This window comes from Pholcus phalangioides, unplaced genomic scaffold, assembly GCF_987345545.1.
Source record: "Pholcus phalangioides strain wild (caught in Gottingen) unplaced genomic scaffold, Ppha-v1.0 ptg000042l_1, whole genome shotgun sequence".
Classification (NCBI taxonomy): Eukaryota; Metazoa; Arthropoda; class Arachnida; order Araneae; family Pholcidae; genus Pholcus; species Pholcus phalangioides.
The window spans coordinates 3,955,461-4,811,242 of NW_028301628.1; the positions used below are offsets into that span (position 1 = coordinate 3,955,461).

Here is an 855,782-nt window from a genome sequence, read left to right on the forward strand (position 1 = left end):
ACTCTGCATCGAAACAATTCATATCGGTGAAGAGCTACTAAGTCAAATAACAGGGCGTCGCAGAAACTTCATCAGCTGCTCCCAGTTTAATTTTAGAAGATGTTTTCTCTTGGATTTCAAACATATGTTGGGAATTGAATTACCGAAGATGCTCAGTTCTCTCTCTATCTATCTGAGGTACAAGAGAGGTGGGTTTAGGCGTGAAATCACATTACATCTTAGTAATTAAGTTTCACGATCATCATTCAAATTTATGAATGAAATTATTTTTTTTCATTGGGTATGTTCAGTAATTCCTATGCACCAAGTGTTTCATCGAAATTTCTGGATCTATTTCAATTGAACGCGAAGTTACTGGTTAGAGCCCGATGTTAATATATTTCGTTTCTTCAGAAGAATACGCATGTTGAAGGCAGTAATCTGCAGTAATGACATTAGGAATTCAATCACACATGCCCCGATCAACTGAAGCGTGGGTCCTCCGAGGTGCTTTTCGTACATTGATTTCGGAAAATTAAGTGCAGTAAAAGAACGTAACAGCAAAGCATATCCTGATAAATTTAAAGTCGTATTCAAATGTATAATGAAGTACTTCTAGCTCAAGAACTGCTAGTATTACGGAAGAATGAATACGGATAGAACCTGTTTGATTGATGTTTACTTCAAAGCAACTGCCCTGTGCAATTATGCATTCTTGTCATTGTTCATACAAAGATGTAAATGCGGATTGCCAGTTTTTTTTTGCCACACCCTCTAGTGCTTTCGTGCTTCAGGTTTCAGAAATGCAGCGAGCATTTCTGAAACCAGAGAGTCGTTGGCTCATAAGAGAATTACTCATTCGAGTAAAAAATGAAACAAAAAATCACATTAGAGACAAGATCAGGGAAATAAACTCGTTATAGAAGTATCAGAACATGATGTTCTGACAGGTAATCAGACACCTGGAGGGACCTGTGAGCTGGAGCATCATCGTGAAGGAATAAGTACCCACGACTTAGCCTTACAATAAGCTAGTCGCTTGCATCTAATCGAATCATACAGACGTTTAAGGACTTACAGGTCCCTCCTGGTGCCAGGTTTCGATAGTTTCACAACCAGCTTTTTCCCAGGATCTTGATCCGGATAAAGAATTTCTATAAGGGCCAACGATTTTCAGGTTCCGAAGAATTGAAGCGAGCAGTGACGAAGTCAGTGGGGTATGTTACATACATAAAAAAAAAAGACTTGCAATCCGCATTTATATCTTCGTATGAAAAATGCCAAAAATGCATAATATGCACATGGTAGTTACTTCAAAGGAAACAACAAATAAATAGGTTCTATCTATATTCATTCTTAGTAAAAAATAAATTTTGTAACTCTTTGGACGTAGTAATAAGGCAAAATATTTTGCTTATATAAGTGAAATATATATTTTTTAATATTAGGGAAAAAAAACCCCAATTTGGAAGAAAAATTGGTTCTCTCCAACCCTCCGCCAGTTCTCTGCCAATCACACGTCCTTGCGCTAAACCAAATCCGGTATCACCTGCTGTTGCCAACAGATTCCGATATTTTTGAGAGCCGTAACAAATCGCGCCATCTATCATCTATAGATCGTAACAATATGTTACTTCCAAATCCCGAAATTGGCTAGTTCGCTATATAGGCAATTTCGTTGAATATTGACCTCACCAATGTTCGAATTTCTGGCTTTGGCCGGGCAGTTCGCAAGATGGCCGGAGATCTCTGACTAAATTCCGATAACGGGAGACATGATTCGGGATCATCGCCAAGTTGGTGTATTTTTTCGTGATAATTATGTCCACGTTATCTATGGCAATCCATCATACCGCAGTCACGATGCGGTAATCTTTTTTCTCTCAAAATTTGAAAACCATGTATATATGATTACATTATTATACATTTCTGTTTTTTTGTCTCTCTGGTCAAATGCAGCTACTATATACACCCAGTCGCCAAAAAATTAGGAACACCCTGATCCTCACCCACTAATATCGTTTGGGACGTCCTCTGACTGTGATGACAGCATATTTTCTTCTATGCATGGACTCTAGAAGTTGCCGAAACCGTTTAGGATGTATATTCATCCATGATAACGAAATGACAGCTCTAAATTCCCTCAGATTAGAAGGTGGTGTTAGGGAGCTCTTAACCCTTTATAGGTGCAAAAGACTAAGGCAGGGAATTTAATCCTTTTTTTTTTGCCTTGTTCTATGTCATAAGGTATATAAGATCATGCTACTGTCGAAATTTCATGAATATCATTGACGTTATGCAAATTATGGAGTGGGAATTATTATCCCACCGCCCGGTTTAGTGCTACATCGAGTGAGCGATGGGATAATAATTTCCCGCTTTGTATCTATAAGGAAAAATCAAGTGAACGGAACAAAATTTTACTTAAAATCAAAGTGATAACTGAAATTACCTTATTCTTTGGTATAAAACATGAAAGAAAAAACGAATCCACAAATCATAATTAATGAATATGAGATTTGAAAACTGCGAAAAGCAGCAAAACAAAGTTTACGTAAAGAGAAACGCATTTCTTACAAATCATGTTGCTCCTTTTTTCTTTGGCTTTTGTGCTGCATGGAGTATTGTTTTACGAGAAAAGCCAAAGAGGTTAGCGGCTTCGGAGATCTGGAACCACCCCTTCTGGGACAGGCAAATTGCAATGTTGACTAGTGTTTCTGACAAGAGAAAGCTTTTATCACCAAATTCCGTTTATTACGTCAGTGCACGTGCTGCACTGATGGTTTGAGTGTGAGAGGAGGTTTCTAATTTTTTTTGGCCACTGAGTATATTGCCATAGAACACAGCCCGGAAGATCATATAATACAGCGATTAAGGTAACTGTCAGAGCCCGGAAGTTCGGGTGAAAAGTCATAAATACCTTTTTATGCCTATTTTCAATTTGTTTTGTAAAAAATGCTTTATTTTTTAATCTTCCTGCCTCCATTTAACACACGCTGGCGATGAAAAAATAGCTTTGGCGCCTACTGTACCATCTTACATCAGCACATCGCTCACTCGATGTAGCATTAAACAGGGCGGTGGGATAATAATTCCCACTCCATAATTTGCATAATATCAATGATATTCATGAAATTTCGACAGTAGCATGATCTTATATACTTTATGACATAGAACAAGGCTAAAAAAAAAAGGATTAAATTTGCCCCTATAAAGGGTTAAGACTCCCTAACACCACCTTCGCATCAAAATTTGGCGGATTATCTCTTGCCACTTCGCGAGTTGGCTGGTTAAAGACAGAGATCATTGGCAAAAATTGGACTTTGGCCATTTCGCGAATTGGCTGCAGTTCGGGCTCTGACAGTAACGCATACGAACTGTACAATTATTAAAAAATTGAACTTTTTAAATAGAAATAATACTGTACTGTATGTGTCAAAGAAAATTAAATCTCGAAAGTCCCGTAATAAAAATGTTAGAGAAAAATTCTAATATATATGACTGTCCTCATAAGCTCTCAAATATAAATTCATTGCTTTTGAGCGCGTAATTTCCGCAACGCAATCACTGGGTCAATGCCCTGCAGCTCCCCTCGTGAAATGACAACTTCCCGATCAATGTGCCTCGGAGCTGATTGCTTTGAAATGGCGTTACTCTGCCTTCAACACCAGTCATTAGTGACGTGCCTCAAGCTTGATGCCAGAATTAAAGGGAGACGTTTCGCAGCCGAATACAGCGAGAGACGGCGGATTCTAATGTGACAGTTCTGAAACATTGGTAATTTCGTTTATGGTTCTTGTAAGGGAGTTGACATATAAACATGTCCTCTCGTCGTCGAATGCACTTTGTTAATCTTCCAAATTAATTCGATTATGTTTTATGCACCACTTTAGGAAACTGCACGGAGTTCCAGTGAATGGCGGTCATTAACTTCATTCATCGGAGTTGTTTCTTTCAAACCTTATGAGAATTGTTCGATCAATGAGTTTTGATACATCGAAAATAAATTCAATGGCTTTCGTATGTAGATGAGCATGCTATTCATTCTGCAGGGTGCATAGGTAACAGGGCGTATTGTATTTTACTGGCGAACCGTCGATCTTAAAGGCATACTTCCAATTAGAAAAAAAAAATATCCAAACAAAACGTGATATTCAGATATGCCATTAATGTGGCAAGTAATTATTAAAATAAAAGAATTTACATTTTATATGGACACCCTGTGCTCAAGAACCCAATTACAAAGTTGCTACCCCGTCTCGGACGTATGCCTCCATGCAACGGTTCGTCAGTAAAATAACATGCGCCCTGTTACCTATGCACAATGTATAAAATGTGATAAAATAAAATCATAAATCGTCATTTTTCACAAAGTTTTTGTTTCTATTCCCAATTGATAGTCTTAGTCTGCTAGGTATATAAGCGTGCGCCTAAGTCTTAGATAGGAATAAATGTATTTGCAAGATACACAGAAAAGTGGATATTGTGTGAAGATGGTGATTTTTTTCGAAGAAATTTCTTCCAGGGGCCCTCGTATACCGGACGGATTCTCTAGCCCAGGGGTTCTCAATCGGGGCTCCGTGACGACTCGATGAAAATAATATAAATCAGTGAATTTGATAAATAATAGAGCCCTACAAAGTTCTGCCATAAAAATTATGTACAATAAAAGGGCTCTTCGAATCAAACAGTGCTCCTTAATAGAAATTATACACTGGATAGGGCTCCGCGAGTGAAAAAAAAAAGGTTGAGAACCGCTGCTCTATCCCCCTTAGCTACAGAGGAGATGAATAATTACTTCTTTGGAACGTACATATGCTGAACGGGTCCGTGCAATGGACAGTCTGACACGACCAGCTAATTGCTCTCGTCCGGCATACGATGGGCTCGATTCCCGGTAGAAGCAGATATGAATTTTTCCAAAAAATCAGCATCTTCACACAATAATTTTAAAGTTTCTTCCTTTTTTCCCTATTCCCGCAATAATAATGTCCGTGTAAAAATCAATTAACATGGGATATAATGTATACAATATAAGTGCTCCAGAAGAATATATATCAAACAGTGTACACACACACACACACACACACACACACACACACACACTGTCCCCCTCCCCCTTGATCATCAGCTTATCAAAGTGGAGAGAAATTCATGCTCATAAGTCGAACATTTTCTAACAAAAGATGGAGCTTTTTTTTTTATTACTTTTCGCTCATAACTTGAATTACTCGCAGGTCAAGACGCCAGTAACTCGAGCTACCTCTGCATTTAAATAATTATTAAAATTCCATGTAGTAATGGGACTCCGATTCTCATTCAACATTCATGCACTGCGGCGGCAAAACTGAAACATTAACGTTAATTCTTATGCAAGCGACTCATGGAAGTTAAAATTATAATATGCAGATTCCCATTCCTGTTTGTTTATAACAATATACTAGAGGAATAATGCAGAATGTTCGAATAGAAATTTGGTAGTTTTTGCCAACGCAAAAAAAGTCAACATTTCAGTATTACTATACATTTCTTGTAATACTAAATTCTGCTTTTGTAGCAAAATATACAGTATACATACATATATATTTCTTCCAGACACGAACATTCACTTCTTGGAATATCCAAAATGTTTTTTCACATTTTGGATACTCGAAAAGTGCATTACAAACATAAATGCCAGCAAATCTTGGTTTTTGAAAGTTTCAATTTTTTTTTTTTTTTTGCACTTCTTTCAAATTTTTTCAGACAAGATAATGCAGGGCATAATCATCTTCACATAATTTTTTTTACAGAATTTTATTGCTGAATTCCATGTAATAAATCACACTCTACCCGGAGGAGCTCTCTCCTGGAAGCCAGCTTGAAAACTCCCCTGAAAGTTCAACTTTAAGTCATGCCCTCTGATACAAATACAAATACAACGCTACAACAGGTAAATTGCCCAAGGAGGTGGCTGACTTAAGAACATCATGGATCCCCGAGCCATTTTTTGGAGGCCCTACCTACTACTGCTACACCCCGGATCCTCGCATCGCGAGTCCATCACTATAACCACTCGACCACCACAGCGGCAATAAGATAAAGGATTCTGAAGTTCATATTCATCATATTTGTAACTTAAAACGCGCACAACCCTTCAGTCACGGCAACTCCCCGAGGTTAAAAAAAAAGATATGCTAAAGCCAGAAAAAGCAATCGCCACATTTGTACAATGCAGAGTCTGAAAGGGTTCTGTAAGTAAGTATTCATTCTCTGAGGATGATGTCACTCTCCGCTATCCATACAAAGACTTTTAACAGCTGGCTGTGGGATGCGAAGATATATTTTGGAAAAAGAGAAAATTCAACTTTCCCTGCGGGAAATCGAACCCACACCCTAGACGAGGGTTTTCCAACCGGTCTTCCGTGAGAGCTTTTTTGGGGTTCTGCGGAATAAAAAGGGAACCATGGTAACTTCAAAAATTTTCTTATTACTGTTTCACCCGAAGCAATATTTTTTTCATTTCTTTTGAGAACGGGTAGGCTACTGTAAAAAAATTCAGAAAAAATATTAGGGTAATCGACCAGTAGGAGACAAACCATATTCGTGCTGTCTCCTTTCTTCCTATTCTCGCTAATAACCGAATATTGTGAAAAAATAATTCTGCCCCGAAAAATATGGTCACACTATGTTAACTCATAAATGTAGGCCTATATATATTTTTTGACACTTTTATCTACTGCAAGTGAGGATTCTTGTTTCGCAGAGCGAATGCGGACATTTAGGACATCCTGTATGTTGAAGAAATATTCAAAATTTATTAAGGGTTCCGCGGAATAGCCTCGTTACCATCAAAGGTTCCGTGTGAGCTTTCACGTTGGAAAACACTGCCCTAGACCACTAGACTACAGAGGCAATAAATATGTCAATCTTTCCTTGGAGCTTGTGTGCACTGAACGAGACCGCACATGGACGGTCGGACCTAACTCAGGCCAAAGTTCAGAATTGCTGACAATGATATCAGATGGCGACTTATCCGAGGATGATGGCACTCTCCGTACTAAGGTTTTTAACAGCTGACTGATGCGAAGCTATATTTTGGAGGGAGAGAATTCAACTGCCCCTGTGAGAAATCGAACCCACGTCCTTTCACTTTCCGAGTGTACGCACTAGACTACAGAGGCTCAATATCTCAATCGCTGTGTGTGAGTGTGCGTAGCATTCATTCTTCCGCCTATTCCCAAAATATTAATATTCCCATGAAAAATCTATTCGTGAAAACAGTTGACATTCGTTATAACGACCCACATCGTTCCACGGAAAATGTGCGTTATTAGGGAGGTTGTTATATCGAAAGATTGATTAAAAATAACTCCTTAACAAGTCCGTAATAACTCCGTTTCGGATGGGGAATACAAAAATACGTCGATATGGCTATCTTAAGACAAACATAATTTTTTTATGGGCATTGTACTATACAGGGTGCATAGTAAACGCGCGCGCGCGCGCACGCACGCACACACACACAGGGTGTGATATATTTATACGCACCGAAAACAAGGATCAAGGGTCAAATACACTCAAGGAGCGATTGCATTCATTTCCTTGAAAAAAAAAAGTCTGAGCAGATCTGTGAATTCATTCATCATTCTATTGAATGATATATTTTGGGTGGCCGTTATATTGGATGAAAAATAACATAGGGTGAATATGAAAAAATTTGGAACCAAAACACAGCGTCTTTATAATGGGACGATCGCGATAACGCATGATCGTTATAACGAGCCAACTGCATTCTCTATAGAATGAAAGTGCTCGAAAAGAGAAAAAGTATCACAATGTCAGCTTCGACTTATCAAAATGGCAGAGCAATTCAAGCTCGTAAGTCGAATATTTGTTTAATACTTTTTGCTCATAACTTGAATTACTCGCAGGTCCTGACGCCAGTAACTCAAAGCACCACTGCATTTAAATAATTATTAAAATTCCATGCAGATTAATGGAACTCATTCAACATTCATACAACTGTGCGGCAAAAGTGAAACATTAACATTAATTCTTATGCAAACGACCGACTCAATGGAAGTTTGAATTACAATATCTGCAGATTTATAGAGCATTCCCTTTTCTCAACAATAGAAGATTACAAAGAATATATTTGAACAGAAATCACAGTCAGTTTTTTTGTCTTCGAAAACGCATTCTTCATTTCAATATCATTATTATTTTTGTTGTAATTCTAAATTCCGCTTTTGTAAAGAGAAAACAGAGACATCTCTTACGTGTGAGCATTCCTTTCAATCCGGGTACAAACTACCTGCCAGGGTGGAAGGTGGACAGCGAATCATAATAAAGCATCCAAGATAAAATAAAATAAAATAAAATCTGAGGAAAAATATATAAATAAGAAAGTATAAAACAGAATAAAAATCGGAAGGAATTATGCCGTTCCTTGGGGCCGGGAAAGAAAGATTTACGGAGACTTAATTAAAGGTTTGGGAATTTCGGAGCCACACCAAAGTCTGTGATTTTATCTCAAGGAACATATGTTTATTTATCTTCTTTGGAGGCTTTTTTTTTCGCCATTTTTATTTCTTTTGTGTTTGAAATATGGTCTCAGTAATTTAACTTCCGTGGCTCGAATATACTGTATATTCGTGCCTTGTAGTTCTTAGGTAGGGTGGATAGTTAGAGGTAAGAAGGGATTTAAGGAATGGCTTGAGAAAATGATACCGTAGATTGAGTTACAAAGATAGACGCATATGATAGATTGGCTTTATAACCAAACTGATATATATATATATATATATATATATATATATATATATATATATATATATATATATATATATATATATATATATATATATATATATATATATATTTACAGGGAATGTTTTTTCTTGTATGAAAGAAAAGGTGTTTGATGTGGGAAATATATCATTTATTAAAGTTCCCGGATTGTGGCGAATTTTTTCTTTATTGCGACAAGTTGAATTATATGTTAGGAATCAGTATCTCTTATGTCGATTCATAGTGATGTAATAATCTCTCATCGTTGAGTCGGTCAAGTGTTGTTTTCCGACATAGACGTGATGGAGTTTATTTAATTCTTCTAGAAACGAAATTCCCTTTTTGGGATTTTCAACATTTTTTTTTGCATTTTTCAGACTCGAAATAAATAAATGAAAAGCGTTAAAAGCATTTATAGTAGAAAATCGTTTTTTTGTTTTTGGTGAAGTTTTTTACTTCGTTAATTATTTTTCAGCCCAGATGATGCAGGGTGTATTCATATTCACATACAGATATTTTTCGAGAATTGTATTGCCAAATTTTATGCAATAAATCACACTTTTCTAGGAGGCACTTTCTCTCAGAAGCTGTCTTAAAAGGAAAAAAAAAACACCTGAGAGTTCAGCTCAAAGTGCCACCCTCAGATGAAAACCCTCAAAGTGGATATTCACCATGTTTGCATCTTATACAATCCTCTAAGTCAAGGTACTTTCTGCGGTCAAAAGAAGAAAAACCAACACATACATTTGTGACACCAGAGTCTGAAAAGGTGTTCGTGGATAGTTGGAAATGCAACGTTTTCACCCAATTTTGGGTTGTCATGAGCTCAGGGTGGGGGGGGGGTGTATCATCTTCTGATTATTAATAAGAATCCGCTTCTCAACAATCATCTTTAGTTAAGACGAGGCAGAGTTTTTCGATCACATTCTTAACTGGGAATCATTTTTCTAAGAATCCGTTGTTGAGAATCGTGTTCTAAGAAGTGTGGGCCACCCAGTTCTTAAATCGATTCTTAGTCGACGATATTTTCTTCCATGCGAGATGGCGTTGGTTCTTGCTTCGATAGAAGCTTTTTTATGGTTCTGACGATGCTTTAAATGGTGTCTTAAAAAATGGTGTCTTTCACAGTATTCTACTCCATAACCAATAAACATTTATACTAATTCCTTTTTCTTTCAGAATTTTATCTTTTCTCACTCTTTTCATATATATATATATATATATATATGAAAATGTTATGAATATTCAGAATAGTATCATCAAATCAACTAAAACTGTTTTTCCAATGCAAAAGAACTCGAGAATATTTTTGTCCTGGGCTCTGCGTTTGACAAGGGTGACCCTGAGTATGGTTATTGTACCGTTACAACGAACAAAATGCACTCCATCCTAACTTTCGATTGTGTCGATACCACTATCCACAGGATTCAAAGCAGAAAAAAATTGTGATTTTTTTTTTAGGTACAAGGTATATACAGAAAAAGTGGCTAATTTTGTAGAGATACTGAGTTTTGAAAAATTTTTATCTCTGCCCCTACCAGGACTCGAACCTTTGAATGCAGGTCGAGAGCTCTACCAACTAATCTGTAGTGACAGATCGGATAATTGATCAATGGAGCACATATATGTGCTGACTGGTACCGTGCATGGTCGATGACGGCAATCAGCTAGTAATGCCTCGTAAATGGCATCAGGCTGGTAGGTAGTTTGAAGCTTCATAATAAAACAGTGCCGTCAACTAAATATTGAAAAGTGATTCGATCATGAGATCACGCCGATTGAAACCGAGGGAAACAGGCGTCCCGGGAAGTGCTTTCAGGACAGCACATTTGCTAGCAAAAAAAATCGGGAATGTCCCATAAAACCGGAACATATGGTCACGCAATAGCAGGTTGTCGTCGATACATTTATTGTGAAAAAAGGGATCCTGCTTCAGAAAGTTTGGGAACCACGGGTGTAGAGTATTATGTATGTGATATAATACTCTATACATGAGAAACATTAATGAACTGGAATATCTGCTGCCACCTATAAAACTGTTAAAATTCTTGAATTGGATCTAGTAATTCGTTTTTGATTTATGCAGCAAAGGGGAAAAGAATGTAGTGAAAAATTAATATCAATAAAATAGTATAATAATAAATATTATTACTCATAATTAATTCATGAGTAATAATATTTATTAAGTTAATGTAAAATTTTTAATAGTCGACATTTGCGTACAGCAAAATAATATTTTATAAAAATAAATTAATTTTATGATCAGGAATTTTCGTAGAAAAATTCTTGTCTGCCCAGGCCCTTTCACGCGAATGCGGGCTCGGAAGAAGTTTTAACAATTGGAAAAAACTGAGCCGAAAGTTACCCACACCTAGGAAATGTTCATTCTGGTCCGCATGTGTTAGAACCTAAGTGCGGGTTCTGCATCCGCACATAGAAGTTTTGACAATTGGGTTATTCGGAGCTTTTCACACGATTTCGTCCGCATCATTGGCTACTTTTTAAAGATGATTTTGCACGGGCTTTTTTTAATTATTTGCCATAAGTACCCTTAAAAACACCATATGAGGGTCCCTGTTCATCAAATGTGATGTACCCACATACGTCTATCCCTCCGTTTCCTTCTGAGATGGAGATATAGCAACTTTGCCTTTTGTCCATAATTTACAATTTTATACAATAAAACATGTCAACAACGGCCACTGACGGGACCAAAATTATGAGCCGTTCTGTTCATTACGAATATTTAATTGACAACATACTTTAATAAATTTAAATTTAAAAAATTTAATGTTTTCTTTTTAAATATTTGAAATTATTTAAAAAAAATATAAACATTTGAAATATGTATATATATATTTTATTTAATATTTAAATTTTTTAAACTTAAAAAAATACCTTCATTAAACAACGTTATACACGTACGGCGTACACTCAGGGACGGATTAAGACGTTTGAAAGCCCTAAGTACTCGAATAGTGTTTTGGTGATACCTACATATATATTTTACACGATATTGAGTCTATAAACTCGAAAAAAAGTGAAATTTTATATTTAAGAAGTAACTCATCTAAGGATGGGATTTCACTCTAAAAGGCTTATGGAAGTTATTTTATAAAACTTGAACAAAGCAACCAATAAATTTATTGGTTGCATTCGAGCAAATGCAACCAATCAGCTTATTGGTGGCATTTCTAAAATAATTATTATACAATTTTTATAGTGTGATCCGGGCTTAAGGCCCGGATCACACAACTAAAGTTTTATAAAAGATCTTTTACAAAAGTTGAAAAATTCAACCAATAGGCACATCGACTACATTCAAGCGGGCCAATAAGCGGTGATCTTATTGGTTGAATTTTTCATGTTTTATCAAAGAGCTTTTACAAAACTTTTATAGTGTAATCCCGGCCTAAGACCGAATTTTGATGTTTTGAAAAGCTTACGAGAAAAGCTAAGATTAGCTTTCTAAGCTAAGATATTTTCTCCCATCCACTGACTACTTGTGAGGATCGGATTGAAAGCATCTTTATACCCATATTCTATAGGGTTCTAATTAAACCACCGAAGAATGGCTCTGGGCTGCCTATGGACTCTGAATCAAGGGTGAAGGAGAAAAATAATTTTTATGCACGAATTTCAAACTACTAGCACTAAAGATGCGGGCGTGAAGGGTATGCGGATCCACGTCCGATCCGTGTGAAAGGTGCCTAAGCCATTAAAATCGCCTTGAGGGCAGAGCCGTCCTTAAGGCCTCACAAGAATGAGAAGTGGTTGAAATTTCCGAGTTGTTTGGCTCGGGACCCATGATATTCTTAACACGGCCCTGCTTGAGGGCAAAGCTGAATAACTGAGAATGTTTCCTGAACACTAACATGAGGACGCATGCTCCCGCTATTTGGCTATGTTCCTAACACATGTTTACAACAGAAGTCGTCACTACACCATAAATACACACCAATGGTTGTCTAACCAAAACAGAACCTCTTTTAAACGTGTAGACATTTCATTGCGGTTCTTTTGAACAGAGGTATTTATTTATTATCAGACTGAATTGAAGGAGGCAGATATTGCCTGATTCTTTAATAAACTACCCCAGGTTCTTCTCCAGGTTCCCACCAAGTACGGCCAGGAGGACCTTGTCGGTTGCGGAGGGGGCACGCCATGACAATGGGATCAGACACTATAATAAATAGCAGGTGCTGCTTGGGCTAATGCCTCATTCTTCCACTCTGAAATTCTAGCACTTAACAAGAACATCAGAGTTTTAAAGCCCTGCGATGAGTTTTAAAGCCATTCTTGACTACTTATTCCTCCAAATTAGGCATCCTGGGTCAGCTTAGCATCTCCCCCCCCCCACCCCAACCATCGCAAATATGTCTCTGTGTCTAAGTCACTCTTTCGGTCGTTCACATGTTTTTAGTTCCCTCTAGACCACTGTTGTTTTCGTCTCTCGCTCAGTAAGTCATTATTTTGGTCACTCACATGCTTGCACAGTGCACACTTTTTAGATTAGTCATTGAAGTAGTCTGGTTTGTTTTTTACCCGATACATCTCGTTTAAATTCAAGACAAATCAATGCTTCGGGAGTATCAGAGACAATAAAGTTTTCCTTCTTTGAAACCCGTCCATATTCCATGATTTATAAGGGTACCATGGCGTTTGACTTCGCTGAACCCCGAAAAGCTGTCATGGAACACCAGTTGGAAATCCGTGGTCTAGAACCCTGAATTTGTTCCAATATCCAGGGAAGCTAAATTTGGTATCTCCTGAATTCATACCGATGACTCATGATGGTAATGTACCGTAAGGAAAATACTGGTTATATATAGTCCTTCATTTCATATTTAGACTTACAACGAGGAAAACGGAGAGTTATCTAAACAAGTTGAATAAAATGTTTGGAGGCTCTTGGGCGTAAGAAAGACCGTCAGCTTGCGACGTTTTCATAAAGCTTTGCAGGGAATTTCTATAGTGTTAACATTTATCCACCCAGTTGTTCAAGGGTATTTATCGCACAACTTAACGACGCGGAACCCGAATAATACTAAGATACTGTTATAATAGTTATAACAGAAAATCCACTACCGATTGCAGGCGCGCTTGAAAGGCGTCTAGACAGATACTGACTGTCTGTTTCATATTCCACATACTACTTAGAAAAGTTATTGCGAGTAAATCAACTGAGTAAATAAATTTACATCTAAGTTTCGAAAGACATAATCCGCCCATAGTCCAAAAGATAAGTAGAACTCTAAACATTATAGTTTTCCATATGAAATTCATGTTTAAAGATTTGAAAATACACATTTCTAAATTTCTTATTTCCATTCCTCTGTATATTGATGATATTAGATGGTATCTTTGAATATACGAGTGCAGATCTCACGCATAAGAAAAAAGAGATAATTCAACGAGAAATTTGTGACTTGTTTATTGTTCTTTTACAAAAATAATGTATGTATATTTCCATATATACGACAGTTTATTATGTACAATATGTATGTTATTTATATGCACCATATTTAACTTTCTTATTCTTTGTCTTTCAACGATAACGTCGGATACTTTCCAGAAAGCTCTTCTACTGATACCTGTAGTAGTGGGAAAAAAATGTAAGCAAAAAATTATCTCGGGAAGTAATAATAATAAAAATAATGTAAAAACAATAACATGATGAAGCTGAGTAATGTGTCATGTTGAACATATTGTTTACTAGAGATTTTGTATTTATCTGTAGTGATAATAAACAAAATTCTAACTCAACTACATGACTTATTTTCGTCAATTAGATTTTTTTTTCATCTATGATTTCATGAAGTTTTGAATTGCAGTGAAATTGACAAATACAAGGTGATTCCAGAATTATAAGTGAAACTTGGTACGTTATATTTTAAATTTTTACAACTTTTACACCTATACCTCACGTTAATAGGTGATATATAATAAAAGGTGATAAAAGGATGTGATAATAAAAGGTGATAAAAGGATGAGATAATAAAAGGTGATAAAAGGATGTGATAATAAAAGGTGATAAAAGGATGAGATAATAAAAGGTGATAAAAGGATGTGATAATAAAAGGTGATAAAAGGATGAGATAATAAAAGGTGATAAAAGGATGTGATAAAAGGATGTGATAATAAAAGGTGATAAAAGGATGTGATAATAAAAGGTGATAAAAGGTTGCGATAATAAAAGGTGATAAAAGGATGTGATAAAGAATGTGATACATAATAAAAGTTGATATATATGTATAATAGTAGGTGTTATAGGACACCTAAACAAATTTTTGATCACAGAACGTGCAATAGCAAAATTAAGTATGGGTGGTAAGAACTATGAGCACTTGCTGTGTTAAACTTAACGTATACACGTACTGTCCTCGAGTAAATAACATCGTTAAATAAATTTTCCACCTATTATTGGCTTGTATTTTCTGCATCTTCGTTTATCCTCCAATTGATCATGTTGGGGGTTTCCGGTCATGCATTCCTATGTGATTGTGTTTTCTACCTCCCGTAAAAGTTTGCACGTTGAGTTTTGAATCACCCTGTACAAAGCACATTTTATGTCTCATCTAAACTTTTTACTACTCCATGCGCATTTTACGTTATCCACTGAAAATCTCCAGGTGAAATTAACTGCCCCTTTCCCGCACCACCCCCACCACCACCCGGGTCGAGAGTTTCCTCAAGAATTTTCTCTGATAAGTATTAGATGGAAGAATAGCTTTTTCGTGAACGTGATGATATCCAAGATCCATCCGCCATGTTAAAAAGGACTTTATCACAGCTTTCCCTCGCCCCCTCTCGCTTTTTGAATAATATTACCCCTAGATGCAATTTGAATAAAAATACCTTTCAGTTATTGAGAAATACGGCGCGGCCGTAATCTTCAAAGTCGCTCGTATTGCACGGACAGTTGGCTCAGGAAAGAGCAAAGACTTTTCGGGGAGGTCTTTATGACCCATCTGCGAAAGTACGATAAGAGTCGGGCCTCCAGATTTGTTGCCAGCCGTGGGGATAGTTATGCCCGGAATCGAGCTGCGCAAATGAACGAATAAATTAAAAGCTGACTCTGCCCTTTTCATGGGACGGTATCGTAGAGCTCGTGGCGGGCAAAAATAAGCAGGAGTAACTACCATGGCGTAATAGAAGAAAAGTGGGAAACTCGATGAGTGTTGATGCTAGCAGTTAACGCATGACGTTCCATCTGGTGAGAAAGGTCTTTAATTGCACTGCTCAGAAAAAATCATGTTTTTAAGGGAATTTTTCCCCTTTTAGGGTATACTGGGGCAGCCGATTCCGAATTGGGCATTGGTTTTGTCAGATTGATTCCAGTTTTTCAGATAAAGGGAAAATTAAATTTCAATGGCAATATACAGGGTGAATCCGACCTATTCTACCAAATGGAAAGGGATGATAAACGAGCCCAAGTGGATCATGAAACAACCTACCAAGCCATTTTGAACCGTTTCAAGTTATGGTGGATAATCGATTATGGAAAAAAATGCGAGAAGTCTGGAAAAATCAGAGTTTACGAAGTTTCTGAGAGATCTATACTCAAACTATATAAGCACACATTTGAAAAGAAAAGAATCCTGTAAGGTCACACCAATTTCATTGAAATATCTGGTTTTAATGGCGAGCTACAGGCGAAATACAAAAATGAATTCCCACCAAAAATTTTAATAGAAAATTCCGCTAACAGCCTTTCAGCTGCATTCGATAAAATTTGTCCATTAACTTGTCCATTCCACCAGCTTTCGAAAGAGCCTAGAATAAGCAAAATTGACCATCCAGTTTTTAGGGAAAATCTAGTCGTTTATTTGCAATACATCACTGAAATCTGCGTTCGTCGAAGTAATTTTAGTAGATTTTGGCGACAATTCGATTTTTCACTTCACCGATCTCTCAGCACTTGTAGCTCGCCTTTGAATATGGAGATTCTGTAGATAGACGATAAGACTATAGCATTTTTGTGAAAAATCTGTAACCGCCAATTCTAAATTTTCAGCATTTTCGACAAATGCTGATTTCAATGATGCATTGCAAATAAGAGAATAAATTTCTCTTGAACCAGACAACCGATATATGACTTATTATAAGCCCTTTCGGAAGTTTGTGAAATGGACAAGTTTTTGGAAAATTTGACCGATTCTAACTAGAAGGGTGTTTGCAGGATTGGCGACTAAAAATTTTGGCGACAATTCAATTGTGAACTGTGCCAATCTGTCAGCACAATTCACATTGTTGGAAGCATGCTTTATCTCAAAAAGTAGTGCCAATTCGGCAAAACCAATGTCAGATTTGGAATCACTACACCCAAAATGACTTTAAAACCACTGTAATATTTTCGCCAGTAATTTGCTGTATTCATTTATAAAGCACAGTTTCAATGTGATTTTTATCTGTTTATGGTATTAGTACTGTTGAAATCTCATTTTCAGTTTATCTCAAATTTAACACTAGAAGGGCCGGACTATACGCTATACCTAAAAGGGCAGATGACAGTCATTTTGACTGCTGCTTCTTTTTAGTGCAATATATTGAATCACACTAAATTTTTGCAATAAAAAACAACAAGCATTATCCCGCATGGTTAATTTGTTAATTTTGAAGAAATTTTGCATTTTCTCAACCATACAGGCATTACCGTTTTAAAAGCATCATGGGCCCCCGGGCCAAGTGGTTTTTCTGAGGCCCTACCTGGTAAATTCTAGAAAATTTCAACCGAATCTCATTTTTGTGAGGCCCCTCTTCTCTTGAGGCCCCCGGGCCGTGTCCGGGTGGGCCCATGCGTTAAGACGGCACTGCATACAATGTGTCCATAAAATGACTTTCCAACTATAAATATGAAAATTTAGAGGGTAACAGTGGCCAAGACTCACCACGAAAAAAAGATATATAAGCATTGCATTAACATCCCATCGTACATTGCTCCATTTTATAGTGATGTACAGTACACCTTTGTATACGTACATAACGGTCTGATTTGTTCACTTTATTTAGTTGTTCGCTCACGCTGTGGATAACATATACTATAATGCCGCCGTAAATTTGAACTATCGAGGAAAACTAGGACACTGTTAAAATTTCGTACCGCAAATTAACTTATGAAGAATATACAATTGTCTTTCTTCTTCATCAGTGTTATCTGGTTCAGACCACTCATTAACAGAATCGCCACTTTCTCTTTCGGGTAGATACATCAGAAAATCATGATTTTCGTTATCAGTTTGCATCGTGTCTCCTCAGCCTCCGATTTATTGTTCGAAACATCATTCAGCACTGATAAAATTAGACTACTTTGTTCTAATACATCCTTTTTGCTGCAAGCCATTTCTACACACTGGAAATGAACTTGTGTTTCCTAGGAAGCTTTCAAAGCAAATGGTGGCATGAAATTGCCAAACTAAAACAAAAACTGAGTTTGAGGTGAACGATCAGAAAAAAAGATTCCTCGAATTTGATATGAGACGCTATCGCTAAATAATATATAGTGTTTCGATTGTGGATACTGTCCATAGACATATGTCAATAAACATTTTAGATTGCCCAGTAACATGATGCAAAACAAATAGCATCATTTCATTTATTTTTTCTTATTTGATGTTACTCAAGTATGTTGTGTTTTGTGTGACATCAGGGAACGATAGGGAAATAAATCAAAAACCAAAAAATTACATCGACGCCCACCACAAGGAGAAAACATGTACAATTCACATATGACTGCTCCCGGCCGTTTTAGGTATAAACGTCGATATTTCCAGAACAAAACCTTCAATGCTTTCAAATATTTGCACATAGTGAGAAATACAGAAATAATGAAAAAAAAAAGTCACCAAAATTGGATCGTGTACTTTATAATATAACGTATTATTATAATAAACATATTATGCTGTCGAGACTATAGCGTTTTCAAAATAAAAATCCGTCAAAATGACTGCTCTGGCCGTTCTAGTGTTAAAGGAAAACTGACAAAACCAACGCCAAATTTGAAATCAGCACCCCATAACCATTCGAAAATATATCTTTGAGATCAAAATTAGTGTTGAGCAGTGTTAATCACTTGTGTCACATGCCCTTATTTTTTCACTCGCTTAATGGACAGGGTGTGTCTCATAAATTCTTAAATATATTAAAAATACATTAAAAATTAAAAGAAATTGTTATATTTGAATGCGATTTGGGAAGAAGTTATTTTCTCACGGAGGGGAATTCTTTTGGTCGGGGAAAAAAATAGTTCAAATTTTTGTCTATAGAAGACGTTGCGTGAAAGTGGATCACCGAGTTTTGGACCTGAACCTCTCTTCAATCTCTTCTGTGTCCGAAGCGTTGTAAAGCTTCACTCGGTGATTCGTGGCTGATGTAAACCAACTTCACCATAAGTGGTCTATCCATTAATGTCAACATCAGAATGGAAACCTCACGGGAAAAAATTCAGGAATCAGCTATTAATATTACATAAATGCATTTTAAAGGACTGATCTGCATATTTCCTGTGATTTGCTTTTGCTTTAGCGTGCAGCATCCTCTATCGACGGAAATTTGAACTTAATTTTTTTTTTCTGCACATGTGAAAAATTACCCTTTATGAGATTAAGTTTTTTTTCTTTAAACAACTTTTTCAAATATACAAAATTCCTTCAATTTTTTAAATATATTTTAAGTTACAGTCGTCGGCACTCGTTACAACGACCATCTTAATTACGTTGAGAACGGATGTCATATCGGATGTTCGTTACATAAAAAGGATCACACATATATGATAGACGTTGTATAAAAACATTTGGGACATATTCACCTAGTCGTTGTAACGGAATGGCCCCAATAACGTTATAAAGCGCGTCGACTGCATTTACGAATTTGTGGGACACTCCGTATAGCGAAAAATCATTATTTCTTAATTTGATCAAAACAAATTACGGTATCAAAAAATAATTTATTATCAACAAACCTTTTTTTTCTTTTTAGGCAGGAATAAAATTTCATTTAAGGCATTCCGATGTCTGAAAGTTCTGGTTTTTTTTGTGTGTTTATAAATCTTTTTTTTGTGTTTGTATTTGTTATATATTTTTTTGTTTTAAAGACAGAAATAGGCACTAGATTCGTACTGAACATTTTGCCTTTTTGACCGTATCACAACTTCTAGTAAACAGTATATCTTGTATCATCTATTTCGTCACTAAGGATTGAACACTGTGGGATTTGCTGAGAAGACGACGGTTCCTGTCACCGTTCGATGACAGGCATGATGACTTCGAGACCCTGCATAAGGAAAAAAATATATATATCAATAGCTAACTAACGGCAGGCACAATTTTTAATATGCATAGACAATGACAACTATGCAATGTTTTTAGAAAGACGTCACTCTTCCCTCTGTTAATGAAACAGATTCGGAAAACTGGCTGAGTGAAGAGATATCGGTGTTTTTCTGGGAAGGGAAATTCATCTCTGTCGTCACCGGAACTCGAACCCTCGTTTCTTGTTTGCTGGATGAGTGCTCTACCAATTAAGGTATGAAGACAGATGAAGCCCCCGCCTTGAAGTGTATATATATATGCTGAATGGCTCTGTGCTACGGATGGCGGTAGCATTGTGCCAATAGCTCGAAAATTGACATCAGGGTTATCAGATAGCGAAAGACGTCACTCTCCCCTGTTAAGACAACATATTCGGAAAACTGGCTGAATGAAGAAATATTCGGGGAAGAAAAATTCATCTCTGCCCCCATAGGAGACTCGCATCCGTGCAATGTACGGCGGAAAGATTCTACTAATAACTCGCAAATAGACATCAGGGCCACCAGATAGCGACGTATGGTGGCCCCGATGTGAATTCGCGAGCTATTAGTAGAATGTTGCTGCCGTCCATTCCATGGGCCATGCACCTTCACCAAACACCCATTCCGGCCATATCGCTATATGGCAATTTACTGCTATTAATGAGGTGGGTTGGAAATGAATTCACTATCTATCGGTGGTCACCTCAATCTCGTTAGATCTTATCTATATTCTCCCTCAGATTTGAACGTTTGTTTACCATAACGGTAACCTTCACGGTGGTAGACGAGCACCTTACCACCACGCCACTTGGACGCAGCATATACATACTACTACTATTACACCAAACACCAACTCTGGCCATGCCAGTATATACATACTGGTTCTGGGTTCTATTCCTGGTGGAGATAATGACACTTTCTTCCCCTAGTTCACCTCAGCATATTATCACGAAAGCCGTATTTGTTTCATCATGGAAGTATATTGATTAATGATAATCAGAGCCCAACGTATATGCATATGCACGTATACATTTGCATATTTTGACCTTTTTTTTAGCATTAAATTCATAAAAACGCATAAAATCGAGTCGAGGAATTTTCAGAATAAATGCATATTTTTGAAGGTTTATTTTTAAACTAAATCACATTTTTATAGATATTTTTAAAATAAATACTGCTCATTAAATATATTTTCGTAACATCGGTTTTTTTCCGCAAGTGAGATTTAATTAACTAATAAAGTAAAAATGCTGTTTTATTTACTGTATAATTTTTTTACTGCTCAAAATATCAACAGTTTTATTGCAATCTTATTCATACCTTCATCGATTTTATTGATGAAAAGTGAAAACCAAAGTATGGGACCATGGGCACTTCCTTAAGAAACATCACTTGTGACATCTTCCCAATCAGAAAATTTCCCGTGGATCATAACCCTCAGTTACCTATTTCGCAATCAAGTTGCCCCCCCCCCCCCCTAGTTTTATTATCATGTTGTAAACGCTTCAAGAGATTACCATGCTGAACCCATCGAATGCCTTCTGGAAATCAAGATACACAGCTTTGTTTTTGCCTTTCCCCAAAGACTTAGTCGCACGGCCATAGAAAGAAAGAAGACGGGCTGCACATGGGGCTTTTTTCTTCCTGAACCCAAACTGGTTTTCTGCCAATTATATCTATTCGCCAGTTGTCTTTTATAATGATTTTAAAAATTTTCGAGAGGAAGATCGTCAAAAAAAAAACAAAGAAAAAAACTGACTGGACGATGATTGTACTCGGTGTGTCTAGTACTATACGTTTTGAATTTCGGAACCGAAAGTATTAGCAAGTATTAGCAAGCGTCCGATCCTGTTCGACGATGCCCTCAGCAACACTATATCAGTAAATGTGTGCTACTGGCACCAAAAATTCATTAGTAAATTCCGTAAGGACCCTTAGATAAATATAATCTGGTCCTGGTACTTTGCTTGCCCTTACATTTTTTAGAAGTTTTATTACTTCTACATCTTCCACTTGAATATCTCTAAGAACTTTATCACCCCCATGGCATACCGATACTTTCGTTGATATCGTCTTCTCTAATGGAGACCGGTACCAAAGAGTCGCAATGCAATATTAAATACACTGCACATGCTAACATTGCTCTCTGCTCTAGATCCTTCTATCTAGAAAAATCCATGTGCTGTCATTTCAAGAAAGATGAATATATACGTTTCTCTAAAATATATAATACTTCACTAAAACAATACCACGGATAATAAAGACACCATCATTGAGAAATCCGTCCACGAAATAAATGCATCCAACGCACATACATGAAACTTTCATGTACGATTAGAAGAAAAGTAAAAACATTTTTTTTTTTACAATCCAATGGCTTGTTACAGATGGAAAAGTCTCATCGCAATTATTTCTTCCAAGTAAGTTGCTAAGATTTCTACTAAGATCAATATTTCCAAGCCCATCCGCTCGACTACCTCTTTATCAAGAAAGTCATCGATTCGGAAACGAACACAGAAGCAAAAATAATAATAATGATGATAAAGAAATAACGAATGAGCGCAAATTGAATAAATACTCCGGTAGACTGGAATCCTGAAATGAAGTAGGACATCGTATAAGCCATGGTAATAATGATAATAATAATCGCAGGAAAAAAAAAAAATATATGTATGTATTTATAACATGAAATAAGTCATGAGAAAGAAAAAAATGGAGCATGAGAAAAAAAATAAGAAACTTTGTAGAAGAGGATAAAAAAGGAAGAAAAAACAGGAGTAGGAACTGTCGCAGAGAAGAAAGATCGATCCTAGGGCACAGAACGGCTGAGAAAGCTTGTCTAAGGTGGTGTATCCAACAGAAAAAGTCTTCTAAGTATACTCAGTTAGAGAACAAAAAAAGTAAAGTGGGAAAAAAAAAGGCATCTCAGAGGAGATGGGATGAGATAAAAACTTGAAAAAAATAAATTTTCTCTACGAAAAAGAACGCAGACAGAGAGACATACACTGGAACGTAAAACAGTTCTTGTTCAGTTTCAGCACAAGACAGTTTTCTCGAAAGAGGGTACAGAAACAAAGTACTGCAGTGGAAATTCGAATACTAAATTATTCAAATGAACTCGTGAAAGTTTAAATGAAATAGATGGAAATAAAGTTTTATCCGTGTTACGTGGCATGGGTTGGAAATGAGGGGGGAGAAAGAGTCTCGCATGTCAGGATGAATGTAAATTTTGTTTAGGATATAAATGCCACTTGGATACGCTGTTCCTTACATCTATTTATTTTTTCATTCGAGAGCATGCATATTTTTCCTTTCCTTTTTACTAACAAAGTTCTCAACGAAATCCAATTATGAAATGTTTAATTAAGTAACGAATGAACACATAAATTCAATAAACACTACGGTATACTGTAATCCTACAATGAAGTAGGACAACGTATAAGGGCCATGATAATAATCATAAATAATATGCATAGAGTAGACGCCACTTAATCTGATAACGGATACCCCGCTAGAACGGCTAAAGTCGTTTGGAACAAAAATGTCTCCCGTAGAACACTGTTAAAGTTGAATTTTATTATACAGAACTCACCGGGCTCAAAAGAGCTCTATTCCCCTTATCTTGGAGTTACACAATATTACATTGGCATAAAGTAATATTGCCTCCCTCAAAGTAATACCCCTCCCCCCTCAAATATTATCATAAAATGATAATATTTGAGGGGGGGAGAGAAAAGTGTATTGCATTTTGTTGAGTAAAACTCATCCACCAGTTCGTATATGATGTCTTCATACGTGAGACTCTTAAATATTGTCGTGAAAGATGAACTAATGAATGTTTGAGTATCCATAAATATATGCATGCGTACAGAAGCGTACACAAATTTTTCAAAATTCGGACACATATTCCGCATGCAGTATGTTTTTGGTCCTCAGATGTTTCCAAAACTCTCGGGTGTTACAGACACGACCTTTCTTGTTTTTCGAAGCATTTTCGAGTCAGTTTCTTGATGAGGGAATACATGGACGACACCTTCAAATCTTTGTGAAGATCGGTGAGGCGGAAAAATTTTGGTGCTCCAGAGAGAGTGAAGCACCTGATGACGTGATTCCGTAATCGTTGTAGTGGGCACCATGTGTTGACACTGGACGACCGATTTGTTAGTACATCAAAACTTTGTTCCTCACGCTGAATTTGGACTTCGGATAGCAGAATCTGAATAGATTTTCCAAGTGGATATGAGCTTGTTTGATTTTGTTTCTGGCATGGCTCCTGAAGTTGAGACTTCCATCCAGGATGACGCCCAGGTGTTTAGTTTGAGTCGATGCCAACATGTCTTTTTTTCCTTCGTGTTTGATGGGACATCTCAGTTTGCGAAACGTATCATCAAACATTTGTTCACATTCAACTTGGCATTGTTGTATGCATTCCATCTTTCGGCATTTTTTTTTTTTTTTTAATAACGTGATCCTCACGTATTCCCAAGGGATCATGCTGATCCCTTGGGAATACGTGAGGATACGATGACAAGCTCCTACAATTTGTAGGAGCAGGTACAGGTGCAGGTCCTAACTTAGCGCCTTCCATGGCTTACTATCGGTTGAAATTAATATGACATCCACAACGTATAAACCTAGGATGCCCTTTCGTACCGTAGGATAAACGTCCACGAAAGTATCAGGTATCATCGAACCCAAGTTGGAGGTTTGGTTAATTTCTGCGGTTATGCGTCTTTGTTCTGCTATTGAGTCGTTTGTCTTGACCTAAAAGGTCCGAAAAGATGAATATGAACTCATAAATTTGATTATGATTGAGGGGTAGCCCCTATTTATCATTTTAAAAAACAGCCCTTCATTCCATGTTTTATCGAAAACCCGACTGTGTAAACTGAAATGGTTGCAACAGAGTGATCATTATCATTTTTTGGTGCTTGAAGGCATTCAACTAATATAACGTCAACTCGATATAATTTACACAGATTTCGTTAAAACATTTGACTGTGTTAGCCACTCTATATCGATGCACAAACTAAAAAAAAAAAATATCGATGATACTTGTAATTTGTTTGCTTCGTACTTAGAAAAAAATAGATTGATTTCCGCATCTTATGGCTCGTCTCTTGGTGACGGATTTTGTGCAACATATGGAGTCCCTCGGGGATCTTTCCTTGGACCTCTATTGTTTCTCATATTGACTTCATTATAAATTTTGAATCTTGTTCTATTATTCAAGATGAAGTAACCTACATTTACCACTTGTGTATCGAGAATAACATACACTTCAATATAAACAAATTCTTTGATATGCATTTCACCCACATGAAAATATTGCGCTACTGACCTGGTTGTAATTTATTCGTACGTCTGATTTTATTTTTTGTGGTCATGTTAACGATATTTGTACTAATTCATACAGAAAATTTGGTTGGCTTCAAAGTATAACTAAACATTTCAGCAATTTAGATACAAAGATTGTTCTTTCCAACTCTATAGTACGATTAAAACTTGAATATGCATCTGTTGCTTGGGATCCTCATCACAATAATGTTGTTGATGATATTATTCAAAATTCATTTGTGATATATTTTTATTTCAAGCAATTCAGAACGTATCATATTACAATTTCAACAAATATTTCAACATCCTCGTACAAAGTATTTATATTTAGAAAGATAAAATAGAAAGTCTCCACAAAAAAATAATAAATTTCATTCTTTTGAAATTTTTCGGGTGGTTACTTAACGGTAATATCGATTGTTATTTTTTGTTATCTAAAATAGGGTTCTTGGTGTTCCGGTAAACCAAGTCAAATAACTTATTTCATATAGCTCACTTTTGAACCTCGATTGATCTTTCTTGTGCTATAAACAGATTTTGTTATTTATATGTAATAGTTTACTTGACCAAATTGATATATTTTCAACACCATTGGTAAATTTAAAAAGATTCTTCTCTCCGATTGATGAGTGATTTTTTTTTCCTCTTTAAATGGTTTGCTGTATGCGATTGTTAAAATATTTCCCTTTTTTGTTTATTTTCAATATTGTCGTGCCTTTTTATTTATATATTTTTATTTTTAATTGATCCGTGATTTTATATAGGCCTTCATTTTACTTATTTTGTATTGACTTTTGCCTTTTTTATTTTATATCTGTGTATTGCATTTTATCCGATTTCATTTTATTGTATTTGCATTTCTATGCATTACCTTGCTGTAATTGGATTTTTTTCTGTAGCTTGATGTACATAACGAGCTGGTGAAATATTCCATGCTCTACTTTGAAACCATATTATTCTATTCAGCCTAAGTTGAATTCGTTAGTAGTAAGTTCCCCCGCTTTGTCGAACATTAGGATTCACACAACAACTGTTAGTACGATTCAACCACTACGTATATAACTTTATAGACTAAATTAAGCATTTTGAATTCATGGCAAATTAATGAGATTTTGAATATGTTGTCAAGTGAAGACTTGAAAAATAACCTAGACCTGAGAGTGGCTATTGGTCTCGAAATATTTAAGTTCTCTTCAGCACTTACATCGAATTAATTTGTATCTATACTCTATTGACATCATAGAGGGCACTAGCTTTCTTAATAAAAGGTAAAATTCTCAGGTATTGAAGTAGTTGTAGTTCTCATTTCATTTCGATGTCTACTTTATTCCAGAAAGTAAATACTCAGTGTGTTGATCCTTCATCAGTTTTACATACACAGACTAAAAGTGAAACGACAATTGAACTGTCCCTCGCATAATCGAATACACCGCTTAATCGGATATTTTGTGCTTGAACCGTTGATATCCGATTAAGCGGGGCCGACTGTAAATTCATCATGAAATAAGCCATAAGACAGAAAAAAAGGGGAAAAAAAACACAAGTAGGAACTGTCGCAAAAGAAAGATCGATCCTATGGCACAGAATAGCTTAGAAAACTTGTCTGAGGCAGTGTATTACGCTACACAAAAATGTCTCCCACGTATACTCAGTAAGAAAAGAACAAGGAAGTAAGATTTAAAAAAAAAGTACCTCATAAGATATGGGATAAGATAAGGGGGAAAAAAATAAAATTTCCGAAAAAAAAAACATAGAGAGACATATCGGAACGTAAAACAGTTCTTGTTCAGTTTCATCAAGACAGTTTTAGAAAGAGAGAGAGATGAGGGTAACATAGAGACAAAGTAGTACACAGTAGAAATTCAAATACTAAATTATTCAAATGAACTCGTGAAAGTTTAAATGAAATAGATAGAAATAAAGTTCTATCCATGTTACGTGGCACGGGTTGGAAATGAGGGGGAGAAAGAGTCTCGCATGTCAGGATGTATGTAAATTTTGTTTAGGATATAAATGCCACTTGGATACGATGTTCCTTTCATTTATTTACTTTTGATTCAAACATGTATATTCCCCTCCTCTTTTTTTTTTTTACTAATACATGTTCTCAACGAAATCGAATTAGGAAATGAATAATAAGTAGTTTTTGTTTGAAATTCCCTTCATAGATATTTTTTCCCCTTTTTTTTTTACCTGCATGAATTCATGAATGGAATTATTGGAATCCAAGCTAATGATTAATGTGACGTGAACAATTAATTTTCCTTCTCATGTTATTCAATCGAATAAATTGAGGTAGGCTATACCGTTTGATTGAATTAGGACCAGGGACCTTTGAGAACGTTGTTTTTATATTATTTGCATTTATTTGTTTTTATTATTTTTACTTTGTTTGGGGGTTGGAGTTCAAGAGAAAAATGGAAATGGGGGAATTTTATTATTTGCATATAAAATAGTCGCTTGTTTTTCCTGGGATTGATTGAATTTCTTGGATTATTTCTGATATGCCGTGGAGAATTGACGTCAAAATGATGTTCCATTCGCTTATACTAAACGAAGGAGCTATATATATTCCAGTAATGTCTTACTTCAGCGTAGTTTTAGCTCTTCCTTGTTTAGATACGTATAATCCATTAATTTCTGGCTCTATGAGATATTAATTAACAAGAATATTGATCCCGGGATTAATATCTGTCAAAACACATCGTGACAATTCATCTATGCCAAGAATTCATCGTAACGTCTATCCGTCATGACTTCAAATTCATCGCGGTGTCGATTCGTCAATGTCTCAAATGCATCGTAACGTGAATCCACCATTATCTGAAATTTATGCTAATGTCATTTCTTCGAGCATGAAATTATTAGGATGTCGACTCGTGATTGGAATCTATATTTATTGTATTCCGTACTGAAACGAGACAGTGGCCAATTAATTTGTTGCCAATTAATTTAATCTGCGTTGAGACTAACAGAAATTAGAAATTGTTTGGAATTTTTGTCCCCCTCATGACTGTTATTGCAATCACATAATTTCTATTCTATTATTATTTCCAAGAATGATAAAATGAAGAATTTTGATGTCTGTTAAATATACTACCATATTCAATGGTGTGAGTCCCACATATTTCTGGGGAAAATTTTAACGATTTCTGTAGTTACTGTTTTCTTATATTCTGCGGAGAAAATTATTAAATATTTATTTATATACAATATTGTTGGTTGGTTATGATATAGAATGAATTAAATTATGTGCTAAAAACTCGTTTTTTTTTAAATCAACATTAAATAATAATGTTTAGGAGAATATTTAGAACAGAGTATTAGAATAGTTAGAACTGAATATTTAGGAGAATGTAAGCACTTTGTGATTTTAAAATTACTATTATATAAACAAAAGCGACCGGATAATCCAAAAAATATGGTAATTATCCAATTCAAAAAAATACTAATTCATAATTTTAAATTATTTGATGAAGAATTTATTCAGAGAACGGGATGTAATTCTTTCAAAAACGTCGATTTAATTCTCAATATATAACATGAGCTAATATAAACTGGTTTTTCTATCTTATTTGAGAACCAAAGCATTCATTATTCTCAACGAAAGGTGGTAATTTATAATTGAGTCAAATTGATGGTTGTATGTTATGTAAATAGTAGTTAAAAATATTTTAAAAAAAGTTGCGTATGAATTCAAAATCTTAAACACGAGCAAAGATAGAAGTTTCCTTACATCTTCCTTCAGGGCGTGAACCTTGCACAGGGCCTTCTCAAAGCCCGGATTCGTTTCTTTACCGTCCATCAAGCTTTCATATATCCTCTCAGAAGCTGATTTCGGCGTCAGGTGAACATACTCTAAAAATGAATGAGAGGTTAGGAGCATTAAAAAGTTTCATTTTATCAGAGAAGTTCTTCCGGTTAGATGGAAGGATTTCCTATTAATTCTATGATTTCAAATACGATTTTGGTTTTTATAAATTTATCATTTCCAATATTGAGGGGTGAAAATTGTAAAAAAAACAAAAAAAAAAACATGTATTATAAATTACTAAATGTAACTTCAAGAATGTGAAACTCTAAATAATAGTTCCCAAAATTATTCCATCGCCCCCTTCTTCAGATAGTTTTTCTCTCGCCGCCCCGAAACTCAAGTGAATCCACAGGATCCTATAATAAACCCGCAGCTTCTATCGCCCTGCAGGACCATTCCCTCGCCCACCGGGGGCGATATTTCCTACTTTGGGAAACACTCCTAAATGAACGTTCTTCACACTTTTCCTACTTGCGGACCAGTGGAATTAAGGGAACAATTTCGTACCTCTTCATAAATGAGAAAAAAATAATTTGCGAAACGAAAAAAAAACAATTTACGTATAGCAGGAAATCACTATCCTATGATTTCCCATAAGGGAAATCCCCTGACTTATTGTACAGGGTGTTTCAAAAAGAATCAGCCGATTTAAAAAAAATCGTAACTATTCAGCTTTTAATCCGTTTTGATCGAATAATGTATAGGTGAAAAGAGGGAAATCTCGAGTTTCACGCAGTTGCCGACAGGTAGCGCTAACGTTCTTTCTTCGCCCTCCACTTCAGTGTTTGTCAAGATTCGCTTTTCGCGGAAAATCGAATTTTTGAACAATCGCGTTCCTAAACGATGCATTGGCCGTACAGGACCTGGCGATTCAGTTAAACATCACTGGCCTCCAAGATCACCAGACCTTACATTGTGCGATTTTTTCCTGTGGGGGGGGGGGGGGTTATAAAAGACTACGCTTATGTGCCTCCCCCTTGCAGCTACATTAGCCGAACTGAAGATACGCATAACAGCAGCCGTGGAAGCAGTGGATGCAAGCATGCTCGCAAAAGTTTAGGACGAATTTGACTACTGTATATACATATGCCTTGCATTCCAAGGTGGGCATATTGAGCACCTTTAATTTAGTTTGTAAAAGAAACTTTGATTAGCCATGTAATATAAAATATCAATGTGTTCAGTATTTTTTGTAATATACGCATTTCATATCGGGTGATACTTTTTGGAACACCCTGTATTTCGTATTTATTAGTGTCCACGTGCACAGCATTGTTGAGCTGCGACCATTCTGTCACCAATCGAAAAGAAATAATACTCTCTGTATAAATCTTCGAGTAAAATTTATTATTGATTTCAAGAAAAAATATGTACCATTAAAATAAATATAATATACGGTATCATCTATGTATATAAAATTGATTTTCTGTATATCTGTGTGTTTGTCTCTCTCTGTGTGTGTGTGTGTGTGTGTATGTTATCTATACAAATCTACAATTTTAGATCGATCGTCGCCAAATTTTGCATATATACCAAATAGGACCCGACTTGAACGATAGGCTACCTTAAAATTTCGTCAGAGCAGGGCAAATGTCCCAAACGGGCAAAAAACTGTCGGCCAACAATGGTTTTTGGACCTCAACAATCACTTTCGCAACGTTCACTTTGGTTACCTTGGTTACCTAGCAATGCGTTACAGATGTGCATATGCCTTTACAATGGTTTGTCACTTCTTCAACGGTGCCAGAATATGAATAATAGTTTGTGCCTTTATTAGGTTTGCCACATTTTCAATACTCTCAGTAATGAGGCTTTTTGAATGACGTCATAATCATCAGCATCACTTTGAGGGTCAGAAAAAGGGTGATCCTCATAGAAATCAGTGTTAATATTGCCGATTTTAATGTAGAAATGCGGAAATTAGGTGGGGTTTTTTTGTCACATCAATAATTTTAAAAATTGTATAGAATTCTTGATTTTTGAAATATTGAGTTCGCTTAGAGATATACGAAGCCCAGGAGATAAAATAGGAAGTAATTAGCCCCGGACCTACTTTCGAGTTGGATATCCATGCAATAACATTGATTTCAAATTTTTATTTATATCTTCTCAAGCATGAACATTAATGTCTCCGTATTGTCTTTCAATATCAACTGCATAAATTCATATAGTTTAGGATGCTTTAAAATTAATTATGGACCCGTAAAAAGTACATCACATCGAAAAAATTCCACAGCTTGCATTTTTTGAAGTAGAAGTTCAAAGGGAGGGGGATCGAAATACCTAAAACTCTTTGAAAAGAAAAAAAAAAAAAAAAAAAAAAAAAATATATATATATATATATATATATATACTAGGGGGGCTCTGCCCCCCTCCGCCTTTGGCGGCCAACCCCCCCCCCCCCCACTTCTCTCCCGGACATATCTTGTTTATTTCGTCCCACTTCATCAGCGTGCTATGGAAAAGGGGAAAGGGACGTGTGAAAGCACCAGCCTACTGAAGAAGCGAATTTTAATGAAAATAATAATAAAGCAACAAAAAACAAATGAGATTCATCAAGTATCCCCAGAAAACTTCCCCATGGGAGTCCCCAGATTCAATTCGCTGAATTTCAGTGGGGCCCCACACTGGATATATATTGGGCTACCGATGTGTTGCAAATTTTACAATGTTAAACCACAAAAATCAATGAGATACATTCAGGGGCACCGAATTACAACCTGCCAACATTTCCATGAAGCCCTGACCTGCAAGCTTGTCGGACACCCCCCTGTGAGAATTTTTCATTTTTATCAATTTTACAACGAATAAAATCCAGGGCCCCACATCCAGTAGCGGGGACACAATACGCAGATTTTTAGTGGGGCCCCAGACTGGCTATATCTCGGGTTTCGGCTGTGGCAAATTCTACAACAGAAAAGAATGAGATTTATCCAGGGCCCCCAAAATCAAACCTGTAAACATGGGGCCCCCCGACTTGGAAGCTTGTCGGTCATCCCCCGGTGCGAGTGCCATGAAAAATTTTCATTTGTATTCGTTTTACCAACGAATAAAATCCAGGGCCCCAAAATGAAACCTGTAAACATGGGGCCCCCGACTTGGAAGCTTGTCGGTCATCCCCCGGAGCGAGTGCCATGAAAAATTTTCATTTGTATTCGTTTTACGAATGAATAAAATCCAGGGCCCCCAACCAATTACCCGGGACACCAATTCGCATACTTTTGGTGGGGCCCCAGACTGGCTTTATCTCGGGCTTCCGCTGTTGCGAATTCTACAACAGAAAAGAATGAGATTCGTCAAGGGCCCCAAAATGAAACCTGTAAACATGGGGGCCCCCGACTTGGAAGCTTGTCGGTCATCCCCCGGAGCGAGTGCCATGAAAAATTTTCATTTGTATTCGTTTTACCAACGAATAAAATCCAGGGCCCCCAAAATGAAACCTGTAAACATAGGGCCCCCGACTTGGAAGCTTGTCGGTCATCCCCCGGAGCGAGTGCCATGAAAAATTTTCATTTGTATTCGTTTTACCAACGAATAAAATCCAGGGCCCCCAACCAATTACCCGGGACACCAATTCGCATACTTTTGGCGGGGCCCCGGACTGGCTTTATCTCGGGCTTCCGCTGTTGCGAATTCTACAACAGAAAAGAATGAGATTCGTCCAGGGCCCCAAAATGAAACCTGTAAACATGGGGCCCCCGACTTGGAAGCTTGTCGGTCATCCCCCGGAGCGAGTGCCATGAAAAATTTTCATTTGTATTCGTTTTACCAACAAATAAAATCCAGGGGACCCAAAATGAAACCTGTAAACATGGGGCCCCCGACTTGGAAGCTTGTCGGTCATCCCCCAGAGCGAGTGCCATGAAAAATTTTCATTTGTATTCGTTTTACCAACGAATAAAATCCAGGACCCCCCAACCAATTACCCGGGACACCAATTCGCATACTTTTGGTGGGGCCCCAGACTGGATATATCTTTTGCTTCCGCTATCGAAATTTTTCAACGTTAAAGCAGCAAGAAAACAATGAGATCCATCAAGGGCCCCTGGAAATGAAAACTTTTTACTTATACGTGAAATCTTCCCCGGGTACCCCGACCCTGTGTTGGGAGCACTGCTGTTGTGTGTGTATATTATACATATATATACCTCTCGGCATGGACCCCCCCCCCCCCACAAAGGAAGGGCTGACAGGGGCCACAACGATTCTTATCACTTTTTGATTTTTCACACTATAAATTAATCACAGAGGGGCCCCTGAAAAGCTGGTTTGGGGGCTCGAAATCTAAATTCCAGCCTAAGGGCTCTGCTGTAGGATGTAGGAGCCTCTTGGTACATGCACATAACATGGTCCCGATGGGTCAAATGGGTCCCGATATGTGAATATCGACCCAATATCGATATATGATATCATATCGATATATGAATGTTAATATCGATATATGAATCGAACCCACTTCCGTAACAGAGTTTCCGTCACTCAAAAATTTCACCCACTTCCGTCACTCGGTTGCTTAGCAACAGGCCCTTTTCGAGTTTGTTTGTGATTTTATATTATAGAATAGATATATATATATTTTTACGTTTCTTTTTAAATCTAGATTTGTTTATTTCATGAGTCGTGCAGGAAGTCGCCATATTGGTTAACTTGGACACGGTTTGCATGTCCCTCAAAGAAAGAGGGAGATATCGCGTGATCTAAAAAAGCCTCATTGAAGAAAACCCGGCCAACGCCGGGTATTATAGCTAGTATATTATATTATTTATTTTTAAGGTGCATTGTGGTAAAAACTTTATGCGCCGGTTAATATGTTTTTTTGTATAATTTACACTACTATGCAATATGAAAAAATAAAATATAGTATCTCACATTATATTACCGCTTTTTCCATGCATCACACCGGTTACAAATCAAGCATCGGTTTTACTTCAATAATTTATTAAAAGAGTCTTAGTTTTATTCGATAGGCGGGATCAGTATTCCCAGCGATAAGCTTCTTTCTGAAAGTTATTTTATTTCAAGCAATATTTATGAGCATTTCCTCTTTTATACAAACATTTCGAGACAGGAAATGAATATAATTCGAACTTATTCATTCCAAATGTTCAGGACATCATTACTTATTCCTCTGACACACACAAAATTGGCGGACCAGCAGTGAAAGAAGTACATTGGTTTAAATATTCCCTGTTTACGTAGAAACCTCTCCATAAATGTGATATCGTTTCCAAAAACATAAAAGTGGGTCGTCACATACGGGTTTGATTGCTTTCAATGCCACCACACGGATCGATTATATCCTTAAAGAGAAGTTAGTCCAGAAGAACTCAAAAGAGAGATAGAGACCATCAGAGAAGCACGAATTTTCTTTAACGGGTTTTTTTCCCTTGCCCAAGTTCGTATTGCAGTTGTTGGAAACTCGTACCGTTCCATATGCAATATAAAACATTATACACTCACATAGGTGGAGATGGGTAGTGATTTTTTTTATATATCATGCTTGAAACAGGCTATAAATATCAAAGCCAACAGTCAGTGCTATTCTCTGAGCAAGTGAAATGACTACTACTGATCCACACATGTGCCTCGGCCATATTTCTCTGCGGACCTTCTAATCAATTGGCACACGTTATGATGTTCGTGTACGTGTAGCGTACTTTAACCCTATGGGTAACCAGCTTGTATCCCCTATGGGGGTCATGGTTGGTTTTGGGTCCTCTCGATGCGAGCCCGTCACTGTGGCCACTCGACCACCGTAGCGAGCGCTAGTGAGGTGACTGATCAATCTAAATACCCGGGTCTCTGTTTCTCAATTTGGAGACGAAAACAAATTCCGCCAAATTTCCAGAATTTTCCACATTACCTGGAAACGACTGTATGACTTTGGACGTAAAAGCTAGAATTTATTCTGAATTGTATCACCAATGAACAACTCGTAGCGTCTGTTGGAATATTTGAAATTCTGTTTCCCGAATTGCGCCAAGAATATTTGAAGAGTCTGCAGTCCTTATAGAATACCAAACCTTTTTTCACCTATGCCTTCATTTGGAGCATATATTTCTCGTGGTTTCCCTGTCTTGACTGGTGTCTCCCATGCTCATCCAGCAGAGAGAACTTTTCTACGTATTCAATTGATTTTTCAATTTCATAGATAGATAAGGACCGAATGTGAAAACTATAGTGAAGAAATACTTTATTGTGAACAAACATTTTGTAAATAAGATTTGTCTCCAGATAACTGGGCTAGAAAGAAATGTCCTAGTTCCATTTCGGGCCGTTTGACATTATGGACCCCTGGATGAAATGATGTTTTGGAAGTCCCATACTTAATTGAAAGTGAGCTTACATATTCGATGCTTAATCTTGTATCATCAGTATCAAATGAAATGAGACCTCCCAGGATATGCCCGGATAGACCCATGCACTAAAATGACCCTAGTTTTTGAGCAGTTCTGCTATATTATGAAATTAGTCAAGCGTTTTCCTATCATATTTCACTTTAAGGATTATTTCTTCACATATAATTTTGTTTCTGAGCTCTTTGTGACCCTCTTAACCACCTGTCATGGCTCCCCTTCCACTTCATTTTTTCTCTCTTAGCCCTCAAAATATCCCAGTAAAACCAAACCCTATAGCCAAAATATATTATTCCTCCACCACCTATTATGAGGGGACATTGTGTATATACATATAACATCTCATTGAGGGAGTAATATGGAAAAAAAATTGCTTCAGGTACCTTAAAGTCAAAGATATTGTTTATCTGTAAGAAAAATCCCATACCCACTATGAAATCAGAATGGAATTCGGAAAATAAAATAACAACAAAAAAAAAGGTGAGAGTCAGCCATATTAGGATTAGTGATTGACATGTCAAGAATATTTTGCAATGCCGCAGCCTCTACGACTCACTGCATAATACTTAGTATTTTCAATGCGAATCCGACCCACCATGAATAAATATGGGCAGAAAATATATTCTACAAATCACGTTCGAATCTTCCACAGACATCTATGGTTGTCCAAACTATCTCTTCGCAGCCAAAAGGATCACGTCAAAATGTCGTATATGTCGGTAAAATTTCGTATTAAATCAGTCAAACTATTCCTTTCCTAGATATCCCCTTTTTAATAAAAATATATCGTCTTTTCTCAATCGTGTACACAAGTTCTACCAGTTTTGAAATTATATCCTTTGAAAACCGAAACCGCAAATCCATGTTGTATTGGACAATCTGCACTCCAAATAACTGTGAACTGAAATATGCTAAATAGTTGACAGACTCAAATGCACAGACAGTGACTGTTTCTGCGTTTATGAAAGGATCCTGCAGATTGTGCGTTTCTCAACCTATGGTCCGCAGACCAGAGGTTCGTAATTGAGTCAAAATTATTTGATTGTGAAACTAATAGTGCAGTAGCAATACATTTTTATGTTAAAATGAAAAGTAACAGCCTGATAACATCGGGGAAGGTCATATCTCTCCAAGATAAATAAGATCAGTGTATATAGATCTAATTCTCAATAAAGTTTCCAATTATTTTTAAAATTACTGAAATTAAGGGCAAATCACAGGGAACGAAAATTTATTTTGCACAAACATCTCAAGTCCAAGAGACCACATTTCATTGAGGGAAATACGGAAAATTGGGCTCTTGAATTTAGAAAAATATGGAAAGTCTGTAATTGTGTCTCCAGAAAACGTGGTCATAAGTCTGCAAAGTCACGCGTTCTAGCTGAAATTGCTAGAAAGTGACCTATGAGAGGTAAACGAAGGAATATAGGAGATTGTAATGTAAATTGAAATGTAGTTCAGGAGAGAAACGTTTAACGTGAGAAATATTAATATAATATTTTTATAGTCTTAATTATCAACACATACTCTTTATAAGTGATGAAAATTATCTTCGTTCATTTTCTATCTTAAGAAAGATAACAATTTCAATAAGTTTTGTTGAAAAACGAGACAATCACATTTAAAAGTCAGTCTAACCAAAAATTTAAGAATGTCCCGTAGAACACCAGCTATACGGTCACACTACTCATTCTGCGAAGTAGTAGACCGTCGAAATACTTCAGACTTTTAACTGCTTCTTGGGATCAAAACAGTTATGAAACGCTGCCAGTATAAATAATAACCCGAACGATTCTTCTAGTAATACCGCTTGTGCATGTATGCACGTATGCACGCCGTTATTAATTAAACTAAATTAACAAAATTCTATTAATCTGTCTTATTATGTTGAAACTCTCATTTCCGATCAATTTAGTTATCTTCCTAATTATTTCCAATTTACAAAATTCGGGGAATTGCTTTCTGTTCACTTTTAATCATAATTACAATCTCTGAACTAGTTGAGTACGGCGTGTTTTTTTTTTTTTTTTTTTTTTTTTTTTGTACTTCAACGAATAAAAACAAATTTATCATAATTGAGGAGAGATAACAACGATTACACCGAACAAAGTTTCTTTCTTCTCATCACCTTGCAAATAATCCAGATTCTTAATCCAATTCCCGACTGTTCGAGATCCACCTTCGACCATTATCCCTTAAAACTTAATCACATGGAAATGCCGAGACTAAAAAGAACACAAATATATATATATATATATATATATATATAAAAGGAAAAAGCCCCCAAAACTGAATGAAATTAATCTAATTTCCTTCGGAAATCAGCACAGGAAAAAAAGAAGAATAGAAAGGAATTGCAGCTTTAATTTCCTTGAATAATGACTTTTTCCTAATTAAAATCCGGCTCGTTTTCCCCCCAGAAATCAGTGCGTAGGTAGAGAAGGAATAGGAAAACTAGGCCTTTTTGTTTTTAGATATTAAGTCAAAAAGTCTGAATAATTCTTTCATAAGATATTTTCTTTTATTATTATTATTACTTTTTTTTTTTAATGGAAGTCAAAAATGAGAATAAAATTACGTCGGATTCGTTCCCATATTCACCGACAAATTTTAACTAAGTCATCGTTTTTTATTCTTTTTCTTCCCTTTTCATCAAAAGAAAATTAAATGCAATTTGGAAGGAAATAAAGCGTTTAAAATTTTATTATTTCCGAAGATGGTATGCAGATAAGGTTGAATTTTCTGATAATTTTCCGCATCATGGGATAAATTACTTCAGAGAGGAAAAGACAGTAATATATTCGGAGGAAATTAAGTTTCACTTTTCTTTGAAATTCGATAGTATCTTTCGGTGAATTTCATTTTATGTCATTTACATGTATTTTCATTCTAAATCATTTAAGTTATTTTTTTTATTATTATTATATGGGATCTAAATTGCAAATAATTTTTGGAGGTTATTTTGTATATTGCAGCCACTTATTCATGTAAGAAAGAATAAATTTTCCCATAATAAAATCTCAGTTTCATATTCTCCGATTGATGCAATTTTTTGAAAAAATAGACAAAAAAGAGCTTTGTTACATACAATTCCCATATTTATCCATAAACCACATTCTTTTTGGCACTGATAAGATATTAGACTGAGGGACATAAGTTGATTGACACTTGAAATGTTTTAAAATAAATACCGAAAATATAATTCTGTGGTCAGAACATAACTCCAAAATCACATTTCTGAGATATAAGCACTTTCATTGTCATTTAAAAATCAAAAATAAAGCATACATATAAATACAAATGAAAATATCACACATCAGCATGTTGTTTAGCCGTACGCACGTATTTCTGCCTTTATCTCACTTCTAATTAGTTATAATTATCACAACTTATTTTTAGATCAAAAAGCCATTTTTTGGAGATATCCTGTTCTGACCAAACACAACAGAATTGTAATGGCACTTCGAGTTTTAATTAGAAACGGTTTTAAATAGTAACTGAAAATTACTTATATAATGAAAAATTCGTATGTCAAGAAGCGAACTTTCTTATAAAATAATTAATGTATTAAAATCAGTTGCATATCACATAGTGTGCACGGTACTGTACGGTACAGTGCAATTCAGTGCAGAACAAAAGTAATTTTGCTCGCAATACGAATATAGTGCATTCCGTAAATTGTTGTTATCTACGATATAGAGGCTGTACCAAATTGTTTGCTCAGTAGAGATCTCTGTAACCCTCTCACTTCTTTCAATTACAAAACGCTCTCAAATGATGTGTGGGTGCTCAAAATGTCTCAAAAGTTCTCAATGGATCGTGCACATAACAATATAGAAAAATTAACTTTTTATGTAGACCATGTGTGTCCTAAAACTTTCAGTCAGTGAAATTTAAATGCGACTCAGAGAAGTCATTAAAAAATTGCATGTTTTAATATGCAATATTCAGGAAGGTATTTGAATTTGAAGTTTTCAGCATTTATCGCCAATGATTGAGGGTATGGTTCTTAAATTGAGAAACGTGAATAAATTTCAAAGTTGTAGAAATTCGGTAATTGTCAATTGGTAATTCATATTCGGTAATTGTCAATTGGTAATTGATATTCGGTTATTGTCAATTGGTAATTGATATTCGGTAATTGTCAATTGGTAATTGATATTCGGTAATTGTCAATTGGTAATTGATATTCGGTAATTGTCAATTGGTAATTGATATTCGGTAATTGTCAATTGGTAATTGATATTCGGTAATTGTCAATTGGTAATTGATATTCGGTAATTGTCAATTGGTAATTGTCAATTGGTAATTGTCAATTGGTAATTGTCAATTGGTAATTGTCAATTGGTAATTGTCAATTGGTAATTGTCAATTGGTAATTGTCAATTGGTAATTGTCAATTGGTAATTGATATTCGGTAATTGATATTCGGTAATTGTCAATTGGTAATTGATATTCGATAATTGTCAATTGGTAATTGATATTTATAGTGAATAAAAAAATAAAATGGTTGAGTACATTGCATTTGTGAACAGTCCCTAAAAATGGCAACTTTTGAATCAATAACTTGCCAAGACAGTGATAAGTTGTCAAACATAGTGATTTTATATATTTGATATCTGAATAGATATTGATTGCATTTAAGGGGGGTGCAAGCAAATTTTCTTAAAAGCACATTTCCGAAAAATTTTCGGTTTCCTAATATTATCAAATTTTCTTCTATGTTCGAAATTCGTTTTTTTTGTGATAATGAGTCGTTTATCTTGACCTGAAAGGTCCGAAAAGATAAATATGAACTCAAAAATTTGATTATGATTGATGGGTAGCCTTTATTTACCTTTTTGAAAAACAGCCCTTCATTCCAAATTTTATGAAAAGCCCGACTGTAAACTAAAATAGTTTTATATTAAAATATTTTAATATTTAAATATTATTATATATATTTAAATATTTTAATATTATTATTAAAATATTTTAATATAAACTGCTGGTAGGCATTATATATCTTAATGTTTATACTAAAATTATCTTTTCTCAAAACTACGTTTTTCGTTAGATAAGGACCGTTTTTGACAACACCACTCATTAAAATGTCTTGAAACTTCATATGGCTTTTAACGTATATTATTTTACATGCTTTAACATGAGGATGTTTTATCAAAATCATTTAAAATGTTTTCATGACACAAAATATGGGTAAATTTTTAGTGACTTTTGAAAAAAAAATGTTGCATGTTGTTGAAGTTAAAATTCGATAAAAAAATAACCCACAATTAAAATCCTAGATGTTCGTATTAAACTATATAATATAAATATTCATAGTATTTCAGAGTTGTTCGAATTGAGTGGTTAAAGTGAATAGAAAAATTTCTAATGTTCCTTAAAGGAAGAATATTTTTCGCGTAGGAAAACATGGGATGCCAAGCTAGTGCACCAACTCCCTTAAAAATATGATTTTTTGTGAATGACTTTTCAGAGTGCGATCTAAAGTGTCAATAATTGTAAGGTTTGGTCTTTGGTGTACATAAAAAAGGAAATTTCTTTATTTTTTATACATATGACATATTTCGAACCCGAAATTTTATCCTCGAAAAATCATACCATATTCTCAAGAGATAGTAACTCGACGTCATTTGCAAACAATTCGGGAGGGTTTGTATTTGTTGCACACGATTTCCACTACATTCATACTGACAGAATCGTGCATGCATTCCGTGCACATTCTTCTGACGGAAATGTCCGGACGTGTGTTATGAGTGTGTGTGTTCGTGCGCGTGCCTGCATCTGCAGCCTCTAACGCGTATTTATGCTGTTAGATATGTGTTTGTTTCGTGTTCTTGCCGGTGCTTTTGTCATCTACCTTACATATTTTGAATTGTAGGTGGTACTTGCTAGAATTTTTCTGGTAAGTATGTGTGATGTTTGAAGTCTGCCTGCTCGCTACGAAGAGAGACTTATTTTGAAAATATTTCGATACTATTTGGTAGAAGAAAACTTTTAACTCATTAAGGATTTCGAACTTACTACACCTCATAATTATGTTTAATATGAATACTATGTACACTAATGTAGACATGTAGTCATTTAAATAAACATATAAGGCAGGTATGGAAGTTTCCATTAAGCTCGTGAAATATCTCGCTCTAACAATTTCAGATTTTAGATGGTAGGACTTTTTTCCACAGCTCAAAAGTGTTCCTCTCTCATGCTTCCAAACTAATAACTATGATTAAAGCTGCTTTATTTCTCAGAGAACCATCAACTGAAATTACTTGTTTTGACTAATATTTACACTCTTAATGCAATCTATATCTCGTCCTTGTCGAATTCACGAGGTTTTAGTCACTTAAAGCATTCACTGGCAGATACCGATGCAAACACGAATGGTATTTTGCAATTGCCATGGAGTTAATCTAAAGATTTCACCATCGGTACCGCCTTCTAATTGATCGATGAATATTTTCCCCAGTCGACTGTGTTTAAGTCTTTTATATACGGAGGGAATATACTGCGGCAAAGCGGAAATACCTTTATGATTAGAAAGTTTTAAAATGTATAATTTCACATTGGACGAATTGTCGTAAAATATTTTCTGATATGTATATATTTTTGAGGAAAAGAGGAAATAAAATGAGAGAAGAATTGACTTCACCTCAGCATACCTGTCGGCGCATTTCTTGGGTGGTAAACATAGGGGTTACCGTCTTCAAATCCTTTGCTTGTTGACTTCGGGAATCTATTATGCAAAATGCTATGTAAAAATCAATGAAGTAAAAAAACTGTTTCTGTAATATATGAAAAAACAACACAACAATAACTTTGAATTCGATTATTTTTCCACGATGCAGTGTGATTGAAGATTATTGGGGCAAACTTTGATGAAACAAGCCAAACATATTTTGTCGTTGAATGTCGAACCTGAAGTACAAGGGCGTTTGATGGTAAACTAAGAAATTGTGTCGAAATCACAAAAATGGGACATGGTATTAGGGGGCATCTAAATTATCCAAAATAAAGATTACGTAATATCGCGCAATTGGAACCTGATTCTTAATATCAATTCCAAATTCAAAATATTAAAAATCAAATAATTTCTGACGTTTCATCCGCATATGTGGTAGCTATCTTCAGAGCTAAGAGCAACTGCCGAATGCTGATAGGGGTGTCATACAGGTCAACACCATTCCTATGATATTATTCTGCAGGATTTACATCAAAAAATCGCTTGACGAAACATGGCCGAATGAAAAGTTAAAATATGTATATAGTATATACATACATAATATAAACTAAAATGAAAATTAATGAATGAGAGATGAGAGAGAGAGAGATTTCACTTATATTTTTTCACGAGGGCTCGCTGTTCATGCTGATCCGTCACCCAACGCAAGAGCATGATGACCCGACACACCACCGAGCTACCGGGGAGATATAATTCTGAGACTGAGACGAACCAGATTCTATCCCCTAGGGGGTACAGAGCAGGCAGGAGTCACGGTTGGTCTGGAGGTGATGCTGGGACGCTAAATATCGTCTTTGAGTACAAGTGAACATTTTTACGTGCCCGCATTAAGTGTAACACGTTTTAAATTTCATTTTTGGAAGTTTGGTGGGATCTGCACCACTTCGAAAATATTCGGCAACATAATATGTAAGTAACGACATTTCTGTTGCAAGATCTCTGAAAATATTCTAGGGATAAGTCGGAGTGTTGCTTATTCCACACGAATTTCGAAATTTATTTTGCGATTTTTTTTTTCTTTTAATGATTCAGCTCATCATATACAGAAAAAAATACTGTAAATTTTTGATTTTTTTTCTAGATTTCTGGCGACGATGTTTTTACTGCTATATTTTCATCGACGATTTTTTGACGCGGTGCCCTCCGCCAATCGTGAATGCTCATCCAAAATCCATTCAATTACAGCAAAACTATAGCTATCGGAGCCGAAGGAGGGCTGTTTATTGACACTCGGCAGTCACTTCCGGCTCTGAAGATGTCGGGCATATTTGTAGGTGGACTTTTAGATATTAATAAAAGAGCTCTTTTTAAGTTCTGGTTCCTAACCATACGCCACATCTATGAAAGCCTATTCAAAAAAAGGTTGTGCTAACAAAGAATAAATCACAGATTGCTACTAATTGCAGAGGAATAGACATTCGTAGTATATTTCATGAAAATAAATAAAAAATTAATAAAATTATATATCAGTATCCGAGACACACACAAAGTTTTCCCGCAGAAAATGTATTTACTATATCCTTTACGTACGTACCTCTCAAGTTTGCATCACGAAAAATAAGATATATAACAACAAGTCCTTTTGTAAATTTTGTTCGGACTATGCAATATTAGTGGAAACAAACGGATATCTAAGCATAAATAACTGGTAAAATTTGAATAACTTTTATCAAATACATCTTTTGTCCAGGACAGTTCATATTCATCGCCACAGACTCGCTGAAAGAGAAAACAATTCTGATACAAGAACGTATTGTGTGAAAAGCTTTTCGGTTCCCAAATATCCATATTATACGGAAATATCCAGCTATGCAAACAATAAGTGCCTGAATAAGAATGTAACATTTAATCTCGTGCGCCATTCAAACAATGAATACTTGTTGATGCATTATATGTAACTTGAAAAGGGTTTTACTTTTGAACTAGACTCATCATACAATAGAGTTAAGTAACGGAAAATACCTTTTTAGAACTCGTAATACGTGCGAAGCATTCATATCTATTTCTGTGAATTATTCATCGATTATTAGTAATGGAAGTCGAATGCGTTCATTTAAATATACACTGAGCGGCCACTTTATCATGGCCACCTGAAAGTTTTAAGCCAATGAGTTATGACGTCACACTGTGGCTGCTGGAGGGCTAGGATAGCATGAAAAGGAAAGTTGAAGTTCCTGAGACAGGCTTATTAGGTGAATTGCTTGTGAAGGTATGGGAAAAGCTTGATTCGACTGACTGTGTATGAAAGATGATTGCAAGAGCTCGGAGCCATGGAGCGAGTATCAGCGAAACTGTTGCATTTATGAAATATTCGAGAGAAGCTGCAGTTGAAGTGTTCAAAGACTGGATTATCAGGCAATGTGAAACTTGTGGTCGTCACGGACTGGTAAATGCTTGGATGGAACTGAGAGTCTCCCTAATTTGTTAGACAACAGCAGAAACAGAAAATAGTGCAGCATGCTGCATATTGCGGCAAATCTTAATCAAAGATCATCGTAAGTTATCTCTGAGCTCACTCTTCTCCGTGCAATGCATCGTGCTTGGGCTAACCATATTCGCTCGTGCAAAATACGGGAAATTTGATTGGGGCAAATACGGAAAAATACGTGACATCGTAAATTGTTACCAAACACCTACCAAATTGTTACAGAGTTGTCAACTATGACACAAAATCGAATAAAATTTTCAAATTCCCGAAGTAACCGTTTTCACGAATCACCAAAATAGTTTATTATTCACGAATATTTTTATTATTAATCGATTCAACTTTTTTTTTGTTCTATACCCCCGCTCCCCCCCCCCCATACTTTATCCCTCAAGTGAAGGGGAAATCTACTACCAAAACACATTTTTCTTGGTGCTCTGAATGTTTTTACCCCGTGAAATATATATGGGCAAAACAGGGTTTCCGGTGAAACTCACAGGTTATGCCCACGTTCTACTTGAAATTAATCTCATTCTCAAAGCAATTAGGTCAAAACGTCAAATCATAGTTTTTGAGTTATGAAAACTTCCTGTACCCGTGTTTTTGATTAAAATATCTAGTACACTCGGTTTACAAAATGGAGAAAACCGAAACAATTTCGCAAATATCGACCAGGAAAACATAAAATACCAGGATTATCCCGGAACGTATGGTCATATAGATCGTATTTGGATAGGGAGGCCGAAGGCCAGTTCGTACAACGATTCTGCCTGAAGCTGACAAGAAAGGGTGTCTTGAATTCGCAAGGATTGGAAAGTGGATAATTGAAAGCCAGTTTATGTGTGTGGTCCGATGAATCACGACTTCAACATGTGAACATGAACCTGAAATGCATTGCCACAACCCTTCGAGCTGGCAGCGCAATGTGATGGTTTGAGGGAATGTTTTCCCGGCATATTTTAGTTCATGTACTTGAACGTCTGAGTAAGACATCAACACCGTTGCTTCTCAACAATATTCTGTTGTGCTGATGGTTTATCCCAATAGCGATGGTTTTTTTCAACAAGATAATATGTCCTGCCGTACTGCTAGTATTGTTCAGGATTATTTTGAGCATCATGAAGAAGAGTGTTTACTTGCTCAGGTGGTATCCACAATCCCCAGATCTCAATCCCATTGAGCATTCGTGGGATGACGTTGAAAGAGCCATCAGAATTCTGGATACACAAGCGTAGAATCTCACACTATTGGGTACTGCTATTCATCAAGCATGATTTCAGATTTCACATTCGACCTATCAACATCTCCTGGTGTCCATGCCGAAAAAAAAAAATCAACGCCGTATTAAACCCTAGGCGTTTCAGCTTTTGGCAACACATTCTTATAATCTACATTTGACGAACTGGCGATAAATGTGGTAACCTTTTTCTTACCTAATCACAAGTAAGGGGGCATTCAAGTATTACGTAAGCAGATTTTCAGCCATTTTTGACCCTCTCCCCACTTGTCAGCAAAAATCAGCAACCCCCCCCCTCCCCACCCCGTCAGCAGCTTAGAATATTTCATATCTTCAAAAAGGGGTAGTTGATGACGTAAGCAATCTTCAACCCTCCCCCCTCTTGTCATCAAAAGTCAGCAAATTCGAAACCCCCTCCCCCCTCGATGCTGAGCTAATACTTGAATGACCCCTAAGGAGGGGAAAGAAAAATAGAAGAAAGGAAAGATATATAGTATAAAAAATAGATAGGTATAAGAAATAATAATACATAATAGATATAAGAGAGTATACAGAGAGAGAAATTTTTCTCTGCACCCATCACCTTACGTGTTCCCTTCCGCTATAGTTTAAATGTGGTGGGGAAAAAATCATTAACGGGGGGGGATAGAAAGAACGAAGGGGGAAAAACAACTTTTCGGTGCAATTTTACAATAAAGCTTCGCGATGGTGATGACGGGGGGAGGGAGAGGAAAGAAAACACACAGAACTGGATTGAAATTATTCCACTGGCGTTTGGACGGAATATTACGTCCGCGATGGTAAAGGGGTTAAAAGGCAAAAGACGGCCCAAAGAAATACATTTCACCGAGGTGGTCTTAATGAAGTGGCCACTCAGTGTAAATGCAGCACGTGACGGCCCTGATAAATTCGTACGTTCACCGTAATAGACAAAATACCTCCTGAGGGCTGGATACAGCGTCACGATGCGGATTTTTCACTTGGAATTTTATCTTCGGAAATTTCCGAACATCTGCCTCGGTCGTGAAGCGTAACGGTCAGTAGAAGGAAAAATTAATTAATGATTTATCACAATAATTATTCTTTGCATGCAAGCTTCATTAACTACCGTCGTTAATTACCTGCAAACGATTCGGAACCGGGGAATTCCGACGCCAGCAGTTTTGATAAAAATTAAAGAAAAATTTGTTTTTTTTTTTAAAAAGCAATAATAACAATAATTAGTTAAAAACGATGCGAAACTTTTCGCTTTTCTCTCCTTTTTACTCTTTCCTTGTATATAATGTTTCCTTAACAAACGTGCTCCGTTAAAAAGAAGACAAAATATTAATAAAACAAATATAATTTATCATTAATTTCTATTAACCGGAGCAACAGCGAAATATGTATTGAATGTATGCATGTGTTTAGTGTGATATATGTTTAGTTTTGCGTTTTAGTTTTCATCGTTGGAATGGAATTCGCTCTCGGTGCTTCACGATGATAATAATAAAGGGAGGGGGGAAAAAAAACTTAAATTTTGACAGAACAGTGTATAATTAAAATAGAAATAATTGAATCTTTCTAGACTAACGTGACAACAGTCAATACATTACTTTGAATCTTTTATCGAGAAATTGAAAACTTCCGATGAAAACAATGGACAGATCACGCGATATTACTTAAGATGAATGAATAATGAATATTCTTGTTCGTGATAAGACGATTTCGAAACTACACACTAAACATATCGGGAAAAATCACAAGAATTCAAAAAAAAAAATTTTTATATTGAGAAAAATCGTTTTATTTATGAAATAAATATATTACGTATAATATATTAAAGTAAATGCAGTATATACATATATGTATTCTAAATCTCTAAGTATGTTTCTCATATATTGGATAGTCTACTAAAAGTTGGAAAAATCTTTTATATTAATATTCCCAGCAATGATCAGATTTTAAAATGTTCTCTTCATTAATTTTTTGTTCCCTCGTTAACCTGAATATGACATATTACCTTAATATGATATTAGTGATTTTTTTTTCTCCCATATATATATAAAAAATATGCCATAGATTTACGTTTCATAATGCTTTATATCGATACATTATCGTGGAAAAAAGGTTAATTATAGGTTCTATTGAGTGGTGAAAATCGGAAAACGTTTGTGAACGTTCTTATTTTGGGCCTTTTATTAAATCAATTTGCAAAACCAGTCCGTGAGAGAGAAAGCCCATTTAATTCTACCGATGATTGAGCCAGCACGTGTTTTTTGCAGAAGGGTTATCAAATAATCATCACCGACTTATCACGATACAATACTATATATATTGCCAATTAATACCAATTACCAACTGTGTAAAAAATTATGATTACAAGTTGGTTATGCGTTTTGCTAATGATAGATCAAACTTGTTCATAATGTTTAATAATTATTGTTCATTACGATGCCTATGCAGGTCTTCATATCCGGCTTTTACCAGTAACTCCTGATAGGTTCCATCAGATTCAATAATCTAGCAACGACCCAATCATTTTTGGTGATTCTAGAGGCTTTTATATTTCTTTGATCAATCGCAATTTATTTTAGTGATATATATTCTTTGAAATATTATAGTTCATTTAACCTTTCGGCTACAAGGATAGTTGAAAATGTTTCTTTCACTGGGACAAAAAAGTTTTTCCTTCTTTACTGTTTTTTTTTCCTGAAAGATAGATGGCAGTGAAACTCACAGATTTTCTGAATTCAATTACATTCACAGAAAAGGCTAAGATACATACGCAAATGTGGGTTCGAATTCAAAATTACCTATAATCTAGTGATTGGAGGCAGACAGACAGACTACTACAGTGGTGCACAACCTCTGGCCCGCGGGCCGATTGTGGGCTGTCAAAGGGTTTCATCCGGCCCACAAAAGGTGTTCTGGTACAAAAGTATCAATACACACAATATCATACATTCCCTAGCATGACAATGATTACAGACAAAACGAATTGACAGAGGCAAGTAATGGGTCAATAACAGCCAACAAATCATCAAAGGCAAACACAGTTGCCAATTAGAACAACAAAAGTTGTCAACTTCAAGTAAAGTTGCTACTTTCAGCCAAAAAAAAAAAAAAAATTATCAAATGCAAGTAGAGTTGCGAATTAGAACCAAAAATATTGTCAAAGGCATGCAAAGTTACAATTGACAGCCGTAAAAAATGTCGGAAGAAATTAAAGTTCCCAATTATGTTAAAAATTGCTAAAAAATCGTCAATAGCACAAAATAGAGGGCTACTACAAGTTGGAATGAGCGAACATGTAATTCGAACGATCTTTTTAATGGAAAATTATTCAGCTGACAAATATGCGAGATGAATGTACTTAAATCATGATGAATATAACAGAAATTATTTTTGATAGAGTCATAATCACCATCACATAATTTTTAGTCAGGAAAATAACCTCAATTGAAAAGAAAAATGTCTCGTTGAAAATGAGGGAAAAAACGGGACATTTTAAGAAGTAAGGGATAAAATTACGGGAATATCCCGTAAAATCCCGGTCATATGGTAAAACACTATATAGCAGTTTCTGGTCAGCAGACTGAAAAGGTTGTGTACTCCCCTCCCCTATAAGTGCTCAATCACACCATCTCGTACAGTACAAACATACCAGTCGGAGAATAAAGAAGTACGGTCGAACCCATTGTAATGAACTCCAAGAGACCAGAGAAATCACTTCGTTATAACGAAATTTCGTTGCAAAGGAATTCCAAGTTTTTGGTACTGTTTTTATGGGAGATTAGAAAAAGTGTTCATTAAACGAGATTTTTTTCGCTATACCGTATTCGTTGAAACGGGATTCGACTGTAATAATAACAATAATAAAAACCAGAATATAATACGCCATCTATACGTCACAATTGAATAATTTTCATCCTAAGATAACAATTTCCAAATCATCACGGGATGATTGCCGCACATCGTGTTGTGCGCACCCTGGGAGGGTAAATAAAGTTTTCCTAGAAAAACTAAATACAACCGAATTCAAAATCCCTGAAAATGTTCCAAACCACGATGAAATCGCGCCATTCCCACGATGTGAACACGTTCTAAACACACTAGAATAAATTCCCAACAACAGTAATAAACTCATTCAAAATTAGAATTTCGGAAACGAATTTGATACTTATTCACTGAAAATCACCTCCTCGAAGATTTTTATGAAGATTCCTCGCTCTTGATTCGGAGAAGAGAACACATATATACAGAGAGCTTTAAAATCTTATCTTCTTACGGAAGCGAAGATACGCGGAAGGTGAAAATCCTGATTAATGGATTCTAAACAATCAGCTAAGTCCGCTATTATTGGAACGGGGTGGGATGGAGTGGGACTTAAAATCCGTAGCGCACGTAAACGTATGTATACGACGCATACACGTGCGTACACACTCACGTACGCAAATCCTCCCACTACCCCGTAGCTGCATTTTACAAAAGCTGTTGTCTTGCTCCCGTTAAAAGTTCTCCGGTTTCACGTTATTCAAAGCTTAATTTCGCTCTACGTGCTATGAATGTTGTCCGGGGGGGGGGGGGCGAGTGGGAAAAGATGATGAATTGCATTTCTTTGTGCATGCTGATGTGTGCGTGTTTTAATTTATCTCCGCGAACATTTCAAAGAGGCGGAGCAACTCTTAGAAATAGTTCCTTTTGTGAAAAGAGGCGTGAAAAGTGTAATTTTTAGTTTAAAGGGGGGGGGGGCGACGGAGGGGAAAAAATAGCATGTACGGTATATAAGTATGAGATGGAAACAAAGAGAACCTCCCACGCACTTCCATCATAATTTTCTGAACACCCGGTCGTTAAATTTTTTTCTCTTCATTTTTACACGGGGGAAAAAAAATCCGGAACAGGAAACTGCTGTGAAAGTTTTCTTTGTTCCCTTGGATTTCAAATACCGGCTATTATAAATTGCAACTAAAAATAAAAATTATGAAAAAAATAATAATTTCTTTCAAACAAAGACGTTATGCATTGCTAGCTTAATTCTTTTTTTCCTTAATCTTCAAGTAATTTCAAGAATTTAATAAGCCCTTTTTTCTCCCGTGGAAACGCTGATTACACGTTTTTTGTTAATATGGAATTCTATTATGGTGGGAAACGAAAATGATGTAATTGTTACGAGAATCATGTTTCAACACTTTAAAATTATGAAATCGATTTATTTTATTTAAGTAATTTGTAAAATTTGATATGCGTATGAAAAAAAAGTAAGCTAAATAAACTGTAATTAAATAAATTGAATTTAGCACAAATATATAGATATTTCATACAAATTTTGAAATTTTAAGCGAGCTAAAAGAATTTGATTTTCGTTTTTAAATTTATAGATATAATTTTTTTACATGCACCTTTATTTTAATATACAGGGTGTCATAAAATCTCAAACAGTTTAAATATTCATAAAAACTGATGGAATTGGTATATTTGAATGTGGTTTGCTGTTTCTTTTTTTCGTACAGGTAAAGAAACAGTTCAATTTTCTTTTCAACACAGGTCGATGCACTAAAACAAATCCCAGACTTTTGAACCTGATTCTTTTTAAATCTCTTCTGTGTCGTAAACGTTCTTTAAACTTTTGAGGGTGCTGAAGTAAAGCGACTTAGAAAATAATGCTTTATCCACTAATGTCTACATCGCAATGAAAATCACAGGAAAATTTAGTAATTATCCATTAATTTTTCTCTCTGCATTTTATCGGACCTGATTTGCTTTTTTCCAGCGTTTTGTTTAGGGCATTCTATCAACTATTTTTCTTCCTGTAACAAAAAACCATCCTTATGAAAACAACTTTCAACGAACCACATAAAATATGCTTTTTTATTCTTTTTAAAATTCCAGTCGATTAGGAAGTTCTTGAATACCTTGAACGTAGCTTTAGATATAATTAAATATAAATTTTTAGTTTTAATACATTAATTACTAATAATAATTAATAATTGTTACTAAACACTGTTCTCACAATTACTAAGTCGTCAAATATCACTTCGGGCTATTCGGCGACGAGAAACATTCAAAAATGTATATATTTGTATTATGTAATACTGTATAAGTAAATCGTTGCGTATATATGAAAAAATATTGATCTTACTTTTCAACCATTTCGTGTTCAATAGTCTGACCTGAAAATAAATTACAATTGTTAAAATAATAATAATTTCCCTTAAATAATTCATCGCTATGCCACAGATAAGAAAACCAGTAAAATATGTAAAACAATAAAAATTTAACATTTTCATAACAAGGTCTGTTCATTCTGCAATATTAAAGTACAACCTCACTTTAACGGACCCCACCATAACGGACTTCGTTTTTCACGGTAAAGTAATATAATGTAAAATTTTCATCAGGAGAGTTTACAACTCATTTTTTAAGTATTTGAAAATAATCTTAACTTATTAACATTTCCATTCAACCGATTAAACATCGATCGTTGTTTTGTTTAGCGTAAACTTTAAACCGCTCGACAGCCAGAAAAATCAAGATGCAATATATTCGTGCACATCTTTTCCGATTCGATCTCTGTTGAGAAGATTGTTTTTTATTTCATGTGCAATAAACATTTTTCTTAGTTAACTACTGTACCCTCTTGGTGTATATATACCCTGTAGCTTTGCATCCATATAAGAATTATTTCTTTTTTAAACCGGACATTCATAATAACGGACAACGTTCAGCCCTTATTAGTTCGTTAAAACGAGGTACTACTGCAGAATAGCTTTTGTAATAAAAATATTAACAAAACTGAAAAAAAAAACATGAATATGATTTAAAAAAAATAAAATACAACAAACTCTCACTAAATACAGATATTTATTTAAATCGGTACTTCTTAATTCACTTCTCAGCTAAATATTTTCAATAAAAATGAAATTTATGCATTAATTTGTATAAATTATGAACAAAAAATTTACCATATTTCTTGATTAAAATTTGTAATTCAGTTTCGCAAAATTGCTACATAAAGATTTATATAATATCAGGTCGGTAATATATCATGACAAAGAAAAATTATTTAATCAATTATTAGAATAAAATATAATATTACTTTCTTCCAACTAAAACATAAAATAATAACTCAATGACGAAATCGATTATTTCATGTATAAAATTTAACGGGGAAATGGGGGAAAAAATATAAAAAGAATACAAATACAAATACAACGCCACAACAGACAAAATGCCCAGAGAGGTGGCTGATAAAAAGATGCCCATAAAAATACGGTTGTCATATATTTCGAAATGCGGTGCTCCATAAGTTATTACATGAATTCCCTTTCTTATTTGAAATGTATCCATAATAGTGCAAACCTAAGAAAAACAAATCTTTTGATAAAGGATGAGAAATTATTCGATTCTATAATAGAATTATGGCGTGCTCCGTATTCGTATATTGTATATATGAATATGATAACGTAATCAACCACGGGAATAGAAGTGGAAATAGGAATTACACACCATAATATAAAAAATTGTGAATAAATGCAAGTATTTATTTGAATCGGTACTTTTTAATTGACTTCCCAGGTAATTATTTTAGTATTTCCTAACAAAAACGTAATTTGTTTTTGAGTAAAGTAAATTTGAAATTTATTCGTCATCCAACAACAGAAAATATCCAGTTATAGTTGGAGAGGGTAAAAAAAAAAGGATCAAAATTACATAAATATATGTGTTCATAATTTATGCATTAAATTGTATAAATTATTAATAAAAAAGTTGTAACATATCTATAGAATAAAATTTGTTGTTCAGTTTCGTAAAATTGCAACATCAACAAAACATAACAACGCCCGTTTCGATATTATTATGACAAAGGGAGAAAATAAATGCAGAATTTTTTCCCCTAGCATTATAAAGAAATGTTCCATAATAATGAATTATTATAATGAAATATTACTTTTTTTTTCAATGATAGAAAGAAGAAAATAATAACGAAACGTCGAAATTAATTCTTTCATGTACAAAATATAAGTGGAATGAAAAATAATGAAAATTCTTTTTGAAATTTGGTGTTTTTTATACAAGTTGTTACATCATTGTTCACAGATCAGTTTTCGTCAATTTTCTTGCATGTTTGAAATGTACTCGTAATAACGCAAGCCAAATATAAAAAAGTTATGATTATTACGGAATATCATATTTTGATGAAGGATCAGAAATCATCCGATTCTTATTATGGATGGAATTATGGCGTGTTTCGTATTTTGCATATATGAATATAAAAACGTAATCAGTCACTAGAATAGACGTGGGAATAGAAATATTATATTTTTTTTAATCAAAATATTAACGAAACTGAAAAATGTGAATAAGAAAAATATAATTTAAAATATACAATACATATATAATTGCATTAAATTTGCATAAGTTATTATCAACCCAAAAAAATTAACATATCTGTTAATTTGTTAAATTTGTAGTCTAGTTTCTTAAAGTTTCAACATCAACAAATTAGAGTAACGTCTGCCCGATATTATTATGACAAAAAAATAGATGTTAAAAATTTCCCTATCATTACAAAGACATATTTTATAATAATCATTTATTAGAATGAAATATTACTTCCTTTAGTAGAAAAAAAAGAAAATAATAAATCGATGACGAAATGAATTCTTTCATGTACAAAATATAAGGGGAATGAAAAAATTTCGAAATTAGGTGCTCATTATATACAAGTTCAAGTTATTACATCATTTGTTCATGGATTATTTTTCGGCATTTTGCTTACTTTTCTGAAATTTATTCGCAATAACCCAAACAAAGGGGAAAAAAATATCGTGATTAATACGTAACATCATATTTTGATGAAGGATGAGAAATCATTCGATTGTTATATCATGGCGTGTTTTCTATATTGCATGTATGAATATAATAACGTAATCAGCCACGAGAATGAACGTGGAAATAGGAATGAATGCGGCGTTATATCACGGAACTCGCTTTAATTAGGTGGAACAACAAACAATCTTTCAGGACCGGCACAAGCTTCTGGAGGCAACGCAATGCCTTTATTCAATTACTGCCAACTGAATCTAATAAACGTTGCGATTCTGAGACCTAGAAAGAAGAGATTTTATAAGCTTCCCGCAGCCCCCGCTGCGGTTATTTTTCCCCGCTTTCATTTACCCTGTGTATTCTCTTCTGTTTTTTTTCTCCCGCAGATGTATATATATATATATATATATATTTATTTATTTATTTTAGGCGCATTTCCTTTTAGTATGTAGAATGACAACGAGATTTTGGGTCGGTTTTCTGTGGAATTAAACGGATTATCTCAATGAATGAAGTGGAAAAACGGAAAAATTCTGTTGGATATTACTTCTGTGTTAAGAAAAGATTTTTTTTTTTTTTTTAAATTTGCTTTTATTTTCCTTGATTGCTTTCTTTCTCTTGTCTTTCCGCTCCAAGCGCATACCAAGTTTTCTGGAAATTTCTCAGGAAATTTTACCACAGGACTTGGAAGAAAAACCGCGAAACCCCGTAAAACGCCGATGGCTATAGAGACAAGGACCATGTTAATTTGTTGTTGTTTTTTTTCTGGTCAATTAAGTTCCGAAAGTTACTTATTTCCTTTGTTTTGTCCTTGAGGGTAAAACGTAGGGATATAGTTAATGGAATTTGTAGTTATAATTCCGTAAAAGAGGAAGTATAATAAACTTTCTTTAGCAAAATGAAAGTTTGAGTTGGTTTCGAATTTAAATTGTATAATTAAGTACAATGACAAATAAATGTAGGATATAATATGTGGTTTATCAATATTTATATTAATAATAATGATACACGAATTATTGTCATATAAATATTCAGGAAAATAATTGTTAAATTAATATATTCATGTTGAATGGGAATTTGTGAATATTTCAGTCTTTTGACTCGTTAAGTGTTTCTGAGAACAATGAAATAGTCTGGAATGCAGTTATTCCAGAAATACTAACATTGGACCGCCAAGAGTTTTATACACTTAATCCAATTATAACGATATTACACAGTATTTTATTATAAGAATCTCGCTATAACGAGTATTTTATTATAAGAATCTCGCTATAACGAGTGATTTGCAAATAATTTCCAAATTGATCGCGCTAAAGATACAGGAAATATTCTGCTGTAGCGAATTGTAAAAGCTATCGTCCGTTTTCTCATTACCTGTTCTTCAAAAGTATTCATCTACGATTGACACTTACTACCGCACATGCTACAAACCAACATTGTCCCTGACGTGCCTCTATCAAGGAATCGACACAGAAAGTAGCATTTTTCTTCATTCCATCCAGGGGGCGTCCGCAGCTTCAACCTTTGGAGGGAGCACAAAAAGCTTGGAGGGTACAACAATTTACTTCCCAAGAAATTTTGAGTTACCACTCTCCGAAAAGCATTTGAATCAACAGAAATTGGTTAATATACTAGCATACAAATGATAAATAATATGGTGTTTTCCTTTCAATACTTCAATTTTTTCACCAAAATATTAATTTTGTTTTCTAATTTCTGTTCGACTTGGGGGCGGGGCACTGGTCCCTTGAGCACGCCCCTGCATACGTCTCTGACTCCCTCCCTTCCTATTTTATGCTTCTCCAGAACGAGATACTGTATTTTTAATGGGCATTTCACGTGGATAAAGGAGTGATTTTCAATAAATTATAACCTGACAGAGCAGAAAATCTGAAATAAAAGAGGTCCGTAATAATGAGAATTTTCCTGATAATTGTGCACTACCGTTATAACGCAGACTGTGCAGTATTTATTTCAAGTTTGAAAGATACTTTAAATTTTCCGAAATACACCAATCTGATTTTGTTATTCATTTTCACTGATTTTTCACACTGCGACGGAAAAATCCCCGTACACGGAAGCATTCTTAGACTCTAAACGTCCATATTTTGTAAACTTATTCACCATAAAAAATGGTACCTTTCTTAGTAACTTTTGCCTATAACCAAAAGGGTAAAAATGAAATTTTATCAATAAAAATGCGCCTTCTAGAATATATTGGAAATAAGTATACAGAAAGAACGGTATTTAATTATTTTATTGTATTCTCTTTACATCACGTGAGCAAAATGCGCAGAACACAATCTACCTCAACTTTTCGTAGTTAAAGCTAATTGAATTAGACAAATGGTTTTTTTTTATAGGTGGCAGTAGATGTCCAAGTTCATATTGATGTTTTTCAATACTGTACTCAGTACACCTATTTTCAATGATGTTTTTCAAGAAGGCACATTTTTACTCATGAAATTTTATTTTTACCCGCTTATTGATTATAGACAAAATTTACTAAGAAAGGCACCATTTTGTCATGGTGAATAAGTTCAAAATTATGATCACTTAGAGTCTGAGAATGACCGGGTATGCTTCCTCAGTACAAAGAATTTTCTTGCTGAGCTCTGAGGAAAAATTCCCTAAAATTCTATACTCATTTTATTTTAATCATTTCGCATAGATATTGAAATTCTGTGCGCATAAAAACAACAGGTCTGTCCAAGTGAAATAAAAGATCGTGCTTCCACCTCCTCCTTATGTAGAAAAAAAATCCCTCTCGTATACCACCGTGATTGTTTTTTTTAAATATACGTATATACTAACGAAATAAATAAAACAATATTCAGCTCAATCGGGTTTCTTAAGCAGGCTGGTGTTTACTATATTTTAGCTTTTATAGGTGACAGGAGGGGTGCAACAACATTATTTCATATTTTCGAACTCAATATGCAAGTGAAAGTGTTGAAGTAGGGTTACGAGACATACACACACAATTCCTAAATTTGAACATGAGGACGCTTGCGCACTCTTCTTCAGCTATGTTTCTTGCACATGGTTACACCAGAAGGCGCTACTACACTAACAATCGACGGCAATTGCTTCTCGACCAAAATATAACCAATTTTTATTCGGGCAATTAGCAAGAGTCACATAATTTTAGGGCCCTCCGACTAGGGTTCTTCTTGAGGCCCCCTCAGACGTATATATGGTTTTCTTACCTGTATGCTATACAGACAGACAGACATGACCGCTGACCGCCCAGAGAGACCATCTTGGGATGGTTTGCGCTTTTTCTGTATGCTATACAAATTTTGTCACCCTACACCCACTCTAGTCTATTTTTCTTGACTACTCGTTCCTCCAAATTATCCGCCATGGACAATATACCAGTTAGCCTCCCTCTCACACCGTGTATATGCATCTATGGCTAAGCCACTCTAGGTCACATTCTTCGTCCCTCGCTTATCATATCCTTGCACCCTCTCCGAGTCACACACAGTTGTTCCCAGCGTGAAACTTCCCGCGGAAACCTTGAAGATAATGTTCCGCAGTACTCAAAAAAAAGAAAACCGGAGTATTTATCAGAAAAAATTCGTCCCTATTGCCGTCTTATAGCGCAAGGGCAAAACAAAAAAGGCTCAGCACCATCACTTGATTTAATATTTATTGCTTTAGATCATTGCGCCAGATTTTATCGTAAAAGCCCCAACGCAAATGCGATCGCGTTCCCGGGCAGGACTCGTGTGTTAAAATGGTACTGGATGTCCCTTATGTCTCCTCACTCGTCGTAAATTCCGCACTTCAAGAATCCTAACTCTCAAAAATACAACGAGTGGATGAAAAATCTCCCAAAAAAACATATTTTTTACAATTTATATTTTCATAATGAAACGGAATGACATTCATGAACTTCTGGAGCTTCGGGTTCGAGAATTCAAAGTGAAAACAAAAATAGCGTTACTGTTTTTTAAATTGTTGACTAATCGAGTGGTGTGATTTTTTTTTAAAAGACACTACCTCGTTAAAATTCAAAATAAGGAACAACTTTGCGTGGTATTGGTATCGAGAAAGTATTTTTTGAAAGCTCCCTAGTTTCCAAGATTTTTAAGGGTTCCGTGGCGTTTGATCACTCAGAACACCCCCAAAAAGCTGTCACGGAACACCAATTAGAAACCTTTAAGTCATTCTTTTGGTCAACCGCTGACATTTTCCCTCGCTCTCTAGTCAGAAACGGACCCATTCTTTTACCGCCTTCGCGCTACACAAATTTTGCTTCCGATTCTCCTATTCCACTAATTTTCTGGACCAATTATTTCTCAGATTGACCGCCTCACTGAACTTTCCGTCCTAGGCTATTGTCCGCTATGCCACCCTGTAAATACGTCTCTCTGCTACTAATGAAATTTCAAATTCAGTTCTTAATGAAAAAAGAAAAAAAAATTGCTATTTCTGATTGTGAATATCGATTTACGAAAAATTTTACGCTACTCAAATAAGTCAGAAAAAAAAGATATCCATCTGTATCTCGCACACTTTAAGCGCAGAACATCGTGTTAGTCCTCAAATAAATAAAGAAAAGCACTAGAAAATGTTCAACTCGCATCACATCGTCGATCTCCAGCAGAAAATACTAACTCAGACGTATCAAAGAAAACTAAGTATATTTTTATATTTACTGCCTTTTTCTTTTTTTTTCTGGTAGACCCTTCCTCTAGTTTTCTTTGCCATATTCCATGAGTAAAAAAGAAAACTGAAAATAAAATAACAACTTTATATATAAAAGGTTTTTTTTTAAAAAAAAGAAGTTGAAATCGGAAGAAAGACGCCGCAAACTCGTCTTTCTGCCATCATGGACCGGTGCCAATGAAAAGATATTTTTCGCTTCTTCGTCCGGTAACAAATTACAGTGATTTCATACAATCTGTGTCTTCTTCCATTTCTTATATATATATTTTTTTCCTTTCCCGTCTCCTTTCTTCTAAAAACTCTGTATCAAATTCTGCTTTTCTCAGTTTAAAGTTGCGATTTCTTTTCTCTTTTTTTACCGTTGATGTTTGCTTCGACCGACTTTGCCGTTTCTCTATTCAATCCGTTCTCTTGAATCCGTGAACTTTTCTCCTCCTTTTCAGTGTCCATTTCCTTTACAGACTCAACTTTGTATTATTATTATTATTTTTTTTTTTGGGATATACTTTTTTCCTGCAAAGTTCCCGGGTTACTCTTGAGTCTTTTTCTTTTCTTTCCTGTCCTTTATTATTTTCCTACCGATAGAACAGATGTCGCATTAGGGCGCAAACTGTGGATGTAAGTGAAGTGGTGTAAGACGTTTGTGGTTTATTCCACACTTTTTTCCTTCTTTTCATGGGTTATTCATCAATGAAACAAGTTGTTGAAAATCTCTCTTGTATAAGGTACTTTCATTTAAAAAAAAAATGTATGAGAGTAAAATTTTCGTGGAAAAAACAATTGTGATTAATAGCTTTCAACGATCTAGAAAAAGAAATCGTTTTCCATTTTCACTTTTGGATGTCGATAGTAAGTGGGAAAAAAAGAAGTAATGTTGATAATGAATGTGACATGAAAGATTAAGTCGGCAGTTCATCGGTTATGTATTTCCATGTTCGAAATTGAAAGTGTGCATGAGAGAACTGCTCATCATTTCCAGTGTGTGATTAATGGAGCTCTACGGGCAAGCATGTAAACGAAAAATGCGCACGAAGAATATACAAGGTGGATGTCATGGACCGCCCAATAATTGCACACGTGATTCCTTGTAGAAAACTAATATGGAGAAGTGTTTTTAATTTTTCGATTCGACCAATATATAATTATGGACTTATAAAACATAAAAAATTGATGACATCACTTCCGAATCCTGCCAAAGTCACCGAACGTGCACCAAACGTATAACTTGGCGTTTTTTTCAAAATGGCAACATAACTATAACCCTGAGAGTAATCAAGAAATCTAAGATTGTGTGCTAACCAGTTTTTTTCCCCTCGCCCCTTCCCTTAAAAAATTTATCTTGACAGTGAAGGACAAAAATTCCGCGTTAGAACTTCACGCGATAGAAGTGAAACTTCCAGGTTTGACATTACTAGATTCACGAATTTTCGAGAATTTCTGATTATTATAAATATGCCAATATAATATAAATTACGTCAAATAAAGTTTAAAAGTGTATCGAAAATAGCTTGCTCGTATGGTAATATAACCCGACATTCAATGTAATTAAATAAAATATTATTCAAAATAAAAGAAATTGCGTTATAACAGTGCAGCTAATTAGGAGCCTACACCGTGACGTCACAAAACTTGCGCTTTCGCGTTCGAAATATACTCTCGTGTGGCCAGGAGTACTGAAGGTAATAAACTAAACTGTCTCTATCCGACACAAAAACAGTCCAAACCACCCCTCTCCAACTCTTTTTTTCTTACACCGCCGAACCTCTACTCACATTCCCCCACCACCCCATCACAACCGATCTACTTTTCGGACGTACTTTCATTACACAATCAGTTACAGGGAAAAGAAAGTGTTTCAGTTTTTGTGATGAATTTATTTTTCCTCACAGAACTGGCAAAACAACTTTCCTAATATAGTCTAGTTTGATTAATACTTTACAAATCTGGTGATAAATTTGCCAATATAGTGTTGCGAAGGTAAAACGTGAAAATAAATTAAACATCACTCTGCACGCCGAAGAGGAAAAACGCCAATAGCAGGGGTGGGAAGTGACTAAGTCCATTTCGGAGCAGCTTTGGAGCAGCAAAATTCAGGATTCGGAGCAGTTTTGGAGCAGCAAATTCAGGATTTGGTGTAGTTTTGGAGCAGCAAATTCGAGATTTGGAGCAATTTTGGAGCAGCAAAATATGGGATTCGGAGCAGATATTTATAAATTGGAGCAGTGAAATTAACAAGAATATTTTCGTTGACCCTGAACTATTTTCAAAAAAAAACTGCAGCATGTCTTTTGTTATCAAACATCTTTTCGTCAGCTTAATTTTTGTTTTTGGTGTTTTAGGCTGTTGACACCTTGTTTGAAAGAGCGGCTATCATAGAATTTTTTGCACCTGTCTATTTAAGATGATTTTTGCTTACTGACGAACCTATTTGCTGCCTTGAACAGCAACACTTCAAATGAGCTAAAAAAATTTTTATAAGTTTTTAATTTTTTTATACTTGGAAAGAAATTGTTGCAAAATGGGAGAGAATTTCGGAAGAATCAACTCAATGTTTGGCGATTCAGCACTCATTATCTGGCGAGATTGGCGATTTAACGCTCGTTATTTGGCGATATTGACGATTTAACGCTCGTTATTCGGCAACATTGGCGATTTAACGCTCGTTATTCGGCAAAGTTTCTAAACTAACATTCGTAATTCGGCGGACATGCGCTTTTTACTCCCGGAATGAAAATTTTTTTCACGAAACATCGGGATTTAACACAATGACAATCGACTACAGTAATTTCTGCTGCTTCCAGTGACGACTTTTTTTTTTTAAACGGAAACACTCGAAATTGCACTTTAAAGCTGAAAGGCATTACAAACCATCTTCAGTTGCACGATCACGGACAATATCGGGATTTCGCGATGGAAAGCCTGATCAGGGGCCGATAGTTTAAGTATAGTGGAATAAAACACGCTCTTTTCGTAAAAAACGTTTCGTGGCTAGCAGGAACAAAAAATTTTTGGCGCCCTTTCCGAAATTTCGGGCATACTGAAGCAAAATTCGCTATTTGGCGCAGAAAAATGCGAAAATACGCTATTGGAGCAGGATGGCGCAAGATATTAGTTTTGGCGCAGTGCGGCGCAATTGGCGCAGAGTTCCCACCCCTGCAATAGTGAAAAAGAAAATAGCAATCCGCTGCTTAGAGATGTTTTGGGTGTTTGGCGCGTAAGACCGTTCCGAAACCGTCGCGGCAAAACATTTCAAAACGTCATAACCCTCTTAATATTCGGCTGATCCTAAAACGAAAAACACATTTTTCTATATTACTTTTTTAAAAGGAATCACGTGTGCAATTGTTGGGTGGTCGATAGTACCCACCCTGAATACTATGGTAAAAAAATTCGAAGCTGCATTTGATCTACCTCTCAATTTGTCGAGGGAATTTAAAACACTTGTGTTTAAATTTCTCTGCTTCTTTTCAGGTTATTGACGATTAGTGCGATCCATTCTTTGTTACGCCTGCCCAGTTCGGGCTCATCCGTATGCCCTTAGCTTTGTTACTACCCGAACAGTCTTCCTCCAGAAAACTTCTAAATCTCAGTAGATTCCGTCCGTGACAATCGCATTATGACTCGGTCGACGTTTCCCCTTCGAGTTTTCATCTTCAAATAATATTTAAAGTACTGGCTAAGACTATTGATGATGGACGACCAGAAGATTGCCTAAACTTTGCTTCCTCGCACTCTAACGACTACCGAATCCGAAATATTGGACAAATACCTTAAAATCCCTTTATGTGTGCACATCATTAAAAATCACTTACGAATAGTAATCCACGATGTATTAAAAGAAATCAATGGTCATTCTTACTTTGGATGTTGATAGTAAGTGAAAAAAAAAAAACATTTTTGATAAGGAACGTGACACGAAAGATTAGGTCTGAAGTTCTCATCGCATATGGCCATTTCCAGTATGTTCGAAATGAATCAGAGAACTGCTCAACATTTCCAGTCTGTGATTAATGGAGCTCTACAGACAGGCATGCAAACGAGAAATGCCGGCGAAGAATGTATACTTCGAAACGCACTCCACTTCGAAATTCAGACTAGCTGAGAGTGAAGACGGAATTTCACTATATCAGCATTGATGTCAAACTTTGAGGAAGACTAATGATTTTGATAAAATGTGAATTTTGAATGCACTAATATATCGGAACTTAGTAAATAGTTTGAATAATTTGAGCATTATTAAACTATTGTATTGACCCAGTCATGGCGAAAAAAAACAAGGTGTGTTATCAAAAACAGTACAATTTTTTTGAAAAGTTGAAAATAGATATTATTGTTAATATACTATAACCACTCTTCCACTCTTATCGTTATCCAATAGCTATTTCCTGAACCGTAAGTATTAGAGTCAACTTTCAATTAGAGAAAAATGTTGCAAATTACGTCACTCATCATTTTAAATTCCACTGAAATGAAAATAATAACAATAATAAGTTTTAAATTTTAAATTTCTATACGGTCCCCCCTGCCTTCTGAATTCCAATTGGAATGCTGTTGCACTGTCGCTCTCCTGATTTTGAATACAAATACCACAGAAGAAATGGGGAAAGAATGACATAAATGGGGAAAGAATGACATAAATGAGGGAAAGAAGCGTTGCCTGTTACTTTATGATTGTCATTTCCAACTTTTCTCAATTAAAATATCTCAGCGAATATTGCGCATAGAAACATTAAAAAAACAATTTTGGCCTCAGAAGAACAATTACGAAAACAATTAAAGTTAACGCTAGTAACTTACAGTTACTTAAATAAATTATGAATATTTCTGATGGTTTTGAAACTCACTTGTTTTCAGTGTATAAAATGTACCTCAATTCAAGCATTTTTTATGTTGCGAATAATCCAGGGGCTTTACCACCCCCCCCCCCATGCTTATGAAAGGTATCCGAGAGAAAGTGAAATATCTAGCGGTCGCGGTTATTATTGTAGGTGTCCATTATGAGAGCGCATGCGCATTAGACACAAATAGATGTTCGAGAATTGATATATTTAATTACGAACTACTAGCAGCTACTGTTGAGCAGTTCGTAAGACGACAATAGTCGCAGAATTGAAAGAACTGAAAGGTTCATGGATTGAATCCCGCCCGGAATTCTATTCTCCCCCTCTCTTACTTTACTTCTTCGGGTTTTCCTCCAAATACACGGAGGGGCAACGATGCTTGTTCAAGAAATTGAGGGAACCACAGACTGATATTCTCATTATGACATTTTACACTCGCGATTGCGTTGCGTTTTTGAAAATTTCATTCTTATTATTTATATTCGAGAGAAAGAATTACAATACAATCAGAAAAACCTCAAATACTTTCATTTTACTACGCGAAAAGTAATAAAACGTGTGTGGGCCGCTGGCTGATACGCCATCCCCCGCAGCAAGCGCATCGTGACCCCACACACCTTCGGTAATGTTGGGACGTTTAATAATAGCTTTGAGTGAAAATGAAAATGAAAAATAATGAAAATTAGTATAATAATTTAAAAACCGGAAAATGTAAAGTAAAACACGGGAAAAAAAACGTTGTGGGAGAGATTCGACACTTTAAAACCGAAAATTATTCGAAACTCTAACCTTCGGTAATGCGTCGATCGTACTGCTCAACAGCTGCTGCTAGCCGTCAGTAATTAAATATATCAATTCTAGAACATTTATCTATTTGTGTCTAATGTGCATGTGCTATCTCAGATTGGACACCTATAGTAATTGCGAGCACTAGGCACGCCAGTTTCTCTGGGATATCATTTTATTAACATGAGGAGAGATGGTAGGGCCCCAGGATACGAGAATAAACAATAAAAATATGCCAACTTTCGAAGACTCACAAATCTCAAACGCACCAGAGGACAGACACATCGTCATTCGTCATGCAATCATTTTTAAAGAAACTCGAAATTGGCAGCGATTGGACTGCGTTAATTTTGTAAGCTATACCACTTGCATTCTGTATATAGTGAGCAATATTGAGACCATGTTTATTAACTTTCATACGGACATAAACATTTTTGCAGCGTTGAATTGATTAATGGGATCCCTGATATTTTACATGGACAATCTCCTTCATTCCAAGAACTTTCGCAAATCATTCGACCGTTTTGTTGAGGTGAATGAGTTGACGTGTTCTAATAAATCTGGGAAAACTCCATTTACGGTGCGCGGCTTCCGTTGTTTGGTGATCATCGGAGTCAGATTGAAAAAGAAAAAAAACATCCAATATATTTTAATTACTTTTTCTCTTCTTTTTTGTCAAAGCAGTTGTTATTCGAAACATGTAAAGCGGTGTAGAAAGAATAGTGAGTGCTTGAAAAAATGTGTTGGCTAATAATAATAGGAATGCCAAATTTATTCGTCTTTTCTTGCCCTCTTTTCTCTGTCTAAACTAATAGTTTTGAATCCTCGAAGCTACGAGTACTCCATGAAAATGAGTCAAAATGCTTACCGAGATTTTGGCTGTAACTTAAGAGTTCAGGAAAAATATTATTCTTCCACTGCAAATTCACAAAAAAAATGCAGTTCTTTTAATAATAACTATTTCGTTACGTCAACAACAGCGGTAATGTTAAACGGAGAACTATCCAGAAAAGCAAACATTTTTCTTGGATGTTGAAGTCGGTATACGATAGATCGATAATGAAAGACAAAAGACGGATACCAAGAGAGATAGAGTTTCGACCATCCAGGTTTCTGTACTTCGACCGCAACTTCCATTAACCCAATAGGAGCAGCACATGCATCGAGCTTAATAAGCTTAGGACTTTCTAAGTCTCTCTCAACTCTTGTAATGTGATTGCTCGTGTCACATCATCTTTTTTTTTTTTCCTTATAAAAAGTCTAAGCTAACTTACTTTACTTTCTGCCGCAAATCATTTTTTTTTTTAAACTCATAAAAAATTTCAAAGAAAGAAGAAAAAAATTAAGACAATTTATTTCACTTTTACGAAATTTTTCTCTTTTGGAAATTTCTTAAAAGTTTTTTTTCTTTTTAAAACGATCGGTAAAGAACTTAGCTAATGTATAGTTGAGTAACTGACAAAATAGCCCTTGCGAGGTTTATTTAGACAATTTAAGTGCTAGTTTAATGTATAAAAGATTAAAAAAGATGATTTTTTCTATTTTCAAATTAAATTATCAAGGGAGAGAGAGAGACTTTATAACAACTTAAAAGCAGTCTTTTTCGAAAAATAATTGAAGGAAAATAATAAAAACAAAACACAGGGAAAATTCAACGCAATCTATACCTTTGTGTATTTTTAGGAATTTATTTTCCTTATTTAATCGATCCGTTCAATAATACCTGCTGCTATATCCTCTTTTTATATAATTTCTGAATGTTTTCATTTTCCGAAATTTTATATCATCTTAGTATAGAAATTAATGTAGAGCTTACCGTAAATTCTGAAATTTTATACCGGGAATTGTTTTAAAATATACATAGGAAACCTAGAATTATATATATTCCACGAAAGTAAATATTTTTTGGACAGGTTTGATTGAATGGGAAATGGTAAAAAATTATATTTATGAATATTTATATTTACATTCATTTATTATAGTCGATTTTTTGAATGCTCAGTATTCTCAAAAAAAAATTGTATGTAGTAATACATTTTCCAATGGAGTTTAATTTTTAAATATATTTTTCTAACATTTTGTGAATATTTACTAAAATTTTATTTGTGTTTTGTACATACGCAGTAAATTTTGACATGTATTTGGTACATATTTACTAAAGTTTTGTAGTTAGGTGTACCGTAAATATTTACTAAATACTTATTAATGTTTCTTTAAACATTTATTACATTTTTGCCAGTATTTCTCCTTGCATTTTGAAGGTATTGATGATACTGTTTAAATTTATAATTTATTTTCCAATGTCTGCTTCATTATTACAGATAGAAATGCATTGTTTCCCTCTCATTTTTTTCACTGGTAAAGCGATATCGGTCACTATTCTGGTAAGAGTTGATTTCCGAAGTTACAACAACTGTATGAAAAGCAACATCATACTTTTATGAATCTTTTACAAAATGATACTCTCAATATAATAATTATTTCTTTATACTATGCTTATATCTATTTATAATTATGCCTTTCAAGCTCATTCTATAAAAATATTTTCGAAAAAAACAGTATAACATAATTTAGTTTTCGCTGATTATTGAACTAAAATAAAGATATACAATTTCAAGTATACAATTAATCACAAATTTTTCAGTAGTTAAAATAAAAAACAAAAGAGAAAAATATATTTTGTATATGACCAATTAAGATTGCGAAATTTATGAAAATTAGAGCAATTGCATGGATATGGTTAAGTTTTCATGCAGTATAAAATTAAAACAACGTGAAAAATATGCAAAACAAAAGTAAAAACATGCATTGTATAGAAAATTTTCTCGTCGTTAATTTTTCTTTAGTCTACAAACAAAAAGTCTCATAAATATATTTAAATGACGACAATGCAAATTACTATGGAATAAGTTCAAGAACAAATTTACATTGTCATTATATATTGCGTAAATTATATACTTGCTTCTCGCGTATTACGAGGTCCATAATTGTTTTTCTCATATATATGTATCTCATTATATATATTTATATATACGCACATACACACATACATACACACATACATATATATATATATATAACGAGATACATATATATGAGAAAAACAGTATATATGTGTGTGTGTGCTTATTCTTTCTTCAAGGTATTTTAGTGCTGAGCGCTGCAAAACGTTATTTGGAGTAATGTACTTGAAATTCGAAGTAAGCATATATTTCCATCGTTCATTTTATTCAAGGAAACGTTAGAATTTGCATAGAGGTAAGGGCATGAAACGTTTTCAGCGAAGGAAAATTAAAATACGAAAATCAGAACTTTATTCCGTTTGTAAAACACTCACAAGCGTAATAAAGCGCATGCGATAGTCAGAAACGCGTTTTCAATATGCAGTTGGTGCAATCCGGTTCGTCGCTCAATATACACATTCGCTTATTCATGCATTTTTGCCTTCTTATTCAAATAAATATTCTCGGCTCTTTCAAGCATTACATACCATGATCATAGTGAAGTTTAATGAGGTTTAGTGTGTGAGATTGTCCAAGATGTAGAGTAAGCGAAGTTTGATTATGCGTTCGAAACGCATTGTGGTTCCTGAATGCAATAGTTTGTTGTCAACACGAATTATAATTTAAATTTAAAGTAATATCATAAATCTATCACGATACTACAAAAACGAACTACTTCACCCGCTCTGGTCGTATCGCTACTGCAATGTTGTGCTGTTAACGGGTTTGGTTGAAAATTAAGCTGTCATTTATCGGTGGTTGCCTCAAGCACGTTAGGGAAAATATTTTGTTGTCTACATTCTTCTCTAGGAATCAAACATAGAACCTGACAGGAAATTTCACAGGGGTGGACGAGCATCTTATGACCACGCCACTCGGGCGGTTCCAAGAACGAACTGGAAATACAAACTTATGTACAGTTTGTAAACCAAAGTCTGTAGACAGGTTTTAACTTTCAAACTGTTGATCACAAAAACACATTTTAAATAGAACGAAACATTTCTAGTTAAAAGTACACGTAATACGTTGGCTTTATTTTCGAAGGGAATTTATATGCATAAAAATACAAACTTCATATTTTATACCCACATTTATCCTTGCTTTGCGACCTACATACAACTATATTTAAAATGTTCCTATGTCTGATGTCTCTTCGATTAAGACAAGGGATCTCTTTATCAATTTATTCAAAAAAAATGCAGAATGGAAGTTTAGAATACGTTTTAGTGAGGATACCGTATATAAAAAAATCATATATTCATTCATACACAGCCCTTTGCAAAACCAATTATCATATCATACGCACACATGGTTATTTGAGTATACTTTCCAATTTCCATGACCAACACCTTGGAAGGTAGGAGCTGTATATGGTTTAATATTGGGTCTTCAGTTTGTAATCCGTATAGGGTATGCGTAGACAGATTCAGAGAAACAAAGGTGATCAAAAAGGGGAAGTTTCCAATTGATGCGAATGAATACTAAATATTATTTTAACACGGAGTGGATTTGTTCGGGGAAAAAATAAGATTTAAGATAAAATACACTGCTGGCCACCGTAAATGCAACACCCTGCAGGAACCATGCAAATAATATGAAATTTACAACATGCATTAGCGGAGGTGAGATATGCAAATGATTAGAATTTCAGCGCAGACGCACATCACGCGCGCCAGTGGCGCCACTTCAAAGTGCTATTTAAGGCTTGAAGATTTCGACGATTTGAAGTACGCCAATTGTATTTTTCTTGTGGTTTTTTCAAAAAAACGATCAATTATGCCTCGTAGAAAACAGCGATCATCTTTTGATCAAGTATCCGAGTTCGACAGAGGAAGGATAGTGGCCTACCGAGATTGTGGATTATCTTTCAGGAAAATCGGTAGTCGTGTTGGACGAAACCAAGAACTGTAATGCGGATATGTGATCGTTGGATGCAGGAGGGTACGACGGACCGACGTGTTCGATCGCATCCACCTCAGTGCACCACTTCACGTGATGGCAGGCGTATTGTGCGTATGGCAGTGACGGATCGCTCAGCCACATCACGAACCATAGCACAGCACATTCAGTCTGTACCGCATCATCCAGTGTCTGCGCGTACCATTCGACGCCGTTTACAGCAGAGTGGTCTGTCCGCAAGACGTCCATTGCTTCGTCTACCCTTGACGCAGAACCACAGACGTCTCCGCCGCCAATGGTGCGATGAAAGAAGGATGCGGACGGCGCAATGGAATGAAATTGTCTTTACTGACGAGTCACGCTTCTGTCTGCAACACCACAATGGTCGGATTCGAGTCTGGAGATACCGTGGAGAGAGGATGCTGAACAGCTGCGTTATGCACCGCCACACTGGTCCTGCACCGGATATTATGGTATGGGGCGGTATTGGATATCACTCTCGCACTCCTCTAGTACGCATTGCCGGTACTTTAAAAAGCCAGCGGTACATCTCCGAGGTGTTGGAGCCAGTTGTCCTTCCTTACCTTCAGGGCTTGCCCACAGCCATATTTCAACAGGATTATGCGCGACCACACGTGGCACGCATTGTCCAAAGGTTCTTCGTCAATCGCCAGATTGAATTGCTTCCCTGGCCAGCTCGCTCTCCGGATCTTTCGCCGATAGAAAACATGTGGTCCATGGTTGCTCAACGATTGACCCAGATTACATCCCCAGCTGCCACACCAGATCAACGTTGGCAACGCGTGGAAGCTGCTTGGTCTGCTGTACCCCAAGAACACATCCAAAGTCTCTTTGAATCAATGCCGAGGCGTGTGGCAGCGGTGATCTCCAACAATGGCGGCTACTCTGGCTACTGATTTTGGCAGGAACCACACTTCACAGAAGTCTATAAATTTAATCATTTGATGCTTGGTCAACATGTTATCTACAAAATAAATATTGTTGCGATATCTCTTGTTTTTCTTGGTGTTGCAATTTGGGTGGCCAGCAGTGTACATTTTTAAATAGCCATCGAAATGCATCACACCGAGTAAACACAGGATTATGATAATAATTATTTGCAATATAAAACTATTATACGTTCGTCATGTAAACGTTTTTTTCACTGGTATTATACACAATATACTCACCAGCATTAGCTGTAGCTCTCGTCCTGCTTTTTATAACCGCCACTACAGCAATTACTGTGAGCAAAGCTAGAGTCCCAAGAGCTGCTAACGATACTAATAGTACTGCGCTTATGATTCCTCTTGTGTCACCTACTGTTCATGAATAGAAAATTGAGAAAATAAATGAAATATTATCATATATTTAAAATAACAAAAAAAGTTTTAAACCATAAAATTTCAATACATCGATTCACAGACATATTTTTGCATACACAGTTTATGATTATGAAAATTCAAACTTCATTAAAATCGACTTGATAATTCGAAATATCTAAATACAATTATTATGATACAATTATTATTCAATTGTTATGATATCTATACTCTTTATTACGCTAATGCAATATTATGATACCTCATATCGCTTAGATACCTACCAAAAAATTTATTACTTCAATATTTTAGAACATCTCGTGTTCCTCAGGAGATACATAAATTACCACAAAAAAATCGAATACGAAATGAATTCTTATAATACATATTTTGAAGTGACTTATCCAGATAGAAAAATAATATCGGTATTTATACAGTAGGAACCGTTTAAACGGATAAAATCGTCGGGAGCCAAAATTTATCCTATAGAGAAAAGAAGTTCCCGCTTAATATGATTATTACGGTTCACAAGTTAACTGTTAATACACGTTAGCAGCTGTATACATGTTTTTATTCAAAGAAATATTTGGAATTTATGAACAACTAGCTGATACCCGGCGACGTTGCCCGCCCTGCAAAAAATTTACATATATATAGCTTATTAATTATTTCTTAATCAAATATTTCTGCATTAAGTAAAAAAAAATTACTTTAATTTTTAAATATTTTAATTAAAAACTTCAGGCAATCGCTTGTGGATACACAATATTTTTGTTTGTCCATCTGGTGTGTACATGTACAAATTTTTGGGATTACCAACACGCGAACAGGTGACGAAAAGCTGTCCGTGTGAAAAACAGGGCTCATGTAGGTTGATACCTGCCACTACTAACAACTGGCCTTGCGCTTTGTTGATTGTCATGGCAAAAGTTAAACGAATCGGGAACCACAGTCGCTTGAAAGTGAATGGCGTTTCTTCAGTGATAATTGGGGTACGTGGAATGAAGACGTCTTCTCCTTTGGCGCATCCAGTTAGAATCGTTGCTTCAATGATGTAATTGTGCAATTTCTTCACGCAGAGTCTGTTGCCATTGCAGAGTATCGGTATCTCCAAATTTCTTAAAATCATTTTAGGTGCTCCGACTTTGAGGGTCAAGTTGTGTGGTGGCACACCCGGAATATCCAAAGAGTTCAGAAATTCTGCAGGATACAGAACTGTCTGCGCTGTGTCTGTGACAGTGTCAACCGATTTGTAAGATGTGGAGTCTCTCGGAGTAATTTTTAGGATTTTTCCGTTGATCTTGTTCACACTGTCATTTTTCGGTGCCAGAATCGCACTCTCACAAAGCCACTCATGGTTTCGGTGATTTTGTTGAATGTTTGGGAAGACGTGGTCTGCAAGTTCTTGAACTGAGTTTATATATATAATAACTGGCAAAATCCATTTGGGAACGTTATCAGTCCAGTGCTTGGGTCTACGGGAATTCTTCCATTGCCAAGTTTGATCAACTGATGTGAAAATGATAGCAGTGCTGAGTCATTTTGCAGTTGAACTCGCATGTTGGTGGATAATGATAATTTTTTAGCTTCGTGCCAGAGTGTTGATGTCCTAACAAACTCGAGGCGACCACCGATAGACAGCACCTTCACTTCCAACCCATCTCACTAATGGCAGTAAATTGCAATGTAGCGATATGGCCAGAGTTGGTGTTTGGTGAAGTAGAGTGCTGATGATCTGAGGCAAGCATTGAGTTCATCAGCTGGCGTTGAACATTTTTATTTCCTGTTTTATCGTCGTAGTTGTTGTTCTCTGTTGTTAGTGACGTCATATGTCCAGCTTCTGCAGCGAATATTATTCAAACTCCTTTTAAGCACTTTTTAAATTGAAACTATACCTCAACGATGGGTGGTTGATGAGATAAAGGCCACATTAACACTTACAGGACACCCTGTATACATGCAAGCAAAAATATCTGGCGCTTCCAGGGTTTTCTTCAATTACTGGGAGTATTGGAAAAGAGCCAAACCATTATAAAGGAATAAACTGTAATGATGGCAGCGTTAAAGATGTGACAAACCATTGTAAAGACATATACACGTCTGAAACGCATTGTTGGGAACCACGGTAACCAAAGTAAACGTTCCGAAAGTGATTGTTGAGGCCCCCAAAACCATTGTTGCCCGACAGTTTTTTGCCCATTTCGGGCATTTGCCCAGCTCTGACGAACTTTTAAAGTAGCCTACGGCTCAATCCCGGACCTGTTTGGTATATATGCAAAATCTGGCGACGATCGGTCTAAAACTGTAGATTTGTATAAAGAGCATACATACATACATACATACATACATACATACATACTTTCACATTTATATATAAGATATGTTACTAAGTTAAGATTTAAAAGAAAATACACTTGAGAGCAGGTACTGGCCTCCAAGTATTCAAGTATTTGTCTTCAATACGTGCATTTAATTATTTTATTTTTGTTCTCTGTTAAGCCAATAGAAGGCGCCAACTTCCCTGATGAAAAATGAAGTCTTAGGTGTTGTGATAATTGATATTAAAGATGATATTCATTTCACGTTTGATATCTGATTTATTCGAGAAGCATTGTTGATATTGATCCTTCATCATTTTTCTAAAAAACACTATACTAATGTTGTAAATGTAATGTAATGACAAATGAATTGTTCCCAACATAATCGGATATTAAGTGCTAGAATCGTTGATATCCAATTTACCGGAGTCGACTGTACCTATGGTACTAGTATACAGTCGAATCCCGTTATAGAAAACTTCAAGAGACCGGAGAAATCAATTTGTAATAACGAAATTTCGTTATACGAATTCCAGATTTTTATATTGTTCCTATGTAAACTTATCTGGGGGATTAGAATAGTGTTCGTTGGAAAGAGATTTTCGCTATAACGTTATTCGTTAAAACGGGAATCGACTGTATCATTGTTAATCCTAACACTGACGAAGCGGTTATCCTCGATTTAACAAAAAAATGCCGATTATAGCTGATTCGTTTAATCGGGGTTTGACTGTATAGCCAAGAATTAAACATCAAAATATCTTCTAAAAAAATGATTATTAATCTCATTCAGTAATAACAAACAAGTTTGCACAGAAAGGAAATAATTCCATTTTGTTTGTAAATGATTCCTCCATATCACGGATACATATTATTTTCATTTACACTAATTAATTTTTCTTTACTTCTAGCCACAGGTCCAGAAAACTTCCTTCAGGGAGATAGACATCTTATTTTATCTCCAACGTTTCTTTTACTGGGTACTTACAATTAGGGCTTTTAGGAAACACTAGTTGAGGAAAGAAATGAAAAAAGAAAAACGGCAAGAAAAACCCTTTTTTTTTTGCTCTTTAGCAAGATTAGTAAATGAGGTAAAAAAGGCTTTTTTTGAATTTTTTTTGTTTTTTCTGCTTCCCAAATTAGCATTATTCAACTCTTTTTCCCTCTTCTCTTTTCCGTTAAAGTATTTTTCAATTCTTTTTCTTCTCTTTGATTTTCATTATTCTGACGACAGAGTTGGGAGAGGGAAAAAAAAAGTTTTATTTAATTGTATTGCCATTATTTCTCGAAGCTCATAATGAGATCGTGCCGGCTTAACTATTCGGCTTAAAACGGGTTTTAATGGCGAATGCAAACTAATCTGCCGAGTGTGCTGAAAATTAGAGGGAGAGAAACCCTGAATAACTGAATATTTACTAGAAACTTAGACAGGGACACTTCGGAAATGCTAATTAGGAAGCTTTATTTATCCGGTTGGGACAGGAGACTGGATCAAGCAATTTTTATTTATCATTACTTTTTCCCTTTATTTTTCTTTTTTGGTTTCAAGAACTTTTCATCATGTGGAGTAAAATCTTGCGATCATTAATTTAAAAGAGCTTCCGAAAAAGGAAAAAAAAAATGCAATTTTGAATGTCATTAGTAGATTTTTTTTCGCATGTGAATATAATCTTTGTGGCTTATTACAGTTTATACTCGAGATAATTCAATATCATCATTAAAATAATTGGTTGGTCATGGGTTTTTCTTTTCTCTTTTTTTTTTCTTATTCAAATCGATGAAAATGAGAAGAAAAAAAATCAATTGAAAAAAAAATCGTGAAATTCAATCTGAGGATAAGACGCGGTGATTGTGCAGTATTCATCTATTGATAAAGTTATTTCTTTCATTAGAGTAATTCTAGAATACGTTAATTTCTTGTTCCCCCCATCAAGAAATTAATACTTTATCTTTTTTTTTTGAGTCACAATTGTTTATCTTTATCTGCACATATCATATAAAATAAGTATTTAATACCGTAATGAATGCTTTTTCTCTTCTGCCTGGCCGTATGGTGGCGCTGCGGCGGGCGTACCAGCCAATTATATTTTTCCTCTCTATCTTTGAATACAATTTATTGCAGTGAGAATAGCGTTGTTTGTCTTGATTCAATTTTTTTTAATTATGAAAACTGATCTTTGCATAGATATAATTGCAGGTATTTATATAGATTTTACAAGGAAAATATTAAATATTCGGGATGCGGTAGCCCAGGTCAATAAGGTACTAGCTTAAAGTACCAAACAATGTTTAGAGGTGTTTACAGAGTTCGATACTCGGTTCGTCCTTGTCAGAAAACTTTCCTGACACAGGGGTACAACAGAAATGGCGATATGACGGCAGAAAAAATTGCTACCCGCAGGGAGGTCCCCATCGAGGGGTTAGTTCACCAACATCTCGATGAGTATAAAAACAAGCATGCATCGGAATCGGCAATAAATTGTAAGTCCCGGTCTAATTAGGCCTCGTGTTCAGAAAATGACCGCGGTGCAACAAAAACGATTAAATTAAATATCCTACGATAAATTAATGATTATGTGGATTCAGATTCAATCCGATATTGCTTGCATTCTGCAACTGCTTAATTGGAAATTGCCGGAGAAAAGATTTTATTTTGATGGATTTATTAGATTTATTTTAATATTAGCCTGAAATTTTTACGTTCCAGGTCACTCAAAATTCAAAGGAGGAATCCCTGATATCTATAAGATTATGACGGATTATGTCATGCACGCTCAAACTGTGACTCGATATGACTATCAGATTTATCTGATGTAGACTGCGAATCAGGATTACAGAAATCTCCGAAAATTCACAAGCTTGGTGGGACATGTAATATACAATAACAGATGCCCGAATCAGTATTTTACATGCCCGAAAAACATTCGGGGGGACACACACACACATTTTCGAAAAATATATATAATGTTTTTATGCTAACTAAGAATTCTTCTTCCGTGAATATAATCAGGATTGCTATTTCGCTGTAAGTGAGATTTTCAGTTTTCCTATAACAGTCCAGTCACAGCATACGATATACTTTTGAGTCCAGTTCTAGTATATGAGGGCCCATGACTTAGTGACTTCTGATGCCGACAACGCGGAAAATTATAATTAACGGTTTGACTATTTTTAGACTTTTTTGATTACTACATTCTTTTTTGAACTCTCGCCGGGCTGCTAAATATTAGGAGAGCGAAAATAGATCAAAATACGTTGACTACCCTTTTGCGTCATGGGTGTCAAAGAAAGAATTCCTAAGGAATTCCACATATGTGCTTTAGAACACTTACAGCATCATCAATGAAAAAATTAAGAAAGAAACGTAAATGTTAATTTTTTATGTACCCAAGACGGGCATGTGGTCGAACAAAACTATATGTCTGGTTAGATTATACCAGTCCTGCTGTGAATTGAAATCTTATTATGACTGAGAGAGAAATATGTGTTTTAAGAACGATTGTCATTTATCTTTATTTTGTGCTATGATATCCACTCTTATTTTGTGACATTCACTCTTGTTTTCTGACGTCCACTCTCATTTTGTGACATTCACTCTTGTTTTCTGACGTCCACTCTCATTTTGTGACAAAACATTTTCGCACGTATTTTGCGATAAAACCGTTTTCCCATTTATTTTGTAATAGGACATTACCTCTTAATTTGTGACATCCACTCTTATTTTGTGATTCCAATGAAACAACGTGTCCTTATTGAGCTGTTCAACTCTAGTTTCTATTGCGGATGACAACAATCAATATTTACACAACCCAATGAAAGTTTCAACCAATGAAGATAGTTTCAGGAAAAAAAAAATATCGTGATTTTTGTTTACAAATTTTAAAATTTCATTTAAAATTGCAAAAAAAAAAAGCAAACGGTCAATACACTCTGGAAATTTTTATCATCTTTTGATTAGATATACAGAGAGAAATTGGTATTTCCGATCCTATAACAAGATAATCACAGCTTTTGAACTGAACAACTATTTCCAAATTGTTCGGACGTAATAATTACCCACATTCACCACATCCTAATCACAAATTACCATCATTATCCGGGGTGGAAAAAAACTAATTTTATGACTCATTTAACAAAGTTGTATTCATTAGACGATAATCTAAACAAAAGCTTCCGTTTCAGCTTCAGTTACTAAACCCGCTACATTTCGAACTAAAAACCCGCTGCATAAACCATTGATACTGCGAAAAAGAATGAACATAATCTAATAAAAGGGTTTGGAATTTCACTTCTTATGTGTTATATATATTTACTCTATTTTTATTTTTTTTCGCGTATGCATTTTCTCTATGTGGGCTCCGAAATACTTTATTCCTTAATTTATACGAAAAACCAAAGTAAAACCAACAAAATAGAGAAAATGGCTCTCTCTCTCTCTCTCTACTCCACCTATACTACATCCATTCCACCTACATTTTCTTTTCGTTCTGCATTTCCTCTTTTCTTCGCAGGAAATAGTGGAACGAAAAAGAGAAATGAAAATGTCTGCGTCATTTGCATATACGAAGCCGAACACAGATAACGGGTGAAATTCCCTTGGAATCGATAATTCTAGAAAAGTTTCTTTTCCTTTTAGAAAGAAAAAAATTGGCTTCTTTCTTTTCTTTTTCATTTGTTTCTTTTCTCCACGCTTTGGAATTTTTCCATCGCATTTCTACGTTTTTTCCGCCAAGCTAGTAGTAATGGGTTTCTCCCGGCAGAGGAGTTTTAAAAGTAGCTTTGATGCTAGCTTTGCGCCAAAACCATAAACAGAAATCGTTATTATAAATCTAAGGGCATTTATTTGCCTCGTACTCTCTCCTTCTCCCCCATACATTTACCCCTTTCGTTCTTTTTTCTTTTGTTCCTTCATGGATGCCTTGGACTCCCCCACTTTTATTCTATTATTTTGGGGTGAAATTTTCCAGTCGCCTAAAGCTTGTAGTATATGTGTGTTCTTGTCTTAATACGGGGAAAACCTTTCATCTTCCTTAAAAGAAGGTCGCCCGAAGTCGTTTTGCTCCAAGACCTTCTGAACAGATAGTTGTTTCCGGAAATTGAAATTTCCGAGGATCTGCGAATTCAGCTTATATTCTTGATGGTTTAGTCTATTGCTTCTTTTCTCCTCCGCGGATAATGGCTCGTTTGATTTCTGCCCGGTTGTTTTTTTCGTCTAGTTCTAGAAGTTCATCCTTTTTCTACATTTCGTTTTACTTATACAGCAAATGGACTGAAGGAAATCCATATTATACATTGTTCGATGTGTAAACTGATTGTAATGATTTTTTCGTTAGTAGTTAAACGTAAATGCCGTAATAGACTTGATCTGATTTTGTTTTTTTAAATTATTGCTAATTTTAGTGACTTGAATAAATTTTTTTTAATAGTCACGTTTTTCACGTGTTTTTATCCAGTACGCATGGTTCATCATTGAATATGAGAAGAATACAGTATTCGGTTTTTGATTTCGTATGAAAACTGTTTCAACGACATTCAAGATATCCAATTGCGTTACAGGCAAAGAAATAGGATATCGATTTTTAAATAGCTCTGTTTCAATCAAATATTAATAATGTTTATGATATACTCGTGTTCATATAATTGATATAATTATATTCATACTATGTATATTGCTATATTCAGTATCCCAAACTTCCAAAGAAAATGGCAGGCATAATGTGAACAATCTCTGTATGATAAATTAACGGTTTTTTTAAGTAAAAATGTGCTGTTGTTGCTCTCTTCGTGATATTAATTGAATGTAATTATTCAATACGAGTATCTTCTCAACTGCTCGATCAGTAATTACTATATTGTTTGCCGTGGAGTCATTCAGTGGTGCCGAGGGATGTTGTTAAATTTTGATCTCATTCTCACACAGAGAAATCGTTCATTTACCACGAACTTGAAAAAATCAGAGAAATCCTTGTACTAATTGCTAATAGAAGATACTTGTGGAAAGCTATTACGTATAATTAATTTATGGAAAATAATGAATCCATATATCTTGAATCGTGTGTATATTAATTATACCAAATATGAAATTTTTTACAAATATTATTTATTGAACCTGAGCCTGACAAGGGCTACATTTAGTTTATAAAATTATGGAAAAAGTCTTACTAAAATATGAAGCCTATGAAAATCGGGTTTCTTTTTTTTTCATTTGGATAACCAGAGAACATCAACCTTTTTCTAGTCGCGAGCACTGCCTAAACCCATCAACAAAATAAAAGCACCCTCACGGCAAGTTTGACATACGAATGTATGGAACCACGATTATTTCAATCCTTGAATACAACTTGCACAAGGTGTTTAACTGAAAAGTTGATCAAGTGCTCGCGAGTACGAAATTGGACACAATCATCGAACAATCTGGGGGATTCAGGGAGCACTGTGGTGCTCACGAGCAACGGGTTGAAATTGCCTTGTCTAAACAGTGTGATTCTGCTATCTGCATTCCAGTTCGAAATACAACAGAAAGATAAAAGCGTCACTGTAACACGAGACTTCCATATCTATGAGAACATAAATTCTGGCCACACCTAAACTCAGAACACACACGTTCTAATTCATTAGAAATCCTGAGAAATATTTACGAGGTGCATGAACGTCCTGGTAGTACGTAGTACTCTTAAATCTCCGGGAGATAGTCATTAGGTCTAGGTCTGAATGCAGTATAAAAGCTCAAGTATATTATCCAAAGAGAAATCCTAAATTAATTAAATTATAACTGGAATTAAACGTTTTGACTAGGTACGAATGTGAGTATATGAGTACTAGAACAAAAGAAAAATGTTTTGAAATGAAGACGTAACTCAAATGATGCTCTTACCTGTTTGCCTTTCAGCCGAAAATAAGGTAGTCGCCGTGAGAGCAACTGTACCACTCCTACCCTTGTCATTGGAGGAATACACGACCAGTATTATGGATGTCCCGGTGGGAAGGTTGTCGACTATGAAAAACGGACCCTCTGTGGAAGACACGTTGGCGAGTAGCTGCTCTCTCTTCATATCGTAAACTTCTAGATGGAAATTCGTGCGCTGGTTGCCGTCTTCTGTCGATTCGCAGGCGAGTATAAGGCTCGAAGACGTTTGATTGGTGATGGTGCAGTTGTGCAATGGATCAGGTGGTCCTAAATGAAGTAAAACAAACAAATGCATTTCTCGCTTATGCGTCGGTGCAACGGAACAAGGGAGATAAGTGAGATGGAAGTGGACGTGAAAACGAGAAAAAATTCACTTAAAGACAATATGACATGAAAATTGATTTATGCAACTGTCAAAGTAAAATATAAGTATTTGCTTTATTCTTGAAACGAAAAAGACTGATATATCTTCATCGCAATCTATATGACCTGTGGTTTAAACATTGCCTTGGTACGTTTTAATTTTTTTGAGGAAATTTGAAATTGAAGATCGTTTTTTGTTGGTGTTTGTCCTTTTTTGAAAAATATATATTTTTTTCTTTCTTTTCAAATTCGTACTATTGGAATAAAGTCACATCACAGTTTTTGAAGTTATACGTAATCATGAAGAGTTTCTAATACATTTAAAGGATTCACCAATTTTTTGTTAAACAAAACTATCCTCCACATCGTTCATTGTTTTCATCACGCATTCCCTTCCAAATATTCTGTAGTTTTCGTAACTCAGTTATCATCAAACTTTCACGCTCTAATCCACCCATTCTGAAACGTGGCTAAGCTAAACAAGCTGGAATGATTGTAGGAGAATTGGCATGCAGTCTCTAGAAAAACCAAAATGCGCCATCTTTATAAAACACTTGCTTTTGGTCGCAAATTCTTATCTCTATAACCATCCTCTCATCACGTCAATTCGACTAGCTCCTTCAGTTAAAATTCCCAACACCCAAGGAGTGGAATTTTTCATTCATAAGCCTCACCGGACAGAGTGATGATGGATATACCAGAATCCCCACTTAAGTTGTACGGAGTGCAAAAGAATCTCCGAAAAAAAGATTTAAAAGAGAACCCTGTCTGATTGATCTCAGTCGTAAACAGGGATGTAGTCTGAGGAGGGAAGAGATCACCCTCTTTAGCGGTATAAGAAATAAAGTCAGCCATAATGGCTTTTCTACTGGAAATCTTTTTAGACTTATTCCAAAAGGGTTTCGAAAAAAAAAAAAAAACTTTTTGGAGAAAAAAACACAAAATAATCAAAATTTTCTGTGATTCATAACTGAGAGATTCTTTGCAAAATGAGCCATAAATGAAAAATTCGTGTACATGAAAGTCGAAAAATGAATGAGAAATATATTATTATTTTCCAATATCTTTGGGGATTAGAGGAAATTGTCTTATAACCGAGTGAACGTATAAGTGAGAGATTACTGTATATAAATCTCAAATTTTCGCAACAACATGTTTTCATAAAATCGTTAAAACGTTAGTATATCTTCCTTGAAATACTTGGTAAAGGCTAAAGATATTAGAAGAGAACAGTTTAGTTTACAAAAAAATCTCATAATAAAGAAGAAAAATGCACTTCTCATGGAATTTATATCAAGAAAATTTTCGTATCCACTCACAGGTCACTGATTACAGTCATTTTAAATCTTCTTTATTATGTGTTTGAACAGTTTAGAATAGACTTTGGCACTCACGTACCGAAAATTTTCATTTATTATTAAAAATGTGAAGGATTTTTGATAGACCATAAAACCAATTTGAAAAATTTATAACTTTTCTTTTTAATTTTTTTCGGAGGTGATGCTAAGCTAGTTTTCCTCAAACTGTGGATTTACCTCAAAATATTCATAAAATTAAGGCACGTGTAGTTTCTAATCATCGGCTTTCAAAGCTGAGTAGTTTCAGAAAAAAATGTGTTTACTAACTTTTTTAATATATAAAATTAATGTCATCAGAACCGGGATATTGGACACTATTCTGGTGTTAAGTTAGCACCGCACTCATGACCAGCCTGGTCCAATAGCCATTCGCAAAAGATTGCTTCCAATGTGCTTGCCTCCCCCGTCGCTGCAATGTAGCACTAGCGGCATAGTGTGGCTACATTACTGGCCAAGCTCTGCCCAGTGTTCCTTGGCGAATATTTGCTTCCATAACATTCGCTATGTTGTGACTGTTGGTTTCCGATATGCGGCCAGACTGATCGGAAGATCCGGGAGGAAGAGGACTCTTTCGACTTATCTTGGAAACTTCTACTAAACCCCACATGCACCTCACCCACCTTCCTCTGCGTAATTTCTAATTAACTGGTTATGTTGGAATGACGAGTGTACGTGTTGTGAACCTAGAGTGAAGTTCGTTACTGTGTGCTGCTTGTTATCTGTGGTGCTGCCATCTGCCATATTTTTTTTAAACTATGAGTAATGTGCAATTATTCAATAATTGCACCGTTGTAGGCCTATTGCTCTCTGTGGCGAGTATTTAGTGCTCTTTTTCTCCGACAAGCCTTCCAATACCTTTCAATCTCCAACATTTGAATTCTATTGCCGATGGTGGAGCCGCTCACTACTCACAGCCACGAGGAACGTATTCCAAACTTGGAACGTATAACGCCATTCTGGACACGAATGTGGCTCTAGCGTCACATCCACATATTTGCCAAGAACCTTCAGAAGTGTGTTTAATCGTTGCTATCTACAAATGATACAAAAATCTATATGCAAATACAGTTCATTGTAGCATCGTTTGCTTCCGAAACCCACACATAACCTACGAAGATGAATTCCCTGATGTAGATGATATGTCAGGAAAGGAATCCTTGAAATACCAGGTTGACTCATCCATTCTCTTTGAGCGAATATATGATGTCAATATTATCGCTACAGCGAATCGCTATTCCTTATATTGTTTTTTCCCCTCCAATGATTTCCTCCAGCTACAGCGGCAAATTTTTCCTTTGCTCCAAGACAACAATTCCGGTCCCGCGGTGTCTTTGTTGGTCTGATAGGCCGAAATATATTTATAGTCTTCGCCCACATCCGACATTGGGATAAATTTGCGTGTCGTGAGTAGTCGATACGAGTGGTGAAATTCTCGACACGTCAAAAGGGGTGGAATCCTTCGCTAAAATTATATTGTTATGCAGATTCAGTGCACCAAATGTGATTTAATTAACTACTTTCAGGGCCGTAGTATGCTTTCTCGGAGCCCAGGTGCGGCCTTCTTTTTTTTTGGGGGGGGGCTGTTGAAAGGGCTACTATTATGTAAAACAAGTGTAAACTTTTGTGGGGCCCCGATTGCCCGAGCCTAGTTACGGTCCTGTCTTCTTTGATGGTTATGTGTCACACAGCGTACTCTGAGATCTCTGGTTCGAATAAACCTCGCCCGCCACGCTTGTGTTGTCTAGCCAGTTAGTACGGGCAAAAAGCATCATGGGTACCACCCGGTCCAAGTGATTTTTCTGAGGCTCTATGTAGGAAATTCTCGAAAATTCCATCTGGTTCTCATTTTTGTGAGGACCCGCGGGTCGTGTCCGGGTGGGTCCATGCGTTAAGACTGCACTGAGTATTAGCACGATCGGCAGGTGCAATTTACTTTATTTCCCGTATACCCGTCGGGGTGGGTCCGGAATGCATCATGGATATTAGCAAATGGCTTCGAAAATACTCTGCCTTTCGTGATGTATTACTGCCTTCATCACTCCTGGCGCCATAGTGACCAATCCTGCAATGATAATTCCTCCCTAGCTCGAATGGAAGTAAATAGAATGTAAAAATGAGAGAGCACTGAAGTTGTCATAGCTCACCTAACATTGGCCATAAAATTCGTTTAAACAATATTTGTATTATCACATTTCCCATTATCCTTGATAAGTACACGATAAATCCATATGAATAAAAATGACTGTTTGTTTACCGATAGGTACAACAGCGAACAGGCAAGGGTTCTTCATTGTCCCAACGGAGTTCTTTGCGAAACAAAAGAGTATCCCGTAGTCCAGTTTCGTCCTCGGAGTATAACGGGCCAGACTCCTGAGGCTCCCTTCTTTGGTGTACGAGAGAATTTCGATGGTCTCCCCGAGGCTGTTGTTGAACGACCACCGGAAAGAGACGTCCTCAGGATCAGAGTCCACCTGGCAACTTATGGTAGCCTCGTCGTGTCGGGCAACCCCGTACATGGTACGCTGCCGACTTGAGCAAACTGGTGAATCTATAGAGAAATGCACATGCCATATATCGTGTGTTACTAATTTTTACATAAATAAAGTTCATAAAGTTTTGATAATGCTTATGGAAATTGGGGAAAGCGATGCGTACGTTGTATTCGAAGGTAAGCTTCTTCACTCTTGCCTTTCCCTTGAGCATTGACTGCTAGGCACTGGTATGTTCCCCTGTTTCTTCTACCGACGTTGTGCAAGAGAAGAGAATGGTTCCTCACTATGATTCCCCTCGCAGGCTCGTGTAAGATTTTCTTATTCTGGAACCTCCAAGTAACTTCGGTGACCGGTGGATTCGCTTGAATGTTGCATTCGAAATAGACATCGCCGCCTTCCTGGATGTGTTCCGTCTGTTGACTTGTACCTAACGCTAAGGAAAGCTGAGGAGGATCTGGAAACATAAGAAAAAGATCAAATATATGTTTCTGATATATCCTTTAACTACAAACTTAAGTTTATACATGAGGTAATATGCAGGGTTTTTGCCGATAGATAGTAGTAGTTGTAAATTCATAGCGATTAGCTATGTGAACACAACTCCATTATATTCATTATCTTGATGTGCATTTGTTTGTCATTATGATTTCCGACTGTCTTTGAAATTTTCGTAATTATAGCAGTTATTAGGGGCTGTTCAAGTATTACGTCATCATCAATGGGAAAGGGGGGGGAGGGGATTTCCGATTTGCTGACTTTTTATGACGAGGGGGAGGGGCGTTTGAATTTTGCTTACGTCATCAACCACCCTTTATGAAAATATGAAATATTTTTAACAACATCTTACTCGGTGCGCCAAAAACGAGAAAATCCTTTCGATAGTTTGTGGGCACTTGAAGTGTCATTCCCCTATTGATAAGTGCCCTACAGAGCCACTTTAGTGATCTCTAAATTTTTCGCTGATCCAAGTGATCTGGAAATGTGTCCGGGCCGCTTAAGTGATTTGGAACTGTGTCACGCATCACTCAAGTGATCCATAATTATATGCCACGGATCACTTAAATAATCTGAGAATGTGCCGCTGGTAACATGAGGGATGTAGAACCGCACTGGGGGCCACTTAAATGCTCTAAAACTACGTCAAATGTCACTCAAGGGATTTCTAAATGTGTCACGGATCGCTTAAGTGTTCTGAAACTGCGTCCCGGTCATTTAAGTGATCATTAAGTCATTTAAGTGATGATGTGATCATTGTTTACATATGAAAATGTGCCACGGGCCGCTTAAATGTTCTGGAATTGTAGCACGGGACACTTAAGCGGTCTGTAGATGTGCCGCTTAGTTCATTTTTTTTTACAAAATTAGGTTTGAGGAGGGCAGGCAGCATCAGATAACCCCCCTGGTCCATATTTGGTCCGCGGGCCAAGGGCCTTTATGCGATTTATCATTGTATGGCTTAGAGGGTGGGTCGCAATGAATTTGTTCAAAATAAATTTTGCGTTCACATAGCCTTCAAACGGCGAATGGAAAGTAAATTGCCTATGGCGATAGACCTGAGTTGTGCTCGGTTTGAAAAAAAGAAAAAAAAACGTCTTCAAATGGCATTGAAATTAACAGAAATTGATTATAATAACATATAAAGGTATTTTCTTTCGAAATTTCAATTTAAAAAGAAATATTTTTTTGCATTAAAAAATAAAGTTTTGGCTCCCTCCCCCCTGCTACGTCTCTGATCCCAGCAATATGCGTTAGGATTCAAAGGGGCAGAGCTGATGACGAAATTTTGCTGACAAGGGGGGGGGGGGGTCAAAAATGGCGAAAAATTTGCTTACGTACTACTTGAACGGCCCCTTATTATTATTTTTGCATTTTAGTCGTACAATAATTACGCAAGTTGAACATTTTCCTCCATATTTTACATGCCTTATTGGAACTTTAGGCCGATTGGAATCGTTTCAGAATTTCAACACTCAAAATGTATTTTGAGAGGAAAATGAAGTTCATGTTCTATTGGATGAAAATAGACGAAATAAATTGATGAAAAAATCCAATTCAATTGTCCAAAAAAATCCAGAGCAGAAAGGGTTAATACGTAAATGATTATCGACCTTGGAGCATTTTTTTTCAACACCAAATCGCTTCCTGTGACGATTATTACCATCGTATTATCACCTGATACCTGTTCAGACCCACTCTGTTATACTGAAATAAACATCACTTCAGAGCTTCACCTAGCTCTGACGCTAATGAAAATGATCTAGTTTATGTTCTTTGCCATGAATTCGATATCTAGTACCATTATTGATAGCAGTAACACCTCAATATATATATTTAATGACAAAAAATGACGTAGAAGCTTTTTCAATTTTCGTATTCGATAATATTTTCTTGCCGAGTACGTGAGCGTGTCACAGATTATCTTTCCTTAAATATATCAGGTACTATGCAAGGCAGTAAGCGTTAATGATCTGTTTAAGCTTCAAATCTCACGGTAAGTCCTCGGTAAAATGCAAGAAGAGAGAGAGAGAGAGATTCTCAACGAGAACACACTCGCCTATGGGGTGGGGGCGAAAAGAGTGGAATGTCATATACTACGTATGTATGCTCTGCGTATAATGTGTATGTTTGGGCAGTGACGCATATCTAAATGATGAGCCTAATATATTTGAGATGGTAGCGCCTCGGCTATAATTTAGTTTGGACATAATGCAATTATGAGATGGTTCCTGAGAATTCAGAAATAATTGTGCTCTCCGGAAAACTTGTAAAGAGGACGTGGGTGTAAGAGGGTTTTGAGAAAATTTAACGGTTGAGAGATCACTATCTCTCTTTTCTCCTGGAATAGGACGGGAAACGGGAGAAAAAAAATCTGGAAAAAAAAGGTCATGGAGAAGAAGAAGAAGGCCATCAGAAGAATTCGGGCGTGCGAAAAATATAAACAAAGATAACGGGTAGAGTTTTTGATGATGGGAACCATGGTGAGAGGGAGAAACAGCAAAACAACAATGGTTTCATCACTTCCCTTCAGATAAGCGAAACATTTTCCCCTTTCATACTATATATATATACGGAGATATAACACAAAACTTCATTCGTAGGTTTTCCACGAGAGAGTATAGGAATAATAATAAAAAAAAAAAAAGTGATGGAAATAGAGGAGAAAAAGGAAAACGAGAAATACCAACGAGAAAACATGGGTAAACGTCCAAATGATGCATAACTTGGCAGCTAACCAAATCTCAAGTAAAAGCGTACATGGAAAAATAATTTCAGAGAAAAATAACGTATACATATATATAAATTTAGGGACGTAGGAAAAATAAAACAGTAATAAAGGAAATGCGAGAAGGCTCCGTGGAATTTTTTTTAATGCATTTTTTTCGTTAGATATGTGAACAAAATTTAGGTTTTAGCGTTTTTTTCAAAAAAAAAGTGTTGAGTAATTTATATTTTTCAAAACGAGCGTCATTGTGGAATGCATTTAAAAAAACCGAAATGACAAATATCTTAACCATGGTCTTTCTTCGGTATTCACACTCACGCATCGTTGAAATATTTTCGTTTTCTTATTTCGTTTGAGGAATGAATATTTTGCTGATTCTTCTTCTGTGGTAGTGGGAATGTATTTGTGCAAAAATATCGCGAGTAATAATATCATTTTCTTCAGACTATTTTTAATGGATTTTTATAGATTCTTTAATCTTCTAGAATTCAACTATTAGTTTTGGTAATGGTATTGGAAAGCCCATGAAATCAATTTATAAAAATTTCGTAAATTTATATAGAGAATGTTTTTGCATTAGAGCAAGGGTTTTGATTAAGGGTGGCCGATTAATCGATTATTCGATCAATTGTTAATCGCGGTTGAAAATTTTAGTTCAGTTAATCGATCAATCCGATCAAAATTACATTAAAATTTTGATTTAATGTTAAATTGTAAACTCTTGATTCATTTGACTGAACCAAACTGGCGTAAATTTGATTGAACTAAACTGTTTTTATGCAAAACATTTTAGTTGTTACCATATTTAAATATATTTGAATGAATATTTTGGTCAAATTTTTTGATATGCGGAAACACGAGTGGATTCAACGAAAACTAGTGATGGTTTCTAAAATTACTGATCAAAACAAAAAATAACGACAAGACCCTAGTTAAGAAATTCCAGGATATGACAAGTTTGTTCAGCATATTTCGTCTCTTTTATACCAGAGACATGAATGCGCAAATTTTCACTTTTTGGTTTGTCAGCTGGTTGGATCACTTATATTTCTATCTAACCTTTTCCAGAAAGGCAAACGTGTATCCCCTATTGAAACACATTTTACAAAACATTTCAGAGCAACTTCCATAGAGTAAACATTCAAAAGTCGTGTTCTCAGTTCTAGAAATTTGCATATTCATGTTTCTGGCAAAGAGGGACGATATTAAATAGCTTCAAGCGGGCGCGGCCTTAATTTCTTAATCTATTTCTGTACTTGTTTAAATTTATTCAGTGGATAGAGATCCGTGGAAATGAATACAATATATATTTTTATAGCATTTGAAAACATTCGATTAAAATTCAATTAATCAATTAAAATTTTTAACCAGTTAAAAGCTTTAACAGATTTCCGTGACCATAGTTTTAACCAAGGGTCCTTGGAGTGGTGTTCAATGGGTTCCAAGAGCTTAAATGAGGAAACAATGGACTCATTATTTTCGCAATACGAGGAACAATATTATTTTGTATGGAGTTTGCGACCTTATATATATATACGTTTATTTCATAGGAATAGGGGGTTCACGGAAGGAAAACTTTTAGAACTCTTGCATAACAGGATTTCTTGAATAGGTCTTCTTCTTTATGAGTTTCTTTCAAATTGAAATAAGTTACCAAACGAAGAGAATATTTCTCAATCATCTATGCAATTTTGATAACGGTACAGTAAAATGACCAAGCTGGACCAGATGCAACAAACAATACCGCCTCTAATGGCTGATTTTGCATGTTGAAATGGTGGAACGCAGATTGGATTCAAACCATTCAAACAATTTGGGGGAAAGTTGCAAAAATGTAGCTCTTCCTGTTCGTAAAATTATCGCACGTCAAAGGAACTTTCCCAGTCATCTTGTACAGGTACATAGTAAAAAGAATAATTTTATCCCACGAAATAAAAAATTGAAACAATGAGAGCAGCCGTTTTTCAAGAGGAAAATTTTTCTTCGGTTTTTTTAAAATTTAATTTAATTAAAGATAGATGGAAATCAAACTCAAATGTTGCATAGATTTAATAGAATAGAAGAAAAAGAGGGAGGAAACAAACACACCAAAAGCAAACCTGTCAGAGAATAGGGTAATAATGACAGGGGAAAAACACAAGTGCATTATATTCTTACGTCTCTTTCAGAAATTCATTAAAAATCAAAAACAGCCATTGTTAAAATATTGTCACAGTTACAGTCCTAGAACATTTAAATTGCGCTCATAAGAATTATAATTCTTTTCTCGCACCGTCTTTAGATGATAGATGGCAACATCAGGACATATGCACGAAATTTGAATGCGCAGTTAGTTTCTTATTGATTCAGATGAAGTGATTTCTTCCAAGGGGTCATTCAAGTATTACGTCAACATCGGGGGGGGGGGGTTCGGATCTGCTGACTTTTGATGACGGGGTGGGGAGGGGGGGTTTGAAAGTTGCTTACGCCATCAACCACACTTTTTTGAAGATATGAAATATTCAAGCAGCTGACGAAATTTTGCTGACAGGGGGGAGGGGGTGGGAGTCAAAAATGGCTGAAAATCTGCTTACGTAATACTTGAATGGCCCCCAAGGCAAAACGTTTTATTATATTTCCTCTGTGGTTATAGACTAGGGTTATGCACGGTTAGTAAGTCATTGATATCCAGTCTGGTTGTGTCTGATTAGTACTACATAGAGCATTGATTATCCGGATACCGATCAACCGAAACGTCGGTTAACCGAAAAGCGTTCTGGTCGGCACATTCACTGCCTTGAGACGGCTATGAAGAGGTTAGAAGAACAAGAAGAATGCGATATGGTCCAATTGATGTCTTTAAAAACTTTTGCGGGATTTGGTATAAAAAAAAACGAGTCGCAGCTCTGAAGCAAAAGAAAATTTTATTCCCCTTTTCCTAAACTGTAGGCCTACTTTAATGGAGCCATTTTGAACTTGTCAAACTAGTCTTGTTTCACAGAGAGTTCTCTGTGTTATTTGAAATACATGTGATACAAAATATATACAGTTTTGTGTTTAATACAGGTTCTTTGTTTCATATTGCTCCTATCACACCGGTACAATTTTTTTCCCCGTGAATGATCGGGTTATCCGAAAAATCAATTATTCGAACACCCCCCTTCCCTAGTTGTCTCGGGTAATCGATGCTGTACTGTAGTATGGCTTAAACCAGGCTCAAGCCATCAGATGAATTACCCTGTATAAAACAAATAAAAACACACACAACCACGAAAAAACGTCATCTCCCCATTTACATGAAGCTTAACAGCAGGAAGAGCATTCCGTAAATACCTTTATGAAATTACCTCGTATGCAAAATTTGTTTTTTTCCGTGCGGATTTCGTTTTTTTTTTATAAAAATGTGAATTCCTCTGGAAAATTCAAATTCATGATTATTTTTTGCCGCATATATTTTATTCATATCCATATGTTTGTTTATTTCTAAGTTTAGATGCGGATCTCAAAATTGTATTTTTCTCTTGTCGGTATTTTGACTGCATTAGAAGGCATCTGACGATACACGAACGTTTCCGATGACGTTCTCAGGAGAGGAAACGATTATTCCACATTTCAATACGCCACTCATCCAGGATTACGAGTTATACGAACTGTAAGCGGATAATTTCTCGAATCTAGAACAATAAACAAACGAACACAACAACGAATTCTGTTCGTTTTTAAACCTACCGTGGAGATTAGACATTGCCTATCTAATCTGACAGACCGAGAATACAAAAGTTGGCATATACAGATACAAATGTTTGCCTGCAAAAATAAGAAATACGACGAAAATATGTGTATGTATGGTTTTTTTTCCTTCTTCTTTCCCACTCGTGTGTTATTCTCTGGCACAAAAGGTGCTTTTGACAAGATATATCTTATGCTGCCTGGTTTTAGATAAGAATTCCCTGCTTGTGACAAACCAATGTGTCTTCAGGTGGAAAAGTGGAATGTTATTTCCTGCGATCGGGTGTATAATACAACAACGCGTTTTCTGGAGGAAACAGCCGGTGTGTGTGTGTGCTGCTGTTTTTGTTTTCCTTCTAGCGGTTGCATATACCATTTGACATTGTTATTTTCTTTGCACTGCAATCACTCTCCGCCTTACGAACTTATGAAGCGGTCTTGGCGAATCTTGCGTGGAATGTGGATCAAATTCATTCGATTAAACTGGAATTACAGTCGACGCCGCTTATTAGAATCACGGATAATGTTATTCTTCTAGTAATGTTATCACTTTTGTCAGTAACGGAATGGATCAGTATATTACATGGGAAAAAAAATCGTTTTTTGCTACCGGAATTTCATCAAATAATGTTTTCAATATCAAGCTAGGGTTCAACCAAACTTAATTTTCTTCCTTTGAGTTATCGTTATTAGACTGTGTAGGAAGCTAGCAGGTGTTCTCTTTCGTTTAAAGGAACTTTTCCATTTCGAAACATGACACATAGAATAATAGGTGTCATGTCTCCTCCCATATTAATAGAAATTTTCGTACTTGATGTCTTAATTAGTCCATAGCATTCGCTGTGATCTATATACTTGAGAGAAGCTGCTTTTTTAATCGCTTTCTTATAGTGAAGGCAAATATATGAAGAAAAAAAAAGTACTTCCTTTCAGATTTTGATCAGTTTTTTTCAGTTGAACAGATTCAAATTACTTTTCTTGAGAGATTTTTTACAAGGGATCTATGAAACGTATAGTGCTGCACATTGAGAAAACATCGTCATTGTGGTTAACATTAGCAGTTCCACATTCGAACGGTTGGTGAAGAACCAAATGCAGAATTTTAGATTGAGGGGAGGAAAAGTTCTCGTATTAAAATAGAACAAAAAAAAAATAGAAATCATTGAACATTTTGCAATCAGTTATGTGGAAGAGAAAAGCAGTTAAAGTTCCATTTTCCCAATACCCGTTTACCATACAGCACGTTCGAACAAACGGGATTTATGGTCATGGAACATACAAACGGGACTTTTTTGGATATAGTTATCGTTCCGTTGTTGTTGTCAGAAACCCCAAGTCCCGATGTGATTACATTAAGCAGCGTGGACAGTATTTTTTAAATAAATTGCCTAATGTCCGTAGAATGTAGGGAAAAACCTTGAAAACGTCATAAATAAATTTCTTCTATATCTCAGCTCGTCTCAGTTATACAGTATACTGTAAGGATATGCAGACATCGAATCTTGCACAGTGTTTTGTCTACTCTACGGCACAAGGCCGTTTGAGCATAACTTATTTACCCATTTGCTAACTCTTTCCGAGTTCTTCACTTATCGTGTATCACAACGCAGAATTAAATTTTTACACCAATTGCAAACGAATTACCTCGATGTAAGTAAAAAGGGGCACATTCACAATTTTGTAGGCTATTCCGATTCCGGATGAAAATAAATTTTTTGCTCTGAAATATGTTGTTTCTAATCATGAAAAACTTGATTAGGAACTTAGAGAGAGAGTTCTTAAGTTGTCACAACTACTACCACTTAACCTAAATACATCTCGTACCGTCCATTGCCGGAAATTCTATCGAGTCTATACGTGCCACAACGCGTTTTGTGCGTGCATGTCCCCTAATGTATTTATGTTGTCAGAGTTGTGTTTGTTTTGTGTTCTTGTGGTGCTGCCATCTGCCTTCTATATTTTGACGCCAAACTGAATAATGTTTGCATTATCGTGTTATATATCTCTAATGTCGAATTTCTGTCTGCTTTCTGCGGAGAGACATTTTCAAATGATAGACAGGACCGGAATTCGTGAATCGACGTCGGAAAACCACGCAAAATTTATCAAGTTCCCACAGCACACATCTTAGTAATTATGTTTGTTTAGCTAGATATAATATATCTAATTTCTTAACCCATTGAAACATGGTGAGTCTACTCAAAAAATTCATACCCTTTCAACTTACAACCATTTTGGATCCGGCCACGGTATTCAGAAAGTCAGGGCTGTTCATTCAACGTGACCGCATGTCAAAGTGCAACCGATTTCATGAATAATATTTATTACTTGAATATTTTAGTTTTGTGGTACGTAATCAAAAAAAATTGGCATTTATATGTAAAATATAATATACATTTCACATCATTAAATGATTGCCGAATGAAGCAATGATAATATTTACATACTTGATTACTTAAATATTGCAAATATATCTCTTCCATTTGTATAAATCATTTTTTTAATTATAAATAGCTGCAAAATGCAAAAAATTGAGATTTCTTAAATGATGAAATATAATTTAATAAAAAACACATTCAGATAAACTATTTTCGAAAATGAAAAAATGCTTACAGTGTACGGAGAGTTTCCAGGTTTCTTCTAAGGCACTTTCCGGAAGCTCTGGGTTGGCAGCTCTGCAAGTCAAGACTTTGCCGTGGTCATCAGGATTGACCACGAACGTCAACGTGCTGGCGGTGATGTCCCCGAACACGTTCTCGATCGCCATCTGGTCCATTCGCTCGTTACCTTTGGTCCACTTTACTCGAGCAGGAGGTCTGGAACCTTCACTCTGGCAGCTAACTTCTAACACTTCCCCGGAGGACAGCACCCTTTGAGGAGTCGTTATTTGAACATTCTGCGGTTTCACTGTAAATTAGAAATGCATAAAATCGAAAATTTAATACCTTTATTTCCACTAACTGAATTACTGCAAATAAATTTAACTTTTAGTTTTTCAATCAAATGTTATTCATCGTATTGGAGGTAAAAATGGTTATTAGATCAGTGGAAAGTTTTGCAATATTTTTATTACCATTTATTTTACAATATATTTTAAGTCGTAAACTTGACGAACCATACTGGGGGGCAACGAGATACTGAGATTGCTTGAGAATCTCTGAAAATGTCATCGAATTCAACCCTAAGACTAGGCTTAAGGCATCGCAATCCATTATTTTAGCAAACCAAAGACAGATGATCGTCGAGTTTTTACAGCAACGGTAAATGTGACTATTGACTATTTTACTGTGAGCAACTGTACCTATATTTTTTATGAAAACCAATTCGGTCATATCTTCGTTCTCGGTATTTACCACATTTTCACGAGAATAACACACCTGCAGCATGCTCGAAACTTGCCTTATCATTTACGAGGAAAAAACTGGCTTTTAAAACGCCTTTTTTAGCCATGAAGAATGCATCTCTGCTCAACGCCTTTTGTCTTAGAATACAACATAAACTTAATGAGTTCGATACTCATCATGAGCTCCGGAACAAATTACTGATGAATACGGATCCTGTCGGGTAGTCCAACAGAAATGGTATTGAAAATAATCGAAAGACAATGAAAAAGTAAACGATGAAGAAAACGAAAATCAACGATCGTGTCACTGATTCGCAGTTGACAATGTGACAGAGCAACTAAAGGGGACAAAAAACGCACTTCAAATGAAGAAAACGCTTGATACGAGGTGCTTCATAAATTTAAAAAAAATGAATTACAACGTACTCTATTTAACAATGCGACTAAAATTAACATTAGGCTCAGACAGACGCCAAACGCCTCGTTGATTCCGTATTTTATAGGCATCGGCGTGCCGCCTGGTTGATAACATTTCAGCTACATTTGAGTCTTGTTTACCATCAAAGACATGAAGAAAGAGTAGGTAACTTTTATTTAAACTTTTTTTTATCAGCTTTCGTTCAATTTTTTAGTATGGCCCGAAACTGTTTTTAATGCGGCCCGAAACTGTTTTTCTTTGAATACTGCCCCAAATAGTTTCTTTTACACCGACAGATATTTCGATATTTCTTCGGAGCACAATAGTCACTTTTTAGACAATTTGTACATGTTCTTCAGAAAAATAAAATCAGTTGACTAACATCTTTGCTGTTACTATGAGCAATTGACTAATAGAAAAGCTGTATATTCAGTATTTTTTATTTCGTAATGATGCGTTTGAGTAGAGAGGAAAGATCCCCAGCCATTACAGCTCAGTATTTTATGGAAACGCTGTTATAAATAAAACTCTGGTTAAATTCCATCGAAGGAAGAAAAAGTTATCCTGATCAAGAGCAATTTTTAGCTTCCAAATACAGTATGGTATATGAAAAATCAAATGGTTTCACTGAAGTGAATTCCATTTTTCCTTTTTTTTTTTAACTGGGAAATTCAATTTCTTGTAGGAACAAAGCATAGGTTACCCTTGCTACTCTTATCTACCGATTTGAGGGTGACGACCGGTAGATTGCGCCTTCATTTCCCCCCCCCCCCAATTCCATCGGTAGGAAGTTGCTGTACGGTGATATGACCGGAGTTAGTGTACGGCAGAGTAATACGGTAATGTATAATAGGTCTATAAGTTACCCATAACCAATTGCTCGTCCCTACGAAAGGAAAATACAGCTATAAAACGCTATTCTGGATGCTAAAAATAATACTGAGAAAAGATTCACGGAAGCCAATGATAAAGTAAGCGATGGAGAATTTCTCAACGACCATGACACCGACTCGAAAATTGCAAAGTGACATAGCAGCTTAAGCAACCAAAAATGCAATTCCAATGAAGAAACCTTTTACAAGTAGAGGGGGTTTCGAATTAAAAAGGCTAATTATCTGTACTCTAATATTGTCACTAAACTGAGTAATAGGTCTGATAGACGGCACGTAAGTCCCGGAACCCATATCATAAGCAAGTGCTGCTGGACTAGCACTATTTCGGCTGGATTTGAGTCTTATTAACTGTCAAAATCACAACGATTTAATTTTAATCCTCACAAGACCAGACATTTTGTAAATTTGATTCCAACATGGAATCACTTTTTCCTATACTCCTTAGTTTTTCACCAGCTGAAAACCAAAAGAAAGCGTTCTCAATTGATACACACATGGCATTTCGAAAGTGGTTTAGTGATTTAGTCTGACGCTAGTCTAAGCTTAAAGTGTTAAATATTCTCATTAGCTTTTTCTTTTGCATTTTCACTAAATACCCAAAACAGTTTTTCTTCAAATGCTGCTCGAAACAGTTTTTTTTCCAATGCAGCCGGAAAAACCCCCGACGTAAGTAAAACTCCGGTAAAATTTCATCAAAGAAGAAAAATGTTTTGCGATAAACTTGATTGAAAGCTTTTTCTTTTTGAGCCTTTAAATATCTAAGTATGGTTTTGAAAAGTCAATGAGGTTCTTTCTCAACGAAAGTCCGTTTTTCTCATCTCTTTTATCGGGAGGGACTTTAATTTCTTGTATAACCCGTGAATGAATGTAGTAGTGATGGTGAAACCCCATTGGGATTGATGTTTATATATATATTTTTTTTCATCTCTTTTATTATTATTGTATATTTTTTTACTATTTACTCTTTACTATTTGCTTTCAACCGTCAGAATTGCGGCTCGTCTTCATGAATAACGTAACAGGAAATCCGGATCGTCAATTCAATGGGGTTGGAAGTTGAGTACCACTAGACTGACTCTTTTACTCTGGAAGAAAGTGGGTTCCTGAAGAAAAAATGCGTGTATACGTTACATGAATGCATAGCTAGATGCATCGGTTAACGTCTTCAGGTTCTTTTTTGCGTGGGATGTTCGATCAAACCGATGCCCCCTTTTTTTTGGTTGGAAAGAGGGAAAAGTACAAACAAAATAAAGTAAAAATTCTGAAAGGCCGAAAGTTTATTTACTTCGTTTTTCCCCCCCATGAGTATCGTCATCATACTGTAGGTCTCAATGATGGTCATTTTTGAGGGTTATTTCTATAAAGTGTTTCGGCGTCCGAACAAATTGGAAGGCATCTCATAAAATACTGAGCTGTAATGGCTGGAACATTTTTCTCTCTACTCAAAGGCATCATTTACGAAATAAAACATACTGAATATACAGCCTTTTCTATTAGTCAATTGCTCATAATAGCAGCAAAGATGTTAGTCAATTGATTTTTTTTTTCTGAAGAACATGTACAAGTTGTCTAAAAAGTGACTATTGTGCTCAGATTGAATATCGAAGTGACTGCCAGTTAATTTTTTAACAGTTCAAACATTCTTCTGAAAGACTGTGATGAAACACAAATCCACACTTTCTGTAATGTTTTTTTATGAAATTTAATTGTTCTTATTTTGGGCCAACCTAGACCATACGTTAAGGTATCTTTGACCCGTATTAAATATTCCTATTTTAAAACACTGTAAAATATGCTTGAAGCGATGGGACCCATGGCTCTTGAAGAAAAGTCTCTCGCATATCTGTTCAATTACGACCATTCAATTATTACGTCAGCCGATTTTTAGAACTTTTTTACTTCCCCCCCCCCCGTCTGCAAAAATCAGCAAAACTCAAACCCCCTTCTCCCTCCTGGAAGCAAAATTTCGTCAGTTTTGCCCCCACCCCCTACCTCCTAACGCATATGAGGATCAGAGAAGTACGCGTGGGGGAGGGGGCACGAGAGTTCCCTATACCACACCAGAGGATAAAAAATATATTATTGATGCAAACAATATTTAGAAAAAATCAAAAAAAAAAAAAATCGAATGGAAACACCTTAACGTATTATCATAACCAATATCAGTTAGTTTCAACGCTATTTGAAAGCTAAAACCTCAAAATTTCTCTTTAATAAATTTATTGCGACCAACTCCCTAAGAATTTTGTACCCCTTCCAAAGGTCGATCATGGATCCAAAGGTAGTACCGCTTCTCATTGAACTGCCTTTCGAGATTAGAACCCCAACATAGTGAGTCTGATCGCCATCTTCTGGCACAGCTGTAGTGAACTTAGCTATGTATGCACTGGGATCATTTTGCACATGAACGTACAAAACTCTTCAGCTCGTGTTTTAAGTTTTATAATTTATGTTTTAAGCATCAATTAATGGAATGATATAGATTACCGTTGCTTTGCTAGTTGGTGAGGAGTACCGAGCACATTGAGCTCTCGTCTTCTTCATCAATGTTTCCTCTAAATTACAGAGATGTTGATCAGTCAGTGTGAAGATATTTGCTTCAAAACAAACATTTGAGTAATTTGAAGCAATTCCTTTTTATTTAGCTATCGATGCGATTAATGGAATTATTGTGGATTTGTCTGGTCTTGGCTATAGCCAATGATAACCAATTTGTTTCCGAATGCAAGGTGGCTCCACGCCACACCTGATCAACTATTTTTCAGGGGGAATAATAAATAAATACACCAAAACGTTTGCTTCTTTTCTTATTTTATACTCCACCTACGCACAAATAGGTTGCGATAACAACTTTCCATCATACAAGAAAATTGTATCCACGAGTAGTTTTGTTGTCCACGTCATGCAGGAGCATAGACGATTTAGAGGTTCGGGGATGCAGCGGTGATCCAGCAGTGACGAAAAATTACATCATCACCCTACTGTCCATGCTAATGATGTAATTTTTTCGGCGAACCAAATCCCCTGTTCCTTCGTTTGAGGAGCATGTATTCGCTTATACACGGGAGTCCAACAAATTACTCAAGGACAACGCATTTGATGTGCTTTGTGAACACAAAACAGTTCAGCCGACCCGCCCACCCCCTTATTTTAAGTACCTTTCAAGCTACTTGTTTACATGTGTGTTTGACAAACTTATGATGTTATTCTACTTTATCTTCCCTCTATATCATTGATCAAAGTTTTGGGGAGGGGGGATCACGGGCCTCCTATGACCCCCCCCCCCCCCATCCTGCATGTGCCTCTGGTTCGTACCTATTTCATATCTCCTACTATTAAAAATACTGGAACCCAATTACAAATGGAAATCATAAAAACATGCAAGACAGGACACGCGAAAAGGGTAATCTATAGAGGACTTATCAATGCGGGGACGAATCTTAGTCCAGGTGCCCACAAGCAGCGGAAAGATTTTTCTTGTTTGTGGCATTACTAGTGAAAATGCCACTAAAGATATTTAATATTTTTATGAAGGGATATTGGCTTCATATTTTGGTACATAGTCAAACTAAAACATGTACCGGATTTCTTGCACGGACGATACTTCGACAACAATAAAACACGTGCATTCCACAGTTATATGAAAACAGCACTGCTGCAACCCAGCGGCGAATATTAGATTTTTTTTTCGTTTTGGGACAAAGTGACAATCCAGACCTAAAGTTACCCGCGTTTACGGTACCCACTCTCAAAGCTGTGTACTCATTTACCCAGCACCCTGTATCAACCAGTTTAAGCCTACATATTTTTCGGAAATCCTTTGATTTATGCCGTAGGATAAGGTTCATTCTGCGAGTGTGGAATCCCTTCGATGTGGAATTTCCGTTAGATACATACATGTAATATCGAAGTGCCATTCACTGAATAGCGCCGGTGAAGTTAATCCCGGAACTAATTAATATTATAACACACATCAGAGAATGTATAACCATTCATTTGGCACGCTCCATCTGATCCTTGGGAATCGATTTTCACTTCCCGTAGGTCAATCTCTTCCGCTCCCTTTCGTTCACGGGGAGGATTAATAGTTCGCAAGGATTCTTGACATGAATAGTGATGGTGGACAACTGGGCTTTTATGAATCGCTAATCTGGAAATCCTGGAATCGGAAACCTCGTTGCGAAATCCGGGAACATATAGAATCACATTTTTATAATTAGTAATGAAACATGGTTCGATTCAATACATTCAGTGTTAGCATATATGGGAACACTAGATCACGGTTGCACAACCTTTTCATACCGCGGGTCAGATGAGCGGTGTTTCTGCCTCCCTGGGACCAGGGCCGTCTTAAGAGCATCATGGGCCCCCGGGCCAAGTGATCGTTCTGAAGCCCTACCAGGCAAATTCTCGGAAATTTCAAACGGATCTCATTTTTGTGAGGTCCCTTTTCTCTTGAGGCCCCCGGGCCGTGCCCGGGTGGGCCCATGCCTTAAGACGGCACTGACTGGGACTAGGAACTTGTACGTATAGAGTGACCACATATTATACGTATTTTACGTGACATTCTAGTAATATTGACAGTCAATATTTTTATATAAAAAAAAGTCCCGTTTTTTCCCCATATTTTCAATGAGGCCGAGTTGGAAATCAAGAATTCAGAATATTTTCATCGTTCATAAATTATATGGTGATACATATGAACTTGTCTTGATTCATTATGGTAAAATGTATATTCCCCTCAAATATGTCAAGCACAGGCCATACCATATAAGCCTCTCTATTAACCCTTAACTGCAGTGGTGGGAGCCCACGCAATCTTTCTTCATCTTGCCACTCCCTTGAGAGAGAGAAATGCATCTGGCCATCTTATTTTAAGTACCTTTCAAGCTACTTGTTTACATGTGTTTGACAAACTTATGATGGTATTCTACTTTTTCTTCCCTGTATATCATTGATCAAAGTTTGGGGAGGGGGGATTACGGGCCTCCTATGTCCCTCCCCCATCCTGCGTATGCCTCTGGTTCATACCTATTTCATATCGCCTAATATTAAAAATACTGGAACCCAATTACAAATGAAATCATAAAAACTAAAAACTATTACGTCATCAGTAGCGTGTTTCTGATACACTTAGAGCGGTCGTCCGCTGGAAGCTACAAGGAGCAAAAACAAGCCACGTGTATGAGCAAGAGAGCTATAAAATGTATTGCGCATACACGCGATTTGTTCTCGTTCCTTTTACATCGCCCGATTCTTCCAGCATACTCATACCCCCTTAAGGTAAGCAGCTTATATCTCCCATGCGGACTGAGCGGGAGTATGTTTGGTGATGGTGGTGTTCTCGCGTTCCCGTAGCTTCCAGTGAACGACCGGCGTAAAACACGTAACGTAAACTGATCTGGTTTGTGAATACACTCGAACCGAGTTTTGAAACCACAATCCGTTTCGCGGAATTCTGGTACTGTACCGTGATTTTCTCTCTGTAAGGAATCATGGATGAATCCACCCTCTAATTCCTGTTAATTATATTATTTATATAATTTATCGGATCAAACGAAAATGGCTTCGTGCTTATTACATTGCTTATGATCTACGAAATGCCTTTATGGGTGACTTAATCATGAGTAAGATCGTGAACGTGATGGCAGGAACCAGTGCCGTCTTAACGCACTGGTTAATTCCGCCCACCCGGTCACGTCTTCGGTTCCACAAGACAAGGGAGAGAGGCTCACAAAATATAGAATAGGTTGAAATTTTTATGACTTTGTTAGGAAGGGCCTCAAAAAAAAAAAACTTTGCCCGGGGGCCCAAAACGCTCCTTGCGGTAACCATTAAAAATTGACGTTAAATAAAATATATGCTGTACCGAAGTTCGACTGTATTTACGAAATACAATCGAATAGTTTTCAAATCCGTTTAGTTAGAATAAAGTTTTAGTTCAACACGAGATTCATCGAAAGACTGGTTATTTGTGGAGATGAAGATTGCAAGGAAGAAAATTCATCACTGCCCCCACGGGGACTCGAACCCCGGTCTCTCGCTTGCCGGACGAGTGCTCTACCATCTAAGCTATGGAAGCAGATGGGATATTTCAACCTTGGAGCGTATATATATGTTGAAAGGCACCGTACATGGACGGCGTCAACAATCAACTAATAGCTCGTGAATGACAAAGGCCAACCAGATGGCCATATGCATATAGATTACGTTTCTATATGTAAAGTTTTAGTGTCTGTCTAAGACCTACTTAGAATGAGAAACGCTGGTATAGACGATATATTGTATGTTTAAATTCATGCATATTTGATAATTGGAGGGAATTTAGATTTGTCGCAATCACGTAGGATAATTGAGGTTCCAATGTTTCGATAAGGTAAAAGGATTGGAATTTTTTTTTTAATACTCCTATATATGTCTCAAGTAAGAGATAATTTCCACACGTGGCAAAATATTAAAATCCCGATGCCTAAAAATTCTCTCTCTCCTAAAAACAAGTATTCAATTTCTAACAATGATACGGGGAATGGCAATTCATTAATAGTATCAGCGTCAAACTGAGAACAACCACGCGGATGAGTTATTGCTATTCTTAAGCGCTACACTTGAGAAAGGAGGATTACAGTGATATCTGTGTGATGGATTTAATATAATATACAGCCGGAATATTCTCTCGGAGAACAACTGTTTTATCTTGCACTAGCCGGAGAGTGGAAGGATCGCGAGAGAGAGACGGCTGTATGTTCTTAGCAGAACAGGACGCTTTATCCTCTCAGTTTTAAGCCTTTACAGTGGCAAATTAGTTAGCTCATTAAGCGATCACGACCATCCATTATTCCGTAAACCTGAAGGAAGGAGATAACAGGCTCTCGAGGGGGTCGTTAGGCGCCACTTGCGAAAAGAGGAGTGGTAAAATGGTTAAATCATTCCGGGGGCTTATTGTAATAGTCAATCGGTTAGTTATCTGTATACGACATTTCGAATCCGCCCATTTCATAGCATCAAAGCTTCGAGAGAGAGAGAGAGAGGCTGATGGAACTGGAGGTTTGTCGTTGTCGCGTCTTCTACTTCTAGCAGATATCTGAAATTCAAAGTAAAAGGCAGGAAAATGGGGAATTCTCTGTCTCTCTCTCTGCCTTTTAACTCTCCTCCCGAGTCGTCCTCAAGAACACAGCAGGGAACACATACACGGACTATAGATTCTTGGAATAGTTTGGACAAAAGGAGGCGGCTTTAGTAACTGCTTTGGCTTTCCGCGAAAATGGTTCCCCCGCAAACGAGTATTTGTCAAGAACAAAGTGTCTAGTGCCAGCATGATCATGTCGGCAGTCGTAGCCGGGATCGGATGAGAACAAGCGATAGAACTATCTGTGATTAATTTGATTACCGCTGATTATTTTCCTTAGGACTAATTAGTCACTCTTCAGCCTTAATTATAATTACTTGAAGGATAGATTTCAGTGGAAACGGTTGAACTCTATAAATTGAAATTGCATTATACATATATATATTTTTTTCCATAGGACTAGCTAGAACATTTGGACTTTAGAAATTCAAATCTTAAGGTTATTACACTTGTTTTGGATGTCTGTTCATATTTTTTCGATGAGAGGCTGATTCTTGATTGTCCAGCCACGGAATAATGCCAATCGGTTTATACAGAATTTGCAAAATAAAAGCAGTGTGTATACAGTCGATCCCGCTTATAATTTCCCTATTTAGAAACGTTTTCCCGCGTTGTACGACTTAGTTTCGTGGTCCCAACACTAAGTAATTATCACTAAGATTTCCCGTTTAAAGCGTTTTCCCGCTCACAAGGTTGTTATGACGGAATTTTTTTTTTGAAAAACACTATAACAGCGAGATCCACTGTATGTCATTCTATAAATCGAAGTATATATAAGAGACGATGCGTTCAATAATAAACTGAACACTGGTTTGAAAGAACTTTCTTTAACATAAGGAGATACAGTGCCGTCTTAACGCATGGGCCCAACCGGGCGCGGCCCGGGAGCCTCAATTGGACCAAGGACTTTATCCAAAATCTATGTCCGAAACGTCCGTAAAGCTTCAGCCTGTGATTCGTGGCTAAGGCATGGGTGGAGATACGGGGGGGGGGAGCATTGACCCCCCCCCAGCGTCAAAGGCGGGGTCGACTGATCTAATGTATACATGTATATATGAGCTGACATCATCATCATCGTGCCCCCCCAGCAATAATGGCCTTGCCCCCCCAGACTTCCAAGTCAATCCCCGCCAATGGGCTAAGGTAAAACAACTTGATCAATACTGCTTTTTCCGTCATTGTCAACATCACAACGAAAACCTTATGTAACCGGCAGTAATAGAAAAGTTCAGAAATGAGCTGTTTAATCGTACACCCGACATTTTATACGAACCTGATTTACATATTTCAAGTGGGTTGCTTCCTTGCAGCACGCTCTATCGACAAAAATTTGAACTGGATTTTTTTTGGCGTACCAAAAAAAAAAAAATAATAATACCACCACCGTGTGTGACATTATTTTCTTCGCAAACTGCATTCAAAAATATAGCGGGAATATTTCCTTCAAGTTTAATGAATTCTTAAAATGTTCACGAATTTATGGGATACCCCTGTACTATGTAAGTGCTAAGATGCTGTATCTACTTTTCTCCATAGACTGATACTCCAGACTCATCAATGCATTATATTGTAGTTACAGGTAAACAATTGAGAAACTAATCAACTGACTATCTTTCTAGCCTATTCCAAATGACAAGTGATTACAAATGTGCATTTTTAAACACTAACTGTTAAAAAATAAACGCACCGGAGCGAACAAAAAATAAATTAAAACATTCATACTCTGAACGTAAACACTGGATCGATGCATGCATTGCATTTTCCCAGGATAAAATTCAACTTAAAATGTGGATGCTTTTCACTGTTCACGGGCCAAAAACTGTTTGCAGGACATTCAGAGCCAATTACGTGAAATAGTTCGAAAACACTAATACAAATACAACGCCACAACAGGCAAAATGCCCAACGAGGTGGCTGATAAAAAGATGCCCATAAAAATATGGATGTCATATATTTCAAAAGTACAGCAACCCAATTAAAAATGCAATTAACAAAAATTATAAACAATATATACACATGATAAAATATTATACAATGCCCATAAAGAATACTTATGGTTGTCTTGTTCTAAGTATGGAATAGCTTCTTGATTTACCCCAATTCAGTTCAACTTCGAATATTATACGATGACATTCATAGTCGATTTCTCATCGATTTTGTTTTTCGTAACAAAATTGACGTACGCGACTTGAAAATTATGTTTTTCAATCGTAGGAGCGTACAAACGTTTATAATTATAAAATTATAAATTAATTACATGTGCTACAAAATCTCGGCAATTTGTGTGTGATTGTAAAATTCAGAGGTACACAACCTTAAAATATCCGCAGGCCAGAGATATATGGTACTTATGGAACTCGCGGATGAGAAAACCAAATATATTCAATGACCATATGATCCGTATTTTATGGGAAATCTTCGTAATTCCCGAATTTTCTCTATAAAAACTCCAACGTTTTTTTTCCCCCGATTTTCAACGAATCTTGTTTGAATTTCCGTTTTGTTTTACTGAAAAATTGTAAAAATCAAGGATTGGGGTTATAAATTGTACGGTGATTGTTTTGACAATAATTTTCCATAGTTAATAGTATAATTTCAGTATTAGTTATAGTATAATTTCACATTATTCACTTCACATATTTGTTAAAAAACATGCGTTGCTTTTAGTTAGTTATAATTCTTTTCAATTGCGAGTTTCAGTGGTCATCTATTTCTCTCGACCGATATTCTCTCGGTGGTCAAAGAAGACCTCGGCCATGCTGTAAGCTGTATATGTATGTGTTGTGAACCTGATGTAAGTATGTTGCTGTGTAATGGCTTGCTATGTGCGGTGCTGCCGTCTGTCGTGAATTTTCCCGACTATGAGTGTAGTGTAATTGAATGAATGATTTATACGAAAAATTAACACGTTTTTAAGACAAATAAAATTTAATTGGTCGAATGGTCGACACGTTTCGGCTCTACAATGGAGAGCCGTCATCGGGAATCGGTCAGAAATCACACACCTCGGACCAGAGATTGTGCTATATATGAAAATACTGGTAATATAATAATTCAGAGAAAAAAATACAATCGGCAGAGTAATGATGAAGAGGTTGTAATGTGCCACAAGGGCACCGCGGTACCTCGGCCAGACGAATTATGGCTTTGGCTTTGATCCAGGGAATGAATGAGAAATCGCACAGCGTTCGATTCACGGTTGAATAAGTTGGTTTTATATTGATGTTTAAGTGCTGATTTTGAAATGTTTTACTGCATCGCAAGACATAAAGCGCCGCGATTGTAAATAAACTCGAACCCAATCTTCAGCGATAGAGGAATCCTCGATCTTTCCCCCGTTCACCTCATCGACAACGAATAAATTAACAATTAGAGCAGAGAATGAATTAGAGCTCTTGTATGTGTGTGTGTGTGTGCCCAGGATGTTTGGAATTCTGCAGCGATGGTCATTATCGTTAGATTTCCCCCTTGTTCTGTTCCTCGCGGAAACTTGTTCTAATGGTCTGGTGATTTGGGGATTAGAATGGAACCGCGAGGAGCTCATAGCCCCGAGTTTGCCGTTGGTGGTCTCACTTAAGTTAATTCTATGACCTAGAAGATCCTTAACCTTATTTGAAGTTACCAACCAAGTGAAGACATCGTCTACCCCTCCCTTCGGGAAATCATTTCCAGTACTTTTAAGAGGAAGAACGCAATCCTCCATCTCTTGTGAGTGTGTGTGCGAGAGAGGAGCATGTCTCTCCCACTCGCTATCTTCGCGAAACTAAGCCATTAAATCTCTGGGAAAAATGTGGAGGTGGATAGACTGAGTCTAGTTGAGATGGATGACATATTTTTAAGGTTTAAAGACCCTCTTTCAACTAAGTTCCCAGATGAGGAAACAAATAAGTAGGTAATGGTGGGAGTACCTGACAAAGTGATTTTAAGGAGTCCATTTTGTGGAAAAGTAACTGGAGGTTATTTATTGGACGTTTTAAGATATGTGGGCTCCTGAGAGCGTTTTTTCTTATATACATATTTATTGTAGTTTTTTTCCACGTGCCAGTTTTCAAAATATTTATTTCGCGTGACGAAAAAGAGCGTAATATATATGTGTGTGTGTTTTTGCATTTATATATAATACCGTCATGTATGACGGTATTTTATGCCGTTCCTCGGAAGAGTATTTGATCCATTCTAAAATGCATTCACATGCCTAGATACTTCACACATTGATTTTTTTTCTTTTATATTCTCTGTCCTGGAGAAATTCAATTCTTTTTTCTTCTATTTTTACATGGAATAAGAGATTGATGGTGTCTGTCAGACAACTACGTCCTCCTTTTTTTATTGAATCTAGTGACATGACATCGGAATTTATACCCCATAACTCATCCTTATTTCATTTTTTTTTGTCCCTATTTCCTCACTTTTTTGCGCCGTCTCCGAGACATGCATTGCTCATCTTTTGCACATTTTGCTTTTTTCTTATATATATATATATATATATATATAAAAGATAGTTATACAATTGACCCCGATTAATCGGATAACGGATACTCCACTTAAACGGATAAAATCCTCCGGGAACTAAATTCCTCGCTTAGGGATAATGTTGAAGTTCCCCGCTTAATATGATAATTTTAATGGCATTCCCCCCATGCTTGATGGAATATTATGCTTCACATGTTCACCTTTACTACTATGGGGGGGGGGGCGTTCAAGTATTAAGTCAGCAAATGTTTAGCCATTTTAAACTTGTCAGCAAAATTCTGTCTCTGCTCTGCCTTCTACCTCCTAATGCGTATTGGGGTGAAGTCTTTCGAAAGAAATACATTTATATGTTATTATAAATAATTTCTGTTAATTTCAATGCTATTTGAAGGGTAAGAACTCAAAATTTCTTTTTAAGAAATTCATTGCGACCCACACTCTAGGCCAGTGTTTCCCAAAGTGGACAATATTGCTCCCTGGTGGTCGATGGAATGGTCCAAGGGGGCGATAGAACCTACTGATTTAACATAGGATCCTATGGGTTTACGTGAGTTGGGGGGCGATGAGAGGAAAAAATTTCTGATGAAGGGGGCGATGGAACAAAAAAATTGGGAGAAGAAACTATGCTCTAGGCCATATAATTGTATTATCTGATGTGGTTGCCCCCATCCCCTCAAACGTAGTTTTGTAAAAATGAAGTAAGCAGGACATTTACGGATCGCTTAAGTGACCCGTGCGCAAATTCAGCGACCCCTAGGACATTTTCAGATCACTCAAGTAGGCCTGTGGCACATTCACAGATCACTTAAGTGACCCACGACACAGTTTCTTAGCACTTAAGTGGTCCGCGACACAGTTCCACAACACTTGAGTGATCAGTAGCACATTTAGAGATACCTTGAGTGGCATGTGGCGCAGTTTTAGCTGCCCCCAGTGCGGATATACATAACTCAAGTTGCCCGCGGCACATTCCCAGATTACCGAAGTGATCCGCGGCATAATTACGGATCATTTGAGTGATGTATGGCACAGTTCCAGACAATTAAGTGACCTGGACACATTCCCAGGTCACTTGGATCCGCGAATCATTTAGAGATCACTAAAGTGTCGCTGCAAGGGACTTGCCAATACGGGGAATGTCAGTTAACAAACTAGCGAAAGGCTTCTCCCGTTTTTGGAGCATCGAGTAAGATGCGATTAAGAATATTTCATATTTTTATAAAGGGTGGTCGATGGCGTAAGCATCATCCGAACCCCCCCCCCCCACTGCCATCAAAAGTCAACAAATCGGAAACCCCACCCGCATCGATGCTGACATATTAATTAAATGACCCCAATGCACATAATGAATGAAACGTTTAGTATTGATGGGAAATATGTTTCTAAGTTAGGGTAAAATAAATAAATAAATATACAGTTGAATCCCGTAATAACAAACTACAAGAGACCGTAGAAATATCCCCGTTATAACGAAATTTCGTTATAGAGGAATTCCAGGTTGTTTAAAAAAGTCCCTGCATAAACTTATCTGGGGGGATTAGAAAAGTGTTCGTTAAAACGAGATTTCCGCTATAACGGTATTCGACTATATATTTAGGGGCCATTCAAGTATTACGTAAACAGATTTTCAGTCATTTTTGACCCCCCCCCCCCCCTGTCAGCAAAAGTCAGCAAAACACTGACCTCCTTCCCCCTGTCAGCAAATAATCGCCAGCAGCTTAGAATATTTCATATCTTCAAAAAGGGATGGTTGATGACGTAAGCAACCTTCAAACCTCCCCCCCCCCCTGCCATCAAAAGTCAGCAAATCCGAAACCCCCCCTCCCCCCCGATGCTGACGTAATACTTGAATGACCCCTTAAGAGTACATTGGTCTACAAATATTCAAGTTCTCTTCAATACACAATCATATATATATACTTTTTTTTCTCTGTTAAGCTGATAGAGGGCGCTAACTTTCCTAATAAAAAGTAAAAATCATAGGTATATTGTGATCAATAATTTCCATTCCATTTTTTTCATGGAAAAATGGAATGGAAATTTCCGATTCATTCCAGAAGCTGTATCGATACTGATCCTTTATCAGTTTTCGATACACAAACCATACTAACGTTGAAAGATGACAATTGAATTGTTCCTCCAACCCCCGTGTTATCGGATATTGTGTGTTGGAATCGTTGGTATCCGATTTAGCGGGGGCCGAATGTTCGTAGGAAGTTGTCAGTTAATATCTATACACATTCGGGAAAAGGAACTCAGATATTTCAATACGGTGAAAAGTTTAGAAATATTTTAGACAAAAGTCAATTGTTTCAGATTTATTTGCTTGTTATTTCATGTGTTAGGGGTCGTTCAAGTATAATGTCAGCATCGATGGGGGTGGGGTTTCCGATTTGCTTACTTTTGATGGCAAGGGGAGAGGGGTGTTTGGATGATGCTTACGTCATCAACCAACCTTTATGAAGATATGAAATATTCTTAATGGCAACTTATTCGGTGCGCCAAAAACGGAAGAATCCATTCGATAGTTATTGGGCACCTGAACTAACACTCCACCTATTGATAAGTCCCCTACAGAGCCACTTTAATGATCTCTAAATGTTTCACGGATCCTTCAAGTGCTCTGGAAATGTTTCCGGGCCGCTTAAGTGCTGTGGAACTGTTCCACGCATCCCTCAAGTGATCCGTAATTATATCACGGATCACTTAAGTAATCTGTGAATGTTCCGCGGTTAACTTGAATGACGTAGAATCACACTGGGGGCCGCTTGAGTGCTCTAAAACTGTGCCACATGCCACTGAAGGGCTCTCTAAATGTGCCACGGATCGTTTAAGTGTTCTGGAACTGTGTCGCGGGTTACTTAGGTGATCTTTGAATGTGGAAGTGATCTTTGAGACTTACTTCAGTGATCTCAAAATGTGCCACGGGCCACTTAAATGCTCTGGAATTGTGCCACGGGTCGTTTAAGCGATTTGTAAATGTGCAGCTTAGTTCATTTTTACAAAATTAGGTTTGGGGGGGGGGGGCAAGCTATTTCAGATAACCTTCAGGGCCACATTTGTCATGTGGGTCAAGGTTTACAATATATGGCTTAAAGGGTGGGTCGCAATGAATTTTTTTAAAGAGAAATTTTGAGTTTAATTCGTAAATTTTCAAACTGTAATTTTAACCCACCCTTCAAATAGCATTGGAATTAACAGAAATCGATTATAATAACATATATAAAGGTATTTTCTTTCGAAATTTGAATTTTTTAAAAATATTTTTGATTTAAAAAAATATTTTTTTTTCGTCTGGGGGGAGGCGCACGAGTCCCCTTCGCCCCCCTGCCTCGTACGGTTCTGATCCCACCAATATGCATTAGGAGGTGGGGGGGGGAAGTGATGACGGAATTTTGCTGACAAGGGGGGGAGGGGGGTCGAAAATGGCTAAAAATTTGCTTGCGTAATACTTGAACTGCCCTTTATGGTAAATGTTATAAATTGATTATTATGCATAATCACGATAAGTTTGGTAAATTTATCACTTTTGCCGGCGATTATGCTTAATACAATATTGGCGTCGGTATTTGATAAATGCTGATAAATCATTCGTAATAATTAGATGAAATGAAAATCGCGAAATTGGGAAAAATTCGTAAGGTCATTATATCGTGGTACAATAGTAAAATTTGTTAAATTATAGTTTGTTATATTGAGGTTCTATTGTAGAATTCGTCAAATAGGGGTTAATTATATCCTGGGCCGATAGTAAAATCCGTAAAATAAAAGTTTGTCATGTTGGGGGTCTCACATTACGCCGACTAAAAATTTAGAAAATTCATTAAATCAAAGAATTAGTTAAATGAGAGGTTGTTATATCGGGGGTGTGATCGTAAAACTTGTTAAATAAAATGTCATTATGTTGGGGTGTGATTGTGAAATTTTTTAAATACGAGTTCGTTATATGGAGGTCCGATTTCGAAATTTACCAAATAATAGTTATTTGGGATCAGGGGTGTACGGAAAAATTCGTTAAAGCAGTGTTCAATATGTCCAGTTCAGACCCTATCTCACAAGTACATTCATCAAATAATGATGACAGCCTTATGGGAATGAGAAATGGGACTGATTTATAATATTTAGCAATACGAAAGGTGATTATGCATAGTAACCGGCAAATGTGATCGATTTAGCAGAAGTTTATCATATTTTCTAGCGACTCTTGCGCATAGTGCACCCTTAAAATTGATCATTTTCGTAGCATTTTTAAAATTTTCCAACGACGATTGGGTAGGGCACAATTCAAGAATCCTCGAAAGACTGGTTAATTTTTTTAGAGATGATGATTGTGCAAGGAAGAAAATTCATCTCTTCCTCCACGCGTACTCGAACCCTGGTACTCTCGTTTGCCGGACGAGTACTCTATCAACTAAGCTATATAGCTCCAAGCAAAAGGGAGGGATCCCGTAATAACAAGTGGAGAGGACATTTATACATACTATGCAATAGTAACCGAAAAAAGTGATAAATTTCAAGAAATTTATAGAATTTTTAAATTTCAAGAAATTAATCGAATTTTTAAATTTCAAGAAATTAATCGAATTTTTAAATTTCAAGAAATTAATCGAATTTTTAAATTTCAAGAAATTAATCGAATTTTTAAATTTCAAGAAATTAATCGAATTTTTAAATTTCAAGAAATTAATCGAATTTTTAAATTTCAAGAAATTAATCGAATTCTTAAATTTCAAGAAATTAATCGAATTTTTAAATTTCAAGAAATTAATCGAATTCTTAAATTTCAAAAAATTCATCAAATTTCTCCAAGAAATAGATTGAAAGAGCAGGTACATTATACTTAATATACAGGTTGGGCGAAAAGTCCTGGACACATTTTAAAAATTAATGAAAAAAAAAAACTATATATCGTGATAGAACACCATCTATGAATGAAACTTCAAACTATTTTTCTCATTTACCACAAAACAAAATGTCTAGGCAACGATGAGTATTTTTGAGCAAATTGTATCTTTTGTGATAATAAACGATTTTTTAATTATTTTTAAAATTTGATCAGGACTTTTTGCCTACCCTGTATAGTAATATAATGTACTAAAGTACATTATAATAATGTTAAAATAGAAAGTTGTGAGATTTGGCCTTTATTCAAGTATAAGCTTGCCAGAATCACATTGCCTTCCTCCACTGGCGGAAGCTTTGCACAAGTTGAGTCAGAATTACAGATCTTTACACATACAGCCATCGAATCCACCCGAGACGCTCCTACTAATAATCCACTGGGTATTCCCCGTTGGATTAAGGAACGCATAAAGCTAAAAAATGAATTCACGTGGAAATGGCAACGCACTCTAAATGCGTACTTCCATGATGTCTATCAAAAGGATAGTATCAGGAGTATATGAGCGAGCGTTATTCAAGTTCTCTGCGGGAGGCTAATTGTACCGATGGTACTTTGTACATGGTATACAAAACATGTAAGCCCTCCGAGAAAAAGGTTCCTCCAATTTTTGGACCGAATCGCTTATCATACCATGATATCGATAAAGCAGAAATTTTTGCCGACACATACTAGAGGCGATTTTTGCCATGCATTAATACCCCTTCTCAATATACAGCTAGTGTTGAGAGAGAGGTGAGTATTTATTTTAGAAACGCAAGTCCGGAACAACCCTCTTCATTGTTCCCTACCAATATTGAGGAGGTGCTTCGTAAAAAAGGGCATCTAATAAAAAGAAAGGCGCCTGGTCTGGATAATATTACTAACAATATACTTAAGAACCTACCTAATAATATGGTTCTAATAATAATGAACTTCTCCATTTGAACCATTTCCCCCTGAGAGCTGGAAATTAGCCAATATTAAGGTACTCCCTGGGCAAGACTTTCACCATCATCAGAATTGGCACTCATTCTTCTGGAGAAGTTTTTTGAAAGAGTTGTGGCTGCCCTGATCCACAAATACAACGAGGATCACAACATCATTGTTCCGGAACAACACGGCTTCTTCCGCAGCAAGCACTCGACCACAACCTAAATGCTTAGATTTGTTGAATTCGTTCAGGAAGCCAAAAATTTATAAAGACACTGCGGCAGTAGACTTTTTCGATCTACAAATACCACTTGATAAAATTTGGCATGAAGGGCATCTGCTCAATATGATTCACATGAATATGCCATATAACATCATTAGTCACGTGATCATAGAAGACACAGATATCATCATATATTACACAGAGCTTTTGTTGCGCTGAAAAAAAATCCCCATATTGTATAAGGCAGTATGTCATTTTTTCATTCCGCAGGGAGATCGAAATTCTGTGCGCAGAGAAACAGGTCTGTGCAGTTGAAATGAAAGGTAGTATATCCCCCGTCTAATTTGGAAAAACAAATGCTATAGAGCACATTTCATCTAAGAATATCGTTTTACCTTGGGGGCCGTTCAAGTATTACGTAAGCAAATTTTTATTAATTTTTGACCCCCTCTTCCTCGTTAGCAAAAGTCAGCAAAGCTCTAATCCCCTCCCTGTCAGCAAAATTTCGCCATCACTGCCCCCTACCTCCTAACGCATATTGGTGGGATCAGAAACGTACTAGGGAGGGGGGGGGGGCATAAGGGGCTCGTGCGCTCCCACCCCAGATGAAAAAAAAAATTAATTCCAAAAATATTTTAAAAAAACTTTCGAAAGAAAATAATACCTTTATATGTTATTATAATCGATTTCTGTTAATTTCAATGCTATTTGTAGGGTAACAACTAAGAATTTATCTTCAAGAAATTCATTGTGACCCACCCTTTAACCCATACATGGTAAACCCTTGACCTGCAGACCAAATGTGGCCCTGAAGGTTATCTGATGTGCCTTCATTTGGTCAAACCTAATTTTGTAAAAATGAACTAATCGGCACATTTACAAATCGCTTAAACGACCCGTGGCACAATTCTAGGGCATTTAAGTGGCCCGTGCCACATTTTCAGATCACTGAAGTAAGCTTGAACGATCACTTTCACATTCAAAGATCACCTAAGTAACCCGCGACACAGTTACAGAACACTTAAACGATCCGTGGCTCATTTAGACATCCCTTCAGTGGCATGTGACACAGTTTTAGAGCACTTAAGCGGCTCTCAGTGTGGTTCTACATCGCTCAAATTACCCGCGAAACATTCCCAGATTACTTAAGTGATCCGCGGTATAATTATGGACCACTTGAGCGATGCGTGGAAAAGTTCCAGAGCACTTAAGCGGCCCGAAAACATTTCCAGAGCACTTGAAGGATCCGTGAAACATTAAGAGGTCATTAAAGTGGCTCTTCAGGGGACTTATCAATAGGGAGAATGTTAGTTCAGGTGTGCGCAATAACTATCGAAAGGTTTTTTTTTCCCCGTTTTCGGCGCACCGAATAAGATGTCATTAAGAATATTTCATATCTTCATAAAGGGTGGTTGATGACGTAAGCATCATCCAATCCTCCCCCTTGTCATCAAAAGTCAGCAAATCGGAAACCCCTCCTCCCCCCTATCGATGCTGACGTAATACTTGAACGTACCTTGCGTACCTGCTGTATAATACGTCTAATCACACGGTATATTTCGTGCACAAAAAGTCTTTCTCAAAACAACAGCAACGAAATCACACCGTTACCAACCTCCTACATACACATTGAGGTAGAGTTTTTATCTCGTATAACATTAAAGATATAACCACTTCTTCATGTCCATGCATCTTCTTTCATGTTCTTCTTTTCAGCGATGATGAATGCTTTGACTTCCCACAAACATGTTCTTTTTTGTGTGTGTGTTATTCTAAAACACGCATATATATTAGCTTAGAGATTCAATTTTAGATTATGCTGTAAGAAGACTATCGACGTTGCTGAGAAGAGAGAGGAAAACTTGAGAGAAAATAAACTTAAAAATAAAGAAAAAAAACGTCGATGCTTTCATGATCGTATTCCACCTCGGTACATACCACGCATATTTTAAAAAGGGGCTACGGTGCATTTCTCACTGGATATTTAAATTTATAATAAGCTAGTAAAACTTGAGGTGAAGGGAACGGTGGTGTAGTAGGAACATCTCCCCACCGAAAAACATGTTTGGAAACTCAAGGGGAATCTTCAAATCATCGAAGAGTGAAAGTAAAGAAGGAGCGGCGATCTTCCAATTTTCTCTCGTTTTTCCCAAACACTGAGCAACCAACGTCTTACTTGAATATCAAGAACCCTCTCTCTTCTCTTTTGTTCAAGGAAAGCATTCTGGAAAATATATACACCATACTTATGAATAATGTCTTTAATGTGTTTTTTTTTTCTTCTTCTTTTCTATCTCGTTTTTAATCTCTTTCATCGTATTCAAAGCCAGTAAAACTCCCTTTTCCTCCCCCCGTTCCGATGTTCCCACGACGGGTCCATGAGCAATTAAGACGGAATGGTCTCGGGATAATTCATGCAGATGTTGTTCCATCATCAAACAAATGATGTTTCTTTTCATCTTTTTTTTTTTTTTTTACCGGAGGGATCGTATAATATGTATATTCATGCATCTAGACTCGATATCCAACACTTTCCGGGGGAAAGATGGAGAAGGGTTGAAAGAGTTCAATTGATGATGAATAAGTGGCTTCAAAACTTCGAACAATTTTGTCGACGTCCTCTCTTTTGAACTTCCCATCCTCTCTATCATTTTCAGTTGTTTGGTTTTCCTTCGGAATAGTTTTTTTTTTTTTATTATATTACTTCCTTATTCTTCTCCATCTCTTCGACAAGTTTCTCCTTCTCCGTACATCCTAGAACCTTTCAAAACTTACTCCACTGCTCTATCTCCATTTTCTCCATTTTTTTTTTCCTCCTATATCTAAAGGAGAACCTTATCTCGCAGTATTCAACGCCCTCTTACCACTCTTCGGGAACTCCGCTACCGCCCTATTCCTTTCAATTAGATATGCGTGTGCGTTTGAACGGTGGAATCATTGAAAATAACAGCGGCTGAGAGACAGAGAAAGAGAGAGGTAGGTAAGATGCCTTAGACAATTTATCATTCGATTTTCGACACCCACTTTCCTTTTTCCTTTTGCTCTTTTAGAGCCCGTCGGTAGGAAAATCGTCTTCGTTGAGGGATTTTAGTTGAAATGTCTTGTGCATGTGACAACAGAACTGATGTTGAGCCCTAAAACGTTTGAAGTTTTCCGAAAAGAAATATTCGAGATGTGTCGGTTTGGCCGCTATTTATGCTTTTTTTTTGTCCTCCGGTCCTCTGTGTCTTCCTCTGGAATGGAAGTAACGTTATGCCTCCTCATCTGTTTTGGCATTTTTGACATCAGACAAAGCATTTCGAACAAAAGATTGTATTCTTTTAAATTGACCGACCGACGCGCGCTCTCTTCCTCTCTGAAGTCGTGGAAATTCTGATATATGAGAGGGAAAACTGTGAAAAGGGTGGATTAGAAAGTTTTCTGGATGGACTTGTTTCTCCCTTCACTGAAAAGCTGTAGAGGAAATTTTCTGGCAGTAGTTTAAAAGGAAGTGCAATTTATTTCTGGGATAGTGACAATTGTGCTTGAAGTGAGATATCTCTTGATTTGGTGAAAAGAACGGCTTTGGTGAAGATTATGTTTAAATGCCTAACATTGAAGTTTGATAAGCATTCTTTTGTGGGAGTTGAACATTTTTCGAATACCCTTTCAAACTTTCCGTTGAAAGATTGGAATTCACTGTCAGAAATTTCAAATGGACGAGGTTCAAAAAAAATATTCAGTGGAATGAGTTTTCTGGGGTTTACCGAAAATATTTTAGGAAATTTGTAACGCTTCTCATGACATTAAAACTAATTGTTTTGTTCGTTGAAGTTTAAATGAGAAGGTATTGTCAAGATTTTGATGTGCGGTGTATGTGTGGTGAGAGAGACACATTTGAGTTTTGGAAATCTTATAAAAAAAAAGCACGTATTGCCTCTCAAGCTAAGATAATATCTATGCTAAAAGTCTGAATGGTCGTGTGAAGTTAGCGTTAAGTATATTAAGCGTTATTCGCGGATGAATTATCGCAAGTATTGATAAGATTCTATTTCTCCTATACAAATATTCTATCGTTAATGACTTTTATGTACGGAGTTTTCTGAAAGAATTATGAGTTTTAATTTCCGTGTTAAAATTAAGGCAAAATATAACGGAAGATCAGCAGAGAGATTAAGAAAAAGCTGGATTTTTCTGTTATACTAGTCTAGTCACTAGGGAATTTCCCAAAAATGTGAAAGATGGACTTCAGGCTGCATTGAACAAAAACATTTCCATCAGACTCATCTTCTATCTGGAATTAAAATGTTTGGATATAAATAATGATATTAATAATGTATAATAATTACTCACATTTACAATTTATACTAATGGTTATCAACTTGGGGATGTAACACATCCCTTGGAACCTGAGTGGCCCAAAGAGGATCATGGTCAGAGAAAAAATGAAAGGAAAACCACGGCAAGAAATACATTATTTTAGATTTCTAAACCTTAACTGGCGTTGCGAAAATTTTGTGCATAATTAGCGTCATTATGCGCGGTCTGATTTTGACCCCAGTAATTATTAATGCATTTTAAAATCAACAAAAAGAGTCTTCATAAAAGCAATGTGTGTTTTTACATCACTTCATTCATTTGTCAATTAATTCACTGAATAATTATTCAAATTTCTTTCATTATTTTAACAAAAATTTTCTTCTATTAAGACACAAATTCGAAAAAAATGGAGGAATACATGACTTTTGAAATTTGTTTAAATTATATATTAAAATTTTTGAACACAATTTTCATGATGAAAAACTAAACAGATATGATTCAGATATGCTCAGAAAATAAAATTTGCAAATTAAATAATATTTACTATATTTTCATAAGCACCAAAATTAGTCTTATTCTAAGTCGGCAACACAGCAGTTGTGAACTGCTAGCCGTCTGGCGGTTCAGTGGTTAGGGAACTAGTTTATCACTGTGCAGGTCTGGGTTCGAATCCCGGTTCGGGCATGGATGCCTACTAACCTAACACTAACAATTCCCTGAACGGATCATGCTGACCTTAGGGAATACGTGAAGATCACGTTTCTAAAAAAACAACACTATGGCATGTTGTGTGATCGCGTAGATCCTACGTACACTTCACTAATAACACTATACTCATGCTCGGATATCCGATGTCTCTTGACTCATTTGAAATTGTTGTCGAGAAAACTGTGGCTCTTCCGATTCATCATTTCGATATCAACACTCCTGCCGTCAAACAAAAAAAGACTTACGCAACTGGTGTGGTGGGGTCATTTTGACCCAACGGAAACTTTCATCAGTGATATAGAGGGAAGAAAAAGTAGAATAACATTATAAGTTTGTCAAATATACATGTAAACAACTAGCTTGAAAGACACTTAAAATAAGGTGTGGTCCAGATGCAATTCTTTCTCAAGGGCTGGCAAGATGGAGATTGCGTGGGCCCCCACCACAGCAGTTAAGTGTTAATAGAGAGGCTTATCATTTTTGAATGTTGGGATTCGAAATAACTCATGGTCAGAAGTAGGGTTTTCGTGCGGAAATTCTTTCCTACCCGTTCTTGGGAATTGTCGACGATTGCTCGTGTCCGAATTCCCGAGAATTTTGTCGGGCAATCGAAAAATGCTCTTTCAAACTACTTACCTCCCCAATTCGGAATTTAAAAAAAAGGGGGGGGCTTGCAGTGTTCTGCCTGAAAATTTTCGAATTTCCTTATAGTGTATCGGAGTTTATCAAAAGTGGGCAATATCGCCCCCTAGGGGGGCAATGGAATGGTTCAAGAGAGAATGGTAATAGAGACTACGATTGTAACATAGATCCCATGGGCTTGCTTGAGTGTTGGGGGCGATGGGACAAAAACATTTCTGAAGAAGAGGGCAATGGAACGAAGAGTTCTACCATGCTTTATCTCCTTAACGGCTTTGGTGGATAGTTTTATCCCCTTCAGACCCTTATCGCTTTGGGCTATCTCTTTGTTTTGTCATTGAATGACAATAATGATAATTTTCACAAACTTTTTTCTTCAATTGAATTGAAAATGAATTATTAAAAATATCTGTAAACAGCTTGAAGGCTTAGCAGAATACTGCACGTGAGGATATCAGTGATAAATCCATGAAATCGACTTCAATTTACAAACGCTTCCCCTTACGGACGATACTTGGAACGGAACCTGTTCGTAAGTCAGTGAGTGGGTGTATAGCCATACATATAACCACATGCACTGCATACAATGACGTCTGAGCCGGGGGTGCTGTGAGTGTTCGATCACCTACGGTAATTTACAATACAGGTCTGAGCACCCACTGAATTGATTCAGGAATCGAAATTTCCTATGTAAAGATCAAGACGCGCACCCACCAGTTCCAAACACTTCCGACGCCTCTGACTACATGTATATGAATGAACTGGGAAATCCGAAGTGTGTGCCAAAACTTGTAAACACGGGTATACTCTGGAGCTTTTGTGTTCTATGAATGAATACTATTACCTATTCCCGAAAGCAGCGGAAAGTATGTCTGGCTCGTGGCACGAAACAGCAAGAATTTCGCTTCCAGAATAAAACGCAAATTCAACACAGTTTCTTCGTGTTTTTCATACAGGAAACGAAACGAGTTTGCCAATATGCGATAAGTCTTTGGAAATATAAAAATATATATATACATTATTTGTTTTCTGGAGGAAAGAATTCGAACTAGAAACGTCTAAAGCGTCTCTTAGGAAGTTTCCTGGAAGAAAATTTCACTCTATACACATAAGAAAAAAGAAATATATACGCAAAATTACGTACATTTTCTTGAAAATAAGCCATACCCGGCAGCTGTGTTTCAACATTGTTAACATTAACTTACAACACTTTTTATTTACCAGAATGTATCGGAATACTATATTAAAGAAGACACATTTACATATTCGCCGTTTGTTTTGAGCGTCCCGGATATTACTAAAATGGAAATCCATACGTACCGATGTTTGAAAAAATATCCAATGTTATAAAATGTATAAATCACTTATTTGCTTGAGGATATTTGCCGTTTTTAGCTGAAATACGGATAGAATAATGTGGGGTGGAAACGCACTTTTTTGGGATTTTTTGCAAATCCTCTTTATTTTGATTCAGTTTTATTTATATGTAATTCATCTGATGGAAATCCATTCATGAAATCAACTTATGGATGATGTTCTATAAAATCCATGAAAATCCTATGAATCGAATTCGAAATCTTTCCCTGTGGAAACTAATCAAAGTCAGACTTTTTCTTGCTCGAAACATCAAAAAGAGAAACGTTTTATTTGAAGCGTCTGTATTTATGTGAAAACACATAAGTAATTGATTCTCGATCTAAGGATCATCTTGATAGAAAAATAAATCATTTTCGAAACTCTCTGCTTGTGAGTCTGATATTCAATGGAATGGATGTTTTCTGTAATGAATATTGCCTTTCATTCGTGGAAACTGATGTGTGAGGTGATCTTGGAATGAATTCAAATGAATAAGGAATGAATTTTGCTACGGAAATAGAATCAGGAATCGCGAATAATTTTAACTCTGAAGCGTTAAGGCAATTTTCGTATAGTTGTTGGAAATTTCACGTATAAAATAGCTTTAAAGTGATATCTCATATATAGTCAACTTTTGTTGTAACGCCCACCCCCCTCCGTTCTATGTAAAACGGACGTTATATTGGGAGTTCGTCATTTTGAGAGAATTCATATATGGACAAAATAAAATAAATTAAACTATTCATTTTGTAATAATGTAAAGAGGTGTAGTAAAAGAATGAACCCAGGTTGGACAATAATAAAATTGCAATAATTAACTAATTACATGCACGCACATATGGGCCGGATTCTCTAGTGTCAAGGTCAAACACAGTTTTTTGGCAAGTGGAAAACAAAGGTTTCGTACATTAATTTGCAAAAAGAGGAGGGGCTTAAGTTCGGATCTCGGATCTTATTGACTAAGTTTAGACTTGGAGTGAATGACCTTTAGGTAGATCGGTATTAGAGCACGGATAATATGCACTTAAAAACGTCAAATTATGCATTACAAAAATTCCCAAAAGACACCTCTTCATTTACATATTTATTGTCATAAATATGTAAATGAAGAGGGTGATGATGCCCTCTTTCATTTTCCCTGGGAATATGACACTATTGAGACGACAATAGGGACACACTTTTTTTTATAAATATTGAAAACTTCGTTTAAGTTCCGTAGTACAGCCTTATTACTGTATTGTTTCAGACTCTGAAGTCCAGTGGCAAAGTTCTGGCGTTCATTCATTCAGCCTTATTACTGTTTTATTGTACGAATTATTCAATAATTACATTTCACTCACAGTTAGGAAAAGTGATGGCAGATGCCAACACTACCAACACAGCAACACAAGTCTATAGCAGATCTGCTATAGGTGGTGCTGACAATACACATAGCAAGCATTACAAAGAAACCAACTTCTCCTTAGGTCCACAACATGTTCCCGCACATTTCGATATGTATCAATTCGTTAGAATTTCCGCAGTGGATTATTACCGAGGTTCATGTATGGTTTAGTAGTAGCCTCATAACTTTCGAGGGTTCTCCGAGAAGTAATACGTTGGAATTCCCTGACCTAGAGAGTGCGCAAGTATGTGAGTGACCTAAATAATGACCTGGTGAGCGAGGAACGAAAACATTGACTTAGATGACGTAAATTCATGTGAACGATCAAAAGAATGACTTTTGAGAAATTATTTATAGCGTGGGGGGAAAAAGGGTGGCTAAGGGGCCTATTGTCCAGGGCGGCTAATTTAGAGGAATGAGGAACAAAAAAAGCTAGACAAGAATGGGGAAAGGCGTCATAAGTTGTATAGCCGACAGGAGATAAAGCCACAAATCGGCCTCTAGAGGGGGACGGGAAGCCCTAATCATAAAACCATAAAATTATGTGACTCTTGTCAATTGTTCGAATCTTCGCTTGGGAAAACGAGGCATTTGTCCAAGCGGCACATGCCATTTATCATAGCACCTGATATTATTTTCGTGGACTGCAACTATGCACCCAAGGAGGTGTCTGGGCCGTACTTAGTGGGCCCATAAGTTAAGATGACCCTGAGGTAATTAAACAAAGAATCAGCCAAACTTTGAATGTAGAAAAAACACGAAATTAGAGAGTAAAAAATTACAAATTGTCTGGTAATTAACACCCTCCGTTGAAAATCACTGTAGTAAATATATACACGTATTAAAAACGATTCTGCTGCCATCGAGTGGTACATTTGGTGTGCTGGCAATATATGCTGAAAATATAAATAAGGAATATAGATGAAGGTTTATGTTGCACGTATAATTTTATAAATTCAAGATTTCCTCAGCATACGAAGACCGGCTCTATGTGGATTAAGTGAAGCCGAGCTAACCACTAACCACCTGGGACGAGGTTAAGACACTTATTAATAAACTCAAATCTAAGAAAGCCCCTGGGCATGTGAAATCTCCAATTATGCTATTAGAAACTTACCTCCTCCTATTATCTCTACTTTCACGCATCTCCAACAGAATGCTACGAATCAACTATTTTACTCGCATCTGGAAGCTTTCTATTATAAAACCGATTCATAAGATGGGTCTGGACTGATCTTCTCATTGCAAAAAAATTTAGGCCCATCAGCCTTGTCTCTAGCATCTCCAAATTATTTGAGCGTATATATATATAACACGACTTGATAACTAGCTCAGTCAACATAACATTATCCGACACGAGCAACATGGCTTCCGCCGAGGGCACTCCTGTGTGACCCAACTGCACAGAGTGACGCAATTCATAACTAACTCGTTTAACTACAAAGATTACGTCTGTGCAGCATGTGTTGACATAAGTTAAGGCGTTCGACAAGACTAAACCTGACACACTACTGGTGAAACTTATCGACATGGGCTTCCCGGAGAATTTTATATTATTTTTAACAGCTATCTTTCAGAAAGAACTTTCAGAGTCAAAAATGGGTTAACATTATAAAAAGTGCACCCAGTGAGAGCCTGTTAAGGCTCTCAGCTCTTCTTACTTTATATTAACGACATTCATGCACCTCTGGTAGGAATTATAGCACTTTTGCTGACGATGCCATCATACTCACCAATCATGGGAAATCTAAAAAATGCCGTGGAAATCTTCAAGAAATCATCGAGGCCATTCATAATTGGTGTGGCATCAACGCCATTGAGCTGAACCACAGCAAGTGCCAATTTATTTGGTTCACGAGAAAAACGGACCCAGGATACGCTCCCGTCTACATCGTTGGCACGGCCGTAGAACCAGTAGGAAAAGTGAAATAGTACTTAGGCTGTATTCTGGATGGGCCAATGACTTTTGGTGCGCAGGTTGACTATGTCAGGAACAAGACCACCCAAGCCCTAGGCATGCTCTCCAAAATGACATTTCCTCAAGCTCGTTTCTCCTTAAAGAATAAAGTCATAGATACTATATAAAGCTACACTTCGACCAATTATGACATATGCAGCCCCGGTCTGGGCCTACTCAAGTCTTAGCAACATGCAAAAGCTACAATCTCAGCAAAACAAGATTATTCTAAGGTCTCTTGTGAGGGCACCTAAATTTATACGTGAAGCTGACATCAGGAGAGACCTGGGTATACCTCTTATGAGGAACTTCATCAAAGAGCTATCTACAACCCGCTATGACAAACTACAGAACTCCGAATGTAGCCATCTCAATGTGAAGTGGATTACGACCAATTGCAGAGAAGCATATACCGTACACCAAAAAGGGTACCGCATACTGAGTGGACACTCTACTGATCTTATAAAGATAATTATGTATTTAATTAATATTTTGATTTGCTTGTTAGAAATATTTTCGAGAAAAATGAAAAGAAAAAGGAATATAAAAAAAAGAGAATTATAAAAAAAATAATAAATAGGAAAAAGATAAAAAATGAAAAAAAATGTATACGTATATTTTGTGCAGTTCTATTTCTATTGTTGTGTGTGTGTGTGTGTATAAGGCGACCTTTTATATCCTATTTTATCTACTGGTATATTGTACTCATTCTTATTTCTGTATGTGTTATCTCTATATCTTATATGTGATATCTCTATGTCTTATATGTGTTATCTCTATGTCTTATATGTGTTATCTCTATATCTTATATGTGTTATCTATTACGTTTTGTATGTAATTTTTCTCCTAATTGTGATCTTCGGAGCACATACTGCATTTGTACTTTGGACATGACGTCGGACTTGATTTTTGTTTACTCTACACAAACATGTACAAACTTGTCTTTCTTCTTCACAACGCCTGAGGATTGTAAGTCGTCAGACAGCCTCATTGGGCTGGGAAAAGACGAAATGAATTAAATTCTGTAATTTTATAACTTTCTTTCGTTTAAGAACACACACACACAAGTTTGTCAACCATACGTTTTCAATGTTTCTTCTGACAATGTTGAGTCGTAGAAGAGATAAAAAATATTTCTACTTAAGAATCTTTGCTGCCATCTATGAAATATGAAATACATAAAAAAATGAAATATGAGAAATACATAAAAAAACTGATATCCGCTTGGAATGTCCCGCATAATAAAATTAATAACAAAAATATTGATAAAATATAGTTGTAAGCAATAGTTGCAATTTAAATGTCAAGTTTGGTGAACATTTGAACAGTTCCCATTTGTGTAACGTAAAATTATATCAGTTAAACTTATAAATAAAATCAGTGGACACATACAGAAAATTTTCTAAAAATTAAACTGAGGCCGAATGGAACAGTTCGTTCGGGTACTCTAATGTCTTCAAGCAGCTATAAAATATGTAGATTACAGTCAGGCTTTTGATAAAATTTGGCATGCAGGGCTGCTTTTCAAAATGATAAAGAAGGGATACTCCTCAATCGCAACAAAATTTTTGAGTTTAAATTTATCTTTTCGGACCTCTCAGGTTAAAGATAAAAGAATCATCAGAAAAAAAAAAAAATCATATAAATGCAAAAATTAATCAAAGTTCCAAATTGAGTCCGATGGTCCCTAATATTTTCATTGATGATTATCCCATACTACAAAAGGGCATCCTAGGTTTATGGGCTACTACTACTACTAAACCACACCTGCACCTCGTCCATATTCCTCTGCGGAACCTCTAATGAATTGGTGCATGCGGGAATGTGCTGGTGCGTGTTGTGAAACCTGATGTGAAGTTTGTTTATGTGCAATGCTTGTTATGTGTAGTGATGCCATCTGCCATCATTTTTTCTAACTATGAGGGGTTTATGGGCTGACAATGTTATATTTAGTGCTGACAGCCACCCGACAGGATATGCTAACTGTGAAAGATGTTTCGATCATATATGTTGCGGTGAATGTGATAAATCCGTTATTATGCATACTTACCAATCACCATGGCAAGTTTGATAAATTTATTACTTTTACTGGTGATTATGCATAATAGCCTAGTGTAATTTGTGAATTGATGAATATGAAAGAAGTTCACCCCCAAATGAGTCTAGTATGTGGGATGAATAAGTAGGACCCCGATATAATGAATTACGCTCATAGCCCGATATAATGATACAATACATGCATGAATTATTCTGTATAGCGGGGTAGCCAACTTCTTTCTGTTCGAGGGTCAACATAATGGCCAGGTATAGCGTCGCAGGACGCATCAGTTGTGCAACTTCGGTGTATGAGCCGCTCGATTATTAATTGAATTAATTAGTTAGTTATTCAATTAATTTCATCACTAGAAATTAGAAGTTCATAAGCAGTTTGTTAATCAAGAAATCTGCTGTTGGAATAGATAGTTCAAATAATGATCACAAATTTAATTTTCTCGCTACTTTTACCTTGTCGCGGGACGCACGAAATCACTTCACGTCCTCGTGCGGGTCTGCTGTTGGCCACCCCTGATGTATAGTATGTAATATAGAGTACGATTTGTCATGTTTACCAACGATGTGACGCATTATGTACCATAACCCGGATTTGTAACATATATAGTGACATATAGACCACGGCGAAAAACTAGACGCGATGCCCATTTTTCAAGTCCAGATCTGGAATCAGAACCCAAAAATTAACCTTTTACCGGCCGAATTCAGATTCCAAGTGATTTTCATTATTTTTTTTGTTAATTTCTCCTTCTGATTTTTTAGTTAAGAGATATCAATCGAGAAATTGAATAAAAAAAATTTCCCTATGCGTTTTCTTGAATGTTCCCAATTGGGAACATTGGCCGGATCTGACTAAACATAATTTTCGCAGTGAAGCCATCTTACCGGATGATGCAAAATTCGTCATCATTTAATTAATTTATTTTAAAAATTAAAGAATATACATATATAATTTTAAAAATGATGGAAATAAATTTCTCTCGAATACACTCAAAAGGCATGTATATCTGGATTATAATAAAGAGCTTATGATCAGCTGAAATGCTGGTCTAAAATTCACAAAAGAATACATACATACGGATTTAGGTTTTTGTATGGATCCCTTGGTAAGTTAAAAGATATTATTTAAAAATATAAAGAGAGAGAAAATATTATTTACAACTCTGGTACCTAAAGGCACATGCTCCGATGACTGCTTACTAGCATATACTTCCATTTTATATGGGAAACCACATTATTTGAGCAAATCATCCAAATTTTAAATCCAAAGCGAATCGGTTTTCCCCATATAAACATCTTACTTGAATGATGAGCGTAATACGGTACTATTGATTCATCGATGCTTAGTTTATCATGGAACAACCCAAACCGAATGTGTGTGAATTTTTCGTTTAATTCATCATAGATAGCCAACTTATCACCGGGTTGTAAGAAAGAGTTATCCATCCAATGGAAGTTATTTTTTATGTCTCTAAAGTTATTTCTCGGCATAACAGTGGGGACAATCGGTACTGCTGTGTCTACTGAAAGTACTCCAGTAATAATTTTCACTTGGTATTCTGTGATACCCACTTAGCAAAACCAATCCAAAAAACTTTGCGATTTTTATCCACTCAATTTTTAAATTCGATCCATGTTGTGCGACATAAATATTTGTCATCTCAGCCAAGTAACTGAGGTACTCTTGCGGTAAAAATTTGAAAAAAATATCAATCGAGTCGGCTTGCACTTAGCTCAGGAAACTTATGACTGATTGCTTCAGTAGGTTCACTTATATTTTTGTCGAATGCAGTACTTTTTTTCCACTTCGGTTGCATGAATTTTAGTCTTTTGGCACTTGACACATGATGTTTTCTTATTTTTTGACTGGGTAATTATCTGATCTTTGAAAGGCAATTTTGATGTAGAAGGCATGTTGATAGGATCTACAAATTCACCCACAAATGAACTACGTTATGATCTTAAAACACAGATATCCACAAACATCTGCAGGAACGACCGGGCCAAGCATGTTGTCATCGATATCTTCCTCATCTGTAGCCCGCTCATTTTCATCAGGCAGTAGCTGGCACATTTTGAATTCATCATCAGAGAGATGTGATATATCAGAATCTCTCAAACTCAGTCTAATAAGCTACTAGTATAACAAAAAAGATGGGAAAATGAAGTGTAGAAAGTCACAAGACCAGATATCAACTGAGAACTGAAAGACCAACGTACCAACAAAATTACTCAAAACGTAGAGGGAAGGTTGAAGGGAGGGGGCGGAGGGGGGCAAAGTCAGTCAGAAAAAAGGGGGTGCTGCATGTAAACATCGGAATGTGAAATTTGATACTTTTCCTTCCTTTTGAGACACACCAGAGAGAAGGAAAAAGCAATAAATTGTTTTTTCGGAATGCCACTCCTCTGCATTGCACTTTAGAATAGTCAGTAGTGGCCAATGTTCCCAATTGGGAACAATCGTAGGAAAAGTTCCCTGGAATTCAAACAATTTTTTTTTCTCTCTCATTGAGCATTTCTTATCATTCTTGGCAATATTCTACAATTAAAAAAAAATTGAGGTGAATGTATGTTTACAAAAACTATTTTAATAATTAAAACATAAACTTACAGATAATTTCCCTTGAAAATGGGTGATTTTAGAATAATAAATTGATATGATAAGAGCTGAATCGAATAACTTTTGTCTTTTCTAAATTAAGTTCAGAACCTTATATGTTCAGGGAAAAAAAATCAGCTATTTTCGTTAAAGATAAATATTTTTCTTGAATTAATCAAAAGTATGTTCCCAATTGGGAACATTGGCCGTTAAAAGGTTAAGCTAGAACAGCTAAATTTATCCTTATAATAAAAAGTTTGTAGATCAATCTTGTTATTATCTGTATGTGTAAGAAATACAAGAAATCCCCATTATTTTTGAACGATAGACCTTTCTTCAAAATACAAAATATAAAGTTTTACGAGTAGACTAACCTCAGTATTTACGTAATAAGTAAAATTTTACCGAGCGAATTATATAAACATCTAACCATAATAAGTATCGATATGTTATATTAAAAAAGATGCAAATTCAATAATATACGTATAGTAACGGAATAATAGCGAAAACTCCGATTTCTTCATAAATTATTCATTTCTTCTCCTAATTCACTTATATAGAGTTCACGTCACAATTCGGTCCTAATCTTCAATACCTTCACGATCATCTTTCTAATAATGAAGTCATAATTCAAAGGCACGGGCAATAGCTGTAGTATAAAAAATGTATGAATCATTATAATTTAAAATTCCGAGTTTCTTAGGAGAGAATTCCTATAATTGAAAAATAAAAAAAAAATCCCATTTCCTAAATTTCGAATACGTCTTATGATCGTGATCAAAAATACTGTAAGAAATAAAAATGTGTAAGGGAAATAGGATCGAAGAATTATATGATCTGGGGTTGTCTGGTGTGCGTGTGATTTATACTACAGGCCGTTCATCAATACTAGATTCCAATTAGATTTCTTTTTTCCATTATTAACCTCATGCAGAAATCCAAATTGCAATAACCCGAACCATAAAAGCAATTTTCATTAAACTTCTCCTCATCAGAAAGAAAATGAAGTTCATCTCTTGCTGTCGATAAATCATTGAAAAAAGAAAAGAAGAACCAGGTCTGGGGAGTGCGGGCAGCTTCAGTGGTTTGGGAATTGTTCCGGGCGACTTTAAATAATCTCATAATGCGATTCAGAACGGGATGTAGATATAGAAGTATGCCGCGGGTCCGTCAAGTGATCTGGAAATATGACACGCTGGTCACTTAAATAATCGACTACTACTACTACTGATTTACCTTACACATCAGCTCTGGCTCTATATCAATATATACAGCAGTTTAGTACCAAACGAGTTGGGTTTGAAATGAATGCGCCATCTATCAATGGTTGCCTGAAGCTCGTTAAAGAAAGCACTTATTATAAAATCCTAGAAGTATGAATCACTATGATTGGAAATTTTGCGATTGTTGAAAAAGATTATAACTGAGAAAGCCTTTTTAGACTATAACTAAAAAAAAAACGCATTTTTTAGATTTGCAATACATCTTATGATCGTGATTAAAAATATTTCGAGAAATAGAATGATATATATTTATATATAAATAGTAAATTTTTGTTCAAATAACTTTTATGTCTGATAGGTTGTCCAGAGTATGGGACTGCATGAAATTCCGCATAAGTGATTTTTAACACGCTGTTTATCAATACAAGATATTCCAGTTCAAATTCTTTTTTTTTTTTTTTTTTGTTATTTATAACCGCATGCAAAAATACGAATTGCAATAAACCGAACCATAAAAGCAATTTTTCATTAAACATCTCTCCATCAGGAAGAAAAAGTTCATCCCTTGCTGTCGATAAATCATTTAAAGAAAAAAGAGAAGAATCTGGTCTGGGGGTTTCGGGCAGCTTCAGTGGTTGGGAATTGTGTCACGGGCGACTTAAATAATCTGAAAATATGACGCAAAACAGGATGTAGGTATGTGTCAAGTGGACCGCGGGTCCGTCAAGTGATCTAGAAATATGCCGCCGGTCACTAAAATAATCTACTACTACTGATTTACCAAACACCAACTCTGGCTATATCAATATATACAGCAGTTTACTACCAAACGAGTTGGATTCTAAATAAATGCGCCATCTATTGATCGTTGCCTGAAGCTCGTTGAAGAAAGCACTTGTTATTCTTATAAAATCCTAAGTGTATGAATCATTATAATTGAAAATTTCGAGTTTATTGAGAGAAACCATAACTGAAAAAGTATTTTTAGAGTATAACTGAAATCTAAGTTTATAAATAATAAGTAGTTCTGATAGCATGCGGACTGTGCATGCAATTTTTTCGCGTATGTAATTAATGACAGGCCGCTCATCAACACTAGAGATTCCAATTACTATTTTACTCTTAACTGCACGCAAAAATACGAATTGCAATAAACCGAACCATAAAAGAGCAATTTTCATTAAACTTCTTCCCATCAGAAAGAGCATGAAGTTCATCTTTTGCTGTCGATAAATCATTGCAAAAAAAAAAAAGAATTGAAGAACCGGCTCTTTTATATTGCGGGTGAAACACCATTTTCACGTAGTTCTTCCTACCTATACGTACGTACGCTTGGCACGTACTGGAGTGCTTCATCAAATTGAATAGAAAAGAGAGCGTAAAAAAAAGCAGCGTATTTTTCTTGCTCATAGCCTCATAGATATAGATTTCAATATTTCTAAAGATATGAGTGAGAATATGAGCGCGAGCGTGGTATAGGAAGAACTATTGATTTTGCGATAAAAGGTTGTACTAGAGAACCAAGGGATTGCCTCAGTATTTACGGTATATATAGGGTGGGAAATTCTTTTGAATCCTGGCCATAGGTGTTTCTCGATAGTAGCTCTATTGCTGGAGAACAGGAGTCCACAAACATGAGATTGGGATAGTCGATACGCTGTCTGGATATTTTTGTTCTCGATTTTCACCAATTTCTTCAATTTTTTTTAAAAAGAAATTTCTCATTTTATTGCATCGATATAAATTCCTATCTAAAGTAATTCGATAGCATTTCATATCAAGATAAAGATTGAGTGTGTACGTCAGAAATACCGTATTCCCCCGCATTAGCCGGCCTGCAGGAAAACAGCAAGGGGGAGACCAGCGCGATGGGAGTACCCATATTTTCCGGCGTTGCCAGGAAATTTTAGTCAAAGATTGTGGATAATTCTTAATTACCTTTGTTCCAAATATCCATTATATTGTCTAAACGCATATTGATATCCTTATCAAACCTAGCATATCCCGACATGCCGGGAATGGACCAGACCCCGACATTGAAAAAGCTGGTGTCTCTCGAGTTTCACGGAATGTCGGCTAATGCGTGGGGATGCGATGTCATGTTTTCTTCGGATAATAAAAGTATATATGGTTGTAATATGCTTAATGCAACGTTTTGGAGGGTGAGGGATATTTCATAAGTTGAGCCGTGGGCCACTTAAATAATCCCAAAATGTCATTAAGGGATCTGGGAAATATGCCGGGGGCAATCAAGTGATCTGGGAAATATGCCAGGGGCAATCAAGTGATTTGGGAAATGCGGGCAGCTTAGGAGATATGAAATGTGTCACGGGTAGTTTAAGTGATCTGAAAACGTGCCCCAAGCCACTTGAGTTATCTGGAAATATGCTGCGTGCAACTTCAGCAGTCTGTAAATTTTTATGAGTACACTGCATCTCCGGCCATGTCGTTATACAACAATTTACTATCAACAGATTCAGTTCGGAAATAAAACGCCAACTAGTAGTGGTCACCTCAGGTTCGCCAGGCGGAAAAGTACCCGTTATTCATGTTCTTACCCAGAATTAAACCTACGGACCTGACGAAAACCTTACCACGCCCGTGGTAAAGTTTCTAAGTTTTTCATCTGGAAATGTGTAGGACCGATGAATAGATAGATAGAACCGCTCACAACCCAGGACTGATGCAAAACAGTTTTCTTTCATTTCCTCAAAAGAGGCAGGGTTGTGTCGGAAAAGGATAGCAAAGATTTATAGTGGTGGCTCTCCTTGCCCCGTGCTCGCAAGTATCGAATCACTCGCGTCATTTTCCCCATGAAGACAGCTGTCAACTCGATGTAATGTACAAGCCATTTGACTAAATTTGATAGATGAACCCAACGACAGGGAGAAAAATTGAACCTGTGCCCAGTGGCACATAAGGGCTGAAGACTGCAACCTGGAATTTCACAGTCCTACAAACAGTACAAATATTCAGTTTTTACACTTCACTCACTTCACTTGAGATATAGATGGCAGCACTGAAAAATCATACACAACACTAAATACGCACTCAGACTATTAGGTACGCATACTTACACTTCCGGCACAACTAACTAGGTAGTAAATTGCCCCTGGCGATAGACCTGAGTTGTGCTCGACTTCAGAAAAAAAAAAAAAACCTGGAATTTCAAAAGAAGGGAGGAGAAGCCTTGTGGGGCAAGTAAGGAGAAGAAGGGAAGAAGAAGTTGCATATTGGAGTGGGAGAAATTCCAAAATGATCTAAATACATACAAAGTAATTTTGTGATCTTTTGTTGGCCAATCCAGTGGTTTCGAAATCGTTCGCGGTCGGTAATCCAATAAAAAAATGTCTGATGATTTTCAATTTCTTCTACACGACCTTCTCTGGATAAGTCGCCATCTGGTAGCAGTGTGCCCTACTGTTAGCTCCTACATGAATTAGATCCGACCGTCCATTGCACATGAGCTCCAAAGAAAGATTGAGTGGCCTAGGACACTCGCCCGGCAAGTGAGAGGACGCGGTTTCGATTCCCCGCAAGGACAGTTGAATTTTCTCACTTTCCTAAATATATCTGCGCATCATACAGCTGTTGGAAACCTTCGTATGGATAGCGGACATCATCCTCGAATTTCTTATATATTTTTATATGGTGATATCGAGCATATCGAAACGAAAAACAGGGACCATCTTTTTTTATGTAGATGTTATCTAGCAAAAATTTATTACCGTTTCATTCATGGGTCAGCTTGCTTCTGCGGTGAAAGTTCACAATTATGAATAAGCACAGTTTAACCAAACAATTACTTGTATGAACAATGATTTAGTTCATTAAAAGAGAAGAAATGTTTGAGGTCATCACATCAGAAGACTTCAAGGACCACGAATTGGCACGACTTCGAGGGCACGTATGATTTAGTGCGATATTTAAAAAAAAATTTTAGTTTTTTTGGTCCAGTGGCAAAAGAAAAAAAAGTATCTATATTTATAGATTGTTAAACAAATGTGATGCAAAATTCATTGGTCAATAAATTTCAAATCACAAGCTAATTGGTATTTTCCTTTCGATTCCATCTCGTAGAGTAAAACTAATCAGAGTAAGGTGTTAAATTATGAATTGGTATTTGAGCATTTGTGCTTGTCTATTTTGTTTCCACTACAGAAAACCCACTTTCGCAAATACGAGACGTAAAGTAATGGGTAGAGTGCGATTAATGACAGAGGGCGTTTGCTGTTACATAAAGTTGACGAACGTAGCTGCAACGTAATAATTAAAGTAAAGCTGCAATCAACGCCTGAATACAAACGGATGATATACTAGTGCATTCGTGACTAAACTAAGATATTCGAGAGAATTTTACTTTTCAGTTTTGCCTTCCCCTAAGTTTAGCAAATAACAGGATTTTGAGCAATCTCAGAAATGTTTTTTTCTTCTTTTTTTTAATACTATGCATAATTATACAAATATACAGGTTGCATAGGAAACAGGGCGTATGACATATTACTGGCAAACCGTTGATACTAATGGCATACTTCCAATTAGAAAAAGTATCCAAATCATGTGTAGTTGTCGGATCTGTCATTCATGTTGCGAGGAGTTGTATATATGGTTATTAAAGTGAAATAAAAAACTCAAATATACCGCTAAATAAAAGTAAATACTAATACTACAAACTAAATACCGCCTGCGCGAGCCCAGAAACGCTGTTAAAAGGCTGTGTTGTTGCCCTGTTTGTCGCTCTTGATGTCAACAAAAAAAAATCACGTTTCTAATCTACACGGTATCCCATAAATGCATAAATAGGTCGAAATTTCATAAAAATTAAAGGAATTTTTATATTCAAACTGTTTTGAAAATTTAATTTTTGCGGAAGGGGATTCTTTTAAGTAAAAAAAAAATTAGTTCACATTTCTTTTTCCGATAGATGACACTGCACGAAATCAAACCACAGAATTCTGGACCTGAATGTGTGTTCAATGTCTTCTGTGTTCGAACCATCCTGTAAAGCTTCAGCCTCCAGACCAACCGTGGCCCCACGGTCATAAAAGTGTCAGTAAAAGGAAAATTTAGAAATGAACTGTTAGTCGTACAACCTGCGTTTTCTTTACTCTGATTTGAATATTTCCAGTGACTGTGCATCGTCCTCTATCGACATTTTTTCTATACTCTTAAAAAAAACCCCATTTTTATGAGAATAATTTTTTCGCAGACCACATCCAAATATACAAATTTAGGAATTAACTGAGATCCCAACTTGTGCCGGATTTTTCACAATATTTTCATTATCCTATGGCACCAAAGGGTATCCTGGGTTTATACGCAGACGATGTTAATATTTTAATTTCAATTATACTATTAATTTAATTATACTCGTGGTCCACCGGTTGTCCAATCTTCTTGCAATCTGCTTATCCCATTTCCATTTTATACGGTTAATTCTTTCCATGATATGATATACGGTATAATAATCATAAATGAGCATATATAGGTATTTCAACAAGCATCCTAGTAAGAATATAATAATTTTTGTTTTCGGTGTTTACACAAAAGTGGCTTAAAATTATGCATTTTGTTCAGAAGAATGATTGTTAAAAACGAAGAATGATTGGATAATTATATATTTTTTTTAATGATGTGAGAAACGGTGATGTTTTTTTTTTTCTTTTAAAGTGGTAAAAACTATCAACGGTAAATACCGTGCCAACCTTGTGGGCGTCACCCTGGATGAAAGGCAACTTCAGGAGCCATACCGAAAAACAGGAGTCAAATCATAATGGCTCAGATCATATTGGAGAATGATTCTGCAATCCGAAGTCCAAACTCAGTTTGAGGAACAAAATTTTGAGGAAGGAACAAATTATTCTCCTTGTGTTAACTTGTGGTGCCCCAGCTTGGCCTTCCGCATCTATACTCAATATGTATAAATTACGATGATTACCAAACTGCGTCCTCAGGTCATTCACTATAGCAGCGGTTCTCAACCTTTTTTGAATTCATAAAAGTTACTGATTTATTTATGTTATTAAAAATATTTATATATTTTTTTTTAATTTACTGTTTTTTTTATATTTTTCTCGAGCTGTCTCGGAGCCCCTGGGAAGTGTCCAAGGAGCCCCTAGGACTCCACGGAGCACCGGTTGAGAACCGCTACTCTAGAGCATCCAAATTCTTCCGTCTCACCGATTTGCACAAAGATTTAAAGGTGTTGTCCCAAGGGCGGAGATACGGGACGTCAAAGGTGGTGCTCCCTTCCCCCCAGACTTCCAAGTCTATCACCGCCTATGTGTCATCCATGTATTCCCACATCAAGAAACTAGCTCGGAATTAATTCAAAAGAAAAACAAGAAAGGTCGTGTCACCAACACCTGAGAGAGATCTACAATTATGATGCTCGCGAGCATACATCTAAGGCAAAAAACATACTCCACACGAAATATGTGTATGAATTTCGAAAGCTTTGTGTGCGCATGTGTATATATACATATATTTGTAAACATCCACTAGTTCAGCTTTCAAGACAGTTTCATGACAGTTTCAGACATGAAATGTGTGACGAACTGTCACTATTCGTGAAACTGAACTATTCGTTGGATAAGGCAATTTTTTGCACACAAAAAAAACCAAAACCTTCTTTTTTTACTCCTTCAAATATTATCATTTCATGTCATATTTTACGCTGATGTAATATTGTGTTACTTCGGATGAAGGAGAATAGGACTCTTTTGAGCTCGGTGCTCTGTATTTCAACGGTCACGGATTATGTAATAATAACTACCGTATATACTCGTGTGTAAGCCGAGTTTTTTTGTGGGAAAATTCGTTCCTCAAGTGGGGGGGGGGGGGTCGGCTTATACTCGGGTCAGTTTTTGGAGAAAAAATATCGACCCCCCGCAATCAGTAGTCATTTTCGTTGCAGTGTTCGAGAAACCGGCATTATTGTTATGGGATATGTTCAAACCCCCGAAAATGTCAAAGACGAGGCAAAGAAATCGAAAAAATCATTGGCTTTGATACCAGATGGGCTAACGTCGATTGTACAGCTTTTAGATGTCAGCATCAACAAGCCTCTCAACGACTACCTGAGGAATTTGTGGATCGAATGGATGAGTTACGATCAGGGCCGCAACTAGATGTTTGGTCAGCCGGGGCAAGCACGCATTTTGACGCACCCTCATAATGTTGATGGCAAGATTAAAGAGTGAAATTTGCGCCCCCTCTAGTCCTGCGCCCGGGGCACCAGACCCGCCTGCATCCCCCCCTAATTCCGGCCCTGGTTCGATGTTAAAGAAACTACGAAAAGTGGTGCCTTGAAGAAACCTGACGTTGGCCTAGTATGTCAATGGGTACATGAGGCGTGGAATTCTTTTTCCACCGAAATTATCATTCGATCCTTCAAAAAGTGTTGCATTAGCAATGCTATGGACGGAACTGAAGATGATATCCTCTTTGAAAGTGACAATAGCGGTGACAGCCCAGATGAGGATAAAAACGAAGATTCCGTACCCCCTATGATGGATTACGATTGGAGACTCAGAAGAAATGGATTAAAAAGTTTGAATCATTTTCTATTGTAAATTTCCGCTAGCTATTCATTTTGCATGGAAATATACGATTTTCTTTCTCTAAAATGCGCGGATTTTTTTGGAGTCGGCTTATACACGGGTTTTCAATTTATTGCGGTTTTGGTGGTCCTGAAGTGGGGGGTCGGCTTATACACGGGTATATACGGTATATAGAAATATTCTTCATTAATTTTCCTTGATCGATGTATCGTGTAACAATATAGTAGCTGCGTGTAATATCATACTATAAAAACTGAATCTTCAATTCATGAGGATACGGGATTATAGATAACAAATTCATTGGAAAAAGGATAATTTCAACTTTCAATAACTTTTTTCTTTATAATCGATTTTTCAAAACAAAAATCATTTTAAACATTGTTTATATCGATTTTTTTTCCTAAATTTGATTTCTGATCACAATACGGCCATAAAACAAATGGGTTCCGAAAAAAATCAAGCTAAAGCAAACATGTTAGGCAAGAAATGTGTGCTTTATTTCCCACTCATACACCAATTAAGATATGTAGGGTGTAATAAAACTGAACTCGTACTCCCTAAAGCAGGGAGAAATTAAATTAGGTAAAATTATAGCCGACATTAAAAATGGCGTTAAATTTTTTTTGCTCTTGAGAGACTCGCTATGCTGCCGGTGTAGATTTTTTTTTTTTTTTTTGACTTATAAGCACCGTGATTCTTGATTTAATGACCATTGATACGATCCATAATAAAAGAGAAAAAAAATGTAATAATCATTAAGTGTTACATTATGCTTCAAGAATGAAATTCGTATTTCCCAGAAAAAATGCGTAAATAGAATAATTTCTATCAAACATTTGTGTTTTTCCTGACTGTGAATAATGATTCAATGATCATTTTACCGATTTATTGAATGCGTTTATCCGTTATCCGAAATAAAAATAATGTATTCGTAGATAATTTTCATTATTTATGTGTGTGTATGTATATATATATATTGCCTTGGGTGGATTATCATTTTTTTTATTTCACCAACTATCGATTTTTCTTTAATATTACACTAGTAATGTATATGGAAATGCAAATACATACTTCAGATTTATCACCGTAACTAGAAATTATTGGAAAACCTAAATTTACGATACGGTATTCACGGATGATTTCCCACAAGCCATTAAAGAAAATAGTTACCATTGTTTTCATTGTGGATATAATAAAAATATTATATTTATAGTGCAAAATAATACGTTTTCTGCGTGGGATTCTAAGTGGGAAGGTGAATGATATTCATGATTATATACGTGTGCATAAGGCAAATCTAGCTGTATACAGATTTACGTGAATATCGAGTACGGTTTCTTCAAATAATGTTATTTTAGTCTTGGTTGTTTTAAATATTTGGAGATTGCTATTGGCATGAAGGAAAATATTCGATTGTAAATGGAATCCAATATTGTGATCTTCGAATGGTATTAGGTTCTCGAAATTAAACTTACTCGAAAACTAAGAGGATTGTGGAGAGGCTGTTCTACTTGTCCAAATGTCTCGTAATTTGCACAAAGGTACACCTCAACTAACTGAACTGAACTGAACCTTTAATGATTTGCACAATCGTGCCTATCAGTACACCAGTGGATGGCAAGTACAAATATTAGTAATTAAATTATTGGAGATACACAAGACAGGAACAAATGCATAAGGTTTGAACACAAGAAATATAAATGCATAATATAGTTTCGAATCCAGATAGATTTAAAAAATAAATAAATAAATAAAATAAATAGAATAAATAAATAGAATGGCGCATGGGCAGAGATATGGAGCAAACAACAACAGAAAGGGCGTCGAAACTACTGCCCCAAGAAAAATAGAATTTTTGATATATCCTCGATAAATCGAAAAAAATGTAGACACATAGAAGGAGAGGGGTTGCTAAACATTAGATAAAAGTTTGATCGGGAGTAGGTATGGCGAAGGTATTTAGAGATATGAGTATGTCTTTGAAGGGCAAAGAATGTGCATTCCTTAAGAAGGTGAAAAAGATCATTGTAGCTATTTAGTTGATTGCAATACTGACAAGGTTCATCAGGGTTAAATTTGTGCAATATACCTTTGTTAGTATAAAGTATAAAAGGGTAAAGGCGAAGCCTGGCCATATTCTTACGGACCGCCAAGGGGAGATTGAAGAGAAGGTAAGACTGTAGGGATAGCGAAAATTCAAAATTATCGGCAAAATGAAATAATGTTGAAGCAGACAATCGAGATCTGTCTTCTTGGAGAGAGATATCAGTAAAATTATAAGTAAGGGATGTTAGAACTACTGGAGTGAGGTAAGGAGTGGGTGTACACCATATATCAGGTCGACCGCAGTTATTCAGAAGGGTCTTGACTGAATTTGCCCAGTTTTCCGAATCTGTGTGCCGGCAGAGTTCAAGTAAGCAAATTTTTGGTAGACGGTTTTCGTCCATTTTTTGAAGCCTAATCCAGTACGAGATAAGTTGGTTAAACATTTGAGTGGCAATGGGGCGGCGACCAAGCTCAAGTCTAACAAGATAACCAGGACAATATTTGCTCAGATTTAGTAACTTTTTCAGAAAACTCGTATGGACTCTTTCCAGCATATCAGCATAGAAGAAACCCCAAACTGGTGCAGCATAACATAGAGTAGATCGTACAAGGCTATCGAATAATTTGAATGCCACACACAGCGAGGGGTTTCTGGAGCTACGCAGTAAGTCAAGTAGTTGGTTCATGGCCGCGAAAGCCTTTTTTATCATGAAATTAGCTGCTAATGAAAATTTTCCTGAAGATGAAAAAGGGAGGCCAAGGTAGACATAGCTACTGGCTATTTCGAGTTTAACGTTACCCCAAAAAAAGTTAGTATTTTTTGCGAGACGGCCAGACTTTCTAAATACAACAATTTTTGTTTTGTTTAAATTAACAGTAAGGTGGTTAGATTTAAAGTATGAGTCAAGAAGATTGATTTTTTTTTGCAACTGTATTTTTGAATCACCCAGTATTACAATATCATCTGCGTACAGGAGGATGTTGAGTTCAGTGGAGTTATTAATTGAAATGCCATGGACATGAGGCTGACAAAAAGATTTTTCAATGTCAGCTAAAAATAGGGAAAAGAGGAGGGGGGAGGCAGGTTCGCCCTGCAAAATTCCTCTGGCTACAGGGAAAGAACTTGTTAACCCATTAGTGCTTCTTACTCTTGCACGGGCATCACTGAAAAGCAGATCGTAAATTTTAATAATTTTATGGCTTACTCCTAGGTCAGAGAGCTTCCACCACAAAATGCTTCGATTAACAGAATCGAAGGCTTGACTTAGGTCAACAAAACACGCAAAAACTTTGCGAGCGGGTTTTCGAAGATGGATTTGAACAATAGAGCTAAGTGTGAAAATGTGATCAGTGCAACCCCTGTTCTTACGGAATGCACCTTGAGATTCAGGGAGGATCCCGTTCTGTTCCGACCAATGATATAGCCTTTTGGTTAGTATAAGGGAGAAAAATTTTGAGGTGCAGTTCAAGAGAGATATAGCTCTGTAATTGCTCGGGTCCAACGGAGAGTTTTTTTTCATAATTGGCGAGATTATTATTTCGGACCAAGATCGAGGAATATCACCGCTTTCCAGAATGAAATTAAACAGATTAATGAGGAATGTATGTCCGTCAGGAGGCAAATTCGTCAAGAATTCATTGGAGATGCTATCGCTCCCTGGGGCTTTATTACGTTTCAGTAACGAAAGCACTGAAAAATATTCGGTAATTGAGATGGACGCTTCTAAAAAACTGCAAGAGTTATTAAAGTAAGGGTGGGCAAAGGAGTGGGTTAGGTTAGCTGTTGAGGGGGCAGCAAAGAGATTAGAGAAATAATCGAACCAACATTGTTTAGAAATTATTGAGGGGTTAAAATATGTATTTCGTCTAAAAATGTTCAAAGCTTTCCAAAATTCTGAGGAATTAGTTGCATTTTGTATTTTATAGTGGATTTCCTGGAAATATGTGTGTTTTTTGCGGGTACATAAATCACGGAAAGATTTTTTCAGTTGAATATATTTTGTGAAAAGTTCGGGGCAGTTTCTCTGTCGGGCTTTTCTTAGAGTATATCTCATATCTCGCTTTAAAATGCGGCATTCCAAGTCAAACCAGGGAGATTTAAGATATTTACGATGTTTTTTTTTAACCCGTTGATGCATATTTGCAAGAGTTGCTGCATGAAAAACACTATTTTTGAAAAATTCAAAATTAGCATTGGAGTCGGTGATTTGGTGAGTGGATGTGTCAGCTATGCAATCTGAAAAGGTATTTTGGAAAATTTCGGTAAATTGGGGCTGCCACCGTAGCTTAGATTCAATGTTGTTGTTAGGGTAAACATGTGCAGATGACGAGAGGAAGTAGGCAACAATTGGAAAGTGGTCAGAGTAAAAAAATTGCTCGACCTCAAAGTTTATTATGTTATTTATTGCGAACTGTAATGGGCAAAAAATATAATCAACAATTGATTTCCCAAATGATGAAACATAGGTATAATTTCCATCTTGATCCCCGGGGTATGAACCGTTTAAGATAGCGATAGCATTAGTTTCACAGAAATCAATTAGGGCATTGCCCCTTCTGTCGCGTTTACGGTCAAGAGAACCCCTACTGCTAAAATTTCCAGATGCAAGAACCTCAACTAACAAACTAAACCATTTAAGAAAAATTTGTGCAAAAATTCATCGATGAGTGGCACGAATTGCCATATCATACGGCTAGAGAGAAATGACGCAATCATGACTCCGCTGTTCATACGAAGTACGAAAGCCCGGATATAACCAAGCGGAGATGAAGACGAAGAAAGAAAATTCACATTCCTCTGTGAATTTCATATTTCCGAACTTCACCTCCGCTTGGTTATATACACTCATTGCCATAAAAATTTGCGCACCCAGAAGAAGTCGTCAAAATGAAACGAAATTTTACACATTTAAGTACTACGTTGATATAAGTAAGTGATTAGAAAATCCAAGAAAAAAAGATCATTTATTGCAGAAAAAAGTACAGATGAACAGAAGTTTTAGTACTCTGTTGGACCCCCTCTAGCGTGAATGCACGATGCGATATGAGCGGGCATTGAGGCATACAAGTTCCGTATGATGTCCTGAGACATCTCGTTCCACAGTTGCTGTAAATGCGCCTCTAGTTCGACCAACCTCGTAGGGTGTCCAACTTGCCGTCCCAAATGATCCCAGATATGCTCGATTGGTGACAAATCTGGGGATAGAGCAGGCCAGGGAAGGGTGGTAATGTGGCGGAGGCAGTCTTGTGACATCCTTGCTGTGTGTGGCCTAGCATTGTGTTGTTGAAAAATGGCTCCTGGGAGCCCTGCCATGAGTGGCAACACATGTGGCTGAAGGATGTTATGGACGTTCCGCTGGGCTGTCATTGTGCCATGGATCAATATTAGGGGTTACCGTGTATCGTAAGCAATAGCACCCCATACCATGACACCAGCTGTGGGAGCGGTGTGTCGCTGTAAAGCGAAGGCAGGATTGAAGCGTTCACCACGGGGCGTCCACACACGAACACGATTGTCATCACTGCTCAAGTTGAATCTCGATTCGTCGCTGAAGACGACCTGGTTCCATTCCGTTGCAGTCCAATCTCGTCGTGCTCGACACCACTCCAAACGGAGGCGTTGGTGGGTGGGTGGGTGGGTGTCATTGGCAGCACACGTAATGGGCGCCGCGATACCAGATGTCCTTCAGCCAGGCGCCTTGCGATGGTTCGGGAAGACACAGGGGCCCGTAGTGAAGCTGCTGCCTGTGTCTGGATAGCGGCCAATGAGGCAGTTGGCTCTACGCGTGCGTTTCGGATGATGTGACGGTCTTCTCGACGACTGGTCTGTCGAGGGCGTCCTGAACCTGGTCGCAGTGTATATATAAATGACGTCTCTTCTGCCCACTGGTCCCAACACCTCCTCACAATAAAATCAGAACGGCCTAGTTGACGAGCTACTCGCCGAGCTGACCACCCAGCTTCCATCATCCCGATGATTCTTCCCCTATCGAACTCTGACAACTGCTCATATGGTCTTCGACGGCGGCGTAACGGCATGTCGGCCTCAGCATTTCCTTTGCAAACGATTAAATACACTCCAGCAAGCTCTGCTTACCTGTTTTATACTACAAGGAGAACGAAGTTCAACGCCCTCTAGTGGCAATGTGCAATCACGCTGCATTTCTAATCACTTGCATATCTGCCCGACATGTACCTTCAGGCCAACTTTCGTTTCGATCCCACAATATTTTTCTTGTTGCGCAAATTTTTATGGCAATGAGTGTATATATCCAGGGTTTCGTACTTCGTTTGAACAGCGGAGATTGACATCGCACGCGCTCTTCTCGTCGCCATCTGGGGGCTAATGTCGGAAGAGCTATCAGTTGAGCTAGGAAGGGTCCATACATATGATCTAAGGAAAGAAATTACCTGTCTTCCGTAGCTTAATGGTAGAGCACTGGCGCGTACAGTGAAAGATTGACGGTTCGATTCCCCACACAGAAATATTAATGTTTTTTCGAGCTTCATTTTTTTCCCCAGGATGGGTATCCAGGATTTCGTACTTCATTTAATGGATGCCAATTATGCCGTTTTGGTTAAAAGTCATGCTTTTCATTCTTTGAACCGTATACATTGTAACAGTGCCTTTCAACCTGTGGTATGTGCACCTCTGGGGTATAAGTAACCAGCAATTCAGTGTACGTGAAAATAAGCAAACAAATATAGAAAAAAAATGAGTGAAATAAAAAAATGGTTCCAGGATTTTCATTATGGTGCAAAATACAAATGGATCCGTAAGCCTCCTGCATATTTATAGAAGTCCCCAAAGCATCCTATACAATTCCAGGGATTCGCGGCACCTACTTCCTACAGATACAAATAAATAATTCTTACGGGTACAAATTCTCGTACGCATACATGTCTGGTGTTATGCAAATCGCATACGCAAATCTGTTACGCAATCGTAGTGGAGGGAGGTGCGGGTTTGCAAGTTGCCTACTACATACTTGCAGGGGTACGGTAGTCTCCTATACATTTCTAGTGGGTACAGAATTTATAATGCCAAGAGGAAATTTGAAGCATTGTCATTTGGGAATAATTGTTCTAAAACATACTTTTGAATGTTTGCTTCGAAGACGACAGAGATAACAATAAAGGGACTTGAGGGAAATCCAATGAGACAAAATTTAACACACGGAGATCGATTTTTCTAATTGAAATATTACCTATCGGCGAATTTTTTGTACTATGTGAAAAATTGTGATTTTATCATTCACAAAATATCTGTTGATTAAATTTACCATGATTTGATGCAGTAGAGCATCCTACACAATTGTTTGAGTTGTAAAAAAATTGTTTTCTTTTCACGTTGTGAAAAGACCTGATCAGCCTTGAGAGCGATTTCAGAATAAAACTAAGAAAGTACACAGGTATGCCGTGGTTTGTACGGAACTTTTTGCAGCATTCGCGATGACGCAAAAATCCAAAACATTACAGTTCGTGCAAAAGAGACTGTCAAAGATTCAATGGACTATCTCTCACAATCTTAATTTCAACATCTTGATGTAACCTCTTCCTATAACAGTAGAGAAAAACTCCTGTTTCCCCAACCGAAAAACTTTCTGTATTGACACAGACAAACAGTACAAGGTCCGTAATTTGTGACTGTCTACATTTTTGCAATTGATAAGTATATTAACAAATAAAAATGTGGGGGGGGGGCTTTACTCTTTGGATGGGACTTGGTCTCGTATATGCTTAGCGCTTTTATAAAAATTATTTGGCATGAATATTGTGCATCATCATGATAAACTTTTGCACTTATGCTACTTGGTGGTTAGTTCACCTATTGGTCCTGATGAAGTCCTTTTTTCAAATCAGAAAAGAAAAATGTGTACCCTTTGGGTTTTCTTTTCGGTATTGTGGGCATATGAGTCAGGAAATTTTAGAGAACATATGTATATAGCTCTCACTTATTCATATTTAATCGTATAAGCATTCTTATAATTCATTATTGATTACTGGAGTGCACTTTTTATTTTATTTGGGTAATCCCGGTGGGAAGCTGGTTATGTTATTCTTCTTCTCTCTTGCAAGCCTTTTAGGCGTCAGGTGAACCTAAGGTGACACCATTAGTAATTAACTTATCTATCCACGACATTTTGCCCAACTGCTTTTTGAATCGGCAAAGAGATGATGGAGAAGTTCTTGACAAGTTATTGCTACTCGTTGGAACCTCCGTATTACCAATCAGGATTTTCAGGTTTCATATGTAAAATTTCCAAATAAAAAACATTTTTCCCAAATGACGTGTGGTACTCCGATATGTCATTCATATTGCAAGGGGTTGTGTAGTGATTTAAATATAAAAAGTTGACTTTTATTACAATCCCCGTGTGCCCCAAAACCCAATTAGAAAGTTGTTGTCCTGCCTCTCCTGTTGTATCTTAGTACTACACGTTGTTTGGAAACTTTTTCTAACTGGAAAGTATGCCTCTATGATCAATGGTTCGCTAGTAAAATGCCATACCCCCCCCCCCCCCCGTTCGCTATGCACCCTGTATATATTTGGAGAGGCCAGAAAACTAGCGAATTTTCAAAATTACTCGGAGATAACTTTTGTTTGAGGGTAAACTTAAAGAAAATAGGGAATGTGGTATGGCGCATGAGGCGTTTTTTGGAAGCCCAACACATACAGATAAAATCAAACTCGTTTGTAACGGCATCAACGATTTTGTGAAATTCTGTCGTTACAACACAGGTTGACGTTTACATGACCTTTTTGACTAAAAATATAATCAGATGTAAATACTGCGAAGGAAGTTGCTATTTCATTATGATTAGGGGAAATCAAATTCGATCGATAAACTTACGGGCAATTAAGATCATAAATTAAGTGCTGCAGAAAGTCTGCAGGGGATTTAAAATGTATTTTAGGAAAAAAAATTCAACATGAAAAATGCTTGAGATAATTGCAAATCACTTTCATCCTTGATTCCAGTAAAGATTATGAGCGCCCGTGTGGTGTGGTGATAAGATGCTCGTCTACTCCCGTGAAGGTTGACATCGGGTACCAGGTTCGAACCAAATGATATAGATATTTCCCAGATTGAAGCAACCAACGATAGATGAGGCTTTCATTCCCTTCCCACCTCGCAAATATCAGTGAATTATGTACAGCGTTTCGGCCGTAGTTGGTGTGTGGTGAAGTAGTAAAGATTATATGAATTAAACCAAGCTTTGCCAGAAAAGGCTTTTCCTTTATAAAAGAAAGAGTCATGAACGTGAAAATTACTGGTTAATACCGGAATGTCCCTCACACGGATCAACTCTAATAGAACAACAAACTTTGCCTCAATCAAGATGCATACTAATTCCAGGAATTTCTTGGGAAAACCCCATAAAAATCTAACCAAACATAACGAAAAATGTGTCATTATATACTATATATGGGAATCACAGCCCACACCGCCAGCTCTTGATGTTAGGTGTGGTTACGAGGTGTCGTTACAACTGAGTTTGACTGTACGCGTGTCTAGTTCAATACTACTGTAATAATAAAACGGAACTTACGGTTAAGGTCTATAGTGACTGATGTATAAACAGGAGAGGAGAAGTTGTTGTTGGAAGCTTGACACGTTAGGACATTCATCAGGTCCTGCTTCTGCAAACGCAGGAACACGATTTCGTTGCGGACGTAACCTCTAGAATCCTGTGATATGCTACCTTGAATAACATTGGATCCCTGCCTCCATCTAACTACAGGTGGGGGATGACCTGAAATATTACACAACAAACAATAAATTTTACCTTCACTCAAATATTAAAATATAACCTGCAGGTGGTAAAAAATGTACTAATGAATGAATTAAGCGCAATATTGGAAATTCTTCTACTACATTAGCTTCAAAAGAAAAAATATTCGATAGAAATATATACACATTTCATTTTACATCCTCGTGCAACAATAATACAGTAGAGTATCAATTATCCAGATACCGAACAACCGCAACGCGAAAGAGTCTTGTCGGCAAATTCACTGCTTAGAGACGGCTTTGTTATGGTTAGAACAACTAGAAGAATGTGATGTTATAGCCGGGTTTTCCTAAGAGTAGAATTTCTGTGCCGTGAGCAGCGTGAAAATGCTGATTGGTTAAAAACCGGAAATTCAGGTTTTTTTTCGACCAACCAGCGTTTGCGGGCTGCACGCTGGCATGATCAGCACGCGCTGTAGAAATCTGCTCCTAGGAAAACCTGGCTTATCCGATTGCTGTCTTTAAAACGTTTGCGAGATTTAGTTGCAAGAAAAACGAGTCTCAACTCTGAAGCAAGAGAAAATTTTGGACATCTATTCTTGTACTGTAGGCCTACTTTAATGGTCATTTTGAACTTGTCAAACTAGGCTAGAGGTTTTTCTGTGTTATTTATAGGACGTATGACACAAAATGTATAAAGTTCTGTGTATAATATCACTGTTTCTTTATTTCATATTGCTCCTATAAGATTGGGTACAATTTTTTGTCGTGAATGATCGGTTATCCAAAAAAATCAGTTAATCGAACACCCAAAATCTTCAATTGTTGCGGATAATCCATACTCTACTGTATTTACATATATTTAACTCATAAATTTTTCTTTTGTTGCAGAACTGACAATTGTTTATAAATTTCTTAGCACAAATTTCCACGAAAAAATTGCATTGAAATTTAAGTAGGAAGGAGCCATTCAAGTATTACGTTGGCAAAATTGTAGAAATTTTTGACCCCTTTCCCCCAACTTGTCAGTAAAACTCTGCCCCCCACCCTCGGTCGTCAGTAAAATTCCGTCAGCTCTGCATCCTAACGCATATTGGGATCGCAGATGTACGCGGTAGAGGGGGGGGGGGAAAGGCACGTGTCCACTATGATTAAAAATTGTTTTTTATGGAAAATATTTAAAACAAAATTTTAATTTCGAAAGAAAACAGCTTGACATGCTGCTATTCTAACAAATTTCTGTTAATACCAATGCTATTTGAGGTTAAGAACTCAAAAAATTTCTCTGTAACAAATTCATTGTGACCCATCCTCTAACCCATATATGCTACCCCATGGCCCACGGGGTTATCTGATGTGGCCCACCACCTCAAATCTAATTTTATGAAAACGACCTTCAAGCGGCACAATAACAGATCGGTTAAATGGCCCGTGGCACAGTTAAAGCGCATTTAAGCGATCCATGGCTCATTCACTTTAGTGACCAGCGGCTCATTTATATATCGCTGGAATGGCCCGCGGCACAGTCCCAGAACACTCAAGTGATCCGTGGCACATTGATAGATCCCCTTGAGTTACATGTGATACAATTTTAGAGCACTTGAGCGGCCCGCAATACAGTTCTACATCACATAAGTTACAGGTGGCACATTTCCAAGAAGGTTTCTCAAACTTTTTCCACCCCCTTATCTTATTCAATGCTTATCTGAGAGCTCCGACGGCTCCCCAGAGCCTGTTTAACAAAGAATTTTTTCGAAAAACCATTGTCAGGGTCACCGTCACGCAACCTAACAAAGGTTGGAGATGCACCAGCGCATAGCCGCACACAGTTTAAGAACGCATAACTTAAGTGATCCGCAGCATGTCTACGGATCACTTGAGTGACGCGCGGCATAGTTCCAGAGCACTTGGTCGTTCCGCATAACATTTCTAGGGCAAGTATTTGAGTTATCCGCACCACATTTCTAGGGCAGGCACTTGAGTTATCCGCACAACATTTCTAGAACACAAGCGGCACGGACACATTTCCAAATCACTTGAAGGATCCGCGGACATGTAAAGATAACCAAAAAGGCTCTATAGAGGACTTACCAAAGACTGGAGGTGCCCACAGGGTAAGGTTTTTCACGTTTTTGGCACACCTAGTAACGGCGTCACTATGAATATCTCATATTTTTATAAGGGATCGTTGATGACGCAAACATCATTCAACCACCCTCTGCCATTAAAAGAGAGCAAGCCAGACACTCCCCCTTCGATGCCTACGTAATACTTGAATGACCCCCAAAGTGTTGAAATAAATATCATTTGAACATTGAACATCTAATGTGTAGGAATGAATTTTTAACCCTCGAGTGCTTACGGGATGTGTCTGCGAGACTTATGCACATGTATTTCTCTCATTTATCGACAGATGGCCGGAAAATTTCCTGGAGGAATATAGTAATGTAAGTTTACTATTATTATTTATTATTACTAGAGTATTTCTTTCCACTAAGTTTCAAGCCGTAAAACTTTCTTTCACCATGTTTCGTGCTCTAACAGGTATTTCTCTTAAGAAAGAGTTTCACATAATAATATTCCTTTTTCATTATATTTCATGCTATAACTATTCGGTCTCTCAAGTTCCATGTCATAATAACAATTTTTTTTTTCATTATGTTTCGTGATATACACTAGGCCCCCCTCCCCCATGTTCAATGTTTCAATATTTTATTTACGTTTCTAGTGTTTCAGGACATATTTCTTTTCATGTCCTAAAATGCTACCTTTTATGTTTTTCAATGGTTTGTTTGATGTTGCATAAACAATTTTTCATGTTGTATAAATAATTTTTCATGTTGTACGATGAATTTTTCATGTTGTACGATGAATTTTTCATGTTGTTCGATGACTTTTTCATGTTGTTTGATGACTTTTTCATGTTGCTTTTCAGGTTGTATGATGACTTTTTCATGTTGCTTTTCAGGTTGTATGATGACTTTTTCATGTTGTATGATGACTTTTTCATGTTGTTTGATGACTTTTTCATGTTGTTTGATGACTTTTTCATGTTGTATGATGAATTTTTCATGCTGTGAGATGACTTTTTCATGTGGCTTTTCATGTTTCGCAATGCTTTTTGTCATGTTGTATGATGACTTTTTTCATGTTTCGTAATGCTTTTTTTCCATGTCATATAATCGTTTTTCCCGGTTGCATGAGAGATGTGTGTCTTTTCCCCAAATTAAAAAGGTCATCAGATAACACTTATAAAATTTTCCTAAGCAAACAGTTAACCCACAACAAATAATTTTCAATAATGTTTACTCTCTCTTGATATCATAATACAGTATTACATAGCAGTATAATATTAAATATTTGACCTTAAATAAGTCTTGAAATATCAAGAAATTTTCAAGTTATAAAGTACATTAGCAGAAGCTCATGTGTCTCTGTTCTAAAGTTCTTAGCATTAAAAAAAATTAAGATATATAGTTGAAAGTTTACTCTTTCACTTTCTTGATTATATTTTTTTATTCACTCGTAGTTTTATCATATTTTATAATTAATTACCTCCTAGAGGATTTGAGTCAATGATTTCTCCTTTAGGAGTCTCGAGTCGGACACGGAGAGTGATTAATCATCACAAAGAAAACAACTTTCCAAAGAAAAGAGAGAGAAAAAGTGCAAGTTAATTTAAGTCATAGGAAGAGATTATACCTGGTGTAAGATTTGTGAGGTAAAAGCTCGAGATAAAATATACTTTTCAGATTTCATTTAGAGTTAATTTGGAAATTCTTCAAAATAACCGGATAAAGCAGGGGTTTCCAACGTAGAGTTTATCGCGGAATCCTTGATGGTTATGAGGATTTTTAGCGGAACCGTTGATGATAATGAGGCTGTTCTACGGAACTCACACAAAATTTACAATATTTATCCAAAAAAAGTCCCTAATGCCGTCTTAACAGCATAATATCCCCAGAGTAAAGTGAAAGAGAGCTTAGACTACTCTTTTTCAATCAGGGGCGTACCCGACCGAACTTTCAAGAGGACCACTATAGACCTGGGAGTACAAAAATTGTCTTCCATAGAAATTTTGAGTTACCACCCTCCAAAAAACATTAAAATTAACATAAATTCGTTAAAATAGCATTAAAGGAATTTTCTTTCGATATTTTAATTCCCTTTAACCAAAATATTGAACATTTTTTTTATAATTTTTGTTGGGTTGGCGGGGGGGAGGGGGGGCACGGACTGCCTATTCCCTCCACTCCCAATGGGTAGGTCTCTGCTCTTCATATACGCATGACCCCTACGATTAGGGGTTAAAAGCGGACGAGACATATGCGGACATGTCGGAAATCGGGACATATGCGGACATTTTATGTTTACCAATAATCAAACGTTACTGGCGAGTAATTCTGGCGAATTTTAAGGTACGTTCTCTGGTCGCGATCGGGTCAAAATCGGACATTTTATGTTTACCAATAATTTAACATTTATTGGCGAATGATTCTGGCGATTTTCCGAGCTACATTTTCTAAATGTGTTTAATGGGGGGGGGGGGAATAAGTTCTTGGAAAGTTTGAAGAAGAATCAATATATGTCGGCTGCCGACCCCATGGGAGATTGTACTATGAAGAAGAATAAATTGACTGAGAGCTGGGAGGATTAGAGTCAATTGTCGCCTTGTTTTCTTCTGAGAAACGTCGTTTTCTAACATTGCCGTCCGTACCTCCAAATACGACTCTTATCCAGCCCATGGATAAAAAAGTAATTTTAAAACTTTGAGAGAAGGTTTAAATCAAAGGACTTTTAAGAAGGTGTTTTGCAATAATCTCTGCCTCAGAATTAACAATCGCTGACTTCTGCGAACATAATTTAATACACTAATACACTACATTCCTCATAATTTTTATTCATGAAGCTTGGCAAAAAGTGACTTACGCAGGGGCGCCGTTATCAGACACGGGGCCATCTCAAAAATTTCGAGGCATCAAAAATGTTTAGGACACCATTAGCCCCGATTTTATATATTTTGTGGGGGGGGGGGGGAGAGATCATCAGCTATTATTTCAGAATATGCAGGAATGCTGAGAAATATTCTAAAAAAAAAATTTTAAATGCGCAATAAAATGTAAATAAAACAAATTAATGATAATTCAGTAGTTAAAGGTAGTTTCAAAGTGATGAGAGGAAACAATATTCCAGAAACTGATGAAAATTTTAGAATTGAGGAATTAAAAATAACTGTAAAAAATGGATCCAACACCAATGAAAATTCAGAATTAATTAGAAAAATAATAACAGAATTGATTTTTTTAGAATGAACGGAAGAAAAAATTCTAGAATTGATGAAAATTCGGAATTAATGCAAGAAATAATTTAAGAATTGATGGAAGCCTCCAATAAGTTACCGTGAGTGCGGGGCCCGGTGCAACCGCACCTGCCGCACACCTCTAAGGGCAGCTCTAGACTTACAGAACCATGAATTCCGTTTGGGACGCATTATAACCAGATTGCTTTTCAGGCAGAAATTTCGAGTGCTTTGACACGTAGACTGCTCAACACTAATTTTATTGAAAAAAAGTTTTTCGTGATTTCAGGGTAATTTTGAGTGCTGATTCTATGTGTGAATCTGGCATTATTTTTTTTCAAACGCTGTAATTTTTAACATAAAGTGAAAACTAAATTTCAGTAGTACTGCATAAGCAGCACACAAATCGCATTTAAATCTGCGAGCGGAGTTTACATCACTAGAAAGCTTGAATCAATGGAATGAATAAATTTAATCATGAAAAGTAATCAATACATAAATTGCAAGATAAGTCAATACTGATGATACTTAGGGCCGGACTTGGGCAAGTGTGAAGGTTGGCCGCAACCGGGGCGTTAAATGTTAGGGGCCGCAAAAACGTGATGAAAGAAAATACTTTGATTGCATTTTAATTTAAAAACTTCGTTTTCAACAAAGCGAATGCATTTAAACCTCGCTACAACGATACTCAATATAACGATAAATTACTCTACAACGATATTTTTTCAAGCCTTGTTTGAAAATGCCTATACTCTAATGTTAAATTGTTACCTCTCGACATAACGATATATAATCCCTACATAATCTACAACGACATTTTTTCTTGGTCTGCAGAGTCGTTGTATCGAGGTTTCACTATAGCTTAAAATTTTGTCTAAAACCTTTAAAATTCAGACATCGAACCCTATTCCTCTTGCCTAGGGTTTTCACAGAACCCCTTCCTCCAAGTCAAGTAAAGGATGGAGGTGGATCTAGAGTGCTCGGACGATGGGTTGCTAAATTCTTCTTTTAAAATTTAAAAAATTACACAAGGCATACATAATGCATACTTGCCCGGCTGAAAGAGTATGAAGTTGAGGTCCTGGGTAGGTAATCGATTCAATGGCCCCGACAGCTCTCCAACCTTTAAATGTCTGGGAGCAGCGTGCAATATCGTTTAAATTTATTGTCGAATAATTTTTTTTCTATGACCATGAAATAGTAGTTTGATGTTCATTCTGCCTATGTAAACCTGGCGTGCTCCAGGGTGTTCATAGTTACTCAGGGATTAGGAAACTTCGTTTTCGAGGGCCACAAAATGCTTAAGCCCGTCCTTGATAATAAAATAATGCGTATTTGTAAATCAATAAATGCACATCTTTAAAAACACTCCACTCAATTATCAGATTTCAATATGCAAGCAATGCACGTCACACGAAATTTGTGGTACATTTATGTTCAGAATAAAAGTAAAACAATATATGTATAATATGCATTATACATATCGTGTATACATTTATATATCGTATAATATATGGAATGAAAATAAGGGAATATACTTAGGATACCAGAATAGATCAATGCAGTAATGATATGCTCTATAATGTTGCATTTTGGCCACTAAAATGAACACAAAATGATATTAAATTAATTTAAGGAGAAGCACTTGCATGATTTTCTGTTATGGGTTTTGAATGTCTTTCATAGGAGGCTTCGGTAGAGTAATCAGCCATCATACGCGAGGCTCGAGCTTGCCTTGATAATTCTGTTCCATTACTTTCATATCTTGATGAAACCGCCTCTCTTGTCATTAAAATGACTCAGATTGTCTGTGAAATTGGACCAAGCAACTAAGAAGAAAATGCGCCTTTGTGCTCATATTAACAGCCTATTTTTCAAACGTTTGAAAATTTTTAAATTCAAACTACAAATTAATCGTATTTTACTGCAATTCTTCATCGTTCTCTGCTTTGTAACCATTCAAAAAATTCTCAACAACCGATACGAAACATGATCAAATTGAAGATCGACCAGATTGGACGGATATTGATTAATATCCGTCAAAAATGCTAAAAATTTCGAATCTTTAAGAAATTTATGAATTTGAGAACCATCAAAAATCCCTGCTCACAGCTTTTCATTGTTCAGTTCAGGAAACGTTTTACAAATTAATTGGAAGCACTCGACACTTTATTTATTGAGCACCTTTATCGAATTGCTTCACTAAGCCGAGTTTTATATGAAGTGTTGGGAGATGTATTTTGTCTATGAACCGCTGGCTCTCTAAAAATATTTTCTTTGTTGTCCCAGTAAGAGGTTCATCAGCTCAAGATCATGACAAATAACGAATGTCTGATGATGTGATGTACGTAAATCTTGCGCATAAAATTTCGAAATTTCGCAAAAATAAAATTTTCTAAATCGGAGATTTTGCATTTATTCGCAAAAATGAACAAAACTAACGATATATTTTTCCTTCAGGTTTCATTTTGAAGCGAAGTAATAAAGTACTTAATTAAAAGCTAATATTTCAGTAGTCTCTCCATATCTCCTTCTTTAATAGTACTTCCCTCTGTGAGTAGTAACGGCGTTGTAGGTACATAATACAGTCGACTCTCGGTTTATGAAGTTAATTCGTTCCTGAGGTAGGTTGGCAAACCGAAACACATTTGCCCATAGGAATTAATGTAAAAATAGATTCATTCGTTTCTAAGACCCCGAAGATTCCTACAGTGTAAATTTTTGCACTTTTTAACGCTCAAGTGAATAACTCGAAACCTATTGAAATAATCATACTGACACTAAAAACACTTTTTTCCAGTGAAAATCCAGACTTTACGAGAAAACGGGCATATATGCTATACCAGGGCAGAGCCGTACCCATGTCTAGTCTGATTAATTTCATCTATTAATCTCAGTGTCAAAGCTCTCGAAATTTCTGCCTGCAAAGCAATCTGGCTACAATGCGTTCCAAACCGAATTCATGGTTTTATAAGTCACTTGTTGCCAAACTTCATCAATAAGTTCTATGAGCAATGTGGGACATTAAAATGATGTTTCTAGAAATCAGATAGTAGTAATTATATATGTGTCAGAGGTTATTGTAAAACGTGTTTCAAAAATTTCTTTGATGAAAACCGTCCCAAAATTTGAAATGACAAGCTGATCTATGAGCTAGATAAAAGGTGTCGAATTCGGAGGAATGCATTTGAAAAAATCGAAATGCGGCCGTAGACACTTCAATTTCTCCATTATCATTTCGAATTTAGTCAAATAATTTCCTGCTTGCGTGTTCGTAAACCGAATCAATTTTTGTTGTTGGTAAACCGAATTATACGCAATCCGAGACGTTCGTAAACCGAAGGTTGACTGTGTCAGCATTCTTGCTATTAGCGGGACTACGAAGACTTTGAATAACTGCCTTTGCAAAGTAGGTAGTAGAATTTCATTATATTTAACATGTGCATGGCCATCAACAGAAGTCTTTTAGATGACTACTGAAAGTAGTATGATTCTATTTATCAATGACTTCATACCATGCCATAACGTTGCAAAAAATATTATCTTGGAGAAGCTTTCCAAAGCACAAAATTTGGGTGCAAAGTTGATGTAAGTGTTGTCACGGCGTCAGGCCTATCTGACGCCGTGACAACACTAGACGCAATATTAATAGCAACTAAAGCAGCAACTATAGACGCAATAATAATATGTTGCGTCGAATATCGTGTAAAATAAATGTATTTAAACTCTTCTGCTGCTGTCAAACTTTTTTCTGTCTTTTCGAAAAAAATGGCTCTGACTTTTGCGTGCATGACAAAATTAACTTGATGCGCGAATGGATATATAGTTTGGTCCTTCTATAAATAGTCAATAACATCCATAATTTTCGGACAGAACTCAGAAACGGAAGGCAACTGAACTCTTAATTCACGAGTTAGAATTGAAAAGCATTTTACTCAGCAAAATCACAACCCATTTTCGCTTAAAATTATAAATCTTCGAAATTTTGAGGAAAAGTTATAAAAATCAAAATTTTCGTATTTACTCATCTACATCGGTTAATTTCACTTTTATCGCATTTATTCCGTAAATATGAAAATTACGCTTCCTTAATGATGATATGAACGCAATAATATTGAGAATAAGTTAGGAAAATAAATAAAAAAACACAAAAGTAAAAATCTGCCGCAAAAAATAGTGATTACAGACTGCATTGGAATGTTGAGAATATGTATTATCTCAAAACTAGAGTCACACACATTTCGTCAAAACCAACACCAGTTTTGTAATCAGCAGCCCACTAAAACCTAAAACCATTGAAGTTTCTTTGGTAAACCGATTTTTTTTTGTTTTGAGCAGTGTTATAGAGGATATTTTAACACTTCTAACGAAATTAGACATTCCCTGTCTCTGCCCCAGTCTGGCTGTCTATCTCTGAGGGAATTCGTTTTTATTTATTTTATTATTTTATTTTTTATTCATTATTCAAAGTTCTTTATGACTTTTTTTCAAAAACGTTATAAGCGGGATCCGAATTGGACAAAAACCGAGACTGCCATGTAAAACCAACAGATCTATCCACCCTATTTTGTAAGTTAACTATCATTCTCCTTCGACGAAAAAAAAGTTTACTCCCCTCCCCCGCACTTATGAGAAAATCTTCCGTACACTACTGAATGGAATTCGCTGCACACACAATGTACTTACAGTTCCCGTTTGAACTAGACTGGGACAGAAGGAGTCTTCTCCTGAACTGGGGTCTTCCGTGTACCAATAATAATTAGCTAAAGTTTTTCACAAGCATCTTTATAGTTAATTTACTGTGCTATCAAACAAAAAATATAGCATTCATATATCTGCAAACCATGTCAGTCTCCCTTATAAAGATTTCATGGGTCTTCGCAGTCCTAATCTGTAACGAATTAAGTTATTGAATTAATAACAAAGCAGGGGAGATTGTGTCTGAATAGGCAGGTCCAAAGAAGAGAAACTAGAAAAATAATTGTTTTAATGTAATTATTATACAGTATGTCATCAAATGGAAGTAAGTTCCTTATAGCCGTTAACTGCTCATGTTTCAAATGCCGCTACACAAGTAGAACGCGGATGGGGCTCCAGCTTTGTGACCCAGGATAAACGTAGTATAATTTTAACATTTTCTATTATATTTACCTTTAAATAAATATAGCCCCCCCCCCCCCTCGAGAGTCGTTTTCTATCGTTTTTCGGATAATCTGAGTCGGTGCTGTGGGTTCTGAGCACCCATGGTAATGGTAATTTTTGGCATGCATCCGACACCTGCAGAATCGATCAGAAAGCAAATTTATTTGTTTAAAACAAAGATGAGTACCTACTGGTTCAAAACACTTCCGAAACTCCTTATCTTAGTCCTTGGTAATTTGAGATAGTCTCGGTGCCATTCACCCCCAGACCAGTGACCCCAGTAATTTTTCTCGAACGATTGAATATAAGCAAAGGGTGTCCGGCCTCCTCCTCCGGTCCGTACTCCTCTGGAGCATTTGAAATAAATTTCTTAGTAAATGTAGTTATTCGTGCTCTTCACCCATTTTCGGACAAGTGTAACTAATGATGGTTCATCAATAAGAGCTGCAATGTGGATCAAGTTATCAAGCATAATCAAGAACAATAAAAAATCCTGGACCACAAAACGGATAAGTTTATTCAAACGTGGGACGTATGGTCACGCTTATTTTTTTCTTCAATAAGGTGGAAGCTAGCATGAATTACGCAAGTTCCACTAACTGAAGGTTGTACCTAGACCAGATACGTATTGAGCTCCTGAATGAGACAAAGAACATGGAAAGAGTGGAAAAATAAGAAAATAAGTCGTAAATTTTATGATACATTACTGTATAGTTGGGAGTAAATAATGGCCGAGACATTTTCTTGATTAAAGACGTGAAACTGGTAACGAGTGTTGAAAACAAAATTGATTCCATAAGTAATATTGAAATACAATACATCATCGTTAAATTTGATTGTCATTATCTTGGCAATAAAAATCTTTTAATATTTATTTAAATAATAAGTAGTATAACTAAAATTCAATGTCAAACATTTGAAATTACAAATAATTTTATTTTCAATTAAAAACACCAGTTTTATATATGATTGTGTTGAATTTTAAGAAAATACATACTCGGCCGCCGAGTATTCGGTTATTCGCTCAAATCACTATTCGTCCCATCCTTAATAAGACAGTAATAGAATTTAAATTCTGAATCAATTAAGCATGAAGATCGCATTATCTACTTGATATCTATCATTTCGATTCATTATGCTCAACTCAAAGATTTTTTAATAGACTACCTATTATATGCAAATGCATAAATATTAAATAATGCAGTGGATCCCGCTTATAACGTTTTCCAAAAAACTGTCATGGAAAACGTTGTAAGCGAGAACCGCTTTAAATGGGAAATCTTAATGAGAATTACAGTCGATCCTGCTTATATAGTTTTCCCGCTTAGTACGACTTATTCTTTTGTTTCCAACTCACTAATTCGCTCTAAGATTTTCCATTTAAAGCATTTCCCCGCCTACAATGTTTTTGTGACAGGTTTTTTGAAAAATGTTATAAGCGGGATCCACTGTACTTAGAGTTGGGACCACAGAAATAAGTCGTACTAAGCGGGAACGTTAAAAACGGGATTGACTGTAATCGGAATAAGTGTGTGTGTGTGTGTGCATAGTTTTAGATCACTTCATTAGAATAAAATCTTTTTTTAATGTTTCTGTCGAACTAGTTCACATGTTTTCTATATTATCATATTTCTATCCACGTGTGGCATCTGTAAGTTGCCGTGATTTTTATTGATTAAATTTAGTTCAGTTGATGTAGTTATTTTTATTTTCCCACGATATATCTTGCATGTACGATCAATCGATATCGTTTATGTATATGATCGTATAAGTGCTCATTAATTTATGTATGATTTTACTAATTTTCCCTCTTATGAAACAATCAACTTCCTTTGGTTTGACAATGCCGTAGTCCACGCACTGTGCTGATAATACTCAGGCGAGATTAGTTGTAGAGACCCTTCCTATGATAGAAATCCCTGGGGATAAGTACTTATGATCACCTCCGCGCCGATCCCAGTAATAATAATGACAATAGTTCTACTGAAGCTATATATTATTATAGTGTTGGTTATGTCGGCGTTTTTTTTTTTTTCGTGTAGCAATCCATCACTTGTCAGTGGTTCAAAGAGGACGGGGTTTTCTTAACTTGTTCTGGCGACTGGTAGACGACTCATGTCTTTCATTGTTCAAATTTCATCAAAAGTTTCTTTATATGTCTTTTTAATGTCCATCAAAGCGAAAATCGCCACATAGCAGCTTGGTGGAAAAATTAGGGATAAACCGCCAACATCGCCGGCTCGGCAAAATTTGTCCGATTTTGACCCGGTTTCTTGTTGTATCCATTTTGTCGCCATTTAACAGGTTGGAGAAACAAATGGGAGATACAGCGCCAACATCGAGGGCGCGGCAAAATTTGTCCGATTTTGACCCTATTTCCATGTTGTCCGCATATGTCCCGTCCGATTTTGACACCCCTACAAGGGGTTAAGGCCCGAAAATATTCTCATAATTTTTGTTTTTCACACTAGAAGTATGTAATAGAGGGAGTAGCGAAGAGCCTGCCTGGGATCATACCAAAGATCTCAGAGACCTGGGCACGATTGAACTGATGGTTGGGACTCAAGACGTTGAAGTACAGTCATCCTATTGGAAGGCATATTCACCAATAAGAGCTTTGATTATAACCATCAGCAGAACTTCCTTACAAGAACTCTGGCATGGACTTTAAATAATTATGAAAATGATTGAAATGATCATAATGATAATCATTCAATTACAAGATGTTTACCAGAGTTCTCATTTTTTGACACTATAAATTTACTGTAGAGAAGGTCCCACTAAAGATCTCAGTCTGGGGGGGGGGGCGGTGGCATGATCAGCACAGACATTCTCGCGGGGAGAGGAAAAATATTATTCCTACATGAAATGTGCCCTCTTTGTTTTCTTCCAGATGGGGCATATTGTCTGTTATTTTACCTAAACTGACCTGTTTCTCTGTGCATAAAATTTCGATATATGTGCATAATGGCAAAACAACATGCTACTTAATAAATAACTCAATATAGGATTTTTTTCTGCGCAACAAACAACTCTATGTACACGGAAACATTCTCATTCTAAGGCAGTGTTTATAGTGGAGCGAAGAGGTACGACTTCCAAGAATTGTGACGCCCGCCAAGAATGTCCCTACATAGTAAAAGAGGAGTACAGAGCAAATGGCCGGAGGGGTTCTGTAATGTAAGTGTGTTATGATGTGATAATGACCCCTTCGCAGAAGATGAGGAAGAAAAAAAAGGGAGAAACGAACTGATCAGCACATATCGAAAATCGGAAGATCGAGGTGAAAACAAACAGGTTTTTGTTCAAATCGTGCACCTCGTTAAGTGGCCTCTTTCTCTCTTGAGTGTGTGTGTGTGGTGCAGAACTAAACGTCTGTTTTCGCGTCACTAGTCTCCATTATGCACTCCCGTTTCTCTTGGTCGCCGCACTATGTGCATGGCGACTATGTGCATATAGTTATACTCAGAGTTCTAAACGCCCATATTTTGTAAACTTAATAGAAATGAAAAAAATTGCTTTTGTCTATAACCACCAGAAATGAAATAAATATAACATAAATTTTGATTTATCAATAAAATAAAATCGATTGAAAATAAAATTTTATCAGCCGAAATATGCCTTTCAGAAAACTGTATATTGCTGGATGTATTACATTAACCCATTAGCTGCCACGATCCCTATTTGGGGATATTGGAATTTTACGTGCTTTACGTTTACAACTTTTTGTGCGTATGTATAATTTATTTGCCCAAAAATTTCAAAAAAAATTTCGTAGTTAATGGGTTAAGGAACATCATTAAACTTCGAACTCCTCTATCACCCTATCAGCTAAAAAAGCACAACTGTTATGATTATTTGATTGGAATTGGGTAATCGATTCGTGATTAATATACCGCATGAAAAAAAATCAATTTAGTATTATATTAGTAAATATTTTAGAAGCAATAATGTTAGTTAAATTGTTAAGTGTGCTTCAAAATTTTAACTGTTGATATTTGCATGAAGTAAAAATTAGTGTTAGTGATACATACAATGAGTAGATAATAATGGGTTCACAAACCGAAATATCCCATCAAACACGAATATCATCATGGAGCGAAAAGATATCGTGCCATTGATTCAAACTAAGCACCTGGATGAAAGACTAAACTTCAGGAGCCATAGCAAGAAAAAAACAAAAGTTTCAGATCCTCCCTCTCCCCTCACTCTCTAAGAGAATGTATTGAGAGTCTGCTCTCCAAACTCAGTTTGAGTAAAAAAGTTTTGATATACGAACCAATCATTCGACCAGTTTTAACATGTCCTGCCCCAGCTTGGGCTTTCGCATATAAGAGAAACATGTACGAAACGATTGCAGAATCACGTCCTCAGTCGCTTCACTCTGGAGTACCAAAACTTTTCCGCCTCACTGACCTGTACAAAGATTTGAAGGTGTCGTCCATGTGTTCCAACATCAAGGAACTACTTCGAAAAACAATAAATGTCGTGTCACCAACATCTGAGAGAGATTTTCAATTATTATGCTCGCGATTTTCTGAAACATCTAAGGCCTAAAAACATCCTCCATACAAAATATGTACCCGAATTTTTAAAAATGTGTGCGCGATTGTGTATATACATTTGCTTATATTTTTGTAAATATTCAAACATGCGATAGTTCATTTTTTAAGGCAATGTTTAAGACAGTCATGAACGAAGACATCAAATGTGTGACTGAAGTGGTGGATAAGTTAATTTTACGCAAAACAAATGTTTCCTTTTCGCCCTTCAAATATTATCATTTTTATACCAATGTAATATTCTGTTACTCCATGATGAAGGAGAATGGGGCTCTGTATAACGTAACTGGCTTCTTGCGATTATAATCGAAAAATCATGCAAACCGCAAAAAAAAAACTGTTTGATTCCGGGTTTATTTGCTTTCCGATTACAATCACAAGAAGCGAATGAGGGCTACATTTTTCAAGTGGCACTAATGTTATTTTAATGTACACAAACATAACATGAACTGTTAAAGTTTTGAGGCAAACTTGATAATTCAATCAATATTATTACTCGAAAAATATTTATGAAATTATACTATATAGTTTTTTTTTTTTTATGCGGCGCAATAATCATAAACCTGTCACCGATTACAATTGAATAATCATTAACGATTGTGTTTTTTTATTTTTGATAGGTGGCAGAAGAGGTTCCAGGTTAATGATGTTACTCGATATAATGCGGTCCGTATTGTATAGTTGTTTTCTGAAAGGCATATTTTAGTTGATAAAATTTTATTTTTTACCCGTTTGTTAGTTATGAACCAAAGTAACTATGAAAGGCACCATCTCTTTCATGGTTAATAAGTTTACAAAGTATGAACTTTCAAGAGTCTGAGAATGACTGAGAACGGTAGTAATTCCCTGTATACAGAGTTTATATATATATATTATAAAGTACGGCAATGGCAGCAACGACGGATGTCACCTTTGCATTGAACAATGATATGTGTTTGTACTGTAAGAGAGAGAAGTCATGTTCTCTTCAAGTTAAATGTAAGGGCGTATGCTTGTGTTATCAGTAAATTTAAGAGGAGGAGTCGTCCTCTGATCGAGACGAAATGCTTCTACATTCTCTAGATTAGTCTTTGAATTAGAAAAACTAGTGGCAGATGGCAGCACCACACATAACAAGCATTACGCAGACACAAACTTCACTCCAGGTTTCACTACACATGCACATTCCAACATGTACTAATTCGTCAGAGGTTCCGCAGAGGAATATGGACGAGGTGCACGTCTGGTTTAGTAGTGGGTTAGTCTTTCAAGTAACTCGGATTTTCTTAAAACGACACTTATCTCCCATTTATTATCATTATTATATTTTTGCTGGTCCACAAACTATTTCTCTTATTCAGTTTTTTCCGGTCCTCCATTTTTACTTCTCCCAATTTTTACCAGTGCTTCATTTTTACCAGTGCGCAAACTATTTCTACTATTTACTTCTTTTATCAGTTCACAAATACGTTCTCCTATTCATACATATTTTGCCGGTCCGCGAATTATTTCTCCCATTTTTCCGTTTTTTCGGTCCTCAGATTTACACGAATAATTACCCGCTTTTGAAAGTTCGTGACATTTTTCAACCACTTTTCCTGGTCCAAAGTTGTAAAAGGGTTGAAGAACACTGGGTTAAAGCATATTAATAAAGAAAATTCCAGACTATATAGCCTGAATAAGACTGAATACATACCTCCTTGAGCTTCACATATCAGAACTAAAGGCATTCCTTCCGTGAATGGTCCTATCATCCCGGAGTATGTGATGTTATCTTTGCCTTTTATAACTACTCTCTTGACAGGCACTGCAACACAAGTGGAATATATATATATAACCATTGATATTTTTTCATTGGAATCGTTATACACACACGTACGAGTATGCATTGCTTCAAAAAAACACATAAAAAAATCCCATGAAATATTGATATCAGCACGTGCGGAACGAGATTCTCTGTGTCTGTTTATCTTCCCGTATAGTACGTGTGTATGTTCGAGGCGAATAGTAAAGAAAAAGTGGAAATCAATAAAACTTGAAAAATTCATGGTGTCGTATAAAAATGTTTGTTTTCATACACGGTATGTGTATATGAAAACATTCCGAAGTTATTTCGAAAGCAATGCAATATCGTGTAGTAATTCGATATGATAAATTTTCATATTGTTGAATATGTGAGGATCGAAATAAAGTTGTAATATATACAGCTGGAAGTGTGCATGATGTCAGAGAAATAACTTGAATATGCGTCTGAGTTGTTTAAAATCGGGATTATAATAAATAATAACGTGATCCGTCCAGGGAATTTGTTAGTGTTAGTAGGCATCCATGCCCGAGAGAGAGAACCGAGATATTCGAACCCAGACCTGAACAGTGAGAAGCTAGTTCCCTAACCACTTGACATATGATACTGTAATACAGTCGAATCCCGTTTTAACGAATACCGTTATACCGAAAATCTCGTTTCAACGAACACTTTTCTAATCTCCCAAATGAGTTTACATAGGAACAATGCTAGGTAACCTGGAATTCCTTTATAACGAAATTTCGTTTTAACGAAGTGATTCCCCCGGTCTCTTGGCGTTCGTTATAACGGGATTCGACGGTATCACATTACCCGTTATTAATTTTCTCAACGTGAACGTAAATTGCGAACTGGATTCTTGTGGGAATTTTTGGATAGTTCGTTTGTAACCAGATTTTCAAAGAATTAGCAAAGTATGACCACCTATAGCTGGCCATATCTCATTAAGAACGAATCGGGGCATTCATCTAATTATTGCCATCGATTTTCATAACGAAAGCAAAATTGAACCAAAGTGGCTAAGTCGGGGATTAAAAACGCGACATGAAGGCAGTTTATGTAACGCCTGTTATGGTTTCTTCATTTTTCACGTTTTTTAATACAGTCGAATCCCGTCATAACGAACTCCAAGATACCGGAGAAATCACTTCGTTATGAAGGAATAGCAGGTTTTGGCATTATTCCTATGTAAACTTATCTCGTGTATTAGAAACGTTTTAGTTAAAAAGAGATTTTCGCTATAACTGTATTCGTTAAAACGGGATTCGACTGTAATATTATTATTTTTTTTTTTCGTACGGGTTATTAACGGCCGTTCTATCGGTCTATTCATTCTATCTAACTATCGGTCGTTCACATGCTTTCACACCCTCTAGGACACTGTTTTAATCCCCCCCTCGCTCACCAGGTCATTGTTTTGGTCACTCACATACTTGCACACTTCTAGGTTAGTCATCCAAGTGATCTGGATATATTTTCGTACGTCACTATCACATTAAAATTTAAACAAATAACAGCTTTACGAGATTCAGTAACAAGATTTTCTTCTCTGAAAGCTCTCCGGGTTCTGATAATTTTAAGGATTCCGTAGCATTTCATCATGCGGAACTCCTAAAAGCTGTCACGGAACCCCAGGTTTCCGCGGAACATCAGTTGGAAATCCGTGGGGATATTAGCTGGTTCGTCTCAGGAGACGTAGGCCACGTTGGAAAATACCCACCTATACCTGATGAAGTACAAAAGGTCATAAATAATTTATTTATGTTTCCAGTAATGGCCAGATTAATTCTAATACTCTTAAATGTCTACCGGGGACATTATTGTGCTCCTGGCTGACTTGATTAGCAATTATATTGAAAATTTTGCTTCTCCAGATTCTCTGCAACCGTTTTCAGAAAATTTAAATTAGATGATTGAAAACGCTTTTAATAATTTCAGACTAATCTCTATTCTATCGTCTATCTCCAAGATCTCTGAAAATATATTAGAAACTAGACTCCGCCTTCCTTTTTAACTAATCATAAGTTATATTTTGAAAATTAGTGTGGGTTTTCTGCCAAATGAAAACACTGAGTCTGCCATCCTTAAATAAACTTTCCCTGTTGTACAGTCTTAATGAATCTAGAAAAAATCTTGCAGTTTTTCCAGATATATAAAAAGCATTTGATAGCGTAAATCATGAAATCCTTCTGTAAAAAATTGAAAAACTCGGTATTAGAGGTGATTAGCACTCGAGCTTTTTAAATCTTATTTGGGTTAAAGAACACAATCTGTTAAATGCAACATCACTTGGCCCGGGATAGAGCAAAAAAACCAGACCCCACAATGTTAAGACATTGGTTCGTCCCATCATATTGAGACATTGGGTTCTATATATGCCTACCAGAAATAAGCTCGCTGAACTCTAGTTCAGGGAAGCCGTGGACACAGAGTGATGTGTCAGGAGGTGAAATTTATTGTATAGGGGTTGTTCAAGTATCACGTCAGCATCGAGGGGGGAGGAGGTTTCGGATTTGCTGACTTTTGATGACAAGGGAGTGAGGGGGGGGGGGTTTGAAGGTTGCTAACGTCATCAACCACCCCTTTGAAAATATGAAGTATTCTAAGCTGCTGACGAAATTTTCCTGACAGCGGGGAGAGGGTCAGTGTTTTGCTGACTTTTGCTGACAAGGGGGGGGGGATCAAAAATGGCTGAAAATCTGCTTACATAATACTTGAATGGCCCCATAGGCTCGTCATGCATTTCATACAGACCTATTTGATCATCTAAGTTTAGCTTTTCAGACGAATGATCCCCTGCCCCCCACTTGGATACGTGCCTGGCCGAGAGTTCAAAATATGGAACATATTTAAAGAAATAAAATGCTCATTTTATTTTTAGATAAATTTAGATTTGGTTAAATTCAATTTAATAATATAGAAATAGTCTCGCTCCTGGACAGGGATAGAGGGGGCCTTGAATAAGACATTAGAGCCCACGAGAATAAAATATAGTCAAAAGGGCAGCTCAACACGAGCTAAAACAGGATTCAGAAACACCGTTCCTTATGTATTGTGCATTTGAGTAATTAACGACGCGATATGTGGTAGAAACAATGAATAAAGTGAGTTTTTGTCTCCCAGAAGAAAAATTATTATGAAATCGCTGATGATTAGGATGTCTCACGCGTACTTATAAAGTCTCTGACGGTCCATCATAAACTCTCACTCTCTTAAAACCTTACGCTAGAGACTATTGTTTGGAAGGCTCAAAATTTATTGTTATCTCCACAGCTTTTTCCTTTTTTCCCCCGGTGAAAAATTTTCCCTTTTCTTATTTATTTATTATTATTTTATTTTTTTCCTCTGGATCTTCTTCCTTGGTTAAAGCTTTTAACGATGATAAATGTCTGTCCTGATAGCGGTCACGTGACCCCTTCTGCTATTCTGCCGTTAGAATGAATAAAACGCTGCGTGGATAAAAATGAGTATAAGAGAGAGAGAGAAAAAAATAATAATAATAGATAGAGAAGAAAAAGGAGACGTATATATGGGAGAGTAAAGTGAAAGAAAATAAGGGGTTACCCCCTACGGGATGATTCAAGACATTGCCTTGAAGTGATAGAAAAATCGATACGAGGAAAAGCACACGCATCGAAATAAATCGATGCGACATTGTGGGGGATTTTTGAGGCCGCAGGTGAAGAAAGTGGCAATAGGTGACAATCTGTCTGGGAAATAGATATAAACTAAAAAAACAAGAACAACGCATATATGTATGGTGTATGGGTATATACAATGGATGGATCGGGATACGTTTACCCAACCTACATCACCTTATGCAAGACCGAGCTATTCTCTGAAATAGAAACGTCCGGATTCCTGAAAGAGCCATTTGTTTCAGAAGAGAAGAAGGATCTCTCTCTCTCTCTCTCTCTCTCTCTCTTCCTCTTTTCTTATATTCCTGGAATAGGGTACCTAAGCCTCGATGCTACGTTGTTCTCCATGTTGTGATATCTTTATAAGGGTTCTAACATCTCAGTTTTTAGGATCGTGCAGAAAAGATCTTGAATTGATTGAATATATATGCGCGTATTTATTTTTCGCAAACCATTTCGCTTATAAGTGCCTAGGGCCCAAATTTAATAAACAAGGCTATATAATCTATATCTATAAGGCATAGTTGATTGTAAGGTAAAACTTTCATAGGAAAATTTCCGCCCTTCTTTATGGATTCTGCGCGCGCTCTAGCTCACATTTTCCGTAAATTTCATTCGTTTTAGTGAACTTCGTGTCTCGTAAAGAGCGCGTGAAAGGAATAAGTGATCTTCGGTGCATTTTCTAAACATAACCCAGGAAGACACGCTTGGGGTAGTCTATTGTGGATGCACTTGAAGTACAAAAGCATCGATTCCGAGAATTCTGTAATCAGTAAAATTCTTGTCGTCTCAGTAGCTGAGTTTTTTGTGGTTTATATCACAACCACAACACGACACGGGCCCCGCTCTTTTCCCCCAAGGAGACCTAAGCAGTTGGGTAGACAATGCTGGAAGAACTTTTTAGCACCAGGGTGGTTCATGTCAGGATACTAGCGATTTGAGGAACCTAGTTTCCATTGTCGGCTTTTTCTAGTCAGCCTTTTTCTGTTTTTTGGGTACTGCAGTACAACCGCGAGCTTTAGTGTTCGATGTTTGAGCTATATAAATGTGCAACAAGTGGATCCTCACGAACAAGATATAGAAATATTACTTAATTTAAGTATTAGCTCTTACCATTTCTATCAAGTCAATGCTATTTGACAAAATAAATGATAGATGGAACACGAAAAAATCCAACTGAAAGAGTCCGAGATTTTTATTTTTTTGAAAAATTGAAAATCTAAGTGCAAAGATACATATACTGTAAGTAGGGGAAGACTTCAAAATCTGTGAAAAGCTAGAAGTTTTCCGTGGTTCTCGACGAAACATTCCAAACAAACCTGGCACATATTTGAATAAAACTTTTAGTTTGATTGAGGTTCGCACATTTGTAGATATATTGATATTAGGTTTTTTCATAAAAAAAAATCGTAGTATATGATTAGAGTATATCTATACAATTTCCAACTGAAATATTTCATGGGAAAAATATATTAAATCTTAAATGCGGCTGGGGTACGCCAGTACCTCAAGCGATCATTTGTGCCTTTACTCAGAACATGCGTCCTCCCAGGTTAAAGTTAAATAAGAAGGATTAAGATAGAACTGTGATCGAACGCAGTCCTAATCTCTTAAATGAAAATTAGGAAAACTATAAAAATTTGAATGACGTTCTATGAGAAAATGGTTGTCAATTCCCAGGTTGTGGAATGCGCGTCACCAGATAATTTCGCATATGCATGAGAGTAATATTTCTATTGATATGAGTCTTTCAAATTATTCAGCTCGAGATTTCATTTAAGAATAAATAAGTTTCTAGTAAGGGGGTAGGTATGTCAGGTACACACCCAATTGAGTTTCCTCAGCCGTTCAACAAGAGTTAAATCAAAACTAACGGTTCTTCAATAACGAGAAATCAATTATTAATTTATTATCAATTTATTAATCAATATATATACTAATGTAATTTATTGGCAGACTATAAGTTGATTATAATTACAGTTCGCCCTAATCCTCTCCATGTGGGAGAGATTTATTCTATAAGAAATAGTTCAATTTTTTACCACTAGGTGAAAATTTGAATCCTTTTTTATTGTATTTACTTTTTCCCATGGTCCCATATAGCGTATATTCCAAGTTTTAACGGAATACGTCTATCAGAACGGGCGCTGTATAGGTCTGAGTAGCTTCAATATTCTGACACGGATCAGACCTATGTTGTGCCCGTTATATCAAATCTATTCCATTGAAACTTGGTGTATACACTATATAGACTGTGGAAACTATATCCTCAAATTTTTAGTGTATTCGGAGGAGTAGTTGGTGAGAAAAACTACTGAGAATAAGAGAACTTTAATTATAAATCGCCCTGTATATATTCTGCAACCATTCTCATATCCAAACACCCTAATTTGTAGGTTAGAAAGCAAACGTGGGGAACCTTGAGGTATTTTGTAAAGCATAAAACGAATTCCTAGAATTGTTTGAGAGAGAGAGGGAGGGAGAGTATCCAAAAGGAAATCGATTAAGGTGGGGTTCGAAGCGTTGTTCGAAGCTCTTTTATAGCATTACACGTTTTAATTGCGAAAATAGCGGCTCGCGCTTTCTTGTTTAATTAGTTCCTCCAGCCATTAGAGCCAGCGGATAAATGAGCTGCTGGCTTTGGCTTCGGGTTGAAGGAGAAAAAAAAGGATCGCTTTGGAAATTTTAAAACTGTTCAAGTTCGTGAATAATTAATTGAAAATTGATTCATGAACAATGTTCTTAATTTTTTGTTTTTCGTATTTTGAAGTTTGTGAAAATGTCACGTGTTATGATGCGAAGTCATAAATTGAATTTGACTGAGAAATAAATTGATTCAAAATATGTTTTTGATAAAACCATGAAATAGGCCTATGCCAATGTTGCGATAACGTCATAGTTCATGCTCGTTTTACATCCGAACTTTCTTTCAAACCCAAGCACAACTCCGGTCTATCGACATGAGAATTTTACTTCCGAGCCCGTTCTGCCGAAAGTGTGCTTACCTAATAATCTAAGTGCTTATCTAGTGTTGCGTCTGACTGATTTTTCAGTGACACTATCAATATTAAAGAGTGAAGTGTAACGATTGATTATTTGTACCATTGTAGACCTGTTGGTCTCTGTGGCGAGATTTTTTAATGGAAAGATCGGCTCTTTCACATTCGCGCCTTGAATTTGGTATCCACATGAAACCAATTTCAGCCGAACCATCGCTGTGGCACCGGTGGAGTTCGAACTCGGGTTCTTGTGATGCGATTCCGCCGCTATGGTCCTCTTACTAATAGTTCAGTTTTTGACCACTAGGTGAAAATCTGGACCTTTTTTATTGCATTTATTTTTTTTTTCTATGCTCCATACAGCGTAGATTAAAATTTTTAATGGAATACGTCTACCAGAACGGGCGCTATATAGGTCTGAGCAGTTTCAATATTCTGACACAGATTAGACCTATGTTGTGCCCGTCGGAAAAAATTACTTCTTAATTCATGAAAATTCATAGTTAACGAAATATATTTCTCAAATTATTGAAAAAAATAAATATTTTTAGAATTAATGAAGAACTTTAAAAATTAGTGAAAAACTTTCAAAATTAATGAAAGAAAACTAAGAATATTGAAGAAAAATAATTTTAGAATGAATGAAAAATTATTTCGAAAATAATGAATAATAATTTTAGAATGAATGAAAAATTATTTCGAAAATAATGAATAATAATTTGAAAATAAATGAATAATTATTTGAAAATAAATGAATAATTATTTGAAAATAAATGAATAATTATTTGAAAATAAATGAATAATTATTTGAAAATAAATGAATAATTATTTGAAAATAAATGAATAATTATTTGAAAATAAATGAATAATTATTTGAAAATTAATCAATAATAATTTGAAAATTAATGAATATAAATATGAAAATTATTCAATTTAAATTTGAAAATTAATGAATAATAATTTGAAAATTAATGAATAATAATTTGAAAATTAATGAATAATAATTTGAAAATTAATGAATAATAATTTGAAAATCAATAACAATTTCAGAATTAACGAAAAATAATTTCAGAATTAACGAAAAATAATTTCAGAATTAACGAAAAATAATTTCAAAATTAACGAAAAATAATTTCACAATTAACGAAAAAAATATTTTCGGAATTTTTTTCATGAAAATTCAGACTGATGAGGAAACATTTCTCAGAATTAGCGGAAATCCGCATTTAATGAAAAAATAATTTCAGAATCATAGGAAATTCTCAAATCACTAGAAAGCATTCCTCACAACTGGTTAAAATGCATCTTTTCAACAGAAAAATAATTTCAGAATTAATGAAAATTCATTTTTTTTCTCGAAAAAAGTATAATCGCAGTAGATAAAATTCTTCTGTATATAGCCCCTTCATTCCTGTTTGACTCGTAGCACTTAGTTGCGTTTGTCCTACCCATTAAAACGCCACAGTATGAATTTAGACCCCACGATAATGTATGACTTGTTGTCCCTCGGGCTTCGTGGAAATTTTTGTTTGACCCGCAATGGCTGAAAGTTTGAAAACCCCCCCCTGGCTTATAGCGGTCACAATAACTTTGATAATACAGAAAGCCGCTACTTACCTACAACACTGAGCTTCGCCATCCTGGACAGCGTCCTCCCTCTCCGGAAATCGATCCTACACCTGTATTCACCCGCGTCGTCTTCTTCGACTGGGTTTATCACAAGAGCCGCCATACTCGGCCTATGCATACTAATGTTGAAGTAAGCCCTCGAGCCTAGCACCTTGCCGGAGAAATGTTTCGCCTTATCCGGCGTCGAAGTTCTGGCATCCAACGTATAAACTGGGTTGTTCAAGTCCATTCTGTACCAGAGCACCAACGATATCCCATCGTCATGTGATGGAGGACTCAAGTTGCACGGCAATGACACTCTCGATCCGATCACTGCACTCAACTCCGGGTAATCTGGAAAAGAAAAGAAAGTATACATTATTAAAGCCGATATGGAGGTCTCAAAATCAAATGGAAGTATCTCGAAGGAAATTTCTGAAAGTATAGAAACGTTTTCATTCGGAAGAAACAAAAAGGGAGTTTGCTGAGGATGGTAATGAGATCCATGGAAAAGTAATTATGATTAGAAGTGCAAGTATTATTATTATTATTGGAATGCTTACAGGGTATGTATGTCACTTTAAAGCCTCTGTAGACCATGAAATTTCACCACGTGAATCATGTACTCATTCACATTTTCAAGATTATCCTACAATACCATGGATATTTTTCTCGTGACTTCTGCATGAAATATGGATTTTTCCGGGGATTATGGAGACCATGGATATATATATCTCCAGGGACTCTTAGATCATGGATATATCTCCAGGGACTCTTAGACCATGGATATATATATCTCCAGGGACTCTTAGACCATGGATATATCTATAGGGACTATTAGACCATGGATTTCTCCAGGAATGATGGAGAACATGGATTTTTTCTGGGATTATGGAGACCATGGATATAGCTCCAGCGATTCTTAGATCATGGGCATCACCACGGATTCTCAGACCCTGGATATTGTCCTCGTCATCTCATCAAACACAGTGGATATTTAAACCTCTGTCACCCCCCCCCCCCCAAACATCAATATTTCTCCTGGTGCAAATTCCTTATCTTCTCCGTGATTTCAGACCATGAATATTTTCGTGATTCTGAGATGATGGATATGTTTGTTATTCCTAGCCATGGTAATCACATGGCTATCCACGGAAATATCCTAAATATTCACGGACTACACATGCTTAGTTCACTAGATTATTTGTATTTCTAAGGCATTTTCTTCCCAGAACATGCATATACAGGGTGTTCCGTTAATGGACCGACAAACTCAAAGGGCTGTTAGTAGGCATCAAGAGGAACCAAAAATTGCGATGGAACATGGTGTCGTAAACCACGTTGAGAGGGTGAATATCGCGAAGAACGCATGCAGGCTCTGAGTTCAGAGGAGACGAAAGGTGGATGTCAGTTGATCATTCGTGGGTTCGCTCACCATATCTGGCGTAAGAAGCATCGCGGAACGCATGCGCTGGGGTAGGATCACGCGCTGCGGACGACGAAACGGACATCAAAAGCATACCTGGTATCTTCGAGTGCGTCCGGGAATCGTTCTTACGTTGATATGGACTGTACAATGACGTCAGCGGCCGCCGCTTTCAACAACTTTTGTAATAATTAACAAAATCAATCTTTTTGTAGTTATTATTGTACTTTTTTTTCTTTCCAACGTGACGTCGAAACCTGCATTCGTTTTTCCAGATTTTCACTCTCTCAATGTAGTTTGTGACACCATGTACCATTGCAATTTTTGTTCCTCTTGATGTCTATTGGCAACCCTTTGAGTTTGTCGGTGCATTAACTGAGCACCCGGCAATTTTTTATAATGAAAATTTCGAATTAATCCCTAGACCATAAGTATTTTTTTTGCGTTATTCCCAGATCATAGATGTTTTTCAGTTACCTAGCCAATGAATATTTCCCACATAAATGATGGGCCATGGATATGTTAATGAGGATTTTTCCTTCAGAATATGGATTTTTCCCAGGGGATTTTTTTTTCCAAGACCATGGATATCTCTGGTGATTCTTAGACAGTGGTCGGCCGAAGTTGGTTGTCTGTGGTTCCCAACTTCGAGGCGCAAATGCGAGCCGATCTCCCCGTTAAAAAGTATCGCCACAGAGAGCAACAGTCCTACAAACAGTACAAATATTCAGTCACTACAAATCACTCACTTCGCTTCTGAGATATAGATGGCAGCACTGAAAAATCATACACAACACTAGATACGCACTCAGACACACTCTGAGGTACACACACTTACACCTCCGGCACAACTCACTAGGTAGTAAATTGCCTATGGCGATAGACCTGAGTTGTCCTCGGTTTAAAGAAGAAGAAGATTCTTATACCAGGGATTTCTCCAGTGATCATTAGACCATGGATATCTTTAATGATTCTTAGACCATGAATGTTTAACTCATGATTTCTAAGACGACGGACATTTAACTCATTTTTTTTCAGACCACGGATATTTTCTGAGATTATGGATATTTCCCCAGTAATTCAAGTCCCTCAAATCTCAGACCATTTTTCAGATGCTTCCTAAAGTGTTCATGCATCTTCAATCAATCCATGAAACGCACTTCTGTTGTTTTGAGCATGCCATAGATGCGGTTTCAAGGACTTGTCAGAACACTTAAATCGGTGCAAGGAATTTATAAACCATGGGTATTGTTTCAAGCGTTCTCTAGAATATGAATATTCACTGCTCGAGAGTTCCCTAAAATATTCGTATTGTTCCGCGGGTTATCTAAAATACCCGATTCTCTTCGAACGATCCCTTGGGATATGTATATTTTTCCGAGAGTTTCCAAAAATATAGATATTGCTTCAAGGAGTTCTTCTGAGAAATACAATGTGGATAGAATAAACTTATTTAAAAATTTATACCAATGAGCATCGGGAAATGGATAAAAAGTGTCATTACAGCTCGAACGTTTCAAAATTTAGATATTTATGCAAGCATTTAAAAACAATGTCAAGATATTTAACTAAAAAAAAATTCCACCAAATGCTCTCAACACGGTTCCAAGAAATTCGCATTCACATGGTATTTGCTTAATCTCTTTTCCGTGATAGTTTCCCAAGAGGGGGGAGAGCCTTTCCAATCATCATATTTCATGCTTAGCTCCCATCTCCATCCCCGTTGTTGTTTTAAGTACTCCTCATCACGCACTAGATTTCCCAACGAATCATTCGAGTAAAATATATGTATAAACATATATAAAAAAATAAATAAAGCAAAGACACAAAATTTTTTCCTGCGGTTAGTGGCGGTTTAGTTAGAATACGAGAGACTACAAGAGTCACGGAACCTGTCGCTGTTATGAGCAAAATGTTCAATATTTCAGTTTATTTATATATATATATATATATATATATATATATATATATATATATATATATAGTTTTTTTTTAAAAGAAACCCCCTCACCGTTAACATTTCGCCATTTCCACACGACCTCCCGAGAACGTTAATGAATACATTCAAGAGAGAATTTAGAGGAGCAAAAAATAATAATGATAGCCGTTATTTCTGTTCTAGAAAATCACCTCCCAGTACTATATATATATACATAGGGCTATTCAAAACTGGATCGTAAATAGTTCCCACTTGTATGTCGACGGCGACCGGAAAGATTAGCAAATGGTACTAACTAGCTGGCAATTTTTTTTTTTTAATGGAAATAATAGTTTCGTGCTTGGGAAAAGACACATTTCCTGCTGCTCTAATTTTCGATTCTGCTTGATTAACACTTCACCCTTTTAGCGTAAATGAGACTCCTCTAGAACTTTGTCCATAATGTGTAAGGTACCGGCGCATAGTTTATATACGCGTACTGGAAATGATGGAGGGAAAGGAGATAGAAGTAAATCACACACACACACGGTGGTTATTTCGTTGAAATTCATCTTGGAAAATTTCGTTAATTGAGTCTTTGTAACATTGCTGTGTTCCCTCTTCAGTCAAGTTATATCCTCTCGAATAAGTCTTTTCAAAGTACTCCCTGTATATCTATCTACTTAGTGGATTTGCAAATGATGATGATGCCAAAGTCTTCCTGGAACTTGGTTTTACTTTTGTTCTCGTTGTGTTTAAAAGCCGAAGTGCTTTGTTGTTGTATAATTTGATAAGACTTGATTTGGAATTCAAATGAACGAGTTCGTTATCTTCCTTTGCCTTCTGATTTTTCTAATTATAGAAGGTAGAATCGCGTGGAAAATCGAAATTTCTGAGAAAGAACAGCTGAAGCGATACATTTTTGAGTATTTTCTGTGTGTTTTATTGGAGACTTGATTGTGTTCGGTCATTTATAGTCTTGTTTGAACTTGGATAATCTGAACAATTAGCTTATACCCGTCTCTTGAGTTAAATTTTAGATTATGATAGTATGTGATAAACCTCATTATGCATTTCCATAATTATTTTACAATAAATTGAATTTTCGTAAATTGGTGTTGTGATTAGTTGTTGGTATATTCATTAGCGTATCCCAGACTTTGGTGTAAAACCATTAATGATTGATATATGGACTGCAGGTTTATTTTCAAAATGAAAATATATGTATTAGTTAATATTTGAAAGGTGGGATATATGAATACTGTTTTGCCAAATTAGTATTCGTACGCATTTAAATTACTGTTCACTTCTATTTCGACTGGAACATTGTTTCCCAAAGGGAACAATACCGCCCCCTAGTGGCGCTAATGATCCGCGGAGGGGGGGGGGCGGGGAAGATAGAAACTAAGAATGTAACACATATGATTATTATGGATTCAATTGAGTCAGGCGCGGGGGGGGGGGAGAGAAAAAATTCTGAGATGGAACAAAAAGTTTGGGAAACTATGTGCTGGACAGCCTTGAGTCCTTTGATAATTTAATATCAATTATGAATCCTACTGTGTGACAATCTTTCTGGAATGTACAGACTCCTGTTTTTTTCAGTTCATCTTCACTACATGCATTATCCCGGTCTTCTTTTAGCCAGTTTTATTTTTCAGGAACATCAGAGAAAAGTGTTCATCCGCTATCACAGAATCTTTATCGTTACTGCTCTATTATCGAACACTTATTTATTAGATGATCTCCAACGATTGCGATTATGAACCGATTGCATATCCGATTGCGATTATGAACATACTTGCAATAATAGCTCTTTATTACAGGCTTCGATCAAATAATATTGTCAAATTTGAGAAATTTAAAAAAAATGTTCATAAAAGATGTGAGGAAGAGACATTCAAACTCAGATATGTAATATTTTTTTTCAAATATATGCAGGGACTTCTTTTTGCCACCGTGCAAACACGGGGACATAATCGACTTTCAACGTGAGGATTCAGATTATACCCCGTCGGTGGTACAGTTTTGGTCGGGTGAAGTTGGCTTTCCGTGGTTTTTCAAACAATCTTCAGGAATGAAATCTATATAGCCAGTCTCTCATTAAAAAAACATTTCCGCAGAGAACAGGCAGACATTCTACATGATACTCACCGAGCTTGAAATTTCAGGCAATTATTATCTTCATTTCATAATATGAAACAAGCTGTTGCGAAGATAAATTCATCATACAAATACAAATACAACACCACAACAGGCAAATTGCCCAACGAGGTGGCTGACTTAAGAACATCATGGATCCCCGAGCCATTTTTTGGAGGCCCTACCTACTACTGCTACACCACACATGAACCCCGCCCACACAGCCCCCCCCCCGCGGAACCCCCCCAACGAATCGGTACATGCGGGAATGTGCGTGTACGTGTAGTGAAACCTGAAGTGAAGTTTTTTGTTTCTCTGTAATGCTTGTTATGTGTAGTGCTGCCATCTGCCACCAGTTTTTCTAACTATGAGTGAAGTGTTATGATTGAATGGTTCATCGTTGTAGGACTGTTGCTCTCTGTGGCGAGACTTTTTAACGGGGAGATCGGCTCGCATTTGCGCCTTGAAGTTGGGAACCACAGAAAACCAACTTCAGCCGACCACCACTGTGGGGTTCGAACCCGGATCCTCGCATCTCGAGTCCGTCACTATAACCACTCGACCACCACAGCGGCTGATGATTCATGATGATTCGTCTTTGCAACAGCCAGTTGTTGAAACCTTTGTATGGATGGATAGTGGAGAGTGACATCATCCTTTCATAAGTCGCCATCTGGTGGCAACGTCAGCAGTTGAGAGCATGGCCTGAATCAGGTCCGGCCGTCCATGTACGGTCCCTTTCAGTGTTCACGAACTCCAAGGAAACATTGAGACTTTCTTTGTCTTTGTAGTCTAGTGATCTAGGGCGTTCACCCGGAAAGTGAGAGGGCGTGGGATCGATTCCCAACAAAGCCAGTTGAGTTTTCTCTCTTTCCAAAAATTCTAGCCAGTTATTAAAAACCTTTGTAAATCGGTACTGGCCGGAACGCGTGTTTTGATTGTATGTGTGCCCCCCCTCCTTCCCCAACGCATTTATGTTGTAAGAGTTGTGCTTTTTCCTTGTTCTTGCTGGTGCGGCACTCCGACTTCCATATTTTGAAGTGAAGATGATCGGCTTGAATTTTCATATGTTATGTAAATACCATGTTGAAGATCTTTATGCTCTCTGCAGATTTCGAATGGGGGACCGACTCGCACTCACGTCTCGAAGCTGGAAAACCGCAGAAAAAAATCTAACAATAGTGGCAGATTCCAGCAGACGTATTCCTCTTCCTCCTGGACCCGCAACTTTGCCTCAATGGAGGGATATAATCAGATGGTCGAAGAAGACGTTTGCCAAGCTGGGACAGAGAGCAGGCGTATTCCAGAAATTGATCAAAATCATGTTCAAAAAGAACGAGGCAGTCATTCATACTCAGCTGCGTTACTTTCCTTCCTAAACAAATGCATAAATGCAGTGATCGCTTCCGTGAGGTAATGAACGAATACTTTTTGGCAATGCAATGATTTTAATGCCATTTGTTTCATGATATACCTGTAATTTTTTTTTTTTTTTGTTCCCATTGGCATTTCAGGTGGAGAAGGTGATTCGATCCGTGCATGGCATGATGTTCGTTATAATAGATGAATGAGAACATTTGTTATAAAAATATGTTTTGTTATAATGAAGTGGATATTCTGGAAACCGTGAATACATCGTTATGCATCTAAGCTGTATTTATCTAAGGAAATAAATTTTCACACGATTTTTCGGTTTTATCTCTTTTATGCTTTTAAATTAAGAGACGCACACTACAGTTAGATGGAGAGTAACGCACTTCGACTACAAATTAGATGGAGAGTAATTCCCATTCACTATACTTGTGCAATTAAATCCATTCCGTGTTTTTCCAACAAGCTAATTAAGCAATCAAGGAAACATTCAAACGTGCATTTGATTTAAATTATCACAAAAACGTGGAAAACTTTTTTTCCCCAATCTAGTCGACCAGATTACAGACCAGAACCAAAACATCTAGAAACAAGTTGAATTTCTTTAATCGAAATTACTTTAGTCCCTGAGAAAAGTATTCTCTTATAATATTAACTGAATTATTTCTTCACTACTCAAACTACATTTTTTTAAATTTTATTTAGAAAGAAGAAAAAAAATCAAAATTAAATTCCGTAAGACATTTTCTTCGGATACATCAAGATAAGACTGAATTCTTGAAAGTCATCACAATTTAAGAATTAATTAGATTATTTGTGCGTCAATTTCAGAACTCATAAGATTGATAATTTAATTTGTGAAGGAGCTTAAGTGATGTCTATATGATATGTAGCGCTATGTAAGGTAAATAAAAAGTGAAAGAAAATGTGGAATAAAAAAATCAATTAAAAAAATTCATATCCTTTATTTTATTAGGAAGTAAATTTATTTCAGAGAGTCTCAAAATGCCGCGGGGGAAAAATACATACCACAGAATACCTTCTTGCGTTTTACATGACAAAATTATATCCGTATTATTTTATTTATTTTCTATGTATCGCATTGAAAAATGTTCAGTCCACATGTGCAATGTAACTACGTACAGTCGAACTTCTGCAGATGAATACCGTTTGAGCCGAAAGCACTTTATCCACGTATCCAGTATGCAATGTGCAACAAAATAGATTTATGAATTTTAATTTTTATTTCTCTACTGCGCGCAGTAATTATCGTGACTTCCTTTAATAAAGCTTTTAGGAGAAAATTTTCAATAATCTGACTTCAATTGATTTTAATCTGAACATAGATTATGATAAAAGTCCACCGCTTTACAATTTTCCTTAATGTGGCTGATTTACCAGAAATTGTGGTAAATAATAATTGATTCAATTCCAACAATAATCAAGTCGATTTCTAATGATGACAAATTAATTTCCAATATACTTATTTCCATGTTTAACAATAACCAATTGAATTTCCAACGATACCAACTGAATTTTCGACAATAAGCAAATCGATTTTCAAAAATTGCCGTTCCGATTTCCAGTAATTAACTAACGTGATTTCCAAACAATAAACTACTACTATACCTCCATTAAATTTCTCAATGAAATTAGGGGAAATAAAGTTTTTATTGCGATTTTAAAACATTTTAATTGGTAATACATTGACAAAAAACATCGTTATATATTCACAAATATTTGTGTCATAAGAATCAATCATCAACTAAATTTTAATAAATTTAAATAAATAAATTTGATAAATAAATTTGACAAATAAATTTGACAAATAAATTTTTGATAAATAAATTTGACAAATAAATTTTTGATAAATAAATTTGATAAATTTTTGATAAATAAATTTGATAAATTTTTTATAAATAAATTTGATAAATTTTTTATAAATAAATTTGATAAATTTAAATAAATAAATTTAATAAATTTAAATAACTAATACATACCGTCTAATTGTTTTGAGCAGTGTGTATGTGAGCTCTCTTAAGTTTTTTTTTTCTTTTTTTTTCGAACGTTCGGTATAACTGTTTGCCAATACAACATACGTTTTCTGAAGATAAGGGATGTCGTTATAACGAACGTCAACTGTAGTTTCAGGAGCACCAATTGCAAACATAATTGATCATTAAATTTTTCTGATAATTTTTTAACAAAGTTTCACAAGATGTAACATGATGAGATAATGTTTTTAATGATGATTATTTCAAATTATTTAACTCAACACATCATTATTAAACAAATAAGTATCCTTTGCATCATTTATGAGTAAAATGTGAGCACACTTCGATCCGTAAAGAGTAGGCATGTCAGAATGAACTGGTTTTGCAAAGAGTTAAAACATTCTTCAAATATGTGAAATTAAATTAATTATGAAAAAACGATACGTATGGGAAGATAATCAGATGCTTATATAATTATTGATGTCTTTATAGAGAGTCTGTGATACTTCGAGAAGCTGTGTCCATACTCAGATAAAACAACTGTAACATTTTTTATGGGCAGTGTATTATACAGAATTAATTATTTCTTTCTTTCGTGAAGCAGTCAAAGCTCGATGTAACGACCTCCTTCATCCCGTCTAAAACGGACGTTATGTTGAGAGGGTCGTTGTATTGAAAAGAAAAATTATATGATAGTCGTTATATGAAAACGTTTGGGAATTTTCCTACCGGTCGTTGTAATGAAATGTTTACTATAACGGGGGGATCATTTTAATGAGCGACGACTGTATACGCTTTTATATTGAGTTGCTGTATTTTGGTTATACAACCTCTGACAATAAAGTTCGGTGAATAAAGTCAGAACGGCCGATCTGGCAACACTGGCGAAGCAAAACGCTGCACATGCGTAGCGGCATGTGTTGACCATCTACCGCCATCGTTGTTCAGTTGAGCGTCGTTTGTGTTCCGTGAAAGACTTGTTTTACAAAGTGCTTGTTTAGTGCGTTGGTTCTTAACTGACAACAGGAAAATCCACATGGAATTTCTACCTGACGGAACGACGATGAATGCTGCAAGGTACATTGAAATTTTGACCCGTTTCATACGTCTACGCAGGGTACGACCTCAGTACGCACAACAAGGTTCATGGTTTCTTGTTCACGATAATGCTCGCCCTCACACAGCCAATATCGTCAAACAGTTCCTGGCAAAAAAGGGGGTGGTGCAAATTGAACATCCACCATACTCGCCAGATCTCAATCCTCCAGACTTCTTCCTATTCCCACAACTCAAACTCGCTTTGAAAGGAAATATATTTGACGATATTCCTGACATCCAACGAAACGTGACGAGGCTTTTGAACTACATCCCAAAAGAATACGTCTTGCAAAGTTTCCAGCACATGTATAGGAGATTTCAGCGGTGCATAGTAATGGGAGGTGACTATTTCGAAGGACAGTTTAACATTTCATCTACGTTAATGTTACCGGACCATTCACCGAACTTTATTGTCAGAGGTTGTATTCGACATCCAAAGTTTTATGGACATCTTTTTTTCAGCCACCTCGTTGCACATATTGCTTGCTGTGACGTGACCTATGCGTATGTGCGTATTAGAGACTATACACTGGAGAAACCTCGAAACACCCAGGCTCTGTCGCAAGAAGAGACTACACACTGATATAATTACTTGACAAGCTATAATCTGCATCTATTCTTATACTTAAACGTCCTAATTCGTAGGATAGAAAGCAAACGTAGTGAACCTTGGGATATTTCGCAGACTATAAAGCTATGCCCACGTACTTATATCCATAACTAATCGATCATATAAACGATATCGATTCAAATCCCGATCTATTCTAACATAAACGAAAATTTTCTATAAAAAAACGTAATATATAATTCAGTAAAATGAGAATATAGATCCAATATTTTCCAAAAAAAAACCATGTATTTCCGGAATTTCGCTGCTTCCCGATTGATATACGACTATAGAAATGTAGAGGTTAAAAAGGGAACAAGAAGAAAGAAAGGTGGGTGGGGGGGGGAAGAGAAGCTTAAAGACACCTTCTCTTATAAAGGATCGAAATAAATTTTATTTGATGTTCTCAAGCAATACTAAAAATAGATACGTGATAGAAGCGGACAGGCAAAGAAATGACTACTTTATCATGTTTGCTCAGTAGGGAATGGGAATTCCTTTACTATACCCCCGCACACACACATGTCCATGTGTGTTCCCATTCCCGTTCACCCTTAAATCTTGATTTCCATTGAGATTTTCTTCATCTGCTACCCAGAGTTATCATTTTTATAGATCAAGGATTTCTCATTCACTTGCCTTTCTATCCATACATCCCCCCACCCCCAACCTCCGTCTTTTACACAAGAGCTATAGGATAAATATACGACTCCGAAGAATAGGAAAATCCCGATTCTTCCTCGTTCGCTCGTAGTTATTCTGGATCAAGAATATATATGTATGAAAAGAATAGCGGGGGGAAAAAATCAGCGTACATATAATATTCCCCCATATCAGATTTTTCAAGGGGTTAAAAGAAAAACTTTTGTCGTAAAAAAAACGGGATAGGAAGTATGCGTGCATATAAAAGAAAATGAAAAATTTCCTAGCATCCGTCCGATAGTAATAATATGCCTTTTATAGGAGTAGTATGAAATTTCATTTATGCTGTTCTTATCCTACTTTTTCCTTCTTCTCCGGATTTGAATGGATACTCGGATTAAAATTGCTTTTGTGTGTATATATATATATATATGTATGTATATAAGTAATGGATAGATAAAATTTGTTTTTTTTTTAGTGCGCGCGCATGGGGTATTATAAAAATTTTAGTTACCTCTGCTTGTTTCCGAAGAATGTCTACATGTTGAGTTTAGATCGTATGTTTCTGTTGTGATTCATTTCAATTCAAATTTTCGTTCATAAATCGTTCATTTTGTTGCATTTAATTTGAGGAAATTAATTTCCATAAATTTTTATGACATTTCATACAATAACCCATTTTATTTCTAAATAATACTTTCTGATATACTTAGAATATTACTTTATATTGACAAAATTGTTCAGTGGATTTCCAAAAATGATTTGCTTGATTTAAATAATGAAAATACATTTTGTTTCCAACGAAAGATGATCGGGTTTTGGATTTTCCAACAAAACACCCTTCAGTTTTGAACATAAATCACTCAATTTACAACGAAAACAATAGTAATTAGGTAATTAGAGTCTCGTTTATTCGGACTTCGCTCATCCGACGTCCGACCGTGTAAAAACAACAACAACAACAGCACGCATCAATCGGCAACACCAACAACTGTAAGTTGGGAGCATGCGCGCATTATATTTTTTGTTCCTCCTTTAGCAAATTATTCCCACTTTACAGTGGGATACCCGTCTACACCTTGACTCATGCATCTGCCCATTCTCCACACCGTCGCTCACTCACTGTCACAACTCACTACGTGCAATGGAGTTTATCGTTGTATGCGGATTGGTTAATCGTCTGTTACATGCACATGTAGGAGAAGAATCTGCTAGGCGATGATGAAAGTATGAAAACGAAAAGCAAAAACGAAACCGAAGAAACCATTCTACCTTTTGTGCAACGTATCCCTGGATGTGAGTATGCAACTTTACAAGAAATCAAAAGTTGGATGAAGGATGATGATCAGTATGAAATTATTGATAAAGAAATTGTCGCTCTTGTAAGTTGCGGTTACAACTAAACTGAAGATCAATATCAAGCCTCAACTGTTGACATTCACCAATACATTCAGCACCATGACCAGGTATTGAAATAATGTTGCTACTACTACATAACTGTTCATGCAGATCGTACACATTCCTCTGCGTAATTTATAATGAATTGGTATATGCCGGAATGTGCATGCACGTTTTGTGAACCTATACTTGAAGTTCGTTTCTGTGTAAATCTCTGTATGTGTAGTGCTGCCATCTGCCATCAATGTTTCTAACTATATGATTTGGAAAAATTAATGTCAAATGGCAGCGCTGACTCAAATGTGTTGCATAGATGGCGAAACTTGGCAACAAATAAAAGACACTCCTCAAGAAAGCAAACTACGCTCAAAAATTTCTTTAAAGCATCAGACAACTGAACTTTTCAAGTACTGTATTTAACTGCAGAATATTCTGTAATTCCAAGTTCATTTTTTCAGTTAATTTTTTTCGGTTGTTTTGTTGTAAAACATGAGTATTGTGTTCGCATTCTAATTTATAATTTTCATTAATAAAGTCAATTTAGATATATTTAATTTGAGGAAATATTTGGAGGAGTTTCAGAATTTATTTTCATTAATATTTCTTAGATTTTATCCAATAATAACCCATTAGATTTATAAAAAATGATGTAAAATTCCGAACAATAACTTTCACTGTAATGCATTGAGATGCTAGGATAATTAATTTGATTTGTAACAATAATTTAGGGTTAAAAAAGAATTCGTTTGATCGTTCGTTGAAGGGGATTCGAATAGGTCTGCATCAGGAAAAAAAGTACTTCATGGTACTTACAATGGTACAGTACTTACAATGGTCCCTCATGATAATCAAAAGGCCCCTGTGACTTTGGCTTCTTAGCAGAACTCGCAAGCTATACAAAAAATGCGAAGGGACAAAGAAGCAATACAAAAAATAAGTAATTATATTATCTATATAATGGTACTACAGGAGAACGTCGGAGGATCGAGTATCTATTTAGGCTTTGGAAGCCAAAAGATGATCTCAAGGCCCGTTCACGTGTGCAATATTGTGGTAGCATTGGGAGTTATAGAAACCGCTTGACGAATTTTTTCCTTCTTAATGAAAGAAATGGAGAGCAGCCATATTCGCGGAAATTCTTGAAGCAGGCTTTAAACCCGCTTTTTCTACTTCCCATTTAAACGGGGCCGTGTTAAGCCAATGTCAAGGTGTCCACCCCTGATGAGAGCCCAAGACATTGGCTTTTTCATTTTTTAATTCTTCGATTTTTTTTCATTCTAAAGTTTTGAAATTTTCAATTTCCAATTCACATAATTAATTTGTTTTCAGTTTTTCATACATAAACAATGAAACGTTAACAATGTTTTTTTTCACTGCACTGCATATTACAGCTGCTATGGGGCTGATATTGGTAAGTTTCGACAATAATTAATTTTTCATAAGGGGCCATCCAGTATTACGTAAGCAAATTTTCAGCAATTTTTGACCCTCTTCCCCCCCCCCCTTGTCATCAAAAGTCAGCAAATCCGAAACCCCTCCCCCCCCCCACTGATGCTGACGTAATACTTGAATGACCCTTAATGTACATTATATGTGTGTGTGTGTTATATAGTTGGAATTACAGCAGCAGCACTATGAGGTAATGAGTTGTGTAATTAAAATTAGTTTTTTAATTATTTTCAACATCAAAATTTTTCAGAATTAATGATTTTTGGACGGGAAGATATATGGGAACTTTCTCTTATCCATAGAAAAATCGACTGACTCGATTTATACCCTTTACAAATTTTAGTTACACAACAGTGTGTGAAAAAATAATCTTCAACAAAAACTTTATTTCTCAGTCAGCAATATTAAAATAACAATTGCAAATATTACCCCATTTTTGATTTCTTCAATCAAGTTTTAAACAGTCTTATTGCAATTCACATGAAAATTCGATTTTTTAATACAAATTTTATCAAATAAAATACGTTCACAAACTTTAAGTTCATAAAATGGTGATCTAATAGAATATTCTGAGCAATCACGCGTCATTTGAATGGCTTTTTAGGGGGAAAACATCATATTCGATACATAATTATGTAATATAAACGAGTATAATACAAATATTCGTATCGAATGCCTGGTCTTCCAGCCGATAACGATGCCATTCTCGTGGGTTCACGTCTATCCAGTACGTAGGAATATAAGCTGTGTGTCCAGTAGCAGGTCACGTCCCCGAATCCCTTTCGGGGAATTATCAGTCAGGGCACATTGATTACTATAGTTGTTCAAGTATAGCAGTAACAATGTCACAGTCCATGCTACGGTATACATATATACGGGAACAGTCGACACAGCGATGACGAATCACCACTTTTAGGACAAGACAGGAAGTGTCTGCTTGATTGCGTTGGACCGCCGGACATCAACTCTACACGTAGCATGAATCACTATGCTGACGAACGGGAAGCATGGTTTCGAAACTGCACGGTCTCCCATATAGTGGATGATATGCTCTTGTCAGAAATACGTACTACGAAACGTTGTATTCAGCAGCGTAGCGTTTGTAGTCAAATCAGGCGTTAAATGCGCCTAAGTATTTCTAGTATACATATTAATTTTCTGTCGTATCCGATGTAGTTCTACAGGAAATAATTCCCATCGACAATGCACACAAGATTACCAGCTGTAGTAAATCATCTACTGCAACAACTATATATTGCATGCTCAGAACCATTTTGCGGAATGTAATTCTGATCAAAGCAAAGCTTCATTGGAAGAAAGTCCCTCAAATTATCAGTTTATCTCTCAGCTCTTACGTCGTCCCACACACCCGTCAATTAACTGGTAGGACGTGAAAGTGCTTCCTTAAAAACAGTATTATCCACAAATAACAATAAATTATATTGTATGAAAATAAATAAAGGCGAAAATATCAATACATTTTCTAATTTCATACAGTAAATGTGGCGAGTGGTTTCAATGACAAAGACTCGCACCAGCTCATTGTCAAAAGTTTCGAATAAAACAAAGCTTGAATCAATGCGTTATATAATTTGATCAGTGATGATTTAAATTTTGCAAAATACAAACATTTCATTTGCAAAAAATGTTGTTACGGAAAGAGAAATGTTGAAATTGGATGGAAAAATGGAAAATGACAGTTGTAAATTTCCATGATGTACAAATTTCCAAACACAAGGGATGCCATAGAGTTTGTGGTAAGGAATAAATACGAACAAATATGCCGAATAACGCGCCGTAAATATGCGATCGGAAAAATATGTATTTGCTTTAATCGTGGTAAAAGAAAATATATAATGCTTGTTATGGCTTGAATTCCATTCGATTTTCCTGGACGAGGAACTCTAAACAGATCTCATCACATACAAAAGAATGATCATGTACCAGCTACTTTACGTAACGCATATGGATACACAGTGATTCTTGTATTCATTCTAACTAATGGTAAAAATATATGTAGAACATTAACCGATAGTGAAAAGGTAGTATATTTTCATCGTTGTTTGTATTCACGAAACTTTCGTTATTACAAACTATTGCAGAAGTTGTTTTGAATAAGGTAGGTTTAAGGAAGCTTCACAACGTTATATCTTTGAATAAAGATTTTAAATTGATATACATTGTTGAGAAAACAGAATCCCAACCATCATATTAAGAGAAAAATGTTTCGTTGGAAAGAAAATTGTTTAAACAAGAACGCAATTATTTGTGTGTAAAAATAAATGTATGAAAAAATATCAATAAATGTTCTGATTTCATACAGAAACCAATCAGCTGTCCAATTAATTTCTCTTTTTAAATTTTTTTTCCCTTTTTTAAATGTTTGAAGCTAATAAAATACATTTTCCTTATAAACTTTATATGGATGCATTTAAAATGCTTTTATCATGTTCTTAAATGGGTTTTTTTTTAGTCATAAAAAGAAATAAAGGATAATTGAAATAATTACTAATTGGTTTTAAAAAATTGAAATAATTAGGTTCAAAAGCGACGCTTTTGGGCATGTGCCGTCCGTCGTAACTAACTGACTGAATAAGATGCAGATGATCGCAAAACAACAAAGACTCGTGACGATACATTGTTGGAAATTTGAAATAAAACAATATTAAATCCAATGCATTGAGTACTTTGATCAATTTTATGATGTATTTCTGCAAAATACAAACATTTTCTATACGAAAAATTCTCTTCCTGAAAGAGAAATATTCAAAGTGGATGACAAATGTAGATTGTAAATTTCCCTGACGACTTATTTCCAGACATAAGGGATGCCATGGAGTTTATGGTTAGGAAAAAATACAAAGAGACATGCCGAATAATCGTAAATTGCGATTGAAAACATTTTTTCCTTATCGTGGTAAAAGAAAAGAAGAGCAATATATATAAACACTTTACTTGTTTTGGCTTGAATTCCTTTCAAGACTAAACCGAATGAGAATGGAATGCCAGTTACTTTATGCCATAAATATGAATACGCAGGTGTATTCCTGTATTCATACTAACTTATAGTAAAAATATATATAGTACATTCACGATCGCGAAAAGGATTTTTCTCGTCATCATTGTTTGTATACGCGAAACTTTCGTCATGATAAACAATCCTAGGAATTATTTTCAATGAGAACGGTTCTAAAAAGCTCACGATGTTTAAAAGTTGTGTAAATATAGCTTTAAATTCATGCATATAGAGAAAATTGTTGAGAAACTCCAACCTTCATACTTAGAGAAAAATTCTTCGTTAAAAATAACATTGTTTAAACAAGAATAGAATATTACTACATTGAAATAAAGGAGTAAAAAATGTCTATAAAAAATTATCCGTTTTCGTACAGTAAGATGCAAATTATTTAAACAACGGCAAAGACTCGTCACAGCCCATTGTTTAAGAATTCGAATAAAACAATGTTGGGTTCGATGTAATGTGTAATGTGATCTATTATGACCTATTTCTGCCAAGTACAAACATTTCCTCAACAAAAAATGCCGTTGCGAAAAGAGAAATATTCAAAGTGCATGAAAAATGTCAGTTGTAAATTTCCATGACGACTTATTTCCAGACATACGAGATGCCATGGAGTTGATAGTAAGGGAAAAACACAAACAGATATGCCGAATAACATCTCGTAAATATATGGAAATATATTATTATTTTTTCGATCGTGGTAAAAGAGGAAAAGAAAATATGTAAACACTTTGCTTGTTATGGCTTGAATTCCCTTCAATTTCCCAAGACGTGGGACTCTAAACAGATCTCATCACATACAAACGTATGAGCGTGGAATGCCAGCTACTTTACGCAATACATATGGATGCACAAAGATTCTTATATATTCATCCTAACTTATTGGGAAAAACATATAGAAAATTCACCCGAAATTTTGAAAAGGTATTTTCTTGTAGGCGTTGTTTGTATTCTCAAGAAGCGTTCGTAATTGTATAAACCATTGTAGAAATTCCTTTCATTCGGATCGGTTTAGAAAAGCTTCACAATGTTTATCCCTTGCAAAATAAGGCTTTAAATTGATCTTCATTCATTGCTGAGGCAACAGAACTCCAGCCTTCATAATGGCAGAAAAATGCTTCCTTAAAAAAGCAAAATTGTTTGAACAAGAAATGTAATATTGAAATAAATAAGTTAAAAAATCAATAAATGTTTTGCTTTCATGTAGTATAACATGGTTTTTTTTCTTCTAAGATTTCAACAGCAAAGACTCGTGACGGCTCATTGTTGAAAATTGCAAATAAAACAACGCTGGATTCAATGTATTGTGTAATTTGATCTATTATGATGTATTTCTGCAAAATACAAACATTTCCTCTACGAAAAAAATCGCTCACTGAAAGAAAAATATTCAAAGTGGATGAAAAATGTCAGTTGTAAATTTCCGTGACAACTTGTTTCCAAACATAAGTGATGCCATGGAGTTTATGGTAAGGAAAAAAAAAATGCAAACAAATATCCAGAATAACGTCTCGTAAATAAGGGATTGGAAATATATATATATAAGTGTACATATTTTTTTCCCTTCGATCGTGGTAAAAGAAGAGGAAAATATGTAAACACTTTGCTTGTTATGGCTTGAATTCCCTTCAATTTTCCAGGACGAGGGACCCTAAACAGATCTCATCAAATACAAGCGAATGAGCATGGAATGTCAGCTACTTTACGCAATACATATGGATACACAGGGATTCTTATATATTCATCCTAACTTATAGGAACAAAAAATAAAAATAAAACATTTTCGCGATCGTGAAAAGGAATTTTCTTGTCATCGTTGTTTGTATTCACGAAAATGACATTCCCGGATACAGATGGAGATGATATTTATTTGTATTTTTTCAACCGTTTATATCGTATTATTTGTTGTGCATTTCGAAATGGGCGTCATACAGAAACGAGGGCAAAATAAACGAACTCGAAATGCTTTAACCTATTTTTTTTTTTCTGTGAGGTATGGAATAGTTTTACTGGAAATTCGATTTACATTGTCATGGGAAAGGCTCTTATCCTTATCTCAGGCTTCTTTTTTGAACTTCTTCTCGTCATGGTTATTTCATTTCCAGGCTTCGGTATTCGCCTGTTTTTTTTTATTACTGTGCGCCCTTCTCTTATACCGCAAATAGCTCTCGTTGGTATTACGGTTTGGATCACGTGTGATACATCAGGTAGAGAAGAAAACGTTATGATGAATATATCTATTTTTGAGAGTAATTTTATCAATGTCCACACAAATACTATGGAAAAATTTATTTTCATTTTTTATTACATTTGTTTATTATGTATCGTAAACGCAATACGATCTCGTTTCCTAAAACATATACAGTATTTGGTTTGAATGCAGTATCATGAATGGAGTATTCGCTACTACAGTCATTCCCGCTGCATCGGGGATAACGGATAAACAGATACCCCGTTTAATACATTAACGCCGGTTGGTAAAAAAATAGCGATTCTAAATTTTAAGTTTTTTCTTTGCAAATAAATGGTGGAAGTGGTTTCACTCATTATTTTTTTGTTTAAAAAAAATCAAAGTCGACGTTAATGGGTTAAATGGATAAAATATTCTCGGACCGGAATTTCTCCCATGTAGACAATGTTCATCCTGAATGGCAGGTGCCCATCTGGTACACTCCGAGTCCACCAGAATGAATGAGAGGCGTAAATGAATATAGTTGATGTAGATGGGTAATGTGCCTAGTACTATGTACTTAGATGCATTCACACGAAGGTTTCAACACTAGACGCGGGTGAACATAATATTTATGTTTTCAACGGTATAATACCTATAATACCAGTAGTGTTTGATGTACACAGCAAATTTTGTTTGTGACTTTTCACTATTTTTGAGTTTTGTTTTGTGTTCAAAAATTTGGAGAACTTGAAGATTTTGTTCTGGAGTTATCGACGTTTGTACCTAAAGTGGCCAAGAGCAGTCATTTTGACTACTATATGTAAGTTGTACATATATACCCTTTGATGTTGCGACGGGCGTTTTATGCTTTTGATTTCAGGTTAATCCTCTGTTGTTATTCGCTTATCGCACACAAAACGCAACACGTAATTCACTAGTAACATACAGATAAGGAACAAATATAAATTCTTTGCATCATTTTACTGGCCATTTAAAAAGGCTATTCGTGGGGATAGCAGATTAAAAACAAAAACATTTCTTATTTAGCTGTAGTCTCTAATATCAAAATTGTGGAAACTTTTACAATCGTTCACTTGGCACGCCTCAGTTCTTGTTTTCGTTATACATTCCATACCTCTTCATGTAGCATGAAATCTGCTTTGAAGGAATCCTGGACAACAAAGGCTCATTGGCAGTGTGCAGAAATGGCTCTTATAGAAGACAACTCTTTCAAAAACTTTAAAAAAAAATGTTTTTGTGTAATTGCACGTCACAGTAGCTTTGCAGTCAAAATAATCGCTTCTATCGTTCTAGTGTTAGGAACGGACGTCTTATCCGTGTCTCTATGAATTGGAGCTTATTTGCCCCACTGAATTCAGGACGTTTCTATTTGAAGGACAAAAAGTCTGGTCCCCATGGGTGTCCCTTATTGCGAAGTTTCACTGTATTTACCTCAGCAATGCTTTAACGTATAAACACACAGTGAGTGACATTGCAAAATTCTCATACCGTCACGTACATCTTACTCAGCAGCAGTTAAATATATAATTGCGGCCATATAATGCATGCCAGTAGAAATAAGAATAAATTTCCCGTGAGAGGGAGAATTGAATTTGAGCGCAAAATTAGAGAGAAGTCATTAGAGAATCACTTATTATAAATAGATACACATGTCGGAATTGATAGTATCATTATTATTGCTAGTACTCTGGGGGAATCAACACTTGCTGTTGCTGCTACTGCTACCGTTATTAATATCAGCCCATTGTGGCACCAGAGAGAGAAGAGCGCGGAGCAACGCAAACCGATGATTTGTTTCTCGTTAACGGGACACAAATTCTAGAGTTTTATACCGCGTTAAAACGATCGCCCTTCACGTAACGAAACCAGCGAATTTTCAGAAAACGCATCAATTTTCGTTCAGAGAGTTTGTCTGTCATCTCTTCCTCATCTCCTGTGATCTCTGCACCACTCCCCCCCCCCATCTCTCTCTTTATTACCCAGGGTTTCCCATGGTCTGTCATAAGGCCAGTAAACCCCCCTTCCACTCCCCGTATACAAAGCGCTTTAAATGCGACACACTCTCAGAGGAAAATATTATAAATTATTAGCATTGATGGGGGGGCTTTGGTTTGGAAGCTGATAAACTGGCACCGAGGCAGACCGCCAAAGCAATTCCAAATGACGCTATTGAGCGAAAAGGAATTAATGTAACTGCTGCATCCATTTACAGCCAGTGGCGTACAGTTGCGGGCAAGGGGGAGAGCAGAAGGAACCGAATTTAGAAAATTAGCTTGCATTTCTCCTGCCTTCCTATGTCTCTCCGCCACTGAAGCTGCGGCTACGAGAAATGGGACGCACAATTACTTGGAAAACAATAAATTGGCAAATCATGCTTAATTGCAGTAAAGTAAAATCGAAAATTTCAACCCTATTTGAGAGATACTAATAATACATCAGTACGTACGCCATTTTATCGGCACTATCGGAATTAACTCACAAATCACGGACGGAGCTGATGATTTTAACTGAAGTCGGTCATTTAGGTGTGATCAGAACGGATAGCTGACGGGGACCTGTGAGAAGCATAAACAACATTAATTTTCAAAGTGAAATCTGTTGTTTTACTTCGTGGATTGTGTATGATGTTACGTGGAAAAGTCATCAGCATGGAATTATGCATTCTATGAGTCCTTGATGAAAAGTAGTACAGTTATCTCTCACTTATGCGCCAGTGCATGGGAACAAGGGAAAAAAGCATAAAAGGGAGAGACGTATAAGGGAAAATTAAGAAAAAATCACTCAAAAAATATCAATGACATGAAAATTCACAGACGCAAGTGCATTGCATTTTAAAGCCATTAAGTCAGGACATTTTGCAATGGTTTCTACAAGACGTGAGGCTTTAATCACAGTAATGTGGAAAACATGGTGATCCAGTGAAATTTCTGAAATTTTATTATACTTTTTTTAAGATGCTTTACATTATGTTATGAAAAATAGCTTATATATAATTTCAGCACTTCCGCCACACATTGTACAAACTAAAGCACGTAATCGAATAATTCTAGTACTATGTGTGGTGCTATGACTTCCTTTTGTTGTTATGACTATTATTTGTACAGTGAACTAAAAGTTTTAAGCGCACAAAATATTCTTTGAGATATGCCAATATTCGTGAACAAATACGTGAATTCTAGATAAAAAATTCAGTATATAAAAACTCAAATTCCGAACCTATAGCCAAGATCATAGTTCATTGCACAGGTAACATTATATTTGAAACACTGTTGAAAAATTTCATGAGAACTATATCGCATAGTTTTCGGGAAATTTGGTTTCACGTGCAATGAATTAACAAAACACCCAAATTAAAAGAAAGCTTTGATCATTGATCATTTTTGTCGCACCACGGTCATTTTCTGCACACGAGGGCTAATTAGACCGGGACCTACAATTTAAAAGAAAGCGCGTTTTAAAATTGTTTGTTGCCTTCGAAACCATTGTTCCATGTGTTTTAAATCAGTCATAACTCCCTAACTTTGTTTTTAGCTATTAGATTTACAAGAACAAAACACAAGTTTTAGATTCTGTGTAAATTCATTCAAAAAAAGGATTCTTTCTAATAATTTTATAAAATCATTTTCGAAACTTTTAAGAAAAATCGTCAATTAAACAACTAAAACCCTAATATAGATACTGGTTGCATTCTCAGAGAGAACAATAGTTAATATTTCTTCTTCAACATCATGCAAATCAACTTAAAATCGAACACTTTTTATTGGCTTGTATCCTGGAAAGTTGTCTTTTCAATTTGTACAATTGGATGTGGTGAAAATGATGAAGGAATTTTACGTCTTCTAAAATTTTAGCCTTTTGCAGGTAATTCCTTTTTTTTTGTCTTTCAGTTATCTTCCGCATCTCTCTTCATCGTAAGTGATGTTTGTAGTTCTTCAAACTCACTTAGCATCAAACATTCATTCGTTCAATTTAAGTGGAATCAGTAACTGCTTTCATTTACCCATTTTAAGTATAGGAAATACAGCAAAGCCATACAGGCCGAATGAGAAGTCAAACATGAAATGCAATCTCTTGCGGAAACAAAAATATGTCACCTTTCTAAAACATTTGATATCAGTTGCAAGTTCTTAGCCCTTATATCACCATTCTCTCATCACATCAATTCATTTAAATCATTTAAATCATTCAGTTAAAAACAATAGCCCCTGTGAAGGGGGCTGGCCAGTTGATATTGATGAGCCACATGAACCAGATCTTTCCTGATGTTCGATTACCAGTTAAAAAATCACATTGGCATACCTCTACGAACAGTTTTATCAACCTCATCTTGTCACTCGCGACTTTGTTTCATTTTTCCTCGGATAAAGAATTTGCATAAAACACTTACGGTCGTATTCACCGACACAGTTTAAACTACAATCGTTGGTTAAAGGATTAAAGGTCGACACGGATTGGTAAAAATCCTTAATTTTACCAATCCGTTTCGATCTCAATTACTTTCAATTGCGATTGTAGTTAAAACTGTGTCGGTGAATATGGCCGTAAAACTACCAGAGCGGTCTTTTTGATCACTATTGCCAAAATTCGTGATAGTGCTGTAAATGTTGACATATTTTAGATTAAACCAAGTGTTGTAAATAGTAGGGTTGCCTGTTTTGAAATATTGTACTGAGGGTTTTTAGGGAAACGGGGACCACTGGGGTCCCAACCCCGGGAAAAATATTGGGTTCATATTTCTTCCAATTTACATTGCGTATTATTAATTGATTTAAAAATTCCTTAATGTAAGTTGCTACACCGCAATCAAGTTGCACCCCGAGTTGTTGCACTCAGGGGTTCCGATAAGGAAAAACAATGAAGGGTTACTAGGGATGCGAGACTATTTACATACAAGAAATTCTATAAAACACGTGGTGTGGGGAAGGGCATGTGTATGTTCATGAATTATCGAGGGTACACTTCACAAAAAATTCTTGGGGGATCGAGTGGCCTCATTCCTTAGGATTCCGCCCGGCCGCCATCCCAGCTGAAGCAGTCAAGGGATTTTACGTTTGAAGCTAGTACTCGATTTACTAGCAGAAAGAACGTGAGGTGGTGCCATCGCAATTCCATTTCTTTTGGTTTCAAGTTGTTGCAACAGGCAAACAATTTCATCATTTCTCTTATATAATTGTATAACGATGTCAAAATAGTTGTGTACTTGTAAAGGCATAGATTATTTTAATGCATTCTAGCGCCTTTCAAAAATTAGCCCATCTTGTTTTGAAACACTCTGTACCTTTGCTTACTCCTGAAATGTAGCGAAGCATGGGCAGTTCTATACTCTACTTTTAGAAGAGAAAAACAAATAATAATTTTATTTCCTAAAAAAATGCATTCTTAGTGTATATAAAATTTGGATAAAAAAATGAAATTTCCAACTGCGTTCAAAATAGCTCGGTAGTTCTAGTGTTTAAAGGGCCAACGATTCTCAGAATTCGAAGAAGCGCAGCGGGCAGAAACGAAGGCACTAGAGCATAGTATCCCAAACTTTTTGTTTCATCGCCTCTTCTTCAGAATTTTTTTTTCTCTCATCGCCCTCGATTCAAGCAAACCCATTGGATTTTATGCTACACTCTTAGTTTTTATCCCCCCCCCCTCTTGAATGATGGAATGGTCCAGGGGGGCGATATTGCCCACTTTGGGAAACACTGCACTAGAGGATGAGAAGAAAAAAAAATTTGCAATCTGAATTTTAATCTTCGTATGAAAAATGGCAAAAATAAACAATTTCACAGGATAGTTACTTCAAAAGAAACATCAAATAAACAGCTTCTATCTGTACTCGCTCTCTCTTAATAAAACAAGTTTCGAAACTTTTGTGTTATTTAATATTCTAATTTTTGTAGTAAAATTAATATTCACGGCCTCCCATGAAACGTGTATCCTCCATCTACCACCGTTTCCAAATTGTGTCATGCCGAAATTGATCAGTCCTTTATGAAGCACACCGTATATGATGATGATGCCTCTCTCCTATTATGTCAAATATGAACAAAATGGTAAAAAATTAAAAGAAAGAAAGATATTACTCATGATGATGAAATAAATTGAAAAAAACTGCGATTAAAATTTTTATTGCCGACTGATTAGGTGCAATTGCTTATTTGAAATCGATCCCCACGTATTTCGATTGAGTGCAATGGCTAGGATGTGGTGGAGCCCCCGAATTAAGTATCAAACTAATTAGAGACCTGCCTCAATGTATCCCCACAACGATAACTTTTCACTCGGCGTGCGACACAACGCAGGAGTATGCATACGATAATCGTTATTGATTAGCTGTAGCTGATACTTTCATTAAGGAAGTTAACTAATGGATTCCGCGACACACGAACGATACTCCACGTCACTTCCTCCCTCCAACCCTGTCTACCAACATCACCACCGATATCCTAGTCCAAGGGGAGAGAGAGAGAATGAATAACATTACAAACATGTTCGGAAAATATTTCTGGAACATTCGGGTTAACGATTATATCCACTTCCATGCTTACTTTTGGGACCAAAAATCCATGAATGCTCAGAATCCTCCCATACTCTTTCTATCTCTCGCGAAACAAACTGGTTAAACGCAAGGCAAATATGTCCGATAACTTCTACCGGCAATGTCATCGTTCTAAAACTCCTGGGAAATTTTACCCTTCTCTGATTTTTGATGAAAATGGATCCCGCAGCAGTATTTTCGAAAATACTCAGAGTTTCTCCTGTCGAAAATCCTATTTCGCGTAGCAGGAGTTCTGATTGTCAGAAGTAGGTATGGGATGTTCCCACACGTAACCCTTCATCTCTATCCTTCATAGTACAAGTAAATCTAGTAACGGAAAGCGATAAGCATGGACGTGGGATGAATTCAAGAGGGTCTTCCCTATCTCTCACTGGTTAGCAGAACTTCCTTTTCGAGTTCAGAGGATAACTGAATGCCGTGAGATGTTATCGATCTATCTCTTCTTCTTCTTCTTGCAACCTCTTCAGTTTTCCTGCATTCTGGAAGGTGATTTGTTCCCGTATTCCTCTCCAAGAAAAGAACAGCTTGCCCGATCATAATGATCGGGGAATCGAGATTCAACGTTCGGTGGTGAACTCGTACGGTGGAGGAAAGAGAAGAAAAACTGCAGACACACACACACACACAAGGGCTGTGTAATGTTATAGCGAAATATTCATGAGTTTGGTTCGGGGATTTATGTATTTCTGGATGTTTTATGAGTTGTTTGCAAGTTTTGGTAACGTAAACAGTGTTTTTAAATCCGCCTGGGTTATGTGGAGGAAAAAAAAATGTTTCTGTGTATGTGAATCGTTTATAGATTTATTTATTGGATTTTGTTTTAAGAGATTGGATGGTCAATGGATATTTGCTGTTCAACTTGAAATGATTATCTTCCTGGTTTATCATATTTAAAAAAAATAATGAGAATAATGAGAGATATCACACACATGATGAAATTAATGTACACTTAAGGATCTTCATGCTATTCTTCCGAATTCATATAGACATTGCGAACATGTGTCACGGTAAAAATTTAAGCACTTTTTGATATTTATTTATGAAACCTACAATTTACTGGAGCGAACTGGTGAAAGCCCAAATGTGTTTGCAAACTAAATACAGTATTCGACTGTTAACGAGCTCTATTGAAGAAGTATGGTACAGTTTTGACATTGAAACCTACAGAATTTAATTAGATCTATTCAGGATAGCGAATTGGGAATTGAGGTTATTAGGCGGCCTTTCTTTGGCTTACCATAATCAGAAACATTTTTTCTGCTTGGGACAATGTGGGGGGGGGGCGGGTGGGATTTACCCCTTGAAAAATACCACCTAATTATTACATTTATTTTTGTATTTTTTTAAATTTTTCTAACTATATATATATATATATTGCACCCTCAAAAATTCGTTGCCATACATCCAGGGATGCGGACACTCCCGGTTAAGAACCCACTCATCTATAGCATTCATGATCGACTAAAAATTATTCACATTTTTCCGTTAAAAGCCCAAAACAGAATTTTGTAATTTAACGGTTATATTTGGAGTATCGTCAAATTATTCGGGGAAACATTATCAACGCAAAGAACAAAAACTTATGTAATAGTAATCATAAATAATAAGATTTTGACATAATATTTAATGACTTACTGCTTGTATAAATTATATGTCTGAAAACTAGAAAAAAAACATAATGTATTCTTATTTTAATCATATTTAGGAATGACATCTGGTATTTACTTTCATAATGTTGTAGAAACCATCGCTATTTTCTGTACCCCAACATTCAACACAGAAGCAATAAGTAGAGAAAAACAGAGAAGAGAGACACAGGTTTTCTGAGGCCAAAGTTTTCTAAGTCATGCATGTAATTTACATCAAAACAGCCATTCCCCCACTGTTGGATAAACACACCGACAGTTATAATAATAACAACAATAACAGTGACAACAAATTTTTACATGGAATTAGTTTTGTTACCCGGGAGGAAAGAACACGACTGCATTCATTTAAAAAAAAAAATGAAGCTTGTAACTTTTGTGTAATGAGAAACGAATAACTGTCACAATGTTCTTTCTACACTATGTCCAACAATAACATTAATTTGTTAGATTCTTAGATTGGATAAGGGGTCGTTCAAGTATTACGTCAGCAAATTTTTAGCCCTTTTTCACCCCCCCCCCTCCTCTACTGTCTTAAAAAAATTAACTAAGCGGCACATTTTTACAGATAGCTAAATTGACCCGTGGCACAATTCATATCACTCAAGTAGGCCCATGCTGCATTCACAGATCATTTAAGTGAGCCGTGACTCAGTTTTAGATCACTTAATTGGGATTGCTGGCACATTTGGAGATCCCTTGAGTGACGTGGCACAGTTGTGGGGCTCTTAAGCGGCCCCCAGTGACACTAACATTATTTCATATTTTTATAAAGGGCGTTCGATGACGTAAGCATCATCCAAATCCCCAATCCAACCCCCGTGTCATCAAAGTCCGCTAGTCGGGAACCCCTATCCCCATTGATGCTGACACAATACTTGCATGATCCCTAACAAAAAGTTTTCCACTAAGGTACTTTTTTTTTACCCTTGGCTATCCCTTCACTACCGCTATCCTAATACAGACTGAATATGTTGGGAGTTCATCTTAAATAATTAGTAAATCCAAACGAATAATTCTTTTGGGAAAAAGAGGAACAATATAACCCACAATTTTTCTTTGAATCGTAAAACAATACACTGATCACTGGTTACGGTAAGGAAAGGAATGTAAAGAAAATCATTGAGCAGGATCCCATACTGATAAAACTTTGGATTCTGCTTATCTGGTTAGCTCTTTACGATCATTATGATATATTCATGAACGGGAAAAATACAAATGCGCCTCAAACTGATATTTTCTCACTGAAAAAAATTGTGAATTCATCGACACGAGCATAAAGACAGCCGTTGCAATGTGAAAATAAGATACAAACTGCTTTTTTTTATTCACTGGCAACTAGATTCAATGAAATGACTTCTAATGAGTCATTGGTATGACTAGAAAAAAAAATATACCTCTATCTTATAAATTAATCTAAGATTTACAAAAATATTTAATGACTTACTGCATATATAAATTACATATTTCAAAACATAACACTCATTTTGATCATACAGGGATATAATGTCTCTAGTTTGCTTTCATGATATTATAGAAACTATCGCCATTTCTTCTATTCCACCTTCCAAACACAGAAAAAAGTAATTTAAAGAGAGTATTTAAATGAAAAAAAGTGGCAAGTTAAGATAAGACATGGGTTTCTCCGAGGCCAAAGTTTTCTAAGCCGTGCGTGTAATTTACGTCAAAACAGTCCTTCTATGCTATTGGATAAACACACTGGTAGCTATAATAATAACAATAATAACAGTAACAGCAAATTTTAGCACGGAATTAGTTTTGTTTCCCGGAAGGAAAAGAACACGAACGCATTCATGTAAAAAAATTAAGACTGTAACGCATTTACCCTTGTGTGATGAGAGAAGAATAACGATCACGACGTGTTCTTTCCCCCACTATTTCCAACAATAACATTAATTTGTTAGATTCTTAGATTGAATAACTAAAGGCTTCTTTTCTTTTATTTCTTTTTTTGTTGATCGTTATCCCCTCACGCACCTGATACCGACTGAATATGCTGGAATTTCATTTTGAATAACTAATGAATAGAAAACGAAATAATAGAGGAATTCTTTTGTGGGAAAGAGGAAATAAAAAACATTCAGAGTTTCTTAGAATCGTAAATCAGCAGAATAATCATTGGCTGCGTTAGGAAAAGGAAGTAAAGCAAATCATCGGAACAATTCTTATAATGACAAACCTTGGATTTTGCTTATCTTAACTCTTTACGGTCATTATATGTCATATAATATTCATTTCTTTTGCTTTGAAGATTATGAGATCAGTTCTAGTACGCGGTTACCAGATTATCATCTCAAAACGTTCGGAAACCTACGGCTGACAATATGCAGTTCGAACGACAGTGGGGTAATCTCTGTGGTATTGTATACCCACGCTGAGTTGGCCTCTGGCGACGTCATGAAACGTCACGATGGGCGATTCCATTTATCTTCTTTGGGTAAAATGACGCAGGGAAAATCAGAGGTTGGTATTTTCCATTGGCGTATTTTACGCTATATTAGTGAAGTTCCCTCCCCCCGTTTCCCCTCCTTGAAAAATGAACCCTCCCGCGTAAAGTCAGAGACCAATTCAGTATGGGCATACAATACTTGTGATATATACGCTCCTGATATTTCCACATCTACATACTAATTTTTCAATATCAAGAAAAGTACGGCACGTACACGAGCAAAAGTTTAGAAATGCTGTCAGAACGACCGTAAAAAATACCCTTTTTTTCTTTGTAGCTGTATAGTGATTTTGGATGTTTTATTTACTCACAGAATGAAACAACAAATCACGCTATTTGGCACAATAGCTATCAACTCTGGGTAATCAGAATAAACTCTGGGTAAAGAACACGGCCAAGGAATGATTCGCAAAGATGAGCCGCAGAGATAATAAAGCTTAAATAAACTTATTTATTTTTACAGAATTATGAAAAAAGAAATATCTTAAGTCTTTAAAGCTCTATAGAAATGATAAAGATTAATATTTGCAGAACAAAAAAAAAGCGTTCGCATAATTAAAAAAATTGAGAAAAACTTGAATTTCTGGAAGTACAAACATGCAATTTTTTTGAAAAATCCAGAATTTGCATAATCGAAAAGAAAAGAATAATTGACAGAATTTAAAAAAAAGGATCAATTTTCAGCATTCAAAATAAAAAATTAAACGAACTGAAAAAAAGAACTTACTTAATGAAAAATAATTTTTCAAATATTCAAAAAAAATATTTGAAAAATATTCAATATTTTTCAAATATTATATATACATATATATATATATATATATATATAGTGGAAAAAATAGCTTACAGAATTTAAGAATTAAAATTTAAAGACTTCAGAAATTAAAATTTGCAGAACATCCAGAAAATGCACTTACAGAATTGAGAAAAAATTTTGAAACTTACGGAATCAACAAAATATTTTTTTGAGAAAAATTATAAATATGCACAATCAATATATACAGAATTAAATATTTATGGAATATTGGGAAGTTTCAATACACAGAGTGTTGATTCAAAAATAGCAGCATGTACTTTCTTAGTGATCGATTTGATTTCCAGATCATGTTTGCGTTTTACGTTGATGATCCCTTTATGAATGTAGACCGAAACATTTCTTAGTGTATTTTGGATTATCATTCCCTTGGACACCTTTGATATACTAATCCCTGTCCATGCAAAAAGCATTTCTAATAATTACCGTCCCCACGCCATCATTTTCAGTCATTGGTCACTGGTGAAAGCAATCGATGTTGATTTCGTTCCTGGCATGCTCAAATGAAATATCCTTCCGTAATGACTGTATTGGACTCTGATCAAAGCAAGCATAAAGCAGATTCTGCAAGGCCCGGATACTTCCATGGAACACTGGACTTGTCTGTATAAATCTTCGACCGGATTATAAATATTACGGACAAGTTGAAGACAGATGGGATATTCGTGGCACTGAAATACCGGCTTTGCATACGATTGAGACAGAGATTTTATTCGATGAACATCCATGTATGAAATAAGGATTACCATACGTCACATTCATGACGTAGTGTCTCCAGATGAGAATAAATTGTTATGCCTGTATTTGTAAAATTGGACACTCGAGAATTTCCGGTGATTGAGTATTCAGAAGATGATCATAGCTTCTTATTCTCACAAATTACATGGCAACAATTCGCTGATATTGAATATCTCTTACACGACAGTCCGCATATACATTGCCGAACCAATAACATAAAATCACTTACCAAATAAATTTTCCGTCATTCTACGTAGACGTATATGCATTTCTGAATCCATCAGGGTTATAGAACAACCCAGAGGCCTTCAACCTTTCAGGCAAGGCGGGCCAAATTGAAGCACCCCATTAAGTCCGCGGGCCGCTAACTCATTATTTAGTGACAGCTTAATTGAAGGGGGCCAACAGGGGCAAAAATGATTGAATTTATTCTGAAATTATCGTTTATATTAATTACCAATTTTGATTATCTGTGATAAAAAGTTAAACAATAAATGTTCAATAAATAATCCATTAATTAAAATAATTGATGCAATAATTTTTTCATCAATTCTAAAAATGTTTTTGATTAATCACTGATAAAATTAATTGATTTTGAGATTAATTTCTATCATGAATCACTTTAAATGATTTTTAATTTTTTTTAAAGAAATTTTGTGAAAATATATACTTTTTTTTCAATATATTTTCTTTCTTTTCATTTCTTTCAATAATTGTGCAGTTTTTCTTTTGTGCAATAATCTCTAGCTGAAATTTCGAAGTTATTTCTCTCATTGATCTGTGACTTATTTTTTTCACTAATTCTGAAATGATTTGTTTTTTAAAAAAATGAAATTAAATTATTTCTTGATATTTTTAAAAAAAATTCTTTCTTATTTTTTTGATCAACTCTGGAATCATTTCTTTCATTAGTTCTGAGTTTTCAAAGAAAATTCCAGAATTATTTCTTTCATCACATCTGAAATTGTTTTTTTAAGTAATTTCAGAATTAATCGTTTTTAAATTTTTTTCAACCATTTTCTGAAACTGATCGATTGCGCACACCAAAAAATTCCGACAGCCAAATGTTGCCTGCGGGCCATGCTCTGAAATGCTCTGGAATATCCTGTGCTCACACTGACATTATCTGGTTCAGATTAATTGGATTAATATATGTTGTCCACGTCCTGCTTCCGCAGTTAAAAAGATGAACGCACATTGCGACACATATGTTCTTATTTCATTCATCTCATCAACCGTTCGTCGTAGAAGTATTGTTGTAATTTGAAAAAATTCTCAAAATTTTTGTTCAGAAATCCCTTTGTATCAGTTTTGAGAATGCAAATACAGTGTGTTACAAAATAAAAAAAAATACCTAAATTTACATTTGGACTTCCTGTCTTAAAAACCCAATTAGAAAGTTGGTGCTGTGTCACTTCTGGGGCCAACAAAAATTTCACGTTTCTAGATGCAATATTCATTGAGATATTTGAATTCAAAAATTGAATAAAAGTTGGGAAAGAGCTAACGGACAACGCTTCTTTATCTCGTGTATTGTTCTTTCCCAGGAAATAAAATATCTCAGTGAATATTGCACTTGGAAACGTCGAAGTATTTGGTTTTTGCGATTTTTTATTCAATTTTAATGATACACCTCCTCTTCGTCTTCTAACATCCAATTGAAATGTACTTTTCGTCGTAGGCCAACACAAAAACCTATGTTCCTAACTTCAACGTTCACTGAGATATTTGTATTCACAAATCGGAGGAAATCAGGGAAAGAACAGTACATTAACGAAAACTCTCTCTCGTTTATACAGTTTTTTTCCAAACTTTTCTCCAAACATTGATTTATTTTCGAATTAAAATAAATCACTGAATATTGCAGTTAGAAATACGGGATTTATTTTATTGTTCTCAGAAGAAGAAGGCAACCATTTTTGTTATTAGAAGTTAAAGCAGCAAAGGGACCTTGTAAAAATTTAAATTTTTTTGTGGACACACTGGACACACACTCTCAGAACTGGTACACGGGAATTTCTGAATACATTTTTTGAAATTTTTTAACATTCTTTTACGACGCACGGTTTATGAGATAAAGGCTACATTAGGACTTACAGAAAACTCCATATAACTAATCAAATCAAACTTCATTGATTGAGGTGCTTGTACCCATGGCGATATAAATATAGTGGCAATGACAATAAATAAAATGAATAATTATAGAACACAAAATATGTCCTAACCGGAACGCATAACTTGACCAATACAAAAAATACAATATAAATTACTAAACAAAAATAGAAAATACGTAAAAATCAGAAGGAAAACAAAGACATTCGCAATACTGAGTGGGTGGCAAATTCATCAAACCTGGAACAAACGATACATTACAATATCTCCAGTCGGGACCTGTCCCAGAAATTTGAGTCCATATGTATTATAAGTTGTTTGATTGTACGTACAATCGTATGTACTCTGTATGTAGACATGAAATGCCCGAAACAACATAAACAACGGACAAGCATATATATTTCAGTCATTTTTATATTGTTCCTTCCTATCGTTCGGTATTTGTATTAATCCGCTCATATTCCGGATGGGATTTTGTTCCCGCATCCAGATATTACAGACATAGAAGAGCTAAGGAGAGAGAGAAGAGAATGAAAGAGAAAAGCAAAGACGAAAAATATGAGAACAAAACAATAATCCGACTATCGCTGCAGACAATATACCGTGTACGTGTCCTTCAGCCGTACCTTTAAATAATCCTCGTTATGCCGGTGAAACTCGTCTCCTGTTTATGATACCAGATTCCCTAAACGGGTCGGATGATCGTCATGAAGACAAAAGAAATAGAGGCTACAGGAAAGGAATATAAGAAGCTCTCCAGAATCTCCTCTTTTTTTTTTTCCTGAAGCAATACATCGAAGGTAGATGTAGTAGATGCTGGTTTGGGCATCGCGGAAAGCGTGTGGTTTTTATGTCTCCCCAACCACCTCATATAACACCAGAATTACCAATGTCCGTTTCTCCTTTTACCATGGGCGTTATTTATTCCTCGCGATACGTGAAGGGCACCCGGAAGGCCAATAAAATTGGTTGCGGTACTTGCAACGACTTTGGTTAGGGAAATTGTCGTTTGTGATTGTCTCGAGACATATCCCTCTTGAATAAAGAGGGAACCGCATCCACTTCTTTTTTATATCCCCGTGCATATATCTCTCCGAAAAAAAAAATCGCTTAGTTGAGCCATTTGTTGTCAGTTGAAGGCGAATTACAGTCGTTTGGCTATTTAAAAATAATAAAGAGACGCTACACAGTCAAACATCCATTTAAGCCGGGTTTTCCTAGGAGCAGGTTTCTGCAGCGCGCGCAGCGTGAAAACGCTGATTCGTCAAAAAACCGGAATTTCAGGTTTTTAACCAATCGGCGTTTTCACTCTGCACACGGTGTAGATAAACTGCTCATAGGAAAACATGGCTTTAAGAAACACCTCTAGTATAGGTGACGGATGTCCATTTGGTTTTTCCAACGATTATACGCAACTTTAAACAGAAACTGTTTTTTACGTTTTAAGATGAAAGACGAATTGTCCTTTCAGTATATTAAATGCTGTGAGCCGATCTCTCCCCGTTAAAAAGTAACAGACCTACGACGATACAATGATTCAATCACTACACTTCATTCATAGCAGAAAAATTGTTGGCAGGTGGCAGCACTACACATAACAAGCATTGCACAGAAACAAACTTGAAAAACAAATTCGCATTGACGCACATTCCAACATGTATCAATTCGTTAGAAGTTCCACAGAGGAATGCGGGCGAGGTGAATGCATGGTTTAGTAGTTGTCTATAAAAGTCGCCTTGCTCCAGAAAAGATGTTGACCTCGATGACGTGAATTAAGGAATGGTACTCTCTCGTGAGCCTTCCGTTCTCGAAGCCCATACGAAGGAAAGAAAGTTGCACGGTCTGCCTAACACTCTCTACCTGATTCAATTTGCGTGTTGTAATGGGGAAAATTTCTAGAATTGTGTCCGACCACAATCACTCGAAGGTTTGCCTGACTAATATTCATAGTAGCACTAAAAGTCTAGAATTCATCCTGATCGATCTCTTACTCGACCTAATAGCCACGTGATGATCATTTAAACATCGCCGACTGCTACGGGTGTACTGAGGAAAATTTGATCCTGGGACTCATGCAAATATTTCTTCATGAATCAGTAGATTCATCGGTCAAAAGTTCATTTTTAATAAATGCTTGTTTCCCTCGAAGATTGTGACATCCCCATATACTCATTATACTTGTATGTTTGAAAGTAGTTCAGTGTTTACTCCTAATTATCTTACTAATGCATGCTGGGAAATCTTCGATGTTTGACTCATCAGTTCATATCTGAATGTAATGAGTCGGCATTAAACTCTTGAACGTACCGACACGTGATGTATTTTACATGTGACAAGCTGAAGACTTGACTCGCCTCCCACTTATTTGAGAAAAATCTTAGCCTAAGGAGATCTGCTTCAGAATTTTCGAGCCATGACTGGCAACTTTTGTTTGAGGAATTAGCCAAGCGTTTTATCAAACGAGCCAAGGGTGCTGAGAGTGCACCCACAGTATTTTTAGCACGGGGCTGTGTATACACAGAACTAATTGAATAGTCGAAATTTCGTACATAAAGCTCAAAGCAGAGAGCCTAGAGGTCTGAATACTTCTTACATGCTTTCTCAACCAACATACACATTCCGTGCCCTTGGAATAGGTCTTTACTGCACAATGTTCCACAAATATTTTGTCGACGGTCTTCTATATATACAGAATATTCAGGCCCATGTGTTTACGTCATTCAGGTGTCAAACTTATGTTTTATAGTGACTTTCATTGTCATCATTGAAGAGAGGGATATTAAATTGAAAAGAGATATATATATTATAATTATTAATTATAATACCACTCTCTTATTTAATCTTTGCCAGAAAAATAATTCATATATTTTCCTTTCTATTTCGTAAGTGCGGGCTCCGGTGTGGCCGCATCTACTCGGCTCTATATCAGTTTCGTATAAATACATAATATGGTTGTTTTACCGTGCTGATACATTAAAAAAAAATTCTGGCAATTAAAGTAATTTTTTCCGTACGCTCTCTCCATATTATTGTTTTCGAAATCGGGATCTAAAGATGGAAAAACAAATTGCTGCAGCTCTGGATTACATTTGATAAATACGGTAATTTCTTGCGTATAATACGCAGTGTAGAACAATTTGCAGATGGGAGTTTTGTTACTTTGAAAAAAAACAAACTAATTATATATAATCCGTACCGGTATACAATCTGCATGTGTGTGGAAATTTTTATTCATTAATAATATAATCTTGACTAAAAATACAGAGTTGTTTGTCACGTTTCCGTGGAAAAATACGGGTTTGGTAAATAATATATACTCGCTAAAATTCAGGTGAGACAATGGTAAAAACTTGCCAGTAAAAATGTCGCTGTTTCTTTTAAATGTGTAAACACCGAATTACAATTAATACGAGAGAGATGCGGTAATTACACGTTATCCGACACCAGAGTCTACGTACAGTTCCCTTTGTCGCATGTATTTCATGATATTACAAACACCCATAGAAGATAGTATTTCAAAAAAAAGTTATATATATACAAAATTACTTTCCAAAATTTTAAATTAAATTTTGAAACTAAAAATGTTTATTTCGTGGCATCACCAACATGCACAAATACAATTTTATTATGAAAAAAGTTAATTTTCGTCGAATAAAAAATAACAAAATATTTTTGATGCTGTAATGGTAATATTGAGAAACACTAGAAATTGAATCAGTAGATGGCAGTAAAATCTTTTATAAATTCATTTGATGAATCTAAAACCACAAAAGCATATTTTTTTCCTCTCGAAAGCCAATATGAACTTTTTGGAACCTTTTCCTACAAGTGTAAAGTTCAGTCGTTTTTATCAACTTCCTATGCTATTCAAATTTTCTCCAGAAGCACGTGAAATTGACTATCAATTACGTAAATGGATAAAATAATTAGTAATTAAAATCCAGTTCTGATACTTTGTGCCGCGCATTAGTACAAAATTTTCTACTTGAGCTTATTGATGAATTCAAGAAATGAGTATAGATATTCTTACAATTTGAATATGGAAATTATAGCTATATAAAATGAACATAATTATTCTAACCTTTATTTTCTTGAGTGACTTTATTTTATAAGGGCAGAAATAAATTATAGTATCATGGGTATATCATGTGTCACCGTAATTGACCGAAAGGAATATAAATTCTATGGTTACATTTTAAAATTCAGCAAAAATATGAAAAATAACCAACAAAGAGAACAAAATCCACCCTCTGTCAAAAATCATTATTGGGGGAAGATACAAAAATTAAAATTTCATACTGCGCCAAATCTAAAAAAATGTCAATCAATAAATTTTGCACCTTTCTCAACGAAACTAGAAGAAATTTACCACATGAAATTTAGATCCAAATTCACCGAGATATTACAGTTTTCTCATCTAACGGTATTTGGGAGACTAACTAGTACATGAAAAAAATAATCCGAATGAAAAGGACAAACTACGAACGATTATTATAATGATTATTCCTCTACTGAATGCAATTATAAGATGGAAGGTTTAATACGAAGAAGGGTTTCCTGCATACTGAGACCAAACAAAAATTAGCCCATTTGGCTTCTCGAACAGTTAAATCGAATTCCAAAAATCATGAGTTTTCACTATTAATGTCTCTTCAGTTTCATAGAGAAAGGCACAAAATTCCCAAATTGAGATTATTTTTGGACTGAGAGCCGTATACAAATTTTAATTTTTGTATTTTTCAATAATGATATTTGGCGGGGTTCGACTATCCGGTTCGGATTGGCATACAACGGTCAGCTAAATAATATATATTATCACGCCATAGGGAATAATTTTCCATTTTTTTAAATTAATTTTTTCATCGCATGATCCTCATTTATTCACACCAGATCCGTAAGATCTGTCCAGATAACATTTTAATGTTAGTAGATATCCATAACCGAACCGGAATCCGAACCCAGACTTTCACATTCAGAGGCTAGCTCCCTAACCACTGGACTGTCAAGTGGCCTTACCAACGACACTTGGGTATCACGCATAATCACCGGTAAAATGTGATAAATTTAGTAAGATTTTTATCATGTTTACAAATGACGCTTGGGTATTATGAATAATAACAGGTAAAAGTGATAATTTTTTTTTAGAACTTACTAATTTTACCAGCGACGCTTGGGCATTACACATAATCACCGGAAATGTTATAAATTTATGTAAATTTTTCAAACTCAGAAAACAGTCGGCGATTATGCGTAATTACCGATTATGATGAGAAATAACCGACTTATCGCATTTAATGAAACAGAATACATCCAAATATATCTTGATGCGTAAGTATAAATAGCATCATTAGAACCATTTTGTGTGCCCACTGCAGCGATTCAATTGTCTTTTTCCATTACACCAGGATGATGAAAAGTGTTGGGGGGAAAAAAAAAAGTCTTGGAACGCTTTCACACTCACAAGCGAAGATCCATGATGGAAGAGAGAAAACGGGACGCTGACGTAAGCTGAATTCCCACAGAAATCGTGTAAAAGCGTGGAAATGGTTCGGACACTGCTCTTACTTCTCTGACTGCTAATCAAGTTTCTGGGGAAAATTTTCGAAGTGGAAAAAGAAGGGAAAAAAATAGGATCATCTCCTATGTGTGTTTGCTTGACTGGATGTATGAGATAGAGATAGAGAGAGAAGTAGTAGTAAAAGCCTGGAAACGAACTACAGATGGATGGAGTGAGCTTATTTATGGGATTTACTGGGATAAACCCATTACATTGATGGAGCGGACTTGCCTATTCGACACTGATTGGTGGAGCGATGAATCAATGTGATAAATGGGATATCCCACCTTATGCGCACACACGCGCGTCTCTTATTCTTATACATCTCACTTTTCGGATATATTTAACAAGATGGAAATATCATGAGGAGTGCATTGCCACGAATAGTTCCCACATGAGTGACGGTTTCGTATACAGACGAGGGGGTAATTTTTCATACATGAATAATAGTCATGTATCTTTCAGTTCATATTTGATTGATTCCATTTTCATTGGTTCCGTCTTGGGATAGGATATACTGAAATATGTTGCTTTTATTGCACTGAAATCTCGCTATACAACAATGCTTGACATAACGATATTTTTTAAAATTTTGTTTCGAATCACCTGTAGTATAATGTTGAAATCCTCTCGATGCAATGGTATCATTTACTATGATCGTGCCCCTCTATATCGATATTTGTGAGATTTTGGAACCACTGCATGTATATCTATATATATATATATATATATATATTATATTTCGCAACAAATTTTGAGGATTTTTGAAAAATCGGTCATATTTTAGGAATTTTCAAAACTGGTCATATTTTAGGAATTTTCTAACTGGTCATAATTTTTGGTCATTTATCAGCAAAAGTTTGGTATGCTGGCGTATTTAGACGAAAATGTCCACAGATCAAACGAAAAGAACAAGCTAAAAAAGATTGTATGAAGAAAATAAACTTTAAATGTCTTTTAAAGACAAAACCTTTTCTTTTCCGATAGCCACTACTTAACTCCTGGGGGGGGGGGGGGTGACCCTTAGCTATGCTTCCGAACGGGAACCATGCATGGCACGCCAAGCACGTGCGAAAGATGTTATTCATTTGGACGCACGGGATCTTTAAGTTCAATGCGTTTTCATCGTGTCTAAAGTCAGACGGGCAACTACGTTTTTTTCCCAGGAGGAATTAACATGGGTTTTGAAGCCGCTCTGTTCCTGCGGTATGCGGTTGTGTGAGCATCACGAAGAGCCAAGTTCTAACCATACTGACGGAGTACTGGTGGTATGCGTATTACTTGAAGTTTGAAAACCAACTTCACGGCGTAAATGCCAGCTGATCTTCAATTTTAAAAGTCTCTCCACAAAGAGTAATCGGGTCAAAAACATTCAAAATTCACGTTCAATAAAACGGACGAAATGAATAACACATTAAAAAGCCCATGCTGAGTAGTTGCCTTCCGAAAACAGTAGGCAGCACTTCGTGAAACGCATAGCATCCATAAAGCTGAGACAAACTTCATTTTAGAAACACAATACATTCCACTATGTACCAATACATTATAATTTCATCAGAAGGATTCTTATGTATGGCATTAAGTCGTAGAGATCCGACTGTATCTAGGGTGATCGATTAACTTCCTAAATTGTTGATCGTAAAAGTGTACTCCCAATTAGAAAAATTATCGAGGAAACTTGTGTAGAACTCAGGTACATCATTCATTTTGAAAGGGGTTGAATAGTTATCAAAATTAAAAACAAAGATCGGTTTTTATACTGATACTCTGTTCTTTAAAACCAAATTAGAAAGTTGTTGCCCTATCTCTCTCGAGGTAAGCAAACAAAACAAGGGAAAGCTTTCACGTTTCTAAGTGGATTTTGTAAGCATTCACAGACATATTGGAATCACCAAAAAGGAGGAAAGTTGAAAAAAAAAAACCAGCGTAAATATAAGGGAAAGAAGCGTTGTCCACACACGAGTTTTTGTTGTTCTTTCCTGGTTTGGTTTTTAAATTCAAATACCTCAGCGAATATTGCACTTAGAAAGGTAGAAAAAAATTGTTGTGTGTGGTCTAAGAAGGGACTAGACAACAATTTTTTAAGGGATTTCGAGAACAGGGTGTTCATATAAGAATTTAATATTTTTATTTTAATACCTATACATACATAATTTAATACATACATATTTACATTTATACATACATAATTTAATACATACATATTTACATTTATACATACATATTTACATTTATACATACATAATTTAATACATACATATTTACATTTATACATACATATTGAATACCTCTACGACATGAATGACGTATCTGAGGTCTACACTTTATTTCGATAATTCGTATAATTGGAAGTATGACTGCAGGATGAACGGTTCGCAAGTAAAAGGCGGCAAGGGGTATTACGTACAAATACAAATAACAGGCAAAATGCCCAACGGAGTATCTGAAAAAAGATGCCCGAAACAAATATGGATGCCATATATTTCCGAAATACAGCAATCTAATTAAAAATGCAATCTATGTATTCAGATTAGCGTTTCTTTTGTTTTTTTTTCCATTATTGATTTGAACAAATGTTCACACACACACATACACCTTTATGAAATATATCCAATAAATTACACTGATTATTCCCTATAACAGAATCGAAAGCAACTTTTACTTAAATTGATTAAATTTGACATCCGTATAAACGCATCCATACCCGTCTCCTATAAATCGAGTGTAACTTTATTATTTACTTCCACTCTGGTAATTTCCATTTCGGTAGTCAAATACTCTGGCACAGGAAAATTAAATTTTATTTATTTTATAAAGGAAACTGACGTTATTAACAATGACAACGCGAAGGTAGAAAACCAATTACACAGCATTGGTTCCGTTTTATGAACCAGTGGTTTAACATTGCTTTATGTTTTGAGCTTCGTGGTTTATTATTGCTTTGATATTTCAATTTTTCACACGCCATTATAAATATAAATTTCTAAATATGTTCGACTGAACAATACGTTTTTTTTTTTTTTTTGAAAGATTTGAATAAGAAATTCAAAATGTTATTCAAGTAATTTTCTTCTTTTTCCTTATGAATTTATTATATCAAACAAAGATGCTAACTTAATTCAAAAGAAATCATTTTTCTCTATGTATATTCATTTTTAATGTATTTCACTTCTCTCCCTTTCTTTCAATTTCTATTAAATATTGCAAAAAAAGTAATAATAATACGATTTTTTGTTGTTGTTTCCTATTCTTTTTCTCTTTGCATGAAAATTTCAATTACTTTATATTTCTAAAAATACAATTCCAGAATGTTCATACATTGAAAAGAAAAATAGAAACTTCATTTTCAATATTGAAACTTCAATATTTCAATAGGCTCCTTGAATATTAAATCTGAAAATCTGAGCACTCAGGATTCCCAATTAAATTTATCTGAAAATGGTTTCATTTCTATTTTCTTTTTTGAAATTGAATCATTTCGAATAGAAAGATTTATCTCTTCAAAAATCAAACACGTAAAGTTTGTTCGATTAAATTCGATAAAAGATGAAAGCAATCAAAAATGTTGCCATATAAATAGATCATTCTTTGGATATCTTTGTTGGATGTACTAATAAATATTATGTATGTTGCATGCGTGTTGTTCAGTTTAAAATCAATAGAGATTAATGATGCAAAATCTTTTTTCTCTGAAGAGAAGAATGGAATTGTTCTATGAAAATATATTGTTAAAGTTAATACTGACATTTATTTCTAATTAACAAAATGTATCGGTTCAGTAATGATTCTGATGATTCGTAATGAGACACATTAGTTAAACAAATGTTATGTTCTCCTTTATACAATTCTTTTGGTACGAATTATGTTTGAATGCGTTATCCATATATAAAAACGTTTTCAAGATTTTTCTTGAAAAGTCATTTTTCCGGATTTTGCATCGAGCTAGAAAGTGATCGATCATCATCACTATTGGCATTTTTGAGCTGTTATCCTGACTCAATTGCATGTTTGTAACATTGTTTATCAAGTTGAAAACGTATGGAGTCATCTCTTGAAAATCCAACGAAATTTGTTTTTGAAAAAAAAAAAGGTAGAAATTTATGTATATTACTTCCGTTATGCAAAAATTTATTCAAAACTAAATGCCTGCTTGGAATAAACATATATCAATTTCAAAGAATATATGACAAAAAATGGTATTGCATGCACTATGTGAAAGCTATATCTATCAAAGAATTTTACGAAATATCTCCTACAGAATGTTCAGATGAGCCAAGATTTACCAGAACATGGAATATTCATCTTATGCAGCAATGCTAATTCTAGTAGGTTTATCTTGAAACAATATTTTGATTTCAACAAAAATTTTACGCTCTCTTATAATCTGTTTGAATTCATTGAAATATGTGGGAATAAAAGAAAACCTTTAAAATCCACCACAAGGAATCTCTAGTGGTAATATACAATATTAAGATAAGTAGAAAAACCAATAATCTTATCATCTATCAACTTCCACGTTGTCTTATACGCGTAAAACAATTTTACCCATATAATAGAATGCATATACAGCTTTCATTTTATGTTAAAAACTGGCACACACAATTTAAACTCTACAAAACCTTTGGAAAAACGGTGTTTATTCTCAGTTGTGCTATTGCAATTACTCGACTCTCGTTATGAGGGAGCTGCTCCATCGAAAATGGACATTATATCGGGTGGTATTTATATCTAAAGGGAAACGGAAAGGATATTTGTTATATGCAAATATTTTAGACTTGTCCTACCGACCGTTATAATGGAATGATTTCTATGGGGTAGTCATTATAAGGAGTGCCGACTGTAGTATGACATTTTTCCTTAATGCTTCATATATAGGAATATTTAAATAAAGGCTGATAATTAACGATCTTAAATGATTGATTAATCGGGTTAATTCAAATATGGAGACGTGATTATAAAATCTGAAGAGATGAAAAATTAATTACCAAAATCAACAAAATCAGTATAATGGCCATCGGGTGGGGGAAGTGATACATTATGAATTTATCACTACTAGAGTCTTCGCTCGTTATAACGACCCCAATCGTCCCGTCGAAAATGAACGTAATATCGAAAAGTCGTTATATCGAAAGAAAAACATAAGGTTATTCGTTATATGAAAACATTTAATTCGTTATATGAAAACATTTAATTCGTTATATGAAAACATTTAATTCGTTATATGAAAACATTTAATTCGTTATATGAAAACATTTAATTCGTTATATGAAAACATTTAATTCGTTATATGAAAACATTTAATTCGTTATATGAAAACATTTAATTCGTTATATGAAAACATTTAATTCGTTATATGAAAACATTTAATTCGTTATACAAACACAATTATCTTACCGGTCTCTGTAATAACGACGTGTTGTCGCTATAACAAGAGCGTTGACTGTATTAAGAAATAACCCCTTTTATTTCTCATTTTTCTTTTATTGCGATCAAAAAGATTTCGAATTAAACATTATTGTAATCACGGAAATCGTGTTCTTACCGTTAAAGGTGGTTTGATTGTCGAGCCTGGACACATCTGGATAATGGGAAAGTGATCTTTGCTTCTCTTCGCTCATGACACGATCGATTTCAAATTGGCCACTGGGATGACGATCATAGTTTTACTTCACCTGCAAATTTGATGACAAACTCATAGGAATTCTGATTGGGTTTGTCCCGATATTTCTAAAAAACTATATGAGACGTGAAACACTTGCTTGAGGAACTCCACTTCTGAAGTTCTGAAAATTCTTTATTAATTATTGTGCACCTATAAGCTTAAAAACTCCATCGATCCAATCAACAAGTTTCCTTCTATCCCAGTTGCATTTGATCTAATGTCTAATCATCATAGACCTAATCAAATTCTTTTTGAAAGTCTATATACACGAGATGCAAACACTCCAAACTGTAGCAGTCAACCGAACGGATTAATATAACTTTTTTTGCCCCATTAAATACCCTATTCACTAACACTGTCCGGCAGGCCAAAAATATTGGGGGACACCATGTTTTAATGGTGGAGTCTGTTCCATTCGCGACATGCCGGGAAAGCGAGGTTTTATGAGGATGCTGGAATACATTCAAAAGACCGATATCAATTTAGAACTGAATAATGAAGTGCATCGGACTAAATAATGGTTTTCCATTGAATTAAACGTGTTTTTCCAGGAATTTGATAACGATTATTAAAAAACTGGGCATTTACTTACTTATCTGGTTTAGGTATCGTCAACATCAATACGGATACACTGTATTTTGAATGCTCTTCTGCCATGTTAAGATATTTAAGATTTAATTTGCTGCATAATTTTCGTTTTTCTTGTTCGCCTTATTCCATTTTAGCACACCGGATCAACAAATGCAAAACTATTTCACGATCTACTCTTATATTAATTTCATCCAACTTTATAATCTGCACGAATTTTTTTTAAATAAATCAAGATTGGTGATAAAATCAAACATGAGGCTATCTGCGCGTAGTCGTACATCAGGATAAATTCTAAAACGTAGAGAAATCGAATAAATCCGTGTATTTATTCGATTTTTGTGAGTTTAGATATTTAAGAATTATTCGGAATCTGTGAAATCTCGAAATTTCCGGATGCCGGAGAATTCGAATAATTCCGGCATGCACGCTGTTTCCCGGCGTGCCGGTGAATGCGGCCAAGTCATGGTTTATGTATGCTATTAGTCCTATTTATATCTTATTCTAAAAATAAAGCTATCATTTATTTGTTTAACTTTCTTTTTCCTCCTAAACATCGATACTTTTCACGTGCTTACTAATACGGTATCGTATATATACGACCGTAATATTCTTCAGATTCCTCGTAAACGGAATACGTGTTCTTCATGTAGGAAATGAGATCAACACAGAGACGAAAAGAACGAATAAAATCCAGAAAAAAATGGGGAAATAAGGGGGAAAAGGGGGATGATGAGATCCACTTTTCCTTTAAATCCCCCTTAATAATCAGCTGAGCAGTGATAACAATCTTTTCGTTTTTTCTTATATTTATATATTTTTCCCCTCCTTAGGTATCGATATTAGAACATCCTATCCACGCTTATCTCTCAGATAAAGGGATATGAGATGCTTCTTGATTGTGGATAACATCGGAAACCAGAGAAAAAAAAATCCAAATAAAAATAAAATAAATATAGGGAGCAAAAAAAAACGGTACTCGAGATGATTTCATTGTATTCGTTTCCCGTGAATGGCGCATTCACCTTAAGTAGCTTATATATATATATTTCTTTTCATTCCTTTCTTGTTCAATTGGATGCTTTCCTCTAGGCCGTTAAAGAAATAGCAAGGCTATGGAGAAAGAGATCTCAGTTATATATTGGTGAGAACGTCTTACTTCCATGGAATGAGCCACATTAATTCGATAGGTAGGTGAATATTTTACGGAATGGAAATCCCATGCAACAGAGTGAATAGAAAAGTACGAAAATCGTAATTTTTGATTCGTCTTTATACATCTCATGTAATGCTCTACTCACTCATCTGTGAACGTTTCTTAAACCTCTGTGGCATTAATATTATCGATTTTGTTTATCAGATGTGTATTTCGTGAATGGTAAAAATATGATTAAATCATAAATTATCGTATTTCTCGAAATAAGAACTGCATAGGAATTATGCATCGAGATGAGCGAATAGTATTGGAATTTGTTTGTTGGTGTGTATATAGAGGGTGTATTAGAAACGGGTTGTACGGCTTTCTACTGGCGAACCGTTGATCCTAGAGGTAAACAACCACTTATAAAAAATTTCTAAATAATGTACAGTACTCAGTTGTCATTCGTGTTGTAAAGTTTTGTATAGTTATTAAGGTAAAAAATAACTTTTTCTAACTTTTTCCGTAGCCGAGTGCAATCAAAATGTTGTTGCCCTGTTTGTCCTGATGCCAAAAAAAAAATCCACGTTTTAAAGTGCAATATTTGCAGAGATATTTTAGGATTCGAAAAACGCGCGCGCGAAGGGAAGTTAGAAAAAAAAACAGCATTGAATTTGAAAATACCGTTTTACCGCGTTTATTACTGTTTTTCCCAATGTTCCTCCGTATTTCGAATATCTTAGTGAACATATCAGTAAATATTCACTTGTAGACGACGTGGAAATGTTTTTTATGGGGCAGGAGAGACAAGGCAACAACTTTAGTTAGGTTTTTGGGGCACACGGGAACTGTGTGAAAGGTTTATTTTTTTATATTTTAATCACTACACAACCCCTTGCAATATGAATGACATACCTGAGTACCACACGTCATTTGCAAAGTTTTTATTTTAAAAACTATACAGCCCCTTGAATGACAGTATCTGAGTGCTGTACATTATTCGGACACATTTTTCTAATCGGATGCATGCCTGCCTCTAGGACAACTGCCGATTAGAGGATTTAACTTTTTTTTATTTACGCCAACTGTCTTCAATAGGTGGACCACCTATTAAAATAACTCCCCGTTAGTGGCCAAATTTTTCGGTCACTTTATTGAGAGGCTGAAATATATAACTAACAAGTAACCCACCCGAACTTCAGAATATATAATATGTCTCTTCCTAATCGCCATCTGAAAAAGACTGCAAATAAAAGTAAATAAAATGAAATACGGGATAAAAATTTCTCTACCTGTTTTATATGATCAAAAACAAGAGATTGACACGATAAATTTTGGCTTGATATCACTGTAGAAATCACCTGTGGTTGATCAACTTAAAATAGATCTACTTTAATAGTCATTTCACTTGAAAACGTCACCATGTAAAATTGATGCTCTTTCATCATTTTAAACAAGATAACAAAATATTTAGAAGCCTTCAACAAAGGCTACTCGGACAACTTAGGGCTATTTAGTCAATTCTCTAGCAAGTCTTACTTTTTTTCGTGGTAATGCTCACGTACGTGGTGAGATCTATCTTCCCTGAGCAAAAGTATGTGTGTGCATAACATGTGGTGCACACCAAATCGATTGACCCTAGAGCGTGGCATTTTTACAGCGGTGTCGCTACAATTTTGAAATATAAAAAAAACCACTCCTCGAATATAGAAAATTTGAACGTGAATGACGTATTCAATAAAAAAAAAAAAAAAATCCACAAATACGGCACAGCTACGAAAACTAATAACATAAAAGGTCACAAGTACGTAGCTGTGTGTGTGTAACTTGCGAGCAACCCAATTCTTATACTAATGCATATTCTCTTACATTAATGATCTGTACCACTTCGCGGAGGAAAAGTTTCCTCGGTCGGCAATTCCAGAAAAGGAGGCAAGGTAGGGTGTTGGGTACCCGAGATAACTTTTACGACCTTCGTAAAGGTGAGCATTTCCTTAAAATTTATGAGACCTTACTTTTGCAGCAGTGGCAATCGCGCAAAGCTTTAATGCCGCGGCACGGAAAACTCCACCGCCCGCGCGTGTGTCTGTATATATGTAAGTATATGTGTGCCTTTCTTGCCCCTCCCCCTGCACCACCACCGCCGCATACTTGGGTCCACAAACAGAGCAGTAGCAGCTGCTGCTGCTTCCTCTCGCACGAAAGTCATTGTTAATGTACAATAAAGACACTGCATTAATTAACATCCATTAGGGCGAATGAGTTGTGCTCATTTACTAAGAATATGCAATGCGCACTTCATTAACCGTATCTCCATGATGAAGAAGTAGAAGAACGAAAAATTCTTCTCGTCCGTGGAATTTCCCAACGAAGTTTTCACTCCAGAAAAGAAGCATGAACTGCTCGTGTATAAAATTAATAATGCTAAATTAAAGTATGGAACACTCTTCGGTAATGATTCTGGCATCAAGAGTGAATGAATGGCTATTAGGGTGGAAAATTTCTCCTCTTTTGAAATTTTAAATTGAGATAAATAATAAAAGGAATAGACATATATCAATCATATAGAGGTGAAATTAGCAGTAATGCAGTATTGGTAAATATCAGAGAGTATTTCTTCTCAAATAACTTGCAAATGAAGAAGGAAACAGAGCTACGCAACTTTAGTTACGGTGCAGTATAGTCGTCATATGATATCAGATCCAATAAAAAAAAACAGTGCGTAGAATAATAACTGCGAGAAATATAAAAATCAGTATTGGTGTACTACAGAGTGTCCCATGAATTCGTAAATAGTTCAAAAATTCGTAAAAATTGAAGGAATTTGTATAGTTGAACGCGATTTGCAAAACAAAATTTTTCCTCAAAATGAGGGTGCATTAAAAAATTAGTTACATTTTTTTGCTGATAATGGGCGCTGCAAGAACGCAAATCGCTGGAAATATGCAAATCGGAGTCTCTAAAATGAAGGGTAAGGAATTTATAGCTCATTCCCGAATTTTCCTGTTACAGGCGAAATTTCCATTGTTATTTTGCCATTGGTGGATATAGTGCAATCGGTTTCAACTTAGCCACAAATCGCCGGCAACATAGTTCTACACTTTTTCAACTGTATATTACATATATATACAGTATAGAAATGTATATATTTAGAAATGAAATTCTTGATTTTCACATTTTCTATTATTAAATTCTTGATACTTCAACTGAATCTATATTATCAGTTATCGAAATTATTGATTTCTGCCATTTTTTTCAATTGTTTCTTTACTCCATCAGTAAAATTTAAATTCTTGATTTTCATAGGAATTAACCGTTTCCAGTACGTATTTTTATTACCTTTATCGAGAATAAAAATTATGGTTTTTTTTCCTACTCTTCCTGGTTGTTTCAACTGTTTCTATATCACTGATTAAAATTCTTGATTTTTTTACATTGATTTCATAAATGTCTTGTATTCCTTACATATATGATTAACTATTGCAGAACTTATACGTAGCGGAAAAAACCCTCAATTCCCCGATACATATACAATATCACAGGACAAACGAACTTAAATATAGACCATGATTTCATTATAAAGGAGAAAGAACATAAATTCTGTTTCCTTTTACTTTATTTTTATTTGTACGGTGGGGGGGGGGTCCTCATACTTTCGGAAAGAGTTTAAAAATTTATAAAATTTAAAAAAATTATATATTTTGATAAGTTTATGCCAAAAAAATTATTCTCATGTTAGAGAATTTTTTTTTTTTTGCATGGAAAAATGTAGTTTATATTTTTGTCGATAGAGGATGCTAACAAATATTCCGGCAAGAGTTATTGGACCTGAGTTATAATAATGAAAAAATTTAAAAAATCTTCAGAATAATAATAACATTTTTTATTTATCAATCATTCCAACAGCATCAAATACAGTTACAGTTATACCAGAACACAAAGTAAAACATCTGTAAATAAGGACATTAAAAATAAAATGAATAAAAACAGATGAATATAAAAGTATTGAGAATGCAAAGGGATATTAGGGTTCCCGTAGCACCCGTCAGTAGACTCACCCTGCCCCGACCTACGTTGCCCCCGTTCTGGACGACGCATTCCATTGAAACTTGGTATAAACGCTATATGGTTCCATGGGAAAAAGAAAAAATCCAAAAGAAAAGCGCCACATTTTCAGCTGCTGGTCGAAAATTGAACTGTATTTTTCCGTGAAGCTTTCCTTCATGGTCTCATTAAGATAACCTACGAATTCTGCTGCAGATTGGCGGGTAAACAGTATTTGAGAGAACACTACTCAGAGTACGGGAACATTAATTATAATCGCCCTGTACAAAATAGTAGGCTATTTAAATATCCCAAATCAAAACGCAAGATTTTCAGCTGAAAAAGGTGATTTCTGAAATCCCCAAAGGTGTGTAAAAATATCCAGATACTCTGTTCCACAATTTTTTGATTGCAGAATCGGTGAATTGGATCATGGTCGCAATTATTAGTTCTTTAGTTTTCAGATGCAACTCAGTTGTACGATCTCGCGCAATACATTAGTATATCAACGTTAACTTTACGTAAAATTTGCACACAATCAATCTTATTATGAAATAACTTATGAAAAAATGATACCAATAAGAAAACTCTATGATCACTTAAATTAACATTAAATAATGAACGTTAAGGACATCGAGTTGACACCGATGTTTTTTTAAAATATGGATATTTAAGAAATCAATATATATTACATCATGTATATCGTTATAGAGAAGTTATCGTTATATCGATGGGTAGCATCATCATCAGTGTATCATCGCTATCAAATGCATGCCGTGTTGTTGGTATTTCTTCTGAACTGGCGTTTTTAGTACCACTGTAGAATGCATTTTTGAGTGTCTTATTCTCAGAAATGAGATTGGAACTGGTTAGTTGATGGATACATTTCAGTTAGTTATCGCACCCTGCCATGTAGTTTAACGAACAACTCTATTCTGTACTGCATCTTCAAGGTTTTTATAATTTTCAAAGTGCAAAATGCGCAAAAAAAGAATGTTCTACCATTAAAAAGAATGATAACATTATCCAAAGTCGCGATAACTGAAAACTGAATTTTCCCCATGTTATGATATTGGTCTGATCCGTTCTTAAAAAAGTGAAGCAAATACCAGAATGATAACATAATGCGTGGTACTAATAACCGACGTCGACTATATTACCAAAAATTCCAACAGTGATATAATATTCCCTGTAAATGTAATCAGATTATTGCAAGCTGAACATTATCACGTCTACTCTATCCACTTATTCATTTCCAGACTGAATCTTTCATTAGAATATTACCCTTTTGTCAAACCCCTCGTTCAGGCTGAAATATGTAGTGCGACCAATTGGTCGAAAGTGGTGTGAGGAAATGAATGTATCGCTAAAATGATTTACTCGTAACCATAAAATCAATTCGAAAAAAATAATAATAATAATCAATCGGAAATGACGAAAGCTCCCGTTGTTATAACGCATTACTAACTTGAAACATCAAAGCTGTGGAACAAATATTAATAACAAAAAAAAAGAAAAACGGTAAAGTAAAATAGAACAATCTAGCTGAAGTCGAGACTTATGTACTTGTCCGTTGACCTAGCGCTTTTTTTTTTAGTCGTTGTTACTGTTCTTCTTACTTTTCGGGATTGATTCCTGTCTTCTACCCTTACTCCGTCAAGTACTCTCTTCCACCCGTAAACCCATAGCAACAATCTACTCATCCACAGGAAAAGAGCAAGTCATTAATCATATCGATCGGCCGGAAAAACCTTTTTGCTGCTTGCTCTAGCTGAATGGCTGGAGAAGGCAATAGCCGAGAGTGAGAGAGAGAGAGAGAGAGTAAGGCAAAGGCCATCACATACATACCCACGGCAAACAAGCTCCAACGAGCGCAAATCAATCCCAGCAATGTGTTTCGTCCATCCGCGTTGGCGAACGGAAAAATCTTGTAGATAATCCCCGAGAACTATCTCTCACGCCTATCGGTACAACTTCTACCGCACAATCACTTCCACCCCGTGTTGTTCTAGCTTCTACCTCTCTGATCTATCACATTTTTTTTTTTTTTTCATTTTCTTTTACCTTGTCCATATTATAGCTCACTTTTTGATGGAAAGTTCTGTGGGCGACGGAACACACCCTCCGAACACGCGTAGGCCATTTCAAGAAAAGTGTGTTCCGTCATTTTTTTTCTTCGAAAAAAAAAAAAAAATCCAAAATTTTTCCTCGTATATCCTTATTCTTTGAGAGAACTGCGATATAACAGCGATATATGTATTTTTTTTTCTCACTTTTTTAGATCTTTTTTTTTTTTATCCGAAGTTTTCTACAGAAATGGTCCAACGCTGGGAATCCTTATACCGATACCTGTAACAGGCAGGAAGACCATAAAACGTGAAGGAACGTTACAAGATACATGAAAGGAGAAGACGGTAGAAAAAATGTGTGTATTATAAAAAAAAAAAGAGAAGAGATTGTAGATGCTAGGGGAATTTTTCGACCATCTGTCGAAGAGTTTAGAATCTCTGGGCTCTCTTGTGGTGTTAAACCATTTTACTTCACGGTGTTTAGGTTGGACTGATCATAAATCATTTCTCTCTCTTTTTTTTGCCCCGTCCTTACTTATATAACTTTCCCCCCGTAAACTTTCAAAATGTGTATATATTTGAAGAAGAGAAGGGAAAAAAAATTATATATTCCATATCGTTCTAGAAATATGCAAAATTGCTTTCACTCAATAAATCTTCAGCTTACCTGGAAGAATTTAATAGTGAGTTTAAGAAAGTTTATGTACTGTATATATACACACAAACGCTGCACGTACGAAGAATGGAAAGAAATGGCATTCGGAAGCGGTAATGGGGCATGGAGTTTATTTTGATAAACATTAACTGTGAATAAGAATGATTTTTTTTTTTTAATATATACAGAAAAAATCTAGGTATCATTGTTAGTACGTGGTATAAAGGAAATACTACGAATATTTTGAAATCACCTGCAGATCTCGAAATCACGTTTTTTTTTGGCATTTGCAAATACATAATAATCATGAATATTTTTGACCATTACTATGCATACTGATTTTTAATGATTATAAGCAATTCTATATGTTATTTGTTCACTATAGAGCTTTTGAACGTTTTCGGAACTTCTAATGGAAAATTCCAAAGTCATTAATTTTTCAACATTCAAGAAATGTCTGATTTTGATCAGAAAATAATGTTGTTGTTTTTTATCTATTATAAGTCATTTTTCAAGTTGTTTTTTATTTATTACACTTCTCCCGTAAACTCTTGTAAACTTTCGAAATGGGTTTATAATGAAGGAAAAAAAAGTATATATATATATATACACTGCTCAAAACAATTAGGGGAGCACATGGTTTTAACAAAATTACGCAAAGATGTATACCGATAAGTAACATAAAATGAATCATCCATAATTTAAAGCCTAGCAGGAAACGGAAGAAGAAAGGTCACAATACAGACGAGCTGGTTGGATAGTATGGGGTGGAATCAGTTTTGGTGTCCGTAGCACTGTTATTTGCTATTTTTCCTTATAATCATCAATATTGAAATTTCTAATAGACATTTCCAAAATAAGCAAATAAATTAAAATAATTAAAAAAAAATTAGATTTCATCAATTTTTTCAAAAGTAAAGAAATGCCTGATTTTCATCGAAATGGAATGTTTCTTTGAATAATAATAATATTTTAAAATATTGAATTATTAAGTTATTTTTCTTTAATAATTTTCTTGCTCTATACCATGATTTCAAACATGTATGAACTTTGTTAAATTTTTCATCTACTGTCCCGATTTTTGTCTACGTGTTCAATTTTTGGCAATATTTTACTCCATTCTTCCCACACTCATTTCATCATTGACATCAGCAGATTCACTCCACGATTCCTTAAACATTATTTCGCACAAAAACGTCTATGGCGAGTTCTTGTGTCTTCGAAAATTTATTCTCGCTTGGCTTGATTGTGGTTTTTCAGCCATTCTTCTTGTCACTGTTTCCTCTGCTTAAAAATGGGCCATATCTGCTTTCTCCCGACGTTGATTTCATTGCAATAACACAAACTTCCATTTTATGTTTTTCACTGCATTCAATGACATCAATTTTCACTCCTCGGAGTCTCTTTTCTTAGTTTTATAATTTTTTGACATTTTTTTGCCGCACCACGGTCATTTTCTGCTCACAAGGGCTGATTAGACTGGGACCTACAATTTATTGCCAATTCAGAATGGCTGTTTTTTTTAACGAGATGTTGGTGTACTAAACCCTCGATGTCAGACTCTGTGCGGTAGCAATTTTTTTTTGCGGTCATGTCGCCGTTTCCGTTCTACCCCTATGCCAGGAACATTTCTGACAAGCACGTACCGGGTATCGAACTCGCGACACCTCTAAACATTCTTGGGTACGTTTGGCGGGCATCTTATCAACCTGGGCTACCACGCCCTCTTTCTCTTAGTGATGTATAGCAACGATTTATAGAGCTGTCAATTTTTAAACGGCGTGAAATTACGTAAAATATACTAATACAACCATAAAATTGACACCAGTGTTGCCAAATATTAACAAACTCCAAGCCAAAATTTCATTGAACAATAGCCACAAAGTGGATCGAACATTAAAACTTGTGTTGCAATGTAGTGAGCGTAATTTGAACCAAAACGATTGGTAACGGGCTAGAATCTAAGGTCTATGACACACATTTGTTTAATTACAGTTTTTTATAGACGATATGCAGGATGAAATTTCAAAAGAATTCACACACCATTAACAGATTTGAGTGTAACTTATGAGCATACCATGCGGTCCTTTAGATTTTACTTCATAACCTGCACCTTTACTATCTAAATATAATGTAAAAATAACAAACCATTCCGTTCACATAATTGTTTGCAATCACGTTCAGAATATTACTCGAATTCTGACTTAAACATGACTTTTTCACAGAAAGTGGCACAGAAAATGTCCAAAATTCATTATTTTTTTCAACGTTTTGAGACACGCACTATCAAAAAATGTCGTTGAAGTTCACTTAAGAACCGTTTTAAAGAAAAGTGACGAGAAATGTAGTCGGATACCTTAGACACCAGAATTTCGTCCCGAAAACATTCAGACACATTAGGCACTCCGGAGTACCTCATATTAAGTACTCCTCTAGAAGAATCTAGAACGAATGCAATGGGTATCAAAGTCCATCGATGTGAAATATTCATCGGATTCCCGTTGATGATAGTCGAATTTCTAAGATAAGTTGGAGACTGAGTAAGATCACCGTGAAATTATAAATCGATGAATATTTATGTGAGTTATGATGAGTGCATTATGCCATTTGAGATATTGCTTTGCTAATAGATACATCCAAAAGTTAGATACCGGTATCGAAACTCATATATATATATACGCACGAACTCCATGCGGTATATGCTTAATGCATTCCAGGTGATAGGAACAACCACTGCGGAAGGTTCCGTATTAGCAGACATGAGACGATATATAACGATGTAACGGCGCATATAATTCATTATAGATGATATGTAGATAGGTTATGTTGCTTCGCGCACTCATTATTCATTACTGATAATGCACGAGTTCTCATCGTTAAGATACAATTAATATATTAACTCACTCTCTCTCTCTCTCTCTCTCTCTGTTCCCTTGTATCCAGTGGATCGGGTTCACTGATAAAATGGCCGTAGCCAGGGGAGTTGCGCTCTCGTCATTATCTTTATGGAAACTCTATTCTGAGTCTCTCTCTAGTTCTGCGTAGGCGCTGGAATTTCCTGACTCTGTTTATTGTGATATATGGTGTTTTTGCTGCATAATGAGCTTGATTATTGAAAGGACACCCAGTTAATAAATAATTTGATGTTTCTGGAGTAAAAATAAATGAGATCGACGTGAGACTATTGTTTTAAATGTGTTTGCTCGTAAATTTTCAATAAGACCGGAATGGCATAAATCACGGGTCTTCAGCTGTTCAGACTTCGGAAGGGGGAGGGGGGGTTATGAAAACCCACGGGCCCACCAGATCGTATTGCATATTTTTTAATATGTCGTTCAGATTCGCAAGGCCTTGATGTCATGCGCAATTGCTTCCTAACGGCTGGTGTAAGAAAAGGCTTTTACTTTTATTTCTCTTATTTAAGCCTTATTTATTTTGAAATTTCATTCATTAAATATGATTTGCCATTGATGGAAGAAGAAATGTTGAAATTCTTGGAGAGTGACACCTAGCTTTTGTATACACCCAAAGAGTATTTGGCGTTATAACGAATAGGCGCTGAGACAAACGGGTTTTTTACATAATAATCCCTATATGAAAGATTTGTTCATTGAAAATTTGTGGCGCTATGCGGGTTGGTGCTATAACAAGTTTCGATATATATATATATATATATATATATATATATTAAGAAGGGTGTCCGTTTGTTTGTGTGTGTGTGTGTAATTCATACAAATCTACAGTTTCATTCCGATGTATTGATGAAATTTTGTACATTTGACTCTCCAAATAAGACAGTCACTGTCTGTATACGATTTCGAAAAACAACACCCACGTAGTTTTTGAAATATGTGACCTCCATATTTTTATGGGTATCTTTTTCTCAGCCACCTCGTTGGGCATTTTGCCTGTTGTGGCGTTGTATTTGTATTAGTGTTACCTGGTTCGAAAACTGAGAAAGGAGGACGTGTGCGCACTCGTTCTTAGTGACGTCACTTTCCCCAATTTCCACAAAAGATGGCGCTACTATTATGACCGCTAAAAAAGTCTGAAACAATAACTTTTCGCTACTAAAATAGTACCACAAAAAACAACAACCGCACCTGTTAATTTCGGCGGCTTTCGCTCAATGAAGAAAGAGGAGGTCCCAAAAAAAAAAATAATGTTAATGAAGATATATGTTTCAAAGTGTGGAGTTTTTTTATCCATAAGAAAAAAGAAAAAGGAAATAAGTCCTTAAACATTAAAAGGAGGACAAAAGGATGAATTTTCCGAAACCTAGGAGGACAATTGAAATGACATCGAAAAAGAGGGCGTCTGGTGAGCCTACCCCCTCCCCCCCATGAGTTCCACACTCAGGTCGTTCATATTAGAACGTTACGCTCACTACATCCATCTTTCGTACATATCATCCATCTTACGTTCACGCTACCAGTGGAAGTTGTAAATGCTAAGCAAGGAATGCAGTCAAACCTCGTTAATAAGTCACTCTTGGGAGAGCAAAAATGTGACTTAGTAAGCGGAGTGACTCGTTAAACGGAGTAAGCCATAGCTGTGCCAATTCCTGCCCGAGGACAGTTGGGACTTCCAAAAAGTGACTCGGTAAGCGGAGTGACGTGTTAAGCGGGTGACGCACTAACGAGGTTTGACTGTATATAACTGTTTAAAAAAAAAAATATTAATACTTCTACGCAGTTCTAATTTTGAAATCACGTCACCTATTTTAGATTCCGATCACCCGTAAAGCCCGTCCAACGTCGGGTAGTACTTCAGTTAGTTCTAAATAAAGTCCAATTTCACCCGCATAAAATATTAGCATATACTTCTGTATTTCGTTGAAAAAAATCTCAATAAAAAACGTTTGTTTTTGTAAATCTCCGGCCCATTTTGCCTCTCCCTCAAAGAAATTTTATGCATTGAAACATAATCGTTCCCACTTAAACGTTACTGAATTTCCAAAACAAGAGAACCAGAGAAAAGTGAAAAAAAAATCAGGCATATCAGAAACAACAAGAGGGCGTAACACGCCAGGTGGCTAAACTTACACGGTTAAGCCATAGATATATATATACACACACACAACATACTATTACAGGGGCATTGAATGATTTAACGCAGCTCGCCAGAACCAAGCCGAAGTTACGAACGACCATTAAAATAGATCGCTCCATTCCGAAAACTCCCAATTTCTCCTGGTACCGGAAGGGATTCGTAAAATGGAATTGGTGCCGCTTCAAGGTGGGCAAGAACAGTGATGGGTTTTGGTGGCGTCGGTGGTGGTGGTGAGCGAAATAACTAGAGTAGGAGGCAACAGAGAAGAAGGCTTTGTGGAAATCATGACTTTTCAAAGTAACAAATGGAGTTTGCTACAAAGTAATTTAACAAAATGTTCTCCAGATAAATAGAGGCTCTTGGTAGCGTTAAAACTTTAAGCAACATTCTAAACCACATGCACGGGAGGAAAATAGAGAGGGAGGAAGGGTTGGTACCAACCGTTTCATTTCCTAACTTTACCGACATGAAATTTAAGTGGATATCCGCGTTCACGTTTTAAGCGGGGTTTATGAATACAGTATGCTAATATCAAAGGCAAACAACAAAACAGTGATGGTCAATTCCGTTTTACGCTGCCGTCCGAGATCAATGTTTAATAGTTTATTGGTATTTTTTGGGTATTTTACTCCCGAATTCGTAAATGGAAGTTTTGGATGCTATCAAGTAACGATTAGGTTAAATGGCACCAACTACACTCTCATATTTAAAATCTGAAACCGAGAGGTTTCCGTGATTTCTGTGAGGTTTATTTCAGGAGCTTATTTTCAAAAAAAGGGGAAACATTTCCATTTTCTTTTGGAATGCACTTTTCAACGGTTTATGAATCTTTGGAATAAGTTCTTTCGATTATGCGACTGGGATTATTCGAACGGGAATATTTTTGGCAGAAATTACAATGTGAAGTTAGTCATTTTATCAGAAGGGTAAATATCCGCCTTTTTTTCATACTCTTCGGTATTTTTCATCTCCCGAAAGGGACACCGATGGGACCAAAAATCACAGATTGGTTAAAATTCTCAATTTAACCAATCCGTTTCGATCTTCAATCCTTTCACCTGTGATTGCAGTTTAAACTGTGCTGGTGAATACGGCCGTAAGTCTACCACATTTGTCTAATACACTAAGTTAAACTTATTCTAAAATTAATGAATGTCTTTGCGGGTTTGGCAGCATTTCAAATACGTTAAAATCGGATTGCTGATCGGTATTCGTGCTTTAATACTCACTTTACAGAGTGTTTCAAGTTGTTTGTCCACATAATTATCTCTGCAACCATTCACTTTGTTTGGAAGCATACTTTTAAGGTATCCGACTACCTTTCTTGTCACTTTTCTTTAAAATGGTTCTAGAGTGAACTTTAAATAAATTTTTTGATAGAAAGTGTCTCGAAATATCAAAAACAGTGACAAATTTTGTTCTATCTATTATATTTTCTATGAAAAAGTCGTTTTTATGTCAAATTTTAGGCAAAATTCATGTGATATTCGAAACACGATTGCAAAACATTTTATTAATGAGATGCTGTGTAATTTTCACAGTGCATTTAGCCAGTAATGTTGAAGGTTACGAACCAAAAATTTAAAGGATCGCATGATATGTTCATAAGTTACACCAAAATATGTTCAAGTACGTGTGCATTTTTTGAAATTTCATCCTACATTTCGTCTATAAAACACTGTAATTCAAAAAAAATATATGTGATAGACTTTAGATTTTGGTTCATAACCTCAACAATATATAGCAAAATATCACATTAAAATTTCGTAAGGATGCAATGCATCAAGTTTCACAAATCATGTCACAAAGTCAAGTAAAATGTCAAAAATTGCATTCTTCGTAAAACACGTTTAAAGTCTTTATTCGCATATTGCTTGTATGTAAAAACGCAACACTAAAGTGAACGTAACTTTGATTCTAAGCATCATATAAACAAAACAAGGCCAGTTTTGGAATCACAACAAATAGGGCTTTTATAAAAAATAAAAAAAGTGAAATAAATAAAGTCCATATTTTTTCTTCCAAAATGACGTTTTCAACGTAGTCGGATACCTTAATTACAAACAAAAAATAATGATATACGGTTTCTGAAAATGACGTATTTTTTTGAGGGATTGTATATACACGAAAAAATAACTTTTATACAATTCCCATGTGTCAAAGCACCGAATTAGTAGAATCGCCTTTCAGAAGTATTTTGCGAAAAATTCCATACTTTGAAATATAATAATATTCATCAAGGTATTGAAAATGAAAAATCACGTTGTTTTGGCAAATTGTCGCTGTGTTGGCTTGGGAATTCTCTCATTTTTAGGGACTGTAAGCAAATGAAATGTCCTCATCTATTGGGGTTTTTTTTCGGAACTCATAAAATGTCTCAAGCATGACGTGATAAAAATGGTAATTTAGTCGATTAAGTAAATTATTTTATTTTGTATTTTAAAAGATAAGTATTCTTTTATCACTGACTGCGTCGGAGATTTCCCATCCCCCCCACGGACAAAATTATAATAAAATAATTCTTCAAACGTTTGAGGACCGAAAGAATTTTGCAGATAGAATCGAATTGCATGAAACCATGAAAAAAAGAACTGGAGGTTCTGTTTCTTCTTTTAAACCGAGCGCAACTCGGGTTTATTGCCATAGGCAATTTACTAACTAGTGAGTTGTGCCGGAAGTGTAAATGCGTGTACCTAACAATCTGAGTGCGTATCTACTGTTGTGTCTGATTTTGCAGTGCTGCCATCTATAATTCAGAAGTAAGAAAAGGGTAATGATTGAATATTTGTACTGTTTGTAGGCCTGTTGCTCTCTGTGGCGGGACTTTTTAACGGGGATATCGGATTTGCGCCAGAGTCCACCACTATAACCACTCGACCACCATAGCGGCTTAGGGGGGGGGGGGGGTAGATAACCTTCCTAATAGCCGGATAATATGGAAAAAAAAATCTGAAATACCGGTTGATCCTACGCACCTACACAGTAAATAAGACAAAAGAACCGCAAATGAAAAAAAAAAAAATTCTTCGTTGTGAAGCAATTTTACATGAAATGAGGCTTTGTCATAAAAATTAATTGAAGAATGAAACTATTTAATTTTCTTTTTTAGGCAAAATTAATTTTTTTACGGAAGTTTTACACTTTGAACTCAAGTTTTTTCCAATCAGTGAAGTGCGCTTCAAAATCAAATGATTCGCATCATTGAAAAATATGATACTTTTTGCAAATGACTTTTCGGAGCACGAGGATCTACATAAGGGATGACCAACTTCTCTCTATTCTAGGGCCAACATAATGGTCAGACGTAGGACCGCGAGCAGCACCAGAGATAGGGACACGCACAAGGGGATGCAACTCCGCCATATAAGCCTCACTCAGTGTGATTGTTTGATAAGGCATCGCGGGCCAAAAACATTTAGACGGGATTTATTAACTAACGAACTAAGCTCTGTATTTAATTAAATAATCATTATAAGTAATTAATGAATTATTAACTAATTATTAATGAATTATTAACTAATTATTAATGAATTATTAACTAATTATTAATGAATTATTAATGAATTATTAATGAATTATTAACTAATTATTAATGAATTATTAATGGATTGTGAACTAATTATTAATGGATTATTAATGGATTATTAACTAATTATTAATGAATTATTAATGAATTATTAACTAATTATTAATGAATTATTAACTAATTATTAATGAATTATTAACTAATTATTAATGAATTATTAACTGAAATCTTCATTTTTTTGGAAAAGGGTATTTATATATTCTCTCACAGACAGAGTGAAATCAGCGCAGAAGGAAACTGCGCAAAAAGCTGCAGCGTGGACTACAATTTCTTACCAGACCAGACTCAAATGTTCGCCACCATGTCCAGCTCTCGGGGCATGGTGGGATTACGGACGGGATAATAAACACCCTAGGAAAATGTATGTAGTGTACATGAGTAAGTAAGACCGGGTCGCTTCCCCCACTGGATAGATTTTTTTCTAGAATTTACGTCTAAGTCGACAGATACACTCCTCCAGTCCACAAAATTGGAATTCGAGAAGTCTTTGGAGTTGGCACGTCTGATCTTTTTTTCCAAGTTTCTCTGCAACTCATTAGATTCAGCGAAGTGAGTGGATCCTTTATGTGCTGTCTTTCCGAAAAATTTCCACTGATGACTCGAATTTGGACAATGGTTTCTTCATGGGTGCGAAACTTTTTCCCAAGAACTTTGCGATAGGAATGTGGTGTGTTGGGGTATCTTTTCTCCGATTTTTTAAACGCGGTGAACTTGATCTTTCCCTGAGATTTTTCTGGTACGAGTATTTTAGCCCTCGAGTTGATGTCAGTTGCTCACAGCTCGGCCACATCTTTTTTTGTGCTTCGCGTATTTTTTTCTTCTTTCAGTTTTACTTGAAAGGAAAATTTTTGAGGGGAATTTTGCTCGTCGAGATCGCCATCACTGATCTCCGATGACTGCGCAAGAAAATCTTCTATACTGTTACTTCCATAACTACCAAAGTAGGTCTTTGAAATCAATCATGTGACCTGTGAGATTTTTTGGCCGTATGATGAAAACACAAATTTATTTAGAAACGGTAATTTTTTTTCCCCACATTAACCTCAATTTCGTCATCCAATAGAAAAAATATGTTATTTTTTCATCTTGTCACAGGCCGCACAAAATCCCCTCACGAACCAGCTGTTTGGAAACGACCCTTAAAAAGTTATCCCACTAAGGGCGGTATTGATCGACATGGTTTAAACCATAGTCACAATTTTTTGATAAGAGATCGTCACGGATTGGTTAAATTCAGGTTTTTAACCAATCTATTTTGATCTCTTTGATATCCAAAAAATGTGACTACAGTTTAAACCATGTCGGTGAATACGGCCCTAAAGAAACCTCATTTCGAAACGTTTTGTGGTGGAAGTATATTTCTAAAGTCAACTGTGTGTTGGAGAGATAGTCCTATGGACAAACAATTTGAAACTTCCCGTATACCCATTAATTTTGGTGACAAAATCATTCTTTACTATCCTTGGAAAGACTTGGACGAAATAACCTAAAGGAAAGGTTGCTCTACTGTGTTACAGTATATTATTTTGCTATCTCAGAAATTTAAACGTCAGAACATAGCATTAAATTACTATAATTTTCAGGACAGTGAAAGAGAGCTATAAAGCTGTATTTACAGAGAATATTCGGAAGAACTCAAATATTTATCTGCATGCTACAACGAATCGCAGCCGCAGCTAATGTTTCAATTTCAATGGTAAAATACTCTGTTTCTTTCCTAGAACCTCGACTATTCAACTAGTTTAATTTTTCTCCTTGGAAAGATGATTACTATTCATTTATTTTGACTTTGCTACCTTGATTCCTGCTAATTACACAAATCGCGTATTCACGAGCTTTCAATAATTAATTTCTTTACACAGCTTATCGCGGCAGCAGTTTCAAATGACTGGAACCACCACCTCCCCTAATGTTTAGGCACCTGTAATTGTCAAGTCTGTGAATGCCAATCTATTCGTGGACCCGGGTTCGATTCTGCAGGCGACACAGTGGTCGTAGGCTGAAGTTCGAATTCTGTGGTTCGCAACTTTGAGGCCGGAATGTGAGCTGTTGTCCTTTTTAAAAACTATCATCAAAGTTAGCAGCAGACCTACAAAGGTACGCATAAATAAATTAATTTGTCTCATCTGAGTACCAACTACTTGAAACATGGTTTTTATTCCTCTCTCAATTCTATAGCGCTATATATTCTGCCTAGAAAAACATTCAAAGACCCATCATGCCGAGTGGGAAAAATATGAAGATATGGTTTCCCATAACCATGTATACTCGAGATCGAATAACCAGCAACGACTAGATAAGTGGTCAGCAGTTTCCATGCCATTTCAAATGATTTGAATGATGGTCGAGATGGGAATCCGAATGTACGTATACATATCTTATATTCCTATCTTATCTGAATCCCATTTCCTAAAAAAAATAATAAAAAATAAAATAAGTATAATGCTATTCTGTCCCGTAAGTCCGATAAGCTCCTGCATATACCCTTGAGGAAAACCGCTTTACTAAATTGAAAGTTTTTTTTTAAGCTCGTATTTTCCTGATTCCTTTTTTTCCCCTCTACCTTCTCCTGCTTCCTCTACAGTGCCACGAGCTTTCCATTCCAGAGAGGAACATGGCTATTCCACTAAAACCCTCAGAGGTTTCCACAAGGACGTGCTCTGCCTTCGGAAAGTATGTACGTATGAGAGCTCTTGATCCCGGCTGTGTCCTGAGTGGACTGCGTTTCTGAAGGAGTTTTACATGAATGTCACTTATTTAGCATAACGGGCATAACGTAATCTCCTGGGGGAGCATGTTTACGGATTGTACTTTTCTAAAACGTTAAACATGCGAGAGGAAATTTTTTTATCTAACATAATGATGAAAACTTGATGAAAATTCACGGGTTAACATGGAATACAAATTTCAAATGTTTGTTTTTGAGAAATTTTGAAAACATCGTATTATCTGCGTTAGTTTCATGATTTCATGTTTATATACGTGATTTTCCATGACTTTATTTTTCCAAAATTTCTTATTTTTTGTAGTTTTCATATTTTATAGTTTATGTACGTTTTTCTTTTAATTTCATTTTATTCGTATACTTTCCTTGAATTTTTAATATTATTTTCAAAATCCATATGTTTCCATTTAATTTCAATGGAAGAAAATGTAGCATAACATAGAAAATATGTATCATGATTTTTTCTCAGAATTTCTCACTACTTTTATTGTATACATTTTTTTTATGCTAGCAATATCTAAAGAGTGTTTGGGTGTCAAATTAATGTTTCTATAGCAACGTTTCTCGTCATTTCCGAACACAAACATGTGAAATACCTAAAAAATTTTGATGAAATTTGTCCATAAGAAATTTCTCTTATATTCTTTGAAATTCTTCTTACCTCTTCTTCTTTAAAATTCTTCTTATATTCTATGAGAAATTTCACTGACATTATTTTCGGAAATTCTTACATTCTTTCTTTTTTTAAATTCTTCTTACATTCTATTTTTTTTATTTAAATTCTTCTTGTATTGTTTTTCTTTGATATTTTTCTGGCATTATTTTTGGAAATTCATTTCATTCTTTGAAATTTTTCTTACAACCTTCTTTCAATCTTATTATTTTCTTCTTTGAAATTTTTTTTTTACATTCTTTTTTGGAAATTCTTCTTATATTTTTCTTCTTTGAAATTCTTTTTGCATTCTCTTTCTTAAAAACTCTTCTTAAATAATTTTTGTTATAAATTGGAATTTTTCTTACTCTTTTTTTTGAAATACTTGTTACATTCGTGTTCTTTGTAAGTTCCTAAATTCTTCATCCTCGAATTGAGTTTTACATTCTATCTTTTTGCAATTGTTTTCACACTCTCCTTGTTTGAAATTCTTCTAACATTCTACGTCTATGTAATTCTTACAAACTTTTTCTACTTTTATTTATTTGTAACATTCCTCTTCTTTAAAAAATTTCGTTATGCTATTTTTTTTAAATTTTCTTTACATTCTTTTCGTTTATATTCTTCTGGATTCTTATTCTTTTAAATTCTTCTTATATTCTTCTTCTTCGAATTTTTTTTTCGAAGGAACTTTTGAGGATACTTCGAAATAAGTTCGTTTTAAGTTTACATTCATGTTGCTTGAAGTGTTTGTGACATTCTTATTCTTTAAAAAATTTATTTTCTTTTTTGAAATTTTTTCTGCACTCTTCAAAATTTTTATCAAACCGACCACTGACGTGTGTCTGATCTTCTAATTGAACCCCAGTGTGACTTATACTAATATTTATGACATGCATTTAATCATGTTCATAAATTAGATTCTTATTTCCAAGTCGGCCTGCGAACCACCTGTGCCATCTTCGTGGACCATCTATTCGGAAGTGTGTCTCTCATAGACGATATCGATCGACAAAAAAAAACCTCTGTGTTGAAATTAAAATCAAAACATATTTCTTCTTTGCTGTATTACCACTTAATTTATGTATATACATTAAGATAAGCTATTATATATACATAAATACTAATGTAATTCTATACTTAATAATATATACTAAAACTAGTACTAAATATAAATATAGATAAATAAATAACAGATCCGAACATGTCTGTCAATACATTTTTAATAGAGCTACATATACCCCAACACGAGTATTATAGAAAGCAAAGGAAAAAACCGGATCCAGAGAAAGACAAATATTTTCTTTGAACTTGCTTGTCATCTGCAATGAAAGTGAATATAACGAAATTCGATGCCTAATCCCAGAAGAACCCCCCTCTACCCCCGATGACACACTACACACAGCACGAAACCCTGTTATCCTACGCGACTCTTTGTACGTCGCTGCTGTTATATGCAATACGCATATCGAATATCGGAAGTTCTTTTGCATAATAAACACAGCGAAAAGGAAAAAAAAGGAGAGGAAAAAGGAATTTAACAAGTGAGAGGATATATACAAAGTATGTGCACACACACACACACACTCATGCAAAGACTAGAAGATAAGTTCACTTGTCCCTGAAGGATTCCAGCTCTGGGAAATCTGCGCACTAAGTCTTAGCTATTCCCTATCGTTTTTTCCTACGAGACCTCAACATCGGCATTTTACAAAAAGTCTTGGTTTTTTTTTTTTCCTCCTCTTCGTTTTTCTTTCTTATGCATTTATATATATATTCTGCATAAAGAAATTCCAGTCACGTCTATTACAATCCTGCGAAATGACTGCACGTTTTTGCCTCAGGTAAGCGTTTGGAAAATTGAAAATGTCAAACGGAAAGAGCAATCCTCTCTCTCTCTGTGTGTTTCTATGTATTCACGTTCAGTAGCTTCTCGAAATATCTGCATGCACATTTTTTTTTTTTTTTTTTTTAGTGTTTTTACGTTTTAAACTTGGTGATACGTTTTATCTGTATGAATCGAGACAAGAGTTCGATGTTGTTTATCGTTGAAATACATGAATACTGGATTAATGTACTTTTTTTTTTGGTATTTTTGTGATTAACGGATATATTGGGATGATAGATATGGATGCAGAAATCAAATATTTAGATTATTTACTTTTTAGATATGTTTAGATTATTTACTTTTTAGATATGTTTAGATTATTTACTTTTTAGATATGTTTAGATTATTTACTTTTTAGATATGTTTAGATTATTTACTTTTTAGATATGTTTAGATTATTTACTTTTTAGATATGTTTAGATTATTTACTTTTTAGATATGTTTAGATTATATACTTTTTAGATATGTTTAGATTATTACTTTATTTTCATTTATTTTGAATTTTTATTTTCATTTGTTTTGAATTTTTATTTTCATTTATTTTGAATTTTTATTTTCATTTATTTTGAATTTTTTTCATTTATTTTGAATTTTTTTCATTTATTTTGAATTTTTTTCATTTATTTTGAATTTTTTTCATTTATTTTGAATTTTTTTCATTTATTTTGAATTTTTTTCATTTATTTTGAATTTTTATTTTCATTTATTTTGAATTTTTATTTCCATTTATTTTGAATTTTTATTTCCATTTATTTTGAATTTTTATTTTCATTTATTTTGAATTTTTATTTTCATTTATTTTGAATTTTTATTTTCATTTATTTTGAAGTTTTATTTTCATTTATTTTGAAGTTTTATTTTCATTTATTTTGAAGTTTTATTTTTATTTGTTTGCTTTTAACTTATTACCTTATGGAAAACTATTCTTACTACTTTACTGAAATTTTAACCATTTCGCTTGTTTGAAATTTTTATATCTATTCTCTTACATTTTTCTTGCCTTCTCCTAGCAAGTTCTTTTAACATTCTTCTTGCCTTCTCCTAGCAAGTTCTTTTAACATTCTTCTTTTTCGAATTACTTCTCATATTCTTCTCTTCTGGAATACTTCTCTTACCCTTCTTTGAAATTATTACGATAGCTTTATTCTTCAAAAATGCTTCTCGCACTGATATTCTATGAAATTATTCTCTTTTCTTTTAGTAATTTTCTGATTATCGAATAATTATGATGGTTCATATGATAGATATGAATGATCATAGAGAAAGCAAATACGTTTGATGAATGCTGTAATTATTATTATCATTTTATTGTCTTGCTTCTTTACCTTTTCTTCAAATAATTTATGTATTTAATTTTTTTTCCTTTATTTCTTTTCTTTTGAAATTCTTATTTTTTAACTTTGAGGATTATTATTTCTTTTAAACTTTTTATATTTTTAAAATTCTTCTTTTTTTTTTTTTTAATTCTTATTTCTTTTTTTAAATTCTTCTTTCTTTTTCAAACTTATTTTCCCAATTTTTTGCCCTTCTCAGTTTGCTTGTTTGAAAATCTCGTTATATCTAAAGCATTCTTCTTTTCGAAGTTTTACTTTTTACGATTTCTCTACGAAATTCTTCTTAAATACTTTTTATATTCTTTTCACATTCTTCTGTTTTGATATTCTTTTCACATTCTTCTGTTTTGATATTCTTTTCACATTCTTCTGTTTTGATATTCTTCTTGCATTCTTCTTCTCTTTCGAAATAATAATTTTCTTCATGTGTATCACATTCTTCTTTAATGTTTGCATTCTTCATTGAAAATCTCACATTCTCCTTCAAATACTTTAACATTCTTATTTGAAAAATCAATTTTTTTTTCTTTGAACTAAACTCTCAGACTCTTGAAACTTAAACTCTTCTTCTTTGAAACTTCGTTTATTATATGTAACGTAATCCCTTCACGCACTTCAATACATTACCACTACTAATACTACCAGATATCTACTGTTGCAATATAATTCTTACGCTTAATTTCTCACGTTGTAACATAAGTTAAGCCAAGATAATGAAATAATCCATGTTATTAGTTTTTCTTTCTAAAATATTAAAGGGAAAATTTACAAAATACTGAATCAAAAAAAAAAAAGATTCTGTATTCTGACGCAATAAACGTATAATGTGACATTTTCATTTCATACACTGAAATTCACAGAAATTGAAACAACAATTTATAAGATCAATCTAATAAACAATAATATCCAAAGATAAGTAAATAAAAATTTTTCATTAATTAATCGCTCTCCAACTATATACTATTTAAGAATCCTTTTCCTTTAATACATTAACGACATTGAATTGTGTTTCATTTTAAAAGCAAACACTAACTTTTTTCGAATAAAGAAGTTTCTCGCCCCGAATATCTATCGTAATGTGAGATGCATTATATACTCATGATAAATATTATCTTTATTTCGTTTCCGAAAAAACTCTGTCTCTAACAAACCGCCTTACTTTTAATTAGTGTATTGTTCCGTAAAATGCTATAATTTACAGGAATTAATAGGAATCTCTCATTCGCACGTACGCATATACATATATATATATATATATATATATTTTATTCCACTAATTCATTCCCAGAGCTCCTTTTTATTCATTAGCGAGCATTCGTTATCGCCTAGAGGCGTAACTGGAGCATTCCGGAAATGTCCTGGATTGTTTCAAGCTTTAAAGAACATAAACGATTGAATTACAGGAGGAGGAGGAAAAACAAATTCCAGGACGCTTCATTTATTCGAAGGGCCAATGAAATATTTTGTAAATAATACCCTCGACTATTCAAAAATCTGTTCTACACGAACAGCATTTTTAAGGCTGAAGGCGTCTCGAGACGGAAAAGGAGATCGGTTTTTTTTCCTTCCTGATTCTCGAATACAAATCGATGGTCGCTCGTTAATTTAATTGAAAAGTTTGAATATTTTTAATTACCTAAAACTGTTCCTTTCTCTCTCTCTCTCTCTCCATCCCTCCCTCCTTGCAACCATTTTCTCGACGCAAACAGATCTCTATAAAACTCCCTTCGCGCGATTATGCCGAACAAGGGTCCTTGCAGAGTTCTTTTCAACGTTTTTGGAGAACAAGAAAATCGGAAACTCGACGAATAGAGAGAGAAAAGGATTGGGAAAAATAGGATGTCGGGGAGGTAGTTGCACAGAAAGAGTCCACAATACCCTTTTCTGTCAGGAATCTAAAGTGGTTTCGGAGATTAAGGGAACAAGGGAGAGGATGGTAAAAATACAAAAAAAATCACCTTGGCACAGATTAACCCCGTTACCGTAAACCATTAACGACGTTCCAGTTTAGATCCCCTCTTTGACTATTTTTTTTTCTACTTTTACACGGATTTTTTTCCCCTACTTTTATCCCCAAGTCTCATTTTCTATGTAATAGAAGTTCAATTACTAGAAACAGCAATTACGGTCCAGTAGTTTTCAACCGATGCAACTTCGCGGTGGAAGCCTCAGAAGGGCAATTACATTCACTTTCTTGTTCTAAAAGAAATTTTTTTCTTCTATGAATGGAGCATTTATTTATGTGTTCGTTTCCTTTTTTTATTTATGTCTTTTGAATACAGAAAGTTCTGGAACAAAATGAATCATTTCATTTTTTTTTCTGGTTATTTGTCTGGCTGTTATAATAGAAATTAAGTGATGCATGTATATATCACGTGATTAACATGATTATTAAATATTTTGGGATTGGTTTGTGATATCAAAATTATTTCTTGAGAGTATTTTTTTTACATTTATTTTCCATAGTATCGAGCTTTAAGAATTTTTATTATATACAAGGTTTGTTCAAAAAGTATTCGACAATAAATTTTTGTGTGTCAACCAATAAATCTAGAGAGGCGTGGTTTGGTGTACGCATGCAGGCAATCCTAGTGCGCATGCTTGACTTTTCTTGCTACATGCAGAAGCTGTCAATCGCCGGCAGACCACCGGTGAATGAGGAAGTGTTAGTGAGCGCCATCGCATTTTGGTTTTTGAGAAAAATGGAGGGAAAACAAGAAAAAGTACTCGTGATGGACTACGACACTGGAGTCAAAGATGACGATCAGAATGCCTTTGCATGTCTTGACGACCAAATCGTCGGCCAAAAATAGAATGATCGGGTACAATACTAATGCTCGCCTCGTCTGCAAGTTCTCTGACATTGATTTAGTGACGCTGCTTCATCAGAGTCCTCACTTAGACAACGATGATCTCATTCCTGAATGTTGGACGCCTACCAGAACGTGTTTGGCACTTTATTGATGTTCTGCCATCTTTGAAGCGATTGTAACACTCCTTTAACGGTGTGCTGCCCATATCTTCATCTCCGAAAGTCTGGTAAATCTTGAGGATTGGTTCCACTCGGAAATCATCAAGCTTCATACAAGATTTAATACGGTAGCGTTGTGCATTCAAGTCTTTCATCAGTTTTGTCAAAAGGGAAAATTCGACTGCTCTCACTTACACTTCCTCATTCGTGGGCAGTCTGCCGGCAAATGGCAGCTTTCGCAGGCAGGTCAATATTCAAGCATGCGCACTAGGATCGGCTACATAGGTGCACTAAACCACGCCTCTTTATCTTCATTGGCTTACGCACGAAAAAATATGGTCGGATACTTTTTGAACAAACCTCGTACTTTATTTTCTTACAATCCGTAGACTATACGTTAACAAAAAAAAACGTCAGCATTTCTTAGTGCCGATCTGCGTTTTATCTGCTAATTTTTCTGAGAGGCCAGAATGGAAATAAGTTGCCATTCATTTTGCTATATTTGAAAATGATTTATTATTTATTAGTGGTTAGAGAACTAACCTCCGTCTGTGCCGGTCTGGATTCGAATCTCGGTTCGGGCATCGATGTCTACGTAATAGCAAATTCCCTGGAGAGATCATACTTATCTCTTCTGAATCCATCACGATTAATTTTTTTTTCTTCAGAAATGTACAGATTATTCAAATATTTAATTTTATTTAGGGATTCGTTTATTTAAGATTTCTTACATTTACAAATTAGAAATTAATATATTTTTTTCAAGATTTAGCTTTTTTCTATTCTTTACGATTTATTTTTCCTTATTAATTGAATTTCTACAATCTGTTTATACGTCGCAGTGAATTATACGATAATTCCTTTATTTCTCAAAGTAGCAGAATTTACATATACGGATTATATTAATGAAAAACAGTATTCAGATGCGCAGTCCATGATAAGTCCATTGCTGGTTTTATTTCTTTCCATCATTGAAATAAAACAATGCAATTGCTATTCCAAATGAAATTGTTAGCATTAATAACTTTTTCTTCAATCTTCTACTCCATAAAATCATTTACATTTTAGTTCAGAAAATATTTTGTTATTATATTATTGTTCCTAATATTGACTATCAACAGATGTGTGAAATTTCTATATTATCTTAATTCTTTTTTTGTGTATCTGAAACAAATAATATAGACAAAAATGAAATTTGCATAAATTATTTTTATTTTTTAAATAAATGTGAAGGTCTCATAATTATGTAGAAATTTCAGGGGATACTAGAAATTATCGTATTTCTTAGAGTAAATTCAGTACAAAAAATTGCTAAATGGTAGAAGACATAACGTTTCTAATAATAATAATAGCATGAACCTCACGTATTCCCAAGAGAGGCGCATGATCCGTCCGGAGAATTTAAATTTTAGTAAAGATTTATACCCGAACCAGGATTCGAACCTAGACGTATACAGTCACAGGCTATCTCCCTAACCACGATTTCCAGGCACCCTATATTGCGCCATTCTTTTATTTTCTCGCACCACACATGCAAGTATTTGTAGAAGATGCTTTCGGATAATTGCAGTTTATTCTGAATGCAGTCGACGTTCTTTATAACGACCCCTCCCGCTCTTTCCGTCAAAAACAGACGTCATATTAGGGGGGGGGGTTGTCATATCGAAATTAAAACACGTAGGACAGGCGTTAAATTAAATAATTTTGGACTTAACGGTCGTTGTAATGTAATAATGGAGAGATGGCATTAAATCATAGTTTGGTATTTGTGATAATGACAAAGCAAATGGTAGTGGAGAGGAGAATATCCAATCTCTTTGTGTGTGTGCGTCACCGTGTGTGGCAATAAAATTTTATTATTTAACTTCCGACTTTCTTCAAGTAATATTTGGACCAGTAACTGAATATACGATTTGAAATATAAAGACATCAATGCAAATATAACATTCGAAAGTCTTTTTTTTTTTTAATACACGTGTTTTCTAGGTTTTTTTTCTTTTCTTTACTTTCCCTTCCGACTGTTTTTGAATAATTCCATGATTCGAAATCATCCATGAAATGATTTGCAAAAACGAATTTGATAGCTTCAAGAATTTCTAAGAATCTGATTTCGTATTCATAGCGTAGCTGAATATTTTAGCTATTTGTATAATGTTTTCTTTCATTTCTTCTTCCCCCCCAATTTCTACACACTATAGCCTGGACAGAAATTCCTAGAACGTTATTTCATTTTATTTTTCCTCACCTTATACTCTCTTGACTTCATTATCATTTTTACGTTCCCGGGTTCCCGAAAGAAAAAAAAAGGAATAATTCCCACATATTTATGAGGTATAGGTGTCTGTGAAAAATTAGGACTTCGTAATTCATTTGGCACCAGACATGAAATATCTTTCAAGAGAGAGAATAATAAAAAAAAAATAGTGAGAGAGAGAAAGTTTTCTTCCTCCTCTCCCATTACATAATTTTTGGTTCTTTCTTATGCCAATATTCCCAAGGCTATACTTTGTCTAAATTTATATTCAAATTAGAGTGAAATTCCGATTTTATGGTAAAAAGAGGGAGGAAAATATTCACGATTCAAGAAGCAAACTATAAGAGATACCGAGAAGAAATATCGCATTGTAGATGTAGGTGGGAATTCTTTTCCTTTTAGAAATTTCGGTACATTTTTAATACAGAAATAAAATATTTTCCTCTTATCTAGTTAACCATAATAATATGTAAATATAATGAACAAAAATTTATAGAAACCCAATTAATAAACATCAAAATTTATGCTCTTTTATATCAATTTGTTCAATTCTTCCAAAACGATGTATCACAAAAATATTATATAAGTAAGAAGAAATCATTGCAAGATGACGAATGGTGAGAAAGTAAATTAATTTATCCCCTTATTCGTCCACTTAATAAAGCGGCATTAGTTTCTTATATTTTTGAAATAAAGGCGTTCGATATTTTAAGCTCGTTCCGAAACATGTTGACGAAACGACAATTGCCCATATCTTTTAAGCTCATCTCGATGCTTCTGGGGAACTCCCAAACATTCAATTTTCACTTGAGGGCTGTTCATGAAGTCTCTATAATCATCCGGAGAATGGATCAAAGGTAGACATATCTCCTACTTCTTGACAATCCAAGCAAGAATGATTTTTGGCCCTCGCATTTTGGAGAGAAGTACATGTATGGATGAGTCATATTGCTATGAATTCTTCAACAATGTTTGAAAAGCAAGTTTGCAAACAATAAATCACATTTTTAATCACATTTTAATGGCATTTTTGCTACTTTTAATCACACAAGCATCAATCAGATGGTACCTGTGAAGATCCGTAGGCATAAGAGGTCTTTCTATAGCGGGAGTGCACAACCTTTTCAAATTTTCAGACGACTTATGTGATAAATCTAAAACTCGTGGGACAAAAACGCCCATTTTACTCGTATTTTCCGGCACATTCCCGTAATTTTGGCTGCCCTGACATTTTTTAAATAGAATATCCTATTTTCCTCCATATTTTCAACAGGTTTGGCTTGATGCCTTTAATCTGCATGTTCATTTACAGGATTATGATCATTAGAATAATTTTTGTTTTTCTTCTCAAACGAAAATGCTTTATTCTAGAAACTAACTAAAATACTAAATAAAACGAAAACCCCATGTTACACCTATATTACCGACTATGTTTCTGAAACCTAGTGTTAGTATTCTTAGGGTTAAAGAAAAGGATGATTGTAACTGATAAGGGTATTGTAAGTTATTTTGTTATCCTATTCCCACATTTTGAAGGTGCGTCGTCAAACTGATTAAAGCAATGGCGCTAGCCCTATAAGACAGTGCGGGCAACTTTATCGTTTTTAAAACGTGTAGCGGGGCCGATTCATCATTTTGGATGCTTTACAGAATGAAGGATACGGGTTTTGAACTTCAACAGCCTTAGTTTTCCCAACATATCCGCTGCCAACGGAAAGACGAGAGGCAATACATGGAACTGGAAACAAAATCATTGCTTCTTACATAGAGCCAAAAACAAAATTCAAGTTTTGTCGATTGTAACTTTATATATAAATGTTTCAATGTAGACTATATAATATATTCTCCGGAAAAGTTCAGTGAACCATGGAAGAAAATTTGGGTAAGATGTGTCATAGACATAGCCACAAGTTTTTACGTGGATACGTTCTTTGTTCTTTGAATACCTTGACATACTCACGCTCCCAAAATCATGATTGGTATCATCGAATTTGTCTTCAAAATAGCTAACATATGATGCCAATGTTGTCTATTTGCATTGCGAACATCTTGAGATATAGCGGAAAACATCTTCATTACGAAAGCAGGCCGCGAGCTTTGTGCCCAGACCGGAAAGGGTATTAGAATCACAACATCATCATTCAATTTGTCTTAATGAGGTCTACTCGTAAACATCATAAACACTGACATATTCTGAATACTTCCTGAGATATGAGTTTAAATTATTTCGTTACACAACATTTTACGAGTGCAGCCAGTGGCTTCAGATGATTACTAAGACATGTATTCTGTAAAAGAAGCATTTTACATATGACATATAAACTCCAAATTATTCAAATCATCAATGAAAAAAATTGAATTAAACAGGTAATTTCAACATTATATATATATATATATATATAAGTTGAATTGAATACTCAAAAGCAATTATTTAAATTCGAATTATCTAAAAATTGAAATCAATCAAGTTCGAATTTTCCGATTTCCTCATTTACATTTGGCTTACGAAACACGTAATTCAAAATGCAAAACTAGTATCCAGTGACGTTTCTCGAAACTAACGTTTTATACATTTGTTTCATCATCTCATGTGTCTGCACAAACTGTAACAATATCCAAATACAGAAAAAAAAGCATAACAGTTCCATGCTTATTGAAAGGCAAACAACTGCGATACCGATAAAATACCAAGAAATATCGTGAAAGTAAAAGAGAAACAACAAAACCATAATATATGTGGATGTATGTAGGACGAACATTCGAGCAATGTAGCTGTACGGTTGAGGAGGGGAACTGGTAAAAAATGTGGGTGTACGGGAAAATATATATGAGGAGCCCCCCAAAAAAAAATATGAAAAGAAGACCGGGAAAACTGGAAATAAGAGAAACCTGTTTCCGAAAATGGACGGTGTTTTATGACTTTACTCGGGTTGCATGTCCCAATATTTATTTCTCTTTTCCTCCTCGTAACCACTTCTTTTCTCTCTCCCTGAGACATGTATTGCCTTCCAGCGAAGAATCTTTCTTGTTTCATGTACACCGTACATATGTTTTCTGTACATTTATTGGAGCTGAACGACCGGTTGCATTTAGAAATTACTTAGTGCAGAATAGAAATGAGGCTATAGTCTTTCGCGTGTCAATAATAGATATACGCGAGTGTATGCGGTCCTTAGTATTCTGATGAAAAGGAACAAGAAGGAAATAGAAAATACATGAATATCTTCACTGACGTGGGTGTTAGTAATGTAAAAAAACAAAACAAAAAAACACTTAATGTTTCACACGATACAGACACATTGATTTTTCCTGCATTTGAAATTGCACTTACTCACGTAAGTTTTCCGATCTTCCGTGATCAAGTTATAGACATCCTTCCCCGTTTGCGAAAATTTAATGATGTTCAAGGTGGTTTGAAGGTATTGGTTTCTTGGAAGCCACAGCCTATGTGATCTGTATCAAGAAAATTTATCGGATCTTTTTTTTTGGGAGGAGGGTGGCGAATATTGAAAATAGGATTTGTAATTACGAAATGCTGCACATGATTCAAAATTTCAGTTGGAAAAATTGAAAACTATTCCGCGTTGTAGACATTGTAAAATATGTCGACGGTGCAGTGAAACTACATATTCGAAGTCATGTGCATGTTTGAAGGAATGGTCGTTTTTTCTTCCTTACCACATCATGGCCGGCGTCTCTGCCTCAATGAAGAGATGAAGATGTCCATATTCTAGTCCTTTATGATAGATTAAAAAAGTTTCTTATCCGAAATGGGTTTAGACTCACTTTATGTTTGAAAAGTCAGAAAAAATTAGCACAGAAACAATGTTTTGCTAATTATGGGGGGGGGGACTTTTTGTTTAACAGGAGTGGCGAACAAAGTTGGTTTTCCATGCTTTCCATAGGAAAAATCGCTTTAGAGAAAGAACATATCAAAGATATTCATCTATTTTAGGAATTCAATTTTTCCCCTTGTATATTTTGAATTATTTGAAAATATTTGTTCCCCTCTTCAAAACCACGAAACTATCTATATTTTATTCCATTACATTTAATAGACAGCAAAAACAACAAGTTTTAAGACAAATAAATAATAATGGATATGTAATTGATCAATATCTGACAAAAGACATAGATTTGAGATAATATAATTTTCATTAATAATATGCCTGTAATCAATGCATAACAGTGAGAAAAAACACATTCAAAATCGTTGCAGCGCAGATATAACGAAACTTTTGAAACAGTTATTCTTAGTTTATAGTATCTTTAATTATAATAATTGATTATTTCCATCGGCCGGGATTTGTGCATGTCAAATATCCCCATGAAAAAGAGTTGGTGACTGTATCAACGGACTCAGACTAATTGAGTTTAATTTGGTTACCAATTTAGTATGTAGATTGCTGACTACTCGAAATAAATTCATTCGCCAATTTCATACAGTTTAGAGCCTACCTTATAAACAGAAAATTACCTTATAAGCAGACAAAGCGGAATATTTTTCCAACTGTTTCCTAACAAAACTTTGACAGTGCATTGGTGGCAAAAACTCCAAGCAACCCTGAACTGCTTTATTTTTCCTGCAGCATGAACGGAACCGAATATACGATGCCTGGAAAACGTGAAATCAATGTCTTGTAATTACAAATCAAGTCGAAGGGCAAGGGTGACTATAAGAATTTTTAGTGAGTGGCTTGTTCAGTTTGATGGGAAAATGGAGCGACAAATTGGAAAAAAGGACCTGCTCCTTATCGACAATTGCCTGGCATACAATGAACCTCAAAAGTTAGAATACATGCCTATTACCTGCACGTCTGTTTCGCGACCATTTGACCAATACACAATTAAGGCGGTGAAAGGAAAGTACCGTACGCAACTACTAAGACATATTCTTCATCGGCTTGATGATATAGAAATCATTAAAAATGAGGCCTGAGAGACGTCAAGCAAGCTGTGGATATGATAGCTCTGAGCCTGCAAATATATCGCTCAAAAGTTATTTGTAATGGGTAGAAGAAAGCAAATTTTATCGCAGCAGAATTCTGTGAAACTCTGAAATAAAGCTGACAAAATTGCACCCACCTATTTTCAGAATTTGTGGGAACACAATGGCGAAAGAAATGTCCGTTCCGAATGGACTCTGGACTATTTTTCTTTTCTCCCACGCTCACGCCTTAACTCGGAACCGTTAACGGACAACGATATTGTTGCTATGATACAAGAAAACAATGAATAATCGCTTGCTGACAGCGGTAACGAAGAGCTTTCACAAGAGAATACTTTGGTACCTACAGCATCTGAATCCTCAGCTGAGTCTGAACTCTAAAACGATATTTATCAGCTCAAGAGAACCTTGCGGACCATTTATTTGAGCACGCGTGTACTTTAGAGCGGCGTTTCCCAAAGTGGGCAATATCGCCCGCAGGGGGCGATGGGAGGATCCAGATTTGAGTAAAAGTTTTGGTTTTATTCTAGGACCCTATGGGTTGGTTTGAGTTGGGGGCGATAAGAAGGAAAAATTCTGAAGAGAGGGCGATGGAACAAAAAGTTAGGGGGAAATACTGTGCTGTAGAGGAATTTGTTGTTCTATCGCAATATTTGTGCGGCAAGAAAAAAGCTACCGATTATTTGCCTCTAAAATATGAACTGAGTAAAACTTAATAAAAAACTTCAATGCTTAATTGATTTGAGTTGTTTTGTGTTATTTTTAAAATTTAAATTAACTCTTTTTTATTATCTAGAACGCGAATGAGTAGTTTTTCTCCTTAGAATATAATTCCACTACAACGAATTTGTTTACGCGTGTTTAAAATCATAAATTACTTTATAACGAAATTTCTTTATAACGAGGCGATTTCTTCGGTCTCTGTCAGTTCGTTATATCGCGATTCGACTGTATTAAACATAACTGGACGAAGCAGTAGAGAGGTTTCCAATCCAAAATATTGAATAACTCTGATTCCACTTTAACGTTAGGGATTGGAATTCTCCAAATTCATATATACGATTAAAAAAACCCACACATAAAAAAAAAAGAAACCCTGAGCATTATGCGTCTGAAGTAACTGAAAATATCGAAACCACACGCAGAAAATATTGGAAAAGTGAACTATTTCTGTAAAGAAAAAGATATCTGATCCTTATATCCACCACAATATCGATACGAAAAAAAATTTTTTTTTGCGCGTATATAAGAAAACTCAGAAATATAACAGGAAAGTAAAGTATTATGTTTTTCTACTTTCTTGTTGAGAAGACGCACTTTGTTATTTTCTATGTTCCGTGACGTTCTCTTAATACTGTGGTTAGAAAACCAACATAATCTTCTCCTGAACATTCCAAAAGCTTCTTCACTCTTTTTTTTTTTTCTATTCTATATTCTAGTATTACTCTTCTCAAAACTATTGATATGCTGAATAAAAATGCCTCTGGCATCCTAAGATAGGGAAGCATTCCTATACAGAAAAAAAGTACGTTCTGGAGAAATATATCTGAGAAAATTTGTAAAATATTTTACTCGTATTTGTTTCCTTTTATATTCGCATACGTATATATATCTATGCATTGAAGAACGAATATTCCCCCGAAGATAAATTGGTAGACACATACTCTTGTACGCAGGCAAACAGAAAAATGCTAAAAAAAAATCCTCCAAAATACGGAAGCGTATACTCCATTTCATTAATGTGAAACTGAGTGCCTGCATGGTAAATAACCGAAACTAAATTCGTAACCACGTAGAAAGTTTGCGTTTCTCTCCGATGTTTTCTTTTTCCGAAACATTTGATTTTGATGGAATATCTGACTGAAGATTGAACAGAGATATATATAGAAGGAGAGAGAGAGAACACACACAAACTTTAAACTTCTCAATGCCGTTTACTTTAAACTCGCTCACTTCAACATTCAATAACTACAAGAAAATATATACGATATATATATATATATATATATATATATATATATATATAATATATAATATATATATATATATATATATATATATATATATATATATATATATATATTTCTGACTGAAAGGTTACGTAAAGTTGGCTCGTCGATTTTAAATTTCGGTTTAGAGGAAATTTGAATTCTGTCTCTGGTTAAGAATTTCGATTTGATTTTTGAAAATGTACTCTCGTCAGCACTGGATAGATTACTTTCTGGATTTCTCGACGTTCTCGTCAATTAGTATTATGTGTGTCAGTGGTTAAAAATTTCGCGTCCGTGTGACTAACAGAAACGAGGCGCATGTCAAACTCTTGTCAAATGTACCCGTTAGTGTAATTTGATTTATATGTTTGTGGTAGAATGTAATTCCGCTGTTGAAATTAGTTTGTGAAATGAACTTTAATTTGATAGGTGGTAATTTCTACTTTTGCCGAAAATCTATTGGATGTAAATGAATTCAAATCATTAAACTGGATAACTCATGAGAGTAAATGTCAAATGTAAGAAAATATAATGGTTTAAAATCTGTTTCATGTCTTCAATGTCATAAGTTCAATGTCAGTAAATTGTAAAATAAGATGCATAGTTAATTTTTTTTTTTTACTTTCTGCTCTGAATATGAATTTGTAGACACATAATCCCATACGCAGACAGACAGAAAAATTCTAAAATAATTCTCCGAAAAAACGCACACAAGCGCATACTACATTTCATTCATGTGAAACCGACTCCTGTATGGCAAATACGAGATACCAAATTCGTAACAACGTAGACCATTTGCATTTCTCTTCGATGTTTTTTTTTCTCCCAAAACATATGATTCTGATGGAATACATTTGTGAAGATTGAACAGGTATAAAAAAAAGAAAGGTCAAAAAATGGAGAGGAGAACACGCATACTTTAAATTTCTCAATATCGTTTACATTAACTTCCTCACTTCAACGTAGAATAACTACAATAAAATATTATATGATTATTTGCGTGAGCATATAAATATAGGCCTATAGTTCTAACTGAAAAGTTATGTAACGTAAATTCGTTGATTTTAAATTTTGGTTTAGAGAAAATGTGAATACTGTCTCTGGTTTAGATTTTCGACTGGATTTTTGAAAATATCTGTTGTTAGTATGCAATAGATTACTCTCTTTCTGGATTTCTCGACATTCTTGTTAATTAGTATTATGTGTTGGTGGTTAAAAATTTCGCATCCGTGTGGCTAACAGAATGAGTCGTACGTAATACTGTTGCCGAATATACCAGTTATTGTTATTGAGTTTGTATTCTTGTGGTAATATGCAATTTCACTGCTGAAATAAGTGTGTAAGCTGAATTTTTCTCCGATAAGTGATAATTTCTACTTTCGATGAAAATGTATTAGAAAATATATGAATTTTCAAAGCTTTGAACTGACTAACTGATGAAAGTAAATTCCAAATGTAAGCAAACAAAATGGTTTTAAATCACTTGCATATTTTCAATTGTCACCATTTTCTAATAACTTGTAAATTAAGATGCATAGTTACAAAATTTCTGGCTTTATCTCTGAAGGTAGAAATTTATTCTCACACGCAGACAATAGAAAAATACGAAACAGGAAAACCCTTTAAAATACGGAAGCGTATACTCCGTTTCATTAATGAGAAGCTAACAGTGCATGTATGACAATATTTCATCAAATATGTTTGCATGTTTCCCGAAGTATTTGATTGTGATGAGAGGAGAGAGCACATAAACTTCTCAATACCGCATACTTCAAATTCGCTCAATTCACAATTCAGTAAGTACAAGAAAATAAATGCGAATTAGCGTGATATATGAAGATGAATTTAAATTTCGGTTTATAGAGAAAATTTGAATACCGTATCTGTTGTTTAGATTTTCGATTCGACTTTTGAAAACATCTCTTTTGTCACTATGCAATAGATTACTTTCTGGATATCTCGACATTTTCGTCAATTAGTATTATGTGAGAGTGGTTGAAAATTTCGCATACGTGTGACTAACAGAAACGAGACGCACGGCAAACTCTTGTCAAACACACCATCTAGTGTTATTGAGTTGATATGTTTGTGGTAATGTGCCTTTCTATGTTGAAATTAGTGTGTAAGATAAATTTTCCTTTGACAGGTGAATAATTTCTATTTGTCATGAAAACTTATCAGAAATAAATCCATTTTCAAAGCATTAAGCTGAGTAACTAATCAGAGTGAATGCCATAATGGTTTACGGCAACTACAAAATGGTTTTAAATCTGTGTGTTTCTGATTCTCATAATTTTCTAATAACTTGTAAGATAAGACGTATAATTTCTATATCTGTCGTAGTAAAGGCATATAAAGCATGGCAATATGCAATAAGCAGCATGAAGCGCAGTGCAGAAGAAAAAAAAAGGCGCAATGGAATCAAAGCGTCTTAATAAAAATTCAGCGCTACTTCGGCTTACCAATTATGATTTATTACGTTAAAATATATTTTTAGAGCAGAAATCGATGGCAGATGCCAGTACAACACATAACAAACATTACACAGAAACAAACGTCACGGAAAGTTCTCTACACGTACATGCACATTCCAAAAATGTACCAATTCGTCAGAAATTCCACAGTGGAATGTGGGCGAGGGGCATGTATGGTTTAGTAATAGTAGTAGCTTGAATATAGAAACGCATTTTTTAGAAAATGCGTTCTATTTAGAGTTTATTTTGATCAGTAGAAAAGAAATTTAATAAGTTTTATATAGTTAAAAGTTATGTATATAATGGTAATTTTTATATTTTCGGCTTTATTAAGATTATATTTTCTTATCGGACATTAATGTAATGTACTATAATGAATGTATTACCTCCAATATCATGTTTTCAGAAATGAATTCCCCACTGCGGATGTTCTTAATTAATACGGCAGTTGAATAAATATCGTGAATTACGCAAATTTTCAGATCGCGTAACAAAAATACGTAAATTCATATAACGTATATGACTTAATTAAGTGTATCTAATATTATAATTATGACTGCGGTAACATGCGTTTTCTTTGTTCACTAATTCATGTTATCATATTTTCCCTGCATACAGTACACGGATATTATGCATTGAATAAACATCAGAATTTCTTAGAGTAGTTCATACATATCGCTGAGTTTCATCTGCACATTTTGTTTCTGAAAGGTTGAAATAAAAATTTATGTTTATAAAATGAGTTTGCGAAAAATAATTTTTATACAACGATTAAAACAAACACGACCCAACGCAACTGCAGACTATGCTAATTTTTTATACCGTAAATCCACATCGGTATCGTATGATAAATAGCTGAAATATATGATATATTTAATCCGAAATATTACATGTACCACATGAGGTATTAACATAAACATGCGACTTATATGAAACTAAAATTGTCATTTTAATTATTTACTTCTCCTCCGTTTGCATACTTCCTCGAAAACAATTGTTAACGTCCGTGTTTATTTAAGTACAAGAACGAAAACATGCATGGTGATCCTAAATTCATGGGACAAACTTTAAGAGGTGATAAAAGACTCCTAAACGTGTATTTTTGGTCATGGAATGTGCGGTCGAATCGCAATAGCAAAGGCGGTAGAGAGGGATTTTGAAGAGTACAAAACTGCACTTTACTAAAAAGAAAATGTATTTCCGACAGTTTTGCTGCGCTATGTGCTATAAACAATTCCGGTGTGAAGGATACCATAATGTGGTATGCCTTCTTATTTATTTACAATAACGCCAGAAGGCATGAAATACACTTATACTGGACGAAAAAAATAATAATAGTCAGTACGGGATGCACTTCGCATACGGAGTCAGGTCGAAATCCTCAATAGCGGAAGCAAATCATGCGTAGGAGACACATACAAGTTCTGATGGAAGACTGTTCCATATTCTCGCCACACGGCATCTATATCCGTGGAAAAAGCAATCCCTTCTAGCCATTGGTATTCTAATTTGGAAGCGATGCCTACGTAGGTTAACTCGCCTGTCTATGATCTAAAGAAAGGTTCTCTCGATGGTAGATAGACAATTTGCTGGACTAGTTTGTAGCACATCTTCAGATCTGCAGCGATTCTACGCCATTCCAGCGAGTGTAAACCCAGAAATTGAAGTCTCTGGCAATAAGATAGACAGTTCATGCCAGGTATTCGTTTATTAAACGACCTCTGTGGCTTTTCGAGGAGCTTTATGTCCTTGATTTTGTAAGGGCTCCATACTTGCGAACAGAACTCCAGAGTCGGGCTAACGTACACACAGAAAGCATATGGCAACGAATGCGCATCACACTTACGGGGAGGGGTTGGTATGCCGTACATAACATGTATAAAATTCTATCAGCTTTGCAGACTATGCCATGATAATGATCAGTGAAATCCAGAATGCGGCTCATTGCAATACCTAAATCCACGCATGTATCCAATTGCTGTAACCTTTCCTTTAGCTAGTTGGTAATATTCAGGATCGGTGCGTCTACCTAAATGCATTGATCCACTTTTTGATAATGAAATAGGTACCTTATAGTGACAACTCCACTGACAAAGTTGTTGGCATGCAATTCTTAGTCCCGTAGTGTTTTCCACTGGAGAGAATAACTTCACGTTATCAGCGAATTGCAATAGAGAGATCGGTGACACAGCCTGAGGAATACCGTAAGTGTACAAAGTAAATAAGATCGGGCCTAACACCGATCTCTGGACAACTCCGCTTGGCACCAGACATTCTCTAGACATCACGCTGGCTGCGCGAACCTGATGAACTCTGTCTGAACTCTTATGGTGCAACCTGAGTAACGAAAATTCTACCTCAAGTTATATAATACCGCTTGATCACTGGCGCAGCATGACCTTGGTGGTTCTTGCAGCAATAAAAAATAAATTCCAATCCAATAACAAGGTGCATATACACCATGGAATAATTGATAGCACACATCGCAGCAAATCCGTCGGAAAAATATGATATTTGTTCTTGGTGAAGTGCGGTTTTATATGCACTCTCTAAAAACATCCTTTACCGAATTCCCTATTTCGATTCGACTGCACAGTCTACGATCAAAAGTGCATTTTTAGGTGTCTTACATGAACTCTTATAGTGTGCATATTTTATAGTTTTTACCATGAATTTAGAATCACCCGCATTAAAAATTTCAGATTTCTACACTCATTCCAAAAAAATAATGAAGAGAAATCCGTAAATCCGTTGTGTTTCTGATATGAAAGAAAAAAGTTATTACATATGTTATATACGTAGAAAGTGTGGTCGAAAGAGCACAACACAAGAGTAACTCATACAAGAGTTCGATGTGTTTTCCCCCCTTTCAACCAGTTTCATTTCTCTATGGAAACTAACGTCAAGAGAGAAAGCAATAAAGTTTCATAGGATAGTAAAAATATGTTCTGTCATGACAAAGCAATGGTTAACACTTAAAAGAAATCAGGCCCTCTCTCAAAGTTTCCATCTGTTTGAGATGGAATGTGCTTCGATACGTTTTCACATTGGTGTGAATCCAATAAAATACTATTAATAAGCTTCAAAATCACATAGTATTTTTCGATCGGCACAAAACGTGTTGATATAATTGGCTGAAACATCTGATTTTTTTTTAAATCGAAAATATTACATACATCGCATTTAGGTATCAAAGTCAACATACGACCTATATTAGCTTAAAAATTGTCATTATAATTGTTTACTTCTCCGCTTATATACTTCCTCGGAGGCAATTCGTAAAGTCCGTGTTAATTCAGGTACAAGAACATTAAAACATATTAAATTTTACATTTCTACGATCATTCCTTAAAACAAAAACAAAAAAAATAATATTTTATTTTTTAATAGAAATCCGTAAATCATTTTTTTTCTTCTCAACATTAAAGAAAAAGTCATTACATATGTTATATATATATATATATATACGAGGAAAGTGAGAGTGAGACAGCATCACAAGTACTCATATAAGTTCGAAAATCTTTTTTTCTTCAAATCTTTTCTACCAGTTTTATTTCTCTGTGGAAACTAACGTCAAGAGAAACCAATAAAAGTTCCAAGTAACTCGAGAAATCGGAGCTGACTTCTCATATATATATATACAATAGTAATAAAAAACTGGAAAAAAAAGTAAAATTGGGATTTTTCTAACGTTATTCAGTCAGTTTCGATCCAAAAAATCCGTATAAAAAACAAAAAAAACTATATATATATATATATAAAGATATTTAATTCTTGTTTCGAGTTCAGCTACTTTAATTTCCTCCTCGAAATTACAGATGGCCAACAGGCAACATTCGGCCGGAAATTGTGATACGTGAAGGGAATATTTTAATGAGAAACTCGAATGGTGGATTCTCTCTCATCCCCCTTTCCTTTTTTTTTTCATTTCCACTCCTCTTTTTTTCCCGATCTTTTAAATCTTTATAGAGCAGATTCTCCGCAATATGATCATCGTCATCTTGTTCGTTTCCATGAATTTGGAAACGAACAAGTACATGGACGGAGTTAAATAGTTCGTTTTGGTATTTCTCGGATTTTCAAGCATTTTGATGGGAAATCTTTCATGAAGAATAAAGTTTATTTGTCGAAATTTCTCGCTGCCGGGCTGTTTGAATTTCTGAAGATTGAGTGCTTAGCAATAAAAAGATGAGTGTAGAAATGTTTTTATTCGGTAGAAATGAGAGAGCACTGATTCGAAATTACTTTGGTTGTATAGGTTTATATTTTCGAATGCATTTGCGGTTAGATTAATTTCCGAAATGATTCTGCATAATCATGTGCCATCAGCCGACTGAATACTTCAACGCATAGCTTTGCATGGGTGCAAAAGATTTTTTGGACATTCATTACTGCGGCCAGATTCAAGATAAAAATTCTGAATTCACTTCATACAGAAGGTGAGGCCATTTTCTTTCGAATTTGTAGTTTGAATTTGCTGGTAGATGAATCAATTTACAACTATTTGTTACAGAGCATGTGAGGCTGTGGTTTTGCTGATTTGCCATGTTCACATGCTTTGTTTGCAATTCTTTCTTTTCATCTTCAAATTTTCCACTGGATTTTTTTCTTACTATTGTTTGAGTAACAAAAAAAACTTAGTTATAGAAAGTCATATATTACTTCAATATATTTTTTCTTTACGTATGAGTGTCGATGTTCTGTGCGTTCTATTTGAAGCCCTGTATAAACAGTGTAATTTGAAGTAGATTTTTGTGGTATTTGGTCAGAACATGATTACTCTAAAATCACATTTTTGAGACATAGGCATTTTGATTGTCATTTAAAAATCCAAAATAGAGCATATCCACAAATAAAAATGAAAATGTCATACAACAGAATGCTGTTTAGCCGTATGCACGCATTTGTTCATTTATCTCACTTCTAATTAATTATAATTAGCAAAACGCTTACTTTTAGATCAGAAAGCAATTTTTAGATATCATGTTTTGACCAAACACCACAGATTTTAAAGATAATTTCTCTGGCTTTTTCAACAGGTGTCAGTGACTATTTCTTTCTTCCCCTTCTTTTTCCGATCCCCTACAAATTGTATCTTGTATATTCTGCGCAATAAGATCATCATCTTGTTCGTTTCCAGTGAATTTGGGAGCTAAAAAGTTCATGGTCGGAGTTAAATGGTTGTTTATTTTGCGTAATTTTTTATTGCATGCTCGTTTTACTAAGTATCAAACATGTTCTTTGTTTTCTAATATCTTATGACGAAACGATTCTAGCTAATATAAAAGAAAAACTTTAAATTTACATAATCAAGTAAATAATAATTTACAAAATTTCGACTCCTGTGTCATTAATTTGCGATGTTATAATAGTTTCAATACCATTACATTTTATCAGGATTCGATTTCGAAAGTAAATTTCACGCGTCGTATTATTTGCCTTTCGTTTGCAGAACATATTTATATCAAAAACACTGTAACCTGTTTAATGTTTTCAAATTGCTATAGAATTTTATCAGCGAATTTCACACGTCACATTACTTTTACGTAAAGTATTAATAAAAAAAATCAATTGTATTTGCTTCAATGTTTTCATGTTTTTGTTTGGTTATGCCGAGAATTTTTATGATGTTTTCCTCACTATTTCAATATACAGTCGACACTCGTTATAAGGACAGTCCGCTACAACGACCCTTCCATTATAACGGCCGCTACGGCAGGTCCCGCAATTTTTCATATTTTGCCATGTTATTTATTTCTCCGATACAGCGACCGCCAATTATCATTCATTACATTACAGCGGCCGAAGCCAACTCAGCCTCCCGGTTTTTTTTTTTAAACAAAATGGACAAAATCGATCGTTGAGCGTGTTTAATCTTGACCTGTGATGCTTGGAGTAGGAGAGATAAATCATCGTCACTTCTCCATGAAATGCCCTGTAGTTTAGTAATGCCCTCACTGGTAACGGGACAAGAGTCATAACAAAGCGCGAGTCAATTGGTTGATGCTCCCTTCCCTGGCTTATCCCATTCTGTTTTATTTTCTCATATTCTGGCTCACTCCCACTTCCCACTCGATTGATTTATCGCAATTTTACTTACTTTCTGAATTGAAGAATATATAGACAGACCGCCCAGAGAGACCATCTTGGGATGGTTTGCGCTCTTTCCCAAAGGGATGGACGGTCTCGGAGAGCTAAGGTATATACAGGTAACTGAACTTGTTTTTCCATTCTGAAAATCATTGATTCAATGGAGCGCTATAACTCTATCGTATTCCTTCGCATCAGTCAGTATTCCGTGAAACATCGAGGGATATCAGAATGTGCCGGGAAATCCAAATCACCCAAATATATTTATTATAAAAACCCATTGAAACCACTGAATATGAATGCTAAACGTGATCCTCATCAGACATCGAATTTTCCGGCGCATCGGGAACGGACCGGAACCCAACAATCAAAAATCTGTAGTCCTTCGCGCTCGGCGGCATGCTAGCCAATTCAGGGGAAAACGACAGATTTAAGATTGAAATTTCTGACCGAAAATGACTAGAAATTGATGTCGAAAGCCGCCGAAATAGCTTAGTATTCCAAAGAGTAGACTATACTTTGTTCACAATAATTAAAATCCGTGATTCAATTATGAAAGCATCGCAAATTCGATCAACGAGAAGGGAAAATGCAGCAGTTGACAAAAAGCGAAGCTAAATTTTACGATTTCTTCAAAACGTTCGATATAACGTTCTCCATGGTACAAAGGGGTTCGGTATAACGAGCGTCGACTGTAGTAAGTAAATAAGTAAGTATTTTATTGATACGCACCGTGGAGGCAATATGTCGATACTAAGCGATTAAGCTATTTCAATATAATTATGAATAAAATATATCCATGAATGTTTTCTCATCTCTATCACCGCACAATTAATTTATTTCATCCTGACTATTTTTCCCCCAAGGCAATTCCCTTTACATCAATTGTATTTCTTCATGTATTTTTCTATAACTTCTTCATTGTTAGAGCTATAGATAAATATATTTTGCCATAAATACCGAAATACCATTCATCACAGGAACATGATGGCTATGCCATAATATTCTTTTTTTTTTTTACTCTTTGGTATATTTTCTTCTTTTCCCGAATAATTCTTTTATTATTATTATTTTTCCATTTTTCTTTGCCTTTTCTCTCAGTAATGTCCTGGAAGAAGCTGGTTTTTTTCTTTCTCCTGCCTTTTCATGGAGCGAATCGGGAAAAATTTTTTGGCTGTCTATTTCCCGATTCTTTCTTCCATGTCGTTTTCCTTTCATTTATTTTATATGACTTTTTTTTTTCTACTGGACCTTTGAAAAGTGATGGTCATTTCTGGAAGATGATTTTCTTCGGCCCTTTATTTCTCCGAAGCGTCTGGTATTGCAGGTCTCGCGGCAGCTTAATCTGATAAGAGTAAATGCATTGAACATGTTTGGTATGGAAAAAAAATATATATATATGCCTACAATTTGCTGATTAAAGCAATCAAAGGCCCGTTCTTTATTTGTTTGATCCCGTTCTCGGTCATAATTAATGTAAATAAGGCATTTTTATTACCTTGTTTTGCTATTTGATTTGCAGTAGTTGCTTAATGGTATTGATGATCCACGAATACTAATTATTTTTGCTTCTACTAAGAATTTTTTTGAAGCATGAAGTCGCATAATTAATGAAAACTAAATAAATAACGCCTTTAATAAATGAGGATATTAATGTTCTCGAATTTTCTGAGATATTTACAGTCGAATCCCGTTATAACGAACTCCAAGAGACCAGAGAAATCACTTCAGTGTAGCGAAAAATTTCGTTAGAAAGGAATTCCAGGTTTTTGCATTATTCCTACGTAAACTTATCTGGGAGATTAGAAAAGTGTTGGTTAAATCGATATTTTCACTATAACGGTATTGGTTAAAACGGGATTCGACTGTATATGGTAATCATGAAAGATAGATAAAACAGGTCTACAAAAGAAATACATACCAATTTTTTTTTTTAGTTTTGATACAATAGTTAATAAAAAAGTATCATCAGAGCGCCACATTTTTGTAAAAACAGAACACGAGAGCGCACATTCCTATACTTTCTTTCAAACCGAGTACAACTCAGGTCTATCATCATTTATGGACGACTTACTACCTAGTGAGTTGTGCCGAAGTGTAGCTGTGTGTGTACCTGACAGTCTGACCGCATTGATTTTTTTAGTGTCACCATGTATATTTCAGTAAGAAGTGAAGTGAGTGATGTGTAATGATTGAATTACATTTGTAATTGTTTGTAGCTCTGTTGCTCTCTGTGGCGAAACTTTTTAAAAGGAAGATCCGCTTGCATTCGCGCGTTGAAGTTGGGAATCACAGAAAACCAACTTCAGCCGACGACCACTACGGCGACGGTCGGTGGGGTCCGAACCCAGGACCTCGAGTCCGTCACTATGACCACTCGAGCACTACAGCGGCACATTTTTATACTTTCGTCGGTTTTTATATTGTTTTCAGTGCCGATGACAAAAATGCAAAGAATTGCTTTTTCTATCACGTAAGGTTTTTTAGAGTAAACGAGAAAAATATTTCGTATTTCGTGGGAGATAACGCAAATCCAAATATTTTGGAATTTGTATTTTATCACGTATTAAACATACTTACTTCACATTCATGTCCTAGCTCTGTCATAATGATAGACATTAAAATGAATGTAAATTCAATGCAATATCTTCAGCAACGATTTATTACATTCATCCATACCGCACATTTTCAATGTGATTTGTTTCCAGCTCATGAATTGGGATTTGATTTTTACTTTATCTAAAAAAGCACAGCCCATATGGCAAAAAAAATGACAGATTCGGAATCAACACCCCAATATCACCCTAAAATCACTGAATTATCTTCGGCAATGACTTAGTATATTTGTTTATAGTGCACAATTTAGTGTGATTCGCATGCTCCTTATATGCTGTTACTATTCAAACATAATTTAATGAAGCTATCGAAGGTTGGTTGTTTTGAGAAATTGAATTTTCTGGATGTTATGCCGAATCTAATATTTAGAGAGAAAAGTGATTTTTCTCCTCCGGGAATCGAACCCTATTTCCCTTGCATACCGGGAAAGTGCGCTAATCAATACACCAGAGACACATGCATTCGTTATAACACGCATTAGTAGTTTTGTTGTTCTTGTTTGTTTGCTTTATTTTCGTTCTCGGTCATGATAAATAAATAATACATTTTTATTCCGTTTTCCCGTTTGATTCACAGTAGTGTTTTTACGTGATGAAATATATAATAATCATCTCCGAACATTATTTATGTAAGTCTCAATTTTGAATTTTGTGATGCGTAAGATTACGTAACTGCTTCGGGACTTTAGTAAAAATTAAATTAATAATCCCTTTTCAATAAATGGAAGATATTGATGTTTCCTGGGTTTCTGAAGTATTTATCTGCGGTTTGTGCCGATGAAATTAGAGAACGAATGAAGTTATTAAATATTGAAAATAATTGGAACCAGAATTTTGAATAAAAAGGATGATTGTTCGATTTATTAAAAATGCAATATATCAGGTTTATTTTTAAATTTAGTATTATTATTATACCACAGATAAAATCAGCGATAAAAAATGAGTATGAATTTATATATTTAGAGAAAACGACATTACACTTCCCTTCAAATGCAGAACTGCATTTTAATCTAATGCTTAATCTAATGTAATGGATAAAATATATATATATATCCTTATTAACCGTAGCCAGTTTGTCTCGTACAAGAGCCAGAACTCCCCTTTTCTTCATGTCTAATCTGGCACACCCCAGGGCTCGGTCCTCTCGCCTTTATTATTTTTAATTTACATAAATGATCTACCCGACTCCATAAACTGCCGCATTAGACTCTTCGCTGATGACTGTGCCATCTATAAAACAGTGTTCAATCTTTCTGACCAAGAATCTTTCCAACACAACCTTAATATTATTTCCAAATGGTGCTCAACCTGGGAATTACCCCTCAATTTCTCAAAAACTGTATTTATGAAAGTGACCCGTAAAAGAATCCCTCACGAATTCCCCTATTCTATAAACGACTCGTTGATCTCTGAGGTTTCGCAATATAAATAGCTGGGCATTATAATTTCTTCCGATCTCCGCTGGGACCTTCACATTGATTATATCTTTAATAAATGTCTCCAAAAACTGTTTTTCCTTCGCCGTAACCTAAAATACTCCACTCGTCATGTTCGTCACTTGTGCTACCAAACATATATTCTCCCTGCCCTCTCCTATGCCTGTGAAGCCTGGGACCCCCAAACCAACATGGACAAATTAGAATCTATCCAAAATAAGTCCACTCGTTTCATTTTCAACTGTTGGTCTTCACATGTCTCTATAACGGAACTCAAGCGACAACTCAATATCCAACCGCTCTCCTCTCTTCGACTTATCTCTCGCTTAACTTTTCTTTACAAACTCCTCCATGGGGTTTTTAATATTGACACATCCAATATTCTAATCCAACCTTCACATTTCTCTGTTAGACTCAATCATTCCAAAAACTTACAGCCCATCTTTGCCTCTTCAGATTGTCACAAATTTAGCTTTTTCCCAAGAACTATTATCGACTGGAACAACCTACCATCAAATATTGTAGATTGCACTACGATTTCTGAATTTTCTCGTACCATCAATCGACACTTTTGCCATATATAATTCCGCATCCTCTTGTGTAGGCCTCGGCCAAACAATATTGTATAAATAAATAAATAAAAATAAATAAATTTTTATGAGATCAAATGCCAAATGTTGGTTGAATTTTGAAAGATTGATATCTCTCTATATAAAATTGATTTTCTGTCTGTCTGTGTATATGTATGTTCTCTATAGAAATCTACAATTTTAGATTGATCGTCGCCAAATTTTGCATATATACCAAATGGGACCCGCCTTGAACGATAGGCTACTTTAAAATTTCGTCAGAGCAGGGCAAATGCCCCAAATGGGGAAAAAACCGTAGGGCAACAATGGTTTTTGGGCCTCAACAATCACTTTCGGAATGTTTACTTTGGTTACCGTGGTTTCCTAGCAATGCGTTTCAGACGAGTATATGCCTTTGTAATGGTTTGTCACTTTTTCAGTCCTCTCAGTAATGAGGCTTTTTGAATAGACGTCATAATCATCACCAGCATCTGTTTGAGGGTCAAGAAAAGGGTGATCCTCATAGATATCAGTGTTAAAATTACCGATTTTACTGTAGAAATGCTGAAATTTGGTGGGGTTTTCTGACACATAAATAATTTAGAAAAATTGTATTGAATTCTCGATTTCTGAAATATATTAGAGATATACGAAGAGAATCGCTTAGAGATATGCGAAACCCAGAAGATTAAATATGAAGTAATTATCCGGACCTACTTTTGAGTTGAATATTCATTCAATTACATTGATTTAAACTTATTTATATCCTCTCAAGCATGAAAATTAAGTTCTCTGTATTGTCTTGTAATATTTAACTGCATAAATGGATATAGTTTAGGTTGTTTTAAAATTAATTATGGGCTCGTAAAGCACATTGAAGATATTCCACAGCTTTAACTAAGCATTTTTGGAAGCAGAAACAGGCAGATGGATACCTTGAAATTCAGGCGGGGGGGGGGGAAGCGAAATACTTAGCGCCCCTAAAAAAAGGAAAAAAGTATTGATTTTTCTGTTTCTTTAAATCTAGATTTCTTTATTTCACGAGTCGCGCAAGAAGTCGTTAACTTGGACACGGTTTGCATGTCCCTCAAAGGAAGAGGGAGATATCACGTGATCCACACAAGAAAACCCGGGAAGCGCCGGGTATTATAGGTAGTTACTTATATTTTGCATTTTAAATGTCAAAAGTTTTACTGAAAATTAATCAATGGGTACGTTTGTGGAATGTCTAATAATTATGGTGAATTAATGAGAAATGTAGAAGAAATTTAAAATTCGGTTTTTAAACGTATTTGTGTACTTGTGAGAAAACAGCTCGATATAACTGTATTCTTTGAATGATTTCGTGAACATAATGTGGTATTTATCTTCCATACTTTCAAAGCTTCTTGGCTTTATTTTTTCCCCTTTTCTTTTAATTTGTAAATTGAATTTTTTGTGATTCAATTTCACAATAAAATTCTGTTGTTGCAAACTAGTACCTATTCATACCATATTCTATAACGAGGGTTTTTTCCCACTTTTGAAATAAATTACTATAATGCCGGGCATTCCGTAAATAACAGAGGATTAATTGACTGAACAACCGTATCATGGTCCATAAAACGCGAAAGAAAATTTAAAAAAAAATAATTAACGGAATTTTAAATAATCTTTAAATTACATTTTTCCTACTCATGGTTTTCAATTCTTGCAGACGAATTGCTGTTGGCAGTGTGTCGAAGCAGCCCCAGTGGCATGGTTCTAAGATGTTCGTCTACCATCGTTAAGGTTGTTATCGGAGTCCCGGGTGCGAATCCAAGGGAGGATATAGATAAGATATTTTCCCTAACGAACTCGAGGCGACCACCGATAAACAGCGCCTTCACTTCCAACCCATCTCACTAATGACAGTAAATTGCAATACAGCGATATGGCCAGAGTTAGTGTTTGGTTAAGTAGTGTGCCGAATGCACGGTGAGTGTTTCAAGCTTCTTGAACCCAACGAAGTTACACAATATTTTCCGTAAAGCTTTGTTATACTAGTAACAGGTATGAAGTCATGCATAACACTCCCCACCCACAAACTTCTCAAAATAGTATGCTTCTATGGTATCATCAGACTTTTTTTGATTTCCATCCCGCCCCATATAGCCTCGTATGTGTATTCGTGAATAAAAACACGAAGTGGAAACAAACCAATTTTTGAACGAGGTGATTGAAAATAATGAGTTTAAATAACGTTCAGCATAAATTTATGCTCAATCAGATAAATTTCACTCAAAATTATAAATATTGTTCTTCGTTTTTCTTGTATAAGTAACAAGAATTCAAGAGAAACAAACAAAAAAGTTAGAAATTATAAGAACGACAAAGCAAATTACCAGTAGGATCATCGACGTTTCCAGTCGTCTTTATCTTTATACCCGGAACACCTGCAAGAAAAATATATTACTGTGAGATAAACACGAAAAACAATTGTTTCAAAAATTTCAGGAATAGCTACCAATCTATTAAAACCATTTATTTCTAGAGCTACTATTTTTCCATTCGGGATTGATTGCAAATTTCAGCTATAATTGTTAACATTCGCTGCAACGTATTAAGTATAAATTACTTGAATAAGCGTTTTTAATAAAAGATATACGAATTAATTTATAATATAATTCAATTATGAAAATAGGAACTGGAATCAATTACAGATAACGTCTGTTTTCCATCTCGTAATTGACTTGCACTGCATGGAATATCTTGTACGAAATTGTGTTATTTTTTTCCCGGAGTGCAAAGTGGAAAATAGAAAATTGTATTCCACATATTTCTTTACTTCACTGTATTCTATTTCAGGAAACTCAAACAGAAATTGTTTTGCCGACGCGGCGGAATGTAGGGGAAAAAATGAGATAGGGATCAAGAGTTGAGAACTGCGGTGGGGTTGCCGTTTTTTTTTATTTACTCGACGCAGTCCATTGGGGATCGCTGTATATCGCGAAATCGAATAAAAAAAATAAGAATTCACTTCTGGGAACTTTGAAGAAATTCCATGTTACATGACATGGGATTTAAGACGAATGTCAAATATAACGTTCTATTTTTTTTTATATATAAAAATTTAGTAGAAATAGTGTAGTTTTTTGCTATATAATGCTCTTTTCAGAAATACATTGTTTTTAATGTTTCTTCAAATTCATGAATAATGACGGTATATTAAAGTGATATGAGCTCATTGTTTGGCGAGGTTTCCTGGATGAATGTGATTTTGCTCTTTTTTGTTGAATTGGTGAAGCACCAAAAAATGTGTGTAATCTAGGGGTTTATTAATATTTTGACTCGTAAATAGTGTCCATATGGCGTCACAGACGTATGCAATCACCGTTCCTCAATGACAGTCTTGAGGACATCTTTCAGTCGCTGGATACCAGTCAACACCTATTTGGAGTACTCAAATACATTACCAGAATATTCAAGCCAGTGCCAATCTCTACATAAGAACCCACTTCTACCTCCTTACTCCATAAGTAAGGAGTAACAATCTTTACTTAAAAAGGAGTTACTTAAAAAGGAGTAACAATCCTATTGAAACACATGACCTGCTTTGTTTCCATTTGCAAGAAGGGCGTGGTAACCCAGGGCGATAAAATACTTTAAATAAAAAATGATGTTTAGAGATGTCACGAGTTCGATACCCGATTCGTTCTTGTCAGAAACTTTCCCGACACAGGGGTACAACAGAAATGACGGCATAACCACAGAAAAAAATCACAACCGCAGGGAGTCCCATATCGAGGGGTTAGCGGTGTCCGCTATATGAGTCCGCCTGTGAGTATAAAAATGAAGGCTGCCGTTCGGAATAGGCCATAAAATCCCGGTCTAATTACCCCTCGAAAATGGCCGTGGTGAGACAAAAACGATCAATTTTCAAGAAAACACGTTACCTTCCAGATTGGTTTTATTTGCTAAATTTTAAACTTATTTGAAATCCATACTTTTTATGGGTTTTTTTTTCATCCAACTCGTAGGACAGTTTGTCTGTCGTGGGTTTTATTTTCGTATTTTTACTGTATTTAGTCACGCAAAAAATGAATGAAAATCGCATAACAATAATAAGAAAATCTATTGCTTAATCAATAAATTCTATATCATTATATATGCGTCGGGATACTTATCACAATACGTTATATTTTTTGTTCAATATGATACCACAATTGATGCATATTTTGGAAACAAATAACATATAAACATACTATATATTTTTATTTATTGGTTTCATCAAATTCATCCATATAAGAAATTCTAATCCTAAATCCTAAATATGACATAGTGGCCTGTGGGTTCCGACTGAAATTGGCAATCAGTGCATACCCCTGAGTCATTTCTTAGCCATCCTGGACTAGTAGTGCTATTTTCGCCATGGTTGTATATGTTTTATTTTTAAACTACCTAGAGTTTAATATTACCCATATTGGGTTATTAATCTAGGGGGAAAAGAAAGCTTAAGTAGGCTGGAGGAGAAATAGAAAGCAGAAAGTGTCACTCAACAGGGCAGTGACAGAATGTCACTTCATCAGCCTGTTAGGATGTCATTAAGTTATAATTAATGCTATTCTTTTAACATTAATCATTCATCATAATGCATATATTACCTACTCTCATTTTTATGTTCAGCGTCAACTATAGATCATATTAATAAATGCGATTATATGTTATTAAATGCAGTTAATTATGATTATTTGATTAAATATATATTATCTACAAATTTGATATTTTGCAGTTGGTCTAATTATTTACACTATATATAGTTGCTTATATACACTTTTCACAATCCCGGTACCTCCGGTCTTTTCATAATCAGAAAGTTTTTGGGTCTGGAAAAAGCTGATATCTGATCTTTTGGGTAAGTGGATATTTCCCTAAGATGTTGGTATTCTGACTCTTCAAGAGTTTGGAAGAGATTATTAGCCAGCTTTTGAGCAAAGGCGTGTATGGTTGGCATTCCTATATCGTTTCTTATACTTCTATTCCTGATGAACCAATTGGCTCCCAGCATAGCTCTTATTGTTTTGTTTTGATATTGTTCTAATTTAACCATGTGTTGATTGCTCGAGTAGAGCCACACTGGTGCAGCATATAAAAGTATGGATCTGATAGCCATTTTGTATACATTTAATTTGTTCTTGATTGTCAATGTTGATCTGCTTGCAAGTATGCGTTTTAAAGTGTGTTTTGCTACGTCTGCTCTTCGTATTACATAATTGCGTTGTTGCACAAATGTCAATCGTTTGTCAATTATTATTCCCAGGTATTTAGTACTTATAACAGGTTCAATGAATTTCCCCCCAACCACTATTCCGGCATCTGGGGGTAGATCTAGTTTTCCTGTGATCCACATAAATACTGTCTTGTCTGCATTAAGTTTAACTCTGCTGTTTTCGCACCATGTTTCGACTTGATCAATTAATTCTTGTAAATTACTTAATGCCTTCTGTGGTTTTCTATCTGTACAAATTATCATTGAATCGTCTGCGTACAGCGCAGTAATACCCTTAATTGCCACTGGAAAATCATTCATGTGATAATTGTGGAGGCAAGGTCCTATAACACTGCCTTGCACTATAGATGATCTAATTCGTCTAGTTGTAGATATTGTGTCATTGATTTTTACATAAAACGTTCTTGCTGCAAGATAATGACGTACAATTTTAATTATGCTAAAGGGTAGGGCCATTCTAATCATTTTATAGAGCAACCCCTCATGCCACACTTTGTCAAATGACTTACTTAAATCCAACAGTGCAACTGCAGCTGTATCATGATAAATTCTAGCTTCTTGGAGTGTTTCTATTACTCTTAATAATTGTGTGGTTGTAGAATGACCGTCTCTAAATCCATGTTGTTCGGGCCCAATTGTTGGATGAGACTTTTCGTAAGTGTTGATACGTGTTACCACAACTCTCTCGAATAACTTTCCAAAATTACTAAGCAATGAGATGGGTCTCCAATTGCTTGGAAAGTGCAAATCTTGGCCAGCTTTTGGTATAATTTTAACAATTGCTGTTTTCCAGTTAGATGGGAAATATTTGAGCTCCAGCAATCTATTAAAAATTTTGACGATATATTCTAAAATATTATTGGGCAAATTCTTCAGTGCCATATTTGAAATTAGATCATGCCCAGATGCTTTCCGAATTTTCAAATGTTTTATTATTGTTTTTAATTCATTGATATCTGTTGGAGTGAGAGCTGTTTGTGTTTCAGGTGGAGGATTATCAAAATATTCATTAATAGTTCTAAGCACTCTCTCGACCTGAACATTTGAAGTATTAGTGTTTGGTGAGAATTGCAGTTCAAAGGTATCTGCAAATACTTCTACCTTATCTTCATCTGTATATACCAGTCCATGCGGGCCATGTATAGATGTAAGTCTTTGGCTACGGGGTTTTTGTGCTCTATAAATTTTATAGAACGACCCATCCTCACAATTAGCATCTTCTAGGAACCTTAGAAATCGTTCACTTGTAAATTCCCTGATTTCTCGACGTGTATTGTTTCGTAATGTTGTATATCTGAGCCTATGTGTAGCATCTCTGGTTCTTTGCCACCTTCTTCTAGCTCTATTCTTTTCTCTTATCATTTCCCTCAGATATCTGGGGAGTGCTAATGGGTTGTTTTCGTTTGACCTTTCCCGAGTGGAATTATTAACAGTGTCCTGCAATTTTTGTGTTAATGAGTTTATTTCATTTTCTATATCTATGGTACACTCACTAGCATTATCTGGTGTTTCAATTCCTGTAAGCACTTGCCTATATAGTGGCCAGTTTGTAATTTTTTTGATTTTTTGTTGTATGGGAATTTCGAAATCAACATCAATAATTGTTGGAATGTGATCTGATGTAAGTGCAGATATTACCTCTACTGCTAAAGGAACACTGAGGTTTTTGACCAGTGTAATATCTAGGACGTCTGGTGTTCGGTTGCTGTCATCCGGATAGTGTGTCGCAGCACTTGGCCCGTATGTAATAATATTTTTATTTCTGCAATACTGCTCTAATATACGTCCTGCTGCATTGTAATTATTTGAATTCCAAATTGGTGATTTAGAATTTAAATCACCGCTAAGAATTGTTGCATAATTGCAGTCAAATATATGATTTAACAGAGAGATATCAAATTGATTATTTGGTGGTTTGTATAAAACACAAATTCGGATTTTTCTAGTGCTAGTGAGGTGCAAATCCACTGCCAACGCTTCGCAATCTCGGGAATGTGGGAGGTCAACAATGTCATAATTTAAATGCCTTTTGATATATAAGGCTACTCCCCCTCCTCTTTCGTGCGTTCTATCTTTCCTTATACAATCATAATTTGCTATCTTAGCTGTATAACATGGTTTTAAAAATGTTTCGCAAATTAACATCAGATCAAAATCTTCATCTGCAACAATTTCTCTTAATTCTTGGAGATCACGAATAATACCTCTGGCGTTCCACGCCATGATCTTGAGATATTTTATTTGTTGTGAACTATTATTGAACATTGGTGAAGTTTACCGATAATAGTTTCATAGATATTTCAGTAAAGCTATCAATAAATACTGAGTATTTTTCTTGATATGTCTTAGCTTGTAATATGTTATTAAAACATTTTCTCATTAGACCCGTTAACTCCTGTAAGGGGAATGATATCTCATTATTACCGGTATTCACAATCTGGGACACCTCCCCATCTATCCTGTTGGGAGGGATCTTTGCGGTTACCTCATTATTTACACTTTCCCTACGTTCAACTGCAATAGTTGATGTGGGTATAATTTCTGGTACAGAGTATACATTATTGTTTGTTTCAGTCATGTTAACATCTTTTGATGTCATTGTGTTTTTGTTAGTTTCTATTTTGTTATTTTCCACCTCTTCGTGGACATTTGCAGCTTTTGCATATGTCTTATGCCTTCTTGTAGGTCTATTATTTACTTCTGTTGGTTTTTGCTGTTGAGGTAATTCCTCAGCTTCAATGTCTATTTTCTCAATTTCATCGTCACTTGAACTTGTGACGGAAAAAAGCCTGGGCTTTGGTGGTCTAAGTTTTTGTGACCCAGTAATTGCTTTAGGACCAGATTTTTTAAGGTTCCCCGGGTACCTTTTACATCCTCGGAAACTCGCCGGATGATTTAAGGAACAGTTTATACACACTGGTAAGTCCTTACCCTTTACCTTATCACACTGTGATGTGTGATGTTTTTCTGGACATTTGACACAGCGGGCTTCGTTATAACAATTTCGGGCTGTGTGCCCATTCCAGGCTTGACAGTTGTAGCACTGCGTGTACCCCTTCCTTCTTTTGTATGTTTCAACCCTTATCTTTAAGTAATTTAATGAAGATATTTGATATATTTCCTTGCTTTTATCTGTTCTTGGCAAATCAATGAGCCATAATGGTATTGGGACCATAATCTTTTCACCATCTTTATGACGGGGGCTCTTTAGCTGTACCACACTAATAATTGTGTAACCCAACTCCTCGAGAGATTCTTTGATCTCATCGCAAGATGTTGTTGTATCCAAATCCCTAATAACCACTCTTATGTTTTTGTCTGACTTTAGTGTGAATGTGCTAAAATTTACTCCCTCTTTTTCAAGCATTTTAGTCACAGCTCTATGATCATTTTCTGTTGTTACGTGTAATTGCAATGTTGTGCCAGTTTTTTTGGCATCAAAATTTGATTCGCAAACACCCCTAATTTTAACTGAGAGTTCTTTCCAGTTCTTGTATTTTGTCAGATTTAATGGGGGTATTCTGACTTTTTTCTTCTTTTTTTCAACCAACTGCCACTCATTTGTGTTAGTGGGATCTGGATCATTTGTATTTTCTTTTTCAACATTTTTACTTATTGACTTTCCATTAGCCCTATTGGGCAAACAATTATCAGGTTGCTTAGATGGGCCAGCCACCTGATCATCTGCTATGATTTTTGTTTTTTCTTGTTGATTGTTTTGGGAAGCCTGGGATTCATCCGCAGTCCGAGTTTCCTTTTCAACAATTACCTTATCGTTGACAATAATGCCATGAGTTACTTTAGTTTTCTTTTTACTTCGCGTCCCTATCGGATATTTTTTGTCATCCCTATCCTTACTTAAATACAATCCACATTTCTGGAAATCACAATTGTATAATTTTTTCATACTACAGAGAATTTCGGTACTAATTATTTTATCAGACGCAGCATCTTTTGAATTTTCGTAGTCTCCAACTAATTTTATAATGGTACGTAAGATACCATTAGTTTCACATTCACTATCAATTTCACATAGCCATTCACTGAACTTATTATGATTTATGAACTCTTGAATAATTGGATCCAGTTCATAAAAAATAAACTCTAAAGTGTCCTGAAGAGGTAGCTTTTCATCATCTACAGTTTCTTTGATCTTATCAATTATGTTACTAACATTTAACTTATCATTATCTAGCAATACACTATGCGCAAAGCATACCATCATCTTATTTTTACCAACCATGGTCCGCGACATTTGCACTACTATTCACAGATGAAACTCGGCCAAAAAGAAAATGACAACAGAAGCAGCACTTACCATTTTGTCGCCGCTAATACAGTTATCCATTCATCTAGCCGATATATATCCAATAGGCACTAAATGTCTCGGACGTGGAATCCAAAGTATCAAAATTTGCAGAAATACGTTGGTCTCGTTAAGACCTTCCCGCGCAAACACTTTTCACCGTTACAATCTCTTAGTCACCCCGCCACACACACCTTAAGAAATTCTCTACAAACGTGAATAACTACTACTGTAAATTCTTTTCACATAAAATGAATGGTAATTTAGGTATTGCACTTTAGGCGGTATATATAATTCGCCGATAACAGGATTTATCTTGAGTGTTATACAGGTCTACAAAAAATACTTTTTTTTCTTTAAATTTATACTTTTTGGTGCTGATTTTCAAAAAGGCAATCCATTTTTTTCCATCATGTCAGTCTTTTTTTCACAAAATTACTTCATATTTTGGAGAAAATAACCCGAAATATTTTTCACTTTTTATTTTATTTTATTACGCCTCATAGATCCATATTTCACATTTATATTCTAGCTCTGCCATTATAATGATAGGGACTAAAATCAATGAAATATCTTTGGCAATGGTTTACTGCATTTGTAACGCACAGTTTCAATGTGATTACTACTATGATGCTTATGTATTGACCATAGAAAATTATATTTTCACTTTATCTCAAACTACAGCTAATCTGGCAAAATCAGTAATAGATTCCGAATCACCGCCCCAAAATAAACCGAAAGTCACTGAAATGCGATCGGTAATGATTTATTATATTTATTTATAAAGCGCCGTTTCAATGTAGTTTGTATGCTGCTCATGCATTACTATTACAATTTCATTTTCAATTTATCTAAACATATGTGATATAATTTTCTAATTATTTTCCCAGTATTACTAAATATTTTTAAGAAAGCTTTCGTAGACCTGTGTTATTGAAATAAATTCATATGAAAGCATTATATATAACTGTGAGATATACATATTGTGTAATTATTATTATTTTTTCACTGTTAGCTAGCATTGCTTAGCGTATTAGATATTTTTGTAATAAATCCAGTTTAGTCACATGCAATCTAATCTTGAGGGACAGATATATGCACGTACTAAAGAACAGATTCTCCAATATGAAGAGTCAATGCCAAACAAAAGAAACGGATTTTGTACGTTTTTTGGAAAATACAAATAAGCGGGGACAGAGTTGGATACTACCGTTGTATTGGATTAAATGTTCTTTGTAAGTAGTTAAATTTGATGTGAAAAATTGCTTGGGATGAACAGAAAAAGGTTTATTATTTATCTTACAGGTCGTTGCAATGGGACGGTCGCAAGAACTCATAGTCGCTTTAAGGAGCGTGGATTGTATAGCTCTGTGTGGTGCATCTGCAGTTCCTTCTTCTGAGAGGCTGGTGTGGAAATATATATTTTGAAAATAAATGCGTATATTTTTTAAATATATTTCGATGACGTATTTATCGGTGGGAGTATTGGAACGGACATTTTTTCTACCCTTTCATTCCGTAAAATTATATTATTGAAGTATGAAATCTGAATTTATATGGATTGTGTTCCACTTCAAGCTATAAGATGATACATATTTATTTCAAAGCGACAAATTTGCTAATCATACGGAGGAAATCACGGTGAATGAAATCATCTATGCGTATATATTCGTAGTTTCCACATTGAAGAAGGTTCTGTCAAGTATCTTAAACATCTGCGAAAAATCGATAAATATGCTTTTTATTGGATATAATTCGCATCTGTATTTGTTAGTTGACGCTCAACGAGAGGGTTACGATTTAATGATTATGACATTAGTCCGGGAACGGAGAGGGCCGCGCGAAAAGATTATAAAAGGCTTAGAGAGTCCTTACTTAAACAAACAAGATCCCGTTCGGTTTACATGCCCCAATTCACAGTGAGAGAACGGAAAGCCACTTTCTCCTCTTTTTCCTCACCCAGCATCGATTCCAGGAGTAGGAACATGACCGTTCGCAGCTGTTGTTTTGTTTTCTGAAGGAGGAAATTAGTTTTATCCTAGGAAAAGACAGGCAGGAGCCGCGTTCTTTGGTTGCATGGTATGTCGAAGCCCCGCAATTTTCTCCTACACAGTACATGAATAGAATTTTCTACGCCTTATATAAATTCGGGATTTCAATAAACTAAGAATTTACATAAAACGATATTGGAATAGTTTGTGTTCGATCTGTTTCTGTTTTTTTCCCCCATCTTTCAATATCTGCTTTTACGAGACGAGAATTGTTCTTCTCTTCAGGTGTACGGTGTATCCGAACTCACTGTAAATAATACACCTTCCTCCAAATCTCATATGTAGAGAAGATACTTTGCATGTTTCACACGAAAAGAATCGAAATTCTTTCGATTGGAATCCAATCTACTTTTTTTCGGATGAAAAAAACACACGAATACAAAAGACAACATTTCCACAGAAACAGTGTTATTTTCCCATGCATATCAAAACACTGATTTTGCGCGAAGAAATACCTCCTGAAACGAGATTCATTATAAAACCACTACACAACAAGAATTGATTCAAATTTTTTTTCGAATTTTAGTTATTATAGAAAACAATGGTATAGGGTGGAAAATTTTCTGTCTTGAAATTAGGATGAGTACTGAGTAAAAAATCCATACAAAAAGGATGTATGTTCCTTGGTTTCATAATTGGAAATGTGTTAGTTTAAAGCTCAAACTCTCATGACCTAAAGCAGGGGTTTCAACGCATCGCCCTCGTTTCGAATGTAACCAAACGTGTGTGATTAAGAGATCAATGACTACAATAAATATTTGTTATGCAAATCATTTGGTTGGTAAGTTTGGTTAGAATTAGAGAAAATATGAAAAAAAAAATCAATAGTCTAGATAATATGCAGAGGTGTAATTGAAAAAAGTGTAGATCATTTACCGTCTCGGCTCGTTAAAACCGTTTTTTGCTGCGTCATGGAAGAATATTTGTCGCTTTTTATTTAAGTGAATACTCTACAAACTTGACAATTTTGATATTTTATAATAGAAATGTGTCATTCAACACTCGTACACGTCATATATTGAGAGTTTTATAGAATTCTCAAATAGCTTTTAGAAAAAAATGTGCATATCATGCCAAGAAATCTTCAGATGCTTAATAAACTTCAGAGATGTCATGCTAGGAAACTATCCAGTAAAATTGTGAACATTATTCAGATATATACATAAGCGAAAATACATTTGAACACATATCCAATAGATATAATAATGCTGTTGCAAGATAAAGAAAAAATATTCTATAGCTTATTCTTTTAGGCCTGCTGGAAGGACTTTTCAGTCCCTTGATGCTACAAAGTGTTTGTTTGTAATATGTGAGCATATGTATTTGTGTAACACGTCTGAATTTGTGTATTGCATGTTTGTATTTGTGTATTGCATGTTTGTATTTGTGAAGTAAAAAACACACACACACACACACACACACACACACACACACACACACACACACACACACACACACACACACACACACACACACACATATTGATTATAAAGGAACCTGGTAACTTTGTCCGTACTATAGTTTCGTTTCCGTAATGGTTCTTACTTTCAGTCAACTATGAATATTTCTCTTCACTTTGCTCTTTAAAGTTATTTTTTTTTGCATCTTTACATTTACGAAATTCTGTACATTCCTAGAAATATGTCTGCCTTCCGGAACATTCCATTTTGCTGGCGTAGTCTCTTCTGAATAAATTATCCCATAACTGAAGTATAATTCAAAGAATTTTACACATCTCGGCCCGTTGAAGCAGTTATATATATATATATATATATATATATATATATATATATATATATATATATATATATATATATATAAATAACTGCTTTTGCACGACTACATAGTATGTCGAAATTGTTTTGCGCTACAAACCTTTAGACTTTTAATGAATTTTGGATACTTGATGCTAATAAAGTATCAAGTGAAACATTGATTATGATAAAGCATATTAATTGGTTCGTATTTTAGTTTCGTTTCATGTTTACAAATTGTTCAAGTTTACAAATTGAACATTTTCGAAAGTCTTTTCTGGAAACTTCATTATGCAGATTTTTTTTTCCCCTTGTTCCTTTCCCGTCTTCAATTCTGTATCCACCTTCATTCATAAGAGATGCAGGGAAATGTACCTTCATATGTATACATTAGAGAGGATGTAAGAAATACACGATAATAAATGTAAGTTATTATTATTTTTTCTCTCCGTTCATAAATGCATATTTTTGTTTGTTGTATTCGTAGATAACTTGAGCCAGGTATAATGAGTGTACCATGTGGTTCTCTTAACGTGTAATTTTCTCCGGCGAAATTATAACTCGTCTACTATGTATTAGGTAATATATTCTGATTTTCCTCTCTCTCGGACTAGAACAAGAAAAACGGAAATTAGCATTCGCTGGTTTTAACGAGTTTCGCCACTTGGTAGGAGGAGAAGAAGAAGAAGAAGAAGAGAATTAATAAAGGAAATAATGGGCTTCCCATCGACCATCGCCACCATCAAGAGAGTCAGAACCAGAGAACAGAGAGAGCGAGAGAGAGAGCTTTTGCTTTTATATATGCTTCGCTGTGCATATTCCGATGCTTCGCTCGATGATTTTTACAAGGTTCTGTGATTACTTCGCTAATCCAAACAATAATTCTATCAGGAAAAATTAACGCTGTTCTTCGACGGAGATGTTGGTCACAAATCATCTCCACGGGGTAAAACACGCCTAAGCACCAATTTTCGTACTCGCATCGGGTGCATGAAAAATAACTCTCCTCCGCACACACACACACTACTGCAAACATCGCCTCTCTTTCCGTACTCTCTGTGTAACTTATGTTCTTATGCACGGGGACGTCGTCTTCATTTCCCTGATGAACACAAATAACTAAGCCATTTTTAATCACAAGAGATGAGAAATAGCTCTGAATATCAATTCTAATTAGCAGGACTTTGTTGAGCGTGGATTACGGTACCGGATGGTGATGCCCGACGTACTCGCCGAAAACTGTAGCGGCTGTTCCCTTTGCTGCCGAATACACGTTGATTAAATCAGCGGGAGATTGTCATGAAATGATCAGTTATGTAATGAAACGGTATCTGATCACAAAGATGTGTCTAATTATTGTACGAAATAGTGATATATAAGCATGTCTTACGGATATATATTTTTTTCCCATGGTTTAAATGAACGATAAAGAAGACAAATGGTGGACTCGCATTTCGAAAAACTACAATACAGGGGAACAACCTACTAATAATGCCCGACAAGTTGGTCCATCCGGCCCGCGAAAGGTTCCCCAGCTAAGAAAGTATCAATACACAAAATGAAACATTTATCCCGAAGATGGCCATAAGAATATGGGAAATCGGAATCCATAGTCAACATTGTCAATTATCACCAAAATATTGTCGCTAAAGTTGCCAAATATCACTAAAATGGCTGAAAAAAAAATTGAATGACAAGAAATTTGCAATGGGTTAGAATGCAATACTTGATGTTTATGAACAATAAAAATTCACGTTAGCTTTGTCAATATATCGTTTATGTTCGTAAACCACTTAGTTTCAACTGAATATTTAAATTACTTTCTGATTTCGTTTTTGAACTAAGCTATTTGCTTTCAAATTTCATATTCGTTGCTTTTTTTAGCACACTGGCTTAATCAGGCTACCTCAGGCGCTAATATTTATACAATTGTATGCTATTATGTATTTTTCGTATGTTTTTGTTTTAGAAATTCTTTAATCCGATTTATAATATATCGTAATGAATCGAATCGGCCAAAAGTTTTGGCAAAAGTACGAATTGCAGAAATGATTCAAACTTTGGCCGGCTATTTTGCGAAGTGACCGGAGATCCCTGGCAATTTTTTAAATCGCCAACGTGTGATATATGTCTGTATATAGCAGGTGTATTAGATTAGTTCGATGGGTTGCCATAACTAACGTGGACATACTTTTATCACGAAAAAATACGCCAGCTTGGCGGTGATCCCCAACCTTTTCTTTCGTTATCGGATTTTGGGCAGCGATCACTGACCACTCCGCGAACCGGCCGGCCAATGTCAGAATTTCGGACATTGACTGGATCAATATCTAACGAAATTGGCCAATTTCGGGTATTGGAAGTAAAGAATATATGTATTTACTCGGACTTCCTTTTTAACTTCTTTGATATATTTGTCCTTGCCTCCCAAAAGCTTAGCCAGGGAACCAGATATACCTGAGTTTACTTAGCCCGGAAGGAAAAATGTACAGTTTAGGATTTTATTTTGTTTTTAATCTATTTTTATGTCTTATTCGATGGGGGATCCAATTCTTTATTGCGCGACTCATTCTAGACATATATTGGGCCAATAGTATTAGATCTCTCAAAACTCCCTTTATCGATCGTATAACAGTTTTTTTTTTGGTATAAAGGTGTAAGAAAACGCAAGCTCGGGCTCGTAATGATTTGGGTTAACAAGTTACAAAACTAGAAACGAGTGGGGGGACTATCGACGATCCAACTGTTGTCCATCTCGGGAGAGAGCAGACAGACCTCCAACACAATGTGAAGTACTGATGACCGGATACCGGGTGAAGATAATTAGGAAGGAAAGTCACATTGCTCTGTGTGGGGAATCGAACCACAAACCTCGCACTATGCCGTTCGTTCTATGTCGCCATCCGGTGGCGAATTACGTAGCCCGAATATATATATATATATATATATATATATATATATATATATATATATATATATATATATATATATATATATATATATATATATATATAAATATATATATATATATATATAAAGAAGAAAAATACAAAAATTTATTTTTTATATACAGTCGAATACCGTTATCGGAAAAATCTAATTTTAACAGACACTTTTTTAATCCTCCAGATACGTTTACATAGGAACAATGCAAAAACCTAGAATTCCTTCATAACGAAGTAATTTCTCCGGTCTCTTGGAGTTCGCTGTAACGGGATTCGACTGTATTTTTTATACTTATTTTATTTATGTTTATAATATATTATATTTATTAACTTAATATCAATACCTTACATTTATTTCATTTTTGAATTGTTTCAAATACATTTGGTTTTTAAGTCAGTTTCTCTTTTAGAATGGATTTTATTAAAAAAAAATTATATATATAACTACAAACAGATAATAAACAGAGAGGAAAAATTTCACCTATTTTTCATGAAGACTATTCTATTCTAGAGCGTATTCACGTTAACTAAGAATCGTAACCAACTGGCAAGTAATAATCTTATACTCTTGTATGAACTAAATTAGTAGCTAAACCTTCCAATTCAGTCATACAAGTAGATAAGATCATTATTTGCCAGTTGGTTACGATTCTTAGTTAACGTGCGTAAGCTCTAGAATAGAATAGTCTCCATGAAAAATGAACGAAGACGATGAATAATTGCATAAGAGTACTCCGAGATAAATTTAAGTACCTCCCATAAAAGAAGAAATTATCCTTTTAATTATATCCATTTGAATTTTCGCAACTTCGAAAAGGAATTCCATACAAAGTAATGGAACTAAGATATAAAGATATTTGTATTCCTAAACCTCCTTATGAAGCGAGATTCACATTTTCTAATTGATATCTTAGGAAATTTAGGAAAATATGATGAAACAGAATATCCTCATTCCTCCTTTTAATTACTCATCCAACCAATGATTGAAACAGGACCTATTAAATGAAATATACAGATATATATATATATATATATAGAATTCGGAATAAAAAGGAGGGGAGCCCTTTATCTACTCACCCCATCGGAACATCCATCTTAATAATACCTAAACGAAGCCCTTTTACATTCACGGCTGCAGTTCTTAAATGGACTACGTGAGGATTTTATAGCTAATTAATATCGTAACCCCAGAGTTTTCCCCTCTCCAAAAAGTTTCTTCACGCGAAATTGTTTCAATTAGCAAATCTGGGAAAATAGGGCGCTCTTTTAATCCAACCCTGGCTCTTTAAAACACGCCCCAAGTACACACTCACCATCAACCTCATCTTCTTTTTCGACAGACCTTAGAAGAACTCCAGTGGATAGGCGAGCAGCATACTCTTACTCACGACACAGAGGATATTCTTCGGAGAACATTCTTTGGGATGAACTTTAAACATAGCCTAGATATAAAATAGAACGATCCATGGTGTGGGACGGGAAGAGGAGGGAGGGGGTTCAGGACTGTCTCTCCCTCTCCCAGATAATTAACTGGCTATTAGAATAAATCTAGAAAGATTCAACTTGTACCCCCTACCCCAACCCCTTCCAAAACGGGCTAATGACTCCCTGGAGTAGGAATTACAGTTTCAACAGCTACCTGAGGGGTAATGGATTTGTCGATAAAGGAACGTTCGATCAATTTTTCTGGAAAAGTCGAATTCCCCGGACATGGAGGACCCTCCCCCCTTTTCTCCTCTTAACCCCGTAGTCATACTGCGGTCTTTTTCGGAAGTTTACGTTGTAGAACACGTTCTTCTATGGAACTAAGTTATGTGACGAGACACGAGGAAAAATTAAAGAACTTTTCTTCAAAGGGGAGCAAAAAAAAAAAAATCAAAAAAGTGAAAGTAGAGAGAAAAGTTTCGTCTCTTTAATTAATGGAATAAATACTGGGCTGTGGGGGAGTTATAGGATGTGTAAGAAATAAATTAGCTTCGGCATCAATTCATTCCGCCATCGCTTGTATATATATTTTTTTTTGTTTCTTACGGCCATTGAAAATGTTTGTTAAGTGTAAAAATAACAAGACGATGAATCGCTTTAGTTGATTAATTTATCAACTGTACTTTTCAGACACTGTATTTTATCTTCCTTGTGAAATTTGTATGTCGTTGTGAGTAATGAGCTCAAGGGACATTATTCTTTTTTGGCGAGGTTTTTGGAAGGTTTTTAAACCAAAAAAAAAAAAAAAAACATACTGATGTAAATATGTTTAAAATATGTATCTATATATTCTATATCTCTCTAACCTTATTCTTTAATAGAGATATCTTCGTAATTGCTGTTTTTTGTAGTTTGTGTTTCGCTCGGGTTTGTTCCATATGTGTCATATACATGACGACAGAAAAATATTGTTACCACAGGGATTCCCACATGCAGAGGTTAATGCATCATCCTCTCGGTGAGTATAAAAGCAAGGCTGCCGTTCGGGATCGGCAATAAATTGTTTACCGGTCTAATTAGGTCTCGTGTGCAGAAAATGTCCGTGGTGCGACAAAAGTGATCAAAAACCACAGAGGGTTAGGTACGAGGTGCATGTACGGTTAAGTAGTAGTAGCTGTATGTTTCAGGGGATGATTCATAATTACTGCGTCCAGCTATGGAAAATACAGCTTTCAACTGAGAGGGGTTATCTTGGACATCCGACATATTGAATACTTATCAGCGAATACCCGTGATTATCTGTAGAATCGCGAGGGTGTATGTGGGAATAGTTTTAATGGGAGCATGATTCGATTTGCATCCAGTCTCAAACTACAAGGGGAAACAACATGGTTATCGAAATTTAAAAAAAATTCCAACTCAGGATTGTGGCGATGTTCTGTTGGTCCAAATGACGTCGAATTCAGCCAGAAGAGACATTAGATGATGCGCTCGTCATTTGATGAATAAAAATAATGCAATAATTGGCGGCTAGTGGCAATGAAAGCTCTCGGCAAATCATCCTACAGAAATTTCTTCCTTGGTTTCCCACTTTTTTTCTTTTTACATACACGAAAATTTGTATCATCTGAAAAACAGAATTCCTTTGCTGTGCGATGCTTGTCTTCCACTAAAAAGGTTACAGTCAAGATCCACGAGTTCAAACCCAGGCAAAAACATCAGAAAAACAGAATTCTTTACCTACCGAGCCTGGAGCGACCACCGATAGATGGCACCTTCGTTTCTTACACAACTCCACGGGTTGGAAAATGTCGTATGACGATATACATATAATCGGAGTTGGTGTGCGGTAAAGTAGTGATTGATGCAGAAGCACTGCGTTCGGTTATGGAAAATATAAACTTTTAACTCAGAGGAGTACATTGCATATTCCAACGGCAGCTGATACAGTGAAGGGTATTTTGAAAATTTCATATTTCAGGATATTTCCTTGATACTATACTATACTCTTAAACTAAAGTTATCTTTTCTCCACCGGGACTGGATCCTGGGCAAGAGGGCCTGCATTACGTGACTGTCTTTCCGAGTTCACCTCAACGTAATATCCAGAAAATATCTGTTTCCTTGACATTTTGGGCTAAGTAAAAGAACCGTCTATCCCTATTTTTATATTTTAGTACTTCCATCACTGTATTGCCATATGTTGCAAAAATTTGTTACTAACTCTGAACTGGCGTCGTGGGATCATTTTGACCCCAGCAAGTATTAATGTATTTTAAATATCAACAAAACTTTTTCTCATAAAAGCAATGGGTTTTTGACTTCATTTTGACCTCATTTATCTGTCAATTGATCCACTAAATGATTTTTTGAAATTTCTTTTATTATTTTCCCGACATTTGCCGTTTCCTCAAGCAGTAATTTTCTGCATTTTTCCCAATGGAGTAATCAGTGCATCTTTATCGCTTCCCGTCCCATTTTTATTCATTTTCAAATAAGCCGGTAGATGTTCGAACAACCAGTGTATAACTAAAATATACTCAAAGGGAATCTCTTATTTGTAGTATTATAAATTGTTTGCTAGAAAGTGATATGCTGGAATGAATCCGACGTAATTCTGCATCCTTTATTTCATTTTTATCACTGTTGACACCATTTTCACTACAATAGCCATTTCAATATCAGCCTAGAGATCTTTCATCTTCAATCGAATCAGGAAGCTGGAAAGTAGAATTGATAGTTCAAAAGAAAAGGTTCTCAAGACTGAATGAAAAGTGCTAAAAATGCTCATTACTTCTCAGAAGCCAAAATAATTTGTCAAATTGTCTCGATCTCTCACTGTATTCTTTCTGTTGTTTCACTGAAGGTTCAGTCATCCGCTTAGCTGATTTCACGAAAATTCGACTTTTCTAGAAATGTATATTGAACTGAGCAGATTGTCTCTCTAACGACGATGCTCGGAAAGATGCGAACGGAACACGATCATTTGAGAAGAAAGCGAAAATTTAATCAGTGTTTGAAGAACAGAAGGGTAAAAATGTTCAAACAGCCCCCGGGGGTAACGTTCATATTCTCTGGATCCCGGACATACGGAAGGATAGAGAGAGAAGCGAGTTTCGGTTTCCCGGTCGTTGGGCTTCACGCCGATTAACGTTCCTCTGTCGAACGAAATTAAAACTGAGAAACAACAAACTTCGGATAGCTTCAGTCAGGAAGGGAATTGAAAATTCCAGGAATAGACTATTGGGAAATTTCGCCGGATGACATGAGGATATTTCACTTACGATTTGTTTACGTGGCATACAACTTGCACGTCAGTGAGCGGCAAGGCATAGAAAATGACAGAAAAGTCACAAGTACATGTATACAAAACAATCGAATACAGGAAATGTCCATTGGTTATACCGGGTAACGTTTTGCCATTTTGTACGTAGGTATATGCCATAGGGTTTCGCGAAGATCATAATTGCGCGAACAAAATTATAGGACAAAGTTACAAGAATTTTAAAATGTGTTTATGTACATTGATTTTTCTTTTTGCAATCAGATGCATTTTGTGAAAAGCTTGAAAACTTTTGACGTGACATTCTTGAAGAGAATTGTTCCACATATATAGAGAGAGAAAGAGCCACACAAGAAGAGAGATATAGATAAGAAAGAATAAAAAAAATTTTAACGTCTATACCAGGGTTGGTCAACTTCTTTCTGATCGCGAGCAAATATAATGGGCAGCTATAGCGTCGCAACTTCGGTGTATAAGCCGCTCCATTATTAATTGAATTAATTAGTTAGTTATTAAATAAATTTCGTCACTAGAAATAAGAAGTGTGTAAGCAGTTTGTTAATCAAGAAATCTGCTGATGAAACCGATAGTTCAAATAATGATCACAAATTTAATTTTTAACTTGTCCAGCCATGGTTCTATACCATCGGAAAGTTTACCCGAACTCATATCTTTTTTGAACAGTCTTGGAAGGAATTTCTGATGCAAGTTGATGTATCACTACATATAAATATATTTTAAAACACGTCGCTTTAGTTCCTCTTTTTACTGACGTAGTTTCAATCTTAGCCAATAAGCGTTACCGCATGTTAAAATCGTATGTATAGGATGACAAAACACTACCGGGTGAATAAATAAAAAGACAAATCAAATAGAGAAAAGGGTAAATCAAATGATTTCTGAATACACGGGTCAGAAACCATCTGGAGATGAAGTTTAACCAACGCTTGACTGGATGCCAAATAAATACGGAGTAACAAGATTTTTTTCTTGTCGACGATATATATCCTTCATTTGTTTCTGGTATATTCCCTAAAAATGGCAACTTTGCTGCCAATGAAAACTTGCCGACGTAGGGAAATCTTATTTACCAATAACAAAATATTTGGGAATAGAAGGTGTTCTTGGTCACTGCAATGTATTGAAAAGCAATACGACATTCATATATCTTAATGAAATGTAAAAATTATTTAAAAATAGATATTTATATCCAAACTTCTGTGTATGAAAGATTGCAGATAACACGCAGTGGCCTATAATCCTCCACCAAGAAATCCCGATCTATAATCCTCACAATTCGTGGATACATATAGAAATGTCCTCTCCACTTGTCAATACAAGATTCGTTGAAAGACTGGTTATTTGTGGAGATGAAGATTACAAGGAGCGAAATTCATCACTGCCCCCACGGGGACTCGAACCGCGGTATCTCGCTTGCCGGAGTGATGAATTTCCCTCCTTGTAATCTTCATCTCAACAAATAACCAATCTTTCAACGAATCTTGTATTGACAAGTGGAGAGGAAATCTCTATATGCATGTGGTCATCTGGTTGGCCTATGTTGTTCACGAGCTATTAGTTGATTGTTGACGCCGTCCATGGACGGTGCCTTTCAACATATATACGCTTAAGGTTGAAATATTGTATCTGCTTTCATAGCTCAGATGGTAGAGCACTCGTCCCGCAAGCGAGAGACCGGGGCCCGAGTCCCCGTGGGGGGAGTGATGAATTTCCCTCCTTGTAATCTTCATCTCCACAAATAACCAGTCTTTCAACGAATCTTGTATTCGTGGATTATATGTAGAAAAATACCCTTTCTTCCATTTAAGTAATCAACTCTTTTAGAGATATTGAAATCTTATGAGAAATTGAAACAATATAAGTCATGATAAATTAAAGGGTAAAAACCATTCAAAAAATTTATTTCATATCAGCAAAATTTCAATAAATCTGAAAATTCAATAATAAATAATAAGATAGTGTCAACCTTGCACAATGATTGCATCATCACTAAGTGCATGTCTAATCATTTATCACTTAACATGAGCTCGTGATTGTATAATTTACCTTCCACGCTTCATTCATCCTACATTTATTATTTCCAGGCATTGAGCATAACGGCGTGCAAGACCTCATTTACCAGACGAAATAATGCGCCATTTTATGCTAATGGACTTACATCTACAAAAATCGATGCGTCTTTCGAGTTTCCTTCGAAGAAAATCTTTAGAAAAAAAATTCTATATTCTTCATTCTAGTCTTGTTTGCTTTCTTTTTCTAGGCTGAAGAAGTAGACAATTCGTAATTTCTTCGGTAAATATTTTTTGCTACTGAAAATCACGTACCATTTGGACTTCGGAATCCATGTTTTTCAAATTCATATGTTTTTTATTCTCACAGAAAAAAAAAAAAAAATCCTAACAAAAAATATACACCAAAAGACGTCTTATAAATAAAGAACTTGGCTCAACAACGATTTTTGTAACTTCTTGGAGGAATTTTACACATATATAGCCTTGGAATATACATATATAAGATAGAAAAACCCACTTTTTGTGTGTATTTGTTCAATATATTTCTTCCGATACGTCGGATATTCGTTTTGTTCTGAAATCTTCGTTGATTTAGAGAGAGGACTTGGAGAAGAACAAAACAAAACCACACGATAGAGATGCAAATTTCTCCGTAGAAAAGACGTCATTGTTTATTTTTATGAGTTTGGAAAGTAAAATTTTCTTCCCGTCTCCATATAGACAAACTTTTTTTTTTCCGTTTTATTTATTTATTCTCTTCCTTCCGTCCTCATGTCCATAAAAGATTTTCTTCACCCAAGAATTCTTCACAAGTAAGTGCTTGTTATTTTTCCCTTGAGCGTTTCAACGCTCTCTGTTTAAATTTCCAATGTTATGTTTCACAGCATTTTCCCAAAACCAACACAAGAATAGAAACATTTTTTTTTTTTTTTTTGGTCCTATGGTGAAGATTTTATCGTATAGTTTTTTTTTACGGCTTGAAATGAAGTTAACTTCCACTATTTCACTTCACACTATTTTTAACTGCTTTCGAAAATTGTCTGGAAAATGTGTGTAACATCATATTTTGCTCAACATATGTGAATAACTTCTCCCTATTGTGACTGTGTATGCTAGAAAATGATTATTCTAGTCGTTTTTAGTTTCGGAATTGACTGAAGTTACGGACAGAGTGAGCTTTTATAGCTGTAGTTTTGGTGTCTTTATTGGTAGTATTTTTTCGGAGTAAAATATAGAGGGGGGGACACGTTATCTACGAAACAGAGCAGTATAGATACACAATATGTGATGACTGTTTTCTATCCCAGATTTTGGCGTTGTATTTTACACTACATAATATATGCACACTTTTTTTTAAATCAAACATATGGTATATATTTCATTATACAGGGTGGGAAAAAAGTCCGCAGAAACGTTAAAAGTTCATAAAAACCGTAAAATAACCGGAATAAAAAACTTCACAGGGTTAGCATCGCTAGATCACGGGAATTTTTGACAAGAAAAATATCTCAAAAATAGCCGATAGGTGACGCTGACGTACACAAGTCAGAGAAAAGATACGCAAATAACGAACAGAATGCCTCTAAATCGTTTATTACAGCAGTGTGTGTTCCATATAACCACCACAGGGGAAACCACATTGTACGCGAGTCACAAATCCAGCAACTGCAGAGTGCAGGAGGTCCGAATGCATACATAACACCTCTCGGCGGAACTCATCTTTCAGTGCCGACAGATTGGATGGACCGGTTCGATACACCCGAGACCGTACACCTCGTACCAGCACCACGTATCGGTTGTTTTTTGAGTTTTTTTCCCTGTCAAAAAAGCCCCCGTGACCTAGCGATGATAACCCCGCAAACCATATTTTATTTTGGCTATTTTCCGATTTTTATGAATTTTTTAAGTTTCTACGGAATTTTTGCCCACCCTGTACATGAACAAAAAAAATTTGGATATTCAAACTTTCTTTCAAACCGACCACAACTCAGGTCTATCGTCATGGCCAATATACTAGTGAGTTGTGCCAAAAGTGTAAGTGTGGTGCCTAACAGTATGAGTGAGTATCTAGTGTTGCTTCTGATTTCTCAATGTTGATATCTATATTTCAGAAGCGAGTGAAGTATAAAGATTGAATATTTGTACTGTTTAAAGTCCTGTTACTCTCTGTGGCGAGAACCACAGAAATGGATATTCAGACAAATTGAAATTGGAATTTTCTAAATAGGTTCTGAGGTGGCTTGACCTCCATTACAGCGTCGGAAAGTTTACCGACAACAATTCACCGAATGGAAAATTCATCGCTGGGGAAATTCGCCAAACAATTCACCGGAGACAGTTTGACATGAGTGAATGTACGAGTGCATAAATGATCGGAAGAACAAGCGAATTTGTTTGAATAAATGACCGATTTTTCTAAAAAAATAAATTTTATATTTTTAGCTCGTTTAGGCATCTATGAACTAATTAGGTATCTATTGATGCTATCTATAAACACTAGATTTTTACTTTTTTTTTAAGTTTCTATAATTACCAGCAGAATATTTCAAAGGTGGCTCCTGCTTTTTGACGAGATAAACGAGAACGATTTTTGACCCTAGCATTTTTGGAAAAAAATACCCATGTGGGAGGAGGCATATTGCTATGCATCCTTCTCCAATGATAGAAGAGTAAGTTGGCGAACAATAATTGACATTTTTATGGTATTCAAATCTATATAAATCATAAAAATAGAGTGCTTGTGTTAAAGTGCAATATCCCATATTTTTTTTAAATATGAACAATATTTTTTTGTCACGTAATATCATTTACGTTATCTCATTTGCTTAACATACAAGCTTCTCAAAATTTTCTAATCTGGATATTTAAATACTTCCCAATTAAAGAGTTAATCTATAGTCAGACAACGGATCATATAGTACATCATTTTGTTATATTTTCAGGTATTTCTAAAGAAATCAAAAATAAAAATACTGTGTCCAGAAATGTTTTCTTAGCGTAGAGAGAAAATAACATCTGTGTTATTTGAGTACTTCGCAAGACTGATAAAAGTAAGAATCTGTCAATATTTATCATTATTAAATTAAAATATTACATTATTGAATTTTCTAATGACTATAAAGATGTCTTTGATGTATAATTCTATGTAATTGATAAATTTTTTTGAATAAATTTTCAGTCAATTTCAAATTTCTCCAACTCATGCGGCGAAAAAACAATCTTAATAATCCGTTATATGCTGTAAATGATCGCGGAAAAGCACAGCTATTTATAGAAAATCGATTCAATATACATAAATAAAGAAACTGAAAGAACGTTTCAATGTTTTGATATCTCTCAACTCTCATGATATCGTAATCAACTTCTGATGGTTATAAGATGCTTTATTATATTGACATACTATGTACGCATTTGTACGACGATATTGAATGACCCGTGAAAATATTTACATTAAAGCTCAGTTTATTTGATATCATGCATCTTGCCTTTCACTAAACAAGATGGAGGGCTTTAGGCACACCTGTGTGCCATACAGAGTGTAATAAAGTATAAATCGCAAACAAAATGTCAAGTCGTACTTTATACCGACAAAGGAGACGTTCCATAATTATTCCAATATAAAACAACGTAAACAAAAAAACACTGCACTATGAAAATTCAAAACCTTTACAATCAAAATTCAAGTAAACAGTCTAAATATTCAATTTCAGGACGACAAATATGAAATGCATTGAATGTTCATGTATTTCTTCATTTCAAAAATCATCATAAGCCATGTTCTAGGGGGGGAAAATGTTTATCAAAAGATATGACCGTACATGAATTCAAATAAGTTGGTAATAAATTGGATTTTTGTCATTTGTTTCCCTTCAAATCCATTTTTAAAGGGAAAATTCACCTTTTTTCTTCCCATTTTCTCATTATATTTGCTTCATGTACAATATATTTTCTGCTGCTTTTCAAAAATAAAATTTGTTCTTATAATAAAAAAAAAAGTCTTTCATTTCTCTTAAAATATGTTCATTTATTACGCGTATAAGTGAACATATTTCAAGTTTCCCCATCAATATTGAATTTAAATACATGTTTCCGAAAAGATTTCAAATTTTTTATTATTAAATCATAAATTTTCGTATATTCGATATCCATGATTTCCCTGGGAATGAAATCACGAAAACATGATTCTTAGTTTTATGGGAGATAAAAAAAAATATACTAGAATTGCATAAATTTTTTATTCGTTTGCTGTTCATAAATAGATTTAACAACATTTCTCATTTCAACGATAAAAATTCGTAATTTTCCAAAAAGATGTCATGGGACCTGAATAAAGTCATTTTCTATCGAATGGAGTTATTTATGTTTAGTAGGAAGAAAAAAATGTATTTTCCCTTTTGTTTTATTTAGCATTATTTTTCGATGAATACAGGAAGGAAATCACAGAATGAAAACTTGAATCAGTTATAGCCGCATTCCCTTATGAGTGATTATCATTTTAACGAGAATTTTCTATTTTCTAATCTTTCAGATGACTATAAGGGAATTATGTTTTCTTATAATAAACGGAGATACGTATTTACGGTTTTAAAATTTATTTCTCCATAAAAATACGATCTTGAGAAATGCAGCAATTACCATATCCATGCACGCGTTCAAAATATTAAAAACTTGCATAAAATGTTGAGAAATGATTTCAACTAATTTCATCACCGCATCGTATTTTGAAACTTAGAAAGATATAGGCTTATACACAATGTGGAATTAATGTCCATTCCTATTTATTATTTTGTACAGCCGACATTGATGTCGTTTAATCCTCCAAAAATAGAAGCGTTTGATAGAAATAATATGTTGTAGATGAGAGAAAAATCGAAAAGTTATCCGTACTTTATGAAGAGAATCATATTTTTATATATATGTGGGGAAGGAACTTTATTTTTCTCAAAGCTTTGGTGTGTTTGGTAATATTTTGTTATTAATTAATTAATTAATTATTTTTGCTGTGTTTAGGCTATTATGGGCAACAATATTTGCTATATGAACATTCTTCCGTATTTTTATTTCCTTGTTACCATTTTTATTTTTTTCGTATGAGCTACTTCGTAGGTCAATTTACCTGATGTGATTTTGGGTTTTCATTCATATAATGCTACTGCCAAGCCAGAACTGCTCCCAATTCGCAAAGTGACCATGTCCATGGCCAAATATCGATGTGCTGATGTAAGACGGTGGTCCGATAACTGTCAAATCCATTGTTTTCATCACTAACATGCGATACATGACTATATGGTGCCTAGGTAACAGGGGGTGGCATTTTACTGGCGAACCGTTGGCCCTAAAGGCACATTTGTAATTGGAAAACGTATGCAAATAATGTGTAGTACTCAGATATTTCATTCATGTTCGAAGGGGCTGTAAGTTATTAAAATAAAATAAAAATAACTTTTCATACGGACACCTTGTGTTCAAGAATCTTATTAGAAAGTTGTTGCCCATCTCTCCTAATGCCAAAAAAAATCAAGTTCAATATTCACTGAGACATTCGGATTCGAGAAACGAAGGAGAGTTGCGAAGAAACAGCGTTGTATGCGGGGAAAACGGTTTACCCGTATTTAACTCGATTTTCATCCACTTTCCTCCGAAACAAAGTATCTCAGAGAATATTACTTAGAAACGTGGAAATCTTTTTACTGGCATCATTAGAGACAAGGGCAACGACTTTGTGATTGGGTTCTTGAACACAGGGTGTGCGTATAAGAATTTAACATTTTTAATACATATATCCTCTTGCAAATGACATATCCGGGTACTACACGTTATTTGTATGATTTTTTTTCCTAATTGGAAGTGTACCTCTAGGACCAAAGATTTGCAGTAAAATGGCATACGCCCTGTTACCTGTGCAATATGTATATTAACTGAATCTGATTAACTCTATATGACGAGATAAAAAAACTATTTAAAAAATTATATCGGTACATTGTTTTTTCATCAAATTTTGAAAACAAAAATGACTACCGCATCGGTTGCTATAGCTAACGTGGACATAATTATCATGTACACGGTTAACTACGTAAAACAGACGCTGCAGTCCTGCACAGTATAATACTCGGCAAGGCGGAACGGCAATGATTCCCAATTCGAGTGCCAATGAGGTCTGATTCGAAGGGTGGTGTCAACCCTCTTAATATCCGTCGTGAGGTTTATGCTAAAGATACCAATCGATAGCCTTCTGCCACTAGGGCTTAGCACTGCATAACGGAAATGCCCAGCTGAAGTCCTTTCCTACCCGACAGTAGGGTAAAGCTAACTTGTCTCACGACGGTCATCTCGGACTTCAGCCAGAGATTTCCGGCCACTTCGCCAACTGGCTGGCCAATGCCAGTACTTCGGCCATTGACCAGGACTGTTTCAACATTGATTCAACTAAATCACCCAATGCACAAACTGGCTAATTTCGAACTTCGGCAGAAACATACAAATTGGGAGATAGATAGAACCGCTCACAACCCCGGATTGATGCAAAGCACCTTACTTCCGTTATACAAATTGGAATATAGACTACTTCACCAAACGCCCAACTCTGGTTGGAAATGAAGGCGCGGTCCATCGGTGGTAGACTGGCTTCTAAAAGTTTCTGTTAAGTTAAGAGGACTTGGACGCACAGTCCTTTCGGTGGAATTTTCGGCGCACATACTGGCAGATATTGTCTCACCAAGTGACGCTGCAACCATGGATGTAACAGTTGTGGAGGTCACTCTGCTTTGCTTCTATAGAAATATACCGATCATTAGAAGTGGTGGTAACGCTCGGCCAACTGTTTGTTTTGCTTGGAATTTTTTCCATAATAGGTAGTTTTTGAAAAGAATTGTTTTGAAATTTTCTTCAAAAGATGTAGAGGTTTTTGGTTTAAATCTTCGTCATTAGAGGGTTCTGCACGCACGGAAGCAAATCAGTGAAAATATGCAAATCATAGTCCTATAAAATGCAGGATGTAATATGAACAGCTGATTTCTGAATTTCCCTGTTACTGGCACAGAAATATGTATTGTCATTGTGATTTTGATATTGGTTGATGAATCACTATTGGTGAAATTGTTCTACCTTGGCTATGAATCGCCGACTAGGGTTATACGAACGTTTCGGACACAGCATAGAAGAAATAACTGTTCAGGTTCATTAACTTCTTATTCGCTTCTGCGCAACACCTTCTATCGGCAAACATTTTAAAATTTCTGTATGAAAAACAAAACCCTTCTTAACAATAACTTTTCGCAAACCACATTCAAGTGTTCTAATGTCTTACATTTTTTTTGAACTTTGGAAGTACATTTGAATCCCGCTATAACGAACTTCAAGGAACCCTAAAAATCACTTTGCTATAAAGAAATGTTTTTATAAAAAAATTCCAAATTTTAATCAATTTCATTAAACACTCATCTGAAAAAAAAAGTGTTCGCTATTCGTTATTACGAGATTTTCGCGACGATTTTATGAAACGATTATTGATATAATCGTTTCTATACTATTATGATATTTCTATACTACTTGAGGGATGGATTACGCACATGGTTAGTGGATGACTGAAAAATTAGAGCCTGTCATAATATGCTATACCACAGACATGTTTCGACTCGTCTTTGAAGCCCTTATTGGCTTGAGAATTGACACAAGTATTTTAGAAGTTATCTGGTATGTGTATCATCTCGCAAGTTTGTATTTTTTGCTCCTAAATGCGTCTTTTTTTTCCCCATGTAGCTCTGCTATCCATGGGAATTTCTATTTTCCTTACTAATGATTTTTATGGGGAAAATCAATTTTTTTATCCATGAAATTTATTTCTGTACCTATTCATATAATATACCTATTCATATAATGAATAGGTACAAAATATGAATATTGGAAGTTTTTCGATTGTTATGTTATGCAGTATATTAGGAGAAAATAGATTAGAATAAATATGTATGCATATTATGCGTCTAGATGAATAAATTTGAATATGAAAGCAAAAGTGAATAATGATATATTTTATATTTTTTTTAATTTCTAAAATTTTTATGTTTTTCTAAACGCACGTAAATTTAAAATTTTGTTTTTATCAAAAAAAAAGAAAAAAAGAATCATATAGAAAATGAAACTCAAACTTTGATTAATTTAATGATCAAACATCTGAAAATAACGAAAGGAATTTCTTTTCCCATTTCTAAAGAAAATGAGTAAATATTTGCTTAAGATATTCTTTGATGAGTAGTACTTCAATATGTTATAGGAATCGTTTATAGAATATGTTGGATTTGTACGCTAAAGCATTCAAAATATTTACTTTTTGGACAAATTCCATGAGTTTCATTACCTGAATATAGGTTTTAATCATTTTATTCAACAATAAAAAAAGAAGAATCAGCAAGGATTATACTTGTGACGAAAAAACAAATTATAATACAGATTAAATAATTCCAAAGATTCCAATCTACATTTCAGTTCTTATAAAAAAATCCATGTTCGAATTATTAAAACTATCATTATATTGATGTACATTGCAAATAAACAAATCTGTATAAATGCATTTATATTTTTATATAATCTATAAGTTGCTTTTATCTCGTTCTCATGAATATTTGGGACCTCTTTCAATTATTAATTCATACCGGAAAATAATAATAACAATAACCAACATCCTCCTACGGAATTGAATTAAGGTTTTAATGGTAAATTGCACAAGTGATTCATTTCCTTGAAAGATGGATAAACATAGACAGTAACTCATCAATTATATATTCTTTTCAGACTCGTTCGTAAAAGAGCGCGGGGAGAAAAATTCAACAGCAGTGACTATTAATTAAGGAAATTGACAATGGTTCGCGGGAATTAATGAGAAAAGTTCTTAGGGATTTAAATCATATCTCATTTTTGTTTTCCATGGTTAATTTTATATGATTAGGATTATATGTATTTCACAAGACGTTATCAGACACGCATGGTCTGCCTATGCATTATTATTATCGGGGTTTTTTTAGTTTATGGAAGTTTTGCAAGTCAAATTTGTTATATGATATATGCGTAGGAATTTCGTAATTGATTGAGAATATATTTCTTAAAGTATTTATTTCTATTTTTTAGGACCCTCTTTTACAAGAAACAGCTTGGATAGCAGGAATTATTAATTCGATTTTATTGTATTTATCATGACAATTAGTTGGATACTCAAAGTATTATTTATAGTTTCAAAATCAATTCGAACAAACAGGAAGACTATCAATTCATTGAAATGATGAATTATATTCCAGTTATAGAAAAAACTCAAAATGTATTTGTCAACTCAACTCTTGTGCCAAACCGATGTATTCACCAGAATTTATGGAATGAAATTTAATTTTATTCTCCTGTCTGAGGAGGGATTTTTGTTAAGGAGAGACCAGATGGGACTTAAGCCTCAAAATAAATTTTAAAAAAAATAAGAACTTTTTCAAAAAATGCGAATCAAGTCGCCTTACCCTCTCATATCGTACTCGATGTTTAATTAAAAAAATAACTTATATATATATATATATATATATATATATATTAGTCACATCTGACGTAAAAAAAAACCTAATTTTTGGACCGTAATTTTTTTCTGCAATAACCCTTATTGGATTTTGTCCCACTATACCCTTGTATAACTAAGATGAATCGAACGACACCACTCATAAGGTGATAGCAAGCCGAGATCCCAAGCTGTACTAGTTTCCGATGCGTAACACGAACTTGCGATACTATTGCGTTATCCGATGTGAACAAACTCTTTTTTATTAGAAATGTTGAATTTTCGTTGTTCCAACGTGATATACTGAGCATTATCCTCGCGTGAACTTGTTTTGATTCAAGGTCTGGCCTATTTTCATGACGCTCTATATCGTGCCTATTTATAAGACCTATTCCCTTGGAAAAACAGTAAAAACAGTTTTATTGGTGGAAGGATTAAGAAGTTAATGCTGTATCATGCATGAAAGTCATTTTTTTTATCCATTCGTAATATAACTCGCAACATAATTAGAGTAGACTGTCTGAGACATGACTGCAAGTTATACTCTCTTTGGGCCTACCATTGCGTGGTAGGTACCGAGACAATGAAATTTGTATCGTTAGATTTGTCTTTGGCATATCTAGATGATACCAACGTTGTATTTACGTTGCGAATTTTTCGAGATATAATGTAAAGTACTGTAATTTCCTTCGAAACGGTCAGCGAGGCTGATGCGCACACTGGAAGGAGCATCAGCCTTAAAGTGGCATCAATGAATTTGTCTCAGAAATGACTATCAGATAACACCATTGGTTTCTACTTACACTGTGAACCTCTTGAGATATAGTGTAAAACAACTTTGTTATGGAAGAGGGCCGCAAGCCTGGTAGCCAGGCCGGAATATGTCTTCAAACCAGAATGACATCTTTGGATTTGCTTCAACGCGATGTACCCGCAGCCATCAAATGCAGTGATATATCCTGAATATTTCCTGAGATATGAGCGTTTAAATTATTCCATTATGCGACTTTTTGCGAATGCATTAGTATCACCAGATGATTTAAAAGACGTATTGATGTCAAAAAATTAAACTCGTCGTTATTAACAAGGATCTCATATAGTATGCAATCGAAATTCCCATCTACAAAGTCTTGCAAATCATTTTCATGCAATAAAATCATTCAACAATTTCATACAATCTCGTCTGTACCCAGAAGAGAGAAGTAGAAAAATAACGCATCTCGAAATTCAGTTTACAGTTCCACTTTAACCCAAGCGTTATTAATTTTTGATGAAGTGATTGAGTGCAAAATTTATCATTTCAGTTATTCCGCCCTCACAGATGTTAATTTACATGCATTACTGTTATCACAACGTGATCATTTCATGTTCGTCTACGCAAAGTGTATCGCTATTTGCACAACCGTACACACTAATATGTATCTATAGGTCCCTTTGGTAGCCCACGATATATTTGCTAGGACAACAAGAATATCACGCGTCATAAATAGCTTCCATTCAGCCATCTGAAGCACTAAAGCCATTCATTGAAACCCATATGCGTGTATGTTACTTAATTACTACGATGGATTTTAGCATTTGTTAGATGTTTATGAACATCAGCGGTTGACAGGTCTGGGCAATAAGGCGACATATTTCGAATAGTGAATAGAAATGTATTCCGTATTTTGTCAATTTGAACATAACTGCTTGTTGGAAAAGCAACGAAATGTTCACAAATAATATGGAAATCAATGCACAATGTAGGAAAATAATAATAATTTTGTATGCTTGAAGTCAAAAAGGTGGTAAGATTTGGAATATTGAATCTCGGTCTTTGAGACAGCGAGGCAAATTACTTTCGGTGAAATCCGTGGGTCACCAAGTCATATTGTGGTATTGATTATAAGATGACATTCAAATGATTATATGTTATGTACAATGGTGCATGATGGATAGTCCAACGGAGCCCCAAATTATTTGAAGACTTCCATTTATTCTGAAATTATTCCCCCCATTATATTTGGAATTTTAAAATCTGAAATTTTTCCTCTAACTATATTTCAGTTTTTAAATTCTCAAATTATCTCTTTCATTATATTGGAAATATAATGAACTAATATATAATGAACTAACATTTTAAACTCTAAAATTATTATGAAGAGATGGTATTTTTTCGGCCTGAAATATACTGAGAAATTGTATGTTAATCAATTTCGGCATTAACATCCAGAAAATACAATTTCTCAGGCTAAAATTATTCTCTCATTATATTTGTGTTTTTAAATTCTCAAATTATTCCTTTCATTTTATTTGAATTTTTATCAATTCTGATGTTTCCTAAATTGTGATTTATTTTATTGTTTCGATTGAAAAATTATTTCTTTGTTGAATTCTATTTTTCTTTCTTCCTTTACTATTTATTCTGATGATTTTTATTATTAACTTGATTATCAAGTCTTACACCGATTACGAACTATATTGTTCCCTCTTTTATTTTATGTATTCTTTCTTCTGAATTTTTCAATCTTTCATTTCTTCTGAATTTTTCAATCTTTCATTTCTTCTGAATTTTTCAATCTTTCATTTCTTCTGAAATTTTCAATCTTTCATTTCTTCTGAAATTTTCAATCTTTCATTTCTTCTGAAATTTTCAATCTTTCATTTCTTCTGAAATTTTCAATCTTTCATTTCTTCTGAAATTTTCAATCTTTCATTTCTTCTGAAATTTTCAATCTTTCATTTCTTCTGAAATTTTCAATCTTTCATTTCTTCTGAAATTTTCAATCTTTCATTTCTTCTGAAATTTTCAATCTTTCATTTCTTCTGAAATTTTCAATCTTTCATTTCTTCTGAAATTTTCAATCTTTCATTTCTTCTGAAATTTTCAATCTTTCATTTCTTCTGAAATTTTCAATCTTTCATTTCTTCTGAAATTTTCAATCTTTCATTTCTTCTGAAATTTTCAATCTTTCATTTCTTCTGAAATTTTCAATCTTTCATTTCTTCTGAAATTTTCAATCTTTTTTTATATATTCTGAATTTTTTAATCTTTCTTTCATTTCTTTCCAATTTAGTTCTTTCACCAATTCTGATTTTTTCCTCTTTACTTGTTCCGATTTTTTAAATTTGGAACTTGTTTATTTCTTCAATTTCAATTCTGAATTTTTTTCTTCTTTCTGTTATTTATTCTAATGTTTTTGTTTATTTATTCTGAATTTCTCTGATTCTGAAATTATTTTTGTTACCAATTCAAAATTGATTCTTTTACCCGAATTCAAAATTATTTCTTTTAACAATTCGAAATTATTTTTTTCACGAAATTACAATTATTTTCATTTTTTTTTTAAATTTATTTCATTCTGATTTTTTATTTACTGTCTTCATTTATTATTTATATTGATACTTTTCTACCGGAATGCCTTCACGGACCGGACGGTGCCACATCTGGCAGGAGGATGTGCCTTCTTGAATTATATTAGAACCACCTATATTTGAACCTACTATATTATAATTCCCCTTTTCACAATTTCAACAACAAAAAACATATAAAAAAACTATCATCTATCTCCATAAATGTTTCTCAGACTTGACATTAACGGTGTGGACATTATTCAGACGTGATGAAAAGAGGTACATGTTGGCCGATATATACATATTATCTTCAGAAGATTAATAGGGAATGTGTGATTCAAACATTATTAAAATTTATATCCAGCTTAGAAAATATTTGAAAAAATAATATTAATAATAACATTCTAAGCACAAAACGGATATTTAAAATAGAAAAAAAAAACATGTTGAAACAAATTTTACGCATTTTAATAATTCATGAAAAATTTTTGTTCAAAAATTCGATTTCATTGAAAGAAAATAAAAGAAACTAATTTATTTAGGAAAGGGTTCTATAATAAATCCATCATGTATGAGTCATCGGAGTTTGTTTGAAATTCAATTTCACGAGATTTCTTTTTCTTCTTTTTTTTTGAATCAAAATAACGTCACTCGTTGATTTTGAAGTTACGCATCATATTCAAGGAAATTTCTCTTCAGGTACATTACTCCGCAAGAGAAATCCCGAAGCAATCTAAAACCAAATCAAGCTTCGCAAACATCAATGACGTGCGTACGTCTTTTTATTTATGTTTCACTTTCTGTATATATACACACACACGCATATATTTATATATTCTTCGTATGCATTGAGTTTCTCGTATATGCGCTAGAATTGCAGATTCATTTTCATCTGCCTGGAGAAATATCATTCAATATTGCTGTTTACGATTTTTTTTTCTGGCCTTTGAGTTTTGTATTTGTATTTGATGGAGCAGAATTTATGAATTATAATTTCATATTTACTATAATTTTACCAAGGTAATTTACAAGGTTTTTTTTTAATGTCAATTCTCGATGTTTTGTATTCAACCTTTCTTTTGATTATACCACATTCTAAATATTAAATTATTATCACGTACATTTTGGTAGATCATTTAAGTTCTTATTATAGCCTAAAACGAAAATATTAATAATAATAAAAACAATACTTGTTCACAACGAACTGATCAACCTGGTACGTGAAAGATTCGTCAGCACAATACGCACACAATAAAAATGAAAAATATCAATTTGAATATATTGAATAATTCATAATAATGAATATATATTTATTTATTTTACCACAAATAAAGCCATAAATTATTTTATGCATTTGTTAGGGGAAATTTTGTATAAAAGCAATCTTTTACTGTAATATGCACAAGTGTAATACAGTAAACAGTTTTACAGGGGTGATATATCTAACTGATATTTATTAATTAAAATATAAAAGAAGAAGAACTAGTTGTCCCACACGTGTGCTGTCATCTTATAATTGCAAAGTAGTTATACTTTAAAATACCCAACAACGTATGTAAGGGATGTTACAGGGGTTAAAAAATTAGTATTAAGAAGACACCAACGAATAAGGAAAGAATAGGGTAAGTTGCCTTGACTTATTCATTGACGTCGTCTTAATATTCTTGGGCAAAATTGATCAACTCTTCTATAAAAAATTAGTAGTTAAAATTCTTTATTCAGCTGTGGGAAGTATACTTCCCACCAAACTGATGAATATTTGACTTTTCATGGTAAGCTATCTTACCACCTTTCATTAGTGCCTACCATCTACCAATAAATTCTGAAGCTACGAAAAAAATATTAGGTTTAAAAATTACTCTATGGTTTAAAAATTTATTAGTCAATTGATTATTTTTTTGAAATTAATTTTATTTAGTGAGGTAAATATAATTTAAATACATTTATTTTCTTAAATCAATCTTAATTCCAAAAATATTTCAATATACCATAGTCTCCCAAACATTTTGTTCCATTGCCCCTTTCATCAGAAATTGTTTCCTCTCATCGCCCCCAACTGAAGTAAACCCATAGGATCCTATGTTGAATCAGTAGGTTCTATCGCCCACCTTGGACCATTCCATCCCAGGGGGCGATATTGCCCACTTTGGGAAACACTGTAATATACCATTAGTAGAAAAAATAACCCATTAGCGTTGGAGTATCATCTGTAGTGAAAGCATTAAAATGTGTGTGCTATTTGTTTATTTTAACTTGAACACAATGATATATACGTTCTTTCCGGTATCAATTATTTGATTATCGATTGATTGTGAGACTCATCAGTCACAATAGCTAATGTGAGGTTGGTATATCTACGAGAGAGTGGGTTTATGGCTCGTAAATGACTCCAGTCAATCGCCATGTTAAAGTCAAGTACTTTTTAATCATGAAAGTGTTGGACCATACTTAGAAAATTTACAAACATCAACGCACGCAGGCGGTTAGTTACACATGTCCAACATTCAGTAATAAACTGTCTTTGACCGTAGACCGGAGTTACACTCGGTTTGAAAGAAGGGAAACATATTCAGAGAGAAGGGTATCAATAGACGAGTTGTGAGGGAGTGAGTATGTTCAAAGATCTAATGTTGTCTTCAGTTTCAAAATAAGAAATAATATGATGTTGTAGTGATTGATTGCATTTATGTAAAATTAGGGTCTACTGTAAGCCATGGTGAGTAATTTTTAATTTGGAAGCGAACTCCTGTTCACACCATCGTATAAGAGCTCAAAGAGACAGTCGCTGTTGATTTGATGGAATTAAACGTTACCAGATCCCTGGTCATGCAAGCATTTCCTAATATATTAATATAACTAAATATATATTCATACAACAAAAAATCACTTAACGTTATGTGTGAATTAGACCTTTTTATATAGGCCTAAATCCTACAAAGTATGATGAACACTAAATGACATTCGACATTATCCTGTACGTCTGTCATCAATACGAGACATGCAGGTTTCATTAATAACCGACAAGATATCACGCTTCTGAATTTAGCACAGGTGGTTTCAATATTTAACCTCGACTCTGTATAAGTTATGTATGAAGAAAAATAAACTCTTCTCTGGGGTGGGATCGATATTTTTTGTGAGAAAAGTAATGTCTGGGATTAACGGAGGAAAAAGGATCCGAATCAAAATTTCGATTGAGAATCTGACATACACTGATTTTTCTTATACAGAGATTTCTTAGTATAAAATTCATTTTTGTCAAATTTATTCCGATATTTTCCTTATGTTTTTTTTCTCTAATTTTTTGAAAGGAAAGGTCAACTTTTTGTATCGCCAAAACTGTCGTTAAAAAATCTTGTTTATGTGCACTTTAGCATATACGTTTTTTTTTACCAACTACACCTCAGATTTTACTGCCACAACTGTTTCATTAAATATTACACACAATATAATTACGAATATTGCTTTCTTTTGTGCTCATGTTATCTGAGTTAATTATAAACACGTTGAACCCAGAAATGGTTAATTACATATACATATATAGATTCGCAAAAAATTAGTCTATTTTTTTTTTTTTTTTGCCGTATAAGAAGAAAACGGGAGCGAAACACGAGGAGAAAGAACGCAAAAACAATGTGCAAGAAACCGAGAAAACGAGAAATAAGATAAGAAACTTCTCTTAAACGAAAATTAAAACGACTGATATAAAAACGTTGTATATCCTCGTAGTTAGCCGAGGAATTTTCTTTCAGAGTTTAATGAAACTTTATTCATTTTTGTTTCTTCTTTGCTTTTTCGGTTTAACTCGTAGTTTTATATTGCTGTTGTTGGTCTGCTCTGGCATTTATCTGCAGCAGCAGCAGCTCTCAAACTGATTCGCCATCAAGAGAGAAGTAAACGGAAAAGAATATTCAAACAACCAAGACGGGGGAAAAAAATATATTCTTGAGGAAAAGGGGAAAAAATATCCCGCAAAAAAAAGGAATAAGGACTCCTTTCTCAAGGAATGTTTGCTGACTAACGGAATCAGATTAAAGTAGAACATGACGGTATGCACAAACACTCATTCTAGTAACTCACGTTTTTTTTTGCTTCTTCTTGGAAAAACACACAAGAAAAAGGAAATAAGTTAGACTAGAAAAGATCAAATAAATCCTGCTATATTTTGAGAAGAATGAGTGGAAAGAAGAGTCATTTCTTTTTACTGTTTTTTTGCCAATTCATTGTACATTCTGTTAAAAAAAATATGGGAAGTTTGGAAAATGTGGTGAAAAGGTAGATAGGTCTGTAAATAGATTGGGAATTTATTCTTTGCTCATTTATTACTGTCTTGTATTTAAAAAAAAAATGAAGTTTTTGTTTCTTCGAATACTATACCCGGAATTGTATAAAATAAATTAAATAATTTATTTGTGGTGACCGAGAAATTTTTTTGTCGAATATTGATCGTTTTTCTTCATATATCATTTACGTTAGCTGATATCTATGAGATTTTTAACTCTATGGAAATGATTTAGATTCCTTTCTTTCCTTTCTTTTCCAAAGATTTCTTTTGGTTTCGTAGAAATGTTTATTTTCTTATGGTAACGGTATTTTATTAGTCTAGGTATTCAGTTGCAGTGTTTTTTGAAGATTTTTTTATAAAATTTATGAGGGGGAAATGAAAGAACCAATCACTTTGTTTAAATTTAGTATCAAAATTTTTTTATACTCGTAAGAAAAATATTCATAATGATATAGTATTTTCCATACAGAATATAAGAAGTTTCGGCTATACAATACAAATAAGAAACTGTAGTTGATATATGGGGAGTTTTATGATTTTACGTATATATATATATGGGTATGACTTACTATATTTTTATTTCTTTTAAGGTTTATTTTTTTTCGTAGATATTTAAATTTTGTATTTTCAAGATGATTATGTTTTATTAGTATCGTTTCTTATTTCTAGATACTCAGGTTTTTGTGTTTGTTAAAGATTTGAAAATACCAACAGAGTTAAATAAAAAATAAAGAAGATCCAATCGCTTTATTTCGGGCTTTCAAAATTTTTGTACCATCATGAGAAACAATTACAATGCACAGTGGTATGCTATTTTTCATGCTCATTGGAAGTAGAATTCATTATACAGTACAAATAAACTGAACTGTATAATAAAGTCTAGCTGTTGAATTAAAAGCACCTCGGTAATGAGGACTAAGTCTAGTAAATGAGGACTTGATTTGCGTTTTATGGTCACAAGTCGAGTTTTCAGTCGCAAGTCGAAGCATTCTATAGAATTTTTAAAGCTTGTAACTTGAGCCGAGGCGCATTTACTTAATCGTTCATTCGAATTTAAAAAATATAATGAATGAACAATGAAATTATTTTTTTTATAAATCATCATTGATTATTATATAATCAAATTCATCTTCACAAAACATTGCACAAGAACATCATAGTCTCACTAATAAAATTTTGATTAAATGATGAAGTAAAAGAAAAAATGCCTCAGAGACGAAACAATAGCCACGAAAAAAATATGATTTGATTCTTTTACATTTTTGTAAATTCATATCTTGTTTTTCCACTGCGTGTTTAGTGAAATCGGGGTATTGAATAAAATTAATTGCTGTTAAAATGTATGATAAATTGCATTGGAGTAAATCAGTTGTTTAATGCAAATGGGCAACAACATATCATGTAGAATTTAGTGAAACGTAAATAAACATCCTAAAACAAAGGTGCTCAATCTTTAAAAGATTGTGGCCCAAATTTTCGATTTCAAAACATGTTGTGGGCCACAACACGTTTGGGAAACTTGAGGCGGCCCCTTTGGGGGCTCCAGAACTGTGTCACGGTTCACTCAAGCAATGTCTAAATATGACCGCGGGCCAATTCAGTGATCTAGAAACGTGCCATGACCTGCTTGAGTGATCTGGAACTCTGCCGGAAATCACCGCATGTGATCTGTAAATGTGACGTGGGTCGCTTAAGTGCTTTGAAACTGTGTCTTGGGTCACTCAAGTAATCTGTAAATATGCCATTCACTTGAGCGATTTGGGAATGTGCCGTGGGCCACTCATTTCATGTAAAACTGCAACGTGGCCCGTTCGGATGATCTGAAAGTGTTGGTAATATGAGTGATGTGGAACTTCACCACCGTCTACTTAAATGCTCCAGAACCGCTCCAAACGTCATTTAAATCACCCGTAAATGTACCACGGTCGCTGGAACTTTTCGGGAATCACTCGAGTGTTCTTTAAATATGCCACGACTCCCTAAAGTGGTCTGGAAATGTGCACCTGGTTGTTAAAGTGATCTATATAGATGTAGCGCTCAGTTTATTTTCACAAAATTTGGTTTGTGGTCACGGGCCACACATCAGATAAGGACCTCATTTTGCCCGCGGACCATGGACTGAGTAAATATATCCCGGAACATACTTTTTTGTATCTAAGACCTCAGTATTTTAAAATCCCGAAAAAAGACTTTTTTCGGAATATTTAAATCTTTGAAAGATGCATTGGTTCCGACACGACGTCTGATATTTTTTTTGTTTCTTCCCACGAATAAGATTTAAAACGTTTCCGAATGAATAACGACCGGCAGAGACGACGGTTGACATTGAAAGACGACGAACCGAAAGAACGTTCGACACGGAATTTGTTTTCCTCCCAAACTCATTCAGCATATTTATTAAGCTGCGCTCATGAATAAAATAATAGCTAATTCCTTTGATGGTAAGAGATGCAGAGGGTAGGTCGGTCCACTTTTGCTCAAGAGAATGTCCCATACGCGAACTTATAGGTTCGCATATATACGCATACACACCCTCTCTTTGCACACACACACAAAACTCGCATTAACTAATACAATTTATCACGGCCCTCGAGGATTCCCAACAGGTTAAAGCATGGAAAGAATTAATCAACTCTAGTAGTTTACGTGTTTGTAAAGCCATAGCAATCTATTTTGCTCGTAGAAAATCCAAACTGACGCACACACTGCCGCCTTAATATTCGGTACAGAAGCAGAAGCTCCCATTGCGAGCTGCAGATAACACAACGGCAGAGAGAGAGAGAGAGAGAGAATAAGGTACCGAGGAATTTAATTTGATAGACAATGATACATTCAAAGTTCTTGGACGTTTGGATATGTGTGTGTTCACTTGAAATGGGCGAGGGAAGGGGATGTTGAAGAATATCGTGATCTTGTCGGATAGGAAGTGTTCGATGTTTTCTACCGTAGTATTTGTAACACGCTCACGAGGACTGAATTGAATTAAGGGTAAAACCATATGTTCATGCCAAGGCGGAAGAGGAGTAGGATTGTCCCGTCTTTGTCTTTTCTTGAGCAATTAATGAAGTTGGTTATACAGTCAATGACGATTGAACGTAGATGGGGATAGAGTACACTGGAGTAAGTTTTAATTGAGACGTGTCAAAATGAATTATCTATAGTCCAGACTTATACTGATATCAAATTGATATTCTATGCAGATGTTACCATTGTCTAGATCGATAATACTTACGATGGTATTAGAAAACCATCACACAGTTATATTAGAATGTTTAGTAGAGCTGATGTTAAATTCTACGGTTATTCTTGAGATATTTTTTAATCTGTTATGGGTGTTATTATATGTATATTAAATATTCTCTTATCAGTGGAATGAATCAGAAAACCATGAAATAAGAGAAGTAAACGCTAAAACAAAATACTTAAAGGCTGATTTTATCAATTTTCTATGATTCAAAAAATCTTATTTCATGAAGGTTAATAAGAATTAGGAAATTTTATTTTTTCCATGATGAGCCGAGTATATCCCAAGCAAGGATTGGTTATGCTCAGGGCCGTAACTAGTATTTTTGCCGTCCGGGGAAACATTTTTCCACCCCCAACAACTCCCCAAAATTCAATAATTTTATAACGGTTTTCTTTGTCCCCACCCACAATTACCGCACCCCGAAGTTTGCCGCCCTCTAGTTCCGGCCATGGTTATGCTTACGCCTTTGATTCGCTAATATGGAATGCATTGCAAATTTCAAAACCTCCAAAAAGTGTACAGCACATTTCATTTTTGTGTGGATTTGTGAATCAATTAGTTATAGAAATTCGATAAAAAGAATGTGTACAGTAGGACCCGATTACTCATATAGTACGAATACCTATATGATAGGACCCTGATTATCTGAGCTAATGTGGGCCGAACCAACCTCGAATTATTTGGACCTTGCTTGGCATTGCATGAGTTGAATGAAACCATAAATGCTGGAAACTACGTCTACTTAAAATTTATTTGTAACGTTTTGTGTAAAGTTACATAAACAACTGTTTACAACATTTCGAGGACTATACGCGAGGCTTTGATAAATAATCTTCCGATTTCTTCTGTCATCGAGCCCTGCTGAATGATTCAGCGATCACCAGGCTCTAAATGTTTGTCAACTCAACATATTTCTTGACTAAGCCAACCCATCAGACCTCATGTTCTACAATGTGTTCTGCCGTCAAATAGCGATATCACCCTTTTTTAGAAACATTCGTGAGACCTCCACAACCCGAGAAACTCTTTTATACGCTACGGTATTTTGTGACGCCGCCAGGTGTTTATCACATCATTTTACTGAACCTAAGCAATAATTTTAAGTTTTCGTTTTATGAATTGCGATTTACGATTACTATTTATGGTTTACTTATATAAGAACCCACCGCTGTATTTCATTTGGCCATTTATGTCACACCACTTTGATTTTCTGCACACCAGCCCTATTTAGACTGGTGCCTGAAATTTATTGTTGACTCTGAACGGCTGCGTATTTTATACTCATCGAGAAGTTCGTGTGCTAATCCCCGTGTGCAGGACTCCTGCGGTAGGAATCTTTCGCTATGGTCCTGTTCTGTTGCGTCAGGAAAGTTTCCAGGCATGAATGAATAGCGTATCGAACTCGCGATACCTCTAAACATCTTTTGGTACTTCAGGTGAGTATCTTATCGATCCGCGCCCGGGCTGCTGCATATTGTGAAGACGTGTTTTTTTTAAATCATATATTTCATAAATTTCCTGATGCACCCAGCCTTCGGGAACGCTTTGATATTTCTCAGAGATGTGAAGTGGGGTGTGAGTCCGGTCATCTAACGTTCACGGAGCCTCTCCAACTTTTAGAATTAATTTATGAAAAGTACCTCGGATAACCCGAGACTCGGGGGTCCTGCTGTACCTATAAATCCTAAAGGAAAATATTCTTGATACGATATAATATATACATTTATATATATATATATATATTATGGACTGCCATGTATATTAAGTAGACTGCCATATAACAGTAAGTCAAAAAACTCATTACATTCTATGGAGAAACAGAATATTAACATAGAAAGAATTCCTTATCAACAAAATATTCAACCAAATCTGAAATTTTCAAATCTGGAGAAACAAAGATATTTTTTATGTTTTAGAATGTTGTTTTTACGTTTTGTGTATTCATTTACTTCAAAATCCATTAAAAATATTTAGGAAAAAGCCATATAATATACATGATGAAACTATATAAAAATATAAATATAATATAAAAATATATTGTTTTTCTTTTCTATTGTTAAATTTTCGATATTTTAGATTTTCAATAATTCCTATGGTATATTATTTATAAAATAAATACAAATATGCTTTTCGCATAAAAATTATCTTGAGCTTTACTGATTTGTAAAACCCGAAAGAAAAAGTTTATAAAAATTTTACTCCGTCCCAACTCTCGAATTCCACGTTATCTAATATACGACAGATACCTCAAATATTTGTCAGAACTCCGTAAATAATTTACGAAATCCTCTTCCCTTTGGATTTCAACGAAATTCTCCCTCTTCATAAATCTTTCAACCAACCCTGAACCGAAAGGTCGCAAGAAATTAAGCAAAATTTTCTATATCCATGGAATACGACTCCGAATCTCTTCCCGGGATTCCAATTTTTCTATGTTTACCTTACATAAACATGTACGTGAAAGAGATTCAAAAATATTGATCAGGGTATGTGTGGTGTGGCACGCGAATTTATTGAACGGGGGGAAAAAAATGGGGAAGAATAACTAAAAATCTCTGTGGGAAAAAATCCGGAAATGAATGAACTGTCGCCAAGAGACTCGAAACTTTTCAACTCTATATTTTCCAGCAGAATCATCAGCATTACCTCTAAGCCACGACCCGTAGAATATTTTCCTCTCAATTTTTATATATATATTTTTTTTTTCCTCCTTTTCAGATATATATTTTTCCTGATACCTTTTTCCCGTTGGTTATTTCTTCTGCCACCGTTTTCCTGGGAATGTTGGGGAGGGCTGGGGAAACCCTTCACGTGAAAAATTGTCTTTCCTCACGAATCGGCGCTTCTATTGCGGAATGACGATATCCAAGGCACAGACGTCATTTTCTCCAGGATGCAGAATAGCGCGTGCGAAGTATTGTACAGCCCTCACCCCCCCCCCTTCCTTATATATCTTGGGAGGGAAGTTAAAAGACAGCAAAAAAAAAATATATATATATATATGTAAGAAAAAAATTGCGAATTTCTCTGAGCAAAACTCTCTCGTTTTCCATGCCAAATATAAGAAGTATATAGCTATGCGATTTTCTTTAGATTTCTGTCGGATTTATATTCCGGCATAACCTGAAAATATTTATTTTCTGTAGAAAAAATATTTACGCAATTTGCAATAGTTGCGCCAATTTATTATCAAATGTGAATCCAATTTTATTTATTTATAGAATAAATTATGAGAATTATTTTGTTATTATTTAGTGAAATTTATATATAATTTATTAGAATTATATTTTTGCAGAATTATATACGTAAAAACGTAAAAAAAAAAAAAATTTACATATAAATACCGTATTTATGCTATTTGCAATAGTTATTTGATATTGTATTAATAAAGATGGCCTTATTATTATTATTTTAAAATTTTTCGTAGAATTTTGAAATATTCACCGTTTTTGAACTACATTAAATACAGGGTGGGTAAAAAGTCTGTAGAAACTTTAAAAATGACTAAAAACCCGAAAAAACCGAAATGAAAAATGGTTTGCAGGGTTAGCATCGCTAGGCCACGGGTATTTTTTTCAAACAGGAAAACTTCAAAAAACAGAGGATAGGTGGCCCTAGTACGAGCGACTCCGGTGGAAATATGCAAATGAGACAGTTATAACAACTTGCCTAATCCACAACCACTTCACCGTTGTAAACCATGTAGGCCCTATGTGGATCTGCTGCACTCTGCCGTTGCTAGATTTGTGACACTCACTTGAAATGTGTTATCTCCTGTGGTGGTAGTCATGTGGAACACATACTGCTGTAATAAACGATTTCGAGGCATTCTGTTCGTTATTTGCGTGTGTTTTGTTTGACATGTGTACGTCAGCGCCACCTATCGGCTGTTTTTGAGGTTTTTTTTCCTATCTTAAAAACTTCCAGTGACCTAGAGATGCTAACCCTGCAAATAATTATTTATTTCGGTTATTTCTCCAATTTTTATGAATTTTTAAAGTTTCTACGGATTTTTTGCCCACCCTGTATTTATTGTTTCATGCACATACCTAAATGAAACGCATAAATGCATTTCAAGATGAAATTTAAGGGTAATGATGAGTAATATCTTTGTATATGGTTTCTCTTATTCTAATTGGAATGTACACATATACCATTACATAAAATAACCTCACAAATCTGCGCTTCTGTTGGGGAGTTACGATATCCAAGGCACAGACATGATTTTATGGGATGCGGAATAGGGTATGCGAAGTATCGTACGGTTCTCGCTGCCCTTTCCCTGTATATTTTGGAAGGAAATTTAAGGGCTGTCACGACCCCTTGCAAAAAAAAAAAATCTAGAGAAACGTACACATATTTTGAAATTTTGTTTGAGATACTAAATCTGGGGCAATAAATTTGCAATTTCGATATTGTATTTTTAACATTCTGATTATTTATAATTGTTACTTTTTTCTTCTTCATGTCTCGTTGTTTTAAACATTTTTAAAAATTAGAAAAATTTTGAAATTTTGCGCACTGGCTTTCTACTATCCGTAAGATTGCTTATGAATGGATGCAGAAACTTTAATTTCATAGCATTAAATAAATGTATATAAATGTCCAAGTAAAATGAACTTCCAGTATAGCATTTGCTCAATGGGAAGTATTTTTTTTTAAACTTGAATTCAAAATTTTAATTTTTAGTAATTTTCATCAACTTTGAAAATTTATAAAATTTCAGTCATCGCGATGTTTGACACACAATTTAAACCGGTTTAAATATTACAGTTGAAGTTCCTTTTTCTCACATATGGTGTTGTTTCTAGTCACATATGTTGTTTTCATTATACCATCATACCTGTCATTATATACTATCTCAAAAATGTCATTTCATATAGATTAAACCTTCTTGTTGAGTAATGAGAGAGTTCATTAAAAACCTTTTCTCACGTTCGTTTTGCCCTTCTGGCCTCTAACGTTGCCATGTCAGTACGCATTTCGGTAACACGTACTCGTCGCTGATCCACTTTCTTGGTCATATTGTAGAAAAAGAAACCAAACTCCATTCCAAATGCATGCAAAACTTTTACTCTGCCAACATTGCACCTCTATTAAACTTAATAAACCCCTTCATCTACTGCTATATATCTCTGCGATATTCCTTCCACAACCAGACACTTTTGGACAAAACTTTCATATCGAATTGTTCAATGATTCGTTGTTATTTTGGGTTTTTGCTCCCAAGCATTTCTTTAACAATTCAGGTGCTGATGAATCAACAAACACATTAAGAAAGTGTTGGTTGCTTGAAATTTTTGTGATGGTACTGATGTTGGTGTCTATTCGGTAAAGACAGAAAAATATAAGGAAAATTGTAAATTTTTCTCCGAAAAAAACTCTCCCGTTTTCCCTTCCAAATATAAATATGTTGCTATAGGATTGATATTATTTAGATTTTTGTCGAATAAAAATTCCGGCATAACTTGAAAATATTTCTTTTCTGTAGAAAAATATTTACGTAGTTTGTAATCAATACGATAATTTATTTTCAAATTCGGATCCAATTTTTGTTTATTTATTCGAAAGTAATAATATTAAAATATACACATAACTTCATATTTTCCTGGAAAATTTTCATTTTATACATTTATTTTATATTTTTGTGTGAAATATAACCTGAAAATCTTTCTTTCCATAGGAAAATATTCAAGGAAATTTGCAACAGGGACTATAGAAATTTAGACGTGTATCAAATGAAAAGTGTATCGATTTTTTTGGTTTATATTTATTTAATATTTAATTACTAAGAAATGTTTTGATATTATTTGAATGAATTTTATATCAGAATATTTTGAAATATTAACTAATAAATACATACCACATGCGCATATATTTTGAACCATTAAATACATATTTTATTGGTTTATCTCAATCAGACTCGTAAATGCATCCTCAGATGAAATTCGATAATAATAATAATAATGAGTAATATATTAAAATTTAATTACTTCCATACTAACTGGAAAGAAAAAGCACATACCAATACAGTAAAACCTCTCGTTTGCGGGCACGCAGGGGGGAAACGTTCCAAAAAGAGGGGGTGGCCGTTAAGGAGGGTTTTACTGTACACCTACATGATATATAAGAAATATTTTTGTTTTTGGATTTCTAAAATAATGCAGTATATAATTGAATTTCACAGTATTTTTATTTACATTATTTTTTCTGGTTTTATGTACCAGAAAAACTCGTTAATCTCATTAATTATTATGAAGGATGCTCGAAACGAACAAGATAGCTTTGATATTAAGATTTAAGTGAAATGTATAGACTACTTCAAGGATTCCGTCACGGTCCCAGGTTCGAGACCGTGGGAAGGGAAAAATATCGATAAGAAATTTTTTCCTGACGAGCTTGAGGTGACCACCACTAGCAGGTACCTCCGTTTCCAACCCAACTCATTAATGGCAGTAAATTGCAATATAGCGATGTAGTGAAGTAGACTAATTGATCTGCGATAGTTTCATTCGCTTGAAGTAATAATTAAGCGGAAATATAGAAAAAAAATTATTATCCCTTCCCAGTATAAAACAAAAACCCATTTTGTAGAAATAACTACTGTCTCTATAATATTGTGATAAATTTAACCCGTAGCATTTAAATAGAAATTCCCCGAGGTATCAGTGATTAGAGTTTTAGACAGATTTTATCATATTTTACTAGCTAATGAGAGTCCCAATGGAATAAGGATATTGTCATAAATGGGGAACATCTTATATTTCAATGATCAATATCTGGACGAATTTTCATTTAAATTATAAAAAAAATAAGACCAGATGCAAATTTGACTGTTTGAAATTTTTCTGATTGGGGTTGCATTACAGTTCAAATTTTCATATTTCCTTCATATAAAAATCTGACGGTTTGAAAATTTCGCAGGTTATTTTCCATCTTTTGCACATTATTTTTTCTTCAAATTTTGCTCCTATTTTGCACTTAACACTATAGAATTTTTATTCCCTTCGTTTCTCTTCGTAAGGTATTTTTCATGTGAACATATTCATTTATATACAATATATCATGCACTTGAAATCTTGTATATGTTTGATAAATATGTACATTTGAAATTATATTTGCTATAAACATTATTATTATTATTTCAACAATTCTACCAAGTTTTTGCGAGTTTTTTCGGCTAAATTTCATTTGAAAGAAGAACATGAAATTATTAAAAATTCTTCAACAAACTCAAAATTTATTCCTTTTTTTTGGATGCAGTATCTCATTATGAAATATACTTTTTTTTGTTCCGGTAAAATTTTCTCGAAGTAACTCCTGTGATGAATTTCTATTTTTTCTTTATATTATTTAGTTCCACTGTAAATACAGGACATTTATATTTCAACAAATACGTATAATGAGAAAATATAACGTCACGATGTTTGTTAAGCTGAACAAATGCGAGATGATGTTTGTTCATGTTTAAGTCATAATGCAATAATACATAAACTTTTTTTTCCATTTTTTATTTTGCCTTTTTCATTTCTAATTTCTTATTTTTCATGGTCTTTTATATAACTTTTTTCTGCTCATACTTACGTGTTTCCATTTCTTCAATAACTCAATGCGACATCATTTTTTAAAAATAAATACAATTTTCTAGTAATTTCTGTTATTTCTGATTAATTTTAGTTCACTAGATTATGCCAGGCATACTTTTATTCCATCTGTTTGTGTTCAAATTCCACTTGATTTTAGATATTATGGCTGTATGAAAATCTATAAAATATAGGCAATACCAAACATAAACGTTTGTAACTCGAATACAGTCGTTCCCGCTTATAACGTTCCCCCTTGGAACGAATATATTCTGCTTTCTCAACTTTAATTCTCTCATTAAGATTCCCCGTTTAAAGAGTTTTCCCATTTACAAAGTTCTCCATGACGGTTTCTTCAAAAACGTTGCAACCGGTATCCACTGTATATATATATATATAATATGATCGCTGCTTATAATTTATAGTTCGAAATAAATATTACTCTTTTGTCAACAATTATGTTCGATATATATATATATATATATATATATCGAACATAATTGTTGACAAAAGAGTAATATTAGATATATATATATAATTTTTTTCGGTTGGTTAGTTACAATTTCTTATACTTTAACAGTAATAATTCTTATTGATGACTATATTGCCTCAATGATGAAACACAGTGTTGCAATTACTTGCTTATTTTTCTACAACTAAATCTTTTTTTTGACAGTCATTTAGTTGGAAAAACATCTTTTCGTCTTTTGTGGGAAATCTATCAAAAACTTTCCTACACAATCGCAATCCAATTTCACTTTTATTTCTTGCATTTCGTTTTGTAGTGAGGGGACATCAGTATGGATTGGTAAGGGACATTTCTAGGTTGTAGTGTCACGGAGAATTCTTCTCTAATGAGTTTGTTAATAAATGGAATAGCTTACCCCCTAGGGTATCAAATTCTAACACAATTGGTACGTTAAAAGAAAAATACGATGTTGTTGGGGTAAATCGATAAGCCCAACATGATCTTAGATTAAGACAACCATAAGTATTCTTTATCGGCATTGTATAATATTTTATCATGTATGTACGTTGTTTGTAATTGCATTTTTAATTGGGTTGCTGTATTTTAGAAATGTATGACCTTCATATTTGTTATGAGCATCTTTTTCTCAGATACCTCGTTTGGCAATTTGCCTGTTGTGGCCTTCTATTTGTATTTGTTTCATAAAAATCATTTAAAATATCTTTTATTTGAAAAGGTGGTGGATTTTATAAATTTCCATAAAATTATGGATACAATTTTAAATAAATAAATTAGGAACTTCAAGTTTTTTTTTTGTCACTTAACTGTAGAGTTTGTAATTCCAAGGTTCTGATTTCTTTCTCAGAAAGTAAGAGTTTTCAATCAGATAGTTTTTTTTTTCTTTATTCTGCGTTTGTTTTGTTTTTACAAAAAAAAAAAAGACTTATTTTTAAAATATCTTTCCTTCAAAAAGACAGCATTTTTCCATCGAATTATGAAGAAATAGATTAAAAAAACTAATATCTTATGAGTATTAGAGTATTTTTGAATTTAATTGTACAGTTTATACTGTCAAAAAACTTGTTGTCAAAATTCCTAAGCAGAAAGTCACACTTTTCAAACAGTTAAATCCTTATAAAACTAAATCTACAACAGTGTAAACAAGAAGAATGTTGTTTGAGGATTTCGTGATGATTAGGCAGAAAAAATTAAAGTTGTCATAATTTTTTGATTTTTACATTTGTTTTGATGTGATTTGATCACTTTTTTTTAATTACTAACATACATTTTCACGACTATTAACTGGAATTAATTCCCGATTTCACTTGTTTTCTTCTACAAATCTAATTGAAAACAATATTAACGGTGCGTGACGCTGGTGGATACAGCTAAAAGGTGGGAAATACATAGAAGAAAAATCTGATATTTTTTAAAGAACTCTATATTATATTTCTCGCTGGAAATTTCCTTTAAAAAATCGGTAGCTGAAATTTCTTTTTTTAACAATTATGGATGAAAAATATGTATAAAAAATTAAATGTGTCGTAGTTTAATTAATAAACAGTAGCTGAAGAATCGATACATCCGTGAGCTAATCTGAGAAGCTTTTTCTTTCAATTTGACGGGATTGGCCTTTCAAGATAAAACTGGAATGGTAAAAAAAAAAAAGAATGCATGTATGTATTAAGCTTATTAGACTTCCGTGACGTGATTGATGGCTTTTGGGTATGAACAGCTTTCGTGGGATTGAGTTAATACTCAACGTATCTCTTGAAATTAGCATCATCAGCTGTTTCTTAGACACACTATAGAGTCTTTCCTCTGATAAAAAGCGATATTTATTGATAGGTGAGCTCCGTAACAAGCTTCCTTCTCGCTTGTAGTTTTTCATAATTGGTTACTTTAGTAAATGGAACTTGTTTCGGCTAATGATATCCTAACATGCCATATTATCTATTGGGAACTAATTTTCTGGATTTCAAGACTTTGTGTAAATGTTTAGTTTTTATCAAAAATATATATACAGTATATCATTCAGCAACAGCTTTAACCTTTTACTGGCCGTTTATTTTCACTTTTGATCTATAAATTTAGAGATACCAATAAAAAAAAAAATCATGAAAAAGGACTTCCTTGTATGAAAAGGACTTCCTTGGAATTGCTCATGTCCACAGAAAATGTAAATTTAAGAACAAAAAAAAATTAAATTTTATTCATCCTTAAAAATACGATTTAAAAAAAATTGCATTCACATAGCATGTGTTGAAATGATTGACTTTTTTTTTTGTAAATTAACTTTGAAATTTCATACCTTCAGGAAACGAAATCAAGTGCTTTCATGAACAAAGAATTTTCTTTTCTGATTAATAAATCCAATGTTCCCATCGCTTGATTAATCAGAAACTGAGCATGTTTTTCGGTTGGGAATATCGGCCTTTGAAATGTTAATTTTCTATCTTTGGCTGGGTTGGCCAAAGGGTCATTTCGCAAATTGACCGCACTTCGGGATTTGACAGTAAAATATATACTGTATATATATATATATATATATATGTTTTATTGCCAAAGCCCGAATTTGGCCACTTCATAAACTGGCCAGCATATTTGGCAAGTCCAAAAATTCGGGCTTTCGCCGCACTTTAGCTGCTGGCAATAGGTCGATCTTCACATAAAATAAATAATTTATAAAATATCGATATTCAGATTACAATGGTCGTTTGATTTGCATAGGTATACATAAAACGTATGGTAGGCTGTGACTGAGTTTGAATGGCTATAATTATCACAAAAAAAATACCCCAACGCGGTGACGACCCCGAAACATTTGGATCGGTATAGGGATGCATAGGGATCTCTACATTTCGTATGGGTGCCGGCTAAAGCTCGACGAAAGCCCGAATTTCGGAGGGGTTTCGGAAGCTTCGGGCTTTTGAAATCATATATATATGTAATATATTACACTATATTTTTATAACACATATCATAGAACTCAAGTGATGAGAGTTCGATAATCAGATTTGTTTTTGTAAACATTAAACAGAAAATATTCTGAGAAAAAAAAAACATTAACAGACTTCCATGATTCACCTCACATAGTTATGGCTTTACAGAAATTTTCAAGGATGATTCCGAAACTACCGAGTATACTTTATGAATAACACGTTGACCTTTCGATGAAAGTGAAATTTTATGGCTGTCCCTGTTATGGGTTTTGTCTTCTAAGACCCATGTTGACGAGAGATGAGATGGGGAAGAGAAACGACACATGCATGATCACGGTCGATGAGATGGGAGCATTTAGTGTCAGAGAACATCGAAGACGCGCGAAAGAGCCATAGCAGGAATCGATCTGCCCATTGCTGACCCGTTCGTTCTTGGTAAGAGAATAAAAACAGGGGGAATAACGATATCGTGCCAAAGACATTACTCTCTATACAGCCTTTTCTTTCTCTTCGCTTTATTGCTTTAGTTTTCCAAGGGTGAAAAGGGAGCGTTACAGGAAAAAAAAAAAAATTGGGAGAAGAACGTATTTTACGACTTTTAGACTTCCTATTCTGCTTGGTCCCTCTTCTTCTTCTCAAGACTATTTCATAAGAGCCAGAGGATGGAGGAATCGTATTGGGTGTAGAAGGGCAAAAGAAAAGAGAGCGAGAGAGAGAGAGAGAGGAATAGGGTAATTGCCTCAAAAGCTCTTATTTTTCATGGACCTTGAGATGAAAAAAAAAAAGAAAAAATGTGGCGTCACAGAGGAAAGGAGGAGGGCTCACTTTGCATGGCAAAGCATTTCATTTCGAGAAAAAGCTGGCTTAATGGAAATCGTGCAAACGGGCTCTGATCGCGACGAGCTTTAAAGATCTGTGCCGTAAGAATATAATTTGCTTCCTTTCACTAACATGGAGTAAGCAGAATGAAAAATGAATAAAAGAGAGGAGAGAGAGAGAAATAGAATCGTTTTAGATTAACCTTTGGAACCGATTCCATTTGGAATCAAAAGGAGCTCGGTAGGATTCTTGCTCATCAATTTTGAATAATATTGATAAATATCTTCTATATAAGATATAAAAAAAAATATCTTTTTTAGGTTACAGAGGGAAAATGTTCTCGAAAAAAGAAATTCAGATGAGGAAACACATTCAAATAGGCTGTAAAAGTTTAAAAATATATATATTGATATATACTATTTAACTAATATAAATATTCCTCATATTTTTCTTATGATCATCGAATTAAAGCAGCAAGGGAAGAAAATGATTTTTATGATTGCATACATGGGACATTTTAATAATAATAATAATAAGCATAATTGATCTTTATTTTAATATTTATTGCAAATTGTTTTGAACCTTAATGTAAATTCGAATAAACTATTAAAAAAAATTAAAACGTAGAATGATTTGACAAACAAAAAGCCCACTAAGTTATAGGCAATAGTTAACTGGCAGTTAACTGGCAATGCCTACTATTTCAGTGTTTTCAACCACTGGTCCGTGGACCAATGCCAGTCTCAGAAACATTACAATTCATACAGCCGCATGTGCACAATTTTCGATTTATTTTACATACCATATCGTCTCTATATTAGTTTTATTTCTACCTCAGTCATCAGTAGATCCGGGAATTATTTCTCCCACTCATTCCTTTTTTTGCAATGTGTGTTCGTTAATTATTTTTCCTGTTCATTCATTTTTAGCCTGTCTGCAAATTATTTCTCTTATTTTCGATTATCCGTCAAATTTCTCAGCTACTTACACCGATCCGTATTGGTTAAAATTTTGAAGAACACTATCTTATATAATATAAGGAACAGTGTAGAACTGTACTAGTTGATAGCAATTTTCAATGCATTTTTACAGAAAACAACATAGCTAAAATATAATAAAATAAAATAATAACTTTAGATAGACTACAAAAAAAAGAGATTTTTGAATACAGGAGTTTTGGTTTCGTTAGTACCAGTTTTGAGAATATTGCTTATAAGCGCTTGGATTGATGCAGTGTCTAAATTAATTTTTCTTTCAGAAAGTACGCACATTAAGAAATCAACTACGATAATTACATTTTAATTATTCAGAATTGCTTCACAAAAAAAAAAAAAAAAAATTAGTAGGGACTTTGTAATTAAAATTTGTTTTCAGATCACATTATAATATGCTATTATTTTATTCGACTATCAAACTTTATTTTTTCCACTTTAGTTCATTCACTTTACTTTGTATTTATTGCTTTAATTTCTTACATGAATTAAAGATGAGACAAAAAAAACAGCCAAGGGGTCAAGAGACCCGTACTGGTTGATACATCGCAAGTTTATAATGAATAATAATGAGCACAGTTTCTCTTATTAGTGAACATATAACAAACTAAAATGGGAAAAAAAATTATCAAAGATAAAAAAAATTAAAATAAAATTTTGTTTTTTTTCTGTAGTGGTTGATATGAGAAAAAAATCAAATGTCAAAACAAAACCTTTGCATGATTAGTAGTATCTTTTGACACCAGCAAGGATTGTGCAACTACCGTAATTTCACACATCTATGGTTCAAATAACGTCATTTTCTAGATTAATCATCATAACTTCTGTATTGAAGCTATTCATAAAAATGTTTTGCTGATATTACCTGTAGAAAGATAAGCATTAATGTTGGACACTTTTTTTATTCCTTATGTAGCAAAAATTTTGTTTTGACGTTTGATTTTTTTCTCACATCAACCACTACAAAAAAAAAAAAAAAATTTTAATTATTTTATCTTTCATAAAAACTTAATTGCAAAGCTCATATATGGTTTTTTATTTTAAATTCAATTTCGGACCATAGTTGTGTCCCAACTATAGTCCATCGAATATTCTGTGTTATAAATTGCTAACGAACCATAGTTGAGAGAATGTACTACAACTATATCATATATACACCTTTATCCCCTTTGCTGGAAGAAGACGAAAAAAGGGTTCTTCTAAATTCGACCCCTAAGGGGGTCAAAAAAGGGGAATTCAGAAATCACACTGAGCCAAAACCGCTGAAGAAATTTGGTCAGACGTTTCGTTTCATGACGTAAAGACCAACTATGAAGGGGTTTCTCGAAATTCAACCGCTAGGGGGGGGGCGGGGTTTCAATAGTGAGGTGGTGCTTGAAATCAGCCGATCCGAAACCGTTTAAGCCAAACTTCAACCCAATCGGGGGAGTTCAAAGGTTATATGGATCAATCATCACTGAGCCTAAATCGCTGAAGCCATAAATATGAATTTTAGTCAATAATATATTTTATAAACTGGATACCCACTAAAAAGGGATTTCTGAAAATTCATCCCCCGAGGGGTTCATGAGAGATTAAAATGTTACATGGGGGAGTCATCGACAAGTAATTTTCAGATTACACAATCCACACGAGTGAAGCTGTGGGTCCAACAACAGCTTGTGGTCCATAAAAATGTGTGGACCATAGTTGAGAGCAAAGTACAATTTTCTATTATTTTGCCTATAATTATTTTTATACGCACGCAACGGTAAAAATGTTTATTAAAAATATGGAAGTACTAAATTACCTGTAATGTAGAACATCAATAGTGCAGAACAGCTTGTTGTAGTAACTTGTAGCTGAGAAAGTTTGCAGCTGACAAGATAACAAGAAAACATAACCCCCAACTAACAGCTTATTCGCGGGAAAGTATCGGAGAGAGGGCGTCCTAACCTCATCTCCATATTGCACTATATATTCTCTTTGCTTTATTAATTAAATAGTCCATTAAATGTTGTTAGCATTTGGATTATCGATGCATTAGTGAGCACTAGCGTTTGGACCATAGTTGTCCTAGAATCATAAATGTGTGAAATTACGGTATATGAAATATATATGATGTGATTTTCAGGTGAGTACAAATATTAGAAATCAATATAATGTTGCAATGCATGAGATCAAATACATTCATAATTTATCTGATTAAGGAGTATAGAACGTATACAAGAAGAAATTTATTTTATTGGACATGTGTGTTTATTTACAAGTCATAGACGGATTTATATACGCAATGTGCAGCCAATTAACATGAAATTCAAAGCATTCATAACCTGCAATTCAAAATATGGAAGACGAATGGGAGCATGGGCAAAAAAACTTCAGAATCACGCATATCCTAACGCACAACCCATTCCTGTATATACCGATTAGTTAGAAATTCTGCAGAGGAATGAGTAAGACGTGCATGTTAGAATAACGTAGAAGTAGTAGTAGTAGTCAATTATACATTCACGAATATTCTCATGGTTTGACTAAATTTGACGTAACAACAATAATTCTGTAACTTGGAACAGAAAATACAACGATAACATCGGAATATGAAGACTCATTTTTATTTTACGCGTTATTTTTCCTTCAAGTTGAAACTCCAATTCTTTAATCAAACCTTTTTATGATATTTTCTCAAATCACATTCAAACTTAATATAATCAAAGGAATGAAAACGAAACCGGGAAGATAAAGAAAAACGATACAGATGAAATATTCATGACATTCCTCATGATTTTTCACGGCCAATGAAAATTGAAATATCAGTCACGTAATAACCTCTTTCTCTCTCTCTACTACTACTACTACTTTCACATAATTTTTTTTTTTTTCCTATAAGTAAATTATACAAAGCCAATGCATTTGAATACGTGATGTTGAGGCATAAAATATATCGTTTTTTTCCCTCTACTCTTTTCTTATTCGACTTCAAGTTGTTCTTTTTTTTTTTTTCTCCGATATCTTCGGTACATTTTGGAAAACTGGCTATTGATCAGTCGATTCGCTGCCGTTGCTGTCTTTTCCGATAATTTGTGCACTCGGAACGGTGTAGACAAGTATTGGTGCCGGTAGGAGATATTGGAGATGACGCGGTGACTAACTGAAGAGCCATGGTAAAAAAAAAATAGTAATAATATATATAAAAAAAAGAAGCGTAAGAAATTTATCGAGATATGGAAAGAGAATATTAAGAAGATGCTTGATTCTTTCTACGCTTGGGCTTCTTCATCATCACTATCATCTCGGTGTTCTTTTAGTTCTTTATTTTGGATCCGGCCGCCCGCTCGGAATAAATTAGCATTTAACCGGAACGTGACAGTTTCGGAATTCCAAGATGTTTTATAGCCATTCGAATTAACGATAAAAAATTCAAATATACGCGGACTCGACTTTGAAAAGGCTTGTTGAATGAAATTGGCATTATAACATTTCGCACGCGTACTTTGAAGCGACACAAGTAAAAAAACAAACCTGTATATTTTATGACATGAATGTCGCTCTCCACTTGTTAATACACGATATACAGAAGACTGGATGTTGTGAAGATATTTATTATTTGAGATGTTAATTTTTTAAGGAAGGAAAAAACTCATCTCTGCCTCTACCGGGAGTCGAACCCGGGTCCCTCGATTGCCAATTGCGGTTTTTTTTTCCTTCCTTAAAAAATTAACATCTCAAATAATAAATATCTTCACAACATCCAGTCTTCTGTATATCTTGTATTAACAAGTGGAGAGCGACATTCATGTCATATATATAGCCCTCTGGTGGCTCGTCGTCCATGAGCTATTAGCTGATCGGTTTCACTGTCCATTGCACGGTTCCGTTCGGCATATATACGCTCTAGCGAAGGGAAATCTCTATCTCCTCTGTAGCTTAGTGGTCAGAGCACTCGTCCGGCAATCGAGGGACCCGGGTTCGACTCCCGGTAGAGGCAGAGATGAGTTTTTTCCTTCCTTAAAAAATTAACATCTCAAATAATAAATATCTTCACAACATCCAGTCTTCTGTATATCTTGCTTTATATTTTAGTCCTCGCCATGGAAGAATTGGGTAAATTGCCTGCTTCCAATCAACCAAATTTCACTTCAAATCCCGTCCTCCAGAGCTGTAAATTATGAGTTATGCAATAGTTTGTTAAGGCCACTTCTCATAGTTATAGTTTTTCGTAATTTCCCGGAAACGTAATTATTAAACGTATTTTATTTGGCACTTTTGAAACACGTGTACGGTGTCCTTATTATCATCTCATAGGCTATCCCAAATTGATTGCACATCGAATGTCTCTACAATTGTTGACTTCAGAGATGTACTTTCGATTACAGAAAGTAGTCAAATGACATAAAAAATAGAGAAATAAGTTGTTTTTATAATTTTTTAAAGTTTTTTAGACCCTGTGTGTGTGTGTGTGTGTGTGTGTGTGTGTGTGCTAAAGCTTCACATTTAAACATGTAAGTGGGGCTTTGAGAAGTAATTTACAAAAAGTTGCACATTTTTAAATGCAATGGCGAAATCTAACTTTTCAGCGATTTCTGAGTTTTCAGCATTTATTGCCAGTGATTGAGGGTGTGGTTCACAAAATGCGAAAAGTAAATTGAATTCAAAGCTGTGAAAATTCTGTAATCGTCTAAATAATTGCCAAAAATGTAATTAGCATCTATTGAGGAAAACAAAATAAAATTCTGGAGTTTATTCTATATGTGTAAGTCCTTAAAATGGCAACAGTTTGGGTCAATGCTAGAGGCCTCATCTTCGTAAATATTACTCTTAAAAACATGGATTTTTTTTTTTCAAATAGTTATTCAGAGTAGAGTCTACATTTCAATGAATTTGTAGAGCATTTTTGTGGGCATTATATATATAATGTACAGTATAATATTATATACAGTAAAACATCGATAAGTCTTCGCCTCATATTATCGAAAAATTATGACGGTTTAAGCGGTGTGACGACTTAAGGCCCGTTTATACGAGACAAGTGATTTAGTTGGTAACTAAATTTTAACTTACCAATTCTTCTTGAAGGTGTCCACACGATTAAGTGGTAAGTAGATGCTCATTGGATAACTTTCACGGAGGCGAGCGCAATTAGCGCATTCGCGCTTCAGTCTACTCAAATTCACGGAGAGAGACAGAGGCAACGCGCGGGAGTATAATAGTAATAATTTTTTATTTATCTGGCATTCAGAGAGGTGCTTTTTTTAAAGCTCATAGCTTTTGTAAGGATGGATGAAGATGATCAGGTAGAACTTACGAATACTGTGATCAGAGCCACATTATATGATATTTTTTTTAAAGAAGAATATAAATTTATTCACTTTCACTTATACAAGAGGGGAAAAAAGAATACACAACATATTACAAACTTATGTAAGTCATCGAGAAGAAATATAAGATTTCTCAATTTCTCCTCTAAGTTGTAAATATCGATTATATGGTATTTTAATCGAAGTTAAAGAGAAGATAAATTATGAATTATGTAAGCCGAAAAAATACAGGAGAAGATTCTTGGCATTCGTAGGAAATTGTAAGGGTTAAAAATTAAATAATAAAAATGCATTAAACATAAAATTTATTTCCAACTTTTAGCAATTATTATTATATTTTAATTTAATCTAGAGAGATGCTATCTTTATGTTAAATATTTGATAATGTATTTTTACAACAGATGGCAGCAAATTTGTTCTGGGAGAGAGAAACCCCCCTCCAGTTTTCAATACATAAATTCTCCACACCCGATATATATTTTTGAATCTTCAAGTCTTTTCAACTCCTGACATCACGTCGACAGAATATTCCATAGCTTTTTCCAACATCGAATAATTTTTAGCTTGTTTGTGAAGGTGATTTTCATTTCTATAGTTCAACAAACATTCATTCCTAAAATATTTTTCAACAAACTTGAAGGTTGTGTCCTCCTGCCACCTCACAATCCAACATTTTTCGCGGAATTCTAGCGGATCTTCAGGAGACGACAGAGCATGAACAGGTTCAAGCTTGAGATCAAAATAACCCCTCCGTGAGAGAGCAAAAAGATCCCTCCAGAGCGGCAGGTCACGCCCAGTGGCGCATGCGCATAGTTCTACTTAACCGGAAAAACTAGAACCGTTTGTATCTCACTTACCAACTAAATCACTTGCGCACTTGCCAATTAAAGCCATGTAAACGACCCTTATCCTCTGCATACATTGTATCGTACTTGGAAACTTAAAATTCAGTTACCAACTAAAACACTTGCCTGGTGTAAACGAGCCTTTAAGCGAAGTGCCGTCAGTTTCAATGTGCAATATTGTAAAAATCGTATAATAACAAAATATTATGACATTAAAAATAATCTGTTCCTTTCTCTCAAACTTTTTCATAGTGACGAGTTGACGTCACTATGAAAGCTGGAAGGGCCCTAAGAAAAACGACGAGTTAACCGGAGTGACGACTTAACGAGGTTTTACTGTATAATGTTTGCACGGGTTATATTTTTTATTTATAAAGTAGAAAATACAAAATACGTAGTTGCATACCAACACGTTGTTAATTCGCATGCTACGCGTATGGGTTTAAATTTAACACTCATTTTACTTGGGGTATAACAGATAGTTTTGTTTTTATTTCATACGTGGTAGCAGGAAACCTCTGCTCTAACGATTTCCCATCTAAAGCAATATTTACTAGCATTTTTCTTTAGTAGAAAAATGTCGGAACACGAAATTGAATATAGTTCAAATTCATTCTCTCTCTATTTAAAAAACGGCAACATTGTTTATACTTCTGAAACATTCAAATATCTAGGAGTGATCCGAAACGAAGAAACAAAAATTCTACTATCATAAAGGGATGACATTTATATGAATGAGCTTCTTCCAACATTTAGAGCTACGCTAATGGTTTCGAGTTGCTACATTTAGACAATTTGAAATTGAAATCAAAATACATTCGTGAAAGTTGAAAAATGCATTTATATTTTGATACACATAATTCCTGTGTGTATGGAACCGTAACATATATTTTTTAGTTTCTTTTACCCTTTAGCAACCCTGAGACATAATTCCGTGCATATCAATTATTTTATTAATATCTTTTGAAAAATCCGTTTGAATAAAAAGAACTCAGTTCACATTGCATTTTAATCATTACAACCATACCACTTGGACATGTCCGTGTATGTCCCCAACTAAAAAACGTCAATGGGACAAATATGTTTCCTCTGATCTCTCTTTCCCTGGTCCTTTTTTTATTTAAATTTTTTCAGCACATTATCGATAGTATTGTAGTTTATTTATTCAATAACTTATTTAATTTTTTCTCGGAAAGAAACTTGTATTGAAAAGGGTTATCATTTCCCATTTCGTTTTTCTGTATTTATATTTTATTTGGAATTATTTTACTTATTCATAATGCTCTGCACTCGGAATGTGTTTTGCTCAAATCCACAAGTTGTTCAATTAAAAAAAACAAAGATATTTATGGAAACTACATTTTGGAAATTATCCCAGAATCATTTTGAAAGAAATATACTCGGCAATATTTATCAAAGAGTCCATGTTTTATAAACAAATCCCTGTGTTCCCCGGATCTCCCCTTCAGTAGTTACACTTGCAAACGTATATATCCACACGGTTTATTTTTTGTCAGTAACACATACTTTGGAATCCTCTCGTCATTCAACGCTGCTCTGAACACTCTCACTTCTGCTACGTGGACATTTGATTGAAGGCTATACGTTGCCACGACTTAGAATTTCTATAGTAACCGCTTCCTAGAGACAACATTTTTCAATAAGCAAAGTATTTCTAACGGTCAAGCACGGCAAAAAAATTTGCATATCGCAGTTCCATTCAAAAATATTCATCCGTCAAACAGTAAAATTGTATGAGATAATCCACAAAGTGAATAAGACACTGACGTGTATTACATCAACAATAACAAAATGCAATTTATTTTCTAATAATTTCGACAGCATGCAGTATCCAAAAAAAGGTTCATGCTGTCAAATATTCCAATATAGTTTAATCCCTTGGAAATCCACGGATATTTTGACTCTGACAGCCTGATACTTCAACTCAAATATCGAGAGAAAAATTCCTATTTTCCTCATACAATAGTCGAAAGGATATAGAGACATGTATCTTTCCAAGCCACGGATGTCGCTCTCTATCTCCTCTTTTCTTTTTCGGTTTCATCCACTAACACATGAGATGGTGGAACGAATAAAATGGGAGAAAATACCGTTCGAAAAACTGAAAAAAATGATAAAAAAATAAACCTAATTTCATATTCTGAGGTAGCGAAGAGAGAAACGTGCAGGTAAAAAAATCGAGAATTTCCTTAGAGAAAATGTACAGTAAGCTTCAGGTATGTAATGTTGAAGGGGGAGTCACATACACACACGCACAAAATGGGAAAAATATCCTTTCTTTTTACTGTTTTTTGAGGAGAAAAAAAAAACTATTGTTCCCTTTTTTTTAGCTGTTTAACTCGGATAGCTATTGAACATGTTCCCTATTCTACGAGGAAATTTTATGCTTGGGATAGAATGTTATTCCATTCAAATTTATAGCTCTTTCTTATCTTGTTTTGTTGGTTGAATAAATCATACATATGCTGCCGCATAATGCATATCAAAAGAATGTAATTCATATTTTTGGTTATTTCTTTGGAAACCTTTTTCTTCACCCAATAGTTTAAATTTTTTTTTTCACTTGAAATGGGGGTATTGTTTCGGATTTTATGATGATTTTGTTTTTTGTTCTTAGGTTTTATATATGAATATTGAAGGCTTGAAAACTCTTCAGTAACAGAACCGTGAGATAGGAGATTTTATCCACTGACGGAAAATGTCTGTTTATGGGTAGTGAAGTACTGGCTGTTCGGATAAATTCATACAAACGTAATGGTTTATAATGAAAGGAGCACACATTATTTATGTATTTTAGTTGCATTAAAAGTGTTATGTTTATTTATTTTTTATTTTCATCATGTTTATTTGTGGGTTAATAAGATTCAATGTGACGGCTCTTAGTAGATCTTTTGATGTACAAGTGGTGCTCTCGATCTCTTGTCAAATTTTTAACACTAGAAGAGCCGGACTATTCTCTACATCTATAAGGGCCAACGACAGTCATTTTGACCTGTGGTTCTCCAGCTTCGAGGCGCGAATGTGAGCCGGTCTCCCATTTGGAAAAGTCTCGCCGCTGAGAGCAGGCAGACCACGATACTGACAAAACATGAAAATTCAAGCATTTCCATCTTAACATCCGAAAATGGAGGACAGATGGCATCGTGAACTTGAAATAAGCGCAAATTCACGGCATAAATATGTTAGGGGTCACAAATACATTCAGAACACACATTCCGGCATGTGCCGATTCGTAAGAAATTCCGTAGAGGAATGTGTACGAGGTGCATGTTAGGTTAAGTAGTATTAGGAGTCTTTTTGACCGCTGCTTCTTTTTTCAGCAAAATATATTTCTATAATCACACTAAATTTTTAAAATGGCAAGCATTGTTTTACATGGCTAATCTATTAATTTCGAAGCGATTTATTTTTTCTTAAACAGACCACAAAATGACTTTCCAACTGAAAAATAATAATCCGTTATCTGACAAAAATTCATAGTTTTTGGAAAAAAAAATATTTTAATGGGAAAAAATAACATACGTTTTGTCCATATACGGGGTGATTATAAAAAAGCTGTCCCGACATATGGGCCCCTAACTATCATACCATTCACAGAAACTGAATGCAATTTTGGCATAAGGTATTTTGAGGTATGCGCTCAAGAATGATATGGAAAACAACAGTGTCACTAACAGTTACAGTGAGAAAATTTCGAAAATATCAAATGGCAACACCAAGTTTTTTGTATTGGAATGCGATCTCCATACTGAAAAACACTAAACAGCGTTGGAATGGCACCTGTAGCACGAAAATCGCCGGAGCTAGGCAAGGAAAAAGTAAAAAGGACTTTGCCGTGCACCAGAGCATTAATGTTCGTTTCATTCGTCACACCGTTTCTTCGAGCCTGATTAGTCCTCCACAAGGTCATGTGGAAAATTTGTGAAACACAATAAAATGCTTTATTTTATGCTGCTTCTCTGGCCTTATTGGTTGTCCTCACTTTTAGCCTATCTACCGCCGGTGATTTTCATGCTACAGTTGCCGTTCGAACGCTATTTAGGGTTTTTCACAATGGAGATCACATTCCAATACAAAAAACTTGGTGTTGCCCTTTGATATTTTGGAAACTTTCTCACTGTAACCGTAACTGTTAGAGTGACACTGTTGTTTTCCATATTATTCTTGAGCGCATACATCAAAATACCTTATGCCAAAATTTCATTCAGTTTCTGTGAATGGTATGATAGTTAGGGGCCCATATGTCGGGATAGTTTTTTTATAATCACCCTGTATATAGTTCATTATGAAATATAAATAATTCTACTGCCGGTGAACGAAGACTCGAACGCAGTTGGACGCAGAAAATTTTATACAAATTTTAAATGACTGGATAGCAAGAAGAGAAGGTGATGGAATTTGGAAGGGGGGAAAAAAACTTGCCTCAGTGAGGAATCGAACTCCCAACCACTCGCGCAGTCCGGGAGAATGATCTACCAATGAGCTACAGAAAACTACTTCTACAACTACTACTACTAAACCAGACATGCACCTCGTCTATATTCCTCTGCGAACTTCTAACGATTTGGTACATGTTGTAACGTGTGTGCGTAGATCTTTCCGTGAAGTGCGTTTTCTTGTAATGTTTTTTATGTATAGTACTGTCATCTGCAATGAATTTTTTAAACTATGGGGTTTTTCTCAACTCAAAGTCAGTGGAGTGTTATAAAAAAATAATTGAGCTGTTCCTCTCTGCGGAGAAATTTTTTAACGGGGAGATAGGCTCGCATTCGGGCATCGGTCATGTATTTGAAAAAAAAGTCTCTCCGAAGAGAGCAGTCAGACCTCAACATCGAAATTCAAACATTTACCATCTTTATTTCAAAATATGGGATACAGGTAGCAGTATCGGAAAGAACACGAAAAAAAAACGCAACTGACAACAGTAATACGTTAGGGCCCATGCATAAACACACACACACACACACACGACACGTTCCAACATGCACCGATTAGTTTGAAATTTCGAGAGGAATGTGTACGAGATGCATATACGGTTGAGTAGTGTAGCTCAGCTAAGAGCTCTTAACAATTATCCGCAGATGGCGAGGCATACAGAGAAAGGATGTCTCTCTCTATTGTTCTTGTAAAGTACGAAAGACTGGTTACCAAGCGGAGGTGAAGATGGTTTCCGTAAAGAAGATTCACGTGCCTTTGCGGGAAATCGAACCACGGACTCATCTGGGGCAAGTGTCTCTGAGAGCTATCAGGTGAGTTAGTAGGTTTCCTAAGCGTGTTCTAATTCAGCGTATAGAGAGGCTCCAAGGGAAGCAAATATCAGTCCTCGATAGTTCAGTAAGAGATGCACTCGCCAGGTCTGCGTAGGGTACGTGGTTCGATTTCCCCACAGTGGCATGCGAATTGTTTTTCCGGAACTCATCTTCATCTTCGATTGGTATCCGACCATTGACAATTTGTATGAATAGTGGGAAGTAACAGCGTTTCTCTCTTTGAAAATCCCACAGTGCAGTAAAACCTCTCTTTTGAGGAGAGTAGAGGGGAAAATCGTCCGTAAAAGAGGGGGGGGGGTGACCATTAATTAACGAGGTGTTCGAAATGCATACTTTCATTATATGGGGAAAATTAATATTTTGTGTCCTAAAATGGGGTTACAGCATCTGAGGGGTGACCGTTAAGAGGAGCTTTACTGTATTTAAATATTGAAAAATATGTTTTTTTTTGGTGAATTTCCGTGCACTTACCCGCTTAATACATGTTTATATGATGCACTAGTATCCAAAATCTACACGGGCTCTCAGACACACACAACATTGAGTTCAACCAGTTGTAATATGATAAATTTGCAAAGAAACAGGACCCAAGGATAATATCCGTCGCGAAGGTATAATGCATGCCCGTGTCCGCCTCAATCTCTGTCAATGTCACTTAGATGTAGGCCTTCTTGAGTTATCCCCGAACTCTTCCGTACATTCTCCTTTTTTCCCTACCACGGATATCCATACTCCTTTTTTTATTATTATTATTATTATTTCGGCTTCTCCATTCTTCTCGACTCGCTCTGGGGAACACTTCAGTGCACTTGTCATATCATACTCCCTCCACATCGTGTCGCTGCTCAAGCTCCGTACGTCTGGCTGAGTTGCTCCGGCTGCTGGAGGACAAAGGAGCAACTTTCCGGAAAAGTCATGTGCTCGACGGGTACCGCGATCGACATTTTTCCCTCCTCCGTTCTAAGTGTTTCCTCTTTTGGACCTCGATGATCGTTTGCTGCAGCCGAGGATGAAAGATAGAAAAATAAATAAAAATAATATAATAGAAAAAAATGTATATATATATCGCGGCAGAGGCAGAAAATCGCAAGAAAGCTAGTCAGACGTGATTTTTCGCTTTGTTAGTAGGCTCAAAAATATGTGGGGGAAGAAAATAAAAAGAAACAAGAATGGGGAGAACGAAAAAATATTGAATGGTTTTTCCGTATTCTTATTGTTTGCTTTGTGTTCGAAGAAACCGAAGCCACGTATAAAGAAAAGACATAAACTTTGTCGGTGATTTATACTGATATATGCAGACTAAGATCATCTACGAACACCTTTAATGGGATGAAGAAGAGAAGAGATATTTTCCCTTTTTCTTACATGGAGAAATGAATCCCTGATTATTCTTATTTTTATAATTGAAATTGATCATATCGTATGTTTTTATTTTAGAAATGTACATATTTCATCGCCTATCAATTTTTGTGCTTCAGTGTGTTTGTGCTGACCCTGGAGTGGTGCCTACTGATTTTGAAATGTCCATGGGTATTTCCAGACTTGAAAATTCTGTAGTTTATTAATCGAAAAGAATAGCCGTTTGCCCGAAACTATAGAAGGATATTGACAACGTGATGAGGACAAATAGCAATTTATGAAACACCGACATGTATTTCGGCACTCATGGGTGCCGTTATCAAGGTGGGAAAACAAACACGAGCGCGAGCGTTTTGTCCCAATGGGAAACGTAGTCAGAATGAGAGAATGTCTAAGGTGGTCAGAGTTAATTTCTTCGCTTCAGTATTTCTATTCGAAGTTTTGACGTCATAGTTGTTAGTGACTTAATATGTCCAGTTTGACCCCCTTCGAATAGTATTCAAATGCTTTTTTTCAAAATGAAATTGTGATAGGGCAATGTAATTGAGGGAGTTGATTTTGTACCCTTTACTAATTGTTCATGGCATTTATTTAAGTATACTCGAAGAAGTCTAAAAGAAATGACGATCAAACTTTTTGGATCACCTTAGCGTCTGGAAAATTACATTTTGGTCTTCATTCCAGCAGTGTAAAGCTATTGTTGAGTTATGGGCCTCCTGATTTTTAACACACCCCTTATGTCCACTTCATCAACATTTCATAGAGCGTTTGGTTTGACCGATGTAGCCCTGGGGACAATCCGTGTACGGAATATAATAAATGTCCCATTACTTAATTGGCGAGATGGGATCTTTCGGGGAAGGGGGTGCGAAGTTGAAAATCCAAAGTCAGTGACATGCATTTGAAAACGACTGAAAATATGTTTGAGTTTCGTACAGAAGGTGCGACAGCTATATTAAGAGTTGTTCATTGTTATTAAGGGTGGGTCTCGGTTTTAGGTCTCATTGTTTTCCGGATGAAGTTATTAACCAATTCCGTTTAAAAAACCCTATGTATGACAAATAGCAAGAATGAAGCTCAGTTCCTGATCTAAAGAGTCACTGTTGGAAACAAAGAAAATATGTCATAGAAATCGAAGGAAAACTTTTATTATTGCATGGGGTGACCATATGACCCGTTTTCCAAAGACGCGCGCGTTCCGTACTTCAGATTTTTTGCTATATTTAAACGCCTTGTTTTCTCCTTGTATTCAAGAAAACCTTTTGTAATTTTTTTAAATATTTCCAGGAAATCAATGTATAAAATTATGTTGCCAAATTTATGAATATAAAACATAAATATTGCATCCCACATAGCTTTGTTACCCCATTAAAACTTTTTGTTTGTAGAATTCATTTCAATCCATTGTGATTTGCAGTAGCACTTAATTTTCCGCCATTGTCAATTTTTTGACGATTTCAGAAATAATTGTCATCTTTTGTTACTTTTGACATCATATTTGACGACAATTGCAGATTTCCTAATTCCCCGTACTTTTCCTGGGAAAACGTAGTGAGCATGGAATTTCAAGGACTGAAAGTGTCATTCCTCAGGGATTTTCAATTCAAGCGAATCAAAACTTGAGGATTTTTAGGGAATTTCTCTTTAATTTTTATGGATTTTAGAATCTGCTTTCTGACCGGAAGATTTTAACGAGGCTGAAAATTCGGGTTTGAATCTGGAAAGGAGGGGGGTAAGAACATCGAAAATAATTTCTTTACCTAAATAACCTCCACCGACCACCGATTCATAGCGCTATCATTTCTCACACAACTCCATTGGTTAAAAATTGCCACAGACCGGGGTCGGTGTGCAGTAAAGTAGGTGAATCAAAGAACTGAATCATGCATTTCGAATGTAATTTCATTTTTTTAATTCAAATTAATTGCCACTGAACAAAATTCTTGCGCACGTTTTTTCTAGCAAATATTTATATATGGAGCACAAACTATTCTCTATTGAGTTACATTTATTTTTGTCTAATTGACCAATAGAAAACAGTACCAATAGAAAAAAAAAGATAGCTCATCTGGTTGCCCAAAACTTAAATTTTAAACCATTGATTTGCAATTTTAAATAGCAAATTCAATGAAGTCATGACGCTGAAGTTTAACGCTGTCTTTGGACCATCACCACAAAATTGAACAATAAAAATGTCATAATAGGTATATTGATTTCTAGATGGCATTGTCAAATACAATGATATATTTTCGGGAAACAAATTCCTTGGCTTACGAATTTTTCTGCTTTAGAATATTTTTATACGGTCGTTTTACTGCCTCGAACTAACAAATATTTCGTTGATACATATCAAGTCGATATTATAAAAGCAGCTGCATCGTGAGCTGAATTTTAGCGTGTATCATAACTGTCCAACTCATGTCCACCTCGGAATCTTTTTTCCCAGAGATTTACCTTCACTTCTCTTTCTGGAAGTTTTTGAATGATTTCATGTAAAATGAAAAATTTAAAAAGAAAATGAATTAAAGAAAATAGTGCAATGTGCAATGTTCTTAGCGTCAAACTGAACAGTCTGGACATTCTAGGTGCTTTTTTTTATTTTCCATCTGCGTGTATCAGACACAGAATAGAATTGTCCACAAATGGATGGGGGACACCTACGAACTCGCTTGGGTTGTGTCTAGGACAACTTTATTGTACTAAGGCTGGTGTTGGTTGTGCACATTTAATATAAAATAGAAATATATTCAGTATATCACACCCCTGTAAATTTTCATTTATTCAACTTTTCAACTGTTCATCTTAAACTTCGGTCAGTTTTTGTCTTCTTTAAAGTGCTCGTTGGTACTTGAAAAACTCATCTTTAAATATTGAACAGCACATGGAACGAATTAAACGATTTTATATAGAGACCTATGAGAAATATCGCGTTTCAGCTAACGGACGATATTCCGGAAAGAATTATCTTCGTTAGCCGAGGTATCATTGCAATGATAAAATTGCCAATTATTCTTCAAATAGCGTGACTATCCTCAATAGGCAGGAAAATTATTTTTTTAGCTACTTATTTACTCACTAACCGATACGATGACATTAATAGAGAGCAATCAAATCGCAGCGAGTTAAAATGCACTTTGTAAAAACTTTGAAAACAGGACAAATATTTATTAAAATTTATGTTTTTAATGTATTAATTATATCACTTTAAATTTATCTCATTAACTGCTATTTTTTTTTTGAAATTTTTGGCCGGATAAATTATATACATGCACAAAAAGTTGTAAAAGTAAAGCACGTAAAAATCCAAAATCCTCAAATGGGGATCGTGGCAGCTAATTTATTAATATGAAAATTTAATTTATATGTTATAAAAATTATCTTCATTCATGATGCCAGTATATATTGCAAATTCAAATGAATTTCATTAAAGAAAACATATTTTTTAAATATATATATATATATATTGTATTTTATGATACATTCCGTATTCTCAAGTGTTTTGGATGTTCGAACGTTTAATTATTAATCTCCAAAAATACGCGGAAATATGCAATGTTTCATAAATGCAGGTCCTATATCGCTATACAAATCCAACGTAGATGGAGACAATCTCTCTTGGCCTCTCTTTATTCTAATTCAGAACATACACTTCTTGATTTAGATTATAAGAGACGATATTTAATTAAAGTACGGTACAGCCGCGTCCAAAAATGTTTTCTTAACCTTTTTATAACAGCGAACTGGTGAAAATATAGTTGAAAAAAATTCAAGAACAGGCGGAAATCGAAGAAATAATTTGTGGAGCCCCCTAGGAAATGAGCAGGAGAAGGAATGAATGTTGTAGTATAATTTGTGGACTAGTTAAAAGATAAAAATAAAAATGGAACACAACCACACATAAAAACAGCGTAAGAGTAATAATAAGAAAAATGGAAAGAAATTAATAAATAGTACAAATTATTTGTGGACTGGAAAATAATAAATTAACATGAGAAAAATTTTTGGACCGGCTAAAAATAAATCAATAGGAGCAGTTTGTGAACAGACATAATGAGAAACCAAAAATTACGGAAGCAATTTATGGTCCGGCAGTAAATGAATATGGAAAAACAAAAACAGAGAAGTAATTTGCGGAACAGAAAAAAAAATAAATATGGGAAAAATAGAGAAATAAATTTGCGGCCCGGAAGAAAATAAATAGAAAAAATAATTCACTGTCCAGTCAACGGTTTAAAACAGAAATAAAAAAAACAATATAGTGATACGGTACTTCTTGAAACCCCTTGTACAAGAAACCTCTTGATTTTATGGAGTTAAAATGTGTAAAAAAGTTGAAAATATGTTGTTTGTAATACTCTCCATGTGAAATAAATCCCTTCTATACTGGGACCCAATTTTTGGCAAAAACTGGTTACTTATATACGTTCAAATACGGTAAATAAATCCTAAAATTATGAAGGGACTTGAAAGATGTTTCGCGTGGGCCGGTTCAAGAACACTGTTCTAGTGAACGTATCTTAAATAAAATACGTTCCCACTCTAAGCTATACTGAAACTCCATTGTTTCTTTTAACAAAAATCACTTCAACCATTGTTTGTGTAATAGAACGGAATATCTAGTTGTTTTCTCGGTATCATTGAATAGACTCATATTCCCGGACATTCTCAAAGTATGCGGGATCAGGTCAAGATCTTCCAAATCTCAAACAAAAGACAATTTCCGTTTCCGTATTTCGTTGCAGCCGAGAGGGCTAACATACCGGAAAATCTGGTCAGGAATCAGCCCTCCTTCGTGCCACTGCCTCGTGGCAGGACAAAAAGTATGCGCGTATGTTCCGAGAAAATAGTTCTATCAGGAGAAAGACAAGAAATAAAAGACGAAAGAACAAAAAAATATATAAACGTAAAGTATGTTCGGAGAATAGAAAATGAAAGAAGTTCGCGGGAAAAAAAGTAGAACCAAAAATATTGGGAAAAGTCGAAATCTATTTTGAAAGGGATTTTCTATGGGCAGCGGAACGGAAATACGAAATCCAGCATCGCAAGGTTGGGAATAAAATATTGAAGAAAAAATCGCTGACATACTGCTTTAAAATTCTTCTAGAAAACATTCTCACGTAAATGTAGGTCAGTTTAGCATCATATCATGTTCACTTCATGTTTACTTCTTCAATTTTAGTTTTTGTTTACCGAATACCTTGTGTTTTACTTTTTACTTTACGGGATGAAGATAGATAACTTATTCGAAATATTTTCTACTATATTCATGCTGTGTGTTCTCGGAAAAAAAAATTGTAACGTAAACATCAATGTTTCTGATCAGTATAGAAAATTCAAGGAGAAATTCTGTACGTAGCTTTTAGCGAAATACGTATGTAAATATTGGCTGTTTGTAAGCCCTTCGAATATGGGATATAAGTTATGATTCTATTCAGTCTGTACCAGTGTTCTTCAACGTTTTTTCAGCTGCGGATCGAGGAACGTGATTCAACAACTTGATGGACCGGTGAAAATGTGAAAAATCACTTGCAGATCACCAAAAAAAATGATAATAATAAGACAAGCAGTGTATAAGATAATAAGATATCCTGGAAGCAGTGGATGCAAACATGCTCGCAAAAGGTTTGGGAGGAATTTGTCTACCGTATAGACATATGCTGTGCATCCCAATGTGGACATATTGAGCATCTTTTATTTGGCTTGTAAAAACTATGATTAGCCATGTAATATAACATTAATCTTAAGTGTCTATGTGTTCAATATTTTTCGTAATACACGCATTTTAAATCAGGTGATTCTTTTTTGAAACACCTTGCATATTCGGAAAATTTTTTGAAGAATTTATTGTTGTTTTTTTTGAGAGAGAAAGAGAAAAAAAAAAAGAAGAAAGAAAAGAAATGGAAAATACATAGAAAAGTCATAATGTACGATGTAACAAAATACGTAGGTAAATACTGCCTATTTGTAAGCTCTTCGAATTTGATTTGCGAAGTAGGTTATGATTCCGTTCAGTCTGCACTAGTGTTCTTCAACGTTTTTGCAGCTACAGACCGTTGAGAGTGTTCAAACAGTTTCTTAGACTAGCGAAAATATGAGTAATACTTTGCAAACCATCAAAAAAAGTAAGATAAATTATTTGAGAAAAAGTTAATAGATATGAGAAAAAGAACAAGAAATATATAGTTGTCAGAAATAATTTCTGTACTGGTAAAAAACACATAAGGGCGGGGGAAAATTTCGCCCGACAAAACGTTAATATGCATGAGAAAGAATTAGCGGCCGGCAATAAACAAATAATTGATATAAATAATCTGTGCGGGAAAAATAAGTAGATATAAAATACGTAAAAATAACAATTTGTAAACCGACAACAAGTATAAATAAGTGTAAATGAAAGAAAAAAATCTAAGAACTGGCAAAAAGCAAACAAATTGATGAAATATTTAGCGGTCCCACAAAAAGTAGTATTTTTGGAGGAACAATTTGTGGGCAGGCAGAAAGAATAAATAAAAAGAAACAAAATTATTTCAAGACTGACAAAAAAAAAGAAAGAAAATAAATGAAAGGAAGAAATAATTTGAGAGGAATGACAAAAACAAACGAATTAGAGAAATAATTTAATGAATAAATTCCGTTAGATTAATGGAATAGAAATACGAATTCCACCATCACGTGATTGAGAAGAATTGTTAAAATAACACTGATAAACAACTTTAAAATTCTTATATAGAAAACATTCTCACGCAAATGTAGGTCAGGTTAGCATCATATCATATTCACTTCATGTTTTCTTAGATTTTTATTTGTCTACCGAATATCTTGGTGGGGTTTTCTTTGTACTTTACGAGATGCTCAGTATGAGGATAAATATCTTATGTATATATGTTACTGTCAATGCCTGAAATTAGACAATTCGCTGGCCAATTTCGTTAAGTATTGATAAGGTCATTCTATAGAGAAATAATTGAACATCATTACGTCCACGGAAAATGAAGCTGAACTCAATACCGGTATTATAAGGCCATGATGATAGATGGCAGTGCTATAAGCAACCATGTTTGAAATTTGGGAAGATTATGCAATCGAACTGAAAGTGAAAAAATGGAAGGAGTTTATGAACAACCTGTATGTTTGAAACCTTGCATGGTGGTACAAGGGTCCTCGCTAAGTGTAGGCTCAACTGATAGCAACATCATGATGCCGATTCGGAAACATTAATGAGCTAATCAAATAACTTTTATAGGAGCTCTCTTTCATCCTTTTTTTAGATGGAGAAATCAAATGGACACACGCACGTAACCATTTACCGGGTTTCCTATTCTATTCTATAAATCACCGTTGCCATTTCATTGGAATTTCTTATGCGTATTTGCATATTTCTAACCAGGTATGAATGATATAATAATTTGTCTGCTTGGTCTAGATCGTAGGTGTTGAACCTTTTGGAGATTGCGGGCCCCTCACTCTTCGTTGGTTTGAAAACGTGTGGCGGGACACATAAGTAATCTGGAAATGTTCCGTGCACCACTTACGTGATCTTAAACATCACTTCAGGTCACTTAAATGACCTGGATATGTGACTGGACCAACTTGAGTGAGGTCAGAATGAGCCGCGCCGCGGGTCACTTGAGTAGTCTGAGAACAAGTCGAAGGTCACTTAAGAACTCGGGAAATAGGGGTCGCAGGTCACTTCAATGGTCTGGAAATAGGTCGCAGGTAACTCAAATGATATGAAAGTAAAGTGGACCACTTGATTGATCTAGAACAATGCCCCACAACACTTACATGTGGTGTAAATCTACCGCGGGTCACTTAAGTGACCTTTAAATTTGCCACGAGTCAATTAAGTCATCTGTAAATGTGACGCGAGCCAATTAAGTCATCTGTAAATGTGGCGCGAACCAATTAAGTCATCTGTAAATGTGCCGCGAGCCAATTAAACGATCTAGAACAACAGTACCTCACGTAACTTTAGTGAACTGTAATGTATCGCGGGTCACTCAAATGATCTGTAAATGTGCTGCGGGCCACGTAAGTAATCTTATGTGTTTCTTAGTTCCTTTTTTTACAAAATTGAGTTTGAGGTCACTGGCCACATCAAATGGCACCACGGGGCCACATTTGACCCACGGGCAATTGATTAATCATATACGATCTAGATGACACTGGAAGAAACATTTAAATGACAAAAAAAAATCATATTTCATTCATTTTTGAACTTATTTATTTTATTGGAATAGTGTAACATCAACAGAGCAGTCATTCATTCTTTGCCGTTAAAAATTTCTTGCTTAAAACAACACATAACACATTTCACCACATAATCTTACATATTTTTCATATTACTCCGGGAAAAATTAATCCATCAAATAAAATCTTTAGGGGAAAATAAGGTGTCTCAAGTATTCATTTTTGAGACCTCTCTAGAATTACCTCAACGATGTAAGGATATTAGCTTTAAACATACACCAAAGAACTTCGCTTCTTTTTTCCTGAAATTCCCGTTATTTCTTATAAAAATGTCTAAAGTTCCTGATACTCAAATTAAATCCCTCTTGTGTGTATATAAATCGATTTTTCTTTAAGGAAAAAACAACAACAACAAATATTAATCTTCACGATGAATTTTCAGAATACAGAGCCCATCAAATTAATTGTCCTTTTCCTTGGTAATCCGAAATATGATTAATAAATTCCTTTTTATATGAAATTATATATATTTTTCTTTTACATCGCGACTGCACGGGGATTTTCAATTAGTTTTCCCCACGTCATTTTTAAATAAGCATATATCAAGAATGATTCCGGCAACTTCCTTCTGTTTCTTTTGTAATTTTGGGAAAATATTAATTTTAAAGCTCAAAATAGATTCCCAAGCGCGTTATATTAAGATATTACAAAGAGAAAACATTTGATAATTGTTAAATTCAGCACATTTAATTAAATGGAGTTAGAATGAATTGAAATTATAATGATTCTTTATCAAAATCATTTCTAGAATGTCTTGTAATGTCACCACGATTCGTGTTTTCATAATTTTTCTCTTATCTTTACGTTTGTTCTGATGTAATTACAGGACGTTGTTATCCAGAAATTTAATAATAATAATATAACATGTTTTTTTGTTTTTTTTTGGTGTACTTGTCACCTTTGGAATATTTATTCCATGTTCTCAGACGAATACAGGGTGTTTCTAAACAAGTCTCGCCACAGAGAGCAACAGGCCTACAACGATAAATCATTCAATCATTACACTTCACTCATAGTTAGAAAGCCTGGTGGCAGATGGCAGCACTGCACGTAACAAGCATTACACAGAAACAAGCTTTACGCCAGGTTTCACTACACGTACACGCACATTCCAACATGTACCAATTCGTTAGAGGTTCCGCAGAGGAATATGGACGAGGTATATGTCTGGTTTAGTAGTAGTAGTAGTCTCTACATAAATTTATATTTAATAAATAAAATACAGTCTACGTACTATTATGTATTCGTTTTCCGTTTTCCGAAAAACTACTTTCCTCGTAAATATTATTTTTCCGCTCCGTAAACTATTTCTTCTAATTGTTAATTTTTTTTCTAGCCAGTAGTCTAGTTTTTCCTATTATACAATTTTGCCGGTAGTAAATTATTTATCATGTACATGTAATGTTTTTTGCCAGTCTGCAAATTAGTTCCGTTGTTTAAGCATTTTTACTTCTCCACTTTAAATTACTACATTATTTTGCGGCCATAAAATTACTTCTCTGTTTTTATGTATTTTTCGCTGGTTCACTAATTGTCTGCCTTTTTTTATATTTTTTGTTCATATTTATGTATTAACCCGTAATAGTTTCTGGTATTTATGTTTTTTTAGCCGTTCAAGTATTTTTTCCTCTTGTTTAAGTATTTTTGCCAGTCGTGGAATTGATTCTTCTGTTTATGTATTTGCCAGCTAAGAAATAAGTTATTTTCCTTGGTCATAATTATTATAATATTTATTTTCCTTGGTCATAATTATTATAATAATTATTTTCTATGGTCATGTATTTTTTCCTCGTCCACAATGTATTTGTGATATGTACAGGGTAATTACATAATTCCTTATGTCGCATTTTTCGGGAGCACCGTTGATCCTAGAGTCATATTTCCGATTAGAAAATCCCCGCGTAGACTTCAGATAAATAATTCGTATTGAAACGGCATTAAATAGGAATGTGCATAGGTATCGAAATAAAAAGAAATAACTTTTTATTTTGTCACTTTTTCCTTGAAATTCCAATTGGGAAGTTGTTTCCCGTCTCTTTTGAGGCCAACAAAAGGAAAATTTCACGTGTCTAAGTGAAACATTATTTGGGATATTTGGATTCAAAAAACGGAGAAGAGTTTGGAAAGAACACCAAAATTAACAGGCATCGTTTCTTTCACTCGTTTATGCTGTTCTTACCCAACTTTTCTCCGGTTTTGGAATCCAAATAACTCAGCGTTCATTCAATATGACTTAGAAACGTGGAGGTTTTTTTTTATTGTTCTGGATTTGGGAGAAATAGGGTAACGATTTTCTAACTGGGTTTTCCAAGAGTGGGTGTTCATACAAATATTTATTTTTTTAAATTTTAATAACTATACAATCCCTATAACTATAACAACCCATGCAAGATAATACTTTTTCTAATTGGAAGTATGCCTCGAGGATCAACGGTTCGCCAGTAAAATGGGGCAAAAGGAATTATGGAAGCACCTTGTGTATATTTCCCTTACTTTATTGTATGTATTTATTTTTTTCTTAATTTCTCCTATTTGGGCATCAATCCGCGAATTATTTCAATTATTGATGCATTTTTCGGCAGAACTTCTTTTGTTTCTCTTGTTTATGAGTTTTTGCTGGTTTTTCCTGTTTTTGTATATTTTCCTTGCTGCCGGCAAATTATTTCTCCAACAAACACGGGAAAACTGCTTGTGTGACTAAGTAATACAGAATTCGCATTAGGTTATTAGATCATCAAATTAATAATTCACACAGGGAAGAAAAGTTTTTAAAAATGGCATGTAGAAACATCAGTTAATACGTGTAAACGAGAAAATTGAATAGTTTCTGTAAATTTTTTTCTCCTTTGTACGTACTGGCTGACGTTTTGATCATTTTAAAACATTTTTGTGTTCCGTGCCTTTCATCTTTTCCAAATCATGTCGGATCCCGTGTCTGTTCTAAAATGAGAAACGTCCTGTAACGGCGAACCTCAGCATATGTGACCATGTTTTCCAGTGCAAAAAAATGCTTATTTCATTGTTCTATCAGCCATTTGAAAGATTTTGTGTTAATTAAGAAACACTGTGCATGGTGATGTTTTAAAATATATATATATATGTTGATTTGATTTTTTGAATTTAATAGCTACTATATAAATGTTTGAGATTTAAAATTAAAATAAAATATTTAAAATATATATTTTGTTAACTGCTGTAATTTCTCGTAACGCATGGCATATAATAACGTAGGTTCCGTTGAATGCGGTAGGTTATAAGGAACTGGTGTGAACATTTTAAGTCCTGTAAAATTTCTAATGCTTAATCCTATTAAGTATTCAGTAGTTAAATGTCCTGTTATGTTATACACTCTTTGATACTGAACACTCGAAAATATATAAACCATATTGTTCGCATTCAAAACTATTCATATATCAAAAATGTTTCAGTTCAGTCTTTTGTATTATCATTAACATGTGATATCTCCATTATAGCTAAGGATTCAAGAAACGAGTGATTTATTTTAAGTTTCTAAACTTCAGAGTATGACAACAAACCACGATTGCTAATTAATGAATTGGAATATGGTGGATTTTACTACTTTGCAATACAATTGCTATACAATTACAGCTAAAAATTTTATGATTCAAGAAGAGACTCAATGGATTGCCTTAATTTCGCCTTGAAAAATCCGTCCTTGTATAAAATTGTATCAATTTTACTCAAACAAATAATTCAACAACAATAATAACTCAATTCTTAAGCGATATTAGTCGTATTCCTGATCAAAATAATTAATTAAAATTGAAGTAATTATGAAGCTATACGAAATACTTTATCATAATTAATTGTAATATAAAAAAATGAGTCTTAGAGATTGGAGTATAGATTATATCATATTTAGCTACTTATCGCTCACCAATTACTGACATATAGTATTTGCATCGATCGTTTTGGTCACACCATGGTCAATTTCTGCACACGAAGGATAATTAGACCTAGATTAGATTAGTTACCTACTGTTTATTGCGAACGGCAGCGTTCGACATTATTATTAATATTATTATAATTTTTTTTTTTGCATATACCTCACCGAGTGGTCGGAGCACTAACACCTCGTTGGGAGCCTTCCTACGGCAGCAATTGTTTTTGTGGCCATGTTGTCACCATCTCCGTCGTACGTCCGGGTCTGTCAACACATACTGGGTATCGAACTCTAAATACCATTTTGTCTTTCAGGTTATTTGCATCTAACATCGAATGCGTTTCCCTTTGAATTATCATCTTAATGCCTTGACTCAATGCAATGCAATGACTTAATGCAATTGACTTACTTTCGGCAAGCACAGTTAATATATATCCAATTTTTCTTGCAAAGTTTTCCCTTTTTTTTGCATTTTCGAAGCATTATAAGTAGCACTAGAAAAATGAACCATCCTAAACACGCACAACTCAAATTTTGTAAGCAAAACACGTGAATGAAGATTGCTGAGTGTTGCCAAATTTTTTTTTTTTTTCAATGAAGGAAAAAAACCGCGAATATCCATATATACGGGGTGGCCAACTGTATAACTGCACTGTGGGTCACACTATGGGCCGCTTAAGTGCTCCAAAACTGTACCACGTGTCATATAACGGATATCTAAATGTGTCACGAACCGCTTAAATGCTCTGGAATTATGCCACGGGTCAACTAAGCGATCTGTAAATGAGCCGCTTTAAAAAAAAAAGTTCGTGAAATAGGAAGTTCGTACAAGACAGCGGATATAAACATTAGATCTATAACATGCTATTTGGGACAGAGAACCAGTTCGTAAAATCGAACGTCGACTGTAATAACCGTGTCTAATGTCTTTCTAAAATTCAATTACTTATTTTAAATCTTTGATCGTTTTATGACTTTCGAAAATTGCCGACGTATTAGGGAGAAATGTATATCTGGAATTAGATTGACAGAAATTCAAGCGAACGCGTTACCTATTTCACCGGAGTAGCTCTGATTAATCGTTAGGTCAATTCCTAGCAAGCGGTTTCTATGGCGGGAAGGTAATTGCAAGGCAGGAACAGGAAATTGCTTCAGCAAAACCATTAATGTCTTGTTAATGTATTTCCAATGCTGAGATTGAACATCAAGAAACCCACCAGAGAAAAAAAAAAAGGATAAAGAGAAAAAAACAAAAACAATACTCTGAGAAGAATCACTAATTATCATAGCTAAGTGTTTTTCCACTCTTCCTATTACTTTTGTATACCGTAATATTATTTTCTTATTTCTTTTATCTCTCTCTCTCCAATCATTGCTCTCTAAGTGCCAGAATGCTGGAGAAGAGATCAGACTAATCGGCATAATTACAGCAAGATAATTAAGTTAAACTTCATGCTGGGAGATACGGAGAAAGAGAACCCACGTAATGGCGGCCTTTTGTGGTAATGGTGAAAAATAAACCGAGAGGGCTTTTCTTTACTCTTACACCGGTATACCTTATTTTATATAGGCGCCTGACGTGTGATTAGGCCATCATTCTGAAACGGGATCTTTCTCTCATTTTCCTGAGAATGGGAATAGCTCTTGTCAGCGCTAATCGCGTAAAGGATCCTTCACATTTAGAAAAGAAGAGGGTTGGCTGTTTAAAATAATTACGTGTTGTTATTAATCGGAAGCGATTAGAATTCGAAAATGTTGTGTTTATCTCCTGTTTTGTATATGATGCGGAAGAGAAATTAGAATCGTTACGTAAATGTTCGGAAAAGCAGGAAATTCATTTTCTCATTTCATATTTGCAGCCTAGTTTTTGCGATTTCTCAAAACGATCCGAATAATCACAAATCTGATTTGAAATCACCTATTTGATTGATATACAATTCAATCGTACAGAATCTAATACATGTATTTGATTGAATTGAGTTAATGCATCATTTACTGATGCACTTAACACGTTGCATAATGTTAAAAAGTTTATTTTTTAATTTTTTGAGTCAAATGTAACAGTCATTTTTAAAGGATTTTATATGGAGTATATCTCAATTGAAATAAAAATTTTGAAGAAAACGATAAAACATTGAAACAAACGATTTTTCTTTGAATAATAAAGTCGCACATGCAAACATTGATCTCTAAAGGAAGCTTCCAATGAGCACAAACACACGGTCCGGCAAAAGTTTGAAAGAACAAAGAATAGGGACACACGAAACATGGTCACTACGTACAAACATAGAGAACTGCGTGGGTTTCATAATCTGAAATTTTCTCGGCGATGATTGTCCCTTATAACATTTGAACCATCATGCATAATAATAACAGTTTTCCGTGATTCCAAGCTGCACAAAAACCGGTTTTGGGGTGTGGGTACTCACAAAGGACCATTAAAATCTCCCGCACTGAACTAGCCACTCCTCAAAATCGGACTGGCTTTTGAGAGTGTTAGAGCGTTAAGAAGAGAGCGTTTTGATGATGATTAAAAGGAAGCCCTCAGCCAAATATATCGCGGACTTTAAGAAAACTAAACACTGTGAGTTTTACTCTTTAATCTTATGCTCACATTTTGCAATTTGCATTATCATTTATCAATAAAATAAATTTAAATACTTTTTGTAAGAATTAAACTTACGTCTCACGTTAATGCTTTGTTCATTTACGGAGCGGTTATTTGTTTATTATAACGGAATTTGTTTCTTCATTAAATATGAATTTTCGTGAATTCTGAAAATATTGCTGTCAATAAGGCAAGATGTATTTACCATTAATTCGGATTATATATATATATATATATTTATTTATTTAGTGATAATCAAACTATTTATTTCTAGAATTATTAAATTATTCCTTTCTATAATTAATAAATAATTTCTTTCCATAATTCGCATTTCTAATCCCCTCAAAATTGTTTACATAGCAACGATGCAAAAACCTGGAATCCCTTTATAAAGAAATAATTTCTCCGGTGTCTTGCGGTTATTTATAACGGGATTCGACTGTATTTTCACAGCAAGGTATTGATTTACACAGTCAGGCTTCACTGTGACCCCAGGGCATAAATCACACGAATTTTCCTTGATACACGGCTTTATTGCCTTAATGCCTTAATACCTGAACATGACTAATATGTTTGTATTTTCCGTTTTGTCAAAACTTTAGCCGTTACTTGTACTATGGCGAGAAAATGATTAAATTTCAACTATTTCCACCAAAAAATGTATTTTTGCCTCTATCGCCGTAATGAATGTTATGCAAACACATAAACATGTTCAGAACGTAACAGTTCGAAGTAACAAGAAAATTGGCGCCTAACTATCAGTGATCGGAAGATGAGAGGAACATGTTCTTTTATACTAAACACATTGTGCTTAATAAGCAGCTTCGCTTATAGCAACCACGCGGTGCTTCCTCAATTTTTGCTCGATACCCAGAGAACTTACGTTACGAACAGCGAAATTAATGGGGCGTGAAAATGAAGAGGAGTGGCCCGAGTTCAGAAAAGCGTTGATAAAGGAGCGATAAGCATCTTATAAAACGAAGCTCGTTTAGATATCGACGCCCTAATGGCAAAGATGGCATGCGGTGCTAAAAACGGGGAGCAAAGTTAAGAAGAACGTCGAGTATCTTCTATATAAAAATGATGTGGAATTGGAAACTTCTATACTCGTTTACTCGAGAAATAACCATCTTATTTCTTAACTGGGAGCCGTTTCAAACGTTGATGTAAAAGTATAGGACACCTGAAACTCAATTTTTCATAATTGATGATATTTTAAGAGGTTATACAACATATTTCTAGTATTAAAATTATTTTTTCCTCCTCCTTCAGCTTATCAGTACAAGTAAGCAAAGCACTGATCCCCGCCGTTAGCAAAATTAAGTAAACTGGGACAAAGCGTCCCAGACAGGCACTGATCCCTCCTATCTGGGGGTGGGGGGGGGCGTCGCTGATCCCAAGGAGAAGAGTACGCAGGGGAATGGAGGACCCTTGAACCCTCCCCTTAAACTTCAAAAGAAAATGATTTTGTGACCATGGCCGTAGAACGTTCTACGGAGCTCCGAGCTAAAAAGAACCGTATTCCCCTTCATCTTGGAGTAGCACAATGATATATTGACATAAAATTTTAATACTTGAATTGCCTTACGGATGTTTAAAAAACTCGCGATCATCATAAATGGAGATCTTTCTCAAGTGTGGGTGTGGCATGAACTTTTCATATTTTATGAAGTAGTTCCGAGCTAGTTCCTTGATGTGCGAAGACATGGACGACCCTTTCAAATCTTTGTGCAGAACGGTGAGGCGGAAAAATGTTGGTACTCCAGTGAAGGGCCTGAGGACGTGATTCGGGAATCGTTGTGATTTGTACATGTTGCTTTTAGATGCGAAAGCCCATGCCGGGGCACCATGTGTTAACACTGGGCAAATAATTTTCATCAAAACTTTGTTCCTGAAACTGACTTTGGACTTCGGATAGCAGAATCTCAATTTAGATTCTCCAAGAGCATCTGATCTTTTTTGATTTTGTTCTGGGTATAGCTCCTGAAGTTGAGTCTTTCATCCAGGTTAATAGCCAGCTACTTAGTTTGAGTCGACGCCACGATATCTTGTCGCTCTATGATGATCGTGTTTCATGGGATATCTCGGTTTGTGAGCCCCACCATCACACCTTTGTTCGCATTCAACTTGGCATTGTTGTATGCGTTCCATCTTTCGACATCTGTAATCAGCTCTTGGAGTTTACTTAGCGCCTTCAAGGGCTTCCTGATGGTTGAAAGTAATCTAACATTATCAGCGTATAAACCCAGGATGCTCTTTGGTATACATAAATGGTACGAAAGAGAGAGGATAATCATCCATGAAAATATCAGGGACCATCGGGCCCAAGTTGGAACCTTGGTTAATTTCTCGGGTTAGGCGCCTTTTTTCTGATAATTAATATTTTATAATGACCTGAAAGGTCCAAAAACGTAAATATGAACTCTAAATATCGATTATCTAAAAATCATGTGGGATAAAATATATATATTATTTTATGCTATAAATCTAGTGATTGCTTTTCTCGCAATACAGATATATATATATATATATATTTTTAAATCAGTAAAATTTAGTCCTGACTCGAAAGATTGTGTAGGTTTTGAATCAAAAATATGGTGAAAATAAGAACGTCGGAGCTTCCATTAGACGGCAGCACTTGAATTTAAACTTTCTCGCCGGTTTTTAAGATGGCTTACCGAAGAAAATGTGTGCTGAAAAGTGTGATTTATCACATAAAATTTAGGAATTAAATTCTGAAAAAAAATTGAACATGTAGTGTCCTGCATCATCCTTGGCTGAACAAAAATGAACAACATGAATTTTTTCTGCACAAAATAAGTGAAAATTAAAAAAAAAACAAATAATAAAGGTTTGCTGACATTTGTTTTAAATTATGTTTTGAGCCAAAAATGAATGAAGGGTCTGAGAGGGGTGCATATTTTTTTCAAATTTCAGTTAATTTTTAGTAACTCTAAAGTAAGTTTAGTAAGTTAGTAACTCTTAAGTTTTCTCTGGAAGATTTAATCCGTACTTCCCCTTCTTTTGAAGAAAACTCCCCAAAATTTGTCGCTTCTAAATATTACCATCCCGGTGGTGGTAACCTCTATTGCACATGCCTATCCCCGTCTGCAAAACTTAACAATATCATGGGGGTGCCCAGGCCACGTGCTTTTCCGAAGCTCCTCTGATTTCTAGTACCAGAAGAATCAGGCCTACGAATTTACAGTTTTACTACGAATTACAGTCTACGAATATAGTTTTAGAATTTTTGTCGCGGTAGGCCAGGTCGATAAGATACTCGCCTGAAGTACCGAATGATGTTCAGAAGCGTCGTGAGTTCGATGCCTGACTCATCCTTCTCAGAGACTTTCCTGATACGCGTTTAAAACAGAAACGGCGACAGATTCACAGTTTCGTAAATAGTTCGAAAATGCATAATAATTGAAGGAATTGGTACAATTTCGAGTGCTAATTGTAAAAAGCTTGTGAAAAACCAACGACAAAGGGGAATGTTTTCCGATACAGAAAAAAATATTTCACATTTTTGTCGATAGATGACGCTGTCCAAAATCATATTGAAAGTTATTGGACCGGTGACCTTTACTTCAATCACTCCTGTATCCAAAATGTTCGTAAAGATTCAGCCGACGATTTTTGGCTGAGGTAAACAACATCATTAATAGTGTATTGCCCACCGATGTTAACATCACAAAAAAAAAAAAAAAAAACGATAGGTAAGCGCAGGTAACAGGGAAAACCAGAAATGAGCTTGTAATCAATCTTACACCTTGAAATTTATAGAGCTTTGATCGTCATATTTTCAGTGATTTGCTTTCGTGCAACGCCCCATATCGACAGAAACTTGAAATATTTTTTTCTGTGTTAAAACATCCTTTTTCGTGTCGTGTGGCTTTCTCGCAATACGCATCGAAATAACCAATTCCTTCAATTTTTATTAATTTTTGAACTATTTACGAATTTATGGGTTGTCCTGTATTATAAATACTTTGATAGCATCCTAAACAGTAGATATTCCGAATTTCCTGGATTTGTGATATTCTATTCCTGCATAAGTTTCCTTACATGACACTATTGTGCCCCCAATAATTAAATCAAGTGTTAATTAAAATGCGTTCGTTCAAGTCAGTGGTAATGTCATTTCCCAACGCTGACTCTTGAGAATCAGCACGTACCTCATCAAAGAGGAAGAACTATATGATGTCCATCGGTTTTATTAAGTACAATATACAATCTCAGATATTGGATATCACTTACAAAATACATGCTACATGTAGGGAAACACTATGTCCGAAGCGGCACGACCAGAAATCAAGTTTCAATATCGAGTATCACTTATTGCCTCGATCATTGAAACAGCTGCGGGCATTAGAGGATAAAGGAGGATACGAAGCCGTGACCTCCTCCTCCTTGTCCTCTTCCTGGCAGAGGATAACTGTAAAGCCTCCCCCAGTGCTTAATGATCTCATGTAAAACGACCAACGATGCATAATTTGATCTGGACACAACGTTGTGAACACACACTGAGGCAAGAGTAGTGTGGTTGGGATGAGGACGCGAGGGCGTGACGTATGTCTAACGAGGTTTGGATTTGTCGTGAAACTTGACATCGCTTTTACAAGTAGACAAAGTGTCCAGTCTCTGTGTATTTTATGAAAATTACTTTTCTGTGCTGATTTAATGATTGACTCCGCGTTCCTGGATAGTTAATTCTACGTCCGATGGTTTTCAACACTTTGCAGATTTTAATCGAGAGGAAGTTCGCTTAAGTTCGTTTATGATTACTCTGATATCAATTTACTTTGTAGGCAATTTGCTTGTGGATGATGATTATGGTCATAACTACGTGAGTTTCACAAAGACGGGATGGATATTTAGAAATACACTGCAGTACAATTACTTTTGTGATTTTGAACATTATTGTAAAAGAGTGTTCTTCAACTCTCTTACAACTGTGGACTGGAGAAAGTAGTATTACTTTACATTATGTAAAAAATAAGAGGGGGAATAAATAAATAGAGTAGCTTTAATAATTTCGTGTTATGCAGGTGTTGGGCTGTCTGATTTCTGCGGGGAGACGTTTTCAAACGGACCGCCCTCGCATTCTTTTATTGAAATCGGAAAACTGTGGAAAACCAATTTCAACTTTTTGTGGTCCAATGAATTTTAAAATGGTTGAGAGGCACAGATCTCTGCATTTTTCGTTTCATAATATTGTTGACCCTTGTCACTTTGTTTATATTTCTAATTAAATTCCAATGATATGAATGACCAAAAGTTTCGTTTTAGAAACTCGAAGTTAATATTGCAATTATTTTAATGGAGGGGTAATCCTGTTCAAACCATTGCAAAATTTTAAGAAACAAAATTGAAAAAGAGGCAATGGAACAAAATTTTGGGAAACTGGTCTAAAACGAAACATAAAAGTGTTTTCTTTTCTACAGTCAATCAAAAAAATATTCCATAAAATTACAGGTATTAAAACATCATGTATTTCACTTTTATCTATTCCAGTCTCCTGAACATTGTGTAAGAAAACTACGACTTAATGTTGGCATAGACAAAAAACATATAGATGAATTTCTCGCCTTCTAACCAGCCAAATTTTAGGACGGAAAAATTCCTCAGAATTGGGAAAAAATATAACATACTCCATAGAATAGAAATATAGTTTTAACCTTCTTTTCCTCGCTGAAAACATACCTAAACCAACACTCAGAACAAACGATACGATAACCTAGTATTACATTCATTACAGTATTTCATCCTACCGCTATGATCGACAATACCATAGGAAATACTTTTCAGCACAGTTGGGTTCTATCTCAAACGGATGTATCTATTTATTTTACATCCACCATGGGACAAATTCTAGGCTTACATATTTCAAAGTACCAGAAAATGCTCAGATAATAGTTATTTCATGATAGAGGAATCAAGCGAAGTTTATAAAATGTCACCGGTGAATATAATACTCCGGTTTTCTTATGCATTGCGACGTCTCCTGTGGATGGCTCAAGTCAAACATCTTGGATCAAAATAGAAAAATGTCCGAAGACCCATGTGTTTTTTGGTCTGGTTTCCCGGTCCCTGATATTCCTCCAAACATTAAGACTCTACGTTTAGTCCTAGGGAGTTTATATTTGTTCGTTAAACGTTTAACTCCTCTCAGAATTAACGTAAAAAAACTCTCTTACTTAGTGCTGTCAAAAACCACAGAGATGATGCTTTGCCTTTAAACCAGCTAAATTCTGTATTATATAGATGGAAAAATATCTCAATGTTGGGACAATAAAATTTTGTGAATAAAGCCGGCATTACACTATAAATGTTTGATAAAATTTCATTTATAAAACTTGAAAAATGCAACCAATAAGCGGATTAGTTAAGTTCTCTGGAATGTAACAGATGTGCTTATTGATTACATTTTACAAGTTTTATAAAATAACTTTTATCAAACCTTTATAGTGTAATACCGGACTAACACAAGTACAGTCCCAACTTTCTCTTGTTTGATGAAAAAACGTACCTCAAACAACATTCAGAAAAAAAAAAATGGGACGAGGACCTAATACTACGTTCACAACAATATTTCACTCCATTGATATGATCGATATAAAACTATAAAAAATACTTTTCAACATAAACGTGAGTTGTATCTGAAAAACAGATGTATCTATTTATTTTACATCCAACATGGGACAGAATTCTAGGCTTCAATATTTCAAAGTACCAGAAAATACTCAGATAAAATCGAAGTTATTTCATGATAGAGGTCTTACATCCTAACCCCAGTGTACGTTTATCAAACTCCACCGATGAATATAATACTTCTATTTTCTTATACATTACGATGTCTCCTGTGAATACTGCTCAAGTCAAACATGTTGGAAATAAATAGAAAATAAAAGTCCGAAGAGACCCATGTGTTTTTTGGTCCGTTTCGCCAGTCCCTGGTAGTTCTCCAAACAGAAAGACATCTGTGTTTCGTCCTAAGGAATTTATTGGTGTTCGTTTAACGGAGGCTATCGGATCAGGGACACATATGTATACTCTCAAACACACACATACACACTAACGTCTAAAACTATTCCTTCAAAGACGTGGGTGAAGGAGATGAGAAGAAAATCTTCTCTTGGCTATAACGGGAGATAAGAAAGCCAATGGGGAGGAGGTGGGAAGGTTAGGGGATAAGTTGGTTGGTGGACATTGAAAGTCCCGGAAGAAGAGTCCACAAAAGATCGATCAACGGTATCCTGGAAGATACACGGTGTGTATATGCGTGCATGCGTGTGTGTGTGTGTGTAAGGGTATCTCTCTAGAGAGGTTTCGGTAATTTGAATGCCGATAGATTCACGGTACCATGGCGGAGATGCGAGGACGAGGAAATTAGCCGCTAGTGGACATTCACTCTGAAGTCTCCGACTTCGGAGGTAATTCCCATAAGAGTGAAGAGGACAATAACTGCTAATCGATTTCCAGGTCCTCCCCGTGGTGAGGACAGTTGTGGAGAAAGTGATACTGGCCAATGAACGCTTTCGCACGACGTTCTTAACTGAGTTGAAGGAGCGAATGTATAGTTTAGAAACATTATGCTTATAATTAGCTACCCATACTTGGATGAAGAAAATCACTGTAGGAACTTTACAATATTTTGTTCAGTGGTTAGATTTGAATTTTTTTTTAATTTTGTTTTTTTAGGTTGAGGTTGTTATGTTTAAATATAATTGTTTGACACCCATATTCTTTTTTTCACAGCAGCATCGCTGGGAATTATGCCGGTTATGACCCTTAGAATTTTTATAATTATAATGACATTTTAATATTGCCGAAATTTTAAAATTCAAATCGAACTGAGATTTCCAGGTATTTGCCTTTTATAGTCTTTCTTTTGATTTAAAATCAAAATTATATTTTAGGTAAACTTTTTATCAGCATTTGAAGGTTTGATTTTACATGGAAACGGAAATATTTTTGAGTAATTCAACTTATAAGCATAAAATATATATTAGATAATCACATAATCATACAGAAGATATTCACATAATCATACAGAAGATATTCACATAATCATACAGAAGTTAATCGCATAATCATACAGAAGATAATCGCATAATCATACAGAAGATAATCACATAATCATACAGAAGATAATGAAATAATTATATACAAGATAATGAAATGGTAAATTATTCAGAAATAGTAATCAAATTATAAATTATATTAATTAAAGATTGACTTTGCCCATCATCTGGTGTGTGTATATAAAAAGAATGTGAAGGGATTTAGGACAATGCCAAGAACACGGGGTGTCAAAAGAACCGCATTGACAACAAAACTAACGCGAAACAATATCGTGCAATTTTATTTTTAAAACATATGACTTAATTATGACTCATACTTAAAGCGGGTTACAATAAATTAGAAGATTACACGAAAGTTTTGAATTACGTACATTATATACATTAAAAACTCATTTGTCATTATAAGGATTTTTAGCTTGAAAAAGTGAATTTGAAATTAGAATTTCGAAGAAAAAAAGAAAAGTTCAACCCAAAAACGATGGTTTTCACTGCAATATAAAATAACATACACAGAAAACAACATAAGATAGTTCAAAGTTCCAAGCACGTTATATGTTTATAAGTTAAATCTAATATTGAGAGAGTTGGAAGAAGAAATCCGGAATCGAAAAGGAAAGCATACGAGTTAAGGCAGTGAAAGTTACTGATTGAATGGTTCCCACAGAAATTTCATGCGCCCACCCTGGAACAAAATGATGCTTAAAGTCAAGCTCTATTCTGTGTATTGTTCTGTGTGTATCGATTATTATGAGATTGAATCTCGTCTGTACAATAAAATTATGTTTTTTCCAAGCTGTTGAATAGTTTTGACTCATATTTACGTTATAAGATTTCATCCATTTATACCTTTCAAGTTGGTACTCTGAGACAAAAGGACAGTTATATAGAAAGTGGACAAAATGACTCCAAATATCTTATGGTACCTGTGGTGATATTACCCGCCAAGATATAAATCTTTGTGCAAAATCAAAACTACAATTCCTTTATAATTTTCATTACATGTAACAGTAATAATAATAACTGATAGAACTCAACTGACTATCAAAAAGGCTGCACAAATGAAAGTTTAGGTCTTCAATTTTTGTCTTGATATTGAATCTCGTCGAAAAACCGTCTTACTGGCGATATCATTCTTCAGAAAACGCCCCCAAACCAAAGGTAGTCTCATTTACTTGTAAAGCGAATGCCTTGACGACTGCAGCGCCACAAACGAGTAAACAAGTATGTTTCACACCGCCAGAAAACATTTTTTAAATTCAAAACTGGACAAATCCACACCAGTTGACGGTAATGACACAAATAAAAACACCGTAAAATCAAATAACTAATCATTATATATTGATATAATTGATATGATATATATTGATATATATAGATATGGAAATATGTAATAATTGGACAATCAAATAAATAATCATCAGATAATCAAATATATGCTCAGATACAATTAAAGGGTCGGGTGAGAACTTATTCATTATAATAAAAAAAATCGAAATTATATATAATGTTTTGTATAGCTCAGTACCGTGTCTTTCGATGACGTAAAACACCAAACTCATAAATGTTTTCAGTCTGCTGTAATAAAGGAAGAATGATACAGCACACATCAGGGGGAAAAACTGTGATCTTACGCAGTCATAGCACACAGATGGAAAAACGCTCAAAGCGCAGTAGAAATTAATTTGTGACATAAGCAGAAAGTGATACCAGATTTCTAAAGAAAACCTTTATTTTTCGCAGGAAACTTGTTTTTATGGACTGGAAGCGTGTTGCCCTCGACTCCTCGATTAATATGGACGTATATTTTCGCTTATCTGGACTTCCATGAATGCGTATGTGTAAATAATGTGAAGTATTGGGAAATTAATTGATAATAACAATAAGTCTTATAATAAGAATATTATATTCTATATACAGTATTATGTATAAATATAAAATAATTTTCTTCATGATGTATTTAAATAAATAATTGAGTATAAAATAATAATTGAAATAATAAGATAAATTAAAGCATACCATTTTTTTTTTAATATCAGCATCACCGATACCAGTAAATCCTCCGTGAAAGGCCACCTGCTTTCATGACCGAACTTAAATGGTGTAAAATTTCATATTATTAGTTTATCTCTGTTCAATTTTCCCGTATCCAAGGGCTTCTCCATTTCGAGAAATAGAGAAGTCCTTGGAAGTATTCCAATTTAATACATTCAAAATGAAAAGTTACAATTTTGGTGAGAATTTTCCTTCTCAATACGAATATTTTCATTTTCATTCGGGTCCATGCACAGAGACTACGCAAAATATTAATAAGGGGGAAAACTTCAATAAAATAAATAGAAAGATTCTCATTATATTGTATGCATTCTTCCTTAGTGTAAGACATGTAAGATCCACCAGTGGCCCGCGAGCTAGATGTGACCCTCAAAATGATCTGATATACTACGACCCTAAATCTAATTATGTAAAAATGAATTAAACGGCACGTAAACAGATCTGTTACGTGAAAAGCCGCACATTTACAGATAACTTGAGTGAACCGCGCCACATGTCCAGATCCCTTAAGCGACTTGCGGCGCAGTTCCAAATCGCTCAAACGGACCGGAGCATATTTCCAGATCACCTAAGTGACTCACGGCACAGTTTCAAATCACTCGAGCGGACCACGGCTCATTGACAAAACACTTAACTTGACCTTGGCACCGCTCCAGGTCACTTAATTAACTAGCTCACGATATGTTTTCAAACAAATGAAGAAATCCGCACTCTCCCCAGAGGCTGAGCATCCATGGTGTAAGAGAACATATCGGTAATATCAAGTGGCTAATGATTAATTGCCTTAGAAATTCATTGAGACACAAGAGGAGAACTGGATACACATTCTCTGCACATATTACTCTCATGTGCGACAAGCAATAAAATATAATACATATGTAACATGAATAAAAAAAAAGGAGAGGATAAAGAAAAGACATTATCTATGACATATTCATTTTTGACGTTATCAAATGTAATGACCAGTGATGTACGTTCCATCCCGGCCCCCAGCCCGTTCATCTTCAACAGCAGGAAAATGTACTTCTCTTAATGGTGTGGAAACCGATCAGTGTTTGAATGTAAAGTACGTGGCACGGGCATCAGGCGTCGGCAAATGTAAGTGAAAAATTGAAAAGTATGAAGAAAATACATTTTTTTCCTGTGCTCTCTCTCTCTCTCTCCCTCTCTTTCATTTCTACTTACCATGGCTAGGGATAAGTAGCCATGGATTTCGTGATCAGAGCCCCTTAATTTGACAAGTCATTAGCATCTAGCAAGTTTCTGATGACACGCGAAAGTGAAATAATGGTAGTTCGCGCGACGTTAGTTTTTTTTTTTTTTAATACTCGTGGACGTGTTGAGCTCCATTAACTCGTACGATCACTGATTCAGCTGGTGCTGAGAAAAGGTGACTTACTCGAGGAAAGTCACTAATATATGCATTTTTTTTCCTACCTTTGCCTTTCCACATTTCTTCGCACAAAAATATCATTTTTTATATTAATATTTTCTTATGAAGAATAATATTCGAAACTTTTGTCTTCAGATCATTAGTGATTCATTTCTGTATACATTTTTTTTTTTGACTATCGTATTCGATGTTTTATGATTTGTATTTATCTAAGGTATGATGTCAATCATAATTACCAATTTGTGAAAAAATATATACTTTCTCCTAAGATAATTGCGATGCATTAAATAAATGGATAAATAATGTACACATTTTTTTCTCATGGTGCGTTGCTTGATAGCGTCAGTGCAGAAATATTATTCCTGCTTGTAATCGATAGCACCCGAAGATGTACATTCCGTGTTATAATGATGCTATTAAGAACAGAACAGTATCGATATTTATGATTCTTAATTTCCTGCTTATAATCTAAAATGAGAATAACAAATATTTTAGTGAAAATTTGAGCTGTGCAATATCTGTTCCATGTTTTTGAGAGGTTGGAATACAAATAAATGTTTAAAAAATTATTTGAATTTTTTATTAATGAAATACGGCGCATAGATGAGAGTAGAAAAACAGACGTTTCTGTTGGAAAAATATATTCTAACAACTCTAACAAGAACGCACACATTTAGATTTTTTTTTCGAATTCGGATGTTATTGGTGATAAATATAATATATATAGGAGTTATCGCAATGGAATTAATACACCGTTGCGAATTATATACTACCTTTTCCTTAGACAAATCGAGCAACGGCAGAGTGCAGCAAACACCAAACATGGCCCTCGTTCTGTCTCTTGTGGGGTATAAGCAGGCTACCTTTCGGCTGGGCCATGCTGGAAAAAAGAAAAAGCCCCGCTAGCCACCACGACCTAGGACCCACGCAAAGGACTACAAACACTAACATCAAACATGGCCGAGCTCTGAAGCAGATTACCTAGCGGCTGAGCCATGCTGGAAAAACTCTCTTGATGTCCGGGCCCGGCAGGCATCTCCGGCCCGTAAGCCACAGGATCCAACCCCATCGCCTCCGACTCACGGCAATCACACCCCCAAAGTCCTCGGAAACCCCCGCCAAGGAGCCCGGGCGGATCGCCCGCAAGAGGCCAACGAAAACATCCCGAGCCATCCGCCTTCATCGCTATACTCTGTCCCCAACCATCAGCCAATCTGCAACACCAACTTCTCTCATCTTGTCTTCTCTTGGACGGGTTTTTGCAGAGTTGCAGGTCCACATACACGGTTTACAACGGTGAACTGGTTGTGGATTAGAAGCGTAATTTCTTATAACCGTCTCATTCGCATATTTCCACCGAAGTCACTCGTACCACTGCCACCTATCGGCTTTTTTAGTTTTTTATATCCTGTCTTAAAAAACATTCCCATGACCTAGCAATGCTAACCCTGCAAACCGTTTTTTTTATTTCGGTTATTTTTCCGATATTTATCCATTTTTAAAGTTTCTACGGACTTTTTGCTCACCCTGTACAAGGAAGCTTTGTATTCAGTTCTACGAGTACGAATACATCTCGTAGAACATATTGCAGAAATTAAGTCTCGTACAATGGGTAAAAGAAGAAATTTATGCATTTCTGCAGGTGACGTTGTATTTGGTTCATTCAATGTTATTTCCCTTCCAATACAATGTCCTAAAAAGCACATTCAATCCAATCTGACGTCCAAGCTCAGCTCTTTCTTAAAAAAAAATGCACAAAATGCGTGTTCGCATTTTTCGTCTGCCATAATTTTGTTTGATTTTGACCCTTTATATCAGAGAATTTGGTGCATTGGGTGCTTGCCTGTAATTAATTATTACAATTTTATTATTTTTTTTCTAACCTGATGCAGATTCACTGCAACTCTTTTTCTTCCAAACCGAGCACAACTCCGGTCTATCTCAGGTCTATTTGTCGCCTCGTTGAGACAGAGCGGTGGGTCATGTTCTGGTTAGGTGGGAGAGGAGGTCTATGTTACCATGGGTTTACTACCGATTGAGTTGTGCCGGAAGTGAAAACAATAATCACGGAGGTGTCATTGCGAGGAGAATGCGAAATGCGGATCCGGGGGTTGCGGCCGTGGCTATAGTACCGTAAGAGGAACGCTCTCCAGGCTCTTACATCGCCCGGTTGTTCCAGCATACTCACACCCCTTGGGATAACCAGCTTATATCTACCACGGAGACAGAGTGAGAGAATGTTTAATGATTATGGAAGTGAGAGTTTACGTGTACCTAACAGACAGAGTGCGTATGTAGTATCGTGTGTGAATTTTTAATACTGCCACCTATATTTCCAATTGTAAATGAAGTGTAACGATTGAATATTTGTGCCGTTGTGTACGCCTGTTGCTCTCTGAGGCGAGGCTTTTTAATGGGGAGATCGGTTCGCATTCTCGCCTCGAAGATGGGAACCGCACTGTTTCACTGCAACTGCATGTGTGAAACTGTCTTACATTATAACAAAATCAATAATATAATTTTTAACTGCTTCACAATATAAATTCTCTTACGAAACTCATTTTTTTCAAACGTTCGATATAACGATCAACACTGTGCGTTCGTTATCACGACCCTGCTTTGCTGCGACCGCTCAATTATAAAGATCAGGACGATAAGTCCCAAATATTTCCCCAATTTAATCCCCTATTATTTATCATCCAATTCAAGGACCCACGCAGATTATTCGATCCCATAAAACGGCAAAACTCAGCTATATGATCCGAATCTTATTTGCAAGGAACTGTAGAGAGAAACGTGTATTTTTCATCTATCAAAATAGTGTTTGACCTTGGCACTTTATTTTGGAGATTCACGTGTGCATATAATTAACCATGAAAATAACCATATATATATGGCTATATATATATATATATATATATATATATATATTACTACGTATAATTTCATGCTAATACATTAAAAAAAAAAACTATTTTTATCGAAACGTTTGATATAACGACATCCCAATACAACGTTTGTATTTCGTGGAACGAGGAAGACGTCGTTCTAACAAACAGCGTCTGTGAAATCAAACGTTCCCATAAACATAGCATTTTCGAAACCCGTACACCCTCAATTAAATAGACGATCAATGTACGCGTGTTTTCGATGAGCACCTGCACAAGGATCATGGAAGAGATGGGAATCAATAGCGAAATTCCATTCCAGAAATACTGGTTATTCCCCAAAATCATTCTGTGTTTTCCTTAACCAGAGTGGACAGATCGCGTGTAAACTCTTCATCAGCTCAGTCGGCAGCGGATGCACATTAATATTTCCTCTTTCCTTCCCCTCCTCCACTTCCGTATCCGCGTGTACATGCTCACCAAACAATGTTTAGGAATGGTTCAGGGAAGAGCCTTTCGAGAAGAGAGAGAGAGAGAGAGAGAGAGGAAACGAAATATTACAAACATCTCCAGAAATCTCGCTACAGTCATCGTTTCCATTAGTTTCGACGTTCCTTCTGGGAGGTTGGTTTGCATTTTCCTCACCATTGGTTTTGACGTGACTATATATGAAAAGCGGACGGAATTTCATTCGCGAAATGTCTTTCGGAATTCGCGAGTGCGTTCCTACGAAACTTCCAAATGAACATACGGCGGTGCTCCAAACCGATAACCTTTCGCGACCTTCCATCCCGTTAGAAGTCACGAGTGTTATGGTATGTACGGTCGTAGATTTTTCGAGTGATATCTGTTTCCGAAATCAGGGGGAATAAATAGAGCCGAGTGTTGTGAGGTGAGGAGTATATACTGTCTGGGGAATAGACATGATTGAGAACATATCTCTTTGCTGCTATCAATTCGGAAGTACAACAAGTGCAATGAGCTCACGTGTTTCGACGGTGTCTTCCCGTAGAATGTTCAAACAGGTGATGAAACATCAGAAATTCATTTCTATTCAAGTTTAGCCTGAAAAAAATCGTGTTTTAAAATTCCACTGATGATGCCAAGACTGCCAACTGGAATAGGTGGAAATATTTAAACCAACTGTAAATTGTCACTTTTTTTTCATTAATAATATTTTTTCCCGATTTTGTGTAGGTGATAGGTTTTCCCTCAACTGCGCTATCAATTTAAAAAAAGGAAGAAATAAATTTAAAATTTAGAAAACAATTAAAAAAAAGAAACAACTAGGAAGAGGAATACTTGGTTTTTTCTATTATTTATACTACTATAACAGTTCTGGCCCTATCGCAATTTACTGACATTAACAAAATGGAAATGAATTCACTGTGTAGCGGCGGTCACCTAGTTAGGGAAGATATCTTATCCTTCCTCGGGTTTGAACCTGGGACTGCAACCATCACGGTGACAGACGAGCATCTTACCATCGCGCCACTCGGGCTTATTACTTGTAATCTAATGTATGATAAGAGTGAACGCCCTGTATATAGGCAGGTAATGTAAGAATTGTCAAGTTCCGTCAGAATGGTCTTAGCTATCAAATTTTAGCCCAAGAAGGAAAAAAAAAACTCTCATAAAATGTCACCAGACCATCAGGAAATTCATTACATCTTTAGGAGTAAGGTACCAATTCGAAGAGTCAAGAGTTCATCGATATGACATCACACAAGGTTTAATGCGATTGGCTTCAGGTGCCCTAATCGAACATAAGCAAATTCTCTATTTCGAGCCAGAAGTATGCCAGTGTTTTCGTCAATATTCAAAAAGCCTTCTATAGGAGAGTATTCATTCAGAATCAGTTAAAAATAACCACCTTCAGAAAATTTTAGAGAAAAAATACATCAGTCAAAAAATAGAGCATCGCCTATCCCTTTAGGAAAGATCGCTAACCATCCCAAGAGGGTCTCGCCATGTCTGTGTGTCGTGAGGGCTTTTTCCTACGTCTACTTATTTCGTTTAATCAATCGGAGAACACATCTTTGCTCTCTTTTGGATGAAGCCTGTTTTTACTTTTTATTTTCGGCGAAAGCCTTTCGAAGTTAATATAATACCAATGTGTTATATTCTTGAGTTGGCAACTGCCGTCAAATTATAAACATTGCCTCTTCTGTCTCGTTCCCACGTTTGGGTGAACTTCCAGAAAACATATGATCCCTATTGACCAATTAAGAGGTAGCATCTCTGTCAGAGTACTCTAAAATTAAGTGTGTCATACACCTGGGGGAAGTTTTAGGATAGGGAGATCCTGCATTTTTGTTTCGTTCTTTTTTCAGCACTTACATTTATATAATCACAATAAATTTTTTAAATAAAAAATAGCAAACATTGTCCACATGATTAATCTATTAATTTCGAATTCACTTCTTTTTTAAGCACACGGCGTGTACATAAAATGACTGAAATTTTAAATTTGAAAATATGGATGACAACTGTTCACAAGATTTTCTATGAAAAAGTGTATATAACATTGTACCAACATCATAACGTGCATTTACTTCATTTTGATGATACGTGCCTTTTTTTATTTGCGTATCAAAGTATTTTATATTCAGACTATTTAGCTGTTCACGCACATTATTCACAATCTGCGTGGATAATATATATATATATATATATATATATATATATTAAATTAGATATTATGAGAAGACGAAAAAATTAGAAGAAATTGAAAAATTGGAAAAAATTAGGAAAAATTGGAAAATATATGGATGAGTGAGGAGGTCGTTCTCACCCCCATATTGCCCCAGACTGCAAAAATGTTTCTAATGATGGTAAGCCTAATAAGCATAAAATTACCATCAGTTCCCCCGACATTTTTTTGATAAATATGTTGTATATATAATAAATAAATATAATATTTAAATAAATCAGACCAATCGCTTCCAGAATCACTACTTTCTCTTTCATAATCGTTATTTAGATATAACGAAACCTCGTGATCTGTATTGTCAAGAGTTTGCATCGCAAGTTCAGTGTGTCGGAAATATCATTTAGTACGTACTAGCGTTTAGCTACTTCTCTCTTCCCTGACTCAGCTTTCTTCATCGCATTATTATTTAACTTTCTATCATTTCAATTCAAATATAATTTTCTCTTTCTCTCTTTGTATTTTTTATCAATCATTGTAAAATATGTAATTTTATTGTAAACTCTAATTTGCATACTTTTATCATAACTGACTGGGGACAAATAAATTATGTTATGTTATGTAGCTGATAATATATCATTATTGTTCAAACAAGTCCTCTTGTAAGAGTCATTTCTACACCTCGTGAATGAACCTCTGTTTCCTAGGAAGCTTTCAAAGCAGATGGTGTCGTGAAAAGTTGTGAAAAGTCCAACTAAAACAAAAACTGAATTTGGTAGGTTCTAGGTACATCAGAAAAAATAAGTTCCCTCAATTTTATGTTACATAGCTAAATACGAAATGCTTTTTCTGTTATTAATACACGAATTTGCGTTGCTCACACGAATAGCCTTTTCAGGTATCCCAGTAACGCGAGATGCAACAAATATCATTATTTCATTTATTTTTTTCTCATCCGTATGTAACTGGTGAGTGTGTTTTGTGTTGTGTATGCCGTCGTCGAATGATAGGGAATAAAAACCTGAAGCAAAAGCACACCCGAACGAGAAAACATATACAATTTACATATATCAGTCTATATGACTGCTCTTGGCTGTTCTAGCCATAAACGACGATATCTCTCGAACAAGGCAATCAATATCTTAATATTTTTTGCACACAAAGACAAATGCAGAGATAATGAAATGCCACAAAAAATGAGTGTTTACGAAAATTTAAATGAGTACTGGATAAATACTGTCCGGATTATAGTGTTTTCAAAATCTAAAATCGTCAAAATGACCGTTCCGGCCATTCTAGTGTGAATAAGTATTTATCTGCTGTGATATAGTTGGTAAAATATATAATTCGAATTTTCACGACGAAGGCACGACAATCGTTGAGAGCTGTTGCTGAGTTAAGAAGTCGCTTATTTCACTGGCATGCATCCCGGCTATTTACATCCCATGTTCAGCCCAAAAAACATATCGCTCTATCGTTAGAAATTTCGCTTATTGGCTGATATTTTTTTCTCAAAGTAGAAAAATATTCATCTGCGAATTATACGCGGGAATCGCAATTTTTGATAAGTGGAACTCGAAGTACATTTCCAAATATTCCTTCAGAATAATTCTTCAGGAAACCCCTCTCCAGGATCAATCTTAAATCTTTTGAAAGAGAGATTGTATGCGGCATAACGATGAACAGCCGGTTGTAAGTACGAGAAATCATTTGCAATAAAATGTTTTCATTTACGTGGATATGTATCTGCAGCGCTTCATTCTCTGCACAGCTTCAGAAAAGTCAACCTCTAGTTTCAAAAGTCTAGCTACTCCCATTTCAATTTTCGATTTACCATACTCTCTCAGAAATCAAAATAATGTATACGGGGCGAAAAAAAGAAAACACATTTATTATTTGAAGGATTGTTTCATTTTTAGACAGAGAATGAATGTCTTATAATGGTCCGGAAATATAATAGAAAATGGGAAAAACGATACTGTATATACACTTTTTTTTGTACAATGCATGGTGTGCGTTTAGCACCGATTTGGTTTCATGGTACATAAAACGCGAATAAGACAATAGATGCAGGACCATTGACTTGATATAAGTGACGTTTCACATGACAAAAAGCCATTAAGAGTGATATAAAAATCGGTGTCTTTTCTATGTGGGGAAGGCCTCTTGTCTCGAAATAACGCATTACACTTCATCACAACGATGAATGCCCGGCCATTCAGTCAGGCAACATCAACGCTATACGTACAGATACATTTCGCTCACCCCCCCCCCTTTTGTGAGAAAACGCTGAAAAATTCAAAATTATTCTCGCCAAGGAAAGTAATGAGGAGAAAAACCACGCATACGAGGTCGGCGTATAAGAGCTATCGCTGAAAATGTGAATGTCATCAGTGAAGGATGACAGCGATCCTACGCATGAGATTCTGATCTTTTACGACTCGTCTTTCTATGTGAAGCCTTTCAAGTTCTACTAAGCGTCGTCGCTAGGAATTTCGTACTATCACGAGAATTTTTCGCTGTTAAATTTGTCATCTTCAGAATGAGGTCGTTTTGCATCAAAGAGATAACATTAAAAATTGAAATAAAACTCGTATATAACGACATTGAAATTTCCGAGAAATTCTATCGTTACAACCAAAGTTGACATTTCCAAGACCTTCTATCATAAAAAAATATAATCGTATTCAATCAAGTATTTATGAAGGAATTAGACCTGGATAGTTAGGATAATAAGGGATTATCTGGATGTAATTCCGAGGTGAATTCGGAAAGGAATGTTATCTGGTCTCCGCCAGGAATCAAAGCCAGCTTGTCTTGCAAACTGGGCAAGTGCCCATATGATGTGCTTAACGCCGTTCTGGTGAATATGATTTCGGAGACGCTTTCTGGAAACGCTGGCAATAATAAATATCTTCCTGTTTCAGGAATATATTTTCCATATACGTTTTAACGTGCAGTATTATACAACGTTTTAATATATTTGTGGCGTTATTTACTTTCCAGCTTTAATTTTTTTAACTATATTTAGCTTACAGATATACAGCTATACTTTCCTTGCGTTCAGTGGTTGAAAAATACTACTACTGCTAAAACACAGATATACCTCGTCCACATCCCTTTGCGGAACTTCTAACGCATTGATACATGTTGGAATGTGCGTGTCCATGTTGTGAACCCAATTAAAATTTTCTTTTTTTTTGTGGTTTGTAATGTGCTCTGTCATCTGTCATACATTTTTCTAACTATGAGGGAAGTGTACTGATTGAAGATTTTACCGTTGTAGTCCTGTTGCTCTCTGTGGCGGGACTTTTTATTCAGAGAGATCTAAGCTATGGAAGCAGATAGAACATACCTACCTTGGAGCGTATATGTATATATATGTATATGTCGAAAGGCTCCGTACAATGAATCTCCGGCACCGATTTGGATCGGACGTCAGCCATAAATCACATCGTTGCTATCGTAAAGCCGATAAGAGCTAAAAGTAGTTTGGCATTTCGAGACACATTCAATCTACTTAATGCAATTGTTTTGCTGCCGATATGCTCAAGAACCTCTTAAGATATGAAAATGCAAATTACCATCGTACCCTTAATTTAGGCTTTACAATATTTGTGAATTTTATAAACTGCTTTCGTAAATTTCGGGGATGTCCTAATTTTTTTTTTGAAAAAGACGTGTATATTTAAATATGTTTATTTTTTATTAATATAATATCAATTATATTAACAACCTCGATGAGACGGCACAGTTGTGGTCGTTACATTACAGTTAAAGATTTATTTTATTTCAATTCAATCATGAAGCTCTTCGCAATATTAAAAATGCGAGAAAATAATTCCAGCATCTTTGAAATACCTCTCACAATCTGTATCTCTTCCTTGAGAGATTCACGGTATACTTGAATGTAATTGTAAAATTTATGAGACACAGAGGTATGTATAAATTCTAATGAACGACTTCAGCATCCCGAATTGTGCACCCTTACGACGATTAAATCTGGAATATTTAAATAAGGTTTATATACGAACGTACATATCTTTATAGACGTTTTAGCTGAAGATTTTGAATAATGATTACGTAAATAAGTAGAATATTTGAATATTATATCCTCTTATGCTACACAAGAGACGAGTCCAAAATAAATGCGTAAGAACAACTTTATTTGCTTGGAGAATAATAAGCCCAAGTTCAAATGTCAAAGCCCGAAGTGTGTCTAGTTCTCGACGAGGAAGGCCAATTCACGATTTGGCCAAAGTCTGTATTGCAGATTCATACTCGACCAGCCAGTTCGTGAAGTGGCCGGTGGTCCATGCCAAAGTCCGATAACAGAATATATGATTCGGGATCTTCGTCAAGTTGGCGTATTTTTTCGCAATATACAAGTCCACACAAGTTATGGTAACCCATTTAAACGGTAATCACGATGCAGTAATCATTTTTTCTCTCAAATTTGTTTAAAAAAACTATTTGTTTGTATATATAATTACTTTTACAGTATTTTTTTGACCAAATTTAACTTTTTTTTCCCTCATCACATGGAGCTAATCCAATACAGCTGCTATATATAGACATTTATCATACGTTGGCGATTAAAAAAAAAAGGCTCCTACCGGGCTGTCTTACATCAGCACATCGATCTTTGGCCAGGGATCTCTGGCCATTTATTTCGACCGAATCATTTCTGTAATTCTGACTTTAACAAAAACACTTGGTCAATTCGCGAAGTGGCCAGCCCCGTCACGAATTGGCCACACTTCGGCCCTTTGGCAGTAACATATACATAGTTCTTGTCAAATTGTTAAGTTAATTTCTTCTTATTCAATGATGATGTATCTTTTCTGATACGTCTTTATGAACCAACATTCGCGTTCACGAACAGCCAATTATTTCGGATAAAGCGGAATATAGTTTGCTCAAAAAAGTAAACTTATTTTTCGGTGCTATCCGATGGCTCTCTCCCAAAATACTTCCTATTAAACAAACCATAATGTGACGTTAGGTAATTATCTTCCAGAACCTCATTTTGCTTTTTTTTTTCATTGTTTTGTTTGGTCTTTTTTTGCCCCCGGTAAAAACTAATTACTAATTAAATGATGACCTACCATTCCTCACGTGTCTCGGAATACTTCGTCATCTATTTTTTCATTTAGTATTATTTTCTTTCTTTCTATTCCTCGTGTAGAATTTATGGTTAGAAAACATGTAAAGGAATTTCGAGTATATACTGAGTATGTTTTAATGACATTTTTATGTGTCATGTTTCTCAAAATAAATATAAATATTCACCAAGTAAAACTATATAAATTATGAATGAAATTTTTTAGTGAGAAAGCGCCTGGTGAAATATACAGGTTGTAATACAAAGAAAAATGAAAATTCTTCGTTTGGTTATAAAATTGAGTTCAAATGCGAAAAATAAACAACTGAAAATTTGCAAAAACTAACTGTTTCAACCCTGTAGAAAGGGGATATGAATTTCATGAGAGAAAAAATATGAATATTATGTGAAAATAGATATGGATAACGGTGTGTAAAAATATTGCGAATACTATTATTATGCAGAGAAATGAATGTGAAAAAAGACGGATATTTTGTTAAAAGAAAGATATTGATATTACGTGAAAAAACATATGGATGTTATGTAAAAAAGAAATGAATAATGTGTGAAAAAATGTGAATATTATGTAAAAATAAAAATAAAATGTTAAAAGTATGATTTTCATATTATGGATTGTTATAGTTATGGGTAATGTCAAAACAAGATATGGATATTATGTCAAAACAAGATATGGATATTATGTCAAAACAAGATATGGATATTATGTCAAAACAAGATATGGATATTATGTCAAAACAAGATATGGATATTATGTCAAAACAAGATATGGATATTATGTCAAAACAAGATATGGATATTATGTCAAAACAAGATATGGATATTATGTCAAAACAAGATATGGATATTATGTCAAAACAAGATATGGATATTATGTCAATTCAGTATGGGGTATTATGTAAAAACATTGTATTTTTTAACATGTAAAATCGATTCCAATTGCTGATAAGTTATATTATTTAGATGACGGTACTTTTGTAAGCCAGGCTCTGAACCGGATATAATGAGCTCTGATTTAACGAATTGCTATAAACATCCTCCAAAATAACTCCTATATAACGAGCTATATATAAGAATTTCTACAATCATGCGAGCTCCCATGTAACGAATTCACATTTAACAAATTTTACGTTCACACCTCAATATAGTTATATCGTAGTTGACAAATTATATTAATTAAAATTGTCATTAACTAATTCCAAATGGTTTTCGGATATGATGATCTGTCATTTAACAAATTTTACGATTTTATTCAGATCTAACGAACTCTTATTTAACAAATTTCATAATCGTTCCTTAATAATACGAACTCCTTCACAAATTCTTGTGCATACACCCCAATGAATATCACCCCCTGTGCCCCTTGGGTATTATGTATAGAAACGGGTAAAAATGACAATTTTTTTTAAACATTTATCAAACTTACCGACGGTGCTTGGGTATCATGCATAATCACCGGTGAAAGTAATACAATTATCAAACTTACTCCAAACTGGTCGGCGACTATACATAATAACCGATTTATCACATTTACTTAACAAAAACGGTAACAAATTTCAATTACTTTATTGAATACTAGCTATAATATTTTGCCCTGCCCGGGTTTTCTCCAATGAGGCTTATTGGATCACGTGATTTTCCCTTCTTTCTTTGAGGAACATACAAACCGTGTTTAAGTTAACTAATATGGCGACTTCCTGCGCGACTCATGAAAGAAACAAATCGAGATTTAAACAAACGTAAAAATGAATATTTTTTTCATCATTTTCTAAGAGGGGGTATTTCGATTCCCCCTTCTCCCTTGAATTTCAAGTTATCCATCTTCCTGTTTCTGCTTCCAAAAATGCTTAATTAAAGCTGTGGAATTTTGTCGATGTACTTTTTACGGGCTCATAATGAATTTTAAAACATTCTGACCCACATGAATTTATGCAGTTGAATATTAAAAGACAATAAGGAGATTATGTTAATGTTTTAGAAGATATAAATAAAAAGTTGAAATCGATGTTATTGCATGGATATCCAACTGGAAAGTAGGCCCAGCAAATTACTTCATATTTAATTTTCTGGGCTTCGTATATCTCTAAGCGAAATCAATATTTCAAAAATCGAGAATTCAACAATTTTTTTTTAAATTATTGATGTGACAAAAAATCCTCACTAAATTTCCCCATTTATACAGTAAAAATCGGCGATTTTAACACTGATCTTTATAGGATCATCCTTCGCCTGACCGTCAAAGTGATGCGGATGATGATTATGGAGTCTATTCCAAAAGCCTCATTACTGGGAGGATTGAAAAGTGGCAAACCATTATAAAGGCATGAACTATTGTAAATACATACTGGCAACCTCAAAGAAGAGGCAAACCAATGTAAAGACATATACACGTCTAAAACACATTGCTAGGGAACCACAGTAACCAAAGTAAACGTTCCGAAAGTGATTGTTGAAGCCCACAAAACATTTTTGCCCGTCAGTTGTTTGCCCATCTGGGGCATTTACCCTGCTCTGACGAAATTTTAAAGCAGCCTGTCGTTTAAAAGCAGCAGCTACAGAGGAGATATCTCCTCTGTAGCTTAGTGGTCAGAGCACTCGTCCGGCAATCGAGAGACCCGGGTTCGACTCCCGGTAGAGGCAGAGATGAGTTTTTTCCTTCCTTAAAAAAATTAACATCTCAAATAATGAATATCTTCACAACATCCAGTCTTCTGTATATCTTGTATATATATACTAGCTATAATACCCGGCGTTGCCCGGGTTTTCTTCAATGAGGCTTTTTTGGATCACGTGATGTCTCCCTTTCTTTGAGGGACATGCAAACCGTGTCTAAGTTAACCAATATGACAACTTCCTGCGCGACTCATGAAAGAAACAAATCTAGATTTAAAGAAACGTAAAAATAAATATATATATTTTTCTTTTTTTAAAGGGCGTTAGGTATTTCGATTCCCCCCTTTGAACTTTAAGTTATCTATCTCTACCTGTTTCTGTTTCAAAAAATGCTTAATTAAAGCTGTGGAATTTTGTCGATGTACTTTTTACGGGCTCATAATGAATTTTAAAACATTCTGACCCACATGAATTTATGCAGTTGAATATTAAAAGACAATAAGGAGATTATGTTAATGTTTTAGAAGATATAAATAAAAAGTTGAAATCGATGTTATTGCATGGATATCCAACTCGAAAGTAGGTCCAGCTAATTACTTCATATCTAATTTTCTGGGCTTCGTATATCTCTAAGTGAACTCAATATTTCAAAAATCACGTATTGAATACATTTTCTAAAATCATTGATGTGACAGAAAAACCCGCCAAATTTCCGCATTTCTACATTAAAATCGGCAATTTTAGCACTGATTTCTATGAGGATCACCCTTTTCCTGACCCCCAAAGCGATGCTGATGATGATTATGACGTCATTCAAAAAACCTCATTACTGGGAGTATTGTAAATTTGACAAACAATTATAAAAAGGCATAAATATTATGCATATTGACAGCCTTGAAGAAATAACAAACCAATGTAAGGGCATATACACGTCTTAAACGCATTGGAACCACGGTAACCGTAGTAAACGTTCGGAAAGTGATTGTTGAGGACCAATATATATATATATATATATATATATATATAGAATTTTCAAAAAGAATCCTAACGATAATTATCAAGATGTCAAAAAAAAAAAAAAAAAATCATCAGGTGTCCAACCCTAAACATTAAATAATATTTGATAATTTTTTTTTCTTCTTCAACAGCTTATATCCGAAAAGAAGCCCGTAAGATACAGATTTAGTCCGGATGCCCATTCCCAGCTTAAAAGCCAAGATCTCTTGTAGAAACAAACAAACAAAATGTTCGAAAAACGAGATTTACAGATTTTCCAGTGTCTGTTAAAGACAACCGGAAATTACTTCCACCTCCTTTATTTCCTTTTCTTATCCGTTTTCGTTCGTTTTCCTCAGAAATATTTTTATTTTTCCTCCCTTTTTTTTCCCCCTCCCCACACGTTATTATTTTTTCTTCGAAATTCGTATTATCTTCAGACAAAGTCGTCTTACGAATGGTAGCGATGCTTTCCTCTAGTATATATTGTTCTTATTTTTATTGTCTTTTATACATCTCTTCGACATCTACGGCTGAATGCCGTAGTAATTAATTAAACGGTCTCCGCATTTGATTATTTCCCCCCCTAGCTGGAGAACCTCCAGTTATTTTATTTGTTCAGATTTCTCTCTTATTCGCAAATTGTGTGTTTTTTTTTTACTTTTTTTGCTTTTATTTTAAATAATCTTTAGGTAGCCATTTATTTCGGGCATAAATCGTGTCGCTTGAATAGGTGAACTCGCACGGGACAATGGCTGCGGAAAATTTAGTGTACAGGCGCATGACAATAATGCCAGTATATTTTCTGAAGAACAAAAGAATTCAAAATGAGAATGAGGGAAAATTGTTCGTTCCTTGTGATTTTTGTTTTTTGTTTTTGTTTGTTGCCTGGAATTAACTTTGAAGGACGTTTTTGATGTTTTGTTTTAGAAAAGGCAACGCTAATGAGTGCGATGTGTATTGTCGACAGCAGAAAATGACTGTTATAATTAGACGTATGAATATTTTCAGATTCTTCTTTTCAACTATATTTTGTTCTAATGAATTTTACGTAGGATGATGAATCTAATGAATATATTCAGGGTATCTCATAGATTCTTGAATAGTTTGAAAATACATAATTGAAGGAACTGGTATCTTTGAATATGGCTACATAGCTTAAATTTATTCGCACGAGAATGTATTATTTTTTGATTCAACAAATAGATTTTCTTTAAAGAGAGCGCTTCACGTACGCAAACCACAACACTTGAAATATGAAATATGAAAATGAGTTTTGTATAATTACGGATATTTAGAAACGTTTCGGACCTTGTGATACGATCGTGTCGCTTAAATAGGTGAATTCCCACAGGGCAATACCTGTATAATATGTAGTGCACAGGAGCATAACAATAATGTCAGTACATATTTTCTGAAGAACAAAATAATTAAAAATGAGAGGAAAAACTGTTCGTTCCTTGTGATTTTTTGTTTGTTGTCTGGAATTAAATTCGAAGGACGTTTTTGGATGTTTTGTTTTAGAAAAGACAACGCTAATGTGTGCGATGTACATTGGCGAAATTAGACAATGATTGTTATAATTATACGTATGATTGTTTTCAGATATTTTTCTTTTAATTCTTTCAATTACATTTTATATATATTATAATGAATTTTATGCAGGATGATGAATCTAATGAATATATACACGGTGTTTCATAGATTCTTGAATAGCTTAAAAATACATAAAAATTTAAGGCATTAGTATATATGTGAATATGGTTATATATACCGCAAAAACGTTATTGCTTTGAGGAATTATTGTTTTTTACTCAAAAAAATTTGATATTTTGGTTAATTGAGGGAGCTTCCCGTATGCACAGCGAATCCCTTGAAATTTGCAAATTGCAGAGTCCTATATAATTACGCGCGTGCGACAAAATCTGAATGTTTCTGTTTCTCGTGCAATTGCATATGATTTTCATTGAGATATTGACATTGGCGGATAATAATCAGTATTGGTGGAGTTGTTACACCTCTGCACAGAAATCACTGGCCGAAGTTTTTTAAAAAACGTTTTGGACATTGGGGCACAACTGTGCCACCTGGATAAATGGACAATAGCTGTAGAAAATGTAGTGTACTTGACCAGCATAACAATAATTTCAGTAAAATTTTTCTGAAAAACAAAAAACAATTCAAAATATGAGAGAAAATTGTCCGTTCCCTGTGGTTTTCTGTTCATTGTCTGAAATCAACTTCGAAAGAAGTTTTCGATGAATCATATGCTGATAAGTGCGGTGTATATTCTCGACATTAGGAAATGGTTGTTACAATTACACGTATAAATATTTTCGGATTTTTTCTTTTAATTTTTTTTTCTAACGGATTTTATGCGGGATGATGAATGCTATAAATATAAATGGAGGGTGTCCCATTTATATTCTTAAATAGTTTAAAAATTCATAGAAATCTGAAGGAACTGGTATATTTTTGAATGTGGTTATAGCGAAAAAGTTATTTTCATTAAAGGGGAATGTTCTTGGCACAGAAAAAATAAGTTCTATTTTTGTCGATAGAAGGCACTGTGTAAATACGAGGCAGGAGTGAGTGCACTTGAATCTTCTTCACCATTTCTGTGTCCGATACCCTCATAAAGTGCGAGCTGTTCATTCGTTGCAAGGTGTAAGAACTTCATCATCACTTGTTTATCTACCAATGGGAACATTACAATGGAAATTTCATTTAAGTACAAGTAACACGAAAATTCAGAAATGTGCTGTTACATGAAATTACGTCCGTAATTTTGGGGACTCTCACTTACATATTTCACGTGTTTTGCTAACGTGAAGCACCACGCTCTATCGATAAAAAATGTGACAAATGATTTTTCTGTACTAAACACCCCCCCCCCCAACCCCCTTCGGCGGAATAACCTTTTACGCTAACTGCATTCAAATGTACCATTTTCTTCGATTTTTATGAACTATTTACAAATTTATGGGATACCCTATGTATTCTTCATACTTAATTTCATGGAATATGGACAGCAATAAATAAGTGTGTGGTGTGTGATTTTCATTGGAAAATATATTCCAACCGATACACGATACCTCAAAAAAATGACTTAACAGATTAACTATGATATAAACTGCCTATCTAATTTAAAGATTCCGCCGTTTCCTAGCCCTGAGAAGCTGCCGCACGACTTCCGAACAGCCACGAGGGGCATATGAAGAAATAGACAACGTTGTACGTGTGAGTCAGTAGTGTAATGCATGTGCCTGTAATGAAATTGAATGTAATGAAACTGCGGTGTCTCTATTGGTTCATCCGCAGGAAAGAGAGCTTAGATTGGCGGTTTCATGTTCGGGACTTTTGCGTTAATCTTTTTAGATTTAGGCTTGTTTCGCAGGAGTCGTGATGAGTGACCTTCTTTAGAATATAAATATTCTCGAATATTTCGTTAACAGCTTTCTGGATGCCGCCGCGCTTACTCGTGAGATCCCGGTACTCCATACGGAGACGGGGAGGTTTTCCGGTAGAGCTCGTCATCTTTTCAATACCTGAGCTTCCCAGGATAATCTCGGCTCCATGTTCGAATCCAGCAAGGAATGTACGGATTTCCCAATATAGCAGATCTACCTCAGCAGCTTCCTCAAGATCGACTTCGTCGTTGTTGACGTACTTCATTTTTTGAGACTGAGTCTCCCAATCGTCGTGCCCCGAAGAGATGAGAGTGGGATGAAAAACACAGTTTCCTCAACATTTTTGTGGTCAATTTGACCCGGAACGTTAACTTGGAAAAATTCCCCGGACTACTACGGAGCATAACATATTCAACTGCTCTGTTTTAATTTCGAAGATGGATATCAATCTACAATAGATAATTGAAGTAAATAATTTATGAATGTAAACGAAATTATAAAATTTCAATTAGTATTACCTTATTTACAAGCTCAAAAAATTGGATGAATTCGCGAGTTTATTGAACTGCAAGAAAGTAGAAAGTATGTTTTTACACTAGAGAAAACGGTTTGCAGGGTTAATATCGCTAGGTCACGGGGATGTTTTCAAGATAAGAAAAAAAAATTGCTTAAAAACAGCCAATAGGTGGCGCTGACGTACACAAGTCAAAGAAAAGATATGCAAATAACGAACAGAATGTCTCCAAATCGTTTATTACAACAATACGTGTTACATATGACCACCACCACAGGGAATAACACATTGCAGGCGAGTCACAAAGGCAGCAACGGTAGAGTGCAGCAGGTCCACATACACGGTATACAACGGTGAACTGGTCGTGGGATTAGAAGCGCAAGTTCTTATAACCGTCTCATTTGCAAATTTCCGCCGAAGTCGCTCGTTCCAGCGCCACCTATAGGATTATTTCAGTCATTTGTTTTCTTTTCTTAAAAAGATTCCCGCGACCTACCGATGGTAACCCTGGGAATCATTTTCTATTTCAGTTATTTTTACGGTCATTTTTAAAGTTTCTTAAGACTTTTTTTCAGCTCACCCTGTATATAAGAGTAATCGATTTTTGAACTTTTTTCCCCCAAAAGTTAAATTTAAAAATGCATCATAATAATTTAATATACAGCTTCAAAAAAAAAATTAAAAATACTGGTGAAAACTCGAATTATGCTTGATTATTTTGTAAAACTATTCATGTCCAATACACATTAAAAATGTGAATTGTTACAAACGTGATACATTTCATTTCATCTCGCTTCATGTGAGCAGGACTACGTAGTATATACTGTACATTGCAGAATATATCGCATACATTTTTCAGTAGGCAAACGGCGAAATTCCGTAAACTATTTCCATTCTCGCAAAGATCGTACATATAAACAAATCCAAGAAACTTATGGGAAATAAGAATAGAAGAAAGAAAAAACAAAATAACGCTGGGAAAGAAATTGAATTTATTTCTCGGGCTCGTTTTGTTTTTTTTTTTCTATTATTATTTTTCCCTTTAAAAACAGTTATAAAATATGCGGCGAGTTTTGAGAAAATTTCATTTTTTTTTTCCTTTTCAGTTTTAAAAAAAAAAACCCCCATGGTTTATTTATACGAAAAGGGAGGAGGAAACACATATTCTTCCCGGATATAAAAATGCTTTTCTTTCTGTAAAACTGTAAACTGTTGCAAGTCTTCATAATCCCGATCCCTATTCTCTGATAAAAATGGGGAAAAGCTGTAAAAAACAAACTTATCTCGATAGGAGGAAGATTTGCAGAAACGCTTTTTCCTGTACGTATGCTTCTGCGCATTTTCTTACCCTCCCGTACTATGCGAAATATGTGTACTTCTATGTACAGAGACGTGAGTTTGTCAGAACAAATAGTGTGTGTGTGTTTTTTTTTATTTCATTGAAATTTCTAAATCTCATCAGATGTGTTTGCGGAACTTCTATTTGATCTAATCATTCATGCGATACAGTAGAGTGATTTACATAGATCTTAGATCATGCGTTTCATTTTTACTACAAAAATTAGATTTTAGATGAATGTCGATGCATTTTTTTTAGTCTTTTGTCAAATATGATTTTGTTGTATAAACAGAACATCTTCACTGGACACAAACAGCCACTTACTCATATTACCTACTTCAAATATGTTGATATCTTTCCTTTTATAAAGACGCCTTTGAAATTCCCGACAAAAAAAACTGAAATTAAATCTTTTATGTATGAATATGTTTTTGGGATCTCTTTGCTCAAAGAAAATGGCAACAAACCTCGCAAAAGCCGCGATAAAATATGCGGAACAATAATCCTCTCTATATGTAGATAGAATTTCTCCTATAACTAATGTAAGTGAATCAATCAATCAATTTCGCTTATGGGGCCAAACCCGTGCGAATGGTTGGCACGAATACAAAACATAGGTCAACATCGTATCAGCAATACCGAGCAGTTCAATTTGAAAGGTTTAGTAATTTGATCGTGTCCTTGCAAAAAAAGAGTACAGATTTCGGATTTGAAGCTCGGAGAACTTTGTGGTAGAGGATAGAAGATTTTGCTGTTAGTGTTGGGTTTAAAACAGGAATTTAAATATGCAGCACGTTGTAAACTGAATAACGGGCATTCCATAAGCATATGGAATAAATCGAAAATTTGATTTGACGCATTACTGCAATTAGGGCAGTTTTTGTCCGGATCAAGTATCACATATCTGTTAGAGGTGCGCAGGAATTTTCCCTCAGACCGCATTTGGAAGATCAATCGTTTCAATGAAAATAGAGCATTACAGCAAAGATAGTTTTCCATCGTGAGGTTCCGGAAGAGTTGATTGTAATACGCGTAATTTGTTGAACGATAAACTTAAAATAGATCGTCTTCGATAGTAATGTCTGCATACCTCGATACAGCCAGTGAGAAATGTTTCTTAAGTGAGTCTGGTGCTATTTGGAGGTTCCAAATATGTAAATTAATGTAAGTAAAACATAATGAATTATAATAATTTAATTGCGGAAAAATTTACATACATTTTTAACTCACATAATTAAGGACAAATTAGTACTATATGAGAAATTATAATATTTATTGGAAAATAAATTATCTCTCTCTAACTCATGGTGTATATAATTTTTAAGAAGTTTCATAAATTGTTATATTAGAAATTAGTTTTTATGAGATCGCTCATAGCGGATTCAGCAGTTGAGGGATGGATTAAAGAATCATAGAGTAAAATGTGTTAACCAATCAGTAAAATGTGAAATAAATACAAATACAAGGCCGCAACAGGAAAAATGCCCCTCTATATAGCTGAAAAAAAGATGTCCATAACAAATATGGATGTCATATATTTCTCAAATACAGCAAACCCCATTTAAAATTGAAATTATGAAAACGATATATACATGATAAAATTGATCACGTCCCATACAAATACAAATACAAATACAAATACAACGCCACAACAGGCAAAATGCCCAACGAGGTGGCTGATAAAAAGATGCCCATAAAAATATGGTTGTCATATGTTTCAAAAATACAGCAACCCAATTAAAAATGCAATTAACACAAATTACAAACAATATATACACATGATAAAATATTATACAATGCCCATAAAGAATACTTATGGTTGTCTTATTCTAAGAATGGATAGCTTCTCGATTTACCCCAACATGTTTATCGTATTTCTTTCTAAACGTGTCAATTGTGTTACAATTTACTACCTCCGGGGGTAAGCTATTCCATTTATTGACAACCCTATTACAGAAAAATTCCCTGCGACACCATAACCTTGCATTGTCCCTCACCAATCGATACTGGTGTCCCCTTGTAAAAGCAGTCGATTGGCGGTGTAGTAAAAGTTCATGGTCCATCCTATCCATCCCATTGAAAATTTTGAACACTTCGATCATATCTCCTCGACACCTGCGTTCATCCAATGTAAACATATTCAAAAAATGAAGTCTTTCTTCATAACTCAAGCCCTGTGTGCCAATAAGGACACGCGTAGCTCTTCTCTGCACCCCTTCAACCAAGTCTATGTCCCTCTGTAGGTATGGTCTCCAAAACCTTACAGCATACTCCAGTCCAGGACGAACTAAGCCTCGAAAAAGCGGAAGAATGACTTTAGGAGAACGCGAAGAGACCTTTTTGAAAATGAGACCAAGCATTCTATTCGATTTTTTGACAACCGCTGAACAATGTTCAGAAAACTTAAGTCGCTCGTCAATGAGAATTCCCAAATCGGTGACTCTAGTTGCATCCGGGATAGTGACACCATTCAACTCGTAAGAGAACCGTGGGTTGTTCGAACCAAAATGAGCGACCATGCACTTATCTACGCTAAACGTCATGCTCCATTCATTTGCCCATGCTGCAATCTTGTTTAAGTTGGTCTGGAGCAACTCCCTATCGCTTTCATTTCCTATTACCCCCATTAGCTTCACATCATCTGCGAATTTGCTAGTAATTCCATCGATACCCTGATCGAGTTTGTCGATAAAAAGTGAAAAAAGTATGGGGCCAAGGACACTTCCCTGAGGAACTCCACTTGTGACGTCTGTCCAACCAGAGAATTCCCCGTTCACCATAACTCGTTGCGACCTATCTCTTAACCACGATTCTATCCAATTCAGCAAGTTGCCCCCTATTCCAATCTCGTGTAAACGCTTCAAGAGTTTGCCATGTTGGACCCGATCGAATGCCTTCTGGAAATCAAGGTAAACAACGTCGACATTTTTGCTCTTACCCAAAGCCTTAGTCACGTAATCATAGAAGCAAAGGAGGTTAGTTACACATGACTTCCCCTTCCTGAACCCATGCTGATTATCCGACAATACATTATTCTCGTCTATCCACTTCACAAACTGCCTTTTGATGATAATTTCCAAAATTTTCGAGAGGGAGCTCGTCAAACTCACTGGACGATAATTAGACACCACTTCTCTACTACCCTTCTTAAATATCGGAACAACGTTAGCCAGTTTCCAATCTCTCGGGACGATACCCTCAGCAACACTACTCCTGTATATCTGTGCGACTGGCCCCAACAATTCATTAGCACCTTCCCTGAGAACCCTGGGATAGATATCATCTGGTCCTGGTGCTTTGCTTGCACATACATTTCTTAGAAGATTTAGGACCTCCACGTCTTCCACTTGAATATCGTTGAGCGTTTTATTACCCCATGCAACACCCGTATATCGAATATCATTATCTCCATTAAAAACCGACGCGAAAAAGTCATTGAAAGCACTACACATGCCTACATTGCTCTCTACTTTTGAGCCTCCTATCGAGAGGGGGCCAACTGTCCCCTTACATCCATTATTGACGTATCGAAAAAATGATTTTGGGTCAGAGCCAATGTTATCTGCCAACCTAGATTCAACTTGCTTTTTACTATCCCTTATCGCTTTCTTCAACAGTCTTCTTTTATCAGTAAACAATGATAGGTCACCTCGTCCACTTTTATACTCTCTGAATGCTCTTTTCTTTTCAAGATAAAGGTTCCGCACGCTATCCGTGAACCATAGAGGGTGTGATGTACAAACACGCTTTTTTCGAACAAAGGGTATGACGTCGTGCAAAACAGAGGACAGCTTCGTACTAAATTCTTCCCATTGACTTACCACCCCTACTGATTCCAACCGGTCTTTGAAAACTTCCGCTAACCTTCTTCGCAAAACATCAAAGTTAGTTCTCCGAAAACAAGGAACCAGTCTTTTGTTATCAACCTTACCCGAGGAAAAATTACAGTGAAATCTGACGATACGATGATCACTGGAAGAAAACTCTTCCCCCACCGAAACATGTTCAACTAGATCCTCAGAACTAGTAAGAACTAAATCCAAAATAGCAGTACCCCTAGTGGCTTCTGATACATGCTGATACAAAAAAGTTTCGAGCACCAACTTAAGAAAGTCTCTTTCATACTGATTTCCAGATGAAAGGTTCTCCCAATCAATACCCGGGTAATTGAAATCCCCTAGTATGAGAACCCTCTTTCGCTTACACATGTAGGAAATTTCATCATGCATTTTGGCGATATAATTTTGATCCCTATTCGGTGGATTGTAACAAACCCCAACAATAAGCTTATGACGTCTTTTGTTCTCAAGTTCAACCCATATGGTTTCAATATCACTTCTCTGCACGTTACACTCTCTAGCCTTCAAACATGATTTCACGTATATCAACACTCCACCACCTTTCCTATCAGATCTATTTCTCAAAAAAGTATCGTATCCGGAGATGTGTAAGAAAGATTCATCCCCATCGTTTGCCCAAGATTCTGTAATGGCTATAAGATCCAAGTCCTCCACAACTATCATAGTTTCTAAAAAATCTTTCTTGTTACCCAAGCTCCTGGCATTTATTAACACACATTTTAATTTGCCCGGTGGTTTGTTGTCAAGAAGAGAAGCCATCCAAGTCAGAGGTGGGTAATTCCCCGTCAGTACTGTTGTGATTATCATTAACTAACCCGCATTCCCGACTACGTGGTCTGGGAGTAAAAAACCTGACCTAAGACTATCGTAAACCTCCCAGACCCCTCTCTTATTTAGATGGATCCCATCCGAACGAAGCCACCTATCGGTAAATGCGGGAAGCTCCAAGAACGTGACCCCAAGTGAGGAGCAAATGTCCTTCAGGCCTATATTGAATTGGTGGATCCTACTCCTATATCCCCTACTACCCCTTGGCAGCACTGGAATCACTGCCACATCTGAACCTACCTCGCACGATGGTAGACTGAAGCATGAAAAACCACATGCATTTAACATTGTTTATATGAGGAAATACTTAAAATGACCTCCCCCCTCCCACCTCATCGATGCATGCTTCCGACTTCTGTAGGATGACTGACTAAACATGATCTAACATCTTGATGTGCCCACAAAAGCGTGAAGACAACGAATGACCAGATCTATTTCTGCAGTGAGTTAGGTCCGACATCTTAGCATAGTCACATAAAAAGAAATCTACGGATATTGGATCTAATAATCGAGTCGTCCAGCCGCTCGACCGAACCTCGATGTCCATTGCATTATGAATTGTTTTCGTGTAATATTCATGATATACTTTCCATCGTTTACAAGTGATGATTCATTTTCTGCGGTGGTTATATAGATCTTCACTGTGCATATACCAAATAATACTGGAAAATGGTACTAAATTTTCATTTTTTCCCCTCTGATTCCTGTAAATAGGTTCTTCTTGAAAGAAGTGGTAGAACGTATCAACAGTATTAAATTAAAGCAATTGAATGTTTTCACGTTTTTCCTCTCGAAGTTGACGACTTACCCTAAGGACTCCGCCTGACGCTTTGATTTGCCTTCCGTTTTGTGGTATTCACATTTGTTTTACGTTCCATATAGATGTTGCATATATACACAGTCGAATCCCGTTATAACGAACTCCAAGAGATCGGAGAAATCACTTCGTTACAACGAAATTTCGATATGAAGGAATTCCAAGTTTTTGCATTGTTCCTATGTAAAATTACCTGAGGGATTAGAAAAGTGTTCGTTAAAACAAGATTTTCGTTATAACGGTATTCGTTTAAACGGGATTCGAATGTATTTGTCTCAGACCTATTGTGACACAGAAACTGAAACCATTCAATTGTGAAATAATTGAGATATTATTTAAGTTATCCATTATTATGCTTATTTACAGTATTATTTAAGTTATTTATCAGAGATTTATGAATTTCATCTAAGATCAACGGTTTGCCAGTAATTTCTTTCAAAGGGACTTAAGCTTGCAGCCTGTATATTTTGGATTATGTTTGGATTTGCTGATACTTGGAGTGTGGGGCGCCTACCGTATATCGGGCGAGCCATTGAAACTTAGATGTCATCGAAATCAAAACTATTTTCGTGCAAGTGGATGGATGACATGTTCAGACCACTCTTGGCATTTCACGGTTTTCGCATTTTACACGCCTCACAGAAAGGGAGAAGAGGGGTGGGGAGATGACAATTTCGGATACGCTTCTAACCAAGATAATTAAGTAATTTTATGAATGAGAAGAGCTGGAGTGTGGCGGCGTCTGAATTAATTTATTTACAGCAATACATAAATCATTCAAAGGGAGGAACAGCTGTCATTTCATCTCGGGTGGATTTGAATCATTCTCATTAGCAGGAGCCGTTGTGCGCGGGCCTGTCTTTCGTCAAACGCTCCAGTTGCACATTTCGCAGCCACGACGAGAAACGCGTGTGTGTGCACGAAAACCGTCTGTTGCAAATAACTCGGCAGACAGCGTGCATTCGGACAAAGAGGGTACGCATAAATTACGGTTTGTGAGAGGAGGTATGACGGTGAGAAATGGTGTTCGTGACAAAATCCGATTCCTGAGAGGAGAACAGTAATTCAAAACATTTCTTTCCCCGCATCGATTTCCATAGACTTCTACAACTAATATGCATCGTGCGCGGTTTGCGGAAATTTCGCCTCTGACATTCCGCCTGCCGTGGACGTGTGAGTGACAAACTGAGGGTGGGTGAATGATCAAGTAAGTGACTGCTTGAGTGTGGTCACTCATACCGTCGCTAACTTGACCACGCATGCGGTCACTAACTTCACGAAAACGGTCACTAACTTGATTATTCATGGTGTCACTAACTTCACGAAAACGGTCACTAACTTGATTATTCATGCGGCCACTAACTTGATTATTCATGCTGTCACTAACTTGATCACGAAAACGGTCACTCACTTGGTCACTCATACAGCCAATTACTCTCCCATTTGATCACTCGTACGATCAATTACACATCTATTTGCGCACTCATACGGTCAATTACACATCTATTTGATCACTCATACGGTCAATTACACATCTACTTGATCACTCATACGGTCAATTACACATCTACTTGATCACTCATACGGTCAATTACACATCTACTTGATCACTCATACGGTCAATAACATACTCACTTGGTAACTCTCATGCAGTCACTCACTTCGTAGTCACTCACTCAAAATTTAGGCAGCAATACCGATTTTTCTAGTCGCGATTGTGACCTGGCGCCTGGCATTTGTCCCGCCCTGATATAGTTGACTGAAGAAAAGCCTGGTGAAGCTTGAGAACTTAGTCTTATGTTTTCCTCGGGACCCCCCCCCCCTCCCCCAATCTAATGAGTCACGAACTGATTAACAAAATCATATCCAGTATGTAATAATGAGTTCATGATTTTCCCCATGCATAGACTGTCTAAAATCTTCACAGAGACCTTCACATTACATGTCCGTACCACCTCTAACAAGGGTGCACCATCGTTTTATTGGGCACCTGATTCGAGACCACTCATGGCCAGAAACTTCCGAAAACCATGCGCAAAGATATTTTCAACAATAAAAGAACCCATTAAAAATTTCCAGACGTGAAGATTTAAAATTCATTTTTGTGAAAAATATTCACCATCCAGAGGCAATGATGTCTGTACGGATGATCAAAAACTCACATGGGAATTAAGTAATGGAATAAAACATACGACATGGATAGAAACATTTAAAAAAAAGACACAACATAAAAAATACGAAATTATGAATGTCAAATGAAGAACATAATGGTAAAAATATACAAAAAAAGACATACATAGACAACACAAACAAGAAATTTTTTTTTTAATTATAGAAATGCGCAATATACATAATTAAATTGGCAAAGCTATATTGAATAAAATATTATTGCTCCTCCTAAATGCCAAAATACGAGTCTACAGCGTCTATTGAAATTAATAATTTAAATAATGCTTTTTTAAATGCGCCCGTTGTGTGGGTAATTTCTGTATTTCCAGTGGTAATGAATTATAAAGTTTCGGTGCTAAATAATAAAAACGTTTACAAAAAAATTTCTTTCTTGAAAATAGGAATATGTAAATCATATGGATCTTCTCTCGGATACATTATCTTTTAAATTGCGTAAGCCTTGATACGGTTAACCGTAACCTTATTACGGTTTAAGAAAATAATAATACGGAAAAGGGCATTATGACGCAGATTGAGAACATTAAGATTTTTTTTTAAAAATGAATGAGACTTATCCAGATTCAAAATTTTGAAAACTCTTTTGTTTTGGTTGAAAATAAAGGCAATAAATTAGTTTTATATGATCACCATCCCATATAATTTCACCGTAATTTATAAGTGACTGCAAGCATGCATAGTACAGGTATTTTAAAAAATAGAGGAAACTTCCTTACTTGTGCTATAAAATATATGTATAAAAGAAAACGAACCTTTTTTTAGGTATTCATAAACATGGAATTTCCATTAAAAAAAATAATTGATGTATATATTTGAACCCAAGTATTTAATGCTATTTATTTCTTGAATTGAATCGCAATTACAATGAGATTACAAGGGTATGGAATTTTAGATTAATATGCAAATCAGTCTGCATAAGATTGAAATTAACGCCTTTTGTTTTCTGTAAATTTAGTTTTAGATCATTAGCATAGAACCATTTTTACATTAATATCAAATCATGGTTAATATGTTTCTTAAGACTGTCAAGATCATCGCATGAATATATCAATATAAAATCATCGGCATCATGGGATCAGGGGACCATAAATTCCAAATAACATAGACCATTGATGAAAATCAGAAAAACAAAAGGCCCAATGCAGATAATTATTACTTTACCCCTCCTTATGTTTCAGAATTTTCACCGACCCAAACGCATCCTCTGGGGCAATCAGCTGCAATCGCTTAAGCGACAGGTCCTGGTCGTGATTGGTCTGTTCTGTTCTGCCTCGTCAATCTTTGCCTTTTCATGTCACGCTATACACTGTGGACATGCATGTTTGCTTGTCCATGCTTGTCCATTCCCCATGAGTCGCAAGTAGCATACAATTCTTCCTGAGGTTAAGCAAAAAATCTTGAACGGAATTGACGAAGGTAGTTTAAAAAAAATGACAGATTTCTGCTGGTATGCAAATTTGCGGCCTTAAAAAATGTGAAAAAAGAAGTGTTTAAAAAAGGAAACTCGATGTTCAGTTATTATGTGCATTATGATTGTATAAATTTACTCTGTAATAAATTTCGGGCTAATGCAAATAGAATGTAAAAACATTCAAACATTATTTTTGGTCATTCTTATCGGCTAACATGAAAATCGGTTAACGTGAAAAGATTCGGTGGAATCTTGAGTTTCACGTTGACGAGATTCGACTGTAATACTCTGATTTCCATATCTCTAGGGATTTGATTTCGTGCACCGCCCTCTATCGACAATAAATTAAGCTTTCCCATTCGTTAAAGGTGGGAGCGACAGACTCTTTTCAACACATTCAAATACAATTCCTCCCGTTTTCAAGAATTTTTAAACTACTCACGAATTTATAGCATACCCTGTACTTATTGGTGAAACATTAGATATTAATTTCTTAATATTATTTTAAGTCATATTTCCTTTTAGTAATAATCAATGAAATACCTAATTGGTAATACAATAAATTAAAGTTATATCATATTGCTACTTTTCTATTATGCAATCTTTATTTCAAATTTTACTGAAAAGTAGAAACAAATGAAATTAAATCCTATTTCCAAGAACATAGATAAGAAAAAAAATATATATAAGCGTGATAAATTTAACGTCTTAAAAAACGTCTAATGTTTAGTGATATCATTATATTGGGTCAGAAAAGGAATAAAGAAAAGCATATTTAATATCATTATTCATAAGCGTTATCGTTTTTATGATAAGCAGAGGGAGAGAAAATCACATTTTAAAATTCTTACACGTATATTACATGCTTAAATATTCCGAAAAAGGAATTATTAAATAATTCTCGAACATTCTACATTCTGTTTTTAAATGGTTGAAAAATTATTTTTATAACAAAGAAATTTTTTCGTCGGGGAAAAATAATCAGAATAGAGCAAAAAAAAAATCGGAATTTCTTAATTTTGAGGCTTTTAAAAAAAAATGAAGAAATTTCTTTGTAATTGAATCACTTCGGTATGCGTTTACTTCGTGTTTTGTTGGTCGGAAGAATTTCTTTGTTGTGAGAGGTTAAGAGGGGAAAATAACTTCACATTAAAAAAGAAGAAGGCATTAAAGTTAACCATTTAACATCAAAGTAAGTATTTCACCCTAATTTAAGAGGAAAACTTTAGTTTGGTATTTTGATCTCTCTTCCACTTTACGCGAACATCGTAATAAACATTTTTTTTTCATTGCTCCTTATTCTCAGATTAACATCAAACAGATGGAGTAAAATCAAAATTTCAAACAAATTGAGATTATGCAATTCGAAATACCTCTGAATCTTTGCGAGAATATCGTACGATTTTTTTCTTAAAATTCCAATTTATGCATGCATGCGATTTTCGACTAATTCGACCAAGTTACTTATGCATAAAAATTCTTCTACAAGTCATCCATGATAATTATTGTGAATTAGCTACGTAGTAGCTGCATTACTTATCCAATTTTAATTATGTGAGTGCGGACAATGAGCAATCGTGGTTCATCGCTAGAAGCCTCTCCCCTTTCTTTCGGTTCGCCTAAATCTTTTTAAATTCTATTTAGTATGGAGGAATCTACTAGAAAATACAAAAATCAGAGGTTATATTTATATAAGGTTAATAACCAGATAATACTTTGATAAAGTGCTAGGTTTGGATCGAGAGTAAAGTGCTTACGAAGAAGGTGGTTAGATGTGAAATGATACGTGGATAATATCCCGTATTTAACTGGGCAGTATCTTTTTCTCCTATTCATATTGTTGAGCTGTTCCTTCGTTGCATTTTTTTTTTTTTTTTTTCAGAAAAAGCTAATATCAGATTACTGATTTCACAGGCTGCTTAATATCAGTATTAAATCCTGTGTTGAAAAGTGGTTGGCAGCACAAGTTTATGAAACGAAATAAACATGATATCTGAGGGCCATGCAGGTACATTTTTACGTACAACACGTTCTTGCACGTACCAATTCCTGATAAATTCCCCAGAGTAATGTTGTCGGCGAGAAAGTACTAGGAGTGAAGTAATACAGTAGAGTCTCGATAATGGACTCCACTATAACGGATTTCGCTTATAGCGGACAGGTAAGAAATTGCAAAATATCTAAGATTTTTATCTGATAAGTTTTAAAATCGTTTTAAATACAGTGGAACTTCGGTTAACGAGCAATTCGCACAACGAGCAAATATTTTGCGCTTTGTTCATTTATTGTCACGTTTTCACAACTGAGATGATAGTTCTCGCTTTCGTCGACACACGTACTATGGAATTGTGGGTGATGTTTTCCCCCTACTGTCTCCATCAGCGTGCCTTACTCTAATTGAAAATGAACACCTTTGTACGGGCTTGACTGCTTACGATATTAAACTAGGTGACTGTACACAAACTGATGGATCTCCATTGCCTCCAATAAAAAGATCTTATGGAGGGTTTCTCTTCTGAGGAAGAGGGAAGTGCTTCACTTCAAATAAGGTTAGAGAGATGTGTGCAAAACAGTGTTTCTCAACCGCCGGGCCGCGACCCGGTACCAGGCCCTGATATCATTCATACCGGGCCGCTAGTGATTAGCCATTTCAATTTTCCTCATTTATTTTCCTTTGGTCGTGTAATTGACCGGTCCTTCGACTCACAAAAATGAATGAAACCGGGCCGCGGGCTTGAAAAGGCTGAGAACCACTGGGGTAATATGTGTATAACGAGCACGTTGGCATAATGAATTAAGCTCGTTAACCGAAGTTCCACTGTATTTAAAAAGTATTAAAGTGTTTAAAAAGCGTTTCTCCAATCGATTATGCATCGATCGCTGTTCTATTTTCCTTGAACATGAATGCGCTGCATGACAGCCAGAAATTAAGATTAATACAGTGTATACGTACACATATTTTTAAATTCAACCTATGTCGAAGGCTGTTTCACATTTGATTTATAATAAACACTTTTCATAGCTAACCACTGTACTTCTACATTAATGTACACCCTGTAGCGTTTCTTCCTGATGAAAAATATTCCCTATATATACGTAATAAGCCCAAGTTATATATGAGCCTTAGGCCTGAGTTCAGACGTGGTATTTGATTGGATGTTCTTTGGAGGTCGTTATGCAGTCGACGTTCATTATAGTGATCATTCCTATACAACGAAATGTAGTGCGAGTCCCAAATGTTTACATTTTAAGGCTATCCCATACGTTTGTACCTTTCTATATAACGGCTATCCGATATATAGCGTCGGCTTTTTGACGAAACGATAGGCAGCCGTTATATCGATCGGTAATTGTATTTGATGAAAAATAGCATGGGATTAATTGGAGGGAAAAAAAATTGGAACTTATTGTTCCGTTCTTTATAACGGAACAGTCACAACAACGCATGGTCGTTGTAACGCGCGTCGGCTGTAGCTGGCAAAAATATCAGACATGTAATGCTAGAAAAGTTTTTCCTTGACGATCTGCGATTGCAGGTATCGTTTTTTTTTTCATGTTTTTTCTGGGGATCAGAGATCGGTCGCTATTCGGGGTCTGAGATAAATGGCAGCTAATCCTTAAGCATTTTGTCCAGCAGAACATGTTCCATCATGAGATAGAAATTGACCAGTAAATATTGGGTTTTCCGATTTTCTTCTTGAATAACAAAAAATAAAAAGAAGAAGACAGAAGCAGAGAATGCTTGAAGGGAAATAAACTTTTCCAGACAACAAAAAACGGATTTTATCTCCACGAGAGACTCGCTTTCATAAACTTTCATCACATTTTTCCGAGTGAGAAAATCTCATTTCACACCAAAAATAAATAAAATAGAAGAATTCGATGTATATATATATTTCTCTTCGTCTTAACCTTTCAAACACCTAACAACGGAACATGAAATCTTCAGCTTTTAAATAGATGAGGTCTCAGCCGATTGATCCGGAAAAGTGCTGAAAACAGCAGAAATCGCCTGTAGTATATATACTTGTTTTTAGTGTTTTTTTTTTTTTTTTCTTACCCAATAAATTCTTTCTTCTAAAATCATTGCTTCCTACTGTAAATTCCAAAGAATAATGAAAATAAAATAAAATTCTCACAAGATTCCAAGAAAAGGTCTGACACGATGGTAAAATATATCTTACACTCATGCTACATGAACAACTTTGGAGTTGAGAAACGTAAAGTTCGTTCAGGTAAAATATTTTATTCATTTTTTGTTTCTCAAGAAGAAAACATTTGCTTCCCCTTAGAGAATGGAAAGAGATTGATCCGAAATATTTAGATTGGACGAAAATAAATAAATTTAATTTGTAAGCGAAAGAAATATAATTCAACAAATAGGACGGTTGGTCTTTTGGTAGTGGCAACGCAGCTACGGAGACGAAATGCAATGCAGCGAGGCTGTACTATAAATACATATCCCGCATGCAGTGATTTTCCGTTGTATTAATACTGGAACCTCGGCGCTGGCTACTTAAGTCATTTTTCAACAAACTCTGTATATGAAGACTAGTACTTTACCTCACAAGAGCGAGTCCTGCCATATATCGCTATACAACAATTAGCTATCGATCGAGTTGGATCGGAAATCTTTCTCCCTAGAGGAAGTCGTGTTAACTTCTGGCCTTCTCGTGTGACCTGATGGTAGCATTCTTGATCGTGGAAGGGTATCTTATCACTGCTCCACTCATACCCCTGCAGAGAGACTGAGCACGGCTCTAAATTATTCGTGGATATGGAATGCAACGCACGTGCTAATTCTGTGCGTGCGCCTTTCAACTCCAATGAAACGCCTGGAAACCCTAGGACAGTGTCTTTCAATGTGTACTTCGGGATGCTGAAGACTTAGCAAACTTTCGTCAAGGGCGTCGCTGAGTGATTAGGATGCTTGTTCCCCGGTTCCGTGCTTTGAAGTGGTGCTTTGTTAGGCTAGTCACACGGAAATCTCGTGAATAAGGGCACGAGAGAGCCACAGGAAACAAAAGTATAGGAGCCATTGAACTAGACAAACAAATTATCTTCGTATATGAGCCACTGGTTGTCCAGACAAGCAGCTGAATGAATCTTAGTCGTTGCATTAGCTTGCGCATTCAAGCACACACACACGTATATCTCCATTTGCCGTCCTATAGCTGTTCCTAATTTAGGCACATTTCATTGATTACAGAATTCTATGCATTCTAAATTGAAGTCTCATATTTCTGGTAATTCGCTTCTGTTTAACCATTCCTTCAGCTTTATGAAGGATCTAAAATGCATGCTCGTACTAGCTAGCCAAGGTCTCTCGCATTGGCAACTAGGGCATATGCACAGAACCCCACAAATTTTCGAGGCCCTAAAATTGAATTATTTCACATTTTCACCCCCCCCCACTCCCCGTCATTCCTGAAAAATATTGATTCTTGCTGATTTCGTTGAATTTTTGAATTTATGAATGAGCAAAAAATGTGTAAGTGCATATCCCGTACTTCAGAATTCATTTTGATAGTAACATACATAATTTTAATACATGATAATTATCAGTAACTATCCTTCAAAGAATGTTACACAGTAAAATTCCTATTTTGCGGACACTGACGGGGCAAGAAATAAAATATTTCGTATAAGTGGGGGGGGGGGGTGACTGTTAATCAGGGATTTGAAATGCATATCACGTTATACAAGGGAAATTATATACTATTTGGCAGTAAAAGAGGAGTGATCGAGGAGGTCAGTGCCTGTTTCTCGCATAGGTAAGCGGGGCACGTGCCCAGGGCCGACACAGATTTTAAGGATACCATAATTGTTTCTTTTTTGTACTTCAGGCACAGCCCACATTACCCCCTTCACTGTACACGTCTCTGCATCAAAGAACTCAGACTTGCCCATAAAATGTGATTTTGCCCAGGGCGGGAGTTTATTGTTAACAGGCCCTGCTGAGGTGATTTTTACTGAGCATTGTAAGGGATCCGTCAAATCCTGTCTGCCCAGGGACCACAGGTCTTGACTGAAACAAGATACAAAAGAAGCACGCACCAGTAGGCAAATGAATGATAATAATTATCATGCAGTTTACGAAAATGTCAGGCAAGAAAGTTCCCGATGCAATCAAAATCGGTCACTGGTCTTGACTATAAACTTGCGATTCTCAAAAATAATTTTCTTGGTCAAGGAATTCAAATCCATAAACTTTCTTCTGAAACATACCGGCAAAATCGCGTTTCATGTTGAAAAATTCATACAGAAACCCATGAAAAGAAACATATAGCGTATATGAGACGTATATAACTACCCCAGAACGCAGTAATGTCAGCCAGACGATGAATAACATAACATTTAGTGTGGACCGGCATTACGCGTAAGGGCCCCGCGTGCGTTTTAGTATCCTTTCCACGAATCATGCTCCTGATGTTATTATTATTATTGTTATTATAAGTGCGTCTCTCTCTCTCTCTCTCTCCATGTTGCTCGGGATAGCCAAAGCTTTCATATTTATGTAAACATATATTTATGTATATGAGATCTGCGGTTACGTTTAGGAAGAACGGAAGTGTTATTAACGATTTTATGTTCTAGAAAAGCACCCCTCCCCCCCTACAGGGCAGAATTTCCAGGGGCACACACGCTGAGAGTGTGTCTACATACGGCGGTATTTGTGGACTCGTTCAGAAAAAGAAAATGGCCGCTGAAGTAAAAGCTATGGCTGAATGTCCTTTTATTGCGGTTGGAATCTCTGGCCAATGGAATTAGGGAATTCGGGAAATGGTAGTAAAACCTGATGCGAGTCCGGATTCCCGAGAAATCGTGCAAACATGAATTTTCATGTAAACGGTGGAGAGGGATTTTTTGCGAGATAAACGAATCTTGAGGTAATCACATATATTTGGATGCAATATGTGTGTTCAATATTTTATTTTGAACAAAATTCAATTATTTTTATGTTATATAATTTATATATAACCAATCTCTTGGCATTCGGAGAAAAACAATTGTTTTGAGGCTCCCGGAAAGTACAATAATTCTCTTAATGACCAGAGACGAGATATCTCGGTCCGGCGCAAATGCAAGAAGTGAATTTGAGCTCTCTTTCTTCATTCGGGACTCATGCGTCCAGAGTAAATCCAGCGATATAACGAGTAAATCCATAATTTTGAATTTGTCATAAGTTGGGATGATCAATATTTATTATGGATTGGTAGAAGATTTATATCTTGTTTCTTTTTTGTGTTTGCATGCCACTTCAGATGGTTCAAGAGTGAAGTTGGCCTTTGGATATATATGGTATATGAGGTATTATTTATTAGATACAGTGCATATATAATTATATATTTAAATATTTTCTTTTTTTTTTGAAAAGTTGCATTTGGCAAAAGATTCTCACAATACAGACCTTTAGAAATGCCAAAAATGGCTGTGGAAAATACAAATATCGGTCATGGAAGATTAGCTGAATTATAAGATACAGCGTTGCCCCGAAATCAACAACCGGCGATTTTTCAGGATGGTCCTTATATGAGCCCTACCCCGAAAATAAGCCCAAGTAAAGCCAGATGAGAGTACATTTTCGCATTGCTACATTTGGCGAGTGCATTGAATTTTGATTAAAATGTGTCACTTGTGTGCGTGTTTACCTTAAGGTTTATTAAATTTATACTTCAAATTAATGACGAAATTAATCAAATGGCTGTAAATGCTCAAATGAGTGTCTTGAATATAGGCAATAAGCAAACGATTCCAAAGTAAACATTCACACAGCAATGGTTGCCTATCTCAAGATACGTGATATTTTAGAAGTATTAAACAAGCTATAGTAACTTGGGCCGTAGAAAAACATGGTGCCTACCCAAGGGGCAAATGAGTGACAGCCGTATTGAAATTAGAACAAGCTCCATTGAAAAGAAATGCTCAATTTAGGTGAGCTCTCTTGCTGGACATGAGAGATTAAGACGAATCAGTGGTTCTCTGTAAATGGAATCGTAAGAAATTGAAGCCAAAAGTAGTAAATATTTGCGGATAATTAATATAGATTTTAATACATCGGAAAAATAGGACATAAACCGGGAAATAAGTCTTGATGAATCTTTTGATTAGGGGCCGTTCAAGTACTACGTCATCATCGATGGAGGGAAGGGGGTTTCCGATTTGCTGACTTTTGATTACGGGGGGGGGGTGGAGGGAGGTTTGGATAATGCTTACATCATCAACCACCCTTTATGAAAATATGAAATATTCTTAATGACATCTTACTCGGTGCGGCAAAAACGAGAAAAACCTTTCGGTATTTTGTGGGCACTTGAAGTAACATCCCCTCTCTATTGATAAGTGCCCTACAGAGCCACTTTAGTAATCTCGAAATGTTTCGCGGATCCAAATAATCTGGAAATGTGCCCGGGCCGCTTAAGTGCTCTGGAACTGTGTCCCGGGGCATTTAAGTGATCTGCAAATGTGCCACGGTCTGTTTAAATGCTCTGGAATTGTACCACGGGACACTTACGCGATCTGCAAATGTGCCGCTTAATTGATTTTGACAAAATTAGGTTTGAGGAGGGTAAGCCACATCAGATAACCCCCAGAGCCATATTTGGTCCGAGGACCTTTATGTGATTTATCATTATATGGTTTATGTAGAGGGTGTGTCGCTATGAATTTATTAAAGATGAATTTTGAGTTCATAGCCTTGAAATAACATTGAAATTAACAGAAATTGATTATAATAATATATAAAAGTATTTTCTTCCGAAATTTCAATTAATTAATTTTATTGCATTAAAAAAAATCTAATCTTCGGGGGGCACCTGTGTACGTCTCTGATCCCGCCAATACGCGTTAGGATGCAGAGCTGACGGGGGAGGTCAGCGTTTTGCTGACTTTTGCTGACAAGTGGGGGGAGGGGGTCAAAAATGGCTAAAAATTTGCTTACGTAATACTTGAACGGGCCCTTAAGACCGGATCTTATCACCGTACTTTCTAGAAATATGGGTGTGATGGCGGTGTGTCAAGCCACAAATATCATTCATTCCCGTCGCGTGAGGGTAAGATGAATTCGTCACACCAACATAGGACAAGCGAAAATCCCCTTAAGGCAAATCCTGTGAATTACGACGTCCTCTTCCAACAGTTTCTCTCGAGCTCATGCTTCCAGAAACTTCCCAGTTAATATGCATGAACAAAAAAAATATATATTATGTTTTTACCTGATCTGAGCGTACACATCTTTGGAAATATGTATGAATCGTTATATCCGATAAATTCTTAAAGATAATTGCCAACTCGTAAGTACACGCTATCCAAAGAATAAGCATATAGAATAAACTATTTTCCAATCAAATTAGTCGTAAAAATTAATAATGACCAGTCTCGTCCTCTCGATTCAGACGCCAAAGAAAACACGATCACATTTTCATGTATTTTGTCTTTACGACTCTTTCCGTTGAATCGTAAGATAATTTTCATAAGCGTTTGGTGGAGTTATGGTAATTGAAAAGACTAGCTTCAGGGGTATTTTCTTCTTTCATAAGATCAGCGCATATATATCGTTGGAAACGTACATATTAACGGCATCGCTTAGATATTAAAAATGATTAATTAATATGCATATCATGAATTAGCATTCTGCATTCGCCAGATTAATTCTATTTACTCATCCTCATCATTCAATATGTACAGCTTTCTGTTCCACATTAAACATATCTATTCAATATTTCGAGCTTTATAAGTGTTTAAATGGTAATTTTATTAATATTCTTGTATGTAGTACTCATATCAGGAACATAAACTGAATTAAATAGTTATTACTTCACCTGAAATTGAATTATAAATTAGGGAATTAACAATTGCCGAATTTGATATAAATTGAATATTTGATTTTGATTTCGTTAAGATATTTATCCAAATTATTGTAAGAAAACATCCATGTGACATGTGTAACAATGTCCAATTACGATTAGGAAAAAAATTATCTCAATACTGAACTGTCCATTGTTGTTTTATATTTTATCTATTATGAATTATTTCAAAGAATATTGAATTCCCTCAACCTTTTGTCAGCTATTCCCGCTATTCCATAACAAAAGACTCGGTTCTGAAAGAAAAGTTGCCATGGGAAGGCTTGACTAGGGAAAAAAAAAAGAACAATAAAGAACATTCCAGAACGACATATTGTTATAACGAACTAAAATAATTACTCTACGAAGTAATCAACGTAGAAAATGGCCGAAAAGAGAAGAAAGAAAATGTAATTGGCAGATGTGAAGGCAGACGGGAAAAAAAAAAGTGTATTATGATCTATTGAATTGCTGGAGAAAATCATATTTCATAGAAGAATAGAATATTTACCGCGTATTTTCAGGGAGAAAAAACAATATTTGTAATTATTTTGGTTGAGTATCGTACTCGTATATGTAAGAATTATGAATTCGGTTTTTTTGTGTAACGTCTTTGTTCTGTTATAATTATTACTTCAAGCGATAAAGTCTATTAGAAAACTCGAGTGGAAAAAGGATTAAAAATTTCGGTTTCCCATGTGAAATTATAATATTCATTGTTTCATTTTTCTGAAGGATAGCGAAATGATAATATAGGATAACAGTTAACCGTTATATATTATTATATATATCATTCTATTAATCCGATATACAGTCAATTATCACCCTATACAGTCAATTCGTTATGAGTCAGACACGTATCACTAGAATATCTGTTCAAGTTGAAGTTTTCATTCAGCGCCAGAACGTTTTCCGCATTTTAATGTTAAAATTTTTCAACTTAATGTTTTCCACTCTCGAAGTTGAAAACATTAAGTTGAGTTGAGTTAAGTTGATTAAGTTTTCTTTCTTTAAGTTGAAGTTTTCAAGAATTATAGAAGTTTAAGAAATAGCGTTTAACCATAGAATTCAGCATTTAACAATGAAATTCAGCAATGGAATTTAGCTGACTGAGCTATTAGCAACAGAATTTAGCATTCAGCAATTAGTAATATAATTTAGCATTTAGGAATTAGCAATAGAATTTAGCATTTGGCAATTAGCAATAGAATTTAGAATTTAGTAATTAGCGAAAGTATTTAGAATTTAACAAATAGCAATAATATAGCATTTAAATCTATAATAATATTAGCAATAATTAGCAATAATATAGCATAAATAGCATAGAATATATTATTTAACATTAAATTCATCAATGGAATTTAGCAATTAGCAATAATATACCATAAATAGCATAGAATATATTATTTAACATTAAATTCATCAATGGAATTTAGCAATTAGCAATAGAATATAGCAATTATAGCAATTAACAATAGAATATAGCAATTATAGCAATTAACAATGGAATTTAGCAATTAGCAATAGAATATAGTAATTATCAATAAAATATAGTAATTATCAATAAAATATAGCATTTAACAATTAAATTCAGCAATAGAATTCAGCAACTAGCAATATAATCTAGCATTTACCAGAAGAATTCAGCATTAAGTTGAGTTTAACAGAAGAATTTAGCATTTATCAATAGTATTCAGCATTTATCAAAATAATTTAGAATTTAGACAGCGGAGCTTAACATTTACCAAAACAAATTTAACATTCAGCATTCAGCAATAAAATCAGAGAAAGAACTGAAATGTAGACCACGGGGGAAAAAAATGTAAAAAAAAACCCCATTTATTTCCCATAAATAGAAGAGATATTTAATTATCTCGAGGCACAGGGGAATATCGAATAAAACCGAACGCTTACAGCCTAGCGGGATATAGGCCTAATCATTGTAATACAATAGGTCACGTAATTAAATTTATAATATTTTCGTCCCCTGCTTATACTGATGCTTTCCGCCTAGAGAGTCTCGTCTAACTAAATCAACTGTGTCAGATTGTTTCGGTGTGAGACGGAGAACATCATCGTTCGCCAAAATACACACCATACGGACACACTCTCTTCTAGGATTCTCTACCTCCCCCACCACTTCGCGTTCTGTCAAAACGCCCTGTCAGATGTCACTTCGATCTGACAAGACACAGGCTCAAAGTGCCCCTTCCACAAATAATCTTCAATGACGTGTGAGTATACGTGAGCCTTCATAATTCATTTCTCTAGGCTTCGTTTTTGTTCTCGCTGTTGTTAGACAACACCGATACATACAGCCTGTCCCAATTTGTTTGCACATATCTCTGCAACTGTTGACTTTGGAAGCACACTTTGAATTGCATATATGCAATTGTGTGTGTGTGTGTGTTAAGATAAATGTCATAAATGTGATTACTATACATAATAACCTGTCTTTATGCATATTTGCCAAGCGTTTTCGTTAGTCTGATAAATTTATCTAAATTTATCGCTTCCATCGGTGATTATACATATTACCCAAGCGTCGTTGGTAAACTTGAAAAATCCCCCTATATTAGTCACTTTTAACGGTGATTATGCGTCGTCAGTAAATTTGATAAATTTATCTAAATTAGTCACCTTTACCGGTGATTGTGCATCGTACCCAAGCGTCGTCAGTAAATTTGATAGAAATGCTCCCTAAATTAATCACTTCCACTAGCGATTATGCACAGTGCCAGAACGTCGTTGGTAAATTTGATTAATTTACTTAAATTATCCATTTTTACCACTGATTACGCATAGTAATTGACGCCGCCGTTGAAGATGGTAAACTTTCTTAAATGGATCACTTTTACTGAGGATCATGCACAGTACCCAAGCAACTCGTTGGTAAATTTGATATAGTTTTTTTAACTGATTACTCCTACCGGTGATTATGCGTAGTACCCTAGTGTTGTTAGTAAATTTAATTATAAGTACTGAAGAAATAATAGCTCTTACCGGCTATCATGTACAATACTCAAGCATAGCGTCGTTACTGAACATGATAAATCGTACCGTTATGATATACTATGCGTGGTTATTCATACATGTGTTGTATCGTTATGTCGGGATGCGTCCGTAAAATTAGTTGTCATTATATCCGGGTCCAACTATATATTCATTAGAAATTATTTTTTATTTATTTATCGAATTCCTATTTATATCAGATAACTATGCATAATCACAATGCGATAAATTCCAAGTGTCTAACAAATTTACGAACGACACTTGGTTATTATGCATAATCTCCGGTAAAATAATAATTTCATTTTAGTATGTATCAAATTTACCAACGACGTTGTGTATTATGCATGTCCGCTGGAAAAATTGATAAATTCACCAAACTTCCCAAAACGATTGATAAGTATGCATTGTAACTGGATATTATTTATGTATAAGAACCGATTTAAAACTTCTACCGTAACGTATCTATCTGAAATAAAGAAATTAACTTCTTACACCATCGCAATGTGCTAAAACTTTCAAGTAGGGTTACAGATATGAACATTCCGTGTTCTGAAAATCCATTTGCAAATAATTTCGTATTTTCAAATGCATTATTAATTTAGTGTGTTTATCGACAGAGAGAGAGAGATATTGAATATACAAAATTATATTATGTTCTGCCACCAATCTGTTGGCTATATTTCATTACCTGAAAAAATTTCATTTCCGGGTACTGTACAAGAATAGAATGATAGTACAGTCTACTGTATGTGAAACTTGTATATTGATACCTATAAGTAGTATTGTGCTGTAAGTGGTAGTTCGCAATGAGTACACAGGGTGCATTGCGAACAGGACGCATGACATTTTTTTGGTGAACCGTTGATTCTATAGGTATACTTAAAATTTGAAAAGTTTCCGAGTAACGTGTAGTCTAGTCAGATATGGTATCCATGTTTCAAGGGGTTGTATGGTTATCAAAATATAAAAATGAACATTTTATAAGTCTCCGCGTGCTCAAAACCGAATTATAAAGTTGCTGCCCTGATTCTACTGAGGCCAACAAAAAAAAATCATGTTTTCAAGTGTAATATTTAGTGAGATATTTGAATTCGAAAAACGGGAGGAAGGTCGAGAAAAATGACCCTATATACGGGAAAACCTGGGTTTTACCCGCTTTTAACGCTATTTTTTTTTTCTAAATTGTCTCCGTTTTTCCATTTCGAAAATGTCAGATTATTTGTATTTGTTGGCATCAAGAGAAACGGGGCAACGACTCTCTAATTGAGTTTCGGGCACACGACAACTGTATAAGTTATTTTGCTATAACTATACAATCCCCTTGAAATAACGAATGACATATAAAAGTACTACACATTTTTTTTTTCTAATTGGAAGTATATCTCTATGATCAACGATTTGCCGGTAAAAGATGCCATACCCCCTGTATAAACACATACACGGGCAGTCCCAAATTGTTTGCACAGCAGATACCTCTGCAACCGTAGACTTTAGAAACATGCATTGAATATAAAGAGTTTTAAAATGGCGTGCAGTTTTCTGAAATTTCAAAATATCTCCGAAGGGGCATATATATAAAGAAATTAAATTGAAAAATGTAGATCCCGTTCTTGAAAAATCATTGCAACAATTCATTCATATTTTTAAATGCAATATTTATCGATGCATGTGATATGTGAAATCACTATGTTTTGGTTACTTATTGAATTCGCGTAGTTTTCATTGTACTGTCTTTTTTCAAGTACTGTACAAAAAAGAAAGAACTACATAAACCATTTTATGATTTTACTACACATTAAATAACAATTATATTTCATGGCAATAACAAAATTTCTAGTAACTTTGTCTCACTAGATGGAAGTATGTCTAGTTAGACAAGTCTACATAAAAATTCAATATTTTCATTCTTTCATGTTTACGATACTTTTCAAAATTAAAAACATTTTGAGTTGCAGCACGTCTTTCTTTTATTCTACTTTTTTAAACACGTCACGCTCTGTAATTGGAAATATGTTTCTCAAATCAAAGGTCGCAGAGATATGCGCTAAACAAAGAACTCTCTCGGGACCCTTCGTACAGAATATTATAAAAATCAACAAGTACTTTCATATTATCAATATCGTCATATTATGAATAAAATAAAAACCTCGTTAATTTTCCAAATATTAATATTTTAAACAAAAGCAAATATGAAGCTTTAAAATTTTTTCTAATATTTAAAACATGTCCATGTTACAAAATGCATTATATGATTCGACAATGTCGAATTATCGTAATATCTAGAAGTTTCCTATTAATAGCGCCGGTAAAATCATCCTACTTGTGCATTTAACCATCTATCAACATTAAAACCTGTTTAATATTCCTGATAAATTTAATATTTCTATCGTTGGTGATATCGATCACAAAAAATATGAAAAATATTACCATTAATTCTTCCGAGATTCGAAAATTTCAATCAATCGTAATTATAGTGTAAATAAATAATCAAAATAGATAATACTATAATCATCATATTTTTTGATGAATACTTATAATACCGCTAAATTATAGAAAACGATGCACGATGAAAAACAAATTATTTCATCTTATTATGTAGCTATTTCAAATTTAGGACATTTCTATAAATTATTTATTTTTGATTTTTATTAATTTTTATTTATATTTAATGAATTAATTTAAAGTTTTTATGTTCGTACACACATGTTTTTAATAAAATATAATATTTTAACTGGTGGGAATTATTATATTTTTTGATTACTAAACGCATTACAATGATTATATTTATACCGAAAAATAATCTAATCTATATATAAAATGTATAATTGAATTTTATTTCGAGATACATTCATGAAAATCTGAATAATTTATGTAAATACTTCTACTATAAGCTCCGAGCTAATCAGATCAGCATAATTATAGACCGAGAGTATTGATCACGTGACGTGCGGGATTATAAACCTTAACGATTTATTTCGCCGATCAAACACTAGAAGCAGAACGAAAATAACCTGTTAAAAGAAGATAAGCGGAAGAAAAATTATGCTTATTAATGGAAGAAAAACAATTTAAGTATTAGATTTAATTAAGTACAATACTTATCGTTACTCTTTTTTTGAATATTCGAAACTTGAAATATGAATATCTTAACTAATATCTCGAGTGAAATTCTTCAAGCATTTTTTTTTGTCTCTTTTTATAGCAAAATAAATTAATTCTTGTAATATAGTCGATTCAATTACTTAATTAAAGACAAAATGCATTTTTTTTAATATAAGAAAAAAAGAGAAATAATTACATACCTTTTTTTGTTCCAAAGGAAGCAAAAAATAAGAAAATAAGAATAATGAGGATTAATTAATTTTTTTGAAACATATTTTATTCACATTTGAAATACATTTCTATGAGATGGTATATATCTATAGCAATATTATTCTAAGGTACTCTATATACAGCTTCTTTTTTTCCCCTTTTTTTTCAGTTGACTCCGGATCAGGATTGAAAGTTCTTATCGTGATTTCGTATATGCAATAAGATTACTCGATTTCTTGATTCTGTTTTCCTTTTTTGGATCAATTTGGTAGACAGTTGCGTTTGCCTATACTTATCAAAGAAAAGAAGAACTTTTTTTTTGGTTTCACATATACAGGGTGGGCATAAAGTCCGTAGAAACTTAAAAAATTCATAAAAACCCGAAAAATAACTGAAATAAAAAACGATTTGCAAGGTTAGGATCGCTAGGTCTCAGGAATGATTTTTGAGAAAGGAAAAATAACTCAAAAACAGCTGATAGGTTGCGCTGACGTGACGTACACAAATCAAAGAAAACATACGCAAATAACGAAAAGAATGCCTCCGAATCGTTTATTACAGTAGTATGTGTAAGGAAGAAAAGATAAATAAAAATGGTGGTTGACCACCACCACAGGATATAACACATTGGACGCGAGTCAAAAATCCAGCAACGGCAGAGAGCAGCAGGTCCACATACACGGTTTGCAACGGTGAACTGATTGTTGATTGGGAGCGCAAGTCCTTACAACCGTCTCATTTGCATTTTAAAACTGAAGTCGCTCGTATCAGCACCACTTATCGGCTGAGAGCACGACGAAGTATCGACGAAGAGCACGCGGGGCCCTTCCTTCAACCCTACCTCGACCAAATCAATGCCACTTCCCAGTGATTGTTATTTCAAATGTTCTTGGGGGTGTGGCGTCGTACTTGATCGTCATTGCGTCGAATCTGGACTAAATACTGTTTTATTCGGTGTATGAATACAAAATACAATCCGTTAAACAATCGTATTAGGCTTCAGAACACCTCTATCTAAGATGAACTTCGTTCCTTTTGCAAATTGTATTGGGGAAAGAAACTAACGAGAACTCATATTTGTACGCCAGTACGCTTTTGAGTCGCCAGTGGATTAGCGGGCACTATTTACTGTTGTATTACATTTTTGAAAAGCAAAATATATTGCGACTGAAGTAGGAAATCGTTCATTTCTCTGAGTTGTTTGGGATCCGGAATCTCGTGTTTTCATGATATGCGTTAGTGCGTAGTCTCACCAGCTCAGAATCAGCCAACTTAGAATTTATACTAAACTATGCTTTACAATCAAACTCAAGAATCCTGCTTATTTCACTGATCATATTAATGAATTTGATTATACAGGGTGTCTCATGAATACGTAAATAGTTTAAAAAAATCATAAAAATTGGAGGAATTTGCATATTTGAATATGGTTTGCGAAAAAAGTTATTATCTCAAAGGGTGATTTTTTTTGTTTTTACAAAAAAGGAATTGGTTTTGTGTGAAGTTTTGCTAATAGAGGGTTCTTCACGTAAGCAAATCATTGTTGATTGGTTCCGAACCTTTCTTCAACCTCTTCTGTGTCCGAAACTTTCGGGAAAATTCAGCCAGCGATGCGTGACTGAGGTAAAAGAACAATTTCAAGGAAAGCGTCTCATGCGCATTGACGAGGCATCACTTGATAGACAAGCACAACATTTATTAACACGGTAAAATAGTAGCACGAACTCAACCACGTGCGTATCATATACCACCGCCATGACAGTCAACAACCAACACCATCTATATAATAAGGCCTCCGCACGAAGATCGTGACGTCACTGAAAAAGGCAATTTCACCTCTTGCCATTGTGGATATAGCAGGCCTACGCATGCAATATCTTTAACTTTGGAGAAATGAAGTCAAACCTTCTTCATTGAAGTCACAAGCTTCGTGCGGAGGCCTTGTTCTATAGGTGGTGTTGCCACAACACGCATACACACACCAACACTTCAAATTTTTTCATCTCCTGGACGTCCACGCTCGAAGCTCCATCTATGTCCTTTAATCGTTACACAATGAAAACTTTATGTAAGTGCCAGTAATAGTAAAATTCAGAAATTTTAACAGCCAAGTGTTCTACGCTCCATTCCATAGGACTCTGATTTGCATACTTCCAGTGATTCGAATTTGCACATTGCTCTCTATCGGCGAAAATCTGAACTGTTTTTTTTTTTCAGTTTTCAAATGAAAATCACCCTTCGTTCTTTATGATTAAATTACGGTAATGCTATCTACAGCAGTATTATGACATCCTAAAATCCCCCCCCCCCCTGGGCCATTCCATTGCCCACTTTGGAAAATATTGAACCAGATTGTCACATTCCTTTCAGAAAATTAATACCATACCTATTCCTATATGTGAGCACCATTTCTTTTGGACGGAACCATCCCTTGGAATAGGGAGTGCCGAATAAACAAAGGATTTCTAGTCAGAAAAATCACCAACGAAAAAGGGGTCATTCAAGTATTACATCAGCATCGGGGGGGGGGGAGGAGGTTTCGGATTTGCTGACTTTTGATGGCAACGGGGGGGGGGTTGTTTGATGGTTGCTTACGTCATCAACCACCTCTTCTTGAAGATATGAAATATTCTAAGCTGCTGACGAAAGTTTGCTGGCAGGAGGGGGGGGGGTGAAAAATGGCTGAAAATCTGCTTATGTAATATTTGAATGGCCCCAAAGGCAAATATGAGGTAAACACAGGATAAATAAATAAATAAATAGTCCAACGTTGTGACCGCCCAGAATGAATGCTCCATCTCGCAAGCAGTCAATCATGACGTTATACAAGATTCACGCTCAGGCGCTTGGCTTCATTCTGGTCACGGCGTTTGACGTGGACAAACGTATTTTTTCCTATCCACTGAGCAACCGAAAGGTTTGGTATCCAATCCAAGTAGGATCCTCGGCCAGCTTGATATTTTTTAATCCTCCGTAGACGACACCCATATCGTATCGAAATACACTAGGAGTTTTGTATTTTCCTCATATTTGCCTTTTCCGTTGGCGATTTTACTGAGTATTATAACGCAAAACTTTACCTATTCTTCCAAATGTTTTTTTTGTAATTCGATAATTTGCATATCCCGCCAGTGATTAGAGCACAGACAACAGGTCTCTTTAAGTGGTTTTTCCGTCATCACTGCCTTCAATATATCCATCTAGCATTTGTATCTAGAAAAATAGAGCATACATAATCTTGCCCCCCCCCCCATAAAGTTCGGGGAGCGAGAAAATCCCCTTAAAAATCAGCTTGGAAATTATTTTTCATCATCGCTATATGCGTATTTCTTTCCCGGGCTCCATGTCAAAAGTGGACGTTGTTCGGAGATTTCTATAAGACGCGTTCGATTCAAACAAAATGTGGCCGTTGTACGGAGAGAGAGGTGGCCGTTAGAGCAGATTTCACTTTGTCTCAAATAAAAAGCAAACCTTCCAACGTTTACGTACGAATGAACTTAAGATAGAGATAATCAACTGAATGGCTTTGCAATTAGGATTATGCAGAAACGATGAAAACTAGACGATTGGCTCTGAACTTGACCTTTCAGTGATCCCAGCAGAGCATTAAAGGCCTCGATCCTAAAGAGTTCACCTACTGCTAACACCGACTAACTATTCTTCCATAAACGCCATCTCTTTCTCACTCTAATGTAACCAAGGGAAATTACAGTTGCTCCGTTGCATATCCTTTGACGAATTAACGATGAGGAGCCGAACGACTTCAACCCCAAACACATGAACTTCGATCTGTGTTCTCCGGGTATTCTGAGGGTGTTATCATTTGTATGCAAGCATCGTGATCGAGGAGTTCAAAATCACCATCCTTGCCCTTCCGTAGCCCTTCTGTGAATAACTAGAATGAGGTTGTTTGAAGAGGTCAAACGGGAGAGTAAGAGAGAGAGAGGGCTAGGTAGGTACCCGGTAACGGTTTAGCTCGTAATCTCGCGAAACTAGCCGCTCATTAGTGGTGCGTTTGACGTTTCACTGAAAAGCGCCGCAGCGTGGTCAGGGAGGAAATAAACCCCTAATGCATGGAACACACGTGATAATCTCATTCACAATCCGCCAGAATAGATACCGAACCTGTGTGTTCGGTGTAAACAGCCCAAGAATTTAGGGCCTCCGGGTCGTTCACTGATAATCGCGGGTATGTGTTAATTAATCAGGTTGACTCCAGTGTTCAGTTGTTTGCCGAGCTGCATGCTCGGCGTAAATCAAAGCCATAGACAGACAGCATTAACCGGTGAATTGCGGAGGGGGGACACACACACTGAGTGGACAGTAACTGGAAGAGACACAGAGAGAGAGAGAGAGAGAGAGAGAGAGACGTTGGGGGAGAGAGCTCAAAACGCATAAACGTTTCGAATTTGGTTGAAATTATAGGATATAGCACTAATATCAGAATAGAGATTGCCAAAAAGCGAACCAAGAGCAGTTATAATCCTTGTTGCAGGATGCAAAATTGCGATGTCATCACGGTCAGTCATTATAGTTTATATTATGAGAGATCCGAATGACCAGTAATCATAAAAGTTTCACTGAAACATTTACATGCATAAACATTAATTAAACACACCTTTTCTGACTCACAGATCGCTTTCTAGCATATAATTTCTATGGCGGAGCCTAGTACGCCTATTTTTTATGTAGGACAGTTTAACTCGTTTATAACGACTTCGGTTGTAACGACAACTCTGTTATAATGGCATTAATTGCCGGGGTTATGACTAATTTCCATAGAGACTAATATTGACGGAACTCACTTATAACGTCAATTAAAATGCTACGACCTGGGATATAATGACACATTTCTCGTCGTTATTCCGTTTTATCATAATTAGGGTGATAATATGACGCGTAAAACGTAACAATATGACACTTATACGGAATATTTCTTAATGCTACCCTTCATGACCTTCTTTCTTATTAAAAAGGCCTTTTCTTTTAATCAAAGCTTGCTTCAATTCATAGCGCTTACTAAAATTGGAGATGGATGTGTGTGTGGTAATTATGGCTATAAATATCAATCTTACGTATTTGCCATGTTTAGTACTGTCTCAACACATGAGCTCACCCGAGCATGGTCCGGGTGCCTCAAGTGCAGAAAGCGCCTCGTGGAAATGGCTTTTGGTCAAAATTCAACAGTGAGTATGAAATTGGGCAGCAGGTAGATTTCTCTCTTGCCACGTAGGAAGCCTCGGAAATATCACTTCACCCGTAGGCCTGTCATGCCGTTAAGACGGCCCTGGCGGTATCAACCTTCTCCCCCCCCCCCTACACGTGCAATTATATTTTAAATGACTGAAGAGAGTTGCTGTAGCACTGCATTTATTGCTAATGGTTAGTTATAAGGAAATGCCAATATGTCTGACAATTGGCAACAATTTTTCGTATATTTCCTGATCAGATATGGTTACCCTATACATTATAAAACAACTACATGCACACTACTTGATTCGGCCTGGTGATATTTAGCATACTTAAAACACATTGGAAACATCAGCCTTGGCTGTGACGACACCTCGATTATAACGAAAAAATTTCATGGAATCTTCGATGTCGTTATAATCGAGTTTGACTGTATTTATGAAATTTACTAATTCGTTTTATTTTTCTTCGAGCTGCAGTGGAGCCCCCGGGAAGTGCACACGGAGCACCGACTGAGAACAGCTGCATTAAAATATACGGAAACCTCAAAGTGTTATTTGGAACGAAAAACCAAAAATCTGCTTGATAATCTCGCGCGACAGATGTTTGGCATGTTTAGATTCACCTCGATTAAATTTAACTTTACTTAAAATTGAATTTTAAATTTTTAAATTTAATTTTAAATAAGAGTGTTCTCGTATTATTATTATCCTTATTTTCCTTAAACTCCCTCCCACTACCTTAAACTTGACTGACTTCATCTAATTGACCCTTTAAACCTCAATACACCCTCCGCCCCATAGAAGTCTAACGAGTTTGACGTCATATGGATTCATAAATAAATCCGCTGAATCCCATATGTGGCAGATTTGTTCACTAAAACTTTTTCGCCGTAAAGGCATCGGCTCCAAATCAGAGTAGGGAGGGGGGGGTATCAGGACTGAAGTTCTGTGCAGGTGTCCAGACCAGGAGTGAGGAGTAAGAAAAAAAGAAAAGAACAGACCGAAGCGCTCTCGATGTACAACGTTATGACAGCGCAGCCAATCAGGAGCTATCACAGTGGCGTCACAAAACTTACATTGCGTGCGAAATATACTAATATAAGGTCACGATGCTCCATGCATGCGCACTTTAGGATATTCATTGCTCGGTGGCACGATGCATAGCCACTCCTATATATAGTAGCTATAGACTAGTATATTTCGCACGCAAATGTAAGTTTTGTGACGCTTCCCAACTTTATTTTCTAACACGGCTGTATGTATATTGACATCCTCCCCCACTACCTCAACCTATCTGCTTCATCACACAATCAGTTATTCTACGGAACAGGTTTTGAGGAAGAAGGAAGCGTTTCACATTTTAAGATGAATTTTCTCTGCCTCACAGAAATTCACTCTTATATCGCGTTCACTGTTATGTCCCTGTAGAAGTTTCACTTCAAAAAGAGCCGCCTGGCAGTCGAGTGGTTAGGGAACTAGCTCCTCACTGTGCAGTTCTGGGTTCGGGCATGGATGTCTACTAACACTAACAAATTCCCTGGACGGATCATGCTGATCATTTGGGAATGCGTGAAGATCACGTTATTAAAAAAAAAAAAAAGGGGAATGAAATGAATATCTCCAACATGAAGTTGCCAACCGGCAACAGTAGAATTTTTCTCGCAAAAGGAAAAATGTAATTCGTTTAACTGAAAAATGTCATTGAAATGAATATAATTCGCGTTCTTCTGTGCAATAAATGTGTGTTAGTGCCCTCTACAAGTGAAATATAGCAATTCCGTAGTTTTTCTTTATACTGCCTCGGGTTGTTTTAGTTTGAAGACGTAATTTTTGGATCCCTCAGTTATTTCCATGCCCCGGCACATCTAATAACTTTTTTGCTGTTGTTGTTCATGCTGCTTGTTAATGAAAATTTACTAAAGCCATAGCAGCAGGAAAATATTATTTATCAGTGATTATAGTTCCTTTAGACACTAGTAACTGATTACTTATTTGTGATCACGTATTGAGATACGTGAATTTCGCAGAAAATTAAAACTAAAAATCTGAAATATCACATTTATTTGCAGCAACGGATTCCTAATGACAAATTTCACATTCGTTCACAAAAAAAAAAAAAAAAATTGAATACATAAAACACAGCTGAAAGAAAAATCTCTCATTTAAAAAAGACCGGCCTTACCGTTGGAAAGTGTTAAAGTACTCAGTGTTGAGAGGAATCTAACATTCTAGTAATATATTTCTACTTTCTCCTAATTTAACCTCATTTTTACAATGCTTTTATAGCATCCTGTCCCGAAATTCCAAAAAGTTGCATATACAGTGGAGTACGTTTATAACATAACCCTTGGATATAACATGCGGGTGTGAAATCCTTAAAATTTGGCCCATTCACGGCGATATACTTTTACCTCTGTTTTAACATACCCTGCTTGAAGCATACACTGAGGATATAACAAACCAAAAGAATGATCTTAACCAAGAAAATAATCCGATATTACATGCTGCGAAAAAAAAAAAAAAACCTGGAAAAATCACCTGGAGGCTATGTTATAACCTTATAAGCGAAATCGGCTGCATTCACATCTAACACAATGCCAGAGGGAAAAGAAGTGACGCTTGTGGTTTCACATTCAAGTACTGACATTCACAAGTACTAACCAAAATTACGGCTTTCCCACTTGAAAAAAGTGAAAATTACCTAGATTTCGCTAAAAAATAGTAAAAATTTCAGCATTTATTCATCAAAATTGGCAACTTTCGCATTTATCGCGGTTATTTCGTAAATACGAAATTTACGTATCCGTATTTATTTGGTGTCTAGGTCAAAAAATTACCCAATCTTTTGTCTACATTTGATTATGATATGAAAGGATTTCATATGAAATTTTATCTTCCTATATTGGCTCTAATTTGGGTGGTGTTCAGTGAAAGGAACCTCATTCTATGTTATGCTGTATTGACACACACACATTTTCCACACATTATTAAATTTTTAAAATCCACTTATGTTACCGCACGGCTGTCGAGACATTTTCAAGAGTGATTTTTGAACAGAGAGGCAAAATTTTTGTCGACGATAAATTATTCCACCAACTAAATTTCCCGCTCAATTTCACGACATTCGTGACATTTCTTTGAATACTTCTTCCCCATTTATGGATGCACTGGTTGTTCAAATCCGTCAAAGTTTATTCAAACGAGCATCGATATTTTCGCGTTCTATATTCCAGTGTTTTTCTCTATAATGGAAGAGGGTGAAGTTGGTCTTCTTTTTTAATCTCGCTGACTTTCGGGTCGTTTTCGCATTTGCAATTAGAATATTTAGCATCGTGCGTTTTCCTTACAAAAGCCAAAGACTTTAAATTTTTCACCAGAGGTGTTTCACGAAGTATCTGTATATCTGTACAGAGTTCTGTATATGCCCCACAATCGGCTAAGGGTTTCCAGAATGGGCGAGCAAGAACACGGTGACAGATATTAAAGTTATTCTTGTGGAATATAAATGGGCAAAGTTTTCGGAATTAATACTTCATTCATGTTGCATGGGGATGTATAGTTATTAAAATAAAAAAAAGTTAGCTTTTTATAGGAACACCCCTTGACAGAATTCCAATTGGAAATTTGATGCCCAGTCTGTCCTGATGAAAACGAAAAAAAAAATTCACGCCTCTAAGTGCAATATTCGCAGAGATATTTTTGAAATGAAAAATCGGAGTAAAGTTGGGAAAGAATCGTTGTCCGTTACTTTTTGCTGTTTTTCCCCCAACTTTCCTCCGATTTTAAATTCAAATATCTCTGCGAATATTGCTTTTAGAAACGTGAATTTTTTTTTTTTTTTGCCATCAGGAGAGACTGAGCAACAACTTTCCGATTGGACTTTTGGGCATCGGTCATGCGTAAAAAATTCATTATGTAAAACATCTTTTTTCACACTTTTATTGTGTAATCCGAGCCTAACTTCGATGTTAGATCTTGTTCAGTAAACACGCAGATATGGGAAATAATTGGTCAAATATATAAATCTTTATAGAGTACAGTAATAATACTCTGACTTTCGCTCCCCCGAGTTTTTCGCATTTATGTCAGGATTACACCATGAAAGTTTTAGAAATTTATTTTATAAAACTTGAAAATGCAACCAATAAGCGTATCGGTTATATTCGAGTGAATTTAAGCAACAGACTAATTGACTGTATCATTTTTAGGTTTTTTGAAACATCTTATCAAAACATTCAAAGGGTTTAACACATGAATTCGCATAGATTTTAGAGAATACATTTTTTTCCGGAGTGGATTGCAGAAGCAATGTAAGTTAAGTTCCATACAATAATGCAGTCATGGTAAAGAGGGGAAAAGACGAGTACTTTTTTCGAAATTTAGAACCTTAATTAACAATTATTCATATACGTATCTTTATGAAAAAAATCACACCCCGACTCACGCGATTATCGTCGGCCCCATCTATCCCGTAACATAGTAGGTACCGTATATGTACTCTCACACATAAATGAAAATGCATCAATGCAAAGGCCATCAACCGAATTGATAACCGTACATTCTCAAAATTACTTATCTCTAAAATTTCGCAGCATTAATATGACTTTTTTATCCGGTTTTTTTATAGGTCATACCATTCTAATGGATTATTTATATAATATAATAAAATATTCTTTCTTTTTAAATAAAAATAATATGGAGTTTTTTTTTCCAAAGATATATTGTACATCAAATTTTAAAGCATATTTTGAATTCTAGACGCTGAAAGAAATTATTGATTTTAATATTCTACCCATGCTTATCAATTTCAATGGAGGACGCAGTTTCCAACACTTCTGATTATAGGTTTATTAAGCCTAACTACTACGATTAACTATAAATACTGGTCTATGAAATTCAGATTTTTCACGTTAGAATGTTGCAATTGCCGATTTTAACCATCACGGAAAAAAGATTTGGGAATTTCTAATTAGTCTCTATTCGAGAGAAATCACAGTATAGTTATAAGTTTCTACATTTTTTTTTTTCTAATTAAACTTGCCACTGGTTGTCATACATTTAACACTGGGAACTATTAGCAACACTCAGACATGAATACCACTGGCATTCCATGGCATTTACGTTACACCTTGAAGAAACGAAATTCCCCAAAGTTTCTTGGAATATACGCCAAGGCTTTGTTTTAAGAATTCCCGAGGAGTTTGTCGCTTATCACTGTCGTGCTCGATGAAATGGACTGCAATGATGAAGATGAAAGAAATCCGAAAATAATCCTCCGCTGATCCCTTGTTTAATCCTACGCTACATCCGAGATGATGAACGGAGTTGAAGTACCAACTCCTGCTTCGAGAACAAGGATTTACGGCATTTCACTTTAGTTTCGGGACGAAGGGTTATGTAAAGAGGATTTCCAAAACAATGCATATTAGTGAGAGGAAAGTTGTGTGGTGCTAGTTATCATTTCCTGGATGGTTGCAAGCGTATAAGAGGATAGTCTTCCTGATAACGGCCAGGGGAAAATCCAGGCAGCGCCTACTCAGTTTACGCACCAAATTCAGCAATGAGTAGCTCGATGTAAGTGTATTGTAAATACACAGTATTCACGTCGATGAGATGGGGAAGACATAAAACGTAAAAACGTGGAACCATAATCTGTTATGCATATTCATTAGTCACTTACACTCTTGAATTGGATTCTGCTCAGTGATAAATCAATCCGGGATCGAAGAAAATGTTAATTCCATTATAATTTCAATTATCCGTATCAAGAATCGGAATTAATATTTTTTCCCGAAAAAAAGGGGGAAACGGATGACTATTGTTTAAAAATTACTCATGGTTATACAAACTATTAAAAATCTCGAAACATCAAATCTTAATGTTACACATTTCTGTAAAATTAAAAAAATAATCTATATCAGGGAATATAAAGTAACGATCGTTACTCCTAGAAGGATTCGGTTTGCGAAATGATTCATCCCAAAATCGTACGAAAAACTGTCGCTTCTGAGTGGATGTTCTACTGAAATATTGTTGTTCCTCAAAGAATAAAAATACTCCATCGAAATGCATGCAATTTCAAGGAAAGTTCTATCAACATGCTTTTCCAAGGAGTTCCATCGATAAACATATATTATCAAGGAAAGTACCAAGCTTCATCCGACTATTAAAAAAAAATAGAGTTTCATTAAACTAAATTATTAAGGAAAGGTACATTTAAGTACAGCTTAATCTAGGAAAGTTTCAAGTTTTATTCAACTAATATCAAAGATGTGACATGATGTCGCTCCCCGCTTGCTAATGCAAGATGCAAGATATGCAGATAGATGTTGTGAAGATATATATATATAGCCATCTGGTAGCTTGTCGTCCATGAGCTATTAGCTGCTCGTGTCAGACTGTCCACTGCACGGTTCCGTTTGGCATATATACGCTCTAGCGAAGCAAAATCTCTATCTCTTCTGTAGCTTAGTGGTCAGAGCAATCGAGGGACCCGGGTTCCTAGAAGCAGAGATGAGTTTTTCCTTCCTTAAAAAAAAAATCAACATCTCAAATAATAAATATCTTCACAACATCCAGTTTTTTGTATATCTTGCATAATATCAAAGAATTTTGCACGTTCGTTCCAGCCGCTTCAAAGAAAGTTTCTATTTCCATTCAACTATTATCAAAGATAATTCGTGGTTTCATTCAACTAATATCAAGGAAAGTTGCAAGTTCCATCCAGCTATGAAAGTGAGTCCCATTCAAATAGTATCATCGAAAGTTCGTAATTTCATTCAACTATTACCAAGGGATTTTCCAAGTTCTATTTAAAAGCAGTATAATCAAGGAAAGTTTCAAGTTTTATTAAGCTGATAATATCAAGTTCAAAGTCTCATCCAACTTTTTTAAAGAAAGTTCCTATTTCCATTCAACTATTACAAAAAAAAGTTACATCAAAATCGTAGCAATCACCCCTTTTCATTTAAAAAGTTGTATTATATTGGCAGGGAGAACGATGGAAATCGATAATCACCACTGTCCCGTTTACTACACGCGCACTGGATGATCCACCCTCTCTCCCTTCAAAGAATCTGTATACGTTTGTGATCGAATTACGTGTACTATTGAGACATATTCTATCTAAATATTGTCATGGAAATTTTTATTGGGATGCTGTCGAACCACATAAATATTGTTGTGTTTCTTCAAGTAAATTCTGCTACCCGAAGTAAGTTAAATAGAAATATTGTCAAGTAAAGTTCTTCGAAATGATGTCAAATAAAGTTCTTCGAAATGATGTCAAATAAAGTTCTTCGAAATTATGTCAAATAAAGTTCTTCGAAACACTTTCAAAAAAGTTCTACCGAAATATTGTCGAGGGAAGTTGTTTTGAAATATTGTCGAATTATCTTGTATGGAAACGTTGTCGATTAAACTCGTTCAACATTCGACACCAAAAACTTCACATAAAACTCTATAATTTTTAAGCAAATCAAATCAGACACGAAAAACAAACTCGCATGAGATCTAGTTTGCATGATATGTTTTTTGAAATCCGAGAACCCAAAAAACAAAGAAAAAACATTATATAACATGAGTAGGAATTGAAACAACAAAAACAAAGAGAATGTCTCGTTATACGATCAACTCATTTCACATTTCTCTTCAACTCTTCCAACCATTTCATAGTACAAAAAAATTCAAGACGCATAAGAAAAAATTGATACCAGGAATTTTTCTTTTTCTGAGTGTTGAAGGAGTAAATTGAGACACACATTTGTGTTTAAAAATGAACTTATTCCGACCTATGTAGTACCGGTTGTGGTAGTTGTATTACATTGAAACTTGGTAGGCCTATATACGTTATTTGGGATATGGGAAAAATACAACTACGATAAAAAGCAAAACTTTTTCACCTGGTGGTCAAACATTGAACTATTTTTTAATAAATATTTCTGTCCCCCATGGTCCATATATTCTATATACAAAGTTTCATGAAAATGCCTCCATAAGAATGGACGCTACATAACCACCCTGTATAAATATGTACGTGTCTTTATAGAATCAGGACGAAGTCAAGTTCTCGGTTCGGTTAGGTTTTTTTTCCTTCTTACTTAATATTCCCGAGTAAAGACTGTATATGGAGATTTCCCCTGGAAGGTTGCTACATTGATTATTTTACAATTACAAATTAACTAAAAACACGAGTGGATTAATCCCTGAGTTTGAAAATTTGCCATATGCATAGTGAATTTTTTTATCTACCATCACAAAATTTTTGAAATTTTTAACTTATATCTATGATTTTGAAGCAAGCAAATTCTAATCGAATTTTGCCATTTAGAAAACTCAGGTGTTGCTCGCATGATTGCACGTATTATACAGTCGGATATGTTTTAATGAATACCATTATACCGAAAATCTCGGTTTAACGAAAGCTTTTCCAATCCTCCAAATAAGTTTACATAGAAACAATGTAAAATCGGGTATTCATTTACAACGCAATTTGTTGATTTTTCCGGTCTCTTGGAGTTCGTTATAACGGGATTTGACTATATTGTATTTACAATGAAAGGGTCAAAAGGTATCACCCTCAAAAAGTTATGAAAAAGTTATTTCAAAAAGTACATTCATCTCACTCAGCAACACATGAAAATCAAAAAAGATTCACGACAGAGTACGACTAATAAAGACACAAAACATTTTAAAAATTGCAACATTTGGGTGCTCATCGCCTCTTGTGCTTCTTGGCGAAATCTATAAAAATATTCTTCTCACACTTCTCACACTCTCGCTCTCCCTTTTCCCTCTATTTTTCTCTTCTAGACACTAGTTTTTCTCTTCTTGTCTTCATTTATCTGTGCTGTATGTGATCATATGTTCCTTAAATGATGTCACTCTAAGACAGTAGGGACCGGGGAAATTTTAAATGCATTCTTGCTCTCTATTGGCGTTCAAAATATTCATATTTAAAATATTTTTTTGAGTGATCCATAACAATTTTCATTTATTTTTTTCCAAATGTTGTGCATGTTTAAATGAGTAGAGTCAATTTTTTTCAAAACTTTTTGAAGACATCACCTTGGGACACTATCCTTGTTAGATCTCTAATTCATGTTTTGTTTTGCTTGACATGTATGTCTTATTAGAATGAACCTCAGGTGTTATCGAAATTATGAAGAAAATTATTTGTTTTTATTAAATAATAAACTCAAAATTTTGAATTTTTACAATGTTTTGAAAATATAAAAATTTAGTTCTACCTCCAAGGTTGAGGGTTCATTCTATAGTGCTAGGTTGGATAAATAAGTGTGCGAAATTTCATAAATATTTGTTCAACCAGAAATCATGCGCGCAAAGTCAAAAACCTACATTTTAAGGAAAAGCGCAGAAAAAAAGTATAAATTTAGGGAACGAAATCGGATATGAAAAATAACCTGACATCCAATCAAGTTTACATGCGATTTTTTTTAAAAATCAGAGAACTCCAAAAAATTCATTTTTATAACATCAGTGCGAGACTGGAAATAACAAAAACAAAGATTGCGTCTCGTTATACGATCAACCCATTTCACATTTTTGTTTTCAAGTTTTCCCAACATTTCACGGTAAAAAAATTTTCTCCAAGACACATAAGAAAAAATGGCACCAGAAAGTTTTTCTTTCTATAAGACTAAAAAGTCTTGAAGGAATGAATTGAGTCACTTGTGTAGCTTCTCTCCTGCCCAGCGCACACTGTTCTTATATGAGAATGTAGGTGTCTCTCAAGAATCAGGAGGAAGTCGAGTTTTCGGTTCGATATAATGTTGTTTTACCCTCCATACATCCCTTTCCCGAGTTATGACTATATATAAGAAAAAAAAAAAACCAACAACAAAGAGAAAAGAAAATATTCCTTGAAAGTCAAACGCTAATGGCAACGTCGAGAGGAAAAATCGTAATTCAATTTTTCCCTTCTGTATTTTTTTTTCTCCCATGGTCTACTTTTCCTTCATACACCACTGTCTCTTATTCTTCTTGTTCCAAGCAAGCCTTATTCACGTCTTTTCTTAAGATTTTTGCCGATGGAACATCGGACTTCACGCGGAACAAGCAAAATGTTCACGGCTCAGTAAAGCCAGCGCTAAGAGAAAACACATTAAGTTTTATATCTAAAACATTTTCTTTTACTTATATATATATATCTTTTTTTCTTTCTATTCTCTTTCTTTCTTCTTATATTTCTTCCGCTGATGTTTAGTAATGACAAGCGAAGAAAGAAAAGACAAAAATTTACTTCCCCCCCCCCCCCCTAACTTCTTTCTGTATAGATTTCTTTTCAGGCCGGAAAAATGAATATGTAAGCGAGACTGAATCGACTTACGGAGGGAAACAAAATTGAAGCATTCATGTTTTCTAACATGGTTATTCAAAAAATATATGCATCATGGTATATGTATGTATCATTATATCAAACCGCAGAAATAAAAAAAAAAAAATTCAGCGAGGGATACGAATCGAACATTTTAGCTAATGGAGGTATAATTAACGAACTCGTATAAAAACTTTCATATGGAACAAAATCATGTTTTTTTTTTTTCTTCTGAAATTTGTAGCACCATACTGTTCACATCAGCGAATAAGGAAGTTGAGACAATGTGTATGTTATTGTTACGTCAATTAGGCAGAGTCTCATACATGCTCAACAGAACAGTTTATTACTTTCATTTATTTTCATTTCTACAAGGAAATATACTTGTAATTGGTAGTTAAATGGATGAAGTGAATAAGAAATATCGAGAATTCAGAAAAAAATAAATTGGCACCAAACATGTAACAAGAATATTAACGATAGGTTACACACAACGATAACTTTTATAACTGAAATGGCATAATCTGGCCGGAAAATGATTTTTCCTCAGCCCTTTATACACTTTGAAATAATCGAATAGTGTAACGGTTTGTTCTAATTAAAATAACCTGTAAAGAGCCTTGTTGAGATTAATCCCCATGGAAAAAGTGAGCATGAAACTTCGGTGGCATGAATTTCAGACGATTGGGTACTATTTCCACATATATGTACAGGGTGTGAAGCCTTATCCTTAGTTTTACGCATTACTTTTTACATCTTTTTCTATTTCGAATCGTTGGTGATGGAAACATGAATTTAGAAAAAAATATCTGAATACCGTCAAAACTGAGGTGACCTTGCCTAGTTTTGAAAAAAAAAACAATTCTGGCGGTGTGAAATTTACTTTGCCGATCGCTTGTGGTGCTCCAGCGTCCAGAGCATTAGTCTTGAGTGATATCGCTAATCTGACGGTTTTTCAAAGATATTCAATATCAAAAGAAATTTGAACACCCCAAACTTTTATTTATACAGTCTTTTTGATAACCAGGCGAGTCCCATCAGTTATTATTATTATTATTATTACTAGCATGTCTATAAATCGAGCGTGCCGTTTATTATATATAGTATTTATTAACCTCTAGGACGGACCAAATGGGTCCCTAAGAGCTGCATAGTGTATGTTTTGTCTTTTGTTCTGTTGTCTTTATTTTATTTTGTATATTTGTATTTTGTATTCATGTATTTATGTGTGCTGTTTTGAATTGAATTAAAAAAAAAATAGGTATAATAAAGATTGTAAAGCAACAGGAATTTAGGTTTTTGGTTTAGGTTGGAAGATTTTTATTTTAGTAAGCAATGTCACCCCAGGTTTCATAGGTAATTTGGTGTCACTTTACTCACTTTCTAATAGTTATTTTTTTCTCAGATTACCAACGTAAAAGGAATAAATAGATGAAATCTTATAACGCAAATACGAATTAAATGGCATTAATCAATTTGAAAGAGAAAACAGAAGTTTATTTTGAATAAGAGATTCTATTTCATAAGAACCAACGTACACAGAGAATAGTTTGACTTTATTCATTATTTGTTTCAACGGAGACTCATGAAACTTCTGTAGAAACCATGCAACATGTAACTTTCAGTGACTTAAGTCTTTTGTTTCTCTTTCGATTCCAGATTATCTTTTAACTATTTTATTATAAATTTTAACGTATTTTCTAAAGATAATACGTGTTTGGTGCTTTAAAGTATATTAAGTTGTTTTCTGTGTGTGTGTGCTGCTTAATATTGCAGTGAAACCAGCGCTTCCTTCGATCTTTTCTTGTTTCTCATTCGTTCCCTTCGGAATTCGGATTTGAAATTGATTTTTTTCAAGAAAGTTTGCATCCTTATAAAGGCAAATACATTTTTAATATAAGCAATTCACCTAATTTTATTTTTACCCTGTAATTTCCTAATTTATTGTGATGTTTCGTGGACCTGTTTTAAGGAAGAGTATAGATATATAATTCATATGTGTTTTTAAAAGCCAAATTGCGTTTTTGTTGTTATTGTGGTTCTCTTGATACTCCACGTTGGTTACATTGTTCTGAATCTACTCACAGTCTTTTTATATGCATAAATCAGGTGGTGGGCAAAAGACTCCATAATGCCCGGTGGTTTTTTGCACACCCTGTTTTTATTTATTTTTTTCATAAAAAGGAGGGGTGGCCCATTTTAATAAAACTACATAAATCATATCTACGAACCATGAACCAAACAAAAAAAATATTTTGAGGAAAGTTGGAAAAGAATTCTGTTGTGTAGATCATTTTCGCCAAGTGGTCGTTGGCGCCTTACTGGCTGTCGCCAACACACCGCCAAGCTAACACCAGGAGAGGGGAAAAAAAACGATTTGGGGTAGTTTTCTTGAAACGATGTTTTGTTTTTTCACTTAGTTTTACAAGGTATGGTCTCCTTTTTTTCACATCATCTAAATTACCGGAGCTGAGGTGGAATAGACCTCGCTCGATCGCTGCTCAAACAAGAAGAAAGGGAAAAAAAGTCGCTCCCAGGAAACTACTCCAAACCGGTTTTTTCTCTCCCGGAGTGAGAGGGGGGGTTCTCTTGGCGAAGGCCAGTAAAGCGCCAACGGCCACTTGACGAAAATGCTCTTTAAGAATAGGGAATGGAGCGTTGGCTGTTAGTTCATGCTGTGCTTTCCCAACTTTCTCTTTTTTTAAATTCGAATATCTCAGCGAATATGAAACTTATAAATATGGAGATTGTTTTTTTGTTTTTGTTTGCCTCAGTAAAGACAGGGAAACGATTTTCCAATTGGAACGTAGAGGTCAAAGAGACCGTATAAAAATTATATATTTTATTTTATTTTATGGCACACACTGTACATTCACTCTCAAAGCTGGTACAAAGTGATTACTGAACATACTTGAGTATTTCTTCAAGTATAAAACATGCCTCTACGACGAACGGTTGATGAGATAAAGGCCCGCAGTAGGACTCATGACAGCCTGTATAATGCTTGCTGCCTTATTGATCTATAGTTACCGCGACCTATAGAGTTCCATTATTTAAAATGAATAATTGAAGTCAAGTGTGTATAAATTTAAGTGTGTATAAATTTACGTATAGTTGGATGTAGCAGTCACAAATCCTGATGTCCCATTAAAGAAATTATCACAACCGAAATATAATTTATTAAATTACCAGCAATTTACATCATAACAAACAACAACAAAACATTTTCCGAATTACATCGTCGTCTTCTTCTTATTATTATTATTGTATTACGCCTTTTCCAACTCACGATAACCAAAATATCATAATGAGAAGTCTTTGATAAGTAATAATATAAAAGGTATTGGGGGGAAAATTGAATAAAGAGAAACCCCAAGATATTTAATGAGATCCTTTTAGCGGTCTCTCTCTCTTTCAAGACGCTCTCTCCGATTATGAATGACAAAATATTCGAAATCCTAGTGGTGATTACGGGGATAGCATTCTCCAATGCTTGTGAATAATTAACCTAATAGCAAATTTTCCAAGAAAGAATATACAATTCACAGAAAAATCTTCAGAAATACCGGCATTAGATCTTGAAATCATATTACGAACGAAAAAAAAAAAAAAAGATAACTGATATAAATTACCTTCAATACCATCATCAAAGTTTCGAAACTGCAATCGATTTGGATATGGAAGATAAGAGGAGAAAATATATAAAAGAAACACACACGCGCCATCATTCCTCCCTTGGTACATCATCAGCGTGGTCTTCACTTTCAGGAATGAACCTGTTTCACTTAATTAAACGACATCGAGAGTTTAATTGGTTGTTACAAGACCAATAATTCAAACTGGCTCAGTTAGTAATTGCTGTCAATTGGTGGTTCGAAGCGGACGAAGCGATAAATGATTCAGTTCCATTTATTATTGACGAGGCTTTTCCTCTGAAATTACTCTTTTTTTTTAAGCTGTTACATTGATAGTTCGATATATATTTCAGGGGCGATGTCCTCCTTAATGACTATGAGTTTTACCCTCGTTCTGTTTGGAAATCGATTATTTCTGTTAAAGATTTATAAATAAACCATATTTGTTCGTTGAGAGACATTATTATTACTTTTTTAATTTTATTTAATATGAAAATGTTTTAACGTTTTTTATACATTTTTATTACTTCTATACAGGGTGTCCTATAAGCCCTAACTCTATCTTTATATTATGAACCGTTCGTCGTCGAGATATGTTCCCAACTTAAAAAAAAAATGCTCACAAAATGTGTTCACAAATTCACCAGCACCAGTTTTAAGAGTGAAAATACAGTGTGCCACAAAATAATAATAAAAAAAAAATTATATGAACATCCTAACAACCCAATAAGGAAGTCGTTTTTTTTTTCTGCGACCATCAAAACAAAAGAAAATGAGTTTCTCACAAGGAAAGAGTTGCAAAGTGAAATCTTCAAAAAAGCTTTGGAAAAATTACCACTGATTCTACTCATTTAAACAAGCAAAATAATAATAAAAAAACGGTTTGATATTATTACATGTCACTCAGAAGAGAAGTTGTAAATGTTAATATTTTGAACGCAAAGAATCAATTCAAAAATCCCTAGATTGTTAGAGTGACGTCATTCAAACAACACATGATCAGGTACACCACAGACAAAAAAAGAGAGATAACTTGTTTTTAGATCATAGAGGCTGGAGGGAAGCAGGGAAGAAAAGTGAAGAAATTTTTTTCATACATAGCACAAATGGCGATGAGTAGCCAACTGTTTTGATTTTGTTTAAAAATTTTTGCGTTTTTAATAATTGCATTCGTCGCTAATTTTTTTTTCTCTGTTTCTGGGTGAGATGAATGTACTTAATATTTTTCGTAATTTTTCAAAAGCGACACCTTGGGACCCTTGGACCCTTTCCTTGTAAGTGCAATATTCACTGAGATATTTGAATTAAAAATCTGAGAGACGTTGTGAAAGAACAACATAAACGGATAACATTTCTATCCCGTGTATATGGTGTTATTTCCAAATTTTTCGCGGTTTCTTTTTTTTAAAATTCGAATATCTCAGCGAATGTTTCACTACGAAACGTGAAATGTTTTTGTTGGCCTCAGGGGAGACAAATAATCATAACAATAACAATATCATAAATTCGTTGTTGAAATGCCTATTCATAATTCCGTTGTTGAAAAATCATTGAATTATGATCGCATTGTTGAGAAAAATAGTTGTTATATAATTGTTCTTGCCACCTTGACTCAGTAGGCGCGGTCTTGGAACAGGTTCGTGACGTCACTGTTCTAATACTTTTTTACCAAAGATCGAACTTGAGATACATGAATTGGCAATGAAGTCGACCGTATATGACATGTTGATGACGTCAGCCGCAACCGACTTCAGCGCGTAATCACACGGCCCTTATTTTATGGCCCTGGTTTTCCCAACAGCTGTGATGGGTGGGGAAATCAATAGCGATTATAATTCAAGTGCTGGAATGCTTCCTTATACTTTTGTGAACCGGCAAGGCAGCCCTCTTGTTTGAAAAGTCATGTTGAGGCAAGTTGACATCCCAGCTGAGGTACATATTGGCATGAAACACGTGTCATATGTCCACTTACAGTTTGGGTATAACAGCAACAACATTATGCTTTATAACAACCAGCACTTTAAGTGAGCGATCGATCTATTTCCTTGGTGAACATGAAGCTGTGACTGATGACTTCCTTTCTCTCTTTCCTTTTTCCTTTTTGCATCCGTTTTCTACTTCAAACTGATGAATAATTAATACACACATAATTTTTTATGTCTTTTGTATTCAAATAAAAGTTTTGTAGTTACTAAATTATGTATTCCCCATTATTATTATCCTATAAACCATCATGTTATGCCAACCATCCACAGAGGTTGAGCTAACTTTCCGCACATTCTAGGTAAGTTGACATATTTGGATCAACTTGTCACCTTAAGTTATAATTATACTTCATTATAATTTTTTAAATATTTCTTGACGAACTAGTTACGCAATTTTTAGTGATATTCCCATTATTAATTTGTATCCAAGAAGTACCGCTACCCTCAGAGTTGGCCATATTTGCTATAGTACAAGAGGGAAAAAAATGGAAACACCAATAACTATGGGGGTTTTCCCCTACCTGATCTTCATTTCGGTCATAAAAAATTTACACTGCATACCAAAACTATAGATATTAGATTAATTATTTATTCACCAAGTTTTCTTTTGATAACCATGCTTTTTCGACAGCGTATAATAGAACGTAAGTGCCGAAAACAATATATACACAACACCGGACAAAGATTTTAATTTAGGTTACATTGTGCACTGAGATTACATCCGACAAACACTCCTACACATTTGTGCAAGAAAAAATATTTCTTCTATTCATCATGAATTTTTTTATTTATTTTCGCATAACGAAATAGTTTAGCTTCAACGTGTCACTATTACAGGGAAAAATAATCACATTAACAGTATATATTTCCTCTTTTTTTTATTTTCGGAGGGTACATATTACTTTCCCACCAGGAAAAATACCATTCCATTGACTCGAACATTGCACAGCTTCCACAAACCCCTACTTATTTTAATTGGAATTTCCGAAAACTGACAGCCGAGCTGGAAAAAAAGGTGAGGAAAAATTACTTCACGAAATAAAAACTGGAACAAAAATACTGTCAGGAATGAGATAGAAAATAATGAAAAAAGAAGGGGTGAAATACTTTCTCATCGAAATATTAAATGTCTTTTTTTTTTAATCTCTTCGCTCGTAAGAATTTCTTATACTCAATATATTTTGCTCGTAAAAGCAAGAGAAAAAAACTGGTGAAGATGTATATATACATAAAGAACCTAGAAAAAATATATATTTTTTTGTTTTACGGGATAGCTGGCAGCGAATAAACAGAAGCCTGAAAAATAATAATGTAGCACTGTTCTATCCTGGAATACGTAACTGCCAAAAACGAAATTGCCAGAAAGCAATTATCAGAAAATACCTTTAGGCTAAAACTAAGGATAAGCGAAGAAAAGAAATATATAAAGAAAAAATTATACAGAACAAGAAAATTGAAGAGAAAAAAGGAAATAAACAGAAGTGGAAAGAAGAAAAAAAAATTGGTCGAGGAAAGAAAATCGAACTTTCCGTTCTCCTCTTTATTTTGCATAAATAATTGACAGGCTCCTTTCTCATTTTAGTTATTATGTCTTTTCTCTTTTCTTTGAGAAACTTTTCCATTTATATTTATCTCGATTTGAACCTTCGACTCAGTTTCGTTGTTTGAATAGGTTTTTTTTTTTTACTTCTGTCAATTGAAAGGTTGATAGTCTTTAGTTATAGGAGAATCCAAAATTACAATCTTTACAATTTCAGACGAAAGTGTGTGAAGCTTCTGCGGGGATTATGAGAATGGTAGACATATTTTGCTTATGCTTACCGCGATTAGCATAGGCGTATGGAAAATATTCGAATAAAAAGTTAAACTTTTACACGCTATATGTCAACGCCACATTTTCACATTGAACGATTTTTTTTTTCTAATATAAAATTTATATTTATGTAAAATACTATTTTACAACATTCTAAATGTAAATATGTTTATAGAGACATCTTGCGTAACGCTCGAAATCGATTCTGAAGAATGTCAATTCTATTCTAAGCTGAAACGAAATGTTTGAAAACAATTTACATTACATCTTTACATTTGTATTGAATAATGTTTAGGGAAGATATTCTCTGAAATTTAGTATTTCGAAATAACATTTGCGAAGTTATCTTATTGTAAGTGTTTAAGCCTCTAAAATTATATCAAGCTACATATCTGCTTTCGGTTATGACTTTTGTTCTATTTTCTTGAGAGAGACTTTATTATTTATGCTTATCTCGAATTTCAACCTTCGACTCAGTTTCGATTCAGTTCATTTCAATAGTTTTCTACTTGAGTCGATTCAAATGTTGATATTTTTTAGTTATAAGAGAATTCAAAATTAGACATGAAACTTTTGAGGGGAAGGTGGGAAACATATGTCGGCTATTTTTCTCACAATAAGCGGGGGTATATGAAAACTATTGAACAAAATGATATATTTTGGAGCTACATGTCAACGCCAAGTATTTGTATTGAACGCATTTTCCCTATATAAAATTCATATTTCTGTGAAATAGTGTTTATAGCCGTCTATATTTTTCATTCTTTTTAGAAAACGCTAGCGTAGTGCTCGAAATCGATTGTGAAGAATAACAATTCTATTCTATAAGTTGAAATGATACATTTGAATATGTGTTTTTACAATACGCGTTATGAATACGCCAAAACAACTTTGAATACTTTACTCAACAAGAAAAATGTATATCACATCCGGACGGCTTTGACTTCTCTAAATATTTACAGGATATAGTACCTACAGGTTTCTATACTTCTGTCTATTGAAAGAGTTGATAGTCTTTAGTTGTAGAAGAATCTCCGAAATTACAATCTTTACAATTTTAATCGAAAGTATGAGAAAATGTTGATGTGTTGGTGAGGATCTGACATATATTTTGCTTATATATCTTGCAATACGGACGTAGGCCAAGGAATATGGAACATATTTATAATCGTATAATTAAATTAATTTGCATAATTTGGTTAAAAATTAACTTGAAAACTTATTGAAAAACTTATTAACTTATTAAACTTAACTTATTAACTTATTAAACTTAACTTATTAAACTTAACTTATTAAACTTAACTTATTAAACTTAACTTATTAACTTATTAAACTTAACTTATTAACTTATTAAACTTAACTTATTAACTTATTAAACTTAACTTATTAAACTTAACTTATTAAACTTAACTTATTAACTTATTAAACTTAACTTATTAACTTATTAAACTTAACTTATTAACTTATTAAACTTAACTTATTAACTTATTAAACTTAACTTATTAACTTATTAAACTTAACTTATTAACTTATTAAACTTATTAACTTATTAAACTTATTAACTTATTAAACTTATTAACTTATTAAACTTATTAACTTATTAAACTTATTAACTTATTAAACTTATTAACTTATTAAACTTATTAACTTATTAAACTTATTAACTTATTTAAAACTTATTAACTTATTTAATGGTCTCTTCGTTGTTCAATCAGAAACAGGGCGTCTGCGTATATTGCTTTACTGTTTCCGCCAGTCACATTCGTCAAGCCATCATTTTTGCATCCGTCATTGAAGGGATTATTACGCGTAACACTTGCCGATGAAATTTTGTAACTCAAAAAAAAATATTTCTCTGTTTTGTTGATCAAGATGTAATCTGATTAAAATGACAGCGTAAAAAAACACTATCGAGCAGCAAGCAATATGCATTGTATGCAACTTTCCTCAAAAGATTTCACTTGATAGTAAGGGGGAACAAATCACCATATTTTGGCAAAAAAAGTAGTGATTTTGAGAAAACAATTTTTGTGTGTGCAATAGATCATGTTTGGTTAATACTTTGAAAATCCGATGGCAAAATTGTCAATATGGCGGGGCGAAGTAACGAGTAATAACAAGGTTAACATCACTTTACAACGAGATCCAGTCGTGAAAGAAAATAACTGATTTAACTTCTAACGGGATTGAATGTTGCAGTTAATTTTCAAAAAGCCTGCAATTATCTGAGGAGGAATTTTACTTTCGAGGGTTGTTTGGCGCGTAACTGGCCGTTACAAAAATGATACGTCACAAAAATTCAAAATATTATAACTCGTTAAATATCCGTCTGATCCCAAGACGGAAAATACTTTTCGGTATTAGTTTATCACAAGGAATCGCGTGTGTAATTACTGGGCGGTCGATAGTTGCCACCTCATATACAAAACTTTTGAAAATTTCTATTGAAGGAATAAAAATTTTAACCACAATCTTATAATTAATTTCCCCTGCTCTGAAGCGATCATATCGAATGGAAAATTCTTCTGTGACAATTGCGCTATTCCAAGCATGGAGATGGATCCCTGAGGAAAAATTTTTCAGTCTCAAAAGTGTCACACAGTCAAACTTGATTTTTATTCTAATTATATTGTTTTCAATGCTTACGTGATCTAGGGATGCATTTTGAAGATAAACTGTGATGGCATTTTCGCTAGACAGATTTTTGATGAATTAAAACATGTCCACGAAGTCCTAATTAGCTAAATGGAGTTGGTTCGGCACATCTAGTCTTTTATTATCATTTGAAGGATTATCTATTTGTCATCCGAGTGAATAATATATATAACTTAGAACCACGAATTTATGGATTAAAATCGTTTTTGATAATGCGCATAAATAAGCGTCCCATTCATGACGTAGTTCGTTAAGATAAGTACCTGTTGTTATTCATGAATTTACGAAATTAGCCGTTCGAGAATTTTCGGTATTTTAATTTTCAGAGGATGATCATAGCTTCTTATTTTCAAGAACTGTATGATAACAATTCACTGATCTTGAATATATTCCATATGCTAGCCCGTATATATGTTGTCGAGCCAAAAGAAGAAAAACACCTACCTAATACATAATCACTAACTATGTATTTCTGAATTCAACAGGGTATAGAATGAACGAATCGATGAACCTCTCCGCTAATTATACGAAGTACAGATGATTGGATACAAACCGAAGATAATTTCGGAAAGAAAAAGTCGCATTCCTTTGTTGGGAATCGAACCCCTCCCCCCTCAATCTCTTAGTCCAGGAGAGTGCTCTACCATTAAGCTACAAAGATTTAAAAATTATCTTCGCTTTGTAAGCAGTCATCTGCACTTCGTAAAATTAACAGAGAAGTTACGAAGGATAAAATTAAAGGTATGTCCCGTAAAATTTGGTCATACGGTCACTTTGTATATTCCAGTTTATCGCCCTCAATCTGCAGAAATACCATATACCTGGCCAGCGGACTGAAAAGGCTATGCACCCTGCGGATCAGGACATAGAAATCAAAACATAAATGTCAATATATTCGTTGGAAAAAAAATTGATCAAAAAATTCGAATGATGGATTCAAAAGAAAAATTTAAATATAGAAGTGAATATATAAATCAACACACACACAACATTAAAATCCATCGAGCTTCTAATGAAAATCAAACATTTTCTCGATTAAAGAGACGTAAATGTCAACATAAATCCATATTTCAAGGTGATTTAATCCCATTCTCATGCATTTTATGGTCTCTTCTCTGATAAAGAAAAATTCCTTTCATGAAAATACATTTGAAAATTTAATTTACACCGGGTGAATAATTCTCTTTGTTAGGAAATTTCCCGTATAATGAGCTTATGATATATAAAATAAATAAATAAACTCCCTCTCTCTCTCTCTCTCTGTCTTCACCCCTAGAATATCCGATAGAATAGTCAGGTAGAGAGCATTTCTGTATTTACCCAATGACAAACGAGCAGGTGAACTGGAGATAAGAGAGGCAAAACTAAATTCTATTCGTTTTCTACGCATTTTTCGGCAAAAGAGAGAGCGAACGTGGGCCGCATTCATCATGCGGTTAATTCGCTTCCTTTTATGGTAATTTCGACGCATATTAAAAATGATCTCTCACGCTCGCAATGAAAGCTTCTCTTTTGCGGATGTCGCTCAGGAAAATGAAGCATGCAAATTTCTGTTCAGGTCACAGCTGGGTTTTTACTTCACCTTCACCTTTGCTACTTTCCCCTGCTGAAAAAAAAAAAATATATATATAATTTTCATTTCTAATGTTTCCAAGTTGCATTTTTCCCTTTCTTCCCGGAACAAGTTTTAAAACCTAAAATTTGTTTGGTTTTAGTGTCAGTTTGAGGTGAAAAGTTCCTGAATCAAAGAGTAATTCACAGAATTTCTTTCCCATAATTACAGTAAAACATACGCTAATGTGAAAATAAATATGTAATGAATGAGAACTTTAGGGGAAAAAAAGAGGGAATTTAGCTAGGATGTTGGAAAGAAACAGGGAATTTTTAACCGGTTGTAAATTTTTGTACTTTGTTAGATGAGTAGTTCTCAACCTTATGATATAGAATATTTTAAGGTCCCTACGGTTTAAAATCACAGACAAGAAAAAAAAAAAGATTAGCCGTGACAGAATGGTAAAAGGGCGGATTAAGCTGTGAAAAAATCAGGAGAAAAAAAACTGTGGAGAAAAAGTGTGATAATTTTTTCCGGATTCCAGTCTAACCACACACACAGTGCCCGAGTGGCATGGTGGTAAGATGCTCGTCTACCATCGTGAAGGTTGTTGTCAGCGTCCCGGGTTCGAACCCAAGGAAGGATATAGATAAGATATTTGCCCTAACGAACTCGAGGCGACCACCGATAGACAGCGCCTTCACTTCCAACCCATCTCACTAATGATAGTAAATTGCAATATAGCGATATGGCCAGAGTTGGTGTTTAGTGAAGTAGTCTAACCACACATAGAACCAGGTCCTTATTAGCTCCTGGGGATCATGCACTGCCTCGGGTCTGAAGGTCCTACAAGATGAGCTCTAGTGTTATGATTCTCTAAACGAGCAAGTACACAAATACAGTCGATTCCCGTTATAACGAACTCTCCAAGAGACCAGAGAAATCACTTCGTGATTACAAAATTTCATTATAAAGAAATTAAAGATTTTTATATTGTTTCCATGTAAACTTATTTGGGGGATTAGAAAAGTTTTCATTAAAAAGAGATTTTTGCTATAACGGTATTTGTTAAAACGGGAATTGACCGCATGTAAGCTGTTAAGATGCTGTCTAGCTAATTGCGAGCCCTCAGAGTCCTTCACGTAATAACCATAACGTTAAGTTATCCTTCAATATAGCGTCCATGAAATACCATAGAATCTATGCATAGAACCTCCATGAAAGACAACCTCACTGAACTCTAGCCCAGTGCTACGAAGAACTATACCTTATTCATAAATGTTCAGCTACTATAAATTTATTTGAAGCTTAACTTCAAAGTGTAGAAAGTAAATAAAAATCTAAATTTCTCTTCGGGAAACAGCAAAAAGTGAAGGTGAAGTAAAAACCAACTACTTCCCTGCTGAAACGTTATTTCCGTTTGTAATGTGTGTTTTCAAAGTTGCATTTTCTCTTCTTTAAAGAACAAGTTTTAAAACCTCAAAATTCTTTGGTTTTAGTGTCAGTTTAAAAAAAAGGTCTTAAATCAAAGATAAATTCTCAGATTTTTTTTCCTCAATAATTACAGTGGTATACGCTAATCGGAATATAAATATGCAATAAATAACATCTACACAAAAAATACAAATACAAATTAAACCAGGATGGCAGAGAGAAACAGGAAATTTTTGAACGGAGGTTGTAAATTTATTTTGTTGGTTAGATCAGTGGTTTTCAAACATGGGGCATGGTCTAGTGTTGTTCTAAGAGACCAAGGGGAAAATTCAAATGAAAGAAAATGGACAAACTACTTTGGCACAGAGAACTAAAAAAAAAATTGATGTGCAAATATAAGACATCTAATTAAAATATTATGAGAAAAAGTATGACTCTCACAGAATCCAAGTGAACCTACCCATAGAGCCAAGACCCTTTTAACGTATGAACTGGTATGTCCAGGAGCCTAAATTAGATAAAAATGATGGTTATATGTTTCTCTCTCTAAAAATTCGTCCGTTGGGTGTATGCAGTGCAATGTACAACTAAATAGAAACAATGAAAACAAAATATTCTAAGATGAGGGATAGACAGTAAATGCATGTAACGGAGGGGGGGGGGGGGTTTGGATAACGATATTTCTAAACAACTTATATCTACATATATCAGGCGTAATCAATATTGGACGCCTATAAACGTCTCACAATTTATTTTAATTGTTTGAAAGGTCATTGGAGGTGCTTCATTTATCAAGTGACCCGGGGAAATGGCTGATGAATCCCATGTGCAATTAATGAATGAACGCCAGAACTTTGCCACTGGACTTATCCCGTTGCCGACATCTCTTCCTGCCCAGCTTCGTGGCAGAGTCTGCAACACTTTATTTTGTGTCAGAATCCCTTGTGTGGAGATGATTCTGAACATGAAGCCATGGGTAACCTGCTTCTAAAGGCGACTAGTTTCGAATCTTTATTATGAAAGACTTTCACATCAAAGACAAAATTTAGACCCATTTAGACCCAGTGCCCATCTCAATGAACAAAGCTGCAATATCTTCAAAAAATTAATTTCCATGATTTATTTCTGCATATATCATATGGTTTATGTCGTTTCTTCATAAACCAGCTTTGGCAACAAACTTTTTATCTCTCTAGTGAATTTAATCCAGGTCTGAAAAACAATATAATGTACATACATAGAAATTTTGAATCATCCTATATAACACGAACTTCTAAAATATATAGAGCTAAATCCTTTTTATTGCAAATATTCTTCATTTGAAAAAAATTTACACTTGAGCATTACTATCCTCTCCAAAACGTTGCGCAAAAATGTGAATAATGTGATTGCTCTTGCCGAGAAACACGTTCTACGTTCATTTTTGTAAACATTTCCCGGAATTTCCAGAAAAGATTGAAAATTAATGTTTCACTTTTTTTTTTCTCATCCCACATAAAAGCTGTTTTTCCCCATTCCATTCCTTTCAACTGATGAATTGGTTTTCTACAAAATTTTTGAATGAATTAAATATATATCCAGTATTAATAATTTCAATGGAACGATGAATAGTGAATTCTATAAGGAAAGAATTTAAAAAATGAAGACATTCATTGCCATTTATAATGTAAGATATTAATACCAGATAATTTGTAAAGATTTTATCTCAATATTTAAAATGTTTTATCCGCTGTTCCCCAGTCTCCACTCATTATTTTAAATATATTTTCTTTTCAGAACCACTTACACCGATCTGACTATGTAAGTGATTACTATTTTATAAAACTTATAGGATATTCAGTCTTTCCCAATGATGAATGATAAATTGCAAAAAAAATTATATTTTTATTTATTTAAAAAAATTATGTCTTGAAGAGAAGAAGAAGACGAAGAAGAAGAAGAAGAGATAGAGTTTTAATGCTTGTTTCCAAATACAAATTTCTTGAATATAATTCTCAGTAATAACGAACTCTCATGGTTGTTTAGACAAAAAAATCTCTAATCCAGCACGAACTCTTCACTCACTCATGAATATGTTATTTCATTATCATGGAAATACGCGTATTCGGTGATTTTAAAGACTTTAAAATTGATGTATATCAGAAATATGATATGCTAAAAATTTCTGGAGATTCTGGTGATTTTGCAATACGCAAAACTTCTGTTGATACTGATTTATTGATTTTGTTTTTGTCGATTGAATTGTAAAAGATAATTTAAAAACTTCGATCGGAAATTATCATTTTTCGTATTAATTGCGCGTTATAATTTATTACACATTTGAAGATTCTAAATTCAATCAGCTTTTTCACTACTTAGTTAAGGGATGTCACGACGGCCCTCTGGAGTCAAATTTCAAATATGTCTGTAAAAAATATTTCATTCAATTAGAATACAAATGCAAAAACTCTCGTGCTAATCGGTTGATTTGTTCTTTCATTGAGTTTTAGAAGTAATGAATTATAGTGTAAATTTGTGTAGGGGGAAAAAAACACTTTGAACATGCTTTTCTCAGATTGCAATTTTTGAACTCATCCGTAAGACCAAAAGTTCTGCACGTGTTAGTAAAATGAACCTCGAAATTGGATAGCCGACTACTCGTTAAAATATTATGAAATTTTAAAATCTAAAAATATATATATATAAATTTCAAAAATCCCAACCGTGGCCAGAAGAGAAATTTAGATTTCCATTACTTTCTACTCATTGAAGTTATTCTTCAAGTAAATTTATAGTGGCCGAACATTTATGAATAAAGTATAATTCTTCGGAGCACTGGGCTAGAGTTCAGTGAGCTTGTATTTCATGGAGATTCTATGCAGAGATATCTGAACGTCATGGTCACCTGGGTGAAGCGTTGCTTCGAGGCCCCCCTCCCCACAAATTAGCTGGGTAGTAGCTTAGCAGCTTTCATATTTGTGTGCTTGCTCTAGGGAATCATCACACTAGCGCTGATCATGTAGGACTTCCAGCCCAGAGGATTCCGGGTACAGGAATGGAAACTAATATACGGACGGTAAGCTCGCCTGCGAAATATATTTATTAATGTTTTGCCTGTCTGCAAAATATTCCTCTCGTTCCTGTTATTCTTTAGCACACAAAATACTTCTCCTACTTATTATTATTATTTTTTTTTTTGAGTCTGCAAATTATATGCCTTTGTTTATATTTTATTTCACTTATTTACTCTACTTATTTATCAGGCCTCAAATTATTTTCCCCATTTACTATATATTTTTTGTTGGGGTGCGCATATTATTTAATCTATCAATCATTTTCCCCTATTTATATAATTTTTGCCGGTTTCTAAATTATTCCTCACAATTTCCGCTGACACCTCAAGTTTTCCAGCTACTTCTACCGGTCCGTATCTGTGAATGGTTGAAGAACACTTCTGTAGAGTTTTAGTATTTGTGCTTTCAGAAAGCCATCATCATTATCGTCTGCTCTATACTACAGCATTGGACTTTTTTCTCCATTCTTACGTTCCATTTAGAATAAAATTTTAAATTTTGTTTTACACCGTGTTTAAAATTTTTATTTTAATGAGAGTAAGTATACATTTAGTTTTTGATTTTAATGTTTGTGATGTTTTTATTTCGCGTTGCGAGTATAATTCTGCTGCCACCTATCAAATAAAACCAAAACTAATTGTCATAATCCTTCAAATGAAACTGATTGTTGGTCTTGAACCAGTGTGTAGCATGAAAATTAACAGTAAATAGATATTTTTTTCACTTCTTTGGTATTTTAAATCTATTAATACCAGTTGATATGTTTTTAAGTTTGCACAGAAATCAGTTTTGTAAGCACCAAAAGTCATAGCATCCGGTATTATCGCACATAAAATCAACACCAGTAGCACTGTTTAATTTACTCGCTTCAAAGAAAACGATTTGATTCCCGTAATTTTTTGTAAATCAATCGATGAATAACATATATACATAAGAATTACGTAATTAATAACTTCATAAACGTACAATAATAATAGCAAAGAATAACTCAATTCTTTTTCCAAGTAAATTTTAAATTCATTTTAATTTTTTTCAAGATTTTTGTAATATAAAATTTAACGTCCTCTTCTCTAATTCTGGTAGGTAGTTGTTGTTGTGGTCGTGAGTTATTTTTAGAATAAATTGGATGAGATGTTTTTTTTTTAACATGGAACTATTTTTAATGAAGTGTCAACATTTTAATTGAGATGAATGGGAAAAAAAACCCGTTTCCAAGAATATAATAATTATTTTTCTGTAATTCAAAATTGAATTCCCTGGAAATCCTCTGATATTTTATCTTATACAGTTTTTAATTATGTTTTCGAGGGGTCCACAAATAATCGAATAATTCAGTATTATATGTATGATAAATATATATTCGATGTAAAATTAGATTAAATGGCATATATTTCAACGAAATTTTGAAAAAAACTGCTTAGATTGGGAAATTTAAAGTACTTCAATCAACAAAACAAAGTACTTCGTATATATCAGAGTGTGTATTATTTCTACCTTTATCTTCATCAACATCTCAAAGTAATTTCTAATGAATATCCAATTATGTTCTTGACTTTCACTTATTGAATATATATAGTTTCCTGATCATTTACGAATGAAGATTTTGTATTAACTAGTTGATTTCGGTTTTCTTAAATTAATCTTTATGGTTTTTATGTGAGTTATATATATATATATATTAATTTTACCTGTTTCATCTTATGACCAGAGGGGATGTTTGACGATCAACATTGCTCTAAATTCTACGAAACTATAGGGACGAATAAGATTTACAAGTAAAACGAATTAGAATAGGATTAAGATTTTTTTCCCCTTAAAATCCGAGTGAAGTGGAATAGTGGAAACCATTGTTTTTTTAATGAGTATATCGGATTATCCGTTTTTTGTGGTGTTTAACAGAGATAGCCCAAACGGAAACAAAGTAGCATAGTTCATCAAAAAGACATGAAACACGAATGGTATTACAATCAGGTGAAAAATCAGGAAATCCAGCTGTGGTAAAAGATGTATGTTTCAGAAATTTACTTAGTAACAATTAAATGGAAATTCCCTGATATATAAAAAATTATATTCTTGATTTTGTACGAAGATCTGTAAGATTATATTAGGGTGGCATATATTTCTTATATTTCAGGTGCCGAAAAATAAGCGAACTTTGGATTTTGACTATAGATATCTCGGGAATATTTCTCAGAATGCAACAAGGGTATGTTTTTGTTTCCATTAAAATAAAGGAAAACTACAAACTTCGCTCATTAGCATTTGTATGTTTCGTATTGTTCGTCCATGAGATTTCAAGGTCCCACATTTGGTATGAATGCAATTCTTATCATATGCTACCTACTTTAACTAGAATGTCACTGGTTCGGTGTGAAGAAGTCCCAGTCTCGTGTGACGAAGAACGCCATCAACCTGTCATGTCGAAATTCAGAGATGAATGCTTCTCTGTTTTCAGCGAAAATAATCATCGTTTCCAGATGTGGAACTTCCTTGGTCAACGGCAGAATATGAACCCTTCTGTCAAATAGAACACATTTTGGCAATTTGAATTACAGTTTAGGGTCTGCGTAGCCTTAAATTGGTTGACGTTTCGAGGTGCCATTATGTGGGCCTCAAAAAATTTCGTCTTTGAGCGAGAACACCAAATATGTATTCAGCTACACAAGGAGACTTGCCAAACGAGATGGTGGGAAAAAAATTAGCATAACCTCTTAAATAAATTTAAGATATCGGAAAGGGGGGGGGAGTATGGTGAGGATACAATTAATGGGTTTCGTCACTAGAAATAATTAATGTAAATAGTCTGTGAACTAGGGAGTCTGCTGTGGGAACCAATAACTGATATGACGATCAGGAATTCAATCTAATGTAAAGTATTTTTACCGAGTCAGGGCCGGGCAAAATCAACTCGTGGGCAGCATGCGGCCCGCGTGTCATCTGCAGGCGACATCTGTCTTAGCGCATTCGTAACACAGATGTCACTGATTCAATCCCTGGGTCGGTCACATGCGTTAAGATCGTCCTGCTTTCAATAGTTGGGAATATACAAACAATATCACAAATCTCGAGATAGGCAGTGAATCTTGCGTGAATCCTTATTCTAGAAAAAAAAATGCCTCTCCTCCAAGGCACATAAGAATATTTAGAGGTATTAGGTACCATTGAAGGGTATTTATATATTGTATATATTTTTACAGGTATTTGATTAATATTGTCATTCATTTTAAGTATAAATGCAATAAACCAGCTAATAAAATTATTACATTAATTGATATCATTATTTCAATTAAAATCCAACGCATTCGTCGAATGTAGCAACGAACGTAAACGTGTGTGTCTGTCTCATTGACGATTTTAATAAGTATAACAATTGAGGTTGCAGTACGATCATTTTCAAATCATCACAACTGTAAGTACTACTTTTGAAAACCTCTCACAAAAATTTTGAGCACAAAGAGCTTCGTGGTTTATTTTTGGTGTCGTTCATATTTCGGGGTAGAATAAGTTATTCTAAAGAGTACAATGGCAAGTAGGGATCGGCTTTTTATGACTTAATGATGAAACGACTCTTCTGATAATCTAAAAAAAAAACTGAATTTTTAGGTTTTTCACCCGAACAGCAATGACGTTTCATCTGTAGGCCATAAAAATACGAGCCCCCTAATGATAAGTGTCTGCACGTGCAGTGACAAAAAAAATTGATCTAAAATAGTTGCAAGCCGCCTGAATCAAAGCTGATTTTGAACAAGTTCTTGAGGAGGAATCTGCAACACCATTGAAGACCATTAATGTTTGGATCAAAAAATTTTAAATGGACCACGTCCACCGAGCGTCCTAGGCACCCGATTTAGACCATCACCCTGGATATCATTGATTATGTCCAGGGTAATCGTCATGGAAGATGACAGATTAAAGTTGCTTGAGTTGTGGAGAAATTGAAAATGGAAAATATTTGTCAAAAAAGGGTGCCGAAATTTGTCACGATTGATCAAAAGCTAATGCAAAAGACATTTCAAAAGAAAATTTGTCAATTTTGCCTCCTAACAATCGAGACTTTTGGCGTTTATTTTTCGTCGGTGGGTGAAAAAATGTATTCATCACAATACATCACAATACACCACAGACAAAACAACAATCAAAGCAGTTGATGGAGAGTTGTGAAACGTCACTAAATAGCAGCAAAAAACATTTCTTGGGATTCTCAAAGAATTGTCCATATTGAGCCTTAGGTAAGGCATTGTTCAAATGCCTTACATTTTGCCAAAGGAATTGAAGAACATCATGCGTCCGATGTTCCTGGGAGATTTGAAGGAATAGCTGCAGATGAAACGGCCGGGATTGAGGCACAAAAAAGCACATTCTACAAGCTACACCAATCCAAAGGTCAAAAATTTTAGGAATTAAGCTTTCCAAAAATCTCTCGTCCACTAAATTCTACGGATTTCACCCCACATTATTTTTTCCTGTATTCCCCTTCCCAATACTGAAAGTTTCGTATGGGGGAAAAAAGTTATTTATCGAATGAAGAGAGAGACCATATATTGTAACTGTAAATGACTCTTGTGAAGATTAAGCGAAAATTCAGTTTTCTGACGGGATAAAGAAATTTGAAAATCATTACATAAAGTGCGTATCAAGCTTGTAGGAAACTGTTGAATAAAATAGAATTTGTCCAAAAAAAAAAGTGATCAACATTTGTTACCTTACTTATGAAACGAGCCTCATATTTTTGGGCTAGGGATAATTTTGGGAGCATCCTGAAAAATCATGCTAGGCCCTAGACTGGGACTGCTTTCTGGTCTAATTTTCGGAGAAACACGGTGCTTCAAGCCCATATAGTAATGAAACTTTTTAACTGAAAATCTTGAACAATTGAAGAGTGTCTTATATTTATAAAAAAAACCTAAAAAGATCTCATCGCATAATACCGTAACTACTCGGGAATGATAGTAAAGAATGCCCGAAATATCCCACTAAACATCGTAAATTCGAAATAATATAATGTATAATGAAAAAATATATATAGTTTTTCTTCTTGAAAAAATCTCAATCGGTAAGCACGATCCCACACGAAATCTCCCGCATCCGTCATTTCAATATTTAATATAGAAGACAGATGGCAGCAGATCTCAAACACATAACATTGGTATCATATATACGTTAGTACATGAATATGCACATAACGCATTTCGGAATGTACCTATTGGTTTGGAATACGAGAAAAATGATTACGAGATGCATATGTTACGATACTTGTGATAAATCAGTTATTACCCATAACCACATAACCACCAATCGGTAAGTTTCATATATTTACCACTTTTGCCAGTGATTATGCGCAATACGTAAATACACGTTGGTAAATGTGATGAATACAATAAGTCACACAACTTTTACCGGTGATTATGCATAATTCAAGTGCTGTTATTAAATTTGATAAATGCTAAAAAATCATGTAATGACAATTTGATATAAGGATACATGATATTGGAATAGAATCATGAAATTTGTAAAATGGGAGTTTGTTATATCGAAGTCTGTTTGAAGAATTCATCAAATATGTGTAAATTATATAGGGGTTTAATTGTAGAATTTGTTAAGTAGGAGTTTCTTATCGTGGGAGTCTGATTTTATAAGAACTACTGTAAAATGTTCAGTAAAAATTCGTTAAACCAAATAATTCGATGAACCAGAGTCCGTTATATCGGAGTAACTTATCAAAATTTGTTCAATGACAGTTCATTATATCTGAGCAGATCGTAAAATACGTACAAGGAGGGTTCGTTATATCTCAGTGAGATTTGAGAATTCGTCAAATAGAAAACATTTTAGAGTTCGGAAAAATCTGTTTGAATTGAACCCATTATATCCGGTTCAAATATCCACAAATGCTGTCATCAAAATAATGAATCTTAAAACGGCAATAGGCGTGATTTTTCATATTCAATAGTGCGAAATGACGATTACGCATAATAACCGCCAGCACAAACGATGAATTTATAAAGATTTATCGTGCTTGTACCAACGACGCTTGAGGTTTTAGAAATAATCGCCGGTAAAAGTGATAAAATTACGGAAATTTATCAAACTTTCAAAATCGCTCGGCTATCATGTATAACAACCTGTTATCATGCATAACAGCCGGATTTATCACATTTAAAGTATCACATTTTGCGGTATATTCAAAGAATTACTTATATGCATAAGAATACATTAATTTTTATTATTGCGGTCCACGCGGCCTAATGTGATCATGTCAAGGCTCGTGGTTACTGATGAAAATAACCGAATGATAACTACATGTGAAAAAGAAAAAAAAAAGTCCTGTTCGCATATACGGTGACCATACATCCCGTTTGTCGAACGAGGCGTAGAGTAAATAACTATTGGTGAAACGAGACAATTCTGTTTTTCTTAACCACACAATTACTTGCGAAATGTCCAAGCGTTCCAAATCCTGCATTTTTGTATTCAGCGATTCAGAGGAGTTAGAATGTATATAACAAATACTAGTAAGTTAGAGTATTACGAGTAGTTAGTAATGTATATCGCAAATCACCAAATTTTTCTCGCCTGCGCTGTACGTTTCATATATCTCTTGAGGAAGTGTCTCGGAAACAGAAATTTGAATCTGGTCAACTGAAAGAAAGTGATCAACAAGTTGTGGAAAGAGCTTTTCTTTTCCTAATATATTTGCCTTCATTAAAGGAATGCCATTGCAAAAACAGCTCCTCACTTAGATAGATCGCAGCGAATACTACGGACTGGTTACCACATCAAGTACGGGAATGTTTGTCAACAAGGGAAGGAGGAGAAGAGAGAACAATTTCTAGCTTCCTACTTAATATCTTGCAATCTGTGATAACGATAAGTTTCATGAAAAAAAATAGTTTAGGGTTATAAACCTTAGATTCAGAATATGCAAATAAACTTTGACGGGGGAAAAATGATAAAATAAACTGAAGTGCTATAAATTTTTTTCCATGCTATGAAATTTGTTCGAACCGTTCTTTGCAGAAGTGATAACAATAACCACATTATAACATTATCTGTGATTCTAATAAGTAGCACTGGCTCTATAATTTATCTTCTCATACTACAAAATTTACTTTAAATCCACGTCTTCTACAAAATCGAGGCGCTTTATCATGATTATTAAGGTAACTCGTTTGTTTAATTCACTTACATTCGTTACTAACTAGTGAAAAACCCTGTTTCCACGTATTTTCTTTAATTATTTTATTATCAGGTTCAGTGCCAAGTGACATCTACACGTGTTCCAACAAACGTAATCGAAACCCGGAATTCCGTGAGTGAATATACATCTGTTTCATTTCTTTTTGTTTTTAGTGTTTTCTAGAATTTTTTTCTAGCATACACGCTGATATTGAGACCGTAGAATTCTTTCTAAATTCTTTTTTTGGCACGTCTCACCATAGGAAAAAAAAGAAGACATTTTTACAAGGCTGTACCATTTCCCAGCACGCAATCCAACGAAACAAGTATGTATTGAGGGCGACAAAATTCCCGTGTCTAGCAATTGCAAGACAGAGAGAGAGAGAGAGAGAGGAACTGTGAGTCGAGAGAGAGAATGCCCGCTCTCTCTGGGCTTTCTAGCCATAATCACAGCCCATTAAAGAACACCTCGTCTAGTGTTGGATCGAGTTAATATTACTCCCATAGGTTTCTGGAGGTTTCGTCCGAGCAATAGGGTAAATGGCTTTCTCGCCTTTCCAGTTGCTGATTTAAAACGAAGGCCACTCTCTCTAACGCTCTCTGTGTCTCTCTCTCACTCTATAAATTAAGAGCGGAAGTGGCTTTCGTTATTGCATTCTCTGTTTTCGAATTCAAGTCCAACCAGGCATATTGGCAAGATGTATCTAGCTCTCATCTGCTTGTGTGAGATAAAGCCAGAATACACACTAGTAGTTTCCATCAAATTGGCATAAAGTTTCAGGGGGAAATGGAATCTTTTCATATAACATCACTTACTTATTCCAGGAAATATAATTACATGTATGACACACTATACTGCTACTAAACCGTACACACACCTTGTTTACGTTCGTCTGTGAAATTCGAGTGGAACGAATCGGTTCATGCAAGAACGTGTTGTATGAGAGTACAGTAAAACCTCTCTTATGTGGACACCTGCTGGACATTCGTGGAAAAGACGGGGGGCCCGTTAATCAGAGGTTTGAAATGCAGAACTTTTATCAATACAAGGGGAAATTATTATTTGGCCGTGGAAGAGGGGGTGACCGCACCTGAGGGGTGTCCGGTAAGAGAGCTTTGCTGTAAATATGCCGAACATATTCATATTGACTCGATATTATATTATTTGACATATTATATTGAGTTCTGATTTTTTCTTGTTCTTGCTGGTGCAGCCAAGTGCTTACATATTTTGAATTGATTGAACTGGCCAGACCGAATTTAGACTCCTCTCCCATGCACGTCTAACCCAGTAGGTTAGTTCATGCTGTATACTGGGTGTACATAATAAAAATCCCTCTGTTCTGAGCGGTTCACAGCTTTGATCACTTCTCGTACAATATATTGGCGATAAATTTGAATAGTCTATATCAGACGTATAGGCGATAAATGTGGTAGCCTTGTTCTACCTTAAAAAAAGGAAGAAAAGGAACAAAGAAGAAAGGAAATAAGGGTGTGCAGGAACAATACATTGGATAAGAGAGTATTATCCCAGTGCCTTATTTTTCACCCTCACCTACAAACTTGTTTTGTAATTTGTTTTTTTTACTTGTTCACATTCTCACTTCTATATTCAGTATATGCTACAGCGGTTCCCAACCTTTTATTCTTCTCGCAGCCTTAGAGCAATGTGACTTATCTTCCCGCACCCCTTTGAATGATACGTTCCCTATCTGTTAGAAAATTCAGTTTTTTCATGGCTTTTTACAAAAAAGATTCATTGAATAGTTCTTCACTTATTGATTCCAGCCACAACAACTATAAATTAATGTTACTTTTACACTTGGCTGATTTTTTTTGACGGTTTTCCCGAGTCATGTGCGTTCATGACAGTATCTAATCTAAAAACAATATGCTAATAACAGGAGGTACCAATGTAAACAAACCATGAAACAGTTTGAGTAAACAGTGGTATTTTTCTCAACCGAAATGAAAAACAAGCACGGCCGATAATCGAAAAATAGACTTTTAAAACGCAAAAATTGGAAAATGAAGGAATTGAAAAATTTAAGTTTTTATCATCATTTTAATTTTGCTGAATCAGTCAACATGTTTCAATTTCGTGGACAAGCTCAAAAACTGCAAAAATTACTTTAAAGTTTTTTTTCTTGTTTTTGTAGCAAAGAGGTTTTCAAACTTTTTCTAATCGAGATCCCTGACCGTACCTATAATCAGAAAAAGATAAAGGTTTGACATGCCAATGCACCAAATCACGACGATTTCAATCATTGAATGAAATATGTACAATGTGTTTAATTGGAACGTTGATCAACTGCTCCCGAGCAAAATCGGACACGAGCAAAGAACACGCTGCTCCAGAGAGAAACTTTGTGCTCACGCGCAACCAGTTGGAGGTGCCTGGTTTACCCCATATGTGACAAAGTCATAGATCAACCTCAGCTTTCAGGACAAAAATATCAATGGCATCCACCAGTCATCAACTTAATTTACAAATACAGTGATGACTCGGCTCTGACTGCCTAGACTAACGAATATTCTTCTGCCTCGGCTAACGAATACGGATTCGAGTAACGTAGATTTCTGTTGATAAAAATGCATCGTGGTAACATAAAACAACCATCTCGTGAGCTGAATTTTAGCAGTATATAACGATCTCAAAAGATTACTGTCCCTCGAGCCTGATTAACTCATGTCCATCTCAGAATCTTTTTCCAGCTGTAGGTACCTCCACTTCTGTTTTGAACCTTTCATGCAAAATAAAAGATCTAGCTAATGGAAAACACGTTGAGAAAAAAAGAAGCCTTTGTATTCATAGCCTGCGTTCTTTCAGTGCAAGGCTCTTAGCATCTCACCCTGAACTATCTGGACATTTCAGCAGTTTATATTTTTCATTTGCATGCACGAGACCGAGAAATGACCTAATAAAAACATAAATGTATGGGGACACCTACGAATTAAACTGGGTTTTGGCAACACCAGCTTTAGTAGACTGAAGATGGTGTTGGTTGTGTGCAATAGTGTAAAGTAAAAAGATCTCTTGAGTACTTCATCCTCCTGTAAATCCTCATCTATCCAATTTTGAAGTGTTTGGTGTTCGAAAAAAAAACCGAATCATTAAGACAACTGACATGAGTGTTTTTTAAAACACTCTGATTTTCACAAAACAAGTGGGGTTTCAATAAAAATGCTGTATAAAATAAGGAAATCCACTGCCATTTCAGAAATATCTTTGAAACTTATAAAATTGGCTCATCTTCAGTACTTTTGCCAGTCATTTTACACGTAGAACAACACAATTTATTTGAATAATTTTGATACTGTTATATAATAGTTTTCTATGACTGTTATCTGTGCAATGAACTAAAGTTTCTAAGTAACGTCAGATGGGGTCCACCATATCTCATCCTCTGAGTTATGGAATTTTTCGTGAAACAATACGTGAATTTTCACAAAAGATTCAAATTTTGTCATTCAAACAGCTGTAAAATATTAAGTTCTGAACATATGGCCAAGACCCTAGTTCATTGCGCAGCTAACGTTATCTGGAACACTGTTGAATGATTTCATGAGAATAGCTTTCATAGTTGTTGAGAAATTTGGTTTCGCGTGGAATAAAGTAACGAAAAAATGAATCTTCAAAAAACGCGTTTGAAAATAGTTTGTTGATTTTGAAATCATCATTGCAGGTGATTTATATCAGATAAAGCTTTATTTTTACTTATTCATGTACAAGAATAAAACAATTTTGGATTCTGTGTAGAAAATTTCTTCCAAACGAATTTATATAAAACCATTTTCGAAAAAATCGTCCATTGAACGTAGTCAGTTGCCTAAAATTTCCGACAGCACCTGGAACGAATTAAACGATTTCCTATAGGGACCTATATAAAATCGCGTCTCGGCTAGCGAACGTTATTCCGGAACCTCGTTATCCAAGGTACCACTATACCTACTCTACCCGTGGAAATTTTTACTCTGGGAGCCACCAAATGTTTCATTCATAATAAATCTCATTATATTTACAACAAAGCAAATAAATAATGGATCACAACAAAGGCATAGGCATACATTTCCAGAAAACAAAAATTAATTTCATGTTTACAAAAATAGAATAAAAAAATCAATATTCTACGCCCTGAATAATATCGACCCGTGCTATAGGCAGAGAATATTGGAGCTAGAAAGAAAAATATGGAAATGTGGTTTTTCTGTCTCAGAGCCAGAGAAAAACAACATATTTCATGAATGAATAGGAAAATATTGAAATATGCAAATATTTAAAAGAAAAGAAGCGATGAATATTTTTTTTCATAATTCGAAAAATATTATTCTTATAGGAAAAAAAACAACACCCGATATTTTTTTTCCCGCCGATTTTCGTATGAAAAAATACTTTATCGAAATCGCTTTGAAATAAATATCAAAAATCGATAATAAAAATATTTAAGTTTCAAAATGTGTCATACGATAGTTACATTGAATACTATTTAAGCTGAAAGCATTATACGTGGTTGTGTCATAGTTGAAAATTCAAACAAAGGTGGAAACTTATTTCGAAATATGGATAAACATTAAATTTCATGACAATTTAAAAAAAAAAATACACCAGAGGAATGTATTATTATCAATATCATAACTGAAATCGATATCCTACTTCGCATATACGTTACGGTAAACGTGATAAATCCGGTTATTATGCTTAGCCAGTGACGTAAGTTTAATAAATTTCCTTAAATTTATCACTTTTACAGGCAATTACATATAACACACAAGCGTCGTTGGTAAAAAATGATACGAAATTCATCGCAGTCGGTTATTATGCATAATCGTTATTTTGTATTATTGAATATGATAAATAGGCCCCCATTGTCGTGATGAGATTTATTATTTGGATGCCCTTACTTGCGAGCCAGCGTCTGACCCGGATATAATGAACTATAATTTGACGCATTTTTTGAAATATTCTCCAAATAACTGCTATAAGTAACTCCTATTTGACGAATTCTGAAATTGGACCCCGATATAACGAACTCCTATTTAACACTTTTTCCACTATACCCCGACATAGTGAGATATTATTTAACAAATCTTACGACCACATCACAGTATAATGACCTCTTTTTTTTAATGAATTTCATGATCGTTCCATCTTATTCATAATCGCCGGTAAAAGTGGGAATTTTTTTTTCTCAGTATTTTTAAAATTTATAAAATATTGATGAGACGGCTGTCGATTGTGCATAATAACATGTTATTAGGCATAACAACAGATTCATCACATTTACTGCAATATACCTGCTACTTTTCCGCACACCAACCCCGGCCACATATCGACATATTACTACAATTTCCAAACCAGTGGAGTAGTGTGAGTAAGGAAGGCGCCATCTATCGGTTTCCGAACCGGTTTCTGTAGCTAAAGAACTTGGTTCAGATGTTCTTCGGCCGGATTCGAACCGGCGGACGTTGACGGTAACCTTCATAGTGAGAGACGAGCATCTTACCACTGTGCCACTCGGTCACAAGTCGCTTCTGATAATTAACTGGCCACAAATTATTATGATTAAGTATCAAGCATATGCCTGAAATCCGTATCGAACCATTGCTCATTTTAACGTGAAAATATCGAAGATATTTGAAAATTACGGAAGAGAGGAAAATATCTCCGAATCACTTTTTTTTCTCCCCCGACTAAAATATATTTTCGAAATCGGAAAGCAATCAGCAGTTTTCCAACTTCAATTAAAGAGTTCACGATTATTCAATTGCATGGAAGAAAAGGCATTAGCAACTTTCTTTGCTTAAAACTGTTTTTTCTTCATATTTTCCCCGAAAGTATTAGATTAAGTTAATGAGTATATAAACAGTATAAACCCACATGTACGTCCGTACGAATTTTGAGGTTTAAGAACCATCAAATGTTTTTGTAAAAATTCAGACTGTTTCGTTTTGTACCTTCAAATTCAGATCAATTAATCATCGGTTTCTCTCCTGTCCTCCCAACTTATTTCTATTGAATAAATACTATATAGATGAAGAAAATGATAGCTTCATAGAACGTTTATTCAGTTTTTCAGTTGTCAATGTTGTCACGCGTGTTCGGGGTTTTACTGATGTTGATATACTCCCTAAATTAGTGTTTCCAATATATTTCTTACTCACTTTATTACTTGAGAAATGTTTAACAATGAGTTAAGTTATTTTATGTTATATCTGATTTAGACAAAAAAAAAAACCAATTTGCAATTTTAAAATAAATAATGATAATGTAGTGACCCTTTTGAGCTGTATTTTGGTATTATTATGATTATTTTTATTAGTTAGTATACTGTGGCAACAAGTGCAATTTTTGGAATCAAAGCCGACCTTCCCTGTTGTTTTTTACATTCGTCTTATTGGCACGCTTGCCACATGCTCCTATAATTATGTTATTAATAATTGCAATATTTGTAAATAAATCAAGTGTAAATAAGAATCGATGTATTAAACTTGTGAGCTTACCTACCAAACGACGTTACGACTCCAACAACTAATAATAATATGGGAGAATAACTTTCTATGACTTCTGATTCCGTCAATAAACATATTTATATATATACAGGGTGTTCATAATAAAATAACTTTTCCAAAGCTGCTTACAGTCAAACCACTCATAAGAAAATTTGTGAAATATATTTATTTGGATAGGAATTTCTTTCGGTGAAGAAAATTGTTCCGAATATCGCCACCTGAGGGCGTGTATTACTTTGAAAGCCTGTAGTATGCATGTGAATTTTTGTCGATGTCACGCAGCAGCTGTTATAAAACCTAAATACATTCACGTAGATTTTGTTTTCAATGGTTTTACCAAAACACTGATTCCACAGTCGCTGTTGTGAGGAAATGTTGGACTTGAAAGGGATTCGAAAAGGTCTAGTCAATGTTAAAACCCGCCAAAAAATGATAACTAAATTTGAATAAACAGGATCGTTATGATCTCGTGCAGGAAGATGAAGAAAAACCGTTTCTGCAGACGCAGTACAGGACTACTGTGGAACCTGTGGATCTTGCGATTCCAGATGACATGGCGCCTGGAAATGATTTCCATCACGTGAAACATGTTTTGCTGAAACAAAAACTGTGCAAGAAAAAGAGTGTGACAGAATGTGCACTTTATTAATTGAACATCTTCTAGCTGCCGCATTTCGAGACTAATTTTTATTTTCGCTGAAAGAAATTCCTATTCTTTTATTAAATCCTCCACAATTTTTCACGAAATTGGAAATTTTTCTTGATTTTTTTAATATAACTTAAATTTCCACGATCGACATGCTATAGTTTGTTATGGTTATTTCATGGTTCATAAAGTAAAATAAATTGTAAAGTAAAATCTTTACTGGTCGTACGATGTGTTTGGAGAACGGGAACTAGCCTCATTTTGTTGTATTGTGCAACTCAGCCTATTCTATAATTTTGCGAGAACAAAACGAGTTAGAACTCGTTAAGAGGAGGTGCTTTCACTTCGAGTTCCACCTACACTAGGGCTGGGCTAATGGAATTTTTTTTTTTTTTTTATAGTTTTAAAGATGTTCAAATTTCATCACTTTTTTATGTCAATTGGTTTATTTGTTATCATTATTATTGTTATCTTTTCCAGGGCTTCTCGCTCCAACCCTGCAAAATAATATTATCTTTTTTTTTCTGTGTTATCTTATTGTAAGTATTTTTCACTCTTGCGAATAAAGAAATTAGAAGAAAGTTGTGTACTCTCTATCGTTCTCTCTCTTTGAGCTTATATAAGTGCATTCATTATAACTCGTTATACCAGCAAATAGCACCATATTTTACATACTTTTTTTTCAAACAAATTCAAATGAATTAATACACATAACAGCAGAAGAAATGTAAAATTCTGACCTACGCTCAAAAAGTTTCGATGGTTTTTTTGGCGAATCCCGGAACCGTAAAGACGTTGAAATGAAATTAGTATAATTCTGAGTTATTCAATCTGGGCAAAATACCAGATTTCACGCGGATGCAGCCTATTGTTTCCAGTCCATAGATATATATTGTGCCCGAGTGGCATGGTGGTAAGATGCTCGTCTACCATCGTGAAGTTTGTTATCAGGGTCCCGAGTTCGAACCCAAGGGAGGATATAGATAAGATATTTTCCCTAACGAACTCGAGGTGACCACCGATAGACAGCGCTTTCACTTCCAATCCATCTCACTAATGGCAGTAAATTGCAATGTAGCGATATGGCCAGAGTTGGTGTTTGGTGAAGTAGAAGTAGTCCATAGATATTCAAACAAAATCTCTGTGTGGGCTGAAGACTCCTGCATCAAGATATTTATGAATTAGCTTGACTTTATGAAATCAGCTTTTTTATATATTCAGGTAACATATCAGTATAGCTGCATAAATATTTTAAAGAAAAGTATGTGTAAATAATAAGAGATATCTCGTTTATATACAACGTAAGATTACGACATGAATGCCGATGATTAACACTACTGTACGTTGTTGTGAAAGTAAAACAGATATGTGTAAAGTTTGCAAGACATGCGTTTGGAATTTCTAAAACATATATTGCTCTCAAATTGTAAATAAATTATTCTAATTTTATTTACTAAAGTCCCTTCTTTGGAATTCTGGAATTGAATTTTATTCGAATTTATATATTTTGTATTGAACATTAAACTGTATGTACCCCTTTGTGAAATTTTTACGATGTGTCTATACATGTATGTATGTATGCATATGTATATCTAAATTATGTAGTCGCCATAATATAATTTGTGTGTATATGAAAATGTATAAAAATAAATTTTTTTTGTACCTTTTTCCTCTTAAAAATTACAATAAAATTATTATTGTTTATATTCATTTAAATGCGATAATGCGGTTTATAATTTAATACTTATTATTGTTGGGGGTAAAGGAAAATTTAAAAGAAAATTATGAAGTTTTTCTTCCGTCCTGACCCTTTGTGTGACGGGAGCATAACACCAAGGCTTCAGCTAGCAAACGTGCGCATTTTTCGAGGTGGGAAAAGAACAGGGTATAGAGAAGCCTATCTAGCAAGAATTATGTTCATTTGGCGTTCTCCAGGGTTCACCTTTCTGTAATAGAGATAACCTTCTTTATTTAGAAATAAGAGGGGAAGGTAGAAGAGAAAGAGAGGGGAAAGAGATCATTTTAATGAGATTTTCTTCAGGCCAACACACATCACGCAAAATTTTTCAGTGTTATGAAGAGTTATGGAAGCCACCCCTTTTACCAAGATCTAATTTTTATTTCCAACTATATATATTTTTTTTAAAGACTCTTTTCCCCAGAAAACGGAACAGAGACGTTTTGTGTAAGTTCTGATGATGAAGACGATTCCAGATATGAGTGCGCACGTGACTTGCTTCCATAATACCTCATGTACAAAAGATTTTCTTTCTTTATTGCTGTTTTTTGGCCAAAATTTCATGTGCGAGTGTTTATTATGCTAACAGAGATTCTAATTAAACGGGGAACAACTGGGGAATTCAGAGAGAGAGAGAGAGAGAGGCTGTTGGGACTAGTGTAAATACAGAATAATGGCTTCACCTCTGGAATGCAGTATAGCCTTAACATAAATATTATAAAAGGTAAAACCCGTGTAATTGTTTGTATTCCCTGATGAGATCCAGAGTTGCTAGAAAATTATTCATTGAATAATTTAATTATTTTTTGCGAGTTTACAAACATACCACTTAGGTAGGGATTACACTATAAAAGTTTTAGAAAAGTTCTCATATTCTAAATATTGGATATGGAGGCGAAACAATGTTCTAACAGGAATTTGGTCACTGTTGCACCGATTATCCAACAGCACAAATTTCAATACTTCTATGTAATATCAGAATGTGAGAGTTGGCCAAATGAAAAAAAAATGATCCTGACGATGTAGCCAATATAGGCAAGAACTAACTGACTGACTCGGTTTGCTCCAGATCTCATACAGATGAGTACACAAGAGGGGGGCATGGGTCCCGATCAAGACGATCGAAAATTTAAAATATTATTAAGTATTTTTTTTCTTCAAAATGAATAGAAAATTTGAAAGAAAATAACTTTAATCAATTTCTGTTAATTTAAAATGTTTTTTTGAAGGTCAGCGACTGAAAATTCTGATTATGAAATTCCTTGTGCCTCCACCAAAGCCGGTGCGTCCCCTGGGAAGTTCAATCCTGCGTACGTCCCTGCCTTTATGTGCATTCCTAAAAAGCAAGCATTTGATTTGTTGTGTGTGGTGACCAATTCTTCCCAATGCCATTCACCATGCCGTCCAATGCATTTCAATCTTATTTTTCCATTTTTCAATTTTATTTATTTATTTTGAGAAAAAAGCAGAGGAAATATGTATGCAAGTGATGGGCTTGTTCCAGATTATAGGGTTGATGATATTAGCGAAATCAGAAAATAGCTTGATTCTTTACGTCGACAACGTAGACCACCTTTATCGTTTAAATACGAAGCAACTAGACCGTTTGTAATACAATTCATAGAGCGAATTTCTTTACGAAAATATTCATCTTCATCTTTGAGAGACAATAACCACCAACGATGACCCTCATATTCAATAAGTTAGATGTAGATGTAAGATCGGACTTGAACGGTCATCTCCTTCGCGAAAGCGTAATTTCGTATAGATGTAGTTAATACGTGACATCAGCGGAAAATTCCATGATGCAAAACACTAATTTTCGCTTCTGCGGAATAGACATGCTATTGTTTTAACCCTTTGCTGTCCAAGAGGTGTTTTTTCCGGTACTTTATTGGTACATTTTAGTTCGTGCTTCCTGGCGGCTCCGAGTATTCATGTTTAAAGGGAAGCCCCTACACGTTAATTTCTGTGTTTTATAAGCTATAATTTACATCAATTATAAATTATGAAACAGTTTATAAGCTTCTTTTTGATGCAAAAAATGTCAAAGCTAACATCTAGAACCCCTTCCTGTAATTCTAAGGGCCTGTTAAAATAATGAATTAATTTTTTGTTCTTCCACAAATGTGGCCTATTCCACCTTGACATACGACTTTTAACCAAAGGGTTAAAAAAAAAATTACTGATTTTTTTAAATTGCATTAAGTATATTTATTTACACGTTCCCTTCTTTATTTTATTATTTTTCTCTTAAATTATTTTTTTTAATTTTATTTAATTTTTCTTTATTTAATCCCACTTGATTAGTGATATCCCACTCATTTTTTATTGATTTAATTTGAACTTATTTTTTATTGATATAATTTGAATTCCTTTTTATTGATTTCATTTGAATTCATTCATTTTTTTGATTTCATTTGAATTCATTCATTTATTTGATTTCATTTGAATTCATTCATTTATTTGATTTCATTTGAATTCATTCATTTATTTGATTTCATTTGAATTCATTCATTTATTTGATTTCATTTGAATTCATTCATTCATTTGATTTCATTGGAATTCATTCATTCATTTGATTTCATTGGAATTCATTCATTCATTTGATTTCATTGGAATTCATTCATTCATTTGATTTCATTGGAATTCATTCATTCATTTGATTTCATTGGAATTCATTAATTCATTTGAAATTCATTAATTTATTTGAATTCAATAATTCATTTGAAATCCATTCATTTATTTGAATTCAATAATTCATTTGAAATTCATTCATTTATTTGAATTCAATAATTCATTTGAAATCCATTCATTTATTTGAATTCAATAATTCACTTGAAATTCATTCATTTATTTGAATTCATTCATTTATTTGAATTCATTCATTTATTTGATTTCATTTGAATTCATTCATTCATTTGATTTCATTCATTCACTTGATTTCATTTGAATTCATTCATTCATTTGATTTCATTCATTCACTTGATTTCATTTGAATTCATTCATTCATTTGATTTCATTCATTCATTTGATTTCATTCATTCATTTGATTTCATTCATTCACTTGATTTCATTTGAATTCATTCATTCATTTGAATTCATTTGATTTCATTTGAATTCATTCATTCATTTGAATTCATTTGATTTCATTTGAATTCATTCATTCATTTGATTTCATTTGAATTCATTCATTCATTTGATTTCATTTGAATCCATTCATTCATTTGATTTCATCTGAATTCATTCATTCATTCATTCATTTGATTTCATCTGAATTCATTCATTCATTCATTCATTTGATTTCATCTGAATTCATTCATTCATTCATTCATTTGATTTCATCTGAATTCATTCATTCATTCATTCATTTGATTTCATCTGAATTCATTCATTCATTCATTCATTCATTTGATTTCATCTGAATTCATTCATTCATTTGATTTCATCTGAATTCATTCATTCATTTGATTTCATCTGAATTCATTCATTCATTCATTCATTCATTTGATTTCATTTGAATTCATTCATTCATTTGATTTAATTTGAATTCATTCATTCATTTGATTTAATTTGAATTCATTCATTTATTTGATTTCATTTGAATTCATTCATTCATTTGATCTCATTTGAATTCATTCATTTATTTGATTCAATTAAATTTCACTTATTCATTTACCCTCATAATTGCAACCCTCATCAGTATTTCATTCGACGGAGCCTCACACATTCATCACGACCAAATAAAGCTATTTTTCTAAGGAATTTCGTAGTTTTATGAAATTTATATCCCTAAGCTTATATTTTCTGCAATGTGGAAATGAAAGCTTAGAATTGCAACAATGTGATATAGGTTTTGATTGTTTTTCATCGACACTTTATGTGATGACCCAATTTCAACAAAATAAATCATAAAACATCATATACATTTTTGTATATAAAATTTACTTCTCTGCCACGATTGTGAAAATCATTCTGAATACATTTCACTTATTTATTTTCCTTAGTCGTAAAAAAGAAAATTATCCCTGTGCATATAAGAAGATAATCTCCAAAAGAAATTCCCTTTTTTAATCCCTTTTATTCTTTTTTTCACTTTTTTTTTCCCTCGAAGACAGAATTTTATGTGCGATGACATTCTCTTAAACTGGCAACGCGCTTAGTAATCAGGATTAATATCGAGAGAAGAGAACTACATGGAAACGTATTTTGTTTCGTTTTTATTTATTTATTTTTTTTTTCTTTTAGGCTCCAGCTCGATGCCACTTTTAAGACGAAAGCTCTATCTAGAGCTTGTCGTTGATACTACTAAGCTTCTTCAAAGGTAGAGTAGGTAGAAAAAAAAAAAAAGAATTGGATAGAGAATACGTGGCATTATGCTTCTCAACACAGAATATGTCATCTGGTTGTGAAAGAGAAATAGCACTCGCCGAAGAATTTCCGCTGCCACGGAGCTGTAACGTATAAAATATCGACCATTACACTGACTGTAACGAGAGAAGCAGCCAACACGATCATAAATTTTGATTTGAGGATAATAAGTAAGCGGCTGGGGATATAGAAGTATACATTTTTTTTTCTCTCCTGTGGGTGGGAGAAAAGGCCATCCCTGATACGTCCATTAGGGGCTCCAAAACAAATATTTTCCAGTGATTTTTATTCCGTTGATGTTCCAGAGTTTTCCCCTCTTGGAATCGCTTAACAAAAAAGAATCGGAAACTTATCCCCGTGGTATTGTCCCGGAATAAGCAGCGGGTGATCCCCAATTGCTAAAAAAAAAAATTCTGTGGTTGTTTCACATTAATCTGAATTGTACTTGATGTTGTTTCCTCCATCTTTCATATTTCGATTCCTTTTTATGGTACTTAATGTCTTTTTTTTTATTTTTAGTATAAAAAACAAATGAAATGTTTTGAAATATGGAATCAAATTTGATTTGAGGTCGATGCTGTCACAAAGTACTTAGGGATTGGAATGCCTTCTATCTTTTCTATTGGAGGTAGGTTTTGGAATCGGGATATTGTATGCTGAGCGACTTGTAGAAAAGTTTGAGAAGCATGACAAGTAATTCGAGTCGCTCCCCGAGTGATGCGGTGGTGAGATGCTCGTCTTCCACCATGACGGTTGCCTTCAAAATTCAACGGGTTTCAATCCGAGAAGAACATCAGAAACAAGATCTTTATCTATCGAGCAAGGGCAAGGCGTCTGCACGGAGCTCATGAGGTCACTGAAAAAAGTCATCTCACCTATAATCATTGGATATACTGCAAAATGATATCGCATACGTCGGCCTGCTATTTCCAATGGCTACAGGTGAAACGGACTTCTTCAATGACGTCAAAGCTTATCGCGAAGGCTTCTGCTATAGACTGTGTTGGCCTGAGGTGACCACCGGTAGATGACATCTTTATTTCCTGCTCAACTCCACTGTTTGGCATTTGCCGTATAGCGATATATGACCGGAGTTGGTGTGCGGTGAACCAGCAGTAAATTAGTGGCATCCTGAAAAAAATATGCAAGTTCTTATTTTTTTGCTTATGCTTTATTTTTTGGGAAACGTATTAGCTCATCCAACAATATCACTCTTCTTATCGTAGGTGACGATGAAGGCTAGTCATATGACATGCCATATTTTTTTTTATGAGCAGCCATATTTAAGGTTTCTTCGATATATTGGTCAAATTTCAAAAGGTCTTTGCCAAAATAATGATTTCTTCAAATTTTCTTCAACAGAATGATAGCAGGTTTTCAACACTTGAAAGGAAAAAATTATCCCATAATTCACTGCAGTTCTAAAACCTACTAGAGACTATCTTATGGGGCAGTATTTGAACAAGATTGGCGTGATTTTCATTTGAATTTTGGGATATAGTTTCAAGTGAAATCATTGAAAACTTCTTAATCAGGTAAATTTATGTATTTGTTTTTTTTTTTTTACTTTAATACGCTAAAACCAGCAACTGGAGGAGAGGTGAAACAATGAGAAAAATTATTTGGCCAAATTCTACTACAGTCGAATCCCGTTATAACGAACTCCAAGAGACCGGAGAAATCACTTCGCTGTAACGAAATTTCATTATAAAAACAATCCCAGGTTTTTGCATTATTCCTATGTAAATTTATGTCGGGGCATAGAAAAGTGTTCGTTAAAGCGACATATAACGGTATTCGTTAACACGGGATTCGACTGTATTCTAAGGTCATATTACCATGTGTATTTGACATTTGTTTATGACATTCCATGTCATAATTGCTTGCATATCATCCGAGCCCTAGTGATGTATGGTACGGTAGGAATTATTAAGTCTTATTAATGAAAAAAGCCATCCGTTAATCCGTATAAGCTGTGAATGATAAAGAAACTGATGCGAGTATCGAAATATATCCGAATACATTCGGTATATGCATTACCACTATGAATTTCCATCACTCAAGTTCCATTCAACCGTTATGGCCAATGCATTTCAAAATGCATTATAAGCAGAGAAAAACTCTTTACATTATATGGACGTTAGTTTTTATCATTGCGAGATACGAGACAGTTACTCAAAAGTATCGAGAGAACCTCCATCTCTTTTCTCATAAATAAATAGTCTATTCATATGTATGGTAAAGAGGGTCTCGATTACCTGGAATTGTAGCTGAGTAGGCCTGCGCCTCATATTGGAAAATATCTTTGAAAGATATCGGTTCTTTGCCTATTTATCCATAGCAAATGCCATATCTATCGAGAACCTGAATTCCCGAATAGCATTTTCGAGAGGATGAAAATTTATCGCTGAAGGTCATTTAAAATTCATGCGTTCTCATTGACGTTCGTACGTCCTGGAAGAAGGTTCGAGAGGACTGGCGAATATTTCCGGCCTCAAGAGGGATTTCCCAAGAAGCTTTATATATATCTCCTCATTTTCTCCCAAGATGCCGCAATCTTTCGATCTCGAAAAGTCTTAGCGCTTAGTTGTTTCACGAATCATAGTCACCTCTCGGCGAGGTGAACCTCACTCTCCCCACCCCCCTCCCAACGACGGGACGGGCAGGTGGATCCATTTTCGCAGATATAATCAGGTGAACAGTTAAATCCGCAGAGGATTTGTGTGTGAATACGTATACAGACTTATCGGATCCGGCATCCTGTGTATCTCAAATGAACTCGAGTGTTAAGAGCCTGGTTTTGATTGGAATGTGTTGTATATGGATTGATCCAAGATATCGTCGGGCTTATGGAACTATTTGATTTGGGAATTTGCGATTAAACTATTTCGTCTATTCATTGGCGACGACTACTTAGTGATATCCTTAGTCACCTGCTCTCAATATTTTATCGGTGCATAGGGAGCGTTAATACCGTTATGGTACAAGTTGGATTGTGGGATCCTGGCAATAGTTAGCTGGTGAACACTGCGTCTTTTAGTCTTTAGTGCAGACCAGGTGGGGTGGATGGAAAATATTTCCAGTGCATTGGAAGGAATATGCCATATTTCTGACATTTACAGGCCAGAAACATTGGTGTGATCTTTTTGGCCCGTATTTCACGGGATTCGTAATTTTTGCCGCTCCAATTTTTTTTATATGTATTAATCTCTGAACCAACGTGCTGAACCCATGTCCTGTACGCCAGATGTGACCATCGGAGTCATCTGAAGTAGCCCGCGACCTTGAACCTAATTTGGCAACAAATACAAAAAATAAGTGACACTACCAGATTTATTGCATTAAGAAACGGGAGATTTATTTTTTGGCATCAAGAAAGACAGGGCAGCAATTTCCTTATTAGGTTCTTGAGCACAGGGTTTCATTACAAAAAAGTTATATGTTAATTTTATAATTATACAACCATTGCAGCATCAATGGCACGTTATTTAGATACTTTCCCTAATTGGAAGTTTGCCTCCAGGATCATCGGTTCGCCAGTAAAATGGCATACACCCTGTTGCCTATTCACCCTGTATCTATATATACAAAATACAAAAATACAAAAAAGCTGATTGATTGATTCATCATCGCTGAGCCGAAAACGCTAAAGCTATAAATTCGAAAGTTTGCCAGTCATTTCACTTCATGGTGTGAGGACTCACAATGAAGGTTGTTTTTTTTTTAATTAAACCCCTCAGGGTGTGCAAATTTTAAATAGAGAAGCCACATGCCACTCCAGGGATTTCTAAATATGCCACTGATAATAAACTTACCACTAAATACGCCAGTGTTCTGGAACTGTGTTGCCGGTCACTTACGTGATCTTTGAATATGAAAGTGGTCGTAGAGGCTTACTTCAGCGATCTGAAAATGTGCCACGGACCACTTAAATGCTCTGGAATTGTGCCACGGGTTATTTAAGCGATTTGTAAGTGTGACGCTTAGTTCATTTAAAAAAAAAAAATTATTGAGTTCGAGGGAGGCAAGCCACATCAGATAACCTTCAGGGCTACATTTTGTCTTCGGGTCAAAGGTTTACCATATATGGCTTAAAGGGCGAGTCGCAATGAATTTATTAAAAGTAACTTTTTAAGTTCTTACTCTTCAAATAGCATTGGGATATTAACAGAAATTCATTATAATAACATGTAAAGCTAAATAATTTCTTTCGAAATTTTAATTTAAAAAAAAAAATTGTCTGGGGGGAGGCACATGACCCCTACGCCCCCCTACCGCCTACGTTTCTGATCCCAACAGTATGCGTTAGTAGGTGGGGGCAGTGCTGACAGGGTTCAGAGTTTTGCTGACTTTTGCTGCAATGGAGGAGTTCAAAAATGTGCTAAAATTTTTCTGACGTAATACTTGAACGGCCACTTGTGAAAATCATAAAACTTGCTTAAACTGTATATTCCCGCACCACTTCCTACATTTATGAAAATTGTGATGTAAATTTTGCAACATGAGTATATCTAACGGAATTTTGTAAATTAATCGGTTTTTAACAATTGCCTTTCAAGAGTAATCGCTAAAAAATATCGTTGTGGTTTTTAGACAACACAGTTATATTCACTGTGTTAAACAATTAATTCAAAATAAATCTTAATATGGAGTCAGTTTAACTCCCCATCGCATTCAATAAGTTGAGCTTAATTACTAAATCGCGTATTTACATACTTTGTTAGCAGAATTATATTCGTGAAATTACTCGTCAAAGAGAAACCTTTCGGGCATACAAAATCCCGTTTATATAGAAGCATGTCAATGTGATTCGGTCACATTTGTTTGCTGAGAAACATCTAACGAACGTTAACGAGAGAGAGAAATTATCATTCCTCTAATATATACAATACTGAGGGACAGCCATAAATTTATTAATATAAATTAATAAGCAAGTTTTATAGACACGAAGCACTCTGATTAATGTGATCGCATTAGGACTTTATAATACAAAGGTGTTTAACAGCTGGCTGATGCGAAAATATATTTAGAAAGAGAGAAATTAAACTTGTGCCCCTGCGTATAATCGAACCCACGTCCTTTTATTTTCCAAGTGAACACCCTGCCTAAACCGACCGTCCATGTGCGGTCCCGTTCAGTGCACACGAACTCCAAGGAAAGATTGAGATGTTCGTTGCGTCTGTAGTCTAGTGCGTTCACCCGGAAAGTGAAAGAACGTGGGTTCGATTCCCCGCAGGGGCAGTTGAATTTTCTCTCTTTCCAAAATATATCTTCGCATCAGCCAGCTGTTAAAAACCTTTGTAGCCATAGCGGAGAGTGATGTATGAATTTATGATGTGCCGGGAAAATCCCAAAGTGTTGATAAAATTACTGAAAATCGCCGACAGGCTAGGAATAAAAGACATTTAGGAATTGTATTGATTTGTCGCAGGCCATGATAAAATATACGTGATGAAATTCCAAATTTTTCCGTTCCAGTACTGGTGGTGCCTTAAAGTACCACTTCCTTTCCAACCTCCCCTCCTAACATTTCTCACATAAGTTGTTGGTGTTTCGAAATTTAACGACTGTATAACTATTTTTCGATTACCAGATGACAGCGCAAGTATGTGAGAACTAGTTCTAAAAATGAGTGAATATTATTACAATATATTAATAAAATTCATTCGGATATTTTGCCCCTGTAAAAATGCTTACTGTATTACTCTATTGCGCAATGCAGTAAAACACTGTTTCCACAAAATGTCCCTAATAAATGAATAAAACAAATTATTGCTTTCTTTGGTGGTGAAATAAACATTCGTTCTTATGTATCATTCAACGCATTTGAATTGTTATTTCATGTTTTCAAAATTCAACGCACGAGCTTTCAGGGAAAGGTGAAAAACACGAAAACAAAACAGAATCACATAGGAATGCATGACCGGAAACCCCAAACCGATCAGCTGGAGGATAAACTTACCATCCACAGTTATGCACAAAAAAAGGATGGAAAATACAGGACTCATCTTTGAAATCAGAAATGTAGAGAAACACTTATAGAGCTAAATTAATATGTTGAGTGATAGTCATGATTGCTTGTACAGCTATTTCACATCATTATTCATCTTCATCAAATATCGTATAGATAATATTTAATTACAAACTAAAGAAACGGTATATATCCCGACTTTTATACTTAAGAATGTTTTGATACATCGATTATCCTTCTAATGTTCTTTAATTCGCAAATTTACTCATTCATTTTAGCAAGAAAAACTTTATTATAATTTGATATTTGTAGCTTCTAAAATCTTACGAAAATTCTCTTTATATTGTGTATAAGCCTATTTTTCCTCTTCTTCCTCTCTGTAATAATGTTGCAAATTTGGGAAAAAACTCCTTCAAAAATCGAGACACTAATCTCATTTCCCAAACAATCACTGTAGGGTAATAAATGTTAAGCGCACAGTTTGAACATTTCATACATAAGACATGACGAACGTCTAAAGATTTTTTTTTTTTCACTTTGCGAAAAAAATCAGAGAAAAATGTATTATTATGGACTGTTAATAACAAGCAAACATTATTATAGACGCCTTAGAAACAGGTAGTATATAAAGAAAAGACAGAAATACTGCTGAAGGGGGGGGGGAGAGAAAAAATAACGTATATAATAGAATATTTATGAGGTATTATGAGGAAAATAATAATCCTCCGCTGTAAGGGAAAAATGAAGAAAAATTTAAATTAAACAGAAAAAAAAAATTCAACAGGAAATGATATTGAAAAATAATGAGAAAGACTCATTTTATTGTATACGTTAGGAAAATTTACTTTTCAAAAACGGTCGTGAATTTTCATTAGAATAAAATGCACGCGGTCGTTCCGGAGGATTCAATATTTCCCAGCGAAAATAAGTTCTGAATTTTAATTAAGGGATTAACAGCAGAGAGAAAAGACCCCTTCGGAAAAGTTTAGGTTTCTCCAGCAGCCCATTTTCGTTTATCTCGGCTGGAGATACGTCGCTTTTAAAGAGTAAATATAAGATATATAGTACTTTTAGGAGAAGACAGGAGAAAAAAAGTATAATAATAACAACATCCACAAGTATTTCACCTCCCGCAAAAATATATAGTTAAAGAAAAAACCGGAAGAAAATAGTAAAGGCTTAAGCGAAATCGCATTTTATACAGTTACAAGAGACATAAAAACTGTAACAAGAACGGAGAAAGACAAGAAAAAATACATGTGGAGACTTATATATAAAAGAATAAGAAATGAAAAAAGAAAGGTAAAAACATTAAGAAGAGAAATAACCGTTCTAATGTCCTTCACGCAACAGCTGTAACAGACAAACTTAACGACGCACTCTTTCTAATAGAAGTCGTCTCGAACCTGATATTTTCAATCATAAGGAACCAAAGTATATATCCAACAACGACAAGAAACGGGACAGAATGGGCGTTGTACCAACGGCATCATCCTCTAGTGAAATTCCTTTAGTTAGTTGTGTATGTTTTCTGTATACCATATGGTGAAAATATATACAATCCATGCCGTATATCTCTTCCATTAAAGTAATTCACCGATAAATTTCAATGTACGCGAACTGTCATGAGCAGTAATGTTGTGGATGTTAGATATTATATGTATCAACTGTTTTTATATTTTCTCGCCATATACTATATCATAAATTTCAAATATTCCCATGTTATATACTATTTACTCGTATGCTTTTAGTTGATAGTATATGTGTGTAGTTATTATCTTACTTTTTTACTATTTTTTGTCATATATTGAAATATACATGAAATAATTGTTAATACTGTCGAGATAATGTTTATTTTGTTTTTAATAAATAGTATATACTATACAGTAATTATCTTACTTTTTAAAGTCCCCTTTGCTTTGTACCCTTAAATGTCTGTGTGTGTAAAATATTTATAAGTTTAACTAACCATATATATTATTATAACGACGGCCATATATGTCACGGTACATAGCCATAAAGAAGCATTTATACGGCCCATTTATCCCTGAACAGAGGTGTTGTTGGTCATAATATAAAATTAAATTACTCGTACTACATATTGAAGAAGTTCCAGGTCGTTGCGTGTGTGTGTTTTAATATGAAACATGAAACTAGGAAAGAATTCTAGAGTGTATGGGAATTATTCGATGGCGTAAAGTAAAGCTATTTTATGATGCAATATTCTCCATTGTATCTACACAAGAGGGTGAATAATATATATATAAGAACTTCTCAAAATTGTCAACATGAATACTAAATCATAATTGATATAATTTACACGAAAAGCGAAATAGTTAGTATCCAGTTTTATCACGACTACTATTTCGATTTAACAGCACATGCATTTCCACGCTTCAGATGAAACTCTAACAAATTAGAACATGCGGGGACGTGTTAGGGGTGTATATGCATAGCCTGAACGTATTTATGTTGTCAGAGTTATGAATTTTTTTTGTGTTATACACTGGTGCTTCCATGGATTGAAATTGAATTGGAAAGACCTTCAGTAAAGTTTAGATTTTTCAGTTACCCGTTTTCGTTTATCTCGGCTAGATCTTTTTAAGAGATATAGCTCTTTAAAGATATAAAGCTCGGAAGTTTCCTGTCTTAGGAAGATATAAACTGAAGAGCCAAAAAAAACTGGTACAGGCATGTGTATGCAAATAAAGAGATATGGAACCAATCAGAGTACGGCGCTGCGGTCGGCAACGCCTATATAACACAACAAGCGTCTGGCATAGTTGTTAGATCGGTTACTGCGGCTACAATGGCAGATTATCGAGATTTAAGTGAGTTTGAACGTGGTGTTATAGTCGGCGCACGAGAGATGGGACATAGCATCTCCGAGGTAGCGATGAAATTTGGATTTTCACGTACGACCATTTCACGAGTGTACCGTCAATATCGGGAATCCGGTAAAAAATTAAATCTACGACATCGCTGCGGCCGGAAAAAGATCACGCTAGAACGGGACCAACGACGACTGACGAGAATCATTTAACGTGACAGACGTGCAACCCTTCCGCAAATTGCTGCAGATTTCAATGCTGGGCCATCAACAAGTGTCAGCGTGCGAACCATTTAACGAAACATAATCGATATGGGCTTTCGGAGCCGAAAACCCACTCGTGCATCCTTGATGACTGCACGACACAAAGCTTTACGCCTCGCCTGGGACCGACTACACCGACATTGGACTGTTGAGGACTGGAAACACGTTGCCTGGTCTGTCTCGGTTCCAATTGCTTTGAGCTGATGGACGTGTACGGGTATGGAGACAACCTCATGAATCCATGGACCCTACATGTCAGCAGGGGACTGTTCAAGTTGGTGGAGGCTCTGTGATGGTATGGGGCGTGTGCAGTTGGCGTGATATGGGACCCCTGATACGTCTAGATACGACTCTGACAGGTGGCAGGTACGTAAGCATCCTGTCTGATCACCTGCACCCATTCATGTCCATTGTGCATTCCGACGGACTTGGACAATTTCAGCAGGACAATGCGACACCCCACACGTCCAGAATTGCTACAAAGTGGCTCCAGGAACACTCTTCTGACTTTAGACACTTCCGCTGGCCACCTAAATCCCCAGACATGAACATTATTGAACATATCTGGGATGTATTGCAACGTGCTGTTCAGAAGAGATCTCCACCCCCTCTTACTCCTACGGATTTATGGACAGCCCTGCAGGATACATGGTGTCAATTACCTCCAGCACTACTTCAGACATTAGTCGAGTTCATGCCCCGTCGTGTTGCGACACTTCTGCGGGCTCGCGGGGGCCCTACACTATATTAGGCAGGTGAGCCCGTTTTGTTGGCTCTTCAGTGTATATTATGATAATAACGTCTACAAGTATTTCACTTTCCACAAAAAATGAATAGTCAAATAGAATAGGAGAACATAGTAAAGACTTGAGCGAAATCGCATTTTATACAATTACAGGAGGCATAAAAAGGGTAACAAGGAAGGAAAAATGTACAAAATACACTTGGAATCTTATACATATCAGAATAAGAAGTGAAAAGAAAAAAGGTAAAAACATTAAGAAGAGAAATAACCGTTCTAATGTCCTTCACGCAACAGCTGTAACGGACAAACTTAACGACGCACTATTTCTAATAGAAGTCGTCTCGAACCTGATATTTTCAATAATAACGAACCAACGTATACATCCAAGAAGAACAAGAAACGAGACAAAGTGGGCTTTGTGCCAATGACATAATCCTCCAGTGAAATTCTTGTAGTTATGTAAGTTTTCTGTATATACCATATATAAATGAAAATATACAATCCACATGCCGTATATCTTTTCCATTAAAGTAATAAATCGATAAATTTTAATGTACGTGAACCGTCACGAGCAGTAATGGGGATGTTTGATATTATATGTATTGACTGTCTTTTTTTATATATTTGTTCATGTTTTATATCATAAATTCCAAGTATTTCGATGGTATATACTATTTTTATCTTTACTTATATAACTTTGTCCCCCCCCCCCTCCTGTATGTAGAAGATTTATATGTTTAATTCCATATTGTTATAACGGCGGCCATATAAGTGTCGCTGCATAGACATCAATATGTATTCGTATGGCCCATTTAACCGTCAAAATATAGGTGCTTTTGACCATGCCATGAAATTATATGACTTGTCCGAGATATTGTAAAATTTCGAGGTTGCAGCGTTTTTTTTTTTTTTCGTCTGTGTTTTTGAAATGAAATATGAAATTCTGAAAGTATTATAATGCGTATGTGGAAACGTGTTGGCTTAAAAAAGAAGGTATTTCTTGATAAAATAATTCAATTTTTAGTCATAGAAAATTCCGAAAAATATTTATATGAGGTCTGAGATTCAACATTTTAATATAGAATCATAATTGTTGCCACTATTCGTAAGAGGTTTAGACAGCTGACTGATGTGAAGATGAATTCAGGCGTGAAGGAAAATTCACCTATCTGCGGAGAATCGATGCTCAAAGGACTTTATTTCTGTAGCGTAGTGGTCTAGCGCAGCTGTTCTCGACCGGTGCTCCGCGGAGCCCTTGGGGCTCCTCGTGCACTCTCCAGGGGCTACGCGGCCGCTCGAGGAAATTTAAAAAAAACAGTAAAATTTAAAAAATAGTTATAAATATTTTTAAATATTTTAAAAATTCATTAATCAGTAACTTTAATGAATAATTAAAAAAATGGGCCTATACGGGGCTCCGCCATAGAATTATTTCACTAGAAAGGGCGCTACGAGTCAAACAAGGTTGAGAACCGCTGGTCTAGCGCATTTTCCCGGATTGCTACGGGTCTGTGATTCGATTCCCTGAAGAGGCAGTTGAATTTCTTTCCCTGAATTCATCTTCGCATCTACTAGATGTCTAATACTCAGAGCTTGATGTCTCCTGCGTGGCAGAGCTACAGACACGATATTTCAATGTTTTTTCGTAGCACGTGTAGTGTTTAGAGCGATTTCCGTAGTCAGTACCACCTTTTAGGGTTCCATGTACAGGGTGTAACTAAACTAATACTCAGAACTGGGGCGATATAACTTTCTGTGTTTCACAACATTGAGGGGCGAATGCGAGCCGATTTCCCTTTTAGAAAATCTCGCCACAGAGAGCAATAGGCCAACAACAACGCGAGAGGGCGCCTGCGAGAAGGAAATGAGGAACGCAGTAAAGACTCGTCCTTAAACCGGACAGATGATGCAAGATGTGTCTGCAGTATGCCCTGCTTCAGGAACAAGCCTGCAAATAGCATACGTTGTATGAATCTGTTTCATTTAAGTCCTACACCGGTGGAAATAGTAGGGGAGTAAGACTTTTTATCACGCATTACACGCCATACAGCCCTATGATCACGACATTTGTTCAGGCTGGCCGTCCATGGCATCAAGGATTGCCTCTATCCAATCTCACGCTCCTTGTTCAACCTGTGCATGTCTTTGAATGACCAATGAACCCGTCTCCAGGAATTACCTGTGCAAGTGGTTAAATGTTCTCCTATCGAGTACCGTCCTGCTTGGGTGCCGTTCCGGGTAAATGCTACCACTTCTACAGCATTGCCGTTTCCAGACCCGTAAATAAGGTGAATATCGGCCTTCTCCGCCGACGAATAGCAGCTGGATGACAGGTTCAGCGGAAGGTGGCGTCTCATACATTCCAGAGCAAGAGCACCCTCCCGACTTTCCGACCCCACATTGTGTGGTGATTTTTTTTGTTTTGTCGAGTTTCATCACGCTTTATAGTTCTGACCATCAGCTTAGTTACACCCTGTACTTCTATAGATATCGATGATTCGTAGGATGGAAGTATTTCACTGCAAATTGAGAAACGTGTTTTCTTATATAGCTTTCTATTTTACCGAGAAACACTCGTAACCCGGGCCGGACTAACAATTAACCAAAATGAGCACGTCTTTAGGGCACCATAAAAAATTATCAATTTTTTTATTTTTTCTCAGCACGAAGCATCCGACAAAAAATCGTAGAATTTTCTATTGATTGTATAGTTGAAGATCACCCATTAAACGAACGACATATAAATGCACAAAAACTAATAATATTTCAAGATAGAGATCACTTTAATGCTTAATTGTTGTGAATTAAATTTCATGCAATATCCATATAGTAAACTTGAGCCTTCTTACCAGCATCAATAGGGCCCTTGGGCAAACTGATTTTTTTAGTGCCCCCTACCTAGCTAAAAATACCTGCCTAACAATATGCATGTTAGCTCTCGCAAGTTTCGAGCAGATCTAATTGTCATAAAGTCCTAGGGGATGTGTCCGGGTGATTCACATGCATCAAGAGTAAGCCACGTACTCCAGAATAAGGACGTGAAGTTGAAAATGTACAAACCTTTATGCGTCTTTATCAACTGCATTGCTTCAGGGAAAATCCGATGAATGGGCACGAATGGGCGATGATGAATTCACGGACATTATCTTATCGTTGATTATTATTACCCGCGTGGGGCATTTTTCGCCCCCCCCCCGGCGTACAAACTGCGCCAGTAAAATATTCCTCAAAACTCGCTGCTGTGTTCCCAGCCTGATGAAATGCATCAAAAATCACGGTTTTCTCAGCGAATCATTCAGCCCGAGTGGCATGGCGGTAAGATGCTCGTCTACCACCGTGAACGGTGTCGTCACGGTCTCAGATTCAAACCCAGGGGAGAATATAGATATGTTCCTACATATGAGGAGATTGAAGCGACCACCGATAGAAGGTGCTTTCTTTTCATTAGTAATTGAGTATCTATAAATTAGGGGATCTAACCACAAAAGTGTGGCTGCCCAGGTTATAGGTACTCAATGACTGTGGTTAACCAACAATAAGATTCCTGTGAGTACTGTAATATCGGACATGTTAAGATTCAGTGGTTGGTTGTGGTTTATGAAATCCTGACAAAAACCATTGAGCGCAAAATCATACAAGTGCTTAGAGCCTTCAATCGTATCAATCTGGCCCTGTTCATAACCTGTTATATCTGGAAAACGTTTTATTTCGCATGTTTTAGGTCAGTGTTTTTTCAACCACAGGTGGTCCGTGATGTTAATAAATCAAGTCCGCAGGCAGACACGGAAACTTAATTCTGATTAAACGGAAATTATTTAATGGCATGAAAATAATATCAATGATATTCACATAGGTTCGAATAATTAAATTGAGCCAAAATACTGTATATTAGTGGTCTATCAAATGAATTGTTCTTGGAAATTTTAGTGGTGTCTGGGATCAGAAAGGTTGAGAAATGCTGTTCTGGGGGAATTACAGACTTGAAGGCTATGCAACACACGATTTTGTTGATGATGAATACCTAAAGGAAACACATGAAGGGGGGGGGGATGATTTGTGGAGCAGCAGCACAACCTATTGAAAAATATTCGTACTACTTTTACTAGTAATGCTCATTGATATCGAGCGCATTATTTGAAGCACCTGTTGCTCGAATTACACGCAGTTGTGACGATCAGAACATCTAGCATAAAGAGACCACTGAGGTGAGAAATGTTTAGAATCGTTTTAGTACTCGTGTGTATTTTTCTTAGTTACAGACTTAGTTTAGAGAATTTGTAGTTGTAGAGCTTAATATTATTCCGATATTTAAATGGTTTTTTTTTTCGTTTTTTAGCTGCGTGTTGCACCAACGTTTCTCAAAACATTATTCTGAAAGTTTGTTGCGTTTAAAACTAATTGTTGCTTCAAGGAAACACAATCCTTCAGAAACTAACTGCGAAAAATTGCTGTAATATTCAAATATTTTCCAGTTTATTTATTGTACATTAGTTCAGAACAGTTTTGATTATTCATCACGATTTTTTTACAATTACAAATATCTTTTTTTTAAACATATAAATACTTTTTTTTCAAATCAATTCCTTTTAAAAATCGACTTTTTATGGGAGGAAAAAGGAAATTTTATTGCGCTTACGTTGAACAATTACTTTAAGGATGTTTTTCTACTGACTGCGGGGTTCACCACAGGGGGAAAGTTTTCGAATATCGTGCAATTTGCGATTATTAGGTGAAAGAATATCAAATTTAATCCGATTTATGTACAGAAACTCGATAAAATCTTGTTTTGATTCATCCCGTTTTTTTTAAATATAAATCCTGGATCAATACGTGCAATGTTCTCGCTACTTTGTCCGGATGCCTTCGTCCAGAAAGATTTAGAAGCATCTTTTCTTATTTAGGATTATATAATCGTATCACAACTTGCATAATTATTATAGGATTTTCTATTAAAGCTGAAAATAATCACCATGAATCAAATACGGTTAATATTTGTTTTTAGTTCCAGAATCAACTCATCTATAAAATGCTGATTTTGTGAAAATACTATTTTTTAGTTGCAGCTTCAGTCTCTACTAAGATCCGTACCCTTCCTTTTCAAGTATTATTTAATTTACGTTTTAAAGATGTGATCATTTTGTAGAGTCTCGTAAAATTTTTCGTGAGTATTGATCACCCTTGTAGACATCAAGATATTACTTGTACGTATCATTATTTTTGAGAGGAATTTGTTTGATTTCTCTCAGTAGACAACAAAATAGGTGTTTACTGGCACTTGTTCGGAGGTCCCCCCCAAAGAAAATCGGCAAAAGTTATCCTTCGAAAGACCTCTTAGCTGTCATTAATTGCTCTCGTAGCGCGATAAGAAAAGCCATGAATCTTCTCCGGAGATTGAAATTCGTTGGATTGGAACGAGCTGCGAGTAAATACGCTATCAAGAGACTCGGCAACGAGATGCCCGGAATGACTCCATCTAGCAATTAAGCAAGAATGACAACTCTCGCCGAGAACATGGCCCTGTAGTATCGCAGTGTGGGATTTCTAATATAAATGGGTCTGATGGGCATTTAAAATGGGAAGCGGATGTAAATGTCCTATCAAGTCAATACACATTAACTAGTACTAAACGCTCTTTAAATATATGAGTTTTACTCTGTGTGCAAACTACTTACTAAGAAGAACCTTTCTGGACTTTTTTTTTGGAACTTAAGATAGAATCGAAATGTCGAGTGTTTGATAATTGTGCACTTGGGAAAACTTTTAATCGATATTTCAGCGAGTTTACTGACGAAAAACAAAAAATAATACACGCTTTTCCCCTCCATATGCATTTTGTTCATGTCAAGATAAATCTAATGTAAATGCATGCGTATTTATTTTGTTTTATTAAATTGGAACGTTATAATAACGCTATGAAGATTTTTAAGGGTAAATGGAGAAAGAGTACTTCACTTTTTGGAGAGTGCGCGCCTATTCATTGGTTTGGAAACTTGTCACAAATCACTCAAGTGATCTGAAAAAGCACCGCTGGCCACTTAAATGATATCCATGTATGCCGCGGATCCAAAAATATATGCCAAAAGTGAAATATGTCGAGGACTATGCCTAGGCCTCCGCCAAGCAATATTGAATAAATAAATAAATAAATTGTCGCAGATCACTTAAGTCACCGATTCTCAACTGGTGCTTCGCGGAACCTTTGAGGCTCCATGTGCACTCCCCAGGGGGGCACCGCGGCCACTCGAGGAAAATATTAAAAAAAAGCCGCAGACTTGAAAAAGAAGCAGTTATAAATATTTGAAATAATACAAATAAATCAGTAACTTTGATGAATAAATGGGAAATATGCCTAAGGGGCTACGCCATAGAAATTATAGACCAGAAGGGGATCCGCGAGCCAGAAAAGGTTGACCTAAGTGATCCGTAAATATGTCACAAGCCACTGAAGCGATCTGGGAATGTACTGCGGGCCACATAAATGATGTGAAACTGCACCGCTCACTCAAGTTGGTCACTCAAGTAATCTGTGGATTTGCGGCGAGTCCCTTAAATTACCTATAATGTGACGCTTAGTTCATTATTGCATAATCAAGTTTGAGGTCATGCACCATTTTGTTAGAAATTCCCCAGAGAAATATTTACGAGCTGCATGTACGGTTAAATAGCACAACAGAATATTCCTTCAAACTTGGTAGGCACATTATTTTTTATCGTGCAGCATTTAAGGGCATTATATGAAGTTGCAGGCGTATTACGAGGGATAGACAATCCATGAACAAGTTTATACAGTTATTACAGTTTGGATAATGGTATTTACAGAGAGGTTTGTGTTTCACTTTTGTTTGTCAAAATCTGCAATAATTGCCGTGTTCCGAATGAATTCGGAACTCTAATGTCGTATCAAAATTGAAGTGAATATTTGAATCCGTTCTAGGTGTTGGAAACTCTTTATTGATCATTTTTGTCGAACCACGGTCATTTTCTGCACACGAGAGCTAATTAGACCGGGACCTACAATGTATTGCCGACTCCGAACGGCAGGCTTTTTTTTATACTCATCGAGAGGTTGGTGCGCTAACCCCTCGATGGGGGGACTCCATGCGGTAGCAACTTTTTCCTGCGGTCATGTCACCGTTTCTGTTGTACCCCTGTGTCAGGAAAGTTTTCTGACCAGGACGAACCGGGTATCCAATCCGCGACACCTCTAAACATCCTTTGGTATTTTAGGCGGGTATCTTATCGACCTGGGCTTCCGCGCCCGAAAACTTTCCATCAAATACTGCCGGGGTCAATCTAAGATTTTAAAAGGATAGAAAAAATATTTCTCACGCAACTAAAACTTCTGTAAATGAGAGTAGAGAACTTCACGTCATATGAAGCTATCAATGATTTTTATTTGAAGTACGTAATAGACAGGGCTAACTACTTAGATGACCAGTCACCCCACATTTCCAACCGGGATAATAACCCGCACCTGCCATAATATGATCGATTGCTTCTACGAGACTCCATCATCATTCTCGTAACTTCTTATAAGTTCAGAGATATTCGAATCCTTACATATGACGAGATAAAATCTGAGTGGCCGAGGTTAAATCACTGGTTTTGGGAGATAATGGATACTATCCTGAACATGAATTGAGTAACCACCTTGGTCTTCCAAGCTTATAATATATATTGTTTTACTCACCCCTTTATCATCCACTTCAAAGGATAGCTTGATGCCAGACTACTCAATGAATCCCATATTAAAATTTATGGAAAAATCCTTGGCACACACGCTACAGAATTTCAAATTATTTTCAGTAGGACATCCTGGCAATATGGATAATTATTCTCTGATATAAGTGATGGCCGAGCCCACGTATATGCTATGCTATACGTACGTCTAAATGATTTTTTAGCGTCAATTCATAACACATCATAGCCAATTCGTTTTTCGCTTATTTCGCAAACAATATGGAGGAAAAATACATTTTTTACTCCTTGCTGGCATAATGAAATATCATAAAATTAATGAAAATATAATTAAAGTTTAAATATATCAAAAATATTTGAAATTTAAATGAATTAAACTTATTTAAAATGTAAATGAATTAAACGCATTTAAAATGTAAATACATTAAAAAGTAAATACTAAATAATTTAAATAAGAACTAACACTTAAATGAAATATAAAGGTTAATTTAAATTTACTCGATAAAAAAAAAATTTAAATGAGCGAAAGATTTGTTCAATTCTGTTTACTCAATGTTATTTAATTTAAATGGAATTTATAGAATCAAAAATAATCAAATTGTTTGTAAATCAAGTATTTGTGAATTGTTCTCAAATATTTTGCCTCATTTGATGAGATATTCTTTTTTTGTTGACAACAGTTTTTTTATGAACGTATTTTTCATTTATTTTGAAACAATGTATAATGAATAACATTGAATATAAATTAATTATATTCAGCCACATTGATCCCATCCTACTTTATTTGATATTTTACACCGCTTGCACGGATGGTGTTTAACACTGCATGTTTAAAGATTTGGCACAATATGTATGGAAAATATTTTGTCGGCATTACATAGCATACAAAATTGAAAACATACATACATTCATACCAAATAAGAAATAAATCAACGGTTCAGTATCTTTGACAATATTTCCACTTTTTGAGGCTTTTGGGCCATGTAAAAAAGCACGATATGATATTTACAAATTTGTGTACAAAAATACGCAGTCATTTTCACATTCTATAGAATTTTGAAACAGAAACCTGCATCAGTGTAAAGAGCGTCAAGTTTATAAAAAACATGATTTTTGTAAACGTTAAGAGCACCGCGGCAGGCAAAATAATAAAACATTAAATGCTCGAACCTAAAAACCCACGAACGATCCAATACCAGAGAACTCAACTGAAAAATATGAGATTTCCAAAGCCAACCAAGCACTAAATAAGTATCCACAAGTCATTCGTTGCAAAATAGCATAAATTAACTCGATAATGAAGACAAAAAAAAAAATAATAATAAAAATTAACGCCTCTTTCGGATTTTTATTCAATTCCAACGAAGAGTAATTAAAATTCATTAGGGCTTGTTGAATTTCTCGAGTAACGAATTTATTTCGGGTGGAAAAAAAAAGAAAAGAAAAACGAACGTTCCCCGTGTTCAGTACAGGAGAGAGGAAAATAGAAAAATTAAGAGCAAGAGGCCAAGTTCTAAACTATGATTAATCACGTGAAGCTCATAACAGCGAGCATAAATCGCAATTTATCAAGAGTACCCAAAGTAGTGTATACTTATTTTACTTCGGCTAACCTGATTTCACGTATACACGACCGAACATATTTCCTACAATTTTATCTCCCGTGAAAGAGAGAAAAAAAAAAAAAAAAGGAAAAACAAATAACAAATTGTCCGTCCGATGTCACACATTTCCCACCATGTATTTTCATGTCGAAGACGGGACACGCTGTATTTATAGTACGTGCTTTTCCCTGTACATAAGGGGGAATAAAATAAAATAAAAATGTTTTCTCGCTCTCCCTCTAGTGAGAATTTATATTACCAACTACGCAACAAGAATATAAATCGCTGCAATTATTTAAAGCTGATCATTGAACGGAAGAGTGTAACATCCTCTCTTTCCTTCTGTGTGTAGCACAAAGTATTTTACTTTTACTGTAATTTTTTCTTTGAGTTTTGTCTTGTCCCTTGGAACAAATAAGGATGTATATTTCATTCGAAGAGATGAAAATTATTATTATTTCTTTTTCTTTTCTAGTTGCTCCCTATACCCAATACTGTCATATATCAAAATTTAATAAATTCACCCTCGCGTGTTGCAAGTATTGTTTCTAAAATGGTGATACGAGCGTGTATTAGAGCTCAATTCATCAGCTTGGTAAATGTGATTTTTTTATTGTTATTGGTAAGTTTTGTTTCGTAGGGGTATGGGTGGAATGTTTTATTCTTTTATTCATTATTTTCATCTTAGAATATATGGAAATGCATTGTTTTGAATAGACATGTTTTTTTTTTCTGATTATATTCTATGAAGACTATTAAAATATTGAAATGTATCTTATTAATTATTGCAATAGGATAATACAAACAAAACGTAATGGGGAAAAAATAATTCTACAATATGCGTAGAGCACGGGTGCACAGACTTAAGCCTGCGGGTCACATGAGGACTACAGTGTGGTTCAATGCGCAATTTTTTCCGATAGAAAATTGCATCGCTATTTATCGTGATGAGTATTTGGATGTATTCGGAATTCTCTAGCACAATATATGATCTGGTTTGTGGGCACTACGGAGTGCTCGTTGTTGCACTGGAGGTTTCTGTTTGGCGGGCAGGGTTCCAATCCTTTCGTTTCCTGTGTGGCAGATCTTGGAGCTCGTGGGGATACATGATCTCATAATCAGGCAGTGACTATTCAGTTGAAAACTCCTTCGAATATAGACTACTTCACCAAACACCAACTCTGGCCATATCGCTATATTGCAATTTAGTCGAATATAGACTGGGTCACCGTTCGGTTAGGATGTTAGGATGATGATGTATTAGGATGAGTAGTTTTTGAGAAAAATTACTGAGTACAGGATATTAGCTAAGGAGTAGTACAGGAGTAGTTAGCTAATTCTAATAAGTATAAATTGTACTTCGTAGCTTAATACTTTTTTTAGAGGGTGTTGTATTCTTTATATACATATTTATTTTATTCTTCGTGATTTAGTGCTGAGCATTCTACTTTACGTAATTTTTTCGTATAATCTCTTACGTATATTTTGCATAGTAATGTATTTTACATTATTTTAATTTCCAGTTAACGTTTCTCATTTTCGTATTGTTAAGTATTATTATTATTATCTAGCTTTAGCAATAGTGTTAGTATGCCTCGACCTCGACTAGTGTTGTGTAGAGCTTGCGACGGGAGGTTTCCCTGGTCTAGGGGTATAGTAGCTGATAGTTTCATTTGTAAAGGGTGCTTGGATAGAAAAAGGCTGGAACACGAGGTCGAAGCTTTACGGGAAAAAGTTAGGGTGCTAGAGGGTCCGGTTATAACGGACCCTCTGGTCGTCGAGCCACCTGTTGATGAAGAAGCAATCTCCACGAACAACGACATTTTAGAGGGCGAATGGGTGGTCGTGGATGAGGTAGAGGGGGATAGTGATAGGGGTTTAATCATCGGCGATTCTATGGTTAGGGAACTTGGGAACCGAGTGTGTAGGGATTTTCGGGGTTTCGAGCGCTGTTGTCTTCCTGGGGGGAAGATTGGCAACGTTCGAGACGTTTTTCATCGCCGAAAGTTGCCCTTGCGGGTGATTCTGTGGGTGGGAACAAATCAGGTAGGAGCGAATATTAGTGAGTCTCTGTCAGAATACCGGGATTTACTATTATCCGCTAGGGAGGGGGGTTCAGATGTGGCAGTGATTCCAGTGCTGCCAAGGGGTAGTAGGGGATATAGGAGTAGGATCCACCAATTCAATATAGGCCTGAAGAACATTTGCTCCTCACTTGGGGTCACGTTCTTGGAGCTTCCCGCATTTACCGATAGGTGGCTTCGTTCGGATGGGATCCATCTAAATAAGAGAGGGGTCTGGGAGGTTTACGATAGTCTTAGGTCAGGTTTTTTACTCCCAGACCACGTAGTCGGGAATGCGGGTTAGTTAATGATAATCACAACAGTACTGACGGGGAATTACCCACCTCTGACTTGGATGGCTTCTCGATTGACAACAAACCACCGGGCAAATTAAAATGTGTGTTAATAAATGCCAGGAGCTTGGGTAACAAGAAAGATTTTTTAGAAACTATGATAGTTGTGGAGGACTTGGATCTTATAGCCATTACAGAATCTTGGGCAAACGATGGGGATGAATCTTTCTTACACATCTCCGGATACGATACTTTTTTGAGAAATAGATCTGATAGGAAAGGGGGTGGAGTGTTGATATACGTGAAATCATGTTTGAAGGCTAGAGAGTGTAACGTGCAGAGAAGTGATATTGAAACCATATGGGTTGAACTTGAGAACAAAAGACGTCATAAGCTTATTGTTGGGGTTTGTTACAATCCACCGAATAGGGATCAAAACTATATCGCCAAAATGCATGATGAAATTTCCTACATGTGTAAGCGAAAGAGGGTTCTCATACTAGGGGATTTCAATTACCCGGGTATTGATTGGGAGAACCTTTCATCTGGAAATCAGTATGAAAGAGACTTTCTTAAGTTGGTGCTCGAACATTTTTTGTATCAGCATGTATCAGAAGCCACTAGGGGTACTGCTATTTTGGATTTAGTTCTTACTAGTTCTGAGGATCTAGTTGAACATGTTTCGGTGGGGGAAGAGTTTTCTTCCAGTGATCATCGTATCGTCAGATTTCTCTGTAACTTTTCCTCGGGTAAGGTTGATAACAAAAGACTGGTTCCTTGTTTTCGGAGAACTAACTTTGATGTTTTGCGAAGAAGGTTAGCGGAAGTTTTCAAAGACCGGTTGGAATCAGTAGGGGTGGTAAGTCAATGGGAAGAATTTAGTACGAAGCTGTCCTCTGTTTTGCACGACGTCATACCCTTTGTTCGAAAAAAGCGTGTTTGTACATCACACCCTCTATGGTTCACGGATAGCGTGCGGAACCTTTATCTTGAAAAGAAAAGAGCATTCAGAGAGTATAAAAGTGGACGAGGTGACCTATCATTGTTTACTGATAAAAGAAGACTGTTGAAGAAAGCGATAAGGGATAGTAAAAAGCAAGTTGAATCTAGGTTGGCAGATAACATTGGCTCTGACCCAAAATCATTTTTTCGATACGTCAATAATGGATGTAAGGGGACAGTTGGCCCCCTCTCGATTGGAGGCTCAAAAGTAGAGAGCAATGTAGGCATGTGTAGTGCTTTCAATGACTTTTTCGCGTCGGTTTTTAATGGAGATAATGATATTCGATATACGGGTGTTGCATGGGGTAATAAAACGCTCAACGATATTCAAGTGGAAGACGTGGAGGTCCTAAATCTTCTAAGAAATGTATGTGCAGGCAAAGCACCAGGACCAGATGATATCTATCCCAGGGTTCTCAGGGAAGGTGCTAATGAATTGTTGGGGCCAGTCGCACAGATATACAGGAGTAGTGTTGCTGAGGGTATCGTCCCGAGAGATTGGAAACTGGCTAACGTTGTTCCGATATTTAAGAAGGGTAGTAGAGAAATGGTGTCTAATTATCGTCCAGTGAGTTTGACGAGCTCCCTCTCGAAAATTTTGGAAATTATCATCAAAAGGCAGTTTGTGAAGTGGATAGAAGAGAATAATGTATTGTCGGATAATCAGCATGGGTTCAGGAAGGGGAAGTCATGTGTAACTAACCTCCTTTGCTTCTATGATTACGTGACTAAGGCTTTGGGTAAGAGCAAAAATGTCGACGTTGTTTACCTTGATTTCCAGAAGGCATTCGATCGGGTCCAACATGGCAAACTCTTGAAGCGTTTACACGAGATTGGAATAGGGGGCAACTTGCTGAATTGGATAGAATCGTGGTTAAGAGATAGGTCGCAACGAGTTATGGTGAACGGGGAATTCTCTGGTTGGACAGACGTCACAAGTGGAGTTCCTCAGGGAAGTGTCCTTGGCCCCATACTTTTTTCACTTTTTATCGATAAACTCGATCAGGGTATCGATGGAATTACTAGCAAATTCGCAGATGATGTGAAGCTAATGAGGGTAATCGGGAATGAAAGCGATAGGGAGTTGCTCCAGACCAACTTAAACAAGATTGCAGCATGGGCAAATGAATGGAGCATGACGTTTAGCGTAGATAAGTGCATGGTCGCTCATTTTGGTTCGAACAACCCACGGTTCTCTTATGAGTTGAATGGTGTCACTATCCCGGATGCAACTAGAGTCACCGATTTGGGAATTCTCATTGACGAGCGACTTAAGTTTTCTGAACATTGTTCAGCGGTTGTCAAAAAATCGAATAGAATGCTTGGTCTCATTTTCAAAAAGGTCTCTTCGCGTTCTCCTAAAGTCATTCTTCCGCTTTTTCGAGGCTTAGTTCGTCCTGGACTGGAGTATGCTGTAAGGTTTTGGAGACCATACCTACAGAGGGACATAGACTTGGTTGAAGGGGTGCAGAGAAGAGCTACGCGTGTCCTTATTGGCACACAGGGCTTGAGTTATGAAGAAAGACTTCATTTTTTGAATATGTTTACATTGGATGAACGCAGGTGTCGAGGAGATATGATCGAAGTGTTCAAAATTTTCAATGGGATGGATAGGATGGACCATGAACTTTTAGTACACCGCCAATCGACTGCTTTTACAAGGGGACACCAGTATCGATTGGTGAGGGACAATGCAAGGTTATGGTGTCGCAGGGAATTTTTCTCCAATAGGGTTGTTAATAAATGGAATAGCTTACCCCCGGAGGTAGTAAATTGTAACACAATTGACACGTTTAAAAAGAAATACGATAAACATGTTGGGGTAAATCGAGAAGCTATCCATTCTTAGAATAAGACAACCATAAGTATTCTTTATGGGCATTGTATAATATTTTATCATGTGTATATATTGTTTGTAATTTGTGTTAATTGCATTTTTAATTGGGTTGCTGTATTTTTGAAACATATGACAACCATATTTTTATGGGCATCTTTTTATCAGCCACCTCGTTGGGCATTTTGCCTGTTGTGGCGTTGTATTTGTATTTGTATTTGTATTTGTATATGAGTACGGCGTAGTTTATGAGTAAACTACTCAGAGTAAATGATTTATTATAAAATGCATGGAGTGTAGACCTATGTGTCACTTCAGAAATCTCTGCGCACAGTCCAACATTTTCTACATTATTCAATATTGTAACCTAATTGCATAACATAGAAATAAACTTTTCGAATATAAAACTACAACCAACTTGAACAGTTGATGATAATTTAGCGCGTATCAATTCTAATATAGAAGAACTTCTCGATAAATATATACGTTGTGTGTGTGCGTGCGTGCGTGTGTAAAAGTGAACATCGGTTATGCATAATCCAGTTATGCTTAATATATATATATATATATATATATATATATATATTATAAGCTGTGGCGGCTGTGGCCGCTGTGGTGGTCGACTGGTTATAGTGACGGACTCGCGATGCGAGGATCCGGGTTCGAACCCCACAGTGGTGGTCGGCTGAAGTTGGTTTTCTGTGGTTCCCAACTTCAAGGCGCAAATGCGAGCCGATCTCCCCGTTAAAAGTCTCGCCACAGAGAGCAACAGTCCTACAACGATAAATCCTTCAATCATAACACTTCACTCATAGTTAGAAAAACTGGTGGCAGATGGCAGCACTACACATAATAAGCATTACAGAGAAACAAAAAAACTTCACCTCAGGTTTCACTACACGTACACGCACATTCCCGCATGTTGGGGGCTCCGCGGGGGAGGGGGGATTGTGTAGGTGGCGTGCACGTAGGTAGGGCCTCCAAAAATGGCTCGGGGATCCATGATGTTCTTAAGTCAGCCACCTCGTTGGGCAATTTGCCTGTTGTGGCGTTGTATAAGAAAAGCTTGATTTCAAATTTCACTACATTTATCACTTTCACCTGCGATTACGCATAATTCCTAAATAAAAATGGAAAGTTTGATAAATATGAAAAAGAAGTTTATAATCTTTCTTCTCTTCATCAGACCAATTAATTATTTTCACCGATACATGCTCTGCACATATTTTGCAATAAAAATTGAATTAAATTAAAATAAGTGATAAGGTAAAAACGTTCATAACAACCTTATCAATTTTGTAATATTGGCTTTCTTCACATGCATCAATACGTGCAAACAATCTCAACATTACCATTTAGAATCGACATCCTGGACCATAATTATCTTCCGTTCATCAAGTAATTGATTGCCGAATTACCATATTTATCAATACAAGCTTGAATTATACGCAATCACCGTTGAATATGATAAATTCTGGATTAATGGACTAATAATAATTATTAATAATAATTAATGGACTACTAATAATTATTAATAATAATTAATGGACTACTAATAATTAATTAATTAATTAATTATTGTTTTGAAAAAAATATATATTTTTTCTGATTTTACTGTCCACTATCGAGAGTGCCCGCTAACAGGGAGTAGAGTGCATTAAAGCCCTATTCCACGGGACCGGGGGTTAGACAGGGCTGATAATGGGAGGTGTCCGTTAACGGGCATCGTCCGTTAGGGAAGGCTCCACTTTATACGCATATTGAATTAGAATAAATTAAGCTGAAAGTTTTATAAATAATAATTAATTTAGCATTTCAATGAATCATTTATGGATACTGCTGAAGTCCAATAATTACTTTACAAATAATTAAAAAACTACTGCACTCTTGACTTTGATCTTTATAACAGCACAAACTCGTTTATGCAAAGGTTTTCCCATAAAAACTGAGATATTCAAAAATTAGTTGATTTCTTTTATTTTTCAGATCAGCATTCCGATAATCACATCCAGTTATAACAGCATTAATGAAAACTAATAATGAAAAGCACTAAATTTTATAAGGAAATGAAAGCAAGGAAATTACATTACCGGCGTCGGGTCAATAGAATTTCTTTCGGACAGTAATTAATTTCATCGGAATTTAAACTCGCTCACGTTTAATTCTTATTAATTAACATTATGCAGAGATAATGGTGCCTTTGAACGACTCATAAAGAAATTAAGTCTTATCATTATAGGAAAAATGTTTTCGCAAATTTCTCAGAGGGTGTTAAGTAGATCCGAAGCAACATGCGTGAAACATCTGGAAATGCAATTTTCGGTTATGAACGGAAAATAATCATTGAATGAGAGGAAGAAAAAACTAGGTTATACTGTCATTACAGTAAACACGTCATGCATATATTGCGATTATTCAGTCAAACGAATTTGAAATTAATAATCAAAAACGTATTGCGATGATAGGAGAGAGAATGCAGTATTCTGGATTAATAGAGACAGTTAAATACACCGAAATTATATATGTACAACATTCCCTTTCTCTATAATTCGCGCGCGTTTTCGATTTCTCTATCGAAAGTTTGATTTTTTTTTGTCTTACTAATTCACTATTATTCAATATTGTAACTTCACTAACATGTCATAGAAATCAATCAATTTTCAAATACGAGAAATATACAACCAAATTAAATAGTTGATCATAACTCTATCAAGTCGAATATACGAATATTGAATTAGAATAAATCAAGCTGGAGTGATAAACAATAATTAAATTGGTTTTTCAATAAAGCAATTATTAATTTTACTGAATTAACAAAAATTATTTTGTAATTAACTACTGCACTTGACTTTGATTTTTATATATATGTTGCAAACTAGTTTTTCAAAGCTTTTTCCATAAAAATGAGACATTCAAAATTTTTTTTGATGTGTTTCAAACAACATTTTGATAATCACATTTAGTCATAACAGCATTAATGAAAACGAATAATAAAGTGCTAAATTTCGATTATAAGGAAATTAGATTACCGGGATGGGGGTCATTAGAATTTCTCTCGGACAGTAATTAATTTCATCGGAATTTAATCTCGTTCACGTTTAATTCTTATTAATTAACATTATATAGAGATAATGGCGTCCCTGAACTGAACAGCTCGTAAAGAAATTAAGCCTTATCATTATAGGAAAAACGATTTTGCAAATTTCGGAGAGGGGGTTAAGTAGATCTCAAGCAATGAGTCCGTGAAATATCTACAAACACAATTCTCAGTTATAGCCGAAAAATATCCATTGAGTGAGCGAAAAAGCTGGGATGTAACGTCATTAGAGCAAACATTTCATGCACATATTCGATTACTCATTCAAATGAATTGGAAATTAGTATTCAAGAAATTCCAACACATATACAGTGATGATATGAGTACACAGCGTTATGGATCCGTAGAGAAAGTTATATATATAATCGAAATTACAACATTTTTTTCCCTTTCTACATGATCCCGTTTTCGATTTCTCTTTCGAAAGTTCCTATCGATTTATTTTATTTTTTCACGAATTCCTTAATGGTATCCCCGCGAAAAAAATCAATTAATTGATGTAACTTTCCGAACCAGAAATGCACCCGAATGAAAACGATTTTGGAATTTTGTTTTTTCATCTAGTTTTATGTTCGATAATGGATTTGCGAACGAAAGACTGGTTCGGGCAGAGAGATATTTATTTTCTAACTTTTGCGTCTCTCTCTGTATATAACTGCGAACTCTAGCTTTCTCTCCCTCTCTCTCTCTCTTTAAATATTCACGGAATTGCGTACACTTACGGCATCGGAAAGCATAGGAAAAGCCAATATTTCTATTCATATGCTCATTTTTCGTGAGGAAAAATATGTATATAAAAAAAAAATAGAGCGATATAGAGAAATAATCTTGTTTGTTATTCCTTGCGTGTATCATTTATTCAATAGCGTAAGTGTTTTTGTTACATGTACCGGATGAGTTTTTAGTTTTGTAATTCTGGAGAAAATACGTATTTAAGTGTGCATTAATATTAATATAAATTTCTCTGATATGAGATGTTTATTATTCTGCCTCAGTTTCAAGAAATATTTCTTACGGAAATACCAGTAATTATAATGAATTACATTAGTGTTTTGCATAGTCTCTGAAATTTTAAGTAATATTCTCAATGGGAGCATCTCTTTTTTTGTTCTTGAATTTATAATTAGTTTTGTTTCTTGGAATTGGAAAATAAACCGTATTTTTTATTTTTTCTATATAATTTGTGAACATGTTGAATAATGTTTGGTTGAAATAATGTTTTTTATGATGATTTCTCTATTTGATGGTACTTCACTAATTCGCTATCGAAATGCTATACTTTTATAGAACGTGCAGTGCTTCATAAATTGGTAAATAGTTTGAAAATTGATAAAAATGTGAGGAATTGGTACGTTTGAATGCGGGTTTTGTTAAAAAGGTTTTCTGACGAAATATAATTTTTTTTTGAAACACCAAAATGTTTAGTTCAACGTTTTGTCGATAGATGGCCACTAGACCAAATAAATCACTAGAAATATGCAAATGAACCTATTTTTTTTTCTTCAATATAAAATAATTACTATATATTCCGGCCACCGAAAATGAAGAAGCCGCACGTAATTTTCATCAAAAAAAAATAAATAATTAAATAAAACTCAAAAAAGTTTTAACGAAAAGCCAAATTTTGTACGTTTCCCCGTGCCTTCTATTTTTTGAGAATTTTTAAATGCAGTCTAAGCACGTTATAACGACCATACCGGTGAAACAAAAACGATTTGGATAGTCGTTAAATAAAAAAAACTTGGACGTATTATACCGGTCGTTATAATAGAATGGTCGCTATAACGTAGAGTCGTGACAACGACAGTGAAATTTATAATTTAACAGGTGGTTTTTCAGGAATAAAAATTTTCATATCAACACAATGAGAACCCTCAAAGCGTCACCTGCGAGGAAATAATGCCAAAAAAAAAGGCTACGAGAATCATTTCTGGGCAGTAGTGTTATAATACACCTGTGCGACAAATTGAAACGCCAGCCAAGATGCATCCATCTTAACTAAATCGCTGAACTGGCGCTATATTTTTGTTAATAATAAACAATTCTGGTGAAAATTTAGTTGAAAATTGTGGATGCGTTTTTAGTGCCTGCCTAGCTCAGTCTGTAGAACACGAGACTTAATCTTGGAGTCACGGGTTCTCCTACGATGTTGGGAGAAATCACCTTTTTTAGCACGCAAAAATCCACGTTGTTAGCTAAAAATATGCGGAAATGAACACCATACAGCTGTTTCGGAACTACTGTAGGCCCTTCGTCACTGGAAAATTAATTAAAAGTGAAAAGAAAACCTGTTATAGCGCAGGTCACTCGCTAAAAATAAGAGCACGTGGTGTGAGAGAGAAAGATGGTGATGATGATGAAAAGATTACGCTTGTGAGACGGTGTGTATCGATGATAGAGTGGCTAGAAGGGTTAAGTTAAGGTATTGAGACCATATCTCGGAGAAAATTGGGTTGCTGGAAAAATCGTTTACCAAAGAAGAAGAGTTGATGTGAATATGGAGCGCTTCAAAACGTTTAGGTCGACGGGTGAAGGGCATTTCTGAATGATTTTGGTGGAGTTAATGTTAAAGTGATGGCTACTGGTCCAACAATACTGTGCAATAGAATAACGTTTTAGCTCTTGATTTTTAACGTAGCGTTTGAGTTCGGCAATTCGAAACTTCAAAAAAACGTTTGGTTTGGCCGGTGTATGACAGACCATATTCGCTCGAAATACTGCAAATATCAATTATTGAGGCCTTCAGCAGGTCTTTGAGTCGGGTGAAACGAATTTTGTGAACGGGTGAGAAGACAACTGAAAATTAGAATCTGCGGAGGATTTTAGCAACTTGAAAGCTTGGTTTGCGGTAGACCGGTAGAATAATCAGATTACGTGTGGTTGTGGAATGACAGTGCGGTCATAGTGACGGACTAGCACTAGGGAGGACACGGATTCAGTCACTGCAGTGGTGGTAAGCTGAAGTTGGTTTTCTGTGGTTCCAACTTCGAGGCGCGAATGCGAGCCAATCTCCCCCTTTAAACAGCCTCGCTACAGAGGTCAACAGGTATACTATGGTACAAATATTCAATCATTATTCTTCATTCCTGAAATGTAGATGACAGCGATGAAAAATCAGGCAAAACAGTAGAGCCGCACTCAGATTGTTACGGACACACACTTACACTTCCGGCACAACTCACTCGGTAGTAAATTTGCCGATGACAATAGACCGGAGTTTTGCTTGATTTGAAAGATAGAACGAGATATTTGATGCATTTTTTTTTCTGAATGGTCACTGTCATCTCAGGAAAACGGGACGATCATTTAATCCTGAGAGAGCAAAATTAAAACCCCAAAATGCTACAACCACTAAACCACCTCTTCCATATTCCTCTGTGGAACTTTCAACGAATTGGTACATGCGTGTTCATGTTGTGGATCTAACGTATTTTGTTTCTGTGTGATATTTGTTACAGTGCTGCCACCTGCCATCATTTTTTCGAACTGTGAGTGATTGCAAGGATTGAATAATTGCATCGTTGTAGGCCTGTTGATCTCCACGGCGAGACTTTTTAACGGAGAGATCGGCTCGCATTCGTGGATGAAAGTTGAGAACCACAGAAAACCAACTGCAGCCGACCACCACTGGATGTCGCTGCCCGCGTAATAGGGAAAAGAGCGCGCCTGCGCGATGGAAGAGCGGAACTTCCGTTTGCTGCTCAATCCAGACAGTCACGTGGTCCGCTCATATCAATGTAATACGTTCTTGTATATTCTGTTGCGTTAGCTATATAATAAATATTTAGTTATGTTTGCATTGTGAAGGAAGTGCTGCCTCATTCTTTCTACAACAGGTTCGTACCGGGTTCTTGCGATACTAATTCGTCGCTATGACCACTCTGTCAATACAGAGGCGAACCCCCAACATACTAGGCGTCTGAATTTTTCTTCCTATGCATGTCCTCATTTGAAAAGATGCAGGAAAATCTGAAGATAATTATTGAGTTCAATTTTGTGTTTTCAGAAATCAACGGAAATGAAAACAAATTAAGAGTAATTGTGTGCAAGAAAAAAAATATCAAAAACCAACATTCCTTGCTATCTTATTGAAATAATTAAAATAAGAACATAACTGGGGCTAATTTAAAGTCGTTCAGATGAGAGATGATTAATAATCACGGTTATTCATTCATTTTATTGCATCCAAAAGAAGACCAATGCCAAAAATATTACTATAATTCTTGGTTTGTACGTACAGTGGAACCTGAGATAACGATACTCTGGGAATCAAGAAAAAATATCGTTGTAGAGATATTATCGCTATATCTAGATGTAGCATTTTTTTTTAATCAACGGATGCCAGAAAATGTACGCTGTTGTTGGTATCTCTTCTGAATTGGCATTGCTTACCGTAAAATGTATATTTATAAGTATAACATATTATCCCGTAAAATATTCTAATTTATTCGTTGATGTGTAAAATTCAGTTAGTTGTTACGTTTTACACTCTGTTGTTTGCCGCCCTCATGTGTAATACAAAGAAGTGTATCACCTCACCGCAAGTAATTGTTACGTTTGGAGAGTAGATAGCGCAAAATACCAATGTTATTATATCACCAATATTATACCCTTGAAAGCACAAATTCTGGGGCTAATAATATATCAATATATATCACGGGTTATTTCGAGGGAAATATGAAGTATATGGGTGTAGTTTTTGAAATTCCTCCCCCCCAAAAAAAATATCGTTATTCAGATGTTTATCGTAGTAAAGGCTATCGTTGTATCGACAGGAATTTAACATTAGACTATAAGTGATTCCCAACAAGATTCGAAAAAAAAAATTTTAGTTTAGATTTAAAAATTTTGTTTCAGAAGAATTTACCATTATATTGATTATCGTTGTAGGAACGCCCCACAGTAATTTTATACTTGATGAATTCTTAGCAGTAAATCCAATTTATTTTAGCAATGACATCTTCAAAACAAATGCGTAAAAAGTGCTGATCATCTTTATGGTTTTCTTAATAGTACGGTGAATCATAAGAATCATGATCGATCATGAATTAATCCAATCAGAGTTATTATTACCGTGATTATTACAATTATTGACACAATTCATGTTCATCATAAAAATAATAATATACATAAAATATATGTGATTGATTTATAGCGATGCCATCATAGAACTTGATGTGGAGGTCACAAGAAACGGAAATTGATATTTTAAAAATAATTTTAGTTTTATTCAAACATATCGAACGGAAAAATCCTCAATAAGAATATCAATGATCTCTAATTTTCAGAGCTATTCATCGATTCGTTTTATACGCTTGTACGTATAAGAAAACAAAAACATCTTTATTCTAGCATCCGAGGGATATTCACTTTCATTAATTAGTATTAGAATTACATGATTTAGTAACACATCGAGAATTAGCAATAGTCAAATAAAATTATTTGTAGTATTGAAAAAGAATTATTTGTAGTATTGAAAAAGAATTATTTGTAGTATTGTGTAAAAATATCTGATCACCTAAGCAATCAAGATGTTATTCGCAGAAAAAGTTGATTCAATCAGGGAAAGATATATTTCAGGCACAGAAACAACGAGAAATTTTATTAACCATATAATATAATAATCATTTTCGGGAATTGAAATTTCTGAATATAATTTATAAATTCAATCAATGAAAAACGTTTTGATACTGAGATGTTCTTTTTCCAAGAAATCATTCAAATTGCTTTCTTTTTCTTATTCCGTATCAAATTTCAACTTTTCCCGAATATTTCGCAATTGATATTGCACAACCGAGTTGCTACATTGAATTGAGTATTGGGATTCTTTAGTTTGCTTTTTTCACTCAAAATGTATATTATACGGCGTGTATGTAAACTGCCAAGAAGAGAGTAATATTTGTGAGCAGGCGAAAGTAATGATTATTTATGCTCTCAAATAAATTTCTCTGAATCTGCCGATTTCAATATTAAATGCGACATACCTGTTTGTTTATATATATATATATATATATATTTTAAGTACATATCCAAAAAAAAAAAGATAAAAGACAAATAATTTTTCAATTTCTTATTTGCATATTTAATAATTAATTATCTAATTACATATATTTTTTATATTAAGTAGAATAAATAATTGTAAAGAAACTATAGTATATTTCAAAAAACGATCTTTGAGTTCAAAGCTTCTGAAAGAGTGATAAAAATCAGGTTGGAAGCTCCACTTAAAATTATATTCGACTACACTATCTCCAGTAAAAGTGGTCAAAATCAATGTTGAAGAACCACTTTTTTTTAATTAAGTACTTATAGAAAAAAAACATCAAAATCATGTTGAAAGCTTCACTAAAAATAATCGTATTGTATTCAAATCAGAAGTATTGAGTTCAAATTTAATACTTCTACAAAAGTGATCAAAATCGTGTTAAAAACGATCTTCGAATTCATTTCTTTTGAAACGTCATCGACATTACGTCGAAAGCTTCATTAAAGAAAAAAACATTTATCCACACAAGAAATAAATGTTCGTATAATTTTTATAATAAAAAAACCAGATATTCCATTATAGCAAATATTACTTGAAAAATTAATATTTAAATTCAATAAATGCACTGTGAATGTTATAGATAAAAAATTGAAATATAGCTTATGAATTCACAGTGAATTATATATTAAAATCTCTGAACCAGTTTAAAATAATTAATTTCACTATTCCCCTAATTTATAAATATTTCATAAACTAATTGAGTGTGTATTGAATTTCACACCAACATTTCTTTCGCCAATTGAATCACGTTCTGAGAATTACACGTACGTAATCTGAGTTATGTCAATATGCGGATACGGTATGCACAAACATACCGACGATGATGGACAGACATGCAAGTTTAACGCTTATTGGAAGCGATCCAACGTTGTGTTGCATTATATTGCAAACATTGGGAACGCATGTGCCTATATAACATGGAGCGTTCTAAATTTTCTTTAAATATCAGAATAGAATCATAAATCGCTCATCAGTGAAAAATTATTTTCATTCGGTCTATTTAATCATAAAACGGTATTTTTCATAGATACAATACGATACTTAAAACTTATTTTCCGTTTCTAAGATTACTGTGGGTAAGAGAAATCAATATGTGGATTCGTGAATTGATAATGGAAATATTCATTATGTATTTCGAAATACTATTTTAATTAAGGTTCTTACCCGTTTTCCCAATACTGTAAATTAAGTCCACGCATGTGAAGTAAACGAGCAACTTCAGGATCATTCCGCCGCACATTCCGCAAGCAGATACGGCTGAACTCTCGATGTTACTTTGTATTCATAATAACACACGCATTTCCAGATGTGAAAATTTAAAAAAAAAATTAAAATGATGCCGTGTTGTTTGTAAATACACTTCACAACGTCACAGGCACAATACTGTACATCTTCCACACGGAGAGTACATGAATATAGGACGAAATCCTAAGAGACGTTTTGAGAACTACAACTCACATCTACACTTTTGTTCTCAATTTATAGTATTTCTATTTTTGTATATCTGTACACGAATTTAATATTTTACTTTAATGATGTATAATAGATTTTATATTGATTCAAATGACGGATTTTGTGGATCGATACAAAAAAAAAATTATTTAGACATTTCCCACGTATTTATAAGGTACGGTTCTATCCTAAAATATTAAAAAAAAATGTATTTTTTTATAAGTTTTCATTCACAACACATATTTTTATATTCGTAGCACATTTCACTCGAGATACGATCCTCACAATCCAATCTAGCTGACACTCAGTCGAGCACTGAATGGGAGAAATGTTTGGTGATATCGGTTCCTGACTCGGTTGGGCCATCCCTCGCCAAATATCCCGAAGGGTTGACGCCAAGGAAAGAAAATCCCCGAAAACATTTCCTGAAAACGTCAGCAGCAGATATAACAGGATTCTGGAAGGTTTACGCAGTAATGGAAAGTGTCCCGGAGAAGTCTCGAATTCTCTCTCTCTCTCTCTTTCTCTGTCCTCTCTCGGTTTATCGGGTGTCATTTCTTTGCATTTTCTCTCTTGACTTCGTGACTATTGCGTCATTCCAATACAAAATTATCAGGAGAAGGAATTTCCTTTTCCTTTTTTCCTCTTCCCGTTTTTCTTTCAAAGTGGTATAAATACTTAAAGCTACATTAGATGGAGTTGGCCAGCGGTTTCCCGCCGGCCGCTGTGATGATTGAGTGGACATAGTGGACTCGCGTCGCGATGATCTGGGTTCGAACCCCACTGCTGCCGCAGGGTTGGTTGATTTAAGTTGGTGTTTTCTGTGGTTCCCAACTTCGAGAGGCGCGAATGCCAGTCGATCTTTCCGTTAATAATTTCTCGCCACAGACAGCAACAGGCTTACACCGATACCATAATTCAATCATCGCATTTCATTCATAGTTAGGAAAATTGGTGGCAGGTGGCAGGACTGCGCATAAAAAACATCACACAGTAATAAACTGTACGTTAGGTTCATAACACGTACAGGCACGTTCTTCTTATTGCAGGGGGGGTCTTCAAATTTTCACACCCGTCGGTAAGAAAACTTGTATATCAAGCAGGCAATATGGTCACTATATGTTCACTTGTAATGTTGTTTACATAGCAGTAAAACTCAATTTGCAAAGCAGCTAACAATACGGCATCGAGGATGCTTGCCCGGTCACATTAGATCGGGGGGGGGGGGGGTCTTCATACAGGATTCCGCGGCAGTCTGGTTATATTCGAAAATGATGGCTTCATGAAGAATATTCCCCTCTGCGTCCACGGGGACTCGAACCCCGGTCTCCCGATTGCCGTACGAGTGCTCTACCCCACTAAACTATGGGAACACGTGGACGGAGTGTTTCTCCTTTCGAGTGTATATATATGCTGAATGGCTCCGTATATTCTCGGCGACAACAATGAATTACTAGCGCATGAATAGGCGAGGACTAGAGACCGTGGTTTAAGTCCCAGTGGAGAAAGATTTGAGTTTCCTTCATAAACTCATCATCTCCGAACATGACCAGTCTTTTGCGGAGTATTGTATTTGACATGTAGTGGAGAGGACATATTTCTCAACAAGAGTCTTCAAACTTTCATTCACTGTGGGCCAAATTGAAAAATCCTACGAACCCCGTGGGCTACCAGCTAATGTAATTTAGAGGCAACTTGTGTGTGTGTGTGAAAGAAGGGGGCAACGGATCCCCGAGTTGAACAGGGACAAAAATAATTGAAGGCTTTCATTTATTCAAAAAACGTTTCTTTCATTAATTATTTTAATTCCAATTTGTTCTAAAATAATTGATTCCACCAATTCTGAAAACTTTTTTGATTAATTACTTAATCAATTATTTTTCAGTTCTACTTTATTCTGAAATCACTTCAAATGATTATTTAATTATTTATTTCGGTAATTCTGAAATTATTTTCTTTTTCGATAATTCTGAAATTATTTTCTTTTTCGATAAGTCTTGAAATAATTTCTTTGATAAATATGCAATTATCCATTACCCAATTATTTATTGATTCTGAAATAATTTCTGTCAGAAATCACCTAATGCGAGAATTTCTTGCTTGGTTAATATGATGATAATTATTCTAATAATTATCGACACATAAATATAATTGTGATACTTATTTTTTTCCGTTAATTCTGAATTATCGTAAATTCTCTGGAATTTTCTTTTTTTCATTAATTCTAGAAAATTATATTTATTTTATTTGAAAATTATTAATTTCATTTAATTTAGAAATATTTATTTTATTTAGAATTATTTCATTCATTTATTCTAGAATTAGTCGTTTTTCAATGTTTTCAACCATATCCTAAAAATAATCGGTGGGCCACAACAAAAAGAACCTTGTCCTATGGTGGAGACCCCTGCCCTAGAAGGATGGACCCACTCTGTATAAATTGTTGTTTTCAAAATTGTGTCCCAACAACATATTTCCTACTTTTTTGACAGCTTATACATATTACAATAAATGTGATAAATCCGGTTATTATGCATAATCGCTGGGCCTTTTGCTAAATATGATAAGTTTTCCTAAATTGATCACTTTTAGTGATGATTGAGAATAGCACGCACGCACGCACACACACAAACGTCGTTGGTAAAATAATAAAGTACTAATAATATCAAAGCGTCGCGTCGTTGGTAAACAAGATAAACCACATCGTATTATATGCTATAAAGAATAATTCATACATACATCATTATTTTGGGGTACAATCGTAAAATTTGCTATCATTATCTCGGAGTCCCACTATATTCATTATGCATACTGCTACTAAACCAGACATGCACCTCGTCCATATTCATCTGCGGAACTTCTAAAGAAATTGGTACATGTTGGAATGTGTGTGTACGTTTAGAGTGAAAGTTTGTTTCTGTATAATGCTTGTTTGTTTCTAATGTTAATGTGATGTATAGTGCTGCCATCTGCAATCATTTTTGTAAACTAAGAGTTTCTCTCAACTCATAGCGAGTGAAGTGTAACGAATGAATAATTGTAACGTTGTAGGACTGTTGCTCTCTGCGGCGAGACTTTCAACGGGAATATCGGCTCGCATTTACGCCTCTAACTTGGGAACCGAAGGAAACCAACTTAAGGGTTTGAACCCGTATACTCGCGATGCGAGTCCTTCACTATGACCACTCGACCACCACAGCGGCTCATTGCGCATACTATAGACTCATTTCGAATATTTTTCGTATTTATCAAATTCACCAATTACACCAGGTTATTATGGATAATCGCAGATAAAGGCGATAGAAAATTTCGAGTATTTATCAGATTTACCGACGACATTTGGACATTTTGCATAATATCCAAGTGTCGGTGGTAATATGCACGGTAAAAGCGATAACTTTTTACTATTTATCAAATTTAACAACGTCAGTCGGGTACTGTGTATATTTCCCTATAAAAGTGATACTTTTTTTCAAACTTTACAAGGCGATTGGTAAGCGCGCATAATAACCGATTAATCACATTTACCATAATATATATGATCAACAGCAATACTGTGGTCATGATGCACATGTCAGCATGTCAGGGCATCCCGAGTATTCTTCAGAGGAACCCACTCTTCGCAGCGGTTACCATGTGAATTATTGCAAATATAAAATACTTTTTTAATATAACTATTTTTGTGTTGTTTTATTTATTGCTTTTCATTGTTTTTCTTTGCTATTTTTATGGTTTCCTTTGGTGTTCCGGCCAACACTGAGCTGAAATCTGTAATGCAGCAAAGCATAGTCGTGTTCGGTTTGTTCAGTACAATTGAAATCAAAGCATCTGTTAAAAGCAAAGATACAGGGGCTCTCATGCCCCATGCAACCTCCCATCCCCCTTCTCCCAAGATGATCAGACAGTAACAAATATTTCCATTTATAATTGATACAATTTCCATTAATTCTGAGAAGTAATTTTTTTCAAACAAACATGAATTTTCATCAAAATTCTAAAATTATTTTTCATTATATATTAATCTCCAATAATTCTGTAATTTTTCAGTAATCCTGGAATGTTTCAGTATTCCATTCTGAAATTGTTCCTTTCAATGGTTATGGACTAGTTGAAATGCAATATGAAAGCATTTCTTTCAATAATTATGAGATATCATGAATTGGTAAATACTATTTCCCACTATTTCTGAAATTAGTTATTTCAATAATTATAGAATAGTTTCCTTCAATAATTACGGAAAAGGTTGTTTCAATAATTACGGAAAAGGTTGTTTCAATAATTACGGAAAAGGTTGTTTCAATAATTACGGAAAAGGTTGTTTCAATAATTACGGAAAAGGTTGTTTCAATAATTACGGAAAAGGTTGTTTCAATAATTACGGAAAAGGTTGTTTCAATAATTACGGAAAAGGTTGTTTCAATAATTACGGAAAAGGTTGTTTCAATAATTACGGAAAAGGTTGTTTCAATAATTACGGAAAAGGTTGTTTCAATAATTACGGAAAAGGTTGTTTCAATAATTACGGAAAAGGTTGTTTCAATAATTACGAAAAAGCTTGTTTCAATAAGTATGAAATCAGTTCCCATAATAATTATGAAACTTTCTCTCATTAATTCTTAAATTATTTCTCTGAAAACAATTCTAAAAAAAAAGCTGTCATTTATTCTAAAATTACATCATTAAATAGTTCTCAAATTATTTCTCTGATGAGTTTTTTTTCAACATTACCATAAATTTTGCAACTGTGTAAACTGTTATCAGGTCACTGCTAAAAATCGAGGGCCCGTCCATGCGTTGAAGGTAGGTTTCTGGTCTAAAGCTTCCGAAGAACACGGAATCGATGAAAGATTATAAGAACGAAAAGACACAACAGAAATAAAGCCAAAAAAAAATCACCATAACTTAACTATTCTATGCGATAACAAAGAAAAAAAACACAAATTAATTTCAAAACACATGAAATAAGATTAAAATACATTAAGAAGATTAGATTAATTAAGATTTAAAATTATTTAATAAAAATGGCGGTATAACATATTATGTCTGTAATCTCTTCTCAAATTGCTCCCATTAAAAATCAAATTTCCTCTCATATAAGAACGAATTTTCCCTTGAAAATTATATTGCCCCGCATGGGGCGTCGGCCTCACGTTGAGAACCATGGGTATAGCTGGTGGAAACTATATAAATAGCATGAACTAATTAAGTATAAATTATTTTATATACCCTTCTATATATTTCAGACAAAAAAGAAATTCGACTTAATCTTCCACCTTTTGAAAGAAAAAATTAAATTTTACGTGTATTGAATAATCCATTTAAAATCCATTAAGATTTTTTATGTGTTCTGAAATCTAGTCTTCCAATGCGTCGTAATACACGTAATAGTTATTCAATTCTGGTTTTTTCACGTAAATAAACTTAATTTTTTTTCAAAAAAAAACCAAAAAACCCAGTGAATGTGGAACAAAATTCACGCAATTTGTTTGGTTGAAGTAATTAGTTTTAGTAATTGAATTTTATTAGTGAAAATATTTTATTTTCGTCAGTTACTATAAAGTAGTTTTTATTGTTGTTTTATGAAATACTTTATAAATGTGTTACCTACTCCTCCACTGCTGTTCCGAAATTCGAAAATAAATAAGAGCATAGACCCTCTCTCATTACCCAATATGGGTGTCAAATTGTAAATGAAAATCCACTTTTTTCCAGTACTGCAATGAATATATGAGTACCCAAATACGCAAAATCTATTATGCTGTTTGATGAACATAATTTTTTTCCATCATCACTAAATCAAATATGATGCAAATAGATCAAAATTCAAAGATGCGGTTGCTAAGAAAATCCTGGGTAAAATATAAAGTTTACCTTTATTTCACTGTTACGTATAAACCGATAAATTCTTGATTATTAGAATTAAAGAGTGATGTCATTCAATTTTGTTTATAACTCGCTCAATTCGATGCGATTATATAGATCTGTGAAAACGTAAAATTTCAGCTGCCATCAAAAAATTGGCACCGACAAGGAATGAACTCCTCTAGACAGCAGGATATTGTATTTACATACCCGTATTTTCTACTGAAATGATAGATTCAATTTCTAAAATAAAAAACATATATATGTATATACACTGCTCAAAACAATTAGGGAGCAAGCAAAAAAGTGAAGAAAACCGTGCGAGACAGCCACGTATTGGCATACAATGGATAGTACACGCGTATCAATGCGCAATACAGAAGAAAGACGTAAAAAAATTTGGAATTGAGCTTTAATTATTTGAAAATATGGGCTCTATGCACGTAGGCCAATGGTCTGTATTCCGTTGACCCCACGAAACCGTGCGGCCCGAAGAAGATGGGCTGCTGAACATCGAGATTGGGAGCAACATGATTGGAGCCAAGTGTGGTTCAAAGACGAGTCCCGATTCAGTCTGGAGTGTGACACCCGACGTGTTCTGGTATGGAGGGACAGGGGCACTCGAAATAACCCCGCATTCGTTCGTGAAAGGTCACAATACAGATGAGCTGGTTGTATGGTATGGGATGGAATCAGCATAGGCGGACGTACGGACCTGCATATCATTCGGAATGGCACTTTGACGACCCGAAGGTATGCAGACGAGATACTGCGACCTCATGTCATCCCTTACGCTGGAGTCATTGGAGATTCCTTTGTTTTCCAGGATGATAATGCCCGACCGCATAGAGCTCGTCTGGTGGAGAACATGCTTGAAGCTGAAACAATACAGCGTATGGAATGGCCAGCGTGCTCTCCTGACCTGAATCCAATCGAGCATGTTTGGGACATGCTCGGACGACGCATTGCTCCGCGACCAAGGCCGCCTGTTACTGTCCGAGACTTGCAGATTGCACTTCTTGAGGAGTGGAACAGTATTCCCCAAAGTTTGATTTGTATATGAAGTTTTCTTCTTCCGTTTCCTGCGAGGCTTTAAATTATGGATGATTCATTTTATGTTACTTATCGGTATACATCTTTGCGTAATTTTGTTAAAACCATGTGCTCCCCTAATTGTTTTGAGCAGTGTATATTAGGAAAAGAAACTGATTGCTATGCATAATATTCAAATGTACAAAAGACCATACAGGAATGGGTGGCCAACCAGCGGCACGTGAACTCTTTTGAAAAATTGAAGAAACTATATTCAATTTTTTTAATCAATGGGATTCATCCCAGCTTTCAAATCAGAATTGCGATAATCGAATTTGATTCAAAAATATAAACAATTTAGAACTCAAAAGAGTGGCAAACTGAATATTTTTTTACGAAAATAAAAGGACAGTCGAACAATATTTTCAAAAAAACGGGAGAATGAATGTTTGTGCCTCATAAAAACGGGACGGGACGTCATGAGATTCGTGAAGTGACACGCGCATTTTAAAAAAAAAATTGATTATCGCACTGCTTGAAAAAAAAAAGTGGGCCACCCTGTCGCAGATGGCAAATTATAGTTTGAACATTTTTCACAAGCGTACAGAAACATTCACAATAAGAGTAAAAATGTTTTTTTTTTCTAACGTATATTTCTCTAGGCAGCGAAAAAAAAAATCCTCATTAAATAAATTCGAGACGGGACGAATATATTTGGTTGCTATTCAGCCCTTTTGCCGAATATTGCTTAGGTATTCGGAAAAGAACATTCGACAAATCCAGAATATTTGACATTTCAAAAATATAGTATTTTTGTGCATTGTTCTTAGTTATTTTTGTGCATTAATAAACTGGTGAAACTGAAATCAGCCAAAACATACCTTACAGAAAATTCTATACAGTACAGTATGTATTCTATTGAGAAGCATTATTGAAGTATAGTAAAACCCCTTCTGACACCTATCAAATAAAAAAGCACAACAGCTATGATTCTACGATTGGAATTAGTGACCGGTTTTTGAACAGTTGTAGCAAGAAGAAAAAAAATAATATGATGTTAGTAAATACTTTTTGAGTAATAATATAAATTGAATTATCGAGTTTGCTGCAAAATTTTAACAGTTAATGTTTGTGTGTAGTAAACTGATTGAGATCTGATGAACATGATCAGATGAAATAACATCAGTTACACTCGCATAATAAATATATTCTCAGTAACTTATCATCATAATCAATGAAATTGCTGTTATGCTTTCTTACAAAAATGACAAGAAGGCGGAAACTATACAAAAACCGGTCACCAATTCCAATCGTGGAATCATAGTTAGGTTCTTTTTTTATTTGATAGGTGGCAGAAGAGATTTAGGTCTAGTTTAATGATGTTTCTCAATATAACACATTCTATATACGGTATAGAATTTTCTGAAAGGAATGTTTTGGCTGATAAAATGTCATTTTCACCCGTTTGTTAATGATGACCAAAAATAACTAAGAAAGACACCATTTTTTCATGGTTTGTAAGTTTACAAATTACACGTTTATGGGTTGGGAATGACTACGAGTGCTTGCGTGTCAATAGAGTTTTTTGCGGAGCAGAAAAAAAAATATACTTACATTATACAAGGTAGTATGTGATTTGTTGTAATTCTTCACAGATATCGAAATTCTGGTCGCAGAAAAACATCAGGTCTGTGCAGGTGAAATTAAAGAGAATGTTTCCACTATATCTGGAAAATGCAAAAGGATCCTTTTGCTACCACCGAAGTAAGAAATCTTCATTCAGTCAGCAGTAATTTTTAAGCAGGGGTTCCAATGTGTAGTGATATTATTTACGTACTCAATATGTGCGAGAAAAAGTGTGAAAATAGTTTCCTAAACTTGCACATGAGTATACATGAGCGCGCATCGTTGGATACGTTCCTTACATATGTAGAAATGGCGCCACTACACCAACAATGAACAACAATTATTTTCCAACCAAATCAGAATCACACGTCCAGTGCTTTTCAACCGAAGGTATTTATTAATTATCAAGCACTGAGTGTTGTTTCACTCATTTTGTTTGTTTCTGAATTGGAGCAAGAATATATTGACCGATTCTTTAATAAAATACCCCAGGGCTGTCTTATCAACGGGCCCACCAAGCACGACTCGGAGGGTCTTCTTTGGTGAGTAGAGGGCACTATGATAAATAGCAGGTGCCGCTTGGGCTAATGCCTCATTTTTCCACGTGGAAATTCGAGCAATCCACGAGCAAGAACCACATAATTTTAGAGCACTCCGATGAAATATTTTTCGGGGCACCCTCCGTAGGCGGTGTAACCTTTTTGTAACCTGTGGAATACACAAATTTTGTCGGCATTCACCCAATCTAGAATAGTTTTCTTAACTATTCATTCATCCAAATTGGCCGCCCTGGGCCCATAGCCCGCTTAGTCCCCACCTCCGACACCACCCCTGTGTCTAAGACATGCTTTTGTGGTCGTTCACAAGCTCCCACAACCATTAGGTCCTCACCCTCGCTCTCCAGATCATTATTTTGGTCACTCAGATGCTTGCCCACACTCTCTAGGTTAGTCTTCTAAGTCGTCTGGGAGTTTTTAAACGACACTACCTCGTTAAAATTCGAAACAAAGCTTTGCAAATATCAGTAACAAGACAGTTTTCGTCATTGAAACCTCCCTCCGGAATCTGGGAATTTGGCGTATGTTCCATGGTGTTTGATCATGCGAAACCCCCAAAAAAAACTGTCACGGAACACCATGATTCCGTGGAACACGAGTTTGAAACCCGTGTCCTAGAGGGATGCTTCCAGTAAGAAGTATTTAAATAAAGTGTAGAACTCATATATTCGTCAATCAGCAAAGAGTTGTATAGTAAAAAAAATTACGAACTCCCCATACCCAAAAAACCTAATTTTGGGTGCCCATGCAAAACGTTTTTTTTGTATGCTTCTGGAATCAACGGTTAACCAGGAAAATGCCGCGAAGTTGTTCCTCATGCACCCTGTATATATATCGGACTCACATTTCATCTCTAATCTTTTCACTTTCAACTTATAAAATGTCTAGGGAAAAAATTCTAGATTTTTCGGGAAAAAATTCTAGATTTTTCAGAAATTGATTTGAATCTTTGAAACTGTCATTTTTTATAGTTGTTTATCCTACATGGAAAAAGTAAACAAACAAATGTTTCGATCACGTAAAGTATTATTCATAGCACAGCTTTTGAAAAGGCAGTATGTGTCGAATGATAAGATTCTCCAGTCCTTGTGGCTGGTGAGAACTCATGAATATTCATCAAGAATAAACAAATCTAGGAGGAAACAAAAATAATAGTAATAAAATAATTTATAGAAGCTTCAAGAAAGCCCCAGTAACCAAGAACCAACCTCTAATCCGCGGCATTAACACGAGAACTTACGTTGTGTTTATAACATCCATTAGCATGGAATAGCTGTAATAAGAAAATCCAATCAATTTATCAAATGGCTGAAGAATGGAATTTCTTTGAACAAAATTATTTAGGAACTTTATTTTGAAACAGTCAAATTCGTTTATAACGACATCTCGGCCTTTACGTCGATAATTCGCGATTGCGGCTGATTCCAATAGAAAATATTGTTAATGAATCTTACTTATAACGTCGATGCAAATTCTACAACCCGGGACATAACGATGCATTTCTTGCCGCTTCCGTTTTAAAGTATTTAATGGCGAAAAATTGCGAAAATTAGAGCAGATCAAATTCAGTGAAAGTTTGCAGTGCTGTTGAATATATTAGTTAAATGCTTGACGCTTTGACTTGCTTACAGATATGACCCGTGAAAGGGCGTTTTTATATTTTTCCTTAATTTTGCCCTTGCAGACTTTTTTCAATAAAAATTCCTCACGTTTTATTGTTTTTTTTCTTTTTTCAACGAACCTTATTTTGACGTATCATCTTTGCTAAAATCGGGGACAAAGATAATTTGCATGATTTTATAATTGTATTATACAAATATAAACACAAATACCACAACAGGAAAATTGCCCAAAGAGGTGTCTGGAAAAAACGTGTTCATAAAATATAGATGTCAAATACAATCAAAATAAAGCAACCCGATATAAAAGGATATACATATCACAAAATAAAAACTAATAATTAATACTATGTAATACACTCCCCATAAGGATTATGGTTTGTGCTAATCTAAATACGAATAACTTCTCGATGATTTCCAGTATGTTTATCGTATTTCTTTTTAAACGTGTCGATTGTGTTAGAATTAACGGCCCCCGAGAGTAAGTTATTCCATTTTTTAACGACGCTATTATTGTCGTCCCTTCGACGCCACAACCTGAAATTGTCCCCTACTAAAATAGACACTGATGTACACTTGTCGAAGTAGTTAATTCATTGTGTATTGCAAACTCATGATCCGTCTTATTCATCCGCTTGAAAATTTTGAACACTTCAACCATATCCTCCCTGCACCTGCGCTCTTCCAATGTAAACATATTCACGAAATCAAGTCTTTCCTCATAGCTCAAGCCTATTGTGCCAGAAATAGCTCGCTTAGCTGTTCTCTGCACGCCCTGAAACAAGTCTATGTACCTCTGTAGGTAAGGTCTCCAAACCTAGAGATTTACTCTTTATCTCAAAAAACAGAGACAATTAAATATAAATGGTAGTAGCAGCAGCAGCATACAAATTACATTGTTGATAGTATACATTATCCAAAAAACGAGAACCAATGCCCGATTCGGAATCTTGGGCGCCAAAATCATCCTAAAAGCACTGAAATACATTTAACCATGATTTACTGCATTTATTCATATATAACTCAGTTTCAATGTGATTTGTACGCTGCATATGCATTACCAATGAAATTTAATATTCACTATACCTCTAAAAATATATCCAATCTGATAAAACTAATGCCAGATATGGAATCAGTGCCCAAAAAAAACAGGCTAAAATCACTGAAATATCTTTGCCGGTAATTCACTATATTTATTTAAAAATGTACAGTTTTGAGCAAAAATCAGAGTGAAGGTGAGAACAAAACCCTCGTTGGGCAGAGTAAATTTATTATTTCTTCGTGGGACTTCATATTGATTGATTCCATTGAAAATCATTTACGCACTCACCTGAATTTCATCCAAAACTTAGGATTTAGATTTTTTTTTGTCGCAGAAAATGTTTCAACACGTTCCACCAATTCGTTATAACTATCTTCACAAAACAGTATAATGTGAAACTTTTATTTCTATGTCATTCAAGTTTTGTGCTCATTTTCAAACTTTAATGCAGAGATGGCGCACTCATCAATAATCAAAGATATAGGAAGAAACAAAAAGAAAAAGTTATTAAAAGAATCAGAAAAGTAGTGACGATAAAGAAAATAATTTCAAAAAAAAAAACCTGTCAGCCCCGGTATCAACATGTATGGCGAGGCGATAACTACAGATCAGAAGGACAACTCCATGCCAGGTTATTAAATTATTTAATCAAACTTAAATGAACAAAACAACAACTATTTGCATCGGACGTTAAGTGAATTGCAAACAAGTGAACATAGAAATACAGCTCTTTCATCAGCGACTCTCGCGATCAATTACTGCACTTGTAGCGCCATCTACATGTCATCTCATTAGCATGTGTATACGACACACATGCGCGATTACGGTGATTATATCATTCATGAACATGGAATAGCTATAATAAGAAAACCAATCTAATCAATTGATAAAATTGGAAAATATCACAATTTCTTTAAACAAAATAATTTAGGAAATTTATTTCAGTACATAGGAAAAAATCAGTAATTAAAGTATCTTCAAACAAATTAGACGCCGGCTACTATGCAGTGGTTAAATAATAAAAAAAATAATGTTAATTATAACATATTATGTATAACAACTTATTATCATGCATATAATTCCGCTAAATAATTTTTTTACAAAATTATGCGTGAGGTTGAGGACCACATTTTGCCCCCGCCCCATGGTTTGAGCATGTGGGGTGAGTCGCATGAATAAATAAAAAATTACTATTACGTGCCATGTAATAATAATTTTTTATGTATTACCTCATCCTCAAACATAATTTTGTAAAAATGAGATTTAGCATGATTAAATAATAATTTTTCAAATTTACCAAAATGATCTGCGACTATGCATAACAACCGGTTATTATGATGGCATTATGGTTATTATACATAATAACCGGAATCACCACATTTACCATAACATATACTAAATTTGGTGACAGTTGGTAAAAAAATGTTGATTGTTAGCTAGCACAGCGTCACTTTATTTACAGTTTGTTTTAGTGTGATCCAGTGTAAAACTTAAACATTACACTTTAGTGACCCCGCGATGCTTTCCCAGATCACTTACGTGATCCCCGGCATATTTACACGACACCGTTCTAGAGCATTTCAGCTGCCAACAGTACAGTTCCACGCCACTTTACTTGCGGCACATATCAGAAGTTTGAGCGGCGCATTTCTAGATCACTAAGGTTATCCGTTACATATTTACAGATCACTCAATTTACCCCTGACATGAAGTGTCACGCCCTCTCATAAAAGTTGCGAATCCCAACTTTACATTGATTAAGTCCATTAAAACCCATTGGCGCGATCATTAGAATTACAAGCGAAACTTGGCATTTAGCTTTTGCTTGCAGAAAATAAGTTTCAACACGTCCCAACACAATCCATTATCACCATCTTCTCACAAAACAGTATAACATGAAACCTTTTATTTCCTCTCTTTCCATGTCATTTAAGTTTTGTGTTTATTTTGACACTTTCATTCGGGGGGTGGCGCATTAGGTGGATGACGAATGAAAATGTCATGCCATCTCCTCCAGAAATGATGAATGCGTTTCTGTTCAGCTTTTACTTCAGGAGAACTGTCTCTTTCCTCTTTTTGCCTATTATTTCGCCATAACTGGAGAAGGCGGGGGCGAAGATTTTGACGGTATCGTTTCGACACCCCCCCCTCCCTCCCTCCCTCCCTCCCTTTCACAAAACCCTTGTCCAAAACAGGCCATTAACATAACATCGTTTTCCCGCTGTTTCCCAAAATACTACGTTGACAACCATAACAGACCTCGTGATTTATGTTCTCGTTAACATTCTTCAGGAGCTGTCCGTGAATTTGCTTACTTCATGCTGTTTGTGAAGATTTTTAGTAGAGGAAATTTGCATTGAGATTCTTTCTTTTCTCTAAAACTGTAAAGAATTTTTATTGCTGAAAGGGGAGGCGCAAAAAAAAAAAAAACTCTTGGAAAAACACTCGAAACAATGACAGTTTCCAAGTATATGCAAGAAAAAGTGGGATGAAAAAATGCTTTATTTTTCTCACTAAGGTGTCATGCACAGTAGAAACTTCAAATGAATTAAATAGTTTGCTCTTAATGTGTAGTTTTGATCTTGACAGAGAGATAAGGAAAAAAGTAATTTTTTTCTAAAGTTCAAAAAAATAGGCACTAACTATTAAATGCCTGAATAAATTTCCTTAATCCTTTTAAATATTTAAAAAAATATTAAAAAATAATTAAAATGTCGCAATACATAAAAAAATCGTTAAGGGAAATAACAGGCATATTCCAACTTGACATTTAGAGTAAGGTGGAATAGCAAAACTTGTATAATTGCAAGAAAAATAGATTATATTGTATTACAGGCCAGACATTATTATAGGCCATCGGCCTGTTGCAATAAGGTGACATAATAGCAAAAATATAGGATGATTATAAGTTATTGTATTTTGAGTAGTTGAGTAGTATTTTTTCGAATGCAGCCAAAATTTTTTTTTGGATATCTTAATGAGACCTTGGGAGAGAGATTTATGGAAAAAAAAGTTAAATTTTTGATCAACTAGGTGAAAAAGTGAAATCATGGTGCTTTTTTATTGCATTTCAAATTTTTCCATAATCCCTATAGCGCACATATCGAGTTTTAATGGAATACGTCAACCAGAACGGGCGCTACATAGGTGCGAGTAGTTTCAGTATACTTACATTGCTCAGAACAATGTAGCGCTCGTTCTGTAGAGATGACGTATTCCATTGACATATATACTATAAACCGAACTTGGCATATACACCATATGAACCATGGGAAAATGTGAAATGCACTATAGCCCAACTTTCTCACCTGGTGGTCGAAAATGTGACTTTTTTTTTTAAATTTCTTAAATTCCCCGGTGTCCCCATTGAGATTTCTTAAAAATTGGGCTACGTTCGGATAAACAGTTTTTGAGGAAAAACTTCTCAGAGTAGGGGACTCAGAGGAAAATCACCCTGAATATTCCTATTTATAAACACATATGGATCATCGGAGACAATTAAACACATATTGCAATTCACCAAATTACAGAAATTAATCAGAATTATATTCATTCATATATATTTCCAGTAACTTCAAAATGATTGGGCATTGTTCTATAGAAATTAATTGAATAATCCGTGTATGAAAAGTCGATCAGAACATGGGTACCCATTAAAATGAATGGAAGCGAAAGCTAAATTGGTTCTCGGGAATTAATAAATTTTGAAATACGCTTACGGCGGAGAGATATGTGAAATAGGCAACAAAAAGTTGAACATGGATAAGATCATTGGTCTTTTACATCTGTTACAAACATTGCACTCTGAGTTATTATAAAAACGTATCATGTTTGTTTGGAGGTTGATGAAAAGGTATTCTGCGTTCTTCTGGTAAAAATTGAAAATCGGAAATGTTTAAAATGTAGGAAAAGAGTGAAGCTGTGAATTTTTTGTTTACATCAGTTCTAAATTCAATATCAGCACGCATACAACTGCTTTAATCCTTTAACTGGCAAGCAAATACCCAGAGGAGAAACATTTTGAGAGGCAAATATGTGTGTGACGTAGCCTGAATGCTATCACATGATCAAAAAAGAAAAACATTGACGATATAAAAGAAATGAATTGTCACACTTAAGGGAACATTATGATTTACTTAGTATTGAATAGCAAAAAATTGTAATTTATTGTTTGCCAACTTAACATTGCTATCACGTCTGAAGAATGCATAGCAATATCTCTCCTTTACATATGGTATTTCCCCTCAAAGTGCAAGTGTCAAAAATCGTTCTTGCTTCACTTGACAAGAAATAGCGGAAATACGTAACTTCGTACTTTTCTGCTGGTAGTTATAGATACTTCATGACTAGCTAACAAGTAAACATTGAATGTTTATGTGTGGCATAAAAACATAAATACTGAAACGATCTAAAAATATGAAATGTCTTTATTTGAAGACAGAGGAACTCGTGTTTCTTGAGAGCAACACGGCCGAATATAGGGTTAATACTTTGCTACTGTCAGATTAACACTATTTTTACAATCAGTTATTATCAAACAGAAACAATTTGGATGTATTTTCCAAAATAATGCAATGGCCAAAACTCTCGTTTCAGTAAGAATTGTACAATTCATGGCTCAAGACAGAACGCACGCAAACGAACTTGAAGAACGTGTTTACTTCGTATACGTATGATTATTGGAATGAGCAAACATTTTGGTACACGAGTTTAAAACTCCAATGCTAATTGGTTCGGATCCGAAATAATCCCGTTCGAGTCGGACTTGGTAGGTATAGAGGTTATTCAAATAGTAGTTGTTGCAACAAGTACGACTCCGTGTCGATGTATATATACTATAACTACTTTACACAGTCTAGGTATACGTGCTCAAGAGGTCAAACCCCGAAACTCAGAAATTCATTTTCTCCCTTCGCGTTAAAGCCTATGGCTATTTGGCGTTGAGTGGCGACCTGTTACTTCCCTGTGCTAGAATAAATATGAGGTAGGTATCTGCATAATTATTGCGATTTCTAAACTCACTCGAATTGTATCCGCGTCTGTCTATTCAGAGGGTTGTCTAATTAATTTTATTAAATTCATGAATAAGAATTATCCGCACGCGAAATAAACGGAGTATATATTCTGATATTCCGGTACTCTGTTTTTCAGGTACAGCCTACTTTTTATACTACTACTTTTATTACTATTCTTTTGAAGGTTATATTCGTGCTTTGAATTAAATTTGTATGCAGTCATTAAGGTCATAAATAGTTATGAGACATTTGAATGACACATAAATATTTCATCAAGCGGGAGGGAAATAAATAGTTTATAGGATATCAAAGATAACTATCAATTATATGAAATACTGGGATTCATGGTTATTGTTTTTTTCCAGTTCAAATATTTTTCGATTCATTTATTTCAACAACTTTGAATGTAACATATAGATAGAGCACGCAAATTATGTGTTTTAACAGTACTAGAGATTTCACTTTAAGTAATTATGGATAGGGATTTCGATCTATTTATTCTATGTAAAATTGTTCTGACAAAACTAAAATGCCTGATTTGGAATCTGTCCGCCAAAATCATCCTAAAATCACTGAAATATATTTGCCAATGATTTACTGCATTTATTCATAACTCACAGTTTGAATGTGATTTAGAATTTTCATGGGAAGACTAGAGTTGAAGGTGAAGAAATATCGGTGAAAAAATAAAGTATTTCTGGATGTATTTATAGAATTAACTTAAAAAAATTGTCTAAAAAGAAATAAAAAAATATCTAAAAAGAAATGAAAAATTATCTAAAAAGAAATGAAAAATTATCTAAAAAGAAATGAAAAATTATCTAAAAAGAAATGAAAAATTATCTAAAAAGAAATGAAAAATTATCTAAAAAGAAATGAAAAATTATCTATAAAAAATAAAATTATCTAAAAAAAAATAACAAAATTATCTAAAGAGTTAACAGAATGTCTCAGAAAGTTATTTGATTACCTTATTTTATACAGAATAAGGATTAAAACCACACTAAATTGCAAAAACAACGCCATTATTTAAAAGAAAAAGCTGCTTCCAACAAAGTCAGTTGCGTAAATGCATTCCGCGAAGATATCAGAAAACCATATTTTAGACGTGGAATATGATACCAATTTTCTAATTAAAAAAACGCGTTCGTGGTTTTTTTTTTATCTGGTAATAAACACTATTTTAAGATCTCGATAACAAAAAGCATAGGAAAATGATATTAAAAATGAATGAACGTCTTTTTTTATACTGGAATTCAAATAAAATAATAAAACATTTTCCCCGGGTATACGGATTTTTATTCCCGGAAAATATATATATACCCACATGCCATTCAATTTTCCTTTTCTTCCCTAGCTGTAGACCTTGCCAATATCCTAATTGTATTTCATTTTCTTTCTTTTTTTTTCCTCTTTTTCCAATTTAAAGTCGGTATAGCTTCCATTTTGTTCTTTCTAAATCTTATGCTCGTCCATTTTGTTATTTTCATTCCCCCCCACATCATTCGACCAGGCTTGAATTTTCGTTTTACCCTGAAATTTCGAGACCGTTTCCCCGGAGCGCACTGATTGAATCTTACGTTTACTGTTGTAATTGAATTACCGGAAAGATAATGAATAATTTCATCTAGTTTCCGAAAACGGAATTCTTGACGAATTTACTGGCGAGGCGTTTAGAAGCGGAATGGATGGTCTTGATAAGAGATAGATAGAGAGCAGTCACCATCGATATTGATTTCGCTAATATTTCGTAGGCAGGGAGGGCTACAAATGCGAATTTATTAGTCTTTTCTCTTTTCGAGCGTTTCGTTTCTCGTATCTTACTCGTTTATTAATTTTTTTTTCTTCATCATTGAAAGAATTTGTTGAGCTTTCATTTAGGGTGGTTTTTGTTACGTAAAACTCGTATAATATTTCTTCATATCATGTCTTCACTAAAATAAATGTTATGTTAATAAGTTTTATGGAATAACATATTACTTTTTGTAATGTTTCTAGATTCAAAATTTCTGTCGATTTTTTTGGCATTCAGCTAATTCCTACCTACAATTATTACAAGTAGCCTACAATACGTCTAAGACTAGCTCTCCCGCATCTATACAGTACTATGCAGTACAAATAAAAACAAGTTCCTCAACAGAAATTTCCCAATATGATACTTGGGAAGAGTAAAAGCAGCATTGAGAGGGTATATCATTATATTATACTGATAAATACTTTTTTTTCCATAAGAAAATACTGTGTTCTTATTTTTGTTTAACTAAAGTAATGGAGTAGACCTCTAACATTATTTACTCTTTGGTTGAATATTTAGCCAATAGCATGGTCGAGTTTATCAAAGAAAAGATAATATAGGACATAAGGCAGTACCTTGAGGAAGTACCTCAAAGGTTCACAACTTGAAGGTGCGAATGCGAACCGACCTCCCCGACAAAAAAGTCTCGCCACAGAGAGGAACAGGTCAACAAAACGGTACAATTATTCAATCATTACGCTTCATCTCACAGTTAGAAAAATAACAAGCATTACACAGAATATGGCCGAAATGCATGTGCAGATTAGTAGCAATACATTGAGGAATACCACATCTGAGGTCCTTCCGGATCCGGCATTGTACGCTCACCAAAACTCACTTCGACTCGCACTGTGCTTATGAATCTGCGCCATTCATTTCATGAAAATTATTATTTTTTTAATTTAATGGCCTTGGGCAATGATCATCGGTAGGCTTACGCAAGGTTTTCTTTCCTAACCCTTACAGCGGCACTGACGAGATGTCTCACATAGCTTGATGCTTTTATTTCGGGAAAGACGAGATATCTCACCTCCTTTCAAAACTCTCTTATTTCGGCAATGACGAGTCCAGATAGTACATTGTGGTTTGCTTTTTTTTATTGTCGAACAGGTTTTCCCTCCGCAACCTGTCAGATCGACTGCCAGTGGGCGAAGTCAGCTTTTGTCAAAGTTTGATAACAGAAGGAGAGAGATTTTACCCCTTCTAGGGTAGTATGGGGATATGCGCATGGTACAAATAATAGAAACAGTCAGTTTCTCTTCTTCTCGGTATTTATTATTTTATTATTTTCAGAGTTTGGAGAAAGCATTATCAGCTGCACAAAAGCGGAGAAATATTCTTTTCGAAGAAGGTGTGGCATTTTGCAAGGAATATAGTGATTTCCAGTTGGATATTCCAGCAGTTATAATAGGATCAGTGAAATCTTGAAAACCACTTAAAGAGTTGAAAACATTTTGGCGTATTTCTGCAGTACCAACAAAGAAAACCTCCCTACTTATCGTCTTCAAAAAATTGTGAAAAAATTGAGTATATTCATCTCACCCAAAAAGGCATAAAAACCAAAAAGAGGCGGTGGAATGCAATTATTGAAGCCGCAATTTTTTTTTTACAAAAATTAAAATATTTGGCTACTTATTGCCTCTTGTGCGCTTCTTGGCCGATGCCTAGATACGTTTCCACATGCTCTACATCACTTTCTTGGTCATTCACATGCTTTCAGCTTCTCTAGGCTAGTGCTTCTCAACCACAGGGCCTTAACATTAATCACACCGAGCCGTGAATGATTCGCAGTTTCATTTTTCACATTAATTTCTCGTAAGTTGGGTGTATGACCGGACCTTGCACTTAAACAAAAGAAATTTACGGGGCAGCAGGCTTCCAAAGATTGAGAACCACTGCTCTAGGTCACGCTTTTGGTCGTTCACATGCTTGCACACGCTCTAGGCCATTAACTGACCTGCTCCTCCACTCTGTAGATCAGTCTTTTGATCATTCACATGCTGGCACAAATTCTAGGTCAGTAACTGACGTGGTCCTTCGCTCTGTAGGTCATTTTTGTCGGTCATTCACATGCTTGCTCAAGCTCTAAGTCACCCTTTTGCTCACTCCCGTTATTGCAATCTCGTTAGGTCACTTTTCGGTCGCTCACTGATCTATTCCCTAGCTGCCTGGGCAGATGCGGATTGAGGGTTATACAGATTTTGCGGCCTTCTCCAATTCTACTAAGTTTCTTGGACGCGCATTCCTCAAATTTGCCGATCCTCTGAATTTGCCACCCTGGGCTGTAGTCCGTTAAGCCCTCCCACCCCGTAAATACGCCACTGGCGTATTTTATCGTAGCTCAATTGAATTGGCAATATTCACTAAATCGTGGACAAAGATAATATGCGTAACTGATTATTATATTATGATAACTGTGACAAAAATTTGCGTGTGTCCATCTCATATTTTTGTATTGCATAATATTGTGCGCACATTTTAACATTTTACAGGCCGAATTCAGATTGTTTTTCATTATTTTTACCCTTCCGATCCTATTCATTAGAGATGATATCATCCGAGAAATTCATAAGAAAACATATTTCCTGTATGTTTTTTAGATTCATTTTTTTCCATGAAACAAAATTGGAATATAAAAAGTAGATCGGCTTTTTTTTTTATCGAAAACGGGTGATTTTCGGAAAATATATCAATGACAATAGTGCCATAATAAATGAAATTTTTGTTTTCGAAATTAATGTTGAATTTATACATTGTCACAACGCTAAACCAACACGTCTGTCGATGTATGTGAAAACCCTTCTTTTACCGTCGTTCAAACAATTTTAACTATAGTTGATAACTTGCAATCATTTGACATTGCTTTTTGGCGACAACTGGTAATATCCCGAATTTTCCCGTATTTCCGATCCTGATAGGAATTTTCGGGATTTTTCAATTTTCCTTACTTTGTATCCTAAACACTATCTTCGTACCAAATTTTATGTTTCTAGGCTGCTAGAGGTGCCTTGTATTTCTGATGATCGGTGAGTGAGTCGGTCAGTGTCAAAATAACGAAACTTTGAGTTCAAATTTGCCAAGAACTACAAATGATAAAAAAAATGAAATTCAGTAGTTTGACTGATTTGTAAAATACTCTAAAAATATGTCAAGGTTCAGTCCCTGAGCAGCTTTTGTACGAAGATATGAGGGTTTCAAAGGTACCTAAGTTGCTTCCAGAAAAGGATGTTACGGCTGTGCTTGTTTTGCTCGACTTGGCGGGGGCACTGCCGTGCCCCTTAGATTCACTTTGGGACCCTTTCCTTGTAATTCCAAAAAGTACATAATGTCTCAATTGACCTCATCAGTTGCCGTTAAATACGTCATATCTTAAGACAGACGGCCGTGCAATCATTGTGTTTAATTTTGAATGAGTGTGATTATTGCAAGTGAAGGAAAAGCAGAGGGCACCGTGAGCGGGGTTGCAGATAAAAGTAAACAAAAGAGGGTCACGCTTAAAAACGTTTGTGAATCACTTATTTGCAATGGCTACATTTTGAAACGTTATCTTACTGCTCACATATTCGAACACTTTATCTATTAGGGATTAATGTTGAGCAGTAATTGCTAAACACCGATTAATATATAAACATGATATCACTTGCTAATTATAAGCTTAATTAATGCGAATACCACATAGAAGGAAAAAGAAATATAGGAAAATAAAAATGCCAAGTATAGTATTCTAATGTTATCAAAAATTTAAGTAGAATACGATATTCATTCAGTTATTCAACCGCAATTAAAATATTTAATAAATGAAAAGCTTTTTAATGTTATTTTTGCATAAATAACATAAAAATATATATTTCCAATTCCCTCAGTCTGTATTGATGCATATTTTGTTCAGGAACAACATGCGTCAAGACTTTGGTTTATAATGTAAGGAAAAACAAAATAACAGCATATTTTCTGTTATGAAAGATTAATCTTCTTACGCTTTGATATCATTTCGTTTTCCAACCCTAAGAATTCTCTTCTTTTTTTACTTTTTTTTGTGGAGGGAATATGATTACTTTTGAAGCATCAGCTTCCATTGTGAGAATGCGTTTCGCATTTGCAGTGAGAAACGCATATGCTTATTTCTCAGAGAATTGGTTTTCCTCTCGCATTCTATCTCTCTGATCAACAACCACTATCATAAATAGACCGAGATTATATCCACGGAATTCAGATTTGTCGTTACGATATTCGGCTGGCACTGGTGCAACAAATGCATACACATGCACTCACATTTGCTCCACAACATGGAAAATAATTCCTTTACCAGCTGTTATTCTTGATCCTAGCATTTTATCAAGGAAATGGGTATTTTTTTCTCCGAGAAATTCAATATAAGAAAATAAAAAATAAGAAATGTTTTATTTTTATATTTTCGATATTTTCTAGATAGGTCTTAGATCTGTTATTTTTAGAGGAAATGCTTTTGTTACCAGCGATTTAAGGAGATTAGATGAAATATTTTTCTTGTTTTTCCTCTCTTTTAGAAATAAGTCTAATGTAATATTTTGAAGATTTTTATCCGTCATTTCCAGAATTCGCAGCATTAGGTATTTTTTTGTTTTATAATTTTTATAAAGATAATTCTCCAACATATGAGATAGATAAAATCTGTTTTGGTTTTTAAAGAGGACATCGAATGTGGCTTTTTAAAGAAACAGTGAGAATGATATTTGGTATGGGTTGTTTAATTTTCATATTTTTGTACTCGATAATATGTTCACGCCTTCTTATATGACGAGAGCTTGCATGCACGTCATGTGCTCATTGAGCATCGGCATACATGAGCAGTGCCTGTTCACTTCTTCAGCTGAGGACTCTGTAGTTTCCGTGCATGGAAATCGATTTATGGGAAGCTTGCACTGGATTCATGATACAGGGAAGGTTAAAATGTCCTGACACATTTTTTAAAACTTTATAAAAAAATCTACCATTTTAAATAATTTATGACAAAAAAGTACTTATAGTGGCTCAGAGTGTTTTCAGTTCATGAATAATAAAAAAGTTTCAAAATTACTCTTTCAGATGACACTATATCACATAAAGTGCATAGAATGCAATTGAGTTTCATTATGATTTACGTAGCATAACACACTACGTTTTAATTATTATATGAACACCCTTTCTGAGTCGGACTGTCTCTGAACGGGTGAAAGGCTACTGATATTTAATTTTCGTAGTTTTTTGTGACGCAAATTCTAATGAGCAGCAATGGCTTATATGTTGCATTGACTTGATGGCTGTCTTAATGGGGAGTAATTCGAAACTTGCGAGCACGGGGCAAGGGGAGCCATCACTATAAATCTTCGCTAACTTTTCCGACACAACTCTGCCTCTTTTGAGGTAACGGAAGTAAGGTGCTTTGCATCTGTCCGGGGCTGTGAGCGGTTCTATCTATCTATCTATCTCATGAACAGCAATCACACACTGTCTGGGTGCATTGTGCGCTATGGCGATGTTTTTGTTTTACACCGCCATCTGCGAGTGATATTTTGAATTTTTAATTCATTGTTTTAACTCTTCGCTACGTAACAAGTAGGTTATTTTCGTGTAAACTGCCCTTTTCATGTTATTTTGTTGATTTTTATTAATTTTTGAAATGTATCACGGACTCTTTGCCCACCCTGCATTCTTTCAACGGAGTCAACCACTTAAAAAGGGTGGTAGAAACCCTTTCCTCTTAATCTCTTTAATCTTCTTTCTCATCTGTTCAAGTTATTCGAGAGGGTATTTGCTGTAAGACTGACGGAATTTACAAACGAATTCATCTTAGGCCGAATAGGACAGATCGTTAGGGTGATCGAATGACTTCAAGCAGCTAAAAATGATAAATATTACTCTGTTGCAGCCCTCTCAGATTATAGCTTTTGGTAAAATTTGGCACGAAGGGCTGTTTTTCAAAATGATAAATAGAGGGCTACCCCTCAATCAAAATCAAATTTTTGAGTTCGTATTTATATTTTCGGACCTTTCAGGTCAAGATAAATGACTCATTATTAGAAAAAAGAACTATTACCGCAGGAGTTAGTTAAAGGTTCCAGCTTGGGACGGATGATACACAATATTTTCATCCTATGGTACCAAAGGGCATCCTGGGTTTATACGTTGTCGATGTTATATTAATTTCGACCGACAGGAAGCCCATGAAGGCGTTAAGTAACCTCCAGGAGCTGATCACAAATGTCGAAAGATGGAACGCATACAACAATGCCAAGTTGAATGCGAACAGATGTGTGAGGATGGATCTCACAAACCGAGATATCCCATGAAACACGAAGATCATCACAGAGCGACAAGATATCGTTCCATCGACTCAAACTAAGTACCTGGGTGTAACCATGGATGAAAGACTCCACTTCAGGAGCCATACCAAGAAGAAAATAAAAAAATTCTCAGATCCTATTAGAAAATTTATAGAGATTTCGCTATAGTCCCAACTCAGTTTGAGGAACAAAGTTTTGATGTACGAGCAAATCATTCGCCCAGTGTTAACATATGGTGCCCCAGCTTGGGCTTTTCGCATCTAAGAGCAACATGTACAAACGACAACGATTCCAGAATCGCGTCCTAAGGCGTTTCACTCTGGAGCACCAAAACTTTTCCGCCTCACAGACCTGCACAAAGATTTGAAGGAGTCGTCCATGTATTCCCACATCAAGGAACTATCTCGAAACTACTTCGAAAAACAAGAAAAGTCGTGCCACCAACATCTGAGAGAGATCTGGAATTATGATACTCGGGAGTATCTGAAACATCTAAGGCCTAAAAACATCCTCCATACAAAATATCTACCCGAATTTTTAAAAACGTGTGTGTGATTGTGTATATATGCGTATATATTTTTGTAAATATTCAAACATGTAATATTTCAACTTTTAAGTCAATGTTTAAGACAGTCTCAAGAACGAAGACATCGAATGTGTGACGAACTGGTGGCTAAGACAATTTTCCGCAACAAAATGTTATTTCCTTTTCTTTTGTTTTCCTTTCATAGGTATTACTCACAACAGTTCTCTATGCATTTGAAACATAATTATTTATTAGCCACGTGTTCCATTATGAATTGAAAACTGTCAAATGTCAACTCCTCAAACTAACTAATAAAAATATAAGAAATTATGTGAGCAATATGTTTAGAAAAAGAAAACGCGTGTTCATTTTGACTAATTTTTAATAAAATTTGATATTAATTTTTGGTGTCAAAAATTCATTTTAACATTTCAAATACCATAATAATAAGCGCAGTACTCTGAAATTACTAAATATTTACACACACTCTATATGTCTTGACGGGGAAAGTGGCTTAGATATCACATAAATGAATAATCCACAACAAGGTATTTTAAATATTGAAACATTTTTATCCACGTGAATTCAATTGTATAATCCATAACGGCGTACAATCCCCCTGATAAAAAATTCTTTCATCAATAATGAAATAGTAAGGAATGGAAGAAGTGATCGCTAAGTTTTGTAGGAGAAAAATATAAATTTTCTTTTTCGCATATAATAATAATTAAAAAGTAATTTTTTGATAAATTTTCTAAATATTTATCTCTAGTCCAAATTCTCCGAAAAAAAACTGCAAATAAGAAAAAGTGGTTCATAATCTGCACCAAGAAATTGAGATTTTTTTAACGTGTACAATCCAAGGATTTTACGCCGGTACATAATTCGATCGCATGCTCACGAGGTACATAATAAATGTTCATTATGCTTTCAACAATTATGTGCAAATAATATTCCAATTAGAATTGAAAACGTTCACATTTTTGCTGCATAAATTGACAAATAAATGTGTTAGAAATTTTGTAAGTAGGGAAGAGTAAGTTAGAAAAATATTTGATAAGCTTAGAAGAGAGAGAAGAAAACGTGTATTCAGTTTGATGCATTTTTAATGAAATTCGGGATTGAATTTCTCATGTATCAAAAATTATTTTTGATTTCAACATCTCAAAAACCATAAATATTGTCAGAGTACTCTGAAACTACAAAATATTTACACGCATATGTCTCTACAGGAAACTTCGATGGATGTTAAAGAATGAGAAAAGTAATCCACAATAGCAATATTTCAAATTTCGAAACATTTTATATCCACAAGAATTCAACCCGAAATTAATCCATTGTAAATGAATTGACAAAAAAAGGAGAAAAAACGGGAGCGGGATAAAATATAAAGAAGAGGAAAAGGAAAGAAATGAAGCAACATGCTCCTTTTCAAGAAAATTACCTACGTTGTTTAACCTTTAAAATTGAAGACATACAGAGTATCTAAATTGAAGAGAAATTTCTTTCATCCTACTTCTATATCTCTCTTCTATTTTCTTCTTCACTTTTTATTTTTAAGTCCTTAATTTGTGCATAGGAAACTTACCTCTCTGTGAAATCTCTGCACTATACGCACAGGATCATTAATCAGGCATCACGACCCAAGAAATTTTCTCATTTTAAAGTAAGAAAAGAGGGAAAGAAAATATAAAAAAAAAAAAGAAATGAAGAAAGGAAAAGAAATTTGTTCTGAAATTCTTTGGTCGGCCTCCGATGTCTTCCGAGCTAAAGACAGACTAAGTTTAGTGGTGGTGGATAGAAGTGCTAGGAGAGAGAGACAGAGAGAGATAAGAGATGGCGTGAGTGGATGGATGAAAGGAAAATTGAAAAAAATTAAGATGGATGAAGATTTATTTCCCAGCTATATAAAGACGATGAAGAGTCTATACCTTAGCCCCCTAGAAGGAACGGATGAACCTTTTCAGCATATCTGTGACTTTCTGTGAGGTTTGAATGTGCTTCGGTTGAATCGGATCCTATTTACGGGAAGAGGAAAATGTATTGTGGGGCATCTATCTTTGGTTTGCGTTCCGTCCGTGTGAAACTTCGCTTTGGCAAATAACTATATTTTGACGTTTATAATGCTTTTTTATCCTATCTCTGTGAGTACATTAGTTTCAGTGAAGTAAATTTAAATCAGTGGTTGTTGTTACGAACGTTTGGTCAACTCCCTTCGTACTTTTCTATGAAAATCATGGAGATGGCTAAATCACTTCTTGGTAACTTATTCTAATTCTTCTTGCATTATCCCGTTCTTTCAGCCCTGAACCAAAACTTTGTTGGTTTTTTTTTTTAATTAAGTTGCATTTATTGTATATATGTGTCAGAATGTCCCTAAATTTTTTTTTCATTAAAAAACAATGAATTTGGGTCAATATATCTACTCGGATCATTGGAGTTAGGTACCCATATATGAACCTCAGGTCTTTACTCATATTTCTCCATCGTACTATATATAAAACAGCAGCTTCAAATGATCGCAGCGTATAAATTATTATTTCGCTTTCTTTGACAGTTCAAAATCAAGATTAAAAATGTACTATTCAATCAACGTCACTTCAAGTAGCTTAAATTAAATTGAATTTTTTTATAAAAAACATGTTTTATTTTTATGAAATTTTCTCCTATTTTTTTTTAAATTCATTCAATAAAAGTTATGTGTGTTTCTGCTGTTCAAGTTGCCGTTTTTTCCTCATAGGATTATATTGATTATCAACAGAGGGGAGAAGGGTTTGGATATTTCAGATTTTTCTTTTCCAAACCAGTTTCCTATGTTATCCATGGGGAAAAAACAGTTGTCTTTGCACAAGACACACGATTTGTGTGTTTGTTTGAAAAAGAACGATCGAGATGTTTTTGTGTAGTACCAATTAAGAGACAAAAAACCAAACATGTCTTCAGATAATGACCATTCAAAGCCAAAAAATGGTAATTTTGCCTCCAGAGCCATTGCTGCAAAATCCTGATGTAGTTAGTGATAATGAAGAAATTGATGAAACGGCGAACAGACAGTATTTGATGATTTGCTTTTTTGAAATCGCAGGGACAATTGAAATCTTCAATCAAAATGATGAAGAAATAGATAAAATGGCGAATGAGAAAAATTTACACAAAAACGCAAGAGTATGCCGAAGTCTACGTGTCCTCAAACAATCCAAAATGTAATGAATCCTACCTCCGAGTCATATCCAATTGAACTTTTCGAAGTGCTTTGTTTGAAATGATAGAGTTTTTTATGAAAGAATCAAACAAATATGACCTCATCCTAAACAGATCACGACCCACAGCTCTGTCTCCATGAAATGACTTTGGCAGGTGGTCGAAGGTGACCTGGGCCATGCTGGAAGCTGTGTATGGTTGTGTTGTGAACCTAACCTGATGTCTGCTTTTATGTAATGCTTGTTTTCGGTAGTGGTGTCATCTGCCATCAATTTTTACAACTATGAGTGAAGAGTAATGATTGAATAATTGTATCGTTGTAGGCCTGTCGCTCTCTGTGGCGAGACTTTTGAACGGGGAGACCAAGTTCACGCCTCGAAGTTGAGAATACAGAGAACCAACTTAAGCCGACCGCAACAAGTAATAAACAAACAGAACATTAATCATTCCTTCAAAATAAATGGTGTTGACTCAAGCTATTGTGTAGGCCTATATCTGTTGCAAGACATATCACGAGTGGAAAACTATAAGTAATGAAACAAATGTCAATGAACATGTCTTCACGTTAAATCCTAATGTGCGTCAATGATGATGCCCATCGACATAAGCGTAAAATTATTGGAATTATTGGAAGGGCTCAAAAGCCCACTATTTTTATAGATATTATGGAGATTGCGGTAATTATTGGGGGATGGCTCTCACATCCTGCAGCAGTTGCAACAGTTAATAAGTTCGGGTGGTTCCTTTTCAATGGTGGATCTGTCGGAGATGGAGTATTGTCGTGGTGGAATAGGGCTTTATTTGTGCACCAATCTTGGTTGTTTCACCTGCAGCTGTTCTGTAAAGTTTCCCAAGAGTATGACATAATGCTCTCCCATTATTGGCTGACCCTTCTGGAAGTGATCTATGTAGGAATAGCCTTGAAAATCCTTAAACGTTTTGGCCAGCATCTTTCAGAGCAGAATAGTTTGTTTTTTTTTGGTGCCGTTTCACCCCATTCCATCCACTGCTTTGAGTCTTTGACTATTGCTTTCACTCTGGTGTATTTATGCTTCAACCACAGCCGAAAATCAATGCTAAAAGTCTAAACGGTTATGAGCTGATTACGACAAATTTTGTTTTTAAATTCCATTTGTGTTCGCTTTTGATCAATCGTGAGCGATCACGGCACACATTTTGCACAAAGCTTTTTCATTTCCAATTTGTCATGTGAACTCGTTCAATTGGCTTAACTTGATGTGACAGGTTTTGAAGAGCAAATTAATTACTACAGTTAATTTAAGGTAAATTAATAAATGGACAATTTTAAAAGTAGTAATCGTGTTGCTAATTTATATAGATATGTAAATTACTTATCAAACGACTTCTACGTAAACAGATTCATTGCAATCAAAAAGGTCTTAATTTGAAGTAAATGGGAGGAAAAGACTCTTCTTTTCAAAGGGAAAAGTGAAGTCTATGCATAAGTGGTTCCCCCCCAAAAAAAAACAATTTTACATCAATATCTAAAGTGACTTTTCAAAAAATTTCATTTCGTAAATACAAATAAAATTCCGATGTTCTAAAAAAATTTCAGCTTGAAGTATATGCGCATAATTATAATTTTTTTAGGATGCAAATCCTTCACTTATGAAAGTGAAATTCTCATTTATAAGCAGTTTTCATTTTCTCTACACGATTTTACGCTCAAAAAATTTTCCTCGAACATGATTAATTTTAAGAAAAGTTATCATTTATCCGCAGAAAGAAAATTTGCAACGTATATGGAATTAATTAACATTGGTCGCTTAAAAAAATCCACATACGTCCATGAATTTTATTTGTTTTTTCAATTTATCTCAATTAATATCAATAAATGTTGTACAACCTCATTTAGGTTAATTTAAACGTAAATATAACTCGAACGCATTTTCCCCCAAAATTTCTTAGAAATTAAACTCTATTTAAAAACCTACTTAGGTTCAGAAAATAATATATAAATTGTAATAAAAGTGAAGATATTCTTTAACTTTTTAAATATACTCTAATTTTTATCGTTATTATTATAACTTTAGAAATACATTATTGTCTGTATTTTGTTCACAAATATGTGGTGGCAAAAACTTTGGAAGCATATCTCTGGCAGTAAGCAAAATTGATCTTGCTTCTAATGTGCGTGGGGTCTTGTTGGCTTACCGAGTTTCTTGAGGGTGTTCATATTACCGGTTGGAAGAGATATGTATTTGAATGTGAAAAAAAGTGATATATAAGTGTCGAAATTCCATTTTTGACATTTCATATCTTTAAACGTATATTCAAGTGGGATTCAAGAAAGTCACACCAAGGAACAGATAAAAAACACAGTTTTTACAAATAAATGATACTATATTTACTTGTTCTAGACTTTTATTACACAATCTGTGATAAATAAAATAAAAGTGAACAAAAAAATTCAATGTTTTTAACACCTCTCAAAAGATGGCAGCACTTCTGTTGATGAATGAAATTGGCCGAACCATTTTTTTTAGTTATAAATTTCTAAATGCACGCTGCACAGAAGAAGCACAAACAACCCTTGCATATTCTAATACACAAAATGTTGAATGACAGAGGTCATAAAAGTATATTTGGTGTTTTTTCCTGGGCATTGCATTACGGTTGCTCACTGTGTGCGTTTCCGGCAATACCGAAACAATTCTTTATCGCTCCACTTAAACCGTACATGTAACACGTAAACATTCTTCTAAGGAATTTCTTTTGGCATGGTGCAGGCGGGGAAGTGTTACTTGTGTGTAAATGTAGGATATATTCGGTAGTTTAGTAGATATCCTGCATTGAAATAAAAGAACCCCTTTAAAACACAAAATGACACACACATCAATATTTTTTTCTCGTCGTTGACGCCCATCGGAGACATGATGAAACTTTGAGAAACACTGCTTTCGACAGAATTTGACATGGGCTGCCCTTTTTAGACACGAGCTATACACAATTATATAAGAGTTGTATATAGTACTTCAGATTCGCGCAAGTAGCTGCGCTTATACCCTCACTAGACATATGCAAATTTTGCAAATAAAAAACCGGAATTAATTTAACAAAAAACCAATTTTCAAATCTAAAATTTTGCATTTATTCGTAAGAAAAAAAAACTCGAAACAAAATATTTTGAATTTTTCACTATAAACGACACAATTTTTTTTTTTTCAAGGAAAATTGCGGCTGCCTTTTTTTCATTATGACATGCATTGAACTTTAATTAATAGTTGCCCTTAACTGGCAATAAAATCGGCAAATTTCGCATTTATGCGTCAAAAATTTCGCATTATGCGTGCCCCTAATCCTCAGTGATTCGCTTTTCCGGTGTAGTGTACAAACTCGGTCCATCATGACTTTTTATTTATTTATTTTTATTTTTTGTCACAAAAACATGTCTCTATGCACCACGCAGTATAACTAAGAACCATGTGTAATAATACAATATGCAAAAGAAAAATTATAATACTTTACACAAGAGGAAAAAATGATGGTTTTTAAACGGAAAAATATATAATACTATCAAAGAATGATAATAATAAATAATTTAAAATGAAATAGCATGAAATACTAATAAAAGATAATATAGTAAAATAATAATAGTAGTATAAAAAACAGATACACACAGTAATGTGAAAAATAGTAATAATGAAAAAAAAAACCAATAAATATTTGAAAAATACAAATGAAGGAGTAAAGAAGTAGGTAAAGTACTGAGAAAAAAGGAATAAAACGAAAAAAGTAGAGGAAGGAATAAAAAAAAGTTGTAAGCATATAAATACTTCAAAACCAAAAACGTAATATAAATAGGTAAAAAGAAGAAAACGAAATAATGTAAACGTATTGAAGAGATTGATGCCTTTTTCTCAGCCCAAGATATCAAGGAAGCATTTTATTTTCTAGATATTATGAACTCGGGAAAAAAAGTCATCATGTCCCCACCGGGACACGAACCCAGGCCCTCTTGCATACCGCGCTATCATGCTACCATCTACACCACTGAAGACACGACCCTGCTTTCTTTATTTCACGCACCGTGGCGTATGGCACCGAAGTAGAGACATTAGTAGCCTTTCTTAATTTCATGTCCCGGCGGAGATATGATGATTTTCTGTCCGTGTTCACCTAGACATAATATCCAGAAAATAAAATGCTTCCTTGATATCTTAGGCTGAGAAAAAGTCATTTATCTGTATAATCCGTCCCACTTGGGGGTCAATTCCTGAAGTTAAGAGAGGCTACTAATGTCTCTACTTCAGCGACTCCCTCCACAGTGCGTGAAATAAGGTAGGCAGGGTCGTGTCTCCAGTGGTGTAGATGGTAACATGCTTGTCCGGTATGCAAGAAGAGGGCCTAGGTTCGTGTCGGCGGAGACATAATGACATTTCTTTCCGAGTTCACCTCAGCATAATATCCAGAAAATAAAATGCTTCCTTTATGTAAACGTATGATAGAAACAGCGTGAAAGAAAGGAAACATTGAACATTGTAGGACCGGACACAGCCCGCTTCCCATCTCAGAGAGATATCGAAGCTTTCCCGGGGGATGGGTATATCCGGAAATTTATTAATTTATGTGAAAATAACAATGATATACATATATACAATAAATAATCTGGAATAAATAATCGAAAGAAAGGAAAGAAGAGTCCTTTATGATATGTGCACATTTTCGGAAGGCATATAGAGTCGAAACAAGCCGTATTTCATGCATATACGGCTACTTTTGAGTACACCAATTTTCATGGTATCGATGAGCATCGGATTGACAGCTTTCGCAGATCGCGTGCAATTGCCTCACATTCGAACGCTCAAAGAGCAGTGTTCGGGATCCTCTTTTCCCTTTCCACAACTGCATAAGTCACTATCTGCCAGGTTGAATATCTTCAGAAAGGATTTGAAGTTGCCGTGTCCAGCTGAAAATTGAGTGAATAGAAATCAGAAGGAAAGTGGAGCCGGTTCAATGGATATTGCACGGTTGGAAAGAAGCCTTTAGTCCATTTTGCAGTATTGGATTTTAAATATTCGGTGTTCCAACTTTTCTCGATTTCTGCGCAGTAAAGGTGTTTCCAGGACGAATATGATGATATATACACTTCAGTTATTCCGGGAAGTAGTGGAAAATTTGGCCAGTTCATCTGCTCTCTCGTTTCCGATGGTGCTGCAGTGACATCTCACAAATGAAAAAATCATTGCTATATTGCTATTGAAACAGTTTTTTAAAAGGCACTACATATCGACAATTAATTGTTCAGTGCTGGTTATGTCCTGAGGGGCAAAAAAAAAAGAAAAAAAGAAGTGAGAAAATTGCAGTTCATCATCACATTATGAGTTTATTTACTACATTTTATACTATTTCAGAGATAAACGAGCTTTGCCGAAAGTGTGTAGGTTTACCTAAGAATGAGCGTGCATATAAAAAAATATTGGTGAAACTGGTGCCCCTATTTATATTTTAGCCCATAAATGCATAGCTTTGCTTATATGCAAAGGGTCCTTCAAATATTCGTTATTATCGCAAATAAGGTGAGGTCATATTCTTTCCTTATACTTTAAATTTGCTGGTAGATGTCCGAATGAGCGACAACAACACCTTGTTGCAGATCATGTGCGGCTGTGATTTCGCTAATTTGCCAAGATGTTTGCATTTCTTTCTTTCTTTTATCTTGAAGTTCAAATTTTATGAATTTTTACTTATAGTTTGAATCGCACAAGAAAAGGTAATTATAAATTGAATGAAATATTACTTCAATACATTTATTATATTATCGATTTTTAAATATGGACGCTATTTTTTCAGTACAATTTAAGATTGAATTTTTAAAATAAATTTTCAATTAAAATTGTTTTACACATGCCCGTAACTATGAAAAAATAATATATGAGCTGTAAAAAATAATCATGCATAGAAGGGTTAACCTATGTGTGAAGTGTAATAATTGGATGTTTGTCTGGTTGATTTTTTCTCAATGAGTCGAGATTTCTTGACTTGAGATCGGCTCGTATTTGCATTTCGAAGTTGGGAAAAAATACAAATACAAACACGAAGGCTACAACAGGCAAATTTTTCAACGAGAGGCCCATAAAAAATATGGATGTCAAATACGTATAACCAAAATACAACAATCCCTATATAAAAGCATCCATCGTGAAGAAAAAACCCTGATAATTATAACGGTTGTGGCCGACAGTTGGCCCGCGGGCCGCATGCGGACGGAAGAGTGATGTTGTGCGGCTCGGACAAGGAAAAACCACTGTGTCAAATCAAATATGTGATCATTGAGCTATCGGTTCCACAACAGTAGATTTCCTGATTCAACGGACTGCTTACAAACGATTTATTTCGAAATGACGAAAATAATTTTAACAATTAATTAATTAATTTAAATAGAGTGTGGCCTTTACGCCGTTGTGGCACCACTGATGCCGCCTGCGCCACTGCAGCTGACCATCACATTGCCCCCCCCCCCCGAACAGAAAGTAGTGTACCACTCTTGATATATAATTACACTGACCATAGAAAACGATTATTTTGTCCTTTCTGAGTGGGATACCTTCTCGTTATTATAAGGTATTCTCTTCCCTGACTTAAATGTGTCAATTCTGTTAGAATTCACGATCCTTGCAGGTTATATATTCCATTCGTTCAGAACTAATTTAACGCATCAAAATTGAAGCAGGGATAAAACATCTCACACATGCGTGCATTGATCTCCCATGACATATGTTGTAGAAAACGAAGAATTCAATATATACAGTCAAATCCCGTTTTAATGAATACCGTTATAGCGAAAACCTCGTTTTAACGAACACTTTTCTAATCCCCTAGATATGTTTATATAAGAACAATGCAAATACCTGGAATTCCTTTATAAACGAAATTTCGTTATAACGAAGTGATTTCTCCGGTCTCTTGGAGTTCGTTGTAACGGGATTCGACTGTATATATACATAATTCATTCAAGTATATTAATGCATGTATAAATGAAACGGTTTTCATTAATATTGTTTAATTGCCTATTCATTTATTACATATACGAAAATATATAAAATAACAATTTTTCTTTCTAAAATAAACTAATAAATAAATAAGAAAATAAAAAAATTGTCGTAGAATGTTAAATAATAAGATGTGGCAAACAGGATTGTCAGGGCGAGGTAGCCCGGTCGATAAGATGCTCGCCTAAAGTACCAAAGGATGTTTAGAGGTGTCGCGAGTTCGATACCCGGTTCGTCCTTGTCAGAAAACTTTCCTGACACAGGGGTACAACAAACACCGCAACAAAAAAATTGCTACCGCAGGGAGTCCCCCATCGAGGGGTTAGCGTACCAACCTCTCGACGAGTATAAAAAACAAGCCTGCCATTCGGAATCGGCAATAAATTGTAGGTCCCGGTCTAATTAACCCGCGCGTGCGGAAAATGACCGTGGTGCGACAAAAATGATCAGGATTGTCAGTTTTAATAAAATATAATATCAGTCAATATGGTGTTATTTTAGAATTAGTGTGAAAAATAGATGACAAGCAAACAACAAGACGCCGGATACGATATTTTAAAAATACTGTTCAATATCAGTACGAAATTTTGAAACATGTTTAAATGAGTGCACATTTTTATTTACATTTTGGATTTCGATTTGCTGGTTTTAAGTTGAAGTTTTGTTGAAGTTTTTAAAATAAATATTTTATTCTGTTTTAGGAATAACTAAAATTTGGTTTCGTTTTATGGGATTAAATGGGATTAACCAACATTGGTTTTATAGCACTGAATTCGATTTTTGTGAACGGCAATGGAGGTTTTATAAAAATGCAAATGTCTGATGGATAAGATGTTAAGGTAAATGTAATTAGTCAAAGTTATACTTCCATTAAAATTAGATAAAATATATCGATAAATTTATTTAATGACATCTCTAAGATAGTGAAATTAGATTGTAGTAGTTTTAACAAAATTGATTTAATGTGGAGAAACGCAATTTTCCTTTACGTAATCTCGATTTCCTAACATACGAAATTGTCTTTAAAAATGTGTGTGCCATGTAATATGACTTTTTATTTTTCTATCATATTCGTCAAGAATTTACTTCGCCATAGAGAAAAACAAATATTTTAAACAGTGACTTCATGATTTCATTCAGAAAAGCATTCACCCATTCATTCATTATGCATAAGCCTGACGTGCGAGTGCATCTTCGATAGATCACTCCGGATTTTTCTGAAACATATATATATTCTACAATGTTCCAAGCATTCCCAATGATATCTCCAAAAAAAAAAAAAAAAATACGTGCAAGATGTAATTCTGTAAGTGCTACTCAAATAAATCCGATTTGTAATTTTTGCATTTAGTAACAAGTTTTTTTTCTGAAATTCCATCAGCTGCTCGGTACTGGATTGATAAACTCCCCACGCTCCAAGAAATCGGATAAAAATAGGAATATCTTATTCAAAATGTAGAATAAAAATTTCTTTTCTTGATTCCGAAGCAGTGATTTTATTCCACTTTGAAATTCGGACGTGACTCGTGTATTCATGTTCGTTTATGTTTGGAAGAAAGTATAATAACGATTTTTCGATTATTTCCAATCGTATATATAATTCTGATTTTGAAGCCGTTTTAGTTTATTTGTAAGAAATAATCCATATATACAGGGTGCATAGAGCAAAAAGGGGGGATTTGCCATTTTACTGGCGAATCGTTGATGCTAGATGCATACTTTCAAATATAAAAAAGTTTCCGAATAACTCTCATAGTACTCAGATATGTCATTCGTTTTAAGGGGTTTTAAAGTTATTAAAATAAAAAATTAATATTTTTACAGTCCCGGTATGCCCAAAACTGAGATAAAAGTTGGTGCCCTGTCTCTCTTGATGCCAACAAAAAAAATATATATATTCTTGTAAGTGAAATATTCCCAGTGACATTCTAATTCGGAAAACGGAGGAAAGTTGGGGAAAAAAAAAGCTTTATATAAATGCGGAAAACACGGCTTTACCTGCATATAAATCGGTTTTTCTCTGAATTTCCTCCTTTTTTCGAATTGGAATATCTCGGGGAATTGCACTTAGAAACATGGAAGTTTTTTTTTTTGTGGAATCAGGAGAGGCGGGACAACAACTTTCTGATTGGGTTTTGGGGCACACGACGACTGCATAAAAGTTTTTGTTTTTTTTTAATTTGATAACAATACAACCCCTTGAGACATGAATGACATCATGAGTTCTACATGTTCTTTGGAAACTTCTTTTTAACTGGAAGTATAACTCCAGCATCAACGGTTCGCCAGCAAAATGTCATACCTCCTGTTTGCTATGCTTCCTGTATAATAAAACAGATTAATTTTTAATTTTTGAGAAATTATTTGGTGTTGCATCACTTAATGCACCAAGTTCTTGTTTTTTGTTTTTGTTTTTGCGAATGAAAATCAACACGTTCAACTCAGTGACCCATACTTTACTATGAACCGTTGATCACAGAGGTATAATTCCAATTAGAAAAAAGTATTCTAATAACGTGCAGCACTCAGATACGTTATTCATATTGCAAGTGGTTAGGGGTTGCATATTTATTAAAATGAATGGATATTAACTTTTTATACGGATACCCTGTCCTTAAAAACCCAATTGGCATATTGTTGCCCTGACTCTCTTGGGGCCAACCATAGACTAAAGATATATTCTAACTCTGTGGGGCCAACAAACAAATGCCCAGTTTTCTGAGTGCAATATTCGCGTAGATATTATATATATATATATATATATATAACAAGGTAGGGAAACTGGGGAGAAAAACAGCCAAAACTAATACACGATACTTTTTTTCCTTTACTTATGCTGTTCTTCTCTAAATTTTCTCCGTCATATGAATTTCAATATCTCGGCTAATATTGCACTTAGCATCATGGAAAAGTTCTTTCTTGGCCTCAGGAGAGAGAGAGAGTACGGAAACTTTCTAACTGGGTTGTTGAAGACCGGGTGCCTGTATAAAAATTTAATTTATTTTTATTTTATTTTTTTTGAAAACTATAAAGCCCCTTGCAATATAAATGACCTATCTAAGGTATACACGTTATATCTGAGGATAATTTTTTTTTTTTAAATTCGAAATATGCTTCTAGGTTGGACGGTTTGTCTATAGAATGCGGCAAGGAGCTCCAAGGAAAGATTGAGATATTCGTTGCCTGTGTGGTTTAGTCCATTCACCCAAAAAGTAAAAGGACGTGGGTTCAATTCCCCGTAAAAGCAGTTGAATTTTCTCCATTTCCAAAAATATATCTTCACATCAGCGTCTGTTTAAAAAAAATTTACAAGGGGAATTAAGTAATCACCCTGTAGATTTTAACATTACTTTCTAGCTACTATATGGCTGATTCAAAGACACGGTGCATCCATTTCCTTTCTAGTAATCTAGCATCGAGAGAATGATGAGACTTAACAACTCTACAAACCCTCTTTGGGGTTAATCTTTAATCAAAATTCTGAAGAAAAAAAAGAAAAGAAATCCAACTTATACATAAAATGCAATTTTGGTTATTTTTTTCCCCTTTTCTTGTTCTAGAAAAAGAACTGAAATTTCCAGAAAAGTTGTTTTCTCCGGTTACTTTTCTGGAGCCGGCTCATATATCCTAGAAGCTTATTTACATTGAAATTAGGTAATTGATGTTATTCTGATTAGAAAAATTTCAGATAATTTTTGACAAACTAGCAACTCTAAAAACCGTTCGATGATTAACAAATGACATTTAATAAAATTCATTACCAAAATTGTGTAAAAAAATCAAAATTTGTTTGAAAAATTCCACTTATTTTTCTAGAACATTGGTTTCATTAATTAAGAAAGATGATTCTTTCATGAAAGTTGTGTAGAAATATTGTTCCCTCATGATATGAAATTCCAAACTTAATTAAGAAAACTAAAAGAAAATCATTTATTTAATTTATTATACAGGGTGGGCAGAAAGTCTGTAGAAACTTTGAAAATTGTATATTATTTTTATGAAAATTAACCGAAATAGAAAAACGGTTTGCAGGGTTAGCATCGCTAGGTCATGGGGACTTTTTGACAGGAAAAAATAACTCAAAAAACAGCCGATAGGTGGCGCTGACGTACAGTCAAAGAAAAGATACGCTAATAACGAACAGAATGCCTCCAAATCGTTTATTACAGTAGTATGTGTTGGACATGACCACCTCCACACCTCCACACTTTGCAGGCGAGTCACAGATACAGCAACAGCAGAGTGCGGCAGGTCCACATACACTGTTTACAACGGTGAACTGCTTGTGGATTAGGGGAGTGAGTTCTTATAACCGTCTCATTTGTATACTGAAGTCGTATCAGCGCCACCCATTGGCTGTTTTTGAGTTAATGTTTTTTCCTATCTTAAAAAAGATTCCCGTGACCTAGCAATGCTAACCCTGCAAATCATTTTTTATTTTGGTTATTTTTCCTGTTTTCATGAATTTGTAATGTTTATACGGACTTTCTGCCCACCCTGTACATGTAATTATTTTTTTTTTTATAAAATCAAACATTTTCAGGTATGAAAACTAAATTTTTTTTTGCTCTCATTTCAAATGTGGCTTTTATGAACATGGGGGAACAAAAAAAGAAACATGCAACAGAAAGAACTCTGTTCATGTCTATCAAGTCTTTTGTTTTTTATTTCCCAACGTGCGTGCTTGCATACCTAACAGTTTTAGTACGTATCTAGTGTTGTGCGTGAATTCTTTTGTGCTGCCATCTGCACCATCTATTTTTAAAAGCATGAGTGGAAAGGATATATACATACCACCTATTTTTCAAAATTATGAGTGGAAAGGATATACATACCATTTATTTTTCAAAGCATGAGTGGAAAAGATATACATACCATCTATTTTCCAAAAGCATGAGTGGAAAGGATATACATATCATCTATTTTTCAAACTATGATTGGAAATTTGTGCCGTTGTAGACCTGTTGTTTTCTTTGTCGAGATTTTTAATAAAGGTATCAGCAGATCGGCTCGCATGCGTTTCTTGAAGTTGGGAATTACAGAAAATCAACGTCATCCAACTATGATATGTGCACTATTCAATGTGTGGCAGGTAAAATAAATTTTACATTTGCAAAATAGAATCAATCATGGCTATTTCCCTTTCAGACCCGAGCGCATTTTTTTTTAATTTTTAAAATGTTTTTTTCCATTTTTGGTAATTAAAAATGTATTAAAAACACAAATGTCAGAAAATCTTTACTTTTTTGTGAAGAAATAATTCACTCTGTTCGATTTGATTAGCCAAGATGTTATGCAGGACGTATTCTTCATTACGTACAATTTTTCCCAGAGTTTTATTGTTAAATTTTATGTAATAAATCACACATTTTCCGGAAACACTTTCGACTGGACTCGATCTTGAAAAAACCGCTGAAAGTTCAACTTAAAGTGCTGTTCTTCTGATGAACATCCAATTTCTAACCCAAAACTTACGCAATCCTTCAAGTCAGAGCTTAACTCCCTGAGGTCAGAAGAAAAAAATTCTCAGCAGTGAGCAAAAATCAACCCAAACATTTGTATCACTAGAGTCTGAAAGAGACATACAGTTCAGAAAGAGACATTACAGTGATTTGCAGGTGATAGAGTAATGTTACAAAAATGTTCACATACAACGAGAAGTCCGGTATAACGAGTTTTTCTACTAAGTTGTCGTTATAACGGACTTCTCGTTGTATGTGAACATTTTTGTAATATTACTCTATCACCTGCAAATCACTCGTTATAACTTTCGAGAATCACTTGATTCTCGTTACAAGCCACATTCGTTATAATGGACATTTGCAGTACCATTTTTCATAAAATCTCCATATTCTAATCATCGGCAAAGCATTCACGCATAACTAAACACTCCAGGCTAACAAAATAGCATAAGGAGTAAACATTCCCCTGTTTAGTTGAGCTTTCTGTACGAAGGCGAACACTTTGCGTTGTTTAATCAAAAATATTTTACTTATTCCATATTGCGTAACGTGTATGCTTTCCACTCACCTCTCCCCGCCCCATGGTCTTGCACAAATGAACTCTATTAAAGGAGTTTCATATCACATGATGTTAATGATCAGGTCTTTGAAAATTCCATGTGTTAGTTATTATGCATTTTCAAGCTCTCTCGAAATCTTGCGAGAACTCGTAGATGCTTTCAGCGAGTGAAAATTTCTGATGCGCTTCCTCAAAAGCTCGCTTCACGGTCCTTTAGGCTCTAAGCTGAAAACATGGGAACATATATTTTAAAGCTTAATGGATTGCTCGAGTCAGTAATGCATATTCAACATTAGTTTAAAGGACTGGTACGGCCTCCATATTCAAAGTTTTCGTTCTCAGCAACGCATCGAAATTTTGGTTTGGAATTGAAATGAATCCAAATTATGTGTTTGTTACGATTTCATGAACTTGATTCTCACCAAATTGCTTATTTTTTCTCCAAATCGCACCGATCCAAGTGGAAGAGAGGATTCAAGTTCTGATCTCATTATCGCACCCAATTTGAACAATACGAATATCTCTCAGCTGATTTTTACAAAATTTGGGTTTCGTATAGGATGTAATCACCGTTTACGGACATTGTATGCATTTTTACGGACCGGATTTGTGTGTATTTTTATTTTCGATTTAAAGCAAATAATTAGATGTGGGTTTGAATTTTATTTTATAATCTCCAGGGAACGTTTGTTTTCAAGTTCGTACCATATGTGGGTACGAACTTGAAAATGTGGATAGGTGTATATAAGATACTTAAAAAGTTTAATATACCTCATAGTGTATAAAGGTACTGTGATTCGATATAAAAATAATATTTTACGGATTAGAATAGTAGGTCCCGGTCTAATTAACCCGCGCGTGCGGAAAATGACCGTGGTGCGACAAAAATGATCAGGATTGTCAGTTTTAATAAAATATAATATCAGTCAATATGGTGTTATTTTAGAATTAGTGTGAAAAATAGATGACAAGCAAACAACAAGACGCCGGATACGATATTTTAAAAATACTGTTCAATATCAGTACGAAATTTTGAAACATGTTTAAATGAGTGCACATTTTTATTTACATTTTGGATTTCGATTTGCTGGTTTTAAGTTGAAGTTTTGTTGAAGTTTTTAAAATAAATATTTTATTCTGTTTTAGGAATAACTAAAATTTGGTTTCGTTTTATGGGATTAAATGGGATTAACCAACATTGGTTTTATAGCACTGAATTCGATTTTTGTGAACGGCAATGGAGATTTTATAAAAATGCAAATGTCTGATGGATAAGATGTTAAGGTAAATGTAATTAGTCAAAGTTATACTTCCATTGAAATTAGATAAAATGTATCGATAAATTTATTTATCGGATTTGTGTGTATTTTTATTTTCGATTTAAAGCAAATAATTAGATGTGGGTTTGAATTTTATTTTATAATCTCCAGGGAACGTTTGTTTTCAAGTTCGTACCATATGTGGGTACGAACTTGAAAATGTGGATAGGTGTATATAAGATACTTAAAAAGTTTAATATACCTCATAGTGTATAAAGGTACTGTGATTCGATATAAAAATAATATTTTCCGGATTAGAATAGTATAGGAACATGGAATGTATAGTATATTTTATTGATCTTCACAAAAAATAATCCAATCTTGTAACGTATACTATATTGAAAAATATATTAAAAAAATACAGTGTGAAACATATCTAATTATATGAAAGCTGTCTTACCTAAACAAGTGTTCTTCAACCAGTGGTCCATGGACAATTCCTGCAGGTCCGCGAAACATTTCTCGGACTGTATGCAGCCCTTCACTGTGTAATATTACAGTTAATAAATGTAAAACGGGCTTTATGTATTTTTTGCCGGAGTGCGAATTATTTCTACTTTGTATGCATTTTTCACGGGTCCCCAAATAATTATGACATGAAATAATACACACGGTAATAGGACCTTAAAATACAGTCAAATCCTGTTTTAACGAATACCGTTATAACGAACATCTTGTTTTAATGAACACTTTTCTAATCCCCGACATAAATTTACATAGGAATAATGCAAAAACCTGGGATTCCTTTATAACGAAATTTCGTTATAGCGTATAGTTATGCTCTGACCAAGCACCACAGAAATTTGTTATCGTGTTTATGCTTCTTTTAAAGTTCTCGAATTCCTTCTCATTTTTATGTATTATTTTGCCTGTCACCAGATTATACCGCCTGTTTATGTATTTTTGTCTGGTTCGCAATTAATTTATTTTGTTTGACAACTTCTTGCTGGTCGGTAAATTATTTATCCTATTTACGTACTTTCTGCTGGTCCGCAGTTGTAAGAGGTTCTAAGAACATTTCTCTAGCCAGTCGTTTCCAAAACGTTTTGAGAGAGATCTCTGTCCCCACTTCTTCAAAACCTTTTTGTTGTTATCGCTCTCTCTATAGCTCAGGACGACCCATTGGGGCATATATTATACCCATGGCTACTGACACCCGTCCCTGGCTCATCCCATCGCTACACGGGGGTACATATTTTGTGAACACTGGCTAAATACCATATATTTAAAAACTAAAATTCATTTAGGATTGCTGAAGGAATTTTCAGTGAGTTCCTTGGGATCACAGTATGTATTATACGTTTGAACTTGCATATATTGTCTATTGCATGCATGTGTGAATGTATTTTGTAATTTTTTTTAATTGAAAAAAAAAACCCCTGGAATAATCAAATAAACACATCTCTTGTTTCTGGTCTAACTTGCGATTCACCTAAACTTCCTTCAAATATATCCTAAGCATCCTGATGACTTTGACAATGAAAATTAACATGTATAATCCCAGATAATAAAATGTCGTACATGTTATAGATAATATTCTAGTTGAAAAATGAGGCTTTCGACCATATAATGACTAAACATTAATTTATTGCATGCCTAACAATACCAGTCGATTACTTTGTTAAACTTGTAACATAGCTTACTTGTATTCTCCACCAGAGAAAGTTGCTGAAAGTTACACGAATTGAGTGAATATTTTCCCCAATTTAATTTATTGTTTTAAATGTTCATTTTGTTAGAAGCCCACATAGCCGGAAAAGAAAGAAATTGGCTCCAAATCTTGGTAATTCAAATAAATTCATGCTATCTTTTTTTTTAACAGTAAAAATGTAAGGGCAAACATAACAAATTTAATAAAACATCATTCGCAATGATAAGCGAATGTTTTTTCTTTGGAAATTATATTTGAAAATAAGCTCAAAAACAGGATATGGCAGTAGAAATTGATATTAAGACTTCAGTGGAGAACAAATTCCAATCATACAAATTTATCGCGAGGAAAAGTATCTCATCCATCCTAGTGTACTTATGCATATAAATGGTGTACGTGTGACTGAGTAATTGGCACATGAAAACATTTGCACTCCATTATTTCTGATGGCGCAATCCACTCAAAACAAATCATAAATGAGGGATACTCCAAACGGAAATGCTTTCAAGGAGGCTCGAATAATTTGTTTGCCGAGGCAAGATGGAGTGGCTCCATCAAGTGTACACACTCAGCAATTCTGCGAAAAACGCACGAGTAAAAAAAATGTATCTGCTCCCCTTCCCCTAAATGCCAGAAATTTAATTATTGAATACATGAAGTCCTACGCCTAGCATGGCATGAGAGGTTTCGGATTCCGCCATCGAATGATTGAATGGAAGCATCCATGTACTAATTTCGTAAAAAGAAATAAAATACTCGGAGTAATGGATGAATTTGCGACGACGTTTCTTCAAGAGCAAGAAAACTAAAGTATACGGTATATTAATTGGATTACGGAATCAATGTGAGGATTTTTTCCCGAGCCGTAGTCTTTCTTTTTAGTACAGAATAAAATATTTCTCGGAATAGTGAGCCACAGGTTTAACCAACTTTTGATTAAAATAAATATTACGCGAGTTAATCCCCATGTAAAAGAACGAAAATGCGTTGTATTCAATAGATTATACACACTTTTAAGATGGGATTTTGTTATTCAATATGGATGAATGAATTATTCAATAGTAGAAAATTTGGAGAAAAAAAATTTCACGTTACACAATGAATTGTTCCTGACTTTGTATTTGCGTATACTATGTACAGAACATAGCCGGAATGTAAAAGAAACTCTACGAAGGTTACAAGAATGTCTGAAGTATGAGGTTGATTTCAAAGTTAAAGCAAAACCTGAAAAAAAAGATCAGAAACAAAGAAAACTTAGTTGGTGGTAGAGTTATAAAAAAAAGACATTAATAAATAAAAATTAATAATAAAATTGTAAAATTTGAAGAAAAAAATTGTTGTACGTCGAGGTATGAAAAAATAAATAAATTAGTATGTTTATTGATTATCTTTATATGTTTTTTTTTTTTAAATAAATCTTAAATTCACGATATGCAGAAAAATTCCCCCAAGATTCAAATGCTTGAAATTTGGATTTTCTGGACGTTTATCATGTTAAAACGGCCAAGTGTTGCAAAAAAACCGTACGGAAATGGTCGTATAAAAAGGGGAAAAATAAAGAATGTATGTCCACACACACACAACCGCAGTGTACAATAATTATTGTTTTTGAACAGATTTCATGAAATACAATTGATACTACTTGTATTTATCAGCCAATCCAGATGAGATCAATGGCGAGATGATGTTGCGCCACTTTCATAACTCTTTTTCTCATAGCTTTAAATTAACTTCTAAAGAATTGTGTTAGAATCTAACACGACTTAAAATTGTCGTGTTCCAGATAACGTTCTATGTGAATTTTTCTTGTTCACACAGGCGCCTTCTTAACCCTCAACTTACGCTGTGAAAATCCATTTGGAGTGCAGCAAGTATTTACGTATTTCAAATGTCAACAAAAAAAATAGTCATCATAAAAGCAATGTTTTTTTTTACATAACTTCATTCATCTATCAATTAAGTCATTTAGTAATTTTTCAATTTTTCGAAAGAAATAGAGGAAATGACATTGTATATATTTTTTTAATTGAATATAAAACTTTTGAAGGAAGTTTCCACGATTGAAAAATGAACAGGTATGTTTTTAAGACAAACAAACAAACACGGAAAATGAAATTTTCAAATTCGAATAATAATCACCACACATTTTCACAAGCACTAAAGTAAGTCTTATTCCAAGTCCGACTCTTTGCAATTAACGCGACGTGTTCATTACACAAATATTACAAAACGCGATTTGCCAACATCATTATCTGCATGCTCAACCGCGGTTATCCAATATTGAACGATTAATTTGAAATTGTAATCGAGAAAAACGACGCATTTCCGAGAGGCCATTCTGATCTAAACACACTCCATAAAACGTCTTACGCAAGTGGTGGTGGCAATGAGAGATAGGGAGGAAAAATAGAACGTCATAAATTTGTGAAAAACATGCAAACAATTAGCTTGAAAGATACTGAAAATAACATGGTCGAGATGCGTTTCTTTCTCGAGGGGTAGCGAAATTAGCAATTTGTGGGGTCGAAAGGGCCCAACTAAAACCACGAATTGCAGGGGTTCTCTCGGCATAATTACTCTAGTTATTTTCTGATCTGGGCACTTTGCACTACTGTATATGCGTAAAAAATAAATTCACTGTCTTCGACGTAGAATCTTCTCCTGCTTATAAATATTTGGAGAACTCGTATAGACTTTACGGATATGTATTCATATTTTCTGCAACACTATTCAGCTGCTTTTTAACAGTGTTCAATATGCCTAGAACAGAGTCAGATCTAGTCAAATTTTATTTCTTAAAAGAAAAATCTGTTGTATGAGACGAGTGTTGTATAAACAGGGTACATTCAGCACAATCTTAGCAATTTCAAAAATTGCACAAAAATAAGAACAGTAGCAATGGAAATCGGGAAATGTTTCTATAGACGGTGCATATGCTAAAATAATCAAACAATACTTCAAAGCTGTCTATACAATCTCCCTACTCTTTCAACTTATTGGATATGCTTTGTATGCATACTCATTCTTTAGTTCAAGTTGACAAACATCAATACAGTAAAAGTCCGATACAACGAGAATCAAGAAATAATCTCTATAACAAGAAATTCTTATTATTAAGAAAAATTATTGTAAAATAAAACGTTAAAGACAAAAAATATATTCAGTTATAGGGAGTTGACAATTTAGAAGCATTGCTATAACGCCAAGTCGAATAAGTCAGGTTTTCATTTTCTCTCGTCACAAATTAAACCATGATAACCACGTTATAATGCACATGTGTTCGTCGTAAAAAAAGTACCCTAAGCAGTGTCATAACCGCGATTTTTGCCGCCCAGGGAAAACATGATTCAGCCACCCCCACAACTTTAAAATTCAATACTTTTATATAACGGTTTTCTTTGTTCCCACCTATAATTGCCGCCCATAAATTTTGCCACCTGGTGCAATCCCCCCCGCACCCTCTAGTTCTGGCCCCAACTCTGAGGAACTTTTCAACGCTCACCGAAAAGTGATACGTGATGATTTTATTCGAGTTCTATCATTCCTAGTCACTAAGAGACCTGAACTTAAATCCGTTTCAGAATCCTTAATAAATCGGAAAATAACTTCCATTATAGCATAAAAATGTTGAAGAGTCCATTCAGCCATGCAAGTGAGCAGCGACGTGGCAATTGCCCGAGTGACACAGTGGTAAGACGCTCGTCTTCCATTATGAAGTTACCTTCAAGATCCACGGGTTCGAATCCGGGGGGCGGTAACTTCAGACACTAGTTCTTTTCACCTACCGAGCCTGGGCAGCCACCGGTAAATGACACCTTCGTTTCCCACCACATTCACTGGTTTGAAATTTCCGTATGGCGATACATGACCGGAGTTGGTGTAAGGGAAAGTAGTAATAGAAATAATTTTGAGAGTTGTTCGCTTGGGTCGCCTAAAGAATGCTTTGATCATACGAAATTCCCCATGCAAAAATGTCTTCTTGGCTGCTGTGAGACCAACAATGGCGCGACCAAAGTTCTCTGTTAATTCGTTAACATTAGAACGAAGTGATTTAAAAGACGTTTCGAAGCAGAATTTTCTAGAACTTTATAAAAGCCAGAGCAAATAAATATAGTTGCTTATAACCAGAATACCGTTATAAGGACAATTTTCACAATAATTTGATTGTGATTATAACGGCGTTTTAGTATATTTATATATACGTCCGTATTTTCTTCCTCCAATTCAAACTCAACAGCTGCCATTTTAACTGATAAACTCAAATGAGGAAAAACAACACAAAATTTAAAGGAACAACTCATAATATCATCTAAGAGATGATAAAATTTAGTGAAGATAACGCAAATAAATGTCGAATAAATGACAAAATCTGTAGTTGATTACTTGTTGAAAATTAGTAAACATTATTTTCTCACCGTTCAAGTTCATACAGGGTGGGCAAAAAAAGTTCATAGAAACTTTAAAAATGAATAAAAACCGGAAAAATAACCGAAATAAAGAACGGTTTGCAGGGTTAGCATCGTTAGGTCACGGGAATTTTTTCAAAACAGGAAAAAAAAACCCCTCAAAAACAGTCGATACGTGGCGCTGACGTACACAAGTCAAAGAAAAGACAGGCAAATAACGAACAGAATGCCTCTAAATCGTTTATTACAGCAGTATGTGTTCCACTTGACCACCACCACAGGGGATAACACATTTCAGACGAGTCGCAAATCCAGCAACGTTTTGTTTGCGTGAAAGAGATTCGCTTTCTACTGTCACGTTTATATGCAAGATGGAGCAACTAGTCACACTGCTACTCCGGTCAAGGCATTCCTGATACAGACGTTGGGGAAGACAAAATCATTAGCAGGCTCCCATAACCTCCTCGGTCGCCAGATTTGACACCTTGACTTCTGCTAATGGTGATAATTTAATTCACGGTGTATTGATCAGGTCCATCCAATCTCTCGGAACTGAAAGATGCAATCCGCCGAGAGGTGTCATGTATGCATTCGGACCTGCCGCACTCTGCGGTTGCTGTATATGTGACTCGCCTGCAATGTGTTATCCCGTGTGGAGGTGGTCATGTGAAGCACATACTGCTGTAATAAGCGATTCTGAGGCGTTCTGTTCGTTATTTACGTATCTTTTCTTCGACTTGTGTACGTCAACGCCTCCCATCGGCTGTTTTCTTAGGGGTTTTTTTCTGTCTTCAAATAATCCCCGTGAACTAACGATGCTAACCCTCCAAACCGTTTTTTATTTCGGTTATTTTTCCGGTTTTTATGAATTTTTAAAGTTTCAACGGACTTTGTGCGCACCCTGTATCTTATACATTGACAAATTTAATCCACTTGAAAACTTTCTACATTGATCGACGCAACTGTTCATTTTCGCAATCAATACGTCACTGAAACGTGAATCCGAGTCGATAAGATCGATTGACAGATGGCAAATTAAATCGTTTACTCAAGTGTCACGTACAATTCGATTCTTTCAACTTGTCAGAAACTCTGCCCTTTATGAGGTTAGGATATCATTGAATGAATTCCCACTCTCTGAATTAAACCATATGGCGTGGATACCTATATATAATTCAGTCCACCCCCCAAGAGAAATAAACGGAATAAAAATGAAGTCTAGATAAAAATGTAAGGTAAAAAAAAAAAAAAAATGAAACACATACGTTTTTTCATGATTCATTTTCTCCGTATTTTTTGTTAATGAGTGAAATGCAAAAACAAAAACTCCTTTGTTTTAGCAATAGGATCCGTAAAGAAATTAATCAAGTTAATGATCCGAAGTATCTCTGTTTTTTTCTCTTCCAAGCAAACAGATATGAATTATTAATTTGCATTTTATTTTGAACTTTACGAAAAAAATAAATATGTTAATCGTGTTTTTCGTTTGAAAAAGAAAATGGCGGAGAAAATATTCCATTGAAGAGTAATCTAGAATTTTCTTCATCGGGGGGAAAAAAAAGCTGTTCCTTAATTACTAAGATTGGTAATATTTCAATACTCTTTTTTTTTTTTATTTTGGATTCTTTAATCAAAACTTGGGGATATTCCCAAAAGTATTTGAAGATTATAATTATTTATTGTCTGGTTATCAACACAAATTAGTTATACATTTAATGTAGGAATTTTGGGGGAAAAAACCATCTATATTTGCATTGGATTTTGTATTATAATTATTTTTCTCCTGTATTATGTTTTAAAATTGGAATGATATTTTTGGAAATGACATCATGAACATGAGCCACAGACCGAAAACTACATAAGTGAGCTAAACAGGTGCGAATCACGCTTTCTTCATTGAAAATTTACTTTAACATTTTAACATTTCTTGACATATATACAATGTATTTTTTTTTTTGTGAAATGTACAGATATAAAATCTAGATACTTGAATGAAAGTTTGAATACTGATATTTAAAAGATATACCAGTGTCAAGTCCCACAGACGGCAATTGTGTCCTTTCCTAAAGCGCATGCGCAAGCCCTAGTCAGCTTCCCTATATAGGGATGTCAGGATAGAGTGCGCCCGTGCGTCATGAGAGGGACTGAGCGCTTGTGTGTTCAAGGTAGCCATTATACTATAAAAACGTTTGATAAGATATATTTTACAAAACTCGAAGAAAACAACCAACAAACCTATTGGTTAAATTTGGTTGAATGTAACCGATACGCTTACTGATTCCATTTTTCAAGTTTTATAATTTCTGTATATTATTTTATTCGTAGTCCCCCCCCCCCCCTTAATCGGGCAACGGATACCCCGCTTATTCAAATAAAATTCTCCAGAATCATTCGATTCCGGAGAATTTTTTTTTTCTATGGACGATATTAAAACCTCTTTTACTTCAGCAAAAACTTTAAAATTTAATCTGAAAACCATAATTAGTGATACTGACGTTCCAAGGGGTAATTATATTAACATAATAACCCTTAATTTTTTTTCTTTTAATCATCACGCTACGCATTCAAGAGATCAATGTAATTAGAACTTATATAAATATTATGATCAAAGCATAATAACTATTATTTTACATTAACTATAATTTAGATGATAGTTTTATCAGATAAAACATTTGCGAATGAAAGCAAGTATGTTATCAAGTTGATACTTGTACTTATAAATTATATACTTGAAATTCGGTACTGGTTCCGAAGTAAAGTTTTCTTTAGTTCGCACATTTAATCTTTTCATTTTTGTTCTTTGTTACGTCTATAGAGGGCGCTAACTTTGAGAATGAAAAGTAAAGCTTAGGTATTGAGATAGTTGTAATACAATATAATTTTCGTTTCATTTTGATGTCTTATTTATTCCAGAAGCTTTAGTAATGTTATAATGCTTAATCAGTTTTCAATATGCAAACTATAATAATGGCGTTATACACCAACTGAACTGATACCGCGTAAACAAATAATCCGCTTAATCGAATATTACGTGCAGGAAGCGTTGATACCCGTTTAAGCTGGGCCGACTGTATATGGTGATATTTTTTCTAATGTTATCATACTCGGTTCAGTCAAAATTTCTAATATTGTCTTTTCTAAAATAGTATCAATGTACAGCCAGTGATTTTCAGGAGGTGTGCTACCAATCATGATGGACTCGCATTGGGAAGATCCAGGTTTTAACTTTCTCTCCGTCTCTGCATTGAAAGCATAGTAAAGGTAGATTGAAGTTTGTTTTTTGCGTCTTTCCAACTCCAAGGCATGAATGCAAGCCAATCTTCTATTCAAAAAAAATTTCGCAGCAGTCCTAGGCCTACAATATTTAAAACTCACGCTCAAAACTCTACAGTAGGCAAAATCAGCCAGCCGAGTTGTTTAAGGGAACTTGGAAGGAGAATATTCGCTTTTCTTGAAACATGTAACAGATATTCTTAAGAAACAAACTTCACTTTAGAATAAATTTACATATTCCGGCACATTCCGACATGCCCCTCCATTTGTTAGAAGTTCTTCAGAGGAATATTTAAAAATGGAAGATCTAAATTTTTCTCCGTTGCCCCTGCCCTCTAACTCCCAATCAGTTGTTTCCATAAGCTGTTACCCTGTGTCTTCTGGACCCAAAAATAATATCACGTTTCGAAGTGCAATATTCAAGAGATATTTGACTGGAAAAAAAAATCGGATATAAGTTGGGAAAGAACAGCATAAATGAGGGGAAAAGAAACGTTGTCTATTAGTTTATTATATTCTTTCCCGACTTTTGTCTGAAAAGTTCTGAATGCAAATATCTCTACGAATGTTGGAGTTAGAAACGTGGAATTTTTTGTTGGGCTCAGCGGCACAGTGTAACAGCTTTCTAATTGAAAGATAGACGACGTTAGGAAAGTATAAAAACTTTTAACTTTTATGATATGCAATCTTTTAACTTACAATAACATACTTTATTTTCACTCCCAAAACTTGCGAACATATTTTGAGTTTCTTCTTTCTTTTAATTACAGCCATACGTTCACGATGAACGATTGATGGGATACAGACGAAATTCGGATTTACAGGACACCCTGTATAGCAGCATAATCTTGTTTGGATCCAACCAAATCACCAGTGGAAATGTTGAAAAGTTTGCAGAGTAAGACGCACAATCGTCATTTTTGTTTTGTTTCTTCACGCTAAAAGCTCGACTAGTTTTGTAGATCTCCCTCGGGTACTTTGCTGAAGATTACTTTGAAGAAAGTAAGAGTCGTGCCATGTTTTTACAAACGATTTCGGTCACGCAGTTTTGAAAGAAGATTTCTGCTTACTATTCTTCGTCCATGTTGCAAAGTGAACATTGAACTAAAAAAAAAAAAAAAAAAAGAGAAAAGACAAAGATGCAAGAAAACAAAAAGCAAACAAAATAGAGAAACACGTGTAACACAGTATACGGACAACTGAGCTCTCTGATTAACTTCCATGGCTTCTAATGAGCCACTTCTGAACCCTACAACATCGATAAAGTCTGAGGGTAATGAGAATTCCTTAATTGACTTCATGTACTCTTTAAAACTAAAGAAAACTAAGTCAAAAAGGTATTTTTTTACTTATTTTTTCCCCATTTTATTTTCAAAGAGAGATTTCTTCCCGGAAAATCCCACTCTATTCATCGATCAGTACGTACAAATACAAATACAAATACAAATACAACGCCACAACAGGCAAAATGCCCAACGAGGTGGCTGATAAAAAGATGCCCATAAAAATATGGTTGTCATATGTTTCAAAAATACAGCAACCCAATTAAAAATGCAATTAACACAAATTACAAACAATATATACACATGATAAAATATTATACAATGCCCATAAAGAATACTTATGGTTGTCTTATTCTAAGAATGGATAGCTTCTCGATTTACCCCAACATGTTTATCGTATTTCTTTTTAAACGTGTCAATTGTGTTACAATTTACTACCTCCGGGGGTAAGCTATTCCATTTATTAACAACCCTATTAGAGAAAAATTCCCTGCGACACCATAACCTTGCATTGTCCCTCACCAATCGATACTGGTGTCCCCTTGTAAAAGCAGTCGATTGGCGGTGTACTAAAAGTTCATGGTCCATCCTATCCATCCCATTGAAAATTTTGAACACTTCGATCATATCTCCTCGACACCTGCGTTCATCCAATGTAAACATATTCAAAAAATGAAGTCTTTCTTCATAACTCAAGCCCTGTGTGCCAATAAGGACACGCGTAGCTCTTCTCTGCACCCCTTCAACCAAGTCTATGTCCCTCTGTAGGTATGGTCTCCAAAACCTTACAGCATACTCCAGTCCAGGACGAACTAAGCCTCGAAAAAGCGGAAGAATGACTTTAGGAGAACGCGAAGAGACCTTTTTGAAAATGAGACCAAGCATTCTATTCGATTTTTTGACAACCGCTGAACAATGTTCAGAAAACTTAAGTCGCTCGTCAATGAGAATTCCCAAATCGGTGACTCTAGTTGCATCCGGGATAGTGACACCATTCAACTCGTAAGAGAACCGTGGGTTGTTCGAACCAAAATGAGCGACCATGCACTTATCTACGCTAAACGTCATGCTCCATTCATTTGCCCATGCTGCAATCTTGTTTAAGTTGGTCTGGAGCAACTCCCTATCGCTTTCATTTCCGATTACCCCCATTAGCTTCACATCATCTGCGAATTTGCTAGTAATTCCATCGATACCCTGATCAAGTTTATCGATAAAAAGTGAAAAAAGTATGGGGCCAATGACACTTCCCTGAGGAACTCCACTTGTGACGTCTGTCCAACCAGAGAATTCCCCGTTCACCATAACTCGTTGCGACCTATCTCTTAACCACGATTCTATCCAATTCAGCAAGTTGCCCCCTATTCCAATCTCGTGTAAACACTTCAAGAGTTTGCCATGTTGGACCCGATCGAATGCCTTCTGGAAATCAAGGTAAACAACGTCGACATTTTTGCTCTTACCCAACGCCTTAGTCACGTAATCATAGAAGCAAAGGAGGTTAGTTACACATGACTTCCCCTTCCTGAACCCATGCTGATTATCCGACAATACATTATTCTCGTCTATCCACTTCACAAACTGCCTTTTGATGATAATTTCCAAAATTTTCGAGAGGGAGCTCGTCAAACTCACTGGACGATAATTAGACACCACTTTTCTACTACCCTTCTTAAATATCGGAACAACGTTAGCCAGTTTCCAATCTCTCGGGACGATACCCTCAGCAACACTACTCCTGTATATCTGTGCGACTGGCCCCAACAATTCATTAGCACCTTCCCTGAGAACCCTGGGATAGATATCATCTGGTCCTGGTGCTTTGCTTGCACATACATTTCTTAGAAGATTTAGGACCTCCACGTCTTCCACTTGAATATCGTTGAGCGTTTTATTACCCCATGCAACACCCGTATATCGAATATCATTATCTCCATTAAAAACCGACGCGAAAAAGTCATTGAAAGCACTACACATGCCTACATTGCTCTCTACTTTTGAGCCTCCTATCGAGAGGGGGCCAACTGTCCCCTTACATCCATTATTGACGTATCGAAAAAATGATTTTGGGTCAGAGCCAATGTTATCTGCCAACCTAGATTCAACTTGCTTTTTACTATCCCTTATCGCTTTCTTCAACAGTCTTCTTTTATCAGTAAACAATGATAGGTCACCTCGTCCACTTTTATACTCTCTGAATGCTCTTTTCTTTTCAAGATAAAGGTTCCGCACGCTATCCGTGAACCATAGAGGGTGTGATGTACAAACACGCTTTTTTCGAACAAAGGGTATGACGTCGTGCAAAACAGAGGACAGCTTCGTACTAAATTCTTCCCATTGACTTACCACCCCTACTGATTCCAACCGGTCTTTGAAAACTTCCGCTAACCTTCTTCGCAAAACATCAAAGTTAGTTCTCCGAAAACAAGGAACCAGTCTTTTGTTATCAACCTTACCCGAGGAAAAGTTACAGAGAAATCTGACGATACGATGATCACTTGAAGAAAACTGTTCCCCCACCGAAACATGTTCAACTAGATCCTCAGAACTAGTAAGAACTAAATCCAAAATAGCAGTACCCCTAGTGGCTTCTGATACATGCTGATACAAAAAATTTTCGAGCACCAACTTAAGAAAGTCTCTTTCATACTGATTTCCAGATGAAAGGTTCTCCCAATCAATACCCGGGTAATTGAAATCCCCTAGTATGAGAACCCTCTTTCGCTTACACATGTAGGAAATTTCATCATGCATTTTGGCAATGTAGTTTTGATCCCTATTCGGTGGATTGTAACAAACCCCAACAATAAGCTTATGACGTCTTTTGTTCTCAAGTTCAACCCATATGGTTTCAATATCACTTCTCTGCACGTTACACTCTCTAGCCTTCAAACAGGATTTCACGTATATCAACACTCCACCCCCTTTCCTATCATATCTATTTCTCAAAAAAGTATCGTATCCGGAGATGTGTAAGAAAGATTCATCCCCATCGTTTGCCCAAGATTCTGTAATGGCTATAAGATCCAAGTCCCCCACAACTATCATAGTTTCTAAAAAATCTTTCTTGTTACCCAAGCTCCTGGCATTTATTAACACACATTTTAATTTGCCCGGTGGTTTGTTGTCAATCGAGAAGCCATCCAAGTCAGAGGTGGGTAATTCCCCGTCAATACTGTTGTGATTATCATTAACTAACCCGCATTCCCGACTACGTGGTCTGGGAGTAAAAAACCTGACCTAAGACTATCGTAAACCTCCCAGACCCCTCTCTTATTTAGATGGATCCCATCCGAACGAAGCCACCTATCGGTAAATGCGGGAAGCTCCAAGAACGTGACCCCAAGTGAGGAGCAAATGTCCTTCAGGCCTATATTGAATTGGTGGATCCTACTCCTATATCCCCTACTACCCCTTGGCAGCACTGGAATCACTGCCACATCTGAACCCCCCTCCCTAGCGGATAATAGTAAATCCCGGTATTCTGACAGAGACTCACTAATATTCGCTCCTACCTGATTTGTTCCCACCCACAGAATCACCCGCAAGGGCAACTTTCGGCGATGAAAAACGTCTCGAACGTTGCCAATCTTCCCCCCAGGAAGACAACAGCGCTCGAAACCCCGAAAATCCCTACACACTCGGTTCCCAAGTTCCCTAACCATAGAATCGCCGATGATTAAACCCCTATCACTATCCCCCTCTACCTCATCCACGACCACCCATTCGCCCTCTAAAATGTCGTTGTTCGTGGAGATTGCTTCTTCATCAACAGGTGGCTCGACGACCAGAGGGTCCGTTATAACCGGACTCTCTAGCACCCTAACTTTTTCCCGTAAAGCTTCGACCTCGTGTTCCAGCCTTTTTCTATCCAAGCACCCTTTACAATTGAAACTATCAGCTACTATACCCCTAGACCAGGGAAACCTCCCGTCGCAAGCTCTACACAACACTAGTCGAGGTCGAGGCATACTAACACTATTGCTAAAGCTAGATAATAATAATAATACTTAACAATACGAAAATGAGAAACGTTAACTGGAAATTAAAATAATGTAAAATACATTACTATGCAAAATATACGTAAGAGATTATACGAAAAAATTACGTAAAGTAGAATGCTCAGCACTAAATCACGAAGAATAAAATAAATATGTATATAAAGAATACAACCCCTCTAAAAAAAGTATTAAGCTACGAAGTACAATTTATACTTATTAGAATTAGCTAACTATCTCAAAACACTAACACTACAACAATAGGCCCAAATGGAAGGAAAACGTTATTGAGAGTACCCGGGAAAAAGTATACACTGTTTGCTAACACTAACGTCCAAAACCTACGAACTTATATCAAAGAAGCGAGCGAACCTGGCGAAAAAACAACGAAAATGAAATGCGAACGAGAAAAATGAATATAAGTCGATCGAAAATACACAACGAAAATTTAAAATAAATGAGAGCAATATAATAAAAAAAAAAAACACTTATCTCACAATCCAACGTGCGCTAAAAAAAAAAGAAAATCACCGCAGAATATGACCCAACAATAAACAACACGCTAAGTAAAACTCACGAGAACGAAGAAAAACACAAAGAAAGACACAAAATGGCGCACTGGCGTGTCGGTGAGCGGAGCGCGATAATAGCACGTCCGTTCCCAACGACGGCGAAGACGATTGAGACCCACAATACAGGAGCCCACGCCCAATAAACAAATCTACTCATTTTTTAATTAAGATTACAGATGGCAGCAGTAGGAGCAGCACATCAGTAAGACGTTCAACTACCATGGTGAAAGCTATCATCAAGTCCCAAACTCGATCCCAGAGATTAACAAACAATGTTTCTCAGGACCCAGTTATACATCAGGATTTTTCATTCCCAATCTTTTTGCAAATTGTGACGTCAGTATTTTTGCTACAGCCTATCGCTGTTCCCTATTCCGCTTGTTTTTAACTATTAAAGGTCACTTTGGTTTAGCTTAAAAGACGAGATTTGCTGCTCTAAGATAGAACAACGAGTCTCGGCGTTTTGTGTCGACCGTCAATAGAAGTCGCCTTCACAAAAGCCCAACAAGCCCATCCTCTCTACGTCCAAGCTACGTTAGAAAACAGGGAGTACAATGTGATAAGCTAACACCCCCCCCCCCCTTCCGGGAAATGAGAGGGTTAAAAAACATTCTAACCCTTTTGTTCCATATCCCAGATCAGGGTTTAGGGACCCCCGTGCCAGAAAAAATTAAGGCCGTGAAACCCTTTTACAAAATTATTTTCAGCACATAGAGTAATATAAGAGGAGTAAGTTGATTGCTGTCTCATCAAATTTCACGAAACCCTCTGAAATCTCTTCAACGTGTACCCGTTGTTTAACTCGTTCCGCGGCGAAATAGAAGTCACTAAACACCCTTAAAGAAGCCATATCTTTTAAAGTGAAGACAATTTTCAGCGGTTGCAAAATAAGGGAATGGTTACAGTGGTACCGATATCGGTGGTCCGATTATTTTAATCATGCGTCGGCCGATAGGATCGGAGGCAAATCATGGAACAAACAGAAAATTTTCCATGATTTTTGTGTTTGGAAGTAGGACCCACGTTGAAATATTTGTTATTAAAAAAGGGGACGTTTGCGTCACGAGAATGACGTTTATGTGAATAGAAAAAAGTACGGAGCACTCCATACTGTGTTTCATGAACTCCTCGAATGGAAAATTTTTCGGGCGTATAAGAATGACAGAACGAACATTTTATTATATCTTGAGGAATAAAATAAAACTTATAGTGTGTCCACATAAACATGACGTCTGACCCTGTATGATGTTCATGAGGAAAAGAGAGGGTTCGTTCTTCAGTAAGGCAATAAAGATAAGACTGTCGTTGAGAAATCACATTTACAAAATATCTGGGCTTGTCAATTCTAAAATAAGAAGTTTTAAAGGAGGCGAGATATATCGCCTCAATGCCGCTTAACAGGTAACAAAATACTTCTCTAGAGGTGCTGTCTCCACAGAGAAAAGAATATTCCGACATACAATCGTACTAAATTGCCTTATGGCGATATAATTTGGACTGATGTATGATGAGAAAGAAGATCGCACTTCTAAACACATAACGCAAGCAACTCAAATTCATACCCGTGGTTACACAGTTCCTCGCTCTAATCTGAGAGTTTTCAAATGTGAAACATGATTCAATGGCATCATTTACTAAATTATTCCGATCGGCACATTGTCAGCAAATCTATTTCGGACCATAACTGCGAGTTTCAGTAATACAACTACTTGACAAGCGCCGTCGCAGTTATTACTCGTAATTGCTAATTTTTCCCTCACAGTCTCTCATTTTGTTCCCGAAACATAACGTGCAGACGTAATTCGAATAAGCACATGTTGGAACGGCGTTTTTCGTAATACCCGGTAGCTCCTCCAGGAAATGAACATCTCCAAATTATCTTAATAAAATGCAACGAATTAAAGGGAGGGGAAAAAGAAAAAAAATACTTCTCCTTAATGATTTCAATGCGCATACACACAAAACACATCATTACTGATTTCGCATTTGCGTGAACGAATGGCAACGTTCTTGGAGCTCGTTTTAGGAGTGTGGGACACATTCAAAGTTATAAAAATATGTTTTCAGAGGGAGTGGGAATCACAGAGGCTGCAAAGGACTCTGGTTATAAAAGAAAAACTTGTTTTTTTGTTTCAACAAATTATTCCTGTCACGCAGCTAAACAATCTGCAGTTCCTAGATTCAAAGGGTGAATTCAGACTTTGTCTTTCGTATTGTCAAGCTCCACGTTCAGCTGGAAATGACTCGAAAACAGCGATTGCTTACGCTAATGATGCACGTTTGTGCAATAGAAGTTTCAATTTATAGTTAATGAAAACGAGTTTCCGACACGTCCTGTGATTTCGAGAAAAAAATGATTACGCCGAGAAAGTCTTGGTGTAGAGAAGAAAATGGAATTTTTGAATATTATAATGTATTTTTTATTTACTGCTGTATGGTATAAATGTGGGGACGGCAATACACACACTGAAGAAAACATTGAGGGGATGGGGGTAATGAAAATCTGTATTAACTTCTTTACTCGAGCATGCACAATCTCTGGCTCGTGGGAAAATGAAGTCAGCCAAATTATTTCATCTACTTTATCGTACACCAACTCCATCCATCGCTGGTCGCCCCAGGTTTGGTAGGTATAGAACTTGCTTTTGACGTTCTAGGCTTGGATTTGAACCCGTGAACCTTGACGGTAACCTTCTTAATGGAAGACGAGTATCTTGCCACTCGGGCGCTAAAGGATTTCATCTGGCGCTAGAAAGGTTTTTCGGTAGAAAATTAATATATTATAAATACACACAATATTATATATACCTAGGCTGACTATATCCCCTCCATAAAAATATAGTAAATCGGGATTCTTGCAGGATGTCACTTGGTGTTGTGAAACAAATTCTCAAATGCAATTAAATTTGAAAATTATGGCGAGAAAATTATCTGAGGTAAGCAAAGTTGCCAATTACTACTTGAATTCCTGAAAAATTCCCAGTGGCGGAAAATTATAACTTCTCTAAGTCACAGTGCGTAAAAATGTGATTCACCAGAAAAACGAGAGATTAATATATTAATAGGAGTATAATTAATTATGATGGAGTCAAATTATCATTAACACTAGAAGCGCCGTTCGGATCATTTTGACCCTTTTTTCAATTCCCCCTGCGTTATCTGAACTCACAATGCAATGTCGAAGCTGATATTGTCTGGCTTTTCTTAAAAAAATTCAGGCAATACTGTGGCAAATTTTCATATTTCTACAGGAATTTGACAAAATAAAATGAACACCTGTGAAAAAAACAATAAAATGTTTTTTTTCATTTAAATTATTTTTTACTTTTTCAATTTAAAATTAATTTAAAATTTAAGTTAAAATTTAAATTTATTAAAAACAAAAAAAATCAATGAAGATTTTGTCTCATTTCACAGGTTTTTTTATATTCTTTTGTCCAACTTCTGTATAATCTCTGTATCAAAGCCTCAAAATATCTGCGAGCAACACAATTTAGCCATAATATGCTGCAAGCCAAATTTATTAATAATCATTCGACTCATTATTTATTGAATCAATCCAAGTCGGAAACAAAAGTGTTTGAATAGGTTGAAATAGCTTAGAAATCCAATTTTAAATCTATACATACAATCCGCGATTTTATCACAAAGTATCACGATAGATAATATTTAGTTAAACAATTGCTAATTTCGAATTAATGGTGAGCCAACTGATTTCAAGTATGTACCCAATGTCCAACAATTGTGACACTGAAACTGGTATGTAAATGCACTGCCCTGTAACACGTAATGAGAATATTCCACGTGACTCATCCTTCATTTAACTTTCACTTTTTTAAAATCTATGACGCCACTATGCTTTAGTTCAGGGGTTCTCAGCCGGTGCCCCGAGGAGCCCTAATGGCTCCGTGTGCACCTCCCAGGGACTCTGTGGTGACTCGAGAAAAATAATATACAAATACAACGCCACAACAGACAAAATGCCCAACGAGGTGGCTGATAAAAAGATGCCCATAAAAATATGGATGCCATATATTACAAAAATACATCAAATACAAACAAATACAACGCCACAACAGGCAAATTGCCCAACGAGGTGGCTGACTTAAGAACATCATGGATCCCCGAGCCATTTTTTGGAGGCCCTACCTACTACTGCTACACCCCCCCCCACCCCGCGGAACCCCCAACGAATCGGTACATGCGGGAATGTGCGTGTACGTGTAGTGAAACCTAACGTGAAGTTTTGTTGTTTCTCTGTAATACTTCTTATGTGTTGTCCTGCCATCTGCCACTAGTTTTTCTAACTATGAGTGAAGTGTTATGATTGAATGATTTATCGTTGTAGGACTGTTGCTCTCTGTGGCGAGACTTTTTAACGGGGAGATCGGCTCGCATTTGCGCCTTGAAGTTGGGAACCACAGAAAACCTACTTCAGCCGATCATCACTGTGGGGTTCGAACCCGGATCCTCGCATCGCGAGTCCGTCACTATAACCACTCGACCACCACAGCGGCAACCCAATTAAAAATGCAATTAACACAAATTATAAACAATATATACACATGATAAAATATTATACAATGCCCATAAATAATACTTATGGAAGTCAGTAAATTTGATAGATAAATAAATAAAATAGGCCTAAGGTTTTCTGTCATTAAAAATTATGTATAAAAAAGGGCTCCTCGAACCCTTACGTTTTAGGCTTGGATACGTATGTATAAATAGGGTTCCGCGATAGAAACTATATACTGATAGGGCTCCACGAGTCAAAAAAGGTTGACAACAACTGCTTTAGTTCATACTTTAATGCATATCACAGAAATGAAATGCATCGAACTTGATTAAGTATAGAATGCATCACTTACCTCCGGGAATCGTGAATTCTTACACAAAATTGGCATGTGTAAAAAGAAAAACGGTACTTATAATGGGGGGATCGAGAAGCTATCCATACTTAGATAAGGCAACCATAATTTTTTAATGAGCAGTTCATTATATCTAGGCATACTATTAATTACTTGTTTTTTTTTTGGGATATATTCTTATATATATATATATATATATATATATATATATATATATATGTGTATTGTTGTATTTTATATTCATATTTTTTATGGGTATCTACTTCCAACCACGTCGGTGGGCAATTTGCCTGTTGTTGCCTTTGGATTTTTATTATTTGTCGATCACCTGTGTGTGTGTGTCCTTCCACCGATAGCTTTCCATCGATGTTGATTTCGATGAGAGAGAAATACTTCAGAAAATTTAGCATACATCAAAGAATGCGCTACCTAAAATATTCTCCGATACTTCTCTTTAAAATGCAAAATATTATATCTTTGTAACAGTTTTTAAAAACAAACTTCCATCAAGCCTTTCAAAAAATAATCATTTTCCGAAAACACGGTAAATACTTGTTTTTAAAACAATGTTTCAAGTGAAAAAGAAATGAATCCGAAGAACCTTTTAAAAATGAATAGCGTCATAACATAAACTCCTTCACAAGATGCCCGTCCAACTTTTCTCATGTAATCCTTACCTCCATCTTTTTTTTCCTGTTTTAAAAATCCCTATCCATTCGACATACTTATAATGTCTTCTTTTTAATTTAATTTTTTTTTTCTTTCGATTTTTCTCTTTCGTTTTTCAATTTCGTGTGTTTTGTACTTCATCTGTGTTAAATTAAAACTTTCTCTCTTATAACACGACAGGTTATCTATCATAGTTTCTTCCGAAATTAATTAAAACTCTATTTGTTCGATGTCTTCTTTTCAAGAGTTCATTAACTCCCCCCCCCCTTTTTCATGCTGTCAATTAATTACATTACGCAAATATTTCCTTTCGCAATCAGGATAACACTCCAAACACACATATATATATATATGTGTGTTTAAAAAAAAAGGATGTTTCCAGAAACATCGCGATAAGAGGTTTTGGAAATGATGACTTTTACCCAAATATCATTAAATTGCTTCTTTTCAGTTCAATGATTTGTTGAACAGGTTTTGTGATCTCGTTTCACTATTCAAAAACTTCAACTACCGTTTTTTTTAATTTAATGTATGACTTTTATAATTATTTTGGAAAAATATACTGCCTATTTTTTTATTAATTTTCAATAGGAAATTATCTTTTATGTGAAAGCACGAAGAATGAATTAAATATTATCAAAGCTCGCTGGAGAGAACTTCAAGGAAACAATATTTAGTTCGTTATGTCCGATTTAATAAAGTAATTTACAAATACATGATCAGATGAACTGATGGAATAATGATGAAAAATATCTGTCCATATTTAATATGGGAAGGAGGAGGGGGTTATACCTGAATAAAATATCCGTATCGATGCTATATATCGGTTACCTGACTGGAAAAATTAGTGTTAAAATATGAATTTTTTTATTTTGATTTACCATTCTTCTAAACCAGAGGGTGCATTCCTTTCCAGTCAGCGGGCCAGCTATGCGGTATTCCCGCGACTGGCGGGCCAGAGACGTGTATTAATGGTTACCATATGATATTATTTTACGGGACGTTCACCCTAATTTTGTTTGTCCCGACCTTTTTACAAAACGTTCCGTATTTTTAACGAATCTTACTTGAATTCTATTCTTTACTGCAGTCAATGATTGAGACAGTTTTCATGACTTATAAATTACATAACAAAAATTATGACTAATTATCATGATCAGTTACAGTTGACTCTGGATCATCCGCCCTTTATGTGGCGGAAGGGAGAGCCTGATAACAAAAAAGCCAGGTTGGCCGGAGGTCTATAAATGCTCACCTCCTACCCCCCCCCCTCATACCATTAGAAACGCCCTTTTAATAGAAAAGCCTAATCTTATTAATATAATTCTGGCCTCTCAGTGCAGACCAGTACTTTATAAATGTTTGTTATGTAGGCCCAAGTACGTTTGAAAAATTTATTACAGAGAAATGAAGTCCAAGAAAAAAAGAAATACTGTACATATTTTAAGATGAATATTTTCCGATGAGTTTTCCGAGGAAAAAAACTATTTTGCACATTTTAAGATGAGCTTTTGCAGATAAACTTTATAATGACTAAATTTACTGCAGGCAAAATAAAATCATATCTACTTACAGTATGAATGTGTGCACTTTCAACACTGTCAGCGGCATTGACTAGATATCTTCTTAAAAGACACGTTTTAGACAATTTTAGCATTAACAAGCTCAGATATTTTGTATAAATGATTTCTCAATGTGGACCGCTTTTACTTTGCACCCGTTGAACTTCGGAAGAAAGCCTACTTTTTATTAGAAAGATATGACATTTTACAAAAGGTTTAGTAATTTTTACTATGACATCTGAGAAGGTTAATATAAACTTAATATTAACATAAAACGTGTGTTTAATTATTACAAAAGTATTTTGATTTATTCATTGAACTTATTTGTCTCCACCGGCTATCCAGACCGGGTCCTCTTGAAGACCGGACAAATGCGCTCCCGGTGGGGAGAGTGATAATATTTCATTAAGAAGTTCATAATCGTCCCACTCAATGCCGGAAAAAATTAACATCTTTCAATAACTTGAGTTTTTTTTTTCCTCAACGGAGCTTACGGACCCCGTGAAATCTCTCCCCGGGTACCTGTTTTTCTTTCAACCGGGAACAACTCCGGTCTGTCGACGTGGGCAGTTAAGTCCCCAATGAGTTGTGCCTAAAGTGTCCACGTGTATAGTCTGAGTGTGTATCTGGTGTTGTGCGCGACTTTTTAGTGCTGTGCCATCTAATTTTTGAAACCATGAATGAATTGTGATGATTGAATGGTGAGAGCAATCGTATATCCGATCTGAGCAACCGTGCCAGATCTGTTGTCTCCGTGATGTGCGATCCTTAAAGCGATTCGCATTCAACTTAGGAGCAATAAAAATCCAGCTTCATCCGACTACCATTACCACCATAGGGGTTCCAACCCGGGTCCTCACGATGCGAGTACATTTGGCTAAGAACCACTTGTCTAAGCAATACTGCTACTGAACCGCACATGCACCTCGTGCAATTGAAAAATCCTGCACCGGCACTCATAGCAAAGACCCTGGATGAAAAAATTAGGCCCTGTCTCACGAATAAAATGTTCTTAAATAGATCATGACATACACAAGCTGTTTGAAAACAATGCCAAGGTAATTTAAAAAGATAAATATTAAAAAACAAAATGTGATAAAACTGCAATTCTTGCTGTATCATGCTTGATAGTGAATTTTTAGTCTCAGATAAAATTTCAAACTTAGTTACAAAGTTTAACGATAGATGCGACAGCACTTGTTAAACTAAAATACGTGTGTACGCTATTTTCAAAATTCCGTATTATGATATATGGACTGCAGCGCCATCTGTTAACGAATGTTGTAAAAAAGTTCAAAAATTCTCTCTAGGTGTATTTCAAGCCAGTGTTTCTTAACCTGTTTTTGCCCGTGGCCCCCTTCGAACCATATTTTTTTCTCGTGGCTTCCCTGCCTTACGCAGAGTTTTCAACTATCATCTAGAAGACATTTTATACGTATTGAAATTATTTATTTTCAGTGAATTTATACTGAACGAAAATTTTGCAAAGAAAATTGGCCTCCAGACCAGTAGCATAGAATTTATTGATCTCCCCGCTAGTCCGAGTTCTATCAGGACCGTCTCAATATCATGGGGCCCCCCTCCTTAGGCAAAGTGATGCTATGGTAGTCCCATACTTTAGCTGGAAATAAACAGCCTACATATTTCCTATTTATTTTCAAAATTAATTATACTATACAAAATATCATAAGGTGGGGTCACTTATGGGCATGACCCCTCACAAGACTGGGACTGACAGAGCTACAGTCCGGGGCCTAATATGGTTTTTATAATTTTTTTTGTTTTTCATACAATAGATTTCATATAGAGAAGGGGGGGTCTGAAAAATTCGGCTGGAGACTTGAGGAAAACCCCATCTTAGGGAACTTGTTGCAAAATGTAGGCGGTGAGGCCTGGGTGGGTCCATGCCCTAAAGAATGCCCTGGTTTTATGGGTGGTTTTGTTGGATTCTCTCTCTCACTGTGTTAGTCACTAATATAAAATCTTTACTTCTTCACACCTTAATTTTTCTTCTCAGCTCTCCAAACCCCTCTGTCATAGCCCCATTCTACATTTCCTTCCGTGGCCCCCTTCAAGTATCCCAGTACCACAAGGGAGGCCATATGGCCCCCGGTTGAGAACCACTGTTTCAAGACATCTAAAATGTTTGTACGGGTTTCTCCGTGTTGTTGATGTACTTGATTCATTATTTGTTTTTTGATTTGTAAATACCAAGGACTTCTCGCCCACCTTCTATTGGTGGATAGTTGGTCTGGAATACCCTCTCCCGCCCCGATGCTGCTGAAAAATTCTGACTGAGGGCATAAAGATCCGCAACACAATTATGATTGGATATTCAGAACTGCCAGTTTACTACCGATTAACATGTTAGTAAGGCAGGCTCATCAGGCGAATAACTCTCTCACCTCAGACAATCGTGCTTAGTTTAGAAAAGCAGGTTATCTCAAAATTTAGTTGATTATTTGAAAAATTAATATAAGAAAGGAGGGGGGGGTTTGCGTTAAAAATTCACTGTGTGACGCATTGTTCTCGGGAAAACTGTTTTTTTAATATTTTTTTTCCTTCAGATTTCAGTAAATTTTCAGTCAGACAAAATTTTGAAATTACGATTTTTTCAACATTCCAGAAAAAATATATATACATGATAATCTCAAAATTTCCATCATTTGCAGCGACAACACGAACTGAACTGAACTAAATAAGAGGTGAATTTGGTGGTTCCTGAGAGTGTGGTAATTGGGACCACACTCTCAAGATTTTGAGATTTGGATTTTTTGTTCTAAAAAGTTCTGAAATATGCTCTTAGAAAACTGTAAATATGTCCATTGAAACGAAAAATGCCCTAAAATTTTTTCCACTCTGTCTCAAATAGCATTAGTTTTAGCAAAATAATATGATATAATCAGAAGTGTCGATACAGACTAAATAATTTTGAATCAGTACTTATTGTATGAACAACAATTCTTCGTTTTACTAACTAATATCTCATCCAGCAAAAACTTCCCTTTTGAGTAAGTTTTCCTTAAAAATTCAGAATTAATATGCTGCCCCATCTATAATTGAAAATATCTAGCCAAGAACAGTATTTAGGTTTAGGAAAGAATCGCACAAAATTAAAATAAATAAATAAATAATTCTTTTAATTTGATAAAAACTCCCAAAATTTCCTACAAACGCTAAAAAATCCCCCCCCCCATTTACGAATTTTGGCCAATTTTTCCAGCGAGTTACCATCACCGACACAATTCAGATTATTAATCTATTTACAGCCACACGCCAGTATCCTTGAAGGGCTACAATTTTTATACTTCAAAAATTCAATGTCATTGCCATTGTCATACAATGCCATTTTTATCGACTAAAAATTTAACGTAAGTTACTGTTTGGTAAAAAAATCCTAAAATTCAGGTTTTTCAACAAATCAGTGATGGCACATTGAATTTTTGGAGAGTAAATATCCTAGCCCTAGGAGCTCTCGTGAGAGACAGGAACCTCAAAAGCCAGTATGAAGCAGGATTGTAATAGTGGGGGGAACAATTTACTTTTTATCGAAAATCATGAAAAATGTTTTAGAATTGTGAAAATATGCTCTATCTCGTAGAAATAGCGAAATATGCAAAAAAAAGAAAAAAATATGCAAAGAGCCCTAATGAGAAGGTATTTAAGTGCAAATCGCAACTTTTTATGTCAATTGTTTTATTTGTTATTAATTTTTAAAATATATCGAAGACTTCTTGTCCATCTGTATTGTTAAAAATAATAATAATGAATTCATGTTTTTGACTGAATATAAAACAAGCTAAATTAATTTCCTTTTCATGCCATACAAAAATAGCAATACGAGAAAAGCGACAGCTCGCAGTCTACCTTATCTGAGTGATTTCGCCAATTAGTCCCACGCAGTAAATCCTTCCCACGTGTTTATTCTCACACGTGTCAGATTGAAATCGTACTAAACAATACGGATGTATCATTCAGGAATAATAATAATATATCCCCATAATAATAATGCTGTAATGGCCTAACTTTGACAAAAGATGTTGGGTTTGAGAGAGACGAGTAATATTTTGCCCCTTCTCCTAATTAGCAGAATTGAAGAAATGTCTCTTTGTCTAACTTTTCCCACGGACGCGTATCAGAGGATGGTCTCTGACGTTAATTAGCTGCCATAATGAGCTCCTGGGCATAATAATCGGCATACGTTTCCCATTCTGGACTCTCAGAAGACACTACTACTACTACTACTACTACTACTACTGCTGCTGCTGAATTGAAATTATGTGGGGGCGCGGGGGCCGGGGGGAACTTCTATCTTTCTCTCTTCAGATTATGGAAATGAATTCCTTTACCATTTTCGGGTTATTAAACATTTCCACAAATTATGTTTGAAATTATTAGTTAACGGATCACGACGACGAAGACGACAGTCTAAGAATTTGAAGACCTCCATTTCTCTGCAGAATCAATGTACAGTCAAAGTCGCTTACTGCAATCGCGCCGGAACTCGGTTCTTCTGGTGACAATAACCGAATGGTAACTATGTCCTGGAAAGTCCCGTTTGCGATCACGATGACCATTCATCCCTTTTCGTCAAATGGGATGTATGGTTGGTTACGAGGTATTGAAGGAGGAATTTATGGTAAACAGTAATTGGTAAAATAATAAAAGTATGTTTTTCTTTCCCACAGAAAGACTGCAAACTGTTCAATAGTTCTATTTTTAGTTATACCATAGTTTCCCAACCTTTTTTGCTCCATTGCCCCCTTCTTCAGAATTTTTTTTTTCTCCCATCGCCCCCCAATGATAGGATCCAATATAAGATCACGCGCTGCGGATGACGTAAAGTAACCGCTATTGCGATAGTAAGCAAGTGTAGCAGTTAGTTGTTTGTTTCAATGAGTGTCGTGATGGCTGACTACACGAACGAGGAATACGCTGATATGCATCTGATTTACGGTCGAGCATATGGCAGTGGGCCCTGAGCACAGCGGATGTACCAACAACAATATCCGATGAGGTGTTTTCCACACTATATTACTTTCGCCATGATCGATCCACTACTACGGGAGACGGGGACCTTCCGTCCAGCACGGCGTGATGCAGGGAGGCCGCGCAATGAACGCACTCTTCAAATAGAAGAAACTGTGCTGCAACTGTTTGCCCATTCCCCATCGACAAGTATACAAGCGGTTGCAGCTGAAGTCGATGTTCAGATCACGGTGGTCTGGAATCGCGTACGGGAACCGTTTTTATGTCGTTGTAGATTGTGCAATTACGTCAGCGGCCGACACTTCCAGCAACCCTGTATATATACAATAATTGATTGAATCAAATCATTTATCAAGCTATAATTATGTAACGTAATTATAAGTATACGTATGCTATTATTAATTTAATTTAATATTTCGCATTTCATTAACTGCAGAATTACATTTTATTTTTCGATTTTTCATCAATTAAGGTCTTTCATTTACTTTTTCAAATTTACATCAATGGTGGAAATTTTAATAATTGCAGAATAATATTTAACAGTCGAGAATTTTCATTAATTACAAAATCATTGTTCATAGTTATGGATTTTTATTAAATGCAGAGAATTATTTTTTCCCCACTTTTTAATTTTTATTGATTATGGGTAGACCGACTGATATATTTCCGTTTTTTCCAATTTGCTTTGCAATTGAAAATTTCAGTGATTTCGGATTTTCATCAATGTCAAATTTGATGAACCTTGGAAACAATAATAATAATTCGATTTTCGCATTCTTTTCAAGTAATTTACATCTGGAAGAATAACTTTGTCATATATTTATAGAAAAATCAGACAAGATTTTTTTTTCTTTCAAATTCGTATTCATCAAAATAAATACTAAATTATTAATTTGATCATGTTCTAAGTGTACAGTATTTATTGAAATAACATCTAACTTGGACTTGCTGTTTGTTTACATAACTGCCAGTTTATTTTGACTAACGTAATTCAGATATGATATATATCATGGTTATTCATCCTCTATTAAGGACCATAAAGGAGTATTACGAGGAGAAAATCAGTATATATGATATGAATTATATTTATCTGTTTCTCCGTGGTACCCCGTGCTCATTATGTTCCTTAAGAGATTGTATAGTATTTAATTGTCAGATGAAACAAAATATAAAAAAACAGACATGTTCTTTTATGCAAGAAGTTAACGAAGGCATAGCTTAATATCCAAGAGGAGGCTCTCTCTCAACTGCGCCTGGAGTTTCGTACGGGGGGTGATTAAAAGTGGGAAATACTCGCTCCACTTAATACCGAAAATTAATTAGTGGTAGTTTCCTGTGATTTAAGCGGTCCAATTAAGTAAGCCCAGCATTAAGTATCCCCCGTGATTTTAACTTTTCTTTAATTTCAGTAGATGGCGGAGGAAAAGTGTTTTATCAGAAAACGGGCTCGGATTTATCTTCCACCATATTTAACACTTGGCGTAAGGGAATATTAAATCGACTTTTCTCTTTGAAGAAGTAAGTAAAGCGATAGACCATATTAAAATTTCAAAGTTGAAATGGTATTAATGGTGCATTACTCCTCTGTGAAGTCGTTTAAAATTAGTTTCTATATGAAATATGGTTCTCCTGCCTCGATTTTTAATTCGGATACATCTATTTCACAAATGCACTTATTATTGAATTTGAGAGAATTTCCGTCCTTGGTTTTCTTTTTTAAAAACTGAATATTTCTTGCAAAAGGAATCGAGATAAATTCTTTCATTATTTATTCAACTTTAAAATTTTTCATTGATCGAAATGCAAAAGCTGCCATTATATAACATAATATAATCAAGCATATGTAGTATATATGATTTCTTTTGATTGATTGTCAGTGATGCCCTGGAGTTCATTTCGTTTTTACCTGGAAAGGAAAAAGAAATCGCATTCAACCATTATTTTTCACATGTTCTTGTTCGTTCCATGTTTCTAGAATTCAGAAAAAAAAGGTAAATATTTTCAGAAGCATTTGCGTCACTTTCTCATAGTGGTTCATACGGGATTTTCTTTCAGCAGGAAAAATAAACACGCGCAAATCTCTGAGCGAAAATGAAACGCCCTCCAACAAAATTATTTCTGGGATACATAGGCTGTTGATACGTTGTGAAAGCTTACATTTTGTGTACACGATATGATAGAGGTATTTTTGAGTTCATGGAAAATTCAGATGTGTAATAATCGCAGTATTTTAATTGGAAATCCAAGAACTTCCAAAAACAGTGATTCGAATCATATCGAGTAGATAAAATTTTCAACTCGTCGTAATAAAATCAATTTTAGAATGTGAAGATTGAATTCTAATAATATCATCAACTATTTTTAACCAGCTACTGGACTAAAATCTCTTCTAAATGTTTTTTTGTCTTCATTTTACCATAACTGATGATTTTGCCATCCAGTCGACTCTAGCCTATTTCCATTTTAAAAGTTAATTTCTTTCCATGCAATCATATACCTTTGTGTGGCTTCTTATCCACGTAATTCGTTTTGTGTGTCTCCTTGTGATGCCTAACAAACATCTTTCCATGGTGCTTTGTGTTGTTTGTAGCCTTTCTATCGTCTTGCTTGTGAGTGTTCATGTTTCAGACACATACGTCAGTGCTGGTAACACGCAATGGTTAAACACTTTTCTTTTCAGGTCAGTCATAATGGCATGTGGCTCTTCAGAATTACGCAGTTTTTGCCAAAACTGCTTCTCCATTCCTAATTCTTCTGTTTATTCTGATTATGATAACTAAAACTATTGATAATTAAATTATAAATAATATAACTAAATAATAAATAATATAACTAAATAATAAATAATATAACTAAATAATAAATAATATAACTAAATAATAAATTATATAACTGAATTATATTATTGATAACTGAATTATATTATTGATAACTGAATTATATTATTGATAACTGAATTATATTATTGATAACTCAATTATATTTTTTTTACCATACAAGCATACTAATCAAGAAGGAAATAATCTAATCAATTTTAAGGAATTTTCGATCACATTCTCCTAATGCTGGGAAAATGATATACTTTTGTTCAAAAAACTATATAATTTAATGAAACTTAATTTAGAGCTTGCAATCTTTGCGCTAATATATTAGTGTAAACTATATTAATATTTATTCCCCGAGCAATCTTGAAGTATAAATTAATAATATACTATGTACCTTTTGAAATTTTACTTCTTTAATTGCATTTATGCACAGTATAATTCCTATAAAATGAATTTTTCGACGTGGCTAAATATTTACCCGACAAACATTTCCAAAGAACTTTTACCTACAAAATCTTCTTATAAAATCCTCTGTGTAATAAATAGTTTGATAAACAAAAAACTTTATGCAAACATTCAGATGTATTTGGATTTCAGTTCGATAATCCAGTAAATAATTTCTAGCTAATGTGTAGTATCGAAAAAAAAAATTATCATTTTCTTTTGTAGAAAATTCCAGAATTCTTAAAATTAATTTTGTTAAAAATAATTGTTAAAGTTTCATTTTAAAATGTGAAAAAATTAATTATGTGAACTGGAAGGTGAAAGAAAAAAAATTTAACATTGAAAATTTCAAGAAGAAATTAATCGAAGAATTCAAAAATTATTATTAAATTATTATTGAATGCATTTTGGAAATCGTGGACATTATTACAGATATGTTTGATTCGAGAAATTTGATATTACAATATTTTTAATTCAAAATATTGGATTTTCTCAAATTTCTCGAATCAAACATATTTGTAATAATGCCAACGATTTCCAAAATGCATTTAATAATCTCAAAAAAATCTTAATATGCAATAGGTTTCCTCCTTACACCAGTAACTGTAACTGTTCACTTTGAATATTACCGCCGCACTCAGGACTAGCACTAGGTATGTACTTGCATCTTCTGCATCTATTTTAGATATTTTATAATATCTATATTATATTGATTGCAACTTTGCTATTTGCTTCAACTTCACAAAAAATATTTGTTTTGCTTTTTATATTGATTTTTGAATTAAATATTACTACAGCAGAACGTCGGGGGATAGAGCATCAATTTGAACTATGGAGGCCAAGAAATACTCCCAAAAACGTTCTGTGTTAAGCCAATGTCAAAGTGTGCCCCCCCCCCTTCCGATTAGAGTCCTAGATATTTGGCGATATTACTTTTTCCATTTTGAATTCCTATATGAGTTTTTCATCTTTGAATTCTTCGATTAATTTCTTTTTGAAATTTTGAATGTTTAATTTTTGCTTTCTTCTTCCATTTCACATAATTAATTTTTTTCACATCTAAAAATTAGAACTATGTACATATATATATATATATATATATTTGCTAGATGATAACAAACATTTAAAAAAAAACCCGTAAAATAACCGATGCTATCAAATGCAATAAAGCATATGCAAGGTTGTTTAAATATATGAATATTACATTTTGCAATCCCATATTTCAACTCCAAAATTTGATGAGAAAAGATAAAATGCATTTAGGCATTCTTGTGTACATGAATACGGTGAGATAAAAAACGCTTTTATACTACTATGATTAAATTCTGGGTAGAACCTGCGATATTATATAATTAGATTACTTTGCATGTATTTGTTATAATTTGTATTATAACATAAAATTATATTGAAATTCAAAATTAGGGGAAAAAAACAAATATACAGGCTAATACTAGGATAAACATCATTATTGTGAGGATAAAAATCTGCATAATTTGTAATTTTATAATTTGAAGTCAATATTTAGACATTTATCAACAAGATGCTTATGTTATAAAATTTTGTTGAAGATAAATATTTATTTGAATCGTATCCTGAGCAAAATTGTAGTTGATATCGAATCTCATGGATATTTCTCTCTTATTATATAAATATATAAGGTATAATATAATCAGATATCTACTTTTTTCTACTTTCATGATAACAGCATTAACAATTTTAATTATGTATGTCTCGTATTCGAGCACTGTATAATATCATTAAACCATATCAATATTTAGGTTTGCTTTGAAGTGAATTATTATAAAAAATAATCTTGTTGTTATATATATATATATATATATATATATATATATATATATACGTATATTGCGGAGTGATGTAATGAAGAAATATGATGTCTGAATGATTACAAATAAAATTAATTAGGTTGTTTTGTATGTAAATTTGTGTAATACGTGTTTTAATTTTTTCTATATCTATATGCGTATTTTTATGTTTTAAAAATGCTTATTTCTATTCATTTCAAAAATTAGAATTACTCATTCTACATCGAATAAAACCCTTTCTTCTACTGTATAACAACTTGCAAAGTTTCTAAAAACAATTTTTAGAAATCGATAGAATGGAAATATCATTTTTATTTCAGTCAATTATCCGCGTTTCCATAACACTCCAGAAACCTTCTTTTTCCCGGATAACAACTGATGTCATCAGATACAACACGCCCTATGAGATGTTATTTAATTATTCATATAAAATATAATTTGAATTTTTTTTTCGCACCAAAATTTAATGAGATAAGATATTAAAATGCATTTAAGCATTCTAATGTGTATCAAGGCGTTGAAATATGCTGAAGGAAAACGCTTCTTATATAGAACTATGATTAAATTCAGGGTAGAATCTGCGACATTATAAAATTAGATTACTTTGCGTGTTTTTGTTATATTTTTCATCATAAAATCAAATTAAATTTTAACTTAAATACTAAAAAATCCGAATAATTAAGCTAGTAATAGGATGTTTAATATGTTTATATAGTGGGGATAAAAATTTCGTGTAATTCAATATTTTATATTTATAAGTTATCGAGATATTCGTGGTATAATTTTTTTTCCTAAAACTAAATATTCATTTGCATCCAATCTTGAGAAAAATTAATATCCAATAAGAAATATTTCTATTCTATTTCTTAAACAGCTATCAACATATTTATTTCTGTTTTCATGATGATATCACTATTTTGAATCATTTTTAATTAATTTCATGCCCTATTCAGTGCGTTAATATCATTTGAACTAAATACAAAATTTCAAATATATTTATATTTGCAAGATTTACAGTCAGAGTGTCCCGAAAATGAGTGAAAAAAAATTGAAGGAAAAGGAAAATTTGAATGCGGTGCCAGGAATAAATTTATTCTCCCGAAAGTGGACTTTTTTGTACAGGAAAAGTAGTTGAAATTTCCGCCAATAGAGGATGCTGCACAAAAATATACCAGCACAAATATGCAATGTTATAAGTCCTATGAAATGCTAGGCGCACTATTAAAACTGCCTAGTGTTTTTGGATCTACCTGTTTCTTGCGTTTTCATAAGTTTCTCATTACGATGTTGACATTAGTTGGTAAAACACTGTTGGTAAGTTGTTATAACTGAACTAGGAGCTGGCGGATGAATATTCATGAACGTTTCGGTCCCAGAAGAGATTGAAGAAATGTTCGGGTCGAATCAGTCCTGCCGTAATGGTTTCTCCTGACCATCAACAAAAATTTGAAGTAGATGAATTTTCTATACCGGAAAGAAATCCTCCTTCGTGAGAATAACTTTTTTTGAAGACCGCACATTCAGAAATATTCCAATTCCTTCAAGTATATATATGAACTCTTAAAATATTTACGAATTAATGGGACAACCTTTACTTAGCTTTGGAGCGAATTATTATTGAGAAAAATTCAATTATATTTCAAGTAAAATCCTTATGTATGATAATACCTTTTCTCAAAAAAAATCTTAATTGCGTAATTCCAGAATTTTTTATATCGTGGAAAAAAATTGAATCCCATTACATGAAATTCTAAGTATCCGGAAACAAAAAAACGAAAAGGACGACGCGAAAAATACGAAAACAACACGATGCTTAAGAACGTTTCGGAATAAAGTGGTAATGCATATTCGTGTTAGATTCAAATATACAATTTTTAATATATATATATATAAATACATTCAGAATTCATTATGTTGATGAAATTGAGAAATATAGTGCATGGCCCTTAGCGATTAATATTTTTATATTATTGCTCATACCACTCACCATTTTTGCTCATTATTATGGGTATTTTTCAACGTTGAAAAGCACTTAGTGTCATTCATATAGTGTGATTATTGCTTACTGTTAACTTGGTAGAAAGAAGAATAACGATCACTAAACTATCCTGAAAATTCATACACACACATACGAAGAATTTAATAAAAGGTTTTTTTTTCACTTTCAATTTTTTAATACGCTTTTCGTGTTTTGGTCTTTATTAGAACATGCAGAAGAAAAGTGATTTGAATCGTAGAAACGGAATTAACGATGAGAGAATTATAATGATGTTTATTCTCTCCTTAAATTTGTTATTTTTGTTATGTTTGTTCTTAACTCCCTTTAAAATTTGGAAATGTTCCTGGGGATAGTGAATGTAAGAATAGAATTCTTTAAAAGAAAAGAATAAAATTCGATCACATAAAATAATTGTTTTTCTTCAACCGAATATTCTTTTTCTTCCACATTTTGATTAAAATATATATTTTTCCGCAGACATAATGATTGCATTTTGTCTCAGATAAAAATTAAAATATTCAGAATCTTGAACTATATAAATAGAAAAGACAATATATGACCTCTGGGGGTCTTCATCCCATTGCCAAATGCGGTCCTCAGAGTGTTTTGCGGTGGCCCGCCGACCATTTTGAAGAAATAGCTACTTTACATAGAGAAACGATTGAATTACTATAAAAATGGTTGAAAAACGCTACCACCTGAAATCTGTACCGATGCATTCAGTCCTGCTAGATACTCTACAGTTCCAGTAAACGGAATATTAACGGAAGTAAGGTGCTTTGCATCAGTCCGATGTTGTGAGCTGTTCCAGGTCCAATAATAAAGCTGTGCATTTGATACATTAAATGAGCCACGTCAAGAATTCGCTGGAACATAGATTCAAAACACTGCTTGGAACCTATGATTCCATATAATTATTTCGAGAGGCAAAATTTCGTCATTCAAAATTTATACATAATTACAGAATTCAAAGAAATGCTGGAAAACACCTTAATGAAAGAAATAATTTCATAATTGACGTTAAAATTCGTATTTAATGAAAAAAACAGTTGTTACTGAAAGAAATAATGTAATTTCAGTGCAATACTAAACAGTTATTTACAGCATTTTTCTGATAGAAATAACTGCAGAGATATTGAGAGCAATTCCAGAATTTTTAAAAGTAATAATTAATGAAAATAATAATAATTAGTGAAGTTAATAATAATAATTAATGAAAATTTAAAATTAATGAGAACATTTCAGAATCAAAAAAGGAAATAAAACTAATTTGAAAAATCGTAATCGGAGGAAAATTATTTAAAAAAATTAAATATATTCAAATTTAACGAAAAAAATAATTTCAGAATAAATAAAATAATAATAACAATTTGAGGAATAATGTTTTATAACAGGAAATACCACGGTATGATTTGATGGCCCGCGGACTCCATGAAGGACGCAAGATCGATATAATGCTCGGCTAAAGCACCAAAGGATTGTTAGAGGTGTCGCAAGTTCCATACCCGGTTCGAAATCCTCCTTGTCAGAAAACTTTCCTGACACAGGGATAAAACAAAAACGGCGACAGGACCAAAGAAAATATTTCTACCACAGGGAGTTCCCCCATCGACGGGTTAGCGCACCAACCTGTCGATGAGTATATAAAACAAGCCTGCCGTTCGTAACCGGAAATAAATTGTAGGTCCAGGTCTAATTAGGCCTCGTGTGCAGAAAATGACCGTGGTGCGACAAAAGTGATCAAATGACTCCATGAAAAGTATTAAATTGGCCCACAATGTCTGGAAGCTTGCTATTAAAGATAGAAACAAACTTCTTAAAGCATTTGAAAGAAAACATTTTCAATATTTTTTGTTTTATTTCCATCTATTTTTCTCTCACCACTTGTAACCCATACAAATACAACGCCACAACAGGCAAAATTCCCAACGAGGTGGTTGAGAAAAAGATGCCCATAACAAATATGGATGTCATGTATTAAAAAAATACAGCAACACAATTAAAAACACAATCACAAAAATTATAAACAATACGACGTATATACACATGATACAACGCCCATAAATAATATTATGGTTGTCTTATTCTAAGTATGGATAGCTTCTCGATTCACCCCCAACATGTTTACCGTATTTCTTTTTAAACGTGTCAATTGTGTTACAATTTACTACCTCCGCGGGTAAGCTATTCCATTTATTAACAGCCCTATTGGAGAAAAATTCCGTGCGGCACCATAACCTCGCATTGTCCCTGGTACTAGTGTCCTCTTGTAAAAGCAGTCGATTGTCGGCGTTCTAAAATTTCATGGTCCATCCTTTCCTTCTCGTTGATATATCCGATCATATCTCCCCATGTCTCAATTGGCATTGCAAGAAATGGTATATGGACTTGCCATCCTCCGCGGCACTGAATGTTCACATATAGAAATTTTATAATAAATAATAATAATAATAAAAACTTCTAAACCTATTTCAGATGCTTCGAAGCCGTTTGTCCCTTTCTTCAACAGCTTTTTTTTTAAACAGATCAGGGCTTGTGGAATACCCTGCTAAATGGGGTGTCCCGTAAGAGCTAATTGGGCCTTTCTGTTAGCAACCGTTCGTCGTAGAGGTTGATTTTCAATTAAACAAATCCTCAAAAGCAGTTTTCCTTCTGCCAGTTCTTACAGTAAAAATACAGTGTGTCACAAAATAAAATTACATTTTTAAACCATCCCAATGTCCTTAATTTTTTAATTAGAAAGTTGTTTTCCTGTCTCTCACGCGACCAACAGCAAAATTGAGTGTTTCTAAGTGTAATATTTGAATTAAAAATTCGGAGAAAAGTTATGAAAAAACAGCAAAAAATGACGGTGAATATTGTATTTGGAAACTTGGATGTTTTTGTTGTCCTCAGGAGACACAGTGCAACAACTTTCCAATTGGAGTTCAGAGGACAGGGAGACCGTATAAAAATTTTGAATTTTATAAATTTTTTAATTCTGTTACACACTGCAACTCTAAAAACTGGTACATGGTAATTTTTGAACACATTTTGAGCATTTTTTCAATGGAAACTATGTTTCTACGATAGGCTATTGATGAGATAAATGCCGCATTAATACTCACAGGACACCTTGCATGTATTTTTTTTTTCCACAATCATGCTCGTCGAGCTTGTATATACGCATGTTTGAGAGAAACACAGTTAAAGTGCCTGAACTCAGCCGTTACTGAATCCAGTGGCCACATAATAAGAAATACACGCCAGAATACACACATGTATCAAATGTTTCTTCTTTTTTTTTTAAATTTTTCACAGTACATTTCCAGAAAAGCTTTCGGAGAGATGAAGGGAGCGAAAACTCCCATTCCTGACACAACATATATTTTCTTATTTCATTTCCGCGGTAGAATCCGGTTCAGGAAAGAATTATTCGGATTAAATGGCGCATGAGCACGGCTAATGGACAACGATAAGTAAACCTCCCCCTCGAACTTAATTGCATCGAAGAAAAGTTAAATAATACGAGCAATAAACTAAATATACATTCTTTCAACGCTTGCAAAAAAGTCATATATTGTAGATGGAATAAAACGTTACCAGTGATGAGGAAAAGATTTATTGCATCTGTTGTATTATCTCGGGAAGGGAAGGATATTGTAAAATTAGCTCGTTAAAGCTTAAAATTTTGTATTTCTGGTGGGTATACATTGGTCTCTAGATAAATGTACTTTTCCTAAAAATAAAAATGAATAAAAATGTCACGATTATTTACACCTTCGAGTAATTTAACAGATCCGAATTGAATTTCCATTTACACGTAATGGTTTAGTTTTAAGTGGTCATCACTGGAGATTGAAGATTATTTTTGTGTTTTTGGTTTGTTCTCAGATTTACGACGGTAATTATAGTAAAGCAAAGGGCTTAAGTACATAACTTCACCAAGTTCGTAAATTACGATGCGTGTGTGTGTTTTGAGGAGAAAAAATGGTAACACTCTTGAATTGGAATGCATTCGTTTGAAAAATTTCCAAATATTATCGCGACTGGATGTGTTTATTGGAACTGAGATAACGTAGGAATTAAAACAAATCTTTTCAATGGCTTTATTCCTCTTCTGGAATCAAAGATCCGTTAAATTATTCCCGAAATTTATTCCCGATCGCTTTTTATTCGGCAGGAATCGGTATATTATTACACGGTTGATATCGGGCAAATCGATATATATATATATATATACTTTTTATTGCTGGTGTGGATGCGATTATCTATTGATCGTGTCATCAATTCTTTGAAAATGTAGGGAAAAAAGGAATTATGTATTCTGTACGGATACTTAAATCATTTTGGATGCAGGGTCGGCTAAATTAACTGTGCCCGTTTGAAAGAATATGGAAGTGAATACGTAATGAACGGAATATAAGACAAAAAAATTCAATCAAATATTTGTGAAGGCATCGGTGCTGAATTTCGAGATAATATGCTAAATCTGGATAAATATGTCAACTAATCTGTTTGGTAAGGAAGATGTTGCTGCCGACGTAGTCGAAAACAAGTGGATAATTACCTTGAGCTCAAGATTATTCAAATTTCTAGATTCCACCTTCCAAGAGCCGACATTAACCACTTGACTCCCAAGACGTTCGTCCTCTCATTTAGATATTTTGCGAACAGGACATTTCCCCCGAACGTACATCGTTGCTTTTATACAAATACAAAGGCCACAATAGGCAACTTGACCAACGAAGTGGCTGAAAAAAATATGTCCATCAAAAATATGGTTGTCGAATATAACCATTATACAACAATCCAATATAAAAGCATATGTCTCGAAAAGAAAAAACCAATACATGATACTAAATAATACACTGCCCATAAATACGATTATGGTTGTCTTATTCTAAGCATGGATAGCTTTTCGATTTATTCCACTACGCTTATCGTGCTCCTTTTTGAAGGTGTCAATCTTGTTTCAATTCACGACCCCCGGAGTTGGGCTATTCCATTTATTCATAACCATATTACTGAAAAACACCCTGTGACACCACAAGTTGGAAGTGTCAATTACTAAACGATACCTGTGTCCCTCTTATCGAAGCAATTGATTGACGGTGTATTGATAACTTAGGTCCATCCTATTAATCCCGTTGAAAATTTTAACACTTCGATAATATTACCTCGACACATGTAAACATATAAGTTTTACTAGACATCAAGTCTTTTTTCATAGCTCAAGCCTTGTGTACCAACAATAACACGCGAGTGGCTCCTCTCCGCACCCCCTCTCCACCAAGTCTATATTCCCCTGTAGCTGTAGTTATTGTCACTAAAACCTTACTTACGGCATACTCCATTCCAGGAGGAACGAGGCCCCGAAAAAGCGGAAGATTGACTTTAGGAGAATGCGAAGGGAACCTTTTTAAGAAACAAACCGAACAATCTATGCGATGTTTTGACCCGAGTGACTGATAATGAGTGAGTGTTTAAAAGCTGATTAGTCAGCCTAACTCAACTCAAATTACACATTACTGATCAGTAGGGCAGTAATGACATTGATTCAAATGCAATAGTACTTCATGGCAGTACTGCTGATGAAGATTAATATACCCGAACGGAAGACTGATTTCGGGAATAAGGGGGAGGACTCAGAATTCGAAGATATATCAGTGTAAGACGTGGAAGCAAAAACAGTTAGCAACAGAAACCACAGTCAGCCTTCAGAGTATTCTCTCTAACAGCACTTCCAGCTAGACCCTGTTTCCAGGATTCTCACGGTGCTGTTAAGATTGCCTTGTATGAACGCCATTCGTGTGTAGATGAGTAATCATCTATCAGACATAGCCCCACCCTAAACAGAATTCAAGTTTGAGCCGAAACCCGAGCCGCTAGGAATAATTACAGTTGATGATAATATCTGATGATCAGACAGAAAACAGAATTTAATTTATTTCGTCGTTTCCCATGCCAATGAGGCTGTCGGACGAATTACAAATAGCTTTTTCGTTGTAAAGAAGAAAGACAAGTTTGTACATGTATGCAATGTGTTTGAGTGTGTTTTTGTATAGAGTAATCAAAAATCAAGTCCAACGTCATGTCCAAAGTACAAATGCAGTATGTGCTCCGAAAGATCACAATTAGGGGGAAAATTACATTCAAAACGTATAATATATAGAGATAACACATATAAGATATAGAGATAACACCTACATATATACATATATAAGAATGAGTACAATATACCAGTGGCAAAGTAAATAAAGTAGGCCATAATAGGATGACTTATACGGAACAATAACAATAGAAATGCACAAAATAAATATATATATTTTTCCAATCTATTCTTTTTTCAATTTTTTTAATTCCTTTTTCATTTTTTTTTCTCAAAAACATTTAACCTGGAATCTTCTAACATGTCAAAAATTAGAATCATACAAGGAAAAGAATCCATGTAGCTTATTGGATTCCGTGTATATCTTGGCCGAGCAAAAATCATCATCCATCTCTACTGCCACCACCTACTGCCAGGAACAAGGCCACCCGAGCCCTAGGCATGCTCTCCAAAATGACATTTCCTCAAGCTCGTCTCTCCTTAAAGAATAAAGTCATACTATATAAATCTATACTTCGACCAATTACGACATATGCAGCCCAGGTCTGGGCCTACGCAAGTCATAGCAACATGCATGTCAAGCTACAATCTCGGCAAAACAAGATCCTAAGGTCTCTTGTAAGGGTACCTAATGTACTAAGTGGAGCTGACATCAGGAAAGACCTGGGTATACCCCTTATACTAGACTTCATCAAGGAGCTATCTACAACCCACTATGACAAACTACAGAACTCCGAATATGGTCATCTCAATGAGATAGAGGATTACGGCCCATTGCAGAGAACCATATACCGTAGACCAAAAAGGATACTGCATACTGACTGGACACTCTACTGATAAAGAAAATTATGTATTATATTATTATTTTTTTATCATTTTTTGACTTATTAAAATTATGAAAACAATTCCGTAAATTGTATGTATAATCATTCTACCTCGTTTTAAATCATAATGACAACTGCAGAATATTCTCACATGTAATATTTCACTAAAATATGATAATTAGCAGCTAAAAAATGTTTTTTATTTTTTTTAAATTTAAAAAAAGTCAGAGCCACCTAGAGCTAATTTTCTAAGATTAATTTTAACCACGATATGTCAACATGGTTGTCTTTTCAAAGAAATTTACAGAGCGTAAAACATCATGAAATTTGCATAATGGATGCAGTATGAATGTTTGTCTCAAATATGTCCTAGTTTACTTAATATATTCACGTATTTCTTTGATAAGTTCAAAATTTGGTGTGAAATTTGAGTCAAAATAATTAAGATTGTGATTTTTTGCGTTGAATGTTTTTCAAAAACAAAATACAATTTTTTTAAAAGTGATATTTCTAATATGTACATGTGAAGTTTTTATGCTGCATGTTCAAATGGATTCCTTTTTTTTTAATATGATAATAAATCATGAGGGTAGTTCCGTTTTCGAAAGAATTAAACTTCACATTATCTCGAGATATGAATGAAAAATACAAATTATTTAAATGAATAATTTCAAATATACTGTATAACTTGTATTTCAACACTGTTCAGTAATTTATTTCTACAGGCTGGACCCCAACTCGGAATTATCGGTATCAGCTAGAATTTTGACAGCCTTAGACATTTCACCATCCCTGACCGTGTTAGTGATTATGTCAAACTTTTTGATTTAGCTTTGAAAAAAAAATCACTTAATTCCAGTGATATGGAATCAGTATCTGTAAGCAACGAGTTTCTCGTAAAATTATTTGGATTCTTTGACGTCCTATTTATGAGGAAGGTCCCACGATATTTCTTTCACTTTCATTTGCAGCAGTTTCATGCTACCGATAAAAAGGATATTATTGAGATCTCTGATATTCATAGAAATCAGTTGACGTTTTGGTGGCTTCAATGTGGTCTGCATTCATTTCATTTTACATCAGTGCAGTCATTTTTGGAGGTATAATTTCATTATCATTCGCACATCCATCATCAGTATTGTTGCTTACATCACAATAGTTTTGCACCTGGTAGACTTCATTCTTTTTCTCCACTGAATTCCCATCATCAGCACTACTGCTTTTCACACACAGTCTTTGCCAACTTCTGAAAAGTTTCATCTTCGGGGAATCTGTGTATCTTTTTTTCCATTTCTACAGAAATCATAAGGACATGCATACTACTACTTTGCAGATAAACAACTTAGTGAACAAAATGGCAAAAATATTTGAAAACAAAAGTTGAGACACCTACTGATTGACATCTGCAGATGACAGTGAAGGCAAAAAAAGTCTTACGAATGTGGATTATACCGTATTAGGTGCACAAAGAGACTAATCAGAAGGATTTCGACCTTACAAAATCAGTTGTGACAATGTTGGCAGTATTATACAGTGAATGTGTTCTGAAATGTATGAGAGGGTCATTTTGATTCTCCTTCCGTCTTTCTAGGTATATACGCGCTTATCGCCGCTGCTAAGAAAGATAATGAAAAAACGCGTTGGTGTAGGCTAAGAACACGATAATTCAGGAAAAATCGACAAGTTTTAAAAGATCTTGGTTCATTCTTGCACACACACACCGCACCGTCCATGTTTCTAGTGGTGAATAATATCAATTGTAGTGCTTAGGTTGATTGATTGATGACCACTCACGCCCAAAGCTGTAGTGTCTAGAGTCACCTGTAATGCTTAGAGGAAAACGTATTGAACAATATGAATTAATACAACACTTCGCCTCTCTCTATTCCCACCGAAATAATAATCACCAGTCAGTACCAAGACCCAGGTTCAATCACCACGGGCAGCACATTAATGATCGATTGAAGTAGATTTTACAACTTCCGGACACAAATGGAAGAACGTCCTTCCATTAAAAAAAAAACCTCTCTAGCTGGAGCATTCAGACATTAACACGATGCGAAGTACAAAAGCCTGGATAACCAAGCGGAGATCAAGATGTAGTTCGGATAGAAAATTCACGTTCTTCTGTGGGGAATCGAACCAAAAATCTCTCACTGTGCGGGCGGGGTGTTCTAAACATCTATACATCTCCATCTCCGCCTGATTATCCAGGCTTTCGTACTTCGTATGAACAGCGGAGAGTGACATCGTTTCTCTCTATTAACACGATACTTACAAGAGGATTAAATCATCTGCCATTTTCACTTCTGATATGGAAGCCAGATGGCAACATTTAACATGAAACATGCATAAACATGAGAGACACACACCTTCCACCATACACTTATCCGCCAGAAAAATGCCTCCTAAATTTCAATGAAAAACAGTTTTAAAATTGATTTTGCTCAAAACAGCTGATTTCAAGTAAATTCAGTGTAATCATTCCATCTTCACTTCAAAATAAGGAAGGCATAGATATCTCTGGCAATCCAAGACTAGGGACGTGATTCGCGATCAAATTTTTCCACTTACAACAACCAATTTGTTGCTCTGTCTCTTTTCAGGCCAACGAAAACACTTCCCTGTTTCTGAGTGCAACATCCGCTGATATATTTCGATTAAAAATCGGGGACGTGTTGGGAAACAACAGCATAAATAAGGGTTAGAAGCGTCGTCCGTTAGTTTATGATGGTTTATGCCAACTGCCCTAAGATTTTTTGATTCGAATATGTCAGCGAGTATTGCACTTAGAAACTTTTTTCTTCTCAGAGGAGACATGAAAACTTTCTAACAGGAGCAACGAAAATAAGAACTTAGATTTATTTTTTTCATTTTATGGCACACTGTTTTGATTCTCTGCACATCACAACTGGTACAGAGTGATTCCTGAACACATTTTCAGCATTTTTTAAGTCAGAATCATACCTCTAATACTAATATTTGATGAGATAAATGCCGAATTAGGACTTACAGGACATCCTATAAACACAGACAAATATTATAATCATCATAATGCTCGTTTTCTTTTTATCTCTCTCATCAGTCTTGTTTTCCCGGATGCTCTTCTTTTCTTACTTGGTGCATTTTATCTTTTCTTCGTATATCATAAATATCCAGTAAAGTTATTTTGAGACATTGGAGGTCATTGAATAGCATCTAATAGGAAGTGGATAAGATGGATTGTATAGGAAATAGACCCTGAGGTATAACTTACTGATGGACGTGAAAAGGAAATTTTTAACCTTTTTTCTTTTCCTAATTCTCTTCCATTAGGATCATATCACCACGTAAAGAGATATTACACATTACAAACTCACGATACTCAGGGAATACATATTTTTTATGTCATCCATTGTGTTTTTATACAACAAAAGTACAGTTTTTTTTTCCTCTTCCCCCACTGAAAGCGTAATGCATGAGTTTTGTATTTTACTTCCCTTAGTCTGAATTCCCTCAGGAAATCTGTTGTTCACTTTCTTTACTCTTAGTTGCAACATCGTCGTAGATTGTTTGGGTATCAAAGATCTTATATTGCAAGTGAGATCAAAGAAAGTCGAGAGATAAGAATCTGATCAGGATTTTTATCTTTACTTTTCCTCTTATGTTATCTCGAGAATTCCCAAGAATTCACTTTGAAAAAATTGCTCCTTTTTTTCACTTTAATGTAAAAATTTTTCAAAGGAAATTGTGAAATTCGAATCGACGGTAATAACAAATCAGTACAATAACGTCATGAAAATACTGTTCTAATGGATGACTAAAAATAAGACAAAATAATTTTTGCGATTGAAACTCATTATAATTTCCGTAATGTTTCGCAATGATGCAGCGGCTTTTTAGAGCTTTGTAAGATAAATTTTTAGATTTCGCGACGAATTGAAATCGGAGGCTTATCCAACTATTTTTAAAATTATTATTCCGACATTTTGAGGGATATTAGGGATTTTTATCAAGATTTCGTTTCAACAAACTTTGCAAAAATTACGTTTTCTATTTTCCAGGATAGGAACACAGTAACATTATAAAATTCGCAAAGAAAACTTAGAGATTAAATGTAACAAATTTGTGCGTAAGGGAAACAAAATTTTGTTTCATCCAAATGTTAGTGGCTCCTTTTGGTTTTTGAATGAAAATTACCAGCGACTTCTGCCGAGAAGTCGCTGGTAACACTATACAAATAGCCGTGGCGTTTCTACAAAAGTTTTTCTCCTGCCAATTTTCTGGCCACATCTCAAATTCCTATTTATTAGAAATTATTGTAATATAAAATCAACAATGAGAACGATAATTTTAGTTGATCACAAAAACCGATGCCGGCAGGGACGCCGGAACATATATGCTCATGTTTCTAAAGCAAAACCAATCATTTGAATGGTATTGCTCAGCAACACCAATCATCATTCAAATACACCTCATCCCTCCCTCAGTTTTGGCGATGGGAGATTTAAAAAAACGGGACATTTTTGTTGAATGTCTGACGTATGGTCTTCATACATATCCAAGTGTTCATTATGTTCATTACTCGAGTAATACCAAACATTTTTGACTGACTGCGTCCCTGGATGCCGGGATCAAGCATTAAGCACTGCGCAGGGGTGCATTATCTGCGGTTGATTTCAGAACTAATCAACCTGTAAGGTTGATTAGTTCTGAATTTTGGACCCCATGCTGTTAGATTGGGCACAGACATGTTTGCATAATAATGACAATCACAGCAATTAGCACTTTTCCAAATCATCAGTCCCTCTAACAAAGGTAGTTCCTTCTGAAATCCGATTTATTAATATAATATAATATCGTCTTCTTCGCTTAATCTTGCATGAAAGCACTACACACTACTACTACTACTACTACTACTAAGACTACTCAACCACTATACACATTCCTTCGCGGAATTTCTAATGAATCGGTACATGCCAGAATGCGTTTTCTGAGTTGTCTGTGTGGCTCCTAACGTACTTATGCTGTTAGTGTTAGGCTTCTTCGTGTGCATGCCTTCCACGTTACGAAATGTGTCATAATATGAAACCTTCTTGCAGACATATTTTTGTGCATACTTACACCCATTTGTATTTTCTGTATGTTATTATATTTTGATTAAATAAAAACCCTGACCCACAACCAGTACAGCAGAACTCACTATGTGGTATGTAATACATGTTTTCCAGCTTCGAGGTGCGAATGCGAGCCGGTCTCCCATTTGAAAAAGTCTCTCAGGCAGACTTACAACGCGATACTGACATAATATGAAAATTCAAGCATTTCCATCTATACTTCAGAACATGGAAGACAGATGGTAGCATGAACACGAAACGAGTGCAACTTCCCAACATAAAATACGTTAAGGCAACACATACACTCAGAACACACATTCCGGCATGTGCCGATTCGTTTTGAAATTCCGTAGAGGAATATGTACGAGGTGCATGTGCGGTTAAAGTAGTAGTGGTAGTAGTATGTAGTACATCGAGGTTTGATTCAGTTTGCGAAGTAGAAGTCACAGCAAATCATGAGAAAGCTTACTGATAAAGCTCTTTTATCAGTCTGGTGATTTTGATCATTTTTGTCGCACCACGGTCACTTTCTGCACATGAGGGCTAATTAGACCGAGACCTACAATTTATTGCTGAATCCGAACGGCAGCCTGTTTTTATACTCATCGAGAGGTTGGTGGGCTAACCCCTTGATGTGGGACTCCCTCTGGTAGCAATCGTTTTCTGTGGTAATCAGCAGCGTATCAAAAAACAAGGAAAATACAAGTTTGGTAACAGTTTGGGACTGAGATTGATTAAAAAATAATAGTCATTAATTAATTATTTTTATATTATTTAGTTTTTTTTTTCGAAGTTATTGATACATGGTAGGTCTAATGAGTTGCTGCGGGCATTTAAAAATTTATGAATTTGGTGGGAAGTATAGAGCTTGCTTCCCGCTGCCTTAGTAAGGGTTAAAACAGTTGAATTTAATATCATGGGGAACTGAATATAATGCCACTATTTTCTCGTCATACTAACTTCACTTTATCCAAATAAGAGAAATCGCACACCGAGTACCAAATGCATGGCACCTACAACAATACGGGTAGATAAATCAGCAATCGTATTAGGCGGGTGCTATCGTAAAGATGGAAGACATGTATACTTACTTAGGTCAATTGAACTTCTTAGAAAACGAGAGGGAAACTGATCTATTTCTTGTATATCTCCTCCTACTTCTTCTTCCAATAGTAATTTTCCCCCGTAGTATATATCGAAAGGGTAAGAAAAGGCGAATTTCTCTCTCTCTCTCTCTTTCACTCACTCACTGATTTATTTTTTATTTTGCTCTATATACTTATTTTTTACCACGTACGACCGATTTGCTGCGAGTACTTTCAATGACTTCTTTTTTTTTCGCCCTCGTATTCTTTATTCTGTAGGAAATTCCTCTTTTTTGTAGTTCTTTTGTGGTAGATTTCCTTCATTAGATAGTTGGGAAGGAAGAAGGCAAGGATGTGGAGGTCATCATTTCCCATTAGCTGATTGCGATTGTCCCGGGTTTTTCTGCAGTTTCTTTGTTATTCGCTGTTTCATTTGGAATCACTTCACTTTTTATTTTTTTATTTCTATACATTTGTTTCTATTCTATCCTCTAAATCACTTTTTTTTTTTTTTTTTTTGGTCTCTTGTTCTGCGCCTTGCGGGTCGAATGATGAGTAAAAATTGTGGACGACATGATACTTGATCTCATAAATTAATTTAATACCATAGAGCCTATTTATAGTAACCATTTCAAAAATGTCAAACTTGTATGTAGTTTGGCTTCACGGAGTTTTTACGGACCTTTCTTATTTGTTGCGCAGTAGTTTCCGTCCTTCAAATGTTTTGTACATCCTACAGACTAGGTTTGCGTGCTCCTGAAAATACCTGGACGATATGCGTGACCAATATTGAGGCGTACGGGACTTTCGTTGCTCCTACACCACGCATGCGAGCGACATGTATACATCTAATATAATCCTTAGAAGTAAAGTGTATACATGCAAATGCATACCTGAACCTTACCATTAACGTCACTTGGACCATACCAAGAATGGTAATAGACACCCCTAAAAATATACTCGAAAGGTTTTCTTGCCCCTCGCAAATGCGCAGAATGAGCGCATAAATGCGGAAATGTTAAAACGTGCTTCTTGAAATGAGTAGAAAGCGTACAAATCTCTAGAAAAATATCTTAGAAGGTAAACGTGTAGAAGTTCTTCTCACTCCTGTATATGCCTGGGGCACACATTCTTCATACATTTATAGGGGTATGAAGATCTTCTTACATGTGTTTAATGGGGAGTTTTAACAGCACTTTTGCGCCATTAAAGTGATAAGTATATTTTCCTGTGCATTTAAAATGGTAAAACTTTCTGCGCATTTGAACAGGGGTAAGCCGATTGTCAACGTATTTTCAGAGGTATATTATATAAGCATGCTTTCCGAAGCATTTCTAGAGACATGGAGATTCTCAACGCATTATTGGTTTGAGAAGACCTTCTGCGCATTTACACGAAAGTAAGAAGACCTACACATTTACTCTGGGAGAGGTAAAAAACTTTCTAAGTATTCGTCAGGGTATTTTACTTTTGCCTTTTGCGCATTCACATTTACCCAGGAAATTCGTATATAGAACGTGCATAATTCCGGAAACATTCTTGAAATGACATGCTCATCACCGTGAATGAGTGCATACCTCTGGAAATACTTCAGACAGGTACCCATTCGAATGCGTAGAATGCTCACATATCCCTAAAGCACTAAGGGCGAAATTGTTTTACCTCTGAAACGAATCACCAGCTGAAGCTTTACAAACGTTTCGGACACAGGATATATTCAAGAATGATTCAGTCCCACCAAATCCCGTTCAAGTGTTCTCTATCAACTAAAATATTAACTAATTTGTTGTCCAAAAACAAAATTCGCCTTCGTGGTAATAACTTTTCCGCAAGTAACATTCACATATGCAAATTCCTTGAATTATCATGAATTTTTCAACTATTAACAAATTTATGGGGCACTATGTATTGAGAGAAATCATATATAACTATATCTTTTATTGGATTTAAGTACTTTTTTTGGATATTATGTATAAAAGGAACCTGCCTCTTTTACACTTGCTGCTTCTCAATGCAAGCATTGTATTATCTATGGAAGTAGTATATTCAAATGTCTTAGGAAGGAAAATAACCGCAAACTTAGTTAATGCAGGAATATTTCCTACGAGTGTTTCAAATCTGAAGATTCGCGCGAACAGCGTAAGCTACGTGAAATCTCATCGCTAGTGCTTCTGTAAATTAAATTTTAGAAAGTCTACTGAAATGTTAGAAAAGTGATAAGAGATAGAATTAATTAAATTCCTAGTTTGCACTTGAAGGAGCATGAGGTGCTTCATACGTGCCTCATGTATGGCATCGCTTTATTCGTGGCAACCTCAGCGTGAGCGATTATGTTCAAGAAGATCGAGAAGATTTCATGTTACCAAATCACCTAACAAGGTATGAAAGCATTTCCGTCTTATTCTTTCATTGCACGTGTCCTTCTTTCCTGATTACAAATCCTTTGATATATTGATTATTTTAACCCTTAACTGGCGGGGTGGGGTCATTTTGACCGCACGCATTCTTCATCTTGCTATCCCTTGAGAAAGAAATGCATCTGGACCATACTATTTTCAGTGCCTTTCAAGCTAGTTGTTTGCATGTATTTGACAAACTATGACGTTATTCTACTTTTTCTTCCCTCTATATCAGCGGTTCTCAACCTGTTTAGACTCGCGTAGCCCTTCTAAGTTGAAAAATTCTATGGCGGAGCCCCGTAGGCCAACTTTTTAATTATTCATCAAAAAGTCACTGATTTATTTTTACCATTTAAAAATATTTATAATTATTTTTTTTTAATTTTACTGGTTTATTTATTTTCCTCAAGCGGCCGCGGAGCCCCTGGAGAGTATACAAGGAGCAAAACAAATCAAATTTTCAACAAACAAATTTTATTTTCTGAGTATATTTCAATAATATCTGTTCAGTTTTTAATCATGAGAAAAATTGCGTTCAAAATTTTAATAAATAATTTAAAAAACAAATAACAAGTCACGCGTTCTTCCCTTTTATCGAAAGTGCCTTATTAAAAGAAAATTTTTGGGAAAATAATTAAAGAAATTTGAAAAAAGGGAATTAATTGACGGATGAACGAAGTCATTAAAAAAACTCATTGCTTTTATGAAGACTCTTTTTGCTGATTTTTAAACTGCATTAATACCTGCTGGAGCCATCAACATCAATGCATTAATACCTGCTGGGGCCATCAACATCAATGCATTAATACCTGCTGGGGCCATCAACATCAATGCATTAATACCTGCTGGGGCCATCAACATCAATGCATTAATACCTGCTGGGGTCATCAACATCAGGACCATGCATATCAGCATGACCCCGATATTGATGGCATTTGCATTTTTTTGCATTTTTAAATACCTTTTTCCACTTTTAAGGCATTTTTTCAGGTTTTACGGCATTTTAAGATTTTTTTTTAATTTTTTAATTTTTTTCAATGCTATGAAAAAAAAAGAAACAAAAAAAAACACAACTTGTATCTTCCTTTATAAATGACAAACGAAGTTTAGAATCAATTCCAGGTAAATTTAGTACACAGTAAATATTCCAAGCACTGGCGATACTTTACCAAAGAATACATGAAAGTGAATTGAAGAAATTATGATACTATATGGGATATTAAGAGAGAGGAATTATCATTATATAAAAGGGAGCTGGTACGGTACTTGCATATAATACAGAGAGAATTTCGAAATCTTAACATTCACGTTGAATGATTTTCATCCGTAAGAACGCTGCATACAGTAACATTTCGTAAGCTTTATTTTGCCTTGGGAATATTGAAGAACTCATCGTGCACATAAGATTAATCTTCAGCATTCTTATTTCCACCATTCAGTCCTTGCAAAACAGTATGGAGCTTATCGATAATATCGACAAACTGAGTATATGCTGAAAGTAGGTTAGGCTAATTTGCTATCATGAAATTCGGAAAAATAAAGGGAAGAAAAAGCGGGCTTATTGAGTGCAGAATTTTTTTTATGTCTTTACGGGAACGTCTTGAAAGTTTTGAAATTCAAGAGAAATTAACACAGTGATTAGATCACTGTGTAATTAACGCAATTTTGTGATTAGATCAGTCCGAATATCCCCCAAATATCCCCAATAGCATCTGTTGATGGTGAGAGAAGTTCATCTTGTCTTTCCATAAATTTCTATTTTGGGTGAGATTTCCCAGCCCATTCATAAATTATGAATTTTTTTTTTTTTGAAAAATTTTCCATAATCAATTTTTAATGAAATCTAATGTTAAGAATGAATGTTGATTTTCAATTTTTAAAGAATTTTTACTTTCTTTAACCTTTTTCTGAACCAGTCAATATAATGAATGGTTCAGTTTCTAAAAAAAATTGTTTTGTTATTTTAATAACATTTTTGGGGGATTTATCTTTTAAGTTTAGGACATAATTTCGAATTTTTAAGGCCACTTTTTTTTCGTTTTTGGGCAATTTTTATATGCAGACCTTCTACGTATCCACGGGGATAAGCAGACATTCTACGTATTAACAGAGGTATGCAGACCTACGTATTTACAAAGATATGCAGACCTACGTATTTACAGAGATATGCAGACCTACGTATTTACAGAGATAAGGAAACTTTCTACATGAGTCTTTCTATATATTTACATGGGTATAAGACCTTCTACGTATTTACATGGGTATAAGACCTTCTACGTATTTACATGGGTGTAAGACCTTCTACGTATTTACATGGGTGTAAGACCTTCTACGTATTTACATGGGTGTAAACACCTTATGTGCACACATTGACAGGCATAAGCAGGTCTTCTAATGTGCATTTAGTTCCTGTAAATAAGTAGAGACCTTCATATTTCTGAAAATACTTAGAATGGCATCCCCTCTGCAAATGCTTGAAATAGACGGCCCTTGAAATGCATGGGAAGCTCACGTCTCTATGAAATAATTAAAAAAAATATACTCATAAATTTCACTCGTTTCTTTCGAATGCCCTGCAATTTCTTTTCTCCACTTCCTTTTAAAAAATCAATCGTAATTTCAAGAGTTAATGTTTCTTTCCGATTGATTTCCTCTAATAACTCGCTATTGGAAACCAGAGAAGGAAATTGATGTCATTTCTCTCTTGGATTCCAATAATTTGAATTCACTTTTGATTAATCGCTTTCTTATAAGAAGAAGGCAAAGTGTTGAACAAGTATGGGAATTATAAAGTGAATTCGAATTGCAGATTAAATCACATGCTTCGACTTTGACTTTTTTTTTGCTAGTTTCTATATTCAAACAAACTCGATAGATAAAATACTCGTGTTTTAATGAAATGTGACTAAAAATTTATATTGGAACCTACGGAAACTGAATCGAAATACAGCTTCACTCGGTTATAACGACACCTTGGTTATAACGGCAAAAATACGTGTTTCAGACTAATCCCCAAAGTGAATAATGTTAACTAGTTGTGTTTATAGCATTGATGAAAACGACGTTGGATAAAACGACACATTTTTACATTTTTTTTTGCTTTTTTACCATATTAATTATCCATATTTATATAATTATGGTGGAATATATTATATGACTATATTTTCTTATGTTGTTATATTATCTACTCTATAATATAAAATCACAAACTCGAAAAGGGCCTGTTGCTAAGCAACCGAGTGACGGAAGTGGGTGAAGTTTTTGAGTGACGGAAGTCTGTTACGTTTTTGTGTTACGGAAATCTGTTACGTTTTTGTGTTACGGAAGTCGGTTACGATTTTGGGTCGAGTTTTCATTTAACACCTGAGGACATCGGGAACCGCTTGATCTGTAGGGATCAAGTTTTGTGCATGTACCAAGAGGTATGTGTACATCACCAGTGCTCCCAACACACAGGGTCCGGATACCCAGGGCGGGGCATTGGACAGATCTCTTTATGGGGAAATTGACAAGTTTCATTTTGAGTCGAGAATGAATACTTGCTTCTCATTGCGCATTATGCTGCATTGCTTATTGTGGCACTGCAAAAATAATGGTGCATTACTGATTGCGGTGCATTGCATATTGTAGTGCATCGCGTGCTGTAATGTCCATCGCAATGCCACGTTTAATGCGTATTGTGGTGCATTGCGTACTATAGTGATTTTTATAGTGCATTGCGTACTATAGTGATTTTTATAGTGCTTTGCTAATTGCGATGCATCGCATACTATGCTGCATTGCTTATTTGTGGTGTACAATATTACTGATTACACACATTACTACATTACTGATTGTGATGCTTTACGTGTTGTAGTGCACTGAGTACTGTATTGCTTACTGTAATGCAGTGCTTATGGATTATTGTGGCTCATTGCGTATTATGTGCTTTGTTTAGTGCGATGCATCGCATATTATGCGGCATTGCGGTGCATGAGGTATTGTGCTGTATTGCCTACGGTGGTGGTGTATTTGTTATTGTGCTGTATTGCCTACGTTGGTGAGTGTATTTGTTATTGTGCTGTATTGCCGATGGGGGTAAATTATGCATTGTGTCGTTTTGATTATTGTGGTGTATTGCGTATTGTGCTTAATGTGGTGCACTGAATATAGTGGAGCATTTCTTATTGTAGTGCTTTGAATATGGTTGTGCAATAATTTTTGTGCTGTATTGCCTGTGGTGGCGCATTGCTTATTGTGCTGCATAGCCGATGATGGTGCAATAAGCACTGTGCTGTATTGCCGATGGTGGAGCAATAAGCACTGTCCTGTATTACCGATGGAGGTGCATTAAGTATTGTGCTGTATTGTTAAATGTGGTACCCTGATATAGTGGTGCATTGTTTTTTGTGGTGTCCTTAATATAAGGATGCACTACTTATTGTGCTGCATTGCCTAAAATGATGCATTGCTTATTGCACCGAATCGCCGATGGCGTAGCATTGCGTATTATGCTGTATTGCTTATTGTGGTGCATTGCGTATTATGCTGTATTGCTTATTGTGGTGCATTGCGTATTATGCTGTATTGCTTATTGTGGTGCATTGCGTATTATGCTGTATTGCTTATTGTGGTGCATTGCGTATTATGCTGTATTGCTTATTGTGGTGCATTGCGTATTATGCTGTATTGCTTATTGTGGTGCATTGCATATTATGCTGTATTGCTTATTGTGGTGCATTGCGTATTATGCTGTATTGCTTATTGTGGTGCATTGCGTATTATGCTGTATTGCTTATTGTGGTGCATTGCGTATTATGCTGTATTGCTTATTGTGGTGCATTGCGTATTATGCTGTATTGCTTATTGTGGTGCATTGCGTATTATGCTGTATTGCTTATTGTGGTGCATTGCGTATTATGCTGTATTGATTATTGTGGTGCATTGCGTATTATGCTGTATTGCTTATTGGGGTGCATTGCGTATTATGCTGTATTGCTTACTGTGGTGCATTGCACATTGCAGCGCATCGCGTGATATATTGCTTACTGTAATACAGTACTTTTTGCGTATATTATGGTGCTTCGCTTATTGCGATACATCGCGTATTGTGGTGCATTGCGTATTATGCTGTATTGCTTATTGGGACGCATTGCGTATTATGCTGTATTGCTTATTGGGACGCATTGCGTATTATGCTGTATTGCTTATTGGGACGCATTGCGTATTATGCTGTATTGCTTATTGGGACGCATTGCGTATTATGCTGTATTGCTTATTGGGACGCATTGCGTATTATGCTGTATTGCTTATTGGGACGCATTGCGTATTATGCTGTATTGCTTATTGGGACGCATTGCGTATTATGCTGTATTGCTTATTGGGACGCATTGCGTATTATGCTGTATTGCTTATTGGGACGCATTGCGTATTATGCTGTATTGCTTATTGGGACGCATTGCGTATTATGCTGTATTGCTTATTGTGGTGCATTGCACATTACAGCGCATCGCGTCATATATTGTTTACTGTAATACAGTACTTTTTGCGTATATTATGGTGATTCGCTTATTGCGATACATCGCGTATTGTGGTGCATTACGTTTTATGCTGTATTGCGGGGCACTGTAAATAGTGGAATATTGCTATTTTTGGTGCATTGCGTATTGTAATGCATCGCATGCTGTGATGACCCCCCCCCCACCCCCGAAACCTACAAGTCTATTTTACTCGATATTGAGTCTATAAACTAAAAAAAACGTGAAATTTTATACTTCAGATGTTACTAATATAGTGATGAAACTTCACTCTAAAAGGTTTATGAAAGTTATTTTATAAAACTTGAAAAAAAAGCAACCAATAAATTTATCGGTTGCATTCGAGCAAATATAAAACTTAAAAAAAACAACAATCACTCGGTTGCATTCAATCAAATGCAACCGGTTGAATTTTTCACGTTTAATCAAAGAGCTTTTACAAAACTTTTATAGTGTAATCCCGACATAAGATAGAATTGTGATGTGAATATTTCTAAGCACAGGCATTTTGAAAGTCTCCGCCCCTTCCTTTTTTTTTCTACTTGCAAACTGTCTATAATATCTCCTGTTTTTTTTGTTTTTTTTTGAACATCATTCGATGTTTTTGGAATTTTTCTTTCATATTTTTCCGAAAAGACAGATTTCTTTTTCAAAATCTTTTGAAAATATTTTAAGATATTTTCTCCCATCGACTGACTACTTGTGAGGATCGGAACGAAGGCATCTTTATACCCATATTCTATAGGGCTCTAGATTAAACCACCAAAGAATCAAAGAATAGCTCTAGGCTGCCTATGGTCACTGAATCAGAGATAAAGGAGAAAAATAATTACAAAAATTGTGAATAAAAAGTTTTTATGCACGAATTTCAAACTTCAGAGCTCGTGTAAAAGGACATGCGGACCCGCGTCTGCATCCGCTCCGTGTGAAAGGGGCCTAACCGAATTTGAATGTACATTTTCATCATCATATTTATTTTTCTACAAAGCTGGGAATTGATATAACATATGACCATCTCTATTTCTTTCCAGGCTGTTGCTGAAGTGTTGTTGTGGTGTGTTGGTAAGATATGTAGTCATAGATGAAATGAGTGCATGGGTTCAAACCCACCCACCAGGAAAACCGCAGACTTTTTCTTCCCCAAGACGACCCAACCCTCACGAGTTAAGTGTTTATATCCCGGAAGGGACAGAGCCCAGGTCCGACAGCCTGTTACTGAAGTTATAGTACACTTCCGTACTGAAATTAGGGCGGTTCATTGTACGTATTCAAATTAGCATTTCAATTTCTAAGTCAAAATATTTTAAAGTCCAAAGAAACATGAACCGGAATACATTTCAAATAATTTGAATTTCTATACTGGATTATTAGCTTTTTCATTTTTTTTCTTCTTCTCTCTCTCCTCTTTCACATCACTATTCAGAAATTTTTCCGATTTAATGAATATTCATTTTAAGAGCTGGCGCTAAATTTCTCAGAATTCCGAATGAAGTTGGAAATAAATTGGAGCTTTAAATTCATACGCAATTCCGGTCCTATTTCATATCAAGTAGGCAGCAAAATATTAAAAAAAAATCACACGAGCATCGGTTGCATAAGCCAAATCCCTGATCACAGAAAACGTGAATAATTTCGTTCTAAAGTAACCTTATAAAATGCTATTTATTGAAAAGCAAACAACACTGCGGAAGTTATTTTTTGGAAAATATATACATAAATGCCAAAAAAAAAATCACTTTCTCATTAAAAGTATTTTCCCGCGTGACCAGTAAATCACTACCAGTTTCTCGGTATGAATAATAATAATAATGATAATAAAAAGGACTTTTCGAAGAAACGTGCTTGGATTAGGATGTTCGGTAAAGAGAGCACCGAAACCTTGTTAAAATAAAATAGGTTTTTTGTTTAATGGTGGACTAAAGAAGAAAATATAGCTATATTGCAAGAAAAAATAAAGCAATTTACTCGCAAACTTTGGTGAAGCTCACTTATATTATTTTTAAATTTTTATTTGTTTTTCACATATTAATTATTTGAATTTTGGTAGATGAAGTAAAAAATGTATTTTCGTGCTTTCGATACCGCCTATTTGGTTTAGTTTTAACTTCACCGATGGAGGAAAAAGTTTCCTTACGAAATATTTTCTTAAAAATACAGTATTTTATTTATATAATAGTATTTTTACTTCTTCATACGAGTAAATCATCGTACGAAAAATTACTGTAGTTTTAAACATACGAGTATTTGATCGCCAATTTTTCAAGTTGTATTATAGTAATGGTCGGTAATAAGGCTCTCGGCTCTGATTAAGTTGTTACATGCAATTTTTTTGGCTCCGTAAAGAGGTTAAATGCAGTTATTATTGTCAATTTCAAATAAGAGAAGCTTAAGAGACTGAATTTATCCATAAATTTTATTTTCGTTGCAGAATCAGTAGTAATTTTATCGATAATACTCACGATATTTTTTAGATGTAACTGTATGCCGGAGGTAAATGGGCAGTCTGCCCATTTTTTTTCCGATATTGGAATATAAAGCTATTAATTCGCTATACTTACGTTGCACTGTACAGAGGTATGGGATACCAAATCCCATTCCAGTAAATGACAAATATATAATCACTTTATAAAACAAGCAGCATAAAGATTTACCAAAAAGACACCTTTTTTAAACTGCTCTCCCGTAAAATTTGAAATGCACTTTACCTCCGGTATAGAGAAAATTTATTTGAACACTGTAACCTTGTTAAAATAAAATATGTTTTTCGTTTAATGGCGAACTAAAGAAAAAATATATATACGATATATTATATAGCAAAAGAGAAAGATGCCCTACGGCAAGATGACTGCCCTCCTTCAAATGATGAATTTCGTCAAAATTTTCGAAAATGTTTCTATTTGTTTATTGAAAAATAACAGTTTTCCTAGAATCCAAAACTGTTTCGTTTTCATCTCCACAATGAGTTGAAGCGTAGTTATTGTCAATTAAGTGAAACGACTTTAATGATTTTGGTTCGAAAATAATATATTTGAATGCTTTTTCTGAAGATTTGTGTTTTTTTTTGCGAAAAACTTTACATCTCAAGAATTTCTCAAAATATCTCTATGAGACTCTCTCACTGAATTTTACGCAGTTTTGACTGTGAAATGAACTAAAAGACTACACAAAACGTGTAGATAATTATCATTAAAAATATTAATATTGCTTATTATATATATATATAATAAGCGATATAATTTTTTTTTAAATTCATGAAATGGCATTTATTTTGAACCATATCCAAAACCATGCGAGTTTTATCGAAATGGCTTCTTTTTTTTTATAAACAGTACCCGTAAGGAAGGCAGTCGCGTTAATTGAGTTTTGTTGAAAAAAGTAAAAAAAAATAATTTTTCGTACTTTCGACACCACGTTTTTGGTTTAGTTTTAGCTTCACTGATGGGGGAAAAAAAAGGGTTTCTTGTAAAATTTCTTAAAAATGCACTTTCCTATATGTTCACTTTACTATATGTCAAAAGTATCTCAACATTCAACGTTATAAAAATTGTTACAGTGCTTATACATATTTGATCACCAAATTCTCATATTTCATAGTTGGGTTATTGGTCAGTATTAAGCCTCTTATCGATGATTAAGGTTTCCTCCTAAGTGGCTTTTTTTTCGAGTAAATGTGATAAACATCATTCATATTATTATTTTATAAATAAAGAATGCTTAAGATACTAACGTTGTCCATAAATTCTATTTTGGCTATCAAATTAGTAGTAATCTTATCGATAAGTGTGCAAGATGTTTTTGAGATACATGCTAATTAAATTTGCTATATCTGCTTCCACTTTCTAGTCGAATATTTTAATAATATTTGTTAAAAATCTTAAATTTCATGTATATTATGCAAGGGCAGGGCAAATCCCAGTCGCCATGGCGACTAAAAATTTTATATTAGCATCTCAAGTTTTCTTTATAGAATTACTAAATTGCGGGTCGTGCGCAGCACAAAATTTAGAATTCATATCAGCATATCTGCCAACATTAAAGGGAGACACTATGCCCTGAAAAGTCAAAAGAAGCATTATTTCAGACCCTTTTCCTCAAGTAAAAGAAGATTTTCGGTGCCTAGGTTTTCTTTGCGATTGGTAAAGCCCAGGATTATGAAACATATGTAATTGTTCCCGTTAAAAACAGTGATTTCCGGAAGTTAAGAAGACATGCATAGAAATTGTTAACAGAATTCCATCACTTTTTGTACTCACCGTTAGTAATTTTGTACAACAAACTCAAATATTAACTAATCTTCAAAAAACTATGAACCCAATTGTACAATTAATGGTTCGACTGCGGCTCCTCAGAATAGTGTGAGTTTGGTGGATATTTTTCAGCATAAATAGGCACACAGATCAATTTCTCTCTGGCTCGCAGCTGCACCCACTTTGAGAAACACTGCGGGAAATGATCCGCATTGGCTAGTTTTCAATTCCAATCACACACTCATTAGTGCTGTTGATAGTGGTTGAGGAAAGCCAGGACAAATCCCCGTCTTAGAATCCCATTTATGTAGGATTGTTATAAAGACAATCACTGAACCTGGAGAATCAGATGCAACCAGGTTCCCATCACTAATGCGATTTCAAACCTCCTCTAAGAAGGACGCAATTGCATGTCACAGTGAAAACAATGACTACAAGCCCACCTAAACCCACTAATTTCCTTTAATCACTTCCATTAGTGGAAACTCAAGTCCTTCATAATTTAATACATATTTTGATATTAGACTCAATTTTTATTTGTTCCTAAAAACTTTATTATCCTTGCTTAATTCTACAAAAATGGGTTGAATTCAAATATTTTGAATGTTTTGGATATATTTGTTGACATTTCGGAAGCAATTAAGTGAAAAAAATAACGAATTAATTATCACTTAACATATTGCCCATGTGTTATCTCTCTCACCAGGTGACGTTACCTGAGTATGGGGAAAATTCACTCGCCAATCACGTTCGTGCTATTTTGAACTCTTTCTCTCTCTACACTTCTGTTTCTGTCTTTCTTTTTCTCTTATTTTTAGTCCATCAATTTGTACTCTTTCTTTCAAACTGTCCACAACCCCAATCTATTGCAATTGAGGCAATTTGCTACCTGTTTAATCGGGAGAGGAGAGTTATGTCGGGGGGGGGGGGAATTATTTCGGTGCTCATACAGAATTATGTGTATATAGCAATATATGTATTTTAGTCATCAGTAGGGCTCAGATTTTTACGACCAAAAAATCTTGAGAACGTTTCGAAATTGAAATTTATTTGCACAGACAAACGCAAACACATGTTGTCAACACGCACAGTAACACAATGCACGCAAACACAAAATACAAATATACATGATTTTCCCACGTGATTGCCCAAGGTATTATACAAATCCGACCTGGGCAAAATTTATACATATTGATGCACAAATATACTGCGAACCGACAACAATCATTGGTATAATATTGTTCTAAACACATTTATATAAAGCGTGAGAAAAAAAAATGTAAAACAGTAAAATTATAAGTATAATCCTTATTAGATTTGGTTTATTTTACTTATTAGTAGTTTTTTTTTAATTAATGTAAATTTTTTCAATTTTATTTTCATCATTAAATATTTTATATTCCCTAAGTGCTACATGGATATGTATATGAATTGTTTTTGTATTATGGTTTGATTATGTCATGTTGAATTCCACGTTGTCTGTTTTGTCTCTCCCTCTCTATCTCTCTCGTGCTTAATTTCAAACCCTCCGGGGTTTTTCTGAATAAAAACTTAAATGTGTAAGCAAAGTCTGTTTTAAGTGTAAGTTTCTTGTTTCTAAAAAATCATGGAAAAAATATGACCTTATAAATGTCCCATACGTTCATCTGTTCGTCAGTGTTGTTGCATTTCATCTTATTAAGAAATTTCATTTTTGAAATATATGACATCCATATCTGGCATCTTTTTCTCAGCCACCTCGTTGGGCATTTTGCCTGTTGTGGCGTTGTACTTGTATTTGTTAAGTATATAAAAATAAACAAAATTTCATCAGTTTATACCATTTTAATTAAAAATCTCTCACAAGATTCAAATGATAACCATCTCTACACTATGCACAATAACCGTTTTCCTTTTTGTTTTTTTGGTACGTTGTAGAATCGCATTGAATTGTATATGAGATGCAGTTTCCAAAAATAATAGCAGCTTTATTTAAGATGACGAAACAAGCAAAACTACTTTTTTTTTTTTTATACAAAAATTGCCACGTTTTCAAGACAAATAAATTCAATTGGTCGAATGGTCGACGCGTTTCGGCTCTTCAATGCACAGCCGTCATCAGGGCCTCGTGGTCAGAATTCACACGAATCAGTCGTGGAGGGGTGATGTTTATGTCTGGTCGTCCGAAGAGTTCGCCTTTGTATTTGCTGCGTCCGAGTGGTCTTTGGATGCGAATTGGGGAGCCATCTGTTGCAAAGTGTTGAAAGTTTTGTCACGACTGAGGTTAATAAAGCCTGTCCAAGCTGACGAAATAGGTGGCGTGTTTTTTCCACCATTAACGAGGAAATTCTGGAATGTTCTAATGAATAATCCCTCGAGAAAATTCAATTCAGAATTGTGTGTTGCTTTTTTAAAAACTAACGCTTTATCAAAATCAAATAATGTGAACGTTGCCAACAGTGTTGGGTAATAGCCGAACGATCCGTCTGTCAATTCTCAACATACTTTCGGTGTTCGAGAACTCGAATATTTATATTTCTCCTAGTTTGGCCAATATATCCATTTTCCCAATTCTTGCATGGGATGAAGTAGATACCAGATGCTTTGGAGGGTGAGATAGAATCTTTCAGATGGGAAAAGGTGAGTATATTTGTTGGCTGGAATATTGTATGGAAGTCAAATTTCTTTAAGATAGAAGAGATCATGAAACTTGAAGAATCGAATGGAAGAACAACGGTATTAGAAAACTGTTTTGAGTCAGCTGGTTCGTGATGCATGTCTGGGTAATTTTTTTGAGGATCTTGTAGATGATAAAATGCGAAAAACCATGATTAGAAGCGATGTCACGAAGGATATTGAGTTCATTCTGGAGGGAGACTGAATCACTGCAAAGTTTTAGTGCTCGATGAACAAAAGAAAATGCCGATAGTTTCTGATTGGGAGGATGAAAGGATTTTGCATGAGGTGGCATGGGGATAGCGAATGGCTTACTGTACACAGATGTATGAAATTCAGTGTCTGTCTTTTTAATGAGCACGTCGAGAAAAGGCAGCATATTATTTTTTTTTCTATTTCATAGGTGAATTCAATATGTGCGTCAATAGAATTAAATTTTCCAATTTTATGAATTCTATCTAAACCAGGCAAAGTTTCTAATTTTTGTGATAATACTATTTTTTTGTTTCTTATCTATCTATATATATAAAATTCAAGATATACAGAAGACTGGATGTTGTGAAGATATTTGTTATTTGAGATGTTATTTTTTTTTTTTTTTTTAAGGAAGGAAAAACTCATCTCCGCCTCTACCGGGAGTCGAACCCGGGTCCCTCGATTGCCGGACGAGTGCTCTGACCACCAAGCTACAGAGGAGATAGAGAATTTCCTTCGCTAGCGAAGGAAAATCTCAACGGAACTTCTTTAATTCTGTTAGTATATGTATAATAGTTTATGCCTTTATAATGGTTTGCCACATTTTCAATATACTCTCAGTAATGAGGCTTTTTGAATAGACGTCATAATCATCATCAGCATCGCTTTGAGAGTCAGGAAAAGGGTGATCCTCATAGAAATCAGTGCTAAAACTGTCGATTTTACTGTAGAAATGCGGAAATTAGTGGGATTTTCCGCCCCATCAATAATTTTAAATATTGTATTGAATTCTCAATTGTTGAAATATTCAGTTCGCTTAGACATATACGAAGCCCAGGAGATTAAATATGAAGTAATTAGCCAAACCTATACTTTTGAGTTGGATATTCGAGCAACATCATTGATTTCATTTATATCTTCTCAAGTATGAAAATTAATGTGTCCATATTTATTCATGTGGGTTAGGATATTTTAAAATTAGTTATAAGCCCGTGAAAAGTGCATCGAAAAAATTCCACAGCTTTAACTAAGGATTTTTGGAAGCTGGAACAGACAGATGGATAACTTGAAGTTCAGGGGGGGGGGATCGAAATACCTAGCGCCCCTTAAAAAAAGTAAAATATATATTCATTTCTACATTTCTGTGTAAATCTAGATTTGTTTATTTCATGAATCGCGCAGGTCGCCATATTGGTTAACTTGGACACGGTTTGTATGTCCCTCAAGAAAAAGAGAGGGAGATATCACGTGATCCAAAAAAGCCTCATTGAAGAAAACCCGGGCAGCGCCGGGTATTATAGCTAGTAAGGTATATTTGCAGAAAGTATTTTGCGAAAAGGTGTTTTTTTTTCTTTTAATTCGATAAAAATTACCAGATAAATTATTTAACGCGATCACCACGTATTCCCAAGAGATCTTTACGATCTGTCCAGGGAATCTGTTAAGATGAAGCAATATTTTAAGAAGTCAGTCAAGTAAATATAAGTTTTTGTCATAAAACAGGTGTCTACTTTCTGCCATTTCGTCGCTTGTTTCTGAAGCTAATTATTAAGCGAATTATGATGTGGAACTATTAACAATTCCAGCCGAGCACAACTCCAGTCTACCGTCATTGGACAAATTAATATCATTTTATCCACTTTATGAAAGTGTGCCGAAAGTGTGTTGTATGTTCCATGGTATAGTTTCTCAAACATTTTGTTCATTCGCCCCCTTCTTTACCAACTTCTCTTTCTTATAGCCCCCTCAACTCAAGCGAACCCATAGGATCCTATGTAATACCCGAAGCTTCCATCGTCCACCTGGAGCGATATTTCCCACTTTGGGGAAACAGTTGTATACCTCAGGGGATCTATCAAGTATTACGTCAGCATATGTTTAGCCAATTTTTACCCCATTGTCAGCAAATTTTCGTCATCTTTTCCCAATATGCGACAGGAGTGGTCCTATCGTATATTTAGATCAGAGGCGTAACCAAGAGTAGGCATGGGGGTTCGTGTCCTCTCCACCCGAAGGCAATCAAAAATGTGTTTTTCTTGCAAAAAAAAAATAGTTTTTAAAAAAAAATTATTAAAAAAGATCAAAATATCGAAAAATAAAGTCTTTATGTCAACCAGAGTCATTACTCGGTTTGAAAGGAAGACAAAAAATTTCACATACTTTTGAGAGAGAAAAGAAAATTCAAAAGAGAAAATTCGGAGTAAGCAATATTCTCTAACAGGACAAAGTCTCAACGCATGGGCCCAACCGGGCATGGACCACGATTCCCGCATGCTGAGGCAGCCTCATGGTAATGAGACCTGGTTAGTAAAAGCATGTAAAAATTTGTGGCAGGCAGGCAACCAGGTAGAGGGCTTCAAAAAAATCACTTTGCCCTGTGACATATCATGCTGTTTATACGAACCTGTATTAGAAAGTATAAATTAAAAATAAATCTATCTTATATAGATTGATGTAATATTCCGGGCAATGAAAAAATCGAATTTACAGTTAGCGATGAAAATTTACAATTCAGAAAAAAAAACTTAACCAAAATCAATTTAAAAAAAGGTAAAAGACCGAAAAATATTACTTTACAGTATTCTGAAAGAAATGCTAGTTTTGATATTCCATTTTTGCGTAAAATAATATTACTAAATCAAAATTAATCCGAAATCTCAAACTTCTAATAAGGTCTGCAGCGCGAGAGAATAATCGCAAAAATAATATTTATTTAATTTCTTTTATTCCGCCGAAGTGAAATATTCCAGATTTACCAGAAAGAAGTACGAGTTCTGTCAAAATTTCTTGTACACTGTCAAATGTGCAGCACTTTTTGGGTGGGAAATTTCTTGGAATCAGGGTGTAATTTTTAATTAAGTTAAACTTAGCACGCGTTAGGTGGAAAAATTCCGTGTTGACAGGTAATTTCGTCACGTTCCAAGTTTCTTTGCCGTCAAACTTTTGGCCCCCCGTCATTAATTTTCAGACCAGCCAGTCGTTTTTGCATTATTTTTGGCATCGAAAGTTCTTTTGCTGATCAAACTTTGATTTCTATTCCTGTGAGAGATGTCGCTTTTTTTTTCTCTTCCCACTTCCATAGTAAATTCTTAGATGTGGTTGACACATCTCAAGTTTGAAGTTCATGGGCTGACTGTTTTCGAGAAAAAAAATAGAATTTTGAAGATTTTGATGGAAAATCAAATATTTTTATCGTTTATATTTTGATGTGTTCAACACGGGTTGGAAAGGAAAAAAATAATAATTTTGCTGCAATTTTTTAAGAGACTAGCATATATTTGATGTACGTACAGGGTGTTTCATAAATTTGTAAATAGCTTAGAAAATTATAAAAAGAAATGCAGGAATCGCAATGATGTTAGAGTGTGGTTTTCGAAAAAGTTATTCTCATAAGAAGTGTTTTTTTAGTCCAGTACGAAGAAAATTCAGTTTAAATTTCCGATTTTGAGCACTGCATTAAAGCAAATCAAAGTCCTATAATAGCTAGATTCACAGCTCATTTCTATCAATCGTACTTTCTTATCCTATTATTGGCGCTTGCATAAGGATTTCATTGTGCACTGTGATGTTGGTGTATTTTTGTAGGTTTTTAAACTATTTACAAATTTACGGGACACCCTGTAAAACGATGATGTTGTTAATTAGTATCAGAAGTATTTTGGCAAGTTCATTTGCCAAATAAATTTCATTTATCTGATGCACAAATACTTGATGGTCAACCAGCTCACTGGTGGACTAAACACCCGTACCCTCAGATTATAGAAGAGATCTCAAAAAATATTTGTTTCATCGCATGCGTGTTGGCACTCATCACTTTCGGTGCTCACAGGTGATCCAAAATACCGAATCTATTAGTCGTCCTCGGAAGAACAAAAAGAGATGACGACTGTAAAGTATATGGAAAGCGATTTTGAGTGAGAATAGTAGTAGTAAATACGTAAAATAGTTTACTAAAAAAATATATTTAAAAATAATCGTTATAGAGGGATGTATCGTAGTGAAACATACCGTTTTATCGAGAGCATTAGGCTAAACGCAATTTCAAGCAAAATTTGAAAAGTTATCGTTGTAGAAGGATTTATAGTAATATAGAGTATCGCTATAGTGAGGTTTCACTGTTCTTGTAATTATACTGATGTTTTTTCTTTAAATTTATACAGTAAAACCCCTCTTAACGGACACCCCCCTCAAATATGGTAACCAGCCTTTTACGGCCAAATAATAATTCCACAGTGTATAATAAAAATATGCATTTCTAAGCCCTGATTAACAGGCACCCTTCTTTTACGGACGAATTTTTTGGTCCCTTCGGTGTACGCAAAAAAGAGAGATTTTACCGTATATAGTTTTGTCACATTAAATTTCGAATGTCTTACAAGAACCTATTTTAATGCAATTAATAAAAATACATTGATCTCTTAACTAATCATTTTTTAAACGCAATTGCAATTTATTCAAAACTCCACTAACCATGAACCATCGAGATAAAATCCAATTTATCTAGCAGCATTATGTTTGAAAAATCCCTAATCAAATAAAACATTTATTTTTACAATCCTTCGACTAAGTTCCAACTACGTTTAAATCGTCTTAATTTCTTTGTTTAAGCTCTTGCGAAATTTATGTAAACGGTCTAGACGTGTAAATATATAAATTCAATAGCGGGAATTCGAGAGAAAAAGCCAAGTCTCTAAAACAAACAGAACTAAAAGCTTGAATGAATAAGCAATATTCGAATGAGTTTGTTTTGTTTTTTTTCTAATTCATTCTCGCCACCGTAAACGAGAGCTTTTATTATTATTCGAGGCTTATTCTCTGTCTGGATCTCTTCTAACATTTAGCCTGTGACTTTCTGAAACAATGAACGGAAAACTGGACCGTATCAGCCTCTGCAGTGTACTTTCTGGAATCTATCAACTTCAACTTTTGTTAGGCTCCTTTGTACCTAATTTTTTTGTTCTTATTTTCTTATTCTTCTCCACACACAGGCTAACTAATTTTTTTTTTTTTGCTTTTTCTCGTATATATATATTTCTCTCCGCCTTCTCCACATCTTCTCTCCATCCATCGTCTACTTCTTATACATTTTTTTTCCCCTCTTCTTCGTTATTCAGAAAAATAAATGAAAAGAATAAGTTTTTTTCTTCCTTTTCTATAGCATCAACTCTCACATTTCCATCATAAATCTCCTTTTCAAAGGCGGCAAAGACTTCACTCTCAGAGAATGAACGGAAAATAAAAGGGTTAAGAAAATGAAAATAAGTAAAGAAATATACTAGAGTAATTCTAAGGAAAAAAATATATATTATAAGGATTTTTTTTTCCTTCTTCTCCCTTTTGGAAAATAAGAAGAATTAGGAGAAAACTCACTGGGAATTCCGGAATTCGAGCACACAATGGAAAGAACAGCGAATTGCGCCCGGATGTTAAATGAAACACCAAAAGGAAAAAAAAAATTGCTGATAATTTACTACTCCCTTTCTGTAATATTATACTGGAATTCATGTAATGAATGTCTGTCTGGAGATACATATATTATTGTATGGCTTTCACTTTATCATAACATTTTGCATAATCTTTCGACGATTATGTAGCGATTTCGGTAGGAATCGCTGCTGAAATTTCATGACTAGTATGATGATACGAGCAGAATAATGGTTGGATATTATTAGACTTCACGTATTTCTTCTCTGGTACAGTTAAGGTAAAAAAAAAAACTACTTACTTGAAGATTATTCGAAACGTTCTCTAATATACGATATATATATGCTTGTATCAGAAATATTTTGTGAATGAAAACCATTTGGAAATATATTTTTGAATAAAGTGCGATCATAGTTTTTCCTCCTTGCACTTTGTTTTTCTGAATCTTGCATCCAGAATTATTTTTAGACACCATACTGTTATCACATTGATATAGTTAACGTTACATGTCATTGGCTGCTACTACAATAGAACCTCCCTTTACGGGTGCTCCCCGTTAGCGGACACCTCACGTTAACGGGCGCGTTTTGGATCCCCGGTCCCGTGGAATAGAGCTTTAATGTAATTCACTCCCCGTTAGTGAACGCTCTCGATAGCGGACAGTAAAATTAGACAAACTTTTTTTTTTCAAACTCGAATTTGTGAATTTTTGTACACAAATCAAGAATTTATCATACTCAACGTCGATTATATGTATAATCCCAAGCTCCTATTGGTAAATATATTAATCCGTCAATTAACTGCTTGATTAACTGAACATAACTATGGTCCAGGATGCTGATTCCGAATGGTAATGCTGTTTTTGTTTGCACGATACGTGTGGAGAAGCCAACGTACCTGATGATATTGTTATGAACATTTACTTTTCTTTTTCACACTTATTTTATTTTGAATTTTATTGCAAAATATGTGTAGTGCACGTACCATGTAAGGGTGAATATAATTAATTCGTTTATTTATTTGGAAATTATGCATAATTATTGGTAAAAGGTATAAATATAGTGAAATTTAATCAAACTTTATCGAGACGATTGATGATTATGCATAATCACCAGTGTATCCCTTTTAGACAGTAACATATTTGAAAATCAACATTAAAATGTTTAGGAGACAATGGAATGGCAGTCCAGTGGTTAGGGAGCTAGCTTCTGACTGTGCAGCTCTGGGTTCGAATCCCGGTTCGGGCATGGATGTTTGGTAACACTAACAAATTCACTGGACGGATCGTAAAGATCTCTTGGGAATTAGTGGTGTAGACGTTATCATCATTCATTAAAAAAAAAAGTATCTTATAAATGTGAAACTCGTATAAACGAGGCCCCACTGTATATCATGTCTTCCCAATAGCGGACAAAAGTTTTGGTCTCATGGGTGTCCGTTATCCGGTGGTTTACTGTACTACTACTCTACCACAAAGCAACTCTGGTCATATCGCAATACATCAATTCATTACCGATAAAGTTAAGTCAGAAATGTAGATGCCATCTATCGGTAGTCGTCTCAGCTTTAGTAGGGAAATAACTTGTTATCTCTGTCTTTTTCCCAAGATTGAACCCACTCGGGTTTAATTATTAATAAATTGTCATTGGTTGGAAGTATTTAAGACTTCTGTAACTAAAATCTGATTATGAGTTTTGTGACTATTGCAAAGAATTTAAGAAATTTGTCAAGTCAGCAAAAAAATAATGATTATGTAGTAGGTGGTCAGTTCTTTTGTCGTCGATCTCATCCCACAAGTGGTGAGAAACTCGAATTTCTGGATCATTTCTAGCCAACGAGGGATGGAAACAATTCGAAGTATTGAATATTTGTGTTCAAAAAAATACCAAAGTTTCATTCGGATCAAACACATATTACTACTCAACCGTACATGCACATCGTGAACATCCATGTGCGAAATTTCTCTAGTGAATAGGTAATATACCTACCGATTTGGCATGTATTACTTAATACATGAAAAAAAACCGTGTATTCTTAGTTTATGCGTGGTCCTAGCGCATTTATGTTAATATGATCATGGGTCTTCATGCCAAAGTAGTGCGTCTGCCTTTAATATTTTGATGTGAAAATGGGTTTTTGCGTATGGTATCGTGCTGAAGGTCTGTTTCCTCTTCGAAGAAAGCTAAGCTTACACAAAAAGAGCATCGTTTTGTTCTCGACGGAAACCCCGAATGCTAATATCATGAACTTATTACATACCCTGTACGTGTTTGATCTGGACGAAACTGGTGTTTAGCAGATTATTCACATTAAAGCAGCACCTCCTAGAGATAGAAGGCTTCTGCAGTGTTTGCCATGAATGTCATTCAGACTACCTAGCAAGTTTGCCACATTTTGAAACACAGCATCCTATTTCGTTTCTCCTTATTTTGGCGTAGGATCTTCCTGATTGGCTCACAAATGCCACCTAGTGATTGGATGGGGGGCATAGAAATCGCAAAGTCTGAGCCCGATCATTTCTTTTCCTCACAACGATTATTCTAGCTCGAGCAGGGAATTTTTTTTCCCCTGAATATTCTGAGTGACAATGGACTACTTACTGACGTCACAAGCAGAGTGCCGAGGCCTTCTATCTCTAGGAGGTGCTGATTAAAGCTGACGTCACACGAACGTTAGCTATGCGTTCGTCACTTTTGGAATGTGCTTTGGGAGAAAGAAGAATAAACTAGAGAGCGTGTCAGACGATCGAGGATTGCGAAAACCGTGCAGCACTTCACGGACGGGTGTTTTTCTGGGGTTTTTTCCCCAAAATGAAATTAGTTCTTCTGTCGAAAACAATGCTCATCTGGCAAATGGTTGTACGTTCCGTCAACTACGATAATCCCACTTATCTAGAATCGGTCTAAGGCCCCTAAAGAAGCGAGCGGTCTCATCGCCTTACACTCAAGGACGGCAAAACTAGTTTTTTCCTAAAAATGACGTAAATGGCAAAATGGCGTTTAATCGTAAGATAAAATAGGATAGGGAACAACTATTGGCAACAGCGAAGGCACTGACGTCACACTTCGTTCAAATGTAGCGGATAATTCATCCTGGGGTTTCATAGGGTCCTAATTACATGACATTTTATACTTACTCAGCGGCGGAATGACGAAATTCACTCATATTTTGAGGAAATTTAAAATTTCGTGTTTTTTTCAATGTATTAAAGTTTACTACAATTTACTTCATTAATGTCTCTAGTATGTTGAAGCTGCTTACATGCCACAATGTAATGGGAGGATAATATTTCCATGAGTCAAAACAATGATAACGTAACTATATCCCAAAGCTTATACAGTAACGTATTGAATTGTGTGTGATGGTAACATAACACGCCGGCCCACGTTTATCACAAGGGACGCAATATTCGCATGCGTCTGAAATAGTCTTCTCCCAGAATGATATGAACTGACATGACGTTTCGAAACCCACTGAATGTACTGTTCTGCCATTTCCGTGCCCATATACAACCTCTGAAATTTTTAGTACGGACGAGAGATTAAGGGATGAGATAAAAGAGCGCAATCTCTGGGGTACAGCGCACACAACTTTCTTGTTCTTGTTTTTGCCACACGTTATATTTTTATTATTCCGTCAGAATGAAAGCACGGAAACTGTGTTCGGTGTGGGTTGGGAAAAAGCGGCGTTGGAAAACGTGCGCGACGAATTCCCGACGGGATGGCGTTTTGGGAAACTACCCTAATTATCTGGTTGATCTGTTTGCTGATAGAGCAATTACCTCTTTGCTTCTATCCCAAGGGACGGCGAGCAACAAATGGCTAAACAAATGACAGGAAAGCGTTCCTTTTAAGCGAGAAACAAAGACAGGAATTCGCCCTGAACGCTTTGGTAAAATCTCTTCCGTAGGCAGATTTGTTTACCCTGCGCAACACTTTTGTGTGTGTGTGTGCGATTGTGTTTTCTCTTTTTTAACCTACGTACCCGACGTGTGGTGAGTGAAATTGAGTTAGGAATTGCTTCATCGTAGAATCTTTCACCACCGATGAATATTTAAGTGTTTTATCCTCTGGGTACGCGCTTGTTTTTGTTTTTTTTCATACATCCTTTGAGTTTCAATCAACAACATGTTTAGCTTGAGGCAAAGAGAAGGGAAAACCCGTGAACATATCGGAATTAGATAGAGTTTTCATACATTTTAGCAAGATTTTTACGGAAAATGTTCTTTTTTCCCTTCACTATATAAAATGAGTTTACGGTGTTGATGAATAAATTTTCTATGGGGTGGGTAAAGAGAGGGTTTCCTATATCCCTCGAAATCAAGATCAACCCTTTGCACAAGCTATTCAGTCCGCGGGCCAGATATGTGGTACTTTTGCCATTCGCGGGCGAGAAACTGCGATACAAAAGTTGGCCATATATAACCCTATTTTCGCAGGGACATTCCTGTAATTTTGGCCCATCCGACTTTAAAATAAAATGTCCTTTTTTGCCAGACCTTCAACGACATTGATTCGAATTTTTACCTTTTACTGAAACCAAGGATTACGATTACAAATTACATGATGATAATTACCACACTAGTTATAGGAATTAATTATAGTGACTATAATATAGTCAAATTCATTAAAGTCAGATTATATATATAATTATAGTCAGATAAATATATTATTTTCCCTTCATTGGCCATTTTTCAGCGAACTTAACGTAAACTGACAACTTACTAACATTCGAAAATTTGGGCTATGATTGGTAACTACACACTTCCCTTTGGCCAATTCGTTAGCTACAATTAGCAACTTTGCTTTCCTTTGACAAGTTCTTCAACTATAATTAGAAACTTCTGCTTCACAATTTTTTGTCGGTATGTGGTAACTATACTTTCCTTTAACATGTTTTTCTTTTGTGATAATTGGCGATGACTCGTATGAATTCACCTAATTTCTCGGATTTTCAATGAAGGAAACATATAATCAGCGTTTTACTACTGATAATTTTCACTCGAACACCATTTGCGGGCCGGATCAAATCACTTGGCGGGTCACATTTTGTCTGGCGTCAGAGGTTATGCATCTCCGTCAAATTGTATCCCATGACCTCCTGTAAACTATTACCAAGTTTGAAAACATTTTGTTCTGTAGTTTTCTTTTAATGTCAATTTCAAAGTGGAAATTTAATTATAAGTTACAAGGGGACACCAGTATCGATTAGTGAGGGACAATGCAAGGTTATGGTGTCGCAGGGAATTTTTCTCTAATAGTGTTGTTAATAAATGGAACAGCTTACCCCAGCTTACTTACAGAGGTAGTAAATTGTAACACAATTGACACGTTTAAAAAGAAATACGATAAACATGTTGGGGTAAATCGAGAAGCTATCCATTCTTAGAATAAGACAACCATAAGTATTCTTTATGGGCATTGTATAATATTTTATCATGTGTATACATTGTTTATAATTTTTGTTAATTGCATTTTTGATTGGGTTGCTGTATTTTTGAAATATATGACATCCATATTTTTATGGGCATCTTTTTCTCAGCCACCTCGTTGGGCATTTTGCCTGTTGTGGCGTTGTATTTGTATTTATTCCTTCACATGCAAAATGTGCCGTTAGGGAGTTCTTTTGATGATGGGTACAGGCAGTTCTCGCGACTGGGAAAAAGATTAAAGACCTCTTCTGTAGAGTAAGTGTCGTTCGATTTTCACCATCATCACGGCTGCTGTCACGTAGCAACTGTTTTTGCTACTTTATGAAATTTTCTAAGGCAAGTTTACAAAAGTGTTTACTAGTAATTGGAAATGCGATTAATAATTTGAAACCAAGAGCTTTACAATAAATTCACACCACAAGTGTTGTAATTGCGTTATGTTCACTTATTGTTAGCGATTCGCTCCGGGACTCGGGTGCTTCCGGGAAGTCTAAGCATTTATTATAGCCTGAAAAAATCCATGCAGGTGCATTTTCCTTTCATGCAAATCGCTGGTAAATAATTGTAAAAAATATAAATAATCGCAAAAAGATGGTAGAGGTATACAAAAGAACAGATCCCACAGAGCTCTCTGATGTAAGATTGCATCTACGGGACTCTGTTGTAAACAGACCACAGCACCAACCACATCACCAACTACAAAAACGAACGATGGGATTTCCATTTTTCTCAGACACGGTACTTATTTTTAAATAAGATACACTTGTCAATGCGAAGAAAGAATAAAAATTTTCCTTCAAATACAAATTTTATGTTTCTATCATGTTTCAAATTCGAGTAATCGAAAGAAATGGCGTTCCATATTAAACGCACTTTCTATATGCGTATATCAATCGAAGAAATCATTTGAGGACCAACAAGAAGTAATAAATGAGTGGAAGAATTAGTTTGAGAGGACCTTAAGAAATCAATAAATGGGTGGGGAGGGATAATTTGCAGACCGAGACGGCATGCCGGGAAACTGCGAACAGCGAGGGATACCAGCATGTCATAACCCCCCCCCCCCATGTTTTCCAGCATGCCGTGAAATTCGTTTCACACAGATTCTGGGAAATTCTTGAATGTTTTTATCCTAAAATTCCACTGAATTGGCTCTCAATTGCTATTGAGATCGGAATAAAACCTGCGCTTTTCCCGGTACGCCGGAAACGGACCAGACCTCAACATTCAGAAATGCTGGTGTTTCTCACTTATCCCGGCATGTCGGATAACGCGAGGGGAATACAACAATTTACTTACTGTCAAAAAATGTGACAGGTTATTTTTGACAGCTAGAAAAAATAAATAAACGCGAAAAAAATATTGGGGACTGCAGAAAATTAATCTGAGAAATAATTAAGAACTTACACACATTCTCCCTCTATCTATCTCTATCTCTCTCTCTCTCTCTCTCTCCCCCCATCTCTATCTATCTATCTATATCTCTCTCTCTATCTATCTATCTATCTCTATCTCTCTCTCTCTCTCACTCTACCTCTCTGTCTCTCTCTTTCTTTCTCTCTACGGCTCATTCAGGTAAAAAACCATTATAGAGATGGTATGATATTTATTAAATCTAAAACTATGTTGCAGCCATATGAATCGATCCAAGTGTTTCGCCGCCGGTGCATTTGACGAGCGTTTGAAAATAATAATAATAATAAAGAAATTTGGCCGGCTTGACATATTCGGACATTTGTTCATACCCACTCCCCCGCATTAGCCGGCATGCCGTAAAACTTCGTCCCCGTCATTCTGGGAAAAGCGAGGTTTAAAAAGGATCACGATATGCGTTTAGCCAATTCAATTGATTTTTAACATTATGATAAAGTACTTAAGAATTTTCCAGAATCTGTGATTCTCATTTCCCAGCATGTCGGAAAATGCTGGTATTCCCGGAATGCGGGTCTCTCTCGCTGTTTCTCGGCATGCCGGCAAGGGGAGGGGGGGGGGAGGATTACGGAAATTGGAATTTTATGCTTAGAAATGAAGTGGCGGAATGCCACGGTTTCATTGCAAGTGTGACAACATGGGTTATTCTTTACAACTGTGAAAAAATAAATATATATTAACAGCTTTATGCCTAATTATTGCATATGTGTTCCATTTATTGTATATACAAATAGTTTTAAATCACACGCACCAATTTCTATTTAAATTCTAACACAACTATATTTCACGTGTTCGAAGAAAGACACATTTAGATAATGGAGGGTATACGTCACTTTTTCAATTTTTTTTAAATTATTTATTAAATTTTTGAATGTAAATTTCATGACTAAAAACTGAACAGATATGATTAAAATATACTCAGAAAAAAAAAATTTACAAATTAAAATAATATTTACTATATTTCCACAAGCACAAAAATTGGTCATATTCCAAGTCGGAAACGCAGTACTTGCAAGTAACACTATGACATGTTGATCACACAGATCTTACGTACAACACTATCCTCGTGCTCACCTCGAACATCCGACTTTTCACCATGAATCCATTATCGAGAAAACTGGCGCTCTTCCGAAACGCTATTTCTGTCTCAACCCTACGGCTGACAGCCCAAAAATGCCTTACGCGAATGGCGAGGTGGGGGTCATTATGACCCCACGGAAACTTCGGCGAATGAAATAACGGAAACAAAAAACAGAACAAAAACCTCATAAATTTGTCAAACACCTGTAAACATCTATCGGGAAAGTTACTGATAACAGGATGCACTAGATGTATTTCTTTCTCAAGGGAGTGGCATGTTGAGCAATGCGTGGGAACCCCAACACGCCTGTTGAGGGTTTAGAAAATTTTATTTGTACACTAAAATTGAAAATTTATATACAATTATTTTGAAACTTGCGACGGTTCAGGTCGGACCTCTGGGCGGGCCTTGCGCATCACTAGCCTAGGATGTACAAGTTTCCGTTATTGGAGCAAATTATTCACGAGGAAACACTAGTTCGGTTAAAATTTTTTCGAATGTTAAAGAATGTTTTCTCTATTAACATTACCAAGCTTAGGGCCCATCGCGAAGCAGACAATTTACCGCCATTTTACTTGCGAAGAGTTGGCTGTTGTACGCGTAAATCATTTATACCTGACTATCCATCCGTGCAAGTTACGTGCATATATGTACTTATACGCTGCCATCTATCATTCAGAAACAAAGTTTCGAATAAATTATTATTTTTAATAATAACGCGATTTATATCTTGAGTTTGTCACTCTCTTTCGTGCGGTTTGTTTCGATAATAAAGAAAGATATACACATTCATCATTCTACTTAAGATTTTGCTGGTGATTGTTTAACAAAATATTTTGTTATGTATTAATTATTAATTTGTGACAACTATTTGTCTTGGGTGATTCTTTTTACCTACAATTTAACACTTAGCGTCATGCACACGTTAGGTTCCTTGTGCACCACTGCATTGTATGGAATCCATACCCACAATGGAAAAAGTTTCGTTGTAGTCACATTACGATGAGTGCAAGGCATACTCGAATGTGGTGTTAAACATTCACTTCCTAGATAAATTCATTGGAAACCATTTAAAAACAATTTCGAAACTGAAAACTTATCGGTAAGTACGTACAAGTGCTTATCTAAAGTTATCACTTCAATACCGAGGCGAGCTCGAAGCAAGGGTACAGAAGTTATTTTGCGTAGTAACAGTGGAGAAAGGGACCTACATTGAAGGGCTGATCCCATTATAATATAGTAGGACTCCGATTGCAAAAAAAAAAATTTTTTTTACAAAGACAAAGTTTGCCATTTTTGATAGAATTTTGATCGCCAAATACGAAAATTACAAGTGAAAACCTCTTCTAGCACAAGTTTCGAAGTAAATCTACTCCGCTTGTTTTGCATTTTTATTTTAATGATTTATTTTAATAGCTTCACACATAGATCAGGGCTTTTATAATTCACTTATACGCATGCAGCTATCATTAAGACGTTACGTATTATCGTATCGTTGCGAACATGCAGCCTTAGCACCTATGAAGGACACAGTGGACTTCTCTTCCACGTTTGAACTAATAACAGGTCATTTATCAGAGAGAGAATGATTTTTTTATCCACTGCAATTTTGCAGTAGTGTTTCATATCATACCACTGACGATTCACTTTTAGACGTTTTAGCAATATTTGGCAACTTCACTCTTCTTTGGAAGGATTTTTGGCAATTTTCCGTATATTTGGGACCCATATTTCCTGCATTTTTCTAAAATAAATATGATCAACCTAGTAGTAATCCGTCAGTTAGTGATGAACGGCTTTAGTGCCAGCACGGTATGGTCTCTGATGAGTACCGGATGCAGTATTTTAGGGATGCAAGGTGTGTAACTTGCGGGCGCGTGATTTTGTTTTTTTTATGTTGAGAAAAGACCAACTGGCTTGAACTAGAAATTAAAAACTACAGAAAACCAACTTCAGCTGATCATTATGGTTGCAGGGCGTGTATTCGACTGAATATTTTGGAATTTTATGCACTCATTGCTACTAGCAAAAAATAAAAATATTCAAAATGGAATTATAATCCCAGCGGTGTCTGTTACACAAATCCAACCTAAATATGATAAATACGACAACGTAATGCAGCCTTTTCCACCTCTTAACTCGGATAAAAACGCTACCGCATTGTTACGCGCGTAATTAATTAGATTCCCGACGAAATAAAGGGAGTAGCATTCCTTTTAGAAATGAACAGTATCACATGGTAGATTGGAGAAAATAAAAACATTGAAAAGAGAGGGGAAAAAAGAAAGATATTCACAAGCGAAACATCACAAATGCATGGCTGCTCTTTTCTTCGATATGAAATTTTTGTCCTTTTCCTGATGATGGAATTAGTTTTGACATCGCGCGTGCAGCTGTTTCGTGAGACTAGATGGACTGGGTTGATAAATGATTGCATTCACGACATGAATTAAGCAGTTGGTACGAGGAGGAGAAGGTTCATATATCGATGACTCCGAAAATGATGAATGTGACTCCAGAATCAACCTCTCCTCTGTTCGAATCGTTGCTATCTTTTGTTTTCCCGACCGCGTCCTGTCTCTTTTCCAGATTCGTATAATAATAAAAGAAAAATAATAAGGCATATTTGGTAAAGTGGAGAAAAACACTAGACGAAAATAATCTGGTATTTTTTGGTGGAATGAAAACAGAAAATAACAATAATGGAAAATAAAATAATGGTGGGGGGCTCTCTATGTTATATGTATTTCAGATAAAATAATAAAAGGGAGAGAAAAAGTTCTGTTGGATTTGCTCATGCGATGGATGAATGAAATAAATATGAGCTTCCGTATTGAAAAGAGACGACTCTCTTTTCTTTATGGGATGATAAATTTGATTCATTTTCAATGTGTTCACCAATAATGATGGATGGAGAGTCTCTGAACTATCATGTTTTCTTTTGGGGGAATTTGCAACTGGTATGTTTCATAGGATGAAAGATCATTTAAATACGATTCTCAGTGTCAGAATTTGTGTTGTTGTTGGTTTTTTCTTGAGGAGATTATGGTAATCGTTACCTTTATCTCAACGATTCTAAAAGATTAATCTGATTCATCGATTGAAAGTTTTTGAGAAAAAATGATGCACTTATGATTTAGATTTTCGATATATGTGGGTATTACTGTAATTTGCTGCGAAAAATCCTTGTGGGTGTAAATTCCACAGATGCTGATTCCAGTAGTTTCAGGGCAAAATAAATCGTATAATCAATCCTCAATGGCGTATAATCCACACGGGAAAATTTCTTTCGTCAATAACGAAATATTAAGGAATAAAATTAGGTGTTTATTACGTTTTTATCGAAAAAAAAAATGTTTCTCTACTCATATGTATGCACATTTATAAATCATTGAAAAAAAAGGAAAAAAAAAGACATTTCATAGAAGTTATTAAACTTCTAAGAAAAATGAAAATGCTGTAGATGAGGTGAGAATGAATACAGTACATCATCCTCCATCTTTACTTCCGAAAATGGAAGAAGGATGGCAGCAGGAACGTGAAAAACAAGCGCAACTCGACAACATACGTTAGGGGCATACACATGTTACGTCATGAGCCGATTCGTGAGAAATTCCGTACAGTAATATGTGCGATGTACCCTTAAGTAATAGTAGTATATGATCATCAGTAATAAATCCTGCTGTTCGTTTTCTACAATCCGCGGTGTCGTGCTTTGGTTGTTTAGTCAATGTGACAGGGGCGGCTTTTGAGGGAGGTACGACGGCACGCGCCTCCTTCAAAATTGCAAGTCATTACTTTAATAATTCAAATGGATTTGGTACCAACTTAATGCCATTGAATTTCTTTTCTTTCAAATGAATTTGTTAAATTAGAAAATAAATATTTTTAAAAGTCGCTGATAAAAGAAAGTGTCCCGTAAAGTACAGGTCATATATGGTCAAGGTTTGGACTTTCCATGGAAAGGCGCATGTTCTTCTTTCCTCTTTAGACGTTTTCCGTCGTGCGGTCAAACGAGGTACCCTTAATACTGAGAAAGTGGATAGTTAGCACAAATCTGTATGCTCGTTTTGGCCACGCAGAAAAACGCGCTCCAGAATGTTGATGATGCCATCTATCAGCTATTTTTTAAATCTGTTGTACCTTTTGCAATTTTTTGTGAAATTAGAATATATTTGAATATAAATCAAATAATATTATATACTTGAAACTTTATCATTAAAATATAATAAATCTTTTAAATTAGAATAGTAAGGGTATGAATTTTCGCAATTTGCATAAAGCAATTGCCGATGGCAACTGCTGGAACTATATAATAAATTGCAACGTTGATGTTGAGATACCGATAACGCTCATTGCACAAATTATTTACGTTCATGTTGTGTTGATAGAACATTATTATGTCTGTACTGAAAATATATATAGATAATATGGAAAATAATTTGATAAACAAAAATTATCGAATGAAATGCAATACTTTACTAATTGTAAATAGTACATGTACTCAGGGCCGGCCCTAGAGGAATGACAGAGAGGGTGATTGCCCAAAGAGGAAAAATTTAGGGGCCGGCAAGTTTTGGGGAGGGGGAAACAGAGAATACCATTGTGTAAAATTATCGAATTTTAAATTGGGGGGGGGGGAGGAAGGCAGCAAAATCATGTTCGCCCGGGCAGTTTCGGCTCTGCATGTACTTGACTACATATCACCGATAGATGGCGGTATATTTTTTAGAAATCTGCGCCTCCAAAATATCCGAACACAAGCAATACCACCTATAGAATAAGTCCTCCGCACGAAGCTTGTGACATCAATGAAGAAGGTCATTTCTCCTATTGCCGTTGGATATACTCTCAAAAAAATGTAAATATATCCCATGCGTCGGCCTGCTATATCCAATAGCAATAAGTGAAATGACCTTCTTCAGTGACGTCACAAGCTTCGTGCAGATGCCTTGTTCTATACGCGGTGTTGCCCCACTGAAATCTGACGCTACAGTTCTGCCGAGTACAAAAGCATGTCTGGGCGAAACAGTATAAATCCCTGAGTCGAGTGCCAATGAGGTAAAATTGGAGAGAGAGGTGCCTCTCTCTTGATGTCCGTCATGGAGTTCTATGCTATAAATATACAAATCTATATAGCCTTCAGCTTATAGGGCTTGGCACTTACTCAATAACCGAAACGGCGAACCCCACCATATACCAAATAATTTCTAACTGATAGGTCTTAAAAAAACAAGGGACATTGGCATCATTATTGGTGAACACATTGAAAATGAATCAAATTTATCATCCCATAAAGAAAAGAGAGTCGTCTCTTTTCAATACGGAAGCTCATATTTATTTCATTCAGCCATCGCATGAGCAAATCCAACAGAACTTTTTCTCTCTCTTTTATTATTTTATCTGAAATACATATAACATAGAGAGCCCCCCACCATTATTTTATTTTCCATTATTGTTATTTTCTGTTTTCATTCCACCAAAAAATACCAGATTATTTTCGTCTAGTGTTTTTCTCCACTTTACCAAATATGTCTAATTATTATTATTTTATTATAGGATAAGGAATAGTGTATTTTTGATATTAGCATTAAACATAATAATAACTTCAAACATTGTATATTAGGATTCATATACATATATATATATCGGGAGTCGGAAGTGTTTGGAAGTTGTGGGTGCTCGTATGGATCTGTACATATAGGAAATTTCGATTTCTGAATCAATCAGTGGGTGCTCAGACCCATACTATAAATTGCCGTGGGTGATTGAGTGGTTATAGTGACGGACTCGCGATGTGAGGATCCGGGTTCGAACCCCACTGTGGTGGTCGGCTGAAGTTGGTTTTCTGTGGTTCCCAACTTCAAGGCGCAAATGCGAGCCGATCTCCCCGTTAAAAAGTTTCGCCACAGTCCTACAACGATAAATCATTCAATCATAACACTTCACTCATAGTTTGAAAAACTGGTGGCAGATGGCAGCACTACACATAACAAGCATTACAGAGAAACAAAAAAAAAACCACTTCACGCCAGGTTTCACTACACGTACACGCTTATTCCCGCGTGTACCGATTCGTTGGGGGTTCCGTGGGGGGGGGGGATGCATGTGTGGTAGCAGTAGTAGTAGGGCCTCCAAAAAATGGCTCGGGGATCCATGATGCTCTTAAGTCAGCCACCTCGTTGGGCAATTCGCCTGTTGTGGCGTTGTATTTGTATTTGTGATGGAGCAACCCGCAACACGCCTGGCTCTGACACCACTAGTTTAATATTTTTTTTCCTTGGTATACACATATTTTATTATTATTTCATTTTTCTCTTTTGTTAATCCTGATTGTTTCGTGCTCAATGTTTTCTGTTGGATTGTTTACATACAGTGTATACAGTTGTTTCATTTGTTGAATAAATATAAGACCATATTTTATTAATTTATATTGATAATTTTATTTTTAATTATGTATATGTAAACAAAAAAAAACGTATTTCTTTTAACTTAGGCCTAAAAAGAAAAACATTTTAAGCCAATGTTACCCTTGCATGTTGGTATAACTTTGGCCCACTTCACTATATTTTATATTTATTTTAAATTGCTTCCGCGATAATCGGATACCCCGCTTAATCCGATATTGTGTAATGGGATCGCTGATATACGGCGGAGCCGAGTGTATAAGTTCTATAATTATAATTATTCTAATTTTTTAATTATACGCTCTTTTAATGTTTCACGTTTTCTATGATACCATTATCAACGAATATTTTCATTGCATCGTGATTGTATATCACACACACTACCAAGCATGAAAGGACAGAAACATCGGCTCTACAAACAGGTAACTAACTAGCGATATATAGTGATTGCAATTTAACGAGGTAAATGTAAGAAAATAAAAAATAATCTGAAATTAGTTGCTAAAACTTCCTTGAATTACGCGTAGGAGGCACTTACTTTACAAAATCAACATTTTTTAAATAATTTAAAGGAGTTTCACGTCAAAGGACTTTTATATCGCTTTAGCACGTTGCTGTGTTTCATAAGCACAAATACTTCATCGCGATCTCCATGATCAGCTCGTGTTTGCTGTTTTCTTCATAAGTAATTGCATTTTTCTAGAAGGTTAATTTAAAAGTTCAAAAATAACAGTAATTCTCTAGAGAACGTATTTATTATATATTTTCTTGGAATGTTACATCTAATTCTATTGACTTTCCCCTGGAAAACTAACAACGAATAGTGAAATCTTTCGTTGATCGCGTTGTAATTTTGCATTTATATTACGTTTCCTATTGAATCAAATTCGATTTGAATTACCATTATTTTTCTTAGAATTTGTGTTCCTCTTCTTTTTTTTCCCCCATGATTGTGCATTGAATTCGAAGGAAATCAATCCATGTGCAATCTCTGTAAGATCCATCCCCATGCCGATTTTGAATATGCTGGAAATTGAAGAAGCATCTAGTTTTCTTTAGAAAATGCAAAGCTGTATTTATTGAATTGGTAGAATTGTAGTAAATTTCGCAAAGTTTACCGAAACTCAATTGCAATACATTTCTGGGAAAGGGATTTTTTATTTTTTTTGGTGAAAAATACAATTTCGTTGAATTTGTGATACTGTGTTATCAGTATAATATATTGCGTAACGGTATTGCAAAACGAAATTTATTTTCTCAATAACACATGCAATAACAGATATATTTTCTTGAATAAGGTAAAGTTAGAAATATTTTGTTTCGTGGATGTTGGTAAGAAACATGCAATTTTTGGCATTCAAAAAGAGAGATTTGACCATTTATTTGAAACAGAGTCCCTTAACCTTTATCAGTCGCTACATAAAATCAGCAATAAGATCAGCTTCGTGACAAATGGGACTGTTTGCTTTCAAATATTAGTGAAACCAGTGACGCAATAAGTTCATTTATGACGGGACTGTAAATACATATGTACGACTCATCTAGGAAGGAACAGCGATGGTCACGACCGACATTCAAGTATCCCTGGTTGATGTGGGGAATCTAGACGACGTGAATGAAAATCTAGGTCACCATCGCTTATAGTGATTATCACTTGCTGTGATTAAATTTGTACGGCCTATCTCTGAAGTCCCGACGAATGAAGTCGGGGTCGTGATCCATGGTTCAAAGAATCCCCGACTCCAGTATATATTTACAACCTATATCGGAAACACCTGCGAATCGAGTCTGGGTCACATAAATGCCATTCTGAGTCGTCATCGCTCAAGAATCCCTTGCTGTGTAAATGGATTTGTGCAAGCTATCTCTGAAGCCCGGTGACTCGAGTTGTTGTCGTGACCCATGGCTCAATATTCTCCTGACTATAAGTGGGTTTTTACGGACCTTTTTGGAAGTTCCAACGGATCAAGTTTGGGTCGTGACTCATCGTTCAAGAATCCCTGACTGTTAGTACTACCCTGGTTTTGACGACCCATCTTGGAGGCCCTTGCGACCCAACAGCCCCTAGGTCCAGAACCCTGAATTTAGAGATCATGAATTAGAGATACTGATTTTAGTGCTACTATTGTTTTTTTTAATACGCAGTAGCACATAATCCACACAGAGAGAATTTTTTATTTCGTTTAGCGCGTTATCCGTATATTATACTAAGGGAAATACGAAGGATGTAAATCTTACTCAGGTAAATATGATAGACTCTTGGGGTACTCTGTACTCGCGACTGTGACCGTTGAACGTTATACAGAGCTCCAAGCTCAAAAGAGTTCCATTCTTCTTCATTTTCCATAGTAACGCGATATTACATTAGCATAAAACATGGCATAGAGTGATAATATCCGAAGGGGAAAAAAAGAGGAAAATAAAATAACATTTTGCTGCAGAAAATTGCCTTATCACCACCAGTTCATCACATATTTGATGTCTTCGTTCGTGAAACTGTCTTAAACATTGTCTTGAAAGATGAGCTAATGAATGTTTGAATATTAAGAAATGCATTTGCATGGTGCATAGGCAACAAGGAACATGACATTTAACTGGCGCAACAGATGGAGTGAGTTTGATAAATATGAAAAAAAAACCCATCCAAATGAGTCTAATATGTGTGATGAATATACTCGGACCACGATATAGTGATACAATGCATGCATGATTTATCATCTTTAGTCTATCGTGTGGTATGACTAACCATGTTTAACAATCACGTGGCACTTGGATACTATGCATAATCACCGGTAAATGTGATTAATTTAGGGGAATTTATGAAATTCACTAACGACGCTTTTGTGATATGCATAACTGCCGATAAAAGTGATTAATTTACGAGATGCGTTCAAAGTCATGAAAATACATAATTATGGCATAGATGCGTAATTAAAATTACCAAATAAATATTATACAAACGTTACATATACTTAATTTACATCTTTTAGGGAAAAACTGATCAATCGAGTTTTAGTAGGTTTTGCCTTAGTGTTGTAACTACGTCTAAGGCCGGAGTTACACTATAAGTGTTTGATAATAGCTCTTTTATAAAACTTAAAAAATCCAACCAGTAAGCATATTGGTTACATTCGAGCAAATGCAATTAAGATCTCATTGGTTCCATTTTTCAAGTTTTAGAAAAGTTCTTTTCTAAAACTTTTATAGTGTAATGCCGGCCTTAGTGTATTTCAACAAGACTAATCCAATAACGTTGTCATTTGTGTTTAAAGTATAACCAATGCATTGAAATCATTTGCAAGAGCGAGAACTCCAATTTTATGTTTTTCACTGTATTCCATACATCTATTATTTTATCTCAGTGATAGAGGGCGACGATTATCCTAGAGGTGGTCCGCCATATTAAACAGTGTGGGATAATGCAAAATATACGAGCACAACCAACAACACGTGATTTCAGATTCTAAACGGACATCAATTGCTAAACATTAACGATTTTCAAGCCTAAATTTCATTCAAAAGTAGCGAAATACAGTAAAAAAAAATTATCAAAGAGTCTTAAAATTTTTGCTGTCATCTAGAGAGCATAATTCGAACCAAAATTTAACCTGTTACTGTCCGTATAAGGGTTTTAGCCCAATTTCACACACGAATCACGAAAATGGTATTCGTAACCCTAAAAACAGGGGGTTCGAAATAGATTAGTTAAATAGGTTTTTTATCCCGGAAATTTTTATTTGACCGTAAAAGAGGGATGGCCATTAAGAGGGATTTTAATGTATATTAATTTATGCTACATTATAGGTATAGTAATGGTTGTGAAGTAAACTGTAATTTAATTACCAGCCGGAATAGCGAAATATCAGAAATCATCAGTTGGCATTTACTGACTGATAGAGGCATTAAAAACTGATTAAATAAAACTTTAGAAAACGAGTCATAAAATGAAAAAAAGGGGGCAAAGAAGAAAAAGAGTCATCTTGACATAGGAGCGCAGCTGACTCTCAGGAGTCTGCACCTGATCGCATCTCCATTAGAAAGAAATCCATCTTCTTCTTTTTCGTTTACAGATTTCTTATTTTTCTTTACCAATTGGATAAGAAAAGAACTTTTTCGTTATATTTTTCATACTCTTTTGTCGTTTCTTCCTATTCTAAACTCTGACTTTTATTTTCTCATTTATCCTTTTGTTCTGTAAGAGTAATAATATATATTTTTGTTTTTACGAAATAAAAAACCCCTTTTTTCAGATAACTTCATCTGTTTTTAACACAAATGATAATGAAAAGAAATAACTTTTTAAAAAAGAAACGAAAAATTCTCAAATATGTATGAGGAAAAAAAATGATTTATTACTCTTTTTTGTCTAGAATGGAACTCGATCCATTTTGAAGATTTAGTAGAGATTTGAAGTACAAGAAGTAGAAAAAAAGAAATACATGAAGAAAAAAGAAAATTGGTACCCGATAAAATTTTTGTAAAATAAAATTGGAATCCGACATTGCCGGTCTATAAATTTTCGCCTTTCTTTTTACCTCTTCTTTTACAAATTACTCTTATTTCCGATTTCGGGATCCTTTAAAAAGAAATTTGATCGTAAAATTTTATGGTTTTTTTTTTGCTATTGTGTATAGCTTTTTTCCTCGAATTTTGCTTGTTTTAGAATTGCATACGTATTAAAAAAAAATGAATTCATTGTTCAGACTTATTTCTTTGTTTCCGAAAAATGAAAGGTACTGGAATTGTGTTTGTTTTTTGTGCAAAAAAGTGATTATAGTTTTAGTCAGTCTTAAAATTAGTTTTTAAATTCATTTTTATAACAGGTCTTACACTCTATTGTTAACTAGGTGACGTACCCGGTATTGGACGTGCTTTACGGGTGACGCCAACCTAAGATGTGTGACATGATTTGAAAATTGAAACTGTGTTGAAATGACAGCGGGAACGCTACAACGGCAACGTGAAGATGGGCGTTCTGAGAGTAACGTTCTAATAATATTAGAACCCTACCCCCACGCACTCAGGACAGTGCGTGAGTGTGGACCCCGTGGGGGTAGGGTTACCAGACGTCCTTCTACTTTTCGGAAAATTCTTCCTTTTTCCTCTCCCTTTCAAGTTTCCGGAATTATTTTTTCCTTTCTTTCTCCACTTTACATATATCTTCATTGACATGAGTGTTTTTGTGGTTGTTTTTCCATTGGCCAATTGCTGTCGAAATTTCCAGAGCTTTTTTTTCCGGTTCTGTTCTGATTGGGGAAAATAACTGTTGTGGTCTGTCTTGTCGGTCGGAATAATGGCCCCCATCTGTTGTGAAAATTGAGGAAAGTGACGCCTCTAAGGGTGCACGCGCAGGTGACCTCATTTCTCAGTTTTCGGATCTGGCAACCCTACATGGCGGTGGTTTTTCGAAATCTTGTGTAGACAGTCACCTACCTGAGTGATCTGTTTTGAAGTGTGCAAAATTTCGTCAAAATCGGAATAAAACTTTACATTTGTATAAATCACACACACAGAAAAACATAAATAAATACTTTCTTACAGGCACGGTGCAATAGCCAACAGGATTAATAACATTTTACTGAAGAACCGTTGAGCCTTGATGTATAGTTCAATTTAGAAAAGTTTCCAAATAACGTGTGGTACTCAGATGTACCATTCGTGTTGCAAGGGGTTGTATAGTTGTGAAATTGAAATCTGATAATTTGTTATACAATCCTTGTACGCGTTGTCCTGTCTTTGCTGGTGATAACAAAAAAATCCATGTTTCTAAGTGCAATATTCACTGAGATATTCGAAAACAGGAGGAAGTTTCCGAAAAACAGCATTAAATGTCTTTTCTCGACTTTCCTCTATCTTTCGAATTCCAATATCTAAGTGAATACTGCCCTTAGAAACGTGGACTTTTTTTGGCATCAGGAGTGACAGGACAAATTTCTAATGTGGTGTTTCATCATAGGATGTCCGTGAAAGAATCGAACAATTTTATTTTAATAACTATACAGCCCCCTTGAACCATGAATGCCATATCTGAGTACTACACGTTATTTGGATACTTTTCTGATTGGAAGTATACCTCCGAGATCAACGGTTCACCAATAAAATGCGGCAATGGAATTATGGAAGCACCCTGCATAGTCAGATTCATCACAACACAACCTATAAATTATGCAAATTACTTTTCATTCCAGACTGTCTGCCAGTGACTGACAGCTTCTGCAAGCAAGAAAAAATTCAAACATGCGCAATGGGATTTCCTACACACGTGCATGAAACCACGCCTCTCTAGCTTCATCTGTTTACGCACAAAAAAATTATGGTCGTAAATATATACTATATCGTAATTATATTACTTTTTAAGCAAACCTCGTAATCTTTCATAAACTGAACATTGCAGACAAATTCAACTATCATAGTTTGTTGCGATAGCCTTAGTAATTGAAATATTAGAACGCATTAATTGACCCGAAAACTAAACTTTCTAGAATGCTGAACAACATTTAAAACGAAATTAGTGCTAAAATGTTCCAATTATAGCAACTAGTAACAATACTTTTTGTCTACTCTCTCATGTAAAGAACCTTATCTCAGAAACATTCTGGAATTAAAAATCGAAACAATTTTACACAATACAATAAAATACTTTATTAGTGAGAAATGGTGGAATACAGTAAAAAGGGGAGAGAAAAAAATTACCTAGGAGCCAAATGGCACTTACTGACAATCACAAATTACAATTTCATATGAATCATGTAAGCATATAAATAAATAAATAAAAAAGATTGAAACAAAAATTAACACAACAATGTGTGAACAGAAAGAAAAAAAAACTAAACACACAATATAACTTGATAGGTCACGGTGGCCCCGCAGGCATGTGATAATATTCCGATTTTAGAAAAAATAGGGAAAGTTAATTTAAAATTTAAAATAGGTCCAAATGTAGTTAGGGAAAAGAAAGAAGTATTAGGTGGGGAAATTCGATCCTCAAAACTCTTCAATATTATTTATTGAAAACAGGTGGCGTTTTAATTTTTTTTTAGCTAATAATGAAGTATTATTATTAAGGAGTTGATTATAGAATTTAGGGACAAGATATGTGAAATTTTTTTCTTACCAATGGTTTTATAGATTCTAGGGAGTAAATAGGTTGGGTTGATTCTTGTAGAAGAACGAAAGGTGCTCAGAGACAAAAAATATTGTTTTTTAAATAAAAGAACCATTGATTTGAAAAAATAGGGTTGTCGAATTGGTGATATATTTAGAGAATGGAAAAGTTGTGTAGTGAGGGAGTACGCAATAATCATCAGTTATCAGTCCAATTATTCTTTTGTGCAAAGTGATCAAAGAATATAAGTTAGAATATAAGTTAGTAAGCAAAGTGATCAAGGATAAAAAAAGAGAAAGCTTGATACAACACTTTTTATATGTTCGAAAGTGACCATAAAACAGCTCAAAAAAGGCAGTGGCGCCGAGAAAGTTCAGTTTTCGACTAAAAAGACAGAAGTTCTTGAAACGTTTAGGGGACTGTTCGAGCTAGACATAATGCTTGCATGAGCTCCCATTAATATAGGGCTTCAATTTAAACAAAATACAAACCAGATATTTTTTTTTCCAGTTGAAAAGGGTCTTTAATGTCCTGCCCAGGGACCCTTCAAGTTAAAATTTGGCCCTGTGTTCGAAATTAATTATATTTGTACCATGAACTACTTATACAAAACTTAAATCACTGAAATTAAATATGTCATGCACGTATAAAACTAATGTGCATTGAACGGTGTTGTAAAGAAATGCTATTTATTCTAGCATTTGCTCCGATTAGTGTAAATCAAAAAAATACTGGTAGAAATTGTAAAAATTTACTAGTGTATTCAACTGTAATATGGTGAGTTGAATACTAAACGCTTAAAAAGTTCAAAAATTCGTATTATGTCTTTCATTATCTATACATTTTATTAATATTGTAGTTTTAATTTTTATTTTGATAAAGGATGTATTATTTTAAATTTATAATAATATCTTAGATATATAAACATTGATACCGACAGCACTCCGTTTAAGTCGTAAATCCACTTACACCGTCAGGAATTCTGGATAACTTGAGTGATGACTTATTCAGGATTCACTGTATTTTGTTTTATTTATCTCCATAATATCTCGCGGCACCCCTTAGGCGATATCGCGGCACCCTAGGGTGCCGAGGCACACAAGTTGGGAAACCCTGGTATAGGCAGTTGAAGTAAAATCTAGAAGAGCAGATTCTGTGGTTTTGTTGGGTAGAAATCCATGTTGTTTGGAAGAGAAAAAGTTTGATGTATTGATTTTAACATGGCCATCGAATTAAGAAGTTGAAGTGAAAGTGAAATTGGAGGAATATTTCAAATAAATTTTCATATTAATTCAGAGAAAGAAACGAATAAATTTATTGCATAAATTTTAGTATTTTACGATAAATGGGAATCATAATCAGCAATTTCGTTTCATAACCGATGAATGAAAACTTTCAAATATGCGATGACAATATGGATTTCTGCGTTAAAAAGTACACAAACTAGCTTTATAATTTTCAAGAATAAAATAAACTGGTTTTGTAATCTTTATAGTGGGTTTTAAATTGGATTTTTGTCTCTTTTCGGTCATCATATCGAAATGAGAGAAGGCTGGTTTCATGCCCAAAAAAAAAATGTTTTACATGGATTACTTATTTTTTTATAATAAAATAAAGAAAACAATAATTGATTGGGAATCTAAGTTCGAAAAAGCTTGTAAAAACTGAGAAGTCTTTAATAAAATTACTAAAGGATTAGAAGAGAGTTTAAGCTGAGTTAAGCCTCTTAAAATTGATACACACACGCAAATATATCGTATATATCGTATTGCAAATACATTATTATCGTAGTATAGGATATCGTTGAACAGAAAGGTGTTTGACATTAGACTATAGACGATTTCAAACAAAATATGTGTAAAATCGATCGAATGTTTCTGAGATTAGGTTCTTTACACGAGAGAGTAGACAAAAAGTATTGTTACTAGTTGCTATATATTAGTAGTTGATATAATTAGAACATTTTAGCTCTAATTTCGTTTTAATTGTTGTTCAGCATTCTAAGAAATTTTAGTTTTCGGGTCAATTAGTGCGTTCTAATCTTTCAATTACTAAGACTATCGCAACAAATTATGATAATTGAATTTGTCTGCAATGTTCAGTTTATGAGAGATTACGAGGTTTGCTTAAAATCGTTGTGGAGGTAGGTGTTCGTCGTTGTACCGAGTATCGTTGTAGGAAGATTTCACTGTAAGAGATTCATATTTACGTACATTATGTACATATGAATCCGTTGTCTCGATTCCAATAAATACGTATCCCACTTCACCGTCATTTTGTATGACTTAAATATTTAACAGAGAAACAGAAAAATAAAATTAATCGCATATATATACAAAAATAAATAAATAAATGAGAAATTTTACTACGTTTTCCTACCGATACACCAAGCTTTTACGGGAGAATCTTTAAGAACACAGATAAGTTAAACTAATTAACTGCTTCAATGATAATGAGGCATTTAATTTTTTTTTCTCCTCGTTCTGAAACTTCCGCATCATTGCTTCTGTGATATCGTTTCCGGGCACTTGACTTCCACTTTTCCGTTTAATGATTATCTTCGTTTGAAATTTTGAAATGAATATCGATCAGTTGTTATAATTCAGCAGTAGCGTTAACCAATTAGGTAAAAATAATTAACTGCAAATTTAGAAGGAAAAAAAATATGCTTAAGCTTCATAAAAATTAGCAAAAACGCAAAATTTTGGAACTTAATTGCACACATACCGCGCGCACCGGTAATTCCGTACCACTGACTAACCATTGTAGAAACATAACACAGAAATTTGCCATTCATTACTTGAAGTTTAATGAATGAATTTAATCGAATCAATAACACAGCTGAACGGAATTCTTACAGTTTTAGGGTATATCGGGGCTGCTGATTTTGGTTGGTGGCGCAGCAGTATCAAACTCTGTTGGTTTGGCTGAATCGGTTCTAGTTTTGAAGATAATGCATACTGCAAACATTTCGATATAGTCTACAACCATTAATTTGTCCGTTGAATGTTTACTTTAATTTCTTTTATTTATTCCCTACTTTATTCAACATTTTATTATATTTATATCATGACCAGGCATCGGTGGTCTTTATTTTTCCAACTTCAAGGTGCGAATCCGATCTCCTCTTTAAAAAGTCTCGCCACAGAGAGCAACAGACCTGCAAACAGAATTATAATTCAACCATAACACATCACTCACTTCACTTCTGAAATATAGATGGCAGCACTGAAAAATTAGACTGTTAGCTACACACACACAGTTACACCTCCGGCACAACTCACTAGGTAGTAAATCGCCATTATAGTGAAAGATCATAAGATCATCGAGTGCTGGAGTAGTAAGCTAGAAAATGCCAATAATATCTTTCAAGCTGAATTATTAGCGTTATATATGGCAACCATAAATGCTAGAGAATTCCAACAAGCAATTATAATCTATAGCGATATACTTTCAAGTATATATGCAATTCAGAACCCGATAACCATCCATGCTATGGCTAGGGATATTCGGCAGATTCTCCACAAGAACCCACAAATTATCATATCTTGGATCAAAGCGCACGTGAGTGAGTGGGGGAACGACGAAGCAGACGCGCAATAGCCAAAGCAGCGACAATCAATGGCACGCAATTAAGTAAAATATTATTACCATCGTCCACAGCAAAACAAAAGGCAATAAATACTCAATTTATGGCAAACCCGATGGAATGACGCCAAAACTGGAAGAAGTGTCCACAAAATAGTACCAAAAGTTTCATGCAACGCAAAACATTGGAGCAGAGGACTTGTATTTTTTACAACCAATCACGGACAGTTTCCAAATTACCTTCACCGCTTAAAAAAAACGAGGAACAGATCATTGCCTTTGTGGTGAAATCGGCACTCCCATCCATTACTTGACAACATGTACATTAACTGCACATCGAAAGCACATGGCTGTGCCCGCTGCGGAAAATGCCACACTCTGGATCAGAGAGATTTTTAAAAACAAAAGTAGAATGAATAAAGTCAAGAAAATAATTAGATGGATAGAAGACAATGAAGACAAAGTGATCCCACAGACGCCATATCAACCAATAGCACAAGTACAAACTGCACCACCTCGCCGCTCACAAAGAAAAAAGAAACTGATCAACCACAAAGACTGACTGATAGCACAAGAACAGTATAATGATCGTGGAAATCGAACGATTTAAATTGAGGATGGAATCGATTATGAATTTTATCGGATTTATTATTGATTTCAATATGCGATTTAGGATTTTATATTCGAATTAAGATTTAATATTTAAGGATTATATGCTTGATTTCCGATTGTATACGTAGATTGTGATCTCGCAACTGATTTTATACTTAAATTACGATTTTATACTTAGATTATGATTTTATACTTAGATTATGATTTTATACTTAGATTACGATTTTATAGTTGTTATGTTTGCAATGTATGTTTTTTTATGAATAAATTGCCAGAGGTATCCAGTTCGAGCGGACAATGAGTCGATATTGCCATATGGCACCCATAGATGATGATAGGCCTGAGTTGAGCTCGGTTTGAAACAAAGAAAGTTCTTTATTTATTGATATAAAGTTTATTATTGATTTACATTTTGCACACTTCGAATGTGATTTGTATGATGTTTATGTATTATCATTGAAATTTCACTTTATCTCGAAAATCAGAGACAATCTGAAAAAAAAAAACCAATACCAGATTCGGAATCTGCGCTCCAAAATCACCCTAAAATCACTGAAATACCTTTCACTATGATCTACTGTATTTATTTATAATATACAGTTTGGATGTGATCTTTATGGTTTGTATGCAAATACAAAACGGCCACAACACGTTAAGCCACACCAGATGGCTGAAGAATGATGTCCATAAGATGTATGTGAAATATAACCAAAATACAACAATCCCGTACTTAAGCATATAAATATCACGAAAAAAATACAATTAATTAATACTATATTGTTCCGGATAATTTTCCACAAGACTTCCAGATTGCAAAACAAGAAGCGGTTCGACGGACAAACACAGATTTATTTACAGAACAGCAATTTACACGTATTTACAACGTAATCGGAGAGCTAACAACTTTCTCGCAAAGTTTAAACACAACTGACTGAGTCTCTTTGTGTCTCTCTTGAGCCTTTTCTGAGCCTGTCTAGCCTGGCATCTTGTGAGCGCCGCACTATTTATAACCCCGGAGAAATTTATAACCCCGAGAAAAAGAACATTCCACAAAATTCTATTTTACAGTTTCCTAGTCGACGGCGCCACCATACGCACTGCCTGGAGGGGCGTGACTTTCTAGATTTTTCTCTACACGCCCTGCCAGTTCTGCACCAATCACAGTCATTTCCACCAAACCGAAACCGGTATCAACCGATTTCGATATTTCTCAGAGCCATCGAACGAATTGAGCCATCTATCGTCGATAGTTCGTAACTATATATTGCATTGCCCATTAAATAGATGGTTGTCTTATCTAAGTATGGATATTTTCCCCGTTTATCTCAATATGTTATTGTACTTTCTTTTGTGTGTATTTTCAATCACTTAGAATTCACGACGCCCGGAGGTAAGTTACTCCATTTATTTTGACAACCCTATTAGAGAAAAACTCCCCGCAACACCAGAACCTGGAACTGCTCCTTACTAGACGATACTGGTGTCCCTTTATCGAAGCAGTCGATTGACGGTGTCTTAGTAACTCATGGTTCACCCTGTCTATACCCTTGAAAATTTTAAATACTTCGATCTTATTCTCTTAACACCGGTGTTTCTCCAATGCAAACAGCAATCAAGTCTATGTTCATAGCTCAAGCCACATGTGCCAACATGAGCACGCGTAGCTCGTCTTTGCACTCCCTGAATCAAGTCTGTGTCCCTCTGTAAACATGGTCTCCGAAACCTTATTGCCAGTGATGATGACTTTTCTTTCTGAGTTCACCTCGACATAAAATCTAGAAAATATCTGTTTCCACAATCCATTTATAGGCTGAGAAAAAACCCTGTCTATATATATTTCTTTCCGTATAACGAGCACCCAATATAATGTCCGTTTCCCACGTCGTGTCGAACAAGGCGGGTCGTTAAAACAAATGTTGGTCTCATGTTGTACGCAAATCCTGCAAATATGCAACAAAAGCATTTCAGCAACAAAATAGGTCCTGTTGAGCTGCATAATATATGTCATATGATTTTTGTCGCATTGTCTTTGTTATGTATTTTTATATTATATTGCACGTGGTTCTGTTTGTGTGTAGTATTTGCAATAATTAAATGAATTTGATCTTTTTAAGGAGTCGTTTTTCGAATTTCTAAACTTTAATATCACATTAATTCACCTGATAATGCATATTTATATAATAAAATAAATAATAGCAAACTTAAATACAGTTAGTTATACGTGCCACAAACTTATACAGAAAAAGTTCGTGCAATAATCATTTTCATTCAAATCAAATATGAAAACAGTATATTAATTAAACAGTTCCGCATATATTCTATCGGTTCCGCCATGCCATACAATTTCAATGTATTGGAACTTTTCCCCTCTATGAATGCAGATCTCTCCTGGTAGTTAAGCCTATCATTTTGACAAGCAGAATATTCGCAAGAAAGAAAGTTTATCCCGGTATTTACGATGCGAATGAAGATTTTCCAAATAATGATACGAAGTATTTCTCAGAGGACGAGTTTAAATAGAAAAAAGAAATCTGCTCATTAATGTGTCGTTGAGATACTTTCTTTCCCTTAAGAAAAATCTCTGGATATTTTCTGACTCATTATCCACGACTTCTGACGCACATCACACCGAATCCTATTAGCGAACCAAGTACACGAAGATCTTCACAGTCCTGCTTTTAAATATTTACCTATATCGTGTGTTATTATTATTTTCTTTTTCCTTTTCACTCCGGATTTTGAGTTTCACTTTTTTATTAGAATTCATAGACGAAAGCAGCAGCAGCATCATATACTTTTAACGATGCTTGTTATACTGAAACTTCTTGAAGGCAGGAGAGATCTTTCATGCTGCTGAACAATGAATGACCGATGAAATTTCCTTGTATCTTCTCTGGAAACTTAAAGTTTTATCCGGGTACTAAGCATCTTTACGAAACTAAAGTAAAAGATGGAATTAGAAGAGGGGAAAAAATAAAATTTACGTATAATATATGGAGAGGGAGAAGTTTTCTCTCGATGTTATAAGATTCACTCGAGGATTCTTTTGCATTTACTGAAGGGAAAACATGGAAGTCATGTTGGATAGTTGTTAAGCAGTAAAAGGCACGTTTATGTAAAACTTTAGTAGGAAAATTTTGATACTGAAATGTAAAAGGATGACATTAAAGTTTGAATAATATCAAATATTGAAAATTTTTGCGACATAAATTATGTACCTATGTGTTGCTGTTTTGAAAACAATATCGAATGAATATTATTCATAATTTTCGTATCTTAACGTATATTAAAAAAATCCTTTTTGTGAAAAATTAGATTCCAAAAATAGGAATTTCTTATACATGGATAGTATAGACGAAATATATCTCTGACGTTTTTCCAAATTTTAAGCCGAAAAATTCAGGGGGGATCCTTACACACTAGGGTTACTTATACGCGTTTAAAATACCGTAAAAATGAGATGGAGGAGATTATAATTTATGTAAAATGAAATTATATCCACTGAACTCAACGTCAATATTTTTCTTCCCAAACTTCAGTTACATGTACGATTTGTGTGGACCGTACAAGGTGTCCGGTCTTACTGTTGTGTGACAGCTAATTTTTTTTATAACTTCTAGTCTTAGATGAAACACCCAATCACAAGTAATGTTTCAGTTTCTGTCTCTCACTTATCATTATAAAAAGTCGTTTGAGTTTCACTTTTCATTAGAATTCATAGACGAAAGCAACAGAACAATATATATATACTTCTAACTATACATGTTATACTAAAATTTCATGAAGGAAGAAGATATCTTTCATTTGCTACTACTACATCACCGTACATGCAGCTCGTAAACATTTCTCTAGGGAATTTCTATCGGATCGGTATATACCGGAATGTGTGTTCCGAGTGTATGTGTGGCCCTAATGAATTTATGTTGTCAGAATAGTGCTCGTTTCGCGTTTTTTGCTGAATTTTTCAAGCTGCTGAACGTAAATGACCGAAGAAATTTCCTTGTATCTTATCTGGAAACTTAAAGTTTTATCCGTGTACTAAGCATCTTTTCGAAACCGAAGTGAAAAATGGAATAAGAAAAAAGAACAAAAAAACATTTGCATAAAATATGGAGAGGAAGAAGTTTTCTCGATGTTATAAGATTCACTCGAGAAGGGTTCTTTGCATTAACTGAAAGGAAAACATAAAAGTCATGTTGGATAGTTGTTAAGCAGTAAAAGACACGTTTATGTACACTTTTATAGCAAAAGTTTGAGACTACAATGTAAAATGATAGCATAATTTGGATAATATCAAATATTGATAATATTATGACACAAATTATGTATGTGATATTATTTTGATCACAATATCGAATAAATATTGCACATTATAAGAAATACGTAAATTTTGCAAAAAAAATTAATCAGAAATTTCGCATTCATTCACAAAAACAAAAATTTTCAAAATCAGAAATTTCGCAATTATTCGCAAAAAAAAGTTCAAATCAAAAATTCGACATTTATTCACAATAACGAATTCCAAATCAAAAGTTTCGCATTAAAAAGAATCAGCCGTATTCCAGAAAAGTGTTCAGGTACTTAGTTGAAAGCTAACATTGCACAGTAATCTCTATTTTTCCGATCATAACCTTATTTTTCAAATGATTTTTATAGCATCCTTTTTTGAAATTCCAAAAAGTTGCATATACAGCCGAGTACACTTATAATCCGTGGATATAACATACGGTTGTGCAATCCTTGAAATTTTGTCCATTCACGTCTACATATTTTTACCTCTGTCATAACATACCCTGTTTAAAACCTGCACTGTGGATATAACAAACCAAAAAAAATGGGCTTGACCAAGAAAATAAAACAGCTCTTTTGTGTACACATTCAACGTATCCGGGTGGATATCTTGACGTTTTCTCACAAAAAGACCCAATTTTTTCCAATAAACGAGAAATTACATGGCTGTAATAGTAATATTTCCTTGTCAACAGATTACCGATATTAAAATTCACAAACTTTATCGCCACCTGCCAGCGATAAATGTAATTATTTTGCCAATAAAATTTTTGATATTTAATATAATCCTGTCTTTCTGTGCTAAACTGTATCGTCCACGTTTTACGAATTATTGAATTTTTACTTGTATTCATTACTTTGTGATTTTTTTTATTCCTGGCGGGGATGAAAGAACAATTGTCGCAAATCAACTCCGTCAATGTTGAAAAGCTATACTAATTCAATGGTGGCGTGTATCAGTTATTTACACATCAGTTATTTTCACATCAGTTATTTTCACGAAATTTTGAACTGTATGTCAACTTTGAAGGAAACTGTTATCATAAACTCAAAAAATCATAAACATTTCCAAAAATATCTGCATGCTGTTGTATATCTTGCGTTTTCTAATTAATTTCCAAAACTTTTCAGATGTCAATCAAAAACTATATTATATTTCAATTATGTGCTGCATAAGCTAATTTTGTCCACAACACTCTCAATAATACATATATGTTATTGCGACGTAAGCTAATTTCAACACCTCCCTTATATAACATACACGTCGGTTATTACATACAATTCTCGAATCACATAGGGGCTATATTAAAACCGCACTCGACTGTATTTGCATTTAACATAATGTCGTGGAGGGAGAGGGGGAAGAAGGGATGCTTGCAGTTTTCCCCTTTCAAGAATGTTCACAAGTACTGAGTACAATTACGAATTTTACTGTTCAAAAAGCGTAAATTGCCAAGATTTCGCAAAAAAAAGTAGCGAAAAATCAAATTTAAGCATTTATTTGTCAAAACTGGCAAATGTCGCATTTATTTCGTAAATTTTGCATTTATCGTGGTTTTTTTTCACAAATACGAAATGTACGTATGCCGAATCTTTATTAATGATGAGAAATGGAAAAGATCAAAATCTATATAAATATAATGTATTTATTTATGTATAGTGAATGGCACGGGGGGCGCTCACACCCCCAAAGTGGGGGGGGGGGGAAGAACACAAAGAAATAAAATGAAATAAACAAGCAGGTAAAATAAAAGAAGAAAATTGCAATGGTGATAACGAATAACACACAACTGATAAAAGAAGTGTGCAAAATTACAAAAATGGTATTATGTAATTACAAGTATTACAAAAATGATATTATGTAATTACAAGTATTACAAAATTACAAAAATGATATTATGTAATTACAAGTATTACAAAATTACAAAAATGATATTATGTAATTACAAGTATTACAAAATTGTAGTTGCATTATTTTCCACTGCCCTTCTCCAGTCATCAAGACATTGAAGAGTCTGTACTACCGAGGATCTGCCAGGGATAAAAGCAAATTGATGATGCGTTAATATACGTCTTTCCAGTAAAAATGTCTAATTCTTGTAGTAGACACCGTTCAAAAAATTTTGCATCCACGTTTTGATATTGCACGATAATTTTCAGTCAAAACATTCGTGTCTACCTCTCTTTTTTTATATTGGAGTGATAATTGCATGGTGCCAGACACCTGGCATACGGCCAGCCCGCCTCCAACTTCACCGCACTTATCCTCGAGCAGAACATCTTATAAAATTTAGCGTTTATACTGTCAGGACCAGGAGCCGAGTAAATTAAACACTGCGTACAGAGTTAACTTGAATATATATTCATTCCCAAACTACAGTTACATGTACGATTTGTGCAGACCATATAAGGTGCCACCTCTTACTGTTGTGCAATAGACTATTCTTTAGCACCGTTAGTCTTAGAGGAAAAATCCAATTACACGTAATGTCACAAATATTGAGAAAATTTGGTTTCTTAGCAAATTTTTCACTCCTTTGAAGAACCGTATAACTGGATATGATTCATCAGAATTTTATGTGTGCTTATCTATGAAATCAAATAATATGCTGTTATAGCTATTACAAACAGAAATTAACATACTGTTGCTGCATTTTTAGACATCATAATTTTTTGTTTTTGCTTCATAACTCGTATAACGCCGTGTGAAATACCTGTTATGAAAAAAAAAAAAAGAAAACAGAGTTGAAAAAGAACAACTCTCTCTCTCTCTCTCTCTCTCTCTCTCCAGTTCGTATGTAATTGAAATCAAAAGAATTCTTAAAGGTTGTACAATGGGTCTGATGCCTTATATTATTTTTATCAATGATTTCCGTTCGATGAATATCTACGTTTAAAATGCAACGCGCACTGATGATTCAGTCGTTGTTTATTTATGTGATAACTAAAACTCTCTTGAATGCACCAGGTTGAACCAAGTCTAATTATCAATGTCTTTAGTTCAATAATATTGATGTGAAATTAAATCTTGAGAAAACAAAATATATTTATTTTATCTTAAGCAGCCATTGCAATCCTAATTTTAAAGTTGAAATCACACGATAGATAGTTCACGAAACAACTGTAAGGGTTCATTTAAGTATTACGTCAGCATCGATGGGGGGAGGGGCTTCCGATTTGCTGAGTTTTGATGACCAGAAGGGGGGAGGGGGTTTGGATGATGCTTACGTCATCAACCACCCTTTATAAAAATATAAAATATTTTTGATAGCATCTTATTCGATGCGCCAAAAACGGGGAAAAAAACCTTTCGATAGTTATTGGGCACCTGAATGAATGAATGAACGCCAAGGTATCTGCCACCGGACTTATCCCGTTGCCGTGATCTCTTCCAGCCCAGCTTCGTGGCAGAGTCAGGAACAAAGTGAGTGCACCTAACAGCCTGAGTGTGTAGATAGTGTTGTGTATCATATTTAAGTGCTGCCATCTATACTTCAAATTTTCAGTGAAGTGTAATGATTGAATATTTAGGCTCTCTGTGGCGAGACTTTTTAACGGGGAGATCGGCTCGCATTCGCGCCTTGAAGTTGGGAACTACAGAAAATCAACTTCAGCCGACCACCACTATGGCGCCGGTGAGGTTCGAACCCATATCCTCGCGATGCGGTTATTGGGCACCTGAACTAACATTCCCCCTATTGATGAGTCACCTGCAGAGTCACTTTAGTGATCTCTAAATGTTTCACGGATCCTTCAAGTCCTCTGGAAATGTTTCCGGGCCGCTTAAGTGCCCTGGGACTGTGCAACGGATCACTTAAGTGACCCGTAATTATGCCGGATCACTAAAAGTAATCTGGGAATGTTTCGCGGCTAACTTGAGTGATGTAGAACCACACCGGGGGGCCGCTTATGTGCTCTAAAATTTTGCCACATGTCAGTCAAGTGATCTTTGAATGTGCCACTGGCCTACTTCATTTATCTGAAAATGTGCCTCCGGCCACTTAAATGCTCTGCACTTGTGCCACGGGTCATTTAAGCGATTTTTAAATGTGCATTTTTACGAAATTGGGCCTCAGGGGGCAAGCCACATCACATAACCTTCAGGGCCACATTTTGTCCGCGGGTCAAGGGTTTACCATTTATGGCTTAAATGATGGATCGCAATGAATATCTTACAGAGTAATTTTGAGTTCTTACCTTTCAAATAGCATTGGAATTAAGAGGAATCTACTATAATTACATATAAAGGTATTTTCTTACGAAATTTTAATTTTTTTGAGAAATATTTGTTTCATTAAAATATATATTTGTTTCGTCGGGGGGGGGGGGTGGAGGCACACGAGCCCTCCTCCCGAGTACGTTTCTGATTCCCATCAATACGTGTTAGGAGGTAAGGGGCAGATCTGACGAAATTTTGCTGACAAGGGGGGCGGGGTCACAGTTTTGCTTGCTTTTGCTGACTTGGGTGAGGAGGGGGGGGGGGCAAAAATGGCTAAAAATTTGCTTACATTATACTTGAACCGACCCTAACTGGAGAAAAGGCTTCGGATCTGTCGTTCCAAATTGTTGGTGCGTGGAAGCCATGGTTTGTTCTCTGAGGGTCCACGACTCTATTGTAGAATTATATTTTGATTAACGATCGGAGTTGAAAAATATATATATACTGCAAAATAAATAAAATACTTTAGAGGAAAGTATTTAATATGAAATTAAAATGAGAAAGCACAGCTTCAACGTTGGTAGACTGCAGTAGTCATACTTTTATGATTTAACAAAAATTACACTTGTGGTGAAATCTCATGATAAAAGTATACAACACGTAGTTTGGGTCCTTTTACGATCCTGTAGATGGAAATGCTACTGCATCACGTTCTTTCTTTCAAACCGAGCACAACTCCGGTCTATATCCATGGGCAATTCACTACCGAGTGAGTTATTAACATTTACTAGAGCTGACTAGAATGTCCTCCCTTGTTGGAGAACATTCTCGCTGATATATGGCTGTAGTCTCTGCTGCTATAGATGGGGGTCCAAGGTACAACAAGATTTGCGGGGATCCACGACTAAAAGTATTTGGGAAATGCTGCTTTTCATAATATACTGCGCTTTATAAACCCCTATAAGATCAAGAATATATATATATATATATATATATATATATATATATATATATATATATATACACGAAATCCATCAAGGCTCCTGGAAATGAAACCTTTTAAGTTCCCCATGATGGTATACGTGCAATCCCCCGGGTACCCCGACCCTGTGTGTTGGGAGCACTGGTGTTATTTGTATATTATACATCTATATACCTCTCGGCATGACCCCTACAAGGGCAGGGCTGACAAGGTCCGGAACCATTCTTATAACTTTTTTTATTTTCCAAACTATAAATTAACCACGAAGGGGCCCCTGTAAAGCTGGTTTGGGGGCTCGCCATCAATACCAGCCTTAGGGACAGCCTTAGCCATGCACATAACTTGGTCCCGATGGGTCAAATGGATTCCGATATATGCTAGAGTTAAATAAAAACTTGATCCAAAATCGTAACCGATTTCCGTAACAGAAAATCGTTACAGATTTCCGTCACTCAAAAAAACGTCACCCACTTCCGTCACTAATTTCGGTTGCATAGAAACAGGCCCTATTCGAGTTTGTGGTTTTATATTATAGAGTAGATATACAGTCAAACCTCGTTAGTGCGTCACCCGGTTAACACGTCACTCCGCTTACCGGGTAACTTTTTGGAAGTCCCAATTGTCCTCAGGCAGGAATTGACACAGCTATGGCTTACTCCGCTTAGCGAGTTAGCGAGTCACTCCACTTACTAAGTCATATTTTTGCTCTCCCAAGAGTGACTCATTAACGAGGTTTGACTGTATATGAAAAATTTAGAGACCTTCATTCAGCAGTGGATTGAAAATGGTTGAGGATGATATATATATATGTACACACACACAAACACACGAAAATAAGTACCAAATTAGCAGCCATGAAATAATAAAGAATAGAGGGAGATAAGCTCATTACGCAGCTATCTTCTTCAATATTTTAACTTGACAATTGTCAGAAGTAATGGATTATTGGCAGAACTAAGAAAGAAATAATAAAAGAGAAACGTAAAAGAAACATTAAATTGAGAAATGCTTTTAGAAGTGATTCAACTGCTTTAGCTCCTTAAGCTTTTATCCGGAGCCGCTTCCATAATTACCATTTTACATCTGAGTTATTTCAGGTAATCGAGTGTTTCCCCTCTCTCTCCACGTAAATAACTCTTGTTCTTTAGCTCGTTACGTTATTTCACAAATTATTAACAAGTATAAAATTTTCAAAAATCCCCCCTCCCTCCCCCTTCCCTCCCGCACTTAAAAATCAACGCACGCTTTACTTCAGCTCATTATTTAAATCCCAATTAAATTGAAATGCATCTGGAAAAGGATCTCTTACGGAAATTGTTATTCCGTAAATACTTTTTTATGCGTTTCCTGGGTAACTTGTAGTACGTTTTTTTTCTTAACCCGCCTAACGTGAAATTTTCTTCGAATAAATTGAAATATTAATCATAGTGCGTTAAAAGGATAAAAGAAATTATTTATTCCCATGGCGTTTTAACAAATTAGTATTTTCTTCTTTATTGTTGCATCGATGGCGGTAACACGATTACGAAATTGGAGCTTCCAGAAGATTCTCTCATTGATGTAGTAACTATATGAAATCACTGATTAAAAATTAAGAATTGATCAATTGCGTGGACAGAACCTTTTCACGGGAGAGGAAAAATGTTTTTTTTTGTTGTTGATAAATCTATGACACTGTTCCGTTCTTTATCAGGATATATTGTACTGTACAATAGGCCGTCACAATAGGCCGATACCTTAAATTTAGGTGTCGGCCTATTGTGAATGTTTCGGGGATGAAGTTGCAACATTTATGTTTTCAATTTAATAGTGCTTAATAATGTTGATAGCGTTTGCATATACAAAGCGATTCTATATTCATGGGGCAAACACTATTACAGGCGATATCAGACATCTAAACAATAATTTTTGATCATAGACTGAGCGGTCGAACCGCAATAGCAAAGGAAGGCAGTAAAGGGTGTTTATAGAGAATGATCAACAGCATTTCACCAAAAACAAATATTGTACTTTTCGGATGGATTTGTTACGATGTACAAATACAAATATTCAAAACCACAACAGACAAATTGCCCAAAATAATGGATGGGATAAAAAAGAGAAAAATAAAGTATATATATATATAGTAGGAACAAAAATCAAGAGATATGAAGATGTAGAATGAAGAAACAGCAAAAATAGCTTTTTGAATGACAAAAGCGATAGTGCTGCTCACTTGTTCATTCAAAAATACATACTTGAAAGATAATTATTTGAAGAAAAAATTAATACAAAAAAGATGGAATTTTAAGAGAGCGAAATAGAACCTATACAGTGGGTCGTCATCGAGGTGAACCACTAATGGTTCTATTCCACTCTCATAAAATTCCATCTTCTCCTCATTTTTTCATCTTTCTTCAAATAATTACCTTTAAAGTGTATATATATATATATATATACTATATATAGTATTTAAAAACCATACCTTTTACATTTTATACCATATAAAATTATAGTTGTTGCAGCATTAGTGCAGCTATCCAGAAATGATAACCCAGAAAAAGTGACAAGCAACCAGGATATGTATCTGTTCATAGAAATACGGTTGCCGTTCTGTAAATATGGGTTAGCTTCATGATTACTCTCACGATCTTATATTTTTTTTCTTGAAGGTGTCTGTCGTGAGGGAATTCACGACATCAGAAAATGAGCTATTCCATGCATTTGCAACCCATTTGGAGAAAACATTCCTGTGACCCCCAACAGCCTAGAATTTTCCCTAACTAATCGAAACTGGTGTCCCAGAGTAGAAGCATTTCAAAGACAGCGTAAGAATACTTCACGATCCATCATATCGATGCACTTGAAAATCTTCAAAATTTCAATCATATCTCCACGACGCCTACATTGCTAAAAGAAAAAAAAAAAGAGAGATTTGACGAATCAAGTGTTTCTATAAGACTTCTAGCTAAAGTTTGGTATGAAGTGCTTTAGTAGCTCTTCTTTGCGCATCTTCAATCAAGTCCATACCATTCTGAAAATAGGGTCTCCAAAATCGCACAGTGTACTTTAGAGCAGGACGATCCACGCCTGGAAAAAGCGGAAAGTTGACTCTGCGAGAAAGCGAAGAGATCTTTTTACTTGATCAAGGGCGTAATCTTGCGTCCAAATGTCAATGGAATAAATTCAAAAAAGTATGTCTGTTATCTTCATCTCTCCTTATCAACGCGAAAATGTTTTTGCAACCCTGTGAAAAAAGTAGTTCTTTTTACCTTTGTAATGTATCCTTCTACTATGTACGTGTATATAAGACTGAAAGAGAACAGGTAGCTGAAGGGAAAAGATCTACTTCGCACCTTACTCTCTTATAGAGTATTTCTCTGAGAGAATATGTATCTATTATAATGTTTTCTCTTTATTTGTGTTAGTTTAGACTTAGTTTTCTACTTTTCTTACCTTCCTTTTTCTAACATGGGGTTAGGTTTGGGAAAGGCAAATTTATTGCCTATCGCTTGTAAGCGAAGCGGTTAAAAATCAAACTGAGAGTTTTTTTCAATACCGTGGAACAACGTTCAGAAAGCCAAACGCGCTCGTCAATGAGAATTTACAAATCGGTATATGGATTTACAAATCCTAGATGGTTCCGGAATATTTCTCCCATTCAATTCGTTAGTGAAAAATTTGGCAAATTGCACATTTCCGTGATTATTCTAAGAAAACACGAGTCGTTCTAGAATTATCGAAATTCAGATTCCTCAACTCACGGGACTGTTGAGAGCTTTCTACGGCAGGAGTTTTCAACGTAGAGTTTTTCGCGGAACCCATGATGGTTACGAGGCTGTTCAGTGGAACCCTTGATAATAATGAGGCTGTTCAGTGGAACCCTTGATAATAATGAGGCTATTTCACGGAACTTAAACAAATTTTTCAACACTTATCCAAAAACAAAGTTTGTCTCTACTGCCGTCTCAACATCATCTTAGCCCCAGGGCAAAATGAAAGAGGGCTCAGGCACCACTTCTTTTTCAATCAGGGGCGTACGCCGGATGGACTTTTGGTTTGGGGGGGACGGCACAAAAATTGCCTTCCTGAGAAATTTTCAGTTGTCCCCCTTCAAGAAGCATTTGAATTAAGAGAAATTGGTTGAAATATCGCATAAAAGGAATTTTCTTCCGATATTTTATTTTTTTAAACCAAAATATTGAATTTTTTGTAGTCTTTGGTCGTCTGAGGAGGAGGCACGTCCCCCCCCCTCCACCTTCCCTCCTATGCGAAGGAGTCTCTGCTTTTAATATACATATTTCTTGTCATAAGTCATTGTGCCAGATTTTATTGGGGAGCAATATTCAACTGAGGTCCACGCATGGCCCCTACAAGAGCGCGGATCTGGTGGAGCTGCAGTCCGAGGCCCGGGAGTATCCCCATAATATTTGTTTTTCACACTATAATTTCATATTAGATAGGGCCCGTTAATAGTCTTACCAGAGAGCCTACCCTCAGCTTGGGAATCTCAGTCTACTTCTGCAGGATGTGGATTGAATTCATGGTTGGGATTTAAGAGTTTGGAGCTACGTCACATCCTATTGGTCGCATATTCACGAACATAAAGAGCTTTTATTATAATCATCGTCAGACACTCCGTGAGGAAACTCTCGTTCGGGCTTTAAATAATCATGGTGCTAATCATTGAATCGTAGGATGTTTTTCTTACTTTTAGGTTTCCATTACAGTATAAACTCAATATTCAGGAGGCCTCACTAAAGATCTGAGTCGGTGTAGGGCCTGGCCTATGATGTTGGTGCGGGGGGCATGGTGAGCACTAAGATGCTCACAGGAAAAAAAATTATATTCCTACATAAATTGTGCCTTCTAATTTTGCTTTCTTCCTGATGGAGCATATTCTCTATTATTTCACCTTGCACTGACCTGTTTCTCTGCGCATAGAATTTCAAAATAACATGTCACCTTATACGATATATAGGAAAATTTCTTTCTGCGCACACGGAATCATTCGCATTTATAGTCATTCTCAGACTCTAAACGTCCATATTTTGTAAAATTATCAACCATGAAAAAATAATGTCATTCATAGTTATTTTCGTCCATAACGGGTAAAAATGGCAGTCTATCTGTCACAAAATATGATTTTCAGAAAACAACTATACAGTGCAGAATGTATCATATTGAGGAGCATCATTAAAGGCGAATCCGTTCTGCCACCTATGAAATAAAAATTACAACTGTCAATAATCCTACGAAATGAAATTGATGAAAAATAATAAGCACAGTGAAAAATCATAACAAAATATCATAATTATTTATATATATTTTTAGCAATAATATTTGTAAAATTTTCAAGTTTACTTAGAAATTTTAACAGGTCATTTTTATGTGAAGTAAAATAATATCAGTACGCAGTTTTATTTCTCCGTATGGAAATTAGAACTGCAGATTGAGTTGCTGAAGGAAAGATATACACGTGAGTGTATCACTAACGTTATTTTACTGTATTTATATACAAATCAACGATTACTCACAAAATATTAATTGATGCCATACAATATTGTTTTTTATGCGTTCTCATTATCCTTTACAAACACTATCTTACATTAACAGTTCTGATTTTATTTGAAAGGTGGCAGAAGGGGGTCTCAGTTAACAGATATTTCCTCAATATAATACAGGGTGGGCAAAAAGTCCGTAGAAACTTCATAAAATTCATAAAAACCGGAAAAATTACCGAAAGAAAAAACAGTTTGCAGGGTTAGCAGCTCTTGGTCACAGGAAGTTTTTAAGACAGGGGAAAAAAAACTGAAAAAAGAACCGATAGGTAACACTGGTAGGAGCGACTTCGATGGAAATATGCAACTTGCGATGCTAATCCAAAACCAGTTCACCGTTGTAAACCGTGTATGTGAACAAGGATGTTGAGTGCCAAGGACAAAGCTTCGTTGGTGAAGTTGTTTTACGTGAACCAGGAATTAGCGATCATTGCCTTGCGTAAATTCCCAGTTCAGAAGAATGTGAGGACTGGGAAAAGGGTTTTTAACAGTGACAGACCTCATAAAGCTTGTTGAGCGGTTTGAGGGACGCTGGAACGTTGGAGGATCGTGTAAGAGAGCTGGACGACCATGTTTAAGGAAGGCACGTTCGCCGCGTGTTGCAGCCGAAATGGAAGCGTTAGCGTCCGAATCAGCTGCTTGGACCAGCAGTGCTCGACGCTTGGGCTTACCAGCATCCTCGATCGCAATATTCTTCATGGAATTCTTGATCTGTAACCCATACAGATTGCAGCCGTGCCATGAATTCTTACAAGCGGATACCGTACAGAGGGAAGCATTTGCGAGGTGGACTTCCTCCACAATCGAACGGAATCCCACCTAGGTCTCCAACATCTTGTGAACAGATGAAGCTCACTTTTCGCTTCTGGGCGACGTGTAATCCACGTGAGTACACGCAGATACCATTGCATGTCCCAAAAGTGACAGAGTGGTGTGGGTTTCATCATAGGTCCCTTCTTCTTTGAAACGCAGTGTCCAGTAAATGGGTGGAAAACGGCTACGGTGAATGCGCAGCGTTCAAATTGAACGCTTCTGCGCGAGAAGGTCGTGCCATGTTTGCGTGAAAGAGATGCGCTTTCTACCGTCATGTTTATGCAAGATGGAACAACTAGTCACGCTGCTACTCCGGTCAAGGCATTCCTGACAGACGTTCGGGGAAGACAGAATCATTAGCAGACATTGCAGGTTCTCATGCCCTTCTCGGTCTCCGGATTTGGCACCGGCAGGCTTTTATGGGGAACACCTGGTTATGGGGATATTCGAAATCCCGGGTGTATCGATCCGGTCCATCCAACCTGTCGGAACTGAAAGATGCGATCCGCCGAGATGTGTCATGCGACCTGCACATTCGGACCTGCTGCACACTGCCGTCGCTGGATTTGTGACTTGTCATGTGGTCATGTGGAACACATTCTGCTGTAATATACGATTTGGAGGCATTCTGTTCGATATTTGCGTAACTTTTCTCTGACCTGTGTACGTCATCCCACCTATCGGCTGTGTTTTTGAGTTGATGTTTTTCTTGTCTTAAAAAAAAAATTCCCGTTACCTAGCGATTTTTCTTCATTTGAGATATCGAAATTCTGTGCGACAGGTCTGTGCAGGTAAAATTATAGAGTATGCTCCCTGTTTGGAAAATTAAAAAGGATCTTTAGTACCACCGAAAATAAATAACAAAATATTCGGTAGCAGGATTTTTTTCCTCATTTTAGCCTCCTTTCCCTGAGCAATTTGCTAGGACCACATAATATTAGGCCCTCCGATGAGGGCTACCCCCCCGGACGTTGATTTGTCGTCTGGTGGCCCCTGTTGGGCTATAAAACTTTTTCCGCAATTCATTCATCCATTCTAGTTTAGTTATTTTAATTATTTATTCCCTCAAATTAGCCACCCAGGACTATAGCTTGCTTATCCCCAATACCATAAATAAGCCTGTGCGTTGCATTCCTTCACACCCTTTAGGTCACTGTTTTTGTCCCTCACTCCCCCCGGTCATTCTTTTGGTCACTCGCATACTTGTGCATTGTATGTCACTAACGGACTTGTACACTGATTTGGTCAATGACATGCTTCCACAATCTCTAGGTTAGTCATCCAAGTGATCTGTATTTTTTTTTAAACGTGACGCTATTTCGTTAAAATTAAAAACGAAGATCAGCTTCGCGAATATCAGCAAAAATAAAGTTTTCTTCTCCGGAATATTTTAGGGTTCCGTGGCATTGGATCATGTGTAACTCCTAAAACACTCATGGAACCGTGTTGTTCCGCGGAACACCAGTTGGAAACTCGTGTCCTACTCATCTAGGTAACACCAAATTAGGACAGAAGATAACATTTCAGATGACACGCTTACAATTTATAAGATAAAAATGGTGGAAATATTCACCGATGGTGGAAAAATTCATTCTCTAGACCAGGGCTCGGGAAACTTTTTTGGCTGCGGGTCAAAATCAACCAAAATGTGTGTATTAAGAAGACATAATTATACTTTATTTTTGGAAATCAAGTGGGTCACTTGAAATTATGAAATGTGTAAATATCTCGATAGAAGTGAAACTTCTAGCTTGTTTAACACCTAGACTGCGGGAATAGTGGGGGGGGACACACATCCCTGCCCACTATAACTCAATTTGCTTTTCTTCCAAACTGTGTGCATCGCTCATCATACTAAAGGAATATTTAATGTATCAACACTTATTGAGAAAAATTTACGTTTCACACCAAGGTTCTTGGCAGATCCGAATAGATCCCACGAACATACCAGCTGGAACACTTAAAATGAGTATCGAGATATACATCCTCGCACATTTCGATATCGACTCAAGCAATCAACTTTAGTGTTCATACGTTTTACAGTGTGTTTGAAACGTTTTAACATGTATTCTATCGGCATAAAAACTGTGTATCTAATTATTTATAAACGTTAACTCCGCAAACAAATTCGTTACAATCCATTCTAGACAAAAACACGAATATTTCCACAAAAATGAAATTTAATTTTCAAGATTCAGTAATTACTCCCTCTATATACGTTTATTTGATATTAATGGTAAATAGAGTTTTCCTAAAATATACCTGTTAAATATCAAAATAAAAGAACATTTCAAATTATCTCTCTTCTTATAAATTTAACTACATTTGCATATCTATTTATTATTCTTCAAATTACGTCAGGTTAATTTCACGAAAGGCTCTCTTTAAAGATATTCAAATTTGTTTTGTTCTCGAGAATGATTTATATCATTTAGAAAATACCAAAAAAAAACTTAATCATCTCTTATTATTTTGAGAATAATTATTTCAGTTTTCAGACTTAAAGGAATAATTAAAATTTACTTCTGTAACATAAAAATATACAAAGCACCTATTAAATTTCTTTTATTCACTCACTTATAAAAGAAAAAATAATAACATTTTCTGATGTCGCAATTAATTCTGAATCAATTACCCGCTATTTTTTTTTTCTGTCACTATTTCTTTCTTAAGGAACTCGATCAAATTAAGAAAAAAAAAATAATAATAAAAATTAGATAAGCTTTAAGAAAACCCTCGCGTCTCCTGTTAAATAGGTGAGCTCAAGCGATACTTTCAATTAAAATATCGCCGTTTTTAATTAATAACAAGGTCATACTCGAGTGAAGTTTCCTTGGAATTCTTCTCAACTCCGAGAAAATCATCTTGAAATTCTATCGTTAGACCTACGTGTGTATATAACACTTTATTTATTTCTTTTCGAAAAAATACCAATTCTCACAAGATGTTTTCTATAAGGTTTTTAATAGAAGAAAAAGATTGTAAGAGAAAAAAACCTCTAGTGAAAATTTATGACATGAGAAAGCTCAGACATTCGTAAAAGTTAAACTGACTTATATCAGGAAAAAAAGTTTTAAGATTTCGTGTCGAAGTTCTGAAAAGTTTCTCGAGTTTTAAAACTGGAATCATAAAAAAAAACCATTGAGAGCACTTAAATTACTAGTATAGATCAATATTAGCGGATCATTTTGCCTTAGAATCCAAATACAACCTGTTTTAATCGAGTTCTGCTTTAATATGCAAATTTTTCTTCACTTCATGGGACATACTCGTAGTTTTCTCTTCGTAATACCGAACAGAAGGAATTAAAAAAATACGTTAAATCTGCTATGGGAATCGCTTCTATAAATTCTATAAGAAATTACTCGGGAGAAAAACTACTTGAAGTGCTTGTAATGAAACTCCACTTGTCTTATTGATATATACATTTGCAATGCAAATTTGTTTATTGCGAGAAGCAATATATTTTTTCTTCGATAAAAAAAAATCGTTTCTTTTTTAAATTTAAATTTCGAATGTAAATTGATTCGCGCAAAAAAAAAAACACTTAATTATAGGAACGTATATTTAATGCACAGTGTGTTTAAATTAAGTAGTTACGTTCCTTCTATACCTTTTCTATAGACGCATGCTTTACGTAAAGAAAATGATCGACGGCGATTGACTGGATTCATAGGCAAATGGCTTGATCGAATTTTTACGCTGCAACAGAGAGAGAGAGATAGAAGAGAATAGTGTAATTTATATAAAAAGAAACAGCGAATTACATTTTTAATGCGGAAAAACATTGGGAATTCTCAAGCTTGAATTTTTTTTTATACATGTTTGTGAAAGAGCACGAATCTATAAAATGTTGGAAGTCATTTAAATACGCTGACAATTTTTAAAACTAATTTACAGTCTATTTTTTTATTGCTGGAAAGGATAATAGCTGATACACAGAATTGAAAAATAAAGTCGACGCCGCTTATTAGTGTCACGGATAATGTTATCATTTGGTGTTGTTATCACTTTCGAAAATCACGGGATGGATCGATGTCATAGCATGGTCTGAGTGGCGTGGTGGTGAGATGCTCGTCTACCACCGCGAAGGTTGTTGTCAGGTCCCATATTCGAAACCGGAAGTGGGAGGGCAGAATAAAGATAGCAACAATATAGATAGCAAGATTTTTCGTAACGCGCTATGACGCTAGCAACGATAGATTTCGCCATCATTTCCAACCCCACTCGTTAACGGCAGTAAATTGCGTATAGCGATATGGCCTTAGTGTGTGGGTGAAGCCCTTTTCTTCAGTTCATGCTCAGTTTGTTCCATCTGACCAATTCTCCATTCCTTTTCTGCCGGAAGACTTTCACAAGCGACATAGAATATATATATATATACAGTCAAACCTCGTTAGTGCGTCATCCGGTTAACACGTCACTCCGCTTACCGGGTCACTTTTTGGAAGTCCCAATTGTCCTCAGGCAGGAATTGGCACAGCTATGGCTTACTCCGTTTAACGAATCACTCCGCTTACTAAGTCGTATTTTTCTTCTCCCAAGAGTGACTCATTTACACGGTTTGACTGTAGATCGTAATTTGTAAAATACATTATACAGTCCTATTCTACATCCTCACAATGGCTAAGTAATGAATAAAACAAACGCATGATTTCATCTTGAAAGCAACAATATCCTGAAAACAACAATATCCTTAGAAAAAACGAAAAAAAAAGTGACACGAGAGATATTTTTCAAACCGGTTTTGTGGAGAATAATAAGTGAGTTGTGCTGTTTTCATACGCTCCGTTGGACCAAATGTGCATTGCTCATCGACCTTACTTCCAGGATTTTTTTTTTCGGATGTCCTTTAATCGTCAATGGTTTCCAAAATGTGGTCCGCGGACCCCATGGGATCCTGAAGTAGATGCTTACGGGTGCGCTAGACGCGTTTCGAACGGAACAAAGCAGAAATCAGGATTTGGATTTTGCTGGTGGCTATATCATAGACCAAAGAGTCATGTAAGCACCAATGGAAAATACTGTCGAACTGTCTTATATAACAACAAATAGCTAATTGGATCGGAGGATGGATTTGATCTGATGAATGTGCCCCAGGATACAAGAATTAAGAGCAGCTATACGCATTATTCATGAAATTTTTCAATGAAATCAAATGTAGAAAACCTCAAATAATGTCTTTCATGAAAAGAACACGCATCTTAATAGGTGGAATTGACTTGAGGGGGGGGGACATGATGATGTTGACAATTCATATATAGTAAAACATCCCCCTAACGGCCACCTCCGATCGACAGCCACATCTTGTTGGAACCGAACGCGTCCCATAGACTTAACATTACAGGTAACCTCCGAACAACGGCCACTTTGGATATGGAGTCGGGAAGACAAAAACACGCATATCGCTATGAGGAAAAATAATTTTCAAGCTGATTTTCACAACGAAGTTTTTCTCCCTAAAACTCTGTGTTTGGGATGGGAAATGTGTATGCTTCAAGGAAACATATATTTTCTAGATATTATGCTGAGGTGAACTCGGAAAGAAAAGTCATATTGTCGCCGCCGTGGCTCGAACCCAGGCCCTCTTGCATACCCAGCAAGCATGGTACCATGTACATTCGAAATCCCAGGCTGCGGTCTCCGGCTCTTATGTGCCACTGGGCGCACGTGCAATTATTCTTCCTAGTCATTGGATTCAGTCACCCATTTTTGTCAAATAGCTTGTACTTTGCAGTGAGTTGGTGGCTGTCTTCATGGGGAGAACGACGCGAGTGATTCGAAACTTGCGAGCAAGCACGAGGTGAGGGGAGTCGCCACTATAAATCTTTACCAACTTTTCCGACTCAACTCTGCCTCTTTTGAGGTAACGGAAGTAAGGTGCTTTGCATCAGTCCGGGGTTGTGAGCGGTTCTATCTATCTACCTACCATGCACACCATTGGAGACACGAGGGTCTGCAAGAGGGGCCTGGGTTCGAGTCCCGGTGGAGAAAATATGACTTTTCTTTCCTGAAGTTCACCTCAGCATAATAACCAGAAGATATCTGTTTCTTTGATACTTTTGGTTGGAAAAAGTCACCTATATCTCTCTCTACTGTCCCACCTGGGAGCCATTTCCTGAAGTTAAGAGAGACTACTATTGCCTCTGCTTCAGCTCCTCACGCCAAGAGCGTGAAATAAGAAAGTCAGGGTCGTGTCTCCTGTGGTGTAGATGGCACCATGCTTGACCGGTATGCAAGAGAGCTCGAGTTTGAGTCCCAGTGGAGACAAGATGACTTTTCTTTCCAGTTCACCTCAGCATAATATCCAGAAAATATCTGCTTCGAGCTGCCTCGGTGAACCGGACGTTCCAGGGGCCTCCACCCAAAGTCAAAGAATCTACCTTCATTCAAGATTTTCAATCCGTCTGGCCACACATTGGCCGAAGAACGCTAACAGTCATAACACGCAGAGTGTTCTGGAAGCAAATTTTCGCCAAGTAATATTGGGCCAGTATGTAGCGCCAGGCTATGCCGCAGTGCCCGAGTGGCATGGTGGTAAGATGTTCGTCTGCCGTCGTGAAGGTTGTTGTCAGGGTCCCGGGTTCGAACGCAAGGGAGGATATAGATAATATATTTTCCCTAACGAACTCGAGGCGACCACCGATAGACAGCGCCTTCACTTGTGGCCATATCACTAATGACAGTACACTGCAATACAGCGATATGGCCAGAGTTGGTGTTTGGTAAAGTAGCCTATGCCGCAAGGCGCTCGCTCCATTACAGCAGGGTAGGCAAACATTGGAATCAAATGTTTACGTATCACTATTGAACCATGCTGAATATGAGTATAGCCATTCATTACATTTTTATGCAGCCTACTACAGACGTTTTTTGAATTTTTGTCGTAGCGACTCTCCCGAATCACGGAAATCTGGCTGGCGCTTCCTCGCGGTTCCCAATTTCCATCATGGTAACGCATGAAAAGAAATTCGTTATTGAGTAATTTCGAAAGTCTTCTCCCCCCCCCCCCCATCCAAAGAAAAATTCAGCTCCTAGACAGTGAGGCTGGTCGCACCCGTTGAAAGCTACCACGAACGGAAACAATTCGCGTGTATGCGCAAGACCGCTATATCAGATTTGCTCACACATGCGTGTTGTTCTGTGACTTGTTTTCGCTCCTAGTAGCTTCCAGTGGACGACGAACGGCTTTACGGTTCGAACCGAGCGCGGCCAGGCTCTGTCGCGAACGCAACTTAAGTTCACCCCCCCCCCCCCAAGTGGCGCGGTCGAGCCGAAATAACGCAAACATAACATATAATACAGGATATTTGCGGTGCTTCATAATGACAGAAAAAGTACATGTCACTTGGGAGGGGGCCCTTTCGCGACGGGTACAATGGAGACCTAGTGACGAGTATGTGCAGTACCAAAGTTTGATATCTCAATGAGATGGGAAGCGGGGTGTGTTTGGTTTTCAAAGGTCAAAGTACCAAAGTATGGTGCAATACATTTACAGTGCTTCATAATGAAGGGAAAGAGAGAAAGATAAATCTGTACATGTCACGAGGAGCAGCTTTAGAGAGGGGTACATGGGAAACTGGTGACGAGCATGTGTAGTTCACGGTCAAAGCATAGTGCAGTACTTTTCTTCAGTGCTACATAATGATAGAAAAGATAGAAAGAGAAAAAAAAATTACATGTCGGAAGGGGGGAGGGGGTGCTTAGTGAAAGTTACAATGGGGAAATGGTGACGGTGCATACCGGGTACATAAAAATATGCGTGAGTAGCTCTCTGGCAAGGGAAGCAAGTGTTTTAGCTACGATAACCGGACAAGTGTTCTGACTGTGTTGCAGCTCTCAGCAAGTTTCTTTACGAAACTTCCCAGGACTCACCACGAGGAGGCGGCTGCGCGAGTCCCAACATATAGCACGCGGACAAACGAATAAAGACGTACATATATACAAACGATCACACGAAAAAAATAGAAAAAAAAAAGAAAATCAATCCCCCCGACAGCATGATAACCGACGAAGACAACGACGTACAGCAAGGCAACCCCTACGTACCCGGCGACGGCACCGAGCCCTTTGGAGCTTGAGCCACTCGCCGAGGCGGTAGCTCAAAGGCTCCGGAATGATCTCGATATCTGTGCCATAGCGGAGACATGAGTAGAGTGGTCCCCCAGCCTCCTCTGGCTGTTGCTGAGTTTCGTCGTCACCTGCAAGTAGAGATGGAAACAAAAACACGTAAAAATGAATATAGAAATGGGATGAAGCTGCTTTTTGTTTTTGTTTTTGCAATAATTGCAATTATTGAACGAGCTAAAAAAACATGAAAATTGAATGTAATGTTTACTTACTCGACATGAAGATGGCTATCATGTCGGCAGTCGCGAGGCTACTCGGAGGTTGCAAATCGTCCTGGGAAATGAAAAAAAAAAAAATATATATACATACATATTTATATAATAAAACCATTTTTGACTTGACTGTCCGATGAACTAAACAGTACCGAAGAAATACCAAAGTCGTTAAATTGAGATGGCAAAAATACGCATCGTCCGCCTTGATTCATTTGATTCAACCATGGTCCTTTGTGTCGAGTCAATGTTGAGCTTATATTTAGGAGTACGCACGGCTTTGCGAAGGGGTGAGACTTTTTTTCACGCTATAAATTCACTGTAGAAGATGAAAGATCCATGAAAAGTCTGGCTTGTAGTGACATGAAAAAGATACCAGCTTAGGAGACCTGCTCCAACATGAGGGGATCATGAGACGTACGTGATAAGCCATCCAGGAGATACGCGGAAGATAAGCAGTAATGCTTTTCCTACCCGCGATTCCCTTATCCTTTCATCGTTAATCCGCGGCGTTAATCCAAACTAATCTAGATGAGAATCATCTCAAAATGAACCCGTTTCATCTCACTCATAAATAAATACAACTCTTCGCGACGCCTCTGATAGAGGTTGGTGACGGCCCTGGGAGTCACGACCTATACTTTGAGAACCACTGATTTATAGGGATGCTGGCGAGCCTCCAGTTGTTTCTGGGAGTGCTCACCTACCACGCATTTCTATTGGGTGATCCTTCTAAATTTTTCTAGGAATACGCCTTTCAATGTATTTTAGGAAAGGGGATGTGCGTTGAAGGGGTGTGTATGTGCGTGAGCATATTAAAATTATGGTGACATTAGTTTGAGCACATATCATAGTTGTCATATGAGTGCTCTTCCTCTAGTAATGGGAATAGAGAATGCCCGCGTGGCTCAAGAATGATGTTTCTTCTTTGAGGTTCCCTGATATAGTATAGAAACTTTCGTGCAACATGAATGTTATCATTAAAATATTGGGATGTTTAAATACCATGTTAAACACCATAAAATGCTTTGTGAGCATTCCCCCCCCCCATTCACCAGCAATTATATGTCTGCTCAAAATGTAGAACCTGTATGTGAATAATGAGTGGGGGGAACGCGACGAAACCTGGCCATTATCATCAAATCTCAGCCATGTCCACTAAATATTGCCTGTTTACAAATGTCCTTCAGACAGGCGCGGATCCAGAGGGAAGCGATGGGGGTGATCATCCCTCCCAAGAACGGCAAATAGCATAGGAAGAATTTGTCTGTCCCGTAAAATACGGGACGATCCAACGAACAGAATAAATCGCCCCCTTCCGACACATCACCCCAGATCCACGCCTGCTTCCAGGTACTGGTCCTTCAAATCGGGATGTCTGAGAATACATCCCTCCCCCCCCCCCCAGTAATGGTTATTGCTTAATGAATCTCTAGAGCGAGCGACAGAGATTGCTCATAAATGTATAAATACTTATTTACTTACGTAGTAGCAGACGCTAAGACAGTTGCTGAAGCTGACACTTCGAACTGCCTGAAATGTAAAGCATAAAACGTATCGTTTTAATTATGTAATTACTTAAATTTCTTTAATGGTATAATTTTGCCCTTTAAGTGGCATTGACGAAATATCTCGTCCCCTTCAAAGCCCAGATATTTTGAGAAAAGTTGATTTCTCAATGGAATACTTTTACCTTGCACCTTTTTACACACTTGTCTTTAATTTGCACTTGCTTAAAATCAGAAGAAAGTCTACTCAAATGAAAAAAATATGACATTTTTGAAGGGGGGTTTGGTGATTTCTGCTGTGCCGCCTAAAGGGCTAAAACAATGGTTCCCAGCCTGTGTTACGTGAAAGGGGCCGTTTAATGGTACCCCAAGGAAATAATCAGCAATGGCCGAAAAATGAGCAAAAGTAATAGAGAATTATGACAGCATACCAGGGGGGTATGCAAGTTATACTTAATATGCATTTCCATGGAAGGAGTGGGTGGTGATAACATGAAAGGTTAGGAAGATTTGGAAGATTTTGATTTCTCTTACACTGATTACAACATTATTCTTGGCGTCATTGAAGATAATATTGTCTGTTAGAAATACACAGATTCATACCCTAGCATCCGAGGACTCCGCGCTTTCATCCTCCAAGGGCCCCGCGGCTATCGCCTCCTCTACATACTCAGAGGAATCCACATGCTCCTCGGTCTCGCCGCTATTCGTGATGATGCCGCCGGGTACACCCTGCAGGCTCACCAGCCTCTCGAGCTCCTCGAGCACCCCCTGCAAGGGCAAGAAGATACGACTATTGCATGTTTTGATCTCGAAGTTTTATGGATGTTGCGCCTGAACGGCGCGGTGGTGCTCGTCTACCGGTCCCCAGGTTCAAACTCGAGGGAGGATATAGATTAGATATTTCCCCCACCTAACGAACTTCAGGCGACCACCGAATAGACATCATCTTCATTACCAGACATACTCATTAATGACAGTAAATTGCAATACAGCTATATGGTCAGAGATGGTGTTTGGTGATGTATTCGGGGTTATATAAAAACGATGGTCATAACTAAAGTAAACAGTAATAGTAGTAGTAGTAGTAATACAGTAGACAGTACTACAGACTTCCGTGTATAGTAGAACCTCGTTTATACGTCTTTCACGTTTATACGACGTTTGTTTTCGGTCGCAATTGGTTCCTGTACATTTTAATGTTGAAATAATTCATTTAATCGACGTAAAATCCATACTGGGTTAGGATCCTATGGAAGCAATATTCCTTGGCGAATATTTGCTTCCAGACTTGCCAACTCTCCGTGTTGTGGCTATTGACGGGTTTCGACCAATGTGTGGCCAGATGGATTGGAAGACCGGGAAGGAAAGCGACAACTTTGACTTGGTTCGAAGGCACTGATTATTCTCTTCGACCAGCCTGTATATGTTTAGAGGCATCACGAGTTCGATACCTGATTTGTAATTGCCAGAAACATTCCTGACGCGGAGGTACAACACAAACGGTGTGACAGCATAACCTCAGAGAAAGATTACTACGGCAGGGAGTCCCACGCCGAGACGTTAGTGCACCAACCACTCTGTGAGTATAAAAAGGCATAAATGCCGAACGCTGTCATTTGGAATCGGCAATAAATGGTAGGTATCTTGAGCCTTTTGTCCAGAAAATGACGGTGGTGGACAAAAGTGATCAAATGATCGAAGTACTACTTACTTTATACGTACATATCAATAGGTTCGTGTAGGGCGGTCAGTTGTTCCGGAAAAAACTAGGATTTTTTGCTAACAAATGAAGTCTCCAAAAGTCCTACGGAGCTGCCCTTAGAACCTGGATCATCTCAACGCATGAAGCCCATCAACGGGCCTCATGCCCATTGAAGGAAGGCTTACATGATGAGACCTGGTATTATTGATCTTCGCGAGAAAGTAGGCAATATAACACACAAGTGTATTGACTGATACTTCCTGCTAAAAGTATGGGGTCCCAGAGAACACCACTTTACCTGGAGACGTCAAATGTTCAGACAGCCCTGCATTAGAACCTCTACAAGAAGGAAGCTCACTGAGAACTTAGGGTAGGAACGGATACAAGTCGGGAACGACGATTTATTGTGTACGCTCGTCGGATGGCTCTGTATTTTACGAGGCCGTCCCTTTTTATCCCTCTTTAATTAAGCTGTTGATGATCGCAACCCCTCCCCCGAATCTTTCTAACCGCTTCTGGCCTAGATCCACCATATAAATAAAATTGTTGTTTGGTATGAATTTCAATTAAATTAAGTAAAAATGATTTCGCTCCTGGGCGAGGGGCTGTATAAGGCAGAGGGTTACGATAGTAGAAAGTATAGTTCTGATTCAGTATTGGGCTGAGAAAGTGTTCTATGGGCAGTAACAGCTTAAGTAACACTGGATAGATTACGACCAGATTGAAAAATCATGAGAAGAACCGAGTATTTAACAAAAAAGGGGAGATAAGCATATATGTAACAACAAAAATGAAACTTACGGCTCGCTCGACTAAATCCATAACCACCGTCACGGTTTCCACCAGTGACTCGAGCACCTGCTCGACCTCCTAATCAGAAAAAAATTCAAACATCAGGTCCAGTATTTCTAATACCACTATTACTATTCAGCGTAAATTTACAAAGTCAAGCATACCAGTGCTTGTGAGATAAATTAATAGAATAATTTCTTCAATATTATTATAGTACCAAGAGATATGGAAGTTTCCGGAAATTACTGTTATCCTGACGCAAAAAAATCCGTACTGTCGGAGAAAGCACATAACACTTACCTCTAACATGTCTACACCCCCAAACATCCTATCACAATAACAGTCGCAAGAGAATCACTTAGATAGCGCCGCAATTCTCTCAAATATGAGTAACAATGGCGGGCGTAAGTCTTTTATACCCTGACAACAATAGGCGATAGTAAATCATTTGTTAGAGTTCAATCTCGACCACAACAAAAGTATATGGCTATCTGTTGAGATATGTTTGTTTGATCCTGTTCAATGGAGAATTTTAATGATATTTTCTTTTAATATACAGATTTTTACATATAAATAATTCTCTATCAATAAATATTTTTATACATGAACGTTCTAGACATGTCCAACCTTTGACATGAGGACGTTCAAGGCAAAGCAGGAGTTCGGTGATCCCCAAATCAATTACAGTCGAATCCCGTTATAACGTAAGCCAAGAGACCCGAGAAATCATTTCGTTACAAAGGAATTCCAGGTTACCTAGTATTGTTCTAGGTAAACTTATTTGGGGGATAAGAAAAGTGTTCGTTAAAACGAGATTTTCGGTATAACGGTATTCGTTAAAACGGGATTCGACTGTACTAAAATTTGCCGCATCTCCGAACTTGACGCCCTGGGCATATAGGCTGAGACAGACTTGAAAGTCTGGGGTGGGGCATCATGATGATGATGTCAGTTCATAACATGAACTATACGCATATGCATTAGATAAGTTGGTGCCACCTTTGATGCTTTTGCCCCCGCCCATGTGCATCTTCAATACAAATTAAATGTCATGCTAACAGATTTTCCAATTAATTATAGCATGGGTTGTTATAATTTCAAAAGCAACCAAAATTTTCATCGTTGTTTCAGAAATACTGAACCTCTTAACATCGGTAACCTCCCAACAACATTTGCTCGGTCCCGTTAGTGTCCGTTGTTGGGAGGTTTCAGTGTACTACCAACTGGTCACATCGATAGGTCGATATACCGACTGGTCATTTCGATAGAAAAATGTCATGAGAAATGCTTGCACATATTTTAAGACAGGCATTTTCTGCAGCATTCTCTCATCATCAATTCCTTAACCAAGCAACCATCGCTGAAAGGCTTGGAATAATTTGCGAATATGTAGCTGATTCCATTGCATGCAGGGACTCCCTCGTTGCCATTTTTTTCAGATAAATTCTTCACGCTAAATCATTTATTAGTAAGATTTAATTTTAGTTTTTGAAAAAAAAAAAGAAAGTTATCATGTTGGGACGTCGCGGGCCACCGTTAGTTCGTTCAGGGTCGCATGTGGGTCGTGAGTTTTACATCCCTGCTATAGCCAATACACCCATTTTCGGGAAAATTTTCATTTGCTTTAAATTTATAATTCATAATTTTCACAAATCTCATGCAACTGTTTATCCAAAGTGCTGTACAGTTTGAAATTTTATTCTGATACAATGGGAAGGATCACGGAAGGAAAGGGGGTTTCCGATTTGCTGACTTTTGATGACAAGGGGGGGGGGGGCAGGGGCGTAGCCAGAAATTTCGTTCGGGGGGGGGACCACTTTCATTTCGGGGGGGGACCAAAGTGACAGAACAATAGATTTGGCCATCTTTTTTCCTTTTTTCGGTCATTTTCTCACATTTCGGGGGGGGGGGGGACCAGACCCCCAAGTCCCCCCCCCCGGCTACGCCCTTGGGGGGGGGTTTGTATAATGCTTACGTCATCAACCATCTTTTATGAAAATATGAAATATTCTTAATGACATCTTACTCGGTGCCCCCAAAAGGAGAAAAACCTTTGGATAGTTTGGCAATTGAAGTATCATCCCTCCTATTGATAAGTGCCCTACAGAGCCACTTTAGTGATCTCAGTGTTTCGCGGATCCAAGTGATCTGGAAATGTGCCACGTATCACTTAAATAATCTGAGAATGTGCCGCGGGTAATTTGAGTGATGTAGAACCGCACTTGGGGGGGGGGGCACTTAAGTGCTCTGAAACTACTCTCTCAATGTGTCACGGATCGCTTAAGTATTCTGGAACTGTTTAAGGGTCATTTAAGTGATCTGAAAATATTCCACGGGCCGCTTAAATGCTCTGGAATTGTACCACGGGACAAAAGTGATCTGTAAATGTGCCGTTTAGTCCATTTTTACAAAATTAGGTTTGAAGATGGCAAACCACATCAAGTAACACACAGGGCCATATTTGGTCCGCTGGCCAAGGAACTTTATGCGATTTATCATTATATGGCTTAGAGGGTGGGTCGCGATGAATTTATTAAAGATAAAGTTTGAGTTCATAGCCTTCAATTAACATTGAAATTAAGAGAAATTGATTACAACAACATATAAAGGTATTTTCTCCCGAAATTTCAATTAAAAAAAAATTATTTTCTTCGCATTAATTTTTGATCGTGGAAAGGGGGCACGAGAGAACCCGACTATGCCCCCCCCCCCCGTGTACGTCTCTGATCCCACCAATATGCGTTAGGTTTCAGAGGGGCAGCGCTAATGGCGAAATTTTGCTGACAAGGGGGGGGGGGGAGGGTTAGGGTTTTGCTTACTTTTGCTGACAAGGGGGGGGGGTCAAAAATGACTAAAAATTTGCTTACGTAACACTTGAACGGCCCCCTTATCAGTAATATTCATACTTTATTATTTATCAGGAACGTAAGGAAGAACGGGACCATATATAGATGAATGGGTTGAAGCAAAAAAAACGTTCTAACATTCACCATCAGAGGGCGTGTTCTATGCAAATTGTCATGCACATGCTCATGATTGGCAAACACGTGACCAAGCTTCAAAGCAGGCATTTCATTTTAATAAAGAAATGGAAATGTCTCTGTTGCATCGTATATGCCTTTTATGCCTTTAAGTCATTATAGGCACTCATTCTATTTTTTCTTTCTCACCCAACATTTCGAAATGACAAGATCGACTAAGTGAGTGAAATCTCTAACAGGTCATTTGTTTGTTCTTAGCACACACCTGTAATATTCCAAGTACCTATCGCACAGAGGTCTTGATCATTTTTGTCGCACCACGGCCATTTTCTGCACACGAGGGCTAATTAGACCGGGACCTACAATTTATTGCCGATTCCGAACGGCAGGCTTGTTTTTTATACTCATCTCGAGAGGTTGCTGCGCTAACACCTCCAGGGGGGGGGGGGAATCCCTGCGGTAGCAATTTTTTCTGTGGTCATGTCGCCGTTTCTGTTGTACTCCTGTGTCAGGAAAATTTTCCTGACAAGGACGAACCGGGTATCGAACTCGCGACACCTCTATAAACATTCTTTGGTACTTTAGGTGAGTATCTTATCGACCTGGACTACCGCGCCCACAGAGGTCTATTTTTCCCATGTATGTATTATACACAAGAAAATGAGTTGAAAAATTCAAAATTGAAACTTTTCAAAAGTCAGAGTATAGCGCCCAAGGCAACTGTATACACGTAACTAGAAATTATAAAATTGGAATAAAATGAAAAAAAATACAGTAAAATAGATGGAACAACGAGGAGGTCGTTCTCAAGGGGGAACCCCACCCCCACATTGCCCCAAGAAGCAAAAATGTTTCTGATGATGGTTAGCCAAAAAAAGTCATATAAATACCATCAGTTCCCCCGACATTTTTCGTTTCAAGTCTGAGGATAAAATAATTTAAATATTTTCTTTCAGAGGTTTTTATTCCTAATTTCGATGAGTCTTTTGAAAAATAATGTCATGGCGCCTGGTCCGTCGCGCGCTTTAACAAGGGGCCCTGAATTGGGTCTTGTTCAGGGGACCACTTTGGTTGAAAATCTACCTGAGCAATTGTTTCGTTATAACAAAAATCAAAAACAACTAAAAAAATATTCTCTCTGTAATGACAAAATGTGTAAAACATGTGTTAACAATGGCCAATAAGGAACAAATTGAAATTGGTAAAAGAATTTGCTTTGTAAAAGTTATAATATAGTATATCCAATTGAACGTACAGAATGTAACATCACATATATTGGTCAAACATGTAATTGTCTTTACATCAGAATCAATAGTCATAGATCATACATTAAAAAATTTGGCAACCACAATAATAAAAGATCATGAACTCATGCATTTTAAAAAATATAGTTTCGAGAATGCTATTATTAGCATTTTAGATGAAGAAAAAAATTCTGAGTAAAAGACTTGATAAAGAGAACATGTATATCTGTTCATACAGAACTTTACACTCGTATGGTCTGAATACCAAATTGAATGGTGACAGATTCTTTAATACTGATAATATTTACATTTATAATAAATTTACCACTCTTGCCAACAATTTTAATAATCGTCAACGTTAAAACAAAATTAATTTAAACAAATTAATTAATTTCTTCGAATTCAATCAAGATCAGGGCGGAAAGATTTTCTCTTAAAAATTATGTCCTCCGCTGGTTTGTTAAAAACGAGCTTAAGAACTTTTTATTTATATAGAAATGATATTGTGAAACTTATTGTTTTGGATCTTATTAAATTTAAATTGAATATGAAAAATATTTCTGAGCTAACTTCACATGTAAAGGAGATAACTAATGGATACTGTGATGAAAGATTTGATAAAATTGGAATGGGTCATATTTTCTATAACCACACAAAAATATTTTCCCACTTAATTAGGTTTGCAACGTCAAGATTGCTCATAGGTATAATAAACCTATTCAGAAATTGATTTGCGACTATAACTTTTTTTAGTGAAAATGTTAATAACATAGAAGAAAAAACATTGTTTATGCAATGATAATAGTCTGCTTAATTTTGTTGGCAATGATCATGGACACATAATTACTGGTTATCTGTATATTATTAAATTTGATGAGCTCAGAAAGTCAATGTCGCTTGGTACCAAATTCAGATTTAAAAAAAAAAAGGTTTCCGTGAACTAAGTTTTAATTGATATTTCAAATAATATCAATTTATTGATTGCCAAGATTTCTCGTAAATACTCTTGGCCTGTTGAAGATTTCCGAGAATGGAAATTCAATATTTTTAATGACATCAAAAACAATCTAAGCTTATACCGTTATCGGAAAGAATTTAAGAAAAAAATATTTCGGCAACTTTAAAAAGCGTTTTGTAGAGATAGAAAACATTAAAGAGAAAAAACTTGGGTTATTATAGTCGTTGATAAGGCAGCTAATACCTTTGCGATTATTTGCAAGTTATATTATAGGAACTTGCTGTGCTCAATGAATATAACAATATTTGCACTTACACTAAAAAGACCATTAAAGAAATACACAAAATTTTGTGTTTTTTTTCTTTTTTGACGCAAACTAAAGTGTTCCAGTCTCGGCAACGGGTTAATTCCAGTGGCAAAGTTCTGGCGTTCATTCATTCATGCATGCATGCCTTTCTTTGGCTTACCATCATCCGAAACATTTTTGCTTCTTGGAACAATGTGGGGGGTTTCCCCCTTGAGGACGACCTCCTCATTGTTCCATTTATTTCACTGCATTGTATTTTTTTAGGACAAAAACACAAGAGAAATGAAGATAAAATTGAAGATGTAGTGAAAAAGTACCTTTTGAATGACAAAAGTGCTAGTGCTGCTCACTTGTTATCAAAAATATATACATACAAAAATAATTATTTTATAAATAAAAGGAAAATAAATGAATTTAATGAGAGTGAAATAGAACCTATGCGCAGTGGGCAGGCTCGTCATTTAGGGTGTTTAGCCCCACCCCCCTGGCTTTTGAAAATGCACCACAAATGGTATATATATATATATATATATATATGTATATGCATACCTTGAGTATATGTTCTTTGCCGCCTCTGGCAAAAGTTTCCCCCTCCTCCTGAAAAAAGTTGAAATGACGACAGTGGGTCGTCATCAGGGGGATCCCCATGCATGGTTCGAAAAGTGTAGGCGTTCCTGAAGGGTGGCTATGCCTAATTGCATTAAAATATCATATATATATATATATATACTGGCTTTTACCAAATAAAATGCCATAATGCATTTGAGAACACAAAGTAAACATTTCCCATGTTTTACGACGATGAACTATCGTTCATATATTCCTATCCGAGCATTTTCATTTTAGTTTTTATATCGATATTTACGAGAGAAAAAAAAAGACACGAAACGCTACTAAAACTGCAACTTCGAAAACAATGCTTCTAATGAGCACTGATATATAAAAACCATTTTTCCCCCTTTTCCCCGAACTAAATGTAATGCGAGGAACATTGACCTCAGGGGCAGAACTTTTCAGCTTTATTTTTCGGATTTCTTCCCAAGTCCATTAGGTAAGCAAAAAAAAAAAAAATCAATACCTCAATTAGAGTGAGAGAGAGCGAGAAGTCATATATATATATGTATGTATGTATGGATACACACACACACACACACATACATACATCATAATGGCGGAGGCAAAAGAACACGAAACAAAATCGTGTACAGAAACAAAAAATAAAATAAAAATGCGATACCAGAGCAATGACAAAAGAAAAATAGGAAAAACCGTAATAGGCTCCATTAATTCCACTGCCCAACTCTTCTATTTACTGGTCGATTGTCTCTGTCAGGGGGATATGGTATCCGGTCCACGCGAATGTGCAATCAGTCAGATCTCCATCATGGCCCCCATTGCAACTTACTACATATTAGCTTTTGATTTGTTTTTTCTTTGTCCACTCTACTAATAGATTATTTCGTACAGCATGTGTCAGCAATGAATATTTAGTATGAAGTTATATAGAAATAACAAAAAAAAAAATCGAAATGATCTTTACATATGTTTCGCCTACGCTCCACCGGTCCTGTACGAATGCACGGCATCACGTTTCTCGTGATCCGTTTTATTGCATTTTTTTAGTGTAATTTCTCTTTTTTCTATGCGTGACGACTTGTTAGGTACATGGTTACGACGACGTATCGGTTCTGGGGAACATTTTGGCTTAATCATTTACCTCACACGATTGAACACGGACTTGAAACAATGGTGGGAATAGTTAGCGAATGATATATTACAAATTGTGTATTAATGTATTTCCAGATGTGGCTGTTAGTTATTTTATTCCGGATGCATGGATTCTTTTTTTTTTGGCTTTATTAAACTATGTTTACGATTTTGGATGGCTATGGTACTTTTTTTATTAATTTTAATGCATAATGTGTGTACGCATGATTCCAGTTATTTGATAACTGTAATGAAAATCGCATTTACTTATCACTCTAAACCCTAATTATAGCCACGTCAATACAAAATACAGACAATGCTCCTGTGTTTGTTTTTTGTGTGTGTTTTTTTTTCCTTTGTACAAGAGAAATACAGATACTTTAGTTTTCTACATGTTCAGAGATTGAAGAAACACGCTGTCTTTTTTGTATTATAATATCATGTTTTGTTGTCGGATCCTTTAATTTTTTTCTCTTTTTAGTGAAATCTTAAGCATATGGTCAAAGAATGCAAAAACATACTTCACAGTCTTTAATTCATTACGTTCATCTAGTAATCCACGAGAACGAATATTTTTAGTAGCCGATACTTGCAATAAACCAAGATTTATGATAGCAAAAACAAACGTGAATTCGAACGACATTCAACGCAGTTCGTAAAACACAACGGGTCCTAAAACGCAGAGAAAAGACTACTTCAACAAACGCCAGCTCTGGCCATATCGGTATGTTGAAATTTACTGCCATTGACGAGATGGGTTGGAAATAAAGCGCTGACTATCGGTGGTCGCCTCAAGCTCTCATTAGGGAAAATATCTTCCCTAAAGCCTCCGTCAGGTTCGAAACTGGGACCGTGACAACAACCTCCACGGTGAAAGACGTGTATCTTACCACCACGCAACTCAGGTAGCCGCGGGAAACTAGCCAGACAAAAAACCAGTTTCAAATACATATCCAATCGATTAATTATCGATTAGTGATTAAATACTAAATAACTTTTAGGGAACCTGTGACCCCCAAAAATGCCGGCTAATGCAGGGGAATACGGTATATGCACGTAACAAAACACGGAATTCACTTATTGAAGAATGCTCTGCGAAGTTTTTCCTCAGCCATCCTCACCTTTTCATTTAATCGGGTTTAATATTGGAATAATACATTATAACAAATAGATTTGAAACCGTTTAAAAATAGTTCAAAAATAATAATCGGTCGTGGATAATAATTATCTCTCATCTCCATCTGTATGTTAATATGAGAACGAGTGATGATATCTATAAAAATAACCATACACAATTTCTTCATAAAAGCGTTTTATGATAAGATTGTTAAAGCTTATCGAGATGCTTAATAACGAATCATTCTACATTCTTTATTTGAAGGAGTTGTCAGCTTTGGTAGAAAATAAAATATTTAATCTTTACTCCCGTATGTATCAAGATGATCTAAGCGTAACTGATCAAATAAAACTAGAAAAAAGACAAGTTCTCCATTGTATGCGAAAAGAATGCAAAGTGATTTTTTTTTTTCTGTTGATGTCGGAAGTTTGTTCTGACAATCGTATCACTTTCCATGTCACCAGTGAAGTCCGTGAAACCATTCCATGTAAAGCATCCATCCTTAATTTCCGGTGCACGCATTTACTTTCCTTCGAAAGACAGAGAAGAAGAGCTTTTTCTTTCGATAAACATTTTTCACACTCTTTCGCCGTCGTTCATCCTTGTAGACGCCACACTTGTAGAAAATTTGTTTGCGCAATGACTTCCGTGTGATCTGAGTTGAATATTTTTATTCTTATATGTTCTCTAGAACAAATACCAGATGACTTCCTCTCTCCCTTCCTTTCGATGGGCGTTTCGTTGGATGTTTGAATAGGTGCATTGCTCTGTGTTGAGTGTCAAACGTCTTTATCATATAACGTCAAACGTTTTTATTATATCACGTGAAACGTTTTTACCATACAATGTCAAACGTCTTAATCATAAAACTTGGCATATCCATATATTTTATAAAATATATCTATGCCGTTAGGTAAAAGAATAATTTTTTTATGGTGAACTTTTGACGACTTCTAGCGAACCGCGCATGCACTTCGCAAATATTGTTCTGAGGATCTTCTAATGAATTGGCGTATGTCGGAATGTACCGTGTATGTCTATATTTAAAACCTGGTTCCCGCTCGCAGCGCTAAGCGGCTCCGAGTCAATCAGAAACCTGTTCTTGAGGTGTGCCTGAGGTGATTTTTCCGTCAAAAAACCGGTTTTTGCGAGGCTCGGAGATGTGTAACTCAGAGAGTGTTGAACCAGATTAACCTGAAGCTTATTTCTGAAAAACACGTGTGATGTGTTCAAGAAGTGCTGCCATCTGCTTTTCTAATTCGAAAGCAAGCAACTCGAGATGTTAGTTTACCTGTTATGTTACTCCTAAGTTTTAAACATTGTAGGCTTTTTCGAATGGGAAATCGACATGCATTTGCTCCTTGACGTTTTAAAACCAGCTTCAAACCGATTACTACTACGCCGCAATCGCAGTTGGAATCTCGATCATCGCGAGGCTCAAACGAACACATACCAGCTGAAATTAACATTGATTTTAGATCAAATATGCGAATCTGTCATCGAAATTCTGATATATTCAAGATTCCAAATGTTGTCAGTGTTTTTGTTTTCCTGCAGTGACTTTGATGTTTATAAGATTGTTCCACTGAAAAACAAACATAATTATTATTTTTTAAACATAAGCATTTTTTATTGCAACGCCTATTTGAAATTTCATTTTTTCTCATAGCACTCACCGCAGATAAGCAACCGCGAAACATCATTTTAAATCATTAACATCCGCGTAAATCATTTTACATTATTAATATTTCTTCAACAACTTTTCCAGGTGCTTTCTTATCTGCAGTTGGTCCGATCCAACTGCCACGATTTTCCCCCCAAAGGATCATATGTAAGATGATGTTGTCGAATGCGAGAAACAACTTGATACGAATCAGAATTTAAATGTCATAAAGTAATCGGAAACCACTCAGTAATGATGCTCTATTTACTGAATTAAACAACTTCTACTGTCTCCTAAAATCATTATTTACAGACAGGTATTCTGTGATTACGAAAAATGTGTTTATTTTGATTGCCTCCGACCACTATATGAAGTACATCGAGATATTCTAGAATCACCCTGTATTTCCAAATAATGCTGAATAAGGTCTCCATAGAAGTTTAAATTTTGTGCCAGTTATTGATTTGCCATTTTCCTGAAGAATACCAATCTTGATAAGCAGAAACCATTTGACAAATGATTCGAGTCATAAATTTCGTTAGGGGAAGCCTAGACATTTTTACGGGATCCTTTCATAAAATATTACGCACCAAAACTAGTTCGAGATTTGGCTCTTCGATTCGTAAAAGTTTGGTGAATCGTCCCGTTTGTGCTTCCGGGAGGGGAAGAAAATATTACGATACAGTCAGCTAAAAACTCACGAAGGTAGATGCGTCGCGAGTTTCTCTCAGAGAAATTAAATTCACTCCGCGCCAGGATACCATTTAGTTCATTTATGACCATTAATCCTGAGAAGGAAGAACACAAATCAAATAAACCATATTATATATCGACGAATTTCCTTTCCTGCCGAAGGTACAGAGGAAAACATTAAGTTTCCTCCTCTTTTCCCACTCTGCCCTATTTCTGAATTAAAGCGGACTGTGCGATTTAGGCTTTAGAAATCGGCGCACAACCATTTAGAGTCTGAACTCAATTATGCAAGCAAGACAAGAAATTTCGGAAGATATTAAGGAAAGACTCACGTGTCTACCAAAACGGGGATCAATCTTAAATTTACTTCGAAGAAAGATAGAGGTTGAGGAGGAAGATACCCATATCTTTGGAGCTTAACAGCATGAAATCTACGTTTCTAAGCTGGAAATATTAAATGTTAAAATACATATGCTAGCGTAATTAACTGGGGGAAGCTTGACCGGAGATTTTTTGCTGCTTTTTTCTCACTATGTGTATAACTTAAAAAAAACTTGCAATTTTAGGTTCCTCTGTTTGATTGCACTCAAAGCAGTTATATAGAAACTTCTCGTTTAGCACGACACCCATGCATTACTTTGCTTTTGTTGTTGGACAGAATACAATACGTAAACCAAGAAATGATAATACGTAATTCAAGACAGATGAGATACAGTACAACTTCGTTAATTCGAATTTCGGATAGTTCGAACCCTTACTAGCAAGTCTGAATTTTCTATCTAATTTATTGTTAAAAGTTCTTGTTCAATTCGATTTTTTTCTCGAATGTTTTGGATAATTCAAAGATATTTTCAAGAGCAAGGTTAGTTTGAAAGTTCTGTGTTTTTTTTCTACTCTTTTCTTTGGTAAGTTGATGCACATTTGAACTTTGTTCAGCTGGAGTGTGTGCATTGAGAATGTCTACCACTTAATACCGATTATGTTGTTCAATCTATAGACCATGGTGTACCATTCAAAATCTGAATCTATATATACTCATTAAGAAAATGGAATGTATGGGGATGTGAAACTTTTGATGTGTTAAACGAAAGTATATTTTCTTGATAACCTTATAATGATAAACAAAATTTGGGAAACAGTTTCGTAACAAATGATCATGAACTGTTTCGAGGCTTCGGGCATGGTCAAGAAATTCTGCAGCAATGCTGATTTAAGAACAACGGAATAATGCATAGCAGCTAAGACCAATTATTATAAACTAATCAAATTTGGAAAACAGTTTCGTAACTGGTGATAAAATTATAATGATTGATATTTATTATTCTATATGAGTGGGGGTGAGATTGGGTTGCAGTTTGTAGTTATTTTGCAGATTCAGAATAGATTATCTGGATAATCCGAACTTTTATCCAGTGACTTTGGACTTTGAATTAATCAAGCTCGACTGTGTAAAGGCTGTCCCAATAACAAATTCATTCCACAGCAGATATCTCTGCAACCGTTGATTTTATTTTTTTGTTAAAAAGTATCATTTTTCAAATGACACGAAGTTACTCATCTTGAAATTTGTTTGAGGGGACATAGAGAGGCATAAAAAAAAGAAATTTAATTTTTATACACTCCCCGTATGCTCAAAAATCAAATCAGAAAGTTTTTATCTTCCTTTTCTGAGGTAAACAACAAAACTCCGCATTCCCAAGCGCAATATTCGCTGAGATATTTGAATTAAAATAACGCAAAAAAGTTAGAGGAAAAACAGTATAAATGCGAGTAGAACGCGTTTTACTCGGGAAGGGGGAGGGCTAAGTAGTTTGCGAACCGAAAATAAACAAATTGGAGTATTATCAATAACCTTAGATACATCGACAGGAGGAATAGTCTACTGCCCGGCAATAAATAAACGAATATCAACAATACTTTGTGGACTGGCAACAAATAAATAAGAGCAAATATTTGCAATATAAGCATAATTTGCGGATCGATAATAAAAATAAGTAGGAGCAACAATATTTGCGTACAAGCAATGAATGAACAAAATTGAGAAATAATTTCAGACCCGGCAAAAAATACATAAATTGGAAAACTAATTTGTTGACCAACACACACACACACACGCGAAATACGTATTTTTTTATTATTATTATCATATAATGCATGATGTACTTGTAATTTTATTTATTGTGTCCGGTTGCTCAGAACGGTATAACATGCTACATACAACGTTGTATATATGGTGTTGCATATATGGTGGGGATATATGCCGATATCACAATCTGTTACCCAAAATATTCCTCATTGTATTATTGACTTCTTAATCACAGATAGCATGCATGCACCAGATATAATTACCGGAATAAACTCATGAATTAGATACAATGTTGCGTTTAGTCCAATATACAGATAACATGGTGATATTTATCACAGCAACTATAAGTATCGAGAAAACAGTGTTGTTCATTCACTGAGATAAAATTTATTAGGAACAAAATGTATATGTGTGTGAAATGTTACGATTTTCCACAAATGAATGACTCAAAAAATTGATATTTCCAGTACTATTGCACAATTTAATCTGTGATGCATAAAAATAAAGAAATGCATTCAAAGTTTCTTTTTCTCTTTTTTCGAACATCGCTCACACAATAGATGACAGCACAGACCGTAGAACGTAGTGATTGAAATTGAAAATGGGGAAAAATTGTTTATTCGAATATGCAAGGGTTGTTTCCATTACTTTTGTGTAGCGTGTACTTAGAAATTTGTGACTGAAAAAAAAAAAAAAAAAACAAGAAATGATAGTGCAGTTAATTTCAGTCACTGCGTTCTGAGGTAGTGCTGCCATCTATAGAGCTATCGTGAAAAAAAAAACTTCGAATGTTTTTCTTTATTTTTATGTACCACAGAATATATTATGCGTGATAGTTTGAAAATACACTGCTGGCCACCGTAAATGCAACACCCTGAAGGAAGCATGCAAATAATATGAAATTTACAACATGCATTAGCGGAGGTGAGATATGCAAATGACTAGAATTTCAGCGCAGACGCACATCACGTGCGCCTGTGGCGCCACTTCAAAGCGCTATTTAAGGCTTGGAGATTTCGACGATTTGAAGTACGGCAATTGTGTTTTTCTTGTGGTTTTTTCAAAAAAACGATCAATTATGCCTCGTAGAATACAGCGATCATCTTTTGATCAAGTATCCGAGTTCGACAGAGGAAGGATAGTGGCCTACCGAGATTGTGGATTATCTTTCAGGGAAATCGGTAGTCGTGTTGGACGAAACCAAACAACTGTAATGCGGATATGTGATCGTTGGATGCAGAAGGGTACGACGGACCGACGTGTTCAATCGCATCCACCTCAGTGCACCACTTCACGTGATGACAGGCGTATTGTGCGTATGGCAGTGACGGATCGCTCAGCCACATCACGAACCATAGCACAGCACATTCAGTCTGTACCGCATCATCCAGTGTCTGCGCGTACCATTCGACACCGTTTACAGCAGAGTGGTCTGTCCGCAAGACGTCCATTGCTTCGTCTACCCTTGATGCAGAATCACAGACGTCTCCGCCGCCAATGGTGCGATGAAAGAAGGATGTGGACGGCACAATGGAATAAAATTGTCTTTACTGACGAGTCACGCTTCTGTCTGCAACACCACGATGGTCGGATTCGAGTCTGGAGACACCGTGGAGAGAGGATGCTGAACAGCTGCGTTATGCACCGCCACACTGGTCCTGCACCGGGTATTATGGTATGGGGCGGTATTGGATATCACTCTCGCACTCCTCTAGTACGCATTGCCGGAACTTTAAAAAGCCAGCGCTACATCTCCAAGGTGTTGGAGCCAGTTGTCCTTCCTTACCTTCAGGGCTTGCCCACAGCCATATTTCAACAGGATAATGCGCGACCACACGTGGCACGCATTGTCCAAAGGTTCTTCGTCAATCGCCAGATTGAATTGCTTCCCTGGCCAGCTCGCTCTCCGGATCTTTCGCCGATAGAAAACATGTGGTCCATGGTTGCTCAACGATTGACCCAGATTACATCCCCAGCTGCCACACCAGATCAACTTTGGCAACGCGTGGAAGCTGCTTGGTCTGCTGTACCCCAAGAACACATCCAAAGTCTCTTTGAATCAATGCCGAGGCGTGTGGCAGTGGTGATCTCCAACAATGGCGGCTACTCTGGCTACTGATTTTGGCAGGAACCACACTTCACAGAAGTCTATAAATTTAATCATTCGATGCTTGGTCAACATGTTATCTACAAAATAAATATTGTTGCGATATCTCTTGTCTTTCTTGGTGTTGCAATTTGGGTGGCCAGCAGTGTATATAAATTTCTAAAATCGTGTGATCCATTTGTGCAAACCCTCTATGACGACAACTAAGAAGTACGGAGGAACACAATTCATTGATATGACATATATTAGGAGCATTATATAAATGGGTCGGAAATGATGTAACTCCATCATGAACAGTGAAAAAATTATTTTAATTTATTCTAAAATGCACACATGCGTATGCATTTTTACTCTATTTGTTTCCGCCATTTACACACATCAATCTCTCAAAGTATTTTCGATATTCCAATTGCATTAGCTCCATGGTAATTAACGGCAAATTGGACTAATTTGGATTTTTCAACTGATATTGTTGATACGATCGATTTTAGATGTCTGAGTGTGTGTTTACGGGAACGAAAAATATTCTAAATTTAACTCCGATCCCTGTAAAATGCTTGTCCTGGAGCGGAACCACTTCCTTCAAATCATCAGTCTATGTCTCGCTCTCGCTCTAACTATCTCTCTGTCTCCTCAGGATCAAGTTACGACGATGACTCGAACCGAATTTGCATGATTCGGATCCCAACGCATGCTAATAATGAACTGATATATTTACTCGTAGTACAGCTAGCTATCTAACTGGCCAAGCGTCTGAAATTGGGGCATAAATTCGATGCTCTACCAATTTATTCGGATAAATGCTTGGAAATGAGCTCTTGCTTGAAGAAATCTTAAGATATAATTGGCGAATTTATGAATAGAATATGTAGATATTAGATATAACAGTTCCATCTACTTGATGCATAGCGTCATTTCTTAAGGTATGCTACTTTAAATAGAGATTTAAAATTTATGGCAACGCGTTATATAAATCTGATTCAATTTTGACAGGATTCGGAAAATTTTGGTCATTTTTTAATTTAAACATTTAACGTGAATACAGTGTTGGAATTACCACCGTATGGACTTTCAAAAATTTTACGATGATATTAATTTGTGTTATATATCACGGCAGAAAAGAATAATAATTTGAGATAAATTTATAAACTTGTTATATTCAGCTCAACAAAATATGATCTGTATTTTTGATGCCTGCGCTGAGATTTCTAACATCGAAAGCATATTGCCAAGTTGTCCAAATTGTTCTATATTTATCACTCATTATTCCCGTATTGACATTTTCGATTTCGCCTTTGTTCGAATATTGAAATCAGGGAATTGTTAATTGTAGACAATTATGTTTTAGACTTTGTAATATTGATATTATTGAGCAGTTAGTTGTCAAAATATTTGCAATACTAAGTAATTTATTATTCGAGCGTCCACTATTGAATCAGTATCGTCATATATTATCAGTTCATATTATTATTGACATTGACTAGTTCCTTGCTCCAATACTGATGCTATTGGGAAAATTCATTGTTGAAATGTTGGCTTCTTAATTGGATTTTTGTTTAAATATTTACATTATTGAGTGGTTTGATAATTCTAATATTTGTGTTAATGATTGAATCAATGTTTAAATACTGTATCTGTATTATTTGGAATACCATTGCTCAAATATTTGCATCATTGAGTAGATCATTGTTCGAGTTATTGTATTATTAGTAACTTGTTCTTTAAATGTTTGTACTATTTAGTAGTTAATCATTCAAATATTCACATTATTTGGTAATTATTCGCACAAGTCTTTTAGTTATTGACTCATCTGATTTGATTATTTGATTTATTGGGCGATCATCGGCGATCATCATTTGAATATTTAAATTACCGTCACATTATTTGAAAATTTTCATATTAATGGGTTCGAACAGAAATATATATATTTTTTTTTTGGATGAGATAATAGGCGTGAGAATAAACAAGTAAACTAAAATCTGATAAAACAATGGCTTGACGCTTTTTAAACCGTACAAAGTTCCTTCTTCAGTAGCAAACAAAAGACAATATGGCAAAAAGTCTCAGAATATTGGAGGTTACTCGCTGTTCAAGAACGCAGAGTCGGATAAAAGTTGTCTTTTGTCAGCATATTGAAGAAGGAAGGAACTTCATACAGTATGAAAACGTGTCTGACTGTTGTTTCCATCAAAATTTAGATATACAGGGTGAGGAAAAAGTCCGTAGAAACTTAAAAAAAATTAATAAACCCGGAAAAAAAACTGCAATAAAAAACGGTTTGCAGGGTTAGCATCGCTAGGTCATAGGAATTTTTTTAAGACATAAAAAAAATAACTCAAAAAACAGCTGATAGGTGACGCTGGTACGAGCGACTTCGGTGGAAATATGCAAATGAGACGGTTATAAGAACTTGCCCTCTAATCCACAATCAGTTCACCGTTGTAAACCGTGCATGTGGACCTGCTGCACTCTGCCGTTGCTAGATTTCTGACTCGCCTGCAATGTGTTATCCCCTGTGGTGTTGGTCATGTGGAACACATGCAAATAAACGATTTGGAGGTATTGTGTTCGTTATTTGCGTATCTTTTCTTTGACTTGTGTACGTCAGCTTCACCTATCGGCTGTTTTTGAGTTTTTTCCTGTCAAAAAAATTCCCTTGACCTAGCGATGCTCGCCCTGCAAGCCTTTTTTATTTCGGTTATTTTTCCGGTTTTTAAAGTTTCTACGGACTTTTTTCCCACCCTGTCCTTACGTTGTTTATTCTCATTGTTCGAATATATGGGTTATTGAGTTATTTTATTTTTATTTATTTTTCCATTGTGAGATAGTTTATGGTTCAAATATTTGCCATATTTATTTGCTCATTATTTCAGTATTGACGTTATTTCCTGTACTATTACAATTTATAATTTCCTACTATTTACCTACATTATAATTTCCTACTATCATCCACGTTCATTAGGGAGTTAATTGTTTCAGTACTGGCATCTCACTGAGTCAATTCAACTATAAATATAGCGCGGAAAGAAAATTATCTGTCCTAAAAATTAAAATATGCTATGATATTGCTCTACCCTAAATTTTTTTTTAAATTTTTGTCCATTCACCGTTGGAGTGAGAGTCACTGTGCTCTATTTAGTATCCCTCACTCTCTACCTCAGACATAAGAAAAGAGTTTTCCACGTCTACAAAACTGATTTAGCATTTTTCTTGCCTTCCGATTCGCGTCTGTATTTTGCAGTTTATTGCAGTATTGGCATTAATCAGTAAATCATTGAGGTGATTGCGTTATTGAGTGGTAAATTGGTCAAACACTGACATTATCAAGTGATTTATTGGTGAATTATTTAGATTATTGAGTAGTTAGTCGTCCTACCCGTCCATATTGGCAAAACTGTTTCATTGTTAATTGTTTCCTGTGTTTGGAAGTATAAATCGGTTTCGTTTTTGAATACTTAAACCAGTTGCTTTTATATTCAATTCAGTGAATATTGGCATGAGAGTGGGCATAATAAATTCACAATTTCATTCATATCGAGACACGTAAAGTATTCTCTGCTATCGGCTAATTCAGTAATAACACAGTGTTGAAAAAAAATATTACCAGTCCTAACATCTATATATTATGCTATAATTGCTCTACCCTAAATAAATTAATAATTTTTGTCCATCCATTATATATTATATCTGAGAAAGTTAATTATAAAGGTTAATAAATTATGCAGTATCTTCATTTTCACGCATCAAAAAATAACGTCAAACAAGCCGGACGCCAAAGCAGCAGCAGCAATCTTTACTATGTCCACAAAGTGTTTTAGGGGAAAGAGAGTCTTCCCATAACGCGCTTTGGTAAAGTATTTGATTGAATTATCCCGTATAATATGCTAATGGATGTATTACGGTCTTTCAGTTCCATCCTCGTGTCAGTAAAATGTCTTTTGTTTCCGCTAATTAAGTTTTCGGCTAATTGAACGATATCGACCGCAAATAGTTATGACAAAGAAAGAGACTTGTCACCGTTGGCACTGTGCTCATTTTTATGCCTAGGAAAAATTCCCTATGTCTGAAAGAGAGAGAGAGAGTTCCTCGCCTCAACAAAACTGATTTAGCATTTTTCCTTGCCTTCGATTCGCATCTGCATGCGTAAAGGTCTCGAATTCACGACCAACAGGAGGGCCGTTAAAATATTCCTTTTCCACAATGGTGATGCGGTATTTCTTTCCAACGGAACGCGTAGCCCGTAATAACACTCGCGGGATGTATAAAATTCGAGAGCCTCAGATATTCATGTTCGTACTTTCGAAAATGTACCGACGATAAAGTAAGTAAAGGAAGGGAATGTGTCGCGTTATATGAGGATATACAACAGACTGGAAGAGAGACGGAAAAATAATTCGATTGTTTTGGCAGAACAACCACCCCCTAAATTTCATATCAGCCCTTTTACAGGAATGATACTTATAATTAATTACCGTATCGACTTTATACTTCATCGGGAATGTATCTGGATACCTTCGATATTCACTACGGAATTATGAACTTCGTGGAGAGGTGTGCGCTATTAAAGATTCAAATTTATTCACTGCTGGACACAAATCGTTAAGGATGAATATTTTAGTTTTGAAAATTTGTTGTTTTTAGGGGGCTTCCATTTGGCAGGGATCCAATGAAATTACTGTATATTTTGATGTACGGGGTGCCTCATTAATTCGTAAATTCAGTTGAATCCCGTTAGGGGCAGTTCAAGTGTTACGTAAGCAAATCAAATTTGTAGCCATTTTTGACTCCCTTGTCAGCAAAACGCGGAACTCCTACCCCCCCCCCCCTGTCAGCAAAATTTCGTCATCAGCTCTGCCCCTCTGAATCCCAACGCATATTCGTGAGATCAGAGACGTACACGGGGGAGGGGTATAGGGGGGATCGTGTCCCCACCCGAAGATCAAAAATTTATTTTTTAATGCAAATATAATTTTTTTAATTGAAATATCCCTTATGAAAATACCTTTATATGTTATTATGGCCCGGGGGAGGGTCATCTGATGCGGCCTGCCCTATTCAAACCAAATTTTGTAAAAACGAACTAAGCGGCACATTTACAGATCACTTAAGTGCCCCGTGGTACGACTCCAGAACATTTAAGCGGCCCGTGGAATATTTTCAGATCACTTAAATAACCCCGAAAACAGTTCCAGAATTCTTAAGTGATCCGTGACACATTAAGAGATCCCTTGAGGGACATGTGACGTAGTTTTAGAGCACTTAAGTGGCTCCCAGTGTGGTTCTGCATCACTCAAGTTACCCGCGGCACATTCTCAGATTATTTAAGTGATGCGTGGCACGGTTCCAGAGCACTTTAGCGGCCCGGACACATTTCCAGATCACTTGGATCCGCGAAACATTTAGAGATCACTAAAGTGGATCTGTATGGCACTTATCAATAGGAGGGGGGGGGGATGTCACTTCAAGTGTCCATAAACTCTCGAAAGGTTTTTCTCGTTTTTGGCGCACCGAGTAAGATGCCATTAAAAATATTTCATATTTTCATAAAGGGTGTTTGATGACGTAAGCATTGTCCGTCACAGTTAAGGAACCATTAGTAAGTAATACGGTATATATTCAAGTGACTGTTAAACCTTAACTGGCGTGGTGTGGACACATCTTGACCCCACGCATGATAAAGAAATGCATCCATTATTTTCAGTACCTTTCAAGCTAGTTGTTTACCCGTGTTTGACAAATTTGTGATGTTTTTATACTTTTTCCTCCCCTATATCATTCGTGGGGTCAAAATGATCCCAACACACCACTTGCGTAAGTCTTTTATTGTCTGACGGCCGGAGTGTTTAAATCGAAATGGCGTATCGGAAGAACGGAAGTTTTCTCGATAATGGTTTCAAATCAATCATGAAACATCGGATATCAGAGGCTGAGCATGAGGATAGTGCTGTTAGTGAATTGCATGAAGATCCGCGTGATGAACATAGTATGTTGTTGTTTGTAAGGACTGTGTTTTCGACTTCGAATAAGACTAAGTTTGGTTCTTTTGGAAATATAGTTAAATATTGTTTTAATTTGTAAATTGAATTTTTTTTAGGGGCCGTTCAAGTATTACGTAAGCAAAATTTTAGCCATTTTTGACCCCCTCCCCCCACTTGTCAGCAAAATTTCATCAGCACTGCACAACGCATATTGGTGGGATCAGAGACGTACACGGGGGGGGGGCATAAGGGGGGCTCTCTCATGCCCCCTTCCCGTGATCAAAAATTTACTTTTTTAATGCAAAAATATTTTTTTTTTTTTTTAAATTGAAATTTCGGAAGAAAATACCCTTATATGCTATTATAATCAATTTCTGTTAATTTCAATGTTATTTGAAGGTTATGATCTCAAAATTTATCTTTTATAAATTCATTGCGACCCACTCTCTTAACCATATAATAATAAATCACATAAAGTTCCTTGGCCCGCGGACCAAATATGGCCCTGGGGGTTAGTTGATGCGGCCTGCCCTCTTCAAACCTAATTTTGTAAAAATGACCTAAGCGGCACATTTACAGATCGCTTAAGTGTCCTGTGGTACAATTCCAGAGCATTTAAGTGGCCCGTTGCATATTTTCAGATCACTTAAATGACCCGAGACACAGTTCCAGAACACTTATGCGATCCGTGACACATTTAGAGATCCCTTGTGTGGCATGTGACGTAGTTTTAGAGAACTTTAGTGGCGCCAGTTCGGTTCTACATCACTCAAGTTACCCGCGGCACATTCTCAGATTATTTAAGTGATACGTGGCACATTTCCAGATCACTTAAGCGGCCCGAACACATTTCCAGGGCACCTGAGCGGCCCGAACACATTTCCAGGGCACCTGAGCGGCCCGCACACATTTCCAGATCACTTGGATCCGCGAAACACTGAGATCACTAAAGTGGCTCTGTAAGCCACTTATCAATAGGGGGAGTAAGATGTCATTACAAATATTTAATATTTTCATAAAAGGTGGTTGAGGACGTAAGCGTTATCCAAACCCCCCTTGTCATCAAAAGTCAGCAAATCGGAAACCCCCTCCCCCTCGATGATGACGTAATACTTGAACGGCCCCTTAGTATATTTCAGTCATACCTGTTCATTTTTCAATCATAAAAATTGAGTTGAAAAAATTTATTATATACATTATTTCCTAAAAAATTCAAAAAAGTCATGTATTTCTACATTTTTTTTTTTCGAATGTGTTTCAGTAAAAAATCATTTTGAGAACATAATCAAAGAAATTTGGAAATTTCTTTAGTGTCGTGATTGATAGGTGGTTGGAGTCACGTGAAAAAACCCATTTTTTTATATGAAAACTCTTTTTGGTGATTTTTTAAAGTGCATTAATGCTTGCGGGGGTATCAACGACGCCAGTCACGGAGAGAATTTTCACAACTGCATCTAAGGGTTATAAAAATAGTTGTGGCTATTAATTCATTAAATTGCAACCGATGTTGTTATTCTATTGAATTAGTACGTTGGGGGAAAACATCAATGATTGAACCTTGGTGTGCATATTAAGGCAGAGGTTTCAATACTGTGCTCGCAAAATCATTATCCTGTTTTTAATGAAATTTCAAAAAGTTCAGAGAGATATCAAAGGGTAATATACCAAGAGTAAATATTTTGACAGAATTACAAGTATTAAAATATGCCCATTGATCAATCTAATCTAATTTAATTCCACAAAGAGTGCCATGAGAAAATTGAAGAAAAATATATCTCAAACATCATCATTTTCAATAACCAGCGAGAGACACAATCAAGTTTAAAAGAGAAATCCCATCAACATTCAAGTATCAGTCCTAAAAGAACCGAGTACATAATTAATTCCTGTTCAAAATATTTAGCAAGGGTTGGTTTTTTTTTCTTTTCTTCTTCTACTTCTTTTGTTGCCTCTGAAGAATTTTTACTCAAAATACTCGCAAAATTTAATAAGTTTGTGTTTTGAATCTAAAAGTTGGTTTTAATTAGAAGATCGTGATAACACTTCGTTGACATTAGCGGAAGAAAAGACCGCTCTCGAACGTCTTAATTAGTTGTTTTATATTAAATCCTGTCTTCATTCATGGATAAATCCCATCCTTCAGAGATAAAAGTCTCGAGATGAAGACGGAGAGGAGTAGAAAACCACTCTTGAAGTACTGCGTGGATGGCATCATTATATCATTATTCCCCTTACCCCCCCCCCCCAACTACAGAACAGACCCGATTTAGCGAATATTTTTATGTCCCTGGGTGTCTTGGTATTCCGTATCTCTCTAATTTCGGATCCCTATGAATCGTTAAAAGGCCCTTCGCACTATGACTGGGTCCAGTCACCATCCCCAGCCTCGAGTAAGCAATAATTTATGGCTTTCAATAAAAAGGCCGTAGCGTAATTGACGGAACGGGATGTTTTTCTCCCCCACACCAAGCTGTGGCTGATCCATTTTTTAATCACGAAAGTTCCGTTCAAAAAAATTTAATAAATTATTTAATAAATAATTCAAAAGTCATGTATATCCCTCCATCCTTAGAAAATTCCCGAAAAATTACGGTTTTTCTTGACGCTGGCTGCGGTTGCCGATAACATCTTGCGGTTTACGTCCAACAACGACTTTATTACCTTTTACCTTAATTATCTGAGAAGGATATCTGGACCCTCTCATACTGCGATTAAAACAGTCAACTGGCGTGGTGGGGTCATTCCACGTATCACTCAACATGTTACTCCTTTGAGAAAGAAATGCATCCGGCGTATTCTGTTATCTTTCAAGCAGGTTGTTTATACGTTCTTGACCAAATCTATGAGGTTCTATTTTTTCCCGTGGGGTCATTATCACTTCCACGGAAAATCCCTCCCCCCCCCACCTCTCAATATTTGTTTGAGGGCGTTATATCATAGCCCACTAAACAATTAAAATGAATGTCTAGTCGGCCGTGGTTATATACGTAAACGAATAATGAAATTAACTTTTATATACAGTCCCACGGTACGAAAAAAACTCCCAATTAATGAAATATAAATCCTGCTCTACAAAGTCTTTGATGAAAAAACCAATTCACATTTTTAAATGCAATATCTATCGAGATATCGAATATAAAATAAAATGACTATGATTTGACAACTTATTATTGTGTTGGCACGTTTTCATTGGCTCAAATGTTGCCGTGTTTAAAGACTGCACAAATCACAAATAGAATGGAAAAACTCGACTATTTAATTTTTTTATTATTCACAATAAATGGTCCTTGGGTTTCAGAAAGGTTGAGAAACATATCATGGGTGGAGACAGTGTTATCCAAAAGAAAACACAAATTAAAGAGTAATTTCAGTGCCCTCCCACGAGAATTTTAAAAATTTTAATTAATTTTATTTCATAAAAAGAGGAAATTTTTTATGAAAACACGGAGAAATAACTGTTTAACGAACAACTCTTTCGTTAACTATTATTAACCAAATTTGAAGAGTGAAATTGAATTTTGATGCGTGAATCATGCATATTGAATACCCTGAAGAATGGGTAGAGATGTATGGGTGTCAAGTGCCATGAGGTCTTCCCAACATCAATGATGGAACCGCGTGATTGGATATGTGTACAGCATTACTTTGTATGTATATATACATGAGTACGCACTCTCCAGCCATTCAAGTCTATCTCCTCTTATAACTTGGACTTGACCTCCTGGAAACCATTACCGCTACAGCCAATAGCTGATCCTTATGTCATTTTCTTAAAGGATTAGGTGTGACTTTGAATAGAAAACTGATTTTGACTCTCGAAGATGGATGGCGATGAGACCACTCGATATATTCCAGGTGCCTTACCTCTAACAAGTTAGCCTAAATATTCTGGTTTCATGCAAGATTGTGAAAAGCTTCAAAGACCCACTGCTCTCGTGTATTAAATGCATATCTAGAGATACATTTTGTGTGTGTGATAAATACGCTAAACGACTGAACAAATGGATTCACTACCGTATTCACCCGATTTAAATCCACGTGATTTTTTTTAGTTAGAGTCATTTGAAGCTTAGTGTGCATGAGAAAAATCACCTGAGGGTCAAAAAGTTTGTGAACTCATTCCAATACCAATTATACGAAGAAAATGTTTCACTAAGCCCGTTCTATGATTTCGGATAACCGTGGACATGATAATTGTTTATGATTGGCATTCATTTCCCCTTAATAGTTGTTGGTATCGCAGCGCTATCTGTCAGTGGGATTTGTACTTATAATGGGACAGTTTCGGGGAAAAAAAAACAAAACATTACGGCCTATCCTTCATATTTGCTGCAAATTCTATTGTTTTACTGTCTCATTCCAAATGGTTTCTCTGAAATGACATTTTCGAAAACTCTCAGCTCATTTCGGAAAACCCTGTACAATATTATCGAGAAGCACTGAATCAGACAACCAATAACTGCGTTAAACACTTGAAAAGCTTCCGATTTCACTAAATCGCTTTCAACTGTTCGCATAGCAGGGAACACATTTAGCATTTATGGAGGCCTGCGAGCTTTCTTAAAAATAACACGCGTCACCAAAGAGCATCCCCGCATAGCATTCGTTGAAAAAAACCCGCACTACGTGCATAAACAATACCTTTCTACTGTAACTAGCTATTTCATTATTTTCAAAATAAATACCGTCACTGTGACTTTTTAGATGGCTGTACCCATACTCTCGAAGTGGGAGTAACAATAGCCTTCATACCATAGATAAAATGGAAATCACGAAACTGTATGACTGTCATATTCTATGACATCCGTGTGCTGAGGGAAACGAACACATTCCCAGAAACTTCGTGCACAATCATAAACTTGACGTCAAAACTTAAGTCGGGATGCTGCACTAACAACTATGTTCGTTACCCGGGCGTCTGTAAGCTGATTGGGAAGAGTTCGTTCAACAGAATGTAACACAACATCGGCTTCCTTTCGAAACGGGGGAGTTGTTCTTTACCAAAACAACGCAGAAAGACTGTGAACTTTTAAGAAACTTCATTACGTGCCAGAATGCACTGGCTGACGCAAGTGTATCTTCAACTTTTCTCTTGCGAAACTAACTCCTCACCACTATATTTTAAATAAGACCAACATAAAAAGGGATACACAAAGTTTTCAATAGAAAATATATCAGCTGAAAATTCAGGATTTTCATTTCCGAACTTATTTAAAATAAAATTGAAAACAATTAAATTATGTCTTCTTGACTGAGAAAAGGGTTGCCAAGCCACCGTCAGTTTAACAATAGCATTGAATTACGCCAATTTGAAACAAAAAAAGATATTCGACTTGATAACTGACCAGTACCATTAATAAAAGAAATTGGGCAGATCTACACAGGGACACAAAAATATCAACAAAAATCATACATCTGTCAATTTTCTCAAGTAAGATTCGAAAGATAGATGGCAGGTATCCGACTTACAAGAAAAGGATTTCGGTCGGAAAAGCAGCAATACAAACAACACGATGAACACCTACGCTGACCATATTTTCTCGATGAAAGTACGGGATATCGCCAATTATCGCCAAAGAAGTTATCCAAGAAGGAATTAGTGAAGTTGGTATTTATCAACGAAATAATGAAAAAGTTGCCAATGACGAGGAATGAAGTGCAAATACAAGCAATAATGTAATATGAATAAATTTACATTAATATAAGCCATTATAATAAAAAGTTATAATTATAATGAAATGTGAAAGTTATGAATATCTTCTTCGGTAAAGGATAAAAATTCAAGTAAGTTTTATTGGAAATACGGGAAAAAACGGGACAACTGTGGTGGTGGAGTGGTTATAGTGACGGACTCGCGATGCGAGGATCCGGGTTCGAACCCCACAGTGGTGGTCGGCTGAAGTTGGTTTTCTGTGGTTCCCAACTTCAAGGCGCAAATGCGAGCCGATCTCCCAGTTAAAAAGTCTCGCCACAGAGAGCAACAGTCCTACAACGATAAATCATTCAATCATAACACTTCACTCATAGTTTGAAAAACTGGTGGCAGATGGCAGCACTGCACATAACAAACATTACACAGAAACAAACTTTACGTCAGGTTACACTACACGTACACGCACATTCCCGCATGCACTGATTCTTTGGGGGGTTCGTTGGGGGGGTGCATTTGTGGTGTAGCAGTAGTAGGTAGGGCTCGGGGATCCATGATGTTCTTAAGTCAGCCACCTCGTTGGGCAATTTGCCTGTTGTGGCGTTGTATTTGTATTTGTATTTGTAACCAAAACAAAAGTTATGTCCTGTGAAATATCAGTTATATGGTCACTCCATATATAGGGCAGTTGTAAAATACGTTTTCCGATATACGAGCCTCTAATACAACGAATGCGAGTGTTTGTGTATGTAGCAGTAGTAGTATTTCATATTCTTTTCTTTCTGTATCGCCACTAGATGGCACCGCTTACACAATTATTATCTATGTTATTTTTTCCGCCTTTTGAGGCAGATGTTATTTTGTATCGGCTCGAGTCAGTCGTACTTTTGCTCTGTCTCTAATTAAACGTTTTATTATAATTTAAACCTTTGCGCGTTCTCCGTTTATAACGGCGCGTTCGTCGTTCGTATACAGCGAGTGAATTTTGAGATATATGTGTTTCAGAGTACACGCTCGAGAATGGGAAAAGAAACAAAGAAAACCTAGCTCTCGCGGTTCCGGTTAGTGAAGCAAAATTTCGATGAATTCAAATGACACTCAATTTCATGCTTTGCTGAGTGATCTATCGGTGCAGTGTAATACCAGAAATGGCGTTGGAACGGTGCCTGTACCACCACGAACGCCGTCGCGGGACGCACGGCGTTCGTGTTGGTACAGGGTGGTACGTGGTGGTACATAAACAAAAATATCTCACCAAAGGGTTGTTGCGCCAACCCCTGAATATGTGACTTCCTGCGGCAGTTTGGAGATCAGAATTGGATGTTTCTTTGAATGCGTCGCGCTACAGGTACCGTTTTAACATCATTTACGGTTTTCCACTGCGTCAATCACTTTGCAAAGGATGACAGCGGATATTGCAATTTCACTCGCAATCGTCACATTTCACAGCTACTGGGGGCTTGTGTATCGGCAAAGTTGTGTTACGTGACCACTTTGTACGTTTCAGGCCCGCGAGCGTTCGCAATATCGCATATCTGACCTACTGGAAAGGCTGCTCATTCCTGTATATGACCATTCATGGTATTGCACGAATATCCCGTAACATATATTATTAAATGCGTATAATGCTCATTAATTTATTCAGCATCAAACACAGAGCCACATGCAAAATTACAGATGGGTTATATTGCGCATGATACGCGGTAGGCAGCAGTTTGCCGGATGGTCACCATCTGAAGGACCCGGTTAATTAAGATTGGCATTCCTCGGGCAACTCGATAAACCCCCATCTTGCCCTCTCCCCCCCTCCCCCCAACTCACTCGTGAAACTGAGAAGTAATTGCATTGTCTACTCCCGGGTGTCGATTTCACGGTACCAACTCCGTAATTGTTTCACGCTTGATTTGGAAGTCCTTTTAACAGCTGCTGGATCTTTTGTCCAATGAGCAACTCGATCAATACGAACGTTGGATCCCAGCAGGGGAAGATGGAGATTAATTTCTCAAACAGAAACTTGCGCACACACAAAACAAACTCCAAAGAAAGTGAACAAAATCTATATACACGATATTATTCGATTAATTCAAACCGTATGGGAATGTGGAATGATCTTGATGGTGGGTTGACAGTTTGTATTGTTAATTATCACGTGTTTGTTTCAAATAATTACGTTATTATGCGATTATTGGATTCTCTCCGTCACACTCTAGATTTTAATTAAATATTGCTATTATTGTCTGAGAGATAATTGATATTTCCACGCAAATTTGCGCACTATTCTGCGAAATGTGATGCCTTTATTCGCATACATACTCTGGGAAAGTGGTGCACAACCTTTGCAATCCCCGGACCAGATATGCAGTATTTCCGACATTCGCGAATCAGAAACTTGAATATATATATGAGGAGACCATATGGCCTGCGTTTAACGGGTCACTCCCGTAATTTTGGCTGTAACAAGGTTTTGTATAACATTTAATAACGTTAAATAACGTTTTTGTTTTCCCCCATATTTCCTACATGGCTATTTTCGGAATCAAGAATTAAGATTATTTTATGATAATAATTATGATTACCATCACCAATTGCATCCATACTAATGTATTCATATCACATATTTGTCAAACATATAGCCAAGGATGTTTTTTTTGGTGAATTGCATTTTTACCCATTGTGACTTGCAGCTCCTCTATTTCCCCGCCATTGACAATATTTTTCTGCGAATTTAGCCGTTCCGCAACTTGGTTTGCCTTTGAAAATTTGTTTTTGGCTGTAATTGGCATTGTTACTTGCCTTTCGCCAATTATGTCGGTTGCAATAGGTAACTTGACATTTGGTTTCACATTTTTTTTTTAGATTTCCTCAGATTAACTATTTACTTTCCGTAAAGAAAATACTTTTTACGGATGGTCAAGGGGACGATCAAAGATTTTTCCCAGACCATCGATGTCTCTGTATTGAAATTCCACTATGGAAATGACTGAACATTCTGTACAATATGAAATATTTTTTTATTGAAAAGCCAGATTTTTTTTTATATTTTCCTGTACAGATGATATGTGTAGGGTGTCCCCTAAATTCGTAAATAGTTTAACAATTCATAAAAATTGAAGGATTTCGTATATAAGAATGCGGTTTAAAAAAAGAAAAGTGATTGTGGCGAATGTGGATTTTTTGGCACAGAAAAAATAAATAGTTCAAGTTGATGATGATAGAGGGCTCGGGAAACCAGTTCGGAAGGAGTGATTGAACCTGGACGTGATAAGGAAATATAATACACATATTATATTGCCTATTTATCTCAAGCAAAATATTATTCATCATTATTTATATATGTTCATTATCATATTCATATAACATTAATCACATCACTATTAACATGATACACCTCCAGCATCCTACTCATCGTATGGTGACCTCATTATCATTTATTCATCTTACATCCTACTATCACATTTAATTAATTAGCATCAATATAAGATGTCTATTAGTTCCTTTATACGTGGCTGATATCTCCCGGGATAAACATGCATTTCGAGCCACATTTTTTTAGTTTTTCGTCGCTTCAGAGATGTATGAGATGATTCTTAAATTGACATCATTCTAATTTTCTTACACCAACCATGGCTCCAATGCACTACTTTATTTAATTGGCAGAACGATGGTGGAGGGTGTACGAGCTGTTAAAATCCCATCTACGACACTCCCGGTATACGAGTGGAGATTGTATTGTGTTATAATTCTCTAATAGTCTCTCTCTTTCTCTCTTCTCTCTATGTTTTTACACTGCCTGGCCGAAAAAAAACCATTGAGGATTTGAATTGGCATCCATCAAAACTTTTAGTAATGTATTGATGTGAGTTCGATAAAAAGTATATCTTGAGATATCGCAAGACTTCATATTCTTAATACCACAACAAATGCGTGTTTAATCATTCTTTAAAAGAGATCAGAAAAGTTATCACCTCTGCGTGAGGATAATTTTTTTTGGCCGAGTGGTGGATATATATATTGTCACATTAAATATAATTACATAAGAAAAAAGTATAATTGGAACTTCAAGCAAAGGGGAAATGCATTCGAAAATGGATTCGTTGTATGAATTTGCTAGTAGTAGAATTCGGTTAATTCAAAAACCGAAAGAAGATATAAACACAATTTATATCCTGCCAAAAGGGAATTGGTGCAAGCAAATTTGCCACAAATAACGCATTTTTAAATAACATGAATTTCCTGCGTCTAAGATGGTCTGAGTTTTTGCTCCATCTGCCCTAGAAATATTTTTTTAAAATACTTATTATAGACTGCTAAACGTTATATATGCTAATGTTTCCCCATTAAAATGCTATTTTCCTCAAAATATGGTTTTTTGTTAAATAAGGAAAATTTTTTGTTTCAAAAACAATTTGTTAAAATTGTTTGAAATTGCATGTGTTTCTTGACACTGAGACATTACATGCTTTAAAAAGATGATTTCTTATTTAAAATGCCTTAGAGAAATTTTATGGTACGAAATATGGGTAAATTTTGGTGATTTTCGAGAAAGTAGCTTGTTGCTTAAGCTAAAATTTGAAAACAATACAATCAGCAACTGAAATTCTAAAACCTACCAATAAATTGTGCAAATATATCCACACAAATTGAGAAAAAATTGAAGGTTTAAAAGTGAGAGAACAGACAATTATTAAATATTCCTCAAATTCAAGGGATTTCTTCCCATAAGAAATAATGAGAATCCATGATCATGCACCAACTCCTGTTTACCTTCGTACACCTTATTACGTGTACATGGGACTCTTTTATTTTGGCCAGGTGGTGGATATTTCGTCAGATCGAATATAATTGCATGAGAGAAAAATACAATACTTCCATAAGAGATTCAAGACGTAAAATAAATGGGAAGGAAATGCATTTGAAAGCGAATTCGTTGTATAGATTTGTTATTAGAGCGAATTCACCTAATTCAAAAATCAAAGGTAGATATAAACAAGATTTATATCCTGCCGAAACCAGGTTATTAAGTTTTCCTCTCGAAGCCGAGATACACATTATATACTATTCTTCTTTTTATTATTATTTATTTTCCGGCAAAAGGAAAATCAATTCTCTTATACCCATACACATACACACGGAGATATTCATTTTCTTCTTAACATTATTGAATTTTCCACTGGAGTTTTCCACCGTTAGGATTTGAGTTTTTTATTCTTTTCTTTCAGTGCAGATATATTGACAAAGTGTAGGTAGGGTACGTAAGCGGTTTAAGAACCCATTCGCTTGGCCGCAGCAAAGCAGATAAAGCTGCTTTATATATATAGTTTTTTGGCTGTCTTCGTTTTTATTGCTTTTATTTTCTTGTAGAAACTTATTTTTCTTTTTATTATTGTTGTTATTCTTTTTTTTGGAGTTTCTTTCTGGATGGAATCGCTCACCTATACACTTTCCTTTTCTTCACTCTTCTCTGCCCTCGAAAGATGTGAAAACTCACATGAGGTTAGTTTCGCCTCACGGTGGAAAAGTTCTTAAATGAGTAAGGTCCGGTGTGAGCTTGTTAAATTTTATCTCTGATCAATGGTTTTACACTGGTCTTGCACTACGGAATTGTCCGAAGATTTTCCAACTTTCGGTTTTATTTTTTATGAAATTTCCTATTGGCTTTTTTTTTTTTATTCGACGCGAAGTCATTTTCAGTGGATGTTTTCTCACTTTTGTGCAGCGAGTTTTGGTATTATACTTTCAACATTTTTTTTTTCTTCACCTTCATATTATTAAAATTGGGTCAGTTTGACACACAAAAGAGTTATATGCAGTCAACGCTCGATATAACGACCCCCCTTCGTCCGGTAGAAAACGGATGCTATATTTTGAGGGTCGTTATATTGAAAGTGAAACACGTGGTACTAGTTGTTTGGAAATATTTAGGACTTACCGGTCGTTGTAATGAAATAGTCACTATAACGTGGGATCGTTATAACGAGCGTCGACTGTACAGTTTTTACATCCATTTGTTTATCCAAATAAGATAGTACGTTTACATAAATATAAACACACAAGCATATGTACCGACACAAACGTATACATAGATGCAAGCATATAAATGTAGAGAAAACACGTTTCACACATTTAAAAAGAAATACGCCAAACATGTTGGGATTAATCGAAAAGTGATCCATACATATAGAATAAGACAACCATAAATATTTTTTATGGGCACTGTATAATATTTTATCATCTATTTATAATTTTAAGTTTTTATAATTGCATTTTTAATCGGGTTGTTGTATGTTATAAGTAGGCCCTATATGGCATCCATATTTGTTATGGGCATCATTCAGCCATCTCGTTAGACATTTTGTCTGTTGTGACCTTGTATTTTCATTGGTATAAAATGTGCACTTTGTGACCTCAAGCGACCTGAAGGTCCTTCCATTAGGTCTACAGGGTTAAAATTTCGAATATGTTTCAAACAACAGCTTATAAATAAAGACTAGAATACGTCATGTGTTGTATATTTGTTCATTTATTCACGATTCCAGTAAACTGTATATACAGGATGTCTCAGCATCAGGTTTACAAACTTCTACTAGAAGAGGTACGAGTATGCCGAGGTACGAGAGTATGCCTATACGACTCCGAATCACTGAGTAATGAATGGTTGGAAATACTTTCCTGATACGGTAGAGTGAGTATACATAAAACACCAGAAGTGAAAGGACACCACGTAAGTAAACACGCGTTTTAATGTGCATTGAAAGAATAACAGAGGGGAAAAATGTTCGAAGTGTCATCCCTGAGTTGTAATGCAGGTTTCACATCTCAGTCGCATTGAATCTCGAACATTCTGGAAGGTCAAGTGCATGACATTTAGTTTTTATTGAACATGCGCCAATTTTGCATAAAAATTCTTGCACAAAAAACTACTTGTGATATCCAGGGGCGACGGATTCAGCAACGACGCCAAATCAATGGTAAAAGGGAAAAATCACAGAAAAAATTTAATAAAAACAATTTTTCTCAGTGAAAAAAAAATCGAACTACGTGAACGTATTAGACGGAATGATTCATAGAGATTACTGTAAAAAGACTTCGCTGTATAACGTTCGAGAGACACAAGACCGTGTCATTAATTAGGTGTACATAATATATATATTATACTCAAAAATTTAGATTTTAAATAACAATCTCATTTCACGAACTTTCGCTACAGCGCTATTAAAATCTTTGATCCGATATCTCATGAGGTTGCATTTTAAGTGATATTTCCTGGGTTACTGCATAAAAAAGTACAATAGACAATTATCCAAACTCAACTAACCTGAGCTTAGTATATTTATTTACGTCAATACTCAAGCTGAAATCAGCTCAAACTTAATCAGCTTATGTGTGAATGTTACTAAACATGTCACAGATTATTCGTGACGAATAATAAAACAACAACACGGATGGAAAATATCAATTATTCTACGGGGAGGTTCTTCAACTAAAGGCTTAAGATAAATTGCTCAAAATTGAAGTTTTTTATCAACAAATGGTGCTTTTTTTTTAATTTCTTTATCGTCTTTTTTTTACTGTCAAGAAAAGATACCTGGAAAGCACGTGACTTGAGTAAAAGACCAGAAATCTTCTGGAGATATAAATATATATATATACCCCATGAGAACATTTCAACCCGCCTTGTCATCAAATAACGAAGTCTTCTATAATGGCCAGTTTCTTCCGCTTTGCGATGTTGATTCCAATGCAATCGCTTCTCTCATGGGAGACGTTAGCATTTACCAGACACACACACACATATAAAAAACTTTCAAAATAAAAGGTATTATAAGGAGAACAATAAATGTCTTCATGTGAAGTTGGAAATTCACTTCAGGCAACTACTGAGTGAAATAAAAAAAAGAGAAACATGAAGTTGTAACAACATTTTTTTATTGTTACAGACGACATGAAAATATGGCATCGTCCTCAGAAAATGCATTAACGTCTCCTATAGAAAATATATCTTCGGCTAACCAACATGTAACGAATAAACTATAACACATTTCTGCCATCTTGTCTGTTATGGCCTATGTGTTTGCACTCGTGTTTGTAATAATGTAGGAAGAAACTAATTCTACGCTTCTTGGAGTACGAATCGAAACACTGTTTACTGTGATTAGGGCGCGGTAGCCCAGGTCGATAAGATACTCGCCTAAAGTACCAAAGGGTGTTTATAGAGGTGTCGCGAGTTCGATACCCCGTTCTTCCTTGTCAGAAAACTTTCCTGACAAAGGGGTACGACAATAACGGCAATTTGACCGCAGCAAAAAATTGATACCGCAGGGAGCTCCCCATCGAGGGGTTAGCGCACCAACCTCTCGATGAGTATAAAAAACAAGCCCGCCGTTCGGAATCGGCAATAAATTGTAGGTCCCGGTCTAATTAGCCCTCGTGTGCAGAAAATGACCGTGGTGTGACAAAAATGATCAAATGATGTTCACTGTGATTAGCAAAATGAATAAAACAATTCTGTTCTCTGGAGCAGTGCAGTAATGACCCATGGCCCCACAAGGGGTGGGTTGACAAGGCTCCAGCCCTGTTGCGGATCTTTTTTTCTTTTTTTTTCACGCTATAAATTCATCATAAAGGGGACCCTGTAAAAGATCCCAGCCTAGGGCCCCTGCTTCAGGGGCCGTTCAAGTATTACGTCATCATCGATGTGGGGGAGGGGGTTTCCGATTTGCTGACTTTTGATGACAAGGGAGGAGGGGGGGTTTGGATAATGCTTACGTCATCAACCACCCTCTATGAAAATATGAGTTAGATTCAGAGGGGCAGAGCTGATGAAATTTCGCTCACAAGAAGGGGGGGAAGGGGTCACCGTTATGCTGACTTTTGCTGACAAGGGGGGGGGTTGAGACAGCGCAGCGTACGCACTCACAGAATATTCTTGCATGTAACAATTCGTTAGTTAACAATTTATGTTTACGAGGATCTCGAATGTTTACTATGTGAATGTACGATTATACGGCCAGCTTCTGTGCGGTCGTTTGGGCATTGTGATGGACTCATATCGACAGGTTCCAAGTTCAATACTAACATGCAGCACTGAAGGCGGCTCAAGTTGGTTGTCAATTGCAACTTTGAAAAATTGGCGCAAATGTGATTTCTCTTTCGAAAGAAGTTTAACATCAGTAACAGACCTTAAATAATCAAAATTGCACTCATAATAACATTCATTCTTTCTCTCACTGTTAGTTTTATCGATAATAAATGAATGTCTGCACCTGGCCACATACATGCGTGAAATTTGCTTTAAATGCACACTTAGGAATCATGTCCATTCCAAAATTTCAAACTCTCTCGAAACATTCAAAAGCTGTTGAACTAATTTCATGGACGTGCCTTTTAAATTGTCGATGGTAACGCGGACATTTATTTTGGATCCGCTTTAACGTCCATGAATGCAGATAGTTATGCAGGCTCCATAAAAATATGAAAATTCAGGCATCCTCTGTTCTCACCTCAAAATAAAACAGACCAATTTAAAAATTCTCCCAATAATGTTCTGTAATTAAATTTTCACTAATTCGGAAATTTGTGTCAATATTTCTGAAAGTATTTTTTCATTAATTTTAAAGCTTCATTAAATATGAAACTATTTCGTTCACAAACTCTTAATATTTTTTGAGGAACTAAACAATTCTGAAATTACTCTCAATGATTCTGCAATTATGTCTTTCAGTGGTTCTGAAATAATTGCTTTCAGTAATTATGTAGCTATTTTTTTCATAAATTCCCATCTACTACGATATTATATTTTCCAATAATTCTGAATTACTACTTTCATTAATGGTGCTTTTCTGGATTTCATAAATTCTGTAATTACGTATAAGCATTTTTTATGCTGAATTTTGACACTCGAAATATATGGAATCATAGGTTTCAAAATTTTTTTTGGCACTAGGTCCTGAATTCATTACGGTGGCCCTTTTAATGCATCAAATGCACCTCATTACTGCTGAATCTGGAAAGTATCTTCTACATAGTTCAAATACAGCAACACAGATTCCTCCCACCCCAATAGCCAGAAATGATTGTGTAAACATAGTGCGTCAGTATTTCTGATTCTGGAAACACGCGTCATGTCCGATTGGTTAAAAATCTGATTTAAAACTTTTATTAGCTTCACATTCGGGTTTCCAGAATCGGAAATACGGACGCACTATATTCACACCTCAATATTGCTCACGTACTTAGGGCAAAGAATAATGCAAATCGTACGTTTACTGATACGCAGTAAAATCTACAGATTTTTGGACTAAAATACACAAGTACAAAAAAGTAATATACATCAAATAATAGTTTAACAAAAAATTAACGTAAAACTTTTCTCAAATTTTAGAATCAAAACTAATTTTGAATGTTTTAAAAGAGTCCAAAATGATAGTTTTGATGGCCTGTTTGATAATTTTTCAAGCAATTGTAAATACTTTGCTTTTCGTTAAATTTTCCTAAATAAGGTACAGATGGCGCATAAGTATTCTTTCTTTCTTTTTTACCCTTCCAGTACATTCCCAGGCCTCCTACTCCTAACCAGATTATATCCCTCTGCTCTGTAATATCCTCAGGCCGAGATTTTGACAAAAGAGCTTAAACAAAAAAAAACCAATAAGCCTGTTAATTACATTTGCTCGAATGTAACCGATGCACTTATTGGCCACATTTCTCAAGTTTCATAAAATAACTTTTATCAAACTTTAATAGAGTGTAATTCTGGTCTCAGGTCTACTTGTACTGTATTGTTCCGTCCTTTTTTCGATTCTATTCAATCCATGCAAAGATTGTCCTGTATGTTTCAGAAGAGGGAAACATAAAAAAAAACCCAATTTTTAATCGCTTGCGCTGAGAGAGAACCATATCTTTGACTACTTTTGTAGCCAAAGGGTAAAAGGTATTTAATAAAAAATTACATATCTCAAGATTTTTTTATAGTAAAATTCATACTACATGGATTAATGTGACTGGTGTAACTTGGCTCGCATATGTTATAGGAGAAAAAAAACGCATGATACGAGAATGGAAATATGGGCGTTTAAAAAGAAACCATAATAACACTAAACAAAAAATTTTGAAAGTTTCGGCGTCCGAAACAAAATTAGTCATTTCTTATATATTTCAGTGTGCGGAACACGAATTTGACCATAAAAAAGCTGGATTGACTACGGTTTTCCCTGAAGTTGCGCAATTATTGCACATATCATAAAAATATACAATACATTGAAACATAGCATAAGTATATGGAAAACAAAATAAATGTATAGAAAAAAACAACGCAATTACCTAGAAACAATAAAAATACGTAGAAACTCAAACGTATTACAGCTAAGTAAAGTAAAACTCCGGTGTTCGGGGCACCCGTGGGACAAAAAATTCGTCAAAAAAAGAGGGTTGATCGTTAATTATAGGTTTGAAATGCGTACTTTCATTATACAACAGGAAATGTTAATTTAGCCGTAAAACAGGGATGACCGCAACTAAGGTGGTCCGTAAAAAGGGGTTTTACTGTAGTTCTTTCATCTGACGCGTACTTCGTTTTGCATCGTATTTGTACTGAACATATAAGGATCACCTCTTACAATTATTTAGTATCAGTGTTCAATAGTAGTAGTGTTGTTCAATGGTAGTCAGCCATTATCGAGATTAACTTGTTTTCCCCGGTAACGTTATTCTATTGGTCCTTACCACTTTTTCACCTTATAATAATGCTCATAAAACACCTTTCAACTATTATTGCATGGCTATATGAACAAATTTAATTAATCTTCTCCGCTTTTCTCTGTCTTTGCTAGATCTGATCGATTCTAATGAATGTGGATGATATTTCTTTCCTGAAGAGCCTGTTATGATTGGCTGATAACATTTTTACTGAAAGCAGTTAAGATTCAGCTGACAAGTGGCATTCTTCGTCTCTTTACAAAAATTTCAATAACAAAGACAGAGAATTCTGAATATCCCTCACAAAAAGAACAATTATAGATTCTCGTTTGGATTGTCTTCTTCGATTAAACTTTTCATGGCATTTTCGATGTGTCAGCATACTGTGTTGATTAGTGAAAAGTGGTGAGATGGATTTGAGCGTTTCCTCTATTCAGGATTCATCTACATCAGGGGTGGCCAACAGCTGGCCCGCGAGCCGTATTTTGCGCTGCCCACGACAATGTGAAAGTACCGTAAAGAAATTAAATCTGTGATCATTATTTGAACTATCGGTTCCAACAGCAGATTTCTTGATTAACAAACTTCTTATATTTAGTGAATAAATTAATTTAATTACTAACTAATTAATTCAATTAATAATGGAGCGGCTTATACACCGAAGTTGAACCACTGATGCGGCCCGCGGCGTTATAGCTGGCCATTATGTTGACCCTCGAACAGAAAAAAGTTGGCCACCCCACTATACAGGATAATTTATGCATGTATTGTATCATTATGTCGGGCTACGAGCGTAAAAGGTGTTGTCATTATATCGGGGTCCTACTTATTCATCCCACATACTAGACTCATTTGAAGTAGGGAAATTTCTTTCATATTCATCAATTCACCAATTACACTAGGCTATTATGCATAATCGCCGGTAAAAGTAATAAATTTATCAAACTTGCCAAGGCGATTGGTAAGTATGCATAATAACGGATTTATCACATTCACCGCAACATATATAATCAAAATATCTTTCACAATTAGAATATCCTGTCGGGTGGCTGGGTTTACGGAAAATTCACCGCCGGAAAATTCACCGACAACAATTCACCGCCATGCAATTCACCGCTAGGAAAATTCACCGTCCAACAATTCACCGCCATGCAATTCACGGCTAGGAAAATTCACCGACCGACAATTCACCGACACAACAATTCACCGCCATGCAATTCACCGCTAGGAAAATTCACCGACCAACAATTCACCGCCATGCAATTCACCGCTAGGAAAATTCACCGACCAACAATTCACCGCCGGAAAATTCACCGACGACAGTTCTATGCGAGTCAGTTATGGAGGGAATGAGCGATTAAGTTACTGAGTGAGTGACCCAGTGAGTAAGTGATTCAGTGAGTCAGTGAGCGAGTGAGTTACTGATTCAATAAGCGAGTAAGTCAGTCCGTAAGTGAGTGAGCAATCTAGTGAGTGAGTGATCTATTGAGTGAGTAAGTGCCATATCCTAAAGATATGGCGGGAAGTTTAAATAATGACTTTATGAGAAGAAATTCAGATGATACGGATTTGGGTTGCTGTATTTCTGAAATATATGACATCCATATTTATTGTGGGCATCTTTTTCTCAGCCACCTCGCTGGGCATTTTGCCTGATGTGGCCTTGTATTTGTATAAATTACAAATTGCTGTTGCCCAATACAAGATAGTAGTGTAGCGACCTCTACTTGAACTTTCACCGACTGCGGAAAAATTATGACGTCGCACTTCGCAATTTTCTGATGAGAATATTTTGTTACCTAGCAACGCAAGTTGCGATAAAAAATCGAATGTTTTTTCTTCGCAGTCGGCAAGCAACCATTGTCATGTGATGTCTTTCATTTTTATGTGTCCGTACCAAATTAAACATGTATTATATAAAACCTTCTGATTGTTATTATATTTAATAATGGAGCTCAACAACCGGTCCTACAGATAGGCGCCTACACACCGGTGCCCTGCATCGGTCCCTAAACTGGGCGACCTAAACTGGCGACGCCGGACGTGATTTCGAACAGCGCCGTGATTTCGAACAGCACCATGATTTCGAACAGCGCCATGATTTCGAACAGCAAGCTTCTCAAGGTAAGCGAGTAATCGTTTCCTCCGTTCCAAATGGACAATCCGCCGAATGTCGATCGCGTCGCTATAAAGCCGCCTCCATTTTGGAGAAACAATCCAAACTTGTGGTTTATCCAACTAGAAGCACAATTCTCGATCGCAGCGATAACTGCCGATGCTACGAAGTTCAACCATACTATCGCTGGTATCGATGCCGATATTTTATCGACAGTCCAAGATTTAGTTCTAGAACCTCCCCAGCAGAATAAATACGACGCGCTGAAGACACGATTGATTCAGGTTTACGCTGAGAGCGAATCATCGAAAATCCGTACGCTACTGCAAGGTTTAGAACTAGGAAATCAAAAACCATCGCATCTGCTTGCCCGAATGCGTGAGCTTGCCGGACATAACTTCAGTGATGACTTGCTGAAATCGTTGTGGTTAGCGCGACTCCCCGCTAACGTCCAAGCTATACTAGCTGCTTCGAGCGAAGGGCTTCCACAACTTGCTTCGATGGCAGATAAAATCGCTGAGTTGGCCATTCCAAATATCTGTTCAGCATCCGGTCGACCTGAGAACGCAATCAGCCAATCACTGGAGCAACAAGTCGCAGCTCTGACCAAAGAGTTGAGTGAGCTGAAAGCCGCTATTCACACTTCGCAGCGACAGCCTAGACCTCGATTCCATCATCGAGAACGGTATTCTCGCTCGCGATCCCACAGCCGAGCCCAATACAAACAAGCTGAAAATGGCTTCTGCTTCTATCACACCAGTTTCGGAGCTCAGGCTAAGAAATGTCAACAGCCCTGCTCCTTCAAAACCTCACCGGGAAACTAATAAGGCAGTCGTCCACCGGCCAAGGCCACGGCTGCCAATTCGTCGACAGAGTCATACTGGCCGATCCTTCCACCAACTGGACTTTTTTGATCGACACGGGCGCTGATGTGTCAGTCGTCCCGCGAACTGTCGTCAATACCCACAAGAAACCCGAGAAGTTGATTCTTACAGCCGCCAATGGTTCCTCTATCTCAACTTACGGTACCAAACTTCTAACATTGAATTTGAACCTCCGAAGGACATTTGCTTGGCCGTTCATCATAGCCGACGTAACCCGACCAATTATTGGTGTAGATTTTCTATCGCATTTCAACCTGTTAGTCGATAGCAAACATCATCGCCTCATCGATGGAACGACCTTGCTATCCGCCACTTGTTCCATTGCAAGAAATATCGCAGCTCCATCTTTTTGCTTGAACGGTATCGATCTATTATCATCGCCATATCGGGATATAGTCAAAGAGTTTCCTGATATTCTCCGTCCACACATCCAAAATAAGAAAATTAAAGAGCACAATATCAAGCACTTCATTGAGACTACAGGTCCACCAGTTTTTGCCCGACCTCGACGGCTTTCCACGGAAAAGTTGAAAGTTGCGCGAAAAGAGTTCGAGTTCATGATGCAACAAGGACTTTGTCAGCCTTCGAAGAGCAGTTGGTCTAGTCCACTCCATCTAGTGCCAAAGAAATCTGGCGACTGGGGACCGTGTGGAGACTATAGAGCACTAAACAAAATCACAGTTCCTGATCGTTACCCGATTCCTTTCCTCACAGATTGCTCGCACATTCTCCACGGAACGACAATATATTCCTCAATCGACCTGATTAGAGCGTATCAACAAATTCCAGTGCACGAGCCGGATATTCCAAAAACAGCAATTACTACACCGTTTGGACTCTTCGAATTTCCGTATATGACCTTTGGATTACGCAATGCAGCGCAGACCTTCCAGAGATTCATGAATACGATCCTTCAAGGATTGGAATTCGTATTCTGTTATTTAGACGATATCCTGGTAGCTTCTCCAGACGAGCAAACTCATCTCCAACACTTACGTGAAGTATTCAGTCGACTTGACGAATACGGACTGTGCATAAATGTGCCAAAATGCATATTTGGCGTCCCGACCATCAAATTCTTGGGATATGAAATTAGCAAGAATGGACTCAAACCGTTATCCGCCAAAGTAGATGTCATCAAGAACTTTATGCAACCCACTTCCGCCACTTCCTTGCGCCGATTTCTGGGCATGTTGAATTTTTACCACCGGTTCATACCTAAGTGTGCGGACCTGCAGCGACCACTCACCGCTATGTTAGCAGGTCATGCGAAAAACAGCCGGAAACCACTCAATTGGACTCAACAAGCTTCACAAGCCTTCGCCGATGTCAAGGAAGCGCTATGCAACGCCACTTTGCTCGTTCATCCAAAGCCAAACGCGCACATTTCTCTCGTAGCAGATGCATCGGACAATGCCATCGGTGCAGTGTTACAGCAAGAGCATGACGGTGTGATCCAACCCCTCAGTTTTTTCTCTCGCACACTCTCCCAGTCTCAAGTAAAATACAGTGCGTATGACAGAGAACTTCTAGCTATTTATAGCGCAGTTAAACATTTCAAATGCCAGCTAGAAGGACGTCATTTTACCATTTATAGTGACCATCGTCCATTGATGTATGCCTTCAAACAAGACCCGAACAAAGCTTCGCCTCGACAACTACGGCAATTAAATTATATCGCAGAATTTACTACTGATATCAGGTATATTCCCGGACCAAACAATGTAGTTGCTGACACTTTGTCACGCATCGCAACTATTGCTTCTCCATCACCAATCGACTACAATGCGATTGCCGACTCTCAATGTGACGATGAATTACGTGAACTCCAACAAAGCTCATCATTGAAAATCGTCAAACTGCGTTTGCCGGACAGTAATATAACGAAGCACTTGTTTTGTGACATTTCTACGGGACACATCCGCCCTTATATTCCAGAATCACACAGAAGACAAGCTTTTGAATCACTCCATACGCTTTCTCATTCAGGTATCAAAGCTACTACCAAGTTGGTTTCTCAACGCTTCATCTGGCGCAACATCAAAAAAGAATGTCAGGCGTGGACTAGAGCATGCATTGCATGCCAACGTTCTAAAGTTCACCGACACACTCGTTCCGCTCTGGCCGAATTCAAAGTACCAAACAATAGATTTCAACACATCAATCTCGACATAGTTGGCCCATTGCCATTATGCCAAGGCTCACGGTACCTCCTAACGATAATAGACAGATATTCCAGATGGATCGAAGCCACACCTATGCCAGACCAAACTGCCGAAACAGTCGCCAAAGCCCTAATTGCGACCTGGTTTGCCAGATTTGGCATACCACAGAAGATTACCACAGACCAAGGAAGACAGTTTGAGAGTCATCTTTTCCAAACCTTAAGCAGATACCTCGGATTCCAACATCACAAGACGAACGCATATCATCCTCAGGCGAATGGACTCATCGAGAGACAACACCGATCTCTGAAAGCTGCCCTAAGCTGCCGAATCCAACCCCATGCAGCTTGGGTTGACGCTCTTCCATTAGCACTACTAGGCCTGAGATCCGCAGTGAAAGAAGATTTAGGATGCTCCTCCGCCGAAATCCTCTACGGATCACCATTGCAACTTCCTGGCGAGTACTTCTCCGCAATACCAGACATCAAACAGTCCGATTTCGTCCATCAACTTCAAAAACTAATGCGTTCAATGAAACCCATACCTACAACAACTCACGGATCTACGCCAACATATGTTCCTACATGTCTACAATCCGCATCTCATGTCTTCCTGCGTAACGATGCACCACACTCTGCCTTGCAACCAACGTATCAAGGCCCATTTCTGGTCAAAGATCGACGAGATAAATTCTTCGACATCGACTTCAACGGGACATCCAGGAGAATCTCCATCGATCGGTTGATCCCAGCTTTCTTAAGTGACCAGCATACCCAAGTGCCTTCGACGTCACCCGTCCATCCAAGTACAGTACCAGCAACTGTGACTCGTTCCGGTCGTCATGTCCACTTCCCCGACAGATACTCGACCACGTCATTTCGTTGACACTAGGGGGGGAGTGTGTAGCGACCTCTACTTGAACTTTCACCGACTGCGGAAAAATTATGACGTCGCACTTCGCAATTTTCTGATGAGAATATTTTGTTACCTAGCAACGCAAGTTGCGATAAAAAATCGAATGTTTTTTCTTCGCAGTCGGCAAGCAACCATTGTCATGTGATGTCTTTCATTTTTATGTGTCCGTACCAAATTAAACATGTATTATATAAAACCTTCTGATTGTTATTATATTTAATAATGGAGCTCAACAACCGGTCCTACAGATAGGCGCCTACACACCGGTGCCCTGCATCGGTCCCTAAACTGGGCGACCTAAAGTAGTATATTCAACAAAATTCCATTAACTCGGTTTTACTCAGAAACTTCTAATGGAATGTTAAAAGGGATAATAACAGAGAATTAAAAGATAATAAAGTAAGTGGATACGCGATGAATTAACTAACCTAAAAATGCTTAAAATCATCTCCTGTTATCACTTTGATGTTATAAAAAACATCGCTGATCATCAGTAACCAATGGATTTTTTTTATGCTGAACTAGCTGTTACCCGCGATTTCACTTGATGGACTTTCAGGAATCCCGCCTTAGTGCGTATCTAGTATATGTACTCTATATTTACTATATACGTATATATATACTTCCTATGCAACGGAAATTAGTGACGATTTTTTTATTACGGGAGTCGGTGACGTTTTTTGAGTGATGGAAATCTGTTACGTTTTTGTGTTACGGAAGTTGGTTACGATTTTGGGATCAAGTTTGCATTTAACTCTAGCATATATCGGGAACAAGTTATGTGCATGTACCCTGAGGTTACCACATCCTACAGCAGGTCCCCTAAGCTGAAATACATGGCGGACCCCCAAACCAGCGTTTTCACGGGCCCCTCTGTGCTTAATTTATAGTGTGAAAATATCACAAAGGATAAGAAACGTTCCGGCCCCTGTCAGTCCTGCCATCGTGGGGGTCATGCCGAGAGGTATGCATACGTAAAATATACATATATCACCCAGTGCTCCCAACATACAGGGTCGGGGTACCCGTGAGATTGCACATACACCTTCATGGGGAAGTTAAAAGGTTTCATTTCCAGGGGTCCTTGATGGAACTCATTGTTTTCTTGCTGGTTTAACATTGACAAATTTGCGATAGCGGAAGCCCAATGTATATCCAGTCTGAGGTCCCATAAAATTTGCGAATTCGGTCACGGGTAATTGCGAGGGGGGGGGGGGGTCCTGGATTTTATTCGTTGGTAAAATGAATATTTGCAGTGGCCTTCACAGGGGATGCCCGATTAGCTTCCGAGTCAGGGGTCCCGTTCCATTTTGGGGGCACTGGATGAATCTCATTCTTTTCTGTTGTTTAACATTGTAGAATTTTCAGCAGCACAAGCCCGAGATAAATCCAGTGTCTGTGTGCCCCACTAAAAATCTGCGTATGGGGTCCCCGTTACTGGATGTGGGCCCTGGATTTTATTCGTTTTAAAATTGATAAAAATTAAAAATTCCCGAGGCCACTCACAAGCCCCGTTCACATGTGCAATATTGCGGTATCGTTGGGGGGGCTAGCACCCTCTTGACGGCCGTTTTTCCCTGCGAGGGAAAGAAATGGGGAGTAGGCATGGCCCCTTCTCTTGAGAGGATATTTGAGAGGTCGTTACCTTCTTTCCCATAATTCTCTGCGCGGGTAATCGGAAAAACCTGACGGCCATATTGGAAGATAGGGTCAAAGTTCATTCGAAAGATTTTCAATTCGTTCATCGTCATGGCCAAGATCATCGTTGTGACATCTGATCGGTGGAAAGAGGCGGAAGTGATAGAATTTTTAGCAGTATATAAAAAATATGCGGCAGAAGGTAAATTCGACGGTACAGTTCGCGATAGCGAATTGTACCGTAAAATAACTGAGGAATTGGCGGAGAAAGGCGTGAAGAAATCGGTATCACAACTCCGTACCAAATTGAAATCTTTGAAACGAAGATATCGAGCAACAAGAGATGCTTTAAGACGGAGCGGTGCGAGCAGCAAGCACAATTTCCAGTTTTATGAAGAGATGGATTCTGTTCTTGGGTGTCGTGACAGCACTACACCCACGATAAGACTGGATGTGGGCATGAAAAATGTGAATCCAGGTAAGTGTAAAATTACGCATATGTCTTTTCTAAAAATTTCGAATTCATCATTTGATATAATATGCACAGTGGTCTTGACGCATGGGCTCATCTGGGCCTGAGGAGCGGGAGGGGGGGGGGTTATGAAAATTAGATCAGATTAAAATTTTCGAGAGCCCAGTGCGCATATAAATTAGTAAACAGGCATATGCAGTCAGATGGGGGGGGGCCCATGATGCTCTTAAGATGGGCATGTGCCATGGCCCCCACATGCAGGGCCGTCTTAAGAGCATCATGGGCCCCCGGGCCAAGTGGTTTTTCTGAGGCCCTACCTTGTAAATTCTAGAAGATTTCAACCGGATCTGATTTTTGTGAGGCCCCTCTTTCCCTGAGGGCCCGGGTGCGCCCATGCGTTAAGGTGGCACTGCCCACATGGGAGGGGCTGACAGGGCCCCGAGACGTTTCTCATCATTTTTTGCTTTTTCACGCTATTGTTGAGAAAACGTGAACAGGATCCACTTTATATGTTGTAAGAGAAATGTCACATTGTTTTCATTGATAAATGAAATGGACATGAACTTGGACTAAACTTTTGACTGAACTTTAATAACTTATTAACAATAATTATAACTGCGTCTATATAGCTGCGGCTTTTCAATGAAAATTGTGGTATCTACATATAGGTACTTGATGTAACATAAGATTTTAAATCCATCTGCGACACAGGTTATTCATAATACTGAGATTGTGAAAACACATTCACTTATGAAGTTTTGAAATTGATAAAACAGACAGATCTCAGTATAATATCTCCCTTGAGTAACGAATAATGGTTACCTCATAAGTAGTGTAACCCATTAACGAACAATCATGATTCACTAGTTACATCAGACCAATAAAAAGTTACATCACAGACCGGACTATAGTCCCTTTATACAGAATTTAGGGGTAAACAAGATGTTTTATTTCATGTTTGCGCAATCATTTATCAGAACGAATTAGCATGTAATTTTTTCAGAGATTATTGATAGATATACTTGTTTTTTATAGACTTGGACGAGTCCCTTGAAGAGGTAAATGTATTGGTGGAGTGCGAGATGCCAGATGAGGATGAGTAAGTTGAAATATATATGTATTTTTATCAGTTGATTCATCTCATTTAACACTGAGCCTATTTGCCTCATATATTTTCGTACTAAACAATTTACAAACTTGATCGTTTTTGTCGCATTATGACTGCACATCAAGGTTGGAATGCGAGTTGATCTCTCCATTATATATATATAAAGAGTCTCGCCGCAATGAACAACAGGCCTGCAATGGCACAAACCCCAAAGCAGAATGTGCCAAAATCTGTGACGTACGTCGTAGAACAATTACCGCTATTGCAGAACAATTTGGAAGAATTTTTAAAAAAAGTGCAAAAAAACACTATTACCTGAATAGGGATTTTTAAACATTTCCAGTTAGCTGAGGGCTCGTCGCAGAACAGTGCTAAATATTCTGCTTTAGGGGGGGGGGGCACAAATATCCCATCATCACACTTCACTCTTAATTCAAAATGTAGATGTCAGCACTGCAAAGTCAAACTCAACATTAGATGCACACTCAGACTATTAGGTGCACTCTTTTTTCCATGCTCTGCCACACAAACTGGACTGAAAGAGATCACAATGGGATAAGTCTAGTGGAAGAGGCCCACCATTCATTCATTCCGTGACCATTCTCTGCACACTAAAACTAAGTAGATAGGGGCCTGTGAAGTTCATTGTCCAATCTCAGCTTCCTTGCACTTTCTTTCAGTAACAGTTTTTTTCCTGAATCTGTTGGGAAACTGACAAGGACAAATCGAGTATCAAACTCTCGATTTTTATGAACTTGACAATATATCGCCCTTAAGTGCTGTAGGCCACAGACTTTTCACCTACTTCATTTTATTACAATTCCCACGAAGCAAAGAATACTGTTTCTAAGTCTGACATAACAAGCATTAGAAATTATTTGAAATTGTTGATGCTTGATTTAATGCCACCATTTACTTTTCAGAACTAGGACCCCCGAGCCAAATGGGGGGGGGGGAATCACAAATAATGTAAATTTTTCACTTTAACCCCCATCCCGAGAAGGCATCTACGGCCCTGTCCATGTATTTTAAGGTTTAAACAGCTCATTTATGCAACACAGAACTCAGCATATATTAAATTCAAAGGCTTGTATTACACTATAAAAGTTTGATAAAATCCCTTTTATAAAACTTAAAAAATCCAACCAATGAAGCTCATACGCTACATTCCAGAAAATGCAACCGATAAGCTTATTGGTTGGATTTTTCAAGATTTATAAAAGGACTTAAAAATTGTGTAGTGTAATATCGCCCTAAGAGAGAATAATAACAAAGACATTGTATAATTTTTCATTATTTTTTGCATTCTAGTTTACCTGACAGTGAAGAAAGATTGGAGCAGCAATGCTATTCTTCACAAACATTTCAAGAGGGTGAAGATAGACCAGAGCAACAGCTGCTGCTTAGCATGTTGCAAACTCCATGCTCCACGCCATCCACCTCTCAAGCTCCCCGCGATTCTACATCAACACCATCCACCTCCCAAACTCCATGCGCCTCTACATCAACACCATTCACCTCCCAAACTCCACGTGCCTCTACATCAACACCATCCACCTCCCAAACTCCATGCGCCTCTACATCAACACCATCCACCTCGCAAACTCCAGGCACCTCCACATCAACAGACGGAGGTATAATTTTTATGGCTTTCATTTTTATTTCGTAGCATCTAAATTTCCTGTTTAGAACATTTTCCTATTATGTTTTTTTTTGACAAACGTAATAAGTGAGATCCACTGTACTTATATAAAATATTCAGAGTGCTTCAGATTATTTAGCAGACTCGAACCTCAATATTTCTATAACTATGCACCAGTGATAGTGATTATTTGAAAAGTAATGGCAGGGATATGTCCAGACATTTTCTGTAGGGTACTGTTTTTGTGAAAATTGTCGTTATTTTTGTGAAAAGGGTCACAAAAATAAGGTGTATGTGTTACAACAATATGCATTCAATTTTGTGCGAAGCAAAATAATCTAGTTAATAACGAAAGAAATGACATGCCAAGTTCATGGTTTCGTTAATTTTTATTTTGCGAAGTGTCTGTTTTTCAGGTCTGATTTTGTGAAGGGTCTGGAGAAAAAATTTCAGCCCAAATTTCAAACCCAAATTTCAGCTGGACAGACCCCTGGTAATGGTCAAATATATTTATTGTGAGTATATGTGTAATAAAAACCATTCACATTACAGGTCGGGGTAGGAAAAGAAAAAAAATCAACCTGATGGAAGAAGCATTAAAAAATGTGTTGAAGGAGACGACAAATAAGATTTTGGAGTTTGAAGAAGCCGCAGAGAAAGCAGCCGAAGAAAAGAGGGAAGCTTTTAGAGAAAAAATTTTGAAACAAAATGAACAAATTCTGAAACAAAATGAATTAATCTTTAATTTTTTAAAAAGCATGACTGAAAAGAAATAAATTTTTATATTTTGCATTAAAATTTTGTGTTTTCACTATATTTTACATACATTTATTGGCTGTTACAGCACCACTGAAGTAAATTCAGCCTTTTTTCTTTGCTATTATTATTCACATTTGATTGAACGGTGCAATCATTACATTGTAAGTTATTTTCTCCCCCATCCCACTGATGAAGGTAGTCATCATGCGTGTCTTGGCAAATATTGTGTAATATGCAACAAGCCAATACTTGATGCTGTATATGTCGCAAACTTGTATCGTTTGCTTTGAGAAGACAACGCCACCTTCCTTTTAGCATACCAAATGCATGCTCAACATAAATGCGGCAACTGCTTAACTTCGCATTAAATACCCGCTGTTCTGCCGTTAACACTCCCGTGAAGGGCTTCATAATCCAGTCTTTTAACGGATATGCAGGATCTGCAACCAAATAGGGGGACACGCATGTGTCTGTCCCAGGCAGCTGGCACTGATATGTCTTTAAAAACCCATTTTCACAAACCTGATAAATCTCAGAATTTACCAACACTCTCGCATCGTGGACAGATCCAGGCCACCCAAAATTTACATTAGTAAATTTTTTCCTGTGGTCCACAACTGCCTGGAGCACGATACTGTGGAACTGCTTGCGATTAAAATAATCTTTTGCATTTTTTGGTGGTGCTTTTATTGGTATATGACAACCATCTAAAGCACCACACACTCCAGGCAAACCGTTATTACTCAAAAAACTTTCAGTTACTGCATATAGATTATTTCCCGTAGGAAATTGAATTTCATCGGAAAAGTGACGAATTATAGTAACACAAGTTTCGTTTGTGATTGTGCATGCAGTTGACCGGCCAATACCAAATAGATTTGCTAAATTACGTAATTCGCCAGAAGTCCCAAGTCTTGTGAGGGTCAGGGCCACTCGCCTTTCCACAGAAAGTGGTTTCCTGACGACAGTTTTTTTTTCCAAAGTTGGCCGCAGCTTGTTGCATATTGACTGGAATGTGGACCTAATGCAGAAAAAAAAGTAAATGACAATTAATTAACAAAATAAGTATGTATAGTTATTTTGGGAAAAAAGTAACTTCAGAGATTTGAGGGGTAAAAAATTTTGTTTACTTTTTTTTTTTTAAAGTTCTACATAAAAAAAAATTACTACTTAAGAAATTATGCCATCGATTTAAGAAAAAAATCATATATAAATGTGATTCTCATACTTCGGGGGAAAAAAATTACTTTAGAAATTATGCCAGAGATTTAAGAAAAAAAAATTGTTTTTCAACATAGAAATTATTTCACAGCAAAAATTATGCCATGAGGAAAAAGGCTTGCTATAGCTATTTACGCTGATGTGTTATATATCATTTCAATTTCATCCAAAACACCGAAATAAACGTCTCGGTAATAATTAAAAAAATAAAACAAAGAATTAAATACCTCACCTTTCAATCCTGAAATTTTCCTTCCAGTCTTGATTGCTCCAAGAATTCAATACGATTTCTTCCCACCAAACGGAGCTTCGAATTTTGGCCCACATTCTTCGTTGTGGAAAGGCTAATGCCAATGAAGATGCAACAGATCTAATTATGGCATTCATTACTCTCATCATTCGCCTGCTTCGAGCATTCCTTTCATCCAGAGCATTTTCAAGATGATTTCTCAGGAAGATCAGAAAAAAATTGAGATACTCCACGTGGGATTCCATGTGTAAACAAACAAGGATCGATGGGATAGCTAACAGACTTCCGGTCGACCCACGTGACTTTGACGACTTCCGGAAAGCGGGGTGAAAATGCTTGTCCATGTGAACGGGTTTTAGCAAAAATCCTTGAAGCCCGTTTTAACCGCGCTCTTTCTATTTCCCATGTGAACGGGGCTACAGGGGGTATGTCCTACAAGCCATCAGGTCGGGGCCCCATGGAAAAGTTGATAGGTTTCATTTCGGGTGTCCCTGGATGAATCTCATTGGTTTTTGTTGTTTAACATTGTAAAATTTGCAATACATCGGTAGCCCGAGATAAATCCAGTCAGGGCCACCCCCCTAAAATTCAACGAATTGGAGTTTGGGGACCCCCATGGGGAAGTTTTCTGGGGTTACTTGATAAATCACATTTGTTTTTTGTTGCTTTATTATTATAAAATTCGCTTCTTCAGTAAGCTGGTGCTTTCACGTGTCCCTTTCCATAGCACGTTGATGAAGTGGGACGAAATAAATAAGATATGTTGTGAAGAGAAAAGGGGGGGGGGGCAGAGCCCCCTAGTACTGTATATAAAATAACATGTCATGACTGATTCATCATCACCGAACCAAAACCGCTGAAGCTGTAAATATATCAAATTTTTTAATAGTTTTTTTCACGACGTAAAGACTCACTACTCACTAAGAAATGGTTTTTCCATATTCGACAACCTAAGGGCGTCATAAGAGTGGGAATTAACGTTGAAATCATGCCGAGCCGAAACAGCTGAAGCTATAAATATGACATTAGATTAATATTGTAATATAGACTCACTGAGAAGGGATATGTTTTCGGAACAATCGGATTTTTTAATCATTTGTGACACTACTACGTTAAAAAAATTAACTAACTAACCAATTCACTCACTCCCTCACTCACTAACTGAACATTCACTCACTCACTAACCAATTTACTCGCTCGCTGAATCACTGACTCGATCACTCGCTCAATCACTCACTCGGTCACTACTGGGTCACTCACTCACCCACTGAATCACTTACTCACTCGGTCACTCAGTCAGTACTGGGTCACTCACTCACCCGCTCAATCACTTACTCACTCGGTCACTCAGTCACTACTGGGTCACTCACTCACCCGCTCAATCAATTACTCACTGGGTAACTCACTCAATCACTGACTCGGTCACTAGCTCAATTACTTACTCACTTGGTCACTCAATCACTGACTCGGTCACTCGCTCAATCACTTACTCACTCGATCACTCGCTCAATCACTTACTCACTCGATCACTCGCTCAATCACTTACTCACTCGATCACTCGCTCAATCACTTACTCACTCGGTCACTCAGTCACTCACTGGGTCACTCAGTAACTCAATCGCTCACTCCCTCGCTAACTGACTCGCACTAAAACTGTTGTCGGTGAATTGTGGGTCGGTGAATTTTCCTAGTGGTGAATTGCATGGCGGTGAATTTTCCGGCGGTGAATTGTTGTCGGTGAATTGCTGGCGGTGAATTTTCCGGACACGGGGTGGCTGTCACTCGACAGACCTACATCGTCAGCCGTAAACCCCTCATAGTTAAAAAAAATGGTTATAACTGACCATTATGTTTGCTCGCGCACAGAAAGAAGTTGACCTTCCCTGATCTACATCAACGAATCCAACGGATTTCGCCATTTTAATTATGTGATACCACAAATTTGCAACCCCATTTCCAGGTCTAAAATCAAACTGCACAGCAAATTTTGCGCGTCGCAATCTCTAAAATCGGCTTTTCAAAATCACATTATATCGAAATCGCGTAAAGCTAGAGATACCTGTATCGCGTGCACACCATAATGGTCAACCATATTCCAGTCATAAAAAAGGCACTATTATCTTCACTTTGCGGAATCGCATTTACCACCAGAGAGAGGATTTTTCTATCGCTTCCAATTAATTTTTGTTTCTCTGTTCTTTATCAGCATCGCTATACGTCTGTCGTTTTATCGTATTTTTCTGGTGATTCTTTGCACATATATATATAAAGAATTGTTCGAGGAGAACGTGTGTGTGTGCGCTGATGAAAGGATATACCGATGGCGGTTCCACTCCGAAAAAGGAAAAAAGGAGACGGAATAGGAAACATAAAAGCAAAGAAAATGAAAAAAAAGGAACTATGTACCGACACTTAACAAAGTGAAAGACCCACGGACGCCATGAAACTTGGCGGAAGAGGTGAAGAAGGCGGATACGGAAAGAACAATATTCCGTAAGAAAATAATAAAAAAGAAAAATCGGGAACAAAAGCCATGATGTACAGCTGTTCCTTCTTTTTTTCCTTCACCCTCATGTTCGTTCCATGCTCAAGCTCGCTATAAATTACATATTAGGTAGGAATAGGTCGGTTCTTGTTGTTAGCATCGCTTCGTGTTATTAACTCGGACGTTTGCTTAGAGATTGGATTAAGCCTTTTTTATATATCGCCCAGTTTCTCTATATACACTCATATTCAGACTCTTACACATCCTAAAAATGATATAAACTGATCAAGTGAAGTCTTATACAGCGAGGAGAATGAATGTATTCAGTTACGAGATGGTATTTTATGATGTGTATGGAGGCAGTAACAATGTAATGTTAACGGTTGTATATATTATATTTTTTTGAATAAAGTTATACATAGGGTTTTTTTTTTTGGTAAGTAGTTGTATCGGTTTATGTATGATACTAATGGTCGAACGCGAGTTCAAAATAGGTTTGAGGTGTACAATGAGAATGGGGTGTAGAGGAGATAACATTATTATAGAAATAAAAGAAACGCGTTGTTTTTTTAAGAAACTATATCTAGTAGACATATATGTTGCAGTTAAAGAGACCGAAGTTGCTCACTTCGTGAACTGGCTAGCCCAGTTGCTCCAGCCAATGTCCGAAATTGGGGATTTAGCCGGATAGTTTTTTTTCTGTCAAACTTTGAAGGGGAGGGGAAGAAAGATCTACTGCATCGTGATACGATTCGATGGATTGCCAGATCTAGCGTGGACATAATTACGTGTCACGAAAGAATACGCCAACTTGGCGATGAGTCAGGTTGGTTTGTGCTGCTGTCAAAAGAAAAAAAAGATGGTGGTTACGTAAGATGCAAACACATTTAAAAACTGTTATGCTTGTCCTATAAATTTGTGGTATTTTTTCCTGTGATTTGCCTGATTTTTCATGTCAACGCATCAATAAGGAGCGTTGCGATTCATTGCTTCAGATTAGAAAATAACCGTGAATTGCATATTCTTTTCCATGTTTCATGAGCTATACATGGTGTTTCATGAAAACTGCCCAAAAGTGTATGGTAAAAATTCCATCGTTGATATCAAAATAAAGCATAAAAAAAATCAGTCTTCACAGCGTTTCTTCCGAAAAAAATAATGAGATTGAGTTGCTATATGGAAGTTTAGCCTGAAATTTGAATGTGTATCCCTATTGGAAGATATGTTACAAGTAAGTTTAGGAAAATAACTTCCGTAGAGTAGAAAAGTAAGCATTCAAACGTCATTTCCCACTACGTTTTTAAAATATTTAAATTTATTTGTTCAAGCATAAAAATACACATTCAATTGAAGGAATTGTACCCATGGGTCCAGGTAAAGCCCATACTGGATATTTAATGCATACACAAATCGATTAACATGAAGTTTAAATGATACACAAACATAAGAAATAGGAAAGAAAAAAAAAGGGATAACAAAATATATCATTAAACTGACAATCATGGTGATGGTGCTTTGAGTAGTTAACATAGGGGAAAGGGAAATTTTCCAAGTACATTTCACATTCATGTCATGCTTCCAGCGTGTGTGTGGGACGATATGGTCCAATCAAAATGACACTAATTATTAGAATTTCGAATTGCAAAAAATCAAAACAAAAATCACCTCGTGGTATTCGTCGATATACTAAATAAATTTCCTTTTTGTGCGTTATTACGCCGCGTTGAAAAATTCTACGACTGTTGTTTTTAATACATACTTGAAACGTGAGAAAAATCTAGAAATTCAATCAGCGATATCTCGATGTATTTTGATGCAAATGTCATGGGAGAAATGTGTCTCGTTGCATTAAAAATAGTTAAAAATAGACGCGGATTTGACTAATTGACATTTTCTGATTGGATGCCATTAAGAACATATATTTACGTCCATTAGTACAAACCGAAGTGCCATTAACGACGCTGCTTCTCTTCTTTTTTTGCTGAAAAATTGTTGGTTATATTTCATTTCAATTTCGAAATGTAACATTTAACTTTAAACACCTCTCCGCAAAAACTTCGTGAAACACTGCTAAATAATTAACATTGGGACGAATAACCAACACATAACCAATGTGGTGACTACATTCGAGTGAGATAATAATTGGGCATTTAGGTATCCATCATAACCTACTATTTCTTACCATTGGGAACCTTGGTAATCCTAATGTAAATTTAAGCTATTGGCTGTGATTGAAGAAAATCGATGTATCGTCAGTAATTTAAATGAATAATCTATTTGCAGTAATTCTGCACTAATTCAACACCATTCTAAGTAAATAAATAAATAACTCTTCGCATAGAGCAAGCAGAAAGACCTCGAATAAGCTCAAGCATTTGTCATTCTATTTTAAACTATGGGAAACCAGATGGCAGCATCAGCTTAACACGAAACAAGCATAACTCTAAAAATGAAATATAAATAAGTTAGGGCAGATCATATGTGTGTATATATCTATCTATATATATAAAATTGATTTTCTGTGTGTCTCTGTGTGTGTGTGTGTGTGTGTTCTCTATACGAATCTACAATTTTAGATCGATCGTCGCCAAATTTTGCATATATACCAAATGGGACCCGACTTGAACGTTAGGCTACTTTAAAATTTCGTCAGACCAGGGCAAATGCCCTAAACGGGCAAAAAACTGTCCGGCAACAATGGTTTTTGGGCCTCAACAATCACTTTCCGAACGTTTACTTTGGTTACCGTGGTTCCCTAGCGATGAGTTTCAGACGTGTATATGCCTTTACAACATTTTGTCACTTCTTTAATCCTGTTAGTATATGTATGATAGTTTATGCCTTTATAATGGTTTGCCACATTTTCAATATACTCTCAGTAATGAGGCTTTTTGAATAGACGTTATAATCAGCATCCCTTTGAGGGTCAAGAAAAGGGTGATCCTCATAGAAATCAGTATTAAAATTGCCGATTTAACTGCATAAATACGGAAATTTAGTGGGGGGGGGGGTTTCCTGCCACATCAATAATTTTAAAAATTAAATTGAATTCTCGATTTTTGAAATATTGAATTCGCTTGGAGATACGAAGCCCAGAAAATTAAATATGAATAATTTGCCGGATCTACTTTTGAGTTGGATATCCATGTAATAACATTGATTTCAACTTTTTATTTATATCTTCTCAAGCATGAAAATTAAGTTCTCCGTATTGTCTTTTGATATTTATTTGCATAAATTCATATAGTTTAGGATGTTTTTAAAATTAGTTATGGGCCCCGTAAAGTGCATCCAAAAAAATTCCACAACTTTAATTAAGCATTTTTGGAAGCTGAAACAGGCAGAGATGGATAACTTGAAATTCAGGGGGAGGGAATCGAAATTCCTAGCACCCATCAAAAAAAAAGGGGTGGGGACTATTCATTTCTATGTTTCTTTAAATTTAGATTTGTTTATTTCATGAGTCGCGCAGGACGTCGCCATATTGGGTATCTTTAGACACGGTTTGCATGTCCCTCAAAGAAAGAGGGAGATATCACGTGGTTCATAAAGCCTCATTGAAGAAAACCCGGGCAACGCCGGGTATTATAGCTAGTATATATATATATATATATTGTTCCGGATAATTTTTCACAAGACTTCGAGATTGCAAAACAAGAAGCGGTTCGACGGACAAACACAGATTTATAACAACCTAATCAAAGAGCTAGCAACTTTCTTGCAAAGTTAAATCACAACTGACTTTTGATCCGGTATCTCTATTCAGGGATCTGCCATCCCTCTTGCGATCGCCTCATATTTAGAGCTCCGGTCGAAACTTCGAGAAGAAGAACATTCCACAAATTTCTATTTTACACTTTCCAATGCCACCGTACGGGAGTGTTGAATCACTGTCTGGAGGGGCGGGACCTTCTAGATTGTTCCCACCAGTTCTCCGCCAATCGTAGGTTTTTCCGCCAAACCGATTAATCGGTATCAACCGATTTCGATATTTCTGAGAGTCATGGAACAAATCGCGTTATCTATCGTCTATAAATCGTAACAATATACCTAATATGAGACACACTTTTTAATAACAGTACAGGCTGTCTAACAGATTCGTAAGTAATTCAAAATTTCAAAAAAAGTAGAAGGTATTGGTATATTTGAATGCAGTTTGTGATAATCTTCTCACGAAGGGAGAATTTTTTGTAGAAAAATAGTTCCAATTTTGTTAGTCCCATTTTGTTAATAGACGACGCTGTGAGAAAGCAGATCACACCAAATATGCAAATCAGAGTCCTATAAAATACAAGGTGTACGATTAGCATCTCATTTCTGAATTTTCCTGTTACTTACTGCCGCTTATACACAAGGTTTCCATTGTCATGTTGATATTGGTAGATAAAGCAACAAAATTTTTTTTTTGAAGTTGTTTTACCTCAGCCACAAATCACCGACTGCCAATTTACGAACGTTGCCGCACACAGGAATGTTTGAACAAAGGTTCAGGTTTAACCACCAATGATTTCCTCTAGTGCAGTGCCCTCTATCAAAATTTCAAACTTTTTTTTTTTTTCGTGAGCATAACTTTCGCACACACATTGAAATTTCCCAGTTCTTTCAATTTTTCCGAATTTATAAACTATTGAGTTTATAACTTGGTTTCAACCTTAAATCTCTTATAATCAGCAAAACTAATCATTGTCACTAACAGGCAAAATGCCCGACGAGGTGGCTGAGAAAAAGATGCCCATAACAAATATGGATGTCATATATTTCAAAAATACAGCAACCCAATTAAAAATTCAATTAACACAAATTATAAACAATATATACACATGATAAAATATTATACAATGCCCATATAGAATACTTATGGTTGTCTTATTCTAAGAATGGATAGCTTCTCGATTTACCCAAACATGTTTATCGTATTTCTTTTTAGAAGTGTCAGTTGTGTTACAATTTACTACCTCCGGGGGTAAGCTATTCCATTTATTAACAACCCTATTGGAGAAAAATTCCCTGCGACACCATAACCTCGCATTGTCTCTTACCAGTCGATACTGGTGTCCACTTGTAAAAGCATTCGATTTGCGGTGTACTAAAAGTTCATGGTCCATCTTATCCATCCCGTTGGAAATATTGCACACTTCGATCATATATCCTCGACACCTGCGTTCATCCAATCTATTCATATTCGAAAAATGAAGTCTCTCTTCACTCGAGCCCCGTGTGCCAACAAGGACACGCGTAGCTCTTCTCTGCACCCCTTCAACCAAGTCCAAGTTCCCACGTAGGTATGGTCTCCAAAACCTTACAGCATACTCCAGTCACGGACGAACTAAGCCTCGAAAAAAGCGGAAGAATAACTTTAGGAGAACGCGAAGAGACCTTTTTGGCTGTAACTGGCAAATTTACTAGCATTTCACAATTTTTTTTTCTTCTGTGATATTCTGTATTTTTATGGACGGAATATGACCACCCCAGGTATTTATCGTGCTGTGTTTACTGATATTTATCTATCCGAGTAACTGTCCTGGCCGCATATAAGCCTTTGGCGGGGTACACACCCCAGGTTAGAAAGAAATATTGAGATACATTTATGTAGACGCGTTATTATCTACGAATGTTTCTAGTATGTAATGGGAATATACTTGAAATATCCATGGGTATACAGTACTACAGTGAATACGTTAGTACTTATATACTGTGATATATTTGGCCTACTTATCACCTAACGATGAAGAAATGATTTGGTTGATTAAGTATCAGTAATTTCGATTCAAGTAATATTTTCTTTGTGTTTTTTCGTATTTCTCGTAACGTAAGAAAATCAAAATCGAGCTTAATTTACCACGCGCATAGTTATCTTTTTTCCTCTCTCTCTCTCTCCCTCCAAAACTATGCATAATACAACCTTGCAATCAAGTTTCCTCAGACAGGTGATGGACGCAGGAGAGTATTTGCATGAATTATTACCTCCTCGGAGACGCTAATTTGAGAAAGGGAATCATAAACAAACTCTATCCATAGTCTGAGAAAACCATTATATAAGAACGATTTTTGATTTATGGACCAATGGCGAGCAAATAAATTTCTTGAAGCGAATATGCGCTTTGCCAGTTGATTTGCATAATGCGGATCCGTTCTTGGGAACTCTCAGTAGATCTTGGATGTGAATTTCCCCAGTTCTAACGAGAAATAATTTATTATTTCAAGATTTTTTTTTCTTTTCCCAGTGAATATCTTTCTTCATGAATATGTTAGCAATTTCATAGCCTTTAATATCTACAGACATAATAAAGTTTCAATTGTTTATTTTTTAGAGGAAGAGTAAAAGTTGTTTAATTGTGTTATGAAGACATTCAGAAAATGCGATTTCCCTATGGTGGAAGAGATTCTGCGTAAAAAGTTCAATGTGTTTATCGTGACTATAAAGAGTAAAGCAAATCGCGGTTGAATATTGATTTTAATAGGCTGAATCTGTGTTTCAGCATTGGAAATCGACATTTTCTGAAGGTTCCTTAAATTTTCATCGATAATCCATCGTGACTGGAATAGGTTGGTACAAACCAGGAGTTCTTGAAATGTGGGTCGCGACCCGAACTTGGGTCGAAAGGGCTCCTGAAATATGTCGAACGAATCCGCTGACAATCTGGTTATAAATCAATTTATTACACTTGCACTACTGGTTTCCAGCATTACATTCCTAGATATAATATGAGAGGTTATATTAACGCTTCGAGAATGGTCGTAATGAACCAATACGGCACTTGCCGTAAAGTACTTGGAAATTTACATTTTAGTATAATGGTGTTAAATGGTGTCTTCAGTTTAGCAATTGATGCATAGTACTTAATTAGAACAGAAACCCGATACTCAACTGTGGTGCAGTAAGTAGAGCATGGGGCTTCTACTGAGAAGGTAAGCAAGTTAGTTTTCTTTCCCCCCCCCACTTCCATCTTCGTTTTTTACGATCATTCATTGATTTATTTTTATTCATCGTAAGGGGCCGTTAAAATATTACGTAAGAAAAATTTTAGTCATTTTTTGACCCCCCGCCCCTTGTCAGCAAAATTTTGTCATCGGCTCTGCCTCTTTGAATACTAACGCATATTGGTGGGATCAGAGACGTACACCTGGGGGGGGGGCATGGGGGCACGTACCCCCTCGCACTGTCAAAAATTTGTTTTTTTAATGCAAAAAAAAATTTTTTTAATTGAAATTTCAAAAGCACTTTATATGTTATTATAATCAATTTCGGTTCATTTCAATGTTATTTGAAGGCTATTAACGCAAAAGTTATCTTTATTAAATTCATTGCGACCTACCCTCTAAGCCATACAGTGATAAACCGCATACCTTGGCCCGCGGACCAAATATGGCTCCGGGGGGGGGTTTATCTGATGTGGCCTGCCCTCCTCAAACCTAATTTTGTAAAAAAAAAATTAACTAAGCGGCACATCTACAGATCGCTTAAGTGACCCCTGGTACAATTCCAGAACATTTAGGCGGCCCGTGGCACATTTTCAGATCACTTAAACGACGCGAGACACAGTTCCCCAACACTTAAGCGATCCGTGACACATTTAGAGATCCCTTGAGTGACATGTGACGAAGTTTTAGAGCACTTAAGTGGCCCCCAGTTCGGTTCTACATCACTCATGTTACCTGCGGCACATTCTCAGATTGTTTGAGTGATCCGCGGCATATAATTACGGATCACTTGAGTGATGTGTGGCACAGTTGCAGATCACTTAAGCGGCTAGGCCACATTTCCAGATCACTTGGGTCCGCGAAACATTTAGAGATCACCAAAGTGGCTCTGTAGGACACTTATCAATAGGGGGGATGCCACTTTAAGTGTCCACAAACTATCGAAAGGTTTTTTCGTTTTTGGGGTACCAAATAAGACGTCATTAATAATATTTCATATATTCATAAAGGGCGGCTGATGATGTAAGCTTTATCCAAACACCCCCTCCCCCTTGTCATCAAAAGTCAGCAAATCGGAAACCCCTCCCGCCATCGATGACGAGGTAATACTTGAACGGCCCCTAATCACATAAGAAAAGTGTTTTTGAAACTGACGGAAGGGGTGAGTGATACTTATTTGAGAGGTTATCGGGCAACCTTTGAGAGTATCTTTCTCTTTTTTTCCAGTGACTAGACACGTGGGCAGCACTGACAGTTGTATGACTTCAAATTTTAATAGAAACCGTAATTTACTGTAAATAATCCGCGGCTTCATAAAGTTCGGAGATTTCCGCCACTTTCGAAAAGAAAAAAAACAACCTAAAGTTCCTAAAGTTCATCTCATTAATCCCATCATTTACCAGCATCAGCAATGATGATGCAATTTTTTTTTTTTGCAGCTGTGGTAGTCGAGTGGTCATCGGACTGACATTGCGGGGATCCGGGTTCTAGCTCCACTGTCGCCACAGTAGTGGTCGGCTGAAGTTGGTGTTCCGTGGTTCCATAATTCAAGGCGCAAATGCGAGCTGATCTCAGCGTTGAATAAAGTCTCGCCGCAGAGAGCAACACACCCACAAACAATATAAATAACCAATAATTATTATTCACTTCTGAAATATAGATGGAAGCACTAGATACGCACTCAGACTGTTAGGTAGGCTACACACACAAACTTCCAGCACAACTCAATTGGTGGTATAATGTCCATGGAGATAGACCTGTGATGCGCTCAGTTTGAGAGAAAGCGTTTGAAATCAAATTTTGGGGAATGGAAGGTGTTTTTATGGAAAATATTTACGATTTTTCCACTGTTGTTGATTTCGGGTCACATCTAAAAATGGTCAAGGACCCCCTAGTGCAAACTTTGCGTACCAAAGACACCTTGTATATATTTAAACATGATTTATAATTTCTCCAGTTGCTAATCCTTATTAAATTAAAGAAAAATTCCAGGAAAATTCCAGGAGTTTCATCATCATAATATATTTACGCAATTCAAATTCATTACTAGCGTGTATAATATTTCAAAAAAAATAGCACTTGTTTATTCAAAATGATCAAATATTTTATATATTCAAAGAGATTGTCATTTACAATTAATGCAATATAATATTTTTTTTGCATCTATCATCTCTTATTAATGAATATTTTTATGTAACGTTTTTATAAATTATCCAAACTTCTTTCGGATTATTAATTGAGTTATTCATTAACGCGGCCATGCTCTGTTCGTTAAACCCAATCTAAGCATGTCACGATTAAAATAAATCAATTAATTCAAAAAGGAAGGAAATAATATAACCTTATACGCAGTTAAATATTTTCATAGGAACTATAACTGAAATTTAATTTAAAATAATTAAACTTTTCCTAATCAGCAATCACGATTTCTTTTTTCTTTTTCGCTCCTAATATCGTCAACACAAGTAATTAGTTCTTCGAGAGGTAAGATTTAAAGGGGGTGAGAAAGGAATAATGTCATTTTAGTACGAAAATACACAGTATTTTTGCTAAACCCCCAGCTGAAATATTTCCACGGTGTTAGCGAATTTTGTTCAGCACCGTATTGTTGCTGCAAATTGTGAACATTGTATTTTGAAAATAATCGGATTTTAGTTTCAGATTGCGGCGTCGTCTGTTTCAAAAAATTTGCAGTGAATTTCGAAATTTTGTCTGACTGAAAATATACCTTTTATTTAATCGAAGCAATGCAGCAAACTGTGAATTCCTTTCAATTTGTATTTCTTTTTACTTATATTTTAAGCGGGTACCAATTTTCAGACAACCTGTACATAACCGTCACAGCTCTTTGGAGCAAATTTGTACTGAAATAACTGATAGTTCCTAATTTTTCACAATTCACTGCTGGAGTGACTAACGGTTTTCTAAACGGGATAGAAATATAACGGTGGTGAATTTAAAGTCATTGTTGTGGAATGCACATGTGCGAAGCCGGGAACTTCAGATACGTCATCCATGTTGCAAAAGGATGTTTAGTTATTAAAATTGAATAATATTATATGGACACCCTCTTCTCAAAATCGCAATTAGAAGCTTTCCTGTTGCCAACCAAAAAAATCCATATTTCTAAGTGCAATATCCACAGAGAAATATGAATTCAAAAATCGGCGATAAAAATGGGAAAGCAGTGTTAGTTTTCTGCTATTGTTTCCCATCGTTCTTCCAATTTTTGAATTCAAATACCTCTGCAAATACTGCACTCAGAAACGTGATTTGTGTGTGTTGACATCAGGAGAAACAGGTCTACATTTTTCTAATTGGGTTTCTACGTACAGGGTGTCCGTATAAAAAGTTATTTTTTATTTAATAACTTTACAACCCCATTGAAACATGAATGCCTTATCTAAAATTCCTCACTCAGCTCATTTACATTCCGGAAGAATGACTTTAATATCTGTCACCGTTTTCTTGCTACCCCAACCCCATTTTGAAAACTTCCAGTCCATTCTGGGACTCCGTACATCATTTTGAGAGTATTCTCAAGATAGTGGATTTCACGTTTTACTTCCATTCAAGCACGATTGCATAGACGAGACAGAAGATCAACTCCCACTCCGCAGAAAAACCTATGTGCATGCTAAACTGAAGTTAGTGCGAAGTTTATGGCTCAACATGAAATATATTGAACGTTTGTATCATATCATATTCAAATATCACACTTGAATTTTTGAGATTGATATGTTTTGTAGAACAGGCCTTTCTCGGGGCATTAGAATCAGATAAGAGAGAATCAAGGAAAATTTAGAATGTTTTACTATCGTGCAGTCATGCCAAGTGTTTGGAATGCTGTACTGATGTCTAAATAATGAATCTTTGACCTGTGTGTGCAGTCATGAGATATCGCTGAGACACTTTTATCAGCAGAAAGTTGCATTCTCTTCCTCTATCGTTATTCACATCATTCAACGTTGATTTCTGAAATTCACGAAGCATAAAAAATGTCAAGTATCAACAAACTTTACGATTTAAAATTTCTGAGGTGAGTCTCCTTCACAGGGGGGTCTGGGGAGACGTTAAAAACTCTCAAAAGAGTAGTATGCGAGGTTATATAGTTGAAAGAGCGGGCAAGTATAAGGGATAGTAAATTTTTCCATGCGCAAATTTGAACTTTGCTTAGCAAATCAGCGATTGTTCTCGGTCCTCGGCTAGAAAATATATTCGAAGGTGCGGTAACATTCCGAAATGAATCATTCCCAGACATCTGCATAAATTCAACTCGCGTAGAGTGCACTCCACAAAATTGTGAAAATGTGTAGCTGTTCCCGGAGCTCTCTTTAAAAGTCTCATATCTCTTCCTTTAACTGAAGTTTCTCATTATCAAAACTTTGGAATTCTGGCATACCCCAATGTTTTGAGAGAATGAGAGGGAGAGTTCAACATTTTGAGATGCACTTGACGGCTCCTGAACTCGGTTCGATAATTCATATTCATAGTGGCAATACACATACACACACATGCGAATGTGAGGTGGAGGAAAAGATGTGCAAGAAGAGTGAGTAGGATGGGCTCTGGATAAACTTCTAGAATTTATTATTCAGCATCCACGCTAGAAATCCTCATAGTATAAGGGTGGAGTCGGAGGATTTCGATTTTCTTCCAGCCTTTAGAATTGGAAATGTTCTGGTCTATGTGATGTGAATACTAACTTTGTTATTGACGAGGACAGAAGGGCGATATGATATGTCCCTGGTGAAGTTGGTAGTTGGGGCTTGGGACGGAGAAGATAGGCCAAGCGACTGAAAGTGCTCTTGAACGTTCTTCTTCTGGAATCTCTGTATAGATGTGACTTAGCTCTCAATTCAATTCGTTTTTATTCTCGAAAAAATAAATGGGAGTTTCATCAAAATGCAATGTTTGTCTTTTGTTTCTTCACTCATATGCACCCACGAATTCTTAAAAAGTAATATTTTAGGGTTAGGAACACCAAAAGTCCTGAAGGAATATATTTTTTTTAAAATAAGAAAGGAGAAGTGGAAAGGGTTTTCCTTCTCGGATTCCTAAATTCTATTTGATATAAAAATCATAGATTGGACACGATAAATCTTGGAATCTGAAAATGGTCAAGGGTTTATCCTGTCAAGAAAAAGCGCATATCCGTTTTATTTTGCTCTTCGAACGGTATTACAATATAAAAGTTTTATAAAAATTATTTTATAAAAACTAAAAGATGCAGCCAATAATCTTATCTGTTACATTTCAGAAAATGCAACTGGTAAATTTATTGGTTGCATTTGCTAAGTTTTATAAAATACTAACTATAATACCCGACGCTACCCGGGTTTTCTTCAACGAGGCTTTCTGGATCACGTGATACCTCCCTCTTTCTTTGAGGAACACACAAACCATTTCTAAGTTAACCAATATGGCGACTTCCTGCGCGACTCATGAAAGAAACAAATCGATATTTAAACAAACGTTGAAATTAATATTTTTTCCCCTTTTTCGAGGGGCACTGGGTATTCCGATCCCCCATCCCCTGAACTTCAAGTGATCCATCTGCCTATTTCAGATGCCAAAAATGCTTCATTAAAGCTGTGGAATTTTTCGATGTACTTTTTACGGGTCCATAATTAATTTTAAAACATTCTAAACTACATGAATTTAAGCAGTTGAATATTAAAAGAATTACGGAGACATTAATTTTCATTCTTCAGAAGATATAAATAAATAATTGAAATCAATGTTATATTGCATGGATATTCAACTCGAAAGTAGATCCGGCTAATTACTTCATATTTAATCCGCATTTCTACAGTAGAATCGACAATTTTAACACTGATTTCTACGGGGATCATCCTTTGCCTGACCCTCAAATTTATGCTGATGATGATTCTGACTTCTATTAAAAAAAGCCTCGTTATTGGGAAGATTGAAAAAGTGGCAAACCACATTATATAGACATATACACCTCTCAAACGCATTGCTAGGGAACCACGGTAACCAAGTTTGTTGAAGCCCAAAAGCCATCACATTTTTTTTGCCCATTTCGGGCATTTGCTCTGCTCTGCCGAAGTTTTAATGTAGCCTATTGTTCATGTCAGGTCCCATTTGGTATACATATGCAAAATTTGGCGACGGTCGATCTAAAATTGTAGATTTGTATAGAGAACACACACACACAGACAGAAAATCAGTTTTATATATATAAATATATATGCACAGCATCAAATCCTATTTACACGCACACACACAAACACACAAAATTAGTTTCATATATATAGAATTATTTTTATAAAACTTTTATTGTACAGAGTGGTTATAAATAAGCTGACACTGCTCAATTTTATTATACTTATACTACTCCGAACTCCGTTGTGGAGGGCGTATTTCACTGAAACTTGATATATATGTTATTCGGACTTCGGGAAAACGGTAACTGCGATAAAAAAGTGATACTTTTCATCTGGTGCTCAAAATTTAAAACTATTTTTCTAATTCTTTATTTCCCCCCATTGCTCATTCAGTGCCGTTGGAGCTGGGGGTAGTGTGGGTGATCGAGCTTCCTGGCATGAGTCCGAGAATCTATTAGAAAAAGCAAATTTGTTACATAAGGCTGAAGGAAACGGCTCACAGATTTGAGACACTTCCGACGCCCCTGAGTCCATATATCCTAAACACTAAGTTTCATCAAAATACAGTCAACGCTCCTTATAACGATCCCTATCGTTCCGTCAAAAACGGACGTTATATTGTGTGGGCGTTATATCGAAAGGTAACCAAAATTATTATTCTTATATCAAAACGTTTGAAATTTACTCTACTGTAGAGCCAGGCATGACCCAGGATCTGTCCCGTGGGGGATATAAGCACATTACTCCGAGGGGTACTTATTCTACCGTTGTTGTGTAATGGAATAGTCACTATAATAGGGGGTCGTTATAACAAGCACTGACTATCTCCATCAGAATAGGCTCTACACACGTCTGAGTAGAGCCAGTTTATTTATGGCCATCCTCTATAATACGGGGCATAAATTACCGTCGGCGTTCGTTATGACGAGCCCCATCATTCTACGGAATACAGATACTTGAGAATTCGGTACATATAGCATGTAATTAGTCATTATATCCATACTGTTATGTTTCTACTTGTGATATATTTCTACAACTACTGTGCGTGTTTTGAGTGTAGTGCGGCCGCTTTAACGTATTTATGTCGTCAGTGTTGGGTAGTATGCATAACTGCCGGTAAAATTGATAAATTTAGAAAATAATTATAAAACTGACCAAAATGGTCGTTGATTAGGCATAACAACCACTTTTATTATGTATAATAGCCAGATTTAAGACATTTACCGCGTAACAGTTATAACGAACGACGATTGTACATCCATGCGTATTTACAGACCTTAATATTTTTCGTACTTCCTGAAACTATTCATTACTGCAAAATACTTGTAGAATAATTCTCAAGGGAAAATTATCATTCATGCGATACATCATGAATAAGCAAATGATTGATCATGTCTAATACGTCCCTTGGCAATATATATATAAAGACTATTTTTATATAAAAAATATTCTTACGGAAGAGCTGAAGTGAGAAATTTGATGAAGTTACTAGACATAACAAGTCTCAAACCGATTATTCTGGTCACTAAGCCATGAAATACTTATAAAGGGGAAAATCACCCGCTTCCTCCAATACTTCGTAATTGTCTCGAAGAAGTTTCAGAGACTATTTAAAAAAATAATAATAATAATTTTATTTAAGTGTTTCTTATGAGCTCTTTTTCTCAGATTTTAAACTTACTGGAGCTTGATATAAATACATGTATAATTTTTTTTCTGAAAACATGCACATTTTTTGATTTAATGCTTAAATTTTCTTCTTGTCGAACACGTAGTTCGTATTCATTAAATAAGTTTATATGAGTTGGTAAATTAAGAAACGCAAAATGTGTTTTTTTCTATGTATTTTTATCATGTTTCAGATCATGTGGAGTTCTCAATTAGAATTAAAACTATTTTTTGGTAAATGTTTAATTTAGATAAAACTTGAAATTGTTGCTACCACATTTCTATATCATAAATTGTCGAAAAGTAAGTATTCATATACAGGGTGTGTGGAAAGTCGATGATACATTTAACAAAAACTGATAATAAAATCAACCAAATGACATAAAAATAGTGCGACTTGCTCTAAAATGCGTATCATTGCGTAGTTTTTTTTTTTTCTTTTTTAAATTATACCTTTCCACGACGTAGTAGAAATCACTCAATCCCTTATAAAATGTCATATCTTTTTTTCAATGAGACAGGCTTTCTTCCGATTATCAGCAGATGTAGAGTAAGGGATGTAGGGAAAAGATTTCATTAAGAAATAAACTCTATGAAATATCATGGCTTGTCAATGATATTTTATAAAGTTGTTTTAAGGTGGAGAAATGTCTTTTCAATGTCGCTTAAAGGATTAAGAAAATACTTGGAAATTTTACTCACACATGACCCTGTAACCATTAAAAACTTGTGATACAAACGGTGCATAAGTATTGTCCATTTTTATTTTCGTTATGTATAACTACCATATTTCAATATGAGCACTTTCTATTGCTGCATTACATCTGAACCAGATTTTTCCAAACTTCTCTGTTTTATAGTTTTCTTTTTTCTGATGTTTCATTTATTTTTTCCGTCCTCTTCGCCTCCAAAACTTTATCCGAAACATAGGATCTTATATTACAGGGACTGTGTCAACTTCTCCTCTGTTCGAAGGCTAACATATTGGTCAGCAGCAGCGTCACTAGGCCGCATTAGGTGTACCACTCCGGTGTGTCAGCCATACCCAGAAAACTCGCAGATTTGTATGCCTTCATACGGTGAAACAAGGACAATTTTGTCGTTTAACTTTTACCCACAGCTTTGTATTTTTCCCTTTCTTTGTAAAATTTTCACTTATCTGGTTGTGTTCTCAGCTTAATCCAATGCATCAAAAAATGCAGTCTCTTCTGCAAATTATTCCATTCAATACATTCAAAGTATTTTGCATTTAGAATTTTACAATCAAAACCAGATGTGCAATACCAATATTTTTATGCAAGAAGAAACATTGAAAGTGTTTTGAATATGTGGGTGCTCATCTTGGGCTTTATGTAGGGAATTTAGATTTCTGAGTCAATTCTTGAGTCTCTTGGATTAAGCTACCTTATTTAACCAGGATATCGATAATTATCGGTTGAAAGAAAAGTCAGTTTGGTGCTACGAGGAATGTCACTAACCTGCCACGTCAAAATTCAGATATCAATGCTTCTGTTTTTGGAAATCACCGTGTGCTTGTGTCGAACTTCCTTGGTCAAGTGCACAATATCAACATGCTATCAAATATGACTCATTTTTGCCCAATGTCTGCGTAGCTTAGTCGTTTGAAGTTTCGAGGTGCTTTTGTGAGTTTACTTCCAGTCCGAAAAAGTTTGGTCGTGAGCGGAACATCAAATATGCATTCAGAACGACAGGCAATATGTCCGACGAGGGGGAGAGAAAGTTGTAAGAAAAAAATGCCTATATATACGTACATATGTCACAAAAACATCATGAGCAATTTCTGTGAAAAGGCAGTATATTGTGCGGAACATATTAAATTATTTCTATAACTAGAACTTACGAATGTTTGTTAATCAGGAAGTCTGCGGTTGGAACGTAAATAGCTAAAATAATTATTACAAATTCAATTTGATGCATAATATTTGTTTCGTTGTTGAGGGCCGCACAAAACCAATTTACGGGCCAGACGTTGCCCACCCCCCCCCTGTTATATTAGAACCACAGTTTCTACCGCCCTTGAATTATCCCATCGCTCCCCAGAAGAAAATTTCGCCTTATTAGAGGGAAATAATTTAATTAAAAGATAGTCAATTTCTGCCGACATGCCTGCTGGCATCGAATAGGAAAAGAGTTTCGATCGCTTCGAGATTCTTAACTCCAGTTCCTGGATGTCGGTTACACGTGAGAAGTAAACTTTGTTTTTTGACGTATCCTCACAATAAAAAATCAACAGAAGCTAAATGTAGAGGCTGGTGGAGAGGGGAGGGACATAACATGGCGTCTATGTCGTTGGCACCGCATATTAAATATATATAACAACACATCTCAAATCCGGAAATTTCGGGACCTAGGTGATTACGGATTAGGGAATCTTCTGGATTATGGATCCAATTTGGTTCATTTCCTAAGTTTTATGTCCAAAGCAGTATCTTAATACCAAGCATCTCTGAGTTCTTTGTGATTCATATTTTTCCTTTGCAAAAGATAATAAAGCTATGTATATGTTACTGTAAAAGCCCGAAGAATGATAAAACCTAGGTTTTACCAAGTCGAGTTGGTAAAAGCCCAAAAAACGCTTGTAAACCCTAAAACGTTATGTTTCGGTTCGCAGTTTTTACCTGCCGAATCTCTTGGGGTTTCTGGCATGTTTTGAAAATTCACTTATATAAAGATATAAAATGAAACAGCGCAGTACAAGTTCCGGAACACCGCTGTTAACCATGTAGCACGGAGAAATGGAAAGACGAAAACACGTTTTTTTATATATTTTACTTTTGAAAGGCGGATTTTCCGATTAATAACATTCTGAGACCTTGGTACTACCATTTGTTTTCATTTTTCGTTGAGCGCGTGAACACCAGCGGACCCCAACAATACATCGGGGCGAAAAAAAAGAGAAAGAGATATAGAAAAGAACAAGAAAATATCCCATGTAATAGAAAAGGCCGATAGGAATTTGGGTGAAGAAAAAACAGCTAAGTCACCGGTCCAGGGGTGGGGGAATTTTCGTCCGGGTTAGTAGGAACCATCCAGATTATGGGTGTCCTGATTTGAGAGGTCCTATTGTATTATCTCTCGGCCAGGGAATTCCTGAAACTATCTGCGTACGTCGTTTTTTATAATATAGAGTCACCTGGGAGTGAAATTTACTATATTTCTTGATTAAAAAAAAAAAAAAAAAGAACATTTTCACGCAATTGTCAGTGCTTGTGCTCGAGCCTCACTTTTATTCTTTATAAATAATTTTTCTATAGTAATTTTTTTGAATTTTGTTTTTGGTGTTTTATTGATTATTTTTTTTTAAACATAAATTACAATATGAATTTTTTTTTTGCATCAATTGTTGATACTTAGCAAGGCAATAAATTTCGTTCCGGCACTGTCGGCCCCCGTATTCGTGGGGGTTACGTTCCGGAGTTGACCGCGAATAACAGAAGCCATAGTTTTTTCTTGTATATATCGTTTATTGAACAACATGAGGAGAGCAGGGTAACGCAGAGGTATAAGGCAATGTAAAAAAGGGTGCAGCGATTATTGGCGATTTTTTCTGAAAGAACATTATTTTGATTTCTTCTTCATATCATCGAGTATGTTGACAAGGCTTCCTCTACCAATTTTTGTACATGTGAAGAGCGTACCACAGAGGGATCTATGTCATGAACACAATCTATCGCTGATTTGAACTTGCGAAGCCCTTCCGCTATGTTACTCATGCTGTGAACTTGTCTCTCTTCCACATCTTGATCTTTATCTGGTACCGCTTCAGTTTCAGGAGCATTCAACTGCATTAATTTCTTCTCGGTCAGTACCTTTGAATTGCTATTAATTAGCTGTTCGACTTCTTTTACATCCATATCATTGAAGCCTTTTCCCCCCTTCCCACCTGTTTCGCTAATGTGACAATGCCTTTTATAGTCTCTTTAGTCGGCTCTGTAGAAATAGTTGTGTCCATTAGCGCACATTGTGGCCAAATGTTAATCCAACCCGAGGTGACTGTTTCTCTCTTGGGAGCTGCTGCCACGGCTCCAGTGATGACAGTAATATCTTTAGCGAGCCATCTTAAACATGCACAACTCAAATTTTGTAAACAAAGCACATGAATGACGATTTCTGTGTTGAAAAAAAAAATTCCAATAAAGGAAAAAAAATCCGCGAATAAGGAAACCGCGAATATGGAAACCGCGAATACGGGGGGGCGACTGTAAACAACTTCTTGAAAATTCGTAAACGTAACGTTTGTAACGTCGCAACTTCTTGAATACGTTACATATTATATTTATGACATAAATGTCGCTCTCCACTTGTTAATACAATCGAGGGACCCGGGTTCGACTCCCGGTAGAGGCAGAGATGAGTTTTTCCCTTCCTTAAAAAATTAACATCTCAAATAATAAATATCTTCACAACATCCAGTCTTCTGTATATCTTATATTATATTTACATATTTTAAATATAATATTGATATATCATTAAGCACTTCAATATTGAATGTGGCATCTCACTCATCGTATGGTAACTTTATTATTATTCAATCATATTATCATATATTATTTAGTTGGTATTATTATTAATATATTAATTAATTATTATATAAGTAATTAATTATTATCAATATATATTATCCATCCGTTTCTGTGAAGGGGTGGCTGGTAACTCCTTGGGTAAAGATGCACTTCCAGTCACATTACTAAATAATTTTACGTCTTAAAAATGGTACGAGTTGACCCTTAAATTATCACTATCCCTTTTTTCTTATACCAACCATGGCTTCAATGCTCTACTTCATTTAATTGGCAGAGCCATGGTGGAGACGGCACGCGCTGTAATAGTCTCATCTAGGACACCCCTGTATACGAATGACGGTTCAAGATTCAAACTGATTTTAATGAAATTCACCTTCCTAGGCTGTTTGCTAGCCCGTCTATAATCCTACCATCAGTCCCTGAGGGCTGGGCCTAGAGGCAACGAGCTTGATTCTGATCTGAACTTTTTCTTTTCTTGGAAATTATTATATCGATCCACGCAATATCATGTAATGCCGCCGTAAATGAGAATATAATTTAATTTCAGTAATATATATTCAATGGAAACTTCACAGTAATAACTTCGTTGCGTATTTGACGAGCAATATTAACTGTAATGCTATTACCTCAATGTCCTCTAATATTTGATCCGTCTTGGCTTCGGAATCAACTAGAACAGCTATCAGTGTTATCGAAGTCATAAACTAGATTGAGAGGTTCTCAACCGGTGCTCCGTGGAGCCCAAAGGGCTCCGTGGCCGCTTGAGAATAATAAAAATAAAAACTAGTAAATTTGAAAAAAATATTATTAATATGTTTGAATAACAAAAATAAGTCAGAAACTTTGATTAATAAATAAAAAATAGGCCTCCGTGGCTCCACCAAAGAAATTACACATCGAAAAGGGCTCCGTGGGTCAAAAAAGGTTCAGAACCGCTGAACTAGACAATAGATAAACGAACTATGTATATAATTAATAAAATCACATACAAATTATATTTGTTTATGACGAGAAATTAATATGTTATTATTATATAGGTAGAGTATTCTGTATAGGGTGAATGAAGAGTTGTGGAATTATAAATGGTGATTATTTCAATAAATTCAGGACAAGATGGGACTAATAGTAATAATGACATAATCAACAATGCCAAATTTTGGGGCAATATGGTTGAATTTATTTGAATATCGCTACACTCAGATGCCTTGCTGTCCAGTGCTGATTGTATAGTCAGTCCTAGTTAATTCGGTATTGAAAAGCCTACTAATCCAGACATGCCCCTCGTCCATATTCCTTAGCGTAACTTCTTACGAATTTGTACATGTTGAAATGTGTGAACGTGTAGTGAATGTTCCGTGGAGTTTGTTTCTGTGTAGGGCTGGCATCCATTTTTTTCTAACTGCGCGTGAAGTATAATGATTAAATAATATACCGTTGTAGGCCTGTTGCTCGCTGCGGCAAGACATTTGCGCCTCGAAGTGTGGAACCACAGAAACCAACTTCAGCCGACCACCACTGTGAGCGACGGTGGGGTCCTAGCGACGCGATTCCGTCACTATGACCACTGGGCCACTACAGCGGCTACATATTTATATTGAAAATACTGAAATTCGGATTACGTAATATCATTCATCGATACGAGTTTATAAATAATCTCATACGCCACATTATTCACACTGTTTTGGAGTCAGTACCGCAGTATGTTCTTGACTATGCTTAAATATAATTTATGACATGAATGTCGCTCTCCACTTGTTAATACAAGATATACAGAAGACTGGATGTTGTGAAGATATTTATTATTTTAGATGTTAATTTTTTAAGGAAGGAAAAAACTCATCTCTGCCTCTACCGGGAGTCGAACCCGGGTCCCTCGATTGCCGGACGAGTGCTCTGATCACTAAGCTGCAGAGCGAAGGAAAATCTCTATCTCCTCTGTAGCTTAGTGGTCAGAGCACTCGTCCGGCAATCGAGGGACCCGGGTTCGACTCCCGGTAGAGATGAGTTTTTTCCTTCCTTAAGAAATTAACATCTCAAATAATAAATATCTTCACAACATCCAGTCTTCTGTACATCTTGTATTAAATATAATTTGTTTTCCATGCTCTTTATGCAATATACAGGGTGTCTTGAAAGTTCTTATGCGACCTGTATCTCATCAACCGGTTCGATGTAGAGGTAGAGCTCGAATTAAAAAAAAAATTAAAAAATTATACTGTACCCAGTTTTCTAACATACAATTACAAAGTTACTGCCCTGTTTATCCTGAGGCCCACAAAATATCCATGTTCCTAAGTGCAATATTCACTGAGATCTCTCCTCACAACACCTCTTTCCTTCATTTATGCTGATCTTTCCCAAATTTATCCACCTTTTCAATTCCAAATATTGCACTTAGGAACATGGATCTTTTGTTGACCCGAGAAGAGACAGGACAACAACTTTGCCCTTAGATGATAGAGGGCAGAGATCTTGAGTATTTGTTTGTTTTTTTTTTAATTCCTCAACAAAATCTTTATTTGACAAGCCAAGCACGAACGATTTTTGGTCTCTTGTATTTTGGAGGGAAATACGTGTATAGAGTAGACATATTGGTGTGGATTCTTCAGTAATTATAGTTAAGTAAGTTGAGGCAAATAAACTCCATTTTTATAGTAGTCAAACAGTGACACTATGCAAATGTTTAGTGTTGTAGTGGTGGGTTGGTAAGATACGGAGTTAGAGATGGGAAGAGTTCAGGGTACATGGGTACATGGGTCCAAACCCACCCACCTACAGAAAATTACATATACTTAGATTAAGACAACCTTAATATTCTTTATGGGCATTGTATATTATTTTATCATGTGTATATATTGTTTATAATTTTTGTCAATTGCATTTTTAATTGGGTTGCTGTATTTTTGAAATATCCATATTTTATGGGCATCTTTTTCTCAGCCACCTTGTTGGGCGTTTTGCCTGTTGTGGCGTTGCATTTGTATTTGTAAATCGTTTGACTCCAGTGCGTTCCCTGAAGTGTAACGTTACAAATTTTATAAAAATGATGAAAATTTTTTGTTTGTTTGTTATGTAATAGCATTCATTGCCCCTCAAATGGCTAATATAACATTGCTAAATTTATCTTCTCCGGATATTTCAATGCTTGCCAATTAAGAGTTAACTTAAAACCAAGTTGCTTTACAATTATTTGTCTGTAATACAAAGTCAGAGAATGAAATTTCTCAACAAAAAGACTGCAAAAAATCAAAAACACGATTCTGAGAGATTTCACGGTACTTTGAAATATAAATTGACGAGCATGTCCACAATAGTAATCACTGTCTCCTGCCTGATCAGAACAAAAAAGTATATATATTTCATTGAAGTCAACTGTAAAGATATCTATAAAAATACCGACTTATCTAGAACTGAATCCAAAGACATAAAAAAAATCCAGATATATAAATGAAAAAAAGCGGGACTTTTCAGATTTCTCGACTCCAAATGGGACGTCTAAATCAGTGAGAAGAGCCGGGCACTTATCTGTAATCTGATCTCTCTGTCAGGGTGTCTTGAAAATATCGAAGAATTCCGGGAGAATCGGAGAAAATTTAGACTGACGAAAAAGTGAAAATGTAAGAAAAAAAGAATCAAGAAGGATGACTTGAAAGGGGGGGGGGGAAGAAAGAAACTAGTGAGAAATATATCGAAAAACGGGATCAGCAGACTCCAAAAATCTGCACCTGATCGCATCCCATTAGTAAGAAATTCTTTCTCTCATTGAAGTTTTGTGATTTCTTTTTATATATATATACATTTTAGTTAGTTTTTTTCTTAGCCATGGAATCCGGGAAGAAAATTCGAGAAGAAAATCCAAGGAACCACCCATTCCGTCTTTTTCCTACTATTTTTACTACTACTCTCTTCTCGGTGTTTTTTGGCTCAATCCTTGGCAATGCGATTTCTTTTAACACTGTAATTTCTACCCTTTTTCTTTTCTAAACTTTGTCTATCAAGATTACCTATATACTGTTTGAAAATGGCGACTCCATCTTCTGTATATAGAGGTTTCTTTCTTTTGTTTTTTTTGCATGAGAAGCTGGGATACTATGAATATGAAAAAGAGCACTGAGAATATCATTCTGAAGTTTAAATTCATCTATGTTCCTTTAAATTTTGTAAGAAATGGCGTGACTTACCGGATGAATTAACTTAGAAAGTCATTAATTTGGAAAAGTTCAAAGAAAATGGATAAATTAAGAAGAAATAGGAAGGTTTTGTTTCTTCAAGAAAATTTGACTAGCCCATGTCTAGACACGTCCGTAAGTTTTCAACGTGAATAATTCAATTAGTAAAGCATTAGTGACTTTGAACTTTTTTCGACTCACCGCACAAATTATGTTTCAAAAAAACCAATTTGTATTCGTCATATCTCATGACATTTTATGATAAATATAAATAAAATATTCGTAATTTCCGGTTCATAACTTTTTCTCAAATGCTCCTTTATTGGCTTTTATTTCACTATAGTTTGTGTGGAACTTGTCAAGACGAATCCACCAATACCTTATGTGACAGTCAGCCGGGATCCTAACCAATACCAACTATTTACAGGGTATATACTATATGAAATAGTAGGTAAATTTAGCCTAATTCTGAAAACTCGCCAACGAAAAGGGAAAATGCGAGGGGAAAAATCAAAACTGAAGGAGTTTTGATGTTTCCCTTGTATTTGTCTTTTCCTTTGGAGAGTTTTGTGAGTATATACACTATATCCCAAGCTATTTACAGCGACAGGGGCCAAAGGGACCAAGAGGATTACGGCGCAGGGCTCCAAATTGGAGTCAATAAATTAATGAGAATAGGGCGTAAAATTTGCAACCCCCCCCCCCCCAGGTGGCAAAACCATAAATACGTCTTTGGTTACGGCCGCAAGTATTTAAAGTGAATACGTTAATTAGTAAAGCATTAACGACTTTGTAATCCCCATAAGTCACTCTATCCGTTAATATATTCGCTCTAACTGCTGTTAATCGTTTTTGATGTTTCCATTCACAATTAATTTATTTGCCATATTTTTCATAAATTTACTTTCTTTTGGGAAAAATCAAAAATTTCGAACATTTTGGGCCATATTTTCTTTTCTTCAAATGCTCTTTATTGGATTTAATTTCACCATAGGCTCATAGGTCGCTAGCACGAATCCATCGACACCTCACATAAGGTGGTAGCAGGCCAGGGTCCCAAGCTATACCGATTTCCTAACCTCATGTTTGCCACACACTATTGAGTTATCCGAAGATGCTACACTGAGATTAAACACTTGTTTAGTAATTTTGAAACTTTGTATCTCTTATGCGGTATTGGTCATCGTTTTCTCATTTGCTTTATTAAAACTATGTGGATGTAAACGCTGTGCTATTTTCGTACCTCTCAAAAATGTCGCTGATTTTAAGCGTCATTATTTTTCAGCTATCTGTAGAATAAGTCTATAGTGGCAAAAAAAAATATATGTAAGTAAGGTTGATCTTTGTGGACCCATGGGCTAGAGTACAGTGAGCTTACCAATGGACATGAGGCCCAAAACATGATTTGAATGCCCCCATAAAATTTATTTTCCCTGTTTTTATCCAGGACCGTTTTACCGCAGTCCTTTTACATGGCACGTGGTTTAAAGTGCGTAGAGGAACTCGTGATAATGATATTTGGTACAATTTCTTCCTAATTTTCGAAAGTTTATAAAATTTATAGGCCTGTATTTCCAGATAGGTAGGAGGACACCAGAATATCATTTTGCCCGAGGGCACATGATATCACCGAATTTCGTTTCAAAAATTAATTCCTCTCACACTTTCTTACGGCCTCCTGTGCCCCCCCCCCATTATTCACATGGCATGGCCCTCCTTTTACATGATTTTTGACCATGCCTCCACCCTCCACTCTAGAATGAAACAGAACTGCGAATGGGTGATATGGCCCAAGTTTTACAACCAGTATGGCAGAATGTTAATATAATGATCCCCTCAAAAAAAGTGTGGTTCAAGACCGTACTAGCAGAAACACCCAAAAGCAAAACGACCATTTGCATGAGCGCTATCGGTTATGATTAGTAGCAAACTCCATATTGGAAATTAATTTTTACACAGGGTTTTTCCCAAAATACGTAGCTAATATAAATACTCAAAACATTATTTTGAGAAATATTATGTGCATACAATTTCTTTTAATTTGCTTCAGCACCTAAAACAAGAGAAATCTACGTCAGCTTTACAGATTTTAAAACTCGAAATGATTGTACTGTATTCTCACTCTTAATAATGACGGGCCGTTTAAGTATTACGTCAGCAAATTTTTGGCCATTTTTGCCCCCCCCCCCCGCCTCCTTGTCAGCAAAATATCGTCAGCTCGGCCCCGTACCTCGTAACGCATATTGGTGGGATGACGTTAATTTAAGCAGAGATGTTCGCGCGAAGGGGCGTTGGGACCCTTCCAGACAATCAAAAATTTATTTCTTAATACAAAACATTTGAAAGAAATTAAAATTTCGAAAGAAATACCTTTATATATCACTACAATCAGTATCTGCTAATTTAAATGCTATTTGAAGGGTAAAAATTCAAAAAGTTCAATGCGACTCACCCTCTAAGGCATATATGCTAAACCCATGCTCCACGGACAAATGTGGCCGGGAGGGTGGTATCTGATATGGCCTGACCCTGAAACATAATTTTGTAAAAAAATGAACTAAGTGCCGAATTTAGAGCTCGCTCAAGTGACCCGTGGCACAATTCCAGTGCATTTAAGCGGCCCGTGGCTCATTTTCAGATCACTCAAGTATAGCCCGTGGTGCATTAACAGATCACTTGGATCCGCGAAACATTTAGAAATCACCAAAGTGGCTCTGTAGGGGACTTATCAATAGGGGGAATGTTAGATCAGACTAGCGGAAGGTTTTACTGGTTTTTGGCGGACAGAAGTAAGATGCGATTTAGGCTATTTCATACTTTTATAAAGGGTGGTTGATGACGTAAGCATTATCTAAACAGCCCCCCCCCCTCTCCCGTCATTAAAAGTCAGCAAATCGGAAACGACACCCCCCCCCCCAACGATGCTGCCGCAATACCTGAATGATCCCTTATCCCTTAATCAATATATATGCGTATATTCTGCATAAGTAATGCACATTTATACACAGACATTGAAATCATTCTGAAACACGGAATTCCTATTTGCTTTCAAAGGAATGACCTTTTTTTGCTTGAAATACACGAAAAATCTTCGGAATCGATTATTTCTCTTTTCTTTCATCGATTAAAAAAATTCTATACAAAAAAAAAAAATAGATGTATTTGCGCCGATATATTACATGCATTTCATTTTTAGTTGTTCGATGATTTATTCGAAAGCACCAACTACTACTTTATGATCCGCTCATTTTAAAACAAGCATTACCGTATTTTTTTGAGAAATGACTTTTCATGAACAGGGGATATCAAAAGAAAATTGGCCATTAGACGAAAACATTTATTTGATTTAGTACATTTACTTGAATGGGGGCAATGGAAAAGAAGAAAGGCGCGCGTGTGTGTGTGTTTGGCGATTCTTGAAATAATTCTATAAAATAAAATTCAGAACAGGCCCTATATTTGTCCTCATCGATGTAATAAATCGCCATTTATCTGAACCATTTCATTTCATAACCCGTATTACTGCAATTCTGTGGATCAACAAGCATTCAATTTTTCTTGGAAGTTTTCTCCTCCTTTTTCCTCTCCGGATATTCCTCTTTTTTTTACTGTCTGTATGTTGAATTAATGTGGAAGAATTTGTGAGTAATTCGTAGGATTCAAACATTTTCTTTGAACCGCAATGTAATACACTACACGCACCTCGTAAACAATGCTTCTGGGGAATTTCGAACGAACTGAAACATGTTATAACTGGTTGTGTGTGTGCAACTTACTGCCAAAGCCCGAAATTGTCCAGTTCAGAAACCGGCCCGGTTGACGTGGCCAATGTCAAAATTTCAGACTTTCTCCGGACTTTGGCCAAACTTCGGGCTTTCGCTGGTCAAAGTCCCGCGAATGTCGATCCCTATGATCCGGGGTCACTGTCACGTCAGGAGCATTTCTTTGTGATAATTTATGACCATTTATAATTAAGTTTAGCTATGTAAACTTTAACCATATCAATGGAATCAGAATATCGATATCTGAGGGATCGATGTATAGGGGCCAGCCAAAGCCGGGCCATCGATCGGCGAAAGCATGAAATTCGGACTTTTGCCATGTGATATTTAACTGGCCGATGTCGGGGTTTGACATTAGCATGTAAAAGTGTGGTCGCAACTAATTTATGTTCTTGGACTCGTGCTTGTTTTGTGTCATCGCCTACCGATAAAGTTGGGTCGGAAATGAAGGCACCATCGTTAGGTGGCCATCCCAGGTTCGGTGGAGAAAGGGACTCGTTATACGATTTACTTCATCAGGATCGAACCAGTGGACCGGGCGGCAGCCTTAATGGTGGTAGATAAGCATCTTATCATTGCGCCACTCGAGCGCAGTTTTATTTGTCTTCAGATGGTGCTGCCATCTGTCCCTTATATTTTACAACGAAAAAATAAATGTCTAAAGTCTGATGTTATGTGAGTAGCGTGATATAAATTTGCCTGCTCATTGCAAAAAAAAGAAAATAATTAATTATTTCGTGTAAATTTTCCGCTATATAACTATGGTTGACGTGTGTGTATATTTTAATACTACTTATTTTCATGAAAAATTTTAATTATTATATCTCTTATTGGTTTAAAATTATCTGCATCACCGATCTGCACAAAGATAGGAAGGTGTCGTCTGTGTATTCCCACATCGAGATAATGAAGATCGGGAAATCTTAAAAACCCTTAACTGGCGCGGTGGGGTCATTTCGACCCCACGAAATTCTTCAGCTTGTCACCCCTTCAGAAAGAAATGGATCTGGACCATCTTATTTTCAGTACCTTTCAAGCTAGTTGTTTGCACTTTGAAAAAAATTATGATGTTATTCGATCTTTTTCTTCCCTCTACATCGTTGATCAAAGTTTCCGTGGGGTCAAAATGATCCAACCACACCATTTGCATAAGTGCTCTTTTGTCTAACGGCGGAGTGTTCAGATCGAAATGGCTTATCGGAAGAGCACCAATTTTCTCGATAACAGTTTCAAATTAATGGTAAAGCATCTGATATACAAGCTGAGGTTGAGGATAGTGTAGTTGGTGAATTGTACGTGCGATCAACGTGTCCTACTTTTGTTTGCAAGTTCTGTGTGGACGGGGAGGTGGTATAATTTGCATCCGGTTAAGAAATAAAAAACCAACATAGACCATCATTCAAATATTTAAAATAAATCTGAAATTATGTAGAGGCTAATAAATTGGTCGACATGCTTTTTGTTATAAAAGGGCAGTGTTCTATAAAAACCTTCTTTTTATTCTATAACATGGGTCTGCAACACATGGACCTCCGACCTTTTTGCTGTGGCCGCGCCTACCATTTCCATGAAATAGCTACTTTACGAAGAAAAATGATTAAATTCCGAAGAAAAGCTAAAAAAAAACACGTGAAATTACTCTGGCCACTGGAATCTGTACTGCTAATTTTTAAATCTCTGTACTGGAATCTGTATTTAGAACTGGGAGAAACTTTCCAGACTTTTCGAGGCCTGTAATTTCATATAGGCTACATATTTCGAGAGGCCAAATTCGGCATCGAAAAGGTATACGTTATTGCGGAATTTACAGAAATGCTGAAAATCACCTTAATCAAAGAAATAATTTCAGAATTGTTGAGAGAAATTTCAGAATTGTTGAAAGAAATTTCAGAATTGTTAAGAGTAATTTCAGAATCGTTAAGAGTTATTCCGGAATTTATAAAAGAATCCATGAGAAAAATTAAGAATTTTTAAAAAAAAATAATTTATTACGTAATGAAAATTTAAAACTAATAAAACACAGAATTTAAGAATTATAGGTCAAATTTCAAATTAAATAAAAGGAGTGAGTAATGAAAGAAATTAATTAATGAAGTTATTTAAAAATGAATACATATTCAAATTTTTAATGAAATAAATAAAGTCAGAGTAAGTAAAGTTTTTCAATAATATGAGAAAACTGATTATCGAGTATACCGTTATATAACTTGGTGGCCAACGGACATCGTGGAAAGTTTGAATTTATCAGCAAAGTTTGAGAGGTTGAAGACCCCTGTTCTAAAACTTTGACTGTTCAATGATAACTATTCCGATCTTGAATCTCGTAAAGATTTTCTTATTCAACTATAAATGTTCAAGGATCGACACGAATCGAAGCAACTTCGTTTTAGTTATCGTCGCGACATCCATGTACAACGAATTCCCACAGTAAGGCTTCAATATCCTAACTTTTTTCCTTTCTGGCAATGAAAAATTCCAAAATGAGTCTTAAAATCAAATTCCTATGAATGAATTCTGCAGAAGAAATTGCAGTTATAGTGAGTATAAAGTTCGATGGGGTAAAGTCCACATCACGTATTATCTACAAATATTGTGGATGCCCTAACGATTCAGAACGGGAAAACCGATATTGCTGAGAAGAAGAAAAATAAACGTTTTCGATAGAAGTTATTGATTATCTCAAAACAAACCAAGTTTCGATTCCGAAGTGAAAAGAAATCGAAACCGAAATTTGTGGAAGTAGAAATAATAAATCGCAATTGTCTTATACAAACACATAACTTTTTATATTAGTCTCGATGAAACATATAATTCTATTGAAAATGAAACTTAATATTGATTTACCTTATATATAAGGTATTATATATATATATATAAGAATATATGCATTTTCATGTATGAATTATGAAATACAGTATGTTATAATTATCTACTAACTTAAAATTGAAAATGGTAAATGGCGCGGTTACCCAGGTAGATAAGATACTCGCCTAAAGAACCAAAGGATGTTTAGAGGTGTCGCGAATTCGATACCCGGTTCGTCCTTGTCAGAAAAGTTTCCTGACACAAGGGTACAACAAAAATGGCGACATGACCGCAGAAAAAAAATTGCTACCGCAGACAGTCCCCCATCGAGGGGTTAGCGCACCAACCTCTCGATGAGTATAGAAAAACAAGCCTGCCGTTCGGAATCCGCAATAAATTGTAGGTCCCGGTCTAATTAGCCCTCGTGTCCAGAAAATAATCAACATGATGATGATCGAAAATGATAAAGGGAGTTTTTGTAGTAGAAGTATATACTACACTGTTTACAAATGTCTGTGTCCTTTTTGGAGTTTAGACATTATTCCTGCAATTTCTAGAAAAATACTGATTGAATCGTTCTGAAATTTCGATCATGTATACCTTGTATTAGTACTTACCGTTTACAGTGAAAGTTTTGTCACGAGTGTATTCAGGGACTGACAAAAATTAAATAAGAAAAAAGCATGTTGGTGATCAACTTTGTATCAGAAAAACTGCAAATGACTTGCAGCTTTAGGAAAATATATTGTACTATCTTCGTGTAATGCTTCTGTGCATTTTCGTGAGAATAGCGCTCATATTCATGGTAATATAAATGTTTTCTACAAAAATTCCTATTTTCATCGCATAATTTGTGCTTATAACATGCCGAGTTTTCAATGGCTTTTTACGAAATTTAACGAGAATATGACAATATACGGGAGACATTATTCAATGATATATGAGTATTTTTTTGTAAATGATTATTATTAATTGACTGCCAGATGTATAGAGCACCTTATATAAAAAATTTTAACTGTAGTTCAAAGAGATATTCGTGGTATTGTGAGTTGTAATTTCAAAACTTGCTGACAGCAACTAAATAATTATGTATTTTCTACAAATTGGTGTACGGTTATTTTATGTAATTTGATTATTTCGAGAATAAGATCACGGCATTATGCAAATGAACGAAGACGCGTGTCTCACACTATGTATAAGAAGAGCTGCTTTTTAACATAATACATGTGTATGAAGTCAAAATAAACGAACTGTAGTCAGAATTTAATTATTAATAATTTTCATATATTTTCATAATTATGAAAAATTAAATTCATATTTTTGCTCATTCGCATTTAATAATTATTTACTAAAAATTTTATATGTAATTGAATAATGATTTGTCGCATTTTAAATTTCTACACAGAAATACTTTACGCAGCGGAATTTCTCCCGTAATTACCTGATGATTTGTATCATGTGCCTTTTGCGCTAGTGACATTACAGTTGAGTGTCGTGGATGTTTCAGATATACGAGGTATATGGTAATTCACCCATTCAAAAGTAATTGGAGGTATTCAACATGAAAATTTATGCTAAAATATTGTTGTTTCCAGAGTTATGCTAGTGTCGTGTTATACTGGTAATGCCATCTGCTTTTCCCATTTTCATGTGAAAATTCCAAATTTTTGAATTTCCATGCTTAATAATTATAACTATCGCGTTGCAGATCTCTCTGCTTTCTACGGAGATGTAATTTTCTTTCAAATCAGAAACGGTGTAAAAAAGCTTCTTCCCGGAGAGTAGACATTAGTGGATGACATGGGAATTCAGCAACTCTAACGTAAGTAGACTCAGGTGTGCATGGGCATTCCGGCATAATTGAGAATTAGAATTGATAGGCACCATACACTCTACTGTGATTGCGATATCGATTATCAAAATTCCTTCATTGTCCCGAATATTTCGGAAGTATCGTGCAGTATTTGCATCAGCCTGTATTAACATTTATTGCCGGTCGATTTACCGTTTGAGCAAAAAGCCAGACTTCCGAATTTATTTAAATGTTCTTAGTATGTCATAATGAACAGTATAATAACCGTTTCATAACTCGGGACAAGGTTGTTATTCTTAATTAATCCATACAAAAGTTGAACTGATCTTGTATCGAAAGTAATTAAGAGGATAAACCAACGGGAACTTTCCGGAAGTTAATGACATCAAAATCTCCCCCCTTCCGAAATTATTAATTTTATAATTAATAACTTCACATATCTGATAATGAGTGTTTATACAATTTTATAGATACTATAGTACTCGAGGTGGTACCATTAATGCATCGGGTGTTATCACTTATCAAAATATTTAATACGAGAACATTCTCTAGAGAGGAAAAATTGGGTTTCGGATCAGTTCGGAGATATTCAATTATAAATATCGCGAAATTTTCACTTCGTGTTTTTGGATTTATGGCTCGTTAGGCCGGGTTAGTCTTAACGGATAAGGCTTTCGCAAGCTCACTGTGAGAAGATAGAGGAGGAATGGTGGGTAGAGACCGTCCCTTCTGTGGTCCCTTCTTCCTCCGGTGCAACAAGCACAACCGATGCCAATATGTTCTATCCTTTGCCCCACTCGGATGGCTGGAAACTGATGGCGCTGATGGTTATCGACATATAAGTATAGCAGAAGCAGCAGCAACGCTTAAGAGTATTCTGCAGTTGCGGGTGGAGGGGGGCTATGGGTTTCCCTTAAATCAAGCGTGAAACAATTAGCGGAGGTGACGAAAAGTTTGACTTGAACAGACAGAGCAATTACTTTTCCGTTTTCAAAGGAGCAGGTTGATCGGATTTCAAGGAAAATGTCAATTTTAATTAATCGCTAGCTTTCGGAAAAGAGAGAGAGAGAGAATTCTGAGACTCGGATCGCTTTATGTAACATTATATCGAGTGAAGATTTAAGGTCCCAGAGAGATCTGTATATAGATTGTGGAAAGATGCGTGGTATCACTTCAAAGATTTAATTTCTATCGCTGTAATTTAGTGAAAACTTAATTCATACATGCTCATACTATGGCCCGCGGAACAAATATCGTTCTAGGAGTCACCTGATGTGGCCCGTGACATGATACTTAATTTTTGTAAAAATGGACTGAATAGCACGTTACCAGATTCACTCAAGTGACTCACGGCATACTTCAAGGCCACTTACGTGACCCTAGCCTCATATTCTGTTGATTTAAGAGACCCACACCACATTCAAAGTCCACCTAAGTGACCCGCGGAATAGTTCCAGATCACTTAATTGACGCGGTGCATTTGTAGACCACTTACGACCTGCTGCATAATTTCTTGGAACTGGAGTGGCATGGGACACTCGCTCTTAAGTGTGGCTCGCGGCACATTCTTACTTCACTCTATTGAGTGACCCGAGTCATATTTCCAGTCCGTTTTTTTCCCCCTCCGCAGCACATTTTCAGACCACTTAAAAGAACCGCGGAACATTTTCAAATTACTAGTTGACCCACAGCACATTCCCAGATCACTTGACTGACCTAACGGCTCATTTCGAGACTAATTAGGGCCGTATTCACCGACATGGTTTAAACTGTAGTCACATTTTTTCGATGAGATCAACATAGATTTTGTGTTTAAAGACTCGAATTTAACCAATCCCTGTGCTTCTGTTATCAAAAAAATTGTGACTATTTTAAACCATGTCGGTGAATACCGCCCTTATGGGCCCGCAACATGTTTTCAAACAATGAAAATCCACGCACTCTTCAAAACGTTCAATACCCTTGTCTTAATTGAAGGGGCCCGTGAGACCCCGAGTTCAACAGAAACAAATTGAAGACTCTGAAATTATTTATTTTACTAATTATTAATTTTGACTATTTCTGAGATGAATTTTTTTACTGATTCTTAAAAAAATTGATTAATTAGTCAATAAATAAATTAATTACGATGATAATTTTAGTTTCTATATTCCCTTTAAATGATTCTTTAATTATCTATTTCGATAATTTTGAAATAATTTTTCCTCTCAATATATATCTTGAAACTATTTCTTTCAAGAATTATGCAATTATTCTTTTACTGATTGTCAAATGATATCTATCAGAGATTGAGAAACTATTTGACTCATTGATTTATGAGTTTTGTTTTTGATTCATACTGAAATTATTTGTTTAGAAAATTTTAATAATATTTGTTTTCAGTATTTCTGAATTTTCAACGATTTTCTGAAGTTATTTCATTTATTAATTCTGAGTTTTCATCAATTTGTTTCGGAATTTGTTCTTCCATTTATTATGTGATTATTGTTTTCACATTACCTACAATTATTTCTTTTATTATTTCTGCATTTTCATCATTATGAGAAATTGAATTTTCTGTATGTTATGCCGAGTAGTTTTCTGGATGTTATGCCCGGTATGCAAAGGACTCGGGTTCGATTCCAAATATTCCTTTCGACATAACATCTAGAAAATCCAATTTCTCGTTACACATTTCAGGCCGAAAAACATCATCTCTTTCATCAATTCGTTCCGAAATAATTTCTTTCTCCAATTCCGAAATTATTTATTTCCACAATTCTAGAACAAATCGTTTTCCAATATTATCAACCATCGTCTGAAAATGATCGGCGGGCCACGACAAAAAGCTCCGTGGCCCACGGGCTATGCATTGAAGACCCCCGACTTACACAAAAATGAACGTGAATTCTTATAAATGTTATTTCCCAATATGACTTTTATAGAAATCCGAAAGTTGTTGTGACGAAGACTATTTTTTTTTATACGCTGTATGTTATCGGAAATGTTTTTACAGATGTAATGGCTTTCCTTTATGGTAGTTCAATCTTATTTTTTTTTCTTCTTCTCGTATGGACTTGCTGACCATTGACTCTCTCTCCCTCTCTCTCTCTCTCTACTCGTTGCAACAACAACAACTGTCTTCTAGAAGATTCCTGAAAGTCCCCCCGTAGGTGTTTGTCTCACCTTATTATTTCCGGATAATTTGGCACCCAGCACGAGGATTTCTAACGAACATTCCACGTAGGCAGCAATACTGTAGCAGTAGTGGGAAAAAAGGGACGTTCTTCACACAGAATGGGACGAAAGAGAGGTAGAAGGAACAAAAAAAAAGTGTGGAGAAGACGAAGAGAAGAGAAATCGCCATCAGAGAACAATTTAATAAGCTCCCAGTGGGACATCTTCTTGTGTGATTCCTGGGTTTTATTGCAGCTCACGTCTTCTGGAACTGCCTTCCTTTGACACGTGAATGGTGAAGGGAAACACATACAAAAGATATAGAGATGGGGGAGAGAGGAAAAGAAAAAATAAGAAGAGGAATAGAGGAAACGTCTGGAGAGAGGAGAAGGAATGAATGTGAGAGAGAGAAAGGGAGAGATGTTGTAACAACTTTTCTCCAAGAAATTTCGTAAGACGCCCGGGTGGTTTCTTAAACTGTCTGTGCACATACGGACGACGCTTTCAGGGTTCATTGGTTCCCTACTCCCGAGCGTGAACGTTTCCTTTCTGTGTTCGCCAAAGGGATGTCTTCTGCAGTTGAGCCATATGAGGTAGTGAATGGTTTTTGTAGCAAGGAAAGTCCCGTTTGTAGACTGCTGTCTCTCACACACGCCTCTGATAATTATTTGATAAAACATTTTGGACGTTGTTGAAACTGAATATCATCTGGAAGTGTGTTTTTTTTTTCTTTTTAACTGATTCCTACGTAATGCCGTATTTACTCGCGTATGCAACGAGGTTTAGGTTCTATTTTCGGTATTTTGAAAAACCTATATGAGCGAGCGATTATCTAAACGAAAAACACAAAAAAATGAGTATTAAGAAATTACTTCAGAACTAATGATATTTTTGACTAATTGAAATTGTCAATTCGTGATTTCATGAAATTTTAATATTGATGAAAAAACTGGAGTCAAAATAAGAGAGAATTAAATAATCGAAGTTGTTGAAAAAAACGTCCGAAAATTAATGAGAGATATAATTTCAGAATTAATGAAATAATTTCAGAATTTATGACAAACATAATTTTTCCTAATTTGTGAAAGTTTCTAACACTTTTGAAGCCATTCTGTTTCATTTAGAGCTTTCAACGAGACACACAACAGAACGGACCGAGCACGACCAGGCTTTGTTCCTTACGCGATACAGTGGAATCTGCCCTAACGGACACTCCCCGTTAACGGATACTTTTCTAATCCCCGGTATCGTGGAATAGGGCTTTAATTTATTTCTCTTCCCGTTTGCGGACAGTCTCGATAGCAGATAGTAAAATCAGAAAATCTCGAATTTATTAATTTTTGGTCATATGAACAGGAAATAAATTATGTTCAACTAAGGTTATACTTCATTCTAAACTCGTGTTGCTAAAAATATGACAAATAATCAATTAACTTTTTAATTAACTGAACATAACTATGGTCCAGGATAGTAAATTTGAATAATAATGTTGGTTTTGTTTGTTTATACATGTGGCGAAAGCCAATATAACTGATAATGTTGTTATGAACGTGTATTACTCTTTTCTTCACACTTATTTTAATTTGATTTAATTTTTTTGCAAAATACTGGTTAATTGGTTTAATGAAGAGAAGAAAGGTCATAATGTGTGATTTTCCCATTCATCACTCTTTTTATTTTTATATGTGAAAATTATGCATAATCGCAGGTGAAAGTCTATTGAAATTTCAAATCAAGCTTTCTTTATTGAAACAATTAGTGATTATGCATAGCCACCTCTGTGTGTAATTTTTCAGACACACAGTAACATATACATTTTAACATTAACATTTACAGGAACAAATTGCGGCCGAAGCCAAACGCCGTATAAATGTGAAAGTCATATAAACGAAGTTTCACTTGTACGTCGTACCGCCCCATTAGCGGACAAAATTTTTGGTCCTTTTGGTGTCCGTTATTGAGAGGTTCTACTATATAAGCTCATTGAGGGCGTGGTCGTGCCAGAAAAAATTCTTGTCCCTAATCATTGCTGTGCATTCATATGCAATTACAAAAAAACACGCGCGAGGTCAGACATATAACTAAGATAATCAAATAATACAATGAGTTCGGGGCCCCCTACTTTAAGGTACCTATAGGATCTTTTGGCAATATGCATTCAATTATCAGATTCAAAGTAACATGTACTAGTATAAATATATACACAATAGTGCGAGACTGTACAAAACAAATAAGCAAAAACTAAAATAAATATTAGGGGGTTCTACCATCATTGGTTCTTGTGTTTAGCGTGCCTCAAATGACCACGTACATCTGGTTGTACACTTACCACAGGCAAGAAAATAATGTTCTTAGACTAGCGAGTCTTGACCAGGGTTGCCGGAAAGAAGCTTTGAGAAAAAACTGCATTCCATATTGCATATATTAGGAAATCTTATCCATAAGGATCACCAAGACTTTTCGTCTCGTGAATAGATTTGTCCTCTCTTCAGAAGTAAATGAGTCCTTATTCTTAGGGACACGGATCAGGACCTCCGTCTCCTAAATAGGGGTGTCCCAGAAATGCGTACACTGTCCATACATACTCTGGCGTAACAAATGTTCTGTGCAACCACCTACTAATCAACTCGTTTTACCATCATTGGCAATTATTTTTAGCGTGCCCCGGAGTCATCGCCGATGACTTGAATCACATGAATCCGTATCTGATGACTATGAAAGAGTTCAGAAATTGGATATAACCTGAAAAGTTCGAGAATGTTAATCGAAACCTACTGACGGTGTGGGTGTAACAACCAGCTGATTTATACTTCTCTCAGCCACGTTTCCCTCGTCAAGATTAATTATTACCATTCAGATTGACTGAATAACGACTTCTTATATTCCTTAAGATAAGATTTAATAATATCTGTGCAGATAGCTACCACAAATTTACACGTTCAAATTATAGGCAGGGAATTACGATAACTTCCAAAATAAAGTATCCCGGAAAGAAAAAATGAAAGATAATACTTCAACATCTTGGAAACTTTCCAGACACCATTAAACATTCACAAAATAATGTACACATATAAATAATATAATAATAATGGTGATCATACCACCGTGAACACTTAAACCATAATATTTCTTACAAAAAAGAAAAAAACAACCCTGAAATATTCGGTTGTTGTTCAAATTATGTAACACATATATTATTTTTCTCCCATCACTCAAACACAAGATCGATTTACTTGGTCTTTTGTTATATGGATATTCATTTATATTTTGTTCTTTTCCAGGTTTTTACGCTTCTTGTCGAAATTATGGATTTAGCGGATCAATCGGGAGTCGTTATACGAGTTGCTTTCATTTATTATTTTTCCTCAACCTCCCAATAAAACGCTGTTTCCTCCCTTCTACCCCCGTTTTACCAACGTCATGAAATTTTATTATCTTTGAAAAATGGAATTCTATTGTATGTGTTGTGCGCGTTATTTTTCACCTTTATTATTACTTAAAACTAAATTTATTTCCTGGAACATCCATTATATACCCTTCTCCTCGATGGAAGAACCATAGAACTTGAGTGTTTTTAGCCACCGATCAATTATTTGATCTTAACGGGAAGAAATTTTATGTCCCGATTATTTTTATGAATTTTTTTTTTTGTTCGTCCCTTTCCGATGTTGAAATTTTCTGCTTTTGTATCGGGTTATTGATGTTGTCTCCCGTTTCGTTTTCACTGTGTGTCTAGACCTCCGTTTCAAATTCATTTTTGGCTTGGGCAGCGTTAAAGTAACTAACAGTCTAGGCATGAATACCATTTAAATGTCATTTGCAGGCATGTTTTTTTTTCTTCCTAAAAAAACCATGGTTGGATTCACCAGTCATCGTTGGCTTGAATATCATTGTGTAAAATCATTGCTGATTTTGAGCTTTGTTTAAGAGTCATTGTAGGCATGTGTGTGTTTTTTTCATAAAAGTCATCGCTTAATTAAATACCATTTGACATGAATATCACTGACATGGAAAGGGTCCCAAAGGTGTCTTCGTTTTGTGTCATCGCTAAATTAAATACCATTTTTTTACACTGATCATCATTAAAACTATTATTGGCTTAAATATCGTTTTAAAACCATTACTGTCGAGTAAAACATTATTTTATACTGGTCTACTCGACAATACCATATTCAAAATAATGCTATTTGGCTTTGGAGAAAAATCCACGCTGGAGGTATCTGGTATATTTATTTATAGATAATTTATATTATTACGAACATGGGTCGAGTAGTCATAGTGACGGACTCGCATCGCGAGGTCCCGGGTTCGAACCCCACCGTCGTCACAGTGGTGGTCTTCTGAAGTTTGTTTTCTGTGATTCCCAACTTCGAGGTGCGCATGCAAGCCAATCTCCCCATTAAAAAAGTCTCGCCGCAGAGAGCGACAGTCCTACAACGGTAAAATCTTTAAACATTACACTTCACTCATAGTCCGAAAAATATGTGGCAGATGGCAGCACTATAACAAGCATTACACAGAAACAGGCTTCACGTTAGGTTCACAACACGGACACGCACAATCCAACATGTATCAATTCGTTAGAAGTTCCGCAGAGGAATATGGACGAGATGCATGCATGGTTTAGTAGTGGTAACGAACATGGAATATTAAACGAATTGCTCAGTTCAATCACAAACTCACACATGCGCAATATCACTTTGTCACTGATTCTTTAGTCCGCCTTAAACAATCTAAACAACATAATCTCAACCACAAATCCATTATCAGCCATTCAGATTACTAAACCTAAACAAAATCCACCACCACGTTCATAGAGAGATGCACACATTAGTTCTAAACATAAACGATATTTCAGCTGCATATTGAGAGTAAATAAGCAGATGCACACATTTTAATATTTACCCATTGAAAACTAATGGGAAAAAACTAATGAATAGAAACACGTAAACGAATTCTCTCAGGAAGTAAATACCGGAACATTTCATCCCGCTATTCGATGAAACAACAATTCCACCCACGCACATGACCAAGGACAAACAAACACCAATGAATCGTCCCCTTATAACAATACAAGAAAGAAAAATACAAGACGTTGTTATGTCGGAGGGGGGAAAACAAATTCCCTGAAAATAATAATACGGACAAACAACAGAGGAATGAGGAAGAAAATTAACCAGAAAACGTAGGAGGAGGCGAGGTCCTGGTACTGACATGGGACAAGGATGGAGGGGGGATTGTCCTAGTGCTCCGCCAACAAAAGAAATAGCCCTTCCGGTAACGGCTTAGTGATTTAGCTCTGGAATTTGGCTAACACAGCAGCGTTCCACTCTTGATAGGAATCCGTGTCCTTCACATTAGGCCTCGTCTTCTGCAGGTGCCATGCCATCCATGTATGTGTGTGTGGGTGGGTGTTTGTGATGGGCTCAATACCGGGTACGAGCAGATAAATAATGTACCATCCTATTACTTGGAGAGTTTCTGATGTCACTCGGTGATTTTCGATTCCCTCTACGATTCGGGATATCAGATATTACTCTTTTTTTTTTTCTGCCCGCCCTTGTATTCGAAGACACAAAGAACAGGAATAGAATGTTTGTCCGAAACAAATTAGCTCGGGAAGAATGAATGTGTGTGTGTTGCGGATATATTATACGTGTGAATGTACAGAGATGCGTCGATAACTCTGCTTATATGTATTCCATACAAATACAAGGCCACAACAGGCGAAATGCCCAACGAGGTGGCTGAGAAAAAGATATCCATAGATGCCATATATTTAAAAAAATTTTCAACAACCCAATTTACAACAAATCAAACTGTATAATTTTCTGTGTGTGAATGAACTTTGGGTTATGAAACGTGGAAACATTTGGGTAACGTAAAAACGTGTAAAATTTGATTGAGAATATTTCCTGATTAATCCGGTAAATCATTGTTTGTTGCTATGACTTTTTTCACAACGATGTATTTTTTTTTCAAATATTTTAGAATGAACACTTCTGTGCTGTTTGGTCAGAACATGGTATATCATAAATGATATCTTAAAATATTATATTATAAAAATGACTTTTTGATCTTAAAGTAAGTCTTGCTATTTATAACTACCGTATATACTCCTGTATAAGCCGACCCCCCTACTTCAGGACCACCAAAACCCGCAATAAACTGAAAACCCGTGTATTTCAGAGAAAAACAAATTCTTATATTTCCATGCAAAATGAATAGCTTACGGAAATTTACAACAGAAAATGATTCAAACTTTTTAAGCCGTTTCTTCTGAGTCTCCAAACTCATTGTAATTCATCAGATCATCATAGGGTGCGGCATCGCCCCTATGATGGGTACGCTGTCATCGCCATTGTCACTTTCAAAGAGGATATCATCTTCAGTTCCGTCCATCGCATTGCTGATGCAACACTTTTTGAAGGATCGGATGATAATTTCCAGATAGAATTCCACGCCTCATGTACCCATTGCCACACTAGGCCAATGTCAGGTTTCTTCAAGACACCACCTTTTGTGGTTTCTTTATCATCGAAATTCATCCATTCGATCCACAAATTCCTCAAACAGTCTTTGAAAGGCTTGTTGATGCTCACATAAGGCTTTACAATCGACGTTAGCCCACTTGGTATCAAAGTCAATGATGTTTTCGATTTCTTTGCCTCGTCTTTGACATTTTCGGGGGTTTGAACATATCCCATACCAATAATGCCGGTTTCTCGAACACTGCTACAAAAATGACTACTGATTGTGGGGGTCGATATTTCCTCATCAAAAACTGACCCGAGTATATGCCGACCCTCCCCACCCCCACTTGAGTAATTAGAAGTGAGATAAAGGCGGCAGAAATACGTGCGTACGGCCAATCAATATGCTGATGTAGGATATTTCCATTTGTATGTATGCTTTATCTTTAATTTTTTAATGACAATGAAAATGCTTGTATCTCACAAATGTGATTCTATACATTATCATTTAGAGTTATGTTCTGACCAAACACCACAGAATTAATATAGAGTACAAAGTCAAATCCTTAGGCCGCATTTTGCGGGCTGGTGAGCCGTTGATCCTAGAGGCATACTTCCAATAGAAAATTTATCCAAATAACGTGTAGACCTCGGATGCGTCATTCATGTTCTAAAGGCTTGCATAGGTATTAAAATACAAAAACCAACTTTCGTAACGGATACCCTGTTCTCAAAAATCCAATTAGAAAGTTGCATCCCTGTCGCTTCTAGCTCCAAAAAAATTCACGCATATTTTATCATAAGTGCTGAATGCGACCAGTATTCTCTCTCTCTCATACGACGTTTTGAATCCCTTCAATTGTCAAAAAATTTAAAAAATGGAAAAAAAAATTCCTGCAAATGCCGAAAAATGTCCAGAAGTTCAAAAAATACACTCACATTGATAAAAAAACATAAAAATGCAAAGGTTTCTACATCCGGACGCTGTAACAGTCTTATAAGGCTGTTATCAATTTTTGAATATTTAATACCAAAACAAAAAAATGTGTCCCAACAACAACATCATAGCCCCAGGGCAAAATGAGAGGGCCTATACGCAGCACCCCTTAATTTACATTAATCACAATTAATTAACATTATTAATCATTGTGCCAGATCTTACCGTGGAAGCTCTTATTCAACTGAGGTCCCTGCATGACCCCCACAAAGGAAGTGGTTTAACAGGGCTCCTGCCTGGGGGGCCCCCGAGATGACTCTCATCTGATGTAATTCTAATTTTGTTCACGGGGTTGGAGCCTTGTAACATAGCCCACTAAACAATTAATGTCTAGTCGGCCGTGCTTGTAAGCGCATTGGGAGGCTACGAATCAAGTATTCACGAATCAAGAGCTTTGATTATAATCCACATCATCAAACACAGCACCCATACAAGAACTCTGACATATATGGATTTAACTAAAATAATCATGTTCTGGCAGCGCCAAAACAAAGTGCTAATGAAGTGCAGTAGTAAATTTTGGTACATAAAATTTTTGCAAATTTTTAATTGTAATTAATTAGTTTGTTTGTTATTGAAATTTTACAGGGTGGGCCATATGTCCGTAAAAAACTTAAACATTCATAAAAACCAAAAAAATAACCGAAATGAAGAACGTTTTGCAGGTTAGCATCTTGCTTGGTCACGGATAATTTTTTGACAGGAGAAAAATAACTAAAAAGATAACCGACAGGTGGCGCTGACATACAGAAGTCAAAGAAAATATAAGCAAATAACGAGCATAATGCCTCATGTAGAACACATACGGCAGTATTGCGCACATGACAAGTTTAGCAACGATGGGTATTATGCATAATTTCCGGCAAAATTGATAATTTTTTTATTACTAACTGATTTTATCAACGACGCGACGCATGGATATTATGAATAATCGCCGGTGAAAGTGATAAATTTAGAATAATTTATCCAAAAAATCCTCGGTGATTATTCATAATAACCGTTGGATTTATCACACTTACCGTTACACATATAATGTATTCATAACGTCTGTTTCAATTCCCCTCTGTCACCGTCTCACTTGAACCGAGGTCTAAAGAGCTTCGTCAACATCATCTATAACAGAAGACCTCAACCAGCACCTCCTAGAAATAGAAAGCCTCCGCACGCTGCCTGTCACGTCAGTAAGCAGCCCATTTTCCCTCAGAATATTCAGGGGAAAAAATTCCCTGCTCGTGCCAGTATCATCGTTGTGCGGGATGATCAGAAATGATCGGGCTCAGAATTGGCGATTTCTACGCCCCACATCGAATCCACTATGCGGTATTTGTGAGCCAATCAGGAAGATTCTTCGGCAAAATAAGACGAAACGAAATAGGATGCTGTGTTTCAAAATGTGGCAAACTTGCTAGGTAGTCTGAATGACGTTTATGGCAACCCGTGCGAAGCCAGCACTTCCTAGAGATAGAAGGCTTCTGCACTGTTTGCCATAATTGTCATTGAGACTACCTAGCAAGTTTGCCACATTTTGAAACACAGCATCCTATTTCGTTTCATCTTATTTTGGTGTAGAATCTTCCTGATTGGCTCACAAATACCGCATAGGGGCCTGTCAAGTATTACGAAATAGCAAATTTTTAGCCATTTTTGACTCCCTCCCCCCTTGCCAGCAAAATTTCGTCAGCACTGCCCCCCCCCCCCACACTTCGTAACGCATATTGGTGGGATCAGAAACGTACGCGGGGGTCATAGGGGGATCGTGCGCCTCCCCCCAGACGAATTTTTTTTTGAAGGCAAAAAATATTTAAAAAAAAATAATAATATTTCGGAAGAAAATACCTTTATATGTTATTATAATTAATTTCTGTTAATCTCAATGCTATTTGAAGGCTATGAACACAGTAACAGAACACTTAAACGATCCGTGTCACATTTAGAGATCCCTTGAGTGACATGTGGCGCAGTTTTAAAGCAGTTGAGCTGCCCCGAGTGCGGTTCTACATTACTCAAGTTGCCCGCGAAACATTCTCAGATTACTTCGGTGATCCGTGGCATAATTACTGACCACTTGAGTGATGCGTGACATAGTTCCAGAGCACTCAAGCGGCCCGGAAAACTTTCCAGAGCACTTAAAGGATTCGTGAAACATATGAAGATCATTAAAGTGGCTCTGTAAGGGACTTATCAATAGGTAGAATGTTAGTTCAGGTGCCCAATAACTATCGAAAGGGTTTTTTTCCCGTTCTTAGTGCACCGAATAAGATGCCACTAAAAATATTTTATATTTTCATAAAGGGTGGTTGATGACGTAAGCATTATCTAAACCCCCCCCCCCTCCCCCCTTGTCACTACAAGTAAGAAAATCAGAACCCCCCCCTCCATCGATGTTGACGTAATACTTGAATGACCCCATAGTGATTGCATGTGGGGCAGAGAAATCGCCACTTCTGAGCCTGATAATTTCTTTTCCCCACAACGATGATACTGGAACGAGCATTGAATTTTTTCCCCTGAATATTCCGAGGGAAAATGGACTACTTACTGACGTCACAAGTAGACTACGGATTCCTCCTCTCTCTAGGAGGTGCTGGTGAATGCCTTCTATCTCTAGGAGGTGCTGGTGAATGCCTTCTACCTCTAGGAGGTGCTGGTGAATGCCTTCTATCTCTAGGAGGTGCTGCCTCAACGCGTAGCTCGTGACGTCACAGAAGAAAGTCATCTCACCTATAGCCATTGGATATAGCTTGTCGATGCATTCACAATATTTTTTATTTTTTGTAACATATTCAATGGCTATAGGTGAGATTACCTTCTCCAGTGACGTCACGAGCTTCACTAGTAGGCCCTCTGTTGAGATAGTGTTGGCTTGGTGAGCAATGCGTTGAATGTATCTGCACTGAAGGAATCGTGCTTTTTAGCTGCCAATTGGATAGAAATTTTTGGATCACCCTGTATGCCACGCGTTTTTTTTTTTGACACATTTCTTTATATTGGTTTTATTCAAATAAAATTCTTGAAATTCGCTTTAAAGTAAAACTCCCTTTAATAACAAATATTCCATTAAGTATCAAATCTTTTGTTTGTGTGGTTTATTCACTATCTTAGAAGATGTGAAGGTCATTCTCTTCTCTCTCTAAATTCCCTTCTAGTTTTCCCTATTTTTCTTGCTTTTCCTCGGAAACCTGACATTATTGGTTTCTTGTCTAACATGTTCACCTTATTCTCGATGTACGTGGACTTGAAACACGAGTTGTTCAAAGGCCGGGGGCTTGTTTCTTTTCAGCCGGAAAAGGACAATCAATCAAAATTTTCCCTCACTCCTGGATGGAATAGAGATTGATAGTTTATAAGAGGAGAATATTGTTCCCATAGACACACAGCCATTATCCGACGTGCCTTTCATACGGGAACACGAAAGAATGCCAGGCAGTATTTATGGCTTCCGATACCGGACACCTGCGGGACGTATAGAAAGGTCGTTGTAGGAAGTGTTCCATCACCACGGGGTGGCCGAAGGCCCCCGCAAACAAAGGCCACACTTCCTGGCGGCCCCCGCCTCCCAAGAGTCTTTGGTGTCATCTTCACTTCCTTTATTTTATCCATTTTTTTATTCAAAAAAGTTTTTTTTTTAGGGGAAAAAAATCACGTAGAGTGTATTCGTAGCATGTTTGGAATTCTTTATCCCGGAAGAAAAATGAGAATTCCCTCCAAAAAGGGAAGAAACAGGAGAATCAAAAACCTCGGCATCATGCTGGGAAACACAAAGAACGAACATTAAACATACATGCAACCCTAAAAAGCATGCACGTGTGGTTATTTTCTTTTCAAAATGAACATAGAAAGGTTTCACTCACATGGATATTGCCTGAAATATTCGAGAGTGGCAGTCGAGTGGTTGGGGGGAGGGGGGGGGGGAACTAGCAGGTCTGGTTTCAAATCCCGGTTCGGGCATGGATATCTACTAATACTAACGCATTTGCTGGACGGATGATGCATTATATCTCATGGAGGAATGTTATTGCTGCGTGGAATCTGTAATCGATGCAAATGTGTTATCTGTATCAATGTAATATCGGTTATACTACCTTTTGCTTGTTCCGTATCATAATGACGAACATTGATGTTTATAGTTGTTTTCCACTGCAGTAATTTTCAGATTTTTGAGCCAATATATATGATGTTCAGTGTGTTTATGTTGCGTAGTGTTGATTTGTATGATGTTCATACATTTGTAGCAATATGTACGATGTTCATAGTGTTTATGTCGCATAGTGTATGATGTTCGTAGTGTTTATGTCGCATAGTGTATGATGTTCGTAGTGTTTATGTCGCATAGTGTATGATGTTCGTAGTGTTTATGTCGCATAGTGTATGATGTTCGTAGTGTTTATGTCGCATAGTGTATGATGTTCGTAGTGTTTGTGTCGCATAGTGTATGATGTTCGTAGTGTTTGTGTCGCATAGTGTATGATGTTCGTAGTGTTTGTGTCGCATAGTGTATGATGTTCGTAGTGTTTGTGTCGCATAGTGTATGATGTTCGTAGTGTTTGTGTCGCATAGTGTATGATGTTCGAAGTGTTTGTGTCGCATAGTGTATGATGTTCGTAGTGTTTGTGTCGCATAGTGTATGATGTTCGTAGTGTTTGTGTCGCATAGTGTATGATGTTCATACATTTGTATCAATATGTTTGATGTTCATGGTGTTTATGGTTCATGGTGTATGGTGTTGATACATTTGTAGCAATATGTATGTGATGTTCATAGTGTTTAGCGCTGCCGTAATTTTCAGATTTTTGTACCAATATGTATGATGTTCATAGTGTTTATGTTGCATAGTGTGTGATGTTCATACATTTGTAGCAATATGTGTGATGTTCATAGTGTTTCATAGTGTATGCTGTTCATACATTTGTAGAAATATTTATAATGTTCATAGTGTTTTAGGCTGCCGTAATTTTCAGATTTTTGTAACAATATGTCACAATATGTTTTTCCCCCAGAGAAGTGATGTCAGACGTCACTTTGTGCTGGCTTTCCTGATTGCTCCGGGAGGGGTGGTTGGTTATTGCTGTTGCGACCCCTGCGTGGTGACTCTCCCAGTATGGATGCTGAAAGGCTTTTCCAGCATGACTTCCTACCGCTTACATCCCCCTTTGGGGACAGTGGGAGTCATGTTCTTGTTTGGGTGGTGGTGGACGGATGATGCTGATCGCTTGATAATACGCGAGGATCACGTTATAAAATTGAAAATAAAATTAAAAATTTATACTGTAAGATCATAAGCAGTGTGAAACTACATCCTTTTCTTTCCAACCGCATACGGCCAATACCTTCTATCGCATGAAACCCCCCTCCCCACGCCCGTGACGCTTTGACGTCACTGAAGTCGTCTATTTCACCTGTAGCCATTGGGTATAGCAGGTCGACCCATGCGAAACTTTTACCATTTTTAGCAGTACAGTCAAATCCCGCTTTAATCAAGTACCATTATAGCGACAATCTCGTTTCAACGAACACTTTTCCAATCCCACCAGATAAGTTTCCATATAAGTTTGCGTTATAACGAAGTGATTTCTTCTGTCTCTTGGAGTTCGCTATAACAGGATTTGACTGTATATCCAATGACTATAGGTGAAAATGGACGACTTCAGTGACGTTGGAGGCTTTCTGGCATAGAAGGTGTTGATACAGCTCGGATCTATCGCCACTAAGTAAATTAACTACCATTTTACTACCAGAGAGTTGGCTGTGTTGGAATAATTGCTGTGGAACACGACCGTGCATTTAAAGGTGCGTTTTGTGTATTTTTATATCAGGTGCTGCGCCGTGTAACCTTTGGAACCTTGAGACAAATAAATACCGTATTCTACTAATTTTCAAGTGTTATTAGGCGCCATACTTGCTGTAAGATATCTTCATAGAGGATGGGAGATGACAGCGTGAGTCAACGTACATGCATCTCTCTGTCAAACCGAGCACAACTCAGGTATATCACCATCTATGGGCGATTTACTACGTAGTGAATTGTGGCGGAAGTGTAACTGTGTGTGTACCTAACACAGTCTGAATGCGTATATGGCGTGTTTGATTTTTCAGTGCCGCCATCTATATTTCAGAAGTGAAGTGAGTGATGTGTTTTGATTGAATTTAGTTCTGTTTGTGTCTGTTGCTCTCTGTGGCAAGACTTTTCAAACGTACATGCACCTCGTAAACATACACCTGCATTGAACTGTGATGCATTTCCAGTGAATCTGTCTGTGTCTGAATGCCTGTTCTGAAGTGTATGCGATGCCCTAAGTTGTGTTATTAGAGTGACAACGTATGCATTATATTGACAGAGTTACGAATGTTACGTGTTCTAGTGGTGCTGCCATTAGTTTTCAATATTTTGAATTAAAAATAGCGGATGCCCAAGTTTTCGTGTTATTTGAGTATCCTGGTGAAGAACTGCCTCCTGTATATGTAGAGAGTCTTTTTTTTTTCAAATAAAAGACCGGAGCGCAATCGCTCCTCGAAATTAGTAAACCCAACTTCAGCCGACCTCCTCTGCGTGGCCAACGAATTCTGCCACGAAGCTGGGCTGGAAGAGATCTCGGCAACGGGATAAGTACAGTGGAAAAGTTCTGGCGTTCATTCATGCGTGGCCAACGAAGTTTGAACCTGGATCCTCAGGATGCAGTGCTCAGTCCAGTCCAGAACGATGCCCACACGATGACCGCTCAGAGGTGACACAGTCACGCCAGAGTGGGTCTGAAAAAGATGGACAAACCCGTGAGGCAAGGGGTCTTCAATATTTATGATATCGTGGACCGGATCAAAAATTTCAGTGAAAGTTCCAGGGCCAACAGGTTAATAGTATTATTTAACATCGCGAAATAATATCCAGACAGATTATCCAATGGTTCAAAATATGAAAGCCAGATGGCAGCACCAGTATAGCGCGAAACTAACTATCATATCTCTGACAACAAAAAATAAGTTAGGGTCTCGCGAATGAACACACACACACACACACACACTTCTGCATTTACCAGTTCGTCAGAGGTGCGTGTACGGTTAAGTGTTTGTGTTGTGATTGTAAATATGTCGTCGGTCGTTGTCGTGTTCGTGCGGGGTCGCGATGGGCTGGTTTGCGCCGGTGTTTTCACCATGGCTCATACCCCCCCCCCTTCCCCCCACGGGGACAGTAATGGCTTATTCTGTGATTTGGTTGAGTATTGTACACTCATGCGGAGTTGGTCGCTGGCTACGTCATGAAAAGTCACGATGGACGATTCCATTAATCTTCTTTCGGTAAAAAGGTCACGGGGAAAAGTAGCAGGTGGGTTTTTTTCCGTTGACGTCTTTTGCGTTATTTTAGCGAGTTTTTTTCTCCTTTTCCCCCATCCCCCCTTCCTTCGTGCGTCAAGGTCAGAGGCCAACTCAGTATGGACATAAATAGATAGAACCGATCACAACCCCGGACTGATGCTCAGTATGGGCATACAATAGCAGGGGTTGTTTGAGTTCGCGGGATGAATTTAAGGTAGGTATTCGCTGGTGTTTTATCCTATCGGTATTCTTATCAAGCCATGATTTGCCCCTGGGACTGTTACCTTGGTTCCTATTTATCCTAGGTACCCTTTCCATAATAATCGAATATCGCTGATTCCTTATCCTGGCGATGATCTCTATGTGGTTTCCTTGCCGTAATCTTGATTCACCTTGCTCTAGAACAGTGTGTATCGAAATTATTTGTATCATTAACCCATCAACAGATATGATTCTATGCTATTCCATATTGTATATGTAGCTTCTACCGCACTGGCTCATTCTGTCGCGCTCCCGCAGTGAATATTGCCCGGTCCAGGAAACATCACCCTGGCCCTCATTTAACAGCAGATTATCCCTGATTCACTGAGAACCACCCCATCAGCGAAATGATCATTGAATCAAGGTCATCAAACTGCATCTATTGATAAGTTGGGGAAACAGACACCATTTATTTTTGTGAAAAATATGTATATCACAGATAGAATACAAGTACTAAGCGAAACTAGACTTACCTAATTAAAGCTCTGCACATCACCGGATGAAGTACCCCTGATGCTATTGGAGAATTGTTACACCTTTCTGTAGAGTTACGTGTCTGAATTAGTTTTGCATGATAAATAAAACCATAACTTTCTTCCAAGTTTTAATTACTAAAACGTATAATCTAATTATCGACATGTCGCAGGTGCTCACCGGAGACAATACGATCATTTATCATAACCGACTGAACACTGTATCCAACGTGTATATATTTCGATCGGTCCCAACTATCCCGGAACACCCAGCATCACCATCAACAACATCATCGTCCCATCACTGAGCTTTAATCAAGTAAAACCCAATTGATTTCGGGACAGGAAAATTTGGGAAGTTTTAACCTTTAATAAACAAAACACGCTTATAACGGCGGTACTGTCGGGACGTGCAGGTCATTAAACAACGTGAGGCGGGGGGGGGGGGCGAGGTCTATGCTACCGAAGATGAAGTGTAACGCTTGCGTTATGGATGGAAGTTTGTTACATAACGGCAGATCTAGACCATTTGTTAAAACGTATGCTGCTGTTTCAGAATGAAAGCCTTCCTTTTCCCCCACCACTTCCTATTCCATCCCTTCTGTACCACCCCCGCCCTCGTATCTTTCAGTCTATCTATCCATTCTCTCACTCTCTGCGTATTAGCATTTTCCTTTGTTTCTAAAGCTGGACGGACTGCTGTTTCCCCATTTCCTGCAGAAAATTTGCATTAAAGTTTTCTGGGACCCACTTCCCTTCTATCTTCTCGGTCATGTCTAGACAAAAGATTTCACAGAGCAGAGAAAGAGAGAGATTACAATGTTTGAAAGAAAGTTTGAACAGTCACGAGTTATTTACATCGAATATGTTGGCAAAGAAACAGCCGAATCTCTCTCTCTGTGGCTGTCTATTTTCCGGAAGGAAAAAAAATAGAAGAATAGCTGAATATATACAATCCATCTTGTGTGGTGAGTGATCGATTGGATGAGGCTTTGAAGCATGGATTATTCTCACTTTCGTTTGTGATTTTTAGGTTCGAATCAATATAAAAGAAAAGCGATGCCACTGGAAGGTGACGATTCCTACGTCCTGCTGATGGCGATTTCAATGGGTTTTTCGGTAGTTCTATTTATGCTTTAATTGTCCTTTGGAAATGCTTAGAAGGCGTGCGAACGACCAGAAATACTTAGGACGATTGCGTATTCTGATAAATTAATAGAAGTCCTGTGGAATTCCGAGATATCTGTATGAGGCCTGCTCACCCTTGACCCTTACAAACGCTGATGCCTGGTGTGGGTTGCTATTTCTCACTATAGAACTTTTTTTTTTTTTTTTGACCTCAGGGAGTTAAGCTAGCACCTCCTAGAGAGAGAAGGCTTCCGCGTTCTGCTTGTGGCGTCAGTAAGTGGTATATTTTCCCTCGGAATATTCTTCAGTTAAAAAATTCTCTGCTCGTGCCACTATCATCGTTGTGAGATGATGATAAAAGAAATGATCGGGCTCAGATCTGGCGATTTCTATGCCCCACATCCAACCACTATGCGGTATTTGTGAGCCAATCAGAAAGATTCTACGCCAAAATAAGAAGAAACGAAATAGGATGCTGTGTTTCAAAATGTGGCAAACTTGCTAGGTAGTCTGAATGACGTTTATGGCAAACAATGCAGAGGCCTTTTATCTCTAGGAGGTGCTGGTTGAGCCGTTACCTAAATATTGTGTAAGTTTGGAGTTAGGGTGGATATAAACCTTTATGGCTATCATCAGAGGCCAGCACTTGAAGTTCCAAGAGGTGTTCGAGATGGTTTCCAGGAGAGAGTGAATTTGGAAAAATTGTAATTTATTACATAAAATTTAGCAATGAAATTCCGAAAATAAAATATGTATGTCAAGGTGTATATACCTTGCACATAATCTTTTCTGAAAAAAAAAATTGAACTAAAAGATAATTATAGTAATTGGCAAAAGAAAAAAATAAATTTGAAAAAATAAAGAATTGCAAAAATAAAGATTTGCTGATATTTGATATATGTTTATAATACGTTTTTTGAGTATTAAAAATGAAATAAAAAACATCTGGAAAATGCAAAAAGTGGATGCCATTGTATGAAAGGGTTAAATATGGAAGAATCAAGTAAAACAGAAAAAAAAACTATTCGATAGCAGATGACAGTTAATTTTTTTTTTTTTTAATGGAGGCAATGGGGCCTGATGAAATTCTTGTCAAAGGCTGCCGATAAACTTCATATCGAAAGGGGGAGGGGGTCGTTAACAGAATTCGGTTAAAATGCAGAACACGGTCCACTTTCAGCTATCGCCAATTTCTATTATCGCAGGACTAAAACGTCTATAGGCACTATGACTAATCGTAATGAAAAATGAATGCTTAAAAAATTGTGAATGACCCACAAATGTCATTGGTGATGCTAGAGTTGACCGTGTTCTGCATTTCAACCCAAAATTTTCTCGTCCAAAAGTCGAGATTGCAGACAAAATTCTCGTTCAAAGGGCATGGTGACCACAGAAAAAAATGTTGTTAGAAAGTTGGGTTCAAAAAAGAAAAATAATAATAATAATAATCTCGTGAACGTGGGTAATCTCCCAACAATTAATTTTTATCAAAGGAGGGGGATTGCAGACAAACTTTCATTAATAGTAATAGTTTGATAACTATTCATAAACTTATATCATTGCTATATAGAACTGTAATAATAATAACAGTTCGTAATCGTATGAAAAAATCTTGTCAAAAAGAAGAAATCGCGGAGAAAATTCTCTTCCAAATGGAGCGGATATCGCAGAGGAAATTCTTGTCAAAAGGGGCTGCGTCGGAGACAACAACATGAGAGGGGTCGGTAAGAATGCCTGGGAGATTGCGTATATTCCTAATAATGCTTAGAGCATGTGCGTTGTAATGCGTTAAAATGCGTGGGGAGATTGTGTAACTTGTTGTAGAACTATTTATATGTGCATGTAGGGTGTCTACTCTTATCGTTGTCCATGGCTATTTCCTGTACCGTTGCTTTTAGAAACAACTTTCAATTTAAAAAAAATGTCTCTAATGATATCGCTCATCATCTTAAACGCCATTCAAATGAAAAGAAAAAAATACTAATAAAATTTACAAAATTCAAATTTTTATACTGTCCTCCTGTCTAAATATAAAGTTGCTGCCCTGTCTTTTCTGAGTCCAACAAAAAAAAAAATCCATGTTTTTGACTGAAATATTCGCTGAGATAATTGAATTTAAAAAAAAATCAAAGGAAAAAGTGGAAAGAACAGCATTTATATATGCTGAGCAAAATTTAAATTTTGTAACAAATTTTATTGGTAATTTTTTTTCATTTTAACGCATTTAAGGTGATAGGCGACATCATTTGAAGCATTTTTTTTTTTTGCAATTGAAAAGTATTTTAAACCAACGGTTCAGTAAATAGCCATTGGGCAACGATAAGAGTAGACAAAAGTGTTAAAACTGTTACTCAGTGGGTAATTAATATAATTAATTACAAAAAATAAATTTTTAACAAATAGACTAATTATTCAAGAGGGTGCGGGAAAGTAAATTGAACTACACTGGGGTTGGGGAAAAAAACGTTAAGAACCACTGCACTAGATTCTAACCTGAGAGAAAAGAAAATTATAAGCATTATTAATTTGAATTTTAACAAGAACCTACTGTTCCTGTTCAAAAGATAAACGCCTTTCTACGTTCTCCTGTATGCATTTATAAATATTTAAATCACCAAATATGCATTCAAATATCTATTATTCGACAGTTTTCTTCTAAACTCTGGAATGGAAAAAAAAAGAAATTTACGGCTACTGTATAGATTTTTATTGATTAATAAAATTTCTCAAATGCCCATATTTTAATATATGAGAATTCATTTGAAATTCAACAATATCGTACGTTAATTTTAAACGAATAGTTTTTTTCTCTAAAATAAACTTCATTTTTTGATCATTCAATCCATAATTTAATTTTAAATATGTACTTATCATTAAAACCCATTCTTTTAAAGTTTTCAGACAGAGTATAATCCATCTACAATCACCGTAACGAATCACGGATCTTGTTATTTAATAGCCACCTGCATTGTCACGATTTGACTAAAATTACCAACCATTCTATTTCAATAACCATGTTATGCCGATTGGCAAAATCTATTTTAAATATGTTTCTTTTCCCCTTGTAAATTGGCAACTTCATGTTTGAGATATTCATTATTCCCATTTTTCATTTTCGTTCGAAAGTTATTCATAGATGGCAGTAAAACTCCTCAATTTAGAAAAAAAAGAAATGCAAACTTTCTACAACCTCTATCAAAAAAAGAAAATCATGCACTTTAGGCTCAAAATGATTAATTTGAATTTTTTTTTCACGTTGTAGTTTTCGACACTATTTTTTTTCTATAGTCTGAATCGCAAAGAAGGTAATTACGTATATTTGAAACGTAAGAATACTTCAAATACATTTATTGTGTATGCGATTTTACTAGCACCTATCTCTAGGAGGTGCTGGATTTCAAGTCCTCTGCACTTCGTCTTGAAGACCCTGTACACGAACTACATTTCAAAATAGATTTTTTTAAATATTTTTCTATACGTTTCATTAATTATGGAAAAATTACCACCCCAAAAAAGAAAAAAAAACCAACAACATGCGGTGACGTACATTCAACAACATGTACGGATATAAAACGATCATTTATATGACCTACAAAACTTCCTTTCTATGACGTAAAAATAGGCATTAACGTAGATATTGAAAATTTAATGGCAGACACAGAGAAAACGTTTATCCTACTTTTCGTGTGTACATACTTGAAGAAAAATATCTATTTCCCACTTAAAGCCATAAGAATTTTGACGCAGGAAACTACTAGATGGAGAGGCATAACGAAATTTTGCAGATGACGCAGAAGCCGCATCAAAAACTGATTCCGGGCTATAAGAAGCAATTCAACAACGTGTTCGTCCACCTGCGTCTTCGTAGTGAGGGAAATGAGCCGTCAGGGAGAAAATTAATCATTTTCTCTCTCTCTCTCTCTCTCTCTCTGTTTCTCCTTGAGAGCTCAGAACACATTGGAGAATATTGTCGGGTGAGTGAGAGAGAGAGAAAGGAGAGACGACGACAATAAAAGCAATCCTATGGGAAACGTTTCAGTCTGGAACGTGATGTGAAGACTCAAAAGCGTACTTTGGACTCTGCTACGAAACTTAGCGTCGATTTCGCGGGAATCAATAAGCTGGGTTCTGTGCGCGAGAGGCACCTGGATAATGCTCCTCTTTATTTCTCTTCTCTATGTCAAGTCATAAAAATTCCACTTTGAAACTAGACATGTCTGATAATTTGTGACAGCATGTGAAAGTGATAAGGCGGGTTATTTAGTTCACGTTATCTCTTGCTGTAACTTCGTTATTGACAAAGACGCATTTAAGATAAGGAGAAAATGCATGATCTGTGAAATTGGGTTGTTATAATGCAACAGATGCCACTTTTATTTCTTAGTTATACATAGAAAAGTTGAAATAAATAAAATCTATATATCCATATATATAGGGGTCATTCAAGTACTGCATCAACATCGATTGGGGGAGGGGAATTTTTCGAAATTCACAAATTTTCAATTTGCTGAATTTTGGTGACAAGAAGGGTAAGGAGTGGGGTTTGTGATGATGCTTACGTCATCAAGCACTCTTTATGAATATATGTAATATTTTTAATGGCATCTTATTAGGTGCGCCAAAAACGGGAAAACCTTTCCCTAGCTTGTGGGCAGCTGGACTACTTCGCCAAACACCAATTCTGGTCATATATTGCTATATTGCAATTTACCGCGATGGATTGGAAATGAAGGCGCTGTATATCGGTGGTCGCCTCAAGTTCGTTAGGGAAAATATCTTACCTATATCCTCCCTTGGCTTCGAACCCGGGACCGTGACAGCAGCCTCCACGTAGGTGGACGAGCATCTTACAACCACGCAACTCAGGAGTGGGCAGTTGGACTAACATTCCCCCTTTTGCTAAGTCCTCTCTATACAGACACTTCACTTTAGTGATCTCTAAAAGTTTTGCGTATCCAAGTGATCTGGAAATGCGTCCGGACCACATAAGTGCTCTGGAACTGCGTCACGCATGACTCAAGTGATCCGTAATAATGTCGCGGGTTAGTTAAGTAATCTAAGAATCGGCCGCTGGAAAGTTCAGTGATGTGGAACCGCACTGGGTCCGCTTAAATGCTCTAAAACTGTGCCACATGTCACTCAAAGGACCTCTAATTGGGCCTCGGATCGCTCAAGTGTTCTGGAACCATGACACGGGTCAATTAAGTGATCTGTGAATGTGCCATAGGCCTACTTGAGTGATCTGAAAATGTGCCCTCGGGCCGCTTAAATGCTCTGGAATTTTGGCACGGGTCATTTAAGCGATCTATAATTGTGCTGCTTAGTTCATTTTTACAAAATTAGGTAGGAGGCATGCCACATCAGGTAACACATTCCTATTGTATTCTGTTTTGTTTTTGTAGATTTCTTCAATAGCCCCTCCCCGATTTACTTTATCCTATTTGTTTTGCACAGTATCTCACTTTTGCGTTTATAAATTTATACTACTTCACCAAACACCAACTCTGGCCATATCGCTATATTGCAATTTACTGCCATTAGTGAGATGGGTTGGAAGTGAAGGCGCTGTCTATCGGTGGTCACCTCGAGTTCGTTAGGGAAAACATATTACCTATATCCTCCCTTGGGTTCGAACCCGGGACCCAGACAGCAACCTTCACGATCGTAGACGAGCATCTTACCACCATGCCACTCGGGCACTATAAATTTATACTGGTACATGTTACTTTGAAACTCGTATTTCAATGCGTATTGCCAAATGGTCCTCTTGACACCCTCAAATAGGGGGTGGGTGAGGGGCGAACTCACTGTATACCGTGATTTTCTTCTTGTATATATCTGACCTCGCATATGATTCCTCAAATTGTACATTAATGCACATAAATTACTAGGGTTCCTTAAGGTCCCATAATAGGGACACAAGTTATTTTTTTTTGTCCTTGTAACTCAGAATTTTATCTGGCACGACCACGCCGTCCGAGGAAATGAGCTTACATCGCGTGAGCTACAGAACTTGGTCATGCTCGGTCCGTTCTGTGGACTTCTGAGAAAATGTGCCATGCATGCTCATCATCACAAAATTTGACCCTTAATTGATTTAATCATGTTAAATAAATTATACTTAAAAAAATTAATTATAGTTCAAACATAATAAAACTAATCTTACGCGAACACCGATGGGACAAAAAAAAAATCGGCCGTGAAACATAAGTGACCGTTAAAAGGGGTTTCGCTGCATTAATTCTGAATGAAAATTTCAATTTATTGATAAATAACACAAATTTTCCGCTCGACATAGATGAATGTTGTGTTTGGATTACACTTAATGTAAATTAACTAATCATGCAAATTTCAATCATTAAGATTTTGAAGAGTATAGGAAATAGTTTCTCTTATAAATTTATGTAAAATCATTAGTCGAGCTTGTTTATTTAATGACCCTTATTGATCTCCAACACATAATTAATTCACGTTTTGTTACTGAAACAAGATTTAGAAAATTCTCCGGTCGTTGAAGTTCTAATCGGAGCTCGGAAATATAACATGTAAAGTTAAATGAGAAAATGTGAAGTTCACAAAGGAGTGGTACCAATATGTATATGGAGATTATACACCCGTTGTCGAAAATGATCAATTCAATGTACGAGTCAAATAGTTTGCTAAAGGCTATGACGCTTGGAATCACGCTTCAGTGGCTTGAGGATACGATGTCTTGAGATTTCCGATATTCCTCAGAAATTACAAGATGGAGAAAAAAAAAAGCAGTTAAGACAAATATTTAAAATGATATTTCAGATTGTTTCTGCTTATGAAATGAAATATGAATACAAGGAACTGATTAGATTTCCAAACAGAGCAGACTAATTATTTCTTTTTCAAACATATTTTATCAGAATAAACTAAATATTATTATTATTGTTTGAATAACACGGTAAAACCCTTCATTTACGGTCCCCCCCTCCCTTACGGACGAATTATTTTGGCACACCAGTGTCCGCAAATGAGATGTTTGACTGTAATTTTAATTTACTCCCTTTCCTTTTGAACCTGACAATATTAAGTAATAAATTGCCATAAGTAATATTTTTTTTTAAATAAACAAATCACAAAAACACAGACATATGTACAAATACAAACATACACATAGGTACAAACATAAAAACACATAAATACAAACATAAAAACACATAAATACAAACATAAAAACACATAAATACAAACATAAAAACACATAAATACAAACACTTTGTGACCCCAAGGGACTTAAAAAGTCCTTCCAGCAGGTCTAAAGGGGGTTATAATCACGTTTCACACAACAGCTGTTATAAAGATTAAACATGTTATATTGGATTTCTATTTATATATTTACGATTACGACATGTTAAAATGTCAGATTTCTCATTTTGAGAGTCATAATCACGGTTGTATAATTAAATTACGTACTATGAATATCAGTTAGTACATTACACGTCACATCATATGCATATACATGTATCACCATATACATATTCACGTATCACCATATACATATTCACGTATCACCATATACATATTCACGTATCTATCTATACTTTATTGCACAATCACAACCATATACATCCGTTCATCATTTTACACTTTCTTTCTCTCTTTTCGTACATAGTGCACAAAATTATTTTTATATCTGATTACAGCGTATTTGTTAAAACCATTTCAAAATCATTATTTTTAACAAAGTAAAATAGTTTTTTCTATTGCTAATTTGATTTTCAGTATAAAACAAGTTTAAAACTTTAGAACTTTATAATATCGATAAAAATGCAGAAAAATAAGAAAATACTAAATTTTAACTCCTAAATTAACTGTTTGCAGAGAAGTCAATGTGTATCTATTTATATTTTTAATTTTAATGCCCAATGTGCTCAATCGGGAACATCGGTTTTATTAAATGGGGGAAAAATTTTTTCATGTAAAGCACTTGATTTTTTTCGTTCAAGATATTAGATTCCAAACTGAATTCACACAAAAAAAATTCATTTTAAGCAATTTTATGTGACATTAATTTTTTTTAATCACCTATTTTTTTTAAGGACGAATACAATTATTATTACTTTTTCTTGTTTTGAATTTTAATTTTGTTTCTATGGACATGCGGAGGTCCAGAAAACATGCAGGAGGAATTTCTTCTCATGATTTTTTTGGTCGATGTGCCCAAAACTTGATCATCAGTGGAGAAAATGAAAAAGAAAAAAAAAATACAAAAATCTCTGAATCTGAATTTATCTTGTTTAAATATTATCACATAACTTATCGTAGATACCGTATTAATTTCTTGCTTATAACTATACTTGCCTTCATGTAATCTTTGAAGCGAATTTCACGATTTTTAAGGTTGTTGGTGCAAGTAAATTTTTCAACAAAACACATTTTGTAATTTTTCAGTTCTCAAATACTATGAAATTATGCATCTAACTGTGTTCAAGTTTCTACATGTTATAGAAGTGCTTTTGAGGTATCCGACTACGTTGAAAACATCATTTTTTGAAGAAAATATCGGTTTTTATTTTTTTATGAGAACCCTATGCATTGGAATTTAAAAACAGTCCTCGTTTTGTTTATATAGCCATCTGAACCGAAGCTACGTTCACTTTAGTACTGCGTTTTTACATATAACTAATCTGAGAATAAAACCTTTAAACGTGTTTCACGAAGAGTAGCCTTTCTAACATTTTACTTGAGCTTGTGACATGATTTCTGGAAATTTATTCATTGAATCATTACGAAATTTTAATATTTTGCTATATATTGTTGAGATTATGAACCCAAATCTGAGGTCTATCACATATATTTTTTTTGAATTACAGTGTGTCATAGACGAAATGCCGGATGAAATTTTAAAAACTTCACACGTACGACAAACACATTTGCTTTTCACTTATGATCATATCAGGTAATCCTTTACATTTTGGTTCATAACCTGCAACATTACTAGCTAAATGTACTGTAAAAGTCCCAAAACATTTCATTAACAAAATATTTTGGAATCATGTTTCGAATACGGAGATTTTGCCTAAAATTTGGCATAAAAATGATTTTTTTGATAGAAAATGGCATAGGTAGACCAAAATGTGTTACCGTTTTCACCATTTCGAGGCACTTTCTATCAAAAAATGATATTAAAGTTCACTCCAGTACCATTTTATAGAAAGTGCTCTCGAAAAACCACAAATATTTTTAACCATTTATGGTAAACTACTAATTCAAAAGTTTTGAAACTTTGTATGTCTTTCAACACTATGGTGTTACATACTTTAACACGATCATTTTTTATTAAAATTATTGTAAAAAAAATTCATGGCTCAAAATATGGGTAAATTTTGGTGATTTTTGAAAAATTTGCATGTTAAAATTCGAGAAAAAAGTGTGAACAAAGTTCGAACAAAAAGTGTGAAAAGTGTTTGTTAAAATCCAAAATGTTCATGTTGAATTGTTAAATTATATAAAAGTATCCACATGGATAAAAAAAAGAATGCGTAAAATGTGAAAGAAGAATTTTAAATGCTCCTTGAATGAAGGGGATTTTTCCCATAGGAAAGCATGGGAAGTCAAGATCGTACACAAATCCCCCCTTTAAAAAATCGTCATAATAAATAATCCGCGTATGCGAATTTCATTCACCAACAATAAAATGCGTAGGAATGGAAGGTTTTGTTGGTCACATATTTCTATAGTAGAAATGTTTCTTATCCCCATTCGCATCTAAACCCATCTATAAATCTTGGATTTAATTAGTTTCTGTAGTTCCAATCTTTCAGAAAAAAAAATACGCATAAAGAAATTTTGATTTCTTTAAGATGAAAAATGCGGTATATGACAAAAATAAAATGATTTCTGCGCTACATTTTAAGCCTAATTGAGTAGGGTTTCCGTCGTGTGGCTTCATATTTGCAAAGTAAATTCCGACCATTGGTTTTTTCGTCGGATGGACTCCGAGCTAGGTTGAGAGATGCACTGGGAAGCTGGAATTGGATATAGATATTCAAAATATTTTTATTGCGTAATAAGCTAATACAGTAAAATTAGAAGGTAAATAATACATCGTCCGATATTCAGTTGATAAAATTGGTAAAATCCAAATTTTTGCTTATTTCTTGGTGAATTTAAAAAAAAGTATATTGAGAGAACAAATTTACAAATTTCAATTGAACAAATTGCGACAACAAATTTCTCATAACTTAGTTTATCATTCGTAATAAGAGGTAAGAAACATATCACAAATGTATAATATTTTATATTATACTTTCTATATCAGGGGTGGCCAACAGCAAACACATGGGCCGCATGCGCCCAATTTTGTGCGGCCCGCGACAAGGTGAAAGTACAGTGAAAAAATTAAATTTGTGTGTGATCATTTTTTGAACTATCCATTCCAACAGCAGATTTCTTACTTTACAAATTTAATATTTTTAGAATTTAAATTCATTTATTAATGAATTTAATGAATGAATGTTAATTCATTTAACAACTAACTAATTAATTCAATTAATAATGGAGCGGCTTATACACCGATGTTGCACCACTCATGCTGCCCGCAACGCTATAGCTGACCATTATGTTGGCCTGCGGAAAGAAAGAAGGCCGTCCCTGTTCTAGATGATTCGATATAAATTAATGTTTAGATCAGTGGTTCTCAACAGGGGGCCATATGGCCACCATGTGATACTGGGATACTTCAGGAGGGGCCACGGAAGAAAATGGAGAAAGGGGTCATGACAGGTGGAAGGAGAGCTAAGAAGAAAAATTAAGGTGTGAAGAACATTGTTCAGCGGTTGTCAAAAAATCGAATAGAATGCTTGGTCTCATTTTCAAAAAGGTCTCTTCGCGTTCTCCTAAAGTCATTCTTCCGCTTTTTCGAGGCTTAGTTCGTCCTGGACTGGAGTATGCTGTAAGGTTTTGGAGACCATACCTACAGAGGGACATAGACTTGGTTGAAGGGGTGCAGAGAAGAGCTACGCGTGTCCTTATTGGCACACAGGGCTTGAGTTATGAAGAAAGACTTCATTTTTTGAATATGTTTACATTGGATGAACGCAGGTGTCGAGGAGATATGATCGAAGTGTTCAAAATTTTCAATGGGGTGGATAGGATGGACCATGAACTTTTAGTACACCGCCAATCGACTGCTTTTACAAGGGGACACCAGTATCGATTGGTGAGGGACAATGCAAGGTTATGGTGTCGCAGGGAATTTTTCTCCAATAGGGTTGTTAATAAATGGAATAGCTTACCCCCGGAGGTAGTAAATTGTAACACAATTGACACGTTTAAAAAGAAATACGATAAACATGTTGGGGTAAATCGAGAAGCTATCCATTCTTAGAATAAGACAACCATAAGTATTCTTTATGGGCATTGTATAATATTTTATCAGGTGTATATATTGTTTGTAATTTGTGTTAATTGCATTTTTAATGGGGTTGCTGTATTTTTGAAACATATGACAACCATATTTTTATGGGCATCTTTTTATCAGCCACCTCGTTGGGCATTTTGCCTGTTGTGGCGTTGTTTTTGTATTTGTATTTGTATTTGTAAGAAATAAAGATTTTATATTAGTGACTAACACTTACAGTGAGAGAGAGAACCCAGCAAAACCACCCATAAAACCAGGGCCTTCTTTAGGGCATGGACCCACCCAGGTTTCACCACCTACATTTTGCAACAAGTTCCCTAGGATGGGGTGTTTCTCAAGACCCTAATTAGGCTAAATTTTTCAGACCCCCTTCCCTATATGAAATTTATTGTATGAAAAAAAAAGATGAAAACCATATTAGGCTCCGGGCTGTACAGGGCTGAACAGCTCTGTCAGTCCTACTCTTGTGAGAGGCCTTATGCCCATAACTGACCCCACCTTATGATATTTTGTATAGTACAATTAATTTTGAAAATAAATAGGAAATATGTAGGCTGTTTATTTCCAGCTAAAGTATGGGACTACCATAGCATCACTTTGCCTAAGGAGGGGGGGCCCCATAATATTGAGACGGTACTGATACAACTCGGACTAGCGGGGAGATCAATAAATTCTATGCTACTGGTCTGGAGGCCAATTTTCTTTGCAAAATTTTCGTTCAGTATAAATTCACTGAAAAAAAATCATTTCAATACGTATAAAATGTCTTGCTTCTGGATGAGATTTGAAAACTCTGGGTAAGACAGGGGAGCCACGAGAAAAAAATATGGTTCAAAGGGGGCCACGGGCAAAAACAGGTTAAGAAACACTGGTTTAGATCATTTAACAACAACGTATTATTTGTTTGAAATTAATATTTTATTGTCGTTTAGAAGAATTTTCTAGCTTGAGAAAACAAATATTTTTATGGGGAAACATTTTCCGTTGACTGAATTATTAGCGCCATCTCTCGGATTTCAGTTCAGGTGAACTTTCGCGATGCCGTTTTTGCTATTTTCATAACAATATCAAAGATATGTACCCACTTTAAATAAATAAAAAAAAATAGTATTTATTTCGAAATTTTTCATCATTGCTTATAATTTTTTTTTTGCTATTTCTGTAAGTTAGTAAATTAAAGAAAGTCTTGCTAATTATTATTTAAACCTATTGTTGCTTACAGTTTTGTCACTTCATCAGATTTACGTTTCAAAAAAGCATTTAAATGTGCTTATCCCAAATAAAATAGGTATATATTATTCTCATAAAAACAAAGGAATAATCGTGTTGTACTGTGAAACCAATATGAAAGTGCACGATACAAAATACATATTCGAATATTATTATTATTTTTTCTAAATTTTTAAATATTAGTTCACTTTTGTTATGAGTATGTGTTGTTCTATGCCTAATGATTCACATCGTGTTATCTATGTTAGTTATCATGTACTTTATCACTGATTTCCTTGAATTCGAGATAAGCTCTCACCTCACTTTCCTAATGCAGTGAGGTACATAATGCCGTGCAGTTTTTTCAGCTAGATTTAGATCTAAAATATCTACTTTTTTATATATCGACGTATGAATGCCGACGTTGGCCGCTGTGGTGGTCGAGTGGTTATAGTGCCGGACTCGTGATGCGAGGATCCGCGTTCGAACCCCACAGTGGTGGTCGGCTGAAGTTGGTTTTCTGTGGTTCCCAACTTCAAGGCGCAAATGAGAGCCGATCTCCCCGTTAAAAAGTCTCGCCACAGAGAGCATCAGTCCTACAACGGTAAATCATTCAACCATAACACTTCACTCATAGTTAGTAAAACTGGGGGCAGATGACAGCACTACACATAACAAGCATTACACAGAAACAAACTTTACGTCAGGTTGCACTACACGTACACGCACATTTCCGCATGTACCGATTCGTTGGGGGTTTCCGCGGGGGGGGGGGGGTGCATGTGTGGTGTAGCAGTAGTAGGTAGGGGCTCGGGGATCCATGATGTTCTTAAGTCAGCCACCTCGTTGGGCAATTTGCCTGTTGTGGCGTTGTATTTGTATTTGAATAGATTTTGCATTTTTTTTATAAATCAATATATCTATTTGTATATACAGTATATGTTTGTTTTCGTTTCTTAAATTGCATGTCCATAGAACTAATCTATGACCATGTATCAACCACAACTCTTTAATGCGTACTTCATGGCAGAGTGACTATTTCAAAGCCATAAGTAACACCTCAAGAAAGGTTTTAAAGTGGCGATTATGGTGCCTAGAGCACATAGACTGAACTCAAAAACAGTAGGTACAGATCATGTGATGGTGGCGAAATTTCTTTCGCAATACTACTATGACCAAACGGTTTGTGTTTCGAGAATGTCCATTGGAGCGCTGCACTCGATATTTACCAAGTAGATATTTACCATTGACCAAGTAGGAAGATTCCCAATGTCTTAGTGTCGCCTGGGAAAACTTGTTTTCACGTACAGTAATAACACCAAATTAGAGAAGCATGAAAACATCTGAGTGATTATTTGCACCCAGGGATTCATATCATGTTTTCTGATATGTCAACGTTCCGAGATGACAATGCACCGATTCATATTGTGGAGCATAGGCGGAGATTGACTTGGAAGTCTGGGGGGGGGGCGGGGCAAGGTCACTTTTGTTGGGGGGCACGGTGATGATGTCAATTCATATATACATATATGCATATGCATTAGATCAATCGACTCCACCGTTGACGCTGGGAGGGAGAGAGGGGCAAGGCCCCCCCCCCGTATCTCCGCCCATATTGCGGAGTGTGCACAAACATGGCTCAATGAAAACGATGATAAAGTAGAACATACCGTTTTGCGACATCAGTGCGTTGATAAAAACTAGAGAGTGTTTTATAGATTACTTGAATATCAAACTATCAAACTGCGTGCTGCAAGTTTCTACTTCCAAAACCGATCAGCCCAAGAAATGGTTGCATACTATCTTGGACATCGTGCAACACCTGTATTTACTGATATAATATTGAAAAGAAGATTATATATATATATATAAATAATCTAGGCCAAGGATGAGCAAACTCGATATTTTTTAAGCATTTCCTGTCTTTTTGTATGTGTAAACACAGACAGTACCGATCAAATGCCTCTATTTTTCATCAGTTTCTACACTTTAAAACAAGTTGGAAAGGATAAGAAAAGTACGCAAATCGAAAGCAGCCCTCAGCAAAAAAAAAATAGGTTTTGTTTAGAAACCAGTTCATCTTAACATATGCTCCATTTATTGCTCGGATTAAAGATGACCTAGTGACCATATTACGTGAAAACGAGGGGTAAATATTAATTTTTTGAGTTCGTTTCTTTGCTCTTCAAAAGTTGTATGGTGATTTCCTGATCCCCAAATTAGGCAATTGTGCTCACTGACGCTGTTGGATACACGAAACTTTCTCTCAACTGAAAATTCTGGAAGCGGAAATCAGGTTCATTAGCGTGAGAACCAACATATACACATAACAATTTGCACCAAAATGGAAACACCATTTTTTTTCCCCATTTTTCTCGTTGTTTTCTCGTAACATTGGCAGCGTGCGCAATGACGCTCAAAGGCGTCGAAAGAGTTTTAGACCTTTTTAGGTGCTCCACTGAAGTTGTACGTAGGAAAATTATGACACGTGATGCAAAATACCGCGACAAGCAAATGATGACGCTTTCAGAAAATTCGTCTTCAAACCCGAATAGTTGTGCAGCCATTTTTTTTCTAATATCGTCACCCTATGTTACATTCCTTATTTTTAATAGGTGTTTGCAATTAGGGACATTTAATCCGATCACTTTGTATTACAATAGGGATATCTCCATTCTTTATATTTCTCTAAATAAATGTAAATCGACATTTTTAAAAGAAAAATATGTAACATGCATTTTCGAATCAATTCGCTATCTTCGCGTATTTTCTTCAATAGCAATTTCTGAAGGGGGGAAAAAAAATAAAAACACATGATATTTTTCGTATGAAGATGAGAAAACAATTTCACATTCCATTGCTAATCCAAGTTTGCATCCAGATTACGACACTGCAAAATAAGGAATTTTCAACATGTTTCATACTCTCCCATGTTTTCCGTACATAGAATTACGCATATGAGGATGAATACACAATCCGTATTACGAAGTTTTTGTGCTCGTGTGCGCTTTTTTATTTAGTGCTCACTGAAGATTTTGACGTCCAGAGGGAACCAAGTGTAAAATAAAAAATGATTTTTTTAGAGGTGAACGGGCATATCCATCTTCACGAATGAAAAATTGAAAACAACAAAAAGTAGTTCGACATCTAAGGCAAAAAAATAGGAACTTTTTTTTTTTTTCTACATCCACCCTATGATCTCTCGAGGACGGTGACGGGTGCGCAGTTTGTGTCAGTGGCGTAACAAATCGATGTCACTGTCGTCCTCCTTCGAACAGAAAGAGAACGTCGTTCACTCCTTTTCGGTAGCTTGACCAGAAGAACGAAGAAGATACGGCCGTGATGAATCGCCTTTTTGTTTCCTTATCTCAATGTTTACTGCATTGATTCCAGGCTCTGATAACGTGTTTCTGCACAAAATATCCGATTTACTGGAGTAACGTTTTTCGATCCTTGGATTTTGCCCGTGGCTTTCGTCTTTACTATCCCTTTACAAATATCCAATCAAATGTTTTCTGACGGTTCCGTGGGGGGTGAGTTCAAGAAATTGCAGTTCGTTATGTAAAGTACCTATCCATCATGCGGCTAATCTGAGAGAGCAATCTGAAATCAACATTTTACGTGTGAATTATTAACACCCGCGATTGATTTATTTGCGTTAATGGATATTAATTATCGAGCCTAGGGTGTGGGCTGATTAAAGAAAATAGATGGTGTGTTTCTCGTTGTGTGGCAATTTTTATCTCGTATTATTCGAGATTTATGCAATTTTACTTTACAGCAATATATTTCGCATACGTTACGGCCAAAGCTTAAATTCGCGAACTGGCCGGCCACAGAATTCCATGGAATTTTGGACAATTTCGGATATTGGCTGAAAGTGGCTGGAGATAGCTTCAACAACGATATCAATCACCTAAGATATCGATATTTCGATTTCTTTGATCGTTAGGGTTGCCATAGCTAATCATAATTATAAAATCTATAATTATCATACAAAAAGTACGACAACTTCGCGAGATGATCACGAATCATTGCTTTTTCTTTGGCTAGGAACGTTGAGTCGCTTAACGTACTGGCAGGCCTAAGTTCGAATTTTGGACATTGGTCAGATAAACTGGCATTCCAGTTTGTGAACTGGCAGATTTCAAGCTTTTTGTTATTACATATGCAAGGTGTTTAACGAGAGTGCCCGTATGGAATAAAATTTCATGATTGATTTTGAAAATGGAGTAAACCTTGAATATTGGAAAAAGGGAGCAAAATGAAGCTGTGATCTTTTTCAATAATTTAAGATATAAAGTGAGAGGGAAAATGAAAATCGCAAATTTTATGCGAATTGGAATTTTTAAAAAAATCAGTTTGAAAAACTATTTCTCTATCATATCGATATAAATAAATCGCCTTAACATGTGAATGATAATCTACCAATGTATAGATGATTGAAATTCTCAATTTTCTGTATTCATTCGTGATAAAATGACCAAGTCTCAAATCAAATATAGAAATAGATGAAATATAAAATGGAATATATATATAGACGTACATGCGAAAATTAAGGCTTCCAAATATTGATATTTGGACCAGTTTTTTGTAAAGAAAACTGGTGAAAGTAGTTGAAAAATTTCGTGGACCGGTGGATAATGGAGAAATAGTTTGCGGGCCGACAAAAAAGTCAATTAGCCGAGCGAATAATTTGAGGACCGGTAAAAGTTAAAAAATAGAAGAAAAATAATTTTTTGAGGGCAAAAAAGAAATAAATATGATAAATAATTTGATATCGAGCAGAAAATACGCAAAAAAGAGAAATGATTTGAAGAAAAACAACGAATAAAGAAGTAAGGAGTGACAATTTGAGCACCGGAAAGAAATACTTAAACAGCAGCTATTTGCGGACCAGCAAACAATGCAAAAAACACATAAATTGAAGAAATGATGGATGAACCGCAAATACACATAAACTGGAAAATAATTTGAGGACCTTCAATTCTTATATAGGAGAAATGACTTGCAAATTGGGAAAAAAATACAAATTACGGAGGGGGTGATTTTTGAAATCCGGCAACAAAATTACACATAAAGTAGAAATGAATTGGAACTTGCAAAAAAGAGGACTTGCAAAAAAAATGAATAAATAGAGGAAATTATTCAAGGACATGTGAGAGCAACAATAAATACGGACATGAGAGCAATAAAACCATTAGCAGACAGGAAAAGAAAATACATAATATGTACACATACGTAACACATAATCTTATATATAAATGTGAAAGTATGTATATTTCTATCTATGTTTGTTCTTCATACATATCTACAATTTCAGACCGAGCGTTGCCGAATTTTGCATATATACCAAACAGGACTGTGATTGAACCATAAACTACTTCAAAAGTTCGTCAGAGCACGGCAAATATACCCAAAATGGGCAAAAAAAACCCCGTATCGCAACAATGGTTCCTGGCCCCCAATAATCTCTTTCGGAATATTTGCTATGGTTACAGTGGTTCTCAAACAATCCGTTTCAAACATGCATATATGCTTTAACAATGGTCTGCCTCTTCTTTAATGCTGCCGGTATTACAGTTCATTCCATGTTTAGTTGGATGCAGCAGCTTACATGTTTGCATACTTACTTTTAAAAATAATAGTACCAGATCTCAATCATGTGGGGCCCACATTGGATATGATGCCGTGGGTCATGTCCACAGAGGCCCATGGATTAAGATGACTCTGGTTCTATGGGCAGCTCTGCTGGAATCTGAAAGTAGTCGAATCCCGCAACCCTCCCCCCCCCCCAACATAATTTACTGGAAAGCATTATTTCTTCCATAAACAGCGCGTAAACCTCTCTCTGTGTGTGTGTGTGTGTGTGGCTTCCTTACAATATCATAGGTCCGCGCGGAGGGGAGATATAGCCTTAGGTTGAGCATAATATATCGGCGTAACCACCGATTTAGAAGAATTTTCATTCGAATGTTCCGGAGTGAATGATTTTCAGAAAAAATAGAAATACATTTTACAAGTTGGTATCGAATAAAATGATGCCATGAAAAAATTAATTTTTTTTTGGCAGCTATAAGAGAAACATCGACGAAATCGACAATATATAGGCATAGATATATATATTATTTATTTAGTGAAACTTCCTAAAAATGTGTGTGTGTATATACATCTATTCAGTCTGTTTTACTTATATATTCCAATAAATCCTTATTCGTGTAATAATTTCTTTGGAATTTTGGACAAAATGTCTTCTGAAGACAAGGACTACTCCCATGTTTTGTTACTTTAAAATGAAGTTGGATTATGAATTTCTGAGCTCTTGTAATTTGTGGCTTCATTTCACTTACCAATACACTAACAAGGTTTGAAGTATAATACGCTTGAGAAATTGCACGTGCTCAATAATGAAACCGCTAATAGCCGCTAAATTTTGAGCAATGTAAAATGTCTCCGTAAAACAGCTTTTCGATACCAATCGCATTGGACACTGATTGAGTTGATATTGTTGAAAAAATCAACGGCACTCATTAGCAGAGCAATGGAATTTCATAATTTCTGGCAGAAATTTCCTTCATTCTTTCAATTTCGTTTGTACATAGGACTCAAGGCCTACTTTCTTCTGCTTACCAACTGTAGAATTTTTTTTTGCTCAATTGAAAGCATGATATGTTGTGAAAAAATGGTTCCCCACATCATCCAGCAAGTTCCCCCCTAGGCTGGGATATTTGGTGGACTTTTATACAGTGAACTTATAGTTTGAAGAAATTATAAGAATCGTCTTAGCCTCCGGGCAGGAGTCCATATGTAAAATAGGGAAAAATGATTATTCTTTCCGTCGTTTGACATTTTAACAGTGAATGAATGCATTGCAATAGAAGCGCAAAGATCAATAAAAACACTTAATGAGTTGAATGAAGTACGACGATGAACTTTTTCAAAACTTTATCTTTGAATGGTAATAAATCAGTGCAAAATATGGGTACTGGAGAAAATCAAACAGCATGATAGCACATCTGTTCCCCCAATGTCAATGTTCGTATTAGAATACTGTGCATTCCAGCATGTTTTGCAATCACATTAGTTAAAAATCATTTTAACGGTCAAATATTGACCGCTACATTCGTTCGAGGTAGAACTTAATTTCACCGCTAAACTAAGGAATTCACAGAATATTTGTACTTTATAAGCCTCAACAAGATAAGAAAAATCAGGAAATTTCAAGTACCTGATATAATTGATCGCAAGCACAATTTTTACGTCTAGAAAATTATCACAAAATTTCTGTCTTTGAAATGACACCCAAAAGAATATTTTTTTACGTATTATCTTTCCAACAAAACACATAAGAACAAAAATATGATCGAAATAAAATATATTCGAATGCATTTATAATATGTTAGATCTTTCCGAATGAATATGTTTTTTTCATATATATACACACACATACAACCCCTTTATGTTAGCGTATTCAGTAAACTAGAATCGAAACATCTATAAAATAAATTCCATCTCATTTCATTGAGAAGATGTTTCGAGAAATATCTTCCACAAAAGCCTCCAAAATTCGAGAGAGATCAAAACTTTGGATGTATATTTATATATAGTATATAGATTCTTTCAATACGTATTCTTTGAATAAGGAAACTTCTCTCGATATAGTAAAAGATAAGAAAAAGAAAAATATATATATATATAACATTGTGGAAGTAAAAAGGTTTTCAAAGTCTTATAAGAAAAAAGAAATATACTATATATATTGAACACTGTCAGCAGCTGATGGTGAAGCACGGATGGCTAATATATCTTCCTAGAGAGGGAAGAAAAATTTCCAAGATTCTCAAGAAATTCGACAGTGACGGCCGAAAGTTCTAAGAAAAGGTAGAAAAGAAAAAAAATAGAATAGAAAAGCAAAGGAAAAAATAGTAGATTAAAAACCGTAACCGCTTGAATACTGCAGAGGAATTTTTCTCATATCTTCCGAATGAAAAACGATCTCCAATCACTACGAGGTGCGATAGTATAAAAGACGTACAAAATACTGTTATATATATATATACAGAAAAAAATATATATCCACATATAATTTTCTTTTTTTGTTGAAAAAATTTCACATTTTTCATCGAAATTTTAAGTTCGTGCTCAACAAAGGATAATATTGCCTTAACATCATGTAAAATAAATCATTTTTTAACAATACTGAAATGTCAAATTTTATGTGTAATGTATATTATTTATTTATCAACAGAAAAGTATATCATTATAGCTATTAAAATATATTTTTACATTATTGGCTTATTAGGATATGAATTTGTTTTTATATTTGTAAAAAAATTATGCAATTGAAATTAGGAAAATTTCGGCCACTTATTACTTATCAGGCGTTTTCATATACAGTGGTTTCTCGGTATTCGCGGAGTTTACGCTCTGGAGATGACCGCGAATACAGAAAATCCGCGAATAACACAAACGATAGACTTTTGCTTTTTTTAGATACATCTCGTTTATATCTACTTTGTGTGTCAGAAGTATAAGGGAGCTACCAATGATTCTCGGTGACGTCTTCCGAAAAAAAATATTATAAGATTTGTAAACAATGAAGAGATGGTATTTTTCCGGCCTGAAATATACTGAGAAATTGAATTTTCTGGATGATATACCGACCCGGGTTCGATTCCCGGAGGAGGCAAATCACTTTTCTTTCCAAATATCAGTTTTGGCATAATATCCAGAAAATTCAATTTCTCAGTAGATTTTTAAACAGTTTCTTCTTTTATTATTATTATTATTATTTTTTCAATTTTATTCATCACATTAACAAAACACAAAACTAAGAAAATCCACCCAAGGGATCGTTGCCAATTGATACTAGTTGATACAATTACTGTGGACTTAATTTTAAAAAACGAAAAAGTAAATAATAATAAACTAATCAAAATTTAAAAAATAATAACAATCAAGCAAAAAAGGACAAACGGAAGACAAAGAAATTATCTATGAATATGACAGATACATATACGCAGACAAAATGATACATTGATTTAAATCAAGATGAGTGTTTTTTTTAATCATATTAATGAAATAAATAATAAATGAAGCAAATAATTAGTATTAAAATACATAATGGCAACAACGAAAAGAGAATTAGAAACTTTTGAGTGATCGGGTAGCGTTTTCCCTTTTTTTTCGAGAGCTCAATTGAAATGGGAGGGAAAAAACATTGGATATTAAAAATAGCTTTTAATGTTATTTACGGAGAGCAAATGTTGTTTGAGACGTTTTTTTCTAATACAAATAATGAAAGACAGTCAAGAATGTCAGATGGCAGATTGGTGTAAAATTTCGGAATAAGAAAAGTGAAATGAGTTCTCTTTAATGTTTTATGAATAAGTGGTATAGATAATGTATTGCTAGATCTACTCGATGTACTTGAATAATTGAAAAGTAGATCGTGTTAATTTTTATTTAGAAGGATTATCGATATGTGAAAATATAGATAACGAAGTGTTAAAAAAATTCGATTTTAGGTGGCTAAAAAGTTTGTATGTGGGAGTGGAATAACTGTTGGTACGTGTTCTAATATTTTTTTTATTTGAATAATTGGGCATAGAATACTTATGTAATCACTTCTCCTATTTAGACAGGCCATATAATAGTTTTGGATGAATAATGACATAATAAAATGACAATAGGAAAGATCGATTTACATATTGATTAAGATAATAGAGCTTCTACGGGGAGTATCGGAGTTTTGATAGTGTTTTACATTTGTTTTCCATTTTGAGTTTTTATCTATATCACACCGAAGGACTTTGTTGAAGATACTTGTTCTAAAGATAAGCACGTGCCCCGGAAAGTTATGAGGGTAGTTTTGGCTATGGAAACTAAACATTCTGTCTAATATGTGTATTGTTATGCAATGAAAAGCTCATAAATTTTGTTTTCGATACGTTAATTTCTAGATCATTTGCTGAATACCAGTAGTGAACTTTAATTAAGTCAAGATTTATGGTTTTCGTTAAAGATTGATGATCTGCGGCTGAATAAAATAGCGCAGTATCATCAGCGTATGTGATAGTTTAAGCAAATAAATCAAGGTTACAGAAATCATTGACAAATATAGTAAAAAGTGATCCTCAAGTAGATCCTTGAGGAAATCCTTTTATCGCGAACATCGGAATATTAATGTATACTTGCCACATTTAACTCTTTGGATCCTGGGTAATGGAAAGTATGATTTAAATAGGCTATTATATGCATTAAGTTCATTTATCATTTCAGTTAATTTGTTGAAGTATAGAAACACAGCTTCCTCTTCCATATTTTCTGCACGTTAAAAGCGTATCGCAGATGGTCTTTCTCATGGAAGCAATTCATTGCTGATTTATACTTCCGAAGCCCTTGCGTTATGTTGCTCATAATGAACATGTCTTCTATTTCTTAATCTTGATTATCTTCATGTAGTATCGGTTTGGTTTCAGGTGCAGTTAGTTCCCGGGCCCGACTTTGACTTTATTGGGACCCCGGACAAAAGAGGTATTGGGAGGGGGTTCTACTGAGAAGAGGTTTGGTACGCGTCAGGAAATACAGTACATGTTGTTGGTAAACACATTAAAAAAAAAGGATTGGAACTATTTTAAACGGGAAATGTAATGTAAAATTCTCCATGAAATATCTTACAATAAATGTTTTTTTCGCACTCTCATATGAGCCGAATCATAGACAATGTCATCAAAATCTAATTTTTGAGTTATCTCAGCTGCAATACACAATAAAGATAAAGAGATGATAGTTTATCTTGTAAAAGACTGATCTATCTTTCTATCTATCTAAAAAGAAGAATGATCTACCTTTTTTAGAACAGTTTGATTGATATTGGTGATGTTGATAATGATTCAATGCTGTCTCAATATTTAGAAACGTTCTTCTAAACCCCTAGTGTTACTTAACAGCAATGATTCATAAGATGAAATGTCGCATCTTTTCTAATGCCAGAGATATTTTGAAAAACAAGTAAATTCTGGCGTGACGACTTCTATGTCATGATTATGCTTTCATAGATTGGCGTCAATGTTGTTGATGGATCCCAGCAAGTTATATCTAATATAAATGAAATGAATGCGCTGCAATTCTCAGCGTGGGAAAGAATGTAGGAAGATGTTAATGAACATGTTGACTTTAAATTAATATTTGAAATGGGATTTTAGATTTTTAGAATGAATACTTTAAAGTGGAAATTGCGATCATGACAAATTCTATGATTTTACAAAGTTTTACCAAATAAAATTTATAAACATTTGAGTAAAATATATATACTATTATAAATTTGGGAGCCCACTTAAAACTTGGGGCTCTCGATAAACCCATGTTACCCATGCAGAAATCTGGCTCTGATTAATTCGACTAGTTCCTCTTCTTTCGACGCCTGAATTGTTGTTAGATAGATATATGTATAGAACCGCTCACAACCCTGGACTGGCAAAGTACCTTACCTCCGTTACCTCAAATGAGTCAGGGTCGGAAAAAAGTTAGCAAAGATTTAGCAAAAAAAACAAAAAAACAGTGGGCCCCTTAGCCTCGTGCTCGCAAGTCTCCCCTTTCCCAACAATATAAATACAATCGGATATAAGGCGCCCGAAATTATCAAGACGCCTTCACGTTCCACCTACAGACACGTCACCTGCTTTACATCACAACGACGAGGTTGATTCTTCCTGGTCTTCAGAAAAAGCGGCATTAAATAACGTTGCATTCCAATGAGGTCATTTCGTCTCTTTGCTATCCACCAATTCCACGGAAGATATCCACCGCAGTAGTAGACGAAACGTCTGCATCTAAAAGGCCTCACACACGACATAAATGCCCGAATGGTATGGATTACATTAAAAATTCCGGTGGCCGTGGAAGCCTGTATTTTACTTCTTAAGTGTCACTGCTTTACTTCTTAAGTTAACACTAGAAAGACGGACGGGGATCTTTATGACCCTGCACGCTGTTTAAGCTCGCATATCTCTGCTAAGAATAAACCGAACCACCTGAAATTTCTCGACTTTTCCTGAATTAGCATGTTGTTATTATATACCAAAGCTTTTTACGTTATCTTTTTTAACAACGAAGATACGAGCGGATAATACCTAGAAAGACGGAAGGGGGTCAATGTGACCCTTTCTTATATCCTAGGACATTATGCGGTAAATACTACTGCCATCGTCACAATTAATTTCTAATTAGGTTATAATCCTTCTGAAAGTCTTTTTTTGTATTTGACCTTCCGTGTGACCTTTCTTTTCCTCCCATTCTTATCTGCAAGTGGCCGTCAGCAGGTGTGTAATTTTTGGTTTCTGTCAAGCATTCTTTCCATATTATCCGATAAATTGTTTGTTCTGGGACGTAGAAAATTTGAATGCACGTGATCATTTCAAACAGTTTAGAAATGGCGAGAAAACGTTTATTTACTGAAGAAGAAATACTCCAGGAGTTGAGAGATTGGATGAGAGAAACTCTAGAAGCAGTGATGATGAAAGTGCAGAAGAGCATGAGATCTACCCTACGCCGAACTGTGGAGAAGCAAGTAGCGGTTCTGATGACGAAGATTTAGATCAAAATAAAATTATTTCTCCAACGGTGCATCAGTTGGTACAAAATAGAACGCCATTGAGAAATAAGAAACGTAAAATCGTGAGAAAAAGAAAAAGGCCCCAGAAACAGTTCCCTATAATAACGAAACTGAATATGGAGTCGACATCGAGGATCAAATGGTGTGATTATACACGACAAGAGTGGAAGTCGTCGCTGGCCAATGCATGTATTTTCTAACATTTTGGATATGTCAGCGATAAATGCTTGGATTTTGTACAAACAAGTCACAGGAAAAAAAATCACTCGGAGTAGTTACATATTGAAGTTATGTGAGCAACTCCGTGCTGAGTATTTCAACTTGAAAACAACTACAATTCAAAATGCGATAATATGCAAAACACCTATTGATGGAGACAAAAAATTACACAAATGCCATGGGAGAAGCAACACTGCATACTCAATAAAACACTTCAATCTTGTAAGCAATGCAAAAAATCAGTGTGCGGCAAATGTGCATCGAGAGATGTGATTTGTACAGAATGTTTTGAGCGCTATAAGATGAAAAAAATATATATATTAACAGATCAGTGGTTTCACCCTTTATTTTTTTTTGTTATAACTCTATGTATTAAAAATGATACACAGTAATTTGAAACATTAAGGTATTGATTGAGGCCCTCATTTTGACCCCATCCCGTCTTTCTAGGTATACTCTCGTGATCCGTCTCTCTCTCTAGTGTTAAATCAGTGAAATCTTTTTTTCACCTTTGTATTAAGAAATAAAGAAAAATATTTTCTCTGTAGAATATAAAACCCAAATAACATTCTCGAAAGTTCTAAAAGCTCAAAGAAATCTATTTCAGTCCGGGGTCAGGCAGGAAAGAGAATTCCATAACATAACTTTGCCGTTGTTGTTGAAGATGCCGAAGGATCGACTGCAATAAAGTTCCATTGTGCTGCTGACCTACACATTTCTGTCACCGGCACGAAGATGATCCTCTCCTCCGTAGGAGAAAAATAGAGAGAATATAAGATAAATTCCTCTGTTTTATGGTAGCTGAATCAGCGAATCAAACAACTTTTGATATATATATACTTATTCCACTTTCTTCACTTCACCCTGTTTTACACGAAAGTTATCACCCGATGCTCCGTAGTTTATTCCTTCATGGTTGTTTTATGACTGTTACCGTGCAATCGAATACTTTGTTAGGCTATATATTCCTTTATACTCAAAAACACACTAAACTTTACTCCCTTTTGTCAAACTTTAGGATGTTTTGATTTGTTTCTGAGCTTGAATTTAAATTCCAATGTTTATTTTCGTGAATATGCTAAATAAATTTCAATCGAGACTGTACTGCACCATAATTTTTGTATTACTCTCGAGACATTTGTGTGTGTGTGATTACACTTCTGAAAATTGATTTTCGTCTCAAAGATATTCCAGTGGTTTTTTTTTAATGATTTTGGTTCGCTGCTTCCGAATCTGTCAGTGGTTTTGTCAGATGGGCTCTAGGTTTTGAAATAAAGTGAAAATTAACATTAAAATTGTGATACCATAAGCAGCGTACAAACCGTATTAAAACTGTGCGTTTTAAACAAATCTAGTAAACCACTGCCAAAAAACATTTCAGTGATTTTAAGATGATTTTAGGGCACTGATTTCGAATACGGCATTACTGGGATAATGCATACTCTCAACAATGTGATATGTACGCTGCTTATATACTACCATTGAAATACAGTTTTCACTTTATTCCAAAAACTAGAGCCTCAATATAACACAAACCATTACCATTTCCTTTAGAACATTACTTTTTTTTGTCCAGCAGTGTTGTCACTAGATTTTGGGTTAACATCAAAGTGTAAATACGCTGTGTATACTCTAGGATAAAATTCAGTGAGCTTTTCTTTTCCTTGTTGTGAGAGTTGATGCTTTATTCATAACCGTCTCAACATCATGGGGCCCCCACCAAAGTGATTTTCTAGGCCCCATCTTCAGCTGAAAAGCAACAGCTTACGTACTTGCGTTTGAAAGTCATAGCACCAGACCTAATCGTGTATGTTCCCTATGGATATGAGGTCACGGGGCCCATGGGTTGGAACTGCCTTGGTTCAAGGGGACCATATGTCCCTAGGTTGAGAGCCACTACTTTAGATTCAGATATTTGATTTAGATATAATGATTTAAACAACACATGTGCATTTCTTTTCCCGCTTATTTTTTACCTTAAGATTGAACTCAAAATTATCCTCAGTTATTTCTATAGATTCCAATTCACATCATCCCTCGTAATTATTTTTTCAAACACTGTGTACTTAGATAGAAAATGATAGTCAAATAAGGTCTGTTATGCAACAAAAATTAAAGTAAATAACAGCACTCGAGATGTTCTGCAGCCGAAACGTGATTCTGTTTATCCCCGTATCTAATTAAAAACAATGTCGATTACTTTAGTTGCTAAAACCCTTTCTGGCTCTCTCTTCTCTTGTTTGTTTTCTCCCTATCCCTTTCCTTTTATTTTTATTGTTATTATTATTTTAGTTTTCTCGCTTGTTCTCACTGGAGACCAAAACAAAGTCGCGGAAATTAGGGTTGATTTCTCGACCTTCCGGGAATACGATGGGAGGATTCGCAGTTTCCTCGAAAACCGTGGCTGAAGATGATAGAGGCTCCTTCACCTTTCTCCTTACTCCTTTTTTTACCTACTTCAGCTCTTGCATTCTCAGAATAACAGCGTAAATCTGATACTTAATCCTCTTTTTTAGGAGACTTAACAAGGATAAAAAAGAAACAAAGCTCAGTCACGTTCGCAACAACAGCTTATGAAAAATTTAAGCTATTAGCTGTTGTTGCTGTCCCAACTTCCACTATTATATTGATATTATGGTTCATTTATTTGTTCATCTTGCATAACTAATTATTTCTATGCAGGTTGCATGACTCCTTGCATCACAAATTACCAGCGAATCGTTGATCACAGAGACATATTTCCAATTAGAATAAAATGTACCAAAATAACGGGAAGACCTCAGATACGTCATTCATGGTGCTAGAGGTTGTATAGTTATTGAAATAAAAAAATATCTTGGATACGTTGTGCTTGAAAACCCATGAAGTGTTGAAAAATATACGTACAGCATCTTGAACACACAGGTTTAGAAATTTTTATTGTGTCATTAAAATTGAACTACAGAAGAATAATTCGAACATTTCCTCGAAATTTTTTCTTATGCAGGTTCACCCCTACATTTTTTTTTTCGCATTTCACACAAACTTTCAATCCGTGAAATAATTCACAGGAACTAATTTTTTAATTTATTCGAAGTAAAAAAGTAGTTGAAATAAAACATAAGAAAAAAAACTGTATATTTTTCTTAAGGAACGTATTTTTCTTCAGTATTCTGTGTCTTATACATGGAAATACCTGGTATATTCTTGGCTACTTATTTTTTCCTCAACGTTATCACGACTTCTTTCGTTGGGAAGTGCTATAAGATTTCATACCAGAGTGCAGATGGCCATAACCTTGAGAGACCTCGCACTCAAATCAGTTTTCTGCAGATACGTTATTTTACGGAGGAATAAAAGGCTTTAAAGAAAAATCAAGGCTTATTCAAACTGTGTTTTTGCTATGTTATTCACTGGTTCCAAGGTTTTATCATGTTATGTATGCAATTTTTTTTCCTCATTTTTTTTTTTACTTCAATCATCTATTTCTCTTGAGCACTCACTCGTCCGTTTCAGTTGCTGTGAATGACTGAATTTTCGTTTTGAGCTTCGAGTGCCAACAAAAGCTTTCTGCAAGATTGAAAAACTAGAATATACACTTTCATAATACGCTTACGTTACTCTGAGATCTCACTCGCGTTCCTTTCCGTTCAATTCACGTCCTTTGGGCGTTGTTTCGACATATCGTGCTTCAGCAATGCGTACAATACGGCTGCTGCTTCTAGTTTACACTTTAAAAAAGCTTTTTTTTTAGGTAAATGTAAAATGCCGTGAATTTACCACGCTCTAAGCTAACATCATAAACTGCTAGAATTTTCTTCAACAGCAATAACTGAGGGGAACCTTGCAATTAAAGTTATTATTGACATTGTGTGTGTGTGCGATTCATACCAAAAAATTATATTTAATACGCATGCTCATTATCGATGATTTATTATACCGAGCACAATGCTCTACAAAAGATTGGTTTCTTAATCACAGCCGAAGAAGTGTGAAGCATTGTGTTAAAATTGTTTGAATTTCTTTCTGGTTGCTGTTGATTGTTGTTTTGAAGTGCCGAGCTCGAAGGTGAGTAACAAACGTTTTCCGGGTTGTTGGGAAATGGCCTAAGACATTTTCTTCCCGACGTTTCGACCACATCTGTGGCAGGCATCTTCTGAGTTTGAACAAGCTTAGGTTTTCATGACATCGCGTTGCGTCGTCGAGACTCCCAAATACTTTTATGCTGAGCTCGAAGTTCTCATTTTCACTAAAATGTTAGTTTGACGTTTTTGTCGCATCATCGTCATTTTCTGAGCACGAGGGATGATTAGGCCAATCGTCCAATGGAAGCGACTTGAAACTATGAACAATTCTCGTGCAGTTACCTGTATTCACAAGAACGATCAGATTGTACAGAAAGGAAGAGATTGTCGTCCACCAGAAGCGATGTTTTCCGGCAACAGCAGAAGACGAACAAGCAAATCCGAATGGAATTATATGCGTTTTGCCTTATCTGTGCAGGGACAGTACAGTTTTTCACTCTTTTTGCTTTTAAATACATTCGTTTAGTTTTTCTTCTTTCATCGGTCCTCTCCCTCCTTTTCCGCGTTAACGTGAAAGTTGGAAAATTTGATAATTACTGTTCATGGGTTGTGACGGTAAGTAGCAATCGATTGTGAATAATGCTATTCGTTCACAGCACGAACACCTTCTCTGAGTTTGCGTCAGATATTTCATCGATTAATTTAGGTCCTACGTATCCATTTCTCAAAAATTTCAGGTCTTTCAATATTTTCTCAAGATTATTAACGAACACACTCATCTGCAATGAGTGCAGTCGGGAATTCAATAGGGTGTAAAGGTCGCTTCAAGTGGACGACGTCCGAGACCCCTAGTCGTCTGATTTAATGTCGGCTGTTGCTCGCCACTACCAGTGTGGACCTGGTAGTCCTTACATCGGGAATAACAATTCATCGCCGATTTTGAACGGTGGCTTTTTTTATACTCATCGAGAGGTTAGTGATGCGCTAACTCTTTAGTTCAGAACTCCCTGCGGTGGCAATGTTTTTCTGTGGCCATGTCACCATTTCTGTTGTATCCGCGTGTCAAGAAAGTTTCTGAGAAAGACGAACACACGCGACACCTCTAAGCATCCTTTGGTACTTCAGGCGAATACAGTCTCGCCCCCCCCCCCGTATTCGCGGGGGTTACGTTCCGGGGATGACCGCGAATACGGGAAATCCATGAATAACCGAAACCATAGTTTTTTTTCCTTGTATATCTCGTTTATTGAACAGCATGAGAAGAGCAGGGTAACGCAGAGGTATAAGGGAATGTAAAAGAGGGTGCAGCGATTGTTGGCGATATTTTCTGAAAGAACATTGTGATTTCTGTTTGTCGTTTCTTCTTCATATCATCAAGTATGTTGGAATATGATTACCTTTGGCAGAGGCTTGGTAGAGGAATACATGTGAAGAGAGGGATCTATGTCATGGAAACAATCTATTGCTGATTTGAACGTGCGAAGTCCTCCTGATATGTTAATCATGGCGAACTTGTCTTCTACTTCTTATATCTTGATGTTCATCTGGTACCGCTTCAGTTTCATAAGAAGTTAACTGCATTAATTCCTCCTCAGTCAATATCTCTGAATTGCTATTAATTAGCTGTTCGACTTCCTCTATATCCATGTCATTGAACTCTTCTCCACTTGCCTGTTTCGCTAACGTAACAATGTCTTTTATAAGTCTCTTCAGTTGGCTTTGTAGAAATGGTTGTGTACTTTAGCGCACATTGTGGCCAAAGTTTAATCCAACCCGAGGTGACAGTTTCTCTCTTAGGAGCTGCCACGGCTCTAGTGATGACAATAATGTCATTAGTGAGCTATCCTAAACATACACAACTCAAACTTTTGTAAGCAAAGCACATGAATGACGATTTCTAAGTGTATAAAAATAAATTCCAATAAAATAAAAAAAAACCGCGAATACGGGGGGGCCCGACTGTATATTATTAACCTTGGCTAATAATTCTGTGGTGTTTGGTCAGAACATGATAACTCCAAATTCAGTTTTGAGATACAAGCATTTTCATTGTCATTAAAAAATCAAAAATAAATTATACAAACAAATATAAATGAAAATATCATACATCAGCATATTGTTTAATTGTAAGCACCTATTTGTGCATTTAAACCCTGTCTAATTAGTTTTAATTAGCAAGACTTACTTTCAGATCGAAAATCCATTTTTTTCGAGACATGATGTTCGGACCGTTGACCTACACCATAGAATTATTGATTTTACTGAAGGAAATTTTTTGGGGATCTATTATCAGACCAGACCAGAATTGAACGTTTCTGTCGCTGCCCAGCCTTTGCAGGCTGTCTGGCGACTTACAGATCACCAGGGGTGGTATGAGAAGGAAAAAGACAAGTTTGTTCTTTCAAAACATCAATTCAAAATGTTGTCTTATTGTTAGTACAAAGTTCTACTAACAGATGGTGCAGTAATACCAATCAATCACGATTGCCAATAACAATTAAATTAGAAATTGAGTTTTTAAGATATTTTCTGTAAGATTTCTTCTGGAAGGACTACTATAATTAAAATGTGTTCAGTTGTTCAACATTGGAAACTTTGAAGAAATAAACGTCTTTTAATTAATATGCAGCCATTTCAGAATAATTCGGTTACAACCGAGTGACGGAAGTGGGTGAAGTTTTTGAATGACGGAAATCTGTTACGTTTTTGTGTTACGGAAGTCGGTTACGATTTTGGGTCAAATATTCATTTAACTGTAGCACATATCGGGACCCATTTGACCCATCGGGACCATGTTATGTGCATGTACCGAGAGGCTCCTGCATCCTACAGCAGAGCCCTTAGGCTGGAATTTCGATTTCGAGCCCCCAAACCAGCTTTTCAGGGGCCCCTCTGTGATTAATTTATAGTGTGAAAAATCAAAAAGTGATAAGAATCGTTGTGGCCACTGTCCGCCCTGCCCTTGTGGCGGGGGGGGGGGCATGCCGAGAGGTATGTATATGTATAATATACACACAACAGCAGTGCTCCCAACACAGGGTCGGGGTACCCGGGGAAGATTTCACGTATAAGTAAACAGTTTTCATTTCCTGGGACCTTGATGGATCTCATTGTTTTCTTGCTGCTTTAACGTTGAAAAATTTGCGATAGCGGAAGCAAAAGATATATGCAGTCTGGGGCCCCACCAAAAGTACGCGAATTGGTGTCCCGGGTAATTGGTTGGGGGCCCTGGATTTTATTCGTTGGTAAAACAAATAAAAATGAAAATATTTTATGGCACTCACACCGGGGGATGACCGACAAGCTTCAAAGTCGGGGGCCCCATGTTTACAGGTTTGATTTTGGGGGCCCTGGATGAATCTCATTCTTTTCTGTTGTAGAATTTGCAACAGCCGAAGCCCGAGATATAGCCAGTCTGGGGCCCCACTAAAAATCTGCGTATTGTGTCCCAGCTACTGGATGCGGGGACCTAGATTTTATTCGTTGTAAAATTGATAAAAATGAAAAATTCTCACAAGGGGTTGTCCGACAAGCTCCCAGATCAGGGCTCCATGGAAATTGTTTTTTCGGGTTCGAAGACCGTCGTCCGTTTGAGTTTGTTCTCAACGTTTCCCCAACACTAGTGGTTGGCATCATCAGGAGAATTGATAAACTGGATCAAAGTCAAGTTTTCCGGAGTCTCAGGTTGTATTTATGCACATAAGTGGCTTGAACTACACTATTGTTTTGTGATTGGTCAGTTGATTCTATGGCTGGCAGCGTATTGTAAACAGTTGTTATGCTGGTAGAACCTGATTGGCCGAGAGATGTGGAGTTATCTGATTGGCTGTTGTCATCATTCTGTTGCTGGACCTTGAAGGGGAAGGTTCTTGTTCTTCTGAGAGCTGGTGTCCAGGATCTGCTCAATTTCAAAGTTTCTTCTCTTCTATTATAGCTGTTTTTGTGCTTGTATATTTCAATAGCCTCTCTGTAGATTCGTGGGAAGAAGTGGTCAACATTAGCTATTACCTGTGTTTTGCTGAACTGTACACTGTGGTTGTCGTAAAGCGCATGCTCTGCCACCGCCGACTTTTCTGTTTGGCCCATTCTGCAGCATCGTTCGTGCTCTTTTATTCTCGTGGCCACAGATCTTTTTGTGGTTCCAATATATACCTGACCACAGGTGCACGGTATTCGGTAGATCCCCGGTGTTGATAGAGGGTCACGGCGGTCTTTTGCTGATCGTAGCATTTCACATATTTTTCTGGTTGGTGTGAAAATGGTCTTTATACGATGTTTTTTCATGACCTTGCTGATTCTTGCCGTCACTCCGGGGATAAAAGGCAGCACAGCTTTTCCAATTGATTGTGACTGCTCATTTTCCGTTGGTGATTCCTTGATGGAGCGTAAGGCTTTCTTGATGTCGTCTTTCGTGTACCCATTAGAGCGGAAAACTGATTTCAAGTGCTCAATCTCTTTACCTAGATCTTTTCCTTCACATAGTCTTCTTGCCCTCTCGATCAAGGTTTTCAGTACGCCTTGTTTTTGGTGAGGATGATGATTGGAGAGCTTATGCACATACCTGTTGGTGTGAGTAGGCTTACGATAAATGCTGTGGCCTAAACGTTGACCTTGACGGCTGACCAGAACGTCCAAGAACGGGATCTGTCCTTCTTTCTCTATTTCCATAGTGAACTTGATGTTCGGATGGATTCCGTTGAGATGGTCCAAGAATCGGTGAAGATTTTCTTCACCATGCCCCCAAACAACGAATGTATCGTCAACGTAACGGAGCCAAATTGTTGGTTTGAGAGGCGCTGTTGTTACTGCCTGCTCTTCGAATTTTTCCATAAAGAAGTTGGCAACTACCGGGCTCAAGGGGCTTCCCATAGCTACTCCATCCGTCTGTTCATAGATGACGTTGTTCCAGGTGAAATAGGTTGTAGTAAGGCAAAGCTGGAAAAGGCCTACTATATCTTTTTGGAATATTTCATCGAGTAGTCTTAAGACGTCTTTCAGTGGCACCTTGGTGAACAATGATACGATGTCGAAGCTAACCAGTATATCATCAGGTTGCAAGTTGATATTTCTTATTTTTTCGACGAAGTGACCAGAATCTTTCACAAATGTGCTTGTTTTTCCTATGTGTGGCTGCAAGATGGTGGTTAACACTTTGGCTAGATTGTAGGTGGGAGATCCAATGGAACTCACAATCGGCCGCAACGGAACCAGTTCTTTATGTATTTTCGGCAAACCATAAATGCGAGGAGAAAGTGCTTCTGTTCTGCAGATACCTTTTTTCTCATTCTCAGGTAAAGACGAGGATTTTACCAAACTGTTCATCTTCCTCAGGATCTTTTGTGTTGGGTCTTTTTTGAGTAAAATCCTCGTCTTTACCTGAGAATGAGAAAAAAGGTATCTGCAGAACAGAAGCACTTTCTCCTCGCATTTATGGTTTGCCGAAAATACATAAAGAACTGGTTCCGTTGCGGCCGATTGTGAGTTCCATTGGATCTCCCACCTACAATCTAGCCAAAGTGTTAACCACCATCTTGCAGCCACACATAGGAAAAACAAGCACATTTGTGAAAGATTCTGGTCACTTCGTCGAAAAAATAAGAAATATCAACTTGCAACCTGATGATATACTGGTTAGCTTCGACATCGTATCATTGTTCACCAAGGTGCCACTGAAAGACGTCTTAAGACTACTCGATGAAATATTCCAAAAAGATATAGTAGGCCTTTTCCAGCTTTGCCTTACTACAACCTATTTCACCTGGAACAACGTCATCTATGAACAGACGGATGGAGTAGCTATGGGAAGCCCCTTGAGCCCGGTAGTTGCCAACTTCTTTATGGAAAAATTCGAAGAGCAGGCAGTAACAACAGCGCCTCTCAAACCAACAATTTGGCTCCGTTACGTTGACGATACATTCGTTGTTTGGGGGCATGGTGAAGAAAATCTTCACCGATTCTTGGACCATCTCAACGGAATCCATCCGAACATCAAGTTCACTATGGAAATAGAGAAAGAAGGACAGATCCCGTTCTTGGACGTTCTGGTCAGCCGTCAAGGTCAACGTTTAGGCCACAGCATTTATCGTAAGCCTACTCACACCAACAGGTATGTGCATAAGCTCTCCAATCATCATCCTCACCAAAAACAAGGCGTACTGAAAACCTTGATCGAGAGGGCAAGAAGACTATGTGAAGGAAAAGATCTAGGTAAAGAGATTGAGCACTTGAAATCAGTTTTCCGCTCTAATGGGTACACGAAAGACGACATCAAGAAAGCCTTACGCTCCATCAAGGAATCACCAACGGAAAATGAGCAGTCACAATCAATTGGAAAAGCTGTGCTGCCTTTTATCCCCGGAGTGACGGCAAGAATCAGCAAGGTCATGAAAAAACATCGTATAAAGACCATTTTCACACCAACCAGAAAAATATGTGAAATGCTACGATCAGCAAAAGACCGCCGTGACCCTCTATCAACACCGGGGATCTACCGAATACCGTGCACCTGTGGTCAGGTATATATTGGAACCACAAAAAGATCTGTGGCCACGAGAATAAAAGAGCACGAACGATGCTGCAGAATGGGCCAAACAGAAAAGTCGGCGGTGGCAGAGCATGCGCTTTACGACAACCACAGTGTACAGTTCAGCAAAACACAGGTAATAGCTAATGTTGACCACTTCTTCCCACGAATCTACAGAGAGGCTATTGAAATATACAAGCACAAAAACAGCTATAATAGAAGAGAAGAAACTTTGAAATTGAGCAGATCCTGGACACCAGCTCTCAGAAGAACAAGAACCTTCCCCTTCAAGGTCCAGCAACAGAATGATGACAACAGCCAATCAGATAACTCCACATCTCTCGGCCAATCAGGTTCTACCAGCATAACAACTGTTTACAATACGCTGCCAGCCATAGAATCAACTGACCAATCACAAAACAATAGTGTAGTTCAAGCCACTTATGTGCATAAATACAACCTGAGACTCCGGAAAACTTGACTTTGATCCAGTTTATCAATTCTCCTGATGATGCCAACCACTAGTGTTGGGGAAACGTTGAGAACAAACTCAAACGGACGACGGTCTTCGAACCCGAAAAAACAATTTTTATCAAATGATGGCCGCGAAAACCTTATCAACTATCTCCATGGAAATGTTGGCAGGTTGTAATTCGGCGCCCCTGGATGTATCTCATTGATTTTTGTGGTTTAACATTGTGATATTTGCATCATCGGTAGCCCAAGATATATCCACTGTGGGGCCCCACTGAAATTCAGCGAATCTAATCTGGGGACCCCCATGGGGAAGTTTTCTGGGGGTACTTGATGAATCTCATTTGTTTTTTGTTGCTTTATTATTATTTTTATTAAAATTTGCTTCTTCAGTAAGCTGGTGCTTTCACACGTCCCTTTCCCCCTTTCCATAGCACGCTAATGAAGTGGGACGAAATAAACAGGATACGTTGGGAAGAGAAGTGGGGGGGGGGCGATTGGCCGCCAAACGCGGAAGGGGGGCAGAGCCCCCCCTAGTATATATATATATATATGAATTGAACGATCTTCCCGGGTGTTTCATCCAAAGGTATTATGGGTGACCAAAACTTCGTGGTATTCCGGTAATATTTTGCACTCACAGTATGACAGCTTCCTATTGCGGACTTTAGGGTCCGTCTCCGACATATGATGTCACAATAATGATTTTTTTGGATCATCAATTTCACCAAAGTGATACTTGTAAACAGTGCGTCTACTTCGGGACACCCTGGTGCAATTAAAGCTTGCCTATTTCAGGTTTCTTTGATTGTTAGGTTTGGCTAATATTATAAATGGCTAATTATAATGGCCTAATTATCACAAACAAATACTCCAATGCGGCGATGACCCGAATGATAGGGTATATAGTAATGTACAGTGATCGATATACAGGGTGTCCCATCAAAATCGCCCAAACTCTGCACAGCCAGATTCCTTGCTTGGAATACATGGAAAATGTCCATAAGTTCCGAGAAAAATGCGAAAGAAAAGAATGACGTCATATCCAGTGCACGAAAAAACAACTTTATTGGACGGCTTGACGTCATTCCATGACGGGCGCATGCATGCCTCGACATGCGCGGTGGATATTTTGAACATCTTCCTACACAAACATATGCAAATACCGATGTTCATATTTCCAATAAAGTTTTTTTCCCCTTGCACCGGATATGACGTCATACTTTTCTTTCAAAGTTTTCTCGGAAACTATGGATCGTACCAATATAGTTCTGTGGGCATTTTTTATGTATTCCAAGCGAGGAATCAGGCTGTGCAGAGGTCTGGGTGGTCTTGATGTGTCACCATGTGTAGGTACCCGCCACAGCCCTGCGAAAGGCCAAATTTCAGATATCGGCCGGGTCAACTGGGCCGGCGAGTTCACGAACTGACCAACTTCGGTCTTTGGCAATGACATACAAAAAAACGAAAAAAATCTGAAAGTGATTTTTATTTTTGCATCGACTTGATGCATTCACTGATTTGTTCAAGTGGGAACTCTTCACAACGATATTGCATAACAAGTTATCTTAAGAATTTAACCTACAGAGTAATTTCAGGGAAATTGATCTGCGCGTGCGTATTCGGATTTTTTCCCCTTTGTGAACGGAACCACATAAATACAAAAAAATAAATAAATATATAACTTTTTTTTGTTGCTTTCATCGATCTTTTGAATCTAAAAGTATGAATGATATATATACCCCAGTGAGACACTCTCTGAAAGTTCCTTCGCATCTCATCCAATTTTCGTTCTGAAAATAAGATCGATTTGCTCTATCAGATGCGTCTTCTTCTGCAATTTCAATTTTATTTTGTTGAGGATAGTGAGATAAGATATGAGTGCGTGTGTACACATATGGACTGAAAATTGTGAAATTGAAATCCATTGGAAAAAATATATAACACTTCATATAATAAATACTATACAGTGAAAACGCCTATATATAACGACACTCAGGGGGACTTGGAAAATGCATCGTTTTAAACGGAAAATATTTACACAATTCCATCAAGACCACAGAGTAATATCGTTGCTACGGTAAATGCGATAACACATAGCATAATTTATTTGTCCCCAGTCAATTACGATAATACTATATAGATTAGAGTTTACAATTAAATTACATATTTTACAAATATTTGAAAGAAAATGCAAAGAAAAAGAAAAACATGTTTGAATGGACACGGGGTAGAGAGAACAGTTAATTCATAATGCGATGAAGAAAGCTGGGATAGGGAACAGCGCAGTAGCTAAAAGCTAGTAAAATTATCTCGACCCTATGACATCTTAGCTCTTGCAATACACATAAATTGACCTGAAAGAAAGATAAAAAGAACGAAGTATATCGCTCCAATAGGTGTAAATATATTAATTTATTAAATAGAAAAGAGAATTATGGAAACCAAAAGCTGACGTAAGAGAATTTCATGCTACGGTTTTTTTTCTCACTTTAATTCAATGGCAAATTTTTAATAATATAGAAGGGAGAGAAAAAGCTAGACAAAACTAAAAATTAAAATAAATTAGAATCCACACTTGTTGTTAACTATCCACATAACCAAATCGAATTATTGTTTCCATTTAAATTCACCTGTCGAATTATTTATTATTTGATATAGAAAACTTGATATCGGATAAAATTAATTTTTCATTTCATAATATTTGTTTAAATTTCATTTATTGTCTTCCCATTCATTAATTTGTTAACGTGACATTGTTATTGCAGTACTTTACTAACCACTGTTAATGAAACAGAAGGAAAGTTGCTTTCACCAACAAAGGAGTTTCATCTGAGTTTCTGTGTTCATAGTTGGTTGTATAATTAGTTCAGAAGAAGGAGTCAACAAAAAGAATTATTTTTTTAAGAAAGACCAAGCAAGTCACTTCACAACGATCGTTGATGTGGGGGAAACAAAAAGGTAGATAAAATAGGGATACCACTGATAACGACACGAATGGAAGACCCCCATGCCGATTAGAAAATCCGGTAATGTCCCTTCAACAGTTTGGTTATGGAGAACAAGTATTGGAGAAAAAAAAAGCAGAATGTATAAAGGGAGAAACAATTACAAAGGGAGGATTTAAATAAAATATTATCACAAAAAGAAAGAAAATAGTTTTTTTGGCGAGAGAAGAGGGAGGGGTGAAGGAAAAGAAAACCTCTTATCAAGTGATAACAACAAGTGCTTTTGTACATAGGTACAGACGAGCACGCGCGCACTGTTCATTCCAAGGGATTTTCATCCAGAAGATGGTTAAATATAGTCATTTTGAACAATTCTAAGGATTTATTTCGAACACTCTCAATGGCAGAGAATTCCAAACGTGAATACCCCGGAAGAAAACCGTATATTTCTTGAAATTAGTTCTCGCGGTAAGGGTCGGGATACAGTTTCTAGAAGATAATCTTGTTGGATATCCGAGTGCAGGGATAGGAAGGAGGGTAAATTAGGTATTATAAATAATAACTGATTATTAGGCACAGTTGCCGAGAATTTTGGTAAGTTTCCCCTAAAAGAATTACTTTTACCAGTGATTATGCATAACCCAAGCGTCGTTGGTAAATTTTCTTGAATTAATCAATTTCACCGGTGATTATACATATGCCAATAGTAGCCAATTTTTGTTGAAAATTTTAATAAGCACTTAAAAAATTATCAGTTTTACCGGTAATCATGCATAACACCTAACCGTCACTTCGTTGGTAAACGGGATAAATCGTATTACTATATGATATGTATTCCTTCATAAGCCAATACAGGGTATCCTGTAAGTCCTAAAGCGTACTTAGTATCATTATTCGTTCGTATGTATGGTTTGAATTGAAAAAAAAATTGTTCAAATTATATATGTTTAAAAACGAGTCCTGTACTTTAAAATTTTTATTTTATGATGCCATAAATACATACTTCACATTTATATCTTTGCTCTGTCGTTATGAAGATGGGCCCTAAAATCACCCCAAAACCAATCAAATATCTTTGGCAATGGTTTACTACATTTATTCGTAACACAATGTTTCCATGTGATTTGTATGCTGCTTATGTATTGCCATTGAAATTTGATTTTCGCTTTATTTCAATATTTTGGGGTGCTCTGAAAATCTAGTGTTAAATTCGAAATCAGCGCCCCGAATTCACCATAACATTCACTGGAGCATATTTAGGAACGATTTAATATATTTGTTTATAACGCACAGTTTCAATGAGGTTTGTATGCTGTCTATGCATTACCATTGAAATTTAATTATCACTTTGCCTAAAGACTAGAGCTAATCAGACAAAACCAAAGCCATACTCGGAATCAGCAGCCCCAATATTCCCTAAAACCATTGAAAGTTTCTTAAGAACATGAGAAAAAAAAAAACCTTTTTTTTGTTGAGAAGTGTAATTAATGAAAAAATAATTACCGAATTACTGAAAGAAATAACTGTGACAGAAATAATTTCAGAATTATTGAAAGTAGTTATAGAATTGTTAAGAAAAATTATCAGAATTGTCAAAAGTAATTTTCAGAATTGTTAAAAGTAATAAACAAAACAATAATAAAATAATGAATTAAGAATTTTTTAAAGAAATAATTTCGTGATTAATGTGTAAATTCAAAAAATAATTTCAAAATTATGGGGAAATTTCAGATTTAATAAACTAATTTATTAAATCACTTTATCTTTTCAAGACTAGATGTGATGGAATTTTTCAATGATTTTTACTCTAATTAACAATAAAAACCTATAAGAAGCACTGATTATATTCATGACAGCTATTTCATCGTGGACTTGTGTTATTCTCAATTTCTAAACTGCTGTTACCCTTTGATTTTGAGGATCAAATCGTTATAGTGCTGGCTTTTTCACATAGTAAATCACCATACAGTGAAGACCGTTCTACGGATGATTAGTTGAACGCATTTTCTTTTCGGTGCACAAATTAATCGCAGTCCGATATTTTCTCTAAGCCAGAGGTTCTCAAACTACGTGCCGCGGCGCCCTGGTGTGCCTCCAACGTTTGTCAGAGGGACCGTGAAGCGTGTATGATATGATGAGCGCTGCTTGCGTCAGATATGATGAGCGAACCCGCAAACGCATTGAGCGATCAACTGACATACACTTTTCGTCTCCTCTGGACTCAGAACCTGCATGCGTTTTTCGCGATTTTAACCCTCTCAACGTGGTTTGAGACACCATGTTCCATTGCAATTTTTTGTTCCTCTTGATGCCTAGTGACAACCCTCTGAGTTTGTCGGTCCAATAACAGACACCCTGTATAAAGTCATCTATATTAATTAAATATACAACGCAAAGGAAATGAGATTTTCCCTTGCCTGTCGGTCTGAAGTAACTCTATCCCTCCTTCTCTTTTTGCTAGAGGGTGAAATTTTAATGAGGCCTCACTTACGATCCATGGGGTCCGCGATATCAACCACATCGAGAAAAGCGAAATTACTTGGTTTGTTCAAGAAGTACCCTGCCATAACTTTTCGTGACTGAGCCAATGACGCTAGGGAAGAGTGTTTTGATACAAGTATGTAGACAACCCTACTGTGCATACTTTCATTTTTATCCGCCTGCAGAAACTGCCACTCGCATGCCGCAGCTGAGTGAGGAATTGCCGCGTGAGAAGCGCCGTATCACATTTCGTTAATGACAAAATAGCTGGGAAAACTTAAATAAGAGAAACTATGACATTGATCATGGCGGAACTTCCAATTGTGACGAAGAACCTCTTCGTAGTACTCCTTGGTGATGGTTGTGCCGTGCTGTGTGTACTCGTCTTTAACTACACCGCTGGAGTCGAAGAAGACGGTCAGCAAGATTTTGGCATAGCATCTCCTGAAGACCGAATCGTCAGTCAAAATAGAATGAACTTCTTCAACGTTGATGCCCACCTCGTCTGCACGTCCTCTGATCGAGATTCAATTATCCTACATCATCAAAGTCCTTACTTGGTCAATAATCTCATTTCTTCATGTTGTGGGCCTATCAGAACGTGCTTCACTTTCCATTGATGTGAGGCTATCTTTGAAGCGGTGTGGTGCCAGTTTCTTTATATCCGAGGTTCTAATGAATCTTGTGGTTGTTTCAACTTGGGAATCAAAAAGCTTCAAACAAAATTTAATACAGTAGTACTGTGCATATTTTTCCTGCCATTCTGTCAAAATGCGACGCCACTCACACGTTCTCACTCACGACGATCTGCCGGTGATTGTTAGCATCTTCATGCAGAAAAAAATTTAAACATGCTCACCAGAATTGCCTACATACGTGAATTAAGCGAAACTTTCCTAGCTTTCATTGTCAGACACTTTCTAAAAACCTCGTACGCATTCCTTATAGACAAAATATTTTATAGATGATAGATAGATTGATAGAACCACTCACAACCCCAGAGTGATGCAAAGCACCTTACTTCCCTTACCTCAAAAGAGGCAGAGCTGCGTCGGAAAAGTTAGCAAAGGTTAACTCGACGCAACGTACAAGCCATTTGACAAAAATGGGTGACTGAATTCAATGACTAGGGAGAAAAATTGCACGTGCGCCCAGTGGCACAAAAGGGCCGGAGACTGCAGCTTGGGATTTCGAAGGAAGTGTGGAAAGGACTTCTGGGCAAGAAATAATAAGAGGCTGGCATGTTGAAGTGGGTTGAGACGGCGCCTCGACTGTGACGGGAAAGTAAGAATCATGACTGGGGCCTCCGTCCCCAGTCAACACCTTCTAGAGCAAGAAGGCTTTTCTGCTTTAGAAGGTATTGCCCCAGTGCTGGGCAGTTTTGTTTCAATTTCCTTTTACAGAATATGCAATATACACACACAGCAAACACGGAGCCTGCACTGCGACGGGAATAATCATACAGAGCCCCGTTGACAGTGCTGGAGACATTCACATTTGAATTACACGCATATATTATTTATATTATACTATGAAGGTAGTATTGGGTACAAATATCACCATGAGCTCATACAAATATTCAAGGTTACAAAATTACTATCATACTATAAAAGTGCGGCGGGAATAATCAAACACAACCTCTGTTCACATTGCTGTGTGTCAGCGATCACATTTGAATTACCCCACCTATATTTACATAATATATTTATATAATATACGCTATTTACATAATATAAATTTCGCTTTTTATAATAATTGTTGATAACCATAAACATTACTATGTACGTCACATATATTCTAAACAAATGTCATAATGAGCTCATACAAATATTCAAGATTTTATAGATAAAGTGCACAATTTTTCCGTAACTGGCACTAGAATCGAATCAACACTAGAACGAAGGTAGGCGGCCATTGTGACCACTATAGGAAAAAAAATCGACAATTTTAATTTTCGTCCCCGAAACTTGTTTAAACAGTATCTATTCAATATCTTATGTATCCCCTCCCCCGTCTGATTTTTGCAATAGACCCGTGTTCGTATAGCAACTTTTTTTGGAATTTTTGACGAAGAATTCATGACAAAGACTAATTCCATGTTTTGTTACTTTAAAAAGAAATTTGACCATGATTTTGTTTAGCTCTTGTAACTCGTGGCTTCATTTTCACTTGGTAGTCTACTGACAAGTTTTGAAGCATAAATACGCTTGAGAAATGTGCGAAGGGATTGCATGTGCGGAATGAAAAAAAACCTAAATGTAGCCGCCGAATCTTCAGCAATGTGAAATACCTATATAAAACAGCTTTTCGACACCGATCGCGTTGTGCATTTTGTGTGTGTGCACAATGTATGCGTGTATGTGTGTGTGTGTGAATGAAATAACTTTGTCAAAAACATCAACGACACTCATTAGTGGAGTATAAAATTTCATAATTTCTCTATCAGAAATTCCCTTCGTCATTCAAATTATTATTTTTGCTCAGTCGAACTCATATGTGGTAAAATAATGCCTCCCCACATCATCCAGCAGAGCTCCCTAGGCTGGAATCTTTGGTGGGTCCCTGGGGCCCTTCTACAGTGAACTTACAGAGTGAAGAAACGAAAACTGATAAGATTCCTCTCGGCCTCCTGGCAAGAGCCATGTCCATGGATGAAATAGTGAAAATAAAGATTATTTTCGTCGTGCGATATTTCAGCAGTGAATGCAGTAGAAGCGCAAACATCCATAAAAACGCTAAATGAATTGAATAATATACAACGACGTGCTTTTTCGAAAGTGTACGTTTGAATGGTACAAAATGGTTACTGGAGAAAAACAAACACCATGGTAGAACATCTATATATTTTCACTAACTGTACTGAAAAATTGGTATGCTCTACATTGAATTACGAGGAATTTTGCACCGTTATTTATAGTCTTTCGTGATCCCCAACTATTCTTAGATGAGCAAATTATTCTCTTCAGTTTATGGAACATGCCACACATGATAAATGGAAGACGTATGGAAACTCATAAATTAACGCGTATAATCGTGTGAGCATGAGACTTGTGAACATTACCTTGTTACAATCACGATAATACGATGTTATAATCTCATGACGAGAACTTTTCGTGTCAAGATGCGTTGTCCTTTTCATGAATGATGTAAACATAAGTATGAGCAAAATATGAATTTATAGTAGAAATTGACTGCAATGACTTTCATTGCATCGATATTCTGTTACGCTTGGTGTGAGAAAGAATTGTGAAAGTGTGAGAAAGATAAGCTTGGTGTGAAAGACGGGGCACAACCCCGTTTGTTCTTTAACAAACGGGGTTGTGCCCCGCTTCAGTCCTTCCCATTCGTCCAAACGGGACAGGTGGTTATTGTACTTACCGATATTTTTTTCGTATGTAAGTTATCATTTGTTTATTGTAATCAGATACCCCAAGTCCCAATGTGTTCACATTAAGAGGCATGTAATGTATTTTCTCTTTTACTATTATTACGTTTCAGATTTCAATCATCCTCTATGAACTGTCTATAATATTTATTGATATTGTCTTTAATCGTTACCGTCTTGAATATACCAGTCATTTATCAATAGTATGTGAATTTGAAGGCATTTATAATGGATATATACTATGTATATTATTATATATCATTACTAGGACTTGGCTTTTTATGACGTCATATTTGTTTCACGACAAGTCATATTTTATGCATCAGTTTCGAGCTATTGACCATATTTTAAGAATTTCCTAACAATCGGGGTCATATGTTTTGGTCATTTTATCATCGAAATTATCAATCTGTAAGTATTTTCTTTCGCGTTGCAGTAACGCTACTTAATTTCCACATTCTTGTCTCTTTTTTTTCAAAAAAAGTTTATATTAAAAATAATTTTATATTCTATTTCTCGGCAGCTACTGCAGTGTTCCTAGGAGCAAACCCCTTGCTGCCTTTCTGATGAAATCCATTACAGATACGCCAAGCCTATGTGAAAGAAGTTCTTCATTCGGTCACATGGGATCCGAGTTGAACTCATTTTTATCATGCCTACAGTAGGGCCGTAAATAGAGGGTGCAGTGGGGGACATCTGCCCAGGCAGTAAAATTTTGGGGGTGGCACTTTTAGGTTGGAACAAAGAACACCATTACAAAATTATCGCATTTTAAAGTTGTGGGGGAGACAAAAATCCTTGTTACGACCCTGACTACAGGCACGATTTACGTAATTCGGATTTTTTTTAAGGAGGGGAAAACTTGGTCGTGCCCCCGCCACGTCACTGTTGATCTTGAAAGCTCTGTAATGACAATTTCGCATTATACAGATTACACCCGTTAAAACGACACTCATATTTCTGTTGAAAACGGGCGTTTTATCGGGTGATATTTATGTCGAAAAACATATAGGGCAGTCATTACTTGGAACATTAGGAACTTATTTTACCGCTCGATGTAATCGAATGGTCGCTATGACGTGGAGGTCATTATAAAATGTGTAATGATCATTAAACTTTTTTTAGTCTTTAAAATTATCCACCCTCTAAAGAATCTGATCCCTCTTAAATTTGTATTTTCAGAGTGCAAGAAGTTTAAGAAATTCCTTGCAGGAATTAAGTGAGAATATTTTCAGTACCGATGGTAGTATTTCATTTTGTAAATTATGTTGGAGCTAAGTACAAAAGCGACTTAATGTGCAGCAATATTACTAGTCAGCTAAGGGAAGAATCAGTGAGACTGGAAAACCCAATAACGTGTGCTTTGTGGCAAGGCTTCTCTCTGCACATGTTATTTATTTTATCCAGTAATTTTTCTGAATTTTTAAAACACACACTTTTACAAAGTTATTTTTTGTGAAAATTTTTCTTAAAAAAATTAATAACAGTAATTATTTTCCCCTTTCTTCTGAATATTAAAAATACATCTCGTGCTTCATTGAGTGCTATTCCAGAACGATCTAGAAGAATAGTTATGGTGCATGAGGTAGGCGTCGCTTTCATTCGAATTTGGTTAGTTTTTTAACATTAAAAAGACATTTAAACATTTTTAATCACTGTGAAATTTCCGATCACATAAATGAATAATCGACAGATTTTCTGTTTTTATTTGAATTTAATAAGATAATAATCAATAACTGAAAAGAATCGATGAAATAAAGAAGAAATTAAGAGGTCATATTTTAAGGCCATATTTCTATGTTTTCAGGTTATAAATGCTTGCATGTTTCCAAGATTTTTAGGTCATAAAAATCCGAGCCCTAATCATTAGAAATATATTAAATATAGTATGTATTACACAATGAGTTTGCATTGCTTAAATCCGCTTTTAATTCATACACATTTAAATGAATTTAATTCTAGAGTTTTTAACTAAAAATCTGTTCAAAGGTCTATAAGTGGAATAATATTTGAAGTAAATCAGAAGATGATAAATAAAATGTCATTCATAAAACACATAAAATAGTTATAAAATAATAATTTTTTACCGGCATTTTCGAAAGCAAAATTTAAGAAAATATTGATTTGTACAGACGGGATTCTTCAGAACTCATTTCTCACAAAGTTAAAAGAACGATTCAAACAAAAGATGATACCGTACTGCAGGAAAAAGGAAAGTGTAATAACTCAGTACATTTTTTGATGCCGTTTCTTCAGATGATAATATATAGCTGAAGGGTGAACGAATTACATTTCTTTTCGAGTTCTTAGAAAGTAATGATACATTAAGTTTCAGATTTTTTTTTATCATATATTTTTTGGGGGAAAAAAAGAAATTGTTTCTAAGAAATTACAAAACACGAAAAGGGAAAAGAATCCAAGACTGAACGAAAGTATTAAAATTTCTGCCCGAAGCAATTTGAACCCATTAAAATGAAAAAAAAAAAATTTCTTCGAAAAAAAAATTCGAAATATAGAGTTTAATTTAAAAAAAGATGTCAGCTGGAAGAAATTCATTCTTTTTTAGAAATAAGTATTAAAAAAATAGTATTGTGAGATGTGTATTCGGAGAGCTTTTGGATCGTTTTTAATTAGATAACGCCATGATTTTAGCATCTCTCAACAAGTTTTGGAAGCATTTTAAATAATTAAAGATATTGATATTGAAAAAAGTCTCATTTATTATACATTATGTAATCTCAAATTTTAAATTTTGGAAGAAAAATAAAATTTATCAATGGTTATGTTTTTTTTTCTAATGTGAGAATGATTTCCTTTTGTTTCTTTTGAGGAATGAGTGAAGAATTTAGAAAAGACCGAAAATAATTTTTCCTTATTTGTTCTTATTTATTTTGTTTTACATAATATTTATATTATAATATTTATATATTACATTATATTTCTTTACATAATAATATTTGGATAATAATTATTTTGTGTTATATTATATTTTATAAAGGTTTTTGTTTGCACCGAAAGCGTCATATTTCCTCTTTAATACACACTAGATCACTATAATATAATTCCATATAATAGCAAGAGATGGGGACGATTTGATTCTAGTACATTTTTACATTTTATGGACTAAAAGCTATAATGATAAAACAAGTTACCAGTTATAGATCATCCAAAATTATGAGGAAAAAAATGTAATTTCTATATTTGCATGTTAAGAGAGGTTGGTGCACGATCTTGGCATCCCATGCTTTCCTATGGGAAAAATCTTCTTTTAAGGAAGGGAATAAGAAATTTAAAAATTTCCTATTCACTTTAGGCACTCAATTTGTTTTTCTCAGATACTAAGGATATTTTTATATAACTTAACACGAGCATTCAGGATTTTAATTGTTGGTAATATTTTTCTTGAATTTTAACTTCAACAACACATACAGCTTTCTTAAAAATCACCAAAATGTACCCATATTTTGTACCATAAAATTTTTTAAAATAATTTTAATACAAAATACTCAAGTTAAAGTATGTAACATCATGGTAAGTTAAGGTATGTAACATCTTAGTAAGTTAAAGTATATCACATCATAGTGTTGAGAGGCACGCAAAGTTTGGAAACATTTTCATGAGTGGTATTTGAAAAAAATTTCCCTTATCTAACACAAATATTTAGTTTTGAGAAGAGAGCATTTTCGTGGAAAATATTACCACATGTATAATGACTGCCAGCAGTTAATATTAAAATGTTTAAGAGTTAATATATTAAAATATTAAAATATTTTATACCACTGACCATGAAAAGATCTGACCAACAATAATTTACATATGATTATTAATAACTAGCGAGTACACATTTGGCCCGTGTAGATTACACGCCACTGCTGGTAATATCATTATTTTTTTCTTCACTAAATGGATAAGTTATCCAACTACCTTTCTTATCACTTTTCTATAAAATGGAACTGGAGTGAACATTAGTATTATTCTTTGATAGAAAGTGTTGCAAAATAGCAGATACAATAATGAATTTCGGATTACTTATGCTAATTTCTATGAAAAGTTAATTTTACGTCAATTGTTGAGCAAAATTCGTGTAATGTTGGAAAATTTGGAAGTTGATTTTTTTTTTCACTAATTCTTAAATTATTTGTTGCAAAAATCCAAAAAAAAATATTTTGTGTTTTCCTAAATCCAAAAAAAATTATTTTGTGTTTTCCAAAATCCAAAAATGATTTTTTCCCCAATTTCGGTATTCGGTATCTTCTTCTCTTGAATATTTCTCTACTAATTTGGAAGTTATGTCTTTCATTATTCATTGAAATTAATTGTCGTTCAATGACGATGTCCGAAAATGACGCGCCACAGCAGAAAGTTCCGAGGGCCAAATGTGGGCCGCGGGACACGCGTTGAAGACATCCCCCCCCCCCGCCTTAAAGTAATGAAATTCGCATCTGCGGATCATCCGCAACCATGTTTTATTCTCAGCAATATATCATACTAAAAGAATGTAAAATAGGATTCATCAATTTCTGCAAGGATTTATTTTTCCTCTAAGTAATATTTGATTATATCATAGGATACATTACATCCTATAATATTTACTAGTACGAAATTTCACAACAAAGTTTATCATTTCTAAAACTTCTCAAGCAAAAAATAAGTTCGGATTTTCAGATGTCAATTTGAACGGCTTTCACTCTGATATTCCCATGTGTGTGTAAAAATACGAAATAAAAAAAAGAAGTATCCAAGATATTTTATACCAAAGTGAAAAAAATATATATATCAAAGTACTATTGATCATTGGAAATCGGAGCGGCTGTCAGATTCACGGTAAATTTGAGACACGTGTGACCCCTCGGATCATTCTCCCGTTTGTAACAACTCGGACTTATGACAGGTCCAGATCGAATGTTGCTGAGTACGGGGAGAGAAACCCAGAAACATAAAATAAAAAATATACGAGGTACTAGTGCTTCTTATCAAAGAGGTGACAGTGGACTTCTCTCTTATAGTCCGAGCGGGATCTTTATTCCTTATATTCTTACGTCCACTGAGTTGGACACTGAAAGCCGCATATGTGCGTACTTTTCTTTTCTCCATCCCCGAGAAAAATGCAGATAAAAGTTTCGGCAACTGTGAATATAGTACACACGTACGTGTGTGTGTTTACGTGAGAGAAACAGATAGCACATACTCTATATAATACACTCTATTTTTTGCGAATACAGAGAGCGCATGACTCACCCCCAGGCTAAGCCATTTCCCCCCCATTTTCCAAGTTTTTGGCTGAATCTTTTCTTACTGCTGCATAAAAAGAAAAAGAAAATGTTATCTTCTTCAGACGTATTATGTGCAACATTGTGCATCAAAAAGTTATATTCGCTTTTTTGTTCAATAGTGTGTACATTATTTTCTTCTCTTCAAGTCTATTCCAGAGATTTAAAATATCGTAGACCACGCTTATTATATATAAACAGGACTGTATAGTCATCATTCGGTATTGCTATAACTTTCACAAAGAACGAACGGACTGAAATACCAACATGGGGGAAAAATCGTTTATAGCAAAAAACTAAAATAAAACTGGTAGAATGTCTGAACAACTAACTCAATATCAGCACAAAAAAAACCAACTTCCAACGTGATGATGCATAAACCTAACGTATGATTCGTTCGTAAATAAGATCTGCGACCAATGCCTTCTATTAAAAGTTCACTAACTTAATACAATCAACTATGTTTGACTTAAAAGCTAATAATATAAACCACCAATTCCTTTTAATGACTAATGCATGCACATCGGCAATAAATCGTCGGCGTTCAAGAAAAATGTCAGCAAGTCCTGTTGTGAGAGTTTGTCAACTTTTGAGACATTATGCAAAAATAGTAAAAATTATTTGAAATATAGTAAAAATTATTTGAAATATAGTAAAAATTATTTGAAATATAGTAAAAAATATTTGAAATATAATAAAAAATATTTTAAATATAATAAAAAATATTTTAAATATAGCAAAAATTATTTCAAATATAGCATTTTCAAAAATAGTAAAAATATTTCTAACTCCTACAGTAGACAACTTTTTCGTGGTTCATAACATGAAATAGTTAATTTGAAATTTCTATCAATTGCAGCAAAGTTTATGGTCGACTTTGGGTCTTGCCTGAATGTCGACGAAATCTGCTAAACATTTCTGCCTGACGATGAAAGTGCCTGCAGGACCTATATTGCTTAGAAACGTAAATTCAGTTTCTTTAGTGATCTTCACCAGGCTGTCGAGCATTATGTATTTAGAGATCTGACGCTGGGGTAATTATCTCGAAATATCAATTTTTAGACTCGATGGCTTTTGCTTGAACGTCTATGATATAGTTTTGGATTATCTCACATATTCTGATATGAACTGAAACTTCTCGCAACAAAAGCGTTCTCGGCGGTCTTGTGTTTGTATAATTTTATTTTTACATTCCCCGTTTAACGTTCTAAGGAATACGCCTTATGTGTGTCGAGAATTCTAATGATACTTTAATAATTCTTTATTTGTTTTCGCAAAGTGTGCGCCGGCTTGTCGGAAGAATGCGCAGCAACAGCTTAGTTCACCAAATGACAGAAAATGCTGCGACAATTACGCCACATGCCAATGCATCACGAATGGAGATTATTGCAGATGCAGCTGAACCAGCTTGATCTGCAGCAAGAAGTAAACGGACATTAAGCATTGCAGCGTGAAATAAGCTTTCCTTCGCATCCTTTGAGTGGAATAAGTTTGCCTTCGCTATTTCCATTAGTTTCTGAATCTTTATCGACAGTTATAAATGAGTGTGATGCTTTCAGTTATTTTTCTTTTTGAGTACTTTATCTCTTTGCAGGAAACTCCAAATGCCTAACATTGTAACTCCATATTCAGTCAAAATACATTACCCACGAAAATCTTATTCTTCAGTCTAGAATAATTGAAATAAACATGGCGATATATGTTTGTGATGATATATGTGGGTTTTATTTGAAACTAGCTACAATACCCGGCGCTGCCCGGGTTTTCTTCAATGAGGCTTTTTGGATCACGTGATATCTCCCTCTTTCTTTGAGGGACATGTAAACCGTGTCTAAGTATTACTGTTGGGAAAGTTGAAATACGGGGGAAACGTTTAACTAATCAATTTTTCAGGAGGTTGATAGTTTTAGTAAAATATACTTTTATAATTGGGTCGGTTTAGATGAAGTTTTGGGATGACGGCTTCGATTACTTCCAAAAATATATATTTTTTCAAATTACGTTAATCGAAGAAATATTATTTATTTTCCCGTTAAGTGCAAGCGTAACCATATTTAGGCATGATCAGCTGCACAATGCAACGGAGTTCATAGGGCAGCAAAGCTTTCGTTCAAAAAAAAATTACACAGAGTCGTAAAGAATTTTAAATATTGGTGCCTGCCTGCTTTTGAAAGTATCTCGCTTTAAGGTTCCTATTGCATTCCAGGACATGGCGAACGGTGGGTATGTGTAATATTCTGCTCCTTTTCTATATTCAAAACTGTATTACAACTCATTAAAATTCAACTCGAATTACAACTCGCCAAAGAAAGAGAGTTCAGAATATTAATGGGGCTGAGACCAACTTTGTAAAGAAAACTAAAAAAAAAAAAAAAAATTGTGCTTTAAAATTGCAGCTGTTTCTTTGTCATGTATAGCATCAATATTTTAATACTACAGTCGAATCCCTTTAAAACGAATTGCAAGAGACCGGAGAAATCACTTTGTTATATCGAAATTTCGTTATAAAGGAATTTCAGGTTTTGCAAACTTACTTGGGAGATTAGAAAAGTGTTCGTTAAAACGAGATTTTCGCTATAACGGTATTTGTTAGAACGGGATTCAACTGTATTATCTTATTTAAATTAAAAAAAAAAAGTGAAATTAATGCATTCATCAAGAAACCGATGAAAAAAAACGTATTTCCAGTAACGTAATTTCGAATTCCGATCTGAATCAAATCAATGAGAGATTACGGCATATCATTTTCTAGTGCAATGGTAAACCTTTTATAGAGTGAGGGCCACTTCATTGGTATGGAAACATGTCGAAAGAGAGCCACTTAACCGTTTGAGAACCACATTATGAAAAAGTCATGAAAAGAAATGCTCACCGCGCATATATATTTGCCTGGAACTAGCACATCCCAGGCCAGATTTTAACAGGGTTATTATCTTCTTTATACTTTTTAAGCATTTTGAAGCAAAAATAGGTGGTAATTTTGCTGAGGAACTTAGAATTAGTATTCTAGAACGCTCAACAAAGTACAATGCTTCAATAATTAGCATTGTATAGTTCAAATGCTAATTACTAGAGTGACCCGTGGTGCAGTTGTGCATTACTTGATTCGCCCGTGACATATTCCCAGATCAATCAATCGACCCGCGGCACACTGCCAAATCCCTTGAGTGACCCACGGCAAATTTCCAGATTTCATATGTGTCCCGCGGCACATTTCCGGGTCACCTATGTGGTATATTTACAAAACACAAGTGTACATACACCTCAAGAGCACTAGAGCTGCTCGCGGCACGTTTACAGATCCCTTAAGTGGCTCGCGGTGCAGTTCTAGATCATCTAATTTAGTGGTCCGTGACACTTTTTTTCGAACCAGTGAAGTGGTTCGCACTCTAATAATTAATTTTGTACACCCCTGCTTTAATCTCTCCTTCAATATTACGGGGGGGGTGCTAAAATGCATGCTTGCTGGTGTAATACACGTGGAAGTCTGGGGATGCATGTTCATTATTGCTTGGGGGGGGGCGGCATGATGGTGAAGTCAATTCATATATGCATATATACATTAGATCAGTCAACTCCACCTTTGACGCTGAGTGGGGGAGGAGCAATGCCTCCCACGCCCCTCTGGCCATGGCCACAAAATCCCTCCGAAAGGCTGTAACGAGGGGGAGGGAACTTGAGGGTCTGCCCCCCCCTCCGAAATGTGAGAAAATGACCCTAAAAAGGGGGAAAAGATGGCCAAATCTATGTTTCATCACTTTGTCCCCCCCCCTTCCCCCCCGAACGAAATGTGTGGCAACGGGCCTGACCGTCCCTGTCGGAATTTCAAGAGCTGTGTTCAAATCCGACCATGAGGGACTGTGGGGCATGTTCTTGTTGAGAGGCGGAGGGAGGCCTCATGAAAGGCTGAATTCACGTCTTACATTATTGAAAGTGCTTCCATCTATCGCTAAAAAGTCAAAAGACAGGCGTTTTCTCATCCACGATGTAGATTTATTTATCTTAAATAGATCTTTCTCTCTCTCTCTCTCTCTTAGTCAAAACGCAATCGACGCCCGATATTGATCTATATTTAAAACTGAAATTTTACGTATATTCGCGTATCTTTGTGCTACTGGGGACAGAATTATAACCGGAAAACATGGAAATGGAATTTGAAATTTATAAAGTTTTTCCGAATTCTTATTTGTCTTTTGTTTGATTTCTACGTTTTTCCAGCATTTATAGTAAAATAAATTCATCCTTTTAGAAATTTTTATTTTTTGGTGCGTAAACTTTTTCCGTGAATCGCATAATTAAAAATAACACGAAAGTCAGGAACTTTAGTGCTGCCATCTACCCTTGTTTTATTTATTTTGAAACTTTCAGGTAAAGTCTCACTTGAATCTTAATAAAAACAAAGTAACTACAACAAAATTAATAAAATAATTTCTATTGCATGAGAATAAACAAGAAAATATTAAAAAAAAAAAAAATTAAAGTATTTATTTATATATAAAATATCGTTGAGTTTTAATAGTCTTTCAAAATATGTACTTGGCAAACTTCTAGATGTCTGCAGTGCTGTGTAGTATATTCCTCTGCAGAATTTCTAACGAATTGTTGGAATGTGTGTGTATGTATAGTGAACCTTCCGTGTAGTTTGTTTATGCTTAGTGTTGCCATCTGCAATCAATTTTTTTTAAACTCCGAGTTTTTCTCAACTCACAGTTAGTGAAGTGTAATGAATGGGTAATTATACTTTTGCATGCCTGTTGCTCTCTACGGCGAGACTTTCTAACGGGAGGTGTTTAGCACACCGTAATCTTTTCTGATGTTAATATACCTGACGAACCAAGGAAGACCTGTGCATCGTCCTTGTAATTTATTTTGAAACCTCTCAAGGGCGATTAAGTTACAGCGTCGAGCAAACAGCCACACCGGAGCAACGTAAAGCATCAGCGGCCTGATGACCAACTTATGGAGAATAAGTTTATTACGTATTGATAGGCTGGAATGGCTGCGGCATACTTTTCTGAGCATGACCGAGCCCACAATTGCCTTGCGAATGGCTTCATCACATTACCGGAAGAACCTCTTATTCACTACAACATAAAGGTATTTTGTGTACGTGGGAAGGTGCACCCATCTTGTAGTGCACAATCTGTAGCAACACAATGTGAGCACTTTACGGTAGATCCCTCTTATTAGTAAACCATAATTAACCCTGTTATGCAGAAAAAATTGAACTAATTGGAAATCACTGAAATTAAGCATCAATTACTAAAAATTTAGCGAACTTTCACAACATAATATTAATATTATTAGTTCTTATTCAAAACAGCAAATATGAACACAGTAGAACAAGAAGAATAATTAAAACAGCTATGTTTTTTCCCGTTAATAAATTTCGAATAATAAAATACGCACACGTCATAGTTTACGAATGTTTGTTTTTCAAAATAAATATGAACTTGTTTTTAACAGAAAATAATGTATTAGACTTATGGATTGAAACATTACCTTAAATATCAATACATAATAAATTTTAAGAACTTATAATTATATGATGCATGTGGACAGTCTGGAAAGAGTTTTTCTTAATTTGATAAATAATTATCGCATATGGCGATTATCTTGGATATATGACGTCATAATTATGACGTCCTAACTCATGGTTTCCCAACATTTTTGGTCCTATCGCCCCCTTCTTCAGAAATATTTTTCCTCCCATCGCCCCCCAACGCAATATAACCCATAGGATCCTATGTTATAGCCGTAGCTTCTACCGCCCCCCTGGAACATTCCATCGTCCCCCAGGGGGCGTTAACGTCCACGTTGGGAATCACTGTCCTAACTGAACCGCACAATTTGATGGTAAACACCCGGTACTACGTCATTGGTAGCATACAATAAAGATATTCCATACGGTCCCACCTTCCCGTTTTAAAAATAAAAAAAACTCACAGATTAGGTAATTGTAAAAAAAAATAAGCAAATCGCTTCGGTGAAACACAATCAAAATGGATAATTTTATGTCTGAGTATTAAAATAAGTTTCAATATTTGGTATGTTAGCAATGTATTGTTGAAGTTGTTGAAGTCGTCGTTTAAAAGCAGGAAACGGTGTTATATCTTGCAATGCAATAGGTAATGTGTTATAAATTTTAGGAGCAATGTAGTGCATTTCATGCCTTCTGGGGTTATTGTTATTGTAAATAAATAACAAAAAAAAATGTTTGCAAAAAATTTTATTTTCTATGTGAAGGAATCTCAAAGACCACATGAGGTCATCTCAAGGAAATATTCACTTTGGGTGTGGAAAGATTTTTGTTTTAGCGCAGAAAAATTATTGGTTTATAGAAGACAAGTTGTCGTAGGTTTTGGATATATTTATTATATAAAGAAATATAATTTGGAGTTGAGTATATCCTAAAAAATTCAGAAATTGGAATTGAATAGTTATAATTGGTAATAATAAAAAAACCGATTGCATTAATAAATGAATTTCATCAACTGCTATTCGATTTATTATACTTTTTAAATCATTTTTATATATCTTTACTGTTGTGAATTGTAGAAAATACATAAATATTCAGTGTGGGTTCATTGGACCCCCATCGGTACTGAAAGGTATAGAAATTTGCCGGTAGTCTAAGTGATAAAGACAAAAGGTGGCTCAAAGAAATATTGACTAGGTGGTCATAATCAGGGACCGTTCATCATAATGTCGGGCCCTGGGCAAGCATAAGTTTTGGGCTCCCCTCCCCGTTATACATAACGTTCTTAGGGGATATGTTATCAGTAGGGCTAGGATTTTTATGCTCTAATAACATCTAAAAAATGTTCTATATAATGAGCAATTATGCTTTTAAAAAAACTGTAAATATGTCCTATAAAAAAAGAAATATGTCATAAAAAATGTTTCATTCCGATGTCAAATAATATCAGTTTAAGTAAAATAATATGATAATGAGAAGTGTTAATGCGGTCTATACTGTTTCGAACCATTACTTATTGTATGAACAGTATTGTATTGGATGCATACCAGACGCAGTGCAAGGAGAAATAACATATTAAACGACGCAATATTTGTAGTTTGCTGATGTCTCCGTTGCCTACACCATACACTGTAGGAAATATTTATATGAATAGTATATTACATGACAACTATATACGACGACCTTCCATAATTTTCTGAATTTAGTACGTACAAAATGCAATGCATTGTAATAACGCTGCAAGTTAGAATTACAAATTGAAAACATCCGGATGAAATTAGCAGTCCCCAATTTAAGGCATAAGCAAATGCAGTGAAGTAAACGAAATAATTAAAAAAATCTGAAAGATTTATTATTATACAGTAGAAGAAATTTCGCAGTTTAAATACGTTATTTTTATAAAAGGCATTCGATATAAAAAGTATGATGTTATTCCAGTATTCGTTTATGAACTCGAAAAATAAAGATAATCAAAACGAGTTTCCGATGTTACACGACTTAAAGTATTGAAATGTGATTATAGAAACTATACATCAAATCATCTCTTAGGACAACATCCATTATTTTTGCTTCAAAGAAATACTTAAAAAATGTACTTCTTTCATCGAAAACGTTTCGATTTATTTTCCTCGATGCAGTTCTCAATGATTATTCAATTTCCTTTCCCCAGCTGAAAAAAGTCATTAGATATAATCACATTTTATTGGCGGATGGAAATGTATTAGATACGAATAATAGGAAAAAAAAAATTGCCGGGGGAAAAAAATGTAAAGAAAATATATTTTGAAAAGCCTTTCAGAGCTAGAGAATCAAGTCCCCAGTTACTTTCTGGAATCAGCAGGTGACTTCGACAGATATCGATTTCGCATTATTGAGCATTAAACATTGAGGTTTGAACAAACAAAGCGAATTTGGTCTCTTTTGTCTGATAAAATGTAAAGTTTAACGGGATTTTTTTTCCGCTCAGTTACGCGTAAAAGAAAACCTATCGTAATGACTCGATTAAAAACAAAATAGATAAATTCAAATTACCTATTCGTTCCAATTTAATGGAAATTAACTCGGATATATTTCTGTTAAAATACGCAAGCATTTTTTGGAGTGACATGAATATATAGAAAATATTTTTTCTGTTATATTCATTCCAAAATACGCGTTGCCGTTGATTCAGAATACCGAGCACGAGGCACTCCCATCTTCTCCGTCATTGCCAACTTTATACAAATACATGGCTATAACAGGCAAATTGTCCAATAAAGTGGCTGAGGAAAAGATGCCCATACATATATGGATGTCATATATTTCAAAAATACAGCAACCAAACAATGTCCATAAAATGTGTTTATGGTTGTCATATTCTAAGTATGGATAACTTCTCGATTTATCCCAATATGTTATCGTATTTCTTTTTAAACGTGCCAATTCTGTTAGAATTTACTACCGCCGGGGGCTAGCTATTCCATATACATTACTAACAAACCTATTAGATGAAAATATATAATTTACATAATCAACACTTATCCCTAAAACAAATCTACGGCCGGTATTACTCTATAAACGTTTGATAAAATCCCTTTTATAAAACTCAAAAAATCCAACAAATAAAGCTCATATGTTATATTCGAGCAAATGCAACCGATAATCTTATTGGTTGAATTTTTCTAGTTTTATAAAAAAACTTTTATAGTGCAATACCGGCCTAACATAGGGACTCCCTTCGGAGGAACCTTTGCCAAACGGGCGCACAGTTTGAGCTAATCGATAATGACGAGTTTTAAATCAAAGATCACAAAAAAAAACAAAAAAAAGGTCCTAAAAATAACGAAATTAACACAAGAAAGTACACAATTTGTATTAAAATACTTATTATAAAGTTGAAATTCTGTTTCCAATAATTAAAAACAGTTAGAAACTTCTCACACAAATGACGATGCATCACGAGAAATTTCGCACAACACTAAAAATGCATCACGACAAATTTCGCACAACACTAAAAATGCATCACGACAAATTTCGCACAACACTAAAAATGCATCACGACAAATTTCGCACAACACTAAAAATGCATCACGAAAAATTTCGCACAACACTAAAAATGCTTCACAAACAGTGCATAATAAATGTGTTTGTTACAATTTTGTATCACAAAAACACAGTCATAAAACTACCACATTTCCCGATTTGCTTATTAATGCGTCCTGCTGCCAAAACTATTTGGATGCAACCGGAGAATCTATGGATTCTCAAAAATCTGAATCTTCATGACAAAATATAAACCTCCAGAGTTTGCCTTAAATACGTAAATAGTTTAAAAATTGGAGGAATAGGGAAATTTAATGCGGTTTGCGAACTTATTCTCCGTGAGCGGGAAATTATTTTTTGTTACAGTAAAAAAAACAAATTTTTGTCGATAGATAGCGCTGCGCAGAAGCAAATCACACAGGCAATATGCAATACCATAAAATGCAGGATGTACCTTTAATAAACTCATTTCTGAATTTTCCTGTTACTGGCGCAAACAAAAGGTTTTCATCGTGATGTTGACATTGGTAGTACTTTTGGCGAAGTAGATATACCTCAGCCATGAAATATCGTCTAAAGCAGTGTTTCTTAACCTTTTTCAGCTCATGGCCCCCCTCTACTCTCATCAAAGATTGAGATACTTTCTATTTTTTTTATTATGAATGAAATTTTAATAAATCAGATCAATCTCTGGAATCCTTGCTAGGCACGGACTCAAAAATGGCGGATTATCATCTCTCCCAGGGGAGATGATATGTTATTAACATTAAATTATATGTTAAAAACAGTCTGTGTAAAATACGGTACGATCCAACAAACATGCACGATAAATCGACCCTCCCAACACATCAACTGTTGCTCTGGCGGCCCTCCATACTTAGCTGGAAGTAACAGATGAAAATCATAGTACCAGATCCCATATAGTGCAGTCCCCCTCCCTCTATTATAGACATGAAGACCCGGGTCATGCCCACATAGACCCAAGGGTTAAGATGACCCTGGTTGTATGAACGGATCTGATGAATTCTGAAAGTAGTAATATTTTTTTCAACCACGTTTCACTTTTAAAGCTTTTTTCTCTTCACAGCTCTCTATGACTCCCTTCACCACCTGTCGGGGATCACCTTTCTTCTGATTTTCTCCCGTGGCCCCCCTAGAATATCCCAGGACCGCAAGGGGGCCATATGGCCCCAGGTTGAGAACCACTGGTCTAAAGCATTACGAATGTTTCGTAATAAGAAGAGAGTGAAGAAATGTTCGGGTTCAATCACGTCATCATCAGCAGTCTCTGTCGAAATTAAAATGGCTGCCTTCTATAAAAAAAGTTTCTTTTTTTATAGAAGCCAAACTTTTTCGCATACCGTATTCAAGTATACCAGTTCCTTGAATTTTTTAAAAAAAATTTTAAACAAAATTTATGAGAAACCCTGTATATCGTTACAGCAACAAGCTTATGTAACAAAATCATAAACATTAGATATGATTTGCGAATTTAACATTAATTAGGATTTGCGAATTTAACATTAATTAGGATTTGCGAATTTAACATCAACTACATGAGGGTAAATGTTGATTCTGATCTGGAACTTTAACTATGCCCACTGTTTGTGTTGCATTTTGTGTTAATCTGTTGTGTTGCATCTATGAGTAAAGTTTTGAACTAAAGCAAAACCAGTATTTGCGGTCACCCCTATTTTATGACCAAATAATAATTCGGCCAATATAAAAGTATGCATTTCAAACCCCTGATGAACGTTCACCCCTCTTTTAAGGACGAATATTTTTGTCCTGTTAGTGTCCGCAATGAGGTCTTACTCTATTTTCTCAAGTTATCATTAAAAAAACAGCTATTTCATGATAAATTGCTTAGTATAAATCGTACTTTTCAATGGTTTTCACAAAACGTATCAAGGACTTTTTCACCCACCCGTATTTTAAATTCGTAGATGATTATTTCATAGCAAAAAAGTATAACGAGTCAAGAATTAACTAAGAAAATAAAAATTGCAATTAAATTAACGCGCGAAAATAAAGCCGCGACGTCAGTAGACTGCAATATGATGCTAAGGGAAATATTAATGATGCGAATCATGAAGGAGGGGGGGAAATGAAGAAGAAAGTAAATTTATGATTCAATATACAGGATAGAAGCCCTGACCAATTACAACCTAGATATAAGTTATACATTATTAAAAATTTCAGTGTCTATTTGAAGATTTACTTTAATTACTACTCAGATCCTGCGCGTTGGCTGAATGTACAGTAAAGGGTGTACCAAGAGCTTTCTCTAAGGTTTTAAGTTTAAAAATAAAAATAACTGTAATGGAAATGTAGATCAAAAATAATAGTTAAAATATTAATCTGGTGCTCTCTACATAACTTAGTCATGGTCAGACTGCGGTTGTAATATCGTTATGATTAGACAAAAATTTAACTTGCGCGCTGACCTCTCTCGACAGAAGTATGAAGCATTGCTTTAGTTCAGGCAATCAAGGTGCGTCACTAGTACTGGAGTATATATTATTTATAGTTATTTAGTAGTATGCTGGATAGAATGTCCTGCATTGTGCGCGAACATCTTCGCTAAAGGATGAGTTCCATGACAGGCACTATGATTTCGAGGGTGGGGAGTCCCTGACTAAAACTGGAGGTCCATGGGAGACAAGAAGATTTCCGGGATAGTTGTGTGACTTAAAGTATTCGGGAGACGCTGTACTTAAATAATAATCAATATTTACTTATGTCTTCACGTACTCACCATAAAAATTAGAAATAAGCTTTAATGAAAGTGTTTCAAACGATGGATACATCTATTTCCATACCTCCACTTGGGCACGTAAACCAATGTAGTTTCGAAATTCAATGAAAATCCTCGATGGAAAACTAAATTGCTTTAATACAAGAACAAAAAAAAATGTTATATACAACAGAACTAATCGTTGTTTTTTGTCTAAAGATTTTAAAAGAAATAGGAGATAGAAAAAATTACCGTAATCAACCATTATGATATCCACTGCCCGTAAAACCCTGATACTTTTCACTTCTTAAGAGTGTTTTGAGCTGTGCCGTTTGAAAACTTTCCCCAGAAAACCACACACAATCCTTTACAAATATAGTGTTTAAGAGTTCATTCTGAATTGATTTTTCGTTTGGCCTTAACACCGGTTATCTCTTACCTACGGAGAGAAATAAATCGTAAAAAAAGGCGAGTGTAGAAAGAATAGGAAAGTAAAAACATGGGACGAGGAAACCTCTTAAATGCGTAGAGAAAATCATAACAAATATTAATTATGCACTGTTTGTGTTGCATTTTTCGCCATATAGAGTTTTTCATAACACAGCGTCCGCTGTGAGTGAAATTTGCATTATCAGAGATAAAAAACCGTACACCATAGCTAAATTCATTAAAATCACACTTTTTCATGTCAGTTGATTTACTTCTTATTGGTTTTTAAATGCATTGGGGGGCTCTTTTTGACCACAACGTACTCCATTAACATACATGACTCTTTTATCATTGATAAATATAATAGGTCAAGTAGAAAATAATTGAACATTCTTTGACTTCTCTATCTACTAAATGATAACCAATACTTATGTTTTCACGTACACACCTTAAAAATTAGAAATACGTTTTAATTAAAGTGTTCCAACGTTGTTGGATACATCCAACTGTTCCCTAACTTCCACTTGAGCACATAAACCAATGTAATTTCAAGTTTGAATGAAAATCCTCGATGAAAAACTAAATTACCTTAAGACAGGAACCAAAAAAAAAAAAGTTATATATAATGAAACTATTCGCTGTCTTTTGTCTAAATATTTTAAAAGAAATAAGAGATAAAAAAAATACCGTAATCAACCATCAAGACATTCACCGCCCGTAAAATCCTGATACTTTTCACTTCTTGAGAGTATTTTGAGCTGCCTCTTGAAAACTTTCTCCACAAAACAACACACACACGCAATCCTTTAGAAACATAGTGTTTAAGAGTTCATTTTGACTTTGATTTTTCGTTTGGCCTTAATTACACGGGCTGTCTCTTACCCACAAAAAGGATTGAATTGTAAAGAAGAAGAGTGTAGAAAGAATTAGAAATAAAATAAAAATAAAAAAAACCTCTTAAAGACAGAGAGAAAATTCTCCTTTAGAAGTCGTTTCTTGTTAAATTGGGCGACACGAAATGCGAAAGAAAGAGATCGAAGAAAGAGACACATATACAGCACAAGGAGAAGACTCTCTGAAGGAGGCAAACCTTCAAGTATACGCTTTTCGTCCAATGGATGCCATAGAGAATGCGAGAGAGAGAGAGAGACGCAGTCGCAGGTGGCTTTGTTTAAAATTAAGTTCTTTAATTAACCCTAATTAACGCTCGTTAATGTCGCCCGTCACAGCTTTAAGGTTTGGCATTATAATTAGCAGGAGTCTAAAGCTATTTGTCTCCGGTATTCTTTTCGAACCTACCTCGAATGGGACGCAATAAACTGGAAGGAAGACACAGTGAGGGAGATACAACAAGATTTGTTTGAATGAGGTAGCGATTAAAAATTTTTCCTTGATGCCTGGTCTTGATTGGAGCTATAGTAAAGTCCAAAATCTGGTTTGAAAAGTCTTTAATGATTGCGAATGAGCGATGGAACAAACAATCCCTTTTCCCATCTCAAAGCCGACGATTGGTCTTTTCAAGAGAGATAACAAACCCCCGAATGGGCTTGAATACGTCTGGAGTTGAGATTAAATTTGTTTACGACTGAGTTAGATGGAGGTTTTTGGGAAAATGGGGTTATACCTTGTTCCTTTTGGGGAATACTAATTAAGAAATTCTTTCGGTAGGATCAGGAAAAGTACTGAATGTATAAAGGGTAGGTAGAACGAATGGTGACAAAAGACAGTATCTGAGAAATCTTATATAAAGTAAATTACGTCGGGGGGTTGAGAGCTCTGCTGATATTCATTGTGGCAAGTCGGTACTTGGAGTATTTATTGTTCGTGAAAGAATAAATCCGAAAAATGCATAACATGAAACAGTTGCCTGGAATTGGATTCCTTTCTTTTTCGGATGATTTACTTGATTACCGAAGGAGACACAAGTATCAACCAGAATATGGCGAGTGGATGGATCAGAATTAGTGCATTTAGTGGCATTCAATGAACGAGAATTGAAATAGTGTAATTTTGGATGGAAATTGTAAATGACCCGGTACTTTAAAGTCTGTGTTTCAAGTATCTCTCAATTATGAATACGTTTGAAAAAAAAAAAACATTATCATGCCGCTTAAACACTGAATTTCTGAAATAATTAAACAATGAAGCTATAGTTCTGATGAATATTGTTTGAAAGCTTTTATTGAAATCATGATGTGGAAATGAACAACATTTATAATATGCAGTGATTAATGATCAGAAGAGATGAAAAAATAACATGAAAAAAAGAAGATAAGAAAGAAAAAAAAAAGAAAACCTGGCCTTATTTTCTTTTCATGGCCCACTGTCTTATCCAGGAAAAGTAGAGGCGGATTTATATTTTTGAATTATACCTACTTATTTTCTCGTCTGACTATTCCTCAAATTTACCGCATATTCGAGTTCCGCATTTTGCCGCCCGTTTCGACCGTTGTAAATGGTGTCCGATGTTTACGAGCGCGCGCGCGAAACCCTTTTTTTTTACATACTGAATATATGTAGTCACAAAAGAAGAACAGCAAAAATGCAAATACACCGTAAAACTGAGCAATACACAGGCCACATCGGCATACAGTAATATCTGCTCATTGTTCGCCCTGACTGGGTATCTCTGGAGATATTTCCATACATATATAAAATATGCGTTACAAAATATAATCTATGCATAAAACAAATATAAAATCACGTACATTCGACGATCGTTTTTACGAACGCGTACGGACGTGAGAAATAGCTCGTAAAATTGTCGCACCATCAGAACATACATTATTTCAAATTAAAATTAGCGTCTACACCGTTGTGTGCCGCAATACAAAATTTTTATCAATTACTCAAGCATTCGTTACAAATAGCCTAACTCAAAATAATTAAATGAATGGACAATTCCAATCAAAATCATGTGAGACAGCAATTCTCATATAAAACAAAAACCTATTTGCCACTCACAAAACTTTACCACTTACCAACATAGTGTCCAGTGCCTCTGCGGTGGGATAATTGTTTACATTTTATATTATTTCAATACAAAGAAAATTAAAGATCTATGAACAACCGCCAGACCGATCCTTACACTTGAAAGACATACCACGGAGAGACGTTATAAAGAACCACACCTAAAGATGTTTTCTATTCGAGGGATGCATATTGGCTAAAAGTGATCGCACGGTGGTTTTCCTATGGAATCCGTCTAGCTGTCAAGAGAAACAATTTTTTTAACTGTAGACAAAACAGTTTGATATAGAGCAGGGGTTCTCAACCGGTGCTCCACCGGTGCTTCTCGAGGAAAATAATATAAATCAGTAAATTTGATAGGTAAATAAATAAAAGAGGCCTACAGGTTCTCTCTGCCATAAAAATTATGTACAAAAAGGGTTCCTCGAGTCAAAAGAGTTTGAGAACCGCTGATATAGAGGATATAAAATGGCTTTGAGACAGGCCTTTTTCGACAAGAGAGAGAGAACGAAGAAAAAATATGCTTGAATCTTTGTATGATTCATTACGGGAATTAAAACAATTCATTGGGAAAAGCTCTCACGACAAAATCGAAAGTTCGTAACTCGGAAGGACGTTTAAAGGTATGGTATATTGTTTGGGACCAGAAGATTATTTCGTAGAAGCGTGCAGTTCGTAAATTGGAGGTTCGTAAAATCTAGCATCGACTGTATGAAGAAGTTTCAAAAAAAGATTTACGTATACAATAAAAAAAATCAAATATATAATCCATATAGAGTCCATTCTTGTTTTTGGTACAGCAGGACCTATCAATAACGGACACCCATGGGACCAAAAAAGTTGGTCATCTAACAGAGAGTGTCCGCTGATGGGAGTACGATGTACAGTGAAACTTCGTTTATATGACTTTCTCATTTATACGACTTTCACGTTTGACTTCGTTCGCAATTAGTTCCTGTAAATGTTAATGTTGATTATACATAACCACCACTTGTCTCAATAAAGAATGTTTCATTTGTAATTTTTGACTACATTTTTTATCACTTTCACCTGCGATTGTACATGATTCCCAAATTCAAATATGGAAAGCTATTAAATATTTATACCGTACATGATACGTGTACTGTACGTATTTTGCAATAGATATTCAATTACATTTAAATAAAATGGAAGAAGATAAAAACATTCATAACAACATTACTAGTTTTGTAGAAAACCGTCGTGTCGCCAAACGGTAAAACTTGTTGGCTAACAGCTTTACTAACGTTGCTAGCAGGCCTAACCTTCAAACAGGTAGTTGATTTGAATTGAATAGCCCCATACATCAGATGCAAGGTCTGAATTCTAGTAGTGATGCACGAACAATATTGGAAGTTCAAGTCGAACTTGTGTGTTGAGAAGTTTTCTCTACGTATATATATACCAACACAGCACCCTGCAGCATCTCAAAACAGTTTATATTTTGTCCCGCTCTATCTCTTCATATTCGCACTCTTTGGTATCACCTTGCTTGACTGCACCTACTTCATATGATGCAAAACAAAATTATATAGCGTTACAGTTCACTGAGTGGTTGGGACACATGCAGCAAAAATGTACTTTGGGGTCATTCAAGTATTACGTCAGCATCGGGGGGGGGGGGGGTTTGAGATTTGCTGACTTTTGATCACAAGGGGGGAGGGGGGTTTGAAGGTTGCTTACGCCATCAACCACCCTTTTTGAAGATATGAAATATTCTAAGCCGCTGAAAAAATTTTGCTGACAAGAAGGGGGTGGGGGGTCAGTGTTTTGCTGACTTTTGCTGAGAGAAGGGGGGGAAGGGGGTCAAAAATGGCCAAAAATCTGCTTACGTAATACTTGAATGGCCCCCTTTACATCAACAACACTCACCACCAAAAAATAATTCATATCTCTATATTTGAAAGAAAAAAAAATTAAAGAAGGAAAGAAAGTCTCTCATAAAATTCCAAGACCTCATAGAAAAAAAAATCAAATTTTATTATTATTTCATATTTGTTTTTAGAATCCTCGGAAAGCCCGAACGCAAATATGAGGTCCTCTCCGACTCATCTTCTCCATTCCAATAGCCTTATGCTTTATATCCTTTTCCATTTTTTTATCCTTTTGCTGTAGTATCCCCTCAAGCTGAATACTGAGAGGACACAGCCAACTATTTGTTTCCAAAAGACATGCAGTGTTTTGCAAACAGAGCCGTTGGCTGAGACGATGGCAGAGGACGAGGATACAAACTAAAGGTATTGGAGGAATGGGGGGAGAGGAAAAGTATGCGAATTTCGTCTCCTTCACGCGTATATACTGTATACATATTTCGTTTCTGCAGACAAAGTTCCAGCCCGAGGCTCCATCTAACACACTGCTATGGTTCCGATCGAACTCCAAAGGCACAATAAAGCGTAACGTGAACAACAGCAATATATATAAAAATAAATAATAATAATAATAAAATTCGAGAGTGAAAGAAGAGTGCCTTCCATGAAGCTGGAAATATTATTTCACGCTGAAATATCTCCTGAAAAATTCCAATATTTCTGGAATGGAATTGTTCGCGAAATTCGTCTTATCTGATAGAAGCAGGCGGGAGTGGCAAAGGACGTACTGGGGAGTGGGGGGAATAGGATATCAGTAATACTTAAAATAAAGCAATATATTCTCTTCCCTTCGGAAGTACAGTCATATCTTGGCTCTTTTTTTAATATTTTATTTCCCTCATATATATATTGTTTTGAATATGAGAGAAAACGGGGAAAAAAATTAAATTTATATCCGATATTTTTGTCTTCTACTTCCATGTTATGGATCCACTTTCATCTTACCGATTTCTTGCTTTGCATATGCGTTCGAATTCACGTTAGAAATGGATGTAAAGAGAGAAACAAAAAACCGCCATGTATAAAAGTCAGAATAGAAATAAATATGGGAAAAGAAATATGTAGAGATGCATTTACATCGTTCTGAAAAACAAAAGATATTTCCATTGCCCAATGATTGACTTTAAGCTTATTAATTTGAATTTTGTTCAAGTTGTTTATGAGTTCGTAATGGAAAAGATATTGGGAATTCACCAGCTTTTTCCAAGAAGAAAGAAAAATGCAAGATTTTACTTTGTAAATGATTATATTTGAATGTATTTTTTACAGGAAAAAAATAGGAATTTTTATATTGAAACTCAGATGATATTTCTGATGAAAGGTTATTATAATATATTTTTGTTGATTTCAGTGCATTATTACTGAATACAAACTAAAGATTTAAATTTTGATATGATGTTCAAAAATTTACTTTGTGTATGTGTGTATATGTTTTGTAAAATTGAGTGCTTATAAGATTTCTCGATACTCAAATATTTTATTTTAAATTCGAATTGGTAACTCATGTGTTTGGAATATGAATATTTCATAAAATATTCTTTTGTCAATATCCTATTGAAATGTATATGACAAATGAAATGCACAATTTAAAAAATATCGTTTTTTTCGTGAACATTAACTCACAACCTTATTCTAAATATTCAGTTATTTTGTATATTCTGAAAACCACATATGATGGGCATATAATATGTATATATATAATGTTCATAAACCTCATAATATTGCATTTCATTAAATATGTAATATGGTGTGATTGACATACTGGAATTTGAACTCGAATCTACGAGTGAAATGAAGGTTTTTCTAACGTCATAGAGCTCCTTGAAAATAATATATATATGAGCTTTAAAAAGAAACATAGATATCCGTAATCCGCGGCAAAAAATATTTAGTTTGATATGCTCCATGCCTATAGCATAATGACTATAGATAATAAAAACATTCCTTGTTCTGTTACTGGTGTGAGTTTCGCATACTTTCGGACGGACCCCGTACATTGAAAAAATGACGTAAATTTGATCAACAAGCAAAAATGACATATTTAGGATACTCTTGACTCATACCAATACTTGGAAACTTTCAAAAGTAAGGCTGGAATCTGTACGACTGCCTCCACACTATACAGAGTGTTACCTTGAAGTGGCAATAAACACAGAGGTGTGATATCAGGCATCAAGAGGAACAAAAATTGTCACAGAACATGGTATCACAAACCACTTTTAGTCGGTGAAAATTACAAAAATATACTTATTTATTTATTTATTTATTATATACAAACCTGTGCAAGGCCAGTAGGCTCTAACTCCACAGGTGCACTATTCAAACAATCAATAAAATTGGAAAGAGACGGCAGGGAACATCAGTACACATTCATACACACGAATATATACAAAGAGAAAAATGCATAAAAGATGACGCCAATAAAAAAAAAAATAAAATAAAATAAAAAAAATAAAAAATCCCCGAACACAAAACAACAATAAAATAAACATGTTTACACAATAAAATTCAATATATAAATCAGAATAAAATACATGTATATATATATATATATATATATATAAATTTAAAAAACACAAAAAAAAATAAACAAATAAAAAATCATCACATGTAATTCCAAATTGAAATAATCAATAGAACTGATGGGAAAAAAAAGTTATATAAATAAAACAAGCATATATGCACCAATAAAACCCGACATGAACTAAAATCCATAGCACATTAAAAATGTTGAAAGATCAGAAGCGTTGAGAGAGTGACAGAATCTGTGATATGTAGATGAACACACGAGATCTGGTGGTAATTTGTTCCATACTCTTCCAACTCGGCATCGGAAGTTATAAAATTTAGCATTGTTCCTGGCAGTTGGAATTTTTATTTGTAATGAATGTCTTCTCAGTGATGGTCTGGGATTGATTTCAAAAAATGGAGTTGACTGACCCGTATATACTAAGTTGTGTACAAGTTTGAAGCACAGCTTTAAGTCGGCTTCAAGGCGACGCCATTCTAAAGAGTGGACGCCGAGACATCTCAGCCTTTCCTCGTATGGGCGATGACGCAGACTGCAAAACTGTTTGGTAAATGATTTCTGGACCTTTTCGATGAATTTTATATCTTTCACTTTGTACGGAGATCATATCTGCGAACAATACTCCAGGATTGGGCGTATAAAAACGGTAAATGCGTGCATGAGTGTAGCGGTATCACATTTTCCATACGCCTTCCGTAGGACATAAGAAGCGCGTCTCGCTTTACACACTATATTCGAATAATGTAGGGCGAAATTTCTGGTATTGCAAATGGTGATCCCCAAGTCAGTGTAGGAAGTGAACCTCTGGAGCTCTTCGCCACCCATCGAGTAGCTTGGACTCATTCTGTATCCCCCTATGTGCATGACACCACTTTTGTTAACGGAAATTGGAAGACGATTGACCACAGTCCAGTTGTGGAGACGTTGGCAGGCAGAATTAAGCTCTGTGTGTTCAGACGTGGGAAAAAACAGTTTAACATCATCAGCAAATTGTACTAGTGGAATTGGATGAGTGTAAAAAGCAATGTCATACGTGAATAGTACAAACAACAGTGGACCCAACACAGAGCCCTGAACTACACCGCTAGATACGCATTTTTTCCCAGAGAGGCAATCTTCAACACGAACCTGAAAAGTTCTAGAGCCCAGATATGACTGCAGTATTCGGCACATCTTTTCTGGCACACCCAAGTTCAATAGCTTTGTGATTAGAAGAAAGCGGTCTATTTTATCGAATGCTTTGTGAAAATCAATAAACAATATATCAATTTCGGTTTTTTCTTCAACGGCATTTGTCCAATAGTCGTGGCAAATTAGTTGTTGGATTAATAGTGATCGACCAGGAACAAAACCAAATTGATTAGATGGTATAAACCCTGAATTGATAGCAAATGTAAGAAGTTTTTGGACCAGACATCTTTCGAATATTTTAGAAGAAATATCAGTCAATGATACCGGGCGATAGTTTTGAGGATCAGAACATTTGCCTTTATTTTTGAAAATAGGACGAACTATGGCATTCCTCCAGGAATTGGGTATCATACAAAAGTCATAAAAATACTGGAACACTGCACTCAAGAAATAAGATGCCTCGTCTCGTAATGCCCTGTAGAAGCTACCGGGGATACCATCAGGCCCAGTAGAAGAGCGAGAAGGCAGTGCATCTATTAAAGAAGCGATACCTCTAGCATCAAACATATCGATGAATTGGGAATGGTCTTATGAAGGTTGTGACGTCGAGTGAGACAAGAAGATAATAATAATTAGAAAAATCATTTAGCTATTTGGCAGCATGATTAACAACGCAGACTGTGGTGTAAAAAATTAATTACAATAATAAGTGCAAAAACCCATTAACGTGACACTACCGCACACCAACTTCGGTCATACATCGCCATACCCAATTTCCAACCAGTGGATGAAGGCGCCATCTATCGGCGGTCACCCCAGTATCGGTTATTAAATAACTTGTTTTCAATGTTCTACGCCCGGTATTGAACCCGTAGACCTTGACGGTAACCTTCATGGTGGAAGACGAGCATCTTACCACTGCGCCACTCGGACTTAACAACTTGACAGCATGATTGCAATACAGTCTGTGCAGCACAGTTCAATGACATGGTAGAGTTGATTACAGAAGTTGTTCGAAGTTGCGGCCGCGCGAAGGTCATTACACAGCCGAGAGCGACGGAGTAGCGATTGTCGGACGCGCTCAAACGTACCAGGTGTGCTGACGATGTCTGCTGCAGCGACGTTGGTTTTTGCGATTTTTACCGACTAAATGTGGTTTACAAATATCATGTTCTGTGGCAATTTCCTGTTCCTCTTGATCACTAATATCACCAATCCGAGTTTGTCGCTACTTCACGGCAACGCCCTGTATATATATGAAATAATTTCACAATACTTTCAGCGATGCTTTTTAAGTGGAATTTTTGAATACTGTTCTCTAAAGATACGTGTCTGATTTTTGGGTCTGGATTGCACTAATTAAGTTATTAGATTCCTTTGCACATACTTAAATAACCTGTTTGAGGGGGCGGGGGCAACAATTTGAACGACCAATTTATACCGTACTTCTCCGCATTAGCCGGCATGCCGCTAAACGCAAGGAACATCGCGTTTTTTGAATGTTGGGGTCTGGTCAGTTCTCGGCATGCCGGGAAAAGCTAGGTTTAATAAGGCTCACAGTATGCATGCATCCAATTCAATGGATTTTTATGAATAAAGATTTATAAGAATTTTCCAGAATCTCTGAGTCTTATTTGCCGGCATGCCAGATTCCCTGATAGTCTCCCTCGATGTTTCCCGACATGCCGGGGGTGTGTTGACAATGTGTGTCAATTCATATAAAAAAATTCAATAACATTTTTTCTAACTAAATTATGCATATTTCAAAAAATTATTATACGAAGTTGATCTAAACATGTAAAATACTTTTTTAACTTGCACTTATAGATATATTTTCAGAATTAATTCCTTGATAGCGATGTTTACTATTAATATATACTTATATATAAAATGTTTAGATCAAAATCTTAATATATGCGTATGTTAATTCCATTGGAATATCTGAATTTTGCCTTCATCAATATTATCCGTAATTCAGTTTATACATGATTTGTTATCGAGGATTTATTCGGTATTTCACCGAAAGCGTCCGAAAACAATTGTGCAGTTGGTCTTAAAATTCAAAGAAAATATGAAGAATTATCTCAGCAAAATTGAGAGAACTCAATAATTTGTCTTTAATTCAACCTCAGAAAATAAAATTATTTGGAAAAGATTGAAATTTTTATATTATTCTTATCTGCTGAAATGTTTATATCGAATGCAATCAAAGCAATCTTAATCAGTCAAAATTGTCTCCTTTTATTGTACTGCATGGAATTCACACCGTAACAATTTTATGAAAATTCATCGAAATCTCATTGTTTGATATTTTTGACATTTGGCGCTTTTCCGAATCCATATTATTTTGCGGCAATTCTTTTAGCGCGAAAAAAAGCGGCAATCAAGTGCTTAAATCACCGTTATCTCAGCAATATTTTATGCAAATGTTTATCCAGTCCAGTTAATTTCTGTATAAATAAATATATGCACAAATTTTTTGTTGCTACTCTTTGGCTTTCACATTTCAAATAAGAAAGTGACATTTTCGTGATTATTTTTCTGAATAATGATAAATGCTATATGGTGTATTACCGTGTAACAAGTTTTTTGTTATGGTGGACAATACGCCTTGTAGGGACGGTTCAGATCTGCTATCAAAGTTGGAAGTTTCGATCCCTGAAACCTCATAATAATGGAAACCCCTTGCAAACCTCATGAATAATTCATACTGAAATGCTTATTGTGATAACATTAATTGGCGTTACTAACATCAGTCATTGTGAAAAAAATATACTGTATATGCATATATCTACTACTACTACTACTGCTTAACTGTGCATGCGCTTTCTGACCCCCATCCCTATGAGAAATTTCTAACGCATTGGGTTCTCAAACGGTCTGCCTCCAACCTTTATCGCGGTGCCACGGAGTGACGTATAGGAAAGGCTCTTTGAAGCGATTCTTTGTTAAACCGCTCTGGGAAACTGTGGATAAGCATTGATTAGGCTAAGAAGGAGGAAAAAGTGTGTGGTGTGCTTCCACCTGTCTCCATATTTTGAACTTCAAACAGCAAGGGCCTAGATTATCATTTTATGTAAGTGTCCTGCTCTCTTACCTCTAACGGGGTTCGAAACTGGATATTCGCAATGAGTGCCCAGCACGATGTCCATGCGAGCACGATGGCATCACGGTGGCTTTTGCATACCTTTCATTTGAGTATATTTAAATTTCCGAATATAGACGCACCGCTAAATCGGGTAACTCTTTGATAATCTCTTTGACACCGCGGTTACACTGGAGAAACACAGCGAGACACCCAGGCTCTCCCGCAAGAAGAAACGTAAGCAATTCGGCTCCCGGCAAAGGGTGCCCGGGCGGCTCCTCCGCTTATACGGATAAAATCCTCTGAAATCAAAATTTCTCCCGTGAAGACAATGTTGACGTTCCCGCTTACGGTGATAATTTCGAAAACTTTCCCCCGCTTAATCCAATATTGGAATTCACAGGATAACCGTAAACACATATCAACCACTCTATGTACATATTTTTTATTGAACGGAACATTCAAGAATTAAAACAAATATGTGAACCGTAAAAATTCATGAAAAATTCGAAATTTTTCAGTCCTTATGTCCTTTATGTCAAAGTTAGCCGGTATATTTAATTATTTTATTTTATTATCGTTCTTTGATTAGCCCATAGAGGACGCTAACGTATCAAATAGAAGAAAAATCTTTAAAAAATATGCACAAACGCCATCACTTCATGCAATGTCTCAAAATGAGAAAACATTACGTTAAAAGAAAAAAAACTTTCTGTTTGTGAAACAGTTTGAAAGTTTTGAATGCAATAATCATAATCAAAAATGAAAACTCGAACTGTAATTACCAAATTACCATGGAATTCCTCAAGCTTGGGTATCAAGCATTACGGGGTCATTAAAGTATTACGTCAGCATCGATGGGGGGGCAGGGCGTTTCGGATTTGCTGACTTTTGATGACAAGGGGGGGGAGGGGGTTTGAAGGTTGCTTACGTCATCAACCACCCCTTTTTGAAGATATGAAATATTCTAAGCTGCTGACGGGGGGGGGGGGAGGGGAGTCAGTGTTTTGCTGACTTTTGCTGACAACGGGGGGGGGGGGTAAAAAATGGCTAAAAATATTCTTACGCAATACTTGAATGACCCCTACATACGAAGAATGTGGATGCAATTGAAAAAGATTTGGGGAAGAACGGAAAATTGATCAGAAAACGGAGAAGAGAAAACCTAATTTCAATTGTGTCCATTGATTTTATATTCCAATGGGTTTTCTCCCGAGGATATCTCACTCTCCGCTGTCCATACAAAGGTTTCTAACAGCTGTTAAAAATTTTTGTTTCAATGGGTTTTATGCTGAGAAGCCAAAAATGCATCAATCAACCTCGCCATGATCAGGCAGAAAAAAAACAAAAAAACAGCAGAAAAAATAGCTAGAAAATTTGTTTTTGTTTTGTTTTTATTTTCCATAAAAATATAAAAACGTATAATATGTTAATTGTAATTTCAATTTGAAATTTCATTCCTGTTGGTGTTTTCTCTCATCAGAGAATTTATTTTTTGAATTCTTTCATTTCGTTCTATAGACAGGGTGCATAGGTATCTGGGCGTATGTCATTTTACTTTTGATCCTAGAAGCATGCTTGCAATTAGAAAAAGTTATGCTATTCATGCTTCAAGATGTTGCATAATTATTAAAATGTTAACTTTTTATGCGGACACCCTGTGCTCAAGAACCCAGTTATAAAGTTGTTTCCCCGTCTCCCCTGATGCCCAATAAAAAATTTCATGCTCCTAAAATTGCAATATTCACTGAGATATTTAAATTTGAAGAATGGAGAAAAATTTGGGAAAAAAAGAGCTTTAAATGCGACCAAAACGGTACTATACGTTATCTGAATACATTTTCGAATTGGAAGCACGTCTCTAGGATTATCGGTTTGCCAGTAAAATACCATACGCCCTGTTATCTATAATGTTGTTATGAATATTTTTTAAATATAAAAACGGGTATTTAATTAATTATGTCCTCATATATTTATGTTCGGATAATGTGATAATTATATATACAGTAAATTTTTTCAACTTTAAATCTATACTACACGGTATGAAACCGCAATCTAATTGTTCCCTGCACAATCGTACATTAAGAGGTGGTATCATTGATATCCTTTTAAGCGGGGCTGACTGTCTTATGAGGACCAACAATTCCATCTACGGGGACTACCTCTTGTGAAGGAATTTTTTATTGAGAAATCCTGATATATAGGCTATCCTAAGAAAATATCAATGGAACCTGGGATTATCGAGTGATATAATTTAGTAATCAATTTAAAATACGGCATAACGTTAAAATGTGAATGATATATGGTTATACATCATCGCATATCATAATATATCACTCATATAATGTGAGAAAGTAAACAAAGCATCCAATAAATAAGATTTATGGGTAGAACTAATATACCTCAGAATTCTTACTCCCATCCCTGTATCAAATTCCTGCGCATAATGAAAAATAATTCAAAAATTCATAATTCATTTTTCATGAATTATATCATCGTATTGGATTGACTTTCTCAAACCGCACACCACCAATTTAGTATGTGTATACTTAGCAAAAAAAATGCATCTCACAATTCATTTTTCCATAACTATTCAGGTCTGTATATATATATATATATATATATATATATATACATACATACATAAAATATAATCTAACATCACCGAGTATTTTCTACCGTTCAGTGTAATGGAATAGCGCACTTATTTTAGCTGTCACTACCTGGAAAATAAGGAATGATTAACGACGTTTCGATAGCAGTCGGTCTTACGCAAACGATGGTTGGAATATCAATAACTGCAGATTCAGGGGGCTGGGGCTGTATGCAGCTGCAGCAGCAGCAGTAAACGTATGCACGGAGTTATACAGGTTCTCTTAAAGGAAAACGAAGCAAGGGGACCCCCTAGAAAGCTAGCTGGCTTGCTGGTAGCTAACGGATGGATAGCTTGCGTGATAAATTGCCCTGCTTTCGATTAGTTTAAATTTATTCCGCGGAAATTCCTCCCCAAAAAAAAAAATATATATAAAAAAATTAGATGGAAATTGTTGCGACTTATATATAAGAAAGGAAAATGATATCTTTCTATTTTATTTTTTTTTCTACCTTTTCATCTACCAATTTCTGTTTTTCCTCCAGGAAAATAAATTCGATAAACAATTGAATATTCATAAAAATAAATGGAATAAATTCGGGAATTTTACTCCTTCTTGGTGACAAATGGTTATACTAAATTGAAATAGAAACATCTTAAAGAAATACGAACATTTCAATGGTTTTTCTTAGACAATAATTCATAGACCACTTTCTCTCTTTATGTATGAGTCGTTTCATGATTATATTTCCTTCTGTAGGTATTCTACAGAATTGATGTGATATTAAGTATCATATTTTATGTAGTTACAGTGGTTACTATTATGAAACTATAGAGTATTGATAGCAATATAACGCTCATAAACAAAATGTTTACATTTTTTCTATTCAATTGCTTTTATATTAGTATTTGAAATCAAGTCAGATAGGTTTAATATTCAAGACGCATTGGGGGAAAAATCGCTAATCCTACGCAAGTATCGAATTTCAACAAGTGTAGTTTACACGTGTGTCCACACGTAATCATTCAAAACTTCCCAATTTTCATATAAAATAAATAGCTTAGGGAATGATAATATAATATGAAGTAATAAAATAATAAACGTTGATAAGTAATAAATAATAAACGTTGATAAGTAATAAATAATAAACGTTGATAAGTAATAAATAATAAACGTTGATAAGTAATAAATAATAAACGTTGATAAGTAATAAATAATAAACGTTGATAAGTAATAAATAATAAACGTTGATAAGTAATAAATAATAACTAAGGAATAATGAACGTAAATAATAAGTACTAGAATAAATTACCTAATTTAAAAAAATACTAATTTCGAAATTTAATCGATTACTATATGTTTTTATTATAATTCATAGGTTAAAACTTCGAATAGTGTCAAAAAATTGAAATTATGCACAGATACCAATTTAAATAACAATGTATATGTTTCGTACAATGTAAATGTGATAAATTTATTGATTATACATAATCACCAGTTATTGAATATTAATAAAAATAAATGGACTAAATTGGGAATTTTTCTCTTTTCTCAGATACGTCAACTTTTTCGGCTAACTTGTCTCAAAAAAAATCCAATTAGAAAGCTGCTCTGTCGCCTGAGCGCAACAAAATTCCATGTATCTAGGTGCAGTAATCGCCTATACATTTGAATCAGAAAATCACTGAAAATGAGAAAAATAACAGGTTATGAAGCGTTCAATGATCTTGTCCGTTAGTTTAAGTGGCTATTTCCCTCATTTTCAGCGATTTTGTTTATTCAAATGTCTCAGCAAATATTTCTCTTAAAAAAACGAATAATTTATTTTTGTTTGGCTCACAAGACAACGGACAACAACTTTTTAATTTGGTTTTTGAGGACAGGGCAACCAAATATATATATATTTTTTTTCATTTAATAACTACTAACATGTTCAATATTTTTTGCAATCATTCTGTTCAAAATAAATGATCAGGGTAAATATAACACACTGATAAAAGTCTTTACCGCTGCACATAAAAAGTTGTTGAAGACGAAACATGAGCCCTATAACAATAGATTCATCCGGTTAGATAACATGTGAATCTCATTTTTTCCACAAATTTTTCAGTAAAACAAAATTAATACATCATTACTAAAGAATTTCCCTGTTGAATATTCCCACTATTCTTACATAATTACTTCGTTTATATAACAAACGAAATGCAATTATTATATTGGAGAAATGTTTTTTTTTCAAATTAGTAATTTCCGATTAATAAACTCAATATTTTTCGAAACATTATATGAAAAAAGTAAATCTAGCCGATTCTGTACTTTTCATATATCTATTACATATTTAACGCTTTTTTTTCCACCAAGCATTTAGTTATTTATTAATTGACTGCACAAAAACAAAAAAAATCGAATTAGTATCATTAATTCATTGTTAAAAATCTTCCTCATCCTTAAGAATAACAAATGTATAGTCACTAATCTAAATTAATATTCCCCCAATTAAAAAGCGATTTTTGCACCGGTAGTCATTTACATCATTCTTTCTTTTTTGCACCTATTACGCGAACATTAATCATGGACGCCGCTATGATAGCAATTCACTTCTGGAGACTTTCATTCATTAATCGCGAGGAATAATCTGAACATTCTCTCTGTTGATCCGTCGGATTTATTCGATCTTTGTTATCACCGATTGCTGGCAAGATATTAATAATTTAAAACAATTACTGAGATGAGGTGAATATTCTTTTCTTTTTCGATTTTTATAAAAATACATTAGCCTTCCAATCAATCCGGAGACTTTTTGATTTTCTCCCTCAAGGAAGTCGTATTCATGATTATCGATGGAGATCCGTTCCCGTTACATTCAATAATTAAGCAAAAGATTAATTATGTTTCAGGTTGTTCCTTTATTTCATTGTCTTGTCACTGACACGAATCTGTTTCATTTCTTTGTGGCTTTCGGATGAGCGATGAAGTAAAGAAATTATTCTACGTCAATTAATGCTTTATACTGAACATTTACTATTTTTGGGATATATTTATTTGTTTATTAAAGTAGGTGATGTACACATTTATTTTATATATATTCGTTTGTAACTGTATATTTTTATAAAGCATTAGGTATTTTTATATCGTATTTTAAGGTTTTTTGTACTTTTGAATTTTTAAAATCAAAAATTTATAAAAAGTTATCTAGTCATATAGTATAATATATGTTTTTTTTTGTTCAAACAGTTTGAATTTTTTACAAATTCAAGTCATTATTTTATAATATATATATATGTTTTCCCAAACAAAAAAAAATAATAACTTTACGTATCAATTACAATGATGAGGAATGATCATTGGCTTGGTGAAAATACTGATTTCATATTCATGTCGATTATTATACATTTGGTTATTTTAATAACTAACGGAAAATCCTATTGAACAACAATAACTATACATTTTTTTAAATTTTCTATGTTGAATATAACTAGTGAAAGTCAAAGATTAAGTGCTTTCGTTAATATTATAGTTACTTTTTATCGATTTTCGTTGTTTATCACCAATCGTTTGTGGCTGTTGGGAAACAGTGGAGAAAAGAAATTATTTACTTGTCTATTAAAATGTCTTATACTGAAAATATTATACAGTGCTTTACACGTTTATTTTCTTATGTAATTACATCCTAATATGATTTTCTAAAAAATCATCACAATTCTATTTTTTTCTCATGTTTTAGTAGGATATTGCTTCCTAAATTAGTAGCAATAACAATCAAAAATTTAAATTTAGTTATAAAAATGTATGTAGCATCTATTGAAACAATCTGTATTTTTGAAAATTGAAATTATTAATATAAAATAAGTTTATAATAATTTTTAAGGATCTAATTAAAGAAAAAATCGTTTGTCAATGTTATGAGTACAATAACAATAATAACGAGTTGCATTCACTGGTTTCGCATTTTATGTAAAAAATACTAATTTGATATTTTAATCGATTACTTATGTTTTATAATTAAAAAAATACTTCATTCAGCTACAGTAGATTAACGCTACTTACTGAAGATCAAAGATGAATACTCACTTTAACATTACAGTTACTTTACATCAGTTTTTTTTTTGTTTTTGTTTGTCACTGGTTTATTGGGAAATTTGGGTAAGCAGATGAGAAAATAAGTAAACTTACTCCAATGAAACTGAACGTATATTACATTTGCCATTATTTTTTATTTTTAAATTATATGCTTTATATATTTGTTCGCTTATGTATATACAAATATATGTAGCTTTAAAAGTATCAAACTTTTTTCGAATTTTTCAGGGCTTTTGCTTTCTAAGTCAGTAATAATGGTAAATGAAAGTGAGAAATTTACTTTTTAAGCCGTATAAAATGTCTGTTGCACCAGCCTGTGTAGATTTGGAAATTTAAATTATTATTATAAAATAAATTTTATAAATGTTTGTTTGTTCCTCAAAATAATTTCATTATAACAGAAATAATGAGTATTATTCACTGATTTAATGCTACAAAATACATGAGTGATTTGATATTACTGTTTTCATCAATATCCATTAATGTTTCAAACTATATGCTGCATATATATTAATTTCTTAAGCAAATTCAAATTTATATGTAAAGAACCAACAATACGGTTTTATTTCTTCATGATACGAGACATTTTGCTGTCTAAATCAGTGATGATAAATAAAATTTATTAATTTAGTTATCAACTATTATATTTTAAGAAATATAAATTTTTAAAAAATTTGATGAAAACGAAAAAAAATTGATATTATAGCAAAAAAAACCCCAGAAAAAAAGATTATTGTCAGGTTCAGTATATTGTCTTCATTAATGAAGTGTATGTAATTATTATAGTGTATATATGTCTTAATTATTGAATATAGGAAAAAGTAAACAGTTTGTTCAATATAACAGTTAACGTTTATCGATTTTCTTGTTCATCCCTGGTTCTGTGGCTTTCGGATAAGTGATAGAAAAAATAAATTACTTTAATTGAAAAATGCTTTAAACTGACAATATTTATTTATTTTTCAAATTAAAAATATCTTATATATTTAATTTTTTTCTTTTGTATACCTACATGTAGGTTATGATTTTATAAAATATGCATTTTTATCTCACAAATATATATTGTCGCGTCGCCACCGGGTCTCGTCGAACCTGTGCCATCAGATTCGTCCCGTCCATCGCGCGGATCTCTCCCGGTGTTCTTCGCCGAGGACTTGAAGATGGGCAAAGACTCGCAGGAACCAGGATCTGAGAACAAGTAAACGTCTTTATTTACAAAAATTAGAATTTCTGCTAAAATAGAGCAGCCTTCCAAACGCACGCACTTCTATCTTCGAATCCTACCCGTCCGAGTCCACATTTAGCATCTAGGTCGGCTGAAGTTGGTTTTCTGTGGTTCCCAACTTCAAGGCGCAAATGCGAGCCGATCTCCCCGTTAAAAACTCTCGCCACAGAGAGCAACAGTCCTACAACGATAAATCATTCAATCATAACACTTCAATCATAGTTAGAAAAACTGGTGGCAGATGGCAGCACTACACATAACAAGCATTACAGAGAAACAAAAAACTTCACGTCAGGTTTCACTACACGTACAAGCACATTCCCGCATGTACCGATTTGTTGGGGGTTCCGCGGGGTAGGGGGGGGGTGGGCGGGGTACATGTGTGGTGTAGCAGTAGTAGGTAGGGCCTCCAAAACATGGCTCGAGGATTCATGATGTTCTTAAGTCAGCCACCTCGTTGGGCAATTTGCTTGTTGTGGCGTTGTATTTGTATTTGTATTTATTCTTAAATTTACATGCCAGGCCAACCTTGCATGCGTTCCCCCAAACCTCTTCAAATTCTTACCCTTCGTAACAATATTTTATAAGGATTAGCATCACAATATTTTCTCATGTTTGGGAAGGAGGGGGGTTGCTTTTTATATCACTTATAGTGATAAAAAAAGATGAATGCTATTTACTAAGCCGTATATATGTATCGTCTGATTAACCAGCCTTTGGTTTGCAACATTAAAATTATCATTACAAAATAACCTTTCTCAACGGGAAAAACAGCAACATTTGTCAGCACTACAGAACATTGATGAGTAACATTCATTGATTGATTTACACAGAAAAATTTTATAATTTTTTCATTCGATCATTATTGATGATAAAAAAAAATAGGTATCACGGTCATTACACCTAAAATAATGTCTGTAAGACCAGTCTGTATTCTTACGTATGTGTAAATTGTAATTATGAAATGAAATTTCTAAAAAAACACATACACACACGTGTATTAATATTATAGCGGAATAGCAACAGTACTGTGTTGATTAATTAGAGAATAAAAATTTATAATATTTTCACATTCATGTTCAGCGTATATTTATGTTTATTACTGAAGATCGAACATTGAGTACTTTTACGATATCTTTATTAATTTTTATCGGATTTCGTTGTTTGTCACTAATTTATCTAAACAGTTATCTCAGCAACTTCCAATTCCGGAGTCTCATAAAAGAAACTCAATTACCCGATAAAGCCCCAGAACTACAACCACTCTAAGGTAAAAGCTCATAATTTTCACTTTTTGATCCCGGACATTATTATTTAACTTGGAAAGATTCGTACATATTCTTGTTCAGATGCGTTTCTTTTGATTGCATTGTGCTGAACGAAAGCGGGTGATTGGGAAACAACGCGATATACACCCTAGCACGGCGGCATTGTATGTTAATCAACTACCGTTAATTAATTTGTGAAATTAGTCGAAATTTTTCCTTGGTCAACATATACTCGTAACCCGGAGGCAGGATTTCCGGGCGCTCGAAAAAATAAAAACTGTGGTAGTAATCAATTTAGAAGAGACTCCAGTTCGTTAGAGAGCTTCTATACATATAAGGCACTTTCTTGAGTTTCAACGCAAATTGTGACTACAATTACTCTCGGAAAACTTTTGAAGTTCTCGAATTAACGTCTTAGCTTTTACGATAATTAGCTAATATTACATTCTTGTCGCCTTTTTCAATTATTCGCTTGAGAAGATTATGTTTGAACGACATGTCTCTGTTGTTCGTTAAGCGAAAAGTTGACCTAAGTGAGCAAGAAAGCTGCCCTCTAATCAATTACGCAACGGATAAATTTGGATGAATTGTGAATTCATCCTCTTACTATCCTACGCAAGATGCACTGTCATTTCCATCGAATCAGCCACATCAAGCTTTTTAGCAACGCTATGAATTTGCATAAGCCGCGTGCAATTCAAGAACTACAGACTTCGTTGAAAAACTGAAAAATACAATCACACAACAACTAAAAAACTAGAAAATTAATTTAAGATCTGAGAAATCCATTTAAGTTCTGAGAAATCCATTTAAGATATGAGAAATCCATTTAAGATATGAGAAATCCATTTAAGATATGAGAAATCCATTCAAAAACTGAGAAAAATGCATTTAAAAACTGAGAAAAATGCATTTAAAAACTGAGAAAAATTCATTTAAAAACTGAGAAAAATTCATTTAAAAACTGAGAAAAATTCATTTAAAAACTGAGAAAAATTCATTTAAAAACTGAGAAAAATTCATTTAAAAACTGAGAAAAATTCATTTAAAAACTGAGAAAAATTCATTTAAAAACTGAGAAAAATTCATTTAAAAACTGTAAAATTCATTCTATGAATGGACGATTCCTATAAGAATAGAAAATCCAATCAAGAATTAAAATCCAAATATATAAAATTAAGTGATGTACATTCAACTTAATTTTGAAGTAATTGATTTTGAGAATTTTATAACAATATTCATAAATATCACTTGATATAGTAATATATGTATCACTTGAGTGTAAGTTACGTTTTTTCAATTGGATCAAGAAGTGAATTGCAGATTTGCTTACAAAAATTCATTCAGTTGCTTAGTAGGCCAGAAAAAATTGCCAAAATGAGTTGGTGCAATCCAGCTTTACAACTTACATCAATAATCCCGCACGAAGCTCGACACATAGCATCTGGCTATTCATCAAGTAGCACCAGGTTACAAAAATTGCTTACTTGAAATATTATCATTCATAATCTTTCTTTTTTTTGAATCATATAAGGTGTTTAAAATAATTTTTTATTTGTTCAGTTATTAGTCCCAATAACGATGGTTTCCAATGACGTATAAGAAGCGATACGTAAATTTTACAAATAAAAAATCCAAGTTTCACTAAAAAGATTTCCAAAAATCAGAAATTTGGAATTTATTCACAAATAAAAAAAAATACTTAAACAGAGAATTTTTGCTTTCATTCACTAAAGTTCTTTTTTGATCAAAAACGTTGCATTCATACGAGCAAACAAAAACATCCAAATTTCGAATATTTTTCAAAAAATAAATTGTATTCATCTGCAAAAATATTTCACAAAATAAATATTTAGCATTCATTCGATATTTTTTTCAAGTCAAAAATTTCACATTCATTCGTCAAAACAAAGTAAACTACTTTTTTATAACATAAATTACGAGGTCATATATTAAAGTACAAGTATAATGATAGTACCCAAAAAGTGCAAATTATCAAGATTTCATGAAAAGTAGTAAAAATCTAATTTTCGTTTTTATTTATCAAAAATGGTGATTTTCCTATTCATCTCAATCTATTTCGTAAAAACGAAAATTACGTATCCCTACGTAGAAGTCATATACATGGATAACTTTCACCACAGAATGAAATAATCCATTATAAATTTATGAACAAAAGTGATAGATATTATAAATAATTGAAACTCCCAATTTGGATCAGAATAATATTAATTCATATTTTATTCTCATCCAAATTGGTAGATATTGTTAATACTCTTGAAACTCCCATTGAGATCAGAATAATATGAATTAATCACAAATCTTGTATTCTTCTTGTTCCAAAAGTATGGTTAAAGATGAATAAAATAGAGATCCTTCAATTCAAACAATGTAAAAATCTATTCTCTTATTCTCGGATCTCTTCAAATAACGAATTTGAAAACTGAATTAAAAGATACAAATAACAATGTTAGAAAAATATATAAAAAAAAATTGAGATCTCGATGAAATTTCGATTTCGTTAGTTAATCTCGCAAAAATGAATAAATATTAAGAAATGGAATTAGACTTCAAAGAGAAAAGGCAAGAATATAAAAGATATTACAAAAGAATCTCTCATCGATTGATGTATCAGAATCCCAATCCCAACACAAACGAACGAAAATTCCTCTGCAAATTGAACCCCTTGGGCGATGGGACTAAAAGAAATATAATTATAAATAAGCAAAAGTTTAATGGACCCAATACTTTTGAAGAATAGCAATATTCAGCCAAAGAAGACATTTTTGTCTGTATTATTTTGCCTTTGTTTTGTAATTTTTTCCTCCACTTCTTCTTTTTAAAAAAATATACCCTCTAATTTAACGCTATTACAACGAAGAAATATCGACTCATGCTATTGATTTCAGAATAACTATTTTTATTATATATTTTTTTGCAGTTTTTGTTCCATGTGTATGGCATGCACATTTATTTTATCAATTATTATTAAATACTTTTTTTTTCTCCTCCAGACAATTTTTTTTTCCACATGAAAGCCCTATGTTTTTTATTATTGAATTTTTTTTTCCTGTGAGATGTCAAGTAAATAGAGTTCGTTAGTGGAATTGTACGGAATACCCCGTCCGAATTTACATACTTTGTGTACATGCGTGGATTCCTTTATGGATTAGAATTTGAATTCAATTCCTTTCCAATTAACTGATTCATAAGAAAGAAATACTGGAATAAATTCGATTTTTATTGGAAATTGTTTTTGATGTCGTGTAATTGAGAGTTTCTTTAGGGAAGATTTTTAAGGGAACGACGGTGGACATGTTTGAATATGAAGTTAAATTAAGAAGCAAAAAATAAATTTATTCGTATAATGATGTCATATTTATAAACGTATTTGTGAAGAGATTCTTAGATATGCTTTTAGTTATCGTGACATTTAGTTATCGTCCATGGATTTTGGGTAACGAAGATACGGAAGTAGTACTGAATGCAAAAATTTAATATATGTTCGTTCCAATAAGCATATGTTCTCTTGTTTTGTTTACTTAAAATGATACGTGTATTTCGATAAACGAAAGAATAGGATGTGAAATAAGTCCACTAATTTTATGAAGTATGATGAATTATTCAAATCATTATTATGCGGCTATGTCTGAGCGTTAAGATGAAATTTTCTAATTTAAATTAGTGAACCATGGGTTGATGCTGAATGTCAATTCAAACTATAGTCATAAAAAAATTAATATAACTTATGAAAAGATGAGAAGTTTCAAAGGTATCAGGCAATATTCGGGAAAGATATTAATATAATAATTATTTTTGATATTTAATTTCAATCGAAAATGCACTTCTTATATCTGAAGCTTTCTGGGGAGTTCGATTATGAATATAAATTTTAATAGTTCCATAATTTCCATAATTGGAGTATCTTCGAATGTTCAGAATACAGATTTGCATTATTTTCTTTTTTGGAAATTATTTCACAATGCATTTTATAACATGATGAATATATTTCATTATTTTATCATGCAGCGTTGGGATATTGGTAGAAAGTATTTGAGGTTTTTAATCTTGATTAATTATAAAGAAATATTTTTATATTCAGAATGTCTTGTAATTGTCTCTTGTAATCTTGTATTCTACATACTTGACGTATGTAGAATAGAAATTTCAAACGTTCTTCCATTTGTCTTTCACAGTGAGACTCGTGCTTCACTACGTTATTGTTAATATTTTCAGACCGTTTTTGCATCTGGGGTCGTCTTTTCTAGAAAAAAAAGTATGGTTTTTATCGATTTATTTTAACTAGCAAATTAATAAAATAATAATAACCATTGATATTCACTATGCAAATCGAACAGAAGATGTACAATTTTATTTTTCAGAAAGCTATTGTAAATTCTATAATCTCCCCCTTTGAATAATGTCTACTTTTTTCTGTATAGTTATGTTCTGCAGCGAGTGATTACATAAAAACGTAATTTTTTCAATGAAAAACGTTATTATTTGATAAATATGTTTATTTAAAAACGCAATGTTATTCCTACTTAAAATTTTCTATTTCGAATATCAATTGAAAATGGAGAATATGTGTTAATAATTTACATCTAACGCGCTTTCACCTAATACCCTAATTCAACATACATTTAAAGGAAAGTCCCAATGTGTCACCCTCAAAATATTATGAAAAGAATAACTACATTCATCTTATCCAGAGACAATGAAACCAAAAAAAAAAAATTAGCACCGGAAGGTATTTATTAAAGTCGTAAAAATTATAAAAAAAATTATAACAGCCGGCTATACCTATCATCTCGCACACTTCTTGGCGATATCCACAACAAATATATCGATATATCTTTCTTCGAAGTCAGAAACCGCGCGCATCCTTGTAATTTTCTTAAAGATTATGACTTTTACTATAACTTCAACATTTTGTTTCTGGGAAAGTACAGCACTCATTAAAATCATTCTTCAGGGGAAATGCCAAGTTTCTCTTGTCCTTTTAACTCTAAAATTTCCATGCACTTACAAGCCCAAGCGTTCAAGATATATAGCAGTTTTTTGGTTCTCGTCAGACTTTTTCCAGTAACTTCTTTAAAGCCGTCGTAGCTAATAGCAGCATTCACACTCATATCGTGGGTGCTGAGATATATGAGTCTTTGTAGCAATGGTAGTAATTTTTCGTGCAATCCATACTATATGTGGGCACCTTAACCTCCAATCGCGTACTCCAATGGTCTCGAACAGTTAGGCCCATTCAATACTTAGTTGACTGTGACGAAAAATAACACTTAATTCAGCAACTCAGAATTGCAGAAACTTCCCATAAAGATTTTTTATCGGGAAATATAGACGTTTATACCTAGGATAGCCAAGTGCTATACATGGATTGCATAAGTTTTCCTCTTCGCGGATGGCGTTGCTTGTATACTTTTAATTTCAGCTTTATTCCATATCATTCACTGATGGCACAAGCAACCCAACGTATATATTCATGAGTCACATATACCGATAAGAAAAACGAATAAAACAATGTTCTATTTGTGTTGCATTATATGTTATTCGGCTATCTTACAAGTCTACTTGCAAGGATAGCATGTTCATATATCCACAATCAAAACACTAGATCTGATACACTATAAAAGTTTGGTAAAAGTTCTTTCACAAAACTTTAAAAAGAAAACAACCAATAAACCACTTACTGGTTGCATTTTCAAGTTTTATAAAAGGACTTTATATAAGACGTTTATAGGGGGCGTTCTAGTATTACGTGATGATATTGATGGGGGGAGGGGGAAGGTTTCCGACCTGCTTACTTTTGATGACAAGGGGGGAGGGGGCGTTCGGATAATGCTTACATTATAAGACATCCTTTTTATAAAGGGTGGTCATCAACCACCCTTTATGAAAATATGAAATATTTTTAATGACATCTCTTATACTCGGTGCGCCAAAAACGGGGAAAACTTTTCGATAGTTTGTGGGCACTTGAAGTAACATCCCCCCTATTGATAAGTGCCCTACAGAGCCCCTTTAGTGAACTCTAAATATTTCGTAGATCCAAATGATCTGGAAATGTGTCCGGGTCGCTTAAGTGTTCTGGAACTGTGCAATGCATCACTTAAATAATCTGAGAGTGTACCGCGGGTAACTCGAGTGATGTAGAACCGAACTGGGGGGGGGGAGCACTCAAGTTCTCTAAAACTACGTCACATGTCACTCAAGGGATCTGTAAATGTGTACGGATCGGTAAGTGTTCAGGAACTCTGTCCCGGGTCATTTAATTGATCTGAAAATATGCCACGGGCCGCTTAAATGTTCTGTAGTTGTACCACGGGACACTTATGCGATCTGTAAATGTGCCGCTTACTTCATTTTTACAAAATTAGATTTGAAAAGGGCATTCCGCATCAGATAGCCCACCAGGGCCATATTTGGTCCACGGGCCATGGGCGTTTATGCGATTTATCATTATATGGCTTATAGAGGGTGGGTCACAATTAATTTATTAAAGATAAATTTTGAGTTCATAGCCTTCAAATAGGTCGAGTGGTCATAGTGACGGACTCACATCGCGGGGACCCGGGTTCGAGCCCCACCTTCGCCACAGTGGCGGTCGCCTGAAGTTGGTTTTCTGTGGTTCCCAACTTCAAGGAGCCAATGCGAGCCGATCTCCCCGTTAAAAAGCCTCGCCACAGAGAGCAACAGTCCTACAAACGGTACAAATATTCAGTCACTACACATCACTCACTTCACTTCTGAGATATAGATGACAGCACTGAAAAATCATACACAACTCTAGATACGCACTCAGACTGTTAGTTACACGCACTTACACTTCCGGCACAACTAACTAGGTAGTAAATTGCCCATGGCGATAGACCTGAGTTGTGCTCGGTTTGAAAAAAAAACAAAAAAAACCTTCAAATAGCATCGAAATTAACAGAAAGTGATTGTAATAACATGTGAAGGTATTTTCTTCCGAAATTTCAATTTAAAAAAAATATTTTTTTGCATTGAAAAAATAAATTTTTGATCGTGGGAGGAGGCACGAGTCCCCCACCCCTAACCCCCCCCCCCCCCCGTGTGTACGTCCCTGATGACACCAATATGCGTTAGGATTCAGAGAGGCACAGCTGATGACGAAATTTTGCTGACGGAGGGTCAAAAACGTCTAAAAATTTGCTTACGTAATACTTGGACGGCCCCATACTGTAATACCGGCGTCAGCTTACAGCCTTAGGTTATCAGAGTTGAGGGAACGTTTTTTTTTTTCTGATCATTCACCTGAAAAGCTCGGTTTTTTGTTTTTGTTTAACATTTCATAACTCTTCATGCCATCATCTGCTCTTTGAAAGCTTTCTAGGATACATATGTTCCTTCACTATCAGTAGAAATAGCTCTTAGATGTATTAGATCAATAATGATATTTTACCAGTACTAAATGATATTTAAGACGATAAAAATCTGAGGCTGATGTGAAGTGCATTGAAGTGCAATGCTCATCTGTCTTGTTTCCATGGTAAATCTTGGCAAAGGCTGCCCTCTATATTTTCATATTTAAAGTTTGAGAGTCATTTTACAGACACAGTGAATGTTTAAAGAAAAGGGCTAATGTCTTCATAAGTAACGAATTAACTATTTAAGATAATGCCTGTTATTTTTTATTATAAAAAATTGGTGCGATTAAATACATTGCACTAAACAGAAGCAACAGTCAAAATGACTGCCAGCGGCCTTTCTAGGTATAACGCGTAGTCCGGCCTTTCTAGTGTTAAGGTCTGTGCAAAATTAATATATAGGCCTACCTTATATATAGCAATGCGAAAACAAGTACAATTTTTTATCACCGAATCTAATGTTGCCCATGAAATCTCTCCAAAAACTCACTCAAACAACCCTTTGCCCCCTATAACAGACAACTGTTATAATAACGTTATTATAACAGCTGTCTGTATAGTGACTGAGCTGCACAAAATATTCTCTGGAATATGCCAATTTTCGGGAAATAGTACTCGAAGAGTTTGACAAAAAAAATCGAATATTTTATACTTAACATTTCAATTGGCGATCATTGAAATTGCCAGAGGAGAAACACACACAATATGTTATCTATGTTATTTTTCTCCCCAATATGTTATTTCAATCATATGAGAGATACCTTGAATCCTGTTTAATGACAAAAACAATATTGTCAATGTTACAAAAAATATAGGATATTGCACTTTAAGGAACATTAAAATAATTTGAAGATTTGAATAGTTTAAAAATGCCATCTATTTGTCAATTTATTCATTATTATTTTACTAATTATAATTGTTACAGACATTATTGCTAATTTTATCCAGTGTAAGAGAATAATTTCGTGTCTTCTGGGGTTATTGTAAATAAATAAAAAACTGTTTTTTAATACAAAAAGTTATCCACAATTTTCAATATCGATCATTTGAAGGTAGTCAGTCGTTTTAAATATTTAATACGGGATTTATATTAATCATTGCTGTAACTCAAGAATTTTTTAGCTTTCTCAGCCGCAACTCAGAATCAACAACATCAAAACAGTGACCCACTGGCGTATTTTTAATTTGCAGAAAAACTTATTATTGAATGTTCCTGATTAAAAACTGTTTTTTTGAAATCAGAAACACACAAACACACTTATCAGTGACGTCTTGCCAGTTAGGCCAAC

At 35.5% G+C, this 855,782-nt stretch overlaps 3 protein-coding genes and 2 non-coding genes across 7 annotated transcripts; 2 read left to right on the plus strand and 3 right to left on the minus strand.

Annotated features, from left to right (window-relative positions):
• Positions 1–14,169: 14,169 nt before the first annotated feature.
• Positions 14,170–493,869, minus strand: LOC149063901 (adhesion molecule nephrin-like). Of its 3 annotated transcripts, XR_016195721.1 has the most exons (15): positions 493,261–493,869; positions 268,789–268,839; positions 172,549–172,893; positions 164,187–164,297; positions 147,327–147,530; positions 94,273–94,566; positions 84,892–85,182; positions 84,491–84,784; positions 80,483–80,782; positions 71,159–71,290; positions 52,077–52,107; positions 42,211–42,284; positions 29,115–29,236; positions 19,712–20,022; positions 14,170–14,345 (listed from the first exon to the last, which is right to left on the minus strand). XR_016195721.1 is itself a non-coding variant. In XM_089254947.1 (14 exons), exons 1-14 carry the CDS (start codon positions 493,334–493,336, stop codon positions 19,987–19,989), a joined length of 2,358 nt encoding a protein of 785 aa, XP_089111073.1. In that variant the 5' UTR covers positions 493,337–493,424; the 3' UTR covers positions 19,902–19,986. The 3 variants fall into 3 exon arrangements, 2 of the variants coding, with proteins under 2 accessions (XP_089111073.1, XP_089111074.1); XM_089254947.1 differs by lacking the exon at positions 14,170–14,345 and having other exon boundaries at positions 19,902–20,022; positions 71,159–71,287; positions 493,261–493,424; XM_089254948.1 differs by lacking the exons at positions 14,170–14,345; positions 19,712–20,022 and having other exon boundaries at positions 29,120–29,236; positions 42,201–42,284; positions 493,261–493,424.
• Positions 102,324–102,395, minus strand: TRNAA-GGC (transfer RNA alanine (anticodon GGC)). Its single transcript has one exon. It is a non-coding gene; the product is annotated as a tRNA-Ala (tRNA).
• TRNAA-GGC (transfer RNA alanine (anticodon GGC)) lies at positions 374,978–375,049 on the plus strand. The gene has a single exon. It is a non-coding gene; the product is annotated as a tRNA-Ala (tRNA).
• A 210,069-nt stretch (positions 493,870–703,938) lies between the features above and the next one.
• On the plus strand, positions 703,939–708,065 carry LOC149063904 (uncharacterized). Its single transcript, XM_089255318.1, has 4 exons — positions 703,939–704,545; positions 705,575–705,638; positions 706,959–707,281; positions 707,842–708,065. The coding sequence occupies exons 1-4, from the start codon at positions 704,179–704,181 to the stop codon at positions 708,063–708,065; spliced, it is 978 nt and encodes a 325-aa protein (XP_089111444.1). The 5' UTR covers positions 703,939–704,178.
• A 52-nt stretch (positions 708,066–708,117) lies between these two features.
• LOC149063905 (uncharacterized) lies at positions 708,118–709,898 on the minus strand. Its single transcript, XM_089255319.1, has 2 exons — positions 709,502–709,898; positions 708,118–709,069 (listed from the first exon to the last, which is right to left on the minus strand). Exons 1-2 carry the CDS (start codon positions 709,861–709,863, stop codon positions 708,118–708,120), a joined length of 1,314 nt encoding a protein of 437 aa, XP_089111445.1. The 5' UTR covers positions 709,864–709,898.
• Between the last annotated feature and the right edge of the window lie 145,884 nt (positions 709,899–855,782).

Coding starts and splice junctions, on each gene's coding strand:
- LOC149063901 (XM_089254947.1), bottom strand. CDS start 493,336: ATGTGCGGCGGAATGATCCTGAAGTTGCTCGTTTACTTCACATGCGTG. Junction 268,840..493,260: donor TTACAGTATTGGGAAAACGG/GTAAGAACCTTA, acceptor TTTTTCTTGCAG/GTGTTCCGGGTATAAAGATA. Junction 20,023..29,114: donor TTCACGCCCTGAAGGAAGAT/GTAAGGAAACTT, acceptor TTCCTTATGCAG/GGTCTCGAAGTCATCATGCC.
- LOC149063904 (XM_089255318.1), top strand. CDS start 704,179: ATGGCCAAGATCATCGTTGTGACATCTGATCGGTGGAAAGAGGCGGAA. Junction 704,546..705,574: donor CATGAAAAATGTGAATCCAG/GTAAGTGTAAAA, acceptor TGTTTTTTATAG/ACTTGGACGAGTCCCTTGAA. Junction 705,639..706,958: donor GAGATGCCAGATGAGGATGA/GTAAGTTGAAAT, acceptor TTTGCATTCTAG/TTTACCTGACAGTGAAGAAA.
- LOC149063905 (XM_089255319.1), bottom strand. CDS start 709,863: ATGGACAAGCATTTTCACCCCGCTTTCCGGAAGTCGTCAAAGTCACGT. Junction 709,070..709,501: donor GAAAATTTCAGGATTGAAAG/GTGAGGTATTTA, acceptor TTTCTGCATTAG/GTCCACATTCCAGTCAATAT.